This window comes from Pelodiscus sinensis, chromosome 14 (assembly GCF_049634645.1).
Source record: "Pelodiscus sinensis isolate JC-2024 chromosome 14, ASM4963464v1, whole genome shotgun sequence".
In the NCBI taxonomy this organism is placed as follows: domain Eukaryota; kingdom Metazoa; phylum Chordata; order Testudines; family Trionychidae; genus Pelodiscus; species Pelodiscus sinensis.
This window is the reverse complement of record NC_134724.1, coordinates 13,369,978-14,523,410: the sequence shown is the minus strand read 5'-3', so window position 1 is coordinate 14,523,410 and position 1,153,433 is coordinate 13,369,978. Positions and strand designations below refer to the sequence as shown.

The window sequence follows — 1,153,433 nt, the reverse complement described above, 5'->3', positions numbered from 1 at the left end:
ATTCTCCCCATTGCTGATTTATGGGAAAACCCACCATGCAAGGTGCTTGCCGTTTTATTAGTCAGTAACAATTTAGCAGAGCAAGAGGCTTTTTTTTTGTGGCTTCTAATTTTCTTCTACTGAAGAAAAAAGTGGAAAAATGTTAAATTGTCTTTCTAATAAATAATAATAATAATAAAATACTATTACTACTGCTACTACTACTAATGATGATGATGTAATTGGGACTAAGTCAAAATAGCCCAATATACATACCAAGGAGGGGAGGGGACTACAAGCCTCACTCAGGATCCTGTTTATGATGAGATGATTGTTACTTCATAGAAATCATTATCCTTTTCCAGGCACAGGAGAAGACGAGCACAAGTTCCTATAAGTGGAAACCGTCTGGTGCTATTTCAGTATGTTTAAAAATAGCTCAACACCTCATTTTTCCTAATGCAGTGGTGCCTGCCACTCGTCTTTTTCCAGTAAAAGTTACAGGTTTCAAGTCAGCTCTTGAGAAATTAGGACAAAGAATTTGTGAGATTTTGCTTCTTCTTTTTTTTTAAGAGTTTTACAAAGTCAGGCCCCAATTCTGCAAAGAGAAATGTGTGGACAGAATTCTTTAGAGCCCATTGAACCAACACTGCTCCATAAACGAGCAGAAATCCAGCAGTACAGTTTCTTTTGAGGGACTGGACCTTCGAGATGTTCAATTGTCCTCATATTTTTGAAAACATCCCAGGCACCATTAGGTGAGACGGACAAGCTGCAGTCAAAAGACTTTCTGATTTCTCAGAGAATCCAAGTCAGATTCCCGATGAGATGAACTCAGTGATGGATTAGCGAAAAAGGAGATTTCACAGCCTCCCCTCTACTGGAAGAAGTGACAACTGAACAGTAATCAGTTTCCAGCACTGTGTTACTTGATTAGCAACAAATTTGGTCAACCACTGTTTTTTGTCCGTGTTTGTGTAGCTCAGAGATGAGCAAACTAGGCTAGTGAGTGGGCCACATGAGTGGCCCTTCTACATCTCTGTGGGCTGCAAGATTATTAACCAAGACGATAGGGTCCTGGGATAGGGTCATTTTGCTAACTGCACTTGTGTACCTAGAATTTGTGGGGTGCGGCGACTGAACCACTGCAGCCATTTGATTAGATGCAGGGGGTGCACTTGGCTCTCAGAGCCAAAGTTGTGTGCAATCAGCACACACCTCACTTCACGTGTCCTTGCTTTATGTGCGTGTCCCTTTAGTAATAGTGGTAGGGAAAGTACCATGTGAACAGATACCAGTGGAATGTAGCAACGTTGTGCCTGGACAACAGTAAACAAAATATCTTATGGGCCACGCATACAACCCTGATGGGCCACATGCAGCCCATGGGCTGCAAATTGTCCACCACTGATATAGCTCCTAGTGCAGGGGTCAATAAGAAGACCATTGACTGGACTCGGTTCACAGGGTTAGCCCCTGGCAGACAACCAGATGCTTTGTTTACCTGCACATCCACAGCCCTGGCCACTCCTAGCTCCCGTTGGTTGTAGTTCACCATTCCCAGCCAATGGGAACTGCAGGAAGCTGTGGTCAGCATGCGCTACTTTCTACAGCTCCCTTTGGCCAGGAATGATGAATCACGGCCAATGGGAGCTAAGAGAGGCTGTATGGGCCAATGCACAAGTAAGCAAAGTGTCTTGCAGCCTGCCAGGGGTTAACCTGGCAAATTGCTTTCAGGACACTTACTGCCCACCCCTATCCTAGTGCAATGTTGTCCTGGTCCATAACTGGGGTCCTACAAACTATGGTAATGCAAATAATAATCTCTACTCACATCAACAGCACAGCAGAGGCAAGGTAAATTAGACTGTGCCTTATTTCATTTGACAATAGGAAGAATGTCTTGAAAATGCACAGTGATTTTTATTTTGAAACAATAATCAATGATTGGCACTCAACCATGGCATGGCTGGGACTCCTCAAACCCATAGGAGGACTGCAGACAAAATTGTGGTTTATGTAAAAGTCAATTTAGTGCTAGTGATAGCCCTGGAGAATGAAGTTCAGTATATCCAGAGTAGAAACAGCATGAAGGAAGCTGGGAAACTTGCTCCAACCAACCAAACTAATGTGCTTCACCTTGACCCTCTAGGAACATCTCTCAGGCTAGGAAGGGAGTTTGGTCTTTGTGCCTTTAGGGTATGTCTACACTACATGGCTCCGTCGATGGAGCCATGTAGATGAGCTTTCTAGACATAGGGAAATGAAGCGGCAATTTAAATAATCGCTGCTTCATTTACATCAAAATGTGCCGATTAGCTGTTTGGCGGCACAGCGCGATAGTCTAGACGCTCCGCGGTTGACAAGGGAAGCCCTTGTTGACCGCCCCATTATGCCTCGTGGAATAACTTCCCTTGTTGACCGCGGAGTGTCCAGACTACCGCGCTGTGATGCCAAACAGCTGATCAGCACAGCGCGATGGCCATTTTGATGTAAATGAAGCGGCGATTATTTAAATTGCCGCTTCATGTCCCTATGTCTAGAAAGCTCATCTACATGGCTTCATCAATGGAGCCATGTAGTCTAGACATACCCTTAATGTCTTTGTACTCTGAGCTGAAATTGCTAACATGGCTTTTCATTACAGCTCGTTAAAATATGGCAAGTTCTTTTTTTTTCATGAACCATTTTAGCAGGAAACATCCCAAAAGTATGTGAGGAAAAATTTCTGATTTTGAAATGAGCAAGTATTGAAACCAAAATGTTTCTGGTTTTCAGGGGTTTGGGTTTTTTTTCATTTTTTCTCCTTTTTTACTCCCCCTTTTTTATGGCAAAATGGAAAAAATAGTGAAAAGAGGCAAATAAGGAAAAAGGAAGAGAAAGAAAAACCAATTTTTTTGGTTTTTCATTTTCAAATTTGCTAAAAAAAATCTAAAACTCTCTCTATATAATAAAGATTTTCCTGACGCACTACAGACGGACATCATCAGGCTCTCTGGCCATGAAAGTGAAAACATCCAGAGAAAAGGGGCTTGGGAAGTGTAGCAAGCAGGGGATGCATCCCCTAGTTTTTATAAATCTGTAAAAATGATTATTTTAAAAGGACTTTTTAGTAAAAAAAAAATGTTGTAGCTCATGATAGTCTTGCTATCCATATAACTGTCTTCTAGATGTTCATGAAAGCTGCTTATAGAACTAGTTTGAGAAAAAGGGGGGAAAGATCACCAAATAGCCATTGGATGGAAGCAACTTCACTCATGTATCTCAGTCAGAGTGGACTCAAACAGCTAGAGATCCATATTTAATTTCTAAGCTTGTGAAACATCCATGCTCACCAAATATTCAATTTAAAAGAACAGCTCCTTACTCTGCAGAAACTATGGCTCTTTGAAATGTAGTCATTGAGAATCTCATTGTAAGGGTGCCCGTACCCCACAGACATGAGCTCAAAATCTTTTTTTAAAAAATAGCAATGTCTATCGGGGCTGCACACATACCCTGTTCCTCTTCGTGGTCCGATGTCAGGGGATACATAGTGGATTGGGGGTTGGATTAGATGACCTCCTGAGGTTTCTTCCAACCCTATGAGTCTATGACTACAATTTTCCCTAATTTCCCTCACAATTCAAAGCTTATGTCAATTACAGTCTCTGAAACAGCAAAGGAGGGAGGCTCATGGGCTCCATAGTGATTGCAAGATGTTGAATAACTGTTATGGTAGGGAAAATAGTCAATCTTCCCTCCAAGAATGCACCAGAACGGATTCCACTGTAGGTGACTGGTGAGGAATAGTCACACTCTCAGGATGGGTGGATGAGGAATATCAGGTGCATCAGTTGAATAGAAATTAAGAGTACTTGGTATCTGATCTGGTAACTAAGTCGAAAGCATACTGTTGGAATGATGAGAAATGATGTTCTATGTTCCATGTAGCTACTTTGTAGATTTCACTTACCGGCACAATTGAGAAGCAGGCCAAGACTTAGACTCTGTTAGTGTGAACCCTGATAATCAATAAGGCTGTGAATCTGTCATGGAGGACATGCATTCTATGGCTTTCCAGGATCTCTGGGACATCCACAGTGGCAGGCTTGACTGACCCCAGGCAACCCTAGTAATTCATGGGGCCTTCAGGCCAGCCACAGTGGCTTCTCATGCCACCACATGATCCACCCCCAGCAACCGTGGTGCTCTCAAGCCACATGCTACCACAGCTCCCCATCCACAAACACCAGCAGTGGTCCTGGGCCACTATCCTCTGTCCCAGAGCGCTCACTGTGCTACAAAGCCCCCTTCCACAGCATCCAAAACTTAGAGAGATATAGTACAAGTTATGGACAGGTCACGGGCTGTGAAAATTTTATTGCCTGTGACCTGTCTATGACTTTTACTAAAAATACCCATGACTAATTTTAAACCTTAAAAATTTGCGAGGAAGGAACACCAGCCAGTTGGTAAAGCAATGAAATACAATGTGTTATCTATTTAAATGGTCTTTGTGATGAAACAGTCTGACCTTTTGAATAGAGCTATCGTTATGAATAGAGGGGTGAGATATTTAGTCCTGTCATCGAAATACCAAAGTGTACTGGATACGTTGAGAGCACATAGCCTTTTGTTGGGTAGAATGTGATTTTGGGAAGAATGTGGGTTAAATTAATAGATGGGTTTATGTGGATCTCCAATACCACACTTGAGATAAACCTTAAATGAAGTGTCAATGCTGTGCTGTCCTCTGTGATGGGGTCTCAGTCATGAGTTCTTTAAGCTTACTCACTCTTCTGGTAGAGGTGGTAGCCATCAGGAAGGCCTTCTTATGGGTCAGATAGTGGATAGAGCAGTACAACTGGGGCTCGAATGGAGGCGCCATAAGCTTAAAGAAGATGATGCTAAAGTTGCATGCCAGATCAGATTCAGTGAAAAATGGGGAGGTTTGCATTATGCTAGATACTGTCAGATGAGAGAGGACTAAGTGTGATAGTATCAGTGGTTGTTACATCAATACTGCAGCTAGGTAGACTTTTAACTGATCACACAGAAAGGTTAAGAGTGTTTTAACTGTGGCAATCAGCCAATGATCTTTCATAGAAGATCTGCATTAGGTCTAAGCCATTTTGGGCTGCCCATATTGAGAAACATTTCCATTTGGTGGAGCAGGTTCTTCTGGCAAAAGTTTCCTACTCTGTACTGTATTGAGATTTAGACTTAGACTTTAAAGTCAGACTAGACCATCTTGATCATCTAGTCTGACCTCCTGCACATTGCAGCCCACAGAGCATAGGTGACTTGTGGTAACCCTCAGGAGGTGCGCTGACCCTCTGTGCCTCTGCCAAAACTTTACTTGCTAAGTGGAGTACCTCCACATGCCTCTCTCTATTCCTCTGAGTGCCCCTCTCTGCCCCTCTCTCTCATAAACCCCTGTGATAGATACCTAACCTCTGGCTCAGTTACAGAAGATTTCAAAGTACAGAGAATCCACAATTTACACTGATTTAAACCTGCATGTGACCCACACTCCTGTGATTCAAAGAAAGATTTCTTGAACTTATAGGAAGCAATTTCTTTCCATGATGTTTAACCATCCAGGATCAAAGCCATCTTGACCCTGATCTTATGACAAGAAGAGGGAGGTCTGGGAGCTGGACAGGTATTTGCGTGGCTATCGCTAGCTGGTTTGTAAGCCAGAAAAGCATTGGATAGTAGAAAGTCTGGTCATTGATGTTACTGGCTACTGAGACCTCTTTCTCCAGGCATGTGGGTGCGGGTGGGGGGGATATGCATACCTAACTATGTGTGAGGGTGGATCCCAATAAGGCCAAGTAGGCAAGTTATAAGGATAATGGCCAGATTGTGGTTGGTCAGCCCATTGTCAATTGCACACTGGTATTAGGCGCAAAACATCTAGAGAATGCTTGCCATGGTCCCCTGCTGACCTAATGGAGAGGGCTCCCTTCTCAGTACAGGACGGAGAGAATAGTCAAGAAATGATGATAAGTACATCTCCTGATGGATGCAGCCCACTATTAGGGTATGTCCACACTAGCCCCCAGTTCGAACTAGGTGTACCGATAGTACGAATTAGAGATCCTAATTCGGACTACCTACTCCGTGCCGCGTGTAGCCGCGGGCACAGAGTTCGGACTAAGGGACATTTAAAAATGGCAGCGCCTGGGAAGATGCAAATGAAGCCCGGGATATTTAAATCCCGGGCTTCATTTGCAACTTCGAATGCCTATATTAGCCTCCTTAGTTCGAACTAGGGGGCTAGTGTAGACATACCCTTAGAGACTCCAGTGCCAGTGCCAGTTTTGGTGCTGAAACGGGAGGAGATGGCAGTTCCATTCTCATGTGTCTTGGTATAGGGATGGCCTCACTTATTGCTGACTGTGCTGGTACCAGCATGCCTCTTATTTCAAGTGGGAATAAGGGATCCTCCGGAAAAGGGCTTATTTTCCGGAAAATCGCGTCCAGACTGGCGCTTTTCTCCAGCAAAAACCCCGAGCCGGAAAAAAGCGGCAGCCATGTAAATGCAAATGCCGCAGAGGATATTTAAATCCTCCGTGGATTTGTAATTCCGAAGTGTCTAATCTGCATCCCTTTTCCGGAAAAGGGGTGCAGTGTAGACACAGCCTGAGGGTTTGGGATCTGCCATGATAATGGCAGCACAAAAGCACTCACCCTACTATACAGGAGGTTGTCAGGTGTGTGTGTGTGTGTATGTACACACTAAATTAGGGTTGTTTTTTTAAAATATCCATTTAAATAGAAAGGTGGTGGAAAGAAGACAATTTTTCACAGAAGCTGGCAAACACTGAGCTAGCATCTCCGAATGAGCAGCATGTGAAGCGCTATCCAAGTTCCATCCCACACCATGGACAGTAAGAGGGAACTGAGGGAACTGCTGATCTGCTCTTGGTGCCCATCACAGAGGCAGGAGGAGGGATGGGGAGTGTGTCTAGCCACTCAACAATTCAGAAAAGTTTCCAAGCCAGCACCACCTGAGGCCTGTGTATTGCTACCCTGGTATCCACACTGACACCTACATGAAGAAGAGCAGATGTTTTGTAAGTATTCGGTGTCTGCAAAACACCCTGAAATCAATAAATATTTCTGTTGCATTTCTGTAACATAAAGAACACTACACTTCAAATTTTACAAACACACACAATTCTGCAAGGGGCACTACTGGTCTCTGCCAGACATGGTCATAAATTAACCAGTTCTTCCGGTCTTGGTGGTCCCACTTAAGGGCCTTCTTTCTTTTCATATTTCAGGCCTGTCAAGGAAGGACCATGTTTGCTTTTGTATTTGTGCAACAACCAGCACAATGGGGTCTTATTTCTTATTGGGGCTTTTGGTGCCATGGCAACATAAATAGTAAATGACAATAGTAATAGGCCAGATCTTCAGTTTGTGTAAATTGGCAAAACTTCATTTACTTCCATACAGCTACACTGATTTACACTGTCTGAGATCCTAGCCCAATGCTACATGATACAGCTGGAATTGCAGCTTTGGTAAGAGCTGTTAAAGGAAACCAGTGACAAAACCGAGGGCATAATCACTCTGATTTCCCACCTGAGACATAGTGAATGTTTCTATTTTAATTTTAAACAGGGACAGGACAAAGCTGGACTAGTCTTTCTCTCTAGTAAAAGCAGCCAAAAAGCATTAGATCATTTCTCCCCAGCTTCATTTTTCCTTCTTCTCCCTTTTCTTAATCCTTCCATGAAACAGATACCAAAATCAGAGTTCATCATTCTATAGAAATATGTTCCCGTCTGTTTTCTCTTCCCCAGACACATATTTTGATGCTGCAATTTCCCACATCATTATTTTGGAATGAAAAGCTTTTGATAAATCTCAAATTGCAGGTTGTCCATCCCCCTCATTCCTTCTGGTGTGTGCACTTGGAACATGCTATAGAGAAATGAAATCCAGAGAGGAAAGGGGAGACAGAGACGGTATGATTTGAACAACAAAAAAGGCAGGGCTAGATTTCTCTAGAGCTCAGAAATGTATGTTGACCAAAAGGTCAATGTGGCACACAAGGAAAATAAAATAAATTTGAATAAGAAGGAAACAAAGGACTCACTTTGACCAGGGATGCTAGCACTATTAGGGGTCATTCAACTAATCACTTATATTGAAATAAATGTGGCATAGTCAGTGGGTGCAACTAATTCAAGAAATGAATGCTTATATTTCTAGTGCTGTGATAATTCTGTATTGACATAGCATCCTTACCAGTGAGAGCCTGATCCTAACTAGGACCACTATGCAGAATAATAGTAATAAAAGTGGATGCTTGAGCATTTGCAAATAATGTATGTTGATATGTGCATATGGCTCAAATAGTAACTCTGCTGTTCTTCATCAGGAACCTTAGAACCATAGAGTTCTAGAACTGGAAGGGACCTCAAGAGATCATCGAGTCCAGTCCCTTGCCCTCATGGCAGGACCAAGCACTGTCTAGATCATCCCTGACAGGTGTCTGTCCAATTGGCTCTTAAATATCTCCAGGGATGGAGATTCCACAACCTCCCTAGGCAATTTATTCCAGTGTTTAACCACCCTGACAGGAAGTTTTTCCTAATGAACAAACTAAACCTCCCTTGCTGCAATTTAAGCCCATTGCTTCTTTTCTTGTAGAAGGAGCACTGCACATAGAACTGGGTGTTTGTGAAGTACTGGGTCATCTAATCCTGGCAGAGTACAGTTAAGGGACACGATAGTAAAAATACAAGGCATGTGCCTTGCCCACACTCTAGGCCCACTGGTGGAACTGTGTAAGTGTTTTCCTCACAACCAGGTTTGCCTCCTTTAAGGCTGGAATCAGGCTTGATCCTTCTAAGGAAGTTTGCCCGTGAAGTCCAACTTGCTGTACATAAGAAAATGTTATTTCCATACAGAGCCAGCTAATCTGAAATACAAAACTGAAAACTTGCAGAGGAAACATCATTGCAACGCAGAGGGTCCAGGCATTTGCTGTCTTCATCTGGCAGGGTGGAAAGCTGGTGTTTCAAAGTAGGAATAAGATCCTCCGGAAAAGGGCTTTTTTTCCGGAGGATCGGGGCCAGTGTAGACGCTCTTTTCCGGCTTTTCTAAAAGCCGGAAAAAAGCGGCGGACATTTTTATTTAAATGCCGCGGGGGATATTTAAATCCCCCGCGGATTTCCCTATTACGACCTGTGAAATTAACATGCCCCTTTCGGAAAAGGGGCCAGTGTAGACGAGCCCAGTGTGTTCTGTAGCTGAGTGTGTCAATGTTCCCATGTTTGCCTACACAGCCAACATCTCGCGGCACAGCATACCAGGGCCCAGACAGCTGAGAAGTGACAAATGAACACTAGTTTATACTTACAACTAGTGTCTTATTAGAACACATTTCAAATATATGTCTGTTTTGCTTCATCACTCCAGCATGCAGCACACAGACTGTCAACACTGGTTCAAACCAGATTGCTAAATTGTAAAAGTGAAAACCCGGAATGGTGGAGACTACAAACATTAATGGAGCTGAAATCAAGGCTCTATGTAAACCATGGACTAGATTTATAATCACAGTGACTGCATCATTAAATCTGAGCATTTAGGACACTACATATATCCCAGTTGGTTCAATAAGAAATATTGAGCTACAACTTTGCTATCACCTGTGATTCCGTCTCAGTAAGCAGAAGATCCATTCAAACATTCAGTACTGCCTAAGACTGGAGTCCTAGTGCAAATTGAAAAATGGTCTCAGAATATTTTGTACCACAAATTCCTTCCTCGGCCAATATTTCCATGAGGAACTGCAATGACACTGATTTTTTCATAACAAGTAATAAGTTGTTGTTACCTTACTCAAAGGTAACTATAGACCATGTATTTACATGAATCACCAGCAGGCTATTAATTAAAGGTAATTATTGCAATTGGTGTTTTTCAGAAAAACAAGACTGTTTGGGACATTGATGATCAGGTGGGAATGACATTGACAGGTATGTAGAGAGCCTACAACTGGGACAGTGGAGGTACTGCAAGTCAGCAATGAAGTGCAGACACACCTCCACAGCAAAAATCCTAACCTATCTCCTTATAGTCTGCCTTAGTCGAAGTAGAGCCACTAGCCTTTCTGTTCTAGGAAAGAGAGATTCTACAAACTCCAATGTTACATATCTATCTATCTATGTTATACAGTCTATGGATGTAACTGGAACTGATTTTTCTTCTCCCAAAGCTCAGAGTGGCCCATCTTTCCTACTTTATTCAAATCCAGAGCAGCTGGTCTTAGATTGTGTGGCTTTGAAACAGGAGCTGCTTAAAGTTTCAGATCAGCTTTGTACAGTGCCAAGCCAGCTTACAGGGATGAAGCTCAGCTCAGATTGACAGCACCCTCTGCTGCTCATTCACAGAAGGGAGAGGACAGGGCCTTCACTGACAATGTGCTCAACAGAGTATATTTTGGATTAGGTATGCAGGGGTTTGGCCATGCCACTTCCAGTAGTGTTAAATCCCCACAGAGCTCAGATACTGCACAAATGTGTGCCCTGAACCCACTGCTACCTAAAATTGCGTATGTGTGAGAAAAAGGCAAGTGGGAGTGGGGAGCCACTGAGGGAATGTCTACACAGCAACGTTATTCTGAAATAACATAGTCAGCATCTACACTGCAAGCAGTTATTTCAGCATAATGTCAATATAATCTCACGCTGGAGGACTTCTTATTCTGACTCCTGTAACCCTCATTTTATGAGGAGTAAGGGAAATTGGAGGAAGAGTGCTCTTTCTTGGACTCTCTGCTGTATAGACAACACCAAAAGCCAATATAAGCTATTTCGACTTAAGCTACGCAATTGACATAGCTCAAGTTGCATAGCTTATTTTGGCTTTAGCCCTGCTATGTAGACATACCCTGAAAGTCCTCATCTGTTTCAAGAAAGAGGAGGAAAATTAGTAGAGAATGAGGCATCCTTTGCTTTGGTAATTCAGGTGTAAACAGTGTGGTTGTGTCTACAAAATCTTGCCACCTGTCTACACTGGCCGTGAGTATTTGATGTTCTATTGTATGAAATCAGTGCTTCTTGCGCAAATACACTGACGCTCCCACTCAGGGATAAGTCCTTTTGCGCAAGTGTTCTTGCGCAAGAGGCCAGTGTATACAGGTAACATCAATTTCTTGCGCGAGAAAGCCTGATGGCTAAAATGGCCATCAGAGCTTTCTTGCACAAGAGAGCGTCTACACTGGCACGGATGCTTTTTGCGCAAAAGCACATCTTTTGCGCAAAGGCACATGCCAGTATAGACGCTTTCTTGCACAAATACTTTTAACCGAAAAACTTTTCCGTTAAAAGTATTTGCGCAAAATCATGCCAGTGTAGACGCAGCCTGTGTCTTTCCTCACATGGGTATCTGGAATCCTCTTTGCCACCAGGCATAAGCACAGCCCATGTCTTTCACTGCCTATGTTGTACAAATAAATATATGGAGGAAATAGAAATGGAGCCTTTCTGCTGTAGAACACTAGTTATAATCCAGCCCAAGCTGGTGGTAACTACAAATACTTAACAGTAGTTCACAGAGTTCTACAAAGCACTTTGCAGATATTACCTAATTAGTTCTCATAGCACCTGTGAGGTTGGTCAGCAATTATTTTTCCCATTTTGCACACGGGGAAACCAATACAAAGAGAGACGAAAGATCAGCTTTTTCAAATGGACACACCCAAACCCATAAGTACATGGAGATAAATAGCAGAATTGTAGCTCCTGCTCATTGGAACAGCAGGCAGCTCAGTCTAATAACCCCCTTTGTTTTTAATTTACTGCCATTTAGGGGTTTCTGAGCCATTCCTTGGGGGCAGGTATCCATACATTAAAAAACAGCATGATACTGATCAGTACTCCTGGTGGCCATCTCAGTGGAGAAGCCTAGAAGACAGTGGACAACAGAATTATCTTCTGACCTGTGGAGCTGGCCTTTCCAAGTGGCATTTGAACGGTTTGGGTAGTGGGGGAAGGGAGAGAGATGGGAACTATAGGAGGTGAGGCTGCTCTGTTATGCCCCCTACAGGGATTTGTGTTTTATTGCAGGGTCGCCTGTGCTGTAAGTGCGGTATCAGTCTCAAAACAATCAAATGGAAAAAACAGCAACTCAGGATTTGGCTACCTGAAGAAGAGACGAAGTAAAGAGGAATAAAACCCTTCACACACGAGGCCTGACCTGCAGGGCTGGCTCTAGGCACCAGCAAATCAAGCACATGCTTGGGGCGGCGCATTTCCAGGGGCGGCATTTCCAGGTAAGCAGCCGCCCATGGCAATGCCTGGTCCCGCCCCGCCCCGCCCCCCCAATTTTGAAGGGCCATAGGAGCTCAGCTCTGGCTGCAGGTCCCCGGGAGCTGGCTGCGGACCATGGCGCAGCCAGGCTCCACCCCGCTCCGCCGGCTCCAGTCCTGCCACAGCCTCCGCCCCTTCGCCAGTGAGAGACTGCTCCTTGCCGGCCGCCCAGCTCACTGTGCCCGCCTCACGCTCCTCTGGCTCCGCACCGCCCATTCCCCATGCCACACCTGTTCCCCGTACCCTGCTCCCCTGCACTCCTGTCCCCCTGCTCTCCCTGGGTATGTCTACACTACAAAGTTAGTTCGAACTAACAGACATTAGTTCGAACTAACTTTCATAGGCGCTACACTAGTGCTCCGTTAGTTCGAATTTAATTCGAACTAGCGGAGCGCTTAGTTCGAACTAGGTAATCCTCATTCCACGAGGATTAAGCCTAGTTCGAACTAGCTAGTTCGAATAAAGGGGTGTGTAGCCCCTTAATTCGAACTAGTGGGAGGCTAGCCCTCCCCAGCTTTCCCTGGTGGCCACTCTGGCCAACACCAGGGAAACTCTATTGCCCTCCTCCCAGCCCCGGACCCCTTAAAGGGCCAAGGGCTGGCTACGGTGCCCGTGCCAGGTGCAAGCCTGCCAGCACCCAGCCAGCAGACCTTGCACCTGGCACGCCATGAGCCACCCACCCGATGCCCCCCAGCCCTCCCCCTCTTCCCGGGACCAGGCTGGCGGCTCCCGGGAGCTTGCCCAGGACTGCAAGAGGCGGGCACCCGCCTGGGCTAGTGCGGACATCGTGGACCTCGTCCACGATCTCCGCACTAGGCACAGGAAAGTGGCCGGCTTGGGCAGGATAGCTGCCAGCCTGGCCACCCAGGAGCAGGTGTGCAAGAGAATCAAGGGGGTCCACTGAGACCCCCGACCCTGAGCCCTAAGCTTACAATGGCCGTCCTGGGTCAGACCAAAGGTCCATCTAGCCCAGTAGCCTGTCTGCCAACAGCGGCCAACCCTAGGGACCCTGGAGGGGATGGACCGAAGACAGTGACCAAGCCATTTGTCTCGTGCTATCTCTCTCCAGCCTTCCACAAACTTTGGGCAGGGACACCACTCCTACCCCCTGGCTAATACCACTCCATGGACCCAGCCTCCATGACTTTATCTCACTTCCCTTTCAACTCTGTTCTAGTTCCAGCCTTCACAGCCTCCTGCAGCAAGGAGTTCCACAGGTTGACTCTTTGCTTTGTGAAGAACAACTTTCTGTTACTAGTTTGAAGCCTGCTACCCATTCCTTTCCTTTGGTGTCCTCTAGTCCTTCTTTATGGGAACTAATGAAGAACTTTTTTGTATACACCGACTCCACCCAACTCCTGCTTTTAGAGACCTCTATCCTGTCCCCCCTCCGTCTCCTCTTTTCTAAGCTGAAAAGTCCCAGTCTCTTTAGCCTCTCTTCATATGGGACCTGTTCCCAACCCCTGATCATTTTAGTTGCCCTCCCCTCTCCCAGCCTCTCTCTTCCCCTCTCCCAGCTCCTTTTTCCAGTCTCCCCCAGTTTTGTTCAATAAAGACAGATTCCATTTTGGAAGACACATTATCTTTATTTTGTACATCAAGAAGAGGGGCTAGGGAAGGGTAAGTGGAAGGAGGTGAGGGAGAAATGGGGCACGAGTCCCCGATGGGGAGGACTGGGCTGGCTCTGCGGGCTTCTGGGGGTGGAAGCTCTCCTGCAGCCCCCCAATTGCCCCCTCTCCCCAGATGGCAGCCTGCGGCAAGTGCAGCCGGGCTGATGGCTGAGTGCTGTGATGTGCCCAATGTGGGTACTCCGGGCAATCCAAGCCAGGACTGCTTTGCAAGCGGGGCACCCCTGAGAACTGTCTGTCCGGGGTGGGGGTCGGGTCCCTTTAAGCACAGCCCTCGGCTAGCCTGAGGCAGCAGCTCTACGCTCTAAGTCCTCCTCTGATGCCCTGCCGGCACTACTTCCGGCCATCCTTAACCCCGCTTCAGGGTCCACTTAATGTGGACGCGCTAGTTCAAATTAGCAAAACGCTAATTCAAACTAGTTTTTAGTTCTAGATTCGTTAGTTCAAATTAGCTTAGTTCGAATTAGCGCTGTAGTGTAGACATACCCCCTGTTCCCTGCGACTCTCTGGCTCTGTGCTGCCCTTGCACCCTGCACCCTGCTCCCCCCGATCCCTTCGCCCCTCTCGCTCTGTGCCGCCCGTTCCCTGTGCTGCTCCTGCACCCCGGTCCTCATGCCCCTCTGGCTCTGTGACCCCTCTGCACCCTGCAGCTCCTTTTCCCTGCGCCCCTCTGGGTCTGTGCCCCCCATTCTCTGCACTGCCCCTGAACACCAATCCCTCTGCCCTTCCCATTCCCTGAGTCCCATTCCCTTTGCCTCCCCTGCACCCTGCACCCTGTTCCCCCCAATCCCTGCATCCCCCTGGCTCTGCGCCTGCCATTTTCTGCACCACCCCTGTATTCCCCACACTGTTCCCTGCACCCCTCTGGCTCTGCGCACCCCAGTACCCCAGTACCCCTGCTTCCCCCGGTTCCCATGCCCCTCTGGCTCTGCGCCTCCCATTCGCCACAGTGAATCCTGCTCTCTGTGTTCCCCATGCCCCTCTGGCTCTGTGCTGTCCCTGCACTCTGCTCCCCCTTTGGGTCAGGAGTGAGGGGTGCTTGTCCATAGGGAGGGGCTGGACAGGTCAGGGAAAACGCTGTTGTGACCCAGCAATGAATGAAAGGGGAGAGGGAGTTTACTTGAAGCGCCTTTGCCTTTATGGAAAAGAAATTATTAAAATTATATTTGCTATTTATAGGGCTAAAATGCTGGGACAAAAACAAAAACGAAAACAAAAAAAAATTGCAAAGTGCAAACATGTGTAAAAGACAACAAAAAGGGGGGTGGGGGGGCAAAAAACCTAGAGCCGGCCCTGCTGACCTGAGTGTGACGTTCTGGATTGGTCCTAAGGAGCTTCTCCTCTGTCCCAGTCTCATGCACCTCTGCCCCTGAGCAAAAGCAAGTGAGCCTTGAATTGGCCCTCTGGTTCTTAATTAGTCAGTATTCCATTCTGGCCCTTCTAGGTCTCTGAAGGACTATCTTCTTGGTTGGTGGTCTGAGTGGACTTTCCTTGGATGGGGATTGCCAGGCCACTGTTGACTCCGGCCCAGGGCAGAAAAGGCCTAATATACCCCCCTCACAGGAAGGTGGTACTGCCTTGTACTGCCCTATCTCCTCTGTGCATATAGAACTTCCTCCTCTTGTACCTTTAATCTGCCCTTTAAGCTACCAGCTATATATATGAACATTTTTTAACCTATAAAAAACATGCATATTCCAAAATTACTGGCTTTCCTATTTGGAAAGAAAATAACAAACTCATCTGCCCGTCAGAATGTGTTTAAAGGGTTCTACCTAACATAGAGCTAGCTCAGAGACCAACCTTATTCCCTTTGGATCACGTACCTGATGCCCCTTGTCTCCAGCTGAACTTGGCCTATAGCTCGAGCTACACCTACACTTTGTTTTAAAGATTGATGCTCTTGTGTGATAGATACTAATATTTCGCTGTTCAGAGTCCCTTGCTTTATCCATTCTGTGCTAATGATCCTCCTCTTCTCATTAACAAGGAAGGTTCCCCAGAAAGGAGATATGTCTACAAGCCCAAATAGAACATCATCCATCCATGTCTCTTCGTTCTCTGCACTGTCAGTGCCCAGAAAGAAAAAAAAAAGCCTACGCTGGACTGAAGCACAAAGTCATCTAACCCTGGAATTAATGGAAAGAGACAAGAACGTTTGTGGAATGGTATTGACAGTGGGGCCAACAGCTTCGTTGGGTCCCTGGGAAAGATGGGAGGGAGCCCAGCTCTGTGATCCTGGAAGGGGCAGGGCCTTGGGTGGAAGGCACAGGCTCGGGCAGCCCATAGCATGCCACATTACCCTCCAGGCAGCCCTTAAAGCCATAAAAGTGCACCGTGATGCTGCTCCAGCAGCAATTTAAAGGGCCCGGGGCTCTGGCCACTGCTGCTGCTGTGGTAACGGAGGCAGCGGTGGGTGGTGGCTAGATCTTTTGAATTGCTGGGCATTAGGACAATTGCCCGCTTTGGTTCCTTGTCAGTGGTTCTGGGTATTGAGGAGGAGGATACAATAGAATCGAGCTACCCAAGTAAGGATTGGAACCTCAGGGTACTCCCGTGAAGTATTAGAAGCTAAGAATAAAAAACACTAAGGCTGACTTGATATGTGCAAGGGAAGTCCAGCACTGATTAAGAGTGATGCAGTTACATGCTGTCACTGTCAGCTCTCTGCAGTGTGAACTCCTAAATTCTCCCACACTAAGCAAGTTTGGACTAGATGAGGAACCTCCAGCAAGTAACAAGATATTTCAAGGAAGTCATGTTGGTCATTCATAGAAGGTGCTTTTCCCTATGCATCTGATCTCACTCAACACCCCAATCTCACTCTATACCCCTATCACAGACCTGATGTAAAATCAAGGTCTCGATGTTCCTCTGTCCTTTTCCCAAGACTACGACTTGTTAAATCTGGTAGACTGGCTAAATTCCAGTTCAGATGATTAGATTTTGCCTACATACAATCTCACTGTAGTTCAAACTGGGGTTATTCTTCCCTTCCCTTATAAATAAAAACTTGATGTTGTTTTTGCTGATATAGAATGGGGGTTGGATTCCACCCCAGAAGTGTTGCATTTCAGCAGCGAGTGAGCAATCCCTTAGAATGCCATGAGTAAAGCCCTGTGGGATTCTCTGTAATAAAAGGAGCTATATAAATCTCGGTTATTGCTATTATTACTTTCTCCTGCATTATCCATAAACTAAATGGCTAGGTAAGTTGATTTTCAGGCTGCTTTTCATTATTCGCTGAACAAAGCTACCTGAAAGTTCCTGACTATTACTTATGTGAAATTTAATTTGGTGTCTAATAGACCCCAGCATTGAAAGCAGGCAGTAGTCTGTAATCATCATAAAGAGACCTATATTTACTAGGTAGTAACTGGGGACTCTCATGGACATTGTGGTGTTCTCACCCTCTGATTATTTATTCTAGTTTTGTAAAGTTCTTATAATTCACTTTAATGCACAAACCTTTTCTTCCTCTGTAATTAAAACTCACATGCCCAGATCATGTTTCCCTCTCCAGCTGCTTTTTATTATAGGGGGAAATCAATTAGCAGTATCAGGCCATTGTAGCATCTATCTGATCATCCTTTCTGGAGCCCCCCATATGAAGAGGGCACATTCAAGGGAAAGGGTGTCTGTGCCCAGGCTATTCATAGTCCCTTCTAATCCATGGTCACTGGTAGCTGACACAGAACTAGCCCACTCTACTTTACATAAGAAGCCAGCCTGATCCATTCCTCACTGCACATTTTCCACTGGACTTGCTTAGCCACCCCACCTCATTATTACTTTCTCAAAGCCTGGGGTGTGAACCTCCCATAAATACCAAGGGTATATCTAAACTATATCCCTCTTTCGACATTTCAAAATTGCAAATGAAGCCAGGATCTGAATTCCCCAAGCTTCATTTGCATAATCACCATTTCAAAAGTGAAATCGCGGCCTAGGTGTGGTTCTTTTGAAAAGAAAAGCCTTTTTTTGAAAGATCCTGTACTCCTCAAAAAATGAGTTTTACAGGATCTTTCAAAAAAGGCTTTTCTTTTCAAAAGAACTGCGTCTAGACTGTGGTTTCACTTTCAAAATAGCGTTTTTCAAAAAAACGCCGTGATGCAATTATGCAAATGAAACACGGGAAATTTAAATCCCGGCTTCATTTGCAATTTCGATATGTCTAATTTACATTCCTCTTTTTAAAGATGGATGTAGTCTAGACTTAGCCCAAGTCAAACTCTGGAACTCTAGTGTTTGAGTGGGTCCAAAATCAAGTAAAATGTGAGTTTTTTCATTGCTAGTGATGAGCAATGCTTTAGGAGAGAAACTAAGGGTATGTCTACACATCAAAATTAATTAGAAATAACAGCCATTATTTTGAATTAACTTTCCTAGCATCTATACAGGCAAACCGCTATTTCAAAATAAAATTGAAATAGCAGGGAGCTTATTTTGAATTTGGTAAACCTCATTCTACGAGGAACAACACCAAATTCAAAATAGCTAATTCGAAATAAGCCTGTGTAGACACTTATTCCAAAATAGGGGGCCTCCAGCCCTTCCCAGTTTCCCCGGTGGCCACTCTGGGCCAAAGCAGGAAAACTCTTCTCCTCTCCCCCGGGCTCGGAGCCCTTAAAGGGGTAGAATCTGGCCACACTGTATGCCAGAGCCAGGCCTGCCAGCAGTCGCTGCCCCTCACCCAGTGGCCAGAGAATGAGCTGGGCAGCCAGCTGTCCCCCTGCCAGTCCCCCAGCTCCCAGGAGCCAGTCAGGGGCCAGAGACAGCGGGCACCCTCCTGGACTAGTGTGGAGATCATGGACCTCATTGAGGTTTAGGGGGAGGCCTCCAATGTCCATGATCTCTGCACTAGATGGAGGAACGCTGCTGTCTACGGACGCATAGCTGGCATCATGGCCACCAAAGGCCACATGCGCACACAAGAATAGGTGCGCATGAAGATCAAGAAGCTGCGGCAGGCATACACCAGGGCCACTCAGGGCAGCTACTCAGCAGGGGCAGAGACCTGCCCCTAATTCGATGCCCTGGACCACATCATGGAGGGCAGGATGGTCCATGCCACCCCAGAAGGCAGTGATCCTGGACCGGAGGGCCCTGACCAGGGCGCAGAGGAGGAGCCTCCATGGAGGGTGCCATGCTGGCCAGACCCCCGAGCTGTCCCAGCAGCGGAGTCACCAGGGTCATCCAGGGAGGCCACACATGCAAGTGCCATCACTGTCCCCTGGGGTGGCATGGACCGTCCCGCCCTCCATGATGCAGTCCATATCCGGGGGATATGATGGGTGGGGAGGGAGACCAGGGATCGCGCGCATGGGCCTTGCTTACCACGGATCACGCAGCAACCTGTACATGTGCAAGCATGTGCCGTGCCATCCCTGGGCAGGTGGCTCCAGCTGCCTGCCACACAGGGGCCGTGGCCTGATAGCCAGACGAATGTGTGAAGAGATCTGACATGCTCCTGACTATGGGGTGAGACACAGCAGGATGCCCTTCCTTCACAAGCCCCCTCTACACAGAGGCAGGGGACATCTCCCCCCACCTCAGCCACACTATATACAGCACAGTGGCATGGGTGCGGTCCTGGGGCAGCTCCCACTCCCGGGGATAGCCGGACATTCTGACCATGGCCTCTGTGCAAGCACAGTGGCTCTGGCGGTGCAGGGCACGGTCATCCTCACCTTGCAGAGGGGGACTGGGATTCACCCACTGTGTCCCCAGAGAGAACTGACCACTTCTCTTCTATCTCCACAGCCGCACCAGCTGCACGTGCAGGGCGCACCACCCCGCTTGGGACATCCTCCCGCACCTGAGGGCTCTGCAGGTCCACCATTACACTGCAGGGGTACTGACAGCAGCACCTGGGGGCCTTGTGAGCCCTGCACCGTACTGTGGAGCAGTGGGTGCAGGACGAATGGGAGTTCTGGTGGGAGCTGCTTGCCCAGAGTTGGGCCATCTGTGCCCATCTTCAGACCCTGGTGCAGAGCATGTTGCCTCGTGCTGTTCCAGGGCCTGCTGCCTCCCCAAGCTGCCACTCCTCCTCCCACTCCCTCTTCCCCTCCCGCCTCTCCCTCCTCAACCTCCACACCCTCCACCCCATCCCACCGGGGACGCCGAGGCCCCTGCACCCGCTGTACTGAGAGACAGTTGGCCCGGCAAGACCTCCACCAATGAGTCCTGAGCTTCCCCTCCCCCTTCTTCCCCTTGCTTCCCCCTTCCAGCTCCCTCCTCCCAGTTTCCACCCTCCCCTCTCCCTCCTCCTCATCGAGGTAGACAAGCAAGCAGGGAAACATGAGAACTGGCTGGCCAGGGGGGTCCCTTTAAGCACAGAGCTCAGATAGGCTCAGGCAGCAGCCCCACACAGTGGGTATATGTCTAGACTACATGGCTTTGTCGACAGAGCCATGTAGATGAGTTTACTAGACATAGGAAAATGAAGTGGCAATTTAAATAATCGCCACCTCATTTACATCAAAAATGGCCACCGCGCTGTGCCGATCAGTTGTTTAGTGGCACAGCGGGGCAGTCTGGACGTGCCGCGGTCGACAAGAGAAACCTTTGTTGACCGCTCCATTATGCCTCGTGAAATGAGGTTTACCAGAGCAGTCGACAAAGGCTTCAGTTGTCAACTGCGGAGTGTCCAAACTGCCCCGCTGTGCCGCCAAACAGCTGATTGGCACAGCGCAGCGGCCATTTTGATGTAAACGAAGTGGCGATTATTTAAATCGCTGGTTCATTTTCCTATGTCTAGTAAACTCATCTACATGGTTTCGTCGATGGAGCCATATAGTCTAGACATAGCCAGTAAGTCCTGACCTGGTGCCCTGCCAGAACTGGTTCCGGCCAGCCTTAAATGAGATTCAGAGTCCACTCAGTGTGGATGCGCTATCTCAAAATAGCAAAATGCTATTTCGAAATGCATTTTGTATGTAGCCGCGTTATTTTGAAATAAGCTCTTTTGAAATAACACTGTAGTATAGACATACCCTAAGAGAACAACAGTTCAGTTTCCTGAGGGCTGTAATACTTTTGACTAATTCCAGTTTTTAAGCTTGCTATGAGGGTGGCTGGGTTCTGTTTAGTGCCCAGTAATATCCTTGCAGGTCAGATTAGATGATCTAGTGATCCTTTCCAGCCTAAAAACTCTATGGCCCTATAACACTAGGAAAGATCACATCTCCACCATGTTTCTAGCCCTGCCATGGCCAAATCTATAACAGAAACAAATGCCAGGGCCACTTCATACAGATAATTGAGCCAGATCATTGGGAGTGGGATCAGGTTACTAGGGAGTCAACTGGCTTCTGCCAGACCAGAGGTAGTCATCCTTTCCCAGCTGTGCCAAGTTCAGCCTCCATACTCTTTCTTTACAGTTTGACTTAAAGAAAACACGATCAGCATTTCCTGCCTGCATGGTTATATGTGGGTAGGGACACTTATCACAGGACAGCAGTAACAGATAGCTGGGAAAATGGCAATCCTTTTGTAGGAACTTCTTTAAATGACTTGGGTTATGTCTATTCATGGAGACATACTCCTGCTTGCTTTGCTCAAGCTAACATGCTAAGAATAGAGTGTAGCTGCAGCAACACGGGCAGTGGGAGGCATGAGCCACACCAACAACATACTCAAGTGCATATCTGAGATCCTACACATATACTCGTGATGGCTAGACCCTTCCATTGTTCAGGCCACCATGGCCACATTCTATTTTTAGCACAGTAACCCCACTGGAACTAACATAGATATGTCTTCTTGAGTGGAGAATCACCCCCCATCCTCCCCCAGTGGTGGAACAGGTTTGGTATACCCGGGCATTGCTTTTTGCCTTTCTGATTAACTCTGACCATAAAAGAAATATGCTAGCCATAGCTCACTCTATAAAGGGCCATTCTAAAGTCCAATAAAAGATTTAGGTCAAATAGTTATTGACTGATTATATAGTGATCCAGTCCATGCAAGCTCACTAATTAATTTTCATAATTAGCTGTTAGCGCTCGAATGTTTGTGTTACTTTTACAAAGACACATGTCTCCAAGCAGTAAAAGGAGCTGAGTATAGAAAGCTTTTGAGGTAAAAAGAGCTGTTTAAAAGCCTTATCTAGACGAACCAGCTGGAAACATAGACACTATCGGAAACCTGTAAACTATCCCCTTAATGGGACACTAAATTGTGTGTGCTTTCAATCCCTTTTGTCATGGAGGTGACCATAAAGCTTTGTACTACAAAACACTGGAAACATTCACTTTTTACCTCCATGGGCCTTGGATCACTGCACAGTTGAGCAATTAGAAGGCAATATCCCTCTACCTCAGCCACAGGCTAACTGATATCCAGTTGGTCAGAGGATTTCAGCTCTTTGTACCAGGGAACTCCCCAAATCTAAGTAGGAGCAGCTCGAGTCCTTCGGCAGCAAGAGATTCTGAGCCAAGAGAGGAAGATTGGCAGACTGCACTCATAGCCACTTGCCTATATCTTTCAGGGGCGCATAATAAATATCATGTAGGGTGTTACAGCTGCAGCACATGCCACAGAAACACAAATACGTAAGGGGTTTCTGGGGTTTAAACATAGCCAGATGGGTGGAGAACAGAACACACAATATTAACCACCTCGCTTGGAGTTTTCAAGTGTGAACCTGAAAAGTCTGAGCAAAGAGTGAAGAGACACCACAACTAGCACAATATTCAAAGTGATATGGAAGTTGAGGAAGCCATTATCAACAGGTCTATTCTTCCTACGTAACACAGAGGTGATATCTGTTGCAGTCTCTGAGCTGTTGCATTTATCATGCACCTCTGTCCCTCTTCACCTGTATTGTGCCCACTAATCTACCTCTGCCAGGATTAGTTTCAACATTCCAAACCCACGGAGCTTCAAACTGTTGTCACTTTTTGTTAAAATCATCAAGCTGCCACAATTATGTCTCCTTTTCTCTGATGTGTAAAATTTTCCTATTAAAATGACATTAGTCCATAATGGGCAAGCCTTGCTCCTGAGAGAAGTTTAAGGTCAAATATCTCAGAACTCCTTGAGATCAGCTACTCCTGCCCTGCAGAGTCTGTGTCGGCATTGCTAAGCTAGCACAGGCCCTTAGTGTAGAAGTGGGATACGCTGACCAAAGGAAGAGCTCTGCCAGTCCAGGAATACCTCCTCCCCAAATGACAGCTATTTCTAGACTAGGGGGTTATGTCACTAGAGTGTGTCGTTTTTCTACAGCTCAGACAGAGATAGAAGTGCTGGTTAAGTTTTAAGTGTAGGCCAAACTTTAGAAATAGGAACTTCATAGCACTGGAAAAGGGAGAGTCCCATATTTCCATTGTGACAGGCTGCTTTTGTTTCAGCCTTGGAAGGGCTCAAGAATGGAAGTTTCAAAGCAAGGATGCTCATATAGAAAAAGCTATTTGAGAGAATCCTTAAAGGGTTTATTAGCTATTATTGTCTCTAGCCCACCGTCCTGTACAATTTGGACCAAAATCACCTGTCTTTGCAATTTACATGATGACCAATATTAGGGCACTTGTGAGGGTTAACTTTAATAATTCACTTGTGTCTTTGCCACATACAACGAAGCAGCCATCTCAAAAGCAAAAAGTCACTGACACTTCAGCTAATTAAGCCATTAGCTTCAAGCAAGATAGGGTCAATGATACCAAGAGAAGAAAGTTCTGATTCTGCCCACACAGGGTATGGGTGCCATATACATAATGGCCACTCCATTTATCCCCAGTGCTGAAGCAATAAATCCCATCATCTTCTCCAAAATGAACCCAGTGGTTAGGCACAATTCCAGACCACAGAGGTCCTACACTGAACCTGGTCAATGCTGGAACCAGGTGGTGAGCTGCCTCTCTTCTCTTATGGCTCCAGTCATGCTTCATCAAAGTGATAGGAACATCACCCTCTGAGGTACCAAAATGCAGGATTCATCAAATGTCAATAACTTTCCTGAAAACTAAAGTTTCATGTCAGGCCTTGTAGTCTGGTGGGGCCAGGAACTGAAGCCAAAATCTTGGTATACCCATGGTGCGGTAAGATTTACCCCTTGTTCTTGGAAGTCAAGCATATCGAGTGGGCTTAAATGGCATCATTTCAGACCTATTATGTGCTTCTCACCCCAGCTCTATTTTGTTATGGGTTTTTCTCCCCATCCCTAATACTTGTGTGTTTGTCCTTTTTGCCTGTTGATCCACCTTAGAGGACTTTAGAAAGGCTGTTTTGCAAGGGAGTTTTAATCTAATTAGAAGCCAAGGTACAATAGCCTCATTTCACAGAAAGTTCAGCATCAATAGGATCAGTGTGTGAGCAAAATGCAAAGCTGGAGAAGTGCTCAGTTAGAACAGAAAAGTGCTGGGTAACATGAATACAGCTGGCCTCTCTGTCTTTGCTTCTGTTTTCATGGTTTTGTTATCCTTCCCAGAAAAGTGCTATCTCCCTTTGTGTCCTGTGGAGAAGAATGGCACAAAGGAGAGAAAACAGCCTCTTGCCTTATTTTTATTATTCTTTAATAAAAACAGTAAATGATAGGAACTATAAAGCGTGAGCAAAGCTGATTGCCAACAAGATGCATCAAGTCTTTGCTGCTTCCTAGTGAAAGACATTCTGTGGCTCTTTATCATTTTTTTTCCTCACGTTTCTCCTATGGAAAAAAGCTTTTTTGATGTCTTTTGCTCTTTTTATATCTTTGCTTGAAGGAGAGGACTGAGAGGCAAAATGGACAGTAGGACTGAGAGAATGAATCATTCAGGTGTGTCTGCTTTAGCTGGTGCACCAGCTCTTCATTTTTACAGAGTTGTGTAGAAACTGCCACATGCAGCCTTCAGGATCCCATCGAATCCATATTGCATTGAACTCTACAGGAACACTTGCCTTCACTGGGAGATGGGCTGAGCCCCATGGGTTAGTTTAAACACAAACTAGTATCCTTAACTAAATCAGTTTCCTAAAACCTTGTTAATGATTTCTATGCATGTTTGTGTGTGAACACACTTCTTTTGAACTAAAAGAGGCTAAAGCCAACTCATTAAGGGTGGGGGAGGAAGAGGGGGGACAAACAGAACTGTAGTTACACTGACTTTTGCCATTTTTATTCTGGATTGCAAATAGCCCTATGTGGACTTGTGCCAAAATGACCACAAGAGAGAGACAGTGTAGGTGAAGTCATATCTTGTATTGGGCCAACTCCCTCCCATACCTAGAGACAGGTTAGTGGAAAGGTCATGGATGTTGAAATGGGTTTTATCTCACTCCTTTTGTCTCTCCTTTTGGAAGCCTATGTGCAGAGATGACGTGTAAGTACAAGTTCTGCATTTGCTTCCCAAGAATATTGTGGAATCTATAATTCCAGTTCCCTGTTACTCTGAAATTCCCAGTGTGAAAATGAATGTCAGGGGCAACTTTTCTGTTTTTATTATTAAATTGTCCTCTAGCTAGAATGTTAGTGGAAATTCCACACAAAAAGGATACAATCAAGACCAGCTTGGCTTAACAAGGAGATCTTGCATGATCTCAAAATAAAAAAGGAGTCATATAAAAAATGGAAACTAGGACAAATATCAAAGGATGAATATAGGCAAGCAACACGGGAATGCAGGGGCAAGATTAGAAAGGCAAAGGCACAAAATGAGATCAAACTAGCTACAGGCATAAAGGGAAACAAGAAGACCTTTTATAAATACATTAGAAGCAAGAGGAAGACCAAGGACAGGGTAGGCCCACTGCTTAGTGAGGAGGGAGAAGCAGTAACAGGAAACTTGGAAATGGCAGAGCTGCTCAATGACTTCTTTGTTTCGGTCTTCACCGAGAAGTCTGGAGGTATGCCTAACGTAGTGAATACAAGCAGAGAGAGGGTAAGTTTAGAAGATAGGATACACAAAGAACAAGTTAAAAATCACTTAGGAAAGTTAGATGTCAGCAAGTCACCAGGTCCTGATGAAATGCATCCCAGGATACTCAAGGAGCTGATAGAGGAGGTATCTGAGCCTTTAGCTATGATTTTTGAAAAATCATGGCAGACAGGGGAGATTCCAGAAGACTGGAAAAGGGCAAATATTGTGCCCATCTATAAAAAGGGGAATAAGAACAACCCAGGAAACTACAGACCGGTCAGTTTAACATCTGTCCCAGGGAAGATAATGGAGCAGGTAATTAAGGAAATCATATGCAAACACTTGGAAGGTAATAAAGTGACAGGGAGTAGCCAGCATGGGTTTGTGAAGAACAAGTCATGCCAAACTAATCTGATAGCTTTCTTTGATAGGATAACGAGCCTTGTGGATAAGGGAGAAGCGGTGGATGTCATATACCTAGACTTTAGTAAGGCATTTGATACGGTCTTGCATGATATTCTTATTGATAAACTAGGCAAATATAACTTAGATAGGGCCACGATAAGGTGGGTGCATAATTGGCTGGATAACTGTAGTCAGAGAGTTGTTGTTAACGGTGCTAAATCCTGCTGGAAGAAGAGCGACAAGAATGATTAAAGGTTTAGAGAACATGACCTATGAAGCCAGGCTTCATGAACTGGGCTTGTTTAGTTTGGAAAAAAGAAGATTAAGGGGGGACATGATAGCGGTTTTCAAATATCTAAAAGGGTGTCACAAGGAGGAAGGAGAAAATTTGTTCCTCTTGGTTTCTGAGGACAGGACAAGGAGTAATGGGCTTAAAGTGCAGCAGGGGAGGTTTAGATTGGACATTAGGAAAAAATTCCTAACTGTCAGGGTGGTCAAATATTGGAATAAATTGCCATGGGAGGTGGTGGAATCTCCCTCTCTGGAGATATTTAAGAACAGGTTAGATAGACATCTGTCAGGGATGGTGTAGACGGAGCTTGGTCCTGCCTTGAGGGCGGGGGGCTGGACTCGATGACCTCTTGAGGTCCCATCCAGTCCTATGATTCTATGATTCTATGTTCAAAATAAATGTGTGAAAATTCTAACTCATATTTGCAGGAAATGTTTGTCACTGTTTGCCAAAGTCTGTCATGACAGTCACAGAAAGAGTATATCAAACATCAAGCAGGCAATGAAAATTATATGGATTCTGTAGTTTGTCTCCAGCATAACAAAGTTATGGAGCATATAACAATTAAGGTAGGAAGAACTAATTAAAACCACTGAATTTTGGTGCAACTACCACAAATAAAAAAAAACCAATAGTAATTCTGTTACACAAGCAAAAACATTGCTTCTCAAGAACTACAGTGAAATACTGTGCTCAGATGCTACTGTTTTTATTATTTATTGTGTACTGGTGATGATATGGGAGGCAGAAAATAGTTTGATAGCAAGACCTGAGGTGGAGCACACGGTGCTGGAGCTAGACGTGAAAAAAAATCATCCTTTGACTTTTAAAGTGAGCAAATTGAATCTGAGTGTTATTGACAAAGATTGAAAATGACACCAGACAAGATAATCTTTACTGCCACTTTTCTGAACTATAACTGTATTTTAATGGTAGGGGTAAAAGTCAAGCAGAATTCAGTGTAATAACCAAGACTCTCTAAAGATCAGCACTGTTCTGGCTTTGTCTCAGGCTTATCTGAGTGAGCCAGGTAATATTTTCTACTCTCTTTTCCAACCTAATCTCCTCTTTTATATGTATTACAGAACACGGTTTGGAAGAGCTTGGAGTCCCATGATATGGAGAGAGTACAGGGAAAAGAACAACCAAGTGTTACACAGCATTTCTTTTGGTTGAAAAAGACGGCTGGTGACATGGCATAATGAAGGGAACAGAACACTGAGACAAACACTCCGGAGCTTCAGAATCAAATTCTCAAGAAGCCTCCAAAAAATAAATCAGCTGCAGAGCTTGTGAACATCCCTGTTTGGGCCTTCAAAGAATAAATTTGCACACGCAACACTACAAGTCTGAAAGCAAAAGCAGGCTTGCCTGTGAATGCAGATTCTTGCACATGTGATTATTCATCTGAGCACAATGATGGGCTTATTGTTTCTTATTCCCATTGTCTCTTTTCTTTATTCTGACATTTAATGTTTTTTGGAATCCAGTCTTTGGGAATGTGTGGAAGTGCCAGCCAGAGTATAACAAACTGATGTGTAAGTTTTGCCCGTCCCTCAGAGTTCTGATGTGCAGAACCTCCCGTGCTTCCAGGCTTCGGCTCACACACAAACAGTGAACATACTTGAGTGTGAACTTGAAGCCTGACTCCAACTCTAATCTTGAGTCTGCAAATAACTCTGCCAATGCACTTCACATCTCACTGCAGTATTGCTTTGCTTTTCCAGTCTTACTCCAGTTCTGCTGATGCACCTCATTTCCAAAGTGCAGCCCCTATGCTATTTTAGTCCTGGGTTCCCAAGCAGCTCTGCCACTATGTATATATACAGTGATGGTACCCATAAAGCTACCGCTCTGAATTGGCTTTGAATACTAGAGATACAGCAGTCATGTGAAATAAAACAAGCTCTTCTCCCAGAGCATCTGAAGTACTTTGCAATTAAGGGCAGTAATTTCAAACTCCACATTACACTTGATATCCAGTTTGAACCCAAAGTAATGGGCATAGCTTAGACAAATTATTGTGAAGGCACAAGGAGCAATGGCAGAGAGAGCAACAGAAGCTCATAACAAAGTTCCTTCCTTTCTTCCTTCCTTCCTTCCAGTGCTCACAGTCTCTTTCCTGCTGATAGTCTTTGCTTTTGTAACACATTGACCTTACAAATGTGTCTACTGCTTTCCTGGAGAACGAGATCTCAAGAAAATTACTTCTTTCTTTCCAGTTATCTTTTCCTCCCTCTTAACATTCAGCTAACAGACTGCATCTCAGAATTAATTATTATTCTCCAGATTGCAGTCAAGACTTCAGAGCATGTTTCATGCCAAAAAAAAAGAGATAGAAAACATGATTAGAGACAAATATGGTGAAAAATAAAATATGAAAGGATTGAAATCTTCTTGTTCGGCACTGCAGTCTTTTATCCACCATGCTTCTGCGGGTCTGATCCAAACGTCACTGACGTCAATAGAGAGACTCCCATTGTATTCAATGGGCTTTGGATCAGGCTCCTGATTAAGTTTTCTTTCTGCTTCTTCACATGAGTGTAGATTTGATTGAATGAGTGATTTTTTTACCTCTTCTTTTAGATATTTAACAATTGGTGTTTCAGGGTGGTTGGAAATCCTATTATTTCTCATTTGTATATTATAGTAGCAGGTACCCTGTACATACACATAATAAGGGCTGATCCTTGCCCCCAAAGACCTTATAATTGAAGAAATAACACAAATGGCAGAGGATAGTATATAGTTTTATCCAAATTTGAATGGGGAACTCAGACACAGAGATTTAGGACTTGTGTCTTATTCAGAAATAAAGAAAAATGATACTCTGGGTGACAACGGAGAGATTTTTCAGCCAGTCCTTTGTGCACCAATGTTCCCTATGAGCTGTGAACTTGTGCAGCCACTCAGAAGAAATTCAAAAGTGCCCACAGCTAGGTTTTCTAAAAAATTCTACTAGTGGTGCACATTCAGACATGGCTCACTGGACATAAAATTATTCTACACACGGATGGAAAAATATGCATATGGATGGAAAAGATTAGAGAGAATATTGTTGTGCACCTCCTAAAACTTCCACTGTTTGGGCAAGTAAGGTCAAGAATGAGGAAAGGACAATGTGCAATTTTGATTGACAATACCACAGCACTCCCAGATTTCCCTTGACTGAAACACAAATTCATATTGTTAATGGATGAGATATAAATATAATTACTAGTGAACAGCAAATTATTCACAGCAAATAACTAATTAGACAATTTTTCTTGTTTTCTGTTTGCCAATTACCAGGAAACAGGTTTTGTAATTCTCAGATATGGGATAGCTCACAAATCATTTGTTACAAACGTTCAAGATTCAAATTTCAAAACTGAGGCTGTGTTGGTTAATTACATGTTCTGTGATAGTTTCCATGGCTCAACTCTTTGTCAAATATAGCTAAACACTGTCTCATTTCCATGCTAGCTTATTATTTCTTCTATTTGAGCCAAATACCCAAGGTGCTGAGGATCTGCAGCTTCCATTGTATTTAATGAGACTCACCAATGCTCAGCTGGTGCTTCACGCCTCTCAAGATTTGACCACCATGAAACTGCTATATGGAGAAGGGTGCTATATAAAACAGGGATGGCCAAAACTGTTACATATAGAAGACCTGATCCTATTGGATGCTGACCGCCTTAGTAGAAGGATGAACTTAGATGAGGGTTGAGACACTGAGCAACAGCTGCTCAGACCTGGGCTTAAAGTTTTACGGCTGCAAAAAGTAACATATACCTTTCTGTACAGAAATGTCCACAGGACTCAGCAAGTACTTCTACTTGTGCTGCAGAATATCACATGAACAGTTTTGGTCCAAGCCACAGGACTCAGATGTAAAATGCAGATAAATACTACTGTTACACACTCCAGTGCTTCCCTTTCCCTTCACTTCTCTTCTTTTGTTTCCCTCTTGCTGCTTATGCTTTCTGCCTATCACTGTCTGCCATTTCCCAAGCCCAAATGAGATTGGTTGGTGTCTGTATTTCCATATAAAACTGCACCTAGTGTTTTCTACCCTATAGGACCCTTCTTTTTCAGCAGGCTATAAATCAAAATGAGCAGGAAGTGACAGCGATTACAGAAAAGACAGATTCTAAAACAGCCAGCTACAGATTGCAATCTTCAGACAATAAACACTGCTGATAATAGTAATAACAAACCTATGTGCACTCACAGGCACACAGACAAACATGCACAAAAAAGCTCTCCTCCCCACCATAACATTTTGTTTAATAGATTATCATGGGTGTCTGAGGAGCCATTTTAGCAACTATTGTACAGCACTCATAAGACTGTCCTTCAGCTTCAGGCCCGACTGGCTAGCAGCACAGAGGCTTGGCAATGAGATAGCAGGGGTGTTACCGGTCAGGACTGACTTCATTTACAAGAGTTGAGTGTGGGCTGTGCATACTCCAGACCCAGGTTCCCTCTCATTTTTTCCATCCATGGGTATGTCTAGACTACATGGCTCCGTCGACAGAGCCATGTAAACTAGTTTACCCGACATAGTCAATGAAGCGGGAATTTAAATAATCCCCGCTTCATTAAAATAAAAATGGCCGCCATGCTGTGCCGACAATCAGCTGATCCGGCACAGCGCGGCAGTCTAGATGCGGATCGGTCGACAAGGGAAGCCTTTGTCAACTGTTCCTGTAAACCTCATTTCACAAGGCATAAGGACGCGGATGACAAAGGCTTCCCTTGTTGACTGATCCACGTCTAGACTGCCGCGCTGTGCCGGATCAGCTGATTGTCGGCACAGCGTGGCGGCCATTTTTATTTTAATGAAGCGGGGATTATTTAAATTCCCGCTTCATTGACTATGTCGGGTAAACTAGTTTACATGGCTCTGTCGACGGAACTATGTATCTCGACATACCCTACATTTGGAATAAAAATTATGTGCACTGAGGCATGTGGAGAAGTGCACCACCAGTGGAAGCACATGCTGCCAGCTGTGGGCACTCTGCTAATTAGCTGGCTGGCATTTAATCTCTCCTGGGTGGCTGCCCAAGTGCTCAACTTGCAGGAAATACTACTCCAGACCACAGTAGCAGGGGATACTGCAGATCAGAAGTGAGGCGAATTGGCAGAGCTAAATAAGGGGCCCAGGAGTGAAATGGCAGTGGTTGAAAGCCAGGACTGACAACTAATAGAACCATGTGGGATTACATGGAGTTGCTTGTCAGGGCTGGAGTACACTGCCTGATCTGGGGTTTTGTGGGGAGAGGAAAGCTTGCTCATGCTGCCTGCTGAACATAGCTAGTGCTATGGGTCCATGCTTTTCACACACCCCTCTCCCCTCACAAAATGCTCAAAAAGGTTGAAAGGAAAGGAATCAGGAGAAGCTTTTATTGAGGAGCTGTTAGTCAGAGATCGATTAATGACTGCCTGTGAACAATTGCCTCAGCAACAACTGGCACTGGCAGGGTTGCTACCAGTGAATATTCATTTATAACAGTAGAGATGCAAAAGGCCTCCATTAGCAGAGTGTTTTAGTAAATGGTGATGGGTTGGGGAAAAGTTTCCTTTTTTTTTCCACTCAAGATCATCTCATCTGAAGAAGTGGGTTTTGCCCATGAAAGCTCATCTCTCTATATATACAAAAACAATTTTTCCTGCGGGATGACAGAATGACATCATCACATCATCTGCATCCACAGGCCGGGGGGGAGGGGGGGGGGCAAGCATGGGCTATGAAAGCGCAGCTGGGGAAGGCAAGCCCCAGACATAGTCCCACCCATTTCACCTCTCTGGAGCCAAGCCTCACCCACTCCCAGCATAGTCCTTCCCAGAGGCTATGTGGAGAGCTGGGGGGTGGAAGGGGAAAGCTGCTTACTCCCAGAGAGAGAGGAGTTGGCAAGCAAAGCGGGCAGGAGGCACAGCTCCCAAGTGATTATTAGGGTTGCCAGATGGTTGAACCAAAAAAAAAAAAAATAAAAAAAACACTGAGGAAAAAATTCTGTTGAGGAAAAAAAACTCGGGGGGTTTATTTATTTTATTAAGCAAAATAAATCAATAAATCAATAATAAAACAGCATTAAAACAGCATGGCCCCTTTCAGAGTGAGCACAGAGATAGGAATAGGGGAGCGGTTGAGCACTAAGACTGACGTAGCAATTTGCTGGCAAAAAGCAGCAGTCTAGACGGGGATCGGTCGGCAATGAAAGCCTTTTCTGACCGATCCTGTAAACCTCGTTGCCTCTTGGCTGGGAAAAAAAAATCAGAAAATACCGGACATTTTAGGTGTCTAGTATTTTCTGAATTTTTTTTTTTACCAGACAGGAGGTGGAAATACAGGACACCTGGCAACCCTAGCAATTATCTACATATATATACAGAGAGAGAGAGAGAAAGAGAGAGAGAGAGTATTACTAGGGAGCTGCACCTGCTCCTTGCTAAAGACTTAAGACTATACATAGTTAGTCTCTTTAAGGCTGTGTCCAGACTCACGGTTTTTTTCGGGAAAAGTAGCCTTTTCCCGAAAAAACTTCCCCTGCGTCCAGACTCAAGCCGCGTTCTTTCGAAATTAATTCGAAAGAACGCGGCTTTTCTTTCGATGGCGGTAAACCTCAATTTACGAGGAAGAACGCCTTCTTTCAAAAGTTCTTCTTTCGAAAGAAGGCGTTCTTCAATATAAATAGGGCGTCTTCGAAAGAGAGCATCCAGACTCACTGGATGCTTTCTTTCGAGAAAGCAAGCCGCTTTTTCGAAATTTCTCCGTGCAGTCTAGACGCTCTCTTTCGAAAGAGGCTCTTTCGAAAGATGCTTTCGAAAGAGCCTCTTTCGAAAGAAGCCTGCAGTCTAGACATAGCCTTAGTGTATGTCTAGACTACATCCCTCTGTAGCCAGAGGGATGTAAATTAGACATACCGAAATTGCTAATGAAGCAGGGATTTAAATATCCCGCATTTCATTAGAATAAAAATGGCCACCGCTTTTTGCTGACACAGTTGGCAAGGAAAGCCTTTTCCGACCGATCCCTTATTCCTCGTGCAACAAGGTTTACAGGATCAGTCAGAAAAGGCTTTCCCTACTGACCGATCCCCGTCTAGACTGCCACTTTTTGCCAGCAAATTGCCATGTTGGCAAAAAGCGGTGGCCATTTTTATTTTAATGAAGCATGGGATATTTAAATCCCCGCTTCATTAGCAATTTCAGTATGTCTAATTTACATGCCTCTGGCGACAGAGAGATGCAGTCTAGACAGATCCTAAGGTGCCACCGTTTATTACTTGGTTTTTTTTTAAATCATAGAATCATAGAATACTAGAACCTGAAGGGACCTCAAAAGGTCATCAAGTCCAGTCCCCTACCCTTACAGCAGGATCAAGTACCAAGCTAGATCATTCCTGGCAGGTGTCTATCCAACCTGCTTTTAAATATCTCCAGTGATGGAAATTCCACAACCTAGGCAATTTATTCTGGTGTTTAACTACCCTGACAGGTAGGAAATTTTTCCTAATGTCCAACATAAACCTCCCTTGCTGCAATTTAAGCCCATTGCTTCTTGTCCTATCATCAGAGGCCAAGGAGAACAATTTTTTTCTCCCTCTTCCTTGTAACACCCTTTCAGAGACTTGAAAACCGCTATCATATTCCCTCTCAGTCTTCTCTTTTCTAAACTAAACAAGTCCAGTTCATTCAGTCTTTCCTCACGGGTCATGTTCTCTAGACCTTTAATCCTTTTTGTTGCTCTTCTCTAGTCCTTCTCCAATTTCTCCACATCTTTCTTGAAATATGGTGCCCAGAACTGGACACAATACTCCAATTGAGGCCTAATCAACACAGAGTAAAGAGGAAGAATGACTTCTTGTGTCTTGCTCACAACACTTCTGTTAATGCATCCCAGAATCATGTATGATTTTTTTGCAACAGTGTCCACTATGACCCCTAGATCCCTTTTAGCAGTACTGCTTCCTAGAAGAGTTGCTTCCCATTCTGTATGTGTGAAACTGGTTGTTCCTTCCTAAGTGGAGTACTTTGCATTTGTCCTTACTAAACTTCATCTTATTTACCTCAGACCATTTCTCCAGTTTGTCCAGATCATTTTGAATTATGCACTTATCCTCCAAAGCACTTGCAACCCTTCCCAGCTTGGTATATTGGCAAACTTAATAATCATACTCTCTATGCCATCATCTAAATTGTTGATAAAGATATTGAACAGAACTGGTCCCAAAACAGACTTTTGTGGAACCCCACTTGTTATGCCCTTCCAGCATGACTGTGAACCATTAGTAACTACTCTCTGAGAATGGTGCATAACTGGCTGGATAGTCAATCTTAAAGTAGCCCCATCTAGGTTGTGTTTAGTTGTTTTTAAAGTTACAGACTAACAGAGCTACCCCTTTGAGACTCGGAAAAAGTGAGTTTCCTGACAGCAGGCTGAGCTGGGTTCATAGCACTGAGAGCCCTTTCCCTCATGGCTCCCATTTAATCTCCCTCTCCGTCACTGTAAAACTCTCACCAGTCTTTATTTCCCTTCAATTATGTGTAAGGCTCCTTTGTTGTGAGTTGTGACTGAAGGTGCATCTACACAGCAGTGTTGTTTCAGAATAACTGACATTATTCTGAAATAACTTAGTCCGCGTCTACACAACAAACAGTTATTTCAACATAATGTCAAAATAATGTCGAGCTGGAGGACTGCTTCCTCCAACTCCTGTAACCCTCATTTTACAAGGAGTAAGGGAAATCGGAGAAATAATGGTCTTTCTTTGACTTCCTGCTGCGTAGACAGCGCCAAAAACCAAAATAATCAATTTTGACTTAAGATAGTTTATTTTGGTTTTATTTGCTACTAACACTCTTGGGCAGACTACATAGTTCACTGAATTACCCAGGCACAAACTCTGGAATGTACTTTAGAGCCCATGGAACCAGAGTTCCCACCTTTCCCTACCATTCCATATGTTGTTAAAAAGTGTCATTAAACTGTGACAGAAAAGGGTGACATTCAAAGAAGGAGGGAGAGAAGAGATTACAGCTGTAGACAGTGTCTTCACTGCCAGAAAAGATATGCTTTGACAGCAAGACAGCTATTTCAAGTTAGCTATCTCACTGTAAGATCACAATGGAGACAAGGGGCTATATCTTTTACCTCATTGTAGCTAGTTGAAGGAAATCTCAGATCAAGGACATGACTAACTACATTGAGATAAAAATTACTTGTACCTTGTTTTCACTAGGAATTTACACAGAAAGAGAGAGCTAACAAGTTAGCTATGTTGCTATTCTCATGCTGATTTGTTAAAACCATCAAAGGTCATGTCTATAGAATCTGACACGCAAGAGAAGAATCTGATTTCTTTGATTATTGCCTCTTGCAACATCAAAAAACACCCTCTTTGAATTAGCCTTCCCATTCACAGGCCAGAGTGTATCAGGGAGAGATGCAACCCAATATTTAAAAAGTCAGAGGCTGAGAGTCTCTCTAATCAGCCTGATGATTTTGTGGGGCAGTAAGTATTTATTGAAGGTGAAAGATGCCCATTGGAACACTTGACTTCACTCAAACAACTTCAAAATTTTGATATCCAGAAAGTCCTAAGTGGTGAGTATGGCGCTTGAAATGTTTCTGAGTGTAGTTTGATTGCATTCATGCTGGGATATATTGAAAAGCGAGGGCAGGAAAAGAGTACCACTGAGAGCAGGGGGCCTTTCTCTCAAGGATTTGCTCTTGTTTCTACTGGTACTTACCTTTGGTTTATTAGTCCATTAAGGGTGTATTATAAAATATGTTCTCCAGATTCATCACCAGCTCTTTTGTGTTTCAGTGTGTTGGTTTGCTATAGATCACACCCAAATAGACAGGACCATGTTACACTCAAAACATGGTGGAACAGGGCAGCAACCAAATCCATGAAGTACTGCTACAGCACACTAGATGCCAGGATCCTGCACAAATGAGATCTTTAATAGTTTTTTCTACGCTCCCATCACCATAACATCTAGCAAATTACAAAAATGGAGGGTGTGAGGGAGTGAAGAGAGGAGGGCCTGGCATTACAGGAGTTACATAAAGCCTTTTGGTTCAGCTAGCCCCGCCCCACTTTACCTGTAACCAATGCCAAGCCTGGAGAGAGGATAAAAGGAAGGAGCCTGGCTCAGACAGCTGCTGGCCAGCAAGGAGACAGGAGTTTGGTTGTCCACTTGGCCAGCCACAGGAGAACATAAGCCTCCAATCCCACCCCTCTTGCAACAAAGGGAGAAACCTGTTAGAACCCTAGCTAAGGGGAAAGCCTGGACTCTTCGGGACATACCCCGAATTCGAGGACTATACTCATATGGTTGGCTGAAGTTTCTAGGCTGGGACACCAGTGGCAGAGTTCTGCAACCCTTTTCTTCTAGTTGATTCTGGGACCTAACCACTAGGTCACCCCACTGCCAAGGAAACCCGGCCACAGAGGATGGTGTCTTCCACAAGTTCTGCATAACAGCACTGAAGCACACAGGAAAATATGATGGACCGGAACAGAGAATGCACAAGAACCTAATCCCGCTTTACTGTGTGTCTGCCAAACTAATCCTGCCTGCTAGTTGGCATAAGGCCAAAAGAGGAGCATGTAGCTAAGTGTCTCATTAGCATGATGAGGATTGCACTTAAACCCACATCTCCTCGGAAACACATTCTGACTTGCCTGCATCCTCACTCATTTTTATCTTACAGGAATGAGGGTGCATGTACAGAGACTGAGAAATACAGCATAGCAGACAATACACCTTGCCTTATCTGTATCTGGATTAGCTTCCACACCCCTTGCACAGGACACAACTTCTCACACACTGCTGCTTCCCACTCAAGAATATGCAACATTAAGGCTTAACACGATGTCAAGGCTGATTCCCCACTCTGGCATGATGAATGCAGAAGTGGGGGCCTGTAAAAGTACCCCAAAATCTTATCTTTCCAGGCTTTGGTATAAAACTTCCCCCCAAAATCCTAAAAACCTAGATTTTGGGGATAAAAATCCACTGACACCATCAAGTGCTTTTGAACCCATAAACAGGGGTGGACACTTGAAACCAACCCCAGGGCACCCCAAGCTCTTTTCTCCAAAGAGCTTGAAAAACGAAAGAGAAAATATAAACTGCAGTCTGTGGTAGCTGCCCTCTAGTCAAAGGCATGCACATCCCACAGACAGATTTTCCAGGATACAAAGCGAACCAATACCAGGTTAATAAAAAAAAAGAACTTTTATTATCATAACAATACTTCTGTTCCAAGCATAGTTGGATTGGCTAGAACAGTGGTTCTCAACTCGTTTCAGTCCACAGACCACCAGGCCAATCAAAAAATTTTCATGGGCCACCTCCAGCACATGTAGCACAGGATGAATGACACAGCAACTGCTCAGCATGACGGCAACAGCTACACTGATGCTCAGGGACTCAGACGGAAGTTACTGGCAACACAATGTGGTTGTGTCCTAGGTGACGCTATGGATGACGCTCCGCATGCTTGTGAACATGGCGTAAAACAACCTAATGGCGGCGCCTGCTCATGCCGTGTGACTTTGGACAATGTTCCTGTGGACCACCGAAAAAGTCACCATGAACCACCAGTGGTCCATGGACCACCAGTTGAGAATCACAGGGCTAGATGGTGAGAGCCACCAACTAATAAATTCATGGGGAATTTTCCCATGGGCTTCAAACTTAGTTAAAAAAGGGAGAAAACCCCATTTCTAACAGCACAGACATCAGATCCAAAGTCCCACAACAGAAAACAATAAAACCTAATGGATTTGTCTAAACTTTACCCTACTTACACATTTTGAAGAGTCTTTTTCTTGGAGAGAGACATGTCTTCTGTCTCCCTCAGTATCTAGAGTTCAAACTGGCCCAGAGACAAAGGAGGGAAAACCCCCAAATCCCTTTGTCCCAGTTTGAAATTCCTACCTGCATTTCTATTGGCTGACTGCTACCTGGCTAGGTACAGTTAACCCCTTAGTCCCCAGGCTGCTGGCCATCCCTCATGACCATGACACCTGCGTACAGTGGAAAGAGTTCCCATCCTTGGGTTAGCTCCCACCCCCCAATTTTGTCTTGATGATGCAACTAGGAAAGGAACCACTTTCAGCGTTAGGTATGAAGTGGTAGACACTGCAAGCTGTGGTGCCAGTTCTACCAGCCTTTTGGGCACATCACTAATTCCAGATAAATCCAGGACTGATGGGAAACCCACTGAAGTTAGGGAACGGAACTGCATGCCCCCTCCCCCCCCTCGTCCTCCCCCGGAGCAGCTCATACCAATCTTGACTTCAATAGTTATCTCAGTGGAAGCTCTCTTTGTGAACTTGGGTATGAGCCTAATTAATGAGTTAATTCCCTATTAATCTAGTCTCTTCTTTGTGTCTGTGTCATGATTAATTTAGTTCCAGTGAATTTCCTTTACTGGCTACAGAGGTGAAACATATTTCTTATCCTACTAAACTCCACTTTTGACCCACTTGCTGGGGGCTAAATGAAGGTGAATTCAACCATGCACTCAGTTCCAAAGCCGTTACAGCACACAGGGCATTTCTGGAGGACAGGAGTGAGCTTGGGATACTTGCACTCCCAGGATTCATTTGTAGCATCACAAACTTCTTCTACAGATACTGCAAATAGCATCGTAAACAAAAGAGATGATTGCAACAATAGGATCTTCTGCTGGAGTTTAGGTATCATATTTCCCTGTCCATTTCAGGACAGTATGTATCATAGTGAAGGAGCAAAGAATAATTGAATGCTGAATTATACATCCTAAAAGAGGCTTACAGGATGAGATAGACACTGGTGTTATATTGACCTCAGCTGGATTAAAAATGTGTCAGACCTTCCAGAGGGATATATCTCTACAAGCAGACTTATTTGTCAAATACTCAGTTGTGTATATGGGCCGCAATGATGACAGATCGCTCTCCTACACACAGGGCTTCCTTCATTCTGCATTCTGCTCCCCCAAAAAATCTTTTAGGTTAAAAAAAAAGACAGCATCTCCACACTCAGTTCTGCGGAGGTAGGAGAAGGAAAGAAGGGTAACTTATCACTCACATTCAAGGCTGCTTACTCTCTGGAACCAACCAAGCAATTTTTGATTGTGGGAGTATGGATGATGTCCCTTTGGATCCTTGCTTTCTACCCCTTTCTAAGTCATAGATGAACAAGCCTTCCTGAGAGAGGGTTTCTGAAGGCCAGATTGGCTTTGTAGAAGAGAACAGTCTTTCAAAAGAAGCACGTGGAAGTGTGCACTACATTCTTCCCTCCCCCATGAACCTGGAATTGACATGGAGTAATTCACTTCATTATGCCTTGCACTGTAGAGATGCAAGTGGTGGTTTTGCTAGATGTCCCTGAACACAAGCTGCATGAATATTCTCCTTTTACTGTTCCAATGGAATACAATAGTCCTCACTTGCTGTCCCAATTCTTGTGCAATGCTGCCTTGTGCTGTTGTGTCCCTCCCCAGAAATGACTGCACTTCAGCAATGTGTGAAATGATTCATATTCATCTCTGTGTGTATGTATATAGGTGTGTGGGTGTGTCTGTACGCACACATACAGAAATCCTGACAAGTGCTGAGCACCTGCTGTGAACCCCCAACTCCATTTAAGAATCTCTTTCAAGTCAGTGGCAAAACTTCCACTGGGTGAAATAGGACAAGCTTCATCCCACTGACCTTAGTGGGAACTCCAGATGCTGCTTCAGACTTGGCCAATCCTTTGTAGAGTTCGGATCTGAGATTCCGTGAAGTGCTGAATATCTCTTTGAGCACTTCCATCTCCTGTGGCTTTTGAGACACTTTGGAATCCTTTGGACTCTATATGAATGTTCTTAGGACTTCTCCTTCATTCTAGAATTAGTTTGCAGGAATTCAGCCTGTGTTTGGAAATATAGGGTTCTTAGGTGGTATAAACTGCTGTAATTCCCATGACATCAATGGATGTATGCCCATTTACATTAGCTGAAGGCCTGGCCCATAATTCTGAAGTGAGCAGGGCAGCACGGCATTGTTGCATACTGCCAAGGGATGCCTGTCAGAGACAAAGGAGTAAGATATCCTTTCCCTTTGGGTTTCACCACAGTGTTGGGTTTTTATGGCTCCCTTAAATGCTTCCAGAATTATTTTCCTTAACCACTTTTGGGAGAGAGGGGGAAAGGTGTACAGAAATGATCATGACACACATCAGAATGATTCCATTCTCCCACCTTCTATCACAAACAAAAAGAAACTTGGTCTCCCCCCCCCCCCCCCATATCTGGTGAAAGTTACTCTCCCTCTGCATTTAAAAATGCTGAAACAGAAACCTTGCTGCAGAAAAAGTCATCGTGTGCTTTTCAAAGGGAAAAAAAATCAAACAGCATTGTGAGTACTAGTATGCAAATGAGGAAGAAGGTGGCAGTAAGGCTGACATCTTCTTAAGAATGCTAAACTGTTAATAAGCACCTGGAATAAATGTTGGGAATGAGCACAAGGCTGCAGCCTTATAAATCTGGATCCTGATCCTGGCTAGGCTGTTCTTTTCTTCTGTGCTTGACATTTGCTAATGTTTTGATCTTCTAAAGGCAGCAATCTCTGTGAAGGTAAGCAATCTCCTGGGACACTTTACGGCTGGGAAGACTATTTTCCCTAGGATTCTCCCACCCCACTCCAGGCATCCCCAACATCTCCTACCCCAGGGAAATCATAAAAAACAATCCAGAAACAAAAACGATCAGGGCCTTCTATTTGACATCCAAGATACAACAGGGATGCCAGTGATTAGCATCACAAGCCCTGCAGCTGATGGCACCATGTGGCAAGGGCATTTTTAATGAGGGATCAAGGACACTGCTTGCTGTTTGTGAGGTAACTTGATAAAACAGTGTTAACACCAGTCTTCTTTGCACACAAATCCAGCATCTCACAAGGGAGAGAGGAAAGGGAGGCAGGCACAAGGGATTTCTATGCAAGCAGGTACCGTGCTTTTATGGCTAGTACGTTCATACCTTCAGGGGAAAACATCCCTGAAGTTTCAATATGCATCTTTGTCTATGGTACCTTCTCACTGGGATATGTTGCATGCATATGGAGGTGCCTGAAATGGGAAAGGTGATATTCCTCCTTGCAGGAGGAATAACAGGTAGTTCGATTTAGGGCTTTAATTCGAAATACTGGGTCCCTGCCGCATGTAGACGCGGGCAGTTAGTCAGGACTTGTACATTTCAAAAATGGCGACCGGCCGGGAAGATGCAAATCAAGTGCAGGATATTTAAATCCTGGGCTTGATTTGCAACTTTGAATGCCTACATTAGCCTCCCTAGTTCGAACTAGGGGGCTAGTGTAGACATACCCTAGGAGACAAATTTCATAGGCTTCCCTTGGAGTGTAGACTCACTATTTCGAAATAAGATATTTTGGAGTATTTCTTCTGGAATAGCTTATTCCAAAATAAGTGTGCAGTGTAGACATACCCTAAAAGTCAGTGGCACAGCACTGGGCTGAGCCAGGCTGCCTGCATGCTATGGCTTCACACCACTCCTGGAAGCAGCTGGCTGCTGGCACATCTTTCCTGCTGCTAACAGGAGTGGGAGAGGTGGCTCCGAGCAATGCTGTTCCCCATGCTCAGCTGCTCATGGTGATCAAAGGAGCCCCAAACACTGTCCTCACATGGAGGTGCCACTCCTGCAGCTCCCATTGGTTGAGAATCACAGCCAGTGGGAACTGGGGGAGGGCAATATCTGCAGTTAAGGTCAGTGTGCGGACCCTCTGCCCTCCTCCTCCCTCTCTCCCAGACATGTAGGCAGCTTCTGGGAGCAGCATAGTCCCAGGGCAGGCAGCAAATCTGACTCAGATTTGCGGTGCCACCAAATGGAAGTCCTGCACCCAACCCCCTGCCACAGCCCTGAGTCCCTTCGTGCACCTTAACTCCAACCCAAACCCCACAATCCCTTCTATCCTGAGCCCCCTTCTGCACTCCAAATGCCTTAGCCCCTTGGCCCATCCCAGAGGTCCCTTCTGCACCCCAAACACATCAGCTCCAGCCCCAGCCCAGAATCCGCATCCCCAGTCAGAGCCCTCACCCCCTCCTGCACTCCTACCCTCTGCTCCAGCCTGGAGCCCTCTCCCACACTCTTAGCCCCTCATTTTTGGCTTCGCCCCAGAGCCTAAACAAAGCCCAGAGCCTCTGCCCTGCCCCACATGTGATCACAGGAAAAAGACGTATATACTTGTATACAGGTGGCCCACAAAATCTAATAGGCCTGGTCCCACAGGAGAGTTAATCCAGCCCTGTTCACAGGACAGAGACACTGAAAAGAATATTTTCAACTATGTTGGCTGTCTGTAAAGACTGCAAGTTGGCATAGATCTGGAAAATCATATTTAGCCATTAGCACCTGGTAATTGCCTATCCTGAACTGGAAGCTGGAATATGAGAAGACCTTTCTCCCCAGCAGATGAAGCTGTTTCCCCTTGTTAGCAGCAGGAGTAGACTGGGGGTGTTCTCTCTCTAGCCATTTTAGAAGCAACATGAACAGCTAGTGAATTGGGGATGGAGTAAGAAACAAAAATTCTGCTCCTTTGGCTGCATGTTATAATGCTTCTTTGCACAGGTGGCAGGGGGGCACCAAACTGTCCTAGCACTCCAAGGAGGCATACCTGGGAGGACGACAAATGCATTTGATGTCGACTGCGGAATCTCTAGACTGCCGCGCTGAGCCGACAAACAGCTGATTGGCTCAGCGCGGCAGCCATGTAAATTTAAATGAAGTGGCGATTATTTAAATCGCCGCTTCATTTTCCTATGCTGGGTAGTCTAATCTACATGCCTCTGTCGCCAGATGCATGTAGTCTAGACGTACCCTTAGGGTGTATCTAAACTACAGGGTTTTGTCGACAAAAGCGGACTTTTGTTGACAAAACTATATCTGCGTCTACACTGCCACTGAGTTCTGTCAACAGTAAGTTGACAGGACACAGCAGTTTTGTCGACGGCAGTAAACCTCATTCTACGAGGAATAATGCCTTTTTTGGACAGAGTTATGTCGAAAAAAAGTGCTATTGCATCCACACTGCTTTTTCAAAAGAGAGCATCTAGACTCTGTCGAAAAAGCAGCTTGCTTTGTCGACAGAACTGGCTGTAGTCTAGATGCTCTTTTTCGACAGAGGCTTTGTCGACAGTATCTGTCAACAAAGTCTCTGTCAACAAAAGCCTGTAGTCTAGATATACCCATAAGATAGAGAAAGAAAGGGTCATTAGGTGAGTCAGAATTTGCCAGTGAAGAGAAGGCTGACTCCATTTCCACTGGCAGTACCATCAGTGCGTAGTCTGTCTATGGAAAGGGGTTAAACTCCTTCCAGTGGTTACTGATTCTCTCAGGGGTGATATTATCACCCTGGAAATGGAGGGCTCCAATGGAGGAGGGGATTTTGGATCCAGGACCATTAAAACTTCCTTTGGGGGCAGCAGTGTAATCAACTTTCTCCTGTGTGAGAGGAGTTTTGCTTCTTGGAGCTATAAGAGCCAGCAAGATGGGTGGTACCTGAAGTTGATGCTGACTGGAATTTGCTGGTGCCACTAGATCCTGCAGTTTGGAAGGAGTCAGGCATGACAATACCAACAGAACACAGTCCAGTACTCATGGATCCCAAAGCTTACAGTTTCTTGTCATGCCTCTTAGTCTTCGGATGTACTAAATCCTCGTAGGCTGAACTTCTGGCTTTATTCAGAGCTGAATCCAACTTCTCTGAAGGGGATCAGGAGGAAGATTTATTTTCCTGCTTGTAAGAGTGCTTCCTGGATTCCCAAAAAGACCCGCACCAGAGTTGGATTTCACAGCAGGGGGTGGACTCTTTGCTGAATCAGGCTGGCTTACTGGGATGGGGGAACGTGTCCCAATTTAGGCCTCATGGCATTTTCCATCAGGTATGTGCAAACTCAAGGTTCTCACCAGTGTTCCCTCTAAGCTGCAGAGCAGTACAGCTTCACAGGCCACCCAGTCAGAGGCTCAGGGCCCTGTGCACGGGGCTTAGAGGGAGCACTGGTTCCCACCATTCTCAGATATAGCTGGGGAACAATCTGTACATATTGCACCTTACCAATGTGGGCTTCCCTCAGGCACTACAGGGCAGTGCTGGTGGTTGTTGGTAACCATGAAGGATCACGGGCAGGAAGTCTTGAATCTGAAGCAGGAATCCTGGGCATAGTCCAGGATCTAAATAAAGTGGAAGGGCATGTTCCCTGAGAGACACAAAACACTAACCTGTAAAACTATTAACACGATGAAGACAGTTCAAACAGTTAAACAATTTACAAACTACATGATTCTTATTTTGTAAAATGAAGCTGAAGCTGGGGACACTGGAGGCTATCCTGGACCATGCAGTGGTGAGAAGGAACTGGAGAGATGGTCCATCCACCATTCTACATTTTACCACCTCGGATGGAGGCACAAGATGAACCAGGGTGCATGCATGGACCAACAGACACTACTTTTAAATTTGCCATCTCTAGATGGATGGCATGCGTGCACAACCCACAGCAAAGCAATAGGATCCATCACTCAGAAAACAGCATCTACAGTTTCATTATTAAGGTTATTTTGAAAGGTTATAAGCCCTCATGTTTCTGGGAATTAACCAACCGCTGAGTGACAGAGGATAAGAAAAAATTTCCCACAGGGACAGGTCATTCTAGAGCTGTCCACTATGGCAATTTCTTGCACTTTCCTGTGCAGCCTCTGGTACTGATCTCTGTCAGAGATAAAGACACTACCCCAGATGAACTACTGCACTGATTCTCTATGGCAATTCCTATTGTTATGATTCATTTATTCACAGCTAAAAAATAACAATCATGTGTGAAAATGAGAAATAAGATTAAATGCTAGGGAAGGCCTGACAAAAATACATCCAGATGCCAATGCTTTACCCAAATTATTGAGTGCCCCCTGCAGTTAAAAGGAGGATGCAGCAACTCAACTTCACACTTTGACCTAAAACAGTCTGCTGTCTTTTAAAGAGCTGTGGATACTTTACTGAGACGGTTATAGTACTGCCTCTTTAGAGAGAACCCCAAACTCGTGTAAGACATCACAGTGATGGGTGTCATATACAAATTTATTGGATAGGTTTGACAGATGAAACAGACAGATTAGACAGACAAATAGATATAGAAGCGATGCTCTGTATTCTTCCACCTCATTCCTTATGACTGAAGATATTAGCCTGAAAGCATAATCTGTCTTTTCCTGGCATTCAGCTGCTTCTAGTGCTTATTCTTCCTTTAAAGCCCAAATCCTCACATTGTGACTCACACTGAGATAGGGATTTAAGACAGTAACACCCTGTTAACACCTAAGGAAAAGCTGTTACGGTCTAATAGGTGTATAATATGTATTAAATAAAACCACTGATTATGCATTGTAAAAATGGCTAAAGCACATATTTGAAAGGCTGACCATAAAACAGACATCTGTTGCTTAAGACTGCAATTTAGCCTTCTAGGAATTAAGGTTCTTTTATCAGTTTGCATTCAAGAGTTATAACTGGAATAAATGGAATCAGGACTGGGGGATGGAGCCATGTAGTAGTGAATTCTCATTGCTATAGGGTGGATATTCAGGCTTGTGCATCTCCAGTAGCCATAATGGACAAGAACTGTCACTTTCCTTCCTGACAATGGCCTTGCACTTTGGCTTGTTCATTTTTCAGCACCCATGTTCTGGACAGCTCTGCATTCTCACCAATATGTGGGTTTGTCACCCCAGGGGCGTAGGAGTCCTATGTGAAGAGGATTGGGAGAAGGGGGCTGCTAGAACATGAAACAAATTGTTTTCTCCTCTAACAGGTAAGGTCACATATGATGCTATTCTCCAGAGTGTGATATAGCCAGGCTAGAGAGCAGTAGAAGAGTGGTAGATGGGGGAGATAAAGGAGCCTTGGGATGAGCAAGGCCTTGTTCCTTGTGGACTAGGGAAAGGTTACTACGGAGTAGTTGGAGCACTTGGAACTAATTAAGGACCCATCCAAGACCTAATAAGGCCCCATCCAAGACCTACTTCAATCAGACAGAGGGAAGAAGGAGAGCTGACTAGAGTTAGGAGGAATATTGCTGCTAGCCATCGTACCTGGAGAGGGGAAATCCTACCCAAGCAGAGCAAAGGATCTTCCCAGCACAGAGGACCAAGGGAAACCCTACCTAACGGGAAAGAGGCTAAGAAGCCTGCAACGGTAAGAAGGGGCTGGAACCCAGACTAGGTGGGTGGACCTGGGTCCTTTCTCTGCTTCCCTTCTCTTCTCTACTGGGGCTTTAGGGGAGCCCTCAGCACCCAGGAATGGGGACAAAGGGCAGCACCCTGACCAAGGAAAAGTGCAGGATCCACTACTGTAGCATCAGCTATATGCCACACAGGGAAATGTGAAGATATCACCGTTTTCTTTCTTTAAAATGCTTGGTTTTTATGGGTTTGTGGTGAACCTGATGCTCAGACAAAAGAGCAGGTTTAGCAAGAGGTACGGTGGAGGCAGTGACCTTCCATATGTCTGATGTGCAGCTCTGCCAATGCCCTGCAGTCCTGATGGGCAGTCCCCTTTGCTGTTCCAGTTCCAGGTCCTTTCACAGAGTTCTGCCAACGGACCTTAGCCTGCATCATCCTCTCCCATCTCACTCTTAGCTCCACCACACACAGCTGTGCCAATACACCTTAGTCATGTCCTGTGGTACTGCCATTCTGGTGCAGGGTGTCTCTCACATAGCTCTGCCAGTGCACTTTGATGCTAACCTGAAGCACCACTACTCTGCTCTCAGACCTCTCTTGGCTGGACACCCACATTCGTGATGAATTGGTCGGTGCTACAGATGAGCTTGGGCCACAAAGCGAAGAGCCTTGTCTGGATCTGGAGCTGAGGTTTCCTTGGGTCACAGAGTTTGGATCTGCAGACTGATTTGAGCCCATTTCGACTGGGAGGCAGACCAATACAAACTGGAACACAAGACTAACATACTCATTTCACTTGTGCCTTTTCATCTCTACCACACCCCAGCTCTATTTAAACCAATGTATCCTAATAAATCCCAAAGGCTTGGGACAGGATGATAAGTATTTTCAGTGAGTGTGTAAGCCAGCTTACATGTGTGCACGTGTGTGCATGTGTGTGTGCATGCATGTGTGCGTGCACTCATATACATGTGTATGCATGTGCGGGACACTGATCAATCTGCTCATATTTCTTCCCTGTCTCAGGCTATATCTCCAGCAAGTCTCTCCCTTAACAATACCTAGAATGGCAGCAAGAGTCAGGGTCTGTGTGTGAGTCAGAGTTACAATACACTGAGCAGCTGGAGCCTCTGACAGAATATACAATACAGCCAAGATGTCAGCAGAGGTGGCTTTGGAGTGCTTTAAAATGCTCTTTCAATGCCAGCTTTCAACTCCAAATATGACACTGTGTTCAGCCACCCCCTTTCCTTCCAGGCAATAACCTCCTTTAGATGCAACTCACCGGCTTACATTATGAATCTTCTTTCTTCCTCTCTCCTTTGATCACCTACTCTCCCATTTGCTTGGTTCAGTTCTCTTGAGTCTCTTTCCCCCCTCCCCTCCAACCTCCCTGCATAACTAATTACCCATGTAGCAGTATTCTTCTCTCACAAAGGCACCAGAGGCTTGGTCATCCTCACATTTGCATGCCAGGCACCAGCCCAAAAGGGGCTGTAGTAAACTGATCACCCCAAAAACACTTATGGCTGTCTTTTCTGCGGTTGTACACCCACCACATAGAGAGGCAGTGGAGGTGGGGATACTCTGTGATTGGGAGGATTGTAACAGAATGCTCTTTGGTGCACCCTTAAGGTTGCTGCCTGCAGAACTTGCACAGACTGCATCCTTTCAGTCCTGGGGCAGTCTGGGACCACAGCATTGTTTTCACAGGGCAGCAGACAGGATGCCTTGGGCCATGAGCCCAATGTCAGGTGAGACAGCCCTAAGTAGCAAACAGAAGAATCCAAAGAATCCATGAAGCCAGAGTGAGAGGCCATGTGGATTGTATTTCCATGGACAAAGAGTAGGGCTAAAAGGAGCCAACACTCCTTTGAGCCTTCGCTACTATCAGTATATGTACTGCTGCTGCTGTACAGGACAAGAGTGACAAGATCCGCTGCCACTGGCAGATCGGGGAGAGATTCTGATCCATATGGCCTCTCACTCTGGCTTCATGGATTCTTGGGAGTCTTCTGTTTGCTACTTACGGCTGTCTCACCTGACACTGGGCTCGTGGCCCAAGCATCCTGTCTGCGGCACTGTCTGACATCCAGATCAGAAGGTTGTGCCTTAGTCCCATCTCTAACGTTCCATGTTTACCTCTTGAGTCCACAGTCCAGGACTGAGGAGTGGTTGGACTTTTGGCTAATCTACTGTTCTTTACATGACTGTCTTTCTCAGGAAACCCCATTGAAACCTATGGATAAATTAAAGATCAGTCTGTATGACAATGACAATAAATAGAACCACCTACTGGGGGATATGGAAGGTAAGCCTTTTGATCTCATAAAAATGTCATTCCTTCTGAAGGGACGGGAATGTGTTTCCTCTCAGCACTTTCCTATCTAAACCTCCCCTCACTGCAGCATTTCTAGTGCCCACAGGGGAACTATTCCAAAGCACATCAGTGTGATGAGTCTGCCAATCCTCTACCTCATGCCTCTGGAATTCATCTTGGCATCCATTTTCAATTGTACCCTGTGCAAACAGATGTGCACCAAGACCTTGTGGTCTGTCACGGGTAGTTATTCAGGCTGGTGGTTAACCATGTCCAATCATCCAGAACATGGCAACTTTACAAAATCTGGGAGGATTTCCTTCTCCATTCCACCATCCACTTCTCCTCATGACACCTTCCTCTGAGCACGGTTATAGCAGCTGAAAAGAAAGGGCACAGACTGGGAGGTTTCAAACTTGAGTAGCAGACCCACCAGGGAAATCCCCCGGCAGGCCCACAATGCTTTGTTTACTTTAAAGATCCACAGCCACAGAGCCTTGCAGATCCCATTGGCTGTGGTTTGCCGTTTACAGCCAAGTGTTGCTGCGGGAAGCACTGTGGAACAGGACCCAAGTTTGAAAACCCCTGGCATAGACAATAACAGGTATATTGTTGATAAAGTGGTTTCCTGCCTCCTACAATACTGCAAGACTCTAATAGTCCATCTAGTCTGCTATGTCAATTCTTGCTGCACCAGAATACACCAACAGCCAACATAACCTGATCTCCTGCCTCTTGCTCCACCAGGAACGGTAGACAGAGAGACAACCTAGTCCTTTATCCTGCCTCCTTCCACAGCAGAAAAGAAAAATAGTATATTTGGTCTGAAACCCGACTGCCTGCTGCACTGAAACATATCAATAGCCCATCTATCCATTATCCCTCACCCGCCCTGATTGAAAAAGACCTCCCACTCCATTCCTTCTCGAGCATTAGCCTAGCCTAGGAAGGATGCTTCAGAAGACAGAGTATATCCCCCATTATGCACTTCATTGGGTAATGCTCCTTCACGAGGGTGACATCTTCCTGACCCCCGCTAGCAATCAGCTTTTATTATCTTTTATTATCAGTATGGTCCCTATAGCTGTGATATCATATCTGATGCCTTAAAGCATGAAGGTCCAGAACTCTAGTCATTGCTACACTAGTTAGTGCAGACACAGATACAAGTGGCTGATATGGAAATGTTTATTAATAGATAAGATCCTACCAAAGTGCCTCGCAGCAGGACCCCCATAAGAAAGGTGATGTGGAGTCCACATTTCTGTTGGAAATATCTTTATTTCATTATCTGTAGCCCAGTCAAGTCTGTACACATGGGTTGTTTGAACAATTGCCTCAAGACACCATCTGCAAGCAGTGATTCCATGTGAGTTTGAAATCCCTAGCTTTGATTGCTTCCATTTCCTTCCTTTTCTTTTTCCTTTTTGTTGTTGGAAGTTATTTGATAAATTAATTACCTCTCGGGCAGGTGTGCACAATCTGAACCCTCCCTGTCTCCTCTAGGGAGGTGTTTGATAACAACCAGCAAGGGCACACAGCTGGCAGGCATTTCCTAATCTAAAAAAACAACAGGATGACATGAAAATGAGCAAAGGGAGGGAGACAGGGATAGCCCCAGAACGTGTTAATGGAAAGCTGCTGTATTACAATGGCCCACCTGCGGAAGCCTCCGTGAAGCCTGTTGGAATACCGAATGGATTAATTACAGGCAGTGCTGCTTGGCTGACCTTCCAAAGAATTCAAGGAGCTGGGACACTTGTAATACAAAAAGAGGTATGTTGCAGTTTGAAGGGTGAGCAGGAGGAAGGGGTGGGAGAAAAGAGGTACAGCATTGCATTGCCATACAAGCATATAATCCAGCCGGCAGCCTTGCTTCCTTGGATGCTGGGGAGCAGCAGTGTGGCAGATACCAAATATCTTCAGATCCAGAAGGACAAGAGTGTATTATTCTCCTGTTCAGGAGGCAGGTCAATGGAGAGTGATGCAAGACCTTCACAAGCTTTCCAAGTGCTCCCAGCACATCTGGCCAGGTAGTGAGGGACCAACTCATATATTCAGATCAACTCACACAGCAAAGCACTGTGCCAGTGTTTTTAAATAAGACACTACTCTTCACAACAAATCCCGCGCTAGCTACATAGCACAACAATTCACACAGAGTTTAATTAAAGATGCTAGCAATTGTATTGCACTCATCGACCAAACATCTGAGCAATGAAGGGAAATGTCTCTATTTATAGAGATGTTCAGGGGATGGGAGGAGTCTGAATGTATTTAGCCACAGTGGAATTTGTCAAAAAAAAAAAAAACACCACCACCCAGAGTCAACTAGTCTCATGGAACATGTCAGAGGGTCTCTAATGCCCATGACTGGTCAGGGCCTAAGTTTTATGTCTCAGTAAAAAGATGGTGCCTCCCCCCAGCACCCATTCTCATCCTACTGATGCATTAATTCAGTACGAGTCAAAGGAAGGAGCTTTCCCTACTAAATCACAAATAGCTTCCCACAGCACTCTAGATTTTCTTTGGGTCAGGAGCAGTGTTCCTTCTAATTTTTTCATCCATGAGTGGAATAAATGTACTGTGCATCGAGGCATGTGTGGATGTGAACCACCATTAGAAACACACGCTGCCAGTTGCAGGCACTCTACCAATCAGCTGGGCAACATTTGAAACCCTCCTGGTGGGGAGTTGCAGGAAAAGTGTTTGTGCTGCCAGTATAACCAGGCCAATCCTTGCTTAGCATGTGGGAGCAGAGAAAATCACAGTTTGGAAGTGGACTGGGGACAAGTGCAGGTATTAAGCTTTCTATTTTCCATTAACAGCAGAGACTGGGGTATTTGCCATTCAGGGAGGTAGATACAAGAGTTGCTTCACGGTAGAAAGGTAAGAGACAATGGAGGCACATGACCTGAACCTCTGCTAACCCAGCAAAAATGCTCAGTAACTCTGCAAATACCAACCTCAACGTATTAGAGACGTCTTCCAAAAATAACTTTGCATGCCTGCGGTTCATACGCAGCACTTGCAAGTATGAACTGGAGAGAGGAGGAGAAGGGAAGGGAGAGAGGAATGGAGATAAGCACCATCCATCCAGAGTAGAACATAAGAACATAAACATAAGAACATAAGAACGGCCTTACTGGGTCAGAACAAAGGTCCATCTAGCCCAGTAGCCTGTCTGCTGACAGTGGCCAGCACCAGGTAGCCCAGAGAGAGTGGACCAAAGACAATGATCAAGCAATTTGTCTCCTGACATCCTTCTCCAGCCTCTGACAAACAGAGGCCAGGGACACCATTTTATCCCCTGGCTAATAGCCTTTTCTGGACCTAACCTCCATGAAATTATCTAGCTTCTCTTTAAACTCTGTTATAGTCCTAGCCTTCACAGCATCCTCTGGCAAGGAGTTCCACAGGTTGACTAAACGCTGTGTGAAGAAGAAATTTTTAATAAGTTTTAAACTTGCTACCCATTAACGCCATTTGGTGTCCTCTACTTCTTCTATTATGAAAACTAATAAATAACTTTTCTTTATTCACCCTCTCTACACCACTCATGATTTTATATACCTCTATCACATCCCCCTCAGTCTTCTCTTTTCTAAACTGAAAAGTCCCAGTCGCTTTAACCTCTCTTCATATGGGACCCATTCCAAACCCCTAATCATTTTAGTTGCCCTTTTCTGAACCCTTTCCAAGGCCAAAATATCTTTTTTGAGGTGAGGAGACCACATCTGTACACAGTGTTCGAGATGTGGGCGTACCATAGTTTTATACAGGGGCAGATATTCTGTGTCTTATTTTCTATCCCTTTCTTAATAATTCCTAACGTTTTATTTGCCTTTTTGACCGCCGTTGCACACCGTGTGGAAGTTTCCAGAGAACTATCCACGATAACTTCAAGATCTCTTTCCTGATTGGTCATAGCCAAATTAGCCCCCATCATACTGTACGTATAGTTGGGGTTATTTTCCTGATGTACATTATTTTACACTTATCCACATTAAATTTCATTTGCCATTTTGTTGCCCAATCACTCAGAGTATGTCTACACTACAGCACTAATTCGAACTAACTTAGTTCGAATTAGTTAATTCGAACTAAGTTAATTTGAATTAGCGCATCTAGACTTAAAAACTAGTTCAAATTAGCGTTTTGCTAATTCGAACTAGCATGTCCACACTGAGTGGACCCTGAACCGAGGTTAAGGATGGCTGGAAGCAGTGCCGGCAGGGCATCAGATTAGGACTTAGAGCGTGGAGCTGCTGCCTCAGGCTAGCCAAGGGCTGTGCTTAAAGGGACCCGACCCCCACCCCAGACAGACAGTTCTCAGGGGTGCCCCGCTTGCAAAGCAGTCCTGGCTTGGAGTGCCCTGAGTGCCCACACTCTGCACATCACAGCACTCGGCCATCTGCCCGGCTGCACTTGCCGCAGGCTGCCATCCGGAGGGGGGGGGGGGGTCAATCAAGGGGCTCCAGCAGAGTTTCCACCCCGAGGAGCCCACAGAGCCAGCCCAGTCCTCCCCATCAGGGGCTCGTGCCCCATTCCTCCCTCACCTCCTTCCACTTACCCCTTCCTAGCCCCCCTTCCTGATGTACAAAATAAAGGACACGTGTGTTCAAAAATAGAAACTCTCTTTATTGAACAAAACTGGGGGAGACTGGGAAAAGAAGGTGGGAGAGGGGAAGAGAGAGGGTGGGAGAGGGGAGGGCAACTAAAATGATCAGGGGTTTGGAACAGGTCCCATATGAAGAGAGGCTAAAGAGACTGGGACTTCTCAGCGTAGAAAATAGGAGACTGAGGGGGGATATGATAGAGGTCTATAAAAGCATGAGTGGTGTGGAGAGGGTGCATAAAGAAAAGTTCTTCATTAGTTACTATAATAGAAGGACTAGAGGACACCAAAGGAAAGGAATGGGTAGCAGGCTTCAAACTAACAACAGAAAGTTCTTCTTCACAAAGCAAATAGTCAACCTGTGGAACTCCTTGCTGCAGGAGGCTGTGAAGGCTACAACTAGAACAGAGTTTAAAGATAAGTGAGATAAAGTCATGGTGGTTGGGTCCAGGGAGTGCTATTAGCCAGGGGGTAGAAATGGTGTCCCTGGCCTCTGTTTGTAGAAGGCTGGAGATGGATGGCACAAGACAAATGGCTTGGTCATTGTCTTCAGTCCATCCCCTTCAGGGTACCTAGTGTTGGCCGCTGTCGGCAGACAGGCTACTGGGCTAGATGGACCTTTGGTCTGACCCAGTATGGCCATTGTAAGCTCAGGGCTCAGGGTTGGGGGTCTCAGTGGACCACCTTGATTTTCATGCCAACCTGCTCCTGGGTGGCCAGGCTGGCAGCTATCCTGCCTTAGACGGCCTCTTTCCTGTGCCTAGTGCGGAGGTTGTGGATGAGGTCCACGATGTCTGCACTAGACCAGGCGGGCCTGGTCCTGGGAAGAGGCGGAGGGCTGGGTAGCAACGGGTGGCCGGCTCGATCCGTGCCAGGTGCAGGGTCTGCTGGCTGGGTGCTGGCAGGCTTGCACCTGGCACGGGCACTGTAGCCAGCCTGTGTCCCTTTAAGGGCTCCGGGGCCGGGAGGGGGGCAGAAGAGTTTCCCTGGTGTTGCCCAGAGTGGCCATCAGGGAAAGCTGGGGAGGGCTAGCCTCCCACTAGTTCGAATTAAGTGGCTACACAGCCCTTAATTCGAACTAGTTGATTCGAACTAGGTTTAGTCCTCGTGGAATGAGGTTTACCTAGTTCGAATTAAGCGCACCGCTTGTTCGAATTAAGTTCGAACTAGCGGTTTGCATGGGTAGCACCTATCACAGTTAATTCGAACTAACGTCTGTTAGTTCGAATTAACTTTGTAGTGTAGACATACCCTCAGTTTGGTGAGATCTTTTTGGAGTCCCTCACAGTCTGCTTCTGTCTTGACTATCTTAAACAGTTTGGCATCATCCGCAAACTTTACCACCTCACTGCTTACCCCTTTCTCCAGATCATTTATGAATAAGTTGAACAGGACTGGTCCCAGGACTGACCCTTGGAGGACACCACTAGTTACCCCTCTCCATTCTGAAAATTTATCATTTATTCCTACCCTTTGTTTCCTGTCTTTTAACCAGTTCTCAATCCATTAAAGGACCTTCCCTCTTATCCCATGGCAATGTAATTTACACAAGAGCCTTTGGTGTGGGACCTTGTCAAACGCTTTCTGAAAATGTAAGTATACTATATCTACTGGATCCCCCATGTTTGTTAACCTCTTCAAAGAACTCTAATAGATTAGTAAGACATGATTTCCCTTTACAGAAACCATGTTGACTTTTGTTCAACAAATTATGTTCTTCTACATGCCTCACAATTTTATTCTTTACTATTGTTTCGACTAATTTGCCCGGTACTGAAGTTAGACTTACCGGTCTGTAAGTGCCAGGATCGCCTCTAGAACCCTTTTTAAATATTGGTGTCACGTTAGCTACCTTCCAGTCATTAGGTACGGAAGCCGATTTAAAGGATATGTTACAAATCACAGATAATAGTTCAGCAATTTCCCATTTGAGTTCTTTTAGAACCCTTGGATGAATGCCATCCAGTCCCAGAGATTTGTTAACATCAAGTTTTTCTATTTGTTCCAAAACCTCCTCTAATGACACTTCAGTCTGGGACAGTTCCTCAGATTCATCACCCACAAAGGACGGTGCAGATTTGGGAATCTCCCCAACGTCCTCAGCTGTGAAGACTGATGAAAAGAAATCATTTAGTTTCTCTGCAATGGCTTTATCATCCTTGATTGCTCCTTTTATATCTCGATAGTCTTGGGGACCCACAGGTTTTTTTAGCAGGCTTCCTGCTTCTAATGTACTTAAAAACATTTTGTTATTTCTTTTTGAGTTTTTGGCTAGCTGTTCCTCAAAATCTTTTTTTTGCTTTTCTTATTACATTTTTACACTTGATTTGACAGTGTTTATGTTCTTTTCTATTTATCTCACTAGGATTGGACTTCCACTTCTTAAAAAATGCCCTTTTTGTCCCTCACTGCTTCTTTTACATGGTAGTTAAGCCATGGTGACTCTTTTTTAGGTCTCTTGCTATGTTTTTTAATTTGGGGTATATATTTAAGTTGGGCCTCTATTATGGTGTCTTTAAAAAGTTTCCATGCAGCTTGCAGGGATTTGGCTCTAGTCACTGTGCCTTTTAATTTCTGTTTAACTAACCTCCTCATTTTTGTGTAATTCCCCTTTTTAAAATTAAATGCCAGAGTGCTGGACTGCTGAGGTGTTCTTCCCACCACAGGAATGTTAAATGTTATTATATTATGGTCACTATTCCCAAGTGGTCCTATAACGGTTATCTCCTGGACCTGATCCACTCAGGAATAAATCAAGAATTTCCTCTCCCCTTGTGGGTTCCTGTACCAGCTGCTCCAACAAGCAGTCATTTAAGCTATTGAGAAATTTTATCTCTGCTTCTCTTCCTAAGGTGACATGTATCCAGTCAATATGGGGATAATTAAAATCCCCCATTATTATACAGTTCTTTATTTTGGTAGCCTCTCTAATCTCCCTCAGCATTTCAATGTCAGTATTGCTGTCCTGGTCAGGTGGTTGATAATATATCCCTACTGCTAATTTCTTATTATTGGAGCATGGAATTACTATCCATAGCGATTCTATTGAACATGTTGATTCTTTTAATATTTTTATTTCATTTGATTCTACATTATCTTTCACATAAAGTGCCGCTCCGCCACCCACTTGGCCTGATCTATCCTTCCGATATATTTTAGTAGAGGAAAGGTGAAGCTGGAAAATAATTAAAAAGAGTATTTTTTACTCTCTTGAACTTGTGGCAAGTGAGCAAATAGTCACAATTTCCATCACCTTTCTGGCCATGACAAATGTGAAGCTACTCGAAGAGCGTTGACTAAAACCTAATCGCTTTTATGGCAAATGAGGTGTGAAACCTATTGTAAAAAAACCATGATGTCCAAAGTACGTGTTGGCACTTCATCTTCCCAGCTGAGAGCTCCTGAAGGTCTGAGCTAACTACAGGGCATGGGGACTCTGGAAAGGGGCAGCGTTGCTGTGTGGTTTTGCGCCAGGCAAGGTGGGAATTGCTGTGTTGGGATAATCACTGGCTACTGTAACAGGGTAACTGACCAGCTGATTTGTGCTGCTGATGGCAGAGGTGTGAGGTAGGGAGGAGGATGCTGTACCATGTATTTACAAGGCACCCGCTTCGTATTAATTTTGTCACAACACGGGACTTGCCTTTAGCTACTCTGCTACTGCATGTGAATTCTTTCACTGAATCTTACCAAAGCTCATGCTTTAGGCAGAGCATGATATCTGATCATATATACACAGAGCCAAATCTCAAGGCTGTTACTCAGTTTTCCCTTAGTCCTTAAACAAATATAACACAGAGAGATGTCAGTGGGAGGTTTCTCTGGGGAAGGGCTGAGTAAAGCCTGGGTAAGGAACCCTGAAGTTAGTCTGGAAAGCTGACAGGGTAAGCACTATACATACAGGTATCTACAAATGGCCTATGTACTACACCAAACTATTGACTAGGTCCAGAATCGATTTTTTCCATCTTTCCCTGTAGCCAGGGCTGCTGATGAGAGGGAGCAAAGGAGGCACTTGCTCTGAGGCCAAGCAATTTGAAAGAACCCAAGACTTTGGGCCACTGTTTCTAGTGTTCCCTGTAAGCTAAGCACTTGGGTGGTCATTCAAGTGCCACCTAGCTGATTAGCAGAGCACCCATAGCTGCATGGAGCTGGTAAAATGTGTTTCTATTGGTGGTGCACATCTGCACTTGCCCCAGTGCACATACAATTTATTCCACACATGTACGAAAAAATTAGAGAGAACACTGGCTGCTACCACAGAGGTGACCGGAGCCCTGGGCCCTTTAATCAGTGCTGGAGCTCCACATGACACATTCTGGGTGGCACTGAGGGCTAGGAGGGGAGGTGCAGTATGGTCCAGGCAGCACTGAAGACTGGCAGCCCATCTCCAGCCCCTCCCCTTCCACCCAAGGCCCCACTCCTTCTGGGGGTCTAGAGCTGAGTCTCCAGTACATTGCCCAGGGCCCAGTGAAGTCTGTCGCCAGCCCTGTTCAAGGCCCTGTTTCTTGGCTACCAAGCAGGCGCTACACTTGATGCAAAGGACCAACATTCTAATCTGGTGTGACAAATTCCATGTTCATACAGCAATCTTCCAACAGAAAACTTGCTTACTGGACTGCTATGGCTTGTGTCAATTTACTGACCACTGATTCTGACAGAGCTGGATCAAGTGCATAAAAACAGTCTATTTCCTCCCAGTCATCCCCTTCTGAGCAGTGGGGAAAGAAAGAGACAGCTCCGAGAAGGGGAGGATTAAAAGACATGTATAGATATAAGCCTTGACAGGTGGAAATGTTTGCTGTCAGAGGCTGATGTGCCAAGTCAATGCCAAGCACGCCAGACACCCAGGGCAAAGGCAAATGTGCAGGAGACAAACAAACTCCAGGAATTACAAAAAAAAAAATGGACAGAGATGTCTGTGAGGACTAAGAGACCTGAGTCCACTAACTGGTTCCTACAGGATTTTCAGATGACCCATTTAGTTAATAGGTCAAAATTTGCTTAGTGCTGGACTATTTTCTTGTTTCATGATTTGCCCTCTCATTGTAAGTACAGTGATGACATTTGCTTTAGGAATGTGTAGACAGGAGACAGACTAGATTAACTTAGACAGACAGATAGATTTCATTGATGTACCTCTTTGATGTGCCACTGCTGAGGGAACACAACCCAAACTCAATTTTAGCTAACTCCTTTTGTACCAACAAAATCTGATCTGATCTTCATTACCCCAGAGTAAATCAGGAGTGGCTACGCTAATGCCCAAGGAATCACACCGGTAACTGATCCAAGTTGGTGCACATGCAATTAGCCCATAATAAACAAGGGGATTTGTGCAGGAACATAAAATGTAACACTCTGCTGGTGCTACGATTAGTTTATTCACCAGTTGCTAACGAGTCTGTGCTGAATGCCGTTATAGAGGCTCTATGCTTCTTTCCAGCTCTTTGGAACAAATTAAGGAGACATAGGCCCTGAATAATCCATTCTTTGTTTTATGCAAGACACAAAGCTAAAACACAACATTCTGAGATTGCTTAGCTACTCCAGAGAAACCACCAGAAAAGCAAGAACTATTAAATGAAGGTTGCTAAGACTTTACTTTAAGTCTTACTGTAATTCAGTGTTTCCAGTGACACAGATGTAACCCCTTGGTCACTAAGGGGTACATCTAGACTACAGGCTTTTGTCAACAGAGGCTTTGTTGACAGATACTGTCAACAAAGCCTCTGTCGACAAAGAGCATCTAGATTACAGCCAGTTCTGTTGACAAAGCAAGCCGCTTTTTCTACAGTCTAGACGCTCGCTTTTGAAAAAGCACAGTGTGGATGCAATAGCGCCTTTTGTCGACAGAACTCTGTTGACAAAAGGCAATATTCCTCATAGAATAAGGTTTACCACCGTCGACAAAACTGCCGCATTCTGTCGACTTACTGTCGACAGAACACGGCAGTAGTGTAGAAGCAGGTATAGTTTTGTCGACAAAAGTCCACTTTTGTTGACAAAACCCTGTAGTCTAGACATACCCTGAATGGTCAGTCATATTTGTTACAGGTATATTCCTGTACACATGTAAGTATACATGTGTCTATATATACAAACTTAGAACTTGACTGTGGAACCCTCCCTCCGGTAGTAGTAGCAAGGATTTAAAAAATGGACCCATGCATGTGAATAAGTGACCACTGTTGCACAGTCAGTGTTTATTTTTCCTTTGGAGTGTATTTGGCTGTGTCTAGACTACAGGGTTTTTTCAAAAAAAGTGGGGGGGGGGGTTCGAAAAAACTGTACCTGCGTCTAGACTACCGCCGCGTTCTGTCGACAGTAAATCAAAAGTATGCGGCAGTTTTGTAGACAGTGGTAAACCTCATTCTACAAGGAATAACGCCTTTTTTTTCAAAAGTCATCTTTCGAAAAAAGGCGCTATTGCATGAAAACAGGGCTTTTTCGAAAGAGAGCATCTAGACTCTCGAAAAAATGAGCTGCTTTTTCGAAAAATCTTCTTTTCTAGATGCTCTTTTTCAAAAAAGCGTCTTTTGAAAGAGGCTTGCAGTCTAGTCGTAGCCTTTATGTCCTGAAAGAGGGTGTGATCATGTACAATGTTATCACAGAACTTACTTTGACGTCTCACAAAATTTGGTAGACTAATATTGAAGTTTTGGATTTTTCTAGTGAAAATAAAAGGTAAGGAATAAATCCCTCTGTCTTTATAAACAGGAAAAAAAAAGCCATAGAACAAATTGGGAACAGAAATTTTCATTCAGCTCAGGATGCAATGTCACCTTATTGGCAGCAAAAAGTTTTGTCAAAGAAAATGGGTTGTTTTCACCAAGGTTGAATCCATTAGTTCCCAAAAATGCTTGAAAATTCTCCAGTGTCACAGGCGGAAGCTCTTTCAGCAGGAATCACCAGAGGGTACTGTTACACGTACATTTACAAACACATTTCATAGCTGCAATTTTCTACCAGTGTAGTTCCGAAGCTACTAGAAACACCAGAAACTGTAGTTTAATCAAGTCTCCAGTGTTCTTAACACGGTCATCTAACCCTGCATTGAGTAAGACTTGATTACAGGAGCAGTAAAAAAAACCAAACAAGCACTCCCCAAAAAACAAAAAATAAACAAACAAAATACCCTGCACACTAACTACGCTGCAGCTTCCTGTATTGCTGCTACTGCTGAAGTTGCTCTGGTGGGAAATCATTCCTGCAGTCTTTGCTGATGTCTATCAGGTCCAAGAAGCACTATTTTCCTGCCCCTATCCTTATGGGACTATCCGTATTCTTTATGGAAATACGCTTATGAATATGCATAACTGGAAGATGCTTTATGCAAAATACTTCTTGTAAGGTATCATTTGAAAAGTTACAGTCTGCTGAATGTGTATATTCTATTTGTATCATGCCTATATTTGAAGTTAGAAGTATAAAGAATAAACCTGTTTTATTAATATACACATACTAAGTGAGAGCCATTAAGCATATTTCAGTAACTTGATGTTTCATTGATAAGAACAATGATCTGTAAATGGGTTTATTTTTCTTATGTATCAGTCCCTAGGAGGGGCTGAGAATCCCCAGAAGAACATGAGTTTAAGACATCTGATGCTGGGACCCATCCTGGACATTGTACTTTTCCATCAAAAGTGAGAAAAAGTTTAAACTGAACACAAAGGATTCCCACCTTTGGCAAAATCTATATAAAAGTGGGGAAGCCAAACAATAGAGGCTGCTGCCAGATGCCAGAACACCCCAGTTTATCACCCAAGATGACTGCTGGAAACACGTAAAATTGAACAGGGGGAGGATCAAGCCCAGTTTTGGTGGCTTTCCAGTTTGTGAAAAAACATAATTACAGGCAGTCCCCGACTTACGCGGATCCGACTTACGTCGGATCTGCACTTACGAATGGGGCTCTCTCGCCCCGGAGGTCGAGGTGGCGGATTGCTACCTGAGAGCTCCGGGGCGAGAGAGCCCGGTTCGTAAGCTGCTCTGGTGCCCCTGGTCTGCTGGAGACCGTCTCCAGCAGACCAGGGGCACCGGGCGGGTTCCCGCGCTTCTGAGGCTTTGCTAGAGCAAAGCCTCAGAAGCGCGGGGAACCGCCGCTGCTGCCGCTTCAGTCCCCGGTGCCTGTGGTCTGCTGGGGACCGTCCCCAGCAGACCACAGGCACCGGGACTGAAGCTGCAGCCGCGGCGGGGTCCCGCGCCTCTGAGGCTTTGCCAGAGCAAAGCCTCAGAGGCGCGGCACCCCGCTGCCGCTGCGGCTCTGCTCCCCGTGTCCCTGGTCTGCTGGGGGGGGGGCGCAGCTAGTGTGCCCCCCCCCCAGCAGACCAGGCTTTTGTTTTGGACCCTGGGGCAGAGCAGCTGGGGCGCTGCCGATTGGTCCTGCAGCGCCGCTCTGGGCACTACTGGACCAACCCGGCAGCACCCCAGCTGCTCTGCCCCAGGTCCTGATTCAGCCGCTGCTGGTCAGTTTCAGCAGCGGCTGAATCAGGACGCCTGGGGCAGAGCAGATGGGGTGCTGCTGGGTTGGTCCAGTAGCACCGAGGAGCGGCGCTACTGGAGCAACCCAGCAGAACCCCAGCTGCTCTGCCCCAGGCGTCCCCAAGTCAGCTTCTGCTGAAACTGACCAGCGCTGACTACAGGAAGCCCGAGGCAGAGTTGCTCTGCCCCGGGCTTCCTGGAATCAGCTGCTGATCAGTTTCAGCAGCAGCTGACTTGGGGACGCCTGGGGTTCTTAAGTTGATTCTGTATGTAAGTCAGAACTGGCGGTCAGTTTCAGCAGCGGCTGAATCTGGACGCCAGTTCCGACTTACATACAGATTCAACTTAAGAACAAACCTACAGTCCCTATCTTGTACGTAACCCGGGGACTGCCTGTAGAATTATTGTAAGGGTAAAGTATTGCATGCAACAAGTTTCTTAGTTTATTAGGCTTGGTTGATATGTTTTGTTTTATTGTACTTAGTAACTTACTTTGTTCTGTGTGCTATTACTTTCAACCACTTAAATTCTACTCTTTATATTTAAAAAGCATATTAGTTTATTAATAAACCCAATGTAAGTAATTGTTACTGGGGGAGGAGGGGGAAAGAGATGACAAGCAGCTATACATCTCTCTTTACATGAGAAAGTTGGCAGACAACACAAACTTCCTCTGTATAAAACTTTATATAAAATAAGAGGGATTTATCTGGAGATCAGGTGCCATTGGTGCCGAGAAACATTCCCTCTAATCTTTTCCATCCGCGTGCAGGTTTTTTCCATCCATGTACATAACAAATATTGTTATGTGCACCAAGGCGTGGGGAATGTGTACCTCTAAGAGAAACACAAATCTAGCTGTGGGCGCTCTGCTCATCAGCTGGGTGTCATCGTAATCTCTCCCAAGTGGCTGAACAAGAACACTGCTTACAGTGTGAACGATGGTGCTGAGGTGAGTCCCTTTGAGCTTTTCCAGAGCTGAGTTGATTTCACCATCTATATTGTCCTCCTGTGTGCCCATCTCTGTGCCAGTGCTAGAGGAGGCTGGAGGGTCTGACTCAGTAGGACAGAGGGTTGAGGAGCACCAATGAGGGCAGGAAGGTTGGCTCAGTGGTATTTCAGCACATCAAGTGACCATCACAAGGTGATCTCTCGACCAATCCATCCACACTGCATTATTACAGCACTTTTAGTAAAATTCCTATTCATATTTTGGAGTGCACTAGACAGTTCACTCAACTAGACAAGTCTGCAGTAGAGTACTGATGTGCTGAACTGAAATCACTACATTGCACAGCCATCTTCATTTGTTCATTCATTAAGAATGCTATGTGTTATTAAACTTCCTATTTCATGTATTCCTTCTCAACACTCCTACATCAATCTCTTGCAATGGCATATCCAGGGCCCGACAATTAAGGCAATCTACTCACCTGTGGCGAGTAGATTTTAGCCCAGAGTGGCCGCGCAGTGCGGTCTGAGCATGTGCAGCGTGTGGTTCTGCACAGCTGGCGAGCGGGGCTCACCACCGCTTGGCAAGCCCTGGGCATATCACTAGATTGAATTCAAAATTCAGTGACTTACCTGATCTGGAAACAGATGTTTAGTAAACAAATCCACTAAGCCAGTATCTCTGCCCACCCAAACCCAAAGATAATTCCTGTGAGTACTTGCAGGTGTAATTCTGCCTAATGCTCAGCCCTGGTCTATAGTAGGGAGTTATTTCGAAATAATCCCCCTTATTTCAAAATAATAAGCGTAGCGTCCACACCACCTAGCCTGTTATTTTGAAATAACTGATTGGTTATTTTGAAATCTGTACTCCTGCTTTCCTCGGGGAATAACGCTTATTTTGAAATAGTTGTTTTGAAATAGTGGTAGTGTGAACACTCTGCTGCTGCTATTTTGAAATAACTACTCCCCATAATAATTCAAAGTAATTACTCCCCAGTGCTTCCTGGGGATCTAAGTCAAGGTAGCATGTCCACAATAACAGAGCCTGCCTTGGACTAATTTCGAGGCTCCCCATAGTGTGGTCTTGCTATTTCAATGTTGTTACTTTGGGAGTTATTATTTTGAATTTAGTTATTTTGAAATATTTTCCTAGTGTAAACATGCCCTCAGACAGTGACATTGTGCCAGCAGATGATGGTGAGAAGCTAACTAAAGCCAGACAAATTGTCAAGAACTACTAGTTCTACTTGGGTTAACTCCTACCAGTTTATGTCCTAACTCCACATGGATCTAGATTCCTGTGTTATGGAGATCTTGCAAGATCAGCTGACATTTTCAGAACAAGTTAGTTTCAACTCATGGACTCATAGACATTAAAGCCAGAAGGGAGCATCATGATCATCGAGTATGATCCCCTACACGTCGCTAAACAAGAAATAACAGTGTATGAATGAGTTTCTTGGTATTATTTTCATATACCCAGTTCCATTTTCATCCAAGATTGTAAAAGACTAAAGTAAATGAACATTACAATAAAACCAAGCAAGTAAAATGATACCAGAATTTTAAATCGTTTCATCTAAAAAAAGATTCCTCTTAGGTAGCTGGCAAATGCAGGATTAGTTCTAGCTGGACCAATTCTACTTGACTGCTGGCTTTATTTCATTGCCCAGCTTCAGTAGGTGTTTGGATGTCTTTTTCTCACCATGTGAGAAGTTATTTTAACTCAAAGGCTTATGCAGCTCCAGTTCCCAAGTCAGAGTTTGATTTATACCCGGAATATGTCTGTCTGGCCAGGCTTGAGTGGTTCTCTCTAATGACACGCTGATTGCTTGTCAGAGGGCTGTTTGCGGCACAGTCAGTGTTTGGGATACACAGTAATTGCTTCATGTTCACATGTACAAGTGAGCATGACTAATCCAAAGGAGCATCTCTATTTTTTAGACTTTTTCATTCCTCCCTCCATAAACATTAAAAATGATGAACAAGGTTGTAAATACAGTCTCTGGCATGGAGAACAGGTGGTACTAATGGCTCTTAAGTATCCCTGAAGGGGAAGACTGGAAACCCACTATAAATTACTGGAATATTTCCGCTACACAACTTGCCTTTTTTGTTGGTGAGAGTGAGAATCTGCTGATGAAAGACCTGTAGAGGGAGCATCAACTCATATCAGTTCAATGGTTTTTTTACACCCCCATTACTTTTTGAAGAACTTGAGTTTGATGCATTCACATGTCACTGGCAAGTGAGAATAGTGATGTTGCATAGAGACCTCCCTATCTCCTCAGACACCTGAGTTTATCTTCTTTATAAGCCTGACGTACCACCAGCCCAAACTCTCATCTTATTCACACTGATGTAACCCCACTGACATCAAACTCTTTGAGTGCAGTGGAAATGCACCCTGGATACTCGGAGCAAAATTTAGCACTTTATAAAGAAAGACTCTCCAACATAATCAGTAAGGCCTTGTACATTTCAAAGGAGGAATGCGGAACTCCATGTAGAGCCTGGGGCCAGCGGAAAGTCCCGCTGACTCGGAGCTGCACACGGGCGTGCCTGCTTTGAAATGTACAAGAGTCCCCAGCACGGGATCTTGTGCATTTCAAAGCCATAGAGCCCGAAGTCAGCGGGGGACTCAGAATCGGCCGCTGACCCCGGGTTCCATGCTGCACTGCATGCCATGTGGAGTCCAGGGTCAGCTGGGGATTCACCAGCTGACCCCGGGGTTCTGCGCAGCATCTTCCCAGAACCCGAGGTCAGCTGGAGACTCCCCAGTTGATCCCAGGTTCTGGGGAAATGCTGCATGGAGCCTGGGATCAGCTGGGGAGTCCCCAGCTGACCCCAGGCTTCTCGGTGTTGCCCCTTTGGAACACCAAGTCAGCGTTTCAAAGGGGCAGCACCGCACAGCTGAGCCCAGGATCAGCTGCACAGCTGTCCCTTTGAAGCACTGAAGTGGTGTTCAAAAGGGCAGCGTTGCACAACTGATCCCTGGCTCACCTGTACGGCACTTCCTCTATAAAATGCTGCCTTGGCGTTTCAAAAGGGCAGTGCCGTGGAGCCCGGGATCAGCTGAGGACTTCCCCAGAAATGCTGCTCGGAACCCAGGGTTTGCTGGGGAGTCCCCAGCTGACCCTGGGCTCCATGGCGCTTCAGCATTTTAAAAGGGCAGCCCTGCACAGCTGAGCCACAAATCAGCTGTGTGGCAGCTGTCCCTTTGAAACGCCGCCTTGGGGTTTCAAAGCGGAAGCACCGCACAATTGATCCCCATCTCATCTGTGCAGCACTGCTGCTTTGAAGTACCCCTTCTTCCCCCCTTTGCTGCCTCTATTTGATAGAGACAGCAAGAGGGGAGGGAGTCGACTAGTCGACTGACTATCCGATAAGCATAAACATCTTTACCACAGACAGATAATCCTTCTGGGTAATGCCATTCCAACCCGGAGGACAGATGGGCAAGTGAGTGGAAAATCTGAGTGAACCCTTTCCTTCTCTCCCTGATTTATCCAGTTGTAGCTGTAAAAAGTCAGCGCAAGTACTCACATGAACTGCCGTCTCCATCATGGGCTTCTTTAGGAAGCAGTTGCCTCCTCATTTCTCGCTGTGCTCCTGTCCCTGACAACAGCTGAGGCTGGTGCTGTGACTATGGAACCAAGACCATTCCTGGCCAACCCACCTCCTGTGTAGGACCCTTTGAGTAGTGCTCTCAGGCTGACCTTTGTGACCAACGGTTTGCAATCTCCTCCTCTGGATCCAGCAGGGCTGCTGCCTGAGCCATCAGCTTCTTGCTGCAGGACAATGATTTGAGCTGCAGGATGAGGAGTCCCAGGCAGAATTTGGCTCCCATTTCCTCCAGCTCTTGTGTTCCAATCTGCAGGCCCTGTAGGTGACAAACAGACACCTGGAATGATAAGCCTAGAATCCGCCAGCTCAGAGGAGGAGGAAAAGGTACCACTCAATAGAAGCTACAGCTCTCTGGGGTATTCCTCCAGGTAGGAAAGTCTGGAATCAGGTCAGAGAAAAAAAACCAGACAACACCCCAAAAAGTTTAGCCAACATGCTCACTCCACTGGCCAAAGACTACAAACATCTATACAGATCTTTTCATCTGCCAAGAGAGATAAAATGGTCCCTGGCCTCTATTTTACAGATGGGGAAACTGAGGCAGAGAGTTCAAATGACTCAATGATGGCTGCAAAGCGAGTGACTGTAAGGGCAAGTATCAGGTGCTATGAGTTTCAGTCTGCACGCCCAGCCCTGTACTCAGAACATTTGACCACACTCCTCTCTGTTACGGCAAGAGTTGTCTCCTTGCGCCATGGGAATGCTAATGAGCTGTGCCACTGTACGCTGTCAGAAGTGTTAGAGATAAAAGGAAAGAGGTGGGAAAAGATCTTTAACCACTTAAGAATAGTTTACACAAATCAATAATGAGGAAATTGCAAAATAAAAAACACCTCAGAGAAACTTCCCCCTTTACTAAATGCTGGTGTCTCCCTGGCAGAAAAGGGCTGCTGTTGCAAGAGGGGGAACTGGATTATCAACACGTCGCAATTCAGCGGAGCTCTGCTGGTTATGAAATATGGAGATGTGGTTCCCAGTTTGGATTGCAAACCTCTCCAAGCTCTGGATCTGATTTGATCAGCTGTGTAGATCAGGGTTTGGGTCAAACCCATCTCTAGTCTGGTACAGCGTCAAGTCTCCCTGACATCGAATGAGACGGAACCGCTCCTCTTGGGCAAGCCTAGCTGATAGTCCAGTATTTAAGAAGTCCTGGTCAAGACTGCATATAAAGGCCAATTCGCAAGGTACATCTCTGATGCTTGGTAAGGCACATGCTGAAGTACCTTGCTGAATCAGGGCCTAAATAGGATTTTATAGATTCACAGACTTAAAAGCCAGAAAGGCTCATCATCATTATCTAGTTAGACCTCCTGAAATTGCAGGCCACAGAACTTGCTCACCCACTCCTGAAATAGATCACTAACCTCTGGCTGAATTACTGAGTCCTCAAATCTTGATGGCAGAAAATCCACCATTTCTTTTAGTTCAAACCAGCAAGAGGCCAACTCATGCTTCAGAGGAAGGTGAACCCTCCCCCAGAGTCTCTAACAATCTGATCTGGAGAAAAAATCCTTCTTCACCCCAAATACAGTGTTTAGTTAGACCAGTAGTTTTCAAACACTGGGTTATGGCTTGTAAGGGCAAACCACTAGCTGGTTGTGGGATGCTTTGTTTACCTGAGTGTTCATGGGCATGGCCGCTTCCAGCTCCCAGAAGGTATGGTTCACCATTCCTGGCCAATGGGAGCCTCAGGAAGTGGTGGCCCAGCTCACCTACAAATGGCCATATCTGCGGGGACTCAGGTAAACAAAGCATATCACAAGCCAGCAAGCAGCTTACCCGTACAAGCAGTGACCCATCATTTGAAAACCCCTGAGTTAGACCATAAGCATGTGGGCTAGATTTGCCAGCTAGACAGCTGGGAAAGAATTCTCTGTAGTAATTTAGGCTGTGTCAAGACTACAAAGATCAATCGGAAAAAGATACGCAAATTGTGAACTGCAATTTGCGTATCTTTTCCTGCTTTTCTTCCAAAAGAAGCTTTTCCAACAATTGGCCCATCTACACTGGGCCAATTGGCAGAAAAAAAAGCCTCTTTTGGAATATCCTTTCTTCCTCGTAAAACAAGGCTTAGAGGGATGCTGTAAAAACACGTCTGCTTTTCTGAATTTTCTTTGGAAAAGCAGACATGTTCCTTGGACACGGCAGAGCTTTTCTGTGATACTTCCAGATGTAGTCTAGACCTTAGAGCTCTCCCCATCTACTGTCCCATCACCAGTAATTGGAGAGATTTGCTAATATCAATTGCAGATGTGCCCTATGCCACTGTCGGCAACTTCATCATACCATCCCTCCATAAACTTATCAAGCTCAGTCTAAAAACAAGTTAGATTTTTTTGTTTCCACTACTCCCCTTGGAAAGCCAGTGATCAGACAGAACTAGAACTGACTTATATTAACCTTGAAATGAACCATTAAGATGACTCATCCCTTCCCCATGCCTTGTATTTTTCATTTTAAGCAGCATCATTGTGCTTATAGCTCTCAGGAAGGCTGTCATGAGCTCCCCAACCCAACCAGAAGCAGGAAAGGCCAAAAGCCTCAAAAGAAAGCCAGCTCCAGTGACATTCACATTGCAGATGTAGGGGTCTAAATGGAGTGTACTGGTGAAAAGAGCATGCATACTTTTAGGCACTGATTCCAGAAGAAACCAAACATTGAACTGTTTTGTTTTGTTTTGTTCCCTTCAAAAAATGTGCAACAAGTAAAATAACAGAAATTCGGGGAGGGGGGAGGGGGGTAAGTGATTCTTCTGCTGCATGTAATTCTTACTGAAATCAATGGGGTTTGTAAGGGCTGGACAGGATCAAGTCCAGATACATAAGAGTGAAAAAGTATCGGTAAACTCTCCCACAGCTTTGGAATGTATTGACACCATCCAAAATGTTCTCTAATGCCATCACAGAGGGGGCAGAATCAATCACTGAACATATGCAATATCAACGCTATGGACTACCTTAGCACAAAACCTCTCTGTAACCCCCATCTAATATGATCTCCCAACTCCATTACCAAAGATTGTTTCCTTAGTAACGGTCAAAAGCCCCCACTTAAATTCCTGGGAACAGCAATATGGATGGTGTGAGCTCCATTTCAATATGGCCTTTATTTCTGGGCTCAGATGTTTACTACGTATTATTACTGAATGTCTTAGGGGTAACAGAGCTGCAAAAGTTCCATTAATCCATTAGAGGAGGCAGAGTTCTGGGTTTTCTCCCTGTAGAGATTATGCGAGATTTGTAAAGCATTTCAGGACCCCTGGGGACTGAGCAGCCTTCTGTAAGTGTGAGCTGTGATTATTTCTGAACTGAGAGTGCCTGCTAGATGGAAGAAAGGAGAGATTACTCACATAAACTACAGCACTTCTCCTTGCAAACCATTTTGCCAGGTCTGTCAGGCCCACAAGGCCAGTCAGGACTATAAGAAAAGCACCACTTACGGTTTGGCAGATAACAATATGTGCAAATATCACCTGGGGTTAAAGCTGCTCTGGCAAACTCAGCTTTTCACAGTAAATATGTTGAAATTCTTGCTCTTTCCCCAGCTTCGGGGAGACAAAACTATGAATTTGCAATTATTATAGTCAATAATAAAATAAATAATACAGCACTCAAAAATATACCAGGCACGAGAGACAGAAAAAAAAGAACCTGCCCAATTGAAATAAAGCAGTGATGTGATCAATACAAAACAGCATGTTGGCTAGTGAATAGAGCACTAAACTGGGAGTCTGGCAAACTGGGTTTGACTTCCCATATTTCACTGGCCTGCTATAAAACCTTGGGCAAATCTCTTTGACTATCAGTTCTTCACGGCAGGGACTAAATATGTAATATAATGAGCTATGGCAGTACAAATCATTAATAATAGTAAGAAACCAGAGAGAGAAGGCACAGGAAACAAGGGCTATAAATACACAGCAGGGATAGTACTTGGCAGCTCTGAAGAAGTTTTTTAATTGATTATTTATTTTAGTAAAAATAACTGTATTTTGTCAGTTTTGGGTTATGTCCAACTACAGTGTGTAAAGGGGTGGGGTGGGGGAAAGAGGGTATGCATGCCTCAAGCAGAGAGAGCAGAGGCAAACATGTCCCATTTATACAGTGACAAGGGCTTCTCTTGGGTGCCAAATATAGAGAGGACGTCTTGAGGGCTTCCTCTGGTGTGTATTGCAGGGCCCTGCTTCCACGATCGAGACAACATACTAAACACTTATCAATCCAGGAGATGGCAAGCAGCAACTGTGCTAAAGCCGTGCCTGTGGCTTTATGATTCCCTTGGGCTTTATTCGGGATATGAAGAGGCCTTAAGAAACTCTGAGCGGAGAAATAATAATAATAAAACCATAATATACCTGAGAAACATAAGGCTGTAATTGCTCATGCACTGAAGTTAGCTGCTGTACCATAGTCCCATATTGCTTTGATATCAGACAGCTCAGGAGTAACAGCTGGAAATCTCAGCTAGAGGATTACTTGTTAACACACTTTATTCACTTCAAATGCAGACAGACTTTTATTTTTTAACTCAGCTAGATCAGATAATTCTCTCTCACACTTTCCCCTCCCTCCCTTCTCCCCCACTTTCAGCAGTGGGTGGGGTTGGAAGGTATGTGCCATGACTGAAGTGAGAAGCAGAGTCCTTGACAGAACTGAAATATAAAACTATGTCCTTGCTGGCTCCTGTCAGCAGTGCCAGGAGCTGCTGATGTTAGATCTCTGCATCCATTCACACACCCACAGAGGGAACCAACAGATTTTCTGGGCTCCTGAGCAAGGTTGGGGGGGGGGCAGAGGTGTAGTGAGGGTGTTATGCACCTTGGGGCAAAAGCAAAATTTGCATCCCCCCCACCACTGTGTGACAGGGCCTTGAACCTGGTGCACATCTGAGCCTGAACGTGGGAGGAAGGGGTAGCTTGTACTGCATCTTCCCCCACCCTCTCCAATCTCCAATTTGTGGTGGGCACTATCCTGCTGTTGAAGAGGGAGGAGGATGGGACTAGGGGTACAGAGGCAAGGAGGAGGCTTCAGCAGGCGGTGTGGGCAGAGGAGGAGCAGGCAAGCCAAGATATGATAGCGGGAGCAGAGGGGCAATTACCCCCGACCCACCTCCTTTTCTACAACAGTGAATGTAAGAGATTAACTTACCTATTAAAACAGCACTCAGAAAAAAAACCTCTTAAATAAAACTAACACACAATACAAAAATCACCCACACTTTCTTGAAGGCACTTGAAGTGATAACTAGCCTAAGGCTGAGGATAAACTGCAAGTGTGGATTTCTGTCTGCACGAGGACTTTTTCCTTCAGGCTGCCATGAGATTCTATCCTTAAGTAAAGGAGAGAGGTCTTCACACAAGCCATTCAACTGAAGCCATAGATATCAAGATTCAAGTCCAGCCTTGCCTTTGGCAGACTACCTCGCCACATATTCACAATCACAATGTCCGAACATGTAGAAGACGTTTAGTTAAGAAAGCCATATTTAATCCCACATCTCTGCTATGACTAGGAGATGTGGGTGACCTATAGAAAACACCAGCATTTTCTTTGGAAAATCCACAACAAAATGTGGGGGGACTGATCACTTCAGTAATGCCAACTTCTTTGGAATTGAGGCTCTGATTATCCAGCACCTGCTGAGGTACAGAGGGCACTGTGTGCACATGTCTGATATATTTTTACCAAAACTGCTTACCTGCCAATTTGTCAAAGGAGAAGGGAAACAGGGAGGCCAAAAGAATGGTTTAGAGCAGTGTTTATCAACCTTTTTTTTTTATAAAGTACCCCTTTTAAAAAAGAATATAAGCACTCCCAGTACCTACAGTTTTCAGACGCACAATTTTTTTCTACTATTGCAACATATTTGTTTAAACAACTTCATCATATCCCTATCACTCCTTACAAGATACACTGCCCATGGAGGTAAATGTACAGGTACTGAGAAATGTATATGTCAATACCATGATGGCAATGTGTATATTATGTAAATAATACTGAATAATAATTGCCAAATGAGACCACTTCCCAACCTGCTTACAAAGGGCCTGATACAATTTAAATTATAAGCTAGGATTGAGCCCAAAACAATCTGTTCATATGACCCAAAAAGATCCAGATAACATTTAGTCACCCTTCAAACATATAAGGGACCAATCAGTAAAAGCCCCATTGCCTGGTAGAGGTGATGTTTGAAGAAAATTGGAGAGACTTTGAATTTACTTTTTCTGACAGCAGCGCTTTCTCTCACTGAATGTGGGGTCTTCAGCACAGGTTTCACTTTAAGTGTCAGAATAACACAGAAATTTGTTGTCACAGCTAACTCCATTCAGGTCAAAGCAATGTGCACCCCAAAGACAGAAGAACAAATCCCTTGAACCTGGAAATCAAAACATCTCACTTCCTCAGAGAGCTCACAAAGGGTCTTGTCCACCCAGAGACATGAGTCATGACAACTCTCTCTGGAGAGAGACAAAACATCCTGTCTCTCAGTGGATGTACCAACTGTTCTCATGTGGCATCTTATCATGCTGTTTAAATGGACTGCTTGGATGAGGAAGACTCACAAAGAGTCTGTCCATCATCCACACTGGAGCAACATGGGGATTTACCACTGTGGTAACAGGCCTGATCTCTCTGTGGGCTCTTGTGGAGCAGCAGGGAGCCTCCAGCGGTCTCTTGCAGGGAGAGGGCAGGGGTGCCTCTATTGCTGTGGTTCTCAAGCTTTTTGGCCCGTGGACCACGTGTCTCAATGTAAACCTTTCCACAGACTGCCAGTTGCTAATGGAAACACATTTAATTACACAATTATGCCCAAGCCATTTTGCTAGTACTGCAGCTGGGGAGAATGGTTTAATTTCAATTATTAAACAGATTAAATGTTTCACTTTCTCATGTTAGTTTATCAAACTTCATTTTAAATAAAGTAAAATATTCATTTATGTCCACTACAAAAGGTTTCAATGTTTTCTTTACTTATGGCAGGGGTAGGCAACCTTTTCGGAATCAGGGGCCACTGACCCAAAGAAAAATCAGATGGGGACCACACAAGTGAGAAACAAAAACCTCCTCCCAAAACCTCAACCCTCACTTAGGTGGCCCCCAACTGAGACACCTCACTCCTCTGGCATTCCAGCCCCAAGGAGCGAGGGGAAAGGATGGGGAGAACTGAGGTTCAGGGCTTTCCAAAGACTAGGGGGTTCAGTGTGTGAGAGAGGGCTGCGATGGGGTGCAGGATCTGGGAAGGAGGTGGGGGGGTGGAAGAGGGCAAGGTTGAGAGGTCTGGGTGGGAGGTAAGGTGCAGAAGCAGACTGGGGTGTCTGGCCAGGGGGAGGGAGCAGGAGCAGATTGTGGGTAGGGTGTCTGGCTAGGAGGGAGGGTGCAAGGAGGGGACTTGGGTAGGAGTTGGACCTCCCTGGTCTGGCACCCTCTGGACCTGACTGGTCCCAGATGAGGGATTTTTTGGACCATGGGAGGTCATTTCAGGGCTCCTGGTGCCCTCCCCCAGTAGGCTTCTTTGCACCTCTATCCCCTGCAACCTAGCTGAGCTGCCCACCCCTGTTGATTCCCTGCGCCTCCCCCAAAACCATCCCTCACAATCCAAGGGAGCACAGCACCAGTTCCCTGCACCCCCTCGCAGCCCAGCTGAGCTGACCGTCTGTTCCCTATGCCTCCCCTCATCCACTGCAGCCTCGTTGAACCCCACACTGGTTCCCTGCATGCCTCCCACACAGCACAATTGAGCCCCATTTCCCTGCACCTCCCTCCAAGCCCCACAGACCTGCTGAGCCCAGCACTGGTTTCCTGCCCCTTCCTCCCTCTCTCCCTCCCCTTGAGTCCAGCCCCGGGTTCCCAGTATCTCCCTCCTCCTGCAGACAAGCTCAGCTCCATGCCCCACACCTCCCCACTCCCGCAGCCCAGATCAGCCCAGCACCCCTGCACCTCTTCACTCCCGCAGCCCAGCTGAACTCTGTTTCTCTGCACCTCCTCCCAAACCACACAGACCTGCTGAGTCCAGCGCTGATTCCCTGCCCCTCCCTCTCGCCCCTTGAGTCCAGCCCCGGGGGTTCCCAGCACCTCTCTCCTCCTGCAGCCCAGCTGAGCCCAGGGCCCCGCACCTTCCCTCCCCCCCGCAGCCCAGCCCGGCACCCCCCTTGCGTGGCACCCAGGAGCAACTGAACCCCCTTCTCTCCTCGCTACACCTCTCAGGGGGGGCAGCTTCATGCTCCCAATTGGAGCAGGGCCTTGGGTAGAAGAGACAGGGCCTCAAGCAGTCATCCCTCAGCGACACCCACAGCACACCATGCTGACCCCCCCATCCCTCCGCCAGCCCTGAGAGCTGCCCAAAGCATACTGTGTACTCCAGCAGCAATTTAAAGGGCCCAGGGCTCTGCCACCACTGAACGTGATAGCAGCAGCAGCATCCAAGAGTCCCAGGTCCTTTTGAAATGCCCCCTTTGCTCCCCCATGTGGGTAGGCCTGTGCGCATTCCAGCTGTATGAAATGTAGGAGGCAGAGGAAGAATGCAGTAACCGTGCCAATAAGCGTCTGTGTTTGGTAAGTGGCTGGCAAGAGACACTGGACAAACTGCATTGAAGTGTGTTGGTTCTGGACCCAGTGACAGACTGTGGTCTGGTTACCACAGCATTCCAGGTCAGCGGACTGTATTTTTGTTCCAGGTGTCCTTCAGTCTGTGTCTTCCAAGACTGTACCTTTCTGACTAGTACACAGCACTGAACCTCCTCAGACTTCCTAGGCTCACACGGACCCTTGCCAGCATTTTGCTTCCTGTAAATATCCTGCTATGGGATGGCTGGGGATCTGTCTCTTGGCCCCTGGGGGGCAAGCAGAGCTGCACATATTTTGCCAGCCCGTCTCATGTGATTCTTTGACTCTCTTTTCCAAATTCTCCTATCATTGTCATAGACTGCACTGAGTCTGCACCTGAGGTTCCACATCAAGTGTTGGGCCAATGTTCTTAGATAAGAACAAATAAGTTCTCAAAATCCATGCACTTGGCCAGAGATACAGCGGGTCTGCATCTACACTGCCGCTGAGTTCTTTCGACATAATGTTGACAGAACTCGGCAATTTTGTCGACGGCTGCAAACCTCATTCTATGAGGAATAATGCCTTTTGTCGACAGAGTTCTGTCGACAGAAGGTGTTATTGCATCTACACTGTCCTTTGCATCTGCACTCTCATGTCGACAAAGTGGCTTGCTTTGTCGACAGAACTGGATGTAGTCTAGACGCTCTTTGTCGACAGAAGCTTTGTCGACAGATACTGTTGGCAAAACTTCTGTTGACAAAAGCCTGTAGTCTAGATGTATCCCCTGGGTGTGTCTAAACTACATGCCTCCGTCGACGGAGGCATGTAGATTAGCCAGATCGGCAGAGGGAAATGAAGCCGCGATTAAAATAATCGCGGCTTCATTTAAATTTAAATGGCTGCCCCGCTCTGCCGATCAGCTGTTTGTCGGCAGATCGGGGCAGTCTGGACGCGACGCGCCGACAAAGAAGCCTTTCTTGATCGGCACAGGTATGCCTTGTGAAACCACAGATAAATGTTTCCATCATTAGACAAACTGCCCACAGATTGTTCCACAGGATTAAAGGTAGTTATGGCAGTGGAGGCAAAAAGATGAAATTAAACACTTGCGCAGCTGTAAGCAACGTTGCTTTGCAATATTCTCCTGATATCACAGAGGATCACGGGACCTTAAGAGTTAAACTGGAGATGACGCAGCATAGGAAAACTAAAGGTGCAGCAAATTAAAAGCTAAAAACATACATAAATATAGGTAGACTGGAGATTTTAGGGAAATGAGTTGGAGAAAAGGACCTTTTGGTGGGTGATAATGCCATCAAGATGCTCTTGCCTGCTATTGGCCTCTTCTTCAACCCTTGGAGCAGTAGCTTTCACCTATAAACTCACTTCCAATCAATACATACATACACACACATGGTATTCTCTGCATCTCAATGGCTTTACACATGCACAGTGGTTATGCCCTGAGGCTGGGTATAAATAAATTGACAGTCTGGTTTCCCACTAATTCCATCAGTGAGCTTTCAGTCAGAATACTAATAGAAATCATCCAAAGGCTGCAGTAGATAAAGCAGAGAGCTGAATGAAACATTCACTGTCTGATGTCTGTTGCCATAACGTTAGCCAGGACTGTACCGTCCTGAGCACCATCATCTACACACACAAACACACCCTGCCCAAAAGAAAACACACTTGTGCAGGAATTTGATGCTTATAGACTGAGGGGTAGTGAAGGCAAAGCTAAGGTTTTATATGTGCCATAGCCCCTTACACAGCTACAATACTGTATTTAGTGGCAGAGACATCATGCAAAATGGAAAGAAATTACAATAAAGCAACAAGTTTGGCCCAAAAGTCTTCAACAATAAATATACAGATTAAGTGAGCAGGATGGGCCCATGACACAGGAAGAAAGTGTGCAAGAGAGGATCAGAGGAATTTCTAGAATGAACCTTGTCTGTGTAGCCTACAGTTATATGAGTGTGTCCAGTTCTGAATGTCTGTCTAGTTCTGAATGCTTGTTGTTGTGGTCTAGGACATTGGCCTCAAAGTGAGGTAATATCATTGCTGGTCTCTCTGGCATTGAACTCTATGGTCCGTACTTAGGCAAACTCCCTACTGAAGTCAACGGGAGTACTGCCTGCATTAGAACTGAGCAAGGACATTGGGATTTGGCCAGTAGCTATGGATACATAACGAGACAGCGAAAAACGTGAAGAGCTTCAGGGGGAAGCTTTTATTCTGAGACATTTTTCTGTGATTAAATGAATGCTTCTGTAGTTAAACACATGTACTTTACAGTCAGGATTTTTCAGGAAGTGGAGAGAGGAAAGCCAACAAGGAGGGACAACCTAAGACTCACTAAGGGCAGCTGTCTTCAAAATCTGTTCAGCACAAGCCTGGGAACGCAGCAGGGACAATATTCTAGCCAGACATTCAAATAAGTTGAATTTTGTAGGGAAAAGGCTAACCTAAGATTTCCTGATGTCACTTCCTCCTCCACTCTTCTATGCCCACTTGCTATTTGGTCCAGATTCCCATCCCCACAACCACTCCATAGCAGCCTTGCTCCTGCAGACCTCTATGATAATCTCCAACTTTCCTTCCTTCCTCAAATTTTCCTTTCTTTATTCCCCATTCTCTCCTCCTCCGTCAATATCCTGCACCTCTTCTTCCTCCACCTTTTCCCAGGTGGCACCCCACCCTTGCAATCCTGATACATAAGAACAAACTGACAAATGACACAGAACCAATATTACCTTTGCCAACTGTAAAGGCTACGTCTATACTGCATAGTTATTTCGGAATAAGCTATTCCAGAATTGTCATTCCAAAATAGCTTATTTCAAAATAGCACGTCAACACTGCAGGGAAGCCTCAAAATTAGTATGAAGCAGGCTTCCCTCCCCAGGAGGAATAACTTAGAATGGCCATGGTGAGGGACAAATCGGAACAAGTCATCCATTATTTCAAAATTATTACAAAATAACAGAATTGCTGAGTAAACACTCGCATAGTTATTTCAGAATAACCGCCATTATTCTGAAATAACGTTGCTATGTAGACACACCCTAAATGACCACATTGCCTGGATGGTTCACTCTCTTCCTCTGTCTGTCCCTTGTCCTTGGGCTGTAAACTCTCCAGGGCAGGGATGTAGGATCCAATTTACCATTGCCCTTCCATCTTGTGCCATCATTTACACCAACTTGGGGTGGGTATAAAATGTTTCTATTTTGATCCAGTAGCATTTTCTGCCCATTTGCCACTACAGTGAATGACTGCACCTATACAGGGCATTAGGGAACTCAGATCCACAAGGCCCCTTCCTGATACGGGCCAGGAAGGAGTAGGTTTCTTTATGGGAGGGAGAATCCCATAGTGAGGATCTATTCAGATGCTTACTAACAAGACAAAAGAGAGATAAGACTAGAGCAGTAAGCACTGCATTAATTTGTTTTCCCATTCATTTAAATAGCATGTATCATGCCAATGAACTGGTTTTAGAATGTGTGATTTTGTCCATCTACTGCCTGGAATGGCACCTCAACTAACACTGATATAGATAGATAGATAGATAGATAGATAGATAGATAGATAGATAGATAGATAGATAGATAGATAGATATTAGCATGTCTGTCTGTCTGTCTGTGCGTCTGTGAGTCCATTTGTTCAAGAACTCCTCCCAAACTGTAAGAGCTAGGACCACCGAAATTGATATGCAGTTTCCTTTTGCCCTAACATAAACCAAGGTCAGGATTTGGTTGTGTCTGGAAAATTGGAAGTGCCAGGAATGGGACTGTTTTCCATAACACAGAAAGTGAGGGGACAGAGAGATGAGGAATGTGAAGGGGGGAGGCACAGAGAGGAGGGATGTGATACTGAGAGTGGTCACTATGGGCAGCTGCAGCACCAAGAGCATGACCAGCAGGGCTGGGGCTCCACCATCTTGCCTGCCTCCAGATTGGGTAAGTAGCCCCCCTGCCCCAAACCCAGAGCTTGCCCCCCCATGGAGAGCTTGCACCCCATGGGGGGGAGCTCTGGAAGGAGGACAGCTGGAGGAAAGGGCAGCCCCTGGAGTCTGGCTCCCCAGCCGCAGACAGCCCCAGACAGACTGCAGGCCATGGAGGAGAGGCTTGAAGCTGGGGGCAGCACCCAGTGCCTCCCCCCGACCTCAACAGACTGCAGGCCATGGCAGGGATGGAGTGTTGTAGCTGGGGGCAGCCCCAGGAACCTCACCCACTCTAGACAGCCTGCAGGCTGGGGGGGACAGGGGAGCTGGAGGGGGTGATAGCTCTCCGAGCCTGGCCCTCCTCAGATCCTGCAGACCACGAGGGGAGTGCTGGAAGCTAGAGCCAGTCCCAGGAGCCTTGGCCTCCCCCCCAAACAGCCCACACCTCGTGTAACCATGTAACTGTAAGGGTTTTTAGTGATTACGCGGTTAAGTTTTTACATGACTTTTTCCATCCCTACCATACCCTAACAGTTCTTCCCTCCTCCCTCTCCCACTTTGCTTCTCACTTAAGCAGCTGCTCTGTTTCCAATGCAGTGAAACAGGTTGAATGGGTGCTATGCCAGCCCAGAACTGAGTACTCTGTACGAGTTACACTGTTTCAACCTGACAGAGCCTGGAGCAGCATCAAGCTCCTATTTGATTCTGAATGCCATCGACATTTCCAGCAGAAGGAAGCTTCCGTGCAACCTCTGTACATGGTGGCTGGTTAACTCTCTGGTACTATTTGCACAGGAAGGCCGCCTATTACTGAAGAGTGTGTTTCTCTGTGTACTCAGAAAGAGGGGAGGTGAACACACCAGCTTTTCTACCCTTTGTAGAGAGACGGGAAGGGGAAGACTCCAAAAATGAAAGTGAACAAATAGCTGGATATTTCCAATGCATTCTTAAAGAAAAAACCCTGCCAACTACAGACACCTGTGCTTCTTGGGTTCAAATACGTCAACCTATTTATCTAGGTACTGCTGCAGACCCCATTGCCAGAGTAAGCAGAGCCTCACAAACTTTAATGAATGTATCCTCACACTGAGGCAGGGAAGTATTTTCATTTTACAGATGGGACCTGAGACACACTAAGGCAAGTCTATGATAGTCCCAAATGGAGTTCAGGCCTCCTACATTCTACCCGGTGCCTTATCCAAAAGTCCATCCTTCCTCCCTAAAAACCCCAAATAAGGACTAAGCAAACTAGTACAACTCCTGCATGAGGAGACTGGAAAACTCACAGGCATTCATATGGGCCGCATTAATATGTTATTTGAGTGCCCCATATAATCATATTTATCTTCATGCCACTCAGGGTATGTCTACACTACAATGTTAGTTCGAACTAACGGACGTTAGTTCGAACTAACATTCATAGCCGCTACACTAGCGCTCCGCTAGTTCGAATTTGAATCGAACTAGCGGAGCGCTTAGTTCGAACTAGGAAAACCTCATTATACGAGGATTAAGCCTAGTTCGAACTTACTAGTTCGAATTAAGGGGTGTGTAGCCCCTTAATTCGAACTAGTGGGAGGCTAGCCCTCCCCAGGTTTCCCTGGTGGCCACTCTGGCCAACACCAGGGAAACTCTATGCCCCCCTCCCGGCCCCAGAGCCCTTAAAGGGGCACGGGCTGGCTACGGTGCCCGTGCCAGGTGCAAGCCTGCCAGCACCCAGCCAGCAGACCCTGCACCTGGCACGGCACAGAGCCACCCACCCGATGCCCCCCAGCCCACCCCCTCTTCCCGGGACCAGGCTGGCGGCTCCCGGGAGCTTTCCCTGGACCGCAAGAGGCAGGCACCTTCCTGGGCTAGTGCGGACATCGTGGACCTCGTCCACGATCTCTGCACTAGGCACAGGAAAGTGGCCGTCTAGGGCAGGAGAGCTGCCAGCCTGGCCACCCAGGAGCAGGTGTGCATGAAAATCAAGGGGGTCCACTGAGACCCCCGACCCTGAGCCCTGAGCTTACAATGGCCGTCCTGGGTCAGACCAAAGGTCCATCTAGCCCAGTAGCCTGTCTGCCAACAGCGGCCAACCCTAGGGACCCTGGAGGGGATGGACCGAAGACAGTGACCAAGCCATTTGTCTCGTGCCATCCTTCTCCAGCCTTCCACAAATTTTGGGCAGGGACACCGCTCCTACCCCCTGGCTAAGACTACTCCATGGACCCAACCTCCATGACTTGATCTCACTTCCCTTTAAACTCTGTTCTAGTTGTAGCCTTCACAGCCTCCTGCAGCAAGGAGTTCCACAGTTTAACTATTTGCTTTATGAAGAACAACTTTCTCTTACTAGTTTGAAGCCTGCTACCCATTCCTTTCCTTTGGTGTCCTCTAGTCCTTCTTTATGGGAACTCATGAAGAACTTTTCTGAATGCACCCTCTCCACCCAACCCCTGCTTTTAGAGACCTCTATCCTGTCCCCGCTCCATCTCCTCTTTTCTAAGCTGAACAGTCCCAGTCCCTGTAGCCTCTCTTCATCTGGGACCTGTTCCCAACCCCTGATCATGTTAGTTGCCCTCCCCTCTCCCAGCCTTTCTCTTCCCCTCTCCCACCTCCTTTTCCCAGTCTCCCCCAGTTTTGTTCAATAAAGACAGAGTCAATGTTGGAAGAAACATTATCTTTATTTTGTACATCAATAAGAAGGGGGGCTAGGGAAGGGTAAGTGGAAGGAGGTGAGGGAGGAATGGGGTACGAGCCCCCGATGGGGAGGACTGCGCTGGCTCTGCGGGCTTCTGGGGGTGGAAGCTCTCCTGCAGCCCCCCAATTGCCCCCTCTCCCCAGATGGCAGCCTGCGGCAAGTGCAGCCGGGCTGATGGCCGAGTGGTGTGATGTGCCCAGTGTGGGTACTCCAGGCAATCCAAGCCAGGACTGCTTTGCAAGCAGGGCACCCCTTAGAACTGTCTGTCTGGGGTGGGGGTTGGGACCCTTTAAGCGCAGCCCTCGGCTAGCCTGAGACAGCATCTCCATGCTCTAAGTCCTCCTCTGATGCCCTGCCGGCACTGCTTCCGGCTATCCTTAAGCCCTGTTCAGGGTCCACTCAATGTGGACTTGCTAGTTCGAATTAGCAAAACGCTAATTCAAACTAGTTTTTAGTTCTAGACGCGTTAGTTCGAATTAGCTTAGTTCGAATTAACTAATTCGAACTAAGTTAGTTCGAATTAACGTTGTAGTGTAGACGTACCCTCTGTGAGGTAGGGCAGGGCTGTTATTCAAATGTGTTACATCAGAATAATCAGACCAATACATAGGCATAAGAACTAGGTGGGGGGGACTGCTCCAGCACCCCCCAGGCTCCTGGCCGAGTGCCCAGTGTCCTGGATGCCTCCCCACGTGTTGCGGGCTCTGCTGCTGACTCAACCCAGCTGCTGCCCCACACTCTGGGCCTCTTTAGCTGGATCTGTATGCAAGGTCCCACTGTTGGCCCACATGCCCAGGGCTTTGCTGCCAGCCCTGTGTAAAGGGAGCTCTGCTGCTGGCTCCAGCCCTGGGACCCTGGCTGGCCCTGGCACTGGGGGGGAGGAGTGTCTCTGCTTCAGTCCTGTGCGCTGGAGGCTCTGCTGCCAGCCCTGTGTCCTGGGTCCCGACTGTTGACTCCGCATGCCAGGACTTTGCTCCTAGCCTTAGCAGGGGAGGAAGGGGGGAAGAGGACAGTGGTAAGCAAGGGGGTGTCAGCACCCCCACTCTTTAAAATGTTCCCACACCACTGGACCAATAGTCCATATAGTCCAATGGAACTTCTGAGGAAGATGTAAAATGTACTAACTCAGCAATATTACACCATGGGAGTGAAACATTTTTCTGACCCCACATGGGTATCACCATATGCCTTGAAACTTACTGTCCTTGCAATTTTCTTCCAGCTAATGTAAATTTGTGTTAATCTTGAAGAGCGAGTTGTCTTTATAATGCCATCCACTACTGAATTCCACAGGGTAATTATTCCATGGAGTGCCCTCTTATCCTTGTATTGCAGTAAAGGGAAAGCACCTTCATCCCCTTCTACAAGACACTCAACCGCTTTGCAACAACAGGCCCCAGCACCTTTCATTGCAGGATCTCAAAGGATTTTACAAACACTAACTGGTGACAACTCACAATCCTCATCTTGAGTGTTTACTATTATCCCCACTTTCTAGGTCGGGTCAATGAGACATGAAGAAAGGAAGTTGCTCGCCCGAGGTTACAGAGCAAGTATGCTGCTTGTAGGAATAAAACCCAAGAGTCATGACTCCTGCTCTAAACCCTAGAACTGCACCACAGGGTTGGAAAAGTCATTGTTCCATCAGCCCAGAGTCTGAGGGGAGATCCCTCTTCATCATCTGCAGGAGCTAGTTCACCCTCTGGCTCAAGCCAGGGAAGCCCACGACGACCCTATACTGTGTTCATACTACCATAGCTCTTTGGCAGTGAGGAATCGGCATGGTACAGGTCCATCCCAGGACACACACTTCCTCTTATCTGCTCCAGCCTGGCAAATGTGCCCCAGCTTCCCACAACACAACTTTTGTCCCCAGTGAAGAGATGGGAAAAAACTGGTGGAATTCACTCAGCCCTGGGGAACCCCTCCTGTGCCAAGCTACGTTAGTGAAAAGCGTGCAGAGCATACCGATAAATCCCCTCGGGGAGGGATCAGTGTTACTTCCACACACTGTAAAACCCCTTTTCATATTGTCTTTTACTCTTTCCCTTTTCAAACTACACTGTCCCAATTTTCCTAATCTCTCCTCATACTGAAGCTCCTTCCAGGCCACTAAGCATTTTCTTTGGCTTTCTTTATCTTTGTCTTTTTTCCAGATGAACCGATCCAGTCCAAATCTAGTATTCTAGGATAGGCACTAATATTAATGTCCATAACAACATTATAATATTTGCTGTGTTATTCTCTACCCCAATCTTCATATAGTCTAGTATCTAATTCACTTTTTTAATCTTCTGCTGCTGCAGCACACTGAACAGATACCTTCATCTCGCTTCCTAGGTGATGGCTACTTATTTTTGCTAAGTGGTTAGAACTAATTCAAAATCCATCCACATGTCTGGGTGCTTTAAATTGGCCCATCCAATGTGCCTTTGTCTACATTTCATCAGCCATCGTATTACTGAAATTCATCATTTCTTTAGACCCTTATAATCTTCCCCATTACTGTATAATTCAGTAGTAGCAACAGCAGCAGCAAATTTTGCTACCTCATTCTCCTCCCTATCATTCGGATCATGAATAAATATAGTGACCAGCTCCAGTCTTAGCACTGACGTGAGGGGTCACTTCACTTTCAACTTGTTACCATGCCAAGAATTTCCCATTTATTCCTGTTTTTTATTCCTCTTTTAGCTAGAATTTGAATACATGAAAGATACTTTACCTCTCACCTCAGGGTTCCCAAATTTCCTTAATGGTCTTTAGTGAGGGGTTATATCAAAAGCCTTATGAAAGTCTAATTAAATTTCAATCACCACTTCTATTTCAGTCACTGAGTTCCTTGCCTTTTTCAAGGAATTCTAACATATTAATAGAGAAGCAAAATTCACCTCACAGACTATGTTGCCTTGTCGCTAAGTTATTATACTCACCTGAAACTCTGTTTTCAATGGTTTTCTCAGCCTCTGAAGTAAGTTCATCAATTTCAAGAATCATACTTAGCACCTTGTTAAACAAGGTTATGACACTGCTTGCCACCTTAGTTCTCTGGCTGTTTTAATGATACATTGCATATTTTTGTTAATAGTTCTTCTCCTTTGTTCATTAGTTCCCCAGAATTTCTAGAGGAATGTCATCTGGCCCTGGACGTTAATAAATAGTGATAGCTTGAGTGTAAAATAACAGATGCAGGCAGAGTACAGGCTTTTGCTCCTGCTATATAATTTTGCCAATGCGTCCTGATTCACAGCACTCCCTGCTATTCCAGTCCTGCTTCTCTACCAGCTCTGCCAACATATCCAAGTCCTGATTTTTTTCTTAAGATTCATGTAAATTTGAGCCCTCAACATCCCTTACCATTCTTGTCTTCTACCTGCTCTGCCAAAGCACCTCAATCCTGACCTATAACATCCTTTTCTATTGTAATCCTCTTCCAAGAGCTACACCAATAGAAAATCAATTTGGACCAGTATGTGCCTCCCATAGTCCGTTCCTAAAACCAGAGTTCTCCAACCTGCTGGCAACTACTGGCAACCATGTCACACACTGTGGTGATTTTGAAAAGTGCACAAGTGTTCAGAGAAGATTAGACCAAGATTTTTATCCACACAATTTCACAAATTAATTTAAAATATAACCTGAACACAGTTCTCCATCTGTGCTGAGCCACCTAGAGCTCTAACTTTCAGCCACTAATTACATCTCTCATTACTTTACACTTTCATGCATCACAAGTCTATCTCTTCACCCTGATGCAATACCCCAAGAGCTACTTGGTTCCTTCCTCCTGAATTACATATGACTGCTCAGCCTGCAGCAGAAACACTAATGTTGGTTAGTCCTCTTCAACTTACATCATGAAAGATCATTTCTCAATCTATTGCTCACAACCAACTAAGGTTCACAATCAAGAAGCTACTATGACTCTGTGACCTGTTGTACTAATGCATATGAAACAACAGACACATTCATTTTTCAAGCAAAAGGCAGGTGGGAAAACCAAGCACAGCTACTCCCCAGCTCAGATAAGAAGGAAAAGAGATCTAAAGAAGAATGGGCTTCTCCCTATCATTCTAGCTATTCCCTTTGAAGCTGGGTGGAATCATAAGCAAGGAATGTGTTGTCTTATTTCCTTACAAGTGTTGGAGTTGTTATTCTGTCTCCCGTTCATCCCTCTTGCTGCTTGTTATGTTTAACAGAAAAACAAGAGTAATAGTGGAGATCTTTTTCTCCCTTTCAATGTCTTCCTCGTGCCAACTACCATTGCACTCAGAGCATGGTTCAGAAAGGCTCTCACACTGGATGAAAATGCACTTCTGTAGAGGTAATTCATACCAAAGCATCCTACAGACCATCAGTGGTGTGCGATGCGTACATGTAAATACAAGTGACCCATGTGAGCTACAGTAATGCAATACACTTTAACAACCTTGTTCATAGATGATGTTAGGGTATATTTGATAGAGAGGGCAGTGGCCAGATTTTAGGGAGGATTAGTTCAGGAGGTGGGCTCAAGTAGAAGACATATTTTTAGATGGCTCATGGCAATGGGATTAGCGGAGTCAAGAAGCAAGAGTTACAGATGAGGAGAAGGGAGCTGAATAAAATCTGCCGTTCTCTAGGGTTTATGAAATGGAATTCTGTAGCTCGTGGGGACCAACTTAACACTGCCCTGCATCTCATGTAACACTGCCATTCTGATCTGGCAGTCTAACACACACTATGTAGGGTATGTCTACACTACAAAGTTAATTCGAACTAACGGTAGTTAGTTCGAATTAACTTTGATAGGCGCTACACTAGCGCTCCGCTAGTTCGAACTTAATTCGAACTAGCGGAGCGCTTAGTTCGAACTAGGTAAACCTCATTCTACGAGGACTAAGCCTAGTTCGAACTTACTAGTTCGAATTAAGGGGTGTGTAGCCCCTTAATTCGAACTAGTGGGAGGCTAGCCCTCCCCAGCTTTCCCTGGTGGCCATTCTGGCTAACACCAGGGAAATTCTATTGCCTCCCTCCCGGCCCCGGACCCCTTAAAGGGGCACGGGCTGGCTACGATGCCTGTGCCAGGTGCAAGCCTGCCAGCACCCAGCTAGCAGACCCTGCATCTGGCATGGCTCGAGCCAGCCACCCGATGCCCCCCAGCCCTCCCCCTCTTCCTGGGACCAGGCTGGCGGCTCCCGGGAGCTTGCCCGGGACCGCAAGAGGCGGGTACCCGCCTGGTCTAGTGCGGACATCGTGGACCTCATTCACGAGCTCCACACTAGGCACAGGAAAGTGGCCATCTAGGGCAGGAGAGCTGCCAGCCTGGCCACCCAGGAGCAGGTGTGCATGAAAATCAAGGTGGTCCACTGAGACCCCCGACTCTGAGCCCTGAGCTTACAATGGCCGTCCTGGGTCAGACCAAAGGTCCATCTAGCCCAGTAGCCTGTCTGCCGACAGCGGCCAACCCTATGGACCCTGAAGGGGATGGACCAAAGACAGTGACCAAGCCATTTGTCTCGTGCCATCCCTCTCCAGCCTTCCACAAACTTTGGGCAGGGACACCACTCCTACCCCCGGCTAATACCACTCCATGGATCCAACCTCCATTACTTTATCTCACTTCTCTTTAAACTCTGTTTTAGTTCTAGCCTTCACAGCCTCCTGCAGCAAGGAGTTCCACAGGTTGACTCTTTGCTTTGTGAAGAACAACTTTATGTTACTAGTTTGAAGCCAGCTACCCATTCCTTTCCTTTGGTGTCCTCTAGTCCTTTTATTATGGGAACTAATGAAGAACTTTTCTTGATGCACCCTCTCCACCCCACTCATGCTTTTATAGACCTCTATCCTATCCCCCCTTCAGTCTCCTCTTTTCTAAACTGAAAAGTCCCAGTCCCTTTAGCCTCTCTTCATATGAGACCTCTTCCAAACCTCTGATCATTCTAGTTGCCCTCCCCTCTCCCACCCTCTCTCTTCCCCTCTCCCACCTCCTTTTCCCAGTCTCCCCCAGTTTTGTTCAATAAAGAGAGATTCTATTTTTGACCACACGTTTTCCTTATTTTGTACATCTGGAAGGGGGGCTTGAATAGGGTAAGTGGAAGGAGGTGAGGGAGGAATGGGCTACGAGCCCCCGATGGGGAGGACTGGGCTGGCTCTGCGGGCTTCTGGGGGTGGAAGCTCTCCTGCAGCCCCCCAATTGCCCCCTCTCCTCAGATGGCAGCCTGTGGCAAGTGCAGTCGGTCTGATGGCCGAGTGCTGTGATGTGCCCAGTGTGGGCACTCAGGGCACTCCAAGCCAGGACTGCTTTGCAAGCGGGGCACCCCTGAGAATTGTCTGTCTGGGGTGGGGGTCGGGTCCCTTTAAGCAGAGCCCTTGGCTAGCCTGAGGCAGCAGCTCCACGCTCTAAGTCCTCATCTGATGCCCTGCCGGCACTGCTTCCGGCCATCCTTAACCCCGGTTCAGGGTCCACTTAATATGGACATGCTAGTTCGAATTAGCAAAACGCTAATTCGAACTAGTTTTTTAGTCTGGATGCGTTAGTTCGAATTAGCTTAGTTCGAATTAGCGCTGTAGTGTAGACATACCCACAGTTACCTCCTGTTGCTAGACAATGTGCAAGGCCACAGCAAGCCAGACAGCAGGTATCTGAATGTGCCTTATAAAGTAGTGTGTTACAGTTATACAGGTTGCATAGGGCCTGATTAACCCCCCAGTTGTTCAGACGCAGACTTAGAGAAGTGGACTTATTTAATGGAGAGGGGGAATCTGAGAAGGATGCTGGGGTTAGACCCAATCTTTTGCAAACTACCCAGGGTCCTCACATTCCATTTGTACAATCATACCAGAATGGACCTTATTCTCAGGTACTCACCTTATGAGCTTCTGAAAAGAGAGACACAGAAAGTGTCTGCACGTTGAAGAGGGACAGGGTCGGGGGAGTGGGAGACAGCTATCCACAACTAGAATAACTAAGGGGAAACACAAGCTAAAGCAGCCAACAACTCCCTTATTCTGCATTAGATATTTCCACTTTGGATTTTTCATAGAGAGAGGCCAGCAGGAGGCAGACACAAGCCAGTTGACCAGTTCAGTGCCTTCTGAAGCAAGAGGTGAGAAAGACACATGTCTTCCCACAGTACAAATTGCAAGCCTGTGTGTCTCTGACTGACTATTCCTAATAAACTAGGTGGAAATAGAGCATTGCTGACTCCAGATGACACACTTCCTGGATTTTGTATCTAGCACAATTACTAGCAAGGACATTTGCATGAAAACAAGCTACTTCTTCCTCAGAAGGCCATGTCAACCTACTGCTTATTCTTTCCCCCTAAATCTCTAATCCTCTGTTAGTGACATTGCAATCATTTCCACAGCAATCAAGTGTTATGTCCTGCAAAGAGGATTACTGTTTCAGGTTGGGAAGCTGAACGAACTCAGGAGGAACAAAGGACAAGCTTTTGTGTAAATGTCTTTGGAAAACAAGGAGAGAGAGAAATACAGAACTACATGACATATGATCAGATCTGTCACTTCCAGTAGTCATCAGATGCTCTTTAAGTTCATAAAAATGGATGTTTCCTGGAGAGATTTACAGCGTGATGTTGAGAAAACTAGCAATAGGTGGTATCCTTCCCCCCCCTTTTTCCCCTCTTTGACAAACTAGCAATATTTTCAAGATGAAATATCAAAGACAAATAAAAAACTCCTCATGCATAACTCCATCCTTTGGCACAGGATTCAATGAGGGGAAATACCACTGAAGAGAGCTGCTCATGTTTGTGAATGTCAAACAACTGGTTTAAACCTTCGCCTGTGGCGGATGCTCTGAAATCCATGGAACAAACGGTTAAAAAAGACCTTTGTTTTGCCTCCCCAACCCCTAGAACATAATTCAGCATGACTCTCCATAGAACAATTTGCATGGGATTACCCATAATACACTGCATTATGGTAATACACTTCAACTCCTCATGAATATTAGACTGACAGTGTTAAAAATCTGTCAAAGGAAAAATAAATGATACAGCAAAATGATGATGTAAGACAAGACTATAAACATTCAGCACTTTTGTAATCTGCCAAAATGCTCTTTGAAATTGGTCTGGGAAAAGAGAACAAGGGGACTGAGAGCTCAGAAGAGCTTAAGGGAATGTTCCCAACTCAAGCAGAAAACAATTCCTGACTGATATGCAGACACAATCACATGAAAACTGAAAACACAACAAAGCAGAACCGAAAGCCGGAAAGGAAACAAGGTATGATTTTCCCATGTGGTGAACTATAGGGAATCTGCTTGCTCACTTTTCCATGAATGGATCTTCAGGTTTCAACACACACAAATGTACTCACCTCCTACTCTCACAGGGTATGTCTACACTACCCCGCTAGTTCGAACTAGCGGGGGTAATGTAGTCATCCGCAATTGCAAATGAAGCCGGCCGGCACCATTTTTAAATGCCGGCTAGTTCGAACCCCGTGCCGCGCGGCTACACGCGGCACGGAGTAGCTAGTTCGGATTAGGCTTCTAATCCGAACTAGCTGTACTTCTCGTGGAATGAGTACAGCTAGTTCGGATTAGGAAACCTAATCCGAACTAGCTACTCCGTGCCGCGTGTAGCCGCACGGCACGGGGTTCGAACTAGCCGGCATTTAAAAATGGCGCCAGCCAGCTTTATGCAAATGAAGCCCAGGAAATTCAAATCCCTGGCTTCATTTGCAATTGCGGATGACTACATTACCCCCGCTAGTTCGAACTAGCGGGGTAGTGTAGACATACCCCCAGTGGTGAATTTGGACACAATCTCTGGAGCACTAGAATCCACTCCCTGCATCCAGTGTCTGGGAGCATCGAACACAGGGCTCCAAAGGTCCTTCTGCCTCAGAGTAGGAGAAGGAGTTCATATAACAGGTCTTTCCCTTTGCCTTAATCATAGATTGGTGCTCATCTCCCTCAGCCTAAGAGCAGGTATAGGGAGCTTGAAGACAGTCGCATTTTCAAGTCTTTTGGCCTGGTACCATTTCTATGTAGAAAGCCACAGGAAAGTGCTACCAAGATACACCTTACCAATGATCAAGGGCGTGCCCAGCAGTATCAGCATCCAGTATATTTAGAGAAACAAGTGAAAGGGGGATGGTGCCATTTGATTTAAACCATCCCTGCTGTCTCTCACATCCATGCACTCTCTAACATCCATTTGCTTTTCAATTTGCCAGACTAAAATAAAATGGATGAAGGGAGAAGGATATCAGCCTTTAAAAAGTTGGCGTATGGAATAGAGAGTTCTGATTTGTACCCAGCTCCTGTAGCATTGGAAGCACCATGGAACATAAAGGATCATTTTCTTAGGAGGGTGCACCTACCCTACAAACAAATGGAAAACTCCAAGCCCCAAAACCAATTCACATCACTTTTGGGCTGCAGAAGAGAGTAGTGCTTTTTCTCACAATTCTTCTCTCTTTGTGCCCAGTCACTGAACAATGAATGAAACAAGGAACAAGGGAGCTGTAAAGATTAGTGTAGTAATTAGTCAGGACAACCTTGGCAGCAAGCTCTTGACCTTTATTCTTAGCCTAATAACAGCACCTTCCCACATGTCTTTCATCCCAGAACATAAAGCCTTTTACAGTCTCCCTAGAGGATGCACACAACCAGCTCCTGGAAGGTAGGAGAGAATTACTACAAGTGATGTCACACAAAGGGGGAGAAACCTAGGTAAGGGCACGTAACTGGTCAACAGGACAGCTGGGACTAGGACCCTGTGGTCTCTCTTTCTCGCATACCTCAATGATACCGTTGGAGCTGTAGCATTGAGGGCCATTCCTTTGGAGTGCTGGGTTACTTTTCTTATACCATAGGGCTGTGTCTACACTGGCATGAATTTCCGGAAATGCTTAAAACGGAATACTATTCTGTTTTCAGTTTTTCCGGAAAAGGAGCGTCTACATTGGCAGGCTGCTTTTCCGGAAAAGCCCTTTTTCCAGAAAAGCGTCTGTGGCCAATGTAGACGCACTTTTCCGGAAAAGACTACTGGGCTGTCTACACTGGCCCTTTTCCGGAACAGTGTTCCGGAATAAGGACTTATGCCCGAGCGGGAGCAGAATAGTTTTTCCGGAATAGCGGCTGATTTTGTACAGTAGAGCATCGTTGCTTTTCCGGAAATTCAAGGGCCAGTGTAGACAGCTCGCAGCTTATTCCAGAAAAGCGGCTGATTTTCCAGAATAAGTGGCCCAGTGTAGACACAGCCTAGGAGTCACTGGAAATAATGGCAGAGTTTCAAGAAAAAAATCAAGTAGTACTCATAAAAATACTAGGTAATGCTATTCCATAATAACCCCAAGGCTCTCTCCGGTGGGACCTAAAATGGTCTCCCTTAAAAAATCCCCCCAGTAGCACCACCAGGAGACTCAGTCAGAGAAAACGATGGCTGCTTAGGAGACGAAGACAGCGTCTAACCCCAAAGTTGCCAACCTCTTTGTCCTTGTGTGCTAACCCTGGGGTATGTCTACATTGCTAAGTTTTATTGCCCCAAATGGCCTTTTGGTGACAAAAGAGTGAAAGCATTCACACCACAAAGTTATTTTGTCATGAAAAACACTTTCCAGGACAAAAAAACTTCCACCCCTGCCAGAGAAGGTTTTTCTTTCCCCTTCCCTTCATTATTGACAAAGAGCCAGTGTAGACTCTCCTGTTTGTTTTGTCCACTGAACTGACTTCCACCAGTATTCCACAATACCTGCTTTGACAGCTCTGCTCAGTGTTTTGATCTCTGCTGCCCTTGAGGCATGTGCCCCTCCCCTTTCAAAGATCTGGGAATTATCTGACAATTGATCACTCTGGCTACATCTACACTGCCTCTTTTCTGCAGAAGAGGCAATGAAAATGAAGTGGCTCATTAGCAACTTCTTGCACTTCAGTTGCATATTCTCTTCTGATGCTTTTTGCAGAAGAGATTTTTGCGCAAAAAAAAGTAGTGTAGACAGGTCCGTTTCATGCAAACACCCCCCCCCCTTTTGCGCAAGAACCTGTAAATGTCATTTTTGGTGGAATAAGGGCATGAGGAGGTCATGATAGCTGTATTCAAGTATCTAAAAGGGTGCTATAAGGAGGAAGGAGAAAATCTGTTCGTCTTGGCCTCTGAGGATAGGACAAGAAGCAATGTGCTTTAAATCACAGAAAGAGAGGTTTAGGTTGGACTTTAGGAAAAACTTCCTGTCTGGGGGTATGTCTACACTACCCCGCTAGTTCGAACTAGCGGGGGTAATGTAGTCATCCGCAGTTGCAAATGAAGCCCGGGATTTGAATTTCCCGGGCTTCATTTGCATGAAGCCGGCCGGCGCCATTTTTAAATGCTGGCTAGTTCGAACCCCGTGCTGCGCGGCTATACGAGGCACGGAGTAGCTAGTTCTGATTAGGCTTCCTAATCCGAACTAGCTGTACTCCTCGTTCCACGAGCTACTCCATGCCGCATGTAGGGAAATTCAAATCCCGGGCTTCATTTGCAACTGCGGATGACTACATTACCCCCGCTAGTTCGAACTAGCAGGGTAGTGTAGACATACCCTGGGTGATTAAACACTGGAATAAATTATCTAAGGGAGTTGTGGAATCTCCATTACTGGAGATATTTAAGAGCAGGTTAGACAGACAACTGTCAGGGATGAGCTAGACAGTGCTTGGTCCTGCCGTGAGGGCAGAGTACTGGACTTGATCGAGGTCCCTTCCAGTTCTATGATTCTGTTTCGAAGGTTCATGTTGCTATGTAGACATATACAATGTGAACATGATCTGTTGACAGAGGGAGCAAGTGTAAACATTCCCCTGGTGGTTTTTGTTGACTTTTGGATGTCAACATAAGTTTTGTCAACAAAACTTGGTAGTGTAGAGATACCCTGAGATAGAGTCTTTCCCCCTTCTCCCAGATAAATCTACATTGCACCCCCAGTCCCCACTGAGACAGAGCCCCTTGTTGTGTTCCCATATTATTCTGTACCATGGTCATTTCCAGCTGCTCGCGTGCCTGCCATGGGACTGCCAGCCTCAGAGCGCTTTGTGTACCACTTCCATGGCGAGTGAGAGAATCAAAGCCTTCTGAGGTATTGCTGGCAGGCAGAATGTAAATGAGCTATGGAGCTGTGTTGCTGGCCCTATGAGGCTGGTGGCAACTGATAGAATTTGAACAGGCTCAGAGCCCTAGGTAAAGCAGTAGGGTTGCAGCAGGGCAGAATACAAATAAACATAGGAGCTCAAGGGATAATAAATGGGGCAGAGAGCAGCGGCAATGTTGGAAGGTGGTAAACTCTGTCAGGACAGTTGTTATTACAGCAGCTGAGCACCTAGATATTTTTCCCCTCCAGAAAGAGGAAACTCAAGGCATTTTCTTGAGAAGGCCTGGAGGAGAATGTGAAGCAGTGGCTTAGATTAGTGCACTAGCTTCTAGCTGCAGGGATGCTGACTTAAAAGATGTTAACAAGTTACTGTATGCCAGAAGCTTGAAATTAATGCATTAAGATGCAATATTAAGGTAAATATCCAGCAACTTTATTGAGCATATCCAGCTGGAGTAGAGGTCTGCAGAGAATTAACTAATATCCCCAAATATCCCATCCCAAGCACAAAGAGAGTGCTATTTAAATTCTGGGATGGATTCTCCAGGGCAGACCCTTCTTCAGTTGTTCCAAAGGCCTGCTGTGCAATACTGTACAAAGAGTGCTTATCCCTGGACATGACATCGATCAAAACTGAAATGAGTCTGGTGAGTCTTAGCATACTGCCAATACAGATTCAGACCCTAGCGATGCAGCTTCTAACATTGACTAGTGTGTGACTTACAGTTTACCAGCCCTCATGATTGGCTCCCCAGCTGTTGTCAAAGGTTTTTGGAGTTTGCATGGTGGTGTCAAGATGCTATCCCATCACAGCTGGATGATCACATGTGGATAGTCACATGGGATACAAGGCAGACAGTATGAAGACTGGTGCTTTTCCATAAAAATCAAGGCAAATGTTGGTGCCCCTAGTTACCTACCCAGGTTTCACAAGGTCTCCAGAGCTAAGAGGCCAGCTCACCTCCATTCCCTCCCCCCTCTGACCTCCGTCCTCCACTGCCATCCTTTAGCCTAACATCAAAACAGAGATCTCAAAATTCTGCCATTGTCTCAGGTGTGCAGTGGTGCCATATGTTCCAGTATGCATCTCTCTGCAGCTGTTGATGGTACTCAAAGTAAAAGCTTGACTTAGCCTCAGATACAAGAGGTCAAATTCAGAGGTAAATCTAAGAGATCTTGAGAAATACTAGACTGGCATAAATCACACTTTCTTCTAACCCCACGTTTGTGTAGGTTACACTAACTCTGATTTCCCTCTCATCATCATCATCAAAAACCATGAGCTCAATGCCCATCGATGCCTGATGCCTCCCTCACTATTTCCTTCCATCTTTCCCTGTCCAGTGCAAAGTGGCTTAGTTTCTGTAGACTAGCTCTTCACCAATCTACTATATCATCTACCGATTCTCTGAAGGGTCTGCTTCTCCGATTCGGACCATCCATTATGCTGAATGCCAGGGTCTTAACTTTTCACTCATCATTCATTCTGCAGATATGCCCGAATAGCTGTAACTTCCGATTTCCCTCTAGGCTCCCTTAAAGCCACTGAAACTCACTTGGACACTCACCCATTTGCCAACAGATAATGCTAACAGTCTCCTCTCCTCACACGTCACTGCTGAATTTGGCCCTAACATATTCCCCATCCTAACATTTCACACTCCAGGGACAAAAACCATCCCATATATAATAATTCCTTTGAGGTCACTGGAGTTACTTCAAGTCAGAATCCAGACCCATAAGTGATTTCCCCTCCCCTTCCGCAGTCGACAAACTGTGACTCTAGTAACAGAAGCTATTTCTGGGCCTTTATGGGCAATTCCTATATTCAGAAAGCAGAGGAAGGAATGGCCACCAGGAGAAAATGCTAGGGATGTTGTTCAAGAAATGCTTTTCCAGTCCTGTGCTTCTGCACGTTCTGTAAATGAACCCTCTGAAAAGACAAAAAGTTCCTTAGTGGGAGTCACATCTGTGAAAATCAATGGGAGAATGAGGGAGAGGTGGAAAGTTCCCAATCTCAAAATAAGTCTCCTTCACTGTCCCAGCATCAGTGCTACCCCCACATGTTTGGCCAACATATGCCTCTTGTTTCCCAGCAGAAAAACTCCTGACCTTACCAGCAAAATAACTGTGTGGCTTAAATAGACAGAGTAAGGTGGATTTCACAGCAGCGTTCAGTTTCTCACCTTAGAGCTCTCTCTTTTGGAATCTCTGCCACATACTCTTACCTCATACACATACACACACCAACACACCAAGCACACTCAAATGGACACATAGCTAAATAAACACACCAATGCACAGATTCACACACACACTCTATGGGTACGTCTAAACTACATCCCTTTTTCGATAAAGGAATGTAAATTAGACCTTTTGAAATTGTAAATGAAGCTGAGATTTGAATTTCCCACACTTCATTTGCATAGTGGCGGCCATGGCTTTTTTTCGAAAAGCTGCTTTTCAGGAAAAAAAACATGGTAAGATGGGGATCTTTCAACAGAAATGCCGCATTTCAAAAGATTCTGTAACCCTCAAAAAATAAGGTTTACAGGATCTTTTGAAATGGGGCATTTCTGTCAAAAGAGCCCTGCCTTGACTGCGGGTTTTTTGTTTTTTTTTTCGAAAAGCAGCTTTTTGAAAAAAAGCTGTGGCTGCCATTATGCAAATAAAGCATGGGAAATCCAAATCCCAGCTTCATTTACAATTTCTATATGTCTAATTTACATCCCTTTATCGAAAAAGGGATGTAATTTAGACATACCCTATGTAGGTACATTTCTAAATACATAAACACATCAACACACACACACTCCTAACAAACACACATACATCTCCATACACATTTCCACATGGCCAAAATCTCAGCATTTGTATACATCATAGGCCATATCTACACTACGGAGTTTTTCTGGGAGGTATCCCGGAAAAACTCCGTTGCGTCCAGGGAACACGTCTGGTCTTCCAAATTTTTATTTTTTTTTCAGAAGAACAGATGTGCTCTTTCGGAAGTCCTCTAAACCTCTTTTCACAAAGAAGAAGGGCTCTTCCAAAAGAGAAGGTTTTTCTGAAATTTGGCCCAGAGTAGACGGGCCAAATTTTAGAAAAGCCTCTTCCAAAAAAAGAATTGTAAAAAGGTACGCAAATTGCAGCGGGGTGGGGGGCACATCTCTCTGTTCCACACACAGCGACATGCACAGACCCATCCAAAAGAGATACTGTGCACTTTCACCAGCAATTGCACTCAGGGGTGGCCCGCGGCAGCTGGCACCCCAGGCAGAATGCACAATTGGCACCCCCACCTGCACGGCCGTCAATGGCGCCATCAATTATGTGACATCATCATTGGGCGCCCTGGGCGCCCCACTGAAGGCAGTGCCCTAGGTGATGGCCGACTTGGCCTATACTCACGGGCCGCCCCGATTGCACTACTTCACACGCACAAATACCTCAGGGCCTGAGTGCATCCCAACAGCACATTCATGCTTACACATAAAATGTGATTCACTGAAGAATAGAAGGAGGGGTTCAGAAGGCCGCAGATTAACAGCAAATGGAGTCACAAACAGATCAGATATCTGTGTCTCTTAACCTGGCCACCTGGTGTTCTTACATTAACAAAATGATAATTAGTGTTAGTAATTAGAATAATAACAGGAAGGTAATATCCAGAAGCATAATGCAAATCTCTGCTTTTGGAAGTGAATTTATTGTGCCCTGTCACTAAGCCAATGCTGTATTTGTCAGCCCACAAATAAATACTGAGGAGATAGCAAAGGATTGTTTTCCTATTTCCTGAGCATTTGCTTCAGAATAGCATGGATTTATTCAGCAAGGAGATGGGAAACAGTACAATAAAAATGACGAAATGGAAACATAAAAATTAAACCCTTTTACACGGAGCCAGGCTGCAACAGCTATACCCGCTAGCCTCTTCCAGACTCCTAATGAAAACAAACAATGATTTGCAAATGATTTGGAAAATAGATACCTCATTCTTTTCCCTTTCCTTATGTGCATGAGAATGTGGAGCTCAAGACAGTGAGGGATTGATAGCGCCGGCTACAGTCATGCATTGCCACAAAACTGTGCAGCACCTCCTGTTACTCCATTACATCCACAGAGCTCAGCCAATAGTCCTCAATCCCTCTCTACAACACCGGTCTTGGCCCCTCCTTCCCCGCTCCCAGCTCTGCCAATGCATCTGAATGAAGCCTGATTTACAGCAGCCCCTGCTATCCAAATTATGGGCTCCACCACAAAGCTCTGTCAATGCACCTCAGTCTCTCTTGCAGCACCCTGTTAATTCAATATGTAATTTATCATGGAGTTCAAAGCTCCGACAATATGCCATGGTTCTGATCTGTATCACTCACTGTTTTGCCAGTCCTAGACTGCTACACCAACTGTGCCAATGGTCCTCAAGCTCAACCTGCAGTATTCTCTACAATTCCATTCTCCAGTTTCCCTTTCCCATGCATCCAGAGTTGTGCCAGAACAACCCAGTCCTGAAATAGTGCTACACCAAAGAAAAGAAATATTTAGCATCTGCAAACATTTGAATACAGTTATGCCTGCACTTCTTTCATCGCAGACACTTTAACCTAGTAAAAACAATGAGCAGTCCTATGGTTCCTGAGAGACTAACAAATACATTATATCATAGAATCATAGAATACTGGAACTGCAAGGAATGTCAACAGGTCATGGAGTCCAGTCCCCTGCCCTCACGGCAGGACCAAGCACGGTCTAGATCATCCCTGACAGGTGTCTGTCTAACCTGCTCTTACATATCTCCAGTGATAAAGATTCCACAACTCCCCTAGGCAATTTATTCCAGTGTTTAACCACCCTGACAGTTGGGAAGTTTTTCCTAATGTCCAACATAAACCTCCCTTGTTGCAGTTTAAGCCCAATGGTTCTTGTCCTATCCTCAGAGGCCAAGACGAACAATTTTTCTCCCTCCTCCTTATAACACCCTTTAAGATACTTGAAAACAGCTATCATGTTCCCTCTCAGTCTTCTCTTTTCTAAACTAAACTTGTGCTGGACAGGGCCTCTGGGGATGCAATTCTACAGCCCAGTTATTCTCCACAACTCCAGGAAAACCATCACCAAAACTCAGCACTATGGTCTCCTTTGATACTGAGCTCTTTAACCAACCCACATCTTGGCTCAAAAGTCATCCATGCCAGAAATGACCCTCAGGCTTGCACTAGGTAGCCTGAGCCCAGTGCAAAAAGAAGCGGGTATTTCCGAAAAAAATGTGCAGAACCCTGGGAGAAAGAAGAGCAGAAATGGCATTGTGCTGCGTAGTCCCTGCCACAAAATTAGGAATGAACAATAATGACACAAGGACCCAGGGGCTCAAACCCCTGACAGAAAAGTGATAAGCCTGCCTTTTTGTTTCACTTTGGCAACAGCTGTGTAGCTTGTTACACCAATAAAGTCTTTTGGAATCAAATTGGATGGATGAGGAAGCTGTCCTCCCCTGCCTCCCCTGAGCAGAGAGCGGGGAGAAGGCAAGAAGTGGTCACAACATGCAAAACCTGGTCACCCATCTCCTCCACAGTCGCTGCACACATGCACACGCCATGTCAGGTGCAAGGACTTACAGTTGTGCCTCCCCAGTTACCAGGTGGCCTATGAGCATAGTTGACACAGCAGGGTCATCTGATTAACCACTCGCCTATGGGCTGACCAAGTCAGAAAGGCTGTTCTTGACAAAACAGCAACAACTGAGCTCTGGCTGCTGCTCAACTCCTGTTCACAACAGTGATTGCTCTTGTGCCTATATTGTTTCAGCTTTGCTCCAGTTGTGCTCCTGCCTTGTTCCCAGCCATTCTCCTGCCTTGGTCCTGCCTTGTCGCTCTCTGCTTCAGCCTTGGTTCCTTACTGAATTCTTGGCTCCAGCTTTGGTTCCTCTCTCTGGCTCTGATCCCTTGGCTTTGGTTACTGGCTTCAGGACTCCAGCTCCTGATTTCTGCTCTAACCACTAGGCCTGACCACTCACATCCCAGTTTGTGACATGCCATGTGGTGCACTGCACTCCAGCAGACTATGAAGAGTACAGCACTGTACCTTCCACTCTAATTAGTTGCAAATGGAAAAAAAGCTGAAGGACATATTTCCCCCCAGCTCTGCATTTGCTAAAAGGTCACCAGGAAAGCGTGATTTTTTTCCCAGTGAACAGAGATATCAAGCAGCTAATCAAATCTGAACTTTATCATTACAAGTTGCCCTTCCTTTCCTGTTTCCATTTAGAAATTATCTTTCTTCCCCAGCACATATCTATGCAGACACCACACACTTGCACATGCAAACTGCATATGCACACATCCATATGTCCCGTTACACACATGCACCTTATGCATATATGTGTGTGTGAATATAAATACAAAACATATGTAATGCTGCACATACACAACAGCCTGACACACACCCTTGCATGCACACACACCTTCCTGCCAGCAAACCTTCATGCACTCACAGAAGTACACTCGTATACACTACTGAACACAGACACAGGAGAACACTCACAGGCATGCACATCCCCTTACACACCCACACAGACATTCACACCAGCTCCCTTATGCACTTACACACACATGTGGAGTCATATCCTCAAAAGTAATCGCACACTCGCAGCCACGCCCTTACTCACCCCAGCCTCCAGGAAAATAAGGAGCCTGGGATCGATAACCACTTACAGTCCTTCAATCCAACACTGCCCACTTCATTCTTCCCTCTTTATGGTGACAGACAAGCTGACTACAGATGGGGGCCATCAGTATGCAGGGGAGGAGAGGTGGACACTGTGTTAGCATAAAAAAGAGACAGATACTAGGGAGTCCAGCGGAGTCTGGCGCTGCAGTCCTGTGATCAAATGAACAGAGCTCCCTGTGTTCCAGAAGCCCTGCTTTATTCACAGAACACCAACACCACAGCACCAAACAAGGAAGGGCAATGACAGACTGTTTTCCTGAGGTAGCACACTTGGCCAAGGGATGGCGGGAACAAACATGCCATTCCCCTGAATCCGTGCATAGATCTTGCCCACATGGGTTGTAGACATGCAATTTGTTCAGTTCTGCACAAAAGTTACTTGATTTCATATCACCGGGTATGTCTACTCTACAATGTTAGTTCGAACTAATGGACGTTAATTCGAACTAACTTTCATAGGCGCTACACTAGCGCTCCGTTAGTTCGAATTTAAATCGAACTAACGGAGCGCTTAGTTCGAACTAGGTAAACCTCATTGCATGAGGACTAAGCCTAGTTCGAACTTACTAGTTCGAATTAAGGGCTGTGTAGACCCTTAATTCGAACTAGTGGGAGGCTAGCCCTCCCCAGCTTTCCCTGGTGGCCACTCTGGCCAACACCAGGGAAACTCTATTGCCCCCCTCCCGGACCCGGACCCCTTAAAGGGGCACGAGCTGGCTATGGTGCCCGTGCCAGGTGCAAGCCTGCCAGCACCCAGCCAGCAGACCCTGCACCTGGCACGGATCGAGCCACCCACCCGATGCCCCCAAGCCCTCCCCTTCTTCCCGGGACCAGGCTGGCGGCTCCCGGGAGCTTGCCCGGCACCGCAAGAGGCGGGCACCCGCCTGGTCTAGTGCGGACATCCTGGACCTCGTCCACGATCTCCGCACTAGGCACAGGAAGGTGGCCGGCTAGGGCAGGAGAGCTGCCAGCCTGGCCACCCAGGAGCAGGAGTGCATGAAAATCAAGGTAGTCCACTGAGACCCCTGACCCTGAGCCCAGAGCTTACAATGGCCGTCCTGGGTCAGACCAAAGGTCCATCTAGCCCAGTAGCCTGTCTGCCGACAGCAGCCAACCCTAGGGACCCTGGAGGGGATGGACCGAAGACAGTGACCAAGCCATTTGTCTCGTGCCATCCCTCTCCAGCCTTCCACAAACCTTGGGCAGGGACACCACTCCTACCCCCTGGCTAATACCACTCCATGGACCCAACCTCCATGACTTGATCTCACGTCCCTTTAAACTCTGTTCTAGTTCTAGCCTTCACATCCTCCTGCAGCAAGGAGTTCCACAGGCTGACTCTGTGCTTTGTGAAGAACAACTTTCTGTTACTAGTTTGAAGCCTGTTACCCATTCCTTTCCTTTGGTGTCCTCTAGTCCTTCTCTATGGGAACTAATGAAGAACTTTTCTGTATGCACCCTCTCCACCCAACTCCTGCTTTTAGAGACCTCTATCCTGTCCCCCCTCCGTCTCCTCTTTTCTAAGCTGAAAAGTCCCAGTCTCTTTAGCCTCTCTTCATATGGGACCTGTTCCCAACCCCTGATCATTTTAGTTGCCCTCCCCTCTCCCAGCCTCTATCTTCCCCTCTCACACCTCCTTTTCCCAGTCTCCCCCAGTTTTGTTCAATAAAGACAGATTCCATTTTGGAAGACACGTTATCTTTATTTTGTACATCAAGAAAAGGGGCTTGGGAAGGGTAAGTGGAAGGAGGTGAGGCAGGAATGGGGTACCCGCCCCCAATGGGGAGGACTGGGCTGGCTCTACGGGCTTTTGGGATGGAACCTCTCCTGGAGCACCCCGATTGCCCCCTCTCCCCAGATGGCAGCCTGCGGCAAGTGCAGCTGGGCTGATGGCCGAGTGGTGTGATGTGCCCAGTGTGGGTACTCCAGGCACTCCAAGCCAGGACTGCTTTTCAAGCGGGGCACCCCTGAGAACTGTCTGTCCGGGGTGGGGGTCGGGTCCCTTTAAGCACAGTCCTCGGCTAGCCTGAGACAGCATCTCCACACTCTAAGTCCTCCTCTGATGCCCTGCCGGCACTGCTTCCGGCCATCCTTAACCCCGCTTCAGGGTCCACTTAATGTGGACATGCTAGTTCGAATTAGCAAAACACTAATTCGAACTAGTTTTTTAGTCTAGATCCGTTAGTTCGAATTAGCTTAGTTCGAATTAACTAATTCGAACTAAGTTAGTTCGAATTAACGTTGTAGTGTAGACGTACCCACCAAGACTACATGGCAAGAAACTAACCAAATGGCAGACACCTCACCATTCGCATTGGGCTGGGTTTTAAAGTCATTGGTGTGCTTTATTGGCATTATAATTAGTCACAAAAATGTACATTTAGTGCTTGTTGTCCCTGCTGATGCACCTCAAATCTGCCTTGCACCCCCTGGTATTCCAGCACTGGGGTTAATCCAGGCTCAACCAATGCACCTGAGTTCTGACCTGCAGCACCCCCTTCTATTACAATCCCAGGCTGTCCTCTCCCTAGCTCTGAGGATGCATCTCAATCTCAGCCCACAGTGCCTCCTGCTAGTCCAGTCGTGTACCCTCCGCCATTCAATTTTGCCAGAGCCGTTCAGTCTAGGCCTGCAGCAATGCTCATTCTTGGCCCTCCACACAGAGCCTCTGCCCAGGAACCTCAATAAGGCATTGCCAACACTTTCAAGCATGAACCTACCCTGGGCAGAGACGAGGAATAATATAAATAGGCTTATTTAATATACGCATTGTTTGTCTTTCTCTCTATCTAGTTTATTTAGCAAACGTAGCAAATTTTGCATTAATCAAGGATGCATTTTTAAAAGCAGACTTTTAGTATCAGTTTCCTGCACAAACCCTCCCTTCACGTCTATAGTAGGGATGTGAAGGACTAGTCGCTTCCCCCCCTTGCTGCCTCTTATCAAAAAGAGGCAGTAAGGGGCGGGGGGGAGTGAAAGGGGTATTTCAAAGCAGCAGCACTGTATGGAGCCTGGGGACAGACCCTGGGCTCCATGCAACTCAACTGCTTTGAAACACTGTGTGCAGCCCAGGACCAGCTGGGGTGTTCTCCGGCTGCATGTGGTGTTTTAAAGCGGCAGCACCATGTGGAGCCTGGGATCAGCTGGGGACTCCCACATTGACCCCGGGCTCTGTACAGCATTGCCGCTTTGAAATACCGTGAGGAGCCTGACGCCAGGCTCCCTGCGGCATTTCAAAGTGGCAGCACTGCAGGGAGCCTGAGGTTAGCAGGGGAATCCTCAGCTGACCCCGAGCTCCACGTGGCACTTTCACCTTTGAAATGTAGTAACAGCCCTAAAAGGTCACTGTGAAATCAGTGTCCAGCAGTTGGCTCTGAAATCCATATGGCCATCAGATTGCAAGGAACATCAGTTCCATCAAATTGCCTCTTTGCATCACCTTCATCTCCAGGGTCATTTGAACAATCCAAGCAAGCAAGTTCACTCCTAGATGCTATTTACCTGGCCACAGTGCCATTTTACTAGGCTGGTTCAAAGGTCACATGTGATATACCATGTTGCTTGTAAGGCCCAAGAAGAAACAGCCAAGGAAGGAAACAGAAGATGGGCTCAAAAAGACAACAGATCAGAAAAATGGAATGAGAAAGTAAACATGCTAGGAAGTTCCAGATTATCGTGCCTAAGTTTGTCTTTGTGTTGAGCTAGCATTTCAAACCAAATGTTCTCCTCACTCAGCTTTCATTTACCTTATAAGATGAAATCATTTTATAAACCACTGGCTTCCTCTGCAAAAGAGAACAAACCTCGTCGGCTGCAGCCTGCTGAATGTCAGCCTTTAAAAAAAATCCTCCACTGAAATGTAAATTGGCTTTCTGATGAGATTGCTTTAACAAAAAAGCTAGCAGAAAAGGCTATTGCAAATCAGACAAAAGTTCTTTGGGCTCCCATCCCTCGCTGCACATGGCAGAATCTTGCTCAGAGTCACTGGCATCATCTTCATCCCAAGTAGCTTCACTTTTATTTTTTTCATGTTATTTTCTTAAATCTTTGGTGTGATTTTCCTTTCAAGGTCAGTCATTAATCCCAGCCCCCAAAGGCAAATTTCTGCCTCAGCTAACATGTAAAGAAAGGTCAGGGGCTTAGCAGCACTTTGAATTCCTCATATGGAAGGTGCTATATAAGTGCTAATTATTATTATTATTGCTCCAACAGGAAAACTGTAATGGGGATTGGGCCTTGGGGACATGCATGAGCCACAGTGTGTCCATTCTGGCTCATTAAAACTAGCAGCTATAGTCAGAGGGCAGGTGACTAGGAGTAAACCTGTGACCTCCAGGAACCCGGGCATAAGAGTCCCTGCCTGTCAGGTAGGGACAGAAAAAAGGAAAGAGCCAAGCTCAGGGAAATGCAAGTGTGTGGGGGTGTTTCTCCACAGCACTCAGGAAGAGCTATGAAAGGGGTAGGTGCTGGGAAAATCAGGCATTCAAAATTTAGGAAATGCCAGAATTAAGGTTGACTATGGACACAGGAGCAAGAAATAGGGATACAGGGGTGGGGGAGGATGCTGCAGCACCCTCAGTCTTTCTGCCCAGCATGGTCCTGCACCCGGGTCCCAGCCACAAGTCTGCACCTGGGTGCCCCCCTGCCACCTGTGGTTCAGGCCGCTGGCCCAGTGCCTGGGGGCTCTACCATGTCCCAGGCCACTGGGCACCTCTCCTGGCCACAGGCCAGGGATCCACAGCTGCACCCAGTGCTGCAGACAGAGGAAAGGGGGGACGCAACTCAGCACCCCACCCTAAACATTGTTCCAGCACCAATGCCTGTGGAATCTCCAGCTGGGCCTCTTGTGCATGTGTTGTGATAATCACACATTTTGTTCCACAGGACCCATGTTATTCAGCGCTCAGCAGAGATGATTAATCGGTAAGCATCACCCTTAATGGGTGAGACTTACCAGCTGGGGAGGGGCCTGCTCCAGCTTTGCGGGGGCCTGCCCCAGGAGTGGGATGCTCCATCCCAGCTGGAACAGTGGGGCTGGGCCACCCGCCCTGTTTAGTTAACCAGTGAAACTTAACATTTAATCAGTTAACTAATTAAATGAGATTTTACATCCCTACAGGGAACTTCAGGAGCAGAGAGGATGGTCTTATTACTAAGGGAGCTGAATACTGCCTTTGAGGATTAGAATCTATTGCCTCTGCCCCAGGGTTCTGCTATGCAAGCCACATAAACCAGACTTTTCACAGGTGGTCACCTTGTTTTCTGGGGCCTGACTTCAGACCCTGGGGTCTGATTTACAGAAGTGCTGAGCATGCATAGCTTCAGCTAAAATCAATGAGAGCAGTGCTTTGACACTGTACAAAGTGTGACAGAATGCTAAGGATTCTGAAAAACCAAGTCCTAAGTGTCTCAAATTCAGCATCCAAAATTAGTGGATACTTTAGCCTTTAATTGTTCTGTGTCTCAGTTCCTCATTTGTAAAATGGGAATAATGCACTTTTATCTCATGGAAATGCTGTTACAATTACATTCATTGTTTGTGAAATACTATAATGATGAGCACCACAGAAAAGCCCATATGAAAATTAAAATTCTGTCTTGAGAGTAGGGTGCAGTAAATAATGAGCTTACCTAATGAGCAATGAGGAGAAAATGAAATTAAATAGTTGCTCATTCCATGAGAACCATCCATTCTGTGCACTGAATGAGGCAGAGGAAAATAGGATGTGATCATGTAACTAAAGGCCTCATGATAATTCATAAGCACAAGGGGGCTTAATTAAGGTTACATGGACAATCTTAATTCTGCAATTTCTTAACTTTTAAGGTCTTGACTTTGCAACCTTACTAACGTTCTTTTAATGTATTTCATTATGTGTCGTTTAAAAAGAAACTGACAGGAAGAATGCATGTCAGAAGACCCAGTGCAGTAAAATAAGGTAATATGGAAGAAGTTTCTTCTGCAGAGTTGAGAATGCCAACCTGGAAAGAATGGCTGGGTATTTAACTCAAAGGAGAAATCATGCCCCACAAATGGATATGAATCAGGCACAAGATCCCCCCAGTTTTCTGATCAGAAGTCACATAAGATAGAATATCACTCACACTCTAATTTCCCTTCCCCTCCTCCCTTTTGCTCAAGTCGGAGAAAGCTGGAGCTGGAGAAAGCTGTGAAACTGTCATCAGTGAAAGTTATCACAAACTGAACTTTGCCTCAGCTATTCCATGGACCAACCTCTCTGAGGGGCAGAGAGGAATTCAGTATTCAGGCAGGAGAGAGTTGAGGAGGCACCTACATTGCCAGGGCCCTTGCTCCACCCTATGCAGCTAGAGAATTTTCATCTCCGCCACTGTCAGTGCAGCCTGTATCATCCCAGTGAATATTCAGGAGGAAGTAAAGTAATTTCTGAGTTCCACCAAGTTTATCTTTTAAGCAAAGGAACCAAGTCGATGGAAGGGAAGAAATGGTTATGTTGGTGCTGAAATGGTGACTGTTCACACAGCAGAATCACAGTAGAGAATTTTGATGTGTTTTAGAGAAACATCCATCAGCAGAAACAATGACATTTCACCTCAGATCTAATCCCAAAACATCCCTAAGAACTCCGTATTTACTCACACAGAGGAAATGCTGGAAATTTACTACTCAGTGTGTTCAGGCTAGGAGTAAAAATAAAAGTTAACTGCATGAAAATTAACAACCTGTGGAATTCACTGCTGCAGGAGGCTACAGAGTCAATCCTCTTAAAGAATTATAAAAAGTGTGATAATTGCACAGCCACTAACACTGAATGTAATTTATTAGTCCACATTTGTGATAGTGATGATCAAAACTCACACTGAAGGGCACAAAGTGGAGGGGAAGGACAGGAAGGATTATTCCCCTCTCATGACTTTGCATAATTAATCAGCTGTATTATGGACAGTTTTTACTTGATCTGAACTGTCAGGTATTGGCCTGTGGAAGAAGCAGGATACCTAGACAGAAGGACTAGTGGTATGATCCAGCATGGTACATTTTAAGATCTCTAAGAGGAAGGGAATCAATCCTTTCTGAAAATCATATGTAGGCAATGCTTTGAAATTTAGAACCCTATAAAATCCAAGCAGAGTGAAACACAAATGCTGTTCTTTTAGTCCCTGCTTTCGCCACCTCCCCATTCTTATTTCCCATGCCTGAGGAGTTCATGATTAGACTATGAGCTTCATCAAAGGGCAATTTTCAGCTGCCAAATGGATTTGTACAATAAATCCACACGGGGCCAGATTAACGAGCAAGAGAGACGTCAGAAATCAAAAAGCTAGCTGCTGTAATTCTACGGGAAAACTGAAAGGATGAGAGAAATGATATTTGGCCATTTAAAGGGACACTATCAAAATAAAGCAGTTAATTTTTCATTAGAATTTATTTGTCCCCTCTCTGTGCTTTACACTTTCCCAATAGACTCTTCTAGGTAGAATGTAAACACAAAGACAGTCAAGGTCATGCCATTCAGACCAATCTAGTGGGCTTGAAAACAATTTCTCTAACATGAATAATATATGTGCATGCGCACACAGACACAAATTACTTGTGTTACTGCTAACATATTGCATTAGTAAAACTGAAGTAATATTTAAACATCTAAATTGTTCCATTTATGCTGTTGGTTTTCCATTTGTTTGAACAGTTTGGACAGTGAATTAGATTGAATTATAGTCAGTTTTCCATTTGGAGCCAAATTCTGCCCTGGGTTACATCCAAGCAAGCCCAATGAGCCAATGACAGTCAGTTTCACTTTTTGTTTTTTACATACTAATTCTGATAAGTCTGGTCTCCCAGCACTGCAGGGAAATAATTTTTAACTCTAAGAGCAAAGGACGATGTTCTTCCTTCATATGCATGCTAAACTTTATCCCCTTAATCATGTCGGTGTGACAGTGCTTATTGATTGTGTATGACTGCACTTGCAATTGTTGGTTATAAGTAATTAATAAACGCCTAAGGTAGCAACACCTAGCTGGTAAATAGACAGTATGATAATAGACAGAAGTATGAACTCTTGTATTCTTCCCCAGCAAAATACAATCTCTATTCTCCTAATTCACATATTTAGTCATCTACATAACCATGAATTCATGTTCTCCTGGATCCTCTGCTTTAAGTCACCCCTTTTACCCAAGTAACCAAGATTTACTTCATATACTTCTTTTGGGAATGGAAGTATCCAAATGCTTGGAGGTTGGTGGTGCTGCAAATCTGGCTTTGCTCTCTGACTCCTGGTGTCTCATATTGGTTAGGTTGGGAGATAGGGTGCTAAGGAATCTTTTGTTTTGATCAACAAACTGGTCCTCTTGCTCCTTATCAGTAGAACATATTAAACATTGGCACTTTTGACTCACTTCAGCCTCTCTCCTTATGTCTTTTAGGTACTACCTTCTAGGGATCCAGTTCCATGCTCTGCCCTAAAACCATCCCTGCTGCACTCTTCTCAGAGATCAGCTTGTCTCGTCAAAAGGGAGAAGAGCCCTTGAAGTACATGACCAGCTAGGACAGGAAGGAGGAGCCTGAGAGAAGAGACCCTTACAGTGATGTAAAGATGTTATTGTATACCATATATTTCAAAATAAGGGAAACCCTAATATCGGATATTCCTAAACCAGGAAGGGAGGTCACACTATATTCCAATTACAAGCCAATTTATTGATTTCAAAAGACAGCAAAAATTCTAGTAATGAGATTGGTGAAGGCTTGGGATACTATCACACACCCAAATCAACTCCCATTCGTCAGAGGCTGTCATGGCTCTTTCATCCCCTCACAACTTTTTGATGTAATAGGAATGAAATATGGCAACCCCGCTCCACAAGCTCTATTAGCCTTACATGCCCCAAAGCCTTTTGATAGAGTGGGCTGGAAATATAAGTTTTAGTCTTCTATTTGGATTTGGACCAGCAGTGATAGTCTCACCAAACCTCTGTGAATCACTAATGTTACCTCAGATATGTTCAGCTTCTTCTAGGGCTTTAGGCGAGGGTGCCTGCTGTCTCCACCCCCCTTTTGATATGGGTCTTGAGCCCCTGGCAATATCTGAGGCACACAATTTGATTCCATGCAATATTAACTGATGTTATTATAAATCGACAATTCCCCTTTGTTTACCTCCAAAGCAGAAACCACTATACCAACCTTCCTATCACTAATTCAAAAACTCAGAGTAACATCTGATACAAAATTAATTGGGGAAAATCAGAACTATTGGAAATTTCCCGGTTGTCATGTAGTGGGGCTTAGAATTTTCACAGGCAAACATTTATATTGAGATATAAATGTACCAAGAAACATTAACAAACTAGTAAAAATATAGATACTCTACTTTCTCAAATAACTAGTAACATGAATAGATGGCATCCTCTCTCCTTGAGCTTGAGCAGAAGGGTTAATGCTGTACAATAAAAAATAATATTCTGCCTACGCTCCTCCATTTTGTAAGCAATCCACCTCTATAAATCTATCTGTTTTATTTTAGGAACTGTAATAACATTCTTAGAGCCTTTCTATGCTGCCTTAGTCAATGCTCATGGCTATCATTTAAAAACCTTCAGAAGCTAAAAGCTACCAATTTCATCCTTGCAGTCATGAAAACCATCAGTCTGGGGTAACCCAGTCTCACAAATTGAGAGTAAAAAAATTGGAAAAACTGGCCAAGGAAGGGCATCATTTTGATTTCCTAATTAGTTTAGGATGTAGGCTTTGTCTCTTTTCTAACACAACAGCAATACACCTTCAGTATTTACAACTGGCTTTTGCTAATGTGCCCATTTGATCCAGATGCCCTTTGACTACCAGAGACCACAGAGCTACTGGGAACCTTGGAAATGCATTCTACAATTCTCTGGCTCATGTCCCCTATGGATGGTTAGGTCCCCAAAAGGAACAATGTTGGTCTGGAGTTTTTTGTGAAAATGTGTGAAGGGAAGTTAGTGCTTGTCTTCAGCAACCAAATCTCAGGTGAAAATTATATCCTAAGTTATGCATCTACTAGGTTGGGTTTAACTTTGCCACAAAGACTTTGGTTGATGAGGGCCACAATGATTACCAAGTACATGATTTTATGAAAATGGAGGAGCAGACTTAAGCTCAGACTAGTCTGATTTAGCAGTGCCAGAAAGAATAGATGAACAACAACAAAAGAGCAATTACATGAATTTGAGGAAATTTGAGCCCTTTTTTTTATACATCTGGATAAAGACTGCTGAGTTAGCTCAGATAATGCCAAACTTCCATTCCTCCTGTCCTCTTCACTTTATCCTCTCTCTTTCTGTCTACACCCTCACTCAGCCCCCTCCGTCCCTTTTCTGCCTATTTGTATATGTCCATTTTGTTTTGTTATCCCCGTTCTAATAATCCCTATTCTATAATGTCTGCATAATAGTGTCAGGTTTCCTATTGTCTACTCTTGCAGCTTTGACAATGTGTAAGTGTGCATAATTGCATGACTTGCTATCCCTGTGAAACGGGCAGCATTTGGTCACATAGAGAAGCTGTGAGTCAGGGCTAATCAGCTTTGGAAGCCCCGGGGGCCACAATGATACTCACAGCACATGCCACCGGCTGCAACCTAAGTGTGGTTGCATATACATGCAAATATACATGCAAATATACATGCAAATAGTTTCTTTCACACTGACAGGCATGAATACAAAGATTAAGCCATAAACCGCGGCGCCAGACCCAAGCGTGGCCAGTGTGAGCCAGTCAGCACCTCTCAGACTCTGCCCACAAGGCTAAGCAGCCAGCGCTTCCCACAATGCCCTGGCGCTCCCAGCACCTCCTTCCAAGGGGCTAGAAATGCTGACACCCTGTACCCGTCTGTTCCTGCCAGCCTGTCTGCTTGTGTCTTTCAGTTCTCACCCTACCTGGGAGACACCCCGCTGTTGTGGAGTGTATTCCCCATGGAGACCATGTTCAAAGGATCCCAACCATAGCCCACATATTGAACCCCGCATAAATCCAAACCACACCACAAGCTGCAAACAACCAGGCAGTGGGCCGCATGCGGCCCGCGATTAGCCCCGCTGTAGGTCATTTAGCTTTTTGTATTAGTACTGTTTGTTTCAATATGAAAGTTAACCAAAACATACCATTCTTCCACCCCCCCCCCCCCCAGAAAAAAATCTTCCAGGATGCAGGGGTAGGAAGGAAAGGGGACAATGCCCTTCTCCCACCTCTCTGCCCATAAGATGCTCACTGTGTTCTGTAGTCTAAGGCCTATGGGTCTGGCCACTAGCGAATGGCGACTACAGCTTTAACTGGGCAAAGGGGAGCAGCTTGAAGGGATTTTCTGGAATGAAAGCTCAGAGGTTGATTCCAAAAGAGGAGGGGCTGCAGCATTGCTGAGAAAATGGATCCAAGCAGTGAAGGGGAAGAGTGCTGCTTCTGAATCCAGCCATGCATGCAGGGACCCCAGCAGCACTGGAGGCTTCCCGGTGCCACAGATTCAGATCTCTCATGATCCCATCCCTAAAGTCATTGCTTATTGTGCTGTAATTTAACCATATGGTGTGTGATTCACTTGACACCCAAGAACACATCAGCAGTGGAGATGAAGGAACTGATTTAAGACAAGCTGCTCCCCCCACAGGGGTCTCTGGTGGGTCAAGCCTTTTGCTTAGCAAGCAGGGGGAGGAGAATTCCTGAGATTACATTTAGTGAGAGCTTTCAAGTCGGTGCCAAAAGGCAAAGGAGGCAACTTTGTGGTTCAGAATCATTCATTTCCCTTTTCGTAACATATTTTTATCAAGGAAAGCGGGGCTGAGATACAGCATCCATTTCTCAGCCAAGCCCTGATTTGTATCCTATTTCCCAGCTTGACAGATTAAGTAGAAGAGGCATAGAAAGGTCAAGTGGCTGACTTAAGGCCCCACAATGAGCCCTGGCAAGAATCCAGCATGCTTCCAAGCTTTTGTCTGACTCTGTACTACTCTACCTCACTGCCACCTTCAGACACTTCCCTCCCCACTCCATCCACATTTATAATGAGCATCTTTGTTCAAAAATAGCAGGAAACCATAGGGCTGTAGTGTGTTGCAAGGAATGGCATGAGAACATCCCCTTCCCTTCCTTGGGCTTTACATGTAGGATACGGTCTATGATTGCTTTAAATTGTCCCTGACATGAGACTGCGCTTTGCTATTGCAGATGCAAATTCCCTCTCTGAACTTAGATCCATTCGGTAACCTGGTTTTATTTTGTATCACCCCAGGGTAATACAGTGATCAAAGAGTGGCTATTTCACTTCTCACCATCTTTGGTATTACTGGAGTATGAATATGCTTTGTCAAACCTCACCACCAAGCACCTTCATTCGTGTTGAATGCTGACCTTGCACACACTGCTTATGTAACCCATACATCTACGGTACGTCTAGACTACATGGCTCCGGCGACGTAAAATTGGCCACCGTGCTGTGCCAACGATCAGCTGATCATCGACACAGCGCGGCCGCCATTTTTATTTTAATGAAGCGGGGATTATTTAAATCCCCACTTTTTTGACTATGCTGAGTAAACTATTTTACATGGCTCTGTGTAGTCTAGACAGAGTGGTCACTTAGCAATGCAAGTGGTACCGAGACCACAGCAACAGTTAAAATCAAGCAACCTCTTCAGCAGAGGCTGGGAGACAGCTGGCTTTTAGCTCAGAAGGTAGCGGATCCTAATCTCTGCTTCGGAGGTCCCAGGTTCAAATCCACTCCATGGTGATTACACTTACAGTCCACATCAGCTCTGTCCAAAGACGCGTACTGTCCACATTGGCTCTTACAGGAACCACCCTTTAAAAACATTCCATTTGAAAGAGAGAGGAAGCCTTCTGCAAACCAAGTATAAGGTGTCGAGATCTCAGATGCTATCAACTCACAGCCTTGAACCTTCACCACCTTTACCCAGTGCTATGTCAGGATGTGAGCAGAGAGCCCTGCTCTCTTACTTGCCAGCTGCTCTTCGGATGAAATTCCAATGCAATGCACAAGGAGTAACAGTTAAATCGAGGGAAGGGTTTTGGATCAGACTACTGCATCTACATGCGGCAAGTTAAACCGGGCGACTGGGATTTTAAAATGGCGACTGGCTGTGAATATGTTAATCAAGCGCGGGATATTTAAATCCCGCACTTCATTAGCATCTTCGGTATGCTTCATTTGCCTCCCTAGTCCGAACTAGGGGGCAAGTGTAAACAAACCCTGTGCTACTTGTCAATAACAGAAACCACCATTTGATGATGACTTCACATCTCTGTTCAGGAAAGCATGGACACTCCACACAGGAATGCAGCAGCTAAAGACTCAGCTGCACTGGCAGAAATGAGTTTGGGCCTGGAATACCAGAGAGGATGAGAGACATGGGGTATGAAGTACACTGGTAAATCTTTGCAGGTAGCCCAGTATAGGAGCGTGTTTCAGGCTATATTTAGGCAGAGTGGTAGTACTGTGTATAGGAAGCCTGCCTGGAGACTATTCACACTGTATTTGGCTCTAACCAGAGCTCGCTCTCTCTGTTTGATAATCACTAAATCTACCCCTTCTCTTTCACAGTTTTCTCCATGCTATTTAACTGAGTATGGATTACTGGAACCTCTTCTGGTAGTATAGGACTAGGGATAAAATCTAGCATCTCTCCCAGCAATTTAGTCATCAGTCAGGCTCTAAGAACTGAAGTTCCTATTCCCTTCCATACCAGTTCTATACAAAGACACATCTAGTCCCTGTTCCTTGATTGCTTGAAGACCTTTTCCTGACCTTCCTCATGCACCATTCTAGGAAGATGGGAAGGTTTCTGGAGCATGTTCCTAAAGCTATAGGACCATATTCAGCCTGGCTGTAACCCCACTGAAGTCCACAAATGAAATCGGGAATGAATTTCACTCCACATCTCAGAGGAAATAAACAAAATATAACTGGACAAATTTTCAACTATTCAAATGAAGTTTAAAATAAATATCCTCAGCCATGATTCAATTTGCGTCAAGTTTCCTTTGGTTTACATAAATGTCTAGAACTTTTATGCCCTGTTTTTGGGACACTGCTACTGATAGAGATTCAAACACTTTTGCCCTATGTTTTCTCACAGTTACAGTGTTTAGTTCTAATTTGTTTCCGGGCTGTGTTGGGGAAAGGGAGAGAAAGGAAGACTAAGAGGCCACCCCTCTCTTTGCGGTATCATTCTACTCCCCATCCAATGACAGTGAGTTCAAACTCAAGGGTGCGTCCCTCTGGTCCCTCAGTGCTTGAATCATTCACAGTGGAAATAGGAAGCAGATGGATTAAGTGACAGCTGAATTTCACCACAGCAGGTGCCAAGGGAGGACTTTCTCCAAAATGCATTTCAGGGAGGCATCCCTGGGGCACTAGAACAGATGGGCCACTGCTTGGCAATTGACAGGCAACTACCCCGTGTACTAATTTCCTGAAAGAAATCAGGAATATTTGGCATCCCTGGGAAAATGACCATTTGTTTGCACAGTGGCAAATGTAGACTAAGAGAGAGCTGTTGTTTTCAGGTTCATTCACAGAACTATTAGGCTTGCAGGGGGCAGCTAAGGTGGATGGAGCATTTTCCAGGTCATGGGGATGGGGCAGAGTATTCTCAGCGGTAGGCCTGGGCAGGTGGCATACACAAATGTCGTACACTAATGTTCATGTAGGATGCAATGTAATGCAATACTCTTTATTTTTTTCTGTGAGCCTTCTCCTAAAATAGCAAAGTAGATCCAGGGGAGACCTTGAAGAAACAAAACATGCCATTCTGGTTTCTCCTAATTAACAGGTTATCTGCAGAGAGATGGGGCTTGGGGGAGTGTAGACAGTCTTGTTTCTTTGTCTTGAAATATACAGACTTTTAAATATACCTTAATGGTGCTCGAATTTAAGAGTGATGTGTATCTTAGAAATACATATAGTTTATATTACTGGAAAAACCATATAAGGCCTATGTAGTTTGATTCATGACGCCTACTGACACCTCTCCTTATTCACTAAAATAGGAGGTCAGATCATCTGCTGGCTAACTCCAGATTTTCTGGGGTTGTTAGGGTCAGGACAATCTCTGTGAAGTTCCATGACTCTTGGATTTTCTGGAGAACCTTTTGGTAAGAAAGAGCCCCAAAGTTATCAGACCTTCCAGGTCTAGTTTGCCCCTAAGGTTTTTTTCTGTAGAGGATTGCATTTTTTAGTTGACATTTTGTCAGTTTAAGTTTCAACTATGCCTTTCTGAGTCATCCATACTATAAATACAGGATTTTGGGGGACAAAAGTAAACTGTGAGTTGAACTGAGGTACAGTCACAGACAAAGCTGTGATATTGCCATCATTTTCCACCAATGTACACTTGAATTTTTAAAGATTTCAAGCCCATCCACTTTACGTCCATTCCCACTGGTGGTCAGAAATGGTGTTTATTTTGCAAGAATATTGCTGCTATAATTATTTTTAAGAAAACATTGTACTATACTGCCAAAAAAATTAATAAATCAAGTTTCTGCACCCAAAAACCTAGAGCAATGTTCGTCCTATCAGGGAACATAAAGAAGGCCATGTGATCTATGTGCACCGTTGAAACAACTTACATTTTGAATATCAAATACCCATAATAAACAGCTTGTGAATGACCTGCAGACTAAAAACGACGCCCATAAATTATTCAGTAAGTAATTTCAAACAATCAGTACACTTTGTGAGCTGCCCACAGATGACACCATACTTTCTTAAAAAAATGTGGTTGACACAAATAACAGAATAGGCTGGATGGGCCACTGATTGGGAAGTCCCCGCCCCATGGCAGTGGAAAGGAGAAGTAGCACTGGCTGCCCACTAACATTTGGCCCTGAAATCCCTCCCTCATGATGAGTCAGGGCCATGAAGGCAAAACTGAGTGAATGGCAGTTACTCAAGTTTCACCTGATGGCATCCCATCATGAAAAAAGGACTGTGGAGCTAAATTTGAGTGAAAAGGAAGTTGCCAGTACTGCCCCTCCTCAGTACAGCCAGAAGGCCGGCTCCTGAACCAGACCAACCAGAGCTCAGGTTGATCCTCCTCTTGAACAGGGCCTTTGGCATGTACCTAGGTTTCCTATGCCTTAATTCAGCCCTGGTAACACTACACACAGTACGCAATGTATATGTGACTCCTGGCATCACTGCAACGGTTGCCATTTGTAATGTCTAAAGGTTCTTGAGGGTTAACCAAGGTATGCTGGGCTTTCCATTTGCTTTTCCTGTTGGCATATTATTGTAACTAGATTCTATATTGGCCAGCACCTTGGGTGGTTATTTACAATAATGCAAAGCACGGGTAAACTTTTTCTGATTTAGCAGCCTTTTACACCCACTTTGCACCTGTGTAAATTATTTACTGGTTCAGAGAAGTGGAAAATCAGATATTAGTCTTTTAAGCCTCTTTTTACCCGTCAAACTTTCCTTGCAGTTCACCCATCATAGTTGGCTTCAAGACTTCACCCAGTGAGCTGAGCAATTGACATTATTATAGTGAAAGACTGTCTGATGGAAATGTTGGGTCTCTGAAGGATCTTAGTGTGACACAGAATTTTTGGAGGATGGTCAACAACATTTTGAGCCCCTGTTTGTAGCACTTTGCCCGACACTGTTATCCCTGAACCCAAAGTCAGACAAGAAGTAGTGGTTATTCCCTCTTCCACTAGAGTATGATGAGAAAAATCAATTTTTCTGAGTTAGAAGCATTGGGTTGGGCAACAAAACCCTTTCTCTCTGCACTCCCAATGGCTCTCTTCAAAGAGGGATCTATATCACTAGTAAAATCCACTTCAAAGGGCACTGTCAAGGTATCTGTAATCATTTTACAACTCATTTGTGTTACTCCCTGTTGTTTATAAGAAGCCCTTTGTAGCATGAGGCTAAAATCTATTTCCTTACTGATTTTATTTCCTCCATCGTGCACACATGCTGGGCAAAATTCTGTACCAATACAGTGTGGTACTGGACGTATGGTGCAGTAGTAAGTCAAGATATAGCATAGGTTCGAGCTGAAAAATATAGGGCAAAATACAGCTGAATAGTATGGTATGGTATAGTAAGGTACTGAATAATATAATGCAGGACAGGCACAGAGAAGGCTACTAGCATAACCAGAAAAATAGAGAACTTATCTGATGAAAAGAGACTAAAAGGTTTGTAGACACTATCACTTATGTCAGTATAATTTATGTCATTCAGGAGTGACAATAAGTCACCTGCCTCAAGTGACATAAGTTACACCGACCTCAGCATCATTGTGGACCACACTTTGTCAGTGGGAGAGCACCTCCTGCCGACGTAGCTATTGCCTCTCATGGGGGTGGTTTTATTATGCCAATGGGAGAGCTCTCTCATTGGCAAAGCTTCTTTACCAGACGTGCTGCAGCTGTGCGGCTGTAACACTTCCACCATACACTAGCCCTAAGGCTCCTGCTACGTTGTACACCACTTGTGGCAATATGTAGGCTATGTCTTGTGGCATCATGAGGATTCTGTGTCTTTGCTATGGAGCGTAGCTACACATGTCAGTGAAAGGCTCTGGTGGGGGGGAAGCAGAAGAGACAGGTTCAGCGGCTGTCAGTTGTTGGAGCATTTCCTCATGTAGACAGCCCTGTAGGGTACATACCCCATGGGTTCAGGAGTTCCTTTACTGATCTAAACAGTTCCTCACCACCTACACTGCTATTTCCACTCATGCTGGGAGAAGGAGGAGGATATGCAGTGCTTTCTACCTGCTGCCAAAAAGAGCGTGCAGTGAAGATTTACCTTAAAACAGCATAGCTTGTTTAGCCTTGCAAAATGAAGGGTTAGTGTGGATATGTCTGCTCTCTATAAATATATCACAGGGCTGAAATCTAGGGATGGAGTAGAGTTATTTAAGCTAAAGAACAATGCTGGAATGAGAACAAATAAGTATAAACTGACTATGAGTAAATTTAGGCTGGAAATTAGAAGAAAGCTTCCTAACATCAGAAAAATGAGGTTCTGTGACTACCTTCCAATAGAAATGGAACAAAGAACCATATTAGTTTTAACATGAAGCTTGATAGGTAAGAGCATTGCCTGCAATATCAGAGAACTGGATTCAGTGACCCAGAAGGTCTCTTCCAGTCCTATGATGGGAAATGAAAGCCATGAGTAACCAACCCATGTATATATCAAAAGATAACTCACCGGAGACTAATTTACCTGACTCCTCTTAGATTATGACTTATGGTCAGAATGGATAAAACAGAATTCATTTTCACACAGAATTCATTTTCACACAAACCAAAACTTGTCTCCACAAACTGAATATCTAAAAGGTTTTTGCAATAAAATCCAGGTGTTGAGCTGGAAGACTGATTGATGGGCTGGTGGACTAAACCAAACACAGCCTTCGCAGAGGCAATGAACTTATGAGCTGCTTCAACTTTCTGACTGTTTTTCTTCTTTTGACCGTAGTGTTTGTAAACAGGTAGGAGAGGGAGGTAGAATTCCCCACTGAAATCCATTGCTTCTTTTTTAGCAACACTTTCAAATAGAGACACTGTTCCTGTAAGACTCTATCAGGCAATCTAGACAAAATGAGAAAGAACTGAAAGTTTGGTTTTTTCCTCTTCTTCCTCAGGTAGAATGAAATCTCAGATAAAATCAATAGTTTCTTTGGTTTTATGTTTCTCTTCCTTAAGGGCGACTGGATTATTGCATTTCCATTGATCATAAAGGTAGGGTGATTCGACGGAGATAAACTATCTTTTATATTCCCAGCTTTTGAAGTCAAATGACTTTTAAATGAGGTTGGGGTGGGTCACTCTTGATTCTTATTAGACTATCACAAGTGCCAAACACCTTTCTTATTTTTGACACAATGAACCATTTCTAGAATGGGGGCGGGCTGTAAATTTCAATGCAAAATATTCCCTGAAAACTCTTTCTGGCAGCACTTACTACCAGGAAGCACTTGGTTTTATTTTAATTCAGCTCCTCCTCCTCTTTGATGTCACAGGGCACACCTACCACTGGCAGTCAGCTTAGGGTAGCTTTTTTTAAATGGCATTGGGAAGGGCTTTTTTATTCTTGCCAAACCCTTTATTAATTCCACAGTAGCTCTCTATGTAACTACACATCCTACACATCCCATGTTGGGCAACAAAATGGGAAATGAAATTTAATGTGGATAAGTGTAAAGTAATGCACATTGGAAAAAATAACCCCAACTATACATATAGTATGACGGGAGCAAATTTGGCTATGACAGATCAGGAAAGAGATCTTGGAGTTATGGTGGATAATTCTCTGAAAATGTCCACACAGTGTGCTGCGGCGGTCAAAAAGGCAAATAAAATGTTAGGAATTATTAAGAAAGGGATAGAAAATAAGACACAGAATATCTTATTGCCCCTATATAAAACTCTGGTATTCCCACATCTTGAGTACTGTGTACAGATGTGGTCTCCTCACCTCAAAAAAGATATTTTGGCCTTGGAAAGGGTTAAGAAAAGGGCAACTAAAATGATTAGGGGTTTGGAACAGGTCCCATATGAAGAGAAGCTAAAGCGACTGGGAGTTTTCAGTTTGGAAAAGAGGAGACTGAGGGAGGATATGATAGAGGTCTATAAAATCATGAGTGGTGTAGAGAGGGTGAATAAAGAAAAGTTTTTCATTAGTTCCCATAATATAAGGACTAGAGGACTCCAAATGAAATTAATGGGTAGCAGGTTTAAAACTAATAAGCAAAAGTTCTTCTTCACACAGTGCATAGTCAACCTGTGGAACTCCTTGCCAGAGGAGGCTGTGAAGGCTAGAACTATAACAGAGTTTAAAGAGAAGCTAGATAATTTCAAGGAGGTTAGGTCCATAAAAAGCTATTAGCCAGGGGGTAGGAATGGTGTCCCTGGCCTCTATTTGTCAGAGACTGGAGATGGATGGCATGAGACAAATCTCTTGATCATTGTCTTCGGTCTACCCCCTCCAGGGCACTTGGCACTGGCCACTATTGGAAGACAGGCTATTGGGCTAGATGGACCTTTGTTCTGACCCAGTATGGCCATTCTTATGTTTTTATGTTATGTTAGTGGTTGCAGTGACCAAAGAGATTAGTTGCATGAACAAGAAGAGCAGAATGTGCTTCCCTATTGTTTGCAACTGGGAAGGAGCATGGATTATTGATTAGATGGGGAGACTGATAGCCAAGATTTACTGATATAGCCAGAGGCAAGTATTTCGGTCATCCGAGCCTCAGTTTCCTTTTTCCCTCTTGGTAAAGTGCTGGAAGGATTAGGTGCTCTTTGTAAACTGCATTAAGAGGCTGTATAAGTCAAAGCATAAGTGAAAGCATTTTAAAAAAAATACAAGGGCCTGTTTGTCCAGGTAAGTTTATGACTAGAATTTTAAGAGATCATGTGGTTTTAAAAACAGAGTCTAATTATGACCAAATGTGGGTGCAAAACTGCAGATAAAGTTAATTAAGAGCTGAGGTCACAAGGGCTATGTCCACACAGCAACATTATTTCTAAATAACTAGCATTATTTCAAAATAGCATAGTCTGCGCCTACACAGCCAGCAGTTATTGTGACACAATGTCGAAATACTGTCAAGCTGGAGGATTTCTTACTCCAACCCCTCCTGTAACCCTCATTTTATGAGGAGTAAGGGAGTCGGAGGTAGAGTGCTCTATTTCGAAATTAGTGCTGTGTAGACAGCACCAACACCCAAAATAAGCTATTTCGAAATAAGCTAAGCAATTGCCGTAGCTCAATTTGAGTAGCTTATTTCAAGTTAAGCCCTGCCGTTTAGATGCATGCTGGATGAAGATATCTAACTGACAGATTACACCTGCAAATCAGGCCCCTCTCTAAATTGTGAAATTTTCACACATGGCAGGTGGAGGCTCCAAAATTGCAGCCTCATACCCAGAATCTAAATTGACAGCTCTTGACAATTGTGGCCCTATACATTATTTCTATTTAGTCTGTGCCAAGATCTTCAGGACTGTCCGATTCTAATGAGAGAGAATCTGTAGTGGAAAGGACTTGGGAAACTCTGCTATGAAATCTTAGGTTCACCACGTTGAAACTATTGTCCTAGGAACCCAAGTCAAAAAGAAGAAACAAACAAATAAAAATGTACCCTAGTTAAAGATCATAAATAGAAGGGGAAATAGCCTACTGATATTGATTATTTGAAGGTACTAGCTTATGATCTTTTATGCAACTCCAAAATAAATGTCAGTGTAAGGAATGATATATCATTTCAATTCTCACAAATCAGGTGCTTAGTTTACTGGGAGAGAAATGATTGACCTATCTATACTTTAAAGCTACCTTAACTGGAAAAACTGCAAAAATATTTATATTCATATGATGGAAGGAAGAAATGCCCCTATGGGCATATTTAAGTGTCCTCTGTCTTTCAAATAAATGGGAACGATAAACAAAAAATGGAAAGATGACCTTAGAATAATAACCTCATGATCCAACTGGGACTGAGCTTTCCAAGATACAGAAATCATCTACATGATGTTAAGAACAGAAATTTGTATCCTGCTTTCACAAAAAAAAGCAGATTTGAGTCTTTGTCCTGCAACAAACATCCATATGTAAAATTACTCCTATTCCCATGTTTGATACCTGCAGTTCTCAGTTTCTTGGGGATGAAGGGGAAAACAAAGGGAAAAAAACAAAAGGAAAAATAGAGATGCATTTCATATAGTTCAAAGGATGATTAAAGAAAACCCAGGTCCTGCAATGCCAGGTATTTCTGTGTACCCTTTAGAGGTAGGGAACCTCTGGCCTATAGGCCAGACACGGTTCCTCAGGGTTAGCTGCTGGCAGGCCACCAGATGGTTTGTTCACTTGAGCATCCACAGGCACACCCACTCTCAATAATTCAATGTTTTTGGCCAATGGGAGCTGAGGGAATGGCAAACTCTGACCACTGGGAGCTACAAGTGGCTGTGCCCACAGACACTAAGATAAACACAGCTGTCCTCCAGCAGCTAACCCTGACAAGCTGCATCCATCCAGCATGTAGGAGGTTCCTCAACAATGCCTTCAGACCTCCAAAATGAAGAAGAGGCATTAAAAGACAAACAGAACTGCACTGAAGCTATTCCGTGTATGAAACTTTCGTATAGAGCTTTTCACTTAGGGTATGTCTAGACTACATGCATCTGGTGACAGAAGCATGTAGAGTAGGCTACCCAGCATAGGAAAATGAAGCGGCGATTTAAATAATCGCCACTTCATTTAAGTTAAAATGGCTGCCGCGCTGTGCCGATCAGCTGTTTGTTGGTTCAGTGCGCTTGTCTGGACGCTCCGCGGTCAACATCAAAGGCATTTGTCGACCTCCCCGGTAAACCTCATCCCACGAGACAAAGTGGGGAGGTCGACAAGTGTCTTTGATGTCGACCGCGGCGCGTCCAGACTAGTGCACTGAGCCAACAAACAGCTGATCGGCACAGCGCAGCAGCCATTTTAATTTAAATGAAGCGGCGATTATTTAAATTGCCGCTTCATTTTAGTATGCCGGGTAGCCTAACCTACATGCCTCTGTCGCCAAAGGCATGTAGTCTAGACATACTCTTACTGTCCTATCACCTCAAGTTGAGATTACATCAGACCTCACAAACTAAACACTGTTGGGTCATGGACCACCTGGGTGATACAGCTAGTATGGATAGTGATTCAGCAGAAAATGATCTTGACTTTGGTGTCCCAGCCTGGTGTTAGGGTACACTGAGGGTATGTCTACACTATCCTCCTAGTTCGAACTAGGGAGGCTAATGTAGGCATTCGAAGTTGCAAATTAAGCCTGGGATTTAAATATCATGGAATGAGGTATAACAGTTAATTCGAACTAAGGACTTAGTTCGAATTACCATTTCACCGCCGCATGTAGCTGAGGGCAGTTACCTTGGACTAGTGGAATTTAAAAATGGTGACCGGATGGGACCATGCAAATAAAGCCCGGGATATTTAAATCGCAGGCTTCATTTGCAACTTCAAATGCCTACATTAGCCTCCCTAGTTTGAAGTAGGGGGTTAGTATAGACAAACTGAATTACTATAGATATTTGGGTGAAATCCTGGCCATACTGAATGGAAAGATCAAATCAGCAGAATATAATTACTGGAGTTAATAAAGTTACTCTTGTTAAAAATTCCTCAAGATTGTTAATAGCCATGAGCAATCAGAGCATTTGTGTTTCATTGAATACTCACAGTGCCTCTATCAGGAGTACCCCCTGAACGTTGATGGGGGCTACAGTCAGCACTGACTGAGAAGGAAAAGTGTCCCTAGTAAATCAATAACAATTCTTCCTTTGGCATAGCATTCCTTTAAGCTCCAGGTTATAATATTAGAGCAAAACGGATTTGGAGAGAAAAGCACCCCTGACAGATCCCATCCCACCACTTCCTGCCAGGCCTGCAGCAAGCTGTGTTTTTCTTGGAGGTAGCCTGCACAAAATATCTTTCTGAGTAGAGCCCTGCAAATCTGTGGGGATCTGCTATATAACCATGGGTATTTGCATCCACAGATGTGGATATCCACAGCTCATTTTTGCTGCTACAGATGTGGACACAAAATTCTGTATCTGCACAGGGTCCCTTTTATAAGACCAAGCCCTGGGTACTTGCATTGGGCCTGACAAGATCAGGACAGGTTTGCTACAGTATGTCAAACTGTAAAAAACAGTTTTAAAAACCTATTGATAAAAAACAATGGCTCCACGTGGTCATGAACAAGATCAGTGTTCTCATTTCCATAACATTACCCAGAATGCTCTTTCATCTTATCATTATTTGATAGTGGATGCTGATGTCTGTATGTTAGGAACAAACTCAAAGATTCTAGGTTTTACTTTGGATGCAGATAATTTCTTTAGCAAGTACAAGGAGAGACATTATAGACTGTGACAGGGGAAACAGTTGATGTTCCCTGTGTTAGGGAGGCTCAGAGTAAACTAAAACAATCAACCCATCATCTTTCCTTTAAAAAATAAGACCGAGCTTGACAGAGCCCAATGTCACAGGCTCTTTTATGTAGGCTACACCTGCAGGATGTAAGCACAGAGCAAGGAGAGAGCACACATTTTTCCCTGTCACTGTGGGCGTCATTAGTAATATAGTTAGGAATGTTATACAATTTATATGATGGCTTTATTTCCCACTGGTTCGGTGGGAATCCCTTGCCAACAATAAGATTATAATACACAGCACAGAGATGTCAAATCATTCCAGTCACATCATGCTAACCACTCGTGCCACAACACCTGATTCACAACTCCATTATACCAGTCTCATGCCATCAGTGAAGTTATGCAGGCTTCCAGCTGCTGTTACAGGAGTTTTGGATGAGGGCACAAAGTTTAATAAAGAGAGGCAACATATATCTCTCTGGAACACCTGATTGCCTTTAATATAGATTCTGAATTTGTGTAGCTGAATTCGATTGATGGTGCAGGTAAGTTCAGGTAAGGCCTAAGTAAGCTTCATAAAAGAAGCAAGAATAGGAATGGGTTCCCAGACAGGGGTACTGACCTTGTAGAGCCCATGGTTGCAGCCACAGTAGGTGTTCTCCATTGTGTAGCTCCTCAACACACCAATCTCCCGCCACACTACTACCCGTGCTGTCGATTCACGTGACTTCTCCACCAGGAAGCTGCAACTGCTCATGACAAATGCAGGTGCCACTTTATCCAGGATTTTTGGGAGGGCCTGCAAAGCAAGAATCACACAAGAATAAGAACATGAATTAGACAAAGAGTTATGTAATTATTATTTAGAGAGCACCAATAGAGTTGAACAAAATTTAGAATTTCCATCCCCTGGGAAATTAAAAAATTTCACTGTTTGTTTTTATCCTGTATAGGAAATGAAAGTTGAAACACTGAATTGAAAGATTTTCAATTCAAATGAAACAGTTCAACATCTGTGACTCAAAAGGGTGAGTTTCTGTTTGTTGAACTGACCTGAAACAATTCATCTGGTGACCTGATGTGCCACGCTCCCCTCTGAGCCTATATTCCACGGTTAGCTAAATCTCCCATGATGTATCTGTAATCATGTAACCCTCATGATGCTTGGTTGGAGAAGGATGTGTTGCATCCTGAGAAATATAATCCCTCAGGATTCCCAGCCCATATGAGAAAAAGGGGGATGAAAAACAACTCACATGTACACTACAATTAAGCCTTTAGATAGTCATTTAATTCTCCCCTTTCCCCCCCAAAAATAAAGAGTGTTTAAATGAGGACCATCAAGTCTGAAATTATGGTGCGAATTCTATGCTAATATAAATGAGTACTATGTATAGCAGGATTATATTTCACTCTTTCAGTGTTAAAATTAGGGGCACATTTTCTTTGCCTGTGTAACTATCACCACTTTAGACTATCAAACTGAACAGATTCCTACAGAATGGGCTCTCTCCTTTGATGCCATTTACTTTTCATTTTATTCCTTTGAGGTGGTGAAATCTGATCCATCCATTTCACTTTCTGTTTAGAAGTCAGTTGAGCTTGGATTCACAATACTGAAGGGGGATATTTGGCTTAACTGGGATTGAAAAAAGATTAATATTAGGTTTTCTAGAACATTTTTAGATAAACCATAAACTTTTTTGGCCTAAATATTTGGATCATATCCCCTTTAACAACATTAATTCTGTATATCATCAACATCATCACTTTCCTAGCATCTCTTAAATGAAGTGCTCAATGGGCTGTATAGCTATTAATGAAGTAACACTCACAAGTCCCCTGTGAATTTAAAAGTGGGGAAACTGAGGCATGGAGTGATGCAAGGTTTTATGGCCAATCAGTGGAAGAGCCAGGAATAGAGCTCAAAATTTAAGATAATCTACTTTAGCTACAAGACTGCTCTTCTGATAATCACACACAGTAAATGAACACATAAAATTCAGCATCCGAAAATTCAGATGAGCTTTCAGAATTAGGAATTAAAATATACCCCAACCAAATGTATAAACTTCAGCAAAACTATGTGAAAATTACTCAGCAACAGTATGAATGTTTGAGCTAGTTCTCACCTTGCCCTTATCTGAACCAACACACAGTTTTATAGGCTTGTATATATGAACCGTAATAAACTGATTTCCAATCCAATTTAATTTCTTAAAACAATGGACACTGTAGGTATAATCAATCTTTTTCGTTTAATTAAATAGTCTGGCAGGCGACAATAATGTCAGCATGTCTAGGACTCGTTTGTGAAAATTAGCAAAGCTGAATTTAATATTCTCATTACTTTAGCAGCAACTTTGGATGTCACAGTAAGGGGTCTTTTTTCTCTATTTAGGTTTCTTGTTAATTGACATTTAATTTACATTTTAAAACAAACCATAAGAGACCTCTTTATGACAAGGCAGAAATCTAACTGTGAGGTCTCCTTTTCATTCACGAGGCAGCACAAACTGCCCCCTCCATCCAGCCTGGCAGAAAGGAGAGTTAGGTTCAATGATCTATTCATTCACAGACCTCTCTGCCGAAGAGTACCATCAAGGGGGCTAATTAAGACACGAATTTTGGAACTGGACAGAGAGCATCAGCTAGTGTCCCACTGGCCACCAAAATGCCATCAGATGGCTATTTAGGGTCTGTCTGCATAGCAAGCAGGATCCCACAGCAAGTCTCAGAACCCAGGTCTTGGGATCAAGCTACAGTACTAAAAGTAGCTGTATCAGGTTCAGGCTAAATGCTCAAAGGCTGTTTCCTAGGGAAGAGGTGTGAGCTTCAGAGCCCGAGCCCAAACATCTACACACCTATTTAAATACATTAGCACAAGCCCCAGGCCCTGAGACTTGCCGCAGTGGGATCCTGCTTGACAAGTAGACGCACCCAAAGACTCTTGGTCATGAGTACTGTTTACAATGCAGCAGTGTCAAAAGACATCTATCCTCTGTCTTTTTACCACACTGTCTCTGCTACTTGTCTGGCCTTGGGGCTTTGTGCAGCTCCATCAACTCATGCTAATTATTCTATACAAAAGGAGGGTAAGATTTTTTCAGCCAACTACAAATTCATAGAAAAATTCCTTTTTCAGGGCACCCAAACTATCAGTGGATAGTTTCACGTGAAAACAAAACCCTACAAATAAAAATTTTGGAAATATTAAAACAATTAATGTTGATGTTTTCTAAATGAACCATTTCAACATGTCATTTTGAATTGCCACTCACCACAGTTCATCTGACCCAAATGAACTTTTTTGTTTGGTCCAGAAATAAAAAACTTCAGTTTCGGTTTGAAATGCACAGAATTTTTTGATGCAGTTACTGAACTGAAAAAATGATTTGTTCAGCTCCACACACCTGACCCTTGTGTGGATCTAAGCCTAGCTTTCTCAAATTCTGAGTGGGAAATCCAATGCTGATGAACATTTTGATTTAGTTTTCAGTGAAGTCTTAAGTGAATTATATCTCAGATGGGAAGACAGACATGAAATGGTGAAGTGGCTTTCCAAAAATCACACAAATCAGTGGCAGACCTGGGAAAAGAATCTATTAGATCTGTGTTCCATTCTCCTATTTTAACCACTAGACAACCCTCCTTCCCTAATACAAACAGAATTATTTTTAAGACAACTTTTTAAAAGTTTCATTGAAAACAGGAAGATTTTAAAATATTATGCATTCCTTTGAATTGTCAAACTACAAACCAACAGAGAGATGCTGGTGCCTGAAAAATAGACAGTGAGGCTAACTCAGGCCTCGGGCAAATACAGCACATGGGCTGTATTTGGTTCGCCAGGGTTAGCTCTTGACAGGCCACTGATGCTGAATTTATCTGCGCCTCCACAGGTATGGGTGCCTGAAGCTCCCATTGGCCACGGATCACTGTTCCTGGCCAATAGGAGCTTCGGGAGGTGCCATCATTTTATTGTCCACCCCAGGCTAACTAAACACAGAGAGCAAAAATACAATGTCTGGTTTCACTCTCTAATAGTGAATATAATGGAGTATGAATAGGAAATAAATGGTCCATTTAAAAGAGCAGAAGTTTTCAGTGGGTTCTATTTTAAGAATCCTGTCACAGGAAAGATGTAAGGGGAACTGTATTGTAATATTAACTTACAGAATCACAGATTTATTGGAACACTGTAAGTATCAACTCTAGCACATATACGTAGGACTGAACTTCCTGCTAAAACCCCAGGTCAGATCAATAACAAAGATATCAGATGCTAAGTTAATACTAAGATAGGGTATGTCTACACTACCCCGCTAGTTCGAACTAGCGGGGTAATGTATGCATACCGCACTTGCTAATGAAGCCCGGGATTTGAATTTCCCGGGCTTCATTAGCATAAGCGGGGAGCCGCCATTTTAAAATCCCCGCTGTTTCGAACCCCGTGCAGCGCGGCTACACGGGGCTCGAACTAGGTAGTTCGGACTAGGGTGCCTATTCCGAACTACCGGTACACCTCGTTTCACAAGGAGTAACGGTAGTTCGGAATAGGAACCTAGTCCGAACTACCTAGTTCGAGCCCCGTGTAGCCGCGCTGCACAGGGTTCGAAACAGCGGGGATTTAAAAATGGCGGCTCCCCGCTTATGCTAATGAAGCCCGGGAAATTCAAATCCCGGGCTTCATTAGCAAGTGCGGTATGCATACATTACCCCGCTAGTTCGAACTAGCGGGGTAGTGTAGACATACCCATAAAGACATAGTACATATACTTATGAAAGTGATTTCTACACTAGCCATTACAGGGTCTAATACAATGCTACTTTACTCCAGTTTGACACCAGTGTATCTACATGGCTTTCAATGAAGCCATGCTGGATAAAACTGAAGTAGCATAGTGATGAATCAAGCTCTTGATTTTTATTTTGACCTGACACTTTTAAAAACAAGGCAAGAGAATTATTGGACAACATCAGCAGTGTTATCTAGTACATAAAGGGTTAAATGAATGAAGTTATGAAAGTGTGTGGTTTACTCACAAGAAAAAAGGGCTGCCCATGTAGGCAAATATCTGTGGCCATTTATTAGGGGGCATGTTCACTAATATTTGACTAATATTTGGTGCACCTACATTTTAGAGATGGGTGCATCCTCCCAGGTCTGCTTTCCTCTGAAGTCTGGGGAAGTTAACACCCAGCTCCAAACATTGTTGATTGGACCCCTCCCTAATCATAAAAATGTAACACGAGAGGAACCTCATGGCCTTGCAGGACTTTGCAGCCCCCTCTACTGAAGCAGGACCAAGTTAATCTAGACAATGCCTGACAGGTGTTTGTCCAACCTGCTCTGAAAAACCTCCAACAATGGAGATTCCACAACCTGTCTTGGAATCCTCTTCCAGACCTTCATTCCCCATATAGTTACAAAGATTTTTTAATATCTAACCTGAATCTCTCTGGCTGTAGATTAAACACATTATTTCTTGCCATACTTTCACTAGACATGGGGAGCAATTTAACACCATCCTCTTTATAACAGCTGTTAACTTATTTAAAGACTGTTATTAGGTCTCCCCTCAGTCTTTATTCAAGACTAAATATGCCCATGTTTTTTATCTTTCCTCCGAAATCAGATGGATCATTTATGTGGCTTTCCTCTGTAACGTCCAATTTGTCTGTATCTTTCTTAAAGTCTCATGCACAGAACCAAACAGTGCTCCACCTGAAGCCTCAGCAGTGCTGAATAGAACGAGACAATTCCCTTTTGTGTCTTATGCACAACATTCCTGTTCATACACCCTAGAATGACGTTGGCCTCTTTTGCAACAGTTGACTCATATTCAATTTGTGATCTGCTATAACAACCAGCTCTTTTTCCCTAGTTATTCCCTGGTTTGTAGCTGTGCATTTGATTTGTTTTCTTTTTAAGTGTCATACTTTGCACCACCTGCCTTTATTGAATATCACCTTGTTGATTTCAGATCATTTTCCAAGGTCATTTTAAATTCAAAATCCTGTCCTGAAGAGTTCTAGCAACCACTCACTTTGATGCCACCTGAAATTTCATAAGCAGGTCTGGCAACAGACTTCTCCAGCAACAGACTTCGCTGAGCCTTGGGAAATGGGGGGCAGACCGAATGGGACTTGGACTGAAGGGGCAGATTTAGGAGCAGCCAGCCCTCAGAGCAGCGTGGGGCTCCAGCAGCACTTTTTAAAGGGGCTGGGTCTCGAGCTGTCACTGCTGCTGTGGTAGAGGCAATTGTGGTCCACAGCCCCAGACCGTTTTAAATTGCAGGGACCAAGGGCAACTGCCCCCTTAGATCCCTGTGAGCATACTTTCCACTGCATTATCCAAATCATTAATGCAAATATTAACCATACCAGACCTAGGACAGCCCCCGATGGAATCCCACTAGATACAGTCTGACAGCAAACCCTTGATAACAACTCTAAGAACAGCCTTTCAGAGTGATTGATTGTGTACATGTGGGCACAGTAGCTGTGTACTATAATGTGAAGTCTCACCCTGTAGCCAACGTCTTCTGTGACAGTGGCTGTGTTGATGGTGCAGCCTGCCTGCCACAAGGTTTCCTTGATGCTGCAGCCATAGAGGAACACATTCTTCTTCTGGGAATGGCCATGATAGTCGCAGAATACCTGGAGATCAGAAAAGAAGGGGGGGAAGGGGGAAACCTGAGCACAATACAGGAAGGATTCTAGTCTTTTAAATGGCAATATGCAACAGAGGTGGACTGGCCAATTGCTAAAGAAACATCCTTTTCACGACTTCTCAGAGTTTCTCGGGCTATAGGGCATGCCCATAATGAATGCCAAACCCTGTTGATCAGTTGTGATCCTTCTTAGGCTCTGTCATTCCAACTGATCCTGGAGGATTCAGAGAAGAGAGGGAGGTTACTGTGGCTTTGTTTGCAGAATGAAGAACTTCATGCCACCTCTGAATGATGCTATGGCAGCTCAGGATCCTACTTGCATCTTACAATGTAATCGATGACCTCCTGAGGTCTCTTTCAACCCTATGATTCTATGATTAATCATAGGGCACTTTGTCAGTTTTCTTTACTTCTACACTTCAGCATTATCCTCTGAGATCTAAAACCTGAACCTTACCAAGCAATTCATCTTTGTTTCTTTAATCTTGAAGTCTGTACTATGTAATTTTCAGAAAAACATAACCATGCTATGACACTAGTAGTTACTGCACATCGTTATGACATTGCATATATCCCCATAAAATGAAATATTGTAAATAACCTATTCACATAGTCTAATCCGCCAAGTTAATCCATCTCTTTAGCATCATGTAAGAGGTGCTAAGTATATCCCCATTTTCCATGGAACATTAGATTGCTTTTACAAGCACACATCAAGTCCTTTACAAATGAAAATCAGGGTTATTGACCGATGAGGTAAATATTGACCCAGGCCTCGAAAAATAATCAATCTTGATACTCAGTGAGATATGCATTACTGTTGTATTCTCCATGTCTTCATCAGAAATACTGGTAAATCCAATAAGGAAAGGAGTTTCAAAAGAAGAGTGATTGCTCCTTTTAAGTCAACATTCAAAAGGGTCAGAAGAAGATAGTGCTTCAGCAAAATTATATTCGCGTTTCATACGCCAATCAGAAAGCAAAGAGGAGCACCCAGACACCATTAGAAGAGGATCAAGGTGCAATTATTTGCACACTAGGCTGTTAGTGATGCCAGCCAGCCCAGGTTTGGCTGCCCATGTCCGCTTCTCTCATGATCACCTCCACACTTCCTCCCATGCATGAGAAACCTTCTCATCACACTTCATAAACTCACCACCTTATCCTCTTTCAAATCTCTCCTTAACACCAACTTCTGCCTCAAAGCTTAGAGGTTGCTACCGGTAGCACCGATTAAGTAAGCAGCCAGCTGCAACTTCGGCTTTTCAGCTAAACTCTTATTGTTACCTAACCCTCATCAACATCTTTGTTTCATACAATTGTTGCCTCCGCTTTAATACCTAGACTGTAAGCAATCTGGAGCACAGACTTTGTTAAATGTCCGTACAGCACCTAACTTAATAGGGACCCGATCCTTGATTAGGATCGTGTGGCTGTGCTGGAATAAATTATTATTGTTACTGTTATTGTTGATTGGTTCTATTTCAGACCACAGCATTGCCCATAACTAATGGCATGTTTATATTTAAACAGCTACAAGCAGCATAGCTGGAGCTGCACTGCTGAAGCACTTCCATGTAGATTTACAACTCTTCTGACAAAAGGAACCAAGTATCAGAGGGGTAGCCGTGTCAGTCTGAATCTGCAAAAGCGGCGAGGAGTCCTGTGGCACCTTATAGACTAACTGAAGTGTTGGAGCATAAGCTTTCATGGGCAAAGACCCACTTCGTCAGATGCATGGCTCTGACAAAAGGAGTTCTCCTATCAGCATGCATACCCAGAGCCTCAAGAGGAGATAGCTAAGTTGACAGGAGAAATCTTCCATTCACGTCACACTATCTATACTGGGGGTTATGCCAGCATGGACATGTGTGTCAGGGGGATGAGTTTGACCAGCGCAAGTTCCCAGTATAGACTAAATCTAAGAAAGTTGCTTGTGCAGGACATACCAATCTATAAGCATATTCTCAGATCTATAATGAAATAGAAATAGTGCTGACACCTGGTGCACACAAGTGCAATAGCAGGGAATTAATGGACAGGAGTATTTCCCCAGTTTAGAACACTCATCATACATGGCATATTTGCATGTACTGCTGTCTGGATGGAATTAGCCCACTGATATGTCTCATTCCAGGTATGTTTTCAGCCAGTGATGAGCCAGGATTTAACAATATGTTAAACAAAGACAAAATATTAATGTTTACCTGCCTCCTCCCCTAACAGAGTTTTATGCAGTTGCCCTTGCAATATCATCAGGCCACCAGACCCAGGTCCTCTAGCCGTGCAGCTGATCCCATCACTCTAAGCCAGGCTGCCAGCTGTGTTCCTCCTTCCAGCGTCCAGCATGAGTTACTATTATGATTTCTAATAAGGTGTTGTCCAGGCTACCAAACTCCATTATACTAAATTATACAGTGCCATGGAACTGCTCACATGGTTAAGGGCTTTGGTGGATCAGGGCTAGAATGTTCAGCACCTGTCAGGATTGAGCCCTACGACAACATGCAACCTACAAAGGGGCAGGCAGTGAGAATACAAACAAAGAATGACCAATTTTTATAATGCAGTGTGCAAACGAGCCTCCTTTTCAAAGGAGACTTGTTCAGTAGTACAGTATTTGGGAACCTCATTCTCATAGGACCCTGAATGGAGACTCTCCCCCTGGTGGCATGTGGCAGCACTGCCATTGCATATTTCTGTGAGTGAGGATTTTAGTGAGGCTTCTATGTTGAACAGCACCCCTATGGGTCTAGTTCATTCAACTTCAAAGGTAGAACATCACACAAACAGTTCACTCTCTCTCTCTTTCTCTCTCTCTAGCTGGAGGAAGATGGGGCTGAGTCAGCCTTAATCTGTCAGCCCAGTTATGTCCAAGATCCCTTTACACTGAGGGATACACTGGAGCCAGGACAATCATTTGGAGCCAGGAACTTCTTGTGACAAGCAGGGGAAGGGCCTATAGAGGCAAGGTATTTAAGGTCTTTGCAGACCCCCAGCTTCTGTACTTTGAGTGCCCTGACAAGCTCCCTGGAGAGATACAGATGCACTAGCTCTGAGAAAATAAAAACCCAAAAAGCTGCCACCATCAAGTGTTCTCACCCAAAAAACAGGCAGGAACACTTGAATTCCTTCCCCAGAGGTACCCCATGCTCTTTTGCCTCAAAAGAGCTTGAAAAAAGAAAAGAGAGAAACAAGCTGCAGTCTCTGGTAGCTGACTGCCCGGTTTTAGATAGGCAAATACACACCCTGCTGTGTCTACATTGGCATCCCTTTCCGGAAAAGGGATGCTAATGAGACACATCGCAATTGCAAATCCGCGGGGGATTTAAATATCCCCCGCGGCATTTGCATTTACATGGCTGCCACTTTTTTCCGGCTTGGGGATAAGCCAGAGAAAAGCGCCAGTCTAGACGTGATTCTCCGGAAAATAAGCCCTTTTCCGGAGGATCTCTTTCAAGTAGGAATAAGAGATCCTCCGGAAAAGGGCTTATTTTCCGGAGAATCACGTCTAGACTGGCGCTTTTCTCCGGCTTATCCCCAAGCCGGAAAAAAGTGGCAGCCATGTAAATGCAAATGCTGCGGGGGATATTTAAATCCCCCGCGGATTTACAATTGCTATGTGTCTCATTAGCATCCCTTTTCCGGAAAGGGATGCCAATGTAGACACAGCCACAGACTCCCTGTTACTTTCCAGGACACAAGAATCAAATCACCTTAAAAAGTAATTTTTATTAACAAACAAAAATATACTTGATAAAACATACGTGGTTGCTACGTATTACAGAGCAACTAAGTAAAATTAAAACACAGAGGCTGTGTCTAGACTGGCCAGCTTTTCTGGAAAATCAGCCGCTTTTCCAGAAAAACTTGCCAACTGTCTACACTGGCTGCTTGAATTTCCGCAAAAGCACTGACTTCCTAGTGTTAGATATCAGTGCTTTTTGCGGAAATACTATGCTGCTCCCATTCGGGCAAAAAGTCCCTGTCGGGGGACTTTTCCGCAAAAGGGCCAGTGTAGACAGCTGAGATTTGTTTTCCGCAAAAAAGCCCCGATCGCGAAAATGGTGATTGGGGCTTTTTTGCGGAAAAGCGCGTCTAGATTGGCCACTGACGCTTTTCCGCAAAAAGTGCTTTTGCAGAAAAGCATCCGTGCCAATCTAGATGCTCTGTTCCGAAAATGCTTTTAACAAAAAACGTTTCCGTTAAAAGCATTTCCGGAAAATCATGCCAGTCTAGATGTAGCCAGAGAACATCTCTGGGTATGCTCTTAGACAGTGAATGGCGGAGAGAAGACATAGATTCACATAGGGAAGTTTAACCAAACAATCAAAACAAAGAAAAATGCCCTGATCGCGACTAAATATATATTTTCCCTTTATTTACTCACAGTCCCTTCCTGGTTCAGTCCACTTCCATGTCCCAAATTCCTTGGATGCATGGTAGTCCTGACTGCATTTAAATCATTCTGTTCCTCTCAACTCCTGGCTTAACTTCCCACACACACAAAGAGCAGGCAAGGTATATTATACAATTCAAACTTCAGCACTGTATCCCCATTGGTTCCTCTGGCTCCCTCCCAACTCCCTTGACAGCCACCTGAACTTAACCTCCTCACTAGGTGCTGGCCATTACTCCTCCTATCTATCACAGAGCCATATCCCCTTCAGTTACCATTCACTTACAATTGTAGCAGGGTCATAAATAGCACTGTGGCTATTTATGGGCAGTTCCATTTTATAGAGCTCTATAAAATTATGAATGGTGTAGAAAAAGTTAATAAAGAAGAGCTATTTACTCCTTCCCATAACACAAGAACTAGGACTCACTAAATGAAATTAACAGGTAGCAGATTTAAAACAAACAAAAGGAAGTTTTTCTTCAAACAACACACAGTCAACCTGTGGAACTCCTTGTCAGAGGTTGTTATGAACTCCAAGACAACAAAGGGCTCAAAAAACAGCTAGATAAATTCATGGAGGATAGATCTATCAATGGCTATTCGCCCAGATGGGCAGGAATGGTGTCCCTAGCTTCTTTGTCAGACACTGGGAATGGAAGACAGGCAATGGATAACTTGATGATTACCTGTACTGTTCACTCTCTCTGGGGCATCTGGCATCGGCTGCTGTCAGAAGATAGGACACTGGGCTATATGGACCATTGGTCTGACCCAGTATTACTGTTCTCATGTTCTTATGCTCTGAAAGTTGTACAGCAGGCATTGAAAACTGACTTTATAATTATGCTTCCCTCTCATCTCCTGAGTCTCCCACTTTTTCTGTCACAGGGTTTTCCTTCACAGTTCAGCCAGCATTGATGCCAGGCATGCACTCTGTAGCCTGACAGCTGAGCTTTAACTGAAGCATCTGAGAGTGGATATAGAATGAACCTGGGAGGATGAGGCAGCCAGTCTTTGCTGTATCCGGAACAGTATAACTCATGCAGCATACAATGACTCCGAGACACACCACCCTTTTCACAGACGCACCCCCCAAAATTATCCGTGTCTAAGGCAAGAATTTGCAGTATGTCTCTTTTACCAACTCTCACACTTTAATCACAAGTCTCATTGTATTTTTATTACAACTCTGTCTGCCAAAGTTATTCCCTGAGACTCTCAGCCTTCATTAAAAAAAGAAAGAGGGAGATGAAAAAAAGTTTCTAGCCCTCATGGCCCTAGAGAAAATCTTGAAAATGGGAGGCCAGAAGGAAAATAAAAAGACAATCTCTAAATATTGTCATGGTTTGAGGGGGGGTTGACTCACAGCACTTAGTTTGGCAATACTGCATTTCAATCAACTTCAGACAGAGCCCAGTGGCTTCAAAGAATGATAAAGACTCAGACTGTGGCTTTAGGACTTTTGCTGCAATTGGTGGTAGGAGCCATGAAGCAGCAGGGCTAGAGGGTGAGGTAAGAGTGTCTCTTAGGCTATGTCTATACTGTAGCCTTCTTGCGGAAAAGCATATGCAAATGAAGTGTGGCGTGGAATATTGCCGCACTTCATTTGCATAAATAACGAGCAGCCATTTTTGCGCAAGAGGCTTTTGTGCAAAAACAAGCAGTGTAGACGGCTCCTTTTAGCGCAAAAAAACCCTCTTGCGCAAGAGACGTTCTTCCTGAAAAAATGTGCAAAAACGGTTGCTCGTTACTTATGCAAATGAAGTGCGGCGATATTCCACATCACGCTTCATTTGCATATGCTTTTCCGCAAGAATATAGACGTACTTAGTCATCCATAATTCCTTTGGGGGGTTCAGAAAGGAGGCACAGCAGTGCAGCATCTCTGTCTTCTGCAGTCTTTTCTCATGGCTCTACTTTTATCCCAGCTCTCCTATTCTTAGCCTCTCATTCAGGTGTCTGGCTGTTTGTTCAAAGGGAAAGCCAACTGACTGCTCAGTACATCTGCTCAGAATATGGAAATCAACTTTCACAACATTTTCAAGATGGCTTTTTTCAAAGGGGCTATTTCTTTGTTTTTCAGATGTTTTCTGCAGGATCTACTGTTATCCAATTTTTGGTAAACATTCTCAAAGATCAGAATTTTCAAAAAGATATTTTTTCTATCCCTGAAGTTTTGGTTTTGATTTTGACCCCTTGGTGATTAAAAGAACCAATGAAATTTCTCCCTGTATTTTTTTTAAATAAAGGAAAATGGAAACAAAAATGTTAAACTAGCAATTTTATCAAAACATTAAAAAATTAGAAAATCAAAGACACAAGATGAGTGAGGTAATAGCTTTTATTGGACCAACTTCTGTTAGTAGAAGGCACAAACTTTAGAGCTTCACAGAGTTTTTTTCCCGGTCTAGGATAGATAACCATAATGTCTGAGATAAGTACAAGTTGCAACAAACTGTTAAGCATGAAGGGCTCAAATATGCTGTAGGAAACCACTTAAAATGAAGAGAGTAATTGAAGGTTTGCAGGCAACAGAACATGTCACAAACTGTTATGAATCATAAAAGCAATATTTCTGTTTAGACCAGTTATTAAGCTCCCAAACTCATCATTTGAAGGTGTGCAGGTTTCCTTAGAGGAGGAGGACTGAGAGGTCAGATATGGAGTAACTTCTTTGTGAAAAGCATTCATCCAATCTGACCTAAAGAAGAGCTCTGTGAAGCTTAAAGCTTGTCCCTTCCACCTACAGAAGATGGTCCAATAAAAGATAATTCCTCACTTGCCTTCTCTCTTCTCCACCCTGGGACTAATATGGCTACAGTGACACTGCAAACAAGAAAAAAAATCAAAATCATTTTCACAAAAAGGCCATTTTTGTATATACATTTGAAAAATGATGCGTAGCTCTAGAGTAGAGCTCCTTCAGGGCACTCTGAGGCCTTGCACAGAGCACACTGAGGCAATGCCAGTGTGGTGTTTACTGCTCAGACTCCAGTGCCATATTGTTATTATTTCAAAGCCGCAGCTGAGACCACAATCACATTGAGCAAACTCATTGTAAGAGATGGTCCCTGTCCTGAGATACTTAACATCTAAAGAGCCAAGACAGGTACTGAGCAGGAGAGAGGAACATAAAAACATAAGAATGGCTGTACTGGGTCAGACCAAAGGTCCATCTAGCCCAGTAGCCTGTCTGCCGACAGTGGCCAATGCCAGGTGCCCCAGAGGGGGTGGACCGAAGACAATGATCAAGTGATTTGTCTCCTGCCATCCTTCTCCTGCCTCTGACAAACAGAGGCCAGGAACACCATTTCTATCCCCTGGCTAATAGCTTTTTATGGACCTAACCTCCATGAAATTATCTAGCTTCTCTTTAAACTCTGTTACAGTCCTAGCCTTCACAGACTCCTCTGGCAAGGAGTTCCATAGGTTGACTACGCGCTGTGTGAAGAACTTTCTTTTATTAGTTTTAAACCTGCTACCCATTAACTTCATTTGGTGTCCTCTAGTTCTTCTATTATGGGAACTAATAAATAAGTTTTCTTTATTCACCCTCTCCACACCACTCATGATTTTATATACCTCTATCATATCCCCCCTCAGTCTCCTCTTTTCTAAACTGAAAAGCCCCAGTCGCTTTAACCGCTCTTCATATGGGACCCATTCCAAACACCTAATCATTTTAGTTGCCCTTTTCTGAACCCTTTCTAAGGCCAAAATATCTTTTTTGAGGTGAGGAGACCACATCTGTACACAGTATTCAAGATGTGGGCGTAACATAGGGGCAGTAAGATATTCTGTATCTTATTTTCTATCCCTTTCTTAATAATTCCTAGCATCCTATTTGCCTTTTTGACCGCCGCTGCACACTGTGTGGAAGTTTTCAGAGAACTTTCCAGGATAACTCCAAGATCTCTTTCCTGATTTGTCGTAGCCAAAATAGCCCCCATCATACTGTACATATAGTTGGGGTTATTTTTTCCAACGTGCATTACTGTATACTTATCCACATTAAATTCCATTTGCCATTTTGTTGCTCAATCACTCAGTTTGGTGAGATCTTCTTGGAGTCCCTCACAGTCTGCTTCTGTCTTCTCTATCTTAAACTGTTTAGTATCATTCCCATCTAATGGATTGAAAATCAAGGTCCAGAGAGAGTAAGGGACTGATATCCTAAGGAGTTAGGTGACATATACATATACATTTACCACTAGGGCAGGTCTCTGATTCTTCATGAAGCAACCCATGATGAGCATATGAGCCTGAGGGCTTCTTGGAGGCTAACTTGAGGAGTCAGAGCCCTGCCTTAGTGGGAGCCCATCAAACCTTATGGTAAGTGTACAGCTGGAGGGGCTGATTTAGTAGTGTGAGCCCCCAAGCTTTCAATATCCAGATTCTTGGGTTGAACCCTCTGGAGTTGACTTGATTCTAAATCAAATTATTAGGGATCTTTCACATGAGATTTAAATGCATGGACATTAAAATCCAGGGGGACCTCTCCTTAGAGATGACATTGGCATTGACTTGCTTGTTACAGATTTGTCCTTCCGTTTTCCAATCTGCTCCTGCCCCTTGGCTTCAGCATATACAGCTGTAGCATCTAATCTGGGCATGAATTTACTACAGTATTTTTTATTGCAAGTGATTCGAACCATCAGTCCCAAAGGATCCCAAAGCACTTTTGAACCTATAAACACGCAAGTCCTATTGGAATCCAGCCCCCTTTCCTCTTGAACTTCACAGTGAAAGCATGGATATGATGCAGACTCTGTTACTCCAAAACCACAGAGCCATGCCACTGAGCTAAAGTAAAGTCTCCCACTGCTGTTAGCAGTAGTTGGCTTAAGACACACAGCTGAATTATTTAAATTCCATACAATAGAGGGCAGAGGACTCCACTAGGCTGTTCTTTGTGCTAGTGAGATTCTTCTAGCTGAAGAAGGAAGAGAAAGAAGCAGTTCACGTTCTGTTTTCTACCAGAAAAGCAGTTGCTAATTAAACTGGCCTGGTCTGAAATGTTGTTAGCTGTAAAGCTCGGCCCCTTTCTCCTTCAAGATGTCACACTACTCTTTGAAAAATCTGTTCGCACATCACCAGGAAAAATGAAACCAAATCACTCCACAGAAATCATTTGGTTTATCAGCTAACTTGGCTCCACAGTTTATTTTCAGAGCAGGAAAAGTTATTTTTGAATGTGTGTAAACTAAAATCAATGTACTCTTCAAAGACAGAAAAATCAGTTTACCAACAGCTTGCCACATACTTGAGGCTGAGAGCAAGAGAGAAGAGGGAATCAATAACCTCTCCTAACTCAAGAAAACTGATAACTCACAGTGCATTTGGGCCCAACCTCAGGATCCTAATGTATTGATGGGCACACAAAAACACAAAGAGGTGAAAGAAAGAAAGAAAGAAAGAAAGAAAGAAAGAAAGAAAGAAAGAAAGAAAGAAAGAAAGAAAGAAAGAAAGAAAGAAAGAAAGAAAGAAAGAAAGAAAGAAAGAAAGATATGATTGGGAATGAGAAAGAGAAAATATATTAGGTTAGATTAGATGTAGATAGCCCATTGCCACGCCACAATACAGAAAATGTTTGCGAGTTAACTAAAAATGAGCTTCTAGGAGTTGGGCATTTTTCAGCTCTCCCAGGTGTCTATGGGTGTGTCTAGACTACATGCCTCTGTCGTCAGAGGCATGTAGATTAGACACATAGGCAAAGGCAAATGAAGCCGCGATTTAAATGATCGCGGATTCATTTAAATTTACATGGCTGCCGCGCTGAGCCGACAAACAGTTGATCAGCTGTTTGTCCACTCAGCGCGCTAGTCTGGACGCTCCCCTGCCGACATCAAAGCCCTTTGTCGGCAGCCCCGTTATTCCTCGTGGGATGAGGTTTATCGGGGCTGCCGACAAAGGGCTTTGATGTCGGCAGGGGAGCGTCCAGACTAGCGCGCTCAGCAGACAAACAGCTGATCAGCTGTTTGTCGGCTCAGCGCGGCAGCCATGTAAATTTAAATGAAGCCGCGATCATTTAAATCGCGGCTTCATTTGCCTTTGCCTATGTGTCTAATTTACATGCCTCTGACGACAGAAGCATGTAGTCTAGACACACCCTAAATCTCCAGCAGCTGAACTCTGGCCTGTGCTGGAAACCACACACTTGCAGGAAGTTTCACTGGCAGAACAATTGTAGATTTTTTTCACATTTACTTGTTGATAAACTGTGAGCCTCCTCAGTTGGACTCTTCTCATAAAGCACAGGGAAAATCTTCCACCCTGTGACTCCCTGCTCATCAGGTTGTTTGTCCCTATCCATCAGGCTGCTGCAGACTGAGGATCAGTCTGGAATTTCCAGTCAATCTGCTCAGTAGTATTTGAACCATTTTGCATTTATCGCTCAAGTTCTTGGACCCATCTCCACATTCTCCTAGTGAATGACAAGGGCACAGTAACAACTCATCCCAGCCCTGCAGTGGACTTGAAATTCTTTTGGGCTGCAGCAGTCTCATGAGATTTTGCCACCCACCGGATTTTTTTTCTACCAAAAGTAAAAAATCAATTTTCACCAAAATAGTTTGACTGACAAATGTGCAGAAAAGGAATTCCACAGTGCAAAATAATTAGGCTTTTTCCCAGAGGCTCTGGAAGCCATCAATTAGATTTGAATCTCTCGCGACTGGAGTATTACGCTTTAAGAAAAGCAGTGCAAAACCCTTACATATGAATTAAATTGAGAGCCTGAACTGCAGGAGAAATCAGGAATTAGAACTAGTCAACCTTTCTTCCTCCTTCATCCCACCCCTCCCCCAATAGTGCAGATTCAGGTTGACCAAAACATTTAGTGAACTCGGATCAAAATCACCAAACTTTTTCAGTTAAAACTGAAAATATATGTAAAAAAATAGAAACGTGTTGGCATTTTCTAAGCAAAATATTTAGATTTTTCAGGTTGAAACACCTTTTTGTTCAAATTTTACTGCAATTTTATTTTTAAAGCTTAAAAACATTTTGTTTGTCCCACAATAAAATATTGTGGGTTATCCACTAAACTGAAAAATCAGTTATTAGCACATTTCTACCAGGGATTTTAAGAAAATCAGGCACTTAGACTAAGGCTTGCCATTCACTGTCATTTGAAAATTTACATGTAGTTACCATGACTACCTACGCAAATGCCCAATTAGATGATTAACTGGGGATACACATGTGCAGTGCTATTGTGAGGACTGCTGTATCTAGCTTGCAAAGTCAGCCACTATTCTCCTCCATAAAGTCATCACAGGGGAGTTTCTCCACTCATCTAGATAGCTCTTATTAGATATAAGGCTTGGGAAGAGCTGCTTAACTCTCTGATTAATAGATGAGGTTTCAGTTAACCGTACCTTTCCAGGAACCCAAAGCTACTGGCTAGTTGCTAACTATGAAACATCCTGCTCCCATTGAAATGAATGGCAAAAATTATCATTGACTTCATTTGGAGTGGGAAGATTCATTTGGCCCTGATTCAGCAAAGCGCTGAAACGAATGGGACTTAAGCTTGAGCATAAAATTATGCACATGATAAAATAATTTATTGAAATGGGGACTACATCAAATGAGGTATGTGAAAGATAACAGAGTATCTGGTGACACTGGCCAGATTGACTATCTAGTACCAAACTAGATACACAACAAGTAGGTGACATGCATGACTCTGTTAATCTGTGCGTAACATTGAATATTCAAGAATGCGGTGACACTTAAAAGACTAACACATTTATTAGGGTATTAGAGAATAAGCTTTCGTGACCTACAACTCAATTCCTCAGCTGCTGAAGAGAAAAAGAAAGATGGGGGAGTGGGGGAGACAGAATGTAGAGAAGGGCTAAGATATCAGTGATAATTAAATCAGAACATATGTGGCTCATCTCCAATACTGGTGAGAACCTGAGGGTATGGAGATGGGAAACTACCTATTGTAATGAGAGAACCACTCAATGTTTGTTTAGATCTTGGTTCAGGGTGTCAAATTTACATATGAATTCCAGTTTAGTAGTTTGTTCCACTTTCTCAGCAGCTCATCTGAAGAAGAGGGGTTTTCCCACAAAAGCTCCTGTTACTACATATTTTTTTTTAGTCTCTAAGGTGCCACAGGATGACTCTCACCACCATTGGAGATGAGCCACATCCATTCTGATTTAATTAGCACTGATGTCACAGTCCCATCTCGATATTCTCTTTTTTTCTGTCTTTCGTTTTCTTTTCAGCATCTGATGAAATGAGTTGTAGCTCACGAAAGCTTATGCTCTAATACCCTAACAAACGTGTTAGTCTTTGAAGTGCCATCAGACTCCTTGTTTTCATGAAACAGACTAACACAACTACCCCTCTGAAACCTATTGAATATTCAGCTATTCCTCAGCTGCCTTTCAGATGGTCCCAGCTGGAAACAGGAACACACTGTCATGCTTATGGCTAATTAATGTTTATTTAAATTTTAAACAATATATTGTTATATTTTCACATAAATCTTTCGCTTTTCCACCAGGGACTGTTGGTGCATGAGACAGAATCCTTGATTTGCTCACCACAAGCCTCGACTGAGCACCGTCTAGTGGAGATTTCTTCTCTACTCTTTGCTGCCTTTCATGCTGAGGCCTTTCAGCCAAAGGAGAGAAGAGGAGACTCCCTTCACTGACAGAGAAGCACAGAACTTCATCCCCTTTTGGGATGGTTACTGTGCTGCCATCCATATTCATGTTGTTCTGATATGGGCTGGAGATGTCTAAATAGGGACCAAACTGTGCTCAGCTCTCTTCCACTGGATTGAGATCTTTGCAAACTCTCTCCCCTCTCGACCAGAAATGATCTGAAGGGAACACTAATGATGGATAATACTTCACACTGATCTGCACTTTTCTCATCTGAAGAATCTGAAGCTTTATGAAATGTGGGCACAGCAATCCCCACAAAGAATAACACCTTGCACAGAGAGGAAAGGCTATTTGCCCAAGATCACTCAGGGCACGTCTACACAGCAGGGCTGCGTCTAGATTGGCATGATTTTCCGGAAATGCTTTTAACGGAAAAGTTTTCTGTTAAAAGCATTTTCAGAACAGAGCGTCTAGATTGGCATGGACGCTTTTCCGTAAAAGCACTTTTTGCGGAAAAGCGTCCATTCCAATCTAGTCATGCTTTTCCGCAAAAAAGCCTTGATCGCCATTTTCACAATTGGGGCTTTTTGGCGGAAAACAAATCTGAGCTGTCTACACTGAGCAAAAGGGACTTTTGCCTGAACGGGAGCAGAATAGTATTTCCGCAAGAAGCACTGATTCCTTACAGTAGGAAGTCAGTGCTTTTGCAGAAATTCAAGCGGCCAGTGTAGACAGCTGGCAAGTTTTTCCGGCAAAGCGGCTGATTTTCCAGAAAAACTGTCCAGTCTAGACACAGCCCAGGGGTAAAGCCAAAATAAGATATTCAACTTGAGCTTCATCAATTGCGTAGCTGAAGTCAAAATAGTTTATTTCAGCTTTTGGCGCTGTCTACACAGCAGGAAGTCTGAGAAAAAGCATTCTTCCTCCAACTTCCATTACTCCTCCTACAATGAGCATTACAGGAGTCAAAGTAAGAAGTCCTCCAGCTCGATATTATTTTGACATTATGTCGAAATAACTGCTTGTAGTATATAAGTGGACTATGTTATTTTGGAATAACATTGCTGTGCAGACACACTATTAGGGAGTCAGTGGCATGCTCAGAAAGCAAATCAACATTTCCTGACTCCCAGTCCACAGCTCTAACTACTGCCTGCCTGCACAGCAAACACTGCAAGAAACCTCTAAAATATTTAGGGGATCCCCATTCCAAGTAGTTACCACATGGTATCCTGTCTTCGGGCAATTTGTTACTTCTATGCTCTGCTTTCTCAGATAGCATGGATTTTAGGCACAGAACTTCCAGAATCTACATGTTAACTTCAGCTCTCCCAACCTTAAACTCTCCCCAGCAACAAATGTGCTCTCTAGACTGGCGAGGACATCAGAATGTAGGGTTGTTGCTTAGAAGGGACAATAGGCAGTACAATATCCAAACTCCTCCCCACTCCCAGATCTCCCAAGGCCTCTTCTCTCTTAGACCTGGACTGTACAACACCGGAGTATTTTGGGAAGGCTGTAACAACTGAATCATGGAGGGTTATTAATATAAGGGAAGATGGAAATGACTCACCAATGGAGCCCGGCCAATGCTGCACAGATAGTAGAGGAGGCCCTTGGTGTGGTAAATGGTTGGATGGAGCTGGCAGCTGGGAGCCAGCCACTGTCTATTCAGATCATCCCCACTCAAGGAGCACCGGTGGCTGGAATCACAAAACAAAACACACCGCAATTAAAGTAACAAAAACAATTCAGTGGTTTCAAAATAACAGCTGTTTCTGGAAAGGTCCTGTACTAGGACAGGCTCAGTTTGTGAGGCTAAGTCACAGATAAATATCTGAATTTCAGATATGGGCTTGAATGAACTGAAACTCCACTGGAGCTTATTTTAAATAATTCTGCAATTTATGAATGATCAATTTCCTTTTCCTACGAGTCCTGCATAGTTAGATTCTAGGTCACTAATGCAGTTTTGATTTACTCACGGACTCATGTTAAACAGGACTAATACTCTTTTTCTTAAACTCTAAAATATCGCTAAAGTCTGTGGCGGTAAAAAGGGTTGGTTTTTCAAAGCCAACATTGGACATAAGGATGCCCAATTATCGGTTGTTATAATTGGAAAATCAGTCAAGTCCCTTTGAAAATCTATAGGCACTTGTATGGGCTGAGCAGAATATCTCTTGCATGGTTTTTCACTCAGGAGAAATTCAACCATCGCAAGCACATACCAATAAGATCTTTATGATATACATCCCTGGTATAGAAAACAATTGGCTGTAGTGGGAGTTTAACTTCACTGTAAAAGCTGACTAAAACCTAAGTAAGGACCTCAGTTTTTGGACCAAAGACTTTTACCTTAACTCAATCAAACCTTCCTTTCTGGTTCTTTTTCACTGGCTAATACACTGTGCTAGATGTTTGACTGCATGGAGGAGAGGTTATATATTTTAGTGCAATTATGCAGATCTGAGTGATCTCTTTTATAATGACTTTGTTTTAGTTCCAAGCATCCTTACTCTATGCAAAGGGTTCATTCTAACTGGAACTGCAATTTGCAAATTGTGATGCACGGATGAAGCTTAGGCCGCCGTTGGATGGGAATTCATGATAAGTCCTACCATTTTAAAATCAACCATATCTACTGAAGAAGATTTGCTGTTAGTTTAATAAACTGGAGTTGGAATTTCCTTGAAGATGTATTCTAAACATCCACAGCTCCACAATTATTTTAATAGGGGAGATACCATGTTCTGTCACTTCTCCCACTGTAATGAATGTTCCAGCTCTCTAACAACTCAGCAGCAACAACCTGCTATCATGTGTGCATGAGTGAGATCTCAATTCACAAGCAAAACTTTTACACTGGTAAATTTCACAATTTAGGTTGCATTGCACACACCTTCAGCACCATCAATAGCTGATTTAAGATGCTTGGAGGGAAACAGCTGTAAGACTATTCAGAACCTTTAGAGAGGAATAGAAGCACAGGAAGTCTGACAGGAGGAAAGAAGGAGTAGAAAGAAATAGGATACACACTATAGAGAGTATTATATTTCACATACACACACACACAATGTAAAATCACAATGTTCTGATGCCATCTTGGGTTCCTAGTGACATCAAAACATCCATTCCAGTTTACTTATTGTCACCTGAATTTCCTTTTCTCTTTAATTCACAGTTCCCTTGCTATACATTCTGCAATTTACAAAGCATTTACAATAGCTAACACCCTGGAAGCCAGAATTTGCAGGTAAGATCATTGCTGTTTAAAAACTTGCCAATTTACTGTAGTGTTTATGAGTGGCCTTTCACACAAAGTTAACCCTAACCTCACCCTTTCTCATTTTCTTGCTAGTCATATTTGGGCCCCTAGGTGTTTTAATGCATTGCTACCCAACTACCTCTGAAGAATGATATCTCCATGCAAAAAACACCTGTTGCACTGAATGGCATTCACCTCACTTATAAGTGACTGTGGAGAAAATAAGATCCAGACTCTTCTCTGAGCAGCGTGTCCTCCCATGACCACTTAAGTCAATGAGAAGTACTGATAAAAATATAGAATGGGCATCCCATGGGAAAGAGCAATATTTTGGACATTTATTTTTATTCTGAAACAACTTTTGACCTTCACCCTTGGCTGATTTCCAAAGGAACTGAATTTAGAAATACAGAAATATGTTGTTTCAAAATTTTCAGTCTAAACAAAATGTTACAATGTTTTCAAAGTCAGGGCTTTCCTTAGAGCCAAGTTCGGGATTATTTGGGTTCTCCATATTTACAACCCTCGTGTTGAATGCTTATTATTAGCTCATTTTATTTACTCCATCTGCTTTTTTAAAAAAATCCAGAAGCCCTTGTTTAATATAATTCTTCTCAGTGGGTACAATGTCTCTCCATGGTAGTTAGTTACAGACTGATGGTTATGTCATGAGTTTATAAAACAACACATGGCCAAACAGTAGGGGCCTGTGCATGGGAGGGGAGCACGAGAGAGACAGCATAATTCATTCCCTCTTTTCAATCATTACCATCATTTAAATCATCTTTAAATATTAGCACTATTGCCTATTAGTCCATATTGATGGTCCTTGGGTTGTTGCAGAGCTTTAATTAAAGTATGATACATTGATTCTTTTTTTTCCATTAAAGCCCGTCTACTTCAACGACTGCTTCATGCCATCCCTGTTCCCTATTTTCTTCCTTTCTTCTCTCCCTTTCCTAATACCGATGACATTTGCAGATAAGGGTATTGTCTGCTATGCCTGGCAGCCAAGGATGAAGGTAAAATATTAAGCTGATCTCAAGCACTGATACCAAATAATAGGAGTGGGAAGCCAAGACTGGCTTTTGTGTGTTTGCCAGGATACAATGAAATTCACTTTCCAGATCAAGGCTGTTCATTACCTGGCATCTCCAACCTAGTAGATTTGCTGTAAATGTGTGGTGTCTGCCTTCTTTAGCAAGACTCCTTGCCACCTTTGCTAGGACTAGCTGGAACTCAACAAAAACAATGAAAGTGTTTGCTTCTGAAAGATTTCCAATGCTCCAAAAAATGAGTCTGCTTTATGTGTCTTTGTGCAGATTATTTGTAATTCATCTATTTGTTAGCATTTCAATCAGATGTGTTATCCATTCATTAAATCCTTGTTAAATGCGCTTTTATTGTTCACGTGCCTGATGCTGAGCATTGGCCTCAGATCCATGTTCTATTAACTCTTCGACCTTTACACACTGGGAATCATTATGGTCTAGAGAGAGCCTTTGGACAAGGAGCAGTGTAGAGCTGCTGGAAGCAACTCTAGGAAAGAAGAGGCAATTTTTTCCTTTGCTCCCCTTTTGGTAATTGTGTGCTCATGACACTGGTGAAGGAAAAAAATACTCCTCACCCTCTCCAATGTACAATGAGGCTGTCAGAGGAGTAGAGGTATCTTTGTGACTCATTAGAAAGCACAGGTGAAAACTTACACAACAGGGAGGCATTTGAAGATGAGCGAGCCTCTGTTCCTACTATGGAGGTGTCTGCAAATCTCTATAATGCAGATATGTTTGTGCAATGACACAGGACATGAGAAAGTTTCCAGTAACCATAACTTCCTACATTCACTTCTGCTCTCTTAGATATGCTGTGTCACAGTGTAGCACTAAAATAGCTCTTGTCTCCTTGATAAATAAGATGGGGCCATGCACTGTGGGAAAAGGTGGATCTGAACAAGATTATTCTCTGTCTTTGCAACACACTAATTACAGGGTTTGCTATTGGGTAGAGCCTTCAGATTTTGTTCCTTAGGCATCCTAAATATTCAAGCGGATAAGCAGCCTGAAAAATGAAAGCCGGGAGTAGGAAGTGATATGGTCACAGGTGCTAACTATACTCATGCTGAGCACAAGAGCAACTACTTCTGAGAAATGAGGCCCTACTTCTAGGGCATAAAGACCATATCATACTGGTTATACATTTAGAAGTCAACATGGTCCTTGCATGGCTGGACACACAGTATGCAGGATGGGCAAATCCAGAAATCAACATATTATCAAGCCTTCTTCTACACATCCAATATGCAAATGTACTTAATGTCTGTTGTACTGGTTTAAACCCTGTTTCTCTTTAAGAAAGCTATCAAATACCTGGGCTTCTAACTGCAGTATATTCTCTGCATGGAAAGGACTGATGGTGAGATAAGCAGAGGGATATACAGGTTCCAATCCTAAACTCACTGAAGTTAATGGCAGTCTTTCCACCCACTTTAATGGGCCTTTGGATCAGGCCTATAGATAGAAAGGGACAAACAAAGAGAGCACTGGAGAAGGACAGAGGTGAAGAGAGGAAAAGAACAAAAATACAGAAAGTATGATATAAACAGACACACAAAAGAAAGAGATGCACGAGGATAAACAAAAAGTGAAAGTTATTATTTGAGTGAGAGGGGAAGAAATGGAGAGGAAGAAAGAAACAAATTCACTTTTTAAATAAAAAATGTTTGCTGACTCAAAATCTCCTGTCCATTACAGATAAATGGAGAAATAGGATCCAGCATATTGAGTGAATGAAGTCAGGACTGATGGTAACAAGACCTGGGGCCCAGTGTGCATTGTGTTTGATATTTAAAAAAGCAGCATCACCATTCACTGCACATCCGAATAACAGAAGGCAATGCTGATGCAGGGTAAACTAATCTATAAAGCGAAGTAGATGCACATAAGCATCAGGAGAGAGATGCTTGGGAGAATCTCAGACAGGCACAGGATCTTGGACTTTGAAAATAACTACTGCCAAAAAGGAAGAAAAAAACAGAACTTGTGTTATGGTAGTTTGATAGCATAATAATCCATCATTTCACCTGACTGATTTTCACATTGTATTTTCAGTGTGAGGAAGATCCCAAGAGGTCAGATGAAAGGGGCATCTCCAATAAGACTGCTGCTCCTGATCTTAGAATCATAGAATCATAGAATAATAGGACTGGAAGGGACCTCAAGAGGTCATCGAGTCCAGCCCCCCGCCCTCAAGGCAGGACCAAGCTCCGTCTACACCATCCCTGACAGATGTCTATCTAACCTGTTCTTAAATATCTCCAGAGAGGGAGATTCCACCACCTCCCTTGGCAATTTATTCCAATATTTGACCACCCTGACAATATTTGACCACCCTGAGGAAGATATTAAAAGAACATAATTTTCTCTTGCTTTAATTCCCAGCCCTCTGGACCAGCTCAACTTTCTTCAATATTTGTGCATCCCCATGGTAATGATGTATCATGGTGTTGCAAGGAGATGTCCTCACCAGAACATTATCATGATGCAACATCCCCAGGTAATTGTAGGGCTCTTTCATTAACCTGAAAGATGGTACAGACTGAGGAAATGAGAACAAATCCTCACATTTTCAGGACGGCTGTCATTCAAAGGTCAGTCAGTGTTATTTGACTTGACTATGACTGGTGTTCAGGTGGTATGGCCTACCCAAATATGCAGAGGTATTCTGTTGGCACCCAGGAAGCCCAGACTATTTGATCCTATTAATGCCAACTTAAAGAATACAAAATGGTTTCTCTGAAACAAAAAGAACTAGGGACAAAGAAGAAAAACTCCAGACATACCCATGCTTAGGAAGATTATATGCAGTTTGTTTGCTATGAACAACAAAGAAAAATATTGACCAGGGACTGAGTTTGGACCAGACCCCAAGTGTTTATGGTGAGTTAGAAGCAGGGTGGGAATGACACTCCCTTCCATACTCTGGGACTATGTCTACACTGCAATTAAAAAACAGTGGCTGGCCCATACCAGCTGACTTGGTCTCACAAGGGTCAGGCTGCAGGGCTGTTTGACTGCAGCGTCCTTAGTGTTTTCTACTTCCTCTGATGGCATACATCAATAGTCTACAAGGAAACCTCAGTTTCTTTTAGTTACAATGGATTCACACAGAGTTCAGAGTGGCTGTTGCTTCTCAGCTGGTTCTGAGACCAACCTCCTGGTGCCATACTGGTTTACTGCTAGGCCTTTAGGATGGAGATTTCCAATGCTCCCTTCTCCTTGGTATTATGTGACACATGTACAAAGCTGTACTTATCTTCCTGAATGACACTTATGCCAACCATTTATTGATGCCATTGAAGGTCTCCTTCCCAGTTAGCATGGCGGCAACAGCAGCAGCAGCATGATTTTACCCTTTCGGCACACACTAATGAATTCACAATGCATAATGCTTCCTCTTGGGCAAATGCTGTTCTAAAGCATCACTCTGCCAGCTTCCACTTGCCTCCTTATAGCAGAGAACTGCCACTAATTAACTTAATGAGCCTTCAGTGTTTCATCTTCTACATCTGAGTGATTTTGTCACAATGGACAATCCTTTCTTCTTAAGATAAATGATAGAGAATTTGTGCTTTCTCAGCTTCGTGCATGTAAGGATGTCATGATCCTTGTTCAGCTCTCTATCATGAATCCTCCTTTTGACTTGATGGACACATTTTGTTAAATCAGATTTTGTTACAAACCAGTTAGAGACACAGAATGAAATCTGCTTTATCCCCAGCTAATGTTATCAAAGTCAAAATCAAATGAGACAACTGTATAAATGATTGGCTGAAAAGGCGAGTTGACAAAATTAATACAGAGTGGTACTGCTACATCATAGTCACATACAAATGTCACAAGATTTGTCCATGAAACTCACATTTATATTTCAGTGAATGTTGGACAACAGCCTTGAGCATTAAACACTGTAGGGCTGATTCACTCATTTAACCTAGTACATTGGGCAAAGAGTTTGCAAATCATTACCAGAAGCAGGTGGTAAGATGTAATAGCTACTGAACACTTACTTTACCTGGGTGAAAATGAGAATATAAAGTGTAGGATAATGGTGAATCAAGATGCCTACATGCATTTCTTGTACTTCCGATGCAGCAATAACAATTCACAACAATAATAAGAACTGTAACTTGCACTCCTTCACTGACTCTCCTCTCATGTTTGTAAAATGCTTATTGTGTCATGACAGGAAAAGACTTATAACAAAATGGTAGATGAAAACTGCTTTTTGACAGAAAACTTGATTTGCAATATATATATATATATATGTTTTTCATGAAAAGTGATTTCTGATTTCTGCAGAAAATTCTAACTTTTAATTGAAAACAGAACATCTGAAAGCCAAAATATTTGTTTTGGGCTTTGGTCCACCCCCTCACCTCCACATTTCAGCAGCTGAAAAACAAACAAAGAAAATTAATCTGGAAATGCTGCCATGGTGTATGATGGGAGTTGTAGTTAGGGTACTTCATGCTCCTGTTTTCTCTGAGCTGAGTCCCTGGCTGGGCTATATCTCCTATGATGCATCACACAGTGAGGGACCCCTATGATTATGGCTCAGTAGGTCAGGAGCCTGAATTGCATCATCACAGATGGAGTCTGGTTCAGGAGCCCGGCCCAGGAAAATGGAGTCATGAGGCACCGGAACTACAACTCCCATGAGGCATGCTAGAGGAATTTCTGAATATAAACTTTTTAATTTAAAGCAAATGTTTTTGGCTAAAAGTTTTCAGTTTTCAATTTTTCACTGAAAAGTTAAAATTTTCCATGAAAAAAACCAAAACAGGTTCTAACCAGCTCTACTTATAATGGAATATGCAGTATAACTGTAGTCATATTGTTCCCAGGATATTAGAGAGACAAGGAAGGTGAAGTGATATCTTTTATTGGACTAACTACTGTTGGTGAGAGAGACAAGCTTTCAAGCCACACAGAGCTCCTTCTCTTGAGCTTGAAGGTTTGTATCGCTCTCCAAGAGAATTTGGTCCAATACAAGATACTACTTCACCCCTCTTGTATCTGTAACCCTCATGGAAAACAGGCAAACAAATCCCAGTTTTGCAGCTTGAGGGAGTGAGAGATGAAATGACACACCTAAAGTTTCAGAAGTCAATCAGTGATAGAACTAGGAACAGCCTTTTAAAAACAGACTTTCTTAAACCTGTGCAAACTCCTGTGTGGATACTCTTAAACTGATTTATACCTGCTTTATATTCATTTATCCTGAAGTGATGCCTAACCAGCTTAAACTAAATTGTCCATAGATAGGTTTGTACCAATTTAACTGAGTTGATTTAAAAACCAGTTGGTTGAATCAGTTTAATTTAATCCTAGTCCACACTATATAACAAAGAAGAGCAAAGCAGCCCATCAAACGTATAAAGGAGATTAAAGGGATAGGGCTACAATCTAAAATCATGCACAAAAAAAGAGAATTTGATGACAGCTCTTCTGGGATTGCCTTGTTTCAGTCCGCCAAAATTTCAAACCAGCCAAGAAGCCCCAGGGCATGACTCCCTCTGGAGTACCTGATCACTGATCCTCCTTGCTGAGTTTCACAGATCACTGGAAGAGAAACAAAACTCTCCCAGCAGCTACTAGGAACCACAAAGCTTAATCTCAGATCTCTAAAGATGTGTTACCACTAAGCCACAGGGTCAAATCATACCAGCACAGCTGTGGGTCAACACCAGTCAAAACACATTTTTGGTTCAAATGAGATGGGTATGACACCACACAGAACGCAACAGTGAGGAAACCATCATGCTAAGGGTAAGTCCTTCATGGACTTCTGCTGAGAGGAACAAGGCACGCCTTTGCATGTTTTTGTCCAACCTCTAAGTTGGTTTTGTCCAACCTAAGTAGGTTTTGTCCAACCTTGTATAAGCCAGTAGAGGCTAAGCATATCACCATCCAGTAAGAGAGCAGACTGGAAACCTGCAGTTCTCATTAGGTGCCTCTAGGGTACGCACTGCAACCTGACAAAGTATCAGTGGGTTACAAGAGATGGCATCCCACAACAGAGCAGGGCAGTGAACTGGGACTGAAAACATTATACAGAACCTGATAAGAGGGGACCAGAGAGAGACAAGGAAGGAGGAGGAGACAGAAGTGGAAGAGGCCAGAGTCACCACTTGTCAATGGGGCATGCGTTGTGATAAACGTTCCCAGTATATCGCTCCAAGTCACCACGTTCACCCCCACACTCACCCCGCCCACCCACCCCCATTCTCAGAACTTCCGTTGGCAACTATTCTTGATTAGGTAACAGAGAGGAAATAATCTCACACACAGGGAGTGCCAACCTTTGTCCAGCCCAGTGTACACTGTCAACTTGCAGGCCAGATGCTGCTCTGGAACACTGCATGCTGGGACATTTACTTTCCTGGTGCGGGCAAGCTATTGTCTCTTTCCCCTTTCCCAAGTGCTCTTCCTCAGTAAAAAGGAGCGATGAGGAGGAGTTTCTTCCAGTCACATCTCTATAATAATCAAGACAGTGGAATTGCAGAATTACATCAGTGAGGTCACTTTTAGCTGCCCCAGCACTGTTTTAAAGCTTCAAAGCTCAGGGGAGGGGGAGATAATGATAGACAGAGAGAGAGAGAGAATTATTATCCCTTTACAATGCTGTCTACAATTCATTTTTATATCAATGCCCATGAGTCAAATCAGATTCCTTCTACTTTCCCAGAGCAGGAATAAGCACGCAGTGTTTTGGGTCTGTGGTTGTGGTAATTGTATTTTTGCTGGTCAGTTGTCCAGATTAGTAATGGAGTGAAAAAAGGGACTCTGTTCTTCCCAATGCAATGTATGTAGGGACATGATGTGATTTATAGCAGAATTAGCCACTGGCTGACAAATGAGAAGACACAGCACACTACCCCGTAAGTAAATTATAGCTTTGACAAGGTAGCATTAACTGAAATATGCTGAGAGGTAGCCTACAAAAGAACAAGAAACAATGAAATGCATCATATGCCAACTCTCTTCTTCTGCAAGGAAAGCAGGTAGGCTACATAAAGTATGGTTTTTCATCCCCCATTAGGTGAAATTAATATTATAATGATTGTTAATTTATTACTAATATCTACTCTATAGCATCACTAGACATTCTCACTCCCAGTTCGGCATCCAACTTTACTAAAGCAAATCCTGTTGTTAATCTCACATGACATCTAAAGGCTCTTTCAGTGGCAAATACTCTTGCTCCACAGATTAATGATACTTTTCCACAGTTTATTGGATGAAATCTGGCTAGTAATCCACCTAGTAATTCTGGTTTGCTATTATTGCACTGGTCCAGCAGGGCACTTCCACTTCAGCAGGGTGAATTCCAATAAATAACCGTGAGTTCCTGAAATAAAACTCCAATGGGTATTTCTTTTTTCCCCCCAACAGACTCCCTTCTGTGGGAGATGAGCAATATCATAGAACCAGACCTCTGTGTAACATAGCCTGTGTTCCAGAAAACAGGAAGGCCAATTCTGTTCTATGTGATATCAGCAGAAGTTACAAACGCATAATGGAGACCAAATATGGGATGTATGTCTTTTCCATTCAGTTACATGCTTTTCCCTCTGTGGGCTCCTTGCTAGTACAAGGTAATTCATATGTAGACATACCACCCATATATAATACTTCAGACATTGGCAGGGTTTACCCTACTAAAATATCATACTTGTGTTATTCAGAAAGATCTGTAAAAAGTGCGGATGACTCAGGCAAGGCTATCATTTATGAGAGTTAGGGGGGCACTAGTCCCCCTACCAAAGTTGGAACCCCTGGATTTCATGCTTAAGATGCATGCCCTAACTCCAGAGGTAGCTCTTAATTGCAACAGAGTTTGAGCTGCTTCAGCTTTGCCTTTGAGGCAGGGAGTTTGTTATAAAAAGAGTGAGACAGGTGATTAAGAATGAGAAAAGCCTGTGCATTCAAGTAATTGAATGATCATTAGATCACCATGAAAACATTGTTGGTTACTCCACTTAAAAGATAGGAGGAAAAAATAGGAATGAGTGTTGTGCTGCTGGGATTTGCTATTTGGACCACTGCTGTTAATGTTCTTGAAAATGGGGTGAACAGTGACTAATCCAAAGCTGACTGCAAAGAGTTACAAAGGATCTCACAAAACTGGGTGATTGGGCAACACAAGGGCAGATGGAATTCAGTGTTGATAAGTGCAAAATAATGCACATGCAAAAATATAATCCTAGCAATACATACAAATATGATGGGGTCTGACATGCCTGTTACCACTCAAGAAAGAGATCTTGGAACCATTGTAGATAGTTCCCTAAAAACATCTTCTCAATTTGCAGTGGCAGTCTAAAAACTAAAAAGCTAACAGAATATTGGGAATCATTAGGAAAGGAATAGATAAGACAAATACCATATTGCCTCTGTATAAAGTCATGGTATGCCCACATCTTGAATACTGTATACAGATATGGTCATCCCATCTAAAAAAAGATATATTGGATTTGGAAGAGTTACAGAAAGGACAACAGAAATGACTAGGGGTAAAAAACAGTTTCCATATGAGAAGAGATTAACAAGACTGGGACTTTTTAGCTTGGAAAAGAAATGACTAAAGGGTGGGAGAATATGTTAGAGGCCTAGAAAATCATGAATGGTATAGAAAAAATAGAATAAGGAAATGTTATTCATTCCTTCACCAACATAAGACAAGAAGCTGACCGAATTAAATTTATAAGCAGAAGATTTAAAACAAACAAAATAAATTATTTTGTCACAGTCAGCTTGTGGCACTCTGTCAGGAGATGGTGGAAAGGCTCAAACCATAACAGGGTTCCAATAAGAACAAAATAAGTTCAAGGAGGATAGGCCCATCCATGGCTACTAGCCAGAATGGGAAGAGATGGTGTCCCTAGCCTCTGTTTGCCAGAAGCTAGGAATGGGAGACAGGGGAAGGATCATGATGACATGATGATTACCTCTTCTGTTTATTCCTTCTGAAGCACCTGGCATTGGCCACTGTTGGGAGACAGTATACAAGGTTTGAAGGACCATTGGTCTGACCCAGTATGGTCATTCTGATGTTCCTATATAGAGCTGAAATGTATCTGCTGTCTGCCGTAACCCATTAGACCTCTCTCCCCTTCCAGAGCTGAGATAGAGCCCAGGAGTCCTGACAGGGTGGGTGTGTCTAGACTGCATGCCTCCGTCAATGGAGGCATGTAGATTAGACAGATCGGCAAAGGGAAATGAAGCCGCGATTTAAATAATCGCGGCTTCATTTAAATTTACATGGCTGCCGCGCTGAGCCAACAAACAGCTGATCAGCTGTTTGTCGGCTCAGCACGCTAGTCTGGATGCTCCGCACCAACCTGAAAGCCTTTTATCAACATCCCCGTTATGCCTCGTAGGATGAGGTTTGCCGAGGATGTCGATAAAAGGCTTTCATTTCGACAGGGGAGCATCCAGACTAGCGCGCTGAGCCGACAAACAGCTGATCAGCTGTTTGTCGGCTCAGTGCGGCAGCCATGTAAATTTAAATGAAGCTGCGATTATTTAAATCGCGGCTTCATTTCCCTTTGCCAAACAAACAAATCTACATGGCTCCGTCGACGGAGCCATGTAGTTTAGACGTACCCGGTCTGTCTCTCTCCACAGAGTTAGTCACAAAGTAAGAATATACATTAATTTTTTAAGGCTAACCAGTGTCCCTTAAGTGACTTGCCACAAGGTGTCAGAATGTGTTAGTGTTAGAGCTGAGTGGGTCTAATATTTATTTAATTTTCTTTCTTTTATACAGGAATTGGATAAAGTGTTCCTGTTCGCTAACTGCTAAGTTGTCTGCCAAAAAAAAGTGGAGTTTTCCAGTGCCGTGGTAGCCCCTGGATAGAAACGATGTGTGTGTGGGAAAGGGTGGAAGGGGTTGGTTCCCACTCCCCGTTTGGTGCTTGGCTTGTACTGAGCAGGCTCAGTAACACTACTGAAGCCTCTGTCCTCAGTCCGGCTCCCCATGCTCTCACTCTCTTCTCCCTCCCCCATCACAGCCTGCACAGGTCACCCCTCCCTTACCAAAATCCAAAATGGCACCCCTGAACTCAGGTGATGGGATAGAGGCTCTTTCACATCTAGTTTAGTGGCCAGGTAGTGACTAAAAGTCAACGTTACCGGATAGTCATTAAGTGGTCAATACCAAACAAGTTTACACTGTCAGTCCAGTTGCTAAGCAATAGAATACTAATACTACATACAAAAAGTATAAAAGCCTAGGACTGTGGAACTCTTGTGTCCCCTCACCTCTCTAACCTGGGCTGTCTCTCACCATGCTTTGTTAATAACAAGCAACAAATCCCTCCAGGTGCTGTGATCACTCAACACAACAGCTTGTGGAGCTCCACACCGAGCTAGATTGATGAGATGCTCAAGAATGAGTCGGAGAAAGGCACCAGCCAAATCCCTCCAACTCCCAGCCATTCTACTTAAGGAATATACTGGCTTGAACTGCTGAAGGTGAGCAGAGCAAATTTATTAATTGGTTCATCACTTACTCAATGGAAAGTAGACATACACACGCCTTTATAAAACCCAAGCAAATTACCCAAGTAAATGACACTTCAGGCAAACTCACTAGTAAAGATAAAGAGTTTTATTTTTAATTTATTTACTTTGAAAGTGACTGTGATAGGCAGAAAGTCAGAATTAGTTACCAAAAGAAATAAAATGAAAGTACACAGTCTAAACTCTGAACCCTATTAGAGAATTTAGTTGTTCCCCCAGTTGGGCAACAACTAAATCAAGCATTTTTTCTCACCCCCCTGGATACTCCAATCATTAATATAGAAGTTTGTTCCTTAAATCCGGGCCAGTCTCCTCGGGTGGAATCTGTCATTTTCTCAGGATATTTCTACACTACAGGGGAAAACGCCACCGCATCCAGGGAATGCATCTGCTCGTCCGCGGAAGAGCAGACGCGCTCTTTCGGAAGCCCTGTCTTCCTCCTTCCATGAGGAAGAAGGCCTCTTCCAAAACTGGAGGCTTTTCCAAAATTTGGCCAAGTGTAGATGGGCTAAATTTCAGAAAAGCCCAGGTTTCCAGGGCTGCCAACTGGGCACTGTTCACCAGTACATTCATTTAAAATGACAATTAATTAAAACCAATGTTAAACCCTCGCCATAGAAGTAAAGAGAGAGAAGTTCTGCATTCTGTAATTTCAAACACACTAAACTAGCAGGCCATCCACTTGCATGGCCCAAAGCTTTCAGTGTGTCGTCAGAGTTTAGACACCAGGAGTCAGCCAGGAGTTGCTGGAAGGGCATTCAGGAGACTGAGCAACAAGTGAGTAAAGCCAGCTGCTGGGAATAAGCCGAAATATCTAGGTAATGCTTGAGGATGTACTAAGCTTGCTTTCATTTGTTCGCTTCCCCCTCCCCCTCCACACACATGCACTGTGAGCCTCTGAACCTTGGCTGAATGCTAATTCTGATACTAAAAAATGACAACAAATTGCACTTACATAACTGCTCATCCAAGCACAGTATCTCTGGGCACTTCACCATAGTAAAGTTAAATGAAGCATTCAATACACATTTATTAAAACAAAGTATCTGCTAGAGAAACCTGATGGGTTCGTTGAGCTGTGCAAAACATTTGTCATAAATAAAATGTCATGAACAGGCAAAATCATTGCAATCCTGAAACTTGAATTCCCCCAAGGGGCTCACAACCTTAGCACAAACCTCAGCCAAGTTTTGAGAAAGCTTGTGGCAAAGTGTTGAGTGAAGCCATGACTGAGATTCACAGGCTAGGGAGAGATTTATGGTTTCTGATAGGAACCACTTGAAACTCAGTGGCACTGTATAACTTCTCCCAGAAATCAGGCCAAGCTCAGTGATTTTAGTGGTCTTGCTTTGAGTTTTGGGTTTGCATGATTCAAAACAGAATTATAGCAATGAAATCTTACGCTAATGGAAGCAAAAATAAGAAGGTGGTTCACAGATGCCTGTCTGAGTAAGACGTCGCTGGTTTTGCACAATTATTAGCACCAATGTTCAAACCAGGTATCTACATTATTTAAATACTTAAATCAGTGGCCTATTTTTTTTCAAACTATGGAGTTACCCAGTAGCTCCCACTAAAGTTCAATGACTGTGTCCAATGATCAGAACGTTTGACAATTAGACCACTCTTATCTTGCTGCCTCAAAATGAACTTCTAATCTATGCACCAATGTGTGAGTATTTTGGCTTTCATCTCTACGCTGTCTTAAAGGGAACCAGGGAATCTGAAGAGTGGAGAGAATTGTGGCAGAGTTCCAAATGGCAGGAGCACAGTCAGGGCCAAAGTTTCTCCAGATTTGAAAGGTATATTTATGTACAAGATAGGTAAGCTACAGTTTAGGGCCTCAGATTATGAGGGGTCTCTAAATACCAAAAATTCTGGGTATTTTTGTTGCATCCTCACCTATGTGCTAGTATGTATAAAATGTTGTTATTTCTATTGTCATTGTTTTTTCTGTTAGAATACTACACTTTTTCTGGTAACATTATGGGGCCTCAAACTAAACATGGTTTAGAGCCTCAACATATCTTATTCTGGCACTGATTCAGGAGACATATATCAGAGGAGAAAGGATGGTGTATGTGTGTTGTGATCAGTGGTGAAAGGTCAAGGAGATTTTGCAGAAAGTTCGATAACCTGCACAGAGTCATGAGAACAAGGAGTCTGAGGAGCTTGACGCTACGAGACAGTGCCCTGCTCTGCTCCCTTAAAAACATTAGGTGCAGGGCTGGTCATGAAGAGGTTCATGGGAGAATCCTATATAACAGAATCAGGCAAATGCCACCTGCTCTTGGACTGCTCTAGCTTGTGGGAAAGATGTATGGAAAAGAATGTTACTCAAAATTTGCATAAACTTTCCCCCTTGTTTTCTGGTGACTTCTATAAGAGCTCTAACTTACACCTCTGAGAAAGAAGTAAAAACAGAAGAACTATTTGCTACAACCAAGCAGTAAGTTCAGGGCCAATATCAGGGCATAATCCTTTCCTGCCCTCTAGCACCACAGAGGATACTCAGATGCCACCAGTAAGTACAGTATTTTAGTTCTCACCACCAACACCTCTAGAGTTTCATGCCGGATCCTATTTTCAGAGTCCCTTATATTATCAGCCTTTTTCCCAGGGCCCAAGAGAAGATGATGTCTCCCCTCCGTGAGATCACACTCTGACCCCTGCTCTTCCCTCTTGCACTTCTTGCCTGTACCTTTTTATCAATCCTCAGGCTAATTAATCCATTACCCAGCCTAATGGCCTGATGAGATCATTCCATTCCATTCCTCACCCAGACCTCTGGAGAAATTAATTAGTGCCAGAGTGATCAGGGTGCTGGTATTTGAAGAGAGCGAGGAACCCCAGGGAGACAGCCTGTATGTCCCACAAACCAGTGGGGATATCAGAGGGCTGCTCTTATATGGAGCCATCAACACAGGTGCCCACTCTTGTCCCTTCTGTGGTGGCAAAGAGACCCTGGCACACCTCTGTCTGGAATGATCCAGATTGCAACCCCTTTTCTGGCTTCTCCAGTACTCTCTCCTCAGGTTCTGGTTGTACTTCTGCCAACACCTCCTGATATACACTCACCCTACCTGTGGCCCCACAAAGTCACGTGACCTCTTCAACAACCTCTTCCTGATGTTGTCCAAGGTGGGCATCTATAAAACCAGGAGGAGGATGCTGGAAGGGGAGAGCCTCTGCAACTGTGGGGCCTATTTCCATTCCTTCCTTGGTTTATGTATCTGGGCAGAGTTCCTCTGTGCTGCACCTGCTGGCTCCCAGGATACCTTGGAAGAACAGTAAGTGCTGCATGGGGTTCTCTGCTTGGTGTCCCCTTCTAGATACCTGTGCCCTCACTCTTGTCCCTGTTTTTCCTATTAGTTGCTTGAGCCCTAGATTCAATAGCTCCTTCTCTTCAGCTGAGGGAGGAGCCTTCAGCTTCTCTTTCCTAATACTTCAATAGGTGCTAGCTCTCCGCACTCTGTCACAGCTCCAAATTGTCACTCTCCCTCACTTACTGGTTCGGAGGAGGGGGAGAAGTGCACACACACAGCCTCTCTACCACAACCTGCAAGACCCTGTAAGGACTAGCCACAGCTGTATTCTCATCCTGAGAGGGCCTGCTCTTCAGTGGGTAGAATTTAGTTGGCATAGTTCCATTGAACTTAATGTACACCAGGTGAGGACTTAGTGTTGAAACCCAGTGGAGTTGCATGTCCCTGCCTGTCTTTACACAAATCAGTGATTAATTACCACAATTGGCCCCTTTCTATACACTCTTTGGATAGGGGATGTACTTATTTGTCTCTCTTAGGGAACCAGACACATTATAACACTTAAACACAGGAATAAATAATAGTAATAAAATGCTGCAAGCAGAGTCATGGGCATTGGGAGTTATACCACATGGCTCAGAGGAGATGTTGTGTAAAGGTCTGCACTCGCCACAAGGATGCTTTCAGCAAGTCAACTGTCCAAAGAGAAAGCAGTCTTCAGACACTCTGCTAGCTAACTATGTTTCTTTCAATGGAGTTTTATCCTTTATGTCACCACAAGTGTAAAAATGACAAGCCAGAAAAATATGGAAGACTGAAACTCTCATGGCTCAGAGAAATACCCATTTTGACGCCCAAGAATAACTCCATTTCCTGAGTGGAATCACAAGAAAGCTTAAGGGAAGGTAGATCAGCCCCTGGACCATCTCCTACCATTGTGCAGAAGGCTCTCTCATTTTGCAGAGAAATCCTCATTTTGCAGAGAATCCTCATTCTTCAGGATTCTGCACCTTTGTAGGTAACCGGTCCCCTAAAGGCTTCAGAGCCATTAAGGGCTAGAGCTAAACAAATCAGATCAGGGACTGAATTTAAGCATTTTTTTAAATAGGGGGGGTGTAGAATTGGACCAAAACCATTTAAAACAAAAGGTATCAGATCAAAACTCAAAAATGTTTCATTTTTAATTGGCCAAAATGTTTCTTGTTGACTCAAATGATTTTTTGGGGAGATTTTTGTTTTGACTCAGCCATAGTCTACTCTTTTTAACCATTTGGTACGTGTATGTGTTTCAGTTAAGTACATCTGAATTCAAAACACTATTTCAAAACAAAAAGTTGACACAAACAAGTCAAAATAAAATATTTTCAAATGGGAAAAAATAATAAATCTTTCAGCTACTTCATTTTTTTTCCAGATTTTTTTTTTTTGGCTGCAGCTATGCATCAACCTCTGGTCTTACAATGATCAACATCCCCCTCAACACACCTTTCAAGACCTACACATGCCTATCACAACATGTGATGTACCTCATCCAGTGCACTAAACATCCCAATATTTCTCATGTGGTGAAACCAAACAATAACTAAATTTTCCAATCAACTTGCACAAGAAAAAGACAAAAGACAAAAACATCAGGCTACTTATAGGTGAACACTTTTTACAAATCCATCTATCTACATCTGATCTACCAGTTCACATCCTCAAGTAAGCCTGCACAACACTTTCAGAAGACAAACCTGGAAGCTTAATTCATAACTTTGCTAGACACTAAAAATCATCAACTGAACCGAGACCCTGGATTTATGACTTATTACAACATCTGATAGTAGGGGTGAGTAATAAGATAGTGGTAGTATGCCAGGGTTAGCCCCTGCAGGGCCACCATCACTTTATTTACCACAGGTACAAGGAATTGCAGCTACTGTTGGCTACAGATCACTGTTCCCAGCCAATGGGATTTGGGGAAAGCAACTCGGACCAGAACACCACTTCCTGCAGTTCCGATTGGTGGGGAATGGCGATCCCTGACTTACTGGTGCTGAAAGTGGCCATACCTGGGGAGGGGCAGGTAAATATGATAGCAGCAGCTCAGCAGGGGATAATCCTATTGAACCGCATCTGGCCCACAGGCCAATTATTGCCTGCTTCTGACCCACAGCCAGAGTTATAGGGGGGAAGAGAAGAGTGGGGGGAAGACAGCTGAGGGGGGTGGGAGTGTTGTCATCAGTTGCTGGCTTAATACAACAACTTATAACCCATCATCAAAACTCCACCAGCTACCATCCCCACATCGCCTTCCTCATCCCCCTCCAATAACTGGAGAGGTTTGAACGGGCTACTTCACCTTGAATAATCCCTTGAAATATGTGTTAATTACTTATGCTAAACAATCTGTTCCACCATGTATGTAGCTGTGATACTCTTAATACGTTTTCACAGACCTAAAGGAGAGTTGTGAGTAGCTCAAAGTTTGTCTCTCTCACCAACAAGTGTTGGTCTAATAAAATATATTAGCTTACCCATCTTTTTGATTTGGTGGCAGTTGCCAAAAATCAGAAAAAAAATCAGTTTGGTTTGAAGTGAATCTGATTTGTTTGGGAATTTTTGGTAAATCAAAAAGATATTTTGGATATGGTAGCATCAGTCTCTTCTTCCCCCTGGTATGGCTGTTTGGTGAATGTCCAAAATTATTCTTATTAGAAATCATTTTAGGTGGATGGAGACTGTTTTTTTCATAGAATAAAGTTTTCATTTGAATGATTTTGTCCAACTTTAATAAGAAATAAATTGTGTGAATTGTGAGTTAGTTCCTCACTTTTCTTCCTCCCCAATATGGCAGCGTGAATTAAAGGCCACATTCTCCATTTACTTCATTACTGCATCTACATGCTTAGCATAACAACGCCCCTTTTCTATTAAGAATAAATATAAAGAAGTTAGAAATCTCCTGTTGCCCAGCAGACACCTACATAGCCAACAACTTCAACTTAATAATTACATTTTGCCTGTTCTTCTAAAACCTGCCATTGTGGAGCTCTGAGAATTAATTTGAGCTGTTTGGATAACAGTCTGTTTCCTCTTCCCCCTGCAAAAAAATTGAACCTAAATTTTAAACAAGCGGATTTTCTCCTAGAAAACTAAACAATTCCAATTTTCTTTTGTTTTGGGCAACCAAAAACTGGAAAAAAAATTACCAATCTGCCAAACATTTTGGTTTAACTGATTTTTTCCCAAAAGGTTGAAATTTCAGGTAGTGGTTGTCAAAAATAGAATAAATATTTCTGGGAATCCATTTTTTTTTAACTAAAATCTTCAAAGATGGTTAAAAACGGTCATTTACAAGGAATTCTCAATTCTAAGAATATTTTATATGAAACATTTTGACAAGCTTTAGTATTAATGAATTAAGTCCTACAATGTCCCTGAAATGTAGACAAGGATTACTATCCTCATTTTACAGATGGGAAAAGTAAGACAGTTTGAGTATATGGCAGAAGCATGAACAGTCTCTCAGTTTCATGCTTTAAACATAGGTCCTTTCTATCTAAAATTAATAGGAATGTGGCTAAGGAAGCCAATTCCAATGATCTCACGATTTTCCAGAGAGTTTCAAACCAAGCTGCATCAAGGTCAGGCTTCTACAATTACCAATACAAGATGCTACAGAGGAAGGTGTGAAGCTCTCAGAGTAATTTAATTGGTCAACTTTCTGGTGCTGTAAATAGGAAGGAAAGGATTACTGCCTGAACATCAAAGGTTTATGCCATGAAACACGTGTATGTCTATTTCTTAGCATGCAGGCCACAAGCTAGTTACAACAAAAACCACCCATTTCTCATGATGGTTGTTGCCAGGGTTCCAATGGAAGGTGACATGGAGTCTGTAAGGGTTGCTTTGGTTTTATTCACATATTTATTTCTCCAGTTCAAGGAGCAGCTTTGTTGGTCTGAAAGGCTTCCTTGAACTGCAGCACTGAATATATTTCTTAGCCAAGCCAAATCCAAGCTGCAATTAGGAGCATAGGTCTGGACATTTTATCATTTTTTCTACATATAGGCAACTCTAGTGCTCAGTGTGGAAGACTGCAGTTAGCCACCCAGGAGCAGCGCTTAGCAGAAATGCAGCAACTACAGCTGTGCATAAATTTTAGTAAAACACAAACGTTGTGATTACTGAAAAGGTTTGAAATTGCTCAGCGAGCATTTGCACTATTATTGTTCAAGTCAGCCAGGTGAACAGGGCTTGCTCAGATGAAACCAACAAGCAGAATTTATATAAGCATATGATGTGCCATTATTACCCTGCTAAACACTAGGTTTGGAGACAGTCCTTGAGCCAACTGGATACAAAACAAGAACATGTGGAAAGGTTATAAAATCTCAAGGTTCAGGGTTTCAACTAATCTCTCACTATAAGGCTTTAGGAAAGGATACCTTTAGAGGTAGCGGGTCATCTCATATCTGCCAACTATGGGGTTTCTTGTATCACCCCTTGAAGCATCTGGTCACTGTTAGGGACTATATTTATACTGTGATCACAGATTGTGATTGCAGCTTGAACAAACATACCTGAGCCAGCTTTTTAATCAAGTTAGTACATATCTTGGGGCAGTCAAGCAGTAGCACTATGAACTGTACAAGCCCACTCAGAACTCTGGGTAATTATTCACAGGGCTAGCCTGCACAGAAGCACCTGCCACCACAACCTGACTGCTCCAAAGCCTGACACAGATTAATTAAAGCTAGCTCAAATATGTCTACCTGAGCTGCACATCCACTTGGTAACTGCTATATAGAAATATCTAGAGACAGAAAACTGCACTATGTGGCCCATTGATCTGATGTAGTATGGCAATTCTTACTGTTCTATGCTCCAACACAATTCATGCTCTCCTTACAGGAGAGTTTCATGCTGGTGGATATTTTCAAATATCAGTGTCATAGCAAGGGGTGGAGCAGGGCGTAGAGGGGCAGTTGCCCCAAAGTGCCACACTGGGGGGGGGGAGCACCAATTTAGCTACCAAAAGTTATGTGAGCGAGGGAGCAAAGAGCGGAGAGCCCGAAAGCAGGACGCGGGTGAAGGGGCGCCCAGTAGGAAGAAGGGGCCGTGGAGAAAGCAGCCCATGGAAATGTCCCAGGCTGCTGGCTGGGCTGGAGTGGGAGCGTACAGCCCCACATGGTGAGCCTGGCACTGGCAGGCCATTTGCTCCTTGCAGACATGCTGCCAAGGCCAGGCTGGGCGGTGGGAGTGGGCACTCCAAAGGCCTGCCTGGGAGCCCAGCACCTCTGGCCTGGGAGCCACTGCCGCCCCCATTGCACTGTTCAGTGCCTGGACTGGACAGGTTCCAGGGGCGGAGGGCAGGATGGGGGCTAGCTGGCTGCTGCTTTACTCAGTGCCCCCCAGTAGACTCCCCATGCCCCTCTGTGGTATGTGTGGTGCATGGTTTGGCGGGTGGTTTGGGACAGGAAGGCAAGTTCATGTACCAAGAAAAGTCAAGTGTCCCTGAAGAGCCTGGGCACCAGCCGCCAGCCCCTCCCCACTAAGCCCAGGCTCTGTCCTTGCCGCTCATTGGAACAGGCCCAGGCCAGGGACCCCATCTCCAGCCAGCACTGGGGGAACAGCCCGCAAAGCACTGCCCGCCCCTGGGACAAATGATTGGGGGGCACAATTGTTGCCTTTGCCCCCAAGCGCATAACACCCTCGCTATGACACTGTTAAATGTATCAAGCTTCCAAATGAAGAGAGACAAATTCTGATCTCACTCAAAGTAGAGTAAATCTTGGGACACTCTGTTAAAGTGGATTTGCTCCAGAGTAACTGAGTTATTGCAGCAACAGCAGGAGGGGGAGGAAGAAGGCTTTGCTGGATGAGGGGGAAAGGCCCCTGCTGGCCAGTGGGAGAGAAAAGGCCCCTGCCAGCGAGGACGCCTGAAGGAGAGAAAAGGTCCCTGCTGGCCGGGGGCAGGGAATGGGGGGGAAAGAGAAGGTCCCTGCCAGCTTGGAGATCTGAGAGGGGTGGGGAGAGTAAAGGCCTCATGGAGGCAAGGAAGCTAGATGGAGAGAAAAGACCCCTGCCAGCTGAGGGAGCTGAGGGGAGAGAAGGCCCCTGCTGGCCAGGGAGTTGTAGGAGACAGTAAGCCCCACCAGATGGGATCCCCCACCCCAACTCTCACTCTTGCATCTCCCATATCCTAAGTACCCTTCTTTGAAGAACCAAGGCAATGTAGGGTAAGTCTCTAGTCATTTTATATGCTTCTCACAGATGTTATCTCCAGGGAAGCCATCTGCCCATTGAAGCCAAAGGGCTCTCTACTAAGGGTACATCTAGACTGCGGGGGCCAGTTCTGGGATACCAGAGGTATCCTGGAAAAACTCTGCCACCACAGGGAACACATTGGCTCTTGCACTTCTTTGGCGGAAGAGCAAATGAGCTCTTTCGGGGAGCCCTGTATACCTCATTCTACAAGGAATAAGGGCTCCTCTGAAAGAGGAGGCTTTTCCACCATTTGGCCCCATCTAAATGGGGCCAAATGGCTGAAAAGCCTCTTCCAGAAAAGCAATCGGAAAAAATTATGCAAATTGCATAGCTTTTTCCGAAAAAAAAGGCTATAGTGTAGACCTAGCCTGAGATTCTTGTATTGATGGTTGAAGAGACTGTCCTTGGGCCCAGGAGTGATTTGGGAGAAGCTATTTGAATGCTGAAATAATAGGAGCTGATTCAACTAAATCATCTCCCTTGGTTGTCAGTAAATCTTCCCAAGCTGAGCAGCAACAGCACTAAAGCTCAGGACAGACAGAGGGACATATTTTTATTTTCTTTCCTATAAAGTAACTTAAGATTGACTTCCTTAATCGTATTCAGAAAAGAGGATGTTGATCTTATTTTGGTTTCATATTCTGTTTTATTTTTTTATTGTACCTGGAAGTGTCTCCTCAGAGATTTTTAGAACCACTCCTGTTGTGTTTGCTGTTTGGTTGTCCAGCTGTTCTCAGGTTCTAGCTATTTATCTATCTGCTTTGTATGTTTGTGTGTCTTTATCTGCCTCTTTCTCTTATAATTCCTGCAGTTCCTAGTGATTCCCGGCCATTACAGTCTGTCAATTACACAGGTTTGCTACTTGCTTGAGGGAATGCAAAGTGTGTTTCCTCTGTTGGCAGCTGTTTAATCCAGATGTTGTACTGGCGGGTTCTGATTGGCTGATAGATGATGCTGAACGCTTCCTCTTAGGAAGAGTAAAGTAAGAAAAACACAGCAATTTATAAATTAAAGATCAGATTCAGCTCTCATTACACCAGTGTAAATGCAGAGTAATTTCAATGGCATTTGCAGCAGTGGAACTGAAATCAGAATTTGGCTCTCAAGCAGGGTGGCTTCTTTAACCAAATTGACCTTTAAGCTGAAAGGTGTAGAGCTGTTTCACAGAGTATTACTCAGCTGGCCAGCTGGGATCCTATGTATTGATTCTCATAACACAGGAACAAGAAAATACACAATGAAATGAAAATGCATCCAATTTAGAAAAGACACAAGGAAATATTGTTTTCAATGGATAGAATCATTAATCTACAGAATTTGCAGCTTCAGTATATTTATAGTCAGAGATTTTAAGGCCAGAAGACACTGCTGTCATCATTGCACTATTTAATGGAAAATTCTGCAAATGTTTTAAAAAAAAAAGCTATTTGTATTAGTAAAGGTAAGCAATATAATTAAGTTATCTATGGCAGAAATTACAAGGATTCCCAATTTTCATATCTCAAAATGATTTCAATAGATGGGTCAAAAATGAATTTTCTTCCTTCCCACCAACCCCAGTCAAAATGGAATAGTATTGCCCAGTGGTATTATGGTACAATATCAACCTTCAAGGCTGGTATTGGCCAATGTCAGAGACAGGATACTTGGATATATGGATCTTTGGCTTGTTTGGGGAGGACAGTTATAATGCGATATTTATCTAGAGTTAGTTAACTATATTTTCTACCTTTATTTTGACATTTAACTATATTCTCTCCTCCCAGTTAAAACTTACGATTCTACCAACTGCAGAAAGTCCCAGGGAAAATACACAAACCATGACTCAAACACGTCACATCACCAAATGATGTTAGTTTCATCACATAGCTCTTATTTGTTCATCCATCAAAAACAATGCTGACAAATGGGAAAGGGTTGACAAAAAATGAGCTGTAAGATTTAGTTGAGATCTGGAAAACATGTCAGATTGTGAGAGACGAAATGTGATCAATCTATTTAGTTTATTCAAGAGAACATTAAAAGGTGGCTTGTTCACGGTCTTCAAGTACCTGTATGGGGAAGAAACTTCTGAAAGTGAATGGCTCTTTACATAAGCAGAAAAAGGCATTATGAGAGGCAATGGTTTGAAGCTGAAGCTAGACTAATTCAGGTTCAGTCAACAGTGCCACATACGATGATATAACATATATGATTCAGGGATAGAAATAAGCCACCCTCCTGAGAAATGTAAGTCACATAAACCTAAACAATAGTGTGGACAGCACTATGCCTGTGGGGTTTGCACCTACCAACATAGCTGCCACTTCTCATGGAGGTGGACTTATTATCCTGACAGGCAAGCTCTCTCCCAGACTATGTCTAATCAATGAGCGCTATTTCGGGATACCGGAAGTAACCCAAAATAGCTAGTCCGCATCTTTAAACACACCTGTTATTTCAAAATAGATTTTGGAATAATGGGAGCGCTGTTCCGGTCTCCCTGTAGCCCTCGTTTCATGGGGGTTAAGGGATGTTTTGGAATAGCACTTTATTTCTAAATAGCTCAAATTCCATATCTTATTTCGACTTATGAGTGCAGTGTAGAAGCACCCCCACTGACAGAGAGAGTTTTCACCAGACATGCTACAGTGGCATAGATGCATTGGTGAAGCTTCCGTATTGTAGCATTTCTAGTGTAGACAAAGCCTCAGACTAGAAATGTGATCCACATTTTTTAAAAGTGAGGGTACTTAATCATTGGAATAACTTATTTGTACATGCAGTGGATCCTCCATCACTACAAGTCTTTTAAAACAAGGCTGGATAGCTTTCTAAAATACATGCTATAGTTCATACAGATGTTATGGGCTTTATGAAGGAATTATTTGGTGAGATCCTCTGCTGCAGAAGCTTAGTCTAGCTGATCATAATGCTCCCTTCTGTCCTGACAATCTATGACCCCATTAATCAGACCGCACATTACCCACAGTTTACAGGGAAGAGAAACATAAATAGCCAGTAAAACTGAAAAATATAGAAACATGATATGTTAAAGACGGAGAAAACTATTGCTCCCCAAAATCTATACTACCCATGGTCGGTTAATTTATCTACCAGCTACGTACACTTGAACATAACACGAGATGTATTGTTATATATCACAGAAGCGAGAACTGAGAAATCCTATTAGATCATCAGGCAAACATCAGTCTTTTCTTTTCAAGTATATGTATTACCATGCCTTTGGCAGAATATCCCCAATGTCCAATAACCCTACAGGAAAGAAAGCTCTTCTGATATCCCAGCTGGCCCTTTCCTTCTGTAACCTCCAGACCTGACCACCCATAACAGTGTCCTCCTTCCTGGAGCCTGAATATAAACAATAGGAAGCATTACAAACAGCTGCACACAAGCACAACGTTTTATTCATATAACACCACTTTGGAGGGAAAAAAAGCCTCCTGCACGTGTTATTTTTATCTAAATAAAATGCACAGAGTAGCTTTTAAATGATTTCAAGTTATTTTTCCATCCTGCTGAGGCACCTTTTTCCTTGCTGGGATGATGGCAGCAAATGCAGATGCTGTGAGTGAAACTGCCGAGATGTTTACAGTGAGTCGTGGAATCCAGGATCTCCTCCTTGTATCCCGCAGACAAATGGAGCATTAGTAACATGATTTTTTAAATGAGTAAAATGAACCCAATCTGTCTTCCCCACTTCACTTAGCCAAATGAGTTTCAAGGAGGAGAAACAAAGAAATCTGCTCCCATTTTCAAGATTGATAATTCTTCTCTTCTAGTTCCTTTCCCCCCATCTGTTTTGCACAATATGCCGTTAATATCGTAATCACTGAATTATTAGCTAAAGAATTTACAAACCCTGCTCATTATTTCTTGTTGATGAAGGGAAACTGCCATGGAAATGAAAGCTATGGCTTGGAAGATATAAACTCAGAAAGATTATTAATGGGATTTTTGCTTCTTTCAGAGCTCAGCAGAGTCTAAGCTACACTAAAGATATTCTCAATGCTGGTAATGAGACCATTTAACATTCTTTATTATGCAGTATAAAGCAGCTGGTTCCACATAACCCACAGGAAAAATATAAGGTAAGAGCACAGAACAACCGGGGCTAATAGATGTTGTTTGGCTGATGCTATGGAACACTTTACCAAACAAGGGAAGAACTATCCAGGCAAGATACTAGAGTGGGGTTGGTGAAGTGACACAGTAGTGGAGCGCATCAGCTTTTAACTCCTTCAGACAGAGGAGGTATCTGTAGGACAATACTGAGGTGTATTGGCAGAGCAATGTGCAGTTAGGAAGATACTGCAGGTCAGGACTAAAATACATTGGCACAGATACAGCGAATCTTTGATAGTTTGAAACTGAGGCACACTGACAGAACTGGAGTCAGGGCACCTGGTCTGATTACACCTGTCTGTAACCGATGCTACAATTCATTAACATTCATGCATTCCAGAATTACTACTAAGTCTTGGGAAACAAAGACATACACTGGGCTTTCTAGGTCTGTTTGTAGACTATAATGCAGGAATTTAAAAAACTTGTTCTACCTCCTCAGTAGGAGCCAGGCTCTCTAAACTACAACATTTTGTTATAGTCTCCACAGACCTCATCTGCGGAAATCTACCATCTTTATACTGGCTCTTTTTTAATGGGGAACATCATTAGGTACAGGACCGAGTGATCTCCACAAGTTCTAACATAGGACTTTGAAGCCTCCACACTCCTTGATCCATGTTCCACTGCACAGGGACTTTGTGAAGAGAAAAAGAGAGAAAGTGAAAGAGAAAATAGTGAAATAAGAGTCACAGAGAAAGACAAAATGCACCAAAGCGGAAATGAAGAAAAAGGGGGGAGGATATGAAAATGAAAGACGTGTACAGAGATTCTGAACTGAACAAAAGCCAGGATCGAAATCTCAATTTGGCTGCAGGAGGGGAAATCTGTGTTTCTCAGTAGCAAAGGCTAAACACCCAAACTAATAGGGGAACTATTTACATTTTTTATTCATGTAACTGATAAGAAAAAAAAATAAAAAGTCAAAAAATTCCCCTGGAGGGTTTGCCAGGATTGTTTTTGCTGCAGTTAATTTAGCCATAAATATTGAGAATGTTGCCTAAAGCCTTTTCATTAGCTCCCCTGCTGAGACAGTAAACAGAAGAATTAGTTATTTTAGGGCCAGACACTGGAAAAGATGTTAGTAAAATAAATTGACCAGTTTCTCATGCATGAGAAAACTCAAACATGATGGCTTCAGCTGATAGTCCCTGCAGTAAATACAGGCAGTACTGGCTGAGTGTGTGTGTGTACTATTGGGGAAAATGTCACAATCACATTCACTTCAAAAAGAAAAAAGAGAAGAACATAAGAATGGCCATACTGGGTCAGACCAAAGGTCCAATCTAGCCCAATATCCTGTCTGCAGACACTGGCCAATGCCAGATGCCCCAGAGGGAGGGAACACAGCAGGTAATTCTCACGTGATCCCTCTCCTGTCACCCATTTCCAGAAAAACAGAAGCTAGGGACACTACTCCTACCCATCCAGGCTAATAGCGGAATTAACCTCTATGAATCTATCTAGCTCTTTTTTAACCCTGTTAAAGACCTAACAGGGCTTCACACATCCTCTGACAAGGAGTTCCACAGGTTGATTATTCACTAAGGGTACTTCTACACTACAGAGTTAATTCAAGTTAACTGGGGCTGGGGGAGAGGAGAGTAAGTTTTCCTGGTTCTGCCCAAAGTGGTCACTAGGGCTCCCTGGGAACGGCTGGAGGCCCCCTACTTCGAATTAAGTGTCTACACATACTTAATTCAAAATAGCTATTTCGAATTTAGTGTTACTCCTCATAGAATGAGGTTTACCAAATTTGAATTAAGCACTCCGCTATTTCGCATTCATTTCAAAATAGCGGTTTGCATGTATAGATGCTATTAAAGTTAATTCAAAACAACGGCTGTTATTTCAAATTAACTTTGCAGTGTAGACATACCCTGAGTGAAGAAAAACTTCCTTTTGTTTTAAACCTGCTGCCTATTAATTTCATTTGGTGACCCCTAGTTCTTTTATTGTGGGAATAAGTAAATAACTTTTCCTTATTCACTTTTTCCATACCAGTCATGACTTTATTGACCTCTACTGCATTCCCCCTTAGTCTCCTCTTTTCTAAGATGAAAAGTCCAAGTCTTTTTAATCTCTCTTCATATGGGACCTGTTCCAAATCCCAATCGGGTTTTTTTGCCCTTTTCAGAACCTTTTCCAATGCCAATTTATCTTTTTTAAGATGAGGCAACCACATCTGTACAGAGAATTCAAGATGTGGGCATGCCATGGGTTTATATAAAGGCAATAAGATATTCTCTGTCTTATTCTCTACCCTTTTTAAATTATTCCTAACATTTTATTTCCTTTTTTGGCTGCCATTGCACATTGAGTGGATGTTTTCAGAGACTCCAAGATCTCTCCCTTGAACAGCTGTAGCTAAATTAGTCCCCATCATATTTTATGTATAATTGGGATTATTCTTTCCTATGTGCACTACTTTACATTTATCAACATTAAATTTCTTTTACCATTTTGTTGCCCAATCAGTTCATTCGGTGAGATCTTTTTGAAGCTCTTCATAGTCTGCTTTGGTCTTAACTATCTTGAGCAGAGTGGTATCATTTGCAAATTTTGCCCCCTCTCTTTTTACCCCTTTCTCTAGATCATTTATAAATAAGTTGAATAGGATTGGTCCCAGGACAGATCCTTGGGAGACCCCACTAGTTACTTCTCTCCACTCTGAAAACTTACCATTTATTCCTGCCCTTTGTTTCTTATCTTTTAACAAGCTATCAATCCATGAAAGGACCTTCTTTCTTATCCCATGACAACTTACTTTACTTAAAAACCTTTGGTGAGGGACCTTTTCAAAGGCTTTCTGGAAGTCTAAGTATACTATATCCACTAGATCACCCTTATCCACATGTTTGTTGACCCATTCAAAGAACTCTAGTAGATTCGTAAGGCATGATTTCCCTTTACAGAAACCATGTTGACTTTCCCCCAACAAATTATGTTCATCTATGTGTCTGACAATGTTATTCTTTACTATAGTTTCAACTAATTTGCCCGGTGTCACATTACCAAATTGGAGGGAAGCAGCCAGATCGCTGCTGCACCCCTAGGTGGGGGTGTTGGCCCCAGAAATTGATATGGGGGGAGCCATGTGGGGTATTGAATGGGAGCTTATTGTTTGTTAATCTTATGTACACTATTTATGTGAGTGTATAATGTCTGTGTGTGTAGGTAGGAATCTGTAATCTGTGTGGAAGCTGAATATTTCTGTGAATGTGGTTGAGCATTGCTATGGACAGGCTGGGTAGCAAAGCCCTGTGGAACAATGGCCCTTGATGGCCCAAAGACACACCTAAAGCAGGAGGGCGGAGACCCAAGGGCTGCCAGCAGAGATTGGCCTCTGACCAGGTGACTTGCTGCAGACTAGAAGAGGCCAGGAAGGAGGTATAAAGAGGCCATGTGGTCGATGCCATTTTGTTCTCAGCTCAGCACTTCATCCCAGAGGCAGCACTGCAGGGATTGAAGAGCCCGGAAGACCTGTGAACCCATCCTGATCGTAGGATGTGCAATAAGGACTTTTAACCAGCAGCTGCAACATCTCTGCTAGAGCCTGCATCGAGGACTGGGAGATTCGGTGCATGTAACGTACTGTACTTTAATAACCTTACTCTCAGGCTTTTCTTTCTTGTAATAATAAACCTTTAGATATAGATTCTAAAGGATTGGCCCAGCGTGATTTGTGGGTAAGGTCCAGAGGGTAAATTGACCAGGGATCTGTGGCTGGTTTCTTGGAACCGGACAGAACTTGTTCGGGGTAGGTGGGATTGGGTGCTAGGACCCCCCACCCGTGTATAGGCCCGGGGCCATCTGGGGCACGGATATTGCTGGGGTGTCAGAGGGGTTTTGCTCGGGAGGCTTCAGGCAGGCAGCTGAAGCGCTCTGTGAGACTGGTTTGTGGCCTGTGTGGAGAGGTCGCCAGTCAGGGGGACTGTAAAGAGCCCCGGATTTGAGCAATTCGCCCTGAGCGGACGCCCTAAGCTGTGCCCAGACACGGCCCGGTCCACCACACCCGGTACTGACATTAGACTTACCCATCTGTAAATGTCAGGACTATGTCTAGAGCCCTTTTTAAATATTGGCGTCACATTAGCTATCTTCCAGTCATTAGGTATGGAAGCTGATGATAAAGGACAAGTTACAAACCACAGTTAATAGTTCCGCAATTTCACATTTGAGTTCTTTCAGAACTTTTAGGTGAATGCCATCTGGTCCCGGTGAGATGAGATGAAGACCAAGAGAGGCAGGGGAACAGTGCAAAGAGATACAAGGACTGATAAGAGTATCCTTTATGTGCAGAATACTCCTCACTCTCCCAAGGATCCAAAAGCATTTTATGAACCACATTCCAGAATACAGATATATAGATCCATTCAGGAAATAAAGGAGACACTGATCTGAAGTCCAGGACATGTTAAGTCTTTATACCAATCCAAAGAGCAATTTGAGTTAAAGGCACTTTAAGATCAGACAACTAAAGAACCAGTAAGACTATGAAGAAATGCTGGGTCCTAATGGCAAGCTGAGGTTGCCAGCCTTTTACAACAATCAATTCCAGCCTTGCAATTGGTAGCATACTAGATTCACCTTGGGATTCACCTTGACCACTAATGAATGCAGCTGTTTCTGGGTTAGAACATGATACATAGCAACATATCTCTATATCTAGAACAGGAAGTGATGATTGTTGTATCCAACTGAAACTGAAGTGCTAATTCAAGGAATGACACTGGAAATTTGACCATATCATCAAGATTAACCACCTGTTAAAAAAACCCTCTGAAAAATGAATAGTGAGAGATACTCATATTCTCGCCTCTAAGTCTCAGCCAAATGACTGCACTTCCAGAAGCACCAGACTTTCTATCGCACTAATCTTTGTACAAAACTGACCAAGAACAGATTGGTTCCGTTAAAAGTAAAAGAGATTTTGTGTGATGTGTGTTTGTTGGATGCTGTTTAATTTCCTTGTTTATATGCACCAAATCTAAGTAAATAATAATAATAATATAAACTTTCCTGTTGCTCCTTTAACTTCTCTTCATACCACCAACATAAAAGGATGTTAGTCATTTGCCTGTTTTATGGGGAATATATGATGTCAATAAGGTTTAATATCATGGGAACGCTCCCTACTGGATTTTTGAGCAACCAAAGCAGAAATTTCCTTGTGACGACCCATCCCAAGTTTTGCCCTCAGCCCAATTCACACTGGCTCATGGCTTTGGGCATTTAGTGAGTGCTGGGTAGGTATGCACATAGGGCAGAAATAGTTAACAGAGCTCATATTTGGACAAAACATTCACTTTTCTTCAGAGGCGTAGCGAAGGAGCGGTGGAGAGGGGGCATTTGTCCCGGGCGCCACGCCAGGGGGGCGCCAGGCTGGGCTGGGAGCAAAACGCATGCTGCTCTGGTCTACATGATGCTTTCGAACAGAGACCAGGAGTTGGATCAGTGCTCCCAGCTCTCTAAATGCTGCGAGCTGAGGCAGCAGGGCTGGGTGGCAGCAGCGGCCACTTTAAGGGTTAGAATCCCTAACCTGGCTCTTCCGTTCCTCTCGTGCCTGGCTCGGGGGGAGAGGATTTGATGGGGGGCACTCCCGCTGCTGGGGGGGTCTGCCCCGGGGGAAGGGGTGAATGCTTTGGGATGGGTCACTGCAGCCAGCTGTGAGCAGGCACTTGATGCCTATCCAGAGCAGCCCAGCCAGCTGTGATCTGCACTTGTCCACGTGCACCAAGCGGTCAGTGGTCCACACTTTATTCTTTTATAAAATGTTGTGGCAAGCCACAAAAAATTTCGATTGGGCCACATGCAGCCTGCCAGAAGCCTGTTTGACATGCCTGATGTAGATGGTATCATGAGCTTTTGTGGGCACAACCCACTTTCATCCACGAAAGCTCATGATACCATCTACATAAAGGGTGGGCAATAATTTTTGCCTGGGGGCCACTTCAAAAATTTTTGAAGTAGCCCTGGGTCACCACGGAAAGGGCGGGGACTAAACAGGAAGAGGTGAGGCTACCCAGACCATAATTGGTCTGGGGTGGGGGAGCCCCTTTGCCTCCTCCTTCCCACTAGGCACCCATGTCTCTGGTTGGGCAGGAGGGAGCTTTGTGCGCTCCCCCACCCCCAGGCCAATCAAGGCTTGAGGGCGGGGGAGCGTGGGAAGCCTCCTCCTGCCTTGCAAGGAGTACGTGGTGCTTGGAAGTGCCATGTGCTGCTCGCTGGGTGGGGGCAGAGCAGAGAAAGCTCACGTGCTCTCCCACCCCAAGCCCTAATTGGCCTGAGAGCAGGAAAGCAGCAGGGCCTCCGCAGACTGGATCCGACCCATGGAGGCCCTTTTGCCTACCTCTGATCTACATGTTTTGTTAGTCTTTAAAGTATTACTAGACTGTTTTGTTATTTTTAAGTGTTTCCTGTTACAGACTAACTCAGCTACCCCTCTGAAGCTTATAAAAAAGTTTCTATACTATTCCATTCCTTTTTGCCTCCCTGTTTCCTTTCTCTTTTGGTGAGTTGGGCAGGCAGGAGTTTTGGTAAAAACGTATCAGACATATACACAGTGCCCGCTCTAGCTCAGCTGGTGCTGGATAATCAGAGCCTCAATTCTAAAGGAGTTGGCATTACTGACGTGATAGATCACCCCATGTTTTGTTGACAATTTTCCATCTCCCAGTGATAGCAGAGACTTGGGATTAACGTGGCTTTCTCAACTAAAAGTCTTATACATGTTCGGATGTTGTGATTGTGATTACCTGGAGAGGCAGTCTGCTCAAGGAAAAGTTGGCCTTGAATCTTGATATCTATGGCTTCAGTTGAATGGCTTGTGTGAAATTTGGAAGAGCATCTCAGAGACCTCTCTCCTTTACTTAAGGATAGAATCTCATGGCAGCGTGAAGGAAAAAGTCCTCATGGCAGACAGAAAGCCACGCTTGCACGGTACTCTCAGCCTTAGGCTACTTATTGCTTCAAGTGTCTTCAAGAAAGCGAGAGCGTGTGTTGTGTGTTAGTTTTATTTAAAAGTTTTTTGGAGTGTTATTTTAACAGGTAAATTATTCTCTTACATTGATAACTCTCGTGTAGTTTTTTGCTGTGCAAAAATGTGAAAAACAATTAGGTTAACTAGGTAAGTAAATGGGCAGTTAGGAAACATTATAGATTGTTAGTTATGTTGCACTTTAAAGACTTTTTTCTTTTTGTTTTACCAAGATTCGACTAACACATCTACCTCTCTATTACAATAAATTTGATATGCTCAAAATCTTTTTTTAATTTTATTCATTAAAGCAATGCGTTATTCATTTGCTATAACAATGGTATTAAATGCTTGAATGAAATTAGTGATGAAATTCATATTTAGGTTTATAATATTAACTTTTCTGATGTTTTATAAAACTTACATATTTAAGAATTTGACATTTTTTATGTAAAAGACATGAACCTAATGAGAATGGGATATGAACAAATTAAAGAGAAAAAAATATGTAACAGAATGTAAACCACAAAACTATATAATGTATATGTCTGTAGTTAGTAAAATAAGTAATTCATTAAACAATAAATATCCTGAGAGGTGGATTGTTTACAGTGGTGTAGTGAGGAGGGCGCGGGAGAGAGGAGAGGGGAAGTGGCCCTTGGGTGCCACACTAGTGAGGTGTCAGTATAGTCCACCTACACTCCCCCTGTCATCCCTCTGCTCACCTGCTCCTCCTCTGCCTGCCACCAGCAGCTGGAGCTACCTCCTCCCCACCCTTTCTGTCCCCAGCCTGACTCTCTCCACCTCTGCCAAAGGGTTTGGGGCTGGGTCCCGCATGCACTAACTGGAGGGGGTCGGGTGAGATGCAGTACAAGCTCCCCCCACTCCTCCCAGGGTCTAGCTCAGCTATGCGCCAGGTTTGGGGCCCCACCATTTGGTGGGGGGGGGGGCAATTTTACCTTCACCCCTGGGTGCATAACACCCTCGCTACGCCTCTGCTTTTCTTTCATCAGGTCTGATAACATTTCTTGTGTTCAAAGTCTTTTGGGCATGTCTTGTCTGTCCAGGCCTTAATTCAGGTGCTGAGTGCAACGCAAGAGCTTTCCTGAGTACAAACTTAGCTGTGACCGAAGCACATTTAATAGAAGAGGGGATGGTAAAAGGAGAAAGGGGAGATATACACTGAGGTAGTGAAGGATTGAAACTAGATGTGAGTTCAATGGAAGCTAATGTTCTGACAGGTGAGGGGGATGTTGACTCAATTTTACTGCCCCTGTTATTGGTTGTGCATCTAGAATTTCATTTCCCATTGATTTACCTGCTCATTTTCCTCTCAGACTGACACGTTCACTGTTTTACCACCAGGTTTCCTCACCCTGTGGCTCTGCTATTCCTAGCACCTCTCTGAACTCTGAAGGGTCTCCTTCTCCATGACCTCAACTGAAGGTGTTCGTGGAATTGGCTGCTTTGATCAGAAATGCATGACTGGAAGGCAGATAATAGTCTGGTTCTCCACATCTGATCTCTCAATGAGGGGTCAGTGATGGGGGTCAACTGTTGAAGTAAGTGTCTCATCATATGAGGAGTTTGTGAAGAAAAAAAACTGTGCTGCCTAATAAAGTGGAACAGAGTGCAGAGGGTGGAAGGAAGGAGCTGAGTTTTCTATAAATATCTTTGTTGGTTTGTGTTTAGTGAATTTCATGCTGGTGGAGGCTGCCAGATTGACAGCCCCAGAGCCTGAAGACTTCCATTTAACTGCAGAACAGGTGACAGTGCAGACAGCTGCAATGCAAACTTCCGGCCACATCCATGTGCTTTAGTATTGATCTGTAGGGCCTCATTTTAGATCTCTCTCTCAGAACATGATGGCCCATTCATTTCTGAGCTCTGATTGAATTACCAACAAGGAAAGCAATTTGTGCCAATTGTGATGCTGTAAAATGGCCCTCCAGTCCATTTCATACCAAACAAACAGTCACCAACCAGCCTTGACTTTCAACATTACTGATAAGAATCAGTGACCAGAAGGCGACATTGATATTTGATATTGACTGGCTATTAGTGCACATACTTATGCACATTTCTTGAGAAAAATCAGAGCCAGTCTGGATGAGTCCTGAGAATATGGAAGTCAGATCTCTATTCTCTAACCAGGCTGATAAGCTCTGCCGCTATTGAGTATCCAATAATTCAGTGCAAGAAGGCAGCAAAAGTATTGTCATTGTGGTACTGAGAAGAAGGGCAGATTGAATCAGGTTCACAGGAAAATATCTCCATTCTGTGCTGCTCTGAGGTTTCCTCTTGCCTCCCCTCCAAATACCCATGGGTATGCAAATAATTTCGAATAAAATTAAAGAGCTAGAAGTATATGTCATTTGGCCAGAAGATAACATAGGAGAGAATGCATAATGGAGAGGGAAGAATGTCAGGGAAAACGTCAAGTCAGTGAGATGTGTTAAACTATGAAATACTCTCCCATCATTTTTTACTTTCATAAATAGGTTGGGCAAAATGCTACAAAATTACCTGTAGAGAGCACCCTGGGAGAATAGTCTAATAGTTAAAAGTACATGCTCTGCTCTGAAGAGCTGATCAACTTAAGAGTTATTTTTCTCACTAACATTTATAATTCTCCTCTTGACAAAGGCAGTTCCATCCCTGCATTGTGTTTGCCCATTCCCTGCATAACTTTATGTGCATCAAGGTTCCATAATAATGGGGGAAGGATGGCAACATTTAATAGCATAAATCCAAGTGCTTTCCTTCTTGAACTACACTGATGCACCCAGTTCAATGAAAGGCTGGAAATGATGAAAGAGAAGAGGATGGAGACAAGTAAGTGGGTAAAACTGTGCCTTTCATTCCAAACCTTCAAGCCAGGAAAAAATCACTTGGCATCATTTTGAATAAGCAACTTAGTATTGAGGAATTTAGCGTCGCTAAAAAGTATGCTGATGTTCAATACACTTTCAAATTATCTCAGAGCCAGCTTCTAGAGAACCTGGGGCTAGTTTACAGTGTTGATATAATCCAGGCACAACACAGAGGATGTGGCTAGGTTTAATTTAGGACTTTGGGTACAAAACTCAAGGGACATCAAATCTCAAGTGAATCTGAAATTTTCAGTTCTTGTGCTCTACTGTGGATAGTGATGACTTTATGCACTGTGCTGGATGTTTGTGTGGCTGCTCCCCTTCTTAGTTACTCTCTAGTCCCTGTGTTCAAAGCAAGCCAGCATGATGGATAACAGAAGTTCTTTGACATATTGTGTCATTTATCACACAACAGCCTCAATCCCACTAACAGGGCCTTCTCCATATGTCACTGTCGGCTCCTGTGCTGCCCCAATGCATCAAAAAGAAACGTCTGAATATGAAGCACTGTAATTCCTAAATCACAGCTCGTCACAGGTTTCCACACATCAAGTTCTCTTCTATCTGCCCACTTATTTAATTTTCACCTTGTCTTACACTCACATTAAATGAACTCATCAGTGAGGCCAGGACAGAAGGAAATAAGTGAAAAGTCACAGGTATCGGAGAAGAGAGATATAGATATTACTGAACTAATAATTCTGAGAATCAAATGTGGCATCTCAGAAGGGAGCTGGAGAACACAGCCCACAATCATCGTCAAATGCCATGGGTTGATTACAGGCAACCCTACCACATCACATTTCTGTGCCAGTCTGACATAGGCAGGGAGTTCTATTATGGGCTGATGATGGAGCAGTTTGGAGACAATGCCAATAAGCTTCCTAAAGAACTGAAATTTAACCCAACTCTACAAACCTATCAAGGGTGCAAAATGAAAATTCTGGTTGGAAAAGAATTACCAGGAAGCTGTCTTTATTGCAGTATTTTGGCAATTCTGCTTCCATGGGGAACTTGAAACTGAAGCCAAAAGAGGACTGCTCAGGCCTAGTTTTGTTTTCAGTTACACCAATGATATTTCACCTAAATCACTATGTGGTGTGTCCTACCAATTAGCACAGATGCAAATCAAACTGGGGTCTTAATACAACAGCCATAATAGGTGAACCAATACAGAGCCTGACTCTGGCAAGCTGGTGTTCACTAAGGGTCTCTATCCACAATATTGCACTTACTACACTCGGACGATCTGAGAGTAGGTCTATGCTTCCACATAGGATGGATAACAACTGATTTTTTAAAAACAAAATTGGATTTTTTACTTTGTCTTTTTATGCAAAAATAAACCTATTAAAATTAATGTTGAAATGGACAACCTATGTTAAGGCCTAAACTTATTATAATCCATGAAAATACTTTATACTAAATAGAAAATATTATATTACGCAGTATATGTTTGTTGCAAAGTTTTAAAGGCAGTCAAACCACAGAATTGATGGAAGTCACCAGCTAATCACCTGGAACCAGAATATGATGATGTGCTACACCAGCTTTTGGCAGCACTAGCCTTTCCTGCAAGTGCCAAGAGAATATTGGTCTCATTTTAGTTTATTTAGCTAGTTCAGGTCAATGACTAGTTTATTCACAATTTTTAAAAAATCAATAGGATGTTGAAAAAGCCAAAAAGGTTGTTTTCAGCTTCAAAACTATGACTAAAAAGTAGGTTATAAGGTGAGATCTACTTGGTTTAAAACCACGATGTACATGATAACCAGAAACAATCAATTTAACTCATTAAATACAAATAACTATTCTGTGGTGTATTAAATCAATTAGTTGTAAAAGTAAAGCATTTTAAAAAAGGTTTTATGCATTCAGAATTTTTAAGATAGTTTTAATACAAAAATTAAAATGCTGTTTTGTGCATTTTAATTAAATTTAAATTTCTACTCGAGACTTTGATGCAACTCATAAGTAATCATTTAATAAATCATCATACGCCATCTTCTAAAGTAATACAAAATGTAAAAATTAAGAATCTGAATAAATGGAAGTTAAGCTACATGAATGCTTAAATAAATGTGCATCGGGAGAGTGTGTCCAGGTTAGCAAAAAGAGGTACCAAATTTAGCATAAAGGCTATAATTTAGTAGCAAGTCAACATGTTTTAATGGTTACCAACTAATAAGATTCAATCTTTTCTAAGAAAAACAACTAAGGTGCAAATGCAAAACATAAATACAATTGATGATTAATACAAGGTCTCTTGCTTGCTGATTTATAGTAGGATTAAAATGAGTGATTTAAATTGCTTTGGTTTAAATCAGTCCATCCTCTGTGCAAAAAAAAAAAAAAAGTTCATTCTTAACTCAGGCTTACTGACTCTGGTTAAAATGACAGCAAAGACATGGGAGCTCAGCTACTAATTCCGATCAGAACCTCAACTTCACCCTAGGCTTCCTTATAGGCTTTAACTGAAGCTGAAACCCAGGGTAAGAGCCAAGTTACTGTATCTTCACAGTTATATCAATCCAAGTTTGTCACCTTGAGTCAAGAACACATCTTTTTTTTTTTTTTTTTGCAATGTACACATACCTAGAATGTTAAGATTTTGCCTTACTGCACTACACTGCTTAGCTTGTTTGCTACATTGTGACCCAAACTATATGTCAATTGAAAGAGGGCAGTAGGCATGTAGGGATATACAGAACCCCTGAATTCACCAAAAGAACTTTATGCAAATTCTCTAATGAAAGCCTTTATCACACTTATCTTAGTTATTGAGAGATGTATTTACAGAAAATTTATGAGAAGTTTTTTATATTTATGCACAGACACGCAGAAAATTATATTCTGTAGGTCAGGGGTGGGGAACCTCAGGCCCGAGGGCCAGTTGCAGCCCCCGCCTTGCCTGATGTAGCCGTGTTAGTCTGGTGTAGCTGAAACAAAAAAAACAGGATTATGTATTACTTAAAAGACTAACAAGATAGTTTATTAGGTGATGAGCTTTCGTGGGCCAGACCCACTTCCTCAGATCAAATAGTGGAAGAAAATTGGCACAACCATATTTTCATTTGACTCTCTATTCCTTCTTTAACAAATGTCCTTTTGTTTTATGAATGAACTAGAGTTCCAAGCATAATACAGGAGCTGTGGTCTAAGGTAAAAATGGAGAACACTGCCTTTAGGAAGAGAGGATCTTAGTGATTGTCCAGCATCTAGGGCTTGATGTCACAGTGGGATACTTTGAAGTGACTCAGAGGCTGAGGTAATTCCACTATGGAACTATAAGGCAAAGGGAGCCTTGGTATAGCTCAAAGAAGAGTGCTAGTTGTATTCTCTCATGCTGGAGGCAAGTGATAAGATGATTAGAGCCCTGCAAATCTGCAGATATCCATTTTATATCCATGGGTATCCGCATCCATGGATGTGGATATGGATGCAGATATCCACGGCTCATTTTTGCGTATATCAATACAGATGTGGATACAAAGCTTGTATTTAGAACCTTACACATTCGTGGCTATCTGCTTTATATCCACAGATATCCACATCTGCTGATGTCAGTGCAGATATTTGCTGTTCATTTTTACAGCTACAGAAGCAGATGTGGATACAAATTTTGTAAGTGCACACGGCTCTGAAGATGATTCTCAGCCCTGAGTAGCACCATATGCACCATGCATGCTCTTCCTTTTTCAAATGATGAAAGGGCAAGAGCCGTAACTCTCTCAGCCCTTGCTTTTGGATCTTTCCTCTGACAGTGCATTTAGAGTCCCACCTTGCATGGCTCACTCAGAGTCCCAAGCTCTGTTCAGTATGCATGGAATAGCCACTGCCCGTGCCCCTCTGCTGAACATTCTTCCTACTTCTGATAGCCCACACTTACATCCTGATGTTCCTGAACAATCACATAATAAACTGCAGGCTACAGCATCCACCACCAACCAGGGGAGGTGGCCACATTGCCCATTGCTCTGTACCCATGAAATATCTCTAGAGAAGCCAAGATTTAGCCTCTGTTGAGGCTATGTAAACAGCAGGTTATGCGTAGCTTCCCAACAGTATTACAGACCAACATTTACAGGAGCTATTTCATGGACTTATTTCTTATTTATTAGAATTTCCCAAGTTGGACAGATGTTACTTTAAATCATTCAAGGTAGAAATGTGTTAAGTTCCAAGCACTGAAATGCCTTTTGGCTCTCAAGAAATTATTTTAAAAATATGATTTGCTACTTTATTATGTCATTATTATGAAACTAAGTACACAGAGTTTCCATTTAATAAAAGTATAAAATAGCTGCTAAGGAATCACAGGAAAATTACAGCTGGAAAATTAGTCAATAAAACTTTATTATACTACTCTTTAACACTGTTATTAAGAGCATAAAACTGTCACATTGGGTCAGACCAATGGCCCATCTAGACCTGAATCCCCTCTCCAATAAAGTCTAGTACCAAAGCTTCAAGGAAAGTGTACAGAATAGGGTTCCACTCCAGCCTTCCCCATCCCAGTCTCTAGCAATCAAAGCTTATATGTCACAGGAGCATGCAGTTATATACTTGACCATCTTAACTAATAACTATTGATGGACCTTGCCTCCATAAATCTTTTTAACCCTATCATAGTTTTGGCTGTCACAATATCCCACGGCTATGAGTTCCACAGATTAATGAATATGGAGAAACTTAACATTAATTTCTTCCCAGACAAAGATTACTGAAAAAATTCCATGGCTTTGAGGTGCTGGCTCATATTAGTCCTCTTCCTAGTTGGAACCTCCTGCTCATAGGGATTCAAACAGGACACCTTTACTAGGTGTTGTATCTTCAGGGCTGGACTCTTGATGTAGCTTTTTAAAAATGTTTTTAATTTCTGCTGCAAGTTTTAGCATATTCTGAGCCTCAGAACAACAGATTAGCATCAGTAAGAATGGTTTGTCAACCAGGTTCTCTTTGTACCCTCTGCTGAGGATGTGTAATGAGTGCATTGTGCAGAGATGCTACAGAAAGATACAAGTGACATTAGCTGGCTAGTCTCCAGGGAATCTGCAGGCCAAGTCACAAACAAGCCCTTCATTGGCTATACCTCGCTCTCTGACATTGTCAAGCTGGAGCTCTGAGACAGCACTATCATTTCTGCTTTCCTTTGCAATTGCTGCAAGTTTGACATTGAATTAAAGCTTATCTGTATGGGTATGTCTACACTGCAGAGTTTTTCCAAAAAATTTTCTGGAAAAACTACACTTATGTCCACACTGCAGTTGCGTGCAGTTGACAGAAAGTCAAAAGAACACAGGGGTTTTTCCGACAGCGGTAAACCTCTTTCTATGATGAAGAAGCCTTTTTCTGAAAGAGCTCTTCTGGAAAAAGGCATGTGTGGATGAAGAAGAGGATTTTTTTTTCAAAAGAAGAAGCCTCCAGAAAAAATCACAGGTGCCTTGGTGACCACTCCATCTATAGTAATCCATAGTAATCACAGTAATCCATAGTAATCACAACTTAAATATGAGATAGCGTCCGATCACTGTGGATGCTATCTTTCGAAAAAGAAGATTGCTTTTTCGATGCTCTTTTGCTGTGTGGACGCTCTCTTTCGAAAGAAGTTTTTCTGGAAGATCTTTTTCCAAAAAGCTTCTTCCGAAAGAATCCTGCAGTCTAGACATAGCCTATGTATATAGGCAAAGAGGGCAGTTTAGAATGGCAACTCAGTTAAAGGCATATCACGGTCTTCATTCAGACTCCTAGGCCCCTGGGTTGACAGGTGACTGGCAAGGCCAATGACCCAAAAAATGATTAGCCAGAGACATTAGCTTACATTAAAGAAACAAGCATGAGAGTAACCCATATGAAAAAAGAATATACATGCAGTGAGATAGAATAGATCATATTTCTTGGATTGCTAGACCAGATACTTTGGATGTGCCTGTCAAATAGAAATTTCAGAACAAATCAATCCAATTTCATAAATACATGAAGGTAACACATTTTCACAAGAGGCCACAACAAAATGCAATCACATTTGTGTGTCTAATTTGAACAATCAATTCCCACCTTGATGAGCATAAGCAAATGAAATGAATACATCAATGACCACCTAGACATCTAACACTTAACTAGTGTAATTGTGCTTCCAAATGTACACACATTTTTCAAAACACATGCGTACAATTCTAAAAATAGGGACCAAATATCTGATAATAGCAGTTATATTATAAAGATTGGACCCCATGGTCCGGCATCCTCAGGACCTGACCTATTCCAATCCAGGGATTTTGTTGGACCAGGGGAGATCAATGCCAGCCCCTCTGCTACCAGCCTCCAGCCTCTGCTCCCGGGCACTAGGCTCTGCCTCACCAGCCCCAGCTGAGTTCTGGCCCCTGGTTCTGGCCCTCAGCCTTGGACACTATGCCCCGCTCCCAGCTGATAGACTCTGGTCCCCAACCCTCATCCTGGGCTGATGAGTTCCAGCTCCAGCAATCAGCCCCAGAGCTCCACTTCCAGCCTGGCTCTCTGGTCCAGCAGCATCCACGATCCTGCTGCACTGGATTTTCCGCATGAGTGCTCCAACCCCAGAGCACCAAAGGAGTCCCAGACTATGCTGCACCATGAATGTTACCAGACCAGAAAGTCCCAGACTAGAGAGGTTCAACCTGTCCATGTATATGGACAAGGAACACTGTTCCACATTTATGGCTCAACTGAACACAAGCACCTGATTTGTCTGATCATAGAAAAGCTCAAGAAGAGTTAGCGACTAGAGAATTGTACATGCATCTCAGTTAGTTCATGCAAATCAAGTGCCTACCAGATGTGCATACAATCTGGTGAGTGGTAACATATGCACAATTTTTGTGGGCCCAGAATCAGAAGATACCACTGAAAAGATATTTTCTATAATATTACTTTCTAATATGAAATCTAAATACATTTTCATGCTCATTGCATAAGTTTTTAAGAGATAGTCAAAATGATTAGAGAAACAAATGGGACAAAGGGACTTTGATTGCATTCAGGTAATATTTCTGAATTTCTGGTGCACATGATTCACTATCTACCTCACAAACTCTGCTTATCTATCTTGTTTAGGCTGTTACCTGAGGGCTCTATAACAAACTAGTTCAGCCCAGAGAGACAACTGTTAAGTGTTCGTGTGGACAGCAAACAGCTGCCATATACCACCTCAGGGTGGATGCATTTAAGCACTTTACTAATTGATACCTGTATACATACAATAAATAAAGCTAGTACAGCACTTTGTGATCCTTTGGGATGAGGTGCCATATACTAATTACTATTATTAAGTCTACAGAATCAGGCCTGACACATTCCTTTCTGTAAAGGGAAAGAGTATGCGTACAGACAAAGCTAGTTCATTGCAAATACTAGCTATGAGACAGACTTCTGTGTAACTAAGAGACCGTGTAATGGAGGGATGCACTTAATTCAGATAATTTCCGCTACTTACAGCAACATGGGCTTTTTCTCAATATTATTTTTATTTACATAAAGCATTGTGAGTGTTGAAAGCTCACAGACATTGATAAAGACTATTTGTTTTTGTCAAGAACATATGCTAGATGGGATTACATGCTGCTCAAATCTGTATAGAGTGAGATGGAGAAATCACACTGTTCAAGAGTGCCCTCACCTGCATTTTAGGGAAAAAGTCAGGTACTTTTAGGACTTAAAAGTATCAGGTGGAACACTTCACCAATACTCATCCCATGATGATCTAGAGTTAATATATGCAGGGGAGACAACAGGTTTGCCCATCTGCTGAGCAAGGTGGTAAGGGTGAGGGGGAACAGCACCAGGCTCTCAGAAGGGGTGAGGCCTCAGGTGGAAGGGGCAAGGTTGTGAGCAGCCAGCTCTTAGCATTGCATGGAGCCTGCTATGCTGGTCCCCTCCCCTTTCCCCCTCTGCCACGCAGTGCTCTGGTAGGGCCCAGGGCTCCAGCCACTGCCACTCCTGTGGTAGTGGTGGTGGCGGTCAGGAGTCATAAGAACATAACATAAGAACGGCCGTACTGGGTCAGACCAAAGGTCCATCTAGCCCAGTATCCTGTCTACCGACAGTGGCCAACACCAGGTGCCCCACAGAGGGTGGACTGAAGACAATGATCAAGCGATTTGTCTCCTGACATCCCTCTCCAGCCTCTGACAAACAGAGGCCAAGGACACCATTTTATCCCCTGGCTAATAGCCTTTTATGGACCTAACCTCCATGAAATTATCTAGCTTCTCTTTAAACTCTATTATAGTCCTAGCCTTCACAGCCTCCTCTGGCAAGGAGTTCCACAGGTTGACTACACGCTGTGTGAAGAAGAACTTTCTTTTATTAGTTTTAAACCTGCTCCCCATTAATTTCATTTGGTGTCCTCTAGTTCTTCTATTTAGGGAACTAATAAATAACTTTTCTTTATCAGCCCTCTCCACACCACTCATGATTTTATAGACCTCTATCATATCCCCCCTCAGTCTCCTCTTTTCTAAACTGAAAAGTCCCAGTCGCTTAAACCTCTCCTCATATGGGACCCGTTCCAAACCCCTAATCATTTTAGTTGCCCTTTTCTGAACCCTTTCCAAGGCCAAAATATCTTTTTTGAGGTGAGGAGACCACATCTGTGCACAGTATTCAAGATGTGGGCGTACCATAGTTTTATACAGGGGCAGTAAGATATTCTGTGTCTTATATTCTATCCCTTTCCTAATAATTCCTAGCATCCTATTTGCCTTTTTGACCGCCGCTGCACACTGTGTGGAAGTTTTCAGAGAACTGTCCACGATAACTCCAAGATCTCTTTCCTGATTTGTCGTAGCCAAATTAGCCCCTTTTGAATTACTGGGCCATGAGGCAACTATTCCTTTTCCCACCCTTCGTGATCGGGCCCCAAATATATGTAATAAAGTTTTGGTCATGATGTTCTCCAAACACAGCATTATTTCAAAGCAAAATCCCTTTAAATAAGAAGTGATTTTCTTTTTGAACAGGAGGTGAGCCCCTAAACTTCCCATGACGGGAAGTAAAGCCAAACAAAATACCTGTTGCAAATTCTGCAGCTGAATCGACAGAGGTGAATTTTGCACCCAGGTGGAGCCCCATGATAGCCTAACAATGGCAGGTGAGGAAGAAAAAGTTGAAAAGATTGTAAAATAAACAAAGAAGTAAATAAATCTACTATATATTTGAGAGTCTGCCTGTCCATCCACATGTCTGTCCATCTGTCATTCAAGAACTCCTCCTAGATGGTAAGAGCTAAGACCACCAAATTTAGTATAAAGCTTCCTCTTACCATAACTTCAAGAAAAGGTCAGGGTTTGGTTGTGCCAGGAAAATGGGATGTGCCTGGAATGCGACTGTTGGGGGTGAACAACATTGTTATTTGTTTGTAAGTTATAATTGATGTAAAGTTAGTGGCAGGCCATGAAAAGTCTGTTGGCAAAAGATGTGGACATGCTGAAGGAAAAACAACGCCAACTTGAGAAAGAGTGAAATATGTGGAAAGTCCAGGAACTGACAGCCAGCACCCAGGCCTCCTCTCTCTCGGTGGCAGCCGTTCAAGTGGCAGTAGCAGAGGAAGAGTGAGAGTGGGTGCAGGTAGACAGTGTCACCCTTAGTCAGGCAGTGATGTGTTTAAAGGACATAGTTTTACAGGGAACTATGCGGGAGGTAGAGGGTGAGAGCCGCCCAGCCCCCATCATGAGTGTCTGTAAGGGAAGGGTGCCCCAGGGTCTGGGGATTGAAGACAAATTGAATGGGGATGTTTGGTATGACCTTGACCACCCGGATCCAGGGGGCCTCTACCACCCTGAGGCCCCGGACTCTGGGGGCCCATGGCAGACATCCCACCACTCAGTAGCGGCCTTACAACGGGAGGTTCAAAATTTGGGGACAGTCCCTGCAGATGGAGAAGAAAGGCCCCATCTAGGACACGCTGTCTATGAGGCAGAAATAACCCCTGCCCAAGTGGTCAAACTAGCAAAAACATTGAGCAGGCCAACCACTCAGGCTTCAGTGGGTGGGCAAGGGATTTAGTTACCCTGTGTCTCGACCAGCGATTAAATGTTGTGGAAGTATGCCACCGGGTGCTTAGAGCAGCATCCGAATTGGGTGGTGACTTAGCGGGAGCAGCTCGGCACCACGCCGGGTTTGTCGCACATGCCAGTATTTTTTATATGCTACTAGGGATGGCCCCAGAGGTAGGGCCACGTGCCCTACTGGCTGAATTTGTATAGCTGACAGCTGCCCCCAGGGAAGACCTCGTGCATTTTGTAGAAAGATGGTTTTATTGGCCTGTCTGTGCAGCTGAATGGCAGCCCTCAAGGTGGGCAGACAACCTTCCCCCCCCCCCCGAACATTGACAGAGATTAATTTGCCCTCAGAGGAATTGCAGCTGATTGTCCAGGGACTTCCCACCCCAATCCAACAGGCGATAGGGTGGTGGAGACCAGGAGAACTCACAAATATAGACGCCCTGCTGGACGTAGTCCAACAGGTGGCCCTCATTAGCCCCCAAGAATCACTCTCTGCTGGGGGTCAGCCGAAGGTAGCAGCCGTAGGAATCAGCGGATTCCCCTTAGGGAAGGCAGGAGGGGCTGAAGCCACTGCTCTCCGATTCATATAGGAACACTACTGGTTGTTCCCTTTCATCAGGAAGTGAGGGGAAAGTACAGTTTGCTGCATTTCTTCACTCTGGCTGGGGAATCACAGAGGGCAGCGGAACTTAGACTTGCCCCTTCCAGAGGACTAACAATTCTTCACAGGCTGCAACCGTTGGAGCTTCAGTGACCACAGAGGGGCACTTTTCACCTGGCTCCAAGCTGTTTTGGAGAGAGAGAACCGGATAGTCCTCTCTCCCTGTGGCAGCCGGCATACCTCCCACCCCACAGGCATCCTTTAGGAAGGGCAAGGAACATCACTGTCTGTTCCCCTTCATGAGGAAGTGAGGGGAAAATGCAGAATTTGCTTTATTCCTCACTCTGGCTGGGGAATGTAAGGGGCAAACGAACCTGAACCTGTCCCAGTCAGAGGACATGCACCCCTCCCCCCAGCTGTGCCTGCTGGAGCTGCAGAGGCCATATGTGTGTGTGGGCGGGGGGAGCGCTTCTCACCTGGTACACCAAGCTGCTATGGTGAGAGAGGGCTGGGGTAATGCTCTCTCCCTGGGGCAGCTTGCATACTGAAGCCCTCCCCAGCCCCACTCCAGCGCAATAATTTAAAAGAAGCTTGCACGTTTTCATTTTATTTTCCAAAAACCAAAACGTATGTTCGGGACTTGAGTAACACCAGATAAATCTCCTAGTAATAGATATCTGGGTTTTTTGTCTCTATGTATGTCTACACTACAAAGTTAATTTGAACTAACATACGTTAGTTTGAATTAACTTTGATAGGCACTACACATGCAAACCGCTAGTTAGAACTTAATTCGAACTAGCGGTGCATTTAATTCGAACTAGGTAAACCTCATTCCACGAGGACTAATGCCTAGTTCGAATTAACTAGTTCGAATTAAGGGCCATGTAGCCACTTAATTCGAACTAGTGGGAGGCTAGCCCTCCCCAGCTTTCCCTGGTGGCCACTCAGGGAAATTCGTCTGCCCCCCTCCCGGCCCCGGTCCCCTTAAAGGGGCATGGGCTGGCTACGGTGCCCGTGCCAGGTGCAAGCCTGCCAGCACCCAGCCAGCAGACCCTGAACCTGGCACGGTTCGAGCCAGCCACCCGCTGCCACCCAGCCCTCCGCCTCTTCCCGGGACCAGGCTGGCGGCTCCCAGGAGCCTGCCCGGGGCCGCAAGAGGTGGGCGCCCACCTGGTCTAGTGCGGAGATCGTGGACCTCATCCACGACCTCCGCACTAGGCCCAGGAAAGTGGCCGTCTAGGGCAGGATAGCTGCCAGCCTGGCCACCCAGGAGCAGGTTGGCATGAAAATCAAGGTGGTCCACTGAGACCTCTGACCCTGAGCTTAGAATGGCCGTACTGGGTCAGACCAAAGGTCCATCTAGCCCAGTAGCCAGTCTGCCGACAGTGGCCAACACTAGGGACCCTGGAGGGGATGGACCGAAGACAATAACCAAGCCATTTGTCTCATTCCATCCATCTCCAGCCTTCCACAAACAGAGGCCAGGGACACCATTCCTACCCCCTGGCTAATAGCACTCCATGGACCCAACCTCCATGACTTGATCTCACTTCTCTTTAAACTCTGTTCTAGTTCTAGCCTTCACAGCCTCCTACAGTCAGGAGTTCCACAGGTTGACTCTTCGCTTTGTGAAGAAGAACTTTCTGTTGTTAGTTTGAAGCCTGCTACCCATTCCTTTCATCTGGTGTCCTCTAGTCCTTCTATTATGGGAACTAATGAAGAACTTTTCTTGATGCACCCTCTCCACACCACTCATGCTTTTATAGACCTCTGTCATATACCCCCTCAGTCTCCTCTTTTCTAAGCTGAGAAGTCCCAGTCTCTTTAGCCTCTCTTCATATGGGACCTGTTCCAAACCCCTCATCATTTTAGTTGCCCTCCCCTCTCCCACCCTCTCTCTTCCCCTCTCCCACCTTCTTTTCCCAGTCTCCCCCAGTTTTGTTCAATAAAGAGAGTTTCTATTTTTGAACACACGTGTCCTTTATTTTGTACATCAGGAAGGGGGCTAGGGAGGCGTAAGTGGAAGGACGTGAGGGAGGAATGGGGCACGAACCCCCGATGGGGAGGACTGGGCTGGCTCTGCGGGCTTCTAGGGGTGGAAACTCTCCTGAAGCCCCTTGATTGACCCCCCCTCCGGATGGCAGCCTACGGCAAGTGCAGCCGGGCTCATGGCCGAGTGCTGTGATGTGCCCAGTGTGGGCACTCAGGGCACTCCAAGCCAGGACTGCTTTGCAAGCGGGGAACCCCTGAGAACTGTCTGTCCGGGGTGGGAGTCGGGTCCCTTTAAGCACAGCCCTCGGCTAGCCTGAGGCAGCAGCTCCACACTAAGTCCTAATCTGATGCCCTGCCGGCACTGCTTCCGGCCATCCGTAACCTCGGTTCAGGGTCCACTCAGTGTGGACATGCTAGTTCGAATTAGCAAAACGCTAATTCGAACTAGTTTTTAAGTCTAGATGTGCTAATTCGAATTAGCTTAGTTCGAATTAACTAAATTAGTTTGAATTAGTGCTGTAGTGTAGACATACCTTTAGGGTGGTGCACATCTGCACATGCTTTGGTGCACATAACAAAATGTATTGCTCAGATAGATGAAAAAAGTAAAAGGGAACATGAGGTGCCACACCATCCAAATGTCAGGTGGACCACATCACATGGCGGCCCATTGCTAGTCTGCCCCTGAGCCCAGAATTGCTATCAGCAGGCCTGGCTATAAGGGTATATCCATGCAAGCTCCCTGTCTTTCCTTTTCCTAGTCCATTCTGATTCTCAGCTCAGACTCACACATCTTTACAGGAGTTCCTCCACTTTCTCAACTCAGCACTGCACCCCTGCCCAGCCTGGGCTCAGACCTGCCCTGTAGCATTACAACTGCACTTCCATATTTCTTTCTTTTCGGAGCACAGCCAGTTAAAAACTGCTGCTGTTTACTGATTCCACATCACCTCAATTATTCCCACACTGGTTCACTTTATTTCATGTTTTAATTCTTGCTGTTTGTTTGGAACACTCCACTATTCCTTTAAATTAGATTATTTGCTAAAATTGTGGTAGCAAAATTTGCCCATGTAATTATAACAATTGCATGGACAATCAAGCTCGCAGTGTATATACTTTGATCTCTAGTTGATCACTTGCATGATCATTTTTGCACAGCAATTTTGGACCAATGACTATAGTATGTTTTTCAGAGAAGCCTCCCTCACCCCAGACACTGTTTTAGTTTCTCAGCCTTTTTTTCCCTTTTTTGTTTATTTTTTACCATATTTAGCATTGCTTACTCTTCTCCATCATAGAATTTTTCCTTCCTCCAATTTCCTAGATCCACAAAGAGAAAGGAGGAAGGATGAGAAAGATGTACTATCTAAAATAAATAAATAAATATTTTTAAAAACCCCAAACAGCCAACCCTTCACAAAATTCACTACTGCTGCACTCAAATAAAGAGGTAATCCAAATCTGGGCTAGGAGAGCTAACAGCCAATAAGTCTTCTCTCTCTCTCTCTTTTTCTTTTACAGTGTACATGTAAATCCCTGTGCATATATTACAACAAGTGATGTGTTTTAATACTTAAAAGGGACTGAATGGTCTTATAAAACTGGAAATGTCACAATAAACTCTAGGGATGCCCAGCTCTCAAAGTGATAGAAATGTTGCCTAATTTATGACACAGTTTAATATAGTAAGATGTATTATGGAAGACAATAACCTTTAATTCCCTTCCAATTTCAGCTTTCTGGGTAGTGTGGATATTGCAGTAAAGTCATGGACATTCTTCATCACATCTATTAAAGTGCAGTTTTTGCCGTTTCATTTTGTGAACTTTCATTTTCCTATGCAATGAATAAAAGACTTCAGCTCCAGAATTATAGCTATGCCCTGGCATGGACTTTGACATGTGACTTGGAATGGCAATGAGAGAATAAAGCAGCCAGTTATCTCATGAGCCAGTATGTTATTGACTGTTATCCGAGAGACCTGACAGACTAGGCTCTGAAGGAAGCCAGCTACGTGCCTCAGTGTCTGAGAGAATCTGCCATACTGAGTCTCGTGGACTACAATACACAGGTTAGTGCTGATGACTATGATGAGTTGGGCATTAATTCTTCAACGAGCAGTCGGCTGAGGTCCATGTGTAGCCCCGGCAGTCACAAGAGACACGATATTATTTAAGACAATGCTTTGATTTACAGTGTCATTTGCCTCCCATGGGTCTTTCATTGCAGCTGTTTGATGACTTGAATGAAGATATAGGGATTGGAGAAGTTGATTTTTTTTCATCTTTAGATGAAGTGGATGGGCAATACTTAAAATTTCAGCCCAGGGCAACAAACTTGCTAATGGGATATAGTAATACACAAAGATGGCTGCATTAGCACTGTAGATTGGGTGGAGTAAAATTAGAACAACTAGCCAAGAAATTCTGGCCTCCCTGGTATGATATGGACTTGTGCCACTGCATGAAACCCTAGCAAATAAGAATCTACCATGCAATGAGTTGGATCACAACAACAACATACAAAAAATGGCTGAGATACAATGAATTGGACATACAAACTGCCATGATAGAGCTTTATGACCTACAGAGGCCCATATTAATATCCAAAAGGCATTATCCAGCCTGACCTATCAGCTGTGGTTAACAGATACACACACCTAGCTATGGTCTGACTTCCTATCCAAAACAGTTAACAGTCTAGCCCAGAGGATACAAAGGAGACAGTTCAAAGCACACTCAACAGAGATGCAGCAGACGGTCATAGCTGATTGTTGATGCAAGGCCAGAAGAAAGAAGCAGGATAGCAATGAGGTGCTTTGAGAGAGGATAGCATGGCTAAAGGCTCAGATTTGGAAGGAGAGAAGTGGATGCAAGGAGTGCTGAGGACAGATGAATGGGTAGGGTCTGAGTAAGGATCCACAAGACTGCCTTGACCAAGAGGCAGGACCAGAAGTGAAGATTTTAAAGGGAACAGTGAAAAATTTCAACTTGATGGATCTGGTCAACAATAAGATACAACGGCCAATGCCCCTCTCAATGTGATCAACTATTGTGCATTAAACTAACGTGTAGATTTACAAAAAGAGATCTGTTTCTTGCTAGTTTGACGAGCTTGCTGAATGCCAAATGACTAATAAATAAATACACATCATGAGATTTCAATAACTGTAACAAACATTGGGATGATCTAGTGAGACCTTTTGTAAAGCACAGACCACAGAACTTCTTAAAAATAATTCCTAGGGCAGATATTTTAGAAAACTATCCAATCTTGATTTAAAATGATCAGCAATGGAGAAACCACCATGACCCTTGCTAAATTAAGCCAATGGTTAAGTATCCCCACTGTCAAAAATTTACACCCTAATTCCTCTCTGAATTTTTCTCACTTCAACTTCCAGCCATTGGATCGGGTTACACCTTTCTCTGCTAGACTGCAGAGCCCATTATTAAATGTTCGTTCCCCAGGTAGATATTTACAGACTGTGATCACATCACCCCTTAATTGTCTCATTGTTAAGCTACACAGACGGAGCTCTTTGCATGTTTTCTAATCTTTAATCATTCTCATGGCTCTTCTCTGAACCTTCTCCAATTTGTTAACATCCTTCTTGAATTGTCAGCCTGAGAACCAGTCACCATATTCCAGCAGCAGTCATATCAGAACCAAATACAGAGGTCTTAAAAATGGTTATTTACCTTCTCGTAACTATTGCTCTTTGAGATGTGTTGCTCATGTCCTTCCATGTACGTATGTGTGCACCATGTGCATGGAAGATCAGAAAGTTTTTCCCTCAGATTTTTGCTCTAACAAAATCCGCATCATCTCTGGCCTGCTATGCTATGGCACAGTGTATAGTAAAAGTGTGAACCAAGGACCAGGTGGTCACCCTGAAAATGTCCAGGATGGTCACCTGAGCAACAAAGGCTGTAGATGAGGCCTGAGCTCTAGTACAGTGGGCCGTATGCAGGGGAGCTGGTAATTAGACCCATTCATAGCAAACTTTAATACAGGAAGTGATCCAAGAGGTGATATGGTGGGCAGAAACTGAGAGGCCCTTCATTCCATTGGCTACTGAGATAAAAATCCGTGGAGATTTACGGAAGTGCTTTGTTAAGTCTAAATAAAAAGCTAAGGCACGTTGTACATCTAAAGTATGTAGATCCTGTTATTTCCCTGAAGTATGCAGTTTAGAATCATAGAATAGTAGAACTGGACGGGACCTTGAGAGATCTACAAGTCCAGTCCCCTGCCCTCATGGCAGGACCAAGAACCATCTAGACCATCCCTGATAGATGTCTGTCTAACTTGCTCTTAAATATCTCCAATGATGAAGATTCCACAACCCCCCTAGGCAATTTATTCCAGTGTTTAGCCACCATGACAGTTAGGAAGTTTTTCCTAATGTCCAACATAAGCCGCCCTCACTGCAATTTAAACCCATTGCTTTTTGTCCTATCATGAGATGCCAAGGAGAACAATTTTTCTCCCTCCCCTTGTAACACCCTTTTAGATTCTTGAAAACTATTATCATGTCCCCTCTCGGTCTTCTCTCTTCTAGACTAAACAAGCCCATTTCTTTCAGTCTTCCCTCATAGGTCATGTTTTCTAGACCTTTAGTCATTTTTGTTGCCCTTCTCTGGGGCTTCTCCAGTTTCTCCACATCTTTCTTGAAATGTGGCACCCAGAACTGGACACAATACTCCAACTGAGGCCTAATCAGTGCACAGTAGAGTGGAAGAATTACTTCTTGTGTCTCTCACAACCTCCTGTTAATGCATCCCAGAACCATGTTATCGTGTTTGCTTTTTTTGCAACTTTGTTACACTGTTGGCTCATATCTAGCTTGCGGTCTACTATGACCCTCTAGATTCCTTCCTGCAGTACTCCTTCCTAGACCATCGCTTCCCATTCTGTATGTGTAAAACTGATTGTTCCCTTCTAAGTGGAGTACTTTGCATTTGTCCTTATTAAACTTCATCCAGTTTACCTCAGATGAATTTTTGAGTTTGTCCAGATCATTTTGAATTTTGAACATATCCTCCAAAGCACTTGCAAACCCCTCCCAGCTTGGTACCATCTGAAAATTTCATAAATGTATTCTCTATGCCATCATTTAAAACATTGATGAAGATATTGAACAGAGCCAGTCCCAAAACAGATCCCTGCGGAACTCCACTTGTTATGCCCTTCCAGTATGACTGTGAACCATTAATAACTACTGACTGAGAATGGTTATCCAGCCAGTTATGCACCCACCTTATAGTAGCCCCATCTAGGTTGTATTTCCATAGTTTATTGATAAAAAGGTTATATGAAATCATATCAAATACCTTACTACAGTCTAGGTATACCACATCCACTGCTTCTCCCTTATCTACAAGACTTGTTATCCTATCAAAGACAGCTATGAGATTGGTTTGACATGATTTGTTCTTTACAAATCCATGCTGGCTGTTAACTATCACCTTATCTTGCAGATGAATTCCTTAATTACTTGCTCCATTATCTTCCCGGCACTGAAGTTAAACTGACTGGTCTGTAGTTTTCTGGATAGTTCTTATTTCCCTTTTTATAAATGGGCACTATATTTGCTCTTTTCCAGTCTTCCGGAATCTCTCCTGACTTGCATGACTTTTCAAAGATGATTGTTAAAAGACCCAGATGCCTCCTCTATCAGCTATGTGAGTATTCTATTTTAGGACAGAACACGGGCAAAAATATATCTTTGTTAACATGGAATTAGGACACTGCCTTGGGCAGGAACGCGGGATGTGGGCAAAGCCTGACCTTATCTTTAAAGAAAATAGTAGTGGATGGATTGGAGGTGAGAGCTTAAAGCTCAGATATTCATCTGGTGGATGTGATCACCACCAAAAAGGAAACCTTGCATGAGAGGTGTAGCAGTGAGCACATCACCAATGGCTCGAAGGGAGCTTTTCAAGGACCAGATTAAGGTCCCATGGGGGAAGAGGTTGGCGGACATGTGGGTATAGCCTGTTCAGACCCTTGAGGAAACAGTGAACCATGGGGTTTGCGAAAACTGACTTGTACTAGGAACCCAAGTGGAAGATGGAGATGGCTGCAGGGCACACATTGACTGATGAAGATAACCCCTGAGTTCTAAGGGCCAAAACATAGTGGAGGACAGAGGGAATAGGAGCATCCATAGCGGGGATGCCCTGCTAGGCAGTCCAGATGGAAAACCGTTTCCATTTTGCCAGGTATGTAGCTCTAGTAAAGCGTTTTCTACTCCCCAAGAGAACCCTCTGAACCTGCTCCAAGCACTAATGCTCTCGGCCTTTCAGATGATCGAAAAGAGATGGTTCACAATGGCGACTGGTACTCTGTCCCTGGGCATCCCTTCAAAGTCCCAACCTCAGGCCCAGGGATTTGCTGGAAGGCCCAGCCCCTTGGGCAGATGACGACTGGGAATGGTGCCCGCCAGTCCTGCTACCAGAATTTCTGCCTCTCCATCTGTGGAAATTGGGCCTAGAAACCTGCTGGAAAGGGACGTGATGGAGGCCGGGGATTAAGGGAGCATCTCTGGGGGGCGGGACTATGGATCCCCAGGGATTTTAGCATGGTCCTAAAATCCTTCAATCTATGCAAAGAGTTATCTGTCTGCTCTGAGAAAAGGCCCACCCCCTTAAAGGGCAGGTCCTGAATCATGTCTACACCTCTGTTGGGATGCCGGAGACCTGGAGCCAGGAGGTCCATCTTCTTAGCCTCCTTATTTTGGGGGGTTGGGCCTGGTTGCCCCTGGCACTCTCTATGGTTAGTGACCTGCACCATGTGAGGGACAGGAGAACAGGTGCTTATGGCCTACTTGGGGACCACTCACTTGCCAGTCGGTGGAATCAAGGCAGGAGTCTACCATAAAGATTTGGTTATCTTGCTCACCATCTTATTCAGGGAGAGCATCACCCTGGTCAGGGTCTCAGCATTAAGAACATTCACTGTAGGGTCAGAGTCCTCAGATACCAGTTCCATCTGAACCCCCCAGACTCTGGGCCAAGTGTTTCAAGAGGTCCTGGTGGGCCCATGAGTCCATGGAGGGCATCGATGGTGCAGACCCTGCGAATGCCTCATTGGGGAATGAAGAGGAGGACATCTAAGGGTATGCTCCTCCAGTTCCTGGTGCTCCAAGTCCTGTGAGGCCAGTAACTGGTCCTGACCCACCTCAGGAGGTTGGTTCTGCTACCCCTTCCAGAGCTGGTCTGTGCAAAACCTTGCAGACAGCATGTGACCGATCAGACAGTGGGAATAGGGAAGTTGGGTTGCAGGTGGGGGAACCTGAGGACCCAAATAGGCAGAGCTTGGATGAGAGGGACCACATCCCTGGGCCTGGTGATATGCCCAAGGGATCCAGGAAGGCCACTGGACAGGGCCTGCCCTTGGGGAGGCCAGTATGGCTGGGAACGGTGTTGAGAGAAGGAGTGGTGCTGGGAGCAAGTTCTCAAGGCCATGCCCTGGAGATAAGTGACTTGACATCAAAGTCAGAGGAGTACTCTGAGGTGGACCAGAGTGGTGCAGAGCCAGGGAGCAATGCTGGGGAACATGCCTAACCGTAAACTCGTGTTTGCCCCAGTGCCAGACCAGAGGAGGAGGCATCATCTGCTTTGGAGCAACATCTAGTGATGGGACAATCGAAGTGGTCAGTATGGTGGATCCAGCCATAGCAGGCGGTGCCAGAGCCAGTCCAGAAGGGCCAGTGCTGAGGTCCTTCTATGGCTGTACCAAGTTCTGTCCGTTGGTGCCAGGGCTTTGGTTTGGGTCACACGAGAGTCCTGATGGCACCCTGGGCCCGGGAGAGAGGCTGGTGAGGAAATCCATTCAATGAACTTCCCAGCAGCCTTGAAAGTATCCGGGGTCACGGGCTGGTCTACTTCGGCCAAATCATCCTCTGGCCTTGGGTCTCGAGCTGTGCTCGACTGGTGTCAAGAGGACACAGGAACTGAGGGCCTTAGCACCATGGCTTCAGTGGCAGAGTGTCCCACCTGGGGACAGTCTGGGCACATGACATGACAGAGCTCTGCCCCTGCTGGATCTCCGTTTCTTCTGCAGCACCAGAGATTGAGAATGGTGCCAAGCAGCAGTGCGTCACAGTACTGTGGAGGCCCTGGACAGGCGGGGGATCTTCCGTACCGATGCCAGCATGCCCTGGATCACTGGTGCAGAGTCAGCACCTGGTGCTGAACAGAGAGATGACTCCATCAAGAGAATCTGAAGGCACGAGTCCCTCTCCCTCTTGATACAGGGTATGAAACCGCAGCAGATCGTACAGTTGACCAAAAGGTGCACTCCTCCCAGGCGCTTAAGGCACTCATCATGCTGGTCACCACAGGCCATGGCTTAAGGCAATAAAAGCAAGACTTAAAGCCCAATGCGAAGGACAAAGGGACATGAGAGTGAACCCTTAACTATTTACACTGCTAACACGTGACTGACTACTTAAGAGTAAGGCTAAAATGACAACGACATTTGAACTATGAAGACTGCTAAGGCTCACTTGCAGAGCAAGCAAGAAATGTTCCAACGCCTGTGGTGGGCAGTAAGAAGGAACTGAGGGGGCAGTGAGCCACCAGCGGGGGTATATATACATGCACATGCAGGTGCCACTCTAGGGGGCTCTCCTGCCGGCGCAAAAGGTACCGCTGAAAGAAAAGCCTTCCAACAGTCCATGCACGTGGTGCACACACACCTACATGGAATGCACATGAGCAATCACTCGAAGAAAAACCCCTTTATACTGTAATAATAAACAAATGTAATGATATTTTTCCATTTACTTTTTAGAATTACTAAGCTACAACTGCATGCACCAGACTCCTAGCTCCCAGAACTGTCTTCCAAGAAGCGTGGAAACTGGATTGTAAATTACTGCCAGTTGGGAGTATAGGCACTGAAGTATAGAAAAATACTCCTCTTCTGAGATCATGGAACAAAGTCCAATCTTCTTTCTTCACACCTCATCACACTGATGGTAACTTGAAGGTATTTCCCATTTACAAATTAATACTATATCTTAGACTAAACAAACTCCAAGCATTTAGTAGATCCAAATGTTATTACTGAGCTTATAGGAGTCAGCATCCACACTATTTACCAAACACTTTGCAGCTTCCCATAGCTTTACAAACACTGTGATCCCTAGTCTACACGAGGGAGTTATTTCGAAATAAGTCCCCTTATTTCAAAATAACAAGTGGAGCGTCCACATTACCAAGCCCATTATTTCAAAATAATAGGATGGTTATTTCAAAATAACAACACCTGCTTCCCTTGAGGAATAAAGCTTATTTCAAAATAATTATTTTGAAATAGTGGTAGTGTGGATACTCCAGTGACACTATTTCGAAATAACGACTCCCCAGAGTAATTCAAACTAATTACTCCCCAGTGCTTCCTGGGGCCCTAAGTCAAGGTAGTGCATCCACATTAACGGAGCCTGCCTCGGACCAATTTCGAGGCTTCCCTGGAGTGTGGATGCACTATTTCAAAATTATCATCTTGGGAATTTTTATTTTGAAATAAGTTATTTCAAAATAATTTCCTAATGTAGACATGCCTGACCGACTTGGTTGTAAGCCAGTGTAAGTCTTTTGAAACAATGAGGGAAGTGCTGGATCACATCAGGTCTTGATCTGGTCCATTAACTAATTAATCTTCCCAACCTTCTATGAGGTACGGTAGTATAGTCATCACCACAGTACAGATGGGAAAAATTGAGGCAGAGAGGTTTATTGATCTGACCAAGGACAGAAAAGGAGGGTCAGTTTCAGAAGAGGCATTAGAACACAATTGCTCCTGGCTCTCATTCCCATGAGCTCCTAGGGGGAAAAATCCCTCAGATCATGGAAATTCACAGCCCTAGAATAGAAAAGGCAGAATGGCCAACTCCCCAAAACCTCTGACTCAGGCACCCAGCTAAAAGGAAACAACAGCACCAGGCAGTAAAACAAACTGCTGACATGTAACTAGTGCAAATACATAGACACGCTACTGTTTAAAGACACAGCAGACAAATAAATAAGCGAGGGTCTGTTACAAAAGCAGCAACAACTGGCTGCTAATTAGTCACATTCCCCCTCAACAGGGCATCACTAGCATGGCAGAGAACATCTCATGGAAATTAAATTCTTAAAAAATCCTACTGCAATCCGTCCCTCAACAGCCCCTTCTTTCCTCTCCCCTCTTGGTTTTTTATTTATTGTAATTACTTTAGTAATAAGATTTGTTTCCTTGTTATTATATATATTACTGTTCACAGCAACCACAACAAAAAAATAATAGCTGGGAAGAGTTATGTTGTTTATTTATCTCCTTTGCTGTTACTGGGCTGCCAGGAAAGGGGAGAAGGGTGCTTGGGGGAGGGAGTATTCAGGAAAAGCAGTAAATAGAGGAAAGCATGTTCCTGAGAAGCAAAGATATATGGGAGCACACTGACAGAGGAGGAGACACTGGTAATAAGTGAATAAAGCAAATAATTCAAGGGGCAAGGCGGTGCCAGCAGATAGAGAACAGAATAAATAACACCTGGCTGGAAGTATAGGTAGAAGGCAGTATCATGGCTCTAGTATCTTTGGCCCAAAGCCATCGACTACACAGGGATTCTTACTTGGGGGATGCTGTGGGAGGACTGTGACCTCAGCACAGTGCAAAGGGATAGGTTTAAGCTGGGATGTTCCCCATGACTTGCTGGCTATTGCTCCACACAAACAGGCCTCTATTAGTGATCTAATGGGGAATCCTTCTTAGCTCTCAGTAGCAATACCAGGGTCCATTTCACTCCACAGGAAACAGGCACAGATGAGCAAGCTGCCCCAAATCCCTATTCCACCAGGTGAAGTGGTACTGACTGGTACAGTCCCCCAAAATGAGTGGAAACAGCATGGAAGTGGTCAAGGTCAGTCTGCCTAGGAAATATGTTGATTCAAGTGCCTCTGCTGGGTAGCTTCAACTGGAGGAGAGCCCATAGCCTCTAGATGGCCTTTAAAGCTGCCTTGCCATGGTAGAATCCCTGGGGAAAGGCAGCAGTCATATCATTACCCATGCCGAATCTCCCCTCCACAGGAGAATCTCTGTAGAGTTTACACCTGCTTTTCATGCCTCCTGCCAAAGCACTGTATCTCAGATATTTTCCATGCTGGACACATTCCCACTAGCAGAGGCGAATACACACATAACCTAACGTCACCCTTAGTCCTCCAGTAAGCGAGCACCTTAATCCATACTCTCAAACACCTAAAGTAGCCTTCTAAGTGACAACGTGCAAGGTGAGGGGGAATAATCCTGCTGTATGCTCCTTTCTTCATCCCCTACCTGCTGATCTCCTGTAAGAGAAACCTTCTCACTGTACCAATTAATGACACTACTCTTAAACAGCCCCTTGTGATCCAGAACTACAGAAACCTTGCAGCTCACCCACTCCATACTGCATCACATACCCATTTACACTCATGGGGTATGTCTACACTACAGCGCTAATTCGAACTAACTTAGTTCGAATTAGTTAATTCGAACTAAGCTAATTCGAACTAACGCATCCAGACTAAAAAACTAGTTCGAATTAGCATTTTGCTAATTCGAACTAGCTTGTCCACACAGAGTGGACCCTGAACCGGGGTTAAGGATGGCAGGAAGCAGTGCCGGCAGGGTATCAGATGAGGACTTAGAGCGTGGAGCTGCTGTCTCAGGCTAGCCGAGGGCTGTGCTTAAAGGGTCCCGACCCACACCCCAGACAGACAGTTCTCAGGGGTGCCCTGCTTGCAAAGCAGTCCTGGCTTGGATTGCCCGGAGTACCCACACTGGGCACATCACAGCACTCGGCCATCAACCCGGCTGCACTTGCCGCAGGCTGCCATCTCGGGAGAGGGGACAATCGGGGAGCTGCAGAAGAGCTTCCACCCCCAGAAGCCTGCAGAGCCAGCCCAGTCCTCCCCATCGGGGGCTCATACCCCATTCCTCCCTCACCTCCTTCCACTTACCACTCCCTAGCCCTCCCCCCCTTCCTGATGTACAAAATAAAGGACAATTGTGTTCAAAAATAGAATCTCTCTTTATTGAACAAAACTGGGGGAGACTGGGAAAAGGAGGTGGGAGAGGGGAAGAGAGAGGGTGGGAGAGGGGAGGGCAACTACAATGATCAGGGGTTTGGAACAGGTCCCATATGAAGAGAGGCTAAAGAGACTGGGACTTTTCAGCTTAGAAAAGAGGAGATGGAGGGGGGATATGATAGAGGTCTATAAAAGCATGAGTGGGGGTGGAAATGGTGCATACAAAAAGTTCTTCATTAGTTCCAATAATAGAAGGACTAGAGGACATCAAAGGAAAGGAATGGGTAGCAGGCTTCAAACTAGTAACAGAAAGTTGTTCTTCACAAAGCGAAGAGTCAACCTGTGGAACTCCTTGCTGCAGGAGGCTGTGAAGGCTAGAACTAGAACAGAGTTTAAAGAGAAGTGAGATAAAGTCATGGAGGTTGGGTCCATGGAGTGCTATTAGCCAGGGGGTAGGAGTGGTGTCCCCGCCCAAAGTTTGTGGCAGGCTGGAGAGGGATGGCACGAGACAAATGGGCTTGGTCACTGTCTTCGGTCCATCCCCTCCAGAGTCCCTAGGGTTGGCCGCTGTCGGCAGACAGGCTCCTGGGCTAGATGGATCTTTGGTCTGACCCAGTACGGCCATTGTAAGCTCAGGGCTGAGGGTCGGGGGTCTCAGTGGACCACCTTGATTTTCATGCACACCTGCTCCTGGGTGGCCAGGCTGGCAGCTCTCCTGCCCTAGACGGCCACTTTCCTGTGCCTAGTGCGGAGGTCGGGGACGAGGTCCACGATGTCCGCACTAGACCAGGCGTGTGCCCGCCTCTTGCCCCGGGAGCCTCCAGCCTTGTCCCGGGAAGAGGGGGAGGGTTAGGGTTAGGGTTAGGCTGGGTGCTGGCAGGCTTGCACCTGGCACGGGCACCATAGCCAGCCCGTGCCCCTTTAAGGGCTCCGGGGCTGGGAGGGGGGCATACGAGTTTCCCTGGTGTTGGCCAAAGTGGCCACCAGGGAAAGCTGGGGAGGGCTAGCCTCCCACTAGTTCGAATTAAGGGTCTACACACCCCTTAATTCGAACTAGTAAGTTCGAACTAGGCTTAGTCCTCGTAGAATGAGGTTTACCTAGTTCGAACTAAGCGCTCCGCTAGTTCGAATTAAGTTCGAATTAGCGGAGCGCTTGTGTAACGCCTATCAAAGTTAATTTGAACTAACGTCCGTTAGTTCGAATTAACTTTGTAGTATAGACATACCCATGTACATGTAACATAGCTGGACTGCTGAAAGCCTTCACTGTATATTTGCAGAGTGCTTGTCACATATTGGTGCACACAATATTTTATTAAGAGAAATAAATTCCCATTCAATTCCCCTGCCAGGAGAGGAGTCACTGGGGATGAGAAGAAAGACGTGCTTTTGTTATCCCTTTCTGAGCAGAAAGCGGTAAAGGGGTAAGCAGTGAGGTACTAAAGTTTGCAGATGATACCAAAGTGTTTAGGACAGTCAAGACAGAAGCAGACTGTGAGGGACTCCAAGAAGATCTCACCAAACTGAGTGATTGAGTAACAAAATGGCAAATGAAATTTAATGTGGATAAGTGTAAAGTAATGCACATCAGGAAAAATAACCCCAACTATACGTACAGTATGATGGGGTATGTCTACACTACAAAGTTAGTTCGAACTAACGGACGTTAGTTCGAACTAACTTTAATAGGTGCTACACTAGCGCTCCGCTAGTTCGAATTTGAATCGAACTAGCGGAGCGCTTAGTTCGAACTAGGTAAACCTCATTTTACGAGGACTAACGCCTAGTTCGAACTAGCTAGTTCGAACTAAGGGCTGTGTAGCCCTTTAGTTCGAACTAGTGGGAGGCTAGCCCTCCCCAGGTTTCCCTGGTGGCCACTCTGGCCAACACCAGGGAAACTCTATGCCCCCCTCCCGGCCCCGGACCCCTTAAAGGGGCACGGGCTGGCTACGGTGCCCGTGCCAGGTGCAAGCCTGCCAGCACCCAGCTAGCAGACCCTGCACCTGGCACGGCACAGAGCCACCCACCCGATGCCCCCCAGCCCACCCCCTCTTGCCGGGACCAGGCTGGCGGCTCCCGGGAGCTTGCCCTGGACCGCAAGAGGCGGGCACCTTCCTGGGCTAGTGCGGACATCGTGGACCTCGTCCACGATCTCCGCACTAGGCACAGGAAAGTGGCTGTCTAGGGCAGGAGAGCTGCCAGCCTGGCCACCCAGGACCAGGTGTGCATGAAAATCAAGGGGGTCCACTGAGACCCCCGACACTGAGCCCTGAGCTTACAATGGCCGTCCTGGGTCAGACCAAAGGTCCATCTAGCCCAGTAGCCTGTCTGCCAACAGCGGCCAACCCTAGGGACCCTGGAGGGGATGGACTGAAGACAATGACCAAGCCATTTGTCTCGTGCCATCCCTCTCCAGCCTTCCACAAACTTTGGGCAGGGACACCACTCCTACCCTCTGGCTAATAGGACTCCATGGACCCAACCTCCATCACTTTATCTCACTTCCCTTTAAACTCTGTTCTAGTTGTAGCCTTCACAGCCTCCTGCAGCAAGGAGTTCCACAGGTTAACTATTTGCTTTGTCAAGAACAACAACTTTCTCTTACTAGTTTCAAGCCTGCTACCCATTCCTTTCCTTTGGTGTCCTCTAGTCCTTCTTTATGGGAACTCAGGAAGAACTTTTCTGAATGCACCCTCTCCACCCAACCCCTGCTTTTAGAGACCTCTATCCTGTCCCCCCTCCGTCTCCTCTTTTCTAAGCTGAACAGTCCCAGTCTCTGTAGCCTTTCTTCATCTGGGACCTGTTCCCAACCCCTGATCATGTTAGTTGCCCTCCCCTCTCCCAGCCTTTCTCTTCCCCTCTCCCACCTCCTTTTCCCAGTCTCCCCCAGTTTTTTTCAATAAAGACAGAGTCAATGTTGGAAGAAACGTTATCTTTATTTTGTACATCAATAAGAAGAGGGGCTAGGGAAGGGTAAGTGGAAGGAGGTGAGGGAGGAATGGGGTACGAGCCCCCGATGGGGAGGACTGGGCTGGCTCTGCGGGCTTCTGGGGGTGGAAGCTCTCCTGCAGCCCCCCAATTACTCCCTCTCCCCAGATGGCAGCCTGCAGCAAGTGCAGCCGGGCTGATGGCCGAGTGGTGTGATGTGCCCAGTGTGGGCACTCCAAGCCAGAACTTCTTTGGAAGCGGGGCACCCCTTAGAACTGTGTGTCCGGGGTGGGGGTCGGGACCCTTTAAGCGCAGCCCTCGGCTAGCCTGAGACAGCATCTCCATGCTCTAAGTCCTCCTTTTATGCCCTGCCGGCACTGCTTCCAGCCATCCTTAAGCCCTGTTCAGAGTCCACTCAATGTGGACTTACTAGTTCGAACTAGCAAAACGCTAGTTCGAACTAGTTTTTAGTTCTAGACGCGTTAGTTCGAACTAGCTTAGTTCGAATTAACTAATTCGAACTAAGTTAGTTCGAACTAGCGCTGTAGTGTAGACGTACCCTCGGGGGCTAATTTGGCTATGACAAATCAGGAAAGAGATCTTGGAGTTATCGTGGACAGTTCTCTGAAAACCTCCACACAGTGTGCAGCGGCGGTCAAAAAGGTAAATAGGATGCTAGGAATTATTAGGAAAGGGATAGAAAATAAGACCCAGAATATCTTACTGCCCCTGTATAAAACTATGGTACACCCACGTCTTGAATACTGTGTACAGATGTGGTCTCCTCACCTCAAAAAAGATATTTTAGCTTTGGAAAGGGTTCAGAAAAGGGCAACTAAAATGATTAGGGGTTTGGAACGGGTCCCATATGAGGAGAGGTTAAAGCAACTGGGACTTTTCAGTTTAGAAAAGAGGAGACTGAGGGGGGATATAACAGAGGTCTATAAAATCATGAGTGGTGTGGAGAGGGCTGATAAAGAAAAGTTATTTATTAGTTCCCTAAATAGAAGAACTAGAGGACACCAAATGAAATTAATGGGGAGCAGGTTTAAAACTAATAAAAGAAAGTTCTTCTTCACACAGTGTGTAGTCAACCTGTGGAACTCCTTGCCAGAGGAGGCTGTGAAGAATAGGACTATAACAGAGTTTAAAGAGAAGCTAGATAATTTCATGGAGGTTAGGTCCATAAAAGGCTATTAGCCAGGGGATAAAATGGTGTCCTTGGCCTCTGTCTGTCAGAGGCTGGAGAGGGATGGCAGGAGACAAGTCGCTTGATGATTGTCTTTGGTCCACCCTCTCTGGGGCACCTGGTGCTGGCCACTGTCAGCAGACAGGATACTGGGCTAAATGGACCTTTGATCTGACCCAGTACGGCCGTTCTTATGTTCTTATATTCTAGCACCCTGCTATGAAATCAAGGCATAGGCTTCCAAAGGAAGTTAGAAACCCCATCATATGGGATATTTAGAGATCCAGTAAATGTGCGGTAGGATACAGTCCTGCACTAGCCATGGAAGTGACCTAACAAGGCTTTTCTCTTTCTACCTTTCTATGATTATCTAGGATCTCAAACCCTGACACTTTAGCTTCAGTGACACATGGGGTTGCCAATTCTCCCAGACCAGACACACCAAACACCGTTTGCAGCAAAGGCATCTGATCCATCCAGTCTAATCAAGTTGAGAACCATATTGATGCAATCAGTGAAGAGCCATAACTCAGCTGGGATGGAGAAAGCAGCCTGGATAAAATAGGACCCAATCAGTGATGGGGGGGGGGGAGAGGGAGGGGGAGGGGGAGGGGGAGGGGAAAGGACAGAGACAGAGACAGAGACAGAGACAGAGAGTGTGTGTGTGTGTAAAACAGAAGCAGGACAATCTGTGGCTAAAAACCAAAAGAGCAAATCAGAACTCCTGGGCCTCATTCCTATCTCAGTCACTGACTTATTCATGTAACTTCTCCATGTTTCACTTTTGCTACTGCTAAAACATGAGTTAATACTGAGTTAATACTGGCTCACACAGTTAGGAAGGCTTCCTTGTCTAAACAATGTTTCGAGTTCCTAAAATGGATAATGTCTCTGAAAAGCCAACTGTTCGTATGCTTCTTTAGTTCAAGACCCGGAGAGAGAACAATGGGAAAGAGAGAGGCAGGTGTTAGAGAAGAGAGAGGGGTAGTACAGACGGAGGAAAGGAAAAGAAAGAAGTTAGAAATGCTGGACATTGGCAGGGTCTGGTCACACACTGGTAATAGTGGCCACATTTGTGAGTATGTCTACGCAGCAGGGCTAAAGTCTAAATAAGCTACACAACTTGAGCTACGTCAGTTGTGTAGCTTGAGTTGAAATAGCTTATTTTGGCTTTTGGCGCTGTCTACACAGCAGGAAATCCAAATTCAAGAAAGAGCACTTTTCATCAAGCTTCCTTTATTCCTCATAAAATGAGGGTTATGGGAGTCAGAGTAAGCAGTTCGACATTATTTTGACAATATGTTGAAATAACTGCGTTTAGTGTAGACATGGACTATGTTATTTCAGAATAACATCAGTTATTCCAAAATAACACTGCTGTGTGTACGTACCCTGAGGGGCAGAGATGGGAAGGGGAAATGAGGGGATGAAACATGAACAAAGAATCCACAGGTTTTTTTGTGCTGGTTTCATGTGGAGTATTTTTAAAACTAGCGCATTTCCCTGGAAGTTCCCACCTATAGCTTGATCTATGATCCTGCAATGCTGAATCATTTTTAATTTAATGCTTCTGGGAAGTGGGGAGGAAAAAAACCCATCAAGCACAGGCACAGTTGGCAAGCACTGGGTATTAACATTTGGCAGCATTTATTATTGCTGTTTATGGTGATATAAATTAGGTTTATACTGATATAATTAATAACCCTAAATTTAAGTATAATAAATAGCAATATTTATCTACAACTGCAGTGTCTGGAGAAGCCCTGCAAGAACACAAAATGCTGACTACTTCTTTGTGAGTGTGAGCACATGAAGGCAGTGAGCGAGAATGTGAGCGTGTGTTAGGGAAGCAGATGTGTGCGACTGTACATGAGTTGTGGGTGTGGACTATTTATGAGAGTAACACAAGCTCATATGCAAGATAGTACAGGTTGAACCTGTCTGGTCCAGCACTCTCAGGATCTGACTGGTGCCGAATCAAAGAATTTGCTGGACCACGGGAGGTCAATATTCTCTAGCAGCATTATCAACACTTCCATGGCTTGCTGGGCCCTTAGAAGACACGTGGGGTAAATTAGAGCTAAATAACAGCACAGTACATTGACAGTCAGGATTGGTGGCTATAAACAAGCTTTATGGGACTGTGAGAAATTTAGCCACAATCATGGTAAGTGGACATCCAGCTAACAAAATTCATGCCAGACTACAGGTGTTGCCAGACCAGAATGTGCTGGATTAGAGAGATTCAACTTGTAGAGTGTCACACAAGATGTCAACATAGCATGCAACTGTATGTCAGCACGTGTCCCTGGGAAGGAGCTTATGAGTGGCTGTGTGTAAATGAAATTCCATGTACCAGTCCACAGTCTGAGTCTCTTAGGATATGTCTACACTAGCCCCCTAGTTCGAACTAGGGAGGCTAATGTAGGCATTCAAAGTGGCAAATGAAGCCTGGGATTTAAATATCCCGGGCTTCATTTGCATCTTCCCGGGTGCCACCATTTTTAAATGTCCCTTAGTCCGAACTCCGTGCCCGCGGCTACACACGGCATGGAGTAGGTAGTTCGAATTAGGACCTCGTTCCACTAATGTGGCCATAATTAAGTCTATTCCAATTTCCCTTGAAGGCCCTGATTCAGGACATATTGCGCAGCTCTGACAGTAGTAAGTCTAGTTTGAGACTACAGCACAGATTTCAGCCCAAGTGACAGATGAAAGGATTTTTTTTAGCAATTTTGAGACATTTCAGTTAGCCTATTTTAAGTTACACAACTGTAAATCTAGCATGTTTCTTAGCTGGTTTTGTGTGGGAGTGTGGCTTGTTGCCTTTGAACAAGTCAAACTACTGCAAACTATTTACAACATTGAGTTTAGGCAGTTTTGAAGAGACATTATACAAATCTCCAAGCAGTGTTACAGAATTTTCATCCACAGATTTCAAATGCTTTGTAGAGGTGGGAGCATTAGCATCCCCATTCTGGGGAGGGAGAGTGAAGCTAAAGTGCAGAGAGGTCACAGAGCAAATTAGTAGGGGTACGTCTGGACTACAGGCTTTTGTTGACAGAAGTTTTGTCGACAGATACCGTCAACAAAGCTTCTGTCGACAAAGAGCGTCTAGATTATATCCAGTTCTGTCGACAAAGCAAGCTGCTTTGTCAACATGACAGTGTAGATGCAATAACGCCTTCTGTCGACAGAACTGTCGACAAAAGGCGTTATTCCTCGTAGAATGAGGTTTATAGCCGTCGACAAAACTGCCGAGTTTTGTCGACGTTATGTCAACAGAACTCAGCGGCAGTGTAGACGCAGGTATAGCTTTGTCGACAAAAGTCCACTTTTGTCGACAAAACCCTATAGTCTAGACACACCCTAGGAGAGCCACAAGTAAAACCCAGGTATCTAGACCCAGATTTTACAATAAAGGGTGTACACTGCCTTCCTACAAGGTCACTCTCTGCCAGCCAATTCAAGATGGATGCTATTGCAGAATGAGTCTCACACGGTGCTCTCATTCTCTCTCCAATAGAGCCTTTATATTAGTTCTTTATTACTTTTGTTCATTTTTAGCTCAAATAATTTTTTAAAAAGCCATTCAAGACAGCTCCCCGGGCATGGAACGACCTACTGCCCACTTCTTGCCAAGAGCACTGATAAAGAATGTTTATTACTTTTCTTAAAAGATAACGCCAAATTAATCAGAGCTATCATTTGATTGGCTACATGCCTGGCTGCTGTTCTCTGGGAAAGGGTATAGAACAGTGCACTCAGACAAACACAACAAACAACACATAGTCATAGTCACATTTTCTTTCGGGTTTGAACAAAGCCAAGCTCAGCTGTGATGACTGTTGACACGCTATGTTTTTATACAAAGAGCATCCCCCTACACACAGACTTCATTTACAGTCAGTTCCAGAGCTGTGATTCCTTCTATTGCTCAAGGATGGGGCTAGATTGTAAAAACACTGAAAAGAATGAAGAACTGGGGAGGAGAGATGTTTCCCATCTCAGCCTCGTGCTGCCGGAGTGTAATCACATTACTGCATTCATGTCTGTGTTAGAGGAATATTTGCCACGTGTAACTTTCAGATCACATTAGCCAAAGCAAACAGCGAGGCCCTGCTTGTCTTGTTACTGCATGAGGCTTCTGGAGTGTGATTTTGCAGGGCCCTGCTGGGATGAGAGTGCTCTTCCATTGGGCTGGGTATGGCAGGGAGCCACGGGGGTGACAGTGCTGCTAGCAGGAGCCTTTTTTAAGTGCCACGCATTGGCATCCATCTCTATGACTGGCGATGAAGTATTATGCACGCTCTGATACCAAGGGAAGATGGGGGGAGGGGAGGAGGAGCTTCAAAGCACTGCAACAAAGAAAAAATAATCCTCTTTTAAATAAGGAAAGATGCTGAGATATGGGGACTAGAGCAGCATTAATCCATGGCACAGATTGTGGGGAGAAGGAGAGATGGATAGAAGTCTGTGCTTCCGAGGGGGGAAAATTTCCAATCACTCTGCTCATTAAAAAGCCACATCCAGGCAGGGATGCTCAAGGTAATCATCTCAATCAAATTGTCCTGGCTGGCACTTTCAAGAGCCTTCCAAAGAGCAGAGGAGAGCATTATTTCCTCCTGACCCTTTGGGTATAGGGCTGAGAGAGGAGGCAATGAAATGTGCGTGGGGGTGGAAGGGAGAATCCTGGCCCAGGAGAGGCAGGGAGTAGGGTATCAGACATGGAGGCATGTTTCAGAACCCTGTGATGGTGGAGAACAATGGAGGCTCAGGAGATGGGGTGGAGGTCCTGGAACAGACTGGTGATGCTTAGCTACCACAGACACTGTTGTACTGTCTGCAGAGCACCCATGATGGCATGAGAGCAGGGGAATGAAGGGAATAGTGGGGAAGCCATGGCAAAAGAAGCAGACAAGCTGAGAGAAATGCAAGATCCAAGAGCAGTTAGATTGGATTATCTTTGCGTTTTGTGTTTGTAACGCGCCTAGCACAATGAGGTCCAGCTCCATGATCAGGTTTCTAGGCACTGCCACACTATAAATAATACTAATTTGGCATTTGGGTCTAGAAGTCAATAGGCCTGGCTCCTAGTCCCACCTCTGCCACTAACCTGCTGTGTGACCCTGGTGTCACGTTACCGGATTTTGAGGGGAGCAGACAGATCACTGCTGCACCCATGGGGGGGGGGGATGTTGGCCCCAAAAGTGGCACAGAGGGGGGCCATGTGAGGTGTCAAATAGAAGCCTACTTTCTTCTGATTCCATATATGCTATTCATGTGATTGTGTAATGTCAGTATGTGAAGTTATAAGCATGTATTTTTGTGTGGATACCAAATGTTTCTCTATATGTGGTTGAACTATGGGCAAAGCAGCTCAGCCTATGGACATGCTAACAAGCAAAGGTCTGGAACAATAGCCCTCTATAGGCCAAGGACACACCTCAAGAGTGGTGACTCATCCCTAGGGGCTACCAGCAGGGAATACAGGGATAGGCCATGGGCCAGGTGACCTACTGTAGCCAAGAAGAGACCAAGAAGGAGGGATAAATAGGCCATGCGGCTGACTCCATCTTGGTACTCAGCTCAGCACTTCATCCCAGAGGCAGCAGTGCAGGGATCGAAGAGCTGGAAAGAACTGTGGACCCATCCTGATCCTAGGATGCGCAACAAGGACTTTTAAGCCAGCAGCTGTAACATCTCTGCTAGAGCCTGCATCAAGAACTGGGAGATTCGATGCATGTAATGTACTATCCTTTAACAACCTTACTCTCATGCTTTTCTTTATGGTAGTAATAAACCTTTAGATGTTAGATGCTAAAGGATTGGCTCAGTGTGATTTGTGGGTAAGATCCAGAGAGTAAATTGACCAGGGATCTGTGGCTGGTTTCTTGGAACCGGACAGAACTTGTTTGGGGTAGGTGGGAAGGGGTGTTAAGACCCCCAACATGTGCATGAGGCCCAGGGCCATCTGGGGCACAGATATTGCGGGGTTGTTGGAGGGGTTTTGCTCGTGAGGCTTCAGGCAGGCAGCTGAAGCGCTCTGTGGGACTGATTTGTGGCCTGTTTGGAGAGGTCACCAGTCTGGGGACTGTAAGGAGCCCTGAAGTTGAGCAATTCGCCCTAAGCGGACGCCCTCAGCTGTGCCCAGACACGGCCCGGTCCATCACACCTGGGCAAACTTTACTGCTGTGCCTTTGTTTCTCCTCTTACTCTTTGCCTGGCTTGTCTATTTAAATTGTGAGCCCTTCAGGGCAGATTCCACTTCTGATAATGTGCATGTGCAAGACTTCACACCATTGGGGCCTCTACACATGACTAATTCAAATTAAACACAACCCCAAGTACAATGCTTTCTTGGCTCATTTATGGCTCCCAAGAGGAGGCTGACACAGAAGTATCTCACTGATATGAAAACTTGGAACCACTCAAATCTCCAGTTATTATTTCTGATAGAATTGCAAGAGAGGAGTGAGCCTGGAGGGGAGATCTCACCCCAGAAGTAGGGGGCACAGTAGGGGGCACAGCCATTTAAGGATGGAAGTGACATCTTATTTTCCCCTAACACTTGCTTCTCCATTTTCTCCCTATGTAGTAATTTGGAAGCTACAAAAGTAGGTGACTGGATACAATTAGGCATTTACCTTATCCCTGTTCCTGAAGATGTCAAAGCATGTTGCACACTTTAACTAATTAAGCTTCACAACATAATTATAAAGGGTGTCACCAGGAATGCAGGGGGGAATGAAATTAAGAGATGAAAAAATATATACTCAGTATCAGAAACACTTCCTGTGCGTGCTATACTGTGTGCTGTGTGTTAGGTTGTGGAATAACCAGTGTAGCATTTGAAATGAACAGGTAAAATACTCGTAAATATACAACTGGCAGCAATTCTGTATTTGCAGGGAGACAAACTAGATATAGCCCTTTTCCATCTCTAACCTCTACAACTACCCCCATTTTTGCAGCTGGGAAAATAGAGGTACAAAAGGAAAAACTGTGCCCTACTACCACACACTAGAAGTTCCCTACTGTGCACTTAGGGTGCATCTACACAATACCCTTACCTCGAAATAAGCTACGCAATTTGTGCTCTGCAAATCACATAGCTTATTTTGATCTTATTTTGAAATAGCATATTTGGAAATTTGGCACTGTCTACATAGCGCCAAATTTTGAAATAAAGCACTATTCCAAAACGCCCCTTATCCCCCGTACACCTTATCCATCCTTACAAGGATGTCGGAATAGCAGGCCCGTTATATTTTGGTATAACAGGATCTCTCTTAAGACACGAAATAGCTATTTCAGGATACCTCCGGTATAACTCCACAGTGTAGACATAGCCTTACCGACCCTCATTCCAAGATAGAGGAGATCAAAGCACAGCAGGCAACATCTAGTATATGATAGTGTGTAGCAAGCTGGGGTGCAAATCTATGACACATTAGCCTAACTGGTCATCTAGACAAGCCTTGACTTGCCCAGGGCTATGCAGTCAGAGGAGGCACCAAGAACAGAGCCAGGATTTCCAGGTTCATCTCTCAAGCAAGAGGTGCTCCCATCACCAGAGTCAGGTTCGAGCTCCCTCTATGTCAGGCAAGGTAGAGTTCCTCCTGGGTGGTCTGAGCTCAGGAAGTGACACTTCATCAAAGTGCCATGCAGAGCTCTTTCCTCTCCACTGAGGTCTGACCCTTAATGAGTCACCTCCTGAAAGCAAGAAAGGTCAGGCATTCCCTCCAGTCCTCCATCTGCTACAGACTTTAAGTGCAGTGAAAGGGAAAAACAAAACAAAAGAAAAGAAATAAGAAACAAACAAACGAAAAACCATCCATTTTCCATTTGCTTGTGCTGCCTGAAAGGATTAGGGGAGTCAGTGCCTCCAGAGACCTAGGACACTCAGGGGTTACGTCTTACTCCATTGAATAGAGCTGCCAAGCTGCTGTTGTGCCATCTTCCTTGGAGATGATATATCATTAATGACATGTTGGTTCATCGCACCGTGACGGGCTGGAGAATATCAGCGCAATCCCCAGCACCTGCCCATTGGAGCTTTTGCACAAACTCAGAATGAATTGATTTGGGAAGTTTGATAAAGTTATTTTTATTTTCTTTTGTTGTTTTACATTTGTTGCTACTGTCTCTGCACCTGTGGGTCCACCCAGCTTGTACAAAAATCAGAAGGGTGCAAATGCTTCAAGGAAGGGTGTTCCCAGAAGATCCCAACACAGGTTTACAGACTCAAAAGGTCTGAAGGAGCAGCCATAGTTCAAGTACTTATCTGCACCTATCTCCCAGACCTTTGAGCTGTGGCCACAGACATGCATGAAACACAGTTACCAGTGATGATCAAAAACATAGTACCTTCAACACCAAAAAAGCAAGCCCTTACTACTGACCAAAAGGAGTAACTCCTCTAGCTGTAATCAGTGAGCAGTTATAATCCCTGAAGCCTGACACCAACAGAAGACATAAGAACAAAAGAACATAAGAACGGCAGTACTGGGTCAGACCAAAGGTCCATCTAGCCCAGTAGCCTGTCTGCCAACAGTGGCCAGCACCAGGTGCCCCGGAGAGGGTGGACAGAAGACAATGATCAAGCGATTTGTCTCCTGCCATCCCTCTCCAGCCTCTGACAAACAGAGACCCAAGACATCATTTTATCCCCTGGCTAATAGCCTTTTATAGACCTAACTTCCATGAAATTATCTAGCTTCTCTTTAAACTCTATTATAGTACTAGCCTTCACATGATCACCCTAAAAAGAACATGGTGAATATATTTTACTACCCCTACCAAGTGGTCAGACTCCATGTTCAGCAACATTTGGGGTCTCCCAAATGTCACATAAGCCCACCTCATCTACCCCAGTTCTAAAATAGTGTTTCTCTCCAATTCACTGGCTGTATTTCAAGTTCTCTGTCAGAAGTAGGATAGTTCTTTCTTCAATTCAGTGAAAAGAGTGAGTGACCATTGTGTTGTGGTAGAAAAGGAGGGAACATGCAAAGAAGACTCCAAGAGTATGTCTGCCCAGTGACAACTGTATAGAACTACCCTACCTGAGCTCCTTTGAATCCAGCTAACAAGCGTAATAGCAACAAAGACAACCCAGCACAGATTGCAGAAGCTGCAGCATGGGTAATACACACCCAGCAGAGATCTGGGGTCTATACTCAGCTTACTATCTACCACTCTAGTCCTCATGGCACTGTCTTCACTGCTACTGTTACCCACGCTAGCTCAAGTAAGCTAGCCATGCACAGCTTTTGCTGTGCAGACATTTCCCACAGGAATTCAGAGCAGATAAGCATTCCGTAGGCCCAGGAGAAATCAAAATCTATCAAGAAATCTTGAGTGGGGAGGAAATGAAGGGAGCGTCACTGGGTGGAAGTATTGAACTGAAAATATAAAATAAATCCCTTATTCCGCTTCCCTTATCCCCCTTGCAGGCTATCCAAAACATCAATTAAAGCATGTTATTCCCAAGCACTGCTACCTTGCAGGTGAAGTGTGCGCTGAATGATTTAGTAGAGACAGATGGACCTCTGTTTAGCCAGCTAGAGCCAAGTTAGGCCATGTGGTTGTGGTACAGCTCTGTCCTGGCAGCAGGGAGATATTATTGCTTCTCACAATTGTGAAATCAGACACCAAATGAGTGGCTTTCATGTGGAGACTGCTCACGACATGTGACTAACACAGGAATGCCAGGATCCACAGGAAGGATGGTCTCCTGCTGAAGGCTCATAAGGTTTGCTGCCCAGACTTAGGTAAAATTTGCCATGCAGGCCCAGGTAAGGGTTCTCAGACAGTCCCAAGATAAATAACAATTGACACAACTCACTTGCCATTAATGACTCCATCGGGATTGAGCATGGGGATGATTTTGAAAATGAAACATTTCCTCAGGAGCTCAGCAATAGGGTCGCTGCCCATGAGAAAGTCCATGGTCCCCTTCATTACCCAGCTTGCATTGCTTTCTCCAGGGTGAACACGTGCCATGAGCACCACATAAGGACGATGGCCTATAAAACAAAAAGTAAGACTTAGGTTGTTGTTTTGTATTTTCTCTTTGTGGGTGGCATTTTGCCTTTAATCCCTGGAGAGAATAATATGACAATTGCCTAACAGAGAAGCCCTCCCTGGTTTTGACATTTCCTAATTCTAAAGGCCATATTTTCCAATTGGCTTCCAAAAAGCACCCACGATTTTCCACAGGGAACCTGACCATCCCTGAAGTTGCCTGCACAGACAACTGTATGCACAGTTATAGGGTTTCTGAATGTGCAGATAACTGTACCCATGAAACTGGAGCTTCAGATTTCAAGTCCATTTATGAAAGTTTGATCCTGTACATTAATGTTGAATTGCAGTGGCGCTCAAAGGTGACCAGACAGGATTCCATTTGCAAACTCAGAGCTGGAATTAATGTCCCTCTTTCCTTCCACTTCCTTAAGCCCCTCTCTTCCTGCCAAAGAGTAAGTGGGTTTAAAATAATGTAAGTTGTACATGTGATCTGAGAATTCACAGAGTGCTATATCTTGAGTCCAGTAAAAGAACATGAACTAGAACTCAGTTTTCCAATAACCTTATTTCCATATTGTTTGCATAACTTCCTATGGATTATGCTGATTAAAATACAGTAAATGTCTTGTACATTTAAAAACTGCAAGAAAGGATCACACTGTCCTTTGCAAAGCCACTAGCAGTATTTTGCCAGTTTCAGAGAGTGAGGCTTCTACTCCATTACAGCCTATGCACCGTCTGTCAGTAGTGCTTTGAAGTAGCAACCAGCAAAAACTTCAGCCTTTGCAAAGACATCAGCTGTACTTTCCCATTTCTAGACATTTTCTTCTCTCCCCCATCACCATGATTTAGTGCTGTTTTTCAGTCTCACTGCTGAGTGAAACTTATGGGACTGTGCAGTTGTAGCGGAGAATGGGGCTCCTGAGAACTCGGAATGGACAACAGCTGTAAATAGCACAAAGCAAAATAAAACGTGTTCTCTTTGGCAATTGATGACTACAGCTTTAACAACTCTTATCTCTTCTCTGTGTGGGAGCAAGTGCAGCATGTTAATTGAGGGGCCTCACTCCAGTATATGTATTTCTGCCCTCAGCCGACAGAAAAACTGAAAGCAGGGTCAGTGTGCTAGCCACAAAAGCCAAGGACAGTTTACCATAATTTTGCCAGTGGTGTAAGAGGCGTGAATCCTGCTCATCTGAGGAGGGTGACCAGTGTGCACTTTTGTCTCAGCTGGACCAAATGCTACAAAAGTGGCTGGAATGTGTCCAGAATGTCTTTCCAGAGACCCAGTGGAAGATATTTGAGATACCTTCACCTGCCTGGGTTCTGCACCTTCTGAGGACTCCTGCAAGCTGCTGAGTGACCTCATCCCTCCACTGAAGACAATAGGTTGTTGAGGACACCCAACACCTTGCAAGACTGAGCCTTTTGGTTCTAGTAAAGTCACATGGGGTTCTTCCCCTGGCTTCACACATGGATGCTACTGAAATTTAATTGGCTAACATTACATATAGGCTGTGTCTAGACTGCATCCCTTTTCCGTAAAAGCGATGCAAATTAGACACATCGCAATTGCAAATGAAGCGGGGATTTAAATCCCCCCTGCTTCATTTGCATAAACATGGCTGCCGCTTTTTTCCAGCTCGGAGCTTTGCCGGAAAAAAGCGCCAGTCTAGACGAGAATCTTTTGGAAAATAAAGCCTTTTCCAAAAGAGCCTTTATTCCTTATTTTAAGAGGAATAAAGGGATCTTTCAGAAAAGGCTTTATTTTCCGAAAGATCCGCGTCTAGATGGCGCTTTTCTCCGGCAAAGCTCCGAGCCGGAAAAAAGTGGTAGCCATGTTTATGCAAATGAAGCGGGGGGGATTTTAATCCCCGCTTCATTTGCAATTACGATGTGTCTAATTTGCATCCCTTTTACAGAAAAGGGATGCAGTCTTGACACAGCCATATGGTCTGGTTGGAGTGGAATAGATTACCTTAAGCTCCACAGAAGGAGATTGCTGGTACATGAGCTGAAGCTTCTTTTTAAAACATGCAGACCCTATAGAGTGAGTTCCTTACAAACACACGGGCAATTCTGACCTTCCATCCACAAGAGGATTGCAATACAGGTGCATGCCAGCGGGTGCACTGCATGCTACCGTAGACCTCCTTAGGCCTCTCTATAAGGAGTCACTTATAAATCCATGCTGGATTGCTTTTCTTCCCTGGATTGCACCCTACACGAAGACTAATGAAGCAGTAAATAGAACAAAGCACTGATGACACAGCCATAAAACTACCTTTTACTGAAACATTCCAGAAACGTAAATTCAGTTCTGTGGTAAGTAGGGGCCTAGGAGTGAGCTGATTTTGCACTTTAAGCAACTTGGCCACTTATCTGCATTAATATTGCTTCAGTAAAGACAATGAATATTATTGCTCATGAAAGTACTGGAAAGAGGCTCTGGCCAGTTATGTCAAGCATAGACAGGCCCTGTGTGAGTTTCATGGACCCAAATCACTGGATGCAGCTCAGTTATGACATCAACTCCCCCCAGCTATTGCTAGCTCCATACAAAGTTCTGCTGAAGCATCACATAGAATCATAGAATCATAGAACTGGAAGGGACCTCAAGAGATCGAGTCCAGTCCCACCCTGCAGGACCAAGCACTGTCTAGATCATCCCTGACAAGTGTCTATCTAACTTGCTCTTTAATATCTCTTGTGATGGAGATCCCACAACCTCCCTAGGCAATTTATTCCAGTGTTTAACCACTCTGACAATTAGGAATTTTTTCCTAATGTCCAACCTAAACCTCTCTTGCTGCATTCAAGCCCATTGCTTCTTGACCTATCCTCAGAGGCCAAGGAAAACAATTTTTCGCCCTCTTCCACTCTTTTAGATACTTGAAAACTGCCATCATGTCCCCTCTCAGTCTTCTCTTTTCTAAACAAGCCCAGTTCTTTCAGTCTTCCTTCTTAGGTCATGTTTTCTGGATCCTTAATAATTTTTGTTCCTCTTCTCTGGACCTCTGCAACTGGACACAATACTCCAGTTGAGGCCTAATCAGTGCAGAGTAGAGTGGAAGAATGACTTCTCATGTCTTGCTCACAACGCTCCTGTTCATGCAACCCAGAATCACGTTTGCTTTTTTGCAACAATGTCACACTGTTGACTCATGTTTAACTTGCCCTCCACCATGACCATTAATAACTATTCTCTGAGAATGGATGCACTCACCTTGTAATAGCCCCATCTAGGTTGCATTTCCCTAGTTTGATAAGGTCATGTGAGACCATGTCAAATGTCTTACTAAAGTATAAGTATACCACGTCCACTGCTTCTCCCTTGGCCACATGACTTGATATCCTTATCCATGGGACCAACAGCTCATCTCAACAATTAGGCTGTGCACAGTTTTGGCCAGAATATCCATCTTCTTGCTTGTTTAGGTGTGGCTCACTTTCTGGAGTTGCAGATTTCACTTTTCCCGGTCATTTTCCCTCTGGCCCTTATCAGGACACTATTGCATAGCAAGATTGCTGCAGAGAGCTTTCTGATTGGTTTGACATGATTTGTTATTTACAATTCCATGCTGGCTGTTACCTATCACCTTATTATCTTCCAGATATTTGCAGATGGATTCTTTAATTACTTGCTCCATTATCTTCCCTGGCACAGAAGTTAAATTGTCTGGTCTCAAATTTTCTGGGTTGTTCTTATTTCCCTTTTTCTAGATGGGAACTACATTTGCCCTTTTTCCAGTCTTCTGGAATCTCTCCTGACATCCACGACTTTTCAAAGATGATAGCTAAAGGCTCAGATACTTCCGCTACCAGCTCCTTGAGTATTCTATGATGCATTTAATCATTGCTGACTCAATTCATTCCTTGCTATTCCAGTGCTGGGCTACACATAGCAAGGCCACTGCATTTGACATCTGTCCTGCTGTGATAGTCTGGAGTGCCACCTAATTGTCAGTGGTACCCACTTGCAAGTGGTTTCATGATCTGCACAGTCACTAGGGATCGCTCTCTCACATGGTTCCTTCAAGGCTAAAATTTGAGACCAGATGTCCAAAATATTAGGCCAGTTCTTAGACAGAATCCTTGCTGAGTTCTGAGGAAGCTGCCAGAAAGCTCAAGTTAGCCATTTATCTCTGCAAAGCCCACATGGCACATAACCTTCTCAGGGAATGTAAATAATAAGAAGAGAAAGCACAGAAACCTTTTCATGCTACATAAAGCCTCATCCAACTGATCATGTCTTGTTACACGGTGTTACATTTCGACATGCCCAGAATATAACACAGCACCAATAGACGCCAAGAATCCTGAGGTGAGGGATTAAAGAGACACCGACGCCTCCTGGGAAACTTTGAAAAATGTCCTTTGAAGTTAGAATTCTGCTAACATATCACACGTTTCCCATCTTTCTTTCTCCCTTCATTCATTATGACTCCAGCCCTGGTATTTGCATGAAAAGAGGAGCTTTGTGCCTTCAGTACAGCTTGCCTGCACCTGCTGCTTAATCTTGTACCCATTGTCAGGCTCCTCTGGCTATAACATCATCAAGGCTTGATGAAAGGCATTGCTGAAAATTATGACATCAAGGTGGGGAGCCAGTAACAGAGGCATAGAAAAAATGTGAGGGGCAAACAAAATCCCATTGTCCTTCAGCATACAGGCAAAATGGAGCACCATTCCAACTGGGCGTGTTCCAGATGGGGATTCTGAGCTTCTCAAATTTCAAGGCCCTTTGGATCTGGCTCCACCCACTGTAAAGATAAGTGTCATCTATATCATATAGGACTGGGATTTTCAAGGGAATCTATAGGGGTTACATATCTAACTCCCATTGAATTCAGACTAGGTCAGGATTCAGGTTTGAATTTTCCCCATCTGCTAACACACTATCTCTCTCTCTTTGTCTCTCTCTCTCTCGGCAACCCAAGTTTTTTTTTCATGCCATCCGTAAGCATGATAGGTCTTCATTTTTTGCAACACTTAATACTTGTGCATTCAGCATCCCAAAGCCTGATAGCTACAGAAAGCCAGAAAGCAGACAACATGTGGTGTGAAGCAGTCACAACAGGGCTCCAAGAATACTGTATGGGATTAATATATAAAAGCAGCTGGCCATGAAACCACTGATTACAGATATCACAGGAGACACTGATACAGAGTTTTCAGTCTCTTTTGGTTGCCTCAAGACCTGGTAATCTCCTTCATCCTCTGTCTATTGCGTCCCTACATTATTCAGGTTTTTTTTTTAAGTACATAATACATGTATTATTATTGTTCTGAATGGCAAAAAGAGAACATTACAAGTGTAAATTGCCTTGGCCATGAACCGCCTGTTCTCTGCTTTCATATCCTGGTGGGGGTATTTCAGGCTCCAAGTTGCTTGGCAACCTCCTTTTGTGAGTGTGTCATTTGAATTCATTCACCTTTGAATCAGAGATGTTCAGAGACGACTGGCCGGTCAGAACACAGGCACAGGCTGCTCAGAGTGGGTGCAGCTTCACATTGTGTCACTGCTGGTCTTTACACTTAAGGAGCTGTCAGGTAGGGTTTTAAATCTCTTTTGAGGCATTTGAAAACCATGGGAAGACACTGCCACCACGTTATTTCTCCATGGACATGGTGCCCTGCCTACAGAGCATGGAGGATGGCTTGCCACTTCCTCCTTCCCACAGTCTCTATGCTGCTGTTAGCCATAACACTGACCTCCCAGTTTGCCCTTCCAACAGATTATCTAGCTGTCTGATGTAGCTAGCACTGGATTAAGGTTAAAATAACATGCGTATCTATCATTCACACCTCATTTTAGATGAGCCTGTATTTGAGTTGCTCCCAAGTATTTTGTACTGCCTCATCACTGATTTTCATTCTGTGTGTTTTGAAGGTCAGGCCTTGGATTGAAAGCAACACAGACTGCCTTGTTGTATTGAGGCAATCTATCTGAAGCAAGGCAAGTAGAAGGGGGATAAAGAAGCTATTACAGGTTGAACCTCTCTAGTCCGGCACATTCAGGACCTGACTGGTGCCAAACCAGAGAATTTGCCAAACCATGGGAGGTCAATATTGTCTAGCAGCATTACCTATATTTCCACTGCTCACTGGCCTCTTGGAAGACATTTGAGGGTAAATTAGAGCTAAATAACAGCACAGAACACAAAGCCAGGACTGATGTCTGTAAACAAACTTTATGAGACCACAGGAAACTTGGCCACATAAGTGGACATCTGGCTAACTAGAATCATGCTGGACCATGGATGTTATTGGACCAGAGTGTGCCAGACAGGAGGCATTCAACCTGTACTTTGTAGGATTGCCACCTCTTAAGTATATTATATAAGAAAGACCTCAGGGATGATCCTGATACCATAAATTGGACAGCTGGCATTGTGTATGGAGTACCTTCACAGATTTCCTGGGACAGCTACCTCAACACAGGGGGATGATCCTGCAAAATCTTGTACAAGTGGCAACCCTAATTCATGGAGGGATACATTTGGGAATAAGTCCTGTTGTGATGGTACTGTACACCCAGGTGTAAGAGTAACTATCAATTGCAATTATTGGATGCCAGGAAGAGCAAGGGGCATGGAAGCAAGAGCACAGATGGAACCAGTCTGAATGTTGACTATGGACAATGGGACCACAAACCCCCAGAGCACTCTCACAGGTACCCCAGACGTGGGTAGCTAAAGTGTCGAGTCTGGTGCAGAGATCTGAAGAGAGAATTGCTGAATCTTTGGGCAGATTTCCCCAAGGAAGGGGATTTCACCAGAAATGAATCAAGCAGGAAAAATTGGCTGAAACAGCTTCTTTTGTCATAAAAATGTCTCCCCTGGCAATTTATAAAGCTGGGAAAAGGAAACTCTGATAATTTATGTGACAGTGTAATGGGCTTGGGGTGACATATGATACTTATAAAAAGTGAACCCGAGTGAGACAGAACTTTAATAGGTTTCCAACTCCAAAATGGTAAGGTTGCAATTTATTGCATCAACATTTCATGTTGCATATTCACTGTTCATATCCACAAATACCTATGTTTACCTATCTAATTTGAAGTGCAGACTTCAACCAAGAGTAAAGACTTGGAAACCATTCATTGGTTTCTCTGGTCAGTCACATATGCAAGAGAACAAATGCACCACTAGCCTATTACAGAGCACATCCATTGATAACCACAGAGTTGTGCTTGCATATGCCAGCAAATAATTTACCCAAGGACTTTCTCTGAACTCAAAGCTACATACACCCCCTCAGATTACAGCTGTCAACCCCACTGACACAGCTGTGGCTTCTTTTCATGTTTAAAAAGGGGGTATATGACCCAATGGGAAAGATAGCAAATGGGATCAATGCAGAAAAGATCCTCCAGGTTACTCACAGAGAATCGCTGCATTGAAAATTGCTGTTCCTACGCTGTGTAATGCTCCACTTGGTGCCGGGTACTTTTCTCCATCTGAAATCCACAGCTCATCCCCAGTGCAATTCCACTGTCTCTTGTGCTGACACTGCCTGCTCTCTGAACATAACAGCAAGGAGGAGGAAAAACTGCTTAGAGTGCTACACAGGGGTAAAATCAGGATTAATGGGATGAGACTTAGCAAAAGAACATTTAAGCTGAATATCAGTGAGATCTGTCAGACTGAATAGGAGTCTCCCTTGGGAATGGCAGAAGTTTGTGTATAACTAGAGTGTTTGAACACCAGAAGCTGTTCTGTACAGAACACGCCTATACAAGCCCAGACAATAGAGGAGGTGATTTAACAGGTATTTCCTTCATTCATTTCTATGGACCAGTTCCTGAAGTCTTTACTCTGACAGAACTCCCACTGAGAGTCTGGACAATGAAGGATTAAAAAAAATCCATGAATGCAGACTCAGTATTCTACCACAGCAAGTTGAAATAAAGTTGGGTCCCCCCAGTTTCGATCCTACTTTCCTGGGGTGACATATAAAATGGAGAATGGAATAGTGTTCCAGTCAGAGCTAGGAATAAGCATCATCAAATGAAGCAAGAAGACATAATATCCAGGAAAACATTCAACAATTTGTAGGGGACAAGCATTCAAGTTGCTGTCTGAAGGGCCAGCTCTGAAGCCAGGAGAGCATTCTGCTCACAAATATTGTTTCTATGGAACGGAGATACATTTCCTGCTGAATCCCACCTAAAGTAAGTAAATGTTCATTCTTAAAAATATCTTGTGTCTTTACAAGAGGCAATGGCCTATCTCTGCCTGTGATTTGAGATTCCCTTGAGGGGATGAATTTTAAACAAACACAAATTATGAGGCAGCAGTACAATTGATCTCCCATTATCAGAGGGTTAAAATGCCAATTTTTATCAAGAGATAAATCATCACAGATTGGCTCCAATAGGAAAAATGAAATTCCTGGTCTTCACTTGATTTGATTTTTATCACTCCTTTGCCCCAGAAATGTTCAGTCAGAGAATGTTTAAAATAAATTTTCATTCATCACACACTAAACCAAACTGGAAGGGTTTCTAAATGTGTGTGTACATGTGCATGCAAGATACAGAGAAAGAGAGAGGGGAGAAAGGACAGAGAGGAAACCAATTTTTGAACAGCAGCTTCTAACACTTCAGAGTAGCAAAGCCTTCACACAGCAAAGATCTTTTGTAGGTTTATCTCCTTGGTGACATCATTGTCCGTATTCCTACCATCTCGCTCTCCCATTCTGCTCCTAGTCATTAGAACAGTATCTCCCAGAGGCGGGCACAGACAAAACTTCCTCATTTCACCGAAGAATTTGGCAAGGTAGGACCATCTCCAACTTTCAGTAATAAAGCTTGCCTTGATGGCTCAGTAGAGAGCTCCATATAGCTATGGGCAAGGCCATCAGATAAGGAAGCAACCCATAGGGACTTCTGACTTTGAGCAGAAGGCTGGCTGCTTCATGGGAGTGAAGCTGCTGTTGGCCAAGGGAAGGAAGTGAACTGCGCGATAAAGAAGTACTTCATCCTCTAGAGGACTGTGCAATAAGGAGCAGGAAGAGGGGATTAGAAGAAGACTCTGAATAAAGGGGGAAATCCTAACATGCCTCCTGGGCATCTATAATATACTTCTGTCCCAGCAAGGGACTGTTCCACACATAAATAATATTGTTTAATACATGGTTTGGGTTGATGCAGATAACAATGAGGTAATCAGACTGGAAAGGGTGGTTTCATTTCTCTGTGATGCTTATTGAGTGATCCGTATGGCTAGTGATTGTTATCCATTTGGAACTCATTTTTTATGTAGCCATCTGAACACATCTCTTCAAAGAACAGCTGTCTCCGTATTTCATCTGAGCAGCAAACATGCAATGAAGTGCCCAAATTTTGCTTTCTGTGACACCAAACTAAGACACATCGATTTCCTGAAGTAGTTCAGAATGGCTCTGGCTCATAGCCACCATTACTACCAACATGCCTCAGTTTAAGGTGGTAGCTCAAGGCAGGAGAGAAAAGGATGTTGGAAATCTTCATAGATGGGAAAGTCTAGGTCTTGTTTTCTCAGCAGCTGAATATTGTGTGCCAATGCAGGCTGGTAGCATGCATACAAAACTTGTCATCATGCAATAGAAAACTTATGAGAATTGTCACCAGAGTTCTAACATCAAGAGCCAGAGTCTGGCTTTCCATCCTTATGCCTATCTTACCACCATCCCTTCAACAAGCAGCAGCAATAATATAAGAATATAACCCCACAATAGTCAATCTAGACTTGCCCATCAACAAAAATCTTCAAAACACCCCACCACTAGGATACTGACTTAATTCAAGGACCCACTTCCTGGTAGTGGCCAAAGCTCTTAAAACCTCAGGACTGTCACCAGAAGACAAGTGGTGGAGTCTGTGAAAATAGCTGAGTCAAGAATCGACACCTGATTCTCCTACAGACCAACCACCTCATTTCACCTTGCCATGTAAGATGTGAATCATAACAACATATCAGAATCTCACATGGAATTATAACTACCAACCACACACACAAAAAATGAAAGACTTCCGTGTACGCGTGTATGGCGAAGACTTCCAAACCATGAAACCCTAGTGAACTATCCTCTTTAAAATTTCTCCTCAGAAGGACAGCCTAGAGTCACTCCATGTCGCTGGAAGCCACAGAGTGAATGAGAAACTTGGACCTCAACTTTGGTGTTGTTTTTCAAATTGCCATACAAAAAAAGAAGTGCATGTCTATGCACTGCTGTCTTATGTTGTGTATGGAGCTGCAGGATTCTGGTTGGCTCATCATAACCCAGGGTATGTCTACACTACCACCCTAGTTCGAACTAGGGTGGTAATGTACGCAACTGGAGTTGCAAATGAAGCTCAAGATTTGAATTTCCCAGGCTTCATTTGCATCTTGTCAGGCGCCGCCATTTTTAAATGTCCGCTAGTGCGGACTCCGTGCCGCACAGCTACACGCGGCAAGGACTAGGTAGTTCAGACTAGGCAGTTCAGACTAGGCTTCCTATTCCGAACTACCGTTACTCCTCGTTACTTCCTAGTCCGAACTACCTAGTCTGTGCCGCGTGTAGCTGCGCGGCATGGAGTCTGCACTAGGGGACATTTAAAAATGGCGGCACCCAGCAAGAAGCAAATGAAGCCCAGGAAATTCAAATCCCGGGCTTCATTTGCAACTCCGGTTGCCTACATTACCACCCTAGTTCGAACTAGGGTGGTAGTGTAGACATACCCCCACTGGCTTATATGGGTTCTGGGTATTGGAAGGGAGGTAGTTTCTGGGGTGGCTGCAGAATTGATGAGTGAGTGTAGATGCTATTACTATTGATAAACATATTATTACTGATACCTCTAAGAGCCTGTCAGGGTGCAAGCCCCCACCGTGCCTCAGTGCCCCCTGACTGTCCTCATCTAGCCCCTCTCAGGGCAAGTCACAGTCTGTATGGGTTGCTTATCATTGGCAATTATCTCAACGGCTCGGCTTACCTAGTCAGCCTCATGATCTGCCCACAAGCCAAGGGCTTTGTTTCCAGCCCCTAGCCAGGGGAAGTCTTGGCTGGTCATCCCCAGCTTGTCTCCCTCCAAGGAGCTCCTGCTTCCTCTGCAGTCAGCCCTCCACTGGCTCTCCCCTCAAGCAAACTGTGCTTCTCCATTTATAGCTACCAGCTGGGCTCTCCCTAGCCCAAACAGCTTCAGCTGGCCTCTCTGTTCCTAGCCCTGGCTCGGGGCTTGAGTCCTGGTCTAAAAGGGCCAGTGCAGGGCAGGCGCCCTGTCACAGAGCCCTATCAGGATTCAGGCCCTGTTGTGCCTTTTAACACAGAGCTATAGAGAGGGTGTTGAATGAATTCACTCCTCTTTTTTTGCTCTTTTGAAGTTTTCTTTGGTGGGTTGTGAAATTTAGCTCAAAAGAAATGATGTTTTGGAGACGTAGGAATACATTCCCACTACTTGCATACTTTGTGATGCCTGGTGTAAAACAACTAGTCCTTTGAGCTACCAAAAGAGGCGGGTTCTTTAACTTTGCTTATTCAAGGATTTTCTTGGGTTTATAGCTTTTGACCACTCTAGCAACATTTTCTTAATGATCCCTGGGTTATACACACAACTGGGAACCATGCCCATCAAGTTCTTTCATTCATGCCACTATATAAATGTAAGGATGTGCATACATACTGAAATTCCAGTTTTATTATGACTTTGCCACGATAGTAACACACATCAGAGAGGCTGCATAGCACAAAAAAATTCAACTGTGTTTTTCCTGTAATGATTAAATATTCAGCAAGTGGTTCCTTGGTTCCTGGAACCAGCTAAATATGACATCTGAGGAGAGGCCAGCTGAAGTACAATAAACTGTTATATTTCCTCCTACAGCATCTGACGAAACAGTAAGAAAGATAAATACCAGCAAGGCTCTCAACCTTCATGATTCAAGACATTAACTGATCTCCAGCTGGGGTCAGGAAGAATTTTTCCCATATGTAATAAGGTTGCACAGCAAGTTATGCTTTGATGGTTTTATGCCATCTTCCAACAGTCACTCTTGAAGACAAGAAAGAGCATAAGAATAGCTTTGCTGCATCAGACCAAAGGTCTATCTAGCCCAATATCCTATCTTGTGACAGTGCCAATGCCAAGTATCCCAGAGGGAATGATCCCAGAACAGGTGATCCATGCTTGTCACTCATTCCCAACATTTGCTGGACATCCTGGCTAATAGCCACTGATGGACTTGTCCTTGGGGAATTTATCTAGTTTGGTTTGTCTTTGAACTCTGTTATAGACGGACAATTAGTTTGTTCATGAATCTATTCTTACAAATCAGATGCCAGGAAAGTGTAGGGGAGAATTGTTCTCTTTCTGAAAACTGTTGACCAAGCACTTCAACAAGACTGAGGAAACTCTGAGTGGAGCAAACAAGTTGTTCTGCAGTGATGTGGCAGTTCCACAGAGAAAAGGGAAACTGGGTTGCTTGCTATAAATTCACATATTACCTACTCTTCTCCCTTTTCTTCCATCTTCTTGGAGTAGAAGTGCACGTTCCAGTGTCTCAGAGCAACATTTCCAGGGTTCATTTACTATAGTTTCCTAAATGATTTTTAAGTTATTTATTTAACATAAAATCAGTTCTGGCTGGAAGATTCTATTTGTCAAATAATTTGACAATGCAAATGATGGTTGCTGTTCAGCTTCAATTTCTGGCATATTTAGTACATCCATCAATTTTGTGGAGCTGACTATTGTGCCACGCTTTGCTAATGGGATCCCAGCACCTTCCTGCATCTTTAACCCAACATTTCACTGGCACAACTTTGAATATTTCCAACAAATGCTGCCTGTCACTCTGCATGGCATAAGAAGAGCTAGCTCTGGTTTTTGCCTATTTGCATTTGGAGGGGCCCTGGCCCCCAGAGCATTCTTGTATCGCAAAGCATTTGCAGCCACTTCAGCCTCAGGTGGGTAAACTATGAAAGCGCTTTAAAAATATAGAACATTTACTTAAATAAAACGCAATCCTTGTAAATTATTGTCTTGACAAGCTGATGACTAATACTGCATTGTATGATTTATTTCCCCATTTTGCTACCAAAAAGCTTTTCATGACAGTACCTTGTTTAGAAGGGATAAAAGGACATCCATCTTTCTAACATTCTTTAACCACTTAAAGAGTAAGATTGACAAGGTGGATGAGCCAATATCTTTTATCAGACTAACTTCTCTTGGTGTCTGGGACAAAACATTCAAGCTTCTTAGAGCTAATCAGTGTCTGACTAAAATATAAGTTTGTTCAAATTGTTAAGAGGTTCAAACATTCTGTGGGAGGCCAATTAAAATGAAGTGAGCAATTAAGGGTGAGCAGGCAGTAGGGTGTGTTACAATTTGTTGTAATGAGCCATAAAACCAGCATCTCTGTTTAAAGTACATACTAAAACCATACACTGGTTAAAAAAACCAAACAAACCATCTTGCCAGCTATTCTAATAACACCTTCAGATATTAAAATGGAAATATGTTTGGAAGTTTAATGCACTTTTCATTTCTACTTGGGCTGTTTGTTTCCTCTGTGCATTTCACTGAGTTTGGATGTTGAAAGCAAGCTAGTCAGTTTCTCAGTTCATAGACCAGTTTCTCTTTCAGGTTCTCATATATTAATGTTGAAATAACTTTTGGGGCACAGTGGCAAAGCATGTCATAGGAAGTTTTTGTAAGTGCTCCCTTGTATATAGATGAGCTCAGTTTCCTTGAATGCTAAAAATGTTTGAGCTGTTTGGTGGTAAATACGCTCTGTTTCCTATGACTGAGCACAGTTTTTAATTTCAAGTTGTGCCTAGGCCTATGACATTACAAGCTAGTAAATAAGTTAGTGGGATCTGCATTGAAAGGGCTAGTTGAACTGGGGATAAAACTGGTTGAAGATGAGGAAGTGGATCTCATACTAGAAAAGAGACAAATCCACAAGTGTGGGTAATAGTAACAGAGCAACTGGTCAGTAATTTAGTCCATGTGAAGGACAGTTTTGCTTTATTAAGCACATCATTACACGTATGCTACATATACATGTGCACCTGCCAGCTCACAGCCACCGCATACTTTTCTGCATGTACACATAAATATGGACTGGGCATGTTTCATCTTTGATGGTCTGGGTCTAGCAAACCCCAGCCACGGGGAAATTAGGAAAGCAGTATTATGACCCTTACAGCCTAAATACTGGTGACAGCATGCACCCACAGAAGGCAACTCATGAAATTCCAGAATTGTGCAGACACCCTTCTGCTGCCTCTTGCTTATTCACCTGCTGCTCTCACTTCTCCCTCCGTTTGAAGCCCAGTTCCTGAAGTCAGATTGTGCTTCATTGTGACCCCATGGCTGTTGATTTTCTTGCCTTTTAAAATACTTGACAAAGTTGCCACATGAAGAATTTGGCATCTGGAAGCTGTGACAGACACAACATGATCTGATTTATGAAACATAGCTAAACAGCTAGGGCTGCCAAAGGCCAGGATTTACACTACTGTGTTCCTAGAGTGGCCTTCAATTCCAGTTCTACTAAATGCACTTTCCTACCCCATTGCAATACAAATTCCCTGAGTTATGGAATGACCTGCAATATCTTGAAATGCTGATTTATCAGGGCAGCCTTAGTGCCAGTCCTATGAAATAGCAGCCAGCGTCCTGAGGAAAGGAATGGCAAAGAGCCTGATTTTCTGCAGACCTGGATCTTGGAAGACTACCATTTTAAAGAGGGTAGCATTCCTCCTCACGTTGCATGGATATAGGTGACAACACAAAAAGAAAAGCAGTGAAGGGTCAGAGCACCTGTTAGGCAGGAAAACAGGTTGAGTGGACCACAGGAAGTCAGTGAAGACAGTTGAGAACTGAAGATAGACCTCCTGAGTTACAGGTCCAGTGTGTTATTGACAAGACATCTACAAGTCAAGCTGGAATCTGAGTATCTACGGGGACAATGGTTTCATGCTTGTTACCATAGCCCCTTAGTTCAAGCTCAAGGGGAGGACACCAAAGTGCTGTGCTGTACTTCCCTTGTTATAGGCTGTGGAATCCAACTAAAAGTTTCCTAGCATTAATGCAATCCACTATGAACTGGATTACATTACAGGTTGGACCTCCCTGGTCCGGCACCCTTGGGACCACTTTGCCAGACGTGGGGAGGTCATTTCTGCCCCCCCTGCCACCAGGCCCCCAGCCTGGCTCTGCTCCTGGCATGTGCGACTGCCCCGCTGCCCTGCCACGGCAGCCCATGGTCCCACTGCTAGGGCTCTTAGCTTCACTTCAGCAAACCACTACCCTGCCACTGGTGCTCCCTGTCCCACCAGCCCTGCCATGGCAGCACTGGCCCCATCAGCCCCCAGTCCTGCCACCAGGACTTCCAGTCCCCCCATAGCAGACCACTCTTCAGCTGCTAGGGTTCCCAATCCTGCCAGCACCAGCCCTGCTGCTGGTACTCCTGGTCCTGCCAGCCCTACTGCGGCAGCCCCGCCGTCCTGCTTTGGGGGGGGGGCTGGCCCCACCACAGCAGACTCCTGTCCCACCGGAGACCACAGGCATTCCAGTGCCTGTCATCAGCTCAGCCAGATTCCTGCAGCAGGGCTCCCAGCCACTGGCCTCCTTGCAGCAAGCCTATCTGGGTTCCCAGCCCCTACACCAGGTCTGCCCGACCACAGATATTGCTGGACCAGGGAGTCCCAGCTGAGAGAGGTTCAACCAGTGCTACCTTTTACAGTGAGCCCAGAATGTCCACATTAGGGAAGCTACAGTACAGTGCTTTGGCATAGCTAACCATACCCCTGTAGTCCAAACAGAGGGGCAGTGTACACATAGCTTTAGGGGCTCCATCCTTATTGTACAAGAATGATGCACTTCAGTCCCCATCAGCAACCACCAAACAGTAGTGCAATATCTCTGGAGTACACTTAAGTGTGTTAGATAATTGCTATAGACTAGAGCAGTGCCAGTTGTGTTTGTTGCAGGGGCAGACTTGGAAAACTTCTTACTCTCACATACATACAGTCACACCCTACTCCTCATTTTTACAATGAAACCCACACAGCCAGTTTATCACACATTCCTCCACCAGGTGCCACAATCCAGAGGCCTGCAACCACCCCTGCCTATCCCAGTTGTTTTGGGCATCAAAGCCTAGAGAGTAGAAGAGAGGCCTCTAGATCAGAGCTAGAGGAAAAGGTGGGAGGCTGGGGGGAAGAGAAGAAAGGTTGCAGGTGATCTTTTCAGTCTTCCTGTTAAAAAAAAATGACAAGATCATAGACAGTGGACAGGGGAAGGAAACTAAAGGTAGAAAAGATGCAATCCACACACCTTCTCATGCTTTCACCCCATGCATACCTCCTCCCTCATGTTCAGGTGCACAGACATTTGTCATGCAAAACATACCCTCCACCTCATACCCTTTCACACACTCACCTTTCTACACACCCACTGATCTTTAGCAAAAGGTTAGAACCTCTTTGCTCTGGCTAATTCACTGTCTGCTTCAAAGAGCTTGAACAGCATGAGAACTAACTTGGAAACCTCTCACAACAGCTTGTTAAATGAATTTAGTGGAGACAGAAAAGAAAGACTTATAAAAAAGAATTACAAAGAAGCAGAGAAATTACATTTTTCCCATAGCTAAGTAGCATGACAATTGCAACTGATAGAGCAAATTAAATTCTAAATGCACCAATGATTTGATAGATATCATTTTACTAAGTGTTACTGAGAAAATGCCTTCCTTGGGAAACAGAGTTAAGATCCGGAAAAAGGCCTGTTGGTTCTGGGACCTGATTTGATTATGTGGAGTTTATTAACATAAATTTAAAAAGTGAAAGGGATTGCACATAACTGTTCAGAGATTCAGTGTTCCTTTTAAAAATACAAAGATAACCCTAGCAAAGCAAATGCTAAAAGTGTTGTGGGGGAAGCAGGTAGCTGATGGCCTGAAAAAAAAAAACATATAAATCTGGGAAGGGGAGGAATGGACTGTTAATCTGCAGAGTCCTGCAAATCTGCAGATATTTGCTTTATATTAGTGGGTATCCCCAACCGCCCGGATGTGGATAAAGATATCCACAGCTCCTTTTTTTGTGTATATATATATGGATACGGATACGGATACAACATTTTGTTTCTGTGCAGGGCTCAAGTAAACTGAAATGACAACTACTCTTAACTCTGGAAGTCACTCTGGTTTGGAAGATGAGAAATGGGACACAGGGCTTTTCCTGAGGTACATGAGGCTTTGAATAAAGTCCCAGCCAACAGAAATGGATTCCTGTGAGGAACTAAGAGCTTTGTGGTAGATCTTGTAAATTCGGCAGTATGAATCCAGCTCCTAGTGGATCCGCATCCACAACACAACATCCAGTGCAGCACTTGGTCTCCATGCTGCTAATCTCAGTAGAGGGGCCACACACTGAACATGGAAATTATCTCCAAGTTCTCTCTCAACCACAGAGAACTCTTTTCCTGCATCTCAGCCAAGGGCGTGAGCGCAGAGAACTTCCAAGTGTCTCTTGATTGTCAAAGACAAACCTGCCTCTTTTGCAAAGCACAATTTCAACTAAGTTATCTAATGGTTTTAGTCCTTGTTTTTGTTTATAAGTTGTTATAACTGCTGTATAACTGCTACTGCATCTGACAAGCCTGCTCATGAAAACTTATGCATAAATAAATGTGTTAGTCTTTAAAGTGCCACAGGACTTCTTGTTTTTACTATTGCTTAGTTGATCACTAGTTCTGGTTTCTGAGAATGAGTCCATTACTCACAATAAACTGCAATATTTATGAGCAAATGTCAATCAGTAGGGTGTTTGCAAAATGTTCACCACAGCTACCTGCTGTACATTATTTCTGGTGCGGGATTGGTCAGCTAAGTCTTATGGAACATCTGCTAAGAGGGACTTGCTCCAGAACAGCCCATTGGTTAGAACACTCACTGGAGAGGGTGAAATGTGGGTTCAATCTCTTGTTCCACATAAGGCAGAGAGGAGACATTAACCCAGATCTCCCACTTCCTTGGGTGGTGCTCTAAAGTTATAAGGAGGAGGGACTCCCCAACCCAAAGAAGAGCTTAGGTTTCCAACTCCAGAACAGGGTTTAGGCCAGTGAATCCTGAGCGGAAGGAGATGCCTTCCTCCAACCTGGAGTTAGTCACCTACATCCATTTAGAGATCTGCAGTTTAAGCTATACCCCTCTTCTTGAAATTTCCTATGGGTTATCTTAGATAGTTTCTTAATCAGTTTGCTGTGTTTTGTAGATCCCATTCTTAGGCATCAAATCTCCCCCATCCATCGAACAGAGAACCTGGGCATCTAACTCGGGGCAGTGGATTCTATCACATGGAAGGGTGCCTAAACACTAGTTGTTGCAACACTGAGCCTCTGTCTCCTTTGTAGATCTAGCCCCAAGGGCTCTGCACTTCAGACCGAGCTCAGAAAACAGGAAAATAACAAATGCAAATACTGAATAGCCAATACATTTATTTGCCTGTTATCACTCTTAGTAATGTGCACACAGAGCATTCACAAAGGCCATCTCCATTTGAACAAAGATCCAAATAATGAGTCAGAGGTAGGAATATAGTTGAACCAAAAAGTTGTTTGTAATACCAACAAATGTGCAATAACACAGTTCTACACTGCTTAGCCAGTATCTCTCATTAATATGTATAGCTGGCTATCTTAGCCTGGATAAGACAGTACTGAAGTATAATAACAAATCTAGTAACTGAGGACTCCCCTTTTCAAGCCAGCCATTGGGTCTTTTGCTACCAAATTCTTTAAGGCTCCAGAAGGAAACCAGATTACATAACTGAGATTGAAGAGGTCAGTTTTTCATAACCCTGAAAGTTCATCCAAGAGGAGGGAACACCAGGAAATTCCCCAGTCCAGAAAAGGCAACATGTCTAGCTCTCAGAAAGGGCAGGGAACACTTTGCATTGCTCTATAACAGCTTCTTTTCTATCTCACAAACTCACTGAAATTTATTGATTTAAACTATGTATAGAGTGCCCATCTATCTACCTATGCAGGTGCTTATATGAGGCCCATCACTGTAAAATCTGACTACTTCACAGTCATGAAAGAATTGATCCTCCCAATACCAGAAACAAGCTTGGACCGATCAGCTGTTCTCTATACAGCTTGAAACTTTCTTCTTCGCCTTCTGTTCTAGGTAATCAGCAGACAAAGATCCTCTCCATCAGGTCATAGCTTTAAAAAAGGGGAGGGGGAGTAAAAGGGGGGGGTTGCATAACTGGAGTGGGGAAATTTGTGTTGATTTCTCACTAGGGATTCCACAGGAAATCCTCAGAACCTATTGCTCCAACAGTCCAGAATTGCCTGGCACATTCTCAATATAATCTTTGGAACACCGAAGTCTCAGGTCTTCCATATCTCCCCCTCCCCTAGAGAGGTTATATACAATCTCGGCTTACAATATTAGATAAACTTAATATGGTAAAGGCATTGCAGCACATTGCCATATCTGTTGCAATACTCACCCTAGCTCTCATTGAGCTACCATTCTAAGAACAGTAGAGTACCTGTGGTAGCATGGGCTACAGTGAGCAATAACTTGGGCTGTGTGTGCTGAGTACATACTTCTAGTGTAGGTGGGGGAAGGGCTTTTCACGGGGCAGCCAGCCTGTGCTGCAGCCCATGCTGCCATGATTACTATTTTTCTTGAGGAGATTCCTCAGGGGGCTAACGATTCACAGCTGGTTATACTGCCAACTCTTGATGAGGTACAAAAAGCTGTCAAGCAGATGAAATTGCAAAGCCACCTGGCAGCAATGCAATCCCACCAGAGATTTATAAAGCTGGTGATGGCCAGCTGATATGCTGTCTCACCTGTTTACCACCATTTGGGAGAAAGAGCAAGTCTCCCAGGTCTTCAAAGATGCCCTGACCGTACACATATACAAGAGAAAAAGGTGACCATGCATGTTATGATGACCACTGGGGTATCTGAATGCTGTCTGTAGCTGATAAGAGCCGGCATCCTCTACAACCAGCTGTTATTACATGTGTTCAAAAACTACATCAATTCCTGAAAGTCAGTGTGGATTTTGTGCCAGTCAAGGCACTACTGACATGCTATTCACAGCCAGGTATATCAAAGAAAAATGTAGCGAGTAACATCAGGATCTCTACATGATTTTTCATCGACCTCAACAAGGCATTCAATGCAGTGAACAGAAATGGGCTTTGGAATATACTTGGGTGAATTGGCTGTCCTGAAAAAATGATCATGATGGCGCACTTGTATAACTGCCACTAGGCAGATTTGAACTAGGGTCTTTGGAGCTTAGTGTAGGAGCAGCTACAGTTTGAACTATAAAGTTAGCTGGCTTGCAGCTCAGGATGTAAGCTCCCTTGTTCTTATCTATTGCTGTAAGTGGTCTAAGTGCCACTGCTTGGGGCTACATCTACACTGCATACCTCTTGTACAAAAGCCTATGCAAACGAAGCACAGATTAGTATATCACCATGCTTCATTTGCATAATTAGTTAGGGGCCTTTTGCTCAAAAAGGAGCTGTCTGCCCAACTCCTTTTTGTGCAAAAACACCCTCTTGCATAAGAGCCGTTCTTCCTCATTTTTTCAGGAAGAACGGCTTCTGCACAAGAAGGGGGTTTTGCACAAGAAGGGGGTTTTGCACAAAAAGGAGCTGTGTAGATGGCTCCTTTTTGCACAAAAGCCTCTTGTGCAAAAAAATGACCCCTAATTAATTATGCAACTGAAGTGTGGTGATATGCTAATCTGTGCTTCATTTGCATAAGCTTTTGTGCAAGAGGGACGCAGCATAGATGTAGCCTAGGTGTATGGGTTACTCATCCTTGATTGTACCATTTGATACTTCAAAAGGTGCTGCTGTCTCTCCATTGCTAAGGATGTGACAGTGTATTTGCACCTCTCCTGTTTAGCATCTACTTTTGGATGATGCTGTTAGTTGTTTTCAGTGATTGTGCATTAGCCATACCTATTCAGTTCTGAACTGATGATAGCATTTTCAGCCTTCAAAGACTCCAGGCTCTCACCAAAGTGTTTATTACAATTATCCATGACCTCTATCCACGGCCTCCTGTTTGCTGATTACCTTGCATTGTTGGCTCATTCAGTTGAAGATACACAGGAGCTTTCTGATCATTTTGCTACTTCTGCTCACTGTTTTGGACTCACTGTGAGCCTCAAGAAGAGAGAGGTTATGTCTCAGTCTGTTTGTAAAGAGCCTAGCACTCCAGTGATCATTGAAGATGATATTGTCTTTATGTGCTATTGATACCTTTCACTACCTTGGAAGTGTATTTTCTTCCAGCATAAATGCTGCTGATGATGAATTTATTCAACTAGCCACAGCCAGCTCTACCTTCAGAAGAATGAGCAAGCACTTATGGAATGTCCATGTTGTTAAACTTCATACAAGGTAACCGTTTATCAGGCAGTTGTCCTGAATATCCTGCTTTATGGCTTAGAGTCACGGATTGTCATGTTTTGAAACTCGATCAATTCCATATGAGCTGCCTTGGGAAGACTGCTCATGTGAATTGGTGGGACAAAATTCCTAGCCTGGAGGTCCTTAAGCTGTGTGGTGTCACAGAAGCAATGCTTATGAACAAACACTTTTGCTGGATTGGTCATGTTACGAGGATGGATGATACACAGATATGGAAGACAGTTTTCTACAGCAACTTTGTTCATGGAAAGCTCTCTATTGGTGTCAGTATAAGCATTATAAAGGTATCTTAAAGGCTAAGGTGAAGTCATGCAACATATCTCCCAGTAACCTGGAAATCATAGTTCAGGACAGATTGTTCTAGCAGCAAACTACTGTACAAATGCTTTTAGAGTAAACATATTCAGACATTACAAGAAAAGCACAGGATCCAAAATGAGTGTACAATACCTACTGATGGTGGATTTTTACATGACATCTGTAATTGGATTTGCTGATTGAATATTGCCTTAGTCACTCACCAATGATATCATAGATGAGATCCATCGATAACAGCTGTGTCCATAATATACATACTACTTTTGGCATGTTAGCCTGATGAGAGCTAGTGCAAGTATGCCTACTCAAGCGGGGAATCACACCCCGACACACAAACACCTCACTACAAAAGTACGGTAGACATAACCTAAGACACTTGCCCAGGGTCACACAGGGAGCCTGTGGCAGATAAGAAAGCTGAAGCAAGGCCTCATGTGTCCCTAATCATCTTAAGCACATGACCATGTCTTCGAAATCTTTAGGAGTTTTGTATGGTACTTGGTACAATTGGGTCTTGATCCCTGACTGTCTCTCCTAGTGCTTACTGTAATCTCTCATGCCGGACCATTCTCATCATCATGCATTCCTGTTCATGGCTTGATCTTCTCTAATGTCTTTGTATACAATGTCCTGCCATCTGGTTGGACTGACCTTGGTGGTACTTGGAGAATTATTTCCTTTCTTTGGCATCCTAGCATCTGTTCATCTTCTGCACTGTTATAATCTTTACTATTGCATCCAGTCTTGAACCCTGTTTTCACATCCTACTTTCCTTTAATTTCATTTGTCTTAAAATCATTCCACTTGACATCTGTCATCTTTCTACTGCCTCCATCCTTCTGATCTCTGTTTTACTTAAGGCTGTTGCTTCCAGACCATAGAATGATACTGTTAGTCCACTGGTTGGATTTTTTTTTTTACTTTGGTACCAAACAGTGTTTTTAATCAGTTCATAATTGTGTCAGTTGGCACATCTCCTTTTAACTTCATCCTTGATGGCATTGATAAAACTTCCTAGTTACATACAAGATTTGACTTGCTCTGCAACTTTGTCACTACTACATTTCAACATTGTCCATTTTCCAAGATGCAACCACTTTGTCTTCTTGGCATTTATCATAAGCCCAAATTGACTACACCAATTTACCAAAGGTAGTGAAGAGTATCATCTTTAATTCAAATATGTCTGCCAGATGTACAACGTCATCTGCATAAGATACAGAGTTTAACTCTAGATCATCCAATGACACACCCTCCAATTTTTTTTAAGAACATGATGAAAAGTGACAGTGACTCCATCCCCTTTGCCTCATATCAGACTTTGACTTGAGTCAGTTGCTTAATTTTCCACCGATGCCTATGGCACTGCAGGAATTTTTGCAAAGAGCATTTATAACTGCAATTTTGTTATTTTCCATAATGCTTCCCTACAAACTGAATCAAATGGCTTCATGAAGTCGATAAAGACAGCCAACCTCTTTAATTCCCATTCTCCAAACCACAGTACAAAACAATTATTATAGGTAAAGAGCTTTTTGGCAGTGGGGGAAACAAAAGGAAGAAAAAGATGATGAAGATTCTCTCCCTCCCACCACAAACTGGCAATTTATTAGAACATAAGCATGAGCCATCACCCTGCTTTTTACCTGCCTTGTCCTTCCATTCCCCTCAGGTGGTCAAGGATAATTTACTTCAGTGCGATAATAAGATATTAAGACCTGACAAATGTCCAGGTCACTTTTTGGTGACCACGATTTGCAGTGGGGAGGCAGTGCTATGATTAGAACACAGGGGGAGTAACTACTGGACCAGAGACAGAAACTGCTTTCATAGCAGTAAAGGCCTTCATTTGGTTTCTACAACAGCCAACATAGACAGATTCACTCCTCCCCCCTGAAACCTGCCAGCCACACTGTGCATCAGTTCATGAAGAAAACTTGCCAGCTGTGACGATTCTTCCCTGGCCACCTTTCTCCTGCTAGCAGGCACCAGAGAGGGTATAGAACCCACTAGGAACTGAAGAGGATTGGTTCCTGTGACAGCAAAAGATTAGATTCCATTTTAGCCATGGAGCAGGAAATCTTTCTTCACTGCCTTGGAGATGGTAAACAACAAAGAAGGAAGTAGACACAAAGACAGAGAGGAAGTCAGGAAAACTAGTTAGAAAATCAATTATTCCTTCTAGGTTAGAGGTATTAAATATTGGTTAATTGAATAGTCAATTAACTTCGTGCATGCTTATTGGTTACTCAACTATTCTATAGTGCAGGGGAGTGAGTGGGGCAGCCAGTGCACTCTGGCCCAACTCCCAAGAGTCCCCTGCCACTCCATGCTGCTGCCTCTGTATCAGAGGCAATCGTGTGGGGTGTCAGGCAGGAGCTGGTCCACAAAAACCAGCTCCCCTTGCAAACTGGTTGTCTGCCGCCCCGTGCCACTGCCTCTAATACAGAGGCAGCGACACGGGGTGGCAACAGCCCACTCCAAGCTCCCAGACTGAGTGCAAGTTGAAACTGAGCTGGGCTGCCTTTTCACCTGGCTCCGAATACACTTTAAATGAAGAGCCGCAGCAGGGATAGGTCCCAGGCCTGGAGTAAGCCAGGACTCAGCTGGGCTGCTGGCTCACCCGCCGAAAAATTTACTGACAAGGTGGGGGGAAGGGAGAGACATGTAGTCTATAGCAGGGGTGGGGAACCTTTTTTGGGTCAGGCCTGCCCACCCAGAGAAAAATCAGTTGGGGGCAGAACACACATGTGGGAAACAAAAAAACAAGAACAAGCCCTCATTGATGTGAAGAAGACTGAGAGAAGAAAGACACTCCCCACATTCCCCTCACACACCAGAGCCTAGGGGTCCCAGCCTAATAGATTTTGCGTGCTCCATCCTCATGGTGAGGTAGCGGGAGGGGGAGGGAGGCTGGAGCACCAGTAGGGGCTCCCCAATGCTATGGGTGGCCATGGGCCTCTGGAGCCAGATCCAGGCAAGACAGGGACCCTGGGCCTGAGGTTCCCCCCTACTGTTCTATAGCATTAACCTATACGCTTTTGCTTATCGGTTAGTTGGTAAATCGACTACACTCTTACATCCCTCCAGTCATTCATCCACTCTGCTCTGCACTCATTTGGAGTACTGTGTCCAGTTCTGGGTGCCACATTTGGAGAAATTGGAGAAGGTCCAGAGAAGAGCAACAAAAATGATAAAAGGTCTAAGAAACTAGACCTATGAGGGAAGACTGAAAGAATTGGGCTTTTTTTAGTTTAGAAAAGAGAAGTCTGAGGGGACATGATAGCAGTTTTCATGTATCTAAAGGGTGTTACAAGGAGGAGGGAGACAAATTGTTTTTCTTGATCTCTGAGGATAAGACAAGAAGCAATGGGCTTAAACTGCAGCAAGGGAGGTTTAGGTTGGACATTAGGAAAATCTTCCTAACTGTCAGAGTGGTTAAACACTGGAACAAATTGCCTAGGAGGGTTGTGGAATCTCCATCCCTGGAGATATTTAAGAGCAGGTTAGCCAGATAACTGTCAGGGATGATCTAGACAGTGGTTGGTCCTGCCTCTTCCTCTACTGCTGAGGACATTTGCATTCAAGTAAGGACTGGACTCAATGACCTCTTGAGGTCCCTTCCAGTTCTGGTAGGATTCTATCCCTACTTCTAGCAGCATCAGGGTTGCAGTCCCTTTTCCTAAAATTTTAGTTTTATTTCTCCAAAGCAGTACCAAACAAACCAGGTCCTTTGCCCTGCCTCAGGTGTTCTATAGTAGCCTGTCTGCTCCCTGCAGGTCTGGGTGGGTCTTGGTGGTTTTCTTCTCTCTCTCTCTCTCTCTCTCTCCCCTTCCCCTCAATTCAGCTGCTTATTAGTCTTTTATCTCAGGCCCAGGAGGCCTGCAGGTTATCACTTGATCCCCAGTCTCCAACCTATCACCTGGGAGGCAGATAATTAGTCACAACTGAGGGCTAAGTCTAATTCCTTTAAAGGGACAACTTAGCCTCTGACAGTGGCCAACAACTTGCATTTCAGAGGAAGCAAAAGTCTCCCTAATAATGCACCTGGCCAATTGAGTAATGATGTACCAGGTGGAAGGAATTCCTTCCTGACCTCCATTTTGTCAGTTTACACCCTAGGGTATGACCTTTGATTATCCCTATCTCAGCAATCAGGTTATTATTACTCATGAAATTATTCAACTTCTGCAATCGCGCTTGCCCTAAAGGGTGCCCTCCCTTGCTAAGCCTGCCTTTGTCACAGGGAGAGTAGATTTAGCTCAATCTGAATCTCTCTCTGGCTAATTTATACAGTACCACATTGACCTTTTAGAGTATGCCCCACAGCAGCATGAGGAACTGGAATTTACTGCCAGACATGGGAAATGTGTTACTCAGTGAAATAATGGCTTTTTCAGGCTGTGATTTGAGCTTGATAGCAGAAACCTAGTAGCAGTGCAATGCTCATTCACCAGTTGAGGAAGCAAAATCAGGTTGGAGGCTCTCCTGGGCTATCTTTCGTGGCTCTGCAAGCAGGTAGGTGATTGGAAATGCAGCAAGTTACTCTGAAGCTTCTCAAGTGCTTCCCATCCCTCCCTCCAAGAAAAGAAAAAGTTTAGGTAACCAATCGGTACCACACAAGGCCTAGAGTGCAATGCAGTGTGCCCAGAGTAATGCTTTTTAAGAGAGGTGTTTTACAAAGAGCAGGCTGTAAATTTCCGCAGTAGTGTGAGTAATGCACATTGCACTCCACTGAACAAATTTCAGTTTCATTCATAATTTTTAATGATTTATAAATACACTTATAAATAGTGCCCTGGAACCTCTGAGGCACTTACAATGAAAGCTTGCATGGTAAAAAGCAAGCACAAAATAAATAATAATAAAAGTAATAAGTTATATGATGTTTTACATCTTCAAGACCCTTAATTAATTAACCTGCCAGGAGAAGTGACAAGATTTTTGGAAACTTTTAGTATGCACAGCATTAAGAAGGTACCACCACTACTTTGTCAGAAGAAGGCACCACCAATGCACAGTGTTAGAGAGAAATATTATTATCCAAACCCTTTAAAATAAAGTACATAATCTCCAAAAAGGAAATGGAAAAGCTTTTCCAGAATATGCAAAAGACAGAAGTCTCTCGGACTGTGAGCTTTAACGGGTAAGTAGAGGCAGACTGCAGGAGGACAGCCACTATAGTACACAAACAGCTTACCTCCTGTTGGCAGCAGTATCTGCTAATGTGTCCTGTAAGACAACTTAGGCACCTTTACCATCAGCAAAGAATTCCACTCGTTCTACTTACTCCAAAGCCTATTTGTCAGGCAGCTCCAGATCCTAACTCAGTTTCCTCCCTCCATTGCTGGCTGCCTTAACTAATTGGATTTGGTGTTTTAGTATGTGTTTTGCCAGACTGCAGGCTGGCTGCATCCTCACTGCTCTGCAGGCTGAGTCAACTCCCCCCACAAAGCACTGGGATTCAAAGAGCAGCTGATGCATTATGGAAAGCTTCAGGGAGCACTGGGTTTGTAGGCAGCCCTGCTTTGTTGTCAGATTTCTGTCCTACTACACCAGCCTCCTCCTCAATTGCTGAGGACATTTGCACTCAAGCATGGAATGTACCTTTTTAGGAGTGTGTCTGCTTCTTCTGAAAGCAACAAACTACAGTTTGAAGCGGTGCAATGGGCTGCTGTGGGGAAGAGTGGGATGTTGCCAGCAGAGGACAAGGGCTGGAGATGTACATACCATGGAGTTTCCGGAGACATTTTGAATACACTCTGCCAACTTCCATTTAGGATCCTCTTTGTGCCCCTGAGCTTTAAGTATTTGATGACCTAACTATTTGTGCAAAGAAACACCAGGCTCTGGATTCTGTAACAACCTACCACCTTGGGATGAGCCCAAGTTTTATGCAGAAACAGGCTCTTTTTCACTAAGACCAGCTGCATGAAAACTGGATTGGGTTTTCACACCAGCTTGTCTTTTCCTGTCATCCAAGGCCAGGGGCCTGAGTTTTGTCCAAAATAAGGGCTACAGTTTCCTGCCACCTAGTGTGTCATTAGTGGCAGCTTCAGTGGGCAATGGAATTATAGTGGAGCAAAATCCAGTATAAGGCAAGGGAGGAGCAGGCCCAGAATGTTTATGGAAAAGTAGGAAGACACACAGTCTCTCTTTTTCCATGCAAATATCTTCAAAAATAAAGAACAATGGAAGAGGAAAGAGATGAAGGATAGAAGCAGAACAAGTTCGCTACAAAAACATTTCTAAGGAAATGTAGTGGAGGTGAAAGGTTCAGAAATACTATCATGATGAGGGTCCCATGTAAGTACCTCAACAGCTAGACAGACAATCAGTACCGGAAACCAAAATTCTTTGTTTTCTTACAGAATAGTCGCAACATGGACAATGGTTATGCTCTGCCAATGTGCCCCATTTCTGATGTAGGAGGGACCTCTTCTGGGGGTAAGGGAAGCATTCACTCATTCAGTCCTTGATCTCTCTCCCTAAGTGGGTTGTGCCCACAATGATACTATACAGGATCACTCACTCTCTTTTAAGTTATAGACTAATACGACTACCTCTCAGAGACTTTTGCCATATAGTGTGTTGGTACTTGCAGTGGTCTCAGTGGTATGGATTTATGTCTGCTAGGCATCAGATTATCAGACCATCAGCACATTAAACACTGGCCAGTGAATTTCCCAAAGGAATTTCTGGAAATTGGATTGTTTTCAATATAAACATTAGGCACATGGAATGTGTTGGATCCTACTAGATTAGCAGTATTGGCTATACTGCACATCTTTGTGGAAGATGAGATAATTTAGTGCATGGATATCATTAGCAGGATGATAGGCATGCTGAGAATTGTTACTGTTTCAGAACAGTACACCACTGTGCCCTCAAGTCAGAGCTCCAGCAGGACTGCTACAGCAAAATCCTCCAGCCACTGGAAGGATCTTCGGCAATACCTCTCTATTAATGCTGTCAGATTACAGCCCTATTTGGGGAGTACATTTTCCTTTGGGGTGGGCTAATCCGAGCAAAGCTGTGATCTAATTTGAGCCCTCGTTTATTAGGCGACACATCATCTCCAGCTTTGAACAAGTTATTCAAAAGCAATGTGCATCAGCCTTTCATAATTAACATGCAGTGCCGGTTGCCACACAGAGAACAGGCACAGTTATAATAACTTGGGAGTCAATAATTCATAAACTATAATGCATTATTAATCAATTATTGAGGCCTGAATTACATTTAATGAGATTAAACTGATTGGAGCACTAAGCTGTTTGAATCATATTGATTTAATCAATGTGCTTAATTAAACTGTGTACATTTTCCACACAATCATTATTTCCCACTATTCTGTACAAGTGGTCTCTTTGCTGTTCTTCACTCAGGACTTGTTCTTGAAAATTAGTTGAAAATTAGTGCTTAAAGATAAAGTGTCTTGTTTTCTTTTTATTAAAAAAAATTGAACTAGCTTATGTGCTATCTCGCTTGTGTCTGCACGTAAGGAAGTGCAGCAATGGTGATCCAAAAGTTTTGTAGATACCTGAACAAGCCTGTATTCTAAGAAGAAGAGGTCAAGTAAGCGGAGTCCATCAGTCTCCATTTATTCCATTTGAAGAGCATACAAAAACCCTGAAGGTAATAGGCATCTTTATATACCTACCCTGTAAGTCACCCTATACCTGTACAAGTTGGACCGCCCTGATGTGGCACCCTGAGGACCTGACCTGTCCCAAATGAGGGAATTTGTCAGACCAGGGGAGTCCCCTGCCACCGGTCCCCCAGTCCACCACTGGCTCCTCTTCTGGACCCTGCCAGCCCCCCTGTCTCCAGCTGGCTCCTACTGCTGGAACCCTTTCTGCTGCAGGGCGCCCCAGGCTACCAGAACCCTCCCTCCCCCCGCCACAGGATTCTCAGCCATAGTTCTGCTTTGCACACCTTGAGGGTCTCGGCCCCACTGCTGCCCCCTTCCCCCGGTCGCTCTGGGGCTCTCTGGTGCAGGAACATCTGTGGTCTGTTTGCCAGACCAGAGATTTGTGGTTTAGGGAGGTAAAACCTGTAGTAGTCCTTCCAGCCTTGTAAAACAAGAGTGCCTCTAACCCCATCAAATGGCTTACACACAAGCCGATGCTGCTGCCTTTTTTTTACTAACAATCTCAATGTCATTTCTAGTCTTCTTCTGGGGAGTGGGGGAGAATGTCTACTAAATATATCCGCTATTATAGACACGCATCCATTAGCTTCTCATGTACTTGCCCATTTCCCTTGCCACTACTACTATCATGGGACGTGTGTATAGGGATGTGAATGTTTAACTGGTTAACCGGTGGGGGCTGAAGTAGCTACCCACCTGCAGCAGAGGGGGCTGTTCCAGCCAAGTGGCAGACTGGGGGGCCATTCCAGTGGCAGGTGCGGGGACTGCTCCAGCTGGGCGGGGGTGCCCCCCATCCATGCCCCATCCATATTGTTTAACAAGTTCAATAAATTAAATGGGATTTTACATTCCTTTTTTGGATTTAATTTTAAACCACCCCAGCTGCAATTCAATATCTTGATTATAAGGCAGTCACCATTCACAAGTGGGGGGGAGGGCACTAGAAACTGACTGTGTAATGAGCATTAACAGCAGCCAGAAGTCCATGTCCAACCTCCTGGATATTTACCATGCAATACCACAAGCAACCGGTAGTGAAGGGGTGGGCAATAAGACAGCTGCTATATTTACCTGCACCTTCACAAGTACTGGTGCTTGCAGCTAACCATGGAAAACTGGATCCAGCCCACTAGTGGCTCATATCAATCTTTATTCTATTCATGTTGAAGACAAAAGCAAATCTCCCATTAAATTAAATGGGTAGAGGATTAAGCCCTGGGACATAGCAATGTGTAGTATTCCCAGCACTGAATAGAAGTGCAAGGCAAATGAGCTAAGGAGGAGGACAGAATTATGGTAGAAATAGAGCCAAGTCTGTGAAGATACTGTTGCAGTCAGAAAATTCCTGTGACTTTTTTTTTTTTTTTTTTTTTTTAACAGTTTTGTGTACTTCAATTTCTCCATTTGTAAAATGGGAATAAATAATTCTTACCTACCTCAGAGGGGGCTAGTGAGGCTAAATACATTAGCTCCTCAGATGGAAAGCATTATAAAAGGCTACAGTACAGGCAGTCCCCGGGTTACGTCAGTCCGACTTAAGTCGGACCCCTAGATACGAACGGGGGGAAGGGGGGCCCCCGCTAGTGTGGGGTACCTCCCCCTCTGTCGCCGGCCCCTGGCGGCGCGGGGGGCGCTTCCCCCCCAGCAGACCAGGGAGACGCGGAGCTAGCGCCCCGCACCCCCCCCCCCCAGCAGACCAGGGAGACGCGGAGCGGCTTTTCTCGCTGTGGAGGACGCGGGACCGCCGAGACACGCCGCGGTCCCGCCGCCCGTGTCCTCCGCAGTGAGAAAACCCGCTCCACGTCTCCCTGGTTGCTGGGGGAGGGGGCGCAGCTAGTGCGCCCCCCCGCCCCAGCAGACCAGGCTTTTCTTGCCGACGCCTGGGGTAGAGCAGCTGGGGGGCTGCCGGGTTGGTCCCACAGCGCCGAGGTGCAGCGCTGCAGGGACCAACCCAGCAGCACCCCAGCTGCTCTGCCCCAGGCGTCCCCAAGTCAGCCGCTGCTGAAACTGACCAGCGGCTGACTACAGGAAGCCCGAGGCAGAGCAGCTCTGCCCTGGGCTTCCTGTAGTCAGCCGCTGGTCAGTTTCAGCAGTGGCTGACTTGGGGACACCTGGGGTAGAGCAGCTGGGGTGCTGGCGGGTTGGTCCCCGCAGTGCTGAGGTGCGGCGCTGCGGGGACCTACCCGGCAGAGCCCCAGCAGCTCTGCCTCGGGCTTCCTGTAGTCAGCCGCTGGTCAGTTTCAGCAGCGGCTGACTTGGGAACACCTGGGGCAGAGCAGTTGGGGTGCTGCCGGGTTGGTCCAGTAGCGCCGAGGAGCAGTGCTACGGGACCAACCCAGCAGCACCCCAGCTGCTCTGCCCCAGGCGTGTCCGATTCAGCCGCTGCTGGTCAGTTTCAACAGCGGCTGAATCTGGACGCCAGTTCCGACTTACATACAAATTCAGCTTAAGAACAAACCTACAGTCCTTATCTTGTACGTAACCCGGGGACTGCCTGTATTATTATTACTCACACCTTCCGAGAATTAATGCATACATTCATTATAGCTCAGATTCAAAGGATCAGTAAAATAATAGGTTATCATAACTAGAAGAGATCTACTGTACCAATTCAAAACATAGCAAATAGGGATGTTTTTAATTTATCAGTGTTTTTATTTAAATGTAATTTTTGTCTAAACCAAAAGCTTTAAAAAATGTGATCAGATTTTGACACAGACCTCAAAAAAAAAAAAAACCATTTTAAAAATATCAAAACATCCATTTTCAGGGATTTTCAGAAAGAAATATTTTTTATCTTTCATTTTTAAAAAAAATCACCAAAATTCATTCTTTATCATATAAAAATCTCTCTCTCTCTCTCTCTCTCTATATGTATATATATAAAGAAGTTTTTCCTAAAAAAAACACCAGAATGTTCCTACTGGGCGACAGAATGACATCATCACATCAGCAGCAGCAAGAGGCACTGCCCCCTTCAACTAATCTTTGTCCCTGCTGTGGAGAGGAAAGTTTGAAGGAGTCTGGAGTGGTGGACACAGGAAGCTCCAGCCGGGAGGGGAGCTCACAAGCGGGAAAGGGAGCCATGGACTCCTGCTGCAGCCCACAGGAGTGGGGAAAGGAGCAAGGGAGGGTACTGTTGTCCCACGAGAGCGCGGCAGCTGCATGGCCAGAGAGTGTGCCAGAGTTGCTGTGTGCAGCATGGGGCTGGAGCCACTACTGAGCGCAGAGTCACAGCCCTGGAATGAGGGCCCAGAGATGTCAGGGACTGACATGGGATTTTTCATTTTGTTTTTATTTTGCACTAGAGGAGGAGAGAAGCCTGTTCTAGGGAGGAAGAGGCGGAACAGGCTCCTGCCAATGCCACCTGCTGCCTCAAGCTGCCACGGTTGGGGCAGCAGGAGCATGGGACGGGGTTTTCACAGATTTCTCCTCAGAGCCCCCACCTCCTGCAGTCCCACCACACCCCTTTGGCTGTGCGACCACCTCACAAGTTGTGTAGTCAGGCCTGGGGTTTGGGGGCAAGGAGCAAGGGGCGGCTGGGGGGCTGAACAGGCAGGGCAGGGCTGGGCCAATATGGCAGGCGACAGAGTGTTCATGTTGGATGACAGAATGACATCCTCAGCGTCAACTGGCTCTCTCAGCGAAGTGAAAGCGGCCAGAGGGGGGTTGGTGAGCAGAGGGTGCAGCCCCCTAACATTTGTAAAAGTTTTAAAAGGTCAAAATCAGAGATACATAAGAATGGTCACACTGAGTCAGACCAATGGTCCTCCTGGCCAAGTATTTGGTCTTCTGACAGAGGCCAGTGCCACACGCCTCACAAGCAATTAACAGAACAGGGAATTATCAACTGATCCATTACCCAACATCTAGCCCGAACAATTGGCAAAGAAAAACCACATTTTCCCCTGTCAGCAGATTCAGGCTCAGGCTTCAGGGCTGTTTCATTGTTGTGTACGCTTCTGGGTTGGAGCTTGAACTCCAGGACCTCTGCAGTGTCCTAAAGCCAGGGTGCCAGCCCAAACCCAGAAGTCTACAAAGCAATTAAACAATCCCAAATCCTGAGCCCTGTGAGCCTAAGGCAGCTGGCACAGGCTGTGGGCTTTACCATAACTTCTCTATTCACATACCATCAGAGGCTTAGGGCACGTCTAGATTTGCTTTCACTTTCGAAAGAAGATATGCAAATTCAGTGCGAATTTGCATGTCTTCTTCTGATTCCTTTTTGGAAGGAAAGTAGTCTAGACGTGGTTCTTTCAAGAAAAACCCCTTTTTCAAAAGAACCGTGTAAACCTCTTTTTTTTTAATGAAGAACGGTTCTTTCAAAAAAGGGTTTTTTTCCTTGAAAGAACCACATCTAGACTACTTTCTTTTTTGAAAGAACCTCTTTAGAAAAAGCGATCGGAAGACGATATGTAAATTTGTGCTGAATTTGCATATCTTCTTTTGAAAGTGAAAGCAAATCTAGACATGCCCTTAGGGACTCCCAGAGCATGGGTTTATGTCCCTGACCATCTTGGCCAATAGTCATTAGTGGACTTATCCTCCAGGAAAAAGGTTTAGATTTTATTAAATCAAAATATTGTGACTGACCCCAAACTAGTTTGGTTTCACAGGACACTATGTGTGTTCATTTCATTCTGGAAAGAAAAAACAATTTAAACTGCACAAAATATTGCTCCTGTCCAGCTCTAACGGTGAGCCAATTAAATCCACTGGAAGAAAGGCTCAGCTACCACAACACAACCTAAGGTGCCATTAATTCATCAGCCTCCTTAAGTTTCTAGATTTTAATTTAGTCATCTGTTATGGTGACAAGGCACTGACATGCTTGCTCTCGGTTAGAGGGAAAAGTTTCATCATTACCTTGGTGTAACTGAATGGATCGTTTAATTATAGATCTTTGGATGGCTGATCCATCCATTCAATCTGCTATTTACCATAACTTCCAGTGGGCCAATCAGCTGGTGTTCCACCTGAACGTTCCTTCATGATGTCACCGGGTGCTTCTTATAGTAACATGCCTGACAAAAAATTTTCAGCTTTGCCTGGAAAAACAATTAATTTGAACTAGAAGCACTCACTGGTAGATTATGACAAATACTGTGTGCATGTCTCTTTCCCAAAATTTCTTCAGATGAATGTTGCCTGAAGCGGGATTACTTGAGATTTTTCTTCCCTTTCTACCATTACTTATTACTAACTGAACAAGAGAGATAAAGAGATGGTGGGAAGAAATATTCATTCCAGCACCCCTGTGCATATCTCTTATATAAGAAATTCTGCATGTTACATGCTCCAAGCCAAGGAAGAACATAAGAACGGCCATACTGGGCCAGACCAAAGGTTCATCCAGCCCAGTACCCTATCTGCCGACAGTGGCCAATACCAGTTGCCACAGAGGGAGGGAACACAACAGGTAATCCTCATGTGATCCCTTCCCTATAACCCATTTCCAGACAAACAGAAGCTAGGGACACCACTCCTAACCATCCTGGGTAATAGCCATTGATGGAACTAACGTCCATGAATCTATCTAGCTCTTTTTTGAACCCTGTTAAAGTCCTAGCCTTCACCACATCCTCCGGCAAGGAGTTCAGGAGGTTGACTGTACATGGAGTGAAGAAAAACTTCCTTTTGTTTGTTTTAAACCTGCTGCCTATTAATTTCATTTGGTGACCCCTAGTTCTTATATTGTGGGAATAAGTAAATAATGTTTCCTTCTTCATTTTTTCTACACCAGTCATGATTTTATAGACTTCTATCATGTCCCCACTTAGTCTCCTCTTTTCTAAGATGAAAAGTCCCAGTCTTTTTAATCTCTCTTCATATGGGACCCTTTCCAAGCCCCTGATCATTTTTGTTGCCCTTTCCACTGCCAAGATGTCTTTTTTGAGACGAAGCGACCACGTCTGTACACATCCTGCAATGTCCATCCTGCAATTTTTAGCAGGTTACTTCAAGCCCCACTAGCACAAATCTGTCTATCCACAGGGCTAGGAATTTGGCCATCTGCTGTTGTGGATGCAGCTTCTGTTATTTGAGATTCTGTCCCCCACCACTCTGCCCAGAAGACACTCTTCCATCCTCCACTCAGTAAGGCAAAAGACTAGGGCTAGAACAGTTGGGATCAAAGCCTCCAAAGGGGAGACTCTTTCAGAAGCATTATATTTCTTCCCCTCCCTGCCGTTAATTTTAAAACCACTCAAAAGTGACAACTTCAAACCCACGGCAGGTGCAGCGTAGCAGCTCATCACACCCATGGGAGTTTACAGAAACTTGCTTTTTTATTTTATTCTAAGAACTCTTACTGTCTTCCAAGGAAAAGCTTTTAGCATAATTTGGCAGGCTGAGTCTGTACGGAACAATTCTTTGTGAGAGGCAAAAAAGGGGAGTACAAGGGGGAAATGAATAGAAGGAGAGAAGCAAGGCAGAGAATCCTCATGCTCTTCAAATCAACATCCCACATGCTGGCACTGGAGGGGGGGAGAGGGGAGAAATTGGTTTTCTTTTGGCAGAAGGCAAGAAGCGGGGGGCTTATAACGGGGGGTAAGGGGCAAAGATGTTCTACTTCCCGGTGTGCTTGGACTCTAGAAAGGGGAACAAATTATAAATGGCAAAGCAAAAGGTACCGAAAGCACAGCACTTTGCCCCTGCCACTCAGCAGCCTGTGGTTTTCTGATAATCAAACTTGCCCAACCTCTCCTGTACTTTCTATTCTAATATGGCAGTAATGATAATAATACAAGAGGAAAACTGCATGATAGCAAAAGCAGGCAAGAGGAAGGTGGAGGGGCATAGGTAACACTGCTGATATAAGCCTTGGGGTCCTTCTAAACTGAGCAGGAGGGGGAAGACTTGATCTAAAAACCCCACAATTTTCTTTAGCATGCTGTGAATGTGCAACTTCTGCAAACATGCACAGCTAGTGCTTCTCATTAACAAGCTGCACATTAATACATTTAACTCAGACAAATGTAACCATCCTTGGACCACATTAATCAAAAGCCTGACAAGACTGAGCTAAAGAGATGAGGAAGGAAAACAAAGCATAGTCAACACAGAGGGTGCCATGCACTCATTTTCCATATCTCTCCCCACACACCCTACCTACATTTTGTGAGTTCAGAGTAACTCCTCCCCATCAAATCTATTCTTCCATACAGATGTCTCTGTCCCTCCCAGCATGCTGCTATGGTTGCCCAGTTCACTCATGTGAAATGATCTATTTTGTCTCCACCCCATGTCGCTAATAAAGAAAACAGAGAGTACTTAATGGCTGTGTCTACACTGGCATGAATTTCCGGAAATGCTTAAAACAGAATACTATTCCGTTTTCAGTTTTTCCGGAAAAGGAGCATCTACACTGGCAGGCTGCTTTTCCGAAAAAGCCCTTTTTCCGGAAAAGCGCGTCTACATTGGCCACAGACGCTTTTCTGGAAAAGAGCCCCGATCGCCATTTTCGTGATCAGGGCTTTTTTCCGGAAAAGACTACTGGGCTGTCTACACTGGCCCTTTTCCGGAACAGTGTTCCGGAATAAGGACTTATGCCCGAGCGGAAACAGAATAGTTTTTCCGGAATAGTGGCTGATTTTGTACAGTAGAGCATCGTTGCTTTTCTGGAAATTCAAGGGCCAGTGTAGACAGCTCGCAGCTTATTCCGGAAAAGCGGCTGATTTTCTGGAATAAGTGGCCCAGTGTAGACACAGCCAATGGGTATAAAAGCAAGACCAAGCCCAACAATAACTCAGTTCTGGAAAACTGCGTATGTTATCAATGTTGTTGAAAAATCTCTCAAGAAAAATCATATATATAGGGAGAAACAAATTTGAAAAGCAATCTAAAGCACTAAGGTTTCTTGAAGACATGAATAGCTCAGAGATCTAGAAAGGAAAAGAAAAGAACAAAGTCTATGAACAATCTCTTGTCATTCTGCCCTGGGTTGAGTCATCCCAGGATACAGCTTCATGCCACCTCCTGAGCTGGAAAGTACCGTATTTTCCGGCATAGAAGGCGACAGGGCGTAGAAGACGACCCCCTAATTTTCTAGTTAAAAGATGGGTTTTCGTCTTATACTCGCCGTATAAGACTACCCCCCCTTAAGAGGCCAACCGGCAGCGCCCCAGCACCCCTCCGCCTCCCCGGCTTTGCTCCCGGTGTCCCTGGTCTGCTGGAGACGGTCCCCAGCAGACCAGAGGCACTGGGAGCAAAGCCAAAGCGGCGGCGGGGTCCGCGCCTCTGAGGCTTTGCTCTGGCAAAGCCTCAGAGGCGCGGGACCCCGCCACGGCTGCAGGTTCGAACGGGGCTTTTCGCGCCCCGGAGGACACAGACTGCGGGATCTCGCGGTCCCGCCGCCCGTGTACTCCGGGGCGAGAAAAGCTGCTCCGTGTCTCCCTGGTCTGCAGACCAGGAAGACGCGGAGCAAAGCCTCTGAGGACGCCGGCAGCGGGACAGCCGCGGCGCATCTGGGCTGCCCCGCTGCCGGCTTCCCCCGAGGCTTTGCAAAGCCGCGGAAGGGCTCGGGCAGCAGGGCAGCCCAGGTGCATCTGGGCTGCCCCGCTGCCGGAGCCCCTCCGCGGCTTTGCTCCGCGTCTTCCTGGTCTGCAGACCATGGAGACACGGAGCAGCTTTTCTCACCCCGGAGTACACGGGCGGCGGGATCGCAAGGTCCCGCAGTCTGTGTCCTCCGGGGCGAGAAAAGCCCCGTTCGAACCTGCAAGTCGGGGACTGCCTGTATACCCAGCGTATAAGATGACCCCCGATTTTTGGGAGATGTTTTTTAGCATAAAATGTCGTCTCATACGCCGGAAAATACGGTATGTTTGCAGGATCTACACCAAACAATGCGAGTAATTCTGATGAAGTCATCTCCCCTGGATCTTGCAGGATTCGGCTCTTTGTCATTTGCTTTTCTCCAGCTGGGTATTTAGAATGGCAAAATAGTGGGATTTTACCATCAGCCAAAATAGGGAGGGACTCACACACAAACCAAGTGGACTGAGGAACAACTGCCAATTAAAGCAACACAAAGCAACAAAAATTAAGTTCAACGCACCCTCAAAAGCCATTAGTAACCACGCTGTTTAAATGCAATAAGCACACACATGAGTAATTCAGTCTTGTCGGGAGTCCAGGGCACAAAACATAGTATGGTGGGTTTTTGCGCTTTCATTTGATAAAACAAATAAGTTCAGTCACATAACACTGTCATTATTCTCATTCATAGATTCTGCTATAGATGCCCATGACATAAGAAAAATTATTAAGGCAGTGTCTGTATTAAGCAAGAAGGCTGTGCCGACACAAAAAGTTGGCGCGTGCGAATGATTTTTGTGGACATTTTTGCCAACAAAATATGTCTACCCCCAACAAGCAGGTTTTGCTTTGTTGGCAAGAGAATGGTCCTGTTGACAAAACAGCATTCACATGTGCACATGCCATGGATGGTAAAACCTTGTAATTTACTGGGGGGGAAAAGGAAGCACCTGTCAAGCAAGTGTAAGTGTAGACATCATATATACTGTAGCCCAATGGCTGTGACTCTGTAACGCTGAAATAGCTGTTCCTTCTGGGCAGCACTGTTGCCTCCCTGGCTGTTCCAGGCGACACTATTGCCTGAGTTACGTCCTTCGCCTCCCTCTGAGGTTCTCAGCTGACTTCTGCACCACTCAGCCACGCTGCCACAGGGGAGTAAGTGGCACAAGCAGCCGTTTGGGGGCCGCAGACCCCATGCAGCACGGAGGTGCTGCATGGGGAGCGTGGGGCCCAAACGGCCGTTTGTGCTGCTTGCTCCCTCGCGGCAGCCCAGCTGAATAGCGCAGAAGTCAGTCGAGTGCCACGGAGGGAGGGGAAGGGGGGGGCGGAGTGGTGACATACATGGCCAGGGGGCAGGGCCTGGCCACGTACGTTACCGCCCCTCCCCCCTTTGCACTCCCCTTCGCCTCCCGCTATGGCGCTTGGCTGACTTCTGCGCTGCTCAGCCGAGCCATTGAGGGGGAGCCCAAACAGCCGCTTGTGCAGCTTGCTTCCCCACAGCAGCCCAGCTGAGCGGTGCAGAAGTCAGCCGAGCACCATGGCACGAGACGAAGGGAGGCAGGACGGTGACGTGCGGCGTGACAGCGGCTCCAGGCCCCGCCCCCTGGCCATGACCATCACCACCCCGCCTCCCTTTGCCTCCCGCAGTGGTGCTCAGCTGACTTCTGCGCCGCTCAGCTGGGCCGCCGCGTGGGAGCAAGTGGCGCAAGCGACCATTTGGGCTCCGCAGTCGCCCTAGTGAGAGGCAGGAGCGGGAGGAGAAGAGAAAGACAGAGACAGAGAGAGAGGCAGGAGGTAGAGAAGAGCTAAGAGAGAGTGAGGGGGAAGCAGGAGGAGGAGGAGAGACACGGAGCGAGAGACACGGAGCGAGAGACCGGAGGCTCAGGAGAGAAGACCGACGTGAAGGAGAGACCTGAAAATCCCATCTTATGATGGGCTAATTGGCTAGTAACCTTAGACTTTCCCTATCACCCTTGCCCAAAACAGCTTCCAAATGAGTTCAGAGAATTTGGATCATTCAAATAGTCCATTACTAGAGTTGGGGTGAGATTTTTCAGCCACATTTTTTTTTTCCAGTGAAACATTAATAAATTGGAATAAAATGGAATAAATTACCTAGAGAGTTTGTGGAATTTCCATTATTAGAGATATTTAAGAACAGGTTAGACAAATATCTATCAGGGATGATCTAGATAGTGCCTGGACCTGCTGTGAAGGCAGGGACTGGACTTGATGGCCTCTTGAGATCCCTTCTAGTTCTAGTATTCTATGATTAAACTGTTTTGGGCATACTGAAATGCTTTATGAATGTGTGCCAGTTTCATCAAATTGTTTGTTTTGATGAGAAACCAAAAATTCAGAATAAAAACAGAGCTTTTTGGTTTGATGTTTTTGTAGTGTTGTTACCCTGGAAGAAGTTAATGTCGTGCAGCTCTTTTAGATAATCACAGTTCTCATTAATGTTGATGGAAGTGCTAGATCACCCTTCATTTCAGGCTAAAGAGATGACACAATTAAATACCCCTTTATGAATGGATAATTGGACACAACAGGAAATCACCACTCATTGCACAAGACCACATGGCAAAGCTTACCCAGACATAAACTATGTTTGGGGGGATTTCCCTGGGACTGATTGCAAATGCAAGAACTACGAGATTGACAACTGAGCTGTATACATCTGCATGTGAAAGGGCCAGAGATCCCCGGGACACAGGACTGGCTGGAAAGGCAGGCTTGGAAACTGACTGCTGTGTGTTTCTATCCTGTTCATGGAAAGTTTCTTCCTTGTAAATAAACAGGATTGTACCAAATAAACACCTGACTCAAATGGTATAGTGACAAATTACTCAAACCAAAGTAGCAACAATAAAAACAACAACAGCCATGGCAACCAGCAAGTTCTAGCCCTTTTCAACAATGCCTCCAGTTTCTAATGGATAAAGTAGTTTAATTGCAAGGTTGAACTTGGCAACACACTGGTTTTGCTTGAAAATTTCACCTTGATATGAATGCTGCATTCCTGATGAGAAGTGGTGATAATTCTTTGCAACAGGAAAACATAACTGCAGTGTAATTACACTGTAATGTTAATGTAACTACCGTCACTATGTTATGAACTGGAACCAAAATGGAAACCAGTAACTTTCACCCTCACTAGAAGGGAAGCAAGCAGAAAGGCAAAATCCTCTTCTCCAATCCACATAGTAATACTCAACTCTAATATTTCTGTGTTCCTTTTATGTACCCATGTATTGCTGAAGTCAGATAGGGTGCAAATTCAGAAACCAAAACTTCTAGGCTGTGTCTACACTGGGCCACTTATTCCGGAAAAGCAGCCGCTACACTGGCCGCTTGCTTTTCCAGAAAAGCAATGACGATCTACTGTAAAATTGTCAGTGTTTTTCCGGAAAAACTATGCTGCTCCCATTCAGGCAAAAGTCCTTTTCCAGAAAAACTGTTCCGGAAAAGGGCCAGTGTAGACAGTACAGTAGTCTTTTCCGCAAAAAAGCCCCGATCGCGAAAATGACAATCGGGGCTTTTTCCGGAAAAGCACATCTACATTTGCCACGGACGTTTTTCCGGAAAATGTGCTTTTCCAGAAAAGCATCTTGCCAATGTAGACGTGCTTTTTCCGGAAATACTTATAACGGAAAACTGTTCCGTTTTAAGCATTTCCGGAAAAGGGTGCCAGTGTAGACGTAGCCCTATAGTATTGTATTGCTGGATCTCAATGATGCAGAGGCATACCTTTCTGTTACACATTGCATCTTTAGGGATTCCAAAGCAATTTATGAAGTTCACTAATCTTACACAGAAATACTTTCACTCTACATCCGCCACCTCTGGCGTTGAACATAGCAGCTTAAATATTTCATAGCATGAAGTATGCAAACATGACTCCATAAGTTATTACTGAAAGTGAGGAGGACAGAATGGAATTACAATAGTTGGAATCTGGTCCAAGGGAACATGGTCTACACCCCTCTTTCCTATGGAAAGCGTCATATGACGCCCACAAGTAGCCAATACCTTAGTTATCTCACTTTAATGATTTTAGGTAGGTACTTACTGAACTGCTCTAGGTCAATACTGCTGTTGGACTCTGGCATAGCAGTGATGGTGAGCAGTGGGCATGGGTTTCCTCCCAGAGTCTGGCACAGGGTCTGCTGCCTGTAGTAGACCTTCTTGGGGTCCCTGGTTTCTTCCACGATATCAAGGTAGGACTGAGAAAAAAGCAAGGAACCAGCTTTACAAATGATCTCATACTGTGAGCTTTCAAACTTTATTTTAGTCTCAGATATTTAAACTGTACCCTTCTCTTAGAACCTGGGTGGTCATTTCCTGTATTATTATCCTCTTCTTTCTTTCATCAGTCAGAAGTGTCTCACTCCAGATGTCTGATATGAATGCCCTAATAGGTTAGTTACAATATGGACACCTGTTGCACAGGGAACCATCGCTAAAACTCATCAACTCAGTTCGCACAGAAAACCACACAGTCACCAGAAGGTACAATTTCTGGTATCTACCAATCTGGGTGAATTTCAGCCACTGATCTAGAGACAAAAGACTCCAAATCTTACCACCAGGCCTTTAATCCATCTTTTCATTGAACCTCAATTATCTAGCGTATAGCTCAACACATGCACTGGATACCTATGATGATCTATTTCATAAACCATTTTGCTATATTGCGTAAATGCAATTATTACACCTATTTAATGATCTTGCACAGATACAGAGGACGTGTTACAATAAGTTACTTATATGCTATGGTAATCACTGAAATTTCATGGAACCTTTGCTAATATGGATACCACATGCCATACTGTTGCATTATAGCAGTGTTTCTCAAAGTGGGCCAAGAAACCTCTTTGAGACAAATGCTAATTGGTTCTGCCAGTTTCTTTACTTACTGGTGCCGCAGCCATGGAGCTTTGTGGCTTCCATTGGCTCTGGTTCACCATTTGCAGCCAAAGAGAAGCACATGAAATGGCGTGGGCTGGGCCACTGCTTCCTGCAGATTCTATTGGCTGCAAACGGTGAACCGGAGCCAATGGGATCTGCAAGGCTCCATGATCATGGCACCAGTAAGTAAAGAAACTGGCTCAGCTGGTTAGCATGTTTCTCAAAGAGGTTTCATGGACCACTTTGAGAAACACTGAATTATAGCTTCACATGCAAACATTGAGGTTTTTTAAAAAAAAAAATGAATTACTTCTCATCAAATACACTTGATAGTACTGGTCAAAAGCAGTGCACTAGTGAGTGCATCCACTGAAAATGAAATTCCTCTGTACATATGCTGTAAATATGTCTTAAATTATTAAAAATATATGGTGTTATTAAAAATGTGCTCAAATCACTAACTCCACATAGAAGTTTATCATCTTCCCAAATGCCCTTGGATTGCTAATCACATTTACTTTATTACTTGTCTGTAGTTAAAGACATATTTCACACACAGGCACATGCTCTAAAATAAAAGCTATCGGTGCACAGACCTGAGCTAGAATTTGTTCTTCATGCAAATTACAGTAGTATAATAATCTTCCAAAGGGAAATGTGCAAGTCCCATCACTCACATCATTTTAAATTAGCCTAGGCAAAGCTACTCTGGAGAATATATTGTAGGCAACAATCTTACTTTGGCCACCAACTGGACATAACTATCAGTTCTTTTCCATTGCTAATACCCACTGTCCAAACACTGCTGTCCTCGACTCAGTTTTAATTAATTCAATCCTTGCTGAGGCAAAATTCTCATCAACTTCAAGGAGCATTTTACCAGAGTAAGCCATGAGTAAGAAATGAGTAAGTACTGCAGGATTTGTCCCTATTAATTTAATAACAACCTTTCATCTCAATTCTATTCATTCAGGTGAGATACTCAGGGTGTCCCACAGGCTACAAATTCCATACCAACAGAAGGAATCAATACATACTGAAATCATGACAAGGTACTGTAGCTCATTAATAAAGAATTCGGTAGGCCCACTCTTCACATCCATCCATCTCCCAGTCCCCTATTCTCCTGCTTCTGTGGCATACGCCTGCCTTTTCATTAACTGCTTAAATATATGCCACATTCAACTTCTGGAGCTCTCTCTTGATTCCACATTAGCTTATGGAAATAATTGGTCCCCATGGGTCTGGTGCAGATGTTTTGGACAGCCAGGGCTTGACCTGATTGATCTCTGGTACTGAATCTAGCTTTTGGAACATCTGTAGTGGGATGTGAAGCAGTCAACTTTGTGTTGAGATTCAGAATGGGAATGAATCTCTCATGGACTACATTGCTGTGCTGGACTATTCACATGGCTACTGTTACCTAAGAAAAGAGATTCTGTTTCACTTGAAGATTTGCTCCTCCATTCTTGGGCAAGGGCAAAATGGTACATTTCATAAGGTTTAAGCTTTAAAAAAAGTCAGTAGGGGATCCAAAATAGCTCCATTTATCCATCTATTGCAATAGGGATTGGGTAGATGACATTAATGGCAAGAAAATTACAAACAATAAGGAGTCCTGTGGCACCTTAGAGACTAATAGATTTATTAGGGCATAAGCTTTTATGGGTAGAACCCACTTCATTAGATGAATTGGAGTGAAGGTTACAGAGTCAGGTATATATATTGTGTTAATGAGGTAGACCTCTGCCTCTGTAACTTCCACTCCAACTCATCTGATGAAGTGGGTTTTACGTGCAAAAGCTTATGCCCTAATGAATCTCTAAAGTGCCACAGGACTCCTCATTGTTTTTGCAAATACAGACTAACATTTTTACCCCTGCGAGATTTTTCACAATGCAAGACAATTAAAGGTGGCAGGGGCAGCTTGAAAGCCCAATATCTTAATTTTCAGAAAGGTTTCTCTCTCATGATTAAGGGAGAAGTGAAGTGGGACTCGGGAACTTCCATTTATTGTACCCCCCCCTTATTTAACAGGGTTCAGAAAAAAAAAAAAAGCTAGAAAAATTCATGGAAGTTAGGTCCATCAATGGCCATTAGCCAGGATGTGTGGGAATGGTGTCATTAGCTGATGTTTGTCTGGAAATGGATGATAGGAGAGGGATCATGTGAGGATTACATTTTGTGTTCACTGCCTCTGGGGCATCTGGCACTGGCCACTGTCAGCAGACAGGATACTGGGCTTTGGTCTAACCCAGTTATGTTCTTATACTTCCCTTCTTTATGCTTTGTCTACACTGCAGGCTTCTTGCGCAAGAAGCTTTTTGTGAAAAAGATCTTCCGGAAAAACTTCTTGCACAAGAGTACGTCCACACTCCAAAAGCGCATCGGAAAAGCAAAGCACTTTTGCGCAAGAGAGCATCCAGACTGCATGGATGCTCAATTGCAAGAAAGCTCTGATTGCCATTAAGAGAATGGCCACCAGGGCACCTGTGATTGTTTCAATAGGCTGTTTTTGCACACAAAAAACCCTGCTGCCTGTCCACACCCATCTTTTTGCACAATAACTCTTGCACAAAAAGGAGTTATTCCTCATAGAAAGAGGAATACCTATAATTGCAAACTCCCCCACCCCCTCTGTTCTGTCAATTCATTGTAAGTTTTCTTGTGCAAAAACACACTTGAGGTATGGACATTCTGTGAGTTTTTGCGCAAAAACTCTGCAGCGTAGACATAGCCTTAGAAGCCTTGCCCTGGATTTTCCCACTATTTATAGCTCAGAAGGTGAGCTGGACACACTGTTTCTCCCTTAACCCTCTCCCAGCACCATTCACCTATGGAAACAAAGGAGCACCCTGAGTGAAATCTCCTCTCCTTAGGAGGGCAATCATTAATTTCCATTTCAACACAGCTTTGAGACAGTAATAACTTACGCTTTGGGTTGTGATTTCCCCTCCACCCCACATGTGTACATTCAGAGCACAGCTGGGAGTCAAGGGGAGGAGGGTACCTAACTGGAAGTATGTCTAGACTGCATCCCTCTGTCGGCAGAGGGATACAGATTAGGCAGGTCAACATTGCAAATGAGGCAGGGATTTAAATATCCCGTGCCTAATTTGCATAAAAATGGCCGCCATGTTTTGCTGACTCAGCACTTTGTCAGCAAAAAGCGGCAGTCTAGAGGGGGATCTGTCGAGAAAGAAAGCCATTTTCGACAGATCCCTTATGCCTCCCTCAAGGAGGTTTAAAGGATCTGTCGAAAAAGGCTTTCTTTTTCTGTTGGCAGAGGGATGCAGTCTAGACGTACCCTGGGACAAAGTACACACCTAATGGTAAATCTGAAATAGGTCCTGGTCCTCCACATAACATGGAACAGCTAAGGATTAGCCACATAGGAGAAGCCATCGGCCTTTTCCATCTAGCTTTCCATTTGCCCAGAGCAGCCCACATCTCTCAGAATGAGATGCTGGGGCACAGAATGAATGGTGACATGTTTGGGTTGCTTGATAAATACTAAAAATCACAGCTTGTTCCATGCAATTAAGACTCATGGCTATCTTTTGACTTTAGCCTGATCTCCAGACTGGACAGGGGCTATGATGTGGACCAGGCAGTAAAAGCATTATGAAAAAATAGCTAGCATCCTGTGAGTAATGCCACAAAGGCCACATCAAATAATAGATGATTAAGTTAGTTCCCCTCCCTTGTTCCCATTAGTCTCCTCCTGGACAGGCCAACATTACCATCAGTGCAGAGTACGTGTAAGGGTAATGGTAGGCCAGATAACAGACATCCTCCCCATGAGGGAATTTGATCGTAAAGGTGAGTGTGTAGTAGGATTTCCCTCGTGCGCCTCCTGCTGCAGCTGCACTACGTTGGTAATGGTTTCTAGAGGATGAGAAAGAAGAGGAATAGATTTTAGTCAGTTTTGGGGTCCTCATCTTGTGTATTCATACAAGAGTTGAAAGATTAGAGAGGTCTCCGTTGTAAATGAGCTGTGGCAGAGCTTCAAGCTCAACCGTGCATGGTGCAAACTGTAAGTGATCCAAATTGAGATCAAGTTGACCAGTTCCATGACAGACAGAATGCAGCATGCAACACAGTGCCACAGAACAGTCTCCAGCATACATTAATAGGTCATGTTATAGAAGGTAGGTAGGTAGGAGGAAGCAGCAGACATGGAGACACAGATAGCATGGTGATGGTTAGTGACAACATCCACAGCTGGATTCTAGCAAGTTAGAATACAATGGTCAGAGAGGGCTGAGGGCAATGAGTTAGAGACAGAACAGCTGGTGGCAGCATGAGGCATAATTCGACTCTGTCAGTCCTGGGCCTGTGGGGCTCAGCTGGACTGCCTTGTGGGAAGATAACAGTTCATCTCGTGTGGGGAGGTGGAGCTATCAGAGAATGGGTGGGTGGGAAGAGGCTAAGACTCCTTGACAATTAAGGAGGAGTAGACATTGTAGGGGTTAGCGTCCAGTCAGTGCACTCTAAGGGTGTGTCTAGACTACTGAGTTTTGTCGACAAAAGTGGACTTTTGTCGACAACACTATACCTGCGTCTACACTACCGCTGACTTCTGTCGACATAACGTCGACAGAACTCAGCAGTTTTGTCGACGCTGGTAAACCTCATTTTACAAGGCATAACACCTTCTGTCGACAGAAGGTGTTATTGCCTGTAGGGTTGCGTCTAGACTACAGGGTTTTGTCGACAAAGCAGCTTGCTTTGTTGACAGAACTGAATGTGTCTAGACGCTCTATGTCGACAGAAGTTTTGTCGACAGTATCTGTCGACAAAACTTCCGTTGACAAAACCCTGTAGTCTAGACGTACCCTCAGAAAGATGGAACTGGAACAGCACATAAAAGGATAGGGAAAAAGCGAGGTGAAGGAACATGGGCAAAATACTCCATGTGTCATCAGGCACAACTCCTGACTGAGCACAGAGAGGAGCTGGGATTGAGCGAAGTCCACCACTGAGGAAGTGGAGATGATTTCATGAAGAAACTCTTGGCCAACCCAATCTCTCCCATCAGATCCTCCCCACTTTCAGTAACAGGAGCACCTGAGTCTTCAACACTTCATAAATCTCCCTTCACATTTTTGGCACAGGTTCTCTTGCAGGGGATTAATTCTAATATAGATGTGACTTCTTGATGAGAAGGGCCATTTTCCTTCAGCACAGATGAAGAACCTATTCATACACTTTAGAGAGAAATATCAAAACAAATTGCACCCAGACGTATATTTCAAACAATATTTTTCCTACATTGCACCAATTATGCCATTGCCAAACCACCTGATTCTGAAGGACTGTGAGGCTTTCTGACAAATGTTATCATCAGTGTTGCATTAAAATGCAAAATACTGCAGGAGACCAAAAGATGCAATTTCAGCTCCTGAAATTTACAATCCCAGTTTATTTCTCTGTTGTTTTTATTCAAGAGGGTGAAGAGAGGAGATAATTATTCTTCTCAAATCCTCCAGAATAATCAGCTCTTCATCATAAGAAACACACAGCACAATAGCATGTTTCTTTTGAAAGCATATGGATTTAGTGTACAAACACGTGAGCGGAATGGCACTGGCAACAATATGAAACCTTATAGGCAGCATTTTTGCATTAATGGCACAATGGAAACAAAAAAAACAATGGTGTAATGCTCAGCTGATGTCCACACCTAGATGTTGCCCCCTGCTATTTAAAAACACTAAGTAATAAATAAATTTAAATATTAGACTGAAAAACCTAACTCCATTCAAGTCAATGGATTTGATTTCGGTGGGACAGGATTTCATCCACTTTTCTTAAAGATCAAGACAACAATGTATCATTTTCTTCCAGTGCACCCGAATAATGGGGTATAGGGGTCAGGAGCCTTCATTTGTGTGATTTACGTGGATAGGGCATAGCCTCCCAATCTCTATTCTATTCATTTCACTTTTGTGGTTGTGATAACCTCAGACTCCAGATGCTATAATAAGCCCTGAGATTTTCTGAGACAGTCCTGAGACATCCCCAGCAGGTTGCTGGTGAGAGGATTGAGAGACGGGTATGGCAGGCAGGTGCTATCCACTGTTCATCCATATAGTTCAGCCAATGCATTTCCAGACTGGTCCTAATGCTCCAGTCCTGAGTTTCCCCCTCCACCAACTCCCATAGCTTGACCTCTACAGTTCAGTCTTAACCAAAACATCTTTTGTATCCTATTGGGGCCTCTCCAGCACATAGCTCTGACACTAGCACAATCCTGGTATTCAGCCCACTTGCTATCCCAGTTCTGGGATTCTCGTCGCCCTCCTCCCAGCTCTGCTGACAAACCTCAATGCTGATTTGCAATGCCCACTGCTATAGCAGCACAGGACACACATACATGCCCTTCCTCCCCCAAACAGGGCTTTCTAATCTGTCCTCTTTCAAATCACCTCAAGATTCATCTTGGCTGTGCTGTCTACTGCAAACAACCTAGTGATAATGACAGGTCTTCCTGTTTAGTGACATCTTGGGGTTTTGTTCATCATTACTGATTCATAAAAGAAGAAACCTAGACCGGTAGCTAACTGACACAGCTCTATGATCCTATTACTGATAGTTCTGGCAGCTTGCACACCCACATGTTGTTTCCAGGCCTTATTTAGTTTGTAAATATCTTTGGGTTATGACTGTCGAGTCTGTATATTTATACAGCTCCCAGCCCAATCCTGGTGAAGGTCCCTGAATGCTACATGAATCCAAACAATACATCATAATCCTTCTAAGTTATGCCCAAATGTGATGTGCAATGTGATATTAGGATGGGTCATGGAATAAGTCCATTAAATATATTTTCACATTTGATTTCTCAGATCTGGTTGGTCTGCAGAGGTGAGAAAGGTCACACAATTCACCCACAGTAACCTCTGGTTCCTACTACCTATTTTATCCTTCCTTCCCAAAATGCACCAGAGCTCTGCATTCTTTCCAGAAGCTAGTACACTGTTTCTTAGAAAAAATATTCAAGGCCCAAGGATGGCTTTATGAGCATGAAAGCTATATCTTCTGTGCTTTTGAGTAATTATATAACAGTCAAATCATAAAGCTCACTGCTGTCCCTCAAAGCATACTGTGTACAAGAAATTTACTTCTAACAGCAGCTACTGAAAAAAAATTAATTATAGTAATGCACATCACTTACTGTGTATAGCACTTGTCATGTTCAAAGCCCTTTACAAATATTAGTTAATTAACCCTCAAACTGCTTGCCTGTTAATAATTTTTGGGTGGTATTATAATTATCTCCATTTAACAGCTGGGGAAACAAACAGAGGTGAAGAGAATTGTCTAAAGCCACAGAGTAAGTCAGTAGCAGAGCTGAGATGAGAACTCAGGAGCTGAAAAACTCCAAGCCAGGCAGCAGCAGTCTGACTCACTCAAGAGGCCCTTTGACACCCTCAATCACCTGCAGCATGTGGCCAATAGAAAGCTTCACTGGCACTGGGTGAAGGGGTAAATGAAATATAGTTGGGTATCAGCTTAGACTAAAGTGGCAAAGTAAAATGCATATATTGTGATATCTGTATGTGACATACCCTTTCAGAAAGTGCAGAAAACAAGGTGCCCAATAGGGCAGGATATCATGGAAAAAACAGTAACAAAAACCAACTATCAGGAAATGGCTGGTATTAAAGGTCTGGTATATGGCCACTGGAGCCTGGAGTTCCCTTTCCAAGGGGCAGACCCTTTTTCAGTGTTCTAATTTTTGGATATCCAGTAAAAGTCTGTTGAAAGCAGTAGCACCCACCTAGGCTGTGTCTAGACTGCAGGCTTCTTTCGAAAGAGCCTCTTTCGAAAGATCGCGTCTAGACTGCAGGCGGATCTTTCGATAGAGGAAATCCGCTTTTTCAAAAGAGAGCACCCAGCGAGTCTGGATGCTCTCTTTCGAAGACGGCCTCTTTACATTGAAGAACGCCTTCCTTCGAAAGAGGAACTTTCGAAGGAAGGCGTTCTTCCTCGTGAAACGAGGTTTACCGCCATCGAAAGAAAAGCCACGTTCTTTCGAAATAATTTCGAAAGAACACGGCTTGAGTCTGGATGCAGGGGAAGTTCTTTCGAAAAAAGGGTACTTTTTTCGAAAGAACCCCTGAGTGTGGACACGGCCCTAGTGACCTGAAAAGGACAATTCTTGTGGCTAAATGGTAAATATGGGCCCAAGCCCACTGTCTAAACCCTGGGTAGCCAAGACCAGCTCTTGAGATTGAAAGGGAAGATACCATTCCATAGCATATTTCATAGCATATTTAAGCATTGACTTCTCCCCTAGAAACGAATAGAACCAGGTAGTACTGACTGTAATAGTGATTTTTAGAGTGTGAACATAAGACTTCTGGATAGAGTGGTGAAATCATTGTTCTGACATCACAAAGGCCAGCAAAATCACCTATTGGGGGGAATAAGTCAGTCATTAATGACCTGGGTAGGATTCCAGTTGGTGAACTAGATACCAATGCTTCACAAAATCAAAGGGCTGGAAGAGACCTCAGGAGGTTATCAAGTCCAACCTCTTATCCAAAAGCAGGACCAACCCCAGCTAAATCATCCTAGCCAGGGCTTTGTCAAGCCAGGACTTCAAAACCTCTAGGGATGGAGAGTCCACCACTTCCCTAGGTAACCCATTCCCAGTGCTTCACCATCCTCCTAGTAAAATAGTTTTCCCCCACCCCAATATCCAACCTAGACCTCCCCCACTGCAACCATTGCTCCTCATGCTGTCATCTGTCACTACTGAGAACAGCCTCTCTCCATCCTCTTCAGAACCCTCATTAGGTAGTTGGAGGAGGCTATCAAATACCCCCTCACTCTTCTGTAGACTAAATAAGCCCAAATCCCTCAGCATCTCCTCATAAATCATGTGCTCCAGCCCCCTAATATTTTTTGTTGCTTCAGAGCCCATTACCAACCCTTTGAGCCATCCAATGACCAGAACAGTTGGGGGTTAGACAATGAGTTGAAAACAAACCGTGAAACCAATGCCCAAGAGTATTTTCCCCAATTTGATATGCTGACATGTTCCTTAAATAATTTGATGAAAAGGAATATTATTTTCTGTGTTAGCATAAACAGCTGCCAAGACAAGTGAATTAGACAATTTCATAATAACTGGGACTATTTATCATGGGTGTATCCTGGCACTTCACACAGTGAAGCAATAAAACTCAGCAGCAGTATCATCAAGATGCCTTTTGACAGCTGAGTTGCTAATATTCTCCATAACATAAAATCTCTCACGAGATGTATGGGAAAGGTATATGATGGCAGAGCAGAGGTAATACATCCATCTTCATGAGTGAGCTCTCTCATCTCCCCTCACCAGTGAAGATGAATGTCAGTAAAGATCAGCCAGAGTGTATTACACAGACAACCCATATATATGCCTCATACCACTGTCCTTCAGCACAGGGGCTACTTCAAATCAGAGCTATGGGACATGAGAAATGATGGGAGTTTGTGGGAGAATGGGCATGTTAGCATCTCTGAATTTCCCCTTACTTATTCATTCAAGGTCTGGGTTCACAGATAACCTTCTTCTAGTCAAGGAGAGTGGGATGAGGCTTCCTCCAGAACCCAACACTCATTAGGGATGTTAAATACCAGCTAAATGAATAGTCGAATAACCTCATGAATTCTTATTGGTGACTTGACTATTTGATAGTCCCCGGAAGCAGAGCCAGTAGCCAGTGCACTCCAGCCCTACTCCTGGCAAGCCCCTGCCATTCCACGCTGCTGCTTCTGTATCAGAGGCAGCAGCACAGGGTGCCAGGCAGGAGCCTGGCCATGAGGGGAGCCAGTTTAAAAACCAGCTCTCTGCACAGACTGGCAGACAGCAGCATGGGGCTGTAGGCACCAATACAGAGGCAGCAGCCCCTGTCTGTGGATGGCGGGGGGGTCCAAGCTCCCCATGGACAGAGCCTGCTGCCGGGAGTGGGGGGTGGAGGCTGCTGCAAAACAGCCTCTGTTCAAGGTGGCCTGGGCTGGCTGCAGACAGAGGCTGGTCCAGCAGCAGTCCCTGTCCGCGGGGGAGTCCCAGCTCTTCGCCGACAGCAGTTCCTTCAGCCTCTGTTCACGGGGAGCTTGGACTTCGCAGACAGCGGCTGCTTCCACAAAGCAGCTTCTGCCCACAGTGGGCTCAGGCTTGCCACAGATAGAGGCTGTTCTTCAGCAGCCTCCCCCTCCACATATACCCCCGCCCTGCTGCCTCTGATAGGGAATATGAGTAGTCAACGAGATTAACCGATAAGCCTCGGTTTATCAGTTAATTGTATAGTCAGCTACTTGTTTCCATCCCTATCCCACATGAGCAGAGTGCTGTGGGAATACACAGGTCTCTTCTGCCACAACACACTGAGCATGCTGCCTTCAAGTGTTCCCATCGCCGACTGGTGTGAGGAGCCACAGACTCGGATTGCTATTAGATTTGCTGCCTACAGACTGGTAAACTATAAGCTTCCGTGATTGGGCTGTTGCTGTGTGATTGATGAAAGAAGAAGGGTTGTGTGTACACATGTTAACCTACAAATAACAGATTGATAAATGACAATATACAAATATATTAATGTGTAATTGAATGTACAATTGAAAGATACTACATATGCCAAAACAAAACAATCCTATGCTAATGCCTCAACTTTATCGTTGGCCATGATATGATTAAGAATGTAATTGCATATTCATAGCTTAAATTTACCAGTCAGCTGCTGTTTAATCACCACCCAATAACTGCCTTGTTAATGACATTAGGAGCCATCTCCATTGGAATCAGCATGTAAACAAGCATTGCATGTCCTACATCTGTTGGTGCTTCTTCTGCCTGCAGTCATGAGCCCATACACAGAAGCCAAAGGCTACAGGCTTGGTGCAACATCTAGAACAATGGGGGTCACTCTTGGCTGGCCCTTACTCACTACATACAAAATATGATTAATAAAGTTATGTAGGGACCAGCTGTCCAACAGCAGCACGTAACTGCCACTTTTGTGAAAAAACTTGCCAGCTGTCTACACTGTCAGCTTGATTTTGCACAAAAGCACTGACGTTCTACTGTCTGAAATCAGTGCTTCTTGCGGAAATGCTTTGACGTTCCCGTTCGGGCAAAAGCCCTTTTCCGGAAATGTTTTTGCGCAAGTGGGCCAGTATAGACAACTAAAAACTGTTTTGCGCAAAAAAGCCCCAATGGTGAAAATGGCGATCGGGGCTTTCTTGCTCAAAACCGCGTCTAGATTGGCATGGATGCTTTTCCGCAAAAAGTGCTTTTGCGGAAAAGTGTCCGTGCCAATCTAGATGCTCTTTTCCGCAAATGCTTTTAACGGAAAAAACTTTTCTATTAAAAGCATTTGCGGAAAATCATGTCAGTCTAGACGTAGCCAGATGAGTATGGGGGCATTATTTGAGCAAGATAATTGGTTATTTTAACTGTTACTGACAAAGCACCCATTGGAGGTAAAAGAATCATCATGCTTGACCCCCAAGAGAGCTTTATTTGGGGACTTTGGGCTTGTTTTCACAGGGAACTAGAAGGGTTTTTCCCCCCCTCTTGTCATGACATTAGTTTGGAGCTCTGTGCTTCTCCTGAAAGGCAATAATATTGCAGTAAATACACCCAGCAGTTTTTGGATTGCCCATAATGCCATGCATGCAAGTGAGAACAATGACATTTAAACCTCAAGGCCAAATGTATAAACACAAGTAAAAAGCAAGACAAAACCTTATTTTGCATGGAGAAAAGCATTCATTCCATCTGGGGTTATACAAGTCCCTAAGCCACACAAGACTATGTGTGGATGAGATTACCCTAAACATGACACATGTGGTCCAGTAACAGAGAGTGAAATAGAATACAGTTTAATTTGAACAAGTGGATCATTAAACCCTGTGCATACAATCTGGAAGGAATTCAGCCACATGGACAAACTCCCTGTACACCCCATCAGTAATAGTCCCTCCAGGGAACACAGACCTGCTCCATCATCCTTTTAAAAGAAAATCCTAACATTTTAATATCAGCATTAAAAACATTGTAATTAATGCCCAGACCTCCCATCATGACTTTTCTTTGTCCAGAGGTTGCCATAGGATTGCCAATTTCTGTTGGACACACTTCTGGAGGTTTTATCACACGACATAAAAATTAATATTTAATTAAAGATTAACCTAACTCCCGCAGATACTGGACAACCCTAGAGGGTTGGCAACCTTAGGTTGCTAGTCCATAGCAGAGTTGGAGTCTTATCTTTAGCACAGACTCAGCTGGTATCATAGTCTTTAAAATAGTTTGGTCTCCTCTGTGGATGAACACAATAGGAGTGATCTCTCATTCTCCAAGCCAGCTGACTCCAAATCTAGAAAAACAATCTTTGTGTGGAGCCGGCCTGCAAATGGTTCTCTGTCTATCTCTGTAGGTTCTATCTAGATTGTGTCTGTTTGCTTGTTAAGTGTCTCCTGGTCTTTCAGATCACTTTCTTCTTGCATAGTCTTCTTCTATAGTCCCCTTCTATGAGCTGAGTGCCAGTGCAGCCCTCATAGCTCCTTTAGTTTCCTCCTTCTGGTATCTTTCTAATGGCTGCAGTCTCACAGGAAGAAGCACCCGTCTTCAGGACCAGTAGTTTCACCAGTAGTGACCTGCTGCAATCTATGTGTGCTTTCTCTGATTGTTGGCCCTGTTTTTTCTACTTATAAAGCAGAGCATAAAGGACTGAGTTTCACCCATACAGTACATTAATTTCTGGAGAAAACACTCAGATGAATCTATCTTCAAAACACCCACTTTGAAACACCCAGATGAATCTAATCTGAAATCAGAGTTCATCCTTTGGCAAGGAGAATGGGTGGCAAAGTCTGTTGAGACTTTGTGTTTTGTATTGAATTTGTCACACTAATGACACAAGTTAGAGATGAAAAAGAAAAACAGATAGGCATCCCAGACCACCTTTCTGCCAATCACTGCAGCAGGACCTGGAAGCTACGTAGGTACCACTCTTTTATGCTTCTGTGTACACCTGAAGAAGGCTTCATGTTGCCACCATGTGGTTCTCCCCTCCCTTCTCCACTTCCACTTTACTCCAGAAGAGAAAATTCTGCATGTACCCTCCCTCTTCCATGCATGCCAAATAACAGCATCTTGCTCACATCTGACCCCTGCTGTCGGAAGTGCAGAATGTGAGAAGCTGACAAACAGTGTCTGAGAACTGGGGCACTGGTGTCTGAAAGTTAATGACATGAATATCGTTAGCAGCAGGAGAAGGGAAGCCAAAAGAAACACAACAATTAAACACTTACTTGTAATAACAGATATCATAGCCCACTCGAATCCAGTGAGGCTTGCCCTGGAGAGCTTCCTTTACTGAATACATGACCGGCTGCATGCCTACATAAAACAAAGGAAGTTTCAGATTATAAGACTTCTTCTGCATGTGTATATGCTCCTTGAAGCTCTTTTACCAAAAGCAAATACACCTTTCCCTCATCCCTGTCTTGATTTCAAAACAGCCAGCTCTCTATTGAAAATTATAGAGAGAAGAAGCCAGCTACAGGCAGAGTAGAAAATGGATCAGACCTACAGGGTTTTCTGAGGGGAGAGATTCCAAGCAACTCTGCTCGTGCAGGGACTGAAGAAGGGAAAGGGGGGGGGGGAGAATGAGTACACTGGACAGACTAGTGACCTGGTTAACAAGTCTTTGATTCTCCAACCCACTAGAATGCATCAATAATAAGTCTAGTAGGCTGGAAATCCACCTCCTGCCATAATGGAAGAGTCCCAAGGGACCAGGTATCTTTTCCAATACCTTTTGCTAACCTCAGCTAATACTGGATGCTTCAGAAGTATTAAACGTTCTGTCATAAACAGAAAGAGTGCTGACTAGCACCTGGTGGCTAAGGGGTTAACTCACGTACCTAACAAAGGTGTCGGCCAGGGGGTGTTTCAGACAGTCAGCCAATAAAAATGCAGATAGGAATTTCAAACTGGGACAGAGGGTTTTTCTCTCTCTTCTTTGTTTTGAGAGCACAGCAGTTTCCCTCAGGTATTGAGGGAGATGCACTCTCTCTCCAAGAACAGACTTATTGAAATGTGTAAGTAGGGAAAAGTTTAGATAGTAAGGGTTTATTGTTTTCCTTGTTTGGAAATCATGTCTGAGCTGGCTAATTGTTTTTCTCTTTTGTAACTAAGGATTACAGCCCAGGGACTTTCCCTGAGTCTAAGTTAATTCATGGTTATTCCCACCTAGTCGATTTACTATGTTTGCAAAATTAGTTTTGTTTTGATAATATAAGAGTTTTCCTTTTTTTAATTTTGATTAACCGGTATTGGTTAATTGTTGTGTCTTTAGGATTAAGTGCCTAGTTACCTGGGTAGAGTCCATTGCTCTCTACATATTCCCTCTGTTTGTTTCCCCAACTCCAAGAAAAATGGAGTTTGGATGCAGGGGGGAGAGCTTTCCCTTAGGGAGGAAATTCCAAATTGATCTCTTCCCTGGAAAAGGGTTTTTATTTTATATTTTCTTTTAATCACTTGGGTGGTAGCAGGACGGAACCAGTCTTGGGTTTTTTTGGATCTGAGGGACTGAGATTGAATAAGTTTGTCTCTGGGAATCAGAGAGACAGGTTTTGCAGTGTTTATCCAGCCTCCTTCCCCCCCCCCATTTCTGCACATAGAGTGTCAAGTTGGGGGATTGAGCCATGACACCTCCCATAAGAACATACAGAGCTGGGTGCCCTAGAAAGCACTCATGTCGTGGACTGTATGATACCATGGGGGCCACCTTCTTCCTGACGTGCACCACATTATCACAATATGCGCTGAAGAGGAACTATGCAAATATCATCCATACTTCTTGTCCTCCTCTTTGATGGTCTCCATAGCTTCTTCCCCATCTATTTCTTTTCTTTTATCTTCCTGCTGCTTTTGTCTTCTTCATGAAGTCCAGTTTATTGGCTTTCTTTAGGCTGCTCGTTAAATCTATTCCATTATACCTATGTACGCAGGCATACCAAGATGTACAAGATACAAGTTGGTGTCATTAATGCTGGGGGCTTTCTTGTGTTACAAAAAAAGGAGGGGGGGGTCATAAAATTCCTGCATTTTGCCTCCTCCCTTTGGATTTATTTTGTGTAACTCACCAACACTAACAGCTGTGAGATATCTCTTAGCATGCACACGATTGTCCCATACCTCAACAGGAAAGTAATGTGGAAAGAAACTTGAAATATAATTCAACCACATCTAGGACTGACCTTTCCATTTTTGCTTCATGTGTCCATGCAGTGCTTTTGCATGGACCAGCAACCAGAGGGACACCATGTTGCATCATGGGAGATATACCACTCGAGGAGACTAGCTTTTTTGGGGGGAAAATGAAAAGATAAGGTACCAGAACGACAACTCCCAGGAGTCATCATAGCAGGACAGAGTTTACTGTCAGATTACATCAAAACAAAACTTTATAACTGATTTAGACCAACGAAAATATTTTTGTTTTCATTTTCTCAATAGAAAAGTTTAGTTTCTAGTCAAGCAGTTCAGTTTTCATGTTTTTATCAAAAATTCAAAATTTTCTGTCACGTGAAAAAAAATCAATTTTCTGTCCCTCTCTGTTGCTGAGTTCCAGTGCTCCTTGAGATGTCTTTTCACTGATACGAAAATTACACAGCATCATCTATCTGACAGGCAGAACAGAAGGACAGCCACAGTACAAAGCCAACTCATGTTATAGTCCATTGCCACCCATACTACTTTTGTACAGGAGCTGGACTTTCATGAGCCCCACTCTGTAAATCCCATACCAATGCATTTTTGAAGAATGAGAAGCAATAGACAAGAATTTTCCCAACAGGCCATCACACACATACTGATCACAGACCACACAACTGCTAGCCCTGGGTCTAGCTCCTAACACAGGATATTTTCACATTTTTCTTCCAAATAGAATTTTAATTACACATTTTATAAAGCAACTCCTGTCCCTTCACAAAAAAGAGAGAGGCCAATAAGAGTTGGCTACAATCTGAGAAGCAGATGTTGGGGAACCTTCCACCAGAAGGGGCCTGAGTCTACCATACTGAAGCAACATCATAGGGCATACCTTTGAGAGCTATGCCATAGGTTTCAAGAGGTACTCTACCAGCCCCTTTTCCATCCTCCCTCAGTGCACTTCACTCTCAAACAATTGAGAGAACTACCCAGTCATGTCAAACTGTTTGGTGATTCAAAAAAGTGGAATAGCATGGTATGGCAAAGTTCTGGCTCTGCCCCATGGATCCTATACTCTTAGGGGGTTATTATGTGCTTTAGTGGCTTGCTGTGACCCTCCACGCTGCCTCTTATGTTTTTCTAGAGGTCAGGATTACATCTTACAGAGCCACTTCAATCACTGGCAAAGTCAATGATTGGGGAAGGGGAGATCCCTCTCACTCTGGGCCTTCTTTTCCCAGAATCTGGTCTTTCTATGGTGCTGGAAGGTTGCAGGGAACCCAAGCCCAGTCTGTACTCCAGGTTCCAGCCCAGGGACCCTAGGCAGCAGCAACTGCTCAGGTTTTTACTCTAGCCCCAAGACAGCAGCCTTTTCCCTGGGCCACTTCCGCAAATGCTCCTCTAGTGCCTTTTCTCTGGTACCTGAATGAATCTTTCCCTTCTCAGCTCTCTGCAAACACACTTCCTCCTCTCGGTCCGTCCCTTTTCTCCTTTCCCCTTTATTCCCTGGGGAAACCTTTTAAAGTAGCACCCCTAGCTTTAATAAACTGCAGGTGTCTGATTGGCATGCTCCTTCAGGCCAGCAATTAACTAGCCTCAGGTGTTTGCCTGCCTTAATTATGTGGCAGCAGACTGAGGCTATGTCTACACTTCTGCCCTCTTTAGAGTGCAACATGGGCTGTGTCTAGACTGGCCAGTTTTTCCACAAAATCAGCCGCTTTTCCAGAAAAACTTGCCAGCTGTCTACACTGGCCACTTGAATTTCCGCAAAAGCACTGACGATCTCATGGAGGATTGTCAGTGTTCTTGTGGAAATACTATGCTGCTCCAATTCGGGCAAAAGTCCTTTTGCACAAAACTTTTGCACAAAAGGGCCAGTGTAGACAGCTGAGATTTGTTTTGCGCAAAAAAGCCCCGATCACGAAAATGGTGATCGGGGCTTTTTTACGGAAAAGCGCGTCTAGATTGGCACGGACGCTTTTCCACAAAAAGTGCTTTTGCGGAAAAGCGTCCATGTCAACCTAGACGCTCTGTTCTGAAAATGCTTTTAACAGAAAACTTTTCCATTAAAAGCATTTCCGGAAAATCGTGCCAGTCTAGACGTAGCCTTGGTGTCCCCATTCGGTTTCCTCATTTTAGCCATTTGACCTCCACACCTGTCCTTGTTTTTTTCTTAATTTGCCCCCTGTAATCACTTGGTGCTTTGAGTTCTGTGGACCCTCCCCTTAGGCTGGGGGGAGATCCTTTAGATGTGGGCAGGCACACATCCCCCCAAAAACTTATAGCATGACAGCCAGTTGGTCTGGATCTGTCACACATGGCCATACAAATTCATTTGGGATCTATTTCAGTACTTGAATTCTGGTCCTTAGGCCTAAAGGGCAAGTGATTTATAATAAACTTCACCACTCAGCAAGCGATTCTAGGAGCAAGCTATTCTAGGGGTATTGACAAAGCTGCACCACTGTAGCACTTCAGTGAAGACACTCCATGCTGACAGGAGACAGTGTTCACAATTGTGTATCTAATCCACCTCTGTGAGAGATGGTAGCTATGTTGGCAGGAAAAACTCTGGTTCGTATAGATCATTATATATTCCTTGAGGGTGTGCATTTTCCACATCCCTGAGCAACATCATTATATTGAAGTAATTCTGTACTGTAGACCTTCCCTAAGACCTTTTGCTATTTGTTGTGAGTACATTGGTCCAGCGATAGAGCCCTTGTTGATTTGTGTGGATGCATCCAAAAGGCGATGGAGCGAAGTAATGTTTGAAACTGGGCACTTATTAAAACATTCTGGGCCAAACCCTCAGCTGGTATAAATTAACACGGCTTCATAGAAAGCAATGGTGCTAATGCCAAGCTATGCCAGCTGAGGATTTGAAACACAAGGTCTGCATGTTAAATAAATAATTTCTCTTCTAAAATGGGCACAGAAAGCTCTGATTTGCCTGCCTGTTTTATGGGATCACATCCTTCCTCCTGAACCACAGACTGCAAATAGAACTCAAAAACGGAGACAGAATCTTTTATTATTAATGTTGGCAGAAACCTCAGAAGGTCTGGATGTGTATTTTAATTTCTCAATAAGCTTCCTAAACTGTGATGTTTATTTGAAGTTTAGCCAAATGTATTCAAACCTTATGAGATTTCCCCACTTCTGATCACTCATTCAGTCCAAATAGATACTCCTCCTTTTCCCCACAGTCCCATTTTTAAATATCCTAGACTCTAAACTCCTGCCTTTCAGTTCCAAGATTATTACCCTGACGTCCAAAATTCTTCTCCCCAGCCCTAAGTGCCCTTGAGGAGAGAGAACTCTTTTTGAGGCCTTGTTATGACCCTTACTGGCTGATTTCAAAACAACTAGTGAGCAGCAAAAAAGGATCTCACCCAGCTCTACTAACTCAGAAGGTTGACATAGCAGCAGAGGATGGATGACCTTAGCTGCTATGAAATGGGTAGTAGTAGTGGAAGTTGGGAATTTAACCCATTTTAGTAACATACATGGGAAGGAAAAGGAGTAAGAAGGTAGCTTAACATCCTTGCTCCAAGGGTCAGATTGCACACCATGACTAAGCAAGTAAACATGACCTATGGAACTTTAAGGCTAGGTCTACACTGCACAGTTATTTCAGAATACGTTATTCTGGAATAGTTATTCCAAAATAGCTTATTTCAAAATAGCATATCTACACTGCAGGGAAGCCTCAAAATTAATCCGAGGCAGGTTTCCGTAATGTAGACCTGCTATCTCGATTTAGAACCCCAGAAGGAATAACTTAAAATGGCCCCGGTGAGGGACTATTTCAAAACAGCAGAAGAGGAGCATCTACACATGCCTTATTTCAAAATACCTATTTCAGAATAGGCATTATTCCTCATAGAATGAGATTTACAGAAGTCAGAATATCCTGTCTATTATTTCAAAATTATTTCAAAACAACAGAATTGCAATGTAGATGCTCGCATAGTCATTCCGAAATAACTTTGCTGTGTAGACACACCCTAACAGATACAAGAAGGTTGAAGGCCCTAAGGGAATCAGCAGTGTATCTCCGTGCATGGGAGGGAACCCCAGCCCACTCAAAGGGTCATACCATAATTAAACTGGCTGTTGACCTTCTCACAGTTGATGATGTTAAAGCGGTAGGGAACGACTGGCTTCATGGCACTGACCTCGAAGTAAAACCACTGGTGGTGCTGGATGGTGTTCACATCGGCATTCAGAATCAAATCATATTCAAATCTGGAGAGCAAGCCATATGAGATGGTGTCACTGTGGGCCAGACAAAACGATGGGGTGGGATTGTAATGAACCCACAGCAGCAGATGCCTCATACAAATACCACAGCTGTCAGGCACTGGCAACTATGGGGCAGAGTGTCACTGACATCGCCAGTGGTAGGGGGATGTCATCAAAGTCAATAGCATCCAAGTGTGCCATTGGCCTCAAGTCCTACCCTAGCACAGCATCATGTTTTTCTGCACCTTGGTTTCTCACTTCCTTTAACTTCATGCCACCTAACACCTCTGATTCATAAACTCTACTCCCCTTGCTAAGGGTTATAAAGTCCAGAGTACTTCATCTTTTCACATAAGAGATATTATAAGTGTGGCCAGATATGACACAGGCACTCTTGGGATCAAAGTTACTTACTTGCGCACTTGGATAGCTTTGCGGAGGTTTCCTGACTCAAATTTAGAGAAGAATCTAAGACAATCCGGAGCATCTGTGTCTGAGGGGCTGCAGCAAAACAGAGATGTGTGTACCACCAAACATTACTTTAAGGAGCAGTAACCATTAAAATATAGTTTATATAGTGATTTATACTTACAAACAGATGATGTATAAGAGCAACAATTGCCCTGCCATGCAGTTCAAAGCACTAGCCTTCATGGAATGATTCTACATCCTGCTCCCCCACTTCAATTTTTCCATCTTCAACAACAGATCCATATACTCCTTGATCTCATTTAGGTTCTTTGCACCAATCACCTTCCCCACTAACTTATTCCACAGGTTTATTATCCTTTGCTTGAAGTGACTCTGCCCAAGTTCTTTATGCCCTCCGCTCAATTCTAGAGCCTTTAAATTTATCTTGAGCAAATTTAAAATTCTCTCCTCTTCTTAAAAATCTCTGCCCAGTCACCTCAAACTTTTCTGTGCACTGTGTTGCTAAGAGAACAATCTCAGACCCACTGGTGTTTTCCTCAGAATTTACTTTCTTCACAAACCTCTCCATTGCGCTGTGCTGCTGCTGCTTCCCAAGGGCAATAATGATGGGGCCCAGCCTGGTTCAGAGAACCTAAGATGGGTCTCACAGCTGCCTTATTGCACAGAGCCATGGTTCCACCCCTTTTACTTTTAGGTTCCATTGCTTTGCTAAAACCACCCAGTATCTGTTTTGTTTTTCCTGCTGCTGTGCCCTGGGCTGGTGGTTTCAATGTCTCTTCCACAATAACCTACATATCTTTTCCTGGAGCCATGTGCTGAGAGACAGACTGTGAAGGGATGTTTACCTCACACTTGCCCAAAAAAGATTCATGTGGATTGAAAAGGGGCCTAATTAACAAGTGACAGCTGAGGGGAGTCAGGTGGCTAGCTAATCCCCTGACTCAGCGAGGGAGCTCAGCTGAGGGGGGGGGGCAATCAGGACTGGGGTTTATAAAGACAGGAATTTGGAAGCTGAGGGAGCTGTTAAAAATAGATTGTGGTCATTTCCCAGGAGATGGCAGGGATGTTTGGAAGTAGCAGACAGCAGAGATATGTAGCTTGTTGTTTCCCCCTGGGAAGAGGGAATGGTGACCCTGACAAGCCTTAAGGAGTGGAGGGAAGTAGAGTAGCAGATGGCAAGGAAAGGGCTTAGGGAAAGGCCGCAAGATCCAAGAGGCTGGGATGGCTGTTAGCTAGAGGACCTGTGCCAGAACCAGGAGTAGATGGCAGGCCCAGTTTCCCCTGCCAGCCACTAAGAGAATGACTAAGAAGACTCTGGTACCACAGAAGGGCAAATGCATAGTGTGACCTGGCTGAGTCATAAAGGGGCAGCAGCAGCTCATTGTATGAGATAGGGTGACCAGACAGCAGGTGTGAAAATTAGAATGGCGGTGCCCTCAATCCCAGTACACTACTAGGAATACCTACCTGCACCCATCTACATCAAAGACAACTTTGTCTATCACATCACCTGGCTGGATTAGACGACAAACATCCTCAAATATTTTGTCCCTGGAAAAGAAAAACAAACTGTGAGTCTGTCTGTGGCTACTGGAAGACACACACCTCTGGCTTGGAGGATCCTTGCTGAAGAAGTGAACTGAGGCGTATTATATTCTTTCCAAAGGATGGGGGAGAAAGGATATCCCTGTGTAGATTTACACACCTGTACTCACTTTAAACAAAAATATCCCTTAACACTTTTTGCAGTTTGGCTTTTGCATGGCTCTCACAATTGGAAAACACTTTTAAATGACTGTCATTCACAGTCTGCAGGATTTATTTCCATTTATTCTCATTCAGTCTCAGTGAATGAGTTATGTACACTTAGCAATGGGGAATTTGTCACAAGGGATCAGACTATTGACCTATCTAGGAGCCACCTGGCTCCAACAGTGGCTAATGAGCCCATCCAACCTCCCCCCATAACAATCAATTGTACAATGCCAAATGTGTTCTTGAGATTTCCTTCCTGACCTCAGCTTAAACACTGAAGAACGACACGATTATCCCTTTCTTAGTTGTAGAGTTACATATATTGTTATGATCATAAAATCAGGGTTTTCAGAACATTAGTGCAGGGAAAAGGAGCGAATGACTGCCTCTGGGAGCAAGATTCCTGGCATTTAGTGGCTGCAGGAAGAGTTCCCATCTCTACAGGGTGCTGAGGTTCAAGAAAGCTCAGAAACTGATGGCGTTGGTAAATGCCATGTTATTAGTATTGTTCAGTCCTAGAGCTTAGTTGAAGGGAAAGTACAATCATGCAGCCTGTTTAGGGTTTGGTCAGAGTCCCTTTGGCTACTCAGAACAACTGCCCCTCTTAAGTAACGGAAGAGGAATATGCTTGGGGAAGGGGAAGGAGAAGGATGGGTAGTCATGAGAAGAATCCTGTCTTCCAAGTTTCCCCCTCAGATCATTAATGTTACTTGTCAGGTGCACAGTTCCTTCCATGGAAGGATCCCAGCACACTTTAGAAATGTAATTACTTTAGCAGGTGAGGCAGAGAACTATTTATTCACTGATACTTTCCAAAAAAGGAAAGTGAGGCCAAGAGAGGTGACATGACTTGGCCACTGGCAGAGGCAAAAATTAGGCCTCCTAACTCCGCATGTGTGCCAAGAGCCCCATAGATGCCAGTCTCTTCAATCTAAGAGAAAAATCTAAATAATATAAGCCTGTAGCTTGGTTCCCCTTATTGTTATAAACCATTGTGTGGGTTCTGCAGAGACCTACGAAACTTCATACAAAAGTGATAATTAATACCTATCAGGAGCCAACCAGTAAGATGTGAAAGTCCCCAAGACTGTAAGAGGTGAGTCTTTATTTAGCCAGCTTCAGAGAGCTACCTGTAGGATGGCAATAAAGCAGAATCACCTTTGTACTCCATATTTCCGTTCCAGCAGGGATTGGTAATGAGGAGGGGGCTGGTGACCCCAGAAATCAGGGAACGCCAAAACTCTGTAATCCAAAATGGACTTGGTGCTTCCAGCCCTGGCCATGTAGAAGTGAGGGCTGTGCGATGGGATATCCCCTTGGTGTCTCTCCAGAAGCTTTTTCACAATGTCTGAGGCTCCCACTCCCCTCACGGGGCTGGGGCTGAAATAGCTTCCACAGTGAGTGCGAAATGTTCTTGGGTCCCAAGAGGCTTCTTTTAGGAGAGGATGCAGAGTGGATGCATGACTCCTGCATAGATCGTCTCTTTCACCAAGAGTGTCTGCATCTTGGACTGATTCTCCCATCGCTCGCTTTTCAAGGCCTGGAGACGTGCAGTTCCCCTTCTTTTCCCAGTTCTGCATTGGAGTCTTGAAAGCTGTTTCCCTTGTGTCTGGCCCCATGGCACTTTGGTCTATGTGTCTGCAATGCTGCTCCTTCCTAAAAGCAGCATTTGGAATGACTTGGGGGTAAGGGCCCAGCAGGTTCCCAGGCACATCTTCAGAGCCGTTCTTATCTTCAGACTCTGTTTCCAGTTCCTTTAGATTTAAAGGATAAAAGAAAGAAAATAAATAAAGACAGATGGTGTCTCTTTCCACAGAAAATGCCACAAGGAAGAAAAGGGAAAATATTTCATTTACAGGGCTCTCAAAATTCTGCTCACCTCAGTGACCCAGAGAGACAGAAATCCACAGCCTACCTGCCACCATTCCTAGTCATACAAGCTGATCTTTCATCAGTTCCTAGAAGCTAAACAAGGTCAGTTTAGATCAGCTGTTGGATGGGTAACCCCTAAGCAAACCTGGAGCATTACAGGAAATTGCATGAGGCACCCTGCTGTACTTCTCTTTGAACTGATGGTCCCATGTAATACAATGGGGCCACTTTGCCAGGCAAAGTTCCACCTGACTAAAATACAGAACTGCAACATTAATCCAAGTTCCTGGCCAGGTGCAGTCATTACAAATACCACAGCACTTTGTATGATAGGAGAGGCATGATGTCTTGTTTAAATTGAACAATTATACTCTGCCTCCCTCGATTTCTCTCTGTTCAGTACTGAGTACAATATTCTTCTTCACTTCCTGTCCCAAACTATTAAACAGATGGTTTGATAAACTGTGGAACTCTCTGAATTTTAAGCAGTGGTAATGTCAGCTTCCTCATCACTGTTCTTCTACCCTAACCTTGACTGACCACCTCTAGAGTAGACAAACAAGTTAATTTCCATTATCCATTTAGTTCTTGGATCTCTGTTAAAATTACCAACAAGGATACAACTTAATGCCCATAAGTGGATATTTAATAGGTAATGTCCACCTGGATATTTATTTATCCATTTACTCCCTAGTGATCTGATACCCAGGCTTTCAGTTAAATGCCCTCAGATGTTAATATCTTTCACATGCTATCAACTGGGGCTGCAGTCAACCCAACAAGTTCCAGATGAATTTACATCTTGGATCCTCTGATATCTTGAGTCATCCAGAGCTCCCCTTTGCAGTATATCTGTCAGCCCACCTCCTCTAAGTCAACATCTCCAGTACTGCACATTCCTACATGCATTCACAGATAAAGGAAGCCACAATGTTATCCCACCTGGAGGGTAAGGGAAAGTTCAGGACACATTGTCTCATACTGCTCAAGCTCCTCTTCTGGCCTGTCAAGACCTGGCTTTGAGTTCAGTTTGCTCACATCTGTCTCCAAATCATCGTCCTTCAAAAGTCAGAATAGGAAAGGAAATAAATGAAATGTGCTATCAAACCACATGGGATTGTCCCTGACTGGCTAGTTATAAGATGGTACCAGGAATCATTAAGCACAAGCTGCCCCTGACTACTAGATGAGAGCAATTAAATTCATTTTATGGAAGGGCAAATAGACACACAAGAAGTCAGATCACTTGCCCAAGGCCATAGAATGATCCAGCGGCATTTATATATCAGAAGTCCTGAACAAGATTTTTAAAAATGACTAGTGGTTTGGACACTATTTGAGTGTCCCAGCTGCGACATCTTATAGGAGCCTGATTTTCAGAAGGTGCTGAGATCCACCCTCTGAAAAATTGACCATTTAAATGTGTCAACTTGGACAACCAAAAATTGGAGCTCCCAAAGCCACTGGCCAGTATCCTGACATAACCAGCTGATGTGCCACCTCAGGTGTTGAATGAAGGGCAGTGAGAAAACAGCTTTGATTCAGAGACCCAACAATCAGACAATTTAGATTGAACAAGAAAATCCCACCGTATGTCACAGGCAAAATGTGTTTTGTTGGTTACCAGCAAAACTAGCAACTTCTAGTATTCTTACCTCTCCAAACTAAGATTACCTTGTTCTCCACTACTGCTCATCAAGATCCTCTCCCCTCTCCCCCAGTATCGCACACATCATTGAACCCTGAAGCACCGATTTCTCATCTGTTACTTTATTTATAGCTTTCTACACTGGTGATAAATAGCTTTTAGTCTCTTGCCCAATCCGTCTTCTGTTCATTTGAAAAAAACCCACACATTCTTTTGGGTTTGCAGTTATCTATAAAGCAAGGACAAGGATTATGTCTGAAACTTTCACATCCAAAGCAACCATGCATTGACATGCATACCTTCTGTATCAGATACAAGAGTCAAAGACATGCAGTGTCAAGTGTTCAGTCATCGAATAAGAGAATGGAAGGGGGGGTAGGGTGGCTAACTGGCATTGATGAATGGCTGCGACATGACAGCATTATTCAAATAATTCAGCATACAGTTAGCAAGCATTCACCACCAAACCGCAGCAAAGAAGCAATTTGCTCTTGATAATAACTTCAGAAATGATTCAATTTATCACCAAATTCCCATGAACACCATGGTGTCAACAGCAGTTCCAACCCTGAGCCATAGCTGGACTGAAAGGCTGGGCTGTTTCTACCAAGCGTTACTTGTGTTGATTTGAGGGGGTGATTGGGATTGGTTGACAGGGGAGTCAGTAGTTGGTGTTGGAGTTTTTCTGAGCCCTTGAAGATTGCTTTGGAGGAAGTGACAGTTTGGAGAATTATGTGGGATGTGTACGTATAGGTTTTAATGATTTTCAGGGGAGGGATGGATGGGCTTCATGATAAAACTGGATGTGAGATTGATGCATGGGGACTCCAATTTTGGTAGAGCTGATCAAATAAATAAAAGTGTTGTGCTCTGTTCACTGTGATTAGTATTAGACATTATTCATGAATATTTAGACACCACCAAATAGCTGTGGGAAAAGTTTTTGAATCACAAAAGTATTAAGAACTTGAGTGTAAATGTTTCTTTGCCCAAAAATTTGGATCAAAAGTTCACTATTCATCCCCCATTATCATTCTGTGTAAAAGTTTAGTCACAAGGTGGGGTAATATGAAGGTTACAGTAGCAATCATACAAGGCAAATGAATAAAATTCAAGTCATAGGGTGTGTCTAGACTACATGCCTCCTTCGACGGAGGCATGTAGATTAGCCAGATCGGAAGAGGGAAATGAAGCCGCGATTAAAATAATCGCGGCTTCATTTAAATTTAAATGGCTGCCCCGATCTGCCGATCAGCTGTTTGTCGGCAGATCGGGGGAGTCTGGACGCGATGCGCCGACAAAGAAGCCTTTCTTCATCGGCACAGGTAAGCCTCGTGAAACCAGGTTTACCTGTGCCGATGAAGAAAGGCTTCTTTGTCGGCGCATCGCGTCCAGACTCCCCCGATCTGCCGACAAACAGCTGATCGGCAGATCGGGGCAGCCATTTAAATTTAAATGAAGCCGCGATTATTTTAATCGCGGCTTCATTTCCCTCTTCCGATCTGGCTAATCTACATGCCTCCGTCGAAGGAGGCATGTAGTCTAGACACACCCATAGTGTTGTCAAACAGCCAATAAACTTAAAACTGTTCACAAGTACTTATGGTCATTATTCATAAGTATTCACTAATTACAAACATTAGGATGTGATTGGGAACAAATGACAAAACAAAAACATTATTCCTAATGAACAGTTTGACCAGTTTTCTGATGAAAATAGTCACTAATGGGCAGGTCAGGACACTGTGTCCATTTTAATGTTCAGATAGGCAGAGCAGGCAAATAGTGAAAAGAACACTCAACAGAAATCTAAACTGGATCAGATCACACACTGTTTGTGCCCTTTTTCATTCGATTACCATAAATATTTGTGCAAACAAGGTTTTGTTTGTACAGATGTTTGAGAGAGCAAAAGCTCATTCATGCATGAATGTATGTGTAGAAAGATGCATTTTCACCAGAGAAACATTGGCATGCATCCTAGATTTGTACCTTTCACAGCAGGGTGTGGCAGGGAAAAAGAGTGAGGACAGAAAGCAAACAATGTTCCAAATAATTAGTTAAATTATTTGTTCATGAACAGGAATAGGTAAAAGAAAGAGGCTAAAAATTAGTGCTCTAACTGTGGCTTAAAGACCCAAGCTGTTTTAAAGACTGGAGTCCAGGTACATAGCAAAAATATAATGTTATTGTGATGGGGGAAAAAAAGAAAAAAGATATCACTCCCTAAAATCTACAAGGCCTCCTATCACTTTCTCCTTAATCTACCTCCCATGGCCTCTGCCTGGAAGAATCAAATCTCCATTGAGACTTATTCTTGGCTCTAATTGTAAAAGGTAAAATCAAATAGGGAATGGAAAAAAAATACTATGTGACGTATATACCCAATCACACAGATCAAACTGGGATTATGAAATACATGAAGTGACAGTTTGTGAAAAAACAATGAGCTGAGATTATTATACTTTTATTCCTGAAGTCATGTGAACAAGGAAGAATTTTGGGGCGATTCAACTGAGAATCTATTCAGAAACAGAAACAAGGGACTTGTTCCCAGGAAGAGATTGGCCAGCTTTCTCTATAATAGTGGGCAAATCACATAGGTTACCTACACAAAGCTGAAGTCTTCCAGCTTCTCAGGCAAGATCCCAGACACAACTGCATACCAACCTGTCTAAATATTTATATGCACCATTTAACTGCATGTTCAAAAGATCCCGACCCCACTCCATGGAAGATGACTGCTCTTCCATTTTCTGTGGCCAAGCAGCCCTATATTATTATATATCTGCTCTGAAGCCACAAACAAATCAACTTTCATTCTGTGACTGAAGTCCAGGTACATAGCAAAAATATAATGTTATTGTGATGAGGGAAAAAAAGAAAAAAGATATCACTCCCTAAAATCTACTAGGCCTCTTATCACTTTCTCCTTAATGTGCCTCTCATGGCCTCTGCCTGGAAGAATCAAATCTCCATTGAGACTTATTCTTGGCTCTAATTGTAAAAGGTAAAATCAAATAGGGAATGGAAATAAGGTCCAAATAAGGGGGAAAACCCCCCATTTTCCCCTCATAGAGCATGCAGGGTTTTAAAGGAAGCTGTGACTAATAGACATACTTCCTCTTTGTGCTCCAGATCATCACTATGCAGGTCTTTTTCCACTTCCTCTACATCATCGTCATAGTCATCTGCAAAAGTAGAAAACATATGGAGCAGGTGTCTTCCATCATCATATCCTTCTCCCTGACCCCCTTCAGAAAGTCAAGCCACCTTTGTGCTCAACACATGTGTCTTCTCCCTATAAACGACCACAGCAGAGCCTAAGACTTAGATCCCATGTGTTGTTCCATCAGATATAGCTGCATATGGGATAGAGGGCATCTACACTGATTTTTCTGTAGGCCCAGCCAAAGAGTATGTGGGCCCAAGGCAGCACGCTGACCTGCATGACCGCATGGCTCCTGGCAGGGTGGGTGGGGCTGGAAGCTGGGTAGCACAGGGCCCTGAATGTGTGGGGCCCAAGTCAACCGCCTCTTGCCCAAAGGCTGGGCCTGTTCTCCTGGATGAAATCACAGTATTTCCACACCTTGACAATCACCACCCTGATGTGGCACCATGTTCTGTAACAAAGTAATGTGATGATTTTTTGTTTTATTGCAAAGATATTATAGGATGCTGTTAATCTATATACAGTACCTACCTAAGGATTTTATCCTGACCATACTATTGTGGAATCTATCTTCCACATAAAAGTTAATAGGTATAATGTATTTGCATGGTAGCCCTAGTGGACATCACTATATCTCTAGCTCTTCTCATTTTGGGGGGTAAAAATTCTCTTGGACATAGATTTTATTGCTTTAGTTTTGCAGGAGGTGGGGCAGAAAAGTAGGGTGGCAAGTTTCATCCTTGCTATGGTATGTCCCACATGCCTAGACTACAGGAAACAGGATCATCCAGAGGAAATCAGAAACATCCCATGAAAACAAAAGAAAATCTTAAAGATCAATAAAGAGGTGAGCCAGAAATTTGGAGATACAGAGTAGAAGCTTCACAGTCTTTGCTGAAAATGTTTTCACAGGTAAAACAGTAGTCAGAATATTGTTTGGGCTGTACCGTACAGGTGCTGGTTTGGAGTGTGAAGACTGGCAGCAGGAAGGTTTCACTCTAGCTGAGACAGCTATGCAGAAGGTAATATTTGTTTCATTCCTGGGCATGCCTTTTACATGCATGATGCTCACCTGCCTTTGCACACATCTCGCTGGCCTGCAAGTGCTCACAACCTCCATTCACGTAGCATAACCACAACTGGATTATTTGAGAAGGAAAAAAAGGCGTCTGGCTGGCAGCATCCGTTTACTGATAAATTTGCAAGGCAGACTGTACACATATGCATACTCCCTTCCTAGTTTCCACGAAGCAACAGTAGTTCCAGATTCTGTCAAGGCCATTCCTTCAGGTCACTTTAAAGCAATACGGATTGAATTTCATTTCCCCTTCTCTTCACTATCTCACATCTCCATTCTCCACACAGTACCTGCTGGCCTGGACAGAAACACCCAAAATGAGGGATTCATACCCAGTTTGATAGCATGACCGTTTGGGACACCATCCAAGTTTTAAATGCAAAGCTCAGGATCAGATTCCTCTCTCTCCTGACCCCCATCTTCCATTTTCCCATCAGTCACAGTCACACATACTTCAGTCAATAATTTACCTTCAGGCAGTATTTGTGAAGGTTCAGAGCTGACACTTCCGGGAAGAGAGAAGGAATAGGAACTGCGTAATGTAGCCAGAGGCAGAGGCCTCTTGGGGTAGCACTTCCTCAGGATCTGGGCCACTGTAGTTACTATTGGATCCAGGGGCTTGCTATCCAGGCAATCCTAAGCACCAATGAAGAATATTCAATTATGTTTGCCATTCAGAAGCATCTTTCCTTTTTGCACAGATCCACTAGACATTAAAATAGCTGCTTCCCTGAAAACCTCAAAGAGCAGCATTTGAATAATACTCAAACAGTTCTGCTTCAACCTCATATATTTCCTGTGTTTCTCTTTCATCCTTTTCCTACCTTATCACAGCAGGGAAGTCTGCATGGGAGCATAGAATCTTGGTTTTTAAATAGTTTATCTGCTTCTAAAGCTCATTCCCCATCTGCTGGCATATCCATCTAAAGGGCACAGGGTCCCCTAGCACCATCGAAGGTGCTGGGGTCAGTACTGTCTCCAGAAAAAAAGAATGCCTGTTTCTGAATTATCCACTGACTTCCCTACAGCTACAGAGGGGCAAAATTCTTCATCTGGAGCTATTGGGAGGTATGAAATGCTGGTTCAGTGACTGAAACAGTTTGTGAATTTATGTCAGCTTCACCAAACTATTTTAAAAAAATGCCAAAAGCCAAAATGTTTTGATTTTTCAGTTTGAAATGACCTTTTACTCACCAATTTCCTTCACATTTAAAAATACGTTATTAAAAATGTATTTCTAAATCCAAATAAAATGGTTCTGAAAATGCATTTTTCTTCTCTTTTTGACTTCTGAAAGTTGAAATACTGAAGGACTTTTATTTTAAATTAAGGGAAACAAGATAATCAAAAATAAAAATGAAATCTCCTTGGGAGAGTGTAGTGGATGCATGTCTCTTCCATAACAAAGGACAGCAGCTCTGAAAACAAAATGGTTGCTGCCTCTGCACAAAGACAGAATTCCTAGAAATTTAAATGTGCAAAACTAAGGAATCGCAGTTTTGTAGCTACAGAGCACATACACCACAGCCTTCTTAGGGGAGAAGAGAATTTCAAAGCTGATATGGCTATCATCTGTCTATGTAGGTTCTTGTGCTGTACCAAGCAGAGGCAGATATAGGGCAGGGCGAGCGGAGCAGTGGGCCCCATGCTTAAATAGGCCCTGCACCAGCGCCAGGGGTTGACTGGCCCGACGGGATACCGGGAATTTCCTGGTGGGCCATCCGCTGAAGGGCCGGCTGGCAGCTACTGGAGGAGGAGGGGGATTGTGACGGGGTGCCGCAGCCCCGCACTTTAAATTCCCCGGCGCCCGCCAGTACAGGTTATGTGGGGCCGAGGGAGTGTATGCGCAGCATGCTGAAATGCCACACAACAGCTGAGAGGGGAGACGCCTGGGCGTGGTGTGACGTCACGGCCCGGGACTTTAAAACCACATGGCCCAGTGTTGCACTGCTCGGTTTGGCACGTGGTCTGGAGCCTGGGCCAGGGTCGCGGCTGCCCTGAAAACTGGAAGGCAGAAGGTGGATGGCAGAGGAAGGGGCTTGTGCTGAGGGGAGGGGGTCAAGTCAGGAGAAGAAAGGGGAAGGCACCAAGGGACAGTGTGGAGGAGAAACAAATACCAGAGGGCCAAGTGCAGACAATGAGGAAAAGGGCAGGAGGAGAGGTGTCAATGGGAGGGGGGACAGGGTGATGCTGGGAGAGGAGAGGGTAAGGGCATTGGGGACTAAAGGGAGGATGGGGAGGTGCTGGGAGAAGGCTTGAAAGGAGGGGTGGGTAGGAGGAAGGTAGGGATGGAGCAAGGCATGTGTGAGGGCACAGGGGCATGAGGGGAATGGGGGCAGAAGGTGGTGAGGGGATGGACATTAGGGTAAAAGAGGGCAAAGGACGCAGGGGCAGTGAGGGAAGGGGGAGGCACCAGGAGGGTGTAGGGGTAAGGGAAGGTGCAGGTGCCAGGGGATTCTGGGGGAGAAGCAGAAGGGCAGACACCTGCAGGGGAGGGACTAGCACCAGAGGAGAGAGGCAGAGCAGGTGTGTAGAGGGAAGTGTTAGGAGAGGGGATGAGGATGGGTAGCTCACATGATCAGCGTGGGGCTACTGGAGGAGTGGGCACAGGAGGGATGCCTTTTTTCTATTTTTTCTCCAAAGGGGGGCCCCGCAAAACTCTCATCTGCCCCTGGTACCAAGTCTGCTGCCAGCATAGTTGGTGTCTGCATCCTTGGTGACTTGGAATGGATCCTTCAAACACCAGAATATCAGCTGAGGCCCCAAAAAACACCACAAAGACACCAATACATGTAAGAACAACATCAAGATGATTTTTTATTACTATTTTCAGAATAATTATACTCTTTCAGTGGAAAGAAGACAGAGTAAGTGGTTAGCACCACTGACTTAGCATCCCACAATGAGAGAGGTGCAGGGCTTAGGCTACTCAGCCAGTCCAGCAGGGTGATTGGTGAACAAACTGAAGTGCTTTGTAATACATAATAAAAGAAAAACTGCTGCTTTTTATACAGACACCTGTTCCGCTTCCATCCATATGAATGAAGGGCATTGCAAAATTCTGTGGAATTAGGCAGGATTCCTAAAAATCTAAAAATATCATGTAAGCTGACTTGCTTACAAGACTCAGCTACCAGAACCTTAATATGTATTTTAGATCTCTGGATGGTAAGAACAAGAGCGGGGGACAATTCTGAATTTACCTCTGAGGAATCAAACAGCAAAAGGCCAGAAGAAATGGTTTCTATTCACAGCTTTGCCACTAAGTCAATGTACAATATTGGGCAAGTCACTTGGCTTCTCTATGCTACAGATGGAACAAACTCAATTCATAGTTCAGAAACCCAAAGTAAAGTTGACCTGAACTCAACTCATCTATGCTTCAGTCACTATACTCAGTGCAATTGTGGGTTATTTGATGCCAGTGCAAGAAAGGTTGATACTATGACAATATTAACTGAGAGGCGAGACTAAGGCATAGGTATTGCAGAGATACCAGCTGAGCCTAAATAAAGAAATGAATTGTGAAAATAATAAAGAAGAGAAAGTGCCTCATTAAATTCTCTCCAGCACACTCTCACAGGGCAGAGAACAACAGCCTCTATTCCTCCCAGGCCTGTGAGCTCTGTCTGTGACCTCAGCTAGATTAGGCCAATAGATCATATTTAAAGATGTGTTCTTTAAACATGTTTTGACTGGCACATTTTAAACATGGTCATAGACAGGATGTATGGGTGGAGGAAAGTATTTTCTGTTTCAGAAATTTACAATATTTCAACTTTTGTTTATATGCGGAGTCAAAATGAAATGCACAATTTTTTTAATTTGTGGGGCAGGGCATCTGATGAGCTGCTACAGAGCAGGGGGACCCAAGAAACCCAAGCTGCTGAAGATACCTGAGCCTCAGAGCCAGAACTCCCAAGGCTTCCAGGCTCTCAGCTACCTGTCTGCATGCCTGGCAGGCTGCTGAGGATGCAAGGTGATCGAGCTAACAGGAAAGCTGGCAGGGTTCTGACCAAAAGCTATCCAACACACAGGATTCACTGGGGCCTTTCCTCAGTTCTGCCAGAATTAGTCCCCTAAAAACATTTCAATTTCAACAAATAAACAAATGCAGCAAATTCCAATGAAAGAATATCTTGTCACAATTTTTCAAACCAGCTCAATTTAACATGGCTAAAACCATGTTAGCTGGTCATAGCATGAATTGCCACAAGCGAATACATTTGTAGCCAAAACTCCACCTAGACAGGGACTCTCGGTCACTTTTGTCTCCAAGAGGCACAAGCTTTCTCCCTGCAGCCAGCACACTCTCCCAAGCTCTCTCTCTCACACAAGGATGCTGAAGAGTCCCTGCAGCAGCAGCAGTGTGATATGCATTCACTAATCTGCAGTTTCTAATTGTGAGTAAGGAATTATGTAGGCTCTTTACAGGATTGTACCCAGGGGCAGATGACCGTTTTGCGGGGCCCCGGGCAGCATAATTCCGCGGGGCCCCCCCTTTGCCACGGCGCATGCGCAGGGCTTTTTGAAGCACGGGGCCCGGGGCGGCCGCCCCGTTCACCCTGCTCTATATCTGCCCCAAGTTGTACCTTTCCCCCAGGAGCTTGGGAGAACATCATTTGATTTCTCAGGGAGACAATGTAAGATGAAAAATGTACTTTTTAGTGTTCTGGGAATGTGATAGGTTGGACTTATTAACCTCAATGATTCCGCTACTAACAGATCTCCCATGGCATATGGTAGGGAAAGCAAACTGGAACCCCCCGAAGCTGTCATTTCTGCTCCACTTCTGACCTTTGAAAGGATTAGCATTCTCTTCACAGGATTCTTGGTGTGTCGTATCTTGTTTATTCACCCAAGGTGACCCAGTGTTTGCACTTTTCAGGGTGCTGCTCCCAGGCTGAGCTATCAGGAGATGTTAGCTCAGAAGGAACCATAGATAGTTTCAGGTTCATAGAGGCAACAATCCATAGTCGGCTGTCACAGACTTTGCTCTCACTCAGCTGTTGCCATCCTCCATGTGAATTGGGGACTTACTGTTATAAGAGCCATATCTGATAGAAATCTTGCCACATCTGTTCCCTAGCCCCATCTGAAGTAGTGGCCAATTCCTCATGCCCCAGACAAGGGAACAATCACCCCATCCATATAGTACCTACAATAGGGGGACGGGTAGCTTTCTGTGGCAGCAGTAGTTGTTGGTCTTGGGGTTTGGAAAGTAGAAGATCTGGGCCACTGCATATATTGTATGCCATGAAGAATTTGGGGGTCTGGATTGTTCACCACTAGAAGGTTGGTTTAGGACAGAAGGCAGGGCACATGCCAGTTATAATCCTAAGAGAAAACATTGCTTGTTGAATCCCACTGGCCAGGTATTAAATAGGCCACAGTGGTCCCTTCATTTCATGACTAAAGAAGCACATTGATGGATGGTCATGAGAAGAAATTGCTGCCTGTCCTGTACTTGCCCTCCCTCCAGCCACAAGGACCCCATCTTCAGGGCAGCTGTTGTCTCACTAGCACTACACTTACTTTTCAAAAACTAAAACTGAGCCCAGCTGAAAAATTTTGAGCAAAACATATTCCTGCCAGGACAGAAAGGTTTTGCCAAAATTAAAATTTTCTGTCAGGAAAAGAAAAGTATTGGTAGAATTTTCCATTTAAAAATTAAAATGAAACATCCCATGAGATGCTGTTCAGCCACAGAGAGGGATGGTGGAGTATCCTGGGAAATGCCAGCTGACCAGGGAGTGGGATCCATAGAAAAGAATAAGGGCATGAGGGAGGTGGACCTACAATTCCCATGAGGCAGTGCAGAGACACAGATAGACAGAGAGTAACATTAAAGATGAAATATTCCAACATTTCTGAACTGATTGTTCTGAGAAATTGCCACATTTTGAATTTTTGTCTGATTTGCAACAAACACAATAGTCAAAGTAACGCATAGAAAAAGCAAGATGGGAATTTCATTTTTCAATTCGTTCTGCTTAAAACATAAGAAGAATGCTACACTCTGAGGGTAGAACAAGCTAGGAGCAGCTGCTCAGTCAAATCCCCTGATTGTGTTTACCTGTGCAGTGGTGAAGAGGATCTCCATGCCATGGGCACTTAGGAAAATCTCCCTGGCAGACTGAATGTTGGTGATGTGTTTGAGGCAGAGCAGAAGACCCCTGCGGACATGGATGCACCTATTGGAGGTGTCGCAGCGATGCCAGTCCTGGTACAGTCTGAGCAATTCACACAGATAGCCTCTGTTGACTGCTCGTCGGCTGTTAGACTCTGAAACCAAAGGGGAACAGCTGAGTTACAGAGTCCCCCTATTAGCATTGTTTAATGATTGTGCATACATATACACAATGCTCACACACTCACAGACATGTTTATTAACTTAATTTTAATAATTTGCATTTGTGACCTTTATTTGTTAAGCGAAGGTGTGTGTTTGGCATGGCCCCAAGTAAAGCAAAAACTGAGGTGCTTGGCACCAGTGGGAGATGCTGGATTGACAGTTCTGAAGATGTATGTATTTTATCTAACCCCGCTATGGTGGCAGCAGCAGTAGTTGTGACGATCTCCATCTGCCAATGCACCTTAATCCTGACCCACTGCACCCCCAGGCTACGTCTAGACTGGCATGATTTTCCGGAAATGCTTTTAACGGAAAAGTTTTCCGTTAAAAGCATTTGCAGAAAAGAGCATCTAGATTGGCACTGACGCTTTTCCACAAAAGCACTTTTTGTGGAAAAGCGTCCGTGCCAATCTAGACACGCTTTTCCGCAAAAAAGCCCCGATTGCCATTTTCGCGATCAGGGCTTTTTTGCACAAAACAAATCTGAGCTGTCTACACTGGCCCTTTTGCACAAAAGCTTTGCGCAAAAGGACTTTTGCCCGAATGGGAGCAGCATAGTATTTCCACAAGAAGCACTGATTTCAGACAGTAGGAAGTCAGTGTTCTTGCAGAAATTCAAGCGGCCAGTGTAGACAGCTGGCAAGTTTTTCCGCAAAAGCAGCTGCTTTTGCGGAAAAACTTCCCAGTCTAGACACAGCCCATATGTTTTTCAAAATCAATATGAAAGTGGGAGGAGCAACTGAGAGGGGAAAAGACACAATATGATTGGTTGAAAGAGGATCATATGCCCCTCATACAGTAATACAGATACCATAGGAGATTGACATAGGGTGGGCATCAAAGCCAACCATCTTGTCACATGACCCTGCCTCAGCCACTCAGGTCTTGTTTGACTACTGAAAGGTGTGATGCCAACTCATAGTGCACACTCCTTTGTAATTAAAGTCATTGCACAACAGATACTATAAAATTACAGTCCATTTTGCCTTCTCAGGGCTGCCAACCTAAGATACTCAAAAACCACAAATCAGGCTTAAAAGATCAAGATTAACTTTAAAATCACGAGGGTTATTTTTAAATAAAATACCACCTTTGATTTCTTTTACTTTTCTCTCTAGTTTCTTAGCCTTTGCATGTGCTCAGGTCACATGTACAAGTTTTACTCCAAAGCCATAAGGGTCTTCGTAAAGTTCCTTACAAAAAATGAATACTGATACTCTCATAATCATATACCACCAGATGATCAGTTTTTAAGACAAATACCAAATATCACAAGACTTGCAGTAATATTGCAAGGCTATTCAATATTTCTGAAGCACCTTTCCCCTGCATTTCTTACCCTTCTCAAAAGCATGCACATATAGTCCTATCAAGCTCCAAAATATTCTTCCCCCCTTTAAACCAGCTCTTGATTGAATGTATTTTTCCTGACTGGTCCACAACATGCCTCTTTCCAACACACTTTCGGAGCTCTGAAGAACATGTTCGTCTATCCATGAGGCTTGGAAGCATGTGGTGAGTCCCCTAAATCCTGATTACCATATGCACTTTGCTACAGCAAGCTCTTGATACAGATTTTCCAGAGCAAGTAGGCACCAATCTATTGCTGTTCCATTAAACAAAGAATCAGAACTACTCACATCTACAGCATTAAAATAATTAAAATCAGCAGAGATTTACAGGGAGGAGAAGAAGAAGAGAGACAGAGGTTAAGACAGAGAGAGAATGGCAGTGAGGTTGGGGTCAAGGGAAGTCAGCAAACAGGAGTGAATGGAGAGTCAATGAGGAAGGTGCAGAGGTTGCAGGTGAAGGGCAGACAGCAATCCTCAGAGGCCTCAGTGATGAAAAAGAGAGGCTCTTGGGAAGGGTGGAGCAAGGACCCTGTGGCAAGTCTTCTCTATTCTTTGAGAGCACCATGGAAATACTACATAAAGAGGGAGGATGGATGGAAACAGAGAGCTCCACTCAAAGCTTTGCCAATGTGTTTTAGTGCTGACCTGCAACATCCCTGTCATTCCATTCCTGGGAAGCCAATGCTAATCAATCCTTTCCTGCAACCTGATTGCTATACAGACCTGGGCCCCCACATTAATCTTCTGAAGCACCTCAACCTTGATCTGCAGTGTGTTATTGCCATCCTAAACCCTTCAGGGTATGTCTACACTACAAAGTTAGTTCGAACTAACGGACGTTAGTTCGAACTAACTTTAATAGGTGCTACACTAGCGCTCCGCTAGTTCGAATTTGAATCGAACTAGCGGAGCGCTTAGTTCGAACTAGGTAAACCTCATTTTACGAGGACTAACGCCTAGTTCGAACTAGCTAGTTCGAACTAAGGGCTGTGTAGCCCTTTAGTTCGAACTAGTGGGAGGCTAGCCCTCCCCAGGTTTCCCTGGTGGCCACTCTGGCCAACACCAGGGAAACTCTATGTCCCCCTCCCAGCCCCGGACCCCTTAAAGGGGCACGGGCTGGCTACGGTGCCCGTGCCAGGTGCAAGCCTGCCAGCACCCAGCTAGCAGACCCTGCACCTGGCACGGCACAGAGCCACCCACCCGATGCCCCCCAGCCCACCCCCTCTTGCCGGGACCAGGCTGGCGGCTCCCGGGAGCTTGCCCTGGACCGCAAGAGGCGGGCACCTTCCTGGGCTAGTGCGGACATCGTGGACCTCGTCCACGATCTCCGCACTAGGCACAGGAAAGTGGCCGTCTAGGGCAGGAGAGCTGCCAGCCTGGCCACCCAGGACCAGGTGTGCATGAAAATCAAGGGGGTCCACTGAGACCCCCGACACTGAGCCCTGAGCTTACAATGGCCGTACTGGGTCAGACCAAAGGTCCATCTAGCCCAGTAGCCTGTCTGCCGACAGCGGCCAACCCTAGGGACCCTGGAGGGGATGGACCGAAGACAATGACCAAGCCATTTGTCTCGTGCCATCCCTCTCCAGCCTTCCACAAACTTTGGGCAGGGACACCACTCCTACCCTCTGGCTAATAGGACTCCATTGACCCAACCTCCATCACTTTATCTCACTTCCCTTTAAACTCTGTTCTAGTTCTAGCCTTCACAGCCTCCTGCAGCAAGGAGTTCCACAGGTTAACTATTTGCTTTGTCAAGAACAACAACTTTCTCTTACTAGTTTCAAGCCTGCTACCCATTCCTTTCCTTTGGTGTCCTCTAGTCCTTCTTTATGGGAACTCAGGAAGAACTTTTCTGAATGCACACTCTCCACCCAACCCCTGCTTTTAGAGACCTCTATCCTGTCCCCCCTCCGTCTCCTCTTTTCTAAGCTGAACAGTCCCAGTCTCTGTAGCCTTTCTTCATCTGGGACCTGTTCCCAACCCCTGATCATGTTAGTTGCCCTCCCCTCTCCCAGCCTTTCTCTTCCCCTCTCCCACCTCCTTTTCCCAGTCTCCCCCAGTTTTTTTCAATAAAGACAGAGTCAATGTTGGAAGAAACGTTATCTTTATTTTGTACATCAATAAGAAGGGGGGCTAGGGAAGGGTAAGTGGAAGGAGGTGAGGGAGGAATGGGGTACGAGCCCCCAATGGGGAGGACTGGGCTGGCTCTGTGGGCTTCTGAGGGTGGAAGCTCTCCTGCAGCCCCCCAATTACTCCCTCTCCCCAGATGGCAGCCTGCGGCAAGTGCAGCCGGGCTGATGGCCGAGTGGTGTGATGTGCCCAGTGTGGGCACTCAGGGCACTCCAAGCCAGAACTTCTTTGCAAGCGGGGCACCCCTGAGAACTGTGTGTCCAGGGTGGGGGTCGGGACCCTTTAAGCGCAGCCCTCGGCTAGCCTGAGACAGCATCTCCATGCTCTAAGTCCTCCTTTTATGCCCTGCCAGCACTGCTTCCGGCCATCCTTAAGCCCTGTTCAGAGTCCACTCAATGTGGACTTACTAGTTCGAACTAGCAAAACGCTAGTTCGAACTAGTTTTTAGTTCTAGATGCGTTAGTTCGAACTAGCTTAGTTCGAATTAACTAATTCGAACTAAGTTAGTTCGAACTAACTTTGTAGTGTAGACATACCCTCAGACAGCTCTGCCAATACACTTCAGTCCAGGCCTGCAGCAGCTTCAGCTTTCCTGCTTCTTGGCCCTCATACAACTCTGACAACATCTCTCATGTTTTCAGTTCCAGCAATTGTGAGTGTGCATAAGACCCCAGGGATGTTACTCCTCTGACCTTCATTCAGCATTGGTGTGCACACATGTACTAAAAACCTGAATGGCTTGAAGATCCCTTATCAATCCCAATGGTTTGACTCACAATTTCCTGTTGATCCTCAACCACATGTCATATGTGCTAACCTCAAGGTGATTAACCACTCGCTCAAATCAGTCAGGGTTCCTTGGAGAATTACTCAAGGGGCTACGTCTACACTGGCGTGATCTTGCACAAAAACTCTTTAGCGCAAGAATTCTTGCATTAAAGTAGTTACGCAAGAGAGTGTCTACACTGGCATGTGCTTTTGCACAAGAGCATCCTTGCCAGTGTAGATGCTCTCTTGCGCAAGAAAGTTCTGATGGCCATTTTAACCATAGGGCTTTCTTGCGCAAGAAATTATATTGCCTGTCTACACATCAGTTTACTTGCGCAAGAACACGCAGCCAATGTAGACAGGCAGCAAGTTTTTGCGCAAGATAGGCCACTTTTGCACAAGATCACGCCAGTGTAGACACAGCCAAGGAGTTCTGCAAATTCATGTAAACCTGACAAGAGGCAGAACTGAGTTGGGGGGTCTGGGGTGTAGGCTGCCTGAATGAGACTCAGGAGTGTCTGCCTTGTACAGAGGTTACTGAAATCAGTATGGATGCAGAGCCACAACATTTAGCTCTCCAACCCACTGATCAGAACCCATGTGGCACAGTGGCTGTGGAAAGGACGTGGAGTGGAGCTGGTTAGGAAAGCTAGAAATTTCAACCAAAGTAAAATTCCCATAAAATATTTTTTGAAAAATGGGAGAAAAAAATCTTCAACCAGCTCAGGACATCAGAACCCCTGGCTTCTGTTCCTGACTCTGGCAGTTTCTCACACACATGGCCTTGTGCAATATACTTGATTGCTCTATGCCTCAGTTTTCTAATGTTTCCATTGTGTGTTGTGGATTAAAAAAGCACTATATAGTCTAAGGACTACGTCAATTTATTATTTATTTCTTGTTGGTTTCCTGTAGCACTTACCAATGTAGCATCCAAATATCTGTGCTATGACCTACAGTAGGAAAGTTTGTTCTAGGAGAAAGGAAGGTTACTAGGGTGGGACAGGAAGGAATTTTTCTGAGTCAATATCCCCAATTCTTTGATTACCAGAGATTATAATTAGGTTCTGCTGGACCATCCCATCAGCTCTCTCCTGCTCTTCTCCAATTAGCAGATCTCTCTCATTTCATTCTTTAATTCCTTTTCAGTTTTATAGTCATCAAAGCAAGGGAAGAACAAAGGAGTAGGAATGCCCAGAAGGCAGGAAGGAAAACAGAAACCTCCCCACCTGTCTATCTGTTGGTCTTTCCATCTGCAATGCAGCTGAGTACATCTGGATTTTGGCTAAAATACAGGTGGTGGGTATGAGTCAGACATACAAGCAGCAATATGCACATTTGCAGGCAGCAAGAAGTCAGCTCCTCCTGCAGTGGATTTGCATAACCCATGTGGTAAGTGGCAGAAAGCTGTTTGCTTCTCAACCTTTTTGCTGTTGCTCCCCCTGAACTAATATTCCACTGCAGCCATGTTTCTCTGCCTGGACATACCAAGTGAGTTTGATGGTACAACAGACATGCTTTGCCTTGATGTACCCAGCACAGCTGGTACATTCATTCCAGATGTTCCACAGCCATTGAAGATGCATCTAAAGCCAGAGAGGGGCTCACACAAAAGAGAAGTCTCCAATTTCAAGGGAACCCTGATTTGTTCACTGAGTGGCAGATGGGGGTTTAAGGATAGCAGATAATCACCAATCTGCAGGCATTATGGCCTGAGCACTGTTGCTGTATCTGAAGAAACTCCCAATCCCCTCCTTTTCACTTCTGCCTCCTCTAGAGTCGCACACATGGGACTGCTAGAGATCACCTGGTTTATACAATCACGTAAATGGATTATAGTCAATCTGAAATATGATGAGCAAGCCACTGCTTACCAGAGAGAACAAAGATATTTATCTTTATGTCTAGCTATTTAAATCTCTTTGGTGCTCTCTTTGTTGATCTGAGTCAGCCAATTCATTATGCCAAGGACATGGTTTGAAGCTAAGATGCTCTGCTAAATTAACCCTGCAGCTTCCAAGAGACTGGAAGGGGTAAAACAACCTCCATTATAAACTACAAAAGCGACGAGGAGTCCTGTGGCACCTTATAGACTAACTGAAGTGTAGGAGCATAAGCTTTGTGGGCAAAGACCCACTTCGTCAGATGCATGTAGTGGAAATTTCCAGAGGCAGGAATAAATATGCAGGCCAGGATCAGGCTGGAGATGACGAGGTGGATCCAATCAAGGAGGATGAGGCCCACTTCTAGCAGCTGATCCAGATCTGGATCAGCTGCTAGAAGTGGGCCTCATCCTCCTTGATTGGATCCACCTCGTCATCTCCAGCCTGATCCTGGCCTGCATATTTATTCCTGCCTCTGGAAATTTCCACTACATGCATCTGACGAAGTGGGTCTTTGCCCACGAAAGCTTATGCTCCTACACTTCAGTTAGTCTATAAGGTGCCACAGGACTCCTCATCGCTTTTGCAGATTCTGACTAACACGGCTACCCCTCTGATACTTGACATTATAAACTAGTGTTTGCTCCTGAGAAAAAGGCACCTTCTAAAGGGAAGACCAGACAACCACTGGGAGCCGATTCCTGCTCCAGAGATTCACCCAGATTCCCTATGGAAATTGGATCAATCTCCAGTGAACAATGGGATGAGCCCAGGTCTAGTGGTTTCAATGGTTTCAGCAAGAAGCAGGGAATCCCAATGGATATTTTACCTCACTGGACACACAATCCTCATGCTTTCATGCAAGGAAAAGCGTTGGTGGCTGAATAAAGGAGGAGGAAGGAAGCTGAGGGAAGGACCAGGGAAGGAGAAGTATGGCTGGGAGGAAATAGGGAAATAGGTTAGGCAAGAGGGTGAGGGGAGAGAAAAGGGAGGCAGCAAAGAGGTCATTTGCAATAACTGTTGCCAGCACCAGAGAATCCTCTTGATAAAAGAGACATACTCAGAAGGTCACCACAGCCTGTCTCTTTAAATTGATTATTACAATTTCAGTAAGCAAGCAATGCAACAAGGTCTCTCTGTTTCCCTAACCCTCTCCCTTCAATAACCACTGAGCAAATGCCTCCAAGATTGGCTCCAGCTAATTTCCTTAAAGACACGCAAGCTGCTAACACTGGGAAGTACAGATAGTCGAGTATAACAAATATGACCAAAATTAGATTAAAATAACCTGCTGATAAACAAATTACTCACCAAAAATAAATATTGGATTAAGCATTGGAATAGCTATAATAACAGTGCCATCATGTGGTGCTGGGGTGAAGCAGTTGGCTTCTGCCATGGGGGTGGAGGAGAAAAGGAATGTTCAGAATTACCCAATTTAACCCTACAAGCCCTGTTTTTCTAGACTGACTATTTTCCTTACCCTTGGAAAACTGAATTGTGCTACTTTATTTTTGGAAGGAATTTGGTGCTAACAAAAGCAAAAGAGCACACAGGATACATTCATATACAGCGCCGACAAATTGTACAAGCTTCCCTTACTCCTCCCTCTTTTACAGCTCTGCCAATGCACATCAGCACTGGGCCAGAAAGTCAGAGTTCTGTCTCTACCATTTCCACTGGCTTGCTGCATGATTATGGGTGCAATATTTTTCCTCATTGTCCCTCAGTTCCTCCTCCTGTATAAAAGGGATGATACTCATCTCACCAGGGCTTGTGAGTTTAATTCATAAATGTTGTGAAGCATGCTGACGTACTCAGACACAAGGCCTGAAAGAAGGATTATGAATGCTCTATGTCACTCGGTCTCCCAACTGTTGTTATTTGCTAAGATGTGACAATATGCACTGTCCATAACAGACCCAAATAAAAGAGGGGCACTTCCCTGCAGAGCTTATAGTCTATAAGGCAGACAGTCATAGAAGATGCACTGGAAATAAATAAAAAAAAACAGAGGAAGAAAATACTACAGGCTTTTTTTTCTTTTTCTGTTTGTGGACACTGAAGACATGGTGAATCGTTAGGAGGCATCAGAATGAGAAGAAAATGGGAGCCTGGCATGAAGGGAGTGGGAGCTGATTCTGGGTAAAGGGTCTGCATAAAAGAAAACATGAATACAAGTGTGGATGCCAGTGCTACCATCTATCATGTTTTATCTTGCAGTATTTCAAACTCCTCTAAAAACACCAGCTCTTGCAGTTAGGTGTTCATAGAAGAATCTCAGCTTTCATATTAAAAAGTAAACGTGTAGCCCTTATAATTGTGGAGTCGCATATAAAAAATTGCATTGAGTGGTGCCAAAAAGCTTAGAAACCAGAAAACAAATTAAAATTGCCCACTTTTAGAATGTTTAAAATTATGATTTTTAAACTGATCTCATGATTTTCTGGAGCCAGACTCATGATTTTTGAATGTTTGACATTGGCAACATTGAGATTTCAAAGGCAGAGTGAGGCGGTCTAATTGTCAGGCAAGGGGAGTCTATTTGATATAAGTAAGCTATAATCAATGTTCCCTCTAATTTTTTCCATCCATGTCCAGTATATCGATTGTTATGTGCGCTAAGGCATGTGCACGACCAATAGAAATACATGCTGCCAGCTGTGGGCTGCTAATCAGCTGTACAGCACATGAATCTTTCCTGGATGGCTGCTCAAGTGCTCATCTATGAGGGGAACATTGCCTACAGTCCTAATAATTAAAGGATGTAGTTCTCATTGCATTAGAAGTAGTACATGCTTTCCATTCATATTTTCAAGGAGAAAAGCATCAGACTCCCTCTGGCCATGTTCTGGGGCTGCAGGCCTTGTCTTCCCAGTTGTGCATGAAGCACCCATTACAAGAAACATTTCCTGCCTGAGCTGTGCTCTTTACGGGAGGCCTAAGCAGACTGGAGAAGGGAGACAGTTATGAAAATAACAAGCAGAATGTTCTCACCTCCAGAATCCCTCAGGCTGAGCATGTCCCTTTGCAAATACGTTGGAGAAACATGGTCATGTTCAAGAGGCATGTGAAAAGAACCATGAGTTGCAGGATTGGTGGCAATAATCAGACCTGCAAGCAGATGTTCCCCAGGAGATATACCAACAGCCATTTCTCTAGCAAATCTGGTATTTTCACTGATAAGATAGCTACCAGTCAAAACAGTTTCCCACCTACAAACAGACTGGTAATTTTCCAATACGGTGTTGCCTTCTGTGGCTCCCAGATAGATCCTGCTCTCTCAATCCCTCAAGACCTTCAGTGTTAAGCAGCTTCAGGTGAGCAGTTCCCATTTGAGTCTGGGCAGAGGGAGGCAAGATTGCAGCCACAGATTGAAGCTTAGAGGTAGTCCTTTGCTTAGTAGGTGGCCAAAGTATCAGCGAAGAATAGAGGAAGCCCATGGGGCAGAGAGATTATTGCCATGAGAACATTAGGGAGAGGCACCGCCATCTGCATGTTCCTATTTAACTTGTATGGTACTCTTCTCATTCTGACTTCCTGCCAAAAGCAGGAGAGGGGCTGCCTCCCTCAGAGATCCTTACAAAGATGCCTGTGAGGCCTACAGGTCTCAAACTTCAGGCCCACAGGCCATCCCCAGCCAGAGCAATTGCGCAACCTAGCCCAGGACTCCCAGAGAGCATCTGTTAAAATTCCCCAAGTCCTGCCCCTTCCTGCCATCGGCCCACCTCCTCCCTCCTCCCATGATACCCTGCCCCTCAGGGATTCAGCTCCAGGGATCATTGGGGTGGGGGGAGCTATCACATGGCAGCAGCAGTGATCACCCCTCCCCCGCACTCCGGTGGCAGCAGTAACTGTGGGGAAGCGGAGTACACTCAGCGGGCTCAGTTGCTCTGCTGCGCTCCACTTCTCTGCAGCAGCGTGGGGTGTGACCAGTGCTGCCACCCCACACCTCCTTCCGGTGATCCGCAAAGCCACATCCTCGGGGGATGGGGTGCCATTGGGGAAGAGGGCAGAGCAATGGTGGGAAAGGGCGGGACTCGGGGAATGGTAAAAGACACCCACCCCAACCCCCACGAATCCGGGGCTAGATTGCACAATTGAGGCTGGGGATGGCCGCTGGGCCAAGAGGTTGAGACTCCTGGTGCAATCCGTGGTGTAGCATCATTCCATCTGGAGACACTGAGTGCAATCCTGAGGGTGGACCATGGTGAATTCTTCCAGAGAGAATTCTGTGTCCTGGTACAATGAAGAATTTTACAGAAATGAACATTATACATGCAGCATTTCCTGCTTTCCCCACAGAAATGGGATGCAGAGATGCTGGTTGCCACTAGGAGATGCTGAACCCAGAAGAGTCCAGTTCACAAATAGAAGACAAGGTCAGAGTGAGGGGGAGGGAACTGGCAGGTTCCCAACAGCTGCAGTTTTCTTGCATGCCCTAACAGAAGGAGGCGGTTGCATGCAGGAAATTCAGTGCAAGTCAAGGACCCAACATCAGGCTGTTTTTCCAGCAGGATGCTTGGGCTTCTAGGAGGGTAGGGTTGGAGAGTGTCTAAGCCCGGAGGAGGGGACAGCTGAGCTCTCAGGGATAGAGGATGTAAGTATCTGGGCTAGGGTGGGACCCACACCTGGTCTCTGGCAGGTAGCAGGAGGGGGTGTGAGTGTCTGAGCTGGGAGAGATGTTAGTGTTTGGAGAGGGCATTGCTAGGCTCTGGGCGAGAAGAGAGCAGAAAACCAGGAAATAGTTTTCACGGAGGTTTCTTTCCTTCTCTGCTGCTAGGGAAATTTTCGTTACATACATTCCTGTTGACAGCTGTTTTGAAATAAATTACCAAAACAATTGAAACTGGCATGATGATATAGTTTTATTTTGACAAATAAAATTCACAGAATTTGGCAGATTTGTGCAAGCAAAATAAATTTTTGGTGCAGAATTTCCCCTGATGTATAGAATGGATGTGTTCTTGATTTCATGTGTAGCAAGACTGAATCCCACTTTGTTGGCACAACCAGGTCACTTTTCCAGGTCCCCATGAGATTCAGAATAACCAGACTGATATACTGATACACACAATGATTTTATTGTTGCAGCTATCATCAGGGTTTCCCTCTCCTATTCAGCTCAAAGCCCACAGCTTTCACATCTGGGAATCATACCAGATTTGCTTTCAGACTGTGTCTTTACAAGCAATTCTCATACACCACAATACCTAATGCTTGCAGATATTTACTTTCTTCTAATAGCCTCCAAAGACACTAAGGGTACATGTACACTGCAGAGCTTAACTCGAAATAAGCTATGCAAATTGAGCTACATCAATTGCATTATCTTATTTCAAAATAGATTATTTCAAAATAGGGAGTGTCTACGCAGCACATATTCCGAAATAGAACACTCTTCTTCTGACTGCCTTTATTCCTCATACAGGGTATGTCTACATTACAGAGTTTTTCCAGAAAAACGGCCGATTTTCCGGAAAAACTATACTTACGTCCACACTGCTATTGCGTTCTTTCAATAGAAAGTCGAAAGAATGGAAGGGGTTTTGCAACAGCAGTATATCTCTTTCTATGAGGAAAAAGCCTTTGTCCAAAAAATCTTTTTTGGAAAAACGTATTTGTGGATGCAGAAGAGTGGGTTTTTTTCAAAAGAAGAGGCCTCCAGGAAAAATCACAGGTGCCCTGGTGGCCACTCCGTCCACAGTAATCACTGCTGAAATGCGAGATAGCGTCCAATCAATGTGGACACTATCTTTCAAAAAAGCACATCGCTTTTTCATTGCACTTTTGCTGTGGATGCTCTCTTTTGAAAAAAGTTTTTCATCTCTTCTGGAAAAGCTTCTTCCAAAAGAAGCTTGCAGTCTAGATGTAGCCACATTGAGGTTTACAGGAGTTGGAGTAAGAACTCCTCCAACTTGACACTATTTCAAAATAACTGCCTCTTGTGTAGATATTGACAAAGTTATTTTGGAATAGTGCTAGTTATTTTGAAATAGTGTTGCAGTGTAGATATACCTTAAGAGTGAGAAGAAACCCAAATCATAGTCTAGACCTGTAACCCTCTTATGTATGGACTACTGGGGAACCACAGAGCCACTGATGGTGATGTGGGCAGAGCTGATCACATGGTGTTGGCTCAGTCTCCATGGTTCCAGTTATGTCACATTTTTTTTAAAACAGTTAAAATACCACGCTTACTTTCCTAATGTCACTTTTCTACTAAGCGATTGCTGTAGCTGTCAATCAACCATTGTGCAATTGCAAATAGGCTGTGGGGTTGTCCACATGATAATAAAACAGTAGCTTTCTGCAGACAAACAAAACACTAATTTTCCGATATGAGCCACGTTGTGGAAGCATTTGAGAATCCTAATAAAGAACTTGTGTGGATCATCCAAATAGAAGGGATTGTAGGAAACTACAGGTTGAACCTCCCTAGTCCTACACTCTCTGGTCTGGCAACATCAATTGTCCAGCATGATTTTAGTTAGCAGGATGTTCTCTCATCATGGGTGTGGCCACGTTTCCCACAAACCCCATAAAGTTGGTTTACAGCCACCAGCATGGGTGGCAGGTGAACCCCTGCCCTGCCCCTGCCATCTAGCACCCTGTGGAAGACAAGCACCCCCCTCACTGTAGGAGGAGGCCACCCTTCCTCCTGTAGGCAGTGGGCGACCCCAGCCTTCCCCCTCACCCAAGGGTATGGATGGGAGGGGTGGCGTACAGCTCCAGCATTCCCCAGCCGTGGACAGAGCACAGGGGAGGGAGAGCAGGGATCATACTCCTGCTGCCCCTGGCCTGAGCATGGGGGGAGAGAGAGTAGGGGACATGGCATAGCCCCAGCCCTCCCCAGCCAGGGAACAGGGGAGGGAGAGTGGGTGGAGCTGAGCTCCAGAATTCCCCCAGCCCAGCTTGGACATAGGGGAGGGAGAGTAGGCAGCACATGGCCCCAGCCTTCTGCAGCTGGAACACAGGAGGAGGAGAGCACATGGTCCCACCCTTCTTCGGCCCCAGCCAGAGTGCAGAGGAGGGGAAAAGAGGAGATAGATGGCACATGGCCACAGGCTTCCTTGGCCCCAGCTGGAGCACTGGGTAGAAGGGGGGGGGCGCACCCAGCCCTTGAAGAACTGGTGGCACAGCCACAGCCTCAGTGGGGCTGTAGTCCAGACAGCGTGGTGAAAACACACTGAAGAGGGGTGGACGCTGGGGGCAGAGTGTGGGTGGGGCCAGGCTGGCAGTTTGGGAAGGCATTGCCTTCCCTTGCGCATTACACCTGCTACTTATGGCAACCAATTCTAGCTCTCAGTGTTCTGGGCTGTTATTTAGCTCTAGTTTACCCCTAAATATCTCCCAAGAGCCCAAAAAAGCAGTGGAACTGTTGGTAATGCAGCTAGACAGTATTGACTTCCTAGGGTTCAGCAAATTCTCTGCTTCAGCACTTATCGGGTCCCGAGGATGCCGGACTAGAGAGGTTCAATCCGTATAACTGCCATTGATCATTTTGCCCAATAGATCGCAAGCATTATGTTTCATTTGGGGGTTATATTTTCTTTGGAAGCATCTCATATTGGTAACTGGAATGGGCGGCTCCAGCATTGCAACCCCTATATGCCCATATTTCTCATGACAAAGGATGTTGGTGGGAGCAGCAACAACAAAGAGGCCACCACCATATCAGGGTGGGCCAAAAAGAACTGAACATGAAATGAAACAACACTGAATTTCTTCTACTGAGAAGCTAGCGTAGAATGACTGAAAAGCTGAAGTAGAGCAACTGTATCCTCTGGGGCTAGAAATCAGAACAGGAAAGGTCTTGCCCATCCCCAGCCAGCATAAGGGTTGTTCCTTCCTGAATATTTGATAGTAATCTGTCCCAGCTGGTTTCAAAACTCCCCAAGCAATTCAGGTCCATCATCTCCTATGGGAAACAATTCTCCACACTCCTAGTAGCTCCCAGATGCAGGGAGAGTCGGAACAGGAAGACTGATCCCAGCAACACCACTGACACAGGAGACTCTCACTTCACAGCACCAGACCATAAAGCAGGATTACCGTAGAAGGATTGTGCTTCCTACTGAGCTTTCCACTCCCCGTCTCTGCCGCACCCCTCCTCTCTGCAAATTCTTCCTTCTCTAAATGCTAATTTTGCTTTTAAATTGAAGGCAGCTCTGGAGTGGCCCCATCACCCCCTTATTAAGATTTACTATCTGAACCAGAAGGTGTTTCCTTGTTGCAATAATGTGACCTTTAAAACTAAGCAGCAAGGTTAATACCGGAGCATTATTTGAAAATTCATCACTTGAGCTGGTGCACCTCAGACATGATCCCATTGCCGCATGCTCATTTAAGCACTGCTTCCAGGCCTACAATTTTTCACAAATGCATTTATTCCTAATGCTCATGAAAAGGACAGAGAAGGGAAAGAGTAAAGGGGGCGGGGAGGAGTGAAGAGGGAAAGGACAATACGCCATTGTGATTTATTGGAGAGGAGATTGTCTGCAATAGTAGAGCACTCTTTCTTAATCAAAGCTTTATTAAATCCTGGTAATAAAAAACTAAGTGTTTTTGGATGAGATAAAGGCAAGAAAGGGTAACACGTTCACTTCAGGAACATTCAAGCCCAGAGTACATGCAGAGAGACCCAAGCTAAAAGCCCCTAACACCTACAAACATACACTACCAGTGTTGGGGTATGTCTACACTGTAACACTATTTTGAAATAACTAGCACAATTCTGAAATAATTTAGTCTGCTTCTACACAGCAGGCAGTTATTTTGAAATAGTGTCAGAGGACAAGCTGGAGGACTTCTTACTCCGACTCCTGTAACCCTCATTGTACGAGGAATAAGGGAAGTCAGAAGAAGAGTGCTCTATTTTGAAATAAGTACTGTGTAGATGCTCCCTATTTTGAAATAAGCTGTTTTGAAATAAGATACGCAATTGACATAGCTCATTTTGCATAGCTTATTTTGAGTTAAGCCCAGCAGTGTACCCTTAGATACTCACTGCCAGAGCCTGGCTACGCAAAGGCAATCATTAAGGCTGCGTCCACACTACATGCTTTGTGTGCAAGAAGCCTTTTGCGTAAGTGTTTTTGCACAAAAACTTATTGAGCAAGAGCATGTCCACATCTCAAAGCACATCGCAAAAGCCATGTGCTTTTGTGCAAGAGAGTGTCCACACCGCATGGATGTTCTTGCGCAAGAAAGCTCCGATTGCCATTCACAGAATGGCCATCAGAGCACCTGTGCTTTTTCCCATAGGGGTTTCTTGCTCTGGAGCATCCACACTTGCCTTCTTGTGCAATAGCTGTAGCACTAAAAGCAGTTATGCCTCAGAAAAGGAGGTTTATCTATGGCAGAAAAAGCCCTCTGTTCTGCTGTTTAACTGCCCATTTAATTGCACAATAGCTCATTTGAGGTGTGGATGCTCTGCAGGTTTTTGCGCAAAAACAGCTCTGTTTGCGCAAAAACCTTGTAGTGTAGACATAGCCTAAGTGCCAGGGCTAGCTTGCAAATCTGCAGGACTCCAAGGACAGGTGGAGACCTAAGAGGCTAGCAGGGAAGAATAAAGTGAAAGTGTTGTCATCACAACAGTCTGCAGACCTCTTCTAAGCCCTTCCAAAAAAATTAAGACCAAGTAACCACCTTGGTCATTTCATTTAAGGAGCTCATACCATAGGGTATGTCTAGACTACATCTATGGAGCCATGTAGATGAGTTTACTAGACATAGGAAAATGAAGCGGCAATTTAAATAATCGCCACTTCATTTACATCAAAATGGCCACTGCGCTGTGCTGATCAGCTGTTTGGCGGCACAGCGGGGCAGTCTGGACACGCCACAGTCGACAAGGGAAGTCTTTGTCAACCGCTCCGGTATGCCTTGTGAAATTAGGTTTACCGGAGTGGTCTACAAAGGCTTCCCTTGTCGACCGCGGTACATCCAAACTGCCCCGCTGTGCCACCAAACAGCTGATCGGCACAGCGCGGCGGCAATTTTCATGTAAATGAAGCAGCGATTATTTAAATCACCGCTTCATTTTCCTATGTCTAGTAAACTCATCTACATGGCTCTGTCAATGGAGCCATGTAGTTTAGACATACCCATAACGTCTAGGTACGATCTTAGGATCTCCCACCTTCATCATCACAGAAACACAGGGGGAAACATGGCAAGACATGCAATAAATAATGCATATTATTCCCTCTCATTTCTCAACACAGATTACTTTGGTCTACCGCATTTCAGAGGTGGAAGGTGAAGTTGATTTGGAGAAGAATGCAATCCATCGCTGTAGGACATGTTTATCCAAGTGCACAGACAGAAAGTTGTCAGCAAGAATATAAACAGAAGGTGCTTACTTGATTTCAGCAAAGCTGCTAGAACCTCAATGGCAGCCCTGGGGGAAGAAAAACAATGGAGAAATAATGTCAATTTCTTCAATAATTTTTTTAGCCTTAGTCTTGCTAGTCTAGGAGTGGGCAATAAGCAGCCCATGGGCTGGACTTGGTTCACCAAGGTTAGTTCCTGGCAGGCCACTTGATCCTTTATTTACCTGTGTGCTTTCTGCAGCTCCCAGTGGCTGGAAAGGGCGAACCACAACTAATGGGAATTGAGAGCAGCCATACCTGCAGACGCACAGGTAAATAAAGTGTCTGGTGGCCCACAAGGGGCTAGCCCTGGAGATTGCCCACCCCGTCCTAGTTTCTGGATCAGGTCCCCAGTTGGTATAAATTGGCCTGGCGTTGTTCACTTGGATGGAGCTACACTTAGGGTGTGTCTAGACTACATGCCTCCTTCGACGGAGGCATGTAGATTAGCCAGATCGGAAGAGGGAAATGAAGCCGCGATTAAAATAATCGCGGCTTCATTTAAATTTAAATGGCTGCCCCGATCTCCCGATCAGCTGTTTGTCAGCAGATCGGGGCAGTCTGGACGCGACGCGCCGACAAAGAAGCCTTTCTTCATCGGCACAGGTAAACCTGGTTTCACGAGGCTTACCTGTGCCGATGAAGAAAGGCTTCTTTGTCGGCGCGTCGCGTCCAGACTGCCCCGATCTGCCAACAAACAGCTGATCGGCAGATCGGGGCAGCCATTTAAATTTAAATGAAGCCGCGATTATTTTAACCGCGGCTTCATTTCCCTCTTCCGATCTGGCTAATCTACATGCCTCCGTCGAAGGAGGCATGTAGTCTAGACACACCCTTAGTAACACCAACTGAGGATTGGGCCCACTGTGTTGGATTCTGTGATCCAACAAGACCAGTGTTAGCCCTCTAGCCTCCATATTACACTGATCTGTACTGACCATTATAAATAAACAAACACCCACATCTCAAAAGAAATGAGACAAGTCTTCAGTCTTTGAACGGTTTCCCTTGAGCTCTCTGTCTGCATCACAGACTCGGAACAAATCCAGACCAGACATGGGAATATATTTCTGCCACCTGGGTCATCAGACACATATACATCATGAGATGTGTCAGCTCCAGGGTGCTGGCCAAAATCCAACTCAAGACATTTCATTTTGCCAAACTAAACATTCCCTCCTGTAGCAGCAATTTAAAAAGAATAACAGTCTCTCCCTTTATCATCATCAATCACTAGTATTGCAGTAGTGCTTAGAGGCCACAGCTGAGATCAGTGCCCCATTGCGGTAGGCATGGTAAAAACATACATTAAGAGACAACACCTGCCCCAAAGTGTTTACAATCCAGATAGGCAAAGTAGTTGAATGTGAAATGACTTCTGCAAGGTCATACAGCTCTATCAGTTGCAGAGCTGGCATCCCAGGCCTGCTGTGGCCTAGATGCATGCTTTATCCACTAGACAATACTACCTCTCAAACTTTCCCTTGCTAGAAATTGTGTAACTTTGATGTTGCTGGTGCACCTCCTTCAGAGACAGCTGTATTTCAGTGGGTGAGCAATCCCACTCTGCTCAGGATTCAATAGGCAGCAGATATCAAACAGTAACAAAATATAGTTGTAAAATCAAATCTTTGACATGCTGACATTGGCTGAGGGCTCTTGACACTGACTTTCATGCCTCACAAGGGGCCAGCAGTGAAACTGCACACTCAGATGTGTTTTCTTGCTCAGCTAAATAAATACAGGTGGAAGGAGGAGATGAAGTCAGAGGTTCCTGATCTTTCCCTCTAACCATTTCCTTCTCGTTAGGAAAATGACAAAATGCACATAGACAGAGTGCACTGCTCAAAGGGCTAAATATGCCAATGTAGTCAAGCCAGCTTTCCTGCAACTGTCCATATGGGGAGCACATGCGAACATCTCTCAGTCCTCTCATGTCCTCACATTTCTGACTGGTCTCTGATCTCCCCCCACTACTGTAGCTTCCAGCAGCTAGTCTTTGACAGCTCTATCATTCAAAAGAAAGAATGGGACATTTCACCTGAAGAGTGTCACTGATAGGAGAGCCCCACATACTACATTCACAATGCAAAAATGGCACAATGGACTTAACTTCTATCAGAGTTTACTCTCCACTGGGAGGCCCAAATGCCACCTCCACCCTTTCTAATGCCACCTCCACCCTTTCTCTCCCCTGTTCTGATTGCTGTGTCTCTTCCTAGCAATGGATCTGACTTGCCTTCACTAAAACACACTCTTTATTAGTAAGCACTGGCACCTCTCTACAGGGCAAAATCATCTAGTGGTTTCCACAAGCTTGCAGGACGGACAGTTCTTTAGGTGAAGGGAGGAAGCAATTAGGTAGGGAGTCTCACAAGGTTTCAGAACTAGATGTTCTTCAGTGCCCAGGTGAACTATGTAAAGAGTCTGAGCAATTCTCTGACCCAGCATGGCTGCCAGGTCAAAACAGGACAATGGATCTGGATTTAAATGGGAGCTGAATCAATTTGTACCCACGCTGAAAGCCCTCCTATGGACAATCAAATGCTTCATTGTGCCACTCATTTCATATTGTGGTGCCATGGTTGGAAGATATGTGCTCTGAACTGGACGGAATTAAAGCTGCTTCTCTATGTGGCATAGGCCCCATACAGCTAGCAGCAGAAGAGAGTCTCGTATATGGGCCTGTCTTTTTAGAACAAAAGGATTAGAGTTCCAACCCCACTGTTGCTGTGAATTTCTAAGTGCCCACAGCATGTGAGTTAACTACATCTACAGGGCCCTTCATGCCCATGGATTCATTACATCCTAATCTCTTTATTAACTAATCCCCAAATAAATCATATTAACTTCCACACTGAGCCAATTATCATCCTGAAGCAGGAAATAAAGCATTTTCTTGTCACCAAACTACTATTTATCTGTGTCCATTCAGCAGCTGAGAAGGTGAAAGCTCCCAGACCCGACTCCTGCCAGCACCTGATGTTCTAAGCCAGCTTCTCACACAAACATACCTCTCCCAGAATTGTGAGATACACAAATAGCAAACTGTGCAAAAAAGCCAATGCAGCAGCATTTCAGCAACTAATGTTTCACCAATTAAAAAACAGGAATGTCATCATCACCATGTGGACAGGATTTAGACAACAGCAAACATGTTCCATCCCTGTCAGCAGATGAAAGGTGCTCAGTGTGACATGCAACCACAGTTAGAGGCATAAAACCATTCAGTGTGTTAGACTGCCACCTGCTGGAATGGGTTATACTGCACTCACAAATTAGTCTTTCCACCAGGTTTTTAACTGGGGACTAGGGAAATAACTTCCAAGCAAATCTCAGCAGAGCTCAAACCATTGTCCAGAACTCAGATCCAAATATGAGTCACTAGCTGAACTTACCAGGCGTTGCTCGGGAAACCGAAGGAACAAAATTTAGAAAATTTAGAAAAGGAGGGGACCCTGAGCCAGGGGACCCCAGAGTCACAGACCCTGGGGGCTGATGGCTCCTGGCCCACACCTGACACTGTGAGAGCAGCAGGACCCTCCTCCCCACAGAACTGAGGGGCGCTGTCTATGTGGGCACAGGGTGGCAGCTAGGGAGGTGGGGGGTGGGTTGGGAGGAGTGGGGCACTGTCTGTGGGGAGCACAGGCCAGCAGTTAGGGAGGTGGCGGGGAAGCAGGGGTGGTAACGTGCAAAAGACCCCGTTCCTCCTTCCTCCTTCTCTTTCTCCCCCCTCTCCCCTTGTGTCTGGCCCGGCGTTGGTTTTAACCATCAGCGCCCTTTTCCACGCCGGCGTCCCTGCTCTCCCCGGGTCCACCTGCCTGCCAGTTTGCACACCAGCTGAGGTGTGCCTGCACTGTGAGGGTGGTCCTCCGTGTGCCGCCTCTGCACAAGCGCCACAGGTTCAGAACAGCGGTGGCCTGGGATCGCATTGCGCCAGCGGAGCTAGTGCGGGGGGGGGGGAGGTGTCACACCTTCCCACAGTACTTTAAAACTTTTACCTGGAGAAAAGGTTATCCTATGCACAGTTTGGTTGCAGTAGATCTTATAGTGTCCAAGTTATTAGAGCACAAACATACAAACATTCTCCTTTATATATTAGATTAATGGGGTGTGATAGTACATCTATACATATATCGAACATTGGTTTTTGCATTTCTTGGGTGATTCCTGAACCAGATGCTGAAGCCCTGAATATCATGAGAAAGGTTGTGACCACAGTGTTTCTGGCTCCATTCGGTGGACCAAAGAGGTCAGCATAGTTTGGCATTGGATGTGCATACTTTTGGGGGCTTATTCAAAATGAAGCATCCAGTATTCACAACGTGTCTTCACAGACCTACACCACTGCAATGTCAGACACAGAAAGAGCCAAACTCCCCTCTGCCATAGAAGCAGCAATGACATGATTTGCATGCTTTTGAGAGCAGCAAATCACCAGTTAAACCCACACCTCACTTGGGCCCAGAATCCAGTTCCTCCCAATAATAGGAATAATCACATTGCGCAGATGATCATCTGTTTCTGAGAGGGCCTCGTAGGCCAATGAGTGCTACCAGCTGAGAACAGGGCTACCAACACAGTATACTCCCTCTCCCCTTTTCCCCAGAGAAGCCAGCCTTTCCCTCTAGAAGAAACTAGGGAAATACTGACAGCCATCTGACCATGCCCCTCCTTTTTGGTAAAAGAGAGAAGAAAATACTCAGGGCTTTGACTAATACAGATGGTCAGCACTTACGACGGGCAAAACAACATGGAAATCGATTGCTCAGTTCTGGAGACTTTGCAAACTGCCACACAGAGTCTGATCTCTTTTCCAAGTAAAGCCAATCAAGAATCTAGTGAGGGTCCAGCACTGTCTGAAAGTTGGGCAAATTCACTACATGTCAAGGTGGGCTTTCCAAATCACTATCAGTTTTGATAACTAAGGCCCATATTTCTTTGCCTAGAGCTATTTTGGAACAGGCATTATTCCTCGTTGAATGAGGTTTACAGATTTCAGAATAAGCCGTCTGTTATTTCGAAATTATTTCCAAGTAACAGAATGGCTATGTAGATCTCTCACTGTTATTTCGAAATAATGCTAGTTCTCTCAAAATAATGGTGCAGTGCAGATGCATCCCAAGGCAGTTAATACCTCAGTGTTGGCCATAGACGTCAAATCTGAGACATTTCTCCAAATCTAGGCAAAAATTACTTCTGCAGTGATAAAAAGGACATCTTCGTATTCAATATCCAGGAGGAGTTTCCATTTCACAATCACCAGAATAAACATTATGATGTTAGCTCCCTTCCCCTCCCTAACTGTCTTTTTAAAATATTAGCTCCCTCTTCAGGGCAGGAAATGTCTCTTAATACATGTCTGTACAGTGCCTTTTAGCTAAGGTGCTAATACAACTGCCATTGCAGTAGTATCCAGTTATTTGCAATACTTTAAACATTTACTCTCCCAATACCCTTTTGAATCAGGGCAGTTTTATTTTCCCCTTAGGCAAATGAAGTACAATGAGACTGAGGGACTTACTCAAGGTCACAGAGGAAATTGGTGACAGAGCACAGATTTGAACGTGGGTCTCTGGAGTGCCAAACTGGCACCCTAATCAGACTTAAACTCAGTTGGTGCCTGTGTGTGCATGACTGTAATTATACTTAAATAGAATTAAACATGCCAATTTCCCTTCTGAAAATACCATAATCAAAAGGATTTTAGAAAATGAGGTATAGTATTCTCTGTTATGTGTTGTATCGTGTGTACTGCATAGGTACTCCATATAGGAGGCACACACTTTAAATCTAGTAGAGCACCAGCAAAGTGAAGAAAAGACCTTTGGAAAATAAATATATTGGTCCAGATCCTCAGCTTGTGTTATTCAGCTCAGATAAATTGAAGTAAATGGAGCAACACTGATTTATGCCAATGGAGGATCAAGTCCAGTATTTCCCATGAGGCTGTAACCCAGTAAAAGAGACAAGAGGATCTCAAAGCTTATGGCTGGTGAAGCTTTCCCAGAATATAATCAATATCCGGAATAAATTCAAACATCCAGACATTATAATGGGAAAGAACAAACATACCAAAAGTTGTTTAGGGAAGGGAGAGAATGACATTCAGGGCATGTCTACACTAGGACATTGTTTCAAAATAACTTATTTTGAAATAATAACTCCTGAAATAACTATTTCAAAATAGTGTGTCCACACTACAGGGATGCCTTGAAATTAGTCCAAGGCAGGCTCCCTGAAGGTATGTCTACACAGCAGCGTTATTTTGGTATAACTGACATTCCAAAATAACGAAGAGCACATCTACACAGCAAGCCATTATTTTGAAAGCTGATGGACTTCTTACTCTGACTTCTCATTTCATGAGGAGTAAGGGAAGTCGAAGGAAGAGTGGTCTTCCTACAACTTCCTGCTGGGTAGACAGCGCCAAAAGCCGAATTAAGCTATTTTGACTTCAACTATACAATTGACGTAGCAGAAGTTGCGTAGCTTAATTCGACTTTTGCCCTGCTGTGTAGATGTGCCCTTAATATGAATGCACAACCTCAAATTAGAGCCCCAGGAATACTGGGGAGTAATTACTTTGAATGACTCTGGGGAATAGCGTCCACACTACTGCTATTTTGAAATAATTATTTTGAAATAAGCATTATTCCTTGTGGAAAGCAGGAGTTTTAATTTCAAAATAACCAGCCCATTATTTTGAAATAACGGGCTTGGTAGTATGAATGCTCCGCCTGTTATTTTGAAATAACGGAATTTATTTTGAAATAACTTCCTAGTAGAGACCAGGGCTCAGTGAGGGAGACAGCAAGTTGACTGATGCACTGATAGAACATTAGCAAGCAAGACAACCTGTGTTGGTACCACATGGTCACCTAGTAACACCATATGGTAAAACAACAGCCCTTTTTCTGGCATCTGAAGAAATAATGAGATTAAAAACATGGGACAAGGGATAATGAAAAATAAACCGTGCATGAGCAGGAGAAGAAAAAAAAAGAAGGAACAGGAGGGAAAGGCTGCAAAGCTTAAGAAAGATGAAAACGTGAGCATATGCTACACCAGAGAACTTGATAGTGTGCCCAGTGCAAAACTTTACATTTATCTCAGGAAAGAACAGATTTAAAAAAAAAAAAGCCCTACAGACCTGTCCAGATGCTGTCGACTGATTCTCTGTGCTTTGCAGCAATAAATCACTAAGATCATACGCTGGAATCTAAACAACAAACCTCCCAAAGGGGTCTCATTTATACCTTTCAGTAAAAACATATAAATAAAGTTACCCTATCTTAAAAGGCATAATAATAAATGCTGCGCTGTAATCAGAAAACATTAAAAAAAGCTCTGCAATAGCTTCAGAGACAGACACTCTGAAGAATAAAGGGCTTTGAAGTGCTTCCAAATCATTAGGTTGGAAAACAGGGCAGGAGCACAACTAAAACATAGACAAACGCTTCTTGCAAATTCAGTGTGTAGGAACCTTAAACAACAACAAAGAAAAATGTCACTGTTCTCTGCCAAATAAAAATTGGATTATCCAACAAAACTGGACCCTTCAAAAGATGAGTAATAAGAAAAGGAGTCTTATTTCAATATCACCGATGCAGTTCCAGGCCACCAGGTTGGCATTGTCAGGAAGCTGCTGAAAAGATGAAACCGAGTTTAGGGGAAGGAGCACAGTAGTGGGAACCTGAACTGCCTGGGTCCATCACTAACTGTGACTTTTGGCAAGTTGTTAATTGTGCACCTCAGTCCCTCTATCTTTAAAATAAAGGTAATTTATCTGCAGTTCATATCAGTGTCTTTAGGAATGATAAGTAAAGTGGAAAATGGGAATTTACTTCCTTTTAGTGCCTCCAGAACACAAACCTGGCTACCTGTGCTTGACTCTGGGTGGAACCACATGGTCAACCCTCTCTTAAACTCATTTTCAGGACCACAGCCCCCTTATTTACCTATGGTGTTAATGCCACAAGCCCAGCTTGGTTTGGCATTCATAAGGCTTTTCCCTTTGGCAACCTGTGATCAATCATGGCAAGTGACTCAGCAGCAGCTTCTTCAAAACAAGAGTTATGTATTCATTCACCCAAAAGTGAGAAGCACATAGAATGAAAAAAAAAGTCCACATGAATATTTCCTTCTGTGCAATTCTTAACCTTTCCTTGCGAGCTTTGGTGCAGGTAAGCCAAAACAATGAAGAATCCAGTGGCACCTTAATGACTAACAAATGTATTTGGTTATAAACTTTCAGAGGCTGGAGCCCATTTTGTTACATGCATGAACTGGAATCCTCAGTTTGCAAAGGATATATACATGTGCAAAGATGGTTGTGCTACATTACTGTGCAGAGGGCCCATGCTATTGAGGCCAATTCAGTGAGGGTGGATGTGGCTAACTCTCATCAGCTGATGAGAAGGTGAGAATGCCCAAAGTGGGAAAATTACTTTTTGGAGTGAGCTAGCCACTTTATTCAGACCCAGTCTGATAGGGTGCGTCAACACTGCACCCATAACTCAAAGTAAGTTATGCAATTTGAGCTACACAAATTGCATCACTTCTTTTGAGTTAATTTCAAAATTTGGTGCTGTCTACAGAGCACTTATTTCGAAATAAATTGCTATTCTGAAATGTCCCTTACTACTTGTAGAATGAGGTTTACAGGGAAGTTGGAATAGCGAGCCCATTATATTTCGAAATAATGGGCGCGCTCAAAAGACATGGAATAGCTATTTCAGGATTATTCTGGTGTTCCGAAATAGGACTACAGTGGAGATGTAGCCATAGTGTCAAGTGTGCGTATGAATTCCAGCTCTGCAGTTTTACACTGTTGGTTTTTTACCTTTTTCCTCTCAGGTATGGCAACTTTCATGTCTGTCACTAATTGTCCATGTAGGTTGAAGTGCTCTCCTACTGGTTTTTTAATATTACCATTTTTTATGTCTGATTTGTGTCCATTTATTCTTTTGCATAGATGCAGTCCAGTTTGGCCAATGTACATGGCAGAGAGGTGTTGCTGGCACATGATGGCAAATGTCACATTAGTCGATATGAAGATGAACAAGCCCTTGATGTTATCACTGACGTAGTTAGGTCCTAAGAAGGTGTCACTTTAAGTCTCTGGGTTGTGAGAAGAAACCTCTGCTGCTGTTTCTGCCTCTCTCTCTCTCTCTTTCACTTTTTTTTCTTTATCACCTTGCTAGCCTGTTAGTTTTTGCTGATTCTCTGACAACACTCTCAACTTTCCATCTTTTAGGTCAAGGATCCTCTAATGCAGGGCTACTCAATATGTGGCCCACGGCCCATTTGAGGCCCAAGGTGCAGTTTGGGTTTACATGGGGCTCAATATGTGGCCTGCAGGTGGGATCCTTTGAACATGGCCTCCACTGGGAACACACTTCACAATGGTGAGGTGTCTCCCAGGAGGGGTGAGCACTGAAAGACGCAAGCGGATAGGTTGGCTGGAACAGACGGGTACAGGGTATCGGCATTTCTAGCCCCCAGGAAGGAGGTGCCAGGCCATTCTGGGAAGTGCTGGTTGCTTAGTCTTGGGGGTAGAGCTTGAGAGGTACTGATTGGCTCACACTGGCCACATATGGGTCCAGCACCACAGCTTAAGGCTTAATCTTTATATTCATACCCATCAATGTGAAAGAAGCTATTTGCATATATATTTGCATGTACATTCAACCACACTTAAATTGCAGCCCTCAGCATGTGCTGTGAGTATCATTTGGCCCCCCCCCCCGGGCTTCCAAAGTTGAGTAGCCCTCCTCTAATGCTTTGGATCCTAAGCTTTAGCCTGGATAAGAAATCTGAGTGGAGCTAGGTAGGGTATTCCCTGATAAACAGCTTCCCTATTGATTTCTCAAGGATTCTTATCTGTGTCATTGTTTTATCATTCCTGTCTGGCTCCTTTAAGATCCCCTTTCAATCTAGCTCAATATCAAGTAACCCCTCATAATCAAACATAGAGATTTGCACAATATTCCCAAACAAACTATGTGAATAGCTTGGGTGAAATGAGTTGAAAGTTCATAGTCCAGTTCTAGTGTGTACGTACCCACATCTCCCAGCTACCTTCCAATTGGCCTGAGACAGCAGGGAGGATAAAGTTTAGATAAGCAGGGAACTATCTCTGCAACTCCAACTCCTTCACTTTAATAACCTACTTGTCCATCTCTCCCTTTTTCCATGTTTACAAATGGGACACCCTCCTCAAATTATTGTATAAAACGTCTACCTTTTGGTAGATCAAATGCCTCATTGAGGCTCCCTTCTGCCATAATGCCTAGAGAAAAGTCCACACTGATAATGGCTAAGTAGCACATTAATGCAGATTTCTAGGATTTATTAAAGGAAAAAAAGTAATATTCAGAAAGTCTTTGACAAGGTCCCTCACCAAAGGCTCTTAAGTAAAGTAAGCTGTCGTGGAATAAGAGGGAAGATCCTCTGGGTTCATGACTGGTTAAAATATAGGAAACAAAGGGTAGGAATAAATGGTCAGTTTTCAGAATGAAAAGAGGTAACTAGTGGTGTGCATCAGAGATCTTTACTGGGATCAATTCTATTCAACATATTCATAAGTGATCTGGAGAAAGGGGCAAAATTTGCAGATGATATAAAATTCCTCGAAATAGTTAAGTCCACAGCAGACTGCTAATGGCTTCAAAAGTATCTCAGAAAATTGGGTAATTGGGCAACAAAATAGCAGATGAAATTTAATAATTTGTGATAAATGCAAAGCAATGCATATTGGAAAACATAATCACACGTACATAAATAAAATGATATAGTCTAAATTAGCTGTTACTGCTCAAGAAAGAGGTCTTGGGGTCATTGTCAATCGTTCTCTGAAAACTTCTTTATAAATCCATGATATGCCCACATCTTGAATACAGTATGCAGACTTTAACAGGGCTCAAAAAGGAGCTAGATACATGCTTGGAGGATAGATCCATCAATGGCTATTAGCCAGGACAAGCAGGAATGGAGACCCTAGCTTCCGTTTGTCAGACGCTGGGAATGGAAGACATGGGGATGGATCACTTGATGATTTCCTGTTGGGTTCTTTCACTCTGGGGAACCTGGCATTGGCCACTGTCAAAAACAGTGATGGACCTTTGGTCTCACCCAGTATGTCCATTCTTATGTTTTTAGGATTGTGAACCATGAGGTTCTGCCCATAGCTAGCATGCAGAATATTCTTATCACAGTCCCCCTCCTTCTCTGTCCCCCTCCAGTGCTATTGCTCAATACACTCACTTGTTGCTTCTTGTTTTTGTAGATTGCAAACTCTTCAGGAAGGGATAACCCATTCTGTGTGTTTATACAGCACCTAGCACAATGTTTTGTCTCAAGACAGAGTGAAGTGGAGGAGACTTGTAGATGACCTACTCTCCACTTGGAGTGCAAGGGTTTAGTAGCAGTAGTAGCACAGTAAGTTCCTGAACCTCATTGAGCTCTATGGGTGCTGCCACAAACAATAATCTGGTTCATAGTCTATTTCTCAGAGCTGCAAAGGGAATAAACTACACTCATTCTATATCTATTGTCAGGGTGTATTTTATCTTCAACCCTCGGGACTCATGCTTCACTCTCAGGGTTCATATAGTCAGCAGAACATCCTGCTAAAAATACAGTTTCACAGTTGACAACTAAGGGTCATTTAGATACATGGCACTTAGCTACAAGGGTTGCTCAGACACCATGGTGACAGGTGCTTTGTAAATCCTAACAGGAGGTAGATTTCATCTGAAATACATACCTTGAATAATCGTCTCCTTGGTGGCCCAACAGTACTGAACATAAACGTGCAGTCACTTGCATAGACACTTGGCTTAAAGATTTAAAAACAGTGATTCACAGATCCTGAAATGTGGTTGAGGACTGCTGCAGCTGCTGTTGGCATTTTCATACCAGTGCTAGTCCAAGACTGGCACATAAACATTCATCACCTCTTTAATTCCCACTGGTTAAAATAGGCATTAGCACAGGGGTGGGTAATAAAACAGTTGGTTCACCAGAGTTAGACCCCAAGATCTCTTTTTTGAGTAGTAACAGCTAATTTAGACTCCATCATTTCATCTGTATTCTTGTGATTAAATACGCTTTGCTTTCCAATATGCTTTGCTTTGCAATTATCAGCATTAAATTTCATCTGCTATTTTGTTGCCCAATCATCCAGAAGTTCATCAGGGTTACCCCCATCAGGCCGCTGCTGCTATATTTACCTATGCCTCCACAGGTACAGGTAATTGCAGCTCCTGTTGGACATGGATCGCTGTTCCCGGCTAATGGGAGGAGCGGGAAGTGGCATCCAGGTCTGCACCACTTCCTACAGCTTCCATTAATTGGGAACTGTGATCCACGACCAACAGGAGCTGCAATTGCCTGTACCTGCAGAGATGCAGCAGCCCACCAGAGGCTAACCCTGGAGAACCAGATCTGACCCACCGCCCGGTATCTGCGCACCTCTGTATTAGCAGTTACATTAAGCCAGAGGCTGCTTACAGTTTGCAATAAGCCCCTCAACATCAACAGGTGGCGCTCCAGCTGTTCCACATGGATCTGGGTTTGGTGGAATGCTGAAGGATAGCAAAGAGGCCCTGAACATTACATTTTCTCCCCATTCCAGCCCCAAGCTCTTTCCTAATATTTGCTTCAGTTCAAGATACCAGGATTTTTTTTTATAAAGGGAGCCCTATATTTCATTTTAAAAAGTCACCTCTTTGATAGAACCCATTTTCTGTGACTCTAGCCATTGTGCTGAATGTAATTAGTGAGCAAGAGAGCCCACATACAAATAAGTAATATAGAAATTAAGCCCATTTAAAGAATAATATTTCTTTGCAGTTTTATGGGTGTCCACGGATTTTAACAATCAGGGATAAAAGGATGAAGACAGAAGATAGATGGAGGCCAAGTCACTGCTAACAGCAGAGAGCATCCATTACTGCCGAAAATATACTGCTCTTTAAATACCTTCAGCAGACAGCAGGCCTGAGTTTCCTCTCATTTGCACTCGGTGAATTAAAGTCAGTAAGTATTTTCTAAAAGATACGCTCTGGCTCACACAGACACAATAGTCGTGATGCAGATGTCACTAAGAGTATGTCTACACTACAGTGTTAATTCGAGTTAACTTAATTCAAAATAGTTAATTCGAATTAAGCTCATTCGAAATAACGCATCTATACACAAAACATATTTCGAAATAGCATTTTGCTATTTTGAAATAGTGTGTACACACTGAGTGGACCCTGAACCGAAGTTAAGACTGGCCAGAACCAGTGTCGGCAGGGTATCAGGTTAGGACTTTGTGTGTGGGGCTGCTGCCTGAGGCTAACTGAGCTCCGTGCTTAAAGGGACCCAACCCCCACTCCAGTCAGACAGTTCTCAGGGTTCCCCGCTTGCTTGTCTACCTCAATGAGGGACAGCAAAGCAGTCCTGTCTTGGAGTGCCCTGAGTGCCCGCACTCGGGACACCAGAGCACTCAGCCACATGGAGCCAGAGCTGCCCCTGGGTACGTCGGTGCGTCTTGTGGGGTCGTTTCCATCAGCCCGGCTGCACTTGCTGCAGGCTGCTATCCGGGGGGGTCCATCGGGGGGCTGTCAGGATCCAAGAGGCCCTGTGGAAGAGCGTCCACCCCGAGAAGCCCTCAGAGCCACCCCGGTCTTCCCCACTGGGGGCTCGTGCCCCATTCCTCCCTCATGTCCTTCCACTTACCCCTCCCTAGCCCCCCTTCCTGATGTCAAACAAAAGAGATGTATGTTCAAAAATAGAAACTGGGTTGAACAAAACTGGGGGGGGGGGGAAATGAACCTCTGAGGAGACTGGGAAAAGGAAGTGGAAGAGGGGAAGAGAGAGGGTGGGAGAGGGGAGGGGGAAACCTGGGAGGAAGGAGCTGGAAGGGGGAAGTAAGGGGAAGAAGGGGAGGGAAAGCTCAGGGCTCAGGGTTGGGAGTCTCGCCTGACCAACTTGATTTTCATGCAAACCTGCTCCTGGGTTTGCATGTGGCCTTTGGTGGCCAGGCTGGCAGCTATCCTGCCATAGATGACCGCATTCCTCTGGCTAGTGCGGTGATCATGGACGTTGGGGGCCATTCCCCCCAAACCTGAATAAGGTCCATGATCTCCACCCTGGACCAGGAAGGCGCCCACATTCTCTGACCCATCAGGCTCCTGGGAGCTGGCAGACTGCTCTTGGGGAGCAGTGGAGGGCTGGCTGCCAGTGGCTTGCTGGCTCATGTTTTGGGGCCCCTGGGTCAGGAGCCCCGGTGGCCACTGCTGGCTCTGGGCTGGCAGGCTTGGAGCTGGCACAGGCACTGTGGCCAGGGTCTACCCCTTTAATGGCTCCTGGGCTGGAGGAGAGGAGAGTAAGTTTTCCTGATTGTGTCCAGAGTGGCCACCAGGGAAGGGATGGAGGTCCCCTATTTCAAATTAAGTGTCTACACAGCACTTAATTCAAAATAGCTATTTCGAATTTGGCATTACTCCTCATAGAGTAATGAGGTTCACCAAATTCGAATTAAGAGAGTTCCGAATTAATTTCGAAATAGCGGTTTTGTATAGACGCTATTAAAGTTAATTTGAAATAACGGCTGTTATTTCGAATTAACTTTGCAGTGTAGACATACCCTAAGGGTACATCTACATAGCAGCATTATTTCATAATAATTGACGATATTCCAAAATAACATTGTTCACATCTACACTACAAGCCTTTATTTCGAAATAATATCGAGCTGGAGGACTTTTTACTCTGACTCATGGTGATCCTCATTTCACGAGGAGTAAGGGAAGTTGAGGGAAGAGTCCTCTTCCTCCAACTTCCTGCTGTGTAGACAGGGCCTAAAGCTGAATTCAGCTATTTCGACTTAAGCTACGCAATTGACGTAGCTGAAGTTGGGTAGCTTAATTTCACTTTAGCCCTGCTGTGAAGATGTACCCTAAGTGAGGATCTCTGTCCTGTGCTATGCAGGAGGTTAGACTGTTATATTTATAACTAATAATAATAATTATAACTGTTCCTTCTGGTCTTATGAACTATGCCAGTGTAAAACCAGTACCAGAGAAGAGACCCAAAAAGCAGGGATGCTCATTCTCCCTCTTTCCATGCCTTTCTGTAGTAGGAGAATAAAGGGAAATGGGAAACTGTCAGGGATAAATCCTGCATCTTGCCCCACCCTCATTGGGACATATTATAGTGTCACCATGACTTTGTATTTTGCAAAAGACAAGAATCTCTTGAGCGTAGGCTGCTTCAAAGGGTTACAGTGAAAGCATCTCTCTCTGTCTCTTTCATATCCACATAATCCCACTACACCTGCATGGGTGATACAAAGCACAAGGACATCAAGTGGTCTCTGAGCCACGCAGCCCCTGAGTTCCCGGACTACATCTCTCAAAAGAGCAGAGGCTGATTTTACTCATAGCTGAGGAAATACACTTTAATTCATGTTCAAACAAAGCACTGGTGGCTTTTTTTTTTCATGGCAGCACAGAAGTAGCACCAGTTCCAAAGGCTGAAATCAGATCCCAGAAAGATATTTTCCCTTCTTATCAGCTCCCTCTCTGGGGTCAAGTGTCGCCAGTATAGCTGAGGCAGGCTACGACAGCTTGTCACTCACATGAAGATGAAAGGACTGGAAAGATCACAATCAAATAGAATTCTTAACCGATTAATTCAGTGGCTTCAATATGATGGTGTGAGAACTCAAATTTCCCCACCCAAACAGCATTGACTTTATCCCTTATAAACCTATAAAGGAGGGGAATAGGAATGCTCTTCTTAGGCTGGTTGGTTAACATATGATTGTAGAACCATATGCAAACAAAGCCAATACAGAAAACTAGCATAACGTGAACCCAACTCATCCAATATGTAATTAAAACGTGATAATCATAGGGGTTCAACCTGTCCTTTTCCCACTGGAGAGCTCCCTTTAAGTCTCATTTAAGTCATCAGGGGACATGAGGCTAGTGGTTTCTAAGCCAAATCCTTAGCTGATACCTATTCACATCACATGAGTTTACTAGGACCAGCAGCCTACGCTCAAGAGATCTCCCCAGATAGGCAGATACGTCAGTAATGTGCTGCACAGCAAGACTGAGGTGAATCAGCAAAGCAGTGAGGGTGAAAAGATCCAGCCCCACTCATGTCTGAATTATGCTTATTTCTAGTCAGTTCTCTGACTCACACTTTTATAAGGACTAAACTCCCTAAAGTACACACAGGAAAGGGGGACAATTTTTATTTGCCAAGTAAAACTTGTATATTATGTTACCAACGTAGCTGAAGGGCACGGCTTAGAGACCTATGCCAAATTGCCTGTGCTATGGAGGATAGAAATATCATTCAAAATGATCTAGACAAACTGGAAAGGTGGTGTGAGGTAAATAGGATGAAATTGAAGAAGGACAAATGCAAAGTATTCCACATAGGAAGGAACAATCCGTTTCACACATACAAAATGGGAAATGACTGCCCTGAAAGAGTACGGCAAAAAAGGATCCAGGGGTCATAATGGATCTCAAGCTAAATATGAGTCAACAGTGCGGCTACATCTAGACTGCTGCTTTTTTTCGGAAAAAGGTATGGAAATTGCTCTCTGCAATTTGTGTACCTTTTTCCAACTGTTTTTTCGGAAGAGGCTTTTCTGAAATTTGGCCCATCTACACGAGACCAAATTTTGGAAAAGCCTCCTCATTCGGAAAAGCCCTTATTCCTCATAAAAGGAGCAATACAGGACTTCCGAAAGAGTGCAATTGCTCTTCTGCAAGAAATGTCGAAAAAGCAGATGCGTTCCCTGGACGCAGTGGAGTTTTTCTGGGATACCTCCAGTATCCCGGAAAAACTCTGTAGTCTAGACATATGTGACTGTTGGAGAGGGGGAAGAAGGCAGCAAGGGAATTAATGGGTTACAGACTGTTGTAATAAGCCATAAATCCAGTGTCTCTATTCAGTCCATGATTTTTAGTGTCCAGCAAAGTTATGTTTTAAGCTTCTAGGGATTAATGTTCCAATAACAATTAAATGGGTGAAACTAGACAATAACTGCACTCTCAAATGAACTCACACAGAAAAATGATAAAAGACAAAAACACCACGTTACCCATGGGAGAACCCCTTTCACATGATCACTCTATATCTGATATATCAGTCCTCATCCACAAAGGCAACCTGAACAGCACTTTCAAAAGATAGTTCTGGGAGCTTACATTCATAACTTTTCTAGACGCTAAAAGTCATGGATGGAGTAGAGACACTGGATTTATGGCTTAATAAAACAATCTACAATCCATGAAAAAAACCTCTTTAACTGCCCCCATAACAGAAGGGTTGTTAACAGCTTCACTTTGAATGATCCCTTGAAATATATGTTACCTATTTATGCTAAACAATCTACTCCATCTTGTATTTAGCTGTGGAAAATCTGAATACATTTCCCTGACCCAAAGAAGAGCTCTATGAAAGCTTGAAAGCTTCTCTCTCTCCCCAACAGAAGTTGGTTCAATGAAAGAGATACCTCACTCACATCGATTATACCCACAGTTATTTGTGAGTACGAAAAGGGAGTTCACTGTCATTGAGTTCCATAGCTAAAGCTCTCCTAGGGTATGTCTACATACAAAGTTAGTTTGAACTAACAGACGTTAGTTCGAACTAACTTTCATAGGCGCTACACTAGCGCTCCGTTAGTTCGAATTTAATTCAAACTAACGGAGCGCTTAGTTCGAACTAGGTAATCCTCATTCCACGAGGATTAAGCCTAGTTCGAACTAGCTAGTTCGAATTAAGGGGCGTGTAGCCCCTTAATTCGAACTAGTGGGAGGCTAGCCCTCCCCAGCTTTCCCTGGTGGCCACTCTGGCCAACACCAGGGAAACTCTACTGCCCCCCTCCCGGCCCCGGACCCCTTAAAGGGGCACGGGCTGGCTACGGTGCCCGTGCCAGGTGCAAGTCTTCCAGCACCCAGCCAGCAGACCCTGCACCTGGCACGGATCGAGCCACCCACCCGATGCCCCCCAGCCCTCCCCCTCTTCCCGGGACCAGGCTGGCGGCTCCCGGGAGCTTGCCCGGGACCGCAAGAGGCGGGCACCCGCCTGTGCTAGTGCGGACATCGTGGACCTCGTCCATGATCTCCGCACTAGGCACAGGAAAGTGGCCGGCTTGGGCAGGATAGCTGCCAGCCTGGCCACCCAGGAGCAGGTGTGCAAGAGAATCAAGGGGGTCCACTGAGACCCCCGACCCTGAGCTTACAATGGCCATACTGGGTCAGACCAAAGGTCCGTCTAGCCCAGTAGCCTGTCTGCTGACAGCGGCCAACCCTAGGGACCCTGGAGGGGATGGACCGAAGACAGTGACCAAGCCATTTGTCTTGTGCCATCCCTCTCCAGCCTTCCACAAACCTTGGGCAGGGACACCACTCCTACCCCCTGGCTAATACCACTCCATGGACCCAACCTCCATGACTTGATCTCACTTCCCTTTAAACTCTGTTCCAGTTCTAGCCTTCACAGCCTCCTGCAGCAAGAAGTTCCACAGGTTGACTCTTTGCTTTGTGAAGAACAACTTTCTGTTACTAGTTTGAAGCCTGCTACCCATTCCTTTCCTTTGGTGTCCTCTAGTCCTTCTTTATGGGAACTAATGAAGAACTTTTCTGTATGCACCCTCTCCACCCAACTCCTGCTTTTAGAGACCTCTATCATATCCCCCCTCCGTCTCCTGTTCTCTAAGCTGAAAAGTCCCAGTCTCTTTAGCCTCTCTTCATATGGGACCTGTTCCCAACCCCTGATCATTTTAGTTGCCCTCCCCTCTCCCAGCCTCTCTCTTCCCCTCTCCCACCTCCTTTTCCCAGTCTCCCCCAGTTTTGTTCAATAAAGACAGATTCCATTTTGGAAGACATGTTATCTTTATTTTGTACATCAAGAAGAGGGGCTAGGGAACGGTAAGTGGAAGGAGGTGAGGGAGGAATGGGGCACGAGCCCCCGATGGGGAGGACTGGGCTGGCTCTGCGGGCTTCTGGGGGTGGAAGCTCTCCTGCAGCCCCCCAATTGTCCCCTTTCCCCAGATGGCAGCCTGCGGCAAGTGCAGCCGGGCTGATGGCCGAGTGGTGTGATGTGCCCAGTGTGGGCACTCAGGGCACTCCAAGCCAGGACTGCTTTGCAAGCGGGGCACCCTTGAGAACTGTCTGTCCGGGGTGGGGGTCGGGACCCTTTAAGCACAGCCCTCGGCTAGCCTGAGACAGCATCTCCATGCTCTAAGTCCTCCTCTGATGCCCTGCTGGCACTGCTTCCGGCCATCCTTAACCCCGCTTCAGGGTCCACTTAATGTGGACGCGCTAGTTCGAATTAGCAAAACGCTAATTCGAACTAGTTTTTAGTTCTAGATGCGCTAGTTCGAATTAGCTTAGTTCGAATTAACTAATTCGAACTAAGTTAGTTCGAATTAGCACTGTAGTGTAGACATACCCCTACAGCATAATGCATTGACTAGCATCCTCCACACTTGAGACAGCAGCATTTCCAAAGCACTGTATGTTGGTAAAGTACTTTTGGATGCTCTAAAAAAGGGGTTCTCAAACTTTCCGGCCCACAGCCCACACCGCCCTATGCAGACCTTTCTGCAGAACACTAGCCAAACACCCATGATAACAAAATGGTGCAGGGGGGCAGAGATGCGGAGTGTGGGTGGGAGATTGGGTGCAGGAGCAGGCTGAGGGTGAGGGAGAGTGCAGGAGTAGACTGAGCCAATGGGAGCATTGGGAGAAACTTCCAGGTGAGCAGTTTCCTGCACTGCCATCCCCTTTCCCACCCCCACCCCCACCCCCACCCCCCAGCCACTTTCTTCCCCCAGGAGCCAAATTCAGCCTGCAAGGCTCATCCCCTACTACCACCAGTGGGAAACCAGTGCTGACACACCAACCTCACATTGGGGTGGAGGACAGCAGGCTGAAGTCCCTTCAGGGGAGCAAGTCCCAAGCCAGCAAGATAGTCGGGGACCCCTAGTGCGCCAGGGACCACACTTTAAAAACCACTGCTCTAAAGATGTAAAGTATTATTCACTGAAAACTACCCTATATTGGGCCTAACCAGGCTGCAATAATGAATGTGAGAAATGTCTTTCATTTCAATCAGACCTGCAAAGTATTTTTAAACAGAAAAATTGTAAAAAGTATTTTAAATCTGCAGAAATTAAGAGGTATATAAAGAATTAGAAGTGTGAAGGTGCAAAATGGATGGGGGGGGGGTGTATTATATAGCACTGAGCCCTGCGCTCCTGGAAAAAGAGTTACTTGTGTAAACCTTTTTTTGAAGACAGTCTAGCTATCTCCAAAGAAAAAAAAAAGAAGATACTGGCACTAAAAAGAAAAAAGTTTGTTCTTTTTAATCTAATAGAATCATGAAAAAAAAAAGTTGCCATTATACTAGTCTCAGATACATCAGTTTAATAGCTTTATATAGCACTTCACTTTCCCCTCTGGTTCTGTTCAGATGAAGCCCATCTATAAAGTCCAGCTAAAGGAAACTGTTCAAGATAATGATTTAAAGAGAACTAGCTTGCAGGCTTTTCTAGAATACACCACTGCTGTTAGAAGTGACATGCAAACATGGCTAATAGAGGATATATCTCAGGAATGGAGGGTTGTTCATAACTCTGAAATATATGTAACACTGAGATTGTTTTTTCCAAAGTTTACATCTGAACACAGACTTAGTGCAGCTTTGAAACTTTACTACGCAGAAGAAAAATGCTGCTTTCCCTTTAATAGTTTACATTTAACACAGTACTGTACTGTACCATATTTTCTCTTTTTTTTCTTTTTCTTTTTCTTTTTCCCTCTTTTTTTGTTTTTTTGTTTTTTTTTTGTGTCTCTGCTGCTGCCTGATTGCATACTTCTGGTTCCACATGAGCTGTGTGATTGACTGATCAATTCATAAATCTGGTGTTAAGAATTCTGAGGTTCTACTGTGCTGCAGTTAAAAGCCCACAGCTTGCCGGTGATAGCTGACCTGGGCTAAGAGGCAGTTTAATTGCACTGGGAAAAATTAAGGTTCAGACTGCAGCCAGAACTCTGGGACCCTTCCACCTTGCAGGGTCCTAGATCCCAGACTACACCAGAAAAACTACTCCACAACCTGAGCCCCACTCAGCTGGCAACAGCCAGCCACAGGTTTTTAATTGCAGTCTAGACATACTCAGGATCACGCCTCCTGTACTATATGAAGAAATGTATGTGTGTAAACAAGAAGTAATTCCATGTGATGTGAAGTTCAAAGCAAATTGAATAGCTTATTCAAATTACTGCAGAAGTAATTCTGGTATCACGGAAAAGCTCTGCAGTCTAGACATAGCCCGAGTGATCCATTCCCTGTCCCCCATTCCCAGCTTCTGGCAAACAGAGGTTACAGACACCATTCCTGCCCATCCTGACTAATTCCCATTGATGGACCTATCCTTCATGAATTTATCTAGCTCTTTTTTTTAATCCTGTTATAGTCTAGGACTTCACAACATCCTCTGGCAAGGAGTTCCACAGATCGATGTGTGTTTAGGGTTGCCAGGTGTCCGGTATTGACCCGAACAATCCTGTATTTTAGCTTCCTGTCTGGTAAAAAAAATTCAGAAAATACCGGACACCTAAAATGTCCAGTATTTTCTGATTTCTTTCCTGGACAGGAGGCAAAAATACCAGATACCTAGCAACCCTACGACACACTTAGCAACTGGGCCCAGCCCCTGGCTTCACCCCCTTCCAGGCCCATGACACCTCCAGCCCTCCACCCCCGGATCCCCTGCCTACTGGGTTCCACAGGGAAGCTGTGTTCTGGCTTGATCAAGAAAACAAAATGGATGCTGGCAAAAAGCCTAAAGACCAAGGGGAAGCAATGCCTTCCCTGGTCTTAGTGCTCAACTACTCCCCTGTTCCTATCTCTATTCTGACTCTGCATGCACTCTGAAAGGGGCCATGCTGTTTTAATGCTGTTTTATTATTTACATATTTTTTTTGCTTAATAAGTTTTCCCCTGGTGGGTTTTTGGGGAGGGGTGTTAGGTATTTTTGATTAAACCATCTGGAACCCTATGTGTGTTGTATGAAGAAATACTTCCTTTTCTTTGTTTTAAACCTGGTACCCATTAATTTGGTCACCCCTAGTTCTTCCATTATGGGAAGGAGTAATAACTCTTCCTCGTTCACTTTTCCACACTAGTCATGATTTTATAGACCTCTGTCATATCCTCTCTTATTCATCTCTTTTCCAAGTTGAAAAGTCCTAATTGTATTAATCTCTCCTCGTATGGTAGTCATTCCATACCCCTAATCATTTTTGTTGCCCTTTTCTCAACTTTTTCCAGTGCCAATATATTTTCTGAGATAAGGCAACTACTTCTGCACACACTACTTATTCAAGATGTGGGCATTCCATTGATTTATAGAGAGAAAATAAGATATACTCTATGGCTATGTCTACACTGGCATGAATTTCCGAAAATGATTTTAATGGAAAAGTTTTCCGTTAAAAGCATTTTCGGAAAACCGCGTCTAGATTGGCCACGGACGCGTTTCCGCAAAAAAGCCCCGATCGTCTTTTTCACAATCTGGGCTATTTTGCAGAAAACAGTACTATGCTGCCTACACTGGCCCTTTTGCGCAAAAGTCTTTTGGAAAAAGACTTTTGCCCAAACGGGAGCAGCATAGTTTTTCCGGAAAAGCACTGATGATTTTACATGAGATCATCAGTGCTTTTCCAGAAATTCAAGCGGCCAGTGTAGACAGCTGGCAAGTTTTTCCGGAAAAGCAGATGATTTTCCGGAAAAACTTGCCAGTCTAGACACAGCCTATGGGTACATCTAAACAGCAGTGTTATTTTGGAATAAGGGCCATTATTCTGAAATAACACTGTGAATGTCTACACAGCACTTCCATTATTTCAAAATAATTTCAAAATAACGAATGGCTTATTCTAACTTCTGTAAACCTTATTCCAGGAAGAATAATGCCTATTCCAAAATAGCTATTTCAGAATAGCAGTAGTGTGGATGCTCCACTTCTGCTATTTCGAAATAGTTCCTCCCCAGGGCCATTCATACTAATTACTCCCCAGTGCCACCTGGAGTTCTAAATCAAGGTAGCACGTCCATATTAGGGAAACCTGCCTTGCATTAATTTTGAGGTGTCCCTGTAGTGTAGACGTTCTATTTCAAAATAAGCTATTCTGGAGTATTTCTTCCAGAATAGCTTATTCCAAAATAATCTTGTAGTGTGGCTGTAACCTGTCTTATTCTCTCTCCTTTTCTTAATAATTCCTAACTGCTGCACATTGAGTAGATGTTTTCAGAGAACTAATCTACAATGTCTCCAAGATCACTCTCTCAAATTGTAACATCTAATTTAGCCATTTCCTTGCCCAGTCACCTAGGCTGTGTCTAGACTACATGCCTCTGTCGGCAGAGGCATGTAGATTAGACAGATCAGAAAAGGCAAATGAAGCCGCGATTTGAATGATCGCGGCTTCATTTACATTTACATGGCTGCCGCGCTGACCCGACAAACAGCTGATGAGCTGTTTGTCGGCTCGCCGCTAGTCTGGACATTCCCCCTGTCGACATCAAAGCCCTTCGTCGGCAGCCCCGTTATTCCTCGTGGAATGAGGTTTACCGGGGCTGCCGACAAAGGGCTTTGATGTCGACAGGGGGAACATCCAGACTAGCGGCGAGCCCACAAACAGCTGATCAGCTGTTTGTCGGCTCAGCGCGGCAGCCATGTAAATGTAAATGAAGCCGCGATCATTTAAATCACGGCTTCATTTACCTTTGCTGAACAAACAAATCTACATGCCTCTGCCGACAGAGGCAGGTAGTGTAGACGTACCCCTAGTTTTGTGAGATTCTTTTGAAGCTCTTCACAGTCTGCTTTGAACTTAACTATCTTGAGCGATATTTAATTATCTGCAAATGTTGCAACCTCACTGTTTTCCACTGTCTCCAGATTTATTTATTAATATGTTCAATAGAATTGGTCTCAGTCAGGAGCCCTAGAGAACACCACCTCTCTCCATTCTGAAAACTGACCATTTATTCCTAACCTTTGTTATCTTTTGACCAGTTATCAATCCATCAGGAGACCTTCCCTCTTATCCCATGACAGGTTTCCTTGCTTAAAAACCTTTGGTGAGGGACCTTTTCAAGGCTTTCTAGAAAGCTAATAACACTATACTGACTGGATCCCCCTTATCCACATGCTTATTGACCCCTGAAGTATAATTTCCCTTTACAAAAACTATATTGACTTTTCCCAAAATATTATGTTCATCTGTGTGTCTGACAATTCTGTTATTTACTCTAGTTTCAACCAATTTGTCTGGTACTGAAGTTAGACTTATCAGCCTATAATTACCAGGATTACTTCTAGATTCTTTTTTAAAAAATTGGTGTCATATTAACTATCCTCTGCTCATTTTGGTACAGAAAATGATTTAAAGGATAAGTTGCAAAGCACAGTTAGTAGTTCCACAATTTCACATTTAAGTTCTTTTAGAATTCTTGGATGAATGCCTTCTGGTCTTGAATGGCTCAGGTTTGAGAATCTCTCTCACTTCCTTTGCCATGAAGACCAATGCAAAGAATCCATTTAGTGTCTCTGCCACGACCTTATTATCCTTGAGTTCTGCTTTAGCATCTCAATCATCCAGTGACCCCACTATTTGTTTAGCAGGCTTCCTGCTTTTTAAGTATCTAAAACAATTTTGCTATTTCTTTTTGAGTTTTTGGCTAGATGTTCTCCAAATTGCTTTTTGGCTTTCCTAATTATATTTTTACACTTCATTTGACAGAGTTTATTTCCTCACTAGGATTTAACTTCCACTTTTTAAACAAGGCCTTTTATCTCTCATCATTTCTTTTGGCGTGGTTGTTAAGCTATGGTGGCACTATTTTTGGTTCTCTTACTATGTTTTTTAATTCAGTGTATACATTTAAGTTAAGCCTCTTTTATGGTATCTTTGAAAAGTTTCCATGCAGCTTGCAGGGTTTCACTTTTGGCACTGTACCTTTTAATTTCTATAAAATTAAGCTAATTTTTGTGTGATTGCCCTTTCTAAAATTAAATACCATAATGTTTGAGATGTTGTGGGGTTTTTTCCCCGCCACGGGAATATTAAATTGAATTATATTATGGTCACACATGATTACACTTAGCGAACTTCAGCTGGAAACTTCAGAACGTCAAAGCTAAAAGAAGGTAGTAATAGAACTACACTTGACAGAGAGAGGAGTGCCTAGAAAAATTGGCACATACCCAGCTAAGTGAAGGTCAACAAGGCACATAAGGCTAAATTTTTAAAGGCATGTCAACACCTAAAGATGTAGAAAGGTGTCTAGTATGATTTTCGACAGACTGGGGTACCTAATTACCCTTAAACATCTGGTCTATAGTGTCTCAACAAGGGAGGCTCCCTTTTGGCTCACATGGTAAAATGATGCCTTTGTTCTATAGGAGGATCTCAGGCAGCATTATGCAGGATGCACTAACAGGTGTTCTGACCACCACTAATCACTTTTATCTGCACAGAAGGGAAGTAGGGAGACTGTCACATCATAAGCATGGTAGGAAACATTTCCACGGGGAAGTCAACAGTCTCATCAGGCCCCTGGACAAGGAGGGGGTCAGCTATGTGCTCCCAGAAGGAGCAGGGCCTCAGATGGAAGGGGTAGGCCTGGGGCACATCACGCTCCTGACCCCCAGACCTCAGTGCTGCCTGAAACATACCACATGGTGCACCAGCAGTGATTTAAAGGGCCCAGGAGTCCTGGGCCCTTTTCAATTGCTGGACTCCAGGACAGTTGTCCCCTTCCCACCACTGGCGGCCCTGCATCTCCAGTGTAAAGCAGAGTGTAATTTTTATTTTTGTTGATGATTGAATCTACCTGCTCGTTTCTCCTTGCACCTTGGCTCTTCCAAAAGTGTCAATGCACAGCATGAATAGGCAAGAAATATTATCATTTTAGATCAAGGGGAGGCTTCATACTTCTTCAGAGTGAGGGCCATATCTTAACACCTCCCCTTTCATACTGGCTCCTATCGTCCCATTTAAAACCCAGAACCCCCTTTGGCTTCAACAGGAATTGCTTACTTGGGGAATGATATGTTAGGAAAGTGTTTAAGCTCCTTTAAATACAATTTAGTGGGTGTAAAAATGAGAAGCCACCTCCCTTTTCTCTGCAGAGCATTGTCAAATGAATACACAGAATACAACTGGGAATCTATTGGACTTCAAGTTCTAAATAATAGATATAGGGACAGTGGAACAGCTACCCCAAGAAATGCACCAACTCTTTAGAGAATGAAGAATGGGTCATTTAAGATGTCAGTGGGGATTACACAGACAGGAGTCCTGCAGAATCAAATTTGTCATTTCTCTAGCACCACAATGAGACAGTTAGTTCTACAGTCAGAAAAAAGGAGTGTTCCCTATTAACTCACCAAAGCCTCTTCCTGAATTAATCAGAAAAGCCAAATTCTTCTCAGTTATGCCAATATAACTATGTGGGAATCAACTGACTGGTTACATCTCAACAGCTAGGTAGCACTAGGCCTGATCAGTATAGTACTTGAATGGGAGAGTTAGAAGCAAAATTATTAATCCAGAACTCACGTCAAATTCTCGTCTTGGTTACACTGCACAGTTGCCACTTGAGATTAGTGGGGATACAATAGCAGAATTAAGGGGATATTTTTTGACCAGTATTTGTAGAAACCTAAGTTATAACTTCTTAGTTGTATATTATTGTTTTTCTTGAAGAATTCCTCCTTATCCAGCCAAACTCTGCAGAGTACGTCAGAACAAACTAGATCACAGCTCTGGGTGGCAGGGTCTACTGCAGATATAAAAATAAACTGATAGAGCTCAATCAAAATGTAAGTGTTATCAGCCTGGTTCAATCATGTGCTCTTGTTTTTGTGCATAGAAAGATTTGGAAAGCAGTGAAAGTTGGCTTGACTGCAGGCATGCAAGCAAGATTTTAAACAAACACGCACACACAAAATCCACAAACCACCACTCCTAACAAGATAGTGGGAGCTGAACTGAACTGATGTTGCCTTGTTATTGTACTATATAACATATGGCTTGCACAAAATCCAAACAACATTGTTCCATTTAACAGAAGGGGAAAGAACCGTGTTCACTGCATACGCCAAAGTCATCTGATGATTTTTTTTAAAGCTTCCTTAATGGTCCAGCTATTGCTGCAGCCTGCTGTAAAGCCCAATCTCTGAGCCATGACAGATGCAAGGTTTATACTTCAGGAATAGAGGAAGCCTCCATTGCCAAAGCTGCTGTCTCTTTCATATTTGGAGTCAGTGAAGAACTGGTCTTCCTCACAAGCCATTTCCTCAAGTTTTCAGGTTGTCCTCCGTGCGTTCCAGCCCACTTCTCTAAACACAGCCTAGGGATGCACAGTTACAAGGTTATTTACAGGTTTTGCTCTCATAGCTGCCATCCCAGCAGTGTTGTCCTGCAGACAATGTTGCTAAGAAGAGCACTGACAGCATTATCAAGCCACAGACCCATACGGTGTCTACAGCAGCATCCATCAGAAAACCCTCTTCCTCACCTACCTCACTATATATCATGTATGCTTGGGACTGAACATTATTGTGTTTAAGCTGCTCCTTTATTCATCACTTCCATCCGACTCCCACGCTCATCAGGTTAACTGTGCAAACAATATTGGGAACCTGGCCTTAGGTCATTCGGTGACTCCTGAACACTCTGCGTCAATCACACCCACAGCCCATCAGGAGTGAGCCAGGAAACCTTATTAATCCTTTGTATACATGAAACCAAACAGCATATCTACAGCAGGGAAATGGTCTCATAAGCAGCCCCCATGACACTTGTTCAGCTCTAACAGCACCAACAGCATGAGGATTCCTAGGGCTGCTACTGAGGACTTTGACACAGTGTCACATAAATCTGCACACAGCAAATGTAATCAAGACCATGGTTGAAACTGGTGATAGTTCCTAATGTCCTGGTGACACGTTCTCAGCCAGGCAGAACTAACTGGACATAGCAGCAAAAGGAAGATCTTTAGATACATTTCCTAGTGTAAAACGGATTTGCTTTAAATGAGTAATGGTGGGATCTTATTGCTATAACCACAGTGTTGCCTCTGGCCCTCCTCTCTCTATCACTTGTTGATATGTTCATCTGTATTTGGACTGTAAGCTCTTTGTGGCAGGGACTATGCTTCCCTTAATTCTGTGAAGTACCTGGCACACTTTGGTGCCATACAAGTGAAAATCGAAAACACATTTTTTACCCTGGTTGCAGATTATTGGCCCAATGTCGATGTGCTGACACCAAAGTGTGTGGTCTGAGTTTTATCTGCTGACTCTTCCCCCTCCCGCCCTCCCTTATCAGGAAATACTTATCACCATACAGCTTAGCACTTTCCAAGGGGGAGTCTTCCTTTGTCTCATTGACACATGGGAATGGAGCCAAGCAAACAGGCAGGGGAAGTACGTGCTTATCTACTTGGCGAGGAGAAGTCAGATAGGGTTCACATAGAAACTTCCTCCATCCAGTCACAACAAGGGGAAGGGGGAGCATTCAGTTAGATCATAAACAAAACAAAGGGCTGCTGGCCTATGGTTTCTTTTGGTGTAAGTATCACAGCCACTATAGCTAGCCAGTAGGTTTCCCAAACAACTGCTGCTAAACAATATTTCTGCTTTTCTAAAGCTTTGCTTGATGCACAGAGACTAAGGGTTCAATTTTCAAAAGAGCTCAACATAGCAGATGCAAGGGGCTCTTTTGAAAATCATGGCCTTTTTTGATACCAAAATGGGCTCTAAGATAATTTGGAAACCAGGCCCCTTTTGTATATATGAACCTCCGGCTCCACATGACTTGTCCAAAGTCACCCAGCAAGTTTATTGTTCACTGTGAACTGAACCTATGCCTTCTAATTCCTTTTCTCGTCTGGCTTCAGACTCTTGACTTCCACCTCTTACAGCCTCTCTACTATGGTGGGAGAGCCATCTCCTCCACAGATCCACCTCATCCATAATCCGTCTGTTTTCATAATTACCCCCAGGCTTCTTTCTCCTTTACTATGGAGTACCTCCTAATCCTGCTCCCTCTGATCTTTGTTATTTCACCTTATTGCTTATGTATTGTTTTACTCTGGGAACTCTCTGGTACTCAGCTAAAATGAAAGATCCTATCTGAAATCAAGTTGTACAGCTAATTAAACTGGGAAAATAATGTTTGTGGTTGGATTGAAGATATGCTTCAAAGACATTATACAAGGTCAACTGTGAATTACAACAGCTACAGCCATTGGTTGTGAATGTAAAAACACAGACAACAGCAAGATTTTGCTCTGATGCCATCTTTCTATTGCCATAACCCAATAGCCCAGTAAAGGAGATGATATGGGAAAGCAAAGAAAACCTTTGACTAGGACACATCAGTTCTTTCTAACTCCAACCATTCCATTTCTGGAATGGAAATGAAATGGCCATTGATCTATATGAGCTAAATCAACAATGAACTTATCTCCTCTGGAATAACACTATTGATGAAGTGAGTCAATCAACACTTGTTTTTTCCCATATTTTTTATAGAAATTAAGCTAAATGGGGAAGTGGATTTCTATCTGTTTGTCAAATATTGTATACAATAGTTTTTGAGAGCTGTTTATCTGTTCTAATTGCATAATACTAGCAGCTACCAATAGATGGCATTTATTTGCTTCTGCCATCTGGAACAACTTTCCTGTGCAGTATTTCTCTCAGCCTCATTGACTCTCCATGCATTTCAAATCTCATCAGAAAGAATCTCTTTTCTCCCTTGACTCTGCCTCTTAATTTTTCAATTTCTCTCTCCTTCTGTTATTAACAGTACACCGCCAATAATAGATAATTCTTCAGTGTAACTATATTTGCAAAGAATTTATATTTCTGAGTTACCACTGATATGAAATAAGATTTTACTACTTATTATCAAAGCAAGTTATTCAGGGATGTGATATAGACCGTACAATGAGAGCCTAGGATGAGGAACTGCATAAACGAAGACTCCTCTGGCTCAGACTTCATTTGTCCTATTACAATGGCTCATTACATTATATTCAAATGCTGAATTTTATTTACTTATCCCCATGATGTATTCATCTCTGTTCCATGTCATCTAAGATATTAACCAAAATGAATAGCCACTTGATATAAAAGAGAATCTTGAATGGACCATTTCCCCCTCTCCTGCTGACACCCTCCATTCCTTCTCCATCAAAACAAAATGTACCAGTTTATTCAGTGGGAAGTTCATTCAGTAGATCAGATCTGGAAAGAAAGCATGTAATTCTACCAGTGACATAGTCCAGGAGATATATTTCAGCCCCTCCTCTGAGTTTTCAACAGGGATCAAGTAGCCAAATAGCAACTTCCAAATAAGCAGTAATTAACCAATGATTAATTCTGACCACATTCCAGTGGAATTATGTGTTATCCTCCAGTTAAATAGCCAAACAGCTCAACATGATTAACAAGAAATCAGAGACTAACAAGGGGAATTAAGGATGATTTGCCACCGATCTCCTATCAAAAACTGTTGCCAGATAAACACATGCATAAAGCTGTCTGCTGGCTATTCCTCACCACACACAAATCATGGCAGCCGCTGTATCAGATTGCCGAGGAACTAATCAACATGTTGGTTTTCTGAGTTAATTTCTCACGCTCAAAATATTGGCTGGCAGTGGCCAAAGAGAGGGGGCAGGCATGAGCTTCTCACTTCTGTTCAACCAGGGCATGCAGTTTCAGAACAAGTGGGAAGTGGAGTGTGCTGCTAATATACACAGCAGTCAGCCAGTCATAAAGCAGAGTTCCTATTATTAGCAGATTTAAAGGAGCTCAAACTAGGTCAACTGCCCAGAGCAGGCGGGGGCACTTGAATGGCTTCCACTCCTGTTGAAGTGGCCAAAGCACCTCCTCCTTTGGTTAGGTGGCTTTCATGTATCTTTCTGCTGGTCATAACAAAAACTTTGCCCAAAGTTCCCTGGCACCATTCCAATACTATAATCAACCCTCTCTGCTCTACCCGAATGATCCCACAACTCTTCTCCTTATATCCAAAGTGGACATTGATCTTATACCGCTATGACCTCTCCTTTCCTTATTAAAGTAGGGACCCAATCACTTTTTAACCAGATCATCCTTTGGAGAACTCAGTACCTCAGTGATATCTTGCCTAAAGAAGTGTGCTTTGATATAGGATATAGGATCCAGAAGGGTCCTTTGTTTTCCCCACACACCTGTTCCAAAGTCACTGTGGGTGCGTCTACACAGTACCCTAAATTCAAAATAAGACATGCAATTTGTGTGACACAAATTGTGTATATTATTTCGATTATATTTTGAAATAGCTTATTTTGAAATTTGGTGCATCTTCACGTATCAAATTTCAAATAAATGTGCTACAGTAAAACTCCAATAGTCCAGCATCCAATAGTCCGGCACTCCTGATAGTCCGGCATCAAAATGGCAAGAGCCTAGTGAGTGAGCTTCGGCAAAAAATGAGTCACAAGGTAACAGCGGCAGCAGCTGAACTGAGCAAAAAGGGTAAAAAAGGCTTAAAAAAACTAAAACATTACAGTATACTGTATACAGTATGTACAATAAAAAGGGTTAAGAACACTTTATATACAGTATATAATGTATACAGTATATATATAACCATCTTATAGTACCTCCTGATAGTTTGGCATATCTGATAATCCGGCACCACCTAGGTCCCATAGGTTCCGGATTATCGGAAGTCTACTGTATTTTGAGACATCCCTTAACCCTCATGGAATGAGGGTTACAGGGATGCCAGAATAGCACGCACATTCTTTCAAAAAGTATTTTGAAATAATGAGTGTGTTTCAAAGATGTGGGCTAGCTATTTCGGGATACCAGAGTTATCCCGAAATAGCTCCACTTTTTAGACGTACCCAGAGATGTGTGCAAGCAAAATATCTCTGCTAGAAAAATACTGTTCTCTGGCTATTTCAAGACTATTGTAAAGCTACCATCAGTGTTTGCATTTACATGTGTCAGCAGCACTTCATGTATTTCGCTCCCACTGTGTCATTCATGAATGGTCAGTCACACATAGGGATCACAGAACACAGACTCAATAGAGGAAATTGCAGCATTTGATTTGTAGTTTTAATTTCTGTTTAGCTTGACAATTCACAGATTCCAAGACCAGCAAACACCTTAGTGATAGTCCAGTCTGACTAGTATAAGAATAAGTATAAACCACAACTTGTAGAAAAACATTTGATCTTCACTTAGAAATTGTCAGTGATCAAGAAATCACCACACTCTTTGTAAGTTGTTCCAATGATTAACCCTCCCTGTTAAAAATGTGCACCTTATTTCCAGTCTGAATTTGTGTAGTTTCAACTTCCAGCCATTGGCTTGTCACATGCCTTTCTCTGAAGAGCCCATTATTAGTTATTATTAATTATTTGTTCCCCCAGATGCATACTTACAGACTGTAATCAAATTGCACCTTTAACCTAGACTTTATTAAGGGAACTAGGTGGAGCTGCTTCAGTCCATCACTATAAGATATGGTTTTTAATCCTTCAGTCATTATTGTGGCTCTTTTCTGAAGCCTCTGCAATTTATGAACATTCCTTTTGAATTATGAGCAACAAAACTGGACACAGTATTATTGCAGGAGCACTCCCACTAGTGCCAAATATAGAGGTACAATAGGAGTAGGAGTAGGAATGGAGTATTTATGCATCCAGGATAGCCTTTGCTCTTTTGGCCACAGCCTGACAATGGGAGCTCATGTTCAGCTGCTTCATCAAGACTCCCAATCTTTTTCATGACCTCCAAATCATTTTGAGTGTCACTGATTGCCAGCATAGAAAGCCCATATATGTTCTTTGTTCCTAGAGGCCTACATTTACATTTAGCCTATTAAAAAGCATACAAGAGACCCTCTCAATCTCCTCCTTAACTTAAGCAGCTCTGGCTATAGACCTCCAGTAAAGATTTTCCACTACTCTCACGTTTGGACATGAATCACTTTCCAGCACTCAATATTGCCAAAACCAAGCTTTAAAAAACATGAGTCGATCTCCAAAGATTCATGAGCTTTTTAAAAAATGTTTCTTCTGGTTTTAAGCTCTGGGAGAAGGGATCGTGACATTTTCAAGTCTCCATCAGCAACCATGTGGGTCGAAAACTTTAATTAAAAAAACCCCCATAATCTAAGGTTCTTCGAAACATGTTTCCAGGATAGGGTTGCCAGATGGTTGAAAAAAAAATACCGAACACCCGCCCCCCCTCCAAAAAAAAAAAAAAAAAACACCAGGAAAAAATTATGTCAAAGAAAAAAATGTGGGGGGGAGACCAAGACCAAAGTTGTTGAGCAAAAAAAAAGGGGGGGGGACTCCAAGACTTATTAAGCAAAAAAATATTAAAATAAAACAGCATTAAAACCTTGTGGAACCAGGTAAGCAGGGTTTTTGGGGTCGAGGGCCTGGGGGTGTTGGGAGTTTGGGGGCGGGAGGCCGGGCACTGAGTGTTTGTAGGGTTGCCAGGTGCCTGTCATTTTCACCTCCTGGCCGGGAAAAAAATCAGAAAATACCAGACATCTTAGGGGTCTGGTATTTTCTGAATATTTTTACCAGAAAGGAGCCGAAAATACCGGACTGTCCAGGTGAATACCGGTCACCTGGTAACCCTATTCCAGGAGCTGGGGCTTTAAGATAAACAGTAAACATCAAACAACTTATGATAAAAATCACAAGAGTTGGCAACAGCAACAGGCAAATGCTACTCAAAAAATTTTTATAAATAAAAATTTGTAACTGAATTAGCTGTGGCAAGGCTGACTACCAAGTAAATGCCTCCTTGTGGCCCTGCTGTGCTGTTTTCCCTTCAACAGCTCTACCCCATCTCTTTCAGTCTTAGTTCTTCTGACGTGCCTAGACTACTTAGGTCTATGTGGCATCATTTTTTATCATTTGGTAGGCAGCTAGTCCTTCCATCATGGAAGAAGCCTATAGAATTTTAAAGAAAATGAGAACCACTCTATAGGGTTTTTAAAAAATCCCATAAAAACGTACAGAGAAGATTTTTTACCATAGAACTCGACAGGATGGGTAAGACAGCCTATTGAGAAGGGTTCAGTTTCACCTAAATTGTATGGAGCCTAAGTAAAGTTCTATTGAACCCTCTGGATTTCAACTTGATTGAATGCTATGACACTTTTTTTTTTATAAAACTTTGCCATTTCTTTCAAATATGGCTACTTTGGGGCAAACCAACACAATCATGGCATAATAATGTGAGTACTTTACACCCCTAATTGAAACCAATAACATCTAAAGGGGAATTAAAGCCACTTGGCATATACCCCAGTCAAGGTCAGCTAGGGCATGAAAGAGTCCATGATTAAATAACCCAGGGCTTTGCCACTGTGAAAAATAAATAGCACTATGTATCTTGTTTCCACATCTTTGCTGGCTTAATAAATAGCTCTGATCCTAGTGCTCTACAGGCCAGACTCTTAAAATGACCTTGGTGTCTCTTCTGCCTGGGCCAGTAGAATCAGCATATATCTAAGAGAGAGGACATAGTAACTGGAGTGGGTGTATTTTCCATAATGCATTCCTGGCAGTTGAACAAAGAGCAAAGGTATCATCAGCCCCCAGGGATAACAGCTGTCCCTTCCACCCAGCAGCACGGCAAATCCTGGTTGCATGTAGCTATAAAATGGAAAGAAAATGTCAAAGTCAGGGGAAAAGGGAGAATCTGGGGCTTTGGGGAAATAACACATTGAGCAAGACCTCCCCTTACTAGCCCAGGCCAGCTCCTTTGTCTGTCCTCAGGTACCAAACATGAGCTGGACAAACCCAAATCCAAACCTACGCTCTCTTGCTCAGCTAGTTCTACAACAACCGTGATCTACACGAGGGAGGGTATGTCTACACTACCCCGCTAGTTCGAACTAGCAGGGTAATGTAGGCATACCGCAATTGCAAATGAAGCCCGGGATTTGAATTTCCCGGGCTTCATTTGCATAAGCGGGGCGCCGCATTTTTAAATCCCCGCTCGTTCGAACCCCGTGCAGCGCGGCTACACGGGGCACGAACTAGGTAGTTCGAACTAGGCTTCCTAGTTCGAACTACCGTTACTCCTCGTGGAATGAGGAGTAACGGTAGTTTGAACTAGGAAGCCTAGTTCGAACTACCTAGTTCGTGCCCCGTGTAGCCGCGCTGCACGGGGTTCGAACCAGCGGGGATTTAAAAATGGCGGCGCCCCGCTTATGCAAATGAAGCCCGGGAAATTCAAATCCCGGGCTTCATTTGCAAGTGCGGTATGCCTACATTACTCTCCTAGTTCGAACTAGGAGGGTAGTGTAGACATACCCGGAGTTATTTTGAAATAACTCCCCTTATTTCGAAATAACAAGCGGAGTATCCACACTACCAAGCCCATTATTTTGAAAGAATAACTCCTGCTTTCCATGAGGAGTAACACTTATTTAGAAATAGCTATTTCAAAATAGCAGTAGTGTGGACGCTCCACAACCACTATTTCAAAATAAGTACTCCCCAGAGTCATTCAAAGTAATTACTCCCCAGTGCTTCCTAGGGCTCTAAATTGAGGTCGTGCATCCACATTAATGGAGCCTGCCTCAGACTAATTTCAAGGGTTCCCAGTAGTGTGGACACACTGTTTTGAAATTATTATTTCAGGAGTTATTATTTCAAAATAAGTTATTCTGAAATAATTTCATGGTGTAGGCATGCCCACAGAAATATACTCTTTGTTTGCCTCACTAGAGATTTCTAGCTAAAGCAGTTCAGAACACAGAAGAATATTTTCACACTCTTCTCCCCACCCCCAATCTCTGATGAAATGTAAAGATGCCTGAGATTTTCAGACCATCACTATCCCAGGAGTCCCTTAGAGCCAAGGGAAGAGGGAATCTTCAATCTGCCTTATGCCCTGGAGTTCCAATTTTTGACACCGGTAGACTGAGCGCTGCTCACTAAACCAAATCTAACACTCTAAACAGAGTGAGTGCAATGCCTTAATTTGGACTGAAAACAAGTGCAGCTTCTCTCTTTTTCTTCTAAGCAAAGAGAAAAGAAAGCCTTTGAACAGGCTGTGAACAAACATACTATTTAAACCAAAAGAGACCTATGCCAAGGTTAGCAGCATTTCCTCTGGTGAAGAGCAAGCTGTCTCCAATCCAGCCATGAAGATGCTTAACCATTCCTAATCCCTTGCCTTAAAATGTAATAAAAAGGATGTGTTCCAGGCTGGCTCCCTGCAAGGCTAAAAGGCTTCTGCTGATTCAGGTCCTGCTGATTAACCCTTGTCTTTCCACAAGGACCCTGGGCTGGAGCATCAGGCTTTCCCCTTGCAGGACCTAACTGTGTGGGACACTATGCCATATTCACTTGTCATCACAGGATGACTACAACTTCCTTGAGGTACTATGGCAGCTCAGGCAGACACAGATTAATGTTCAAATGACTCAGAATGAAACATTTTGATTAGGCTCAATTCAAACCAAACCTAATTTTTTTTTCTAACAGAAAAAAAAATTACAACATTTCAGCACAAAGCAAAACTGCATTTTCTGTCAATAAACACTGATGGAAAAGTTCCCAGCCAACATTAGTGAGCAGAAAAAAGGGAAACAAAATGAAAATATTGCCGGTGACAAACTAAAATAAGCAATGTCAGAAAGAAATGCCATGTTTATTAGCAGATCTTCAGCTTGCCCTTCTTCTGCTAAAATGAAGTCTTAGACCACTTTATAGTGCACTTCACAAAAACCACCAATGTGTATAAATCATTGTAAGCAGCTTTTAGCAGAGAGCCGATAACTAAACAGGGCCATGGAGACTGAACTCCCCCTGCAGTTCAAGGAAGGTAGAGGACAGAGGGTTGCCTCTCTCTGTGCTGTGTCTGTGCAGTGAGTAAATAGAGGAGATAGTTTTCAGGAGAGCTTTTATAGGTACAAAAATTCAGCCAGCCACACTTCATCATACTGAACTGATACTGATATTACACTTGCATTCTGAGCAGAGTTAGACAATTGTGCTACTACAGCTAACATTATTCTAATCACAAACAGCAATTCTATGGGAAAGAATGGGTGAGGTTAGGGGAGATTTCCTTATTTGCTTGAACACATCAATCACTTTCAATTGCTCTAGATTGAATATATTCTAGGTGCCACAGCTGCATGTAAATAAATTCCCCGGTGATGTTGAGTCTTAAAGATAATGAATGCAAGGCCTGAGAGAAATCTTGGAGTGGGCTTGGAATCTAGGAGACAGTATTCTAAGAGTGGGTGATATCAGAACCATGCCAAGGGAATGCCCTGCATAAACAGAGGATTCATGGAGATTACAGATGCTCTAGCAAGAGATGAGCAGAAGCTTCAAGGCAACTACAGGTATGTAGCACACTGTTGGAAGCCACAGCAGAAGTTAATTGAGTCTTACTAACAAGGCAGCTGCAGAAAGTTGTACAACTGCGGGGCCTGCTTGGTCTTAAGAACCAAGCTGCTAGCAAGGCATGGGTCCCGAGCAGCCTGACAAATCCGGGACAAGGAGCAATGTGTGCAGTTACCGTTATTCTTTAAATAGAAAGTATCAGGAGTCAAGGTGTAAGCTGATCACCTACGGGTGACTGGACATGATTCAAATCCCTTCCTCGTGAGAAGTGTTGTATAATTGGCCAGGTGCATTACTAGGGACTTGGTGTGGTGGTTAAGTCACCTTTTCCTGGAACATCAGGAACTAGCTCTTCAGAGAGACAGTACGCTGGATATGGCTGATCAATGGTCTCACTCGGCATGGTAAACTTATGACCCAGTAGGCTGAGCAAGTATCGGAGCTGCTAGCCCATGCATATCCATCTGCTCTTCCTCCCTTCAAGATCTTTTGGTCTATAACTAGGGCCCAGCCTGTACCCACCCTACATGCCAACAACGGGGCAACTAACAGCACCCACACAAGGGCCATCCCCTCCCTCTTACTCTCTTGTCTGCCTTTCTCTCTTTCATGACCTCTGCTGAGACATGTCAGAGTATGCTTAGGCAGCCAACTCTGTGGGAACTCCAGCTCTGAAACACCCTCAGGAGAAAAATAGTGGCTGCTCAGCACATACCAGCAGCCCCACCATCCAGCTTTCCCCTCTTCTCCCAGCGTCTCCTGCCTGTTGTGATCAGCTGTTCAGTGGTGTGTAAAAAATGCTGGGGGAAGGGGCAGAGCATGTTTGGTGAGGAGAGAGCCATGAGGGAAGGGTTGGAATAGGCACAGGGCCAGGGGCAGAATGGAACCTGAACACATACACACACTGGGAAAATGAAGATGGTGGCACCGGTGAGAGCGAGTGCACACTGTATGTTCAACGAGCATTTGAACATGCTGTGCACAGTGGGTACTTCATGAGCAAGCACATGGCTGTGTGAGCTGTGCACACCAGGCCCTGCACAGGAACGTATCGTGAATATTGCAAGAGCAGGCTCATGACGGTTTGCCTGACTGTGAGCCGTGAGTGTAGGGCCCTGTGCAAAATGCACAGTAGCCAGCGTTCTCTCTCTATTGTTTGTAGCAGGCTGGGCTGGTGTAAAGCCACTGGTGTTTGTTACCCTCACTCACCCTGTGCTCCTTCCCTGTTACAGGCATGCAGGCCTCATAAATCTTGCCCTGAGAACTGGCTGGGGACAGGGTTGGAGCAGACAGCTGCATGGCTAATTTTAGTTCAATCTGCAGAAGCCAGGCTAGTTTACTCTTGATAGAAAAAGTCACTTTGAAATAACATTTGCCATGTGCTTTAAAACAGACTCAGACATTAGAATTTTATTGGGGGTGACGGGGTTCCAGCCCATTAAAAGCCCCACATTGGGCCAATCACAACTCTCCATCTGAGAAGGGCTGGGCAAAGCTCTGCTTTAAATCAATCACTTCGTCTTTCAGGTCAAATGGGGCGGAAACCTGCTGCAGAATGACACAAAGGGCTTGTTACCATCAGTTGTTGAGAGGGGCTGTCTCCAGCATGTTCCTAATTCCTCATCATGCTGGGGAGGGAGGGACTGATGTTGGGACCTGAATTCCATTCCCCAGCATGGCCGTGTGATGCACCAGGAATGCCCAGGGCTCAGTAACAATACAGTCGTACAATTCACTGAATGTTTTTATACTTCTAAAAATGTTGATTTCACTTTTTCAAGAAAGTCTTGGGTCAGTTCTCATTTGATTTTCTTTACAGGTAGCACCAAACTCTTGGAGCCGGGCACCACTAGAATTTTAGAAACACTTTGGCTCCTGGACTGGTTCTGACCAGTGTACAGGTTAATCTCCCTGATCTGACAACCATGGGACCTGATCGGTCCTGAAGGAGGGAGTTTGTTGAACCAGAGGAGGTCAACACCAGCTCTCTGCCTCCAGTCAACATGGGCTCCTGCCCCAGCAGCCCCATTGCCATCAACCCCACTGTTGCTTCCCTGGCAAGACTCCTGGCCCTGCTGTCACTGGCCCTGCTGTCACCACCACGGCAGAGCTCCTGGCCAGTGAGGCATTCTGGTTCAGGAACATCAATGGTCTGGCATTTCCAGACCAGAGACTCCCGGTTTACAGAGATTCAACCTGTAGCTCAGTTGTAGCTCTGATCTAAACTTGTTCATTCATCCCTATATTTGGCATATTAACTACACTCGGACAGTTCCAAATGAACTCGCTTGTAGCCACTCCCTACCTGACTGTTCTGGTGTGTTTCTTGGTGTACGGAGTGATGACTTTGAAAAGCAACTCCATGGCTCCATTAATGCCCAGCTTGGTTCCCGCAGAAACTGTGACAACAAAAGACAGGCAGTTAGATCCTGAGCAGCAAGCTTGGGTTGCTGGAATTACAGGTAGATCAGTGAAGAGAGGAGAAGCTTCTGGGATTATTAGGAGATTCTCTGGGCTTCCAAAGGGGACTTTTTAACCATTTTACAGATGTAGGTACAGAGGTACATAGAGATCAAAAGTCACTGACTCAAGGGCAGAGCCAAGACTAGAACCCTGGTATTCTAACGCTTAGGCCTCTGGTCATTTGAATACTTCAGAGCTAACCCCTCATTTATAGAAGATATTTCACTTTCTAGAGACAGATTAGGGTTAAATGGAGTCAACCAATCCGCACGTTCGCAGTCAAATGCAGTGACCTATCTGGGAAAGGCTGGCTTTAAAGTTCATCTACAACAATCCCTCGTCAAACCTCCAGTCTCACACAGAATGGGGAGAGCAGGGGAGGTCAGAGCTAAGGGGAGTGAGGGGTTGGAGCAACCCCTCCGTTGCACACCTCACCCTGCTCCCCACTCCACCCCTTCCCAAAGCCCTGACCCTGTTCCATCCTGCATCTTGACCCCTTTTCCCTTCCCCTGAGCAATGCAGTCTGGATTTCAGGGGGCCTGGTGTGGTGGCAACAGGGATTCTCCTGGCCACGTGTGTGATGGGAGCCATAGTGGCCTGGCAACCTGTTCTGCTCCAACTCGCTGTGCCAACCTTCCAGCCCACTGTGCTGCACTTCTCCGTGGCACAGGGAAATAGAGCGCTCTGGGGCTGGAGTGCTCTGCTTCCCACTGCCACTGAGATGCTGCACACAGCCGGCCAGAAAGGTGGCATGGGGGAGGGGAATGGAGCGGAGCAGGCTGCTGGGCTGCTCCAGCTCCCGCTGCTCTCACAGTGAATATGGGGGGGGGGGGGCAACCCCTGCTGTCATTGCACCAGGCCCTGTAATCCCCCGGATCCCTCCCATACATAGAAAGGTTAAAGCAGCTGCCACAGGGCCCCCAAAAGTGCAGGACCAGGGGCAGCCACCCCGATTCATCCTATGGACAGGATGGCTCTGGGGAAAGTTCAGGGGCTGGAGTGAGTGAAGTGGATAGCAGGGGCTCTCTAGGTGAATAGGGATGGCACACAGCCCAAAACAGTTAGGTGCCTCGATAAAGGACAGTTTATTGTCCTAAGCAGGAGGGTGTGGGGCAGGGGAATGAGAAATCTACATCCCATCAGCAGCCAGAGGGAGTCCTGGATGCCTGCCCAAGGCTAGGTTTTTTGGCTGCTTTGTCACTAACTATCCCCCCTCCTTGCCAGAAAGCTGCCAAAGGACCCATCAGTTTATACGGGTCTCAACCAAGTCATCCGGCAGATAGAGAGTATTGGAAGGCTCACTGGCTACTTTCACAATAGCAATCTATTCATCAGGGATAGTGCAGTGTCCACGGCTACTCCCTGCAGACTGGGGGAGGGAGGATACTGCACACAGGGCTAGCAGCACACTCTGGGAAAGGTGCAACCCAGGACAATACGCAGCTACAGTGAGATCTTAACAAGGCTGGGCTGGCTACTTAGACTCCTACCCCCAGGGAGCGTTCAGGGTGTTATATGTTCTTGGGTTCTTTATGGTGCTCCAGTCAAGTAGATGACTTGGGGTATGTCTACACTACCCCGCTAGTTCGAACTAGCGGGGTAATGTATGCATACCGCACTTGCTAATGAAGCCCGGGATTTGAATTTCCCGGGCTTCATTAGCATAAGCGGGGAGTCGCCATTTTTAAATCCCCGCTGCTTCGAACCCCGTGCAGTGCGGCTACACGGGGCTCCATCTAGGTAGTTCGGACTAGGTTCCTATTCCGAACTACCGTTACTCCTCGTGAAACGAGGTGTACCGGTAGTTCAGAATAGGCACCCTAGTCCGAACTACCTAGTTCGAGCCCCGTGTAGCCGCGCTGCACGGGGTTCGAAGCAGCGGGGATTTAAAAATGGCGGCTCCCCGCTTATGCTAATGAAGCCCGGGAAATTCAAATCCCGGGCTTCATTTGCAAGTGCGGTATGCATACATTACCCTCCTAGTTCGAACTAGGAGGGTAGTGTAGACATACCCTTGGAGGGAGGGAAATTCTCCAGTTCTCCACCACGTATGTAAAAGTCTCGGCCTATCTGGGAACAATGCTTGTGTTCTGGCTTCTGCAGATGTGGCACTGAACTAGCAGAGCCAGTGCTGATGTGGGTGGAGCAGGTAGGACACTTTAAGGCACTTGGGTGGGGTTCACCAGGGGAAGTTGTGCAGATCCTAATGATTAGGCCTATGTGGAACAGCACAGTGATGAATTCCCCCTCAGGCTCATTTTTTGAGGTTTACAGGATCTTTCGAAAAAGCCTGCCATTTTCGAAAGAACTGCGTCTAGACCTTTTTTCCAAAAAGCGCCATGATGCGATTATACAAATGAAGTGCAGGATATTTAAATCCCTGCTTCATTTTCACTTTCGAAGTGCCTCGTTTACATCCCTCTGTCGACAGAGGGATGTAGTCAAACATGCCCTAAGGGAAAGGGTTAAAGGCTATAGTGCAGTGGGCTAAAGCCTTTTAATAGGAAAACAGGTGCACTTAATGAGGGCAGAAGGGGCATGGAAAGGGGCTGAGTGTGAAAAACTGCTCTGTAACCTGAAGACACATTTTAACTGCTTGTCTGTGCTTCTGTCTCCATTACACTCACCCCTTCAACACCAGTTTTCACAGGCAGAGGGACTGAATGCTGGGAGCTGGATGCCTTCCTGAGAAATCCCAATTCATGAGGCCAGCTCCTGTGTAAATCTAAGACCTAGAGGGATGTCAGCCAGTAATGTTAAATCTTAGGAGGAAAGATTTGGAAACCTGGATATAAACAGTTTGGCCAGAAGGTGATGTGAGTATATGGTAGGGGTTCAGGGAATATGAAAACCATCTAGAATTATCTGCAGGGGGTAAGTAGCCAGGAGGGAGAGGATACGGTTACGTGAAGCAAAAGGATATAATAGGATTAAAGGAAAATGTGTGCTGCCTCTAAGGAAACATTTCCCCATGAGAAAAAATATCTGAATGCACGGTGGTCTCGTCAGGGAAGAATTAGGAATCCCAGTGCTTGAGTCCCTGAACACTGAAGACTACAAGGGGGAGGATGATCTGGTGGGTACGGCTTCAGGGTTCACTCTGTCACAGGTTCCCCGCATGATCATTTGTCTCTGTGTGCCTGAGTTGCCAGTCTTCATAATGAGGATAGCAACACTGCCCTAACTCACATGGGTGTTGTGAGCATAAATACAGTAAGCTCATATTCTGTAGGAATAGGGGCCATGTGAGTACTCAAGACATCTGGAATAGACTGAAAGGAATGATCTTGCATCATCTGTACTAAATAGTTTTTCCATGGCTATTTTCTATTATAGTATTTATATCTTCTATAGCAGGGCTGGGCAAAACGTGATCTGCGGGAGAGATCCGGCCCGCCAAGCCATCGCATCCAGCCCGCGAGGGCCTCAGCCAGCTCCCGGCCTGCCCTGTCCCCACTCGGCACTCGGTGAAGCCGGCTGCTGCAGGGCCATGTGCTTCTGTGAATGCTGAGAGCCCAGAGGGAAGGGGCAGAGGCTTCTTACACTACTCCTGCCCCCAGTAGCTCCTATTGGACAGTTTCTGACCAGTAGCAGCTGCCTGTTTTCTGGAGAGGCAGCATGTGAAGTGCCTCTCCTTTCTCTTCCCCAGGGCTCACATGGCCCCTGTAGCTGCTATGAGCAGTATAGGGGCATGGAAGGCAGGGACCCTGGTTAAGGAACCTGATAGACTGATGGCTGGGAGCCACCCTGGCAAGGTCTCCCAGCTAGAGCCAGCCTCTGGCACCCCAGGTCCTCCCTCCCCCAACCCTTTTCCCCTCCTACCTCATGTAACCCAAACCTTCTGCACCCCTGCTCCAGCTCCCATACACCTTCCCAGACACTGTATCCCCTCCTACACCCCTCCTCAGGACACAAACCCCTCCCAGACCCTGCACCCCAACCATGGGTGGGCAGGATAGCCTCCATAGGTTGGATCCGGCCTGCCTACCCCTTTGATCTAGAAGGTGGCCACTCTACCATTCCCCTGACCCAAGGCCAATTGAGACTTGGGGACAGGGGAGTGCATGGAGCCTCCTCCCCCCTACCGGGCGTGCGGCACCAGAGGGAACTTCCAGCTGTTTTGAACCCTGGCAGGGTGGGGACGAGGTGCAAAGACTCCACATGCTCCCCTGCCCTCAGGCCAATCAGGGTCTGTGGGTAAGGAATCACGTAAAGTCTCCTGCCCTGCCCCATCTGCCCGAGTCCCCGCCCCTTCTGGGGCAGCCTGTGACCACTCTCTTCTACAGGCTTTGGATGAGAAGGTTCATTGAACCTTATAGGGAAAGATCCCTCTGAGCATTACCCTTCTGTGACGGTGTACCTTGAGCAGAGATCCTATCTAAATGTAGATGCCAATAGACCTGCTTATACATCAGTGGTGGGCAATAACCACCTCACGGGCTATCTTGATTCACCAGGGTTAGCCCCTGATGGGCCACTGCCATTGTATTTACCTGCATCTCCGCATGTATGGGTACTTGCAGCTTCTGTTGGCTACAGATCACTGTTCCTGGCCCAGTCTGTGCCACTTCACACACCACCCAGGAATAGCGATTTACAGCCATTGGGAGCTGGAAGCACCTGTACCTGTGGAGGCACAGGTAAATGAAGCAGTGGTGGCCCACCATTAACCCTGGTGAACCGCTGCTGTCTTATTGCCTACCCCTGTTATCCATGCATGTCCCTATAGCCAATTGGCCATTAACTTGCATTGTAGCAACTGCAAAAAGTGCTCCCACACTTACCAGGATGAGAAATGAAAGGGGGCACTTACTAGTAGAAGCGTAAACCCGCAGGACCCAGAGACAGTGAATGAGATTCAGATGGTGAGTCAGATTTTTCCTCGCCAAGCTCAGTGTCACATCAATGGCCTCCAGATTCTGCACTTTCTGCCCAAACTTCCTGTCTGTGAAAGTAAACAGGAACAAAATGGTGATGGTAAATAAAGTATGGCTTTCAGCAGTGCCTCAGAAATGCTGCATATTGTGGTGTAATCATGCCACATCCTTCAGCAAGATATTTTATATGAAGATAGCAAAGCATTTACAAACAACATTTATTACTAAGGCTTTATAATACACCTGTCAGGGAAATAAATTATTTTTCCTTGTCCGTTTACAGATAGGTAAGATGAGGCACAGAGGCTGGTGATTAGTTCAGCGTCACAGTCTCCATATGCAAAAAACAGCCATGTAATTTTAAATTGAGAGAAACAAGACAGAACTACAGTAAAGTCTCTATAAAAAGAGCTCTCTGTGCATATGTCCTTTATAACATGTGGCATAAAAACTGACTCACAAAATGGCATCTCTTTTTGCAAAAATTGCCAGAAATGGAGAGGTGCAGAACACAGAAAACAAAACCATGAAAATTATATAGCCGCACACATCAGGCCCAAAGTTCAATGAAAGATTCAACAGCAAAGCCTTGACATCCTAGCTGTGTTCCAAATACTGAGACACTGATGACAGATATAACAACGAGTGAAATATGTTTTTGAATGTGAGTTTGGGACACAGAATCCAAGTCACAAGGGAAAGAGCCTTTGTATGTTTCCATATTTTGTATGGGAATCACTGTCCAACTGTATTTTATGAGTAACACAAAATGCTATTCAGGAGCTCAGAATGAACTTCACATACAATCTTTCCAACCTGTCCCTTCTGTCAGAGACACAGGATCCAAAAAGCAGTATACCTATTGCTTGAGCTAAACAATGATCTCCATCATTCTGTCATCAGAAGAATTGCTTTAAAACTGCAGAAATTTGACTTGTTTCAGGAATAATCAGCCTGGGTTTGTTGGGTCTTTTTTTCCCCTATTGGCTCCCTGCAAGCAAGGGCAAAGATGGGCAAGCAGGAGGAAAGAGTTCGGGGGTGCACTGCAGGCCCACCACAGTCCCAGACTGCGCACTGCGGGGGGATCTAGTCGCAGAGTGTTAGCGTTCGTTTAGGGATTGACTTGTTTTTTACTTATTTTAAAGTGGGATTATCTTGATTTGGGGTTTATTGTGACTAAATTGGGGTGATTATTTAGAGGATGAAAGTTAGCAATAATCAACTTGTTAAAATATTTTCACGTTATGTCTACACTGAGAAGGTTTGGCGACCAAGTGCTGATGACATGCAAAAGCAGTCAAAAGTGATAACCGGTCAAACCCAGTGTTCTGCTTCCCATTGTCGACATTACATGGCCACATTGCTAGCTCCCCTCTTGACAGACAGAGCAAAGCAATGTGGGTAAGCATTCCATAGTGCAATGTTGTGGGAAGGCAGTGGCTGATCACTGTGCTTCTTGGGATTCCCTTGTAGTTCGCAGAGCTCTCCGTGCTAAGGAATGTCAAAGAAGCACAGCAATCTCTCCAGCCCTCCCACGGCAGCAGCAGAACAGAAGCATTCTAATGATTTGTTCTTTGTTTTTTTCCCCAAACAGAGCAGCTCACTCAGCTGTCAGATATTTCCTTGAGCTTTGAAAGCGGAGGGACAAATGCCTGGAGGGCAGCAGAGACCACAAAACACTGAGCACAGCCATCAGGGCAGGCATTGTGGGATACTGGAGGTAGCCAATTCTCTCAACAAAACAAACATCAGAGTCCACACTGGCATTTTGTGAAAATAAAAGAACAGGAAAAGACAAAATCTCTTGCAGAGGTAGACATTTTTTATCGCCAAAACTGATTGTTTTTCCCAACAAAAGTCGCATAGTAGTGTCGCACTCTTTCATTGTTTTCTTGACAAAAGGTAGGTTTTGGCTACAAAACATGTCAGTGTAAACAAAGCCTCAGATTACAGACCTGATCTTTACTGTGATCTCTGGCTTTCTATACCCTCCTCCCAATCCCTTTAAGCAGCAATGGCACATCAATACCTCTTTGGCCTACTTTAGCCAATAGGCGAAGCAGAGGTAAAAGAATGCTGTAGTCTGGCTGAGCTGTCTCTGCAGCATTCATCAGAGCCTGCAACAAAGCTTCACTCCCCCCTTTGCTGATCATGTAGTGAATTCGTCGGTCTGTTCCTAAGCACAGAAAATTAAAAAGGAGGGATAGTCAAGAACTTTCCTGTCACAGTGCTTTAAACATAGCAATAAGTGAACATTATATGATTCAGAGGATGCTTATCAAGCCAAAAGAAGCGCAATAAATGACCATTCTCTGTGTTTTTCTTTTCCAAACAATTATAAATATAAAGGCATTTGCAATATTTACATCTGGACTTGGATTTTAACTGTCCCGAGGGTTTGGAGCTGTGGCTCAGGCCAATCTCTGTTCCATATCAAAACCATGTGTGGTGTTGTCTCTTGCTCCAGCTGCTATTATCTATATAAGCCACCACCTGCTGGACCTTTCAGTTTGCATTGAAATAGGCTAGAGAAGAATCAGAAGAGACACTGACAGATTTCAAAGGAGTGTAATGGTGGATGATCTTTCCCTGAATATTGAAATTAAAATAAGTGAAGAAAAGAGTTTCAACAGTGCCTAGGGTAGAGGGATGAATCCTAGGAAAGCCTCCAAACAAAGTAGGTCTCCAGTGAAACCAAATGCTAACTCTCTAGGTCCTATTGTGTCAACAGCTCATAATCCACAGACTTCTTAGGCCAGCTGTGAAGTTTTCGACTGGAAATCAAGGCTGGGAATATTATGGACATCTGTCCATGGAGGGAGAAAGAACTCAAATAATCTATAGTGAATCCATCTGTTTTAGGGTTTCTCAAAGTGACCCACAGACCTGCTTTGAGAGAGCTGCTAGTGGGCCCATGCCACCTTGTTTACCTAAAGGTTCTGTAGCCACAGAGCCTTGTGGTTCCCATTGGCTCTGCATTGCCGTTTCCAGCCAAGGGTAGCTAAGGGAAGTGCCGGCCCAGGCCAGGCTTAAAGGCTTTTTTCACAAACTAGGCAGAATTGATTTAGCAAACACCAGAGAGAGATCTGTGGTCTGTACCCTATTTTAAGGCCACCTACCTTCATTCTACAAGACAGGAAGGATGGTTCAATGGCAGGCGTGTTGTCTGGGGCTCAGGAGACCTTGACTCAATTTCCAGCTCCACTCCAGATTTCCTGCATGCTCTTGGGCAAGTCACTTAGGGTACATCTAGACTGGACAGTTTTTCCGGGATTCCAGAGGTATCCCAGAAAAACTCTGCCACATCCAGGGAACACGTTTGCTCTTCTGCTTTTCTTGCAGAAGAGCAAACATGCTCTTTCGGGGAGCCCTGTATACCTCATTCTACAAGGAATAAGAGCTCAGCTGAAAGAGGAGGCTTTTCCCCCATTTGGCTCCATCTAGATGGGACCAAATGGTAGTAAAGCCTCTTCGGGAAAAGAAATCGGAAAAAATTACACAAATTGTGAAGTGTATTTTGCATAGCTTTTTCTGAAAAAAAAAAACCCCTATAGTGTAGACCTAGCATCAGTCTCTGCGTTTCAGTCCCCCATCTGTAAAATGGGGATAATAGCTCTGCCCTATGTCATAGGGTGTGGGGATTGTAAAGACATTTCAAAGGTTGTGAGGTACTTAGATTCCAAGAAGACCCTACAAGTATCTAAGACAGAGACATTAAGACTTCAGTACTTACCAATGGAGAGAAGGCCTGTGAGAATGCTGAGAACATTAAGGATCATCTCCTTGTCCTGGGAGCTCTGCAAGAGGAACACATTTTCCCATCTTGGTAAATGAACTCAAAATAAAGAGTCAAGGGCTTTACTTTCCAAGACACTCAATGCTATCCAGGGCTGGATATGAATGCAGATGTCTTTGAGGACCAGAGGCATTGCTGTGACGCTTTGATAAAAGGGTACACTTACACTCATATGGGCACTGGGGGTAGCAGGCCTCATGCTAATAATGGGTTTTAATTGCCACTTGGTGTCATAGTAATCATACCAAATACAAAGTGGTGTTTAAAATATGAGGGGTAGGAGTGGGAATGCAGAAACCATTGAGAAACCTCTCCATTTGAGCCAGTCTGCCCAACACTAATTTGCATATTTCCTTACTGCTTTAATTTCGTTCTGTCTATATACTCTTCGACTACATTCTCAAAGCTGATATCATCCCTAACACACAACTTAGTTTAGCATAAACATCGAACCAGCATCTGCAGTATATGAATGACAGCTTTCACAAAGGGAAAAATCCAGGAAGAGGTGAAATTTAGAACTTCAGTCCCTGTGTAACACTTTGGGAATGCTCAGAGATACCACCATTTGCTGCGGATGGAGATGAGGTTGTGTGTTGTTTTTCTAAATTACATTTCTGCATGACCTGGCCACTTTTTCTTTTTCAATTCATGCTTAAAATTCTCAAAGTTGCACAGGATATCATTTTGCTACTGTCAATAGACATTTGAGTATTCTGTATCCAGGGCATCCCTTACCATCATTTGAAGTCCCAGTCCCATCTTTAAATGTTGCTTTGCACCTGTAATGGAATCCCAGAGCCTGGTAACCGGAATTTTGACAATATGAGAGGTTCTTTTGTCATACTTGTAGTGAAAACTAAATTAACATTATCTGGAGTAGATAATACAGATTGCTAATGTAACATGATCCCAAAACAAATCTTGTATTTAAGAGAATGGGATAAATTAACCTGTATATGGGGAGTGGGAAACCAGTGTTTAGGCTAACTCTTACAGTTAGTGGGTGGTGGTATAGCAGACACCCATCTGAATCCTCCTTATGCCAATATATTTCACTACTGAAGAGTGGAGGAGGAATGATTTAGAGGTTATAGTCTGCATTACCATGTATTTATGTTCACTATTATTTTTAACAGGAATTCCTAATGCAATATAAACCTTACTTCATATATCTATCTATATCTGTCTATATCTATCTATAGATATATATATCGCCTATCATTGCTAAGAAACTTCAAGTTCTTTGTGCAAGCCACATATATGTAAAGGAGTCACTCTGTCTCCCACCAAAATCATAATGATATTTTAAAAATATACCTTTCCTCCTGGTAGTTATAGAAACATATCCTACTGTTACACAGGCTTGCTATGGCCATGTGGTTCCATAGCTCAGGGGATTAGGGCATTGGTCTTGTAAACTAGTGGTTGTGAGCACAAATCTCATTGGGGCTTAAGTGGCATTGTTTGACTGGGTCTCTGCCTGGGAGACTCTTGCTTCCATGTCACTTTCTTCTATTTACTCCTTCTGGGGCATCTGGCATTGGCCACTGTCGTAAGACAGGATACTGGGCTAGATGGACCTTTGATCTGACTCACTATGGCCTCTCTTATGTTCTTATCTCTTCAACAACCACTGAAGAGCCTGACATGCTTAATATTTTAGAGCTGCACCGCCCAATAGTTGAAGACAGGAAGAGAATTCCTTATCTAACTAAAACTGCAGTGGAAAAGCTAGCAATCCCAAAGGCAACCTTATATTTGGCCTCTTTGGGAGTTTTATACAGTCTTTAATTACATGATCATCCACTACTTTTTCCACAGGTCCCCTGCTTCATTCAGTGCAGTGGATGATGTCCAGGGAATATATGAGGGTTGTGTGATTAATTATTATAAAACCACTTCATTGGTTGTAGAAGTGGAAGAGTAGTGAATGAGTTGGGGAAAACTGAATTCTATCCTTGCTTCCTCCATACAGATCTTATGTAATGTGGGACAAGTCACTTATTCACAGGGGGCTACTAATAATGTGTACTTCATATTTAGGAGCATTAGCAAGCTTACTTTCCTGGCATTTCCTAACTTTTGAGTGTTTAACTTTGCTGCAACATTAAGAATGATGTTTTAACATAGGGTTTTTTGCATTTAAAAACTGAAAACACATAAAATCCAGCCTATGGAAGGACATTGCCATTGACATTACGGTTGGTCAATAGGATTGGAACATTAAGTAGATTCACCTGACAGTCCTCTGCTATATCCCTTCAACTTTCACTGATCTGAAAGGCCAAAGAAAGGTATCAAACTCAAAGGACTTTATGTCCTGTCCTTCAGGGTGATGAACATCCACAAACTCATGGGTTCCAACTAGAGATGTCAATTCTCATCACCTTTGAAAAAAATCAAACTATACTCTCTGGTTTTGACTTGCTGTCTCTCAGTATCCCTTTACCCTGTAGGTGAATGGACTTCACATTTAGGTTTCAGCAGTGAATTCTTCATTGATTTATGTTCCTATTACACTGGGTTGTTTATTTTAGCTGATTGCATTGTGAGTTTCCTAAGCCATTAACACAAATAGTGATGACACAAGATAGTTTCAACAGGTGTGTGCTTTATCGAGGGACTCAAATGGACAAGAACATGAGGGGCTGGCGGGATAGACATTAAAAATATTGAAATAAGAGCCAGCAGAAACTGCCACACATTATCTGAACATTTATTCTGAATATTTAAACTTGGTTACTGTGTCTATGCTCCTTCTATTTGCTTGCCATCGCTGTTCTAGTAATGGAGTTTTCTGGTTTCTTTTACCACTGGATGACAAATGGAGTCTAACAAAAGTCACCTATTGACCTGAGCTGCTAGTCATAAATTCAGGGTCTTAAGGGTTGTTCCAATTAGGAGGAGAAAGTGGTGAGAGTCAGGTGTCTCTTTGATGCAATTTTGTTTATTTACAAAGAATGCCTTGCTTCTTGGAACATAGGAGGAATCAAATAGTAGAAGACAGTGGCCTTGTTCATAGGTCCAAGACTCCTTCCGCTGGCACCCCAAACCAAAACCACCTGCCTCGAGGCTTCTCTCAGGATCCTTTCCAGACTATGTCTCCTTGACTATGTCTCTCTCTACTCTTTCAGATGCACACATCAAAGCAGTTCCACTGAGCCAAGCCCTAGACCCTGCATTTGAAATCACCTGGGCAACATGACTCAGCGTCTAGTCAAGCTTTTTCACATGCCTGTGTTTTAGGTGCTACTGTTATCCTTTCAGACACTTTAAAATAACTTCTTTACATTCATCTTGAAGGTAATGTGGCAGCCACATCAGCCCCATGACAAGAACATTTAGCCAAATCCATAGCAATAGCAAAACACTCCTTGACTTCACTGGTATCCACACGGCAAACAGTAAGGGTACATCTAGACTGTGGTGCTATTTTGCGATACCAGAAGTATCCCGAAATAGCAATGCCACGTCTTTAAAAGCGCTATTCCAGCATCCCTGTAACCCTCGTTCCACGAGGGTTAAGGGATTAGTAGGAATAGTGCCTTATTTTGAAATTTGGCACTGTCTACACAGCGCCACATTTCAAGATAAGCTCTTTGGATCTATATTCGGAAATTTACGTAGCGCAAATTGCGTAGCTTATTCCAACAGAAGGGTGCTGTCTAGACACACCCTAAAAGTATTGAAGAATATTTGCAAAAAGTAAATATTAAATTCATAATAGTGAGTATTTATGCAAGAAATTGATGTAAAAAGGTTATGTTTATACAATAAGAAAACAAACTATCGCGATTTGTGTCTGATGGAGACAGAAAAAAAATGGTATATTTAGGCTTAGGTTTTCAAAGCTGTCAAAGGCTTTTAATTCCCATTAAAATAAATTCAATTTAATTAATTAGTACTTGCCACAAGCTGTTTGTGAGTAAAGTGCCACCAAACAATTCATTCAAAGAATAGTACTTAGCAAATAATTTTAAATAACAAATACACTTGTGAAAAACACAATCTGTGCCAGGACCATAAAAGATATATAACATAAATTATTCAATACTAATTACTTGCCCAACTCTGGGCAAAATAACGATTATTTTAAAGCAATATGTGATGGCAAGAAAAGGATTCAGATACAGAAAGCAGATAGGACAATTCCTCTCGTTAAATTTGCTGTTCCTCCTGCAACATTTATAGGTGTTTGGTATAACAGATTCACAAAAAATAACCCTTCCCATATGGGATTTTACTGACAGGATTTTGGGTTTAAGCCAAATTCACCCACTGACAACAATCTCTTGCTGTGCTTCATGCCATGCAGATATATGAGGTCTAAATTTAACAAATAAAAAAGTATAATCCTAAACTACTCAGCAACACCCTTACATTTTCAAAGAGTTTTTCATCCTGGTTTCTGCTCAGCACAGCCCCATCTGTCCCTATGAACTATGAGTAGAATACAGTTAAATTCAGGTCCTCCATGAGCATCATCTAACATCAGTTTGGGAATCAACCTCTGAAACCCTATGGCTTTTGTCAGACCCACCAATGGGAAGAAGAGGGCAGCCAAGGGAGCAATCAATCCAGGATTGGGTGATTAAAGGGGTTTGGGGCTCCCAGCTGCTGCTGTTGCTACTACAACCGCAGCAGCAGCCAGAGCCCTGGGCACTTTCAATCTCTGTCAAAGTGCCACTGACACACTCCACACAGGTCTGAGGGCTGGGGTGCACTGCACTCCAGGTAACGTGCAGAACTGGCTGCCTCTGGCCCCACCCTTTCTACCCAAGGCCCTGCCCCTACCACAAGCACAGAGCCACCTCCCACATGTTGGCCAGGGGCCCATGGAAGCCGTTGGCACCCCTGGCTTTTGGTAGCTTTGCAGACGTATGCCACTTGGCCAGGAATAAGCAGGCATAAAAAATACCCCATCATACAGCTGCTGATTTAGGAACAATGAAAAACCATCAGCTACTGACATCAGCTACATAGGACAAATCCAAGAGCTTGTTGCAAATGTTCTGATGGACAGTTCCATTTCTTTGCTCATTTGGTAGTAGCTTAGAACAGGGGTGGGCAATAACCTGCCTGTGGGCTGGAGGCAACTCACCAGGCCTAGCTCATGGCACGCCACCACTGCTTGCAGCACCCATTGACCATGGATCGCCATTCTCAGCCAATGGGACCTGCAGGAATTGGTATTCCAGTTCACACCTCATCCCACAACTCCCATTGGCCAGGAACAGTGATTTGTGGCCAAAGAGAGGTGCAAGCACCAATCCCTGCAGAGGTACAGGTAAATAAAGCAGCAGCAGCCTGCCAGGGGTTAACCCTATTGAACCACTTCCATCTTATTGCCCACCCCATCAACACCCCATAATGGTTGCCTGTTTTGCAACAGTGTCACACTGCTGACTCACATTTAGCTTGTGATTCACTATGAGAACCAGATACTTTTCTGCAGTATTCCTTCCTTGGCAGACATTCCCCATTTTGTATGTGGCCAGTTGATTGTCAGTTCCTAAGTGGAATATTTTGCATTTATCCTTATTGAATTTCATCCTATTTTTGTTAGACCATTTCTCCTGTTCATCCAGATCATTTTGAGTTTTAATCCTATCCCATGAAGCACTTACTACTCCTCCCAGCTTGATATCATCCACAAACTTTATAAGTGTGTTCTCTATTGGCACGTCTACACAGCAGAGCTAAAGCCAAAATAAGCTACATAACTTTAGTTTAATCAATTGCATAGCTTATTTTGGCTTTTGGCGCTGTGTACACAGCAGGAAGTCCAAGTTAAAGCATTCTTCTTCTGACTTCCCTTAGTCCTTGTTAAATTAGGGTTACAGGAGTCAGAGTAAGAAGGCCTCCAGCTCACCATTATTTTGACCTTATGTCAAAATAACCAATTGCTGTGTAGATGTGGACTGTTATTCTGAAATAACATTTCTGTGTAGATATAGCCTATATGATTATCTCAAACACTAAGGGAGATACTGAATAGAACCAACATTGAACTCTATGTAATTTCAATATGCCCTTTCAGATTGACTATGAACCACTGATAACTACTCTTTGGGAACCATTTTCCAACTAGTTATGCACTCACCTTACAATATCTCCATATGGGTTGCATTTTCCTAGTTTGTTTATGTTCTGTTCATGCAAAACAGAATCAAAAGTCTTGCTAAAATCATGATCTACCACATCTACCACTTTTCCTCATGCTTAATTATTTGCTCCATTATTTTTCCAGGTACTGAAGTTAAGGTCATTTTCCTCGGGTTGCTCTTTTCCCCCTTCTATAGAGGGGCACTATATTTTCCTTTTTACCAGTTCTCTGTAATCTCTCCAGTTTTCCATGTCATTTCAAAGATAATCAATAATGAATCAGATATTGCCTCACTCAGATTCTTAAGTATTCTAGGGTAGATTTTACCCAAGCAATTTTTAACTTGTTCATTCCCTATTTTGGCCTCTGATCCTCATTTTCACTAGCATTCACTATGTTAATGTCCAATCATTACTAATGTTTCCTGTCCCCATATTCAGTTCCAGGGATTGTGCAAGAACATAGTGTGTGTTATTCAGGAAGACTGTATGATTATGGTCTAACTTTTGGAGAAGGAATATTGGCCACAGCATCAGGTTATCTCCCATGCCTTCCAAAAAGTGTCATGAGACTTTCAACATCACCTTTGAGAAGCCACCAGAGATGGGATGGTAATCCATCCCACCTGATGGACAGCAGTGAACCAGGCATCCCTCATTTTAGAGCTGAAACAGATTTTGCATGAACTCATCCCTCATGCTGCTCTAGAACCCTCACCACATTTATCCCAAGGGAAGCATTTCACCAAATGAGCCACACTAACACTTGAGAGCATTCATTGTGAGCATGTAAGCATAATAGCTGGAAGAGATGCCCAAAAATAAATCAAGCAGCAGTAATTTATTCTGTATTATATTTACCAATACATATTTTATTTGGAAGAAGAAATACAAAACTGTTTTGTCATTCACAGTAATAATAAACGAATAATGAAAGAAGTCACAATTGCAGGATTGTGAGTGTCTGAATTTCTTTTATTCTCTGATTAAATTAATCAGTAAGCCTAAAGTTGTAAAGCACTAGCACATGCCACAGTTGTACCATCCAAACCCAGATGTGAACATGTCTGAACTCATATCTAGGCAAAATTACTTTTACAAAAATTAACACTATGGAACTGGTGGAAATCATGTGTGTCTGGGAATATGATAAATGTACAAGGAACTGTACCATATAAAATACAATAGATTGCACAAATAGATCACCTTTTACATGAAAGTCACAAAGCCCTTCACAAACATTAAGCCTCATAACCCACACCCTACATCATGAAGTAGGTCACCATCATTACCCTAATTTTACAGATAGGGAAAGGAAGATGAAACAAAAGTCACACAGGCTATGTCTATACAGCAGCAATACTTCAGAATAACTGATGTTATTCTGAAATAACAAAGACCTCATCTGCACAGCAGCCATTATTTTGAAATAATGTTGACCTGGAGGACTTCTTACTCCAACTCCAGTAAAACTCATTTTATGGGGAATAAGGGAAGTCAAAGGAAGAGTATTCTTCCTTTGAATTCATGGTGTGTAGATAACTCCAAAAGACAAATTAAGCTATTTCAACTTCAGCTACACAATTGACATAGCTGAAATTGTGTAGCTTAATTCGACTTTTGCCCTGTAGTGAAGACGTGCTCACGGTGAACTAGTGGACAACCCAGGAAGAGGCTGAGATATATGTTGCAATAAGATGTTGTAAAAGACATTTTATGGTGAAGGAATCCCTAATCTTAATCAAAAACATCTGTTTCACTAGCAGGATTATGGATCATTGCATGTCCCCTTCACTCTTTACTTATTTTTTAAGTACTAATAAAATGCAAAAAGCTAATTGTGTTTTAACAGGGACTTCCTCTCCTGGGATCCATCATTCCTAATCATGAAGTCATGTAGCAGAATGTCACATCTGAAGAGAATCCACATCATGATGCACCATGGTGTGAGCAATGAAGCATTCATTTATTAGTATGATTCAGTATGGCGCTGATTCTGCCATCCTCACTTATATTGAGTAAAACCTTACCCTCCAAGAGGCTCCGTGGCGTCAGTGGGACCCCTCACAGAGTAAGAGCACTACTCAGCATGAGGAAGGATAGTAGAATCCAGCCCTTGTTTCTGGAAAATGACATTCATTCCCACATACAAGGACTATTCACCACTGAATCCACCAACATAGGATATAAATGGTGCACAGACCTTGCTCTGGCCCACTGCATAGCTGTGAATTTCATCTACACCGCTTGAAAGGGTATAGGGGTATTTTACATGTGCAACCCAGAAGCACTATGCCTTGGAGTTGCACTTAACTGCAGTGTTAGGCTGTGTACTAGAATAATTCTGCAGGCTGTCAGTGAAGAGAGGCATTTATTTAAATCCAGATATCTGGAGCAATTAGAACCTGATGCCCTGCAAGTTCCTTGTTTCTTTTTTCCCCTCCTTTTTATAAACAGATGTGTCCTTGTGTAAAAGTTCCTCCTGACACAAGGTTCTTTTGTGTCACTTCCTCCTTCTATTGCTAATGCATCTCTAATAGAGCAATTATTGTATTATGCAGAAGTAGGGGCAAAACACATTATTATATAACCTTAAAATGCTTCTATCAAAGTGGAAGTGGTTTTAAAAAAATCAAAAAACTTTAACATAAATCAAAACACCTGATATTTTGCAAGGGACTTTTAGACTTCTCGTTTATGTTTTTAATGATCTTTCAGTAATTAGTACAGATAATTTCCTCTCAGGGTTAATTTCTAATTCACAATGAGTTGCTTGTGATATTTAAAGACTATGGACGGATTTAATGTTATCATCATTCAGCTCTTCCTTTTCTAATCTATTTTTTACATTTATGCAGAATTATCTTTGTTTAGTGTCATTATTCTGTCTTCACTATTTCATAATAATGTTTTATATGGCTTTGGAGATTCTTGCATAATGATTTATAAGTATATGTGAACTCCTACTGTTTATTTATATTTATTTGATTTATACATGTACGATTACTGTATTTTTAATTATAAAAACTACAGAAATTTTTTTAAAAACTCTTTGGTTCAAATATTAAGTCTTCCCATGACACACTAAGAACTAAGCTCAATAATGGCAGAAAACACAGATATATGGCTGTTGATTTTAATGGTACTGATGAGAAAATAGAAAGAGAAATGCTACTATCTGTGTTCAGAACACTTTATTGAGATTACTCCAGAGAATACACAGTCTTCAAAAAATGGATTTGTGAATTAAAGAAATCTTTGCAAGACATAGTATTTGTCAGAATCCAAGTGGTCCTTGGGATCCATGTAATATTTCCAGGTGTACTTGTTAATAAAACCATAAGACTCAGAGATAACAGCAGTCTATAGCATGGGGCATTTTTAGCCCTCTGGAGACAACCACACAGCAAGTGCCAGTATGTGCTAGTGGAAATAAGCTAGCCATAATGAATAGAAATGAAGCAGTCACTGCAAGGCCTACTGCTGTTTGACTAGATGAGTCAAGGTAAAAGAACAACTATATGCCTTTTCTTGGTTGGTGTTATAATGGTGCTGGCCCTGGATGTGTTCCAAGGGGCAGCCGAAAACTATACCCCTATGGAAATATTCCTTTGCTACATGTTAATCCATTTATCCTTTGCATGCTAGAATAATGATGTGGAGTAAGGAACTTCCTAATAAAGTTCAGCACCCATTCTTTTCTATTGCTTGGTGCCCCGCCATCTGCTCTTATCTAGCCCAGGGTCATTAATGCTTTGTGGAACAACAATGGCAATGTTTGAGGCAGTCAACATTAGCTGCCCCAAACGCCTACCACTTCCAGGGTTAGGACTAGGGGAGACAAATGGTTGCCAACTATCAACAGCATGTCAATTTCCTAGTGCAGATAGACCCTGAAAATGACTAGTCTAATTTTCCTATCCACCCTGAGTAGGGGAAAAAACAAAACCAAATACCATCAATAGATAAAAAGCATTATCATTATATGACCTGAAAGCTAGGTTTCATTGACTTGGAAATCAGATGGGACCACCATTGGTCAAGCACAAATCATGTCAAACCAACCTGATAGCTTTCTTTGATAGGGTAACAAGCTTTATGGATGCAGGTGGGGGAGGAAGTAGTAGATGTGGTATATCTTGAGCTCAGTAAAGAATTTGAAAATGTCTCACATGACCTTCTCATAAACAAACTAAAGAAATGCAACCTAGATGGAGCTGCTATAAGATGAGTGAAAACTGGTTGGAACAGGTCCATTGATGGGGGAGAGGGCAAAGGTGGCAATTGCCCCAGGGACTGGTGATTTTAAAGGGCCTGGGACATAGTTCCCGGTAAGATGCACACCTGCGCGTCCGCACTCAAAAAATTCTTCTCCTGCCCACCTCCTCAGGAGAGCCACACAGCAGCACTCGTGTGGCAGGTGGCTGCTCCAGCAGGCAGGGCTGGCTGAGATGGCGAGGTGAGGGAGCTGCTGAGGTGGGGGTCCGGGATCTGCCACAGCTGCGTGGCAGGGAGGCCTGCTCCACTGGCTGGGACTGCCACATGGCAGGGGTGCGGCTGGGGCCCGCTCTGGTGTGTGGGGCAGGGAATGGGGTGGCCCGGAACAGAACATGCCGCATGGCTGGGGGTGGGGAGGTGGGGTCTGCTCCAGCGGCTGGGAATGGGACATGGTTGCATGGCAGAGAAGGTAGGGGGGTTTCTGCTCCAGAGGCTGGGGAAGTGTGTTGATAAATTGGGTGCCACGATGGCACACATCCAAACCAGCACACATGACCTCAATATTGATGCACAAGCCAAAACTCACTCTGCTCATGGTTGATAAATCTTAGAGGGAACACTGGCCCAGAACTCCGAGCCACCTCTGCTGAGAACAGCCAGAGCTAAAGGGGTTTATTTAGTCTGGAAAAGAGAAGACTAAGATGGGACATGAGAACAATTTTCAAATACATAAAACATTGTTACAGGAGGGAAGGGAGAAAAATTCATCTCCTTAGTCTCTGAGAATAGCATAAGAAGCAATGGGCTTAAATTGAAGTAAGGTAGGTTTAGGCTGGACATTAGGAAAAACTTCCTAAGGGCATGTCTATACTTATTGGAAAATCGACACTCTAGAGGTTGATCTTCTGGCGTTCGATTTAGCGGGTCTCATATAAACCCACTAAATCAAATGCTGCGAGCAGCCCCCAGCGGTGTCTAGTACTCCTCTGTTTGCTCCTATTGGCCTCCTGCAGTGTGGACACCACCAAGGCTCAGTTTAATGTAAGCCAGTTCCAGCTACACATTATTGTAGCTGCAATTGCGTATCTTAAGCTGACCTTCCTGATCTAGTGTAGACCAAGTCTAGCTGTCAAGATAGGTAAACACTAGAATAAATTGACTAGTGAGATTGTGGAATCCCCATCTAGTATTTTTTAAGAGCAGGTAAAACAAGCATGATTCTATGATTATGATCATCTCTAGTCTGACTGTCCTCTACATTACAAACCACAGAACCTCACTTACTGCTGAACTCAGTCCTTATCCTTTCCAAATCATAATGAAGAATACATTCTATTTTGAGGCTGTTTGTGATCTAACAGGTATGACTAGTGATACAAGAAGGGACAATATATATCTGCATTGTTTAAAAACCATTTTTATACAGATTTTGGCAGTGTCTCTTTAAGATCAAACCCTAGTCTCCCTAAGTAGTAAGCCAAGTTGTGGAAGGGTATGAGCTGGATACGTATCTTTGGGACCACTCTATAACAACATCTTTAAAAAATATCTGTGACTCATGCATGAGACATATAGCAACAGAATGCAGACTCCTCCATATAAAAGGGAGAAGGAATTTTTCTGAGCCATTGACACACCAGGTTGGCTATTCACAATAAGCACATTTGCCCTCAGCCCGCACATGTCTGTTCAGCTGGTATTTTATTAGCCTTGTATAAGTGAATGAGATCACCACCAAACTTACACTGGGAAAATGTGAGAGGAGTTAAACTTAGAAATGCCAGCTTGCCTCGCTAGACTAGTTAATACACCCCAAAGATGAGATCTCTGGGTAGTGTGGCTCAGCGGGAACAGCAAAGAAAGAAATGAAAGACAGAATTAAGCTAAGAAGCCACTCTCCTTGGCCTATTGCTGCCTCTCCCTTTGCATGCTTCTGCAAGTAAGGCCTGTACCCAGAGAAAATTGAGGGACAGCATTGGCCTAATATGAACAGACCTAACAAGGCAATGAGCACGAAGTCACTTAACACACCACTCCTCCATCACACTCTCATTCTGTTCATAACCGTACACTTGGGGTGGCTCTGATTGAATTCAGTTCTCTGGACTGAGGATTTACATATGCTCCTAAAACGTGTGAGAATGTGACAGGGTAACAGAAACTGAACTGTGCATCCATCAGCTTCTAAGGAAACACTGCAAAGAGATGTCGCCTATGTGCTGCTCTTACCCCAGTTTATGTCATTTATTGATAGAGTTTCTTCCTACCCACAGTGTGACAGGCTACAGTGGTCCACAATGTAATGCTGTGAGAAGGTAAAAGGGATCCTTGTGCAGAGAATGGATTATCTGCAGAATCCAGAATCCATCTATTGCTCAGCCAATCAGGTCTAATAGAGGATCAGAGATCAACCAATGTCTCTCTGCCCTAGCGCTGAGCAAACACAGTCTTGGTAGGATGACCTGGTCTCTGAGAGGTCTATATTCCAGAGAAAAATTGACAGTGGTTTTTGGCTAATGCTAGAAGCTGGTCCCTGCTGGAGCAGAACTTACTATCTGAATGGAGATACCAGTATAAGGGCAAAGTATTATTCCCTCTCATTTTATCCAGGTCTGTTCTCACTTAAAATTATAAATGGGCATGCCCAGTGTAACAGTGTCCTGAACACTATCGTGACAAGACCAGGACCAATCTTGCCAGTCTCCGCTAGAGATGTGGCCACCCATTTTGCTCAGCCAAGCACTGACAGCCTTCTTTTCAGATGCCCATACTGTATTACCAAATTTACACATAAAGTTGTTCCCCATAGTGGGTGTTTTCAGAACAACTTGCTAGGCAACATTTTCCTTTTTTTAAAGCATACATCTTGTTAATGCACCTGTTCCAGCAGTTGCTCTTGAAAAACCTTTCCATTGGGAGGGAGACAAGCTTCCTAAACCCATTTCAGGGGAGACTATCCCAGATGAACATAGATCAGGTCACATGACCAGTGTCCCCTCTAAGATTTTTCAACCAGGAGCGGAGTGAGTTTTGGCTTGTGCACCAATATTGAGGTCATGTGCGCTGGTTTGGATGTGTGCCACCATAGAACTCAATTTATTAACACACACATGCTCCCAGACACTGGAGCAGTCCCCACCCCACCCCTTCCACTGCCATTCCAGACCACCAGAGCAGACCCCCCCACGGCAGATCCCAGCCCCAGTCACCAGAACAGGCCCCAGCCCCTCCTGCCACAAGGCAGCCCCAGCCACTGAAGTAAGCCTGCCCCCTTGCCATGCAGCTGCAGCAGGTCCTGGACCCCCACCCCAGCGGTTCCCTCACCATGCCATCTCATCCGGCCTCACCCACCAGAGCAGCTGTCTGCCGCGCAGCTCTCCAAAGGAGTTGGGCAGGGGAAGATTTTTGTGTATGGCTGCTCAGGCGAGCATCTTACCAGGAACTACGGTTACATGCATTCCTTATTTTCCATCTCAAACACTGATGCACACTTTTGGAACTTAGCTCCAGGCAAGGACACCCTCAAAATACACAAAAAAAACCCAAAAGGGAATGCTAACCAATACAGAAAAATCTCAGGAGAGTATCTCTCCACAATTCCCTCCAGAAACTGTTCCCATTTGGGTTTATGCTGCTGGTTTATTCCTGGAGGAGCAGAGTCAGTTGGTTCCTGTGACTTCATGAGCTCAGCATTTTAATCACAGGGAAAGGTCAGGTGAACCATTGCCCCTCCTCCCCTTGATCTGCAGCATAGATGAGGGTAGCACTCAGTATGCCAAACAAGCTGCTTAATGGAAGGAAATCTCTCTCATGCTTCCCAGGTTAATCATGAAGGAAAAGAATGGATATAGCTCTATCTTCATTATACTATTAGTGCTGGCTTGCCCTTCTACAGAGAATCTTATGCAGAGATTTTAAAGCATTTTATAGATGTTGAGCCAATATAAATTGTGCTCTGAGTAGAGCTGATAAAAGGTGACTTATCAATATGATTTAGGGTGACAGTCCATATCATTCTCATGAACTAACCTTCCAATCTCTCAGCAAGGCAGATGAGTCCCAGCTTCCTTTGTTGTCCTGATGGGGAAGTGGAAGCATGCAGGTTCAAAAGTTACAGTAGGACTAATAGAAAGGCAAGGCAGGTGGGGTTATATCTTTTATTGGACAAATGTCTGTCTCTGGGGGTACGTCTAGACTACTGGGTTTTGTCGACAGAAGTTTTGTCGACAGTATCTGTCGACAAAACTTCTGTCGACAAAGAGCGTCCAGACACATTGAGTTCTGTCGACAAAGCAAGCTGCTTTGTCGACAGAACCCTGTAGTCTAGACGCAACCCTACAGGCAATAACACCTTCTGTCGACAGAACTCTGTCGACAGAAGGTGTTATGCCTCGTAAAATGAGGTATACCAGCGTCGACAAAACTGCTGAGTTCTGTCGACGTTATGTCGACAGAACTCAGCGGTAGTGTAGACGCTGGTATAGTTTTGTCGACAAAAGTCCACTTTTGTCGACAAAACTCAGTAGTCTAGACACACCCTGGAAGACCTGAGAATGAATCTCAGGACATCTGATTCTCAGTCTCAGGCCTTAGCCAAAAATACATCCTTGTCTTCATTATTCCAAGAATGAGAAAAAAGAGCAAGCCTGGATACAGGAAATAGGGTGAGATTTACCTCCACTTATCCCAGAGATCAAATTTGCACCAAGTTCATTTGAGAACCAGCACCAGTTCTGAAAACTGACAATTAATGGATATGAAAGACCCCTTACAGTAACGACTTGTAGTAAAACACAGCTGTACAGCATCCTCCTTAAGGTTGGTGTTTCAGCAAAAACACACGTTTTGCTGTCAAAGTATCCCTCTGTTGGAAGGGGAGAAACATAGCAAGAGCAGTTATTTCCCTGCAGGACCACATCCGGATTGCCCAGTTTTTCAATTATATTAATCATAAAGGCTTTCCTACCATCATTAATTCCATTTCAACCTACAACACCTCTTTAAAAACCAAGCAGTGCTCTTCCTAAAGAATAGTCTGTGAAGAGAAAACACAGCCAAACCCACTCCCACCCCCACCCCGAAAAGATTAAGGGTTAGCTTTGCCCTCTGAATTTCTTCTCGTGCAGATGCTATTCCATGAATCACTAGCAGGTCTAGAAATGAATGAGTCCATTCTCTTCTCTGCGATATGGCAGTGCCCTTCAGAAGGAGATTCTCCATTATGTCATTCATTCTCTGTCCTCTTTGGGAAACATGGAAGGAGGAGTTAAATGCACTTTATTATAAAACCCAAGAACAAATCTTTGGCTTCCAAGGACACCTTAATTGCCATAAAAGATGGTTACTCTCCTCCAAACAAAGTAGTTCAGAGTAAAGGAATATGGAGCTGCAGAGAACTGTAGGGTGACTAGTTTTCCCTTAATTTAAGTAACATCCTTCATTGTACTAGATCTTTATCACAAAAGCTACAGCTTGACTAACAAGGAATGCCTTCTGCCTTGCTCTTGTACAGATGGGAAATAAGGCCACTCTGCAAGAGGAAAACCTGGCTCCAGACTTCCCCAAAGTTCTGGGTTGTTCAATATTCTGGTTCAGCCCCTTGTAAAGATGGGTTCAGCCTCGAAAATTGGGAAAAAAGATGATGCCAAATTTCCCAAACGGTTCCTGGTACAACAGAGAGGGGAACCCCAACGTTGAAGCCTGCTGCTGGAGAGCTGAAAATGGCAAGGAGGACTCTGAGGCAGAGGGTGATAAGGGCTGGACTTCCCTTAAGCAAGGATCCCCCATCCAGTGCTGGGAGAGGAGAGAAATGGCAGTGGAAGGGGGAGGTGTAGGACACTGTGGGGACACCAGTACTTGGCAATGAGTGAAAGATGCAGATAGATACTGGGTGGCACTCACCTGTGCCAGAAGGGGGCCCCTGTGCAGCAGGGTTGTTCTGGTAGAGGATTCCACCCCCAGAAAAGGGAAGGTCCTGTCTGTCCCTGTGAGGCAGAAGCCTGAGAGGGAAGGGTCAGGGTCAGCCTGCTAGAGTGGCACTAATAGATGGGCTAATGGGGAATACTAGGTCTCAGAAGCCAGTAGGGCTGACAGCCACCACGGGCCTTGGGGCATGGTGTGGGGGAGCCTGGCTCTGTGCCCCCAGAAGAGGCAGGGGCAAGGGCAGAAGGGGTGAGGCTGAAGGCTGTCAGCCCTTAGTGCTGCCCAGACTGCAGTGTGGGCCTCTCCACCCCAACCCTCAGAGCCACACGGAGCATCGCTCCCACAGCAATCCAAAAGGCCTGGGGCTTCGAATACTGCTGCCACCACTGTAGTGGCTGCACCAAGGCCCTTTGAATCTCCAGGCCCCAGAGCAATTGCTCCATTTGCCCCTCCCACCCTCCTAGCAGGCCTGTCTACAGCAGCCAGCAGGCAAGTCTGGGGTATGTGTACACTGCAAAAAATTTTCGGAATAAGCTTTTCCACACACACCAATAAGGGTGTCCACACACACCTTTTTCTGAAAAAGCTTTTTCAGAAAAAGGCTGATTCTTCGTGGAATGAGGTTCACCGCCGTCAGAAAAAGCCCTCCGTTATTTTGACTTTCTGTTGAAATAACTCAATTGCGGTGTGGACGCTAGTATTGTTTTTCTGGAATAACAGCTGTCATTCCGGAAAATCGATGCAGTGTAGATGCACCCTGGGAGCTGGTAAAGTGGAGCAGTGCAGCTGGGTCACCTGCTGCAGGGACTGAGCAGCCCAAGCCCAGAAGGGCTGCAGGAAAGAAAAAGAAGTAAACACACATCCCAAAGGGGCCGGGAGGGGGTGGGTCCAACCTCTCCTGCCAGTTCCAGGCCTCCTGTGTGCCCTTGAAGTACTGGACTCCCCAAACCATGGGGCCTACAGTGGCTGATCCAGTCCGTCCTATGGACAGAATAGCTCAGTCTCCAGTAACTATACTCTCCCACAGAATAAGAACACAGTTGTGCACCTAGTTTACATACACAGTTACCATAAAGTTCTGCGCAAATGCAGCTATCTGCGGATAGCAATTTGTATCCACACACGGCTCTAGTTTACCCAGAGCTGTAGGCAGAGTTAATGCATTTGTATGCACAATTGCATTGACCGTGTCAGGAAATCAGCGTGTCCCATACCTCCCTCAGCCATCCATACCCTCTGGGATAGATTCTGCTTTCATGGCAAGAAGGGGATATAACTCAATCTTGTCTGCTTGAAATTCACATTCCCCCTCATCCCTCTCCACTGGAGGGAATGATGTGTCTGTCATACAAGATGGCTTTGGGCCATGGCTGGAAGCTTTGCTCTACAGCTCATCAAGCTTTTTGTGTAAACAGGTGCACATAGATTATCCATGAGACACACACTTATTAAGAGAAAAGAGATAGGCAGCAGGGAATTGTTGTCTCTCCTGCCGTGGTGAGAAGAATGCAGTCAGGGGATAGAGTCTGGCAAAATGCCCAGGTCCCAAGGCAGCTCCTAGACAAGTAAATACAGCAGAGGATTTTAGACTGGAATTTTGAAAAGGATCCTGAAGGCTGTAAAGACCCTAAACCCCACATACCAACACTTACACCTAGAGGAAGGGGTGTCCCTCTTCTGTGATACATCAGTGAAACTCTGTTCCAGGCAGCAGGTTCTCCTCAGAGTTAGCCATGACCTGCTAACTGTTTAAAAATGGCTGCCTTTGTTTGCATTATGTACTAAGTGGTATTTAACAATTAAAACTCGTCAACACATTTTCTAACATTGCCCAAATCCTCAGTGTAGACAAAGCCAATGAGGTTGGACCAATGTAAGTAACAGAGTTTGGCTAAAGAAACTTAAAAAATGGCAACAAAATATTGGAATACGAATAAGATCACATTATATATAAATGCAGGCAAGATGGTCTACCCAGTCACATATAGTTTTGCATGCTGTTTTATCCATCCTACGATGCTCCACAGAGTTAAATGATAAGCAACGCCTGTGGGGGAAAGAAAATACGAAGCAGAGGGAAAAATTAGAGGTTTTCAGAAGACATGTGACAGTGGAACTGATGTGATTGATGAATATATGTGCTTCTACATATAAGTATACATTACTGTTCCATGCTTCCAGGTGGCTTTAATGTGCCTTTTTATACTATAGACTGATGGAAACTTCAAGCATTGAAATGTTAGCCAATGCTAGAATTAAGGTTGTCCATGCAACTTTAACCAGCCCCCTTGTGTATCTGCATTATGATACATTCTTTTTCCACGGGAATTCTGCCTCATTCCATGCACAGAGTGGATGGTGCTCAGTGAATGAGTAAGCTCTTCAATATTTCATTTTAGTCTCATTGTTCACTGTGGGCCCCATGCAGTATTCATTGTATACATCCAAACCTGGCACTCAATACAGGATTATTAATTTACTCCTGGGCTTTTTAACGGTGCTTTCACTGTAATATTTTAGATCTTTACAGACAATAATGAACTGATCTTACAACTATCTTGGGAGTTAAGATGCTATTGTCTTCCTTATTTTACATATGGGGAACAAAACCACAGAGATTAAAACTAAAAGTGTCAGATAACTCGGGTGATTCAATTCAAGAAGTGTAGGATATAATTTTTCAGAGAATTTAACATGTTAAGAGCACAGCTCTCACTGACCTCAGCTGCAGTCATGAAATCTCAGGAAATCTGCAAATCAAACTGCAGGCTTCTTGGGTTACACAACCAGAAAATGTGGGGAGCACACAATTGGTGAACACGTATGAAATGTCCAATATTAAGGACTTACCCAGAATCCCATTGGAAGTCTATGGCAGAGGCAAGGACAAACAGATTCTACAGGGTAGCATTCAGCTATCTTAACAAAAAGACTGTCCTCTCTCTTCTTTCCATCTTCTGCAACAAGTGAGACAGTGTCGGACAGACAACAGCCTGTTAACTATACAGTCATAATGCATTCCCAAAGCAGAGCCTGTCCTGTGCACTGAATGAGGAACATGTCTCCATGGAAAAAATGGGTCACATAAATGAAGACTGTATCATAACACTTATGCATAAGGGAGGACTGAATTACTTTGCAATTACTTTAATTCTAGCACTCCCTCACTTTTAAGTGTTTGACTTTTCAAGTTTAACATTCTTTTAAGGTAGTAGGGTTTTAAAATATAATCCTTAAATAAGTGTTTTAGGTTCAACAAGTTTGGAAATACTCAGGGCCCAAACTTTCAACTTTACACAAGAAATGGCACCTGCTTCTGATGATGCATCTACACTGCACCGTTATTTTGAGATAATTAGCATTATTTCGAAATAACAATGCGAGTTAATTTTGAAATAATGGTCGGCTTATTCCAACATTTGTAAACCTCATTCTACGACGAATAATGCCTATTGCTACTTCGGAATAACTATTCCAGAATAGTTTATTTTGAAATAAGCATGCAGTGTAGATGTGCCCTGAGCTATGCTTTTCCTTTCCTATGAGGAAGCTTAAATATATCCTTCCTGCAAAGCCTGGTTCTCTTCCATAACACATAGATCTAAACCCTAAGATCTGCAGCTTGCACTGAAGACAGTGGGAGTTGCAGTTGCTCAGGTCTTCTCAGGACTTAGCCCATAGTCAGTACAAAGCCCAGGAACCCCTATTCTTTTCCAACTTGATAAGTCCCGGGAAGATGGAACGGAGAAAAAGCATTCTGCAAAATCCACTGACATTCCTTTTCACTCAAGCAGCAAAGACCTTCCCACTTGATTTAAGGATAACAACACAATTGGCTTGTCAGCCTAACAGCAAAATCGTTCTAAAAAGTCTGCCGTAGGAGTAGGGAGTTTCGAGTATGCAATCAGTGGATCCTATATCTGTTTTCTGCTGGGCAGCACAGTGTCATTTAGACAGGAATCCATCCGCCTGGACACATGCCCAGTGAAATGCTAAATTTTCAACCCCTTTCTTTTTTTAAGTGTAGGAGTTGTGAACCCTGCAATACAGCACAGTGGGGGAGAGTTCAAGCCCAGAGATCTGCCAGCAGCCCCAGCAAGTGCCAGCTGAGCAGGAAATGTGCACTGTGACTGTAACCTTGGGAGGCACGTGAGCACTGTTCTCAGCTGACCTGAGAGAGGGCAGACAGACAATCTGGAATACCTCATGTGACATCCTGCACTGTAACCTAAGCAGGGTGTCACTGCTGAGCCTGACAAGGAGGGAAGAGATGTGAAAGGAGCATCATTTCCTTTCTTGGATAACTAGGTGATAAGAAGGGAAGAGGAGGACGGGCAAGACATGGGGCTGTCGCAGCCTTGAAGATGGAACACAGAACCATTTGCTGCCAATCAGTTCTCCATAGCAGTTTCCCAGTCCTATGGTCTATAAACCCTGGGGGTTCAATGGTTAGAGACCAGGATAACTCCTCAATTTTGTATTGCTCTGGTGAGCTATTTTAATGACCTGTGTGGTTTTTTAGTAAGTCCCCAGACAACCCACCCTGATAATAAGTAAGAGATGGGACTGACTCATTCTCCTAGGAGATTTGGCACTGGTAAATAGCTATAGTATCAAACTTCCCAGCCTGTTTTAGGCAGTACATATATAAGGAAATGTTTATTTAAAGTGTCAGACCACATATAAATAATATGGCAAGGAGCACTAAATAAATCCACTCTTGCTCTCAATACTTCACTGTTTGCAAGAGACAGGATCAGGATGCAGGAAAGGACAAGAAGCCAATGATCAGAGCAGGAAGTGAGAGTCAGCTCTAACAACATCATTTTGAAAGAGCAGAGGCCAGAGAAGGCAGCAGAAGCAGATAGGGATGCAGGCAAGAGATGGTGGAGGAGTAAGAGTCACCGGCAAGGCTAAGCTGAATTCTTAAGAGCTTTGCTTTGCCGTGCAAATGAGGCCTGTAGAGCAGGGTCAGAGGTTTTTTTTTTTTTTTTTTAATCTAATCCTGAAGATGAAGCCTACAAGCAAGCAAAGTTCACATATGACATGGATGCAGGCTGAAACGCATGTCTATTCTGCCATGAGGTTTTCATGACAAAACATAGCTTTACTCCAAAGCTGCTTTAGCTTTAAGCATTGGTACTTTTTATTGCATTTATAACATGCCACATTTCAATGGGCTTTGGCTGTCCTTAGGGGATCATGTTCCCTAATTGCACTGAGAAGGCTTTTTGAAGAGCCCAGCACACATCCTCACCTCTAGTATATCCCATTGTGCCCAGATGCAACATTGCAGTGACTTTGTTTCTCAGATCTCAGAAATGGCCATTTCCTTGGCTCCACCATGGCCAGTCCCAATCAGCATTTTCTCCTGATAACTTCTCGGAGGGTATGTCTACACTACCCTCCTAGTTCGAACTAGGAGGGTAATGTAGGCATACCGCACTTGCTAATGAAGCCCGGGATTTGAATTTCACGAGGAGTAACGGTAGTTCGGAATAGGCACCCTAGTCCGAACTACCTAGTTCGAGCCCCGTGTAGCCGCGCTACACGGGGTTCGAAGCAGCGGGGATTTAAAAATGGCGGCTCCCCGCTTATGCTAATGAAGCCCGGGAAATTCAAATCCCGGGCTTCATTAGCAAGTGCGGTATGCCTACATTACCCCGCTAGTTTGAACTAGCGGGGTAGTGTAGACATACCCTGAGTCATTTCAACCACCACTCTCCTACCAAGCCACATAACAGTTTTTTCCCTTCATGAGGTAACTAAAGATCCAACATAAAGTTCACACATCAGCCCCCTTAGGATTGACTGAAATCCTCTGCTTCCTGGGCCCTGCAGGCATTCTCTTGTTCTGCTTCTTCGCCAGCAGGATCCCTCCACTGCTTCCCTTCACAAAGGACTCACAGGTTACGTCTACACTGCGGTGCTATTTCGGGATACCGGAAGTATCCTGAAATAGCTATTTTGCGCCTTTTGAGCACGCCCATTATTTTGAAATATAACAGGCTTGCTATTCTGACGTCCCTGTAAATCTCATTCCATGAGGGTTAAGGGATATTTCAGATATTGCATAGCACAAATTGCATAGTTTATTTCAAGGTAAGGGTATAGTGTAGAAGCACACATGGGCTATGTCTACATTGGCGGGTTCTTGTGCAAGAACATCTTGTACAAGGGTTCTTGTGCAAGAACTCTTGCGCAAGAACACATCCACACTGCCATATGCTTTTGCACAAAACATCCATGGCTGTGTGGACACTCTCTTATACAAGAAAGCTCTGATGGACATTTTAGCCAGAGGGCTTTCTTGCACAAGAAACCCCTGCCGCGCGTCCACGCTGCCCTCTTGGACAAGAGCTCTTGTACAAGAAAGCTTACACTTGTTAGAAAAGACCATACCTCTTGTGCAAGAATCACTCTCTTACCACGCTTTACTGTAAACCTTCTTGCACAAGAACGGGTGGGCAGTGTGGATGCTCTGCGAAAGAACGGCCATTCTTGCTCAAGAACCCACCAGTGTAGACATAGCATGGAGTATGTCTACACTACCACCCTAGTTCGAACTAGGGTGGTTAATGTAGGCAACCGAAGTTGCAAATGAAGCCCGGGATTTGAATTTCCCGGGCTTCATTTGCATCTTGCCGGGCGCCGCCATTTTTAAATGTCCGCTAGTTCGGACTCCGTGCCCGTGGCTACGCGCGCACAGACTAGGTAGTTCGGATTAGGCTTCCTATTCCGAACTACCGTTACTCCTCGTGGAACAAGGTGTACCAGTAGTTCGGAATAGGAAGCCTAATCCAAACTAACTACTCCATGCCGCGTGTAGACATTTAAAAATGGCGGCGCCCGGAAAGATGCAAATGAAGCCCGGGAAATTCAAATCCTGGGCTTCATTTGCAACTTCGGTTGCCTACATTAACCACCCTAGTTCGACCTAGGGTGGTAGTGTAGACATACCCATGGAGTTTATCTCTGGGGAATCTCCCTGCTCCTTATAGGTACTAAGTGAAGCCACTCCCAATAAACTACTCTTCTCCTTCTAGGTACCTGACTTTCCCAGACTCTTTCTAAAGAGAAATCCCCCTTCTTTACTCCACTTCTGTTCAAATTATGCTTTCCCTGCTTCACCACCGCAGCTGGAATCAGTCTAATTAAGCCCCATTAAACCCAGCTGGAGTGACTAATTAACCTTTGGATTGCCTGCTCAGTGAGGTTGAAGGGTTGTTGCCAAGTTTGAAAGGGTATGTCTACACAGCAAAGTTATTTCAAAATAACAGCAGTTATTACGAAATAACTTTATTAGCATCTACACAGCCAAACCGCTATTTCGAAATTAATTCAAAATAGCGGAGCACTTATTTTGAATTTGGTAAATCTAATTCCATGAGGAATAATGCCAAATTCAAAATAGCTATTTCGAAATAAGTGCTGTGTAGACACTTATATCAAAATAGGGGGCCTTCAGAGTTCCCAGGGTGCCCTGGTGGCCACTCCAGCCTCAACCAAGAACAGTCCTCTCCCTCTCTGGAGCCCTTAAAGGAGTTGACTCGGCCACAGTGCCTGTGCCAGTTCCAAGCCTGCCAGCCCAGAGCCAGCAGTCACTGCCCCTGACCCAGTGGCCCCAAAACATGAGCCAGCAAGCCACTGGCAGCCAGCCCTCCACTGTACCCCAGGATCATGGTCCAGGGTGGAGATCATGGACCTTATTCAGATTTGGGGGGGATGCCCCTAACGTCCATGATCTCCGCACTAGATGGAGGAACGCGGCCGTCTATGGCTTGATAGCTGCCAGCCTGGCCACCAAAGGTCACATGCAAACCAAGGAGCAGTTTTTCATGAAAATCAAGTTCATCCAGCGGGACTCCCCAACCCTGAGCCCTGAGCTTCCCCTCCCCCTTCTTCCCCTTACTTCCCTCTTCCAACTCCCTCCTCCCAGGTTTCCCCCTCCCCCTCCCACCTTCTCTTCTCCCCCTCCCACCTCCTTTCCCCAGTCTCACCAGCATTTCATTCCCCCACCCCCAGTTTTGTTAAATAAAGAGAGTTTGTGGTCATGAAAATACGTGTATTTTATTTGACATCAGGAAGGGGGGTTGGGAGGGTAAATGGAAGGACACGAAGGAGGAATGAGGCACAAGCCCCCAGTGGGGCAGACCAGGGAGGCTCTTAGTTCTCCCCAGAGTGGAAGCTCTCCCTCAGGGCCTCCTGGATACTGACAGCCCCTCAATGGACCTCCCGGATGTCAGCCTGCAGAAAGTGCAGCCAGGCTTGTAGCAACGCATCCATGAGAAGCACCAGAGTGCCCAGGGGCAGCTCTGGCTCCATGTTGCAGAGTGCTGTGGTGTCCCGAGTGAGGGCAACCAGAGCACACAGAGATAAAATGCTCTGCTGTCCCTCATTGAGGTAGGCAAGCAAGCAGGAAAAGCTGAGAACCAGCTGTCCGGGGGGAGGGGGGGTCCCTTTAAGCACAAGCCTCAGATAGCCTCAGGCAGCAGCCACACAAAGTAACTCCAGACCTGATGCTCTGCCAGACCTGGTTCCAGCCGGCCTTAAATGCCATTCATCATCCACTCGGTGTAGACGCGCTATTTTGAAATAGCAAAATGCTATTTCAAAAGGCATTTTGTGTGTAGACGCGTTATTTCAAAATTAACTAATTTCAAATTAACTATTTCGAAATAAGATATTTCGAAATAACGCTGTAGTGTAGACATACCCAAACTGAAGTTAAGTCCAGCTTGCCGCAAAGGACCAGCTAGCCTTTGCCACACAGAAATTAAATTGGTCCCTGGTGAATTTTCTTACAAAGAGTATCTTGCTTCTGTTTTGGTCTGTGATATGATTACATTTTCATGCTCTATGCCATATTATGCTCTGGGGAAAGGGCTCCCTCAGGCTAGGGGTAATGGAGTCTGGGTCAATGTCAGATGAAGAGAGGATTACCTCAGGTTTGGGGGCAAGGATACCTGTGGCCAGTTCCAGATGCAGAAAGAGTATTCTTCACTGGAGCTGGAAATATGCAATCTGTGTCACTGTGAGAGACAGAATGAGAGGACTCCCTCCTTCAAGCTGAAGCTAATAGAACCTGTGTCCATATGGAAAGGTGAGAGGTTTCTCTCCATCTGGGAGTAATGAGGTCAAGAGCTTGTGTTGAATGGGGAAAAGGCTCCCTGGATCTGCCATTAATAAAGTCTGGCCTAGTGCTAGATAATGGAAAGCTCTCTAATTCCTGGGATAAAGATGTCTGTGGAAAAAGACAGTTTTATGGTTTAAAAACAACCAGAACAATACACAATGACTAAAACCTCCTGTGAAACAGCTTTCTGTACATAACAAGCAATTTTTAGTGCCCACTAAAAGAAAAGGAACAGCTATTGACAATTAAGCAGGACACAAAAACAAAGAGACTAGTCTGTGGGAGCTATTCTAGAGAATAACTAAGTGCACAGAGATACCATCAAGAAATGCAAACATCAACACAAGCCATCATTTCTCAGCCCAGTGCTGCCAAAGTAGAGAAATATTTATAGCTATTTTAAGTTCCAGCAATGGTCTTTTTATCACTGGATTCTTGGAGCAGTGCTAGGTGATAGTGTCATTGAGCTACACTGGGGATCATTCCTGGGAGAAAATAAGAACATGCTAGTATTGTAATTCTCATCATGAACTCGTTAGGCTTGTCTTACAGCACCAAATCACAAAATCGTGGAAATGCTGGGCTGCAAGGGACTTTGAGAGGTCATCTAGTCTTGCTCTCTGCACTAAGGCAAGAACAAGTATAGCTAGACCATCCCCGACGTGTTTGTCAAATCCAAGGGTTTTCAAAGTTGGGCCATGGGCCTACCCAGGAGCAGCCTGAGGCCGGCTGCGGCAGCTGGCGCCCCAGGCAGAGCGCGCAATCGGCACCCCCGCCTCCAGGGCCGTCAATGGCCTGACATCATCGGCGGGCACCCCATGAGCCCCCGTGACGTCATCATCGGGTGACCCGGGCAGCGGTGCCCTAGGCGGCAGCCGAGTCCTCCTATAGCCACGGGCCACCCCTGGGCCTACTCAGGTAAGCTGCTGGCAGGCCATGAGATGCTTTATTTAAGCATCCATAGGCATGGAGCCTCACAGCAGCCTGGCCCACACCACTTCCTCCAAGACCTCACCAGTGCCAAACAGAGAGGGACAATTACCTCTTGTGTCTTACATAGGATACTCCTGTTAAAATACCTTAATGATAGAAGCGTTTTTATCAAATGCATCACATTGTTGACTCATATTCAAATTATGATCCCACTATCAGCCACAGACCCTTTTCAGCAGTATTACTGCCTAGCTAATTATTCCCCATTTTGTAAATGTGCCTTTCATTTTTTCTTTCTAAATGAAGTACTTTTGCACTGGTCTGTATGGACTTTCATCTTATTGTTTTCAGACCAATTCTCCAATTTATTCAGATCTCTTTGAATTCTAATCCTGTCTTCCAGAGTGCTTGCAACTCCTTCCCAGGTTGGGATCATCCACAAGTTTAATAAACATACTTTCCATTCAATTATCAACATCATTAATACAAATTTTGAATAGTGCCAGATCAGGACAGACCCTTGTGGGATTTCATTGAATATGCCCTCCCAGACTGGCAGGAAACCATGGATGGCTACACTTTGGGCATGTTTACACAGCAGAGCTAAAGCTGAAATAAGCTACGCAACTTAAGCTACATCAATTGTGTAACTTAAGTCAGAATAGCTTATTTCAGCTTTTGGTGCTGTCTACACCTCAGGAAATCCGACAAAGAGCACATATTAATGTCAGTTATTCCAAAATAACACTGCTGTGCAGATGTACCCTTTGAGTACAGTCCGTCAATCAACTGCGCATCCACCATATAGTAATTTGATCTAGACCGGTGGAGCCCAACTTTTTTTATACCATGGACCGGCAAATATATTCACAGACTTTTGGCGGACCGGTAACATTTTATTTGCACATTTGCATATCTTTATGCAAAAGCATTTGCATAAAATCATTAAGATCAGAGTCTGCAGATACCTATAACACTAAAAATATCTGTTAAAAGAATCCTTTCCTTTCTTTTCTTAAGCTATTAACACCATTTGCATGACTGAAAATATACAATGTAGTATTATTGATAATTGATATGATGATTAATAATAGCATAAATTAAACATTATACTCACACACTTTATTTAATGGGACTTCTGCTGCTGCATCATTTCACACACTTCTTTGAAGTTTACATCATAACTGGTCAAATCCCGCTTCATACGCGTGCACACACGACTGGCTAGGGTGATCTCTCTCTCTCTCTCTCTCTCTCTCTCTCTCTCTCTCTCTCTCACATGCACACAAACACACACACACACACTCACACACACACACACAGATTCGCTGGGAGCTGAGCTCTGCCTTCCGGGGCCACCCCACATGCTGAGGTCTGGCAGGCAGCGGGGGGGTCCAGCTGGTAGAATGCAGGCATCCCTCCCTGCTCTAACCACTAGCCTGCACTTCCCTCCTCTTTGCATAGAGAATGTAGGCAGCTACTGTGCGGCAGCTCAGGGGGCTGGGATCTACCCCAGTCCCAGCCCCCAGAATTGCCGTGAACAAACAGATTCAGCTGGAGAAAGGGGCCTTGAAGAGACATATGACCATATCACCTGATGCTGGCATCCATCTTGGATGCTGCATTTTTCCACAAGAGTAGAGGGGAAGATTATTATTCCCATTATTATTATTCCCATTTTTCCTTCACACTGGGATAGTTTGCTCTTATATGTTTAATAATGTCTCTTTGAAAAACTAACAGCTCTTCTGAACTCTTTTTTTCTGTAGATTTTTTTGCATGGGACCTACAAGTTCTTTGAGTTTGTTAAAGTCTGTTTGTTGTTGAAGTCCGTTGTCCTATTCTGCTGCACTATTTACAGTCATGATGTTTATCATTTAATAATTGTTTACACCCCAGACTAGGGTTGCCAGGTGCCCGATTTTGAACCGGACAGTCCAGTATTTGAGCTTTCTGTTCAGGAAACAAATTGAGAAAATATAAAAGACAAAATATAAATGTCCGATATTTTCTAAATAAGATGTAATGGAGATCGTGATATTATGCCAAGTGTGTTTGGTATTTTTGTTGAAACCATCTGGCAACCCTACCCCAGACCTCGTCCACATTCACAGCTGCAACCAGCTCCTCACTGTCAGTCAAAATCTAGTCCAAAATGGCTGAGCCCAGCCATTGCTTCCTCCACTCACCCATAATGCCAAAATGATGGGCGACCGCAACAAGACTGCTCTTTGCTTTGGTAAGTGAGTTTACAGAACTGAGAACCAATAGCACTGTTTGAGTTTGGGGTATTATGGACAGTCACTGTACTAGTTTTCCATTCACACAGCTCTGTCTTTCTCTGTAGTCCTGACCCACAGCTTTCCATACTATACCCAACCCAGGCCTACACACAACTTTGCCAGAGAACTTCAATTCTGATTTCAGGTAATATCTTTTGTTTTTAATCCAGGACCCATGCTTATTTCCCTTACACCCCTCGATCCTGAGAAGTCACAGAGAATATTAGGACAGTGTCCTTTAGCGAGAATAACAAGAAGAAGGGACATAGTAGAGGTCCAGAAAAAAATGAATGCCACGGGGAAAATAAATTGGGTGTTTCTATTTGTACTTCTTCATAATAAAAGAATGAGGGACATCTATTGGAATTAAAATGAAGACAAGAATTTTTAAATACAGTACATGATTAACCTGTGGAACTCTTTGCCACAAGATACCAAGATGAGACATCGGTGTGATTCATCAAAATATTCATAGTTATATCAGCTTGGATAACACATGTCAACCCTCAAGCTGAAGTATAAATACTAACCATTATAAAGTGTAATTTCAAAAAAACCTGTCTGAAAAGCCTCTGCTGTCCTGTCCTTAGGAGTTTGTACAGCCACTTCTCTAAGGATCGAAGAGCACAGATGATACTGGAATAGATAAACCATTGATCTTATCCCATAAGGAAATTCTTGTGTTTTTAATACAGCACTCTTGCTATTCTAGTTCTGGGACTTGTCTTTGTGCAGGGTTCTGACTCACATAACTAACAAAGGTAGTCTACTTCACAGGTTGCTATTGCCTTCAAAGGTGTTGGGATGTGAGTGAAACAGGCTGCTTACTTGCATCTCATGCATGTTTAAGTATCTTGTTAGTCTGTGACTTGCTTCTATTCAGCTAGTCAGCGAATCACAAAAAAAAGGAATTTTTAAAACTTTGAAAAGTAATTTTTTTGTAGAATTTTTTCTGAATGAAGCACAAAATCTCACCTTACAAAACAGCAAATAGTCCAGCAGCACCTTAGAGACTAATAAACATTATAGATGGCATCATTAGCTTTTGTGAGCACAACCCACTTCTTCAGATTAAATTACAGACTAACCACAGGCTATCCCTCTGAAACTCTCACCTGACCCTCATGATAATGGATGTTTTAGGTTCAACCACTGCACCTAAACTATGTTTGTGAAAAACAAGAGCACAGATTCCCCTGACCAGACCATGCATCGTATCACAGGAATGCCCATGGGTGGAACATTCTGTCCACCTGGGCTGGTGACTCACTCATGCAAATGGTGCAACATCACACAAATATGATAGCAAGTGCTATAAGGTCAAAGAGGTGTGTGTGCCTCTTCCTCCACATTAATCTCTGGTGGAGCCTGACCACAAATGCCAGAAAAAGAAGCACCAAAATCTGCCATTGGCTGAGGCTCCCTACAGTTGTAGGGAGCTGTTTGTATGAGACATCCCCAACCTACTCATGATTCTGCCTGAGGATCTCACACCAACCCCTCTCTCAGTTCTTTTGGGCTCTCTTCTATTATGTACATGCAGCGGACACCAAAACCTGTCTGAAAAGCCTCTGCTGTCCTGTCCTTAGGAGTTTGTACAGCCACTTCTCTAAGGATCGAAGAGCACAGCGTGGACTTGCCCATCTCAGAAAGATCTGCTGTTGCCTTCCCAGCCTGACTCATAGGCGGACAGCTCAGATAGGTCCCATTCTCTTTCTCTTTCTCACACCTTCCTATCCCTGTCGCACACTGGCAGATCCAGGGTCTGAGATGCTGCACTCAAACTAAACTCAGTAATTGATGCAACGCAGCAATCACCAGCATTAATCTCTGGACAGAGTACGTTCATTTTGTGAAAGCTTGCCAGGGCGGGGGAAAGATCAGGGCAGGACTCCTGTGTTCAGATGCCTTTGAAAGAAGGCAGCAGGGAGCTGATCAGCAGCCTCACCCCAGCCAGTCATTGCTTGTCGATTGCAAAGGAAACAAGCTTGACTGTCTGTACCATTAGCTCAAGCTCATCTTACCTGGAGGGTGGAGAGAAGGAGTTGCAAGCCACTGGCTTCTTGTTCTGCCATGCTGATTTCCACTCACAATCTCTGCCTCTCAGCAGCAGACACAATGCAGCTGGAACACAGAGCTGCCAAGCTGCTTTTCTGTGGCCCCAGTCCTGTTTAAGAAACGAAGACGCTAAACACAGATCCCAGATACATGCATGCTGCTACCACTAATAATGACAGCAATGCAACTCTAGACCTCAGCGGGAGAGATAAATGTACCCCCACCCCGCCCCCACCCACCTCCAGACTCTCACATACACTGTGACAGGGAGATTAATTCCTATATAAAGAGTCCTAGGGATTACGCAAAGTGTTCAGAAAAGGTCGGGGTGTTTGGTGTGTGGCAGGGGGAGTCGGGAGGGTGGCAATGACAACAAGAGAAAGGAGAGCCACAAACCTCACAGAAGTGCAGGGAGACGGGAGGGAGTGCTATAGCCCTGGCTTCCTGACAGACATTCCCAGCTGATCTGCTGATCAGTTCCAGAAGGCCCTAAGTGGACACTTGTCTGCCTCTGTCCTAATGAAATTGGAGACACACATACACAGAGATACATTCAGCATTAGCTAGTGCTGACAATGAACTGAAGTGTGGAGATAGTCAAAGGGACAGGGAGAGTGGAATCAGAGGAGCCTCTCTGACATTCTAGGCTTACTCACCAGATCCCTTATCCAGTACATCAAGCAGTCTAGGACACAGAATGTGGTAAGTCTCAAGAATTAAACAGGATTAGTGGACCTTGAGCATCCAGCTCAAACTCGCTATGAGGACTGGTTTGTCCTTTAAATGATCAAACACTCCCTCATATATTGCATACACAACAACAATGCAAACATTAGGGTTGCAACTCCAGCTCTCAAAAGTTAGGAAATTCCAGAAGTAAGGACGGGTTTGCATCTTTATTTTGTCCCCCTTGTGCATATGCCTAATGACAGTCTTTAATTACATGATCACCTTTGCCCCACACAGGATCCCACCCTCATTTGGTGCACAAAAAAGATGGACCTCATTACTACATATGCATATACTGTGATTTTTTTCAAAGGCTTATAAATTGGCCAAATTTGGGCACTTTTTCAAGTGGATGGCTTTGGCAAATTCCCTTGAGTAATTGTTACTCCCTGTGACATTTTCTTTATATGCCCAAGTTTTGCTTCAAAACATGCAATCATTCTTGTTCTCCTAACTTTAATTGCAAAAATTAATCTTTGTCAGCACAAAATGTAAAATTTTGCTTCCTTGAATGTCTGGAGGTTCTCATTCAAAAACTGGGCCAATTCCTGGGGGTTAAACCTGCAAACTTTCTCTGAGTTCATTCTAAAATGGGAACTTTTTTTTGCAATTGTGCAATGTAATGACAAACTTCAAAGTTTGCAATTTTCAGTTCAAATACTGGACGTGCCTTCTGGTATTTATTAAGTCAGACTTGCTTAATCTAAAATACTGTAACATTGATGCACTATTTATATTTTCACTGCATTGAGTCATAGAGTTCTTTATGTATGTAACTTTCATAACATTGGGTTTAATTCTTTTTCTGGTTTGTAAACTTTGCTGAAGTGCAATATGACAATGCTAAGATACAATGTGAATTGTATCTTAAATGGAATTATATCTGTGAATTTATTCCCATACTTGTTAGCGAAGAAACAAGTCAGGACCTTTTTCACTGAATGCCAGCTCTGTGCCATTGACACCCGAGGGAAATATCTATTAGTTATATCATATTAGGGTTCTGATCTTCTGTGTGCTTTCTTTGCTTTCTTCACTTTGGCTATGTCTAGACTGCAAGCCTCTTTCGAAAGAAGCTCTTTCGAAAGATACTTTCGAAAGAGCCTCTTTCGAAAGAAAGCGTCTAGACTGCACGCAGAATTTCGAAAAAGCAAGCCGCTTTTTCGAAAGAAAGCACCCAGGCTGTGTCCAGACTCAGGGGTTTTTTCGAAAAAAGTAGCCTTTTTTCTAAAAAAACCTCACCTGCGTCTAGACTGCAGCCGCGTTCTTTCGAAATTAAATCGAAAGAACGCGGCTTTTCTTTCGATGGCGGTAAACCTCATTTCACGAGGAAGAACGCCTTCTTTCGAAAGTTCCTCTTTCGAAAGAAGGCGTTCTTCAATGTAAATAGGGCTTCTTCGAAAGAGAGCATCCAGACTCACTGGATGCTTTCTTTCGAAAAAGCAAGCCGCTTTTTCGAAAGTTCAACGTGCAGTCTAGACGCTCTCTTTCGAAAGAGGCTTGCAGTCTAGACATAGCCCCAGTGAGTCTGGATGCTCTCTTTCTAAAAAGCCTGTTTGCTTTCAAGAATGCCTTCTTTCGAAAGAGCACTTTCGAAAAAAGGCGTTCTTCCTCGTGGAATTAGGTTTACCACCGTCGAAAGAAAAGCCACATTCTTTTGATTTAATTTCGAAAGAACGCGGCTGCAGTCTAGACGCAGGTGAAGTTTTTTCGAAAAAAGGCTACTTTTTTCGAAAAAACCCCTGAGTCTGGGCACAGCCTTAGAGGTCTTGATGTGCCATCCAGAAGAGGGCAGAAATGATACATACTTTGTGAACCAGTATGATAAATAGGGAGGAACGGTAAAATGGGAAGAGATCCTAGGGAACAGCAATCCCTTCCCCCAATTTAAATTTTTAAGAAACTTTTCTTTATGCCTCTAATCATCTGTATATTGGAACTGGATCAGAAATTTTTAGTCAAAACATTTTTGTCATTTTTGTCAAAACATCTGCGTAGACATGCCAAATTTCAAAATATTCAATTTTGAAATTCAATCAAAATAAGATACGCAATTTGTGTATCGCAAATTGTGTATCTTATTTCGAGTTTAGGGTGCCGTGTAAGTTCACCCTCAGGGTACAGGACATGTAACCACTGAATGACAGTCTGAGGTCATCTCCTTTGCTAAGGCAAAACTCGTGTCTGGCTGAGCTGCACTGACCAGGAACTGCCTACACCTATCCTACAGGCAAACACTTAGCCTAATCCACAAAAACAATACTGCATTTGCTAAATTTTACTGCCCCCTTTTGCAGCCCCTTTGTGCTCATGCACAGGAAGCCATCTAATATGATGCATTCACTTATGTATCATTACACCCACATACTACTTTCACATACCTCTTTATTGTTAATAATTCCCAGGAGAAAAGGTCCCTCAAACCAATAATGACATAACCTACAGAACTCAGCACTGAAAAAAACATACTCGAAGTACACAAGTATCTTTTTCCTTGGGTCATGTTTATATGGGCAGTGGGAAACAGGACTGGAGACATGGATTGAAATCCTACTGTAGCCTTCAGATAAGCAGAACGGTGTCGTGACAGAGTCGCGTGGGTACTCATGGCAGGAACAGCAAGGGTCCTGTAAGCCCATTGACAGCATGAAGACTGAAGGCTACAATGTTGGAGGTGCTGCCATTTGTATTGGAAAGGTGAAATGACAGAGCTCCACCTGTGTGGTAACTGTGCTCTGCCAGTCGGCACTGTACTCCACTCCTTTCATTTCTCTTGATCCCTCACTTTCCCAAGCACAAAGATTTGCACATATCATCCTAAAAAAATGCACTTAGATGCTGCACATCCCAAAGGAATTTGTCTCTGAGAATTAACACTTCTGTCAATTGACTCTCAGAGCCAGATCATGGAGCTTTGTCTCACATCAACAGGGTCCAATAAAATCTAATAACATAATTTTATGCAAGAAACGAGGGGAAAGCAGTGTTCTCAGATGAGTGGAAAGAAATTCAAAAATATTTTTATGAGCACTGCTAGCAGTTCGTGCCATAGAATGATTAATCCATCATCGGGAAATGACTTACGTTCTAATTAAAAACAGCTTAAGGAAGCTGTTTTGCATTGTCTCCTGTTCTGTTCCTAGTGACAATGGGTACCTGTCAGTTGAGCTATGTGAAACTGCTGCGTGAATTTTTAAAAGAAGATGAGAGTGAAGTAGAAAAGTACATCAATGGTCCAGATTCCCTGGGAGCTCCTATTTCCTATTGCACCATATAGACCAAAGGCCCAGGTAGCCTGCGTCCCAGCTCCTCTAGCATCATGTAAATCAGTGTCACAGTAGCCTGGTTTTCTACCTCTTGATGTATTAGAAAAGCCAAGTAGCATTTATTGGCCAATATCCCATCTTACACCAGAGGCCCAGTTCAGCAAAATACTTAAGCACATGTTTATCTTTGATGTCAATAGGACTTAATTAAGTGCTTATAGTTAAGCAGATACATAAGTGTTTGCTGAACCAGGGATATAAAAAGAAGTTGATTAATGGTTTACATAGTCCAATATCAGTCTGGTTTCTGTAATATGCAGGAACAGAAAAAGGCTCTATCTAGGTCACTATCCCATCTCCAAATGCATGAAAGAAAGCAATGCTCCTTCTAATCTGGTATCACACCAAAGGTCATGCAGAACAGACATGTCATGACTCATCTAACTCAGTATGCTATCTTTGGGGTCTACTACCTCTGCCTGACAGTTGTCTTGTCCTCCCTTACAGTATAAAGGAGCTTTAGAAACATTTTCCAAATATGCATTCAAAATCTGTTGTGCTATTGGGGAAGATAGCACCAATGGCAAACTGGAAAATCTTCTCTTCTTTTTAAAATATAATCATGAACTGTTGTTGTTGTTGTTGTTGTTGTTTTCTTATTTCATTTGTATATCATTTGCATCCAGAAGTTCCAAACATAAAAGGCTGCCCTTACTCCAAAGAGCTCTCAGTCAAACTTTAAGACACATGAATATTATGAATAGCAAAAATGTGGAAGGAAAGTTGAAAGTGACAAATCAAACAAACCAAAGGAGTGAATAGGCTAACATTTCTCAGCAGCCCCTACATAGTAGCTTCCTGCCTAACCAGGTCCAGGACATGCATATTTCTGTTTGTACTTCCCACTTCCAGACATTGTACAGACCCTAACTCACCACAAGAGGCCTGAATTAACAGGAAAACCTAGAGACAGGCAAAAGCTGGAGGAGATGTAAACTAGTGGGCAGCTTCTCACACTCATGCTGTGCTTACAAATCACTGTGTATGGGAACCAGATTGCTAAAATTTGCATTGGCATCACTGATGGGTGTTTTGTTTTGAGCCATTTTGGGTTTCAGTGTTAATTTGAGTAAATGAAAATCAAACTCACTACTAGTTTCTTTTCTTAGTTATTAAAATTATTTTAGGAGGATGTATGGAGCAACTTTGAAGCAAAGGGCTAGAAGCTGGGACAGCTGGATTCTCTCTTTGGATTGCCTTTGGTCTCTGTGTGATTCTGGATAAGTCATTTCCTTTTCTGTGTTTCAGTTTCTCCACCTGTCAAATGGGGATAATGAAGCATCCTTCACAGGAGCTTTCTGAAGCTTTAACTAATGCATGTAAAGTGCTTTGAGACGCTCATGCAGAGGGACTATCCAGAAGCCAAGTATTATTGGCAGTAGTACTGCAGTACAATGATACACATTTAAAAATCTCTCTTCGAATTAGAACCTGTGGGAAGTGTTGTGAAGAAAACGACTAGATTTGAGAAAGAATTCCCATGCTGCCTAGAAAGGAACTTAGCGTCTGCTGATTTTTTTTTTTATTAAAGCTGGGAAAATAATACAAAAATATTATATATTTTGTGTGACTTTAAATATAAAAATTTACTTCTGTTATAATCACACCCTCTTGGTGTTTGCTCTCTCAGGGTACATCTACACAGCAAAATTATTTCAAAATAATTTAGTCTGCGCCTACACAGCAGGCAGTTATTTCGAAATAATGTCGAAATACTGTCAAGCTGGAGGACTTCTTACTCCGACTCCTATAACCTTCATTGTACGAGGAGTAAAGGAAGTCAGAGGAAGAGTACTCTATTTCAAAATAAGTGCCGTGTAGACACTCCCAAATTCAAAATAAGCTATTTCAAAATAAGCTACGCAATTGATGTACCTCAATTTGCATAGTTTATTTCAAGTTGAGCCCTGCTGTGTAGACGTACCTATAGTCTTCTATTCAGTATAGTTTTATTATCTTCACAAGAATGGTTTGATAAGATAATTCATACAATTGCATCTAAGAGTATAGCTACACTATAATTAGACACTTCTGGCTGCAGTGTAGACTTCCAGGCTTAAGTTGAAACTCAAGCTTTGGAACCATTTAATGCTCCAGGATCCTAGAGAAGTGTTTCCTGTAAGATGAGTGCTTAGTCAACCACCCAGGAGAGATTCAAATGCTACCCAGCTGATTGGCAGAGTTCATACAGACTTCCACAGCCAGCAGCTTTTGTTTATATTGGTGGTGCACATCTGCACGTGCCTTGGTGCACAAAACACAATTTATTCCACACACGGATGGAAAAAAATATGGAAGGAACATTGTCCTAGAGCCAAGGCTCTAGTATGAGCCCAGACATCTATACTACAATTAAACAGCACCACAGCCCAAACCCTGCAAGCCCAAGTCAACTGACATGGGTCAGCATGTGTTTTTTTATTTCAGTGTAGAAATACCCTAGGAGGTAATTAGCACCTTAAGAGTTAAACACAACCAGTCAGAAAAGACACAATGTCATGCGATTCATATAACCAATGACAACTAAACTTCACATTTCAATTGTATTATATAAAATGCTCACTTCCAGAATTATGAAATATTTAATCAAACAAAGTAAAAATAATGCAAACATCTGAGAAAACCATGATCACCCTCAGGATTCTTTGGGGTGGATCGCCTACTACTTACATCAGTTTTCCTCAAGTGTATCACTTTTGGCTTCAGTGGAGTTACTCCTGATTTACCCTAGCATAAGTGAGAAAAGAATCAGGTTACAAAAAAAATTAAAAGAAAAGTACATTGAATGTAATAAATTATTCCCTCCAAAGTTCTGCCTGAGCTGGTATAAATGTATTTGAAAAAGCTCCATGCTTAAAACACCTTATTATCTGTTCAAGTTTCATGTCAATTAGGCACCCACTTTCCTGTCAGAATTATGTGAATCCAAGATAACAATAGGGATATTATTTCGTTTTCCTCTAAAGTTTCTTCATTACTTACAATTTGTTTTCATTCTTCCTAGCAAGTGTTGTGCAGTAACATATAAAGTAAAATGAAAAGAAAATCTGCTCACCCATGGAGACATAGTTAGAGTCTTATCCCTTTGCATCAATCTCCTGCCGGAAAATGCTGCCACATTGCTGTAGTGAAAGGATGAAAATGAAAATAAAATCACTCCCAGGGACAAGTCATGATGTTGACTCTGATTTTCAAATGTTGATTGAAGTGGGATCTGTAGCAACTGTAAGGGAAAAGTAACATCTGGCTTTGAGACAGACACATTCTGGGTTCCTTGTGCTACCACTACTTAATAATAAGCTGTTGTTATATCAACCATCAGCCCAGGATGGAGAAACCTGCCTTAGCCTAGAGTTGTTTCCCTTCAGAGGTCACTATAATATCTGCCTTGCTGTGTGTTGTTGTTGTATTATGTTCTGTGGAGGAGTAACTGGGGGGGGCATACTTAGATGGCTCATCTTTATGAGATTGACTGGCAAAGCTCTGTGTCTGTGTCTAAACTGCAGGGGTTTTTCGAAAAAAAGTAGCCTTTTTTCGAAAAAACTTCACCTGCATCTAGAGTACAGCTGCGTTCTTTCGAAATTAAATCAAAAGAATGAGGCTTTTCTTTCGATGGTGGTAATCCTCATTTCACAAAGAATAACACCTTTTTTCAAAAGTGTTCTTTCAAAAAAAGGCATTCTTGAATGCAAACAGGGCTTTTTTGAAACAGAGCATCCAGACTGCCTGGGTGCTCTCTTTCGAAAAAGTGGCTCGCTTTGTCAAAAGAAGAGGTTGCAGTCTAGACGCTGTCTTTCGAAAGAGGCTTGTAGTCTAGACATACCCTGTGACAGTACAGGACTGGCACAACAAGGGGTATTGCAGATCAAGACTGCCTTGTATTGGCAAAGCAGGGTATGGACTCAGGACAGGGAGACCAGGGGTATTTTTGTACAGAACCTCTATATCATATGCCTAGCTGTTTTCAGTTTTCCCCTGTGATGCTGCCTGTCCCTTGTTTTCCTGATCATCAAATTCACACTTTTTAAAAACAAATGTTAATAGACTTTAAAAGAGCCCTCATTTTTCCTCCCATCAAGAGACTTGCTAACCCAGAGATTCCTGGACAGCAACAGGAATGATAATAATTGATTTTGCATATGGTACCTGACTACACTCACAAATTTTCATGTGGTCCCTCCAGTCTCTGGAGCCCTTTTGAAATACATATTTGGCAATGTCTTGGAAAATTACAGTTGAGCTGCTGTATCAAATTTGTTTTCCCATTGAAAGAGGCATGTAGGTTCATCCCAACCAGAAACTGGAGAGAAAAGCACTGGGTAGATTTCACACTATTGTGTTTATTCAAAATCAACCTTTTTGTTTCAATAAGCATGTGCTTCCCCAACCTTGACATTTTGTCAAATGATTCTGCAATATATTTTGTTATGATCATGTTCACCTCTGGTTTATGATAAGCCCATTTTAAAAAAAAAAAGCATGTACTGAAATAAGATTTATTTAACCACTTGACTGCTGTCAGATGTTTCCAGAATCCCTCAGATACATACAGATAAATAATACCTGCTCTGTTTAATTCTGCATATGCATGAAAGTCAAATACACTTATCATGTTACTGATTTGTCCAGGTACAGTCAGATAGGAGTCAACTGCTCTACTAATTAATGCTCCATATCCATTCATGTGGGGTACACCTATAGAATCACACTGCTGAATATTCAAGGTGTAGCCAGGTAGGAGGCACCTGCAGAATTCTTGGAATATAGAACCCACATGCTTTGAGGCTCAACATTCCACCTATATCCTAATAGTCCATGATTCAGTGAAATATCCTAACATTCCGTGAAATATTAATGGACAAAAGTAGGTGCAATGTGAAGCGGGCAATTGAATAGTTAAGATTGCAATTCCAAATCATTTATTTTGTCATTTCTACAGACAAAACAAAGGGACTCCTTGTTCCTCCTTTTATGGCTCACCAAATGTTTCTAACACAAATATCACCCATCCCCCCTTATTTCCATAAATTATAGCACTATTTTTCATGTGTTTAAACAACACTCGGAATTCTTCTGCCCTTAATCTCTAGTCCCTTGAACTTTGTGTCATCAGTTGCACTTGTGCAAGGTGCAAAATGCTACCATTCCAATTTAGTTGTATTTTGCATGGGTATAAATGTCAATATAAAATGCAAGACAGTGAAGAATCAGGTTAATTGCGTGTTTTAGGAAATAGACCACACTCTGTCCAGACAAATGCCATGCATGTAACTCTGACTTGCCCATTAACAGGAAGAGACTGCATTGCGTCTGTTTTTCAGTAGTATCCTTTTTTTTACCACACAGACAGATGCACATATATTATGCACAGAAGGCAACGTAAAAACAATTTCTGAAAAGTGAGAAATGTGGGGAAAGGAGAGTGAGAACTCAACCTAAACAGGCAAAGCATTAAGATGCATTATGGGGGTTCACTGATCTCTGTGGGGCTATGTCTAGACTACAAAGTCTTATCAGAAAAACAGCTGTTTTTCAGATAAAACTTGAGTTACATCCACAATGGAAGTGCATTCTTTCAACAGTAAATTGAAAGAACAGAGGAAGTTTTCCAGCATTGGTAATCCTCATTCTGTGAGGAAGAAGCTTTTTTACGAAAAAGCTCTTTCGCAAAAAGGTGTGTGTGGACGCAGAAGAGGGAATTTTTTCAGAAGAAGAGGGAAGAAGAAAAAGCACAGGTACCCTGGTAGCCATTCTGTCCATAGCAATCACTGCTTACATGTGAGATAGCGTCCAGGCAGTCTGGACACTACCTTTCTTGCACAAGAAGCCTGTAGTCTAGACATAGCCTGAGGGAAAAGGTATTGACCACCATCAGAAACCAGATAATGAACTAACTCGTAGAATGCCTGCCAGTTCTGATATGGCATCTTTCAGGTCATAATGCTATTTTTCATTAACATCCCTTTCTCCAAGCACAGTCAGGTTAGCAATCTCTCCTTCTTCCTATGGTTCTTCTGTGATTGCTGTACTCAAGAAAATGAATGAATGGTGTTGGTTTTGTTCTAGTTCACTGCAGAAGGTGAAACTGTGGATACGTCTAGACTACATGCCTCTGTCGCCAGAGGCATGTAGATTAGGCTACCAGACATAGGAAAATGAAGCGGCGATTTAAATAATCACCGCTTCATTTAAATTTACATGGCTGCTGCGCTGAGCCGACAAACAGCTGATTAGCTGTTTGTCAGCTCAGCGCGATAGTCTGGATGCACAGGTGGCGACATCAAAGGTATTTGTCAACCACTCAGGTAAACCTCATCCCAGGATCAGCTGTTTGTCGGCTCAGTGCGGCAGCCATGTAAATTTAAATGAAGCGGCGATTATTTAAATCACCGCTTCATTTTCCTATGTCTGGTAGCCTAATCTACATGCCTCTGGCGACAGAGGCATGGGCTGTGTCTAGACTACATGCCTCTGTCGGCAGAGGCATGTAGATTAGACAGATAGGCAAAGGCAAATGAAGCCGCGATTTAAATGATCGCGGCTTCATTTACATTTACATGGCTGCCGTGCTGAGCCGACAAACAGCTGATCAGCTGTTTGTCGGCTCGCGCACTAGTCTGGACGTTCCCCCTGACGACATCAAAGCCCTTTGTCGGCAGCCCCGGTAAACCTCATTCCATGAGTCTAGACGTACCCTACGTCTCTAGGATCTTCTTGAATTACAATAGAACCATCACACACATTGTCTCCACAGCTCCCTGTCAATGAGCTATGATATGGTTAGTGCAGAGGGGACTGATTTGGATTAATCACTGAGGCTGCAAGTGTCAGTCCTTTTCATATATTCTTTTTTAGTGTTATGCAGAGTAACTCATTAGGGAAAGTGCTCAAGGGATTCTTCAAGGAAATTAGAGGTAAAGAACTTCTAGGCAAACAGGAAACCACTTTAGATCACCAGATGTGTAATCTTGGCCATCACTCTGGTAACACAGCCTGTCCATTGCACTCTGTCCTCAAGCACTTTACCCAATCCAGTTGATGACTCCACCAATGTAAGTCTATTGAATTTTAACAATTGTGTCTCTTTTTAGAGAGTTTGCCTTGGCTGGCTTAGTGCACATCACCCAGATTAATCCTGAGTGCCCTTGACTATCTTCTTGATATATCACAAGCCATGAAAATACCTCCTTCCTGTTTTGATGTAACTGAATTTTTCCAATGAAATCCAAGAGGATTAGAGTAACTTCCTCCTTCACAACGTGGTGTGAGACCGGAAGTGGAGAGTTGATCCTGTCACACTCTCCTTGAACTCTTGCTCTCCCCATATCTCTGTCTCTGTCAGGGCATGTCTACACAATAGAGCTAAACCCGAAATAAGCTACTCAATTTGAGCTATGTCAACTGCATAGCTTAAGTTGAAATAGCTTATTTTGATTTTGGTCATGTCCACATAGCACTTACTTTGAAAGAGAGCACTTTTCCTGAACTTCCGTTACTCCTCATACAATGAGGTTTACAGAAGTCAGGGTAAGAGCCCATTATTTCAAATTTATTTTGAAATAACAGTCTTGCTGTATAGACATGCATTACCTTATTTCAGAATAGCGCAACACTGCTGCATAGACGTGCCCTCAAGGACAACAAAGCTTTCCTGGGTACAAGATCATTTTTTTCCTGTCTTCTGCTGGGCCCACTAGCTTGGATTTCTATGAAGACATCCTGAAGTCTATGATATATTTTTCAGGTCTGGTGGAAGCTCGGAATGCAAGCTCAGAACTGGCTGAGGCTGAGGCTGAGGCTGAATGTTAGTTTATGACCTACTAAATTCAGCAGTTCTACCGATAATGAGGAAGAAGAGAGCATCTCTGAGGATGAAGTAGGAAATGCAATGGGTGGCCAGGTATTTATAATATTAAGCCTTTAAAATTCCACCCATCCTCAGTGGAAGAATGGGGGGTTTCTTTTTGTTTTCTGCATAAAGGAACTCACTGTCATCTAGTGGAATTAACACTTCAGAGAATGAGCTCCTCTCCAGAACAAGACGGAAATTTTAAGGCTGAAGGATTGTACTTGTCCACATTGTGGCTCAACTGAGTGGGAGCAGACAGTGTTCCTAGAGCTTTGGCTTTGGAAACAAAGCAAAAGGACCTCTTATAATGAGGTGTCCTGACTTTCATCTACTCTTTATTTCTCTGAATTACACTCCATATCTTGGTCCAACTATTGTGCAAATAAGTAATTTCTTGAAAACACTCTGGAAGCTGTCCAAAAGAGCTAGTATGTTCTTCCATTTATGCTAACACATAAATACAATAATTAGAGTCATAATAAGTAATAGGACTTGCAGCTCCTACCTCCATCTCAAGAATCCACTTCTCTTACCTTCTCTTAATCTCATCCCTGGACCCCCTTATTTTGAGCGGATTGAAGCATCTCTCAATGCTTGGGGAAGATGACTGACCAAATGCAATCTCATAGGAATTCTTGTGTCAAAGTGCAACCCTGTGAAAAACGGTGTAAGAAAACTGCTCTTAAAAATTAGTGATTCAGTTCCATTTTCATAAGAAAATCCATCAAAGAATATGAATAATGCTTGACATTTGCATAGAACTTGATATTTGCAAAACACTGTGTAAACCGTAATCAACTGAGCCACAAAGCTTGATCTACATGGCTTAGGTAAGTATTATTTTCCCTATCTTATGCTTGGGGAGATTGAGGCAGAGATATTAAGTGACTTGCTAAAGAAACCACAGAAAGTCAATGGAAGACCCTTGAACAGAATTCAGGAGTTCTCCATTCTCAGTACTCTATTTTATGCTGCATGATAGGGGGCGGGCTCCCCCTCAGGCTTACAGCCCTATCATCATCGGGGTTGCTGGCCCCTAGTTAACCCTTAACCACCCGTGCTCTTAGGTCTCTGTGTCCCCAATACAGCCAGTCAATACTCCGGAGCGGCCCGCTGCCGCCCGGGGAGGTCGGACCGCTTGCCCAGTGGTCCGGCCAGAGGGGAAGACAGCCACACCCCATTCCCGGAGTCCCGACTCCGGACCCTGATGCCGCCGGGCGGGTGTCTTCCCCCGACGCTCACCAGCTCTGGCCGCTCACTCGCCGCTCCCCAGCTCCCAAATAGGCCTCCTCCCAGGTCGGCTGTTCCAGCCCTTTTGATTCCCCCGCCGGTCCTGTCTCCGCCTCCTCCAGTCGTGGGGCGATGACGTCACTCCGCGTCTTGCCCTGGTTGGCTCTCTCTTGGGGCTGGCTCCCTCATAATCTCTCCGGCCCCTGGAGATGCGGATCTAGCCAGGGTTGATCGGGCGCCTCTGCCCCCACCTGTCTGGTCGCCTTGGCGGCAGGGTTGGGACTCCCGGCACCTATAAGAGCATGCGGAGTGCGGGGGGTCGGGGCCTCTGTGCCTGCGGAGCCCCGCGCCCCATCACACATCCCCCCTTTAAGTTACTTACAGTCCCGCTGCTCAGCCCTTCCCCTTCTTTCATAACCCTGGAAAAGAAGTCTGTGTTTCCGTGCTTTAGTCTCGGACGATGTTGTATTTCGAATTTCTATGCCTGTAAGGCAAGGTACCAACTCATAACCAGGGGGATGCTTTCTTTCATCGCCTGGCTCCACCGTAAAGGGGCATGGTCGGTCACCAATTTGAAGTAAATAATATCTCAGGGTATGTCTAGTTCGAAGTAGAGTGGTTAATGTAGGCAACCGAAGTTGCAAATGAAGCCTGGGATTTGAATTTCCCGGGTTTCATTTGCATCTTGCCAGGCACCGCCATTTTTAAATGTCCGCTAGTTCGGACTCCGTGCCCGCGGCTACATGCGGCACGGACTAGGTAGTTCGTATTAGGCTTCCTATTCCGAACTACCGTTACTCCTCGTGGAACATACCCCCAGAGTCTCCACTGCCCATTTTGCCGCCAGGGCTTCTTTCTCAATCGTGGCATACCGTTGTTCGCAAGGGAATAGCTTGCGACTTACTGGGTGTTCTTTTCCCTCTAACTGTTGAGTCAGCACCGCTCCAAGGCCCACGGTGGATGCATCAGTCTGTAAGGTAAATTCTTTTGTGAAATCTGGTTGTACTAGGACGGGGGCCTTCATTAAAATTGTCTTCAATCGCTGGAACTCGCGCGCGCACCATCCTGTCCATACTATTTGCTTCGGGTTGCTCTTCTTTGTGAGATCTGTCAATGGAGCGGCCTCTGACGTGAACCTCGGAATAAACTGCCTGTAGTACCCAGCTAGGCCCAAGAATAGCCGGACCTGTTTTTTCATCCGGGGGGGGGGGGGAGATAGTTGGCTAGGGCCTATACCTTACTGGCTAGGGGTCTCAATTGTCCCCTCCCTACCATGAACCCCAGGTAGATCACCTCCCGTTGCCCTATGTGGCATTTTTCCGGGTTCGCTGTCAACCTGGCATGCTGCAGTGCCTCCAGGAATGCTCACAGGTGTTGGAGGTGGTCTTCCCATGATCTACTATACACTATTATATCATCTATGTATGCAGCCGCGTACTGCTGGTGTCCCCTTAGCACGCGGTCAATGAGTCTCTGGAAAGTAGCAGCTGCTCCGTGGAGCCCAAAGGGCATGGTTTTAAAGTGGTAGAGGTCGAAAGGGGTGGAGAAGGCGGTCCTCTCTTGGGAGGCGGGTGTCAGCGGGATTTGCCAATACCCCTTTGTGAGATCTAGCGTGGAAATGTATTGGGCCTGGCCTAGCCGTTCTAAGAGCTCATCCACACGGGGCATGGGATAAGCATCGAACCAGGAATTCGCATTAACTTTTCAGAAGTCGACGCAAAATCGTATGGTCCTGTCTGGTTTTGGGACCAGCACAATGGCACTGCGCCATTCGCTATGCGATTCTTCTATCACCCCTAACCGCAGCATCTTCTGGACCTCCTCCCACATTTTCCTAGGAAGAGGGCGTACTGGTTCCCTCACCCTACATCCGGGTTTGATGGCCACATGGTGGTTAATCAGGTACACCCTGGCACGGCGTTAACCACTGACCTCAACTCCTGGAGTAGGTCTCGTATCTCCTCCCTTTGAGTCGCTGTCAATTCTGGGCCTATATCTACGTCGCAAGTTGATTTCACGTCTCCGGCCCATGGCTCCAGCTCGGTGAGCTGGGACTGAGGATCCAAGAAGAGGCCCTCCCTCGGGTTCCATTTCTTCAGCAGGTTGACATGATAAACCTGAGTGCCCTTTCGCTTCCCCACCAAGCGCACCTCATAGTCCACCGCCCCTACTTTACAAACAACTTCAAAAGGCCCCTGCCACTTAGCCAGTAATTTAGATTTGCAGAACGGGAGAAGGAGGAGGACCCTATCTCCTGGCTTAAACTCCCGGGCCCGCGCATCCCGGTTATAGTAAAAAGTATGCTTGTCCTGTGCCTGCATTAAGTTAACCTTTGCAAACTCCACCAGCTGATGCAGTCTTTCCCTCAAGAGAAGAACATAGGAAACCGTTCCCTGGACTCGGGTTCCCTGGTCCTCCCAGGTTTCCCTTAACAGGTCCAAGATCCCCCGGGGCTGACGTCCATAGAGGAGCTCAAACAGGGAATACCCGGTTGAGGCCTGGGGTACCTCGCGGACAGCAAACAGCAGTGCTGGCAACAACTTATCCCACTCGTGCGGGTCACTCGCCGTGAACCGAAGCATGGCTTTTAGCGTGCGGTTAAAACGCTCCACTAACCCGTCAGTCTGAGGTGATAAACAGGTGCGCAGAGTTTTAATCTGTAATAGGCGGCATAGTTCTGCCATTGGCTTAGAAGAGACATTCGTCCCTTGGTCCGTGAGTATTTCTCGGGGTATCCCTAACTGAGAAAAAATTTTCACTAACTCTCCTGTGAGGGTCTGCGACGTGGTGTTTTTCAAGGGCACCGCCTCGGGATATCAGGTGGCATAGTCTATTAGAACCAATATATGCTGGTGCCCGGCCTTTGACCTCTCGACCGGTCCAACGAGGTAAAATGCGACCCAGTCAAAGGGCACCCCTATCACCGGGAGGGGGACCAGAGGAGCCTTGTTTATCTCCCGCGGTTGGGTGAGCTGGCACTCGGGGCAGGAGTTGCAAAAATCCCTCACTTGCTTATGTATCCTGGGCCAAAAAAATTTGTGGGTTATGCTCTGCAGCGTTTTCTCCCTCCCGAGATGACCCACCCACGGGTTCGAGTGAGCCAGCTCCAATACCTTCCGGCGTCCCACCGCCAGTACTAACAACTGCCTGAGGATACCCCTGCCCTCCGCTGCCTTGGTTACCTGGTAGAGACAGTCCACATGTACCTCGAAAAAGGGCCTTTGTTTTAGCCTTGCGTCTTCATCCCCCCTCGTTGGTCGTCCTGCCGGCTTGCTCCCAGGCCCGTTGTAAGGACGGGTCATTATGCTGTTCCTGGACGAAGTCCCCTTCGGCATCACCCTCTAAGGTCTGGCTCCAGTCCTGTGAGGCATCCGGGCCCATCCCTACATCTCCCGTTTGTTCAGGACTCCTATCTCGGGCCTGCCCAACCTGATGGGCCGCTAGCGCACTCTCCAACCGGTCGGCCTCCTGCTCGTCGGCTGGCCTAGGAGTCCACCCTTCCATTAGTCGCTTGAAGCCCGGCCAATCTCGCCCCAGGAGTACTGGGTATTCTAAATTTTCAGACACGGCCACCTGGCACATCACCTCATCCTGTCCATCAGACAATTTTACCCACGCCGTGGGATAGGGTTTCACGTCCCCATGGATGCACTTCAACCATATAGGTGTTCCTGTTGGCCCTGGGTGAGGGACCAGGGAGGCCAGGATCATGGTTTTCCCACAGCTGGTATCAGCTAGGGCCCAAACCTCCTGCCCTTATACCTTCAGCTGGGCCAGCACTTTCTCATTTTTCCTAGGATGAGCCCTAGGGCCTAGGGCCACCACCCATCCGAATGAACAGTCCATGAATGGGCAGTCCCGGCGGAAATTGCCTTCTTGGCCACACTCATAACATGCACCTCAGCTACCGGTTCCTGACCCCGAAAGGCGTATAGGTTGCTCCTCTCTCGAGGCCTTAACCCCCTTCGCTCCTTCTCCAGGGGGACTATCTAGGGTGGTGGGTCTATAGTCGGGGACCCCCCTTTCGTGCCCTCCATAGGTCTGCCCCCAGCCGCCTCGGGGAACCCGGGCCCGGCCTACTGGTGAGCGTTGTCCTCGCCCTTCCCCTGTCATCTCCCCTGCACCCTCCACGGCCATATAGGCTTCCATTAGGGTGACCACATCCGCTACAGTTGTGGCCTGCTGCCACCTTACCCATTTTCGGGCGTCTGTCGGCAGAATCTGCAGGAATTGTTCTAGCACAATGACATCGACCAACTGACCACTAGTCCGTTTTTCGGGTTTCAGCCATCTCCTACATGCTTCCCGCAACCTCAGGGTGACCGCCCTAGGGCACACCCAGGTGGGGTACCGTTCTTGGCAAAATCTTTGCCTAAATGTCTCGGGGTTCAACCCGATTTGATCTAGGATCGCCTCTTTTACCTTTTAATAATTGAGAACTTCTCACGGATCCAGACTCCTATAGGCTAATTGGGCTGGCCCCGACAAATAGGAGGCCAACAAAGTGGCCCAATGGTCTCCTGGCCAACGGGCTGCCATGGCGATCCTCTCGAATGTCTTGAGGAAGGCCTCCAGGTCATCTTGAGGTCCCATTTTGGTTAGGTGGATAGGTAACTGGGGTACCCCTCCTGTGTTCCCGTCAGCCCCTGGAGCTGCCCTGGCTAATGCAGCCCCTTGTTGGAGCCACATCTCTCTCTGTGCCTGTTGTTGATTGGTCAGTTCTCTAACGAGCTTCCTGCTCCAGCTTCCTGGAGCTTCCAGCCTGCTGCTGAGCAGCCAACTGCTGTAACAGTTGGGTCTGCTGTTGTTGTTGCTGGCGTTGCTGCTCTGCCAGCCACTGCCAGACTTCCTTCATCTACTTTTTTTTTAAACCACCCTTAACCCCAGTGTTTAGGATTACATGCCCACATTCTCCACCATCTGTCAGGGTGCGGGCTCCCCCTCAGGATTACAGCCCTATCAACATTGGGGTTGCCGGCCCCTAGTTAACCCTTTACAACCCATGCTCTTAGGTCTCTGTGCCCCCAATACAGCCAGTCAATACTCCAGAGCGGCCCGCTGCCGCCCGGAGAAGGGGGCGGTCAGACCGCTTGCCCAGTGGTCCGGCTGGAGGGGAGGACAGCCACACCCTGTTCCTGGAGTCCTGACTCCGGACCCTGATGCCGCTGGGCGGGTATCTTCCCCCGACACTCACCGGCTCTGGCCTCTCACTCACCGCTCCCCAGCTCCCAAACAGGCCTCCTCCCACGTCGGCCATTCCAGCCCTTTTGATTCCCCCACCGGTCCTGTCTCCGCCTCCTCCGGTCGCGGGGCGATGAAGTCACTCTGCGTCTCGCCCCAGTTGGCTCTCTCTTGGGGCCGGCTCCCTCGTAATCTCTCCGGCCCCCGGAGACATGGATCTAGCCGGGGTTGATCGGGCGCCTCTGCCCCCACCTGTGTGGCCGCCTTGGCTGCGGGGTTGGGACTCCCAGCACCTATAAGAGTGCATGGAGTGTGGGGGGTCGGGGCCTCCGTGCCTGCGGACCCCCCTCCCCCGATCACACTGCCTCACAAGCAAAGTAAAACCTCAGGAAACCTCTCAATGGTAGTTTGAGTTGGAAGACATGGGAAATCAGTTCCTTCATTTCACTTCTGGGTTTTTCTCACTAGACCTAAAGAGACAGATACAGATTGTGCATTTATCCAATTTTTAGACAACCTGTTTTAATTTATGATGCCTTGACTTTTTATTTAGATATTCCCATCCCTTTATCTTTTGTGGCCAGATATGGAGACAGCCATCATTTTTGAAGACACATTTTTATACCTACACCTGACTGGGTATGAAGTTGGAAGGGGAGGGTAGCTAGATCCAGGGCTTTAGACCCATTTCTTATGGAAATATGACCCACTAGAAATATTTTCTTAAGATTTATCATAAAATGAAGTGTCTAAGTAGTCCAAGGGAAACAATATCTATTTTCCCCTAAGCAGCTGAGGTCAGGAATATCTCCTAAGGCATGCTGTCTACTTCTATTAGGAAAGGGGATGGCCATTTCATATCTGAATTCATCTAGCAAGAAAATTAGGAAGTGTGCACTGCTGTTCTATCAGAAACTCCTGGCCCTTTGCTATGTTAAAGTCAAGCTGTGTAATGCTGCTTCCTTGGAGTGAAAGAGATGGAAGCTGTGTTCATACTGAGTAATAAAGGAAATTGAGAGATTAGTGGAGAGGTCCATGATTCTATTCCCAGAGCTTTATGGAGCAGAGTTGATGTCTTTATATAGGTACCTGTGGCTTAGATATAGCCTCCCTGAGGCCCAGGTGCGAGTCAAGGAACATGAAAGACCAATGGCTCTGCAGTGAAGGAATAAGGAATAGGAATTTACCAATAAGCTGTCTTCCACTTCCACCCCCACCCTGGAAATGGCTGTTTCTCTGCTCTAGTCATTAACCTGAGGACATGAGGGTCCACTCAACTATTTTACTTTTGCTTGGGGTGATTGGGGAAAGTGGTGACATGATCCAAAACATATTCTTCCTCCTACCTTGATTAGAAAAAAAATGCATGTGCTGGCTCTTTATAAAGGAAGCCTTCATTTCATTAAAATTTAATTATTGGTTTAATTAAAATGGGAGCACAGCAGTCTGAGATGTGTACATTTTTTTATGGCTGAAGGAGATTGTAAAGTCCTCATTCATTTCACATTGTAGTTTCTGAGACAAATTGGGCTGCCTTTTTTATAGACCAATTCTCAGGGCTGCTTTGAAATGGATCCCAGAGCCATTCATACAGATTAATTCAAGCAATGAATCAGATCCTGTTCATTGGCTGCCTTTCAGGACATAGAGCGGATGCACTGGATGCCCTGTGGAATGGGTTTGAGCACTGGCAGGACTCTCTGAATGAGTAATTAATCCTTATCCAGGCTTTTTTTTTTTAATTTTGCTTTATTCTATTTACATTGCAAAGTGAAGTTAGTCTTAGTGAAAAGCGTCACGCTGACAGCCCCAGAGAGACTGATGATTGGTCTGCTATGCCCAGGGAAATGTAGAGACCAGGAAAACTGCCCCCGCACTGACCTTCCAATAGGATTGAGAAATCAGTCCAGTCTCCAAGGCCTGTTCCATGTTTGACTTCTTACCAGTATGGGGAAAATTTGTGCTACAGGTGGAAATGGTTTTGGTGATGTGAACACACCCACCTGCAGGAACCAGGCTGAGACACAGACCACCAGTCATTTCACATGGGAGCCACAGCTATTAGATAGCTATGATATGCAGGCCTTGACCCAGGCTGGATTTCACCTGACTCTGAGGTATGAAGTTCAGTACTCTGTCACAATCCCTGAACCATCCATTCCTAGATCTTTCTGTGTCATCCACTTTCCTCTTTGTGCCAGTGAAGAGAGAGCCAATGCCCTATATTTTGAAGTTTCTGGTTCCTTTGATCAATATGGTTCACACAATCCTCTGGATGATCAACACCTTGGGGATCCCCATATTGACCCATAAAAGCCCCTTCTCTTTGGGGAAGTAAATGCACCCTGAGGTGCTTTTGGGATGCCGACTTCTAGATAGTACAATGGTAGGCACCTCAGAATAAAGTCTCAGGGTATGTCTACACTGCCTCCTCGTGAGGTGTAACGGTAGTTCGAATTAGAGAGCCTAATTAGAACTACCTACTCCGTGCTGCGTGTAGCCGCGGGCAGAGTCCGCACTAACGGGGATTTAAAAATGGCGGCGCCCAGCAAGATGCAAATGAAGCCCGGGATATTTAAATCCCAGGCTTCATTTGCAACGTTTGAACTACGGTGGCAGTGTAGACATACCCTTAAATAGCTAAACTGATGGCTCCTGCCAGCCAGGTGTTCAGAATTTATGAGCTGCACAACACAAAGCAAGGCTGGCACAGAAAGCAAAGGAGAACTTTTGAGAACTAAAAAAGAGCAAATATTTTAAAACTAGTAGTTCCAGGTGAATTTATTCTGTCTCCTTCATTTGCAATCAGATCCTAGACAACCACTTACATCCCTATAGAGTTCTGAGATCAGAGTCCAGAGAAAGTGAAGTGAAACAGACTCTCAGATGAGAGAGTGACCTTCCAAACCTTGATGTGAACACCTACACTGACCTTCTGTCATCCTTCCAGTCCCAGCCGCTGACACTAAAAAGTGGATGGAGGCAAAGGGCAGGGCTGGAGAAAGAGCATAACATGTTCAAAGTCGATTTCCACTGGGAATCTTTAATTTTCAGGCATGCTGTATGCACTACTTTTTACAGCACATCTCTCCCTCACTCTCTCTGAAGTAGAACCTGCATGTTGGCCATTTAATGAGTGACTTTCACCTTTTAATGTGGAAATTTTACATTGGGAGTGGCTTCATTTTCAGAGCTCCCATCGACTTCCATGGGAGTTCTGGTGCTCAGGTCCTTTGTAATATCAGATGCTCTGTTCTGTTCTTATGCTATCACATGTACTCCTTGGAGTGAGCATTACCAGCAGGTGAGAGAAGAGAAAGAAAGACTCCTGCATTCTGTCTTTGTCTCTTCCACTTACTCACTATGGGTGCATCTACACTTCACCCTTACCTCGAAATAAGTGCTATTCTGAAATGTTCCTTTGCCCTCGTGGGATGCCAGAATAGTGTACTGGTTATTTCAAAATCTATTTCAAAATAACAGGGTGCTTTAAAGATGTGGAATAGCTATTTCGGAATACTTCTGGTATGATGTTGCCTCTGTGTAGATGTTGCCTCTGTGGCCTTGGATTAGGAGTATCAATTGCCTGTGCCTTTGTTTCCCCATCTGGAACACTAAGAGGAAATTATGAAACTTGGCCACTTTGAACTCCTCAGATAAAAGGTGTCCTGTAAGTAGAAACATACTTATATATTACTGGGAAATGCAGCTATAATAAAAAGTGCCCATTACTTACTGTTTAGCTGCAGTATTTGTGTTTATGTCAGCAGTTTAAAATCAATGATCAACTCTAATCAGAGAACAAGAGAAAGACTCTGATCTGAGCAAGAAAACCAAATATACCCATCATAGCCTGACTGAGTGAGAGTGTAAAGCTGCTGCAAACATCCCCAGCTGTTCATTCAGGGTGTATCTACACTGCACTCAGAGCTTGAAATAAGCTATGCAATTTGAGCTATGCAAATTGTGTGGCTTATTTTGAGTTAATTTTGAAATGGAATATTTTGAAATTTGGCACTGTCTACATACCACTTATTTCAAAATAAATTGCTATTCTCAAACATTCCTTACTCCTTGTGGAAGAGGTTTACAGAGATGTCAGAATAGCGAACCCGTTATATTTTGAAATAACTGGAATGCTCAAAAGACGTAGAATAGCTCTTTCGGAATACCGGAGGTATCCCGATATAGTGCTGCAGTGTAGACGTTGCCTCATGGAGGAAAATCCAGGCTGCAAAAAACATTTTTGCCTCTCCTTCCCTTGTGTCCAACAGACTAGCAACTAGCACCCTGGGAAGTGACCAGAGAGCAGAAAAGCTTGCAGTGATACTCCTGCTGCAAGACTAATCTGCAGAGAGCTGTCAGACTTCCCAGCTGCAGGTAGCCACCCATTACGGTGAGCTGCTGTGCCAAGCCTCCCCAACTGCTTTTCAAAGTCAGATAAAGCCTCCGTGTATTGTGTGTGACAGCAGCACAGCCCGGAGAATTTCTCTGAACACATGGAGTTTTTGAAGTGAGACCTGTCTTGTTTCATTTGATCTGGAAGCATAGAAGTTAGTGAACAACGGGCATGTGGAGAAGTAATTATCTATCTATCTATCTATCTATCTATCTATCTATCTATCTATCTATCTATCTATCTATCTATCCACCTTGAGATACCTCTCAATTTGGTATCTGATCTCTTGACTAGAGTACACCTTCTCACTCTCTCTCCAAAACAGACCAACCCAATATTTTGTAATATGTATAGGAGGTGGGAATGAAGGTGCAAGTTATACGCATTGGAGGAAAGGATGCAGTGGGAAGATGAACTATCTCTCCAGGGATGATCTTACATTTCTTTTCAGAGCCTTTGATTCTCAAGCATGCCAAAGTGCTTTTCAGTACAGGAATTGTACACTACTTGCTGAAATGCCTCTGGAATGGAACACAGAAGTACTTAACAGTGCTGAAAAATTACACAACTAGTTGTAAGGCAAGAAGTGAAGGAGAAGAGAATTGAAACCACAGAAGGAATTTTAGGTAGACAGAATGTAATTATCCACATTCAGATTTAGTGTCCTGTTTAACTCATGAGGACTGACAATATCACAGACAGTGGTGGTTTAGGCTCTGTGTCTACTCTAATACCTATACACTTGTCCATACATGTAGTTGTGCCATAACTCCTAGGGTATGTCTAGACTACATGCCTCTGCCGACAGAGGCAAGTAAAATGGGATACCGGACATAGTCAATGAAGCGGGGATTTAAATATCCCCAGCTTCATTAAAATAAAAATGGCTGCCACGCTATGCCAGCTCAGCTGATCGTTGGCTCCTGTAAACTTCATTTCACGAGGCATAAGGGAGCAGTCGACAAAGGCTTCCCTTGTCGACCGATCCACATCTTGACTCTCGCGCTGTGCCAACCGTCAGCTGAGCCAGCACAGCGCGGTGGCCGTTTTTATTTTAATGAAGCCAGGGATATTTAAATCCCCGCTTCATTGACTATGTCGGGTAGCCTATTTTACATACCTCTGTCAGCAGAAGCATGTAGTCTAGAAATACCCCTAGATACAGGAAAGAGGCAGTAAAAAGTCATCAGAGCCATATTTTTTGTTGTTTCCCAGTTATACTGAGCATAATAGAATCAAGGATCTGTAAACAGCTCCCTGTTTTTTGTTCAGTGCTGTATATCTGAGTCATCTGAGAATCCTAAAGAAAGAAGAGCAGAACAAGAATATGCCCCACAATCTCAATAGGGAGAGCTGTGGCTTAGTTCTGAATACCAGAGCTTGAGTCTAGTCAGTTGACAGGCTTAGTAGATTGAGCCAATATCCCTCTCAATCAGGCTGGAGAAGCAAACAAGCCTCTTAACGTTAACATTATCATTTGCATGCACTAGAGTGGATGCTTCATTTTGCTGTGCTGCTGCCTGCCACTATACTTGGCAGAACTTGTCGAAGAATTTCTGCCAAAACTGTTATGCTGGAAAATGGTTTGGGATTTTTTTTTCCAAAAAAGGTTTTCACAGAAAGTGCTTTGGGTGGAAATGTTAAATTTTTGTGAAAAAAATAAATGCTCCAAACCAAAAATATTTGGATTCAGCCATTCTGCCATGGTGCCTCATGGGAATTATAGTTTAGTTTCTTCACCTCAATATTCTCTTTGGATGGGGTTTCTTGACTACAGCTCTGAAGACACAACACAGACAATGATTCCCAAGATGCAACCATCTCTCCTCACTGAGATAGTGGTGCATTATGGGAGCTGAAGTCCAGCAAGTGATTCCAGCCTATAAAGAAGAGCATGAAGCACCCAAATGGCAACTCCAATGATTCATCCTACCAGCACTGAAATATTTGAAGGGGGGGGTTAATTTTATTTTTTTCCCAACAAATGTCAAAATTTTCCCATCTGGTTTAGTGGTCACCAAAATTCAATTTCAGACTGTTTCTCGATAGCAGTTTACAGCCACACTGAGATTAGATTGTCACCCCTGAGGTACAAAAAATGGGACATCTAGGATGATCCTGAGACCATCAAACTGGATAGCTTGCGGTATGTACTCAGCACTTTTACAGATTTCTCAGGACAACTCCCTCAAAAGAAGGGCTATCCTGGGAAAAGCTGGGTACTTGGCAATTCTAGCTGGGTTGACTATGTGTCAAAACTGTCCTTAAGCATATCAAGTTAGAGAAGGAAAGAGACATCCTGAGAATGAGAAATTCAACTGCAGGCCACAGACCTATACATTGTGCAAAAGGGGTGGAACTTCTATAAGATCTGGTAGCCATGTGCTAGAGCTAAGAAACAGGGCTGGGCCAAAATCCCTTCTCAATTACATTGGTGTAGCCTCATAAATCAGGGGTGGGGCACCTCTGGCCCATGAGCCAGATCTGGATCCCTGCTTAATTTCATCTGGCCCATGGCAAGTCTCTGCACAGTAGTGCAGAAACTCTAATCCTTGGCTCCCCCCACTTGGCTGATGCTGCAAGCTCTGGCTTGCGGGATCAGAGAAGTTCTGCATGCTACAACTTGCTGTCCTCACTTGCAAGCACTGCTCTACAGGCCAGGCACTGCAACCTGTGGGAGCTTCAGGGGTGGTGCCTGCAGGCGAGGACAGCACACGGAGCCACCTGCCCACGGTCACAGGGACATACTAGCTGCTTCTGGTAGTGACGCAGGTGTTACCTAAAGTATAATGTGCAGAAATAATCAGAGAGATGGGGAAAAGAAGAAAGCTAAAAAATATGAAACCCCTTTCCCAGAAATGCAGACATTTATCAGGTATCTATTCACTCTGTGGACTAGACCCCATTTTAATGTGGCACAACATGAAATAAAGAGGAAACAGGTAAGAATGGTGAAAACAAGGACATCTGTATTGAGGGATAAGATTCAATAAAAGGAATGGAGTGAAACCACATAAAAAAATCAATAGCTCCTACAATAACCAGTTAACTAACAACAATAAAACGACACCATGTGGGGCTTGAAGCCAGGCCCACATCTATATTTCCCTTGGCCAGGACCCAATAAAGAATTGCTTTTCCTATCTCAGTACTAGATCTGTGTGTGCCGACAATGCTCAGGACCTTGACTATTAGGCTACTGACAGCCATCAAGGAGGATCTCGGAGGTGTCCGACAGAGATGACATAACTGTGGAGCAAAGCCCGTCAAAGACAGACATGCAGGCTGAGGAGAGTACTGGAGGTCGTCTGTAGTCATCACAGCACAGATGATGCTCTGTTCAATCTGGATGGAACCACGAGGAGGATCCAAGACGCATGCGGGCTGCCGCTCAGGTGGACAGCACTGCCCATGGATTGAAAGTGGCCTTTTATAGACAGTTAGGCGGGAAAGCCAGAACATTCCATTCTGGCAGTTTGAGGTAAATGGAATTCTCAGGGCTGTTGGAGGGAAACCAGTGGCATGTCCCAGGTCTAGGAAGTGGGAAAATCTCATCTAGACCAGTCGAAAGTCAGTGTTTTATGTAAACAACAAGATGGATTCCACGGTTACATGTTATCAAAGACCCTGCCCAGCTGCACTGCCAACCAGGAGCCGCTAAGGTAAGTGCTCCATGCCTGCTCCTACACGCTAACTCCCTGCCCTAGCCTCTGAGCCCCCTCCCAAGCCGCTATCCCAGCCCGAAGCCACACTCTAACTCCCTCCCAAAACTTGCATCCTCCATCTCTGTCCCAGAACCTCCTCCTGCACCTACCCCCTCATCCCCTGCCCCACCCCAGAGCCCAACCCCCTGCCTTGAGCCCACTCCTGCACTCAAAACCTCTTAGCCCTGGACTGGAGCCCCCTCCTACCCCCAAAGTCTTAATCCCCAGGCCCATCCCACAGCCCCAGCCAGAGCCCCACCCTGTCCAGAACCCCAACCCTTTACCCTAGTCTGGCACCCCCTCCCACCTCCTAAACCCCACATTTTTGTCCCCATGCTGGAGCCTATAGACTCTGCATCCTCCCATCCTCTGTCAAGCTGTGTGTGGCCAGTAACTGTTTTTTCTGGGGATCAGTGGCCTGTTATAGAAAAAGGGTTCTGCACCCCTGTCATAAACTAAGGCCTAGTGAAGTTAGTGATTAGAGGTGTCCAGATGCTCTGGTGAAGGAGACCACTAAGATATCTAGATGTGTAGAGAGAGGAGAGTGGGAGTTGTGATCAGTGTTCCCTCTAATTTTTCGCACCCTGAGCAAAATGAATTTTCTTATGTGCACCAGTGTGGAGGTGATGTGTGATACGGAGGTGATGTGCCATACATCACATTCATCTTGGTGCACATAATACATTTCATGTGGCAGGAGTGGGGCCAAGAGGTTCTGAGTGTATGGGGGGGCTCAGACTTGCAGCAGAGGGTTTGGGGTGCAGGAGAGCGAGGGCTCCACCTGGAAATGTGGGCTCTAGGGTGAGGCTGGGATTGAGGGGCTCGGGGCTGGAAAAGAGGGTTGGGGAGCATGGGCTCTGGATGGGGATGCAAGCTCTGGGGTGGGACTGGGGATGAGGGGTTTCAGGTGCAGAGCCTGTGCTCTGAACTGTGGGTTGGGGACTGTGTGGGACTGGTTCTGAAGACTTAAAAGTGGAGTATTTACTAAAATGAATAAAGCAGATAGATAACATCCCCTCTCTGGGAATCAGAGTTTGAGGCAAAGCAGGGACAGATGTGAAAGGCAGAAGGGTGATGCAGGTCAGAAATGGCGGTAATAAGATGTTACGGTATAGTTTCTTATGATAGGTTACTATTAATATTGTATTATGATACAATATTTCCATGATTCTCCCTTTTACATGTCTATATCTCCTCAAATGGGGACCACCTGTCCCTTCTAGTTACTTTCCAGCATGCATCTCCCTTCCCTAGAACCAAATAGTGTGATCAGATTAAAGTCAATTTCATGTTCTCTTCATTTTGGTCTTTCTCCCACTTCCTGCCAGTCCCTGACGTTCACACACAATCGACTGACTCATTTCCACATAAAGAGCTGACATTTTCTTCTCAAATTCATGGACGGGTCACCAGTTGTCACATTAAAGGGAAAAACTACAATGAAGTGATTTTCTAATCATTGCATCAGGTTACAAAGGAATGTAAATCACTGAGCAGTGTTTCTGTTAAAAGAGAGAGTGAAGCTGTGTCATGTAGTTCTAAAAGGCATTTTGAAATTTCACATTATACACTCCTCACACACACACAAATGCAAAGACAACCACCTTGTGTACGGCAGTGTCTAAGCATATCACACACACAAATGTATATACACACACCCAAAGTGTGGTTGTCTTTGAAAATGCCTTGGCAAATACTCACTTTAATGAGTAGGTTTCACTATGTCAAGTATTAAGAGGAAGGTAGTTCTGTGGTTATGTGGAAGCTGGGGACCTAGGTTCAGTCCCTTGATTTTCCGCAGACTTCCAGTGCAGCCTTGAGCTAGCCACTTAGTCTATGTTTACACTGCAAAGAAAAACTCACAGCCTTGAGTCTCAGAGCTTGAGTCAATTGACTCAGGCTCATGGGGCTCTGGCTGCAGGGCTAAAATTAGTGATATAGACGTTCTAGCTCAGCCTGGAGCCTAGGCGCTGAAAACCCAGTGAAGGAGGAAAGTCTCAGAGCCCGGGCTCCAGCCTGATCAAGAATGTCTACGCTGCTATTTTTAGCCCCACAACTTGAGTTCCACCAGTCTATGTCAATTGACCTGAGCTCTGAGACTTGTCACTCATCCTTGGTTTCCCTGTGTTTCGGTTCCCATTCTGTAAAAGGGCAAACTGGGGCAGATTTTAATTGCAACAATTGGCTGGGGGAGAGGGGGAATGGAATATTGGATATGCTTATACACACATATATATCTCCACACACACACATTTCTAAGAGTCTATATTGTTAATACATACTTGTTCTGCCAGACGGTGACCAGCCTAACACAATTGTGCAGAGTATACATTCCCCCCTACTACAAGAATGGTTGCATTAGTTCACGCTGCATAGTGGCTGTCAAACGGGGAGAGAGCAGGTGATGCAGACTCAGTACTCCCTCCTGCACAGGTCGTTGGAGAATGAGCACAGTATTGGCTCTGTTCCCTTTACCCCCACCACAGCATGGAGCTGAGCCTACACAAGAAGGGACAGTACACCCAGATTTGCTGAGAAGTTCCTTCTGGTCTGGAGCCTGGGAGAGCAAAGAATCGTGTCCCTGTGAGGCACTGAATCTCTCTATTTTGTGTTTGTGATACTTGAAACTCATCTCTGAAAAGCAAATGTAGACTCCTGCTTCTGAAGCAGGACTATAAAAATAAGAAGAGGTTATGTGTGAAGCCCACTCAAGTCATTGGGAGTCTTTCCACTGACTCCAGCGGGCACTAGATCAGACTTGTTGTGCTTCCCACTAAGCTATTCCAAAGCCAAAGAAAGTGAGTGCAGATGTGAACAGCTCCCCTCTGGCCACGAGCTGTCATCCATATCAGAAAGTCAAGTAAGGGGAAAAAACTGGAGCCCATAATCATTTTATTATTCTAATTTAACTTTTACGAACATGTTTTGAGCTCCTCTAGTCACACTCTGGTATTGATCTTTCCAGTACTGTTAACTCATAACTAGACCATATTTGAAGACATAAACTTTAAGAGGGACAATAAAAAAGAGACAGACAGCACCGGCTGTGTTCCTCTCAGTATGAGGAGCAGAATGCATAAATCCTGCATGGTTCAGGTAAAGTTATGCAAGTGGATATTAACTCCTAGCTGTTTGAGATTCAGAGGCACCAAGCACCCGTTATTTCATTCTTCATTTCTTAACAAAAAATGGAGCAAATCTGGGGGGTTAATCCAGGGCTGTGTAGGTTGACAGTGTGGACTAGTGCACAGACTGGGGGGGAAAAACATGTAAAGCTGCTAGTCTCTCCCTCCCACCTGTCTTTATTCTGGAGAGGGGCTTGAAGTGCATCATTCTTCCTAGAAGTGGATTCAGGCCCCAAATCTCTCAGAGCTCCATGAATCTCAGATTTGAGGTGCTCAGTCAGGTCTGTTACAGAGACTGACCTAAGCAGAGACTTGGGTCTTATGCATTGTGTTGTTCTTAATAGAGAACACTGACCCTGAGTTAGTGCCCAGGGCAGGATGTTTTCTAGCTGTGCTACAATGACAGTGTGCCTGACAAGAGCGTGATGATACCCCAGGTCAGGGAAGTTCATACAGCTTGGTCTTTATTTCTGGCTGATGAATAACTTGAGAAGCCTGAAAAGGAAAGGTTTGAGGGATTTATTCTTTCCACAGTAAAAATACAAAAAGGGCTGTTCTTCATCCTCCAGCTTTTTAAGGAAAAAAGGCAGATAAAAAATATGCAGCAGATTGTATTTATTAAATTGACCCAAATCCAATGGACTGAGGTTGGGGAGGAGGGTGGAGCAGAGTCTGCTCTAGAATTGGATGACTGACGTGTATGGTATTTTTGTTTTGAAGGGGTCCTGTTGAGATTCACTTAGATTCACTTTTGGTGTTAGAAATCTCAAAGCAAAATTTGTACAGGATTGCTGAGTTTTACCTGAAGTTTGAGTGAAAACTAAAGACAGACCTAGGTAAGCTATAACGTTCAGGCTTGGATCTGAACTTCCCCCAAAGCTAATTGCCACTGGGTTTGCTATGATTGTTCAGATGTAGTTGCTATGCTTGTTCATATGCAGTTGTGAATTTCACACACATCAGTTTCACATTATTTTAGAGCAAATCCATAAACTAGCCAAAGTTCATTTGAAAGTTTCATGAACATTGGCAAGCCTTTTTGCTGAATGGAGTCTGTTGATCTCATGTTAGAATTTTTAACAATGCCCAAAATTGGGTGATTTTTGTGTGGCTTTGGGTTATGTTTAAAACATTAAGAGCAGTGCCATTATCTTGCTACACAGTGGGAAGCTGCTTTCTTTGATCCCTTTGATGCTAACAGGGTTATATGTCTAAATTGCCCTGAGCATTGGGAGGATGGATTACACCCCCGGGTTCTGCATTCATACATCTGAATGATTCACTAGCCCTGTCTATCCATCACTACCATGATCTCTCTTGCCACTTGCAATTAAAACATAAAAGTGTGTTCTTAAAAATATAAAAAGACATTCTGAGGACAATTTATGGGGAGCTCTGAGAAAATCAACAAATGATAAGGGAGCTAGAAGGAGTGTGATTTATGAGGAAAGATTACAACTGCTAAAAATACCCAGCATGGCTAATCAATGCTAATGGGGGGAACATAAAAATAGTCTTCAAATATCAGAAGAGGTGTTATAATACCAGTGATGAAGATAAATTATTTAGAGTGGCCAAAAGATAACTAGGAGGAATAGGATTACATTAATAAAAAAGCAAATATGGGATGTGTATCAGGAAGTAAGCTATAGACTGATCCAAAACCTGTTGAATTCAATGGAATGAGTCCCAATGATTTCTGTGGGCTTTAGAACAGGCCTCTTAGGATATGTCTTCCCAGCATTTGAACACTTGCAGCTAGCCCAGGTCACTTGACTTGGGCTTGCAGGGCTTAAGCTATGGGGCTGTAAAATGCAAGGTACACTTCTGTGTTCATACTGGAACCTGGGTCTTGGAGCCAGTGAGGGGAGAGGCTCCCCATGCCCAGGCTCCAGACCAAGTCCAAAATGTCTACAGAGCCCTATACCCAACCCCCCAAAGCCCAACTAAGCTGCTCCAGTCTAGACACGGACTGAGTCTTTTATCCAGTATAGATGTATCCTATAAAATAGTGGTTCCACCCTTTCCTGTGGCAAGCTATTGTTTGGGGCATATAAAATTATAGCCAGGAGAAGCAACCATTAAATAAATTTCCTGAACTAGAAGAGTGGGTAGTGGGAGGATGAAATAGATCAGGGCTACTCAACTTTGGAAGCCCCAGGGGACCACAATGATACTCATAGCACATGCCAAGGGCCACAACTTAAGTGTGGTTGCATATATGTGCAAATATATGCAAATAGCTTCTTTCACACTGACGGACATGAATACAAAGATTAAACCTAAGGGCTGCGTCTAGATTGGCATGATTTTCCGGAAATACTTTTAACGGAAAAGTTTTCTGTTAAAAGCATTTTTGGAACAGAGCATCTAGACTGGCACGGACACTTTTCCGCAAAAGCACTTTGAAGTAGGAATAAGAGCCTCCGGAAAAGGGCACTTTTTCCGGAGGATCGGGGCCAGTGTAGACGCTCTTTTCCGGCTTTTTTAAAAGCCGGAAAAAAGCGGCGGACATTTTTATTTAAATGCCGCGGGGGATATTTAAATCCCCCGCGGATTTCCCTACTACGACTCATGAAATTTACATGCCCCTTCCGGAAAAGGGGCCAGTGTAGACGAGCCCATTAAGTTTGCAGATGATACCAAGCTGGGAGGGGCTGCAACTGCTTTGGAGGATAAGGTCATAATTCAAAATGATCTGAACAAACTGGAGAAATGGTCTGAGGTAAATAGGATGAAGTTTAGTAAGGACAAATGCAAAGTTCTCCACTTAGGAAGGAACAATCAATTTTTCACATATAGAAGGGGAAGTGACTGTCTAAGAAGAAGTACTGCAGAAAGGGATCTAGGGGTCATAGTGGACCACAAGCTAAATATGAATCAACAGTGTGACACTGTTCCAAAAAAAGCAAACATTATTCTGGGATGCATTAACAGGAGTGTTGTGAGCAAGACACAAGAAGTCATTCTTCCACTCTACTCTATGATGATTAGGCCTCAGATGAAATATTGTGTCCAGTTCTGGGCACCACATTTCAAGAAAGATGGAGAAGGTCCAGAAAAGAGCAACAAGAATGATTAGAGGTCTAGAAAACATGAGCTATGAGGGAAAGCTGAAGGAATTGGGCTTGTTCAGTTTGGAAATGAGAAGAATGAGAAGGGATGAGTTAGCAGTTTTCAAGTATCTAAGGTTATGTCTACACTAGTCCCCTAGTTCGAACTAGGGAGGCTAATGTAGGCATTCTAAGTTGCTTTATTTGCATGTTCCCATCCAGTCGCCATTTTGAAATTCCACTAGTCTGAAGTAACTGCCCGCAGCTACATGTGGCAGTGAAACGGTAATTCAAACTAAGTCCTACACCTGAGGTGTAACAGTTATTTCGAACTAAGGACTTAGTTCGAATTACCTTTTCACTGCCGTGTGTAGCCGCGGGCAGTTACTTTGGACTAGTGGAATTTCAAAATGGCGACCGGATGGGAACATGCAAATAAAGCCCGGGATATTTAGATCCCGGGTTTCATTTGCAACTTCAAATGCCTACATTAGCCTCCCTAGTTCAAACTAGGGGGCTAGTGTAGACATACCCTAAAAGATTGTCACAAGGAGGAAGGGGGAAATTGTTCTCCTTGGCCTCTGAGGATAGAACAAGAAGCAATGGGCTTAAACTACAGCAAGAGAGGTTTAGGTTGGACATTAGGAAAAACTTCTTAACTGTCAGGGTTGTTAAACACTGGAATAAATTGTCTAGGGAGATTGTGGAATCTCCATCACTGGAGATATTTAAGAGAAGGTTAGACAGACATATATCAGGGATGGTCTAAACAATGTTTGGTCCTGCTGTGAGGGCAGGGGACTGGACTTGATGATCACTTGAGGTCCCTTCCAATTCTAGTATTCTATGATTCTATGATTCCACAATGTTAGTTGACCATCAGTTAGAAAGAGATTTTATATATGTATCTTCTTTGTGCATACACATACATCCCCTTTTTTTCTGGAAACCTGGCTCTAGATTTTATCCTCTATATATTCAGAGTAATTAAATGTAAATCAGCAGAGATATAGTGGCAGTGAGACTAGAATTTGTCCTAGAGTCATCAATGCAAACTCCTGAAGCCAAGAAGGATAAAACTAAAAGGATATGAAGTGACCACCATCATGTGGCTATAAATTACCAACCTACTTGTCCAAGGACACTGTAGGAGGTGGAGTCACAGGTGCTTAAATAAAGTCCTTCAGATAGGATGATCTGTTATGTTGTCTTTGCTGTTGCTGCTGCTTGCAGCTTTTGACACTTTAATATTCTAAATAGCAGTTACCTGGAAGCAACTTTAATCACCACTTGAGTGCCACACATGGGTTCTTCAAACTCAGTTTATCCAGAAGTCTTCTTAGTGCTCAGAGTCCAGAATCATAAGGATTCTGTTGTTTATTTCCTATGACAGCTGTTTTAGACCATTTCACTCTCTATTGGAAGTCTGATAAGGACTGAAATGAAGGTTGTAAATAGCTGTACAAGTTGCACAGTAAAGTCTAATTTAAGGGTAGCATGTTTTATTAATGTTGCAACATTTATTGTGTATTTTAAGTCACCATTGATTTTTATTAAAAAAGGCGTTTTTATTACAAGTACACAATGCCAACAAAATAAAATACTCTGTTATGCTTCCCTCCCCCCTCCTCCTGCCAATGTGAATTCTAATTAATTTTCTGTAGGTGGCTAAGAAAGTCAGAGACAGATCCTGAAGCTAGAACTAGGCTTGGTGCCTGAAATTGTTGTCTGAGCCTTTTCTGTTGCAGATCAATCCTGAGGGATTGACAAAGGTTGTTTCATTGTATGGAGTAGTGTGCATTAGACAGGGGCTAAGAAAATCAAACTTTCTTTTGCAGGCTATTAAATCTCTGGCTGATTAACTGAAGCTCTTATTTAATGAATATTCAGAGGAAGGGGAAGAAAACCCAGCACTGACAAACTAAAGTCTGGTGATTTGTGTGCATGTAGCTCAAAGGCATGTGTGAGGGCAGAGATTGGAAGTAAAGTGGAATCCTGCAAGTGTTCCATACTCAGGAAACATCTACACTGCATGCTTATTTCAGAATAAGCTATTTCAGGAGAAATACACCAAAATAGCTTATTTCGAAATCGAGCATCTACACAGCAAATGCCCATCGAAATAGCATTGAGCTTTTTTGAAACAGAGCATCCACACTCACTGGATGCTGAATCACATTTAAGGCCACCCAGAAGCACTTCAGGCAGGGCATCCGGACAGCTGGCTTTGCTGCCATCGACTTCCCCAACTCTGGCACACCTGTAGGTCCTCCTCCAGTCTCCAGTCCTGCTGGTCCAGGGAGCACTGCAGGCCTACTGATGGCACTCATATCCCCATCTGGGCCCCCAACCACTAGGCATCCAAATACATCAACTGCAAAGGTTACTTTTTGATGGTCATGCAGGCTTTCATGGCCCACTGTGGCCAATTCACGGACATCTATGTTGGGTAGTCAGGGAAGGTGCACAATGGACATGTCCTCCAAAACTCTGACCTCTTCCAAAAGCTGCATGCTGGCACTTTTTTCCCACATCTTCAGGGTTGGGGATGTGGACATGCTGATGTGCACTGTAGGGAATGCAGCCTACCCTCTGCTCCCCTGGCTGATGAAGCCCTACACCAGACACCTTGACCCCACCAAGGAACACTTTAATACCAGGCTTAGCAGGGCCTGCATTTTTGTGGAGGACGCCTTTGGTTGTCTGAAAGGGACGTTCCATTGCCTTCTCACCCAGCTGGAGCTCAGTGAGTGGAACATCCCCCAACCGGTGGCTATGTGCTGTGTCTTCCACAATCTTTGTAAACATTAATGGGAGATATTCCTGCCAAGGAAGGGGCTGAGGTCAAGTGGCTCAGCAGGACCTCTGAGCAGCCGCGCATGGCTTCCATCCAGTAGGCCCTGTGTTGCATCCAGGAGGCCCAGACGGAGAGTTTCAGCAAGGGCCAGCTGTGAGATTCTCGCCTGGGCCTCCCCACAAGGGGCCTCTGCAGTAGCCCAATGTACTCCTCCCTTCCCTTGCCCTCCCTTCCCATCTTCCCCTCCCCTCCCCCATCCCTGCAGACACAATAAACCACACTTTTTGTTTTGAAAGAATAAATTGGTTTTGTTTAACTGGGGTTAATGTAACTGGGAAGGGACTGGGAAAAGAACCTGGGAGGGAGAGGGAGAGGGAGATGGAAGGATAAAGAGGAGGGGCAGGAGAGGCTCAGGGATGGGGATGGGACTGGTGCATGCCTCAGGTGGTCCCACCTCCTCTTGTGCAAGGCCATGGGGGGGACTAGGGAGAGAAGGTAGGGGGGGCAGGCAGAAGCAGGAATGGGAGCAGGATTAGGAGTGGCAGCAAGAGTGGCCACCAGTCTGTCGAGGATGGCACTGAAAGCTGCACACATAGTCCAGCCCTGCTGCAGCAGCTCCTGCCAGGTGTCGTGGCACACCTGTAGGTCCTCCTCCAGTCTCCAGTCCTGCTGGTCCAGGGAGCACTCCAGGGCTCACAGGGCAGGTAAGTGCTCTCTTTGAGGGTATGTCTACACTACCCCCCTAGTTCGAACTAGGGGGGGTAATGTAGTCATACGGAGTTGCAAATGAAGCCCGGGATTTGAATTTCCCGGGCTTCATTTGCATGAAGCCGGCCGGCGCCATTTTTAAATGCCGGCTAGTTCGGACTCCGTGCCGCGCGGCTACACATGGCACGGACTAGCTAGTTCGGATTAGGATTCCTATCCTGTGGGGAGGTCTGGAGGCCTCTTATTTCGAAATAACTCCAGCTGCCCTGTCTACACATGCTCTATTCCAAAGGAGCTATTTCAGAATAGGCATTATTCCTCATAAATGAGGCTTACAGAATCCAGAAGAAAATGTTTATTATTTTGAATATATTGCAAAATAACGAGCTTGCTGTGTAGACACCCACATAGTTATTTCAGAATAACATCCATTATTCCAAAATAACACTTCTGTGTAGACATGCTCTGAGTGACTAGATACTTGGTTAGAGCTAAGTTTTATCACGTCAGCCTGTAACCGCTTTGTGTGCCCCCTTGATCACATGGGAAATTCTAGCAAATGTATTGGAAGTGAGGTGATAATAAATAAGGAAAAACACAGAGATGGGAAAAGATGAAAATTGCAAGAAGCCTCTCTGTCAGTGGGAATATGCTCTCTGTGCAGAATCCTAGGTATCAGAGAACACTGCCATGAACTCCACATATCCCCCTGCCTCCTGAACTCCCCACCATGGCAGTGAGATTAGAAATGACATCATCTCTGTCATTTTCACAGGAGAATGACTTTGAATGGGATCCAGTGAGAAAACTCTCCCAAAACCATTCCCAGGGAAGTTGGTATTTTCTGAAATGAAGTTTCCCTCCGCAGATAGGGAGAGTGCATTCTGAGTGTGAGCCATTTATCCCAATGCCGACAAACTCTCCATGGGAGCCAGGCTCATTTTTCCCATGGGTCTAAGGCTCTAAGCATCTTTAGTCTTTCACTAGACTTTGCAATTAGCCTCCTGTAATCAACCCTGGTAATCAAACTCCTACCTCTGGCCAAGATAATTAATGGGGAGGCAACACAGACTCAAGAGACAGCAATGTAATTTTTTTAGAAAAGGAAAAAAGCAATTATCTTCCCTTACTTCCTATGGTAGCTCATGAAGCTAGAGAAATTATCTGATTTCTGGCTTCCGAGCTGGTCTAAATTTAAGGTGCTCACTGGATTCAAGGAGCATGTGGGTTGCAACTAGCAAGGGATATCATAGAATCATAGAATCATAGAATAATAGGACTGGAAGGGACCTCGAGAGGTCATCGAGTCCAGCCCCCCGCCCTCAAGGCAGGATCAAGCTCCGTCTACACCATCCCTGACAGATGTCTATCTAACCTGTTCTTAAATATCTCCAGAGAGGGAGATTCCACCACCTCCCTTGGCAATTTATTCCAATATTTGACCACCCTGACAGTTAGGAATTTTTTCCTAATGTCCAATCTAAACCTCCCCTGCTGCACTTTAAGCCCATTACTCCTTGTCCTGTCCTCAGAAACCAAGAGGAACAAATTTTCGCCTTCCTCCTTGTGACACCCTTTTAGATATTTGAAAACCGCTATCATGTCCCCCCTTAATCTTCTTTTTTCCAAACTAAACAAGCCCAGTTCATGAAGCCTGGCTTCATAGGTCATGTTCTCTAAACCTTTAATCATTCTTGTCGCTCTTCTCTGTACCCTTTCCAATTTCTCCACATCTTTCTTGAAATGTGGCGCCCAGAACTGGACACAGTACTCCAGCTGAGGCCTAACTAGTGCAGAATAGAGCGGCAGAATGACTTCACGAGTTTTGCTTACAACACACCTGTTGATACAACCTAGAATCATATTTGCTTTTTTTGCAACAGCATCACACTGTTGACTCATATTCAACTTGTGGTCCACTATGACCCCTAGATCCCTTTCCGCCATGCTCCTTCCTAGACAGTCGCTTCCCATCTTGTATGTATGGAACTGATTGTTCCTTCCTAAGTGGAGCACTCTGCATTTCTCCTTCTTAAACCTCATCCTGTTTACCTCTGACCATTTCTCTAGCTTGCTAAGGTCATTTTGAATTATGTCCCTATCCTCCAAAGAAGTTGCAACCCCACCCAGTTTGGTATCATCTGCAAACTTAATAAGAGTACTCTCTATCCCAATATCTACATCATTGATGAAGATATTGAATAGTACGGGTCCCAAAACAGACCCTTGAGGAACTCCACTTGTTATCCCTTTCCAGCAGGATTTAGAACCGTTAACAACAACTCTCTGACTACGGTTATCCAGCCAATTATGCACCCACCTTATCGTGGCCCTATCTAAGTTATATTTGCCTAGTTTATCAATAAGAATATCATGCGAGACCGTATCAAATGCCTTACTAAAGTCTAGGTATATGACATCCACCGCTTCTCCCTTATCCACAAGGCTCGTTATCTTTTCAAAGAAAGCTATCAGATTAGTTTGGCATGACTTGTTCTTCACAAACCCATGCTGGCTATTCCCTATCACTTTATTACTTTCCAAGTGTTTGCATACGATTTCCTTAATTACCTGCTCCATTATCTTCCCTGGGACAGACGTTAAACTGACCGGTCTATAATTTCCTGGGTTGTTCTTATTCCCCTTTTTATAGATGGGCACAATATTTGCCCTTTTCCAGTCTTCTGGAATCTCCCCTGTCTGCCATGATTTTTCAAAGATCATAGCTAAAGGCTCAGATACCTCCTCTATCAGCTCCTTGAGTATCCTGGGATGCATTTCATCAGGACCTGGTGACTTGCTGACATCTAACTTTCCTAAGTGATTTTTAACTTGTTCTTTGTGTATCCTATCTTCTAAACTTACCCTCTCTCTGCTTGTATTCACTACGTTAGGCACACCTCCAGACTTCTCGGTGAAGACCGAAACAAAGAAGTCATTGAGCATCTCCGCCATTTCCAAGTTCCCTGTTACTGCTTCTCCCTCCTCGCTAAGCAGTGGGCCTACCCTGTCCTTGGTCTTCCTCTTGCTTTTAATGTATTTATAAAAGGTCTTCTTGTTTCCCTTTATGCCTGTAGCTAGTTTGATCTCATTTTGTGCCTTTGCCTTTCTAATCTTGCCCCTGCATTCCCGTGTTGCTTGCCTATATTCATCCTTTGTTAGTTGTCCTAGTTTCCATTTTTTATATGACTCCTTTTTTATTTTGAGATCATGCAAGATCTCCTTGTTAAGCCAAGCTGGTCTTTTGCCATATTTTCTATCTTTCCTACACAGCGGAATTGTTTGCTTTTGGGCCCTTAACAACGTCCCTTTGAAATACTTCCAACTCTCCTCAGTTGTTTTTCCCTTCAGTCTTGCTTCCCATGGGACCTTACCTACAAGTTCTCTGAGCTTATCAAAATCTGCCTTCCTGAAATCCATAACCTCAATTGTGGTGGTCTCCCTTCTACCTTTCCTTAAGATCATGAACTCTATTATTTCGTGATCACTGTCCCCTATACTGTCTTCCACTTTCAAGTTCTCAACTAGTTCCTCCCTATTTGTTAAAACCAAATCCAGAACAGCTTCTCCTCTGGTAGCTTTTTCAACCTTCTGAAACAGAAAGTTGTCTCCAATGCAGTCCAGAAACTTATTGGATAGCCTGTGCCTCGCTGTGTTAGTTTCCCAACATATGTCTGGATAGTTGAAGTCCCCCATCACCACCAAATCTTGGGCTTTGGATAGTTTTGTTAATTGTTTAAAAAAGGCCTCATCCACCTCTTCCACCTGGCTAGGTGGCCTGTAGTAGACTCCTAGCATGATATCACCCTCGTTTTTTACCCCTTTTAGCTTAACCCAGAGACTCTCTACACAGCTATCTCCTACGTTCATCTCCACTTCAGTCCAAGTGTGTACATTTTTAATATACAAGGCAACCCCTCCTCCCTTTTTTCCCTGTCTGTCCTTCCTGAGCATATGAAGTGCCAGGACTCAACATGTCTGACCTTTGGAGTCTGTTATGTTCTGTGTGCCTGGAGTTTCTGCGAAACAGGTCACACTTGACATTTAGTAAAGATCACTAACAGAAGCTCTTCCCCTCGTGGGCTGACAATGACTGACACATGCTCACTTTGGCTATGTCTACACTACACTTCTTTTTTGGAAAAAAAAATCTAAAAAATCTACACTGGGCCAAATTACAGAAAACCTCCTCTTTCGAAAGAGCCCTTCTTCCTTGTGAAACAAGGTTTACAGGGCTTCTGAAAGAGCGTGTTTGCTCTTCTTCAAAAATTTTTGGAAGAGCAGATGCGTTCCCTGGACGTGGCAGAGTTTTTCCAGGATACCGCCAGTATCCCGGAAAAAAACTCTGTAGTGTAGACATAGCCTTTGATGGCATTCACCACAGTGGAATCAGGACCATAGCTGGTGAAGAAGAATCTACCAGGCAGGAATTTATCCCTACTCAGGGAAGGGGCATGAATCAGCACTTTGATCGATACAGAGCTGTTCAGATGAAACAGAGCCTCACATCTGCTACCCCAAAGGCTCCAGTTAAAGAGCAGAACTGCATCCAAAGCAATGAGGTTTTCAGTGGGATCTCAGTTACTCTGTGATACTTGGGGTGTAAAGAGAACAAGAAAGATTTCTCACTATCTGTCCCGTGCATAGAGTGAAATTTCTTTTTCAGAGAGCCACTGGCTTGTAGAATAAAGAAAGGACAGAAAAGTGCCAGTTTTGGAAAATAGGGGTTACATAAGGAAAGGTGATATTGAAATAGCTGTCACAGCATTACAAACCCTTGTGCAGAATTGAGCACCTTGATTGCAAAGATTTACATTCAGATTCAAAAGCTTCATGGGCATGACAGGCTACGTAAGTGTTGCCAAATATGTACCAGACAGTAGCACGGAATATCCACAAAAGGAATCAGTGCATAGTTTGCAGGTGTCCTGGAGTTTGATCCTTGTGTCTGCTTTGCATTGTAGCTCATTTCTAATTGGTAGCAGGTTATTTCACAGCTTGATGCTATTTCCTGACATTCCTTTCCTTCCCTCTAAAGTGATGCAGAGATTTTCTTCCTCCCTTAGGATGGCAACTCCTTAATCACTTGAGGGAGCATTTTACTCATACTTGTTGTTTCTGATAATGGAGTAGTAACTATCTCTCCATTTCTATTACAATGGCTGTACAGTTCTAGCTGTCCACTACTCTTTTGTGTCAGCCCACTTTTTAAGTTTAACTGCAGAGCTAATAAAGCTATGTGAGTAGATGGAAAAAGCAGGTGGATCATTCTTTCTCAGTGCTCCATGAAACGCATGGATAAATTGCTGGGGTCATGCAGCATTCCCTTCCTGTTGTTCTCACTATTTCTGCCCTCCAAGCCTGTGAAAGGGAAAAGGTCTCACAACTTAGGGGCTGTGTCTACACTGGGCCACTTATTCCGGAAAATCAGCCGCTTTTCCAGAATAAGCTGCGAGCTGTCTACACTGGCCCTTGAATTTCCGGAAAAGCAACGATGCTCTACTGTACAAAATCAGCCGCTATTCCGGAAAAACTATTCTGCTCCCGCTCGGGCATAAGTCCTTATTCTGAAACACTGTTCCGGAAAAGGACCAGTGTAGACAGCCCAGTAGTCTTTTCTGGAAAAGCGCGTCTACATTGGCCACAGACGTTTTTCCGGAAAAAGGGCTTTTCCGGAAATCAGCCTGCCAATGTAGACGCTCCTTTTCCGGAAAAACTGAAAACGGAATAGTATTCCGTTTTAAGCAGTTCCGGAAATTCATGCCAGTGTAGACACAGCCAGGGAGTGTGAATACAAGGCCAGAAATCTTAAAATTTTAATCAGATGCTCCTTGTCAGGAGAGGAGCAGCCTTCAGTAGCTTAATGAGACCCAACTGAGCTGAGGAAAAGATACTCTGGAGTTCAGTATTGCAACATATGTCATGATGCTTCAACATTATTTCTGGAAGTCTAATTGTGTTGGCTCTCAAGAAGGAGCAAAAGAAGGGATTGATGAGATCAGACTTGTGTGTATTAAGTGAATGACTAATAAACTGAAAGATATTTCTGCTAGCAGTTACTTGAACACCATGTGCGCATATTTCCAAAGAAATGTATACATTGGCTATCACTAGTCAGAAAGACTCCACTCCACGTGGCTTATGCACATTCATCTCATCACACTGTGCTCCAGCAGCAGTTACCTGCACTGCAAGAATGAGCCTGAGGAACTGAGGGTATGTCTACATTACAGCACTAATTCGAACAAACTTAATTACTTAGAGCTAGGAGAACCTGGGAGGGGAAAGAACTTATGTGTTAATTGTCTGCTTTAAATGTTGTTTTGATTTTAGTCCTAGTTCACTTCCTCAGTCTGTGGGATTCTTCAGCTCCTCTGTAAGGGTATGTCTACACTACAGCACACATTCGAAATAACTTAGTTCGAATTAGTTAATTTGAACTAAGCTAATTCGAACTAGTGCATCCAGACTTAAAAACTAGTTCGAATTAGCGTTTTGCTAATCTGAACTAGCATGTCCACACTGAGTGGACCCTGAACCGAGGTTAAGGATGGCCGGAAGCAGTGCCAGCAGGGCATCAGATGAGGACTTAGAGCATGGAGCTGCTGTCTCAAGCTAGCCGAGGGCTGTGCTTAAAGGGACCCGACTCCCACCCCGGACAGACAGTTCTCAGGGGTTCCCCGCTCGCTTGTCTACCTCGATGAGGGACAACAAAGCAGTCCTGGCTTGGAGTTCCCTGAATGCCCACACTCGGCACATCACAGGACTTGGCCATCAGCCTGGCTGCATTTGCTGCAGGCTGCCATCCAGGGGAGGGTCAATCGGGGGGCTGCAGGAGAGCTTCCACCCCGAGGAGCCCGCAGAGCCACCCCAGTCCTCCCCTCTGGGGGCTCGCACCCCATTCCTCCCTCACCTCCTTCCACTTACCCCTCCCTAGCCCCCCTTCCTGATGTACAAAATAAAGGACACATGTTCAAAAATAGAAACTCTCTTTATTTAACAATACTCAAGGTGGGGGTAGGGTTAACCTCTGGGGAGACTGGGAAAAGGAGGTGAAAGAGGGGAAGAGAAAGGGTGGGAGAGGGGAGGGCAACTAAAATGATCAGGGGTTTGGAACAGGTCCCATATGAAGAAAGGCTAAAGAGACTGGGACTTCTCAGCTTAGAAAGGAGGAGACTGAAGGGAGATATGATAGAGGTCTATAAAAGCATGAGTGGTGTGGAGAGGGTGCATAAAGAAAAGTTCTTCATTAGTTCCCATAATAGAAGGACTAGAGGACACCAAAGGAAAGGAATGGGTAGCAGGCTTCAAACTAATAACAGAAAGTTCTTCTTCACAAAGCAAATAGTCAACCTGTGGAACTCCTTGCTGCAGGAGGCTGTGAAGGCTACAACTAGAACAGAGTTTAAAGAGAAGTGAGATAAAGTCATGGAGGTTGGGTCCATGGAGTGCTATTAGCCAGGGGGTAGAAATGGTGTCCCTGGCCTCTGTTTGTGGAAGGCTGGAGATGGATGGCACAAGATAAATGGCTTGGTCATTGTCTTCGGTCCATCCACTCCAGGGTCCCTAGTGTTGGCCGCTGTTGGCAGACAGGCTATTGGGCTAGATGGACCTTTGGTCTGACCCAGTACTGCCATTCTAAGCTCAGGGCTCAGGGTCGGGGGTCTCACTGGACCACCTTGATTTTCATGCAGACCTGCTCCTGGGTGGCCAGGCTGGCAGCTCTCCTGCGCTAGAGGGCCACTTTCCTGTGCCTAGTGCGGAGGTCTTGGATGAGGTCCATGATGTCTGCACTAGACCAGGCAGGCGCCAGCCTCTTGCGGATCTGGGCAGGCTCCTGGGAGCCGCCAGCCTGGTCCCGGGAAGAGGCGGAGGGCTGGGTGGCAGCGGGTGGCTGGCTCGAGCCGTGCCAGGTGCAGGGTCTGCTGGCTGGGTGCTGGCAGGCTTGCACCTGGCACGGGCACCGTAGCCAGACTGTGCCCCTTTAAGAGCTCTGGGGCCGGGAGGGGGGCAGAAGAGTTTCCCTGGTGGTGCCCAGAGGGGCCACCAGGGCAAGCTGGGAAGGGCTAGCCTCCCACTATTTCGATTTAAGTGGCTACACAGCCCTTAATTCGAACTACTTAATTCGAACTAGGCTTTAGTCCTCGTGGAATGAGGTTTACCTAGTTCAAATTAAGCGCTCCGCTAGTTGGAATTAAGTTCGAACTAGCGGTTTGCTAGTGTAGCGCCTATCAAAGTTAATTCGAACTAACGTCTGTTAGTTCGAATTAACTTTGTAGTGTAGACATACCCTGAGGGAATACAATGAGGTTCTTCCTTTCCCTCTGGAGTCCAGGGTTGATATAAGAACATAAGAACGGCCATTCTGGGTCAGACCAAAGGTCCATCTAGCCCAATATCCTGTCTTCTGACAGTGGCCAATGCCAGATGCCCCAGAGAGAGGCAGAACAGAACAGGGAATCATCAAATTATCTCTCTCCTGTCATCCATTTCCAGCCTCTGACAAACAGAGACTAGGGACACCATTCCTAACTATCCTGGCTAATAAGTATTGATGGACCTAACCTCCATGATTTTATCTAGTTCTTTATTGAACCCTGTTAAAGTCCTGGTATTCACAACATCATCTAGCAAGGAGTTCCACAGGTTGACAATATGCTACATAAAGAAAAACTTCCTTTTGTATGTTTTAAACCCTGCTACCTATTAATTTCATTTGGTGATCCCTAGTCCTTATGTTTTGGGAACAAGTAAATAACTTTTCCTTATTCACTTTTTCCACACCAGTCATTATTTAATAAACCTCTATAATATCTCCCCCCCCCCTTAATGTCCTCTTGTCTAAGATGAAAAGTCCCTGTCTTTTTAATCTCTCTTCATATGGGACCTGTTCCAAACCCCCAAAAAATTTTGTTGCCCTTTCCTGAACATTTTCCAACATCTTTTTTGACATGAGATGACCACATCTGTACACAGTATTCAAGATATGAGCATACCATAGTTTTATATTGAGACAAGAAGATATTCTCTGTCTTTTCTGGAATAAATTGCCTAGGGAGGTTGTGGAATCCCCATCTCTGGAGATATTTAAGAGTAGGTTAGATAAATGTCTATCAGGGATGGTTTAGACAGTATTTGGTCCTGCCATGGGGGCAGGGGACTGGACTCGACGACCTCTTGAGGTCCCTTCCAGTCCTAGTATTCTATGATTCTATGATTTTCTATCCCTTTTTTAATGATTCCTAAATTCTATTTGCTTTTTTGACTGCTGCTTCACATTGATGCTATGTCTTCACTGCAACGCTATTTCGGGATACCAGAGTATCCCGAAATAGCTATCCCATGTCTTTTAACAGCAAGCCCGTTATTTTGGGTTTGCTATTCCAACATCCCTGTAAACCTCATTCTACAAGGAGTAAGAGACGTTTCAGAATAGTGCTTTATTTCAAAATTTGGCAATGTGTAGACAGCACCAAATGACAAAATAAGGTATTTCAAAATAGCATTGAAATAAGATACGCAATTTGCGTAGCTCAAATTGCATATCTTATTTTAAGTTACCGTGCAGTGTAGATGAACCCTGAATGGATGTTTTTAGAGAACTATACACAATGACTCCAAGATCTCTCTCTCGAGTAGTTCCCATCATTTTGTATGTATAGCTGGGATTATTTTTTCCAATGTGCATTACTTTACATTTACAACATTAAATTTCTTTTGCCATTTTGTTGCTCAACCACTTAGTTTTGTGAGATCTTTTTGAAGCTCTTCCCAGTCTGCTTTGGTCTTAACTATCTTGAGCAGTTTAGTATCGTCTGCAAATTTTGCCACCTCTCTGTTTACCCCTTTCTACAGATCAGTTATAAATAGAGGTATCTAGTGGTGTCCCCTAAGAGTCCATAGGATTGGTCCCAGTATGGACTCTTGGAGGACACCACTAGATACCTCTCTCCATTCTGAAAACTTATAATGTATTCCTTCCTTTTGTTTCCTGTCTTTTAACCAGTTATCAATTATGAGACCTTCTCTCTTATCCTATGACAACTTAATTTACTTAAGAGCCTTTGGTGGGGGACCTTGTCAAAGGCTTTCTGGAAATCTAAGTACACTATATCTACTGGATCCCCCTTGTCCACATGTTTCTTGACCCCCTCAAAGAAATGTAGTATATTAGTAAGGCATAATTCCCCTGTACAGAAACCATGTTGACTTTTCCCAAACAAATTATGTTCATCTATGTGTCTGACAATTTTATTCTTTAGTGTAGTTTCAACTAATTTGCCTTCTACTGACATTAGACTTACTGATCTGTATTTATCAGGATCACCTCTAGAGCCCTTTTTAAATATGAGAATATGAGAAGCTTACAAGTATTTGAGTTTCCCAGACTACTATTATTATGTATATACATATATATAGAAATTATTATGAGTTTCCCAAACTATTATAATTAGTTCATAGCTTGATGCTTTTTCCTGACATCCTGAGTTCAGTATTGCAACATATTCCGTGTCACTTTGATGTTATACCATAATTTGCGAGTGTGTGTGTATTCATATATGTAAACTCATAATAATCTATGTATAAACATACATAATATACATATAAAATATGTACATGTAAACTCATGATAATTTGTATATATTCATGATAATATACATATATAATATGTATATGTATATACATAATAATAATGGGCTGACAAACTCAAACTACTTGTAAGCTTTTCATGTGAAGCCAGGCCTCCAGAGGGAAAGGAAGAATTGGGCAGCCCTCATTGTATTCCCGAGGCTCCTCAGAATCATTCTTGCAGTGCTGGTAGCAGCTGCTGGAGTTACAGAATGTGCATAAGCCACTTACAGCAGAGTTTTTCAACTAGTGATATGTAGTAGACACATTTCTTTGGAAAGATGCTCACATGGTGTTGAAATAACTTCTAGCAGAGATATCTTTCAATTAATTAATCATTCACTTAATACACACAATCCTGGTCTCATTTGTCTCTTCTTCAGAGGCAACAAAATTAGACTTCCAGAAATAACTTTAAAGTTGCATGGAATATATACATATTGGTACTGCTGTAGTGCCTAGGAATCACAGACATGGACCAGAATTCCATTGTGTTAGGCATCGTAAAAACACAGAACAAAATCAATTCTCATCCTGAAGAGCACACAGTCTAAGTAGTTTCCATTGTAACCCTGTAGCAATATGGATGCAATTCAGCCCCATTGGCAGTTTCTCTGCCTGACATCCCTCAGCTGTAATAGGTGAGAAGCAGCTGAAAGTACCTGGCAAACTTTCTGCTAATCCTGTCCAGGGCATGCATCAAACTTAGCAAGATTCCTGCATGTGAAATCATCTCAACACAGGGAGTCATCATTGAAAAACACTTACTTGTTCCTTGTGTCTCAATCTATATGCCTAGTTCTGGTTATTGATCCATTAATTATCAGTCTGTGTCTTTTAACGGTTACGGTACAGTAGAATGCTGTAGGTGATATGTCCAACGTGACATTCTTGGAAGGTGGAAATAGAAAAACTGTCCAGCCCTAGTGTGAGGCAAGCAGTGTAACAGGGTTATAATGTAAAGCACTGAGCAATTAGCTGGGAGATTTACCTCCCTGTCTTAAAAGCATTTTTATTACTTAATCAATCACAAGCAATTTATAAACAAGGCTTGGGTTTTACGGGGAGTTATAAATCTGTCTTATTTGCTTCCCAGATAGAGCAAGAAAAACAGAACCGAAGTTCCAGAAGACATTTGGTCAATTAAAAGGAAAAAAGGTAACTCAAAAGAAGAGAAATAATTTCTCAAAGAGAGGAAGCAGCCTTGGGAGAGGGAATGGTCTGGGGTTGGGGGTTGGCTATCCATTTGTCTATATTATCAGTTACTCCAAGAGATTTAATGTGGAAATGTTAAACTTAACTTGCATTATAAACTCTTTTGGGCAGGGCCTCTGTGTATATCACAATGAGTCTGGATTGCAGCATTTGGGCACTAGTACAATCTGGGTATGTCTACACTACAAAGTTAGTTCGAAATAACGAACGTTAGTTCGAACTAACTTTCATAGGCGCTACACTAGCGCTCCGTTAGTTCGAATTTAATTCGAACTAACGGAGCGCTTAGTTCGAACTAGGTAAACCTCATTTTACGAGGATTAAGCCTAGTTCGAACTAGCTAGTTCGAATTAAGGGCTGTGTAGACCCTTAATTCGAACTAGTGGGAGGCTAGCCCTTCCCAGCTTGCCCTGGTGGCCACTCTGGCCAACACCAGGCAAACTCTATTGCCCCCCTCCCGGCCCCAGAGCCCTTAAAGGGCCATGGGCTGGCTACACAGTTTGTGCCAGTTGCAAGGCTGCCAGCACCCAGCCAGCAGACCCTGCACCTGCCACAACATGAGCCAGCCACCCGAGGACACCCAGCCCTCCACTACTCCCCAGGACCAGCCTGGCGGCTCCCAGGAGCCTGCCTGGGGACGCAAGAGGCGGGCACCCGCTTGGTCAAGTGCGGAGATCGTGGACCTCATTGAGGTTTGGGGGGAAGCCTCCAATGTCCACGATCTCCGCACTAGCCACAGGAACGCGGCTGTCTACGGCCGCATGGCTGCCAGCCTGGCCGCCAGGGGCCACCAGCGCAGCCGGGAGCAGGTGCACTGCAAGATCAAAGACCTGCGGCAGTCCTACTCCCGGGCCTGCCTGCCAGGGGCCGACCCGGAGGAGTGCCCCCACTTCCACGCCCTGGACCACCTCCTGGGGGCTCATGCCGTCCCTGCCCCCCGGGACGTGATAGACCCCGGGGCAGAGGGACCGCTCCAGGAGACGGAGGAAGGCTCCGAGGGCCAGGAGCCTGCCAGCAGCCTGCCCAGGACCTGGGACCCTCGAGGCACCCCACAGAGCCGCTCGCCTGTGTCGTCCGAGGCCGGGGAGGCGTCCACCTTTGAGTACCATCGTGCTCCCCTTATGTGTACGGGGGGCTGGGGTGAGAGGGAGAACGGGACCGTGCGCCTGGGCCTTGCCCACCACGGAGCAGCAGCTGGGGATCCTGCAGGGGCCCTGGCCTTGCAGAGGGGAGCTGGGTTTCACACACCTGGGCCCATGGGGTAACTGACTGCTGGTCTTGTTGCACCACGGCCACAGCACCTGGGCCTGCAGGGCGCACCACCCCGCCTGCAGCAGCTGCCTGTGCCCAGGCCAGCAGGAGAGCCAGGAACCAGGAGGACTACCAGAGGCGGCACCTCCAATTCCTGGAGCAACAGCTCCGTCTCTAGGACCACTGGGTCCAGGAGGACCTGAGGCTGCGCTAGAGGAGTTTGGAGGCCCTGGAGGAGCAGGGCTGTGCCCTGCGAGGCCACCTCCAGAGCCTGCTGGACCGCTTCCCAATTCCTCCTGCTCCTGCTCCTGCTCCTGCTCTCCCTGCTCCCCCTGCTGCTCCCCCTGCTGCTCCCCCTGCTCCCCCTGCTCCCCCAGCTACCCCTCCTGCTCCTGCTTCCTCCACACCCCCCGTCCCTCCTGCCCCACCCTCCACAACCATTCCCCACCGACACCCCCGGACCCGCAGTGTGGCGAGACGGGAGAGGCAGCCAGACTCCCACCCCTGAGCTTTCCTTTCCCTTCCTCCCTTCCCTCCCCTTCCAGCTCCCTCGTCCCAGGTTTCCCCCTCCCTTCTCTCACCCTCCTTCCTCCCTCCCCCCACCCCAGTTATGTGAAATAAACAGACGTTTTTGGTTGAAAAACAGGTGTCTTTATTTTACAGTAGGTAGGGAGGGGAAAGGGGAAGGGGGGTAGGGTGGAAGAAGGCCCCAGTGGGGCATGCAAGGGAGAGGTCAGTCCTCCTCCTCCACCTGGAAGCTCTCTTGCAGGGCTTCCCGGATCCGGACGGCCCTCCGCTGGGCTTCCCGGATGGCGGCGGTGCGGGGCTGACCGTAGTGTCCAGCCATGCGGTCAGCCTCAGCCATCCAGGCTGGCAGGAAAGCCTCCCCGTTTCTCTCACACAAATTGTGGAGCACACAACATGCTGCCACCACGGGAGGGATGTTGTGCTCGGCCAGGTCCAGACAGGTGAGGAGGCATCGAAAGCGGGCTTTCAATCGCCCGAAGGCCCCCTCCACCACGATGCGGGCCCTGGTCAGCCTGGCATTGAAGGCCTGGCGGGAGGGATTGAGGTGCCCCGTGTAGGGCTTCATCAGCCACGGCTGCAGTGGGTAGGTGGCATCCCCCACCAGGCACACGGGCATGTCCATGTCCCCGACCCTGATGTGGCGGTCGGGGAAGAAGGTCCCGTCCTGCAGCCACTGGCACACGGAGGAGTTGCGGTACACCCGGGCATCGTGTGCTTTGCCGGACCAGCCCACATTAATGTCCGTGAACTGGCCCCGGTGGTCACACACGGCCTGCAGGATCACAGAGAAGTACCCCTTGCGGTTGACGTACCGGGACGCCTGGTGTTCCGGGGCACGGATGGGGATGTGCGTCCCGTCGATGGCCCCCCCACAGTTGGGGAAGCCGAGGGTGCCGAAACCCCGGATGACGGCGTCCAGGTCGGCGAGGTGGACCACCCTGCGGAGCAGCACCTGGTTGATGGCCTTGACCACCTGCGGAGAGATACACAGCAAAGCGCCAATCAGTGGGGCGCCCGGGTGGCTGGGAGCGTTCGTGCCCTGGCAGTGCGCCGCGCCCCACTCCCGGAAGCAACCCCCTGGCGGCGTGTAGTATGGCTGGGACAGACCGACCCCTCCGGTGCGGGGTGCGTTCGCCTCTTCCCGCCCCCCCTTTGTCCCTGGGGTGGCCCATCCCCTCCTCGCAGCCCCCCTCCTCCCCTGGCGCAGTGGCCGACGAGTTCCATACCTGCATGAGCACCGCTCCGACGGTGGATCTCCCCACGCCGAACTGGTTCCCGATGGATCGGTAGCTGTCCGGCGTGGAGAGCTTCCAGAGGGCGATGACCACCCGCTTCTGGAGGGGGATGGCGGGCCTCATGCGAGTGTCCCTTCTGCGCAGGGCAGGGGCGAGCCACTCGCAGAGCTCCAGGAAGGTGTCCCTCCTCATCCTGAAGTTCTGGGTCCACTGTCGGTCCTCCCAGCGCTCCAGGATGATGCGGTCCCACCAGTCGGTGCTGGTGTCCAGACGCCAGATGTGGCGGGGCACGCCGGTGCCGGGGCACTGCCGCGGCTCCTCCACGGCCCCCAGGGTGGCCAGGCGGAGATGCAGGGGGCTGACATGCACCAGGAGGTGCCAGGCAGCCTCGAGCCATTGGTGGCAGGCTTGCAGCAGCAAGTCCAGAAAGTTCACCAGAAGGTGCAGGGCGAGCTCTGGCTTCATGTTGCCACCTGCGGCGGCCCCCCCGAAGGGAAGCACCGACACAGACGGGCACAAAGACCAATGCTTTGCTGTCCCTCGGCGAGGTTGGCAAGGAAGCAGGAAAAGCTGAGAACCGGCTGTCCGGGGGGGGGTCCCTTTAAGCACGAGCCTCAGATAGCCACAGACAGCAGCCACACAAAGCAACTACTGACCTGATGCCCTGCCAGAACCGGTTTCAGCCGCCCTTAAATGCCCCCCTGCATCCAATCAGTGTGGACGCGCTAGTTCGAATTAGCAAAACGCTAATTCGAACTAGTTTTTAGTTCTAGACGCGTTACTTCGAATTAGCTTAGTTCGAATTTACTAATTCGAACTAACTTAGTTCGAATTAGCGCTGTAGTGTAGACATACCCTCTCCCAGTTAAATAAAACATAATAGTAACAAAACCATCCATAGATAAGCACTGTAGATTCCTGTCCCTTTTTCAGATTACAGTGCTGTTGATACACTGCTGAAACAGTTAAAGATGGGGATATTAGTGTGATACCAGCAGCATCCAACCGGGTCTTTGGAAATTACAGCAATGCATATAACAATGCCTACCTGACCATGTACCATCTGGACAGACACCCTAGGAATGGGTACAAGAATGCATGCCATTGTGCACATGAATTCACTCTGCCCAGGGAGTTGCAGACTGCTTCCATAAATGTCATCATACCTAAGAACAGCACTTTGTATTCACAGAACAGCCATCCCAGGCATTTGATAAGCATTGATTGTCCTGGTTGGTTTCAGCATCTGAGGTTTTTAGCTTAGCACACACTAAAATAGTGCTTGCCACCTAGTTTTGTCAAGAAGGCATAGAGGTCTGGCAGATGGCCTAATATAGCTGGCCTTCTCCATCTGACTGTGTCTCTTGGAAAACCACTCCAATGTATTTACTTCAAGGAAAACTGCTGTCCACTCTGGGGCTGGTGTGTCAGTCTCTATGGGCTACTAAATGCATAAAATACTACTGGCTCAGATCGGTGTTATTTGTACATCCACTTTGCCCAACAACTACACAAAAGGCAGGTCAGTTAACACAATTACACATGACTCATTACACATCATCCTGCTGTTTTCAATCATCCAGTGTTCTGAGGCCAACCAGGATAATAGATTTTGCACACATATTGTCCATGTGCACACAGAAAAAACAGTGAAAGTACATGCACTCCAACCTGAAGCCATTTCACAGTGTCAGTCAAGTTAATTTATTCTAGCTAAAGATTGATTGTGATGCAAAATGTTCTTCTGCGCTTCCGCTTGTTTTGCTTCCAGTACGATAGAATCAGTACTGAGGTGGGTCATGCCTGAAGGAATTCAGTTCAGAAAGACTGCTCATTGAGAACTGTTTCAATTTGTTATTTGTGATAACACTGGCAGAGCTCACAAATGTTGAAAAGGGCAATGAGATTAAAGAGCCCTACCTGAAACATCCATAGAAGGGTCTGCTCCATGCAGCTGTCATGGAAAATATAACTTCATTTGCATGAGTCATTTTCCCCTATGAGGGAGCTTGCATATGCCATGGCTGCTATGTTCTGTCACTGGAACTCCCTTCCAATTAATCACACGTCTGCCTGACAACTGTTGATCAGCATCAAAGCATCAAACGTTGCACACACATATAAATGTGCTAGAAAACAGCCTGCCATGATGGGGAGTATCAGCCTGTGGCCTTGCTGGCTTCACGTCCAAAAAGGTTTGGCCTGTGACTAAGCATTTATTGTAATATCCTGGAATGATCCTTTCTGTGTGCCTCATCTGGACTTTGGAACAATGAAAGTAGAGTAGATCCCTTAAGAATCCATCTCCAGCCCAATGGTGCTAAGACCTGTGCAAACACACAGGAAGGCACAGTTTCTGCCCCTAAACTGGTTTAGCACTTTTTAAGTTTTTCTAAAGGTTAAAAATAAGTGGTCAAAAAGTTTAAGCAGTTGGGGGGAAGGTTGAAAGAAGGGGAACCATTGGGGGAATGCAGGAATAACTTTGAAAAATATAAAATGGTTGAAAAAGTTGGGAGCAAAAAGAAAAAAGTAAACTGCAGGTGAAATGGAGAGAAAGTAAATGAAAAAAAAATGAAACTAAAAGAGGTAGAAAGGGGAAATTTTCAGGCCCAGAATTGGAGTGGGGGAGTCTTCAAACCATTCATGTCCCTTGTGTATGTGTGTGTTGTGGGCAAATCAGGGCACAGACCCACACCATTGCAAATGGCAACGATATCTCTACAATTTGGATGGACACAGAAGAATGATGTGGCTACTGACCTTAAATCAAATTTCTCCTATGAAGGATGGCCCTGTGGATGAGACACTGGACTGTGACTCAAAAGACTGGGATTCACTGTCCAGCACAGCCATAGACTTTCTTGGGTTTAGTTACATACTTACCCTGTCTCTGTTCCCATCTGTACAATGGGGATAACAGCACTTCTTCTTCAAGGATGTCCCCATGGGTGCTCTACTATTGGTGCTGGGCTTGCCCCGGTGCCAAGCCCAGCACCAACAGTGGAGCACCCACGGGGACACCATCTTGAAGAACAACAGTTATCTCACCAAGGTGAGTAACTTCGCTTTCTTTACCATACCAAGGTATTGGGATGATAATTCCAGGAATGATTGAGAGGTGTTCAGATATGACAGTGGTGGGGCCATATGATATATATATATATTGAAAGTGTTACCCTCAAAATGACAGTGCTATATAATATGTACTGGTGCTGCTAAGAGTTCAGGATGACTATGAGAATGAACTATGTACTACACAGTTACTACACATACGATTCTCACATTTCAAGACCTAATGGGAACAAATGTGTAATTGCATAGTTCACTGATTTAACAACTCTTACCTTTTTTGATGAACAGCCCCTTTATATTTTCAATTCATAGACTTTTACAGCAAATAATGAAAGTCAGAAATTCATTGGGTTGTATCTGTGAACTTGCTGAATGAGATGCAGCCTGTTTGCTTGGGATCATGGGCAGAATCAAAACTAGGGACCTACCCCTGCATTCACTGGGGCATCATGTGCATGAGAGGAAAAAACGATCTCATCCCCAAGAGTAAAAACAGTTATAGGGTTTCGAATTCAAAACAGACCTTGACTATCATAAAACACAACTAAAATATAATAATAACTGGTTTAAAAGGAGAAAAGGCTGACCCATGTCAGCCTTTTCATGTCAATATCTGCGATACAGAGACACAGATAACAGATACACATTATCTGTTCAGGTAAATATAATATGGATACAAATGAGGGGTCCTGTGGCTCTTTAAAGATTAGCACATTTAACTGGGCATAAGCTTTCATGGGCTGGAATCTACTTTGTCAGATGCATTACATCATACATCTGATGAATTGAGCTCTAGATCTTGAAAGCTTATGTCCAAATACATTTGATAGTCTTTAACATCCCACAGGAGTCCCCACTGTTTTTATTGAAAAAGACTAACACAGCTACCTCTCTGAAATTTGATAATACAGATACATAAATGCCATCCTATCACACTACACTTTCACCAGGGGAATGCCTGTGCCTTACTGCTCAGCAACAGAATTGCAGGGACAGTTCCATCATATTCTGACACTTATTATTAAGACTGACACCAGAATAAATGGATATAAGCTGCCCATCAGCAAATTTAGGCCTGAAATTAGACTAAAGTTTCTAACCATCAGAGGAGTGACGTTCTGGAACAACCTTCCAAAGGAAGCAGTGGGGCAAAAACCCAACTGGCTCCAAGGCTGATAAATGTATAAAAGGGATGTGATCTTGAGGCTGTCTGTAATGGCATGTCAACCAACTATGATGGCTAGTAGCAAATATTCCAATGGCCAGTGATGAGACAATAGATGCGGAGGGCTCAGAGGGTGTGTCCAGACTCCATGCCTCCGTCGACGGAGGCATGTAGATTAGCCAGATCGGAAGAGGGAAATGAAGCCGCGATTAAAATAATCGCGGCTTCATTTAAATTTAAATGGCTGCCCCGATCTGCCGATCAGCTGTTTGTCGGCAGATCGGGAGAGTCTGGACGCGATGCCCCGACAAAGAATCCTTTCTTCATCGACACAGGTAAGCCTCGTGAAACCAGGTTTACCTGTGTCGATGAAGAAAGGCTTCTTTGTCGGGGCATCGCGTCCAGACTCTCCCGATCTGCCGACAAACAGCTGATCGGCAGATCGGGGCAGCCATTTAAATTTAAATGAAGCCGCGATTATTTTAATCGCGGCTTCATTTCCCTCTTCCGATCTGGCTAATCTACATGCCTCCGTCGACAGAGGCATGGAGTCTGGACACAGCCAGAGTTACTTCAGAGAATTCTCTATAAGGTGCCCAGCTGCTGGGTCTTGCTGAAATGCTCAGGATCCAACTGACCAACTATATTAATGGATGGGAAGGAATTCTCCTCTTTGTCAAATTGCCATATACCTTGGGAGGAGGGGGCTGTTTTCTGCCCCAGGGAGCACATATTATATAAAAGTTTAGTCTAGAATAAATGGTGGATTCTCTGTAACTTGAAATCTTTAAATCATGCTTTGAGGACTTCAGTAACTCAGCCAGGCCATGTCTAGACTGCAGCTCTTTTCTGGGATACCAGAGGTATCCCAGAAAAGCTATGCCACGTCTAAGGAAAGCCTCCGCTTTTTCAGAAAAATTTCCAAAAAAGTAGACGCGTTCTTTCGCCATCCCTGTAAACCCAGTTCATAAGGAAGAAGGGATGGCTTGAAAGAGAAGGATCTACTCTTGTGCACCCTGTGTCCCCTGGGCACAATAAAGGTGAAGGGATACAAAATGGGATGGAGGTTGTTCCTCAAACGTTTACACCAGTTAAACCCAGCAGCTGCTGCAAACTACCCTCAATTGCATAGATCCCCAAAAGTCTGCTAGCCAGGGACAGCTCTGGCCATGCTTCCAACCATTCCTGACACACTCACACTCTCTCTTGCTGTTTGGGAGCAAGTTGGCATAGAGCCTATGCCAGGGAATGCCAGTTGACTGTTTAAGTTTACTATATGAGAAGTGTTCCCTCTAAACTGAGTGTTTGAGTGGCCATTCATGAGAGAGTTAAATGCCACCCAGCTGATAAGCAGAGTGTATATGTTTCCACTGGTGGTGCACATCTGCATATGCCTCAGTGCACATAGCAAAATTTATTCTGCACAAAGATGGAAAAAATACAGGGAACATTGTATATGACCCCTTTGTGCCAAAGGATATAATCAGGGCTTGAAAAATAATACAATCTACTCGCCACAGGCGAGTAGATTGTAACCCAGAAAAGCCGGGTTCAGGCGATCTGAGCATGTGCAGAACGATCTGTGCATGCGCAGATTGCCGGACAGCGCGGCTGGCGAGTGGGGCTCACCACGGTTCAGCAAGCCCTGGATATAATTATACATAGTCCCACCTCTTCATCCAAGGGTGGAAGCAAGGCATAAACTCGAATATTGGGTGATTAAATCCACAAATGTTCCATCACTCGCTGCCTCTATCTGGGAGGACATTTTGTTCCATATGCTTGCTATATCAGAGAGAAATGACACAGGAGGGCAGGGATAGGGTCCAGAGTGACCTACACAGATTAGAGGATTGGGCTAAAAGAAATCTGATGATATAAAGTTCTGCACTTGGGATGAAAGAATCCCAAGCATTGTTACAGGCTAGGGACCAAATGGCTAAGTAGCAGTTCGGCAGAAAAGGACCTGGGGGTTACAGTGGATGAGAAGCTGGATATGGGTCAACAGTGTGCCCTTGTAGCCAAGAAGGCTAATGGAATATTAGGTTACATTAGGAGGAACATTGCCAGCAAAGCTAGAGAAGTGATTATTCCCCTTTATTCGGCTCTGGTGAGGCCACATCTGGAGTATTGCATCCAGTTCTGGGCCCCCCACTATAGAAAGGATGTGGACGCAATAGAGAGGGTCTAGCGGAGGGCAACCAAAATGATTAGGGGGCTGGAGCACATGACCTATGAGGAGAGACTGAGGGATTTGAGTTTATTTAGTCTGCAGAACAGAAGAGCAAGGGGGGATTTGATAGCAGCCTTGAACTTCCTGAAGGGAGGTTCCAAAGAGAATGGAGACAGGCTGTTCTTGGTAGTGACAGATGGCAGAACAAGAAGCAATGGTCTCAAGTTACAGTGGGAAAGGTCTATGTTGGATGTTAGAAAAACTATTTCACTAGGAGGGTGGTGAAGCACTAGAATGGGTTACTTAGGGAGGTGGTGAAATCTCCATCCCTTGAGGATTTAAAGTCTCAGCTTGACAAAGTCCTGGCTGGATTGATTTAGTTGGGATTGGTCCTGCTTTGGGCAGGGGGCTGGACTTGATGACCTCCTGAGGTCTCTTCCAGCCCTGTGATTCTATAATTCTATGATTCTAGGTAGAGGCAGATTACCTAGATTGCACACACATATTTCTACACACTACTAATACATGTTGTCAGATGCCTGCTGTACTTGTGGAAATTTGCATATACTGCTGGCTAGTTTGGCATCCAGATGCCCAAGGGCTAGCACAAATGCTTAGGGTACAGGCACACACTGAATATTATCACCCAGAGAATAGGTATATGCATCTTTGAGACTCTGGCATTTGGTATCTTATGTGATGTTTACTTTCCACTCCATTATTGTCAACCACAAATTGCTAGGGTGGTTGCTGATGTGGGCAGCATTTCAAAGGGCTTTGTTGACTAGATTAAAATGAGCGCCACTATGAGGGTATGTCTACACTAGAAAGTTAGTTCGAACTAACGGACGTTAGTTCGAACTAACTTTCCTATGCGCTACACTAGCGCTTCGCTAGTTCGAATTTGAATCGAACTAGCGGAGCGCTTAGTTCGAACTAGGTAAACCTCATTTTACGAGGACTAACGCCTAGTTCGAACTAGCTAGTTCGAACTAAGGGCTGTGTAGCCCTTTAGTTCGAACTAGTGGGAGGCTAGCCCTCCCCAGGTTTCCCTGGTGGCCACTCTGGCCAACACCAGGGAAACTCTATGCCCCCCTCCCGGGCCCGGACCCCTTAAAGGGGCACGGGCTGGCTACGGTGCCCGTGCCAGGTGCAAGCCTGCCAGCACCCAGCTAGCAGACCCTGCACCTGGCACGGCACAGAGCCACCCACCCGATGCCCCCCAGCCCACCCCCTCTTCCCGGGAACAGGCTGGCGCCTCCCGGGAGCTTGCCCTGGACTGCAAGAGGCGGGCACCTTCCTGGGCTAGTGCGGACAACGTGGACCTCGTCCACGATCTCCGCACTAGGCACAGGAAAGTGGCCGTCTAGGGCAGGAGAGCTGCCAGCCTGGCCACCCAGGACCAGGTGTGCATGAAAATCAAGGGGGTCCACTGAGACCCCCGACACTGAGCCCTGAGCTTACAATGGCCGTCCTGGGTCAGACCAAAGGTCCATCTAGCCCAGTAGCCTGTCTGCCCACAGCGGCCAACCCTAGGGACCCTGGAGGGGATGGACCGAAGACAATGACCAAGCCATTTGTCTCGTGCCATCCCTCTCCAGCCTTCCACAAACTTTGGGCAGGGACACCACTCCTACCCTCTGGCTAATAGGACTCCATGGACCCAACCTCCATGACTTGATCTCACTTCCCTTTAAACTCTGTTCTAGTTGTAGCCTTCACAGCCTCCTGCAGCAAGGAGTTCCACAGATTAACTATTTGCTTTGTCAAGAACAACTTTCTCTTACTAGTTTCAAGCCTGCTACCCATTCCTTTCCTTTGGTGTCCTCTAGTCCTTCTTTATGGGAACTCAGGAAGAACTTTTCTGAATGCACCCTCTCCACCCAACCCCTGCTTTTAGAGACCTCTATCCTGTCCCCCCTCCGTCTCCTCTTTTCTAAGCTGAACAGTCCCAGTCTCTGTAGCCTCTCTTCATCTGGGACCTGTTCCCAACCCCTGATCATGTTAGTTGCCCTCCCCTCTCCCAGCCTTTCTCTTCCCCTCTCCCACCTCCTTTTCCCAGTCTCCCCCAGTTTTTTTCAATAAAGACAGAGTCAATGTTGGAAGAAACGTTATCTTTATTTTGTACATCAATAAGAAGGGGGGCTAGGGAAGGGCAAGTGGAAGGAGGTGAGGGAGGAATGGGGTACGAGCCCCCGATGGGGAGGACTGGGCTGGCTCTGCGGGCTTCTGGGGGTGGAAGCTCTCCTGCAGCCCCCCAATTACTCCCTCTCCCCAGATGGCAGCCTGCGGCAAGTGCAGCCGGGCTGATGGCCGAGTGGTGTGATGTGCCCAGTGTGGGCACTCAGGGCACTCCAAGCCAGAACTTCTTTGCAAGCGGGGCACCCCTTAGAACTGTGTGTCCGGGGTGGGGGTCGGGACCCTTTAAGCGCAGCCCTCGGCTAGCCTGAGACAGTATCTCCATGCTCTAAGTCCTCCTTTTATGCCCTGCCGGCACTGCTTCCGGCCATCATTAAGCCCTGTTCAGAGTCCACTCAATGTGGACTTACTAGTTCGAACTAGCAAAACGCTAGTTCGAACTAGTTTTTAGTTCTAGATGCGTTAGTTCGAACTAGCTTAGTTCGAATTAACTAATTCGAACTAAATTAGTTCGAACTAGCGCTGTAGTGTAGACGTACCCTGACTGTCTTAAATATCTGGGAACTTCATCAGTAGGAACATACTACACCCAATCTCATGGGTCTTGTCTCTTACTATTCCCTTCACCCGTCTAGAGTTTCTTCCTCTCTTGTCTTCTTCACACATCCTCCCTCCCCCTTCCCCCACCCCGTGTCAGAGCAAGAGCCCTACTTATTTGTAGCTTCTGCCATCTATAATGAACAGTTTCTTGTATCTCTCCGCCTCATCAACTTTCCATTTCTTTTCAATTCTCATTTTAAAATGTATATTTCCTGTTCTCCCTTGACTTTACCTCTTAATTTGACTCATCCTCTGCGATCAATCTTCTAACTACTTAAATTTATTCACCATACAATGTCTTTATGACCACTGTTTTTTTGTAATTTATGCCACCTATTGTGTGGCATTAATTTAATTCTAGAGAATGTTTTGTGATCCAGCTTACATAAAAGGTGCTTTACAATAAAAGTTTTATCGTACGCAACAGACAAAATCTGCAGTGTCTATCACTGCATCTTGCTGCATCCTGAATGTCAATTCTAGTGTATCAATATCCCCCTTTTTATTGGAATTGGCTTAATAAAGTTAATAAAGCAGTTTTTTTAGAAAGAAAGAAAGAAAGAAAGAAAGAAAGAAAGAAAGAAAGAAAGAAAGAAAGAAAGAAAGAAAGAAAGAAAGAAAGAAAGAAAGAAAGAAAGAAAGAAAGAAAGAAAGAAAGAAAGAAAGAAAGAAAGAATTAAACTCTTCTACACTTCTATCTGGCTTCTTCACCCATATCATGGCAGTTCTCTTAACGTTGCCATGTGAGATAAGCCAGAGAGGCCTCACATTGACAATAAGGGGGTTAAGATATGCCTGTGGATCCATCTGCTACACCTACATCCAATGTCAGAGATGGAGAAAAGATCTAAAAAGGAGAGAACAAGACTTGACAGAGCTGAACTTGTCTTGTTGGGAGAGAAGCCAGATTACAGCCCTGAGAAGGAGCTTTCTAGCCAGCTGGATCAACTGCCCTAGAGGGGGAAATCAGACCCTGGAAGGAAACCTGTGGAAGCCTGGATTGTTTGGGAGACAAGCCCTGAATAGAAGGGTGGGACCTCATTGAAAGTTTGAGGGATGACTCTGTTTCTGAGTTGTGTTTTGTTTCCTTCCATGTTACCTCTCAAAGGGTATGTCTACACTACAATGTTAGTTCGAACTAACGGACGTTAGTTCGAACTAACATTCATAGGCGCTACACTAGCGCTCCGTTAGTTCGAATTTAAATCAAACTAGCGGAGCGCTTAGTTCGAACTAGGAAAACCTCATTTTACGAGGATTAACCCTAGTTCGAACTTACTAGTTCGAATTAAGGGCTGTGTAGACCCTTAATTCGAACTAGTGGGAGGCTAGCCCTCCCCAGGTTTCCCTGGTGGCCACTCTGGCCAACACCAGGGAAACTCGTCTGCCCCCCTCCCGGCCCCGGACCCCTTAAAGGGGCACGGGCTGGCTACGGTGCCTGTGCCAGGTGCAAGCCTGCCAGCACCCAGCCAGCAGACCCTGCACCTGACACGGCACAGAGCCACCCACCCGATGTCCCCCAGCCCAACCCCTCTTCCCGGGACCAGGCTGGCGGCTCCCGGGAGCTTCCCTGGGACCACAAGAGGCGGGCACCTTCCTGGGCTAGTGCAGACATCGTGGACCTTGTCCACGATCTCCGCACTAGGCACAGGAAAGTGGCCGTCTAGGGCAGGAGAGCTGCCAGCCTGGTCACCCAGGAGCAGGTGTGCATGAAAATCAAGGGGGTCCACTGAGACCCCCGACCCTGAGCCCTGAGCTTACAATGGCCGTACTGGGTCAGACCAAAGGCCCATCTAGTCCAGTAGCCTGTCTGCCGACAGTGGCCAACACTAGGGACCCTGGAGGGGATGGACCAAAGACAGTGACCAAGCCATTTGTCTCGTGCCATCCCTCTCCAGCCTTCCACAAACTTTGGGCAGGGACACCACTCCTACCCCCTGGCTAAGACTACTCCATGCACGCAACCTCCATGACTTGATCTCACTTCCCTTTAAACTCTGTTCTAATTGTAGCCTTCACAGCCTCCTGCAGTAAGGAGTTCCACAGGTTAACTATTTGCTTTGTCAAGAACAACTTTCTCTTACTAGTTTGAAGCCTGCTACCCATTCCTTTCCTTTGGTGTCCTCTAGTCCTTCTTTATGGGAACTCATGAAGAACTTTTCTGAATGCACCCTCTCCACCCAACCCCTGCTTTTAGAGACCTCTATCCTGTCCCCGCTCCATCTCCTCTTTTCTAAGCTGAACAGTCCCAGTCTCTGTAGCCTCTCTTCATCTGGGACCTGTTCCCAACCCCTGATCATTGTAGTTGCCCTCCCCTCTCCCAGCCTTTCTCTTCCCCTCTCCCACCTCCTTTTCCCAGTCTCCCCCAGTTTTGTTCAATAAAGACAGAGTCAATGTTGGAAGAAACGTTATCTTTATTTTGTACATCAGGAAGGGGGGCTAGGGAAGGGTAAGTGGAAGGAGGTGAGGGAGGAATGGGTCACGAGCCCCCTATGGGGAGCACTGGGCTGGCTCTGTGGGCTTCTGGGGGTGGAAGCTCTCCTGCAGCCCCCCAATTGACCCCTCTCCCCAGATGGCAGCCTGCGGCAAGTGCAGCCGGGCTGATGGCCGAGTGCTGTGATGTGCCCAGTGTGGGCACTCTGGGCACTCCAAGCAAGGACTGGTTTTCAAGCGGGGCACCCCTGAGAACTGTCTGTCCGGGGTGGGGGTCGGGTCCCTTTAAGCGCAGCCCTCGGCTAGCCTGAGGCAGCATCTCCACGCTCTAAGTCCTCCTCTGATGCCCTGCCGGCACTGCTTCCGGCCATCCTTAACCCCGGTTCAGGGTCCACTCAATGTGGACATGCTAGTTCGAATTAGCAAAACGCTAATTCGAACTAGTTTTTAGTTCTAGACGTGTTAGTTCGAATTAGCTTAGTTCGAATTAACTAATTCGAACTAAGTTAGTTCGAACTAACTCTGTAGTGTAGACATACCCAAACTTAGTGGCCTGGAAAGGGAGAACTGAAGGGTGCTATGACCAGAAAGACCTCTGGACCTCACAGAGGCCCATAGCTGAGTAAGTTGTGACCTGAATGGTAACACAAAACAGCTGTCCCAGCAACATGATTATACCATTATTATTTTATTTTCTTGTCTTGGTCTGATTTGTTTGCACTTACATTTGAATCTTCTGGGTACACAGCAGGGAATCTATTGAATGATATACATGGAATTATCATTTTTCTGTACTTGTTTGTATCTCTGCTCTGAAATAGTCCAACACTGAGAAACTTGATGGGTCTGAGGATTGAGAATGAGATAAAGGAGTCTGTTACTTCTGGATCATTGTGTGACCTGAGTCAATGCAGATAGAATAGCATTGCTATCTGATGGCTATCATGACTCAGGCTATTCTGATAGTTCTTTTTCCCCAGTTTGGTAACCAGTTGTATGCATCTTGAATTTCACCAACACAAAGTCAGCAAAGAAGTCAAGGGTTAAATGGAGCATTGAATTTCCCTTGATCCTTGGAGTTAGTCTTGCCAAAGGAATGTTGAAAAACATTGCCTGAGGTCTGTGTGTGGAAGAAGTTTATGCTGCTGGCATTGGTGCAGACCTCTATTGCAATACAGAAGTTGACTTTAGAAAAAAAACTCAGGTCATAAAGTTTGGATCCAGATCTGGATTCAAAGTTCCCCACAGTCTAGGGCTACATCTATACCGCAGGCTTTTTGCGTAAGAACTGTTTTGCGCAAGAGTTCTTGTGAAAAAGTTCTTGTTCAAGAGTGCATCCACACTGCCATGTGCTTTTGTGCAAGAGATGTGCTTTGGGCAAGAGCATCCATGGCAGTGTGGATGCGCTCTTGCGCAAGAAACTCTGTGGCCATTTTAGCCATAGGGCTTTCTTGTGCAAGAAATCCCTCTTGCCTGTCCACACTGCCTTCTTATGGAAGAGCACAAGAGGGCTTATTCCTCGTGGGAAGATGAATAACTCTTGCACAAGAAGCCCTGTTTTCCAACACTTTACTGTAAATTTACTTGTGCAAGAACATGCGTGCAGTGTAGACGCTCCGCAAGTTTTTGCACAAGAACAGCTGATCTTGCGCAAAAAGCCTAGAGTGTAGACGTAGCCTAAGTGTAGAGTTCTGATCTATAGAAGGATAAGCCTAACACCAACACCAGCAGAGCTGAGCTAACTACATAGATGTTACACAAAAAAATATGGGACGGAGGCATGTATTTATAGACAGCTCTGCACCTGGCAAGTTGCAGATTTTAACTATGATCAATGGCCCTTTATTCTGCAGTGTATTTGGGCACCTGCATAAATTGTTGTGTTGATTGAGGTTAAGCAATCAAACTTTCTGGGGGTAGCAGGCTTGTTGTCCAGGGCTCTCAGGGCCCATCTAAAGAAGCTTTGAATTCTCTTTTACATTTCAAGACCAAGAGGTGAAGAACTGCAAATGTGATTCTGAATGCTAAACATAGACTAATAATTTATCACATGCTGACAGGTTTGAATATCATGAATGAGCCTCCCAGACGGTCCTTCGAAATCTCCTCACTCTAGCTTATGTGAACTAGGTGGAAAAGGTCTCTCTGAATAGCAAGTTGAAGTCAGTAGTTTTTCTCACTATACGGGCTAATCCATCTCTCCATTCCCTTTAGGATTAACCAGATGAGCACAACAGTCCCTCTTCCTGTCAGATAGGAGTAATTTCCATTGGCATATCTTGTTCAGAGAGACTCAGAGCCTCCTGCCAGGGAGTTGAATCTTGTATCTTTCTTTTGTCTCTACAGCAATAATAAGTCTGGTGCCTGCCTTACGTAAACTCTACCTTGTGGAACAACCAGCAATGTTGCAATAATAGCTCGTTTATTAGTCTCTGTGCCCCAAGCATGTCAGCCTACAGATTTTCTGTTTATTCTTAACAATTCACTATTCCTTAGCAGCGTCTCCACCACAAAGTTTGCTCTCTCACTTCTCCTCCTTCCCAATGCTTTGCTCTTTAGATTCCTGGCTCCACAAATAACTTGAGTCTGCACATGAATGTGTGATCTTAGGTATTTTGCAAATGGTTTTTCACTCCAGGGACTGGGATTGCTACCTAGCCAGGATGGAAAAACATATACCCATGAACAGACAATTTAGCAAAATAACTGTAAGCGTCAGTTATGCCTGAACAAAAACAGCAAATGGTCCTGTAATGTGCTTTATACTCTCTTATTTACTAAGATTGCATTGCAGGTTATTTACATTTCAGAATTCATGTATCCCTGCGTCCGTAAATGTCTTTCTTTCTCACTTTCTTCTTGATTAAGTGGCAGAGCCTAATCTCAGCCCAGTACCAACATTCACAGCAAACACAAATCTTCCCAGAGATAATAAAAATAGTGCTTTTATTTATTTTTATTCTTTTGCAAATGCAGTAATTTACATATTAAAGTGGTTATTAAGGGAAAAAAGTCACTGATGCAAATTTGACATTCAGATGTCAGCTCCTCCATAAATAAGGTCAACTATGATAAGAACATGTTAGTCTCCAATTATAGGTCTCTTAATGCTTAAATAAAGCTGATGTGTGGCATTTGCCATCAGTGCACAGGCTCACAAAAAGATGTTCACCAGAGTCACTCTGGTTGAAATTTTCTCCTCTTGTTGTTTAATTGCTTTTTGGCTAGTATGAGACTCAGATGCTGACCTGAAAGCCTTCCTGATCAGCAGGGGCAGACGGCTGGGTTCTACAGGACAGACTCCTTGATCAGACTATATACAGTCTCACCTTTGCATTCCAACTTCTAAGAAACAAGTAGCCTAATTCTCTGCAGTAAAAGGAACTCGGCTTTGGCCTGGATTACAGAATAGTCGCTGCCACCTATCACTCAATCCTAATGGAAAAAGCAGTTTGGAAAGGCAACTACTAATGTGGGGAGGCATGCTCCTGGTCCATCATCAGGAGCTGGAGTGATACTTGATATTGTATGAGAGGCTTAGCATGGCCAAGGAGACTGAAATAGTCAGTACTGGAGTCCTGCTACGATCCCAGTGGTTGACCTCATGCTATATTTTCTCAGTCAAATAGTGCCTTGCATAGCAGTATGTTTCCTATTACATAACACTGGTAGCCAGAGCTAATTGATGACTCCTTTTTAACATCTCTCAAGTATCAGATGGATAAACTGCTTCTATCGTTATACAGTAATACTAATGCAAGGTGTAGGGTGACAGAGGCTTATGATAAGAGCCCAGGACCTACTGCCAAATGCCAGTGGGATTTTTATGTGTGCCTTTTGCTTGCTTGCTAATAAATTCACCCCCATAAATCTTTGCTTGCAGAAACTTCATATGTCTTGCTTTCTTATGCAAGCTCAATGTCAACTCCCCTTTCAGTGGCAACTCCCCAAGTCTGGATGCAGTAGCTGTAGCTACAAACAGAAAGCGAAAGAAGGCTTTTAGGATTTGAGGAGGCAGGGTGGCCACTTGCTAGGACATGGACTAGACAGATTCAGAAGACCTGTGGTCTATTGCCACTGACCTGAAAGGTAACCCATTCAAACTTTGTGTCTTAGAAATGGAAATGTTCGCAGCCATCTTTACAAAGTGCTTGTAGAGATCTATAGATGAAAAGTGTTACAGGCCAGCCTCACTATAAGCCCAAGATACATTCAAAAAAACTTGGACTTATAGCGAAACAACTTAAAGTGGGGAATATTTTTCCCACAGCTGACTTCCATTTGCGCAAAGTGAGGGTTTGGGATTTTTTTTTTTTTTTTTTTTTTTTTTGCATGACTTAAGAGCAAGGAATGGGAAGACTTATAATGCATAAGTTCCTACAAGCATCAATGACTTTAGTGTGGAACAGATGCATACCGGTGTGACTTATAGCAGGGATGCCCTGTACACAAAATCAAATTATTAATATTAGGCTTGAGTGAAGAAACACTTCCTTTTGTTTGTTTTAAACCTGCTGCCTGTTAATTTCATTTGATAATCCCTAGTTCTTGTGTTATTAGAAGGAGTAAATAACACTTCCTTATTTACTTTCTCCTCACCAGTCATGATTTCATAGACCTTTATCATAGTCTTCCACAGTCATCTCTTTTCCAAGCTGAAAAGCCCCAGTCCTATTAATCACTCCTCATATGGAAGCCATTCCATACCCCTAATCATTTTGTTGCTCTTTTCTGAACCTTTTCCAACTCCAATATATCTTTTTGAGATGACGTGACCACATCTGCATGCAGTATTCAAAATGTGGGCTTACTATCTTATTGTCTACCTCTTTCTTAATGACCAACCAATTAGCTCGTCAGGTCTCTCCTCCACGTCGGTCTTCTCTCCTGAGCCTCCAGTCTCTCACTCCATCTCTCTCTCTCTCTCTCTGTCCTCCTCCTACTGCCTCCTCCTCCCCTCAGCTCTCCTCCACCTTCTGACTCTCTCTGTCTCTCTATTTCTCTTCTCCTCCCCCTCCTGCCTCTCACTCGGGGAACCGCGGAGCCCAAATGGCTGTTTGGGCTCCACACTCCCCGTGCAGCATGGGGGGGACGTGGAGCCCAAACGGTCGCTTGCGCCACTTGCTTCCACGTGGCGGCCCAACTGAGCGGAGCAGAAGTCAGCCGAACGCCATGGCGGGAGGCGAAGGGGGAAAAACAGGAAAAAAACAAGGTTGTTCACAGAGCCTTGTATTGATCACCAGGCCATAAAGTTCATTAGGTATCACTAATGACTTTCACTAGAAGACCTATATTAATAAATAAGTTTACTCTTTATATTTTTAACTTTGCATTTTTTTCTCCTTCTCATTTAGGGGGCAAGTCAGTGGGTGGGGAGTTGTTGGTTTTTGTTTGTTTGTTTGTTTGTTTGTTTGTTTGTTTGTTTGTTTGTGGGGGGTTCTCACTTGTGTGTGGCTCCCAGATGATTTTTTCTGTGAGTCAGTGGCCCTTGACCCCAAAAAGCTTTCCCCACCCCTGCTGTAAAGGGCAAACAGTTGTATCTCAGGAGATCTTACACAGCTGCCTATACCTCGAGGCCAGGGAAGACTCTGACTTCCATGACTAGGCCACGAAGTATCTCAGCTGCCAATATTACTTGAGATGCCATATGTCCTGTGTTTCTGTAAAGATGATGAGGTTGGGCACCTCCAAGTGAGTTTATTTGCAGTCTTCTTGAGGTCTGGAGAAGTCTTTCTCAAACCTCACTGATACACAGCTATATGAGTTTTAGGTTCCTTCCTGGTTTACAACTGTCCTCCTCACAAGCATCAGAGCAATTAATGAAATCTTTGTGGATATTGTAGATTACCATAATGCCTAGCAGCCGTAGTCATGGAACAGGAATCCATTGTACTAGTTGCTGCCCAAACAGAGAATACAAAGATGATCCATCCTTTAGGAACGTATAATCTAAGTATAAAACAAGAGACAACAAGTGGCTACAGACAGGGGAGCACAAGGAAACAATGAGACAACACTGAGTTGCATGATAAGTAGTGGTCTCAGCACACCAGGGTGTGTCTAAACTACATGGCTCCGTCGATGGAACCATGTAGATGAGGTTGATAGGCAGAGAGAAATGAAGCCGCGATTTAAATAATCACGGCTTCATTTAAATTTAAATGGCTGCTGCGCTCTGCTGACCAGCTGATGATCAGCTGTTTGTCGGCAGATGGGGCAGTCTGGACGCGCCGCGGTCGACAAGGAAGCCTTTGTTGACCGGCACAGGTAAACCTGGTTTCACGAGGCATACCTGCGCGGTCGACAAAGGCTTCCTTGTCAACCGCGGCACATCCAGACTGCCCAGATCTGCCGACAAACAGCTGATCATCAGCTGGTCGGCAGAGCGCGGCAGCCATTTGAATTTAAATGAAGCCGCGATTATTTAAATCGCGGCTTCATTTCCCTCTGCCTATCATCCTCATCTATATGGCTCCATCAACAGAGCCATGTAGTTTAGACACACCCCAGTGCCTAGTTGTTATGTTTTTTGTAGGAATCACAGAAAAGGAGATTTTTGAGCCTGGATCTGAACAAAGCTTGGTGGATATTTATGAGGAGCACCAGCCAAGCATGAGGCAGCATGGGAAAAAGCATAATGAGTTTTTTTTTAATATTAGATATTGAATAACTCATGAAAACATTTCGTTTGATCCTCCAGAAAAACCATGGTGCCCTCAATTCATAGTGGGATGGGGTGGAGCAACTTACACTGTTTCTATCTATGATGTATTCTCCCCATATTCCAGCAGCCCCCAAACTTTTGAGGGTTGTGGCATCCCTACCCTGTCCATCCCTTCTTCCTTCTTTCCCCCTGCAACCAGAGCCAGGAGTGGGGCTGTGGCTTCAGTATGGGGGGAGACATTTTGAGGGTCATGGCTTACTCATTCTGTCTGTACCCTGTTTTCCCCTGCCCCCCAAAGCCATGGCTGGGAGTGGGGCCATGACTCCAGTAGCAGGGAGACATGGACAGGGGAAAGGGGTCACAGCTAAGGTTGCAGTTAGGGCTGGGGCTGGGGCCTGGAGCCATGGGCGGAGATGCAAGCAGAGAGGCAGCTGGGCCCTCAACCAGGTGCAGCTCTACTATTGCAGAGCTGAGCCAAGATTGGGGACGGGGCCAGGTGTGGAACTGGGACCTGGGATGTAGGTGGGGCAAAACCAGAGCAGAGCCGATGGCAGGGAAGGGCTGGGTGGCACTCCCTCCCCACCTTTACGTAGTCTAGCCTAGGCTCCACCAGGGTATGTCTACACTACCCTCCTAATTCGAAATAGGAGGGTAATGTAGGCATACCGCAATTGCAAATGAAGCCCGGGATTTGAATGAGGCATTGAATGAGGAGTACAGCTAGTTCGGATTAGAAGCCTAATCCGAACTAGCTACTCCGTGCCGCGTGTAGCCGCGCGGCACGGGGTTCGAACTGCCGGCATTTAAAAACGGCGCCGGCCGGCTTTATGCAAATGAAGCCCAAGAAATTCAAATCCCGGGCTTCATTTGCAATTGCGGTATGCCTACATTACCCTCCTATTTCGAATCAGGAGGGTAGTGTAGACATACCCCCACACACCTCCAGACATTCCTCTATGCCCTCCTATGGGGTCATGCCCCACGCTTTGAGGATCTATGCTATCAACAGACAGACAGACAAATTGATAGAGGACTTCAGTCTCCAAGACCTTCCTCCAGCATGACTAAGATCACATTAAATTATTTTTAAATGTAACCCCTGTGTATAAAAAAATACCCTTCAACAGCAGATAAAGCAATAAATCAACATGACTCATTCTCAGACAGTGAAGGGAGATGCTGGAGGTTGTGTATGAATTGAAAATCTCTTGTTTTATTCTAGCAACTTTCATTTTACCAAGAACTCACCAGTATAAAAGAAGCCATTAGCAACTTTTTTATCACAAGTTCTGTATTAAATTTATCCCAGACAATGGGGAAAGTCAGTCATACAATACAAAATGTGCTAATTCTCTACAACCCACCCGTACATAATAAGGCTTGCCTATTGCTCTGATAACTGAGCTATTTTAGTATGCAAGGTGCTGAGTGCTGTGCGTGCCTTAAAATTGACCGAGTGCAATTATTGTATTGATTTGATGTGGCATTAGCTCTGTGTTTAAGCTGGTTTATGTTTTTTAATTTGCAATTAAATAAAATGATGCCTATTCCCTAAGATGGCTGATGGTTGTTTATACTCTGCAATGGTTGATGAAGCAACTTTTATTTGGGCTTCATAAAACGCAATTGTTCAGCAGCTCTGAAGTATAGTAGATAGATTTCTCAGAGAGGTTTCTAACCCAGAAAAAGATAAAACTAAACTCCAATCTATTTTAAAATGGACCAAGTAGCAATGGCTGTGTTGCAATGGGACTATAATGAAGTAAGTGAGAGAGCATTATTGTACTACTGATAAAAGTAACGATGGAAATATCTTACATTTCTATAGACCCTTTCATACTGCAAGATTAAAAGTGCTCTAAGAGAATATGTACACATACACACACACACAGAAGTAATGTCACTTAGCCACCTCCATCAACACCACTTATATCCAGCCAGTTTTGGAAGGGAATGTGGCAGCTGTTTAACAGCACACACCACACAACAGGCTTGCTACAGCTCTATGACTCAGATTACTCCATTGTCTGACTCTAATCAAACAAACCTTTTAAAAAAGCTTGCTGTGCAGCACAGAAACAGGCATCTGTTCATGCTCCTAGGCTCCCTGAATCGCGGTGTTAGATGGGTGAGAAAAATGGAAAAATAAGATCAGAACCCACACAGATTTCTCCTCTGAGGATCTACATTGTTGCTTTTACATTTTGGTATGAAAGAAGCGATAGTGAAAAGTGGTTGGAGACTGAGCTCTAGGTGTGTATCTAGACTACAGGGTTTTTTAAAAAAAAGTGGCCTTTTTTCAAAAAAACCTCACCTGGGTCTAGGCTGCTGCCACATTCTTTCGAAATTAAATCAAAAGAACACGGCAGTTTTTTTGATCGCAGAAAACCTCATTTTACGAGGAATAACACCTTTTTCGAAAGTGCTCTTTCGAAAAAAGGTGTTATTGAATGCAAACAGTGCTTTTTCAAAAAAGAGCATCCAGACTGCCTGGGTGCTCTCTTTCGAAAAAGCAGCTCTCTTTTTAGAAAATACTGGTTGCTGTCTAGATGCTCCCTTTTGAAAGAGGCTTTTTCAAAAGATTCGAAAAAGCCTCTTTTGAAAGAGGCTTGTAGTCTAGATGTACCCTACGTGTTGAAATCCAGTCCCTGCAGAACAAATCTAAAACAGGAACAGGAAAAACAGTCTTCACACACAGCATTAGAATCAGCTTGCTACTAAGCCTGGCTCCTTATCTCAAATAAGGACCATCTCTAAAAGTTGAAAGTTTCAGGGCTGACAACAAGGGACAAGCTTAATGCCAAAATGGTACCACAAAACTTAGTCTGTAATGTTCCCTCTAAATTTTCCATCCATGTGCAGAATACATTTTGTTATGTGAACTGAGGCATGTGCGGATGTGTACCACCAGTAGAAACACATGCTGCTGGCTGAGGGCACTCTGCTAATCAGATGGGCGGCATTTGAATCTCTCCAGGGTATCCGCCCAAGCGCTCATCCTACAAGGAACACTGGAGTCTGGTTCAACTCATATTAAAGTCCGTGGGAGAGTTTTCACCAGCTTCAGTGGGCTTTGGATTAGGTCCTCCGTTACATACAAAGGAAGTGGATGTTTGCCAGGACACCAATGCTACACAGACTTGGTGGGTTTCAATCCTTGTTCAACTGTTGTTCTGGATTGGAGGGTTAAACTCATAAAGGACTGACTTAATGCATTAAATGTTCCAAGTACAGATAAAGCCAGGTCTTGCTGATCAGTTTCCACTCGGCATGGCCCCAAGGCTCAAAGTTCCAAGTTAAATGATTGATGTCTCTCAGTTACTGTCTCTATTCCATAGATTCCTTCTCTCATGAGTGTGGAATGCAAGAACAGAGAACGCTAGGAGGGTTATGTGTCTTAAAATTATGTGTAACATGTCTCTCTAGCCCATGATTGACCTTCAGAAATTCCATAGATTCTGTGCTATCCATTCATCAACCTAAATTGAATTCTTGTGTCTATTGTCCTATTTGAAACAAGTTTATCACTGGATAACATACCACAGTGTGCATATCAATGGACAGCATTTCTGTATCACATTGGGCTCATTCTGATGGCAGCTAAGTAGAAAATTTTCTATGGATAGGTTTTCTACTGGGTTTGTTTTAATTGTGCTGATGTCTTCTTTGCTATTGCTTTCCACAATATCTTGGCAAACAAATGTACCAGCAGGAATAAAGTGAGTATTGTAGAATATTCCCACAAGTGGGGGTTGAATTTCTTGTGATGAGTATTCACTTCAAAAATCTAACTTTGTTAGGATCATCCAGTAAAGAACTGATATGTACAATGTGAATGCTGAGCACTATAACTAATCCAAACAACCCAAACAGTAAATTATAATTATCAAAACAATATCCACTGTAAACAGTTCACAAGCAACCCAGAGGCTGAAATATATTTGTGCTGAACATTTACAGAATAATCACAATCACAATCACAATCAATGATTTATGAAATACAGTTGGTTTGTAGATCATTCAAGAGAAAGAACTGAATTAAATATATTTTTTCTATTGTGAACTATTCACTCAGTTTCAGTGGGGTAGGTGAGTTAGTCTGTAACAAAAAAACTTAAAAAACAACGAATACTCTATAGCACCTTGAAGACTTAACAAAATATGTAGATGGTATCATGAGCTTTCATGGGCACAACCCACTTCTTCAGATGGTAATACTGTCATCTGAAGAAGTGGGTTGTGCCCACGAAAGCTCATCATACCATTTACATGTTTTGTTAGTCTTTAAGGTGCTACTGGACTATTTGTTGTTTTTTAAGTTATTCACTCACACTATGTCTAAACAACATCCCTCTTTTGAAAGCAGGGTGTAAATTAGGCAGATCAAAAGTGCAAATGAAGCGGGGATTTAAATATCCTGTACTTCATTTGCATAATTGCATGACAGCATTCTTCCAAAAAACGGTATTTTGAAAGTGAAACCACTGTCTAGATGCAGTTCTTTCGGGGGAAAAAACCCTTTTTTGAAAGATCCTGTACTTCCTTTCAAAATAGGGATTTTTTTTCAAAAGAACAGTGGTTTCACTTTCAAAATACCCTTTTTCAACACGATTATGCAAATGAAGCACTGAATATTTAAATTCCTGCTTCATTTGCACTTTCAATTTGCCTAATTTACATCCTTCTTTCAAAAGAGGGATGTAGTTTAGACATGCTCTCAGTGTTAGCTGTGCTGGGTTTTGGTTTTTTTTTTTTTTTCATATATACATAGATTTTAAGGTCAACAGGAACTACTGGATTATCTAGTCAGACTTTCTATAAAACATAGGCCAGAGAATTTCACCTATGAATTTTAAATAAACACCCAATTAGTCTACCACCTAGAGATTCGTGAATAGACGTCTTTAATGTTATTCAGGCTGCAGCCTTTTGCAATCATTGCTTCATGTATCATCGCCATGAAACATCTTCATGTTTTCTCACACAGCAAAAAAAATCATATTGTGATGCCAGCATTTCTTGATGTCATAATGCACAATGTTACCGCATCACAATACAGTGTCATGATGTCACAATTTTGCACAACTCCCAAAGCAATTTGGAGGCAGCTGAATCAAGATGCAAGTCCTACTTACAATAATTGGGATAATCTTTCTAATAACTAACGCCACCTTGGGAGAAAGATGAAAACATATCAACTGGATTCAGTAACAGAGATAGAGCTAATGACTTCCAGGAGCCAAGAGAGATACAAAAGTCTTAAGAATGGTAGGCAAGTATTCCATGCTTAAAACATTCTGCAGACTAACTGCCCAATCCTGAATTGCTTGTTTGTTGCAAGTTCTCACTGATTTCATCAGGAATTTGACATGCACATGGAAATCAACTTTGAGGATTAATGATGGGATATACAATAATACATAGAAAGAGATTTAGCAAGCTAAGCTTCTCTTGGCTCATAGACTTTATATAGAGCCCTTCTTCCATAACTAAATTGACTCCACTTGTAAAAAGAACACTTCCACTAGTTATTCATTTGCAATATAATAACTGTATCACAGATTTTAGAGATACCCATTTTCCAAATCTTTCATACAGCACAGTTTTAAAGACATTTACATTTAAATTGTCAAGTGGTTTAAACCCACAATTTAAGTTTTGTATATATTAAAAAGCAGTTTCACAAAACCTAACTTGAAGAGAAATTATATGCATCATCCATAAATATTGCAATAAGGGCTAGTGTCCTTTGACCATGTTCCCACTCCATAGTCAAGAAGGCTTGATTATTTGAATATTTTTGAATGAATTTGGTGCTAGATTGTCAGTCCTGGAAGTTGAACTCTTTCGCTGTTTATTCACAGAAAATATGTTGTATTAGTGCAGGCTTCCCATAAACCCTTCTTTCTGCTAATGTGCTTCTGACTTGAAAAGGACCTCTTGGAGGACTGAGAGGGCAGTTGAGCTCATGCGCACCTTAGTCCCTCGGCTGAGATTGCCTGAAGGGGGGCACTTAATATCAGTGGTGATGATGCTTTTTATGATATGAGCAGGAACCCACAACTAACTCAACAGAAAACCCTTAATTCTCTCAGCAGAGGGCCATCCGAATGTAATAACTTTTGCTCATTACCAACCTGAAATTACTTTTGAACTGATCATCTAGAGATGGAAGTTTCATAGGTACTTTAGATGTAAGTAGGATCTGAAGGAATACTAGTTGGAATGAGAGAGAAATCCTGTGTAGGTCTACATAAATAAGGTTTATTCCTGCTTTGCTTAGATGTGTTAGATATTCAGCAAATGGAGTGGTATTTTGCTCATTGTAATCAATTTAATTTGTGACCCAACACCGACTACGTTTGCATTAAATCCAGCGGTAGTGTGACGGGGCGGCCCCGCCCCGCACTCAAGCCCAGGGAAACCACCTGGTGCCGGGGGCAGAGAGAGCCCCACCCACACAGCCCTACTGGGCATGCTCCGAGGGGAGCAGAGGTATAAAAGGCTGCTGGCCTGTTCAGACGGGGCGGCCCGAGCTGGAGCTAGCGCTCAACTACCAGAGAGGGAGTCGCCAGGACTGCTGAACATGCTGCTGCCAGGCCCAAGCCGGGCTTGCCCCCAAGGTCAGAGCCGCCTACCGACCCCCCGTGACCCAGGCACCGGACCGGACACTGCCAACCCCGACGTTGACTGGGGAAGTGCCAGGACAGCCACCCGACCAACATCAATAGGTGGGACCGCGACGGGCCAGGGGCAGGGGGTAGGAAGCGACCCAGGGCAGGGAGCTGGAAAGGCCCCTGAGGGCTCGGTGCGTTGCGGGGAGGAACCCCCGCCAACCCAGTGGTGGGAGCCACCCGCCACTAATAGGGCCCTGGGTCGGGGCCCAGTGGAGAGGGAGGGCCTGGGACCCCCTACCCCTGCTGCCCGAGGCCCCAGCGAGTGGGGGGCTGGGATAAAGAACTTTGGAACTTTGGAACGAGGAAGCCTAATCCGAACTACCTAGTTCATGCCGCGTGTAGCCGCGGGCATGGAGTCCGAACTAGCGGACATTTAAAAATGGCGGCGCCTGGCAATATGCAAATGAAGCCCAGGAAATTCAAATCCCGGGCTTCATTTGCAACTCCAGTTGCCTACATTAACCACCCTAGTTTGAACTAGGGTGGTAATGTAGACATACCCTTTGGGACTCTGGGCCTGCGTATTGAGGACTAGGCTGTGAGGCCGTATTTCCCCTACTGCAGGGGCAGTGAACTTTGGGACTAGGCCTCCAGGCCTGCGTGTTGAGGACTAGGCCGTGAGGCCGTATTTCCCCTACTGCAGGGGCAGTGGACATTGAGAATAGGCCAGTGGGCCATATTTCCCCTAAAAAGGGGCATCATGCTTCAGGCCGAGGCCCAAGAGGGCTGGATGATGCCCCAGATGAGGGCAGCAACACTGAGCATGAGGGGTGACCCCCGACAGGTAGCTAAAATATGGTTACCGATTTTTGTAATTTTGTGGGAATACAGAGAAGTAGAACTGTGCTTGTTCCAAAGGAGAACGCTCACAGTCAGCAGAAAGAAGCTTGCTAAGTAGAGGCTCAACTTTCAGAGCTCTAGGAGTGCGTCTAGACTGTGGTTTCTTTCAGAAAAACTGACCTTTTTTTTGAAAAAACTGGACAGGGAAGAAAGAGTTCCAGGTGTCCTGGTGGCCACTCCATCCATAGTAGTCACAAGGGGACAGTCCATTGGGATATAGCAGTCACAAGGAATCCATGAAACAGTGGGAGCATATAGAATGGGACCAACATCTAAGCTAATGGAAATCCAACTTTTCTCATGATTTTGTTTGCACTCAGCAAGCAGAGCTTGTAGGTATATTGTTGTCACTGTCTTTAAGGGTATGTCTAGACTACATGGCTCCATCAACGGAGTCATGTAAATGAGTTTACTAGACATAGGAAAATGAAGCGGTGATTTAAATAATCGCCGCTTCATTTACATCAAAATGGCCACCACACTGTGCCAATCAGCTGTCTAGCTGCACAGCAGGGCAGTCTGGACGCACCACGGTCAACAAGGGAAGCCCTTGTCAACCGCTCTGGTAAACCTCATTTCACAAGGCATACTGGAGCGGTCGACAAAGGCTTCCCTTGTCGACCGTGGCGCGTCCCGACTGCCACGCTGTGCCGCCAAACAGCTGATCGGCACAGCGCGGTGGCCATTTTCATGTAAATGAAGCAGCGATTATTTAAATCGCTGCTTCATTTTCCTATGTCTAGTAAACTCATCTACACGGTAGTCTAGACATACCCTAACAGTTGTGTCAAAATGTGAGCAAGATCAGATCCCACAGCTTTAGAAACAAGGCATGATGAAGGCATCTTGGGCACAAACTCCTCCTCCTCCATGAGCGCGTTAGAGTCGGGTCCTTCTACGGTCTTGCAGATTTAGACCCTTCCAGCAAGAGATGATATAACTATAAATATATTAGTGCTGCATGCCCCAGGATGCCAGCTAATATTCTATTACCCGTCTGCTCTTTGCACATTATTCAGTTTCAGAACTAAAGTAACTCATTACCCACTGACATCGAGAGGCTGCTCGGAGCAAAGCCAAGCTGATGTTATTCTGATGGTTTTCTTCTCAAAACGGAGGACTTCCATGTTGTGTCTGCTATGCCCCAGTCTTCCAGAACATTTGTTGAGCCATTAATACACAGAATGCCAGGTTTCTCTCCCTATTGAACAGCAGGACATACTTTAGTAGAGCAATAAATTAGATTCAAAGAGAAAGGGAAAGGGTAAGCCGGGAAAGAGCAGCCGAGTTGGGGGGGGAGTAATGAAGAATTCGCGCTGTTCCACTCGACAGTGCTCACAGCTTCAGCACACCTCTCTATCCCCTTGCCCTGATGTGCTGTGCTCCATGCTGCAAAAAATGAGAAAGGAACATTTTTATTTGCTTTGCTCGTTCCCCGTCAGCATCAGTTGGCTTTGCAGAATTAGTTCTTAACCCTTTGGTCAACCTAGAAAGATGAGGAAAACCAAACCAAAACCACTTATCTCAGTCCCAGTCTGAAGTGTCTCTATGGAAAGGATAGGATTAAAGGCCCAAATCCATTCCTGTTGCAGTCACAGGGTGTTTTCCCTTTGACTATAATGACACCAGGTGTGGACTCTAAGGATATGTCTACACTGCATTAAGAAGTGTGATTGCTGTGTGGTGTGGCATATCCTTGCTATCTTTAATTCAACTAGTGTAACCCACACGCCTACTGGGTGTGGTTCCATGTCCCATGTAGTGGCACTCAGACCACTTACAGTGAGAGATAAGAATGAGTGAGCTCTACAGCATAAGCAAAGAGCCAGCTGGCTTTATAGCTCAAGCTGGAGAGGTTCCTGCACTAAGCTCTAGATAGTCCAGGTTTGAATCCACCTGTTAGCACTTACATTAGCATGTCTAAAAATAACAAGGAAGAAATGGCAGGATAGGTTGCAGTGCAGGCTAATAATATGAGTATGTACCCAGAGTCCCTGATGGGTTCATATAGTTAATGCTGACACACTTGCTGCTGCATCTTCACTGCTATTTTTAAATGTGCTAGCTAGATTAAAGCTAGCACAGGTCCATCTACTCAAGTTGCAAATAGACCTTTAACTGGAGTGTAGCAAAAGAGAGGACTTGACAATTACAGAACAAAGGAACTGTACACAGAATATGGTCCTAGAGATCCTCTTCTGTTCCGATAATGAAGAGAGCATTTGATGAAAGTGAAAGATACATCATTTAGAACAAACAAGAATGTTATTTTCTAACAATGCAGTCATCTATGGAGCCACAGCAGATTAACAAATCAAATAGTTTGTAAATAATCAAAAAGAGTTAGCTAGCTAGATTTATGCACTTGAATAATATTTTCAGTGACTTGACCCAAAGCAAAAGGATAATTGGGAAAATCGAGCCTTGTGCTTTAAGCCCAGAGGACCAGTTGATTTAGCCTGCAACAGTTAATAAGGAATGTCTCCAATTCTTTATGTAGTACAATGCCATTACTTGAGTCCTCATAAAGGAATGCTATGTGTGCATAAAGTACTACTGAATTTCATTTACTGTGAGTTAATTCTCTTCTCCCCCAACCGGTGCCAGTATATGACCTTCCAGAAATATTTTGCTCTAGATCAGTGTTTCTTAAACTGTGTTCCGCAGCACACTGGTGTGCCAAGAGGCAGTCAGAGGTGTGCTGCGGAGAACAAAAGAGTTCAAAATGGCTGCCCTTAAAGGAGCAGATGACTTTTTTTCCCCTCAATAATTCCCCTCCCCCGCTCCCTTTTTTTTTTTCTCTCAACAAAAAATCCTTGGTGTTCCTCATAAAAAAAATGTTGTTTGGTGTTCCTCGGTCTTAAAAAGTTTAAGAAACACTGTTCTAGATAAAGCCAGTCAAGAATCATAGAATCATAGAATACTAGAACTTGAAAGGACCTTGAAAGGTCATTGATTCCAGTCCCCTGCCCTCTTGGCAGGACCAAGCACTGTCTAGACCATCCCTGATAGATGTCTATCTAATCTGCTCTTAAATATCTCCAGAGATGGAGATTCCATAACCTACCCAGGCAATTTATTCCAGTGTTTAACCACCCTGACAGTTAGGAAGTTTTTCCTAGGCTATGTCTAGACTACAGGATTTTTCTGGGATACGGTATCCTGGAAAATCTCCGCTGCGTCTAGGGAACACATATGCTCTTCCACTTTTTTTGCAGAAGAGCAGATGTGCTATTTCGGAAGCCCTGTCTTCCTCCTCCCATGAGGATGAAGGGCATTTCTGAAAGAGGGTTTTCTTTTCCAAAATTTGGCCCAGGGTATACGGGCCAAATTTCGGAAAAGACTCTTCTGAAAAAAAATCAGAAAAAAGTACACAAATTGAGGAGCGTAATTAACGTACCTTTTTCTGAAAAAGCTTTATACTGTAGACATAGCCATAATGTCCAACCTAAACCTCCCTTGCTTCTTGTCCTAACATCAGAGGCAAAGGAGAACAATTTTTCTCCCTCCTCTTTGTGACACCCTTTTAGATACCTGAAAACCACTCTCTGTCTTCTCCTTTCCAAACTAAACAAGTCCAATTCTTTCAGTCTTCCCTCACAGCTCATGTTCTCTAGACCTTTAATCATTCTTGTTGCTCTTCTCTGGACCCTCTGTAATTTTTCCACATATTTCTTGAAATGTGGAGCCCAGAACAGCACACAATACTCCAACTGAGAACTAATCAATGAAGAGTAGCATGGAAGAATGACTTCTTGTGTCTTGCTCACAACACTGTTATGCATCCCAGAATCACGTTTGCTTTTTTTTGCAGCAGTGTCACATAGTTGACTCATATTTAGCTAGTGGTCCACTATGACCCCTAGATCACTTTCTGCAGAAGTAGAATTTTAAACTACTGATGAATTTCAATAATTTAACATAGTTACATACCAAACCAGAATGAAGACTTGAACTATCAACATTATTTTAATGAACTGAAAAGTTCAGAAAATTTCCGATTTCCTACCACACAGGAATTTAACTCTAACAATCCCTTTTGAAGTCAGTGGTACCTACAGCTATATGAACTTTATGCATGTGAGTACCATTGGCAGGGACAAAGCTGCAGGGGGCTAAATGGAAACGATTGCCCATGTGGACAAGGGCCCAAAGCTCCCAGCGTGGGGCTGTCTGGCTCTCACTGACTTATGGCCTGACTGATAATGCCACCCACTCAAGCCCTCTAAGGAACAAGAAAAACCAGTCTGTTTTGTTATTATTGAAACTCTCAGGCCTAAGCCCTGGCCTTCAGCCACACAGAAGAGTCAATGCCAAGACTTCCTTGGGTCAGACATCTTCCATCTCCCTTTCCAAGGAAGAGGGCTGAGTTTCTTCAGGACCATGAAAGGATTTCCCTTTTGTTTGCTTTATAATGCCGTCAGAGGGAAGTGGACTTACTAAGGGTACGCCTAGACTGCACACTTATTTCAAAATAAGCTATTCCAGAAGAAATATTCCGAAATAGTTTATTTCAAAATAGCACTTCTACACTACAGGAAAGCCTCAAAATTAGTCTGAGGCAGGATTCCCTAATGTAGATGTGCTACCTCGATTTAGAGCCCCAGAAGGCACTAAAGAGTAATTACTTTGAATGGCCCTGGGGAGGAGCTATTTCAAAATAGCAGCAGTGGAGCATCCACACTACTGCTATTCTGAAACAGCTATATCGGAATAGGCATTATTCCTCATGGAATGAGGTTTACAGAAGTCAGAATAAGCCATCTGTTATTTCAAATTTATTTTGAAATAACAGAATTGCTGTGTAGATGCTTGTATTTTTATTTCTGTATAGTGGCCGTTATTCTGAAATAACGCTGCTGTACAGAAGCACCCTAAGTGTCCCAGGCAGAGGGCTGTTCCCCACACCTAGAACCAGACCATAGGTCTGCTGTAACCCAGATGAGCATATAAGATGTAAGCAAGGTGCCCAAACTCATACCAAAGGGTAAGCGAGGTGTGACCTGGACACATAATGTTTTACTGCCTTTTAAAAAGAGCAGACTGAGTTAATGCTCAAGAGACATTTGCAGATTAACTGAGATATTTCTTATGTCAGATGGATGTATCTAAGCTTTCACTCCTGAGTCCCTATGTTTACATTACAGTTTTCAAAGAAAAGATAAAAGGCAGAAGTTTAAAAAAATCCAGCTGATAACTAAATTTTAGTGTTAAATTACATTTCTGCCTCAGTCAGGTCCTTCTGACTTCTTTAACCCTATTTATCCTCCAGTTCCTTGAAGAGTCACTTGGGCCCAGAGCCTCAAAGGTATTTATGTTCCTAACTCTATAGATTTCAGTGGAAGTTAGGAGCCCAAAGATCTTCAAAGATCTGGGCCTGAGCTCCTAAACCTTTCTTTTTCATAGAATTTAAACATTTCCATCAATATGAATTAGTGATATAATTAATAAGAGTAAGAACATAATGGGGAACGAGTACTTAATAATGGGCACTTCAATCTGCAGAGAAAAGTATAACATGATCTAATGGCTGGAAATTGAAGCTAGCCCAATTCAGACTGGAACTAAGGCATAAATGTTTAACAGTGACAGTAATGAACCACTAGAACAAATTGCCAATGATTGTGGTGGATTCTCCATCACTGGTAATTTTAAAATCATGGGTGGAAGTTTTTCTAAAAGATCTGTTCTAGGAATTATTTTGGGGAAGTTCTATGGCCCGTGTTACATAGGAGGTCAGACTAGATTATTACAGTGGTCCCTTTTGGTCCTGTAATCTATGAAGAGGAGGGTGGAGAGGGGAGTTAAAGAGAGAGAAACTTGAACTGGAAAATATGTCCCTTATCAGTTCAGATCTTACAAGGAACCAAAACTATGGAGAAGGATTCACATCCGTAATTCACGGTGGTTCAGATTTGTAGATCCAAATTGTCTCGTTGAAATGCTTGGGCTGACCTCCATCTCAGATTATCACTGGGACGTGATACATCAGAAATAAAACTTCCAGACACAGTGCTGCTGAAAGTTTGTAATTCTGGGGGTAGAAAAAAGCCAGAAAAATGGATATGAATTAGTATTTAGGTTTGGAAAAAGTCCCGTGTTGTCATTTGAGTGAACTTCAAATATTAAGACCCTATGAAGAGGTGTAGATATGTCCTGCTTATTCATCTTAGCAACCAGAGCAGGCTGGTCTAATTAGCATCAACTCAAAACTCTAAACACCTTAGAACTCTAAACATCTGTCCAAAATGAAACATACTGATGATCCAGTGGGGAGAGCGGGGGGATTGCCCTGTCACTGCCCACCTTATACTCAGTACAGGTTAACATGAGGCAACGATTTCCAGTGCTGTCAATAGGGCACCTTTCTTCTCTTTTCCCTTTTAATTCTACTCCCAACTGGTCTCTATAAGCTAGTACCTTTCCCCAGCATTAATTTCACTCAATTTTTTCCTTGAAGTGTGCAGTATCTTAAAGTGCATTCTAACAGCAGCTAAATCAGTTTTACATAGCATGGAAGTGGGTCACTTCTAGAGAGCTTTATGCCCCTTCTTAATCATTAGTCACTGGGAGTGCGTGGTGCAGTGTATTGTGTCTGTAACAAATCTCCTCTGTTATTTTCTCCATTCTCTGGGGGAATAAGAAGAGGGGTATTTTTCCTCCTCAAGTTTTATGCCAACACTGAACCTGAATTGACTGGGCTTTAATGCACTTCCTACAAGGCATGGCCACTGAACATCTACTATGCTTCCTAGGAGTAGCCAACTACACAGGGATATAAAGTGCTTTAATTCTAGGTGATGCAATTACCCATTTAGACTGGAAGTCTTGTCTATAGAACTCATTATAACCTCATCTAGCATTGCTGTCCCTGACAGTGAAGGACCCAGGAACAACTATCCATCTTCTTGGTTCCTGTTAATAAAAACTGGAGAATGCTACCCAGCTACCAGTCAAGCTATTGCCTCACTTGGTACAAGTTTCAAGCAAGGGATAATTCATACTAGCAGACTGCACAGCAAGTATATCCGTTGTAGAGCAGAGCACAAGTCAATAGAAAGGGCTCCATCCATGTGGGATCTTTACAGTCTTCTGTCCCCAGACTCCAGAAATAAACAATTTAAGCAAAAGATACTTCATGGACCATGGAAGGAGGGCAGAAACTTTCATTACCTTCTCCCCTCAGAAGTCCTGGACTCAAATCAGGCAACTCAGATGTTATTTTGTCATATTACATGATTGAGCACAGCTCAGTTTATATCTATTTCTGCACGAGACAGAGGATTCAACTAGCAGAGGGTGATGACAGCCTGGTGCATTGGGAGTATGAAGCTAGAAAAAAAGGGGGGTTCTGAAGGTGAAAGTTACACTGGCATTGGCACAACAGTGTGTAGGGACTGGTGTGGAATAGCAAGGAGTGCTTGAAGGCCATGTTTGAAGTCAAATGGCAGAGCCATTTGGTTCAGCACTGGAATAACAGGAGGTGTGTAGAGGGTTTGCACATTATCAGAGTTGTATAGAGCAGCGGGTGGTTCCAAACGCCATCGATATCTCCCTTTCATGTGCAAAAAGTCACCAAATGCACCCCAAAATTAATGTTTGTCAGTTATATATATGTGCATGTGCATAATATGAGAGAGAAAGAGAGAAGCTGTTTTGATTTTTTACACTTAAAAAATAATTGAAGCAGCCACTTCGAACATTTCTGATTATTTCAGGTGATCAGGAGCAATGGAGGAGCTGTAATTTCTTCCATGGTGTTTGCCTGATACCTCCTCAGCAGAAACAAGCTTCACAGAGCACTGAACCCTTACACTATATCTGCCAAGACTTATTTTCCGCCAGCTGCCTAGTAATTGCACTAGGGGCTGAGTTCAATATCCTTAAAATCCCGTCACTTCACACTGAAAACCCATGGTACAAATGATTCTGTAGGTTATTTAGTCTCAGATTACTGACTTGGAGTGAGAAACTCCAAGCACCAGCTTTCCCTGACCTCCAATGCGGTGCAAATCACCCTTCCACTCCCATGGGGAGCCAGCTTTCCCATTACTTGGAATAACAGGCTAGATCCTGTTCCCTCTTCCTTCTTTACTCACAGTATTTAGTTCCAGACATGGTGCACCCTTCCGTGTCCTTTATGCTGTGGAGTTTTCCACTCTTCTTCAATAGCCTGGATCACTGTTTGTCTCACTCTCACTTTAGGGTACTCAGTAGGGCCACACACACCCTTAAATGCTGGGAATATTTGAACCATTCTTGAACTTCAGAGCTAGTTCCATTCCCATAAAAAGTCAAACCAAAGCCTCCACATCTCAGTATCCCCACACACTGGGAAAACTTGCACCCAGTTCTGAACTTTTCTGCATGAGTTGGACTTATGTCTGTGTGTGTGCGTAGTTAAAACCCCTATTTTTGTTCCAAAGTTCACGCACACACGCACACACTCACACACAAAGTCCATGAGCCAGAAAAGGACTGTGAGGTCTGCAAGAAGTGCTGGCTTAACTAACTAGTGGTGGTGTTTGTATTGTGGACAATTTGCCCTATAACCACTCCAATGTTTCTCAAAGTGGTCCACGAACCCACTTTGAGAAACCTGTTAACTGGCCCACGCCAATTTGTTTACTCACCAGCACCGCGGCCATGGAGCCTCGCAGCTCCTATTTGCTCTGGTTCACTATTTGCAGCTACGAGGAAATGAGGAAAGCAGCATAGGCTGGGGCATTGCCTTTGAACCAAATCAAAATCCCAACCTCCTGAACGTCCCATTCCCTGCAACTCTGGGTTGTTTTGATCACAGCCCATTTTGATTTTGCGTCACTAGTACCACTTGTAAGATCTGGGTGGATTCATTTTATCAGCTAAGACTTGTTTAGCCTGATGGTCACATGGTGGCATTTTCCCAACTCCCGCAGGCTTGTTTGCAGTGATGGGCAATGCCATGGATCAAAGACAGATTAATGTAGAATGTTTGCGATCCACACCTTGTGGTCCAAGAGGAACAAAGGTCAAGGCAGGACAGTAATCAGTACATTGCTGGACTGAACTGGCTACCTTATGGAAGGAAACTCACAAAGGCAGGAGATGAAGGAAGACTACACTGCATGTTGGTTAACTGGGCAGCAGAGTCCATCTTTGGGGGCATATACTGGTGTGAGAGGAGCTTGGGGGAGGAGGCACTGCAAAAAAAGAGTGGTGGGCTGAATCCCAAACATTGCTTCTCTGCCTGCCTGTGATGTGCATTCCATGTGCCTATCGTTCCAAACACAGACCCTTTTGGAGGGGTTCAGAAAAGTCCCAATAACTTATCATCATTATACTAAAAGCTCAGGTCTGCCTCAAGGTGGGCCCAGAAGCGGGAGGCCTGAAGCGCTGGTCTATTCCCATGAGATTTCCAGGATTGCTGATGAAATAGGAGAGAAGGCCACGTGAAACAGTACAAATAAGTAGCCAGATTTTCAGATCTTTATCCTCTTGGCTGCTCTCCTCTCTATTTGTTGATGATACTGATCTGCCTCTTTGTCCCACCCACCCATAAGGTGTAGATGGGGTGAATCCAAATCCCAGACAAATCTTTTCTGAGAGAGACCTATGGGGAAATCTTCAATGTTGAAGCAATCATGATACAAGCTTTTCTGATGAATAAGTCAGCAGACAGATTCAGATCTATTAATTCACTGCAATTCAACAGCTTGTTATGCTTTTGCAGTGCCGGCCCCTTGGGTTTTCCCCATGCCAAAGCACACCACCCTGCACAGAACTACATTACTCACCAGCTGCTGCTCTGCATACATTAAGGTCTCTTTTTCATTAAGCAAAGATCAAGAGGACAAACATGTATTAATACTGGAGAGAGCTGCCTGGAACATTGTTGGCTGTCATATTGCCATGCCAAATGCTGGTGCAAGCTATAACCTTGCTATGCTAAGAGTGGATTCTCCAAGGACTACTGCTTGGGAGCTTATCTTTAGAACTACTCTAGGCTGCCTGAACATGTTTTCATTCACAACCCTAAGAGCCTGATCCTGCCTCTACTGAAATCAAAGGAAGCTTTGCCACTAAATGCAAGAAGAGCAGGCCTTTCACATTTTCCAGCTTCCTTCCAATCTACCACAAATAATGGATCAAATTCAGCATTGGACACCACTTTGTTGAAGCCAATGGACCTGTACTTCCTTACAGTGGGGTTGAAATAGCTCAGCAGCTATTGGATACTCCACTTTTCTGCCCACTCCAATGCACAGATTAATGGTGTTCATGCCATGATGCCATTTGCCTAGCTGGGAAAATAGCTATTAAATCACAACACTGCCAAACCTGAAATTCTGCTGTCAAGAGCTAGTGTGGTACCCACAGGGCTTGTCTGCACTTGCTGGGAGATTGATGCTCTGAAGATCAATCACCTGGGAGCTGATTTAGCGGGTCTAGTAAGGACGCGCTAAATCAATCACTGATCATGCTCCCATTAACTCCAGTACTCCACTAGGTCACAAGAAGTAAAGGAAGTCAATGGGAGAGTTCCTCCTGTTGACCTGCCCCTTCTCCTCCCCTCCCCCCCACACACCATACTTACTTAAGTTAATTCCACCTATGCTATTCAAATCACTGGAGTTGCATATCTTAGTTTGACTTTGCCCCCTAGTGTAGACCTGGTCATGGTAACAAAACCCCCAGGTTGGAAAAATCCTCATCCTCAATTGCTGGGCTGGCAAAGGCAGTCTGCTCTAACCACTATGCACTTCTAGCTATAGCTGTTTCACATTTAAGGGAGATTTTTCACCTGAGGACCTCTGTTCTGTATGCTTGACATAGCCAGATGGTTTGCTCTCTGAACAACTCCATTTGTTTCCCCCTGTTAAGATTAGCTGATGAATTTCTGACAGTGAAGTTTCCATGGGATGTTTGTTTGCAGAAAGCTTTTGTGTAACTCACAGCTTGTGATGACTCCACAAGATTCCTTCTCCAACCATGCAAATTCATCTATTGCCCAGCATGCTAGCACATGCTTCTAGCCCATAGTTCAGACAAACAATTTGCTACTCGTACTATGCTCTGTTATTTGTGGGCAAAATGATTCAAGTGGGGCTGTACTTCTGTATCCCTTGCAAGCACCCCAAGCCTAAAGATGAAGAGGGCACTGTATTTGGGGATAAATAACCAGTTACAAGAAATTATTATGCAAAATGGTGACTGGGCTCAAAGGGAAATAACATCTCTTTCACGGAGAACTATTTACAAATAGAATCCAGTCCAGAAAAATCCAGTCACTGTGTGGGAGCAAGAGCCTTCTCCTCTGCAACTCCTACCATCTAGAACGATCTCCTTGTGTCTCCCCATCACATTGACTTTGTACTCTTTTCAAATACCAGTGGAGGACACATCAGGCTTTTCTACAGTCAGGAGTTATTCTGAAATAACTCCTATTATTTCAAAATAACAAGGTGAGTGTCCACTCTACTAAGTCCATTAATTCAAAATAAAGGGCTTATTATTTTGAAATAATAACTCCAGCTTGTGAAAAGGAATAGCACTATTTTGAATTTGTTATTTTGGGAGCTATTAGTTTGAAATAACTTATTTTGAAATAACTCTCTAGTGTAGACATGCCCATCCTTCCTTCCTTGTCTCTGCTTCTTAATTTTTCTCTCCCCCTGTTAATTACTCAGCCCTACAAAGCATTGAGAGATGCTAAAGTACAATTTGTACAGAGGAGGGTATATAAAACACCTGTAGTAATAGGCTGTATTCTATCAATTAGCATTGTAAGATTTACGGTTTGAGAGGGTCTTGGTGAATATGATGAAGGAGCAGAAACGATATAATCCATATTAAAAAAAATAGCACCTACAACTCCCCACCAGAACGTCAGGTCAGCTTTCTGAGGGAAGACCGTTGATGGTCTAGTCATGTGCATTAAAGCTTCCACTGAGGCTTTGAGAGTGGTAGGATCACGTTCTGGTGTGTCTCCCTGTGTAACGTCAGGTAAAGTTACTTAGCCTCTCTGTTCAATCGGGTAATAACACTACCTAGTCCATAGGTGGAAAAATCATTAAAGAGCAAGAAGTACTCAGGTAAGTGGAGCTAGATAAGTGCCTATATAACTAGGTAAGTTCTGGATGTGCTTATATACTTTTAAGAGGCACAACCATAGATTCTCATTAGATCTGGAGAATAAACTGTGCAAAAAATATTGCTAAGATCCTTTATAAGTCAGTTAAATATATCCCAGCAAAAATATTCTTCTTTTTCTGTATGTAACCTTTCTTCCAGGTGGAGCCAGCAGCAGCCAGGGCCAGGTTCAATATCTAGGGGTTCCTCTCCATCCATCCAACACAGAACTGGCTCAAGACCCAACCCAATAACCTGAAAAATTCACACACCACCCTTGGGTGCCTCTGAGAGGCAATGCTTCCCCACCCGCAAGCACAGAGTCTGAGCATAGAAAAGAAACATTCAATAAAAGAGAGAGAAGTAAGTTGGCATTAATTTGAGAAAATATATAAACAAAAACCATGAGTAAACATTTCACCCCAAGTAGATTGGGAAGTGTCCTTTTCCTCTCAGGTTCTTTTGTCAACAACCTAAATGTCCCTTTTCGTGCCCAACCCTTCTCTGCACCCCATTCACAGTTGCTGAGCTTGGTCAGATCAGACCCAGAGTATAGTTAGACTGTGTGTGGGGGACGGGGGTTCGGGATAAAACTATGCTGCGTCCAGGGAACATGTTTGCTCTTCCGCTTTTTTCTGTGGAAGAGCAAACGCGCTCTTTCAAAAGCCCCTGCATTCCTCGTTGCACAAGAGAGAAGGGGGCTTTCAAAGGAGGGGTTTTTTTTTCCAAAATTTGGCCCAGTCCAAATGGGCCAAATTTCAGAAAAGCCTCTTTCGACAAAAGTATAGGAAAAAGATACACAAAATGCGCTCTGCATTTTGCGTATCTTTTTCCGATAGATCCTCGCAGTCTAGACGTATCCCCAGAGTTAAGAGGTGCAGCCACAGAGTTCACCTCCTATCCTGCATGGGGGGGGGAGTAAAGAGGCATCTTTCTCACTCCGCTGGTCACTCACCATCTGCCTTCTCAGTGCTCTCTGCACAGCCCAGCTGGCTAGTCAATATGTCTCACTGCCATTGCCCTACTGGCCACTCATTGTGCCTCCACCGCTCTGCTGGCCGCTCATCACATCTTTCTGCCACGACCCTGCTGTCTTACAATTCATCTGCTGTCATCCACTTCTTGGCTGTGATTTTTGCCTGTCAGTCTCAAATGATTTCAGTTCCCATTGATTTCAACTCTTAGCAAGCAGGGTAGAAGTAAAACAACTTCAATACAATTAACATTATTAAAAGAGGCACCTAATGATGCTTATTTAGCTCCATTCTTTGAACAATGGGGGGTAAAACCAGTCAAACCAATCCAGGCAGGGACTTCATATAGAGACTCCTAACCAGAATAATCTTCCCTTACACTTCATGGGGCTCTGAAAGTCAAGGCCCTGCATTAGCAAGATTATTTCTGCTAACGGTGAGCCCTTCCATTAGGAACGAGTTAGCACGGTCCTATTTTTCTTTATTCCCACAAAATTACAAACATTGGTAATCATGTAGTAGCTATCCCTGCCTTTAATATAAATATAGCTGGTGTTGGGTCACAAATTAATTTGATTACAATGAGCAAAATACCACTCCATCTGCTGAGTATCTAACAAATCTAAACAAAGCCGGAGCAAATTGTATTTACATAGACACACCCAGGATCTCTCTCCACTTCCAGCTAACTCTAAGAGACACATTCCTTCAGATCCTGCTTACATCTACAGCAAATCATCCAAGCATAGTTTGAATGCTCATTATAACACAAACTTGAACCTGGGACCACAGGCACAAAAACAAAAGCCTGTACCAATTAAAATAAAGGAAGAACTCTAGTAGCCAGCAGCATTAGTAAGCTGTTATCCTTCATGGAGGATTAGCAGTTAAAGGGGACAATAACACATCTTTGACAAATATGTATGTGTGCTACGCACAATTCCTGTAGCTGCTCCATGCACAGAGAAAATCTAGTATTCAAAAAAGAGAATTGCTGTTTGGAAACTGAAAGAGGAGAATTTTGGTCTTAAAGTACAAAATGAAAGAAAGCAGCTCTGCTCCTCATACTGGCGACCAAACACAAGCTTGTTCAAAAAAATTTCTTTGGCTTGGTTTAGTTTTTGTTCTAAAGCACTAGTATGTTTCTAAATTATGGTGAATTCAGCTTCTCTCCAGATATGAAACCTTACAACAGATGGGAACAAAGGAACCTAGACTGTATAGTGCAGTTCCTTTTTATGACTTCTTTTTTATTAGGTTTTGAAATATATGCAGTACAACAAAAGCATTTAGTTAAAGTAAAACAGTAGTTAGTGTTAAAATAGGCCATAAAACATGCTATAAGGCTCACATTTCATTTAAGATTTAATAAACATACAGGCAATGCAAAGCTTTGGAGGGTTTTCTATTAATATGAACTATTATTTATTGTTTGTCAAGGGAGAATTCTTCACTGAGTGTTTCAGAACATATCCTCCATCAAAAAAGCAAGAAAAATTCCAAGTTTTTGTTTTCAAAAGACACAGTCTAGTAGTTTAATATGATACATTTTTTAAAAAATAATTAAAATTTAAAGTTGCACAAAGCCTATAATAACTTGAATAGAAATGCTATGAAATATACTTTAAAAATAAGTACATATACGCAATTTCCTCATTCTCCACAGCATTTAAATATTCACCTGCAGTGATCGAAGCTCAAATACAAAATTTTTGTCATGGGGCATGAAGAGCAGAAAATAAATTTGACTAGAAACAGAAACTGGCACAGACTAGTCTATTTCACGGTCCAAGCTAAGTGAAATGAATAGCATAAAGGAACATGGTGATAAATAAATCAGAGTTTTAAAATTATTTTAGTTCTATTACTCTAAGAAAGGATTTTGTTTAATTTATTATTTTATTCTTGATGCCGTCACTTTAATGTTTCATTGCAAGGTCTAATTCTCAGGGTGCCTTCTTAATCTTGGTGCAGTAAAATGTGCTCTCACACCCATGCAAACACACACTGACCCCATCTATGAAATCACTGATTAGCATTTGGGTACTAACCACCAGATTTACAGACCCCCCCAGGTGAATCAGTTACTTCAGGTGTGCATATATAAATTCTGGGTATGCACATGCACAAAGAGACACGTTAGGACTATGCCCAGCAAATCTAATCCATGAACTATTGTAGCTGGGGAGACAGAGAAACAAAATAACATGGGATTCCTCTTTTGTTAAGCCACATGCAGACTTCACAACATGTATGTTTTAACATCAGGACCAATATTCTTATTAATCAACCTATTGTCACCAGCAACTTCTCATGAGGACTTAACAAGGTTTGAAAGCTACTACTAAGCATCTCAGAGGGGTAGCCCTGTTAGTCTGTAACTTTAAAAACGGTGAGTAGTCCTGTGGTACCTTAGGGCATGTCTACACTACCTACAGAGGGTACATCTAGACTGCAGAGTTTTTCCAGGATACTGGAGGTATTCCGGAAAATCTCTGCCACGTCCAAGGAACACATCTGCTCTTCCAAAAAAAATTTTGGAAGAGCAGCCGTGGATTTTTTAGCATCTCTGTAAACCTTGTTTTACAAGGGAGAAGGGATGTTCCGAAAAAGGGGTTTTTTCCGACATTTGGCCCAGTGTAGATGGGCCAAATGTCGGAAAAACCTCTTCTGAATAAAGAAGCAGTTTGCAATTTGCGTATCTTTTTCTGGAAGAACTGTTAGTCTAGACACAAAATAACTCCTGTTATTTTGAAATAACAAGGTGAATGTCCACACAGCAAGCCTGTTATTTTGAAATTATTTTGTAGTAATGGGCTTGTTATTTCAAAATAATAACCCATCATTCTATAAGGAATAATACCTATTTTGAAATTGTTCTTGCAAAATAGGGTTAGTGTGGATGTTCAGCTGCTGTTAATTCAAAATAACTACTCCCCAGAGTAATTCAAAGTAATTACTCCCCAGTGCTTCCTGGAGCTCTAAATTGAGATAGCACATCCACATTAGGGGAGTCTGCCTCAGACTAATTTCGAGGCTTCCCTGTAGCGTAGATGCGCTATTTTGAAATAGTTACTTCAGGAGTTATTATTTCAAAATAACTTATTTTGAAAAAACCTGTCAGTGTAGACATAGCCTTAAGTGACTAACAAGTATACATATATAGTATCATGAGCTTTCATGGGCAAAATCTGCTTCTTCAGATGAGACGATTTTGAGTGGAGAAAAAAAAGGGGGACTCTCAGAATAAGAAGGGAAAGAAAGAAAGAAAAAAACCCTGTCATTATAATCCCGGTGCTAATGAGGCTAATTGAGTGGGCTGTAAGTGTCCCATACTTACCTTTTGATGTCAATAGGATGTTGAATATAAGGAAAGATGGTTTTATATGTTAACCAGTTCAAGTCTTTGTTCAGCCAAGGAAGACAGTGTCAAATTTGCATATGAAGGTAAATTCTGCACTCTCTCTCTCTGTAGTTGGCTTGTGAAATTCCTTTGTAGAAGAACGGCTACTTTTAAGTCCATAAATGAGTGCCCAGGCAGGTTAAAATGTTCCCCTACAGGACTCTGTGTATTACCATTTCTAATATCTGTTTTGTGTCCATTAATCCTTTGTCACAAAGACTGTCCAGTTTGGCCAAAATACATGGAAGAGGGGCATTGCTGGCACTTGATGGCAATATCACAGTGTGCAGTTGTGTGAGCTTATGTGGTTAGGTCCTGTGATGGTGTCGCTAATATACATGGGTACGTCTACACTAGCCCCCTAGTTCGGACTAGGGAGGCTAATAAGGGCAACCGAAATTGCTAATGAAGCACGGGATTTAAATATCCCACGCTTGATTAGCATATTCCTGGCCAGTCGCCATTTTGGAAACTGACTAGCCCAAAGTAACTGACCGCGTCTACACACGGCAGAGAAGCGGGATTCCAAGATAAACCCCTTAGTTAGAATTAACTGTTACTCCTCGTGGAATGAGGTTTAACAGTTAATTCAAAGTAAGGGGTTTATCTTGGAATCCCGCTTCTCTGCCGCATGTAGACGCGGGCAGTTACTTCGGGCTAGTCAGTTTCCAAAATGGCGACCGGCCGGGAATATGCTAATCAAGCGCGGGATATTTAAATCCCGTGCTTCATTAGCAATTTCAGTTGCCCTCATTAGCCTCCCTAGTTCGAACTAGGGGGCTAGTGTAGACATACCCCATGAGTGGATAGAGTTGGTAACGGTGTTTATTGCAGAGGTAAATTGCTCGGTGAGTATATTTGAGGTGTTATGTGTGGCTGCTAGAAAGAATTTGCTTCAGGTTTGCAGCTTGTAGAGGCATGTTTACACTACAGAGTTATTTCAAAATAACTCCTATTACTTTGAAATAACAAGGTGAGCATCCACACAGCAAGCCTGTTATTTTGAAATTGTTTTGTTATATAGCACTTTTTATTTCAAAATAATAGCCCCTCATTCTACAAGGAATAACGCCTATTTTGAAGTATCAGAGGGGTAGCCGTGTTAGTCTGGATCTGCAAAAGCGACAAGGAGTCCTGTGGCACCTTATAGACCAATAGATGTAGTCTGTAGTCTACATCTGTTAGTCTATAAGGTGCCACAGGACTCTTTGTCGCCTATTTTGAAACTGCTATTTCGAAATAGGGTTAGTGTGGTTGCTCAGCTGCTGTTATTTTGAAACAACTACTCCTCAGAGTCATTCAAAGTAATGACTCCCCAGTGCTTCCTGGGGCTCTGCATTGAGGTAGTATATCCACATTTAGGGTATGCCTACACTGCGGGCTAAAGTAGATTTAATATATGCAACTTCAGCTATGTTAATTGAGTAGCTGAAGTCAAAGTACCTTAACTCAGCTTTTGGCACTATCTACGCAGCAGGAAGTTGAAGGGTGAACACTCTTCCTTCAACTTCCCTTCTTCTTTGTGAAATGAGGATGGTTACAGAAGTTGGAGTAAGAAGCCCATTATTTTGAAATTATTTTGAAATAATGGGCTTGCTGTGTAGACGCTCACTGTTATTTTAAAATAACATGAGTTATTTCAAAATAAGCGTTCAGTGTAGACATAGCCTGCGTCAGACTAATTTTGAGGCTTCACTGTAGTGTGGACGTGCTATTTTGAAATAGTTATTTCTGGAGTTATTATTTTAAAATAACTTATTTCAAAATAACCTAGTAGTGTAGACATCGCCTAGGGGAGGATTGGCCTGTCTCCCAAGGCCTGTGAGATTGAGGGATTGTTTTCCAGGACAGGTTGTAGATGGTCAATGATGCGCTGGAGGGGTTTAAGATGGGAGCTGTAGGTGATGGCTAGTGGTGTTCTGTTATTTTCCTTGCTGGGCCTGTCTTGAAGAAGGAAATTCCTGGGCATTCAGAGCTTCAGCATTGGCAAATTTTAATGTTCACACACTTAAAGGAAATAAAGACATAAACTAATTACATCTTGCAGGTGCCAATGGACACTGCCTGAAGAATATCAAACCCAGGTAACAAGAGATGCTCTTGCTTAGAGTTAACAGTATACTCAAATGTATATATCTAATAGAATCTGCAGAAAAACACAAGTCTCTGCCCTATGAAATAAAGGACAAACTCCAATAGCCAGTAGTATTAGTTGGTTGTTACCCTCTGATGGCCATTTCTCCTCCCTTTTCCACAAACCGTTCTGGTGAGAAGGATGTGGGCTCCTGAGGGAAGGACAAGAGAGCTCTGCTTGTTTCCTGTAGCAGTTCTAACTGGTTGTTTACACCCCAGGAGGTTAGAGGTGGAAGAGCGGACAGCAAACACTCAAAGCTTTTTTTGTCAGGATTGCTTCTGCTTTCGACCAGATGTGCTGTAGGCCCTGGTCATCTCTTCTAGCACTTTGTAGAGCTGGGCTAAATCCTTACACAAGGAAGAGTTGTTTTTCATCCTGAACAGCATATTTGTGTTCTAATGTCAAACATACTTTGTCATTTCTTTATTGGGACAGTATTCCCCAACACCATTTGGCTTAAACTGAATGTAAGAGCAGGACAGAGAAACTCACAGAATTGAAGCCAGGAGGGACATTAGATCATGTAACCCGAGTGCCAGTTCATTACATTTCATACAGTTATGGAGCCCTACAGCTTGGATTTGACTAAAGCATACCATACAGAAAAGCAAGATGGAGAATCCACCACTTCCCTTGGTGGTTTATTCCAATGGTTAATCAGCTTCACTGCTAACTAATTGTGTCTAATTTTATAATTAAAATTTGTCTGGATTCAGCTTCCAATCCTTGGTTTTATTCTCCCAGACCTTTCTCTGCTAAATTGAATAGCCCATTCATGCATGGCCATTTTCTGTCCATGCTTACACACTGTGATCAACTCACCTTTTAGTTTCCTTTTAAATAAGATAAAGTTCTTTGAGGCCTTCACTGTAAGGCATTTACTCCAGCCCTGGAATCATTTTGGTGAGTCTTTTCTGCCCTCTCTCCAATTTTTCAACATCCCTTTATAAATGTGGACACCAGAACTGGATGCTGTATTTTGGTTTCAGTCTTTCAATGGCATACAAAGGTAAAATCGCCTGGCTCCTATTTGCCATTTCCTGCTTATACACATCTGGATTGCATTTGCCATTTTGTATTATATATGCATAAGCATTGCATTGGAAGCAATGGTCAGGGGCTTATCCATTGTAACTTAGAGACTTTAAGGTCCCAGAGGACCACCATTACCATTGAATCTTTTTCTTGGTCACCACTTCCCAGGATAGAGCCTCTCATTCTGTGTCTAGGACTATGCCTACACTGGCGGGTTCTTGCACAAGAACACGTTCACACTGCCATGTCCAAGATGTGCTTTTGTGCAAGAGCGCCCATGGCAGTGTGGACGTTCTCTTGCGCAAGAAAGCTATGATGGCCATTTTAGCCATAGGGCTTTCTTGCACAAGAAACCCCTGCTGAGGGTCCACACTGACCTCTTGTGCAACAGCTCTTGTGCAAGAGGGCTTACACCTGTTAGAAAAGAGAATAGCTCTTTCACAAGAAGCCCTCTCTTACCGCACTGAACTGTAAATCTTCTTGCGCAAGAGCAGGTAGGCAGTGTGGATGTTTTCAAGAAGAACCGCCATTATTCCTCAATAACCCACCAGTGTAGACGTAGCCCTGATGTTTAACTATACCTTTAGCTCTGCTCAAAGGAGAGTGATACATATCCAGACTAGAGAGGAGTGATAGAGATGGAAAAGAGAATAGTAGAGACACACATCACAGCTGATTGCAGGAAAGTCAAAGTACAGATGAGGGGCAATTGTCTGGATGCTTCAGCAGCTGAGTTTTCAGGCAGGGTGCATTCCTGGCACACTCAGGGCTCTATCTCATGGGGAATCTGGCATGTTCAAAGGCATAGGACAGGCCTGACAATCTTCCTTCTCCCATTATCTACAATCTACCAATGAGACCCAGACCAGCTGTTCTCTGGTTGTCAAGACCAAATGTAGAAATCGAAGAGAAACATACTCTTCTCCCTATCCTTGATTCCAGAGGGTTTAGAAAATGCAAACACTCTGAATGCATACCTGCTTAAACCAACACTCTGAATCACTTTTCTACTGAATATATATTGTTAATTAGAATGCTGGCATATTCCTGACTACAGGTCAAATGAATGCATAAGAGGATCTATGCACTCTTAGTGCTTGGGAATTTCTGCTTGCCTAAATGCAGCCTGTAAAGAGTTAACTAGCTCTATGAGTCCTTCACACCCCCTGAACAGAATTCATTTGTCAAAAAGAAAACAGACTAAGAAACTATTTTAGATTTCCTCTGATACCCATTTAATTCTTGGGGTTTTTTTCTCTGACACTTGCAGCCCGCTGGTGCCAATTATGTAGGTTATATTTCTGCCAGCTTTGCTGTGATATTGTCTTTAATAATTCATATGAACATGTTTAATATGCTTATGTGATGCTGTGTGTGCATGTGTGTGTTGTGTCTTTCCCATTTTAGAGGCCATCTAGGCATGGAGATCCTTTATAAGATGCTTCAGCTGGGAGATGAAGTTGTCATTGCAAGTTTAATGAAGAAGGGGAAATTTAACCCAGAGAGAGTCCGCAGTAATATGATTTGCTTAAATATCCGTATCGAGAAAGGTGTCATTTCTTGGCAGGGTGAACAGAAGTTTCAGTGAAGCAAATTTGGGTCCATTGAACCAAACTCCTGCTTTGTGAGTTACAGCAGAGCAGAAAAGAAGAGTACCTACAGAGGGGAAAACACATATGCATGACTTGCATTTGTCTCAGAAGATTGTGAAGGGGATGTGTCTCAGGTCAGTCTAATAGTCAGCTGGCCTACTGGTCAGGCAGAGACTTCACTGTTCTTTTCAGTCTGCCCATCTTAAAGGGGCCCTGCCAGGCCAAATGAGACAGGCCTCCATCGCTGCTGTGGGTACTATGCCATGAAGAAAACAAAATCCTCTTCCCTACCTCTTGGGATTTTGTCACAACAAAGAGTAGGGGAAACAAAGGAGAGGATTGCAAGCTCTCCCTCTCTATCAGGTCCCAAAAGTGGTGTTGGAACATTTTTAAGAGTGGGGGTGCTGACATAGCCCCCTTTCCTCTGTCCTACCCTCCCCCAGCCTGGCAACAGAGCCCCTAGTGCATGGGGCTGAAGCAGAGACCACATCCCATGTGCACATTTGGCAGCCAGGACTCTAGGCCCAGAGCCAGCAGCAGAGCCCCCAGCACACATGGCCAGCAGCAGAGCCCCAGGAGTGCAGGGCGACCTCTGGATCCCTGGGAGCAGGGCCGGCAGCAGAGCCTGCAGCTGCAGGGAGGCCACTGGGACCCTGGGTGCTAGGTTGGGATCCCAGACATGCTGTAGCACCCATCTCACCCCTAATTCCTGCACTTGTGGGTCCCAAGCCCAGGCTATAAAGTGATGTTACAGTGTCTGGATTAATCATTGGTCAACCCCAATTTACAATCCCCACCAGCTGTTTCCTACCAGGCTGTGGCTCCTGCATTTCAAATGGAGTCTAAGGAGGCAACACAGTGAAAATAAGAATGACCATTCCTCAGTAGTGATGCTGTATGTGTTGTGTCTTTCCCATTTAAGAGGCCATCTTAAACACAATACAACACAATACAACAGTTCAAGGGAGAAAGTGAAGAAGATTGCATCCAGTAGAAATTGAAGAGGCGGGAGAGAATAGATAAGTAGAAATTAATTATCTGAATTGGAAGATAGCCAGGAGAGTTAACACCCCTGCTTTTACGTAAAGAGCACTGGGATCTTTAATCACCAAGTCATCAGGATCCTGCTTTTACATATTATCCTAAAGACAGCACCTCCAGCAACACAGCATCCCCAACAAAATGCCAGGTCACAGGTTTAGCAATGATTTCCACAGAAGAATGACCCTCACTAAGTCACCAGCAACACTTCTGGAAGTCTATTGACTTTTCCTTAGGTCTCTCATACTGAGGCCCCACTGAGCTGTTGAGATCTAACACAGTTAGACTATGTCTACACTGCAGGCTTTTTGCGCAAGAACACTTGCACAAAAACTTGCAGAGTGTCTACACTGCACACACGTTCTTGAGCAAATAAATTTACAGTAAAGCATCGGAAAATAGAGCTTCTTGCGCAAGTTATTCCTCTCCCCATGAGGAATAAGCCCTCTTGTGCAAGAGCCCTTCCACAAGAAGGCAGTGTAGACGGGCAACAGGTGTTTCTTGTGCAAGAAAGCCCTATGGCCAAAATGGCTATCAGAGCTTTCTTGCGCAAGAGAGCGTCCACACTGCCATGGATGCTCTTGCGCAAAAGCACATCTCTTCCACAAAAGCACATGGCAGTGTGGACGCACTCTTGTGGAAGACCTTTTGCACAAGAACTCTTGTGTAAAACAGTTCTTGCGCAAGAAGCCTGCTGTGGAGATGTAGCCTTAAGGTATGTCTATGCTGCAATGCTATTTTGGGTTTCCAGAGGTATCCTGAAATAACTACCCCGCGTCTTTAGAATGCGTCTGCTATTTCGCAATATAGGGGACACACTGTTCCGCCATCCCTGAAACCTCATTCTACGAGGAGTAAAGGATGGCTCAAAATAGCGTTTTATTTTGAAATTTGGTGCTGTGTAGACAATGCAAAATTTTGAAATATCCTATTTTGAAATAGACTCGAAATAAGCAAATTGCATATATTATTTCGAATTTTGGGTGCTGTGTAAACACACCCTTACAGTCCAAGATGGTAGAAGCAGACTCAGCAGCTTTCACACTATCCCCTCAATGTGCCACAGCATTTTAGTAAATCAAAATGAAATGTGCGTTTAGGAACCTAAAGAATCAAGTTGCCAAAAATGGGACTCAACTCTGCAATACCCCTTCCTTGCTCAAGTAATTCTCATTCATCCATCTGAATTAGGCCTTTGATCTTGCTGGCCTCAACAGCTGATAAAACTAGGACTCAGAATTCATCATCTCTGTCATGTGTCTCTCTTCATCCATCGTAAGGATTATTTTTAGACTTTTTCTCTGAGCCAAAAGGTAAGGAGACAATAATTTCCTTTGAGGCTGTAGCCAGCTGGCCTAATACAAAACCATTTAGTGGTCATTTCAAAAGAGGTAAAGAAAAGAGACTATCCTAAAAAGCTTCCTTGACAAGAGATATTTGGGAGTAAGAGCGGGCATGGATGTGCCACTATCAGATAAAAATTAAGAGCCATATATTATATAGCTGGCGATAAAATCCATGATATGCTCCTACTTCACCTCCAGTGTATTTGATTCTTCTCTAAGGCACAAAGTTACTCTCACAAAGAATCACTTTCATGGCAGGAGAAGGGCGAGAAAGAGATTTTTTTTGTCTTCAGAAAGAAGCTGTCTCTGCTTTTGAACTACTTCTCTCAACACTGATAAAATAGACCTTTCATCCACCTTTAAGTGTATCCATTTTAAGATAGAGTCAGTCAACTTTTCAAACTTAACACAACTCCATCAAAACTGTGTTGGCCTTGAAAATTGCATACAACCAGGATTTGAGCTAAGATTTGAAAGAATAAAAAATATGAAAAAAGTTCTCCAGCTCTTTATATATCCCTCGTAGCAAGTGTTCAGGCACCACCCTAACCCTAAGTCTAATCCTTTCTGGGAAAGACAATACAGCATGCCTAATCATTCAGGGCTTCTCTGTTTGGGGACATGAAGGAAAGTTAATCCAAATTAACTAATGGTGTGATATGGAGTGGGTTAAAACACATTACACCTCTGTGTGAACAACCTCATTCAGAATTAAAGTAACTTTAATTCGGTTATCTTTATTTGCTTCCAAAGTGAATTCATTTTAACTGAATTAAGGCCATTTTAGATCTAAATAATAGCATTCACACGGGGATTTGGCGAGTTTGAACTAATGCACTTTAAAAAGTAATTTGGTTAATTTTCTTGACTGCCCCTGTGTAGGCAAACTATCAGACTAGTGGTACTAGGGAAAGACTACATAAACCCTCATTCATACAAGTAGCCCTGATACAAAGAGTCTTATTGACTTAAATGGGACTCCTTGCATGAGTAAAGACCAATGGTGAAAGGTGTTGGATAGCAAATGGGGTCAAAGACTTCTGTTTTCCCCAGATCCGGACATTGAGAGTGTAAATTGTCCTGAAGGGACCCCAGTATAAAGAAATCAGTTTTAGCAGGAGAGAAGCAGAGTTTGGTCTCTATCTAATCAGTCTTTGGCCTATTAGTTGAGAAATGTCAATGGTGCAAATTTAAATGATATATTTTGGGCATGGAAACTGTCACTTAGAAGCTGGACTGGAGCCCCATCCCTGTCACATAGGTTACCAAAACACAACTCAGTGAATCCTGGATACGTTCAACTTGATTCTTCTCTCTAATTCTAGTTTTATACCAGTTTAACTAAATGGCATCTATGGCATTTCTCCTATTTTACATTAATGCAAGAAAAGACTCAGGATCATTAAGTCTTTGCACTGCTACTTCATCCCATTTTCCAACACTGATCTCCTGAGACATCCACTCCCAACATGCTGGGCCACAAATCAAATTCGTCCTAATCTTTTTTCTCTTTTGTAATGAGCATTTTATAGGAAAGAAAAGAAAAATATTATAGGCATGCATAGTGACTGAGCTGCACAACCACATGTAACTTTGAGATGTAATGTTGCAATATCAGATTATGAATATAATAGCCCAGGATATCTCATCTCATAAAGTCATTTCTTGATGGTACTCTGGAGAGACAGTAGAGACATATGTTCTCTTGGAGGGTTTGGAGATATTGCTGCTGAAAGTGGATACAGCTTTCAGCCCTTCATAACTCTTCTGAGCCCAGTATTTTCTGATGTGTAGGCTACAGCATGCTTTCATGTGAGGAGAACTGTCACCAGAAAAACAAATAAATAAACAAAAAAACATGTTAAGGTACAGAAAGTGGGGAGAGATAAAAGATCTATCCAATTTTGGGGTGTTGTCATCTCTCCTGTCCCAGTTAGAACAGGGGTGGGCAAAAGAGCCTCTTCGGGCTGGATCCAGCCCGCCAAGTGAGTGAATTTGGTCCGCAGAGGCCCTGCAGCTCCCCTGCCCCCAGTCCAATTAGGGCACCTAACGGTAACACAGTGGATGTGGGGAGGCAAAGGCACTGCCTCACCCCCAGACCAATCATTATCTGGGGTTGGGAAACATGAAAGTATCTTGACCCCACCCCTTCTGCTTTATGCCCCACCCCTTCCTGTGTGGCCTGGGGACACTTAAAAAAATTCCAAATTGGCCCCTGGCGCAAAATTATTGCCCATCACTGAGTTAGAAAGATCTAATTTGAGGGGACACTTAAGGAATGAAGTTTGAAATCTAAGTCAAAGACAGCCTTTGGAGTTGCTTGGTGTCTGTTAGTCAAATGAACCTAAATTCCAGCTAGTCATTTTGTGCACAACTGTGACTGAACTAAATGGTTGTAAACAGCCAGATGCCAACAGGACTGCTACATTAGCATCTACTGCCATCTAGCAGTAGATCAAAATAGATATCTACATAAATGTAATTAAAACTATTCAAAAGCATAAGAAAGGAAAACAATATACCAGTGGGCCATTTCCTCAGCTCTGTTAAGCTATGTGCTGCTCTGATAATGCAAAGCAGGTGAGATTTCTTTTAGTGCAGATTAATCCTTTAGTGGTGGAAAGCTGGCTTGGCCAACTCATTCCACACCCCTTCATAGCATCCCCCACCCAGCAGAGGTGTTGTGGCTGAGGAAAAGTGGGCATATGCCCTTGCACTTTAGTGATCTCCAACTTTCAGAACTGTGCATAAATGCTGTATATCACAAAGCATCCCTAAAGCTGTCCTATTCTCTCTCACTTTTGGGGGCCCAGGTACCCAAACATCAGGGAGCAAGAAGTCACCTTTGCAACATTCCCATAGAGGCTGCACAGGTTGTCAAATGTCCAGTTCTGGGGATCTGACTCGTATCTCGCTCCATACTATTGCTTGCTTGGCTGAGAGAACAGAACATGTGAGTTTAATTTGTTCACTTCGAATTCTAATATCAATAACAATTAAACAAAGATGATTACTGATCACCATTGCACCCTGGAGGCCTCAATCAGTATCAGGCCCTCACTGTGTCAGAGTCCCTACCCCTTGCAATAGATGCAAAATCTTACACAGTGTATTGTGTGCAATCCTGTTGAAGTCAATGAGACATCTCACAGTGCATAACATTAAACATATGAATAAGTCTTCGCAGGACTGAGGCTAAAGAAGACTATCATGCCAATTTTTTAATTTTGCTTTCTATAACATTACAGAATTTCCCCTATGTTTCAAAATGATTTCACTGAGTGGAGCTGAGTTAAGTAATTTAGTGATATTTTATGATTTACACATTGACTTTGTAAATTTTCATTTGTTCCTAATGATTATTATGAATGCTTTGCATATATACCATGCCCAAGTAGCTTTGCAAGCATTAATTAATTCTCATAATACTCATGTGAGCTAGTAAGCTTGATTAAGCACAGATGAGCAAACTGAAACGCAGGAGAAATTAAAGAGCATGACCAAAGTCATGCAGTGAGTCAGTAGCAGAGTGAATATCCACAAGTCTTGACTCACAGTCCCTTGCCATCATCATTTCCTTTTATTCTCCTTACTACTCCAGATCAAATTCTGCCATCAATTATATTTATGCAACTTCATTAAAGCCAATGGGATTTTAGGGATGTAAATGAAAACAGTTTTTGGCCAGTTAAATCTCTGCAGTATTTGTATGCCTCTTTTTATAGACTGTTAAGTTGCAATTACCTTCGTGTTTCAAGCCAAATGTACATCTGATAAAAGCCACTCTGGGTAACATCCATAAGTATGACAAAAATGTTCAACATTAAAAGGTTTTTCAAAATGTGTTTTTAAATCTTCAACCAAAAAGAGCTGCACCATGATGTTATCTTCATAGATTTTCTGTGAGGTTTCTCTCCACATTGGTCTCAAAGAGCTGAAATATTGCTTGTTTTTCGAAAGGCTCTTCAGGCCTCAGTAAGTTGATTCACTCTTTATATCTATATATTACAGTTGCCATCTAGCTGTGTCTGACTTCTCAGTCACACAATCATCTTGAGCATGTCTCCTGTCATCTTTCTGTAGCTCCAGGCCCTTGATTTCCTCTCCCATTTTCCTTCATTTGTGGACAAATTCAACCCTACCTAAAGGTAGGCAAATATCCATCACCTTCAATAGAGCACAGTCTACTTCTATCAGCGCTGAATCTGATCTGTATTCTTCAACATAATTCTGACCAACAAGCCTTTCCTGTCTTCCCTACACATTGGGCGAACTCCTTGCCCCACTGATGTCAATGGCAAAGCTCCCATTGACTTCAAAGGGCAGGATCCAACTCATTGAATTTGATATGTCCTTGGGTTCTGGATGTAGATTGCCAGGGTTGCTGTGATCTATTTACATATCTTTATCTGTCAATCTCATCCACTATCTGTCTTGGCTTCTGTCCTGCTGTGCAGAGAGATAATGGGGACAGATTATGTTTCTTCATTCCAATTTCTTCTTAGGAAGGCTTCCTGCCCACAGACTCAGCTTCTTCAGCTTTTTCAAACGCAACTTTGTGGAAATGCTTGCTGCTCTTAGTGCTTTCCCTATGCAGAACGGAGTAGGCTTTCTGTAGGTGCACTAGTGATTTCCATAGGTACAGGGGGTCATTTCAATAATTCCTCTATGCTTACACTCTGCACAGCTGTTTGTGAACCTTAGGGAGCTAAGGCACTAAATAAAGGTGAGATCACATAAAAAAGGAGTTTTGAAAATTCCCTCTGCCCTTCCACAATAAGGAAAGTTAGCTTGAAAGGGCACAAAATGTAATGGAGGAATAGAATGTTTCCCAGTGCATGACAGGAATAAAGAGGGATGACACACAGTTATCTTTGTGTTGCATTCTGATCAGTCAGACAGCAGAGATAGCATGCTTTCCTTAGCCCTTTTGCACTCAGCATGCGACAAATATGAAGAGGTGCATAAAGGGGGAAGAGAGAATGCTGCTTTTCTGGTCAAAAGACCCCTTTGTATAAACTAGCAGAGGGAGCCTGCATGGAAACCCAAATGAGCCTGAGGAATATTCATACGCTGGTAATGTACCATGACTACTGCCTCCCAGCTCTAGATAAGTTGAATTAATAAACTGCCTTTCGTTGGTGACACCTCAGCATGAATTTTGCATTAGACTCAATTCAGTAAAGTTCACAACTGACATGGTTCCCTTTATGACGATCCTTTTCAATTGTTTTTTGTGCTGGGATGTCATAAAGATGTTTGAGTTGCTTCTGGCAGGGAGCTGTCTTTTATCTTGAGAAAGAGCTTTGGTAACCCACTCATGCCTACAGCACTCTTGAATTAAGTCTGCAGGCAAAGCTTCTAGTCCGTTTACAATATTAACAAGGCAGGCATTTTTTCATGTCAATGAAAATCTCAACGCTGGGCTTGTCACAGTGGAAAATTTCAGTTGTGGCGGGCAAAGGGAGATTAATGAAGGGAGCAGACATGATGTGATAACATCAGTGGACACCTTGTGCTGTTATTAAAACAATGTGAGTGGCTCGCCTCTGCCACTTAGAACTCTGGAGGCACTTGCCAAGTTTATCAGACCATGAATCTTCTCTTCCTTAATTGATAGGCAGGTGGCATGGCAGAGCAGTGTCCAGATTGTACAGGGAAAGATAAAAGCATCTTCAGATAGATAGACAACCTGATTATGAGATTTGTTTATCTCCTGATAATCACCATGTTAGCTGTATCAGTCAGTGAGCTATTTCCTTCTGTTGATATGTAATCAGGAGATGGCTTGGCTGAAGGATATATTTGGATTAAGTTTAGGTGAGGATCTGAGCTTTGAGTTAGGAGCTAGCCTGGGTCACCTCTGGCATTTAGAATTCACTTCAATCCAGCTGTTCTGGTGCGAGCTTGGCCAAAATGGTGGAAAATTTAGGCAGTAGCTGTTCTTCTGAGCTTTACTTAATTTAAGATTCTGGCTCCCAAGCCATCAGATAAATAGAGCCTGTCCCCAAAAATCCTTGTGCATCCCCATTAAAGTCAGACATACACCACACTATCTACAAATAGGAATAAAAATATACCTTTCTCCCACCCTCAGGCTATGTCTAGACCACAGGCTTTTTGTGCAAGAAGCTTTTGTAGGAAGAGATCTTCCATAAAAACTTCTTGTGCAAGAGCACGTCCACACTGCAAAAGTGCATCGAAAAAGCGATGTGCTTTTGCAAAAGAGAGCGTCCAGACTGCATAGATGCTCTCTTGAAAGTAAGTACTGATTGGTATGCACAGAATGGCCACCAGGTCACCTATCCTTTTTCCTCTTTCCTCTTTTTGTGCAAAAACCTCCTCTTCCCCATCCACACACAGCTTTTTGCGAAAAACTCTGTCTCAAAAAGGCTACTTCCTCAAAGACAGAGGAATACCAATTGCACAAAAACCCTTCTGATCTTTCGATTCTCTTGCACAAAAATGCGCTTGAGTTATGGATGCTCTGTGAGTTTTTATGGAAAAACGCCTGTTTTTCCACAAAAATTCTGTAGTGCAGACAGCCTCAGTATGTTATATCTACTTAGTTGGTAAACTGTCCAGAGCAGGACTGTGTTTATGGATATATACAATGCCTAGCATAATGGGGCCCTGATCTCAGTTAGTCACATCCCCATGTGTTGAGATATTCAAAACTGCCTACAAGATTTAGATACATACTGTTTGTTAAAAGTAATGGTCTAAACCCCTAATCTGCTGTGAAAAGCTCAATACATGAATACATATGATATGATATATGATTTGTTATATAATACGATCAGCAGATTTCATCAGCATGAACTTTGGATGACTTTGTCATTGCTCAGAATGATAAAGATACTACAGGTTGAACCTCTCTGGTCCGACACATTCAGGACCTGATCGTTGCCATATCAAAGAATTTGCCAAACCATGGGAGGTCACTATTGGGCATCACCGACACTTCCACTTCTTAGTGGGCTGTTAGAAAACATTTAGCACAGAACACTGATAGCAAGGACTGGTGTCTGTAAACAAACTTTATGGGACCACAGGAAACTTAGCCACAACCATGATATGTGGACATTTGGCTAACTGAAATCATGCCAGATTACGGATGGTACTGGACTAGACAGAGAGTACTGGATTAAACTGTAGTTGGTTATGCAGCTCATCCCATAGGGGTCATCAAAACCTGTATATCAACTTATCCCATCACAGAGTCTGTAGATGCCTGACCAGAAAAGTTACTTCAGAGAGCTTTTAAAAAAGTGTATTTCGATTATTTTTCATTCTCTTCTTGCAAAGCCAGGTGCCTTACTTACCCTGAGTCCCACTCAGAGAGGGGAAAAATACAGCACATTTTAAAAATATCTAAAAATGACCAAAAGCAGCTTTTCTATCCATAATACCGTAGGAAGAGTGGAGCATAAGAGAGGGGTAGGTGCTCCAATTTCTAGCAAGAATGGGAGACAGCAGAGTTTAAAGTCCTATTTATGTTCAGTCTAGTACTTGTGCAGGACTGAAACATACCCCTCATGGGTCTCACGCAAGGTTACCTGAGTGGATTTCCCCCCATTTGGAGAGCAGACAGAGGAAACATCTTTCTGGTGGATTGATTGATAAAAGGACAAGCTGCTTAGATGTCTGGAATGATGCAATAAATCTGGAGGTGGTAGATTAGTGGGCATAGTACAGCTGAGATTTGTCAAAGGTAAATGACTAATGAAATGATATGACACATCTCTGAAGGATATCACATGGCTCCACAAGATAGCATGTGAATATCAGCTCCCATATATATGACGTGTCCACGTATAATTTATTAATATTACAGAATCCTTGTGACAGCAAATGCCTTTGTTAAGGTTGGAAAAGAAGATGCCTATAGCTTTCTGTCTATGGGCCTGATCCTGCAAACTCTTAATTGTGAGACCAGTCTTTTAATCTGTACTCCTAGGAGATCTTCCCTCTCCCTCGGCACTCTTACCTTAAGACTGAGCATGCTGCCTCCACAGGAGCTTCTAATTAATTTAACCCCAAGTGCAATACTGGCAAAATTTCCTACTAGCAATTAACAAGAAATAAAAGTCAGCACTGAGACAGGAATAGGGTTCCTCCAATCTCTGATGATCTTGGAACGTGGGAGTTATGTGCATGCATTGTGAGAGGAACAGACACCTCTGCTTTTAATTAAGCATAAAGTATGATACAGATAATAAAGGAACAGAGGACGGAGGAATCTGAGATATTAACTGTCTGATCAACAATGCAGCAAATACATCTGAGATTGGGAAGGAGAGGTGTTTGCATAATTCAGCATCCCTTAAATGTCCCTAATGATTTCCCAATATTTCCCTTTTTATAGCAATTATAAGATCAGAATCTAGACCCTGTCTCTGTTTGCTTTAAGAGCCTGTCTGCCCTTCGGACAGATTCAGACTTGATCTCCAGTCCATCCTTGTCCCTAGGAGAATCAGGCTCAGAATATCTTTGATTATCACACCAGATACCAAAATAACTACGACAGCCTCCTCCTCCTTTTCACTCATGGGCTCCCAGTGATTCTTCAGGGGTGCAACTGATATCCGTGCAGGACACCAAAGGGATTTGCATCCCTTTGCCTCCTGGAAATACACTAGTTAGGTTCAGGCCCTCTCAGAGAATAACAGAGACCTAGGCCACTTTGAGTTTAGAGGCCCCAGCCCAGTCCAAGCCCCAGCTCCCCAGCGTATCTAACTTCTCATCCACAGGGTCATACTAAAACCAAAAGAATATATGAAAATGAACACTTGAGTCATTATACCAATAGCATGTATATTAAAAATGTAACTTTAATTGTGAGTTTCCACTGCAAGCAAAACTCTTCATTTTAGTATCAGAGGGGTAGCTGTGTTAGTCTGAATCTGCAGAAGCGGCGAGGAGTCCTGTGCCACCTTATAGACTAACTGAAGTGTCTTTGCCCACGAAAGCTTATGTTCCAACAGTTCAGTTAGTCTATAAGGTGCCACAGGACTCCTCGCCGCTTCTTCATTTTAGAAATGCTTTTCTGAAATGCTTTTCTGGCTCTAAATCAAGCAGAGATTCTCCCTCTTTTGCTGCTGTTGGCATTTCTGTGTCTTGACTAATGACCTCCTCATTTTGAGGCAGTGGCATTAAAATGTCATTTATGGGTACAAAGTTTTCATCATCAAAACTGAAAGTGTCACTGTCAGTATGATGACCATCTAATGGCTGTGGTGTCTTTTTTACAAGAAATGATGTTATAGGCTTTAAACTCTTAACTGCTGCTTCACTCTGCTGCTTTCGCCATCTCTTACTTGCACCACTTTCAAATTTTTTGCTTCATTTTTATAAAGGGGTTCTTTTAAAACACTGTAACACACAATAAATTAATTTGCTAAAGGCTATTGGTTATACAAAATTTTAATTGTATATACTTTTCAATGAATATTATATAAGGATAGTTTGGGGTTGTTATTTATTATGGCCCTTATAACCAGAGCTCAACTAATTAGGCAATCTACTCACCAGTGGCGAGTAGATTTTAGCCCAGTGGGGCCGCACAGCGTGGTCAGCGCATGCACAGCATGTGCTTCCATACGGCTGGCAAGCAGGGCTCGCCGCTGCTTGGCGAGCCCTGCTTATAACCATATTTCAAAGTCTTGAAATTTTGTCTGCTAAATGTTCCCGTTATTAAATTCCTTTAAAAACTGGTACGTTATTATGAATATGAACATGGGGCGATTGCCAGATTAGATATAAAGTTTATTAAACGACTAGAATTAAAAGTTTATTATCACAAAAAAAAAAAGCCTTTAAAGGTGAATCTAAAACCGGACAAAGAGGTAACTTACAGCTGAGCCTGATACAGTTATTGTATATGAAGATACATAAGAAAAAACAGGAATACAAAAATCTCCTATGCAAAGATAAACATCTGATTTAAAAGCTAAACTCATCCTCAGACCAAGCAAAATCACTTTATAGTAACAGAATTAATTACGACTTTCAAAACATCTAAACTATGCAAAGACTGTAAACAGTGTTTCATAATGCAGAATCACTAATCACAAAGAAGCTACTCCAGTCTCCAGTCACGCAGATGAAAACTCTGATGTGACCAAAAAATTGGTGAAAGCCCAAGGTCCCACAATGATTTGAATCAATTTTTTGCAGGTATATATAGCTTCGTTTGTTGTCTCAGCTATAACTCCAAGGGCTACGTCTAGACTGGCATGATTTTCCGCAAATGCTTTTAACGGAAAAGTTTTTCCGTTAAAAGCATTTGCGGAAAAGAGCTTCTAGATTGGCAGGACGCTTTTCCGCAAAAGCACTTTTTGCGGAAATGCGTCCGTGCCAAACTAGACGCGGTTTTGCACAAGAAAGCCCCAATCTCCATTTTCGCCATCGGGGCTTTTTTGCGCGAAACAGTTTTTAGTTGTCTACACTGGCCCTCTTGCGCAAAAACATTTTCGGAAAAGGGCTTTTGCCCAAACGGGAACGTCAAAGCATTTGCACAAGAAGCACTGATTACGGACAGTAGAATGTCAGTGCTTTAGCACAAAATCAAACGGTCAGTGTAGATAGCTAGTTTTTGCACAAAAGCGGCCGCTTTACAGAAAAACTTGTCAGTCTAGATGCAGCCAAGGTGTATAATAAAGGGAAATGACTTGGTAGAAAAATGTCAAAATTTGAGGCCCCTTTGTCTCCTGCGGCCCAGCCCAAATGGCCCTCCTGGCCTCCCCTCTGATAGGGCCTGGTTGGACTACTCTGAATACTCAGCAGTCAGACTATCACTTGACATTTAATGGTGGTGCTTGTCACGGTGTGAAAAGCTGCGATTTCTGATGTTTGAAGTTTCTTATTTCCTAGCACACGGTGTGATTATGTCTGGGTGATTCGCTCAATCTCTCTTTGACAGTTGTATATCAACGGATCCAGTTTCAAGGAGCAGACATTCCTTGACTCATGAAAGAAGGGACAAAATAAAAATAAAGCCTCTGCCTGCCTCAATAAACTTGTTGCCATAGGAACAGTTACATACTAGCTCTCCCAAATGTGGGTCAGCAGTGACACCTAGAGGCCACAGACAGAATATCTTGTGTTCCTAAGGGAATACTCACACTCAACCTGATTTTTTTCTGGCAATAAACGTTGCCAAACCCAGAATGTAAGAAGCTTACATTTTCAACACACATACACAACCCGATTCTTCTCTCAATAGAGTGTATGGCTCCCACCAACTGAAATGGAATCACATGCATGCATCAAAGGACAGAATTTGGCCCAGAATATATACAGGCAGTCCCCAGGTTACGTACAAGATAGGGACTGTAGATTTGTTCTTAAGTTGAATTTGTATGTAAGTCGGAACTGGTACATATTGTAGGGGAAACTCTAGCCAAACATTTCTCCAGAGCTCAGTTTTATTCTCCCACACCTCACTTCCCTCAGTCCTTTATTCTCAAGCTGAGGTGTCTGCTGAGAAAAGCCGCTCCACGTCTCCCTGGTCGGCTGGGGGGGGGGGGGGGGGGGGGAGGCGTGTGGCACTAGCTTCGCGTCTCCCTAGTCTGCTGGGGGGAAGCAGCTAGTGTGGGGTTGCCTCACCCCGTTTGTAAGTAGGGATCCGATGCAAGTCGGATCCATGTAACCCGGGGACTGCCTGTACACGAACTGCATGATGTGCCGTATATGATAAAGCTGAATTTGATTTTGTTTACATCACTGTAAATCAGGAGTAATGCCATGAAAGTCAGCTAAGTTCCAGCCTAACCTGGATGTGAGTGAGGTTAGGCTCATGCCCAATACTTCATTATGTGATTCAATTATCTCCTACCTTAATGATTGCAAACTCTTACTTTAGGATATTTTGCTCACTTAACTTCAATTCATCTAAAAAAAATTATCCCTAGAATTAGAGGCAAGATGAGTGAGGTAATATTTGTTATTGGACGAACTTCTGTTGCTGAGAGAGAAAGAAGCTCTTTCAAAATTGTATTTCTCACTCATGGATTTGACTACATTACTACCCACATCCAGTGCCATTTCAATTACAGTTCAGTGCTTAGATTTGAGATGGGACCACCGTTACAGTCCAGGTTCTAACTCAGTAGTGCCAAAACCTTTTGAACTGTTTTCACAAGATTTCAGCCTGTAAAATAGAGATAACTCACATAACAATGCAGAACTACTTAATATTTGTAAAGCATGTAGGGATCCACAGATGTATGGTGCTAGATATATGCCAAGTATTCATACCGTTTAGTATTAAAAATATAGTACTAATTTATTCAAGTTCCACAATTTTTATAAATCTCACATGCACCAAGATTATTGCTTCTGATATGAAGCAGGCTCTATTGCAAATGTATTGAACACCTGATATTATTGATGAATGAAACTTTTTTTTTTTTTTTGAAAAATAAATACAGGAAGTGTTCCAACAATGCTATCATAAATATTATCCCCTTTTTTTCTCATCAGTTCAAGAGCTGATCAAAATGTACTAAATTTCAAAAAGTTGAATTTGGAGATTTTAAAAAAGGAGTCATGTTTCCAAATAAACTATAAACCTGTGCAATTTCTCTCTTTTTTTTTTTTTTTTTTTTTGCACCAGCTGCATGACATGAAATTAAATGAAAAAATGAAAACAACAAAAACCCAGAGCCTAAATAAATAATTGAAAAGTAGGATTAAAAAATTAAAAGATGGCATCAGGCTAGTTCTTACGAGTCAACAATCTATCTATGAGGCATTTAGCCCACTGGAGCTGATTTTCAGAAGTGCTGATTACTCACAACTCAGTTGAACTCAGCAGGAGCTTTGGAGTCCCATGCACATTGGGTATAACCTGTGCAGCATATATACCGCCAGGGAGAATGCCTCTCAGCAATAAGGGCTGCTTTATCATGAGGTTGCAGGAAATTTCTGCTTCTCCCATCACAAAACTACAAACAATAAAACTGGAGATATTTTGGAAAACAAACTCCCTAAATCCTGCTAATGTAACTCTGGGATTCTTTCCCCCAAACTCTTTCTGCTTTGTACCCAAAAACACTGACTGTGATCAGAACATTTCTTTGCTCAGAGATAAGGCATCCTTGCCAGTATCAGCATTCCTAAATGCCGTGTTACTTTAACACTTCCTTTGTGTTTAATAACTGTGGCATAATAAAGGACCCACTGTGCCTGCAAAGAGCTAATGTGTAAACATGTAAATCAAGAATACTGAGGGCTCATTATCTTCCTGCCCTCTACTGCTGTGCTGTGTGGACAACAAGATAGGGAGGAGGATGTGCTTCCTAATTAATCATAAGCCATGGTGATAAATTAGAGATTTGGAAAAAAAAAGTGTATTATGATAACTGTTCATGAAAATCCATAGAGAAGTGCTAAGAATGGAAATGAGGATGATAACAGCACCTAGGTACAACAGAGATAGATAGATAGATAGATAGATAGATAGATAGATAGATAGATAGATAGATAGATAGATAGATAGATAGATAGATAGATAGATAGATTCTGCATAGAATGGATACACACACTTCTGATTATTATTGAAACAATTAATAATGAACATCCTGGGCCCAGAGCATCATAACACTGAGGCCCCAATATGGAAAGGGGATGTAGACCTGCCATAAATCCCACCTGGGATGCTGGAATGAGTTGGGGGCAGACTGTGGGCCAGGTAAAAAGAAAAAGGGGTGTTGGTAGCAAAAGGAAGTGTGGTCTATTCAGATTTGTGCCACAGCTATTCTACACCCTTGCACAGTATCATAGGGGCCAGCGAAGCAGGAGTGTGATCTACAGCAGCCATCAGGATGCCTTGGCAGGGGCCCTGAAGCCCCTGAACATGGGAGATACAAGTAACCACTCCTCTGTCCCTGCACTGGTGCCTGGAAAGCAGACCATTCCAAGCCAAACTCCTTTTGGAGTCAATGAAACATCCCCCACCACCATCACCCCTGCAGTAGGAGTTCAAGGGATCTCAGAGAAGCCACATCTGAGTCTATATGGCCTGTCTGGGGAAATTACCTATCAGGTGATGTACGGTGTAACCATCCATTCCTAGGAGCCTTGTAGTTATTCCAGTCAGATATGCAGGAAAGACGTTTACAGCATGAGGATGCAAAAGGGGTGTGGCCAGTAACAGCTTTGCAAAGTGGGAAGAGCATGCTTTGCCAACCGGGTCTTCAATAAGACATGCTATGAGTACTGGCTCTGAGCAGCCCTGTGTGTGCTAGGTTTGTTCACCTATCGTGAGATATCACCAGGCTATACTAAATTCAGTAATCAAGACCGTGACTTAAAATCTTATCCCCAACAGTCAATGTGTAGTGAGGGGGGGGAAGGATGGGGAGTTCTGCTCTATTTTTCCTTTCTGTCTCATCAGGGGGCTGGGCCAGGAAGATGAGAGTCAAAAACTGTTATAACCCAGGGCAAAATGTTTAAGAGGAGAAGTGTGCTACTTCTAGAAGGAAGGAAGTGAAGGCAGCAGCTCTACCATGCTCCCCTGAGGAAAGGCCTTGCTGAGACATGCTCAAAAGGTCATGGATTTAACAACTACCTTAGCTAATGCCTTCAAAAAGAAAATATAAGAAAGTTAGGGAACTGCATTGTCTTTCTCGTCCTTGTAAAGGGAAATCTCTTTGGTCCACATCCCCTAGGAAACAGACTTTCCAGTTTCTTTCTTGGGTCGTGTAAGAACCAGATGTAAGAAGCCAGGAACTGGAAGTGATACCAACCACTGTTTTGCCTCCATTATGTAGTGTTTTCAGAACTATGATTTTCTCTTTGGTTTGGGATTTGTTGGGAATGATGCAGCTTACTATGGAGGAAGTGAGGTCTCAATAGTAGTCAGAATCTGAGTTTTACGCCAGGTCTATACTGATATTTATGGAGGCACCACTTTTGCCACTCAGGGATGTGAAAAGAACATTTCCCTGAAGCTACATCTACACTATGGCAGTTTTGCAGAAGAGGAAATGCAAATGAAGCGCTCATTTGCAAATCTTGTGGTCTCATTTCCATACTCTCTTCCAATCCTTTTTGCAGAAGAGGTTTTGCAAAAAAAACTGCAGTGTAGACGGGGCCATTTTTCAGAAAAAAAACCTTTTGCGCAAGATACTGTAAACTTCATTTTTTGAGGAATAAGGGATTTTGTGCAAAAGTGGTTTTTTTTCCGAAAAATGGCTCTGTCTACACTGCAGTTTTTTTTGCAAAAACCTCTTCCGCAAAAAGGATCGGAAGAGAAAATGCAAATGAGAGTGTGAGATTTTCAAATGAGTGCTTCATTTGCATTTCCTCTTCTGCAAAACTGCCATAGTGTAGACATAGCCTGAGTGTCATAACTTTTGCCTGCATAGGCACTTACATACACAGCGCTGTATCAGAAAGAGACACTTTCCAGTCAACATAGCTACCACTGCTCATTCAGCTGATTTTATTATGTAAAGGGGAAATCTCTCTCAAGTCAGCATAATGCAGCTATATAATCTGTATTGGTACAGTTGTGCTACTGTGAACTTGTAAATGTAGACATGGCTTTAGTCTAGACCAGGAGTTGGCAACGTATGGCACACGTGCCATAAATGGTACGCAAGATAATGGCACTTGAGCCCCCCCTCCTGATCTGCCATGCAAGGAACACTAGCCCCCCCAGCTCCATGCATTGCTTTTTCCCTTCCCTAGCTGGAACAGGGTCATGCTAGTGTGGTGAAGCAGCAACGGCCTCCCTACCTCCCCTGCCTAAAAAAAGAGAATGTAGGCGCTCTGGGCACTTTGCTTGTGAGCAGCCAAGGCAGCTTCCAGCGGCATGTGGTTTCCAGAGTCTGGAGCATTTTTCAAGTCCCAGCAAGTCCCTGCCACTCACTGCAACTGCCCCACCACCACATGCCACGTGGGCCCCTCTCTGCCCCTGCGGGACTGCCTCTGCCATGCAGGGCCCCAGTCCAGTCCTACTACCTCGTCCTCCATTACCAGGTGGCTGCTTATGTAACCCACATACGTAGTGTGGTTACTGAGCAATGCAAGTGGTACCTAGACCACAGCAACAGTTAAGATCAAGAGACCTCTACAGCATGGGGTGGGGGCCAGCCAGCATTTAGCTCAGTGGCTCCTATACTCAGCTCCAGAGGTCCCAGGTTCAAATCTGCCTGGTGGTGGTTATACTTGTTACAGCAGCCACCATTATCACAGCCAGAGGAAGGAGGGTGGCTGGGTCTGAGAAAAAACCCATCGGAACTGCTCCCAGACCTCAGCACCTTGCAGCTGCCATTTCAGTCCTGGGAGGGGCCGCTCAGAGCCTGGCTGGGGCGCTGCAAGGTGGGGCATGCTCAGGCTTGGCAGATGCACTCCATGTGCTGCCGCTCTCTCCCACCCCTCCCCACTCCACCAGGGGAGCAGCAGTGTATGGAGCCATTTGCTCTGCCACTCTCCGCCATAAGCCGGGTCTGGAGGGGAAGATCGGGGCTTTCTTCACACACACACCCCACACATACCCTCCAGTGGGAAGTCAGAGCTGGTGCTGCAGCCTTGCGGCTGTGTGGGCTCCCCACTGCATGGGGGTGGAGGCTGAGCTCCCTCCACCTCCTCACCCTACTGGGGGAATGGCAGTGCAGTGATGCATGAGGCTTTCCCCACTGCAAGGAGGCATGAAGCCAGGTAAGCAGTCCCATTCATGACAAGACCCCCACACCTCAAACCCTCCTCCCGCCAAGACCCTGCACCCACAGCTTGCTCCAACACCCTCCCTTGGTCTTGCACCCTCCCTCCTGGCCAGACACCCTACTCCCAGATTGCTTCTGCACCCTACCTCCCACACAGACCTCACAACCTTTCCCCCTTCTGCATCCTACCTCCCTCCCAGATCCTGCACCCCATTCCTATCCCACTCGCTGGCTGCTCTGTCTCACACACTGAACCCCTCATTTTTGTCCCTACCCCAGAGCCTAAGGGGGTCCATAAAATCCACAAACTCTGGAACCTCAGAAAAGTAAATCTGGCCTATGGGAAACCCCGAATTTCAGTCCTCTCTGTCCTTTCCCATAACCCCATGACGCTGGAGTGCCAGAGAAGTGAGGTGTCTCCGTTGGGGGCCAAATGAGTGAGGGTTGGAGGTTTGGGGAGATTTTTTTGCTTCTCACCTGTGTGGCCCCCAACTGATTGTTCTGTGGGTCAATGGCCGCTCACATAAAAAAGGTTCCCCACCCGTGCCATAAATAAACAAAAAAATGAAACTTTTTGTGTTCAACATAAATTAATATTTTACTTTATTTCAAATGAAGTTTGATAAACTAACATAAGAAAGTTAAAACCCTTAATATATTTAATAATTTAAATCAAACCATTATCCCTAGCTGCAGCTCGTTCAGAAAATATGGTCACCTTACTCAGCCAGCTCCTACCCCCACTTCCTCCCCTTTTCTCCTTGAGATGCAGATCCATAAATAGAAGTGAATAAGTTAAATCTTGGCACACCACTTCTGAAAGGTTGCCGATCCCTGGTCTAGACTCTATCAGGAAATTCCCATGTGACCACAGGCATTCTATTCTATTCTATTCTATTCTTACTAGCCAATAGCCCTCCACATCCATCTCTCTCTCTCTCCTTCTCCGTCTGCCTCCCCCCTCTCTCTCAGCTCTCCTACGCTTCCTGCCTCTCTCCATCTCTCTCTTTCTCTTCTCCTCCCCGTCCTGCCTCTCATTCAGGGGACCACAGAGCCCAAATGGCCATTTGGGCTCCACGCTCCCTGTGCAGGACCAAGCGGCACAAGCAGCCATTTGGGCACCCCGCTCCCCGTGCTGCATGGGGAGTGTGGCACCCAAACAGCCGCTTGCGCCTTTTGCTCCCACGTGGCAGCCCGGCGGCCCGGTTGAGCGGCGCAGAAGTCACCCGAGCACCACAGCGGGAGGCGAAGGGGGGCGAGGCGGTGACATTCACAGCAAGGTGCAAGTAGTGCCATGTGCATGCAGTGCTCCAGGGCACTGCAGCCTGCTGAAGTGGGGGAAGCAGCAGTGCAGGAGGCGCTGTCCCAACCTCTCCCCCTGTGCAGTCACTCCTGCATTGCTCACTGCCCCAGCTCTGCCCGCAGCTGCCCCAGCTCTGGCAGCTGTGGTAAGTCAAGCACCATGTTCTGGCTCCCCAAGAACTTGACAGTGGGGAGCCCCCAAGAGCCTACTGCTGGCACATGAGCCCAGCTGGGACCCCTACTCCTAACGCCTGTCCCCAGGCTGCTGTCCCAAGCACCGCAACCTCCCTCCCACCCCAGGTTGTCATGCCTGCAATGTGGGGTCTGCCAGCTACTGTGCCACATTTCTTCACATTGAAAGCCCTGTGGGGTGGGAGTGGAGGAAGGGGAGTAAGAAGTTGGTTTAGAAGCAGTAAGATCAGGCTCGAGCTGGGAGAAGGAGGACGGGGGACAGAGAGGAGGTAGGTGGGATGTAGAATGACATGATGATGTCACTCTGTTGTCCCACAGAATTTTTTTTTTAATGTATAGAGTGATGGTCTGATTCCTGTGTCCTAGAAAGCAGGAGGTTCTGTGTGCATGTGCCAAAGACTAAATGGTTCGCTATTAAGAAATTACCATTTGTTTTCAAGCTCTCTCCAGAAGGAGAGTTAAAGAGCTTGAGGATACCTCACAGGAAGAAACTCCCAAGTATATCATCCTGGAGTCTCCAAGGGGTTTTTGCATTTGGGTGGTATCAGCAATCCAAATCCAAAGTCAGGGAATCTGTGACCTTGGGGAGTTTTTAAACAAAAGCTTCTAGTGGCAGGGTATTTTAAAGTCTCTTGCGGGCCCCCACCTTCTGCACTTGAAGTGCCAGAGTGAGGAACAGCCATGACACAGTTCTTGTCAAACATCTTCAGGGTTTTTTGTGCGTAAACACTGAAAACCCCACAACCAAAAGTATGCTGGTATTCAAGAGAGAATCAAAGAAATAATTTTGTTTAAAATTGCTACTTAAAAACTTGAAAATTTGAAAAACTTGCTAGTCAAAAACTTGAAAATTTTCAGTTCTCAACAAAGCTCCAACTAAATCATTAAAAAAAGATTTCAATGAAAAGTAAAATGAATTCAGTGGTGTCAAACTTTTCCAAGAGGGAAAATCTATTTCCTTATCAACTGTAATAATCTCTGCTTTTCAGGGCCCTTCTGGAGGTAAATTTTTCAATTCTCTAATAGAAAGGCATTTTGAAAGTATTTTGAAATCCTTCTCTGAGACGCAACAACCACAGATATTAGCCAAAGGAGCAAACTCCTGGGGCTCAGTTCCATGGCAGAAATAACAATCTCTCTAACATCAGTTTTCTGAAGCTGTTATTACTATTACTGATCATCATTCATTTGGACATGGCCAAGAAATATATATTGATCCTGCCAGTCAGGATTGATACAGGGCTCGCAGGCTGGTTTATATTTGCAATAAACACTTCCCAAGTTTAATTAACAATGATATTCCGAATGTATCCACATCTTGGACAGCGTTTAGCAGGGATGGGGCTAAAGCCCACGCTCTCAGCAAAAGTATTTACTGCTAAGTTACCAGGCCTGAAGAGAACGGGGTTAAGTTCAGCTGGACCTGACTTTCTTATTAGGGAGGGGGAAATGACCTATACCACTGGGGACATGGAAGGTATCACTTCCTCTAGAAGTTAGAACCAATCTAGGCACTAGGTTTTCCCTGACATATGTGTTCAAATTTCTATGAGTTTCCTTTCCCTCTATACTTTGCATGGTCTCCGAATTGTGTGAGGCCTTATCCTTGCACTAGTTGAAAAACTGGACAGAAATAAAGTTGGATGGACAAAAAAAGAGGGGGGGGGGAATGAAAATGTTACATAAGAACATGAGAACAGCCATACTGGGTCAGACCAAAGGTCCATCTAAACCAATATCCTGTCGGCCGACAGTGGCCAATACCAGATGCCCCAGAGGGAGGGATCACAACAGATAATTGTCACATAATCCCTCCCCTATCACCCACCTCCAGAGAAATAGAAGCTAGGGATACCATTCCCTACCCATCCTGGCTAATAGCCATTGATGGAACTAACCTCCATGAATCTATCTAGCTATTCTTTGAACCCTGTTAAAGTTCTAGCCTTTACTGTATCCTCTGTCACGGAGTTCCACAGGTTGACTGTGCGCTGAATGAAGAAAAACTTCCTTTTGTTTGTTTTAAACTTGCTGTCAATTAATTTCATTTGGTGACCCCTAATTCTTTTATTGCGGGAATAAGTAAATAACTTTTTCTTATTCACTTTTTTCATACCAGTCATGATTTTATAGACCTCTATCATATCCCCCCCCTTAATCTCTGCTTTTCTAAGATGAAAAGTCCATGTCTTTTTAATCTCTCTTCGACTACATCTACACTGTAGCCTTCTTGTGAAAAAGCTTATGCAAATGAAACTCGGCATGGAATATAGCCATGCTTCATTTGCATAATTAATAAACAGCTGTTTTTGTGAAAGAGTCTTTTGCGCAAAAAAGAGCAGTGTAGACGGCTCCTTTTTGCGCAAAAACCCCGTCTTGCACAAGAGCCGTTCTTCCTCATTTTTTCAAAATAAGCGTGAAGTGTAGACGTACCCTAAAAGAGTAACTGCTCTGTTTTTCCATTCACAAATCTAATGTATGTTTCACTTTTTATATAGATTATATAGTTTGTTCCTTTACTTCTTCCTTAGCTGGGACAACAAAAACAGACTAGTCAATTTCATTTTGAGTTCCAGATTGGTTTCTTGCTCAGATTCTCATGCACTAGATAGAAAGAAGCAAGGGATGTTTCTTGGATGCGTGGTTGAATTTTCAGTGCTATTCTTTGCTATTAAATTTTTTATGATAAAATGAATTATATTAGCCCCGAGGTTTGTAAAAGTTTATATTTTTTAATAAAACCTAAATTTGTGGGTAAGTTTGACCTGAGAGCAGTACCCTGAAACTAAGTCTGCTTGGCTTTAAATCATAAGTGAATCAAATTTGCCACTGGAGGGCTCTGTGGCCATGGTTAATAGAGAGAAGGAGCAGGAGTATGGCAGCACTTATTCTGATGCAGATGTCCCTAGGGTTAAGATGACAGTATAATAGATTGAGATGTTTGTTTGTTTGTTTGTTTGTTTGTTTGTTTGTTTGTTTGTTTGTTATCTTCCCCCTCTGCACAGTTTGTGAGGGCTTCCAAAGACTCTGGCTCAGGACACACTAGAGTCATTGTCCTCCATTTTCAGGCACCTTGCTGGCTTCCTCTCCCCTCTGTTCCTGTTAGTGGAGGGAAAGGAAAAAGTCTATAACAGAGAAAAAACTCTTTGGGGGATCCAAACAGCAGCTGCACATGGTCTAGAAGTCTGGGTAGTGCGCTGGACAGAATAAGCCAGGATCTTTAAATTCTTCCCTCCTTTAAGGCCGCATTCTGTAAGGTGAACAGGTAAGATAGAACCACAACATGTAGGTGACCTTGAGACATGAGCACCTTTGCCTTTCTCTAGCTCTAGGGCAGAAGGCTGCCTGCTTTGATCTGGAACTGGACTACGAAAAGCTCAGTGGTTGGGAACAATTTAGGGTCGTGGCTAGATCTTATCTCTTGTCATAAATATGAAAAGCTCTGTCTTATTATGCCTCCCCAGGTCATCTAGTCCCACTCCTAGCCTGTGTGCCCTGTGTCACCATGGCTATGTCTGCACAGCATAACTGACATTATTCCAAAGTAACACAGTCCACGTCTACACTACAAGCAGTTATTTCGACGCAATGTCAAAATAATGTTGAGCTAGAGGACTTCTTATGCCAACTCCTGTGACTCTCATTATACAAGGAGTAAAGGAAGTGAAAGGAAGAGTGCTCCTTCTTGGACTTCCAGCTGTGTACACAGTGCCAAAAGCTGAAATAAGCTATTTCAACTTAAGCTGTGCAGTTGACATAGCTCAAGTTGCATAGCTCATTTTGGCTTTAGCCCTGCTGTGTGGACACGCCCCATTAGTGGTAGTGATACAGACAGTAAGATCCAAATTACTGCAGTGTTGGACCCCTTGTCACTTTTTTATGTCTAATAATTCACTAGATGGCAGGAAACGTGGCCCCTCTGTGCACAGAAAGCCAAGCCACAATACGGTTACTGTGAGTGAAGGAGACAGTTACTTCATTCAAAGTTCTGTTCACATGAATCCCCAGCCTTGCTAGAATCATTCGATAGAAACCCGCTAAGCTTCATCGAGTCTCTTGGAGATAAGCAAATGCCCCTGCTATGTATCTGCAGATCACTTTGCCTGGCTTCCATTCTCACTTGTGCAGAGCATGAAGACCTGCATGTGCTTCCCTTGCCATGGAAATACAGAGCATGGGAAAAGGCCAGAGCTGATGATACCAATCAGACTGCATGCTCAAGGATTCCACTGACATGATCCACAATGGAGGAAAGTCTTCCTCCAGGCAGGGGGGGCAATAAGTCAGCTGCCAATGGATCACAAGGAAGTCAGAGAAGGTGCCATAGGGACACAGTGTAAGTAATGTTATTTGGTGGTGCATTGAATCTGCTTTTCTAAAGCACCTTCCACACTCACAGCACATTACAAGCCACCCTCTAAGCACATTACAGAGCAATATATAACAGCTTCACAGTGACCAGCCAACTCAATGAGCCCAGATCCCACACTGACTGAAATAGATGGCAGATCTTTGTAGTTTTTCTACCAAGACACCAACATTTTCCTCTTTTGTGTTCTCAAAATACCATGTTCTATAATTTGTTGCAGACCTTGGTTTAACATCCCAATGAGAGTAGCCTGTACTGCACATGAGAATGCTATAAATTACAGGCCTTCACCCTGTCACCTTCTGAAGTTGCAGGCGGTTGCCTGCATGATTTCAAAGGAGGCCTTACTTTAATGTCACTCTGAGTCAGTTGCCCTGACCTTTCTTACCTCTCAAGACTTTTCTTGTCCTCTCATAAAGTGTCAAAGTGGACAAGAGGCCTCACTTTTGGATGCCCTTCAAGCACCCAGGGCCTTGTTTCTAAATAGTATATGCAGCTGTGCTCTCAGTGTGTTACCAGATCTATTAGAAAATGCCTCCATAATCAGCACCTAGCAGATGCTTCTATGACTCATGGCAGCAAATCCAGCTAGAAGAGGAGGAAACAGTTAATTTTGGGGATGATCCTAACCCCAGATCTCAAATGGGAAGCTTCTGAGGTTTGTAGCTATTCTGATGTGGAACTGAATTTCACAGTTCAGACCCCACTCTTCATCAAACATTGGGCATGTTTCATAGATGCTTTTGTTATTGTAGACCATGGCTGCTGTTCCTTGGGTACCACTGAAATATTCAGGAAGGGCACCATTGTCTATCCGATCACCCATGTCTCCAAGGTATATTATCAAAGCAAAGCTTTCCTAAGAGAGGGAATAAGAGCTTTCTATAGTCTGCTTCATTCTTTGCCCTTCTTGGAGAACCATTTTGTGGCTAACTGCTGTCTGCTGAGGGAAGCTACTCCCGAATCCTCTTTCTTCTTCACCTTGCTCCCTAATGTCATCTTCACTCTTGCTGAAGGCTCTTTTTCACATTACTCTGTTTTCTGTTCAATCACCTCATCTCCAGAAATCCCTAGAAAGGTCTCAACTGTCCTGCCAGTCTCCAGCACACATCACAGAGACAAAGAGGAGGTGGATGGTGATCTGCTTTAGAGTTAACACTAGAATCTTTTCCTTTGAATGGAGCAACTCAGATGCTGGCCCCTTGAAAACAAAATAAAGGAAGCCTCAGCGAATTTAATTTGTATTGCAGGGAGACTGGGAGGCTTTCAAAGGGAGGACATTCTGAATGTGGTGCTTTCCCTTTATCCACTTCATTTGGACTGATCCCAACTAGGATCTTTGATGACTTTCTACATCCTTCCTGGTGTTTGTCAGGATCATGTACACATGGCCATTGTCCCAAGGACTGGGGAACGGTTCCTTCTGAATGCCTAATTAACTTCCCATTAGCATTTCTTATAGAGAGCAGATGCAGCCTTTCCATCCCAGCAAACAATGCCATCTGTTGTTCCCCTGCTGCAATTTCCATCTGAAAGTCTGCTCTGGGTTCTATATTTAATAGCAGATGTTTGGAACTGCCAGAAAAAGTAACATTTAAATTTGGCATGGGGAAGGGTTTCTCCTCCCTTTGAAGGAAACAGGAGGATGTTTTGTTTCTCTTTTATCAAAGGCCAATTTAATGTGAGTGAAGGATGCAAGACTGACAGCTCCAGAATCTGCAACTTCTCTCCACAGCATAGGTACAGCATACGCTATGACGATATAAGCTTCCACCCCAGCTCCCTTTGCCAATCAGCCTCCACTCTGCACTAAGAATTGTGGCTGTGCAACAATTTTTCTGCACAATTTTCCTACCATTGCTAATAGCAGTGCAGCTCTCCAGGGATAGCAATGCCGGGAATGCTAACACAGAGAGAACTCCCACAGCTACTGCTGTTTGCATTACTGTGCTGTTACCTTCTCTCAGTACTGGAACTCCCTGGTGTTAGCAGCAGTAGAAAATATTCACCAAATACTCAAGTGCAGACGTGGCTCCTAAGAATTTATTTTCCATGGCCTCTTCAGTCCCTAAGTTATGCGCTGTGGTTGCCAACAAGGAGGCTTTTTTGTGGTAGGAGCTGGACTAGGACCTACTAATGAATTTCACACAAACCACTAAAAGAGCCATTAGCTGGCTCATTACTGGCCTGAATGAAGTCGCCTGAGATCAGTGACCTAGAGGAAAAAGGCATTGAATCCCATTACTTAGTCCCTGTAGCAGTTGAGTTTCCCAGGATATAAATGCTGAGTGAAAAACAGAAGCAGGAAAACCAAAAACATATAAAGAAGCCAACAAAGGTTCTGGGCCATTTTTAAACTCTCCTGTTACTTCTGAAAACATTAGCAATGTAGCCTACTTCCTCGGTAATGAGATCCAGTTAAATGGGTGACAAGAATTGGTGAATATGGGGAATGGACTAGAAGAAAATTCTAGCTCTGAACATCACCAGAACTTGGGGAAGTTAGGATCTAGACTGGAAGCCAGTAACTGTGGCCAATTTCCATAACAGGCCAGATCAAAACCCTCAAAGTTTGGGGACCTTTTCAACTGACTCCAAAATCTGTGACTTGGGCCCATCTCAAGTAAACATCAAACTGAACAATAGTGGTGACAACTAGAGTTGCTTAAGGAACAGGCAACAACATTTCACAAATGTTTATATTTTTAATCTGGTGTCTTGTCATTTGAATTCTGAAAAACAACAACACTTCAATTCATTAACTAGCTGTTCAAAAACAGTGGTGTGGGGGAGAGGGTCAACTTTACACGTTTTCAAGTGTCTACATTTTAATCATATTTTTATATGCCAGTTTGGTTTTTGAATGCTGACCATACGATAGGCAATTCAAAGGAAGGCCATGGCAGGTATGATGTTGTAGTAGTGCAGAAGAATATTCCCCACCTGTTTGGATTCTCTACTCTAGATCAGTGTTTCTCAACCAGTGGTACAAGTACCCTTATGGGTACTCGAGAGAAGTCTGGGGGATACATCAACACAACTGAAATTTGGAGAAAACTGAGTTTTTGTTTTAAGTTTAATCAGCTTTATGTTTAATTAGCTATGATTAAGTTGTTTATAAACAAATGTGTTGCAATGGTAGAAAAAAATGTATGTCTCTAAAAACTGTAGGTATTGAGGGTACTTATAATTTTTTAAAGGGGTACTTTATAAAAAAAAAGGTTGAGAAACACTGCTCTAGATCACTGGAAGGTGCTTGTTTTAAACTATGGAATGGTTATAGCCATCTCAAGCAGCGTCCCATTCTTCCCTTAGTGATGAACTGCTCTTGTTTTCCTCTTCAATTGAGTCCTTAGAAAATCCTCCGTAGGGCAAGAGATGGATTGTTTTTCCATTTGGTTCCTCCCATTGCTGCCCTCCTCACTGTCTCCTGTACTGTCAGGTGCCCCCAGGTGCAGCTCTCTCTGTCAGATTCACTCCAGCAGTTTGCTTCACTGTCAGGCTTTCTGCTTCTCTGTGTGCTTGTGTTGTGCCCATCACCACACTGCCTAGGCCTGCTGCCTGCTGTCCTCATGCTCCCTTCATTACCACTAAAGATATAAACAGGTTCCTCCCCATCACGATAAGGAGTCTATCGGTTTTCAGGGCTATTACTCCTGTTCTGTAGCCCCATCCTCTCAGGACTCCACATTGACAGCTGCTATGAATCACTCCTCCCCATTCTCTCAGTTACAAAAGGATGGATGTCAGTCTGGGTTCACACACAGCTTGAGGAGATAAGGACTTTGCCAGCTAGAGTAGGCAGCAGTTGGAAATTGCGCTGAGAATTAACAATTACTACATTACATTCCTTGATGGTTCTTTTATAGTCTGGAGCAGCTGGACAAGACTCAATTGCAAAGGGAAATATCAGTTTCATTTTGTCTTTAAATGTTGCATTGTGCCATTGTTAAACAGATGTTTTCTGGGTGCAACAGCAGTCACCCTGCTCGAGATTCTGCTTGAGATCCACAGCAGCTCATTAACCTAATTAACAGGGTATTTCACCCATTGGAACACACAGACCTCTGAAGCAGCAGCTTTTCTGGGAAATGACAGAGTTTTAGTTAATTTCACCAATCTTGTATAGCCTGGGCAAACGCAGGGAGCAAGGATTTAAAACAGTTTGGCTACGTCTATAGTGCAAGCCTCTTTCGAAATAGAGCATCTAGACTACAATGCAGCAAGCCGCTTTTTTGAAAGAGATCACCCAGGCAGTTTGGATGCTCTCTTTCGAAAAAGCAGTTTGCATTACATAGCGCCTTTTTTCAAAAGAGCACTTTCCAAAAAAGGCATTATTCCTCGTAAAACGAGGTTTTCCGTGGTTAAAAAAACTGCCGCGTTCTTTCAATTTACTTTCACGCACACCCTTTGATGGGCTATAGCTGTTATTTATTGCACATAGTCCCTTCTAACTGTAGCTACATGTTATCCCATTTCTACCCAGGAGGAAATATGGGACTGTATTTTATCATATAGCTTTTTATTGGGGTGTTGCTTCAATTAATCCTCTTATCAGTCATCTCTTCCTCTTCCCACTCTCTTCAGAATGGGCCCTGCAGGCAGTATCTTTTTGCGACACACCAGGGGTACGTCTAAACTACATGCCTCCGTCGACGGAGGCATGTAGATTAGCCAGATCGGAAGAGGGAAATGAAGCCGCGATTAAAATAATCGCGGCTTCATTTAAATTTAAATGGCTGCCCCGCTCTGCCGATCAGCTGTTTGTCGGCAGATTGGGGCAGTCTGGACGCGACGCGCCGACAAAGAAGCCTTTCTTGATCGGCACAGGTAAACCTGGTTTCACGAGGCATACCTGTGCCGATCAAGAAAGGCTTCTTTGTCGGCGCGTCGCGTCCAGACTGCCCCGATCTGCCGACAAACAGCTGATTGGCAGAGCGGGGCAGCCATTTAAATTTAAATGAAGCCGCAATTATTTTAATCGCGGCTTCATTTCCCTCTGCCGATCTGGCTAATCTACATGCCTCCGTCGACGGAGGCATGTAGTTTAGACACACCCCAGCAAAAAACAGGGACAAGCAGAGGCATAAGTAACTATGACAGGAAACTCTCAGGGCATGTCTACACTGCCACCCTAGTTCAAACTAGGGTGGCTAATGTAGGCATTCGAACTTGCAAATGAAGCCCGGGATTTAAATATCCCAGGCTTTATTTGCATGTTCCTGGGCGCCGCCATTTTGAAATGCCCCATAGTTCGAACTCCTTGCCAGCAGCTACATGCAGCACGGACTAGGTAGTTCAAATTAAAGCTCCTAACTAGAACTACCGTTGCTCCTCATTGCAGGAGCGATCACATTGCGGAGCAATCACACCTCACGTGCATTTTTGCACAAAAATATCGAAAGAGCAGAGGGATTTTTCCAGTGTAGGTATTCCTCTTACTATGAAGAATACTCCTTTTTGTGCAAGAACTCTTGAGCAAAAAAGTGTGTGTGGATGGGAAACGGGGTTTTTTGCACAAAAAGAGGCAATCGAAAAAAGCACAGGTGCCCTGGTGGCCATTCTGTAAATAGCAATCTGAGTTTCCTTTAGAGAGAGCATCCTTGGAGTCTGGATGCTCTCTTGCCAAAAGCGCATCACTTTTTCAATGCACTTTTGCAGTGTGGATGCGCTCTTCTGCAAGAAGCCTGTAGTGTGGATATAGCCTGAGACAGGAATAGAGCCCAGCATCCCAGGCCTATTTTTGAAGCAGATGTGGCCCTCTAAATTTCGAAAGTGAAACCACCTCGGGGTACAGGATCTTTAGAAAAAGGGAGTTTTTTTGAAAGACCAGTGTCAGATGGCAGTTTCACTTTCGAAATAGACTTTTCGAAAGAACGCTGTGATGCAATTATGCAAATGAAGCGTGTGATATTTAAATCTCCACTTCATTTGCACTTTGGATCTGACTAATTTACATCCCACTTTTGAAAGAGGGATGTAGTTTAGACATAGCTTTTATGTCCATGCACCAGCCTCTTCTTATCTCTCTTCTGCGCCTCTGCATCCTCCAGAGACGCTCTAGTTCAGGAATGGGGCCCCTTGAGGTTTGGGGTTCCATTCAACTGCAGCAGGGTGAGCTGGCACTCCACCCACCCAGCAAGTCTATGAGCCTCAGTGCCCCCCTGCACGGCTGGAATGCCAAAACTAGCTCCCCAATGTAGTCAGGGGGAGTCTCAAGCCTTCTGGGTTGGAACAAGGCACAGCTGCATCTGGCCCACAGGCTCTGCCTGATGAGTGGGAGGAAGCAGCTCAGCATCGCAGTGCAGGGAAGCTCTGTCCCTGCGCTTGCTTGCAGGCTCCACCCCCATCAAGCCCACTGACCGGGAATATTCCTGCAAGTGTAGGTGGTACACAGCCACATGTGCCCCTGCCCCCTCCTGCACAGACCTCTGCACCTTCACTCCCAGACCCCTTCTGCACACTAAATCCTTCATTTTAGGCCCCACCCCAAAGCTTGGGGGGAGGTCTCACAGAATCTACTATCCTCTGGACCTAGGGGAAAATCCTGAGCTTTGGCTCTCCCTTTCCTCCCTCTCCCCCCAGTGGAGTTGGAATGAAGTATCTTTTCTGCATGGTCAGTGAGGGTATTTTTCTCCTTCTCACTGGGGGACCAGGTCTGTGAGGATTTCCTCCCTCCTCCTCCCCCCCCCCCCCCACTTTTCACTTTCATGTGGCTCCAAACTGGTTTTTCTGTAGGTCAGTGGCCTTCCACACAAAAAAGGGTCCTCGCCCCTGCTCTAGCTAAGTTCAAAGTGACAAAGCCTGCCAGCCTGACCTATTAGCACAACATGGAACCTGTGAAAGAGCCATTCAAGTGGCAAGGAAGCCATTTAACAAGCATTGGCCAAGGCCAGGGATATCCGGCCAGTTTCTGAATTTACTGTGTTAATGGACAGGCCCTTCGTTTAACATTTTTTAAAAAAAATATTTCTTTCTTGTGTGGCTGAAGGTTATAAAATCACAGCTCTTAAACTGTTGTCCCGTCCCCAACGGGCTGTCGGGCATAGGGAGACCAGTTGAATAGCCCTGCCTAGGGCCCCAGAATTCCTAAGGCTGTGATGGAGGCAGCACAGGGGGCTGATGGAGAGTGTTACAACAGGTGCAATCGCAGAAGGGGCTGCAGAGCCTGATGAAAGCGCTGCCCAGCACTGAGAAAGCCGGAGGAAGGAGGCGGGGGGGGGGTTAACAGGTCAGACTCAGGCGCGCTGGCAGAGCTGCGCTGGAGGACAAGCTGGAATTAGGAAGCGCTGAAGTCCAGCTGCTCTTGCACCATATGCTAAAGCTCCCTCGGCTGCCCGTGCTGTGTCCGCTGGCCTCGCACCTTCAAGGCTGTTTCAAAGGCTCCTCTACCTTTAAGAATCACGGGGGAGGGAGGGGTTAGGGTCCAGCTGCTTCAGCCCCACCCTATTCCTTAACTCCGCCCGTCACCAGTTTCCTCTAATCCAATTGGTGGATTCCGCTGTCACTCACCCTCTCTCTTCTACGAGTCGCACCTATGGCCGACGCTCCTATCTGTCACAATACAGGGCGGCGCTGATTGGTCGCCCTCTCTCTCTCTGCTGGATGATGTCTCCTCCTCCAGCTGGGAAAGTAGTTCTTGTCAAGCCTCTGGTTACATTGTATCCAGTGAGTGAAAGTTACCTGGGGAGGCGGAATGGGCCCGAGCCCGGCGGAGGAGCGAGCGTGACCTGGGGACACGCTCGGAGCCCTGGAGCAGATTCCTGACCTGTGAGTATCTGTGCAGACCCGGCTCCCCCGAGTGGCAGCGAAGCAGCATGATGCGTGCGGAGAGAGGTGAACACAGGCTCCTGGCTCTTGGAGCGAGTTCCCAGCGCCTGGGATAGCGCAGGACAGGGAGCAACAAACTGTGCAGTTGCTAACCATGTCATTTGCAGAGTGCTTCGGAAAGGGGGAGTGGGAAATCAGCGAGGCAGATCTCAGCTAGGAAGGAGGGGAGAGAATGGGGCAGTCCTCCATATATTGGATGCCGCGTGTGGTTGATGGCAAAGTGACACTTGAGGGAAGGGGAGGATGGTTTGCTAGCTTTTTCTCGTAATCAGTAAGTCATTTAAAGAGGCTTTGAGAAAGAAGTAGCTGCAGTTAATGCAGAAAGCCAGAGAGAGATTAGTTGATATCTTTTCCCTCTTTCAGGAGTGTTTGGAAAAGCTTGGAAGAACACTTCCAAGGGGAGGAAGGGTGAGTAGGCTGGTGTTTTTTATTGAGCATCGATGGAGATTTATTTTACAAATTGGAGTTTAAGGTTGGGGGGAGGTTTAGGAAGAAAAATCCGTTTGCTCTGACTTAACCCTCGTGCTCAAGATGCGCTATAATAACTGCTCAGTGTACTACAAATATTTGTGTCTGAGCACCTGAATAGTCAGACGTTGTCTGTCAAGTCCAGATCGTCACTGTTTAATCATTCTCTCTTACAAGTTTATTAAAATGTGCAGCGAGAAGTTGGAAAGACTCAACAATATGGTGTCAGACAATTAGGTGATAGTGTGAACCCAGCATGTTGTCGGGATAACTGGGTGCATTGTTCTCATAATCCTGGAGCTCTGTACAGTTTGTATACACTTAGAATGTTAGCAGTGAAATATTTAACAAATGCTTGGGGCACTGGGCTTTTTTTAAACAAAGTGACTGTTCACACCTAGAATACAGTGTTTATTCATTTTTTGTTTGCCTCTAAATATTTCTCTGGATCCTTCTCCAGTGATCTTCCTGATAAAATAATGAACTGCAGAAATAGCAGCAGCAACACAATTCTGAAAGTTTGCAATTTTGTGTAAATGGTTGATTCAAATGGACTGATTGTTATGTCCTGTTCTGTTATGACAGCGTCTGCCATGTCACATTGCCCTTCCTTGGGTCTCTCTAGGAATTAAACAGTTACAGCTCTATTTTTCATAAGCCCATTAATACTGTTTGAGTTCAGACTTCTTTACACCAAAGAAAACAGCTTCATACAATCACTCCTTTCAGGAGGAGCCATCTGATCGTCAGGGATACCTCTCCATATGGAGACAGCCCGCTTGTTTAATCTCTCTTCTTCCTTTGCTGTGGTCTCCTTTCGAAATAACAAGCAGAGCATCCACACTACCAAGCCCGTTACTTCGAAATAATGGGCTGGTTATTTTGATATAATAACTCCTGCTTTCCACAAGGAATAACGCTAATATCAAAATAGTTACAGTAGAGTCTCGATTATCCAACCTAAACGGGACCAAAGGATGGTCGGATAATCGAAATGTCGGATAATACGGAAAATACCTTGCGGGGGTCCAAGGTATTTTCCCCGTCAGCTGCCACTTTGCAGACGCTTGGCTGCTTTATGGGGAGTCGCGCTGCCCCCGACCTCCCCTGTCTCCCCCAGCCAGTTGCGCTGCCCCCGACCTCCCTTATCTCTCCCAGCTTGTCATGCTGCCCCTAGTCCGTCTGTAAAGCACCAAGCACAGTGTTATGCAAATAATAATATGGAACCCCTGCAAATGCTAGTGATTTCCATTCTATTGGTGGTATCTTCAGGGCAGGCACAAAGTATGATGAGGGGACATGTGGGAGAATCTTGTACTGACTATTTGTAGAGCTTTGTGTGGATACAAAATTTCCATCCATATCCGCATCTGCAAAAGTGATCAACGGATATCCACATATGTGGATGTCTATACCTGCAGATATAAAGTGGATAGCCATAAATTTGTCCTATATACAAAATTTGTATCCACGTTCATATTGGTAAAAATAAGCTATGGATATCTGCGAATTTGCAGGTCTCTACCTATTCTCCTTGCCCCTCTAATTTTCCCTTTCCAACTCATGTTAACCCATCCTGGTCTCTTTTCTCCAGAATCTGGCTCCTGTTGATATAGGAACATTTTGTTCTTCTTCAGGTGATATCCCCATGGATGCTCCTCTGTTGGTGTTGAGTGGTCCCCGGAGCCGCAGATCAGAATTTTTCTTAGCAGTTGACGGTTGGGCAGCTCACACACAAAAGGTGCCTCACACCACTTGACCATTAGGTGCCTCCTGTGACAGCCCTGATTCTCTTCCCCTCCGCTCCCCTCAGTTCCTCTTCAACTGCCCTCGGCCACAGACGGACTTCTAACCTCTCTCGCCTCCTTCATTTTCTCTCTTCACAGATCTTTGCTACTTAATTACCTTCTACCCCGGGCTATTTCCCTTAATTGATCAGTTTTTACAACTTCAAAGTAAAAACAGCAAGTGAAAGAACAGGCTGTCCCAGCCTCAGTTCTCATGGACCACCGCAGAGGCGGCAGCTTTAATCTCTCAGTTTCTCCGTCACACTCTTGGACGTAGTTCCAAAAAAAAAAAAAAAAAAAGAAACCAACAACAACAAACAAGGGATCGGGATCGGAGGGGAAAGGACAATAGGGCAGCCTGAGACCAAAAATCACTCTGCATGCCCCCCCTCCCCCAGTGAGCCCTTGCCAGCATCTGATGGGCATGCGGAGTGTATGAGATGCTTGGGGGGGGGGAAGCCAGAAAGGACCATGAAATGTGGCTACAAATGCTGCTGTTTGAAAAAGCTCTGCAGCCCTCCAGCGAGCCTGAGACATCGGCAAGCCATGGACAGTTGACGCGCAGGTCTGTGTCTCCGGTGCCCCTCAAACAGAACAGAGCAAGGCTTTCCCTGCCGGCAAAGCCTTCCCCCAGTCTATCCACCAAGGAAGCCCTACACCCAGCACTGTCGCCTGCAGCCACAGCCCGAAATAGCTCAGAGCTGGAGCATGAGTGCCGCTTGTCAATTTCAACAATACCATGAAAGACCTCATTATCCTTACTAGTACCCAGACTGGCAATACCCTCCTCCCAATTCCCTTCAAGGTAGACACCGTGGGACTATTGGGAGCCATGCAGACACGGCCCACAGGGTCAATGGTCTCAGCTAGGGGTCTCCCACCAGCCTCTCCACCTCCCACCCTCCCACTTTCGATGGATTCGGAGGAGGAGGAGGAGTGCCAAATCATCAACAGGGAGAGTGTCATACAAGACCAGCCACCATTGGAGGATAATTCGTCACCATTCTCTGATGACACTGTCGTACCCGAAACATCAAGCTCTGAAGATGACCTCAGCCAATTCCAGGACCTTGTTAAAAGAGTAGCCATGAGTCAGAAGGTGCATCTCCAAGAAGTGAAGGAGAAACAACATCGCCTCTTGAAGAACATTCGGCCATCATCTCAGGGAAAGATAGCTCTTCCCATTGATGAGGCAATAATGGAGGTATCAGATGACATTTGGAGGACACCTGCCTCCATCCAACCAACCTGCAAGAAATCGGACAGAAAGTACTTTGTCCCCCCCTAAGGACACGGAGTTTCTTTATCACACCCCCAGCCTAACTCATTGGTGTTGGATTCAGAGAACCAATGCTCCAAGGCTCCATGGACTAAATCTGCGACTAATGACAAAGTATACAAAAAATTAGACACCTACGGCAGGAAGACCTACTCATCAGCCACACTACAGCTTAGACTAGCTAACTACTCAGCACTGCTAGCCAACCATGACTTTGACAACTGCTCGAAGTTGGCTGAACTCATGGAACACACCTGATTCCAAGAGGCACATTCTCTATTCTTCATCCATGAAGTTCATACTATCTCCTGTACTGCTGTACTAGTAGCCATTGATGTTGCTGATACAGCGAGTAGAACAACAGCCACAGCGGTAGTGATGAGAAGAACCTCATGGTTACTTGTAGCAGGGTACCGAAAGAACTGCAGTTGAAAGTGGAGGACCTTTCCTTTCGATAAACATAAGCTGTTTGCAGCAAACACAGATGCGATGTTACACAGTAGCAAAGACTCTCGCACTATGCTGCACACCCTAGGCATGTACACACCACTGTACCGGCAAAAGAAATATACTCCTTACAACAGAAATAGAGACAATTATAATTGCCCTCTGCAAAGACCATACAATTACAACTGATCCAGACAACAACCCCAAAGGAAGTGCCCATCTCAAGCACACTCCTCGGGATCCCAGAACACGAAACAGCAGATTTGAGGAATTGGTTGAGGGTCTGCCCGACCTCCCCAACCATCCAGTGACAAGAAGCCAAGAACGTACCTTTACCCATAGTTTACGTCCCTTCTTCTGACACGGGCTCAATAACATCGGATCGGTGGGTTCTAGAGATTATCAACAAGGGATTCTCCATACCCTTCATGTCTCTCCCCCCACATCCCTCTCTTCCACCTCCCTCTTCAGGGACCCCTCTCACGAGACTCTTCTCAGGCAGGAAATTGACCGCCTCCTTCAAACAGGCGCAGTTGAGCAGGTACCCGAATCCTACAAAGAAAGAGGTTTCTATTCGGCCCACTTTCTTATCCAGAAGCATCTGGGGGGATGGAGGCGGATTTTGTACCTTCACAAGCTGAACAGGTTCCTACGCAAACAGCATTTCAAGATGGTCACACTGGCTTCAATAATCCCAGCACTGGACAAAGGGTTCGCAGCCCTCGACAAGATGCCTATTTCCACGTCACGATACATCCCTCTCTGGTTCAAGATTGGGGACAACCACTTTCAGTACACAGTCCTCCTCTTTGTACTGTCTTCAGCCCCCCATGTTTTTTCGAAGATCCTCGCAGCTGTGGCAGCCTGTCTTCGACAACAGGGGGGTCATCATCTCCCTATACTTCAACGATTGCCTCATCAGGGGTCGATCATGATCAAAGACATACGAAATGGTCTCCAAGACCAGACACCTTTTCAGTTACCTTGGCCTCATTATAAATGAGCAGAAGTCGAAATGCAAACTGACTCAAGACACAGAGCTCATTGGAACTCGCCTCAATTCCATATCAACACAGGCATTTTTACCAAACCAATAATTTAATATACTCCGGGACTTAGCAACTGCTCTAACTACGAACCCATCATCCACCATGCATACCTACCTCCAACTGCTGGGCCATATGGCAGCCACTATGTATGTTGTCCAGTATGCACATTTCCATTTCCGAGCTATGCAACACTGGCTAGCTTCGGTCTACAAGCCATCTCGACACCCTCTTGGAAAGAACATCACTGTCCCAGGCAGGTATTGGACTCTCTCAAGTGGTGGACTTCACACCACAACCTCCTTGCGGGCGTTCCTTTCCTGCAGCCCGAGTCATCAGTACAAATCACCACAGATGCCTCACTAATAGGGTGGGGAGTACACATGCAACAACATACAGTACAGGGAACATGGTCACTGCACAAAGCCATGTTGCACATCAACCTTCTTGAACTTCGAGCAGTCAGGAATGTATGTAGGCACTTTGCTCCTGCCATTACAAACCGTATGGTATGGATCCTAACAGACAACACAACAACCATGTTCTATATAAAACAGACAAGGCAGTGCACGCTCTTGATCCCTGTGCACAGAAGCCATTCGACTCTGGAACTGGTGCATCCAACATGGCATTGTCTTCAAAGCATCGTACCTACCTGTAGTCAACAATGTCATGGTTGATACTTTGAGTTGCATATTTACCACTGACCAGGAGTGGGAACTACACTCTGTGGTTACAGAGTCTGTCTTCCGTAGATGGGGCTACCCAACAATAGATCTTTTCGTAACCGAGAACAATTCCAGGTGTCACCATTTTTGTTCTCGGGTAGGACAGGGTGAGGAATCCATGGGTGATATAGCAAATCTCTCCACTATTAGTTTCCCCCAGTCCTGCAGATACCCAGGATCCTGTGCAAAATTCGATGAGACAGGGCTCGGGTCATCCTGATAGCTCCATCATGATCCAGACAGAATTGGTTCCTATACCTGAAGAGCCTGGCAGTCAAGCCACCTATCTCACTGCCATCCCAACGCAATCTTCTGTCTCAAAACGGGGGCAAGGTACTGCACCCCCAACCACACACGTTGCATCTCCACGCCTGGCTTCTCTGTGGTTTCAGGGGGTAGAATCCCAATGCTCAGAACAGGTGAGAAACATCCTCCCCCATAGTAGGAGGCTATCCACTTGGAAGACTTACCTGCACAAATGGAAACAATTTACAGCCTGGTGCCACCAGACACAAGCCAATTCTGGTGCAGCCCCTTTCCATGTAATCCTGGACTATCTCAAGAATGAAGGCCTATCCATTGCATCCATCAAGGCGCACTTGGCAGCGATCGCAGCATTCCATGAGTGTATTGACAGGGCATCCGTGTTTGCCCACCCAATTACAAGGCGATTCTCAAAGGCCTCCACAACCTATATCCCCCCTTGCAGAGCCCCAGCACCTTCCTGGGAGCTCAACATAGCTCTAGACTGCCTCATGAGGCCCCCATTCAAGCTTATGGCCACTTGCCCACTTCTATTCCTGACCATGAAGATGCTGTTCCTAGTGGCCATCACCTCTGTGAGGAGGGCTAGTGAGATAGGGGCCCTCATAGTGGGTCCACCATATACTATATTCACGAAGGACAGGGTCACTTTAAGGCCACACCCATCATTTGTGCCCAAGGTCAGCACCTTGTTCCATATCAATGAACCCATAGTCCTACCTATTTTTTTTATCCAAAGCCTCATGCATCCCAGAGAGACTCTATCCTTCACAATTTAGATGTTCGGCAGGCACTAGCCTTCTACATCAGCAGAACACAACAATTCCATAAATCTCTACGTCTTTTCTTGTCCCTTGCAAACCACTCCAAGGGCACCCCGATTTCAGCGCAGCGTATCTCTAAGCTGATAGTAGCCTGTATAATACAGCGTTACTCCCTTCAGAACAAGCATCTACCAGCCCCACCCAGAGCACATTCCACTTGGATTGCTGAGACATCAACCGCCTTTCTGAACAATGTTCCGCTGAAGGATATATAACCGTGTGGCCACCAGCAGTGCTTTTTTTGTTTAAAAAAAAAAAAAGATGCCGGTGCTCCAGGGGAAAAGTTGTTGAGCTCTGACTGGAGGTGCTGGTACTGTATCTGGAAGTGCCAGTATTGCATACCAGGCAATACCATCACAAAAAAAGCACTGGTCATCAGACCACTCCTTCACCAGACATTACGCTATCATGCCTCAAATAAAAGCAGTGGCTATGGCAGTACTATCTTCCGCCGCTAAGCAGTCACTCCAAGTCCCACCATCCTCATGGGGTACTGCTCGGTAGTCACCAACAGTGGAGACCCCACAGAGACATCACCCAAAGAAGAAAAGGAAGTTACTCTGTTCTTCAAGGTGTGTGCTCCCATGGGTGCTCCACCACCCTCCCTTCCTCCCCTCTACTCGGAGTTGGTTTATCAGCTTGGGCATAGATGAGGAACTGAAGGGGGTGGAGGGTCGGGCTGTCGCACGAGACGCCCAACTGTCAACTCCTAAGAAAAATTCGAATCTGCAGCTCCGGGGACCACTCGTCACCAACAGTGGTACACCCACGGAGACACACACCTCGAAGAACAGTCATTACTGCACAAGGTGAGTAACTTCCTTTTTTGGGGGCAGCTCTGGAAGAGCCTCCCAGTATCTGTTCTCCTCTATTTTCTGGCTCAAATCTAATCTTATCTGAAAACAAATCTTGTCTGCTTCGCCTGTTTGATTCCTCTTGCCTTTTGCTATGGCTGTAATAGGATTGAAGTTGATGAGGTGTGTTGGGATAAAGTTTGTATACAGGTTTGCTGTGTGCAATAAAGGTGGGTGGGGTAGTGACAGCTTGCAGCATTCCTCTCTAGTGTTATCTCTTTGCCTCATTATTTATATTATTGAAGTGCCAGGGAGCCCCAATCATGGATTGGGATCCAATTGCACAAACACAGAATAAAAAGTTAGTCCTTGCCCCCGAAGAAACAAGATGCTTGTGTCTAAAGCCATCACTAAATTCACTCAAAAAGGCTAACAGCCGAACTATAGTATAAATGTACAAGACTTGAACCAGTGCCACTGAAGAACTAGCTCTTTCTATCCTTCTATTGCTTAGATATAGGGTAGAGAAGAAAAGAGCTATTAGAGCTAATAGCCAAACCACATCTCACCCATGATGTATGCAATTTAATACCATACAAGTGAAGGAGCAGGGTAGTTAAGTGTATGAAGAAGATAGCTATAGGACAAATTAACTCTGTGTCCTGTGTGTACCATGTATATGCTATATGATTTCATGATGCTGGAGGGACCACTGTAGATTTGCTATCTAGAGTCAAGGCCAAGAAATAGTATCACTTATCACTGTGTTACTATCTCTGCAAGGAAAATTGCCTCCCACACAAACTGAGGATTTGTCTACACTTACAGGAGGGTCAGTGTGGTGGTGCTCAATCCCCCAAGGCTTGATTTAGGGGGTCTAGTGAAGAACCACTAAATCGACCACCAATCACTTTCTCAGGGTATGTCTACAGTAGCCCCCTAGTTCAAACTAGGGAGGCTAATGTAGGCATTCGAAATTGAAAATGAAGCCCAGGATTTAAATATCCCAGGATTTATTTGCATGTTCTCGTCTGGCTGCCATTTTGAAATTCCACTAGCCCGAAGTAACTGCCCGCGGCTACATGCGGCAGTGAAACAGTAATTCGAACTAAGTCCTTAGTTCGAATTAACTGTTACACCTCATTCCAGGAGGAGTAACAGTTAATTTGAATTAAGGACTTAGTTCAAATTACCGTTTCACTGCCGCATGTAGCTGCGGGCAGTTACTTTGGGCTAGTGGAATTTCAAAATGGCGACCAGACAGGAACATGCAAATAAAGCCCGGGATATTTAAATCCCAGGCTTCATTTGCAATTTCGAATGCCTACATTAACCTTGATTCTGGTACTCCACTGAAAAGAGCGACAGGGAGAGTTTCTCATGTAGACCTCCTGCAGTGGAGATCGTGACATAACTTAAGATATATTGATAGAGTGATGCTAACAGCCATAGGGATGTGAATATTGATGAAGAAAGACACAGTAGTCACATGGCTGGAGTTGCATAAATTAGGTAGACCTGCCCTCAGTGGGACTCAAAGTAGCCTTGCTGGAGGGCCAGTAATGTTTTCAGGAACATTTACTGGTTGATGTGATGAAACAAGAGAGGCAGGATATGATGGCAACTTGTCTGTGGGGTATGGAACAGAACAGGGGTAAAGGGAGGTGGGAACAGGACATAAGGATATAGGTGAGTAGAGCCCTGCAAATCAGTGGATATCCTCTTTATATCCACAGGTATATGTATCCATGTGTATCTGCAGCTCATTTTTGTGGAGATGGATTCAGATATGGATACAAATGTTGTGTTTAGAACCCTGCAAATTTCTGGATATCCGCTTTATATCCATGGATATCTGCATCTGCAGATGTCAGCGTGGATATCCGTGCTTCATCTATGTAGATACAGTTGCAGATGCAGATACTAATTTTGTATCCACACAGGGCTCTACAGGTCAGGAAGGTCCTGGACACTGGCGTGCGTACGGGGTGTGCCAGGTGTGCTCAGGCACATCCTAATGTCTTAGGGTTGCCAGGTGTCCGGTTTTCTACCAGACAGTCCAGTTTTGGGGGGCTCTGTCCGATTAAAAAAAATCCAGAAAATACCAGACATGTGCAATGTCCAGTATTTTCTGGTTTTCCGACTGGGCGCCTGGGAGCCTGGCGGGGGGGAGTGGCTGGGTGCTGGGAGCCCTGGTTGCCTGTGAGGAGGAGGGGCAGCCCAGTCTGTGCTCCTGCGCGTTGGTCAAGTGCGTGGTGGAGCCGCAGCCAGACTGACTCGCAATTCTCCTGGACTGTGCAGGGGGCAGGAGCGCCCTGGGATCTACACTGCCCAGGTCAGTCCCACTCCCCACCGGCTAATACGCTCCTCCTCCCCTGCCCCCTCCTGGCTGGCTGGTTGGTTCTCCCCCACTTCTCCTCCCGATCTTCCCCGGCCAGCCCTGCTTCTGGCGGCCAGTTCTCCCCTCTCTCTCGATCTCCCCCAGCCAGCCCCACTGTACCCAACCCTTGACCCTGCCACCAGCTCGACCTCCCACTGGCTGGTTCCTCCTCCCGATCTTCCCTGTCCAGCCCTGCTGCACCCCCTGCCAGCACTGCTTCCGGCGGCCAATTCTCCCCTCCTCCTCCTGAGCTCCCCTGGCCAGCCCCGCTTTGCCTGACCCCCTCCCCCCACTGACCAGCTCTGCTTCCCGTCGGCTGCCTCCCCCTCCTCCGCCGCCTCCCCCTCCTCCGCCTCGCTTCCTCCCAGCCAGCCCTGCTCCCCTCCTGGCCAGTCCCTCCCCGCCGCCATGAAGTGTGTCCGGTATTTTTTTTAAAGACTACCTGGTAACCCTATAATGTCTCAAAAAAAAAAGTAGCTTTGTGTTTTAGTTTAATCGCATGATACGCTCTTTTAGTTTTAAAGTATGGATTGCTGTATTATGCAATAAGCGCCGAACTGCACATGTAAAAAACAAACTAAGAAGTACAATGTCCCATACTTGAGTGTATTTTTTAAGTAAAGTTTAGTTGTTAATTTTAAAAAAATTAAGTTTAGTTAAGTTTTAGTTTCTTTAAGTTTGTTTGATGAATAAAAATAATGTCCTTTATGATTGAGTATTCAATAAATGTTCACCTTAAAAAATAAATAAATAAATAAAATTCCCTGGGTGCACACCCTTATGAAATGTGCTACGCAAGCCTATGGTCCTGGAGTAAATGGAACAGGATGGGGCAGACCCGGCCGCGGGGTCTGTGCTGTTGACATTGCTCACTGAGCAGATGGATTGCTGAAAGGGTCAGGTTAGAAATACAAATGTCACAGATTGTTACCAAGAGCCAGATTTATTCTCATTCTTTATAGATTGTAATTGAATTGGGGCAAATATAGTCAGCAAACTCTGGCTGCTAGAGAGCCTGCTAGCATGTGTTCATCGGTAACAAGCTGCATCAGACCCTATGTGTGACCTTCAACCGCCATCAATGTGTCTTTGTTCATCAACATTCACATCCTCATGGCTGTTCGCACCACTCTAGCAAACAAGGGTTGCTGAATCATCACTTGCATCAGAGCATGGGTACGTTGCTTCCCTGGTCCTAGGACACTGTGACTGAGCCATCCCAACTTGCAGGCTTGCAAAAAAGCGCTGTGTAGACAGCTCCATTTTGCGCAAAACCCCCCTTTTGCGCAAGAGCCGTTCTTCCTCATTTTTTGAAGAATGGCTCTTCTGTTCTTCCTCATTTTTTGAGGAAGAACGGCTCTTGCGCAAAAGGGGTTTTTGCGCAAAAAGGAGCCGTCTACACAGCGCTTTTTTTTCGCAAAAACCTCTTGCAGAAAAGGGATCCGAGGAGGAAATGCAAATGAGAGTGTGACGTATGCAAATGAGCACTCCATTTGCATTTCCTCTTGTGAAAGAAGCTTGTAGTGTAGACGTAGCGTTGGACTCAGTAGGCATCACCAGTTTTAACTGATGGCCTGTTAGCCTGAAGACAGGCAAGCTTCAGATTGAAGCCCGTTGGAAATCCCTTTGATTTACTGTTTGTTGGTGCAGAGGCGAGGGTAAAACACCATGTAAGGTAACAAGAATGGCTGCGCTTCTGCTGACCCAGTAACTCCTGGGTTAAGTCATGTGGTTCAAGGCTACATGTAGCCCTGAATAGTAAGGGATAAGAACTGTGTATCTCTCAGGCTGTGTCTAGACTGCATCCCTTTTACGGAAAAGGGATGCAAATTAGACATATCACAATTGCAAATGAAGCGGGGATTTAAATCCCCCCGCTTAATTAGCATAAAAATGGCTGCCGCTTTTTTCCGGCTCGGAGCTTTGCCAGAAAAAAGAGCCAGTCTAGATGCGGATCTTTTGGAAAATAAAGCATTTTCTGAAAGATCCCTTATCCCTCATTTTGGGATAAGGGATCTTTCGGAAAAGTCTTTATTTTCCAAAAGATCCGCATCTAGACTGGCGTTTTTTTCCGGCAAAGCTCCGAGCTGGAAAAAAGCGGCAGCCATTTTTATGCTAATTAAGCGGGAGGGAATTTAAATCCCCGCTTCATTTGCAATTGCGATATGTCTAATTTGCATCCCTTTTATGGAAAAGGGATGCAGTCTAGACACAGCCTTAGAGTAACACTCCAATCTTTTTCTTGCTAAGAATGTTTCTTAATTTCTGAATCTTTTCTTTTGGCTCGAAGTTGATTCTTGTTCTTCTCAGGGCCTTTAATCACCTTCAGGGATTGACATTCCTGCTGGCCAAGGCTAAACTCCCTCCAGTGCCCATCAACACCAGTGCATAATAATCTGTGAAGACACAAGGTCCGCCCATCTTAGCATGAAGTGCTGAACAATGTTGCCTCTAATCTTTTCCATCCAGTGCAAAATAAATGTTTATGTGCACAAAGGCATGTGCAAATGTGCACCACTAGTAGAAACAAAAAATGGTGCTGTGGGAGCTCTACTAATCAGCCGGGTGGCATCTGAAACCTTCCTGAATGGCCACTAAAGTGCACGGGTTACAGGGAACACTGGTGCTGAACTCCTGCCAGTATCTGGAAATTGCACCAGAATCTCCTGGCAGGGCAATACAGAGCATCAGGTTATCTGGCTGGAAGCTGAATTTAAATTCTGGATTGAAAGCTATAAGGAGAAGTGGGTCATGCTGATAAAGTATGGGGTAGAGCCTCTGATTGACCCTGCCAGCCAAGCGCCTACTTTGTCAACTAGTTTGCTTGTGTTCGTAGTCAGGAATGGCATTTGAGCAGAGGGCAGGAAAATCTGTCTGCCCCCTAAAGGCATGTCTACACAGCAGCGTTATTTTGATGCTATTCCAAATAACATGGTGTGTGTCTACACAGCAAGCCATTATTCTGAAATAATGTCGAGCTGGAGGACTTCTTACTCCAAATCCTGTAACCCTTGTTTCACAAGGAGTAAGGGCAGTCGAAGGGAGAGTGTTCTGTTTTTAACATCCTGCTATGTAGACAGCATCAAAAGTCAGGTTAAGCTTCGATTTCAGCAATGCAGTTAATGTAGCTGAAGTTGCATAACTTAATTTGACTTTGTCCAGTAGTGTAGATGTACCCTCTGATTGTAGCATCTTCAGCAGTTACTCTGCCATGATGTAATGGACTGCTTCTTGCCTAGTGCATATCCACGGCTGCATAGCTCAGTACGATGTGTGGGCATTTGAAGTAGAGATGTTAAATATCAGTTAATTGAATAGTTGAGTAACCTCATGAATTCTTATCGGTTAGTCAACTATTCTATAGCCCCTAAGGGTGGGGCCGGCAGCAGTGCGAGGTGCCAGGTGGGAGCTAGTCCGCAAGGGGAACCAGTTTAAAAACCAGTTCCCCTTGTGGATCCGCTGCTTGTCGCTCTGTGCTGCTGCCTCTGATAAAGAGGCAGCAGTGCTGGATAGCATCAGCCCCTGTCTGGACCCAGAACTGAGCCAGGTTGCTTGCCTGCCTGGCTCGTAATGCACTTTAAATGCAGAGCCACAGTGGAGGGAGGTCCCGGACCCGGAATGAGCCAGAACTGAGCCGGGCTGCAGACCAGCCTGCAAAAAAATTTACTGGGGGGAGGGCAGAAATGCGTGTAGTCTACAGCATTAACCTATAAGCTTTTGCTAATCGGTTAATCAACTACACTATTACATCCCTAATTTGAAGTAGACAACTCTCCTTTCAAGTGTAGTAGCAGCTTGGGTCTTTCTTAGGCGACTCTCTCCTGGAGATACACCATGGTTCAGTCTTTTCCATCCCTGTGAGCTTCATTAGGGAAGTGGCAGGGAGGTGGGGGGCGAAGACATTCTCTAGCTTCCTCTGAAACTCTGCATCCGTTTCACAAACCAATTGTGATGGATCTAGTTGAATGGAATTCATTCACTCATTGAGCTGGAGGGCAGGTTGAGGGGAGAAAAGCCCACAGCAGCTCCTAAAACAAATTCCAGGCTTTGAAAAGATCCCCTGGGCTGAGACATTACAAAGCTTTTGTCCACAGCCCTAACATGATTTCTCTTAGTTGGATAATGGTAAAAGTGTGGGGGAGGGGTATTCCCAGGACTGCAAGCCAGAGTTTAATAATGAGCATGGAATAACCCGCCTTTATTGCCTCTGGAGGTAGTTTAATAATAAGACTTACAAAGCATTCAGTGTGTGGCGTGGGGGTGGGGATAGTATTTGTCTATACACCAGCTTGCACCAGTTTAACTGAAGACATATTCCTAAACCAAGATTGTCTACAAACACTATTGTGGTCTGAGGGGGGCTTTTCTTGGTTTAGCATAATCCATTTTATAGGCAACACCAGAATCCCCCTTTTCCTCTTCCCTTATCAAATGCAGTAAAATTTCTCCTTTTTACGTAGCACAACATAAAACAGGAGTAGAAAATAAACAGCCGGCAGCCCAGATGCAGTTCATCAGGGTTAGCCCCTGGTGGGCTGCCAGATGCTTCATTTACCTGAATATCCACAGGGACAGTAGTTCACAGCTCCTGTGAACCGCGGTTTGCTGTTCCCAGACATAGAGAACTGCAGAAAGTGGTTTGGGCTCACCCCTGGCATAAAACATAGCTCGTAATTTTTAATACCCAAGCATTTAACAAGCCATTACAATAACCTTGGAACTGAAGTCACCGTAGAACATAAGGGAAGGATGGCAGAAGATGGTGCATGTGTCTGGACAGCCTGGAATATAAAGAAGTGATGCACATGCCAGTTTCTGAGTTTAGATGTATATGAATAAGCACACAGAAGTTCAGATGCTTTCCCAGTTCACCTCTAGATGATCCAGTCTCCTGGATCCTGCACATTTATGTTTGGAAAACAGTGTGATTGCTGTTTGAGTCGAATCAGTAGAAGTAAAACTACATTTTGCATGGTATTTCTGCCCCCCACACAGGAAGTGCCAGGCTCCCTGTGAAAGAAGGAAGAAAAAAATGTCCGTGTGGGATCTTTCAGATGGCAAAAATTTGGGTTGAGTTAGTGCTTCCATGTTTTCAGTCCGATCCTTCATCCCTGCTTCAGGTGCCTATTTTTGAGTGCGGTGTGTTAATAAAAGAAAGGTACTGTAGCATGCCAGCAAGACAGATTCTGCTGTTACACAGATGTGAATCCTAAGGGCTTGTCTTCACTACTGGCTAAATATGCACAGCTGCAATTGATGTGGCAGCATTGATTTAGTGGATCTAGTGAAGACATGATCAATCAATCAATAGACGAACACTCTCCCATGGACTTCAGTACGTCACCTCCCCAAGAAGCAGTTGCATCTCCCATTGACAGTGCAGCATAGACACTGATGTAAGTGCTGTGTCAATTTAAGTAATATAACTTAAGTAGCTTAACTTATATTGTCTTATCACGTTAGTGTAGACCAGGCCCAAGTAACTTCATTGACTGCAAGGAAGTGACATTGCCTGAATTAGAAGGTGCAAAATGACAATTGCATGTTTGCTGCATTAGTCACTTTCTTAGGCCAGAGAAGAGGGTGGGAACGAAATTTACAGATATGACCAGATTCCTGACATTAGTGGAGTTACTCCAGATTTACCCAGCTGCAGCTGGGTACAGAGTGTGACCTCCTAGCGTGTAGCATCCAATAAATCAGTGGTTGTGAATTGGAAGTCCATGGCTGAAAGTAGGTATAAAGCAGGTACAGTGTCTATTAGACTGGGCAGAAGTGTTCTGCCAGGTTAATCTGGCATCTGACCAGGTTTCACTCTCAACATTTTCTGTATTGCACTAAGTGTGGGTTGCTATTTTTACTCCTCCCATCTCAGTACTGTTTACTGGAAAATGTAATTCGTAACAAGTGTATTTGTTTGGAGCCAGTCTAGGAGACAGGAACAGAGGGAGCTGTGAAAGTTTGGCACTGAAGGCAGATCACCTAGTATGTGCCAGTACACAGACCAGTGTCTCCTAAATAGTACAAGTGGGGTTGCAGGTCTGGATCCTGCCAAGAGGAGTATATATTCCAGAGATTTCAGGCTGTTTATGTGAAGTGACTTGAAAGTAGCATATATGCACCAAATCTTTAAGACAACAATTAGAGCTGCTTCTGGCATCTCCAAAAGGGAGGATTTATTCCCCTATCTTGTCTATTTGCTATCTCCTGTTTGTCTTTCCTGGCAAGATTTCCTCATTGTGTCTGTCATTTTTATTCCTATTCAAATGTTTGATCCAGGTCTCTGAGCAATGTGGATTATGTGAATAATTGTAGCTCACATTTATAGGGTGCACATCATTCTAAAACATTTTACAGGCTGTGTGTTTTCAAGTTTCCATAATGTGGAAATGCAGCCATATCTGATGAGAAGCTCTTTTAATAGAGCAACCGTTCAGGACAGGAAGCAAAGAACACACTATCCAAACGAAACTATGGGTAAATATTAAATTCCTACACTGTTATTCTCTGAGTAAGGTTGCCAGATGGTTTCAACAAAAATACTGGACACACTTGACATTACATCTTATTTAGAAAATACCGGACATTTCTATTTTCTCATTTCTATTTTCTCAATTTGTTTCCCAAACAGAAAGCTTAAATACTGAACTATCCGGTTCAAAACTGGACACCTGGCAACCCTATCTCTGAGTCCAGTACATTAATGCTGTGGATGGGAGTGCAAAAAAGCAGGGTGCAACTTAGATAACATTTTTTAAAGTACTTTGTGATAAAGGATTCTTAATTGCCAGAAAATTTCTCCTCTTGCTTCAGGGGAGAGAATGATCTTTGGCCGAGGTCAGGAAGAAATATTCCCCCGAGGGTTTATATTGCAAAATTTGGGTGACTATCAGGTGAGTTCTGCCTTTCTCTGACATATCCAGCACTGGCCCATCAGGCAGGCTTGTTCAGATGTGGAAAGAAACGCTCATTGGCGTATCCTGGTCCTGTACAAAGTAGTAGGAGTGTGGTTGAGTTCTGCGGGAGCAGGTTTTGGTACTGCGTGGGTGAGCTTTGTGTCACTCTAGCCTGGATGTTGAAATTCTGCTCTCCTGCTTTCGTTCTTAAGTGACAATGCTGCTCCAAGAGAGCCCACTGGATATAGAGGGGAAGGTCCAATCTCTTTGCAGTTCTACTGCTGTGACTCTCTTGATTAAACTACAGACCTACAGGCAGAGCCAAGAAGAGCACTGAATGCAGTAATTGATCTGAAACTGTGGTGCCTGAAGCCAGACACTTGCAGCATTTTTTTAGGACTATATAATTCTGCCCCGGCCCATATGGCTATGGTCATTTACCACTGCTCTGCCCATTTGTAGTTTTACACTGGTGACTGAATTTCCCTATTCTTCCTTATGGCTTTCCCCAGGTTTGTGAGATGTGGGATGATTGTTGCTATTGGTTCAGAGATGAGAGTGAAACACCATGTAGGATACTATTGTGGCCTGACTTTGGGTTTCCCAGAAAATTTCCCAGGAGTACTAGTGATGTTCTGCTACTGGTGCCAGTGCCTTGCCTTTACGGATCATGTTTCCTTCCAGTCTGCATTTCTGCTTACATTGCTCCCCTACCCAGAAATATGCATGCTAGAGACCCTGTCCTTGTTTCTCTGAATGTTTTAAAGTTAGAACATTTGTCATAGGCCATGTGAAAAGAGACAAAATAGGTGACACGAATAGCAGAGGCAGCAAAAACCAAATAGAATAAATTAAAAGGGAAATTGAGCTGTTCTAAGCCAATGCCTTTAATCCCAAAACTTCATGGTTAGCATTTAAATGTTAATGAAAGTTCTGCCTGAAGCTAGGAAGAGCCGGATTCCTGCAATGAGAACATTGGTTTTCTAGCTTCCAATGCTGCATGGGCATTTTCTCCCAGGCATTGTGAACTGGGGGCATGTCAGACCTCAGTGAAAATGTTTTAGGTAGTTTTTTAGCAGCAATGGTCTAAGAAAGAGCCACCCTTAAACAGCGCCTCCAAGTGCTGTATTGAGATTATACGCAGTGTTTGGTTCACAGTGGTTCATAGGACCAAGGTTGCTCATGCATGTTCAGGTAACTGTCGAAATTTGGCGAAAACAATTCTGAATGACAGTTTAAAACTTTTTAGCAATTGTTGGACCAGAAATTCGTAGCAAGAAACTTGTTACTTTGTGTTATATTTAACAGGAGAATACTGAATAAACAAACTTGGTTACCCAATCAGGGGGCAGAAACTATATCATGTGATTTAGTAATCCAACCATGTACTGTGAATTGTGAAATCAAACCGTGAACAGCTCTCAGGCTGTAAAGTTATTTGTCCAAACTGCTTGGTGAATTCTTATGGATATTAGTAGGGTCGCCAGGTGTCCAGTTTTGAACCTGACAGCCCAGTATTTGAGCTTTCTCTCTAGGAAACAAATTGAGAAAATACCGGACATATAAATGTCCTGTATTTTCTAATTAAGTTTTTATTATGATCGTGCGTATCAGTACGTAGTTGCACTGCGAGAGCGTGTCTGCCAGCTAGGCAGTATGCAACTATGCAGTAGAGAGCAGGGGGGCAGGGGCAGGCTGGCAGGATGGAATCCCCGGGGCCAGACTCGCCCGTGTGCCCCGCCAGAACTGTGCGCAGGACGGGCAGCACCTGGGATCTGCATGTGCCTGGGCCAGCCCCGCTCCCCGACGGCCAGTTTCCCCCCGGGCAGCCCATTTCCCCCCTACCGCCTCCTGGCCAGCCCTACTTCCCAGCAGCCCCCCCTCCCCCCATGCTTCTGAGCTGGCCATTCAGAATACAGAGCTTGAAGAGGTGTGGAAGGCAAAGATAACTCTGAGGAAATGTTGTGCCTACTGGTTTCTTGGTTCTACCCAGAAACTTCCAGCCCAACTTAGTGCAAACTCAGGAGTAGGGATGTTAAATATTGGTTAATTGAATAGTCGAATAACCTCGTGAATAGTTATCGAGTAGTCAACTATTCTGTAGTCCCCGGACTGCCTCTTTTTGTTTATCGGTTAATCAACTATACTATTACATCCCTACTCACGAGACGTTCTAAATTATAGAGGCTTCCCTCAATGCCTTTAGGTTGTATGGTCAGCCCAAAATACCTGATACTCTGCAAGTTTCAGTCATTGTATCAGGGGTTGCAAGGTGAGATGTGGGGGTGCGCCTTTATCCCTATACCACCAAGGAAGTTTCTTTACACGATAGTTGTTCTTCTTTCTTGATTGCAGCATAGTGTGGCCACAGTAGGTGAGAGGAGAGTTCAGCAATCTCTGTCTCACCTTTCTCCCTGGTTCTCTGCACTGGCTTTATCCCCTCTAGAGGCTATTGTGATATTTTTAGTTGTTCTGTGGAATCAGAGGAGCTTGCCCTTCCCATGAGTCAGGGAACTTACATCTTTGTCTTGGGCTACTTATTGTCATGGTTGCTTTCCTGCCTAAATGAGTATATGGAAGATGTCCAACCACCACCCATGCTGCTGTGTTGTAAGAACTCTGTCTCCCCTAGTGTGCTGGGACTGACTAGACCCCGGGGAAATATTCTAGCCTGCAGACATCCTTGGCTATCTGGCAAAAAAGGCTGATGGTCCCAGACCCTCATCAATATGGAAGAGGGGCTGTTGTTTGCCTCCACCTGCCCTGAGATCCTGTGAAGACAATGGAACAAAATGACTGCACCAAAAGAATCCATCTCAGACCCACTTTGCTCAGTCAGGCCCTCTGTTATTTGAGCTGGAGCTTCTATATTAAGACTGTCTCTGTCCTACCTTGAGGACTTTTGTGTGCTCTTAAATAAACCTTTTGTGTTCTGCATAGTGGGTAGTAACTAGAAAAGGTATATAGGGATAGTTCTGTGTGCAAAATATTCCTAATCTGGATTGCCCCACATTATTTTAGTAACTCTATAGGATCATCAGGAAAGCCATTTAAATGTTCTGTCATAATTTAGGACCAAATGCTGCTCTAAGTTTCTACATTAGCAAAGCTCTTAAGGATGTAAGCATATGCTTACATTTAACTCAATTCAGTAATGCATTTAAACATGTACTCGAAGATAAGCACATGCGTAAGTGCTTTGCTGAATCCGTCCTGGGGACTAGCTCTGGGCATGTTTTGAGTAAGCAGCAGAGGGGGTCACCTCACTTAGGCTACAGCTACACTACAGAGTTTTTCAAAAAAACTTAATTATATCCACACTGCAACTGTGTTCTTTCGAAAGAAAATTGAAAGAACAGAGGGGTTTTTCCAGCATTGATAAACCTTTTTCTACAAGAAAGAAGCCTTTTTCCAAAAGAGTTCTTTCAGAAAAAGGTGTATAGTGGACGGGGAAAGAGGGATTTCTTTTGAAATAAGAGGAAAGAGGAAAACGCACAGGTGGCCCTGGTGGCTGCTCTGTCCATAGTAATTACAGCTGAAATGCGAGATAGAGTTCACACTGAATGGACGCTATATTTTGAAAAAAGCAGATTGCTTTTCTGATGTGCTTTGGTAGTGTAGACGTGCTATTTCAGAAAAAGTTTTTTTGGAAGATCTCTTGCGGAAAAGCTTCTTCCAAAAGAAACCTGCTGTCTAGACATAGCCTTACAGATTTTGAAAGTTTTGTAGGACTTCAGAATTTGGGAAGCAACTAATCGAGAAAATTGCCTTTGTCTGTGATTTCTGTTCCTGTGATGTGCCCGTGCAGCTATCCCACGCTACTGGGGTGCTAGGGAATGTCCTGGGAAAGCAGGAGTTGTCCATTGTGCCACAATTGTCCATTGTGCCACAATTTGTGGTAGTCTGAGTTACACCCAGCCCAAGAGCAAGGAGAATCTACCACATTTCTACTCTTATCCAGCCATAGTAGGAGTCAATCTTAGGTGCTTTCCCATTTAAAAGGAGGACATGTAAGTAGCCCCCACAGTAACACTTGCCTCCTAAAAACTTCTACATACAATATAAAAGCTGCACCAGGCCACAGGCTTTTTTAAAATCCCAGTGTATGGCAGTTTGATGCTTCTGAGGGATGTAGGATGCCCATCACTAGTTCTGCACTAATTCTGTGGGTGTTACTAATTTATAAACGAGCTACCTCTTCTGAGTGGTGCTTTTTCCTCCTCCAAGCTCACAAAAAGCTAATCCTGTTTTTCTCCCTTCCTGGACTCTTCTGTTTATTTCTATGGCTATTTGTGTGTACTGTTTAACATTAGGTTTGATTATCCCCAGAAAATTAATCCATTCACTTACTGTTCAGGTCTTGTCTTCAAAGGAAGCCGTAGACTGGGAGGGTATTTTCTGAGATCAGAGGAATGGGAGCTGGAATCAATAGCTTTTAACAGACTCATAAATGTTTCATTTGTATTACTCAGTTTGGTCAGGGTGCTGGAACAATTTGTATTTTGTGGGTGCTGAGAGAATTTGAACCAAACTATAAATCCTATACTAATGAAATCTCTTCAAACACACTAGTTCCAGCCCCTGAAAGTGGTGCTATAAAATTGTGACACCAGAATCCACATCAGTCCTTAGAAATTTGTACTAGCCCTGAGCTTTGGTGTAGAATTAGCATCCCGATGATGCTAGAAACATTTCCCCTCGCAGTTCAGCTTCAACCACTGAATCGTGGAATTTGTTGCCCAATTCTGGAGCCCTGCATTGAAAATTGCCTCGGATCACAACTGAAATGAGTGTTGCAGTCGCAGCCTGGCACCCAGGGGATGTTTGCTAGGAATCTTAAAATGTCAAGTAGTTGAATAAATATAATCACTAGCAGCATGAGATGGGTCAAAGATCACTCAGCCACAGTGACTCTCCATTATTTATGCTATACTATTGGGCCTGGGAAGGCTAGAGAGACTTCCCCAAAGCCTAAGTTTCTATTAATGGAGGCTAGCTCCCTGCCCTGCCTCTTCCACCCACAGCCCTGCCCACACACTGCCTCTGCTCTGCCCCAAGCCCTGCCCCCCCCTTCCTGTTCCCTCACACCCTTCCTCCTCTGAGACCCTCCTGCTCGCTGTATCCCTCCTCACCTCTCCACCCTGTGAAACCTTACTGCGTTCCTCCGCTGTGAGACCCCGCTGCTTGCTGTGTCCCTCCTCTGCCTCCTCCCTGTGAGACTCCCCTGCCTTCAGCCTGCTGCACCCCCGCAAAATCCCACCAGCCAGCTGCTCCCCACATCTTTCCTCACTCTCCAGGGGGGTGGAGGAGAGGAGGGACCCAGCGAGCAGTGGGGCCCTCTGGAGGGGGACGGGGTTAGGTGGACGAGAGGCAGAAAGCAGGGTGAGCTGTGCGTGAGGGGCGGACAAAGGGTGGGGAAAGACAGAGTGCAGGCAGGGCTACCGCAGCTCTGGTGTCCAGCAGCAGGTCACAGCAGCTACACCAGGGGAGGCTCAGCCATCCCTGACCTGTTACACCCACCACCTATGACATGGCCCATATACGTCTGCCCCACAGAAAGGCTGTAAAGGAAGCAGAGAGAGTCAGAAAACATGCAACTCATTATTATTCCTGTTGATTAGAATCTACTTACGTTTGCTATGATCAGCTTGTGGTTCAGCCCATCTGTGGCTTCTCTGCAGCAGGGCTCTGTGAAACATAGCAGGGTTGGACTCCTTCAGATTTCTGGGACGTCACCGTCTCAGCTCTGTGTCCTGTGGGGCTTCTAACCTGTCATTGGCCTCTGAGTCTCTAAGAGGTTGATTATTCAGAATTCCTTGCTTGACTCCTGCCCTGTAAATCACTCTGTGTGCTATGCCTCTCCCTCTTGTGAAGCTTGCAAAGCATGAGTGCACTACCCAGTTGTCGTCCAGGGCCTGTTGATTTAACCATCTGCCTGAGTTGGGTGCCTCCGAACATAGCAGCTATCTAGGAACTGTGAGTTCCATTAGTAGTGTTGAGACGATTCCCTGACCTAGCTGATTTGTGAGCATAGGGTCCTGCTGGCTTCATGATGATCAGGGGATTTTTGTTAATTCAGTGTTTTTCCAACTATTGCAATACTTAGTTAGGTGTCCGGTTTTTAACCGAACGGTCCAGTATTTGAGCTATCTGTTCGGGAAAAAAATTGAGAACATATAAATGTCCGGTATTTTCTGAATAAGATGTAATGTAGATTATGATGTAATGTCAAGTGTGTCCAAGTATTTTTGTTGAAACCATCTGGCAACCCTATTTTTAGTGCCTTTTTTTAAAATGTCCCACCTGCTGGGATTGAGAGGGTGGCATGAGAATTACTTTTTTCTCCCTTGCCCCCCATGAAAGCTAAGGTTTTAATCCTTGTGATGATAGGGAAAAGCTTGGACATGTGAGCAGAGTGCATGCACGAGGCTTATAAAACAGAAGGCAAATAAGAAGCCTCCCTCCCTCAATCATTATTTTAAAACAATTTTTTAAGTTTCAGGAATTGTTAAAGAATCTCATGATTTTGGAGCCTGACTTAGGATGGTTTTTGTTGATGCCGTGTCCCCTGCTAAAAAAAAAACCCAGAATAATAATTAATTATAGGGAGAGGTTTTTCAGGAGGAAGAGATAGAAGAGGGAAGAGCAGGTCTGGTATTAGAGTGGGGGAGATCATAGTTAAACACTACTTCCCAAAATCCTAACACTTGCCCGGCTTATTTCTGTTTTCACTCCTAGCAAAGTCTAACTGAAGAAGAGCAATCCATTTGCACCATGTGCAGTCTTTACAGCCCTAACCTACTGTCAGAAAGCCATTCTCAGCTGCAGCCTGCATTTAAAGAGCAAATATCCATGAACTTTGGAGCAGTTTGAATCCAGATCTGAATCTGACCTTTGCAGCTTGGCCCCATCTCTCTATCTAGCATGTTTTGACTGTTTCCCAAACCCAGACTCTAGTTCTGTGTGTATGTGTTTTCCTTTTTGCAAAATGAAATGTGGAAGTTTGGTTTGGTTTGGGTTGTTTTTTGTTTTGTTTTGGGTTTTCTGCAAAATGAAATGAAACAATGCTTCGCTTTCTGGTAAGACAGCTTCATCTCTTTCTGTGTGTTACAAGCCCTTTGTAACAGACAGTGTGTGGGTGCTGAAACAGGATGTTTGTAACAGAATGACATCAGGACAGCATTGGGGTGTTGACCTTAAGAGCTGGTTGCCCAATGAGATACAGGGATGTGTGGTTTGTCAGAATGAAGCTGCATCTCTGTGGTTGCAGTCTTGTCTGTGTGTCTCTTTCTAAATCTCTTTTCCAAAGTGCCTTTAGTTCTCCTTGTATTTGCAACTGACAATTGGCTTGCAGTTTCTCTCTTAAACATGTTATTTTCTAGCAGCACTGATGGACGTGCTGTTTGCATAAACTTTGTAAATTATGGACTCAATTTTCTAGTCTTAGCCACTGTCTTTTGTATGTTTACAAAATACAAATCAATCAATCAGGCCAACAATTACTGGATTTGCACATGAAAACTGAGATCACTTGCATATTTGTGGCTGTGCATAGGATGCAGGTGGAAAAATGTAAACTGACTGAAAATGCAGCCTTGGATAGTTTAGGCCTAGCAACTTATTAACTTCCATCATCTAAGTTTAATTTCTCTCCCTCAACAACCACTGACAGCGGCAGCAAGTCTTCAAATATAGATCAACTGACTTGGGTATGCATGGGGCTAAAAAGAGTAGTGTAGATATTTTCATAGACTGGAGTCTAGGCTTTGAGACCCATTCCCCTGACCAGGTCTCAGAGCCCAGTTCTCAGCCCAAGCAGGAATATCTACACTGAGCTTTGTTATATTGCCTGATGCCTACCTTTTAATGTGAAAGGGATTCATCAGCCAGAAAACTAGAATTAGAAGGTTTTTTGCAAAGTCTGTTGAAATCTTTAGTTCCCTCTAATAGCTAGATACCCCATAAATAAATACAGTTGCAATTGCCTTTCCTAAACCTGTAATAATCTCCCCACCAGAAGCCAAAATGACATGAACTGAGCCAAGATCACGCAAGAGCCCTTTACCCTAAATAGACTGTTCTCTTTAGCTAGGAAAAATAAACATTGGATAGTTTCTGTGTTTACCCTTCAGGGGCTGTTGAGAAAATTTGCCATTTAGTTTGGGGCTTTGGTTGCTTCATTTTGCTTGTTTGTTGAAGAAGCTAAATGCAGAAATTTGTGTCTACATTGACTATTAGAAGAACAAGCAGTAAGTTACAAGGTGCTCTGTGCCTGGCTACGTCTAGACTGCAAGCGTCTTTTGAAAGAGGCTTTTTCTAAAGATACTTTTGAAAAAGCCTCTTTCGAAAAAGAGCGTCTTGACTACAACCAGTACTTTCGAAAAAGCGAGCCACATTTTTGAAAGAGAGCACCCAGGCAGTCTGGATGTTCTCTTCCGAAAAAGCACAGTTTGAATTACATAGCGCCTTTTTTCGAAAGAGCACTTTCCAAAAAAAGGCGTTCTTCCTCGTAAAACAAGGTTTTCCATGGCCGAAAAAACTGCCACATTCTTTCGATTTACTTTTGAAAGGAAACGGCAGCAGTCTAGACGCAGAGGAAGTTTTTTCGAAAAAAGGCCACTTTTTTGGAAAAAACCTTGTAGTCTAGACACACCCAGGGGATGCTATAGGTAAGGACTAAGGAGCACTGGCAGAACCGGGAAGAACCTAGTGTGGTGTAAGGTTGGGTGTGGTGGGCTTCTTTGCCCTTCTCTAGTGTCTTTAAAAAAAAAACCCACTCCCACAGCAGTACTGAAGACACAGAAGTTCAGTCTGTAAGGAATTTCAGCATGCATTGCCCAGTGTCAGACTGCCTAGCTTCAAGTTCCAAAAGAAATAAATCAATGATTGTAATTAAATTGTATAAAATCTTATGAAGAAACAAATAATCTAATTCTTACAACAGAACACAGCTATTTTATAACCCACAAATAGTATCTATAGTACAGTAAACATAAGTAAAGAGAAAACTAAAAGTGAAATTTGAACAGTTCAGTCCACACAAACACAGTAAGAAAAGACTGAGAGGTCCCAAAAGCGTAGATTTAGTTCACCAAAAGTAGTCTCTGTTTGTGCCTCTGATATCAAATCTGCACCATATGTTGAGTCTGAATTCTCTCTCCACTTGCTTGTAGGGATCCTCTTCCTCTGCTATGGTCACTGCTAAGCAGCCAGCTCATTGATTAACTAGTCAGTTAGCTCACAAGTGAACAGACTTAAAGAAACCCTGTTACAAGAAAATACAAAAACTGAAAATAACAAACTAGAAATGACTCTTTCCCCATTGCTACATTTAGGGTATGTCTACACTACAAAGTTAATTCGAACTAACAGACGTTAGTTCGAATTAACTTTGATAGGCGCTACACAGGAAAACCGCTAGTTCGAACTTAATTAGAACTAGAGGAGCGCTTCATTCGAACTAGGTAAACCTCATTCCACGAGGACTAACGCCTAGTTCGAATTAAGTAGTTCGAATTAAGGGCTGTGTAGCCACTTAATTCGAACTAGTGGGAGGCTAGCCCTCCCCAGCTTTCCCTGGTGGCCACTCTGGGCACCACCAGGGAAACTCTTCTGCCCCCCCACCCGGCCCTGGAGCCATTAAAGGGGCACAGTCTGGCTATGGTGCCCGTGCCAGGTGCAAGCCTGCCAGCACCCAGCCAACAGACCCTGCACCTGGCACGGCTCGAGCCAGCCACCCGCTGCCACCCAGCCCTCCGCCTCTTCCCGGGACCAGGCTGGCGGCTCCCGGGAGCCTGCACAGGTCCACAAGAGGCGGGCGCCCACCTGGTCTAGTGCGGACATCATGGACCTCATCCACGACCTCCGCACTAGGCACAGGAAAGTGGCCATCTAGGACAGGATAGCTGCCAGCCTGGCCACCTAGGAGCAGGTGTGCATGAAAATCAAGGTGGTCCAGTGAGACCCCCGACCCTGAGCCCTGAGCTTAGAATGGCCGTACTGGGTCAGACCAAAGGTCCATCTAGCCCAATAGCCTGTCTGCCGACAGTAGCCAACACTAGGGACCCTGGAGGGGATGGACCGAAACAATGACCAAGCCATTTCTCTCGTGCCATCCATCTCCAGCCTTCCACAAACAGAGGCCAGGGACACCATTTCTACCCCCTGGCTAATACCACTCCATGGACCCAACCTCCATGACTTTATCTCACTTCTCTTTAAACTCTGTTCTAGTTCTAGCCTTCATAGCCTCCTGCAGCAAGGAGTTCCACAGGTTGACTATTTGCTTTGTGAAGAAGAACTTTATGTTATTAGTTTGAAGCCTGCTACCCATTCATTTCATTTGGGGCTCGTCTACACTGGCCCCTTTTCCGGAAGGGGCATGTTAATTTCAGCCATCGTAGTAGGGAAATGCGCGGGGGATTTAAATATCCCCCGCGGCATTTAAATAAAAATGTCCGCCGCTTTTTTCCGGCTTTTAGAAAAGCCGGAAAAGAGCGTCTACACTGGCCCCGATCCTCCGGAAAAAGCGCCCTTTTCCGGAGGCTCTTATTCCTACTTTGAAGTAGGAAGGGCGCTTTTTCCGGAGGATCGGGGCCAGTGTAGACGCTCTTTTCCGGCTTTTCTAAAAGCCGGAAAAAAGCGGCGGACATTTTTATTTAAATGCCGCGGGGGATATTTAAATCCCCCGCGCATTTCCCTACTACGATGGCTGAAATTAACATGCCCCTTCCGGAAAAGGGGCCAGTGTAGACGTAGCCTATGTGTCCTCTAGTCCTTCTATTATGGGAACGAATGAAGAACTTTTCTTTATGCACCCTCTCCACATCACTAGTGCTTTTATAGACCTCTATCATATCCCCCTCGGTCTCCTCTTTTCTAAGCTGAAAAGTCCCAGTCTCTTTAGCCTCTCTTCATATGGGACCTGTTCCAAACCCCTGATCATTTTAGTTGCCCTCCCCTCTCCCACCCTCTCCCACCTCCTTTTCCCAGTCTCCCTGAGTTTTGTTCAATAAAGAGAGTTTCTATTTTTGAACACATATGTCCTTTATTTTGTACATCAGGAAGGGGGGCTAGGGAGGGGTAAGTGGAAGGGGGTGAGGGAGGAATGGGGTACGAGCCCCCGATGGGGAGGACTGGGCTGGCTCTGCGGGCTCCTCGGGGTGGAAGCTCTCCTGAAGCCCCTTGATTGACCCCCCCCCCCCCCCCCCCCCTCCGGATGGCAGCCTGCGGCAAGTGCAGCCGGGCTGATGGCTGAGTGCTGTGATGTGCCGAGTGTGGGCACTCAGAGCACTCCAAGCCAGGACTGCTTTGCAAGCGGGGAACCCCTGAGAACTGTCTGTCCGGGGTGGGAGTCGGGTCCCTTTAAGCACAGTCCTCGGCTAGCCTGAGACAGCAGCTCCACGCTCTAAGTCCTACTCTTATGCCCTGCCGGCACTGCTTCCGGCCATCTTTAACCTCGGTTCAGGGTCCACTCAGTGTGGACATGCTAGTTCGAATTAGCAAAACGCTAATTCAAACTAGTTTTTAAGTCTGGATGCACTAGTTTGAATTAGCTTAGTTCGAATTAACTAGTTCGAATTAGCGCTGTAGTGTAGACATACCCTTACAGAGGAGCTGAAGAATCCCACAGACAGAGGAAGTGAAATAGGACTAAAATCAAAACAACATTTAAAGCAGACAATTCACACACAAGTTCTTTCCCCTCCCAGGATCTCCTAGCTCTAAGTAGCATTGCCAGTGATCCCTCATAGAGGGTTAACAACATCCCTACCTGCGGCAAAGTACTGCAGAGTGAGGAACAGCAGCCAGTTCTCTGCTCCTGGCTTAGCTTCTTCCAGCTCACATAGGCCTTAAAAAAAAAAGCATCTGCTCTGCCTGCTTGCTCATGCAGTCTGACCCCAAACTACCACCCCCAACTCCAGAAGCTTCTGAGTGGAGGGCTGAATCAGCCCAGTAACACTCAACTCACTCCTACCTCCCCCACAGGGGTCTCTTAAAGAGATCGCTCCCTATTAAGTGCATGGGTTACACTGGGACACCAGTAGGTGTTTAATCTGCCAACACACCTCAAACCTGGTATCAGTAGGGAGAGGGAATTTAACACAGCAGATACCCAAGGTCTACTGCTGGTTTTTAGCTAGTGCTGTCCATTTATCTCATCTATTAGCACCACTAATTAGTTTATTTTCTGTTCACTCCTCAGCAAACCATACCTCTGTCATCATGTCGGTCAGCGTCCACGAGAACCGTAAATCCCGAACGAGCACCGGCTCGATGAATATCTTGCTTTTCCACAAAACCTCCCACCCAGATTGTGTCCTGTCCCATCTCAACACCTTCCGGAAGTGCTGTATGTTCACCGACGTCACCCTCTGGGCTGGGAACAGATCCTTCTCATGCCATCGGGCTGTGCTGGCCGCCTCCAGCAGATATTTCGAGGCCATGTTCAGCAACGGCCTGCGGGAGAGCCTTGATGATGAGGTGAATTTCCATGACAGCCTCCACCCAGAGGTCCTGGAGCTGCTGCTGGACTTTGCGTACTCCTCCCAGATCATCATCAATGAGGAGAATGCAGAATCCCTGCTGGAGGCTGGGGACATGCTGCAGTTCCATGATGTCCGAGATGCAGCAGCTGAGTTCCTCGAAAAGAACCTCTACCCTTCCAATTGCCTGGGCATGATGCTTCTCTCGGACGTTCATCAGTGCCGGAGACTCTACGAGCTGTCCTGGAGGATGTGCCTGGTCAACTTTGAAACAGTGCACAAGAGCGAGGACTTCAACAATCTCTCCAAGGACACTCTGCTGGACCTGATCTCCAGTGATGAGCTGGAGATAGAGGATGAAGAGAAAGTCTTCAGAGCTATCGTTCAGTGGGTGAAGTATGACTTGGATAAGCGGAAGTCACATCTCCCTGAGTTGCTGCGAAATGTGCGTTTGGCCTTATTACCTTCTGAGTGCCTCAAAGAAGCCATGGCATGTGAGGACCTGATCATGGCAGATGAGAGGAACAAGCTCATCATGGATGAGGCCATGCACTGCAAGAAGAAGATCCTCCAGAATGATGGGGTGGTCACCAGCCCTTGTGCCAGGCCCCGCAAAGCTGGGCACACCTTGCTGATCCTGGGCGGGCAGACCTTCATGTGTGATAAGATCTACCAGGTCGATCAAAAGGCAAAAGAGATCATCCCCAAAGCAGATCTGCCAAGCCCCAGGAAAGAATTTAGTGCCTGTGCCATTGGCTGCAAAGTGTATGTCACTGGGGGGAGGGGCTCGGAGAATGGGGTCTCCAAAGACGTCTGGGTGTATGACACTGTTCACGAGGAATGGTCCAAAGCTGCCCCCATGCTGATAGCTCGTTTTGGGCATGGCTCTGCTGAACTGGAGAACTGCCTCTATGTAGTCGGTGGGCACACTGCGGTGGCTGGTGTCTTTCCAGCATCTCCCTCTGTTTCCTTGAAGCAAGTAGAAAAGTACGACCCTGCTTCCAACAAATGGACCATGGTGGCCCCTCTAAGAGATGGAGTCAGCAACGCTGCAGTAGTAAGCGCTAGGCTGAAGCTTTTTGTCTTTGGCGGGACCAGCATCCACCGGGACATGGTGTCCAAGGTCCAGTGTTACGATCCTGTCGTAAACCGGTGGGCAATCAAAGCGGAATGCCCCCAACCTTGGCGCTACACAGCTGCCGCTGTTCTCGGTAGCCAGATTTTCATTATGGGCGGGGACACTGAATTCACAGCTGCGTCCGCCTACCGCTTCGACTGTGAAACGGACCAGTGGACACGTATTGGAGACATGACTGCCAAGCGCATGTCATGTCACGCGTTGGCCTCGGGGAATAAGCTTTATGTGGTGGGGGGGTACTTTGGGACGCAGAGGTGTAAAACACTGGATTGTTATGACCCTACATCAGACACGTGGAACTGTATTACCACAGTGCCGTACTCACTCATTCCCACAGCTTTCGTCAGCACATGGAAGCACTTGCCAGCGTGAGCAGCACTGGCTTGGGCCCAGATTTCAGGCATTTAACCAGGTAAGATTTTATGTATTTTTAACCTAATCCATCACCTCAACCACCTAAAATCTGCATCCATGCTCCATGTGAAGACCGGTGGATCTAGATTTGCCCCTGGGAACATCATTTCCCTGCCTTTACATTCGAAACAGAAGTGTAACCAGATAGAAGGCTAAGCAGGCCCCGGCTGTTGTATATTGATACTCTCAGCTTTTATACCATAATTATTTCAAGGTGGCCCCTTCAGTCTGTTGGAGGCTGGGTGTGCAATCCACCCGCTTGTGTCCCAGAGCGAGACAGAGAATACGTTCCAATTATGACTCTAATAGTGCTTGAATTCAACACCTTCTGGTGGACTAGATGTCACCAATGGGTGGATTACAATCAACTGATCGACCCTGAGGACCCCAATTGACTGTGAGGGGCTTGCCCCAGCCCCATGCCACTGGCCATTCCCAGGAGCAGCCAGCACAGCAGGGGGGGGCAGAGAGTGTGTGTGCAGAGAGGGGGGGGCAGGAATCTCTGGTCGCAGCTCCTGCCAGCAAGCACTACCTCCCTCGCAGCTCTGATTGGCCAGGAAAAGGAAACTCTGGCCAATGGGCACTGAGGGGGCGGTGCCAGCAGAGAGGGGCAGCGCGAAGCCATGTCATGTGTTCCCCTTGTCCTCCGCCGCCCCGAGGGGTGCATTGACCTCTTCTGTGAGTGATGTGGGGCTGGGACAGGCAGGAAGCTTTCCTCAGCCTTCCTGCACTACTGACTGGAAGCTGCCAACGGTAAGTACTGCCTGGCTAGAGGCTGCACATTAACATCTAGCCCCCTCCCATAGCCAGCATCCCATGCCCCCTCCTGAACAGCATTCCTTACCCCAGCAATCCATATCTCTTCCTGAACACCAACCTCTTGCCCCAGCCCTGAGTCCCTCCGAGAGCCAGTACCCATACCCCCTCATGCACCACAGTCTCCTACCCCAGCCCTGACTCTCCCCCAAGCCAGCACCCATATCCCCTCCCATATTCCACTCCCTCTCCTGAATACCAGCCTCCCATCCTAGCCTGGTGACAGTGAGTGAGGGTGGGCGGAGAGAGCACAATGGAGATGAGGGGATGTAGTGAGCAGGGTGGGGCTTTGGGGAAGGGGCAAAGCCTTGGGGAAAGGGCAGGACAGATCTTGGACTGCCCCTAAATTCAGAGACTGACCTTGGACATAGAAAGGTTGGGAACCACCATGGTAGACACTGAAAGGCATAGATCACACTGAAGAAAAGCATAGTCTATGCCCCGTGCTGGACATCTGGGTAATTATTTGATGCTGATAGGTATTAAAGTAACTTATCCTTTGGCATGCTGGGAAGGAGGGCATGAAATGTCAGTGAAGGTAAAAGAATTCTGTTGTGTGTATCGCTCAATGGGTGGAGAGGAGAAGCACAGATGCCATGACACATTTCCAGAGGCCAGATGTAACTTTGACACCCAAATTGTTCCCTGTCAAATCAAAAGCCACCTGATGCCTGTGTGAAACCTGAGTGGGAGGGAAAGGGATGTAATAACCCAAGGAAAAATCCATTTGCTGGGCTTCTGTGTGGGTGCAGGGATGAATGGGCAGGGGACAGGAGATGGATACTCAACATAAATGAAAATGCGGGTTTTTTGGTAAACGTGTCACTGCTGAAATTTTCAATGGTTGCACATTTACACATGGGGGGAGAGTTGGTCGCGGGCATCCTGCTTAAACACCCGCTCCCTGCGAGCACCGGCTCCTCCCTGTTCCCCGCCTCTCCCCCCACTCTGCTGTCTCTAATACAGATTCAGAGGCAGCACTGTGGCAGGGTGGGATCTTGCGTGTAACCATGAAGGTTAACTGGCTCATTGGTTAATCGTTTAAATGTGTCCACTACTGCATCCCTAATTCAGCTCCCAGTACCTAAATTCTGAGGCTGTTTTTCCCCAGATGGTCAGAGTAACAGGGAAAGCACTGTTTGAAATGAGGAGCAGTGGAAACTTGGCCAGGAAACCTGGCATCTGGCTCCCACCCACTCATCTGCAGTGGGCCATTTGGCTAATGTGTCAGCTGCAAAATTTGGCCAATTATTTAACCTTAAAATCACCTACCCTGTGGATATCAACATTTGCTCAATCTGTGCGAGGAGGCGGCTGACTGGTGGAAGGTCAAATCCCTCCCAGTGCATGTGATGAACCACGTATTGGTCTAGACACCTCTCCCTGGGGAATAACATTGACTTTGCACGAAATCTAGCACTACCTCTGCAACTGAACACACAGATTCCTCTACCACTGGGATGCATGCGACCTTGCACATGAGGCTGGAAGCTTGCTAAGAGCCACACGAAAGAACTGGGCAGCATCCCCTGGGGCGGGTGGGAGATTGGCAAGCTTCCACTATAGGATTTTCAGCCCAAGGAGGTGGATGCACTGAAAGCCACCTTTTATTTTAAAGTCCATTTTACATCTGGAGGAAAGAATGATGCCCAAGTCTGTAATGCCTTCTTGCCTCCCTGCTCCCAAGTGTCACAGATGTGTCAGGAAGAAAATGCAACAGGATAGTATTACAGCAGCCTTCCAATGTTTTTCCTTCAACTTTCTCTGCCTGTGCAGGTGGCATCAAAGGAGGAGCTGCTGGCACTTTCCTGTACATTTTTCCGAACTTGCCTGCTTCCTGCTTTTCACAGACATTTGGTGCATGATAGAAAAAGCATCCAGAACACTGGGCTGCTGTAGGATTTTGAGATGGGTCTGGCTTTGACATGGCTGCACTGTTTGTAAGGCACAGCAAGGATGTGAGGGGTTAACATGGGATTGTACTGTGTATTCCCTGCACTGAATGATAATGGCTTTCCAAATACCCTCGCCTCCCCTCCCCACTCCTCTTCATGGGTTGCCTAGCATCTGTTGTGGTGGCTCAGTAATCTAATTAACTTCCACTCGGCTATTAAATATTGCAGCAAAGAGTAGGAAGACTCCATCATTTTGAGCTCGGGGCAATGGGGCCTCCCCTCTCGACCCATCCTAGAGCTGAAAATTAATTTTCTCGGTGAGCTGGTGAACAATAAATCTGCACGCCAGCTATTCAAGGGAGAACGGGGCTGGAGATTCTCAGGGGTGGAGTCTGATGCTTTGACTACTGAATTCTATTTTGCTCACATTTAAAGTTCCCTGGATCTCTGCAAGGGATGCGAATTTATACCCTGCATATCCCAGAACCGCTAAAGAGGACGGTGTTCTTTGTGATTTTTTTTAAAAGTTAAATTTAAAACTTTCTAGACAAAACATTTTATGGTTTAAACATTCCCCAATTGTCCGCAATCTCAAACTAATCCATGAAAACTAGGAAATTGAAATTGACTAGCTTGGCCATACTAGTCAAGATGAATGATTTGTAAAGTTAATGTAGAGAATTAAATGTTTTTGGCTTTGTGACGTCTGATGGATTATTAGTCACCAAAAGAAATAAGACATTCAAATGTGCAGGCGTGCTCACCAGATAGTGTCTTTTCCCTGATGTATTTTATCTTTTTCTATCCCATTTTTTTAAACTAATTTGTCCTGGGTTTCTGGCAGCTCCTTAACGAAAAGCACTGAGATTTGAGAGTAAAGCCCATCCTGGAGCAGGTTTGCCCTGCATGTGTCCCTCGCCATGCATCAGTTGCACAGCTTGCCCTGATCTGTATTGGGCCCTCAATAAAAGTTGGGAAAGATGCTCTGGGAGTGGATCTCAACGTAATTGGATCTAGAATGCTGATTAAAAATCTGGAGAGGCTCTCTCCAGGAGATTACATGCATTGCTCCATATTCCCGCTGAGAGTGTAGAGGGAGGCTGTCAGAGGAGTCAGTTGCAGCTTCCAGAATTGGGGATTCTTTGTTGCCCCCTGCCCCAATGTAGTTTAGGACAGTTGGGGTGGAGAGTGGGGGTTGCTGTAAAATAAGCCAGCTGCCTGTGGCCCCTAAGAACCATCCACCAAGCGGGGTAGCCAGAATTCAGCCTCCTTCTTTTGCACCGCCTCTGAATTCTGAGTCTCCCTAATGCTTTCTACACTGCAGGGAGCAGGGTGTGGCTGTAGGGGGTGAGGGGCTGGCTTTGCTGGCTCACTGGGAAGTACAAGGGACCTCCAGCTGCGTCTCATTCCCTTTGCTCTGCATGGGCAGGGCAGGCTGGATCATCTGACCCATTCTCTCCTGAGAGCTGTGTTCAGAGTCACTTTCTGATTTTCCATAGTGGGGAGAACCAGACACCCACTAGGGTGGCCAGGTGTCCGGTTTTGAACCGGACAGTCCGAAATTTGAGCTTTCTGTCCAGGAAACAAATTGAGAAAATACCAGACATATAAATGTCTGGTATTTTCTAATTAAGTAAGTTTTATTATTATTATGAGTATCAGTATGTAGTTCCATGCTGCCTGGCTCTTAGACACGCTCACACTGCGTGAGTGTGTCTATCAATCAGCCATGTAGTATGCAACTACATAGTAGAGAGGAGGGGGGCGGGGATGGAATCCCCAGGGCCAGATGCGCCCATGCATCCCGCTGGGACCATGCGTGGGACAGGAAGCACCTCAGGATCTGCATGCTCCCAGGCCAGCCTCGCTCCCCACCAGCTGGTTCCTCCCTGGCTAGCCCCACTCTCCCTACCCCCCTCCCGGCCAGCCCCACTCCCCTCCCGGACAATCTCCCCTCCCCCATCTGAGATCAGGTGTGTCCAGTATTTTTTTGAAACCAGCTGGTAACCCTAACACTCACAGACATAATCCTTTTGAATTTCTGGGGCGTTTTGGCTCTGTCACCTCTCTGTAGCAAGAAGTGCATGAGTACCTTGCCTTGTTCATCTAGATGGGTAGTTGTTAGTGATCCTCTGGGCGCGCAATGTGCTTCCTCCACTGTCAAACACAGTTGATCTAGGGGAGTAAAACCAAGCCCAGACATCAAACCATTGCCAGCGTGGGGGCATGAGCAGTTAGTTCACCCGCACATGGGCACCACTCCAGATCTAGTCTCATGTACTAGAGATTTAGACAATTTATTTTATTGCATATTGAAATAATAATGATTAAAAGTTCAAATTATATTAAAAATGCCTATGTACATATTTTTTTTGTAGAAGTAATAATGAAATCTGTAATGAGTGCACTTCAGTGTAAAATATAGAGCTATACATATATAGGCTCCACTCCTGCTCCATTTATTTGAAGTAGGTGCTGCAAATAATCACGCCAGCCCTGCATCAAACCCATAGCTCTTGCATGGGTTTTTAAAGCATGAGCACCAGGCTTTTTAAGCACATGTCAAAACAGGAGCTGGAATGTGCTGACACACGAATGGGAGCTTTTCAAAGGCAAAAATGGAAGTTCGGGGCCTAACTATGATTTTCAGTGGGACTTGAGTACTTAATGGCTGTTTATACCTTTGAAAAGCTACTCAAAAAAGCCTGATCCAAAGAAGCTCCAACCCCACATTAATTTAAAACCCAGCAACAACAAATGAAACCATTTGTTTCCTGCAGAAGGGCTGGCCTCCGATATGGCCATGTTTAAGCCCGGGGTGGTTTGCATTAGCTCGCCTTTCAACGAGCATCTCCCTGCCCCCTCCAAGAATACAGTGTGACATTAATTCAGTGCTGAGCACATGAAGTAATTCCAGGGATCAACCATGATTAGCAGCTTTAAAAGCAAAAGCCTAATCTCTCCCACTGCACAGCCCTACAGCTGATTTGTGTGCCTCCTGTGTCAGTGACCCATGAAATAATAGGCTTTTGTCAGTGCCATGGGGAGAAGGGCTATGTAGACATGGGAGCTGCCCCCATCCTGTTTGGTCTTTCTTCAATAAGATTTAATCAAGTACTTTACTTCTTCTCAGACAAAACTCTCACCTTTCCTCTTCCCCTCTCCGCCTCTTCCTACGCTTATGGAAACTTTCATATTAAACACATCAAATAAGGCAACATAAAAATGGCTTAGCCAATTTTTGGCACTTCTACAGGAATCCTATCATGACTAGCAGAATCAATGCAAAGAGACAAATGCAAACTCCAAAAACTTCCACTAATAAGGCAGTATAAATGCAAATCAGTAGCTGGGTTAACTGCTTAGGACAGTGGGCTAGACTGGAAACAGAGATCAAGCTGAGCCGCCAACATTAAACAAAAGCAACCACAAACCAGGATAGCTCTGCACCGCTATCGACAGGTAACGCCGAAAGGAGAGAATGTGTAAGAACAGGAGTCTCTCCAATCTTCTCTGTCTTTTTGGAGGCACCCTCCTGGTGGTATCTAAGTACCAGTTCAAAATCTATGCTAAAATGTAATGAATCTCACTCATAATGAGATTCATCTCTTTAATAATTCCTTCCCTAGACAATTGAATTCTAACTTAAATTATAGGATTTATTAAAATATAAGGTACTGTTCATCCCTTCTGCTCTCTCTCTGCTGGGGGCAGTGAACCAGCATATACTATTTCACTTTATAATGAGGTGGGTTGTAGTTCTTTATCCATGGACAGTGTTTGCATGCTGGATATTCTAGACTGACCTATTTGAACTCTTTGAGCCTCTAAAATCAATAGCTAAGGGTATGTCTACACTACCCTCCTATTTCGAAATAGGAGGGTAATGTAGGCATACCGCAATTGCAAATGAAGTTCGAACTAGCGGGGTAGTGTAGACATACCCTAAATGAACTTACTAAAAGTAGTTTAGCTACATATGGTCAATTTGGAAAAACTGGACCATACCTAAAATATTTATCCAACGCTCTCTCTGGACAAGGCCTTAATGTATCTTTAGACCAGTTCAGCAGCTTGAACTAAAGTTAACGAAGGCACAGAAAGATTTGCCAGTGACTCGTGGGGAAGCTCATTTGCATTCACTGAATTGCAAAGGCAGGATAAGCAGTAGCTGCAGCTGGCTGCTGCTTTACAAGCAGATGTTTGTCTCTGAAGCCTGTTTATCTGGCAGAGTCAGAAGGGAGTGGTTGGCCTGCAGAGCCAGGTATACGAAAATCAAGCTTTTCCTAAGCCTGGGTAGTCAAAAACCTGGTCTGTTCATTCTGTGCAGAACCTGAGAGCTGGCCTCAGGCTCTATGTATGAGCCCCTTGGAAATTGTGTGGTTGGTATTTCAAGAGCTGGCTAGGGAATTATTTCCCCTCTCCCCAGAAAGTGCCCAGGCTTCTGCGCAATCACAGGCTCCCAGCGGCGTTCGTGGCCCCGAGCCTCAGAGTACGTCAGAATCACAGGCTCCCAGCGCCTTTTTTTTTTTTTTTTTGCTTGACCAAAAAATCCCGGGTGTCTGATATTTTTTGGGAGACCATCTGGCAACCCTAGCTGTGAGCTGAACTTGAAGTCTTTTGGGAACACAGAGCCGCTACTTCCAAGGCAGAATCCAGCCGAATGAGTAGCTGTGCCACCTCCACTGTCGAATTGGCTTTGCTACTGTAGCCTCCAGCCAGAACGACTCACAACCAAAGTCAAATGCACAGGTGTGACGCATGTGACCCCCCCCCCCAAATGCCGTGGGCCGGAGGGGCAAGGAGCAGGCCTCTGGGCAGCCTAGGACGCTGGCAGGGAGGTCTGGTGCCTGCACAGGGGTCATGGTACCCCTCAGTCACCAGCAGCAGTGGGGTGAAGCAGAGCAACATGGCTCCGCTCCCCAGGCTCCCAGCATCACTTGGGGGAGCAGTAGGACTGCCCCCCACACACACACAATCTCCAGTGGGATGTGGAGTGGCGTGGCCAGCAGCTGGGGGCATGTCATGGGCTGTAGCCACATCACTGCGCTTCACTCACTGCCAGTGAGTGTGAGAGGGTCCCATCGTCCCACCTCTGCTGCTGGCACCAATTAGTTCCTCAAGGGGCAACACTGGGAAGGAGATGGGGGGAAGCAGCGGGGTGGGGATAGAGCAAGGGTGGGAAGAGGCCGGGGAGAGAGTGAAGTAAGGGTGGAAAAGAGGTGGGGAGCAGGTGGAGCAGGGGTGGGGCCTGGGCTGGAGAGGGGGTTGTCCAAGGCCTCCCCCAGGCTAGGAGTGGTGTGGGGAGGAGTCACGTGGGGGGCAATCATGTGACCGGTGCTCCCGGTGCCCTTCCTCACCAGTCACCCCTGAGAATGCAAGTCACTCCCCCGCAGGGCTGGCCTTCCCATGAGTAGGGTTGCCAGATGGTTTCAACAAAAATACCGACCTCTCTCTCCCTCCCCCCCCCCCCCCAAAAAAAAACCACCAGGGAAAAAATTCTGTTGAGTGGGGGGGGAAAAGTGGGGGGGGGGGAGAGACCAAAGTTGTTGCGGGGAAAAAAAGGTTATTAAGTAAAAAATAAATAAATACAGTAGAGTCTGGATTAACCGACACCCAGAAATCCGATGCTCCATTTTATCCAACCCTGCAGCTCCCGGGGACTTTGTCCCCGGGAGCTTCAGGGTCGGATACAGCATGGGCCACGGGCTGAGAACACAGCCCGCTTGCTGCCCCATCAGCTGTTCCCTTGCTTCTTAGGAGAAGCTGCTTCCAGGCAAGAGCGGCAGCAGCAGCAGCTTCTCCTAGCAAGCAAGTGAACAGCTGCTGCCGCCTAGAAGCATGCAGGCAGGAGCAGCAGCAGCTGCTCCTAGAGAGCAATGGAACAACTGATGCTGCTCTGCGGGGACTTCGTCCCCGGCAGGAGCGGCATCATCTGTTCCGTTGCTCTCTACAGTAGAGTCTGTATCATCTGACATTCGGTACTCTGACCCGTTTAGATCGGATGATAGGGACTCTAGTGTAAATAAATAACATAAAACAGCATTAAAACAGTATGGCCCCTTTAATTGCGTGCAGAGTCAGAATAGGGATAGGAAGAGAAGCGGTTGAGCACTAAGACCCAGGGAAGGCATTGCTTCCCCTTGCTCGGGTCTTTAGGTTTTTTGCTGGCGACTATCTTGTTTTCTTAGTCGAGCCAGAAGGGAGCTCCCCTGCAGAACCAGGTAAGCAGGGAGTCCGGGGCCGTGGGGGGAGGGGCTGGGGGCTGGGCCCGGTTGCTGAGTGTGTCATAGGGTTGCCAGGTGTCCAGTATTTTCACCTCCTGGCAGGGAAAAACCCAGAAAATACTGGACATTTTAGGTGTCCAGTATTTTCTGAATTTTTTTACCAGCCAGGAGGCGAAAATACCGGACTGTCCGGGTCAATACCGGACACCTGGCAACCCTAACCATGAGGCGAACTGAAGTGGCCGCCTCACGTGCCAGACTGTGGAGGGAGGGGGGGCACTAGGCTGCAGAGTGTAGAAAATTGTGTCTGCTGCTGGTGCAGCTGTATTCTCGCTGCTCTAAATGCACAGAGATGGCGGAGTGCTGTGCTGGAGGAAGGTGGGCAAAAGAGCCATAACAGGCAGGCAGGAGAAAAGGGGGCATGGGGACATCATTTGAGTTCCGCAGCTTGGGTGCAAAAATGTTGTGGGCCGTCCTCCCCGCAGAGTCTGTTCTGCAGCCCGCCAGCCACAACTTCACATTCACCAGCCCTGCTTAGACCACAGTGTGACCCCGGCACACTCCCAGCTTTAGAGTCCCCCAGCAATGTATGTCCTGCATGCCAGCCCCTTCCCATCCCTGCTCCACTCTTGCTCCTCCACTCCACCCCTTCCTCCAGCCTCCACCCCTGCGCCAACCCTTTCCTCAAGCACCCTCGCCTGACCAACGCAGCTCGGGAGATTAGCCTGGGGAAGGGGGACAGGATGGTGCTAGCAACAGGGGTCAGTCTTGCCCGTGCACTCATTGCTGACAGCGGGAAGCAGAGCAACCCAGACCCAGCCTGCTCCGCCGGCTCCCAGCCATGTTGCTCCACTTCCTACCACCAGTGAGTGCCAAGGGCAGTTCCACCTCTTCCCCCAAGCAGGGCTGGAGGAGCAGAGTAGGCTGGAGGGGACAGGTTGCTCTGTTTCATGCTGTCACCAGTGCATGAGGGGACAGGCCCAATCCCTGCTGCCAGTGCCAGGTCCCCCGGGTTGCTGTGGGCCCTGCAGAACTTCCCAAAGGGCAGGACTTGGGGGGGGGGGGGGGGGGGCGAGAGGGACTGCCCAGGACTGCCCAGTGGATGGGACAGCTCTGCCTGCATTACCCAGCCCTTTCTTGGCCAATACACATGTATATACGTTACGTGTGGATAGTATTTCTATTAAAACAACGATAACTTGCCATCCCGAATGGAGGGTCCCAAACACTTCAATTTAGTCATGCTGGATTTGATAAAACAATAAAATGAGATTGTTACTTGTCTAAAATCTCTGTGTCGTTAATAATTAATGAGGCATGGAAAAATGGTTATAAGAAAATCAAGTTAAAACACAACTGGTACCTAACTTAAGTATCTCAGATTTGGGCAATTTCTCACCATATGATTTCGTCAGGTTTGCTGACCAAACTTCTTAGGTTGGCATCCCTTTCTCTTACAGTGCGTTGCATGTTTCTTTAGTGACACTTCTGGCACTATGACTGTGATGGACAGGAGAGAGGGAGGGGTTTCTCAGGGTGATTTTTATAGTATCAACACCCCCTTGAAAAATATTTCCAGCTGAGACTCAGAAGACAGTGTCTCTATGGAAGGATGTTCCCTGCTGTTTTTTTCCTAACCTAGTTGCGCCTTCTTTGTTTCCCTTGCTGCACGATTACTCTCTTTATTGCTTACATGCTATTTTAGCTGAGCACACGTTTGTCTGAGACAGGCCCATCTGCCGTCCTCAGTGTGGCATGGGTGACCCGCACCGTGCAGTGGAGTCTTGTAACTGCACAGACACTGTTACCCTACACATTTTATCAGGACAAGCAAATGATGAGTTTCAGATGACGCTGCACAAGGCATACACTGTACAGAGATTATTGCAGTGGTCAGGGTGTGGACACGGGTACATTTCCCTTCCCCATTTTCTTCAACAGCAGGCTTGTCATTACATCAGTTGCCCCATTGGTGTGTGCAGTGAAGCAGGTGTTATAAGGGCTGACAATACAAAGCCTTCTGAGAGTCTCCAGACAAGTGAGCGAGCGGAGCCAGTTGTGTCCCGTGAGGGTTCATTAGCCCCCGACGTGCTCCCTATGAATGGGAGGGACGTGTTCTCAGCTGCTGGACCGGAGCCATGGTAGATGAGTGACCTAGGTATTAATGAGCTTTCTCTTTCTTTTTGCCTCCCTAGGTGCCACTGTGGAATTCATCTCTCTTTTTCCCTGCTGGAGCCTGGCCGAATGTTACCAGCCTCGCGCCTTACTGCCCCCACTCAAAGCTCGCAAAGGGTATTGTGCAGCCCTTCCCTGGCATGGGGAAGCTGACCCGAGAATGAAGCTGCACCGTTTGGGCTGGGAGGGGTGCTGCAAGGTGCTGTAGTCGAGCAGCTGGGCAGTCGAGCAACTGAAGGAGAAAAGAGACAAGTGTGTGTGGAGGAAGCCTTTTGTGTCAGGTTCTCATTTGTGCAAGTGGGGAGGGAAGGGGACTGGTTTGAATATGAGACGTATCCATAGACTCCGCATTAAACCTATTGAGAAGCTGGAGCTGGAAGCTGCTGCCTCTGCGTACATGGGCACCTGCTTGAATTACAAAGCACACTGGGAGTGGTAGGCCTGTAGTGCCACGGGAGTCCTCTGTGGTTTTCTCAAGAATCCCAGCCTGGTTTTTCAGCGGTCCTAGGAGCACACAGCACAGTAACCCTACTAGGTGCTTTTCGTACTGGGGAAAGAGGGAGGTTTTACATGTTTTTAAAGCGGTTAATTTTGCAGCATGTTTTAGGTTGGGGACGCCTTCTGTGTGGATCATTTTGAAGGGTTTGCTGGGCCTGGTGGGTGGAAGATGGATGGCTTTTGCTATAGGGGCAGGGACTGGAGAAACCAACTCAGGGGCCTGCATGGGTTGGAAACCTAGCAGATCAGACCCGCAGCGATCCAGCACAGTGCATAGATATTCCTAGCTGAGCGATCCAAGCACCTGCTACTGTTGCTGGACAGAGACGGTGGCTGCTGAATCATAAACTGGCAGCCCTTCAATGTTGCTAAAAAAAATCCAAGGAAGCAGACACCCCAGACAGCCAGGTTACTTGCTGGAAGGAGGCAGGGACCCGTTTTGCACATCAGAAATTTTTCCTTAGCCATTCTACTGTTATCTGCCGGAGGCCCGGCTGCAGCCCTGTGGCAGCTGGGGAGAGGCGTCGCACACCTGCCAATATGTCAGGATCTCACTTAATTATGCTGCGGAAGACTGGCGCAAAGCTGAGTTGACTGCATGTTCAGAGTATGTTTCTGAGTCTCCTCTCTGCACTATTGTATCCCCCAAATACTGGGTGTGCAGAAGGGAAGGCAAATGAACAGGAACGTAAGATTTACCCTACCATGTCGGATCTTCAGTCCATTGAGCGGGGTGTCGTGCCTCTAGCAGGGCCGAGACTATGATGTGTCAGAGGAAAGCAAAGAGAAAGTATCACACAATAGGGCAAGTGAGTTATATTTACAGGAGGGGTGCAGGGAAGAATCCTTTCCACACACCGATGCTGATACCCTTTGCTGCTTGAGGTTGCTGTTCCCTGATCCCAGCCCATGGAGCTGCAACTACTGGCCATAAATTACCCATAAGCAGTTGCTAAATTTCAGTGGCTGATCTCTACAGGATGGGAGTGTCATAGCCGGGCTAGGTGCTCTGACTACTGCCTGGATTGTAAGTACTCTTAATTCTGAGTGACCCCTTGTTCTTATCATGGATTAGGGCTCTTGGATAACAACTGTTTACAGCCTGGAATACAACTTCTTCCACATCTCACCAGACCACTGCTCTACACAGGCATGGCTGCTTTGACATGCCTTTGCACACTCTTGAGTTTTCAGTGGATTAGCTTACGCTGTAGCCTAGCCAGCCGAATAATGCAATGTGCTGAAAACCCTTCACATGGCCTCAAACACAGAAGCCTTTCAGGAGGAAAGAGTTCCCTTCTCTGGCAAGATGAGCACAAACACTTTTTACACAGCTGCCTCGGGAACAGATTGAGTTGTTGATTTATTTAAAGTGTATAGTATCTCCCCCGATGTCTGAGAACTTTAATAAAACTGTCTGAGGGGAATGTGTGAGTTTTCTTTCCCAGCCATACCAGGACTCTAATATAGTTGGCACCGAGTGGTGCCTCAGCGTTGCCTTCTTCCACAGTTCAACTAGCCTCACAACTAGCAATTGTGATGAGCTGTAATTATTGCTGATGGGGAAACTGAGGCACCATGTTACGTGACTTGTCCCAGGTCAAGGCAGAAATGGCAATAAAGGCCCATGATCTGGGGCTGCTTTGACCTCCCAAGAGTCTAAAATGAGCACGTCCTGAAGGCTTCTCAAACAGCTCACCTGCTGCCATCTGTGTCTGCATTTCAGAGCTCTGTGAGAGCAATATGCAACAACCTTCGAGGCCTACTCTGCTCTTAAAGAACTAACGCATCCAGTGAGCTTTGATGGCCCAACCCCTCCCTGTAAGCGCAAGTCTGGGGGAATCGGCTGGTAATGAGAAAAATGTTGTCATGGGCAAAGGTTAATGATGCTACTCTGGAATAGCTTTCCTGGTTTTCTCTGTAGGTTCTTAGCCAGGCTGCATCTCTAGATGGTGTCAGGTTCTGTTCACGTCCCGCACTCTCCAGGTTTGGGATTGCACTGAGCAGCTTGCTATAGTTCAGGGTTTCCCACCCTATGGGTCGGGACCCAAAGATGGGTTGCCATTACATTTCAAAAGGGTCGCCAAGTGTCTACTGAGGTGGCTCTGCCCATGCGCCTCCCCCCATGTTTGAATTGCCTTGGGTCACCAAGTCTTCCTGCGTTGTCAAAATGGCTCCCCATCTGGAAAAGATTGGGAAACGCTGCAGTTGAAGCATTTGTGGGGCTAGTTTCTATTACTGGAGCAGCCGACTGTGTGTACAGTTGCTGTGATACCATGGCTAGCGAGCGAGTTAGGTGAGGGGGAAAGTGGTTAAAACACTAAACTGAGACTCAAGAGACCTGAGCTCAGTTCCTGACTCAACTACAGAGTCTGTGTGTGATGCTGAACAAGTCTGTGGGCAATATCTTTGAGAAGCTGGGCCTGAGTGTCTCTGTGTCTTAGTGTCCCATTGGTGGGATGGGACTGCCCTACTTTACAGAGTTGTGAGGATAAACACTTTCATACTTGTGAGATGCTCACATACTGGGGCCACAGCAGGGTCCAGAGAACTAGCTAATAAAAGATCCCCTTGGAACTCTGCTCACTGTGGGGCTATACCATTCCCATTAAACGATAGTGTAGAAATACCCATTCATATTTGTGAACTCAAATGTTACACTTGGCTCCCGCAGTTTAAAAACAGGAGTGGGGGTGAATTTGAGAGCTGAGCGTTTTGATCAAAGCAAGACAAAAGACGCTCCCTTTTGTCTTTATTCTTGCTCTCTGCTCTCCCATGAAAGGCCATTCAGAAGTGATCGCCAGTGGCTGTGACAGCTGCAACCTGTTGCTAGGGGACTATGTGTGATGCTAGACACAAAAGCTCCTTAGTTAAAAGGAGGACCAGTAAGTAAAAGAGGGGGGTGGTTAACCCCTTAGAAAAACTATAGCGAATGCTACAATGACACTGAAATGGGGTGGGAGGAAGAGAATAAAAGTGATGTTTTTTGTAACAAGTCTTTCCTCTCCAGGTCACCAAATGACCGGGCTTTTCAGACGTCAAAACCAAACCCGCCATCCCCGACTGGTATTCCCATGGCATTTCTGTGCTCACGGGCATTTTCGTAGCTAAGTACAACTACCGCCAGCCTAGGCAACAGTGATGGCACCTGAAGCGAGTGGATTCTGGTGCCATTGCTTAGACAAAACTGTACTCTCCTTTGTCACACAGGATTGGAAGGGATTGGTGCTACCATCACACAACTGCCTGGGGAATGTTTGAACAGGGCCTCAAATCCCTCTTTGCCCTGGTATATTCACATACATCCTCGTCACCCTCCTCCCCCAAAAGGCTGGTTTGGACTAAATGCTGAGTCAGGAGGGAACGCTATTGACAGTAGGCTCCTGGGGTAGTGAATTGTATCAAGGAGTCAGCTTGACTTCTCTCCTGACTGTCTCGCTTTTCTGTCTACAGGTTGCACTTCCATGGTCCAGCACCTGACCTGTTCCGATCCAGGGAATTTGCTGAACCAAGGAAGTCAATGCCTGCCCCATGCTGCTGCTGGTTGAGGGGCTCCTCAGAGGAGCCAGCATTGAGTAGTGCAGGGACTGGGGGCAGGCACTTGGGGGACAAGGCAGAGTGGCTGCCCCTAAGGGAGCATACTGTCATGGCAGCCATGCTGCACTCCTGAACCCCGCCACCAGCTGCAGGGCTCTACAGGCACCCTGCCTCTTCCCCAGAGTGTCCCCTGTCCCCACTTCTCCCCTTCACCTCCCGCCTCCTTCCCTGAGCTTGCAGCGCACCGGAAGTTCTGGGAGGGCGAGGGAGGAGGTGCTGAGCAGAGGGACAGCTTTTCCCTGTGAGAGCTCCGGCCCAAGAGCACCCACAGGAATGCTGGTCCAAGATGGTCCCGAACCCTAAAGATTAAACCTCTTAATGTAACATCATTGTCTGTTGTGCAAACCCAGCATCCCTAGCCCAGTAAAGGGCAACCTCCTTCATAATTTCTTGCTGCCTCCCTATTTCAGATCAGAGACCAGCAAATCCATTTGGAGTTTCTCAACTGAATAACAAATCTGATTAGATGGAAGAATACTTGGCTTTCTCTCAACACATGTGAATGCCTCACTTCCTTCCCCCAGTGCATGCAACAGCCCCAGCTACCTGCTTTTGTACAACATCATGCCTAAAGAGCGTGTCTTGAGATTTCCCCAGGAATTGTTGCCAGGGAAGGAGATGTTTCTCTGGAAGGTACGGCTATTTTTGTATTGGCTTCCTGCCATTACACCACCTCCTGGCAGGTCTGACTTCCTGTTGAATCGCTGAGTTTAATTGTGGTAGCTTAAAATTCTGCCTCAGACCCATCCTGGGGCTGAAGGAACAACCCCCTAGGGAGTGTGTGCATTGGGCCAGGTCTGCATCTCCCCCTCCCAAATTCAGCTTTCGATCTAGTCACATTCTAAGTCTCTGACCTGGGTCACTAGGGCTACGTCTACACTCACAGCTTCTTGTGCAAGTACAGCCGTTCTTGTGCAAGAATCTGCAGAGCATCCACACTGCCCGCCCGCTCTTGCGCAAGGAAATTTACAGTACGGCGTGGTAAGAGAGGGCTTCTTGTGCAAGAGCGACGCTCTTTTGTTATCAGGTGTAAGCTCTCTTGAGCTAGAGCTCTTGCGCAGGAGGGCAGTGTGGATGCGCTGCAGGGGTTTCTTGCGCAAGAAAGCCCTATGGCTAAAGTGGCCATCAGAGCTTTCTTGTGCAAAAGCGTGTCCACACTGCCATGGATGCTCTTGCGCAAAAGCACAGCTCGCACATGGCAGTGTGGCCGTGTTCTTGCGGAAGACTTCTTGCACAAGAACCCTTGCGCACGATGTTCTTGCGCAAGAAGCCGCCAGTGTAGACATAGCCTAAGAGGCTGAGAGATGCCAAACAGAAGGGTTAGTCATTTGCAGGCCGTACTGAATGAATGCCACAGTGCACTACCGGGGCCACCGCGCTGCTGGCAGTGGTGGCCTTCAGATGAACTGCCCTGTGTCATGACCATTGGTGTTCTTTAAAAGTCCTGTGATACTTTAGCCAGGCCACTGGTGCTAACACAGCAGCAGAGATGCCAATGATTAGGTGACTACATTCTACCACCTCACAATTTGCCAGCATTCGTAGCTTGATTTTTGCCTCTCCTAAAATGACTGTGCAGCATTACTGCCGCCTTCCACCTCAGACAGGGCTCCACTGCGCTGGTGAATGAACACGCCCCGGGTGTCCATACTCCGCGCCATTGGGCTGGACAGCGCTCTAGTAAACAGCTGGTTTTCTCTAGTATTCTTTTGGTCTCGCTGGTTAACACACAGATCTGACACACAAAATGGCAGCAGGCCCTGCAGCAAGCCAAGAGAGTCCTTTTGATTTACAGATGCTGGACACAGACAGCAATGCCGTCCTGTCACAGAGCTATCGAGGATGAAATGCGGCACATGAATGGGGGCTTTGAGGGTGTTTGCAGGAGTAGCTGGGATGCCAAGTGAGCCGTTAGTTTCCCTTTGAAGAGCAGCTCCATTTGTAAAGGGACCATTGCAGGTTGGGGATGCAGCAGCTTTAGAAGCAGAGTGGGGGATTGGCCCTTCAGCAAAGACACTGAGCTGGACCTAGCCCCAAAATATGACTCACATACGTGTTTGCAAAAATTAGGAGAAAGAAACATGGTGGGTGAGAGGCCAGTGTATGACTTGGGTGCCATGGCTAAGCTTGCGCATCTCAACCCTTGCTGTCACATCAAACTAGGCCCTTCAGGCAGCCTGACGCGCTTCCTCCAGTTCCACGCACACTGTACTGACAGGGGTGAAGGGAGACAAAAATTACCAGGACAAGCTCTCTAGCTTCTGAAGAGCTGAAGCCTGACTTGCTCAGAAACGCTTGGGCAGCATGTTTCTCAGATGTCATTTGCTAGGCATTCGATTTGCACATGGCTGTGCCCTCTGTGCAGATCTATCATATGGTAATCCTGTGTGATCGGCACCCATATGCCAGTGTTACATGGAAAACTGACATCCTGACAGGAAGCTGCAGGTATGAATTAGTCTCGTTCAATTTCTAGGGTTTGCACTAAGTTCACCTCTGTGCCTCCTGGGCACCCAGTGCCTACTCCAGTGAGGCTAAATTCACCTGGTGCATCCTAGTCACTCTATGGGTGACAGGCTGTCAGCAGAGAGCCAGAACACCCCAAAAGCTCAGGCAGGCCCCAGGCTGTGCGGGTGCTCTCTGACAGATTTCTGCTCAGGTTGGCTTGCATCCTGGGCCAGGAGCGATGCAATGAGTCATTTCACAGGCCCTTCTTAATCCATAGCGCACTGGTTGGCCACGCAGGCCAATGTAGCACTGTGTTCAGAACACCACAGGCCCTCTGCATGCCCACATAATCCTTGGTTTGGTGTCACCTTGACATCAGCCCTTCTCAGCATTTGCCATTGCTCTCCTTCCCCTCAAATAGTTGTGCAGCTGTCAGAGCAGTACCCTGCCGCATACAAAAGCTGCCTTACTTCAACAACAACAAAACAAAACCAAACCTTCCAAAACAGACTCTGGGGTGAAAGTGCTGAGCTGGGATTCATATGCAAAATTGCCGCTATCAGAGTGGGGCTGCAGGGAGACTGGGAGCTGCTCTCTCACTCATGGAAAATAATTTTCCTTCTTCTGGTTTTCACATCTTGTTATTTATGGTTTGAAATGGGCCATATCCATGCTGACTGAATTCACCGTGTTAGCACTGGGCCTCTGTAACACTCCCCTTTGTGCAGATGTATATAGCCCTGCCAAACTGCAATTTCCACTTCATGCATCTGAAGACGTGGGCTGCAGTCCACAAAAGCTTATGCCCAGAGACATGTGTTAGGCTTTAAGGTGCCACGAGGCTCAGTCTTTTTCAATAAAAACAATGAGCACATGGCTCCCTCTCTGATAATGGGCTAAGTTCTCCACTGCAGTGCCCTGGCCTCCCTTGAGGACCTGCTCATGCCTCAGCTCTCACGCTGCAATTAGGGACTTGCAGCTAATTGGACTCAGCAGCCGGGCTGCAAAGATGTGACCAGTATGACCCAGCTCCTGGAGAAACAGCAGGGGGAGGCATGTCTGGAGTCGAGATGCCAGGATACAGCCAGGAGGTCAGGGAATAGCAGGCGCTCCAATTTCAGAAGCAAGCAAGCTCCAGCCTGTAAACATATTACAAACCTCCACAGGCAGCCTCAGTGCCATTGGGATTGCAGGAAACAAGCCCTGGATTGGTCCTCTTTAGGGAGCGCCTGTGTGAGGCACCAGAATGACACCACAGCTATGAGCGAAGACGGGTTTCTCTGTGTAGTCACACTGAACAAGCCATTGCTTTAGGAAAGCAGGCAGGAGCATCCCCCCCCTTCACCCCCCATATAAAAAGGGCAAGGGCTGTGGCTATGCAAGGAGCCCAGGGTGGCACAGCATAGAAGCAGCCACAGGCAAAGCAGCAGGTACGTGAAATGAAGGGCAGAAAATAGTGTGTAGCTGTTCTTTTAAGTGACATCTGGGTACCATGGTGATGGGAGCCAGAAAAACACTTAGTTCGGAGGGGAATGTTCGGTGAGAGCATGGGCAGCCAGTGAAGATAGGGCTGGGGAAGGCAAGCTCCAACCCCCAGTCCTTCGGCTGAGGCCCTGCTGCCACCCCTCTCCGCCCACCGCAGGGAGTGGAGGAGGGCGGGTGGGCGCACAACCTCTCAGCCTCCCCGGCCAGGAGCACAGGAAGGGAGGAGGACGTGCAGCTCCAGCCTCTCTGGCCCCAGGGCACGGAGGAGGAGCAGGGCAGGTTATAATAATAATCATATCTATAGTAGCCCAATGTCTGTGACTCTGTAATGCTGAAATGCTGGCTGTTCCCTCTGGGCGGCGCTGTTGCCTGAGTCACATCCTTTGCTTCCCGCCGTGGCGCTCGGCTGACTTCTGCGCCGCTCAGCTGGGCCGCCACGTGGGAGCAAGTGGCGCAAGCGACCGTTTGGGCTCCACGGTCCCCCCCAGTGAGAGGCAGGAGGGAGAGGAGAAGAGAAAGAGAGAGACAAAGAGAGAGGCAGGAGGTGGAGGAGAGCTGAGAGAGAGAGGAGGAGGAGGAGGCAGGAGGGGGGGAGAGAGAGAGATGGAGCAAAGACCGGAGGCTCAGGAGAGAAGACCGACGTGGAGGAGAGACCTGAAAATCCCGTCTTATGACGGGCTAATTGGCCAGTAATATAATAAAATATATGGAGATATATCTATCTCATAGAACTGGAAGGGACCTTGAGAGGTCATCGAGTCCAGTCCCCTGCCCTCACAGCAGGACCAAGTACCATCCCTGACAGATTTGCCCCAGATTCCTAAATGAGCAGCTCCAGCACCCTGGGCCGGAGCACTGGGGAGAGAGGAGGGCTCATGGCTCCGGCTTCCCCGGGCAAGGAGCACTGGGAGGGCGGGCACTGTGGACAGCAACACTCCGCCCGCAGCAGGCATTCTAGGGGCAGAGTGTGGGTGGGACCAGGCCGGCCGTTTGGAAAGCCAGAGCCTTCCTGCGCCTATGATACCTGGCGCCCCTGGGTCTGAGCCTTTGCAGGCCGGGCGTGGCACAATCCTAATTATTTCCCCTGCTTTCCCCCTAGCCCTCTCTCATTTAACTCTCAATTCCTCCCTTTGTAGGAACACAGCATAGGATGACCAACCGAATGTTACCACGTGGTTCTCCTATAGGAGCCACCTCAGTACACTCCATCGCTCTTTTAGGGACCTTGCCAATCACTGTAAATCCCTCCTGGGAGGCCGGGTAACCTGTACGTGAAGGGACAAATCCAAAACCAGTCAGTTCCAAATGCGTTCAGACAACTGGAGAACATCCCTCTGCTGGGCCGTGCTAGGATCACACGATATTTTCACTGCCACAAGCTCCCCCAAAATTAATGCACCAAACACCTCACCTCTGTTTGGAAGGATTCCTGATGCAAAGGGGACTTACTGGCCTGTAGAAGCAACTGATCCGTGTGCCGTTGACTGGGCCTCCAGCCTACTCATTTCATGTGTTTCCTCCCGAGCGACCAGGTAGTATAAATGAACGGATTCATCGTGGTGGGCGATCCCTCTCACATCACATCCACCCTCCACAGTATAGTCGTGGCTGCAGCAAATACCACTTTTCCTGGGTGCTTTCTGTTCTGCAGGGGTAACCCTTGTGTCACACTAAGTCCCTTGTGTCGCGCTATATCTAGACTACAGCGTTTTTCCAGATACCAGAGGTATCCCAGAAAAACTCCACCGCATCCAGGTCACGCTCTGCTCTTCCGACATTTATTGCGAAAGAGCAACCGTGCTGTTTTGGAAGCCCCATTTTCCTTGTTTTACGAGGAAGAAGGGCTCTTCCGAAAGAGAAGGAGTTTCCAAAATTTGGCCCAGTGTAGATGGGCCAAATTTCAGAAAAACTTCTTCCGAAAAAACAATCCGAAAAAGGTATGCAAATTGTGGAGCGCAAATTTATGTACCTTTCCCCCCCACCAAAAAAAGTGGCAGTCTAGACATAGCCTGGGAAAACAAGCATCACCTCCCTTCCAGCAGAGGCAGGTGGGATGGCGTTGGATGCTGCATCATAGCAAAGTGTGAGCAGAGCTGCTCCTAGGCTCCCCTCCTGGCCTCCTCACCAGCCCACACCATATTCGCCGAGGATTTTGTTTACTACCATAAGAAAAAATAGCCAGACAACTGTCTCTCACCCCCCGAATTGCTGATGCTTCTTGTTTTGCAGCAGCAGCCGCCTCAGTAAATACCTCCCTCAGGCCTGTGTTTCTGCCCTTGTCAGCAACTGCTCCTGTTCCCAGAGGCAGCAGATTGCATTGTTTTTGGACCACAAGACCAGGACTTGGAAAATTCCCCAGCCCTGCTACAGTTGCTGTTGTGAAAGGGGATCCCATAGCCACAGCTGAGTGAAGAGAGGCTTCTAGTATCCAGGCGAGCTGCTGAGCTGGTGCCTTTGTTCAGCGGTTTGCATTCCATACCCACAGTCATAGACTGGCAGCTGCGGTGATTTTTCCTAGAGGGATAAGATGAGCTTCTTCCTTTTGGCCGGTTCATAGACTCCAAGACCAGAGCACAGGAGGTGCTAGAACTAGGGATGTGCGGCATCCCCCGACTTGAAGGGGTCCCCATTACATACAAGATTTAGAGTTTGATTCCATGGATCAGAGCCAGGTCTGCTGATGGTGGTGTGGGGACAAACAGGGCAATTGCCTCAGGGTCTGGTGATTCAAAATGGCTCAGTCTACCACTTTGTAACAGCGGCAGCAACCAGCGCTCCAGGCCCTTTAAATCACAGCCAGAGTGCTAACGGCTGGGGGGGAGGGGTACTGAGCTCCATACGGCTCTGAGGGCTGGCTGCCCTCGGCCCCTCCCCTTCCGGGAACACAGAGTCGGCTTCCCTACCTTGCCCAGGGGCCCACAGGTTGTCCGCTCCGCTGATCATAGCTCCCTCAGTATTCAAATTGTTCCAGTGTCCCTGGACCAAAGGGACCATCTAATCTGACCTCCTATGTAGCAATGGCCGTATAACTTACTCAAATCATTCCTCCAGCAGATCTTTTAGAAAAAACATCCAGTGCGGATTTAAAATTTGTCAATTGTGGAAAAGCCATCATGCCCTCTGGCCAATTATTCTGTTGCTTAATTGTGCACTCGGTTGAAAATGTAGACTTTATTTCCTCCGAATTTGTGTAGCATTGGTTTCTAGCCCTTGGCTCATGTTACACATTATCTGCTAGATTTTTGAGCCCATTATTAACTATTTGGTTGCTCGTGTAGATACTTGTAAACTGGAATCAAGTCATTGCTTTAGCTTTGCTTTGTTAAGCTAAAGCAATTGAGCTTTTTGAGTCATTCTCTATAAGGCAGGTTCTCTAACCCTTTTATTATTCCTGTAGCTCTTCTCTGAACCTTCTCCAATTTATCAAGTCCTCTTGAATTGTGGGCACCAGACCCGGATGCAGTATTCCAGCTGCAGTCGCCCCAGAGCCAAATGCAGAAAGGTAAAAAAACTTCTCTAGCCCTCCTCGTGAGTCCCCTATTTGTACATCCCAGCATTGCCTTAACTCTTTTGGACACACTGAGAGCTCATGTTTAGCTGATCACCACCACACACCCAAATCTTCTCTCTGGGCTTATGTTCCCCATCTTGTAAGTATGGCCTATACATTCTTTGTTCCTAGCCATTTAGTCATATTCATACAGATTGTTGCTTATAAAGCTCAGTTTACCACCAATCCAAATCATACTGTAAGTTACCTGTCCTCTTCAGTACATACCACACCCCCAATCTGTGTGTCACCTACAGACTTTATCACTGATGATTTTATATTTTCTACCTAGTCACTGATAAAAAGTTAACCAACGTAGAGCCAAGGACAGATCCCAAACCTCACTAGCAACGGACCTGCTCCGTGGAGCTTTCTTGTTTACAAATACATGTTAAGAATGATCAGTCATCTTTTAATTCATTTAATATTTGCTCTGTTTGTTTTGCATCATTATAATATTTACTGTGTTCATTATATATCATTGTATCTTTTAAATCAACATTTTGTGTGATATCAAGGCAAATGCCTTATAGAAATCTAAGAATATTGCATCAATACTATTATCTTTATCAACCAAATTAATCACATTAGGAAAAGATATCAAGTTAGTTTGACAGAATCTCTTAATTATATTACTTTCCTTTGTTTCTTTATTGAGTCCCATAGCTATTGCTCCATTATCTCGCCTGAAGTGTTACTGACAGGCCTATAATTACCCATGTCGTCTTGTTGACACTCGCAAAATATTTGCACAATGTTGTCTTTCTTCTGGAACTTCCTCATTGTGCCAAGACTTATTGGAAATTAACATCAATGGCTCAATGAGCTCTTCAGCCAGCTCTTTTAAAACTCTTGGCTAGAAGTTATCAGGGCATACAGATTTAAAAATATCTAACTTTAGTTGATACTGTTTAATAGCCTCCTGAGATACTAATGCAATAGAAAGAGAGTTGTGAGGCTACGCCATCTGTTTCCCCTCCCCCCAAATACACAGCAGAAATGTTTGTTGAATATTTTTGTCTTTTAGAATCACAGAAGAGTAGTTTTGGAAGGCTACCTCAGGTCGTCACCTGGTCCAACCTGCTGCTCAAAGCAGGACCAACCCCAACTAAACCATTCCAGCCAGGGCTTTCCCAAACCTGGCCTTAAAAACCTCTAAAGATGGACATTCCACCTTTTCTGAATTATTATTGATAATTCTACCATTTCCAGCTAGTAATGGACCAACTACCATTTTAGGAATCTTTCTGTTCTCTGTATACTTGAAAGATTCCTTCTGATTGTCCTTCATTCTGCAGGCCATAGATTTCTCTCTCTATCAATTTTCTACAATTCTTAGCTCCTGATCTATATTCATTATGATCAACTTCCCCTTTCTTCTATTTGTTTTATATAATCACTTCCTCTTTAAACAAGTATTTTTTTAACCAATAGGCATTCTACCTCAGTTTTGGCATTTGGGAAATATAGTAAATAGCTCTTAAACATTCCCCATTATTATTTTTCTCATTAAATAGCTCCACCCAGCTGATTGGATTCATAATTGTTTTTGGCTTTGTGAAACTGTTTTTTTTAAAGCACCAAATCATTTGTATGTATTTTACGGGTCTGGACTTTACTTTGTTTGCACACTGTAAACTTGATCAACTAGGTCTAATAGCTCTGGTCTATAGTAGGGAGTTATTTCAAAATTAGGGGAGTTAGTCTGAAATAACAAGTGGAGCATCCCCACTACTAAGCTCGTTATTTCAAAATAATGGGCTGGTTATTTCAAAATAACTACTCCTGCTTTCCATGGGGAATAACACTTATTTCAAAATAGTTATTTTAAAATAGCAGTAGAGTGGACACTCTACTGCACTTATTTCAAAGTAACTACTCCCCAGAGTCATGCAAAGTAATTACTCTCCAGTGCTTACTGTGGCTCTAAGGTGAGATAGCACATCTACATTAAGGGAGCCTGCTTCGGACTAATTTTGAGGCTTCTTTGTAGTGTGGACATGCTATTCAAAATAGTTATTTCGGGAGTTATTTCAAAATAGATTATTTTGAAATAATTTCCCAGTGGAGACATGCCCATACAGAACTCTCCATGTTGGTTGCAATCCTTTTTGAGTTAAGAAATTGTCATCTATAGTATGTAGAAAAATCCAAGGATTTTTAGTACCAGTCTTCCAGCATATTTCAATCAAATGGAAGCCCCCTCTGGATGATGCAATTTTTCTTTACACATTCTAGATAGCTGATTATTTTCTTCCTCAGTGTGGCTTAGTGATCTGTAGAAGACCCCATCAAAGGCCCCATGCTAGCTATATCCATCAGAACATCAGGCCATAAACATTCAAGATAATTTTTGTCCCAGTTATCAGTGACTCAGAATTTGGAAATGCTATTTGTGACCTCGCATGCCCACTCCATCTTTCTTAACTATGGTTATAACCATTGATGGTGACATCGTAGGTATGTGAATCACCCTGCCAGATTTCTGTAACATCAACAAGCAAATCCAATTCCTCGTTGGTTACCTGGGCTCCTACTTGGTTGGTGTGGACAGGCCTGGACAAAGGGTTTGTGAGGCCCAAGGCAGGAGGCTGGGAGCGGGCCCCAGGGCCCGGCTGGTGGATGGTGAGTACTCAGCAATGTGGGGCCCCAAAAACGTGGGGCCCAAGGCATTTGCCTTTATTGCCTTGCCCAAAGGCCAAGCCTGGATGTCGTGTAAACATAAAGAATCTCTTAATGGTCTTAAACTGCATCAAGGGAGGTTTAGGTTGGACATTAGGAAAAAGTTCCTAACTGTCAGGGTGGTTAAACACTGGAACAAATTGCCCAGGGAGGTTGTGGAATCCTCATCTCTGGAGCTATTTAAGAATAGGTTAGATAAATGTCTATCAGGGATGGTCTAGACAGTATTTGGTCCTGCCATGAGGGCAGGGGACTGGACTCGATGACCTCTAGAGGTCCCTTCCAGTCCTTGTATTCTATGATTCTCTTCATGTCCTTTAGCGCCTTGATTTTGTTCTCAGCATTGTGTGTGCTAAATGAGTGCGCTTATCTTCCCTCTTCTTATACTTCCCTTGTGTTTTACACCCTCTCAACTACTCCAGCCAGCCTGTCCCCATGGAGATGGTCTCCGCTTCTACTAAGGTGAAGACCATCCAAACTATTCAGCCCTCTCTCCCCAGAGACAGAGGACCAATGCTTCACCCCCTGCACAAGTGCTCTGTAAATGCTAAATATTGGAGTGATGCCATTGGACAAAAAGCTTTTATTTGGGTTGGTAAATAGGGTGGGAGGGAGGCCAGGACACTGAAGATGAAACAAAGGGGGTGTGGAGATCAACAAGCTCTTTCTAATCTAATGCACCACATTCGCATTCCCTCGCTCTTCCACACACACACACACACACACACACACACAACCAGCCATTTCATTTGGTGTAAGCCCTCCACTCCACAACAATGGGATCAGTTCAGAAAAAGCTAATGCCCTGATATAACATGGCCTTTGGGGAAAACACTGTACTTCTGATATAGAAGGGGGGGGAAATCCTCAAGTAGTCCCTGTTGTGCGCAGTTGGTGTAGGGGGCACTGAGAGACCCAATGGGATTCCCTGTGATTCTCAGAAACCACTAACAAGCAGAGTATATTGATCAAAGCCTCCATAGCTCCCTGGTGAAGGCAGGTAAAATAACATATTGAATAAAAGCAATTAATCTGCATCCACAATCAGAAAATAAATGGACAGTCCGTGCGGGCTCTGTTGTCCTTATACTTGGGGGAAAAGGAGGTTAAAGTCCAGTTTGTGGAGTAAACAAAAGGCTGGGGGCAGCACTAATGTTCTCAGACTGCTAAAAACAACGTGGCCATAGAGGCAATGCCAGCTCTGTCTCTGCTATAGGCTACAGATGTTACAAGCCATAGTTCAGCTACCTCAGCTAACAGCATGTATCTTCAGCGTAAAAGCACAAGGCCGTGCTTCTGGAGTTTAAGGTGCTGAGGTTATGGTAATGGTCCTCATCTTCATTGTAAAGAGTGGAGCTCTATGGGTGAAAAGCTGTATCAAACAGTCAAATATCATTATACCCATTTTCTAGATGGGGAAGCTGAGGCATTCAGAAGGAAGATTACCTGCTCTCGGTCACACAGCTAGTCATTGCCTGAGGTAGGAAAAGAATCCAACTCCCCTGCCTTCCTTTCCACTACATCAAACCACCTCCCGATTCAGTTTCTCAAGACCAGCATGGCCGTGGAATCATTACAAACACACATACAGCTTCATGGCCCCACTTGCGGCTAGGAGATTGACACCCATCACCAACACCACGCTATGTCTACATTGCCCCCGTTCGGCACAAAAAATATGCAAACAAGGCAAAGCGTGGAATAGTGCCACACCTCATTTGCATAATTAATAAGGCTCTGTTTTTGCACAAACCCCCCATCTTGTGCAAAAGCTGTTCTTCCTGGAAAAAATGCGGAAGAATGGCTCTTGCACAAGGGGGGTTTTTGCACAAAAAGGAGCCATGTAGACGGCTCTTTTTTGCACAAAAGCCTCTTTCACAAAAATGGAGCCTTGTTAATTATGCAAATGAGGCATGGTGATATTCCACTTTGCCTCATTTGCATATTTTTTGTGCAAAACGGGGACAGTGTAGACATAGCACCAGTGATTTCAGTCCCACTGTTCCTGGTACTTTCTAAATCGAGCCCATAAGTAAGGGAACCAGCCAACAGTACTGGGTAAGAAATAGAGCAAAAGTGTTCAGTCCTGGCTCTTCCACTGACCTACGCTATCATCTTGCAAGTCTAACTTCCTCTGTTTCCCATCTGTAACATGATCAATCAACCCCTCCTCTCTTTGACTTTTTGGGTAGTCTGTAATCTCTTACTGTGTGTGTACAGGGTCTGGGACGGTCTTGGCTGGGGCCTGGACGCATTACCCTCATAAATAGCAGTGGTAGCACAAGGATACTCTAGTGGTAATTACTACATCAGTGCCTAGCCGATGCATACTTCAAGGATACAACTGTGCCTATTTTCAGTGCTGATGACCCCCGCAGGATAGGGTAGTCATAGGAGTACAGGCAGACCCTGGGTTACGTACAAGATAGGGGCTGTAGGTTTGTTCTTAAGTTGAATCTGTATGTAAGTCGGAACTGGCGTCCAGATTCAGCCGCTGCTGAAACTGATCAGTTTCAACCGCGGCTGAATCTGGACGCCAGTTCTGACTTACATACAGATTCAACTTAAGAACCCCAGGCCAGAACTTCCTGTAGTCAGCCGCTGGTCAGTTTCAGCAGCGGCAGACTTGGGGATGCCTGGGGCAGAGCAGCTGGGGTGCTGCTGGGTTGCTCCAGAAGCACAGCTCCTCGGCGCTACTGGAGCAACCCAGCAGCACCCCAGCTGCACTGCCCCAGGCGTCCTGATTCAGCCGCTGCTGAAACTGACCAGCAGTGGCTGAATCAGGACACCTGGGGCAGAGCAGCTGGGGTGCTGCCGGGTTGGTCCGGAGCGGCGCTGTGGGACCAACCCGGCAGCCCCCAGCTGCTCTACCCCAGGGGTAGGCAAGAAAAGCCTGGTCTGCTGGGGGGGCACTAGCTGCACCCCCCGCCCCCAGCAGACCAGGGAGACGGGGGTGGCGGGACCGCCCAAGTCCTCCACAGCTTTGCTCTGTCTCCCTGGTCTGACCTGGGAGACGCGGAGCAAAGCCGCAGAGTACGCGGGCAGCGGGACAGTCCAGGCACGCTTGGGCTGTCCCGCTGTGGGCGTGCTCCGCGGCTTTGCTCCCCGTCTCCCTGGTCTGCTGGTCAGGAGACGGGGAGCAAAGCCGCGGAGCACGCCCGCAGCGGGACAGCCCAAGTGCGCCCGGGCTGTCCCGCTGCGGGCGTGCTCCAAGGCTTTGCTCCCCGTCTCCCTGCAGACCAGGGAGACGGGGAGCAGCTTTTCTCGCCCCGGAGGACGGGGGTGGTGGACTGTGGCGCATCTGGGCGTCCCGCCGCGCCTGTCCTCCGGGGCGAGATAAGCCCCGTTCGTAACTGCGGAAAGTCGGATCCGCGTAACTTGGGGACTGCCTGTATAGCCAATTGCCTGACTGAATCAGGCCAACGGTCCATCTCATCCTGTCTCTGGGCTGGGCTACCTCACTGTGGGCGATCGATCTACAGCATGCAACTTGCAGCTACATGGATAACGTGAATGGTGCCTTCACTGCAGTGTATTGACTGGTGATGCTTTCCCATTGACTCCCCTTGTGCTTCTTGTTGAGGTGGGAGTACCGGAGTCAATCCTATTGGTGCGGCCTATAGTGAAGACATGCTGTCACGGAGGCCAGCACCAGATGCTATAGCGGAAAGAGCAAGAAGCCTGAAGCAGGCAAAAATGGGGTAATCTGCCTCATACATTAGGTGTCAGCCCAATCAAGACAAATCCTTTTTCTCTAGAAAATTTAAACTTTACAGAGGGGAAAATAAATGTTACCGGTAAGGTCACTTCTATTTCTTCCCCATTCATTCACCTTCATTGCCATAAATCCTGTCAATAAAAGGAAAACTACAGGGATAGCCGTACATCAGACACAGAGTTCAGACTTAAAATCAAATTTATTTAGAGGAAAAATGACTTTACAAGAGGGTGCTGCTGCTAACTAGAAAGGAAGATAAATAAAAGCTTGTTACAAAACCTGATGTTTTCAGGAAACTTACAGAAAAATTGAAGAATTTTACAGTCAATAACCTGCTCACTTTTTACATAATTACAAATTAACAGACAGCAAATGTTTTACCCTCGTTTTAAATTTTATTTTTTAACATTTAACTTTTTTTTATCTTACAGATTCAACATGAAACAATGCAAAGCATTTAAAAAAACCCGAGAACTGGCGGCAGAGGTATTGAGTGTTAACACACACCCTCAACATTCTCTGGATTGCGCTAGTGCATTCCATATTAGTACAAAATAAACGCGAGGCTAAACTTTAACCATAGGCAACTTGAACTGGACATCGATGTTCTGAGTCAGTGTTCATCATCAATAAAGTTAAAAATACATAAGCGTGTGGATGTGTTCGATAGCTGTAGATGCTTAAAAATACATCCAAAGCTTACTGCTGAATGCAAAGCAGCGAACAACATCCTCTTTTCCTTCCAGGCAATGGAAGCAGAATATTTTAGGGTATAGCTTCAATATCGGTGAAGTGCAAGTGCAGGGGAAAGGCAATGAGACCCTAAAAGGTATAGCGATAGTGGTCTTCCGATTACTCAAGAGCATGAGAAGTAAAAGACTAAACCAGTTCAGCTTGCCTATCTTTAAAACTTAGCGTGATCACTGGATAAAAGGACTAATCAAGGATTGCTGCCACTTCTGACAAATGAATGATGAGCACTTCAGGATGATGTATTTCATAGGTTAATTTAAATTATTGTAAGTTACAAACCTGGCCAGCAGGTAGAGTAGTTTCCAGAGTTCTGGTTAACAAGGAATGTTATGCTAAGTTTAAACAGGTCATCAAATCCTTTGTTGCCGCCTTTGACCAGTCTTTCCTTGTCCTGCTCTCCTTAGATATCTAGCTAATCCAGACAACTGCCATAGATTAGGCACCCACCACACTCTCCCTAACCTGATGCCTTCACAGATCTCTAGCATAGTGGACCAGATCAGTAAAAGCTTTGGGGTGTTTTGGGAACACTAAGAAGTTGTGGAGATTACAAGACTCTACAAATACCCGTGAAAGAAAATATAAATCAGTCCCATCTAAATTTAGACCTGTGGTCAGACTTCAAGCGCTATCTGTAGTGAAGAGCTCCGGCCATCGCAACTGAAAGCAAGTGGTCCCCTCCCAGAGACATAGCCAGAAAGGACCATGGTTGTATTGTATAGTAAGTAGCCTAGCATATGCAAATAGCCTCACTGCCCGGCACTCATTGGCTACAGCCATCACTCCTTTTTCCAACTTTCAACCTCCTTTTGCTCTATGAGGACATCAATGGACTGTCACTCTTTACTCAGCATTCTCTCTTTTTGCCAGGGAGGGGATATCAATGCTGATGCTAAGTCTCCGGTTACCCAGGAGCAAGCGAATCCCTCAGGCCCTTACCCCAGCCCGCACTGCTACTCTTGATTTTCCTCTAGCATCACAGGTAAGATGAGTCTTCCAGGCTGGGGAGATGGGCTAGATTTCAGAAGGGACTGACCGAAAGGCTGAGTAACAGATGAATCTCATAAGGAGAGGAAGGTGGAGGACTCTGCGCTTGCTACATTTACAGTGGTAAAATTCATACTTTCTGAACTTTGGGCTAAAAAAATAATAATATGGAAACTTCCTGCCACATCATGACCCCTAAATCTCTTCAAAGACCTCGTACTGAAATATTTTGTAACTTCTAAGCCCCTCCCCAGATTGTATCGGAGATGGGGAGGGGAAACAATTATCAGTCTGATTGTCTCAATATAACCAAAAAGCAGCAAGGAAATGATGAGACGGATTCCATTTAAAGCACTTTTAGGCACTGAACACAGGAAATGATATCCTGAGATAATCACTTAATTTAAAACATGGTGACATCAAATCCCACTCAATCCCTTTGATTCTAGAGAACACTGACTAGATCTGCAGTCTGATCACCTATTGCGTGTGTGACCAGAAGTGAAAGTCATCCTTCACTATGCTGTTCACTAGCGCTCCTTCTACTGTGCAGTAAGTGACCATGCCAAGGCCTGCCAGAGGCGTAAGATGGGACACTCCCACCAATGATGACTAGCAAAGGCAGCACATCCACAGCAGCTCCTTGCTAATTCCTCTTCTCCCTGCCTCACAGAATAGAATCAACGCAGTTCCCCCCAAACCTGGCTGTCCTGCACAGCAGAAGCACAATGCTTAGCAGGTGACTTCTGATAGGACCCATACCCCAGAAATCCAGTGGGATGTCAGGTTCTCTCTAAGAAATAAAGTGCACTCTACAAACAGCGTTAGATGCCACACATGGAAGTGAAACCAACATCATTCATTCATGAAGACCAGGAAAGGAAAAAAAAATGGTGTCACAAAACTTAAGACAAGTAACAGACCCACTTAACACTATCCCTGGGATTATGCACCCTCTGGGTAATACTAGATAATCTGCATATCTGAGAGTGGGAGTCCATCTCTAGGGTTCAATTCCAACCTTTCAAGGAAAACTGAGCAAAATGGCTACAAAAATAAACCTTCCATTTCCTAAAATGAAAGAAAATGGAGGAAAGAAGAGGATGGGACTATAGGGTTCAATCTAAAATAATCAAATCAGGCAGCAGTTTACATCCACCAATGAGAAAGGGTTTCTGTTCACCACAAAACCAACACAAACCATTTTGGTAAGTGATGCCCTTGGCAAGGGACAACTGGGAACATGGGCAGCTAGTTGCTTGGTGCAATACAGTCTAGCTTAGCCAGTGTATTGAATGCAGTTCTATTTACAGTAGAGTTAGAGAAGACCAGTTCAGCCAATGTTTCATCCCCACTGCCCTCAGCAGATGTGCCTTGATTCACATGAGCTATTTTGTAAGTTCATGAAGTGCTGATTCTGGGGACAGGAGATGTATCACTTGAGCAGAAGAAAGGACTCATGTGGGAAAACGCTCCTACAAGCTAAATGGGATCCTTCAAAAATACTAGTGGGGAAAGACTGTCGCCATGCCATATACTGGATTGGTTTCACACGCAGGCAACGATCAGGGCTAACTGTGGCTCTTTTTTCCTATTTCTTAGTAGGAACGAATGCTGACTGAAGTCAATGGAAAGATGTACATTGATTTTAGAGGGCAGGGAATCTGGTCCTTGCATCAAGGGCAAAATTTACTTTGCCCCAAAAAGGGGTGGGAATACACAACACAAATCTATTTAAACAAGGAAACAAAAGGCCAGCAAGGCTCCTGAGTGAAACCACTGCTTCTCTTCCTGATTTTTTTTTATCTGGCCTGGAGATAACTTTGCCTCAAAGATAGATGGAATTCCTTGTATTTTTCCGATTTTCAAGCAGGACACAGGCTGCCATGCAGCACTGAACACACCCTGGTTTTGTACGAAGCCACGACAAAATAAAACTGTTGGGCTATCAAGCTCATCTTTAAAAAAAAAAGATACAAATAAAAAAATAAAACAAAATAATTTTTTAAACCAGACCTCTTTCAAATAAACAGAAAGATAAATATTCTGCAAGCCCAGCTTGCAACAAACAAGCACCAGATACTATTTTAAAAACAAAACAAAAATATAACCTCAGAATGCAGCTTACTTGTTTTTGTTTTGTTTTTGAGTATGAATTGTTTAGAGAGCTTCAAAAGCAAGCAGGCTATTCAGGAATCCCCCGCTGATTGAGACAGAGCGATCTAAGCACCCATATTGCCGTCATTGCTACTGCTGCTCATTATTAAAAATGTTAGCACTAATTCTGAAATCTACTGCATGGAACTAGCTCGTGGAGGGATACAAAGCAAATAAGAATCAAAACATAGTGCAAAAAAATTCTAAAAAAGGAGTATCTGAGGGAAAAGAAATGAATATGACAGCTTGAAACAGCTCAAGGGACTGAAGTGGAGAGTCTCATGACATTTACACATCAGCTTACAGGCAAATCTCCTGAGGTGTGTGGAAAGACCAATGAATTCAGAAACACTGCAGCTCTGCACAACTATCACCCTTGCTCTTCACACTTTACCACCATACTTAGCAGGTGTATAACATGCCGCACTGGGGCACAACCGCTAATTCTCACAGGGAACTAAGACGACTGCGACTTTCCAGATGGAGAAACGGAGACGGAGAGGCACGCAGTGAACCCATGAGGGTACGGAGACCAGGACTCTGGAACTCCTGACCTGCAATACAACGATCAGCCCACTAGGACACACAGCAATGTACAGGCATAAATACTGGACTCTATGTTCCTTCCAGTTCATCTGCTCACACAAGTTATTCCCCTCCTCAGGTTACAAACCCTCTGCCATCTTGTCTGAGAGCTCTGGGATTTTCTATGACATTGCTTCGGGTTAGGAATGAGCTACAGGAGCTGATGGAATCTGGAGAAACAGAAGCCCAGTGATCATGCAAATGACATGGCTAAAAAACACCAGGGAAAGAAAATGACAGGAAGTGGATTAAAAAACTTGACCCCCAAATGGAAGGTTCTCAAATGTTCTTAGGATGGGTCAGTGAATTTGTAACAAAACAGTGTTCATCCCAAATGACGTTGTGCTGGAGAAATGTAACGTGACAAAGAAAGGCTTGCTCAGAAAGAGGAGGGAATAAGCAGTAACCCATAGACACACTGAAAATGAGATGTCACTTTAACACAGTCTGTCCTGGCTCCCTGGGATTACTTCTCAAGTACTTTTCTCCTTGTGGAACATGTTTTTAACACAAAGACTTTATGGTTAGTGCTGGAAACCGATTAAGTTTTAATTTCTTTGCCCTACAGAAATCCTTGATAAATTCAGATTGATTTTTTTTTTTAACACTGCCTAGTGTTTGGTACCTTTCTGAAACAAAGCATGTACCATACAATGTGACTGAAAGGGGCATATAGGCCAATAAAGATACACTCTGAGCATTAAGGCCAAGATATTTAATATCTACAGGCTCCCTGAAAGTTATCAGGTATCCTTGGGCAGAGCTAAACTAACCCAGACTATATAGACTGTAAGCATATCCCAGTGGATACATAAACCGTAGAGTTGTCTATTTATATATGCCAGTGTGTATGCACCATTTGCAGAGTCCTGGCTTTTTTCTAAATGCTTGGTTTTGGTTGTATCCCCCCGAAAAGGAGAATCTAGAGGCACAGACCCCATGGGCCATATTTGCTCATCCTTTGGCAGTATGAAGAGATCGGGAACATCTATTCCTACTTTAAACCAAGATTTGCACCCGGAGTGGGTTCTTTTTGCAATGTGGTCAGCCTCTGCAGCCAGAACGGATGCAAAACGAAAGGACAGAGCCCCTTTCCTACCCCATGCAGCCTTTACTAATGTTTTATTGAATAGATTGCCGGTCGGGTGCAGAAGCCAGGAGTGCGCCACAAAGTGTGGGAGGGAAGGGTTCCACTGTACAAAGGCTGGAAGAATCACTGTGCAGAGGGAGAGTTGCTTGTGTGCTGGCCCCATCAGATGCCTGTACAGTTTCTAACACAGTACAGCGAGGGCGGAGGCTTTCTCCCCGCCGAATTAAGAGCAGCCTTTCAGCAGAAGATCTCTTCGCCCTCTGGTGGTGCTTCTGATGAATGAGCATCTGGGAAAGGAAAGACAGCCATAAATCACCACCAGAAGGAACAGGCAAGGAAAGGGCCTATTAAAACAACCACTGCCCTACCACTCGCTCTCTCATTCCCAAAGCACCCTACAACCTGTCTGGGTGGCTGACATTTAAAATACACCTTTTAGTTGCTAGACCCATCAATCCCAGGCACTTGCACCTGGCAAGCAGCAAAAGTCCTGTGAGTAGCCCCCAACAGCCTTTCATCCAGTAGTGCTGGGTTCCAATTGGCCCTGGGTCACAAGTACCGATAGCTTTGAGGCTCAAAAGCAACTCTCCACTTGAGATAAATCTCTGGTGGAATCTACTGTATCCCTTCATGCTGGCAGGTCAGGAGGGAGGTGCAGCAGCTCCAAAGGGGAGGAGAGGCCACCAGACTAGCCATGGTGAACAGGTCAGGAATGAGGTGCCCTGACAGAATATGGGGGGAAGGCTGAGGAGAAAAGACTTTAATAGCCGAGGACGCTGCAGGTGAAGAGCTCAATGGCACACGTCTGGAAAGTTGTCCTAAGACCTAGCCCTGGCTCTAGGTAGTTTTTATCAGCATCTCCCTCGCATAAATATGGACACTGCATGGATGAAGTGGGGAAAAAAAAGGGAGAGCTATGAAGCCATCCAGGGTAAGCTGGGAGAAAGGAAGGAAAAAGAGCACTGGGTACCCCCTTGACATCTGCTGACAGGATGCAACCCATGAGGCTGGGGATCAGTGTAGTCACCATGGCTGCAGACATGGTGTTCCCATGAGAGCAGCAGCAATGTCTCACGGGGAGGAAGGAATCAGAGAACATCATCACGTCTGGTCTCTGCATGCATGGGCAATGAATGGGACCCCCTCCCACACATGCAAACTCACTTTCTGCTGGAAATTCCACTCACCACCTCTTTCTCTCCACTGCGTGCTCAGATATAATCTGCTCCTTGGCTCCCCAAGGTTAAACAGCCCTAGAGAGCTGCTAACCCCTAAACATCTTCTTTGGCCTCATCAGATACTCACCAGCAGGTTGGGAGCGCTGTCCTTTGCCCTTTTTCTTCTTTTCCTTCTTCTCCTTTGGTTTGGCTAAACTGAAGAGGCGGGCGGGCTGTTGTCCCTCGGCCGCCTTGTTAGTCTGGTTCGTTGTGCTAAGCAAGTGGAAAGTGCCCTTTTCTTTGTGTGTCCTTGAGAGACTGTTCCTTTTGGGTGACACAGACAATCCTGCATCTAAGTGCCCCTGTTTGGAAAGGGAAAAACTGTGCTGCTTGGAGTCCTCAGCCGTGGGCAGGGAGGGAATCCGCACCGTTTTATCTGGGAGATTTGAAGCCTGCAAAGAGGTGAACACAAGTGTTTTACTGGCAGAAGCAGGCAAGGATCGCAATCAGAGACAGGGTGATCTTAACGCAACCACTGCGAGAGATGGCCTGCAGGACAACAGGCTACCTATAACCACCACCCAACTGTCATCTCCCAGTTACATGAGCATTTTCTCCTAACAGAAGCTGATCACAGACAGCCCTCTCTGTCCAACAGGAAAGAGACAAAGATTTTAAACATGAATCCTCCCTAATGATGTTAAATATCAACTAACTAACTAATCGAATAATTGATGCATTTTGCATCAACTATTCGATTAGTCGATAGGGCGATTCCGCCTTTCAAGTGTACAACAGCTTTAGGGCTGTTGGTACACTTCAAAGGAAAAAGTGCCGTGTGCAGCCTGGGATCAGCTGGGAACCCCAGCTGATCCCGAGCTCCACGTAGTTCTGCTGCTTTGAAATGCCGCATGCAGCTTGGGGATACCCTAGCTGGTCCTGAGCTGCACGTGGTGTTTCAAAGCGGCAGTGCTGAGTGGAGCTCGGGGTCTGGTCCCAGGTTCCGTGCAGTGCTGCCACTTTGAAGTACTTCCTCCACTTCTCCCCCAAGGGGAGGGGGAGCGACTAGTCCTTCACATCCCTAATCCTCCCACTTCTGCCTAGATACAGATGGGGGCACAACCTCCATTGTGGAAGTCCTTTTTAAAAAGCTAGGAAACCCAGGGACCCAGCTGCAGAAGGTGCCAGAAGCTATGAGAGCCTCCTAGGGAAGAAAATGTTGTTGGGTGTACACAGTGATGCATGGCCACAAGTGGAAACTTCCTAAGTAGAAAGGACAAGGTAAAATATTGTTCTGCTTTTCTAATGCAACATAACACAATGTATGTAAAGGGGAGAAGGGTTAAGACATGAATTCCAGTCCTTACAAATGCCATCAAATGTCTCTAATAATAGCTCTGACATCTTTGGTATGATTCCTGCCTCCTTGCTACCTTTTGATGACCCTGGCATCTTGTTGGTCTTCAGCACTATTGTCTCATAGGTGTTCCTACAGCACCCCCTGCCAGATTCTCTTAGCTTCATGAAAGTAACCTGGATCGGCACGATAATGTACACAACTTCCTGGCAGAACGTGGCATGCTGATCTGCTCTCAAATAAATCCCAATCAGAGGGCCTGGCTCATGATACAGAGATGTATGAAGAAACATCATTCCCTGGGCTGCTCAGGAAATAGGGTGCAGCAAATATTCTTCTGATGATCTGCAATTCAGCATTTAGTGCTTGAGAGACATGACTGGTCTATTAAGTCACGTGGCACAGTTTCCATTCCCTGAATGCATGACACTGCTTCTGCTTCATCCCAAAACAAATTACCTTTTTGTTACGGAATTAATTCTGCGTCTTAATTAAATACCTGCTCCAGGCATGAAATCAGATTTCTGCACGTCTGTATGAACTAGGCCATTCTTCCCTTACCCAATCTCCTGCTAATGACTTAGTTCCCTTCTTGTATGCTTGGCAGCAGAACAACTTCAAAGGGAAACCAAACCCCAGGTCACTATAAAGTGTTGGCAGTCCCTGCACGGTCTGCTCTTCGCCCATCGGCACAGATCTATGGCGAGCGCCTCTGCTCTGTTCCCACCCTCGCTTGCTGTGTTGTACCTACACACTAGACTGGGAGATCCTGACAGCAGGGACCGTGTAAAGCTAGTTGTTTGTTAGGCGCCTTATTTTTTCCAGGAATTGAAATTAGACAGGCTGTTCCATTCTCTAGGGGTGGCGGGGTAGGAAACAATTCAACTGGCATCATTTATGGGGGGGAGGTATAGAGAAATCACGCTTTTAGGGGCTAGGTCATACATATACATACTAAATAGCAAGGCCTAGCTGTCTAGTTGCAAGGTTTGTACTGGGAGATCTGTTCAGCACCAAACCTGTCACCCCCAAGCTGCTTCTGTGACTGCTGAGAGGTGGGGTCTGCCCAGCAGTGTGTCCCAAATGAATGGGCTGACTGCCTGAGGAACACATCTGTGCTTGCCTGTATGTTTTGAACAAGTGAACAAAAAAGGCGTGAAAAGGCCAAAGGGAAATGCACCAGTGATTTTCCCACCACGTCTCTGTAGCTGCTCTTCCCTGCCATTTGCTGTCAAGCCACTGAGGAACGTCTCAAAACAAGTTGGCAAAACACATATGCATTCACAGGTGAGCCCCACTGGAAAGACAAAAGACTCACTATGACTTCACAGAACCCTCAGCACCTGCTAGGAATCTTGATTCCTCAACACTCTGAAGAGCACCTTTGGCCAGACATCTCGCCTGCCGCCTTCCAAGACACAACAGGCAAAACACAGCCCCAAACATCAGGTACAAGAAGAGGTGCCACTGTTAGGTGTCAGGCTCCACGTATGAGTCACAGCTTCTTGATTTCACATCTAGTCTGACCTCCTGCATCCCAAATGGGCCACAGAACCTCCCCTGCTAATTCCAATATGCAGCCAATGGATTGTGACCGAAGTAGATCATCTCAGCCTGGCCTGAGAACTCAACAGGGAGCAGAGTGATTACCTGACGGAGGTCAGGCTCCATCTGCACTGGGGGTAATCGCTCCACTTCTCTCTTGAATTGCTCCTTCTCCTTCTCTAGTTGTTTCTGTGCTGTGCGGAGTCGCTCCAGATCCAGCTGGTAGGCTTCCTTCTTCAGCTTCAACTCCTCTCTCCCCTTCTCCAGCTCCTGGTGCCCCTTCTGTGCCTGCTCCTCTCGCTGGCCCAGCCCTGTCTCTCGCTCAGTCAGCTCCTTCTCTCGTGCCTCCCACTCCTTCTCTCTCCTCCGCTTCTCCTCCTGGTGCTGGGCCTGCTGCTTCTGCAGGTTGGCCAGCTCCTGGCGCTGCTTCTCCAGGCTCCGCTGCTTCTCCTGTTCGATCAAAGAGTTTGGCCTGGAGGAGCTCCGCATCAGTGCTCTCTCGCTTAGCATCACCTTCTGATCCTCAATATAGGTGTCCTGCTGCAACACGACAGCCTGAGAGGAGAGGCAAGGACAAAGTCAGCGCAGAACTCCCCTTCACTGAATGCATACACATGCAGTAACTCTAACGTCACAAGGCAGCTTGCTATTGTAGTAAGGGGGGAGCGAGGGCTTCACTAATCGCTGTTAACCCTTCTCTGAGACCAGAACCTTAAAACATTGATTGATTTGCCCTGAGGAATTAGAGGATCCAGTAAGACTGCTTGATGTGAGGTACTTACTGGTAAGACACACAGCAGGCCTGCCTTGCAGAGCACTCTCAGCCCCCTGCTGGCCTGGGCAGCAAGAGACCAGGAGACAGTGCTCCCACATTTGAGCCTAAGGAATGGCAATACAAAAGGGAAGGGATGGGGCAGAAATGCTGACCTCCATACAGGTCGACATGCTGAGGGGACTGGCTGCTCAGGGAAGCAGCACGTCAAAGCGGGGCACCACGCTTCAGACTGACCTACCTGCAAAGTGCTGAGTAGGCTGTGGAGATAGGTAATGCTTTCGAGAACCTGCTGAAAGGAAACAAAAGCACAAGAGCATTCCCGTTATACCTCATCTTACAGTCTGACCACAGGCAACGCCCTTTCCTTCTCCATTCTAAGTCCTGCAATGAGGCTTACAAAGCCATACTGTTTTATTGAAAGCCACACAAACATCCTTCTCCTTGCCCCCCAGCCTTGCCATGCTCTCTTCTCTGTAATTACTTACCCCAAACAGACGTACTACTCACAGGTATCTACTTATCCATTTATCTCAGAGACATCTCAGATAATCTCACCCAGCCTCCCTCAGCAATCATGCCACTGCCAATCTTTGAAAGAAGCTGACCGTGGCTTTTTCTTGGCGCGTATTCTCATGACACCGTGCGTGCAGAGAATCATTGGGGTTGTTTATACCTCACAGGAATTTGCAGGTTGTTCTGTTAAATTAGTTCTTGCTGTCCCAGCTGGTGGAAGAACTAACGACATTAAGAGAATGGCTACTGGGAGGGAAAGGAACTGGCATAAGCCAGTTTTCAAATGTTTTCAAATTTGCAAGGATATAACTATTAGGGTAAAAATCACAAAAAGGTCCAGAGTATGTGTCTGTAGTGCGTGCAGGCACCACTGTTCACAACTACAAATTCCTGCATTCATGGCTCAAGGAGACTGCAAAATGACCACTCACATGCTGCATGAGTGTTATTGGGGGGCCCATTGAAAATACAGTCCTTAAAGACAAGCGCGCCAGTATAATTTACTAGTATATTGCCAACAGAATGCCTGATGCTTTGGGTGACTTCCCATATCTCAAAACATTGGCTAAGTCCTTCTTTGAATCCTGCTGAACACACTGTAATTACTCGTTTAATACAAAAATTCAATTGACAATAACTGCTGTATTTCCAATACTTGTGTAATAAATGTCATTAAGGGGAACCTTTGCTCACTGTGATACTTAGCTGCCATTAAATTTAATTGGGAGTTATGGATGCGTATCAAAGGGAGAATAGAAACCTAATTGCCCCAACTCACTGCACCTGCATATTACAATTATGCTCATTCTATCGCAGATGCATGTTAAATACAGTCATGTGCTCTCTAACTGTAATTAAACCTTGATGACTATAATCAATGTGTATCCTACGGCTGGCAATTAGATGCCAGTCAGCAAATCCTTAGTCTGAGCAGCCAAGCCCAAGTGCACACATAACACAGTGGGTTTAGTTCTCAGTGTACTGTATTTAAGAGACTTGTTACACTTTAACCTCACCCACTGAAAACAAATTGGGTACCTAAACTGAAGGCAAAAAACCCCCAAACCCAAAGCAAACAAACAAAAACCCCCCACACACATGAAGCTGTTGAGATTGTACTTACCTCACTGTTTCTTTTCAACACGTACATTAAATTAGCATTCCCCCCCTGTAAAAAGATCACACGGATTTAATAAAAAAACAAATGAGAAATCACAATAAATGTTTTTCTTGGTAGGCCTAATCATAAACATGCACTCCCATTTCTTTCTTGGAAGGGCAGAACTCTCATAGCTTAGAGTGAGTGAAAAATCATACAATAAAATATTAATTAGTGATCATTCTGTAGTGATTAAATAAATTCATCCACAGTGAGAACGGGTATGAGGTTATGTTTGGCCTTGGTATTTCAATAATGATGCATAATTAGACACATTTTACTGGATTTGCAGACAGATGGCAGATAACCATTGCCACAGAAAAGTTTATTACCCAGCAAAATTGTTTTGAAGAAGGAATCTGCGTTACAGCAAAATGGGTTTGGAGCCTGTGCCCTCATTTTTTCAAGTGGGGTGAATTTTGGCTCGTTATAATATGTCCAGAAGAATATGTCTTTTCATATTTAAAAAAAAGTTACAATTAAAGTGTTAAAAGAGTCACAAGCTAAGAGATGACATTTGACACCACATACAACAATGGTACCTTTTTCAAAATGCTGTCTGATTCCGTTCTCCGAAGATCCTGAGCATCATCGCCTTCATCCTTCTCTCCACCTAAAAGAAACACACCAGTTGGCACAGGACACTTAGCTTTCCAAATTCCTCAGTCATTAGAAACAGTACAATGGGAAGAAAAGACTTTAAAAGTAGATGCACAAAGCTGAGCCATGCTAGTCACATATAAGAGGGGTAGCCGTATTAGTCTGAATCTGCAAAAGCAGCGAGGAGTCCTGTGGCATCTTATAGACTAACCAAAGTGTTGGAGCATACGCTTTCATGGGCAAAGACAAAGTGGGTCTTTGCCCACGAAAGCTTATGCTGCAACACGTCGGTTAGTCTATGAGGTGCCACAGGACTCCTGGCCGCTAGTCACATATGTATGTTTGCTTCCTATTATACCAATAAATATCAGCCATTGCTAAGAGGCAATGGAGAAGAATACAGGTTAGGGACCGGCTTTAGTTTCAAATAGTGTGTTGAACATTTAGCCAGTTGACTTCTGACCCACCTGTTAAAAATCTCTCCGTTCCCATAAACTGTTTCCATGTCAGTAGCATACTTGATCTGGTCTCCAAGACAAGTTGTTTTAGAACACATAATGTGAACGACAACTTTATCAGGTCAGATCTTATTACATCGAGCTACGTTTCAATGCTACCCGTCAACTGGACTCGGAAGACTTAGACCTTCGCAGCGCAGTGTATGTGTGCAAAGAGGTAAGCTGTTTTTTGTGAGCAGTTCATCCACAGCCTCAGGCATTAGAGCCCTGGAATTTTGATCAGGAAACTCGATTTATCTACTAGTATTTTTAATCTCTAGCTGGACAGCTCACACAATGCTTCCAATTGAGTCATACCACATAAAAGAGCCACCTGTGGCTGTGCTTCCCTCGAGCACTTTTCTTTCATTGCTTTCAAGGTGCTTTACCAACACGGTGTAAGCATTCTACCCTGCTTTAAACAGCCTACAGCATTCCATATGCAGTGCAATTGTATCCCCATCCTGGGGTCTGGCTTCCCTGGTAACTCAAACAATACCAAACTCTAAAACACAGCCTACGTCATCTATCCAAGCAGCCTTGCATTCCTTTGCAGGGTCCTAGAACCTGCCACTCTCTTCCATGTAGATAAGTAAAGGATCCTTAACTACTATTTTAGAGATAGGAAAATGAAGTTATGAGACTTACCCAAGGTCATGCAAGGTGTAAGTGGCGGAGTTGAGAACAGAACCTTGGTTTCCAAACATACATGTGATTAGCATGGCACAGCTGTGTGCGTTCACTTCTACAGTCTTCCCTGCCACATGTTATTGTTTCATTAAGGAAAAACTTTCTAACTGTCAGGGTGGTTAAACACTGGAATAAACTGCATAGGGAGGCTGTGGAAACTCCATCATTGGAGATGTTTAAGAGCAGGTTAGACAAACACCAGGCAGGAATGGTCTAGCTGGTGTTTGCTCTTGCCATGAGGGCATGAGACTGGGCTCAATGACCTCTTGAGGTTCCTTCCGCTTCTACAATTCCTGACACCCATTCCTGCACCTTCACAAAGTAGGCCCAACAGCCTCCTCCCAAAACCTCTTCAAGAGCTCTCATTATCTATCTAATTCATGTGAACATCTCTATACAAAAGCCCAGCTGACTAAATGCTGGACTACACATGAATAATCTCACCAGTCCAGCCTGATGCTGTTCAAATTACTGTGGCACTGAAAAGAAAGAAAGTACAACCTAAATAAAACCCCTAGGTTCCCTGAGCCTTTTCCATTGCTAGGACAAGACAGGCTGGGAACTTTGTGACCTTCCAATGACTAAGAAAATCTTACGTTCTTCACACAGCAGGTTGCTTGGAGTGCAGAAGCAGCAAGGCAGGAAAGGAGGCCTGGGAGCCTGGTGCTGAGACATAGACGGCACAGCTTACCCCAGGAGCGGTGAGAGGATAGGAGAGAGTGCATAGGGATGAGTTCTGGGCGGGGACTGGAAATCTCTGGAGCCTGACAGGGAGTTGGGAAGCAGCGAACTGTGCTGCCAACCTAAAGGCTCATTAATTTGGCTTTGGGAGGCTAAATTCACTGTGGGGTTGACATGATCGATTGTATTTGGAGCATGCGTGCGTGGAGAGCATAGGAAGGGAAGGTGGTGTCAGACCCCAGCGAGGACCTCAGTTTGATCTCAGGCTGGGAGATGGTAGTGAAGAGGAGATGAGGAAAGAGGGCTGCATATACTGAAGTGGAAGTGAAAGAAACAAATAAGTGAGGCAAAAGGGTACAAGTCCTTTGTGTGTAAAGAAGGAAGGATGGTTTGATGGGAAAGCACATGACTACAATTCAAAAGAGCTTGCTTCAGGATCCACAGACATTCACTAAACCGAGACAAGTTATTCCACCATTATATTCTGCACCTTCCACAGCTATCAAATGAGTTCAGTGATACTTACTAATGTCACAGGGGACGTGGAAGCTAACCAGGCACAAGGTGTTATTACTACATACACACCTGCAATGCACAATGCACCAAAATACTTACACTTGGATGCATTCATCTGATGACTGTCAAATCCTCCAAAAGTTTCTGCTCTTCTAGGAAGGGAGATGGGGCCAACTCCCCCTTCTTGCTCAGAGTTTGGCAGCAGGTCAGCAGCCACAAGTGCACTCCCTAGATTCCTACTGATCAAGCTTTGCAAATATTCAACTGCGAGGATAGAAAGTCACAGGAAAAAAGATCAATTACAGAACATCCTCAGTATTTACTGATTAGCATGTTTTTGTTTTTTCTAGGTTAGAGATGTTAGGTCACTAACTTTATACACTTTTTGGTACAAAGATTTCATGGGTATATAGGAGGAGGATGATGCAACGAGAGAGGTGCAAAAATATAATGGTAAGTCAGGCCATTAACACACTGAGTTTTACTTGTGCTCTCCATTGTCTCATCCCCTTTCCACCCTTAGTAAATATCCTTGGTGTAATCTTGCACAAAGGCAGGTGTTCTAAATTCAGCCTGTTGTGCAATGTACCAAGGGAAAATGGGCCACATTAATTTGTGGTTTTTCCAAAAGACTACAGACCCATCAACGCTTGCTGTGTGCGCAAACCTGGCTGTCATTTCCATTATGTAGCAGGAGGGAAGTCTAACCAAAGAGAGCATGACCCGTGTTCCCAACAAAGGACCAGAACTAGGCATGCGACTGAGCTGCACAGAATACAGACCAGTGAATGATGGGTAAAGGGATGAAAGTTCATTTGTGCACTCCCTTGACACAGCCCAAAATCTATGCATGGCTGGCTCTCCTCTGTGCTGGGTTAGCAGCTTGAAGACTCCCAGTTACCTCTACTGCCTTCTTCTCAGCAATAATTATCATCCCCTTAATATGCTTTACTCTTTGAGGATGGAACTGCATCTTTATTTATGATCCATATTACTACTACTGTTTGTTCATCATCAAAGACAGAAGAACCATTCTCTTGGACACTGTAATAAATGGGACAGATTGGTTTGTTTACCCTCATTTATTGCATGCTTCATAACGGTCATCCCTTTCTGCACCCCCTCTGTATTGGACCTGAACAGTACTCTGGAGACTGAGCTATCCTCTTGCATGCTACAGTCAGTCATATCCCGGAAAATCTTCTCCTTTTCCTCCAGCAGCGCTAGGATTTGCTGATCTTTCTGCTGAAGCTGTTCTGTGGGTGAACAGAAAAACACACATTTAAAAGAGAAAACAATGCTACCCTAAGGAAACTGAATAATTCCTGTGACACATGCCCCATCGTGTGGTAAATCAAAGAACAGCAGGAATTGTGTGCGGCTTACAATCGGAATAGCTACATTTAGGCCTTGCAAAGTTGTTGTGATCATGTTGGTCCCAAGGTATTAGACTGCATACAGAGTCTATAAGCAGGCTGGGAAGACTTTGATTTTTATTTTTTATCATTTTGATGGATAACAGCAATATTTATTTTTAAGCATTTTTTCTATGTTCCTCAATTTAAATTTGTACAGTTGCAGGAAATTAGGAGTTTTATGCATTTCCCCCCATTTTTATTGATTTTCACTGTTATAGAAAATTACTGAAGGGCTGCGCGTCAGATAGTAGAGAGTGTCACAGAATTTGACACTAAGGGTGTGTCTAGACTACAGGGTTTTGTCAACAAAACTATATCAGCATCTACACTACCGCTGCGTTCTGACGCCTGCAATGCGACAGAACACGGCAGTTTTGTCGACAGCGGTAAAGCTTGTTTTATGAAGAACAACACCTTTTTTTGACAGAGTTCTGTCGAAAAAAGGCGCTATTGCATCCACACTGTGCTTTTTCAAAAGAGAGCGTCTGCACTCTCTTTCAAAAAAGCGGCTTACTTTTTTGACAGAAGTGGTTGTAGTCCAGACGCTCTTTTTCGACAGAGGCTTTGTCTACAGTATCTGTCGACAAAGCCTCTGTTGAAAAAAGCCTGTAGTCTAGACGTACCCTAAATGATGAGATTCTAAACACTGACGCTTTATACCTATTGAAGCACAAATTTTCAGCATCACATGTCAAAAATATGCAAAGTAAGTATCTTCATATCCAATTCTAAGTTCACAAGCAGCACTTTTCTTACTTCACCTACCTGCAGACTTAGATTATTATTGATTGAGACTTTTTTGGTGCGCATACAGTGAAATTGACATTCATCAACATGTACTGACAAAAAGAAATAGCCCTTGCAAGCCTAGACATATGCTGTCATAAAGAACTGGCTCCTGGAGTCAAACTTTGTTTCTCCAAATGAAGTTGGGGGCATAAAAGTAATGCAGATTGATGAGGTGTCACTCACAGAGATGCATTTGAAACACATTAGGGGATAGTGGGATCATAACCTCATTTCAGACCTTTCAGATTTAGACAAAGTGTAACTTATTGGTATCTCTAAGCAGTAAATACTAGAGTCAATCACCAGTTAAATATAACATTGAAAACTGTTTAGAGCTAATGCTCTTAATGAAATATTTCAGAGTCTCCCAAGAGCTAGGGTTCTCCATAGTATTGCATTCCTAGTACACAGGCTTCTCAAGGCTCCTTAGTTTTCAATACAAATCATAGACACGAGGGTGCACAGACTGTAGGATAAAAGTCTTAGAAGATCACAGCACTTCCCAGGTAATCGTAAGTCACTTGGCCTGTGAGCTTTTTAACATCTCAGACCTGAGGGGAGGCTACATGAAGGTGAAAACTTAGGGAGGCAGTAGGCACAGTCCTCCTCTTTGTGGTAGCAAGGCACTCACTTCCACTCACAGGCAGGAGGAGTACTCGCATTAATCCAGGGTGGGGCTCCCAGATTCTCTCTGCCCTGCTTGTTGCCTTTACTTTGCATTTAAATACACACCACAGCGCCTGGGCTGCTATTCCAACCAGCAAGCAGAGTTTCCATAGCTACATTGGGGCACTGGGTATCTCAGAAGTAAGGTCAGCCCAACAGAGCTCTGTCCCAGACTCAAGGCTCCTGCTTCAAAACCACCTCCCTCATCCTGGGGCAATATGTGTCGAGTAGCAGGAAACAGCTATCCCGTAACAGTGCTCTCACTTCAATGGCACCTTCCCTTTTACAGTGCAGGAGAGTAACTGTGCTAGGGATACTTGCAAAGCCACATATCTTCTTGATCCCGGACGCAGCAGAGAAAACAGTCCTTGATGGCAAGGGCACTGTCTCGGGAGAGCAGGGGTGAGGAGGCAGGAGCCGTGCTTGCTTTTCTACCCATTCCTCTGACGATAAGGGAGTGAGGGGAAAGTACTTGGATTCCATGAATTACTCCTCTGCTCCCCACCCCACCCCAGCCAGGAGAGGCATGCATGGAATTCAAGTACTTTCCCCTTATCGTCAGAGGGACAGGAAGAAATGCAAGCCGCATCCCGGTATGCACAGCTGCTATCCCCCATGCTCTCCTGAAACAGTGCCCTTGCTTAATGACTGTATTTACTCCCCCTACCACAATCAGAACATCCTGCATGTGGGGGCCAGTCTTCTAGTGAGGAGGACTCTTTGAAGAAACAATGAACCTAGCCCCAAGTCCTGGCTGGTGGGGATTTCAACAGCAGCAATCTCAGCTGGGTTGTAAATGTAGGGGTTAAGAGATTGGGACCTGAACCCTAATCCTCTCCCAAATATCTTGTCACTTCTAGACCATGCGGGCCCAGACCCAAATTTAATTTTCTTCACAGCTGAATGTCACTAGTAAAAAAACTCCCAAGAACTATTAAAGGCAAAAGAGAAATAGGGTGCCTGACCTATCAATTATCGGCCCGTGCCTCACATGTACTCTACCAGTGTTACAAGACAACCTTTTTTGGAGGCACTATTGGAGGCCATTGCCCCATGAGAAGTCATCTCCCTGTACAAAAGGAAGGGGTGTTGTTTCACTTCATGTGCAGTTCTGTTTTAGTTCCAGTGAGGAGAGGTGAACTCATTGTGACAAATTTCAAGCCTAGCTGAAAATTGAGGGTTCTAGATTTGGACTTTGGAGGTTCCAAGCTCTCATCGTTACTGGTACCTGCTAGCTTTACAACCCACAACACACTGACTTGCAAACAAAGATTATGTTTGCTAAGTACAGGCCTCTATCTTCATTGAAAAATCATAGTGCAAGTCAGGCATGAAAAAGTTTGACAAGACAGTATTACATTTTCAAAACTTCACCCAACTATTCTGAGTCTGAGCAACCTTACCTTTTAATTCTCTGGCTTTGGTGTCCAACACTCTCTTTTCTAGTTCTGATTCACTAGGGATTCCTTCATCTTCATCTTTGTCCCTGCATGAGACACACGCCTCAATTACTACCACAAATGAGTATGAAAAAAACACCTAACCCACACAAATAGTACCTTAACTTACATGGTGTTAATTGTGTCTTGAATTATTTGTATCCAGCTATTACGCTCTTCCTTGGAGCTGGCATGGATTTCTACCATCTCTGGATCTTTCACTACTGTGGTGATGAGGAATAAACCCTTCTCCTCATGGGCCACTTCTCGTACTATCAGTTTCTTCAGAGAGATTACAGTGGATCTCTGGTCCTTCAGATGAGAAGAGATTGGAGAAAGAACAGACAAAATGATCCAGTGCTTAAAGATGGCAATAAGAAGTTCAAAAGCTTCTAATACCTGCAGTCACAACTCTTTCCAAACTTGGGAGCGCCGTCAGCAACTACAGGCTAAAAAGTAGTGCTAGCCTCACCCAACATGTATTTTCTAAGAATAATTTATTTCACTGTGCCCAGAATGCTGGTGTCACCTTCCACTATAAATTCAGGAAGAACTGTCTTTAGCTGTCCCTAAATACAATTCAAAATTGCCTTTGTGGTTTTCTTGACTGTCCACTGATCTCACATCCTGATGTTTATGCTGCCTGTTCCTGGACTCCTTATCTTCTCAGTATGGCTTGCTGGTCCCTGTTTCACTGGCATTGCCTTTGCTTTCCCTCCCTGGGAATCCTTGAATCACATCCTCTCCTCAGTTCCCACCAAAATCCTTCCTGTTCACTGTAGCTTAAAGCTGACTCCTGCTACAAAGGTTTGCTGAGACTGTACATCAAGGATTCCACAGAGGATTACATGTAGTGTGCTGTTAGAGCCCTTATAATATCTCTCTGTAATCTTTCCTGTAGCTTTAAAAGCTTTTCTTCCCACCTGTGGCATGCATAGTTCAATAGGCTCATGTGTAGCTGTCACAGAATCACAGGGTTTGGTTTCTGTACTTTTTTTGGGGGGAGGGGGGGAGCGGGAGTGCTTCAGCAGAGGTTTGCCAACATGACCAGTATGTGTGCCACCGCCAGCTGAAGGAGGAGGGAATGTCCTTCATTGGCAGCAGGGGGGCTGGAAACAAGACTAACAGAGAAAGTCTCCTTCCCAAAGCATGCATGAAAGATGCATCCCTGCCAGGCTTGTGGCTATTAACTGGTTTGGGGGCACTGGCTTTATTTTTTTTCCAACAGGTCAGCAAGTCTTAGTGACTATCGCTTTCATCTAGAACATGCTCCGAAAGCTCCTATTTGTGTTTACACTAACTGGCTCATGACAAACATGCTTCTGTAGCAGGGATGTAAAATCCCAATTTACCAGTTAACTGGTTAAACATTATGTTTAACCGGTCAACTGCTTAAACGAGGGGGGGGCCTGCTCCCTCCTGCCTGCTGTGGCTGGGCTGGAGTGGCCCCCCTGCCCACAGGTAGGGTCTGTTCCGTCCAAGGTGGAGTGCCCTCCTGCCCACAGCAAGCCTCACTGGACTGGAGCAGTCCCCTGCCCACAGTGGGCAAGGGACTGCTCCAGCCCCTGCTGGTTCACCGTAACCAGTAAACATCACCTAACGAGAGTGATGCTCACCGGTTAACCATTTGCATCCCTATTCTATAGCATACTGCATTATGAGCTCTTCGAACTTTATTGCAGCAGGAGGCTTTTGTTCCTCTGCTTTTTAGATTGATATATTAGGTCTGTTATTTCTGCTGGAATTCATTTGTACACAGTTCACGTTTTTCCCTCCTAAGCGAGCAGGATTTGCAGAGGCTGATGAAAAATAAATGTATCCAATGACAGGCTTATTTTCAGAGCCAATTACCAAATGTTCCAAATCACTGTAGAAATAGCAAGTCGGGAGGAGGATATAAGACATGTTTCCAATAGAAAATAATGGAGTCTGCTGCAGAAACAAAACTGTTACATGCAAAGTGATCTGTCCAATAAAAACGAAGGAATGTGGCAGGCAGTGACATGCTTTCATTGCTAAATTCACACCAAGGATTGCATATGTAAAAGAAAGGAAGAGAAAACACCAAAGCCTTACCAGTGATGCAAAGACATACTTCTGGTCCTTCTCCTGAAGGAATACCAGCGTGTCTGAGAGGAGGACAGCCAGGACCTCTATAACAGAGAAAAAACACCTAGGTTTTACATCAAATATATGTCTATGTCAATCACTGCTTTCAGTACTTATCAATACCTTTTATTTACAAATGAGCTCCAGGTGAGCATCAGAGGGATATTCAGGCTACTGAGGAACCTGCTGGGCTGCTGGCTGGGAGCTGCCCAGGTGAGCACTTCCAGGTTCTTCCCCATCCTGCACCCTTACCCCATGTAACCCAAACCCTCTGCACTCTCGCTCCTGCACCCATACTCTCTCCCAGGTCACAACCCCCTCCCAGACCTTGCAACCAAATCCCCTAGGCCCAGTCACAAGCCACATCTCTGCATCCCCTCCTACCCCCCCCCCCCCCGGACACAACCCATCCCAGATCCTGCACTTATCCTACAGATCAGAATCCTCTCCTGCACCCATACCCCCACCCAAACCCTGCACCCCCTTCTGCACTCCTATCTCTTTCCCCCAGTCACAATCCCTTCTTTCACCTAAACTACCTCCCAGATTCCTCCTCCCAGATTCCCCCACCTGTACCTCAATCCCTTAACCCAAGGTCCTTTCTGCACTCAACTTCCATCATAGACCCTGCACCTCCTCCATTAATATAATGGAAGAGGGTGGCCCTTGCTCACCAGTCTTGGAATGCCCCCCTATCAAAATTATTGCCCACCAGGTTAACCAGTGACATCCCTAATATACATATAGGCATCTCTGCCAAACTAAAGTTTCCACTTCATGCACCTGATGAAGTGCGCTCCAGCCCTCAAAAGCTTATGCTGAAATAAAATGGTTCATTTTTAAGGTGCCATAGTATTCTTCATACCTCAATAGCGACTCCTCCAGGCAAAGTAAAATCAGCTCTTAAAGGAGTCAGATGGGCTCATATCTAGACCCTCTGCTGGAATGTTCTTATCCAAACTACAAGCCCTCTAAAAGTCATGGAAGACTGGGGAAGTGGAAGCAATGAATGTTGGCTGAACATACACCCTATTCATTCTCACAATATTTCTATCCTCAGGCAAAATATCAGATTGGTTTTATTGCTCTCCTCTCATGAGTGGTGCAATTTATCTTGTAACAACATTTGTCAGCTGCAATTTCTTCCCCAGGCATTTTAACTGCAACAGCTGATGTTGATTCTGCCCACAGATGTATATGGCTCTCTCCGAATTCCCTTGGAAACCAAATGGGTGTGCTTCAGAGGGGAGACGGACTCAAGTAGAAGAAAAGAAAGAAATGCAAAGAAGATGAATATAGAGAATTCTGAATCAGAGCAGGGATATTCCCCCAAAATACACATGCCACCTTCTAAGTTGCCGCATGATATATCACAAGGTTCTTCGTAAGTAATCAGCGAGATGCCCCACCCAAGCCCCACTGCACAATGAGTTTCTGTGTATATACTACGAGGCCTCATGACTTGCAGATGAGGTAAACTCAAAAGTTAACTGATCCCCTGTGTAATTCCTTCCATTCGTTTTGGAGGAACAAAATCCCTTTCAGATCAAATACGAACCAAGCTTTTGCCATAGCCTCAAACCAAATTCAAACCGCGTTTGAGGTTTGTAAAATGTCCTGGTGAGATTTATTTTACTTTGGCTTGTTTTTGTTTCCAACAGCAACTTCTGCTTTTGGAGCAAAGGAGGAAAGACCAAAATACTTCAAGGAAAGCTATTCCTGTGTTACTCCTGGCTCCAGTTCCAAATCTCAGAAGTTAGGAAAAGCAGGTTCTAAATTTTTGGATGGTTTCCCATCTGGAAATTCTGACTCATCTTTACTGTAGCGTTCTAGCTATGGGCTCCAGTCGTGGGACCCATTATTTCTCTAGGAAATGCAGAATATAACCTATACTAACAGAGAGATTCCCATGATAGTGCAACCCACCTGCCTAACAGGGAGCTAAATCTTTAAGGACAGGTCTACACTAGAGCTGTCAGCTCTGCTTAAGGTACTCAACCCCAGCTATGCAAAATATGTAGATGGAGTCAGCTTACCTTAAGCTGAGCCTTAGTGATGTCCACACTGCAGGAAGCTGATAGAAGCAAATGCCCCCATCGGCTTCCCTGACTCTTTGAAAAGGAGGCGTACCAGAAGTTGGTGGGAGCTGCCTCAGTGTTTGATTTACAGGTCTATACTAGACCTGCTAAATCAAATGCCAGAAGGTAGACCTCTAGAGCGTCAATCTTCCAGTAAGTTTAGATGTGCCCTAAGACATCTATTGGGGGTTGGTAGGAACGAGTTGCCTCTGGGTCACCGCTGCTAAGCAGATGCACAATTAGCTGCTCTCCAGATTCGGAAGTTTCTGGAATTGGATGTGGTGGTTTTGAGTTTGCTCAATAGGTTTCCTGATGCTGGATTTGGCTTTTTGCAAAGCAGCTACCCTGACTACATGCCCTCATAAAGCCCACGTGTACTGTGTAGGTTGAGAAGCTGAGCCCCATGAGCAGAAAGCAGGCTGTTTTTTCTCACTCTGAAACATCTTGCAAAAGATTGGTGGCATTGTTCGCCCATCAGGGAAGCTCTGGCAGCATTAAATATAGAGGGAGGAAAATGGGAGGGAAACTGTATACTCGGAATGCTGTTTAAACTAAAACAGTTTGGCTAAAATTAAACTGTATCAAAACAGTATGATTCACCAACTTTTATTTAAATGTGATGAGGAAAGAGTTATTTATATTTACTAAACTCTGGACACGTATATACTACGCAGAAGATCAATTCTGCTGCAGTCAGTCTTCTGGGGTTCGATTTAGCAGGTCTAATATAGACCTGCTAAATCGAACTCAGAGGGTGCCCCCACTGGCACTGGTATTCCTGCTCCTCTCAAGGAGTAAGGGCAGCCAATGGGAGCATTTGCTGCTATCAGCCTCCTGCTGTGTGAATGGTGCAGAAACACGATGTAAGAAATGACGACTCCAGCTACGTCATTTACATAGCTGGAGTTAAATATCTTACTTGGATCTTCCGATGTAGTATAGACCAGGCCTCGGTTTTGTGTTATCTTGTAACAGGATTTTTTTTTAAATCTATAAACAGAACTGATTGGTGAATTGGTTAGCTGACTAGGAGAGGGATTTCGGCAGAGGAGGAGGAACAGCAGACAAGTCTGCCTAGCTAGCTTCTGAAGATAATAGTATGCAGCTTGGAGAGTCAGTAAGTTTGGCCCACCCATTGACCATAATGTGCGTGTTACAGAGAATATAGCACTTGCAGGGACTTCAGGGAAACAGACAAGGCAATAATGGTTTGGAGTAGTGGCCTCAGAAATCTCAGAGCAAAAGACTGCGGACAACCAATGTGAAGACTTACTTCAGTGTAATAGACAATGCAATGCTGGGTCTGCTTAGCAACTCCAGGGAACTTTCAAGTCATAGAAACATAGTGCTGCTACTAGGCAGCAAAACCGGGAAGTGCAATGGCTGCAATTCAGAGTGTGTATTTCACAGAGTCTATGGATGTGTATAAAACCACAGTGTACAAACATGAATCCCAGATCTCTGTGTTCATTCACATGGCCAAGCGATTCAGATGGCTAATCAGATTTCTGAGTTAGCTATGGTGCCACCCCTCTGCAAACCCTCAGTGCACGCCCACCGACAGGTGTGTGAGGGCAAAAGGGGCAGTTGCCCTGGGGCCTGGTGATTCAAAAGGGCCCGGGGCTTCTGGTAATTCCTACCACTACTGCAGGAGCAATGGCACCTGGAGCCCCGGTCCTTTAAATCACCACCAGAGTGCAGCAGATCCCTCTCAAGGCTGGCTGGGGACAGTGCAGCACGCTCCAGGTAGCGTTGAGGACCGGTTGCACCACATCTGCCCCTTCTGTCCTAGGCCCCACCCCTTCCAGGAGTAGGGAGCTCCCCCAAAGGGCCTGGCAAGTCTGTAGGCCCCCCCTACCTCAGTGTACAACTGTGGATCACTGTTCACACCAGCAATAGCACTATCGTGTTCTGCTGCTTTCTTCATTTTACTCTTCATGGCCAATTATTTTCGTCTGGATCCCAAGTCTCCTGAGAAGGTGCCCATTGGAAAAATGGGGTTGGCTCTATCATGAGTTGAGGAGTCAGTGGAGCCCAGAAGACAGTGAGCAAGGTTTCCCTTCCCTGGGGGGTGGGGGGAATTCACCATCAAACCCTGACTCAGCTCGCTGGGCAAAGTCTGGAAGGTAAGTAAGCAAGCAGAGTCATGGTGAGCAGTAAGGGAATATGAGAAATATTTGTGGCAATAACCTATGGTGTTATTAGGTGCACAGGTTTTCATGATTTTTACTTTGACTGCTCCTTTCCCAAAACAGAAAAATCAATGACATAATATGAATAATACATGGGCCAGCCTTTTCAGAAGAAACTCCATGTGAGGGGCAGAGCAACACCAAGCCACAGTAAAGAGAATGAGGTTGCAGGTCCATGATGGATGAGCCTGGCATCATCCAGAGACAGAGGGTACATCTTTTAGGTGCATGGTCTGTTGGATTTGCTCACCTTTCAGTCTCCCAGCTGTGTTTTTCAGTGACACAGGCCCATCTCGGATGAGTTTCCTTCGTCTCAAGTCCTCTCTGGCAAACATCTGTCCACTCTTCATCCTCATGATGGACTTGCTGTCCGTCCGCGTATAAATCTCAGAAAGGCGTGTTTTCTTTTCATAGTTGCTGACCTTGCTATTGACCGCAGCAATCACGTCTTTCACCAGGTTTAGTGACTGGGTCAAGTCTTGATGTTCCACTTCATTTTCTTAAGGAGTGAGAAAGAGATTTCAGTTGCAGCGCAAGCGCACCCTTTATTTGTGAATATGCAGAGCCTAAAGTTTTACGTCTCCCCTTTCCAGTCCTGCAAGTGGGGCCGGGATGCCATCCCGGAAAGACATTTATAGCCAGGACGGTGAACTGCCTGACGGCCATCCCCACTGACTACCGCGTTTTTGTGAACAGGCCTGGGAGCCCTACGGTAGCTACAGGAGCTGTTGGGAAAGGAGAACTGCCAGCCCTGCTGCCCCAGCCCAGTACACGCAGGCATGGTAGCTCCGTGGAGGGGCAGGGGCCATGGCCGGAAGCTCTGCTCCTTTCCCTGCAGAGAAGGGCAGTGAGAAAAGGAGCAGAATTCCCAGCCCCGCCCCCAGCATGTGTGTGTGGCAGGTTGGGGCTCCTGGCGGTTCTGCTCCTTTCCCTAATGGGGGGAGGGCGGAAATGGAGAAACGTGCAGAACTTCGCCCTCCCTCCCCAGCCCTGTACACAGATGGGACAGCTCGCTGGAGGGCTAGGGAATGGGGCTGGCAGTTCTGCTTTCCCTGCTAGGAGCCGCAGTGGGGTACCGGTAAGATATTTTGTGTACTTGCACCACTGCCTCTTTGCCTTACCACTGAGTCATCAAACACGACCGCATGCTGATGCACTAACGCTAAATACCTTCCTACGACAAGTTTCATTTAGAAGAAATGAAGTTTGTCACAAGCTTTAAATACACACCTATAGATTAAAGGGGAACCAAAGGAAATCCACTCTGCACAAGCTATAGTAGGGTAAATAAAGACCACATTTTCAGCTTCTGCAAGTGCATGTCTACCTGACTGCATGTAAAAAAAAAATTGGAATGCATCCATCTGGCATGTGTCCACAGCTGTTTATATGGGCAAATCAGGTACAGCCATTTTTGAATACCAGACTCAATAAGGAACAATCAGTGAAGTTGCAATGAACATTTTAAGAGTCTGGATTAATGGTCCACCCTGGTAGTGGCAAAATTCCCATCTGCTTGGCTCCTGATGAAGTGACACATTTGTGAAATTGTCAGATCCAGAAGCCTTCAGTCACACGTCTCTAAACCACGCTAATGGGACAGACAACTATGTATGAGGACCATAATGGCCAACAAGATAGTCCCCTGTGAACTTTTTACTTTGTAAAAAAATTTTAAAAAAGGGAAAACTTAAAAAAAAAAGGTATGAATTACAGGACTTGATGATGATAAAGACACAGTGGATGGTCTCTGTCATTCCTTGGCTAATCTGGAATGTCAGCTGTTGTATCTTTAGGATTCACATCTGCTGATAAACTGAAACAGAAACCTCTACATCACTCTCCAGAGGTTTTCGTGGGTGAAATAATAAAGAAACTACTGGTCGAGCTTACGATATCTTAAATGGGATGACACAGATAAACCATTCCTCATCCTCACCTAATAAAGGGCTTCCACAGAGATTAAACATAGTGCACTATAGCAGAAAGCAGGCTAGATTAAACTGTAAACTGAGCCTTTTTGCTCTCTAAGTGAGAGACTGAGAGAAACCAGGAGCACAGCTGACATATCCTATGCAAGCCCTTCTCACGTGTTTCTGCAATTCCTAACTTCTGATCCCTTCTGGCGCTAAGATTCTGTGGCCACTCCTGATGGGTTAATCGTGCAGGCTCAGAAAGGTGTTTATGTGACACAGAGAAATAAGCCAGAGAGTTGATTGAAGACCTATCACCTCCAACCACTTAATCATAAATCACCTATGAAGAGCATATTCAAAGCCAAGTTCTCTGAATACCGTATGTAAAGTATGGTAATGTAGGATTCCTGGGATGGAAGAAAGGTTCAAAGGAAGAACGTGAATCTTCTTGGAGCTCTGAGAATCTTATTTTTCCTTATTTTGCAATACCCTTTCCCCTAGGCTTGGTATTGCAGTCATGAGCCAAAGTGGACAAAGTAGAGACTTTGGAGTCTGTGCATGTTGCTCCATAACTAGCTAGAGATTGCTGAAGTGATGAGACGTCACTTGGTGTGTCACTTCTACAGGGGCTACGTGCTGTATCTTTGCAGCACCCTCAAGCCTATGCAGCTTGAGGATGGAAACCCTGAAAGAAGGTATGAAACCCAGGTCCCTACTTATGGCAGTGGTGGCTTTAAGAACTGGGTTGGCTGGCTGGTTCTGAGTTGGGCTGTTTAAAGTCCCGGAGAAAGATACAGAGGAAACAAACATGCTTAGGAAAAGGAACAGGCACTACCTTTGGTATACTGTAAGATTCTTTGCAATAGCACGGGATATTTGGTGATCCTTTGAGTTACTAGTAAGATGCACTCAGGAATCCCCAGGCGCCTCACCACTGCACTGCTCATTTTTTTCTTAAAAAAAAAAGACAAGACATAAGTTAAAATGCTGCCAATGAAGCGCTCTCTGAGACATGCCAATGTATAGCAACAAGTCCTCCACCAATTCCAACCTTGATGAATGCCTGAAACCGCTTCTCTTTTGACTGCAGGTCTTTGAAATAATTTACAGCCTCGTTGTGGTGCCCACAGAATTTGCCGTAAGTTTTCTTCATTCGCTCCCCGTTCTCACCGGAAAACTGCAAGACATGAACAAGCTCATAAGCCCCCGCTGAGTGTTTAGAATCAATCACTTTTGGGATCACCCACCATCAGACACTGAAAAGGACGCAACACAGTCAGTTCAAACGTTGCCCAAAAGGTAGCTTTCAAAAAATGTGAAGCTATGGAATTTTAAGGATGGAGACTAGGCATTGTACAGGGTGAGACACCCTTCCACAAAGAGCTTGGAGCCACAGAGGTGTAAAGTGGCTTCCCCAGGTCACAGAGCAGCAAAGCCAGGATACAGAATCCAGATTCCCTGTTTTCCTGCTCAGTGTTCTACCTTACAGGTCATACTGTAACCAGTGCTGATACTTTTCTGCCCATGCAGCATAAAAAACCAAAACTGACATCAAACCTTCTTCCTGAAAATCTTAAAGTACTGTACAAAGATGGACAGCCATCTCTAAGGCACAAAGAATATATCTATGCAGGGAAGAAATACCTGTGGATGGTCCCATGCCATCCAACTGGCTTGTGGTACTGTCTCATTGCCGTGTTGATTTCTGGGCTTGGGCAGGAGTACAAATTCTGCCCCCCCCCCACACTTTCCCCACAGTATCCTAGAACCTGGATTTGGGCTGGAGCCCAGAAGTCTACACGGCAATGAAACAACCCCGCAGCCTGAGCCTCATGAGTTGGAGTCAGCTGGCACAGGCCAGACATGGGTGATGCATCTCACTTTAGGTCACCAATAGGATAGTGTAAGAGCAGGTCTGCACTACAGAATGACTTCAGTAGAAATAACTATGTCTCTCAGGGGTGTGAAAAATCCATACCCCAGAATAGTGTAGTTAGATTGACGTAAGCACTGATGCAGAAAGCATTATGTCAGTGGGAGAGCATCTCCTACTAGTGCAGCTATCGCCTCTTTGCTCTGGTGAATTAACATAGAGCATCTTCGTTAAAGCAGCACACCTGCACCAACGCAGCATTTTAAGTGTAGACTGGCCCTAGGAGAGGTCATTGCAATTCAGGAGTCCCTGGCTTGCAGTCTTGTGCTCAGAACATACCACTCACCTGATTCACCAAGATGTCTCCTATCCGTCTGATAACAAAGTTCTTCTCACTCTTGTTCACCAGGGACTCTTTCTTCCTCTCCAGAATCCGCTGGTAGAACTGGCTGTGGATGTTCAGCAAGTCATCCAGGCAAGGAAAGACCTTTTCCACCATTTGCTGTTCGAACTGCAGTTCCTGCATCATCCCCCTGCTGTATACATCACTCATGATCTTCAGAGTGCGGACGTGATGCATCTCTGTCTGCATCAACTCTGTATGAGACAAGGACAGATCCAACTCAGGAAGCATATGGTTCATTATTACTATCCTCCAGGACAGAGCGCTGTATCAACCCAGAGTACTCGGCATTGCTAAGCCAAGGACAGGCACTCAACAAATCTAGTTAGCAGGGCTCATAGGAGCTAACTTAGACCACGTCTCCTCTTGCTGCTCCAGAGACTGATCTTCAGGCAATCGATTTAGCGGGTCTAGTGAAGACCCACCAAAATGAATGCTGAAGGCACCACCATTCGGTGTCACTACGCCTCCCAGTTGTGAGGAGTTAGGGAAGCAGATGGAAGCATTTGCTCCTGTCGACCTCCCACTGTGAAGATGGCGCCAAGCTCAGCTTAAGATATGTTGACTTCAGTTACGTTATTTACATAGATGGAGCTATGTACCTTAATCTGACCTATATTAGACCTGGCCTTAACGTAATGAATTACTGTGGGCTTGTAATTCCCCATTCTGACGTACGTGTGTGTGTGTGTGTGTGTGTGTTATGTGCACTAATGTCACTGGGATATATCCACCATTTTGAGCTCCCTAATACCATGTGCACTGGTTTCATTCTTTTCTTACCTCTTCATAGTTAGTAGTTTGATTATCAATGGGAAAACAATTTATTTCTTTTCAAAGTGCGTGTTAGGGCACGGCCTGGGGGTGGCTCATCCTCCCCATACTGTTGTTTCGGCCTGCTGTTACTGCGAGAATACTGGTCTCTAAATTGTGGCGCTTGCTCACTAACAAGGTGTGGAATGTTAGGGAGGAGGCGAAGTGGTTCCTGGGTCAGCCCCATGGGGGGGTGGGAATGGGTGAATGCTATCCCATCCTGCTCCGGCCCCAGTTCCAGCTGCAGCCCTACTCTTAGCTCCAGCCCTGGCGTTGGCCCAGCCACAACTCCACTCAACTTGGCTGTGGCTCTGCTCACAACCACACACCTGACCCCAGCCTCAGCTCCTCCCAATGGCAGGTGTGTAGGGTGAAGGGGGGCAGAAGTATGTGTGAGGTAAAACATTTGCAGACCAACATGCTGGAGTCTGAGGCTATGTCTACACTCGCGGCTTCTTGCGCAAGAACATCTTGTGCAAGTGTTCTTGTGCAAGAACTCTTGCGTAAGAAAACGTCCACACTGCCATGTGTACGCTGTGCTTTTGCGCAAGAGCACCCATGGCAGTGTGGACGCTTTCTTGCGCAAGAAAGCTCTGATGGCCATTTTAGCCATAGGGATTTCTTGTGCAAGAAATCCCTGCTGAGCATCCACACTGCCCTCTTGCGCAAGAGCTCCTGCGCAAGAGGGCTTACACCTGTCAAAAAAGAGCATAGCTCTTACGCAAGGAGCCCCCTCTTACCACACCGCACTGTAAATTTACTTGCGCAAGAGCAGGCGGGCAGTGTGGATGCTCTGCAGATTCTTGCGCAAGAACAGCTGTACTTGTGCAAGAAGCCGCGAATGTAGACATAGCCTTAGTGTAGGAGGACAGATACCAATACCAAAACACTATGGGTGTGTCTAGACTACATGCCTCCTTCGACGGAGGCATGTAGATTAGCCAGATCGGAAGAGGGAAATGAAGCCGCGATTAAAATAATCGCGGCTTCATTTAAATTTAAATGGCTGCCCCGATCTGCCGATCAGCTGTTTGTCGGCAGATCGGGGCAGTCTGGACGCGACGCGCCGACAAAGAAGCCTTTCTTCATCGGCACAGGTAAGCCTCGTGAAACCAGGTTTACCTGTGCTGATGAAGAAAGGCTTCTTTGTCGGCGCATCGCGTCCAGGCTGCCCCGATCTGCCGACAAACAGCTGATCGGCAGATCGGGGCAGCCATTTAAATTTAAATGAAGCCGCGATTATTTTAATCGCGGCTTCATTTCCCTCTTCCGATCTGGCTAATCTACATGCCTCCGTCGAAGGAGGCATGTAGTCTAGACACACCCTATGCTGCTCCTTCTCAATGTGGTGATTTTGTGTAGCACAAGAGACCTCTTGTATCAAGGGGCAGAAGATGCGAATACAAGTAATTTACACTGTACTCATGGATAGCTGCATATAAACGTCATCACGAGACAAAATAGGAGAGACAGTTTTTTTTTAATGGTGTACGGTTAAGTGAAATCCAGGATTCCAAAGATTACTATGATGGCAGCGGGGGTCTTCAATTCCAGCAAACACTAAGAGTGAAATTCTGGCCTCAGTGAAGTCAGTGACAAGCTATTTTTGAACAAGTTTCCAAATTAGTCACCAACAAAATAGATGAACAGACAGACCATCCAAAGCTAGAGGTTTCTAGAAATGAAACTGGATCACTTTAACCAAAAAACATCTCACCATATAGGACATCCTGCCGTTTGACAACATTTTCCTTTTGCTGCCGCAAAAACTTGCTGTCTACTACTTGACTCCAGGATTCTGCCTCCAGCTGCTTGGAGTCCATCTCAAAGTCCCCCATGAGCTGTCCTTCATTCATATCTGCACCTGCATAAAAGCAGCGTAAACAAATATCTGTTCCCATTTGAAATTCCCATTGCTATTCTACACATTTGGGCTTTGTTCTGAATGTCCCAAACATCATATCTGCTTTCTTTTATTGACATGGACGTGATTGTATGGAATTTTTATGGGTTAAGTACCAAACGATGCAAGCTTTTATAGGTTATTTACTAGTTGCACTAAAGTCCAAAATTACCATGTAATCTGAACTCTGGCTTACAAAACAAGCAAGAACATGGTAACAGTATGGTAATTAATATGCAATTTGTTCTTCTTTGTTTACTTCAATAAATTAACAGAAATGTTACATAGAGCTTTGCAAAAGCTATTTTCAAGTTTAGAAAACAATAGCTTGACATGCCTGGAACTGAAGATTATGTATAGCAGCAGCACTTTTTAGGCAGAAATTGTTCATTTGTTGCCTCTACCCAACATGTGAAAATTCATGGCTGTTGGGAAATTTCTCTCTCGCCATGTTCCCTATTCAGTTCCTAATGCATTAAAATCATTTTCTACTTTTCAGGTCAGTGTCGGCTAAGATACAAAATGTTTAAGGAATATATTTATCTCAGAGCACCCCTTGATTAAAAAATAACATTGCTGTACCTGCAATTGTGAATTTAACCAAAACATTAAAAAATATTTTGAACCTGCCAATATCGAAAAAGTAAAATGTATAGGGATGTGCAGATGAACAAATAGATTACAAAATAGACAAAGGATCAAAGACGGGGAGGAAGAGTGTACCTCTGAGCTTTAAACACAGCCCACATAACTCAAATGTAAATGAAACCCTTCATGCATTTTCTCTTACTCAAAATATGCTAAAATGCTCTAGCCTATAAAGAAATAGGGCCCTTGCTTTCTTGTCTTTCTTTATACTTTCTCTTATCTAAATAAGCTGAAATTCTCCAGTAAAGAAAACAAATCTGATGTCAAAACACTTTTAAAGGATTTAGTGTTTCTAAAAATCAATGTTGAGACCATCCATTTGCTGGGGATGTTTCTGTGTTTGTACAAATACATTGGGATCTCTTACCCTCATCAGTTAGCGACTCCGTGGATTCATTCACCCGGCTGATTTTATGTAAAGAGTCAGTTGACTGTGAGAGGAATTTCCAAGTATGTATTATATTTTCATCGACAACTCTGCAGAAAAAAGGAAATGCTGAACCCTACTCAAGATTCCAACACTCAAACCAATCACTTTCTCAAATACACATAACAAATACAGGTTGGACCTCCTTGGTCTGGCTCCCTCGGGATCTGAGTGGCCCCAAAAGAGGGAGATTGCCAGACCAGGCGAGGTCAAGACTTCAGCTCTTCCTGGGCTCCTCTCCTGACCACCGGCCCGGCCAGTGCACTGCCCCTAGCTGTTGGCAGGGATCCACTCCAGGCTGCTGCCCCGCTCCAGTCTGTGGAGTTCCTTTCCCTCGGCTGGTGGGGTTTCCTGCCCTCAGATGGCAGCAGCTTCACTCTTTGGGCCATAGGGTCTCTCTGCCTGCACGGGCTACCTAACCCCAGCCACAGGGGCCTCCCTGCCCATGCCCAACAGTAGATCCATGCCCCCAGCTGGCAAGGGCTATGTGTCCCCAGCCAATGGCAGCTCCGTGTCCCTGGCCAATGGCAGCTCCGTGTCCCTGGCCAGCAGGGGCTCTGTTCTCGGCTGGCAGGACTCCCTGCCCAGCCCTGTAATGGATGCCGACTGCTCGCTGCATTTCCTGCCACTAGGACACTGACCCTCCAGGCTGCCTGCCTGACTTAGCTCCTAACCGCTGGCAACCTCTTCGGCTGGGGCTCTCTGGTCTGGCGACATCCATGGTCCTGCCGGACCAGAGAATCCCGGATAACAGAGGTTCGACCTGTATAATTTTAAATAAAACTGAAAGTTGCACTAAATGTTGCTGATTATACACAGGAACTGTGTGACTGTATTTATGTATTTTTATAGCGTGCCAACAGCTACAAATTAGAGTCGAACAAATTGGATCTTCTAAATTTCTAGCTAAAATAGACATTTTGCTAAAACCCACACATAGGCTTACCCTGCAATGTTCTGTATTGAGACACTTTTTGAAAGTGTTGTGCTCTGCTGTGATCTCCTGTGATTGAGCACTGAGGTTATGGTGCTTTCATCAGGGGCAAGTATTGCAGACCGGGGGCGCTCCTTAGGTTGTGAGGCTGGAAAAAAAATGCCAGAGGTCTGTTAAGAAACAGCATCCAAACTCGTTGCTACAAATATTATGATAATTCAACCAAACATGGTTCTAACAACTAATTTTCTCTTTCTTTGGAAATAATCAGGGACAGATGTTCAGCAGGTATGAACAGTCATAGCTCCATTGAAATCTAATCTCATTCTGCCTTTCCTGGCTTGTTAACACAAGGCACATTCCTGAAATCCCTGCTCAGGACAACGCTCCCATGCACTCTAGCAGTTCTGCCTGAGTAAGACTTCAGAAGTAGTCCCCAGATACATCTGGAGCCTACACTGAACATGAACACAATTTATATTTGTTTGACCTGTCTGGTCAGTTTCAAACTCTTAAGACACAATATGTACAAATAACTTCTGCAGCAATCCATGAAAAAATGAACAAGATAAATGATCAGTCGTTACCTTCCGTGAGACTGTTCCGTTGTTCACTTGTGTTCCCGTGCAGGGGAAGGGTGACCCCAGCACCAAATGGAACAATGGGCTTTCCTAATGAAGGAAAGACCTTTGACCCCTCATTGTACTACCTGCTGGAATTGAGGTTTTGGGGGGATACACAAGCCCCAAAACACTCATGTAAATTTTATTACAGAATGACCAAAACAGTCGCTTACAGCAACTGGTCTAGGTGCTTTTAACACCTCCTTCAAGCTCTTGTCAACCTCAATTTTCCCTGGCCCCTTTAGGACTAAGTTTCTGACTATCCATCAGATCAGACAATGCAGAGAGAAAGACCCTCCAGTTACGTAGAAGGGCTTGGTCATCTCCACATCATCGCTAGCCCCTGCATCTCTCCCTCTTTTTTCCTTCCCTTGGTCAGCCTTCTTGAAAACATGGCCTCTTTCTTCCACAGCTTCTATCTATATCAGTGTTTCCCAAATGGTGTTCCGGGGAACCCTGGGGTTCCGCAAAATAAAAATAGGGGTTCCGCAAGAAAATTCCATTACAATAACATTTTATAATTTAAAAAATAATAATATTTAAGCATTTATGAATTTTATTGCAAACAATTTTCATTTGTAAAAGCGACGAGGAGTCCTGTGGCACCTTATAGACTAACTGAAGTGTAGGAGCATAAGCTTTCGTGGGCAAAGACCCACTTCGTCAGACCTGCATCTGACGAAGTGGGTCTTTGCCCACGAAAGCTTATGCTCCTACACTTCAGTTAGTCTATAAGGTGCCACAGGACTCCTCGTCGCTTTTGCAGACTCAGACTAACACGGCTACCCTTCTGATAATTTTCATTTGTGTTGATCTCATGACCTTGTTTAGCATTCGTTTATTATTATCCTTATTTGTGGTCTACTTTTTCAGTTCCATATATAAGACTCTTATTAGAGGCGCCACAAAATTCTTTCAAGTTTAAAAGGGTTCCATGGCTAACTAAAATTGGGAAACACTGATCTATATAAAGTTTTACTGATAGTATAGCACTGTACCAACCATTTGCACAACATGAGCAAAGCCTCTAAAATCCCAAACATTGCTCATCACATGCAATAGAATCACTTTATTCCTGTTTTCTAGAATGTTTATCTTTCACCATATTGAAATGTCAAACAGTTGAACACAATGATTAAAGATTATACTGAATACAATGAAAAATAGTAACTATTTGGGAACTACAACAGAAAAGAGGGAAGGGAAAGCTTCTTACTCTTGCTTCTCATAATTACTGTGGGTAATGAAGAGGTATCGTGTGCCTGAAGCATTCCTTTTTGTTGCTGAAAGAAAAAAAATAGGTTTAATTTTTTTTCTACTCTGACATAAAGGGCCGTGTTCATCCACTTATATTGTCTGACTGCAATTACTCAGTACCAACATTTTGAGTTCTTTCAGAACAGCTTATATCCCAGATACAGTGCTGAGGGGAATTTATAAGCAGCATTATCTTCAGCATGATGATAGAGAGAGAGCCATGTGGAGAAATATTTGCACCAAGTAGTAAAATAGGGAGTGAACCATCATCCTGATATTGCTAGATAGCTAATGTACTAAAACCAGAAGGATCACTGAGGGAACAGTATCCATAATTGTAGTGATTCTTTGTTAAATGTAACAATGTGCTCGGCATGGTGAACACAGTCCTGGCCTCAAATAGCTTCTGATTTAAAGACCAATGTGAAAGACTCGAATAACAAGAGCATGATGGCTTAGTAAACCAGGATGGGAAGGGGGCTCCCCAGGTATGGAGCAACCATGAATTCCAAGCAGAGGTGCTTTTCTATATTAACATACAACACCTGCATTAAAAGAATATTATGGTTGCAAAGTCTAGACCTTAAAAGAAATGCCAAAATTAAGGTTACCCTTGTGCCCCTGATTTGCCTCCATGGCACAAACGCATTATGCTGTAGTCTAATTACATGATCAGGTGAGGTTTTTTCTATAGGATCCATGCCTCATTCAGTGCACAGGACGGACAGTGCTCTAAGATGGGAAAACTATTTAGTATTTCATGGCAACCTCAGCCCTAACTCCCTGCTCCCACCACATCCAGGCCCAGCTCCTCTCCCTGCTGTACTCTGATGGGCCTCTTTTCCCTGCTGCCAGGGGAGTACAGGGAGCACAGGAGAGAGCATCTTCATGCTCTTGCTTCCTGTGCCCATTGCTGCAGCAGCCCCTGGCACCAGGAGGAGCAATAGCAGGGGAAGTCCAGTGCAGTTTTGGGCTGCAGAATGCTCAGCTGCTTAGTGAGGATGTTACATACTCTGGTCTCACAGAGGTACACAGGTCAAGGGGTGCTCCATTAATGAACCACTATTGAATATTTGGTTTATCCTCATGGTTCAGAGCATGGCTCCATGTTGCATTTGCTCCACACTGTTCAAACCCTTCTCTGTATACAGAATTAATCTCCTGACAGCCTCTTCAATGGTGCTCATTGCTGTAGCACCAGAGTGTTTCACAAATGTTAATTAGTTGACCTTTGCACACCCATGTGCTAATGTATTATTACTCTCAGCAGTGTGGTCGAGGGTAAATATGGGTAAACACCTCTGATTCGGGGAATATAGAGTGTTGGTTAGATTAGTTCACTCAATTCTATAATACTTTAAAGTGGGGATGAGGAATCTAAGGTCCAGAGTCCAGATATGGCCCCCGGCTTGTCTGGATCCAGCCCCCGAGACTCAAGGCTGGCTTTCCAGCCATCCCCATACAGCGATGGAGCACACAAAAGCTACTAGCCTTGGCCTCCCCTTGGCGCTGGTGTGCAAAGAGAATGTGGGGAGTGCCTTTTTCCTGCTCAGTCGGAAGCCACGTCAGAGAGGTTTTGTTTTTTGGGCGTTACAAGGAGAAGGGAGACAAAAATTATTCACTTGAACCTCTGATGATAAGACAAGAGGCAAGGAGCTTAAATTGCAGGAAGGGAAGTATAGGTTGGATCCAGAGCACAGACCTATCATTGGACTCACATGGTAATGCATAGCAGTAGCATGTTGGCATTCTTTATATAGGCCAGTTACTAACTGAAGAGGAGCAACCTCCTTCCCCTCTCCGTGTTCAGCTACAAGCCCTAGTCTTTGCTTCCCCCTTCCTCCACCACTTGTCCCTATCCCTGTCTTCGCTTGGCTATAAACAGACAGAACTGCATTTTACAAAACTTAGAATAGGATTTTTCCTATTCACATCAGCCTAGAGAAGCAGAATTAAGCTTCAATTTAGAGAAGTATCACAAATCTTAGGAAAGCTTAGGAAAATGATCCACCATAACATGGGATTCTGAAGTTCTGCACACCAGACTGGAAATTCCATTCCTGCACATATTGCAAAAGGTGTCTGCATGCTAAAATGCTTTAAAATAAACATCATGTCCAGCAGGCAACATGAAATCTCTCACCTTCATTTTGACTTTTGCACAGGATGCCAGACTCTCCTTACAGCCTTTGTGAACAATTGCATTGCAGTCTGTAAAGGGAAAAAACACATGAAAAGCCAGGTCAGAACTGCTCTTTGATTTCCTTTTACATTTCTTTGAGAGACCTTGGGGTAATTAGGGATTTTCACTTCCACTAATATACTAGAAGAGCAGGTCAAGATACTGCCAAATGTGATGCTTTCCATGATAACTCGACAGTGCAGGCAGTCCCCGGGTTACGTACAAGATAGGAACTGTAGGTTTGTTCTTAAGTTGAATTTGTATGCAAGTCGGAACTGGCATCCAGATTCAGCAGCTGCTGAAACTGACCAGCGGCTGACTACAGAAAGCCCAAGACAGAGTTGCTCTGCCCTGGGCTTCCTGGAATCAGCCGCTGATCAGTTTCAACAGCAGCTGAATTTGGACACCTGGGACAGAACAGCTGGGGCGCTGCTGGGTAGGTCCCCACAGCGCCGCACCTCAGCGCTGCGGGGACCAACTCGGCAGCACCCCAGCTGCTCTACCCCAGGTGTCCCCAAGTCAGCCGCTGCTGAAACTAATCAGCGGCTGATTCCAGGAAGCCTGGGGCAGAGCAACTCTGCCTCGGGCTTCCTGTAGTCAGCCGTTGGTCAGTTTCAGCAGTGGCTGACTTGGGGACGCCTGGGGCAGAGCAGCTGGGGTGCTGCCGGGTTGGTCCAATAGTGCCGAGGAGTGGTGCTGTGGGACCAACCCGGCAGCGCCCCAGCTGCTCTACCCCAGGCGTCATCAGCGAGAAAAGCCTGGTCTGCTGGGGGAGAGGGGGTGCACTAGCTGTGCCCCCCCCAGCAGACCAGGGAGACGGGGAGCAAAGCCTCGGAGAACTCTGGCAGTGGGACAGCCACGGTGCGTCTGGGCTGTCCTGCTGCCTGCGTGCTCCGCGGCTTTGCTCTGCGTCTCCCTGGTCTGCTGGGGGGAGCCCCCCCACAGCAGACCAGGGAGACGCGGAGCAGCTTTTCTCGCCCTGGAGGACGCGGGCGACGGGACCGCAGCGCATCTGGGCATCCCGCCGCTCGCATCCTCCGGGGCGAGAAAAGCCCCGTTCGTAATTGCGGATCCGACATAAGTCGGATCCGCGTAACTCGGGGACTGCCTGTATAATGAATATTAATAAGATTTCCCCGCAGCTTCAACTGATTAGGACTTCTGCTTAAACATCAATGGCCCCAAATTCCACAAAGATGTTTGTTATTCTTTAGATGAGACATAACGGGGTGAGAACAGGACCCACTTAACAACCAGGGACATGATTTAAGGTGTATGGCTTTACAGGCAGGCAGAAATAGGGGGATTGGTTATAACAGCAAAAGGTTCTCCTTCAACACAAATATCTTCTTAATTAGACCAAGAATAATGGGAAACCAGACGCATGAAATAACAGGGAAATAAATTTTGCCCAAGTGTGAAAAAGGATCATTCCTATATTTAATATCTTCCATCACTGTCACAGAGTCACCGAAGAAGGTACAGTAATAGGAATGTGAGTTAGGATACTGTATATGTGATTTAGATTCTTGTCCACTGAGACTGAACTCATCAGATCATTTCTTATTGGCTATTCCTGCATTCCAAGAGTAATAACCCTCAACTCACTGCTTAATACCAACTCGGCTTGCAGATGACCCAGCGACCTGGAGGTGAAAAAGCTCCACATCCCAGTCCGAATGCCTTGAGTCAGCCAATAACTCAGTGCATCAGATTTTGTCCTAATCATCCTAGAGATAAGCTGTCCATTATGACCAAGCTGTACTAAGGGGGCGCAAAAGGAGTTACGTGCCCATCACACACTGATTTATAATGGGATTTGGGATACTGATTCCCTGAAAATCCCCAGCCTAAAATTATTCAGGTGAAATTCAATTTAACTAGATCCAGCAAATATATTAGGTCACTTTTGCCTATTCAGAAAAATCCATTTTAAATAATTTAGTTTGCAAATATTTTAAAAGGCTTCTAATAAAGCCAGAAATAGAAAAACCCCTGAGTGAACAAATAAAAAACCCCAAATCATCATTAAATTCAGATATGTGGCTGTTAGATGAAAGGATGTGCATGAACGTTAAATGTGTCTTAGAGCGGTAATGGGCGTAACATTTTTGTTGACTTCCCACAATTTCCTGTGCATATGAAAGAGAAAGACAAAAGCCTGCCATGCTGTATGAAAAGCATTAACACTATCATGTTTTGGAACAAGGGACCTATAGAAATTGTCTCCTTCCTACTTCTGAAACCCTCTCCCTCCTATTTGATACATCCCTTTTTCATTGCTTGTGATTGTAGTAACTTCTTTTGTGATCCTCACAGGCACAAGAGGACTGGCCAAGGATCCCTAATCTTGCTGCTCAATTACGCTCTTGAATGGAGTGAGGGGGTACCACTGGGGAGCGTCGAGACTTTCTCTGCCCGGACCCAGTTGGAAAGCATTGCCACCACAGCAATACTGCTAAGCTGCCAGTACATGCAAAGTCAGAACTTGTCTGAGATTGAACACACACATGTTTTCCTATACATCGGGGTGGCCAGCCCATTCTGGGCAAAGAGCCAAGACAGCAGTGGATCCAGCGTGAAGGGATGGGGGAAAGTTGTCGAGCAAAAACAAACAAACAAACAAACAAACAAACAAACAAACAAACAAACAAACAAACAAAAAGCCCTGCCCCTTTAAGAAACCGCAGTTAAACGTGTTCGCTTTTTGGCCACAGCAGACTCCCACCACTTGCCACCATCTTTATTTCTGCAGCTTTCATGGCTGCACTGGATGGCTCCCAGCCCAGGTCCAGAGGGAGGGAGGAGGGGGGCTTTCGAGCCACAGGAGGGGCTTCGCGAGCTGCACCCGGGAGTGAGTCAAACCTGCCCCGTCAATTCTGGTTTGGGGCCTAGCGCTGATGGAGCTAAAATCTCTCATCAACAAATAATACTGTGATTCTCCCACCACACACGGTGGCAGAAAAGTCTCAAGAATGATCAGACAAATCCACATGATTTCTGCTGTGCTACAATGGAAATCCTGTTAGAACAGCTTATGAGATTTCAATGTTGTCAAACTCAAAAACAGGCCCGGATTTGGGCCTGAAACTGTATTTCAAACCGTAGCTCGGGGTGGACAATAATTTTAGAAGAGGGGCCATTTCTCGTGCTCCCCTACCCACAGGCCCTGATTGGCCTGGGTGCGGGGGGAGCGTGTGAAGTCTTAGCTCCCTGCCCCTCCCCACATACCTAGAGAGAACCACCAGCTGCTCTGAACTGCTGGTGGTTCCCTCTAGGCGTGGTACACCCCTGGCGGCAGGAGGAGACTCCGTGTGCTCCATCCCACCTCTAGGCCTATCAGAGTCTGGGGGGCAAGGGAGCATGCAAAGTCTCTCACCCCTGCCCCTGTGCTGCCAGGGGCACGAGGCGTCTAGAATGAACTGCCAGCTCTTCTGAAGAGCTAGCGGTTCAAAGTGCTGCGCGCCCCTGGCAGGGGGAAGAGACTTCGCATTCTCCCCTATCCCCACATCTTGATTGGCCTGGGGGCAGGGAGTGGCAGGGTGTCAGCAGGCTGGATCAACCAGGGTGGGCCGGATCTGGCCCGTGGAGGCTCTCTTGCACAACCCTGCCTCAGCCTAAATCAAATCCACACCAAAATTCTACTTCCTTTGTAATCTCTACTATAAAAAGCCAAGCACTTAGGACAAGATATAAGCTGAGAGCTGGCTAGGCAGCAGTTATTCACTATAACCGGTGCAACGGTTACTGGTCACTTTTATATGGAAATTCTGGACCAGCAATATTGCTTCCAAAATCAGTTCAAATTTCAAGCCATGTAGAAAGATTCTTTAGCTTGCCTCAACCTCCAATTACAAAACCATTAACCATTACAGAAGGGAAAATCTGCTTTGCCCCAGCTGGCATTTAATATTTAAAAAAAAGAAACAAAAGAAAAAATACCACAATTATTCAAAAATTGACCTTTAGAAACACCTATAATTTTTTAAGTCAATACTTTCCATATTTAATAGTTTGGAGCCATCAGCTGGAGAAACAATTTGAATAGTTCACAGGAACATTGATTGACGATAGGCCAAAGCTCTGCACATTTCTTTTAAGTCTACTCTCTTAAGAATTACCGCAATAAATATTGGCCCCCAGTGTCGAAAATTAGAAGAGTCTGAAGAAATAAGTGCCACGTAAACAACTGAACTTCAGACCATTGTTGCTGAATGTTAGTCATTTTGAAAGGCAGTCAGTCAGCAAAATATCATCTTTGTGATCAGGAATTACTTTAATTTTGTGAGAGATGAGATTTGGTTGATGTCCTCAGTTATAACACAGTTTGTAATACATGCGTGGCAATCATCCCCAACTGAAATATGAATCTAATATTCCTTCTATGCACAATCCAAAGGTCTCCATTAACAAAGAGGAACAAAATGAGAGAAAAGCCACAAAAAACAGCCAACTCATTCTACTAAAAATTCAAACAGCAACAGTTTGACAGAGAATGTACGGAAGTGAAAATATGCAACAGAAGAGGTTGAATCTCTGCTTTATGTGCAAAAATCAACACAACCTGAACTATGAACTTGCCACTGGCACCTCTACAATGATGAGTTCTTTATTTGTTTAACAAAAGCACCCTTTGCTTGAAAGTTTCTCACACTGACTGGTGAGCTGTATCCTCTTTCCATAAAACAAATGAAGCCAATACTGCAAACCAACAAGGCTGTTAAAACCAATGTAGCTTTAACCTGACGCACGCACACAAAAAATGTGACAGAACATTTGATTTCAGAAGCTTCATCTGGCCCATGTAATATTCCATGTGTTCTACAGTGAGCTAATGAACACTGTATACTACTATAATTTTGGCAGATGCTGTTGGCTACACCTGCACTGCACATCACCAGGGGTGGCAGGTAGCGTGTGTGCAGCTACACACTGCAATGAAAAGCAGGCTGTCTTCACTTGGTGTTGTGTAGCCATACTTGGCAGTGAAAGGTTATGGTGAGGAGAGGGCAGCAGGGGTGCAGGGAAAGGCTGAACCACTGCCAGTGTCTTTCCCTGCAGCTCCCCGCTCCTCTCCCCTCCATGTTGAGTCTTTCCCGTTCTGCAGCAGGAAGCTACCCAAGCTTTCTTCCACTACTTCCTGTCACCAGAGCCTTCCTTTGCTGGGGGAATCACTTCAAGGCACAGACGAGGAGGCATGACCTGGGTTAGTGGAGAGCATGTAGGGTACATATTCACATACATACATACATACTACTTGCCATAGCCATGCTTTGCCAGTTTTAATGCAATTTGTTTACACCTGTGCTAGGGAAGTTCTGTGTGCACTGTAAATGTGTCTATGTGCTGTAGTACAGACTATGGTGGGTGACCATAGCAGTGCACACCCAAATACTACACTGTAATGCCCCTGTGCAGACACTGTGGGTATAAAGTAAAACTCCCATTTGAAGAGAACTATGTTAACATGCACTTGGAACATTTTAGTTCATTCCTGCAGTGTCACACGACCCGGTAACAACGCAGCACGTTGCATGAACGGCTATTCACACTCCCGTAGTCCAACTTTTCAGGCAATATAGACTAAGGACGTTAACTAATATGTATTTAAGTAAATGTGTAACTGCTGAATTTTCAGTGGTCACACATTCACAAATGGGGGGAGGAGCGCGGAGTGGTGGGAACTTGTGCTTGCAGGGAGCTGGTCCTTAAACCAGCTCCCTGCAAGCACCAGCTCCTGCTTGCCCTTCCTTACTAGGGACGTTAAATGCCGAGTAATTGACTATTTGATTAGTCGACAGAGTGCCTCTGCCTTTGAAGAATAACAGCCGCCCTAAGGATGTTGCTACACTTCAAAAGTGAAAGTGCTGTGGGGAGCCCAGGATCAGCTGGGGACTCCCCAGCACTGACCCCGGGCTCCATGGAGCACTGCCACTTTGAAATGCCACGGGGAGCCCAGCACCAGGCAACCGGCAGCATTTCAAAGCGGCAGCACCGCAGAGAGCCCAGGGTCATCGGGGGAGTCCCCAGCTGTGATCCCAGGCTCCATGTGGCGCTGCCACTTTGAAACGCCACAAGGAGCCTGACGCTGGGCTCCCCATGGCATTTCAAAGTGGCAGCGCTGTGTGGAGCCCGGGGGTCTGGCCCCAGGCTCCACGCGGCGCTGCTGCTTTGAAGTACTCTCTCCTCTCCCCCCCCCTTTACTGCCTTGCATTTGCTTATCTGACAGTTGACCAGTTGTTCATATCCCTACTCCTCACCCCTGCTACCTCTGATAAAGAGGCATTAACGCAGGGGGCAGGTGGTTCCACAGGAGCCAATAAGTACAGGGAGCCAGCTTGAAAGCCACTTCTCATGTGTACCATCCCCTGTCTGGCCTCTCCACCTCCTGTGATGCTGCCTCTGTGAGAGGCAGTGTTTGTGTGTGGGGAGGGGGGCGGTGAGGGGGAGAAGGAAGCGGCTCTACGGACCCAGAATACAAGGAGAGCCGGATTAAAAGATGGCTCCCCACGGGCACCGGTTCCTGCCCTCTGATACAAAGGTAGCAAGTATATGGGGTGCGTGCAGTTGTTAGGATTAACGGTTAATTGTGTTAACGACTGTATGCCAACATCCCTACTATAAACAAGCCCTAAATCAACTAGGGATTACTTACACCCACTGAAGCCAAAAATAAATCACAATCACAAAACGTATGCCCAAACTATAAGGATATGTCTACATTAGCCCCCTAGTTCGAACTAGGGAGGCTAATGTAGGCATTCAAAGTTGCAAATCAAGCCCGGAATTTAAATATTCCCACGCTTCATTTGCATCTTCCCAGCCGGTCGCCATTTTTGAAATTTACAAGTCCGGACTAACCGCCCACGTCTACATGCAGCAGGGACCCGGTAGTTCAAATTAAAGCCCCTAGTTCGAACTACCCGTTAAACCTCATTCCAGGAGGAATAACAGGTAGTTCGAACTAGGGGCTTTAATTTGAACTACTGGGTCCCTGCCGCGTATAGACGCGCGCGGGCAGTTAGTCCGGACTTGTAATTTTATAATTCTATGAGTTTATGTCTACGACTCCTGGCTATAACCCATTATGCCTATTTTTCCTGAAATGTATATTTAGTCACAAAGTTTAGGTGAGAGAGATTTCACACGTGCATATGCAGGAGGAGATTTTGGCAGGCACAAAGAACAGACACACAACTCAACTTCCACAGAAAATAAATGCAAGTTGGGCACCTGAGACCCATTTGTATCTTTGTAAATCTTGCCCTTAGGTCTCTGGATGCCATGACTGACTGACTGACTGCAGAGATGCAGCTACTGTCATTGTGTAGCAGAGATGTTTTATACATTTGTTTGATAGAGATAATCATCTTACTCTTCTGTGTCTCTGTTTGTTTGGTGAGGGCAGGACCCTAGTCAATTTTCATTGTGCTCCAGAGCCTAAACTGTGTGCATGCATTTTAACTTATGAGACACGTATCCCTATCTGCACAGGTCCACAGTAGGGATTCAAAATATCGTTTTATCACTAGTATACATCACCATCAGTTAACTGGTTAAATGTTATTTTTAACTGGTTAACTGCTTAAACAGGGTGGGAAGTGGGTCACTCCAGCTTGACGGGGCTGGAGGGGCCCCCACCTGTGGCATGGTAGACCAGCTGGGATGAAGCAGCCTTCTGATGCGGGCAGGGGCTGCTCTGGGGCTGGGCTGGAGTGCCAGCGGTTAACTGTAACCAGTAAGCATCACCCAAGTAAAGGTGATGCTTACCGGTTAACCATTCACCTCCCTGGAATCTATCAACAGCAACCTTTTAAAGCAACTTAAGCTCACCAGTTAAATCAGGTGATGTTTTGTATCCTAAACACATTGGGAAGATTTAAAAAATAAGCACAGGAGGGGGAAAGGATGGATTTCAGCAGACATAATTGCTAACATTTTCCACTTCCCGGGTAGGTTAACAGGGACCAGGCTTCATACAATCCTGCTGCTGTCCCTTTTCCTCCAGGAAACTCCAAAGCTGCCTCTGACTAGAGATACAACTTGTTATTGTTCCCTTCCCTGCCCCCAAGATTTTGAGACACTGGTCATCTACTGCAGTCGAGTGTCCTTGTGCTGCCTGCCAAATGGATGAATGCTGCAGTCTGCATCCTCAAGGAGAACAGGCCATTCACAGCTTCCTATTTTGGGGCCACAACCTTTCTCCTACTGGAAAGGCAGCACATGCTGAACAGTTCTCAGATCAGCAGCCAAGCACTAGACTGAGAGCCAGTGGCCTTTGCTTCCAAGCTGGAGAGGTAAATACATGTAAATACTTTGTATTGTCTCTAAACATGAGGACAGAAATTTGCACTGATTAAATAGCAAGGGATCAACAGCATAGGGCAGCTCTCTAAATACCCTGTAGCTTTCAACTGTAAACTGAAGGAACGACTGGTTCTGGTCTTGGTTAAACTAAGTCTGACCACCTTACTGAATTACACGTGGAGCTAGAACAAAACTATCAAGCCAATTTAAAACAGAAGCCCGTATCTCCCACGTGCTGCCTATGCTCCAGTTATGTTTGGCACAATTCAATTTTTTCCCCTAAATTTGATTATTTTTTAAATCAATTTTTAGTTTTAAGAGTCCCCGCCCCAATTGTTAATAGTTTTTCTATTTGTAACTACTTTTTTTTAAAAAAACAGATGTAGGGTTGGAGTTAGGAGGATGCTAACAGCCTGAAGCAATGTCCCTGTGAAACTGGAGGACTGAAACCATTTTACGGTAAGGTACAGGGAATGATTGGGTCCTGGTGCAGAGGAAAGAGATCCCAGCTGGGACTGGAGGACAAGATGTCAGCTGCAGGGGAAGCCACCTTAGTCTATAAAGTGCTACCAAACCATTTGTTGTTTTTTTCTGTAACAGACTAACTCAGCTACCCCCTGAAGCTGTTGCTGAACAGTTACTGACCTGAGACAGCTTCCACAGTCATAGCTAGAGAGTGAGCAAGTGGGGACCATTACAGTGGAGCTGTAGTGGGCTCGCCTGGCCACTGAGAGTGGATCCCTGAGCAACATGGTGGAGGGTAGGCTGGGGTTTCAGTGGGGGAACAATGGACACCCCGCCACCCCATCAGGACCACAAGAAGGCTGCAGGGACAACAGGGCAGCTGCCTCTGCAACCAGCCTCCTCCTTGCAGTCCTGGCCAGGGGTATCTGCTTTGCCCTGTGAGGACTGTGGCTTCCCCACTACACCTGCAGGGATCATGTGCAGGACAGCTTTACTATCATGGATGCGCGCACACGTGCACCCACACACCCCTCCCCCGCCGCAGATTGTTTCCTATGTGGTAGCTTAACCCGATGTTTACCTACAGTTACCGATTAAACTCAGTGTGGTCAAGCCTCTGTACGTCACACCTACAGAGTGCTGATCACACATTCCACAACACAAATGCTTTTATACACATATGCCTCCCATCACTAATCCTCGCCATATGCAGGCATCAACTAATAGCTGTTCATACAGTGTTTCTAACATTATAGTACAATCCTGGGTGGAGACTAGATAAACCACCTGGTATTTAAAGACAGGTTTTGCAACTTGGTATTGGCCATCAATGTTTATAACCTACTCATCAAAAAAGTAAGCACATCTCAGGGACCTGGAAATTCCCCTTACCAAAAGCACCTGAATGCGTGGTATGGCATAACAATGAGTAGAGCAACTTCCCTTGCCCTTTACAGCACAGGATTTACTCAGGTCTGAAAGCTGTTTAAACATAATTGCTACACCTGGCTAAGCCTGCAAAGAAAAGCAGAAGTCCTTTCATCTGAGACAAAACCTCATGCACACATGAGAGGGAGAAAGTGTCAGTGCATTCTAATTTCATAATGTGTTGCTGTCATCGAGAATTCACTGGAATACCGAATCAGTACTTTCTGCAGCTGAAGCAGAAGGTAGGCTAGAACAGTGTTTCTCAACCAGTGGTACGAGTACCCTTATGGGTACTCGAGAGAAGTCTGGGGGGTACATCGACATAACTGAAATTTGGAGAAAACTGATTTTTTAAGTTTTCCAGCACTTTATTATTTTTGTACGTTTACACCAAAAATTGTATTGCCTGCTCAGCTACTATTAAGTTGTTTAAACAAATGTGTCCAATGGTAAAAAAATGGTGTGTCTGAAAACTGTAGGTATTGGGGGTACTTTTTTTTAAGGGGGTACTTTATAAAAAAAAAAAGGTTGAAAAACACTGGGCTAGAGAGATTTTCCCCTCCCCCGAAGTTAAAATTGAGGATGAAACAGAAATGATCCAGGCCTGCTTTCCCTACTACCCCCACAACTTATCGCAGTCCCAAGCAGTTGCGTAAAGCACCACAGTTCTGATCTGCTACATCTAAACTGACCCAGGTGACAATGCTGAACAGCATCATACATCAGCTATGAACTAGATTGAAATGGAGCCTGATTTTCACTCTTGCTATAGGAGGTGAAAGGCTGATGCATTAATCATGCCCGGTTCCCCTTCCCCCTGATCAAAATTCTCAAACTTGTGACAATAAAACAAAACAGTCACAACCACCATCCTGATTCTGGTTGACAGGCTTTCCATCCACAATGGAACACACTGAAAAAACTACTTACTTGCACAGAGGTGTGAATCCTTGTTGAAAGGTTTCATACAATGGTAACAGCTGATTGGACCTACAGTAGGGGTTGGGCTGAAGAGATGTCCATTTAACATCTTCTTGTCTTTTTCCTTCTCCTTGGAATCTTTGTCTTTCTCTTTAGTCTTCTCCTTATCTTTCTCTTTTTCCTACAAAGGGAAATAGAACAAGTAGTCTTGTGACAAATCCCTTCATGACGGTTTGCCTTTGGAGCTACGACTACATTGAGCCATACGCATGTTACCAACAGCCCATGTATCTTCACAGATTTTAGTTAGGGTAGCAAACTTCTAGCCTTCGCAGAAAGGGATTAACACTATAGATTTCCTGTGTAGTCTCTCTCTACACAGGCATTTTACTAGTACAGTAGCTCAAAAATTAGATCAATTCTCATCAAAGCATCTGTGTCTCTTCTCGTCTTTCTCTTTAGACATATGCCTTGGTTCCACCCTAAATGGCACCATGAGAAATCGCAATGTTTTCAGCACTTAGAATGGATTGTAGCAGTACTAAAATAGCATGTTTTGAGTAGGCCAAACTTTCAATGTGAAGCTAATTTTTATGGCCAATGTAAAAGGGCATTTTTAAAGGAGAAAGATGGGGTGCACTGATAGAATTCTGTTCCTAATTTTTCTCCACTAGTTTGGCCTGCCTTCTCCAATTTCATGCAATCGAACTGTAAATTATCTCCTTTTGGAAAAAAATTTTCACATACTTTATATTCATAGCACAACAGGTAGGTTGATTTACTGCACTATGGTTAAACAGGACTCCAGGTTAACCAGTACTGTCTTGTTCCCTGCATGCTGTCTTTCTTAACAGCAGAGACCAGTGAAGGCAGCTGATGGTTGCTTTGCTAACCCTAGGTGCTAAGTTCTCCATGTCTCAACAGCAGAGGAGATAAGATTGGTCAGATAGACAGATTAGCATTGAAGATTATATATAGTGTTAAAGAGGCCACTATGGTTATTCTCTGCATCAAAAATTCAGCACACACAGGCATTTGGCAAGCTGACTAGAGCAAAGCCCATCCATTCTTGTTTGTGGCCTGCGTCACTGCCACCTTCGTGGGAACTGCATATGCAGAATATAAGTAAACTATATGTGCATATATACCGGGAAAAAAATTCAACTGCTCATTGTACAATGCAACCTCATCATCTTCTCAATGATAATAATTTCTACCTCAGTGGAATATCGAGACCATCTGTTGGATTCTGTAAAGTTTTTTTGTGGATTTATAAGTTGTTAAAAAATATGTAACATGCCTTGAGTTAAACATTTTTTCTAATAGAGGTCTAAATAATCAAATAAAAGAGTCCTCCACAGGACTGAGGAACAGCAACAAAGCAGTTAATACCAGAAGAGCAAATACAAGCTCTGCAGTCACCATGAGAAGAGTGTCGAGTCTCTGATGTCACTTGCAAATAATTAGTAACGAGTATAACATCTGTGTGTCTATGAATTCAAAACTGAGTTCCTCCCTACAGGGGCTTTAAACTAACGTTCTGACTAATCTCAGTTCTGGGCCAACTGTCCCTTTCAGTATTACATCCAGGCAAAGTAAAGGCAATCCTAACTGGGGAAAACAAACCCGAAACTACCAACAGTTCCCTAAACCATCTAATGCCTAGATCTAGATTTCATTCGAACCCTGTACCCACAGATGAAAGACTTAATGTCCCATTCATAATCTGCTGAATTGTGCAAATCCAGCAGAATTCACTTCAGAAGAGTCTCAGGATTTATACTCTGCAGGGCTGCTAGCATATCAAGACCAAAAGTTTTGCTTGAATGTCAGAAACAAAGAACTCAGTCCCCCAAGGGAAGTACCTTATTCTCAGCTAGACCCTATGCCCCTGTGAACACAAACACTCCTACTAATGCTGAAAAAAGGAGATTAACTTTAAAAACTGCGAACGGAGTGCAGCTGGTATTTAAAGACAGGTTTTGCAACTTGGTAATTTTGGGGTCTGGGACGTGAATCATATTTTATGATTTTATAAATAAAGAAAAACATTTCAAAAAGAGAAGATTTCAGTTAGCCACAAGAAATACTGCCCCACATATAGTGAACAAAAAGCCAACTTTCATATGCTGGGTGTCACTGTAGTGAACACCATATAACAAAACATTGCCTTAAAATCAAATGTTCTTTTTACACTACACATTACTGAAACATCTTCCAAATAATAGCATGAAAATAGAAACCCTTTTCTTCCATACCCAAAACACATCAGCATAGTTGAAGGGAACCAGTTCATTGGGCAACCTACATAAGCATCAGATTTCAGTGTGAAACAACAAGCTTAAGTTCTTACCTCCCAATGCTTAAGTCCTACAAGTCTCACTGTTATTTCAGGTAATTCACTAAATCTATACCGTTTTATCGACATGCTTTCCCAGGGGCAGGAGGGCTGTTCTCCATGCGTATTACTCCATAGTGACAGCAAACTGATCTGTTCTGTCTGCCATGACAGACTACTGGGAGAGGAAGTCAGAATGCTTGGGCAAGGGAGAGAGGGAGGTCTCTTTGCTGCTGACTTCCTTGCAGATCACCTTAACTATTTTGCTGCTGTTTGTATCGTGTTTTCTCCTAGCTAGCTTACAAAAATCAGAGGGGCAGGGAAGACAGGAAATGAATTTTAAAAGGAAAGTGTTACTTAAATTTAACTCCAGAGCTTTAAAAGAGATTTAATTAAAAAACTCAAAACCCTATGTGATGTGTAGGGCAATTGTGAAAAGAAAATTGTATTTGGATAGAAATAGCTGCACATTAAGTATACTTCAACATTATTTAGTACTTTTGCAATACTCCGTTTATCAAAACACTTCTCATATAGATGGCTAGAGAGGCTGCTTTTGTTGTTTCTATAGCTACTGATTCTTTTTTAATTCACAGATGTTTATAACCTCCCAGTTCTTTGAAATGCCATATTGAGAAGCTGGTGGTATTTAAAATTCTCTGGATGCAAACACCTACTCTAACAGCACAGGTGAATGACAGGAGAAATTACTCACCCTGCATCTCTTAAATTTGATTTAATATTTGCTGTCATTCCCCAGAAATTCATTTTGAAAATGGGAGAATCTCTGAATGTTTTTCTTGCTGCGAGCAATATCACCCGGTAGAGATTGTGTGTATATGAGCCATTATTTGTAATTTGACTTGAATGGAGTTACTTCTATATAAAACTGAAGTAATATGATGTTGTATATTAGAGACAGTGGTAAAATTACCCATTTATTTATTTCCCCTTCCATGTTTATTTTTTCTCGTGCCTGTATGTCTTCTTTGCATTGTTATTAAGATATATAGAGATCGTGGTCTTCTTCAGAAATTTTATATTTACAACTAATCTTAGAAAACTGTATTATCAAAAACCACATTCTGAGCAGAGCAAAATCTGTTAGGAACGTCTGCATATGTTTATGCCTCTTGCTCTACTAGAAACAGTTAGAAAAAAAAAACCCCACCAAATCTTCCTGTTCCACTTCCTCTTTCAAGAGTTGTTTTTTTCTTGCATGTTTTAATCTAAAACACTGTTCTTCTCTGCGACGATCCTGTGCTCCTAGGAACTTTCTCAGGCATACCATTTAAAAGTGCAATAACTAGCACAAAAAATAACTAAGAAAGAAGAAACAAAGGAGGGAACTTGACTTGCATGTCACTCTGCATTGCCACTTAGTAAAAGTATCAAAACTGCTAGCTGTTGTTAATTTACAAAAAACAAACTAAGTTTACCTTCTTCTTGGAGGGCACTCTTGATTTATCAGAAATTTTTAAAATAATAAAAAGTCAGATGTGGCAGTCTCTATGACTTTTGTTTTAACAGACAAAGGTACAAGAAGTATTGCAGTGTGCATTCTCTACATACTGTCTTATCCCTCATCCTAACAAATTCTTAAAATCTTTCTCTCTATACACCTCTGATCTGCCATGAACTATCAGTTCTTGCCTTATGGCCAGGACTATTAGAAAATTCCCTAACTGCACATGTTATTTCACAAATTCTCACAAGTGGCTTGCAAGAAGAGTTCTACAGAAATGCATTCTCTCACATTGCACTCTGCACTGGGGGGCAGGGATTGTTGCCATATTATTTTGAACTTCCCATGATTAGATGTGGCTCTGAGGTTGTCAATGACCACAGCGGGTATCCTGTAGACAGAGATCAACAAAAGGGAACTGGTTTCCCTTGCGTAAGGCTTAAAAGGTGTCACAATCTCCAGATGATGCACCAGAGATGACTCCACTTTTGTACATTTATTGTATTACCACATAAAGACTTATGTTAAATTTGTAAAATCAAGCACTCAGAAACTAGGGAATGAGAGAATTAAAGCAGTCTATGCTGCTTTATTTGGGCTCCATTGTGCATATACATTATGATATAGTCTTCTTATATATCATATACTATACTGTTTCCCAGAGAACTCTTTGCTGCACAGGATGGATGATGCACATTGAACAAGCTGTTATTCAATATTTTGCTTTATCCCCCATTGGTCAGTGTGTGGTCCCACACCTCATTTACGGTACTTTATTAAAAAGCTGCACTGAATGAAGAATTATGAATTTCCTTTTTAGTTTTTGAACGGCACTCATGACAGTACCTGAGTGCTTCACAAACATTAATCATTTTATTTTCACAGCACTTTACAAGGTGATGTGGTATTATGCTTCTTATTTTACACACAGGAACAGAAGCACAGACAGGTTGAAGTAGATTTCACTACTTTTGGGTGTCCACTCTGACATAGCTACAGCCTGATTTTTCAGAGTAGTTAGTATTCTATAGCAAGTGATATGTTTGATGCACAGTTCCCAGTCATTTCAGCTGCACTTGAAGAGCTCAGCACTTTTGCAAATTACAGCCTAGGCCCTAGGGTTTCAAGATAGGCATCCAGTTAATGAGGAACACATTGAGTAGCTGCCTGTGTAAAGTTTGGTTTAAGTGACAAGTCCAGCCTCCTGTAGGAACTCTGGTAGAGGCAAGGAGAGAGGCCAAATTCTCCAAGACAGCATTCAATTGCCTTAACCATGAGCCTCTTTTTTTCTCCTCCTGCGTCATTTTACCACACACTTTCCAGTTCTTGCAACATGAGACAAGGATCCTACAGTCAACGTTCTCACTCACTATAAAACCATAATTCATCCCTAGAGCACACTCTATACGTAGAATAGTGCTAGAATCCTATGGTAAAAATAGTACTTGATCCTGTTATTAAAGAACATAAGAATGGCCATACTGGGTCAGACCAAAGGTCCATCTAGCCCAGTATCCTGTCTGCTGACAGTAGCCAATGCCATTTATCCCAGAGGGAATGAACAGAACAGGTAATAATCAAGTGATCCCTCCCCTGTCACCCATTTCCAGCCTCTGACGAACAGAGTTAGGGACACCATTTAATCCCAATGCATGCACACAAGGGAACTGAATTAAGGTGCACATGCAATCTTAATTCTGGCATCCTTAACTGTTGAATACTTGACGCAGCAACCTTAACGTTTTTCAATGTCATTTTTCATGTGCCATTCGCTATGTATTTAATAAAAGCAAATAGGAAAAATAAAAATCCCATCAAATGGAACCAAACTGACACTTAGCACAGATCTAATTGAACTAATTAATGGGGTAACTGATAAAAGTAGAACGTCGTCATCATCTATGAGAACCAGATGGTAGAGACGGGATATGGCGGTTACTCATCTCCTCGTAACGGTTGTTCTTTGAGACGCGCTACTCAGATCCATTCCAGTCAGGTGCACGTGCGACACAGGCACAGTCACTAGAAAGGTTTTCCGCTAGTAGCACCCCTTGGGTTGGCTGTGGAGGATCCTGGAGTGCTCTGTGGCGCTCAATAGCTGACCCTGCTGACCTGGTGCCTTTTCAGTTCCTTCTTGCCAGCTATTCTGACAGAGGGGAAGATGGTGGGTCAGGAATGGATGTGAGCAGCACAACTCGAAGAACAGTTATGAGAAAGTGAGCAACCGTTTTTTCTTCTTTGGAGCGATTGCTATATCAATTCCAGATAGGGGACTTCCAAGCCCTAACACGGAGTTGGAGTTGAACCTGTGGAACAACAGACTGGGGCACTGCTCTGTCAAGGCCACATCATCTCTAGCATATGGGGTAATGGTGTAGCGAGCAGCCAAGGTGTGCACCAAGGACCACATCCCCACCCTGCAGATCTGTTGAACTGGCACCTGGGACAGGAGCACCATTGATGAGGGCTGCGCTTTTGTGGAACGAGTCGTTAGAGCAGGACTAGAACTCTGGCTAATTCCTAGCAGCGGCAGGTGCAAGAGGTAATCCATGACGAGATCCTCTGTGACGAGACCAGGAGAACTTTCATATGGTTTGCCACTGCCACAAATAGCTGGTTCATGCATCCGTTACCAGGGTGAGGGAGGCTGGGGCCTGTAGACAGATACCCCTTTGCACACCTCCTGCTGATTGAACCACTAGTCAAAAGTCTGGCTGACTGGCATGGTGACCATTGAATCCAGGCTGTCATATCCTGGGTGAGAAGCTGAAGCAAGCCAGGCCTGTAGCAATCTGAGTCACATCCTGGTTGTTGCACCATGTACTTGAAAGACACCATATGGCCAAGTAGCCTCATACAGCCCCTTGCGATGGTGGTGGGTACTATCTACAGCTGTGCATAATGCCCATGATTCTCTGAAACTGGGCCTCTAGCAGGACTGCCATAACCCAAGTCAAGTCCAACACTGTCCCAATAAACACTGTTCTTTGAGTTGGTATCAGGGTTGACTTACTCTCATTGAGGAGGAAGGCGATTTGTCAAAGGTGGATTTCACAAGTGAAATATGCAGTTCCACCTCGTAGTGGTCAATTGCGGAACACCCCCCGAAGCAGCCAGTCGTTGAGGTACAACCGACGTTCACTTGATGAACACTCGGGGGGGCTGCTGACAGGGAAAAGGGGACGACAGTGAACTGACTCCACAAACCTGAGGAAGCCTCTGTGTGCTGGACATATGGATATGTGAAAGTACGTGCCCTTGATGATGACATACCAGTCTCCTGGACCCAGAGATGGAACGATGGCATTCAGGGAAACCATGCAAAACTTCAGCTTCTTCATGAAGTGACTAAAGCCTCGCAGGTTGAGAATGGGTCTTAGACTCCCTTTGGCTTTAGGGATTAGGAAACAGGGGGAATGGAACCTTTTGCCTCTTAGCTCCTGAGGAATTTCCTCCATTGCTCCTGTGGCGAGGAACATATGCACCTACTGGATAAGGAGTTGCTTGTCAGGAAGGTCCCTAAAGTGAGAGGGGGAGAATGGGGTGGGAGGCAGGGAAGGAGCAGAACTGGAGAGAATAGCCAACCGTTACTCTACGAAGGACCCGGCGGTCCAATGTTATTTGGGACTGCACTGTAGAAGTGGGACAGGTGACTGACAACAGGCATGAGAATCCAGTCCATGTTCTGGTACAACATCCCCAAGTGCACCAAGTACATCAAAAGGCCTTCTTGGAACCCAAGGAGATGTGCACCTGGCCCTGAGAGGACAAGGGCTGAGACAGCTTGTGCCTGCCATTACTAATGTGCTTCATAGAATAGTTCTGTCTCGGACATGGCCAGTAGGAGCACTGGAAAAGCAGGGGTTTAACATGTTTCCGCTGAGTAGCTGGGGTGGGTACCACAAGCGACTACAATGTAGCCCTTGAATCTTTTAGGCTATGCAACCTGAAGTCAGTTTGCTCTGAAATAGCCCTGTCCTGTCAAAGGGCAGGTCCTGGAGAGCCTGCTGACTAGAGGTCTGCACCTTTTAACCTCTCCTCATGGCTATGCCAGAGAACAACTGAGTCTTCCTTGCCCTCCTCACCAGTCGCCCGAAGCTCCTCCCTGTACTCCCAGGGTAACTACTCACTCAATTTTAACACTGCATTCCAGGAGGTGAAACTGTCTGCTCAGGACTGTGTGCTAGTTAGCAATCCTGAGTTGCAAGCCCAGCATGGAATAGACCTTCCTGCCAAAAAGACTGAGTTTTTTTAGAGCCCTTGGACTTAGGAGTGGGTCCTTGTTTTCCCGTCTCTCACGTTTCACGGGGAGTAGCAGCACTGAGACTGCTCTCGGAGTCATGGTGTTGCTTCTGTTGCAGATGCCGAAGCACTGTGCACTAATTAACTCAGTGCTGGGTTTTGCTGCACTGAGGCATGTTGTGGTTCCACAGCTGCCTCTATAATGAGCTGCTTTAAACTGAAATCCTGCTCCTTATTTGTTCTGGGATCAAACCTTTTACAATCCTGTACCTTTTGGCTTGGTGTGCCTTGCCCAGACACTTTAAACAAGAGTTGTGGAGGTTGCCTGTTGGTATGGGCTTGTTCCAGGACTTGCATGGTTTGAACCTTTGGGACTTAGGCATGGCCTGAGTCCCAAAGGGGACTAAGATATTGGAATGAAGGGGAAACCCCTGACTCTCAACAGCTAACGCTAATAACTACTAAAACTAATTTTAAAATTTTATTAAAGCTAATATTAAAAATTTGCATAATACACAGGTTAAGAGAAGAGCGTGTCTGTACATCTGTCATGTATCAGAGGGGTAGCCATGTTAGTCTGAATCTGCAAAAGCGGCAAGTCCTGTGGCACCTCATAGACTAACTGAAGTGTAGAAGCATAAGCTTTCGTGGGCAAAGACCCACTTCGTCAGATGCATGAGTTAGCAATTTGTACATCTGAGTATAGCGTTTAGATTAAAACAAACTTTGTATGTTTGGGTAAAGTCAAAGAAATAAATCAACAATAACCCAAATTTAGAGGTCTAAATTTAACAATACAGTTTAGATATTAGCATTCAAGTATTCGGGTACACAACTTATGAAAAGTTAGATAGAGCATTGGTTGGTGAAAGCAAATACATCAATGAGCTGAGACTGTTCCTCAGGGATTGAGAATTTAGGGCAAGTTGCCTATTAGAAAATATAGTCCATAAGGAATGTATTTGAGTTACTTTCCCAACTATGCATCTCATCGGCACTCCAGCTCATCCCTCCTGCCTTTTTACAACTTAACTGAACGACTAAGGAAGTGAGGGGAACTCGTTAAGCAAGCCACAACAGTTCCAACGACTGTCACTGGTGGTAAGAAGGACCTGAGGAGGCACCAGATCAGCAGAATCATACACTGAGCACCATAGATGCGCCACTCCAGGGTGTTCCACAGCCAACCCCACGGGAAATGCTACGGAAAAAACTTCTGAACTGTGCATGTGATGCCCACACTCCTAACTGGAATCAATATGAGCAATCACCCTAAGAAGAAGGAACATTGACTTTGCCAGTGGGTTTCACAGCTATTTGACAGCAGTGGAATGGACACTCATGAATGCGAGGGTTACGTTTCAGGTGAGATTGAGTGTGCTCTAGTTGTCATAGACCTTTCTGCCCCTGTAGCTCTCCACCCCCACAAACTTGGCACTTTTTGCACCATCCCTTTCCCAATCCTGTGTTTTCTCCTCTGTACTCCCATACTCATTCTCATCTGATCTCATCTCCTGAGCTCATCCTTGCACAGCCAGTCCATATCTGTGTACCATTTCTTCATCCAGATGGCTCCCAGTGTCAGTCTTTGTCCAGCTAGTGCCAATCTTCCCCATCCAGTTTTCCCCCCAAGTTTTCCAGTTTCTTTGCCCAGACAGTCCCAGTTCTGCTCCTCATCCGATCTCTCTCTCCAAACCCACTAACTGCCAATCTCTTTGACCAGTTAGTACCAGCTTCTCCCAAGCTCCTAGTCTGATGCAAGTTCCCTGCCCTTCCACTTACCTCTCCCCACAAGGCTTCTTGTCCTAATCTGCTCCTTTTGCCCTCGAGATATTGCTCTTGCTCCCTCAGCAATTGAATCGGGGTGCTTCCTTCTTTAAGCCGTGTGGTCCCAGCAGTGAAAACACAAGCAAGAAAGTCTCCCTGCTCTTATTTCCAGGGTCTGTCCTCAATCTAGGACCAACTGCAGCAAAAGTCTGGCTTGCCCTTCTGCAGTCTTTGTACTGTAGCATTCTCAGTGCAGATGGAATCTTCGCTGAAATTAGCTGTCAAATACTATCACGCCCCTTTTGAGCACATGCAAATTGATCATCTTCAAAAGCTTTGCTTGCCATAATATGGGCATTTATTCCCCCACAAGAAAATCAAGAGATAATATTCCTGACACAAAGGCAATCTTTGCTCCAAAGCATGGAGATGCTGAAGCTTGTCAATGAACCAGCTTTAAGAATGTTTTCAACATGGGCAAAGCAAAGTATTTCCCCTAATCTTGTTCTTGTAAAAGACTGCACTGTATTTCTGAAATGTAAAAAATTCCAAATGAGGGGAGAGACCCCTCAACAAACAAACAAACAACCCCCTCCCTGCATACACACAGGGCAGGCACTCAACACAGGATTTCAATGCAATCAGTTCTAGTTTGGCAAAGTTATTAGCAAGTGACAACAGGATCTTAATAATGGGAAGTGCCAGTCAAGCTTACGTATATGTGGTGCTACCAGCACCATCTCTAATAGTTTTACTTTTTTGCCAACTATAGCACATTCTTTGTCACTGTTTATTAATCACATGCAAGTTGTGACAAGGTCTCTAGTATTATTAAAGATCCATGTCCTCCTCAAGATCAGAGGAGACCTAAAGAACGTGAAGTTCTGTTTTGCCTGAACTGAAAATACATCAGCACACTTGTATAGCAAGAGTCATTGCTGGCTACAGAGATTCAAATTTAAAGGCGCCCATGAAAGTTACATACTTTCAACTAAACCTTCACCCAACCCCCCAGAAAATGCAAAAAATATAATTGTAAAAACTTCCTTCAGTCAATAATAAGGGAGAAATTATTCTTATTCATGAAGCAGTATGTTTTTAAAACAAAAAGACTTTGGGGAATATTTCAGACAGTTGAGCTATGACATTGGCTGAATGTCAATGACACTGGCTCAACATAATGTCTGAGGTAGAATCTGATGGTACCAGCACCCCCACTGAAAGCAAAGGCATATGCATTAATGTAATTTTACACATACCCTTCTTCTCTTGCTATTTTGTATTGATTGTTTCAGTTTGCTTTTACAGTGATTTCACCCATGCGACTGAATGTTTTAATAGGGCAACAGCCCTGCATTGGCAGGAGCACAGAATAAACAGGAAAAAAAAGGCCTTTCCCGCCTCTAATGTGTGTGATTCTGTTCAAGAGGAAGCTATTTTGTTATATTTCTAGCACAAGAATACATCAAACAATCTAAGGAAATCAATTCCCAAGTTCCTCAGAGGCTGTTATAGACATGACAAAGATTTTGAAGTATTTGCAATATCTTGAAAGAGTGTCTTTCAGAATGAGTCCATTGCCTTTTACCAGAAGTACCTTGTTTTATCAGAATAAGCATCATTTCCAGATATCAGATTTACATTTGCTTTCATTACATTTATGTCTCTGTGTTACTCATTTTCTAGGCCACATCTTAATAATTTGGTAGTAATCCCGGGTGCTCACTATATTAGGCTGACCACATTACTTTGAGACCTGACAGGATCCATTCAGGAGCTCACAACAGTATACTAAAGAAGTCTTATTCACAGAGAGGTGAACATCAGACACAGGCACTAGCATAAAAAAAAACTATGCTTAATTATATCTGCTGGGTACCAGCTGCCACTTACTTTGCTCTTCTTGCTGCTGGACATTTTATTCCTGAGGTAGCTGAAGGTGCGACTGACTTTTGTTCCACTTTTCCCTTCTAAATCTTTCCTGGAGGGGCTGGGAGGCAGAACATTGCCACTCTCTTCAGACACACTAAAAGCAAAAGACAGAGACTCTGGGTTTTCTTCTTTTAATTCCCCCTGCCGGAGATCATATAGAACAGGGGAAAAGACTCTGAAAGAAACACTTTTTTTGTTTGTTAAGAGCAAATGTATTTTTTCATCCAGCTATTGCAACTAACCCACAGATTCATTGGCCAGTTTAATTTGTATATGAAATACAAGCAGCTGAAAAGAAAGCACTCATTAGCCACTTAGTCACATGTTACAGGAATCTGTTCCTTTGGCAATATTTCTGTATTTCAATGTCTCAAGTGATGACATTGTGCCCTCTGCTGCTTTACTGGAGAAACAGATTTTCATTAACACAATAGTCAGCAATTTCCTATGGTGTATGGCTAAACATATTCACTCAATCTTAATTTACTGGCCTAAACCACCAACGTCCCTCACAACCCACACAAGCAGTGAAATCTACAGTGAAGTCTCCACAGGGAAACACAATATCTATAATGTACCCCCATTATTTCCAATACAATTTAATTAGAGATTTGGTTAAAAAAATATTTTTCAAGACTCCTAACTTTTCCTGATCTCTTAAAACCGAGCAAATAGGACTCCATTAATGTTTATTTGTTAATCTATAGGTTCATTTTAGAGATGTTAAATATTGGTTAACTCAATAGTCAATTAACCACATGAATTTTTATCAGTCAACTATTCTATAGTCCCCGAAGGAGGAACTGGCAGCCAGTGCACTCTGGCCCCACTCCTGGGGAGCTCCCTGCCACCTTGTGCTGCTGCCTCTGCATCAGAGGCAGCAGCGTGGGGTGCCCGTCGGGAGCTGTTCCGCGAGGGGAGCCAATTTAAAAACCAGCTCCTCTCGCAGACTGGCTGCCTACCACCCCTGCACTGTTGCCTTTGATACAGACGCAGCACCAGGGGATGGCAGCAGCCCCAGTCCAGGGGGAAGAGGAATCTGAGCTCCCAGACCCAGCGTGAGCCAAAATTGAGCCGGGCTGCATGCGTGCTTGGCTCCTAATAACTTTAAATACAGAGCAACAGCACGGATAGGTCCCAGACCTGGTGCAAGCTGGGACTGAGCCAGGCTGCTGGCCAGCCTGCTAAAAAATTTACTGGCAGGGGTAGGGAGGAAATGCATGTAGTCTATAATATTAACCTATAAACTTTTGCTTATTGGTTAATCAACTATACTATTACATCCCTAGTTCATTCCATACCAAACTTTGAGCTATCAATTTCAGAAGGGGCTGGTGAAATGGGGAGAAAAAGCCAAAAGAAAAGCCATATTTTGTCAGTGATAGTGGACAAACCAATTGTCTGCCACTCAGCAAATAGATATGAGAGAGATTTCAGAAGATAACAGACTGCTGTGCACTAAAGAACATTTTACAAGGCTGCTATACTGTAAGCTTAGTGGTGTAAGAGCTATTTCTTTGTTATATCTATATAGTGCCTAGTACAATGCAGTCTGGGTCCTTCACTGTGGCTCCTAAGTGCTACCACAGTACAAATAAAGAAGAGCATTTTTATTATGCTATGGAAATAGGAAGCACTAGATCCTATAAAAACATGTACCATTTCCTGTCCAAATCCCCAGCATGCACTGTAAGAATTAAGTTCCTCAGGGGACAACTAAAATACCTCTTCCCCTTAATTTGTTCACTTCCTGACTTCCAAAAGGGAAGGAAATGCTGTAGGGACGTACATAAAAGAGGCATATTCCATATAAAATGCACAATCTTTCCCAGACATGCAAAATACAAAAGTGAAACAATCAGCTGAAGAAATCAAAGGGAGAGGAAAACAGCAAGTAAGATGCTGAAGAGCCTCCTCGCAAATCAGACATTCCTGAAATGTCAGGGGAAGTAGCACAAAGTATGAAACAGTGATCAAAGACCCAGCCACAAATGATACCTTGCCCCATGCAGAAAGGGGCTATTAAAGCAAGCATCCAGTCAGAACAAATGACCTCTCCTTACAGCCATGCAAGGATGAATAAAGTATATATAAAAACCATGGGAATCTCTGGCACCATAAAAAGACATACAAAAGGAAAGGAAAATAGTGAGAATAGCATTTGGATCTTGCATAACTATGTTGATTAATAATAAAATAATATTCTAAACTTTTATTATTTATAAATAAACATTAAATATCCACAATTACCACTGTTCAGGAAAAGGCTGTTGGGAGGATGGACATCTCCAAAGTGATCATTTTAAAAAGTGTTTTTGATTCTAAACTATTTTTCAATGCACAGAAATATTAGCCTGGTTCTCAGAGGTCTGCACACTAGCAGATCCCATTCAAGTCAATAGGGGCTACGACCAGTCAATACCTCTAAAAAACCAAATCTATATTTTGGACATTTCAATAGAGAAAAGATCAGATCATCCCAGTACTGTACCTCTGAGACAATGAGCTACTGGTGCTGTTGAACAATCGTGTGCCTGGAAAAGATGAAAAGAAAATATTAGACTGTGAAGTCAGCCACAGTAGTGCTGAAAATACAACTCCTAGATTCAGGTAGTTTACAAAAAAGAGGGGACTGCTTAGAAATTAAGGATTCAGATACGATTTTTCATGTGCACAAGGGAAAGAATGTTCGTCACAGCCCGTGGGATTCCAAGTTAGTGATAGAAGCGGATAAAGAGTTAGGTTGCTTAGCAGTTTTATCATACACCAGCTGTAAGACAAAGGATGTAAAGCCATGATTTTCACTGGTACATTAAGGGTGCACAATTCCAAACTGCTAATTAAGTTACAATAGGTGAAAATGAGATACTTTGCCTCAGTGCTTTTATTTATGCTTCATCAGAATGAACCTATTGTAAGATATGCCCTTGTTTCAGGTACAAAGCAGAATTCTCTGTGATAAAATTATAGTTAATTTGTTCATCACACCCCTTAAGCATGTCATAAAAGAATAAAGGAAACAAGAGAAACCTTATTAATTTTTCCATTGAAATGTCTAGAGAGGCAGAACTTGGTCGCACAAAATTGTGGTTTAGGAAAAAATGATGTATACCATGCCACTGAAGTCCTCCAGTGACACAAATTCCCCTTGTTCACCAAGAAACCCACCTACAGCAGCTCCTTGGAGAAAATTATATAGGTGATGCTAGATGTTATTAAATAGTTGCTTAGTATTTGGGAGTGTTGAAATAAATCAATTCATATGAAAAAAATGCTTGATTCTTCCCTCAGAAACTATGTATGGCAGGATTCTAAAGGACCCCTTTAAAGTATTTTCAAACATGCTAGAAAGAAGCAATCTACGTAGCTGGCCTTATTATGAGAATTTTGTAATTTTAACAGCAACAATGGTACTTTGGCTTCAAACACTGTTAACAGAAGTTAGAACTAAGAGCTAATGCAAAGAAACTTCACACTCGGCATCTGAAGCAAAGGGCAGGTCAGTACCAAGAGGCTATAGGCTAATTAAAGCATCACATTTATTCAGGATTGTCCCATCCCCACTTATTAAATAAAATAAAGTAATATAGCCTTTACTACTGACTACAGTTTCTAAAATAGCATGAGAGCAGACTATTTTTTTATCTTTAATTCTTGGATATTTATTAATTAAATAGTGGCCTAAGTTTGTCCCCAATCCTGGTTTAGTTTTGTGTGTCCCTGTTGACCCTTTAGTTGACTCCAAGTCTGGAAGTCAGACAGTGTAATTATATTTGTTTGGTCACACTTCAAATCATTTGCCATCTCTCTCAGGTTTTTGAAGAGTGTCCATTACCTGAGTATCTAAGTGCTGAATGAGTAACTTAAAGGCTCAAACTCTTATCCATTGAACTTCAATGCAGGCTCTCCACATCAACTTCCATTTGCTCTTCAACATAGGTTAAGCCTCTTTGTTGGCTCACTCTATATTTAACAATCATCTTCCTTGACTGAATTTAAACATTCCATATAAAACTTATGCAGTATTTTAACATCCAACACCATCACCAGACTAAGTGGGATGAAGAAGCATTTAATCAAGAGTTACAATAATTTATTTTTCATGATCCAGTTTTCAACATCTCTGAGAAATCCTGACATGCATAGCATTTCAACTATGCAGTTGTATTGTAAGACAATAACTTTACTTTGAACAGAATCATCGATAGTGATGTGCAACCAATCCAGATGAAATAAGCACCCATCCAAATTCTGAATTCAACTGCTTTTTACCAAACCTAAAACTAAACTATTTTTCAAAAAGGACTGCATGACCAGCATGCAGATACCTGTTACTTAAGGAGGACAAACAATTCCAAAAGCCTGCTTACAACCAACTAACCTTTCTGTAAAACTTACAGATCAGCTCAGGTAATAATTTACCTGTCCGAAATCTGCAACTCATAAAAAAAAAAACCAATCTAAGTACACGATTGTGTCAAATTAATTGTAGCTCGTTCCGAAGGAAAGAAGGGTATGGAGAGGTTAGAAGAAGAAAATTAAAATGCACATTAGATATGTAAGCAAATACATCCATCTCTTCTGTCAGCAATGAGCTCTGGAAAGGTGGAAAAAATACATCCATTCCAGAGTTATTGTATCTAAAAATACCTTTGGCTAAAGAAACGTTTATATAAAGCCATCACAGAACTGTTTGAATGAGAGGGATTACAGCAAACACCAAGGACATAGGAGACTGAACTCAGTGACCTGTTATTATGTGCAATTCCATCATATAATCAGATTAAAAATGTGTTAAGTTCCATCTTCAAAGCAGCGGCACTTTGCCCCATGCTCCTGCTGTTCCAAAGCCTAACACCTCTGATGGTTCGAAGCCTTCTCATATCCAGCTAAACTTATTTCATGGCCAATTTATGCCCTTTTACTCTTGTTTAAGATATTGTCCTTTATCTTAAATTGCTTTTCACCACTCTTCAGTATTTCCCCCCATTGTATTCAGAGAAAGCAATCATATCTCTTTCAGCCTTTGTTTTGCTAGGCTAAACAAGCCAATATCTTGTTAGTCTTGTCTTGTAAGATTGACACTCCATTCCCCCGATCACCTTAGTAGCCCTTTTCTCTGCTCCTGTTCCAGTCTGAATTCATGATTCATAAACATGATAACCAGAACTGTACACAGTATTGCAGGTGAGCACTTCCATATCTCTACTGGAAATATCACTTGCTACATCCTGGGATCGAGTTCATTTTTTCTATGGCTGAATGACATTAGCGGCTCACAGTTATTGTACAGTTAATAAATACAACCAGCTCTTTCTCCTCTCTTATTTCCAACTGATGAGGCCCCAGTTTATGGAACTGGAGGTATTTAAGAACAGGGTGGACAGACATCTATCCGGGATGATCTAGACCAGGGGTGGGCAAAAGGGCCTCCATGGACCAATCCGACCTGCCAAGCGGGTGGATCCGGCCCGCAGAGGCCCTGCTGCACCCCTTCCCCCAGACCAATTAGGATCTGGGGGCGGGAGAGCACCCAAAGCCTTTTCTTCTTTGCCTCTGGCCTGCTTGCAAAGCCTCCTCCCACCCTGCCAGGAACACGTGGTGCTTTGAAGCACCATGTGCTACTTGCAGCATGGGGGGGAAGGGGAAGAGCGAAGGAGGCTTCACGTGCTCCCCCACCCCCAGGCCAATCCGGGCCTAACAGCGGGGGAACTGCATGAAACTGCTTTCACCCTGCCCCAGCCCTGTGAGGAGCCCGCGGCACTTCGAAGTGCCACATGCTCCTCACAGGACGGGAGGAGGCTTCCCGCGCCCCCCCGGCCCCAGGCCCTGATTGGCCTGGGCTAGGAGAGCGTGCCAAGCCTCTTTCCTGGGTGCCTAGTGAGAAGGAGGGACAAAGGGGCCCAGACCAATCATGATCTGGGGTGGGGAAGCCCTGCTCCTTCCCGTGTAGGCCCTGCCCCTTCCTGTTTAGGCCACGCCCCTTCCGGGGTGGCCCAGAGCTATTTTAAAAATTTTTGAAGTGGCCCCCGGGCAAAAATTATTGCCCACCCCTAACCTACACAGTGTTTGGTCCTGCAGTGAGGGCAGGGAACTGGACTTGATAACCTCTCAAGGCTCCTTCCAGTTCTAGGATTTTAGGATTCTATGTTCTAGGGCAGTAATAAACTCAATGTTTAAAGCTCACTGGTCACAACGGGATGGTTGAGGAAAAGATCATAACACAAGCTGGACTATTCTGATTTAAAATGGTCCTTCTGCGCTCTGGCAAGATGATTTATTTTATTTTAAAGTCTGACTGGGGGGAAGTCCCTTTTACTGTAAAGAGTGGGTACGGCATAACAAAACCCCCAGATCAATCAAAAATCAAAATCATCACATGAACATCTTTGTTCTGCAGGAGGAAAAACCCTGAAAGTGTGCTCTCAACCAGACAATCTGAACTCAGATTTTAAAAACCCCAAGCTAGAGCGTGTTTGGCTCAGAGGGTATACTTTTAATTTACTGGACAACTGGGGAAGCGGTGACATTCTAATCTGAGTCAATGCTCAGACTGCAAATGACCCTAATGGGTACACTCTCACTCATGCGGATTATGAGCATTCAGATCCACACACATGATTTGGGGTCCCATCTCTACTGATAATCCCAGGTTGCTGGAATAGCCACAATGGTATCTTCCATGCCCATAGCAGTAGATACAACACATTCACTGACCTGATAAAAATCAATCTTTATAACACCTTTTTGATGTGTCAGAAAGGAAGAATACTATGAACACATCAAAAACTGATCCGCTGAGAAAGTCAAGTTAGAATATTAAAATTTCTGGATAAGAATCCTATCCTTCTGCCGCTAGTGAAGCATTCAGACACAATGATCAAGGTTATATGGTTAGGCATCATGCAATGGAAAGACTAGTTTAATGCTCACGAGTTAAACAGCAAGATCTAAAAAGCAGAAATACCTTCCCTTTATCTCCACCCCAAATGGCTGCAGTTCACGTAAAATGATTACTTACTATTCAACTCCTCCTCCTCATCACTGGAAGAAGAGCCAATAGAAAAGAGAGTTTTAGACTTAGGAATGAGCGGAGAGATGTTGAAGGAGAAGGAGATTCGTCTGGATGGTCGAGTCCGTCTCTGGGCTGAGAAGTGGGTTAACAGCAGACATTAGAGCATGCATGAAAATGGATTTAATAATAAAAGGGAGACGAATGCAGCCAAAAGCAAACTAAGTATAAAGCAAAATAAATGTCGGCAGAGCAGCTGGCTTCAGAAAGAGCATACAGAGCAAAGAATTCAGTGTGTTTTCATTTTTATTGTAAAAGGTGCAAGTGTACTTCAAGTCATAATGTTGAGATCCAGGTTTCTTTTATTTTCAATGGCAGCTTTTTTTTAACAGCGCTCAATAGAATATTATGTCTGAACAATTATGTTTCCAAACACAGAAGAATTCATCAGACAGATCCCTGAATAACCAGCACCTACTGAATTGATCAATTGTGAAGGAACCAATTCAGTGCACTCCATTTCTATGTTTCAAAATGTGGATTAAGAGGCACAAATTCTTCATTTAAATGGCATACCAGGTGCTACTGCAGTCACACAATTTTGCTGAACCGTTAGCTCTATTTATTTAGTGTTCTTGCAACCATCACCACTCAAAAAATCCAGTTACTTTTAAGCTGGATTGATAGCACAGCACCGGAGAGCTAAATTCTCTTGTTTATCTTTCAAACAAATATAGCATTCACAGCAGCAGCTTTCCTCTTACGATTCTCTTTCAATGTGCATCATTCTTGTTCTAAGGGAACTACTTGTAGGGAGGATGAATCCCCATGGCTTATTCGGTTCAACTTTAATGAGGTCTGCCAACTAGGATGACAAATTATTTTGTGGTGTGGACCCTGTAACAGGATTAAAGCTACCAAAAACTTGTAAGGATAATTATGTTAAATACTTCAGCCCTTTGCATTTCCTTATTTTAATGCAATTTGTGAAATGACAAGATTTATCATAGGGCTGCGTGTTCTAGCAACCAGGGCCAATACCTCCTGGCATTTTTCAGTACTAACTCTCTTAAATCTACACAAATGAAGAGGATTCTATTCTGCTGGCTTTTTAAAATGAATTTATTTTAAAATAAGCGAATCAATAGCAGTAGACACTCTAACTTTAACCATAGTGTTCTAACAACAACTCTTATAGAAAAGTACTATGGACTTTAATACAGATAAAATCAATATATATTTAGAAGCATCCTACAAAGTTACTCTTAACGAACATACAGAATGGCGAGGAATTTCTATTAGACGTTTAGCCATAGCACAGAATTCTACAGCACAGATATGATGATTCCCTATTAAGTTCTATAGGGTGGGCATTATTTTCTATTAAACACTACAAGGATTTTCCGTATGATAAAATACAAGAAAAAAAGGAGAAAGAGGGAAAACTGATATTCTTAACTTGAAATGAGCATAGTTTCAAGAATTTATGAGGACTAGATGCAATTTCCTTTCAGTGCAATTTAGAGACATGCAAAAGTGGCCCTTCCTTCAAAGAGCAACCAAGCAGAAATAAGATAGCACATATATTTGGAATACTGCTGTTAGCTGCACTATAGAAAAGGGAATGATAACTTTGGTAGCTACCTATAGGGACAATTAGTGGGTCAAAAATGTAACCTATCTTTTAAAAACCTGTCTTCAAGATCAATGTAATGCTTTAGTGCTCATGCCTTTTACCCCATAATACTTACAAAATGCTGTAATGCTTTATTTTCTTAAGCATTCTAGTAATGCCTACAAAACACAACTCAGCCCTTGTGAGCAAGGCCATGATAACAAATCAGTGCATATATCCTAGAGCTCGTGAGCAGTCCTCTCTCAGATGCATGCACAATAGAGGAAAAATACCAACAAACCAAATTTCAGTTTTCAAGAAACAAATGAAAAGGAGTTTTAAAAAACAAACATCTTTTTGACCACTTATAAAGAGTTTTCAGTACTTTAAGACAAAAATGAAATTCAGAACGCAAAAATAAGCAACATGATGAAAAATTGCCTCTGCTCATGCATTGGAAGGACTGGCCAAGGTCATGTGACACATTCAAGAACCAAATGCACTACTTAACATAAAACATTCTGAGAAGCGTTTCCCAGTGGAACGCATTTAACTGGGACATTTGCAGGCAAAGCTAAGTTTTAGTTTTATTCATATACCCTATTAAACTTGCTGATAGACAAACAAATCACTCAAGTTCCCTGAATCCTGGCTCTGAATACCATAACCGCAAAGAATTATTTGTTCTTCTTTTTAAATTACTATTTTGTCAGACTGTTCTCAAAGAGCAAAAAAAGAGTAGCAGCAATATTTTAAACAGAGAGAAAATGTTCCACAGGCATAGCTTAGTTCTTACTTCAGTTTAGTTATTTTTATTTTTAGCAGTTCCTGACTTTAAAACAGTTCTCATTAGAAATGTGATATTCCGAAGTTGAGAGCAGCTTTCTGCATATTCCAGCCAACCACTCTTGTGAACTCTCAGATTACAGGCAGTCCCCGACTTACGCGGATCCGACTTATGTCGGATCCGCAGTTACAAACGGGGCTGCCCCAGAGTACACGGACTGCGGGACCTCGTGGTCCTGCCGCCCATGTACTCTGGGGCTTTGCTCTGCGTCTCCCTGGTCTGCAGACCAGGAAGACGCAGAGCAAAGCCGTGGAGGGGCTCGGGCAGCGGGGCAGCCCAAGCCGCCTGGACTGCTCCGCTGCCGGCTTTCCCGAGGCTTTGCAAAGCCGCGGGGGAAGCCGGCAGCAGGACAGCCCAGACGCCCCGCGGCTGTCCCGCTGCCGGCGTCCTCAGAGGCTTTGCTCCCCGTCTCCCTGGTCTGCTGGTCTCCAGCAGACCAGGGAGACGGGGAGCAAAGCTGCAGAGGACCCAGGCGGCAGGACCGCGGTGCATCTCGGTCCGCCGCCCTTGTCTTCCTGGTCTGCTGGGGTGGTGGGGGCGCAGCTAGTATGCCCCCCCCCCCCCCAGCAGACTAGACTTTTCTCCGGACACCTTTGGCAGAGCAGCTGGGGCGCTGCTGGTTGGTCCCGCAGCGCCGCTCTGGGCACTACTGGTCCAACCCAGCAGCACCCCAGCTGCTCTGGTCCTGATTCAGCCGCTGCTGGTCAGTTTCAGCAGCGGCTGAATCAGGACGCCTGGGGCAGAGCAGATGGGGTGCTGCTGGGTTGGTCCTGATTTAGCCGCTGCTGAAACTGACCAGCGCTGACTACAGGAAGCCCGAGGCAGAGTTGGTCTGCCTCAGGCTTCCTGGAATCAGCTGCTGATCAGTTTCAGCAGCAGCTGACTTGGGGAGGCTTGGGGTTCTTAAGTTGATTCTGTATGTAAGTCAGAACTGGCGGTCAGTTTCAGCAGCGGCTGAATCTGGACGCCAGTTCCGACTTACATACAGATTCAACTTAAGAACAAACCTACAGTCCCTATCTTGTACGTAACCTGGGGACTGCCTGTATATAAAATGCTGTAGCATTAACATTTCTGAATATTAAGAGCATCACCACCAGCCAACTCCTTCTGGATAGCCTGGATGCGGTGGGACAACAGATCTGAAGGGTTTAGATGAAGTGCAATTCTACAAATGGCTCCCAAACCAACACATGACAATGCACGTACAGAGACCAAGATAAGGCCAAAAATCCTCTAAGCATTTATCTAGCTGGATTTTATTTTTAAATCTTTTGTGCAGAACAAAGTGTTTTCTTCCCTTGCAGTATTTGGGATAAACTTTATTTCATAGCATGTGGCATAACACAAGAACTAAGGGTCACCAAATAAAATGAATCGGTAACAGGTTTAAAACAAAGCAAAGGAAATATTTCTTCACACAATGCATAAAAAGCATGTGGAACTCTTTGCCAAAGGATGTTTTGAAGGCTGAGACTATAAGAAGAATCAAAAAAGAACTATATAATTTCATGGAAGATAGGTCCCTCAATAGCTGCTAGTCAGGATGGGCAGGGATGGTGTGTCTAATCCGTTTGCCAGAAGCTGAGAATGGACAACAGGTGTTGAGTCACTTGACAATTATCTGCTCTGTTCATTCCCTCTGGGTCACCTGGCATTGGACACTGTTGGACGACAAGACTGTGGGCTAGATGGACCTTTGGTCTGACCTAGCAGGGCTGTTTTTATGCTCTTCTAAAATTATTCAAGTAGACAGAATATCACGGACAATTAACAGTTGTTCTAGATTTTATTTACTTTTGGAAGTCACTGAAATTTATTCTTGTATATCTAAGTATGCTGTAATGAAGATATTAATGTTCAGTTTTGGAAATACAATAAAAGTAATATATTATACCATGAGACCCTACAACAAAGAGGAGAAAAGCACTTCACCAACATTAAGTTTCAACACCATTTGGCTGGTAAGAATGATCATCATTCTCGTTTAAAGATGACTGTGATGGAGACTGATCTGAGTGACTTGTTCCACAAGGAGCCTACATCCCTTTGGGATTTGTGGTGATGATGATGATGATGAAGATGAAATGGAGACAGTGAAGGGTGAAGTGTTTTACCCAAGTTTCCACACTCAGTAAGTGGCAGAGCTGGGAACAGATCTTATCATGAAAATTGTCAAAATGACTTAAGTTTGGATGCCTTACTGTTTAACTGTCTTGCTTCAAACATTTTAAAGGGACCTGATTTTCAGAATGCTCCAAGCACTTGCTCTGTAATAATTAGGCTTCTAATCAGCCAATCAGAAAGTTCTGAATTTTGAAAATTGTCAGTTTTTAAAATGTAGGCCCTAAATTTGGCCCAGCTCTAGCCACCAGACTGACCTTACTATTCTACCCCTGAACAGGAACAATTTTCCATTTCCCCAGCTTTCTGTTTGAGTTCCCACTTTCATTCGGTGGCTGCATCTAGACTGGCATGATTTTGTGGAAATACTTTTAACAGAAAAGTTTTTCAGTTAAAAGTATTTCCGCAAAGAACATCTCGATTGGCACGGATGCTTTTGCACAAAGCACTTTTTGTGCAAAAGCATCCGTGCCCAGTATAGACGCGCTTTTGCACAAGAAAGCTCTGATGGCCATTTTAGCCATCGGGCTTTCTTGAGCAAAAAATTAAGGTGCCCATCTACACTGGTCCTCTTGTGCAAGTATTCTTGCGCAAGAGGGCTTATCCCTGAGAGGGAGCGTCAAAGTATCTGTGCATGAAGCACTGAATTCTTACATTAGAACGTCAGTGCTCTTGCGCAAATTCAAGCGGCCAGTGTAGAGAGCTGGCAAGTTTTTGCACAAAAGCAATTGCTTTTGCGCAAAATCTTGCCAATCTAGACGCACCCCTTGTGTATAGAGAATGGGCTGACATTATTTAGCCAAAACAAATATATAAAAGGAAGGTATCTGTAAACAAGTTTATCTGCTCCCAATTCAGGTCTTGCTGGTACCTATAATGTGCATTATGAGGAAAATCTCTTTGTAAAATGGGTTACAGTTTACTTGAAAATGCAGTGGTGCATGTCTACTACTGATGCAATCTCCTCAGGGAGCCTGACAGAAAGTTTCCAAGTAATGAGGAAAAAAGTATTAGGTTGCCAAGCTTTCTGGTCCCCTAAACAGCTTGGCTTTTCTGAGACTCTGTAATTTATAGAGCTTGGTTAGCAACTGGAAATGGTGCCAACAAAATGTTTGCTTAAAAAAAATAAAGGGCTTGAGCAAAAGGCGGAAAGAGGGTGTGACATAATATAGAGTAAGATGTATTTTTTTATTGGATGGATTTAGTGGTATTTTGGTTACTGTTGCTATGGGACATATACTTTAGACCACATGCTTATTAATCATGGAAGAATGAGGGCAATGAACTAAAAAGTGTCACAAGGCACCCTCTCTGTATGGTTTTTCCAACAAGCTTCCAAACGAAATAAAACTCTCTTCTTTAAGCATGTCTTCTCACTAGGAACAGGTCCCTTTGGGTCTGATGCCTTACTGAGCAACTGTTTTTTCACTGAGTTCAGGAGAGGAGTACCAGGTTGAATTTATGTGAAACAGAATTGTTTTTTATAAGGTCAAATACATTTCTTGCGTAATTCTATTAATTTTATTTGGATGATTTTGACCAATGGGCCAAAACCGGATTGGTTATTTTTAGTACAATGTAATCCACAATACGTAAAGATCAACTACAGACCGTATGCATTTCAGTAATAAGAAATAGCTCAGAGCTGGTTTCAGAAAGCCAATAGGAAATTGTACAGAAGCAGACCAAATACACCCTCTGGCCAAGAATGAGTGAGCAGACGTGCGTAATCTTCTCAAGCACTCCTGGAATAAAGACGATTTTGCAAACTACTTATTCTTTCACAGACACTAATTTAAGAAAAGCACCCCGGACTTTTGAAATTTCACCTCTGCATCTGTTCCTTCTCCTCAAAGCTTGCAGCTTAAAGTTATGCCAGTCAGCCTACAGAAAGGTTGATCAGGATAATACGTAAATTCCTTTAGAGAACAAATATCAGGAAGGCCATTCTCTCTCCGATCTAAACACTAGCCTTATGGCTTTTCTCATGAGGATGCAGAAGATTCAGATTTCATGTCTATACATTTCTAAACTTTCGAAGATACAGAAGGTACAGAAGTAATACCTCAAATGAGGAAATATATTAGCAGCAGAGGAAGAAATTAAAAAAGGATAGAAAAGTTATTATGAACATAACAGGCTTTTACAATACACTCAAGAAACATTGGTTCTGATACCAATAATTTATGTTAACAGAGAAAAATAACTGTACGTATGCCAGGGGTTACATTTGGGTCTAAAAATGAGAGATGCCCATCCTCTGTAATTAAATACAGTAAAAAAAAGTACTTCAACCTCAAGTAACATTGGAAAGAAAGAAAAGGTATTTGAGGGACTCTATTTTGGGGTGTTAGCAAGGGTACATAAATACTGTGCATGGGATGATAAAGAAGATGGTAAGTTATGTTTACTCACTGTCCAGTCCTGGCTGAATGATTGTCATTAGCGAAATGGATTTGGTCAGCGGTGAGGAAGTGGGAGAAGCACAGAAACTAAATCCATGTGGCTGCGATCTTTGGCGTATCTGTGGAATGGAAAACAATTATACTAAGCAGATATGCCAAGCAATACCCTCACCCCAACTGCAGATTACTGTCTAATGTTTAAATGTTTCAGTTGCCCATCCCTTTAAATACTGGGGCATTAAAACACCCAAGCTTATCTTCCCCAAATGAGTGGGCCCAAGTACGGTAGTAAAGCACAAATGTGGGGAAATGTAACATGACAAGCACATGGAGGAATTGTAAAAGTGAAATGCAACATCTTTAAAAATGTGAAACAATGTTAAGTATGTAACAAAAATAAAGGCAAGCACAGGTTATTTCCCTCGCTGGCCAGCCATTAAAATGTATGTTGTTTATTGTCTGATAATCAATGAAAATACTGCAGTGATTTCAACCCCTCCAGCTGTAATCTATGGAGACAATATTTGCTTTTGTTAAACAGAACTGTGCTGAAATGTAAGTAGAAAATATGATTTGAGGCCTTAAATTTGGGCTTGATAAGGCCTAATAAAATATGAGTAAAGTGAGAGAATATAGAGGCAAGTTAAAGATAAATTCGAACACAATCCTAGGTCATATGGTAAACAGGTTTTGGTTTTAATTAGTTATAAAAAGTATTTTAGACAAAATATGAACGTTTTGAAAGAATGCTATCTGTATTGATAGCTACTGGAATGATATTTATGTAGACATTACATAAGATTATGTGTAATATTAAACAGCCAATGAGAAAATAAAAAATATTTAATTATGGTAAATGGTAGGCCTAGTACTAATTAATTAAGGCATGTTATTATAACTGATTATATAAAAGGTAGTAAGCTAGTTTTAGCTTAGCAAGCTCATCCTCCATTTGGGTACCATCAAAGTAAGGATTTTCCTCATCCAGGGACTGACCACTTTGGATGCACCATTTTATCCTGTAATATGGATCTAAAAGCAGTGGATGGTTATACTGCAATGTCTGTTTTCTTCAATTATTTTATTTTAAATAAAGTCTTGAATGAATGCTGTCCTTCACTATGTCACTGGCACTCTTCCATTACATTATCTGTTATTGCCCCAAAAGCTCAAACTTTAAACAATGCAGTTTGATTCTATTCCTTATCCTTAAATTATTAATTGGGAACTCATGAATCAAGGTTACAGACTGGCGAATGGTACAAAATGGCAAAAGTACAACACTAAGGATTTGTAACTGTAACAATGGGCCTTCAAGGAACAGCATTTATCAAAGCAATCGTTAATACCTACAATCCCACATTGTAATGTCAGCGCTCTCAGATCATTTCTTGTGAGCCCTTGTTACTCCCTTCTCCTTGGAAAGCAACGGTTTACTTAGACTATAACTCAAACACCACTTTCAACACCACTTTGAAGCTCAAGTGTCAGTTGTACCATTTCCTCTGTGTGCGACTCATGAAGGTACCAGAGAAAATCAATATGCCAGGATCAATCAATCAAAGGCGATCTCTGGCAGCTAAGTGGGCATCTATATAATCACCAGTTCTTTTGTGTCTGCTCAGAGGAGTGTTATGGTGGAAGTGTGGCTTTCAAATATTCAGCCCATTTAATATATTTCCCTTGTTGATAAAGTTTGAAGATACATGTCTTCAGAACACAGGCCCATCTTTCCTGATTAAATCATCATCATTTATCTCCTCTCTACGCAGGTGAACCAAAATTTGCATAATTCCACATGTATGACATTGCATGTTGTTGCTGCTTTTAACAGTAGGATGAGACCACTAAAATCAGAATATAGGTTATTAGGAAAGAGGAAGGTTCTCAATTTCTTGTACATTATGGCTGTGTTTAGACTGGCAAGTTTTTCCGCAAAAGCAGTCGCTTTTGCGGAAAAACTTCCCAGCTGTCTACACTGGCCAATTGAATTTCCGCAAGAACACTGACTTCCTACTGTCTGAAATCAGTGCTTCTTGCGGAAATATTATGCTGCTCCCATTCGCGCAAAAGGGCCAGTGTACACAGCTCAGATTTGTTTTGCGCAAAAAAGCCCCAGTGGCGAAAATGGCGATCGGGGCTTTTTTGCACAAAAGCGTGCCTAGATTGGCACAGACGCTGTTCCTCAAAAAGTGCTTTTGCGGAAAAGCGTCCGTGCCAATCTAGACGCTCTTTTCCGCAAATGCTTTTAACGGAAAACTTTTCCGTTAAAAGCATTTCCGGAAAATCATGCCAGTCTAGACATAGCCCATGAGTATAAACCTTAAAAACTTACCAGATAAAACAGTACTTAAATATGCTTCATATCCTCAAACTGCCTCACAAATATTATTTTTTAAACCTCATAACACTTCGATGGGAGAAGTGTTATTAACTCCATTATATAGAAGCAAAGTGACTTTTCGAAGACCACCCAATCAGTGGCATGAACTCAGGGTTTAACCATGCAGCCTCCATGGCTGAGAAGCAAAGCTGCTTCAATCAAGTGGGAGTGATGCATGCAAGGTCTCTTAGCCTCTGTCAGGCACATCTCTATATTAAAGATGAGAACATTAGGGATGTAAAAGAGAAGTCGAATAGCCAACTATCCAATAAGCCTAGGTTTATTGGGTAGTCGAGTCAACTACTTGCATTTCCACTCCCGTTGCTGCCTCTATATGAGAGGCAGCAAGGTTGGGGGGGGGGGGGCAGGGGAGGGAGAACAGGAGCTGGTGCTGAGAGGAGCTGGCTTAAAAGCCAGTTCCCCCGAGCACCGTCTCCGCAGTGCAGGAGGGGGGACAGGGGACGCAGAGCTGCAGTGCTTGCGCGGGGTCCCGATTGCTGAGCCTCTGCCTTTTAAATGTAGCAAGAACAATGCATCACTTACTACATTTAAATGGCAGAGGGTCAGCAGTCAGGACCCAGCACTCCGCTTCACCTTCCCCACTTACTGACTAATTGAGTAGTCAATGGAAATTCCATTGACTACTTGATTAGCTGATGAATCAATATTTAACATCCCTATTGAACATCACTGCATTATGCATGCAAAAAGGACATTCACTCAGGCAAAGTTTGGGAGTCTTTGTTCAAGCATTTTATGAAAACCCAACAATAATAAAAGAACAGCTTTACCTGACGGTCAAACCCTCTGCTTTCCCCCTGCTCAGATTCGACTTCTTCTTCAGTGAGCGAGACCAAGGAGCCACGGTCATCGCTAGCAAGTGGACTTGGCCTAAGGTCTTTGCAACTCAAAGAGGAAGTCTCTAAATTTGAGGAGGGCTTCTTGTTATCATTGGAGTCTCCTGCTAGGCCTTCTAGGCTGTAACTGAAATAAAATCAGAGAGGTTAGACCCTGAAAATTCTTAAGGCTTTAAAACACACTGTGGTACGTGAATTGTGTGCACGAGCCATGTTCTAATTCAAAGAAGATGCCACCTCTCCATTAACAGTGGAGTGAGACATATTATTCCCTCAGTCTCTGTTGCTTCCTGTGACCTACTTCAGGTAGCAACTTAGGGTGTGTTTTAATAATTATATTTAATTCAATGTCGCTGGCAGGATCTTGGTACACTCAGAGAAATGGTTGCCTGAGAATAATGGACCAGTGCATTTCTGTGTTACTGGACTCTGTCTCACACTCTAGTTTTCATTTGCATCCATTCTATTTTCTCATTTTTACATGATATATTGTATGTGGCTCAATTTAAGCTAGACATAGCTGGTATATCTCGTGCTATTTGAACCTGAATAGATGTTCTATACCAAAACGTTCTACACCCACCAACAGCTATGATGCTATTGGTTTATAGACATCAAGATACTGAATGTGGAAAACTCTTCTTTGCAGAGCTGTTCTTTGACACTGCTTAGAATTCGATGCTGTGCACAGCATTGGCAGAAAGCAGGGCATTAGTGCCAAAATCTAAGTATTAAATAAGTGCTGTCTCCATCAGCCACTGAATCACATTTCAGTTTTTGTCTCTGCAGCTAGGTGATCCAACTCAGCCAAACACGATCACTTAAAACTAAACAAAATAAAAAGCATTTGTCTGCAACACTGGTGCTTCTGAAAGAGTTGGCCACACACAGCCACAGTGACAGCTGCTGATATGCAAGTTTCCCCTATGAAGAGCTATGCTAATGCTATGAGCTAACAATTCTCACCTGCAATCTTCCCTCCTCTATCCTCCACATATTACATTACTGTCCCACCCGCACAATTCTATCAAAAGCTCTGTATCCAACACCTCAATCCTGACCTGCAGCATCCCTTGCAATTCCGGACTTGGGTCACCTGACGGGTCAGAGAGTCACCTCATTCCTGACCTGCAGTGCCTTCAACTATGCCAGTCTTAGATCCCCCACATAGCTTGATCACTGTAGCTCGTCTCACGTGCAGCAAACTCTACCATTCTTATCCAGAGCCTTCTTTGAGAAAGCGGAGTTATGTTATGGGCCAATATACTGTAGAAACTAAAGACAACACTAATACACGAATGAAGATTTCTGCCTCGGTTCCTTAAGATGAAAGAACACATTAGTTCCAGTGCATCTCTTGATATCTTTTGGATAGGACCCTGCCATCCAACCATAGCATTTAAAATCCTACTTTTTTCAAATGTTGAAGCAGGATCAATTGCTTGTTAGTGACCCATGAGTGCATGAAGACAAAATGACAATTACAGTGACATTTTGGGTTCTTTTGATTGCCCACTCTGCGTATCATGTATTATATGAACATTTGCTGTGGCGGGATGAAGGGCAAGTGTTGTATAGAAAACATGGAATATGTACAACCCACATGGACTCGTGGTTAATCACAAAATTTAACTTGCTATTGAGTTAATATTCAAAATGTGTCAACATTTTTTAAAAATTGCAATGTACAGATTATTTGCACATTTAGTGGAGCTTTATACCCTTGTAGTCACTACATGAATACTAGTATTCTACATACCACTAGAGGTATTGCTGAGTGACAAACGTATCACTGTGAAAGCAAAAGCTGAACTAAATCTTAAATCAGAAGACTCAAGACATCTGGCTTCTAAAGATTTTTTCAGGTTAGTAAATCAAAGGGGCAGACAAACCACGGAATTTGCAACATTATCAATTTACAAAAGCCTTTAATTACATTGGTTTAGCTATAGCATGCATTGTACATTTTGCTCCCAAACATCTGCAAGAAAAAAATCTGTCCCACTGCTAATATCCAAAGAGGCAAGGCTTTTATTCTTCCAGTGCAAAAATCTTGCTGGTAGTTTGCTGTGATCTTGACATCTGTTTTTTCCATAACTGGACTCAGAACAACAACTTACTTCAGACATACCATCAAATAGTCATGAGCTGATAATGATCTTTGTTTTCTATCTACTGTATTTGGGGGCAGCACTCAAAGAACAAAATAGTTAGGAATTCTATCCTTTAAGCAGTGAAGAAAAAAATAAATCTGGGTCTAGATCTTCAACTCTGTCAGTTTACCTCCCCTGAGAATCTGACCTGTGATAATTAATTCTGCCCCTGCACTTTCTGTATGACATGCACATTTTAAGTGCCTGGGAAAACCAAAATCTGTGTTTATCAGATTGTTTTGTTCTAGGCTGGTTGAAATGATTAACTTCTTTACTCAAGAGAGAGCAATTTAAATGCGTATAAAATATCAGTCTGTATGGAAAATATAACTAAAGACCATTAACTCTGACTGATTCTTTACCTGTCACTTTACCTTAAATGTCATCACAGAAAAAAAAAGTAACTTCAGTTGAATCATGCAGCTCCTCTCCACACACAAAACTAGCAGAGACTAACCAGCACTTTCACCAGCACCCCACTCTCTAAAGGACCCAACACCAAATGTGTCTGAGCAGAAACAGACAAAGCAAACAGACACAAGCACATTCCAGCCACAGCCACAGAGAAACAAACTACCACACAAAAAGCTGACAGCACTGCATTGGCAGTGCCTCTTTGCTGCTGCACATTTATTTATACCATACCTTCTACAATTAAAGTCAGCGCCCATGGTAATGTACTGTACGCCAGAGGGACACCAGCTCAAACTGGAGATATCAAAGGCAGAGAAAGTAAAAGGGTGGCAGTTATTGGATTGTCACAAAAAGAAAATGTTTAAGGACTTGGTTCAACTTATTTAATGTTAGAAAGATTTTTACATTAATGGTAACAAAATGGGGAGGTTGCAGGTAGTGGAACAGCACAAGCATCTCTTGAACTGCTCCCACCAATGTGTACCAACACTGAACTGGTGCAAACACCTCTAGAGGTGAAAGGGGAGCTAACTATTCAAGTCCGACAGGTGAAAATCTGTGTCAGATGTGAGGGCACTTTTCATATGTTTGTTTGTTTTATTTGGCATATGCAATTCAGTCAAGCCATAGCATTTTATATAGAGAGAAGATAAATGAGACCCATGCAGGCCAATTCACTTAAACCAAATGATCATGAGCTAACAAGTCTATTAACAGCAATAATAATTAGCATACCGAGGCCCCTTCCATCCAAGAATCTGAAAAATGAATCACAACTATCTAATGAATTAAGTTCCTTCCACATCAATTAAACATTATTAACATCATTTTATAGATGGGGAAGAATGAGGCAAGTGAATAAGTGATCTGATTAAGGTTATACAGCAAGTCATTATCAGATTCTGAACAGAAACTAGGCTGTCTCCAAGTTCTGTGCTTTAACAACTAGGCAATGGTTCTTCCTTTTTATTTCACAAGGAAACTAGGATTAATCCAAATCAAAGACCCCAAAATGAAAGTTTCTCTTGCCAAAATGCCAGCGCCGAGAACCAGTCTTCCATCTTACATTACAAAACAGTCAGAAATTCTAAACCAAGTGACAATTGCACAGTTCTCATTTTAAACAATGGTTTCAATTAGTATTTCTTTGTGAGTTAGCGTTTGCACTGTTAAATTTGGCACTAAAATATGCTCAACAGAGCCCAATTGCAGACTCTTCAAGCATAGAGGAACCGATTTTCTGTTCGGCTATGGTGTTCAAAGGGGGCACACACCTCCCCAAGAAATACCCTTATGCAACACAGGGCCACAAAGGTAACCTTACATTGGTCATGCTCCTAACTTCAGGGGTAGAAAACATGGCCAGAAAGCACTGTGCTCTGGCCTAGGGGGCTATCAGAAACAGCACAAAAATTTGAGCAGACCCAAAGCTGCTCTGACATCAAGGGCTGGGCAGGATAAAAATTGCCCCAGAATGCAGGGAATGAAGGAGGCATAAAGCCATCTTTTCTTCAGCCTTCTTTGGTTCCAGCACTCATTGTAAAACTGGAAATACTCAGAAATTGGGCCAAGGAACCTAAATGAATTAAAAAGTAAAGACCATTAACTGAAGGACCCATGGTATTCAGTCTGAGGCAATCCAGTAGCAGTTTGTCTTGGAATTAAAGGTGGTTTTATATAGAGCCTGCTGATTGGGCCACGGTGTATATTTGAAGTTCCTGTGCTCTGTAGGTAGTCAGATATATTCCAAATCTTTTCTGACAGCTTCCAGAATGTGCCCTAAATATTCATTTTGAACAATCACTTTGCTGTAACATGCATAACCTTTAAAGAGCATTACAATCATCAGCTAACTGAACCAAAACAGGATAAGGATGCATCTCCACTTTAGAGATGGAGAATCTGAAACAAAGGATAACACACTTGCTCAAAGTCACAAGGGAAGTGAGTGTACTGCTAACTATGAATAACTCACATCATTTACACTTCCACAGCAACCCCCTAACCTTCAGTCTGCTGACACCCTTAAATGACCTATGTATACCCTAAGACAAAAGTTTAACATACTCATGTAGTTGTGTGTGTATTGACAGAGGGAGGTGGGGGAGGAGAGTGTATCCAATTACTTTAACAATGAAAATTGATCGACAGCAGACAATTCTGTATATCTGCATATATACACAAAATCTCTCTCTCTCTCAATATAATTTCTTAACTATATTAATTTTATAGTGTGACTAGCAAACTGCAGGATAGAAACTATAATTGAGAGATGAAAGAGTAGTAGGATTGGAGGAAATGGCAGAAGGTCCCAGAGAGGAATAAAAATTCTTGGCAAGAGCTGTGGAAAACACAGACATATAGAATTATAATAATGCTGGTGAGCCACCCACAGTCTATTGGCAACACCATGCAGAATATGAAAGCTCATCATACAATATATGTACAAACCCTTGGCAGAAGATGTAGGGAAGGTGGCGGAGTGAGAAGAGGGAAAATCCATTTGTCTGAGAGACTACAATTAGAATTAGTTTGTCTTCTCTCCAGTACTAGCTTGTAGGGTATCAAAATGACTGGGAGGCTGGGGCTGCAGTAAAAAGAGAGAATGAGGCTGTGTCTACATTGGCACCCTTTTCTGGAAACGGGATGCTAATGAGACAAGTCGGAATTGCAAATGCTGCGGGGGATTTAAATATCCCCCGCGGCATTTGCATGAACATGGCTGCCGCTTTTTTCTGGCTCGGGGCTTTGCCGGAGAAAAGCGCCAGTCTAGACGGGATCTTTTGGAAAATAATGCCTTTTAAAATCAGGAATAAGGGATCTTCCAGAAAAGGCATTATTTTCCAAAAGATCCCGTCTAGACTGGCGCTTTTCTCCGGCAAAGCCCCGAGCCAGAAAAAAGCGGCAGCCATGTTCATGCAAATGCCGCGGGGGATATTTAAATCCCCCGCGGCATTTGCAATTCCGACTTGTCTCATTAGCATCCCTTTTCCAGAAAAGGGTGCCAATGTAGACACAGCCTGAAAGTATATTTACTAAAGTATGTGACGATCTGTATGTAAAGTATGTAATGATTTGCTGAATGTGTATATTCTATTTTTGTACATGTATCAGTCTTGTATGTGAAATTAGAAATATGAAGTGTTGATCAGTTTATAGTGCTAAATGTGCTCATGAAGGCTAGAGACATAATGGCCCGGTGCTCAAGACAATGATCTATAAATGGGTTTCTTTGTGTTATAAGCCCACACTGTAATCGGTCCTGTAAAGACAAGTGGCCGGACCACCTATTGCTGAAGCCCATTTTTGTTCTTGTATTTTTCTACACAAAGTGAGGAAAGTTTGAACAGAAAACAAAGAATGCATGCACTGGGCAAAAGGGATATAAAAGGGGGAAAACAAACAATGGGTGTAGTGGCCAGACACCAGGAGACCCCCCAATTACCACCCAAGAAGGCTGCTAAGACTGAACAGGAGGAAGGACTGGGTCAAGCTAGGAGGCTGTCTAGCTTGTGAGAGAGATGATTAGAACAACTATTAGGGTAAGAATTTGAATGTAACAAGCTCCTTAGATGGCGTGTTTTGATTTATTTTGGCTTAATAACTTACTGTGATCTGCCTGTTTTCACTTGTAGTCACTTATAGCCTACTTTTAATACTTAATACAACATTTAGGTTTATTATCAAGCCCAGTATAAACAATTGTTAGCTGGGGTGGAGCAACTACTGTGCATCTCTCTCTCTCATTTATAAAGGGGGCTGAACTTATTAGCTTTCTCTATGTAAAACTTTTATATAGTGTAAAATGGATTTATTTGATGTTTTGGAGCTATGTTCCTTGGTGCTGTCAATGGTCTTAAAGCTGAGCCCTCACATTGTCAAAATTGCTCTACCGGGGAACTGTTACCCCAACTCTCTGCCGTGGCTGGGGAAGACCAGAGTTTCTGACCCAGCAGTGCAGGGTTGTAGGGAGCCCCAGAGGACAGACAGGCAGGGTCAGTGGCATGATCAACACACTGGGTAACAGCACCAAGGGGATGACAGAACAAGACACTCATTGCATGCCACCTTACAAAGTACAGAGCAGTGTGGAATCTAACTTGAATAGAGTCCACAGAGTTTCATTAATGGTGGGTTTAACAATAACCTGAAGTATAATATCTTAATGATGATAATAAGGATAACAGTAGGTGTGAGCAAGCATGACTAACTACTAGACTGACAGCCTCAAGGGGAAGCACAGAAAAATTTCACCTTCACATACTCTTCTTGAGTAATTCACTGAGGTCTGTGCAGTCTGTGCTGCACTGTAACAGGAAGCTACTATAGAAGGCACATATAGCACTCGTTCCTTGAGACAAAACTGGCATATTAGGCTTTTGCATGTTACAGCAAGGTGTGAGAGCAAGTGCTTCTGTGGAGTTGAGAGTCAAGGTCAAAGATCATGTCAAATGCTTGGCTCTACAGAACTAAGAAGATTCTGTAGAACCAGCACTATTAAAAAAAAAGTTTGCCTGATTGCCTGAGCTGTAAACATTGCTGCTCACATAGGTCAATCATGCTGATGCTTCCCACAATAAAAAGGGGTAAGATTGCCTTATATGATATACATAGACATATATACATACATATACACACACAGAGGAAGGATAAGAATTCATAAAATGTTGTCCAGACAGAAAGGGACAAAAACTGGTTTGGAAACCTAGTTTATTTTCTAGCTTTTAAGAGGCAGAGTTAAACCCAAAAAGTTAAAATTAAAGCAAATCAGCAGTTGCAGGTGTATCATGTATCCTACTATTCTCAAATATGTTTCTACCAGCCTATCCTTTAAAAAAAAAACACACCCCCTAGGGATTTTGATATAGTTTAAACAATAATAAAGGCTAACAAACAAATAAACAATTACTTGTCCATTTGCAGTTAAAGCCCAGTTCCAAATATGTTATTTTGTTGGATGTTTCCAATCTGCAATATCCAATATCCTTCAAACTACCCTATCAACTATAAGACTTAGGAAGAATGGCTTTGAAATGTGCACAGAAGGTTGACTGAAGATTGTAAACACTGGGCTGTGTCAGGCTAGGGATGAGAGCAATTAAACTGGCTCTGTGTGTGCATGGAAGACACAAATGTTCTGAGAAGTACTGAATCAAAACTGGACTAACATACATAAGAGTATGAAGTTAGTAGACATTCAAATGCAAAATGGTTAGTCAAGTTAGTTGGCTCTGTACCTTCTCCTATGAATGGGAGGCTTCCTTATACCATCCCCCAGAACTCGCATTGAACTGAAAATGAATCATGGAAAGTGATCAGAGATGAGAATGGAACAAAATGAACAAATGACAACTAAAGAGAAAACACCCATTTCCTCCTTTTCCACCCTCCCCGAAAACCCAAACAGCAGAAGGAATGAATGAAAAGGGGAGTATAGAAATTACAGTATTCAAGGGAGCAATGCATCTCCCATGACATTATCTTTCTTCCTCTATTTCACAGTAAAGCTTTATTTACAAAACAAAGTATAATGGTCACTGACAATGGTTGCATCTAAGCTGATGCCAATCAAGGGTCAGCTGTATATGTAGACAAGGACAAACTAGTTCAACAGCAGGCATTGTTAGCAATCCTCACCAGCAACAGCTCTATTTGGAATTGTAGACAAAATCTCTAGGACCATTAGTGAAAAATCTAATTTTTCTTTCCTTCAAAAGGGCATTAAACCACAGCAATTAGTGGCAATTGGAAGATACGTCAATACTGCAAACATGGTGTGTGATTGCAGCTCATAGAGACATAGCTAAGGCAGCTATTAGCCAGCTAGCTTGGCTACTAAAACAGCAATGCTGCAGTAGCATGATTTCAGAGTGGGCTAGACATTGAGGCCAGCAGTTGGGGTGTTGGGTGGGGCAAAGTGGGTAACTGTCCCAAGGTCTGGCAATTCTAAAGGGCGCAGGGCTCTGACCACTGCTACTGTGGCAGCAGTGGCACACACAGCTCTGGGACCTTTAAATTGCTGGCTGAGTGCTGTGTGGCGTGCTCCGGGCAATTCTAAGGGCTGGGCATGGCCTTTCCGGGAGTTCAGGAATGCCCCTACCTTGCTCAGGGGCCCAGTATGGCTGTTCGCTCCCCTGAAGACACCTGAGTAATTGCCCTGGGTTCCAAGTGGGCTTGTACAGTCTGCTGTGAATCTTGGAGTGCTCCAATACCCGTACATGAGCAAAGCAGGTAAGTTAGCTGGCTCTGTCTGTGTGAGCTGCAATCTGCCTCATATGAGATATATGAAGCTCAGTAAAAACTAAGAATTACCAAAGATGAAAATGCTTCATTGGAGTCTTGTAAATACTCATGAGATTTATTAATTAAAAAATGTTTTAAAACCCATATTTAGAAAGATATTTTGTTTTTTCTTCTTCTTTTAATAAAGATTATCCTCAATTTTTTTTCTTTTTACCACAGAAATATAGAGGCAATTCCCTGCTTTTGCTAGAGGATGCATGGAGGATTGGGGGAGTCTCATGTGGACAGCTCTCTCAGATCTGATCCTGCTTCCATTTTAGTCAATGGAAAAGCGACCTTTGATATGAATGGAATTGGATCAGGCCCTCAGCCATTAACTGAAGGCTGGAGGAGTTAAATCCCAGCAAAAGTATTCTAATTAAACAGTTATTAGCAAAAACCAACCCAACCAACCAGAGATTTAGATTGTATAATGCACAAATTTCCAGGCTTTCATACATTATAACTAAGCAAAAGGGTGCAAAATCCCAACTGGCTTTTCCTTTGCAAGTCACATCTCAGCCAGACATCCATCCACCTTGTCTACTGGTGGCTGTGTACATGAACATGTGAAAATAATTCCTCTGTTTCTTTACTTAAAAAAGAATTATCAATGATTTACAGTAAGAATATTTTCCTATATCAAACATATTCATTCAACCTCTGATTCAGAAGTTTTTAATTCCATCTGCCTAGCATTAGCTGTAACTGTCAACTATGCAGTTTATTACCCTTATAAATCCTTACTTAATAAGTTCAGTACATAAAAATATATATATTTTCTAAATGAATTTGAGCTTTATACTCAGTCTGTCATAAACCATCTTTTATCTCCGAAGTTCCCTCTCTTTCTGTTTTAAAGTATTTGTGTTATTTTATTTATTTGTGTCATCCTGGGATTGTGAAAAGTCCAGAAAGGGTTGATGAAGTCATGTAACAAAAGAAACAATGCTTGTGACTTTCAGAGTACTGAATTGTTTCTCAAGTTTAGATCAAATCTGTAAATTAAGGGTCTATAATTTCTCTTCAAATAACCTCTAGCAATATCAAGAAGATGTATGCCTAAACATTAAATGGTAACTAATCTCTCTAAACCAAACTTTGCCCCTTGGCAACTTAGCAGGAACCAAAGGAGAAGGATTGATTTTAATACAATGCACACTTGACTGTGGCAATGTTACTTGTTAATATAGGGCTGTGACCCATGAAAACAACTCCCAGCAATCAACTAGATGATTTCCACTTTGAACTCCTGGTGGACTTGCAGTCTACAACAAGCCACACATTCATATTACAAATGAGACTGCTGTTATGCAATATATGTAACTTACAGAATAAACTTTGACCACCTTGCTTCTAAAGCAATGTTGGTCCTATTTAAGTCAATGACCAAACTCACTTGGCTTCAACAGGACCAAGATCTTGAATGACTACAACAAATTAGAGTAACTTTTGTGCAGTACAAATGAAGAAAGACTAATGCAAGTTAAGAACATGGTAGGTACAGGAAGTCAGAGAACTTGATAGTTACTCAGAATGTGGAGGGCTTACACGTAATCAATTACTTTATGGGTGGAATTTTTCTATAACCAGAGATCAAGGGAAGAGTGGTTCTGGAAAAGAACATTATTTCTTTTTCACAGTAGTAGATACAAAGACACACACAGCAAGCATTGTCTTTATGGCTTTCAATAGTCTTTTCTGAAGGAGGGAGAGCAGAAGGGTAAACTGGAGAACACCCGAGGCATAGCATGTTTAGGGGTAGTCCACTTAATTCAACTCTGCAGTTCTATCAGGAGTCAAATTGGAGCCCATCCACCTCAGTCCCAAAACTGAAGGCCTCTACTTTTCTACTATAGTCTTACAGCCCATACAATACCTTAATGCGAGTACCCTACTGATTAATATTGGCCGTGTTTATTCTGTGGTCACCTAGATTTAACAACGCAGATAACTTTTCCTTTAACAAAATCCTGTACATACAAACAGGTGGGGATAATACACATGAAGGACAGGTCCAAGGTATTTCCAGTCACTTCAATGGGCTTTAGATCAGGACCTAAATCCTCTGGAAAGCTAAAATATATTGTAGACAAAAAGTACTTTTAATTCAACCTAATTTAATTTAATTTAATTAAAACCAAGGATATTAGTATGCTTGGGTTTTTTAGGCTGGGAAGTTGTGGTAGATGGTTCTCTCTCTCCCCAGAGCTCATGAAATAAATTAAGCAGGACCTCACTTTTCTTTATTTTTGCACATTTATAGACTCATAGAATATCAGAACTAGAATGGATCATGAAAGGTCATCAAGTGCAGTCCCAAGCCCTTGTAGCAGGACCAACCACCATCTAAAGCATCCCTGATAGATGTCTGTCTAACCTGCTCTTACATATCCCCAAGGATGGAGATTCCACAACCTCCCTAGGCAATTTATTCCAATGCTTAACCACCCCAACAGTTAGATTCTTCAGATGCAAACTGCAAAGCCCACATTCATATGCCTGTGTGTATGTTTGCAAACAGCCTTAGGCAGCCCTTCACTCACCTTCTGTGATTCATTTCTGCCTCGTTGGCAGCATTCTTTCCTGGCCCCCAGCTGTGCCGTCGGAAGGGTGACAGTGGTCGCATGGAGTTTCTTAAGACAGAGGAGTGGGGAGGCACTTCTGTAATACTGTCCATCTCTTCTTCCATCTCACATGAACCACCAAGTTCACTCTCCTGTCCCCCTCCAGCTGCCATGTTAATGCAACTTCCATCCAGAGTATGCCTCTCCTTAGGCCTGTTGAAGTTTAGAGCCTGTGGAAGGGATATGTCACTTCCAAGGGAAGAATTCCTCTCCAAGGACATGGTATCATCTGCCGATGAGCTGGAACTGGTGATATCACAAGTAGACTGTTCCTCTTCAGGCTGTAACAGCAAAAGTAAAAACATCAACCATAGCTAAGACAATTCTCAACTGATAGCTCTGGCCAGAGCCAGTCATCATAAAAGCTAGGTCTGTTCCTTCTTTGTTGTGTCAGCTGCACTCTAAAACTTTGCTCCCATGTATCATCCTACCCTATAATTCATCCTTCTGCCATAAAAGTTAGACTTCCCATTCACTTCTGCCAATGCAATGCAACCCTGACACTCCAGCACTTCCTGCTATTCTATTAATGTCCTTCTCGCAAATCTGTCAATGTACCTTAATCTATGCAGTTTCTCCTTCAATTCTAGCCCTTAAGCCTTTTACCAGGCAAAGGTTTGTAAGACTACCAAATATTTCTGTAGTTTTAACGATTGGCACAGATGATTGCTACGTCATACGACTTCAGACAGCAAACTCAGTCTTCTTTGTGGGATCTGAACCAGATTTGTAGCTTCTAGTCATTACGGCTGAACGGCTAACATACTGTTCCACTCCATCTTATGGCACAACTAGAACATTATTCAGTAGTATAACACACACACAAGGATGACACCCCTCCCCCAAACACCTTCCATTTATCAAAAATGGAATGCCAGGATTTTCAGCACGTGCTAACTCCAACTATAACGGAAAAGTACTGTTCCACAGAATTGGCTTCCTTGCGGAATGGGTCTTTATTCATACTGTAATCTTAGGGTTAGTTTGTTCCAAAAGCAGTAAGTGGGAGAACCCAAGCTAGTTCTATTCTGTCATTGCCTACATACTGACAATATATACTAAAGCAAGTCTATGATTATCCTGTTCTCGGTGGCTAATATAGAAAACACAAGCATGTTGATATCACTTTCAGACTGAAATGATGTCTGCCCTTGAAGGCCAATGTGGGAAGTTACAATGTATTATACTCCTGAAGAACCCTGCATTGCATCATTTACAATAATAATATTCAGAAGGACCCACCCAGAGTAATATATTTAAAAATCAGCAAATTAGACCATTCAAGCATCTGCATGTGTCTGTTCTGTGTTTATACTAGAACAAAAATATTAGCTAAAAGCTGATATTTCAATTAGAAAGGTAACATGAGGCATCTGAAAACAGTCACAGGTTTAAAAAAAACTTCATAATTTTAAAGAGAAATATGGATTGTGTAACAATGACAATTGGGTGAATATTTGGATGACTACCAGACAACAGCCCATCAGCCTTGATGGGCCATTAGAAAAAGAAACAGCAAGACTGTGAAGTTTGGAAAACAAAAGATACCTGCTTTATGTAAATCGTATTTAAGTATACGACATTATATTGTAACTTGTTTCTTGAGTGCATTAAGCTTAGTCTGCATATTTTGTTTTGGTGGCTCAGTAATCTGCTTTGTTCTTTTTGATATCTCCTATCTCTTAAAATCTACTCCATTTAATAAACGCATTCTTTGTTTATTTTGAAACCCAATTTGTGCAATTCATAACTGAGGGAGTATATCAGATGAGACCATCAAGGCAGGAGACCCGTCACAATAGCTTGGCACTTGCATGTCATGATGATAGTTTACTGAACTGCCTAAATCCAGACAAATTACTTAGTAGTCATAATGAGAACAATACTTTAGCAGAGAAGGAAATAGTCTCTTTCCTGGGTCCCAGGAAGCTATTGTCATAATTAGGGCAGTGTCCCTGATGGGAAGGAAGACTGCATTCTGGCTGACCCCAAAAGATGCAGTTAGATGACATTAATCCTGGATGCAAAGTGCCCAAATTAATGTGTTTTATACCTACCTCCACAATAAGCAAAAGGATTTTTATTTTCCAAATGGAAACAATGTATTAAAACAAAACATCCCTACTTTAAACAAAAAATCAGACTTACTTCTCTCATCTGTGCGCTTGCTTGTTTCTTAAATTACAGCTGGATAGAATCAAAGTGTAATTAAAAATGTGAAATACATTTGGCTAATTTATGGTTTTGCCTTAATCTCTTGGATTGGTTTAGTAAAAAAAAACAGGTGCAAGCTGTTTGAGTCTGCAGTGTACAATTATAACTCTGACACAGGCCTGGGCAAAATAGGGCTGGCGGGTCGGGTCGGGCCCACCAAGCCACCAGATCTGGCCTGCAAATGCAGCAGAAAGGCTCAGACAGCCTCCCTGCTTGCCCTGCCCCAGGCCACCACTGAGAAAAGCGGCTGCTAGGCTCTGGGGGAGAAAGAGGCTTCATGCACTGTCCTCTGTTTGGAGAACAGGCAACACACAAAGCACCACTCCTCATTCTGCTCAGGCTCTTATTCACTGATGCACATGATTCCACAGCCTAGGGTTGCCAGGTGTCCAGTATTCTACCAGACAGTCCAGTTTTTGCGCCCTCTGTCTGGTAAAAAAAAATTCAGAAAATACCGGACACGTGCAACGTCTGGTATTTTCTGTTTTTCCGGCTGGGCGTCGGACAGAAGCCTGGCAGGGACAGGGAGCGTGGCCACAATTGGCGCTGGGAGCCTCTGGTTGTGTGCAGAAGCTGAGCGGGGATGGGGGAAGAGGCTGAGAGGTGGGGTGCAATCGGCACTGGGAGCCCTCAGCTGATTGCGTCTGAGGAGGAGTGATGCCCTGGGGAGGAAGAGAAGCCCTGTCCCTGCTCCTGAGTGCTTTTCAAGCGCGTGATGGCGCTGTAGTCCAGGAGAGAAGCCCGCAGGTGCTTTGTAGTTGCATTTAGGTGCCTTCCGATGGGCTCTCAGCCAAAACTGACTGGGGTGGAATTTCTGCTTCTTTCCACTGGGACACCCGAAGACCTGGCTATGGTGGAGTTACCTTCCTACCCATGGTCCCCCCCCCCGCCATTTTGTTGCCTCGGGGTCTTACTCCCTCTGCTTTGGGTAGCAGGCGGCTGCTTTGCAGAGCAGGCTCTGCTGCCTCCCCCTTTGTTCTCTTGGTAGTAGCCACACAGGATGTGCGTTCGGTGTGTGTATGGGGGGGGTGGGTTTGGCTTGACAAATGTTTAGCCCGTGTGTTCAGTATTTTTTGGGAGACAATCTGGCAACCTTATCACAACCTCCTGAACTCATAACTCCTCCCAGATTCATAATTCCCTTCCAGACCCCACAAGCCCTCCTGCACTACAATCCCTTACCCCAAGCTTCCTTCTGCACTCAACCTCCATCCCAGACCCTGCACCTCCTCCATTAATATCTGAAAGAGTGCAGTCCTTGACCACATTCCAAAATCTTGGAGTGGCCCCCCATCAGAAATTATTGACTACCCCTCCTCTAATATTCCTCTTGTTCTTCAGGAAAAGTTCCCCTAAACAACACTGATCTCTTATTTTTTAAAAAGACACTCCCTTCCTGGGAGACAAACCATTTTAAGGGTCAAGACTAAGGATGTAGGCGAGTAGTTAGTCGACTACTTAATGGGACCCTCCTGTGGACAGGGGCTGCTGCTGGCTGGGCAGTCCGGCTCAGTCCTGGCTCACGTCGGGTTGGGACCAAACGCCGCTATGGCTCTGCAATTTAAAACGCAGTAGGAGCCAGGTGGGTAGGCTGCCCAGCTCCTATCACCTTTTAAATTGCAACGCTGCAGCGGGGTTTGGTCCCAGTGCGAGCCTGGACTGAACTGTCTGCCTTCCCCTATTGAGTAGTCCATAAAAATTCTATCGACTACTCGATTAGTAAAATAACTTCATTTTAACATTCTTAGGCAAAGCCAATAGGGACATAGTGGGGCCTAGAGTATACCACCACCAAACTGGAACTCAGAAATCTAGATTCTACTCCCAGCTCTGCCAATGGGTAGTTTTGAACAAGACATTGCTCTGAGCCTCAGTTTCTCCATCTGTAAAATGGTGATAATGATACTGACCCTCTTTTGTAAAATATTTTGAAATTTATAAATGAAAATTATTGTACAACTAAGCATTATTATTAATAATAATAATTAAATGTGAAATAAACGGTAAGCTATCTAAGCCATTAGTAGGTCAGATGTGAGTCCAATTCCTTTCTAGATGGGTTCAGTGCAAATAACACTATTCCCAGGGGTCTCTTGTCCTGGCCTGGATGGAGGGCGGGCAGTGGGAGCTGGGAGGAACTCATCATAACTTACAGCACCCATACGGAGTTCCCCATGGCTGCCGAGAGCAGTGGGAAACTCATTGCAGTTGCCAGGAGCAGTGATGCGTGCCCTGCACCTCCTGGCAGCCACGCTGAGGTCCGGAGTCACGGAGAGCTCAATGCAAGAGCCAGGAGCGGCAGCTCCGTGTATTTGTGAATTGTGCCTTTCATGGTAGTGCCAGAAATGCATCAACTGCAAATGGCGAGGGTTTCCTGTACATCCCACGATTCTTTACAATGTATACACATGCAGTGCCACTGAAATGGCGGCAAATGACATTCAAAGCATAACACAGCACTTTGAGGAAGGGAGCTTTTGAGTGACGGTGCTGTGAAAAAACCCCTATTCTGATAAAAAAAATTATGTCTTTAATATCCATACACAGCACACAAAAGTAAGCTTTAAAGGAAAAAACAAAGCAACTTTTCAGCTTCAATGAAAATTAGCAGAGGAACTAAACAACAATAGCTGGGTCACCTTTTTATTCAGTAATTTGGTTTTACAGCTTTCGACTACCTAAAAATTAACCTCTTTATTTAAATTTGTAACAGCAACAATTTTGCTGTTGGAATGGGCTGTTGCTTCAGTAATGAAGAAATAATCTGCCAGCCAGAAAGGTTTACTGCTCAAACTTATTCTTGAAATTTTGAGTTTTACATAACACACAGACACACACGCAGTTTTACATAAACTAAGAACAATACAGACAATAAACTGTTGGTTCCTGGCTTCTCAAGCACCTTCCTTTCCTTTAACTAGCTGTTCTTAAAGTGTGAAAGCTTGATTGGACCTTCCTTCCTAAACCCAGTCTGTAATTCCATGTGCGATCTACAGAAGTTAACTCCTTGCTTGTTCAAAAGTGACCAGGGTCCCTGGACCCTACCACAGACACTATGAAGGTATTTTTCATAATTTCTAGGGTGTGTCATTATGTGAAAGATGGAAGAATAAAATCTGCATTCTTAGCCAGTATTCCCTTTCTACCATGGAAGTTCCGGTTTGTTAGCATGAGGTTGCTCAAGAGCTCTAGTCTGCACATACTGATCTGCAATTACAGAATTATTCAAGCACTGAATTATACACACTAGTTTTTATTTCAGGATTCCTAATCAATGTAAAAAGGCATCTCCGATTCACAGAGACAGTATAGGTTGGCACCTGTGTTTTTCAATCAAATATTATAATAGAGATGTAAAAAGTTAAGTAAATAAGATATTAAATCTCTCAGAAAGCATTGCATATTTCAAGCTACAGTTAGACCCATCATGTGTGCTCTCTCTAATTTGCACAGCTAATTAGAAAACCATTAAAAATGGCATTAAGAATAAAAATGATAACTGAGTGCTTAAAAACTAAAATGGTACAGCCTAGGAGAGTGTATCTGTAGATGTTGAAAAACCAATATACGATTTCAAACTTAAAATACAGAAAATGTCCCTCCACCCCATTAACAAAATATTGTCTTTTAGCCTCACTTATTGGTTGCATGTAAATTCCCCAGATAATGATGCAATTCAGAACTCAAAACCCATAACACCAGACTGGAATCTCTCAATGTCACAAGGCCTGATAGTCATAAGCTGTTCATCACCACCGCTATTCAGAATTATTTTTAAGTATAGCAATTTACCATTATAATAGATTTTAAAAATCTGTGTTAATGGAACTTATAAACTTCGTTATGTAGCAGGTCCACAGACCACAGCTGCTTACTATTTCTTCCAGCTAATGAATTTAGGTTTTCAATTTTAACCCTGCAGATGATCCAGAGTTGGTGGTGATTACTAAAATAGGTATAACCTTGTCTCCCCCAGGCGTTAGCTAATTCAGTTAAAAACAAACACACACCCACACAACCTTCAAAATAACCCTAACTTCTGGGAACTTTAAGGAAGGCAGATTAATCAAGGTGATGGGTATTTTAAAACTACACAATCTCACAAAGTCTTACTATGTGCCAAAAAGTGGGAGGATTTTAACATTAAAATTAGAAACAGTTTCCTTTGTTTCTTTTATGCTGGTGTTCAGGACAGCATAGAAGCTTCTGGGGAAAAGAGCAAGCTCATAGATGAAAGTAAAAAATACAAGTGTGAGGGGGCCATCACCCATGAAGAAGTCTTTGGGAGAATCCTAAATTGTATTAGCATATTGGGAAGTGAAGGCCAAACTGTCTACCCATGAAAACAACTGTACATTTCTACATATCACCAACTCTCTATCCGCTGCTCAACTGAACACAATCTCAGGTATGACCTCTGGTTCACAGGGTAATTTACCTAATAATATCTGGAAGAGCAGATTCACAAGCTGCATGACAACTCTGAGTGTCAATAGCAGCTTAAAAGTGAAGATGAGCAAGCAATACTAGTTCTGCCCCAGGAAGACAGAGTTACACAGATGACAGGAAATGACCTTAGACTGCATTAATCATTCACAGAAGAGAATGTTGCAATATCGGCCTGCTGCACAGACAGCTCTTTAGAGAAGAAGGATGACAAGGCTCTGGGAATAAATACTGGAATCAAGCCTGACATTTTGCTGGAGTCTTAGGACTCATTGTGTAAATGACTCTTGGTTGCCAGCAACTGCTAATAATCTGAAGGAAAGCGTCACGCTTTGAAGATAGGGCCTCTAACGGAGGAGCTCTTGTTTCTCTGGCACGTGGTCCTCAACGCTGCGTGGGCCAGTCAGGACAATATGGGAGACAGGCAAAGCACATAGTAATGAGAACATATGTATATACACCTATAGTCAGGTACAGGCTGAGGCATCTTGCACAGATTTACAGCTCAGAAGACTACAGCTCTAGAGCCCCCGCAGAGAAGCAAGGCTTAAAATAGGGGAAATGTTAACAACCTTGTGGAGGCTACAAGAATTTCTGATGTTCAGAGTTGTGGGCATGCTCTGCCTACAGTTTCTTAACTATATTAAACAACGAATATTGGATTTACAGACAGACAGTGCCATCGTTCACTTCACTGAGTATTAGTACAGTAACTCTTGCTACAAGGAGTGGATGTTTCATGCAGCAAACAGCTGCTGCAGCGAACAGTTCCAGTGTATCTCCATCCAAAGGAGAAACTGGAACTTTGGAGCAATAATCATCAGGAATCGGCAAAATCAAAATGCTCAAGGTTTTGAGAACCCCCATGTGTTTTTTTGTTGTTGCTGTTGTGCACAGAAGTAGACCAAACTTTTTTTCTTCTGAAGTATCAATGTATTTGTCTCCCCACTGCCCCAAGCCACCATAATTCAATTAAAGCAACGTTTACCTGGATAAAGGGAAGCCTGCACCAACTCCTACGCACAGAACTACCTTACCATCTCCCCCCAAAAGACAGGCTAGTATAAGTGCTTGTTCATTAGGATTTCTCTCTCCTTTTTGCTACTTTTGAAGTTAACTTGGTATTTATTTTTGTCTGTCCACTTTCCACTATTTTTCACTCCCAATACATTCATGCTTAAATTTGACACTGTACGTATGGGTCTTAACAAAGATGCTAATTATCTCACCCATTACAAAGATAGCTTCCCCAATTATCACCCCTAATATCATTACTTCACAGACATTAACCTTCCCCCCTCACCTCTTCTCTGCTCTTAAATCTGATTAGTCAATTTTATATACGTTCCCTTTTTTTTTTTTTTTGATTGTATCACTTTGGTATATATGGTCGTGCCAATTTTCTTCCACATATTGATGTGAGGAAGTGGGTCTGGCCCACGAAAGCTCATCACCTAATAAACCATCTTGTTAGTCTTTACAGTGCTGCATAGTCCTGTCTTTTATTTAGCAACATCGACACTGACACAAAAGGACAGGTATGCACATCTAACAGAATTTCTACTCCAATTTGTCTGTATTTTGATAGTGTCTCTCTCCTGCACAAATTAGTCTTCAATTTCCTAAACTGGAACTCATCGACATATGCGACTAGGATTGAGAGAGTTGCTTATTATATATTAATACATTTAAAGCATTGCAATTCATGAACAAATCTGGTAAGCAGCAGCACAATGGGCAGATTCTAATTTTTATAAACATGTCTGTAATTCAGAATCATTTGATGAATGGATTGCATGAACATTACGGGTCATTCATAAGCTATTTGCTGTGACTACCACTCTGCATATACTATGAATAGTTCTCCATTTATGCTGTGTCTTTGGTCGCTTAAAGTTTCATGATCCTGGCTGTGCTCCAGAGCTGGACTACTCCCAAACCCATGAACAGAACCCATTCTGTCCATAGGACAATTCAGGGCGGTTGCCCTGGGCCTTGTGTTTCAGGGGGATCTGGGCGGAGCAGGGGCTGGCAGTAGTGCCACTGGCCCCACTCTTCTCCGCCCCTGCTTCAGGGGGACGTGGGGCCTGGGAGTCATGGGGCCCATCAGCAATGGTACCAGCCCCACTCCCACTCCCCTCTGCTTTGCTGGCTCTCAGCATTGGAGGAGGGGGTTAAGGATGGTGGCAGGTTGTCCCAGACATCTCACACTCCTGGGGATGACCCTACCAATAAACACTTTCAAGACGGCCATTCAAACAGCAATAGTGTGTAAGATATACATTTTCACCATCATTTTCACACATTTTCACCATCATTTCTCTGAAATGTGTGTCTGTTCACAGCACTTTGCATTTTGAAAACTTACTGATAGACAGAACATGGTTATGCTAATCTTTCTGAAAAGTGAGCAAACAGGACCACAGATACTATCTGATTGCATTCAGTACTCGTTCAACTGAATGTTCAAAAACACTTTCCTCTGAAAACCAAATTCACCCCTCTCTAATTGGGACCCCAGAAAAAAAAAAAGGAAAACGAAAACAAGAAAAAGCTACTGAAAGCTGAATGGTATTGATGAAAGCGTCGGGACTTTATAAACATACAGTGGATGGAGTCACAACTGTAGTAAAGAGGTGCCAGACATACAGGTAGAAGAGAGAGAGGGAAAAGGGAACCCTTCTGATTAGATTTGTAGAGCCCTGTACAGATACAAAATTTATATTCGCATCTATATCAACAAAAATGAGCTGTGGGTATCCGGACTGACATCCATGGAGCCGGACACTCATGGATATAAAGCAGATATCTGCAAATTTGCAGGGTTCTAGATGTGAAGTTGTATCCGCAGACGCATCCACAGCTGCAAAAATGAGCTGCAGATATTGCCATCCACATATATGGATGCAGATACCTGCAGATATAAAGCAGATATTCTCAGATTTGCAGGATTCTATAGATTTGGAAGGTTAGTAACGGGGAGACAAAAGTCCTTGTAAGGCAGAGGCCAGCTAATCATTTCAGATTTAAATAAGTTGCTAAAAGTTTTCAGTTTTACCCATCTGTAGATGCAATCCACTGCATAATGGGAAACACTCAAGAACACTGATTTGGCTTAACATTCTGCAATTGAAATTTCCTCAGTACTTGCCCTGTCACTGTAAGGGAGCCATCAAAGAACCATGCACCCCATATGCACACTTCCCTCACTCCTGCAGCTTGATGTTTCTTTTCCTTGTGACACTGCTGGCATTTTAGACTACTATGTTCTGTAAGCATACATTTTTATGCACTATATTTTGGGAAGCACACCCTATGTGGCAAAAATGTAAAATATGTTGCCATTAAATAATATAACTCCCCTCCACCACCTCCACAAACACCTTTACTAGGAGCAGACTCAAATAATGAGCAAAGCTGAGCTCTTCAGCTCATACAACTCCCCGAATAAGATAATGGAAGACAATTCACTGCTCTGCCAGGAGGAAAGCTGTGTATTCTCAAAGGTAAGCTCCCTCCATCTTTTAGCGAGCAAGATGGGAAAGGGCGAGGCTGGTGAGCTTCGTGCCCTGCCAGATTCATTAAGGGTGACTTTCCAGGATATTTATAGCACATGAGATCACTTAGGCTGAGGTCTTTCCCATCCTGCTGGAAAATGTCCGCTGTCATCTGATCTGATTTAACCAGATAAATTTAGTTTGTTAAATGCATTTCTCTGAAAGTTTGCATGAAAATCACCCCAACTTCCAGTTGCTCAAAACACAAAATGCATGCCTGCACAGCAGGTACGCCTGGATGGCTACAAATGATAAATAACTTGTGCAGGATTCTAAGCTCCAGCAGATACAAATAGCTAGTGCCAAGGTTTCAGTGCGGGCTCTCCAAAGCACTCTAGTGAGCCTTCTCATTCTGCAGCACCAGTTTTTCTCAAGGTGCCCTTTCTGCCACCTGCTATACTTGTTCTTTCACCAATCAGAGTAGGTGATGACAAGCAGCTTAACATTATAAAGTGGTCAGCTAGAAGTATAGGAGGGTGGTTGGTTTCTGCCTCTCAAGACATACCAAGATGCCCTGGTCTAGGAAATAGTAGACCCAAGGCAAATTCTGAAACAAGTTAACTCATATTTAAGAGTCTGTTCTTGTATCTTGGTTTTCACCCTTCCCCTCATCATCAGGCTAATGATGACTCAAGACTTTTGGTCCCCATAACAAGCCAGAAGCAGAGTCACTCAAAAACATCCAAGAACTAGAGCTACTACTGTCATTTACATGTAACCATTACACTCTGCACTGTAAAACTGGTCCTAAGTATCCAGAGTGTGTTTTCTGCCTTTTAACACAACAACATTGAAGTGATGGAATCACACTGGCTCTCCAACAAACCACAGTCTGCAGTGCAGAGTTGGTCAATGGAAAGTTCAGTGCTTTGGAGGAGGACTCTTTGCAGGAGAAAATGCAATGTTTGTAACACTGGATTTCACGGCCTCTATGAAACCCTTATTAGAGGCCTGGAAAGAAAGTGTATTTTCCAGCTCTTCCCTTTGCATTTGATCTATCTGCAGACAGTTATAAATTAAATTATCCCCTTTAATGCACAGGGGATTGTAGGATCTCTTGAACCCTGCTGGAAATCAACATTTTGCAAAACCATACCAAACATGTCCCTCTTGATCACCATAGCTACACAAGGGGCCTGATCCTTCTTATCTCTGCATCTATTTCCAATTACCTATCACTGGTCACTACACAGGCAGAACTCCTCCCAAAATTGATGGGAATTTTGCCAGGGTAGGTCATTAGAATCAAGTCATCTTACTGCTATGGGGGTCTTGAGATAGCTCTACCTTTCCAAAGATGATGTCATCCATCCCATCACCAGGCAAGGAGAAGAATTCAGACTCGCTTCCGGTTTCTCCTTTCAGGACACTCTGTGATGAGGCACAGTCTCCACTCAGTCCATCCTCCAGGAAATTTTCACATTCTAGAAAAACCAAATAGAAAACCCAAATGAGTTTCATCCTGGCCTTTTCTTTTGCAGTTACATGCATCCAATTTTCATTTGTGCTGCACAACAATGTACAAAAACAAATTCAACACCCGCATTAAAGAGAGTATGGCACCTGCAATTGATTGTGCACATCAGCACTGGACATGTCAGCCAATTGCTTTTGACTTATTTACACATGTGTAACCCGTTTTACACACAAGTGTTTGTGTCACATCTGGATGCCCCTCCCAGAAAATCAGAGTAGATTTTTAACATTTTATTCAACAATTCAAAATTTCTTCTTAAGACCTCTTTGGATATGTCAACATAGTAGATGGGAAAGTGAATTCTAGTGCAGGCAGACACTCACACCAGGTCTGTCTGAGCTAATGCACTAAAATTAGCTGTGTGGCTGCAACATCACAGGCAGCAGCTTGGGCTAGTACAATCCCATCCGAACTCCTGGGTACATACTCAAGTGCCTAGCCCAAGCCACTGCTCATGACTGTGTGGCCACATTGTTATTTTTAGCACACTAGCTCAAGCAGACCTACTGCATGTGTGCGTATGTATATATCTCCAAACTGGGAATTACCCTACCAGCTTCTCTACAGATATTATTTAAAAGGCATCAAGTGTACAATCTGTGTAAAACAGACATGCCATGTAAAATATACATCTGTATCTGTAGTCTGAGCTGCCAGTACATATATAGTGCACAGAGACCAATTCTGACCCCACTGAACTCAATAAGGGGCTTGCCACTGACTTAAATAAGAGCAAAATTTGGCCCATATTCAGTAGGCTAAAGCACATGTAATTGAAATGTGTGCTCCTCTCTCTCAGTATCAGAGAAAGTCAATTCAATTTAATCCTTTAAAGCCAAGGTTAGGATGTCTTTAGTTCTTAGCAGGACAATCTGAGGATGAGTTTCCCACGCCCTCTTCCAGGATGAGAGAATTCTGCTTGGTTTTGGAGAAAGGTCGATTCTCTTAGGAAATTAAGTTATTTAGAATTCATGTATTTTTAAAATTTTGTGCACCTGGAACTTTGACAGAGACATTTTATAAATTAAAAATAAATTCATTTTAATCTAATGCATGTTTCCTGTGCTCATAAATTGCCCCTACCTTTCATTATCCTGGGATTGAGCAGAGACAGCACGAACAGCTAGGCTACGTCTACACTGGCCCCAAATTCCGGAAAAGGCATGCAAAGCAGGTAAGTCAGAATAGGGAAATCCGCAGGGGATTTAAATATCCCCTGCGGATTTAAATAAACATGTCCGCCACTTTTTTCCTACTTTCAGGTAGGAATAAGAGATCCTCCGGAAAAGGGCTTTATTCCGGAGGATCGCGCCAGTCTAGACGCTTTTTTCCGGCTTTTCCCCAAGCCGGAAAAAAAGCGGCGGACATGTTTATTTAAATCCGCGGGGGATATTTAAATCCCCCGCGGATTTCCCTATTCTGACTTACCTGCTTTGCATGCCTTTTCCGGAATTTGGGGCCAGTGTAGACGTAGCCCTAGAATACATACAGCTAGTTGGAAAGGGACCGCCTCCCCACATACATTTTTTCAAAACTGACAAAAATTAGTTTTTGTTGAAAAATGTCAACATTTTCACAGAAATACTGCAAATCTGAAAAAATCAAATATCTTCAGCCTTTGGCAATCCAAAAATGTTTAGTCAAAAACCCTGTTATTTTATTTGATTTTTTTAATGGAAAAAAACTGAAAATAATTGAGGAAAGCAGGCACTTTATGAACATTTTCATTTTTACAAAAAACCAACTTGCCATCAAAATAATTTTTTAATAAATTATCTTCATCCTGGCCTAACTTGGGCAGATAAGCACTTTGACGGTATCTGCTTGAATTAAATGTTTATTCACTTTTAAATTACATCTAGTCTGCTCAACCCTCAGCTGCGTCATACTTACACTCTGTGTAGCTGAGGTAGCTTTGGGGTGTGGAGAGTCACCATAAGCCACCTTTTTCTCTCTTAGGCCTGCCTGATGCTCTACTTCAACTGTAAGGCTCTTGGGCCATAGACCAGCACCTAGCACAATGGGGTCTTGAACCGTAAGCAGGTGGCCTACGTGCTACAGTAATGTAAACAATATTATACTAGTTATAGCTGGGTCAAAACTCAGCTCAAGGAATAAGGAATGAGCCCACTCTCAGGGGAAACTACTTCCAAGTAGGCTGCCCTACAAAGGCCTCCTATGAGCCCATCCTCACACTGTCTTAAGTCAAAATTCAACTCTATTCTTAGCTGAGTTAGGGTACGTCTAGTCTGCGGGGTTTACCGGAGGTATCCCGGAAAAACTCTGCCGTGTCCAGAGAACGCGTTTGCTCTTCTGCTTTTTTTTTTTTTTTTTGCAGAAGAGCAAACATGCTCTTTCGGGGAGCCCTGTATACCTCGTTCTACAAGGAATAATGGCTCCTCCGAAATAGGAGGCTTTTCAGCTATTTGGCCCCATCCTAGAAAAGCAATCGGAAAAAGCTATGCACATTGTGGAGCGCAATTTACGTAGCTTTTTCCGAAAAAAGGCTCTAGTGTAGTCCTAGCCTTAGGGGAGTACATTCAGTGAGTATGTGACAGGAGACATGACATCAAAATGAAGGCTGGCTGCACTGTAGAATCTACTGAGTCACTGAGGGATGACTACATTGTGGTACTGGCATGTTTGGCCTTGGGTGGTGGTTGGAAGAGTGCATCAAAAATCCAACAATCCACTCCTGGCACCAGCATGGAGCCATTGCATACAGGAACAGCATGGTTCCACCTATTTCCATCTGTGTCTCTTGGCTACTGCGGATGAAGAGATCTTGATAGTTTCCGGGCAAAAGAAGAATAGTGGAAAGTTCAAAGAGAATGGGGAAAAAAACCCACCTCTTCTGAAAGCACTCAGATGCAATGAATGCTTCCCTAGAAAACAGCTTTCCACTAGTGGTACTTAATTACACTTGAGAAAGAAAGTAGGACTGGAAACACCAATATTCCAGAGAAGAGTTTCCAAACCACAGAGAAGAGGAAAAGTACTTATTATACTAGGTGTGGCTGTTCCCCACTCCTTCTCCCCTTTCAGTAACCTGGAAAATGTGAAACTCTTTTCTACAACTTTGTAAGGGAAAGGAGGGAAGAAAAGGAAAAGGAAAAAAAAAAAAGAGAGAAGCTATAACTGATTGTGAGCCAGCAGCCCAGACAATCCAGCTGGCAGTTTAACAGAGCATGTCCACATTCCAGACGGAAAAACAAACAGACTCAGCGACATTCTGATGGAAATTTCACAGGGAAGATCCAGATTCGCCAATGGACGGATACCTCGCCCAGAAAATAAATCAGAACAGGCACTAAAAGGGATTGCAGGGCCAACAGAGGGGCATGAGAGGGTGGAAAAGGAAGGAGTTCCTTTCTTTCAAGAAACAATGAGGGGAGGGGCAGGAGGAACTTGACACATACCTCATCCCAGCTGTGCTGAGAACTTTGCGAATCCAAAGGCAGTGTGGAATAATTTTATCTCCTTTTCAGGGGCAATTTATTGATTAAAATAAACTGCACACATGTTGCACAATTTGGGACTCCACATTCCTACACCAATGATCTGATAAGCCCTGGTGATGACGATATGGCAATGTCTTAACAGAACTAGACTGATGACTCTCATCACGTATGTATGCACAGAAGGTACATGACGTATGATTTAGAGTTTAAACTCTGCTCATACGTGTGTGTATCTCTATGGAGATAAAAATAAAATGATACTAGGTTCATTTTTATGTGAAATACAAATCAAACCAAAAACCCACAGGAAGGGAAAACTCCAAGCAGTTCAACTGCACGGAATTACCACAACATCATCACCCTCAAAGAGGGGGAAAAGTTAAAGGAGGGCGAAGGTATAGCTCTTTAACTGAATGCTTGCACTGACATCCATGGGAAAAACCATAAATTTCAATGCATTCAAGCAGCCTCTATGGCTTTATAAGAATTAGTATTAAATGAGAACCTTCCTACAGGTGTTGTTTTTAATCTACTATATATTTGCGAGAGAGTTTGTGAGCAAGCAAGCAAGTCTGTCTGTCTGTTCAAGAACTCCTCCTAAACAGTAAGCTCTAGAATGACCAAATCTGTTGTATAGCTTTCTCTTATCATAACTTCAAGCAAGGTGAGGATTTGACTGTTCAATTCCCCCACCCCATGAGTAAGGGGACACATAAAACCATACAGAAAAGAGGCAGAATCACCAGGCAGGTGAAAGGGGATGGCTGGGGTACTCCCCTCCAAGACTATCTGAGCCCTGAGACTCCTAGCCCCCAGGGGTCCTTTAGAGAAGGAAACACTGTTGGCTGCTCCCCTTCATCAGAGTGCAAGGGGACAGTGCACAATTTGCTCCATTCCTCAATCTGGCTGGGAAATGCAGGGGGTAGATGAACCTGAACCTGTCCTAGCTGGGGACATGCACCCCTCTTCCAGCTGTGCCCGCTGGAGCTGCGCCAACCATGGAAAGGTGCTTCTCACCTGGCCCCAAAATGCTGTGGTGAGAGGCTGGGGTAGTCCTCTCTCCCCAGGGCAACCTCCATACAGAATCCCTCATCCCCAGTCCCACCCTGGAACAATGATTCATGTGAGGAAAAACAAAAATTAATTGAGTTAATGATGTGAGCAAGACCAGGTAAATCTTCCAGTGATCCTATACATTTTAAGCAAGCTCTGTCTCTATCATAAATTTGATAGGACTCAATTCCATAATGAATTCTAAAAGTTGCTAAATTAATGTCTGCAGAACTCTACTGGTTTCATCTCCATCCCATTGTGTCAAGACCTTTGCCTAAAGGGGAGTGAAACACTTGGATTCTTTCCTATTCCTCCTTCCACCCCACTGCATTGCTGCTGAATCAGAGGCTACGTTGCTACTGTGATCCTGGAAGTTTTTGCACAGGAATCACAGTGATTCAGAAAGGGGTGGAAGTGGAAGAGCTGGAGTACATACGCTGGCTTCAAGGTGGTAGCACTAACACTCCCAGAGTCCCATCAACAGCAGATTTGGTGTGCCCTGTTTTCATTATTTATGGAGTGTGATATGTGTCAAGGCATTTAACGAACACCTGGAACATGCAGGCTGTGCCCTGAGGAGCTGAAAATCATTTTCATGGAGGCAAACACAATACACAGGGAAACCACATATGCAGAAGATGGCAAACCACGTTGGAAGGTCTCATGAAAGGACTGCAATTGAAAGAGAAGGCTGAGTGTGTCTTTGGAGTGTTAGGATGTTCTAAGAATAGGGGGACACATGAAAGAAAATGAAGCTGAGGGTGATTAAAAGGAGACAAGAGAAGCAACTAGGAGACAGGATTATCAGAAGAGATGTGAGGGTGAAATTGAGATGGATTTTGAAAATGCACGTAAGGAGCTTAAACTGATGTAATAAGAGTCAGAAGGCAGTGAAAGGACTGGTGTAGAGCCCTATATAGATACAAAATTTTGTATCCACATCTGTAGCCACAAAAATGAGCCACAGATATTCACATCCACAGATTCGGATATCCATGGACGTAAAGGAGACATCCGCAGATTTGCAGGGCTCTAGATTGGTGCTTGCTACTGCCCAGCTATCTGGGGCCACTCAGAAATGGAATGATTGACTGTTTAAATTATGATTATCTCACTGATAAAGTGGATTACTCTCAAGTGTTACCTTAGAGAAAGTCCAGTTTAAGAAGGGCTTTATTTTATCTACTAGGGACCGGGACCAGAACCAGAACAGAGACAGACTCTTGTCACATAATTGTGAGAAGTCCTTTTGTGTGCGTCTTGCAGAGAGAGTGAGACTCAAGGTTATATCCTCAGTGAATAACACAACAACTAGTTTTACGTAAGCCTCTCCAATTTTTAAGGCAGATGATGAAATGCTGCATGAATGAATGCATGAGTTTGGGCAGACACTAGCCTGTTGTCACAATTCATCTGGACAGTTAGGCTACATCTACACTGCACCCGCAGCTTGAAATAAGCTGCACAATTTGAGCTATGCAAATTGTGCAGCTTATTTCGAGTCAATTTTGAAATAGCTTCTTTCATAATCTGGTGCTGTCCACACAGCACTTAATGTGAAATAATCGCTATTCCAAAATGTCCCTTACTCCTTGTGGAAGGACGTTTACAGGGACGTCAGAATAGCGAGCCTATTATATTTCAAAATAATGGGAGTGCTCAAAAGACATGGAAGTGCTATTTTGGGACACCTCCAGAATCCTGAAACAGTGCAGCAGTATAAACATAGCCTTACACTGTCATCTCATGAAACTGCAGACCTAGAGTTAAGGGCTGCAGGTTTGTCATGTGACTGAAAAAGTCACAGATACTTCAACTTCTGTGTTTGACTTCCATCTGGGAAGGTTCTAGGTGGGTCATGAGAGAAGAGTGGCAGGGCCAAACTGAGCGGCTCTATATGCCAAACTGTAACACCCACAGCGAGGAGCTGGGCTCAGACCCATAGGACACAGGGGCCACTGCTGCTCGGGGAGAGTTTAGGGTGAGCTTGCTCTCCCATGCTTCCCCCACCTCCACGATCTTCCTCCCCTCACCTGGTCCAAAATGGGGTTGCAGTACAGGGGCAATTCATTTGAAAGATTTGGGTTTTTTTAATATATAAAACATAATGGAGCAGTGACTAAATTTTACTAGCTTTGTCATGACTGTTCTATGTTTGCTGGTAAGAAGAAATGCTGTGACAAATCTTCAGACATGCATATAATACTCATCTGCAATGGACATTTTGCTCAATGTAGTCAGCATACCCATAGAACAACCAGACAACTCGCTGCTTCACTCCAGGATCTGATGCGAGACTTGTCATGACTCAACAGTGCATGGCTTTCTGCATTATTCAGCAGGAAGTACAGGCAGCATTCTGATGCACTAACTAGTAACGCTGTTAGACAATAATGTAACTCAGGAGAGTTAAACTTTAACTTCCAACTCATCACTGAAAATAAGGTAATACCTGTCCTTCTCTACATCTTAACCCCATCCCTCAAGTGTAATTTCTTTAATGAAAACAAAGGAAGAAATGGCCACTGCAAGAAAAGCCCAGTTCAAAGCTGCTGTTCAGGGACCAGACACACTCCTCCAAGTTATGCTGTTTTAAATGCACATTAAAAGACAGGTAATGTTCCCTCTTATCTGGAATATAAACGTGCCCTGAAACAGGCAAGGCTAGTTTTTCCATCCATATGGAAGGAAGGGCAAATATTAAACAGCATAAATAGACATAAATGTAGCAGAGATAAGGGGTGAGGGCAAGGGAAGGATGGCTTTTAACCATCTTTCTTATCCCTGATTCCTGGGAATCCATGGAGGCTGCTGGGAGCTCAGTACATTTGAAAGTTCAAGCCTCTTAGGGTATGTCTACACTACAAAGTTAATTCGAACTAACGGACGTTAGTTCGAATTAACTTTGATAGGTGCTACACTAGCGGAGCGCTTAGTTCGAACTAGGTAAACCTCATTCTACGAGGACTCAGCCTAGTTCGAACTTACTAGTTCGAATTAAGGGGTGTGTAGCCCCTTAATTCGAACTAGTGGGAGGCTAGCCCTCCCCAGCTTTCCCTGGTGGCCACTCTGGCCAACACCAGGGAAACTCTATTGCACCCCTCCCGGCCCCAGACCCCTTAAAGGGGTACGGGCTGGCTATGGTGCCCGTGCCAGGTGCAAGCCTGCCAGCACCCAGCTAGCAGACCCTGCACCTGGCACGGCTCGAGCCAGCCACCCGATGCCCTCCAGCCCTCCCCCTCTTCCCGGGACCAGGCTGGCGGCTCCCGGGAGCTTGCCTGGGACTGCAAGAGGCGGGCACCCGCCAGGTCTAGTGCGGACATCGTGAACCTCGTCTATGACCTCCGCACTAGGTACAGGAAAGCGGCCGTCTAGGGCAGAAGAGCTGCCAGCCTGACCACCCAGGAGCAGGTGTGCATGAAAATCAAGGTGGTCCACTGAGACCCCCGACCCTGAGCCCTGAGCTTACAATGGCCGTACTGGGTCAGACCAAAGGTCCATCTAGCCCAGTAGCCTGTCTGCCGACAGCAGCCAACCCTAGGGACCCTGGAGGGGATGGACCGAAGACAGTGACCAAGCCATTTGTCTCGTGCCATCCCTCTCCAGGCTTCCACAAACTTTGGGCAGGGACACCACTCCTACTCCCGGCTAATACCACTCCATGGACCCAACCTCCATGACTTGATCTCATTTCTCTTTAAACTCTGTTCTAGTTCTAGCCTTCACAGCCTCCTGCAGCAAGGAGTTCCACAGGTTGACTCTTTGCTTTGTGAAGAACAACTTTCTGTTACTAGTTTGAAGCCTGCTACCCATTCCTTTCCTTTGGTGTCCTCTAGTCCTTCTATTATGGGAACTAATGAAGAACTTTTCTTGATGCACCCTCTCCACCCCACTCATGCTTTTATAGACCTCTATCCTGTCCCCCCTCCGTCTCCTCTTTTCTAAGCTGAAAAGTCCCAGTCTCTTTAGCCTCTCTTCATATGGGACCTCTTCCAGACCCCTGGTCATTGTAGTTGCCCTCCCCTCTCCCACCCTCTCTCTTTCCCTCTCCCACCTCCTTTTCCCAGTCTCCCCGCGTTTTCTTCAATAAAGAGAGATTCTATTTTTGAACACAATTGTCCTTTATTTTGTACATCAGGAAGGGGGGCTAGGGAAGGGTAAATGGAAGGAGGTGAGGGAGGAATGGGGTACGAGCCCCTGATGGAGAGAACTGGGCTGGCTCTATGGGCTTCTGGGGGTGGAAGCTCTCCTGCAGCCCCCCAATTGCCCCCTCTCCCCAGATGGCAGCCTGCGGCAAGTGCAGCCGGTCTGATGGCCGAGTGCTGTGATGTGCCCAGTGTGGGCACTCAGGGCACTCCAAGCCAGGACTGCTTTGCAAGCGGGGCACCCCTGAGAACTGTCTGTCCGGGGTGGGGGTCGGGTCCCTTTAAGCGCAGCCCTCGGCTAGCCTGAGGCAGCAGCTCCATGCTCTAAGTCCTCATCTGATGCCCTGCCGGCACTGCTTCCGGCCATCCTTAACCCCGGTTCTGGGTCCACTTAATGTGGACATGCTAGTTCGAATTAGCAAAACGCTAATTCAAACCAGTTTTTTAGTCTGGATCCGTTAGTTCGAATTAGCGCTGTAGTGTAGACATATCCTCATTTACAGATTTAGGAGCCTAATTTGAGGCATTTATTTTAAAGTCTCAGCTATAATCTGTATACCCATGCACCTCTCTATTTTATTTATGAATCAAATTAGCAACATTTATACAACATTTAAACAACATTTTAACCTGGAATTGCATCATGAGAAGATGGGCTATGTGGCTGAATGTGTTCAGTACCAGTCATATAACACTGGACCAAAGCCTAATACTTTCATGTGCTCTTTTCTCCCATTTATGCATGTCATTTTTATGGGGATGGGAAAAGACAAGAGGGAAAAGGATAATCCCATGGTAGAAGGTGGAAAGAGACTGGGGTGTCAGTTCCTTGAATGAAGGGTTTGGGTGCACAGCATTCTACTTACCTCTAGATTCATGAGCTTGCGTCGGCTCCAGCAGTGAAGGATCTGAACATGGCTCTATAGAGCACCAGCTTTCTCGGTTTATCTGAAAAAGTATAAAGTACAAAGTAAATGTCAACAGTGAGGCCATTTTTGGGAGTACACTGCTCCTGTTTTAAGGGCATCGTGCTCTTGCTGCCTAGAGACATGTCTGGACTTTCCCATCATTGGCACTGTGCTGACTTAAAGACTGAGCATCCCGGCTGGGCCCACTGTGCTGCACTACGGATAGGCAGCCTCCTGTCTGCAGCGTGACACAGCGGGCTGGTTAACCACTTAAACATACACGTTAGCCAGTTAACATTTTTAATGGGATTTTACAACCTTAGTCCACAGCTCCATTATCACGGGTATTTTGGCCTGCTTGAGGTTTGGGGGCAGAATAAGACTTGTCAGACCCTAGCTACAGGGGAATTCTCTCCCTCCCTGCCCACCCCCGAAGTTTCCACCATTGAGGGAGCTCCCTCAACCTGACTAATTTAATTCTACTTCCCTGAGTTAGAGATGTAAAAGAGTAGTCGATTAGTCAACTACCTGATAAGCCTGTGCTGGCTCTTACTACATTTAAACTGCAGAGCGGCAGCAGGGGTAGCTCCTTTGGAGCGCCTTCCCTTACTGACCAATCGTAGTAGTCAAACTGTATCGACTACACAATTACCCAGTTACCCGCCTCTTAACATCCTTACCCTGAATAACAGATTATGTTAACTAGACTGTGAGGAAAAAGCACCATGATTTCTCCAGCTGCAGGAGAGGAGACCTTCTCTTTAGCGGGACAACCCCTCTTCTTTGGATGCCAATGTCCACCTCTGTTTGCTTTCGCCTTTGGCTTTTCCTGGTTTAGCTCTGGGGAGCCATCTCAGAAGTTGGCAGGGCCTCAGCTGCAGCAAACACTTCACAAGTGAAGCTGAGGGGAACAAATCTCCCTAAAAGTCAAATGCAGTCCTGGGATCTGGCTGGCAAGGAGACATGGCTGAGCCAAACTCTGTCACTGAAATAAAAGATTGACTTTCTCTTTGGAAAGTTCTGCAGCACAAATGGCTGGGGGAGCCGCCAGGGAGGCAGTCACAACTGCAGGGAGCTCCTGGGGGCAGGGCATTACATCGCTGCCAGTGACTGACACCAGAGGTCTGGTTCTGCCCCCACGCTGCAAGCAGACCAAAATATCCATTGTAATGGACCCGCGGACCTCAGCAGACAAAAGAAAGAAAAGGTGCAAAGTTTTATCACACTTCAGTGTTCTTGGTCACTGTACGTGGAACTAGGCTATGACATCTGCCACCTCTCAGCCAGCCAGTGCTACAGCAGAGCCGGCTGGGTAAGTGACAGAAGTAAAAACAATCAGCTGCCTGGAAAAGCATTAGTCACCCTGCTCTGATGTCCTGCCTACATCTTACTACAATACAGTTCCATCCAACAAACAGCTCTCATATTATACAGCTTTCCCATTGCCTCCTGTGTGCCAAGCATATCTCAAAATGAACTTTCAAAGGAATAGGATGTGTATCTGTTTTAAGTAGCAAAGAAATGACCAAATGTACTACATCATCATTTTCCAAGCTCAGTGGGATATCCTGCTGGTGTGACCAGGAAGCATGACACAGTGTTTACAGGGCTAGTCTTGGATTCGGGAGAACCAGGTTCAAGTTAGAGCTTCATTTCCTGTGATACCTTGGGCAAGTTATTTGTCAGTCAGTGCCTCAGGTCCCCATCTACTGAATGAGCACATCACTGCTGCCCTGCCTCAGGGGGGCACTGTGAGGAGATACAATGAAGATGCTCAGGTACTATGATATTGAGGGGCCCAGAAGAACTCAAGGTCAGGTCTACACTTACTCAGGAGATTGATCTCCCACGGTTTGATTTACCAGGTCTAGTAAGGTCCTGTGGGTCATGAGGAATAAGGAAAGTTGATCGGGATGCCACAGAAATTCAACTTAAGGTATATCAGCTCCAGCTACGCTATTCTCATAGCTGGAGTTGTGTATCTGACGTCCACCTTTTCCCCCAGTGTAGACCTGGTCCAAGACAGAGTGGGAACCAGAAAGCCTTATAATTATTTCAAATTTTACATGCCTACAACCAGTTTAAGTGACAGCTATGATGAAAAAGATGAGTGGTTTAATATTAAATATACTAGCTAAGAAGAAGTATAAAAATGCATGAAGAGTGAGGAATGGCAGATGCAGGGAAAGAACTGGTACTGTCCCATTCATATATATTGAATAATACCTGGGAAACACTCATGCACAGCATATAACTAAATAGTTTGGTAAAGTCTGTTGACATTATATAAACCTAGTTTAAATATGTAGGGCTCGTCTACATTGGCCCCTTTTCCGGAAGGGGCATGTTAATTTCAGAGATCGCAATAGGGAAATCCACGGGGGATTTAAATATCCCCCGCGGCATTTAAATAAAAATGTCCGCCGCTTTTTTCCGGCTTTTAGAAAAGCCGGAAAAGAGCGTCTACACTGGCCCCGATCCTCCGGAAAAAGCGCCCTTTTCCAGAGGATCTTATTCCTACTTTGAATCCCCCGCGGATTTCTCTATTGCGATCTCTGAAATTAACATGCCCCTTCCGGAAAAGGGGCCAGTGTAGACGTAGCCGTACTGTTTAGAAACTGGGTTTTTTGAGTTTCAGATTCAACTCTTCAGGAAATGGGGCAGCAAGACTGATAGGATATGTCTAATACAGAGAAGTTGCAGCTCTCCGTCCCTTGGTTTACATGCAAGTCGTTCATACTTGAGAGCATGACAGTAGGGACAAGCAAATACCATAGAAAAATTCTTCCACCACTCCAAGTCAAACCAGAAACTCTTTGGAACAGATACTCTGGCTTTCACTGACAAATCTAGAGGAATGATCTGCAAACACATAGCAACATAAATCCAAGTTTGCCCAAGATCATGCCCCTGAAGAGAATCTAGGATGGCCATTTATTTGTGGCATGGGGCCAACATTCTCCCCATTCAATACCTGCTTGCACCAAACCTCCTCTTGCAAATGTCAGACCTGATTCTCCTCTCACAACTATTTTACACCGGAATAGCCCCATAGTATCAAGGGAATTACACCCATTTTACATCACAGGAAGGGAGAAGAGAATAATACCTAATGCTGTCCTGTCCTACGAATATTGCTTGGAAAAAAGATAGGCCATATGCAACTGACTAAGAAACTTTATATAACAAATTGCATTCTTTTTTTTCTATCATAAATACTTGAATTCACTGAAAATTCAGTACAGATTTTGACAGTCTTTTCAACGGATAATTATTTGTGATTTTCCCCCCATAAGCCAGCCAGCTCCACTCTTTCTAACCTGTGACTTAACCAAATATATAAACTGCTGTACAGGCAGTCCCCGACTTACGCAGTTACGAACGGGGCTGCCCCGGAGTACACGGACTGCGGGACCTTGTGGTCCCGCCGGCCGTGTACTCCGGGCGAGAAAAGCTGCTCCGCGTCTCCCTGGTCTGCAGACCAGGAAGACGCGGAGCAAAGCCGCTGACCGCCCCGCCCTCCCCCCCCCCCCCCCGCGGCTTTGCAAAGCCTCGGGGGGGCTCGGGCAGCGATGCAGCCCAGGCGCGCCTGGGCTGCTCCGCTGCCGACTTCCCCGAGGCTTTGCAAAGCCGCGGTGAAAGCCGGCAGCGGGACAGCCCAGACGCCCTGCGGCTGTCCCGCTGCCGGCGTCCTCAGAGGCTTTGCTCCCCGTCCAGGGAGACTGGGAGCAAAGGCGCGGAGGACCCAGGCGGCGGGACCGCGGTGCGTCTCGGTCCACCGCCCACGTCTTCCTGGTTTGCTGGGGTGGGGGGGGGCGCAGCTAGTATCCCCCCCCCCAGCAGACTAGGCTTTTCTCCGGACGCCTGTGACAGAGCAGCTGGGGCGCTGCCGGTTGGTCCCGCAGCGCCGCTCTGGGCGGTACTGGACCAACCCAGCAGCACCCCAGCTGCTCTGGTCCTGATTCAGCTGCTGCTGGTCAGTTTCAGCAGCGGCTGAATCAGGACGCCTGGGGCAGAGCAGATGGGGTGCTGCTGGGTTGGTCCAGTAGCGCCGAGGAGCTGCTTTGCCCCAGGTGTCCTGATTTAGCCGCTGCTGAAACTGACCAGCGCTGACTATAGGAAGCCCGAGGCAGAGTTGGTCTGCCTCGGGCTTCCTGGAATCAGCTGCTGATCAGTTTCAGCAGCAGCTGACTTGGGGACGCTTGGGGTTCTTAAGTTGATTCTGTATGTAAGTCAGAACTGGCGGTCAGTTTCAGCAGCGGCTGTATCTGGACGCCAGTTCCGACTTACATACAGATTCAACTTAAGAACAAACCTACAGTCCCTATCTTGTACGTAACCCGGGGACTGCCTGTATTCTAAACTAATTAACAGAGGTAATGAAAGGCTACTACTGAAGAGAGCTCTTAACAAGCCTACTTTTAGACATAAATTATTTTGGATTCCCTATTTTGAATCAATACAAAGTCTGCTTTTAATAATACACTCCAGGATTCATTTAACACCACTAATGCAGGAAGAATATATATTATACACCAATATAAAAACCAATAAAAGTACTTGTGTAAATGAATGATGTCTGCATGACAGAAAGCCAAAACAGCTGCATTTCAGAGACGATTACTCAATAACAGAAAAATTGGGCGACCTAAACATACCTAAACTAAAGGCCATCCACTTAAACTTCCTTACCAAAACCCTGCTTCATCCTCCTCATCCCATCCCAAATCAACAAGTAGTCCTGCAGCACCTCAGGCCTGGTCTATACTAAAGGGGAAAGTTGACTTAAGACAATGCAACTCAGCTACGTTAATTACGTAGCTGGAGTCCAAGTATCTTAAATCGTGTTTTGGTGCTGTCCACACAGCGGGAGGTCAATGGGAGCACATGCTCTCGACTTCCCTTGCTCCTCATGAGTAGCAGGACTACCGGTGCCAATGGGGGGTGCCCTCTCAGTTCAAATTAGTGGGTCTTCACTAGACCCACTAATTTGATCCCTGGAAGACTGACTGCGGGAGCACTGATCTTCTCCGTATTGCAGACAAGTCCTTAGAGACTAACAAAAAATATTGTATCATGTGCTTCTGTGGGCAAAACCCACTTCTTCAGATAGTTTACACTCGACAGCGACAGAATATTGAAGCAGGGGGCAGACAAGTGAGACTGATCACAAAAAATCAGCCTCAGTTCCATCTTCTACTGGCCTCTGTCACAACCTAGAGATTTTATCATGGACACAGAACCATTATCAATCACTAAAACTAGTTCCCACAGTCTTTCTGCTTCTTTAAAAGGGATGTTAGTAAGAGAAAGACAGACTGATTGCTTACAAAACATTCAAAGCCCTTCTTTCCCTCTGCACCCACACTGATTGTGAGCTGCCAAAGGCTTGGATCTTGATTTGCTAGTGTTGCAGCAGAGATAATATGGCACCATATAAATGGCAGCAGGAAATCTGCAGCATTCTCGATGGACAGAGCTTCTGTATGCAGACTTTTGGAAAAAGGTCAGCAGGAAGCCATGTAGTTTCACATGCACAGGACTGAAACTGCTGAAGACAACAAACAGATCAAAGACGCATCTCCACAACACTCAAAAACAGTATTCCTGAGGTCTGTGTTTGTTTAAGAGCTGTATTTAATGGACCAGAGTATAAGCAGGGCAGACAAGCCGCCAGCTCAGTACCAACGTGGATTCAACTGGGCCAGCACTGCTATAGCTGTGCAAACTTGTGGCTTCCAGAAACTCAAGAGCCAGCCTACTGAAGACATTTACTTTAAAATGCAAAGCAACTTACTAGAGAAACCTCTGTGCAGAGTAAAAGAAAGAGGAGACATAAGACAGTCTGCTAGACAAAAGGGGCAGTTAAGTTACATTCTGCATCATGTGGGAACAATTAGTGACCACCAGCTCTTATTTCCTTCAGTTAAACACAGAGATCTTTCATTTTAAAGATCCACAATGGCATCCCCCCCCGGCCTTTTCCTGTGCTCAACAATGTATCTCAGTGGAGTTCTCCAACATACTTCTAGAAAATACTGTACTCATTAATATTCCATTTCACTGGCTCAGTTGCCTCTTCTCAGATAACTTCTTAAACTTTCACTTTCCTCTTCTTTCCATGCTATGTCTAGACTGTCGCTTTCCCCAACCCCCCCCACCCCCCCCCCCCACCCAAAAAGGGTACGCAAATTGTGCTCTGCAATTTGTGTACCTTTTTCTGATTATTTTTGCAGAAGAGGCTTTTCTGAAATTTGGCATGTCTACAGTGGGCCAAATTTGGGAAAAGCCTCCTCTTTCGGAAGAGCCCTTCTTCCCCATAAAATGAGGAATACAGGGTTTCCGAAAGAGAGCGTCTGCTCTTCTGCAAAAAATGTTGGAAGAGCAGATGAGTTCCCTGGATGCGGCAGAGTATTTCCAGGATACACTCTGTATCCCGGAAACACTCCGTAGTCTAGACATAGCCCCAGAGGGCTCACATTTAACATTTGGTTCAAAGTCAGTGCCTCAGCAATAGATGATCTGGCGCATCTTCATCTCTCATTCACAACTATAGTCTCACCAGAGATTTTACTAGTATGAGACCTGAACGTGGGCCCTAGTGTTTCCTTTCCAAGAGAAGTGTTATATTAAGTCTCATTAACATCAGCGGCTGTCATAACAAATGCCATCAAAAGCAGGATTCTTTTACAAGACTCATGCTAGTTTGAACTGTGTAACACGGCTCTGCTGGTACTGCATTATAGTACTGGCCGCATAATAAGAGAGCTTACTCATAACTTGAAATTTCCAAAAGGAGTGACAGATAAGACAGGGTACTTGTGGACACTAAGATGTTTTAACAGAAGGCAGCCTCATTTCCATTCTATTCTCAAAGTGTTCTCCTCCACTTCACATATTATCTCAACATGAAGAAGTCTTCCACTATTTAAACGGTTTGCAATTTTCAACCTTTTGATGGCAGTATGATAAATTAAATTGAAGTATCTCAAAAAGAGGAACCAGATAGTTTTAGATTTACTTGCCTTAAAAATCTCTACTGATTTGTTTCCTTCTTTGTTATTTTAAATAAGTCTGAAATGAATATGTGAAGTTAAGCTTGTGCATAAATCCTTGCCAGATTAGGGATATTAAAGACTAGTTGATTATCCGAGAAGCATTTGCTTATCGGATAGTCTGTTGACCAATCGACTAGTCGATTTCTCCGCCCCGCCCCCCCTTGCTGCCTCTATAATATAGAGGCAGCAAAGGGGGAGGAAAGGGGTACTTCAAAATGGCAGTGCCACACAGCTGTGCGGCGGTGCCACTTTGAAACCCCAAGGTGGCGTTTCAAAGGGGCAGTCCCCAGCTGACCTCGGGCTCCATGGTTTTCAAATGCACAAGAGCCGCCGCTGGGGACTCTTGTACATTTCAAAGGACGCACCCGTGTGTAGCCCGGAATAAGCAGGACTTCCTGCTGGCCCCAGGCTGTATGCAGAGTTCCGCATCCCTCCTTTGAAATGTACAAGAACCCCAGTAAGTGCCTATTGCCTAGTCAAGCAGTCGATTGAAATTCTATCGACTAGTCAATTAACCACATTTTAACATCCCTAGTGAATACTGACATATCTCCAAGTCTCCAGGGGCACAAGTATTCAGAAAAGGTCCCTTGGGTCATATTAATAAGTAAGTGGAACAAATGGGATAGGGCTAACAACAGCTATGGGTTATAGAGGGAGTAGAGAAGAGGATCCTATAACCACAAGACCTGTTGAATTGCTAGATAAATTGTTGCTGTGTAGTCTAAGAACACCAGGAGCTACTCAGACTGCAGCATTTCTTTTGGCAATCTTCCAAACAAGAAAGTGGATGAATGTCCCAAGAACATGATTTAACATTTGACAGCAGTGAGGTCCCTTCCCCATCAGCTGGGACTAAATTGCTGCTGAAAATCATGCTAGTGCACATGCATATTAGCTGCAAAGAATGTACTTGAAATGTTTATATTTCCTGCACACACATCCCTTTCCAAATTCCAGGTAGCTGAAATTTACAGACAATCTTAAAATGTCCTGTTATCTCAAATGAATCTGAGTGATCCCTTCCACTTCTCCCTTGAGAAACAAGCCATGTCAAAACAAGTTAAACCTACAGCGTATTAAATGTATCTCCTTTCCCCTCAAAACTGAAACAGAACACACATCCCTCCCCCAAAAAATGCTGGCATGAGTTCAACATTACAGCTGCGAAATCAAAGTAACACCCAAAAGTTTAAGGCTTGCTTCCCACAAGAGGCATTGTATAGCTTATATATTTGATTGGAATGCACAAAAACCAAACAAACGTGAATGTTTTTATTTAGTGAACAAACAGGACAGTAAACTAAATGCACAGAGGTAAGATAAAAATTATATAAGTTAACACTTGGAGAAACCGAGGGTTTAATTATAAGGTTAAACCTGAGTTTAATAGTCTGCAGCATATTGAGTTTAGAAAAAATGTTGCTCCAAGTTTTGCTGGCTACAAGAGTCCTATAACGACGACTGCACTGACAGTTTATCACACATAATATCATCTGCCAAAACCCATTACAGTCTTATACATAGAACAGAGCAATCTATCTGAACCACAGGTTGAAATTCTGGTCAATTCACTTTCAAAATTTCTTTAAGTGCTTATTTCCACCCTTTCAGATTGTGTGAATGCATTTATGGTCGGATGCGTAGCACCTAGATACCACAGTGATTGTCACCTTACATGTCGGTCTGTCTAGGTATTTCTATATAAGTAGCCCTTGACTGCCAGTATTGCTTTGCTGAGTTTTAAAACATGAGAATTGTAAATATTTAAAAATTCAGGGCTGAGCATCTGCAGTGAAAACTGCAGTAAATAGCTCACTGTACATTTCACAGCATCTTTGCTGTTTCATGCTTATGAAATTATTAGCTATAGGTCAGAGAACTCAAATCTTCCTTGCAGAATTTATAAACTGAATGAATCCAATCGTTTGGGAATTTTTTCCTCTGCTCATTTCTTCTCGGTTAGGGAAACTGAGGGTTAGATCTCCTATTGAGAAACCATTGATTTTAGTAGAGAACTAGGTTGTATTATATCAGGCCTGCACAACTCGGAAAGCAACGAGGGCCACATTACTACAGTAAACTACTGATAATCCGGCACCTTTAGGACCCAGGGGGTGCCGGATTATCAGATATGCCGGACTATCAGAAGGGGGGGCTATGAGGGGTCTGGAGTGGGGTGGGAGGGGATGCCACCCCAGACCCCTCATAGCCCCCCCTTACGATAGTCCGGCTCTGCCCCAGGCGTCCCTGATTCAGCTGTTGCTGGTCAGTTTCAGCAGCAGCTGAATCGGAGATGCCTGCAATAGAGCAGCTGGGGTGCTGCCGGGTTGGTCCCGCAGCGTCAAAGGACGGCGCTGCGGGACCAACCCGGCAGCACCCCAGCTGCTCTGCCCCAGGGGTCCCCGATTCAGCCGCTGCTGAAACAGATCAGTGGCTGATTCCAGGAAGCCCGGGGCAGAACTGCTCTGCCCCGGGCTTCCTGGAATCAGCCGCTGATCTGTTTCAGCAGCGGCTGACTTGGGGACCCTGGGGCAGAGCAGCTGGGGTCCTGCCGGGTTGGTCCCGCAGCGCTGAGGGGCGGCGCTACGAGACCAACCCAGCAGCACCCCAGCTGCTCTGCCCCAGGCTTCCGGATTCAGCCTGCTGGTGAAACTGACGCTGCTGGTCAGTTTCAGCAGCGGCTGAATCCCCACGCCTGGGGCAAAGCAGCTGAGTGCTGCCAGGTTGGTCCCGTAGTGCCGCCCCTCGGCACTGCGGGACCAACCCAGCAGCACCCCAGCAACTCTGCCCCAGGGGTCCCCAAGTCAGCCGCTGCTGTGTGTCTCCACTTGTGTGTCTCCACTTGGCCTCCTGGCATTTGTCTCTCCTTCACCCTGCCCCTTGGTGTCTTCCCCTTTCTCCTGACCTGCCCCCCTCTCCTCAGCACAAGCCCCTTCCCCTACCCTACCAAGATTCTGCCTTTTTGAATCCAGCAGTCGCTGGCATCTGCCGGCGTCCTGCCCTCTGGCTCACGCCCCGCCTTCTCGTGCCAGAGCTGCATGCAGGCAGCCTGGTGGCGAGAATCGCCACACTTACCCCTCCCTGGCAGCGCTCTGCTCCTCCGCCCGGCCAGCAGATCAGATGGGGCCGCGCTGCCCATAGTTATCATGGGCCGCACAGTGAGCTCTTGTGGGCCACATGTTGTGCAGGCCTGATTTATATCAATACATTTGTAAGACACCCCTACACAATGATGATGAGTACAGCATAGGAACCCAAACAGCACAGTTACCAATACCGTAAGGTTCTCTAGTTTCATGGCGCTACACAAATTCAGTATCTTATTTTGAATCTATTTTGAAATGGCTTATTTTGAAATTTGGCACATCTACACAGCACCAAATTTTGAAATAATGCGCTATTTTGAGCCATCCCTTATCCCTCATGCAATGAGGTATACTGGGATGGCAAAACAGCACACCCATTATTTCGAAAAATATTTTAAAACAACAGGAAGCTTCTGTAGATGCGGAGTAGCTACTTCGGGATACCAGAGATATCCTGAAATACCTGTGAAGTGTAGACGTACCCTTAGAGGTGGATCAGAGCATCCTGAATTTATACTTGGCTGCCTAGAACTATAGTAAGCCATGCAGCAGGTGGAGATTGGGTACTGTAGAGATACTGCTTCCCTTCCCCCACATCTCCTAGACTGGTGTGCAGGAAAGAAGAGTGGCACAAAATCACTTTATCAGCTTCATGACATCCAGTGTCAGAATTCCCTAGTAGACCGTTAAACCAACTTTATGATCTTTGTGCTATACAGTGACACAGCAAGGCCAGATAGCAGGGGGGCAGTTCTGCTCCCAAAATGTCAGGAATTTGAGTTGTCCCCACGAACAGGAGAGCAGATTATTTTTTAAATCAGCGGAGGGAAATTATTTTTATCCTCTCAACCCCAAAATGACTGAGTATTGTTTCAAACTGTACAAAAAATAAGCTTCAGGCAGTCTAAAAATAGAAAAATTCAGCCCCAAAGTCTAATACTTAAGAAAGTTATGAGCACCTAAAAATAATTAGTTAGAACTGAATTTTTTTTGCAACTTTACCTACAAGTAGCTGTAACCAAAGCAAGTGCAACCTCACTTACATACCGTAGCTGAAACAGAACTAGTTCTTCTGTGTTCAATGCTTATCCCAAAGATCTTCTCAATCAGCCTATTTTTTAACTTCAGATGTCACTGAGATCATCTGTTTAAAAAAGCAGGGTAGTGCGCACCAATGCATTACTGGCAACACTTGATTCAAGAGTCCTTTGAGAATCAGGTCAATGAGCCTATGTGAAAGCTACTTGCTGTGCTGTCTTATTTTCACCATAATTTCAAAGGCAGACTTACTAGTAAAGGGCATTTTTGTTTGTTTGAACTGATGTACTGATAACTGACATTTGGACACTTGAGGCTAAGGAAACAGTATCCCACTCAAACCAAAACAACGACCTGGGACAATCCTCCTACCTTCTATAAATAGTTTAATTAAAAAAAAAAATCTTTCCTTGCCTAAGGGTCTGATCCAGATGTCATTGACATCAACAAATGATTGGTCATAGAGTTTGCCTGGTGTTGCTCCGATATCTCTAAAATTAGCCCATGCTGTGTTGTAGATGGCAGATTAAAACATGAAGCAGTAAAAAAACACGATAAATGTTACTGTAATTCCTGACTGTTTGGGTCTCTATGTTCCATGAGTTAGCATGGTATGCATGCAAACACTGAATAACTTTCAGGAACAGTATCACCCACTGTGTTGGAAGCTGACTGGAAAAATATTCAGGTGATTTCGTAAGACCCATATTTTGTTATAAATTCTAAGTTTTACTTAACAAAACTCAAGTTAGGAAACTGAGGACTTCAGAAATGCAAGTAACAGTTGAGTCTAGATCATAGCAAGTAACAGTTTAGTCTAGGCAGTCAAACTCAGCTTCCCAAAAGTGTGCTTTTTATGTAAACAGTTGGATGTCAGGGGATAACAATGCTTCCTATCTATTGTAGAAGACCATTCAACACCACCGCTAACACTGTTTGTACAATGTGTCTGCACATTTATTTTGTCTATGACTCAGAGTGATGTCTAGAGATTGCTTCCAGTTTCTTGTAATCAGCATAATTAGAAAACTTAATTAGAGATAATATTAGAAAACAAGTCATCAAATCCAATATGGCCAGAAAACCAGAAAAGGTTTCTAGGAGCAGGAGAGGAATGCATAAAATGGGAGCCAAACATAATCATCCAATCTCTAGGTGAATGTGAGTTGGCAAGTGCCAGGCTTACGTTAGTGAAGGTAGAATAGGTCAGGGAATCAATTAAGAAAACGTATCATGGAAAAAATAACTACACTGCTTATAATTCTGTATTTAAAAAAAAAATGATAGCTTTTCCACCTTCACCTCTGACAGAAAGAATGGAAAAAGACTTTAGGAGCCATAACGTTCGACTAACAAAAATGATCCATGCAGCCAGAGCCACCTATCCATACAGCCCCCCAAGCCCTCCAGTTTCAAAAGGGTGACTGTCCTCATGAGTTAAGATATCAAAGTCAGGCTGTGTTATGAAGTTACTTGGGCTGCCTTCCCATTTCCAACCGCTGTGCCAGGAAACTGTTCAAGCTCCAAGCAGAGCTGTTACAGTGACAGAACATTCCCAGACTGCCACCATACTGTTTGGTGGAGTACTAATTTTAGATTGGAGGAGAGTGCCCTGGACAGTTAGCCAAGAGGCATTTCTGGTTCTAGCTTCCACCCTTTTAAGACAAAACATTTGAACAAACAAAAACAACCCCTCTGCCCCAAAATAGAAAAGCTTTATACAGAACAAACAGACAGAGAACACTGACAAAAAAACTATCATGCCTTTTTGGGTTGAACACACAGTCCTCAGGGGAAAGTGCAGAAGACCAGTGGGTAAAATGTCTTTAGTTCGAAAACAACTTAATACGGGAAGGCTCAATACATCTTTTAGGGAAGTTTACAAAATATCTGCAGTGCCACTGATGATTTTGATGGAAAAGAAAAGAGCTAAGTCAAGCACTTGAAAAAGATACATTGAACAGTATGTTTCTATCACCTCTCAAAGCATGTCATAGCAATAGTAAAATCACTTGATGTTTTATCATTTTAATAAATACTCAGGATCTAAAAACTGCACAGTAACCTCCTGCTCCCCTTTCAAAGGAAGCACACGAAATCTGGCTGTCTGTGGTGCATTTAAAGCAGAGAGTAGATTCATGTATCCAAGATGAGTAAGTAGCACTAAAGAATAGGAAGTGTAAACAAACAATACTGTACCTTTAACAACACAACATCTACAGTCCTGTCCACCTTGGAAATGTCACACAGGCTGTACCGCCTCTTGTGTCGTTCATACATTTTGTCCAAAAAAAGAAAAAGAGAGGCAAAACGCAAGGAGCAGAGCCCACCATTAACTCCAGGATAAACTCGGCAAGGCAAATCGTCCAAATCTCTCACATATGCGCTGAGAGAAGTCTCTGCATCTCAGTGTTCCTTGAATCACATCAGCTGCTCCAATTCTCTTAACAGGAGAAAAGAAAATCCCAGAGCTGACACTGTTTGATTAAAGTCTTCTTAGAACACCAGGTCACTTATGCAAGTAACGTAGGAATTTATAGCAAACAAGACAGATATGTTCAGAGAGATTACTGTAAATATGAAATTTAAAATAATATTAGGTGATGAGGATGGCACCAGCATTCCTGTTACAGTTGATAAAAAAAAAAAGCCATGAGTTTTCTAGCCAATGTTAATGGCAGAAAAGCACCAAAATTAAATACTGGAAAGCGAGAGTGAGAACAAAAGCCAGATGTATGCAACTGGAACTGTGTAACCTATAAAAAAAAACAGAAAAAAAACACCCTAGGCTAGACTCAAACACAACGTGTCTAATTCAAAGAAGAAAAGACTATCCAATCCAAAGAAAATATTGTTGCTGATAGACTTTCATTCACTGTTCAAAGATGTAAAAGAAAAAAACAACATTCACTGTTCAAAGATGTAAAAGAAAAAAACAACAAAATATACACTTTCTTTCTTTCAAGTAAGTCCACCGTTAACAACGCCAAAGGGATTGGTCTTGAATAAGTTTAAATTTCTAATGGTAGCTCAGGGTAAACGGGGAAAAATAAATAAAATAAAGCCACTCCCTCTTGATTTCAGCTGGAACGTCACTGCTTGCCTTTTTAGTGCTGCACCAGCGTTCTTTGAGTCTTGAAAACTTAATTGCAGTTGTGGGGAAATGATTCATCTTTTTTGGAGAGCAATAAAGAAGGGAGACAACAGGGTTTTCGTTTTTACCCCATTTCTCTCATCTCAAGACGAAGACTCTCGGTGGCTGCGGTTAATGGATAGAGCTGAAGCAGAGTAAAAATGTGTATCTTAAAGAAAAGGACCAGGAGAAAAGACAGCCCTTCTCCCCACCTTTGCCTAAGGTAAATTAAGAGAGACAGTCACAGGCTTATAGCTTCTCCAGAATAGGAATAGAAACTTGTGATTAAATATGTGGCGGTGGGGGGGAGAGAAGGAGGAAGGAAACCAGCCATTTCAGTGTCTGCTCTGTCTTCCCTGCACAGCAGAAGCAAAAGGCTTCAAGGCTTGTTATAATATTTATTAGATTAAAAAAAACCGATCATTCCCTCTTGTCTGTTTTAATCTGAAAAGCAGTGTGTTTAAGCAAAGATTTTAGTTCTCTTTAATGCTGGTCTAGCCTGCAAGTCTCCTTCTCTCTCAATGGCTCATTCACATCAGCTGGGCCCTCAATTCACACTGCCACATGGTTTCCTGTTTTCAAACTGATTCAGCCTTCTCTAAGCCCCCTTCAGCTTCCACCCCACCCTGATCTCTCATGGGAGCAAATGTTTCCATACTTCCCTGGCTTTAGACATTCTCTCACTCACTGCTGAAAAGGGAACAAGAACAGAGAGAAAGAGAAAAGCTTTTTTCACGTTAAGTTGCAAAATGCCGAGATTTTTACAGAATAGAAGAACCCACTGCTGTTGATAGAGAGGAAGAGGGGAATCAGGGGAGCTTTTAAGTCTGTGTCACAAAGGGAAAAATAAAAATGTTATATAGTAACAATATCAACCTTTCCTTACAGATATGGAAAGATGTTCTACATGAGGCCCAGGGAACTGGCCAATCCCTAGGATAGAGATTCAATCTATTAACGAGTATGGTTGAGGACTTTTGGGGCCCCAGACGAAATGACTCAGTGGTCTACGTCCCATTAGTTGTCCTATTTGTATCTCTGTATCCTCAAGGACTTCTCAATCCTGCATCCTTCCAAACAGATAAAAGGTGAGCTTCACACATGACAACGCATGAGGATTTGTTAGAAACAATGCTTTTTTTTTTTTTTTTTTTTTTTTTTAAACACAAAGAAAAAGTGCCGGTACTCCAGGAAAAAAGTTGCTAAGCTCTGACTGGAGGTGCTGGAACTGAGTCTGGAGGTACCGGTACCACGTACTGGGCAGTACCATCACAAAAAAAGTGCTGGTTGAAAACATCTTCAAAATCAGAAGTCCCGTATGCTCTGAGCTGACATGGGACAGCTCTCTGCACTCTTCTGCAAGTGCAGGAGTCCGTGGCAACTCAAGTTTCTTTCTTCTGACTGTCGTCAAGTCTGCTGGGACATGTCCTGGCTTCTGCCCCAGAGAAGCTGCTTTTCACTGGTGGGCAAATTGGTTCACAGATATAAATGATTTGGAAACATTGAGATGAAAGATGGTCCCAAAAGGTAAATTATTATTTTGAACTGCCTTGCAAATACCACCCAAATGTGGCTTCCCAGAACCATCACAATCAGCATACACTCACAGTGCAAACTCAGAAGACCAGCAGTTGCATTCAACATGGAAGAGTGGCTCAGTAACCAGCTACTACTAGAAAAGGAAAGTATCTGAGCTCTTTTGAAATCTCCAACACCCACCTCTTGTTTCAGCTTTCCATAGCCAGGAGCAGTTCCAATCTCTCCCTCACAAATGGTAATATCGCCTCCACAACTCAGCGTACTGAATTAAGGTAGTTCCCATACCTGAATCTTTCACGTAGCACCATCCACTGGCTCATGAGATCAGTCCTGGTGTGTTTTCTCAGCTAGCAAATGCAGGTTCTGCTTTCAGTATTAGGACATACCCCAAATGTGACTATAGAGTAACTGGGGACTTTCAGGAGTCATTGGTTTCATCCAATGACAAATTCCCAGCAATCATGCAGTCAGAGATAAGAAATCACAAATATCTATGACAGCTCTCCAGACTCTGCCTTATAAGGCAGGGATTTCCTCAAACTCAGATGTCCCCAGACAGTTACTTGTAAACAAATTCTGAAGTTAAGTCAGGTAAGGAAAGCTATAGTAAGCAGTGTAAAGCAGATGTTCTAATGCAATGGAGTGTTGCAACCGATACTGTCAACTAATACATTTGGCATTTTTTGTCAATTGTTCTCAAGTGAATTTAGTGATTTCTTTAAACAAATTTCCCTGTGACAGCTTCTTGAGACACAAAAGTCTTCTCTTCCTTTACAGAGCATGACTGACCCATGAATCAGCTGTCCAAGCTCCTACAGACTGCCTCTGATAATGCATCTCACTTTTGAGTTGATGAACATAACAACATAAGACGACCATGCAGGGTCAGACCAAAGGTCCATCCAACCCAGTGCCCTGCTGTCTGACAGAGCCCAACACCAGGTGTTCCAGAAGAAATGATGAACCTATCCACCATAAATCTATCTAGGTTTTTTTACAGTGTTGGCACCTTCTTTTAATGATGAGAAAGAATTTTAGTGATCGTGGCTAACTTGGCCCTTGGCATCTAACTGAGACAGCTGAACAGGTCAATCTGTGTAAATTATGGTGGTGGATTGTGGGAAGAAATATGTAATAAGACAACCTTTCAACGATGGCAACTCCATCCATAGCATAGGCTAAAAACAACGACTTCACTCTTTCTAAAGGCTACCAAGTAATTGGGAACAAAAAGGTTTTCTGGGCAGGAACTTTCTGCACTAGAAGACAAGCAAGGAAAGGATCAATATGTATTTATCTCCTCGGATCTGTGAAGTGAGATGACTACTGGAACTCCATTCAGGGTTAACATTCTTTGATGCAACAGAGCCTGGAATTCATGTCATGGTCACCAGCTTCACGCACAGTGAAGTGACCAACTCTTTTACTGACTTTTTTTTTTTAATTGAAACTCCTTAATTTGCTCCAGATGTTTTCTTGTGTTTTGCTCCTAGTACCCAGGCCTGGGCTCCAGTCCTAAGACTGGTGATGGCTACAAGCACCCATGTCTCGCTCCAGGTTTTTCCCTCCCAGGTTTTGTCGTCAACAAATTTTACTCTGTTAACAACACAAAAAAAGGTATCTCCTATGTGCACTCCCAGCTGGGAGACTGTCAGTCTTCTTCCTTTGGGGAGGGGGAAATTTTCCTGCATAGCCACAGGCTGGAAACCTCATCTCCCAGGCATCTCAACCCTCTTACATACACACTCAGAAAGAAGATGCAGAAAACAAGACTCCTGCTGAGTTTAAAAAAAAAAAAAAAAAAAGCAATGGTATCCTGGTATTTTGTTTGTTTGTTTGAACCCATATAGAGAGTCCCTGGACACACACAGTCACATATGGATACCCATACATACAGTTCACTGCATACATGCTCAGGAATATAACGTCAGATGTATTGCATTCAGTGGAAAAGACAAAGAGAAAACAAACGACCTAATGTCTCTATTGTGCTCTCCTTTCATGAGAGTTACTCAAAATGGAGAACAGAAACAATCAGCAACTCTACTCCATCCATTGGCTACAGATTCAACAATTCATTAAAAACATCTGGAAATGCTGAAGAGTTTGAAACTAACCAATCATTTCATATGCAAACCAAAAACCAGTGCTGCAGATTTCAAGTGAAGAAAAAAAGATCTTGTTCAACTGCATCATATGATCTCTAACTACCTCCAGATAAAACCCCTCCCCCCCCACAAGCTAACAGACCGCTTAATGACAAGGAAATCATGGTCAGCCTGAAACAGACAGCATTATTGTTATCTGTATCAAATTACCGTTATGAAACACTGAAAATAATCCAATATATAAAAATATGGCAGAATACTAATATTTTAAACTCTGGTTCTGATGTGAATTAACTGAATAGAACATAAGAAAGATCCTGTTCCTTTTAATCAAATAAAAAACCACTTCTGGTCACTACAAGCAGGAGTTATTAAATATATCAGAAAGAGAAAGGAAAACAAGGAAAAGGCTAAGTTTTAAACTATCCTTTTAAAAACATACAACTTTTTTAAAAAACAGTGTTAGGATTTCTGCCCAAATGAGATGCAAAACACTATTTCCTAAAACCAAAGAAGGAGAAGGAAATCTGCCCCAGAACATTACAAAGCCAATAAAGAATTTACATCCAAGTTCGGAAGAAGTGCACATGTGTTTATTTAGAAAATGGCAAGTCAGCAATGGAAAGAGACAAAAACATGAGAAGACAGGGAACCTAAGGCATATTTTTAAGAGAATTAGCCAATTTCTCTGCATCAGCATCACAACCCAGCTCAGTCCTAAAGAGACAGGCATTTTACAGTCCATCTGTCATAACACATTTTGCATTCTCACACTATCTTTATAAAAAACAAAGCCGGGTTTTAAAACTGAACCCCTCTGTGGGGGCAAGTGAAGTCTGGAAAACGTTTTGTTTGTAGTTGTGCTCCTTCCTCTTCCACCTAATGAATGTTACAGCTGAACCAGCCTGTGCGCCACCTGGTGGCTACAATTTATTTAACTATATTAAACTGAAACAACTGCCCCCTCCCCCCAGTAAATGAAAGCTCTTGCACTTCAGCAAAAATTGAGGCAAGTTTGCAACAAATAGAAAGTTAACAGCTTGAAGAGTTATTACCTTGACATCCCCCATAACATACTGTATAGAAAATAAATAGGACAATTTGGAAGAATGGGGGCCTAAAGGAAAACAATTGAGAGGCAAATGATTAGCTGATTCTAAGGCAGGGGCGGGGAATCCCTGACCCATGGGCTGCAGTTTGTCAGGATTTGCTGTTGGTGGGTTGTCAGATGGTTATTTACCTGAGTGTCTGCAGGCACGGAGCTCCGCAGCTCCTCACAGCTGTATGCTGTTCCCGGCCAACGGGAGCTGCAAGAAGTGGTAGCCCAGTTTGTGTCACTTCCCGCAGCTCCCATTGGCTGTAAATGGTGAACTCTGGCCACTGGGAGTGATGAACACCGAGGCCTGCTTTTGCCTAGATAAACAAACCATCTCGTAGTCGGCAGAAACTAACCCTGGCAAAAGGCATGTGGCCAGCATGCTAGAGGTTCCACACTCCTTTTGTAAGGAATAAACTTTGCTCAACAATAGAGAAGACACAAGAGCACCAAGATCCTGCTTACGTGCCCCAGAACAAATTCCTTCCTGGCCCTCACATTTGCCCAAATCAGTTACACTGAACTCACTGTTGGGCAGATTCAAATGAAAAGCCTGAACCTATAACTGTTACTCATGTAAATAAGCCTCACTTAAATGAGTAGGATATTTAGGCTTGCCAGATACCTTCACAAAAAATCCTGAACACGGCAATGGAAAAAACTAGTTGAGGGGAAAAAAAAGGGGGGGAGGGGAGAAGAGGGAGAGGACCAACCATTGGCATTTTACATATCTGCTATTTTCTGTTTGTTTGGGGTTTTTTTGTACTAGACAGAAGACACAATTTCTGGACTGTCCGGGCAAAAACCGGACACCTGGCAACCCTAAGGATTTTCATTCAATGGCATTAGAATCAGGCCCACCTCCTCACAGTTAGACTGTAACAGAAATACATTGGGATAACATTTCAGTACTTGTAAATCCAAACAGACAACACTTTACACCATTGTACAGCTTACACAAACTGTAAAATAAAACAATTCTGAAACAGTGGAAAATGAGAGAGAATGGGGAAGTTCCTCTAAATATAGTAACATGGAGTGCATATTTAAAAAATAAAAATAAAGTCAACTTTACAGACCCTTTAACTACTTACAAGCTTTCTTTCCTTAATGCCTCTTCAGTATAAACCTTTTGTGAATTTCAGTACCAAATTTGAAAACTGTGGCTTTATTTTAAAAAAGAATAAATGCTGATACTTAAGAGTTCATTGCATGTCTCAATATCTTTTTTAGAGGAAGTAAACTGCACATTCTACAACTCCCATAGAGATTAGCAACCTCTCATCTGATTTTACATCAGTTTGCAACATACATGTCTGACCATACCAAAAAATAGCTGCAAATGGAGATGCCTGGCTGCCTCACGTACAGGGGAACTTTGTCAACAACAGGGGTGAATCTTCCAAACACTGTGGGACTGTTAGAAGAAATTGTCTCCTCACTGCCATGAATTCTGACCATTTTGAACCAAGAAGTGGAGTCAGTGCTTTGAAAACGACAAGAGAAAATTTCATAGTTTATATCTCAGTTGATGATCTTCTAAGCTTATTGCAAGCTCCACAGGATACTGAAAGTAACTCTTGATAGCAGTGTATTTTGCTTGCGTGCTGTTTAAATTGTGTTTATTTAGAGCTCACAAACGTAAGAAAAGAAACAGCTAAAACCAGAAACATTGCCAACAATCAGTCACCTGTAGCACTACAGTAATATTCCAGAATTGGGATTCAGAACACAGCTCTCCCCATGCACCTACCTCCTCAGGTACCCCCGTTATTTGAGTCCCCAAACACTTTTATGCAGGGCAGGATGTTTGGTGATATGGACACTAGGGAATATAATGAAAAATCCAGAGTTGTGGAAAACAGAACCTTAAGCCCATTTTGAAACACCTTGATATGAAATTCAGATGCATTAAACTTTTATAAAGCATCTGGTCTCCAGTTTTCCTTCTATCTATTATGGTAATAACGGTGTATCATAGGGCTTGTCTTCATTATACCAGAGATAGACGTGGCAGTGACTGATCCATCGGCTGTCAATTTATCTCTGCTGCTTAGATGCAATAAATAGATCTCTGAACGTTCTCCCCTTGATGCCATTACTCCACTGGCATAAGAAGAGTAGTTGGTATTGACAGGAGAGCAGCCCCTGCATACAACTGACCTTACTGCACACAAGACACCATGGTAAGTATGTCCATTTCAGCTATGTTATTTGCGTAGCTGAAATGATCTACATTAGATCGATGGTGGGGGTTAGCATACACAAGGCTTTACTTGATTATTACTAATAATTCCTCTACTGAAAAGTCATTTTTTGCTGGAACATGGAAAATCTGCAACCAGAAGTGTTTGCTTTTTACATTTGTTTGAACAACGAGGTGCCCACATGAGGCTGGAGGAAGTTTTACTTTGTTTATGATTTTAAGATGCTGGGAAGTTGTGCACTATGTTTTATGATTACACGCATGTTTAAGGGCCAAGTGAAAAATTCCTCGTAGAGATGTTTCTTACATTCCCCCTATTTGGGGAGAAAGTGGTTTGCAATCCTTCCTGTGCAGGTTATGAGCAAGGGTGGCAAATGATCGTGGTTTTGGTTCTGCCCCAGAAATGTGCACAGATGAGCTGGTGTAGAGGGAGAAGTAGTTAGCTGCTGAAGAAGATCTGCAGGTGTATTGCTTCCCCCCTTGGAGCAAGAGGGAAGCCAGGGAAAGCAGATACTTACCGGTAGTCCTGATCTACTCTTATAAGTTAGGTTGACAGCCCTTGCACTGACAGGTATGAACAATTCACACCTGAGAGCGACCGCTATGCTGACCTAATCCCCAACCAAGTCGATGGAAGCTGTCTTCCAATGACCTAGCTACTGCCATATGGGAGGCAGAATTCCTCCAATGAGAGAAAATCTTTCCATCAATTTAGGAAGCACAGGTAAAATCGACATGGCCTTAGACTCCCAGTTTTCTCTCTGGTCTACTCCTTATTAACAAGTGGAGGATGTGCAATGGTTAACTCCTCCATCTGAAATAGTCTGTATACTAGAGTCCCTGCCACATATGATGTAATGCTCAAGGCTTGCTGATCAGCAGAGTAAAAGGGAAACTTTTCTAACGCCTGCGGCCATCAAATGAACATTTACAGAGACATTGTAAAATAATGAAAACTGGCTACTTATGGACTCAGTCCTGCCCCTCCACTCCTACTGATGTCAATACCTCTCCTCATCCCCGTCAACTGCAGCATCTCATTGGACATCCTTCTGCAGAAGCATTTACACACTGGTCACTGAGGGCATATCTACGTTGCCCCACACACCGTTCAGACTAGGCGACTGTGAAGAGCCATGCATGCTAAAAAGGGCTGTGCTGCAAGTCGCCTATGTGGATGCTGTGGGCGCAAAGGCACAGGTCTGTCGTGCTATCATATATTCCCAGGCCAAACTGTGGAGCAGTGTAGACTTGCCCTTAGAAATGTTTAAAGAGGCAGAAATGAGGTGAGGTTATGTATAGACAGGCAAATTAAAAGGGCCCAAAGCTCTGGGCCACCACCACTGCTACCGTAGCAGCAGCACTTGGAGCCCTGGGTCTTTTAAATTGATGCTGGAGCTCCACACAGCGCTGACTGGGGTAGGCTAGCCCATAGCCTTGCTCCTTCCACTTGAGGTCTCACCTCTTCCAGGGAACCCAGAACGAACCCCCCTCTCCCATTTCTCAGGGCCTGGTGAAGTCTGTCACCATCCCTGTATATAGAGGGGAAACACTGGACTTATTTAGCTTACAAGGAGAAGAGTGAGTCAGAATTTAAGTGAGGCATAGACAGCAAAGTGTGTTTCACTCAAGTGATCCAAGGGGAAGGAGGGAGCTTTTTCCAATCTTTTCATAGGGTAAGTAATACAAAGACTAGTTGAGACTACAAATCCTAAAGGCCGCAAATGGAAAACAAAGATGAAAAGGATTATTTATGGAACACAAAATTGACCTACGGAATAAACTCCCACAAGAAGTCACATGTATTCACAATAGAGCATTTTATAGGATTTTAAAGAGGACTATATATTATTATAAGCATTGAACATACTGCTGTCTATGTAAACTCAAAAAAAATCAACCCTAATTTTCCAGAAAAGAAAATGGTGATGTGTGGGGTAGGAAGGAATACTCCCATGTCATGTAAAAATATACTGAAAAGATTAAATTGTTTACCTCAGAAAGGGGATTAATAAAAGGGGACATTATTGAAGTACATAAAGTAATGAATAGTATAGAGGAGTATCAGAGGGGTAGCCGTGTTAGTCTGAATCTGCAAAAGCAGCGAGGAGTCCTGTGGTACCTTATACACTAACCGAAGTGTTAGAGCATAAGCTTTCGTGGGCAAAGACCCACTTCGTCAGATGCATTAGTCTATAAGGAGCCACAGGACTCTTCGCCGCTAGTATAGAGGAGGTAGATTGCAAACGTCTGCTTTCCTCGAAGCATAACTCAAGATCAAAGGGACAGTCAGTGAAATCAAAAGGTGGCAAATACAATACTGGTAAGTACTTTTTACACAATGTGCAGCTAGACTATGGAACTCGTTGCCACTGGATGACATTAAGGCCATAAAATTAGAGACACAGAAAAAGACTGGACGTTTATCAGAAAAAATAGAACTCCCAGAGTTGTACCAGTTAATGCTAATAAGTTCTGAAAGAGATTATTCCACACAATGCTTCAGAGTTTAAATTTAGAATTTCAGCTCTGATGTAGCGGAGAGATTATCTCACATCTGTCTACTCTGAAGCATCTTCCACTTGCCAGTCTTGGAGTCAGACTACAGGATCAGACAGACCACTGGTTCAATCCATATGCCAATTCCTATGTTCCTATTGTAGCACACATCTATCTGAAAGGACTTAGGAAAGGTGTATGCTTTCCCCAGGAAACATTATGCGTTTAGCTAATAAGGGAGACAGGATAGCAGATGAGACAGACCAACTGGCTGAAAAGATCCAATAAAAACCTACATATAAAAACAATGAGGTAAATTACTAGACAACGTAAAATGGCACACATTAGATGGGGAAGTATTCCTATTAGGGATGTAACAGTGTAGTCGATTAACCGATAAGCAAAAGCTTATCGGTTAATGCTATAAAATACACACATTTCCTCCCCCCCCCCCCGGCCAGTACATTTTTTAGCAGGCTGGCCAGTAGCCAGGCTCAGTCCTGGCTTACGATGGGTCTGGGAACTACCCCTGTTGCGGCTCTTCATTTAAAGAGTATTAGGAGCTGGGCATGCAGGCAGCCTGGCTCAGTCCTGGCTCATGCTGGGTCCAGGAGCTCAGACTCCCCCCAAACAGGGGCTACTGCCACTCCACAGCACTCTGCATCGGGCAACAGGTAGCCCGTCTACAAAGGGAGCGCTTTTTTTTTTTTTTTTTTTTTGTTTAGAAGTGGCTCCCCTCACGGACCAGCTCCCACCTGGCACCCCTCAATGCTGCTTCTGATACAGAGGCAGCAGCACCCGAGTGGCAGAGCAGGGCCAGAGCGCACTGGCTGTGGGCCGCACCCCTGGAAACTATAGAATAGTCGAGTAACCAATAAGAGTTCATGAGTTTACTCGACTATTCAATTAAACGATATTTAACATCTCTAATTCAAATTCTACCCTTCTTCTAAGCTTTTAGTTTAAAGTGCTTTAGTCAAACTGATCAACACAGAAAGATAATTCAAATACAGAGCTCAGACCAGAAAATGATCCCCTGTGCTATGGGACTTTTCTTCTCTTTAACTGTCTAGGATTCACACACTTTGGATTAGACTGGGAATTACATAGAATCTAGGCTATGGTCCCTGCTAGGCATTTTGTTAAAAAGAAAAAAAAAATCTGCTCTTTCATCAAGCAGTTTAGAAAATTAAAAGGAGAAAGGCTGGGAAAGTAGAAGACTGGTATACAAAAGCATACACCATTAGACTGCATTTCCAGGTCAATTTTTTGCTTGGCTGCTACTGAAGAAGGAAGGGAAGAGAAGACACTGTATTATTTGTTTTGGGAGGGGGAGGAGGGGTACATCTCAGACTCCAATGATAATTGCAGTAGAGTTGGTGACTGCAGCAATCTAAGACAGGCTCCCCTCTTCTAAACAGATGCCAGTGAACAGTAGGTATGATTCCAATTAAACCTTGTACCTCAGTTTTGGGATTGGTTCTGTTCAGTACCTTCATTAAGGAGTTAGATAATGGCATAGAGAATACACTAGTGTGTGGATGATACCAAGATGGGAGGGGCTGCAAGTGCTTGGGAGAACAGAATTATAATTCAAAATAATCTAGACAATACTGTAGAAATGGTCTGGGGTAAATAGGATGAAATTCAATAAGGACAAATCCAAAGTATTCCATTAGGATGAAACAGTCAGTTGTACACGTACAAAATAGGAAATTACTACCTAAGAACGAGTACTGCAGAAAGGGATCTAAGAGTCTTAGCAGACCATTAGGTAAATACAAGTAAACAGTGTGATACTGTTGCAAAAAAGCAACCATTATGGGATGTATTAACAGGAGTCTTGTAAGCAAGACTGAGAAGTAATTCTTCCCCTCTACTCTGCACTGATTAGGCTTCAAATGGATTATTGTGTCCAGTTATGGGCACAGGATTTCAGTAAACATGTGGACAAACTGGAGAAGGTCCAGAGAAGAGCAATAAAAAAAATGATTTAAAGGCCTAGAAAACACAAAAATATGAGGGAAGACTGAAATAACTGGGATTGTTTTTAGTCTGAAAAAGAGAAGACAGGGAGGGGACATGACAACAGCTTTCAAGTACCTAAAACAGGGGTGGGCAATAATTTTTGATGGGGGGACCACTACAAGAATTTGGAAAGTGGTCAAGGGCCACACTCTTCCATATTCATGGAGGTAGTGCAGGATCTGGGATGGAGGCTGGGTGCAGAACGGAACTTGGGGTAAGAGACGGGGGTACAGAAGGTGGTGTGGGGTTTGGGAGTTTGGGTGAAGGAGGTGGTTGTGACTTGGAGCAAAGCTCTGGGTTGCAGGGGTTTGGGTGGTGACCAAGGTTTGGAAGGAGTTGTGACCTGGGACAGGGGACTACGGTGCAGAGTCTCGGAGTGGGTGCAGGGGGTTTGTTTGTAACCTAGGGCAGGAGAGGGCTATGACCTGGGGCAGGGGATTGGAGTGCAGGGTCTGAGAAGGGGTATGGGTACAGGGGTGGGGTGGGGAGGCAGAGAGTTTAGGTTATATGGGATAAGGGGGCAGAGAGCTGGTGGGAGGGAGGGTCTGGGGTGCCAGAGGCAGGCTCTGGCCAGAAGACTTACCTGGCTGACTCCCGGCAAGCAGCCCAGCACATTTCTCAGGCAGTTTTTCTGCCTGCACAGACACAGCAGGGGCCATATAGGTCTGTGAATAGCTACGAGTCTGAGGGGAGTGAGAAGGATACTTCACGTGCTGCTTGTTCCTCGAACAAGTAGCTTTCATTGGCTGGAAACTGGCCAATGGGATTGTTCTGGGGGCAGGGGAAGGCTCTCCCTTCTCCCCCTGGGCTTACAGTTGTTCACAGACAAAGAGTTCCTGGCAGCTCCTTTTCTAAGCATTCTGCGGGGAAGGCAGGTAGCCTGCCTGAGGCTCCCCGCTGTGTCTTTGGGCCGGATATGGCCTACAGGCCATATTTTGCCCAGCCCTGACCTAAAGCGTTGTTGCAAGGAGGAGGGAGAAAAAAATATTGTCCCTGACCTCTGATGACAGGACAAGAAGCAATGGGCTTAAATTGCAGCAAGGGGGGTTTCAGTTGAACATTAGGAAAAACTTTATAACTGTCATGGTGATTAAACACTGGAATAAATTGCCCAGGGAGGCTGTGGAATCTCCATCAATTGAGATTTTAAAGAGCAGGTTGGTCTAACTGGTGCTTGGGCCTGCCATGAGAGAGGGGACTGGACTTGATGATCTCTTGAGTTTCCTTCTGGTTCTATGATTCTATACCCAGGATATCTCATCTTCACAGCTTTATATAATACTATAAGCAGCAGTTCAGGAGATAAAAAACACCTATTTAACAGCCAGACATCATGGCATAAGCCTTATTGTTGACATTTTTATAGAAAAGAAAAATAATATTTATTTTTATTATTATAGAATAACACATGCTGCAGCTATTCAGCAAGAATTTTTGGCTCTTAATATGGAACATGAAGGATGTCATTCCTTACAGTTTATCACAGAAACCCACTGGAATTAATTTGTTCCTGCTGGCAGAACATCTCAGTGGAATAGTGCCCTCTTTGCTTCTAACAATGTCAGTCCTAGCTTGGAAGCTGTGTGAAGCACAAGCCACTGAGTGTGGTGAGGAGGTTTGTGGGCATGAAAATGGAATAGACAAAGACTGTCCAAAACACTGTTACCTTATTCTTGCTGAAACCTCAGCCCCTCAAGGCTACAGAAGTGTAAACTTGGTGGTACTGCAGTAAACCCCACCCAATGGGCACATAACGTACTAGGGGGAAAATGCCCCACAGAAGCATTAAAAATGGTTGAAACTTTTTGAAGTTCCCTGAGGTACTGGAGAGACTCTGGGGGGCTGACAGAATTGCTGGGCCTCCGAGCAAGATGGGAGGCATGGCATCGGGCAGAACAGGGGGCTAACTTCACTTAGCCAGCCCTTCAGCTTGGTGGCAGCAGCCAGAGACCTGGGGTCTTCTGTACTGCCTGGTTCTGGGGCAGTTGCCCCATTGTTTGCCCTGTCAGAGGGCATGGCGAGTCTAAAATAGGGTCTTCCTTCCTCAGTCAAAACTATTGATGTCACAGGTGACACTGCAGTCTGTTCTTGAGTACAAAGAAAGATCTCAAGCCTCCTGCGAACAGCTCCAAGGAAGGAGATTTAAAAACTAATAAATAAATATAGATTAAATTAATTAAATTAAATGAGGGGCGAAGGGAAGGTTTCCTGAAGTTGTCATAGGCCTAACAGCACAAACATTTATAAGACTCAGAAGCATGAAAACCTTCACATAATCAGCGTCCGAAGTCCCAATGAAATCAATTAAAAGTAAAACAAAAGGATTTGGAGGATACAAGAATTACAAGAGATTATTTTGTAAAGCAATAAATGAATTCCTTGCCATTATGGAGCGGTTAATTAATCTGTCTTCAAAGCTGGAACAGCCGTTGACTCAGTTAGCCCTTAGGCTGTTATGCCACATTATTGTCTAAAATTTTTGATGCTAGCAAAAAGACTACCGTATATACTTGTTCATAAGATGAATTATTTTTGCAGGGTGTGCGTGTGTGTAACGAAGTGATGCATTAAAGAGTGGGGATCGGCTTATCGATGGGCCTACATTGTCATTGTAGATCAGGGGTTGGCAAACTTCAGTACTCAGCCCATAAGGGAGCCATGGATGTGTCGTATACCTGGAGAATCCAAAGGTATAGAGTCCTCAGCTTCCAGTGACTGTGATTCACCATTCTACCAGCCAATCAGAGTTGTGGGAAGCAGCATGGGCCAAGGGACGAGCTGGCAGCCTCTTGCAACAATTCCTGTTGGCCAAGAATGGCAAATCGCAAACACTGGGAGTTGCAGGGCTCCATGAGTGCGAATGCTCCAAGTAAACAAAATGTCCTGACATGCCAGCAGCTTATCCTGACAAGCTGGGAACTGAAGTTTGCCAACCACTGAAATACAGGATTAGCTTCTGAAAGGGTCATAGCAGTTTGCCATTTTTATCTATTCGTCTTGCACGGGGGTTGAGGGGATGTTGGCTTATAAACAAACGGGCTAATGAACAAGTATATACGGTACTTCACAACATGCAAAAAGCTAATGAATCCCATATGTGGGATACTGTCATTATTCCATGTTTATAAGAAGATCGGGTTTTGTTAAATGGGCTTATTTAACAGACGCTAAAGGGGGTGGTGGGGAAGAGAGTCAGCAAAAGATCCAAAAGTTGTTGAAAGAAAAACATTTTCTCTCTTAACCAAAGCAGTCAGTAATAGGGGAGTAGACAGAATTTAAGCTAAAATTAGAAATGTTTCAAGAAATACAATATACTTTAGTATATTTCTGTTTGCAGCTTTTCTGACAGATAGTGATGTCTTTTGGCCAACACCAAACCTTTTTTAAAGTGATTAATAGGGCTGTCAAGCGATTAAAAAATTTAATCGTGATTAATCACGTGCACCCTCCTCCCTTTGAAACGCTGCCGGGCTCTTCGCAATGCTGCCCCTTTGAAGCGCCAGGGCAGCGTTTAGCACAAGGCAGAGCTCGGGATCAGCTCAAGTCCCCAGCTGACCCCGGGCTCCATGCAGTACAGCCCCTTTGAGTGCCCAGCTGATCCTGGGCTCCTTGTTGCGCTGCCCATTGGAAACGCCTTATATAGATGATCTTCCTTCATTCCCTGCCTCTTCCCTCACTGTGTTGGGGATGGGAGAATGTATATGTTTTATGGGAACTCCTGCTGATATAGTCAAACAATTATGGCTTTTTCAACAGCTGTTGCTATTTTGTGCTCTCTCGGCTAGGTCAACTTCAGAGAAATATGGAAAAAAAATATTAGTTGCGTGCTTTTCCCCATGCTCATCCCTACCCCATCACTAAAGACAGTCTCCTCAAAGAGCATGGTAAAGAGGCAGATAGAACCACGCTCCTCGCACTAAAGCTCAAAGGGTGACGGCCAGACAACGTGTGCTTAAATTGAGAAGCTCCTTTTCCCTTTTCAATTATGCACCACTGGCATTAGATAAGAAACAAAGAAAATGCAATGCTCAAGCGGGTGTCTACACTGCACTGTTCAGGTACCTTAACCCTGACTTGTTGCACTCCCTGTGACTCTAGTTCTGGTTCCAATATACAGTATTGTTAATGCACCAAAATTCTGATCTGCAGCATTCTCTGATATTTCACACATGGCCCCCCTCATCCCACATCCTTCTCACAGCTTTCATTATAACCACAGTCTCAGCCAGCTGCCCCCCTGCTGTTTCAGTCCTGCAATTCCAGACATTTACCAATGTATTCTCCAGAAAAGGCGATGCACAATAGATGTAAAAAGCAGACCTGTCAAAGATAGCCAGCCCACCAGACAGCATTACTTGCCAGTTGAGGAACAGTAGTTACTCATCATGATATACACATTTCATTTTTGTCCTTTTCAGAGAAACCTGAAATTCAATTAGAAAGTATTCTAGATGAAACCAAATACCTGAGTTTTCAAAGAGAAACTTAGCTCAGCTACTGGGTGGAAGTTTGTCTGTGAGCTTTAGACTCTTAACAAAAAAAGGAATCAGAATGGGATGTGTAAGCTCCTGCATTGTAATCTCAGTGGGTACTTTATGAAGACCTTTTCGTTACACTCTTATTTAGACAGGGCGAAAAGACAATTCTCACAGCATACATTGCTCCGAGAGATTTCCTAGCACCTCTTTTGCCTGAACGCAACAGACTGATTTTTCCTTTAAAACTCCTTTGTGAGCATGTGTTACTAAAATTTGACTGAATATTTGTTTATTTGCAGCAGCACTGTCCCAAAAGAATGGTAACCACAAAAAAAGCTAATGAAAGTAGAGGTCACTTATCTGAAACAAGCAGAGCCCTGCTCTTGAATTAAGACAGGTTTCTGTGTCCAAGGAGCCACACAGCAAAGAGGCAACACTGGCACCTGAAGCACAATTAAGACTAATACCATGAAGGAAGGATCAGACTAGAAAATCCCAAAAGCAAAGTCTAAATTAGAAGAAAGTCGGATGTACTGAGAAGGACTGGGCAGACCATTCTCTCAGTATTGGGATCCCTCCTAGCAGAACAGTTATTCAATCAATCTATTTATTTAAAGATATAGCAAAAAGCAAGAGGAAAAGTGCCTCCTCTGGAACCCAGATGCCTCTGACATACATTTAAAAATACAAGACACAACACAGCAGCTTCCCCAAAGGGTAAGCATTTACCAGAACTGACAATCAAGCCAACCAACACTTCAGTGATATTGCTCCACGATTGCAAAGCCCTGTCCTCACTATTTCCTTCTCCCTCTTCTTCCCCAAAACCTTGGGCAGAGAAATGGAACATGCAGATGGCCCTACAGGTTATTTCAGACTGAGGGAACACTAGGGAGTAAAGAAGTGAAACCCAGAGTTAAGTTCTACCTTGAGCATCTCTGTTGGTGCAGCAGTCTGGCATAGAGAGAGAGGAAAGCAGATCCCAGGTCATTTCATTGTTCGTTCAGTTGCCCCCCCCCCTCCTTAAACCACTCCAACAAACCAGCAGGTGCAGATGCAGAGCACAGGTGGTGACGTGCTAGCTCCAAGATATGCCACTTAATAAACAGGCTGCAGCATTCTGCTCCTAGTTTATATTTCAAGGCTCTGGTTTCGGCACTACCTTATTTTTCCCATGTCGGTCTCCTATTTACTACTGCAGGGATTTAGGGACCCAAACCTTGCAACCATATCTCCAGCTCAGCATCTACATTTCTAGTGTACCGTAGTAGCTTTATTCAACCGTCTCAACCACCCTAAGGTAACAGTGAAACGCTGCAGATGAGAGTCCAAATAAAGACTCTAGTAGAGGTGGTAAGCATAGGTGTCTCTCTTACCAAAAAGATATACTGCCTCCCCCAAAATATAATCCATTCCATAAAACCCAACTCTGCTCAACCTCTGGGGTTTACCACTCCACAAGGTACTCACCCCTTTCTGGTCATCCCCAGACAGACAACACTCTCACCTCCCAACACAGGGATCTCAACTTTTTACAAAAGGAGAGGCAGCAACCCAACTCACAACAGTTCCCTATTACTTACTAAGGGTTGGCAGTTGGTGTGATCCCTGAATCCTGCCATTTAAAGAAGAGTACAATATTTCTTCCACCCTAATCACATGGCACTTAACACTTTCCACTATAAGGTATCTTTCTATTAAAATTGGCTCCTGCTGGCGGGAAGTTATTCCAATCCCCCTGCAGCACCTATGGCCTTGTCTACACTAAATGGAAGATCACTTCTGCCACAGTCGATCTTCCGGAATTTGATTTAGCAAGTTTAGTTAAGAGTCCCTAAATTAAACTCAGAAGGCGTCCCTGCCTGTGTTTGGTCCCATCAGCTTCCCACTCTGGGGTCGCCGCCGAGCTCAGCTTAAGGTAAGTAGACTCCAGCTATGTATTCTATGTAACTGCAATTGCGTACCTTAAGCTGAGCTGCCAGGACTGGTGTAGACCTGGTCGATTAACCTGTCCCTTTGGCTGCACCTCAGAGCAAAGTAAGGAAGTTAAAATATCAACTAATAGACTAATCGAATAATCGATGCATTTTGCATCGACTATTCGATTAATCAATAGGGCGCCTCTGACTTTGAAGTGTAGCAACAGCCCTAGGGCTCCATGTGGTGCTGCCACTTTGAAATGCCTCAAGGAGCCTGATGCCAGGCTCCCCATGTTGTTTCAAAAGTGGCAGTGCTGCATGAAGCCCAGGATCAGTGGGGGGTTCCCCTACTGATCCTGGACTCCACAGGCCTCCTGCAGTGTAGGGACACTCCAGCTGGCCCCGTGCAGCATGCAGTGTTTCAAAGCTGCAGCACCACTTGGAGCTCGGGATCTGGCCCTAGGCTTCTATCAGCACTGCTGCCTTGAAGCACCTCCTCCACCCCACTCCCCTTTTGCTGCCTCTCCGACAGAGGCAGCAAGGGAGAGGGCGCAACTAGGCGATTAAGCAGATCTGCATTTGCTTATCAGATAGTTGACTAGTCCTTCACATCCCTAGAGTGAAGTGATGGGTGCCAAGTATCACAGAATGCTCAAGCACAAGTGTGATGACTGCGGGAGATGTAATACCCTTTTCTGGACATTCCAACCATTCAGTTAAGGAAAGTCTTTCACAGTAGTTCGCTCTTGGGACCTAGCCCTAATTGTCTTGCCTGTTGGGATTTAAATCATAGATAATGGTTCCTAGAGAGTCCTCAGGAATGCCAGGAAAGCAGGAAGTCAGTTGACAGTAGGCCAGGAGAGCCAATTGAAACAGAATGTGGGTTTCTGAATTGACATCAGTGGCATATCTGTTCCTGATGTTGTGTAACCAGAGCAGAGCTGGAAGGACATGAAGTGAGCCAGGCACGGAGACATCCATGCTTAGGAAAGAACTAAATCTTGAAACAACAGATATAGGAGTAGAACAGGGAATGTTTAGTCAGATGCAATCAGGTTATTTTCATTTATATTTGTGTTTATTGGACTTCTCTGTGCTAAGCACCCTCTTACACTGTAACTTTCCAAACTGAACCACAGGGAAGCAATTTTCTGTGTTTTAATTCTTTAATTTTTAGTTGCAATGCTTAGCAACCAAATAATGTTTCCTTTGTTTTGTTAATGAAAATCACCCTTTTAAGACAATAATTTGATTCCTATGTCCTAGAACGTGGGAGGTTCTGTGTGCATGTGCCTAAGGCTGCAAAGACAAACACTAAGAAAAATTAAAGTTTTCAAGAAACACTAAGTCAAAAGAGGAAAAAAGAAAAAAAGGAGAATAGGGGGGAAAATGACTGAGAAATACTTGGATGGGAACAGACTCCAATTATCCACATCCATCAATGTGTTGGTGCTTAATAAGCCTCACTAAGAACTGTGCTGCAGCATTTAGAAGAGATTGAAGAAACTGCTAAACTCCTGGGTGCTAGATCTCAGACCGAAAATTGAAACAGGAGCTTATCACCTACCTTTCCACAATTGCATCATATACCAATCTGAAATAGCGATATCCTTCCTCGGTGCTTTTAGGTATTCTCTTTAATGTGTCCAATTGCATGGGGAGGCTGAGCTAAACTTGAACGTCAAATAAATTAGGATTTAGGCTCTCATTCTAATTTAAGGAGGCAAGTACATTCTCAGACACAGGAAAACAAGTCACCCTGCTTGATGTTGAGCAGACTCAACAGCAGGTCTTAGAACTAATGAGTTAGAAAGGGCAGGGCTTACATTTCTTGCGTATCTCACCAGCAAGGACAGGGGTGGGCAATAATTTTTGATTGGGGGAGGGGTGTCAAGATTTTGGAAAGTGGTCAAAGACCGCACTCTTCCATTATATTAATGGAGGGGGTGCAGGGTCTGGGATGGAAGTTGGGTGCAGAAGGGAACTTGGGGTAAGGTATTGGGGTGCAGGACATCCTGTGAAGTCTGGGAGGGAGTTTGGGTGAAGGAGGCAGTTATGACTTGGGGCACGAGATTGGTGTGCAGGGGTTTGGGCTGTGACCTAAGGCAGGAGGGGGTTGTGACCTACAGCAGGGAACTAGGATGCAGGAGAGGGTGCAGGAATTTGGGTTCTGACCTAAGGCAGGAAGGCATTGTGACCTAGGGTAGGGGATATGGTTGCAAGGGTTTGGGTTGTGACCTAGGGCAAGGTGTCACGTTATTGGATTTTAAAGTAAGCAGACAGATCACTTTTGCACCCACTGGTGGCATCTGCCCCAAATTCTGTACAAAGTGGGCCATGTGAGGTGTCAAATGAAAGCTTATACTCTGCTAATTCTATGTATGATACTCATATACTTGTATGATTTCTGTATGTGGAGTTACGAATATGGGCTCTGTTCTTGTATTGAAAATATTCTCTGTCTGCTAGGGAGCAATGGGCGTGGACTGCCTATTGTGAGGAAGGATTATTCAGTGAATAGCTGGGCTAACTAGCACAGCTCCGTGGACAATGGCTCTCGAGAGTGGCCCATTGCATGTGAAACACAGATAGGTCACTTAATCATGTGACCAGCTCCGGTTTGGGAGACACCAGGAATATAAAAATCTCATGAGGCCGTCTCCATCTTCTCTTCAATCTTGCTCCTGATTCCAGATGCATCTTTGCTAGGGAAAGAGAGCCGGGAAGGATTTGCTGACCCGTCATGATACAGGATGTACACCAGAGACTTCTAAGCTAGCAGTTTGTAATATCTCTGCTAAGAGCCTGTATCAAGAACTTGGTGATTGATGTATGTAATGTATTCTCCTTAATCTTACTCTCCACCTTTTCTATTATTAATAAACCTTTAGATTTTAGATTCTAAAGGATTGGCCCAGCGTGCTCTTGTGGGTTTGCTCTAAAGTGTAAATTGACCTGGGACTGTGGCTGTTTTCTTTGGGACCAGGAGGATCTGTTCGGAGTAGGTGAGATCGGGTTTTATAACCTCTCAGTTGTGTGCAAGGTCCAGGGCTGATTGTGGCACAGGGAGAGCTGGGCTGTCTGAGGGGTTTTGCATGTGAGGCTTCCTGCTGGCCAGATTGGCAGCTGAAGTGCTCTGTGCGACTAGTTTGTGGCCTATTTGAGAAAGGTCTCCAGGCGAGGGCTATAGGTAGCCCTGGTTTTGAGCAACTCGCTCGGAGCGGACACCCTCAGCGGTGCTCAGACCTGGCCTAGTCCATCACACAGGGGATTGGGAGAAGGTATGGGCTTAGGAGGGAGGCAGAGGGTTTGTCTTATGTGGCGCAGGGGAGCAGGAGTTGGGAGGCAGAGGGCTGCGGGAAGGGAGGGGCTGGGGTGCCAGAGGCAGGCTCTCGCCGGGAGATGTACCTGAGACACTTCTAGCCAGCAGCCCAACTTCTCAGGCAGTAACCTGCCCTGCCCCCGCACAGGCTGCAGAGTCAGAGGGGAGAGGGGAAGTTTACACACTGACTGTTCTTGTGCTGGGGGAGGGAGCAGCCATGAAGCACCACTCTCTCCTCCCTTCTGCTCACAGTTTGTGAAACACAAGAGGTCCAGGAGCTGATTTTCTGAGTGGCGTGTGGGGGTGGGGCAAGCAGGGGAGTCTGCCTGAGGCTCCTTGCTGCGTCCATGGATTGGATCCAGTGGCTTGGCGGGCCGGATCCAGCCCAAGGAAGGTGTCTGCCCAGGCCTGAGCAAGGATAACCAGTACACAAAAGGGGAATATACAGCTTTGTGTATATAGTGAAATGCTAGTAAGGACACAAATAGATCATTGTCACAACTCTGGTCAAAGCAACTCTGTTGCTGTACAATCAGAAAAGCACACAAAAGGGCATCCCCTGCAGGAGAGGGAAGCACACAGAACTGAAAGAAAGTTACACACATGTATAAAATGCACAAAGGTAATAGGGATATTAAAATTAGGTTATTTTAGTAATTGAATAGTTGATAGAATTGTTATCGACTACTTGATTACCTACAGGTGAAGGCAGCCAGCTCATTCCCAGCTTGCTCCAGAACGAAACCCCACTGTAGCTCTGCAATTTAAAAGGCAGTCTGCCCCCCAGCTCCTACTCCATTTTAAATTGCAGAGCCGCAGTGGCGTTTGGTCCCAGCCCAAGCCAGGACTGAGCTGGAATGCCTGCCCAGCTGGAAGCAGCCCCTGTCCACAGAGGACGTGTGTGGGTATGGGGTGTGTCCATTCCAGCTACTCACTGGGACTCCTGCGGCCAGGGGCTGTTGCTCTCAAAGCAGCCCATCTGTGACACCTGGCAAGGGACTGCTGCCTGAGCATTCTCCCCTGCCCTCTCCCTCACCCGCTGCTGCCTCTGAAAGAAGGGGGCAGTGCTGAGGGAACAGGTTTTTAAGAGGACTCTCCTCAGCACGAGCTCCTACACGCCTCCCCTCCTCCATGCTGCCTCTGATATAGAGGCAGCAAGCAGTGGGAGGAAGTCCATATTACTACTTGATAAACTTAGGCTTATTGGATAGTTGATTTATCAACTACTCTCTTACATCCCTGATAGTTACCTTCCTGCATTACTGTATTAAAGGAACAGAGAAGATATCCAAGATAAAACCTTTTCTTAGGATGATTTTAGCTGCACCATGACTATTTACTTCAGGCTCAATTTTGCAATTATTGCAAGAATTTGCCCCCAAAGTTGTTTCTTTTTTTTAAAAAAAAAAAACCACACACACACAGCAAGCAAAACAAAATGCCTTCCCAAGAAGCTTCTTTCCCCCTCCCCCTGAGAAGCAAAACTGATTCTCCATGCATTCTTTATACAGTAAATATTTTGACATAAAAACTGCTATCACTTTTGTACAGCATTGAGCACACTGTGGGCATTTACAAGATAAACAAGAAGAGGAGAGAACCGTTCCTATACTCTAATCTCATTGTAGCACTAATTTTGTTTTTCATTATAAACACCTACATACAAAAAAGACTAAAAAACCCAAGCAAGCAGAGAGGTGAGGGGAAATAAAACAACAACTACAAGAAGACTAAATATATTCAATGAAAAAAAGAGACGTCTTAAAATACCTGGTTCTTCTATCTGCTGGTTCCAATGCAACATCTCTTGCTATCTCACTGCTGCTATGATGTACTTCACTAAACCACTGCAAAAACTGAGTTACATATCTGGTTACAGGCTCCAGGGTATGTTTTTTCTAAAACAGCAGGCCAAACACAAACCACAGGAACAACAACAAACTGGTGAAGGAAATGACCTAAATGATGGTAAAAAGAAAAAATGTTCTGGTGTCCCACTCATACTTTTGCATTCTCCTTCAACAGAAAAGTCAGCATCATCCATGCACTGCAGGAGTATCTGCAACTGAAGATATGATGTGGCTTCTTGTACAAATGAAGGTGAATTCAGAAATTCTACATAACCCCCAATGGTGAGTTACTTTATGGCAAGCCAGGGTGTACACCAGCCTGCCATGTAATAATTTCTCATGTAGACTCCGCTACAATGAGGTGAGAGTCCTGGAGTGTAGCTTGGCATATTTCAACTTCCATTACTAGTAAACCCTATCACTGTACTGTAGCATTGTCCACATGGCAAGCTGGTGGGCTGTAGATACACACCTGGCCTTGACATGCAGTAATTCACCACAAAGGCTAGGTCTACTCTACAGAGTTTTTGTGCAAAAACAGCCATTTTTCCGCAAAAACTCAGAGCGTCCACACCTCAAGCGCATTTATATGCAAGTAAAACCAAAGAACAGAGGGTTTTTTCTGGTGTAGGTATTCTTTCTTCCACAAGGAACAATTCCTTTTTGCACAAGAGCTCTAGCGCAAAAGGTATGTGTGGATGGGAAACGGGGTTTTTGCACAAAAAGAGGCAATTAAAAAAGCACAGGCCTAGTGGCCATTCTGTAAATAGCATTCTGTAAATGGCCTGGTGGCCATTCTGTAAATAGCAATCAGAGTTTCCTTTCAAGAGTGCGTCCATGCAGCCTGGACGCTCTCTCGAAAGTGAGACAGACTAAACTCTTGCAGTGTGCACATGCTCTTGTACAAGAAGTTTTTGAGGAAGATCTCTTCCACAAAAAGCTTCTTGCGCAAGAAGCCTGTAGTGCAGACATAGCCAAAGATATGACCTTAATTTGAGAGTGTTTTGGAGCACTGAATGGCTATGAAAGTGCAGGGCTGCTAGCGCTGGCTATAGTCAGGCATAACAAGGGTTTCTCATCACAGTAACGTAAGTGCATTTCAAATTGTGATAAGCAGCAACTTCTGTTTTACCAGACTGGGGTCCTCCCACAACTTGGATGATGTTCTTTAAATACCAAACACTTAGGGTATGTCTATACTACCTCCCTAGCTCGAACTAGGGTGGTAATGTAGGCAACCGGAGTTGCAAATGAAGCCCTGAATTTGAATTTCCCAGGCTTCATTTGCATATTGCCGGGCGCCGCCATTTTTAAATGTCCGCTAGTGCGGACATTTAAAAATGGCGGCACCCGGCAATATGCAAATGAAGCCCGGGAAATTCAAATCCCGGGCTTCATTTGCAACTCCGGTTGCCTACATTACCACCCTAGTTCAAACTAGGGTGGTAGTGTAGACATACCCTTAGATACCAATGTAACAGGTGTGACCAAAATTGCAGCCCTGGGATTATTTTGGGGGCCATTCTATTTAATTGATGAATGGTTTATGTATATATTTTACTCAATGGGAGGAGGTTACCACAGCTCCTCTGAGATGTAAAATCAGTGAGAGAGAGTGGAAGTGAGACAGACTAAACTCTAGCACCTGGAGAACTTTACATATACTGTTTTTTCCTCCTCCAGAGACTTAAACATAGAAAGAGTTTTTGAATTTGAACTAAGAACGTAAGAACGGAAGTACTGGGTCAGAGCAAAGATCCATCTAGCTCAGTATCCTGTCCTCTAACAGTGGCTAATGTCAGGTGCCCCAGAGGGAATGTACAGAACAGGAAATCAGCAAGTGATCCATCCCCTGTTGCCCATTCTCAGCTTCTGACAAACAGAAGCTAGGGACATCATTCCTGCTCATCCTGGCTAACAGCCATTGATGGATGTATCCTCCAGCTCTTTTTTGAACCCTGTTAAAAGACTTGACCTGCACAAAAGCCTCTAGCAAGGAGTTCCACAGGTTGACTGTGCATTATGTGAAGAAAAACTCCTTTTATTTGTTCATGAGAGACCTAATTTCTTGATACAGGAAGTGAATAGGCCCTTATATCGAAAGTGATGGGGGCAGGAGGCAACACGTGCAGAAGGGCTGGAAAAACTTGTCACCTAACAATAAATGTATTTTGCTTTTTTTGAAGGATGGTGTATATTGCTGTAGCCACTGGAGAAACGTTAACCATAGCTGCTGGACCCTGGCTGGACCTATTGGGGAACTCACCATGAAAGAGAGAGAAAGAGACAGAGAGAGACAGAGATTCATGACAGCCTACAACCTCAAGTGATTGCTCTCAAGGGTTTGAGAGTGTGCATGTGTTTGTGTGTGTGTGTGGGGGGGGGGGTGTTTGAGTGTCAAAGGTACTGTTAAACCTGATAATCTGACAACAGCACCTTAAATAGTCCTAAAATAAATAGATTTTTAATTCTGGACTGCAACTCCATCCCCTCACCCCTATCTGTGCAGCTCCAGGCTGGAGACTTCTCAGTCACTGCCAACTATACCAAATGTTGTGATTGTAGAGACATGACAGAAGCCACCAAGAATCAAGTCACCTATATTTTCAGCTATATCTGAATCTGGGTTCATGCAAGTGAGAACAGAACAGTGCACTGAATTAATCCTCTGCGAATAGGAAAAGAGAGGAATGACAACATCTGAGCTGTTATTTAACCGGGTATTTTGAAATTCCTTTAATTCTAGGAACATTTTGAAAAACCAAAAATAGGTTCTCTGAGGTTTCTGACCTGTGTTCACAACCGATTGTCAGGTTTGGTCACGCAAATGGATAAAAGCCATCAGGCAGCAACAGAGAAGCTTCCCTTTCTCCTCATGAGTACAAGTAGAGGAGGCACCGGCAGGAGCTGTCCTCAGCATTCGATTTATGGGTCTTAACAAGACCTGATAAATCAAATACCAAAACAATGATCTCCAGCCAAGTAAGTGAGGCTGTGCCCATAGACTTTAAGATCAGAAGAGACCTCTGATCATCTAGTCTGACCTTCTGACCTCCTGCACTTTGCAGGCCACAGAAGAACAGGACTTAGTATTTTCAGCTTGGCATGAAAAGATATTGCAGAAATTAGTGTTACAGTCTACAAAAGAAAGTGGAGGGGGAGAGGGAGGGAGAGAGAGAGAGAAAACAAAAACTACACAGATTCTATGAAGGAACTATGACGCTAAGTTCAGCTTTCAATTCCATAATTTCAGGTAAAGTGTTTCAATAATGGCACTGGATAAAATGCCAAGTAGATTTTCATAACAATTCACACTGCGTGAATTGAAATACTTAACAGAAGAACTGTTTTCTAATCTACACTCTAGCTTTAAATAAAATGATTTCTCTCTCTTGCCCTCCCTCTTCCTTTCTCATTTTTTTTGTATTTTCTTCTGATGCACAACCCTTTTCAACCTCTTTGCCTTCAAGTGCCATTCCTAGATATTACTACCAGTCTCTAACTCTGCATTAACTGCCACAACACTAATTCCAGCTCATTTCTTGGATAATCACTCACATCCATATCTGGGTTCCCTAAAATTCCATCACTGTGTCTGACCTTCTAACACAGAAAGTGTACTCATCTATATTAAATACTTTATTTCCAACAGCAGCAGCACCAATCATAGCGCAGGCCTGGGAATGTATTGCTGCTGTAAAATATTTGCTTCTACACAACAAAATAACAACATTCTTCTTTTGGTGGAGCCCTGGGAACCACTTGTGATGAATGACTGTGAGAGAGAACTAGCATGCTGGATAAGTGTCAAGAAGTCTGCAAACATCTTCCCAGGATGGTGAGAGAGCTAGAGACCAGTTTAATGTTGTCATATTTTAAGACGAAGTGGGGAAAAACCCAAAATCAAAAGGTAAATGTATAGCAATACAATTAAAAATCTACCACTAGTGTAAAATTCTTGGCTATAAGATTCCTTTCTAAACCTTTCTAATAACCAATTAGTCTTAGCCTATATAGCAACAAGCCATTACTTATTCAGGTTACGGTGTTCCAATTTCAAATTCCAAAGTACCAGAATGTAAATACATTTAAAAAGTAAACATTCTACTATGACTTCCAAAAATACCTACTTCTCATAATATATGTTTCCACTGAAAATCAGCATTTGGTCTCTGAGTTCAGTAACAGCTTTTCTCCATATTTAGAACCAGAGTTAACTATGTGGCAATTGTTTGCTGTTTTTCCACCTATAACAAGAAAAGACTGAAAGTGTTAAAGTAGAACTGAAAGTCAAATTGGGTAGGTTCTCCTAAGCATTTAAGTACAACTCAGTATTTCTTCAAAAGACGTCAAACTGACTCAAAGACCAGGTCTACACTAGACCTGGAAGATTGGGTTATGGCACACAATTCCAGCCACATAAAATTCGTAGCTGGAGTCAGCTTACTGTAACCCAAGGTTGGTACCATTTTCACAGTGGGAAACGGTCAGGAGCAAATGCTCCCGTCAGCTTCCCTTTCTCCTCATGAGTACAAGTAGTACAGGCACCGACAGGAGCTGTCCTCAGCATTCGATTTATGGGTCTTAACAAGACCTGATAAATCAAATACCAAAACAATGATCTCCAGCCAGGTAAGTGAGGATGTGCCCATAGACTTTAAGATCAGAAGAGACCTCTGACCATCTAGTCTGACCTTCTGACCTCCTGCACTTTGCAGGCCACAGAACTTGACCCACTTCTTGAAATAGACCCCTACTCTCCAAACAAATTACATGCCATGGTAATGGACACCTTCGATTATAAAGCTATAAAATGTTAATATAGGAATCAATTATAAAAAACCCCACCACCCGGTAATATATTAACCACAGAAAAAGAAAGTAATACATTATTTACAAGAGGTGAGATGTTCAACAAAGATTGCTAGACTAGAAGCCCTTTGCAGTTGAGAATCTGTCTCCATATATGTTTGTAAAAGCTTCTATCAAAACGGGGCCCTGATACTGATTGGCGTATCAGGGCACTTTTGTATGACACATATTAACAAGAGCTAATCTCTTCTATTTAATATCCAACAGTATTACAGAACGATTCAAATATTATGCCCATATTCCATCTCAACTTGGGCAGACAGCCTAAGAGGTTTTGTTCAGCAGAACAGCATCTGCAGAATGCAATGGGAACTCCATGTACATACAATATGAAGCTTCAGCACTCAGGGTGAAAAAAAGCTAACATATTAATATCCTTTGTGACTGGTACTGGCAGGACACTTGGACCAAAGGGGTAATAGCTCCCATAGACGAGCTAACACTGCCTTGTGTCTGATGAGAATCTTGTGGCAGTGGAACCAAAACAGTTCTGGCACCTTTCACCCAGAACACCCAGTGTACCAAGAGGGGCTTGGGGAAGGCATGAACTCAGCTTTGAAAAGGAGCCTTCGCAGTCAATCTGCAGGAGTTGAAGGTGTAAAGATGACAGAAATTCTGAACCCCATGCAACAGGCTTTGGAATCTGTAGAGCCCAGCTCTGAGGTGACAAGTATCAGAGGGGGTAGACGTCTTAGTCTGAGTCTGTATAAACATGCATCTGACAGGCTTCTCCTGTCGACCGATCCGCATCTTGACTCACATGCTGTGCCAACGATCAGCTGAGCTGGCACAGCGTGGTGCCATTTTTAATTTAATGAAACCAGGGATATTTAAATCCGCGCTTCATTGACTATGTCGGGTAGCCTATTTTACATGCCTCTGTCGGCAAAGGCATATAGTCTAGACATACCCTTACTGATTTCCAGGAATTCTGTGATCTGAATTTGGACATTATTTTATTAAAGTGAAAATTACTGGGTGTAGGCATGAAGGAAATCTGAATTATGACATCATAGAAGAATAGTGGGCAGGAGGGAAAAAAAGAGTATCGTGAATCCTTTCCTGTCATAGATTTATAGAAAAGAGTTCTGGTGATACTTGTTCAGGATCATCTCAGGCTAGGTACTATTTTAGTTTCCTTATATTTGATAGTTAGTCTGACTAGAAAGTACACACTGTGGAATATGCTGCTTTGGCAAATATCTGAGCTTGATAAATTTATGGACAGGATCGTATGATCAGAGTGCTTACAATGGCACATGGCCCATTGGTGACTGCCACTAGCAAAACTCTCCAACAGATGGAGATAGGACAGCTGATGGGGAAAGCTCTGAATTGCTACAGAGTATTCGCTCTCAGGGGAGCGTTAACTGTGAAAATGGCCTTTGTATAGTTCAGCAGAGAGGGGGAAACTGAAATGAGAACAAATTTACCTTGTAAAGCTAACAAACATTAAAGGGAATGTTATGCGGTAAAATTCTGAGATTACAAGTAAGAAGAAAAAAAAAGTTTGACTATCTGACGTAATTTCCCCCCAGACCATAGGAGCCTCTACTCCGTCCATGACCCAGCTAGAGACAGGATGTTAGTGGGTGTGAGAAAGGTCTGTGCCGATGACTAGACTGAAGTTCTGCCCCAATGTGTCACTCTTACTAGAAAAAGTAGAACCACGGAACCGGAAAGACAGACAAACCACCCTATATCTTTGGCTCATTTCTTCCACTCCATTCCTCTCCTTTTCAGCTCTGGAAGGGTGGAGGGGATTGATCCTCATTGCATAACTCCCAGAAAAGCAATGTGGTCTTCATGAACTGCAAGTTATTTCCACAGGGTCAGCTCTCCTGCGTGACTTCCTTTCACAGTTACAATTGTTACAAATGCAATAAAACATTTTATGAAGGCAAATGGTACAAAGGATCCAATAGACAGAGATTATAGCACCACCTATAGTTAAGACTGTCCAATACTTCCCATTATCAGATGCTGCCCTCAGTTGCTTGTTAGTGCAAAAGCTTCAGACATTCAATTGAAGTTTTCAACACTGCAAAAAAGTGAAAACTATGTGTTCATACCATTATAGATTAATAAGAGGGCCAAATTAGGATTGTATGGACAACCCTTAATTTTGGCATCTCCTAACTTTTATGTAGTTGACATTAAGTTGCAATATCTGTTTTTGTTTGCTTGTTCAAAGTAATTTCCTAATTACAAAATATATAAAGCAGAAATTCTATCATATGGAAGTGTACTGGAGATATTTAAGAGCAGGTCTGACAGACATCTTATCAGGGATGGTCTGACACTGCTTGGTCCTGCCTTGAGGGCAGGGCATTGGACTTGATCTCTCGAGGTTCCTTCCAGTTCTAGTATATTGACATCTTGCCTTGAAACAACAAACATTTTAATCTTTAGATCTACAGGTCCAGACCTCTATCACTTGAGTTGACAGAAGAACTGGTATCCAACATTCCCCACAAACCAGCTCTTGCACCTCCCTTCTGCTCCTATTCATACTCTTCATAGCCCTCTACTCCTGCCCCCAATGGTTCCCACCTTCAGCTCCTATTATCGTGCCCATCTTGTGTCCTCCCTCTGCTCCCTTCATCCTCCAACTCCTGTTCCCCATCCACCAGGGCTTTTGCAAGTAAGTAAGGACCCTTCTACCTCCCCAATTCCTCACCCCTCTGTATTCTGAAAGAAAAAGACAGTGTTCTAGTGCTCACTTCTAGTACTGGATACCACACCAGTCCCTGGCTGCCAGAAGATGCAGGTATAATGAAAATGTTTACCCAGTCCTTGACATCTGGTCTGAAGCAGGCTCAGGACAGTCTTAATCTTTGGAGAATTTAGCTGCAAAACTAACCTTCTACTGAACATGTTCATATCTTGGCCAAATTTGGGCAAATTTTCACAGGAACGTAAAAAGGCACATCCTTGTCATCAGGGTAACTAACCTCCATGCCAAATCTCTTTCCCTGCTACAAGGCAGAGGGGCATTAGAGTTTCTCAGTTAAATGGTTGTAAACATTTTTGTAACTTGGTCAAAAGGTGTTTCTCTTTAATTTTAGAAGCACGCAGACCATTGTAACTGAAACCTCCCCCCAACATTTCTGATTGATGCTGATATCTGGCCTGGAAAATTCCAGCCTCAATGGTTTCAGTTTGTCAAAGTTATAAGCAACTTTGAATAGGGTTTTAAGATGGGAAGTATTGGGCTACCTTAACTTAAGACAGTGCTACCAGGAACACCTGCAATTAGCTAAATCTTTAACATAATCTTTGTCTTTACTGCCCCACTATAAATTCTGAGTTTTGGTCATTTACATAATTCCAAATGTCCAGGTCAATATTTTAAGTAGAGACTATAACACACTTCTGCTATCCAGCATCTTCATCAACAATTTAGGTAATGGTATAGAGAGTATACTTATAAAGTCTGTGGATGATACCAAGTTGGGAGGGACTGCAAAGTGCTTTGGAGGATTAAAATTCAAAATGATCTGGACAAAAGGGAGAAATGGTCTGAAGTAAAAATGATGAAATTCAATAAGGACAAATGTGAAGTACTCCATATAGGAAGGAACAATCAGTTGCACATATACAAAATAGGAAATGACTGTCTAAGAAGAAGTACTGCAAGAAAGCATGTGGGGATCATAACGGACCACAAACTAAATAAGAGTCAACAGTGTAACACTTCTGCAAAAAAAAGCTAACATATTAGCAGGAATGTTGCAAATGAGACATAAGTAGTATTTCCTCAACACTGATTAGGCCTTTCTGTGTTCAGTTCTGGGTAGAGATGTTAGCATATAGTTGTTTAAACTATTAACCGATAAACCTGGGCTTATCTATTAATCCAAACTAGGGATCTTAGATGTTGATGAATTGAATAATCATGTAGTCGCATCAAATTTTAGCAGTTACACAACTATTTGATAGCCCCTGGGTAGCCCCCTGCAACCCACGCTGCTCTATATCAAAGGCAGCAATGTAGGATAACAGGTGGAGCCAGTCTGTGTGGGGAGCCAATTTTTAAACCATCTCCCCTCACAGACTGGTCCCTGCTTGCCACCCTGCACTGCTGCCTCTGATACAGAGGCAGCAGCATAGGCTGGCAAAGGTCTCTGTACGTGGGAAGCCTTTGCTCTCTGGGGACAGGAGCTGCTCCAGCATCCCACGGGGAAGCTTCTGTCCATGGCAAGCCTGGACTCACCACAGATAGAGACTGCTCTGTGGCAGCCTCCCTTACCTCCCCCCATGCTGCTGCCTCTGACAGCTTAAAAGCAGCCTCTCCTGGCCCCCCCTTGCTGCCTCTAATACAAGGGAGGATGCATGTAGTCAATAGGATTGATAAGACCATGGTTATCAGTTAATCATTTAGTCGACATCCCTAATCCAAACAACTACATGCGCACACACACACCTTGGCAGCAAAGCAGAGGAGAGGAGGAGGTAGTGTCCGTGGAGAGACGGCTATTAAGCCAGCTCCCTGCACATGCCAGTTCCCATGGAGCCTCCTGCACCCCCGCTGCCTCCTCAAGATCCCACAGAATTTTGCATTTCAATAGAACCCAGGAGACACGTGATGGACCAGAACTCTTATGACATGCATTGTACAAAAAGGGCATATAAGCAGCATTATCTAGTATATTCTATTCAAGCCATCTACTGCATTCATCCCCAAGGTACCTGAACACCAACCAATTAAGTAAATGATGTGGCTAGTACCTGTCATTTTTGTTTCCTTCCTGCAGAAGCTGGACTGGCAGACAAGTGGAAAAATGCAAATGGCTTACTTAGTTTAGTTTCCCTCCACATAAAGATCATTACCAATTCTTCTTTTACCAACAATGTATCTTTTGTTGAAATTACACACAGTCCTTTACAAGCTTCCAGCCTTTCAGGGAGGACACACTTGCACTCAACCATTTAGGGTGAATACACAAAATAATAAGCAAAGAGGAGAAGAAATCATGTGTTCTCACTGGCCAACTGTTACTCTCAGCATTGGACCCAAGAAATGCAATTTCTTCCATTGTGTCACAGCTACACAAAGTGATTCAATGAATAAACAGCTGCAATTCATTTCTGGGGCCAACAAAAGGGAAAATGTGCATCAGAAAACAGTAAGTGTTATTTGACTCCTGTAGCTACCAGACTCCGTTTCTAAATTACAATCACAAAACCATGCTCATGGAACTCTTAAAAAAGTAGAGATTTACTGAAATTAAGTCATGTCTCCTAAACTTGGACATAATCATCAAAACAAGGACTGATTTTCCACCAGTATGTCTTGACCCCTTGACAAAGAGCCTAAAGTCATTCAGTTTTAGAAGTGAAAGTTTAACCTGAATTGATCATATCCTGTTATCATCCCCAACTTCACTTCTGTTCAGCAAATAAAATACAAAATGTGACACAGAAAAGTGCTAATTAAATCTTAGCCATAATCACAGTTTATAGTACATACTGCTAAATTCACGAAAGAACAAATTGAGAAGTTCTTGCTACAAAACTGGATCTAAAACAAAACACACAATCGCAAAGGAAGCAGTTTGAAGATGTCTGAGAAATGCCCACTGTAAAGCCCACTTATATTGAAGAAAGCTTACAGGGAGGAGGATGGAAGAGCAAACAATTTCATCCTCAAATAATTGCTGGAAGATGAAGGTGGATAGGTACTTTTGAACACCCAGCATTGGATCTTCCCAGGTTGCATTTAACAGTATTTATAACAACTGTAGCTTCTTATGTCAATGAACTGAAAGACAGTGCATGGTTCTGTGTACAGAGAAACCAAATCCAAATGTTGATTGCTACATTCCAATGTTTCCACTCAGAACTACCTTCTCAAATACTCTTTTTCTGTTATATTCTTAATATTTGCAACTCTCAAAGCCACCCTTTTCCTAAATCCTTTTCAGTTGCAGCTTTTCCATCACAGGTAGAAATGTCATATTCAAGCAACATTTTCTGGGACAAGATAAGTACTTGTACAGAGAACGCTCAGATGAGTATAATCGCTGGACACCAGCTATCCAGTTGCTCTTCTGGCTAGGAAATTAAACCTTAAGAAAAGGTACAGTAGACTTCCAATAATCCGGAACCTCTGGGACCTATGTGGTGACGGATTATTGGATATGCCAGACTAACAGGAGGTATTATAAGATGGGGATACTATGTACAGTAGTGTGCAGCACTGGCTAATCACTTAAACTGTTAATCATTTAAACTATTAATACAATAACTTAAAACACTTAATATAGCACTTTATTCACAAACACAAAAATTATACACTTCAACACTAATACAGTCTGTAAATGATTTACTTAAACACTCACTAGGCTCTTGCCATTTTGATGCCGGACTATCTGGAGTGCCGTACAATTGGATGACGGACTATTGAAGTTTTACTGTATATAGAATTCTACCAACCCACATCATCAAATATATAATGCAACAGGTTCAGGAGGACAATGAAGCATCTCTCTTTTAGGAACTGAAAATTCAATGCTTGTTCCTCTCTGCACTTAAATTCATTTCAGAATTATGAATATGCAAATATTACTATGCAAATTTCAGATGTGAAAAATGTGGTTACTACTAGGGAAGCCTATCGGGTAGTCAAGTCAACTACTTGCATTTCCCCCTCCCCTTGTTGCCTCTATATCAGAGGCAGCAATAGACGGTGTTGCCTCTATCAGGGGCAGCAAGGAGAGGCAGGACACAGAGGCCACTCCAGCAGCAGCTCCTGTCTGCAGGGGTGGGCGGGTCCTAGCGGCAAGTCGAGACTCCCCCCATAGACAAGAGCTGATACAAATTCTATCGACTACTTAATTATTATAATAAACTAATTTTAACCTCCCTAGTTACTTCCACTTTGCTTCCTAGTAACATTAGTAAAGAAGCTTTGATAAACAAAACTCATGAGTAGGTGCAAGTAATCAACTATTCCCTGTTTGAAGCAAGCTAAGAAACCACTTTTATTAATCACAAAATATCCCACTAATGAGAAGGCAGCGAGCACCTGAAAAAACTCCTGGCTATGTGAAATTACCAATAAATAAAGTAGTAGCAGAAAGCACAGAGAAAAGTGCATTTATATTTTATTATTCTTCTGTCCCCTCCCACACCCAACTGTAAATCTAGACACTAACAGAATCTACTTGTGTGAATTGTTCTATTTATAAACCTTCAGCTGTTTTTTTTTTTTAAATGGCCTTAATATAGTACTGTTGTTATGTTGTTTTTGTTGAACTTAGCAACAGGAAACTCTGTCACTCCTTCTGCAGCAAACTTTCCATTCTCTTGCCGCTCCCAGTCCTACACCAGAAAAGCCAGATTTAAAAGGTGCTGGGGAGGTTGGCTAATCTGACCATGCGCCTTCCCTCTACAAGGAGCAAAGGATAGGACCAGGCTGCAGCCAGATTTATGTTAAAGAATCATATCCCCTACATAATAACTCACATAAAACAAAAATTAAATTCACCTCCTTTCTTTTTGTTCCTCTTTTGAGATGCATGTTGCTTGAAATAAATGAAATATGGGGTGTGTTCTTTCGTGTATTTGTCTGAATATATCCTGCTACACAAGCAGACATCCAGGGCTTAGTCATGAAAATTATCTGTCATTAAGGGCGGGTTAAGAACAATCAGCATCTTTATACTAGTATTATGATAATGAAAGACGTTTATCAAAATGCACACACTTTAGATTTCAAGGTTACTAGCAGTATTCCTTAGATGGCTTACTGAATTAACAATGACAAACAGCCTTTATTTGTTAAAAACATACAAAATAAGCCTGGTTTTATTGTCTGCTTTGGTAAGATTATTTTCCTGCCCAAAGAGCTTTCACTAATGTGCAGTACAGAGAAGAATTCTCTGGGCTCCACCCTGTAATGTTACTTCATCTCCATACTGTTTACTATTATACCATTAGCTTCTTAATTATAAACTAAACACACAAACACAGCTGCTTTAGAGAGTGTGCAGGCACACTACTGAAAATGCCTTGGACAGTTGGGACAGATAACATCAAGAAGGACAGCTCTTAACAGAGCTAAATGCATAAATATTATTTTAAGCCATTGCTCACCTCTACCACAAACTAATGTGGAAACCTTTATTATTGAAATTTATCCTGAAAAATGGTGACAGCTGAAGGTGACATTTCAAATTTCCTGCGTGGTCTTTTTCCTGAAGTTTCCTATTGTATGCGCCCCCTGGTATTTGTGCTTATAAATATTCTTTATTTTATTACTATAATACTTATAATTTTCAACCAAGATTGAGGTGTCACTGTGCTATGCACTGGGCAAACACACAAATTATGATATCCACACAAGATATTACACAACAGCAGCACAGCACTTATATCACTGCAGCATAAACACTACAGGGATGGAAGTGTAGTAAATCCACCTCTCCAAGAGATGGTAGAAGAATTTGTTGTCCGACCTAGCACTGTCCACACTGGGGCTTAGGCTGGCTTTACTATGTCTTTCAGAAATGCAAACAAATAATACCCTAGAGTGATGTAGCTGGGTCAACTTCACTTTCTAGCATAGACCAGCCTGTACATAACAGTCCCTTGCCCTGAAGAATTCACAAATTAAACAGATACTTGGAGCACAGAGATGAAGTGATAGAGCAGAATCACATACACTACCAGGTCTCCTGGCCTCAAGCGCAGCAACTGATCCACAGGACCATGCTCTGTCTCTCTGTACACATTAGGGATGTAAGCGAGTAGTCAACTACTTGGTAAGTCTAGGCTTATCAGGTAGTCAAGTCAACTACTTGCTTTCCCCCATCCCTTGCTGCCTCTTTATTAGAGGCAGCAAGGGGGGAAGGGAGCAGGAGCAGGTTTTTAATCGACTCCCTCCAGCACCATCTCCACAGTGCCCCTGCCCCCACTCAGCACTGCCGCCTCTAGCAGTCATGCAACAGGGGCTGCTGGATCTGGCGTGAGCAAGGATTGAGAAATTCTGGCTCAGTCCAGGTCGTGCTGAGTCCAGAAGCTACCCCTGCTGCAGCTCTTCAGTTTAAATGTAGTACGAGCCAGGCTGCCTGTGCGCCCAGCTCTTACTACATTTAAACTGCATAGCCACAGTGGTGGGTAGCTCCCAGACTCAGCGCAATTTGGGACTGAGGAAGCCTTTCCTTATTGACTAATCATGTAGTTGATAAAAATGTTATTGACTACATGATTAGTGGATTACCTGCCTCTTAACATCTTTAGTACACATTTATGAACAATCATTTTGTGTTAACTACACCATGAGCTACGACAATACTGTAGGGGAGAGGTAGGAATCCTTCACCTCTCCAACTTTGGACTACTTCATACTGTGCGGAATCAACAGACCTGAGTTATCTATTATATAGAGACTGAAAACTCCCATTTCAAAAACAAAAAAGGACTAAAAGACAATGTCATTTTCAGAAGGTTAAAAAGAAAAACCACAATTTACAACCTAGGTTTACCCTCACAGCAAGGAAATGAGCAACTCATCTGATCATCAACAACTGTACAGATCTTTCTTTTTAAAGCCTTGTAACATGTAAGTTAAAAATGCATCAACGATACTCACAGTTTCTTCGGAAACTGCATGCGCGCTGGGGTCTTTCAAAAAATCCACCTCATCTTCAGTTTTCATCTCCAACTTTTCTGCAAAGACAGAAGGTTTGCAAAGTAGATTTAAGAAACTTCCTCCATGGCTGCTGCTGTTCTGTTTATTCAAATAACTGTAAAAAACTCAACAAGCCTTATTTTTCTTGCAATAGGTGCTGTTTCATTCCTCACTTTCCTGCTTGTTAGTTAGTAATTTTATCACTACAGTGTCTGTGAAGTTAACTATAAAACAGCAGCACATGATTAGACTTTTACAGATGCCTCTATACAACGCTTGAGATCTAGGTTATATTTGCATATGTGCTTACACCAGGGATGAGCAACCATGAATAGTGGGTGGGCTGCATGAGAAACCCTCCTTCACCTCAGTGGGCCACAGCAGCCCATAGCCCACTGACCCCCTGCCTATCCCCCTATCACATGAGCCTCTTGCCCACTGGGGTACCAGAGCCCTGCACTTACTTGCTCTCCTCCCCTAACTCCCAGCACTTTCAGCACACACAAATCACCTGATTCGCATACTGTTCCAGCTTCTCTCCCTCCCTCGGTCCCAGAGCTGGAATGCCACAAACCTTAATGCAATTCAGCTTCACAACACATGAACCTGAAGTGGAGGATCTGGTCCCAGAAGGCAGTAAGGCAAGTCAGTCTCCATGCAAATTTTAGAACTCTCTGGACAATATTATTTTTCTGGTGATGATGTGGGTGAAGCATAAGAGAAACGTGGTGTCTTCACTGTCCTCACTTCCCAACAAATTAGCATGCAAACTTAATCAATGGCCATTTACACCTGGGTTTTTCATTCTCTGCACCCCTCCTACTTCAAAATAAACATTTATGTCGGTGATACCTGGTGAATAAAGCATCACTATTCACCTCCTTGACAGACCTGTGAATATTCTACAGAATACTCTGTAGCATATAATATTGTTATTCAAAGTAGGAATAAGATCCTCCGGAGAAGGACAAGGTGTGAGGGTCAAAGGAGGGAACCAGATGGGGACACCGAGCAGAGAACCACGGACAGTGCCCACAGCCCCTCGAAGGTCAAGAGAGAGCCAGCAGACGCCGCCCAGTGGAACTCCGCCCAGATGCAGGAACAGAAATAGGCCGCACAGTTGCAGGCCCCTTCCTCAGCCAACCTCCTCTCCCTGGTTTTATAAACTGCCATCTTGGCGATAGCCAGGAGGAGGTTAACGAGGAGGTCCTGCAACTCTGTGGGGCCACGGCTGGGGTGTGCATAAATTATTAGGTGAGGGGAGAAGTGCAGCTAGAGCATCAATAAGAGGTTCTGGAGGAGCCGAAAGAGGAGCTGTAACCTGGCTCACTTGAGGTAAAACTGTGCTAGGTCTCCCTCTCGCCACGGAAGGGGCAAGTGTTAGGGACAGGGGTAAACCACGCCAAGCACACACCCATGCTCACAGTGCCATGAAGGATTCTCCAGCTGATGTCCCTAGCGGGCCGTGGAACCAAGGTGGAGTTGGGGCAGGCTCACCAGGGCTCTCCACCCTCTATTGGTGGTAGAGGACCCGTCATTTGGTATCTGGGCAGGACACAAGGGTGGGGAATTGAAGAGTGTGAAGCATGAGCGTGTACAGATGACTCTTTGGAGCGGTTTGAAAAGGGACTGGATGCAATGCGTGCAGCTGGCTCGGGTGATGAGGGGGAGGCAGTCAGGAAGGTACACAGAGCCGGGAGAGAGATCAGGAAGTACACCCCGAGGAGTACATAGGGTGGAGAGCCGCATGTACTGGGTGAACACCAAAGGATCCACCTATTCTTCCCGGGCGTAGTCCAGGAGGTCTCTGATCCTGGTGACTGCTGCCAGGACCAACCTCTGGGGCACGTAGGGGGACTCCACCACCTGCACATGAAGATAGGGACTGTGTAGCAGGGGTTCTGCAAGGAAGTCTGCCCCCCACCCCCAGTGACTCCCAAGGGCCTGGTTGCTGCAAGCCGCTTCCAGGTCCAGAGGAGGTCCTGGTAGAAGGCTGGCAGCTTGGAGAGGTCTCGTGGAAGAGAAGACCTCTCAAATAAAGGAGCTGTCAGTCATATCAGAGCCCTCAAAAGTGCGGAAGGAAGGATGCGCCAGTGTGCTCCATGCCGGGACTATTCACCTCTGCAGGGCCTGGAGGCAAAGGACATGGACCCGCATGTGCAAACACATCAGGCCCTGCCCTCCCTCCTCCAGAGGAAGATGGAGAATCCCCTCAGAGACCCAATGCAGTCCTGCCCAGAAGAACTGCAGCATTAGCTGCTGGATGTGGGCCAGGAAATCTGGGGTTGGGACCAACATGTTGAGACGGTGCCAGAGCATGGACAGGACCAATAGCAACCTATTAATGCTAGGAATGTAAGCAACTAGTCAAATAGATGAGTACCCAATAAGCCTCTGCGTATCAGGTAGTCGAGTTACTACTCAACTAGATGTTTCTCCCTCCTCCCCTTGCTGCCTCTATCGGAGGCAGCAAGGCAGGGAGCAGGAGCCAGTGCTAGGGGAAGCTGCCTTAAAAGCCAGTTCCCCCCAGCACTGTCTCCGTTGGGGGCAGGGGAAGCAGAGGTGCAGAGGGGGACCGGGTGTGAACTGGGACTCAGCTGTTCTGCCTCATGCCTGGTCCCCCGCTGTGCCTCTGCCTTTTAAATGTAGTAAGAGCCAAGTGGCAGAGCCTCAGCAGGATTAGCTCCCGGAGCTGGGAGCTAACTCTGATGTGGTGCTGCAGTCTCCCTCTTCATCAACGAATTGAGAAATTAATGGAAATTCCAGCAACTGCTTGATTAGCTGATTAAACGCAATTTAACATCCTTAATTAATGCCTGCATGTGCATTCTAACCTCCCTAGTGCACAGAGGGGAAAGAAGAGCCACCACAGGGTGCCTGGCTGCATGTACCCACAAGGAACTATGTTTGTGTAGGGGGAGCAGACAGGCTTGCTCTCGTGAAGGTTCCCCTTAAGTATACGGGTGGACAGAATATTTTGTTGCTAAACTATAGCACCGGGCACGAGGACTCTCTTCCTGACTCTGCCACAAATGTCCTCCTTGGACTTGGACAAGTCACCTAAATGGACCGTGCCTCAGCTTCCCCATCTGAGAAACAGGGATGATGAGGATTCTTCCCTCCTTCACAGTGTGCTGTCAAGATAAATTCATTCATGTCTGTAGAGTGTTTTCAGATTCTGAAGTGAGGGCAAAGGGCACACCTAATTCTACGTCCATTAAAGTCAACAATTGAATGCCCATTGATTTCGATGTGAGCAAGAACAGGGTCTTATTTGTGTTGTTAACTTACACAACGATTGGCTAGACATACAATTTCAAGAGTCTGTCTTTTCAAATCATTGGCTGAGCTCTGTTTACATGTAAGGATTTAACTCAGCCAAATCTGACTTCAGTGTTTTGTTCTTTGTGAGCTTTCACATCATCACGTGGACTGGTCCAGCATGTGATTCAAAAGAGCCATGTTGTGTGCACATTACCTCTGGAACACAAACACTGCTACTAAAAATGAGTATCCCAAACCCACAAACGGGTGTTGAAATACATCACAAGGAGTAACTTATGTAATATTATTAAAGCTTGTCTCCAGTGGAACCTGCCACAATAGCTGCTTCAATAAATGCTAGGTGAAACCTTTGTGGACAGCTACAGTGGGATGTCCCTTTGGTGAGGATGAGGTTAGGAACTGGAGGTTAGAAAAGGTAAAATTTTACTCATGGAAATTAAGCATATACCAACCAATTAACATTTACCTAAATGTCAAGGCCTGCATGGAGATCCATTATGGCATTTGTTCAGGGAGAATCTCTAGAGAACAAGGCATACTTTTTGTGATTTAGTTACCATAGAAATCCAGTGTCTTACTATGTGTTGGGTGCTTACTAACCCAAATGTGAGCCAGGCCCAATATGCACAATTGATTTGCATGGAAAATCCCATCTCACAGGTGTAATTCAGCGCTGAATAAAAAAGGCCATACTCTAAGTATTGCATGAGGTCTGTAAGGCTTTCTACAAAAGAGTCATGAGAGTCTCCCCTTGACTTCACTGCATTTTGGGACAAGGCCATGGATATTTATTTGGATAAAGACTTTCCTTTGATTGCATATCACAAACGGTGACAATTTAGCAACAGCAATATAAAAATTCCCAGTGTTGTGTATTTCTATAAAGCACCCACCTGACCTCTCTTCTAAGAAGGGCTGCCGCCCCAAGTCTGTCAAAAAAGGATTTGGGTTCTTCTGAGCAGCAGTTACATCTTCAACCACAAAATAAATATATACATGTTCTTACCTGCCAAGACAAGTTCTGACTCAGAACACAGTGAACTTGTAATAGGGTTTGAAAAACCTCAAAATACTTATTAGTTTGCTTCTCTGAAAAGACTAGTTATCCAGGTAGGGCAGTCACCATACAAAGTTTAAATGCTGTATCTTCTCTTTTGCTGCACACACAGAGCACAATAAAACTAATAGAAAAACAACAGATCTCCCTGTCTTTGCTTTAAATTCACATTTTGTCTGTGCCCACATGGCAATATTCGGTAGGTTTTTCCAGTAATCCCCAGGAGAAGCCATTTTCCCTAATTTGTGCTTTGTGCAGCTTCAGTTTGTGATCACGGTCTCTGTTATGGGTAGAAGAGATCAACAGATGCTGGGTTCTTCTTGTATGTTATGAACGTGCTTTGTACATTTTTTAAACCTGTAACAATCACCTCCCAGTTTTCTTTCCCCTATTCTAGGTTAGTATGAGGTTTTAATGTTTTTTATAAAACACAAGTTGCATTTTCCATTATTGGCTCTAATTTACTGCACTGTAATTCCTTGTCTCTTCAATTTTCATATATCATCTTGCATGAAAAGCCTGTGTTTCCAGCAGCAGGTGTAGAATTAAACCTTGGCTACTGAGATTTAGACAGCAGCAGACAAAAAAAAACCAAGGAGCTCCCAGAAGAAATTAGCACTCCCAGGTATCGACTTACAGCCACTCCCATTCTATTGAAATATCAACTTGCCATTATACAAAAATAGATGTTTCTTTTTAAAGGGGGCTTTCTGATTCATGTAAACAACCTATTACATAGCGGCTGATAACTTTCCATGACTAATAAACCTCTTTAAAATCTCCAGATCACCAAAACTTACAAAATAGCCACCATTTCCCAAAGAATAGGCACTCACCACTGTGCTGCCAGTTAATGCTTAAGTAAATCACCTTCCACAACTCTGACAAAAATCTCTTCTCTTTGAGCAGTAAAAAGCAGTCACCTATTTCTGTGAGTTCACAGCTCTAGCCTCTAAACTGCTGTGGCTGGTGGACATCTATTTTGAGTATTTTCTAAAGAATTCCAAACTATCTTTTCATTTTGAGTCAGAGGAAAGATATAAAGAATCTATAGCAAGACATAACTAAATGTGACACAGAGATAGGTCAGCTGTGTACAGTTAACAACTCCCTGAACAGGTAGAGTATAAAAGCCTGAATCAAACTAGTTTGCGCGTCAGTGGACATTTCACCTGTGATTTCACTCCAGACTGGCAGACTCCGAAAGTCAGTTATTTTTTCTTGTATTTATCAGAGGAAGGGTTGTTTGTTTGTTGTTGTTGTTACCTTCTTACGATTCCCCTTAGTTCTTGCTGCATACAGACTGACTCTGCCAAAGCTCTCCTGATGTAGTCACTTATCTCCTATGACATCACTTATCCTCATCGATACTTCGTTCTTGCTTGTTGTACTGAACAAGTAATGAGCATATAAATTCCAGCATGGCTCAAATACACTAGAAAAGACTGCAGCTTGGCTCCAGGACAGATTCACACTCAGGAAAAGTGGGTGGAGGGATGTATTTTGTCTCCCTCCTTTTAAAATGACTCAATACCACCAATTAGGAAGCGTCTTTGCCCAGTTCAGAAGGACACTCACAGCTGTTCCAGCTCACCAGAAAGGAAACTTTAGTGCATCACTGTTATATTCACTAACTTTAGATTCACTGAGAATCAGAGGCAGAATTGAAGGAAAGAGTCAAGTGAACACTAAACAAATGAACCCTAAAGTACCTGGCCCAGAAGGAAACGTGCCATTCAAACATACAGCAAATTTCAGCGTCCCATTGAACTCTTTTCTTTCCTACTAGGGAACATAATTTACATGGTAAAGATTCCTCTAAAATATTTTGGCATCAATATGAGACTGTTTCCTAACCATGATGCAACCCTAGAAAAATGGACTTGTAGTGTAAACCTTTAATATCTATTTCAGATTTCTGGTCTGCAGGAAAAGAATGTGCACTTGACAAGGGCAGGATTCCCCTCCCAGGACTGGCCTTTGACACCATTTCTCTACCCACTATGGACTGATTTTCATTCTTCAATAGAAGGAAATATTATCTCATTTAAGTTGGAAGCTCTTTCTGGCAGAGAGCTTCTTCCTTTAGTTGCCTGTGAATGCCATATACATGTATAGTGCTGTATAAAATAAATGCACAATTTGGCTTACCTGTAATGGGCTCAGATCCTAGTGCTTCTGGGCTTGCATCCCCGTTCCTCGTTAGTTCAAACTGCAAACTTAAATCCATTTCTCCATTAAGGATGGCTCCCGTAACCACTCCAGCTTCTGGAGAGGATGTGGGCAGAACCCCAACAGGTACACTCTCTAGTTTCTCAACTGCAGATTCAGGGACAGAAGGCGTTTCTAACATAGAAACAAATGCAACAGGACTGTTGGCAACATTATCCAGCTGCAAGCAATCAGCTTCTGGAATCAAGCTCTTTGCCTCCACATCCTCTGAAGGCTCAGTAGCAGCATTTATATTGCATAGAACTGACTGTGAGAAACATGCTTCCAGCACGGGATTGCTTTGCTCCTCTGGGTCTTTGCTGGACAAATCCAAGACCTCTTGCTGGGTTTCTTTCACTTCAGACCCAGCTTCTCTCTCACTGGTCAAACAGATGGTGTCAGTGCTGGAGTCACTGTCACAGGGGGGTTCTTCTGCTATAGGCTGAAGCGATGCTCTGGAGAGTACATTGTTCACTTCCTCCTCCTTTTCTCGATCATCTGTTACAGTGGATGTCACAGCTACACCTAGAGGCTCAAAGGGAACAGAAGGTGCTTCCATAGCAAAGACCTCCTTTAAGTCCAGTGCTCTGCTTTGCAGGGTGTCTCCCTCTATGCCCTCACTGAGATCATGCTCTTGGTTCAACATTGCGTTGGGAGAAGGCTCATTCTTTGTGTGCAGCAATTTGTACTCTGATTCAGACCCTGGTACAATACCTTCTTCTGCATCCACTGCTGCATTGTCATCTGCTTCCTGGCAGGAGATTTCCCCTTTCTGCCCAATAGCTGCATTACTGTCATTCACTGCAGTCTCCTCGCCCTGAGAGCAAACAGAGGATTTCACAACAGCAGCAAGCTCCTCAGACAACCCCTTCTCCTTGCCAAGTGTCCCACTTTCACGCAGCTCCTGACTGGATTCCGCTTTGTTCTCTTCATCCGTCTGTGACGGATTTTGCCCGTCTTTTTCCTCACTGTCTAGAGGCAAACTAGTTTCTGCTGTTACCTTTCCATGCACAGAATTGTCCTGTTCAGCAAGCACTGCTCTTTCTGCGGCTGTGGCAGCTGCTACTTCCTGGTTTTGTTTAGGTTCTTTATTATGATTTGCAGAGGGTGTGTCCATTAAATTATCCTGTACACACTCTGTGCCCATGGCACATGAAGGGAAGACAGGATCATTGCTATGCACAGACACCACTTGTCCTGGAGGTGCCACTGCTGCATCTCTCTCCTGACCGATTGCCTCTTCTTGTTGTACATTTCCTTTAAACAAGGAAGACGAGAATGATTTTATTTGCTTGTCAACCCCCTCCTGCTCTGAAATGCTTTCTGATATCACTAATTGGTTTTGTAGAGGCACTTTTTCTGCTGAGGACAAGTCTTTATCAAGTGGAAGGTGTGGCCCAGACTCACATTTGCTAGCTGAAGCAGTGTCTGGCTTTAAGCTGTCACACATTTCCTCACCTTTTAAAACAGCTTTGTTCTCAGCGTGGCAATTGCCAGCAGACCCCAGGCCTCCCTCTGCAGAATCAATGCTTCCTCCATCCATAGTTTCAGTTTCCTGTGGCATTCTTTTAAGGGCTTGGCTGTCACCTTCACTTTCAACGCTAAGTGCAACAGTCTTACTGCTTTCAGGGCAACTCATAGATTCCACATCACTCGGACCAGGCCTGTCCAGGGGCTTGTTTTTCATTTCAGCATTAGAGTCATTGGGCATATTGTCGCTCAAACCCAGTTCATTCAGTCCAATGTCTCCATTTACATTTTCCACTCCCAGCTTGCCACTCTTACTATTGTTATTCACCTCCAAACCAACAGGATCCTGTTTCAGTGCATTCTCTGAAACTTTTATTTGAGTCACCAGCAGCTCCTCTTCAGTGTTGGCAATCACATTCTGCCTCTCCTTTACAATGGGTTCTTCTTGGACCAAATCTTTTGACAAACTCATCTTCGAAATTTCACTGTTTGAGTCTGGTCCATTCCGTTTGCTGTCACTTGTCGCCCCACAGCCAACAGGAACAGCATCACTGTTGACATGTGTACTTACACTATCCTGCGCCTGTATCCCTTGTGCACCCTCACATTCTTCACCATCACAAACAGTGTCACCAAAATCTCCAAGCAAGGGCACAACTGCATGGATCAGCTTCCCACTTACTGGGGGAGGTTCTTTCAGACATGTGGTTTTGGAGCCCCTTGTCTCATCCCCTCCATTCTCCTCATGCTGCTGGACTGAAGAAGCATCCACCATCCCTGTACAGTTCTTGCATTCTGTCTGGCCCATAGCCACATCCACCCCCTCCCAGGGTGTTGGGGCTTTGCCTGCAGTTTCAGCCGCTGCAATAGTACTTTGAGTTGTGTGCTCTTCAATTATTCGCACTTCCTGTTGAGTATTATCTCTGCAGCACAGGCTTGCTTGATTCAAAATAACTCCAGTGGATGTCATTCCAGTTTCCTCACTTGTATTTCCACAGCATGAGAGGCTAGCAGCACCATTTACTACAGCATTGGAGCTCAGTCTGCCGTCCTTTTTATCTGATACAGTCCCAGAGTCTACAATAGCCGCTGGCCCCTCCTCTTCCTTCTTTCTCAACATAGCACTATTTTGACGTTCACAGGAAAACCCTGGGTTCTTTGTACTCGTTAGGCTCAACAAATCATCAGATGTATCATTACCACTGTCGCACTGGCTTTCCTTGTGGCATGTTGGGGCTGAGAGTTGCTTAGCATCAAAGTTAACTAATGCAGACGTGCTTTCTTCTGTTGGCATTTCTTCTGAGGGGGGAGCTGCAGCAGCCGGATAACCCTTCAACTCTGTTCCTGTATTGCAGTTGTCCTCTGAAGTGCTCAGCTCAGGCTCCGGCTGTTCTGTTGCATTCTGAAAAGAAGGAAATAACGACTATGAGTGTTTAACTTGCGGCATGGCACACCCTTTAGGTGCACACACTGATTTCTGTCACTTGTGCATGTATTCAATCTGTAACGTTAACTTGAGTGCATGCAAAATGAGACAAGTCTATCCCTCCATTTCTGCGTGTATAGCTGCTTGAAGCACGTTTACAAAATGTACTGGAACAGTAAATTGATTTTTTAAGTCATGCCAGAGGACTACTTTTGAAGACTACTGCTTGAATGGATTTACATTTAAACTCAGTGAAGAGCAAGATCCAATTGTAATTTGCAGTATTAAGTAAACATGCATTCAAATGTACAATCCAGCTCCAAAATGGTACATACAGTTCTCTTCAAGATTGGCTCTGAGCTGAACTGCTCCCCTGTAGGAGGATTACAGATACTCTATCTTTGGAAACACTATAGTAATCCACCCCAAAAGCTGAAAGCAGACATTTGCCACCCTCCCACAGGGGCTAATAAAACAAATCCTCCTCCCCCCCCGCCTTCCCCCTTGACCTATCCAGGCAAATAAAGCAGCTCCACAGAAAACTTCTCACTTTTCTCCCTTTACTGGTGCCTGGAGAACTGCAAACAGATGTGCCTATTCTTAAATACCATTCACAACTGGGCAACTGGGATCCCCTCAGGATTTAACAGGTGCCGTGCACTACCTGGGGTAACATGTGATAGACAGAGACCATTTTGTTCCTCTTCAGAACAATTGTTTGACTTCTAATACAGAGCCAAAAAAAAAAACCCAAAAAACAAAAACACCCACACAAAAACTTTTTGAAAATGGCTAATTATTAGGGCTGTGGGGGAAGCTGTCTCTCTAGAACTCCTGACTGAAAGGACCTCAGATAGGGATCACGCACTTCACTCTGCACTCCCAAAAGCTGGGAGAGGTTGTAAGTGCTTTGGAGAATAGGATCATAATTCAAAATGGTCTAGACAAACTAGAGAAACGGCCTGAGCTAAACAGTATCAAATTTAATAAGGACAAATACAAAGTACTCCACTTAGTTTTAGGTTGGACATTAGGAAAAACTTCTAACTTTCACAGTGGTTAAACACTAGATAAATAACACTAAATACTAGGATAAACTTAAAAAACAACAAATAGTCTTGTAGCAAAAAACTAGGTTTTTTTTATGTTTATCCTGTACAGACTAACTTGGCTACCCCTGAAACTAAATACTAGAACTGGAAAGGCCCTCAAGAGTTAGAATCATAGAATACTAGGACTGGAAGGGACCTCGAGAGGTCATCGAGTCCAGTCTCCTACCCCCATGGCAGGACCAAATACTGTCTAGACCATCCCCGATAGACATTTATCTAACCTACTCTTAAATATCTCCAGAGATGGAGATTCCACAACCTCCCTGGGCAATTTATTCCAGTGTTTGACCACCCTGACAGTTAGGAACTTTTTCCTAATGTCCAACTTAAAGCTCCCTTGCTGCAGTTTAATCACATTGCTTCTTGTTCTATCCTCAGAGGCCAAGATAAACAAGTTTTCTCCCTCCTCCTTATGACACCCTTTTAGATACCTGAAAACTGCTATCATGTCCCTGCTCAACCTTCTCTTTTCTAAAGAAACCCAATTCTTTCAGCCTTCCTTCATAGGTCATGTTCTCTAGACCTTTAATCATTCTTGTTGCTCTTCTCTGGATCCTCTCCAATTTCTCCACACCCTTCTTGAAATGCAGTGCCCAGAATTTCAAATGCAGTGAAAGGTGGTGCAAGACACAATACTCCACCTGAGGCCTAACCAGCACAGAGTAAAGCGGAAGAATGACCTCTCGCGTCTTACTCACAACACACCTGTTAATGCATCCCAGAATCATGTTTGCTTTTTTTGCATCACCACCACACTGCTGACTCATATTCAGCTTGTGGTCCACTATAACCCGTAGATTCCTTTCTGCCGTACTCCTTCCTAGACAGTCACTTCCCATTCTGTATGTGTGAAACTGATTGTTCCTTAAGTTCATCAAGTCCAGTCCCCTGCCCTCACGGTAGGACCAAGAACTATCTAGATCATCTCTGATAGATGTCTATCCAACCTGCTCTTAACTATCTTCAGTGATGGAGATTCCACAACCTCCCTAGGCAATTTATTCCAGTGTTTAACCACCCTGACAGTATAGCTACCTTGACAGAGGCCAAGGAGAACAATTTTTCTTCCTCTTCCTTGTAACGCCCTTTTAGATACTTGAAAGCAGCTGTCATGTCCCCTCTCCGTCATCTCTTTTCTAAACTAAACAAACCCAGTTCTTTCAGTCTTCCCTCACAGCTCATGTTTTCTAGACCTTTACTCATTTTTGTTGCTCTTCTTTGGACGTTCTCTAATTTCTCCACATCTTTCTTAAAATGTGGTGCCCAGAACTGGACACAATACTCCAACTGAGGCCTAATCAGCACAGAGTAGAGCGGAAGAATGACTTCTCTTGTCTTGCTCATAATACTCCTGTTAATGCATCCCAAAATCATGTTTGCTTTTTTTGCAACCGTGTCACACTGTTGACTCTTTATTTAGCTTGCGACCTACTATGATCCCTAGATCCCTTTCTACAGTATTCCTTCCTAGGCAGTCGCTTCCCATTCTGTTTCCTAAGTGGAGTACTTTCCTAGGTGGAGTCCTAATTAAACTTTATCCTATTTACTTCATACCATTTCTTTAGTTTGTCCAGACCATTTTGAATTATGACCCTATCTTTCAAAGCACTTGCAACCCCTCCCAGCTTGGTATCATCTGCAAACTTAGCAAGTGTCCTCTCCATGCCAATATCTAAATAGTTGATGAAGATATTGAACAGAACCAGTCCCAAAAGAGACCCCACTTGTTATGCCCTTCCAGCATGACTGTGAACCATTAATAGCTACTCCCTGAGAATGGTTATCCAGCCAGTTATGCATTCACTTTATAGTTGCCCCATCTAGACTGTATTTCCCTAGTTTATTTCCATATCCTTGAGTGCAGATACCCATGGATATAAAGTGGATAACCACAGATTTGCAGAGCTCTACCTTTCCCCAGTTCAGTCTTAAGATGTTTCTAGCTGTCATCTTCGGTGGAGAAGCCAGGGAGAACAGATTGCCAAAATTATCTCACTCTCTACCCCACGGTGGGAGACCTTTGTTTCAGTTTGATTCCCTCCCAGCTTCTCATGGAGTTTAAGTTTAAGATGGATTCCAGTATCAAATGATAGGGTCACATGTCTCTGTAAAGCCTCTGTCTCCCTACTTCATGAGCTGAGCCACAGGCCTTTAGCTCAGTTTCTGGCTTCTTCACTGTTGCACCCAATGGGTCGTTAATGCTCCCAACATGAACATATAAATAATAAATCCACAGTCAATATTCTTAACTTCAGATACAGAAGTGATACAGGCATACCAACAGGATAATCATATTTGGTAAATTACAACCTTTTGAATGACATCTCACATGAAGTGTCTTGCATAAAGCATACTCCAGTGTATGGCTAATTCATAGGCATATTCCCGTAAAGAATACGGAATGCCCCATCACACCCACAAACTCAAATTGCCAATCACGGCCCACCAATTATAACAACTGGTTTGCAATTAACATCTCATTTGGTTACGTTAATGACAGGATGAGTTCACAGCCATCAAGACGTCTCTGACTGATCAGCCATTAGCAAGACTAAGATTTTACCATAGTAAAAGTCATGAGAAGGTCATGGGCAATAAGCAAAAAAATCATGAAACAAAAAACAGGACTGTGTAGCACTTTAAAGACTAACAATGGGTCTGGCCCACGAAAGCTCATCACCTATTAAACCATCTTGTTAGTCTTTAAAGCAGTGGTCTCCAACCATTGGAGGTTGCTGGGCGCCAGGGGGCGGGGCCGTTCGCCCGGGGGTGGGGACACTTGCATGCCCGGGGGCGCTCCCCCAAGTGCTGCGCGCCCGGGGCCAGCGTCCCCCTCACCCCCAAGCGCCGAGTGCCCAGAGCGCGGGCGGCCAATCCAAAGCGCTCCCGGGGCCGGCGCTCACCGTGCGCCATGTGCCCGGGGCCGGCTCCGACATCATACATGCGCCACGTGCCTGGGGCCAGGCCAGCCCCGAGCACTTGGCAGGCGCACACAAATGCCCCCGCAGGCGCCGTGTTGGGGACCACTGCTTTAAAGTGCTACACAGTCCTGTTTTTTGTTTCAGCTGCACCAGACTAACACGGCTACATTTCTACCAAAAAAATCATGGAAGCCTGTGTCCTGCGCAAGACTTATTAAAAACAGCCCTGATTAAATGGGGGAGAAGAGAAGGGCCCAGTACTCTCTTCTGGTTCCGCTCACTGCCTGGGGAACCTCAAAGTTCCAGGAAGGGCAGCAGGGAATTTACGGGGGTAATAACCTCAGCACAGAACTCAGCCCTCACCCCACCCCAGCCACCCTGGTGGCAGCAGGGGCCACCCACCACCTACTGAACTCCAGCAGACCCTGCTGCTGGGAGTTCCAAAGCTGCCTGCTCCTGCTACATCTGTGAGCTCTAATGCCCTCACTGGCTGACAACTCCAGCCCTGTGTCTCCAAGGCTGAAGCAGAAAATGTCCCAGAAACCTCTGGAAGCCCTGGATTCCATAACATAGTCAGCCTTAGTCATTAGTACCTCTCAGCTTAATCGTACAAGGCAGCAAAAGGAAGCTGATTTTTTGACAAAAGGGGCTGTAACTCAGGGGCTATAACGCAGTAACTCCCGAGGTCAAAGTCTGGACAACTAATGCTACCCTGTGACTCCAAGAGGCACACCAAATTTCAAAGCTATCCAATTAAATAGTTGAGTTTTAGAGCATGCACAAGAGTTAAGCTTTAAAGCATGGGTGGGGAAATTAAGGTCAAGTACTCGGATATGGCCCCCAGCTTGACTGGATCTGGCCCCCGAGGCTCAGCCCCCTCCTGCCAGCACTGGGAAGCCAGCACTGGTGCTCTGGTGCCCCCACTATCCCATTGTGGGGCTGGAGCACACAAAATCTACTAGGCTGAGCCCACATAAGCTGTGGTGTACAAAGGGAATGTGGGGAGTGTCTTTCTTCTTCTCAATGGGGGGCCACATGAGTGAAGGATTGTATGTTTTGGGTTTTTTTCTCCCTTGCATGTGGCCCCCGATTGATTTTTCTGTGGGCCAGTGGCCCTCAACCCAAAACAGGTTCCTCAGCCCTGCTTTAAAGCATATAAAATGACTGGAAGCCATCTAGCCATTTTTCTCTATCTGTGAAGGAACAGTATAAATATGTAAATTTCCTTAAATACCATTCTCAATTTGGATCACCCAAAAATTTAGTAGATGCCATACACTACTCTAGATAAAACTCAACAAATGGAGGCCATTTTGACTTGCATCATATCAACAGACTGATTTTTAGTTCTGGGGGGGGGGGAACCCCACACCCACCTAGAAACTTTGTAATTTTTTTTGGGGGGGGGGGGCTTGCATCTCCAGAACCCCATGCTCATGACTCTACATTTGAGTCTCTAATCCCTCAATGCACCCTCCTGAGGCACATCAAACTGGAGGACTTAGAAATAACCTGAAAATAGACATCATGATACAACCTTAACCAGGCTCGCCGACACCGGGGACAGGGGGGAGCAGAAGAGGAGGGGCAAAACTGCCCCAGACCCCAGAAGCTCAAAGAGACCCAGGGTTCCCAGCTGCTGCCACTGCAATTGCACTCTGAATGGTGCTGAGGGCTAGTTGGGGTGGGGCGGGGTGGTGCGAGCAGCACTGAGGTTTGCTGTTCCCGGTCCTGCCTGGTCTGCCTCAAGCCCCACCCCTTCCTGGAGCACAGAGTTGGGACCACCTGACCTTGCCCAGGGGTCCAGCAAAACTGACGGCCCCCCTGTCCTTAATTAAAGAGGTGCTCCCTTGCCACTACCGATAGACTGCAGTTCTAATGCTGTCCAGACTCCATGGCAGGTTAGGAGGCGCAAAAATGACTGGAAGACAGTGAGCATTGTTTGGAAGAGCTGGCATCTTAGTCTGATACAGTAGCCTAGAGTGACTGGAACTACTATTCTACATAAAGCAAGAACGTATGATAGATCGATTTGTGTGGGTGCATGTCGGAACAATTTAAAATGGAGTATTAGCTGTCTGGTGGCACAGGGAATGCTCTCCTGGTTTCTAGCCAGTACAGATACACACAAACAAAAGTGACACTTGTTGTGAAACAAGCAAGGTTTTCAAAGTCAGGGGATAGTGGGAGCCCTCTCAATCTCGCAATGAAGTCACTGTGCTGATCAACTGAAAAATAGAGCTTTCTCCAGAGAAAGCCAACTAGCTTTCAGCTGACCCTAAATGAGCCTAAATGAAGTAATTGCAGGGCTGCTTTCCAAATTCAAATCAGATTAGATCTGAAGTGAAACAGGGCTGGAAAAAAAATCTAAACATAGCTTTTCTGATTTCATTGTCAGACAAAATGTACCCGTCAGGCATCTGCACTATCAAAAAGAAATGTGCTTGGTACATTAAACATATTTTACTGTCATCTGGTGGTAAGTGGAGGCAAAATGAGGCGATTTCAATGCTCACTTTAGTTGGCCACTTATATCAACTGTAACTGTTGAAACCCAGAGTTATTACCATTCAGCATGCAGACTACGGTGAGGACTTTTGTTCAGAATGGTCTGTGCGCTAAAACTTCAACTAGTAAAAATTTTAAAAAAATTTCTCCTCCTGCCTCCTTTTTATCTCTAAAAGAAAAGGAGTAGTAGTCTTCTTACTATATATTTTAGAAATCTGCATCTGTCTGCATGTCTGTTTGTTCAAGAACTCCTAAATTGTAAGAGTTAGGACCACCAAATTTGGTATACAGCTTCCTCTTATCATAACTTAAAGCAAGGTCAGGGCTTGCTTGCGCCAGGATAATAGGATGTGGGTGGATTGTGACTGTTTTGTATCCAACAGGAAGTGATAGCAGAGGCATTTATACTCGTGCATGATAACAGGCGGCAGGAAGCATGGGGGGGGGGGACAGTTATACACATGAATGACCACAGGGGGTAGCAAGCACTGCAATGAGCAGCTGCTAGCCAGCAGCATGGCCCCCACCATCCCAACCTACCTCAAGCAGCAGCTGCCAGCTGCCTTGAGGCCTCTGCTGCCCCCAGGCCAGCCCCAGAGAGAAGCCGGTGGGTGTGTGTGCAGCTCCTCTCTGTCCTGGGCCAGCCCCAGCGAGAAGGTGGAGGGTGGGGTGCGCAGCCTCCCTCTCTACTCCAGGGAGAAGCTGATTGGCAGGGTGCATGACCTCCATTGCCCTGAGGAGAAGCTGGCAGCCACCTACTCCACATGAGCCCCTCTCCTCCCAACCCCCTACTCTGATTCCTGCACCCCATCCCCTGCTTTGACTCCTGCACCTCCCACTGCCTACCCTTAGGCCATCCTTACCCCCCAAACCCTGAGTCCTGCACCCCCACACGCCTAGCCTCCTGCCCTGAGTCCCCCACATCCCAAGCCCCTGCCCTGACTCTTGCGTCCATCAAACCACTAGTCCACCGTCCTGAAGGGCCGAGCAATGCCAGGTAACTCTTCTAGCATTGAAATATCACAACTCTAAGAGGTGCAACTCTTCAGTGTAGACTCTACCTATGCCAAGATGAGGGCTTCTCTCATTGGTGTAGTGTAGGTAAACCACTACCCAGACAAGTAGCTAGGTCGATGGACGAATTCTTCCATCAACCTAGTGCTGATCCATATCAGGGGATAGGCTAGTAGAGCTACCTCTCTCAGGAGATTGATATCTCATACTCCTAAGAGATGTAACTATATCAAAGTACATTCCTCATGTAGACCAGGCCTGAGATGGTGGAATTAAACCCAAATGTACAGACATCTGAAAGGAATGGTGGGCACACAAGGGAAACTGCAAAGTTCTTCAGGAACTATCAATTTCTGACCACAGTTTTGCTTATTATCCTCTCTGGTAGCCTCTTTCAAGCACCGAGATTGGAATTTTCCACACCCTTCAGTCTTGAGCTAATGTAGCTCCCCTGGTCATGATCCCAATAGCTCCAACAAGAGCTAAATCAGGCCAATGCCAAGTGCTTCTGAAATCTCCACTGTGAACTCCTACAGCATTTAACTGGAGTGGATTCATAGTCAGAATCCTGCACTGAGGTATTACAGAAGAGTGTACAGTGATCTAACTATGTACAATGATCTCACTACCTCTCCACTGGCTCTTCCTCTCAACCAGAGTGCTAATTCCTGACAGATCTATACTTGTCGTCTTCCATACAAAAACATTCCCACCTCCATAGTTCTCAGATAAACGCAGCCAGCACCAGAACCCTTCTCACACTGCCTGCTCACGGACCCAACCACCCTGCAGGAAGCTACTCTGTGCTCCAAGTAATTTCTTCTGTCCTCAAGATGTAACTCGCCTCCTTACAGGGTTGGGTCAGGATCTGGAAGCAAAGAGAGGCAGGGCACATGAGGAAGGAGGTGCAGGACAAGATTTGCTTCTCCTTAGGGAAACCTGACCAGCTCCACCTGCCAGAGATTTTTAGTAGACATCCCACTCCCAAATCAGAGCAAAGTAGACATCCCATTGGGAATGAATTAGTTATATCTAAGTTAAACAGTTTCTTACTCTGTGATTCTTTGAGATGTGATGGTCTGGTGTCATTTGTAAATCCCTATGCGAGCATTGCTCTAGGTGCAAAGTTCCTTATAAGACACCTGGATGCTCGCAACAACAGCAGTGGGCATCCCAGGTGCATTTACACATTTACAATCACTGTATTGCCCTGTCCCTTTCTCACCCCGTGCTGGTGGCTTGCTATGTATTTCTGGAGCTGCTCTATGTCATGCTCCATGCTGGCCTTTGCTTCCTCCTTGGCTTCAGTCGTTAGCGTATAAACATTCAGGCCACGGTGGTGTTTCACACAGTAGTCCCCCGAATGCACGGTATGGGACAAAGTGCTCCAAGAGTCAGGTTCACCAGCTTCCTCTCTGAAATAAAACAAACCCAGGTTAAAACATTAACTAGGCTGAAATACTGTGATGCAGTGACACACATACCATTCCTTGCTCTGGAGACTCATCTAGTTAATGGCCCAAACAGAAGAGATTACAGGGCAGTTTATTCTGCAGGCTAGACGGTCAGGCCTAGAAACACATACTTCCCTGTCTTGGCAGAGGGACATGAACTGGAGTTTAGTTAGAGTCAATGAAAAGCTCCATCCCCCAAAGTCCTGCCAAGTCTTATCGACCTGCGGTTTCCAAGTTGTCAGAAGGGCAAAGTGATTGCTTTCTAAAGTGAATTTAATGCAGATCAAGGCAGCCAGATTGACAACCCTGGAGTGGGAAACAGTCTCCTGATCTTTCGAATATAGAAGGCAATGGGCAAGCAGTATGACAACTTCTATGACAGAAACTTGGACTGAGACAATAAACTCACTTCACAGAGTGCAAGCAGCTATCACGTGGTAACTATTTCCATTCACTGTTAAACTGGACTTAATTTGAACAGCTGGCCGAGTAGGGGACGATTCTGTCAGACCATTCTTACATTACAGTGAGGTCACCAATATCCTAAGACAAAGTCCCTCTGCAATGGGATTATTAAATTAGAGTTTCCCATTTTGCCTATTAAAAGTAACAAAAATCTTTTTAAAACACTAGTACTAGGGGAAAGAAAAAAAACCTGCCATTGTCTTCGCTAGCACAAAACTTTAAAGTTATAACTAAATTACATTCTTATATAAAATGAACAGAGTAATGGTCAAAATACGGCCACCTCACTAGAAACTAACAGAAGAATAGAGGCACACCCATATGGAACTTTTCCTGTCCTTGTTATGAAAACTGTTATGACACTAACTGCTAACATGAGCTCAGATACATAGTAAATGGCACAGTTTAAGAACTGGAACAAACTAGAGTCAAGTAGAATTTCCATTACAGTTACAAGCCAAATTCAGGCCTAGCTGAAGGTTCCATCTGAGTGATGCCTGTAATAAGGACTGAATTTGAATCTAAAAGCATAAGTCAAAGCCAGGTGCAGTGTTAAAGGGAGATGGACCCAGCCTCAGGTGTGATGGATCAGCTACCTTCCAGCTGAGGCTGATCAACTGAATTAGAACCCAGATTTTTAAAGGCATTTAGACATTACTGTGCTCAGTGTTCCAATGTATAACAGATTTAGGAGCCTAAATCCCATGAACTATCGATGAGATTTTGATTCTAATGTGCTGAAAAATCTTTTTCTAAAATGAGATTTCGGCTATGTCTACAGTGCATTTTTGTCACTCGGAGATGAGGAAAAAACCACAGCTCTAAATGACAAAAACTTTTGCGACAAAAAGCACCAGTGTGGACAGTGATCCCAGTGACAAAGCTACTGCCCCTCACTGGAAGTGATTTTATTTTGTTGATGGGAGAACTCTCTCCTAGTGACAGAGAGCAGCTACACTGTGCACCATGCAGCGTTGTGGCCACAGGAGCAAAGCTGCGTCATTAAAAGATGTATCGCATAGATATAGCGTTAGGCTCATAAATCAGCGAAGCAAATGTTCAATCCGCATTTGCTCTGTGGGAAAGTGCTGGAGAACGATGGGAGAATGGTTCATGCCTTTGTGGATTTTGCTAAGGCATTTATAGCATACAACAGCAGTTCCCAGTCGCCAGGCTGTCATGACCCGCTGGCTGCCGGGCTGCGGCAACTGCCGAAGCTCAAGAAGGCTGTTCGTGGCGGCTCAGCTCCAGTGGCCATGGTGCCTATGGCATGGCAGGAGGAGGCGGAGCAGGAAGCGCCTTCCTCCCACCTTCATTCTTCGCACTTGGGGAGAGAGAGGGATTGAAGGAGAAGGAAGCACACACGCCGCCCCCCATACCCACACGGCCGCTTTTGCCGTAGGTGGTGCTAGGGCTAAGGTGGCAGCAGGAGGCAGCGTCTCCCTCCCTTCTCGGTAATGGCAGCCAGCCAGGGCTTTATGCTTTGCCCATGTGGCCACTTTTGCCAGCGGCAGCACTGAGGTAGCAGCGGAGGAAGAGACGCCTCCCACCCTCCTCGTCAATGGCAGCCCGGCTGAGGCTCTGCACTTCCCCCCACCCCAACATGGGGGTAGAAGATGCGCTTGGGAAGGGAGCGGGCGCACTGCTAGCAGCTGCTCCCCCTTTCCACATGGCAGTAACAGCCATGCTCCCTGAGGAGCATAAGTACGGGACTGAGGTGGGGGCAAAGGGGTGTTGGGTGAGGCCATGGTGAGGTCACAGACAAAAGGGTGTTGGGTGAGCTATAGGGGTCAGAAGTTAAAGGGTCAAAGGTCATAAGGTGCAGGGGTAGGGATCAAAGGGTGTAAGGCACTGGAAAGGAAAGGGCTGGGTTAGGGCGAGGCAGCCAAGCAACACTGTATTTACATATTCATTATTTGCATAATGAATACGCAAATATTCAAATAAAATGTTACTGGTCCACCAAAGGTTTGTGAATGGGTCTGCCGGTCTTCAGCATAAAAAAGGTTGGGACCCACTGGCATACAACACAAATGTCTTTGGGCAAACCTGTGGTTGGACAGAGTTGGGATAAATGTAATAACAAATGTCTATGGAAACAAAATGGCTTCAGAGTTTGTGGGGCAGAAGCAATATAGTTGGCTTGATTTGCGGATAGATATCAGACAAGGCTGCATGCTCTCACCGACCCTCTTTAACTATTACTTAAAAGTAATTTTTAAAAGATCCAATAATGAAAGCTTACAAATTATCGTGTCAGTGGCTAAAATATTAGTTATTGGGTTAATCAGATGTTAATCAGATCGGACCATTGCAAGAAGAGGGAGACAAATTGTTGGAAAGGGTAGCAGTGGAAGTAGAAATGTTAAGTCTAAATATCTCTCACAAAAAGACAAAATGGTAACATCTAAATCTGCTGGAAAAGTGTGATATTTCTATCCAAATCTGAAGCGGCATTAGAGTGTGGCAAGCCTAGAAAGTCTGACTGCAAGAGACTTCAACCATCATTTAAAGATTCAACACAGAACTGAACTCATGACTACTGCCCTAGCAACACAAGGTCACATTTGAAGAAGTAAACATTACCATGAAACATTAAAAAAAAAACCCAAACCCTGCAGTTTCTTGCTTTGCTCTGTGCATACAAGAGACAATCTCTAAGGCAGGGGTGGGGAACCTCTTTTGGGTCGGTGGCCACTAACCCACAGAAAAGTCCACCAGGGACCACACACAAGTGAGAAGCAAAGTGAGAAGCCCTTTACTGAGAAGGAGAAAGACACTCCGCACACTCCCCTTGCACACCAGAGCCTAGTAGACGGTGTGTGCTCCAGCCCTGAGGGTGGGTGGCAGGAGGGCTGAAGCTCCAGCACAGGCTCCCCAATGCTGAGCCTCGGGGGCCAGATCCCAGCAAGTCAGGGGCCGCATCCTGCCCCTGGGCCTGAGATTCCCAACCCCTGTTCTAAAGGCTTGTCTCCACAACGCTGGGGACTGACGCTGCAGCAATCGATCCACTGGCCATTGATTTATCATATCTGCTGAAATGTGATAAATCTACCTCTGAGCGCTCTCCTGTCGGAGCTGGTATTCAAATGGGATGAAAAGAGTAGCTGGCGATGTTGGGAGAGCAGCCTCCGCCAACATTACCACACATAAGACGCCACGGAAAGTATGCGAACTTCATGTGTGCTATTGGCATAGCTGACGTCACGTAGATTAGATCAACAGTGGGGGTTAGTGTAGAGTAGGCCTAAAAAAACAGAAGCGTGTGAAGCTTTCTGCTTTTCAATGGAAATGCTGCAGGCTATTGCTGTGCAGGTCTAAAGAAGACATAATCACTCAATTTTACAACATAACTGGAGTAATTCCATATAGTAAGACAATCAAACAAAGAACACTTGAATCTGCACAGATGAATGGACGACGAAGGCCAAAGAAAGTTTTGCAGGTACTGATGCAAGGTGTCCAAGGGGCACCCCTGGAGAATGTGGATTGTTGTCATGGTTGATTGTATGCGAGTACAGTGTGCTTCTCAGAGCTAAAGTAACAATTGTGAAATGTAGAGGAAGACTGCATGCCAGTGACCCCCATATACTATGGTTACTATTTATTGCTGTTTGACTCCATGCACTTTGCACTGTAGGAGAATGTGTGTCTGCTGTATATCAGTTAGATGTGCAATGCCATTCAGCTGCCCCTGAAACTGCTCCCAGGAGTTTTCTGTTCGCTTGGAAAGGGAGAGGAGGGAGGAACTGATGTCCGGGTGTCCCCTGCTCCCTCCCCCACCCCATGAACCACTCTGCAGAATAGTGTGTGTGTGTGGGGACAGAACACACCAAGGGAGAGACTGAGCTGCTGGCGGCTGCTGCTGTGCCCGAAGGAGAATTCCTTTGGGCCGGTGCCAATCTCTTATAGGGGCAGCACACAGTCTCTTACATTCCTCAGTTGGGTTTTTATAAAGAGAAGATTCTGCAACAGTTCAAGTGGAGCTCTCTCTTCTTGGGAGATACATTTCAATAAAATATTTTTAAAGCAAGGGGACCAGACTTTGATCTGATTTTCCTCCATTAACTTCAGGGGAGTTGCTCCCAGTTTTGCACCAATGCAAGGAAGCTCAGGGTCTCAGGATGATTTAGGAGATGCAGAAGTGCCAAACATCATGGACCCTATTCTCCAGTACCTCACACTTGACACCAGTTTAAGTGAGAGCAAACCATTTACTAACTATGCTGGAGCCAGATTACATATCTGTTGTGCCACGGTTAATCCAGAGTTAACCATGCAATTTAAGAGAAACATCCACATTCTTGAAGTGGAGCAGTAATGAAGAAATGGATCTCTATCAAAACTGGCAGCATATAGTGGGCGCCATCATGTGGGGCTACCCTGAGACAGTTTTATACTCTATATATATTGCAAGGAACAATTCTGTAGTAATAGTGGCTGATGGAGTAGGTGCCCTAATAGATTTTCTCTAATTTCTATGACTCACTTCAAATGTATCTATGATTTATCCAAATCAAGTGCAATCTAAATGGACCTGATTCTCCTCCCTATTTCCATAAAGTAACTCAATTGACTTCAATGGAATTACTCTGGATTTATTCAGCATCAAAATCAATATTTCAGTAAAGAAACAGAAGGTAATAAACAGTTTACTATAATAAATGGCTATTTAAACTTCTGTAAAACTCACCAAACCCCTGCAATTCAAGTTAACTGAGATATTAAAAGCATAAAGTAACTGAATAAATGGCCTTTCTTTATCAATGAAACACAGACATTTCTGTCTGGAGCTATTTTTCTTTTCGGCTGTCATATATGAGAAATCACTATACTTAGAGCCGCTTTCTCAACACAATAAAGCACTCATTGTGAAAAGCCCATTCACCAATTCATGAGAGCAACATCAGGAGATTAAAGAACACTAAGCATAGCAGCCTTTGTCAATTTTCCATCAGCTTCAAGTATATTTGTGAGATTCTTCAAACAGGCATCCATAAAGCAATCTGCAGAATTCAGGATTATAAATGATCCTGAAGGACTTCACGAGCATCCAAATTCAGAGATGAATTACCTACTAACTACGCTTACCTGTTTGCCGCTAATGGAGTTTGCCATCTTCACAGAAGCATGCCAGACTGAACAATGACTTCTACATACAAAGAAAATAATATCTTTCATATACAAATTCCAGGCTGCATGCTAAACGGAACTAGGGATGTAAAGGGAAGCATTCCTTTCCAGCAGGCTTACTGGGATAACTGGTTTATCCCTGGCTAGAGCAGCCCCCTGCCTGCAGCGTGATGTGGCGGGTCCTGCCCAGTTTGGCTGGAGCAGCCTCCTACTTATGGCATTGTTCAGTGGGCCATCCCCAACTGAAGCAGCTCCCTGCCTGCAGCGCAGCAGGCTCATCGTGCCGCAGGCTGGGGGCTGCTCTAATGGCCCTTTACCTACGGCACAATGCAGCAGGTCAGTTAACCATATAGTTTAACTGGTTAACTTTTAAACGAACCTTTCCATAATAGTGCATATATCTTAAGTAACAAATTACATCTCAGATACAGACAGTTGCAAGGGACTCTAGACTTGGTATGCAACAACAGTCATCTGTGCCATGTACAAATGAAACAGAGATATCTTGAGGGCTCGCATCTACCACCCTTACTCCAAGAGTTGTCCTACTGACAATCATGATGAGTCTTCAGATAGTGGAATTACTCCCAGAGGGTATGTCTACACAACAGAGGTTTTTTTGGAAAAATGGCTCTTTTTCTGAGAAAACTTCAATTACGTCCACTCTGCAATCACGTTCTTTCGAAAGACAATCAAAAGAACAGAGGGATTTTTCCAACATTGGTAAACCTCTTTCTATGAGGAAGAAGCTGTTTTCCGAAAGAGCTTTCGGAAAAAGGCGTGTGTGGACAGAGAAGAGGGAGTTCTTTCAAAAGAATAGTGAAGAGGAAGAAGCACAGGTGCCCTGGTGGCCACTCCATCCATAGCAATCACAGCTTAAATGTGAGATAGTGTCCATTCATTGTGGACGCTATCTTTTGAAAAAGCAGATCACTTTTTCGATGTGCTTTTGATGTGTAGACGCTCTCTTTCAGAAGTAGTTTTTTTGGAAGATCTTTTCCGGACATGCTTCCTCTGAAAGAAGCCTGCAGCCTAGACATAGCCAGAAGAAGGTACTGCAAACAGTTTAGGGGAACTTGTTGCTCCTCGCATGCCAGGAAGAAGTAAAACTGATTATATATTTGCTCTGCAAATCTTCATGGAGAAGTAAACAAAAAAATTGCAATTGAACATATTCTTTGTGGACTTTGGAGCAGGCATATGATTGTATAGCAAGATAATTAGCGTTTATGAAAACAGGTGTGCTCCAAGACTATGTCCATTGTATCTGGGCTAGGTATGATGGTATGACTACTGTAGTCAAAACCAAATGAGCCTACACAAAGAACTTCCAGTAAATGTTGACCTGCACCAGGAGTCAGTATTTTTTGTTTATAGTGGTCTCAGATGTGATAAACGAGACTATACAAAAGGAGACACATTGGAATATCATGTTTGTTGATGGCTTGGTGGCATGCATGGAAGATTGAGTCCCTGCAGACCAGTTTTGAACACTGTCAGTTCTCCCTGATAAAAAGATGGTGATAAAGTTAAAAGCAAAATAAAATCACCATCATGAGGGCCTGAGTCTCTGGTACCTCATATCTAAAGAAGAGCTCTCTGTGGCTTAAAATATTCTCTCTGTCATCAACAGAATTTGTTCTAATACAAAGATAATTTTTCACCCATTTTGTCATAGAATCATAGAAGATTAGGGTTGGAAGAGACTTCATGAGATCATCTGGTCCAACTCCCTACACCAAGCAGGGCCAACCCCAACTAAATCAATTATTTTATAGCCTGTATTTATTTACACCTGTAAAAAGCGAGTGCAGAGTGGTCAGATAACATACTGAATCAGGAGAGGAGCATTTTATGGCATTTTGCACTCAGCTTGCACAGGAATGTGATGACACAAGATGGAAAACAGTGGAGAATAGATCAAAAGACTTTTACAAACTCATTTTTGGGGTTTGGTTAACCCGGAAATGTCCTTTCAATGGTATTTGTGAGCACTTAGATGCTTATTTCTATGGAAGCAATATTGCTGGTGTCCTCCATCTGAATATTTGTTAACAGCTTAAAATGATAAGGAAGTTTTGCATAAGTCAAAGTGGAAAACGCTACACCTAGCCTGTGAAATTTCTAGAACAGTATGAAAACTTAAAGAAGAGTGACAATCAAAGCCATTAAACAGTGGAGTGACAGCAGGTATTCAAGAGGTGGCCTACAGACAAAATGCAGCTTTCAACAGAATTCTAACATATCCTGCAGTGACATTCATATTCACTAGGTAGGTATGTCCTGCAGCGAGGTTTCCAAGTATGCAGTGTTCATCATGATCAGAAAACTTTGTTTGGGTACAGGTAGAACATAGCAAATCAAGGTAGTTTAGTTTCCATTGGCCACACCTGTGTATTAAAGATGAAGGTTGGTGAATCTACCCTGTTCTGTTCCAAGTACTGTACATGGAACTCCCAGACTTATCCTAAATTTCTAATGATACCATTAGCTGTTCAGATTCTGACCATCTTTTTTCTTCACTAGTTATCTATAATAGGCTATTTTGGCTCCTTCAGTAACACTGAGTGCAATAGTACTGGATCTGTAGAGGTGAATGCCACGAGGCACCAATCTTTTTGAATTCCTAATAGTTGGTGTAAATAAAAAACAAAAGGAAGAATTAATTTAATAATAGGAAGTTATTTCGTATGGAATTTACAGCATGTGAACTGTTTTGCCAGCAATTTATATAATATCAGTGTTGCTGTTTCGATTTCTTATTTTACAGCACTCATTTAAGTCTAAAAATGCTTGGCTTAAAAGAGTATATTCCCTTTCTGGAAAAAAGATAGCTTGAATTGCACTGAGAATAATTTTGTATGCTATGCGAGGACATGAAAGTCTCTGAACATTTATTAAAGAAAGGATGCAAAACAAATCTTTCTGTCAGGAATTTTATATTGTCTGGTGTTTGATCAGTAGGCTGGACATTTCCCAAATTAGAAGGCATTTTGAAACCATTTTTTGAACATTTCACCTTTCACTAAGGGTTACTGGTTGCACAACCCAGAATTATTAATGGCCTAATCTTCTACCCAGCTTCTGTTCACTTCCATATGCAGTATGGTAAGGAAGTAGTCACTATTACACAAGTAACTCTCAGAAGGCATTTAAAACAGCGAGCAATCCATAAAATAATCTCAGGGTGCTAACAAAGGTATTTGTTGCTGCTTTCCTGCATATTTTTTGAGATAGCTAAAATGTGAATTTCTCTCACACACCCCACACCAAGTCAGGAGTGGTAGCTGGGGAAAAGTTAATCAACTGAGCATGTTATAGTAAGTCCCTTAACCTATACAACTTCTTTGAAAATGTCACTCGTGCATATTAAACTTATGTTTATTTTAGTTGTGAGAGGCTATATTTTTAGATTACTTCACATTGCCTCTGTGCAGTAGTAGTGGATACTAGGGAGATAAAATCCTGTTTAATTGTTTAATCGGTTAAATGTGATGTTTGACTGGTTAACCGATGAAAGAATGCACATGTGGTTGGGGGGCTGTTCCAGCCCTCATGGGCTGGACTGACCCCCACACTCCAAGGCTGGGCTGGAGCACAACTATAAAGACTAGCAATTTACTGAAAAAACCCTATTAGATTATCTCAATCACATGAATCTAGGATCTGGGGATTTCAGAATAATAGATATCATAACACTTGCAGTTAAATTATAAGATTGGCAAAACTATGTAATCTTTGCCTTGTTGTAGCCAAAGTCCAGACCCAAAATAAGAAGGTCTGAAGTGGCTATCCCCAGGAAATTACATATTGAATTCCAGCACAATTTTTTCTTGGCTTGTTTTTAAAAGATGCTTGATCATTTCTTTCCTAACACAAGTTTCTATTTAACTTACCAATATATTCATTTTCTCCCCCCCCCCATTGTGTAAAATCTTTATACTTCAGCATTACTCAGATGATGCATACACTCCATCTGATTTTCAAAGCTGTGCAAATCAATATCTAAAACTTGCTCTTACGATCCCAGAGCCCAATTGTAAATTCTCTGTATAGACAGAGTTGTTGGTGCACATTTTGTTTTCTCCTTCTTGCTCTTCTTTCCTCTTTTTAAAAATATCTCATCAATAGTTGCAGGAAGTATAAGACTTACTATATAACTGAGACTTCTATCTCTTTCCGGTGCAAGATACTGGCACAGAGCCATTCTATTTGCTCTGGTGGGTTAAATCTGTTATTTTGTTACTGAAGTGCAACAAAAGTCACCAGGGAAAAACAAATGATCTACCTAGGCAGCTTTTCAAGATAAAAATATATTGTGCTGTTTTACATTTCAAAAGTACTAATGCCATTAGGATAGGACCAGTCTAATTAGCTGCCTGGATTCAGTAGGGCATAGTCTGATTTACTGTAGTGATAACAATGATTTGGACTGATTGCTTTGCTTCCCATTCCTTTTTGGGTTTGCATTCTAATCTGAGATGTGTTTCCAGAGGTGCAGGATGGACTAATAAGCATTTTTCCTTCTTGGGTGAAACACTGTTCATCCCTAAAGGGAGAAATTTCTTCCATCTAGGAATATATTTTATCTGACTAGGATTTTGGAACAATCAAAACAGGGACAGAGCAGAGAATTCATCCCAGGTTTTATGCTGGAACTTTATTCAGTGCTGTGTGGATATTCTCACAGCACAGACCTGATCAACAGATAAACAAAAATAAAATTCTTCAATAAAAACCTTAAAATTCTGTGTTTTTCTGTAATTAAAATGAAACTCTGAAATTCACTTTTCCTATTCACAGTATGTAGGTATCAGTTAAACACAATGCATTACTGACTATTGATCTGCTTACAATTTTTAAACAAGTTGAAAGCTTACCCGTGCCATCAATCATTATAATAAAATAAAATAAATGAATTGTCATTTGTATTTGTCTGCCTTTGAATGTAATCTGCAATCTTGCTACCTAGAGTACTGAATAGCACATTACTGTCAATATGAAATGTGTCCTCAAACTCAGTGATACAGTCTTAGGAGTGATTTTTAAAGTTTTTGGCATCATTTCATAACATTAATTACTCCTATCTGGATTAATTTCTGGTGCATTAAAACACAAACCCCTATATGCTGTTGAATAACCTTTATACACCAGAAGCAGTGTACTGGAGTATTTTTGGCAATGCAAATTTAAACATTCAGATATTCACCACAGGAGAGGAAGGTTGTGCACACTGAATAAGTGACACTGGTACTTTCAGTAAAACGTATTTAATAGTTAATATATATATTTTTCACAAAATGTAAAAACTATAGATTCTATCTGAACATGCATATTCCAAGTTTTTTCTGTGGAAATGGATTTCTAGGATTCCTTGTGATCAATAAAGCTTGTAGTTTGTCCTGTGGTATCAACTTTTAGTGTTCCAAATTAATCACCTCAAATAAATGTTTTCTAATTTCTATACAAAAGTTTGATACAACAATGACAATCTCTTTAAACACTTCCCTATAAACCTAAAAATATGAGGAAGGGACTAGAACAATACATTTTAACTATTTTCCCCATTGCTAGTATTGTCTACTGGGTAGCTAGACACTGAGTGGAAAGAGTGGATTATGTTTTTATTTGAAGCAATGTGCTGGACAAAAGATGAGCTTTCAAAGGTAAATTAGCTTCCCAGAAAATCTGTGGAGGAGAGGTGGGGAAGGTGTGCAACTGTGGATTAGGCATGAAATCAGCCTTTTGAAGCTTTGCCCTTCAAAGGGGAAGGGGAACATTTATAATCTTACTACCTGTTACATGAGGACAAGATAAGAGGCCCAAACTATATAAAAGCATGATCCTCAGATTCATACGTGTTCTGCTTCTGAGCAAAAGTCTTATGCACTTGCAAACACAGAAAAACCCTTTGTGGGGGGTAACAGGACTGACTCCTCCCAGAGCTCTTATCAGAATAGGGGTGATCTCTGGTAAACCTCTTAGCAAGTAAATAGTTAGTTTGTTTTTGTTGGAGCAGGGGGTTGTTTTCTCTGTAATGCTTTCACCTTGAGAATAAATTAGTTTGCTTAGGAAAAGATATGGCTACCTTTATATCTATAGGCAGTTACCCTATTTATAGCCTCTAAGGAGAAAGAAAAGCAGGCCTGTTTAAGCAGTCTGACTTACTGTAGAACTTTCAGAGCATGTGTCATCAGCTGAATCGAGTAATAATTAGAATATAGTGTAATATCTCCTTTATGTTTGAAAATGTGCACCATGAAGCTTTTACACCTTTTATTAAATATTTTCTTCTTTCTTATGAATATAATTGAATAGACCTGTAAACTACATGTCTCCTTGCTTTCAATTACTTCAGCCCATCCTCCAGTACTACTTTTGGCCCATCTTTCTTTCTTCATTTTCCTATACGCCTCTCAAGCCTCTTCCCCCTGCAGGTCATCTTTCATGCCATAGTTTGACTTACGAGATTTTAGTGCCTTTTTTAGGTTCTCTTCATTCACTCCAGAATTTATTGATTAATTCACTATTTGTTTGCAGTATATCATGTTCATTTCTAATATACACAAGCTGGTTCACATCCCTCCTCATTTTCTCTCTTGCCTTAACGAGTTTTCAGATGGTATTTTCTCCACCATATTCTTCTAGCCAGTAATATAGTTTGTGTCAGGTCAAAATTTTAGCTGTCACAACTCTGCCTTTAGTGATCTTTTTTGCCTCCATATACACCATCTTATCACTCTTCAAGCCACTGGTCTTCTATTTTTACATTTATATATTACCTCTCTCTCAGATTTTTGCATTCCTAAATTTCCACAATTTAGGCCTGACCAGGACTGTGTTGGTTCACAATGCATTAGCTGGGCATCACTACACAATTAATTGTTCATGATCTATTGCTGCTTCTTGTCAAAAATCAATTTGGGACTTGTGCCTAGTCCTGGCATTCTTTAGGACATGGTTTTCTCTCTTCTGAAAAGTGTTTTAGCAATAACCATGTCTAGTCCCAGACAAGTAAGTCTGTATGGCCATTTTCTCCTGGGATTTCTCATTCAAATGCTCTGGCCCCCGTGAACTATTTCATATTTATAACGTGTGCAGTTAGATCTGCTTGACAATTATCTTCTCATTGGGTGGTATGTTTCTACAAAGGCATAATAATTGATCCCAAACCAACTCTTTATCTTTTTATCCTCTCCTAACTGTTGTGCATGCCTACTTACTATATGGACAGCTATGTCTTCCCCGCTCAGTTTAATACTCATCAGTTAGTCTGACATTATGGGTGTGTCTAGACTACATGGCTCCGTCAATTGAGCCATGTAGATTAGGCAGGACTGCAAAGGAAAATTAAGCCACGATTTAAATAATCGCCACTTCATTTAAATAAAAATGGCCACCGCGCTGTGCCGATCAGCTGATTGTCAGCACAGCGCGGCAGTCTAGACGGGGATCTGCGGCCCCCAGAACCCTTCATCGGCAGATCCTTTATGCCTCATGAAACAAGGAGTAACGGTAGTTCGGACTAGGAAGCCTAGTCCGAACTACCTAGTCCATGCCGCGTGTAGCCGCGCGGCACGGAGTCCGCACTAGCGGACATTTAAAAATGGCGGTGCCCGGCGAGATGCAAATGAAACCCGGGAAATTCAAATCCCGGGCTTCATTTGCAACTCCGGTTGCCTACATTACCACCCTAGTTCGAACTAGGGTGGTAGTGTAGACATACCCTAAGTTATCAGTTCACATCTGACTGAGGCAGACAAGCACGTAGGTAAAATTATTTCAACCATTCAGAGAAGCAGTACTGGCTTATATGCAACAGCCACAAATCTGGAGCTGTTATGAGGTCAGATACTTACATGGGTACATGCATATAAGTGGTGATTCTTGGATTGCATTCTGGGAATCCTGTTCCTTGCAGGAAAATTGCTTACGTTTAATAAAACAACCTGCCCATTAAAATAAATGAAAATGTCAAGTGACTTATCCTTATTTTTTGTTGTTAAAATATTTGGAGATGAGAGAGGGCAAGAGAGTCTTCAGCTTTCACACTGGCCCTTATTCAGCAATGCATTTAAACGCATGCCTATCTTTAAGCCCACATTTAAATCCTTTGCTAAATAGGACTGGGATTACTCACATTTAAAATAAAGCATGCACTCAAGTGACTACAGTGACAGTTACCTAGAAGAGTACCAATCTCAGAGGTGCTACAGAAAGCGTCTCAATGGGACAACCACACAGACCTCATTAAGAATGCATTTTAGATCAAGGATTGCAAAATGCTCACAAAACGTCCTGTTATCTTGTGTGATTTTTCTCTTTTTTTGTTAGTTGGGTCTGGGTCAGTTTGAACTTGGCTCTTGATTCTCTGATAAGAACCACACTTTGTCCTGTTTCTCCATGCACTGATTTACATTTTCACATGCTGAGCCACCTGTTTATTGTTATACTCTCCCTAGAATCCCTTAGCTGCACTGACAACTTTGTTCATAATAGAGAAGGGAAGAAACCCACCAGCAGAACTAACAAATACAAATCCTGTGAAGTTTTCTAGGAGAAATTAGTGACTGCTTAAGCTTTGACTCTCCTCTTCCTCTCATAAGCATCCAAAAATAAGACCTAGATAGAAAAATAAGTTTATTCCTTGTGGGTCTTGATATAATTTTCACCTACTTCTTTCTTTATGGTCCCACACTCATGATTTCAGCTACTAAATTTGAAACAACTTTATATATTTTCTTTCCCAATACCCTGCCCCCACAAAAAGGAGTTTTTAGTCAACCAGGAAAATGAATAGCGGATAGCCCTTGGAATCTCCTCCTATATCTGCTTCACAAAGCAAGGAAGAACTTCCACCTCATAGCCTATACTACACTGCGTTTTATTTGGAAACAACAGAAAGAGTATCAATGAAGTAGCACAAAATGAAGGGGTCCTCTTACTTATCCAAGTTAGTCCTAGGAAGAAGGTTACCCCTAGGTTCCAATGAGCTGTCTCTTAGAGTACATCTGCACAGCAACTAGGATCGTGCTGTTGTCAGGTCACTGATTTACTGCCGTGGGGTCTGGACAGTTCTCTGGCTCCATCGATGATGATAACCAGAAGGCTGCTTAAGTGTATGCTCAATGATGTGGGCCCAATTATCACAGCAGACCCCAGGAGAGCCCCCAAAGGCCACAAATAAGATAAGGGTTGAAGGTGCCCAGCCAGGTTTATTGTTTAACCAAGTACAATAATAGTGGTCAGTAGACTCTACCGAATCACTATATTATGCACCCATGACAATGGACTCAGCTCAACTAGTGGGAAACTCCTACTGGCTGGCCCCCAGCTGGCCAAAGACTGTCCCCTCACCAAAACACCACTTTTTATACAGGCACAAACAAGTTACACGTCACTCCTGACATGTCAGGTTGCCACCCTCTGACGCTGTTGCTACTTCGATACCACCTATCACCCCACACTTCATGATCTGATTAGATCAGCTCTATCCATCATACTCTCATTTTAGACCCTTTCCTGAACCTGAGTCTGTACCTGTGGGGAGTGTGTGGGTACCAAGGTCTTTTTTAATGAGTTGGTTTTACCGTGTGCTTTCAAGTTATGCCCAGTACCAATTACTGTTTTACAGTGGGTACCTAGCACCAATTACTATTCTACACTTGGGCCTATTACCAATTAGTGTTTTGCTTTCAGCCCTGTTCCTACCAAGTCCTGTGAGCAGGGGCCTGTCTCTTGCTCACAGCTGAGCTTTGCTTTAAGTTAGCCATGTTTTGTCCACTGTTAGCTAGGCTTCAGGGCTGAGACCAGGCCTGTGCTACATGGGCTTTTGTTTTAGGCCCTCATATTACTATACATGCCTCCTAGCAGGGTTAGACAAACACATGCTAGCTGTTCTCAAGTTAACATGCTAAAAACAGCAGTATGGATGTGATGGCTATCCACCTACCTACATACGCAGAAGTTTGGGCAGATTCATACTCTGCCAGCTGGCCCAAGGAACTGCCTGTGCCACTGCAGCCATATGGCTATTTTCAGTACACTAGCTTGAGCAAAGCTAGCATGTGTGTTTACCCATACTGGGAAGCACATACCTTAGAGGTCATCTCTCTCTTTGCCTGATAACATAGCCATTAAATTTAGTTGGGGCCCTCAAGCTAAACAGTGGCCAGAATTAAATACAAAGGAGCTACTGGCAAACCACTCTCAATGAAAAGAGCTCAAATCGGGAATTCACTCAAACCACAGCTCTATGAGACAGTGGACTTTCAAGGCCTGCCTGTTTTCAGAAGAGGATGGAACATTATTTGGTCAGGGTATGTCTACACTACCCCGCTAATTCGAACTAGCTGGGTAATGTAGGCATACCGCAATTGCAAATGAAGCCCGGGATTTGAATTTCCCGGGCTTCATTTGCATAAGCCGGGCGCCGCCATTTTTAAATCCCGGCTGGTTCGAACCCCGTGCCGCGCGGCTACACGCGGCACGAACCCGGCTTCCTAGTTCGAACTACCTAGTTTGTGCCGCGTGTAGCCGCGCGGCACGGGGTTCGAACCAGCCGGGATTTAAAAATGGCAGCGCCCGGCTTATGCAAATGAAGCCCGGGAAATTCAAATCCCGGGCTTCATTTGCAATTGCGGTATGCCTACATTACCCTGCTAGTTCGAATTAGCGGGGTAGTGTAGACATACCCTCAGTGATTTGTAGCCTGCAAGTTGGAAAGATACATTTTAAATGCCTAATAAATAAATAAATAAATAGATGCTTAGCAAATGAGGATATGTTCCAGTAATGAAGGATCTTGATGAGATGTTTTGGAAAATATTACTGATTCAGGCAACATATTTTTCCATTTTCACTAGGAGAGAGGCAAGGTTTATTTTGCAAATTTCATTTATAGATAAAACAAAGGTTCACAGGGGTGATTTATGACTTATTCATCACACTTCCAGTCAGATCCAACTTCATTTTAGTGTGCTGTGTGTTCAAATCCAGTTTTGTCTTTCACTTTTCAAGAAACTGTGCACACCCTTCTCATATCAAGAGATGATGATATAGGGACCAGTTAACATAAGGGCTTGCAACAGAAAGCAACAAATCTCCAGGAGTCCAGGGGTTATAAGAAAGAAAATATAAAGGCTGATTTAATGAAGAACTGCAACAGTTTAAAATAGGAAAATACTTTTTCGTAAACTGAGGTTTAAACATCTAATTAGTTCTCTTGAAAAATTAAATTTAATTTCAGCTGAAACAACATTTGCTTTGCAGCTGAACAGTCAAACTTGCAAAAACTGTGACCTCTGCACGGTTGCCTTTTTAATAATTGTAACCGTTCTAATTACAATAGAACCTCACTAATTCACAGCCATGACAGGGAGAATCATTGCAAGTTACAGAGTTCTGCAAATTAGCAAATGAACAATAAAAGCCCATGGTTAATGCATCATAAAATGTCCTATGCTATAGTTTATAACGTAGGTAATTATTTATAAAAATAAAGTAGTCTTTGTCTAACCACTCGTTTTAGTGCATTGCTATTCTGCATTTTGCTGAGAGGTACAAAATGTGTGCTAATTAGCATGTGCAGATTAAATTGTGAAGATGAGCACAGTACAGATGAGCGGTTCCACAGTATTTGATTGCCTTTTGACAATATACCGTGATACATATTCTTTACACAAAACCTGGCGGCAGTCTATATTTTGAAACTCAATAGGGATTTTTAGGGAGAAATCCTGCCCCCAAGTCCATTGGCAAGTGAGGTCCTAACTATAACAGATTCACAACAGTGAGAACAAGCTGCACACCCACTTCACCATCATACTCCTTCAGATCACGAGGGCTCCCTCCCCACCATAGGAGGAACTGAGTAACAGTGAACGGCATGTGAATTCACAACTACACAATCGAAACACCATTGTGGAGTACCAGTGTTGCTCCAGCTCTTAACTGATCCAGGACCCCTAACAGCAACCTACACCACTTCCCCATCCATTCTGAAAGAATTGTATCCTCCCAATCCTCCACAGACACCTCTTTCAAGGCTTGTTTAGAGTTTTCTCAAGAATATGAGCTTTAGTGCCTAGAGCTGGGTGTTCAGAGCTTATCTGTGCAGGGGGCTTAGTCTGGACTAACTGGAGTTATTCTGGTCTGAAAACACCTGTTTATGTTAGGGATGTAATAGTGTAGTTGGTCAACCGATAAGCAAAAGCTTTTAGGTTAATGCTATAAATTACACACATTTCTGCCCCCCCCCCAGTAAATTTTTTAGCAGCCCAGCTCAGTCCTGGTTGAACCAGGTCCGGGACCTACCCCCACTGCAGCTCTGCATTTAAAGTGTATTAGGAGCCAAGCAGGCAGGGTGACAGACAGCCAGTCCAGGAGGGGAGCCGGTTTTTAAACTGGCTCCCCTCTCGGACTGGCTCTCACCTGGCAACAGAGTGGCAGGGGGCCCCCCAGGAGTGGGGTCAGAGCGCACTGGCTGCCAGCCCGGCCCCAGGGACTATAGAATAGTTGACTAACCGATAAGAATTCATGAGGTTAATTGATTATTCAGTTAACCAATATTTAACATCCCTAATGTACGCCTGACACTATTCTTCGGCATGTATTAACTCTATGTTTATAGCGAACTCAGAATTCTCTTTCAAAATGTACCAATTCTAACGCCAATTGAGTTACTGAAGTCTACTGTTCAGTGCATATATATATGGCGGTATACTTGAATCCAGGTTAAACAGGTCAACTCTGTTGGTGTGCCAGTTTTTCAACAGCATGCATGGAGGGTGTGGCTGTCTGATTAACCTGACTCAAGAACAGTAGAGGACACACAAATGAACAAACAGGTCAATAACGAATGCCTGCAAAGTAGTGCGGGACTGCTAAATTAATTAGACCCGCTAAATCAGTGGTCCCCAACCTATAGAGGCTCCCGGGTGCCTGGGGGCAGGGCCACTCATGCGCCGGGCACCCGGGGGGTGGGGCCACGCGTCCTGGGGCACGCCAGGGGCGGGGATGCCCTTGCACCCAGCGCCAGCATGTGCCCCAGGGCCGGGGCCTGGGCCGCCCGAGCGCCATGTGCCCTGGGGCTGGGGCTGGGGCCGCCAGAGCACCGCGGTGCACCCGTGGGCACCGCATTGGGGACCACTGCGCTAAATTGAACATCAGAAGAGCTATCTCTGGCACGGCAAATGAAAATGTGGCCTAAGTGTTGCATGACAAGTATCAGAGGGTAGCCTTGTTAGTCTGTATCTGCAAAAACAATGAACAGTCCTGTGGCACCTTAAAGACTAACAGATTTATTTGGGCATCAGCTTTCATGGGCAAAAGTCTGCTGGCATCTGATGAAGTGGGATTTTTGCCCATGAAATCTTATGCCCAAATAAATCTGTTAGTCTTTAAGGTGCCCCAGGACTGTTCATTGTTTTTGCAGATACAGACTAACATGGCTACCCCTCCGATACTTCTCACAGCAACAGTAAGGGGATACTGACAGAAATCCAAGGACTCACAACTTTTAGTTTTCACTCCATTGCTTGAACCAATTGTAAAATATTCCTCACGTACATTGAGCAGCAGATGTAATAGCCTTATTTCCCCAATTTTACTAAATTACCAATTGTGTTCCTACTTGGGTAATAACAGTATTTACAGTGTTTGCTGCAAGCTGTATAATCAAGTTTTGACTCATGGTATTTTCTTGACTGCATACCTATCCTGTTATGTTGCTAACAATCTACACACTTAGGAGAATTTAACTTTATTTCAGGGTTACCTAACCACATTATATGATCAATCCATTTATTTCAACTTTAATACAGTACACATACAGGAGGTATGTGGCTATCAAAATATCATGGGGAATGAACATTGTTCCAGAATGGTTTGTGTATTAAAAGATTACTTGAGAAAGTAGCATAAAACTCACCATCATGACCCTATATTATTCCCAACTGATGGGTGAGAAATGAAAGCTTAATGCAGAGCTTCTTACCCCCTCTCTACTTTAACATGATGTTGACAGAAAATTTTGAAACTTGTGAAATGGAAGATTAAGTTCAACTACTTCAGCAGTATATAGCACAAGACTGAATTTCGGCTTTAAGAATTCTTTACTCGCATCTCCTAAAATAATACCAAGGAGCAAAGAAATAACAACCCAGTAACATGCACTGGTGTTTAATTTTATTAACAGAATGCATGACATTGGGCAACAGAATGCAGATTTAAAAGGAATCTAAAAATTCAGAGAAGAAAAAGGAAAGATAATGAAAAAAAGCTTAAGATGACATGATATCAAGGTAATAAAAATACACAACAGTACTGACTAGTGCAACTGATTAAAACGTCTTCTACTGTTTTGACACACATTCTGCGCAAAGTAAACAGATGAAATACACTGTTATCCACCTTGACTTTCAAAAACTAGATCTCAAATAAAAGTAATTTCTAGTCCTCCAAACCACTTCAGTAAAGAATGTGAAAATGATCATGTGGGACTAGTCAGTATCTCTTCATAAACCTCTAATTTTGTTTTAAACACACAAGTTAATTTAAACCTAACCCATCATGGTTACACAGGTTGAACCTCTAAAATCCAGGACTCTCTGGTCCGGCAACATCTGTGGGCCAGCAGGGCAACAGGTATTGCTGAACCAACAAGACCCGGCTGGCCAGGTTCAGAAGCGCAGCCCGGGCCAAGCTATCAGTAGCAAGCGCAGACCCAGTGGGACTGTGTGACGGGGTGGACAGGCCCCGCACTGATGGACAGGGGGTAGCCCAGGCCCAACTGGCGGAGGAAGCCCCGCCCCTCCAGCCCTGCTGGGCATGCTCCCAGCAGCGGCCGGGTATAAAAGCAGAGGGAGCCGTGCAGCCAGGGGGACGGCAGGAGGAGGGAGTAGACCAGGCCGGGCCAGTGTTTCTGCAGCAGCTGAGACCAGAGTCGCTGCCCGTGCCTGACCCGGAGGCAGAGCCAGCAGCCGCTGACCCAGGGCGGGAGGAGCGCGCCCGCAGCCCCGGCAGGTACCGACTCGGAGGCGACTGGGCCCCAGGGGAACCAGGGCGCGGTAGGGAGCAGCCCAGGGCAAAGGACCAATAGCGCGGCTCGGTGTGTATCGGCCGGATCCCCCGCCGAGCGGGCAGGAGCCATAGGCCCTGCCTAAAGGGCCCTGGGCTGGGACCCGGTGGAGAGGGAGGGCCCAGGTCCCTCTACCACCCGTTTTCCCTTCCCTGGATAAACAAACCCCGGGCCAGGAGAGGCTTCTCGGAGCAGCTAGGCCTCTAATGCCGTATGTACCCTGGTAGGGGGGCATGGACTTTACAGTGAGACTGGTAAGGTCGTATTTACCCTGATAGAGGGACCTGGACTTTTGTGTTGGGACTACTAGGGTTGTATTCACCCTGAGAGAGCGGGCAACGGGCCCGTAAGGGAGGGGGCACACCCCACGCCAGGGGCGTACCCCGTGACAGGCTGGCGCAGTGGAGAGCCCAGTTCTGGCCAGACTGGCACAGCAGAGCGCACAGCCTTGGCCAGGCCTGGAAGCAGAGGGGCCGACCCCGAACCAGGGCTGTCATGGTTGGGGGCTGTAGGCAGCGGGGCTGCTCCCTGCCGGGCCAGGAGCAGAGCCCAGTAGTCAGGGCTGGCACCTGGGAGCAGGGCTAACAGCTGGTTGGGGAGCCTTTATCTCCCCTGGTCCAGACAACTCCATAGTTCAGGACCACTCAGGTCCTGAAGGTGCTGGACTAGGGAGGTCCCACCTGTATATCTTTTCCATAAATGATGTTTTTTTACTCTATAGAATCAGCATGGTTTATCTGAAGCAAAAACTGGTAGAGAATATTATTTACTATAAAGAAAAACAAAACAACATAAAAAACACCAAACCACCCAACACGTTTCCATTGGGGATCTGGCATTTGTGCAAGGAAAAACTTCTTTGCTTATGTTTGCATAAGGTTAAATTCTAATGCTACAGAAATGCCTTTAAAGAGACAGAAAACAGAAACATATAAAGGAAATGAGAACATAACATCACTATTGTATTTCCCATAAACCTTGAGGTCCTACCCAATCCTTACCAGCAACCAAGCCAAAAATAAAGAGTGAACAACAAAACCTTTAGCACCTCATTGCAAAACACAATACTTGAATTGGGGTCATTCAAATAACTATGCACAATACAGGCAAGCATGCTGTAGGGTACTGAAAGATAACACAGGAACTCAGAAAAATCATTCTTACTCTGTCAACAGCTGATACAGCTTCTGATAACCCCGCTCCAAGGCCAAACTCACAGGCGTAGCCCCTTCCTTGTTGTGGATGCAAAGAGCTCCTCTTCCACCTGGCTGCTGTAGCAGAAACCATGTCAATCTCAGCAGGCCCAGCCTCACTGCAAAATGCATCAATGTCTCCCGGGGGCTACTCTCTGTGAAGAAAGAAAAAGAAAAAGAAACATGTAGACTATAAAAACCACTTCCCCACATCCCGGCTACTGGAGTTGAGCCATCCTCACACAAAATACAGTACAATGGTTGGCACATATCTAGTGGTTGCTCAGAGCCAGAAAGCTAGGCAACATAAACACTGAAGCACCTGGAAAAACATATGCAAAGGATGGCTTGTTCGAATCCCGACGCAGCTGGCACTTCAGAAGAAGGGGATCACCACACTGACTTTAAGAGTGCTCAGACCTATCAGGATCAGGCCTACTGCAGAAACCCAATGAAAAAAGGAGTAGTCCTAAAAAGGCTTGATATTTAAAGTATTAACTACCTATAAACAGAGGTCAGTAAATTCTAGTTGGCTATGTCTGTCTGCACGTGCTGGTACTTTTCTCATACATAATACTGAATCGAGATTTTGGCAAAGTCAAATTTGGTGTTTAAAGACATATTCCTCACTGGACACAGGAAAAATGCTACACTGCAGGCATAAATCTGGAGCAGCTATAAAAAAAGAGCAGCCTACACTTTCTCAAAGAAAGTAAAAAGTGAGGACTTTCTTAAAGCAGCTTTACCATGCACATCTCAGCGGATACAGAATTAGTCAGAAGTTGTATAATTCTAAGTAGGAGCATTTGTTAGCTGAGCATTCTCCTCCCCTTTTACATTTAAACATCTATGGTCTTATTAAGTTGATTAAAATATCACTGGGCCTAAGCTTTCATCTACGAAAAATAAACTTATTTTTTCCTCATTCAAATAGCTGAAGTCCTAAAAGAACCTTGCTCTGAACAGCAATAGTTAGAAATGAGCTCCAGATGCACTGCTGAAATATAGTATATGGAGATCAAAGCTTTGGGGTTTCTGTACCCAGAACATGGACATTTGCATTTTTAAATCTGCAAGAAGATATACAAAAACCTAAAGATTCAGTTTTACAAATTAATAAAGAGTTTCAGCATTGACTGGTGTAGCTTTAAAAGGCAACCTTTCCACTATTGTAAACCAAATGAGTAAATAGATTCAGTTAAATATTCTGAATATTATAACAATTTATAGGCTTATTAATTTGGTCAACAGCCAAACCAATAAAATCACATTATAATTTTCAGAGGGACAGCAATGTTAGTCTACCTGAAAAAACTTAAAATAACGAATAGTCTTGCAGCACCTTAGAGACTAACAAAATTTGTAAATGGTATCATGAGCTTTCATGGCCACAGCCCACTTCTTCAGATGAAGCGCACTATAATGTGAGTGCAAAATACTTCTACGATTTAATCAGGTAATTTCTCAAGCACATTCTCAAACAGTACAAACTGCTAGCTCCTTTGCTCAGCTGGGATTTAAGGGATATCATTAAGGCCTTTAGTCAAAAAACAAGAACGAAACAGTGATGTCTCTCCTTTTTGCCATGTAGCTTTTGCTGAGCTTCTTAGCTGGCTCAGCTCCTGCAGAGCCTAATTTGTATTCAAGAATCAAAAGCTTCCTGACAGTCTCTACCATACAACTCCAAATTAGGGCTTAGACAACTTGCTTCCCCCACCCCACCAACACACAAACACACACCACTCCAATCCCAGCCTCCTCCTGATGGAAGAAAACATGATATATGTGAGCACGTGATGCTGCTATACAAGGTTCTGACTGGTTACAGAGAAAGGATATTCTTCAGACATTTGAAGCCTGTGAAAGTGCAAAGAGAGGAACGTTCTATAGCATGGTACTTTACAGATGAATGAGGAGACAATGTACCTAATCAGAGGACATTAAATAAGAAATAAAAAAGATGGTCAACTATGAGAGAAGCAAAATGGGGGCTGAGAAGACACTAAAAAAGTTGCTGTGGGAGGAACTCTTCCAGATTGGAAAACAGCAGATTCCAAAAAGATTTTCCTAGGAACTTGTCTACACATAAACATTGTACCATTTTATCTGTATTAGTACAGTTAAAGTAATATGACTCTCCTACCATGGATATAGTTGCACAAATCCAAGATCTTTTGTTTCCTGTTTTTGCATACTACCTTTACATGCAAGGATTCATATATGTTACACTAATGCCTCTGAATACCCGTCTACTGATTGGTGACCACTGTTTTACACTAATGCCTCTGAGTACCAATGTGAGAGAGTGCAGTCTTCTACGAGAAGAGACGGCACTTGCTGTGTAGAGCACATTAAATGTAAAAACTCGCCACCCAGCCAGGATCTGACTACCGTGTGAACTGGCATCAAGCCATCCTAAAAGAGACAAGCACGAATGATGGCAGCCAAGAGACAAAGTCCAGTACATGCAACAACTGGTAGTGCTCAGGGCAAGAGTCTTAGATGAACAAATTTCCAGCAACAGACGGTGCAGAACTCATGGCTAGTGTTAAAAGGGATGCGCCATCTGTGAACTGGATTAACTTTCCAAAATAAAAATGCATCTGTCACTCTGATGGCTGCTCAAAGCAAGTTTACACACTGCTTGCATCAGGCCTTGTGAGGAATGTGGGAAAAATGAGGAAGGCAAAGGAATTAAGTTATTTCAATTTTATTTATTTATTTATTGCCTATCAACAGGGGAATCGGGGCATTGGACTTAAGAAATTCAGGCAGAGGTTTGCTTGAAAAGATTGGCACAGAGAAGAATGCCCATCCCAAGCATGGAAAGCATAGAAATTACGTAACCATTAGCGGGGATTAGCTGTAGCTGTTCATCATAAATGGCTGAAAGTGGAAATTTAGCAGGGGTCTGCAGAATCACCAGGCAGCCCTTAAAGTGGTAACACAAAGCCCTTTCCAATTAGAGAATTAGAGAAAAAAAGTACATGTAATACTGGGGAAGTTAAGGCTATTTTGTTCTTTCTATGTCTCCTTATAATAGGCAAGGCTTAAAACATATGATTAGTGCCCCATAATGAAAGAGTACTCTAATCCAGCTGGCTAGGAATGCACGATTTTTAGAGCATGGTTTTTTGGATAGGTTTTGTTTTGTTTTTTTGGTTTGAGTTTTTTCCCCCCTTTTGTTTTGTTTTTTGTGGCAGTCAAAGCAGATAAATAAGCAGGCAGTTTAGCTGGGTAACTTAAGGATCAACTTTCAATTGAAAAATGTCAAACTCACTTTGTTAACTGACAGGAATAAGGTTTAAGGTGCTTTTAAGCCAAAAGAAACAGCCTCCTAGGAAAAAAACTTCAGTATGACTGAATTGAGAACATACAGTGTTCCCTGAACCAGGGGCTTCATTTTAATGAACTTGAATGACAAAAAAAACATGCTTCCCATGAAGAGATACAGAGTTAGTGACTGTAGAAGTCCCACATGGAATCTGGCACCTGTCCCTTGCAGCCCTCCCTCTGTGAGAAACTGTCCTCTGTCTCACTTAACTCAATCCTCGCAAGTAAGTGGGGCAGGGAAGTAGAAACATGCCATATCACAGATCATGTGGCCATCTGGGACTTAACTAAACAGGCAACATTAGAAAAGGAGACTAAAGACAGAGGGACATTGTGCTTCAAAGCACTGAGATGAAACACCAACTCAACTGAAAATAATTGATTTGTGGACAATTCTTTAAAAAAATCTTATAAGCTGTGATTTTCAAAGCAGTGTCAGGGACTGAAATGCTGCAATTCCGGCTAATTTTAAAGGGAATCATTACTGGTTTTGATATCTCAGTCACAAAATCTCTTAGGGCATGTCTACACATCGAAGTTAATTCGAAATAACAGCCGTTATTTCGAATGAACTTTAATAGCATCTACACAGGCAAAGAGCTATTTTGAAATAAATTCGAAATAGTAGGACGCTTAATTTGAGTTTGGTAAACCTCATTCTATAAGGAGTAATACCAAACTTGAATTAGCTAATTCGAAATAAATGCTGAGTAGACACTTATTTCAAAATAGGGTGCCTCCAGCCTTCCCAGTGTGCCCTGGTGGCCACTCCAGCCTCAACCAAGAACACTCCACTCCCTCCCCCCTCCCCCGAGCCCTTAGAGGGGTAGACTCTGACCAGTGTCTGTGCCAGCTCCAAGCCTGCCAGCCCAGCGCCAGCAGTCACTGCCCTGACCCAGTGGCCCCAAATCATGAGCCAGCAAGCCACTGGCAGCCAGCCCTCCACCGCTCCCCAGGAGCAGTCTGCCAGCTCCCAGGAGCCTGCCAGGGCCTGGAGAAGGCAGGAGCCTTCCTGGTCCAGGGTGGAGATCAGGGTGGACCTTACTCAGGTTTGGGGGGGGGATGCCCCCAAAATCTATGATCTCCGTACGAGACGGAGGAACGCGGCCATCTATGGCAGGATAGCTGCCAGCCTGGCCACCAAAGGCCATACGCGATCCAAGGGGCAGGTTCGCATGAAAATCAAGGTGGTCTGGCGAGACCCCCAACCCTGAGCCCTGAGCTTCCCTTCCCTTCCCTTCCCTCTTCTTCCCCTTGCTTCCCCCTTCCAGCTCCCTCATACCAAGTTTCCCCCTCCCCAATCCCACCCTCTCTCCTCCCCTCTCCCGCCCCCATTCCCCAGTCTCACCATAGTTATATCCCCCCCCCCCCCCCCCCGCAGTTTTGTTAAAGAGAGTTTGTGTTCATGAAAATACATGTATTTTATTTGACATCAGGAAGCGGGGTTGCGGGAGGGGTAAGTGGAAGGACGTGAGAGAGGAATGAGGCACAAGCCTCCAGTGGGGCAGACCAGGGAGGCTCTGAGTGCTCCTCAGGGTGGAAGTTCTCCTTCATGGCCTCCTGGATACTGACAGCCCCCCGATAGACCAGACTCGCAGCAACACGTTCATGAGAAGCAGAGTGCCTGGGGCAGCTCTGGCTGCATGTTGCAGAGTGCTGTGGTGTCCCGAGTGAGGGCAACCAGAGCACTCTGAGACACAAATGCTTTGATGTCCCTCAGCGAGGCAGGCAGGCAAGCAAGGACACCTGGGAACCAGCCCCCCCCCGTGTGTGTGTGTGTGAGTGTGAGTGTGAGTGTGAGAGAGAGAGAGAGAGAGAGCGCGCGCGCCTCAGGCAACAGCCACACAAAAGACACTCCTGACCTGATGCCCTACCCCTGACCTGGTCCCAGCTGGCCTTAAATCTGAATCAATGTCCACTCAGTGTGGACGCAGTATTTCAAATTACCAAAATGCTAATCCGAACTGCATTTTGTGTGTAAACGCGTTCATTCGAATTAGCTTAATTCGGATTAACTATTTTGCATTAAGATAACTCGAATTAATGCTGTAGTGTAGACATACCCTTATTGAGCAGTAGATTTGGGGTAGATGGACTAGAGGGCAGAGACCACTTGTAAAACAAGTTTATTTTCCATCCCCTTTTCTCCTCCCATTGTTGAATATATCTTGCATTTTGTTCTGAAAAAAAAGTTTACGTCATTGTTAGGTTTTCACTGGTTTTTAGTTGCAGTGAAATGATTTTAAGACTAGCTAAATTATTTTAAAACTTCTAGCTACATTGGTCACAGACTGAGTGGGCCAGTGGATTGGATGTAGGTCTGGAAACTCAGGAAAAAACCACCCTCACCCTATCATCCCCAGTTCTACTACTAATGTGCTGTGTGGCCTTTGGTGAGTTTTTTCACTTTTTTGCAGCCTGATTCCCCCTGGGTTGTATAATGATGGTGACGATACCATCTTTTGTAAGATGCTTTTAGATCTTAAGATAAACGGATGTTTTATGGAGGATTTTTCAGCAGGAACATAGGGATTTTTTATAAGTCAATATTCACCATTTTATTTTCACCTATTAGTGTCTAGAGTTGTTTTTTTTCGTGAACTGGACATGACACATTAGATACTACAAACTAATTGTTTGAGTCACTATGTAGGCGTCAAATGCAACAAAAAAAGTTACATTTAGTTTTTCCCACAGTGGTTCTTCCCCAATTTAGTGTTATTTGTCAAGGCACCTAAACTACTCAAAAAAAGCATATACCACCAATGTCTTTAGGTCAGATTTTTCTCAAGACTTTTGCAATGAGACACTGGTAAGCATGGTATTGCCCAGAGAGGGCATATGATCCAACAGGCAGCGTTTTTGCACGTCAATGGGATGCATTCTTCACTTTTGGTATAAACTACAGTAATCTGTAAGAAAAGCCAGCAGAAAGAGGAGAATTTACTTATCAGAAACTTTGCAAATGTGAAAACCCCAAATGAATGTAATGACATATCTGAAAGTGAGCGAATTTAAAATTTCATTTATCTGATAGAAACAAGAATCAAACACACTAGGTTGCACCTGCAATACTTGTAATCCTCGTAGATTAAGATGAGTGCAGAGGGAAAGGGAGAAAATCAATTCATTTATTGACCTATTCAATACGAGAAGGTCTGATTGTGACTCTGTTCCTTCTCTCTTCCTTCATTATCAGAGAGCAAGCTGTCTAGTGCTTACACAGCTATTGCCAATTCCTAACTAGCAATGTGAATGTCAAGATAACAGTTTGCATTCCGAGACGGAAGCCTAGTTGGTAGGGACAGAAATATAACTGTGAATGTAAAAGTATACCAGGTTTGCATGAACAAAACCATTTCATGCTCAAAACTTCAACAGGATTGTACATTAACAATCCCTCTCCTCTGCATTCTAGTTGGTTCTGCAGGCTCCAGCCTAGTGGCATGTTATTTGTGCTTCCTCTTCACAAGAATTCAGTACTGACTTGAAGAGCATTGAAATATAATTACACCTTTTAAAAGCATTTGTCATGAGCAAAGGCTAGAGACTAAGGATTTTTTATAAATGCGAGAGAGAAAAATATTTTGCAGGTGCTCGAACCATAGCTGAAAGGATTATTACTAAATGTCTCATTCTGGTGAATCAAATTAGAAATCAGAGGCAGCAAGAGGGTGGGAGGTGAGAAGAACAGGTGCTTCAAAGAAGCAGCACTGCCTGGAGCCCAGGGCCTGCTGCTCTGAAATGCCACATGCAACCTGGGTCCCCACCTGGCCCCAGGCTGCATGCAGCATTTCAAAGTAGAATTGCCAGTTGGTTTCAACAAAAATACCCCTCCCCCCAAAAAAAAAACCACCAGGGGGAAAAAAGGGACCCCAATCAAGAGTTATTATGCAATAAATAAATACATACATAAATAAATACAATAAAATAAAACATTAAAACAGTATGGCCCCTTTAATTGTGTGCAGAGTCAGAATAGGGATAGGAAGAGAAGAGGTTGAGCACTAAGACCCAGGGAAGGCATTGCTTCCCCTTGCTCAGGTCTTTTTGCCGGGGGCCATCTTGTTTTCTTGGTCGAGCCAGAAGGGGGCTTCCCTGTGGAACCAAGTAAGCGGGAGGTCGGAGGGGGAGGGGGGCTGAGCCCAGTTGCTGAGTGTATCGTAGGGTTGCCAAGTGTCTGGTATTTTCTGAATTTTTTTTTTTACCAGACAGAAGGTGAAAATACCGGACTTGTCCGGGTCAATACCGGACACCTGGCAACCTTATTTCAAAGTGGTAGCACCAGGTGGCGCCCGGGGTCAGCTGGGGACTTCCCCACTAACCCTCTGCTCCATGCGGCACTGCCACTTTGTAACGAGCTGCCTGCCTGTTTCAAAGAGGCAGTGCCGCATGGCACCCAGGGACTCAGAGTCCCCAGCTGACAGCAGGTGCCATGAGGCACTGCCACTTTGAAACAGCATGGGGAAGCACAGGGCCAGCAGGGGACTGCTTGAGTCTCCCGCTGGCCTCGTGCTCCCACAGCACTTTCACCTTTGAAATGTAGCAGCAGCCCCAGGCGCCCTCTTCAACTAATCAAACAGTCAATGCAAATTGCATCAACTATTTGATTAGCCCATTAATCCCCATCTCCTGCAATTGCTTTGAGATAACGGACTATACGGAGGCCTAGTCTACACTAAGGATGTTACATGTAGATTAATCAACTAATCAAATAGTCAATTTAATTGGCATCGACTATTTGATTAGTCAATAAAGGCACCTCCGCCTTTGAAATGTAGCAAGAGCTGCAGGGCTGTTGCTACACTTCAAAAGTGAAAGCACAGCGGGAGCACATGTCAAAGGTGAAAGTGCCGTGAGGAGCACAGCCAGAGGGGTACTCAGGCAGTCCCCCCAGGAAGGCTCTTGTACATTTCAAAAGCAGGGAGCGCAGGGCCAGTGGGGGACTGCTTGGTCCCCAGCTTGCCTCAGGCTCCCCGCAGCACTTCTGCTTTTGAAATGAAGTCCTGCTTTTGTTACATTTCAAAGGCGGAAGTGCCACCAGTTCCCCACTGCACCCCTGTCCCTTCTCCCCACGGAGACGGTGCTGGAGGGAACCAGCTTTTAAGCAGGCTCCCCCCAGCATTGGATCCTGCTCCTCTCCCCTTGCTGCCTCTCTCATATAGAGGCAGCAAGAGGGGGAGGAGTGACTAGTTGAGTCACTAGTCAACTATCCAATAGTTATCAGATAGTCGACTAGTCGCTTCCATCCCTAGTCTACACTACACTCCTCATTAATCAACACTACACAACTTCGCATAGCTGAAGTCAACATAGTTACTGCAGCGTTAAGGCTGAAACAGGGACGGCAGGGCAGGGGGGAAGCAAGTAGTTGACTTGACTACTTGCTTACATCCCTAGTATCTTCCATGTGGTAAGGTCAGCAGGGACTGCTCTCCCATAGACTCCGGCTACTCTTCTAGTCTTGGTGGAGTACCTGCGTCAACGGGAGAGCACTCGGAGGTTGACTTATCACATCTAAGCAAATGAGATAAACTAGCCACCGGAGGGTTGATCGCTGCAGCACTGAGTCACCATATAGTGAAGATAACCGTTCAGTTATACTGAAGTATCTACAGTTCACAATCAGGTTCCATGGTCCACTGTGCTAGATGCTGAACAAACATACGGAAATATAATCCCTGTCCCCTAAATTTTACAACTGAAAGCCTTAATCTTGCAAAATCTTAGCACTCACAGTCTGTAAAGCTTAATATGTGCAGGATCAGGAACTAATGGGCTGATGCATAGCCTACTGAAGACAAAGGCAATCTTCTAAATCACTTCAGTGAGCATGGTATCAAGGCCTAAGAGAGTTGTAATTGCAGGTAAAGTTTTCGGGTATCAGCAGGGCTCGACAAATACAATCTACTCACCCATGGCGAGTAGACTGTAACCCGGAAGAGCTGGGTTCAGGCGATCTGCACATACGCAAATCGCCGGATGGCGCAGCTGGCAAGCGGGGCTCACCGTGGTTCGGCGAGCCCTGGGTATCAGTAATATACTAATGCCATGTAACATTAAAATGCAATAGACTTTCTTTTACCTAAAGTCTGCATAATTCACACTTTAAATAATCCTCTCAGAGGTGTGTGTTACCTGCAGCAGAGAAAAAAAGAACTAAGATCTGGTTTTATGAGAAAGCACACCTTTGACTTTGAATAACAAGAAGCTCCCAGGGAAAGAACAACCTAATTTTGCAAAAACAGAAGACGAGTGGGAAAACCATTAACCCTAACCCTGAAAAAGCCCCAGGGTGTGCAGTCTTTCTTTCTCATATGTAAGTAGTCAAACACAAAGGCTGTGTCTACACTGCACCCCTTTTCCAGAAAAGGGATGCAGACGAGACAAGTCGGAATTGCAAATGAAGCGGGGATTTACATCTCCCCCGCTCCATTTGCATGAACATGGCTGCCACTTTTTTCCGGCCCGGGGCTTTGCCGGAAAAAAGCGCCAGTCTAGACGGGGATCTTTCGGAAAATAAAGCCTTTTCTGAAAGGTCCCTTATTCCTGATTTTAAGAGGAATAAGGGACCTTTTGGAAAAGGCTTTATTTTCCGAAAGATCCCCGTCTAAACTGGCGCTTTTTTCCGGCAAAGCCCCGGGCCGGAAAAAAACGGCAGCCATGTTCATGCAAATGAAGCGGGGGAGATGTAAATCCCCGCTTCATTTGCAATTCCGACTTGTCTCGTCTGCATCCTTTTTCCGGAAAAGGGGTGCAGTGTAGACACAGCCAGACAGATCAGGGGAAGAAAAGAAACCATCAGAATACAAGAAGGAAAAACAAAATAAGATTATGAAGCATTTTAGAATGTTTACATAATTATTGATCAGTTTCTTGAATGTGCATATGCTTCTTCAGGATCACCTACAACATAAATGCTAGGCTTCAGAGAGTAGCCGTGTTTTAGCAAAATAGCAAGGAGTCCGGTGGCACTTTAAAGACTAACAAATTTATTCGGATATTAGAGCATAAGCTTTTGTGAGCTACAGCTCACTTCCTCAGATGCTGAAGAGAAAAGAAAGACAGAAAAAAAGAGGACATAGAGATGGGACTGTGACATCCATGCCACAATTCCATGTTTGTTTATGTCTAAACAAATACATGGAGTGGTTCTCGCATTACAAGTAATTTCCCATCCAAGTACTCTCAATTTCTCACCACTGATGCAGATGAGCCACATCCATTCTGATTTAAGTAACATGGATGTTACAGCCCTAGCTTTAGATTTTCTTTTCTTTTCTTTTTTTTCCCCTGTCTCACTGACTTGGCCCCTGACTGAGGAGAAAGACACTCCCCACATTCCACTCCCATACCAGAGCATAGGGAGGCCCTGGCTAGTAGATTCTATGTGCTCCAGCTCCTATGGGGGAGGGGGCAGAGCAACAACACAGGCTCCCCAATGCTGGGAGGGGAGTTCTGAGCCTTGGGGGCTAGCTAGGAGCTGCATCTGGCTCCTGGGCCTTAGGTTCCCCACCCCTAAAATAGGGGATTCTCCCTAGACAACCCTATCATTTAAAAACAAGCAAAGAACTTTACTGGATTGTGAGGACAATAGCAAAATCCTACTTCTACAAAATGCAGAGTTACTGCAACACTTCCTTAGCTGCTCTTATTAGGAAGCATGATTCATTTCATTTTCCTGTCTATCTTTAAACACAGTCAGGAATAGTCAGACTATAGAATCATTTCTGAATTGTAGTCATATATATATCTCAAATAGCTACAGTTAAGAGCTGGCTGATGCTGTTTTTCACAGGCTTAAACTAAAAACAAAAACCCAACAATTCAGATAGCAATGACAACAACTAGTCAATATTCACATAAAAATCCTTTTTCCTTTGTACTGTATTTATATTAAAGGCACAGCTTCTTAGAAAAAGGCTAAATTATGGAAGGATCAAGACAGGCAAGACAGGAATTAACTGCCTGTCAACAGTTAATTGCAGGTAGGTAAGGGAATGCTTGTGTGAATCAATATAGGTGCAGTCATCTATTTTTGACTGCTAAACACATTTAATCCCATTACACACAACATCAATCTATATTATCTCAGGTTAACAAACATCATTCCTACCCACATCCCAGCAGACACTTCTCAAAATGATCCCATTACACTGAGGGCCACAAAGAGCTCCTCTCCTTTTAGTCGAGATTGTAATAGATACTCCACAGGTGCCATTTGTCCTCGAATATACGTGACTTTCAGACACAACTGGTTTTTGTCCTCAACAGAACAATTTAAATGCCCAGGCCTGATTTTCAGAAGTGCTGCAGTTCAGGAACACAAGTGAAGTCAAAGGGAGAGGAGAACAGGCCATGTCTACAGTGGCAGATATAAAGCATTGGTAGTTACAGGGCTGTTCACAAAGTGCTTCAGGGAAACTGCTGTTGTGTTATTCCCTCCTTAGGGGGGAGCATGCCCACATTAGCAGCTCTTGCAGTGCCAGAGATAGCAGTGCATTGTCATAGCTAGCCCACTGTGCAACTGGCTGCAAGATGCTTTAGGAAGGTTTTGCAATGCCACATGAGGTGATCAGTATCACGATAGAGGTTTCCAAATCCCATTGCTCCATTGTCATCTTGTTACAATGACAGCTGCTTTTCAACAGAAGTCTGAGAAAGGGGGGAAAGTGTGACAGGGAACATGTGTGTGTGTGTGTATGCAGGGCAGAGAGCAGACTGTGTTTTGGGGGATGTCAGCATGATGTCTTGTAAGTTTAGACAGTGGCAGGAAACAACCTCTCCTAAGGCAAGAGGAGGGGCTGGGAGAAATACCGATATCTCAGCCCCTAGCCTGCCTCTCTCTCGCCACGCCTACCCGTATTCAACTGCACAAACATTTCATCTGAATGGTTTGCTCCGCAGCATGCACACTGTCAGAAATGGAGCACTGAAAGGAGGTATGTGTATACCTGTAGGGCAGACAGATGAGTTCCGAGCAAAGGAAACTTGAAGGATTATGGGCCATTTCCGAATGCCAGTCACAATACAGCAAACAATATTAGGGATGTAATAATGTAGTCAATTAAACAATAAGCAAAAGCATATAGGTTAATGCTATAGACTACATGCATTTTCCCCTCCTCCGCCAGTAAATTTTTTAGTAGGCTGGCCAGCAGCCCAGCTCAGCCCTGGCTCACACTGGGTCCGAGACCTACCCCCACTGTGGCTCTGCATTTAAAGTGTATTAGGACCCAAGTGGGCAGGCAGCTCGGCTCAGTTCCAGCTCACACCAGGTCCAGGAGCTCAGATCCCACCCTAGACAGGAGCTAATGCCACTCCGCACTACCACCTCTATTAGAGGTAGCAGTGTGGGGCAACAGGCAGCCAGTCTGCGAGGAGAGCTCTTTTTTAAACTGGTTCCCTTCACAGACCAGCTCCCACCTGGCACCCTGATACAGAGGCAGCAGCGCAGAGTGGAAGGGGGCTCCTCGGGAGTAAGGCCAGAGTGCACTGGCTGCTGCGCCTGCTCCCGGGGACTATAGAATAATTGATTAACCAATAAGAATTCATGAGGTTACTCAACTATTCAATTAATCAATATTTAACATCCCTAAACAATACAAGTGTCTACAATGGCCCCCCAGCTCTGTATCCAGGGTGCAGCAAACTCTACACTAGGGATGTAAGCGACTAATCAACTATCCGATAAGCAATAGCATATCAGATAGTTGACACACTAGTCAACTAGTTGCTTCTCCCGCCCCCCCTACCCCCGTTTGTTGCCTCTATCAGAAAGAGGCAGCAAAGGGGGGGGGGTGGGAGAGGAGAGAGGTCTGGGGGGTAGCCGGTTCACCCCAGCTCCAGCTCCGTAGGAGAGGGCAGAGGCGCAACTACGGAGTTCCATCTTTGAAATATACAAAAGTCCCCATCGGACTGCATGAAGTGCTGCATGAAGCTTCGGGTCAGCGGGGAAGTCAGGGTTCCCCGCTGGCCCCAGGCTCCATGCCGCGTTTCAATCTTTGAAATGCACAAGAGCCTCTGCTGAGTTTCTTGTACATTTCAAAGCGGAAGCGCCCTTATCGACTACTCAAATAGTCAATGGAAATTCCATCGACTATTCGATTAGTTAATTAATCTAATTTTAACGTCCCTACTCTACATGACTCATTGAGGTGGTTTACCTAGAGTGGAACAACTGCAGAGTTAGCGTGTGCTAAGGCCTGGTCTACACTATATTGGAAGGTCAAAGTAAGAAACACAACTCCAGCTACGTAAATTATGTAGCTGAGGACGTCACTGATCTATCTCAGTGGTGGACAACCAGCAGCCTGCAGGCCTCATGCAGCCCACTGGGGCTCCATCTGCAGCCCGCGGACTCTCTGGCTGCCCTCTTCCCCCACTCGCACACACTGGAGTACCGGGACCTCACATTCCCAGCTGAACACAGCATTCCAATTCTGAAAGGGCGGAGGAAGGGGTGGGAACAGAGCACAAATCAGGCAATTTGCATGCTCCAAAAGTGCTGGAAGACAGTGGGAGGAGCAGGTAAGCGTGGGGCTCCGGTGCACCAGTGTGCGAGAAGCACGTGGGGGAGAGGAGGGCTGAAAGAAGGACTGTGGAGCTACAGGTGGAGCCCCAGTGGGCCACAGGCTGCTATTTGTGGTAGCCCTAATCTAACTGCTGGTCAACAGGAGAATCCCCTCATACACCAGAGGAACTCTCCACAACAGAGCAATTGCTAGAGAGGAAGTGAGCATCTCTCTCTCTCATATGCATAACATGTTACTCAGCTGCTACTAGTTCTCACCATTCAGTGTCTGGTCTGTTCCCAATACATTCCATTCTGCTGGCAGTTTCAGATGCCGAAATGCCAAAGCCACTTTCTCATCCAGAAAATCCACATCCCCAGAGGGGAGTCTTGACCGGTCTAGGAATCTTGTGAAGTTCAGTGCTTGCTGGTTTCCAGCACAGGTTGCTAGGAACTGAGCTGCATCATAGGCCTCATCCTGAATGAACTGAAAACTTTCCTCTCCCAGCACTAGAGCAGGGAGCCCTTCCTTGGAAGCGCAAAGTGCCACCTTCACTGTCTCACAGCAGTCATGGCCTGTAAAATAAAACCAAGGAAAATGAATGAACATAACTGTAATGGAGAAGAGAGACAACTAGGTTAAAGTAACATGGGTCTAAACATTGGTCACTTCTGTTAGCAGATGCATACTTGGACATATCCTCACTGGACATATTGGTCTTTGCATATAAAAGAAAAAAAACATACTAAAATGTTCTCAGTGGTGCCTCCTGCTCGAGATCCCTGCTCACTCTTCTAGTGATCACATCACAGCTTTCTTGTTAATGGGTGAACTTCAGACAGTGATAGACACATTCAGGGCTGCTAACAGATTCAGGGGAAGGTTTTCAAAGCTACACAGGGGAGTTAGGCTTGACTCCCACAAAGTCACTTACCTCCCAAGTGACTTTTGAAACACCCCTTTCCCCCAGTTTTACAGAGCCGTATTTTAAAGAATTTTGTGAGTCCACTGCAGCCCATCAGAAATAAAGCATAGGTGCCAGCATTCGGAGCATCTAGCAAGTGAAGATGATGAACTAATTGCACTTAACTGTAAAGCGTCAATTAATACTAGAACATAACATGCTTCAAACATGTTCTATGTGGGTGTGGCCATATCTCTTTTGTTCCACGCTTCACCTGCCATTTGGATTTGCTTTCACTTGACAGAACAAAGCTTGCTGCATTCCAGAGAACAGGGAAATTGCTGCTTTTTATATTTATCTCCCCCCCCACACACACACAAAAGAGAGAACTCGAAACTTATTTTCACAGCTCTACTGACATTTAATTTACTTATCTTAATGAAAGACCAATGTATCAGGACAGCAGTTCCATAGACCCAGAAAATGCATGATAAACTCCACTGCAATTTAAAAGGTGGGAAAAAAAATCTTATCTTCTTAGCATGACCAATACTTAAAATTGTCTGACAAACCCCTTTAATAATAAGTTTTATGTTTCAAGTTCACTATTCTCTGCAGTCTCTGTGTCTCATGCCAATGGTAGAAGGATGTCATTGCTGTTTTTGCCAGAACAAGCACAGATCCTTCATTAATTACTGGAAATGTTGCTCTCTCTACCCATGACCTCAGCATTTGACTACGTTGGTCAAGCCCTGTTTATTTATTTATTTATTTAAATAAAAGAGAAAGGATTTTTCAGAATTGGGCTTGAAAAATCCATTCACCCACATGCGGACAAGGAGTGAAAAGCCATCCCTTATGTTTAGAAGTTATTTACATTTACTTTAAAAAAGTTTGCAAGTTGTTATGGTCAGGAAGAAAACCTTCCAGATACAACCAAATGCAGGTATGCCTTCCCAGTCTGAAGACACACTGCTTCAATGCTCCTGCTGTTGTTCCCAGCTTTGTCTAGCATGAGCAGAAAGGTCAGTTTTACCCTTGTGATTCAGGACTATGAAGACAACTGTCTAGTACCAGGTTAATGTCATGCTGCTTCTGGACGAAAACATGTCATGCTAGGAGTCTACTACAGGCCACCTACCCAGGTGGAGGAATTGGATGAGGCTTTTTTTGAACAACTAACAATATCATCCAAAGCCCAAGATTTGGTGGTGATGGGGGACTTCAACTATCCAGATATATGTTGGGAAGATAACATAGCAGGGCACAGACTATCCAATAAGTCTTGGACTGCATTGGAGACAACTTTTTATTTCAGAAGGTTGAAAAAGCTTCCGGGGGGGGGGGGGGGGGGGAAGCTGTTCTAGACTTGATCCTAACAAATAAGGAGGAACTGGTTGAGAATTTGAAAGTAGAAGGCAGCTTGGGTGAAAGTGATCATGAAATCATAGAATTCATAATTCTAAGGAAGGGTAGAAGGGAGAACAGCAAAATAGAGACAATGGATTCCTGGAAGGCAGATTTTGGTAAGCTCAGAGAGCTGATAGGTAAGGTCCCATGGGAATCAAGACTTCGGGGAAAAACAACTGAGGAGAGTTGGCAGTTTTTCAAAGGGACATTATTAAGGGCCCAAAAGCAAGCTATTCCGCTGCGTCGGAAAGATAGAAAATATGGCAAAAGACCGCTTTGGCTTAACCACGAGATCTTGCATGATCTAAAAATAAAATAGGAGTCATATAAGAAATGGAAAGTAGGACAAATTACAAAGAATGAATATAGGCAAACAACACAGGAATGCAGGGGCAAGATTAGAAAGGCAAATGCACAAAATGAGCTCAAACTAGCTACAGGAATAAAGGGAAACAAGAAGACTTTTTATAAATACATTAGAAGCAAGAAGAAGAACAAGGAGAAGGTAGGCCCACTGATCAGTGAGGAGGGAGAAACAGTAACAAGAAACTTAGAAATGGCAGAGATTCTCAATGACTTCTTTGTTTCAGTCTTCACCGAGAAGTCTGAAGGAATGCCTAACATAGCGAATGCTAGTGGGAAGGGGGGAGGTTTAGAAGATAAAATAAAAAAAGAACAAGTTAAAAATCACCTAAAAAAGTTAGATGCCCGCAAGTCACCAGGGTCTGATGAAATACATCCTAGAATACTCAAGGAGCTGATAGAGGAGGTATCTGAGCCTCTAGCTATCATCTTTGGAAAATCGTGGGAGACAGAAGAGATTCCAGAAGACTGGAAAAGGGCAAATATAGTGCCCATTTATAAAAAGGGAAATAAGAACGACCCAGGAAACTACAGACCAGTTAGTTTAACTTCTGTGCCAGGGAAGATAATGGAGCAAGTAATTAAGGAAATCATCTGTAAACACTGGGAAGGTGGGGGAAGGTGGCAAGGTGATAGGGAACAGCCAGCATGGATTTGTAAAGAAAAAATCATGTCAAACCAATTTGATAGCTTTCTTTGATAGAATAACAAGTCTTGTGGATAAGGGGGAAGCGGTGGATGTGGTATACCTAGACTTTAGTAAGGCATTTGATATGGTCTCGCATTATATTCTTATCAATAAACTAGGCAAATACAACTTAGATGGGGCTACTATAAGGTGGGTGCATAACTGGCTGGATAACCGTACTCTGAGAGTAGTTATTAATGGCTCACAATCCTGCTGGAAAGGTATAACAAGTAGGGTTCCGCAGGGTCTGTTTTCGGACCGGCTCTGTTCAATATCTTCATCAATGATTTAGATATTGGCATAGAGAGTACGCTTATTAAGTTTGCAGATGATACCAAGTTGGGAGGGGTTGTGGCTGTTCTGGAGGTTAGGGTCATATTTCAAAATGATCTGGACAAATTGGAGAAATGGTCTGAGGTAAACAGGATGAAGTTTAATAAAGACAAATGCAAAGTGCTCCACTTAGGAAGGAACAATCAGTTTCGCACATACAGAATGAGAAGCGACTGTCTGGGAAGGAGTATGGCAGAAAGGGATCTAGGGGTTACAGTGTACCAAAAGCTGAATATGAGTCAGAAGTGTGATGCTGCTGCAAAAAAAGCAAACATGATTCTGAAATGCATTAACAGGTGTGTTGTGAGCAAGACACGAGAAGTCATTCTTCTGCTCTACTCTGCACTGGTTAGGCCTCAGTTGGAGTATTGTGTCCAGTTCTGGGCACCGCATTTCAAGAAAGATGTGGAGAAATAGGAGAGGGTCCAGAGAAGAGCAACGCTAATGATTAAAGGTCTAGAGAATATGACCTATGAAGGAAGACTGAAAGAATTGGGTTTGTTTAGTTTAGAAAAGAGGGGGAACATGAGAGCCATTTTCAGGTATCTAAAAGAGTGTCATAAGGAGGAGGAAGAAAACTTGTACATCTTGGCCTCTGAGGATAGAACAAGAAGCAATGGGCTTAAACTGAAGCAAGGGAGGTTTAGGTTGGACATTAGGAAAAAGTTCCTAACTGTCAGGGTAGTTAAACACTGGAATACATTGCCCAGGGAGGTTGTGGAATCCTCATCTCTGGAGACATTTAAGAGTAGGTTAGATAAATGTCTATCAGGGACGGTCTAGACAGTATTTGGTCCTGCCATGGGGGTAGGGGATTTTAATCAATGACCTCTCGAGGTCCCTTCCAGTCCTAGTATTCTATGATTCTATGTGCAACAGGGCCAGGCAACAGAGGCTTCCACAGGAGAGGACTTAAAAACACAGAGAGGCTCGGGAAGAAAGAGTATCTGAGACTCTCACTGAAACGGAGGCTCTGTCTGGGAGATGACACACAAAACTCCTTCTTCCTTCCAGCAGCTAGAAAAGAGGGGAGATTCAAATTTATCCAGCCAGCTAAAGGCTGGTGTAAAAGACAAGGCAGTGTGTGTGGCAGAAGCCAGTACTAAAACTGCTTAATTGCAAGAGAAGACAAAAACAATTTCAACACCATTTCACGAACTTGTGGCTGAGCCCTGCTCAGATGAAGGTATGGATTATGGTTTTGTGAAATGATGCAAATCCTGGATTTACAATGTAACCATTCTTGCTACCAGATTGTCAGCAATAAATACATTACTACGACAGAAAAGCCTTAATTAAGATCCAAGAAAACCCAATAGATATCCCAGCAACTCAGGGCTACAGAGGTAGATGTGTTTCTCAGTAGGACCTGGTCTACACTTGGGAGTTATTTTGAAATAACTCCAAATATTTTGAAACAACAAGCAGAGTGTCCACACTACCAACCATGTTATTTCAAAATAACAGGCTGGTTATTTTGAAATCTGTACTCCTGCTTTGCACGAGGAATAATGCTTATTTCAAAATAGTTATTTTGGGAGTTCTTTTGAAATACATTATTTTGAAATACATTATTTTGAAATTATTTCCTAGTGCAGGCATGTGCCAAGTTACCACTTGTGGACTTTGCCAGTGGGGTGTCTCACCCTGACTTTCATTTATTCCTCAGGCTACAGAATTAGTCCTTTTTACAGCAGGCGTCTTGTAATCCTTTTCAATCCCCATTTCACAAAAATACCAATAAAATGTACATAATGCAGTAATGGTATGGCGTTATCCCATGCAAACCAGCTACGGCGCCATACATTTTGTTTTCACCAACACAGACAATGTTAGCAACCTGCAATGGCTGTTTACTAGGCTGTAAAGTTAAAAATAAGTCATAATGAAAGGCTCTCCATGACATACAGGACAAGTCTAGCTTTTGCTGATGCTATTTTATAAACTTTAATTGTCTCTCTATTTCCAGAAGTGTTCCATTTGCAAAATATGACTATAATACGCAGTGATGCTGACAGGTCAGAGCAATAGGTCAATTCACTTGTATGTGAATATCAAAGAAATGTTAAGTGGACTAATTCACACATGTAACTGAATAATCCTAGCATAGTGTGTGTGTGTGAATGCTAGGATGAGAATATATTTGAGCGTAAACTGCATAAAAACTAATGAAACATTACTGATATTGTTTTCACTTATCTATCCCCATTATAATTGAATTATGTATATTACTAATACTGTGAATGCAATGGAATTAATACGCTAACTTCAAAACAAGGGTTGTATTCAACAATGGAAATTCACAATCGATAACTGCTACTCATCAAAATCCACACGGGTGCAATTGTCTTCTGTGAGAAGGATCTCTCAGAATGTCTAAAGGAATGATCCTGAATCTCTGAACTTTTTGGACACTTACAGGAAAGTGTTTCAGATGCAAGAAAGTGATCCCCAAAGTAACTATGAGCAATCAAGAGAGACTTATGCTAAGTAGCAGACTACTACATTTCTGTTATAATTTTGGACTTACAAATGTTGACACACCTATGAATGTAGTTTGCCTACTTCAACCTCTCAATAACTCATTTATTTTTCTTACCCAATAAAACTTAAATAATTTACTAGAGAAATCAGCTGCTTGCTTTTGAGATCAAGAGTATCCATTGACCTGGGATAGGCAACTGACCCTTCAGTGCTGAAAGTAACCAGAAGTGGTTGATTTTTTTTTAATGTAATAACCTTTAACCACTAATTCAGTTTGTCTGCATGACAACACAGGCTGGAGAGTGTAAGGAAATCACTTATGACGTAATATTGATATAGTAATCTACCTTCCACTATTTATAGTAGGCTTGGTGGTCTGACCTCTTTTCTGAGAGTATGATTTGAGTTCAGCACTTGTGAGCCTTTCCAAACAGTGTGACAATCCCTATTTATTTGGACCCTTTACTCCATTCATCTGAAGACGTGGTTTGTGCCCATGAAAGCTCATGATACCATCTACATGTTTTGTTAGTCTCTAAGGTGCTGCAGAACTATTTGTTGTTTTTTAAATCCCTACTCTGACAGCCTGCTGTGATGCAGAATTCAGATTGAACTTCTCCGAGCAATAGTTAAAGGAGCATGGTAGTGCACAGACAAATAGTTCCCTTCTAATACCTCTTCAACAAAACACTGGTACAGGCCTTTCAGTGAGGAGAGTAGCATGAGAAATCCCAGGTGTGATTAGCTGACAAACTGGCACTGCACTCATGTTCTCATAGCAGACATCCATTAGCCATGCTGAACAAGGTTCCCATGACCAGCGGAGAGAGACATAAACCCCAAACATCAATGTTACTGCACTCAATTTAAAACAAAACCAGATGGCTGTTCAGTGCAGCTTAATGGGAGGAGATACTGTATGCACTGGTCTGCAGCCAGTAAAAGTCTCTCATATAAAATAGCCAGTACAGCTTTTAGAGAACCAGGGGGACCGAAAATGAATTTATATCTAATGGGATCAAATGTGTTCTGCTAACCAAAGGGCACGTTCTCCTAAAGGATAACGTATTCTACCCCCTCAAATGCTTTGATGTTCTTCTTCCCTTCATCTGAAAAAATGACAGATTCATGAGTGAGTGTCTGAGGCAGGTTCTGACTTTGGCAATCAGTTCAAAAGAAAGAGGAGCAATTATGCAACAAGTATGACGAATGCTAAGATTGCTCAAGAGGACCCTGCCCCCTGCTCTGAAATGTCTTCAGGAACGATGCATGTGAGTACACTTCAAAACATGAATGCACACGTACAGCCTTCTGAAGGGAACCATCTCCCATAGGATAGCATTTCTCTCAGCTTAAAAGACCCCCCTATTCCCATAACAACAACTAACTGGGCTGCAACAATTCTTTTCAAAGAGCATGTCAAACACCATTAGAAATGCTATCTGAGATTCCCCACACTTCTACCAAATAAGTGTTAGATAACACTATTATGCTCATTTTACTTTAAAGCAAAAAGTTATGGGATTTGACCAAGATTAGACCATCAGTGACACTGACAGAATGAATTCCTGTTCTCTGCTCTAATGACTACACTACAGAGATTTCCTTTAGATATAATAAATATCAACTCATTTACTCTAAAAACAAAAACAAAAAACAACAATCATGGACATGCTTGGTGTATGAAATGGTTCCCTTAATCTTACTACAGAGAATATCTGCAACACCACAGCAGTGTTTTTCAATCTTTCTAGGTTTCTTATCTCCATCGGCCAGCATGTGTAGTCTATTGACTCCCTAAACAAGCCAGTATCCGCACTTCAATTCTTCACAATGGCTTATGAACAGCATAAGTGACAGAAGATAGCGGATCAGCCAAAGTTGCCCAAAAGTACTCCTGGCCACCGAGGAAATCAGGTTCTCAAATGTTAAGAAAAGGTCCAGGACTCCCCACAAGCTGCATACATGTTCTTTCAGGGAAAGTATAACCCCATCTGTTATGGGAGACCAGATCCCCGTACTAGAAGTCGCCTGGCCATGGCTGCCGGAGGCGTGCTGAGCGGTGAACAGCGAGCCGGCCGCACAAGTGCAGAGGAGCCCCAGCCCAAATCTGCGGGCGTTAGGACCCCGCGGCTACCGGCCATCCCCTACGCAGGGATGCTGCATAGCGTAACACAGGGAATACAAAAGGGAGGGCGGACAGCAGGAGAGGGGGGAGAGCAGGAGCTGGTTGTGCTCTCAACCCCAGCAGGCGGAGTAAACTCAACCCCAGCAAGCAGGGCAAAGGTATCCCCGGGGATGGAGCGGACGACAGGAAACAGGGATCTTCCCAGCTGGATGAGCAACCAACAGGCGAGGCAGTGGACATGGAAGAAGCTAGAAAAGGGGACCTCCCCCATGACTGTGAGGGGAGTGGCTCGATAGGGGCCACAAGGGGATAGAGGCGGAGAGAGGGTAGGGGGCTCAGAGACGCTCTGACCCGATCACTGCTACACCATCCAGAACTGGTAACACACCACATCCCCGAACAGATGGCTTCCTTATTCACAGGACCCCAGTCTTATCTGGATTCAGCTTCAGCTTATTAAACTTCATCCAGTCCATCACCCCCTCCAGGCACTGGTTCAGACGGGTCGCTGCCATACCTGGATCCAATGTCACAGAGAAAAAGAGTTGGGTGTCATCTGCATATTGATGGCACTGTCCTCTAAATCTCTTTATGACCTCTGCCAGAAGTTGCATGAATATGTTAGTAGAGCGGACAAGATGGAACCTTGCCACGGGGTTGAGCAGCAGCCAACTAGCTCCACCCTCTGAAAGCATCCCAACAGGTAAGACCATAACCACTGGAAAACACTTCCTCTGATACCCAACTCTACCAGGCAGTCCAGAAGGATACCGTGGTCAATGGTATGGAAAGCCATCAAGAGGTCCAAGAGAATTAACAGGGATGAACTCCCCCTGTCTATCTCCCAGCATAGGTTATCTATCAGGGCAACCAAGGTGGTTTCTGTTGCAAAATCAGGTCTGAACCCAGACTGACATGTATCTAGATAACACATAGACCATTGTAAGCATGTGCATTCTAATAACTTACCAGAGGTTATCTATCAGTTTTACAGTAGGCCAAAGTCCTTCCAACCATTTCCCAAGGACTAGGGTCCCCTCGGACCAGGGATGTAAGTGAGTAGTCAAGTAGTTGACAGCTCATGCCCCCCCTTTCTGCCTCAGGCAGCAAGGGTGGGGTAGGAAGGGGAGAACAGGAGCCAGTGCTGGGGGAGCCAGTGCTGGGGGAGCCAGCTTAAAAGCTGGTTCCTCTTAGCACTGTATCTGCTGTGCCCCCACTCCTATGCTGGTGACTATCGGAAACCCCCAGAAAAGTAAATCTGACTTATAGGAAGCCCTGAACCTTAGTCCTCCCTGTCCCTTGCCCTTGCCCCGTGGGTCTGGAGTGTCAAAGGAGTGAGGTTTTCAGGAGGTTTTTTGCTTCTCACTTGTTTGGTTCTCAACTATTTTTCTGTAGGTCCCCACCCCTGCCAAAAATAAAGAAAACATTGAAACCTTTTGTGTTTAACATAAATTAATATTTACTTTATTTAAAATGAAGTTTGATAAACAGTAGAAAGTTAAAATGCTTAATCTGTTTAATAATTTAAATTAAACCAAGCTGCAGCTGGTTCAGAAAATACGATCACCATACTCAGCTAGCTCCCCCTCCTCTGGCACACAGATCCATAAATAAAAGTGAATAAGTTAGATCTTGGCATGCCACTTCTGAAAGGTTGCTGACCCCAGGACTACACGATTAGTCAGTTACCCGCCTCTTAACATCCTTAACTTGGACATAAGCATCTAACTATCTGCAGGATGAGAAAGGCACCCTTGAGCCCGTTTAAAAGAGGAATTATTTACCCAGAAAGCCTTTCTTTGTCTGTTAGTCTCTGGAGAATTCAGTTTGAACTAATGTGTGCCCCTCCAGGTGGTGATACTTCTCTGGAGGTATCACAACCTCAGTCAATTTGCCTAATTTTAGTTCCTGGAAGAGCTGTGGTCACCCTACCCCATGGAATGACACACAGTTCCTAGCTCCTAATCTATTATACATTTTAGAGAGTTTGTCTGTTTGATCAAGAACACCTCCTAAATGGTAAACCTAGGATAACCAAAATCCATATACAGCTTTTTCTTATTAGGGATATTAAAGAATAGTCGACTAGTCGATTCCCCTCTATGAGACAGAGGCAGCAAGGGGGTGAGGAGGAAGGGGTACTTTAAAGTGGTGGCGTTTCAAAGGGGCAGCTGTCGCACTGCTGATCCTCAACTCAGCTGTGCAGTGGCTGCCCCTTTAAAACACCACCTCTGGCATTTCAAAGGGGCAGCTGCCAAGGAACCAGGGGTCAGCTGGGCACTCCCCAGTTGATCTGGGTTCTGAGAGGCATTTCCACAGAACCCGGGGTCTCTCCCCAGATGACCCCAGATTCTGAGGAAATGCTGCGTAGAACTCGGGGTCAGTTAGGGAAACCCGAGCTGACTCCGGGTTCTGCTGCTGCGTGGAGCCCAGAATTAGCTGGGAGTCCCCAGCGGACCCCGGGTTCCAAGCAGCATTTCCCCAGAACCCGGGGACAGCTGGGGAGTGCTCAGCTGATCCCGGGCTCCATGGCAGCTGCCCCTTTGAAATGCCAGAAGCTGACCCCGGGTTCCATGGCTTTGAAATGCACAAGCACCCCTGTTGGGGACTCTTGTACATTTCAAAGCAGACACGCCACATGCAGCCAGGAGTCAGCGGGACTTCCCGCTGGCCCCGGGCTGCAGGCAGAGTTCCGCATTCCTCCTTTAAACGTAGAAGAGCCCCAGTGTACATTTCTGCAATTAACCACAATTTAACATCCCTACTTCTTATTGCTTTAAAACTTAAGTAATGTAGGGGTTGGGTTGCACCAGAAAAATAGGATGTGCCTAGAATGAGATTGGTTTTATGAGAGGCAAACAGAAAAGAAAATCACCCAATAAAGTACAATCCTCCCACAAGTCACTCTCCTGTATCTTGTTAGCTTTGATTTAGTTTATATGCTGGCCAGTGAGCATGTCTGCCTTCTCTTTTGAGAGGTACCAAGCATATCAGTAGGCATATTATAAATACATGAAAAGCAGGTATTGGTGCAGATAGGCTCAGACTGAATTTGAGCTATGGCAAGCTTCTACACAATGCCCTCTCTTTGTAAACAAATAGCAAAATCTACAGCATTAAAAAAAGAGCATGTAAGGTGAAGCAAGGAAACAACTTTCTCCTCTGAAGAATCTTTTACTGAGCCATAAACCACCCTAACAACTTGAACTCCGCCCACCTGCCATTCAATGTTGGCTGGTACATTTCTTCCCCAGCGTCCGGACACACTCTGTGTTGAGAGGTTCAGTGCTGATAAGAAACCAATGTTTGCTCACAAACAGGCCAGTGTTAAGAACATTTTTAGAAAGTGAAATGCCATCCATTTTCCCAAGTTTCATAACAAATTTGGCTTGTCTCATTAACCTCCAGCTTAACACACACACACACACACACACACACACACACACACACACACAAACTTCTGCTTCTCCAGGTAGGGGATCAAAATGAAAAAAATTACACAGAAACCAGGTTTTTTTGTTTTTTTGTTTTTTAAGAAACAGACATTGGAAGTGAAGCCAAAAGTCATCTTACAATGAAAGAGTCCTACAACTTGAACTATGGAGTCACTTAATCCCCCACATTTGTAAAAAGACAAGTCTAGTTATGGTTACCAGTCTGACCTGTACTAGCTGTAATGCTGCATTACATACACTCTCCTATCTAGAAGCTGAATTTGCTTCAGGAAACAGCATGACATATAAACACAACAAATTAAAATAGGCTTCTCACCCACCTGTACTTACTTATGCATGGACACACCACAAAAATACACAGGAAAAAAAAGTCGAAGTTACAAAAAGTTAATTGCCAATGGTTAACTTACAGGATACAACAGGCCTGGGCAAAACACCCTCTGTGGGCCAGATCCGGCCTACCAAGCCACCAGATCTGACCCACGGACGTAGCAGGGAGTCACAGGCAGATACCCCTGCTTCTCCACCCCCACACGCCACTCAGAAAAGCGGCTACTGGAGAGTTTGTGGTCCACCACAAACCGTGAGCAGGGGGGAGAGGGGAGTAGTGTTTCACATGCTTCTCCCACCTCTAGCACCAGCCAATGGGAGCTGCCTGTTTGAACACTAACAGGCAGCGAGTAGGGTTGCCAGATGGTTTAACTAAAAATACTGAACACCTCCCTCTGCTTCTCCCCCCCCCAAAAAAAGACCACTGGGGAAAAAAGGAGGGAGACCAAGGTTGTTGAGGGGGGGAAAAAAGAGGGACTTTGAGAGTTAAGCCAATAAAATAAAATAAAATAAAATAAAATAGCATGGCCCCTTCAGAGTACATGCAGAGTCAGATTAGGGATAGGAACAGGGGAGGGGTTGAGCACTAAGACCCAGGAAAGGCATTGCTTCCCCATGGTCTTTAGGCTTTTTGCCAGCAGCCATTTTGTTTTCTTGATCAAGCCAGAACACAGCTTCCCCACAAAACCAGATAAGCAGTGGGTCCGGGGGTAGGGAGTGTTGGGGGCTTGGAGGGAGGCTGGGGGCTGGGCCCAGTTGCTAAGTGTGTCGTCATATTGCCAGGTGTCTGGTATTTTCACCTCCTGGCCAGGAAAAAAAAATCAGAAAATACCAGACATTTTCGGTATACCGGACACCTGGCAACCCCAACAGTGAGTGAAGCACCACTCCTCCATCCCCTCAGGCTCTTATTCAAGAGCAATTGGCCCCTGGCATCTGGCAGGGGTGGGGCAGGCAGGGAGGCTGCCTGAGAAATGTGCTGGGCTGCTGGTTGGGAGTCTTATAGGTAAGTCTCCAGGCCAGAGCCTGCCTCTTCCCCCCCCCCCTCCCCAGCCCTCTGGTTCCTCCACTCCTACTCCCTTACCCCACATCTGCCCCCCTCCTGAGCCCATACCCCCATCCAGACCCTGCAACCCCAATCCCCTGCTCCAGATCACAAACTCCTCCTGTCCTAGGTCACAACCCAAACCCCGGCATCCCAGTCCTCTGCCCTAGGTCACAAACAAACCCTGCACCCCAATCCTGTGCCCCAAGCCGCATCTGCCTCCTTCACCAACACTCTCTCCCAGACCTCACAGGCCCTCCTTGCACCTGAATCCCTACCATGCTGGTTGATCTGGCCTGCAACCACCCTGCTACTATCCTGCCCCCAGGCCAATCGAGACCTGGGGATGGGGAAACATGTGAAGTGTCCTCTCCCCTGCCATGGGCACGTGGCACCAGAGGGAACACCAGCTCTTCAAAACACCTGGAAGTTCTCTCTAGGCACTGGGAGGCCGGGCTCAAAGACTTTACATGCTCCCTCCACCCCAGGCCAATCAGGGTCTGTGGGCAGGGGAGCACAGGAAGCCTCCTGGTTCCACCCCTTCCACTCGGGGCAGCTCATGACCACTTCAGAAATTTGTGAAGTGGCCCCTCTTCAAAAACGATTGCCCACTCCAGATATACAGCCAGGCTGGGTCTAATTTATAAAAGTATCGTACATTTTCTTGCTTAAAACTAAGGGTGCATTAAGAAGGATGGTATTTCTCTGGAGGCTTCTTATCATTAAACAAAGCACACACGGAGACAAAACACTGTTCTAGCTAAACAAAGACAATGAATGCCTTAAAACATGATTTCACTTCCTACCCAGCTGACAGTGGAAATCCTGTCCAAACCTCTATTTTCAGAATTCATATTTAATACAACAAACAATAGGTTCTTGGCCTCAGCAGCTATTTAAAGTTATGTTGGAAGAACATGGTGGGTTTGCTTTACTAGGTGACTCATGATTCCTGTGCTAATTGTATCCTCTACCATGTCTCTGTCATGGTGATTTGAACTTTTTCTACAAAAGGATTTAAACTGGAAAAGATGCCTAGTATAAACAATTACCTATTTTGTACGCAATGTATTGGCTTTGTGTCAGTGGCATTGCCCCTTAGTGGCTAGTAACACAAAGGTTAAGAGATCTAACTGCTGCTGCCAGTTTATTCTTTTGCTTAGGGTATCTAGCACTGAGCATTTGTAATTTAAGAGTGTGTATGTGTGATTTATATATTATTAATGTGCCCACCGTTTGCAGCACATGGATTTAATACATGGTGACTGACGCAAATAGATATTGCAACAACAATGGAGAAATGGCCACATTCAGCATTTTAAACCTTCAACACTAAAATCTATTCCCTACCGTAAATCTTTCCACCTCTTCCACACATACTTAATGGTTTGTAGGATTGTCATAAAAACTTTGGCATTATATAGCTTGCAAACACTCAGTCATAGATACTCTCCATATAGTATTCACCAGCTTTTTCCTATGACATATGTCATTTAGTTGGTTTCATGTCTTTAAGTCTGCATAACGCACCACAGTATACCAGAGAGACTGCAATGTGGAAATGTTTTGGTTACATCATCTCTCTCTATTTTAGCTTTGTAGAGGTTTCATTATTAAGAATATTCTAATACAAGTCCACATGATATTATTGCCAAGACATTACTTGTTACACAACTTGTTTATTCTTTTGGTCTTCCAGTACAAAATTATTAAATAAAGTAGTGAGGGCAGGCTTTTATTTTAACAGTAGTTTCCTAGATGGGAAACATTCAGAGTTGGAGGAGAATAAGCTTGGACATATGCTTTTAAAAAATGCAAACACAAGTATATATTTTAAATTAAGATATTCGTCGTGTGGTTGCAATTTATTTCACTTTAAACAGCAGCAGTAAAATAGAAAAAAGTCCAAAGATTAAAGGAATTACAAAAAATGTAAGCAAGACCTACTCTTAACGAATAATTAAGGACAAATATAGTGAACACTATTAAAAATTCAACATTTTTTGAAAGTTATGGAACTATGCAGTAGTAAGGGAAATATAGTATTTCCACATATTCAAAAGAGAAAATAATCAGGGTACTCTAAATGCATGGTAACTGTTGGCAAACAGCAACCAACATAGAGAGACACAAATGATATTTAAGAGCCTAATTATGCTACTATTGAAACCACTACAAAACTCCCCCATTAGACAGGACAACTTCTGAAAGTGATATGTTCTAAAATACTACAGTGAACATGGAGTCAATGGTATGGCATTTTTCTTTATTAAAATGGCATGGTTCACAGATATGACATTTCTTAACCCACCAGTATGATAATAGTCAAGTTTTGTTTGCTTGCAGACAAATACTGTTAATGCGACTAAACAATAAAGGGCTTGGTTCCTGCTCTCATTTCAGTACTAACTTCCTATACTACTGTTAAATGGAAAGCCTTAAAATAGATTAATAAAAATGTTAAATAAGGTAACTCACTTAAAATGAGCTCGCACATAGCAGTCCAGGGCCCTGTCCGCAGATCCCCCACCTCATAACCTTAAACAATGGGCACTAAATGGGACTTAGGAGACTCAGGTTCAATTTCATAGTCTATCAAATTTCCTATGTGACTTTGTGCAAATCAATTAGCCTCTCTGGGATGCAGTTCACAATCTGTAAAATGGGGATACGAGTGTAACTCACATACCATCTGGATATGATGTATTGTTCCTGAGCTCGCATATGAAGACAAGAAATATAATCTACAGCCTCAACTAGTAGCTTTTAGCTCATGAAGTAGAAGCTCCAGGGATCCCAGGTTTCATACCGCCTGCAGACAGTCTCTTGGCCTTACCCAACCACCGTCTTGTTTCACAGGAGCAGTGTTAAGATCAATTCAGTAAACCTACGAGGCTCTCAAATACTGTGAAAATAAAGACTAAATAAAAACCTAAGATAGATAAATATCACCACAAAGTACCAAACAAGATGTAAAGCTCAAACTATTCTGCAGCATCAGCATTTCCTTCTAGCATAAATGAACACACTACAAATTATGGTTTATAAATATGAGCTCAAACAGGAAAACAAATAGCCAGCAATTTGGTGAAATGATTCATTTCAGAAAGAGAAAGGAAAATGGTAACGCAAAATCAATGTCCCATGCCACTATAGTGGAGCTAACAGAATGGTTTAACTGCATTATACCACTTGATGTGCACTTAGGTTGGTAAAAAGAGCTACTGAAAGTAACTAACTAGATAGTCTTCATGATCATCTAGTTCATATTTAATATTGTATTAGCAAATATTAGCTTTGCCATGGATTTGATTTGAGTAGCTGAAAGTTGGACAGTGTAACCACGATTTTCAACCCCAAACAACAGTATATTTTTAAAAATAAGTCTCTAGTCATACATTCTACATTCTTCAGTTTTACAATGGTTCTTTGTCCTAAATTTAGCTACAACTTTTTAACTCCAGTGAAGCTTCTGCTTTAATTTTTAGGTCCATTATATCCCCTTAAAAAGCGACAAGGAGTCCTGTGGCACCTTAGGGTATGTCTACACTACCCCCCTAGTTCGAACTAGCGGGGTAATGTATGCATACCGAACTTGCTAATGAAGCCCGGGATTTGAACTTCCCGGGCTTCATTAGCATAAAGCCGGCGCCGCCATTTTTAAAAGCCGGCTAGTGCGAACCCCGTGCCGCGCGGCTACACGTGGCACGGGCTAGATAGTTCGAACTACGTAGCCATTCCGAACTATCTGTACTCCTCGTGGAACGAGATGCATGCGTCTGACGAAGTGGGTCTTTGCCCACGAAAGCTTATGCTCCTACACTTCAGTTAGTCTATAAGGTGCCACAGGACTCCTCGTCGCTTTTGCAGATTCAGACTAACACGGCTACCCCTCTGATACTATATATATCCCCTTACAATTCCATAACATCTTTAGAGAGGCATTAGCAGTAATAATTTAATTTTCCAATAAGGGACCAATAGTCTGTGTTATACTCTTCTGAAACTTCTTTTACTGAGACCTGCTTATTTCTAGGCTGCATAAGTCCCTTTTAACATACTTGTTGGATCCCCACCTGCTGTTGGATTATAATCATACTTCCTTTTAAATTGCATTTAAACAGCTAACTGAGTACAGGCAGTCCCCGATTTACACGGATCCAACTTATGTCGGATCTGCACTTACGAACGGGGCTTTTCTCGCCCCGGAGCTCGCAGGCGGTGGGACCGCCCAGAGCGCAGCGGTCCCGCCACCGCGTCCTCCGGGACGAGAAAAGCTGCTCCGGGTCTCCCTGGTGTGCTGGGGGGAACTCCCCAGCACAGCAGGGAGACCCGAGAAAAGCCGCAGAGGCGGAGCGACCCCGCTGCCCGTGCGGCTTTGCTCCTTTGCCCCGGAGCAAAGCCACAGAGGCGGGGAACCCCGCCGCCTGTGCAGCTTTGCTCGGGTCTCCCTGCTGTGCTGGGGGGAACTCCCCCAGCACAGCAGGGAGACCGGAGCAAAGCCGCAGAGGCGCTAGTGGCTCCCCCCCCCCCAGCAGACCAGGCTTTTGTTGCGGGACGCCTGGGGTAGAGCAGCTGGGGTGCTGCCCGGTTGGTCCTGCGGGGACCTACCCGGCAGCGCCCCAGCTGTTCTGTCCCAGGAGTCCAGATTCAGCCACTGTTGAAACTGATCAGCGGCTGATTCCAGGAAGCCGGGAGCAGAGCCACTCTGCCTAGGGCTTCCTGTAGTCAGCCGCTGATCAGTTTCAGCAGCGGCTGAAACTGGAGCCAGTTCCGACTTAAGTTGAATTTGTATGTAAGAACAAACCTATAGTCCCTATCTTGTACGTAACCCAGGGACTGCCTGTAATCGATGGAAATTCCAGACTACTTGATTAGTCGATAAGGGGAGGAACTGCAGAGCCACAGCGGGGTTAGCTCCCGGCCCGGGAGCTAACCCCACTGCAGCTCTGCCTTTTAAATGTAATAAGAGCCTTGCGGCAATTTAATAAATTTAAAAAGCTGAGGTGCAGCGTTTGGGACCAGGACCTGGAAAGCTGATTCCCAGCTCGCGCCTTGTCCCCCTGCCGAGATAAAAGCTGGTGCCCCCTTGCACTAAGCCCCTACCGCTGCCCCGGCCAAGCAGCCACTGGCTAGGCAGCGCAGACTCCGCCGCCCTGGGGAGCCCTGGAGTTCAGCCTGTCTCCTGCACTCCCCATCCCACACCATGAGCCTCCACACACTTCCCAATCCCTGCATTGACTCTTGCACCCCCAACCCTGAGCCTCTCGCCACTACATCCCTGAGTTCTGCACCCCCCACATTCTCAGCCCCCTGTAAAGAGTCCCTCCTCACCCTCAATTCTGAGTTCTCCACCCTCCACAGCCCCAGTCGCCTGCTCTGAGACCCCACATCTAAGCCCCTGTTCTGATTTCCATCCTGAACCCCTTCTTAATGACCAGAGCAATACCAGGTATGTGTTAGCAGCAAATAATTGGTATATTGTAGAATAGCCAGGGCAACAAGTATGTAGCTAAGAAAGAAAAGTCAGTAAAAGGCTGCCAGAGAAGAGATGAAATGGAGCATGGTCAACAAAATGGCAAAACAGAGTCCTACCGCGATAACTTTATAAAAATATCTGGTTATTTCACAGCAGTGTAAACATTATTAGTCATTATCATTATTATTTTAACAGTTCTAAGTAACTGGCAGGTTTCTGAGCTGCACGTTTGAGAAACATCCTCTAGGAACTGCAAGGACGAGGGATGTAAAATTCCTTGTTAAAAAGTTAACAAAGCATATAACTGGTTTAAAAAGTTAGATCTAGAACAGCTCCCACCACACTTGCAGCTGGAGCCGCCCCCTGCCCATGGCACAACCGGAGGCTGCTCCAGCCAGGACAGACAGGGCCTGCCCTGACCAAACCGAGCCGCCAACTAACCAATTAGTGGGTAAGCATGCTGATAAGGCTAATGCTTACTGGGTAACCGATTAATCCTTTACCTCCCTAGCAAGGACCAACAAGAGCATTACCACCCAAAAGACCTTCAGATTGTAAACTAAGTGATAATTATAATTGCCCGGATGTGCTATTAAGTCCAAGACAGTGTTTAACCTTGAAGCATGGGAACTATCCTGCACTGGTAGGAGAAGGAAGAGGACAGACCCTGTTACATTCATTCTAACTTATAAAAGGTGTTTGTGTTGAAAATGTGCTGTCTCTTAAGTTATCCTTTGCTGTAGCTTTTGCGTTTTAGGCACAGGCACATCCTGTCTCGGACAACTATATGTGGTTTGTAATCCAAAGGGGTAACAAACAGTTTCTATATGTGCATGGAGATCAAAAGGTAAAAGATGTGCTGATTCTCCTTTGCATCTCAAAACTAAAAAGTTCGCCAAAGTACAAATTCTTACTAATCTTCTCAGCAATAAGTAAAGGAAAGAAAGCCTTGTATGAAAACAACCCTGACTGCCATCCCCCAACCTTGAGACAAGTGTATTCTATTTACATTTGTTGCAGAAGTGCAGCGTAATTGACAGTGATTTCTCCCACCTTTGTTCCTCTTCTTAGCTGATGCGATCATTACTTCAGAATGAAATTTGCAATGGGAATGCAAGATTTAACAATTTTATAATCTTACTTTTAACAAATTGCCGCTTCCACCATGCAACACATTGTGGGAACTTTTCAGATCTAATCAACCAACAAATCCTTTATAAAAACCTCAGATGTTTCACTGTAATACATTCCACAACTGTACTATAGATCTGATCATACATATGGGTTTAAAGGAGCCTGTGGTCTAAAGGAGCCTAAGCTACTCCTTCTGTGAACCCATAACAAGTGAAATGACCCACAAGAAAAAAGAAGCCGGATCCGTTTTGGCTTACACATTTGTATGATAATTTTATCGAGTTATTGAATATTTCCACTGTTTCATCCTGGGAGGACTGTCAAGTCCTGAACATTTGCAAGACATCACATTTGGTAACCTAATTTAATATACAATACAACCAAGTAATGTAGAATCTAATATTTTGATTTAAAATGATCTCTCTGTAAGATACAGCCTTGCCCTATCTCTAACCTCTGGTTATGCATTTAAATCAGGGGTGGGGAACTATTTTTGGGTCGGAGGCCACTGATCCACAGAAAAATCTGTCGGGCTGCATACAAGTGAGGGAAAAAAACCACTCCTCGCCATCATGGGCTCTCAAATGCTGGGGGGAGCCCTGAGCCTTCGTAGCCAGACCAGGCAGGCCAGAGGCTGCATCTGGCCCCCGGGCCTTCGGTTCCCCACCCCGATTTAAATCCTCTCTTCAGTTTTGTCATGTACAGAAGTAAAGGCTTCTATTTGAATAGTCAAAAGATTTCTTTTAAAGATTAGTTATCATATGACCAACAATGAAAACACACTGTAAAAGAACAGATTACTCAGAGCAAGATGAAATGTAGCAGGCCTTGGACTCTGCCCTTAACAACTTTTAGTTAAAGAAAGACTTTTCAGACCATGAAATATTTTGCTGTATAATGAGATATGAAAGGGACACTAGCAGTTAAAGTCACATGTTTCAAAAAATAGTTGCCTAACGCTATTCAGTCTAATCAAATGCTCTTCCTTTATGGGAGTTTGTTTACTTTTAAATACTTCCAGCCTATCAGTTCCCCTTTCATGGCTTGCATGTGCAGCAGATAGACAGGTGGAACCAAACTTGAAACCTCTGGAGCTTAGTTCATGAGCCTCTACAGCTCGAGTTAAAAGCCAGCTGCTCTACAGCCTTAACTGAGAGCCATTCAGAACTCATTCTCTCTCTCTAAAAGTGGTCTAAGTGCCAATTAATTGATTGGGGGGGGAAGGGCAACACCACTGTGCTGGAACGCTCCTCTCCTCTCCCGCAGCAGGCAGGAACTGCACTGGCTGGGACACTGGAACAGCCCCTGCCTGCAGTGGGCCAAGGCACCCTGCAAGGAGGGGATGCTCTGATATCCCAACTGGAGCAGCCTCTGCCTGTGGAGCGCCCAGGCCTGCCGCAGAGAGGGGCTGCACTGGAGCAGTCCCCCTATGGGGCTGGAGCAGTCCCTTGCCTGTGGCAAGCAGGGAAGCTGCTCCAGTCCCATCGGTTAACCAGTTAAACCTTCACATCCATACTTTAAACCCTTTTCTCTTTAAACTTACTTCTTCTCTCCCTCCTCCCGCCCCCCCGCAAAAGCAAAAAACAACTACTCATCCTGTGCCTACATTATCTGATCTGGCAACATGAAATCTGGCAAAGATGAGGGAATTATGAGAGAGGAGCTGGTTGGTCTGGGTGCACAAGCACAATCCTCTGGGCAGGGTGGACAATGAGTTAGCAAAGGAATATACCTCTAAATATGACTGTATGCTGCATGCTATAACGTGTTAGCTGGCTGTGGCACTAACCACACTCTAGCTTACAAATCAGGCCCTTATGGGCTTGGAAAACACTAGCCACTGTGAAAGCTGGTCCACTCCAAAGGCTCTTTTTTATGTATGGTGATCAGATACCAAGTATGAAAAATGGTGATACTTTTTTTTTGCGGGAGGAGGGGCTTTGGGGCAAGCATAGTTGCATATATAAGCTCCTAATATTGAGAAGGTGCCAATAATATCAGGAGCTCTCACCCTACCTTTTATGCTTAGCAGATAATATGCCCTCCTACTTCTGTCATGTGGGGATTAGGCAAAAGCCATTCAATTTTGTTCATAATTTTTGTAATAAAAAAGGACTTATTAATTACCTATTACCTCAGCTATGATGTTTCAACAAGGGCTGGTCTCCCACACTCTGAGTCTTCCTCATAATTAATCCTGCAGTGAAGTCAAATAATACTTGGCTACGAGTCATCATAATTATTTCCAACGTAACTGGCTGTATACACAAGGTAAGCACATGATTACAGATTCAGTGTAGAGTTCAGCTGGAGGAGAAGCTGAGTTAAGAGAGATCATTCTCTTAGAATCAGTATCTTCAAGCAGAGAGACTGAACCATGGAACAATACCGGCTAAATAGATTTCTTTCTAGATTCAAGTATGATAAAAAGACAGACTCTTCAACGCATCTCCTCTCCCGTCACACACACACTACTGCCCCTCACCAAAATCGTCCCTTCTGTGACAGAATCATTGAAAATGAAATGTACACATTAAAAACAAGTTTCCAGCAGCATTGCAAATACAATCATTAATGTCAAACAGAAGCCCAAATGGTGTCCTTTGTTGCAATACAGGGATGTTAGGATCATAAGAACAGAAATGGATTGCTTTTGTAATGAAATACTGTATTCTGGCTACTTTTCAGGCTGAAAATGAACATAGAATTGTTTCAGTTCCTTTCTGGGCAATTCAGCTATTTGGATCCCAAGGGAGATGAGATCATGGCACCCAAAGCTGTCTCAGAGATATTGTATGACTTGTTACACACAACACAAAAACAGTCAAAGAGTTACCAGTTCTATATTACTTCAGTGAGAAAATTAAATCAGTCTCATTGATTGCACTGGGTGCTAGTAATCAATATTTGTACTAGATTGCGCTTATCAAAGTAACTTTAATTACCCTGACAGTGCAAGCAGTTACTGTAAGGAATGAATGATAGGCCAACTTTGCTTTAATCTTACAGTTACCTGGATGAAACAAATAACAGTAACCTTCAGAACCATGTTGTCATTAGGAAATTCCAGTCAAAAATGCATGTCTCCTATAACATTACTTACCAGACAGATAAAAAGCAGGAAATACACTAAATTATATAAAGCTATATTTTTTATGTAGTTCAAAATATTAGATTAATTTTTCCTCACACTAGTGTCAATATGCTGTACAGAAACAGCCAGAATAAAAGGTCAATAGTAAGGAATGCCATTTGGAAATTTTTCATTCCTATGGTATTGAAGCCACTGAAAAAGTGCGGAACTTCTTTACTTACTTGACGTCTGGATCAAAGAGGATCCAACAATGACTCTTCCTGGGCAGTACATACCACAGGAGTGGGAAAAAAATTAGTGGATGCTTAGTGCCCCCCAGCAGTCAACACCTTCCCCTCTTTTACCTAGTGGCTCCAACTCACCCGCAGCCCTGCCAATCAATTCCACTCCCTCCCTCCCACCCTGTGGCTCCCACACACTGCAACCATCTGTTCTGTGGTATCAAGTCAAGCCACGATTTAAAAAATGATTATTCCAAAATAACCTTTTTTTCCTTTTACACTAGAAGTTTGTGCAAGTAGGGGAAAATAATAAAGATTCTCAATATTATACAAGGTTTGAATAAAACATTGATGCATCAGTTTTCACAATGTTTTTAGGCTGCGTTTTGCCAAGAACATAGATCACATACCAGGAGCAATGGTTTCCAATGTCCCAGGATTAATTTTTCTAGTGCTTGTGCAGTGTTGGACAGTGGAGCCAGTAAACACCAAGTAAAAAGTTACATCATCTTCAAGTACATCTTCAGGCAGCTGTACTGTAATAATACTGTCACCCTACGTAAAAGACAAAAAAAAGCCAGAGGTCAATTTCTCATTCTCATTAATTTTACTATAAAAAGATCCACTCGGTCCTCCAAGTCTCCTGTTTTTTCTGTCTGTCCTTTTTAACATAACTGTTTTGGTTTCAACCATGCACTATTTCCTGATGAAAAATTGCTTATATTAAAAAATTCCCAATCAGCTCTAATGGTGATAGGAGGTGAAGACATTTGGAAATATCGGTGCAAGATCAAAATCCTGCCCCTCATAGCACCGTCATATCGTTATAGTAACATAACACGTCACTAGTGTTTGACACACACAAGGAAGCATGGAGAGCAACCAATGTAACAGCTCAAGTACCCTGAAACGCCTCTGTTCCTAGGTAATTACCTACCAGCAAGACAACTAACCCAGTGGTCCCCAATGCGGTGCCCACGGGCGCCATGGTGCCCACCGGGCCATTTCTGTGCGCCCGCCAAGTGATCGGGGCCGACCCCGCCCCCGGGCGCACAGCGTATGGGCGGCCCCCCCCGGGTGCATGGCGCAAGGGCTATGCTGGCTCCGGGCGCGTGGCACAGGGGTGGCGCCGGCCCTGGACTTGTGGCTTATGGGCTGTGCCAGCTCCTGGGCACACGGCACAGGAGCGGCGCTAGCCCTAGGTGCGCGGCACATGGGTACTGCCAGCTCCTGGGCGTGCGGTGTATGGGCGTCCCCGCCCCGGGCTCGCAGCACAGGAGCAGCACTGGCCCCAGGCATGCAGCGCATGGGCTGTTCCGGCCCCAGGTGCGGAGCACAGAAGCAGCACAGAAGCAGCACCAGCCCTGGCAGTATGGCATGTGGGTGGTGCCAGCACCAGGCACGCAGCATATGGGTGGCCCTGTCCCTGGGCACATGCGCGGCCCCGCCCCTGGGCGTGTGCACAGCCCCGCCCCTGGGTGTCCGGCGTATGAGTGGCCCCGCCTCCAGCAGCCCCAAAAGGTTGGGGACCACTGAACTAACCCAAGCACATACATAGAAACCTAAGGAAGCGTCAAATTCAATAGGGTTTTCTCCTGCTACAAAGAGAGGGGGACAGAAACAACCAATAAGGACAGTGAAACTGCAATATTATACTCATGAGACCAACCCTTCCTGGAACAGCAGCTAAAGACAAGAGAATAGGCTTTATATTATCAGGAATCAAATGTGAATCCCTTTGCAATCCAATAACTGTGTGCTGGTATATAGCAATATTGCCTAGAAGTAAGATTTACGGTCATACCTTCATTGTCATGTGCCATCACACTTTTACTGAACTGTAGCAATTTGAAAATATCCACTGCCTTGTTGCAAGATATGAATTATTACTTCCTCATTTGCCACATTTTCAAGCAGATTATGGTTTGATAAGACTGAAAAACCTTACTTATATCAAATACAGTAGTCCAAAAAACCAGGAGACAATCTGAATAAGTGACAGATTTCCTCCTCATCTCCTGTCACCTCAGGTCATACTCCTACACTCAGTCTACACAACCTAGATTTTTAGAACTAGTGCTTGCAAAAATGAATTCATAAATTAGATATGTATAGTGTAGTTATAGCTGTGTTGATCCCAAGATATTAGGGAGATGAGGTGGGGGATGTAATAAAAGATTTTATTGAACCAACTTCTTTTGGTAAAACAGGCTTTTAAGACCTTTCTATATCTGCATAAATGATAATGCAGTTATCACAAGTTCATATGTAACAAGTAAATATACATGCAAATTGTACACATTCTTTTGCACATACAACTCTAAAAATCTGGCTTTAAGGTATATAAATACCTGTGATACATTTAAAATCCAATCTCATGCAGCTTCTGACATACATTCATTGCAAGGATACATATATTCATTGAAAGCACATACAAAAATAACAAGGGTGAAGTTGTTTTGTATGACTTTGCTATCCTTCATAATTTGCCTACAATTAACTGCTTAAGATACAGATCATTGGGAACAATAGGCTAAAATATCTGGTCTGTTTCTTGACCACTAATCTACACAGACCAAAACCAGCTTTAAAACTAAAGCCTTATTAATTAGCTTGTGTCACTATTCCACTTAACATACATTCATGTTGCAAGTGTGGAGAAGGCTCCATGCAGATTAAGCAAAATCTAATTTGCATATTCAATTGATAAGCGTGTTCTCATTATATAACCATAACGGTAAAATCCTTCACTTCATTGCTCCTCCTCCCCCCTTTCAAGCCAATACTTCCTCCCAAACAAATCCATCAGTTTCCTGTTGATCCATTCTCTTTTGTACTCACCCACTCTGAGTTCTCTGCCCCCACTCCATCTTCTCTCTCTGGACCCCCCACAGCTCCTCCACCTACTGCTTCAGGTTCTGGCTCCCTCACTTGAATTTGTCTCATTCCTCCTGCCAAAACAGTACTCCTCCAACGTACCCTTCAACTCAGTACAACCCGCTACTTCACTCCACCCACTATTACTCTAGCTATCTCTGTCTCTTCAGCTGTGTGGATTTTCCATAGTTATAGACTCCCTATGGCCTCCTTGGAGGACTTTAACCACAGAGATGTTGCTGTAGAGGAGATTAACTGAACAGAGACTGGCCCGAATAACTCACTCTCCAGTCTTCCACTCCAACCCCTTTTACTTTTCATAAGCCTCCACAGTAATGCTACACCATTGAAAACCAGGCCTATGTTTCAGCCCAGCTTTGCTGCTGACCTCAGGCAAAATTTTGCTTTGATTTGTTTCTATATCCTTGCTCATATTGTTCCACCCACAACATTTATGAGCAAATACTTAAATGGACCTGTAGTCCAGCTGTAGTTTAAGATAACTTATTAACAGACCTGACTATTTAAACAAACATCTGCAGAGATGGATATTTTTAAATCCAGATCCTGAAATATGGCTGATCACTTTCCTTTGGAACAAAAGTGAGCAGCACAGACTATATGTGAGAAGTATTGATATGTTTACACACACATGAACAATATAAAGGCCTTCACTGTAATGCTTTATTTTAACAAGCTGAGGAGAGAGAATTTAACTCACAAATGCTAGAGCAAAAACTATATATGCACACACCTAATTGTTGTAAAAGAAAACTGGATAGGTGGCTAACATGGAACAGGTTGCAGATGTGGACAAATACTAGAATCCCTTAGGCCAGTGGTTTTCAAACTACAGCTCACAACCCAGTATTGGGTGATGGAACGTCAGGCACTGGGGCTCATTGCTGCAGGTGATCAGTGGGGGTGCGGGCAGACAGAGACTCACTGCTCTGTCCTCAGCAGGGATCCGCTGCTATCACTGAGGAAGTGCCCCTTCCCCAGCCAGGAAACTCCATGCAAAAGTCCTGAGCCCCTGGCTGGGCAGGGCTCATTAAGCAACTGTGGGGCTGTGCTGCCATGCAGCATAGAGGAAACACTGTCCTACAGCCCAAAGTTCTCATCCTCTGCCCTATCCAGCAACCCACACTCTAGTCAAAATATGTTGGGCCACAGGCATCAATTAATCTCTTCAAATGCATCATGAGAAAAAAAAAGTTTTAAAATAATTGCCTTAGCTCTTCTCTATGAATTTGTCTATATTAGGATTAAAGGTGTAACGAAAGATCAAGTTACTTAATTCTACTTTACATCTTCTAAAATTTTAGTTAACACAAAGCAACTCCACAGGGTACTTCAGAATGTGCTAAGCTGTTTGAGTTAATGTCTAGAAGGAAGTCCAGGTTATGACAAAATGAGTTACTAGCCTTGTATAGCCTAGAAAAAAGTGTTTTTAATCAAATTAGCTCAATCAAGTTTGGCTGAAACCCCCACTTAACTACAGGTCTACCCTGTAGACCTAACCAGACCTACCCTGTAGGTCTAACCACTCTATTTCAAATTAAGGGTGCTAAACCACGTCTACTCTGTTGTTTAGAAGGATTTGCAATTGAGTTAAGACCGCTTAACTGAGCTAATTCTGTTAAAAAAAAAAAAGTACCTTTTTACCTAAACAAGGCCTAGGAATAAGCATCTCCTGCCACTTCAATTAGCAATCTAGAAGCTGCAGTTTAGGTGTCAACTTCATGTGACATTCCCATCCAGATCCCACCAAACCCTGCCAAAGTCTTTCAGTAAAGAATGGTATCCAATATTCTAAATGCAAAAAACAAGCATGGCTTTTTAAAAAAAATCTTAAATAAAAACACTGACATTCTCCTTGTGCATCATTAGCAAGATGGAATGGGTACCACTTGTTTATTTATGATGCATTGCAATTCACCTTTGTGCATGCCTTCTGAACTGCTCTCTGCTGTTGTATACAGCATAATCAGTGGTTTATCATCTACTTTGAGACCTCTAGATGAAAAAGATATACAAATTCTATTTATCATCATAAAGAAAGTGGATGAACTTTAATATCTCTCATTAAAATTGGTAACACCAAAACTCTGTCATAAAAAAAATCCATATCCAAAAGTGACTTTATTTTTTTTAAAACATGAATTAACAGCATACAGTACAAAGTTCTCTCTTCCCAACAACTTCATTGTTAATGTTAATAAGTTACAAATGTGGCCAAATTCCTCAAATCCTCATAGAAGAGTTTCCAAAAGCACTATTGCACTCAGCCTGCAAAAATATGTTATTGAAGCATGTTTAGTTTTATTCATTTGATATTACCTAAATAATATCATCTGTTCAATAGCACAGCCACACAAGGTGGCTGTTATAAACCCCTTTCATCCTGAATGTCTACAAATGGAAAGTCAGACTGCCCTTTGGTGAAAGTACAGATAGATCAAAGCAGTTCTCCAGCACATGCCAACAAATAAAAATAATTTATTTCAAACCTAGTTTGGATTGACTAATATTGACTTAGCTTAAAGCCCATTGGAAAGGAAAACATTCCATTTTATGTCCATTCACATAAAAGGTCACCATTTCTTTCAACTCCCAAATTTTGATCCAAGATGTATGAAATAAACATTTAAGAGATGTGATCTGTATGAATTAAGCCTATTATTGAAAAGTACATTCACTATCTCCAGCTGGGGAGGGAACTGGTCATACACAGGACTACAGATACAGACACAGATTCATTGAGGGCTGATTTATGCACATTTTTTGTACCACTCTAAAAGTTTAGAAAATAATTTTAACTGACACGCAGTACAATCTCTAATGTTGACACAGTTACATTAGTATAAAGGTGGCTATATCAATATAAGAACCATTACATCAATATAACTGTGTCAACACCAGGGCATGGTACCCCTTTGTATCAATTTACAAATCATTACTGTTCTAGGAGTACAAAAACTGCATGTAGATGAGACCTGAATGATCATGGCTAAATTACTTCCTCTGAGTGAAAGTTGCACTTTCGCCACCTGTAAACGGGGAATTACCTGCCTTGGAAGAGTTTGTAAATGTCTATGATGTCATTACACAAGTCACTTGTCATTACACAAGTCACTTGAATATTACTATTTCATGCTATTTATTACTAAATGTATCGGCATTCTAAGAGACTCCCTGGATCTCTTCAATGTTTGCACAATTTAATTGTATAGCAAAAACTTCAATTTCCAATTCAGTTATTGACAATCCTTGTCGCCTTCTGTAAGTGCTGGGGAACCATCAATCGTGTCTGACCTTATACTGCAAATCACACAGGATCATAAGGATTTTCCTGTAACATCCATCATTTGGTATCACATGAAGACTCAGTGAGAAATGGCAGAAGCAGGATGCACAATAATCTATCCATTTCCAAAGCAAAACTATATAATTTTATAAGATTCCTATACACTTGTAAGAGTATGTCCAGACTGGGGGAAGGGGAAAAGATGTATTTTTAAATATGCTAAATGATATATTTTAATACTTCTCCATAAACAGGGCAAATTGTATTTTAATGTGAACTGTATTCACCTCAACCAGTGAGTATATTTTAAAATACCACTTGTCCTGTTCACACTGTGTCACTTTAAAGTATGTTGGCTAATATATTAAAAGCCCATCTTTTTTCCCCAACCCAAACAAAGCCTAAGATTATTTAAATAAATGTAAACTCCAATAGGATGTGTTAAAAGATAAAAGTGAAGGACTCGTGAATTTTATTAAAAGCAGAATGGTAAATAGACATAAAATATCAGCATATGGCAATCCTGCATTTGTTTCTCATACAAGTATGAGATTGCTGATGTTAACCAGTACAATCTCTGGTTACATTTTTCATCAAGGTAGCACCTACTCCAGTACACGAGTGCTGCGCACAAAATTATGCATTAAATGACTAGGAAAAATTTACCAAGTGGGTGCAAAAAATAGATCTGACACCTTTCAGCACTTTTCTTTCCATACAGCTGATTGCCAAGAAGAGTTCTGCTGTTTTATTAGAGTCTGGCTTGGTGTGTTAGATTAGACAAGTGAGAATAATGTGCCCTTTTAACAGGTTTAATTCTGTTTCCACTCATAACAGAACTGACTTGTAGCTGGGTCAACTTCTTGTTGCATTATGCCTTTTGGTGTCCTAGAAATATATACTTTCAAAGTGATAAATCCTTTATTAATGGAAAGTTGTTCACATAGTTTCACTTTGGATCTACTTTTTATGGTAAAGAAGTCCTTTGATTGTTTTCCTCCTTGAACTGATTCAGGCTTAAATCCATTTTATTTTAATGCAATAGGCATGCTGTCGTTAACCTCCAAGACAGGAGTGTTACCTGGTGCTATGGAGGACACAAGCAGGAGACAGATTTCACTCCAGAGTCACTGTGGGTATGTCTACCCGGTGAGTCATTGTAGTGCAGCTTCAGTATAGACATATCCTATAAGACTGTGGCTAAGTCTAATGGGTTCATAAACTCCACATGAGCACAGGCAGAATGGAGAAGAGAATCTTTCTGGCTTACAGGCAACCAGGGCAATCATAACCCAGCACAGTTGCCAGAACTGCCAATCATGGAGGCATCCACCCATAGCTGGGACCAACAAGGAAAACAAGCCCAGCTATAAAGAAAGGAGAGCAATGAGGAGAGGGAAAGACCTAGGATAGCAAAGTACCAATAGCCCCATGTGACACGGCCTCTTGAAAACTAAAGGAGACAAAGGAAGACTGCAAATTCTGGAGTTTAAGGCTTGATTGACTTATGTTACATTAAGTTGATGGAGTGAGCTAATTCGAGATGAATACAGGGAAACCAGTTTGGAGCGAGCTGGAACTGCCCTCAGAACAGTTCTCAGCAAGTCACATCCCTTCTCTGTGCCTCAAGTTTTCTCATCTGTAATATGGAAATAGTATTTAGGAATGGATCAAAATTTTCTATCAAAACTATTTTGGGGGGGTTGCAATCAATGGAATTTTCCCAGAAAAGCATCTGACAGAGAGAACAAATGTTCAAAACCAGTACAAAACCCAACAATCCTATTCAAAATACCATGATGTTCATTAGTGACTCACCCTCTAATTCATCGTTTAGGGAATCTGTTTTAAAAGAATGAGGCTAGAAGGGGACAGGTCAGAGGACCATAGATACAACTCATAACTGAAGCAACCCCAGACTCTGCCATTTTATGATTAAGTACCACCCCAGGAACAAGATCATCTCAACTCATGTCACACTGCAGATAATCAGACCTGGAAGCATTGAGGTGGTGGTAATAAATATGAGGTTTTGACTTGAGTAGCACTAAAATCCCTGCTCATGTGGCGATACCCATGATAACAGTGTTGACCTAGGCCAGTCATGCAAAGAATGATGGATATCATACTGCTTCTGTGTTGAAGCTTGTTGTGGAGAAAGCCATCAAGAGTTGACTCCTCCAATGAGTGGAATGGAAATTTGTCAGAGCTGCAGTGAGGTTGGATCCAGTCTCATGGTGAATGACTACTCTTGATCTTTGAGGAATCTGAAGCTACTATATTTGTTTTTTAAATGACACACAGCAAGTCAACATAAGGATACCGCATCAGACTCTCTCAGAATCCCTGGATTGACTTACTTGTTTTGTCTCTTTCTTTTTATTATTTTAAATGTTAATTTAAGTGCCGATAAAGGATGTCAGATTAGACATCAGGGCTGAGCCCCAATCTCAGGCAAGCAAGAGTGTTAGGTAAAACAGAGCCTAATTTTGCAATACAAACTACTCACTAGAATAAAATTGGAGATCCCAACTCATTTCACAACAGGCCGAATAGATGATGGTATACGTTTTTTAATTCACTCTACAATCATGACTGAACCAGGCACCTAGAGAAGGCACACATCCCCATATCTCAGTGCACTGAGCCCGCCAGTCTACTGTTTCAGTGTTAGAAGAGGACTACAAAGCCAAAACTGAAACAGATGCATATAACTCCCATTGCCAAGTCTGTGAGGAAGTATTTGTTTTTATAAATATATGTTTTTAACTGACCGTTTTGAGGGAGGAAGGATAGCGGTGTGGTGAAAGCATGGGACACAGAGTCAGATGATCTTAGAGTCAAGAGTCCTATGGCAATAAAGACACGTGAGAAACTTAAGGGAACTATAGTAATTACAGTGAAGTTATATATATTCAAACTAGTGTGATCAATATTGAAACACCCATACCAATATTATCGATACGCTCAGGAAGATACTTGGTAATGGATTATGCATCTTGCAGGACTAGTGAAGCCTACACTGTTTAGAATGTACAAAATAGCTATGGTGTGAAATGCACTTCTCCGAGCTACTATAGACAATATGAATGGAAGATACTCACAGGGGAAATCAGCAAAAGTACCCGTGTCTCAGCAATGAGAAAAGAAAGACACAAATTATGACTTGATATGATAATGGCCAAGAGCTGTTCTATTTAACTCCCAATACCTAAGAGTACGTCAGAATTAACACTGAAATAGCAAATTTAAACCCAAGTAATAAAAATAAAAATAAAAAAGAAGAGACCTTCAAACGTAGATTTTATACACAATATCTATAGAGAACTGCTGAGATTATAATCAGAAAAGTAGCTCAGACTATTACCTAACAATATAATAGTCAATTTACTATTAGATTAGACTAGATTATTTAACTGTGTAATAATCTAATAGTCAAATAATCAAATAGTATATATTGTGTCTGCATGCTACTGTAGTTGTACGCAAGACACAATATAATAGCCCCAAGTAAGCAACTTCAGCCCCCCCGTTAGCGGGGATGTGTAGACATGTGGGTGGGGGGCAAATCTCTATACATGGCCTCAAATGTCAGACCCCAAAGCCTATATCTTTGCCACTTATGCTATCCAGTAGCTCATGGTAATTATACCATGCTGGGGACCACAGAACTCCTGAAAGCTATTGTGATGGAATTATCTTCCAAGCCAACTTTAACTTACCCAGGGTTCCTTGTCTCCACCCCTTTCGCCAAGGTTTTGGCCAAGATCCTCAAAGGTATTTAGGTTCTTAACTTCCACTGAGTTCAACGGAAGCTAGGAACCCAAATGCCTTTGAAGTTCTGAGCCTTTTTGGCTACACTGATAAAGTAGTCAACCATATAATTTTATTAGTAGCTGCCTGAGTGAGCAACATCACTTCCAACTGATTACAAGCAAAAAAAATGCACCCTTTTCTTAAAATACAGGAATGAGAAAATAGCCGACTGTGTTTCTGCATCTGTTGCCTGAGAAATGGAAAGCCAGCCCTAGCTCCATGGAGTTAAAGGAAGAGATTTAGAATTCCTGGCAACTAAGTATGCATGACCATACTTTTTATTAGACTGGTTTCTATCAATGGCATAATTTCTAAATTAGAGCAGCTGTATCTAAAATCATAAGTCTTAAGTCTTTCCCATTTAAAGGCACATGGCAGCAGAAGAGCCCTCTTCTTCTCTCCCCAGTAACACCCTCCAAAACATGCATCTCTGTACTTTGATGTGTCAATTTCCCTACCAGCTGCTAAACAGCCTCTCCCACTTACAAATATTTCACCACTACTGTACTTAAAGCCACAGTAATAATCATGCCAATTTTCAAAGTAACATTGTGCTTTTTTGCAAGTAGGAATACAATATATTCTATCTATATTTTACTAAGGCCATGTTTTTTTCCTCTAGCCCTACATAACTAGTTCTTTTGCTCCTTAAAAAACAATCATTTGAAACAAGTAACACTGACAGGGAAAGCAGAACCTCATTACTGAAGTCTTTGTTCTATAACACTGCTGCCACTTGGTGGCAGTGCACAGCGCTGATCTCAAAAAAGCCTAATTAATAATTGCTTCTCTATTTTCCTTTTATAAATAAAAACATATTAGTTGGTTTATTTAGACAGCTATATGTCACATAGCATCTTTCCTACAACCTATGTCCCAATACACTTTACAGAGCCAGTAAGATAACACAACAGAATGAGGGGCGAGCTAGAAAAAGATGACAAGCAAAAGAGAGAGCGAGTATGTTTTTCTGATGAGACCTAAAGGCTTACAGTGATTTGAGAATGTACACTGGCATGATTTCTCTCCCAGCTTCAGGCCTGTCAGCATCATCAAACTGCACCAAATAGCTCTGCTCTAGCCAAGTTCCAGCAAGGTTTTAACTAGGTTGTAAAAACCAGCTCCCAGCAAAGGAAGCCAAAGGGCTGAGGGATGGGGGGAGGGGAAAGGACTTAATCAGCTCATTTTTAAAGGTGAACTAAAAAAAAATTCCCAAGTTATTTAAGAGCCCCAAGGAGCTGCGGATTTAATTGTACATAAATAATAATGTCTCAATAAATAATAATATCTCAATCTTATATAGTGATTTTCATGATTACATCACAAAGCACTTCACAACCTTTTTAAAATACATTTATCCTCAACACTTCTGAGAGTTGGGGAAGTGATATATTATCCCCATTTACAGATGGGAAACTAAGGTGCAAAGAATTTGTGTCTTTGCCCAAGATCACACAAGAAGTCATGGATTCACTATCTTGGGTTGGTTTGTGTGCAAAGTAAGGGAGGAAGGCTGAGAAGTAAAATACCAACTGTAACTGACCAGTCTGGAAGGCGTATGGTCTTTAAGCAGGAAAGCTCTCCATTCACGGTCATTTTATTTCATGAGGCTGCTCTAGATAAGGCAGCTTTAAATACGCGAATAAACACTATATTGAATACATGATTGATGTGTGAAGGTGATTACACTGGACTTCAGCAGGGCTCATAGATTGAAGCAATTCTTAGTGGCTCTTAAGGTGACTTGTGAGATCTGACCTAAGAGGCAGTAATACATTACAAGCCCAGGATTCATCAGTACAGCTAAGCAGCAGCATATTGATTGATTTGCAGGAACTTCCTCAGGAGTGGTGGATTTTACAGTTGAGGAGAGGAGAGGAGAGGAGAGGAGAGGAGAGGAGAGGAGAGGAGAGGAGAGGAGACTATCCTTGCATGACAAGGACAAGTACTTGTGGAGTTGGTGCATAGTTTACTAAAGAACAATGATGCAGGAAAGTCTATATAAGGATACCCTGCATTTCCATCTGTGAGGCAAAAAATAAAGATACAGAGGGAAAGCTGAACATTGTTCTTTAGAGCTGCCAAATGCAACATGTTACTCTGAAAGGTTGGAATGTACCCAAGTATGATGCTTTCTGTAAGACCTCCTAAAAGTCTCCTTAGATTGTCAGGTCCCCCTTTAAATAACTCTGACTAATATGTTCTTTGTTCCTCATATAAAAGACCTTCTTCTATTGTGGAATTCAAAGGCTTCAGGGGTGGAGAAACAGAAAATCACTTTGTCATTAAGGAAAAACTCAAGTGCCCAATACATGACAGGAAAGATTATCTGATTCTCCTGCCTTAACTACAAAATCAAGATCAAAGCTTCTTTTCTTCTTGCCTGAGGATCTCAAGAGAAAGTCACACAAAGCTACTATGTTGCTCACAATAATACCCATGGAATATTCCCATGTTACAGGAAGATCAAGATGCATTCTGCTTTCTGCCTGTCATTATCAGATACCCACAAATCTGCAGTAGCCTGTATCACCCAAGTTTAGTCCGAGGAAGCAGATCACTGCTTAGAGGTAAGTGATTAAAACTTAGCTGTCCATTGAATGGCTTCTGGGACAAACTTCACTCACAGGTAGCATCACACGCAGCAAAGGCATTTAACTTGGAGCTCATCCCTCTTGTATATATTTTAAAAGATAATTATAGTACACAATTCTGCACTAGTTGCACACTTTGAGACGCAGTTTCAAGCATGGTAATCATTATGCTGTCAAATACGGACCACTTTCGCTCCTCTGTGTTTTCTCTCATCACAAGATCTTTAAGTTTGGACTTTAAGCAACCATTGTTCACATCCCCAGCAGCAAGTAATTACTTTCTAAACTATTTCATCCACCCTGACAACTTTGGTACCTCACCAGCTCTCATAACTGCTGTTATTGTTTAAATGCAGACAATGTGCTCCAGACTGTACCAAACACCAAGAAGAAGACAGTTTCTGCTCTGAGCAGATTATAATTTAAACGGGAGACATGAAAAAGGCAGGACATTCTGAGCATCCTGAGAGAGTTTGCTTGGTTTTATTAATGCCTCTCTTTTCCCTTTATACACAATGTTGTGATGTTGAAGGCAGTAGGGGAGTTGTGAGCCTTATACACAGTCTCAGAATAAATAATTTTATAAATTCTATGGTGATATGTTTCCGAAGGGGTAGAGCATATAAACATGGGTCGAGCACCATAAATTAAGCTTAATCTGTCTGCTAGGAAATCAAATGTTGCTCTCAACATGCGAAGGAAAGATACGAAGAAGCAGATATGGTTCCACGATGAGCTCTTTAATGACATGAATAGCAAAAAGAAATCCTACAAAAAAAGGAAACAGGCAAATTGCTAAGGAGAAGTACAAAAGAATATCATAACCACACGGGGACAAAATCAGAAAAGCGAAGGCAGTAAATGAGTTATGCCTAGAAAGGGACATAAAAGACAGTAAGAGGTTCTTTAAACAGATTAGGAGCCAGGAGAATAAAGATACCCTACTTCATGGAAAAGGAAAACATACCTGACAACATCAAGAAGGATGAGGTGTTTAATGCCGATTTTGCTTCAGTCTTCATTTAAAAGGTGAATGGTAAGCAAACACTCAATACAATATTAGCAACAAAGGAGAAGGAACCCAAGCCAGAATAGGGAAAGACCAGGTTAAAGAACATACAGATAAATGGGATGCATTCAAGTTGGGAGAGCCTGGTCAAGGGCTCTTAAGGCACTAGCTGAAACAATCTTGGAACATTAGCAAATGTTTTTGAGAGCTCACAGGGGATGAGTAAGGTACCAGAGAACTAGAAAAGGCCAAACATAGTACAGTAAAAGTTTTGTTAACCAGCACTCTGTTAACTGGCATTGTCCCCAGCCACTATACTAGTGGGTCTTTAGGCACGCACTCCTGATTCCTGCCTGTCCAGCTAGCCGTTGCAGGGCTTCTGGCAGCCGGCACTGCTGGTTGACATCATTGGCTGGCACCTCCTTCCCCCTCAGCCTTCTTCAAACTGCCAGGGGCCAGATCTGCCAGTAGGGGATGGGGGGCAAAGCAATAAGCTTTGTTATCCAGCCCATTCAATTGACTGGCAATCCCTATTCCCCATGAGTGCCGGATAACAAAGCTTCCACTGAACTGATCTTCAAAAAGTTTCTCAGATACTACAGACCAGGCAGCTTAAGTTTGACACCAGGAAAGACTCTGGAACAAAGCCAGCAAGGATTTGCCAAAAACAAATAATTCCTAAAAAATCTAATTCCTCCTTTGACAGTATCACTGGCCTGAGAATAAGGGGTGAGCGTAGCAACAAATAGAACATACCTTGTTTTTACTAATGCTCTGATATAGTCCCACATAACATTCTCATAAACAAACTAGGACAACTCAATATAAATGAAATTACTACAAAGTAGGTGTACGACTGGATGAAATACTGTACTCGCAGAGTAGTTATCAATGGTTCCCTATCAAACTGAGAGGTTGTCAGGCCCAGCCCTGGATCAAGGCAAGCAAGGCAGTTGCCTTAGGCCCTGTGCTGCCTGGCATCTCACTGCCCTGGACAAGACCGGCTGCTAGCATGCCACCCCATCTGCCTGCTTGCTGCCTGGCCAGGCCCCACACTCAGCATGCCACCTTGAGCCCTGCAAGCTCTTTGGCCACATCTGGAGGGTGTATCAAGTGGGATCCCACAGGAGTACGTTCTGACTCTTGTACTGTACAATATTTTCATTAGTAACTTGGATAATGGAGTGGAGATATGCTTATAAAATATGCAGAAGATATCAATCTGGCAGGAGTTACAAGCTCTTTAGAGGACAGGATCAGAATTCAACATGACCCTGACAAACTGAATAACTGTTCTGAATTCATCAAGAATAATTTCAATTAAGATAAGTTCAAAGTACTTCACTTAGGAAGGAAAAATGAAATGCACAATTGGAAAACTTAAAGTAATAAGTTTTATTACTGTAGAAAAGGATGGGGGGGTTAATAGATCACAAATAGATAGCACTGCCTGATGGTTTAACCAAAAATACTGAACCCCCCCCCAAAAACACACACTGTTGAGAAAAAAAAAAGAAAAAGAAAAAGGGGAGACCAAAATTGCTGAGAAAAAAAAAAAAAAAAGGACCCTGACAACTAAGCAAAAAAAAAAAAAAAACATACAAAAAAACCAGCATAGCCCCTTTAAGACCTTTAGGGCTTTTTTTTGCTGTTGGCCATCTTGTTTTCTTCCTTAATGCCAGAAGATAGCTTCCCTGCAAAACCAGGTAAGCAGAAGGGAGGAGGGAACCTGGGGAGGTCTGGGAGGAGTCCTGGGGGGCGGAGGGTGCCAGGGGCTGGGCCCAGTTGCTGAGTGTCGTAGGGTTGATAAGTGTCTGGTATTTTCGCCTCCTGAAGGGAAAAATAATCTGAACATACAGGACATTTTAGATGTCGGATATTTTCTGATTTTTTTATGGGACAGGAGGTGAAAATACCGGACTGCCCGGGTCAATACCAGACACCTGGCAACCCTACAAATAGAATAGGAGTCGACAATATGAAGCAGATGCAGAAAAGGTTGATATTCTGGGATATATTAACAGGAGTGTCATATGCAAAGCATGAGAATTAATTATCCTGCTATACTCAGTACTGGTAAGGCCTCAGCTGGAGTATTGCGTATAGCTGGAGTATTGTGTATAGTGTCTCTCTTTAGGAAAGATGTGGACGAAGTCCTGGAGAGAGCAACAAAATTAGAGAAGGTTTAGAAAACCTGATATCTAAGAAAAGATTACAGAAATGGGCCTTTTTTAGTATTGAAAAGACGACTGAAGGGGGACCTGAAAACAGTCTTCAAAGATATTGAGAGGTTTTATAAAGAAAATGGTGAACAATTATGTTCCCTATCCACTGAAGGTAGATATGAACTTAATAGTCAGCAAGGGAAAATTTGGTTAAATATTAAGAGAAACTTCCTAATTATAAGAGTAGTTAAGCACTGGAATGGACTTGGTAGGAAGAAGGTAAAATATCCATCACTGGATGTTTTTAAGAACAGGTTGGACAAAGACCTGTCCAGGAATAGCTCTAGGGTTACTTGGTCCTGGGCAGCACAGGGAGCTAGACATTATGAATTCTTGAGGTTCCTAAATTTTTATGAGTCTAAGAAACAGCCCAACCCTCTCCCCATTCAATTAACTTTGACCCCAATGGACATGATTATTCATTGGAAAACTTCCCTTTTTCATCTATGCAATATGCATATGTTCAATTATACAAATAAAGACTTTCACCTACTTTCTATTAGCTAGCATGATCTAAGACCAAACTTAGAACTGGAATATTCCACAATCAAAGTCCTCAAATGCAATGCTGGCAATAAGTACAGCACCTCCTGATAGTCAAGGTCTATTTGCAAATTTTGTGAGTGAAAAAATGTCTGAAGTAGTTCAGATGAGAGATTTCTTTGTAAGATTTCAAAAACCTAAGTCTGATGTTGCTCATATCTCTTCCTTCATTTTTTTCATTAATAAAATGTGTTTGTCACCTCCCAACTCCACTCCCATCTTTGCACACATCAATGGAAGGGACAAAATCACTTGTAAAGTTTGATTCGAACATACAAAATCAAACACAGTCAGAGCTGAGACTGAAATTCCATTCTCAATCAACTTCACTGTGCTTGGAAGGTCCCTGAAATAAGAGAAATGGTGATGCATATTAAACAACAATGGAAGGGAGTTAAAGGTCATTTCCAGGTTTATTTTTGTGACTTTGCTTTAGCACTGGGCTTACCAGTTGGACTGAAACTGATGATCAATCCACTTGGCATCAATTTAGCAGCTCTGGTGAAGACCGACAAAATCAACTGCCGAGCACTCTCCTTTCAACTATGGTACTCCATCAGAAAAAGAAGAGTAAGGAGAGGAATCAAAGAAACTCTCCTAATGCAATGTGGACCCTACTATAAGTAGAGCTGAGCTACATCAACCTGAGTTACACTACTACATAACTCACATTTCCCCACAGAGTGACAGAAGTTTCCATATGGCGAGGTGTGGTAGATAACTGGATAACGATGGTGATCTACTGAGAATTGTTTGGTCACACTGTACTGGTTCCTCTTTCATATATTCAGCTTCTAAAATCCACTTGAAGGCCAATAGATCACATGGAATATTTTCCTAATGCCATTTTCCATGTAAGTAATTGCTGTAGAGGTTTCAGACAGATTATGCAATTGTGAACGAGAGGAGAGATGGCCCTTACAACTGCAAATCATAGGAGAAGAGATCCATTATAGCAGTACACACAGAAGACCCTGGATACCGGTCCCAGCTATGTGACCCTGACATGTCCTATGATTGTGGCCAGTACACACAAAGTACATTCTCTAACTAGCACTATTGCATCCCACAAAGCTTGACTGCAATGCACAAGATAATTTCTGTATTCAAGTGTGGTCCATAACATTAAAAAAAACTCAACCCCTAGTTAGTAGTAGTAATTCATATCTGTTATGGGCATTTAGGTAATCCTTGTCAATGACTTCTCAACTCTACCAGCCCTGTTCTGAGAGTTTCTTGTTGTAAATAAGATTGCAGTGAATATTACAGAACCCTAGTGTGGCATGTTAGGGCGCAGGGAAAGAGGGTTTAAACATCATCATCTCAAATTCACACTATACCAACACATTAGACTTTAAAATAGAATACCATCTTTTATAAAGTAATTAAGTATTGACGGTTACACCAAGCTGATAGCTGCTTGAACTGCAGCATGATTAAATATTGCCATTAATTATATCACGCTCTGGTGATGTTTCGCTGTGCTGTGTGGAAGAACACTTGACTGCCCTGTCTCTTCTGACATAAGCTGCAAGGCCTTGAGACTAAATCAGCACATATACCGGGAGCCAAGCCAAACCAAGGAGTGAAGAGAGAACATGGTATAAAGCATTGCTACAAAGAGTAGGTAACTTACCTAGAGATTAAAGGAGAGATACAATTGTGATAAACAAGGACTAGTTTGTTTTCAGCATGAAGTGCGAGTTCACATTAACACAGATGCTGAAAGAATAGACTGACTTCATTGCTACCTGGTGATTTCGCACGCGCACATGCGTGTACACTCCCCCCCCCCCCCACACACACACCCTCCAGAGCAGTAGCATTATACTGGCAGTTTACAGTTCCTGGCTTTAATTTTCACTCACCAGAAAATGCTGAAATAGAACACTGATATTTAATTTTAAAAAAGGATTCTAACTTCTCTCTTCTGGACTTCAAATGAGCTCCCTCAAAGGCCTGTAACCATACCATCTCAGGCTATGACCTCACCAGCTCTCACAAACTAAGCAGACATAGCTCTTCTAGAACTGGAGAATGAAAATCCAGGTGATTTAGGCAGTAGTAGTAGTAGTAGTAGTAGTAGTGCTGATTCAGTAGGTGGCTCTCTTTTCCTTAAAGTCAGAGTAATGCATCAAAGGCCCAGTATATAGCTAAAGCATATTGTTTTATTGGAAATACTTTCTTTTCTATCCTATACAAATTCTAGGTCCTGAATACATGTAACCTCTCAGTTTCCCACAATACTTTTCATGAGTTTAATAGCGGTAACCTAGTTGTCCCAGCCAAGTGTCAACTAGGGTAAATTGTACTCTGCCTCTCTAACTAGCCCATAACATTCAACTGAATATGTAATTTTTCACTTTCTCCTTCTAAGAAGTGGCAGGATAGTGCTATTGGTGCAGAGTTGCTGTCAAAAAAAAGAGGCGGCTTGGTATATGGCATATATCCCTAAATATATTTTCACTTACACACACCCCCGCCCACCCTCCTTCAGGATGGAAGTTGCTAGAGAAATAGCAATGGCTACTCACATTTAAAACTTAATTTTTTTAGTTACAAAATAGCCACACTCTAAAGACTTCCTAAAAACCACACTTAACACAAAACAAAAAAGCTCTTCCTGGAAGAATCACTAGTGTATGTGGCTCCCTATAGATAATCACTACTTTTATGTCCAATAATTTACTTTGTAGATGGCATATTCCTTATTAACAAAATGAATGACTTGTTTTGAACACAATTCTTAGCTTTTTGAAATGCAGCCCAAAACCAAGTTTGACATTCATTAGATAGTCCATACAATCTGAAAAGGAACTCAAATTCCAAGAACTTCTAGTGCTATACGATAGTAATGTCGACTGCTGACTGGTCCTGAAAATTGTTCTCTAGCTCCGTTTTGAGGGGGAAAAAACCAGAAAGTGGCAGATATGTTTTTGATATTAATCTTTTTTCTCTTCCTCTCACATGTAACAATTCACTCAAGTGATAGAGAGATACCAGTTATAGTAAAACTCCATTAGTCCGGCATCCAATGCTCCGGGACTCCTGATGGTCCGGCACCATCAGGAACCCGGAAGTGCTGGGGCAGCCGGACAGGCTTCCCCCATTCAGCTGCTGCTGAAACTGACCAGCAGCTGAATCGGGGAAGCCGGGAGCAGAGCAGCTGGGGTGCTGCCGGGTTGGTCTGGTAGCACTGCCCCTCGGGGCTGCGGGACCAACCCAGCAGCACCCCAGCTGCTCTTGGGGACGCCTGGGGCAGAGCAGCTGGAGTGCTGCCGGGTTGGTCCCGCAGCGCCAAAGGACGGCGCTGCGGGACCAACCCAGCAGGACCCCAGCTGCTCTGCCCCAGGGGTCCCCGATTCAGCCGCTGCTGAAACTGACCAGCAGCGGCTGAATCAGGGACTCCTGGGGCAGAGCCTGACTATCGTAAGGGGGAGCTATGAGGGGTCTGGGGTGGCATCCCCTCCCACTCCACTCCAGACCCCTCATAGCCCTCCCTTCTGATAGTCCGGCATATCTGATAATCCGGCACCCCCTGGGTCCTAAAGGTGCCGGATTATCAGAAGTTTACTGTATTAATTAGCAGTACATGGAACTGAGAAACTGATCCAAAAAATTATAGTAAATAAATTGGAAGCAAAAATACTTATTTTTCTGGACTGTCTGCATCTACTAAAAGTGGCTCTTTATTTCAGTAGAAATAGATTCACTTTTATAACTACTGGAGGGGGGAGGAGAGGAATTCACCAGAGCAGTAACAGTCAAGTCATGGTCAAATCAGCAGCACACACAGAGAAAACCTATACAGAGTGCTATTATCATTATTTTTTTCACCACTGTGCTAAACTAAACTTTCATTTAATCCTTCCTGACGCCACACATGGAAATAGAGACCTTATAAATATGTCCAATGCATAATTTATTATCTATACAACATAAAATGATCAAAATGATGGGAAAAATATACTTAGCTTGAGAACAACAAACAGTAAGACTGAGAAATCAAGTGCTCAAGGAACAGGAAATTCATAAAGTGAAACATTCAAATTTAATTTTGTCTGCCCATATACCTTATAATACATGTTTACATCAAATATATACACAATCTGCAATTTCTTGTAATCACTCTCTAGGGATTCCTACTTTTAAAACTAAATTTATTTTAAATTGACATGGCTATAATCCACCTGTGATTTACCAACTTTTATGTTAAAACGTGGTGCAAGATTATACACAATGCAGCGGAGGATTTCAATAAGCCATTTTACAGTCACTTTTCAGACGACAATCACGTTCTAGTGGTAATTTTTTGTGTCAGCCTGGACATAAAAAATTAAGCCATTGATAAAACAAAGGCAACAGAATTGAATTGCAAGAGACTAAAGGCCAATATAGTCCACTATGTCAAACACCCAGTGCTTCACAAAAAACTGTAGGACATCTCCCAATCACCCCTGCCCACCTAGCTCTTACTTCTACCTGCTGTGGCTGCCGGCACAATCATTTTTCTTCTACTAGACCAAGTAGAGCTCTCTCAGTAGTAGCAACAGTGAGACTATAAAGTGACCACTAGAGTTTTACCCATCCAGTTGGCTAACTCTGTTCAGAGCAAGCCTAGACAACATGGAGGCTAAAATACTCCTGACTGCTAGAAGTCTCCCTACACTAGAATGCCTACTATGGCTACGAATGGAAGGTGTCAGTGGAGCTGTATTCAGAAGTACCAAGTGACAGATTTTCCAAAACAGCTGAGCATAAATAAGACCTCTGAAGACAATCCTACAGTGGCTGAAGTCCCATCCACTTCAACAGAACAGGATCAGATGTTGTGTTATTAGAAGACTCTTTCCCATACCATTATTTTACCATGAGAAAAGGATGAGGTGATTGAAATCAGACAATCTCCAGAGTAACAGCTAAGGAATCTCTGTTTTGAAACAGATTGAAGTCTATTTATGGGGTTTCAGAATGGAAAAGCAGATGAGAGGAATCTTCTAAAATACACATTGTTAATTGTTCAGTGCACGTGCCAAAGGTCCCTAAGACATCATTGCTTTAAAAAAAAGTAGTTTACCTAGAGTAGGACAGTGGTTACTTCTTTTTAAAACTGGCATGGTACATGTACGTTCCCTTCCAAACAGGGAATACATTTAGAACACCACAAGGATTCCACGAGCAAACCGCTAACATGATGCACTTGTGCAGTGCTAGCTACAGTAAAACAGTTATGCTGCCTGTCACTGATTCCAAAACATATCTGAACAATTTATATACACGTGTGTCCAGCTCTTTTTTGGCAGTTCCTATCATGCTGCAACAGGGCATCTATTGAGACGAAAAAGCTAGCTTGTTCTTTATTATCTTGGTCATCCATATCTCCAGCTTCTAGAGAGAGCTAAAACATACCATACTATAGAAATCTTAGCAAGCTCTCCTGCCGTTTCCTGATGACCCAGCTCCATTTCTATCCTGTGTGAGGTCTGACAAAAAATAAGGAAGAGGTGGGCAAAAAGCGGTCAATGGCCCAGATGTTGTTTTCCAGGTTAACGCCTGGCAGGCTGCCGGAGCTTTATTTACCTGCGCAGCCACAAGTAGGGACGCTTGCAATTCCCATTGGCCACAGATTGACCAGGACACAGCTATCTGCAGGGGAACAGCAATCCATGGCCACTAGGAGCTGCAAGTGACTGTACCTGAAGATGTGCAGGTAAATAAAGTGGCAGTAGCCTGCCATGGCCTACGCCTGGTGAACCACATCCAGCCCACAGGCCACTTATTATACACCCCTAAACATTAAGGTTTCTTGTTTTGCACACAAACTACAACTTGTGAAACCTCTCAACCCTCCTTGAATTCCAATAGCACTGACATTCAATCAGAAATGTTCTCCAAAAAGGAAGGGGGTATTTTCATGCTCTTAAGCTTATGCACAGTACAGAGCAATATTACACATTACAGCATTCCCCAAGTTAGATCCTTAAGCTTTCTACCCTAAAGGTATTATCCAGATGAGCTAAAAAGTTCTCTTTTATTGAAATATTATACTTCAAATTTATTTGGGGAGCTAAAAATAAAATAAGGTAAACAAGATCCTTGGAAAAGAGTAAAACAGGATCAAATAGGTAGAATTTGACAGACAAAAAAGAAAAAAAACAAGGAATTTAAATATTGATCTACTCACATATAACGGTGCTTGCTGTGGAATAAGTTTCATGACCCAAACACTGGAATGGAAGAAGAAAGAGATATTAATATAATTTATCATAGAAAAAAAATTGTTTAGTAAACTGCAAACTCTTAAATAAGTGTGCCTTAGCATGAGTAAAGGTAGCAGCATCTGGCCTAAATGGAACAGCTAGTGGACATCCATGATGTCACATGTCACTGCCTATTTCAGGCTAGACTTTACAACCTTTCCTGAATGAGGAGTGGCCTGAAACTGCACCAGCCTAAAAGCAGTACAGGGACCGAATTGTGACTCAATCACAATCAAATCCCTGGTTCCATTTTGCTCTGAGGGAAGGGGTGGTTATTTTACCCATTTCAGACAGAAGTTTACTCCTTTCCTCTGCACCCAACCAGCTGCTTTGGCCAGGGAGTAGACAAGGCAGTGCTAGTGTAACCCACATACACTTCCAGGTATAGCACATTGTGCCATCTAGTGGCTCCGAGACCACTTACAGAAAGAATGAGGAGTCTGCTCTACAGCCTTAGCTAAGAGCCAACTGGCTTTTAGCTCATGAGGTACAAACTCGTACACTAAGCTCCAGAGGCAGTGTTGCCTGTAAGCGAAGCGCTTGGGCAGCTACCCAGGAGAGATTGAAAAGCTCCCCTGCTTACAAGCAGAGGGCTTACAGCCAGCAGCATGTGTTTCTGCTGGTGGTGCACATCCACACATGCCTCAGTGCACATAACAAAATTTATTCTAGACACAGATTGAAAAATTTAGAGGGAACCTTGTACAGAGGTCCTAGGTTTGATTCCACCACAGATGACAGGGTTTCTATCAGCCTTATACCAGGATTGCTCATACTTCTGGGAAAATGTCACAGCTAACTCCCTGACAGTTGTTCGTGGAGATGAAACTTTCTTCCTTTTGCCTTCATGTCAGTTCACCTCTCTTCACTGAAAACTCATCTTAAAATCTGTCTCCAAATGTGTTCTCTAGTGTAACAACTGTTGTAACCATCCCACATATCTAACACCCCACCCATATTTGCCCTCTTCTCTTGTTCTTGTTTGAAGCTCTTTAGGGTGGTCTTTTTAATCTCCATGAGCTCTTTGCAATGGTGCAGAATGCCTTGAAGCTTTCTGTAGGTTGCATGGTACTAATAATTATTATTCCACTATACTTTGCCAATAATTTCCCCCCTTTTAACACAGTACTGTTTTATTTATTGTAGATCTCCCTCAAGTCACAATTACAGTACGGATAGCTTGTTCCAGAATGAAGTGGTGAAACCCATTAGTCTGGCAAATGCATTTTCCAAAGGAATCTGGTCACTGTGTTTGCGGGAGTGTTGTCTTTCAGGAAATATTCCAAGAAACTACAGTACACTAAAAAAAAAAAAAATCACTCTTAAGACATTCAGGAATGTTCTTCAGTGAAAGCAGCATACAGTGCCTAAGCATTTCTTCAGTGATAGCCTAGCCAGGAAACTTCAGTCTTTGCCCCAGTGATTTCCATTTCTATTCTAGCAACCCTTACAGGGCAAACCACATATAAGTGAAAAAGTTTTTGAAACATTTAGCTACTGTTAGAGGTCGGTGCAGTTGTAATTCTTTGCTGTGACAATGCATCCTGCATTCTACGGCCTTTAAACTAAGGTTCTGTTCATTCTAATACTTAACAAAAGGAAAAAATTAAATATTAAAATACTTTTGGGTCAATGTAGCACTGATGAAATATATGCCCGATTGCCCATCCTGGAGATTAAAATCCCTGGCGCACCCACAGGGCTGGTGCAACATGGGCACAGGCAATGCAAGCCCTCCTTTCACAGCTCCTCTGAAGACATGCCTCAAGCTTGACATGGAAACATCAACTATTTGAGAGGCAAGAAGGAAATTCAAGCTCTCTGCCAAAAGTTCTCAACATGTGGCCCACAGGCAGCTCAGTTAGCGCACAGCTGCAGCCCAGCTGTGTGCTAAAAAAAAAAATTGCAGGTCTGGTCTGAATGTGGGCTGGGCTGGGGGGGGGGGGCACAATGGGCAGGAGAGTGGGTCTCTGGGCAGGTTCGTAGGGAGGTGGGACACCCGGAGAAGGGAAGGGAAGGGGAGCACGGGGAACTAAGGGTTTGTGAGGGTGCTGCAGCAGCCTCCAGCTGTTAGGCTATCTGATCCTGAGCTGAGAGCATCACTCCAGGCCCCATTGTATAGAGGGGTCTCTGGATGGGAGCACTGAGGATAGGAAAGAGTGAACGATCTGGGGGGGGGGGGCGCAATGGTGTGGTTCTCAACCTGTGACACAATAATAAACAGATTGAGAACCACTGTTCTATATCCACACAATCCTTGGGTTCTCTGCTTACCTCGCCAGCAAAGGGATCATCTAGTTCCTCTGTCAAACTTTTTAAGACAGAGGAACACCAAACAATATTTTTTTTATGCGGGCCAAAGATTTTTTTGAGCACAAAAAAGTCACCTGCTCCTCTATGGGCGGCCATTTTGAACTCTGTTACTCTCCGTGGTACACCTCCAACTGCCTCGCAGCACACCGGTATGCCATGGAACACAGTTTAAGAAACACTGAGCTAGTGAAAATGACACTGATAGCTCCCTCTATCCACTAACACAGGGGTTCTCAACATTATTCTCTCTCACTATTCCCACCCCTCCACTCCTCAATGTGCTACAAGAACTCCACAGCCCTCTTGTGCCACAACAGTTATTTTCTCCACGTAAAAACCAAGGCTGGCATTAGGGGATAGCAAGGAGAGCAATTATCAGGCGGTCGCATGTACCTAAGTCTCTCAGGCTTTGATTTCAGACACAGGTAGCAGGGCTAACCCTAACCCATTCCTGTAGTGGTTGTGTCCCATACATTTCCCCACAGAGAACTGCTTTTCTTTCAACATAACTTCCATTTCCTTTTTGTCTAGCATTGAGAAAATAGAAAGCACATCTGTAAAAGACAAGCTAACAGTAGGAGAATTGTACTGTGGGTATGTCACGTGTATGTGCTCATCCTACTTGGAGGTTGTGAGCTGAACTGTATTAATAACCAGAACATGGTTTAAGATCCACAGATGGAGGTGAGCACAGTTTTAGTCTTATAACGGGCCCTTTCAATTATTCTCATTTCCTGAAATAGTAGTGATATGAGCATCTCTCTAAATACTAAGTAGTTAAGGCCCCTAGTAAGCAGGATGAAAACGTCACCTGCACCTAACACCCAGAGGCTACGTCTACACTGGCCCCTCTTCCGGAAGGGGCATGTAAATTTCACGAGTCGTCGTAGGGAAATCCGCGGGGGATTTAAATATCCCCCGCGGCATTTAAATAAAAATGTCCGCCGCTTTTTTCCGGCTTTTAAAAAAGCCGGAAAAGAGCGTCTAGACTGGCCCCGATCCTCCGGAAAAAGTGCCCTTTTCCGGAGGCTCTTATTCCTACTTTGAAGTAGGAATAAGACCCTCCGGAAAAGGGCACTTTTTCCGGAGGATCGGGGCCAGTCTAGACGCTCTTTTCCGGCTTTTTTAAAAGCCGGAAAAAAGCGGCGGACATTTTTATTTAAATGCCGCGGGGGATATTTAAATCCCCCGCGGATTTCCCTACGACGACTCGTGAAATTTACATGCCCCTTCCGGAAGAGGGGCCAGTGTAGACGTAGCCAGAGTGTGTCTAGACTACCGGGTTTTGTCGACAAAAGTGGACTTTTGTCGACAAAACTATACCTGCGTCTACACTGCCGCTGAGGTCTGTTGAAGTAACATCGACAGAACTCAACAGTTTTGTCGATGGCTGTAAACCTCATTCTACGAGGAATAATACCTTTTGTCGACAGAGTTCTGTCGACAGGTGTTATGGCATCTACACTGTCCTTTGCGTCTACAATAAAGCTGCTTTGTCAACAGAACTGGATGTAGTCTAGATGCTCTTTGTCAACAGAAGCTTTGACGACTGTGTCTTGTCGACAGAAGTTTTGTCGACAAAGCCTGTAGTCAAGCTGTACCCCCATACCTCCAAACCTACCACTCCCTGGGCTTTGCCTTCTTTGTTAACTTAAACAGCAAACCAAAATAAACCTCAGCCTAAACTTTCTGTTGAGGTTAACAATTCTTGCGCTTTAACCCTCTACTTCCCTTGTGCCTTACAGTAAAACCTTTTTCTACAATAGTAGAACTAATTACTTAGGACATGCCTGGTCTGGCTACAAGGAGGAATCAGCAAAATAGTTTTGTATATCTGTGCAGGTTCCTAGAACCTGACATATACACCTTTATTCTGGTCATATACACCTTTATTCTGGTCATAACACCATGCCCAGATTCAATCGCAGCACTCTCTTCCAAGGGTCAGAATAAAAGTTTTACAAAATAGCTGTGTTCGAAAGACTTGTTTAGCTTTTTCCCCTGCTTTTCAGCTTGTCAATATATTACTTTTGAAATTGAGGGATCAATAATATTGGCTAGAGCATGTCATGCTTTTGTGGGGAGTAGAGCAAGCTTCTTCATTCACACAGCTCTGCCAATGAACCTCACTCCTGATACACACCTGCCCCTGCTCCTCTTGTCCTGCTGCCCACTCAAATCATACACCTCTGCCAATTCTCCTGAGCATAAGCTATAAGAGACAGATATTCTGGAGATGGGTCCCTTGAATATACACAAAGAGTGCTGCCCAACAAGGTGCCTTTTCATGTGAGTCATGAAAAGTAGGTTGAGACCTTTTTCATTTTGATACAGACCACTGTTTCAACCTACCTTCTACAAGAAGCGCTAACTAACCATTCAGAGTTTCACTAGAGAGGCCTATTTCTGCTGGACTTCTCCCATATTCTGGAATTAAATCCTGAAATTTGCATAGTATAACATCATAATGCAAACATTATGACATCAAGCTACCACACTTCTGTCTCAAATCAGGGAATTTAAAGGAAGCAAGAACTCTGTCTCAGACTAGACTCTTCCTTAATATTCAGTTATTTCATGGCCATAGAAATGTTCTGCACCAGAAAGGAAAACATCTTTTTCTTGATTATAAACTAAAATGGCTAACCTGTATTTTGATAGCATTTAAATCAGCTGAACACAAAATCACATATTATGCTCATGAACTAAAGATAAAACTTGCATAATAATCTCATTTGTATAGTGTATCTTTTATGCTAAGGAAGCTAAAAATGTTTTATATACTAACAGAGATCACTTCACCTTGGCTCTGAAATTCCACCACACAGATGCCATTCCGTCTATACCAACAACATTATACAATTATTGCAAACAAAAGTACAATTACTTAATTCAAGGGATGTTACATGAGGAATTTAAAAAATGACCATATTTTCAATCTGAGTAAGACAACACAATTAACCCCCTTACTCCTGCTCTTCAGGTTTTTTTCTGAAGATTTTTTCTTTATTACATTTTGAAGAGCTTTTTCGTTTCTTTTTAGTTTTCACAGGGTGTTTAGTTTAGTTTCAAGAGCTCTGCTGAGAAGGAACCTTAATCAGTGCATTCCCACTCCTCCCCCCCATTTCAAAAAAAGGATTTCTCTTTCTTGCAGGAAACTCCCAGTAAGTGCGTGTTTGAAATCACCCTACTTACATCATTGTTTGACTTCTATGTTTTGAAGGTGGATTCCATTCACATGCATTCAGAATCCAAAAGGTACATAAACACAAACACGCTTAATGAGGTTACGCCTAGATTTCCGAGTTCCAGTTGGCTTGTTTGTGCACACAAAGCTAGAGAGAATTTGTAGCTCGTTAGCTTTGCCTCTTTCCTGAAGAGGCTGAGTAGGCTCCCTTCTTAAAACTCCATGTCCCACCTAGCCCAAGGTCATTTTAGTTTCCCCTCCCATGGCAGCCACCTGTCATCTCTTGGCAGGAAAAGGTCTGATCCAAAGCCCACAGAAGTCAATGACCATTCCCATTGACTTCAATGAGTTTCAGATTAGCTCTAAGAGTGCAAACATTCTAGGGCAGGGACTGCTTTATTATATGTAAGTAAAGCACCTAGCACAGTTGGGCTCTATCCTTAACTGGGCCCCTAGGCATTATGTAACACAGGTATTGCAACAATAGATGGTTCTAGTTTATTTGCAGCAGCTGTGGATGCTGGGGAAGGAGAAAGAGGGAGAGCACCAGAGAGGTATTGGCAGTAATATCAAGCATGGAAGCAAAACAGCTCCTTTCCCTCGTGCATGTTTCATAGACTCCTTTACCTTCTCCAAAAGATGGATTTCAAGAGGAAGGCTTTGTCAAATGGGAACAATGGCGGTCTTTAAACAGCCCCAGAGCAAGCATTCTCCAGTCTTAACTCCCTCTTTCTAAGCCAGCACCTGCCTGTGATCTGCAGCACCCTGTGACACACTGCGGTTCAATTCCTGGGTCCCCACTTGGGTTAGGTGGGAGAGGGAATTTTAAGAAGGGAGACCACTCAGTCTCTGCAGGAAAGAGGCAAAGCCAATGAGTGCCAGACTACACTGAGCAACAATCTCTCTCAACAATTAAATAACATCGGCTGACTTCTAGGAGCAATCCTGGCTGCAAGACAAGGAAAACCTGGGGTGTGGGAGCCCCTGCAAACAGCAACACAGAGATGTCGTAAATCTCTCCAGCAATGAAATATTGCTCTCCGATTTTCACAAAATAGTCTACATATGCTTAGTGTTTGTGCTAACCTGAAGGCTGCCTTATCATTATTGCGTGTCGCCAATAAAAACTAAAAGCAACATATTTCTTGAATTCCTGGGATTTCACACTGCCTGCAAGCATTCTGCAGAAACTCAGTCAGCTCCCACAAGGAATGAAGATGATTTGAGAAGACAAGCCTTCTTTATGGAGCTGTGGGAGAACAGGGTGGGCTGCCCAACTCTGATCAGCTAGGAACAGGTTACTCTTCAAAACTAAAATTAGTGCTTTGTGAGACTCATGGATGGATATGCTAGGGCCATGACAGCCTTGCCAAACTAGAGTTTTTTGCCACTAGTCCTGCTCATCCAGAAGTCGATCCTGAAAGCTTAGCTTAAGTGATGGCAGCTTAATTTAGGGCTTGTCTATACTTACCAGCGCACAGCAAGCTCTATGCTTCTTACCAAGGTGGTTTACCTAGAGCGCACTAACGGCCTTGCTAGTGTGGACATCTCAAAAGTAACAGCTCTAGGGGCTAATTCACTGCACAGTAACTTGCCAGTGGACACCTGACCTAACACATAAGTACACTCTCAAGGAAGATATTAAAACAGGTTTTCTATAAAGAGCAAAACCTATTTTATGTAGCAGACTACATACATGTAACAAAAATCTTCCTCTTGGCATGACTACAAGAGAGTGGACTGAAATTTCCTGTGTTGCCTGGTATTACACAGAGAGCAGAGTTGTAGATGGCAAAGATTTAGGCAATATAGTACAGACTGAACCTCCCTGGTTTGGCAAGCGTAAGATCTGACTGGTCCCAAATGGGGGATTTTGCCAGACCAGGGGAGGTCCTTTGGACACTTGCTATTGGCCCCCACTGGCCCGGCTGCTGGCTTCCTCCCTATCTCCTGCTGGCCTCTCTGCCCTGCCCACCTTGCTGGTCAACCATCGCTGCCCTAGCTCCAGGCCCCATGGGACAGCCACAAGCCACAGCTCCCTACCCCACCAAGCTACCGTGGTGCCCAGCCCCACTCGGCAGCAATGCACCAGGTCAGCCAACGCCACTGAGCAGCCCTGCTACCATGTGCTGGATGGCCCCACCATCAACTTGCTGCGGGCAACCCACAGCGCTCCTGCCTCCACAGGGATCCTTGCCACTGGCCTTCCACCAGGACTCTCTGGTCCGGCAACATCCGTGCCAGACCATGGATGTTGCCGGATCAGAAAATTACGGTTAAGAGAATTTCAATCTGTACATCAGAATGATACCCAATTGGTAGAGTGTTTGGGTCTTTGTGATCTAAATAACAAGGTCGAGCGGAATCTTCTCTCTCCTTTATCCCAGCTGTGATCCATGTCACAAGAAGGCTGACACAATGCTCTCCTTGCCCTTCTCCTACCTCCACCGGTTACAATGGACCACACTGATAACAGGGGCGGCCTGAGGTGAGCTGCCAGCAGCTGGCACCCCCGGGCGGCATGGGCGATCGGCGCCCCCACCTCCACAGCCCTCAATGGCATAACATCATCATAGGGAGCCCCGTTTAACATGGCGCCCTAGGCAACGGCCTAGTCGGCCCAAATGCACAGCCCACTCCTGACTGATAATAATGGGAAGCAAGGGTAACACCTAGCTCCTCTAGTAGTTTCACTGACTACAGAGTGAATAAGCATTAGAAACTGAACCCACATCAACATCCTATCTTCCTTCCCCGTGATGCACCACTCCTGATGCTCACCCAGAAGCAACGTGAATGCATCGTATTGCACCATAGAGTATTTCCTTGCTCCACCTTCAACCCATTACTCTAACAGAGCCCTGCACAAACTGAGTAGAGGTCTCTGTTGCAACCAGTACACACATGCCCATCACTTGAGAACATGGCACCTGGCACCCCACCCAGCTCCATGCAATGGAATCAAAATTGTCTTCTGTGCCTTTATCACAACACAAGTGTAATAAACTGTGCTAGTATCTGTGATTAGGCCTCACAAAGAGCTAGCTTACTCAAAGCCAGACACTCACTGACACTTCACAAGTGCACTCCTTTAGCTCAGAGATGGGCTATATTTGTATCTATTTTTATCTCGAAGGATCTGTTGTCTGCATTGTAAAATTAGATATAGTGATTTTATATAAGCTAAAAGAATTGCAGCCTATTAAGAGAAGTCAGCCTTTGAAAAGGAAAGTCTGGGTTCAGTCCCTATTTAAAATGCCTAAATCTCAAATTCATATATGACTTGGGTGCTTTGAATAAGCATGTTACCTACACCCTCAATACCACTGTTCAGAGTGTGACCACTCAAACTCATCACCTCTTCTGTGGACCTCTACGAGACTTCATATTTGGGGCCAGGTCATTTATGTTAACAGAAATAAACAACGTGCTCAGATTAAATAAAAAGAAGTTGAGAACCTGAAGAACATTTCAAGCATCAGTAACAGAATACCTACCTGCTTTTTGCATAACCCTCTGACAAAGGGCATAGTTCAGATAACTGCAGCCAGAACATTCAATTCACATCACATTGTTTACTTCTCCATTGTATCAGAGGCAGCAAGGGGGAAGAGGAAGGCAGGAGGCAGTGCACGTGGGGAGCTGGCTTTTAAGCCAGCTCTCCACACGTCAGAGGCAGCGGGAGGGTGGGAAAGCCAGCTTAAAAGCTGGCTCCCTACAAGCACCAACTCCAGAGGCGCTGCCTGCTCCCTCGCCCATGCTGCTGCCTCTAATAGAGGTGCAGCTGCATGGAGGTTGTGCTTAAAAGCCAGCTCCCTATGAGCACCAGCTCCCGCAGAGCCACCTGCATCCCGCAGGTAAATGTGTAACCACTAAAAAATCCAGCAGTTACACATTTAAACAAATACACATTAGTTAACATCCCTATTCTCCATCAGCATTCAACACTTACTAAGCTACTTTTTCACCTTTTCAGATGAAAATTCCAGAGGGCAAACATTTGAGTATGAATATTTTCATTACGTTGTCCTACCAAGTTGTGTGTGTTAACCTTTGTAGTTATTTGTCATCCATTGAGATCTGTCTCCATACATTTCCTCAGGTTGCTCTTTGCAAATCTGTTGTCTACGTTGTAAAATTAGCTTTTAGAATTGCTGCCTATTCCGAGAAGCCAGCCAGTTACTCTTCTATTGGAATTCAGGATGTGTGCACAGAGAATAGAGTGTTTTAAAAAGACTGTGTTTTGTTGAATGTGCCCCCTGCCACTCCAAACACACTCTTCACATTTTGAATGACTAAATGGAACAGAAACACGACAAAGCTGATGATGCCTGCAACATGCACTAATTAAAAGGGGGCCCACTGCAAAGCAGGTGGTCTTAAAATCAGAATCTCAGTATTGTATGTTTGGTTCACAAGTATATTTGCACCCTTTGCTCGATTCAGGTAAGCAGAATATTGAGTCTTACACACCCTCTTGGCACTGTGTTCTGGCCACATCTATGGGGAGTCTGATATGTGCTATGTGGGATCACAGCTGTGTCCTATTTTCTGGGCACATGCTCAAATACTAACTTTGATTAAAATCGCCATTTCCTTTAGCACTATGTAGGTACTTCTCTGTGCCCCCGTCGCAGCAAACAAGTAGTAACAGTCCCTATTGTAAACGTATACACTAGAATATTCATAGAAAATGAACATAAGACATGCATGCAGCTGAAGCAAATTTAATTTATTTTTTATTTGAGCAAATATTCATGCACACATTTTGCATGTCTTTAGCTTTATGGTATACTCATTTCCTTCTTCCACTGCAGCACTCTGTGTCAAATTGTTTCTTTTAAATAGATGAACTGCCTGATATTCATGTTTGGTTTGTCACACATTTTGTAACAATTCAGAAGACTCAGCTTGTGATTTTTTTGGAGTTCTATTTTATCGCTCCCCTTAAAATAAAACAGTAAAATCCCCTGCCTTTACAAATTTGAAAATAGGACATGAAGTAATAATTCCAGGTTCAAGCTCTTTAAAATGCAGCAGTTGCTTCAAATCATGCAAAGAACAGGAAGGGGTAGAAAAAGCAAAAATCTATCTCAAACCACAGTTTCCTCATATAAAAAAAAATCCTTTCTGCCCCCTTAAACATTAATATGGTGTATCTGTTATTGAAATCTGCTCAGGATTCTTTTATGTGCTATTTTACATTTAGTATCATACACCCCATGGATGTGTACTAACCAAGAAGCTGGGAGGATCAACTGAGAAACCAGAGGCCTGAGAACCACAGGGAAGCCCTCTTGTGCCACAACAACTATTTTCTCCATATAAAAGCCAAGGTTGGCATTAGGGGATAGCAAGCAGGGTAATTATCAGGGGGCCCCCATGTACCTAAGTTGCTCAGGCTTTGATTTCAGCCACAGACAACAGGGTTTAGGGTCCCAGGCTTCAGCCCAAAGCAGTGGGGAGAGAAGCGACTAGTCAAGCAGTCCCTCAACTACTTGACTAGTCGCTTACATCCCTAGTTCATGAATAAAGGGCAGTGCGGATAAACAGCTGTCTATCCTGTTCCGATGGGGCCTGCTGATTTGGATAAATGGCTCTTAGGAACTCACAACACCATTCTAACTATATCAAATCTTCTCTTTTAGAAGCGCAAGTGTTAATTAAATGCCGCTGAATCTGTACCAATTATCTGGATCCTTCTTGGTGGCCATGAATGTTCTGGAGACATAAAGCAGCGTAAGGATGAAGAACCATCCTTCTCTGAGGCACCTGTACTGGACAGTAGCCCTTTAGTTTAGAGCAGGGGTCTCCAAACTTTTCAGTCCGAGGGCCGCATTAACTATCAAACAGCAGTTCGGGGGCCGCTTTCACGACGGGGAATTTCAGTTGCCTATTGCGCCCTCTGTCGCAGCGCGGCCGGTACTCTGACCATGCACTCCCTCCAGTGCTGAAGGGGAGGGAAAGGGGGGCCCGGGCCCACCCTCACTCACGGGCCCCAGCCCAGGGCCCTAAGGACACGGAACCAGCTGGCTCCGGTCCGGCTGACGGGGCTCCTGCCGTAACTTGTCAGCCCGCCAACTCTAACGAGTTCTGCCCTGGGCTGCTTCCTTTCCCTCCTCGTGTGACCCTCTACCTCCCCCCACCGTGGGGTGGTCACCTTTGATTCGTCCGTCAGGCTGACGGTCGTATATCCAGACGCCCACCCCTCCCGCCGGGGCTGGTCCTGCCGTCTGGGTGGCCGTCGGGTCTGGACTCCTGAGAAGGGGGGGGGGGCTTTTCCCCCTGCTCTCCCCTTCCTCTGCCCCCTGTCCTCCCCTCCTGCTTGCCACCGCTCGCTCCTTCCCCCCCCCCGGGCGGAAGGGGTCACCTTTTTAAAGTTCCCGCCGGGGTTCACGTTCCCCCGCACGTCGCCGGGCGGGCGTTACCACCACCGCCCATCCTGCCCCCTGATTGGCCGGCTGCCCTGTCAGTCTGGGCGGGGGAACGCCGCCCGTGCTAACCCCCGCCCCCTGCGCCGTTTGCCGCCGCACGGCCGCTTGTCAGCGGAGCAGCCCGCTTCTCTTGCCCCGGCGCGGCGTGAGTACACGCCGCACACCCCTGACAGGGCCCCCCCCCCCCCCGCGGCAAGAAGGGCCCGTTCGGCGGCGCCCCAGGGACGGGCGGGGGTCGCCTCGTCACACCGGCACGCGGAAGGCGGGGCCAGACAAAAAGGTCTCCACGGGCCGGATGAGAGGGCCTCGCGGGCCGCAGTTTGGAGACCCCTGGTTTAGAGAAATGTCTTAGGGTGCTTCTGAGGTGAAAACAATGGCTACAGGATTTTTTAGAAACAGGAAAATGCCAATGGTTAGCTCCAGCTGCTTATAGCATCTATGTGAATTAGGAGGAATACTGGTATTTGAACATATACCATCCCCACTAAAACTCTGCAAACACTATACATTGCATGAGGGGATGCTTTAGGTGTACCCTGCTTCAAACTTAGCTACTCATAAAAAGACAGAGGTGGATCTAAACACTTGGAATTTCAGCATAGATTTTCCTGTTTATGTTTTTGGCTACGTCTACACTGCAGGCTTTTTGCTCAAGAACGGCCATAGCATCTACACTGCACTTGAGTGTTCTTGCACAAGTAACTTTACAGTAAAGCACAGAGGGCTTCTTGCACAAGAGTTATTCGTCTCCTCATGAGGAATAAGCCCTCTTAAAAGACAGTGTGGGCGGCCAACGGGTTTCTTGCACAACAAACCCCTATAGCTAAAATGGCCATGAGAGCTCTCTTGCGCAAGAGAGTGACATTCTGCCCACACTGCCATGGACGCTCTTGCACAAAAGCACTTCTCTAGCGCAAAAGCACATGGCAGTGTGAACGCACTCTTGCACAAGACGTTTTGAGCAAGAACTCTTGCACAAGAAGCCTGCAGTGTAGACGGAGCATTGGAATTTCAGCATAGATTTCCCTGTTTATGTTTTTGGGAGTAATGGTTGTCAGGATTTATTCAGCGCTAAGCAAGGTGCTTAGTGCTGTACAAGACATTTCGCTATCATGAGCAGATCATGGTCTAAAAAGGACAAAAATCAGAACACAAGGGAATCCAGCAAGAGGTTTTGTAGGACTCCTGGAAGGTGCTTTAAACCATGGGTATGAATGAAGAGAGAACAGGAGAGAGTTCTAACTGTAAGGGGCAACCCATGCACGCATCACAAAGGTACAAAGCAGCCAGTGGAAGAAGGAATTGAATGGTTATTTGAATACAAGGTAATGTGGGGTGATTTACATAAAGCTGATCTGGAAAATGGGAGACTGATGTGGGCAACCACAGGAATTGGCTGGCATGCCTTTCAAGGGTTAAGCCTTTTGTTGCTTCACAAGATTTTATCAACAATATTTCAAAGCTCTCTATTCTTCCTTCTCAATTAGAATTGTTCCACCTGTACTAACTACCTGACAGATGTGAAATTAAAGACTGACCTCCTTCATATTGTAAGAGAGAGTTTGGATAATGTGCTTAGAACACCCAAGTAAAGTCTTCCACAGCAAATTGTCTCTAGTAATTCTTCAGCCTTAGGCAAATGAACTATAATCCCCCCTCCTCCCCTCCAGAAAAGTTTAAACAAATTCAGGGACTAACAGAACACAAAGTTGGGACTCCTTGGGTATGTGAGACAGCCACTGAAGTGGAGTCCTTCTATTGACTGGAATGAGCACTGAATTTGATCCCCTCAAAATTCTTAAAAGGTAGTCAAAGGATGTATAGGATGGGAGCTAAATCTACCTGCCTTAACTAGCTGGCATGATCTGACTTTGCATTACCCACATTCTAAAAGGGAATCAAGCTTCCAAAAAACACAATCTCCTCATTCATCAAAATATAGAAGGTGGCCCTGTGGGCACACCCACATTAACATATCATAATACAACTCCGACAATCTATGCATAATTACAAAAAATTGGTAAGACAGGTTCCCTGCCCCTACGTACTTGTGCTCTAAACTACCCAAGATAAACATAGGACAGTAGTGGAGGGCAGGGAGGGTGTGAGCTCGTGAGAGGGACAACAGACTGGACATTTGGAACTTAAGTCCCTTTTTGGAAAATTGCAACATCAAAATTTATTTCTTTTAAATAAACCACAGTGGCATGAGAAATAACAAGTTGAAGCTTTGTCTACTTTCCTTTTGAGCTGTGAATGATGTTTTTCAAAAAACTAAGGTAGGAAAATTCAGCTTATCAATCAATACTGTTATGAAAAACAGAATAAAATCTTTGTAGTAACTCATCTTGAAAGCAAAATAGTAATTAAACAGAATTTAACTTGATGATTCCAGCAGACTGAAACTCTAAGCTCCCGAAGAAGAAAGGCTGCAACGCAAAAGGCAATATCCATCTCAGTTTTAATTCTGAAAGTCAATTTATTTTCACCGTGTGTGACTGGGTTTAGGAGGGATTTGGCTGATCTTTAGGCTTTGGGTTGACCCCTCCATGCTTTGAATGTCACCCATACTGAATAAATAGCAGAAATAATAATGTAATGAACCAGCACAAGGTGTTCATCAATGCCCTCTACTGGATTGCCACGAGAGGAGATTTAAAAGACCAGTACCATTTACTTCAGAAAAGAGACAGAACTACAGAAATGATGAGTATGTGCACTTAGAAACTCAATCCAATACTATTTACTCTCTCATGTCAGAAAGGGAATAAAATTTAATTAAATTAGAAGAGAGCAAAGTAAACAACAAGAAATTATCCAGTCCAGTCCCCTGCACTCATGGCAGGACTTATGTAGGCCTCACTGACAAAATACACTATACAGCAAAAAGTTTAGCAGCATTCTGAAAAAGGATTAGATGTTTCTATGAATAAGAGAGCTGCATTTATATCATTTCAGGATAAATATCTATCTAGAAGATCAACCCACCTACTTTAAGAGTACAGAATACAACCCCAACTGCAAAAAGTTAGAAAGAGTCTTCTTTCCCACTCTCTCCCAGTCATGTAAATACATAACTGCCCAGGGGTTAAACCCTCTTCTCCCCATTGGGTGGGAACAGGATGTTGGAGGACAGATGATGTGGCAAAAAGAGCCACCACCAGACAAGATTTTTGCAAACAAAAAAAGGACATGTCACCATCATTAAAAATCATTGACCACAGTGGGAAAGAACTAAAGGAGAGGAAACTAAGACCGGCACTTTAAAAATAACATGGCAGAACCACTTTAAGCTATAATAATGCAGATAACAACAAGGCTGAGTTGCCAAGTACAGAAGTTTAAGGCACTGTGTTTCTGAATTTCAATGTTTAAGCAACTTACTGAGGTTTGCAGTTTCCTGCTAAAATAACCACTTTTAAAAAAAAGGTTTGATGTGCAGCATTTCCTCAGGTGATGTTTGCTTCCCAGCTGTATCCGGTCTCAGGCAAAACAGAACCACATGCTGCCACTTGAATGCAAACACTGGGTCATTCATTCAGCAGCACCAGCCATGAGACCTTTTTTACACTAAGAGCAGATTCAGAATATGAATGTTTTTGGGGGATTTTCAAAAACATTCAGTCTGGGTCTACTCCTATTTCCACTGACATGAGCAACCTCTGAGGCCTAGTCTCCACTAGATGGTGTATCGATACTGCAGTGATCATTCCACCTACAGTGAATTTATCGCATCTACTTAGACATGATAAATCAATCTTTCAGTACACTCCCATTGACTCAGGTATTCCACCAGGATGAGAAGAGTAGCTAGAGTCCATGGGTAGCCAGAAGACCCTGATGACAATGCAGCAAGAATTTCGATTTTTGCATAGGACAGATCAATGACAGGAAAGGGAGGGTAGTGTAGACAAGGCCTGAGTGTAAAAGAGAGAATTTAAAATTATAATAAGCATAAACACAATGGAGATGACAAAAACCGATGGAGTTTTACCTTTTTTTCCCCACCCTATGGGGAAAAATGTCAAAATAGTTAACTTGAAAATGACCTTAAAAAGCAAACTGCTTCTTGATTTTAAAAAAACCACACAACTTCAGATCTCTCAGCCCTTAGGCACAACAGTCCCACAAATGGGATCCAAGCAGTTGCTACAGCAACAATCTTAAAAAGATCAGGTTATCCTGCTCATTGCCCTGCACCAATGGGGGGAGAGGAAACACTGGGTGATGAAAGCCAACAAAGTGTTATTGATTTCACTGGCTAATAACTGAATAACATGATCTAGATACAGATTAACTTGCTTTGTTTCATATTAATTATTTTACTTCCCTGGAACGGGGAAAGTACTTTGTTAAATAGACTGAAATTTGGTTTAGGTATGTGAAGCCCTAGCTGGTTAGCCCAGCAGTTCCTGATCGGTGCTGGGCTGCAAATAGCTGGCTGGCAGGCCATGGCAGCTCTGGGGGCCGGGGTTCGGCTATACAGCCCAGCACCTCCCCTTCCACTGCGGCTGTTGGGAGAGGCATGTCCTGCCCCGCCTCTCAGACAACCAGCACCATGCAGGGGTGGAGTGTGCTCCCAACCACAGAAGAGCGGTCACGCAGAGCCCAGCATGGCAGCCTTAGAGCTGTCGAAACCCAGGCAGTAGCGCTCAGCTGGTGGCTGGGAAGCAGTGCAGGGTTATGTGAGGGGGAAGGGGCAGGCACTGGGGGTTCTGGGGGCGGGGCTAGTGCTGGGGAGCTCTAGGGGTGGAGGGCTGACACTGGGGGGCACTGGGCATCCAGAGTGGGGAGCTGGCACTGTGGAGGCTCTAGGGGCGGGGCTAGCAGTGACAGGTTATGGGGGCAAAGCTGGCACTCGGGAGGTACTGGGGGACAGGGCTAATATTGAGGACCGAAGATGGCACAGGGGGGTTGGCTGCAGTGGGGCTGTGGAAACAGGAGGCTGGCACTGGGGGGGAGGTCTGGGGTGGGGGCTCTAAGGGGTGGGGGGCTAGCACTGCGGCATTTGGAAGAAAAGCTGGCACTGGGAGACTGAGAGTGGGAGGCTGGCACTGGGGGGGTGGGTACAGGGGACTCTGGGATCAGTGGAGGGGTGAGGGGCTCTAGGGGTTAGGGTTGGCACTGGGGAGGCTCTGGGGGGCCAGGGCTTTCTATACCACTGACCGGCAAACCCATTCACAAGCTTTTGGTAGACCAGTAACATTTTATTTGCATATCTGAATATGTGCATAATGAATATGCAAATGTGCAAATAAAGTGTTGACGGTCCACCCAAAGTTTGTGAATGGTTTGCTGGTCCGTGGTATAAAAAAAGGTTGGGGACCGTGGGTTAGCCTCACCATTAACACGTGAGGCTTAAGAGTTGCGGTTAACCAGTGGGGGCTGAAGCAGCTCCCCACCTTCTGTGGTCTGCTCCCCACCTGGAGGAGTGGGAGAGGGGGAGAAGGCGGGGAGAGAGACGCTCTGCTCTGGGCAGCGCCTGCTCTGGTTGTCCAGAGCAGCCCATGCCTACAACACACCCAGGCCCACACCTATGACATGTCCGGGCCCACCACAGACATAATGTTTAACCAGTTAACCAATTAAACAGGATTCTACATCCCTACATTTTGGTATAGGTTCACAGGATTTTTCCATAAGTGCCCCTACTGAAGTGCAGAGCTCTGAAGAATCAACCAGTTTCAGTTCATTTAACTTTCAACCAACTATGTCAGCTGGCTCTGTTTCCATGGGTTATGCATCTCCAAGTTTCCACTTCACCTCACAGAACACTGGGGGAAAGGGGGAAGAGAAAGATGAAATTCACTCTATTCCCTTCCTGCTGCTACAGAGCCATATTCCATGTAGAGTCCTGTAAACCCGCAGATTTCTGCTTTATATCCTGGGGACCCGCATCCGCGGATTATTTTTGCAGATGCAGATACCAGTTTTTGTAACGGCACAGGGCTCTAACTTTGGTGTTTTAAGGGGGTCTTCTGGTTCTTCAGAAAGGGTGAAAACCAGTTCCAGTCTTCCAATCCTGAGTCTTTGAAGGGTAATCACTGACAAGGCTAATGCACTAGTATCTTCTGCGTGATACTATACATTCCCTATTAACGCTGTCCTCACAACACCCCTGCGAGTTACGCCATTGCTATTACACCACTTTACGGACAGGGAACTGAGGCACAGATAAACTAAATGACTGTCCCCAAAAGAGGAGGAGCAGAGAACTGAGCTTAGATCTCCTGAGTTCTGGGCTACCACCATAATCAGTGGACCATCCTTCCTTTCTGGGCTTTCTGTAGGTCCAGGAATTGCATAGCCCAAGTTACACAGTCTCCATTGGCATGTGGCATATTCATCAGCTCCTTCTTTTAACCTGCAGTACATTAGTGAGAGTGCCAGGCTGCCCACATTGCCGGGAGGCTGAGGTGAATTTAGTCCACTACACTGATGCAGGAAACAAGCTACATGATAAGGCAGCCAAACTTCAGCTTGAGAGCCACATGCTGCTCTTTGGCAACCAATGCACAGAGCCCCGCCCCCATGCCTTATCTCAACCCATTCCCCACCACCATACCAGACTAGGGGAGAGGAAAATGAGGATTCTGCCTTGCTGTGAGGTGATTTGGTGGTAGGGCTAAGAGCTTCAGCCCAACCGGGGTGGGGAGGGGGGCCGGGGGGGGGGGGGAGGGAGGTTCTCAGCACTTCTGCCTGGCAGGAAGTGACTGCCAGGACTCGAGGCAGAACTCCCTAGCCCCACCACCGGGCCAGGAACCCAGGCACATGTACCCCCCAAGTCTGAAGCCTTGAGTACTGGCAGGCACTCCTAAGTCTTGAAATTCTGAAAATTACTGTATGCAGCTCAGAGGATCAGTAAGTTTGGCAGCTCCTGCTGTATGACCAAAGCAGGAAAACCCTCAACCACTGGATCTGCCTGGCTACTGAAAACCAAGCTAATCACTTTGCTCTAGAAGGTAGATACCCCCTACTCTCTTCCCAAGTACCTTTGCCTTCCTGTTGGACCAATAAGGTTTGTCTGGGGACACGCACCAGTGTTCCTGTTTCAACAGTGTCCTAGATCAGCAGGGGACTGAGGGCTCGTGGACACTTTGCAGCTGGGCGGACTATGGGAGTGTGAACAGTCACATGTGCCCCACATGGACCCTGCCAACAGCAACTAGCTTTGATGAATTCTGCAATTCATCTCTCTTTCATCCACGTTGTGGCACAGAATAGTACAGGAATCACACAATGAGGCATTTCCCAGTACCTAAGACAGGTCTGAAGAAAAGTTCATGAGATTTTAGGATATTCTTCAGGATGTTCTTAGGAGAGAACTGTTTACGCAACAACAATTCCCTGAAAAAACAACAGCAGCACTGTTATGACAAGCAACATCCTAAAAAGCATCTTTCCCTATCCCATTTTTAAATTCTTCTTTCTGTAACATTCCCAGTCAAAAGTGCTAAAATTGTCAACTGATTCTGCATTACCCAATCAAAATGCTGGAGTGAGACTAATGACTGATTAATAAAGCCAACAATACTCCCTACACCTCTCTCTTTAAAATGGCTGGTTGGGGGCTCCTCTGCCACCTCTATCCATCCATCTCCAATACATTGGATTCTGGCCCTTTTCTCCCTGTAAAGAAACAAACAGGCGCTGCTCTGCAGCCCACGTGCCCAGTTTTAAATAAATAAAAGTACTGTAAATGTTGAAATGAGAGAGAGTAAAAGGATTATCAGCTGGCTCTAATTATACCAACTGATCTCATCCTCTTGCCATAAGCCTCTTTCACATGTCCGGAATCTATTTGTGTAACACAAAGACGAGCTTCTTTTAATGTACGCTGCATATAACGAGAAGGGGTGTGCAGAATCACTGGCTCAGTCTTAGCATACTTAATGTTTTATATCATCATCTACTACTGATGGACTCACTTGCATCAAGCTATTATCTCAACCCTCATCTGCCTATATTTATTTTTAAATATCCACCCCCACTGATGGCAAATGTTTTTAAAATATTTTACTAACTTTAATTACTAACTAGCTCTCTGAATGGTATCCTTCCTGTCTTAGGAATCTATCTATTGACTTTGATTTTTATCTGCTTAGGTGTAAGTACCCATTCTCCAGATACTTAATGATGCTCTGTCTCCCACACCCCTCCATTTTTCTTTCTCTCCTCTTCCCCTCTCCTCCTATTTATTTCGAGTTTTCATATCCCCAACTCATAACTCTGAAGAAGTGGGCTGTGCCCACGAAAGCTCATGATACCATCTACAGGTTTTGTTAGTCTATAAAGTGCTACCAGACCATTTGTTGTTTTTTTCTGTAACAGACTAACTCAGCTACTCCCTGAAGCTCCTTTATTTTATCTAATACAGACACAAGTATCAAATCACCAAAAATTGGCATCTGGAGAAACTATGAAAAATCTATTTGCAGAATGCACCAATTAACAACAGAAGAGCTATGATGCCATTAAAGAACAAACAGAAATAATTTCGGAGTTTTTAGGTTTAGGTTAGGGATTCAGCCATAAAGTTAATATCTTGCACTTGGCTGAACGAAAGGAAGGGTCCCCCAGCAAGTACAGCAAATGACACTATGTGCTTATGAAAGTATGTTTGTGCATGCATTCAAATTAAGCCTTCCAACAGGTTCTGGGACAGCTGTTGTTTCTTCCCCAAATGTGCAAGGCAGCTATCCACAGGCTGAAATGCCATTTTTGGAAGGCGTCGGCAGCCAGCCAGTCTAGTCCTCTGAAGATTTTGGATAAAGATTTAAAATTAAATTTTTGTTTAAACAAAATTTGTCTTTTGGCATCAAATTCTTGAAAACTGTGTAAGAACTGTTGTCCTGAAATTGCAAGACAGACTAGTAATTTTGGGTGCCCAACCTGAGATTTCTTAAAGGGCCCAGAAAGTAAAACTGGAACTTTCTGAATAACCAGTCTCTTTACTAGGGATGTTAGATATCGTGTTATTGAATAATCATGTAACCGCATCAAAATTTAGCAGGTACATGACTATTCAGAGTCCCTGGGGGCCAGGCCAGCAGCCAATGCATTCCTGGCCCCACACCCAGGGAGCCCCTCTGCTACCCCATGCAGCAGTGCGGGGTGACTGACAGAAGCCGGTGCATGAGAGGAGCCACACAGAGGTCGCAGTGGCCTCTGTCCACGACTGGCCCAAGCACTCCAGCTCTCTGTCCCAACCCTGATCCCTCTCCTGCACTTTAAACCTCTTGTCCCTGGCCCTACACCAGAGTCTGTACCCCCACTGGAGCCCACACAGCCTGCTGCACCCCAATCCCCACCCCAACCCAGTGAAAATGAGCATGTACACAAGGGTGAGGGTGAGTGAGAGGGGAGGGAGGGTGCAGGGCCCCAAAGAAGGAGCAAAGGTGCTCAGTTTTCTGCAATTAGAAACAACTCAAATTGGCAACGCTAGCCCCACCCACTACCTACTTTCCCCCGCCCTCATTCACTTCAAGGTGCAAATGAACAGTAAATTTGGAGTGGAGTTCAAGCTTGTTTTGCTTTTCAGATTCCCATGAAGTAACATATGCCTCAGAAACAGCATCATAATTTGACAAGGTAATCATTTGTTGGGGTTTGCTGGTATGCACATATGCAAATCAGGTGATTAACAAAGCAACACATGCATACAAATACATATTCCAACAAATAAATACACCAAATTTGCATATGCAGCTAGAGGAAGTCCTCCAGTCCCCACTGTTTAACCAGCGACTGTTAAAGTTAACCATTCACATCCTTACCATCCACATGCTCACTTCTTTCCAGCTCAAGCTAACTCCATTAAGGCGGAGTCCTTAACTTCTGTGAGCACCTCCCTTCTCTCAGCATAAACATGTCCAAAAGGTCATGTCCACTCCTTGCAGAAACTGAAAACCTTCCACTCTCCAAAACCCTATTTTTTCAGTATTTGTGAACAGAGGGAGCATTCAGGGAAAATGTGGCCTTACTCAGGAACTCTCTCAGGTTCCCTCTAGGGATGTTAAAGTGTCCATTAATTGGCTAATAGAATAGATGATGCAATTTTGCATCGACTATTTCATTAGTTGATAGGGCGCCTCCACCTTTGAAGTACAGCAACAGCACCAAGGTGAAAGTGCTGCGAGGAGCACAGGGCCAGCGTGGGACTCAAGCCATCCCTGACTAGTCCAGTGCTCCCTGAGGCGCTGCCACTTTGAAACACCACGTGGAGCCTGGTGTCAAGCTCCATGCAGCGTTTCCAAGTGGCAGTGCCTCATGGAGCCCAGAGTCAGTGGGGGAGTCCCCAACTGACCCCAGGCTGCACGCAGAAGTTCAAAGGATGGTATTAATTCAATTTTCCATCTTTCCTTCAATTGATAGTTTACAAATTAACATCTTATCTCAGTATGTGCCAATGGCATGTGTGTGAAAGAGTTTGGTACCGGGAGCCAACTTTTTCCTTTCTGGAAATTGTTTTATTTTTATTACAGCAGCATTTAGGCTACATCTGCACTGGAAAAACAGATCTGCAGAATGGCCAGAGCTGCCAGTGTCACTTGACTGGAGCTTGGGCTATGAGGCTAACAAAAAAGCTGGGCATCAGTTTTCCCTGTAAGCTGTGCGCTTGGGCGGCCACCCAGGAGAAAATCAAATGCAGCCCAGCTGATTAGCAGAGCGTACTCCGTACCTGCTGCCAGCAGCATGTATTTCTATTGGTGGTGCCTTTCTATACATGCCTTGGTGCACATAAAATGTATTCCACACATGGATAGAAAAAATTAGAGGTAACATTGGTTGGCATGATGAATGGGAAAAAACTGGTCAGGAAATGCAAATGGCAGCAGGCAACTGATTGGGATGTAGTGGTTTTATATTCCTGTAACAAAACCGGGGTTTAATAATTACCACCTGGTACTCTGTGTGGTCATTTACAAAGAGAAAGTAAACAGTGTGTAAAGTGCTCAGACAGCAGCACGTCGGGAGGCGGTGGAAGAATCGAGCCGTTTTGTCATTTTGAAGGTTCACCATGGCCTTCTTGAGTCACTCTCCCAGTTTGTGTGTCTCGGTCAAGACAGAGGAGATAAAGCAGTCTAGGGATAAGTGAAAAAGAGTTTCTGTCTCATTCCTGGAAGCAAGAGGGATGATTTTCAGAAGGTGGGAAGTGGAATCCATTCACCATATATCGAACACCCCAAGGTGCTTTCTACCACACTTCTGAAGGAGAAATTAACATGAACTAAAAGCAATGGGATAAATGTAATACTTGAGGCCAGATGAAGAAAACTCCTCCACATCCCAGCCTCCTTGTTTTCCAGATTTGCTGAGTTCCCTCAAAAACATACATTGTGTCTGCTGTTTGCAAGAGGTCCTCTTGGACAAATTACAGTTGGGGTGGTGTGGAGGAGTGATAATAATACATCATTTTTAACTGTAAGAGGTCTGGATGATCTTTGAATCGTGGCCCTGGACTGAAAGACAGGACATCTGGGATCAGTGTCCAGTTCTCCCAAACTCGCTTTGGTCAAATCATTTAATCTCTCTGATTTCAATTCAAGGACCAATGCAAACATTCCCATGGCTTCTGTGTCATAGAATCATAGAACACTAGAACTGGAAGGGACCTTGAGAGATCAAGTCCAGTCCCCTGCCCTCACAGCAGGACCAAGTACCATCTAGAACAGGGTTTCCCCAACCTATGGGTCGCGACCCAAATATGAGTCACCATTACATTTCAAAAGGGTCACCAAGTGTCTCCCCAGGTAGCTCTGCACAGGAGACCGGGGGCTGTTTGTAGGAGCGCATGGGGCAGCTTCTAGAGCCGCACTTTCAGGGGTGAAAAGCCACATGCCCTAGGCAATTCCAGTGCTTAACCACCTTGACAGTTAGCAAGTTTTTCCTAATGTCCAACCTAAGCCTTCCTTGCTACAATTTAAGCCCATTGCTCCTTGTCCTATCCTCAGAGGCCGAGAACAACAATTTCTCCCTCCTCCTTGTAGCGCCCTTTTACATACTTGAAAATCACTGTCATGTCCCCTCTTTTCTAAACTAAGCTTTTGCTTATCAGTTAATCAACTACACTATTACATACCCCTTTTTGGAACAATGCCAACCACCCGTTTTCTCATTATTTTGTCTCAAAACAGATCTCTTTCTCATTTGGTAGTGACTGGCTAATTTTGCTAACACTGGTAGGGCAAAAACCACATGGATGGAATCTGGCAACCATGCATGTGGGCAACAGGAAACAAAACGTCTTATGTGCCAACACAGAACCCCAATGGGCTGCATACAGCCTGCGGGCCATAGTTTACCCACCACTGCTCTACCCTGAGTATAACTATCTATACAGATTTTGCTAATGCTGATAGAGGCAGCAAGGGGGGCGGTGGGGAAGTGACTAGTCGACTAGAGAGATGATGTTCCGATAAGCATTGGCTTATTGGATTGTTGACTAGTCATTCACATCCCTAGTCCCCTCTCTGGAACAGTCCTGTTAGGTCCATTCCCTGGTACCTGACAGCACGAACAATCCCAAGCCTCAAAAGAAGTAAATGGTCCATCTGTAAAGCTCCCCTATTGCAAAATTGTTCTCAGACCACAGACCACCAGAAAGCCACGGAAATATGCTCACAGATAAATGGTAGAGATTCTTCAGCAAAAAGCTTTTGTTACAGGGTACCTGGAAGGTTAGAACTTGAGCAGGAATGTAGCAATAGTGATCTTTCCCCAGGGCAAGTTCCAAACCCTCCATATCTCTCACATCAACTCATCTTAAAGCAAGTTTGGCCAAATTTCTTGCAGCCCCTAACACGCATCTTCTGGGATTTGTATGTTGAACAAGTAAGTAGATTTAAAGACACATGCCTCTACATTATCAAAAGCTTCAGGGGGTTGCCGAGTTAGTCTGTACAGGATAAACTTAAAAAACAACAAATAGTCTGGTAGCACTTTAAAGACTAACCAAACATTTAGATGGTGTCATGAGCTTTTGTGGGCACAGCCCATTTCTTCAGATGACTGGTCATCTGAAGAAGTAGGCTGTGCACATCAAAGTTCATGATACCTTCTCTACATTATCAGTAAGACATCTTCTTTTCAGAGGCAGAAGAGTAAGTAAAGCAACTTTGCATCAACCTTCAATTGTCTATAAAGAGCTCCACTCAAGTTGAACAGCTAGTGTCTCCATGCGAAAAGATCAAGAAACAAAGAATCAAAGAAATCTGAAAAAATACAAGACATTCCATTCATCATCCATATAAATAGAAACACCCTTTAGATCACCGCATGAAGATCAGTATTAGGATATCCAGGAAGGAACGTGTCTCACTATTCTCTGATTTACTTACAATATGAGCAGAAAGGAGAACAACAATGTAGGACATCCAGCCAAATAAAAAGGGAAACAGGGGAAGGCAAGTTACCTGGAAACCGGATATAATCCTGATCCTTTGGGATGCAGAGGGGGAGGGGGGCATGGTTATATTAGAACTGGAATTTCCTGAAGAAGTGACATTTATTATTGAAAGACCACATAGACACAGAAAACGGGAAGAACATTCTGAAGAGACTACAGGGCCCACATCTCATTTAACCAAGCTATAGCAAGCACTTTTTTTTGCAGGGACATCCCTATTGTGGCCAGGCTTGCTGACAGGGTGTGAAAAAGGGACAACTGTCCTGGGTCCTCTGGTTTTAAAGGGCCTGGAGCCCCGGTCCCTTTAAACTGCCACTCTAATGCTGGACAGGCATGTTCTGGGTGGCTCTAAGAGTTCAGGAACAGAAGGGGGGGGTGTGCTGATGTCAGGGTGTCCCTCCTTCCCCCAATCCTGTACCCCATCTCCACACAGAGAGAAGGGGATGGAGGGAGCTCGGCAATGCAAATCTCTGTCATTCTCACAAACACACACTGTCCTTCCCTCTCATCTCCTGACCCAACACGTACATAGGGAGTTGTGACTACTTTTCCTGCGTGCAAAGTGGTTTTTTTTTTTTAGTTTTTGACTGGTCTGTGCATTTCATAACTTTCATTTCTCTCTTATGCCTAACTTTAATTCTTCGAGTACAGGCAGTCCCCGAGTTACGCGGATCTGACTTATGTCAGATCCGCAGTTACGAACGGGGCCCTCTCCCTGGTCTCCAGCAGACCAGGGAGAGGAAGCAAAGCGGCGGAGCACGCGGGCAGCAGACAGCCCAGATGCGCGTCTGGGCTGTCCGCTGCCCGCGTGTTCAGCCGCTTTGCTCCCCATCCTTCTGGTCTGCAGACCAGGGGGACGGGGAGCAAAGCAGAGCAAAGCGGCTGAACACGCGGGCAGCAGGACAGCCACGGCGCATCTGGGCTGTCCCGCTGCCCCCGTGCTCCGCGGCTTTGCTCCAGACGCCTGTGATACAGCAGCTGGGGCGCTGCCGGTTGGTCCTGTAGCGCCGCTCTGGGCGCTACTGGACCAACCCGGCAGCACCCCAGCTGCTCTGCCCCAGGCGTCCTGATTCAGCCACTGCTGGTCAGTTTCAGCAGCAGCTGAATCAGGACGCCTGGGGCAGAGCAGTTTGGGTGCTGCTGGGTGGGTCCAGTAGCGCCGAGGAGCGGTGGCGCTACTGGACCAACCCAGCAGCACCCCAGCTGCTCTGCCCCAGGCATCCCCAAGTCAGCCGCTGCTGAAACTGACCAGTGGCTGACTACAGGAAGCCCCTGCCCCAGGCTTCCTGGAATCAGCCGCTGATCAGTTTCAGCAGCAGTTGACTTGGGGATGCCTGGGGTTCTTAAGTTGAATCTGTATGTAAGTCAGAACTGGCGTCCAGATTCAGCCGCTGTTGAAACTGATCAGTTTCAGCAGCGGCTGAATCTGGACGCCAGTTCCGACTTACATACAGATTCAACTTAAGAACAAAACTACAGTCCCTATCTTGTACGTAACCCGGGGACTGCCTGTATTTAAATGCCTAACCTGTCATGTCTGGAGTAATTAACCCTATGGCTAGTTGTGCTCCTGGAGGTGGTAGACATGTCCCTGCAGCCCCCTGAAAAGGTCAGTGCAGGGGTTCTCCACAGGCTATCCTTGCCAGTGGAGACCACTCCTGCAGCTCCCATTGATCAATGACGGAGAACTGTGGCCAGTAGAAGCTGTGGGGTCTGTGCCTGTGGATGAGGGGCAGCACATGTGACCACTGCTGTACATGCCAGCTGCTTTTGGGGGTGGGGCGCAGGCAGGGAGGGGGCTGCTCCATTCCTGGGGCAGCTGTCCAGCTGCTCCCAGAGTGAGCAGGTCTTGAGTCCTTGACTCTGTGCTCCCCAGGCAGCTCCCCTATCCCCTGGTCCACTTCAGAGCTCATCCTGCCTCCCTACCTTCAGTGGGACTCTTATTCTGTGCCTGGTCACTCCCAGGGTGGGTGGAGGAGGTGGCTTGAAGGTAGGGAAGTGGAGTGGGATCTCCAGTGAACTTGGGGCACAGTTCACTCTGGAGCACAGGGTGGTGGGCTCAAAACCGCCTCCCTCCACCCACTCAGGCAATGGCTGGGCTGCCAACGGGATGAACCTGGCTCCTGTATTAGGAAGTATTAGCAGGATAAGGGACCTGCTGAAGGTAAGGTAGGTGGGTGCACTGGGTTCTGGAATGGCTTAAGAGATAGGGCATTTGCCTGGAGAACGCATGGTGGCAGTTTCATGCTTCCCCCACCCACCCCAGGAGCAACAGGAAAAGGGACCCCCCTCCCGCCAGAAGGCAGGGAGGTGGGGTGGGTCCTTGAGTGGACCAGGAGATACAGCACCTGCCCAAGGAGGACAGGGTTGTGGGCTGGAATCTCCACCCAGCAGCCCAAGCCCCACCCACCCTGGGAGCAACCAGGCAGCCAACACAGGATACTGATCCCACCAAAAGTGGGGCAAGGGGATAGCATGTTCACCTGGAGAGAACAGGGTGGTGTGGGTTCAAGTCCTGGGAGCAGCTAGACAGGCTACCCCAGGGACAGACCAGGCTCCTGCATTAGGAAGGCAGGATAAGGGACTCCCCAAATGTAGGGGTGGTAGACCAGGGAGCAGCCTAGAGCAGTGCCCCATAACCCTTAGGGGCACCCAAGAGAAGTCTATAGGGGTACATCAACTAAAACCTGAATTTCTTTGGAGAAACCCAAATTCTTGTTTTAAGTTTTACAGCATTTGTATTATTTTTATACTGTTTACAACCAAATATTTCATCACCCGCCCAGCTACAATTAAGTTGTTTAAAGAAATGTGTTGCAATGGTTAAAAAAAAGAAAAAGAAAAAAAAAGTGTCTGTGCGTGTGAAAGACTGTAGGTACTTATACTTTACTTTTTTTTTTTTTTGTTTGTTTTGAAAAGGGGGCATTTTATAAAAAAAGATTGAGAAACACTGGCCTAGGGGATAGGGCATTTGCCACACACCCAAGACTAGAGCTTGCACCCCTACCCCAGCCTGGTGAAAAAGTGAATGAGATTCGGGGAGAAAGGTCAACAGAGCGAGCAGGATGAGGCCTTGGAGGAGGAGTGGAGCAGGGGCAGGGCCCCAGAGAAGGGGGGAAGGAAGCTGGGCTAGAGTATTTGGAGGTAGATTTTACATTGCACTTAAATTGAAAAAGTGATCATGTGGTTAAAAAGGCTGGAGACCCCTGGTCTAGGAGGAGGGTGCAAGAGCAAGGAAGGGTGCAGTGTGTGGCAAAGAAGGAGGGTGCAGGCGGAACGGTGGATGCAGGAGCGGATTTGGGTTAGGTCTACCTTGTCAGATTTTTTTTCTGAAAAAGCTATCCAAATTGCACTCCACAATTTTTGTAGCTTTTTCTGATTGCTTTTCCGGAAGAGGCTTTTTCCGCCCTTTGGCCCCACCAAGAAACTAGGAATACAGGGCTCCCCGAAATACAGGGCTCCACTTTTTTTCATGTTAGAGCAAATGCATTCTCTGGATGCAGCAGGGTTTTTACGGGATACCTCCAGTATCCAGAAAACCCCCTGCAGTGTAGACATAGCCTGGGGGCATGGTGTCTGGCCAAGGGGGAGTGTGCAGGAGGGACTCAGGGGGTAGATGCTTCCACCCTGATTTCTGGCCTCCGCAGGGTTGCCCTCCAGCTGCTCTCTAGAACCCCTCCAACTTCTCTCCGGACCACCCCTGCCTGCCAGGCCACGGGGGGAACGCACTTCACCCCCCCACAGCCCAGCCAGGCCACAGGGGGCAACTCATCTCCCCCGTCCAGCCAACCGCAGGGGGCTGCTCTTTGCTCCCTCCGCCCTGCCATCCGAGGGGGGGGGGGGCGCTGCTCTTAACCGTGCCACTCACTCCTCCACCAACCCAGCCTTTTAATTGGCTTCCCTGTGCTCCTCAGAGGCACCACCTCCTGACTCTTCTATTGGCCAGATCCCCAGCCGCAGGGAAGTCCCAGATGCATCCCTGACTCCTCCCCGTAGGAAGGGGAGAGAGAGGAGGACGAGAAGCATCGAGGGACCTTTTTCCGGGACAAATCTGGGGGGTTTCAGGACACCCCAACAAAACATTAAAAATCGGGACAGTCCCGGATTTTTGGGGACATATGGTCACCATAAGCATGCAACCCAAGGAACTTATACACCAATAGTATATCTAAAATTAATCTGGGGAGCAGGGCTGCTGTCAATCTTACAATTATGTGGTTATTTTAAATGTGCCACATATATTCATAAAGGTAAATTTCATTAACAAATTACTGAACTATGAATGAAGTTGCTTGGAGTGATATTAAATCACCAGTTTTAATGATGATTTAAATGAGTAGGCAAGAAACCTAGATTTAAATTCTCAACTTTAACTCTGTTTTTCATTTTTATTTTCCTGAAGACGCAGTGACTCTCATCTGTTACTAACTATTAAAACATGTTAATATGCAACTAAGTATGGCTTTTTCATTAAATTTAATGTTTCCTTTGCTAGCATGTAGGTACACCATATCTATATACTGTAAAACTCCATTGGTCTGGCATCTGACGGTCCAGCACTCCTGATGGTCCGGCACCATCAGGAACCCGGAAGTGCTCCGCAGCCGGACCATTGGAGCTGCTCTGCCTCCAGCTTCCCCTATTCAACTGCTGCTAAAACTGACCAGCGGCTGAATCGGGGAAGCTGGAGGCAGAGCAGCTGGGGCGCTGCAGGGTAGGTCCCCTAGCGCTGCCCCTGGGGGCTGCGGGACCAACCCGGCAGCACCCCAGGCGTCCCCGATTCAGCCGCTGCTGAAATTGACCAGCGGCTGATTCCGGGAAGCCCGGGGCAGAGCTGCTCTGCCTCAGGCTTCCTGGAGTCAGCTCTTGGTCAATTTCAGCAGCGGCTGACTTGGGAACGCTTGGGGCAGAGCAGCTGGGGTGCTGCTGGGTTGGTCCCTCACCACCGCTCCTCGGCGCTACTGGATCAACCCGGCAGCACCCCAGCTGCTCTGCCCCAGGCGTCCCCAAGTCAGCCGCTGCTGAAATTGACCAAGAGCTGACTCCAGGAAGCCCGGGGCAGAGCAGCTCTGCTTCGGGCTTCCTGGAGTCAGCTGCTGATCAGTATCAGCAACGTCTGACTTGGGGACGCCTGAGGCAGAGCAGCTGGGGTGCTGCCGGGTTGATCCAGTAGCGCCAAGGAGCGGCGCTGCGGGACCAACCCAGCAGCACCCCAGCTGCTCTGCCCCAGGCGTCCCCAAGAGCAGCTGGGGTGCTGGCTGGTTGGTCTCACCGCGTCAAGGGTCGGCGTTACCCCAACCAACCCGGCAGCACTCCAGCTGCTCTGCCCCAGGCATCTCCGATTCAGCCGCGGCTGGTCAGTTTCAGCAACGGCTGAATCAGGGACGCTTGGGGCAGAGCTGGACTATTGGAAGGGGGGGCTATGAGGGGTCTGGGGTGGCACCCCTCCACCCAGACCCCTCATAGCTCCCCCTTCCGATAGTCTGGCATATCTGATAATCCGGCACCCCCTGGGTCCCAAAGGTGCCGGATTATCGGAAGTTTACTGTACATTTTTAAACAGTTACAAAGAGTAATTTACATGTATTCAAATTCTTTATTTTGTACATTTTTATTATGTTACCAAAAGGGAAAGATGCATTTCTTATTTATTAAATGACTGCTCATTTTGTATTTGTGATTTGTTTCAAGCTCTAGTTGGATGAAAATTGTCACCAATTAAAATACACAAAGATTTTAACTGTATTGGATACATTAAAATGTATCAATGTTTTGGATTGAAAACTAACCAATTTATTTAATAAAATATCAGGAGTTAATTGAATTGGATTTTTTTTGGTCTTCATGTTCTTCAAGGGTTTTAGAACTAGTAAATCTCATCATCTCCCAAACTAATTTTTGTTCAGGCTGTAAGAGAAAAACTAGTCTTGCTGCTTTTTTTTATTCCTAATTCCTTTCTTAACTTTTGAAAAAATAGCAATGGAACTGAACCATTTTATTCAACTAAAATGAAGAAAACATTTTCTTTGAACATGCAGAAAAAGTGCCTGCTGTCGGAAGGTAGTTCAGCACTTGAACACACTCTAGTTTCAGGACTTAATAAATGAATTCCACTAATTCAGAGCTCTGGCTTGCAAAATTTGGTAGCAGACATGTACTGCTTCATATTATTTTTGTATTTAAATTATTTTAATAGGTTCTAAGTTTATCCCTTAACATAGTTTGTCAATTTCAAACAAGCTTATTTTTGATAAAATTTTCATTTAAAAAGCCAATTTAAATAAACAGAATTTAATTTATTAATCAAATCTTTATCTCTTCTCCCCTCCCTCCCCTCAACGAAGTTACACAGTATACAAATCTTTTCATGGTATGTAAATTTTTGCATTGATCCATATCCCAAAAAGGAAGAGGAATGAATGATCTAAAGGAGGTGGTTACTGGGTAAAAAGTTTAGCTGTCTATGGATTCTGCATGGGAGATACACCTGAGTCAGGTTTCCCAGGAAGGCAATTATCAGGAGAGCAGTTTTCCATTGCTTATCCATTGGTTCTCCAGTGACCTGTCTGCTGCCATCTTCCCATATAAGGAAGTCATATTATTCCCTTGCTGAGTCACTTGGGAAGAAAGTCACGGATGCTTCATAATAACGACTGCTGCACAAATTCTGGACATGTTATGCCCCAGAAAAAAATACTCTCTACATCACCTCAAGGATACAGAAATAGCTCCAATACTTTTTCCTCAAATACAAAAATACTGGGTATTTACAGGTGTTCTAACCTTAGTTTCAATATTGTTTCTCTGATTGGTTTATGTGATTAAAATACCCATTCTCCTTCATATCTGCAAGGACACATAAGGTTAGTTGGGGTTCAGGGTGTACGTAGCAGGAAGCAAGGTTTTTAGCTATAAAGATCCTCATTTTTTTCCCTATTCAATTAGGTGTCATTTGTAGTACAGTCAAATAAGGATTCATTTCCTATTCGATATGCTATCAAGGGTTAAAATGTATATAGTTCCCCAGTTCCTCAATTGTGCAAAAGAAAAGTTAAATCAAAATAATTACAATAGTAAATGCTTGTCTTTGCAGACTAACAGCAACTTATGATTAATCCATCCAGCTGCTGCTAAGGCTCAGTTGTGCCAAATAATTTGGGCCAAAAATTATTACATATGCTGTGTCCAAAGCACTATTTTCTTGGGTAGATCCATGGAAAATCTGAGACACTGTACAGAGTAAACAGGCTAGACAAAGTAGGAGTAGAAAATGATAAAGTTTGAGGGGGAAGATTTTTTCTCTTCTGGCAGAGCTTAAGAAGTGCCTGAGAGGTCCCCTTTCCAAGCAAGGCACATTCAGCCTCTGCACAGGGCTAGCAGGTTTTGCAAATTTAAGTTCTGTCTGAGAAAATGGGTGTGTATTCCATCTGTCAGCAATCCCAGCAGAACATAGTGCACTACCTCCAACCACTCCGCATTACAATATGTTAACAGCTGGCTGAAGGAACTCAGTTACCTCCCTCAACTGTACAGGGCTCCCCCAAGGAAGAAAGAAGGAAAAAGTCCAGACCAAAATAATCAGTGTAACTGAAAGCACAGTATTCTGGAAAACAGTCAGTTTCTCATGCTTGCCAGTACTGGTTAATCTTATGGTTCTTCCCTTATGCAAAACAACTACTTTAGCTTTAATAGCTGTCTTGATTTTGGGTAATGTAAACAGGGTGGCAAGATGTGTGAGCACATTAGAGGCAAGGAGGCAATGCATTCTCTGGGTCTTAGCGCTCAACCCCTCCCCCTCCCTATTCTGACCATGTCTGAAGGCGCCAGCAACAGGCTGTCCTGGCTTGAAGACTGGTGATACTTTCCTGGAAATGGATCTGTTAACTTAAAGGTGAAAAGTTTTCAAGTGTAACATTGAACCTGTGAAAGAGCCATTAAATGATAATGAAACCATTTAACAGGCATGTGCCAACCCTGAATTTACTGACCAAAACAGTTGTTCATTATTATGCCTACAGGACTTTAGTTTAAAATTTGCTTTAAATTATTTCATTAGTTTGTTGCTGAAGATTAGAAAAATCACATCACTAAAAAAATCCTTGCATAAATATTTAGATGGATAATCTTAATATTCAGGTTTAGCCTTAAATGCTTGGATCTTCAGACACATAGTTTTTTTAAACCAATTCTTCAAAAAGACCTCCCTCATCTAAAATACTCTATATTAATTTTAATTAATATAGTACAAAAACTTTCTAAGTCTTGCAGTCTTTTCTATCCATCCCTATTCTCCTCTTCCCCCCCCCCCCCCGCCAAAAAAAAAAAAAAAAAAAAAAAAAAAAGCGAGAGCTCTGGGACAACATTATTTTTCTTCCAGACAGCAGGACAAATGACTTTTTCCTTTTACTTCTATTTGATGAACTAGTTTTAAGAGAACCCCCACCAAATTCAGTACCTTATTAAGATATAAAATCCTTTGTTATACCTAAAATATTTGGCAACATATTTTTAACATCAACATACAGTGAAATTTCATAAACATGTCTTGTTATGAAAACCATACAAAATAAATTAGTGTTCCCTTTGTCTAAAAGCAATGGACTTTGTTATGGACACACTAACCCACTCTGTTTTAGTGAGTTTAAATATGTAGTGATCTGGAATGATTACTTTATGAAAGCTACCGATGAAGAAAATGTAAAAACAGAAAGGGCTGCATCATGCATTCTACGATATTTAATGTTGTAGTCAACAGGATAACTCACTTGCCCTTACTTTACTATAGTGTTTCCAGATAAATCTCTTGACAAACATCAGGGCATAGCAAAAACTGTGACAGACATTTTTTATTCACAAATTTAGTGATTTTAATTAGGCGTCTTCTGCATGTCCAGTCTTCACAAGTTAACATGCAGTGAAAAACATACTCTACTTTCTTTAGAACAGTATTTTTTCCAAATGTCATTTGATACATTTGAGTTCAGGGATTTGGCTTGAATGGGTGAACAGAAAGAAAAGGGAGACAGTGGGGAGTGGGAGAAGCCTGGGCGGGGGAAGGGCGGAGTATGGGCAAGGCTACAGACTGGGAAGCTTGCCTACAGAAGCAGCAGCTGCACCCACCCACCATGCATATGACCATGACATGTGGATGCAGGACTCTGCTGACCAGAACCATTAGCAAGAGTTAGCCTGCATAAAGCTACACAGCCAGTTCTGCTGATGACCCCTTATTCCTACCAAGACAGGTAGATTTAGCATCCAGATTGGAAGGTGCTGTAGCTATTTAGCACACAGAGGGGAATGTCAGAGTTAATTTACCTCTGCCTTGTCCCGTTTTGGTTTGGAGCACTGTTGACAAGACATAAGGAAACATAATGGGAAAGCAAGAAGGGGGTTGTCATGCTCCAGTGAAACTAAGCTGGTGTGAGGCTTATGCAAGCTGTCTTTGTTTCCCTTTTTATATTAAGTTTCATAAAACCTCAATTTTAAACCCATCCCTGGCCTGGGAGTGCAACATTTGGCAAGCACAAGCAGGAGAGGCTGAACTGCAGTGATCTAACCTCTTTGAGAGATGGAACCTACCTAGAAGCTGCTGCGGGCTGTTCCAGGGCAAGCTGCCAGATCATAATGGAAGCAGAAAAGCAAGTGTGCACAAAGTTTTCCTGGGAAGCAGAAGGGGAAACTGTTTGCAAGCACTACCACTGGGAGAGAGAACATTGTTATGGAGGTAGAGGGACTCCTATACAAGCAAAAAGATGAGCATTTAAGAGAAGCCTGTGACTGGACATGTCTGGGATAGGCAGCAGTAAAACCATCAAAAAGCCATTTGACTGTAGTTAAACTAACAAGCAGTCACTTACAGGGTTGGGCAATCAGGGACTGTCTACTTAACTGGTGTTAAGAGAAGATTTTACAACTTATTGCTACAGCAAAGGAAGCTCTTCAGTGCCCTATAACGCCAAGCCTCAGCGGGAGTAGTTGCCAGGACCCAGCCTGAGACAGGACTGAGTGCTTGCAATGCTAATCCTTATCAATTAACTGTGCAGATGACTATTTTTTTTGTCGATTACATGATTCATGAATTACACCCTTCTTAACATCCCTAGCTGCAGTTGACTTTTTTTTTTGTCGATTACATGATTCATGAATTACACCCTTCTTAACATCCCTAGCTGCAGTTTACCTGATGAGGTACCAGCACTTCACCTTATTAACATCATGAAACCGTTTCCTCACGAGCATAGCCAATGTGGCAATTCTTATGAACTTCATCAGACAACCAATTTTGACAACTTCCACATGCTTACAGCTGGAGAGAGGGTATGCTCTCTATGAAGGAACAGTCAGTACTGCAGCATGTTGGGTTCTTACAGGCGTGGATGCTGAAAGTTTAATAGCAATATCTGAGACAGATGCTGCTGCTCACTGGCCCGAGGACCTGCACATGAGACATGTTCGCCAAAATACCTAAAGGATCATCTTGCCAAATAAACATCCCTGTGAGTAACCCTTCAACACATCACTCAATGCTGAGGGGATGAATTGTACTGGGAAGTTGACTGAAAATTAAATCTGAAATTCAAGCAGATACTCAACAAATAAAGCCTTTTCAGGTGGTATGAGTGTTTAAGAAAAGATGGTCATACCAAGTATCAAAGACTAAAGCCAGTAAAGAGAGTAGCCTCCAAGCAGAAGGGATGACACATCTGTTTGAACCAGCAGTGAATCTGAGCCATTTGGCAGAGACGTGAAGGAAAATGTCCTAGCAGATACTGAAAAAGGAGCCCAAAAGGAGCCCAAAACTTTTCCCAAAGATGACACACGGAATATATCTCTAGCTTACAGGTGACATGATCCATACAGAAGACTTACATCTCAGTGCCACATCCACTATATAGAGAAGTAAAGGAATGTCTGCAAGAGCTCCTAAACAGGACCTGAATGACAATACCCATCCAAGTCATCCTATCCATCACCAATGGTTACATATCTGGAAAAAGGATGGTGCGCGAAGATAAAATTCTGCATTGATTACTGGGAATTGAATGAAAAATACTACCAAACTGAACTCATCCCTCAAATCCATGAACAGACTAGACTGGGAGGTAAATCCGGTTCTTTATTTTGGATCAAGGGAAGGCCCACAAGTTACATGGCTGTACAAAGCCAACACATCATGTCCTTCATTACTCCCTGAGCCTGTAGGAATAGGTTAGAATCCCTTTTGATTTAACAAATGCGCCTGCTGCCAGCTAGGAGATACGGACAAGTGCCGCATGGACCTTTGGGATGAGGTATGTATTGCACACTTACAGCAGTACCTTTGCAGAACACATGGAGAATATAAAAGAGATATTGCAACAATTACAGAAACATTGAATTAAGCTGAAAAATTCTTAATGTAACCTCTTTAAAAGAGAGATATGTGGTGAGAGAGTGTCTGCTGAAGTTTATAAGATGGAGCCAGCTAACACCACTAAGCACAATAGGGGAAACTTCATAAGATGTCAGGATTCCTCATCTACGACCAAAGGTACAGTATATTCAAGGCTTCTCTCTAAGGTCTCTACACAGTGGCCATTATTCCAAAGTAAAACGTGAGTGCCTACACATCAATTAAGTTATTTCAAAATAAATTTGAAATAACGGATGGCTTATTCCAACTACTGAAACCCTCATTCCATGAGGAATAACACCTATTCTGAAATAGCTATTTCAGAATAGCAGTAATGTGGATGCTCCACTGCTATTTCGCCAGGTCCATTGAAAGTAATTACTCCCCAGTGCCTCCTGGGGCTCTAAATCGAGGTAGCACATCCACACTAGGGAAGCCTGCATCGGACTAATTTTGAGGCTTCCCTGTAGTATAAATGTGCTTTTTCGAAAGAAGCTAATTTGGAGTATTTCTTCCGGCATAGCTTATTCTGAAATAAGCATGCAGTGTAGGACACGCCCTAATAGAAAAGTCGTCATATGTCTCATCCAGTCTTTGCTTCACAAATTCTAAGGCCAGAGTGGACCACGACAACCATGTAATCTGACCTCCTGTCTAACACAGGCCATAGGACTTCCCTAAAACATCTCAGAGGTGATCTTTTAGAAAAACCTCCGATCTTGATTTAAAATTTGTCAGTAATGGAAAATTCATCCAGCTCTCCCTGTTGAAAATTTACACCTTTTTTCCAGTCTGAAGTTATGTAACATCAATTTCCACCCATCGGATCATGTTATGCTACATGCAAAAGCCCATTATTAAATATTTGTTCCCAATATTTGATAAGACTGTAAATAGGTCACCCTTAATCTCCTCTGTGTTACACTAAATATATTGAGCTTCTTGTGTCTACCACTATAAGGCATGTTTTCTAATCCTTTATTCTTGTGGCTCTTCTCTGAACCCTCTCCAATTTATTAACACTCTTTTTAAATTGTGGGCACAAATGGACACAAGATTCCAGCAGTAGCTGTACCAATACTAAATCTGAGGTAAAGTAACACCTTTACTTCTGCTTCAAATTCCCCTGTTTATGCATCCAAGTTGAATTAGATCTTTGGGCCACCGTGTCACATAGGGAACGCCTGTGCAGCGAAGTATCCAAAATTATTTTGGTGTTGTGAGGCCTTGCAAATAAAACAGCAGGAGAAATGGCAAATGCTAAATCACATCCCACCAGCAAGAAAGCAAGATAAAAAAACAAATGCATTTCACACCATCTCAAATGGAGAACTCTGTGAGCTTAACAGAAGGAGATGAAATCCCTCTATTTATTTTTGTCATTTTTCAATGTGATAGCTATGTTGTTTGACTTCTACAGCATGTCAGTTATAAAAAAAATTAATTGTTGCAAAACTTATAAAATGTACTTTGATATCAGCATCTTCCTGTGGTATCAGTAGACAAGTCTGGGAGATTACATGTTTTTGTGATGTTATTTCAACTCCTTCTATTCATCTCTGATCAATAAAGCAAGTGTTTAATCTTACTGTAACTGCATACAGCAGCTTGGCAAGCTCCAGCAGCTTCTTTCAGGATCTCCAGGTCAAGTGAAGAGAATCACAGCAGAAAGTGATGTATCGATCCTGAAAAGGTGAAAAGTGGAATCATTTGAGGAACTACTGGTAAAGAGGGGCCTTTAGAATTACATATACAAAAAAAGTAAGAGCCAGAAAACAGTTGACATGGGGCAAACTAATTTGAATACCAGCCAGTGATTGGTCCGGGAGGCAGGATGGACGTCTCCACTGACCATTAGAGCTTCACAGTTCAAAAAGTAACAACATTCTGAAGGTGGGAGTGAACAAACAGCTCTCTTACCTTTTACTCCTCTGAATGGCATGCAGATGAGTAAAGCAAAGATCCCTTTTCCATAGATGGTTCAATTATACAGAAGTGACGGATACATCTTGTCCTAAATGAAACTCCTACAAAGATTGAAGAAACTGTTTTTAGAAGGAAATCCATCTGGAGCAGAAACACACCCTGCCAGCAAGACCCACTCTCCAGGCGATGTAGTAAAAATGGGCCAGCACAGAAGGGCCAGGCTAGAAGGGAGAAGCCCTGAGAAGCCTCTACTATCAGAGTCCTGTGGAACCCTAGCTAGGATTTTAAGCATGCTACTGCATGCCCTTTGCTTTCTTAAGCAAATCTTCTGCTACAGGGTATGATTTGCTTCCCATATTGCATCCAAAGGAGTTAATCTGTCCCACTAAGTGCAAAATAGGGACGTTGGGCTCTTAAGATAGAATTCAAAGTGGTGAGAGGAGAGAAAATACACTTAGTGGTTCAGTTTATTAATGCTCTGTGGGAGATTTTATTAATTAAAACCAAGTCAGTCAAGCTCCTCAGACCATAACTTGGTCACCAAAGAATGAAAAGTTCCTGTGTACACACAAGTCAGCTGAAACTAGCAAACACGACAGGTCGTCTTCTGATACCCAAGGAAGGAAGAATCTGTCTTTGTTCTCTCCTGACGAGAGATGTGAACAGGCAACAGTTAACTGGTACCCAGGGAAGCCTCCTGCCCATGGCCTATCACAGGCAGAGGGGCTGCTCCAGCGCTGCAGGGCTGTCAGCTCCCAGCCCGCATAAACTGAGAGTCCACAGCCTTGCATGTGGGGCTGGAAGCAGCAGCTGAAGGGGGGAGGGGAACTGATTTCTGGCCCACCAGCAGCCCAGCATGGGACCAGAAGTGAGGGGGCCACTCTAGCCCAGCTGAGGCAGGCAGGAGCAGCCACTCCAGCCCCCTACCCCCTTTAATCAGTTAATGGGTTACACTTAATGTTTCACCAGTTAACTAATTAAACAGAACATTACATCCCTACTCCTGACCAGGAAGGCACTTGTAAGCAGAGACAGGTATGTCTCCCTTGCACTGAAACAATATTTATAGGGGACTCAGGATTAAAAGTGCACTTATGATCTGTAAAATGACAGTGGCAGAATTAATGATTGGGAGACCCTTTAACTTGTGTGAATTAGCAAGTAAAAAACAAAGAGAAGGCATCACAAAATATAGTCTATTAACTTGGTCTAACTATAGTATGGCTTTAATTATAATGCTGCACAGTACAACATTTCATTAAATGAATGAAAACTTAATAGAAAAAGCTATAATGTAGTCTCTTATTGAATCTCTGCTGAGAGGCCGGGAAACTTTTTGTGCACTTTAGCAAGGTTCTATTGTATAGAAAACAGTATCATTTTACCACTTTTGGGAAATAATAACTGATACTCAGAGAACAATAGTAGAGAATAGAGCTGGCTTTAAAAAGTGTCTTCTTTCAAAATGTAATTAAAATTCCACAATTCAAAAGTGTTCAACCAGCTCTTGTATAGAGTATATGCTTCTTTCCATGGTTCTTGGTTGGCAAACCAAGATGGTTCATAAAGACAGCTTAAGAAATCTGAAATCTACTCTTTAAATAATTTCCCTCCTGGTTGACAATAGGTATGTAAGAGTTTAACCGATAAGCATCACCTTATTGGTTGCAGTTAAACTCTTCTATCCTGCTGGCCCCAACCCTGGAGCTGGGTGCTGCCCTGCCCTGTTTAGAGTATAAGCTATAAGGCTGAAACTACAGAGCCCGCAGCACAGGCAGCTCCCTGGGAGCAGGGCCTGCAGCCAGAGCTGGTGCACGCTGGAAGCCAGCTTATAAGCCAGCTGCCAGCCCCACTACCAGGGTACCGGCTGCCGCCTTGCACTGTGGGCTTTGATGTGCACCAGAGGGTGGCAGCCAGCTCCCCAAGCACGAGACCAACAGCCACAGCCAGTGCGCACTAGGAGTCAGCTTATTCTGTAAGTTAGGTCTTGGCGTGCACAGGCTTCTGGCCCCACTCCCAGGGAGCTGAGCTGCAGATGCTGCAGCATAACCCTTATACTGCAAAGCCCGTGGCACATATAACCGTGTAACCACTAGGATTTTTAACGGTTACATGGTTACTTTTTAAAAACCTTTTTAAATCCCTCATTGACCAGAGGATAAGAATTAAAGTGGAAATTAGCTATTGAGGCGTGTTACTTCTAGTCCCCTTCTATTCTATCTAATGCTCACTTGCAGAGAGCTTACTAGATATAAAGAAACACACATATTAATACTCATTTGGCCTGATGTCTAGAAGATAGTGGTTTTGTTATTTGATCTTCCACAGTCCAGCTAATAGGTATGACATAAAGAGGTTAGCATTGTAAGAGAGGATTTCAGAGTGGCTAAAAATTCACTCAAATTGTAATGTACTTGCCCCGGATATAAAAGGCCATTCCTCTGTCAAAATAAAGAAAATCCTCAATCCATTTTGTAGATTTTCAGCTGCATCTTCTTAAAGCCCCAAAATAAAGCCATTCAGAGTCACCCACATAGCTCTATCAATGCCCCCTTGATTTTGACCTCCACCATCCTCTGCTATACCTACTCCATGCGTCTCTTAAGAAGAGAAGCTGCCAAATAGGTCACATTGTTTAGCAGCTGTGTGATGTGGAAAGAACATCTATTAGGCACTGTAGTAAGAATCTGAAACTCACTTTCACTCGTAACAGAGAAAGAAAATCTTGAGCATCCAGAAGCTATAAAACAAGAAGCTAAGTTACAAAAAACACTGGGTCAAGTTCGTTCCTTATGTGACGCCCAAATGAGATCCATTCAGTGACACAACAGGTGAACTTTGTGTATACCTTCAAGAAGCATAAATTACATGCAGAAGGATTTCAGAGAGAAAGACAGAAGACAAGCCAAGAAAGATAAATTATGTATCACTAAAGACAGCTGCAATACTGAACAAAACACCCAGTTTAATGCCTTTGAACACAATTAGGTAATAAATGACCACTGGTTACTATCTAAAATATTTCTTTGATACTGTTCACCTTGGCATCTCAGCAATGTCGTATTTCACAGGATTTAGTGATGTATAACACAGAAGAATGAGGAAATCTGGGATAGTCAAAGCGTCTATAAAGCTAACTGTGATGACTATATTGGCAAACAGCCTAAGTCAGCATAAAAAGGATTTATCCTTAAGCTTTTGGATTGGTACACTATTGAGAGATGCCTCCAAGAGTAGCACCTAAACCTTCCTCTCATATAGCCCTCTGAATTATTATTAGGGTTACATAGGAACCCCAATCAGGGTCCTATATTGAGCAAGATATTGGATAAATATCAGAGAAGACAGTCATGGCCCGAGAGCGCTTACTATTAGAGCCCTGCACAGATATACAAATGTAGATCCATATCCAATCTGCATCCACCAGGCTCAAGACCCCATCTTATCCATAATCCACGATCCAAATTTTACTTGTATCCACACAAGAAATCTGGAGGCGGGAGGGAGAAGAGATGAGCAAGGAGGGGGACAGGGTCTTGCAGGGAAGAGGCAGGCAGCAGCCAGGAAAGTATGTGTTTGTAAATAGGAGGGGTTGTTAGGGTTGCCAGATGGTTTAACTAAAAATACCGACCCCCCCCCCCCGCAAAAAAAAACAAACCAAACCAAAACCAAACCACACCAGGGAAAAAATTCTGTTGAGGGGGAAAAAAAGGGGGGGGGGAGTTGTTGGGGGGGAGAAGGACCCCAAGAGTAAAGCAAAAAACAAAAAAAACAAAACAGCGTGGCCCCTTTAAGAAAAGCCTTTGAAGCTTTTTGCTGGGGGAGGGAGGGTGGAAGCAGGCTGGGCCTGGTTTCTGAGTGTGTCGTAAGGTTGCCAGGTGTCCAGTATTTTTGCCTCCTGGCGGGGGGGAAAATCAGAAAATACCAGACATTTTAGGTGTCCGGTATTTTCTGAATTTTTTTTTTTTTTACCTGACAGGAGGCGAAAATACCGGACTGTCCGGGTCGATACGGGACACCTGGCAACCCTAGGGATTGTCACGTTGCTTTTTTATTATTAGTCTCTTTTGAGCACAGCCATTTGTGTTCCAAGATACAGAAAGAGGACAGGAGGGAGAGAGGGGGGTTCTGGAGCTATCTATTGGATTTCCACTCTTGTTTAGCCTGCTGATCTTTTTAACCGTGTGCCGGGGGCTCTGCACCTCAGTGTTCACCAGGCCAAGGTGGGGGAGGAGGGAAGAGGGAGGAGAGGGCCCAGGCAGGGCTGGCATTCAGCCCCTCCTGCAGGGATTTTTAGGACATTTTCTTGCATCCTTTCCTTGCTGGCAGTACAGGGGGCTGCCCAGTCACACTCCCTCCCCCTTCACCTTCCATGTGGCGAGAGTGGAAGGGAGAGCCCTACACAGGTATTCACTCCATCATCTGTAGATATGAAGCAGATATCTGCAGATAAGCAGGGCTCTACTTACCATCTATGTGAGACACAGAACACACAGCCGGACCAACCAAGGTGATGATAAAAATGAAATAAACAGAGTTAAGCAGAAGTCACAGTTTGTCACCAGCTAATCACCTAAACAATCTACTTCTGACCTGAGAAATACCTCTGTCCCATTTGGCAAAGTACGTATGATCGCTGGATGGCAGATCGTTGTGTCAGTCAAGTCTAAATGCAACCCTGCATATTGAGAAAGCTGGAGAACACTCTGCTTATATTACAGGTGAATTACTGAAGAGATTGAGCTGTTGTGGAAGGAGAGGTGATGGGAGTTTGCACAATCTTAAAGATGGAATTCCAATACCAGGATTAGATTTGTACTTTGACCGGGCAGCGGGTGACAAACATAACTGCCACCACCTGCTGAGTTTGGAGGTGTGCACCTCAAAGCCTGCCTGCTTAGGGGGAGCCAGCTTCATGCATTGCCTTTTGAAAGTGAAAGGCTCCACAAAGGATCAACCGCTGCACTGCTAGATGCAAAATGAACGATGTCGTTTAACACATTCTTAAGTAAAGATGCCAAAACAATTTCAAGGCAAAGAGAAATAACCAACTATCAGCAAGGAAGCACCTATTCTGATTTCCCCTGAAGAGGCAAGTAAATAATCACAGGCTTGCCTATCTTTCGGTTAAAGCAAAAGCCAAACCATGCAAATCAAACCAACACGAACAAAGACAGCAGCAACATTTTTGAAGTTGTCTTTTTTTTTAAATAAAGATTATTGCCTTTTCTTATGAAAAAAGTGCTATGTAGTTCCCACTTTGCAAACTTCAGTGGTTTTGACAGGTACAATGAGATGTCACAGAATCTGTTTGTAATTGTAATAATTAAGCTTTCAACAAATCCAAAAGGAGCTCAAAAACTTGGCAACAATGAACTACCAGATAAACAGTTGATTATTTTGAATTGCTTGTTTCAGCTGGGACTTCATAATGGCCAAAACACTCATATTAGACCAACGCCGCCACAACGGCTCCCTTCAAAAACCTCAACCTCCACTTCAGAATTCAGGATCAAACTAAACCAAGGAAAATGTTGCCTGCCCTCACTATGCTGTCACATCTACAAGGTTTTGAACCATTTTTTGCACCCTTCTCTGATAGCTGTATTTGAATGGACATATTTAAATCATTGCCATAACATATATGCATAGCCTTTGTGGTTACAGAATATTATCTTCAGTTTTTGCTGGTCCTTCAGGAGACAAACAGCTCATGGAAGACTTTTGGAAGTTTGTCTCAATGTGCAGATAGAACTAAAAAGTGTGGCCCAATTTCTCTGCATAAGCAGAATACAGGTAGTCCCCGAGTTACGCGGATCCGACTTATGTCGGATCTGCAGTTACGAACGGGGTTTCTCTCTCCCCGGAGGATGGGAGCGGCGGGACGCCCAGATGCGCCGCGGTCCCGCCGCCTGCGTCCTCCGGGGCGAGAAAAGCTGCTCCGCGTCTCCCTGGTCTGCTGGGGGGGGAAGTCCCCCCCCAGCAGACCAGGGAGACGCTGAGCAAAGCCGCGGAGCACGCAGGCAGTGGGACAGCCCAGGCTTTGCTCCCCGTCTCCCTGGTCTGCTGGATACGCGGCGCGTCTGGGCTGTCCCGCTGCCCCCGTGCTCCGCGGCTTTGTCCGCGTCTCCCTGGTCTGCTGGAGCAAAGCCGCGGAGGACCCGGGCGGCGGGACCGCGGTGCGTCTCGGTCCGCCGCCCACGTCTCCCTGGTCTGCTGGGGGCGGGGGGGCGCGCAGCTAGTGCGCCCCCCCCCCCCCCCCCCAGCAGACCAGGCTTTTCTCCGAACGCCTGTGGTAGAGCAGCTGGGGCGCTGCCAGTTGGTCCCGTAGCGCTGCTCTGGGCGCTACTGGACCAACCCGGCAGCACCCCGGCTGCTCTGCCCCAGGCATCCCCAAGTCAGCCGCTGCTGAAACTGACCAGCGCTGACTACAGGAAGCCCTAGGCAGAGTTGCTCTGCCTCGGGCTTCCTGTAATCAGCCGCTGGTCAGTTTCAGCAGCGGCTGAATCTGGACGCCAGTTCCGACTTACATACAGATTCAACTTAAGAACAAACCTACAGTTCCTATCTTGTACGTAACCCGGGGACTGCCTGTATTCAGAAATAGATATTCCTAAGAGCGGGATTTGGCCCAGAGACTGTGTTGCTTTTCCTGGAATGTGTCACAACCTTCACACTAGAAGTATTAATAATATTTTAGGGCAGTTTACTCAAGTAATTAACTGAAAAATTAATTTTGATTAAACATTTTAAACAGAATATTGACATTTATTAAATACTTTGGATGTTTTTCAAAGATATTGATTTCAATTACAACAAAATACAAATTGCATATTGCTCTCCATATTATTTTTGTTACAAATACCTGCACTCTAAAAAATAAAAGAAACGGCATTTTCAATTCACCTCATACAACTATTGTAGAGCAATCTGTTTATCATGAAAGTGTGCCTTACAAATGTAGAATTTTTTGTTATATAACTGCACTCAAACAAAATAACGTAAATCTTTCGAGCCTACATGTCCATTCAGCCCTACTTCTTGTTCAACTAATCGCGAAGACAAGTTTGTTTACATTTATAGAAGATAATGTTGCCTGCTTCTTATTTACAACGTCATCGGAAAGTAAGAATAGGTGTTTGCATGGCAGTTTTGTAGCTAGTGTTGCAAGGTACTTACATGCCAGATACGCTAAACAGCCATACACCCCTTCATGCTTTGTACACCACTCCAAAAGACAAAATTCCATGCTGATTAAGCTTGTTAAAAAAAATGTCTTAATTAAATTTGTGACTGGACTCCTTGGGGGAGAATTGTTTGTCTCCTGTTCTATTTCACCTTCATTCTGACATAGCAATTCTGGATGATGACACAGCACTTTTGTTTTGAGAATGCATTCACAGCAGATTTGTCAAATGCAAAGAAGGTACCAATTACAGATGTAATAGTGTAGTCAATTAACCAATAAGCATAAGAACATAACATAAGAACATAAGAACGGCCGTACTGGGTCAGACCAAAGGTCCATCTAGCCCAGTATCCTGTCTACCGACAGTGGCCAGCACCAGGTGCCCCAGAGAGGGTGGACCGAAGACAATGATCAAGCGATTTGTCTCCTGCCATCCCTCTCCAGCCTCTGACAAGCAGAGGCCAAGGACACCATTTTATCCCCTGGCTAATAGCCTTTTATGGACCTAACCTCCATGAATTTATCCAGCTTCTCTTTAAACTCTATTATAGTCCTAGCCTTCACAGCCTCCTCTGGCAAGGAGTTTCACAGGTTGACAACACGCTGTGTGAAGAAGAACTTCCTTTTATTAGTTTTAAACCTGCTACCCATTAATTTAATTTGGTGTCCTCTAGTTCTTCTATTATGGGAACTAATAAATAACTTTTCTTTATCAGCCCTCTCCACACCACTCATGATTTTATAGACCTCTATCATATCCCCCCTCAGTCTCCTCTTTTCTAAACTGAAAAGTCCCAATCTCTTTAGCCTCTCCTCGTATGGGACCCGTTCCAAACCCCTAATCATTTTAGTTGCCCTTTTCTGGACCCTTTCCAAGGCCAAAATATCTTTTTTGAGGTGAGGAGACCACATCTGTACACAGTATTCAAGATGTGGGCGTACGATAGTTTTATACAGGGGCAGTAAGATATTCTGGGTCTTATTTTCTATCCCTTTCCTAATAATTCCTAGCATCCTATTTGCCTTTGTGACCGCCGCTGCACTCTGTGTGGAAGTTTTCAGAGAACTGTCCACGATAACTCCAAGATCTCTTTCCTGATTTGTCGTAGCCAAATTAGCCCCCCATCATACTGTACGTATAGTTGGGGTTATTTTTCCCGATGTGCTTTACTTTACACTTATCCACATTAAATTTCATTTGCCATTTTGTTGCCAAAATGCTGTATACTACACGCTCCCCCACCCCACCAGTACTCTCACTGCGGCTCTGTATTTGAAGTGTATTAGGAGCCAGACAAGTCCCCCTGGAAAAGGGGCTGCTGCCACCCCGCACTGCTGGCTCTATATCAGAGGTAGCAGCAAGGGGCAATAGGTAGCCAGTCCATGAGGGGAGTTGGTTTTAAAACTGGCTCCTCTTGCAGACCAGCTCCCTAGCACCCCACGCTGCTGCTTCTGATACAGAGGCAGCAGCGCGAGGTTGCAGGGGGGCTCCTGGGCAGTGGGGCCAGAGCGCACTGGCTGCTGACCCCACACCTGGGACTATAAAATAGTTGAGTAACCAATAAGAATTCACGAGGTTAATCGACTATTCAATCAATCGATATTTAACATTCCTAGTACCAATGTGCAATTTCTAAAGATCGCTATAGCATTCGATCCAAGGTTTAAAAATCTGAAGTGCTGACCAAAATCCGTGAGGGACAAGGTGTGGAGCACACTTTGAAAAGTCTTAAAAGAGCCACCCTCTGAAGTGGAAACTGCAGGAAGAACCACGAAAAAGAAAAATCAACCTTCTGCTAGCGGTATCGGACATGGTGAAAATGCACATGCATTGGTCTCTGCTTTGAATTGTTATCAAGCAGAACTCATCTGCAGCAGCTTGGACACATCTCCTCTGGAAGGGACACATTAATCTTTAGCACACCTGGCATATAAATAACTTGAGATGCCAGCTACAACAGGTCACACTGGCAACAAGAAGCAGTCAGCATTATTTCCTGCAAATTGTAACCAAACTTGTTTCTCCAAGTGATTGGCTTAAAGAAATAGTACAGAATGGACCTGTAGGATCTAAAGCAGAGCTGGGGAACCGCAGGCCCAGGGGCCGAATGTAGCCCCCGACATGCCTGGATCTGGCCCTCAAGGCTCAGCCCCTCCCCCCATGCTCCTCCATGGACCTGAAGCACACAAAATATTCTAGGCTGCTCCCTCACCTCCCCCCCCCCCATGCTTTGGTGTGTGAGGGGAATGTGGGGTGTTATGGGGCCTTTTTATTATTTTTTTAACTTCTCACTTGTGTGCAGCCCCCAACTGATTTTTCTGTGGACCAGTAGCCCCTGACACAAAAAAGGTTCCCCACCCCGATCTACATTTGTGAGTTCAACTTTCATGATAAGGAGATTGTACTGCAGCACTGGTATTAGGTACATTGAAAAAGACTGTCTTTTGATTACAAATACTTGCACTGTAAAAACAAATATAAAAGTGAGCAGCATACACTTTGTATTCTGTGTTGTAAGTGAAATAGATATATTTGAAAATGTAGGAAACATCCACATGTATTTAAATAAATGGTATTGTATTACTGCGTAACAGTACAATTAATCTTTTTAAATTACTTGACATCCCTAATATTTTTGTTTGCTAAAAAAATTAAGCTCTTGTAGAACCATGTCAGGATTAACTCCATCAGTGTCACCATGCTCTAGAGTATTTGGGGGAAAGTAAGTGTATTTCATAAACTTTTTATGATTAAAAAAAATACTGATTGATGATGTGCATTAATGTAATAAGCTTCATACTAAGACCTAGTTTCCTTTTCCAGCTGAAGAACTGTATTGGGGGTGAAAGAGCAGAAATAACTCCAAGCAACAAGTTGCTATAATGACTCAAGCCTACAATCCGCTCTTCAAAAGGAATGATAATGCATCCTCCTCCTGTTTGTTAGTGTTTCCTTTCCAGGGGGCACAGTCTGTCTGACAGCACAAGACACAAAGGATGATGTCTCTTCTATGATGACATTCAGACTAGAATTTAAACAAGTTGTTCCCTCTGTTAACATGGGCCAGAGCCCAAATAAACCCTCACCCGCAAACCAGGAAATGTGCAGGAAGTGAAAACAAAAGCAAGCTGAACACTGCAGGAACACCCTCCTTGCTAATCCACAGGCTGAGGCGATGCGGATGGAGCATCTAAATGCTCATTTTATACATGTAAATACTGTACTCCGTCCTAAAAGGATGCGTTTCTCTCCCTAGCTTGTGAACACATATTTTCAAGTGGTCTTGCAAAGAGGCAAAGTTTCAAGCAAATACAGTAATTCCTCATTTAACACTCTACGTATGTTTCAGAAAATGATCGTGTTAAGTGAAAACGTGTTATGCGGGGTCAATTTTCCCATTGAAAATAATGGAAAAGGTGGGGGTTGCGTTTCAAGCGGTGGTGTCTGTTGGGACCAGGACATAAGGTTGGGGGAGAAAGGGGACTGGGTTACAGCAGGGAGGGGAGGTGTTTGGCTCTGGGGAAGGGAAGGGGAGGAGAGGGGAGGGAAATTGGGTTGGGAGTATGCCCCTGTGATGGGTCTGCTGGGACCTGCACTGTGTCCGGCGAGGGGGGGGTCGCTGGGGAACAGCGCGGCGAGCAACAAACCCTCCGCCACTTTGCAGGGAGGCGGAGGAAAACCCGCACAGCTGCCAGCAACAGGCTAACTGGGGAAACTCAGCTGCCGGCCTACAAGTGGGGGCAGAGGAGAGGGAGCAAGGCGTCTGGCGAGGGGGCGTCAGCAGGGAACGGTGCGGCAAGCAGCAAACCCTCCACCACTTTGTAGGGAGGCGGGGGAAGCCCAGCGCAGCCACTGGCAATGGGCCGGCTGGGGAAATCGTGTTATTCCGAGGATGGTCATGTAATTCAAAAAACTTCCCCTAAAAAAAAAATAATCATGTTATCGCGAAAACGTGCTAAGCGGGAACGTGTTAAATGAGGAATTACTGTACTGCATATTCTTTAGATGTTCTCACTCCTATAAGCAGGTGGCCTTGGACAAGAGGATTTCATTTGTATTGGATGTGGTATTTTTCAGTGCAGAGTAGGGTTGTAAAAGCATAACCATGTACACAGTTACATGCAAGCTCCCGGTATGCTCCTGGAACTGGCTTAAAAGCTCGAAGCTATCTCCCGCCACAAGCAGTAGCACGGGGTGGGGGGAACAGAGGGAGAAGGTGCATGCCAATGCATGCGGGGAGTTAACTGCCGTCCCGTGTGTAACCGCTAAAATTTTAGCATCCCTAGTGCAGAGAAACAAATATAAACACAACCTAAGCCTACTGCAACTTATTCACAGGAAAGAAGCAGATGACCCGGAGAAAACTCCAAAATGGATGATAATAGACGGATCTATCTGCCCAGTAATTCAGGGTATTTAGAGAGCCCATCACCTCCATGCCCTTTTCTCTGTGTTTGTTCCTAGTGGGAACACTTCAGCCTCAAGGTTTTGTCCTCGGTATTATTTATATGGGTTGCCCTAGATACATAAGAATCTACATCCATCTTCACAGCCATCATGCACTACCCCTATTCTAGTGGAACAGCTCGATAGAACTCTGAGGATAGAATGCACAGGGGTTCCCGTTTCTCAGCAGATAGCCTAGGACTGTAGGACCCTCTCAGAGACACCAGAATGTCCAAGAATCTCATCTCTTTCAGAACTAAAATGCAAAACTCAGAGAAAAAGATGGCCCAGACCAGGGCTGTCCTTAGGCATATGGGGCTGCGAAGGACACCTGAAAATTTGGGTCCCCAACTTTTCAGGTGCCCATATACAGCCACGGCTGCTATTATGCTTAAAAGATGGCCTTGACCTCCATTCACTGGTTCTTCTTCAACCCAGCCCCCCCCCCCCCCCTAGCTGCCAACAGCAGAGCTACCTTCTTCCTGTGCCCTTCTCTCCTTCCCCCACTCACATGCTCCTTTCTTTTGGCCAGATGGCCACTGTGCTAACCAACGTTTCCTCTAATCTTTTCCATCCACTTGCGGAATAATTTTTTTTTTTTTTAGTGCTCCCAGGCATATACAAATGTGCACTACCAACAGAAACACAATCCCTAGCTGTGGACACGCTGCTGATCAGCTCAGTGGAATTTTAACTTTTTCTGAGCAGCCACACAAGTACAAAGCTTACAGGGAACTGAGGGCTCCCTCGTGCCCAACTGGGGAAGAGAGAGGCTCTGCTCTGACCACAGGGAAACTCTGAGCTCCAGCAGAAGCTGTGTTGCGGGGAAGGGGGAGAAGGATGAATGGGCTCAGTAACTCATGTAGGGCCCCATAATTTGTAAGGTTGGTCACTTTCAATGGGTCACACACAATCCTAGGACCTGGGACACAGGTTTAAGTCTCTGCTCCATCACAAACTTTGTATTTAACTGTGGGCGAGTGACTCTGGCCTTGCAGCTGCACCAATGTAGCATTTCAGTGTAGAACAGAAGCTGGAGAGGTTCTCCCATTAGCTGAAGTTAACCATTAGGTTGCAGCTAGGACTATGCCAAGGTTAGGTCGGCTTACCTAGGTCTCAGAGGGGTGCGAATTTTTCATGCATCTGAGGCCATGTCTTCACTAAATGGAAGAGCCACACTGCCACAATCGATTTTCTGGAGTTCAATTTAGCAAGTCTTAACTATACTCGCTAAATCCAACTCAGAGGGCACCCCCTACAGCAACTGGTACTCCGGCTTCTGTGAGGAGTAAGGAAAGCCAAAAGGAGCACTTGATCCCATCAGCCTCTCACTATGGGGACGGCAGGAAAAAAAAGGTATGTCAGCTCCAGCTATGTAATTAACCCAGCTGGAGTTGCAGATCTTGATTCAATCTTCCCTTTTAGTATAGACCTGGCCTCAAAGATGTAGCTATGTTGATGTAACTTTTCAGTGTAGAAAAGGACAGAGCGGCTTTGTGTCTCATTTCCAGTTCATAAAAGGGAAGTGGTAGCACCTCCCTCACTCATAGGGGTGTTGTAAAATAAATACATTACAGGTTGCAAGGTGCTAAAATACTGCAGATTAATGGGGGATTACAGAAGTACTTAAAACTCCTTCAATTTGACGTTTGTACAAATCAAATTAAATTGGTTTCTCTTACACAGAGAAAATGTGTGAGAAGGGAGAGAGAAAAAAATCACTTTAAAAACATAAAATTGAAAACATCAGATACCACAGTGATGAGTATGGAACAGAAGTTTAGCCAAATTAGCTATTTGTTGAAATGGAATCAATTGCACATGATGAAACAAGGAAACAAGCACCCCCTCAGTGAAAGTGTTTATATTTTACATGGATATGAGAGTCTTAACCACAAAGAAGAAGTTCCCCATCAAATTATCATTTTACGTCTAGAGGCTCCAAACAAACATGAGGCCTCATTGTGCTGGGCAATCTGCCTATACATAGCAAGCATCCCTACATCTGAGTTTACAGATTCAACAAACTGTAAGAAGGGAAACTGAAGCACAGAAAAATGAAATCATTTGTCCAAGGTCTCACACCAGCTCACTGGCAGAGGGGTGGGAACAGAACCCTGACCCCAAGTTCAGTGCTCTACCCACTAGACTGGGGTGGGCAAATACCAGCCTGTGAGCCTCTCTCCTGCACTAGACCATGCTGCTTAGCACAGAAAAATGAGCTGGTAGCCAGAGAGACTTCAAAAGTGGGCTGCTGACTGCTTTTTTCCAGTGATCTAAAGCCTCGCAGATATCTGCTTTTAATCTGATGCTGATCTGTTCAGATTTGCCAAACTGAACATCAAGTAGGGAACCTTAGAATTAAATTGTTTCACTGCTCAAAACAACATGTCACTGGGGCAATGCAGTATTTAATGTAATTACATGTATTAGGAGATCTATATAATGTTCCCAAACCGATAATGAAAGAGGAGGTCTAATGATGCACCAAAAATCTGCCACAGAATCTCACATTACATACTGGGCTGCACAGCAGTTCAAATTAAACACCGAGACAGCTAGTTGAAATCTTACATAATACAGACCATTTCCCCCACCACCACCACACAGAGCTACTTTCCCCAACAACCACCTGATGTAAAACAAGCTAGATGCTAGTTAAACCCTCACTTCCTTTTCATTAGGAGCTAAGAGGTAAACATCACAGAATTAAGTGTGACAGCAGCGCTGTCATTCACAGCTAAGAAAGGGGAAAAAAGCATCAAAATGAAAAAAGCATCACTATAAGGTTGATCTCTGCCAAAACCTTCCCCAAATGCAATAATGCATGTGGCAAGCATGTCCTAGCTATGCTGCTCTTTTCTTCCAACCGTGGAGAACTCCCTTTTTCAGCAATAAGCAAGAGGAATCATGCACATAGAAAAAGGCCCCATTCCTATCACTGTATTGGTTTCACTGGGGTTAAGTTTACAAACATCACTGCAGTTATATTGTGCTGGATGATTTAACTCCCAGCTGAACCCTGATCCAGAGGCAATGTCAACACAGGGTCAGTGTGCACTGGAGTCATCCATAAACCATTCAGAAGGCTTGGGGTTCTCTAGACATTTGTCAGACATTAATAGGTAGGTTGGGATTGTGGAGAGGGGAGGTGGTCATGCGCACAAGACTTGGACAAGGAGAGATTTTTATTTTGTTTTTAAACATCTTTCATTAACTCACTGCCAAATAGTAATTTTTTAAAACATAATGACAGTACATAGAAAGTGAAAAGGCATTTCATTCCAAATTCCTCTTTTTACAGTTCAACATTTTTAGTTACATTTTATACACTAATAACTAGAAGCATCAGATTAGCAGTATATTTTATCTTCCCTTTATCTTATGCTCAGAGAGCTACAAATGAAAAGTGTTCCACACTGATGTAAGATCTAAGACATATTACTTAGATTTATAAAAGGCTCACCCAATGCTATGGATAATCAAAGCGTTCATAAACAACTAGAAAACTCAACTGTTGATTAGCTGGGGGGGAAACAGTGTCTATTTGTAAATTATTTATTTACTAGTATTTGCCAGTGATTGTTCATGTTTGGTTTAATAGACATGGCAAAAGCCTCAATTTGATATTCTATAGTATCTGGAAATATATTTAGAAAAACCATGCGCTACACCTTTTCCTCTATAAAAACAAAACAACCTATTGTGGAACAACGTGTCAATATTCCCCATTCACCTAAACAAACTGTTCAAAATTCTCATACTAAACTCCAAACTAGGAACCACTCTCTCCTGCAGCGCATCATACTCTGCATTCCCTTGCCCTCTTCCCTCCCCTCAAAACTCATCCAGCTATTACTTTTCCAAGGTAGCATTCAGTAAGACCTCCACATTCCATGAAGCACATGAGAACTTGATACGACAAGGTTAATGTTGAAAAATGGGGCATAGCAAGACAATTAGAAGGAGAGAAAAATACAGCAAGACAACTAGGAAGGGAGAAAAAAAATCTAGTTGGCTTTCAGAAGTAAGAGAGTTTGGGTTGTGTTTTGTTTCCTTGTTTTAAATAAAGTTTCCAGGTCTGCTTTGTTCAGAAAAGTCAGCTTGTTCCTGGTTACATTAACACATGCGATGCAAGTTTAACAAGTAGGTCTAGTGCACTCTCAATTCTTATCTTTCCAAGACCTTGGAAAACATTCTGTCCCAAGAAGCAGGCACTTTAATAATAAAAGTCACAGTTGTTCACTGTGCAAATATCACTGAAAGCACACAGCAAAAGCCAGAAAGTTAGAGTTCATTAGTACTTTGTTTCATTTATGTACAGAATCATTTCTGTAGAAGTGGAACTTATCTCTGTCTATTGTTACAAATCTGGTGTGGGCTTAATTGCAGTAGGTTAAATAATTTATAATATTGTTGCAGAAGGCTGGAAGTTAACACTTTGTAATGGAAGAGCATCTTTTACCTGAAGCTCTCAAACCCATCAGTGGTGCTTCTTAATGGGCATGCTACTTTGATTTTGTTTTGATTGTGATATCTGAGACACACACTAGGTCAATGCAGTAGGCACACAGTTTTCACCTAGTTAATTTACTGATTCTCTGAAGTGAGATGGGAAAGATGCAACATCATCTTTAAGGAGATGGTTCCTAATGATGTAGTGCAGTGGTTTTCAATCTGTGGTTCACAAATACCTGAAGTCCACAAACTATGCCTAAAGATTTCCAAAGGGGTCCACACCAGCCTTCCCTGCAAGGGCAATTGGGCGGCCACCCAGGAGAGATTCAGATGCTGCTCAACTGATTAGCAGAGCATTTACAGTTCCCACCATCGGCAGCATATGCTGTTACTGGTGGTGTACATCTGCATGTGCCTTGGTGCATGTAACAAAATTTATTCTGCACATGGATGGAGAAATTGGAGGGAACATTGGTCTACACCTTTTGAAATTCTGTAGAGGTCTGCAAATGAAGAAAGGTCGAAAAGCCTGGCTTTCGTGTATCATATGTAAACAACTACAAGGATTTGTTAAATAGGATTAATAAGTCACAGTAAGAGCCAGAGTCCAGCCAACAACACAGAGCTACAAATACCATGTGCTTTAATGGCTCTGAGGTAAAAACAGGCTCAGGTTGCAAGTAAACTAAATGATTCCTAAGGAGAATCAACATATGGACATAATTCACTTATGCTTGAAGGGAAAACATCAGCATCCCTCTAGGTATCAGAATCTGCTACTGCTTTGCGTTCTGAGGTAATAACAATTCTGCCAGAATCATTCAATCCTAGGGCTTGACTTCACTGCACGATGGATTGATGCTGCAGCGATAGATCCACCAGCGGTCAATTTATCACGTCTGCTTAGACACTATAACAGTGGTCCCCAACGTTGCGTGGCTGTGGGGCGCCCGGGGGCAGAGCCACTCACGTGCCAGGCACACGGGGGCAGGGCCACGCATGCACCGCGCACCCGGGGGCGGGGCCACTCACGAGCCATGCACCCTGGGTCGGCACTGCGCATGTGCCACGTGCCCGGGGCAGGAGCCGGCAACGCACCCCGGGCCAGCACCGCGCATGGGCCGCATGCCCTGGGCCGCCCACGAGCCACGCGCCCCAGGCCGACACCGCACATGTTCCCTGGTGCCGGGGCTGGGGCCGCCCACGCGCCCCGGGCTGGCCCTGCGCATGTGCCGCGCACCCAGGGGAGGGGCCGCCCATGCATCCCGCGCCTGGAGCCGGCACCATGCATGTGCCGCACGCCGGGCGGGGGGGCCAGCCCAGATGTTTCAGCAGGCGCACAGAAATCCCCCGGCGGGTGCCATGGCGCCCACGGGCACCACGTTGGGGACCACTGCACTATAAAATCAACCTCAGAGCATATCCACTTCCAAGCAATCTCCCATTGACTCCAGTACTCCACCAGGATGAGAAGAATAGTTGGGAGTTGACAGGAGAGCAACCTCCACTGACCTTACTGCATGAAAGACACTGCAGTAAGTACATCGACTTCAGTGATACTATTTGTGTAGCTAAAGTAGCGTAGATTAGATAGGGCAGTAGGTGGGTGTGATGTAGACTAGGCTCCAGTTCCATCAGCAGACTCTTACAGTAACATTTACAGGACAGCAAAGTGTGGCATGAGTGGGACTTTGAAAAGAGTGTTCCCCACTGTACCAAAGCCAAAACTTACAGTGTGATGCAAAACAAAGAATGACTTCACCAGTACTACAAGATACAGCGAACACCCTAAAAGTAAATCAGATTACTTTGCTAGCCCATCAAAACCTACACAAGAATTCTGTGGAACTATATGACACAGTGATGTATACCTTTGCACCTCATGACTTTGAATCTGTGGTCATCCTTTAGAAATAACTTTCACATTGCTTTAACCAAAGATTTCTGACTCCAAAGAACAGTTAGGAGAGTCAACTACAAAGAGGGACTTAAGCCATTTGGTCAGCTGTTGCTAAGATATATAGGGCTCAAATATTATAACATGGAACAGATGTACCTTCACTCATCACATCTGTCAACTGTATTTTCATATAATATGGCCCTTTGTCAGTGGGGCCTCTGAACAATACTGTAAAACAAAGTATAATGAACTACATGCATTTCCATACTGGGCAACCGAAGGCACCATTACCCATCTAGAGTAATACCTGCAGGTGCTCACCTGTTACAACTAGGCGCATGAATGTGACCGAAAATCTTTTGGACCGTCCCTCTACCAGTTCCTATAAGTTCTCCTTCTTCTCCTTCTCCCTCTCACACACACACACCCTTCAGCATTACCATAAACAACGTAACATTAAGATAACAGCAGAAAGGTGAAGGGGGGGGGAAATAGCTCTTTAAAACACAAAGCCTTTAGGATATTTGTATTTGCATGGTCTCTCAAGCTACAGGGAGTAGTCACATGGTTAGATAATCACATGCAGCTAAAGCGTAAAGCAGGGATTTTTTTCCCCGTTTCTGACTTCCATTTGTGCAAATTGGTTGGTTTTTTTTTTTTGGTTGGTTGGGGTTTTTTTATGCAACTTAAGAGCAGGGAATGGGAGGACTTAAAACACATCAGTTCCTACGTCAACGACTTTAGTACAGAACGGATGTATACTGGGGTGACTTATAGCAAGGATGCCCTGGATATCTGTAAAGGTCTTTGAGTATCTGCGGTCCTATACATACACACCATTTTATACCAACGGACACAGTGGATTAAAGGAGCATTTTGAGGAGTTAAAATGTTTTCCAGATTTGCCTCACCCCTTCCCAAGTGCATACAACACGTGTCTGTTCTCAAGAGACACATTGTTCTGCTGCAAGTAGAAGGAGTAAGCAGACAACAGGAGTTAGCAAGAGCAAGGAAAACCTAAAATATGCATGGTGAGCAAGTTTTAGGAGAATATAATTAAGGAAGTGGGTTTTCTAAGTTTATGAGCAACTTTTATTAAAAGCTACATTGTTGCAGGGATCATTTTTATAAGTAATAGTCTGCTTTGAGAGAACAATAAGTCCCAGGGCCAGATTCACCATTAAAATGCCCAAATTCTCAGATTAAATGTGTGATATTAATTAGGTCTAAAATTTTTAAAATACTCTTCTGAAATTGTTTGCTAAAAGCCTCTTAATGAACGTTCCTGTTTACATTATTGAAGACTAATGGACAAGCTATGCTCCTCTTCCACTAACCTGGGAACAGGCTGCCACGGAAAAAGGAGGAGAAAAAAGAAAGCAAGAAAAGTAACACTGCTTTCACCTGTAACTTAAAACAAACTACTCCCCTCTTCCACCGGCCATTTTATCTGTAAGCTGCCAGTAATGGATCTCTTGAGGATTTCTGGTGGGGGAATAAGCAACAGAAGCAGATTAACTCCTAAGCAACAAAGATCCTCTTTTCATGTACATGTCCTAAGTGATTAAAAGAAAGTGAGAGGGAAAGAAAGAGGAACAGAAAATAAATCAGATAAATGGTTTCTACACAACAAGTTTTTTCATCCTATTTCTAGGAAAAGCCTGTCTCTCCTTATGGAATTTTTGTTTTTAACGGTGAAGGGGTGGGAGGGTTAAAAAGGAGATTCTGAATAACAGCCTTTAAGTACAGAAGAGACAATTATGATCTTCTAAATTATAATCACCTAATTTGGCCTCCTGTACAGCATAAGCCAGAGAATTTAATAATAATTCCTCCCCACCATTCCAGCCTCAAGATAACTACCGGCTGAGGTCTGTCTGTGAATGTCCATAGCTGCACAGAAAGATTGGGCTTTGCCTCCAGTAGTCCTGATGTTTATCTTGCCTTCAGCAGTTTTACAATAGCTTGAGGTGTGTACTTCTTCCTTTATAATTTCTATCTTTCAAGTGCCAGAAAACCAAGAGAGTCAAGGTGCTTTGGCTGGAAAAGATAGCTTGGGATCAAGAAAGATCAGATCCCGTTTTAGTTGCTAGCACTCTCTCCTTTTCACTGAGTCCAGTTCTTTTTAAGATACATAGATAAGTAAGGGTGTGTTTACATGGCAACATTATTTCGGAGTAACAGCCGTTATTCCGAAATAACTCTGCGAGTGTCTACACTGCAATTCCGTTATTTCTAAATAATTTTGAAACAACAGATGGCTTATTCCAACTTCTCTGAATCTCATTCTACGAATAATTATGCCTATTCCAAAATAGCTACTTCGAAATAAGGCAAGTGTAGATGCTCCACTTCTGCTATTTCAAAATAGCCCCTCACTAGGGCCATTCTAAGTTAGTCCTCCTGGGGCTCTATATCAAGATAGCATGTCTACATTAGGGAAGCCTGCCTCAGACTAATTTTGAAGCTTCCCTGCAGTGTAGACTTGCTATTTCGAAATAAGCTATTTCGGAATAACTATTCCGGAATAGCTTCTTCCAAAATAACCGTGCAGTGTAGACATAGCCTAAGGGTCAGTGCCTCTTGCTCAGAAGGAGGGGGGGGGGGGAAATGTGCATGTGTGTACACATATTCCTGTGCATTCCTGAAGCAAAAGTTTTGAACAAGCTAAAAGAGTTTAGCAGTGCACCCAGACCACCCCCCTTCCCTACTTTACTCTCTCTTGCCCCACTAAAAAAGAAAGTATGTACGTATGTACTGAGCGCACGTAACTAATTTAATTTAAGCTTTGCATGCCTCACCTCTGACCCTTATGCACAGCTCCCACCCCTTCCATTCCTTACAAAACTGAGGAAATGAAATATAAAATACTAAAACAATGTGAAGGGTCAGACTTAAACCAACCAAAACAAGGAAATTGCAAGTTAAGCCTCTCACTCTGCCCGATTCACCTTACTGCATTTAGCTCCTACTCTGCTTCAAGACCCTTCCATCCTCACATGCCTAAGAGCAATAAGGCAAAGCACTGAGAATGGTAATGTCTGACCTGGATCATGCTTGTTTTTAACCACTGAAGTACTGTATTTTAGCGAATATACCCAGCATCTGAATATACCCCACGGTTTTTGCTATTTCAGTAAAAAAAAAAATCTTGTATACCCCGCACTCGAGTATAACCCACGGGGTATACAAGATTCTGCTGGGGGTATATTATGGGTGCGGGAGGTTAGGCTCCCAGCCCTCGACGGACCAATGCGGGGAAACTTACAAGGGGCACAGAAGCCGGAACACGCTGGAGCCAGGGCAAAGGCATTCCCAGCAGAAGTGCAAGGCAGGAGTCTCCCAGCCCAAGCTGACTAAGGGAAGGAGCCCGGAGCAAGTTGCTCTGTGGCCAACAGCAGCGGCAGAAGTCTGCAGGAGGCCAGGGCTCACAGGAGCAGGGCCGGGGCATGGTACTTGTTGCTCGCTGCTCCTGCATGATCCAGCCGGGCGCCCTTCCCTGCCCGCAGCCACCGCCAACGCACCCACAGCGCGCTCGCTTGTTGCTCCTGGGCCGGCGCCTGCCCTGCCGCCCCGAACCATGAACCGCTTGTTGCTCCTGGGCTGGGGCATGAATCATGCGGTGGCTGCTGGCAGGGAAGGGCGCCCGGCTGGATCGCGCAGGAACAACAAACACCATGCCCCGGCCCCGCTCCTGAGAGCCGTGGCCGCCTGCAGACTCCCGCCGCTGCTGCTGGCCGCCTAGCAACTTGCTCCGGGCTCCTTCCCTTTGTCAGCCCGGGTTGGGAGCCTCCCGCCTTGCACCTCTGCTAGGGATGCCTCTGCCCCAGCTCCGGAGCGTTCCCGGCTCCTGCGCCCCTTTTAAGTTTCCCCGTGTTGTTCGGTCGCTGGCTGGGAGCCTAACCCCAGCCCAGCAAATGTAGTGAAAGGGTAGGGGGGGAGGGGATCCTCTTCCATCGAGTAAAAAAACCCCTATATACCCCGCACACGAGTATAGCCCACGGGGGGAGGGGTGCAGGGTTTGTAAAAACGAATATAACCCACGGGTTATATTCGCTAAAAGAGGGTATATATTATAACATAGGCACATTTTACTGACTGGAGCTTCACAAATACAGTCAATGTATTTAATTCTCCTCTGCCTCTTATTGTGAGACTAGCACAGTTATTTTAGGAAGTACTTCACTTACACTGTAAAGGGCATCCATTGTTTCCCACCTTGACAGCTATTACTTCATGGTAGAATGCAGCTTTATTCATAGAACGGTTCAATCATTCTCTTGTATTCCTCTCTGTCCTTGAGAAGGATGGAAACCCTAAGCCAACAGAAACCTACCAGAAGTGTCAATTTTCCTAGCTGCCTGAATTGGTAATAGTAGTACTTGCTTCACTAGCAACATAAGGCTTTTCTTGACCGGGTCCCTTATTTTCCCCCTCCTCTGCCCATTACTGATCCTAACGGGAATGCAACAGGCCTAAGGCCTAATCCTGTTCTCACTGAATGCAACAAGAGCTTTCCTGTATAATGAGAGGAAGATGCCCCCAGATCAGTCCCTTAACGAATAGCCAGGGAAGTAAGTGCTTAGTGTCCAAGTAAAGAGCTAGGCTCAATATTTGTAGAGCCCTGCAAATCAGCAGATACCTACTTTATACTCGGGGCTATCCACATCTGCTGCCATCCATGGCTCATATTTGCAGATATAGAAGCAGCAATGGATACAAATGCTGCATCTAGAATCCTGTAAATTTGCAGGTATCAGCTTTATATCCAGTTTCCCAGCCAATGAGAGCTGCAATGATTGTGTTGGGAGTGGGGGCACCCCACAAAGACTCTCCCACTTCTCCCTCTGAGATGCAGTAAATTGCAGCACATGGAGCAGCCAGACACTTTGAGTAGCCTGAGGCTGCAGCAGGCAGGGAGCATGTTTGAGGTTCCTGGAGGGGCAGGCTGCAGGCCGGATCCAAAGATTTGGGAGGCCGGATAGGGCCCGTGGGCCGTATTTTGCACACCCCTATTCTATAGCATCTTTTAGTTTGCACAGATTTATGGGAAACCTATCTTCAGTTTTGTCCTGCATGGGATTCACCTCATTCACATAGGTTGTGCCTTAGAAAAGTCTTAGACTGGGTGCACTGGGTTATATGTCACATCAGCCACAGATTGCTAGAAGCTGAGGACCAAGTCACTCAAAGATCGATGAAAGTTCTAACAATTCAGCCAAGCTCAGAGTTTGCAGTGAAGCAGAGATCCGGGAAACTTTCACAGAATGCAAATTGTTTTTTGTTTTTTCTTTATTATTTTAATGTAACAACATTACAGAGTAAATTGAAATGTCAAAAAAATAGGGAATTCTTAATAATATTTACATTTAAGAACAGGAATACATTTCAGGAATCTTGATGTGGCATATTTTACAGCATTAGAAGGGGAAGACCACACCAAATTATTTTGGTGGGCAAGTCCAGAGCAACCCTGCTCTGCACCAGGAAGCGGAGGGGCGGGGCTGGAAGTCTAAAGGCTTGAGCTAAAAGCTCAGTTGGGCCCCAGATGCTGAAGGGACCAAACGCCTTTCCCCAAGCTCCCACGGCTGGAACGCACCTCCAGGAAGCAAAGTACTTGCCTGGACCACTGCAGATCCCAGACGCTGAGGAATGGGAAGACCTGTCAGAGGCTCCATTGCCTGAGGACCCAGAGGAACTGCCACCTAGCCACCCACAGGGGGAGGTGCTCAGGGATAGCGGACCCTGATATGGCTGGAGATGAATGTGAACTGAGTCAGCATGTTGCAGACAGGATCTCTGCTGACCCAGTGGCAGACAAGTCTGCCACTGTGAGGGCCCTAGGCTTGAATGCAGTGGAGCAGATGGGCCTGAGTCTCTCTTCTTCCCCCCCCTCCAACCCCATCCATGGGTGGCAGTCTCCCCTTGTTCTTTGGGTAAACTGCCTGCGCTTGTCGGATCTCCAACAGAGCTGGGAAACCCGACTATTGCTGAGCCTAAACCTAGGCTGAAATATTTGCTGCCCCCTCTGAAAAAGACCTGGGCACATTTGACTGTTGCTTAGGGTTGACAGATGGTTTCAGAAAAAATAGAGGGAAAAGGAAAAAAAAAAAAACCCCACACTGTATGGAGCTGGACTGCCTGGGATTTTCGCCTCTTGGCCAAGAAAAAAAAAATCGGAAAGTACTGGACATTTTAGGTGTCCAGTATTTTCTGAATTTTTTTTAACCAGACAGGAGGCGAAAATACCGAACTGTCCGGTTCAATACCGGACACCTGAGAACCCTACTGTTGCTCGGCCTGAGCAGAGACCTGAGCCCCATGAACTGTTTGCTGCCTGCCCTAAACAGGAGCCTGGGCATAGGCTTGAGCACCTGGACTGTTCGTTGCCGTGCCCTGAGCTAGCGCCAGGGCGCACAGACTGCAACTCAGCCTGAACCTAGGCCTGAGCACCTGGATCAGCTGTTGCCCCGTGCCGAACTGCTTGCCCAGGCCTAAGGACCCAGAGCTGTTTACTGTCCCATAGAGAAGCAGGGCCTGCCCTAGGCCATTTATCTGGGCTTCCTGTTGCCAATTAAAACCAATGAGGCAGTTTGGCCTCTCTCTGACCTCAGATGGGCTTGGGACGCCAACCCAATCCAATCTCTGTCAAACATTGTAAAAGGCACTAACATGCCCACATTAAAACCACAGGGCATTAATGCCACTGGCTTAGCAATTAACAGAAGAGAAGTTAATATACAGGAATTCATTTTATAAACTTTCAAAGTCCAAATGTCCCTGCCCCTTTTTCAGATTCAAATACCCTCTTCTGCCCTTCCCCGCCTCCAAAGCTCTACTCTGAAGCAGTAAGAAGAACTTTCGTTGAAGTGGAAATCCTTGCAGCAAAAATGCTAATAAGAGAAAAGGTATAAGGGTTGTTTTGTTGTGTTGGTCACTTAAATCTCAATACAGACACATCTACTGGCTTCTTGTTTCCAAGAGGGCTTCTATGGCAACAGTACAAGCAACTGATTGGAACAAGCAATGCTATTTGTTTGGTGGCTCAAATGTCTCCTTTCCTAGTCCTGACCTTAAAACCAACTTTCTTCAGCTTAACATTTCAAAAGGGAGGGCAGGGGGCAGAGATAGAAATAAAGATGAACTTCACATTCCAACATCTTGCGTAAATAGAAATGCTAAATGGCATACATCTGTCTTCCACTGCCAAGAAGGACTGGAATGTAACTTGAAAAAGAACAGAAGTGGCATCAAAAATAAGAATAATCCTACAAATATCACCCTCTGGCTTTCGAGCTTTTTGTTGCTGTTCATATTGCATGTATTAAATACAAAGGGTAACATTCCTAATTTCTCTCACATGTATAGTTTTCCAAATATCTGTACAATAGTGAACTTAAAAAAAAAACACCTCTCAAATTGTGCATCCGAAATATTTTGTACATTGCAAATAAAAAGAAAACAAACATAAATATGGCCTAAGTATAAGACTTTACAAGTTGCTTTTGACCTTGCTTTGTTTGTGGAATGTTACCAATTAAAAACCAATGGACTGGTCTTCTGGTTACGTATAAAACAGTTTACTATATAGAGCCTTTTCCACCAAGTTTTAGGGTCCGATGGAGTGAAAAGACCATCAACTGATCCAAGAGTTCAGTTCAAATAAAATCTTTAAGTATGTTAAATGGTTTATTTTTGTACCATCATAAAGAGTGAGGAGTAAAGAAAAGAGAACATGAAGGAAGTAGAAAAATGAAAGAGGATCATCTTTCAATTTCATGCCTCAAGAGCGGGGAAGAGAATTTGATCAACAATTATTTGGTAACACCTTTTGGATTTAGGGGTTGCATTCACCTCCTTCTGGAAGGATTTGGTGGGGGGGCGGGGGTTGTGAGTTTCTTTTCCCCATATACTTGCTGTCCTCTAGGACTACCTATTTCCAAATATTAAGTTGCTCTTGAAATCTTCTCTCTGGTAACTGTAACCTTGTTTTCCTAGGCACATCTCCTACCTGAATTATTCAACAAGTTTTCCATCATGAACTGCTGGAAACATCCTTTATTATTGCTACTAATCACCCAAGAGCTGAGGAGTGGACATTTTATTCATGGCAGGGTATGTACAGAAGGAAAGTGATGAATGGGAGGGTAGAAGGGTAGGAGTGTGTGGGGCTAGGTTTTAATTTGCTGTGCAACTTATCTTCCATTTCCAGTACAGGCTCGTGGGAAGACGTCATATTATTCTCCTTTCTTTTGTCCAACCATCCCCATTTACTGGACCTGGATGGGCAGCATGTGGCATGGAAAAATGCACATACATTTTTGGCTTGAGTGCCTATGTTACAGCCTGAAGTCATGGGCCCACATAAAAGTACTTGAGAAGAATGCAAATTCATTCTTCTTTTGATTGTAAGCATGTGTTTCTTTATTGCATAGTCCTGATGTGCCTCCAAACAAAGTTACTGACAAAGGAGAAAGGACGCTCCCCAAAACAGAAGCCTTTCTGAAATGGTTAGCTGAACAACAGAGGGTTTTTTTTTTTGTCTAACAGCAGTGTCCAGATATAGTCCATCTAAGAAGCACATAGGCCAGGGGCATGAAAACTACACTTAGAATGCATATAATGGAACAGACCATCGCAGCCCATAATTGCCTCTATATCTGAGTGGAGATTAATATTGCATGCTGAGACAGATATTCTGCAGCTACAGTTGTTAGGAAGATGTGGGGATGGTTATTTGTATGTCACACTGCAGAATTCTACAGGGGACACTCTGGACAATCTCAATTGGGGTGAGAGGAGAGAAGGAGAAGGGACACGTATGCAAACTACGCTGGCTTTCCTATGTACAGAACCAGGGATTCCAAGTCTTCCCAGTGATATGGCCTTGTGGGGAAATGGTGGAAGTTTGAATGTGTTTGTGGGTAAATGCATTTTCTTTATTTCATGGCTCAGCTGTCAGAAATTATCCTGACAAAAACATAACCTGTGCTACGGAGAGAAAGTCTGAAAATTCTCCTCAATCTTAATCCATTCTGACTGATAAAGGACCTCCACATCCTCTGTAAACCAAATCAATCCAAACCCCTCCTTGTTATGCTGCTTAGAGCCAATGTGGTAAACAGAAGATGGGGGGAGCGTGAGAGCAATTCTGACTGTTGTCTAAATAAGAATGTCTCAGGACTCATCTTTATCGCAAGCTGGGGGATATTGTCAATGAGAAGCTGTTCCCACACTACATCATGTCATCTGCCTACAAAGGCAGCCTGCAGGCAAAAAAGCCCAGTGCCAAGCAAGCTGAGAATAAGTAATGGAGGCTGCAAGCATGACCCTTACAGCAACGGCAGTGGGCAGCAGGCAGCCACAGCTCCTGGCTCATGAGACACTTTGAAGAAAGTACATGGAGCATGGGTGAGAAAAAAATTGAGGGGTGTAGAGCCAGAATAACCTCATGCTTTGGGCACCTGCAAAAAACACTTTGGACAGGATCCAGCTGTTGCGTTAACTTCTAACCCACCTTGAGAAATACCTTTTATGCCCTTCCCCCTGAAGTGAGGACGCTTGAAAAACTGACTGCTTTGTTTTCATGTTTCTCAAAGGTTTCCGCAACATGTAACTTTCTCGCTTGTCTCCTTTTTTTTTTTTTTTTTTTTTTTTAAACTAGCATAATGCTTTGGTCACCTTGTTGGTAAAGGAAAAAGAAATCATTCCACTTCTCCATCGGGGTGATTATCTGCTGCAACAAGCCTTTGTCTTTGTTCTCAGGTACATCACGTTCCTGTAGAAGTCTAAAAGGCAATTGGGAATGGAGGAAAGACTCTCTCCTAAAGGAGACAGAAAATTCCCACGTAACTGATAAGAGTTCCCTATCACTTTCGAAACATAAGTGTATAAGTAGAGCCCTGCAAATCCATGGATTTATATCCATGCGTATCCACACCTGCAGATATCTGTGGCTCATTGTTGCTCATGTGGATGCGGATGTAAATTCTGTATCTAGAACACCCTGCAAATCTGTGGATATTCACTTTTTGATCTATGGGTCATTTTTGTGGATATGAACACAGATACAAATAAAAATTTTGTAGCCGCACAGGACTGTGTGTAGGAATAATTCCAAGGGACTTGGGTAGAAAATGTGAACCATTCGCTTTGGGAAGGGCCTTTAAGGACATGTGTGATGTTGCATACAACTAGATGAAATTATTCTAATTTTTAAAAAACAAACAAGAACAGACAAAGGTTTCATGCAGCAAATAAATGCATCAGAGAATCTGAGTCATCCCAAAAAGTGCCCAGGTAGGCTATTATGGGACGCCCTACAGTGCACAAGCAGGAAACCTAGGAAAGAATATGCCACAACAGCAAACTGGAAGCTAGATGGAAGAGCATAAACTCGTCTGGTCCTGTATGCTGAGTATGGTTCAGTATGAACAAGTAGCCAAGTTTCAAATTGGGAGTGACATTTTCTAAAGCACCTATGGAACTTGGGAGCTTAAATCCCATTGACTTTCAGTGAGTTTTACCCTTGAGCTTCATTTGATTCAACTCTTTTTCCCCCAACCCCCACTGTCGATAATTGCAACTCAGGCAGGTGGAGTTATGGCTGATGGTCGGATCTTACAGATGGCAGCTTGATGGGCGGGTGAACTTGAACCATTTCCTTTTTTTCAGTTTGGATTTTTTGGTGAAAGGCAAGATGAATCATATCACATGTAGTCCCAGTGCAGACATTACAAGTATATTCCACCTCCTCACAATTATCACTTACTACTTGTTTTATAGTAGCACCCAGAGGTGCCTTGCTGTTCCTCTGCATTTTAAGGACACATTGTAAATCAGAATATCCAGGATACAACTTCCTAAGCATTATTCGGGATGGATGGAAATCATCATCTATTTGTATTCTGGTATCACCTAAAAGCACTCTGAGGACCTAATGGCATTATAGCACCCTATGAATGTGGAATGACAATAATCTCTTCTGAGCTTTTCCAGGCTACTTCTAGACTACAGAGTTTTTCCAGGATACCAGAAAAAACTCTGCTGCGTCAGGGAACCCGTCTGCTCTTCCAACATTTTTTGTGGAAGAGCAAACGCACTCTTTTGGAAGCACATGTATTCCTCGTTCCACGAGGAATAAGCGTTCTTTCGCAAGAGGAGGTTTTTCCAAAATTTGGCCCAGTGTAGACGGGCCAAATTTTGGAAAAGCCTCTTCCGAAAAAGTAATTGGAAAAAGGTACACGAATTGCGGAGCGCAATCTGCCTACCTTTATCTGATAAAACTCCGTAGTCTAGACGTAGCCCCAGTGATTAATGTTTTGTCATTGTTATTTGTAGTTTTTCAACATGTGACAAGTTCATTTTCCAGAATAGGAGGATACACTGGTGTTTACCAAACGTCCAGATTTCCATCCAGTACAGTAACAAGCACTATAATTCCACATTATCTGCATTACTGGCCTGGTTTTACACAAATAAATACTTCTAAATTAGATCTCAATCTGGCAAGTCCTCACTCATGTGAACAGTAGTTCTAACTGTAATGGGGTTACTCCAGCGAGCCAGAGTTACTAGGGACCTTTATCTTTTATATTATTGTAAGCCATTGCCAAATTAAATTCTTCTCCAACAGAGTCCCCTGATAATCGCTGCCACAGCCTTTCCTGGCTCATATGTTGAATAGTCATCTCCACATAATGCTGAACATTTGTACATGTTGAATCTATCACTAAAGACCTATATTTTAAAGTTATGGGGAAGCTCTGGCTAGTTGCAATATGCGCCTTAACTGCTTCTATTTTATTTTGCACTCTCTTGTTCTAAAGTTACACAAAAGTTATTCCCCTCACCACTAAAATCACAATGTCACCCACACTGAACTCTCTTAGCAACCAACTGCTGCAAAAAAAAACCCATATTACATTATCATTTCTTAGCACTAATGTATGTATGTATGTATGTATGTAGCCTGAACGTATTTCTTCCAAGCCCTGGGCTAAACGCAGATGGGCCTTGTGCAATAAAACCAGCTTCTTGTCTGGGCAAGTTCCTTCACTGTAAGTTTTTATTCAAGATCACATAGACCATACCATAATTGCCACATTCACTTAAAACATTAATCATAAAGGCTAAAAGCTTCCATGCAAGAACACTCATCTCTGTAGTGCTATTCTTAAGGAGGGGCTTCTGCAAACCTGCTGAACCACAGGTAATGCTAAAGAACATGCATCTTGTATGCGCAAGTGATCCCTGATGGCAACAGGACTCATTTCCATGAGTGTGAGAAAACAAGGAGACTCTTCACCAGGCAACAAGCCTCACTTAAAGTGCCAGACAGATGCAAAACTACAGCGTCACTCCGCACTTCTCAAAACTCCTCCAGTAATCCAAGTACTGTATTGCATGTGGGAGAGGAGCAGACAGACACTGGCAGTCTCCCAAGATAATGTCCAGCTTAGAAAGGCAGCTGTTCTCCTATTAACCCTTTCATTGGCAGAGTTCTTTGGGGTGGGAGGGAGAGAGGTGAGCAAGATGAAATAATTGTTATTTATGTAAAAACACTTCCATAGCGGGACTCTGGAACCACCAGCTTGCCAAGGGTTTAAGTCAGGTCTATCCCTCTGGCAATGGAATAAAAGGCCAAATTCATCCTTGAAGTAACTTCTATGGGATGATATCATGGATGAACTTGGCCCCCCTAAGAGGTTAAATTAACAGCTGCTGTTCTTGAATCCCCAAGCTGCAGCAGATGAGCGAGCCCTGGAAAAGTTCACAATGTATTAAAGCCTTTATGTAACAGAAGACTCAATGCCAAAGAACATGTCAGAGTGGGTCTTATAATTACAATATGCCAATGCCTCCTCTTTACCTTTGCACACTTAATTATGAGGTCATCATACCTTGCACCCCTTCCAACTTGGCCAGGACAACGAATGAAATTCGGTCTTAGACACTCAGGTCTTAGACACTTTTCAAGAATTCATTAGGAGAGTAACATTTCACTTATTCCCATCTTCCCTTTACACATTTTGTGTGTTTTGCTTTTCCGTAGGATGACTTTTAATTAATTGATTTGTTAATTACATCAAGGACAGGCTGTGGGTAAAGACTGGAACAATGATTTTACTGAGTCACTCTTTGAACTGACTCAAGCAATTTGTGTTAGTATAAATGATACTGGAATGTCATCACTGAGCTAGAGAAATAAGGTAGGTAAGGTAATCCGCTTTATTGGAATAACTTCTATTGGTGGCCGGGACAAGTTTTTGAGCTTCCCAGAGCTCGCCTGTAGGTTTCTGAGCGACTGATTAAACAAAATTTTTACCAGCTCACAAAATGTATCCCAGGATCCTGCAGACTAGCATGTAAACTAACAGCAGCACACATTTTTCTTTAACACTCCACATTTAGTCTTTGGAAGGCTGTTTTGCACACTCGTAGCCAAGGCTCCAACACTGTGCCAAGGCGCTCAATGGCTTTTAGAAAGATTAACTTCTTTAACAGGCATAAACAGCAAAGGTTCAGCTACAACTAGTAAGGGTGAACGGAAGCAGGCAACATCACTGAAGGGGGGAGGTGGCGGCGGCATAGGGAGATATCATGTAACATCCTACTGAAGCTGATACAGCTATCTGTAAGATATCACTCAAAGCAGGAAAGCTCCAAATTTAATGGACTACCCACGTTTGGTTTCGTTCAGTTTGTGGAGTGTTATTCTTCACATACCAAAAAGGGGGTGGGGGGAGGGGAAGAGAAGAAATAAAGAAGAAAACTGGCATTCCACAGTTAAGAAAACTGGCAAAAGACAATACTTGTAAGCAGGCTCCAAGAGTAAGCACAGAAAGCATCTAAACACAGAATCCTGGCTGCAGTGCTGACGGAGAAGTTCATGAAAGCTAGTGCCCCTCAGATTCTGGAAAGGATGTAAGGTCACTGGGATCTCTCTCAGCACTCAGCTCAATTCTTTCTGGGCACTGACCCATCAATTCTCATCCCAACACCAGAGCCTCTTGTAAAACTATTTATTTTAGGAGTGGACCCCAACACATCTTGGAGACACTGAGCTGGACTTAACAAGAAACCCTGTATAATCACAGCAGAAGGACATTTCACAACATCTGAACTAATGCTACAATAATTATGCTGCCAATTCTGCTCCCATTCCCCTCACGGGGGGGGAACAAAACCAGCAACCACCACCACTATGCATGAAGTCTGGATTACTGCTTTTCAAGGCAAATGCTCGAGAGCCAGCCCAACTGACACGTGAACATCTGACTCGCTGTTTTCCTCCCTCATTTTATTTTCAACTGAAATTCATGCAAGTGTTCCGGCATTATCATTTCTTTAGTGGATGAACAAGCATCTATCCTAAGATAAAGTGCAGCTATGACTGTACGTTTCAGAATAAATATCCAGGAATGAGGTACACCCTGATAAATAGCTGGCACTACACCACAACTCACAAGTACCCTTCCACCATGCACTGACTGCTAGCTGGGCCAAAAGAATTACTCTGTCGCTAGACTCCTTTCTGTCACGCTGTGATACAAAGAAAGCTGAATTGGAGTATATAGGAACCTGCTGGAAACTATTCATGCATGTTTCCATTGATACACAAAACACTGATAGCTTCACAAGAAAAACCCTGAGCTCTGTAACCTCGGTCTATTCCATTTCATTTAGTTCAAAGAGAGCGACACTAGCAGGTCTGATCAAATTTCTCACTTTATTCAGGCCAGAATGAAGGACTCGGCTGAGCAAGGAAAAGAGAGAGATCAAGTTATATGATCTTTCTTTTCTTCAAAGGATGATTTAGACAAACATCTTTGTACCACTGCCTCACAAACCAGAGAATCACTGGCACCAAAAGGTTTCAATTTGGTTATAGCAGAGGGTTTTGAGCTAGACAGCTTTAACCCGAGTAAATGATTTAATATCACCAACTTTCTCATGAGAATGCCCAGTGTTGTTACTTTTAAGACTAGATGATAATAAAACTACAGCCTTTTAAAAATCCTACTTGCTGGCTTGCTCAGAGCCACTAGAAAATTTTTCAGGTGAGTGCAACCACTGTGATCAACTCACTGCCTGTCCCACTCCAGGGAGAGCTCAAAACTTCCAGCAGACTCACCTGTATCTAAGGAAGTAGGTAGAGCAGAATTTCCAGCCTTTCTGTGGGGCCTGGAAGTAGAGGAGGGAGGTGCCTGCCACCATGAGATGACTTGAGGCCTGACTTGGATATAGAGACGACTGCAATTCTACGTGGGTGGAAGCAGGGCTGAAATGGTCAGTGATTCTAAGAAAGTCCAACTGGGTTAGAGGGATTAAGGAGACTACTGCATGCCTTAAAGACCTGCTGTTGAGAACCACCATTGCATGGTGGAGAAGAACATAAGAATGGCCATACTAGGTTAGGTGAAAGGCCAGCATCCTGTCTTCTGACAGTGGCTAGTGCAAGCTGCCCCCGAGGGAATGAACAGGACAGGTAATCATCAAGTGATCCATACCCTGTCACTCATCCCAGCCAGCTTCTGGCAAATAGAGGTTAGAAACACCAAGGCTGTGTCTTGTGACACAGCATGTGACCCGTGCGCCCAATCAACACTAACCAACAGCTCGAATTTCGAATATCAAATAATCCACAATGAACTGCTGGCGAGAGATCTACCAACCCAGAGTCATTATACATCTGTGAATGGTTTTAAATAACTAATACTTTCAAGTACTATTCAAGTAGTAATAAGAGATCCTCTAGAAAAGGGCTTATTTTCCGGAGAATCACGTCTAGACTGGCGCTTTTCTTCGGCTTATCCCCAAAACAGAAAAAAGCGGCAGCCATGTAAATGCAAATGCCGCGGGGGATATTTAAATCCCCCGCGGATTTTGCTATTCCGATGTGTCTAATCTGCATCCCTTTTCCGGAAAAGGGGTGCAGTGTAGACACAGCCCAATCGTGTCCATCCTGGTTAATAGTAATTGATGGACCTATGCTCCACGAATCTGTATAGTTCTTGTAAAGTCTTTTAACATCCTGGCAAAGAGTTCCACAGATTCACTGTGAGTTGTGTGAAGAAATGTTTCCTTTTATTTGTTTTAACCCTGCTGCCTATTAATTTCATTTGGAGAGCCCCTAGTTCTTGTGTTATGAGAAGGAGTAAACAGTACTTCACTTATCTACTTTCTTCTCACCAGCCATGATTTTATAGACCTCAGTCATATCCCCTTTTAATCATCTCTTTTTCCAAGCTGAAAAGTCCCATCTTTTCTCATCTTATTCATTTCTCATCATACAGAAGCCGTTCCATACCTCTAATAGTTTTTGTTGACCTTTTCCAAACCTTTTCCAATAAGTCTTTTTTGAGATGGGGCAACATCATCTGCACACAGTATTCAAGATGAGGGCAGACCATGGATTCTGAGAGGCAATATTGATATTCTCTGTCATATTCTCTATTCCATTCTTAATAATTCCCAACACTGAGTGCTTTTTAGACTGCCATTGCACACTGAGTGGATGTTTTCAGAGAACCATCCAGAAAGACTCCAAGATCTCTTTCTTGAGTGATAACAGCTAATTTAAATCCCATCATTTTATATGTATAGTTGGAATTGTGTTTTTCAATGAGCATTACTTTGCATTTATCAGTACTGAATTTCATCTGCTATTTTGCTGTCCAGTTTTGAAAGATCTTTTTGTAGTTGTTCACAGTCTGCCTGGGACTTAACTATCTTAAGTTGTTTTGTATCAACTGCAAGTTTTGCCACCTCACTGTTTATCCCTTTCTCCAGATCATTTATGAATATGTTGAACAGGACTGGTCCCAGAACAGACCCTGGGGATAACACTAGTAACTTCTCTCCACTGCAAACAGACCATTTATACTTACTCTTTGTATCCAATCCAGGAGAGGATGTTCCTCTTATCTTAGGACAGCTTATTGAAATTGGAAGGGAAGAGAAAAGAGGATTGATTGACTTGGAAAGAAAAATAACTGACAACTGTTATATACTTAGAAAGGAGAACAAATGGAATGGCAAGTGAGTAAGGTGGAGTGTGCATTACAAAGCCAAGGGGCTCAACAGTGAATTTCAAGTGGTGAGAGTTTGCAAGTGAGGGAGAAGGGTGTATGTGCAAGTAACATACTGCACATTTCTCTGTCATTTTTCAATTAAATTGCTTAAGATATATTAGGGATGTGTGTATTTTTGGTGCAGTTTGATTACATGATCACATATTTCCTCTTTCTTAATCGCAAAAAAAAAGCCCCTTCCTCATCCAGTAGCCAGGCTGCATTGTTCTCAGTCAATTAGACTGCTGTTCAGTTTTCAGTTGTATACTAATTGACTGAAGTGTGGCCTTAGGTCTTACAAAATGCTCACAAACCAACCTGTGTAAATGAAGCCATTTCCATGAGCCCTGTTTTATTCATCCGCCAACTGTATGCTGAACAAGGCAGCGATCCTATATAAAAGGTAGTATGCAGTTATGTTAATAAATAATGCATTCATTACTGTTTACACACATGTCAATTATAAGTTTGTAGGAGTGACTAGAAATTCCTGACTGAAGGCTACAATTTGTAACACTATCACCCTTTAAAGTAGGTTTTATATTTCCTAGCATTTTAATAAAACAAAAAATCCGTATCATGTACAGTTCTTTGCTAGGCACCAGCAGAATGATCCTGTTATCCCCCTACCCCCAGCTCAACTTCTCACTTCCAGATTCACTTTTATACAGTGTATGAAATAAGGCAACCATCTCTCTAGCTTACCCCATATGTTAAACTTATAAACATGCCTGTACAGCATCAAAGGATGAATCAATGATCTCTTGATGGTCCCATGATACATAAACAGCATGTACATGCAGAGTACTTTTCAAAAATCCTTGTAAATCAGACAAATTTTTATAGGAACAAATGAGGTGTACCAGCAGTCAGGGGACTACATCCTTATTAGATCTCGAGTTTTTACCACCATTAGCAGAAAGTCAAGTACATTTTTTTCTTAAAATGTATTCTTTCACTACTCATCACTCTCAAAAAAGCCCAACTAATAATTCTTCAAACTTTCAAAAAATAGTCACATCTAGGCTATGAGCAAACATGCTAAATTCAGCCCCAAAGATATAAGTGCCTAAATTCATCCATGACATACTTGCAAGCAACTGAGAACAAATTATTAAAATGAAATTCCTTGTGCAACTTTAACTGGAGACTGCATCACTCTGATCTATATAAAGTATCTTTTTGTCAATTGGTTAACTGAGACAGAACAATTAAGGAGAACAAAAATCCATGGATATCTACTTTATATCTAGGGGTATCTGCATCCTCATCTCACTTTTGCGGATATGAATGCAGATATAAATTTTGTATTTAAAACCTTGCTAATCTGCAGAGATCTACTTTATATCCACAGATGCGGATGCAGATATCCACAGATCATTTTTGCAAATGCAGATTGTGATACCAATTTTTATCCATGCAGGGCTCTACAATTAAGTCACTTTCCCAAGGTGAACTCATTTAAAGCAGGTACCCCTTTTGTCTCCTTCACATGCTCTTACCACTTTAACAGGCTCATCAGCACATTCGTGGAGCCATTCTCAATACAGTAAACTTCAGATAATCCGGCACCTTTGGGACCCACGGAGTGCCGGATTATCAGAGATACTACCCCAGACTCCTCATAGCCCCCCCTTCCGTTAGTCTGCCTCTGCCCCAGGCGTCCCTCATTCAGCTGCTGCTGAAACTGACCAGCAGCGGCTGAATAGGGGACACCTGCTGCAGAGCAGCTGGAGTGCTGCTGGGTTGGTCAGATAGCGCCGATCCTTGGCACGGTGAGACCAACCCAGCAGCACCCCAGCTGCTTTGCCCCAGGTGTCCCCAAGTCAGACGCTGCTGAAACTGACCAGCGGCTGACTCCAGGAAGCCTGGGGCAGAGCAGCAGCTCTGCCCCGGGCTTCCTGGAGTCAGCTGCTGGTCAGTTTCAGCAGCGGCTGAATCGGGGACACCTGGGGTGCTGCCCAGTTGGTCCCGCAGCCCCGAGGGGCAGCGCTAGGGGACCTACCCGGCAGCACCCCAGCTGCTCTGCCCCTGGCTTCCCCGATTCAGCCTCTGGTCAGTTTTAGCAGCGGCTGAATAGGGGAAGCTGGGGGCAGAGCAGCTCCAATGGTCCGGCTGCCCGGAGCACTTCCGGGTTCCTGATGGTGCTGGACCATCGGAGTTTTACTGTAGTTTCTCTTGAACAGTCTCACATTGAGAGATAATGAAGATAATTCACATGCAAATATGATGCTGATGTGCATGCAGCCACTCAATATTTTTTAAGACATCCAACCAGTGTGGCAATAATAGCTAACCCACAAATCAAAAGGAAAATTATATACACATGTGAGAGAACATCTTGTTTTGGTACATGGCAGAGAGATTTCTTGATAATATGAGGGTATCAAAGTAAGCTAAAGAAGAGATCTATTATTAAGAGATCTATTATTAAGCTCTCTTTGCCAAAGCAATGCTCCCTATGTTATGTTTTCCAGGGCTTTATGCAATCTAGTTTTAAGGTTTCAAAATAGAACACTTTCTTTCAAGAGCAGCTATGATAGCAAAGAGAATTCAGGGATGGAACCTATTAAAGTCCTGAGAACCCTCAACTTGCACCAATGTAAAGGTCCTCTGGCAATCTATTTGTTGACCCTATAATTTTTAACTTTAACCTGTGCCCGACATAATGCACACATGCTCACAATCTTGTGGCACATAACACATTAAATATACCTGATCGATTTGATTTGTGTGTCATATCTATGATTTGTGTGTGTCATTTATAGTTCTATTTTAAAACCAGAGCTTCATAGAAAGTGGATGAGTGCACAGTTAGCTTAAAGGGCTTTGACATGGATTTAAGTCAGAAGGAACAGTTGCACCTGACCACTGCAGGGGCAGCTGAAATAAAGCCAACCTGACTAGCTTAGTTTAGTATTAATATATCTAATGGGATACACCTAGAACTCCATGTATACTTGGAAACATGCACAGAATTCTTTAAAGCCTTTGTTTTGCAATAAAATGTTACCCCTTGTTCCTTGAGGGCCAGAGGGACTGCACAGGTCACGGGCCTGCAGATGAAGTATTGTACACAGAACGTAGCATACAGACGCTCTGAAATCACTGAATAAGTCATGTGTGGACTGGGCTGAGCATTCAAGATTCTCTCTCACTCAAAATATTGGCAATGGGAAATAGCTACATTAAGGACAAACACTGAGAATGAATGAACTGCCGAGGCAAAGGGGAAATCTAGTCATAGCTTATAAATACATATGTTCCTTTTTAATATAACTACACTAAAAGCCTTCCGATATGAAGTCATTTTGTTTTGTACAGGGAAAGAGTGAGATGACTGAACAGCTACTACGCTATGCAGTGTGAGATGCTGAAATAAAAGTGAGAGGGTATTTGGGGGATGGGATCTGAATCCTCTCTCTCGTGTTATTTGTGCACACCAGCCCACCAGTCAAGGCTTTCCTGGTTAACAGGGTTTTCTATTTGAACAAAGCAAACATTCACTTACAGTCCTTATGGGTCTGCATTCTCTTATAACTCATTTATACCCACAAACATGAACAGGTGAAGGGTTCAGTAACTGCAAAGGCACAACTTTCAAAACAAAACAAAAAACCTGTAGGATTTGCAAGGGAGGACAAAGAGAAGGAAAAGCTGAGGTTCTGTTTGTTTTCAGAGATGGAAACGAAGTTCAAGTTAATAAATACCACATGTAGCCATCTTAAGCAGTTATAGAAACAGATTTCATTAAACACCAAGTTATTCCACTATAGGCAGCTGTTCAGAGAAGCTTTATGATAGCGTGATACACACACACACACACACACACACACACACACACACGTTGCTGAAGAGTCAAAAAAGTTGATACCCCTTTTGCATTAAGGCATCTTCAAAGACAGGCACAACCCAACCATTTGCCATCGGAATGCATCAACACACTCTAGTTGAGCAAGGTGTGATTTATTTAAAAATAATGTTGTGGTTTTAACCACATTTAAAAAAAAAAAGTTACCATTACCAGTCATTGACATGAAAGTCAAGAGGGAAATAAAGTCAATATCACACTTTGAAATGAGTTAATATTTAGTTTCGGTCCTACTGCTGTGCATTCCCCCACACATCCCTCTCTTCGGAATACATGTGGGTATGAAATCTAGATAGGGGAAGTCACACTCTAAAGCAATTTTCCTTGTGGCCCTCCATCTGCCTGTAGTCATCTGTTTTCACCTGTCGTCTCATGTCTTGTATTTAGATTGTCAGTTCTTGGGGGACAGGGATTGTCTTTGTTCTGTGTTTTTCTGAGCCAGCCTTGCACAATGGGGTCCCGATCCATGGCCAGGGCTCCAAGGAGCTGCCTCACTACAACTAATAGTAGTGATAACTGCATGAGGCTGTGTAAGCACAATAATAAAAAGCAAACAATTTGGACACTGTGACAGGTTACGGGTCTGCCATTTTTAGTACCCTTATTGACATCCGTGCTGCTGCCTCCCCTCTCCATACACAAGCAGTACAAGAGTACTTGCCTTGGGTTTTTATGGGCAGTACAATGCACCAGTTATTAAGGAGAGAAAAAGGATACAAAAAACAGCAGACTATGAGTGATCAGCTGCAAAACTAAGTATTTACTAATAAGCTCAAGACCTATAAACTTTGATTCTGAAGAAAGATGATCTTCTCCAACTCTGATGCCAAGTGGGTCAGACAGAGGAAGCATCTCAGCAATCTTCCAAGCCAAAGCAGATGGGGAAATGAATAAAATACTACACGAGCAACTAAAAGAAAACATGTTTCTGTGCTTTTCAGCTTGTTATGACCTAACACAAGTGGGTTAGACAGTGTCTCTAACTTTTACATGAACACAAAGGTTTGCATCTAAAGTAGGGATGTAAAATCCCATTCAAGTAGTTAATTGATTATCCTTAAGTTTAACTGGTTAACAGCTGCATGCAGGGGCCAGCAGCAGCCCATCATGTAGGAGGAGTGGGGTCCCACTTAATCGATTAACCAGTTAAACCTAAGGTTTAACCAGTTAATTAACTGGGATTTAACATCCCTACTACACAGAAGCTCTACAGTCAAGACAAGGGAGCAGGTAGCTTGAGGCGTAAATTTTGTTAAGAAAAAAAATACTATGTTCAGTGTTAGAATAAAGCAATTTTTGCTAGATTCTTTACAATCATGTGAGCAATATTACACTACTATAGATATTTTAATCCATTATAATGATATCTAGAATATTTATACACAATCACAGCATGCATTTGCTATAAAGTACTCTCCTCCAGCACATAATGAGAAAACAAGCTACAACAACAAAAAGAACACAGTAGTCCATACATTCCACATAAGTCTCCTGCTCTGAATGCACATACAGAACCTTCCCCCCAGGACTTTATAAGTGTCTTTTTTCAGGCTTCACATGACTTTCCATGCTTTGGGCCAAGACCATCTCCACATTCAGGGATGCATCTCTAGCACAGGATAACCTCACATGCCCAAGTGGTCAAACCTAAAACCAAATAAGCTTTCCCAGGGTGATACTTATGGGTTTGGGAATCACTCCATCTACCTCAGCAAAATAAAAAGATCACCAGCTGCAGTGACACAACATGTTAACCATAAAACAATAGAACTTTTGGCCAACATGCACCCTACCCTGCATTAAGGGCAAACATATAATTTTCTACTGTATGTTTCCTAAGACACCTACAGCCTCTGTTGGATCCACGGTAAGGAGGGACTCCCTTCAATATTAGGGTTTTTTTGAGTAACCAGTAGAGATTTTGTAATACCAGTGGAAGTAGGAGGAAAGGGTAGTAAGAAAGAGGTCTAGAAATTATTTACCCTGTCCATACCATGGATACATGCCCAGGAAGATTTCAACTGAATGCCTTTAAAACAGTGGTAAATAGCTTATTAGTGTAGTTAATTGCATGATTTAGCTGAGGAGTTGCACAGACAACCAAAGACAATGCACAGCAATGAGCAAAGAAAATATACATGAAGGGGAATGAAGGGAATTTTTCCACTGCCTCCTTTGGGAAGCAGCTACTGAGGCAGAGCAGACATTACATTGGTAGCCCCTTTAATGCTTTTGTCTAAAATTCCCTGTGGAGAATGCAGAGTTGTAGCGCGTGCGCACGCGCACACACACACACACACACACACACACACACACACACACACACACACACACACACACACACACACGTTTATATTGTTAGTGCACCGCATGGATACAAAATTTGTAGTATCTGCATTCATATCTGCAAAAATCAGACACGGATATCCACAAATTTGCAGAATCAACTAGGGATATAAGTGACTAGTTGACTACTCAACTAGTCACCTGCCCCTCTCTTCTGCTGCCTCTGTATCACAGAGAGCGGGGGGGGGGGGGGGCAGGGGAAGAGCAGAAGCCAGTGCTGGAGAGAGCCGGCTAAAGCCGGTTACCCCCACCACCGTCTTTGTGGTGTGAGGAGGGGGGTGAGGAGGGGAAGCAGAGCCGCAGCGGTCCTGGGGGTGGCACGAGCTGGGATTATGATCAGTCCCAGCTTGCGCCACCCCTAGGAGCTAACCCCACTGCAACTCTGCACTTTAAATGTAATAAGACCCAGACGGGCTCTTACTACATTTAAAGTTCAGAGCCGCAGCAGGAGTGTGTCCCCCATATTGACTAGTCTATGGTAAATCCATCGACTACTCGATTAGTTAATTAACTAATACTTAACATCCCTAGTCTCAACTGAGGACATTTTGGGACCAAACCTCAACAATGGCAAAAACAGAACTAATACACAGCCAGTTGCAATGTTGCAGCTCCTAGGATGGTATGTATGGATCCTATTCTGTCAGCGTACAAGAGACTCATGAGTGTTACCCTATGAACTCCATATATTATTTAACAGGGTGCTGCACAGAAAACTGCAAGCTAAACAACCATCATTTGGAGCCTTGAGACACCTGAAAAAACCTCCAGAGTCCAATATAGGGACATTAACGGGTTACCCAGTAATCCGGAGCAATCCCCTGCCTGCAGCTCAGGTGCCCCCATGGGCTGGGAACTGGCAGCCCCTGTATAGGGGCTGGGAGTCGTGGTGGCACCAGCAGCGCCCCCACATGGGACTGGAATCAGCTGGGCTAGAGCTGCCCCTGCCTGCAGCAGGGGCCACTCTAGCCTGACCCCGGCAGGTGGGGGGGTGGGCATTCTCTCTACCCACACCCTGTTAAACTGTTAAATGCAGTGTTAGCTCTACGTTTAACTGTTTAACCAATTAAACAGGTTTTTACATCTCTAGTCCAAAGCAGCTTAAATTATGTGTGTAACCAGAACTATCGATTTGGGAGAGAAGTATTAAGTATTACGCAGATTTTAATTTACGGGAGTAAATAAATACAAAAAAGAAGAGGAAGTCCACAGTGAGAAAATCCACTTCCATTGCACAGGGTTGTCTGTTTGACATGGGAGAACACAGTAAAGGAGAATTTTTAACATGGGTGATCTGACAAGCTAAAGCATACACACCCTGGGAGCAGGAGCAAATTTAAAACAAGGACCTTCCAAAATGGTGTACTGTCGGCATCAGCAAAGCACCATGACAAATGTGAATTAAAATAAAGAAGTCATGACCCTTCATAAATGTAGGGCTTTATCAAGGTTCCACTGTAAAAAACTGAGATCATCTACATCTAATAGCCCATTAAACCTGTTACAAATAATTATTAAATCAAAGGAGGAAAAAACAATGTCAGCCTTGTGTGTGTTTCATTGTTGAATAATGACACTGTTTACCTTTCTTGTGTAAAGTATTACTGCTCTGGATCCAACTTAAAAGCACAGCAGATGACAGATTTAATTATATCTTTCCCTCTTAGCTACTAGTCTCTGGGTTATTTATTAACTAGGCCTGCATATATTCATAGTTTTGACTTGCCGTCTAATATAAAAGTCTGCCTGGGCACTTTTATGCTATGTTCCTTTATTAATCTGTGGTGGTTTTTTCCCCTCTGGACCCACTAAAATGTCAATACAACCTCTGGGCTGTGATTTAGTCAGAGCTCATGAACTAAGCACAGTAAGGATAGATCAATAATTCAAATGAGAAACCACAAAGAGAAAATGCCACAGATGTGTTGCAATAGCTCTGTAGGTGTTACCACTCTCTCTAGCTGTGTCTCCACTAGCATTTTGTTGTCTGACACCCCACTTTGGAACTACCAAAGTAACAACATGGTACTAGCACATAGTGTATGAAATCACTATCTTCCCTCCTTAGAAGAAATAGTCAAAACTGGTCATATCCTCTCTTATTCCAGCTAGCGATAAAAGTTGGCTTGGAGTTTGTCAGCTATAAGAGCCAAGGCTGGCACTTGGTTCCTTCTCTGTTCCTGCTATTTAGGGCTCTACTTGACTAGATGGAGAAGCTAGACCTGCTCCTATGGGAGGAAGATGAGAGCAAAGAAGCAGACCGGCTTTTGCCCAGGCGAGCCACTGGAAAGGGGAGGGAAGGTCTTTTCTCCTAGATATCCTGGAAAATGATATTTCCAAAGCTGCCTAGGATCTCTACACTACTAGGGGTCAGTCAGTGTTCTAATGACATTCCCTACACCTGCCCCCTCAATTAACTCAGAGGACTCAACAAGCTAGAAAAGAGGATCCAGAATTCCCATGCATAGCCAAATTGAGTCCTGAGCTCTATCATTCAGGCTGTATCTCCAGGAGGTCTCTAACTCCTGTAGACTGGCTTTGGAAACTTCCATTTATAGGACTCTTTCAAGACAGCTGTTCTAGATACTGCTATCTTCTGCATCTGTCTCCAACAACCACCACCACCACATCTAAGGGTGGCTTTTTTCAATAAATCCTCTGCCTTGCAGCCTACCAGGTCCTCCAGAGAGGAATCAGAACAGAGAAGGAGGCTGCTACTGAGTCCACTGTGAGATGACAGAACCACAACACTGAGGTAGTTTTCTAGCCTGTACGCAGGTTTCTGGATAAGGTGAGAACCACACTGTACATGGATCAATTTGAGCCAGCACCTTGGAAAGAGAGGTGGACAAGAGGAAAGAGCTAAGAGGGACCTCTTTGCAGAAAGTCAGGAAATCCCATCACCTTGCCATAAGCCTTATCTGGTTTGAGATAAGACCAAATATGTGAGGAGTCACTAGGCCCACTCCAGAGGGAAAAAAATATGGGAAAAGAGCAGACTGGAGCACAGTAGTGATTTGTTCTACACTTGGATCCACCTTACTTTCCTCAAGTCCATGGCCTTAAGTGTCAGTGGGGCCTGAGAGAAACAGGCTCTGCCAAGCCCTGGGGAACACTAAAGTCCTTAGTGAGGACCAAAGATGGCAGCAGCAGAAGCAAGGGTAATGAAGGAAAAACCTCAGACACTTTAAAGGAAAAAAAAGAAAAGAAAAGTCTACCTCAGGGTTTAAGTAGCCCCCAGCACTGCAGTATCTGAGCACCTGAAGACATGAATATGCAGAACTTACTCAATTCAGAACATATGCAAATTTTTCCAATACCTGCAAGAACTTATCTAAGATTTGAAACAAGCCCCTCTCTCATCCTCAAGTGACACCTGTATACCTGGGGCAACAATGCACCCTGCATGTTTGACAGCCTGACACTCTCCAGGATAAAAAGACCAGAAAAGTACATTGGTACAGGTCAGTCTTGAGGTATATTAGCAAATCTATGTTCTAGAAGCCCTCCTGCCTATACAGTGGGCATTGCAGCAGTAAACCCCCATGTCTGGCTCACGACAACAAACCTTTATCACTCAATAGAAGGAAAACAGAATTTGTTCAGAATACTTTAAAAAACTAGATAACTATAACCCTGAATTCTGACTGAAATCAACCAGGAGCACCCATAAAAACAAGAACAGGGACAGTGTCTTCATAGTTCAACAGGGATATGATGTAGAATACACTGGTTTGCATTGTTACAGGGTATACTGGTTTGCATTGTTGCAGGGTATACTGGAATTTTATTGTTTTCTGCTTGAATGAATCCAGAGATTCAAAGTTAAATTGCTGAGCTTTGCCAAGTTCTGTATTAAAAAAAAAAAAAAAAAAATCAAGCTTGTCAAGTTCCATAGGATTTGTCCTCAACACTAAACAGCCTTTTTTGGAGAAGAAAAGTGGTTCACCTGGAAAATGTGGCCCCATTTTGCAAATCAGGACTGAGTTTTCACAATGAAAATTAGGTCCCGTGCCATCTCATTACTTCCTTCTTCTCTCAGAAATCTGGCATATCTCTGATCAATTATCCCTTTGTAAACAGTTATTGTGCTAACTGTTCTGCAACTCAATCCTTTTTAGTTGATTACATAAAGAACATTTTCCAGATAAGAAAAAAAATTAAAATATCACTCCCCTAAATTGTACCACAGGCATTATCCTACTTATGTTTCATGCATATCTCTAGACTTATTTAGCTACAGCTCACATGGACAGCCAGCTGGCAGCTTACAATTACAATAAAACAAGCCATAAAAGAAAAACATGAAACGTGAATCTGTAAATACAAAAAATAATCTTGTTTCACTTACCTAAGTAAAGTTCTCTTCAGAGAGAGTTTCTGATATTAAAATCCAAGAGAAAGACCTGAAAGAGACAGAAAAGGGCCACAAATGATTAATTTTTAATTTCACATGCCCAAAAGTGACAACACAAAAAGCTTAAAAGAAATCACTCCATTATGATACCTTTCAAGCAGACTAAGCAGTGGAAAAGGCACTGTTCAGAAAGCCAGCATGTCAGTAATAAAGGCCCTGCTCTGACAATGCATTAAATGAGTTTCATACCAGTGCAAGTCCACAGACATCAATGGAAGTTTGCTGACATAACGCTAGTGTAACAGTAGAAAACCATTACCAAAGCATGCAGCTAAGCTATGTCACTGCCCTGTTCAGACTCTAGTTACTGGCTTTTTTTTTTTTTTTTTTTTTTTTAAAAACAAGCCAGCAGTGCTCATCAATAAGTGGGGAGAAAACAATAAACAGGCAGCCACATAGCCTGGCAAGGGGGGAGGGAGGTGAGAATCAAATCTGTTGGTCATTACAAATATTCAGACACTCTCAGGCTGAAATTCCAACAGAAACATAGAAAGGCCCAATGTTCTGTTCAGTATGTGGAACCTTGCAGTCTGAGAGACATAAAATGCAGTCGAATTGAAGCAGGCATCAGGAAGGCAGCATTGGTGGCTATAGTAGCTCTTCCAAAAGAGATATGGTATGTATGTGGGGGGGGGGGGGGGGAGGTGCGTGCACACACGCACACACAATCAGAGGCTTGCTTGTACTCACTATGAACAATAAAGAGAAAGTAAATAACCTAGATGAGTTGGATGGTATTTGGCCACTACAGTGACAAGGCTGTTTTAACCATTAGTTGAAGAGGGAGAATTATTTGTTTCCAGTATTAAAATTTGCACGTCTGATCCTATCTGAAGGCACATCATTCACTACTTTGGTACAGCTTAGTTAGGCCGATCTTCCTCTCAAACAGACAGTACATTATCAGAAGTTCCTGCTATTCATTCTGCTTCCTGTTCGTTAGTGAAAGCCCCTTTTATAGCTGCTCTTAGGCTGTTAAACCAGGGAAGACTTAAGGACACAGCAGATAAGGTTCTTAGAATTATACAGGAGAAGGCAAAAGGAAGTTGCACTGGCTGCTTACAGCTACACCAAAAATTCAAATAGAGATAAATAGATTCTTTTTTTCTTATTAGCAGATAAGGGTACCAACAATACTGCAATCAGAACTAGAGCAGCAGTGGAAAATGTGTTATTTTAGTAGATATCTGCATCTGGGATTTATATTTGATTTAGTTTCAGTCTGCAATAGCAACAGAATGTGTATGGCTGGTAATCTATGTTTACATGCTCAGACCAGGTGCACTAGGCTGGGAGCATTTAAAAAAAATCAGATAAATCAAATGGAAAATTGAATTGGGGGAGGGCATTCACAAAGCAGCAGAAAGGGCCTACCTTTGTGAAAGCATCTGTGGACAAAGTCAGTTCATGAATAAGTTTCAAAGTCAGATACTTTTTGCCACTGACTTTAATGGCAGCAGGACGCTACTCTCAGCGTTACTTAACCTGTGTCAGTTATCAGCCATTTCAGGCTACATCTAGACTACAGTCTTCTTTCAGAAGAAGCTTTTCTGGAAGAGATTTTCTGGAAAAACTTTTTTCAAAAGACAGCGTCTACACAGCAAAAGCGCAACAAAAAAGCAATGTGCTTTTCCAAAAGATAGCAAACACATTGATTGGATGCTCTCTTGCCTTTACGTTGTGGTTACTGTGGATGGAGTGGCCACCAGAGCAACTGTGCTTTTTCCTGAAGGCCGCCTCTTTCAAAAAAATACCCTCTTCCCCGTCCATACACACCTTTTTTCCGAAAGAGCTCTTTCAGAAAAAGGCTTCGCTCTCATAGAAAGAGGTTTATCACGGTCAGAAAAACCCCTGCATTCTTTCGACACAATCGCAGTGTGGACGTAAGTGTAGACATACCCCCAAACAGTTCTTTTGCAGATCTCCATATACTATAAAATGACTGTTGTCTATGAAAAAACTACCTCCCGCAAGCCTGGTATAGTACTACACCTTTCAGAAAACCATGAAACGCATAACAGCATCTGGAAATACTATAAGGACTCTGAAAAACTTCTTCCCTCCCCCAATCAATTTCAGATCTGTGGCTTTTAAACAGGCTGTTTAAAAATAAGTAATAAAACAAACAAACACTGAAGTTTGCCATCATAATATAGCTATCCATTTAAAAAAGACACAAATGCAAAGACTTTACAGGTTCCCAAAATAGGGATTTGGGGAAAAGTAAATTGTTCATCAAAAGTTAGACTAATGATGAAAGATACAAAGATCATGTCTACCTCCATGAAGTCCGATAAAAAAAAAAAAAAAAAAAAAGTATTCAGGCACCACACTCAAACCAGATCCACCACACTCCATCACAGCTTCATCCATTTAGAACAACTAGGCAAATCCTGGTTGAAGATATTTCCTCAACTCACATTGAATGGAACAACCTCTGTGAGCAAAGCAAGCAGGACTCAGCCTAATGTTTTGCATTATATAGACAGAATCATTTTTCCTGAAGGCATAAGGTGATGTGTTATTCCTCAGTCAACTGTGCTGCCACCATGTCAGAGAAGACAGGCAAATGATGTCACCCGTGAAAAAAGATGGAAGGGGATACACCAATGCTCAGGTTTCAACAGGCCCTAATGAGGATAAGCCCCAGGTCCTCACCTGGAAGATAAGGCTAAGTTCCAGAGAGCTTATCTCTCTGGCTGCGGAGGCGGCAGGAGGAAGAAGGGTTAAAATTGCCTAAGTATGGCAGCTGAGCTCCCCTGTCGAATATGCCCAATTTATTACCAAGAGTTATTTAGTTCAAAATGACTCTCAGGGGATGTCCATACTGATCTCAGCTCTGAGAGACCTAAGCTTGTGGACTCAGTATGTCCAAGTCCATGTGAGCAGCCATGCCGCATTTAACCCTGGATTTGGAATGGCTGGGCATAGACCTCACAGCAATGTAAACGCATCTATACTGTACTTGACAGGTCTGTGGCTTGACCCGTGTCCAGATGACAAAATGACTCTGCTTGGACAAGTCACTAGTGCTAACTGACCCGAGTCAGACAGCATGGACAGCAAGAGGGCTCAGGCTCCAATGTAGGTCAGAGCCCAGGCTTAGCATGTAGTGCAGACATACCCTTAGAGGTCTTCGAGAGAGACCCCTCTTCCTCAAGATACAACTGGGTCCCAGAGTCAACAGCCCCCCATCTGTTCATACCACACAGCTCTGAGGGGGGGAAGACACACCATGGTCTGGGTGGTGCTACGGGCTGACTGCCCTCGGGCCCGCCCTATCCACCTGTTTCTAGCATCAAAAGCATCATTTCTTCCCACGTGACCTGTGGCAGGGAGCTCACAAATGAAAAATGAAGTAGCACAAGTGCAACAGCAGAGCTTGTCATCAGCATCTGCTTCTTCCAAGCCTGCGGATGGAGAGTGGAGGGGTGGGGGAAGTTGCTCTGAGGCCCAGAGATTCAAAGGGCCCCAGAGCTACTAGGTTCTACTACTGCTACTGCGGCAGTGGTAGCAGCCAGAACCCTGGGCCCCTTTCAATTATCACAGGAGCACCAGAGCACTGCTCTGCGGGCTGACTGCTCTTGATCCTGTCCCTTCCACCCTCAAGTCCCGCCCCTTCCAAGGGCACGGAGCCAGGCCCTCCACACACTTTGCACCTGGGCCCACAGTGGCTGTCAGCCCCACTGGCTCCTTCATACTGCCATGATGAATTCTATTTCAGAATGGTGACACCCATTAAACCATGTAGGCACAAAACTATCAAAATTGTCAATTTTCATATCAAATGAAAATTAAAAAACAGACACAGAGTAAAGTTGCTATTAACAAAAGGCTAAGATTTCAATATGAACTGCAATGCAAACATACAGCAACTTTCAAATTAATATAATTCCTGTAATTATATAAACATTTATAAATGGAAGTCAGGAGACTAAGATCCTCTGCCAAGCTCTGCTACCAAAGCACATGTCCTTGGGCAAATCACCTTGGCCCATTTGATTTTAGCATGTCCACTAACTTTGGATGCCCAGCTTGATGTATCTATTCTGAGTCTCACCACATGCACCTGCAGCACCAACTGACTCTAGCTGGAGTTTCAGATGCTCAGTTTGTAGGCATTTGGTTTTAGTGGACATTTTTGGAAATGGTGGCTTTCATTTCTCTATGCCTTAGGCTATGTCTCCACTAGGAGGTAAGGATATAAGCAACTAGTAAACTAGTCACTTGCCATCCCCACCCTCCCGCTTGCTGCCTCTGTATCAGAATGAGGCAGGAAGGGAGGGAGGAGCAGGGGTCGGTGCTGGGAAGAACCGTCTCCGCAGACGCAGTGGAAGCAGAGGCACGGGGGGAAAACAGTGCGACCAGGGATTGCTTTAGTCCCTGCTTGCACCAGTTCCCACTGCTGGTGCTTCAGCTTTTGAAATGTACAAGAGTCCTGGAGAAGTGCAGCAGGGAGCACAGGGTAGGCATGAGACACAGCAAGGCAGGACGGGAGGAGGGGGGAGGGAGAACAGGAGCTGATGCTGGGGGGGGGGGGGGGGGAACAGCTTAAAAGCCGGTATCTCCCAGCACCGTCTCTGGAGTGCCGCCTCCCCACCTCCTGCTGTCTCTATCCAGCCACCAACAGGGGCTGCTGAACTCAGCTTGAGCTGGGACCAAGCAGTCCTGGCTCATGCTGGTCCGGGATACTGTGCCTCTGCATTTTAAAGGTAGTAAGAGCCTGGCACCTCTTGTTACATTTAAAATGCAGAGCCATAAAGCAGATGGCTCCAGGAGCTGGCACGAGCCAGGACTGGCTGGTCCCAGCTTAAACCAGCTCCTGGAGCAACCCCCGCTGTAGCTTTGCAGAGCTGACCTTATCAACTAATCGTATAGCTATATGATTAACTAGGTAACCTCAATTTAACATCCTTCTAATAGGGTGAATTGACAATCAATCCAGTGGGGATCGAGTTAGCAGACCTAGTGAAGACCCACTAAATTGACTGCCAATCACTTGCTGGTAGACTCCAGTACTCCACCAGAATGAGATAAGTAAGGGGAGCCAATGGGACACTTTCTTTTGTCGATCCAGCATGGTGTGATGCACACAGTAAGCAGATCTAAACAACACTGATTTATGAGTTACGCTACTAACCTAACTCAATTTGCATCGCTTAGGTCACCTTGTTCCTGTAGTGTAGACCTGTCCTGAGTTTCCCCAATTATTAGAGGAGGAGGATCATCCTTAGCTACCTGCATGACATCTTTGCAAGGTCACATATGAAAAGCCCAAAGTACTGTTATAACACACATAGAAGGACTTAAACATATTCTTTATTTTGCAGCTTGGCATTGGCAGATAGTGCTGAATTTATCAAAACACATCAACGGGTGTCTCCTAGAATAGAAATGTTGTAATGGGATGACACGATGGAGCTTGTTTGTTCTGTACATTTTGTAAACTAGATGGTTCTGCCCTGTCAAAGCACAACCTTTGTTGCACCAATGTTTAATTAAAAACAATTAAGCAAGAACATCCAAACCTCCCAGCTTGTTCTGAGAGCTCAGAAAGCAACACTGAGGTTAACCACGACAGCTGTGCAACCACAGACATGCATTTTAGCTTGTTAAGAAGGACACCCCATTAGTTGCTCTCGCTCAACCAGCAGCTTTCAGCTTGACACAGAACGAATTCTATGCCCTGTGTTATGCAGGAGGTCAGACAAGTTTATCATAATTGTCCCTTCTGGCCTTAATCTCACATTTTTTGAGTTTGAATATGACAAAATTTATGCCCACTATTTCACAACTGGAGAGCACAAATCCTGCTCCATTCAAAAGTTACTTTGGCTATGTCTAGACTGGAAGAGATCTTCTGAATAAACTTCTTCCGAAAGAGAGTGTTCACACCGCCAAAGCACATCGAAAAAGCGATCTGCTTTTTTGAAAGATAGCGTCCAGACTGAATAGATGCTATCTCACATATAAGCTGTGATTACTATGGGCGGAATGGCAACCAGGGCACCTGTGCTTTTTCCTCTTTCCTCTTCTTGCGAAAGAACTCCCTCCTCCCCATCCACACACACCTTTTTCCAAAAGAGCTCTTTCGGAAAAAGGCTTCTTCCTCGTAGAAAAAGATTTATCAATGTTGGAAAAACCCCTCTGTTCTTTCGATTTTCTTTCAAAATAACACAATTTTGAAGATAATTCGAAGAAAATAAGTAAAGATTTTTTTCCAGAAAAATGGCCGTTTTTTCAGAAAAAAAAACTCTGTAGTGCAGACATACCCTTTGTGTCCCAGTGATGGACACAGGAAGTCTCAACTAAGGATGTAAGTGACTAGTTGAATAGTTGACTGCCTGATAATAAGCCTAAGCTCATCAAATAGTCAAGTCACTACTCAACTACTCACTTCCCCCCTACCACTCCTTGCTGTCTCAGATGCAGCAAGTGGGAGAGGAGCAGGAGTCAGTGCTGGGGGGAGCCATCTTAAAAGTCATTTCCCCCCAGCACCATGACTGCATGGGGGAGAGAGGGGAGGCAGAGTTGCAGCAGGGGGTGGGAGGGAGGTTAGGGGATCCCAGACAGCTGCAGTTCTACTTTTTAAAAACATACTACATTTAAGAATCAGGTTGCTCTTACTACAGATGTTAAATATCAGTTAATTCAGTAGTCAATTAACCTCATTAATTTTTATCGGTTACTTGACTATTCTATAGTCCCCGGGGATGGGGCCAGCAGCCCGTGTGCTCTGGCCCCACTCCCAAGAAGGCCCCTGCAACTCCGCACTGCTGCCTCTTTATCAGAGGCAGCAGCACAGGGTCCCAGGCCGGATCCGGCACAAGCCGTAACTGAGTCGGGCTGCCTGCCTGGCTCCAAATACACTTTAAATGCAGAGCTGCAGCAGGGGTAGGTCCCAGACCCGGCACAAGCCTGGACTGAGCCAGGCTGCTGGCCAGCATGCTAAAAAATTTACTGGGGGCATGCATCCATTCTGTAGCATTAACCCATAAGCGTTTGCTTATCAGTTAATTGACTACACTATTACATCCCTAGCTCTTACTACATTTAAAAAGCAGAGCTGCAGCTGTCCCAGAGCCAGCTCGAGATGGAACTGCTCAATCCCAGCTCGCATCGCCCCCCCCAGAGCCAACCCCCTTATTGAGGAAAGAAATTTCACTGATTACTTGATTAACGTATTAACCGCTATTTAACATCCCTAGTCCCAACCAGAGATTTGCATGAAACCTGTAGGAAACTTCAAGTATAGTCTTTTGCATATCATTGCCAGCATATTCTTCTGGTTCCCAGTTATTTCAGAGAAGTTGTTATTCAGAGGATAGAAATAACAATGCTTTGGGGGAGCACTTAGTTCTTATTCATTTTGGTTTACATTCCTAAATTGTGGAAAGCTCTAGAACTCTCCCACACATCCTTTTCTTATCTTCCATAATCTGATATTTGGAATAACTTGAACTGAAGGAAGTGGAAAATAACTCAACAATGGTTTCTTTGTCACTAGATGAATTTGCTGCAGCACACTCATTTGTGTTGACATATGCAACCAAATTTTCTGCATGCTTTGCAAACACCACCAATGCATTATTCACTTATGTAAGTCTCTCGATAATATTTGTCCTACAGTGTTTAATGGTAACTAGTTCCATTTGTGCAAAAAGTTTCCCATATGCCTGGACTCACTGGGAGATTCCTTTTTTTTTTTCCAAACTGTAACTAAAATTTAGACTAAAAGGTGATCATTTAAACACACTGTGCTCTGAAATAGTTACAACAATCCCAAATAAGGATTTTATACCAGGCCAAAATGTAAGGTAGGGTTACTAGTGCAAAGTAAGGTGAAAAGAAAACAAAACAGTGTTCACAAAAACAGTGTTCACAAGAGAAAAGTAGCGTAAGACCCAAAGTAATAACATCTGTTCAATGCATTTCATCTCTCCTCTATCTTCCAGGGAACTCCCCTGGTCTGGCAAATTCCCTCATTCGGGATCAGTGAGGTCCCAATGGTGCAGGACCAAGGAAATCCAACCTGTAGTTTTCCTTCTTCCTTTATTAAATCAACTAGAGTTTTCTGGCATAAGAGACTGCATATGAAATTTTAAATGCATTATTTCCATATGAAATCAACTCTGAAATTTGCTTTCCATAACAAACAGTTGTGCTATTCTAATGCTCATGGGATATGAATAAAAAGGGCACACAAAGACTACTAGAGTTCATGTAAGAATTCAAACAAATACCGTTGAGAAATGGTTTGCAGTATTCGTCTAGCTGTAATATTATAGCATACATCAAAAAACATCTTTGAATGGCAGCCAAGAAGATACTGTAACATGTTTCTAGTTGCAGAAAGTGTCTCTCAAAGTAACTTATAATTACCCCAAAAATGTTATTTATTCACACACACATTGCATAGCTAAATGTTAGACTGCCAAGATACTGCCACTGTTAATAGGATGGCACTTCCCCACAATCATTGCTACATAGAGAATCACATTTTTCATAAAATATTTGAGGAGTCCTTTATTACTCATTATTTACACAGGAACGACTTTAAAAGAACATCAAGTATTAAAAGAAAGAAAAACTTAAGAGAAGAAATTAGTACAGTTAGGAAACATCCTCATACACATGCACGTTGGGGAAGGGAGAGCAACCCAATTTCCCAGTGCCGTTTCACCCTTTACTTTGAATACTTTTATACTATACATCTCAGTCTTGCATACTGCATAGGAAGGTCTCCTAGAACTGTGTGTATGTTTCCTTGTATACACTAACATCTCCCAAACCCAGACTAAGAAATGACTTCTTCTGAAAAGGGGAGAGGAATGTGAAGGATTTCTTAAAGATAAAAGCTTTAAATTGAAATAGTGATCAAAATGTTCCTCTGCTTAATCTCCTGCTCTGACTCTGTGGCTATGTCTACATAGGAGTGTTTTTTCAGAATGACTGACATTATTCCAAGATAACGTAGTGTGTGTCCACACTACAACTAGTTATTTTGACATGTCAAAATAATGTCCAACCAGAGGACTTCTTACTCTTACTCCTGTAACCCTCATTTTACGAGGAGTAAGGAAAGTTGGGGGAAAAAGTGCTCTCTCTTGAAATAACTGTGGTATAAAGAGCACCAAATGTTGAAATAAGCTATTTCGACTTAAGCTACACAATTAGTCTACCTCAAGTTGCGTAGCGTATTTCAAGCTTAGCCCTGCTGTGTAGATGAGCCCTGCCTGAGCTGCTCTCTCAACCACTTCCTTTCGGATGCATTATTTTCGGCTTCTTAGGCCAGGTTCATCTTCAGAGTTAATATATGCCAAGACCCCACTTTTAAAACACAGCCATTCTAGATGCTTTCCAGTTAGGACTACCTGCGCTCCCCTATCTCCCATGCTGTATCAGTTTGTCCCCAATGTAGGCTCTTAAACATTTGAGGCAAAGACTTGTTATTTGTTTGGCAACACTCCTCACTATAGAATTCCACACTTATAGTGCTTTATAAATAAAGGTAAGGGATGCCAATTTTCGTTATCCAGTTTTGATAATAATCATGAAATTTGAACAATACTTTGTATTTCATTTGCTCATTTCATCCAAGGAGTTCAAAGTATTTTACAAATATTAATAATGCATTAACACTCGCAGCATATGAACGGCAGAAACACACTAGCTGCTCTAACAGTACACTGCCAATACTTAAAGCAGTATTTTTAGCACCACAAGAGTTAGTGTATTTTGGGTGAGGAGGAAGAGGAAGCAGTCAGAAATATTAGTATTACTAATACTGAAAATCTAACCTTCTTACAACAGTGGGAGATCAATGCAAGTAAAAATAACATGATTTGGCCTTAAATCAAATACAAAGAGAGCTGGAAAATGGTAGCTAAGGAAAACTTTCGAACTATTAAAGAGTGAAAAATTTAATTGTTCATTGCTGTTACAGATGTCAGGGTGGTGGAGAGTAGCTTCATCGCTAGCACAGCTGCTGAAACCAGGTTTTTATTTTACATTCAGCCTACTGCTGTGGTTTCCTCCAATGCCTTTACTCAACCCTCCTCCACTTTCAGTAAATAAACTTGTCACGGAAAAGTAAGTTTTGCTCTTACCTATTTTCCTGATTGTTCTGCTATTAGAAAACCTGCCCTACTATACACACAGTCATGTCAAGAGATTGTGGCTGTTGGCAGACTTCTTGTGCACTCCAAAGTAGACTATTGTTACATTTCTGCCTAAGCAAGCTAGTACTCACCTGCTAAGAGCAAATGCCAGAAAAAAAATGAGAGAGCCACCTTTTGTGCCGTGCAAAATCATGTGTATTTCCTTCAGAATGATGCAAGAGAAGGAGGAAAAACCAGCTAAAGCATGTGCCTTTGTCTGATGCACAATGTGTTTCTATACCATTAAATATTTCCTTCCCTGCTAATGCACAAAATCATATTACTGTGAAGGAAATCAGCTGAAATCAGAAAATAAAACAAGAAACAGTCTCACAAATGCAAATGAATCATTGCAGTCATTTTAACTCTGAATAAATATTCAAATGTAGGAAATCTCCCCGGCTTGTTAAAGATCTTTACAACTTCTATGTGGTCCTTCTTATACTTGCCAGAAAGTTAGATGAAAATGGGTGGGATGCAAAAGCAGTTTCGGTATTATTTATTTCCCTTGTTCCAGAAAAGAACAATATTTAGTTTAGTTTATTTTTTCCTCTCACAAAATAGAGTTATAATCAGAATTTTTGCTTTTGAAATCTTCCCATTTTTCTAGTTGTCCTTGCCCCTGGCCTCCTTCCAACTTGCCACTAAAAGGGAAGGCAGAGGGGGAGGGAAAGGAGACAAAGGGACAAAAAAGTAAAAAAGATACACTGAGAAAAAACTAAGACAAAATGTCCCATTTCAACTAAAACATGTCAAAAAAGACAAACTGTAATAACCTCCAATTTAAATAAAATGTCATTTGCAAAATTTCAACCAGCTCTAACATAGTAACAGGATGAAATCTGTTGTTTTGAACAGCCAACTGACTTCAGAGTGAACAGTATTAGACACTGTGATGTAGGGATGTAAGTGAGTAGTCAACCAGTCGACTACTTGCATTTCCCTCCCTCCCTCCCTCTGCAGCCTCCGTATCAGAGGAAGCAAGGTGGGATAGCAGGAGCCAGTGCTGGGAGAGCCGGCTTAAAAACAGTTTCCCTCCCAGCACTGTCTCTGAGGTGCAGCCTGCCTTCCTCTCCTCCTTCCCTCCCCCCCCCCCCCCCCCCAGCCCCAGGCGCACTGCTGCCTCTATTAGCAGGCAGCAGCACGGGATGGGGGGGGGGGGGGGCTAGGAGAAGGTACCACAAAGCAGCCTCTAACCATGGTGGGCCCAGACCTGCTGTGAGCAGAGGCTGTTCCAGCAGCAGCCTCTGTCCATGGGGGGTCCCAATGGGAAGCTGGGACCTTCCCCCTCCCCTGCCCCCCCCCCCCCCCCCGACAGGGGCTGCTGCCTGAGGAGGTTGTGAAGGCTAGGACTATAACAGGGTTTAAAAGAGAACTAGATAAATTCATGAAGGTTAAGTCCATTAATGGCTATTAGCCAGTATGGGTCAGGAATGGTGTCCCTAGCTTCTGTTTGTCAGAGGGTGGAGATGGATGTCAGGAGAGAGATCACTTGATCAGTACCGGTTCTGTTCAGTTCATTCCCTCTGGGACACCTGGCATTGGCCACTGTCAGCAGACAGGATAATGAGCTGGATGGACCTTTGGTCTGACCCAGTCTGGCCGTTCTTATTTCCCACCCAACTTCACTAAAGAAAAAACAGAAAGAAAAAAAAATCATGGTGATTTCCTACTCTTCTTTGCTTTAATTCCTAGACTTTTAGTTTTGACTCATCCACACCCTTCCAAAACAGATTTCATGTCATAGAAATTCATGTCATAGAAAGTTTTTACCATACCTCTAGAGTCCTTTAAACAGGCTGATCTCCCTACAATTGTTAAATTTACCCTGTCAACACCTATTTACATAATACAAATATGAGAGACAAGTTGTAATTATACCTTTGTCATACCGAGACCAACTGGGGATATCTGGTATGAAAATACAGTGAAAGAGAGATGGAGAAGAGCAAAAGATTAAAGACCTAATAAAAAGAGTGTTAAGTCAGATACTGCATTTTACACCTTTTATTCCTGTAAAGCAATAGATCTAGACTTCCCAGAGAATGACAGAAGAACACAGTGTGCTTCAAAGAGTTATATGAACTTTCTCCTAACAATAACTTCTCCTAACAATAACTACATTATTATTACTGTCCTAAGATTTCTCAATTGTGGTTTGTTTAAATGCACAGTACCGGTACTTAAAAGAAGAATGGGTCACTAACACCTACAACATATATAAGGAGATGCTTTCTGAAATCCTGTTTGTGTAGATCAGTAGGTACTTAAACCCAAAGGCTGTAGAAGTGGAGGAAGCTGGAGAGAAATCACAGACAGACGTTTCAATTCAAGCACGCTGCCAAGGACTCTGGAATGCTACAGTTCACTATTTTGGTGTTATTTACATTCCTCGACATCTACCACAATCAGTTTAAAAAAGGAAAATGAAAAGAGACAGACGAGTACTTTTATACAGTGTTTTATTGTTAAAAAGGGGGGGGGGGAAGGAGGAGGGAATAGTCTTCCTAATTCTGACTCCTAACCTTGAACTTTGTTTAATTTTGCCTCTTTGTGGTCTGTGGATTGGAGCCAGGAAGACAATGAGTTAATAAGAGAATCAAGATTAGAATTTAACTGTCCCTGCCCCTAGTCAACTAAACAGACCACAAAGCTACTTACCTGACACAACTGGAGATCATACTTCACTTTACTCTGCTGTGAGTCAAAAACCCAAGACCCAAGCATGCCTCGTTCTTGGATCTGGCTGTGTCGTGCTTTGTACATGGCCCAAAGGGACAAGAGTAGAGGGCTGGGAGCTGCCTGTGTGCTCCCTGATCCTGGGTCATGCCAAGTGCTGGCATGGAACAACTGGCATTCACATTTGGAACAGTTGCCCAGTACACAGCTGCATCCACTAAAGAGCACCGTGCGTTCCGACCACGCTCCTTTCTACCTTCAGCCTGCCCTGATATGCTCCCTGTGCCAGGCAGATGGGGAGAAAAGTGGCAAGAGGTGATGCAGGTCTTGCCATACTAGCTTTGTGCCACTCAGGCAGAATTTGCAGGAAGCACAAAGTAGCCAATTGGAGGGGAGGAGGAGAAGGGGATTTGAGTCAAGCACCCGGTTCATAATCTACTAAGCTCATATTCTTAAAGTAGCAGCCATGGCTTTAATGTATATAACTACAGGTGTCCCTCCTTAGTTCATTTTGTAAGAGTGGCACACTTCCTTTGCTACAGGAAACCTGCTAGACAATAATGTTATTTATGGACAGACTGCTATGAAACTAGGCAAAGCTTCACACTTTTATTTATCATTCTTCAAATAGCTTTCATTTTTGTTCCACATGCCCTGGAAGAAGTAGCCAGTGAAGAAAACCAATTTCCCCAAGAGATTGGTTTAAAAAAATAGCAAGCCATGGAAAGAGCACAGGTTAGCAAGTACAGATTGAACCTCTCTAAGTCCGGCAAAGTTTGTGGTCCAACATGATTTTAGTTAGTAAGATGTCCACTTATCATAGGTGTGGGCAAGTCTCCTGCAGTCCCATAAAGTTTGTTTACAGCCACCAGTCCTGGCTCTCGGTGTTCTGTGCTGTTACTGAGCTTTAATTTACCCCTAAATGTCTTCTAAGAGCCAAGTAAGCGGTGCAAGGGCTGGTAATGCTGCTACACAATATTGACATTCTGTGGTTCAGCAAATTCTCTGGTTCAGCACCAGTCAGGTCCCGAGGGGCTGGACTAGAGAGGTTCAACCTGTATGTGAACATTATTACTGCCTCTGAAGGGATGTACAAGAGAAACAAGTAAAATGGGTTGATCATTTCAGTCTACTGAGCAGTTGTTCATACACAAAGTCACCAATCACAGCTACTATTACTAACAGATCCAGCAGAAACCAAGCAATGGATGGGCATGGAGAGGACTCTGAGAAATGTTCTCTCTCCCCCCAAGTCAGAATTCTGTAAAGAAAGCAAGAAACTGCATTAACTTTTCTACGCTTCACCTGATTCAGAGAAGATTTAAGTTTCCAGTTTCTGGGCAACATTCACCAGCTCAATTGTTTTTAAAAGAAACTTGATACAAAGCACATTAACTTACATTGCTAATTAACTTGGGAACTACTGAGTATAATGTACTGCATCCAAGTAGTCTAGGTCACATGAGATGTATTTTTAATAGCGGCATCTTCATATTTAAATGCCAACTATCTGACAACCCCCTTTCTATACTCAGAGGGAGCATCTCAGACAAAGTGAATCTGAAATGCAAGAAGTTCTACAAAGTTCTCATAGAGCTCAAGGACTTTTGGAAGGAAAGTAGCAAGTTTATAATGAACCTTAGTGCATTTTATTTTATTCTATTTTATTTCCCCTTTGGTGTTTCCCCATAATCTTCTTTTTCTCTTCTGTTCCCTTGGGAAAATACTTCCACAGTTATCAGAAATGGGCAGAACCTGTACCTCTAAACAGATGGATGAAATAATAAAATCTCTCCAAAAAAGAAAGGCCCACACAAAACTAGTTAAACATTAGGGCTGTAACACAAACAAAAACCCCACAGCAAACACTACCAGCTAAAAACACATGAGCAAACTTTACTTTGATTAATTTCCTGACTTTTGAACCATTATATACTTGTGCGGGGGGAGGGAGGTAAGACAACTTATTTTCCTGCTGACAGTCTTATCGCACAGTTTATGCAGATAGGTGAAAAAGAGCCAACACTTCAACAGCAAGGTTTGCGCTGATATTACACACATTCCTTAGCAGGAATAGGCACAAACCACTGAGTCAGAAAACTGCATTCAGGCTGTCGCCCATTGTGATAACTATGAGTAAGTTCCCTGCATGAATTAGTAAATGAGCACCTTGAATCAAGCATAGAGCAACACACAGCTCTCTGCACTCTTCACCACCATTCCACTCCTACCAAACTGACAAAAATCAACTCATGGATGAAGAACAGCTGGTTGAAGCTGAACCAGAGCAAGCAGTGAGTAATGCTAATGGGCAGCAGAAAAACTCTGCAGCATTTGCATCCCCAATACAGTCTACTTTGGTTAAAATAATGCATCCAATGAGTCAATTCAGTCTGCAGTTTAGGAGCAGGGTGCAGAGTGGTTGCAAATGCTAAGCTGTCACATAGCAACTGTTTGTAAAGCTTCCTATCATCTCCAGTTGCCTAGGGACTGCATCCTGTGCTAGACAGATGATGACCTAGCCTTGCACACTCATGCCTTTGTCATCTCTCAAGTAGACTAGAGCAATGCAATATGCCTAAAGTTAAACTATCAGCGCTTAAGTCCAACTGGTAAAGAAGGCATCAACACATCTCGTCACGAACATGCGCTACTGGAACCACATCAAGTCAATCTCCATTCCCTACATTGGCTTCCCACAGAAGTTCAAGGTCTTGGGCCTTATCTTCAAAGTTACACTCCATGTCCTAGGCTCCAAGGTGTCAAAAACTTTGACTAAAGCTCCAGGATGGAAACCACGATCAACATGTACACTCCTCAAGCACAAATTAACTTTCTACAACAGAGCAGTCTCAGAGGCCAGTCCAAGATTGTGGAATGAATTGCCCAGTGATACCATGACAAAATTCATCACCTTCCATGCCCCGGTACACTTCTTCATCATGTCTTCCCTAAAATACACACACAGGCACACACCCCACCATTTCCAAAACAAGACAAACTTCTGCCCATGAAGACAGAATAAACTCCACTTGACAGATGTTAAGCACATCACTAAATGCACTACTAGAAAGCTCCATGATACTACAGCGATAGGCACAGTAGAAGAACAGTAGCTGGAACAACAGAGTTGAGAGCTGAATTGACAGCATCCCCATATAATCCAAACATATGATTAATGACATGTTTAATGACAAGTCTCAGGCATACCTGGATTCCTCTGACCCAGAGGAACAACATAAGAACGGCCGTACTGAGTCAGACCAAAGGTCCATCTAGCCCAGTATCCTGTCTACCGACAGTGGTCAGCACCAGGTACCCCAGAGAGGGTTGACCGAAGACAATGATCAAGCGATTTGTCTCCTGCCATCCCTCTCCAGCCTCTGACAAACAGAGGCCAAGGACACCATTTTATCCCCTGGCTAATAGCCTTTTATGGACCTAACCTCCATGAATTTATCCAGCTTCTCTTTAAACTCTATTATAGTCCTAGCCTTCACAGCCTCCTCTGGCAAGGAGTTCCACAGGTTGACTACATGCTGTGTGAAGAAGAACTTCCTTGTATTAGTTTTAAACCTGCTACCCATTAATTTCATTTGGTGTCTTCTAGTTCTTCTATTATGGGAACTAATAAATAACTTTTCTTTATCAGCCCTCTCCACACCACTCATGATTTTATAGACCTCTATCATATCCCCCCTCAGTCTCCTCTTTTCTAAACTGAAAAGTCCCAGTCTCTTTAGCCTCTCCTCATATGGGACCCGTTCCAAACCCCTAATCATTTTAGTTGCCCTTTTCTGAACCCTTTCCAAGGCCAAAATATCTTTTTTGAGGTGAGGAGACCACATCTGTACACAGTATTCAAGATGTGGGCGTACCATAGTTTTATACAGGGGCAGTAAGATGTTCTGGGTCTTATTTTCTATCCCTTTCCTAATAATTCCTAGCATCCTATTTGCCTTTTTGACCGCCGCTGCACACTGTGTGGAAGTTTTCAGAGAACTGTCCACGATAACTCCAAGATCTCTTTCCTGATTTGTCGTAGCCAAATTAGCCCCCATCATACTGTACGTATAGTTGGGGTTATTTTTCCCGATGTGCATTACTTTACACTTATCCACATTAAATTTCATTTGCCATTTTGTTGCCCAATCACTCAGTTTGGTGAGATCTTCTTGGAGTCCCTCACAGTCTGCTTCTGTCTTGACTATCCTAAACAGTTTGGTATCATCTGCAAACTTTACTACCTCACTGCTTACCCCTTTCTCCAGATCATTTATGAATAAGTTGTGATAACAAATCACAACAGGGCCCGTTCACATCATTTCCAGGTAGGTAAGTGGAGTATCATAGAATTGTAGTACTGGAAAGGACCTCAAAAGGTCATCCAATCCAGTTCAGTCCCCTGCACCCATGACAAGACTAAGTATTACCTAGACCATCCTTGTCAGGTGTTTTTCTAACCTGCTCTTAAAAATCTTCAACAATGGAGTTTCCACAACCTCCCTAGGCAATTTATTTCCATTCTTAATGTCCAACCTAAGCCTCTCATGCTGCAATTTAAGCCCATTGTAAGTGAGTGTTTTTAAATGACACCAAAAAAGGGAAGGGGGATCCAAGAACATTAAAGATCTACAAATATTTTTTTTTATTAGCACCAGAAATTGTCAATAGTTATGGCCAAGCTTTCTGTTCCCATCATTGTGCAGTATGTGGAGTGGCAGTTATTATTTCTGTTACCATAACACCCAGGAGCCCCAGCACAATGGTTGCTTCCTGTACTGCAAGCAAGAGATAAACAAAGAGTTTGTAAAGCACTTTGGGATCCCCTTCGAGATGAAGAGTACCATGTTATCTCTATGAGTATGAACTATCTCCTTGTTATCCTCCAAGCTAAGCCGGAATGTTTACAACTGCAGGATACAAATTTTTTTAAAAAATCTACATATAGGCTACACAATGAATGCTTATGGTAATTTCTGATCCCTTTTGTTCTAAGTACTAGAAGTCCTTCAATTCAGCCTTTCATGGAATTTTATGGGGATCTCCAGACTTACTATAAGGTAAGTCTCTAATGAGGTACAGCTGAAAGCCACTTTAGATTGTCTGAATTACTGGATAGTGGGTTTTTTACAGTGTTTCAGCTTAGTCAAAAAAACAAAATAAAACAAAACCAAGACTTCCACAATGCAGAATCATGACAGATGAATTAATAGTTTTAGGGTAAGAATAATTCTCCAAAAACTCTCAATTCCCCTCTTGCCCACAAAAGCACTTCCCCCTTTGCCCATCCCCATCCAAATATTAGTTATCCCAAACACAAATATGTATTTCATGCGGTCTCAGTATCCCAGAGGCAATTCAAAAGCAAAGGCCATAGTGAGCAGTCCTTCCACTTCATTAAGCCTATATTTTCTGCACACATGCACACAGCCAAACACAAACACACACATGCACACAACCAATTCTGTTTTCCTTAATAGTAAACCACAAAGTTTACTCTGATGTTGAGAAAACAGGCAAATGCTCGGAAATACAGGGTAAAGCTGAATACTATGGTACATATGACACTTTCATCAACAGAACTGGATTCACTTTCAGAGCAGCACTTCAGATACCAAGATGCATCCCAAACATGGTCCATTTCCCTTATTCATGGTTTAGAATTAGCATGCAAACCAATTAGACCATCATCAGACAAAATGACCCCTCTGATAAGGCTCACAGCAACATTCTACCGCCCTCTCAAAAAAGACTGCCCATGCTCCCGGTTCTATTGGACATCCCTAAATTCACAAGAGTAATGGCAATAATAAGATGAACCCAGCCAGCACACATGCCATCACGTGTATGATAGTCCATAAAGGAGTAAAGGTGGAGTCAGTATTTTTATTTAAAAGACAGATCATCATTTAGAACAGCTCTGGTATAGTATAATACTTATTAGTAAGGGATTTACTAATTATAACACTGAATTTCATAAAGCAGCTAAAGTACAGAATGCAGAGCCACACTGAATAAAAGAGACGTTTACCCTCCTGATTAATTTTGCCAAAAGCATTGGATTTAAGAACTTAGATGAGGTTGTAAAGCGTGCAACAGGTTTTACAAATGCTTACTGTTTTGAACAGCAATAGGCCAGGTTGATAAAAGCATGGCATTTGAATGGTTAACCAGTAAGCATCACCACCATGTGCAGAGGGTTGCTCCTGCCCTGTGAAGCCCACCGCACTCCCCACCACACCAGTTTAATTGGTTAATGGGTTAAACATAGCTACTTAACCAATTAAACGTTAACAGAGATTTTACATCCCTAATCACTACATGCAGAATTCTGATGTGAGCACACTAAGAACTCTATGGTAGCCCTGGTATAAGACTAAATACCACAATCTGTACTCTAAAAGGGCCACAATATATCAACCCTATAAAGAATGGGTCATATCAACAATCCCCTCCTTCTCTAGATATAAAGGGTCATCTTTTTTCTCTCTCCCTCAAAGACAAAGTAATAACATGATTAAGTACTTTAAGAGAAAAGTCTCTAATTCCCACCAATATTGGATAAACGTTGAGTGGAATTTGGCACTGCAACAAGCTCCTCTCTATATAAAAGTACTCATGTTGCAAACTTTACATATCCTCTGTAAGAGGGGTGTAGAAAGCAAACATACATTTGGGAAAACTTCAAGCCAAAAATTGCTGCTCTGAGGCTGATGCAGTTTAACATTCTCCACAAACCTGACTGGCCACCAAGTCAAGGCCCAGGAGCCAGGCTAATGAAGATCAGAAGCTGTCAGGAGCTACAGGCATATGTTTTGGCAAGCCGCACCAAACATTTAGAATTTTTCTTATTCTATTATTATGTTATAGAAATAAATTTGCAAATGCTTGAAAGTTTAAACGTGAATTGATGCCAGCTAAACATTTCTCAGCAGATGTGTTTAATTTAAACGAACCCATAAGAACATCTGAAGTGGATCTCTCTGGCTGCCTTGGTCCTGCAATTCCTACTTATGTGAGTAATCCCCCATCATTCATGCAGTTCCATGCAAACCAACGGGATAAGTCATGCAAGGCATAAACAGGTGAGAAAGAGTTGCAAGATAACTCACTATGTCTGCTATTGCCAAGAGTTATTCTCCCACATTAGAAGGGCAGGAACATTTATTTGGGAAGGAATTTATTATTAACGTGATAACGACAGCAGCACAGAAAAGTTATTTTTGGAATGGAAGGCGAGCTAGCTAATTTTGGAAAAAGTGAGATGGTGTGGAAAAGAGGAATTACTGATGTTTATAGAAGGCAGAAAACCAAAGAAAATATAAATGCAGAAATAGGGATCTCAGACTGCCTTAAAGGAGAAAAATTAACATACACCATTTCTAAAGGACGGGATTATTCTATGAATTAAAATTATACAAGACAAAGTACCAACCTAATCTTAAACTCTGACATCTGCCAATGCATCTGCGTACAAGCTGTCAAGTTATGCAGGGCCCATGGTTCTGGCAGACCTCTCCAACCACAAGAGTGATTCCACAGTAGCACAGTCCCCTTAATAGCACCCAGGCATAGAAGATGTGGCTCCAGATATTCTGTGCTATTGGACAGGGAACTGTTGCAACACACAATTAACTAGAACTGTTTCTGGGACTACTCTGGAATGGTGCCCAGCAAAAAGTAATCACCTGCCGTGCCTCCAGAATCAACATGCTAAGATCACAAGGCCCCCCCATCTCAAAGATCTCTGGAACTGTCCCCAGGTCAGCTTCATTGCAGCTTAGAATTGGAACTGTTAAGTTGCCCTTTAGAAATTTGTATTACTTCAGTTTAACTCCCTTTAATCTTGCCAATATTTTGCTGGAAGTTACTCACTCTCCAGCATCCAGTCTCTCTTTTTTTTTTTAGATAGAGAGATAGAGAGAGAGAGAGAGAGAGAGAGAGAGAGAGAGATCAACCTTTGAAGACCACAGCAATGGTACTCTGGGACTCATGATTTTGTTAAATTCTTTTAGATAGCTATTTAAATCTTTTGAACTATCTTGCTAGAGAAGTTAGGAAAAAAGCAATACCTTTTGAAAATTGAATTTGCTCACTAGTATATAATACCCGTTATTGCACTTACTACCCTTTGTCCTGTATCATCAAGTTGTGCAATTAATTAGACTAAGCTTTTTGGGTTTATTCATTCTAGGGGGAAAAGGATGTAATTTGTGGTTTTTTATACCAGGTGTTTGCTAAGAAATGGTAACATTAATATGGACAAAACTGTAGTTTTAACATGTGATGATAAATCAAAGAAACAAGCTAGTGTTAAATTCAACCTAATACATAGAAAATAAATGCCTGACTATGCTACACATTTTGTCATGTACAAATGTTAACATGGTAAAGGATGTATTTTTCCAGTTAAGACAACACTTTTGAGTCTGAGATTCATTTGCTGAGAACAATTCAACTATTATACACTTCTGAACAAATATATGGAAACACTAAGAGGCTGCAACTTAACTGGATTTATAGTTGCAACACTATGAATTAGAAAATGTAGTTGCAATTTTATTGTGTAGTCAAAGCAAAAGTCACACTCTTAAAAAGAAGTAAATAGATATAACGTGCTGCAGCAGGGGGGGAGGAGGGGAAGATGTGTTCTATGAATTAAATGTAGCAACAGGTTGATTATGTAAATATTTGTTCTGGAATGTTGTCAGAATACTTCCTTATCACTAGCCAAAGGAACACTTTAAAGTGAGGGTTACTGCCTTCCAAAGCCACATAAAGGTCAACTCACGGGAAAAAAAGACAGCTTATAAAGAGTCCTTTTCTTACCTATCTCAAGGTTTTTGCTATCATCTGCAATGATCAGGAAGACTGGCTCTGAGTGATGACATGAGAAACATTAAGTGGCAGACTATTCAGGAAGTATAGGGCATAGCTATAATTTTTCTGCCCACATCATTTTTCCAACAAAAAGTTAGGCATTTGGTTATGCTAGATTCTTTGCAAAGAGTTTCAGCTTTTCATAAAAGACCAACATCCAATATATAATTCTAGATTATAACCATAGATATAGATTATTAAAGGCTGCCCTGGTGCTTCCTCAGAGTTGTGATTTAGGGTCCTCTTCCTATCATTATCTTCTACAGGCTGGGTTCCCCAGCTGGAAGCCAACTCCTTTGAACCATGGCCAGAGAGTCCCATGAGGTATCACAGCATCCTACAAAGAATGGAGACCATGGTGCATCCTGGGAGATGTAGTCCAGCCAAGACATCCTTCCCCCATAGAAAGGAGATTAAGACTGCCAAACTACAACTCCCATGAGGCACTATGACAGGATTTGCAAAACAAAATGTTTTTTTTTTTTTGACAAAAGAGTTGAAATGTTCCATGAAGTTAAAAAAAAAATTCTGATGAGCAAGCACCCAGTCAAATATAGAGAATATGTCTGTTGATGAATAATGACACTTATGGGAGTCCAGCCCAAACTATGTGAAATTCACTACCAAACACTTAGCAGGAGGTACCTCTTAAAAAGCTGTATTCTGGTCAGTAGTAGAAACTGCACTAAAAAGAAGTAAATAAAATACACTGGAAGATGGAAAGGAAGAAGAGTTAGTACTTTGTCCAAAGGCCCATTTAATTTGAAAAGAGTGAAGAAATCAATGAATAGCACAGAAGCACAAGTTTATTGGCCAGGCACTCATGTATTGGGAAGGTTTCCATTTTCTTTGGACAGTTGCATATTTTCTTTTTCCAGAACACAGGTTCTTAATAGATGGTCACTTACTGGAAAAGGATAACAAGCAGGAGGCATAATGGTCTTCTCCTCTTTAATAAGGTGTTCTGAAAACATATTGTCTTTGGTCAACATTTGGTTTTGTTTCACCTGAATGCAAACAGACATTCTGAAGCAGATGACAGGGTCTAGTTTTACTGTAGTTTGTACTTCTCAATCATCTGCTAAAGTACTAGCTTTATAGAGTTGCCCCAACCACCACCATTAATCTGAAGTAACCATACTCACACACCTGAGTAACAAGAAACATTCCCTCTAAACTTTTTTCCATCTATTTGTGGAATAAATTTCGTTATGGTCACCAAGGCATGTGCGAATGCGCACCACCAATAGAAACACATGCTGACAGCTGTGGTCACTGCTAATCAGTTGGGCTACACCTCAATCTCTCCCAAGTAGCTGCCCAAGCGCTCAGCTTATACGGAACACAGATAACAACTTTTCCCTCTACTGTAACGGTAGGGAGTGTCACAGAAGTGGATTGAGACTGCAAAGCTCAGGGGACAAAACATGGTGTACACAGCCTTCCCATGACATGTCACAGCTCCAAGTTCACCCTGCAAATCAGTGATAGATTTAGAGGTCTAAATCCAGGTCCCAGCCACCATAGCTATGTCTACACTCGCGGCTTCTTGCGCGAGAAATATGCGAATGAGACTAAGCGTGGAATATCAGAGACTCATTTGCATACCTAATGAGCCATCATTGTTCAAAAGAGGCTCTTGCGCCAGAAGGAGCTGTCTACACTGCCCTTTGTGGCGCAACAAAAATCCTCTTGCACAATGCCACTATGCTGATTATTTTCAGGAATAACGGCATTGCACAAAAGAGTTTTTGTTGCGCAAGAAGGGGCAGTGTAGACAGCTCCTTCTGGCGCAAGAGCCTCTTCTGAAAAAATGGCGGCTCATTAGGTATGCAAATGAGGCTCAGCAATATTCCACACAGACTCATTTGCATATCTCTCACACAAGAAGCCGCGAGTGTAGATATAGCCCAGGTGTCCATAATACAAGTATCAACTTTAGCAGAGATACCAAGAATTTAATGGGCATGTGAACTAAGAGGGTTAGCATCCCCAAACTCTGGAGTTCTGAGTGCTTGACACCGCTCAGGATCAACTGTTAGCATGCTCTCAATCATAAACATAAAGCAAGGCAGTAAATGACTGGGATTTTTTGAAGTCACTAATGATTTGTGGTGTCCAACTGAAGGCCCCTTAAGAGAGGCCCAACTCTTAGCAAGTGCCTGAAAAAGCAGGCCCCACTCACAGTGTTCCTTGTAAGCTGAGTGTGTGTGCAGTGGTTCAGGAGAGATTCAAATGCCTCCCAGCTGATTGATTAACAGAGTACCTACAGCTAGGTTTTCTATTTCTACTGGTAGTGCACATTGCACATAAAAATTTACTGAGCCATGTGTGAGTCTGCACATGGAAGGAAAAAATCCATGCATGCATGGAAAAGATTAGAGGGAACATGTCTAAATGTACCCTTCAGAATCTTTGTTTACCCTCCCAATGAGGGTGTGAAATGTGGATGTGCTATAATCCCCATGTTATGGGTGGAGAACTGAAGCACAAGGAGTCTATCGGACCTGAGCAAGGTCACAGAGGAAATCGGTGGTAGAACAGAGATTTGATTTCAGGTCTCATGTAGCAGACTAGCACTTGAACCACTGTATCCTCCCCTTCTTCTAACTGTATGTGGTATCCCAACAGACACACAAAACCATTAGTCACATTTGCCTGTATTGGCCAATACCCATCTACATAAAAATGACATGCAGAATATTATAGTGTTGGCAAGCTGAGCATGCACATGCAAAATAATAACCACATCATAAAGCATGAGCTGATAAGATGCTAAAAGATGCATTTGATACATAGGAAGATACTCTAGTTAAGGTTCTTTAAGGGAACACAGCCAGGCTAGCTGATTGGTGAGCCCACAATCTGCCTGACTAGTTTCCTTGGGAAAGTTCATTGTGTAACAGGATATAAGAGGAAGAAGAAAAAGAAAAACTAGAACAGGGGGGGCTAGTCTTGTAGTAAGAGCACTGGCAAAATGCATTCAATTCTGCTCTCTGCCACAGACTTCCTGTGGGACTGTGATCAACTCATTCTCTGTCAGTGCCTCACCTCTATACCTGGGGAAGCAATAGTATCTCCTGCCTCGGAGATGTTGCCAAGCCAACTTCAGTAAAGTTAGTGAGGCTCTCAGATGCTCTTGTGACAGAAGAAATACAAAAACACCCACTCCATTAAATGATTCATTAATCTATTACTTCAAAAAGGATATCTAGAGCCTAACTCACCTTAGCAACCCTAACAAATTGGCTGTGTGTACGAAACAGAAGAAAAAAAAAATCCAGAGAAGGAATGATTTCAAGCTCCATGGGGTTACTAGGTAAACAGAAACCATGCCATTTTTTCTCCCTTAAAAAACTATTACATTACATTACCCATAACTCTCAGCACATAAGACATTCACCGCAACTCAGGACAACTGTCTAAACTTGGTTTATAGTCTACGTGTTTAACATATTTCTACTGCATCACATATCTCCTATTTATTTTAAGTTTCACGGTTGACTGAAGAACTAGGTAGTCTACAGATGCTACTGTTTTACTATCATATTTATAATGTTTTTTATTGAGACAACATCTGGGCATCTCTAAGGTGACATAACTAGAATTAGTACAGTATGCTCCTATAAAATCACTATGAAAATAGCCTGAATACAAGAATGAAAAGATACACAGCGAAGCACTGTAAAGACGCTGCAGTAGAAGCAATTAAAAAGGTCAGAAAAATGGTCTCTACTAATCCCAATTCCTTTGTATGACCTGTGGGGATAACATGGACACAGAAGGTGGATTAATAAACCCTGACAGTTAAAAGGTTAAGAAATAGCAGCATTTCTGTGACCCTTGCTCAGGAATTCCATAGACTATTTAATTATACAAACAAGCATAGATGTGCAGTGTCTTTTAAAAACCTCTGAATAAAAACATGAAGCATGTCTCTAGCAATAACCCGGCCCCCCCTCACCCCCCACACACAGAATAATTTCGGAGGTTCATGTAAACACAAATATTACAATAGCAAGAAATCAATGACAATCTTGCATACATCATCATAGATTGTATTTAGCATCTAGATTACTTTCCCTGAAATAAAGTGGAGCTATTAAATGTAATCTGACAGTATTACTTAAACTGAAATTAAGCATTTCAGGTCACACCACCAGTGATTTCCATTCACAGGACGTTTATTTTACAACCCTAACACTCCTCCCAGGTGCACACAAACCAGGGATAAAAAAGTTTAGGAAGCTGCAATTTGTTAATGTATCAGTACAAATGGCTTTCAAGGCTCACATTCCTCTCCCCCACGCCTAACCGTTCCTCAAAATAAGAGGGATTTAACTACTGAGCTCAAACTACTCTAGAGAACTTGGTAGGTCGCGAAGCACAAACTAGAGCGGAGGGGAAAGTGTTTCGGGCTAGGGCACAATAAAGTATGTTTGCAATTAGCAAAAGCAGAAACAAAGGAAAGAAAAACGAGGAAGAGGGGGAAGAAAATCCGCAGCCCAGCCGAGGTCTGTCCGATCCAGTAGTGACCTGTGAGGGGGACCATGGCTCTGAGCCTCTCAGCAATCGCCCTTATGCAGCTCGTGGAAGACACAAAGTTGCCAAGAGAACAGCCCGGGGCTGGAGGGTTCAGTGCTTGGGGAAAGCCCCCCCCCCCGGGGGGGGGAGCGCGAGGTAAACTTCCATGTGCATTTTCTACAGGCTCCCTCCCCAAATGCCAGAGGCCTGGGGGGGGGGGGGGGCAGGATAGCGGAACAATGAGGGGAGCGGGGGCAGGAGGCCTCTCCCCACCCAGGGGATAGGAAGCAACAGGAGCAGAACTGCAGGAACGACCCTTCACTCCCCCCCACTCCAGCCCCCGAGAGCAGGCAGGCGCTGCCCGTAGCCCGGCCGGAGGGGGGCGCCTCGCCCCCACAGGGGCCCCTGCACCCCCCGCCGCTTCTCCGCAGCGAGCCGGGGGCCCCGACCCCTCAGCGCGGCAGCTGGAAGGGCTCCCCCGTGCACTGCAGCAGGAGGGGCACCCCGACTTCCAGCTCGGCAGTAACTGGAGGGCTCTGCCGAGGGGGGAGCCCTGCAAACCCACCCCCCCGCCCGCACTTCCCTCAAGTTCCTCCAACTCCTGCAAACTCGCTCGCTCACTCACCCCGCGAGCGGGGCTGCTTCGTCTGCAGCGGCAGCAGGGGACGGGGACAATGGCTGGCGGCACGGGACGCTGGTGCAACAGGCGGCGGCTCCCGGCGGCTCCCTCCCTCGGCTGGTCCTAGGAGCAAGTCCTGCACCACGGCGCATGCGCCCCCTCGGAGGGAGGGAGGGAGGGGGTCTGACCTCCCCCCCCCCCCAGGTTCCTCCTCCTCCTGGTGCGGGGGTGAAGCGGGAGGCCGCTCTGATTGCACGGGCTGGGTGCCCAGGAGCTCGCGGCTGCCAATGGGTGCGCGGCCCTGGCCAGGGGAGGAGGGAGCCTGGGCGGCAGCAGTTCACGCGTGGAGGAGGGGGCGTCGCGGGGAGCCTGGATGGGGGCGCGGAAGGGGCTCCAAGTTGGTGCATTTCGCAGGCATGGAGCATTCAAGAGCTGAACAGGGGAGTTCAGCAAAAGGCGTCCAGCCCCTTCATCAGTTTGCATAGCTCAGTGCTGCCTCCCACCTCGGGAGGTGCCCGTTACCCTCCTCGCTTTGCCGGTGGGGAAACTGAGGCACGGTCACTTAACGTGACTTGCCGAAGCTCTCCAGCCCCTCAGTTCTGAGCTTGAGCGAGTAGGTCAGGACGGCACAGACTGTATATCACTGTATTTCTCATAGAGAGCTGGCACAGAAGAATAGGTGGGCTGTGGATGTTACACATTACGATTTACCTACATAGAAGAGTCCTAAATTACCATCCCGCACAGTTGGAGAACTCCTCTGGACTTTAGCTTTTTGGAACATTTCAGAAGCTGTCCCCCATTTTATGTTTTAGATTTCCTCCAGCTTCGCTGAGTCTCATAAAACAAACATTCTCCTCCCTCTTGAACAAATGATTTAAATTCCCAAGGGAGGGGATAATTTTTAAAAGCCCATGCATTTCTAGCTGAAGGGAAGCCTTTTCCTCTGTCAAAAAACATACAGTAGTTGTTTGCTGTTACTCAGTGACACTCAAATCTCAGAATTCTCTTATAAATCTGGGTCCTCTTTGGAATGCAAGTGCTCCAGAAACCTGCTGGACCATCAGAGGTGAGGGGGTGGCATGACTGCACCTTTCCATTCTCCCAAATTGTGGGGAGTACAGATTAGAGTACCCACAGGCTACTCCAGTTATGCTTTCTGAAACAATCCTGTGTAGTGTAAAGGCTTGTCCCTCTGGTCCAGGCTCAACAAGCATGAAGCATACTCTGACTCTCAGTATGCCCCCCTGCTAGCTGGACAGGCAGAGGATGATGTACAGCTGGCTATATTTATGTTATACCTCTTGAGGATTTTCCCTATGTCTGGGATTTCCCAGCAGTGTTAAGCCTTTACACCACTGGAGCTACACAAAGGGCATTCACATCAGGCAGATGACATATCTCATGTTTCACACACTCATATGGCACACACATCTTTCTCAAAAGACAGGTCTGCTTAAAAGCAGGGGGAAGTACAGGTTTACTGCACACAGAAGACCATGCTACCCTTACAATGGGCAATATTCTGAAAATTTTCACTTGTTTTTTACTCCCTTTTGTTTCATAGATGTCAATGGAACTTTTGCCACAGGAAAAATTGGAATGGGGATGGGGGAGGATGGAAATGGATGCACACATTTTGTCCCAATAAGTTTAATTTCTGAAATGGTCATTCTAATTTAGAAGTTCTCAGACTAGGATATGGGATCCACAGGGGCTTTCAGGGGCAGGAGAAAATAGTGTGGAAGTTCTTCAAAGGGTCTGGGGTGAAATCCTGGTCAGAATCTTGACAATGGCTGCAGTAGGACTCAGATTTCACCTCTGTTTCCCTGTACAATTTATGCATTGACTATCAAATTGTGATATTTTTGTGGGGAAATTGCATCTTTTTTCCAGATTGGGAAGGGAGATCGCTGGTCTGCTTTGTTTTGATTCCAGGGAGGTACTTCTAGTGAGTTTTATCACCTATGTTTCACCTTGATGTTTCTCCCTCATGTGTGACCTTTTCCAGTTTATTCAGCTGCTCTCTGAATTCTAATTAGTTATAATACCATGCTTCTTTATTGAAGTTAAAGGAACGTAGGCAGCTTCTTAAAGCCCTGGATTTATTTTTATTTGAAGGAAATAACTTTCACCTAGTAAACTTCAGCATTAGTTGTGAGTTTCAGTTTGTGTTACATTTCTAACATTTCCTCCTCCAGCTATCATAAAGCATCTCCTTCTAGTGTTTCTGTCATGATATACTCTTTTGCAGTGAAATGTGATCCTGTGCAAATAAGTGCGACACACACAAACCCACCACCACACCATTCTATTGCATGAACTATAGAAGTTATCCTTGCAGAGAGAAGGACTCATTTTGTTTGTTGAGTTGCTCACAGATTGGATGCTATGAGTTGAGTGCATATTATAAACCCCTGTTATACAATGGGAAACTATGGCACAGAGGGCCAAATTCAGCCCTGATTTAAACTTTTTGAGCCATGTTTTCCTTGCAGTGTGTGACTTATCAAACTGACAATTTAGCAGCAGAGCTGAGGTTAGCAACACCTATTTCCTGCCTTCTAATCCCTTTAACCACTAAAAATCATTGCCTTACTAGAGCCGGTTTTATCTTAAAGGACTCTGGAGCACTGAACTAAATATAGGCCTGATCGTGTGTCCATTTAAGTAAATGGCAAGAGTCATTTTAACTGACAAGAAAGACTGATTAGTAGAGCCCTGTGTGAATACCAAATTTGTACCCACATCTGCAAAAATGATCTACAGATATCTATGTACACATCCGTGGACACAGATACCCATGGATATATAGCGGATATCGGCAGTTTTGAAGGGTTCTAGATTCAAAATGTATATCTACATCCGTATTCAAGAAAATGAGCTGCGGATATCCACATTCACAAATGCGGTTGCCTGTGAGTATAAAGTGGATATCCATGGATTTGCAGAGCTCTAGTGATCAGATACTTACATAGTCCACAGAAATCATTTCACCACTGGAGTAACACACTCATCTTTGGGTTTGGAACACTTTGGCTGTTTTACAACACAACAACAACATTATGCGACTGTTGAGAACATGATGAGAACTGAAGCTACAAGACATGGTGGACAGGGTATTGGTAGAAATCCTAAAAGTACCCAACCTTTAATTAGATTAAACTATCTAGGTTAATGCCTTTTCTCATGTAAAATTAGTCACATCTTCATTTTATTCCTCACCTAGCTGACAGGAAGTGCAGCAATAAACTGTTGACTTATAGGATAGAGTGCCACCTAGTGAAACCCCATTTTTTGCAGCACCTCTGTGTCTCATGGAAGTGTTCCATTAAAGCACTGACCCAGCCCAGCCCATACGGACAAACACAGTAACAAGATAGCGTGGTAACAGCTGAATAAACCTTTCCATATAACATATGGGAAAATATTCCTTTGACAGAAGTCTAAGTGGGGAAAAATATGTTTCTGCATAGGCAGTTAGGTATACAGCTGACAGACCCATACATCACTAGTCTCTCTCACATAGCCCCACCTGCATTGACGCACACAGTGATCAGCTGTAAACACTTTCAGGGAGTTCTTTAAATGAGAGATGGGAAAGCTAAGCACTGACTGGAGAGATTGTACTCAAATTACAATAATCTCTATAACAAAGTCCCCACCCCTGTAATGGAGAGGGTTTGTCAATTCCTTTCCAGCCTGATCCACAACAGCCTCAGCCCTACAGCTCTCTATCAAGTAGACCCTGCCATCTGGATAAAACTGTGCAATGACTTGGTGATATAGGTAAAGTAGGCACGGGGGTATAGTACACTGGCTCTGAGGTCCTCAGAGTGCTTCTTGAACGGGTTCATCTGCATTTCCTACCTGTGAGGTAAGTATAGGTTATGCCTATTTTACTGATGAACAGAGAGGTTTAATGAGATGCTTAAGATCACGTAATAAAACAACAGAAAGGGGAATCAAATTGAAGGGCCCAATTCACTGCTGGACTCCAGCTCTTTTCACTGGGCAGGCTAGCTCAAAGTGGCTGTATAGCAAGCATAACCCAGCCCATACCACTGGCACAGGGGGCTCTTGATGCCTGGGGAAGAGTCAATATCCAGGTTCATTACCGAAATAATTCTTGCATTAGGTACGCTGCTTGGTGATCACCCACAGGAGCACATTAACCATGTATATAAAAGAGCATATTCAATAATTTTCATGAGTGTGAGTGCATGCCTGCATCATTTTCTTTGACTCATCTTCAAACACTTTTACATCATGTTTCTCAAATTGCCATAAGCAGAGCCAACACAGATGCATATTTGAAATTTTAGAGCAAACATGAGTAATAGAGGATCACGCTTTATTTGATTTCTGGTCTTAGTTTTTTTTTTCCTCCTGGACTCTGCTGTAAGGTTCTCAGTCACTGCCCATGTTTTAGATTTATATGTAAATTGCACCAGTGGGAGAGTAAAATTTAGGCCGGTGCACAGATTCTGAATAACTGGGTATAGTGGCATGGATTAGCCAATGACTCCATTACACTGTTCGGTAGAAAGCAGCCAACACAGCTGACTCTATCAAAGGAAGCAATAGTGATTGGAAACAAATGTTCATTAAGTTTATGCAGCTACAAAAACACAGCTCTGGACCTTAATGATACAAATGATGCAGGCTGTACACAATCTTAGTGTTTTAATGGTATGTATGTTAGTGTCTGTGAAAGAGAGGAACTGGTGCTAGCTCTAGCAACCGCCCTAGGAAATGTGCTAATGCCACATCAACTGTTATTATAATCATAATCTCCCTGAGATATTCTAACAACACCTGTGTACAGTCCTATCAGCCCCTCTGGCAGCCTGTGCTCCTACTGAGCCAAGATTTAACAATGTGGCCAGATGTCCAGTAAGGAATAAAATGAGGTCACCAATCTAGTTTTCATTTGTGACCCAAACTCAGGCAGGGTTGTTTTAGGTCCTTGGGTTGCCATACCAAAGAGAAGAAATGCAAAATTAAATTGATATAAAGCAGGTTAGGTTCTTGTGTAAAGAGCTTGCTGCAGAGGGAAGTTTCAATTGTCTTTTGTCTCAAGATCTGGAGGAAGCTAGCTACAGAGAGAACAATCCTGGTCAGATTTTGCAATAAGCTCAGAGAAGAGATTAATATAAAAGGAAATGAATCAATCGCAGTCAATTTCCTTTTGTGCATTACTGAACAGTGTGTACTGTTTTGAGATACTCAGTACTCTTGAACAGAATTCCCTTCCAGAAAATAGGGAACATGGCTGGAAAATGACACAGTCGGTGGGAGTTCAGTTCTATACTTCAGGGTCTTTTTATTGGTCCTCTAGTTTCTGAGCCTTTAGGGTGCACTTGGATCACATTTTCAAGCTTTTCCTGGTATCCACAAGGACTAGAAACTTTATTTTTTTAAGAGAAAAGATAAGGTTTGCTTGCAGGTTTTGGTTTATTATTATTATTATTTTATTACAGAGGTGGGGCTTTAAGAAAAAACAAGTATTACAAGACTAGCAATAAAAACGTGAGCATTGGCAATATTGTAGCACCTCCTGTACAGGAAAATCTACAGGTGAAAGAGTGAAGACGGCCAGACAGATGCTAGAGGGATACTACCAAGGGGCTAAGTGCTGTGCCTTCAAACAAGCAGCTCATCTTGTTATACATGTGGCCAGTAGTGGGTGTAACACAGTGTATATACAGCACATAGCAATATCCTGAGGTCCTTACTTGGAAAGAAAAGCTCACCTAAAGATTTGGCCCTTGCCTATAAAATGTCATCGTAACTGTTACCTTCCTAGCTCCCCGGCCTGCCCCCATGAATGAGCATGGCACTGCAGCCCACTGCCTGTTTCCTCTTTTGTGCAGGGGCCCTTTGGAACTCATCATAGTCCAAAAGTATAAAACAAAAGTCTGCTGCTAGGATTTTACTTTGAGTCCAAATAAACTCAAAGTGTCTTCTACCCAGACTCCAACTGGGCCCAGCCCCCTCCCTGAGGGACTTTCTCTTCCCACTCTCTGAACAGCTGGAAAGAAGGCACAAGGCCTGGTCTGCCATCTTTGCCTTCTGCCTGCTCTAGTCTCTGGCTGTCATTCATGATCCTCACTCCCCTTGATCCACAACCCTCCTTCGCAAAGTTGGGTTATAATAAAAAAGTCTCACTTTCACTCCCTCAGGAGGAACCCGTCTTGCTCCTTGGACTGATCACCAGCTGTAGCTGTTTCCTGAGCCCAGTTACCCAGGGTTCTAGTCTACCTGGCCATGCCAGCTAAAGCATTCAACTCAAGCACCCTCTACTGAGGAGTCTGTCTCATCCTCCTTTATGTCCCCCCTGAGCCTACCTAGAGTCTCCCACATAATCTCATCACCTCATGCATTATACCCACCTCGAGAGGTGAGAGGCTCTTGTAATGGGTGGGACTGAAGCCTATGACAGAATAATGCAGGTTTTATCTGTTATCATAGAATCATAGGATTAGAAGAGACACAGGTCAGCTAATCTACCCCTCGGTTACTCATAGTTCTTGCTCTTTTATGCATTCATTCAGAATTTTTGACCTTCGCTGTTACTTTAAATATTAGTAAGTTTATGTAACCAGTGGCCAAATGGTCCAGTAATACTTGCTTACTGCAGTCAAAATAACTCACAGTAATTAGTGGAAGTTATAGAAGTTTTCATAACCAATCATTTGGTTCTTCAGGCTTGGACCTTATGAAAGAAATAATGTTGCTAAACAGTGATTATAAAAGTACTCTCATTCACACCCTAAAGTGCTCTTTAATCACTCAATAACTCAGTCATTTAATCCTCCCTTAACACTTCATCAACATATTGCACCTTCACTAACAGCATTCTCCCTTCCTTCTCTCTTTCATCTCTCTCCTGCTTTACAACATAACTTCTCACTGTAGTCCATGATTAGAAGCAATATAATTGTCCACTGTGCTCAGTGTGATCCTAACTCAGCTTTCCTCAACAGCTATATCTTTACATAGTATTAGGCAACCGAAGCTAGTGAGTGAGCTGCGTGAGTGGACCTCCATCTCAGTAGGCCAACACTCATCTGGGATAGGGTAGTGTTGCTAACTGCGCTTACATAGTTAGAATTTTCAGGGTGTGCTGATTAACTGTGGCAGCACTTTGGATGCAGAGGGAGCACATGGCTCTAGAGTCGATATTGTGTACAATCAGCATGTACCTCACTTCACATGCCCTTGCTTTACACATGTGTCACTTCAGTAATACTGGTAGAAAAAAACTGCGTAAATGGATACCAATGGACTCTGAAAACCCAGTGGAGGGCAATAGTAAACAAAATGTTCTGCAGGCCATACATAGAACCTTAATGGGCTTCATGTGGTTCATGGGCTGCAGGTTGCTCACCACAGTCTTTAGGCATACGCACTTGACAATACATCCCCTATAGCAGTGGTTCCCAAACTTTTCGGCATCACGCCCCCTTTTTGATTTTTGAGAAACCCTCACACCTGCCTTCCCCCCCCCCCCAAAATAGCAGCAAAACTTGTTGAGCAAAAAAAATAAAATAAAATTGCCCTTTAAGAGCAGAGCAGGCATTGCCCTTTTAAGGCGGCCATTTTGAAGTCTGCCCCAGCCAATCTGGTCGAGAAGACGGATGAACCAAGCTCTTTCTTGTTGTGGGGCAGGGGCATGCTGTGACTATAGGGCGACTCGGCCGTCGCCTAGCGCACTGCCTTCAATGGGGTGCCCGGGGTGCCTGATGATGATGTCACTCCATTGACAGCCGTGCAGGCAGGGGTGCCAATTGCACGTTTAGCCTGCGGTGCCAGCTGCCACAGCCCACCTCAGGCCGCTCCTGGGAGGAGGCAGGGGGATTTACAGGGGGAGCTGGGTTGCCTCAGGCTCCCCCTGGATTTCTTCATGCCCCCCAGTTTGGGAACCCATGCCCTATAGTATAACAGCAACTACAAAGCCCAATAGATTCTTTTGCACCCTCTCAATCCAATATTATTAATAATAAACTCCAGCTCTTATTGCAGCACTTTTCATGGGTAGATCTCACAGTACTTTTCAAAACAGGTTAGTATCATTATTTTATAGTATATCTGGCTACAGTATGAGAGGGCAGGGGATGAAGTTTCAATTAGTTTGCTGTTTGTAGTAGTTATTATATGGAACATGAATGAGATATAAAGGATTGGTGTCCTTCTCTCCTGTCAGTGCTTCTCTCCAGTCCAATACTACTTTGCAGGGTTCTCTGCTAATCCAGTTTGGGTTTTTTTTTTTTTTTGCAATCTTTTGGAGACCAGTGACCAGCTTGTTGCTTTCCTAAACAGTCAGGGAGGTCTCAGGGACCAGTGTCCATCCACAGACTGGTTATGAAGAAACACTATGCTAGACCCTTTCTTTGGTCTTGTCTACACTGGCACATTTTGTCACCAAAAACTGCCTTTTGTTCACAAAGCAGTCAGAGTGTGCACACTACAGTGCAACTTTTGTTGGGGAAAACACCCAGTTTTGGCAACAAAAAACTTCCACCCCGAGAGAGACTTTTGTCTCTTCCCCCCCCTTTATTGTCGACAAAGAGCCAGTGTGGACTCTGTTGTTTCGTTGAGAGAACTGGCTTCTGCCAGTATCCCACAATGCCTGCCCTGATGACTGTGCTCAGTGTTTTATGATTTCTACTGCCCTGAAAGCACGCGTGCACCTCCCGTTTCAAAGCTCTAGAAAGTATCTGACAGTTGAGTGAGCTGCTCCATTTGGGGAACCAAGAACAAATTATTGGAATGCTTCTGTTCTGTCTTGCACTAGAAAGACAGCAGGAGGCAGATTGCTGCAGCAGGGAGAGGGCTAGAAAGATTGTGCTGCTTTGACATTCTGCAGCGCAGAGAGCTTACAGAGCTACAAGGGAATCCCAAGAAGTGCAGGGATCAGCTCTGCTTCCCCACACCGCTTTGCTCTTGAGGGTGCTAGCAATGAGGCCATGAAATCCTGACAATGGGAGGCAGAAAAACTGGTGTGACCAGTTTCCACTTTTGGCGATATTTGCATGTCAACAGCACTTTTGTCGCCAAACCCTCCCAATGTAGACATAGCCTTAGTCATTCCTCGGCAGCCTGGGCTGCAGATTCCCTTTTACACAGGCTATACTGAGGGAGGGGTATGGCGTGATCAGATTCCTACGATATAGCAAACTCTGACCATTCCTGATAGGCAAAGTGAGGTCAATTTTCTATAGTTACAATCTCTGGAATTCCACGCTGGGCAAACTGTGCTTTCCAGCATTCACTGATGGCAGCTGCCTTTGTGTGCAAGTGATCGGGTTCTCAGCGATCAGAGTTGCAATTGCTATCATCATGTATTCTAGACCATGTACAGCAAATCAATCCAAGGGTGGCTTATTGCAAGGTCATTTGATTATTTACTGTGTCGTGAGTGCTCCCCAATCTGTTAAACTATGGAAAAGTCTCTTGAAGAAAGCAGCGAATGATACATTGTGTAGGCCATTTAAGTCTAGAATGGACAAAGTAATGAAAAATAGCTGCACTAGGAAGGAATAAGCTAGATGACCAAATAGGAGTCTTCTATCTAGTCTCTATGATCCCCTCTTGTTAACTGGCTAAGAACTCACATGCACCAACTCCAATGATTTATGAGGCCTTTGACTTCACTGTACTTTTTAGTGTTTGTGACAGGGCACATTTGCCCCAGGTTAATCCCACTCTAGGACCTCCTCAGCCCAAAGGGCCTGTTGGACATTCTCCAACTGGGGAGCAAATATAAAAGGCAGTAATGCATCTCAGTCAGGGAGGTGGCTGAGGAGGAAAGACTTATGATGGAAGTGCCTGTTGAAGAACTATTGGTACCTTAGCTGGAAAGCCTGGTTGGTCCATGGCGCCGGGTGCCCAGAGAGGCCTGGAGGACCTGCTTTGTGCAGAAGTACAGCAACTGCAACAGCCCATGTAGGCAGGGAAAGGGCTGCTATGATAACTGACTGCCCATTGGGCCTTGCTGCCCTGAGAGAAAATGCCACTGTAACTGACTCTGGCCACTAGGCTGCACTGACTTAGAAACAGGCGGTAGAAAGTCATTGATCGGAGCCTTGCTGTGTGAAAAGTTGTACAAATCTCCTGTAAGAGACAGTCCCTGCCTCAAAGAATGTACATGGTGTTGTAGGCTCAGTTTCATTGTACACAAAGGTGTGGGAATTCCACCATGCAATATGTTCAATGCTGTTCTTAAATTAATCCCTCTATGCCTTAATCTAGTCCTGCCAAATCAATGGTTTGGAGTAGGGATGTAAATTCACATTTAATTAGCTAACTGACCCCTTGCTTGCTCCTGCCCTGGTGACAGGCAGGGGCTGCTCCAACCTGGCCACAGCAGCCTCTGCCTGCAGTGGGCCAGGGTGTGCAGGCAGGGGCTTTGCTGGAGCAACCCCTGACCATGGCAGGCACCCAGTAGGGCTGGAACAGCCCCCTGCCCATGGTAGTTGGGGAGCTGCTCCAGCCCCGCTGACTAACCTTAACCAGTAAGCTTCACCCATTAAGGTTGATGCTAACCAGTTAACTGGTTAAATCTTCACATCCCTAATTTGGAGAGTATGAAGTACACTGGGTATGTCTCTGTGCTAGGACCTACCACTTTTCCCTCACACAAAGGCAGATTGAGGGCCTCGGTAGTCAATAGCTTATGGTATTCTTTCTCTGGACAGAAATTCAGCAATGAATCCAGGAAGTCGTCTTGGTACTATCAAAGCAAGTCACAAGTTTTAGTTCTTCAAAACAATATTTAGAGGTGATTGGGGTACAAAACAATTTAGGAAATAGCTCTCAAATATTTGTGGCAGAGATGAATTCAAATCCAAACTCTGGATCTGAAGACTCCCCTTTGCACCCACCCACATTCACCAGCCCCCTACCAAATTTGAAAATGAGATTTGGAACCTGAGCCCAATTCTGGGTCAGAATTTTACAACTGGATCAAATGGTTGATAACAGGACAAAGCAGAAGCTTGAAGTGGGTCTAAACGAAGTGTTGTCTCCAGTCCTTAGTTTGTGATCTGTCTCCACGTGAATGTGATTCTGTCCCAGAAGATACTGGTCAGATTTATTCCATGCAAAAAACAACATTTTTAGGCATTCTCACTATACATGAGTTTAGTTCTGCCCTCTTGGGAATATAAACACCCAGGAAGCAAAAATGACAAGCACAAGATTATCAGCCAAGGAGTAATTAAAGTGTTCAACTTATCTACAGGACAAGTACAAAAAAGGCAAGCTTCCTGTTGTCCCCACCCAGTCAATGTGACTCAACCCCAAGCTGAAGGGATGACTTGTAGAGCAGAGAGGGAAGTTCAGTCTTTATGATCTGTTCAGACCTTGGCACAAAAAGACACAATCCTGCCAAGCACCAACCAACTTTGTCTGGCAACTTTGTATGGTACTGAATTCCCCCACCACCTACTGAAGCCAGTGAATTTACACCAGACATGAATTTGGCTTTCTATCCATTTGATGACTCTATTGATTTATGGGCAGCAGTTGCAGACCTGTGGGAGAATGAAGGAACAGATCTCTTCCTCCATGCGTTGGGTAGTTTGAATCAGTGGCTAAGTGTCAATAAAATTCTTTATGGCTCCAATCTGCCTGCCTGAAGAATTATCCTGCATGACTACTGAAACCACAGGCATTTCCAGGAACACTGTATCTGATTTTGGAAGTTAAACCATGCAGAACATTTCTTTGTTAGCCATAATGTCACCTTGCAAGACTCCTCCTCGGCTCACCTTAAGCTTCTTACACAAATGCCTTTCTACAGAAAAGGCACGTGAGTTCCAAGACACACTTTCAATTGTGTTGGAACCCGACTAGTTCAGGGTGAGCTTCAGCTTTCATGGGAAGACTTGGGAACAGGATAGAATTTGGGCCCAGACCTGTGGATATTGAAATGAACAAGCCAAAGACCAGTCAGATGGTTGGGTGCATTTTTTAAAATGAAGTTGTTTCCAAAAATGAGATCCAAATGCTGCATGTAGCATTTACCACAACAGCACTCGCATTCTGATAACGGCTCTGTTGCCCAACCAGGAGGTGGGGACTCCGCACACCAGCGCTCAGGGAGAAATTCCTCCCCCTCCGGGTCAGTGGGTGGCTACTCCGCCTCACTACACACACCTGCTCAATTGTGGATAGGAAACCAGCCGCAGCGATAATTCAGGGGCTTAGGCCTATGGTCAGGCCAAGTCTTTAAGCCAATAGGCCCATGCCCTCCCTCAGGCTGGGGCAACAGTTGGATCTCCTCCCTCAGGCGGAGCGACAACCAGCGAAGGTGTTTTGCCTAGAGAAGCAGGGGGAGACTGCTACCCATAGATTGAGGTGGCAAGAGGGACACAGGCCCACCTGCTCCACTGCATCCACTGGGTTAGTGGGGATCCTGATTCACTCCCAGGCTCTGAGTAAAGGTGGGCTGTCCCTGGGTTACTTTCTAGCTCCCCGTTCAGGCATACATGCAAGGGTGCCATTTTGAGAGAGCATGACGGGGCAGCAGCCGTGTGCATTGGGATGCAGCTTGCTTTTCTTCCCATTCCCCTGACGATAAGGGAGTAAGGGAAAAGTACTTGGATTCTATGCCTGCCTCTCACTCCTGGCTGATGAAGGGAAGGGGCAGAAGAATAATTCACGGAATCCAAGTACTTTCCCCTCGCTCCCTTATCGTCAGGGGAATGGGAAGAAAAGCAAGGCATGTCCTTGCATACCTGGCTCCATAGCATGTCCTCTGGAGGCGGGACTCGCGGTCAGGGTTAGCAGCTCTTCTGGGTCATGATCAAGTGGTACTGGCCAGTCCTCAGCTTCTTTTAGGTCCACAGCAACTTCCAAGCTCAGGGCAGATGTCTGGCTCCTCACTGAGTTCCTGGGCTGCCTTTTATACTTTTGATCCCTCCTTCTGACTTCCAGCAAGATGGTGGGGTGGGGTGGGGTGGGGCTCCCTTCTTTCCACCCCCCAGGTCAGTGGGTGGTCACTCTGCCTCACTTTAAGGGCACATAACGTATTTATGAAATGATAATATTCACATAGGATTAATGTGGGTTGCTTGTGCAATGTGACAAATGTAGATGCAGATTATTGTTGCACCCAACCAATTCTAAAAATCCGGTCCTTGTCTTACATCTAAGATCTCTGCATAAGAAGCAATTTTGAGGTTTTGTTGCAGCCTTTAACAGATCAGGGTAATAGTGATCCTCCTCCCAGCCAAGGCATAGATCTGAGCAGCAACTCAAAGGAATGCCTGGAGAGTGAGATAGGATGCTTCCTATTTCCAGAGCTGAGCAGGTTACTTCCATTGTGCTAGTCCCGGCTAGCACAGGGAGGTGTAAGCTGAACTCTATTACCCTGCCCGCCAGGCCAATACCCCCAAAATGCTGTAGAGTGAGCAGGAGCCATCTAATGAAGTATTCTGAAAAGCCTAGAGGGATAGAGTTTTCTGAGAGTGTTAAAGGGAAGTTAAGACACCACTGCAGAAGCTCAGAAGGACACTGCTTAGATGTCTGTTTAGTGCATTGGTGACCACCATAAATAAATGTACCATAGGGCACTGGTTGATTGACGAGTGCTATTGTGGTGCCTAATGGACCTTTTCAGCTTGCAAGAAGCGTGCATGTTTCTTTGTTTTTAAACATAAGAGAAAGCAATTACTCCAACATTTATTATTGTGTATGGTTTGCATGCCATGACAGACACAGGTGCAGTTTGAAAGAATAAACCACTAGGAAGCTCAGTGTAACTAGCAGTGAAGATACAAATTATGTACCTTGCTACTGTGATTTCCAAATAAAGAAAGAATAGATTCAAAGAAATTAATTAAGATCTATTACTTGATGCATCAGTAATCTCTCTCCAGCCTCAACTCTGCAAGCGTAGTTCCCTGCAGTAAGTTTTCTGTATTTTGTTCAGTCCAGTTTTTAGGGATTCGCACAATGAGGCATCTTTCACTTTTTCAGGGAGATAAGTTTGCATTCTAATAGAGCCCAGTGTTTAAGCTTCCTGAGAGCCAATCTACATTTCCTTTCCTTTTTTTATTTGAAAGATGGCTCATCATTTGCATGTGATCGACTCTTTCTAGACAAAGAAAAGCATTTTATTGTGTCTGAATATCTTATTATGAATTCTTTTGGCACTGGGCCCCATAAGGATGGTCACAGTGAAGTCATTAGCATGCCACATGTCCTCCACTACGGCTGTGTCTACATTGGCACCCTTTTCCGTAAAAGGGATGCTAATAAGACACTTCGGAATTGCAAATGCCGCGGGGGATTTAAATATCCCCCACGGCATTTGCATGAACATGGCTGCCGCTTTTTTCCGGCTTGGGGTTTTGCCGGAGAAACGCACCAGTCTAGACGGGATCTTGCGGAAAATAAACCCTTTTCCGGAAGATCCCTTATTCCTACTTTCAAGATCCTACTTATTCCTACTTACTGGGTCAGACTGGTATAATATCCTGTCTTTGTTCTTCTGTATAGTAAACTTTCAATGCTGCTTTCCCTTTATATTTTTAGTTTACATTTAATACAATACTGTACTGCAGGGCTACTCAACTTTGGAAGCCCCTGGGGCCACAATTGTACTCACAGCACGTGCTGAGGGCTGCAACTTAAGTATGGTTGTACATGCATGCAAATATATATGCAAATAAATTCTTTCACACTGACGGGCATGAATACAAAGATTAAAAAAAGACCAGGACCGGACCACAACATTTTTGCGCCTGAGGGGGGAGTTCAAATGACACCCTCATGTCCCCTCGCTTGGGCCAAAACTTTGAAAGGTCTCAGTTCTGCCCTCCTTCCTCCAGCACAGCACTCCACCATCTCTGTGCATCTAGAGCAGAGAGACTACAAATGCACCAGCAGCAGACACAATTTTTTACACTCTGGGGATATGTCTACACTACCCCGCTAGTTTGAACTAGCGGGGTAATGTAGGCATACGGCACTTGCAAATGAAGCCCGGGATTTGAATTTCCCGGGCTTCATTTGCATAAGCCGGGCGCCGCCATTTTTAAATCCCGGCTGGTTCGAACCCCGTGCCGCGCAGCTACACGCGGCACGAACTAGGTAGTTCGGACTAGGCTTCCTAGTTCTAACTAACATTACTCCTCATTCCCCGAGGAGTAACGGTAGTTCGAACTAGGAAGCCTAGTCCAAACTACCTAGTTCGTGCCGCGTGTAGCCGCGCGGCACAGGGTTCGAACCAGCCGGGATTTAAAAATGGCGGCGCCCGGCTTATGCAAATGAAGCCCGGGAAATTCAAATCCCGGGCTTCATTTGCAAGTGCGGTATGCCTACATTACCCCGCTAGTTCGAACTAGCGGGGTAGTGTAGACATACCCTGGGTCCTAGTGGCGTCCCCCCACAGTCTGGCACCTGAGGCAGCCACCTCAGTTCGCCTCATGGTCAGGCCAGCCCTGGAAAAGACTACACAAAACACAGGCCCCATTTAAGTCAGTTCTGCTGATATTAATAAAACCCAATATTTACCCAATTTCCACCCAGATGACAGCACTTTTAATGAGCAATGACAGTCTAGGAATTTAACTACTAAAATATATATCAACAGAAGAACATCATAGTGATTACTTTTTTGTTTTAGCTCCCACCCACGAGCCCTGTGTAAACCCAAACTGCACTGTGGACCACAAACAAATGGACCATGGGCCACATGTTGAGTAGCCCTGCTGTACTGTATTGCTTTTTGGGTCTCTGTGGCTGCCTGATTGCATAGTTCTGGCTCCAAATGAAGTATGTGGTTGACTGGCCAGTTCATAATTCTGGCGCTCATAACTCTGAGGTTCTACTGTACAAGTAGCCCCTCTATATTTAGGGATTTAAATGAAGCAATACTTGAACCAGAAGATAATCTGCTAGGCATTATCTTGCCAAACTGTTGCACAGTCTCTTAAAAATGTGCCAACCTTTGTATATAGAACATAATGTAAGGTACAGAGAAACAGAACAGGGATCCATCTAGTCTAGTATCGTGACTCTCACAGTGGCTAATGTTGGGTGTTTAAGCAGTTTCCTCATTTAAGTTTCTTCCTGACTGTGGATCTCCTACCTGATGAGCTAATGGGAGTGCAACATTCGTTAGGCCAATAGAGACACTGTAGACACATGGTGGTCTCTAATGTTTTCCAAACAGCAGAGGGCATTGCTGCATGTACATGAGCATGCCTGCTCACACAAATTTCATTATGATTCAGGCAGCTCCCTTAAGCTCATCACCTCAGTCAAAGCTCTATGGCAGAACACGCCAACCCTCACTTTCCATTGCTAAGGATCACCAAAGAGCAAAATCAAGTTCATCACCGTAAAGCCAAAAGATATGGCTCTCCAAAGATGCCAGATGTAATTATTTTTTTTAATGAGCAGCCACATTTTAACCTATAGTTTAATCTACAAAAATCGCAGGCATCAGGCCCTTAGAACTTGTTAAAAACTTTTTTTTGTAGAAAATCATTTCTGGTTTGCTTTGAGGATCGTAATACTGTACTTCATTCATCTGAAAAAGTGGGTTGTACCCACAAAAGCTCATGATATACGTGTTTTGTTACTCTTTAAGGTACTGTTAGACTATCCATTGTTTCTTAAGTTTTTCCAGTTACAGGCTAACTCGGCTACCCTTCAGAAGCTCTTTCCCCATTGTTAGTCATTTATTTAACCATTTGAAAGAGGAAAAGTAGCAATTGAAATATTTTTAATTCCCCTTGTGACTCTTCCTTTGATTTTTTTTAATTAATAAAAGCACAGCTTAATTCTCACAGAGCCAAGTAACCAAAACACTAAAGGCACTGCACATATTGCTACATTATGAAATAGGCACACAAGGACCTGTGCTCTGAAACTGCAGCACAAAAATATTTTTATGGACTTTAATGCACATTCCTTTCCCCCACAGCCTTTTGGTGCATGTGCAGACAGTTCACAATCTCCATAGGGCCCCTGCACAAACTAAAAACAATGGTGTATTTGACATCCCAATAGAATTCAGGTAAGAATTATGGCGGGCCTGTGCCAAAAGGTAGGAGAATATCATTATGTGCTAGTTAAGGAGAATGACAGTCTCAGGAAAGCTAAAGTGCTAAGCCCAGATTCTTAGCCCATTCCTTTAGTCCTCTTTGCACTGCTTCGGCAGGAACTTAATGCTACCTTTCAGGGCAAGGATGGAGTACAAAGTGTTCCAGCAATCTCTTGGCAGCCATTATAATCCAGCACAAGTTAGAGACAGCCCAGCCTTTAGATTAGAGAAGAAAACAGGTGACATGTAGCCACCCATTTCCCTTCTATCCCCATGTGCATCAAGCACTGCCCTGCCACACCTCTATTTGTAATGGTCCATATGCCAAGCAATGACAACACTGAAAAGAAAGCAAACAAACCACAGTGATGACAGTGCCTGGGAGACAAACCAATCCAGTGATGGAGACGTGATTGCAGAGTACAATGACGGCCTCTGGTGGATCTTGTTGGAATGTTTTTTCTTTATTGATTTTGTATCTCTGATCTGAAGTAGTGACACTTGCCAGGGTGGCCAAATACCAAGTGTTACAAATTGGGAGACTTTTTTGGTGGGGGAGGAGGTTGGTATAGCTAGCTGTATATGTAAGGCAAAGCTCCTAATATTGGAATATCTTGTCACTTACTACTTGCACTAATAATAAGATCTGGTAGAACCAAAACTGCCCTTTTCCAAAAATGAAAGGCTTGGACATTTGGGCCAAATGACTGACCTGACCTCCTAAAACCAGCCACTAAAAGTTGAAAGCGCAGCTGCAACAGGGCTTTAAACTGTACATCTAGACTACGTTGCTATTTCGGGATACTGGAAGTATCCCGAAATAGCAACATCACGTCTTTAAAAGTGTCCGCGATTTCCTGAAATAGCAGGTGTGTTATTCCAGCATTCCTGTAACCTTTGTTCCACGAGGGTTAAGGGATTTGTCGGAATAGTGCCTTATTTTGAAATTTGGCACTGTGTAGACAGTGCCACATTTCAAAATAAGCTCTTTCGACTGAGACTCGGAATAAGCTATGCAATTTGTGTAGCTCAATTTGCATAGCTTATTGCGACAGAAGGTTATTGTCTAGGTGCACCCAAAAGTGTGGCCATGGCACGAGTGCTGTAGCCTGGTTCACACTGGTGCTTTACAGGGCTGTAATTGCTGTGCTTGGATGGGGATGTTTTTTTCAGAAAGTTACATTTCTGTAAAGTGTCAGTGTCGAGTTAGCTTTGGTGAAGGTCTCAAGTTCAAATCCTTGAGCATTTATATTGCATCTGGGTGTGCTGTAAATGATTCATAGCCATAACACCAGGAAGGTTTACCACATCAATGCTGGGGGCATGAAGTTATGTAGGATATAACACAAGAAAACATATTTGCTTCAACTACCCCAGACTAACACGGCTACATTTCTATCACTATTCTGCCTGGAACAGGCAGCATCTGACAAAGAGTGCCCATCACTTTCTGCTGTACGTGCAAGGGTCACATCTTTCACATCAATATTTGTAAGAGATGCAGCCGTGTTAGTCTGGTCTAGCTGAAACAAAAGACAGGACAATGTAGCACTTTAAAGACTAACAAGATGGTTTATTAGGTGATGAGCTTTCGTAGGCCAGACCCACTTCCTCTGATCAAATTGTGGAAGAAAATTGGCACAACCATATATACCAAAGGGGTACAATAAAAAAAAAGTGAATACACGTAAAAAGGACAAATATGATTTTACTTTTACTGATTGGTCCCTTATATGTTTGAAGGGTGACTAAATGTTATCTGGATCTTTTTGGGTCATATCAACAGATTGTTTTGGTCTCAATCCTAGCTTATAATTTAAATTGTATCAGGCCCTTTGTAAGCAGGTTGGGAAGTGGTCTCATTTGGCAATTATTATTCAGTATTATTTACATAATATACACATTGCCATCATGGTATTGACATATACATTTCTCAGTACCTGTACATTGACCTCCATGGGCAGTGTATCTTGTAAGGAGTGATGGGGATATGATGAAGTTGTTTAAACAAATATGTTGCAATGGTAGAAAAAATTGTATGTGTCTGAAAACTGTAGGTACTGGGGGTGCTTATAATTTTTTTTAAAGGGGTACTTTATAAAAAAAAAGGTTGAGAAACACTGCTCTAAACCATTCTTTTGTCCTCCCTGTTTCCTTTCTCCTTTGACAAGTTGGGCATGTAGCAGTTCTGGTAAAAATATATCAGACGTGCACACAGTGCTCGCTGTACCTCAGCTGGTGCTGCATAATCAGGGCCTAAATTCTAAAGGAGTTGGCATTACTGAGATGATCGATCTCCCCACGTTTTGTTGTGGATTTTCCAAAGAAAATGCTGGTGTTTCCTATAGGTCACCCACATCTCCCAGTCATAGCAGAGACTTGGGATTAAACATGGCTTTCTTAACTAAAAGTATTCTACATGTTCAGATGTTGTGATTATGAATATCTGGTGAGGTAATCTGCCAAAGGTGAGGCTGGACTTGAATCTTGATATCTATGGCTTCAGTTGAATGGCTTGTGTGAAATTTGGAAGAGCAGCTGAGAGAGACCTCTCTCCTTTACTCAAGGATAGAATCTCATGGCAGCCTGAAGGAAAAAGTCCTCATGGCAGACAGAAAGCCACGCTTGCAGGGTATCCTCAGCCTTAGGCTACTTCTTGCTTCAAGTGTCTTCAAGAAAGTGAGGGTGAGTCTCGTGTATTAGTTTTGTTTAAAAGTTTTTTCTGAGTGCTTTTTATTTAAAAGTTTTTTCTGAGTGCTATTTCTGAGTGCTACATTCACTGATGTAGCAAAGGAGGTGGGGGGGTAATTGCCCCTCTACTCCCCCATCATACCTCAGCTTGCTGGCTCCTCCTCTGCCCACCACCACCTGCTGAAGCCTCCTCCTTGCCTCTATACTCCTAGCCCCACCCTCCTCCCTCTTCAACAGCAGAATAGTGCCCGCTGCAAACTGAACAGGCTGGGGGAAGATGTGGTACAAGCTCCCCCCCTCCTCCTAGGGTGGGGCTCAGCTGTGCACCAGGTTCAGGGCCCTGTCACGTGGTGGCAGGGGGTGTGTGCAAATTTTGCTTTTGCCCCCGGGTGCATAACACCCTTACTACGCCTCTGCCCTATTGTAACCATAAGAGCATACTTCCATCATTAATACCGCATGTTAATAATTGTTATTATAATTAGCCTTTCAAGACTTTAAACTTAAATCTTCAAACAGCAAATCTTCCTTTTAGATTCTGTCCTTGTTACTGTTGCCTTCATTTATGTTCAACAGCCCAAAGCAGCTGAGAAATCCTGAGAGAGGCCAGTACTAAACGCATGCATCAGGTCATGTGACTGAGACTGCCTGCATCTGCTTCACAGCTGTTAACATTGCAATCCCCTTGTACTTTCAGGCAACCCAATGGAAAAATGGGTAATGTGGATAGAGGATTGTGGGACAGTTGTGGCTCAGCTCTCCCCATCCTAAACATGCATTTGGCCCTGGAAGAGAGGAAGTGGCAAGGGTAGCACAAAGATTTAAATATCACAAGTTTGTGCACAGTGCTGTGAATAGTTTATAGGCATGTCAAGCTGTGCAGTAAACAGTGAATGTTTGCTGTAATTTAACACAATGAGGTCACTGTAATATGAAGGGCAAAAGACTTGTACTTTTTCTGCATATGGATATCTACAAAAAGCTTCACTGAGTTAAAACATGTTTGTCACTTGTGGGAACAATTTATTATCGCACCCTCTTAAAGTATTGTGCTTTGTATTTTACAAGTGGACATGGCACAGAAACCATCCTAGTTTTCAGTTTCAAATTGGACCTAAAATGATTAAAACTTGTGGCTAACACAGGGGAGGTGCCCATTTGGGGGCATTTGTACCATTATTGTTTGTTACTTGCTCAGCACCAACATGTGCTCAGTGTTACACATGGCAAACGAAAAGCCAGTCCCTGTCCCAAAGAAGTGACAAGAAACACGGACAAAGTGGCTTACATTGGGTTGAGTCTGTTGAAGAGATTGTTTTAGGAGTCTCCAACATGAACAGTCTGAGATACTGACCATGGGAATCTAGGCATCAGAAGGAATATTTTCCTACATAGGTTTCCATCCTATGCCTCCTTCAAATGCAAGTTGGAGAGAGCATATAGGAGAGCTAGTGGCGGAATTTTGTGCTGCAGGCTCATCCCTACTTTTGTGACCAACGTTGTTGCAAAGAACTAATTAAAAGACAACCAAAGCTAAACTTATTTGGGGGTGTCTAAAGTTTCCCACCTTGATGTCCCCCCACTACTCGCTGCAGCCGTCTCTGTAAAAGGGCCGTAACAAGACTGGCAAATTCTCTGGGGCACAAGGGAATCCTTCAAATGACTTGTAGGCACAGACTCTGGACTACTTGTATCAATGGCCAAGACTGGGAGCTGGATTCATATCCCTTTTTAGCTGCTACTATATTGCCATTGCCAAGTGCTAAATCAGGAGGCAGCCCCCATACCCCCCCCCCCCATTAAGAAATTGGCTTAAAATTAGGGATGTTGAACAGCAAGTAATTGAATGGTTGTGTAACCATATGACATTTTAGTGGTTACATGACTATTGCATAGTCCCCGGGAGTGGGGCAGGCAGCCAGTGTGCTCCCAGCCCCTCTCCCAGGGAGCACCCTGCTACCCCGCACTGCTGCTGCCACTCTTGGATACAGAGGAAGCAGACAGGGTGGCAGCAACCCCTGTCTGGGGAGATTCTGAGCACCCCACGGACAGACAATGCTCCATGGGATGCCAGAGCAGTCTTAGTCTGCAGAGAGCTCGGATCTCTCCTGCAGACAAGTGCTGCTGCCATGGAGCAGCTTCTGTCTGTGGTAAGCCCGGGCTGCCATGGACAGAGGCTTCTAGGCAGAAGCCTCCCCTGCCCCCATTGCAGCTGACTTTGATAGAGGCAGCAGCGCTGGGGGAGGAGGGTAAGGCTGCACCATAGAGCCAATGTTGGGGGGAACTGGCTTTTAAACTGGCTTCCTCCATCACCAGCTCCTGCCTCCCCACTCAGTTGCCTCTGTAGGAGGCAGCAGAGGGGCAGGCAGATCCACACAGACGGCATGCGCAGGGAGCCTGCTTGAAAACCAACTTTCCATTGGTATTGGCTCCTGCTTGCTCCCCCCGCCCGCTCCATGATGCTGCTTTTCTATAAGAGGCAACAATGCAGGCATGGGAGGGCAGGTCTGGTGCTTGTGGGGAACCAGCTTTTAAGCCAGCTCCTCATGAACACCAGCTCCCATTTCCCCTACTTGATACAGAGGCAGCAGGAAGGGCGGGGGAAGCGTGTGTAGTTGACGAGATTAACAAATAAGCCCACGTTTATTGGTTAATCATGTAGTTGTCTACATGTTGACATCCCTATTTAAAAATCACAATATTTTTAAAAATAATATATGCTGCATACTTGTATTTACTTTCTAATGTTTGTGCTGTTAGGGATCACCACATTTACAAGCTTTTCTCCTCCTCCTACAAATGAAAGTTGAGATTCTCTCAGACTCCAAGACCAGAAGGAACCATTGTGATCCTCAAGTCTGATCTGTGTGTCACAGGCCAGAGAACGTCCCAAAAATAACTCGTAGAGCAGATCTTTTTTAGAAAAAAAAATCCAATCCTGATTTAAAAATGGTCAGCAATGGAGAGTTCACCACAACCCTTGCTAAAATGTTCCAATGGTCAATTACTCACTGTTAAACATGGACAGCCTTATTTTCCCATCTGATTTTGTTGGTCTTCAACTCCCAGCCATTGGATTGTTATGTACCTCTCTCAGCTAGATGGAAGGACCCATTAACTATTTATTCCTCCTAACATAATCACATGACTCCAAGGATTGGTGTTTTAAGTAAAGTACCAGATACGACAAGGTTCAGGATAAAATTGCATGTGTTGGGAGCAGGGCTGGCCTGACCGTATAGGTCAGGGGTGGGAAACCTTTTTTGGGTTGGGGGGCTGCTGACCCTCAGAAAAATCAGTCGGAGGCTGTGGGGAGGTGAGTGTGGGGGGGCTGGAGTGTCAGCATGGACTCCCCAATACTGGAGGAGGCCCTAAGCTTTGAGGGCTGGATCCAGGCAACCCAGGGACTGCATCTGGCCCCCTGGTTTAGGTTCCCTACCTCTGATACAGGTGAACTAGGCGATTGCCTGTGGCACCAAATTAGATGAAAGTGATTTTTTTTCTCTACTTAAAAGTATATTTTATCTTTCATAAACAAAAGTATCAGATATTGTTCTTGTAAAACAGGGCATCATTGCCATGTCAGAAGCTGCTGTATTTCACATTGTGGAGGATGGCTGAGTATGTAAATTCAGTTAAAATGTGTTACCGCAGAGTTTCAGAAGAGCACGGCCTGGATTTGCTGCCTGAGGGGCAGGGTCTGGCAATTCAGTCATTCTCATTAGCCCAATGTTGGCCAGTCATATAGTAGAGTCAGTGTTGCTCACCGCTTACTGAAGGCTGGTCAGCAACTTGCAATGTATTCTGCCATGTTACAAGTTGTGATCCCTAAGACAGCATCGCCCACAAAGAATTTGTTTTGTGCTGAACTTAAACAACTTATTAAGAGCTTCAGAGGGGTGGCCGGGTTAGTCTGTAACAGGAAAAACTTAAAAAACAACAAACAGTCTGGTAGCACTTCAAAGACTAACAAAATATGTAGATGGTATCATGAGCTTTTGTGGACACATCCCACTTCTTCAGATAACGGGAGTGTTGGATATCCAGAACCAACACTCCCCTTATCTGAAGAAGTGGGTTGTGCCCATGAAAGCTCATGATACCATCTACATGTTTTGTTAGTCTATAAACTGCTACCAGACTATTTGTTGTCTTTTAAGTTTAACTTATTAAGAGGTTTTAAGAAGATAGTAAAAGGAGAATCAAAAGTACTTGTAAGATTAATATTGTATATTTATATTTATTGTAGAATATTATTGATTAAGTAATAGTAAAACCCTATTTTTCAAACACCTGACTGCTAATGTTAACAGATACCACTTAACACATACATTCCTTTCCATTCTAATTGAAATAATGGTCAATAATAATAAAAATTCTGGCCTTATGTTTAATTTTTAAAATAGTGGTAAGTGAGCATTGAAATGGTAATATAAGCAAAGTTCTAAATGTTTACACAAATTGATTGCAAAAGGGTTACAACTCAGACTTCATTCCAAATCGAGGAATAACATTTTTCATAGCTTCCCAAAAATCAGTTACATTAGAAGGAAGAAAGTTGCACCTTGAAATGCAACTGTCTATAACATTGCCCAGAAACACTATATACAATTCAAAATGGTTAAATCTTTAAAATGTCAGCTATTGGGCAGTTTATCCTACACAGTATAATTATCAGGATTAATGAAAAGTGGAAAAATGATAAAATATTTTTATTTTCACATTGTTATTTCAAAACTAAGTAAATGGTAAAATTTCATTCTTGGCCTCTCATTTTTTACTGTGTTGAATGGGGGGAGGAGTGCCAAAGTCATAGTTCATCTAGGATGCCAAAAACCATTGGGCTTGGCCCTGGTTGCAATCGCTGCTGTGACTGTTTTGAGCATTGCTGCATACATTGGCTGCCATGAGGCATTAGCATTAATTTCTCAGCGGGAGGATGGAAAATCCGACACAAGCCCTTGTTTGCTTTTATTTATTGTTGTAGTAACAAGAGTTTAACTCTCAAGCACTTTGCATCGGGTGGGATTTTGTGCTCAGACTGGCCCCGGTGCTAAATTACATTCCCTGGGCTCTGTCATTCTCCTCCTCATAAGCCAGCTGGAAACATGAAGCTGTGAGAAGGGTGTTCACATATGTATCTGTGCAAGGACAGCTACCTATCTTTGGTCCACACCCGCTGTAGTCAGGTCCAACTCATGTTAGAACAGCATTTAAAAACAGGGCTGTAGCTTACATTGTTGATCTTGCCGTGTGATTGGATCGATGTATTATAGTGGGATCTGGTTACAGTACAGTCATCCCCCCAAAATTAAAACACACTTCCATGGCACTCTGTGAATGGGAGGTAAACTTGTCTTAGCTGTGTTCTGACAGCTGTCTGGGACTTTGAACTCTGTTTTACTCATATTGTAACCAGATCCTGCAACAAAGTAACTTTCAATAGTGTAGACAAAATTTGTCTCTACCAGACCATGACTGTTCTAATGAGACTGGGGTCCTTGCACGCTTGCTTGTCCTAATGTTGTTTGATGGCCATTGGACCACAGTCACCATTCAATCTTGAAGTATTAGAGCAGATGGGGCCTGAGTATCTGTGTAACAGTCTCAGAGCTAATCACGTCGGCCAGGTCTACACGAGGAGGCAGTGTCAGACTAAGGTACACAACTCCAGCTCTTCAAATTCTTTTTTGGCTTAATTATATGTTTTCACTTAGTTTTCCAGGGTTTCTTCCTTACTTGTAAAGGGAAAGAGGGGTGAAAGGAACTAAGCTTCTGTAAATTTCACATAAGAAAGAGGGATGACATCAATCCCTGGTGTAACTCTTCTGACTTTGATGGAATTACACTGGGGATCAGTGTGTCACATAGGGAGTCATTTAAAACTCATTAGCAGAAATTCTAGTTGAAAAAATATCAGCTGATTCTATTCGGCCCATTAGGCTTTGGAACAGAGCTAGTCAGCTATGTTCCTGTGGGCAGGAGTTGGCCCTTTAGTTCCATTTTGGTGAGAGGTAAGTTAAAGGCACCTGGCACAGCTTGATTGTACACCCCCTTACATGGATTACAAATGTGTACATGGAGAAGCAAAGTGTAGTCCTCTTTTTCTTATCTTGACCTCTTTTTACCCCCTTTATGCCAACTTTGAGTGTGCTGTTCACAGCTGAAATGCACCACTGGCCTCTGGGTTTTCCTGGGTGTGCTGTGGAAGCAGAGTCATCGTGTCCATGGTCCTAATCAGGACTGCCACCCCAAGCTTCTGGGCCCCCCGCAGAAGCTACCTAACTGTCCTATGGACGAGAAGGCCTGGCAGATTACAGGGGGCCTGGTGTGGGATGACAGCAAGGGTCGCCCCCGCACTCACCATGTGGGTGGTGGGAGCTGGAACAGTCTGGCAGCCTGCTCCAACCTGACACACCACCCTCTCCTAGCCCGCTGCCCTCAGCTTCTCTGTGGCGGCAGGAAGCAGAGAGCCCTGGTCCCAGGGCACAAAGCTTCTCGTTGCCATGGAGAAACAGGGCACAATGGGCTGGGAGAGGGCAGCATAGCAGGGCAGAGCAGACTGCTGAGCTGCTCCTGCTCCCACCACCCACATGGTGTGGGAGGGGTGACCTCTGCTGTGTCACTCCAGGCCCCCGTAATCTCTTATGGTGCATTGCTCAGGGCAGGGGGCAGAGCAGAGGTGGGGCTTGTGGTGTGGGGAGTTTCCCTGGGCCCTCTGCCTGGGCTACTAAGGGGTTGTCCCCTCCCCTATGCCCCTCTTGGGACAGCCCTGTGTGCAAGTTACACCTTTTTGGCCACTCATGCAATATACAGCTCTCATAGGTCAATCAGCACCAGAGGTCATAGGCAAAGCAAACAGTGGCCTGTGAGTGGTAGGGATGTCAATGTGTAGCCGAATACATGATTAGCCAATAAGCCTAGGCTTATCAGTTAATCCTATCAACTACAGGTACTTCTCCCCGCCCTCCCGCCCCCCGCCACTTTGCTGCCTCTGTATCCCGCATAGCAGGCTCTGTCCATGGGAAGCTCGGACCTCCCACGAACAGAGGCTGCTACCACTCCACGCTGCTGCCTCTATATGGGGTATGTCTACACTACCCTCCTAGTTCGAACTAGGAGGGTAGTGTAGACATACCCTATCAGAGGCAGCAGTGCAGGGAGGCAGGCAGCCAGTGTGAGGGGAGCTGTTTTTTAAACTGGCTCCCCTTGCGGACCGGCTCCCGCCTGCCACCCCATGCTGCTGCCTCTAATAGAGAGTCAGCAGTGCGGAGTTGCAGGGGGCTCTCTGGGGGTGAGGCCGGAGTGCACTGGCTGCTGGATTTGCCCCCGGGGCCTATCGAATAGTCGTGTAATTGATACTATTTTATGCAGTTACACAAATATTCAATTACATGATCTCTAAGGGTATGTCTACACTACCCCGCTAGTTCGAACTAGCGGGGTAATGTAGGCATACCGCACTTGCAAATGAAGCCTGGGATTTGAATTTCCCGGGCTTCATTTGCATAAGCGGGGAGCCGCCATTTTTAAAACCCCGCTAGTTCAAACCCCGTGCAGCGCGGCTACATGGGGCACGAACTAGGTAGTTCGAACTAGGCTTCCTAGTTCGAACTACCATTACTCCTCATTTCACGAGGAGTAACGGTAGTTCGAACTAGGAAGCCTAGTTTGAACTAGCGGGGTTTTAAAAATGGCGGCTCCCCGCTTATGCAAATGAAGTCCGGGAAATTCAAATCCCGGGCTTCATTTGTAAGTGCGGTATGCCTACATTACCCTCCTAGTTCGAACTAGGAGGGTAGTGTAGACATACCCCAACAACCCTAGTGAGTGGCTGAGTCAGCAGAGGATTTCTGACCATGTTACCATCCCACCTGGCAGCTGCCTTGCTCTTTCCCTCATTAATTAGGAGATGAATGAAGAAAGGCATCAGAGAACTGTTAATGATCTGCTGTATTTGTCTAGGCAGAGCACACATTCTCACAAGAGCCTTTTTGGGGTCAGTGCATTAAAAGGAAAAACAAACAAAAAAATCAGATGAAAGCAGGTTTCAGATTTGCTCAAGCTAACGTTTTCCAGTCGTTTCTAAGCATCTGCAGACAGTGGAGGTGCAGGGATTAAAAAGAAGAGCACAGAAAAGAGCCCAGGAGGACATTCTGCATTAGGTCTGCAGTGTAGGGGGAGGCCAGCCAAGAGCATGATGTCAGCGATTTCAAGCACTGTAAGCAGAACCTCTCCCTCCCTCTTTTTCTATTCTACATAATGAAGCTCAACGCCAAGGGAGAAGCACAGAAGCTAATTGTTTTCAGTTCTGGGAAAGCCTACGAATGGGGAATGAAACATCCAGGCAGCCTGTATACAGCTGGGCAGATACATACATGATGGAGGGAGATGGGGCGGGGGAACATGGTTTGTGCTTAAGTTCCAGGAATGGTGGGGATAATGGTGCAAAGTTTCCTTGGAATAATAAGAGGGTGCACACAAATGTACTGAAAACAAGACAAGGAGGTGAGGTGTGAATTCCCCATCAGCTGTTGGAGTGAATTCATGGTGCTCTAGACCATGTACCTAGTTCTAAGGTGAGTGCCCTTATGGAAAAGAAAAAAAAAACACTTGCAGGATCAGGGCCAAGCCTGTTGCTGACTTCTGAAATCTTCTGACCAGACAGGAAAACCATGAAGTGCAGAAACTGAACATTTTTTGTACAGGTGCTAATCATATATCCCAAGGCTGAACCAGAGCCATTGTGATTATCTGCATGACCTCCTGCATAATACAATCCAGTGAATGTCTTCAAAAATAATTCCTATAGCAGATCTTTTAGCAAAACACCCACTATTACCTTTATCAGTAAAACTTATCTAATCAAAAAAAGATATGAAATTAATGTGACAACATCTGTTTTCTATAACCCCATGTTAATTGGTCTTAATTACATTACACTTGAATTCTTTATTAATGAAGTTCTGTGTCATTCGCTCCATTATCTTGGCTGGCATCTGTGTCAGATTGACAGGCCTATAATTACCTGGGTCATCCTGTTTCCCTTTTAAAAAATTGGCATGTTAGCTTTTTTTCCAGTTTCTGGACCTTTCCCAGTGCTCCAAGATTTATTGAAAATCAACATTAATGGTCCCTCAATTACCTTAGCCATCTCTTTTAAGACTCTTGGATGCACATTATTGGGGGCCTGCTGATTTAAAAATGTCTGACATTAGTAACTTCTGTTTAATATTCTCCAGAGATATGAGTGGAATGGAAAAAGACTTGACATTACCACATGATGAGACAATATCATCTGTTTTTCCCAAAATGCATAACAGAAATATTTATTAAACACTTCTATCTTTTCTGCTTTATTAGGCTACATCTACACTGCAACACTATTTTGGAATACCAGAGTATCCCAAAATAACCATCCCACATCTTAAGAGCAAGCCCATTATTTCAGGATCACTATTCCAACGTCTCTGTAAACCTCATTCCTCGAGGAGTAAGGGACGTTTTGGAATAACAGGTTATTTCAAAATAAGATACGCAGTGTAGATGCACCCTTATTGACCAATCTGCCATTTTCCTTTAGTAATGGACCAATACCATTGTCAGGATTCTTTTTTTTCCTAATATATTTTAAAAATCTTTTATTATACTTTATTAGCCATAGATTTCTCTTTATCCCTTGGCTTCCCTTATCAATTTTCTATAATTCAGAACTTCTGATTTAAATGTTTTACTATTAAACTTCCCTGTCCTTTCATTTGTTATAGATCATTTTATGGTTGTCTTCACTTCCCCTTTATACCAGCTCATTTTTAACTAATAAGTCCTTCTTCCTTGATTGTGTCATTTGATGGTCATGAATCTATCCTTCTCCCTCTCTATCACACATGCTACCTGGGTTGATTTGACTATAGATGCAACTCATATTCCCAAATGAGGGACCTTCATGACATTTAATGTTAGATTAGAGCAGTGTGCTTGAAAGTGTTCCATGGAATCACTTTGAGAAACACGTTAACTCACTGCCTCCGTTTGTTTATTTACTGGCGCTGCGGCCACAGAGCCTCGTGGCTCCCATTGGCTCCATTTAGCTCTTTGCAGCCAAGTGGAGCAGCAGGAAGTGGTGGCCTGGCCCACACCACTTCCCGTGGCTCCCCTTGGCTACAAAGGATGAAACGGAGCCAATGGGAGCCACGAGGCTTTGTGGCCACAGCACGGGTAAATAAACACACTGGGGCAACCAGTTAATCTGTTTCTCAAAGTGATTCCATGGAGAACTTTCAGAAATGTTGGGTTAGAGAATTTTATCCTCATGGAGGGATTGGGAAGTCCTATTTCATTAACCTCTGACAAAATGCATACTGTGGGTAGCCTTATAGAACAGGGACACCCAAATAAAATACACCTATTATTCTGCTAGGTATTCAGTTACATGGGAAAATACACCTCTTCACTGCCAAATGCTACAGGAAACTCCAGGAAGAGCTCTCCTGTTGTGCTGGGAACAGCTGACACTCTCTTGATCCAAGCTGAACCAAGCAAAATGCACCTGCCTTGCTACTGAATAGTCTAACTTCATCTATGTGTAGTGCACACACTGTGTTACATCCAGAAAGAACATGCCTGCTGTGATGCGGGCTCATACTAACATTTCCTTGAATCCAATGGATTGTCAGTAGTCTCTCTTTGCAGCAGTAGAGGACCAGATAATAGCTAGGAATGAAAGACTAAAGCCCCAAGATTACAGGCAGTCCCCGGGTTATGTACAAGATAGGGACTGTAGGTTTGTTCTTAAGTTGAATTTGTATGTAAGTCGGAACTGGTACATATTGTAGGGGAAACTCTAGCCAAACATTTCTCCAGAGCTCAGTTTTATTCTCCCACACCTCACTTCCCTCAGTCTTTTATTCTCAAGCTGAGGTGTCTGCTGAGAAAGCCGCTCTGCGTTTCCCTGGTCTGCTGGGGGGGGTGCTAGCTTCGCGTCTCCCTGGTCTGCTGGGGAGAAGCAGCTAGCGCGGGGTTGCCTTACCCCGTTTGTAAGTAGGGATCCGATGTAAGTCGGATCCATGTAACCCAGGGACTGCCTGTACTTGAGAGCACATCAGAGCTCCTAGCTGTGGAATCTTATATGCTAAATAGAGAAACTAGACTGATACCACACAGTCCTCCTTATTTGTTATTATTACTCAGCGTGAGACCATAAAACTCATAAGCCTGCTGCATGCTGCACAGTAAAACACATGGTAACGGTGGGTACAAAAACTGAGTAACTCAGTCACAATTCCACAGTTACTCAATTTGTGCCTTTATACTATTCCATGAAGAATTACTGTCACTTATTTCTGATCATACATTTACGCCAGACAAATAATAACAGATGACTGAATTGGTAACCACATTCTGAGGTATCAGGAAATCCTTCAACCTTTAATGCTAGTCATTGCCTTTTCTGGTTCCTTGATCTGGTACTGCAGTCCCGCCTCTTTGGACCAGTGTTTCTCCAATTTGGACCCACATTCACCCAAAACGCTTAGACACTTGTCCATTACAGATTATTTAATTTTTATCCAACAGGCTTTACCACATCAACCCTTTGGGTTTTAGTAAACCTGCACGTTATGAATGCACAAACTTCAGTTGCCCAACTTTGCATTTCTCCTACTAGGTTTGCAGTTTTCTGGGCTGAGTTATCTTAAGTAACCCTGTGTCTGAGCCTTCCCAGAAAAGGATATTTTTATTTATCATGATATATTAGTGTATTTCTTACTTCAGTCTTCTGACAGGACATGTTACTTATCTTGCTAGCAATACTTTTTAAAAAGCTGACAAATACATGCCTGCCAGTAAGGCCTTGACTTAAGTGTAACCTCCTCTGTATGCATTCACTATCCATAAACATGATGATTAAAATACAATTAACAAAGCTGTTAATCATACCATTTAATATTCCTTCATTTTATATTGCAATATTATGTCAGTATATGTGTAGTAACCCTTTCTTCTATTGGAAGTATGTCTCTGTGGCTGTGTCTACGCTGCACCCCTTTTCCGGAAAAGGGATGCAGATTAGACCAGTCGGAATTGCAAATCCGCGGGGGATTTAAATATCCCCCGCGGCATTTGCATTTACATGGCTGCCGCTTTTTTCCGGCTTTGGGATAAGCCGGAGAAAAGTGCCAGTCTAGACGCGATTCTCTGGAAAATAAGCCCTTTCACGTAGAAATAAGAAATCCTCCGGAAAAGGGCTTATTGCTCTGCCCCGGGCTTCCTGGAATCAGCTGCTGATCAGTTTCAGCAGCAGCTGACTTGGGGACACCTGGGGTAGAGCAGCTGGGGTGCTGCCGGGTTGGTCCCTGCAGTGCCGAGATGCGATGCTGCAGGGACCTACCTGGCAGCACCCCAGCTGCTCTGTCCCAGGCGTCCAGATTCAGCTGCTGTTGAAACTGATCAGCGGCTGATTCCAGGAAGCCCGGGGCGGAGAAACTCTGCCTCGGGCTTCCTGTAGTCAGCCACTGGTCAGTTTCAGCAGCGGCTGAATCTGGACGCCAGTTCCGACTTACGTACAAATTCAACTTAAGAACAAACCTACAGTCCCTATCTTGTACGTAACCCGGGGACTGCCTGTAGCACGTCCACACTGAGTGAACTCTGAATCTCATTTAAGGCTGGCCGGAACCAGTTCCAGCAGGGCACCAGGTCAGGACTTACTGTGTGTGGCTGCTGCCTGAGGCTATCTGAGGTCTGTGCTTAAAGGGACTGCACCCCCGCCCCAGACAGCCAGTTCTCAGGTTTCCCTGCTTGCTTGTCTACCTCAATGAGGGACAGCAAAGCATTTTGTCTCTGCGTGCTCTGGTTGCCCTCACTCAGGACACCACAGCACTCTGCAACATGGAGCCAGAGCTGCCCCTGGGCACTCTGGTGCTTCTCTTGGATGCGTTGCTGCGAGCCTGGCTGCACTTTCTGCAGGCTGACATCTGGGAGATCCATCGGGGGGCTGTCAGTATCCAGGAGGCCCTGTGGGAGAGCTTCCACCCTAAGGAGCACTAACAGCCTCCCTGGTCTGCCCCACTGGGGGCTTGTGCCTCATTCCTCCCTCACGTCCTTCCACTTACCTCTCCCTAACCCCCCTTCCTGATGTCAAATAAAATACACGTATTTTCATGAACACAAACTCTCTTTATTTAACAAAACTGGGGGGGGAGGGAATGAAACTCTGGTGAGACTGGGGAAAGGAGGCAGGAGAGGGGAGAAAAGAGGGTGGAAGAGGGGAAGGGGAAACCTGGGAGGAGGGACCTGGAAGGGGGAAACAAGGGGAAGAAGTGGGAGGGGAAGCTCAAGGGTGGGGGTCTTGCTGGACCAACTTGATTTGCATGCGAACTTGCTCCTGGGTTTGCATGTGGCTTTTGGTGGCCAGGCTGGCAACTATCCTGCCATAGACAGCCGCATTCCTCCGTCTAGTGCGGAGATCATGGACGTTGGGGGCATCCCCCCCCCCAAACCTGAATAAGGTCCATGATCTCCACCCTGGACCAGGAAGGCGCCCACCTTCTCTGGGCCCTGGCAGGCTCCTGGGAGCTGGCAGATTGCTCCTGGGGTACAGTGGAGGGCTGGATGCCAGTGGCTTGCTGGCTCATGTTTTGGGGCCACTGGGTCAGGGGCAGTGACTGCTGGCTCTGGGCTGGCAGGCTTGGAGCTGGCACAGGCACTGTGGCCAGAGTCTTCCCCTTTAAGGGCTCTGGGGAGAGTGGGAGGGAGTGGAGTGTTCTTGGTTGAGGCTGGAGTGTCCACCAGGGCACCCTGGGAAGGGCTGAAGGCCCCCTATTTTGAAATAAGTGTCTACACAGCACTTATTTCGAAAGAGCTATTTTGAATTTGGTGTTATTCCTCGTGGAATGAGGTTTACCAAATTCAAAATAAGCGCTCTGCTATTTCGAATGTATTTCAAAATAGCAGTTTGGCTGTGTAGACGCTAGGAAAGTTATTTTGAAATAAGGGCTGTTATTTCGAAATAACTTTGCTGTGTAAACATACCCTAGAAGACAGACCCATGCCCTATTAAAAGCTTACAGTCCAACTGGTACACTTGATAGACAAGGGAGGCTATCGCATATCCCACAAAATGGAGGATCCACATGAGAGGAGGCACACGTACCATGATGGCAATGTTGCAAAAATAGATTCTTAGGAGTAATCTTAATCAGGCAAGACATTTACCGGCTACTTTGTCTCAGAACATAGGGACATTAACACAGTCCTTGATAATGACCTTTCTTTAGGGGCTGGGCACTTGGGGGAATATAGGCTGTTTCCCACTGGTTTTGTATCCCATGCTTTGTCTCTTAGGGTATGTCTACACTACAGCACTAATTCGAACTAACTTAATTCGAATTAGTTAATTTGAACTAAGCTAATTCGAACTAGTGCATCTAGACCTAAAAACTAGTTCGAATTAGCGTTTTGCTAATTCGAACTAGCATGTCCACATTGAGTGGACCCTGAACCGAGGTTAAGGATGGCCAGAAGCAGTGCCGACAGGGCATCAGATTAGGACTTAGAGCGTGGAGCTGCTGTCTCAGGCTAGCCGAGGGCTGTGCTTAAAGGGACCCGACCCCCACCCCGGACAGACAGTTCTCAGGGTTCCCCGCTTGCTTGTCTACCTCGATGAGGGACAGCAAAGCAGTCCTGGCGTGGAGTGCCCTGAATGCTCACAATCAGCCATCACAGCACTCGGCCATCAGCCCGGCTGCACTTGCCGCAGGCTGCCATCCGGGGAGGGGATCAATCGGGGGGCTGCAGGAAAGCTTTCATCCCGAGGAGCCCGCAGAGCCATCCCAGTCCTCCCGATTGGGGGCTCGTGCCCCATTCCTCCCTCACCTCCTTCCACTTATCCCTCCCTAGCCCCCCTTCCTGATGTACAAAATAAAGGACATGTGTGTTCAAAAATAGAAACTCTCTTTATTGAACAAAACTGGGGGAGACTGGGAAAAGAAGGTGGGAGAGGGGAGGGCAACTACAATGATGAGGGGTTTGGAACAGGTCCCATATGAAGAGAGGCTAAAGAGACTGGGACTTTTCAGCTTAGAAAAGAGGAGATGGAGGGGGGATATGATAGAGGTCTATAAGAGCATGAGTGGGGTGGAGAGGGTGCATACAGAAAAGTTCTGGGCTAGATGGACCTTTGGTCTGACCCAGTACGGCCATTCTAAGCTCAGGGTTCATCATTGTAGTTGCCCTCCCCTCTCCCACTCTCTCTCTTCCTCTCTCCCACCTCCTTTTCCCAGTCTCCCCAGTTTTGTTCAATAAAGAGAGATTCTATTTTTGAACACAATTGTCCTTTATTTTGTACATCAGGAAGGGGGGCTAGGGAGGGGTAAGTGGAAGGAGGTGAGGGAGGAATGGGGTACGAGCCCCCGATGGGGAGGACTGGGCTGGCTCTACGGGCTTCTGGGGGTGGAACCGCTCCTGCAGCCTCCCAATTGCCCTCTCTCCCCAGATGGCAGCCTGCGGCAAGTGCAGCCGGGCAGATGGCCGAGTGCTGTGATGTGCCGAGTGTGGGCACTCAGGGCAATCCAAGCCAGGACTGCTTTGTAAGCGTGGCACCCCTGAGAACTGTCTGTCCAGGGAGGGGGTCGGGTCCCTTTAAGTACAGCCCTCGGCTATCCTGAGACAGCAGCTCCACGCTCTAAGTCCTCTTCTGATGCCCTGCCGGCACTGCTTCCGGCCATCTTTAACCTCGGTTCAGGGTCCACTCAGTGTGGACATGCTAGTTCGAATTAGCAAAACGCTAAGTTAGTTCGAATTAGCACTGTAATGTAGACATACCCTCAGGGACATTAGCTGAAGTTAAGTAGCATACAACATGCCTTGAGGAATCCCTTAGCACTCCTCCCTCTCACCTCCCCCCACCCTTCACATTAGATTTACTGGCTCACTGGGGAATCCCTGGGCAATCAAAGTATACCCAGAAGGGTACTTGCAGGTGGTTTCCATTCCCACTGCACTGCTTTAAGCTGCATAAGGGGACCAGATCAGGACAAAGATTCTGCCTCTTTGGATTGTATTAAAATGGTTGGGATGTAATGAGAAATGGTCCATTCATGGACAGCAGCGGACTCTTCTTTAATTGCTGGATTTACCACCTGGATACCACGATAAAGGGGACTTTACAAATGTCTGGACAACAAGATTCAGTTTGTAAGCCCTGAGGTCTGAAGCCTACTAAAGGAGGGAAAGTGAGGCAGTACCTCATTTAAATATCAACAGTCTTCTCTGCCATACTGTTAACAGTATTCTTTGCTCTCATCTCCTGGAGGGCAAGGGGAATGGACTGCATGAGTCAGTATCCCATTTATATTTTAATTGTGTTTACTGTGGGGACTTTGGGCTATACATTGGCTAAGCTTTAATGGGAATGATATTTTGGAGATGACCTTGTTTGGAGCCCTCTGGGCAACACCTTGAGGAACTGTGGGTAATAGGATCCCCCTAATGAGACTGATATTTGCTGGGGCTGGGTGAAAGGGAATCTGAAGTTTAAAGAATGCGCTACTGACTTGCTGTTGAGCTACCTTGCTGTAACGTGTCCTCTGGGTCTTTGACTCTTCTAATGAGCTTCGTGGCTTCATATGAGCAGAGCTCGGTAGCTGTTCCCATGATCTAACCAAACCAGTGGCAAGGAGAGATCAGATCCCAGAAGCAGCTCTAGCTATCTGGGGAGTGTGGACAGAGAAGAGCAACAGTTGTGTTGGGGTCACTGGACATGGTCTTAGATAACTCGGGGGAGTGGAAGATCACAAGGATCGATGAAGCGCCCCCACTCTAGGCCCATGCACCCCCTTCTCCCCCTTCCGCCCCTTCGTCCCCCCAGGCATAACTTTCCTCTGGCTCGCTAATAGCTGGGAACGGCAAGACAGACCTTGAAGTTGCCTAGTTACTATCAGTGGTATAGAAGAAGAATTCAGATGTCTCTGTAGAGGGGAGGAGGGAGAAGGAAGATAAGGCTGGCAGCATGTCCCAGCGTGGGAACCTTGCTACAGTTCACTATATTCCTGCAAGTAAACAACCTGGCTACGTCTATACTGGCCCCTTCTTCGGAATAGCCATGCTAATTTAGAACTTTGGAATAGGGAAATGCGCGGGGATTTAAATATCCCCTGCGGGATTTAAATAAACATGGCCGCCGCTTTTTTTCCGGCTTGGGGAAAAGCCGGAAAAGAGAGTCCAGACTGGCGCGATCCTCCGGAATAAAGCCCTATTCCGGAGGATCTCTTATTCCTACTTTCAAGTAGGAATCCCCCGCGCATTTCCCTATTCCAAAGTTCTAAATTAGCATGGCTATTCCGAAGAAGGGGCCAGTGTAGATGTAGCCCCTGGGTATATAAGGAGGGAAAACTGCTTATGTTGGTGTGGTTGATCTGAGATGTCTAGTCTCCTGGCACCTATTTGAGCATTCAGATAAACTTTTTTTTGCTTCTCCACACCGGTGTGTTTATTGGAGCGCGCACACCGGGCACCGTACCCAGCTATTGCCCCCCTCGGGCACTGTGTGCCGGCAACAGTTGGGCTTGTGCTCCCCAAAGCTACCAGCTGGCTGAGAGCCGTTGTGAATACGACGGTGGGAGTAGAGGAGTTTGCCACATCAAACCTACATTGTATCAGTCGGAAGGCTCTGAGGAGGCCTCCCTATCCTTGAAATCATTATAGCAGGCCAGATGGAAGAGCCCCAGATCTGCCTAAGAAGCAGGAGCTTTGATTTTTCCTATGTAACCCCTCCTGTTAGCTAGCCCAGTGTGAGGTTATTCAGCGTAAGGGAAGCTTGTGACTTCTTACACCACTGGGGGAGGCTAGGCCTGAGGCTGCTTGGTGTGCTCTGTGCTGTGTATTGTGTGTGTGCGTGAGTGCACCTCAGACCAGACCCACTCAGACAAATCACCAGGAACAGGCTTTATTCTGTAAAAAAACATAGAACGGGAAAACAGTTCAGCAGCCCCTCCTCTCAGCATGCAGCCTGGGTGCTGCTACTAGCACAGTCCTTGCTGAGACCCTGCTGGGGGCGGAGGGCACATCCTGGCAGGAATCAGGAAGTTCTCCCAACATGCCGCAGTTTGTGGTCCACAACTTGTAGTTCCCAGGGCTGGTGCTGAAACACACTGGACATTGGGCTACACCAGATTCCTGGACCCACAAAATGTGAGTGAGGAAGTTGGGAGCCCATGAACTGTGAGTGGGGAGGTGGGAGGCAGAATACAATGCTTTAGTGACTCAAGATCTCTACCAAGCATTTATAAATCTCAACTACCCACCCAGAGAAACAAAAAAGCAAATTGAAAGAGCCAGACGAATACCTAGAAACCATCTACTTCAAGACAGACCCAAGAAAACCAACAATAGAACACCACTTGTCATCACCTACAACCCCCAACTTAAACCTGTCCAACACATTATCAATAAACTACAGCCTATATTGGAACAGGATACCATACTCAAAGAGGCTCTGGGAGACAGACCCATAGTCTCCTATAGACAACCACCTAACCTCAAGATGATTCTTACCAACCACCACAGGACATACCACACTAATACCAACCCTGGTACCTTCCCTTGCAACAAACCCCGTTGCCAGCTTTGTCCACATATTCATTCTGTTGATACCATTATTGGACCTAACCAAGTGAGCTATAAGATCAAGAACACATATTCCTGCGCATCCAGAAATATAATCTATGCTATCATGTGCCGAAAGTGTCCGTCTGCTATGTACATTGGACAAACATCTCAGACACTTCGCCAAAGGATTAATGCCCACAAAACAGATATCAGACAAGATCACAAAGAGAAAACAGTTTCTTGCCACTTTAACCAGAAAGGACACTCTCTAAATGACTTAGCCACCTGCATTCTGCTACAAAGACCTTTTACATCTGCACTTGAAAGGGAATCCTCTGAACTGTCATTCATGTTAAAATTCGACACTTACCAACAGGGACTTAACAAGTCTTTGAACTTTCTCACCCATTACCAAGACAGTTTCCCCAATTATCACCTGTAATACCATTAACTCACAAACATCCCACTCTCCCTACCTTTAATATCAGCAATTCACAGACACTTACCTTCCTTCCTCCCCCTTCCCACCCCCCCGCATCCCCCTTCTGTTCTGCAATGTGATTTGTCCTTTTCATATTTGTTCATTTTTTTAAATTCTATCCTTTGGTATATATGGTTGTGACTACTTTCTTCCACTATTTGATCTGAGGAAGTGGGTCTGGCCCACGAAAGCTCATCATCTAATAAACCATCTTGTTAGTCTTTAAAGTGCTATATTGTCCTGCATTTTGCTTCAAGGTCCAAGTTACTTACAGCTAGCATGATTAAAAATTAATGACTGAAGAGGCAGGTCACAAACACTGTTGCATGGCTGTATCAGCTAGCCCCTTTATTATGGTGTGTCCCATTATGGAGCAGATGCATTGCTGACCTAGACAACTCCACTTTTTTTTAAGTGAATTGAAGTGGTTATAATCTTCTCTGTGGCCTGTTTCATGTCTAACATTAAGCAGTGACAGCCTTGGCAAAGGAAGACAGAGCATTCAGCTGTAGAAAGTGGCTGTATCTCTTTCAAACCCAGTTCATTTGCTGCCATCTGCTGCAGAATGGGCAGCATAGCACTCCGGGGCCAGCTGACACCTTGCAAGTATTTCAATGGACCTACAAATCAGTGGGCTCTTTACTCTCCTTTCACCTTTCTATCAGCAACAGCAGAACTGGCAGAGTTGGTTGTTGTTATTTTTGTGGATGGCGGGGGGATTGTGAATCTGTCAGAGAATTGTTTTTAAGTCCAAGTGGGAATCCTCATTTTATTCATTTAAGCCCACATTGTTTTAAGGTAGAGCAGGGGTGGGCCATATTTTTTATGGAAGGCCACTCCAAGAATTTGATAAGTGGTCAAGGACCACGCTTTCCCATGCTATTAATGGAGGAGGTGTGGGGCCTGGGATGGAGGTTGGGCTCAGAAGGGAGCTCAGGGTAGGGGATTGGGGTGCAGAAGAGGTTGTGAGTTTGGGTGAAGGATGGTGTTGTGACCTTGGGCAAGGGATTGGGGTGCAGGATGGGTGCAAGGGAGGATTCTGACCTGGCGGAAGAGAATAGGAGGAGTGCAGAGTCTGGGAGGGGATTGTGACCTGGGGTGGGGATGCAGTGAGCTTGGTTTGTGAGTTGGGGCAGGGACTTGGGGTGTAGGATGCCAGGCATGACTGGGACCTCTATATCCTACAGCAGTGCAAATGTACAGGGCATGTATTAAAGGGTGATTAATTTATTTAGGTTGTAAGTTGCACACATACCAAATAAGAGTAAGAATCCCTTGATAGTATGGGAAACGATTGATAAAAAGCTCCATGCTGGCAGAACTGGCAGTTCAATAACTCCCTGAAATACATATTCCCTATACGACTGGCTCTTGGAAATATCTACTGACCTATACAAACTGTAATTTGTGCTTTGTACTTTCCTTTCAGAGAAATCCCCCAAACACTGCTGAGTTTTTAGCAACCTCTGTTCTCCTGGCTCAACTTTAATGAATAATAATCAGGTATGAGCATAACAAAAGGAGTGAAGTAATAATGTTTGGGATTGTGTCCTGGCATGTACTAGCAACATTTAGAGAATCATTTATCCTTTTCAAATCAATACACTTTGAATAATACATAATGGCCCTGCAAAACCATGTTTATTTTTATGATGGTTCCCTCTGAATTCCAGTGTTGGGAGAAGAAAGGAGGCAAGCCATCTAACTTATTCCCTAAGCCTCTTGCTGCCCTTTGCCTCATGATTTTAAACCAGAACTAAAAGAACCATCAGCAAGAGAATAAAAGGGGCAATGTTTGAAGAGGCAACACTTGCTATTTGCATGTGTTACCTCCAAAGAGTGCACTAGAAAAAGGCTCTTAAATAGTAACCCTACAGGTGTGATTTGCCCGTTAAAGTTTGTTATGATACAAGGCTTCTTACCCGGCATTTCATTGGCTGAGTGTCTGAGCATATGATACCGTGATGGAGAGTTTTGAGTGTGGGGGCTCTTGAAAGGATAAAACAAATATTTTCAGTATCACAAACATTCAGCTAAGCATTTATTAAATACAGATCTTTTTTCTAAATTGCCCCTAGGAATGGCAACCAGTGTTCTTGAAGGTGCATGCTTGCGTGGGCGCATCCAAGAATTTAAGGCTGGTTCATCTTCTCAGCAAGGCTGCTGCTCTGGGGAGGGACTGCATGGTGAGTGGTTACCCTGCTCCAGGACCAGCAGAGCAGCCACCACTCAGCCCTGGCAATAACTTCAGCCCTTCCCCAGGGCTGGAGCTGCAGGCCACGTGTTGGGCAGCAGCTGCTGTGGTGGTTCTGGCTGGGGCTAGAACCTGAGCCGCATGGCAGGTGGCAGCTTCAGTGGTCAGGGCTCTCTGAGGCCACGTGGCAGGCAGCAGGTAGATGCTCTGGCAGCCAGGGCCACGTGATGGAGGCCACGGCCATGCTGGTGGCTGGGACCACATGATGGGGGGGGCTGTTTCATTGGCCAGGGTTGCTTCTAGGGCCAACTCCAGCCCTTCCCCAGGTATGGAGCTGTGGGAAGGGCCACATAGTGCAGCTGCTCCTGGGATTGGACCCCCTGCATCTGGGACTGGTCCCCCCTGCATCTTTTTCCCCCCTCCTGCACCTCTCTTTTGCCCCTTAGGGCCCCCTGCCTCCAGCACTCTGCCCTCCCTCCCCACATATCACTACCCCACCCCAGCACTTCACTCCCTGCAAACCCAAGGTGCTGGCAGCAGCTTCTCTCTGTCCTGCATGGGGATTCACAACCGGCCCCACAATGAGCAGCCTGGGGCAGTCCCTGGCCAGCACACAGGCTGCCCAGGGAGCAGCATTCACTGCGGGGGGGGGGGGGGGGGGGGCGGCATGTCTCATCTTCTTCCCACAAGGTTGGGGGTGATACCAGAGAGCATCTTTGGGGAGCAGCACCACTGGTGGGTGCCACAGTGGCCCATATCCAAACAAGCACACACGATCTCATGGTTGGCACACAAGACAAAACTGACTCCACTTATGGATGGAAAATCGTAGAGGGAATACGGAGATCAATCTGCAGTTGATTACATGTGTAATCAACTGTAGCCTGGGCTTATTGGTTAACCCTATTGCCCACATGCACTCTTCCCCCCTTGCTGCCTCTGTATCAGAGGCAGCAAAGGGGGGGGGGGGAGACGGGAGCTGATACGCATGGGGAGCTGGCTTTTATGCTGGTTCCTTGTGTGTGCTGGCTCCCGCAGCGCCACATGCCCTCTCCCTTGCTGCCCCCCAACAGAGACAGCACGGTGGGAGCAGTGGGAGCTGGCTTTTAAGCCAGGCTTCTACACATGCCAGCTTCTGTGCAGCTGCCTCCCCCTCCCCCCACAGAAACAGCATAGGGGGAGCAGGTGGGAGCCAGTGCTCAGGGGGAAGCCGGTTTAAAAGTTGGCTCCCCATGAGCACTGGCTCCTGTCAAGCCTCCTGCCCCTTCCCCCACTGATGCTTCTCATAGAGAGGCAGCAGTGCAATGAGGGGGTAGGTAGGAGTTGGTATGCACAGGAAGCGGCTTTCAAGCTGGCTCCCTGCACTGCTGTCTCTTTATCAGAGGCGGAGGGAGGGTACAGAAGGCGGGAGCCAGTGCTTGTGGTGAGGCAGCTTTTAAGCTGGCTCCCTGTGAGCCTGGCTTCCACCTACGCCCCTCTCACCCCCCGCATGTAAATGTGTAACTGCTAAAATTTCAAGCAGTTACACGTTTACCCACATACCCGATAGTCAATATCCCTGCTAGATTTGTAGGAACCAATTCTTAGCTAGAAAATTGATGTAGTTCCAATCATACCTTCAGGACTTAGCTTCGAAGGATCTATGCCTAATTAGCTGTACAGCTCACCCTTAATTACTCTTGCTCTGTGCTCAGTGCCCACAGTCTCCCCCACATCCTTTGGAAGGCTGGATCCTGAAGGCCTGCCTCAGATGAGTTGTCTCCTTGACGTCGATGGAGCGACTTATATGAATAAGAACTACTCATGTGCACAAGGGTTGTATGGGGGTATGTCTACACTACCCTCCTAGTTCGAACTAGGAGGGTAATGTATGCATACCGCACTTGCTAATGAAGCCCGGGATTTGAATTTCCCGGGCTTCATTAGCATAAGCGGGGAGCCGCCATTTTTAAATCCCCGCTGCTTCGAACCCCGTGTAGCGCGGCTACACGGGGCTCGAACTAGGTAGTTCGGACTAGGGTGCCTATTCCGAACTACCGGTACACCTCGTTTCACGAGGAGTACCGGTAGTTCGGAATAGGACCCTAGTCCGAACTACCTAGTTCGAGCCCCGTGTAGCCGCGCTACACGGGGTTCGAAGCAGCGGGGATTTAAAAATGGCGGCTCCCCGCTTATGCTAATGAAGCCCGGGAAATTCAAATCCCGGGCTTCATTAGCAAGTGCGGTATGCATACATTACCCCGCTAGTTCGAACTAGCGGGGTAGTGTAGACATACCCTGGGTGAGATTTCTGTTGTGTGGCAGACAACATGTAGAGCATTACTTCGGCTGCTGTGACAATCAGGGTGTCATATCACAGGGGAACGGATGGACTGGTTTAAGGAACTCATGTTAAGTCTTGGAAGAACAGGTTAGAACATCTCCACATTTCAATGGGAAATGCAAAGTTGGTTCAGATGACTTTCTCCTCCAATGCTATCCTCATTGTTTGTCCCTCTCTGGAGATGTCCCCTGCCCTTCTAACATTTTTAATTCAGCAGCTGAACTTAACAAAAAGAGAATAACGTCTTATGCCTCATAGAATCATAGGACTGGAAGGGACCTCAAGAGGTCATCGAGTCCAGCCCCCCGCCCTCAAGGCAGGACCAAGCTCCATCTACACCATCCCTGACAGATGTCTATCTAACCTGTTCTTAAATATCTCCAGAGAGGGAGATTCCACCACTTCCCTTGGCAATTTATTCCAATAATTGACCACCCTGACAGTTAGGAATTTTTTCCTAATGTCCAATCTAAACCTCCCCTGCTGCACTTTAAGCCCATTACTCCTTGTCCTGTCCTCAGAAACCAAGAGGAACAAATTTTCTCCTTCCTCCTTGTGACACCCTTTTAGATATTTGAAAACCGCTATCATGTCCCCCCTTAATCTTCTTTTTTTCCAAACTAAACAAGCCCAGTTCACGAAGCCTGGCTTCATAGGTCATGTTCTCTAGACCTTTAATCATTCTTGTCACTCTTCTCTGTACCCTTTCCAATTTCTCCACATCTTTCTTGAAATGTGGCGCCCAGAACTGGACACAGTACTCCAGCTGAGGCCTAACTAGTGCAGAGTAGAGCGGCAGAATGACTTCACGAGTTTTGCTTACAACACACCTGTTGATACAACCTAGAATCATATTTGCTTTTTTTGCAACAGCATCACACTGTTGACTCATATTCAACTTGTGGTCCACTATGACCCCTAGATCCCTTTCTGCCATGCTCCTTCCTAGACAGTCGCTTCCCATCTTGTATGTATGGAACTGATTGTTCCTTCCTAAGTGGAGCACTTTGCATAAAGTTGTACCCTGATCACCACTAGGGTCAGGAAGGAATTCTTCCACCCATGTTCAGCACTGAGCAACTAGCCATATACATTCAGGCCGCCTCAGGGGGGCAAAAAGGGACAGTTGCCCTACGGCCTGGTGATTCTAATGGGCTCGGGTCTCCCAGCCGCTGCCACCGCTTCTAATGGGCCCTGGGCTCTTTAAATCATTGCTGAAACACCATGTGGCACACCCTGAGCAGCTGGGGGCTAGCTGCCCCTGGCCCCACCTCTTCAGCACAAGGCCCTGCCCCTTCTGGGAGGGCGGAGCTGCCCCCCCCCCACGCCTTGCCTAGGGGCCCGGCGTGGCTATCAGCTGCCCTGTGTACATTGTAGTTATTTTCAACTGAGGTATCATGTTGGCTATTGAGAGGGAGGTGGAGCAGTTAACGGAGCCACTGTCAGATTCACTGAGACAAAACCCATGTTCCAATGTACAATGAGCAATCACCTCTATGTTGCTGGGTCTCATTATGTGCTAGTGACATTAGGGAACATTTCACGGCATTAACGCCATCACAGGGCTAGCTTTTTTCAGGCGCTTATTTCTTCAGCCCTGAGTTGTGAATTACACGCTAAACGCCCCAAGTAATCTTGTAAAGCATTTGAACCAAGAGCCTCTGATAATTTCCCTCTGAAACCTCCTGCATTGATGTTCTTCCCTCTGGATGGCGATGGTGCATAGGACACTGTTTTGTTTCAGTCCCACACATTTAATTTATTGCTGTTTGACTTGTAATTTGGTTGCTGCCTTTGGGAATTATGATCAAGACTCCCCGCACATGCGAACAGCAGCAACGTTGCTGACATCAGAGTTTTTATCTTGGGCATTTTACCGGCACCTGACTGCAAAGAGGCAGCAATAACATAATTAGATGTAACACTTACCTAGCATTTTACATTGTATTTATCGTTGTCTTTACGGCCGCTACTCCTACGCAAGTATAACAGTGAATCCAATCCAGCATTGCCCTGCACTGTTCCCTACAGGGAAGGCTGGACGCTGGCTTTCTGAAGTAGAGTTTCATTAGTTTTTCGAAGGGGGTCTGTGAGGGTTAGCATCTGAGGCCCCAAGCAGAGCCTGATTAAGAAAGGGGTATTAGCGGCCGCAGCGCAGGGCCAATGGAGGGGCCACAGAAAGATCTCCAGGCTGCCAAAAGTGCAGATTTAGCCTGGGGTCCCTGGGCTGCAGCCACTAAAGCCCCTACACAAGTGCCTATTATCCAGTCCTGCCAGGCGGGAAGGGGAAGGCAGCCCCATGGACTGCTGCTCACCCTGCAGCTGGGCTGCAACTGGGTCACTGTGAGTGCCAGAGAATCTCCGTCCCCATGCTGTCCTTGCTTGCAGGCTCCACCCCAAGCTCTGCCCTGTGCTTGGCCAATGCGAACGGGCTGCACTGAGCCGTGTGCTTTCCCCGCCACATCCCAGTACCCTCCTCCAGCCCTCAGTCCCCTTTTACATCCTAACTCCCTTCTAGACCCTACACCCCAGCTATAAGCCCCAGCCCTGAGCCTGTTCCAGCACCCTAACTCCCACCCAGACCTTGCACCCTCACCCCAGCCTCCTGGCCTGAGCCCCCTCCCTCACTCCAAGACCCTTGTCCCCAGCCTACTGTCCCCTTCTGCACCCCAAATGCCTCATCTCTAGCCCCCCAGAGTCCACACCCCTACTTGGAGCCTTCACACCTGCCATCCTCCTGCCTCAACCTGCAGCCCCTTGCAGCACGCGGAACCCCTCATTTTTGGCACTGAGCAGAATCAATGTTGGGTGGCTTGTGAAGCAGTTTTTCTTCTCTGTGTCTTCCTGCTAAGCTTGGAGTTGGAAGATTGTGGGGAGGAGTTTTTCTGGGACACAGTCCAAACAGAACTGACTCTTGGTGCAGAAGTGGTGCCTGGCTGCTTGCCACTATCTATTGGTTTATAGGCTCTCCTCCCCTCCCCTCAGTCTATTGCAACCTTTCCCTCTCTGGTCTTCCTGGCCCCCTCTCTGCTCCATTCAACCGATAGCTGCTGAAATTATTATCCTAGCTTTCTAGTCTGACCATGTCACCCTACTCCACCCCCTTTCAGTCTTCCACTGGGTCCCTCCATCCAGTGCATCGAATACAATATTCTTGTCCTTCTGTGTCTTTACAGCCCTTCACAGCTTAGCTCCCATACATCTCTCCCCTGCCTTGCATGTGATTGCCTTGCTCCACCAACAGTGGCAGGTTTGCCTATCCATTTGCCCACTTCTCCCATAAGCACCATCACACTTTCTTCCATCCTGTCCCTGATGGATAAAAACGTCCTCCCTGAGCTCATTGGGGAAACCTCAACCCTCCTTCAAATCCCTTCTCAGACCATCTCCTGAGATGCTTCCAGGAAATGTTAATTGAGAGAGTAGCATGCTGGCAGACAGTAAGGACTTCTGAGATCTAGCTTACACCTCTTACGATTTATCATTAGTGAAACGGGAAGAGGGGCCCCTGGAACGACTTGCTATTATTACTGTTTCCGTCATGCGCCCGCCTCCCTTGGCTCTGATGGCTGCACCCACTTGTTGTGTTTTGTTTTAAATGGGGTCCTGATCCTGTTATCATTTATACACATAAGTAAAATTATTCAGCTGTACAAGTGGTGGCTGAATTGGGCCCTCAGAACAGAAGCTTCTTGGAGCAGGGACTGAGTTTTCTAGCACCACAGGGATATGTCTACACTGGTGGGTTCTTGTGCAAGAACATCTTGTGCAAGAACATGTCCTCACTGCCACATGCTTTTGCGCAAGAACGTCCATGGCAGTGTGGCTGCTGTCTTGTGCAAGAAAGCTCTGATGGCCATTTTATCCATAGGGCTTTCTTGTGCAAGAAACCCCTGCCGCGCATCCACGCTGCCCTCTTGCGCAAGAATCCCTCTCTTGTTTGAAAAAAGCGTAGCTCTTGCACAAGAATCCCTCTCTTCCCAGGCTTTACTGTGAATCTTCTTGCACAAGAGCGAGCGGGCAGCGTGGACACTCTGCAGAAGAACGGCCACGCTTGCGCAAGAACCCGCCAGTGTAGACATAGCCCAGCACTACGTCTACCCTGGCGCGTTCTCACGCAAAAACTCTTTTGCGGAAGAGTTCTTGTGCAAAAACTCTTTCAGAAGAGAGCGCCTACACTGGCATGTGCTTTTGCGCAAGAGCATCCATACCAGTGTAGACGCTCTCTTACGTAAGAAAGCTCTGATGGCCATTTTAACCATAGGGCTTTTTTGCACAAGAAATTCATGTTGCCTGTCTACGCTGGCCTCTTGCGCAAGAACAGTTGCACAAAAGGGCTTATTCCTGAGCAGGAGTGTCAGAGTTCTGGTGCAAGAAGCCCTGATTTCATACATTAGAACGTCAGTTTACTTGTGCGAGAACACACGGCCAGTGTAGACAGGCAGCAAGTTTTTGCACAAGAGCGGCCGGTTTTGCGCAAGATCACGCCAGGGTAGACACAGCCCAGGAGTCCTGGTTGTGACTGGCATTGCTACCACATCCACACTGTAACTAGTAATAATAAATCAGTGTAATGGGACATAATTCACATCACGCAAATGGCCCCCTTTTGGCCAACTGCTAGAGTCTGCATTTCTTGCTGTAGCAGCCCTCCTGCAACCCAGCTCTGTCTAAGCCTTTGGAGCTCCAAGGAGGAACTACCTCACTCTGGTCCCACAGCTTCCTTTTAACTGCCTTGCTGGGCCCTGATTGGTCTCCCCCGTTGCACCACTCTCTTTCCTGGAGAACTTCTCTGTGGTTTGCTGGGTGGGGTGTGGCAAGGCCACAAACCTCCAATAGAAAGCTTTGGGGCCTGGTCCACCCCATCACAAACGGGCTAATTTAAAAAAAAAAAGAAAGCTAGTGCCCTTTTCATAAAAAGAAACAAGTGGTAAATCCTGAAATACATTGGAATTCACCCAACTCCTGTGCTTTGCACAATTTTGTTTTCCTGCCTTTGAAATGCAAACTAGCATTCCTCTGTCCCTTAACCTTTATATTTAGTTACTGAAAAAGCATAAGATTATACATAGATACAATTGGCTAAATGCAGAACAGATAGCCCCTGCAGCTGCCCCTCACTTAGGGTGCTCAACACCGCTGAGAATCAGGACAAGTACACCTGCCCCTAGCAGCTTATGAGCACCATGTACTGCTTAATTACTGGATACTGGAGTGTACGTGATGGCTCCAGTGGATTCATTAAATATGCATTGCCCTTGTGTTTTCTGGTTCATACTTTTGCTCTAATTCTCTCTCTTTTGGTTGATATACTATGAGCAGGAGGTCACAGTGGTGCCCACACATGTCTGCCCGACATGTGGTAGAACATTCCGTGCCCGTATCGGCCTTATCAGCCATTTGCGGACACACCATGAACAGTCCATAACCCGTTAGATGTCAAGGTCCTCTTCGAATACGATGGACGAACAACAACAATTACTGGATACTGGAGTGTACGTGATTGATAGAATGCCCCAGGCGGATATCAACCACAGCCTGGATGTCTCACCATCAGAGACTGAAACCTTACAGGCCATCAGCCAGCTGTCCAGTGGCAAGGCCCCAGGATCTGATGCAATTCCAGCGGAAGTCTATAAGGGTGGTGGTGCAGTGCTTGTCAACAAACTCACTCAGCTGTTCCAGTCCTTCTGGAATCAAGGATCTATTCCTCAGGAACTGAAAGACGCGTCTATCGTACACCTCTACAAGAGGAAAGGAAATCGACAAGTTTGCGATAATCATAGAGGAATATCACTGCTTTCCATCGCAGGTAAGATCCTTGCACGAGTGTTGCTGAATCGTCTGATTAACCAGCTGGAACAGGGTTTATTACCCGAGACACAGTGCGGCTTCCGCAAAGAGCGTGGCACGGTGGATATGATCTTCGCAGCCCGACAGCTTCAAGAGAAGTGTCAAGAGCAGAATCGTGAACTGTACACCACCTTCGTGGATCTCACCAAGGCTTTTGACACTGTCAGTCGCGAAGATCTGAGGCACATCATGTCGAAGTTTGGGTGCCCTGACAGATTCATCTTGATGGTACGTCAGTTCCACGACGGCATGACGGCTCGTGTTTTGGATGATGGAGAAGCTTCAGAGGCCTTTCCCGTCACAAACGGCGTCAAGCAAGGGTGTGTGCTGGCACCGACCCTGTTCAGCATAATGTTTTCAGCCATGCTGTCAGACGCCTTTCAGAACAGTTCCTTGGGAATCAGACTGAGATACAGGACCGATGGGAAACTGTTTAACCTGCGAAGACTCCAGGCTGTCACCAAGATAAAGGAGACTGTGTTACGAGATCTCCTTTTTGCTGATGACTGCGCCCTGAATGCTGGATCAGAGCAGGAAATGCAAGCCAGCATGGACAAATTTGCAGCAGCATGCGACAACTTCGGCCTTCTCATCAACACAAAGAAAACCGAAGTGATGCACCAGCCAGCTCCAAAAGCTCAGCATCAAGTGCCCACCATCACAGTGAAGGGACAAAAGCTGCAAGCAGTGGACCAATTTACATATCTTGGTAGCACCCTCTCCCGCTCAGTGACAATTGACATCGAGGTCAACTGCAGAGTCGCCAAGGCAAGCTCTGCATTCGGCAGACTGTTGACCAAAGTGTGGGACCGCCGTGGAATAAGCCTTGCTACAAAGCTTAAAGTCTATCGAGCAGTAGTGTTAACTACCCTGATGTACGCCAGTGAGACTTGGACTGTATACAGGAGGCACGCTAGGCAACTGAACCACTTCCACACGATTTGCCTCCGCAGACTTCTGAGGATCCGGTGGCAGGATAAGGTGCCAGACACAGAAGTCCTTTCTAGAGCAGGTCTGCCGTCAGTTTACACCCTGCTGATGAAAGCTCAGATACGCTGGGCAGGCCATGTTGCAAGGATGCCAGATCATCGCATCCCTAGACAGCTCTTCTATGGTGAGCTGTTTCAAGGGAAGCGATCGCACGGGGGACAAAAGAAGCGATACAAAGATACGCTTAAAGCCTCTCTCAAGTCCCTGGATATTGACACGACCTCCTGGGAGACCCTGGCACAAGACCGATCAACATGGCGCACGCTGATCTACCAAGGCTGTCAAACATCTGAAGCCAGAAGGACAACCATAGCACAAGAGAAGCGAGCACTCCGTAAAGCCAGAGTTGCAAAAGCTGCAACAGTGGTGCCCACACATGTCTGCCCGACATGTGGTAGAACATTCCGTGCCCGTATCGGCCTTATCAGCCATTTGCGGACACACCATGAACAGTCCATAACCCGTTAGATGTCAAGGTCCTCTTCGAATACGATGGACGAACAACAACAATTACTGGATACTGGAGTGTACGTGATGGCTCCAGTGGATTCATTAAATATGCATTGCCCTTGTGTTTTCTGGTTCATACTTTTGCTCTAATTCTCTCTCTTTTGGTTGATATACTATGAGCAGGAGGTCACTTAGCTGCCACTTATTGCTGCCTTTGTTTCTTCAGTGTATTCTCATAGAGGATTTGAGCCATTGTGTTTCAGGGCAGGCACCAAACTTGCTTTGTTGTGCAGCAAAGACACGAGAAGGGCTATTTCTCTTGTGACCATCATCCTGGGAGATGTATCAGAGTAGGAACTTGGATCTCAAAGGTATGAGGGCTTAGCAAGGGTGCTAACACACTCTGTCATTAACATTTTCTCCACTTTTACTTAACAGCCTGAACAGCATTAATGCTTGTGCTATGGATCTGTACTTTAATAGCTCCAGCCTATGTCCCTCTAGGCCTAGCTGTGCTCCTGAGACCCTGCTGTGCAGCTGGCAGTGATATTTTTAGGATACCTTAGTCCTCCTTCAATTCAGGAGTAAATGGACAGATCATCTGCCCAGCGCAGTTTTACTGATTGATTTTTTTTTAGTGGCTTTATAATAGTTTTTCTGGTCTACACAGCTAAATAGAAAGATCCTGGGCCCCAAACTTGCCATCTTCAGGTGCCTCAAATGCCCTTTGCTGTCACTGAGCCTATAGCAGCCAGGCAGACTGCAGAATCAGATTCCCTGCAAGTGCCATACGGCGTGAGAGAGAATGGTGCTGTCCTTGTCCCTTGCCTTTGCTTTGCTCTTTGAGGTACTTGCATCCTGCAGGCAGCCATTAACAAAGACAGCAGCTTCCCATTCCCACCCAGAGCACATGCATAAGTAGCAAACAATGGTTCTCACAGTGCAATGGTGAACAGCTCCTGGATTTTTATTTTTTCTCTTCTAAGGCAGCCTCCTTTGGAGGAGCATTAAAATGGAGTTATGAGGGCATCATGGAGATGGCCCAAGAGCTGACTTTAGGAAAATATCAATTACCCTGCACTTTCTATGCGTGACTCATGCAGGGTGCGGTGGATCTGACTCACAAACAAAATGAACCTGCTTCAAAGAATGAATGCACTAGGGAAGTCAGAGGCACAGTGACATGTGAACCCATGGGGCTGTGCTAGATTGGCTTGCATAACATGGCTCACTACTCTAAAGACCTTGCGACCTAACCTTGCACTTATAATAGTAATAATCATCAGTCGACTTCTAAAGTGCCCCCGCTTAGTGCCCCCACTCCAAAGTGATCAGTGACTGCACAATGTAAAAAATGCAATTAAGCTAATGCATTGCACACGGGAGAATAAAATAGAACTTCACATTCAAATGTAATGCTTGGTTTCTAAATGAGTGGGTGGAAAAAAAAATCTACCTGGCCCTGATGTGTCTAGGGGCTCAACGCACCTGGTATGCCCACTCACAGACATGGCACCTGCAGATGATCAGAGCTGGATAGATCAGTCAAACTATCATAGGCATTGAAAAAAAAATCAGAACCTGAGATTCAAAGGAGGTGAAACAAATAGAATGAGCCAGCTGCAAAAAAGAGAAAGAAACAATAAAACAGAGTGGAGGGACGAGGATTGAAGGGAAGCAGCTGAGATTCGTCCAATTAATAATACCTGCTTTTATCTTCAGCAGATCTCAGAGCACTTCACAAAGGAGGGTAGGACGGGGTGTCCCCACAATAAGTCGCCCTGGTATACATCTGTTCTGCACTAAAGTCGTTGATGCTTGTAGGAACTGATGTGTTATAAGTCCTCCCATTGCCCGCTCTTAGGTCATGCAACAACAAAAAATTGCACAAATGGAAGTCAGCCATGGGGAAAAAAATTCCCTGCTTTAAGTTGTTTCACTATAAGTCCAAGTTTTTTGGAATGTATCTTGGACTTACAGCGAGGACAGCCTGTATCATTAAGCCAGTGTTCCAGATAGGAAACAGAGGTGAAGTGACTAGCTCAAGGTTATGCAGCCAGCCAGGAGCCAACCCAACTCTCCCGTGTTCCAGCCCACTAGGACGCACTGCCTGATGCAATAGAGAGGGGTGGTTTGAAAGGCATTTCTTTAAAACCCAGTCTGTGTGCCCTGCTTGAGAAGTCTGTCTCCTCCCAAGCCTGTGTTCTGTGATCTGCCTATGGCTTCCTTCTGGCTCTGTGAAAGCACAATTCAGTTCTTCTGCGCTACTGGGAGCTAGCAGGGAGCCTATGTGTGTTATTCCTCCCTAAAAACCTTTCCTTCTCCTACCTGACACTGGATCTGCCATGGATCTCTTGCCACAAGAGGATGGCTTGGGGCAGAGATCAAAGGGCGAGCGAGTTGCTCGCACTAGCACCCCCTTGGCACATGCCTGATCTCTTGCTGAGCTAAGATGGGATTCTAGGCCGCAGGTGGTAACTGAGCAAAGCCTTCTGATGATGAGGTTCCAGGGGAAGCCAGTGCTGGTCATGAGTTCAAGTGCCGCACAAAGGCCTCTGAAGTTTTAGTTCTGGATGGAAAGTCTGGAGTTTCAATGTAAACAAGTGGGAGGCTTTCTCCTAAGCCTACATGGACCTTTTTGAGTGTGGCGAGCTAGCTGAAAAGCTGGTGAAGGCAGACTTTCCCCTTGATGGAACACAGCTGTTCCAGGCTCCATCTGGTTTGGTAGCACCCTAGCCCTTCTTTTAGCGACCATTTGGAGAGTTGTTGCTGAATTGCTCTCCCCAACCCTAGAGCAATACAGCAGACGTGAGGAACCATTTTTGGGTCAGGGGCTGCTGACCCACAGAAAAATCAGTCGGGTCACACACAAATGAGAAGGAGACTGAGAAGGAGAAAGATACTACCCACATTCCCCTCACACACCAGAGCCTATGGAGGGCCCAGGCTAATAGCTTTTGTATGCTCCAGGGAATCTTCAAGCAATCCTTCTCCTGTCACCCATTCCCAGCCTCTGACAGCGGCTAGGGACACCATTCCTAATCCTGGCTAATAGCCGTTGATGGACCTAACCTCCATGAATTTATCCAGTTCTTTCTTGGACGTTGTTAAAGTCCTGGTCTTCACAACATCATCTGGCAAGGAGTTCCACAGGCTGACCGTGTGCCGTATAAAAAAACCTTCCTTTTGTTTGTTTTAATTAATTTCTTCTGGTGACCCCTAGTTCTTATTTTATGGGAACAAGTAAATAACTTTCCTTTATTCACTTTTTCCACACCAGTCATGATTTTATAAACCTCTATCATATCCCCGCTTAGTCTCCACTCTTCTAAGTTGAAAAGTCCCTGTCTTTTTAATCTCTTTTCATATGGGACCCATTCCAAACCCCTAATCATTTTTGTTGCTCTTTATGCCAATATATCTTTTTTGAGATGAGGTGACCACATCTGCATGCAGTATTCAAGATGTGGGTGTACCATGGTTTTATACAGAGGCAATAAGATAGTCTCTGTCTTATTCACGATACCGTTTAAAATGATTCTTAACATTATTTGCTTTTTTGATTGCTGCTGCACATCGAGTGGATGTTTTCAGAAAACTATCTACAATGACTCCAAGATCTTTCTCGAGTAGTTATAGCTAAATTAGTCCCCATCATATTGTATTTATTAAATTTCACTTGTCCTTTTGTTGCCCAATCACTTAATTTTGTGAAATCTTTTTGAATCTCTTCACAGTCTGAGCTAAGTCTTTACTATTCTGAGCAGTTTAGTATCATCTGCAAATTTTGCCACTTCACTGTTTACCCCTTCTCCAGATAATTTATAAGTAGGTTGAATAGGACTGGTCCCAGTACGGACCCTTGGGAAACCCTACTAGTTACCTCTCTCCGTTCTGAAAACTTACCATTTATACCCTTTGTTTCCTGTCTTTTAACCAGTTATCAGTCCATGAGAGGACCTTCCTCCTTATCCCATGACAGCTTACTTTATTTAAGAGCCTTTGGTGAGGCGCCTTGTCAAAGGCTTTCTGAAAATCCAGTCTATCTAATGGATCCCCCTTGTCCACATGTTTGTTGACCCCCTCAAAGAACTCTAGTAGATTAGATTGGTTCCCTTTACAGAAACCATGTTGACTTTTCCCCCAACAAATTTTTGAGAACTCGGGTGAATACCATCTGGTCCTGGTGACTTGCTACTGTTAAGTTTATCAATTTGTTCCAAAACCTCCTCTAATGACACCTCAATCTGGGACATTTCCTCAGATTTGTCACCTAAAAAGAATGGCTCAGGTTTGGGAATCTCTCTAACGTCCTCAGTCGTGAAGACCGAAGCAAAGAATTCATTTAGCTTCTTCGCAATGACCTTGTAGTCTTTAAATGCTCCTTTAGCATATCAATTGTCCAAGGGCCCAACTGGTCTTTGAGCTGGCTTCCTGCTTGTGATGTACTTAAAAAACATTTTACTATTACTTTTTGAGTTTTTGGCTAGCTGCTCTTCAAATTCCTTTTTAGCTTTTCTTATTATGTTTTTACACTTCATTTGACAGCGTTTATGCTCCTTTCTATTTTCCTCACTAGGATTTAACTTCCACTTTTTAAATAATGCCTTCAAATGATGGCTCACAAAACATCAGCCTCTCTGACTTGGGCCAAGAGCCACCCCTGGACAGATGGCTACAGATGTGGTGGTGGCCAGCAGTACCAGCTGTATGAAGGTAGAGGAAATAATAACGTGATTGCCCCAATAAAGCAGCAAGGAAAACTCCTGGATCCTATTTAAGTCTAGAGCCAAAATATGTGTCTGCATTATAACAGTAAACATATTCCCCTGTGTAACCAAGAGCTCTCCTAGAAAAGCTTTAATGTTCAGGCAGTGGACTGTTACTTTATTACCCTGATTAAATTACACAAGCTTTTCCTTTCTCTCTGTCTCTGCATGCCCTGCAATCTCCCTCTGCCTTTGCACACTCCCTCCCTTCTCCCTCTGCCTTTCTTGCTGTGGGGGCAGTGATGCAGGTATGACATACAGCCCTGTTCTCCCTCCGCTGGGATCCCCTCTGGTGCATCATTAGCATTCACTGGCTGGCTGGACTGCATCATTGTTATAGGAGATTCCAGTGCAGTGAATCCCTCTTTCTTGGAACTCCGGAGCTGAACTGAGCACAGAGAAGCAGCAGAAGCAAATAACTTCACATTACAGGTAAGAGCAAGTCATTTCTCCTGCTATCGTGGAAGAAGACAAACAGACATTTTACAGGGAACGCTAACGGCTGGCAGGATCTCAATCCCCAACATTAGTTTGCTGAGTGCCCAGCTAATGTCTGAGTGCTGCAAAGAAATAGGGAAACAAAATAAAACAGAAGAAAAATACCACTGAAAATAAGGATGCTCAAGGGCAAGGGCGCAGCAGCTGAAGGGCTGAGATGAAGGAACAGGAATTGTAGGGCGCTTTGCTATTTTAACTAGATCAGCAGTGTCAGAACAGTCAAAACCAAAGCAACAATTCAGATTAACACCGTTTCCCTCCCTGGCTCTCCTTATCCTCTTCTGAGAGCAGTCATGAGCTGCAGCGTGTAGTGTTTTAGCTAGGTGGAAGGTGCTCAGGCTGAAGCAAGACAGGGTTTTTTATGAGGACAATTAAAATAGATTCTGATGTATGTCTGGGGATAGGTGTAGCGGTGGGCTGTAGGGGTGTGAAAGGGTGAGGGGTGTGTATATAAGTGGGGCATGTTGCATATGTTTGGGTGAGGGGGGTACAGAGGTGTGTTTGCGGCTGGATGAGTCGTGTGTGGGTGGGTATGCCTCCCCCACACAGGCATAACACAGCAAACATGAGTATTAATCGTCCTTTTCAAATAATCCTTCCTACCTCAGGGTATTATAAATGCAGCTCAAACTAAAATCAGCAGCTGGTCACCTCTGTTGGCAGAGGATAAAGCCAGCCACTAAAAGCAAGGTAAGGGTTTTCAGTTTGAACAGGGGCTGTAATGTATTTTGGTTTCTCTGATATGATTGATCTGGTTACACAAATGTGTGTGTGCGTGCAGTCCCCTATGCAGGGACTTCTGTGGAGGGTGCTTTTTTGTAAATGAGGATAGCAAAGGTGTGAATGCCCCCCTTCTCCCCATGCTTCCCCAAGTAAGCGGGGAAATCAGCCCTAGCCTTCCCCTGGCTAGCCAGAGCATGGGGGAGGGATGCTCGAACAGCGCACTGCCCCTGCCTTCCCTTGGCTAGCCAGAGCATGCTTATTTGGGGGGCCATAGGGAGGGAGCTTTCACACACCCCTGTGTATGGCCTGGTGTGTGTCTGGGGACAGGCGCTATTCAGCAGAGATTCTCTTTACATATGTAGGCTGCAATAATACAATCCATGATACTGAGAACCCCTAAAAACCATAGGCATGAACTGGATCCACGATAGGCTCCGTGCTGTGTTTGCCCATCGCTCTGACCAAATGAACGAAGTGATTGGAGTGGAGCGGGGAGGAAAAGAACTGGGCTATAGTGTTTTCTCCTGTGTGGGAAGGGGAACCCCAGGTGATTTTAGATCAGATGCTTATCACATAACACCTGAATATGTGGTCCGTGAGGGCTCCCTTCCTCTGGACAGCCTAGGCAGAAATGAAAGACCGGTAGGAGTGATGTTCCTGGCAGGGCTTTAAAAACGCTGCAAGTCATGACTATCCAGGCTCCTATTTCTGATCATCTGCAAGAGGGGAGAGAGTTAATCCTATTGTTGCCTAGTCAGATTTAAATATACAATAGCGCTGCATTGTTTCACCTCTGGGTAAAAAGACACAGCCACATGCTTGTTCCTCACCTGGCAATTATCTCTACCCCCTCTTCAGGAATTGCACAGCAGGTTGCTACCTTATCCTGTTGGTCACCTATAATCATAGCCAGGTTGCTTGCTCCCACAGGATAATACATAGGTGGGGGCTTTGACAAGAGAAGAACATCTACAGTTTCCTCCATAGTCTTCTCTTGAAAGGAGCAAGGTCACCCTTTACCCTCCAGTAGAAGAAGGAAAGCATTTGCCCCCAAGCCTGCAGATCTGAGGATCCTCTACAGCAGTGTTTTCTGAAAGTGCTCCACAAAAGCACTTTGAGAAACACATTCACTGGCTGCCCCAGTTTGTTTATTTACTGGTGCCACGGAGCCTCCTGGCTCCCATTGGCCCCGTTTCGCTCTTTGCAGCCAAGCGGAGCAGCGGGAAAGCGATGGCCTGGCACCCACTGCTTCCTGTGGCTCCCCTTGGCTGCAAAGGATGAAACGGAGCCAATGGGAGCTGTGAGGCTCCGTAGCACCAGTAAATAAACAAACTGGGGCAGCCACTTAATGTGTTTCCCAAAGTGGTTTTGCGGAGCACTTTCAGAAACACTGCTCTACAATCTTGGGCCATCTGTAGGGGGGCCCCCATGCTTCCCTGCTCACCTTCTCTTACTCCCTGACAGCTCAGTTCCTAAAGTCCCAGCTGTTCAATGAGGCAAACATCCCCTCTCCCCAGGCTCCAAAATTCCTGGGCTCCTGGTGGGGTGGGAAACGCAGATGGTCTTTGGGTTCTGGTGAGCAAAGAGCCATTCCTCTGCCCCAGGCATGTTGTGTGGGGGTCACCTGGGCCAACAGGAGTGACTGAAAGGCTCCAAGGGCGAGTCTACACTTAGGAGAAGACTGACATTCCAGATGTCGATCTTCTAGCACTCGATTTAGTGGGTCTAGTATAAACCCCTAAATGGAATGCTTAGGATAGCCCTCACTGGTGCATGGTACTCCTCCTTCTGTGAGGAGTAAGGGAAGCCGACAGGAGTATTTGCTCCCATCCGCCTCTCATTATGTGGATGCCATCAAGGCTCGGTTTAAGGTAAGCTGACTCCAGCTATACCTTACAGATGCGGTCCCCAACCTTTTGGGGCTGCTGGGAGGCCAGGGGCGGGGCCGCTCATGCGCCGCGTGCCTGGGGGCCGGACCGTGCATGCGCTGCGCATCCGGGGGCGGGGCCATGCCTGCACCACGTGCCCGGGTCTGGCATCATGCATGCGCCACACGCCCAAGGCCTGGTGCACAAGAATGGCTTGAGCTGGCCCTGGTCACCTGGCAGGCACCACGTTGGAGACCACTGCCTTACAGCCTTAGCTTCCTGGGGCAGGGGTGTGTATGAGTCAGCCTCTCTAGCATCTCTTGCCTGCACCTTGTGATGTACTGAGCATCTTCAACTCCTGTTGAAGTTAACGGGCGAAGAGGAGACAGCAACTTGCAGGAATTGCCCAGCACCTCACAAGGTTCTGTGTCAAGCGTCTTGGTCCTGCAGATGCATTGTGTAAGGTATCAGGTTTCTTTTCTACGGAGAATTTGAAGTGTCTTTTAGCCAGCAGACTGAAAGCAGATGCCAGTTGTATCTCTGCAGTGCTCTGACCACAGAACCACCTCTCAGAAACATTACTCAGACCTCCCGTTCTCCTTTAAGAACAGCAGGCCATGCTAGATGCTGGTCTCCTTCTTGTAGCCACTGCACATGCCTGTTACAGCTCAATGTTTAAAGACCTGGGCCGAGAGATGAGACATGGGATAAAGCCTCTTGTTTTTCTGAAAGGACTGTGCAAACCCTTATTGTGGGTGCACTGCACATGTAGCAGGGTCACTGCTGTACAAACAGCCACCAGGCAGTGAGGTGCTCTGGTTTGCCCTTTAGCTCCCTTCATTGGCATGGCCTTGACTCAGGAAGGTGACGTGTTATTTGCCCCCGTCTGTGACATGCTGCAATGCAGAGCCAACATCAGACAGATCTTTATTCAGGAAAGAAGTCTGGAGAGGTGGGAGGTGCTTTCATCAGTTCTTCCAGCAGGCTGAGATTTTTGCATCGCCACACCTGCTTGTATGTGCACCCCCAAAAGCAGCCACCCACCCATCTTGTGCATTCAAATGGGTGCAGAGGTTGTGTGCACGACTGGCTGTTTGTTGAATACAATGTGAGCATACACACTTCAGGGAGAGCAATAAACATGTTGGACAAAATTAAGTGTACAATAAGTGATGGTGAGAGTGAGCATCTGTGTCAGAGCCTTTAGCACCCTGTGGTTGTAAGCATGTGTGAGCTCAGAGGCAGGCCTGGCTTGAACGGGGGGTTTCCAGAAAGAGCCAGGAAGCCAGAGGAAGGATTCATACTGGTTTGGGTGGACCAGGGGTTAGAGTACTTGTTAGAGGGGCGGTGGGTTCCAGTCCCACCTCTCTCTGCCTACCCTGGGAGCTGTCAGATAGCCAACACAGGCTGGTTTGGAGGTGTATATTCATCTCCTGTACATGGCAGCACAAGAATGGAATATAGAGCCTGAGTCCGGTGGGAGAGGAAAAGAAGTTTTAAACTCCCATATGCTCCTTGGTAATCCTGCCCCTCCATGCAGCAAATCATAGGGCAAAGTGGCACCTCGGAGCAGCTGGTATTTGGAGTTAAGGCAAAAGCATGGGCTGAAAGGGCTATTTGATGTACAATACCTTGTGCTTCTATTTAGGCCACCCTCATTCTCCAGAGTAAGTGCGGAGAGACACAGACTCTTCCCTCGTTGCTCAAATGCTGGCACGGAATAGTTTGCTGGCCGCTAGACAACATCCAGGAACTGCTAGCAATCCTGCTAGGGGAAGCCCAGGCCTCTGCCTGGAGGATCCTCCTTCTTGTATTGTCAATTCCCCATATTAATTTTCCAGATCGGGAGCTGAACCTTTGAAAAAGGGCTCATCTGAAAAGATTATAGAATTACTCCCTTGCTAATGAGCAGTTTAATGTCACGACAGCTTAACGTCCTGCAAGAAAAAAAAGGAGCCTTAGCAATGAAACAAAGGGACCATGAGAACAGGGAGCCTGGGGGGTCTGGGAAAAGCTTTTTGAAGGGGGATGGAGGGTGTGCACTAAGTCACAGAAACACGCTGTTTGCAGGGCCAGCCTTGGCTTAAGCCCTTCACTCTAAGGAGAAGAAACTTGATGGAAAACGAAGCTAAAGAGCCCTTCAGTAATATCTTCAGCAGCCCCTACTTTTATCCCTGTTTCTGGTGCGGGGACCAAAGGGACGGCAACCCACAGCTTGATCCTTCTCCTCTGAAACAAGCATACGCCAGCCAGCAGCAAAGACAGCTCTCTGACATAGCACATAGAAATCTGCACCATTGGGCTGATGCACGATGGCAGTTCCTGTCTTTGGCAATGACTGGCACAGGATGCTTAGGAGAAGGCTGTAAAGCTGCCTAATGGGTAGTGGAAGAATTCCTTCCTACCTCAGGCAGTTAGTGGCTGGCTGGTCCCCTGAGGTTGATCTCTCTGAGAGGTTTCTATCCTAAGTCGTGGAACTACGAATTATAATCTTCTTAGTCCCATAAATATGTAAGGGACCAAGAGGGGAGGCAACTATCTGACAGCTCCTTCCCCTTTTGATTTGCGACTGCAGGGAAAAGAAGCTCTTCATTACCGACCTGCCATGCTCAGGTCCTGACCCTCAGTACAGGCCCTGAGCTCGGTGGACAGCAGGGAGGCAAATAACGTTTGTACTCGCCTATTATCGTAGGCAGGAGCATGCTCCTTTGTCCGTCAGTGCAATTTAGGACAGCCTGGAGGCTGCTCCAGCCTACATCGGCTCCAGCATATGGCAGCTGGAGATATCTGGAGCTCAGCAGCATTTGGGCCTATCCTACCCCTGCCATTCCCCCAACACACTTCTAATGCTGGAGTCTGTGGAGATCGGGGGGATGGTAGAAATCTGGCTTAGCTCATTTGTCCTATCCCACTGGCATGAAAGGGGGCAAACATGGGGATAAGGGAGTGGTTCCCTCTTTCCATAATGTGCACAGGTCTGTATGTTGTGCTTGTACATTTGCCAGCATGCTCCAGGAGTTAGTATTCATCTCCTAGACCATAACTATGGACCCAAATATGCCCCAATGGCAACCATGCAGCTTAGTCCGTCGCTCTTGCAGTGGGAATGTGCATGTGAGGTGGGGGATTACACTGCATCTGTCTTTCTGGCTTTGATCTTATGAGTAGGGACCTGGTTCTGCTCCTGCTGATGCTGGTTTAATTCCAGCATCGCTCCCCTGGCTAGAATGGGATTCTCCCAATTTACTTTGGGGCAAGTGAGAACAGAATCAGCCCTCTGGGACTAGGCAGGGGAGTGGAGTGGGGGAAACCTTGCTGTGCGAGATGAGAGGAAATGAAAAGGAAGGGCCAGTCTATATTTAGGTGAGGGCTCTGTTGAGAGTGGATAATCCTCTTTCCCTGAATTATCCAGCCCAGGGATTAGACTGCTTTAAACTCCTCACCAGGCCTCCCCCGCTCCAGGAGGCCACCATGGAACAGACTGGCTTTCTGAATCCCTAGGGGGCAAGGAATGGATTGAGGATGGCAGAGGGAAGGCTGCTGCTGGCCTGCTTGTGCATTTCTCCCAGGGGTTGCTCATGGCCCAGATGCACAGTGACACAGGAGTGACGTGCGATGCTACACGGAACATCCAGGGACGACCATTAAGAAAGAACAGAACGCTTTCTAAACAATTGGGGCAGCAGATAAAGATAGATGGTGGACGCAAAACAGCCCTTTCCCAATGCACAGTATTCCTGCTTCCCTCTCACATGCCTTTTCTTCTGGTGAGGAGAAGGGAAGGTCTCTCAGTTGCTTATCAGGTGCATCGCTTTCTGTTTGGAATCTGTCCCTGATCTGCCTTACGCTGCCAGCATCTGACCTGCTTTGGCTGGCTTGAAAGTAACCCTGGGTCTGCAGTTCTGTGCCATCTGCCTTGCATAGGAATGAATCTCTATCCATATTAAATGATGGATCTGGCAGCATGGGGGCTGGAAGGTGACACAGTCACGGAAAAGATGATGGGTTCCTGTGCAATGAGCTGGTGGGCCTCAGCCCAGTGCCTAGTGAACAAATGTCAGCATAAAAAAGAGTGTTGCTTGTTGGCTCTCTCACCATGGAGGCTTACTGCACCATAGAGAATAAACTCCCTTTAGCTTTAAGCATGGACCTTCTGGGTCAGAATTTTTTTGAGGGTGATGACATGGAAGCACTGCCATTGTGTTTTACATGCCCTAGGGACAAATGTGTCTGTTCTCCAGGGCTATCAGGTCAGCTCCCTTTGACAGCACTAAATTCACTTAAAACTGAGTGAAAATTGTATTTCTGAAGTAGTGACAGGGCCACTCTTTAGAAGACTCAGAGGCTCTTGTTAGTTCCTCTGGGATTTTATCAGTTCTCCTACTGTCCCGCCCCATCCACCAGCTATTAGAGTTTACTTTACACCCCTTCCTCCACAATATTTTACTTATCTATTCATTCTGCCTCTTTCACTCAGAAATAGCTAGATGCTTTTTATTACCCTCATTTTCCTCTGGACTTTGAATGCTAGCCTCTGATGTTGCTACTGTGTCCAGGTTCAGGCAAGAGTGAATTCTGATGAACCCATCTGAAAGTGGACTCTTGTCAGATCCTGGAGTGACAGACTATGAATGCACCTGCTATCCCACAAACCCGTCCTTGGAAATCCAGGGCCTGAGATGGCTTCAGCTGCATCAGCAATAAATTGTGGTGAATGACATTGATCTTTTCACGGGGACGTGAATTCTGTCAAGGGCATTTAAATTGTGTTTAACATTCTCTCAGCTCTTTGCGGTGCTTCCTCAGAAACCTGGCATTTTGACCCTCTTGTATTTTTCTTTTCCCAAAATTAAGGCAAACTTTGTGCCCTATTCTGGCACTCAATATTTTGGCCCAACTCTTACTGGTGTCATCGGTGAGAAGATGTCGTTTAAATAACTTCTGTGAGAGTTTGATTAAAATGAGGAATCCCATGCTTGGTCCTGTAAGCAGCTGTTGGAAGGGAAGTGGCTCTCTGAGAGCTGACTGGCAGCATCAGTGCTTGCTTTGCTTTGACTGACAGGTAGAGTCATGACTGCCAGTTATTGCTTTTTTGTGCTAGAACGGAATTAAAACAGAGAGCCCCAAAGGAGCACAGAGAAGAAAAGGGCACTGAGTGCAAACAGCCACTGCTTTTAATATCAACTATTGTCTTTTTTCTCTCTGTGTTGAGCATTATCAATTTCTTGTTTAAGTTAAAGTCAACACATCTGTTACTTTAGCATCTCTGGCTGCCTGGCTCCCTCCCTCCCCCACCTGCTCTCCCACTCCGTCTGCAGCCTCCCCATCCTCCTCCTGCTTTGCTGCTGGCGTGTGTGTTTTGTGGTGGCTGATGGGCTTGTTCACTGCTGGTTCCATTTGCTGTGGGATGATCAGCTTGGCTTGCAGAGCATTTACTCCTAATCCCCAGCTTGCGACAGCCTAGTGACAAAGGCAACTCTTTCAGGAGCTGCTGTGGGTGAGAACGCTGGGGGAAATGATTGGCAAGTGGCTGGTGATGCTGGAATGAAACATTTCCTAGTTCTGGTAAGAGATGCTTTTCCACTTGGTCCCCTTTCTGGGCAGTTGGTTACGGTGAGAGAGGATGAGCTGAAAGGGATAAAAAGCAGGGAGGGGAGGAAGTTATGAAAGATGGACAAATAGCAGAGTCAACGCAATTTGCATGGAAGCTTTTCCAGTAGCAAATGTTTATCAGAGCAATTTATTTACCATTAGTGTCTGGCTTCTGGCTAGTCAGATCATGCAGTGATGAAGGCAGCTGAAGTACCTAGCCAGATATTAAGGCAGTCGCTAGCGTTATGTTTTCCCCTCTATGTTTCTTTCTATGTGTCTTTTCCAATTAGATCTAGATAAGCCAGATCCCACCGCCAGACCTAAAAGGGTACTTTGTCATGCACTTCTTTGGGAGTAGCTTGTGGAAAGCTCTTGTTTCAATCCGATGCCTTTTGCCTCACTAGCTTTGGAAGGTCATTCATGAATGTTTGTGTCTCAGTTGAGAAATAAAACCCTTCAGCTTTCCTGTGCGCTAAACTTACTCCTGGCCAGCAAAGTTTAACTGCATTTTTCTCTGGAGCTGGTCTCCCCTGTATGGTATGTATTTAAAATATAAAGAGAAGCCGTGAGACAAAACTGAGAGTCTAGTCAAACTATGAGTAGATCTGTGAGATACTGTGTGTCCCAGGCACACTGCTTATTTTGAATTTGAAGGCACTGATCTGGTTTAATTTACAGGACTTTTGAGCTGATAGCGCTGGCTTCATCAGAGTCTGGCCCAAGTTGTCTGTTACACCAGCAGTGAATTTGGCCTCATTTGCTTAAAGCAGGGGCGGGGAATCCTTTTTGGAAGGGGAGCCACCCACCCACAGAGAAATCAGTCAGGGGCGGCATGCAAGTGAGAAGCAAAAAAATAAAACCAATCCCTCACTGACGCGGCCTCGGAGTAGCAGGGGGGCTGGAGCACCAGTGTGGGGTCCCCAATGCTGTGGGAGGGGAGAAGGGGGCTTGAGCCTTGGGAGCTGGATCCAGGCAAACTGGGAGCTGCATCCAGCGCCTCGGCCTGTGGTTCCCCTGGCTTAAAGAGAAACAGTGAATAGTAACCCTATCAGCAGTCTGCTGTGCTGTGTCAGCAAAGGGCTGTCCATAATGTAGCGCTAGTGACAGAAAGGAAATGAAAAGTATGATCATGCATCTTCAGTGGTTCTGTTAACCAATGAAAAGCACTGACCCTTTTAGCATCCCTAGATCCCTTCCTAAAGCTGATGCCTGGGTCCAGGAGTTCTTGACACCCTTTTGTGAGAGAGGCTTGTAAAATCATTTGGTTTGGTGTATCCAAGCTGAGTTCCTTCTGTGTTTCTGAGCTTAGCCATCAGGGTTAAAAGAGACCTGCCGTGAGAAAACAACCAAGCTGATTTGTTTGCAAAAATTAAACCTCGATATATACAACAATCTCCCTCCATCACAGACATTCTTCTGATTGTTTATACATACAGTGAAACTTTCACTGAGGACCCATTGAATATGCAGAAACCCCTGTTGTAAGTGCTAACTTTAGAGCATCCCTATGGTTCTAACACAGTTACATTAAACTTTTAGTTAAAGACTCAGCTCTGGTAGGCAACTGACTTTTGCTGATCCCTTGGGTGGTTGCTTCTAATATATTTCAATTTAACAGTCTCTGTATCACAACTACCAATAAAAATAGCACCAGCTGAAGTGCTAAAAGTGAAAGGGTCTGCATGCCTTTTGCCATTCAGATACTGTACAAAGTGGCGATAGCACAGTAATTCTAGATTATAGTGATGGTGTGCCTTCACTATTGCCTCAATGATGCCACTGTGCAAATGGAGAGACTGCACAGCAAGGATTGTAAGTGCTTTGAGACTCATGTGTCTGTCCCAGAGGGAGCAGCCCTTGTTGCCTTTAATAAAACCACAGGCTTCGTTCTGAAAGGAGCATAAATCTTTCATCGGTATGTGTTTTTGGAAAGACACTGTCAAGATAAAAATTAGAAATGGCTATACAGTATATTACTTACCGTGCCTCATTAGATTATAAAAACAGAAGGAATGTATACATCCAATTCTTTTAAAATTATCTGTTGTGTGGTGTTTGTTTATTTATTACATTTCTCGCAGCCTGATCTTCGTAAAGGGAATGGTCAATTTCATTTGTTTTTTTCCTCCTACTTAGTTTAACCTACAGGTTTATCCAGACCCTCTGTTTGGGATTCTAGGTGCTGCACAGGAAGGGTTAACTGTATTTAAAAAATAAATACCACCTTCCCATTGTAAAAATCAAAGCAGAAAAAAAAATCCTGGAAACATTCTCATGTGTGTTAGGTTGATACATGCTCAAACTGTAATTTTGGGGGCAAACTGGACTGACAAAGTCTTTAACTCTTTTAGGTCTACTCTTTTCCAGGGGCCAGTCAAATAAATTCTACTACAGTAGGGTGTGAGTGTGTGTAATTTGTAGCATCCTAAAGATATTTTCTTCATGACAATGATATTATATTCAAGAGACATGCTCCTGTATACAGATGGGACCAGAACCTGAGGTCTTCCAGATGCTACAAGGTCTAGGCAGCACTCCTGTTTGGAGACTGACCTTTTAAAACAGCTGTATGGGATAAAATGGAAGGATTTGTCCCCTTTTAAATGTCTATCCCTGTGATCAGCAGTTCCACTCAAACTACCAACATCAAAGCAGCAGAACCATCCTTATCCCTATGCAGAATGCGCAGTTGCCTAGGGCACCCAACATTTTGAGGCATCACTGGCTGTTAATGGCCATCCTTCTGCCTTTTTCTATCCCTGCTCTGTGGTTCTGCTTCCTCTGGAGAGGATCTAGTTAACTTAAAAGTGAAAAAGACTGCCAGATCTATTAGCAGAACATCAAACCTAGGAAAGAGCCATGCAAGTGGTAATGAAGTCATTTAACAGGCATTTTCCAACCCCAAGTATATACGATCAGTTTCTGAATTTACTGTGTCCGTCTACAGAATCTTAGTTTAAAATTTGTTTTAAAAATATTTCATTCATGAGTTGCTGAAGATTATAAAATCACATCTCTAAAAAATCGTCATCCCCCTGCTGCCACCAGGCATAGGGGCACCAATTTAATAGTATTTCATAGGGTCCCATAAACCCTAAGGACAGCGCTCCGTGGCAGTCTTGAATCTTTGAGTCTTTATGGCTATGTCTACAATGCAGGCTTCTTGCGCAAGAAGAGCATATCCACCCTGCATAGAGGCTATCTCGAAAGAAAACTCTGATTGCTATTCACAGAATAGCCACCAGAGCACGTGTGCTTTTGTTGATTGGCTCTTTTTGTGCAAAACCCCCCTGTTGCCCATCCACACACACTTCTTTGTGCAAGAACTCTTGTGCAAATAGGAGTTATTCCTCGTAGAAAGAGGAATACCTACACTGCAAAAACTCCTCCGTTCTTTTGATTTACTGTAAATTTACTTACACTAAAATGCACTAGAGGTGTGGACGCTCCATGGGTTTTTGCGCAAAAACCCAGTAGAGTAGACGTAGCCCATGAGATCAAAGTATTCTGAACAAAGAACACAGTCGAGTAATGGTAGTTCCAATGGATGTGTCTTATACTATGCATTGATGCCATGGAATATTTAGCTCATCATGAGAATTTAACTGAGGAACTGGAAACTTTCAGAGAGGGAAAACTTGTATATTTATTCAACAAAAATATACATCCAATCACCTTATGCCTATCCCCTTTTTTTAACCACATCTGCTAAATTATCATAAGCTATTTGTGTTTTAAACGAGGGCTTCCTCCCTCACAGCCCATCTGCTCAGTCTGCTTGTTCCTCCAGCAAAGTCACGATTCTGTTATCATGTGTTATGACTCTGGAAGGCTATGCTGCAATGATGGGACTGTAGCTTCACTTGGGGATGGGATAAAATATAAGGAACTCGTCTGAAAGGGGGAGACCACCTAGTGAAAAGGGGAAGAAAGAGAGAAATACACCAGAGCAGACGAGTCAAGAAGTGCTGGCCCAGAAAGATACTTTTTTGTTTTTTTTTTGTATAAATGTTTCTTTTTGTCAATTCTGTCCTAGAATGAAAACCATCTTTTTATCGCAAGGTTCCATAAAGCCCCCACCAGGTCACTAGAACTGACTTCAATATGAGTTTTGCCTCCCTATGGAATACTGGTTCAAGGCCATTTTGTGTAGTGGATAGGCCCAATTCTACTCTCATTGGCTACATCTACACTGGCCCCTTTTCCGAAAGGGGCATGCTAATTTTACAGGTCGTAATAGGGAAATCCGCGGGGGATTTAAATATCCCCCGCGGCATTCAAATAAAAATGTCCGCCGCTTTTTTACGGCTTTCAGAAAAGCCGGAAAAGAGCGTCTACACTGGCCCCGATCCTCCGGAAAAAAGCCCTTTTCCGGAGGATCTCTTATTCCTACTTTGAAGTAGGGTTGGAAGTAGGAATAAGAGATCCTCTGGAAAAGGGCTTTTTTCCGGAGGATCGGGGCCAGTGTAGACGCTCTTTTCCGGCTTTTCTAAAAGCCGGAAAAAAGCGGCGGACATTTTTATTTAAATGCCGCGGGGGATATTTAAATCCCCCGCGGATTTCCCTATTACGACCTGTAAAATTAGCATGCCCCTTTCGGAAAAGGGGCCAGTGTAGACGTAGCCATTCAGATTATTGCTGCTACTATTAGCTACTTGCATTATGGTAGCACCTAGGAATCCAGACCTGGACCCCACTGTACCAGGCACTGTAGAAGCACAGAACAAAATGACAGTCCCTATCCTAAAGACCTTATGATCTAAATATAAGGTGAGACAACAGAGATGGATATGCACTGGCAGACAGTTGGGGTGGGGAGAGTAGTATAAGAAAATAAGGAGACATTATGAGCATGACACAATGAGGTATCTTTTCAATCTCACTGGAATCAAGGCAACTGAGAGCAGAATTTGCTGTTGCTATGTTTTTCCATACCAAAATGGCAACCACTTGCTCTCACTTTAAACTGACCTCGTTTTTTAGATTGAGGATTAACTACAAAAAAAGAACAAAAGCAGTTGCTACGAGAGAGCAGCATGTACCTGTCACCTGTGCAACATGCTGCAGCAACTAGGGGAACAAAATGGTAGAAGTCTCAGCACATAGACTGAATTCTTTGATATAGAAAGGCATAGGGCACAGAAAATGAAGGTGTTTCATAGAAATCTACATCATAGGCTCTTAGTGTGTTTGTTGCAAAACATACTAATAAATCCAATTAACTAGTGCTACTGTGCAGCATGGTGAAAACTGGCATCACATATGTTCCTAGTGTATGGACGGGGTGATACAAGTGATAAGTATTAATATTTGTCTAGCTTCCTCATTAACTGTTGAGCAGGCTGCTGGTCTGCAAACGTATCAACTACCCCCTTTTCTGTGACATTGCTAGAGGTCAAGTCTCATAGGGTATGTCTACACTACCACCCTAGTTTGAACTAGGGTGGTTAATGTAGGCAACTGAAGTTGCAAATGAAGCCCGGGATTTAAATTTCCCGGGCTTCATTTGCATCTTGCTGGGCACCGCCATTTTTAAATCCCCGCTAGTTCGGACTCCATGCCCGCGGCTTCACGCAGCACGGAGTAGGTAGTTCGGATTAGGCTTCCTATTCCGAACTACCGGTACACCTCGTTCCACGTGGAGTAACGGTAGTTCGGAATAGGAAGCCTAATCCGAACTACCTACTCCGTGCCGCGTGAAGCCGTGGGCACGGAGTCCGGACTAGCGGGGATTTAAAAATGGCGGCGCCCGGCAAGATGCAAATGAAGCCCGGGAAATTTAAATCCCGGGCTTCATTTGCAACTTCAGTTGCCTATATTAACCACCCTAGTTTGAACTAGGGTGGTAGTGTAGACATACCCATAGTGTGTGATGCTCTGTACTGTGCATCAGCACCAGAATCCTCACTATCCCATCCCAAACCCTTCCCTTCCCTTCTGTGTTCCCTGCCTCTTCTTAAACCCTCTCACCCGTTATGCACTGACCATGCATGTGGAGAGGCACATGGTCATGTCTTCTTCTCTCCTTTCTCGTGGGGAGCAGGTTATAATCGGCTGCCTGTATGGTCACCCTGATTAACACTGTTTCTTTGTATTCCAGGTAGCAATAGTGAGGGTGGGGGAGAGAGAAAATAAAATGAAGAGGGGACAAGATGACATGCAAATAGCCAGGAGAGGGCCAAATGCAGCTGTTATTGATTTCACTATCATCTGTGTGCATCAAAGTACAGGACTAAGGCTTAATGAGATTCTATTGAAACCACCCCCCTTTTTGAGGGGAAGCATTGTAGGCCAATCCAAAATTTGTAGCTTCATAACGTAGACTGGCTTTTACTATTTTCTAAATCAGCAAGTGAATCACTATGATGGACATTTTCTTTTAGGACCAATCCCATCCTTTCCCAGGGAAAGTGATCAAGAGATTTTTTGTTGCTGAGGATGGTTTTTCCTTGCTGAAAAATGCTGGAAGAGGCACTTATTCTGGGCTCAGTTTCTGGGTAGGGAGACTCAAGAGTCGAACAAAGCCTCAATCTCAAACTTAAACTTACACTGAGCAGAGTTTGTTTGTAAGGATGCCAGATTCTTGACCTGGTCAGGACCTCACTCTGATCTTTCTTTCCAGCTACATATTGATGATTCAGCCACTACTCAAAGTGTTAGAACACAGCTGCCATTCAACACCTGTAATATTGTAACAACACTCCCTAGCAGGGGAAGTGGAGAATGCTATATATAACTGAAAGTATAGGGGAGATTTTAGGTAGGAAAGTAAAGGAACCTAGGAGATGTGGACCCAAAAACAATATCACTGACACAAGAAATCGCTCAGGATGATCCGTCAAATGTAGTTTAGAAAACCAAGTGAGAAATGCCCAGTCTCACTGCTCTTATTTCGTAGTCACTAACCCCTGCTGGTGAGGAAGAAACAACGTGTAGTGTGAGTGTAACCCACACAACTAGGCTATGTCTACATTGGTGGGTTATTGCTCAAGAACAGCCGTTCTTCTGCAGAGCATCCACACTGCCCACCCGCTCTTGTGCAAGATTTCCAGTAAAGCGTGGTAAGAGAGGACTTCTTGTGCAAGGGCGACGCTCTTTTCTGAAAGGTGTAAGTTCTCTTGTGCAAGAGGGCAGTGTGGACGCATGGCAGTGGTTTCTTGTGCAAGAAAGCCCTATAGCTAAAATGGCCATCAGAGCTTTCTTGAGCAAGAGAGCGTCCACACTGCCATGGATGCTCTTGTGCAAAAGCACATCTTGCACATGGCAGTGTGGACATGTTCTTACGCAAGAGTTCTTGCACAAGAACCCTTGCGCAAGGTGTTTTTGTGCAATAAGCTGCCAGAGTAGACATAGCCTTAGTGTGGTTCACTGTCCCAAGTAGTGGCACTTAGACCACTTACAGCAAGAGATAAGAACAAGTGAGCTCTACAGCCTAAACTATGAGACAGCTGGCTTTGTAGCTTAAGCTGTAGTGGCTCCTCCATTAAGCTCCAGAGGTCCCAGGTTTAAATCTATCTGGTGGTGGTTACATGAGGACTGTGGCAGGCTGGGTTAGTGTCATACGTAGATCTGGATATTTTCCCCTTAGGTGTTATAGGACCAGGCTGCAGATAATTCATGCTTCTGACCTGAAGAAGAACTCTTCGTATAAATAGCTATGTTGCTATACCCATCTTGACTGTCCTAGTACCAGCAAGGCTACAACAACACTGCAAATCCATGATTTGTCATATTCAGTTCAGCTCCTAAGACTGATAATCTGTTGACCCACAGTGGCTCTTGTGAGAGGTGGGTTGGGAAGGAGCAGTTAATTCATCTGTTTTTCACCAGGTGATGGAGATTTTAGACTTTGGCTCCTGCTGTGCTGCAGACCCAGCCAGCACTGCTCTTCGCTTCACCCATTGTTAGCCAATGAAACATAAGACCCGCCTGTGTGAGGGAATGCAGATGAGATTGGGGAAAGGTGGATGCGGTGGCTGGGCCTAGCAGAACCCTCTTTAGCAAAGGACAATAAACAGTTTCCATGGCAACATTCCATTTTCTAGCCTTGGGCTCTGCCTGAAGGTGATCTCTGATTTTTTTTTTTGTAAGATGTGGGAGTTTGAGCAAAATTGAATGAGGAGAGTATGGAAGGATCCAGCCCCTTGGCAACGGCTTTTCTTTCTAACTCTTTATGTGGGCTGTATGTAGTTTTTGTTTGGCAGCATATTCCTACTGCCAATGGGAATTGAGCCCATCTGCTGCAGCCAGACTCAAAGAACAGCTGAACCTAGTTCCTGCTTGGGGTTTTCATAGCTAAATGAGATCTGATGGATCACCCTTCCCGCCCTCCAGCTCTACAGCCACACAGGCTCTCTGGTTAGGTGTGTGACAGGAGGGTTTACATGTAAGAAGGTAACAGAGACAGCATGCCTCAGGTCAGGCCCGGCCAAAGAGCTTGTGGGGCCCAAGGCAGCATGCTGTGTTTGGCTGAGCCGCATGGCTCCCAGTCAGGGTAGCAAGTGAGTGGTCGGGTGGGCGGGGCCAGGAGCTGGGCAGTGCAGCCCCTACCCAAGCCAGCCACCTTGCTCGCTTTGCCCAAAGGCCGGGGCTGCCTCAGGTGAGGGGGATTTCTCCTGTCCTTTGTGACAGGTGGTCAGGATGTAGCAGATTTCCCAGTTTTCATTAAGGTTATAAGCCTCTGTTCTCCTGAACTCACGTGTACCCTCCATGCACTGGCCCACCCCAGCAACATCTTAACAAAATCACGGAACAGGGAGCCTGGCCCAGGATTTGGGCAGAGGCCCTGAGAACTTCAAGGGGTTCTTTAATGTGCCGCTTTAGGACTGAATTCCTACAAAGTAAGATGGGGTTTAAAAATGGAACAGTGTTATTCTTCTAGAGCACCATTGTCTGTGAATGCTGAGTTACTAGGGTGATGTGCACAATAGCCCAGTTTAAATGCCTAGGTAGACAGACAGGAAGATCAGTTCTGAGCATAGTCACGTGAGTGTAAATCCAATGAAGTAAGCAGAAGTCCTCTGGATGTATACGAGTATACAGGCCAGTGTCTGGCCTGTGATATATGTAGCAATTACCAGAGGGTTAGCCGTGTTAGTCTATAAGGTGCCACAGGACTCCTCGTCGCTTTTGCAGATTCAGACTAACGTTTATTGGAGCATAAGCTTTCATGGGCAATGACCCACTTCGTCAGATGCACGTAGTGGAATTCGGAAATTCTGGAATTTCCACTACATGCCTCTGACAAAGTGGGTGTTTGCCCACGAAAGCTTATGCTCCAATAAATCTGTTAGTCTATAAGGTGCCACAGGACTCCTCATCACGTATGTAGCAATGTAACTGGAAAGAGAGGCTGCTATTCTGGCCTCAGAGTGATGCACCTTTAGCTATAGTGGGGTCTCCCAGCCCTCACTGAGGGTATGTCTACACAGCTACCCCACGTCTTTTGAACATGTCCGCTATTTCGAAATACAGCGGACGCACTATTTTGCCATCCCTGTAAACCTCATTCTATGAGGAGTAAGGGATGGCTCAAAATAGCACTTTATTTAGAAATTTGCAGATAGCGCCAAATGACAAAATAAGCCATTTCAAAATAGACTCAAAATAAGCTACGCAATTTGCATATTGCAAATCGCGTATCTTATTTCAAGTTCCAGGTGCTGTGTAGATGCACCTTGAGGGTGCATTGGCTTTAGTTCAGTCTTGTTCCTCAGGGTTGGATTTCAAGAGTTCAGCATCCATTAAGTAGGAACAGGTTTTCCAAATATCGTGCACCTGGACATCTAGTTCAATGGACACCAGAGAAAATCAGGCCTCACTGGGGATGAAGGATTTGTCTCTAATAACCCCAGAAGCAGGTACCATTGCAGCCCAACAGTGATGGTTCTACATTTATTTTTAATTAGGATGGTTCATCTCAGGAAACTGACATCTTTTAATTAAGATCCTGTTTAGACAGAATGTTAAAATATAGATATGCTGGCATGGATTGAGATATTCCAGTGACTTCCCTGCCTGATGTAAGATGCCCCTGCCAATAAAGTTTCCAGGGACTCAAAGGACATTGGCATGGGCCTTTGCCTCCAAGGGTGTGTCTAGACTACAGGGTTTTGTCAACAAAAGTGGATGTTTGTCGACAAAACTATACCTGCATCTACACTACCACCGAGTTCTGTCGACAGAATTCGGCAGTTTTGTCAACAGTGGTAAGCCTCATTCTACGAGGAATAATGCCTTTGTCAACAGAGTTCTGTCGACAAAAGGTAAGTGTGGACGCAGGGGAGAATTTATGTCAACAATAAAGGCCTCCAGGAAGAAGCCCTGGTGTACACTCCTGCCACAGCTTTCAACTCTATTGTTCCTGCCTGCAGCCATCTTTAAAAGGCGCAGGCACCAAGGATTACCATTCTGGCAGCAAGCCAGCTACAGCCAGGACCCTGAAACTGTGCAGCTTTGTCTGGTCAGGAAACTCGGAGCCATGTTCCAGGGACAAGCCCCCCAAGACTCCCCTGGCCCTTCCAGGGACACATCTCCCCAGGAAGCCAGGGGCACCAAACGCCGGGCACCCTTCCTGGTCTGGGCCCGAGATAAAAGCCCTCTTGGATCTGTGGGATGAGGAGGAGGCTCTTCAGGTCCCACAGTCCAGGCGCAGGAATGCGGAGATCTACCCCAGAATGGCTGATGGGCTGGCCAGGAAAGGTCACCACCTCCGCACCGTACCGCAGGTCAGTGCCAAGGTGAAGGAGCTGCGGCAGGGGTACATCAGGGCCCGTGAGCACTGCTCCCGCTCCAAGGAAATGGCACACTCCTGTGCCTACTATGAGGACCTGGACCGGATCCTGGGGGCAGGGGAACCCCTGCCCCCTGAGAGGATTGCGGAGTCTGGCTTACAGACCCCTGTGCAGCAGTGGCTGCAACTCCAGGCAGACAACCAGGAGCTCCAAGAGGAGGAGGAGGACGAGGAGGAAGACAGCACCAGGAGTGCCCAGGAGCCAGACGCCCACGCTCAGGAGGCCTCCCAGACAACTTCGGACACCGGGGAGGAAACTTCAGGTGCGTGCTGTGAGGGTCCAACACAGGGCAGGGCAGGCGGGAGCAATATGGATGGTGCAATGCTGTGACATGTCATGCTGATCACAGCCTGGGGGGGAGCACACCCATGGCCACCCTCAGGGAGGGCCGTCCTACCCCAGCACCATCGGGCAGTGATGCCAGGTGAAGGCTTGGGTTGGGGACGCTGGGATTGCCACACAGCTTCAGGCCTCTCAGCACTCTACGGGAACCCCAACTGTGGCCTGACACTTGTCTGTGCTGCTTGGACATGGGGTGTGTGTGGGGGGGGGGGGAGGGAAGGGACAGGATGGTGGCCTGCACACCTTCTGGGCTCCAGGGAGGCTGTGCTGCTGGCCAGGCCACACCATGCCTTACTGAGATGCACATGAGCATCTTCTGACCCTAGGACAGGCACTGGCTGCTGAGAAGAAGGAGGGCATGCCCTCTCAGGGAGAGTGTGAGCATACATGACTGACGACTTTTCCCTCTTGTCTGTTACAGCCGGACCCACTGACCAGGAGGGGGGCACCACACCTACCCCACCACCCAGACGGCTGCAGGGAACCTGTCGGCACTGGTACACCTATTTAGACCTGGTGCACCAGCACATCTCGGTCCTGCAAGGGATGCAGGACTCAATGAACAGGAGGATAGAGGCAGAGTGGTGCAGGTGCTTGCTTGAGAAATTTGCCCAGCAGTGCACTGATATGTGCCCATGCCCCCCCTCAACTCCTGCCAGACCCAGATACAGCCTCACCTCCTGCCCAACCCCCTACTACCCCAGCCCGCATGCGCGGCCGTATGCGAGAAGGCCTCTGCAGCCAAAGTGCCAGGGGCTCCTCATCAAGGCAGCACCCTCCTTCTTCCCACCTGTGAGAGTCACTGAAGGAAGCACTTTACTTTGTTTACAAACACTTTATTTTTCTGAACAAAAGAGTATTTTAGTGTTTCAAAAAACCAACAGTGAAATAAACTGTAAATGTTTTTTCACCAACACCTGTCTCTGTTCTCAGTGTGTGATGAATGAGTACAATGTGTGAATGTGGGGCCGGGAGGTGTTTTGGGGAGGAAGGCACTGGGGGCATCGGGCAATCCCACATTTGGAAGGCCCTGGGGAAAATCATTGGCCTCCTCAGGAGAATTGTTCCCTCAGGGCTTCTCGAATGTGCAAGCCCAGCTGGGGGGGCTTGCCGGATGGCAGCTGTCCAGGGCTGCTCAAAGTGCCTCCTCTCCACATCAGCCCATGTCCCCCATGCAGGGAGGAAGGCCTCCCCATTCCTCTCTACTAGGTTGTGCAGCACACAGCATGCTGCAACCACATCAGGGATGTTGTGTTCCCCCATGTCCAGCTGAGTGAGCAGGCATCTAAATCTGCCCTTCAGATGGCCAAAGGCACACTCCACTGGAAGTGAGCCCGATTCAGGCGGGAGTTAAAGAGTTCCCTGCTCGCATCCAGGTGGCCGGTGAGGGCTTCATGAGCCAGGGCATAAGAGGGTACGCCGCGTCAGCCACGATGCACGTAGGCATCTACACATCTCCGACTGCATAGTTCCTCTCCAAGAGAAATGCCCCAGCCTGCAGCCTGTGGTACAGGTGTGAGTTCCGGAATATGCGGGCATCGTGTGCCCGGCCTGACCACCCGACACAAATGTCTGTGAATTGTCCCTGGTGTTCGACCAGGGCCTGCAGCACTATGGAAAAGTAGCCCTTTCTATTAATATACTGTGCTGCTCAATGGGGTGGTGCGTGGATCGGGATGTGAGTCCTGTCAAGTGCTCCACTGCAGTTCGGAAAACCCAGCCCCACAAATCCAGCCAAGATGGTACGCAGGTCTCTGAGGCAGACAGTCCTGTGAAGCAGCTCCAAATTGATGGCCATCACCACCTGCAGAAAGGGACAAATACAAACACACATAACAGGACATTAGAGGAGTTGCGTGAGCTGATGAGAGGTGCTCCCCCAGACTTTCCCTCTCCTCCCCTCCCAGACTCCAAGAGCTCCCCCTCAGGCAACCCCCCCCGTGCCCCATGCACCACCACAGGGTGAGGCTAGGCAGGCTTCGACCACTCCCACCCCATCTCCCGTTCCCCGTTCCCAGTCCTGATCCCTTATTCACCTGCCCCCACCCGCATGGACTGTCCCCCGAGAGTGACTTACCTCCATCAAGACAGCCCTGACAATAGACCTCCCCACGCCAAACTGATGTCCCATGGAGAGGTAGCTGTCGGGGGTGGCCAGCTTCCACAGAGCAATAGCGACACGCTTCTCCAGGGGGATGGTGGGCCACAAGCGTGTGTCCTGGCATTGCAGGGCAGGGGCAAGCCAGTCACAGAGCTCCTGGAAGGTGGACTTCCTCATCCGGAAGTTTCGGAGCCACTGGTCGTCGTCCCACTGCTGCATAACAATCCACTCCCACCAATCAGAACTGGTGTCCAGCCTCCAAACTCGCCTCTCCAGGAATAAGTTCGGGAGCAAGGGCAGTAGGGCTGCAGCCTGAGTGAGGGGCTCAAAGCTGAGTTCTGAATCCAGCTCTGCCACAAACATTATGATGCTCCAATGAAGATGCAGCAGAACTTCCATCATCACGGTGTGGGGCCATCGCCTGCCCAGAGGCAGCTCAGGCTTCATGGCCAAAAACACAGTGCAAAGCAAAAAACCCAACCGGAAAATAAACTGCTGTGGTGTCCGAGGAAGCAGGGCAACCAGAGCACAAACTGCAGCAGCTTTGCTTTCCCTCTAGGAGGTAGGCAAGCCAGAAGCAGGAGCAGAGCAACGGCTGCCCAGGAGGATCCCTTTAATTCTTTGGCGAAGTGTCTAAGAAGTCTGTCCAAAATACATAGCAGAAGGACCTATAGCCCCCAACTTAAACCCCTCCAAAACATTATGAATAAACTAAAACCTATACTGGAACAGGATACTACACTCTGAGAGGCTCTAGGGGACAGACCAATAGTCTCCTACAGACAACCACCAACCCTCAGGAAGATTCTTACCAACAACCACAGGACGTACCACATTAATACCAACCCTGGAACTTTCCTTTGCAACAAACCCCGTTGCCAACTTTGTCCACATATTTACTCTGGTGACACCATCACTGGACCTAACCATGTCAGTTATATGATCAAGGACACATATTCCTGTTCATCCAGAAATATAATTTATGCCATCATGTGCCAACAGTGTCCTCCTGCTATGTATATTGGACAGACTTCTCAGGCACTTCGCCAAAGAATTAATGCCCACAAATCAGACATCTTCACAAGGAAAAACCAGTTGGTTTTCATTTCAACCTACCTGGACATAGTCTTAACGACCTTATTACATGCATCTTACCTCAAAGAGACTTTAACACCAGATTACAGAGGGAAACTTCAGAACTTTCATTCATGCTTAAATTTGACACTTTACGAATAGGCCTTAACAAAGATTAAATTTACCTTACCCGTTCCAAAGATAACTTCCCCACTTATCACCCCTGATTAGCCATTCATTGACTCATAAATAGCTATTCTCTTCCTCCCTCTTCCTCACCCCACCTTCTATACTAAATCTGATTTGTCAGTTTAATAACGTGTTCACTTTGTTCATTGTATTCCTTTGGTATCTATGGTCATGCCAATTCTCTTCCAGAATATGATCTGAGGAAGTAGGTCTGGCCCATGAAAGCTCATCACCTATTAAACCATCTTGTTAGTCTTTAAAGTGCTACATAGTTTTTCCTTCTGATGCGAGTAATGAGATCATGCATTTATTATTTATTATGAATTATCAGTATGTGCACTTACGTCACTGTGCCATCTGGGTGCCCTGTAATTGCATGTAAGAATGTTTCCTATTTAGTGCTCATTCTTATTAGTTATTTAATAAGGCTATGGAACCAGAGGTTTTCATCCCTACAGATCCCACATGTTATAGATGTAGCTGTAACTTCAGACATCTCTGGTGTGGAAGGCAGCAGCTGTTTTAACAGCATACAGCTACACTAAGAGACTACGGCAGGAAATGATGGAGATACCTACAGCCAGTCGAAACTGCAGAGGGAATGTATGGAGGCATAATTTAATGACCTAGATTGGAATTTGGCCAGGATACTGGGGCCAGGGGAACATTACTAACCAGAAGTCATTAGAGCTTTGGTTTTTCATCTCAACCGAAAGCCAGTCCTATGGGGACTTTAGCTAAAGCAGTTGTGTTAAGTGATATCTTATGAATTATGTTATTTCAAAATGAGTTTTCTTTGGAGGGCTAGGACTGAGAGCATAACCCGTGGTATGTTTCCCCCGTGATGATCCACAGAAAATGTGAGTCTGTTATAACCCAAGCCCCTGCCTCTTCAGTTCAGTCTGTAGCAGCTCATGCTTTTAGCCCTGGAGGTCCCTTGCATTTCAGGAGCATTTGGGATCAAGCCCTGATCTTTTGTACCATGTGGTCTGCCAGCATGGGGTGCTGAGCACAGCAATTTTCCAAGAGTCTGAAGGGCAGAAAGTTAGATTCACACTTGAGGGTGGCTGTGTGGCTGGAACCGGCTAGGAATCTGAAATGAGGTTGCTTCAAAGAGATGCTATTTGAAACCTGCCTGGCTGAAGCAGGGAACAGACTTCTATTTTACTTTCTGCCATGGTGAGTGCACACATGAAAGGAGTGCTTGTGGTATAAGGAAAGGGTTCATTAGGGAGTTATAAGGAAAGGGCAGCTCTCTGTCTCTCCTCACCCACCTGCACAGCACCAGGCAGCTGGTGCACTCTGTTGACGGCTGTGCTACTGATTAAATATTAAAAGGGCTTTGTTGCTTTTGTGTGGGAGCCCAAGTCCAGATGAAAATGGGGCTGTCTGAGGACAAATCTGTCCCTGCCGAGGGGGCTTCTCCTCTCTCTGAATTGATATTACAGTGCAGCTTCCACTCGGGCAGGTGCAAATGGCCATTGGGGTACTCGTGGGAAGGCTCTAAAGGCTCCTTTGATTACAACGGGACTGATGGGCTAGTGGGACAATGAGTGTTGTACGGTGGCGAGGAAGATGAGAGGACTGAGTATTTCAGAGGGACTCACTGGTCCTCAAAAGCTGACCAGAGGTAAGTCATGACCAAGGCTAAGCGAGAAGGTGTGGGTTCAAGCAGCAGCCCCTCATTGGCTACTCTACTGTCTATGTCCAGAGAATAAGGACCACCTCCTTGATAGCTCCAATACTCACAGCAAAGACAGAAACACAGGGTGAAGAATGGAGACAGATGCAGAAGAGGATTTGCTGTTGGTTAGCTGGTTAGAATGGGAGCAGAGGAGAGTCTCAGAAAACCTCCCTTGATCTCACTGAGGTGCAGGACACAGAAAGGAGAAAATTAGTTCCTGCAACTATCTGGGTTAAGCTGCAGAGATGTTGACCAAGAGGAGCCATGGTCTTTCTTTGTCCTTGTCACGGTCATCACTGCATTCAAGACTTTTCAAAGGACTGGAAAGAGGGATGCTACTGTAAGCCTACATACCTGTGTGTGCCTACAGGGCCTCCTAAATTCTATGATCCTCAGGGCTTCCTAGGGGCTGCCTTCTGGATCACAAGACAGACAGGAATCCTTTGCCATGCCTACTGGGTATTGGATAACGCACACCTGTCCCTCTTAGAGCACCAGGGGGATACCGTTCAGCCTGCGGAGACAGAAAACATACCTGTTCTATGGATGTGATGACTGCCCAGGGCACCAAGAAGGTGTTCAAGGCTGTGGTGGCAAGATACCCAGGGTCATTTCAGGACTTATACCTTGACACTGCCCTTCCACCAAAGTAGTGACCCAATTTTTAACCTGAGCCCTTGGGATCTCCTCTGTGCAGAAATGAGGCTTTGGGAGTGCTTGGCCAACAGCTTATCCCACCCCACCCCGGGGGTGTGTGTGTTATTTCTGTAACTTTAGTGCCCATTTCCAGGTTTCTATAGCTAGACTTCCTCTTATCCCCTCATTCTCTATTCCATTTCTCTCATTTTCATGTATGCCTTTGCCTACCCCAAATCTTTTGGGATTGGCCATTATTCTGTGGGATCTGAAATGCAGCCTGGTCACTTCTTCCAGGTGCTAATTTACATACGCTAGTATCCTCATAGTGAGCATTTCTGAGAACCCTCCATATTTGCATAGGTCCTTTTGAAAATCTCAGTAAACACTGAAGGTCAGACAACCTGGGAGCAGCAAACTCCAGAGCTGAAAATCCCTGGGTGTCCGGCTTCCCCTTGGAATCCTAGATAGGGTCCCAAAGAGCTATTTGCGCCAGCTCCTGCTTTTGATGTGCTGTCCATGCATCCCGTTCCACTTTTAGCACAGAATTAAAAAAGCTGGTTTTATAGCACTTTTTAAAGCTAGTGACCAATTTTCCCTTTGTCCTCCATCTTTTTCTGAGGCTTTTCAGCCATAAGCGACCCATGGTATGATTACTGATTTGTCATGAATGTCACGTTGGATAGAAGGGTGCCATGACTGTTAGAACCAAAAAAGGACATTATTGCTTAGGGAACTTCGTGTCCTATTGCAGTGTGGTCCCAAGAGCTGGGCCCACCTGAACCAGGCAGCAGCCAGTCACCTTGGGCACCTATTACTGATAGCAGATTTTTTCAGAGCACTAGCATGACCCTCATTTTGTTTGGAAAATTCCCTTTGGTAGTTTGAGTAACAAAAATGGGGGACTAAATCCTCTGCAGAATGTCCAGGGCAAGTTTTTTGAAAAGTCCCTCTGAACTTGGTTAAATGTAAATATGACAACTATATGAGTTCCATGAGCAAATCAGATTCTTTCCAAAATCAAAAGGAGAGCACCAGTAGCATGCAAACACATATGTCTATTTGAGAGAGCCAGGGTGTATATGTGTGTGTGTGTGTGTGTATGTGTGTGTATGTGTGCGTGTGTGTGTGTGCGCGCGCATGCGCGCGCACTCACTGTCAAAGTAGAAGTTTCCTTATTCTGTGCTTCTGGGGGAGTATAGGGTGAGCATGTACGTCTGGTAGCATGGACAGTGGATGTTTATTGAGGGAGGAGTTACATACTTGATTCTAATGCTTCTGTATTCTGTAATTACTCTGGGTAGATTGGAGTCCAGACACTTAGTATCAGCTGGCTATTACAAAACAAACAATGGTGTGTGGCCAAGCAGCTTGGCCACTAGAGATGGGAACAATACACAATGTCTACACAATGTTGGATAAATAAACCAAGATTCATATAGTGTAACCAAACCTGGGAGGATGTTGGGAAAATTGTTCAAAAAATGATCCAAAAAAGGGATAGATTTGGGAGGCTGGTTCTGATGGAAGGAAGAGATTCTTAAAGGGAGAGTGTTTATGTATTTCATAAAATGGACAATTAGTTTGGGCAGCAACAATTTCCCTGAATTGCTTCCTATATGTATTTTTTCAGAATGTAAATACCATTGAAAGTAATTTATCATTTTTCCATCTAATTTCAGTCAAGTCCGTTAAACCCAAGCTGTTATTCCTGATGATAAAATGCAATGGTGATGAGTTCTATAGAAATGCCTACAAATAAATAAATGAGCCATGTCAGCGTATCTCAAACTGTGGGTAGCAAGCAACTTAGAGGGGGGTCGCAGCTGGATTCGGTTTTGCACTTGCAACCTCTCTCCCCCAGGCTGTGAAGAGTGGCAGGGCGGCGGAAGGCAGCCGCTGGCAAGCCATGCAACTTGGCTGGGGCCATGGGACTCCAGGAGTGTGGCTCAGCTGCAGCAGGAGGCAAGGCAGTGGGCGAGTGAGTCCGATGCCGGTGCAGGAGTGGATGCGTGAGGGGCCGGCCGGGGCACGGTTGCTGGGCGACCAAATGCTTCCCCAGCTGGGAGAGGGTGGGGTCCCAGGTCGGGGCATAGGACCCGGAGGTAAATAAGGGCACATGGGGGTCAGAGGAGGAGGCAGAGGAGACACGGGAGAGGAGAGGAAGAGAAGGAGAGGGAGGGACGTGGAGCAGAAAAAAGGCACAGAGGAGACAGAGACGGGGGAGGGGCAAGGCGTTGAGGACTGCAAACTCCTTGAAGGAACCCCAGGAGGGCAAGGAGTCTGGTGAGAAGGGGGGAGGAAGCAACCCAGGGCAGTGGGGGGGGGGGGGAGTCACACAAATTAATTTAGCATTTTAGGGGGTTGTGGTATCACAAAGTTTGAGAATCGCTGAGCTATGTTATGTTTAAACACCTGCAAAAGTCATCTAAATGGGGTCCGCCTAGATTTCTAAGCAATGATGTTTACTATAAAGCACATAAAGCCCAGCATGGCACTTAGAAGCCTTTCTGATGTTAAATGTTTACTAGACAGAGGAAGAAGGGATCACTTTAGTCTTGCTTATTTAGAATGGAAGAAGGCATCACCTACGGGGAATTCACTGCTCACTCACATTTTCTTTATTCTATAGAACAAATTACAAAACCCTGAAAGGACTCTTAGCTTGATTTCAGAGATTATATTAATCAATTAGCCATGGACTAGCCTCTCAGTATTTGTAAGATGATAACTGCTAGTTATATATTAATAAAGGAACAATGCCATGATACAAATGATGAAACTTCCTCATCTGGATTAATGAAATTAGTTTACTTCATTTGAGCTTCTGGCCTATAATCTATTTAAAATCAAATTACACATCTATATCAGTATTGTTAAACCTGCAAGAGGATTCAGAGTATCAATCACTTCTCACTATTTATGCTTTGCACTTTCATCATTTTAGGATAGCTGGTAAGTTTCACTTCCTGTTTCTCATCTGTTTCCATTTCCTTTTCTTTTTGCCCTAATTATCAAAAAGCCTTGGCTATCCTGTGCTGCAGCAGAAAGTTTATTTCCAATACAAAATGCTTCCTGTGATATTTAAAAATAAAATTATTGAGGCAGATTTCTTTTTCTATAATACTTTATTAAATCCTTTGTTTTTCAAAAAACAAACCAAAATAAACCCAGCAATCCCCAGACCTCCCATTGGTTGAATATTATTTATAAAATATGTGAGTTGACTGATTTTGCCATTTTTGTGGACTAATATTTTAGAGAACAAATTGAATGTTCTCATATATGGCTATAAAATGCTCTCACCACTGAGGGGGGTACTTTACAATGTCTGAGAACTTGGAAGAAGTGAGAAACACTGTCACTTGACTGATCTGAAAGGTCCTATTCTGTGCTAGAACACTTCTACTCATTATTAGGTGAGCAAGATGAGAAACTCCACTTTGCCCTCTCTCTACAGCTGAATGCATGGCAAGCTACTAATGTTCATGACAGTTTTGCCTAAGGATAGAGCCCCAGTGTACTATTCAGGAAATCTGGGTGCTAATTCCAGCTCTGTTGCTAGTCAGTTGGGTGATGTTGAGTAAGTCATTTTACCTTTACTGGCCTCAGTTTCTCCAGCTGCACAGTAGGAATAATAATATCTTCATTGTAAAGTGCTTTGAAATCTTCTTGAAAAAGCACATACATACTGTCATTTCTACAGGGCAATTTGCCCAGCATTTGTTATCTGAAGAACAGGTTGACATTTTTCACATTTTTTTTCCATTTGGAAAATGTACCTTTGTCAACATAAAAATTCTCTGTGCAGCTGGGTTGCAGCACGCATCACTTTTCCAGTGAGAAGAATGCAAGATATGCCCAGACTTTGAGGTGACATTTTAAAATGAGATGATATATTTTCATTTGGAATGTAAATTTGAAACAAAAAAAAAGGCATTCAGAACGGTTGGAGTTTCATTTTGATTGAAGGCATTGACATTTTTTTCTTTGCCACATTTTGGATTAAAAACTTTTTAGAATTTTCATTGTGTGGAATTTTTTGATACGTTGACCTTTCCATTCTGATTCAAAATGGAAACGACTTTTGGAATGCCAAGGCAGAGAAGTGGAGGGCTGGGATCCCTTTTCCTGACTAATTCTAGTGATTTGCCTCCACTGGGGGAAACTGAAGCATCAGAATCCCTTCCCTGATGAGAATGAACAGGGACAGGTTTTTTTCTCAATAAAATCAGTAATAGAATTTTAAGTCGTATCTGAATCTGAGGTAAAGGAAAGTCTCCTGAGAGGTCATTTCTGTGTTAATGGGGGTCAGGATGAGTTCTATTTGTAGGGCTGCCCAGAAACATTAGCAGAGTCTGACAAAAAACACAGTTTATCGACTTCTTAATCTGACAACATAGATCATGAAAACCCAAAGCAGCTGCCTGAGGAAAGAAAGGCTTTCAGATCAAATGCCAATTGTCTGCAGTGAAGGCCTGGGTGAGGGATTGGCTTTGTGTTTTCTCCTCACCTTCACTCCTCTAGAGCTCTCTGACAACCGGATTTGAAGCCCCATCCTTCCCTCAGTGTCACACTGGATTTTGGCTTTCAAAAGGGGCAGTAATTTGAGGGGTTATCAAAAGAGCTCAGCCCCATCGTGCAGGCAGCATACTCTATATGGGACGGATCACAGCTGCTGAGTCCTGAAAATTCTGACTCTGATGGGATTGGCTGCAAATGACTCAGCAAATGAGTCAGAGAGGTGATCTCTGTTGGTTACAGAGTCAAATGCAGGTGCTTGTGCAGTGTTGCTTGTAAGCTGAGTGCTTGGGCAGCCACCCAGGAGAGATTCAAAGGCCATCCAGCTGATTATAGTAGAGCACCTATAGCATGTGTTTCTGCTTAGTGGTGCACAACCACACATGTGTTAGTGCATGTAATAAAACTCTTTCTGCAAATGGATGGCAAACATTGGCGGGAACATGCTTGCCACTCTTTGTAGATGCTCACATAATCTACCAACCGGGCATGTGCATGGCATCTCTTTCTAGTGTCTGAACCTCAGAGACAATCAAAGCCTTCTGCTTACCGATTAGAAAGAACCTCTTTTAGCTCAAATAGTTTTTATGCTTCTGGTGCTGACATTTCTGGGTTCATCTCTCTTGTGAAACATGGTACCTGTAAGCAGAGCTCTGCCTGAATACAAAATTTGTAGCCACGTCTGTATCTGCAAATAAGAGCTGCGGATGCGGACACCTGCAGCTATAAAGCGGATATCCACAGATTTGCAGGGCTCTACTTGTAAGAGAATAGCACCACAGTTTGTTACAACATGGGACTAGAAGTCCTGTGGACCTCACATGCGTGGGTCTATCTTAACAGCTGGATAGCTTGATTTTCCAAATTGCTGTTCACCAGGTGGTAAATAGTGAAATTGTGGGGGAAGGGGGCTGCTTATTTTGGAAGTCAAGCCAGGAGTGCATAATGCAATCTCTGATCCTGTCTCCCAACAGATGACCCCAGTTATTGTAAAAGTCTGCTACTTACATTTAAAGGACCTCTTTAATTAAATTAGGGGAGATCTATGTTCTTGAACATTAAGCATGATAGTGTCTGTAATATATGGGGCCATTTGTTTTTATATGAATGCACACTTAGCTTTGCATATGGCCTTGATTTTGACCTGGTCTCTCTCTTGCCATGTATAAAATATCTGTGGTTTAATTTAATTCTTGTCTTGAAAGCAGGTGGTGGACAAGGGAGAGACAGAGGGGAATGCATTGTCAGAGAATTGCTATCAGGTTGACAAGGTAACAGTGTTGTGAATGCAGGAGAAGCTTTTGAAGCAATAGATCACAGCATGACTATATGTGTAGAAGTGGGACTCTGTGCTAAGCAGGAAAGGGAATGACAGTTCAGTCTGCCATTTACTGGCAACAGGGTGACTTTCCAGATTGGAGTAATAAATGCATTTCATACCTTTGAACAGGAGCAGGATGAGTAGTTTCCCACCCTTGCCATCACATTGCCAAGTACAGAGCCTGTATTCCCAGCTGGAGTATTTCTTTTTTCTATGCAGAAGGGCATGGTAGATAAAGGAGCTGTTTCCATAATTAGTTGTTTGCTGTGTTAATTAGTGGTGGAATCTAGCATGTTGGCAGAAAGGTGTTACTCATTTAGCCATAGATGCATCCCACAGCTGGAGAGGTTATGAGTGAATTTCATTAGCAAAAATCAGCTAATGGATGAATCCCAGCATGATGTATCTGAATAGGAAATACTGGACAGATTTTTTCTGCTTGTCTGCATGATTTGCACAACAGTGGTTTCTTCCACAAAGCTTTGCTTTGTGTCCATCTGGCTGTTTGGTGTCTCATGAACATACCCTATCTGGTCATTCTGATTCCACAATTTCCATCAAGAACAAAAGTCTTTCCCCACCCAGGAGGATCAGGAAAAGCATGCAGACCTGAGTGACAATGCAAGCCTTTGAGCAAGTTATACAAATAGTGCTGCAGCAGGAACTCTGGTCCTATACCTCCAACAAACCCTCTGTGCTTGAAACGCTCTCTAGAGAGGAAGAGCTTACGGGATCTGGCCCCTAGTTGTAGCAAACAGAAGGAAATCTGTGTATTTCTTAATGATTTTAGTGTTTGCCTGGTAACAAGCACTTTGTCCTATAACTCCAGAAGCTCAAGCACGAGAGAGTGCGGAGTTTGTTTTCTCGTGTGTTCCTTTCCATTTAGGTAGTAGACTGCTAGACGCCTTAGCTGTAAAGCCACCGATATGTCTCCATGATAATGGGATCTGTACGTGTTTCTCTGTTCATTTTCTAAATGTTCCAGCTAGTCAGATGCTTTCCTGCAAGGTGAGGGGGAGTTGTAGAGAGTGTTAATGATTTGGACCAGGCTAATGACAGCAAGATCACTCATTCTGCAGAAGACAAATAAAACAATAAATAAAGAACAAAGTGAGCCGACTCCAAAGGAAGCACAACACTTCTGTGGCTGGGCCAACATGGCTCAATATGGGCAGATTTACAATTGTCTGTCTGAAAGCAAAGAATCAAAGCGGGAAAAGTGAACCTAATGCATCAGTTTTCTGCCCAGATTCCTTCTCTCTCTAGGTTCCTTTTTATTTTTTCCCTCACTCCCATGTGCAACTCCTCCCTAGTGAATACCATCTGGCTGTGTCTAGACTGGCCAGTTTTTCCAGAAAATCAGACGCTTTTCCGGAAAAACTTGCCAGCTGTCTACACTGGCCGCTTGAATTTCCGCAAAAGCACTGACTTCCCACTGTCTGAAATCAGTGCTTTTTGCGGAAATACTATGCTGCTCCCGTTCGGGTAAAAGTCCCTTTTGTGCAAAACTTTTGCGCAAAAGGGCCAGTGTAGACAGCTGAGATTTGTTTTGCGCAAAAAAGCCCCGATCGTGAAAATGGCGATCAGGGCTTTTTTGTGCAAAAGCGCGTCTAGATTGGCCACGGATGCTTTTCTGCAAAAAGTGCTTTTTCGGAAAAGCGTCCGTGCCAATCTAGACGCTCTGTTCCGAAAATGCTTTTAACGGAAAACTTTTCCGTTAAAAGCATTTCCGGAAAATCATGCCAGTCTAGACGTAGCCTCTGTGAATTTATCATTGTCCTTCCAGATAATTCACAAAGGTGTTAAATGAGACTCTGAGTTACCCCAGTTGGCAGCTCACCCCACTCAGCCCCCTGCTTTTTTCCATTATCCTTTGTTGATACCCTCTTAGGCAGTTTTCGGTCACAACGTACTGTTCTTACTGAAGCTGAGTAAGCTTTGGTGAGATGCTTCAACTGCCTTAAAAAAATCCAATTATACTATGCTGGCTATCATGTGACAGTGGTAGAGAATCCTAGAAAAAGTTGCTTGTTTTTGCCATTAGTCAAAGAACATGATTAGAATAAAGAAAAGATCATTAAGGATAATGCCTTCCTCTGCTTCTGTGGACAGTGCTGCTCGGTAGCTTCCTCAGCTCCCTGCCTGCTACAGGGCGAAAGGAAAACACTCCAGAGTACAAACCAAGACCTCTTCTTTAAAGTGCTGCTAATATGGGAAGGGCTCAATTTGGGTTTCACCACCTGAATTCAATACCTTTGCTTTCCTAGGGCCTATTCCACAGCCTGTTAAAGTGAATGCAAGTTTCTCACAGACTGCCATGAGCTTAGAGTCAGGCCTCTAATGACTGCTATGCCACACTATGGCCTTGTCCACACTACCTCCCCCCGCCCCAGCCTTTGATCTAAGATAACTAGATTTTACTACAGAGTCTTGCAGCTGATGTTCCCCTGTTGACCCTGGCTACTCTTCTCATCCTGGTGGAGTACCAGAGTCAATGGGAGAGCACGCAGAGGTCAATTTATCATGTTTAAGCAGATACAATAAATTGACCGACAGTGGATCAATCACTGCAGTGTCGATCCACCGCGTAGTGAAGACCAGGCCTGGGAATAAATGTAACACTTCATCATCCAGTCACACACACATTCAAACGGCACGACTAAGGGTTTGTCTTCACTATATGGTGCATCAGTGGTGCAGCTATTGATCCACTGGATGTCGATTATGATGTCTGCTTAGACACAATAAATTGGCCTCTGAACACTCTCCTGTTGAGTCTGGTACTCCACCATGATGAGAAGAGTAAGTGGAGTCTACTGGAGAGCATCAGCCACCGACCTTACCCCATGAAAGACACATTGGTGAGTATGTCAACTTCAGCTATGCTACTCATGTCGCTGAAGTTGTGTATCTTACATTGATTGTAAGGGGAGGTCTAAGGGTAAAACGAGGATTCTGCTGTCTGGAGTGGAGGCTTGTCTAGTCAAAGTAAAAATAATCTGACCAAAGGTCTGCAGGATTAGAAGCTTTTTGAAGGAAGCTGTTCCCCAGGTCACCAAATTTGTGGCAGGATTCCACACGTGTTATACAATTCCACACAAGAGCAGTGAGATTTCTTCAGGGCAAATGAGCAATAAAAGCTTTTCCTTTAGAAAGAGGCAGGACCTTAAATAAGCATCCCCTCTGAGGACACCTCTCTGCCTGCATCCTTCTTGAGAACCCATGCTTTGAAGAGATGCAAGTATTTTCTGAAGCAATGTTTCCAGCTGTCAGAGATAGAGTGGATTAGAACCCGTTTTATGTCATTGCTTCAGCCTGGTGGTCACATGGCAGATTAGTAAGAAACTGCTCTAATAATTAGCAACATACGTGACTGATTTTATTCTGCATGCAGTAAGCTTCCTATGAGGGGCTGAGTGCTTGTAGTGATTGTTTTGGGGGCTCACAGCCTCACTTAGTGTTTGTCCCCCTGTGATTTGGCTTTGGTGTTTGAGCATACATCAAACAGCTGATCTGCTGCATTAAATATCTCTGCGGTATTCAGTGTAAGCAAAGCTGCTCTTTCAGTAGGTCATCTGTCCTCCAGTGTTTAAAGAAGGTGAGATGAAAAAAGGGATGGGGATGGATATCACATCTAACCCTTTCTGTACCCTAGAGGCATGAAATAGACATTGCCCTATGGACTTGTGCAGTATGATATGTGGTGTTTCATTCCAGTCAGCAGGTACGCAAGCACCTGACTGGCCCTGATCCTGTTCCACGAATGCCTATGAGAGGGCAATGGCTGTCTGTCCCTGGAGCATTGAGAACATTGCTGTCTTTCAGAGTTGCCCTGCAGAACAAGCTCCTCCCCCTCACAGCACCTTAATGCTGTGATAGCACATCATGTTGCAAGGTTGCTCAGCGGCCCAAAGAGATAATCTGTGGAGTTTCTCTGTCCCATAAGCCCAGTTTGCAGCACAGACCTGTGAAACTTGAGACAGTCTTGCAAAATGTGGCAAACAAACCTGCCTCTCAGATGCTAACATCATAATTGAATGTGATTTCACTTCTGATCCACTAACATTCCACACCTATGATCCTTAATTGTATGTTGCCATTAGGTAATGGGCATCATAAAACCTGGATTCTCTTCCTGCTCTCCCACTGATTTACTCTGTGACTCTGAGCAAAACATACACTAATCTGTGCCTACTTCAGTTTCCTCCATAAAATGGGTCTATACTGGAGACCCCCGACTTGTGACCTCCCGAGTTCCGACCCCCCGCATTACAACCATTTCTGTAAGGGCAGAAGGGGCTGAACCCACCCCACCCGACTAACATCCTTGGCCCTCATTTACAATGATGCATGGCACCTATTGTAAATGAGGGATCGAGTAACAGCACCCTCGACTTGCTACACTTCCCCCGGCACCAATCACATTGCAAGTCAGGGGCTTGTAAAGTGCTTTGAGATCCCTTGATGAATGGTGCTATATAAGTGCAAAGCTATATCACCAGTGATTATTACTATTAACCCCAGGAGCAATGCACTGCGTACAGGAATTTAACAGGCACCATTTGTGATTACCACCATTAGGCCAGTGTACAGGAGACCCATGACTATTGTCATGAAGACATTTGCATGGTGCCCAGGCATTGCATGGACAGGTATTTTAGCTGTCTCATGCTGCACTGATTGGTCTCTGCTAAATAAGCAAATTTGTCAGAGTTGTGCTGATAAAGAATGAGCAAGCATTGAATCTAGGCGAGTCTGTTCTGCATCCTTATGCAAAACAGTTCTTGCTTGAAGTGCAGATGGAGCCAATTATAGTGTTTGTATTTATCCAATTCTAGGGAGCTTGCCTTGCTCCTATCTATATTTCATGAATCCCTGGGCTTCCTGAGGCTTGTTGAGCTGTGCTCTAGTGTCTTTGAATTTCTTCTGAACTGGAAGAGAAATGATGGCTTGAGATTTCTGTAGGAAAGCCCCTGGACACACAAAATATGTGGGCCTCTCTCCCTTTCTTGCATTGAGGTTTGCCTCCAGCTGCTCAGGGTTGGAGGTTGTTTGGCTCTGGACTGCTATCTTAAAATTGGTCTGTATTCAGACATGCATGGGTGGCTGGTTGGCTCGCCTACCCACCCACCTATCATTAGGAAGAATCAGGGTATATCTAGATGGCAAAGTTTTTCTGGGGCTGTGCCGCATCCAAGGAACATGTCTGCTTTTCTGAAATTTTTTTTGGAAAAGCAGATGTGTTTTTCAGCATCCCTGTAAACGTTCTATGAGGAAGAAGGGATGGTTCGAAAGAGACTTTCCCCCCGACATTTGGCCCAGTGTAGATGGACCAATTATTGGAAAAGCCTCTTTCAGAAGAAAAGCGAAAAAAGATATGCAAATTGTGGTTTGCAATGTGTGTATCTTTTTCCGACTTTTCTTTGTAGTCTAGATACATCCTCAGAAAACAAGCAGCGATGCATCACTCAATAGCAAATAAAAAATCAGCTATTCAATGTCTTTTCCATCTTTTATTCATATAGAGGTTAAATATGCAAAAGGCCTATTATTAGCTCATCTAGCCTAGCTGTTTAAGCAGAGTGAGCATCATCCCAATAGGTCACCAAATAGCATTTTGTCTGTCTGATTTTAAAGCTCCCCAATGATAGAGCTTCTATCATTCCCCATGGGATTTTCTGTTATTCCCCATTTCTCTTCACTTCTTCTTATCCCCCACTCACACCACCAGTTCTGGATTAGGCCCCTAGAACACACTAAGGCCTGGTCGATGCTAACAATGTAGATTGACATAGCTACCACACCCTTTAAGAGTCATAGCTCTGCTGACTGAACCACCAATTTAGATGCAGCTAGGTTGATGTCAGAACACTTCCACAGACCTCGCGACCGCTGCTTGGGAAAGTGGTGTTCCTACAGAGATGGGAAAACCCCCTTATGTATCTGTAGACCTAGCCTGAGTAACTCTCCTCCCTTCACACTTCCTCTATCTTGCTGTACATGCATCTTCTGCTAGAGCTGGTCACGTATTGTTCATCGAAATTGTCCTTTTTGACAGAAATTGGCCTTTTCCAAGGATGACGCCATTCAGTCCTTGCCTCTCTTGCAGGATTCCTGTTCAGAAAATTCTGTGGGATGGCTTTTTCAGAGCTTCCAGAATTTGCTGCACCACCTCTATTGCTGAGGCTGACTGGGACCGCTCCCAGTTTTTCACTACAGCATTTGTTGGCCTTGTGTCCTTGTCATTTATGTTAGAGAGTTAGCGATACTTCCGATGCCAGTTCTGTTTACTTTCAGGCACCCATGTGAATGTTCAGCTACTTCAGTAGTGGTGGGTCAGACCACATCCGGTGCACACTCAAAAATAAATGGAATGTATCTTTCCACCTGTCCTGCTCCTTGGATCTCTGTGACTGGTCCATGGAAGTTACCTGACTGACTTGTTGCTTCCCATGTTTCATTCACTTATGTCTTTCTGGGGGTGGGAGGGTCTCCTGAGCCACTGAAAAGCAATGAGGTCAGAGAGGATCAGACCACAAGATATTTTAGCTGCTGGCATTCTCAGGTCATTAAGCAGCGACACTATCAAATCCTAATATGTTACTGTTGTGTTTCATGTCACTAGAAAATAACTTCCAGCAGTCTTTTGGAGATTAACTTCCAAACTTGCAGTGTCTAGGAAAGCATTGGCCTCTGAGGGTGCATCTACACAGCACCCTTTGCTCAAAATCAGCTACGCAGTTTGCACTACGCAAATTGCATAGCTTATTTCGAGTGTATTTTGAAATAGCTGATTGCGTAATTTGGGGCTGTCTACACAGCGCCAAATTTCAAAATAAACCACTATTCTGAAATGCCCTATAGCCCTCATGGAACGAGGGTTCCCAGGATGTCAGAATAAGCCGCCTGTTATTTCTAAATCTATTTCGAAATAATGGACTATTTCAATAGACGCAGAATAGCTATTTCGGGAGACTTCCAGTAATAGCTCGTCAGTGTAGATGTACCCTGAGGGTCCAAGCTCTGCTCTTAAATGTCAGTGTAAATGCCTGTAAAGTGGTGAGAATCTAGGTGCAGATAATGTCAGACTCAGATAACTCTGCTGAAGTCAGTGGAGGGTCATGAGTGAAAAACTGGTGCCCACTTGAGAAATACTGTGTGTGAGGGAATTATCAAACCCAAATTTAGCCCTGATGCAATCCTACCTGCCTACCTGAAGTCTGAATATGGCCCAGTGAAGTTACTTCAGATTTACACCAACGTAACTGTGGAGAATTTGATCCAGAGTCTAGAAAATCTGAACCAACAACATGATTTCCTGGACGCTGCAAATGCTACCTTTGTGCCCCCTGGTCTGGCTGTCCATCTCCTTTTCAGGAACCTCTCCTGCTAGGGGGTAGCTCTCTGTTAAATACAGTCTGTCTGCCCCACATTTCCTTACATACACTCTTCTGTTTACTTTGCATTGCAGCACGGAAATCCTCTCTGTAAAACTCTGCAGTATGGGGTTCCCTGCAGTATGACATCATGGAAATTGCTTGCTGGGTTTGTGAACAGAGCTGGCATTTTCCAGTAGAGTAACCCTACCTGCCTAGCTGCTTACAAGCTGCTAGCTCCTGAGTACACTGCATTCCCCGAACCTGCCCTTCAGTTACAGAAAACCTTCGCAGACTTGTCTGACTCTAGTGTACTGTCACAGATGGGGCTAGTGACCGTTAACTTCCTCCGCTAGTATATGACAAAGTCTCTCTTTCTCTCTCTGTGTCTTTTCTCTTGTATTGCTTGCTCAGACTTTCCCTGCACAGGTTTTAGCACATTAAATATTGTTTGCAGGAACATAATATTGGCCATAATGGATCACCCCATCCAGTCCTGAATCATGGCTCCAACAGTGGCCAGTTGTAGAAACTTCAAAATGAACCTAACCCATTGTGTAATAGGGTTTAAGGGGGGAGGGTAGCCGGGCAGCTGCCCGGAGCGCCAACCTATGGGGGGCACCTGATGGCTGCTGTAAGGGGTGCTGTGCGCCCGGCCGCGCGGCACCCCTTACAGCTGTAATCAGGCGCCGTGCACCTGATGGCAGCTGTAAGGTGTGCAGCGCGCCAGGGGGTGGGGCTGCGCATGCACCAGGCACCTGGGGGTGGAGCAGCACATGTATCACGCGCCTGCTGCGTCGCACGCCGGGGCACAGGAATGGCTCGAGCCAGCCCTGCATGGGATGGGACTAAAGGATTTCACTTCTGATCCTTGTGGTGACCAGCTGCTCCTTCAAGTGTAGGAGCCAAGGATTCCTAACTGAGGGTATGTCTACACTACCACCCTAGTTCGAACTAGGGGAGTAATGCAGGCAACCAGAGTTGCAAATGAAGCCCAGGATTTGCACACTGAGGGTATGTCTATACTACACGGCACGACTACACGCGGCACGGACTAGGTAGTTCAGACTAGGCTTTTCTGTTAAAAGCATTTCCGGAAAATCATGCCAGTCTAGATGTAGCCTCAGTGAATTTCATCATTGTCCTTCCAGATAATTCACAAAGGTGTTAAATGGGACTCTGAGTTGCCCCAGTTGGCAGCTCACCCCACTCAGCCCCCTGCTTTTTAGAGGAGTAACGGTAGTTTGGACTAGGAAACCTAGTCCGAACTACCTAGTCCGTGCCGCGTGTAGCCGCGCGGCACGGAGTCCGCACTAGCGGACATTTAAAAATGGTGGCGCCCGGCTTTATGCAAATGAATCCCGGGAAATTCAAATCCCGGGCTTCATTTGCAACTCCGGTTGCCTACATTACCACCCTAGTTCGAACTAGGGTGGTAGTGTAGACGTACCCTGAGTGTCTTATGTTTTTGCAATAAAAAAAATTTGGATCCCAGAGCTACTGCAGCTGCAAATTCCTGGGTACATAAGAACATAAGAACGGCCATACTGGGTCAGACGAAAGGTCCATCTAGCCAGTAGCCTGTCTGCCGACAGGGGCCAGCACGAGGTGCCCCAGAGAGGGTGGACCGAAGACAATGATCAGCGATTTGTCTCCTGATATCCTTCTCCAGCCTCTGACAAACAGAGGCCAGGGACACCACTTCTATCCCCTGGCTAATAGCCTTTTATGGACCTAACCTCCATGAAATTATCTAGCTTCTCTTAAACTCTGTTATAGTCCTAGCCTTCACAGCCTCCTCTGGCAAGGAGTTCCACAGGTTGACTACACGCTGTGTGAAGGATCATTGTGCTCCCTTTGGTTGATCCACACTGGTGAGGTTAGGAGGAGAGCTCCAGCAGCCATATTGTGCTGTGGCAGGGAGCCACTATAAAGTGTTTGGTGCATTGTGAAGGGGTTAATATATTCTCCGGGAAACTCACCCCTGCTGTGTTTTACTCTGCTTATATTTGAATATAAACATACAATATGAAAAACTCCACATGGTCCCAGATAACTGTGTTTACTAGCTTGTCTGGAAAGAAATTGCTGAGCAGTGGGTTCTCTAGGATAGTTTCTCAACTTTTTTATACTTGGTACCTTCCTATGCTGTGACAGGAAGATCTCAGGGACCAGCGACCGTCTGTGGACTGGTCATAAAGAAAAACCAGTCTAGCGAACTGGCAATGTATTCACATGCACTTCAAAGAACAGGGTCCGTTTTTTAACCCCAGGATCATTGATTACAGGGTGACTTGTGAAATGGTGATGATCAAGTTGACCCAATGCCTGGCCTTGGGGAGGGTGTGGAGTACAATCTTATCTGCACTGAGCTTCTTTTCAATGAGTGTGGTAGCTTGGGCTGGGTGTTCTTTGCCCTTTACTTTTACATGCTGTGGGAGCCTAGCGGTGCTGTTCTTCCAGACAGCAAGAGGCTGGTCCCAAAGGCTGAGGAGCTGAGTACCTTGACTACCAGTCACTGCTCCTGCTCTCTGCACTCCTGGCCGCTTAGAATTCAAATTGAGATCCCCTCTGTAGCAGCTTAGTGTGCTACCACTGAGCACAAAGGCCAGTTGAACATAGTTTACTTAGGTGAGAGCCTTCAGAGATTTGCATTTATAACATGGGAGCTTCTGTCGTTCTGTTTGGCAGCTTTGTCCTTCACCATAGCTTCAGTAGGGTACATTTGGCAGAGGCTGCTGGTTATGGGACACAGGGATCTCAACTTGACTGACTGTGTCAAGTTTGGGGTCCTCCAGGAAGGACTAGCTCTGGGTACATTCCCACCTGCCAACAAAGCAGCCTGTCTTTTGGACTGATTGGATGCATTTATTGAGGTCTTCACCACCACAACCAGTACCACCAAGCTGCCACATCATCTTACCCTCCTCAGCAAGCTCAAGGAGCAGCTTGGGAGCTGCTGGTCAGTGAGACCGGGTGTTCTCCTGCGGATGAGAGGCAAGTGGTAAAGGATCAGAGAGGGAGGGTGTTTTGAAGCTTGTGGGCAGGACTGCAGTTGAGGGTATCTGGATGGGAGTCTGAAGAGGGAGAAGAGGTGCATCTGTTATGACCTATACCGGCCTCATAGAATCCTGGCCTGGAATACTCTGGAGCTATCTACAGGGACACAACCAGACCTCTCCTCTGAGTCCAGCATTGTGACATGACATATCATAATACTAGGGTGGGAAAGAAAGATGGCAACCCTGCGAAACGTGGGCTATTTGGGTCTGTCAGGATCAAATACATCTCCTTCAGATTGGCTCTGATTCAGATACAGCTCTACTTCTATGGGCTCCTTTGCCCGTTAGTGCCCCCAGTGTTTTCAGGTGTACAGTGAAACAAGTAACATCAGAGGCCAAGACAACTGGGATATAAATTATACAACAGAATCATAGAACTGGAAGGAACCTCGAGAGGGCATCAAGACGTGTCTCCTCCCTCATAGCAGGACTAAATACCATCTAGACTATTCCACACAGGTGTTTGTCTAATCTGCTCTTAAAAATCTCCAATGATGGAGATTCCACAGTCTCTATAAGCTATATATTCCAGTGCTTAAGCACCCGGTTCTCAGTAACAGTGGAGACTGTGTCATGTACTGTGCTGGCTGATAGCATGAAAGGACCCCCTGGCAATAAAACTAAACTAGCCCCTTATTAAGAGAAATACATAGCTCTGCCTGCTGCAACAGTTGCCAGCAATCTAGTCATGTGGGCACAGACTGAGTTCCTGCTGCCTCCTCCAACCTGGTCCCTCTTTCAAACTGGGCTCCATCCTCCGAGTTCCATGCCAATTGCTGCAGTGACAATGAAGGTGACAGTAGAAAGAAGAACCCATATTTGATGCTCTGTAAAGGTACGTCTACAGTGCACACTTGTTTCATAATAAGCTATTCTGGAAGAAATACTCTGAAATAGTTTATTTTGAAATAGCATGTCTACACTCTAGGGAAGCCTCAAAATTAGTCCGAGGCAGCATCCCTAATGTGGACTTGTTACCTTGATTTAGAGTCCTAGGAGATACTGGGGAGTAATTAGTTTGAAGGGCTCTAGGTAGGAGCAATTTCGAAATAGCAGCAGAGGAGCATCCACACTACAGCTATTCTGAAATAGCTATTCTGGAAGAGACATTATTCCTTGTGGAATGAGGTTTACAGAAGTTGGAATAAGCCGTCCATTATTTCAAATTTTTTTGAAATAATGGAATTGCTGTGTAGACGCTCACATTGTTATTTTGGAATAATGGCCTTTATTCCGAAATAGTGCTGCTGTGTAGACACACCTTAAGGGAAAATGATGCACAGAGTAGCAGTCAGAACCTGTGTTCCCAATGCAGAAATTTAACTGGGGGGATTGCAAGTCTCATTCCTAATGCTTCAGTCGCAAGTCAAGAGTCCTGGTGTACATGCCCCCTCCAGGACAGTGTAAGCCTGGTGCTAGTGAGACAGCTGTGTGCGTGGTAAATCCTGTACTGGTGTTCCCGTGCAGACTGATTTAGTCAGGGTTGTATATATGAAGCAGATCATTTAGCAATAAGTGTTGCAATTGTGTGCAGAAAGCTGTCCTCTCTCTCGCAGATACTGCAGGGCATAAAGCAACATGCACACTCTCTTCTTAGTCATGGCATTTCACTGTGGATGCCTCCATGCTCCGGCATTCACCTGCCCATTACATTCTTCTGGGGAGGCAGGGAATGAAAAACTCGACTGTTTCCCAGAGCAAATAAAAGGTCCTTCTAAAATCCTACTTAAAATCAAATCACCACCCACCAAATACAGCGTGTTCCGTTTCCAGGCGCAGAACTGAATGGCTTCAGGCTGTACTCAGACCACTTCCAGTGCCAGGCTGGCAAGGACAGAAAACAAAACTGCTGCCATGGAAGTGCCTTTAGGACACCACTATTTGTGCATTCTGCAAAGCCATCTGTGGTGGCTCCTTTGCATAAGGAAGTCACGGCCAGGCCCCCACAGCCATGTCTCCTAACTCCACACCCAAGAGCAAATTTGATGCTGGCGCAAAGCACCAGATTCACAGCCAAGGAGAATGATTTTTTCCTGATGTAGCACAGGCAGTGGTTCTTCCAACTTCCTCCAGGTGCCAGCTCTGCCAAAGCCCCTTACCTATCTATATTAGGTGCTTAACTGATATATCAGGCTATGTCTAGACTATATGGCTCTGTCGACGGAGCCATGTTAAATAGTTTATTTGGCATAGTCAAAGAAACGAGGATTTAAATAATCCTCACGTCGTTAAAATAAAAATGCCTACTGCGCTGTGCTGATGATCAGCTGATCTGGCACAGCGTGGCAGTCTAGATGCGGCGCAGTCGACAAGGGAAGCCTTTGTCGACCGTTCCGGTATGACTTGTGAAATGAGGTTTACTGGAGCGGTCAACAAAGGCTTCCCTTGTTGACCGCACCGCATCTAGACTGCCGCGCTGTGCCGGATCAGCTGATTGTCAGCACAGTGCAGTGGCCATTTTTATTTTAATGAAGTGGGGATTATTTAAATCCCCGCTTCTTTGACTATGCCGAATAAACTATTTTACATGGCTCCGTCGACGGAGCCATGTAGTCTAGATGTAGCCTCAGAGACCCTCACAACTTTGTATTTATCCTCATAACACCCCTGTGAGGTGGGAATGTACCGTTAGCCATTATACAGGGAGGAAAGAAGGCACAGAAAGAGTAAGTGATGTGCTCTGTGTCACACAGGAAATCTATCGCAATGCTGGGAGTTAAACCCAAGTCTCCAAAGTCCTACCCTCATGCCTTAACTGCAGGACCATCCTGCCTCTCCTGATGCCTCCTCACACCTGGTGGGATCTGTGGCAAGGGAAGATGGGATGTTGCTGCCAGTTGCAGCAAGGGTGGCTTATTACTCCTGGCTGCCTCTCCCCCAGAAATTGGAGTGAGAATCACCAGCTCATTTCACATAGGTCATCAAACGGCCATCCAAGAGTAATGACTTCTACTGCCTATCGATCTGGGTTAGATTAAAGGTGTTACTTGTTATCCAGCCTGAAAGCCATTCTCCAGTGCCTTACATTACACCTTGACTCGTAAGTGGCCAGCAGGGAAGAGATGATTTGCAGCAGTTATCTGTGAAAGTAAGCCTTCCTTCCTTGTGAAATGTTATTGGTCTGGTATGGCTTGAAGTATTCATTGTCCCCCTGAAATTCCCCAGTGAATCTCCCTGCTTTGTCACTTCTGTGTCACTTGTCAACACACCCTGCTGCTTGGCTGCTTTCTCACTGTAAATCACTCAGGAGTCCTCCCGCCAGCACTGTCCGATGTTTGTTTTTAATCTCAGAGCTATTGGGAATGTGATAAGTCATGTTTCTCTCTTCCTTTGCAGGAGTAAATGCCACTTATTCCGATATCGCTGTCTTGTTGTATCCTTTCTACCCAAATAGCCTGAGTTCAGTTGTAGGGCATGCTAGAAAACACCGTGACAGCTGTTATGATGCTCCCTTCTGCCTTCCTGCCAGAGCCACACAGGAATTACCACACAGAATCAGACCAGTCATCTGAATAGTCCAACATTCTGCCTTCAACAGGGGCCAGAGCCAGATGCTTCAGCTGCAGTTGCAAGAAACCCTGCAGCAGACAATTATGGAATAACCTTTCCCAAAGGAAAGTTTCTTCCTGACCCCCATCAGTTAGTTGCTTACTTATGTATTGGAGCATGAGGGTTTATTTTCTCTCTAGAAAAATAAATTACCCCATCCAATATAACTCTGGAAGTTCCCATTCGCTAGTTCCCATTATGAATGTCCAATCCCTATTCTGAATCCTGCTAGTCTCTCTGCCTCAATGCTATCAGGTGGCAATGAGTTCCACAGGTTAGTTATGCACTGTGTAAACAGGTATCTCCTTGTATTCATTTTATAATCTTTGCCTTTTCATTTCTTGATTGTTCCCTTGTATTTTGAGGCAGTAAATAAGAGTGCCTGATTTACCTTCTCAAGCCCATTCATATGCAATCTTATTATTTTTTCTGTGTGACCATTATGTTTCATGTCATAGTGCCAACTAGAGATCACACCAGAAACAAAGGGAATGCTGCTGACATTTCAGACATGCATTTGTTGCTGTGACTTGCCTTCTCTTACCACCTGTTATAGGTTCCTCAGGTGTTCTGCTGTAACGGCTGCCTGGCCTCAGGGGCAATCTGCAGACGTGCTTCTGGGGCATTCTGCTGTGCTTTTTTTCTGCCAAAAGGCTGCAAATCAACTTGGGGGCTGAGTGACAAGTGAAGATTAGGGCTGTACAAAAGGAAAGGTTCCGGATCTCTGCCTAGTGCGCAACGCCATCAGTGGGAGTGGGGAGCAATCAACATCTTCCAGGAGGCACTTGCTTCTTCAGGATCAGTCCTCAAGTGCCAGACTCTGGCTGTTCTTACCAGGGAACACAGGGAAAGATGGGAGACACTGGACTCTGCTCTTCCTTCCTGTTGCATACCTGTAGCAGGGGCCTCTCAAAACAAGGCATAGGTGCTCAGGAGGCAAAACAGTTCCCGCGGAGCCAGGCACCCCTAAGAGGAGTGTCTGGGAGAAGACATGCATGATGCCCAATGGCCAGGGCAGGTTTGATCAGAGAGCATCACAAGATTACTTTCAAGAGGAATATTAACTCACTGGGGGGCTGAGAGTAAAATAACGATCACATGCTCACCTTGCCAGGAGTGCAAAGGAAAGAGAGAAGCCTGCTTCAGTTATAGGAAGCGTGGCAGGGAGAGAAGGTGGCTGGATGCCAGTTTCCTCCTCAGCAGTCATTTTCACTGAGCTGTTCTCTCAATCAAGCTAATTAAGATTGGAGCCCAGCTGCCTGCATATGAGCAAACAGAGCCTTCAGACTGGCACAAAGGGCCTCGTCCAAAGAGCCCTGCCACTTGTAACACAACAGCAAGCTCTGAAGTGACAGTGGCAGCCAAGTACCCAGCTGGACTAAGCAGGTGTCGCTTCACTGCTTTCGATCCAGTCAAAATGTAGGAGACGAGAGTGTTTGGCCTCTCGCAGGAGCAGACTCTGATTACAACTACCTGAGGCTCTGTGGGTTCCAGTAAGGGTTTTATCCCTCTTCCATCCACCTTTAGTAAGGCTATTATCCTGTACAGGAATTTCAGTTTTAGGACTCCACTGCAGGATGGTGCATGACATGAGGAGATTAGGTCCAAATGAGGGAAAATCGTTTATTTTAGCATGTTTGTCCTGGGATAAGAGGGACTGATAACTAATTAAAAGGTAGAAGACAAAGGGTAGGTATAAATGGTCTATTTTCAGAATGGAGAGAGGTAACTAATGGTGTCCCCCAGGGGTCCGTATTGGGACCAATCCTGTTCAACATATTGATAAATGATCTGAAGAAAGGGGTAAACTGAGGTGGCAAAATTTGCAGAGGCTACAAAACTGCTCACAACAGTTAAGTCCAAAGCAGACTGTGAAGGGCTTCAAAAGGATTTCACAAAACTGGGCAACAAAATGGCAGACAAATTTTAATGCCGATAAATGCAAAGTAATGCATATTGGAAACATAATCCCAACTCTGCGTATAAAATAATGTGGACTAAATTAGCTGTTACCACTCAAGAGAGAGAGAGATCTTGGGGTAAATTTGGACAGTGCTCTGAAAACATCCACTCAATGTGTAGTAGCAATCAAAAAAGCAAACAATGTTAAGAATCCTTAAGAAAAGGATAGAAAATAAGTCAGAGAATATCTTATTGCCTCTATATAAATCCATGGTATTCCCATTTCTTGAATACCGTGGGCAGAATTAGTCACCTCGTGTCAAAAATGGTATCTTGGCATTGAAAATGTTCAGAAAAGGGTCACAAAAATTATTCAGAGTATGGAATGGCTGCCACATGAGGAGAGATTAATAAAACTGGATTTTTCGTCTTGGAAAAGAGATGATTATGGAGGGATATGGTAGAGGTCTATACAATCATGATTAGTGTGGAAAAAATGAATAAAGAAATGTTATTTGCTCCTTTCCATAACACAAGAACTACTAGAGGTCACCAAATGCAATCAATAGGTAGGTGGTTTAAAATAGGGATGATAAATAGTGGTTAATTGAATAGCCGATTAACCTCATGAATTCATATCAGATACTCGACTATTCTATAGTCTCCTGGGGTGAGGCCACCAGCCAGTGCGCTCCGGCCCCACTCCTGAGGAGCCCCTGCCACCCCACGCTGCTGCCTCTGTATCAGAAGCAGCAGTGTGGGGTGCCAGGTAGGTGCTGGTCTGCAAGGGTAGCCAGTTTAAAAACCAACTCCCCTCAAGGACCAGCTGCCTGTCGCCCCGTGCTGCTGCCTCTGATACAGGGGGTAAGGGGCTGAGCTCCCAGACCTGGCATGAGCCAGAACTGAGCTGGGCTACCTGCCCGCCTGGCTCCTAATATACTTTAAATGCATAGCCACAGCAGGAGTGGGTCCCAGACTGCTGGCCAGCCTGCTAAAAGATTTACTGGCGGGGGGAGGAGAGGGAAGGGAGTGATGCGTGTAGTCTATAGCATTAGCCTAGAAGCTTTTGCTTATTGGTTAATCAGTTGATTACTACACTATTACATCCCTTGCTCCAAACAAACAAAAGGAAGTACTTTTTCACACAATGCACAGTCAACCCATGGAACTCTTTGCCAGAGGATATTGTCAAGTCCAAGATTCTAACAAGGTTCAAAAAGATTAGATAAATTAATGGAGGATAGGTCTGTCAGTTAGCCAAGATGGGTAGGAATGGTGTCCCTAGCCTGTGTGTGTCAGCAGCTGGAAATGAATGACAGGAAAGAGATCACTTGATGATTCATAGAATCATAGAACCATAGAGCTGGAAGAGACCTCAGAAGGTTATCAAGTCCAGCGCTCTGCTCTAGGCAGGACCAATTCCAACTAAATCAACCCAGCCAGGGCTTTGTCAAGCCGAGACTTAAACACCTCTAGGGATGGAGACTCCACTACTTCCCTAGGTAACCCATTCCAGTGCTTCACCACTCTCCTAGTGAAATAGTTTTTCCTAATATCCAACCTAGACCTCTTCCACCACAACTTGAGACCATTGCCCCTTGTTCTGCCATCCGTTACTACTGAGAACAACCTCTCTCCATCCTCTTTGGAACCTCCCTTCAGGAAGTTGAAGGCTGCTATCAAATCCCCCCTCACTCTTCGCTTCTCCAGACTAAACAGACCCAACTCCCTCAGCCTCTCCTCATAGGTCATATGCTCCAGCCCCCTAATCATTTTGGTTGCCCTCTGCTGGACCCTCTCTAATGCGTCCACATCCTTTTTGTAGTGGGGGGCCCAGAACTGGACACAGTACTCCAGATGTGGCCTCACCAAAGCTGAATAAAGGGGAATAATGACATCTCTGGATCTGCTGGCAATGCTCCTCTTAATGCAACCTAATATGCCATTAGCCTTCTTGGCTACGAGGGCACAGTGTTGACTCATATCCAGCTTCTCATCCACTGTAACCCCCAGGTCCTTTTCTGCAGAACTACTACTTAACTAGTTGGTCCCCAGCTTGTATCTATGCTTGGGATTCTTCCGTCCCAAGTGCAGGACTCTGTACTTGTCCTTGTTGAACCTCATGAGATTTCTTGTGGCCCAATCCTCCAATTTGTCTAAGTCACTCTGGACCCTATCTCTGTCCTCAAGCGTATCTACCTCTCCCCCTTGCTTAGTGTCATCCACAAACTTGCTGAGGGTGCAATCCATCCCCTCATCCAGGTCATTAATAAAGATATTGAACAAAACCGGTCCTAGAACCGAACTTTGGGGCACTCTGCTAGAAACCGACCACTATCCTGACATTGAGCCATTGATCACTACCCGCTGGGCCCAGCCTTCTAGCCATCTTTCTATCCATCTTACCGTCCATTTATCCAATCCACATTCCCTTAACTTGCTGGCAAGAATATTGTGGGAGACTGTATCAAAAGCCTTGCTAAAGTCAAGGTATATCACATCCACTGACTTTCTCACATCCACAGAGCCAGTTATATCATCATAGAAGCTAATCAGATTGGTCAGGCACGACTTCCTCTTTGTGAATCCATGCTGACTATTCCTAATCACTTTCCTCTCTCCCAAGTGCCTCAAAATGGATTCCTTAAGGATCCCTTCCATGATTTTTCCAGGAACTGAGGTAAGACTGACCGGCCTATAGTTCCCTGGATTGTCCTTCTTTCTTTTTTTGAAGATGGGCACTACATTTGCCTTTTTCCAATCATCCGGGATTTCTCCCGATCTCCACGACTTTTCAAAGATAATGGCCAAAGGCTCTTCAATGACATTTGCCAACTCCCTCAGTACCCTCGGATGCATTAAGTCCAGACCCATGGATTTGTGTATGTTATCTTTTCTAAATAGTTCCTAACCTGTTCTTTACCCACCAAAGGCTGTCCATCTTCATCCCATCTTGCGTCATTTAGCGCATTAGTCCGGGAGTCCACCTTGTCCGTGAATATAGAGGCAAAGAAAGCATTGAGTACTTCAGCTTTCCCCACATCATCTGTCACTAGGTTACCTCCTTCATCCAGGTGGGGCCGCACATCCTCTCTTGTTTCTGTTTCATTCCCTCTGGGGCACCTGATATTGGTAACTGTCAGCAGACAGGATACTGGGATAGATGGATCTTTGGTCTGATCCAGTGTGGCCGTTCCTATGTTGTACTGAAAGAAACAATCAGAAATTAATGCCGTAGCTGTGCCCACCTCTGCTGCAGCTTCCCTGCACTCTGAAGCTGTCTACACTGCAGGCTTTTGCCAGCAGAGAGTATGCTAATAAAACACTCATTAGCATTTGTTACACTGTCATTTGCATATTCTCTGCCGATGCTTTTTGCGCAAGAGGTTTTTGCGCAAAAACAAACAGTGTAAACGGGTCCATTTTGCACAAACCCTCCCCCCCTTTTGCGCAAGATCCTGTACACCTTATTTTCTGAGGCTTAAGGATCTTGCGCAAAAGGATTTTTTTGCACAAAACAGACCCATCTACACTGCTTGTTTTTGCACAAAAAGCATTGGCAGAGAATATGCAAATGACAGCGTGACAAATGCTAGTGAGTGCTTCATTAGCATACTCTCTGCCAGCAAAAAAGCCTGAAGTGTAGACATAGCCTGACTAGCTATTTCAGACTTCTTTCATATCTCTGTGGCTGCCACCAACATGGCTGTTTCAGCTTCTTTGCTTTACTCCCAATTAAAAAAACCAAACGTTAGAATAAACTGTCAAAGGACTGAATTTACTGGGAAGGGACATGAAGAGAGTGAAACTAAGATGGTGAATAGTCTCAGAGGAGTGGCCATATTAGTTTGTGTCTGCAAAAACAACAGTCCTGTGTCAGGACTCTAAGAGTCCTGTGTCATCTTAGAGCAGGGGTGGGGAACATTTTTTGGGTCAGGGGCTGCTGACCCACAGAAAAATCAATCCGGGGCCGCACACAAGTGAGAAGCAAAGACAAAACAAAAGAAATCCTCATGGCAGTGGCTGCCAGCTGAGAAAGAGAAAGACACTCCTCACATTCCCCTTGTACATCAGAGCCTGTAGATTTTGTGTGCTCCAGACCCGTGGGAAGGGTAGTGGGGGGCTGGAGTGCCAGTGTGGGCTCCCCAGTGCTGGAGGGAGCCCTGAGCCTTGGGGGCCAGGATCCAGTCAAGCCAGGAGCCACATCTAGCCCTTGAACCTTAGGTTCCCCATCCCTGACTTAGAGGCTAACAGATTTATTAGGGCATAAGATTTCCTGGGTAAAACTCACTTCATCATACGAGCTGAATGAAGTGAGTTTTACCCATGAAAGCGTATGCCTTAATAAATCTGCTAGTTTTCTAAGGGTACATCTACACAGCAGCATTATTTCAGAATAATTGATGTTATTCCTAAATAACACAGAATGCATCTATACAGCAAGCCTTTATTTTGAAATAACGTCGAGCTGGAGGACTTCTTCTTCAAACTCATAACCCTCATTTCAAAAGGAGTAAGGGAAATCGAAGGAAGTGTGTTCTTCCTTTGATTTCCTGCTGTGTAGATCATGCCAAAAGCCGAGTTAAGTTATTTTGACTTAAGCTACACAATTGATGTAGCTGAAGTTGCATAGCTTAATTCGACTTTTGCCCTGCTACAAAGAGATGCCCCAGGATGCTACAGGACTCATCATTGTTTTTATCCTAAGAATCTCATAAAGATTGGCAGGTGCTTGCTTTAGCTTGTTAGTAATCATACCCCATGCTAATAAACTCCCCTTATTATCATCAAAACAGGAAACACCCTCCACTCACCATCTCAATATCCTTATAATTGGCTATTAAAGAGAATCACCTCATGTAACCAAACTGACTGTTGGGCAGAAGATGAATGGATCTACCATAGACTGGCTCTCTCCTGCCCTGGAACACTGTACCTGGTTAGTTCATTACTAACTCTCACTCAGTTCCTTTTCAAAATCAATAGCTTGGGCCTGTAGAATCACTATACCCAATCTCCCAGTCCATGGAGCTTGTTTACGGATGTTTTGCCCTTCCTTAGTTTATCTACTGGGGGTATGAGTACAGGTCAGGTAGGGCTAGGTCTGTCCCTCAATCAGAGGGGAGGAGCTACTGAGCTTAGGTGACAAAAGAGTTTAGCAGACAGCAAATATAATAAACAGGGATGGGAGTCAAGATCCTAAGGCCAAAATGAAGGATTCAGAGGGGCATTCTGGGCAAAGGACCCCCCGTAGCATCCTCTCCTCAAAGGGGTGCCAGGAGACCACCCAGAGGAACTTTGCCCAGATGCATGAAGTGACAAGGAACTGGAATTTACTGCACATCTTTTGAATCAAAGCTTCATTCCTTCAAACTCAGTGATCAAACTCCCACTGGGATAAGGTTTGGCCTTTATTTCAGTATTTATCAACCAGTATTTGCAAAGTGTTTAGGAGGCTGCAGACCTGTAGAAAATATAGCTCCACAGAGAGCAGATTACTATGAAGCAACAGGACAATTTGTAAAAGGACAGAGAATATATTTTTGCCGAATATTTTTAAAATCTTCATTTCTTTTACTATCAGATTTTAGTATTATGTTGAGTACATCTTACATTTGTATGGCACCTTTTATCCCAGCATTTTACAAAGCATATGATCAGATTCATATTAAAAAATATCACTTCATTCACCACTGAAATTTAGAAGCAGCACATAGCAAGACTATACAATCAGAATCATTGGGCTGGAAGGAACCTCAGGAAGTCATTGAGTCCAGCCTCCTGCCCAGGGCAGGAGCAAGCCTAACTAAATCATCCCAGCCAGGACTTTGTCAAGATGGGACTTAAAAACCTCTAAGGATGCAGATTCTACCACCTCCCTAGGTAACCCATTCCAGTGCTTCACTAACCTCCTAGTGAAATATCCAACTTAGACCTCTTCCACTGCAACTTGAGACCATTGCTCCTTGTTATGCCAGCTGTCACTACTGAGAACAGTCTCTCTCCATTCTCTTTGGAACCTCCCTTCAGGTAGTTAAAGGCTGCTATCAAATCCCCCCCTCACTCTGCTCTTCTTCTATATAGCAGTTTAAGACAGAAAGTGAAGAATTCTGTGTACAATTGAAACAGCTGGGGCCATTTAAGGAATAAAATGGAAGGATCCAAAATAGATTCTGGTCAGGAGTTTGGGGCTAATGCCCTCACTCTTAGAAAGTATCACATGGTCTTTGTTGAACACCGGAGGCATTGTTTTACTTCTCATTGCAAGGACATCACCACTATCAGCTCCACTCCCCGACACAATGCAGAAAGTTGGCTCTTTGGGAAAAAGCTCCTAACTTTTTTTTGACTCCACAACCCCTCTTCCTGCTGTTCCCTAGGAGGTCTCCCAGGCAGGTACCAACATATCCTGGCTTTATGTACCAGAGGAGAGCTGATAGGATCGCAGCCTGAGGTAGCAGTGTTGTGGTCTGTGAAGAGCTCAGAGCAGGTCCCTACAGGCAGAAATGAGCATGCAGCAAAAATTCCAAAGTTCACTTGGAGTTCAGACTTGGGGGAAATGAATTAAATCAGGTAAGATAAGAGATGACTTTTACCTGACTCTCAACTCAGACCAAACCTTTGGGGATCTGGATAGAGTTAGCTGGTTTTTGCATTTGTTTTTTTTTGGTATCCATTCTGTGGGTACAGGTTAGAGGAGAAGGGGAAATGATGGAATCCCAGAACAAATGCTCATGATATTTCTGGCTAACAGGCCAATGCTCCCATTCATGTGCCCTGCCTCAATTTCCCTCTCTTCAGGGCTCCTCAAGAAATTCCACTCAGGCTTTTCTCTGGTGGGCCAGTAATACCCCTGGTTTATTATTTTTGATTATTCAAACTCAAGTCTTCAAAGTCTTGGTCAAGTTTCATACGTTCTTCCTTCCCCATTTTTCATCAAGCTCTCCTGCCAAGTACCTTTCAAGCTATTCCCAGCTCTTAATACCAGGTCTTTTCCTGCTCTGGCAGGACACTCGCAGCCCTAACTAGAAGGTGTCTTCTCTCCCCTATGTCTTAAGATTTTCCACAGGAGTCTACCTGCTCTCTGAAGGCCTCAAAGGCCTCTATCTCACTCCCAGGCCTCTCCCTTATCTGTCCTGAAAACCTGATCGACTCACATGACATTCTTTATTTTCTCAGTACAGGTGAGGCTTAGACCTCTCTAGACCTCTCTCCCTGCAAAGGGCCAATCACCCTGCACTATTGGGTGGCTTGCAGAAACTCTGCTTCATGGGAGTGACTTCAAGCTCACAGTAGTCTTGAAAGCTGAATCTCTGAACTTGTCCATCGATTCTTAAGGCTTTTATATTTCAGCTATCGGTAGTATCTCCTAGTCCCCATCTGAGCCCTCATATTGTTTAATGGAAATACCCCAGGGGAGTAGGGAAGTGCTATTGTCCCCATTTTACATATGGGAAACTGAAGCATAGAGTGACTAAGGGACTTGCCTAAGGTCCCACAAGCTGTCCGTGACATAAGGAGGAATGGAAGCCAGGTCCCCATAGTCCCAGACGGACACCTATCCATCTCTGGCTGTACCCTGTCTGGCTCCTAAGTGGTTTTTGCATATGCAGTAGTTTGTCCTGTAGAACACCTTGTTAACCTTTTTATACTGCACAGATGATTCACAGGCAAAGGACTAGCAAAAATAAGCTGATTGTAACTCTCCTTATACCCAATTCACTAATGGCAATTTAGCTATAACTTCTATCCTTCACACAAGGCCGTTCCCACAAACACCCTTGTAGGTAATAAATAATGGCTAGGGTCAGTTGAAAAGTATCAATACATCAGACTGCCTTGGTAGGGAATTTTGAGGATGTTCTCTCTGCATACACATCAAGTCATTGCTGTAGAGGCTGGTGATATATTGCAGCTATTAATTTCCAAGAGCTAAAGCTTTCTCATCATTTATTTTAATGTCCAACCTGGGCAGGAATTTACTAGATTGTATGGGAGGCAAATGCATAGCCTTCTCATTGGCAGTGTAGAAAGTCTATTGAGTACTTACTCTGCTCTTCTAATGGCTCAAGACAATAGTATTTTCAAACTTCTCTAAAGATTGCATGGCAGACACAGCACTTTATGTTGTGATCTCATCAGATCAGATGCCCTGTCAGTAGATCAAATAGGTTAGTGGTGCTAAACCTTTCTTATTGGAGACTCTCTGGGATGGTTGACAGCTGGACATAACCCTGCCTCTCACTTCTCACTTCCTCCCACACAGACAAGCTCTTTGTGGACTAACTGCTGCCTTTCTTTTTCCTCCCATGTCCACTTTCTTTCCTCTTTTCTCCACCCTTTCTTGTTGTGGCCTTCCTTCCTGCCTTCCTCCCTCCCTTCCTTAATAGAAGGGCTAGATGCTACCCTGGAGGAAGGCTGTGGGGTAAAAGAGATGGTGATTTAAGATAGCCTATGGTTTAGCTGAGGGTGACAACCAGGGTATGTCTACACTGCAGAGTTTTTCCGGAAAAACAGCCATTTTTCTGGAAAAGCTACATTTACGTCCACACTGCAATTGCGTTCTTTTGACAGAAAGTCAAAAGACTGGAGAGGTTTTTCCGACATTGGTAAACCTCTTTCTATGAGGAAGAATGCCTTTTCTGAAAGTGCTCTTTCAGAAAAAGGCGTGTATGGACAAGGAAGAGGGGTTTTTTTTCGAAAGAAGAGGCCCCCAGAAAAAAGCACAGGCATCTTAGTGGCCATTCCATCCATACTAATCACAACTTAAATGTGAGATAGCATCCACATTGATTGGATGCTATCTTTCGAAAAAGTAGATCACTTTTTCGATGTGCTTTGGCTGTGTGGATGCTCTCTTTTGAAAAGTTTTTCGGGAAGATCTCTTCCAGAAAAGCTTCTTCCAAAAGAAGCCTGCAGTCTAGATGTAGCCCCAGAGAGGAGTTTGGGCTGGCACAATGCTACCTATGCCAGCCAAACAAGCTACTTTTATAGCCAGCTGCCCCGAGAGCCACTATGGCTGCGTCTAGACCGGTATTCCAAAAAAGCAATGCTGCATCCAAGGAACTTGTCCGCTTTTTCAAAAAAAAAATTCGAAAGAACGGACGCGTTCTTTCATCATCTCTGTAAACCTCGTTCTACGGGGTATTAGGGATGACTCAAAAGAGCAGTTTTTCTGAAATTTGACATCATGTAGATGTGCCAAATTTCGAAAAAGCTTCTTTCAAAAGTAAATCGGAAAAAGATTTAACAGTTCTGTATAGATGTAGCCTCAGGGAGTAGCAAGAGAATGCAAGAAGCTACTAAAGAGCCTGTGTCATACATGCTGTAGGCATGATCTGTCACCTCCTCATATTGCTGTGCAGTGGGCTGGGTGCTACCTGCCTAGCCAGCTACCCCAGAAGTAGCTGCATTTCTGTGGCTCTGTATGTGTGTCATTTGCAAAGCATGGTGGGCTCATTTGAGTTGAATGCTGATGTATGGGTGTAAAATGTGACTATAAATAATACATCATTGTGAAAAAAAGTGCTGCATAATGTTGCCTCGTGTGAAGCATTGGGTTGTCTGTGAAGTCAGTGGTGGAGTTTGGAAATGCTACAGTATTGGTGGGGTGACATAAAAAAGAAAGATATAACATTGTCATTCTAAAATCTAATTTCTTATCTGCTCTCATTCTTAGTATTGCAATAACTTTGCTTCCTGAAATTTTATTGTAAAACAGCACTGAAAAGAAATTTAAAACAAGAAGCTTGCTAGATAGTATCATAGAAACAAAAGGTTGGCTAGGATTGTTATGGGTCCAGGCACCACTTGAAGTGAATTAGAATCCTGGGGCAGCTGATTGGCTCCATACATGTCACTGAAATTGGCAGTCTTTTCTTGAGATAATGTTTGAAAATGATGTCTGAACAATGACTTCTGGCTATGAAATATGTGTTCTCAATAGCAGGGAATACTTCCTAATAGTGAGTTATCTTAGCCTGTAGAATCCTCACTCAATGACGGAGTCATTTACGGCTGATCTTTGCAATTCACTGGAGTACAAGCTAAAAAATGCACTAGAAAGAACAATTCTTCATTGGCCTCTGCAGAGGCACAGGGCAGTCACATAGATTTTTGCTCTTCTATAGTGCCTATCAGGGGAAATCATGTGTGGGTGAGTGATAGGGGAAGACACAACAATCTTGTATAGTAAATGAGGCCTCAGAGTTATTTCCCATTGTAAGTACAGGAAGCATCTCAGACACCACACTACGGTAACTCTTAGCAAATGATGACTTCAGTGCTGCCCATGATACACAGCTACACTCACATCAGTCATAGAAAGTGAATGTTGAAAAGGCCTAGGGGGAAAAGTGTGTTTGAAGGAGGGATCTGAATAAAGCGATGAAGGTTGCTAGGGATAAAGGTCAGGGAGGCAGTTTCAGGTATCACTGCTGACCCTAAATGAGGAAACGGGAGAGGAATATGAGCAGCGAGTTCAGGAGAGTGGCATGGACGGAGAGCAGGCAGTGTATGGGGGTGCAAACACTGGTGTGCTGTAAAGAAATACAAAGGCTAACGCTGATTTCTGACTAGCCCAGAGATAGCATAAATGGAATATTTAATAAAAGTACTAGAACAAATGTAAAGTCCCTTCTGAGACGGTAACTGGAAGCCTACCCAGGGTTGCAAGACCCTCCATGGTGGACTGTCACTGCAATGGACCTGTTCAATATTGCCATGTACAAAGGGATTTGTTAATGAAATGGCTCGTTGTGTAAGAGTGCAGATGGGAACTGGGATGGGATCAGCCTTTGCCAATAAAGGAAGCAGTTCATTTTTATTAAGAAACGTTTGACAGAGGCAGAACTTGCTGAATTGCAGAGAGTTTGTTTCAAAGGGTATCATCTTACAGTCATATCACCCTGGGCAGTGAACGGGTCAGAGCTCATGAGCCAAAAATTTGGCTAAAGTTCCCAAGAGGAAACCTCCAAGGAATGCCCAGAGATTGGCCAGAAAAGGAACAGGTGGTCCAGTGGGTGGTGTGATTTATTTTGAGTCTGTGCAAGTCGAGACATCAGGATGATACTGGCTAGGTGTGCTGTTCTGTTAGAAATGCTGTCTTTTCATGAGCTGGAGAAGCTCAACAGCCCTAACTCCTTGCCCTTAAAGACATGAAAGATGTTAAAGTGATATCCTAGGACTTGGGAGACCACAGGCGCAGGTTCCTGCTCTGCCACAGACTACCTGAGTGACCTTGGGCAAGTCACTTATTTTCTCTGTATGTCAGTGGTACCTCTGTTCAATGGAGGTAATAAGCACTGCCCTCATACAAAGGGGTGGTGTTAGGATAAATCCATTAAAAGATTATGAGGACTCAAATATGATAAGCGTAGAGGCTTAATAAGTAGCTGTGATGGATAGGAGAGGTGCTGGCCAGCACTTGATGTTTAAGGGGTTAAACTCAGGTAGCTAGCAAGGGGGTTGGCAGGAAGCCAGAAGAACCCATAGGAATAAAGTGCTGGCATTTGAATCATATAAAGGACCTTGCCTGCTTTCTTTGTGAGGGAGAGTTAAACCAGTTGAGAGAGACAGAATGATTTAAACCCAGGCAAGACTACCATGCCTCCAAGGAATTTTGGGCATGGAGATGGACTGAACCAAGAAGGGATCATGAGTAAATAAAGGGAAAAAGTGAATCTAGTTGCGATCAGGGTATTTTTTCTTTATTTTGTGGTTTGGTTTGAACTGCTCTGTGTGAATCTATGCCTCCTCTCCCCATTTACCATCTAGGAATTGTTCCCAGAGATTTTCTCTGTGTTTTAATTTGTTTTCCTTAGTTGCTCTGTAACATCTAGCAACCAAATATGATTTATCAAATATATCTTTTGTTTTGTAATAATTTTAAGGTGATAATTTGATTCCTGTGTCATGGAAAGTACAGGAGATCTGTGTGTGTATGTCTGCATGTCTCAGACTAAGAGGTCAGCTACCAGCTTGTTTTCTCTTTTCTTTTTCCAAGCTCTCTTGTGGCAAAAGAGCTTGGGGTAGCCAAGCTATATTTAAAGATACCACACCACTTTTCTCAGTGGCCTGGACAAAATCTAGTTCAGATAATTACATTCTGGTTATTTCTAAAATACTGCTGTATAAATTACTCTTCACTTACCCTTAAAAATGCTGGAAGGCCTCACACTGTGATTATTTCTTCAACCTCCCCAGTTCTGTTCTTTTTGCTTTCCCTTCCTTTTTTTCCACTGAGCTCCTTTGGTTCTTGAAGTGCCTCTGCTTGGATTTATCAGCTGCTTTTATGCCATCTGTTTCTATTCATTATCCATATCCAGCTTGTCAATTCGACTTTTTATGTTCTTTCGCTGGCCTCCAAAAATATAGTCTGTTCTTCCTTATATAGCTTTGCATGACTCTAGAGCCACTGTCTTACTGCTACTATTGTTTAGTATTATTCTAGCTTTGTATCACAGACACTCCCTTTATTATTCTATGTCCTTACATTCAGAAAAACTGTTTATTCTGCAAACAATACTGATGATTGTTTCTTGTTTCATATATTCTATGAGCACAGCATCAGCTTCTCGTGGGCACATGCTGTCTTCAGTTTGACCTTTTAAAATATAAACACCCATTGAATATCAGATTAAAAATATGTCTCCTGAGAGATCCATGGGGCTTTCTTTGTCATTCTGTTGCAAACAGACATGGAGAAGCAAAACTTGAGAGCAGCCTGCAGTCGCATCACTGGGAAAGTCACTGTCACATGTAGCGGATGGCATTTTAGTCATCATTTTGGCATGTGTTTTAATGGAAAACTCACACAATATTCTGTGGGTGTAGGAGGCAAAGAAAAAATACCAAGCTATTGGGTTCCTGATGTACCCTACTTGCTTGGATAGAAGGACATCAGATAGATTAACCATAACATTAAATGAAATTCCAGATTTCTTACTTTTCTTTTGTATGTGGTTTCCACAGCAAGGTATGTCATGTGTCAAGGAGAAATGGCGTTGTTCCATTTTGTGTCCTTTGGAAGCTTTACTCCTAAAGGAACCATTCTGAGCGAGAACATGCATCAAAGCATCAAGCAGAGTCTGATGACATTACCAGCAGTAGACAATGGGTATATTACAAAAAATGTAACTATTTGTACAGATTGGAACTCTTTAGTCCGGCACTCTCTGATCCAGCAACATCCATGGTCTAGCCTGATTTTAGTTAACTGGATGGCCACTTATCATGGGTGTGGCCAAGTTTCCCACAGTCTCATAAAGTTTTACAGCCACCAGTCCTGGCTCTCAGTGTTCTGTGCTGCTATTTAGCTCTAATTTAAATGTCTTCTAAGAGCCCAGTAAGCATTGGAAGCGTTGGTAATGCTGTTAGCCAATATTGACCTCCCATGGTCCGGCAAATTCTCTGGTTCGGCACCAGTCAGGTCCCGAGGGTGCCAGACTAGAGAGGTCCAACTTGTAGAACCATTTATTCTGAGCAAACATCCTACCATGAATCACTAAATCCCTTTAAATGACCATCTATTTTGATTCTTTACCAGCAACATATTGGTTACTTTCAGTGAGATTTTCAAAAGCACCTAAGTATCATTATGATCATTAAAAGGAATTTTTACCCGAGTCAGGTAGGTGCTTTGGAAAATATCATCTTTTTATGATTGTGGCAGGCATGGGCTTTGACTCTAAGGGTGCGTCTACACAGCAGGGCGTAACTCGAAATAAGCTACGCAAATTAAGCTATGTCAATTGCGTAGCTTATTTCAAAATAGCTTATTTCGAAATTGGGAGTATCTACACAGAAGTTATTTCAAAATAGAGCACTCTTCCTCCAACTTTCCTTACTCCTTGTAAATTAGGGTTACAGGAGTCACAGTAAGAAGTCCTCTAGTATGACAGTATTTCGATATTATTTTGAAATAACTGTCTGCTTTGTAGACGCGGACTTAGCTATTTCAAAATAATACTAGTTATTTCAAAATAATGTTGCTGTGTAGACATACCCTAAGCGTGGTGTCAATCTATATCCAGACCAATAGTCAAACTTTGGCATCTGCACCTTTAAATACACAAATAAAATTCCAAGTCCAGGGCTTCTCTACAGTACCTGGCCAGGCCTGGGGTCACTGAGGAGCTCCTTCTCTGTCCCAGTCTCACCTTCCCCTGAGAAGAAGCAAGCAAACCTTCTTAACTGACCTGCTGACTTGTGGATGATCAATATTTCCACTTGGTCTTTCTGGACAACTGTCTTGTTGGTAATCTGGTCTAAGTCTCTTTTCCTTGGGTGGGGAATATCAGGGTGCTGCTGCCTCTAGCAGAGGGCAGAAAAGGCTGGACAGACCCCAAGCACAATGATGTTTAGACTCAAAACACATTACATTACATGCACTCACATTAAAGTCAGAGCTCTCTCCAATTTGAGGATATGCCCTTTAAGCAAAAAAGTGATGACTTTCTGTTTTTTTGAAATAATAGCAAACAACTTGGATCAAATTGAAACGTTTTTGTTTCTTTTCTGGTTTTTCCATATATTGTTGCTTGTTTATATCAAATTAAGTTCCTTTGTATTTACTCCTTAATAATCCTCTTCTGCCACTCTCATGCATACTGAGTGGTACTTGGATGGTATTGTGCAATATGAGTAAAGGCAGCAAAATGAAGCAGTAGGGGCCAGAACCTTAGTGGGTATCAATTGGCATAGTTCCATTGAAATCCCTGGAGTTATCCCTATTTATTCCCCTTGGAGATCTGATAGGTCAGCCTTTTCAGGACAGCCTCATAATTTATCCTCATGGAAACTAGATTACTGTAATGAAGTAATTCCAAGGCTGCTTCATTGAACACAGGATGGACACATACAAGAAAAAGTGTAAAAAAATTACCAATTAATCAATACAGATGATCCAACAGCATGACAGTTCAAGATCAATAAACTCTGCAGCAATATATTTTGATCTAAAATGTTTTCTCTAAATAATTAATTTGATCTGTTGATAATACACTAAATTACCGGAGCTCTTGGTTTCTCTACACTTCTCAATACACCATGGACGCATCATTGATCATCTCCCGCCAATCTGTAGCATATACAGAAGGAATAAACAAGCACCATTCTGAAGCGGTAAGAAACACAGCAGCATCTCAAAGCAAGTCTTTCAAAGTGTTACCATACCTGGCTTATCTTATCACAGGATAGTAGCCATTAGGTGCTGTCTATGGTGCTGAAACTATTCCTTGGTACAAGAGGATATGAACTCGAGACGTTCAAATGTCTTTCTTTTCTTGTGAGTCATAACTCACGACTACTATTACAGAATATGTGTTGCAGATCATTTAGGGTATGTCTACACTAGCCCCCTAATTCAAACTAGGGAAGCTGATATAGGCATTCAAAGTTGCAAATGAAGCCCGGGATTTAAATATCCTGGGCTTTATTTGCCTCTTTCCATCTGGGTACCATTTTTAAATCCCCTTAGTCTAAACTAACTGCCCGCAGCTACATGGGAATGAGGTGTAACAGTTAACTCAAACTAAGGACTTAGTTCGAGTTAATGTTTGACTGCCGCGTGTAGCCGCGGGCAGTTAGTTCAGACTAAGGGGATTTAAAAATGGCTCCCGGACGGGAAGATGCAAATAAAGCCCGCGATATTTAAATCCTGGGCTTCATTTGCAAGTTCAAATGCCTACATTACCCTCCCTAGTTTGAACTAGGGGGCTAGTGTAGACATACCCTTACTTAATAAGTTTCACTGGGGTCTTTTCTGGCTTATACTATATATAGTGTCTCTCAAATAACAAAAAAGTTAATACAAACCAGTCTCCTGGGTAACAGGTTTGTGTTTATTATTTTAATGTTGTACCATGTTTTTATTTAAACAGCAGCAAAAGAACTTCCCTTGCACAGTTTTCAAAGGATTTATTTGTAAATGTGAAATCTATTAGTGGTCCTGTATGTTATGGTCTTGATTTTTTTAATCTAGCCTCCTATGGTGCAGCTTTGCTCCTGCAAATAATTGCACCTGCAATTAATTGGAAGTACAATTTATAGCATTACTAAGTATCAGCAAACTATGTCTTATTGTGCCCACAAATTCAGTAGATGTCTATGCCCTAAGCACAATTATTATAGCCATAATTATCTGAGAGTGTAATTTTATGACCAACACAACTAAAAGAAGATTCTTAATATAGGTCCCAGCTGGTAACACTCTTAGAGACAACTGCAAGAAAAGTATGTATCTGGTTTGTGTGTCAGTAATGTGTTGCTTCAAACCACAAGCTTACAATTATAGTACGTGAGTCACATTTTACTGCAGTGGTACCCAGCTTGCACTCCGGCATGTGGTCTTTGAAGAGTCTGTGCATGTGATGATGGCTATTCCTGACTTCAAGGAGAGTGATCAGAGCTCTCCTTGATGAGGTGGCTTAGGAAATGTTGAGCCAATAGATGTAGTGGGTGACTTTGCTTCATGTTTGTTCATTGCTTCATGTAGAGTTGGCAGAATGAGCTGATGGCTGTATTTCTCCCATAAGTTTGGGAGGTCCTGGAGAGAAACACCCCTTTACCTCCCGTCAGCCAAGAAAAATGAGACACAGAACTGGATGGGTAACATAGTCATGTCCAAAGATCTTGACCTTATGTGACAAGATACATGTTGTGTAAATATTTGATGAAGTTGTGTCATGACCTCAAGTCATGTGACATGCAAAATAAATACCAGATCATCACAACATGGTTATTTTGTGGTTTTTCAGAAATGCTTTTCACCAGTGACAAAGTAGATTTCCCCTTCATCTCAAACACAAATTGCACGGACAATGCTAAGAAAGTTCATATACATGAGCTTGATTTCTTGAAGGAAAAGCATGGAAGATGCTAGAAGATGGGCCAAATGTGGGGAAGTTCTGATCTAGATCCAAAGTTTGGGGGAGTTCAGACCTGGCATTTTGATGTAGACCCATCTCTAAAAGCTCATGATGTCTAGACTTACATTCTGGCTAAAGCCTATGCAAGAAACTGAAGCACAAATTCCTCACTGGACCCAGTGGGTTTGAGAGGGGACTAAGAGAAATAAAAGGGGACATCTTTTTTAAAAGTATATGCTGTCTATTAACTTCTGTCATGATGCCTGATCAGGGAACGCCAGTGATTCCAAATCAGGGAATCAGCATGACTCCATTGTCCTGAACAAAGCTATGTTGATTTACATCAGCTAAGGATCTGGCCCAATGTCATCATATTAGAAAATCTCAAAGTGCTCTGCTTCATTGTTGCCATGCAATCTGTTTGTTTGATGATGTGGGTGAAATACGGACCGCATGACTGAAAACCCACCACCAAAGAGATGGGATCTATTTAGAAAAAGCCAGGAAGAAACCCCTCACAGTTCAAGCGATTTACATGGATTGATTTTTTTTCCTCACTAGCTCCCTATGAATGTGTTTTAATAACATATGGTCTAGTAAAATATTCTTGTCCTCCGTATGTATATTATCCCAACTGGTTCTGGCAGTGAAAAACAGAAGACAGGCAGGAGTTTGATTTTGAAGAGGTAGTGCAGATTAAGGGCTCAGTTCTAATGAGGATGGGTTGAGGATATAATGCTCAGATACAAAGTTTGGAGCTCATGTTATTGCTAAGCAACAGGGATTGCTCTTTCCACTGTTTATGTATCAATGATTTCCCAAGAGCTTTCATTTTCATTGGTCCTGCCTAGAGCAGGGGGCTGGACTTGATGACCTTCTGAGGTCTCTTCCAGTTCTATGATTTTCCCCTTTACAGTTCCCCACATGTCCAGTCCCTTCCCTCCATGTACCAAACGTCTTGGTCTCCTCCCTCCCAGTCTCTCTCTCTCTGTCCCTCTAACCATTTCAGATGTTCCCTTAGCCTTCTCCTCCTTTCTTGATTTCTGATTCCCGTTCCCGCCATTCTCCACTTATCAGCAGGCTAGTACTTCCTCTTTCCTGTCTGTCATCACATTCTCCAGATCTTGCCACTTTTCCCCTCTATATTTTGGCCAGGAATTCATCCTTGCCCTCTGCCTATCTGGCTGAAATCCTTGTCATTGCCTTGATCATGTCCTGCTTTGTCCCATCTTTTCCTAACCTTTTCCTTTCCAATCTATCCAGACCACCAGTGCTAAAATCCTCTTCTTCGCTTGGTGCTCTGAACCATATCACCTCCATCTTCAAAGCCTCTTCACTAGTTTCCTGCTGCCTTCTGCATCAAATTCATTCTCTCCTCCAAACCTCCACACAAACTTTTCTCTCTTTATATCTCTGCTCTTTTATCTTGCTGCCCAACTCACTGTATACCCTTTCCCCCTATGCTCCATATGCCTTGGAATCCTGTCTTCTTCTGCTGCACCAAGCACCTCTTCATTCCTATCCCACCAGGAATCATGCTTTGTCTATGAAGCCAATCAAGGATGAAAAGTCACTGTTTCATTAACAATCCACTTCCTCCCCACCCCACATCTTAGTACTGATTGGTAATAAACCCACATGAGTTTGAGAAGGGTAAAAATCTGTGAATTTTCAATGTTCATCTTGTTTTTCTCCTCCTAAGGCCCTTTTATCTAAAGGAGCTGAGCAGTTTTCCTCCTGGATATTGCTCAGTTCTTCTGCAGATTTTACAGATATTGAGTTTTGTGCATGGGTCTTCAAAAGGTGGTCAGGGCATTAGAAGGCCTGGCCTCATTTACATAGTGGGTGTGGTGTTATTTACACATCAGGAGGCATGTCAATCACTTGCAACTCTGTGGAATGTAGGACTGATTTTGACTTTTCTTATGCTCTCCTAGAATACTTTTCTGTTGCCAGCAGACCTAACTGCTGCTTACAGAATAGCACTGGCTACATTGGATTAAATCCTGAGGACATTACTCAATCAGATTCCTGATCCTCCCAGGGAATATGAACACTGCAGGGGTAATGCAGTCCCTGGGAGTGAGAATGTGCCCCATATTTCTTTCACCATGGGCAAGAAAGGGAATGCATGTAACTTTCTATGGTTGGTACTAAAGAATGGATGAGGAAGCCATGTTAGGAGCTGGATATGGATTAGGATTAGGTGAAGATTCAGGGTTTCTGAGGCCAAATTTGGTGGTGCTGCTACCACTCACGCTGTGCTTTCAAGAAATTGGTCTGCAATAAGATATGAATCCAACTTCTTTTCTACCAGACATGCTCAAATTTGAAGGGCTTTCACTTTTAGGGTTCAGTTATGGGTCATCTGTAGCTAGAAAGAGGAGTCAGTCTGGTTTGTAGGCTTTGATGGTGGTGAGTCTAAAGGCATTAATTGGGGGTTATCTTCCCAAAGGCAGAACCAGCCTTTCCTACAAACCACTAGGTTTTTTTTCAAGTGCTGTGTTTGCACAAATCCTAAGTCTTTCTTTCAAAGCAAACCTGCTTGTTCAAAAGTCACCCTCAGAGTTTCCAGACTGAAAAGACGAAAGGCTATAAATAGCTCCTTAAAGGCCAGTAAAAAGACTCCTCTCTACCCTACTGCCTTTAGTAAAGCCCCTTTTGACATAATCCTTACACTGGACCATATATTGCCCCTGAATCCAGGAGAGGTTACATAGATAGAGATGAGGGCAGAGTCCTGGCTACTTGCAAAACAGGGGCCTGAGTGAACTGAAAAGAAAAATCATACAGTGCACACAAGAGGGTAAAAAGTGGGTTTCTTTTTATTCTAGCAAAATAAAATAAATTTCCTGAGGCATTATGAAAGTCCTTTGAAAATTACTGGGTTTCAAGTGAGATAAAAAAAGTAACATTCAGAATAATAACCAAGATACATTAATTCTGCCGTGTTTTCCTGTTCCCTGGGCAAAATAGTTCATGAGAATTATGCAACAGAGGATTTCCCCCCAGCTATGAATTGCTTGGTATTTCCCAAGGCCCCTTCTGAAACTAAGATGGTGCAGGTCATTCATCAAAGTTGGTCAGGAACATTTTTACATGAGTGAATAAAGCGAGCAGACAAAAATCCATATGAAATAATTAAGTTCTGTAGAGAGAAAATGGAGAAGAGGAAAGTGTGTTTCAGGTACACATGCCTGTTGCGGTCTTCCAGGGTGAGCTAGAACGTTTACACACAGCATGTGGAAGAGAACCCCTGAAACATAGAGAGAGTATTTGAGTGTAAGAGAGAGAAAGAGAAAATGGTGGAATGGGGTCTGAAGAATTTAGCATCATGAGCTTGGGCTAGCAGCATTACTCCCGAGGGATGGAATGTGACCGTTCTGTGAGTTGTTCCAATTAAGCCTTTTTACTACACTGTCACGCATTCTTCATGTGCTACATTTTACAGAGAAAATGACTTCATTTCAATGGGTCTGCTGAGTGTGTCCCTCCAAAGACAGAGGAAGGGTGGTCTTGTGGTTAAACCCTGGGATTGAGGCTCGGGAGGTCTGGCTTCAATTCGCAGCTCTGACATGGACTTTCTGTGCAGCTGTGAGCACATTGTTCCACCCTTCTGGGGATCTGTTCTCCTGATGGGAAATGGGGACAATAGCGTGATGGGGTGAGGTCATAGAAGATCCTTTGGGGGTGCTTCCTGGAGTGCCGACAAAGGTACTGACATTTGCCCTCTTCCTCTTTGGGGCTTCTCACTACCTTGTCTTGCTGGGCCAGCCCACCTGGTCTCCTCCAGCCAAGGCACAGAGCTGAGATCACAGCCCCTCTCCCATCCCACGAGGAGCAATACAGACAATGAAATTCTTCAGGTCCAAGGAAAATGCAGTTTTGGACCCAGCTTCTTGGGATACCACTTCCCACATGGATGGCATCAGAATCCCAAATGAACTATTTAGGTAAGTCCCCTTTAACAATGAAAGGGGGAATGTACACACTGATTGCTCCCCAAGGTAACAATTATTTTCACTGGGCTTGATAGTGAATAAAAGTGATTTTATTAAGTACAAGCAGTAGGATTAAGTAGTTGTGAGAACAGGCAGAACAATGTTGATTACAAATTTAAAATAACAGAAAATGCTTAGCTAATTCGAGCACTAAAACCTCAGTACACACTTATTACAAACTCACCCTAAAATGGTTCTTATTCCAGCTAAGCTTCAAACCAGGGAAGTTCCTCTCCCTGGGGTCTCTGGTTCACATTCTTGGGAGTGCCATGCCAGCCAAAGACCAAGAAATTGCTAGCTTTCCATTGTTTTAGATTCCACCTTTGGGTGAGAATTCTGTTTCTACATTCCACCCTTACATGGAAAAATCACAGCTGGTCAGAGCCTACCAGTTGGGAGAGGGATGTCACATGACTTCCTAGAGCCAATCACTGCTAAGACTTATGGGTCAAAAGAGGCTGTTCAAAATTGACCAGACCTTGAGGAAAACACCCTTGATGGCTTGCCTTTGCCCTTTTAAAAACATAAACCATTCCATACTCCATATATCTAATGTTACACCCAAGAATGATACATTCACAAAATAAGATATACAGACCCAGCAGATTATGACATTAAGGTTGATAGGTTATAGGAGACAATTTGTGCCACATGTCTTTGAGTTATGCATATTTGTGCCCATAAGTCCATTTTGTAAAGCATGGGGTGGGGATCCATCACAAATAGTGCTTCCTTTCCTGCCTCGGTCTGTTTAGGCTGCTAGCTCTTTTGCTGTGGACTGCCTCTCACTGTGTCTATGGACTGGGCATCCATGTCTCCTCACCCCCATTACTAATGGCATTTGAGCATCTCACAAGCTTTGTAACACGTTTCTTCTCACAACATCCCCGCTGTGAGGTAGCAAAGTACTAATATCTCCATTTTACAAATGGAGAGCGAAAGCTCAGAGACACTAAGGACCAGATCAAAGGTATTTTGGAGCCTAATGCCCCTTGATGTCAATACTTTTGAGGAGTTGGGTCTAAAAGACTTGCTCAAGGTCATGGCAGGCATTTATGTCAGAGTAGAGAACTGAACGTGGTCTTCTCAGTTCTCAAGCTAATGCCCCCAACCAGTAGACCATCTTCCTGCCACACTCATACATCTTTACTGCACCCTTCTTCCGCAAAAGCTCATATAAAGGAAGCACGGAGTAGACTATCGCCATGCTTCATTTGCATAATTAGGGTCCAATAGGGGCCATTTTTGCGCAAGAGGCTTTTGTGCAAAACAGAGCTGTGTAGATGGCTCCATTTTGCTCAAAACCCCCTCTTGTACAAGACCCATTCTTCCTGAAAAAATGAGGAAGAACGGCTCTTGTGCAGGAGGGGGTTTGTGCAAAAAGGAGCCGTCTATACAGCTCCTTTTCTCGCAAAAGCCTCTTGTGCAAAAATGGCCCCTAATTAATTATGCAAATGAAGTGCAGCAAGATGCTAATCTGCACTTCATTTGTATAGGGCTTTGCTCAAGAAGGAAGCAGTATAGATGTAGCCTCAGGTACTAGTCCACTGCTCACTCTCCCTTAGCTCCTCTGGACAATAAGGGTCCTCTAAATACAGGATCCCTGAAATCCAAGATATTGTCCAATGGGAGGTGCTCAGCATCTCTCAGAATCTGGTCCCAAGTTAATATAAATGGCTTCATTAACTGCATTCACATGAATAGTCGCATTGAGGCTGGAATATCAGAAAAACATAGTGACACAGCTCCCCCTCTCCTAGTCAAGGAGAAGAATTTCTTCCCCTGCTTGCTGTACAACCTGCTCTGTGAATGCAGTCTCCTTATGGCCGCTGTAGGATTTGGGCTTCTTCCCAATGCTGTCAGCAGAAAGCAGCTCTGGAGGCGGGGAAGGGGTGGACGCTTTGCTGAAAGAGCTGTCCTTCAGGCAGAATTCTAAACTGAGCTGCCATCTGTTTCTGGGGATTATGCTGGTGCTTGCTAAAGATCCTGTGACAATATTTCTGCATCTCTCTCCCTGCCCCACAGCATCTCTCTCCCTATGTCCTGTTTGGGCAGAAAAGGAAAAGCATCTGAATTTCTACTTTCAGGTTTAGTCTCCCTCTCTAGAGGTGTGCATGCGCTTGTGTTTGTGCACATGTGCATGCATGCGCATACACACATTTGCTTTTCAGCTCTGCTCTCAGGACAGGGAAATATAGATCTCCTCTTCCTGTCCATTCATTCTGTCATCCAGGCTGTCTTGGATCTTTCTTTCCTAGGAATCTGCCAATCTGCCAAGAGGGATTTCCCCAAAACCTACTTTTTTTTTAACCTATGGCTACCAGGGTTGCCAGGTAGCCGGTATTGGCCCGGACAGTCTGGTATTTGTGGCCTCTGTCTGGTAAAAAAACCCAGAAAATACTGGATATGTAAAATGTCCAGTATTTTCTGTTTTTCTTGGATGGAAGGCCACTTGGGACAATCTTCACCTGCCAGGTCTGGCGAGTGGCGAGCGAGGGGATTTAAAGGCATGGTGCCTCTTTTTTTTTTTCCTCAACCAATTTTTTTCCCCTGCCATGTTCGGTATTTTTTATGAAAGTATCTGGCAACCCTAATTGGCTACAGGATGAAGTGGGGAAGGAAGCATTAGATATTTGGTGAGTCAGGGTGCATCTACACAGCACTGTTATTTCGAGATAACTAGTATTATTTTTAAATAACAATGCAAGTATCTACACGCCATTCTGTTATTTCAAAATAATTTCAAAATAATGGGCGGCTTATTCTGAAATCTGTAAACCTCATTCTATAAGGAATAATGCCTATTCCAAAATAGCTATTTTGAAATAAGGCATGTGTAGATGCTCCACTGCTGCTATTTCAAAATAATGTCTCACTAGGGCCATTCTAAGTAATTCCTCCCCAGTGCTTCCTGGGGCTCTAAACTGAGCTAGCACATCTACATTCGGGAAGTCTGCCTCAGAATAATTTTGAGGCTTCCCTGCAGTGTAGACGTGCTATTTCAAAATAAGATATTTCTGAATAACTATTCTGGAATAGCTTATTTTGAAATAAGCATGGAGTGTAGATGTACCCCAAGGGTACGTCTAAACTACATGGCTCCGTCAACAGAGCCATGTAGATTAGTGTACTCAAAAAAGGGAAATGACTTGGCATTTAAATAATTGCCTCTTCATTTACATCAAAATGGCTGCCGCGCTGTGCTGATCAGCTGTTTGGCGGTACAGCGCAGAAGTCTGGACTCTCCGCGGTCAACAAGGGAAGCCCTTGTTAACTGCCCCGGTAAACCTCATTCCACGAGGCATAACGGGGCGGTCGTCAAGAGAAGCCCTTGTCGACCGCAGAGCGTCCAGACTACTGCGCTGTGCCACCAAACAGCTCATTGGCACAGTGCGGCAGCCATTTTGATGTAAATGAAGTGGTGATTATTTAAATTGCCACTTCATTTTCCTATGTCTAGAAACCTCATCTACATGGCTCTGTCAATGGAGCCATGTAGTCTAGACTTACCCTATGAGACTAGAAAAAACAAGACAGCAGGACAGCCCACAGAAAAGGTCCTATTGGTAACACCATTTACTCTTAACATGTGAGCACAGATTCTTATATGTGTCACATTGATATAAATTGCAGAGTACAAATCAGAAAGCATCTTGCTAAGAGGATAAGTAGGCAACATTTGATCACTGATGAAGTAGCTCCTGGATGTGCTGTAATGTAGTATAGGGTTGGGGGAGTAGTATGCAAAGGAGGGGTAATTTCATAGTCAGTCATAGCAAGCAGAGGCAGGATATAATGAAGGATTCACTTTGTGTAGACCCAAGACAAGGGGATGGTACGTAGTGTTGGGTGGGGAGGTAACTGGAGGGTAAATACTAAACAGACTATAGAGAGAAGGTTATTGTGGAGTATAGCTTAGAGGGCGAATAGTGTGCAGAAGAGAGGTGTACACAGATGAGCAGAAAATAACATCTCAGGTACAAGGTTCCCTAGAGTACCTGTCCCTAAGGCTGAATTTATTGTAAAAAAAACCCAGTTCCCAAACAAGAGCAAATAAACTAAACTCAAGATACTGGTACTAACTCCCAGCCTTTCCGAGCACCCACTGACTGAAAGGAGAAAGGACACACCTTCCCCTTTCACATCCCTTCCTGGCTATTGAGAAATACACCTTCCCTGCACTGGGGCTTCTCTGAGCCTGGATTTTCCTTTCTGCTGACTCTACCCAAAAGGCAGAAACCCTTCTCTCTGGTTTCCTGTAGGTTATATGCTTACACCCGGTCATGTATCCTGTGATTACAGCTCTCAGTTTGAAAGCCCCAGTGCTGTTAACAGACACACGAGAATGTGTATATATACTTCAAACCCCCAGTGTCCTGTTACAAGGGGTCCTTGTAGAGGGTCCCATGCTGAGACCCTTTCAGTGAGTCAGACTTAGTCATATAGCTACTCAATGGGACAACTTGTGTGAGTAAATGCACCTGAGCTTGGATAAGGTCGCACAACTTTCTAGTGCTCACACTATGTCTACACTGCCTCTTTTTTGAAGAAGAGGCAATGCAAATGAAGTGCTCATTAGCAACTTCTCATGCTTCATTTGCATATTCTCATCTGATGCTTTTTGTGGAAGAGGTTTTTGCGCAAGAACCTGTAAATCTCATTTTTTGAGGAATAATTGTTCTTGCACAAAAGGGTATTTTTGCGCAAAACAGATCCATCTACACTGCTTTTATTTGTGCAAAACCCTCTCCCACAAAAAGCATTGGAAGAGAATATGTAAATGAAGTGTGAGAAGTTGCTAATGAGTGCTTCATTTGCATTGCCTTTTCCGCAAAGAAGAGGCAGTGTAGACGGAGCCTCAGTCTCAGAAAGTGCTTGGTAAGTGGGGTAGCTAAAAGTGGTAATTGTAGCACTACCATTTACAATTGTGGTATTGCTAAGAGACTTGGGTGACGAGTGCTATAGAAAAACTTGAGAGCAATAGATATGTTAGCTAGTAGCAAGGGGGTAACTGAAGGATAAATAATGTAGAGGCTGTGTCTACACTGCACCCCTTTTCTGGAAAAGGGATGCAGATTAGACAAGTCAGAATTGCAAATGCAGCGGGGGATTTAAATATCCCCTGCTGCATTTGCATGAACATGGCTGCCGCTTTTTTCCAGCTTGGGGCTTTGCTGGAGAAAAGCGCCAGTCTAAACGGGATCTTTCGGAAAATAAAGCCTTTTCTGAAAGAACCCTTATTCCTCTTAAAATCAGCAATAAGGGATCTTTCGGAAAAGGCTTTATTTTCCGAAAGATCCCGTCTAGACTGGTGCTTTTCTCCGGCAAAGCCCCGAGCCAAAAAAAAGTGGCAGCCATGTTCATGCAAATGCAGCGGGGGATATTTAAATCCCCCGCTGCATTTGCAATTCCGACTTGTCTAATCTGCATCCCTTTTCCGGAAAAGGGGTGCAGTGTAGACACAGCCAGAGAGTATATAGAGACAGAGGGTAATGTCAGGGTATGTATCATAGAAGTACTGGGAAATTCCAAAGTAAGTTAGAATTGCGTTTAGCTTTGCCCTGATGATGTATTTGCTGCTGGACATGAAAGACTCTCAATGGCATAACCTCTGAAGGGCTGTTCTACGGGTGTTTATTCTGGTTGAGCTGAGAGCAGTCACTGAAATCACTGAAATGACAACGACTCCTTCCCTCATGGGATAGTCTCATGGCTCAGCATCTCCTCAAGGGACAGAGTGAAACAAGAAGCTGCTAATGTGACTCTTGACAGCCAGATGCTTAGAATACCTGGGTCGAGAGAATAACTATTTCAGAATAGGTGTTATTCCTTGTAAAACGAGGGTTACAAAATCCGGAATAAGGTGCCCGCTGTGTATTATTATTATTTTGAAATAATGCTGCTGTGTAGACATGCCCTTAGTGAGCAGAGGAAATATATGATGCCCCAATATTGTCTCTGTCCTCACATTCATGGAAACCAATAACTGGTCTTGAAAGTGCATGGCCAGTACCGTGTGACAGAGAAGGATTCATAAGGGGAATACAATATTGGCAGCAGATGCTGGCTCGCCATACGTTAGAGCAGTGGTTTTCAAACTTTTTTTTCTCGTGACCCTGTTGAAGAAAATTGTTGGTGCCCATGACCCAACATAATTTGACTAGGGTGTGGGCTCCAGGGTGGGGCTGAGGATGAGAACTTTAGGCTATGGGAGGGAGGCTGGAGCTGGGGTAGCAGATGCTTACCTTGAATGGCTCATAGACTTTAAGGTCAGAAGGGACCATTATGATCATCATGGCTCCCAGTCAGAGGTGCAGCTGGGGTGCTAAGGCAGCGTCCTACCTCTTCTGGAACCGCAGACCACGCTGCACCCCAGAAACAGCCAACAGCAGGTTCCCAGCCAATGGGAATGCGGAGCTAGTGCTCAGGGCAGGAGCAGTGCATGGAACTCTGTGTGCTCTCCCTCCCCACCTAAGAGCCGGGCCTGTTTCTGGATGCTTCTGGGACACAGAGCAGTCTGTGGTGCTGGGACAGGCAGGGAGCTGCCTTAGCACCCCCACTGGTCACTTGATCACCCTGCAGCCGTGAGACCCAGTGCATCACTGGGGGGAGGGATAGCTCAGTGGTTTGAGTGTTGGCCCCCCTAAACCTAGGGTTGTGAGTTCAATTCTTGCAGAGGCCATTTAGGGATTTGGGACAAAAATTTGTCAGGGATGGTACTTGGTCCTGCTGTGAAGGCAGGGAACTGGACTTGATGACCATTCAAGGTCCCTTCCAGTTCTAGGAGATAGGCAGTCTCCATTAATTTGACATTCCACAACCCAGTACTGGATCAGGACCCATAGTTTGAAAACCACAGAGTATTGTGCAGGCTGCAGTATGAGAGACAGAGCAAATGTCTGTGTGACAGAGCATTCTCGGCTGGGCAAGACCCCTCCCAGGAGGGTGCGCTCTGAAAGAGTACATGCTGCCTTACTCCATGCCCTAGCAGAGGAGAGTGCATGCTACTAGAGTCAGTGGGAATGTCTCAGCTGGGTGTGACTACAATCTGTAGAACAGCTGCAAAATGAAGGAAAAGACAAGGGCTATGGTATAGCTATGAAGTAAGATGGGCCCATGGGCCACTACTGTTAACCATCCAGATCAGACTCAGTACAGCCAACAGCCCTGCAAAATATGAATCCCAAAGCTTTTTACCTGCCCAGCTCAGGGTTATATAGTTCACATTCACACTTCACCATCTGATGTTATCATTAGCCTGTAGGGCTGGTCAGAGAGCGGTATTAACTCCCTGCATTCTGTACAGCACCCTGGATGCAAGTGGTGTCAGATAGTAGGAACAATGTTCACCTGGCAGGCAGATGGTCCGGATGCACAAATAGGCCTTCTTCATCTCTGTCGCCTGTGATTCTGGGTGATGCACCGAATCCTCAGTTCATGTCTAGGTATAAAGGCCCAGCTTTTTAATAGAAATCAGGCACCTTGGGCCCAAATTCTGCTGCTGATTTGGGATCTTAAAGTCTGTTGCTCATCTGCACTCTTGAAAAGCTTGTAGAAAGCTGAACAATTCCCCTTCACAGCAATCAGCAGGGAGCAATGTCTTGTTTCCGGAAAAGAAAGTGGCAACTGTCCAGGTCACTTTCTTTGATTTGACAGGCTGAGACTGGCGCGGTCACTTTGAACCCTAACCTGTCCACAAATGCCATTTAAACAATTCAACAGCAGGGTCTAATGTTCTTCAGGATTCTTTGTACCAGCACAGCTTATTCCCGTTTAAAACTCCCTCCTTTCTCCTTTTTAGATTTAGAAGAAAATATTCTCCGTGGAAGTACAGTTTTACTTCCTGAAACAGAATGATGTCCACCCGTAGAACTTTCATATAATGGAAAAAGTTAGTTCGTAAGTGAGATGGATTTTAGGACTCTAAAAGAGTCTGGGAATTTAACCCACACTGGCAGCCCTTCAGCGATGAAACACTAGATGCAAAAATATGAAATGCCTCCTTTAGCTGTCAGTGTATTAATTTCTTTGCATAGGAGCACATCCAGAGTGGATGAAAATGCTTCTCTTTATTGCCACATGCTCTAAAGTCACTGGATCTTTTTGACTTGAAAGGCTTGCCTCTATCTGGGAGGGTGGGGGGGGGGGGGGAGGTTGCTTATTGATTGATTTTTCACAGTCCTAGAAAATAGCCCTATTGCCTTTTTAACCTAATGGAAAATATATGGGGTGACTCAGCAAAAAGAATGGACATGGGAAATGTGCTTAATGCAGCGACAAATGTCCTGGGAGCTAAAGCAAAGATAGATGCTCTTACTGCACCCATGGAGGAAGCCTGATCCTGCACCCCATGAAGAATAAGCAGCCAGTGTACATGCTGTACTTTTAACAAAACATATACTGTGGACTGCACATGTTGGTGAGAAGGAGCAGAAAGACTGAGCTCAGCATTCTGACCTCTCTCATGCCGAAAGATTCTTATTTTCTATATTCCTTATACTGTAAGTGGCCCCTATTCATGTTTGGATTCTGCCTGAGTGGGGGTAGTGCAGAATTGATTGCACTTAAAACCACTCTCAAGTTTTGTACTTGAGGATAGTGAGACACGTTCATTCCCAGCATGGTGAAGGCCCTGCTCACACCTTCTTCCTTCGTCTCCTTTGGAGCACTTCTTCCCCACTTTACTAGGGGAAGGCAGCTCCCCATCTCTCTCTCCCTCCCTTCTATTCCCATGCTAATGCAGTCCCTTAAACAGCACTGAATCCTAGAAATGAAGGATGCTTGCAAGCTAGTAGGTCATGTCACGTATACCCCTGCTGGATTATCCACCACAGAATACTCTCCAGCACTAAATGTGGGGACAAGCTTTATTCAGTACTTAGTATAGAGCAGCTGCTTTGTTTCAAGACACAAGAGTTAAACCACTAGTGCATCAATGACTGGCTGATTCTTGGGTTAGCAGGGGCCAGGGGGTATAAACGCACCTGTGCAGTCGTAGAGACTCAGTTATTGGAGCCTTATTGGCACACCTCCCAGGACATGATGTTATTACCTGCTGCCGGGAAAGCTTGTGATGCCACTTAGAGAGAAATCATAGATCAAAGTTAATGTAGCTTTGAAGGGAGATCTTACTTGGCATACCACAAATATGGCAATTCTGTTGGAAACAGTAGTAATGGCAGTATATTGGGACCTGCCTCTTCCAAATTATATGTGCATGAGCAGCAAGATGGTGCCTCCCAGTTATAAGGCTATGTCTACTCTACCAGGTTATTTTGAAATAATAACTCCAGAAATAATAGCAGGAGTTGTTATTTCAAAATAACAATCTTGGTACTGTGGATGCTCCACTTCTTATTTCGAAATAAGGGTAGACATGCCCTTAGTAGGCTCCATAAGCAGGTTAGAAGAGTGGTGCTCTAGATGAGCTAGACAGGAGATCTGTTAGGGCACATCCACACAGCAGTGCTAAAGCTGAAATAAGCTACATAACTTGAGCTACGTCAATTGTGTAGCTTAAGTTGAAAAAGCTTATTTTGGCTTTTGGCGCTGTCTACACAGCAGGAAGTCGAAGGAAGAGCACTCTTCCTCTGACTTCCCTTACTCCTGTAAAATGAGGTTTACAGGAGTTAGAGTAAGAAGTCCTCCAGCTCAACATTATTTTCACATTATGTGCACACAATTCTGATATGACATGCAGTAAAATCAACATTGTCTAATGCTCTAAAGAGAGCTACTCATGTCACATTCTAGGATAAAGCATTGCAGTCAAAGCAGCATTGACAATATCATTTTGATTACAACAGATTCTGCTGGTACAGATTCCCAATCCTGATTCCCAATCCTGAACCTAGTCATAAGATATGAGTAGTCATAGATAAATAGTCATAGTTATTCCGAAATAACACTGGTGTGTAGATGTACCCATAGAGGACACCGGAGCAAAAGCTGTTTTACTCTGAATTAAACTCCTGATTCCATTGTAAACATTATGCAACAGGACTCACGGGGCTTTGCATAAACACATGGAACTGTTCAGAGGATTCCCATTCATACTCAAGGACAGTCTTTTCAATGTAGTATAGGAAGACCTTGCTGTACCAGCAGAATCTGTTGTAATCAAAATGATATTTTAAATACTGCTTTGACTGCAATGCTTTTTCCCAGAATGTAACATGAGTGGCTCTCTTCAGAGCATTTCACAATGTTGATTTTACTGAATTTCCTATCAGAATTGTGTGCACATAATTTCATTTTTATGGCATTTGCACAGTGCCCACATGATGGAAATAATACTGTGAAGTGGAGTGGTGGCATTGTTATGTTGAATATCGCCTTTATGTGTCATACAACTGTACACACACACACACACAAATACAGAGGCTACGTCTAGACTGGCCCCAAATTCCGGAAAAGGGATGCAAATCAGGTAAGTCAGCATAGGGAAATCCGCGGGGGATTTAAATATCCCCCCCGGATTTAAATAAACATGTCCGCCGCTTTTTTTCCGGCTTTTCCCCAAGCCGGAAAAAAAGCGGCGGACATGTTTATTTAAATCCGCGGGGGATATTTAAATCCCCCGCGGATTTCCCTATGCTGACTTACCTGATTTGCATCCCTTTTCTGGAATTTGGGGCCAGTCTAGACGTAGCCAGAGTGTACATAAGTGTATGTATACATATACACACACAATAATAGAATTCACAGGTTACAGATGTAGATAGATATGGCAGTTAATGGTTCATTTTTAATTTTATTTTTATTAGTACCTGAAAGACAATCAAATACCAAATCTGTATAGCATCTCTTATAGTATGAATGTACTGTGTATAGCAACTGATGCCTTTTATCAAAAGCTTTGTTTTCAGCTCTGTGTAATAACAGGAAATGACACAAGAGAGCTAACTAGTTGAAATCCACTTGAAAAATAATTGAATACAGGGGTCCAAAATTTGAGGATGTTTATAAATGATTTGGCTTCACTCAGTTTTTTCCCCCCAAAAAGGGTCATGATTCCATTTTAACTTAATTTGTTGCTGACTGAGAAAACTTTTCTTCCAGTGGCTGTTAGAAATTGAATAAATGGGGTATGGGTGGGTGGGAAAATAATTTCTCTCTGCACACGCTGCATCTGTCAAGTCTTTTTGTCCAGATGGGGATACATTTAAAAAAATCCATAAAATAAAATTACCTCTGTGATCTGAATTAAAAACCAAAAAGCAAAGCTGAGTTTTTCTTTCATTAAGATAACGAGTGCCTAAGTATCATGAAGGCTGGGCTCCAAGTAGGCAGACATATTTCTCTAGTGCCTTAAAGGCACTGATCAATCAGCACCACTCAAGACCATTATGTCCTCTATGGAAACCAATGCTGTGGACTTCTAGGAATACGTGTCAGGCACAATTTGGGACATCAGTACTGTATTGTAATTATGATCTCTCTGCCATATGATAGCTTTTAAATGCCCCCCATTTATAAGGTGTAATAACAGTCTCTGAATATTCTATCTCCTTCCAGATACAAATGAGTGTATTAGGAAAGTTGTCTATTTCATTCTCTGCCTTTCTCCTCTCAATTCAATATCGTCTCATTGCTGTTTCTCTTTCTTTCTCAGGGAATGACTGTCATCCTCACAATGGATCAGAGTAAAGAAGAACCTGCCAAGTCTTCCTAGCTCCTGATTGTACAAAGTTACGGATCTCTCACGTATCATTGGTCAACACTCCAAACTACACCTTCCTTCCTACTGAAAGAAGCAAGTCAACAACATCTAGCTCAAACCTGAAACATTATCAAAAGCTTTGTAAGAAACTCTATCCTGAAAGTTTACAGCCATTCTCTTTGTGAGCTCATTGCACTGAAAATCAGGTCAATTTCTAATCAGAGGGAAGTTATGTTTGTGTAGCTGGTGTTAGAGACTGCACAAATCAGTAAGCACACTCATATATTAGAAAATATACACACACAACACTATACTGTGTATAGAACTATATGCTCAGAATGGATAATCGACATAGAAACAGTGCAAATCTGTATCAAGGAGCAAAGGAAATAGCCAGAGAGATGAACCAGGTGTCCGATGACTACAGGTATCAGGATGGCAACTATGACCCTTATGCCCCCACCGATGGCTATTACCATGATGGGAATGAGCCTGCCCAAGAAGAGGATGCCCAGAGTGATGCCACAGAAGGCCACGATGAAGACGACGAGGTCTACGATGGAGAGTACCAGGGCATCCCTCACCCAGATGACATGAAGTCCAAACAGAAGAAGAAAGCCCCTGCCATGGTTGATGAGTTTAGAGACAAGGCTGAGCTCATAGCAGAGCGGATGGAGGATGAGGAGCAGCTGGCTCACCAGTATGAGAACATCATTGAGGAGTGTGGCCATGGGCGCTTCCAGTGGACACTCTTCTTTGTTTTAGGCTTGGCACTGATGGCGGACGGGGTGGAGGTGTTTGTGGTTGGCTTCGTTCTTCCCAGCGCAGAGAAGGATATGTGCTTGTCCAGCTCCAACAAAGGGATGCTAGGTAAGTGCCCCTGAACAGCCTTCCTTCAGACATTATGCAACTGAGATGGATCTAAGCATAGCTTATTCCATAGGGAATAAGATCCTCCCCATTGTCCCCATCCTAATTCACTCTTGTGGGGCTGAGGATGGCTGGCGGGAGCTGCTTCCAGAGCCTGTCCATGCCATTTCATGTGCTTATGAGCAATATATGACAGCGTCACATCCATACCCAGCCTCTGAATGTACTGTGCCTCTCACAGCTCAGGACAAATCTGACACCTGAATTCCCCCCACCAGGAAGGCTTGTCTGCAGTTGCCAGAGAACAGTTTCATTTACACAAACAAATTGGGCTTATGTAAAGGACAAACATGCATGCAAGTTAGAGGAGGCCTGAGCAACCTGGGCAAACTTACTTCTCCCATGAAGTCTAGTGAGCATTAATCAGTCATCAAAGAGAATGGTTTGGTATCAAGTCCAACGTGTGTCCAGTGAGTGCAATGTAAACCCGCCTTGCATTGTGTCTCTCTTTGCACCGAAAGCTCCTTGACTGAAAGGATTCTGCTTCTTCATTGTTGTGGTGCAAGTGAACTAGGAGGCTCATCTGAAATAACTACATGCTGATCTATAAGGGCTTTGTTCTGCACGCCTTACTCAGCTACAATGCCCACCAAAATCAATGGGAATTTCAGCTGCGTAAGAAATGCAGGACTTAGTTCTATTCGACTTAACACCCACAGAACTAGGAAACTCTGTGTGTGAACTAGCTTTTCCTTTTTCCCATTCAGAGCCAAAGGTGACTGCAGCTCAAATCTATTCCTGGTACATGGGAAGATTTCATTTTCTCATCCTTTACTTCCCCCTACACCTCAGTATTCCTCAGCTTCTGAACTTAGGCTTCGGCATTGATTTGCAAGCCATCCATTGTCTCCCCTGATGCTGCCCTTCTTGTTAATGCTCTTCTCTTTGTCCAGACTCCATGTCTTTTTTACCCAAAGTCCTAATTAGCAGAGAAGCTGTGCAGTCATTTCCCTTCAGACAACAGATTAGTTTGCTAATGGGTATTGGGTCAAAAGTATCCTATGGAGGGTTCCTCCTAAATCTGTGGAATGCATTTAATGTCCCACATGAGATTAAAGAGTCATCCTATAACAATACCCACTTCGTTTCACTCCTGTGCTGTTCCCTTGGGCATTAAACAAAGATTTATTTCTTTTAACAGAGGTTGAAGTTGCACAGATCACTTTGGATAAAATAACTTTTTCCTGAAAATCTTAATCCAAATAAGGTATACTTTCCCAAGCCCCTGGGAGTCCAGGCTTGTCTGATAATGATATCCAGTCGAGCAAAAGTAAAGGAGGCTTACAAGACAAATGAAGCAGCCGCTGGCATATCTGAACTAGAAGGGGAATGGTTGGGTATTCTGTGCATCCATAATGGCAGTGGGGAAAGCTCCAGGGCTTGAAGTTCATGTCTGGGTCTGTGATCCCAGCCAGTTTACCTCAACTGAAACCAACCTTAAAGTTTGGACCAGATTCTGACCACTGGCTCCATACCCCTTATGTCTTTTCAGCAGTACACAAGGAACAGATAGCTGACCTTATAAGGACTTCTCTGATATGTATAATTTAGCTCAAGGCCATCTTTCTCTCCCCTACCTAGGTCCTGTACTAAAAGCACATCAGCTGGCCATGGGAGTGGGCGTCTTTCCTTCCCTCCTTCCTTCCTTCTAGTTTTCTAGGGCCAAAAGAAATCAGGATCAGATTTTCAAAGGAGATCAGGATTCAGCAGCTCTATTGAGATACTTCCAGCCAGACTTTCAACATATTGGATGGTGAGAACCTTTGAACAGATGGCCATTCATTTTGTTGCCTTTTGAAAATCTGACCCTATAAATGTGTATCTTGGTGGAGCTCAGTGTAACATGAACCAGAGTCAAAAACACTGATATGTTCCTCCCAAGTATTTCTGACCCAATGAGAGGTAGAGAGTACCAAAAGTCTCATGTGGAAGCTTGTTCTTCTGGGTTTTTTTCCAATCCAATACTTAATTGACTCAGTATTCACAGAGGGGGTATGTCTACACTACCACCCTAGTTCGAACTAGGGTGGTAATGTAGTCAACCGGAGTTGCAAATGAAGCCCAGGATTTGAATTTCCCGGGCTTCATTTGCATCTTTCCGGGCGCCGCCATTTTTAAATGTCCGCTAGTTCGGACTCAGTGCCGCGCGGCTACATGCAGCACGGACTAGGTAGTTCTCCTTGTGAAACGAGGAGTAACGGTAGTTCGGAATAGGAAGCCTAGTCCGAACTACCTAGTCCATGCCGCGTGTAGCCGCGCGGTACGGAGTCCGAACTAGCGGACATTTAAAAATGGCGGCGCCCGGCAAGATGCAAATGAAGCCTGGGAAATTCAAATCCCAGGCTTCATTTGCAACTCCTGTTGACTATATTACCACCCTAGTTCGAACTAGGGTGGTAGTGTAGACATACCCAGGGTGTGCTAGACTACATGGCTCCGTCGACAGAGCCATGTAAACTAGTTTACCCAACATAGTCAATGAAGCGAGGATTTAAATAAGCCCCGCTTCATTTAAAAATATGGCCCCTGCGCTGGGCCGACAATCAGCTGATCCAGCACAGTGCGGCAGTCTAGATGTGGATCGATCTACAAGGGAAGCCTTTGTTGACCGCTGCCTTATGCCTCGTGAAATGAGATTTACAGGAGCGGTCGAAAAGGCTTCCCTTATCGACCGATCCGCGTCTAGACTGCCGCACTGTGCTGGATTAGGTGATTGTCGGCACAGCGCAGCGGCAATTTTTATTTTAATGAAACAGGGATTATTTAAATCCCCCCTTCATTGACTATGTCGGGTAAACTAGTTTACATGGCTCTGTCGACGGAGCCATGTAGTCTAGACACACCCAGAGTATAGATGAGCTTTGGATATGCATGCCCACCTTTTGAATGTTTATCTAATCACAGCTTACAGACCACATCAAATTCATCTTTCTGAAAATGTTAACGAAGGGGAATGGCATTCCTACTAATTGCTTCTCAGTAGGAGCTCTCCTCAACATTAGAATCAAAGAACACTAGAACTGGAAGTGTCCAGTCCCCTGCCCTCATGGCTGGATCTAGTACCATTTAAACCATCCCTGATAGATGATCTATCTAACCTGCTCTTAAATATCTCCAGATATGGAGATTCCACAACCTCCCTAGGCAACTTATACCAGTGGTTAACCACCCTGACAGTTAGGAAGTTTTTCCTAATGTCCAACCTAAACCTCCCTTGCTGCAGTTTAAGCCCATTGCTTCTTGTCCTAACATTAGAAGGAGCCTTTTTAGAACTTGGTTTTGCAGACCTCTCTCCACCCCTCTTTCCTGGTGGTTTTGGAAGTCACATATTGGAGTTTGTGGTACCTTAATGACTAACAGATGATGAGGGCATAAACTTTTGTGGGTAAAACCCACTTCATCAGCTGTATTGGAGTGGAATACAGGGTTAATGATGTTAATCAAGTCAGGGTGGAAGTGGCTCATTCATAACTTTTGGTGTGAAAATATGAATACAAAAGAAGGGAAATTGCCTTTGTAGTGTGTTAACCAGTTAAGATCCTTATTCAGTCCTAAATTGGTTGTAATGAATTTGCAAATGGACTTCAGTTCAGTTGTTTCCCTTTGTAATTGGGGTTTGAAATTATTTTGTAGAAGGATGGCTACTTTCAAATCCATAAGTTTATGCTCTAATAAATCTCTAAAGTGCCACAGGACTCCTTGTTATGTTTGTAGATGCAGACTAATGTGGATACCCCTCAGATTTTGGAGTTTGTATTTAGAACTTGAAGCATATTAGGAAGAGCCAGGGCAGCTGAGCTGAGAACTCAGACAGGGAGGAGCAGGGGAAAGCAGGCTACACTCATGGGGTATTTTCCTAAGTGCTAGTAGTTGCTGTGGGATAGGAATAGGTTCTCAAATCCAGGACATTTTTTAAATAAAAAAGTTTAGGCTAATATATTCTCAGCCGTCAGTGGTTTCCCTTTTGTAGCAAGCTTAATGCATATAGGAGGAGTCGGCTTGGATCCTAGGGCTCTGAGGTAAAGCTGTGTGAAAAGGAATTGTGCTAAGTATGGCTTAAAAAGCTCTTAGCCTGCTGAGACGTGCAGGAGTATGAATACTCACTGACTCAAATACCATTCTGTTCAAAAGGGTTCTGAACCCTGGGTGTTGGATTTCTCCTTTTTTGAGTAGCCAGGAAGGCATGGCATATTAAAGTGGGCACCAATGGGGCTTATCTCCTTAAGAGGAGAATTACAATGGTGCTAATGGTGGGTACAAAAAAAATCAGCTTCCTCAGACCCTTTCCTGGCTCAATTTCCTTGCCCACACACCAACTATTCAAAAAAAAGAGACCGAAGTCAAACCTATTGCAGAAGCCCAGAGCTTCTGACGGTGCTCATTTCCTTGTGGGTATTCCAGTTCTTTGATGTTCTAGGGGTTGTACTCTTGCAAATTAGTCTTGTTAACACTCAGGGTTCAATGATACTTACAGACTGATTTGTCAGAATAATGGTAGCAATCAAAGAGCTCTTTTGGCTCAATCTGTGCCTAATGTGCAGTGATAATCTGCAAGAGTGGGTCTGTGTAATATGAGCAGAGGTTTTATTAGAGTGGGCATGGCTTTCACTCAAATTACCATGGCCCCAGGGTCATTATATACACATGAATTACTATCCCTTACCTGTTTTCCATACAAATAAAATCAGCACACGGATTCATATGTGTTCTCTGTTGACTGTTCTTCTAGTTATATTTTTGATATGGAAACAGGATGAGGTCATTCCAGACAGACCTAGGGTTGCTTCCAGGCAGCTGCTAATGTTTGCACATATGAACACATCGCTCCTTCTCTTGGGCATAGGTAGAAGAGAAAGGGCAAGTGAAAAATAAAGAGGGGAAATAGTCAAACCATTTAAGAAGAGAAGAGAGACAAATTGCAAGAGCTAAAAGTGGTGCTGCCTCACGACCAAATTAGTGAACTTTGGCTTTTACTGGAAGGAAGTTTTGCAATTCAAAAGATCTCACAAAACTAAGTGAGTGGGCAACAAGATAGCAAATGAAATTTAATGTTGATAAAAGTAAAGTAATGCACATTGGAAAAACAATCCCAGCTATACATACAAAATGATGGGAACTAATTTAGCTATAACTACTCAAGGGAGAGATCTTGGAGTCACTGTGGATAGTTTTCTGAAAACACCCACACACTGTGCAATGGCAGTCAAAAAAGCAAATGGAATGTGAGGAATCATTTAAAAAGGCATAGCGAATAAGACAGAGAATTTCTTATTGCCTCTGCATAAAACCATGGTATGCCCACATCTTGAATACTGTGTATGGATGTGGTTGCCTCATCTTAAAAAAGATATATTGGCAGTGCAAAAGGTTCAGAAAAGGGCAACAAAAATGACTAGGGATTTGGAACTGGTGCCATATGAAGAGAAATTAAAAAGACTAGGAATTTTCATCTTAGAAAAGAGGAGACTAAGGAAGGATATGATTAAGGTCTATAAAATCATGACTGGTATGGAAAAGTGAATAAGGAAAAGTTATTTACTTGTTCCCAAAACATAAGAACTTGGGATCATCAAATGAAATTAATAGGTAGCAGGTTTAAAACAAACAAAAGTAAATTTTTCTTTATGCAGTGCACAACCTGTGAAACTCCTTGCCAGAGGATGTTGTGAAGCCCAGGACTTTAACATGGTTAAAAATAGAACTAGATACATTAATGGAGGTTAGGTCCATCAATGGCCATTAGCTAGGATGGGTAAGAATGGTGTCCTAGCCTCTTGTTTGTCAGAGGCTGGAAATGGTTGACAGGAGAAGGATCATTTGAAATTTCCCTGATCTGTTTATTCCCCCAGGACATCTGGCATTGGTCACTGTCAGAAGACAGGATATTGGGCTAGATGGACGTTTGGTCTGACCTAGTATGTTCTTATTAAGTCCTGATGTCTTGCATGTTTCCCCCTCTGCCCCTATCATAATAAATAGAAAATGTAACAAAATCAGTCAGTTTGAGTAAAAGCTACCAACAAACAAATGTCCATAGAGTTTCTTGAAATGTAAGAAATCAATGGGACACCTTTTACATTTCATAAAACATTTTAATTTTGTGCAGAAAATAAACAGTTCTACTTTAGATGCAAATTTACAGCTGTTTTAATCCAGTTATTTCTATGGTAAAGAACAAGTATTTGGGGTTTTCCCTTGATGTGAAATGTTATTTCAAAGATGAATTCTAGGGAAATTAAAAACCCATACCCATATCAGTGAATATTTTAGTTTATTGATGGCATTTATTTTTAAAATTGTGTGGGCTGTGAAATTTATTAATTTCTGTCCAGATTATTTCTGGTTATTCATCAGACATTTTTATTGTAGCTGAGTCTGATGCTGTAATAATGAATAAATAAATAAATTAAATAAATGTAGTACAGGTTGGACCTCTTTGGTTTGGCATCCTGGAGACCTGACTGAGCCTGAATGAGGGATTTTGCTAGACCAAGAGAGGTTATTTTTGGCCCCCCTGCCACTGGCACCCTCATTCAGCTCCTTCTGTCCTGGCCACCGGCCTCCTCACTGGTTCCCACGCTACCCTGCGAGCAGCCACTGCGATGCTGGGCTCCCGGTCCCACCAGCTCTGATGCAGCAGACTGTGGTCCCACCACTGAGGCTCCAAGCTCTGCCATGGCACACCACTGCTCCACTGGAGCTTGCTGGTGCTTTGGCCTGCCAGCCGCTGGCTCAGTCAGACTCCTGCTACAGGGCTCCTGCACCCCTCCCCCCTGCAGCCAACCTGGCTGGACATCTGACTCCCATAGGGCTCCTGCCTTTGGCTCTCCATCGGGACTGTCTGGTCCAGCAACATCCGTGGTTCTGCCAGACCATGGATGTTGCTGGACAAGTGTCTTCTGGTTCAGAAAGGTTCAACCTGTACTACAATTATCAATGTATGAAATGCACTATGTCTGCAACAGACCAGAAAATTCCTGCCTTATGACTGGCTGAGGAGTTATGAGGTGAGTCAGCAAGTATCTAGTCATCTGAGTGATGAACAATACTGGTAATCAATCAGATCACGCCTGCTATGCACATCTGCAATGCATGCATATTGATATCTGCATTCATTATTGCTATTAGTAGCATCTCAGACTATCAGTTATTCATAAATACTATAAAAGATGCACAGTAATATCTTTCACTTACATTATTTGCACCCTCCCTATGAGAACTCAAATGCTGAGTGTTGCAAATCCACAGTAAAGTAGGATTATTCTCATCACTTTACAGAAAGGGAAACTGAGACAAAGGAGAAACTGAATGATTTGTATAAGGCTGTAGAAGAGTTGACATCAGTGCTGAGAATAGATTTCAGATCTTTCCAGTAAAAAGTGGCCCTCTCTTTCAATGAAATAATAATTAAATACAGGTTGAACCTCTATAATCTGGCGCTCTTTACCTCTGGCGACATCCATGGTGCGGCATGATTTTAGTTAGTTTGATGTCCACTTTTCATGGGTGTGGCCAAGTTTCCCACAGTCCCATAAAGTTTGTTTACAGCCACCAGTCGTAGCTCTCAATGTTCTGTGCTGGTTTTTAGCTCTAATTTATTCCTAAATGTTTTTTAAGAGCCCAGTAAGCAGTGGAAGGTGTTGGTAATACTGTTAGACAATATTGACCGCCCCATGTTATGGCAAATTCTCTGGTTCAGCACCAGCCAGATTCCAAGAGTACTGGACTAGAGAGAGTCAACCTGTAGTAATAATATACATATAATTCTGTCTTCTGGGCTTTTACCTCAACCTCCTATTTAGAACGTTAGAGCTAAAATTAAAAATTCTGTGGGTAGTTCATACAGGTAGATAGAATGCAAGCCTAGCTGTGTGAATTGGTTTAAAATGGATTATGTAACAATACATCGCTCTGTGCCTTGGTAAATAGCAGGGTTTGTTATTTCTTTGAAATAGATACTGTCCAGAGCTTTGCCTCTGTCATTATTCACCAGTTGTTTCAATGAATCCCAGTGATCACCTCAAGAGAATTCAGTATCTTCTCACCACTCACATTTTTTCTGGATGAACATATATAAACCCATGGCAGCATATAGTTAAGGCTGTCACATGATTTAAGGACATATCTTCATAAGTATGTTGTTCTGATAATGCTACAAGCAATTATGTTAGATCGCAGATGCTCTTAACCAAGCCAGAAAAGCGGGTGCTGCTGAGGCTATGCTTATTGTGTATCTGGACCCTTAAAATCAGGTTTTTTGTGCTACAGTTCATGATTTTGACAGCCAGATCTTCCTTCCATGAACATTCTGTATTATTTTTCTTACTATTTGCTGCAACATTCTTGATTATGAGTTGTTCATTAGGATATTCATGGCCAGCAGGCATGAAAGAGGCACAAACACAGCCAATATTCCAGGCAGCCTTGCTCCGTATTTTCTTTGCAGTATTTGTACCACTGGTGCTCTACTTAGCAGCAAAAGATAGAGCTTTGTGCAGTGTGATGATTGTCTCCTCATTTGTAAACATGGCAGTAATTTTATCTGACATGAGACAAAATGAACAGCTTTTCGTTTAATAGCAAAGGAGTAATTTAGCTTCCTCTATTGAAGAGTTCAGTTTAGCAGCAAGACTAGGTGTGCATGTGTGTGGGTGGGGGGGAGAGAACCAGATGGTGCTATACATTTTAAATTGATAGACAAGACCTATGAGGGTGCTTTGAAAGACAATGAGCACAAACATCCAACCATTTTTTGTGCTGGCAGCACCTGGTGAAATACTCTCAATGCCATGTTGGAAGATTCTGTGGATTCATAAATCGACCTTTGCTTTGACTTTGCAGAAATCCTTAGGATTACAGAAGCCATGGATCACTCTTAGCCAGTTTAAATATTTTTCCCTGTCCTTTTGAACAGGAAAATCCCCATTTTTATTATTTTAGACGTGGTGACTCATTTTATCTGGCAGGGTGAGTCATTTTAAATGGTAGGCAAGTTATCTCCACTTCTATTTATTCAGCAAAGCAAATGCCACATGAACCAATAAGAATTTCCTTTCTGTATCATTTGAGTGCCATTTTCAAGGGCTTTGGGGTCCATAGATAAAGCAGGAACTGTCAGCAAAAACACATAGGAAATATTAGGAACTAGAAAAGCCCTCCTTTTACTGGTCTATTTTATTCACATCTTCTAGATGTTCAATGTACCCTGCCCCCCTCTACCAAAACTTCTGCAAAACCAAATCTACTCCGGGGGATGTTAGTCCTTTGCATGAAATAATTCTGCGTGAGTTCCCCATTTATACCTGTAAAGGGGTCCGCCCACTTGTGAATGCCCCTCTATGGCTGAGGAATGTTTGGTTAGATCCCTGCCTGGCTGTTTGTGGCAAAGGAAATGTCGGTATATGGCTTGGGACCAGGCTTTTTCTTGCCCCCTTTTTGTGGCTGCTGGTGGGAGGGGGCCCAGGCCCACCGACTCCTCTGGGTCCTGGCCCAGGGACCTTATAAGTAGCAGGTGCCTGCTACGAGTTTCCACTGTCTGCGACTTCCTTGGTTCCTGGGCTCCTTCCCCAGGATACTGCTCCACCTGGTCATCTCAGGAGGTGCGTCTACATATCAAAGTTATTTCGGAATAACAGCCATTATGTGAACATCTACACAGCAATTCTGTTATTTCAAAATAATTTCAAAATAGCGGATGGCTTACTCCGACTTCTGTAAACCTAATTCTATGAAGAATAACGCCTATTCTGAAATAGCTATTTCAAAATAAGGCATGTGTAGGAGCTCAACTACTGCTATTTTGAAATAGCCTCTCACCAGGGCCATTCTAAGTTATTCCTCCGGGGGTTCTAAATCAAGATAGCACATCTACATTAGGGAAGCCTGCCTCAGACTAATTTTGAGGCTTCTCTGCAAGTGTAGACACGCTATTTTGAAATAAGCTATTTGGGAATAACTATTCCAGAATAGTGATAGAAATGTAGCCGTGTTAGTCTGGTGTAGCTGAAACAAAATACAGGACTATGTAGCACTTTAAAGACTAACAAGATGGTTTATTAAGTGATGAGCTTTCGTGGGCCAGACCCACTGAGGAAGTGGATCTGGCCCACGAAAGCTCATCACCTAATAAACCATCTTGTTAGTCTTTAAAGTGCTACATAGTCCTGTACTTTATTCCAGAATAGCTAATTTTGAAATAACTGTGCAGTGTAGGCATAGCCAGGGTTCTGAAGCTGAGTTCTCAATAGACCCTGTCCAGGGGGCTATTAACTCTTCGGCTATGTCTACACTGGCCACAATTTCCGGAAAAGGGATGCAAATCAGGTAAGTCAGGATAGGGAAATCTGCGGGGGATTTAAATATCCCCCGCGGATTTAAATAAACATGTCCGCCGCTTTTTTTCCGGCTTGGGGAAAAGCCGGAAAAAAGCGTCTAGACTGGCCCGATCCTCCGGAATAAAGCCCTTTTCCGGAGGATCTCTTATTCCTACTTTGAAGTAGGAATATGAGATCCCCCGGAAAAGGGCTTTATTCCAGAGGATCGGGCCAGTCTAGACGCTTTTCCCCAAGCCGGAAAAAAAGCGGCGGACATGTTTATTTAAATCCGCGGGGGATATTTAAATCCCCCGCAGATTTCCCTATCCTACTTCAAAGTATCCCCCGCAGATTTCCCTATCCTACTTCAAAGTAGGAATAAGAGATCCTCCGGAAAAGGGCTTTATTCCGGAGGATCGCGCCAGTCTAGACGCTTTTTTCCGGCTTTTCCCCAAGCCAGAAAAAAAGCGGCAGACATGTTTATTTAAATCCGCGGGAGATATTTAAATCCCCCGCGGATTTCCCTATCCTGACTTACCTGATTTGCATCCCTTTTCCGGAAATTGTGGCCAGTGTAGACGTAGCCTTTTAGTCAGCTTGTGGCTAGTCTTCAGCCACTGGACCTGGGCCTCACCCAGGCCTAAAGTTCAGCTTGCACTCGGAGCTGTCCACGGTGCTGCTGTTCGCCTAGTCAGTACATACATCTGTCTGGATCCAACTCCTGTGAGGAACTGCAAGGCCCTAGCTCAGCAGTTCCTTTTATACTGGTCTGCTGGACCCTGATTGGCCACTGGTGAGGCAGCCATTCTATCCTGCTTGCAGGACCTCTCTTCTGCTCCTCTCGCTGGGTGATGTCTGGCAAAGCCTCCAGCCTCCTCTAGGGGGGCATTGGGGCTTAGTCCACACCATCACAATACCCCAGTTCTTAAGTTTTTAGATCACAGTTAACATTTTCATAAACTTCTAATTGACTGAAGAGCCTACAATATCCATTGGATTTCAATGAGACTTAGAAGCCAAAAATTTTACCTTATGTTTTTAATTTCTGAAACCACGGCAGTTTGCCTCTAACAGCTGTGTTTGACTATTCTGATAGCTAGTGAATTAGCCTGTCATAAGACGGGATTTTCAGGTCTCTCCTCCACGTCGGTCTTCTCTCCTGAGCCTCCAGTCTCTCGCTCCGTCTCTCTCTCTCTCTCTCTTCCTCCTATTGCCTCCCCCCTCTCTCTCTCAGTTCTCCTCCACCTCCTGCCGCTCTGTCTCTCTCTTTCTCTTCTCCTCTCCCTCCTGCCTCTCACTCGGGGGACTGTGGAGCCCAAACGGCTGTTTGGGCTCCATACTCCCCGTGCTGCATGGGGAGCGCGGAGCCCTAACGGCCGCTTGCGCCACTTGTTCCCACACAATGGCCCGGCTGAGCAGCGCAGAAGTAAGCCAAGTGCCACAGCAGGAGGCGAAGGGGGGTGGAGCGGTGACGTTCACGGCCAGGGGGCAGGGCCTCGAGCCACTGTCATACCACACGTCACCGCCCTGCCCCCCTTCACCTCCTGCCGTGGTGCTCAGCAGACTTCTGCGCCGTTCAGCTGGGCTGCCGCGTGGGAGCAAGCATCGCAAACTGCCATTTGGGCCCCGCACTCCGCATGCAGCATGGGCCACCCAGAGGGAACAGCCAGCATTTCAGCGTTACAGACTCACAGACACTGGGCTACTATATATATGATAGTAATAATAATGAATTAATAAGCACTTAGCATAGCATAATATTGTATCTGTCCTTTCTTATCCTTAGATTCATAGAGTTTAAGACCAGAAGGGACCATTGTGATAATCTAATCTGACCTTCTGAACAACACACATGCTGGAATTTCAAAGAAGGCCAAAAACATTTCTTAGTTTGGAAACTTTGACTATGGTACCTCAATTTTCCCCTCTTTTTCAAGGGGAACAAACCCCACACCTTTATATTTTTCTGTATCGCTATAGCTAGTTGAATTATTTATAATAAAGAGTTTATTCTTTGAATGTCACTTTTTTTACAATTATTTTCTGAGCAGATTGCATTTTTCTCACATGTATTCATTATTTTATATTAGTCACAGAATAATGGCTGCAAATAATGACTGTTCTCTAAATTGCTAGAGAGCTGTTACATTTAATATCCAACATCTGTGCTTCTTTGGTTAGTTTCGCTTGAACACTTAGGTTACACAGTATACTTCTGTTCCTGCCTGGATTAACATAACTTTTGGAATCAGGTTTCTGGTGTGAATTCATGTTTCCAAATTCAGAATTTTGTTTCTTGGGACTATACTTTATTTCTTAACACTTGCTATTTCACTGGACATTCCGGCCTGTAAATTTTTCCCTGGAATATTCTATGAAGACAAAAAGCAGGAAGAACACAGCAGTAGTAACTTAGTGTCAGAATCTAATCAAACTAATTTGTCAGGTTCTGCTAAGAATTTAGATTTCCAAGACCTAAGATCTATTTCCTTTTGAACATAATAGAACTGTTGCTGTGGGACTGTGCTCACAATATTTCAGAAAGGATTTAACATACAAACCATGTTATAAAGTAACAATATTTCCCTTTTTCATATGCTCTGAATTAGTATCTAATTTGCCTGTTTTGCTGTAGCGGTCCAGGATTTCAGTGATCAGCAGTCCCCAAATTCTTTTTGTGCGCAGGATGCTGAAGGATAGTCACATTATGCTATCATTCCCCAGGTTGGTTTCTTTGGCACACCTTCAGGACCTTTATTGAGATGGATCCTCATTCGCTCAGTCACCTAAGTTGCTGTGATTCCTTTGGATTCCGGATGCTCTGAACCTTTTTTGCATTTCCTTTAGTTTTGTATCTTTTACAAAACCTGGTCTATCCTCATCTAAATCAGGTGCTCTTTCTGTATCTGGGCTCCTGTGTTTTTCCCAGAAGGGAAATATGAAGCATATTTGGGGGGAAAATAGTAAATGATAAAAATGATTCATCACTGTCTGTCCAAGAAAATTGCTGTTTGTAAATTTTTTTCCTTTACTTGTTCTGGCACTTACCAGTGGAATGTCCTAGTGCAGCTGCCCAAATGAAGGTGTTCTGATGCTGACTGGGATGTGTCGTCTTCTCAAAAGGACCTGTCTGTCCACCCACCACAATAAATCAATCCCTTGATTTCATTTTAACCGTGGAGTGGGTTCTACTGTAGCTGATCACCATTGTCTCAGAAACAGGTGAAGTGCTTAGCCTCCAATAGTCATTGAAGTAATGGAGTCAGATCTTGATTGTGTGAAGGTTTTAGGAGGTAGCTTACCCATTGCCACATATTGACAAGACGTACGTCTGAAACTAAACAGAAGCAACTTCCGCTGAGTTATATTCAGCAACACTAATCAATAGCTCGAATGCACCTTACATAGAGCTCATCCAATACGTGAAACATCACAGAGAAATAGTCTTCAGGGCCACCTTTAGCTTGGGTTCCTGATCTCCGAATCAAAACAGTTCTTCATCTACAAAGCAATTCCAGGTGTTTTCCCAGGCTGTTTCTTCATGTTCAGCTGTGGCCTGTTTAAAATCACTGCAGCTTGGCAGCTTTGGGAGGGGGAAGACACAGTTAAACTCAGAACGCTACACCCTTTGCTTCAGTTCTTCCTGACACCAGCGAAGCAATCAACTAAAATCTCATCATTTATTTAAAATAATGCCATAGACCAAATTCTGCTCCAGCCCCGAATCAGGCAAAGAAATACCTGTATCAGATGTGTGCCCTTCTCTCCTCCCTGGAGCTGAAGTAGAAGCAATGGACAGCTGTGCAGTGGTGTTTGGAAACCAGGATTTGGCACATGGAGGCCTGACTACAAGCCTCCCCCGGTTTTGCCTCCACTGTAGCCTTCCTACTCCCTTAGATGGTTTCCTGAGGCACTAGAGTGAGGAACCTCAGTTCAGCCCTTGGGGAGCATGGGCTGCCAATAAGGAGTGCATACAAGATGCAGAAATTGTTGCAGACTACAAGTTTGCACCTGTAGCATCTTGGGGGTCACCAGCTGTGATGCACAAAGCACCTCAATATCTGCTTCTGCATCACACAGGCTAATACAAGATAAGCTCCTTTGTTCAATAAAATAAGGACATGAGTGCAGTGGGGCAAGACACTAGTGTCTTGACACCTTTGCAGAACCACGAATCTCCCTCAATATTATCCCTCCTCTAACAAAGCTCTGACATCCACCTGGTTTGCAGTAGCATTTGCTTCAGTTCGAATGACCAAGTCAGACATTTTATAACCCCTAGGAATTCCATAAAGTGTTGGGAGATTGAGGAAAAGAGCAGTTGCTCATTCATTCTGAGCCAGACAGCTGCTGCTAAAAACAAATGCCTCAGGGGGCCAGGCACCTGACTCAGTCAGAATATTCAGTTATTATAATAATGATAGATCATTGGCTACAAGAAAGGAGTCTCAGAGGTTAGGATGCTGCGACTGCCTCTTGAGCAGATTCCTATTTTTGTTTTGTTTTTAAGAAGCTTTGGATGAACAGATGCCAACCTGGATTTTCTCTGCAGAAAACAATTAACCCGGCCTGATCATTCATTTTTAATCTGGGTGCAGGCACCATGGGCTTAGTAGTGCTGCATGAACATCATTTATTCTGCTGGCAGGGCTTATCAGCATGATAGGTAACTGTGAGACGGCAGCCAACATGTCTTAGACTTGTTGCCACTTCCCTCTCCTGGGCAGAATCAGAACAGCCCCAATTTGTGGGATTAAAGCAGGACTACTCAACTTTGGAAGCCCCAGGGGCTACAATGATACTCACAGCACATCCTGAGGGGCGCATCTTAAGTGTGGTTGCATATACATGCAAATATATGCAAGTAGCTTCTTTCACACTAACGGGCATGGAGACAAAGATTAAGGCAAGACAACACAACACGCAGGCCCCATTTAAGTCAGTTCTGCTGATATTAATAAAATGCAATATTTACTCGATTTCCACCCATATGATAGCACTTTTAATGAGCAATGACAGTCCAGGAATTAACTAATTTAACTCCTAAAATGCATATCAACAGAAGACCATTATATTGACTCGCCATTCTGGAGCGTGTTCCTGGCGGAGGCCATGTTCAAAGATCCCACCCGTGGGCTGCATGTTGAGCCCTGCCTAAACCCAAATCGAATCATGAGCCACAAAGAAATGGGCCGCGGGCTGCATGTGGCTCATGGGCCACATGTTGAGTTGCCCTTGATTAGTGTGTCTCCCAGTGGCTAGTGTCAAAGTCTTAACTTGCATGGCAGCCCCTAGAGATTCTCCTTCATTATGATTTGGGGTATTGTATGTATTTCTAAGGTGTCTTCCACATCTCTGTTTTAATGAATGTGGTAGAGATCTGTGTTTATGGAAAGACAGAGGCCATGAGTTTCTATGCCACGTGTGTGTTACCTCCACATCTGTAGCCAAGATGGTTGAGGTAATATGTGTATCTTTATTGGACCAACTTCTGTGGTGAGAGAGTCAAGCTTTTGAGTTTACAGCTTTGGCATGGGCGGCTGGTAATGTAGGCAAGGGAAGGCATTGCCTTCCCAAAATTGCCTACATTTCCCAGACACCTGGGAGGGCTCCCCGGTAGTCCAGGAAGCCTGGGGCCATGCCATGTGGCAGCCTGGTGGCTCAGGAAGGCTGGGGCTATGCCATGTGGTAGCCTATCACCTGGGGAAAACTGGGGCTATGCGGCATGCCAGCCTGGTGGCTGAAGAAGGCTGGAGCCATGCTGCATAGCAGCCCATCTTCCCCACGCTTCGGGAAGGTTGGGGCCGCACCGTGTGGATCCACAGAGGCTGGGGAAGGCCTGGGCCAGGCTGTGTGGCAGCCCTCAGCTGGGGTTGGGCAGGGCTTGGCTGAGGAGTGGGGGGAAAGCTTATGAAGGAGCATGGTCTTGGAGAAGGGTGTAGCTTTGGGCAGAAGGGGCAGGTGTTTGGCTGCCTTTCCCAGCAGGGCCTTCAGCCACTCCCCATGTACTTTGGATCTGGGAAAGGTGCTAAGAGCGTCACAGCTACATATAAGATCCAACAGATTAGCATAAGTAGTTAGCACAGACACTAAGGAACCAGTCAAGGTGAAGTGGCCTGTTAGAATATGTGCTAACCTCGTAAGCTAAATTATCTTCTGGATCTTGTATTTAGCAATACCTCTCTTATACCTGAAGAAGAGTGCTATGTACCTTGAAAACTTGTCTCTCTCAGAAGTTGGTCTACTAAAAGATATTATCTCACAGCCCTTGTCTTCCTAATATCCTGGGACCGACATGAATATCGCAACTCTGCTTATATAAATACCTGTAGCCAAAACATTATTACCTGAGCTCTTGTTCACAGTATCCTGAGTTGGGCGTGGGTAGAAAATAAATGGTGAACTTGTATGTTTGTGTGCTGTCATGGAAATAGCATATTTAACAAACTGCTGCCAAAATACCATGCTCTGGCATATAGGCAATTAAACAAACTAGACAAGGATCCAACTCCCTTTTTTGCAACTTGGACCATGCACAAACATATACATTGCTTGTGTGGGGGTTATGAATGAAAAGTCAATTTGAATTCTGCATCCATTGAATAAACCTTTGAGAAAACTTTTTTTTTTTAAGAAATCATGCCCAAAAGCAAAGTCTGTCTAGTCTAGAAAGGGAGATTATAAAAATCCCTAATTCTACCTGTTTGCTTCCTCTCCCTGAGAGATTCAAAGTAGTAACAGTTTCTTTATAGCCTCTTCCTGATTATAACAGTTACACTCATCCAACCAGGGAACAGAAATAATATCTCATTCTTTGTCTAGCCAATCAATATGGATAGAATTTTGAATAGAAAATAGCAAATATGCTCTGGGAACTGGGTGTTATCAAGCCACAGAAACAAAAAGAACAGAAAAAATGTTGAGCAAATGCATACAGTGAACACCTGAAATGAAATTGTGATTATCTCATGGAAAGTCTGTGAACAGAGAAAGAAAACTAAATAATTCACTACCAGTTAATCCTGCAGCTCTAGTTAGGGGATGGCAGTGTTTTTAGTAGTATGTACTTTCCCAAGCTCTGATTACCATATGCCCAAAACAAAATAGGCTCATTTACAATCCACAAGAATATCTGAGTCGACTGTGCCATATGCTCCCCTTCCATCAAACCTCTGCCAAAGGGCTGAATGGCACCTGCAGTAATCAGTTTGTTAAGTCATTTATGTATTGCAAGAATGTTCATTATTGTTTGGTGGTCTCCCACTGACAAGTTTTTTTGCAGGAGGTTTTTGACATAATAAGGCCAGCTCCTGAGAAGCAGTGAAGACAGGATTTGGCTTGGGGGGAAGGCTGAACCTCTTAAGGGTTAGGATTTTTCTTTAGCTAAGCACCTGAAAGGACTCTTTTACTTGAACATCTTTGGTTTAAGACAGGACTGTAAATCATAGAAATGTTGGGCTGGAAGAGACCTCAAGAGGTCATCTAGTCCAGCTCCCTGCATTGAGGCAGGCTTAGGTAACCTAGACCTTCCTTGGGACAGGTGTTTGTCTAATCTGTTCTTAAAAACTCCAGTGATAGGGATTCCTTCCTCGGTGACCTATGCACATGCTCACCCATCCTTAGAGTTACAAACTGCTCCCTAATATCCAGCCTAACTCTCCCTTGCTGCAAACAATGCTGATTGCTTCTTATCCTACCCTTGTTGGACATCCTCTGTATGAGAACTTTTATACATTTGAAAATGGTTATGTCCTGCCTTAGCCTTCTTTTCTCTAGACTAAACATGCCTGATTCTTTCCGCCTTACTTCATGTTTCCCAAAACATCTTCTCATTTTTGTTGTACCCTCTAGACTCTCTCCAATGTGTTGACGTCCTTCTTAAAGTGAGGTGCTCAAAATGGGACACAGTAATACTGTGGCCTCACCAGTGGCCTCACTAGTGCCAAGTAGCATGGGACAGTTACTTCCGGTCTTTTCACATGCCACTCCTGTTAACACATCCCAGACAACAGAATCTCAGAGTATCAGCCCCCTGAATCATATATAGACACCTAAGCAGCAGTGAATGAGTTGTTGTTGGTGCTGAATATCTTCCTTTTTTTTGTTTGCAGCAGGCATTTGTGGGTGCTTGCTGCCCCTTGTTTGGTGTCTGACTTTGGGCCCCGGAATCACAGGGAATCAAGTCTTATGGTGGTCACATGTTTATCTTATGAGCATCTCAGTGCCAATCTGATTGCCCCTTATTCTTGGGGGGAGGGATAGCTCAGTGGTTTGAGCATTGCTCTGATAAACCCAGAGTTGTGAGCTCAATCCTTGAGAAGGCCACTTAAGAATCTAGAGCAAATCTGTCAGCAATGGTACTTGGTTCTGCCATGAGGGTAGGGGACTGGACTTGATGACCTCTCAAGGTCCCTTCCAGTTGTATGAGATAGGTATTATATTAAGGGTTAAGCTGGGTGGTTTCCCCTCTAGCTGTGTTGACAGTGACTGAGTGATAGTCATGCTGCATTACAATCAAAGGAGCTTGGTTTGCTTTGTCCTTTTAATACATTACTGGCTGGCGTAATATGGACAATTGTATAGCTAGAGAGCTTGAAAACTGCAAAATCAGGGTCTGTGTAAGCAGTACAGTTTGGACTGTTACTGCAGTGGCTCATCAAAGCACATCAGAGAGCTCTGGCAGCCAGGGGCAGCCCGTCCATATAGGCGAACTAGGCAGTCGCCTAGGGTGCTAAGTTAAATGCGGCAAAATGGGGCGCCAAATGGTGGCGTAATACACCGGTTGCATGATTCGCTTAGGGCGCCAGTTGCCGGCATCTAGTCCAGGGCCGCTCCTGATGGCAGCCCAGAAGAATACATGCTGGATATGAGGATGCTCATTGCTTGCTGAGTTACTGACAGTGGCCAGTTGGTATCCTCTGTTTTGGGGCTGTTATTTCTGTACTGGTTTGTTGGATTTTCTATCACCAGTTTGTCAGCAGCGGTGAGAGGCTGTTGTGTCAGTTCACCTCCATTCACGCGGCACTGGATTTCTCTGCCTCTCACTCCTTAGAGAAAATTAAAAGGAGGAAGATAAATTGTTCAGTAACTTTGCAGATCTATTTTTCCTATTTCACCGGAAATTGCCAATAAAACATACTATTTCTGATACTCCTAAAGTATTCTGTGACCTAGTAACTTGAAGATGACAACCCAGTGTATGTGTATGCTTTGTGTCCCATTCACTATCTATGAGCCACATAGCTGCCGATGCTTTCATGTTCATCATGGAGGTGCTGCCTGAAATCATACATTCACCATGCTTAGAGGTCCATCAGAACATATTTGATCACCAGATATTTCATTCTAGGGCCATTGGAGAAGCAGCACAGTTACACAGCAGCAAATGGACTACTTGAAGGGCCATACCCTTCACGGGTGTAAGTCAGTGGGATGACATTGATTGGAACGATACTGATTGATAGCAGATGCCCACTTGGTCCAACTACCAAGGCATGTCCACACCACCTCTGGGATGACTGAAGGAGACATCTGGCCTCTTCCATTGATTATGGGAATTAATATAAGGAATTTTCTAATAGAGAAAGTTAAAACAGGATCAGAAAGCTGGAAAACAGACCAAGCCATGACTTGTTGCATTCGCAGACTCTGTCCATTGGCTGCCTGCTGCTGGATTGCCTGATCACCAAATGTTCTCTCCTTTCAGCTAAACAAATCATTTCACTCTAGCTGATCAAATTTTCTAACCTCTCAGGCACCAATGGGTATTGTACATAATCAGATTTAAATGCTTAACATCTGATCCTGCTGTCCTTACATGGGCAAAATGCCTGCTGGCCTCAGTAGGCATTTTGCCAGCAAAAGGACTTCAGTGTGGTGCCCTTAATGTGGGTATTTTATTTCCTTGCTGAAACGACTGGATTTTAGAAAAAAAGAGGTAAGGGTGGGACGTGGATGTGTTAGTGGGACTCAGTCTGGAGTCCATATAAAAGGCCTAGCTCTGCTACTGGACCCTTTGTTGGTAGTCTCGGCAGATTGGCCAAGAGCTGAATGGATCATGGAGGACGAACTGTCCTTCTTTTCAGGTCAGGGTTGAGAGGCACCTGGTGCTTAAACTACAAGGAGCCTGCATGCTATTGCACAGGGTACTCGATTCAGGGGTGAATCAATTCTTTCTCCTCAACCCAACACCATCAGCCAGCACTAAAACATTCTTTCCAAAGAACCAGTGTTTGGAAGCTGACGTCAGACCAGTTCCAACGAGCAATAAGGCAAGCAGTTTTAACAGCCAGGATGATAAACCCTGGGAGGGAGCAGACAAGCTGCCGAGGGAGCTGCATCTCTTGAAGTCTTCAAACCACGCCTTTCTGGAAGCTATGCCTTAGTCAAGAACACCCCTGGGATCATGACAGTAGTAACTAGCTGAAATTCTCTAGTCGGTGTTAGGCAGGGGGTCAGACTAAAGCAGGGGTTCTCAAATTTCATTGCACTGTGATCCCCTTCTGACAACAAAATCTACGACGTGGCCCCAGGATGGGGACTGAAGCCTGAGCCCATACAAGCCCCAGTACCCCGGGTGCATGGGAGTGGGCAATTCCAAGCCTGGTGGGGGAAAACTAAAGCCTAAGAGTGTCTACCACAGGTGAAAGGGTGGGATCTGTACCCTGAGCCCTGCCACCCTGCGCTGAAGCCCTTGGGCTTTTTGCTTTGGCCCCAGGCAGTGACACTTGGGCTTTGAGCCCTGGCAGTGCTGCTGGGGCTTGAGCTTTGGCTTTGCCACTGGGCCTACGCAAGCCTGATGATAACCCTGGCAACCCCATTAAAACCTGGTCCCAAGGCATGTTGGGGTCTTGCCCCACAGTTTGAGAACTGCTGGACTAAATGGTCTAATGGGACCTGCTAGTCTTCAAAATCAATGTCTCAATGGATATAGCGCAGCAAGGAGGTGATAGACTCAAAGGGTCACTCAGAAGGAATATGTTACCTGTGAAGAGATTTTCCATTCTTTCAGCTGTCCCTCTGTCCCCTCATGGTGGCATCAAGTATCACCAACAGCCTCCCAGCACCCCTCCCTGTGCTTCCCCCATCCTGCACTGAGAGAGGTTAGCAGAGAGAAGACATCAGACTCCCGTTCTGCAGTTAGTGGCACACCGCGGAGACACGTGCCTCCTAAGCTGCTTATGCCTGGCTCTGACTGACGTGCGCTAGGGAAGAGATGGCTGCGGCCTGGCCCAGTGTGACCACCTGTGAGCTAAAAATCTGTCCTGAAGCTGAGCGCATCAGGTGCTTATTGTTATTGAGGAAAAGAATAATGCTCAGTCCTAACAGCAGCCCAGGGAGGCAGGCTTCATGACTGCTATTGTGCTGAGGCAGGGAGCGATGAACCCAAGGGCACTCAGCGCACTGGTGACAGAAGCTGGAGGAGAATTCAGGCATTCCTGGATTCCAGCTGCAGGCTTAGTCCACTGAGCCATACTGACTCATACAGTCAGGGAGGGTATGTCTACACTACCCTCCTAGTTCGAACTAGGAGGGTAATGTAGGCATACCGCACTTGCAAATGAAGCCCGGGATTTGAATTTCCCGGGCTTCATTTGCATAAGCCGGGCGCCGCCATTTTTAAATCTCGTAGAACGAGGTGTACCGGTAGTTTGGAATAGGAATCCTAGTCCGAACTACCTAGTTGGAGCCCCGTGTAGCCGCGCTGCACGGGGTTCGAACCAGCGGGGTTTTAAAAATGGCGGCTCCCCGCTTATGCAAATGAAGCCCGGGAAATTCAAATCCCGGGCTTCATTTGCAAGTGCGGTATGCATACATTACCCCCCTAGTTCGAACTAGCGGGGTAGTGTAGACATACCCTGGGTTCCAACCTTTTGTATACTGCGGACCAGAAAATCCATTCACAAACTTTTGGCGGACTGGTAACATTTTATTTGCATATTTGATATTCACTCTGGTAATTAATGTTAAGAGGTCACGTGTTATTTTACATCGCATCTGTACACACACAGTACATGTCTTAACGGATCAGAGTTTGCAGATACCTACAACACTAAAAAAAATTCACCGAAAGAATTCCCCTCTGGCTGCTGGGCGAGGCAGCCTCTCCCCCAGGGGCGACTGGTGCCTGCAGAGGGAGGGGCGCAGGGAGGGGCACCCTCAGGGGCAGGGTGTATGTGGGGCACCCTATTTAGCAACTGAAACTTTGTCAGGGGCATAGGAGCTGGTGCCCCAAGTGCTACCACCGGTCACCTCCACCCTCTCCCCCTTCAACCCGATGGGGTGGAAGAGCTGCCATTGTGTCTCCTTTTGTACAGCCCTTGCCCTGTGTCTCTCCCTTCCCTGGCCAGTCTCCCCCACTGTCCCCTCCCTGCGTCCCCCTCTTTCCCTCCCTGTGACCCCCCTCAGAGTTTCCCTCCATTACACCCCTGCTCCTATCCATCCCATAAGTCTCCCCTGAATCCCCCTCAACTTCCCTTCAGCACCTCCTGCATCCTTCACCTGCCCCTGCCTCACACATTCCTGTTTCCCCTTAACCCCGTTATCTGCCCCCACCCCTCTTCAGATACCCTCCCAACCCCCTGTCTCCCACATGTTGGAAGCTGGCAGCAGCTTCCCTGGGGCCCGGGCAGGGATCACAGTCAGCTCTGCTGGGAGCAGCCTGGGGCCAAACCCTCCCCCTGCAGCCCTGGGGTACCAGGGGCACCACTCTGGTAGGGAGGGGGGTCTCTCTTATCTGCCCCCCAAGCGCTGCCCACTCTGGGGCAAGGGCTGGGCTAGGCAGGGGCTGGGCAGGCTGGGGGTGCTGCCCTGGGAGAGGCTCCTGGGGAGCAGTGGGTCTGGCCCTGCTGGAGATTCCCTCTCCCAGTTGCATGGGACTCGGGGATCTGGCCCGGAGCCTGGCCCCAGAGCCACTGCAAGCAGCAGCTGTAAGTCGCTTCCTTCTGCCAGGCCTGAGCCAGCGCAAGGTCCTAGGGATATGCTGGGTCCTAGCAAGCAAACCCACTGCACTGCAGCCCCTGCCCCTGGGGGCCCTCCCTCCCCCGGGCATTGGCACAGTCCCCTGCATCAAGGCAGCCTCATGCAGAGAAGCCAACGCAATGCTGGGTGCTGGGAGAAGAGACAATCCCAGGGAGAGGAGAAGGGGGGTTTCTGGGCAGACTGGGCCTTGCTCCAGAGTCCTGCCAAGCCAATCATCAAGGCCTGGCAGCGTTCTGTGGCCCGGCAGCCAGTGGTTCATGGACTGGTGGTTGGGAATCACTGCCCCAGAGAGCTCGGCTCCTGGAAATATTAAACAGCCACTAGCCTGAGGTGGTTACATTTGAGAGCTGGGCTTGCCCTGTTTGTAAAGTATTATTATTCAGAAGGATCATTTGTATCCTAAGAGACCACACTAGGTGCCAGAAACTTTCCAAACCCATATGATTGCCAGTGCCTCCAGATTCATAGGGGTTTGAAAGTCCAAGGGTTGCAAAAGCAACATAATTTGATTCCTTCTGAAGTTGTCTGAGGTGCCATTTTGGATGTCAGCATAAGGTGCTCTCCACCTGCAAGCTAATGACTGACTTTACAGTGGTTCTCAGATGAAAGAGCCCCACATTAGAACTTGGTGGAGCAACTTTCTCCAGTCTGGTATCTGGCAAAGGGTGATGTTACACTCAAGTAGAAAGTGAATGTGTCAGATGCTGACAGGCATTCAGGCTGGTGAAGGGTTTCAATATTCTCTAATAGGGACCCTTCATGGGTGGCTGGTTGGGATGTGTGAGGAAGTGTTTTAATATTGGAGATGTGTGAAATACTGACCTAATTTGCCTTGTACTTCACATGTGAGAGGATGTCACTCAATTTCCTCTTTTTCTTTCCTCTAGGGCTCATAGTCTACCTGGGAATGATGGTGGGAGCTGTTTTTTGGGGTGGCCTGGCAGATAAACTGGGAAGGAAGAAATGCCTCATCATATCACTCACAATCAATGCTGCCTTTGCATTCCTCTCCTCTTTCGTCCAGGGATATGGATTCTTCCTCTTCTGCCGCCTTATCTCCGGCCTCGGGTGGGTAACTGTCTCTTTAATCCCTTAGACTCAGATTTAAGATGGGCAAACTCTTTGTGCTAGAGGCTGCACCGCGATTTGTGATTGCCAGCTGAAGAAATGGAAGGACCAACTGGACAGGTTCTATACAGCATATGTGTGTTATAAATGACATGTTCATGTCTCCCTAGAAGGATCTGGAGTCAGCCAGGGAGAAGACACTGGACAGGGGAATTATATAATTTACAGTTTTCCTTAAACAAAACAATTTAATGTTCAGAAAATTGGTAGATAGCCATGAAGTCTGAGGTCTTTAGCCTCAAAACAGGTGCATGAAAGGAAGCAACAGGATCTGTTCACACTTCAGGATAAGCTTGAGTGGGATGGATTACTACTAAGAGAACTCAGTCACAGAAATCTCAGTCTCCCTGCTGAAACTGAACAAGGGCGCTGACTGAGGACAACTGCAATGTAGACTCTTGTCTATTAGGTAACAGTTCTAAGACCTCCACCCATTTCACATGGGTATGGAACTGCATTATGTTGGTAGCTGCTCTGCATTTAGCCAATTGTATCTATGTATAATCTTATGCTTTTTCAGTAACTAAATATAAAGGTTAAGAGACAGAGAGATGCTAGTTTGCGTTTCAAAGCCACTGACCTGCTCTGAATTTGAATAGGTGATTTAGCAATGAAAGTAGCTGTAGCTCTCCCAAGCCATATAGTCTCCCACATTGCAGCTACAATAATATGGTTTGGCTTGTACAAAGCATCAGGAAGACGCTTCAGGCAAAGGCTGAATGCTAGAGCTCCTCCTTCTTTATAAGTTTTCATGTTATTAATAAGAAAAGAAAAGAGGGTCCATACCCACTCACTTATAGTCATTTGGAACTTGGTCTTTTGTTCAGGAGAGAGAACTTTATCAAACCTTTGACAAGATGCTGCAAATGTCAGTTCCCTTACACCAAAGGCACATCTTCACTCACCGCACCAGAGTTTGACACATTGAGGGCAATTTTCAGAAAGAACTGAACACTGAATTTGTGAAACTCGGTGGCTGTGTCTAGACTGGCAAGTTTTTCCAGAAAATCATCTGCTTTTCCGGAAAAACTTGCCAGCTGTCTACACTGGCCGCTTGAATTTCCGGAAAAGCACTGATGATCTCATGTAAAATCATCAGTGCTTTTCCAGAAAAACTATGCTGCTCCCATTCGGGCAAAAGTCTTTTTCCGAAAGACTTTTGCGCAAAAGGACCAGTGTAGACAGCATAGTACTGTTTTCCGCAAAAAAGCCCCGATCGTGAAAAAGGCGATCAGGGCTTTTTTGCAGAAAACCGCGTCTAAATTGGCCATGGACGCTTTTCCACAAAAAGTGCTTTTGCGGAAAAGCATCCTGCCAATCTAGACGCGCTTTTCCGAAAATGCTTTTAACGGAAAACTTTTCCATTAAAAGCATTTTCGGAAATTCATGCCAGTGTAGACGTAGCCAGCCTGATTGGACATCTCCAAATGGAGGTGCCCCTAATTATTTTGAAAACATTGGCCCATTTTAAAATGGTTAATTCCACAATGTTTTGTGGAACTTCAGAACCCTTTCAAAAAGTTCTCAACATACCAGTGCTAACTAGCACTTTCTATCCCTGAGTTGTGAGGCTGCTGAGCTACTATGTTGAGGTGGCACAGGAAATGGGGAAGAAGAATAGCAGCATGGATAGACTGTATCAAACCTGGCTTGAGTCACTAGCAACCAAAGGCTATTATTGCATGGTGGCTTGCTGCCCCGGTGAAATGGGTTTGCACTCTCGTGTGCAGTTCTCCAGTTTCTTCGGGCACTAATGTTCACAACACAAAAGCTCTGCTGAGCACATATATGTCCCCCCCCCCCCCCCAGGCCAGGTTAATTCCCTTTGTTAAAAATTGAAAGTAAAACCAGCTTTCTGCTTGTGACAAGCTTCCTGTCTGTTCAAGAACAACCTTGTATGGGGAGTTTGATATTCTTCTCTTATGGCTCCTTGAGGTAGAGAGTCCATGAGAATCACTTAAGAATTCCAATGAGTTCCTGAAAGAAAAGCTATCCTCCTGCTGCATGGCTATAAGGGTGCGTCTACACTGCACCGTAGCTTGAAATAAGATCTGCAATTTGAGCTACACATATTGCATAGCTTATTTTGACTGTATTTCGAAATAGCTTATTTCAAAATTTGAAAGCGCTATTCTGAAACGTCTCTTAATCCTGGTGGAATGAGGTTTACAGGGACGCCGGAATAGTGAGCCTGTTATATTACAAAATAACGGGCTTGCTGTGAAGATGCAGAATAGCTATTTCGGGATACTCCAGTATTCCGAAATAGCATTGCAGTGTAGATTAGCCTGAGTCGAGGGACCTTTACTGTATATGAATGTAAACCTACGAGGCTCCTGATGTACTTCTGACACCTGTTTGGCAAAGTCTTTTTTATTCTTCCCATGTGGTGTTTTCTCTCCTCAGCATTGGGGGATCCCTCCCCATCGTCTTTGCTTATTTCTCTGAATTCCTATCTCGTGAGAAGAGAGGGGAGCACCTAAGCTGGCTGTGCATGTTCTGGATGATTGGTGGCATTTATGCCTCAGCAATGGCTTGGAGCATCATTCCACACTATGGTAATTGCTTTGTGCTTTTATCCAGTTATAGCATTGTAGACACTATTGAGAGTAGGGCCCTGTACATACTGATGACAGAAACTGATTGATACTTGGGCAGGATGATGGATGATGTCTCCTTAGTGATAAAAGCCTCAAATATTTACACCGGAGCTTGTAAGTGTTGGCCTTTCTTCATGAACAACCAAACCCAGCACCCCAAATCTGCACATCTCCACATTTCAGGATAGTTTGGCTCAGCTAACTTCATGGCTTATATCTTTTGTATTTGCATCTGCATCTGTAAAAGTGATCTGTGGATATCCACGGATACAAAGTAGATAGTCATAGATTTGCAGAGTTCCAGATCCAAAATTGGTGTCTGCATCTGCATCCATAATTGCAAAAATGAGCCACGGATATCCACATCTGTGGATGCAGATACCCTGTGACTATAAAGCAGATATCTGCAGATTTGCAGGACTCTCCTTGTGGCCATGTGGTCTGCAAAACTGAGCTAAGCAGTTATCAATAAAATGTAATTCTGCTGAATGCTAATATCAGAAGTGGGGGCTAAGCATCACAGTTTTGAGGTCAGCTCATACCACCTTATCTTAGCGGGACACCAGTATATCTGGGGTAATTTTTTTGTGAATTTGTCTCCCTAAAACATAAATTTGCTGGGATCACATCTGATTTCTACTGATTTGTTAGTTAATTTGGTTCCACTCTGTTAGTGTCGAATATGGCAGAGAGAAAGGACTTTGAAATGTATGTTATTGCTATGAGGAACAAAGCCCTGCATGCCACGTGGTTTTCTGGGTAATTCATTTGCATCACCTAGGAAAGCATCAGACTGTCAGTATCTATTGAGAAAGATTAATTCCCCTAGTATACAGTATCGCCAGCTGTTGGCAAAATCCTGTTTCAGAAAAGTAGGGCAGTCCAAAAAGATCATCAACAGACACTCCTATCTATCTATCTATCTATCTATCTATCTATCTATCTATCTATCTATCTATCTATCTATCTATCTATCTATCTATCTATCTATCTATCTATCTATCTTCCTTCTAAAATTGTCCTCAGTATTTAGAAAGCTTCAGGTTTTGGCCAGAAACAGACAATCCTGACTGTTGGAACAGATATATAATCTAGAGCTCAGTAGTGTCAGCCTAAAGCACATGCAATATTTGTTATATATATATATATATATATATATATATATATATATATATATATATATATATATATATATATATATATATATATATATATATAAATCCAAGCCCTTAAAGGGTAATATTTAAATTTTGCAATGGACTCTCAGTATTGTGTATATCACTTTTTGGAGCATCTGAGCCCCTGCTGTATTTTTTTTCCATTTCAGTATCCCTTTGTTCCATATTGTTTGGAATTCAATTGTATGTGTTTAGCACTGAGATTGATACAGTTATCATTGCTGCAAAAGCTGTAACTTGTTTATTTCAATATTGTGAGAGTCTAAGAGTGTATGTTATAAAGAAACATTTGAAATAAACATCCTCCCTGAGATCTGACTGGGAAGGCAAACAGAGAAAAAGAATTTTGATTCAAGATTTTTTTTGGTCTTTGTTTAAAGTGTGCTTGATCACACCCCCCACAACCTGAAACTGTCATTTGAGTCTTTAAGCATCTGCTCTCAAGACATCCTCATGCCTCTTAATCAGTGATGCATGGGCTGGGCAGAGCATGAGGGAGAGCCCAGAGTGAGCTGTCACCTAAATGCAGTATGAAAAGCTAGGCTCTCCAGTTTGAACCCCAGCTCGACACTGATTTTGTATGTTTTGCAGAAACCATTGTGTTTCTCTGCCTCCAACCTTCCTCCTTGGTAAAGTGGGGACAAACTCTTCCTTTCCGTATATATTGTCAGGCTCTCTCACTAGTACTCTGAAAAGAAGTATGTATTAGAAATTCTCTGTAATGTTATGTAAGGAGGCCAGGGAAACATGATAAAGTATATCAGTGGATCCCATGTGACCCTTGCTAGGTTCTCTCTCTCTAGATGCACAGTGCCCTTGGTTTTATTGCATAGCTCACTTCAAGCTGTATTTCTAAACTTAAAGGAAGATTTTTTAAAAAAAGAGAGAAACTTAATCATCACCCATTCCATTGTCTGTGCTGAGCAGCAAACCCATAGGCAGTTATCCATCTGGTTGTCAGATGGAATCCACAAAGGAATTCATTAGCAGGCCTAATAAATCTTTCATCAGATGGGAATCTGTCAGCCTATCACCATCTTGCACAGAGCACATACAGTCCAGTTGGTATCTGAGTGAGAAAGCTGACTCGGTGGACGGAATTTTCATTCTGGCTTTTGTTGTTCATAGGCTGGGGTTTCAGCATGGGAACCAAGTACCACTTCCACAGCTGGAGGGTATTTGTAGTCGTCTGTGCCCTGCCCTGTATCGCTTCACTGGTGGCACTTAAATTCATGCCGGAAAGTCCACGTTTTTTGCTGGAGGTAAGATGACGCTTCTGACAACCGTACTCCAATATCAGTTCATGAAGGAGACCTGGTCTTCGTGTGCTTCTGGCTGTCCCTTCACTGCCCTCTCCCCAGGCCCTCTTATTGCACACCCAGATGTCGGCTTGCCAGTCTCTTTTACAACTTAGAGACTCTCTATATGCAGGTACTAATCTCACACATCTATCATATCACTTTTTAATGCTGACATCCACATCGAGCAACAAGCAAAATGTAGATGCTTGGGATACATCAATCCATGAAAGGCTTTCTGTATGTGATTCAAACACAGGCATGTACTCTTTGGGAATGTAAGTAGTAGATCTACACTGGAAGGAGAGTGAAAGGCAAGAAAAGGAGCTGGATAAAATATGTGGGGAGTTGGCTCTTAGACCCAGCAGGGGGAAGTCCCCCACTTACATAGCTAAAAGGACAGTATATAATTATTTATTGTTATTTCCTTGCACGTATTCCACATAGCACATTTCACTTGAAGTTGACATACATGGATTAAACCTCACACCTCCTGCCCCTCTCAGGGTATGTCTACACTACAAAGTTAATTCGAACTAACAGATGTTAGTTCGAATTAACTTTCATAGGCGCTACACACGTGAACCGCTAGTTCGAACTTAATTTGAACTAGCGGAGTGCTTAATTCGAACTAGGTAAACCTCATTCTACGAGGACTAACACCTAGTTCGAATTAACTAGTTCGAATTAAGGGCTGTGTAGCCACTTAATTCGAATTAGTGGGAGGCTAGCCCTCCCCAGCTTTCCCTGGTGGCCACTCTGGGCACCACCAGGGAAACTCTTCTGCCCCCCTCCCGGCCCCGGAGCCCTTAAAGGGGCACGGGCTGGCTACGGTGCCTGTGCCAGGTGCAAGCCTGCCAGCACCCAGCCAGCAGACCCTGTACCTGGCACGGCTCGAGCCAGCCACCCACTGCCACCCAGCCCTCTGCCTCTTCCCGGGACAAGGCTGGCGGCTCCCGAGAGCATGCCCAGGTCCGCAAGAGGCGGGCGCCTGCCTGGTCTAGTGCAGACATCGTGGACCTCGTCCCCGACCTCCGCACTAGGCACAGGAAAGTGGCCGTCTAGGGCAGGAGAGCTGCCAGCCTGGCCACCCAGGAGCAGGTTTGCATGAAAATCAAGGAGGTCCACTGAGACCCCCGACCCTGAGCCCTGAGCTTAGAACGTACTGGGTCAGACCAAAGGTCCATCTAGCCCAGTAGCCTGTCTGTCAACAGCGGCCAACAGTGGTACCCTGGAGGGGATGGACCGAAGACAATGACCAAGCCATTTGTCTCGTGCCATCCATCTCCAGCCTTCCACAAACAGAGGCCAGGGACACCATTTCTACCCCCTGGCTAATAGCACTCCATGGACCCAACCTCCATGACTTTATCTCACTTCTCTTTAAACTCTGTTATAGTTCTAGCTTCACAGCCTCCTGCAGCAAGAAGAACTTTCTGTTGTTAGTTTGAAACCTGCTACCCATTCATTTCATTTGGTGTCCTTTAGTCCTTATATTATGGGAACTAATGAAGAACTTTTCTTTATGCACCCTCTCCACACCACTCCTGCTTTTATAGACCTCTATCATATCCCCCCTCAGTCTCCTCTTTTCTAAGCTGAAAAGCCCCAGTCTCTTTAGCCTCTCTTCATATGGGACCTGTTCCAAACCCCTGATCATTTTAGTTGCCCTCCCCTCTCCCACCCTCTCTCTTCCCCTCTCCCACCTCCTTTTCCCAGTCTCCCCGAGTTTTGTTCAATAAAGAGAGTTTCTATTTTTGAACACAAGTGTCCTTTATTTTGTACATCAGGAAGGGGGGCTAGGGAGGGGTAAGTGGAAGGAGGTGAGGGAGGAATGGGGTACGAGCCCCCGATGGGGAGGACTGGGCTGGCTCTGCGGGCTCCTCGGGGTGGAAGCTCTCCTGAAGCCCCTTGATTGACCCCCCCTCCAGATGGCAGCCTGCGGCAAGTGCAACCGGGCAGATGGCCGAGTGCTGTGATGTGCCGAGTGTGGGCACTCAGGGCACTCCAAGCCAGGACTGCTTTGCAAGCGGGGAACCCTGAGAACTGTCTGTCCGGGGTGGGGGTTGGGTCCCTTTAAGCACAGCCCTCGGCTAGCCTGAGGCAGCAGCTCCATGCTCTAAGTCCTAATCTGATGCCCTGCCGGCACTGCTTCCGGCCATCTTTAACCTCGGTTCAGGGTCCACTCAGTGTGGACATGCTAATTCGCTATTGCAAAACGCTAATTCGAACTATTTTTTAAGTCTAGATGCGCTAATTCGAATTAGCTTAACAGGGCACATTCCTAAGTTAGTTCGAATTAGTGCTGTAGTGTAGACATACCCTCAGAGAGGTATTACTTATCCCCATTGTATAGATGGAAAAATCGAGGCACATCAACTTGCTGAAGGTTACACAGTAAGCATTAGCAGAGGCGGGAGGAGAACCCTGTCTCCTGATACGTCCTATGCTCAGCCTGGAGACAACACTTTGCCTCACTCCCTTCTTCTAAATAATCATTACAGAGCGCTTCCTTTTCTTCTGCCACAAAACTGTGGCATTGTCCACAAAGATAAACCTTGATGGATTGGCCTTCTGCCCTCTGCTTTTCCCTCCTCAATACACAATGCAGAACGGCCCTGCTCCATTGCACCTGGGCCCCCAGAGCTGGATTTCCTGTGTCATTTTTAAAACCACATGACTGGAGACCATGGTATTTAATGGCTGACTTGAGATGGTCTTCCCTTGGTGTATCCAGATAGGTAAACATGATGAAGCCTGGATGATTCTCAAGCAAGTTCATGATACCAACATGAGGGCCAAAGGGGAGCCGGAGAGGGTGTTTACGGTGAGTATGGTTTCCTTCTGGAAAGCAGTTAGTTACACTGAGGTAAAGGGGTCACTGGTAGGTGGGAATCTTTATAGGCCAGCTCCTGGTTTGGAATCTCCTTTGAAGGGCACCAGACCTCCCTTATTTTTCCCCTGAAGCTTCCAGCTGCTCACACACTCAGAACCTTCCTTACCCATATACAGAATATGCAGCTACATAGGGCACTCAAAAATTTGGGGCAACACTGGGTCTTAATGTCCACCCACCAGCCTCTTCATATCCCTGTTCTGTGGCTCTGCTTCCTCCAGAGAGGATCTAGTTAATTAAAAGTGAAAAAAACCTTCCAGACCCCCATGAAAGAGATAATCAAGTGGTAGTGAAGCCATTTAACAGGCATTTTCCAATCCCTGTCAGTTTCTGAATTTACTGCATTAGTCTACAGGATCTTCTTTAGTTTAAAAATTGTTTTAAAACTATTTCATTAGTGTGTTGCTAAAGATTATAAAATCATATCTCTAAAAAATCATCATCTCCTCCAGCTGCTACAAGGCACGGGGGCACCAGTTTAATAGTACTGCATGTGTACAGTCCCTTAAATCCTAAGGACAGCCTTGTATGTGACCTCCAGGAGCCAGGAGAGAGAATGAGAAAAGATAAGGATTGCACACTGAGGCCTTGTCTACACTAAATGGAATATCTGCTGCCACAATCAAACTTCCAGAGATTGATTTAGTGAGTCTAGTTAGGACTCGCTAAATCAAACTCAGAGAGAGCCCCCTCTCCTGCTTTTGCAAGGAGTAAGGGAAGCTGACAGGAGCATTTGCTCCTGTCAGACTCCTGCTGTGGGGATGCCGCCAAGCTCGGCTTCAGGTAAACCGACTCCAGCTACGTATGAACAGTACAGCCAAGCTGCTGGGTTTAGTGTAGACCTGGCCTAAGGTCATACACCAGCCTTGTTTTTCAGTGATCAATCCCATGAAAGTTGGCTGGAGTTATATATGAATGGGGATAAAGCACAGTGGATAGCTCCAATTACACTCAGACCTCTAATTGCTCTGCTCTAGGAGCAAAGTAAACAAGCAGGACATTACTCATGTGGGAAATCCGGATGACTCCTTTCTCCATTGCAGTTTCTAATCAAACTCTGATTAAGCTCCATGTACCTCCTAATGAGCTTCCCAAACCCCATCTGCCTAGTAGCCAGGCTTTAATCTCTTTGATGGAAAGTGAGGTGAATGATTATTAGTCACTGGGCCAATGCTTAGGGTGAAAACATTTGAAATAGGCATAGTCTAACTTAGTGGGTTTAGAGAAGGTGTGTGGTGGAGTTAATCACAAAACTCAGTAAATGTGCAGTAAACAGTCAGTGCATCAGCTGCGGAATGCTCTTTGAATGAGATTGTTATGTATGAGAAGGTTCATATCCTTAAAAGAAAAAGGGAGGGAAGAAAAATCTGGCTGCAAAATTCAGCTTTTTGGTGCAAAAAGCATGATTAACTTGGAAGAGGAGTTATGCAGGAACAGTGTCCATAATGAATGAGACCATCAATAATACAAGAGATTAATTTACTGCACCTCCAAGTGTGATAAGACTCCAGGGTCAGAAAATGGGCTTAATGAGCCTGAGCTATTTCCTGGGCATAATAAATTCAACTAGAAAGAAAGAAAGAAAGAAAGAAAGAAAGAAAGAAAGAAAGAAAGAAAGAAAGAAAGAAAGAAAGAAAGAGTTAGTTAGTTAGTTAGTTAGTTAGTTAGTTAGTTAGTTAGTTAGTTAGTTAGTTAGTTAGTTAGTTAGTCTTCTGTAAAACTGGGATGGCCAGATTGGTTATACTGCAGAACTATAAGATGTGGCAAACAGGATGCTGAATGTTTCAAGTGCTCTCCCCTCTACTTCATGCCCCTTCTTCAGCAGCTATCCCCATCTCTTGCCTTTAGTCTACAATGGCAGCCTCAATCCACACCAGCATCTCTCCTATTTGCACTGAGAGAAGCAGGGCACATTCCTATTGTAATTGAAGCAAAATGCAGGACAATGTAGCACTTTAAAGACTAACAAGATGGTTTATTAGATGATGAGCTTTCGTGGGCCAGACCCACTTCCTCAGATCAAATAGTGGAATTTGGTATATATGGTTGTGACTATTTTCTTCCACTATTTGATCTGAGGAAGTGGGTCTGGCCCACGAAAGCTCATCATCTAATAAACCATCTTGTTAGTCTTTAAAGTGCTACATTGTCCTGCATTTTGCTTCAGCTACCCCAGACTAACACGGCTACATTTCTATCACTATCCTATTGTAATGTGAGACTGACCATCTTGGAGGATTTAGAGCACACGGAACCAATGCTGCTTCTGGATTAAAACTGTGTGTTGTCTGCGTCACTCTTGTGTCAAACCTATATGTATTTGCTCCTGTACCTGATGATCCTAAAGGCATCTGCTCCTTTTAGGACTCAGTCTGTCAATCTGCACAACACTTTTGAACATTTACTCCAGCTAATGATGTCCTATTTTCTATGTAGCAAAGTGATTTGAAATATTGTACTTCTGATCTGGAGTTTGGCTGTTGACTCAAGACTTACTGAAACCTCCTGGCACAGGCAGACAATGAGTTCTCCTTGCCTTGTAACATTCCCATGAAGTTGTATTTTGCTAATTGGCCAGTGGGAGCCAGTCAGTCATGCACCAGCTGTTCCTGGGACAATTCCCAGATCTGACATTTAAACAGTTCCAGTCAGGAGAACATAGGCACTCGCTTATCGAGCTGAGTGACTCATTCATACTGAATAAATTATTCAGTGAATTTCACCTTCTTTTTCTTTTTTCACCACAGATTGCAATTTTCTTGAATATGTTCTTTACTCAGAATTATTCACCAAATACTGTCTGTGACTGATTCCTAGGTTATAGCACATTCAAGAGCAGTTATTTACAAGTATACTTACAAGCAAGTTTGTTTAAAACCGTATTAACTTATATGTTGGGGTTTGGTTTTTTTTGCAATAATTGTGAGCTCTAATCACCAGGCGAATTCTTAAAGATAAGATCACATAGTGTATGTGTATTAGCTTAATGCATTGAATGTCAGAATTGCATTTTATTATCAACCTATTAAATGAAGGTTTGAAGTTGATTTGAAATATATCAGGGAGAGAGAGAGAGAGAGAGCGAGAGAGAGCGATTCTTTGCCCATGAGAAAAACTCAGTATCCAATGGTAACACATCACAAAAAATAGCAGGTGAAAGTTCTGTGGCAAACATCAGGGAAGTTTGCTGTACTGGAAGCAAAGGAATTGTGCAGAAGAGAGAGAAATAGTTGAATCCATCCAGGCTTAATTGCTGAAACTTTGGTTTGTGTTTTTCAGGTTGCCAACATCAAAACTCCAAAGCAAGTAGACGAATTTATTGAAATCCAGAGCTCAACAGGAACATGGTACCAGCGCTGGTTGGTCAGATTCACAACCACATTCAGACAGGTATGGGGCATGAGGCACAATCAATCTCACAAGAGCTTTTGCCCATTAGGCTTCAAGGCTTCAGTGCCTTAGCTGTGCTGAGATTGATTCATAGTCACAACATCCCTTGGGTTCACTGTGTTGGATGAATGGGCCTGGGCTCTGGTAGCATTTTCTATATCTACCCCCACATCCTCACTTTACATCCTTAGCCCAAGCCACCAACCAGTTCCCGAACTGATTAGCCATATATGGCATATCAGTTAAGTTAAAGAAATCCTCAGGGTGAATCCGCAGCACACGTGTATTTGATTTCCCTTCCACTTCTGCTGCACAAACCTAACACACACACACACACACACACACACACACACACACACACACACACACACACACACACACACACACACTCTCTCTCTCTCTCTCTCTCTCTCTCTCTCTCTCTTTCTCTCTCTGAATTCTGTCTGGTTAATGTTGGTGCTTGCTAAAACTGAGTCTCCAGCAAGCACTTTGGCCACTTTGGCACTTTACACCCTCCTGTTATTCTGCCCATCACAACTGCCAAGAGAAGCTGTAGAGTTAACCTAGATTCTTAGGCTTCAGAAGCAGATGCTCCTGCCACTTGAAGTAAAGAGAAATCTCCTTTATCTGTTTAGCAGGCTAAGTTCTATAGGATACAGGTAAGCAGCTCCAGATCCGTTTAATGGAGAGCAGTGTTACACGTACCTGCTCATTACAGAAACGTTTATCCTGAAGGTTACTGGACCAAGCCTTCATGAACATTGTCCCTTCAGGTCCTCATACGTATCTCTGTAATCTATCCTTGTAAACCCAGTTTGGAACAAATTCTGGATCTGAACAGCCCATCTATCTTTTCCCACATGAGCCCTCTTCACTTTTATTATTAAATTCATGACCTGGTCTTAAATGAATGTTTCAAGGTCTCTGCTAGGATTTCTATGTGATTGATGCCCTTCCTGTGGATTTGTAGGTCTGGGACAACCTCTTGTATTGCTTGACAGCCCAGTACAGGATGAATACACTGATTCTGGCTCTGGTTTGGTTTGCAATGGCCTTTAGGTAAGTCACTTCTCTAACTTTCTCAAGAAACTGTAGCTGTCCGAGAGCTTAATTGTTGCAATCAATGTCCATCTACAGTGAAATGTGCTATCAGCCTTTGTGAGATTAACTGTGTTACAAAAACCAAATTTTGCCCACTTAAACCTATTTTAAAGAGACAGCACCCATGAAAATCTAGGCTGTGATCTGCTAAGCAGCTATGTTTTATTCAATAGTCTGACAGCCCATAACAGAGAGTTTAATATACCTTGAAAAAATCAGGCCTTAGGGAAGAAAGGTTGGTAACTTGGTATTGCATGGCTCAGTAGTCTTATATGGAGCCTTAAATTTCTAGGTCTCTTGTTTGAACCCTGTTTATATTAGTAGTGTTGAAAATAAACTGCTAACCAACTGGCTGTTTCTAGGTTGAATGCTCCTGTGAAGTGAATTTATAATTCTCTTTTAGGAAGAACTGGGAAATGTGTGTCTAACTTTTGCCTTCCACAAGGAGCTATGCTAATGCAACTTGATTGCACTTGTTCCTGAACACAAAAGAACCGTAGGCATGAAAAAATGAATTTGTTAACAACATTGGAACTCAATATATACAGAATATTTGCACTCTATTTACCCGTCTCTTGTTGGCACCAATGATGGCTTCTTTATTGGCAACATCAACTGATAATTCAAGGGCTGAAATTTCCCTAGAGATTGAACTACTTGCTCGTCACTTAGGGCACTTGGTTCCTCTAAAGCAGGTTTCACCATTGGCCATGATGACATTCCTGTGCTGTGGATAAATGGAAGACTCTGTTCTCTAGTCAATCTGATACTTTCCCCCAGCATTACATTTACCTGGAAGCATTGACTGAGAACCAAGAAATAGAGCTACTTCTAAGACAGATATTGTGCAGGTCCAGCCCAACACCAAAATATTTGTAAACTTTATCATAAACATGCCCCTTTCCTCTCTTTGTGGCAGTTACTATGGCCTTACTGTCTGGTTCCCTGACATGATCCGATATCTCCAGAATGAGGAATATGAAACCCGTGTCAAAATCTTCAATCGGGAACGTATAGAGCACTTCACCTTCAACTTCACACTGGAAAACCAGATCCATAGGAATGGAGAATATGTCAATGATAAGTAAGTGAATGCAACCTGTATTCTTTTATATCTGAGGCATGAGGGCATAGGGTCAATAAAACATGGCACATAACATTTTGGAGACTTGCCATGGGGCTGCAGCAAAAGTGCCAGCTTGTCGCGCTCTGGCCTCACTGCAGGCCGGATCCAAGTAAGCTGGGGGCTGGCTTTGGTCCATGGGCCATAGGTTCCCCAAGCCCGCTCTAGATCATTATGAGTCTGGGAATGTTGGTGCTCACCAGTTCATGTCTTTCTGAAGTCTTAGAATACAGCCAGTTTTTCAAATTAATTAGAGAGGCAAATGCTGCAATTGAATGCTGCAACTGAATGTGCAAACTGGGTAATTTCCTGGGTAAGTTGCCAAATAAGAATAATAGAATCATAGAATACTAGGACTGGAAGGGACCTCAAGAGGCCATCGAATCCAGTCCCCTGCCTTCATTGCAGGACCCAGTACTGTCTAGACCATCCCTGACAGAAATTTATCTAACCTACTCTTAAATATCTCCAGAGATGGAGATTCTACAACCTCCCTAGGCAATTTATTCCAGTGTTTAACCACGCTGACAGTTAGGAACTTTTTCCTAATGTCCAACCTAAACCTCCCTTGCTGCAATTTAAGCCCATTGCTTCTTGTTCTATCCTCAGAGGCAAGGAAGAACAATTTTTCTCCCTCCTCCTTATGACACCCCTTTAGAAACCTGAAAAATGCTATCATATCCCCTCTCAATCTTCTCTTTTCCAAATTAACAAGACCAATTCTTTCAGTCTTCCTTCATAGGTCATGTTTTCTAGACCTTTAATCATTCGTGTTGCTCTTCTCTGGACCCACTCCAATTTCTCCACATCTTTCTTGAAATGTGGTGCCCAGAACTGGACACAATACTCCAACTGAGGCCTAATCAGTGCAGAGTAGAGTGGAAGAATGACTTCTCGTGTCTTGCTCACAACACATCTGTTAATGTATCCTAGAATCATGTTTGCTTTTTTTTCAACAGCGTCACACTGTTGACTCATATCTAGCTTGTGGTCCACTATAACCTCTAGATTCCTTTTTGCCGTATTCCTTCCTAGATAGTCACTTCCCATTCTGTATGTGTGAAACTGCTTGTTCCTTCCTAAGTGGATCACTTTGCATTTGTCCTTATTAAACTTCATCCTGTTTACCTCAGACCATTTCTCCAATTTGTCCAGATCATTTTGAATTATGACCCTATCCTCTAAAGCCGTTGCAACCCCTCCCAGCTTGGTATCATCTGCAAACTAAATAAGCGTACTATCTATGCCAATATCTAAATCGTTGATGAAGATATTGAACAGAACCAGTCTCAAAACAGACCCCTGCAGAACCCCAGTTGTTATACCTTTCCAGCAGGATTGTGAACCATTAATAACTACTCTCTGAGAATGGTTATCCAGCCAGTAATGCACCCACCTAAGTTGTATTTGCCTAGTTTATTGATAAGAATATCCTGCGAGACCATATAAAATGCCTTATTAAAGTCTAGGTATACCACGTCTACCACTTCTCCCTTATCCACAAGACTTGTTATCCTATCAGAGAAAGCTATCAGATTGGTTTGACATTATTTGTTCTTTACAGTTCCATGCTGGCTGTTCCCTATTATCTTCCAAGTGTTTGTAGATGATTTCCTTAATTACTTGTTCCATTATCTTTCCTGACACAGAAGTTAAACTGACTGATCTGTAGTTTCCTGGGTTGTTCTTGTTTCCCTTTTTATAAATGGGCACTATATTTGCCCTTTTCCAGTCTTCTGGAATGTCTCCTGTCTTCCATGATTTTGCAAAGATGATAGCTAAAGGCTCAGATACCTCCTCTATCAGCTCCTTGAGTATTCTAGGATGCATTTCATCAGGCCCTGGTGACTTGCATGTTTACTGTTTGCATACACAGTTACCTGATTTAATCCTACAGTTACAATAATTGCATTCAGAAATTAGACATGAATTTGTATTCAAAACTACATATCTAACTTGTTTGAAATCTTGGTTGTTAGGTTGCCATTCCATAGCAGATCAGTCTAGCATTTAGTGGTACTGTGTAATCAGGGCTATTAGTATCACATGTGTTATATGATCCCTTTCCTGTCATGCTGGCAACTTCCTAGGAAATCTAATTGCTCCTGAGGCTGGGGTGGGTCTGAATGAAATTTTAGGGCCAGGTGGAAAGGAATTCTATTCCAATGGTTAACGTTTTATCCTCTAATTTGTGAGACCCAAGTTAAATTCCCTGGTCTGTCATAGACTTCCTGTGTAATCTTGGGTGAGTCACTCAGGGTGTGTCTAGACTACATGCCTCCGTCGACGGAGGCATGTAGATTAGCCAGATCGGCAGAGGGAAATGAAGCCGCGATTAAAATAATCACGGCTTCATTTAAATTTAAATGGCTGCCCCGCTCTGCCGATCAGCTGTTTGTCGGCAGATCGGGGCAGTCTGGACGCGATGCGCTGACAAAGAAGCCTTTCTTGATCGGCACAGGTATGCATTGTGAAACCAGGTTTACCTGTGCCGATCAAGAAAGGCTTCTTTGTCGGCGCGTCGCGTCCAGACTGCCCCGATCTGCCGACAAACAGCTGATCGGCAGAGCGGGGCAGCCATTTAAATTTAAATGAAGCCGCGATTATTTTAATCGCGGCTTCATTTCCCTCTGCCGATCTGGCTAATCTACATGCCTCCGTCGACGGAGGCATGTAGTTTAGACGTACCCTCAATCTCTCTGTGCCTCAGATCCCTATCAGTATAATGGAAGCCATAGTGCTACCCTATCGCTTAGGACAGTGGTTCTCAACTTGTTTCAGTCCACAGACCACCAGGCCAATCAAAATATTTTCGTGGACCACCGAAAAAGTCACTATGGACCATCAGTGGTCCATGGACCATCAGTGGTTCATGGACCATCAGTGGTCCATGGACCACCAGTTGAGAATCACAGTCTTAGGATGATGTGAAGATAAATCCATTAAAAGACTGTGAAGTGCCCTGGAGGGCCATAGAAGTCCCTCAGATAGATTAGTAATAGAAATGTAGCCGTGTTAGTCTAGTCTCGCTGAAACAAAAAACAGGACTATGTAGCACTTGAAAGACTAACAAGATGGTTTATTAGGTGATGAGCTTTTGTGGGCCAGACCCACTTCCTCAGATCAAATTGTGGAAGAAAATTGGCATGACCATATATACCAAAGGGATACAATCAAAAAAAGTGAACACACACACACACACACACACACACACACACACACACACACACACACACACACAAAGTGTGTTCACTTTTTCTGATTGTATCCCTTTGGTATATATGGTCATGCCAATTTTCTTCCACAATTTGATCTGAGGAAGTAAGTCTGGCCCACGAAAGCTCATCACCTAATAAACCATCTTGTTAGTCTTTCAAGTGCTACATAGTCCTGTCTCGGATAGATTGTGACAGATCTTACTGATGCAGCCTTTAACTGCCATGCGTATAGTATTTGCTCATGCGTATCAGCTGAGCCTGTAGTCTGATTTTATGGATATTCCTGGGAAGACATGGCCACAAAGGAAAAGGGATAAGGAAAAAATGAGTCCATGGTCTTCTCTCAATTTGCTAACATCAGGCAGGTAGCAACAAAGGAGTGCATAAGTATTTCTGGCCTGGCAACACACATGTGTGGGTTTGAAACTCATTTTCTATTAATCCTTATGCCAGTGACTGTGACATCTGTTTTCAGCATAGTTGAACATAGTCATTTGGAGGTTTGAGAATGGCAAACCCCAAGTTCCCGGTAAAGCCATGTGCAGCTAAATGCAAAATTAAAAGTAAATTATTAATGCAAAGGATATTTGAGGGAGCCATATTTTTGCATTGTTCACCCAGATGGGCATAACCCTCATTCTGTGGGAAACCCAGAGCTGGCACAAGCTATGGGCTGACCAGGCTACTGCCCGGGGCACCCCATTGTAGGGGGTGCCTCTCAGGGCTGCTGGACCGAGTGGGGGCGGTACCTTGGTGCCCCGGAGGTGGGGCTGCGCATGTGCCGGGCACTCAGGACCCAGAGGCACCACGTACCCAGGGGTGGGGCCGCGCATGATCCGCACTCCTGGGGGCAGTGCCATGCTCCCGGGGCCTGGGGAGCACGAATGGCTCGGGCCAGCCCTGGGGAAACCCCACATGCACACACAACTCTGGAGCATGAAGGGCAGCTTTCTACAGATCATGTATTCTTTCTGCTCTGCTGTCTTTCCACCCAACTCCATTTATCTGCATTTCCAGTCTTAAAGTGGATTTGAGGAATTCCTTTTCCAGAATTCTTCTCCTAATAGTCTGCCATGTCCTCATAATGGGACTTTCTTAATCTGGGACCAGTGCATTTCGAATCAGAGGAGGCCTCTCTTGGGCCTCTTTGGATCTAGATTTTTCTCTTTCCTTAAGACGTACTGACATCTAGTGGTCCTGGGCAAGAAAGAGTTGTTTTATTTTTTAATATACTTTCCACTCTCATTTTTGCAAAGCAAACACCTCTGTGCTCTCTTAAAGCCATTATTTACCATGGTGACCATTCTGTACCAGCACAGTCAATATGAGCTTTGCCATTGACTTCTGAGCTACCTCACAAACTTCTCCCACATCCACCCTTGCCAACTAAAACAAAATATATTGGCCAGATCCTTGTTGATGCTTTGAAGTCAATGTAGCTACGCTGATTTACACCAGTTGAGGACCAGACCCTGTATAACTGACAAGACATGTATTTGTCATTATGGTGATTAGTTTGTATGTGGTCTCTTACTTCTCTATCTTTGGTCTAGTTTTTCTTTTGGGTCTTTCTGGTTTGAAAGCCCTTTGGTGCAGGAACTGTGTCTTGCTCTGCATCTCTACAGCATGGAGAATGTATTGGTCACCACCACAAAATAAACAATAAAATGATGTGTGGGGTGTGTGTGTGTGATGTGAAAGGGCAGTGTGCTGCACCCATGTCTCGTCCATGAACACAGACTGCTCTGAGACCTTGCTTCTAAATGCTACTGTGTAGTTTATTTTCAGTGTTTTAATCCCTCCACCATCCATAGCCACACCTTTACATGCTGGATCTTAACTTTCTAACTCCTTCTCCAAGGGGTGAGGTGAGAGGGTGTCTGCTTAAAGGACTCCCTTTGTCAAGCTCTCCTAGCATACTAGTTGGTTGGTTGGTTGGTATCTCTCCTTTCACCTCCCCCTCCCCCATTCCCCGTTCCTTTTCTAGAGGAACCTAGTATGAACAGTGACCAGGGTGCTGGCTCACTTGCTAGCTCAGAGTGCCCCATCACAAGGACCCTGTCCACATGTCTAACTGGAAGTTCACCCCCTTGCCTTCTAGCTGTTACAACATAAATTACTCACATAGTTCCAAATAGATTTAGACTCTCTAAAATCTCAGCTCTACATATGCCCCCTGCAACACAGGTACCATCTTACAATCACTTTTTATTTTATGCCTAGCAGTTGAAAACTACCTGACATTCCCTATCACTATTGTCCATTGGCAAACATGATTTTAGGTTCCCTCCATCTGTTTCTAATGGAGGTTGACATCCGGGTGGCGTTTTATGGCTGCTCCTTTGTTTATATCCAGTCATCCTGGGTCAGATCACTACTGCAATGGGATCCCAACTTCTGGCTGAGTTACTGCAGTACTCAAATGGTGATTTAAAGACTTCAAGTTACAGAGAATCCACCATTTACACTGGCTTAAACTGGCAAGGTACCATGCCCCATATTGCAAAGGAGGGCGAAATCTTCCCTGCTCTGAGTCTCTGCCAGTCTGACCCAAGGAATAATTCCTTCCTGACCTCAGATATGACAATCAGTTAGACCTTGAGCATGTGGGTAAGAGCCAAAAGCTAGACATTTGGGAAAGAATTCTCTTTAATAATTCAGAAATCTCCCTATCCAGTGTCCCCCATCACTAGCTCTTAGAGATATTTGCTATTAGGAGTATTAGGGTGTGTCTAGACTACAGGGTTTTGTCGACAAAAGTGGACTTTTGTCGACAAAACTATACCTGCGTCCACACTACTGCTGAGTTCTGTCGACATAACGTCGACAGAACTCAGCAGTTTTGTCGACGCTGGTAAACCTCATTTTACGAGGCATAACGCCTTCTGTCGACAGAGTTTCTGTTGACAGAAGGTGTTATTGCATGTAAACTGTCCTTTGCGTCCACACTACCATGTCGACAAAGCAGCTTGCTTTGTCGACAGAACTCAATGTAGTCTAGACGCTCTTTGTCGACAGAAGTTTTGTCAACAGTATCTGTCGACAAAACTTCTGTCGACAGAAGCCTGTAGTCTAGACGTACCCTTAGATGGGTTACATGCCATTGTAGGCAGTCCCATCATCCATGCCCTCCATACATTTATCAAGCTCAGCCAATTAGGTATTTTGGTCCCATTGTTCCTCTAGGAAGGCTCCAGAACTCACTCCGCTGATGGAGGAATCAAGATAGTGATTGCTCTGCCCTGTTGGAATATATGACCAAACCCTGGGCAGACCCAAGGCTGTATGGTAGCACAAAGAATTCTTTAGCCTGTAATACAGGGGTGGGCAATAAGTGGCTCATGGGCCGGAGGCGGTTCTCCAGAGTTAGCCTGTGGAGGGCTACCAGATGCTTCATTCACCTACGCTTCTACAGTTACCATTTCTCGCCACTCCCATTGGATGGGAATGATGACCCATGACCAACAGGAGCTGCAAGCAACCATACCTGCAGATGAGCAGGTAAATAAAGTGTCCTGTAGCTCGCCAGGGGCTAACCCTGGTGAACCGTGTCCAACTGGCAGTCTGCTCATTGCCCACTCCTACTGTATGCAATACAACAGAGAGTCATTTGGATCTGTCCTTAGAAAGTAAATAGTCTACTAGACCCCAAATACCCCGGCCCACAGTCTTGTTTAATATCAGGGCACAGTCATTGTATCTGAACTCTCATTGCAAAATGATTATATTGGATATGGTTGGTGACTGAATGAGAGAGAGAGTGTATGTGTGTGTGTGCATATGCATGTGTGTGCTCACTAAGGGTGTGTCTAGACTACATCTTTCTATCGGCAGAGAGATGTAGGTTAGGCACATCAAAATTGCTAATGAAGCGGGGATTTAAATATCCCACGCTTCATTAGCATAAAAATGGCCACTGCTTTTTTTCGGCACGGAGCTTTGTCGGAGAAAAGGGGCAGTTTAGAGGGTGATCTTTCGAAAAATAAAGCCTTTTTAGAAAGATCCCTTATCCCTCATCAAATGAGGTTTACAGGATCTTTTGAAAAAGGCTTTATTTTTTGAAAGATCAGCCTTTAGACTGCCGCTTTTCTCTGATAAAGCTCCGTGCTGAAAAAAAGCAGTGGCCATTTTTATACTAAGGAAGCGCAGGATATTTAAATCCCCGCTTCATTAGCAATTTCGATGTGCCTAATCTACATCTCTCTGCCGATAGAGAGATGTAGTCCAGACACACACTAAATGTTCTTCCTCTTCCACACTCCCTGCATGTTGTTTTGTCTTCCCAGTGCTGCCTGGCATCTGTACAGACCATCGCTCTTCAGTGTTTGCGAAAGAAAACAAGCTTCATGTTCCCTCTGCTGTAACCTTGCACATTTCAGCCACAGTTACTGTGTTAGATATTCCTCAATAGCACGGGGGAGTTACTTCTGAACTCTTTTATCTCCCCATTGGGGAGCAGCCAGACACGGGATGGATTGCACCAGTGTCTTGGTGAAGGGAGTAGGAGCTTAATAGTGCAAAGGGCAGATGATTCAATAGAGGTGCTGAATGTCCTCAGTACCTCCTGACTTCAGCATCAAGGGCACTTGGCCCCTTGCAGGACTGAGCTGTGGGTAGGGATGTGCCCTAGACATACATCTCTTTGGGGTAAAAGGAGCCATCAGGCATGTTCTTAATGCTTAGCCCACTTGCTGGTTCTTTTTGATTGCAGTAACTCACTCTAAGAGTGCTCAGCCTGTGTTCTAGCACTGCCTGCATCACATCCTCGTATGACTTATGGCTCCATTTTCTCACCAGCTCGTGGCAGTGAGTTAAAATCCGACTGGAGGCCAGGCAGCTGCTTTATAGCTCCTTTAAAGATGGATTTTCAGCCAGCAAACTGCAGGGAGGGGGTCTTGAAAGGCCTTGAAGAGTCAATGCATTGCAGACTATTACTGAGCAAATGTAAATCAGCCTCACTTTTGTTGTAACCTCTAGACCTTCTTTATGGAACACAGGGCTTGATTAGTCTTCATGTAATTTTTGAACATTCATAATAGTTTGAGGCCTCTGTTGGGAAGCCTGTAGCATTAATTTATCAGAGTAAAACATCAAACTAGGCGCTGTTGCAAATGGTCAATTAAATTAAGTTGCTGGATTTTTGTTCAAAGCCTTTTATTTGGTGCCTGCCCTGCTCTCATTAACTTGGACAAGAATATTCTGACTTATATAGCTCTGTACATCTTCAGAATGCTCCCTGCCTATTCATGAATCAATTTTCACCATACTTCTGTGAGATACTGTGTGTAAGAATATCGTCACCTGTCTAAGAAGTGGGTAGCCCATGTTGGAGCCCTGCAGGCTGGCTTCAAATGGGAACAGAAATCTGTGATAAGCCTGGGCATGTTCTTAGTGTTGTTTTATTTACACTACACACAGTAGTCTTTGAACAGAGGAAGTCAACATGCAGGTGAATCCCTCTTTCAAAAATCTTAGCCCGGCACCAATGCCTCATTCCCAAGAAGCCTTTTTCTATCTGAAGAATTGACATTAGTTAGAAAAATTAAGAGAAGGAGAACACATGATTGCTGTTTGCAACAGCTTGCCTGGAAAGAAACTCCATCGCAGCACTGACAACAATGCTGCATTTCTTCAAAAAATGTAGAGCACTGACAGACTAAGGCAATGGTGGGCAATCTGCAGTGCCCATGGACCCCCCTGGTTGCTTCCCTCCCCCATGCACCTCGTATACTGGGGCACCAGAGCCCTGCATGTCCTATACCTCCTGCCTCCATACTGCACTTTTGGAGCAGCGGTGAAAAGCTTGATTCATGCTCCATCCCTGGTCCTTCCCCTCCTCCCCCCAGAGCTGGAATGGTCAGCTGTTTGTGTCATTCCATCTCTGGGAGGAGCAGATATGTGCAGGGATCTGGTGCTCCCAGTTCACAAGAGGCATATGGTGGGGGCAGACAGGGATGCCACAGGTGGAACCCCAGTTGGCTGCTACGGCCCATAGAGGTGAAGAAGGGCCACCTGTGTGACTCACCCACTATTTGTGGTTGCTCATCCCTGGGTTAAGGAAAAGAGCTGGGAAAACAATGTCTAACAGCGCCATCTGGTGCTTCCTTCCATAATATTGCAGAAATGGGGCATAGATGTTACCCAAAATCACATAGGCAGTGGCAGGGATGGGACTGGAAATTAGGTATTTGTGCCTCCAAGGCCTCATACGTAGCCCAATAGATCTGATGGCCTCTGATAAAGGATATTTTGATTTACCATTGGCAAGGAGATGGGAGGAAAATGGGGGCAAGAAGCTCATCCCAGGGACAGAGAGAGGGGTTTGCATTGCTGTTGACTGATGCCTTCTCTAGGCGAGGCCACAGCAGTATTGATAGGAGTGGTGTCCACTCTTTCTTGGTTAAAAGGGTGGATTGGTCTGATGTGAGGACTCTGCAAAGCGAAGTAGGTGCAGAGAATCCTAGATGACCGATGTCTACCACCAGAAAAACCCTCTTTCTTGCAGTCACACAATACCTGTCCTTAGGAACCACCACTGTCCCTTTGTGTGACCATATCATTTGTACGTTCAGAGGTTATTGGAATGGTCATTGTGTGCTTTGTGCTTACTCACTTCTGCTTGGGGTGGGGATTCTTTTGCTGCCTTTCAGGTTTGAGAAGATGAAATTCAAATATGTGACCTTTGAGGACATGCTGTTTGAGGAGTGCTATTTTGAAGACGTGACATCCAGTGAGACCTTCTTCAAAAACTGCACCATTATCTCTTCTGTCTTCTATAACACTGGTAAGGGGATTCCTGACTTGGTCAGGTCTGATTTGTAAAGAGCAGTTTGTAGTGATGCTATAGAAGCAGGTATGTGGGGCTGTTAGTGATCAGGTACTAAGAAAGGGATCAATTCTGGTGTTAAATGTGACTATGGTGAACTTCTGTAGAGGAGGGCTACATACTGTATTTGCTTTAAAATTTAAGGTGAACTAGGATGTTCCCATCTTTCAAGATCTGAGTTTACTATTCCAGGCATATATATGGCTCAGTTGCAAAAATTGCACTGCGATCAGAATTTTGCCCAAGGTTAAAACAGCTCCCATTTGCAGTGCTAGTTCCATCTCAGTGTTGGCTTCAGGTAGCGCTCACTGAGGGACTTAGAGCCGATCAGACAGCTGCATTCCTTCTTTCTTAATTGCGCTGGTTATGGTGTCATTGACCATTGCAGGAGAAACCCAGAAAAAATGAATTCAGACCATGGCAAGTTAAAGTAACAGAGGAACTGGATTTTAAACAGTTTTGGGTTAGTCATTTTTTTCAATCCCTATCCAGCTTCTGATTTGGGATCTCACACAGCTGAGCTAATTTAATTATCTCAATTCATTTAAAAAGAACTTTTCACTTTCCCTTTAACCGAAAATAAGTCACTGGACGATGAAAATCACAGCCTATGGCACCAGCACATGGGCTATTGCTCATTATTGGTTGGAATGCTAAGCAGCTAGTGCTAAAGTATGACTGCTCCAGCATGGGTGCATTAAAAGGATGCTCCTCTTCCCTGTAGTGTGAAAGGTAGGCATCATTCTGGAGCCAGCATTCCCCAGGCACTGGAGGGTAGGTAAATGATAGATCCGCTGCCAGCACCGAAGAAACTAGAGGAGGCTTTATGAGGCAATATAGGTGTATATGCATGCTCTTGTTCCTTACATATCAGCTAATGCAAGGAGATGCACAGGTTTATCCCTGTTCTACAGGTGTCACATACAGTGCCCTTTGGCAGAGTATGTCTGCTTCTGGCTACTCAGGCATGAGGCCTCCAGCTAGTGCCACTTAGGCAGGTTGCACCTTTCCACTCCAGTGAGCCTTAACCTGAACTAAGCCCCGAGAATGTCTCCTTCTTCCCAGCTGCAGTGGCTGCTCCCCTGAGAGTCCAATCTTTGCCTTTTGCCTTCCCAGACCTTTATGAACACAAATTCATCGAGTGCAGGGTTATAAACACCACCTTCCTGGTCCAGAAGGAGGGATGTCACCTGGATTTTGAGCAGGAAAACGACTTTCTGATTTATCTCGTCAGTTTCCTGGGTAGTTTGTCTGTGTTGCCTGGCAACATCATCTCAGCACTGCTCATGGACAAAATAGGAAGAATAAAGATGATTGGTGAGTGAGGATGATGGGCAGGTGACATGTTAATGCTGGGAGCATGGTGACCCCGGGCATAATGAAAGGATATTGTGAATACAAAGGTATCTCTGTTTCTATGCACATGAATGAAAAATGGTCAGGCTGAGAGGGTGATGTGTTATTCCAATGCCAAATAAAGCAAAGAAGTTAATGGTTCAATGGGTAGGGCACTAGATGAAGACTCAGGCCACCTGGGTCCAATTTCATAGATTCCTAAATTCTACGGCCAGACGGGACTATTGTGTTCATCTAGTCAGACCTCCTGTGCAAAACTGACCATAGAAATATATGCCTCAGCAACTGACCCACTGTAATAGCTTGCACCAGTGTATCTCTGCTCCCCCTTTTTACATATTTTTTTTTGTAGACTGTCAGCTTTTCATGGCAAGGGTTGTCTCTCATTATGGATGTTTCCAGTGCCTAGTGCAATGGGGCCCTGGTCTTAGTTGGGACCACTAGGAACAGTTGTGTTGATAATGATAATGATGACGGGGATGATGCTGACGACTGTATTATCCTTTGCAATAGAGGAGAGACACCTCTAATTTGTCATTCATAGAAAAAGAGATTCATTACTGTGGCTGTTGGACACAGGGAGGACCCTATAATTCTCTCTCAGGTGCCCAAACTGAGTAAACTCAGGCTAGGTCTACACTATAGGGGTTTTTTTGGAATAAGCTACTTCGGAATAAGATCCTCCGGAAAAGGGCGCTTTTTCCGGAGGATCGGGGCCAGTGTAGACGCTCTTTTCCGGCTTTTCTAAAAGCCGGAAAAAAGCGGCGGACATTTTTATTTAAATGCCGCGGGGGATATTTAGATCCCCCGCGCATTTCCCTATTGCGATTTCAAAAATTACCATGCCCCTTCCGGAAAAGGGGCCAATATAGACGTCGCCATTGCGCTTTGCAATTTGCTTAGCTTTTTCCGATCGCTTTTCTGGAAGAGGCTTTTCCGCTATTTGGCCCAGTCTAGATGGGGCTAAATGATGGAAAAGCCTCTTCTTTCTGCAAAGGATAGAACAGGGCTCATAGAACAGGGCTCCCTGAAAGAGCGCATTTGCTCTTCTGCTTTTTTTTGTGGAAGAGCAAATGCGTTCCTTGGACACGGCGGTGTTTTTCCAGGATACCGGAAAACCCCTGCAGTGTAGACGTACCCTCAGACTGTGCTAAGTCCTGCCCTAGATCAAGCATCCAGGGGCTGGATTACTGATTATGCAATATGCTGATAAAGGCGTCACCTTGTGGTACTGAATCCTCATTTTATGCGACCTTGACACATACACTGGGATTTTCTGATGTTGTTTCATAAAGTGGCCAGGCAATGTCATCTAGTCCTAATATAGTTTCACTCCAAGGTAGGATGGTTTTACCATCAGAGTAAGCTGCATCAACCTTCAAGTGAATTCAGAGCTCTTGGAATGGACATTGGTTACATGCAACCAAGCTAAAAGTGTCCTATGAAAAAATTAGGATAGTTGGCAAATATTAGAGCTAAATAAAAATCAGAATTTCCATTCTGCGGAAAATCCTTATAGTTCAACCAAATTGGGACATAAGGTTGAACTATTGGAACTTTTCCAAAACTGAAAAATGTTCATTTTGAATTTTTTTTAAATCAAAATAAAACATGTTAATATTCTCAAACTGAAATAATTCATGTTGGTTTGCTGAACTGATCCAGAATGGTTTATTTCCAATCAGTTCAACATGAAACTGCATTTCTTTGTAGTGGAACATTGCCTCCTTGGACAGGGGGGCATTAGTTCAGATGGAATATCTCTCATGATATACCCCAAGTTACACAACTCTCATGATGCACCATGTCGCTTAGAGGAATTACTGTGTTGCATCTTGGGAAATGTAGTCTGGTTGGCTCAGTCCATAGGAAAGGGAATACAAACGATGATTCCTGTGAGGCAATGGGCCACAATCAAGAAATTTATTTTATGTTGAACTGACCTAAAATGAAACATTTAGCATCAGATCAACTATCCCAAATATGTTGATCCATTCAAACTGACCCAAAGGAAAATATTTGTTTTTGTTTTCCTGACAGGAAATAGAAACATTGATTTTGTGGAAATTGCATTTTCCATTGGAAAATCATCCTAAGGGGAAATTCTCAAGGGGAAGTGAGCCTGAATTGAGGGTAATGAAGCATGAATGTTCTCACGTTGTCCCTTGGGCTTGTGCATAAAATTAAAGCCCTTGTGTAACTGTGCCATTCTACCTAATAACATCTTTATAATTAAGGGAGACCCAGAGTGCTTTAGACAACTGACTGAATATTGTGAGCTTAGAGATGAGCCAGGTGATTTGAATGCAATAGAAACTGTCCTAATTTCTCACCCAAAACTCAAACCACTTTTCAGCTTTAGCAGCCTTCACATAACTCTTCCCATCTATCGATGTTCATATTTACTTGCCTCTGCTCTTCCACGGTCCAGCTAGAACTTTGCCATACCACACAAGAGAACCCACGTGTGATCTCTGCAGCGTGAGACTATTGGTCACACCAGAAGATTTCCAGTTGGTTTCCTGGCCCCAAAAAGCAACAGATAGCATCATTTGGCTGATGAGCTGAATATTGTGAAGATGGCTTGTCTCTAGGGGAAAAAAATCTATCATCTGAAGACTCTTGTTCTTGAGAACAACGAGAAGTCCTGTGGCACCTTATAGACTAACAGATATATTGGAACATAAGCTTTCATGGGCAAAGACCCACTTAGTCAAATGCTCCAATATATCTGTTAGTCTATAAGGTGCCACAGGACTTCTCGTTGTTCTTGCAGATTCAGACTAACACGACTACCCCTCTGATACTTGTCACCATGCAAGTTCCTGTTCGTGGTGGATTTGGTTGCCCAGAGAATGATGCTTTTCTCCTTCCTTCCCTGGCAGGTGGCTCCATGCTGATTTCTGCAGTTTGCTGCTTCTTTCTGTTCTTTGGCGATAGCGAGTCTGCCATGATTGGCTTGCAGTGTCTGTTTTGCGGGGCCAGCATTGCTGCCTGGAATGCCCTGGATGTGATCACTGTGGAGCTCTATCCCACCAGTAAAAGGTAACGATGCTCAAAATATTTCTTCTCTTTGATTCTCTGAGTTCAGGCACTGCCTCTCTCACATCCAAGGAACAAATTATTGAGTTAAAATAGTATGTGGATGGATTTCCAATTAAAAAATAATAATCTCAGGGATCCGATGACTCCTGTGGCTACAATTCATCAGCACAGGTATTAAGAAGTAGTATTGGGTAAATAACTGATTTTTGGTGGCAGTTAAGAAAGAAAGAAAGAAAGAAAGAAAGAAAGAAAGAAAGAAAGAAAGAAAGAAAGAAAGAAAGAAAGAAAGAAAGAAAGAAAGAAAGAAAGAAAGAAAGAAAGAAAGAAAGAAAGAAAGAACCCCAAACAATTTGAGTCTAAATTAATCTAAATATTTTCAGAACTGTCAGTGAATCAAAGAAAACCCATTTGGGGTCTGTTCCAGGGGTGAGGGGGAAAGGTGCATTTGAAAGTGGGCCTCCTATATCTCTAGTGAGTTCCCTACCCACTGGATTAAAGGTGATTTTAACATGCAGAGCAGGGGGTAGAAGTACCAAGACCACCTTCTCTTCCTTTGGCTGTTTTATGAATGGTCAAAACTATCTGTGTCAAATTCACCAATATTTTCCAGTTGACCCAAACTGCATTTTTCATCGAATTAATGGTTTTCTGAACAACTTTGCCCAGCCATATCAAGGTTTCAGGAGTGAGCTTTTGAGAGACAAACCTGTCTACATCAAAATAGTTATGCCTCTCCTGCCCTTCATATTGATGACAGCTGTGAGGGAAGTACTGGGATTGTACTGCTCAGCTGCTGGGTGAATCAGGGTGCGTGGGAACTCTCTGTGTGACTCTCCACTGGCCACTCACTCTAACCAGTGCTTGGAGTGGCTTTGACAAGCTCTAGAGCAAGCCAGGTTCATAGCTTTATAGCCACAAGAAAACATTGATCCATGATGTGAACTCAGTGCTTAATTGGTACTGAAAATGGTGCCAGGGCTCAAGCAATTAGGTGCTTGGTCTCAAGCAACTTTTTTGCTTTCATAAATGATGCAGCAAGCTCAGAGGTGCTGGAGCTATGAACTGCCAAGCCCAGAGGCGGTGGGGCTATACAGTGCCAAGCCCAGAGCTTCCAGGGCTAGAATTTCCAAGCTTATTGGTGCCAGGGCTATGAACTGCCAAGTCCAGAGCTTCCAGGACTATGAACTGCCAAGCCCAGAGGTACGGTGGCTCAGCCAGGGCACAAATTAAGCACTGTGTGAACTCCAAAAGGTGGTGGTATGGAAATAATTAAAGGCTTATAAATACACTCTGCCTTCTCCCCCACAAAAAACTCAGTGGCATTCATTCAATCTAGCTCCAGTTATTCGCTAGAAGCATAGATGCTCCATATCAGATCAGACTGCTGGTCTACTCAACCTGCTGTCCTGATGCCAACAGTGGCCAGTATGTGATTTTTCAAAGGAAGTCAGACCAGCCACGACATGCACCTGAACAAAGGTTCAAGCCTGCACTTGCGGGGATGGGGATATTTTTGTTGACCCCAGCAGGTGAACGGCATGTGCTCTGAAGCATGAGGTTTCATTTAATGTCCATAGCTCAAATCAGGCTTCATTAAAAGCATAGACATGACCACACTGGATGCCTGCAGTACCCACTGGGTCCTCTTCTACCTAGAATAGGAGCGAATAGATATTGGAGAAGTCATGCAATGACTCAACCCTCCTTGAATGACGGTGAAACCATCCAAATAACCCACAGCCCTGTCTGACCCCTAACCATCACTTTCTGCTCTTCCTCTCCTGCAGATCCACAGCCTTTGGTATCCTCAATGGTCTCTGCAAATTTGGTGCCATCCTGGGGAACTCTATCTTTGCCTCCTTTGTTGGGATAACCAAAGTGGTTCCCATCCTTCTGGCCTCCTCTGCACTGGTTGCAGGAGGCCTGTTAGCTCTGAGGCTACCAGAAACTCGAGAACAGGTCCTGATGTGAACAACCAGGCAGCGGGGAAATAAAGAAGAGCTACAAAAAAGAGCCATGGCTAGAAAAATCAAAATGTCCACTTATATTTTGCTGCTGATACCTCAGATATGGGGAGGGGGAAAGAAGCAACCCCTAATTTAAGATCACTTCCCATCCATGTTTGGCTCTTTGCAACCAGGGTATGTGCATCCAGCAGAACTTGGCTCATACAACCCACACTGGGGAGGGAATGAGGATCTGTCCTTCCCATGTATGCATGAGCACAACGGTCACAAAATGTGCGTGTGCAGGAATCAAGGGGGAAGAACAGATTCAAACCTCTATATCCCCTGGAGGAGTTGCAAGAAAGCACCTGCATTTCCATGCTGGTGCAGGCAATTAACACAAGCTGTCCTTGCTTGCAAAAGAACTGGAAGATAGTTAACAAACCAGCTTTGCTGAGGTTAGTTTTTCCTTTGGAGTCAAGATTTCCAAAAGTAACTAGTGATATGGAGTATCTTGATTTTTAGGGGCCCTATCTGAGACACTTTCAAAGGGGCCTGATTTTCATAGAAGTGTGCGGTGCTTTCTGAAAATCAGGTCCCTTGTATTATCTCTAAAGGGCACCCAGAATCACAAGTCACGTTTTGATCTGGGATTTTTTAAAATAAAAAATATAACCTATTTTAATCAATTTTTAAATCTTTATGTTGTTCTAATCAGGAGGAAACTAAAACAAAAACTATAACCCAGTCCCACTAATCTGAGAAACTGAGAGCAATCCCTAGGAAGAGACATGTAATTCTTGTCCAGCCAACAGTTCTTTAAATGGTGTTGATTTTAGGATATTTCTATAAAAGGATTTTTTTTTTCTGCCTAGTTCTGTTTAAGAGAAATTGGCATGATGTTGGGGATTCTGCAAACCAAATGTGTATATATTATGCAGTGTAAATAGGGGACAATTTTTGTTCAAAATTTAGAGTATGGTAACTGTTAGCATTTACCAGCATTTTAGCCATATTAGTTAAGAAAAATATGTGAGTTTCCTATAGAATTGGGTCTTATTGGAGCACTGTAAGCACAATTATTTCTATCCTTTTAACCTGTTATTTAGAGAATGCACTTAGCAAACTTTCATTGTTGGTACATTTAATTGTCTGTTAAGTGGGGTAATTAAGTTTTATATACTGTAAAGAGCATTCTTGGAATTCCTATACTCCTCATGATATGACTTTGCCACACAACTTAACACAAAGTGATACAGTAGAACCCCAGAGTTACAAACTGACTGGTTATGATACGTGTAATTTGGAATCAGAAATACGCAATCAGTCAGCACAGACCAAAAAAGCAACCACTGTACAGCACAATACTATTAAACATAAATTACTAAAAATTAAAGGAAAAGTTAAAAAAAAGACAAGGTAAGAAAACTGATTCTTTGCATGTTACATTGAAATTAAGATGGTTCAAAAAAGCATTTTGGTTCTGCATAGTAACGTTTCAACACTGTATTAAGTCACTGTTCAGTTGCAAATGTTTGACGGTACAACACTAATGTTTTGTTTAAAGTTACGAACATTTCAGAGTTATGAACAACTTCTATTCACAAGCTGTTTGTAAATCCGAGGCTATTCTGTACACGTTCAGTCGCAATTTCAGAGATATATTTTTGGAAGCAAAAATGAAAGGCAAGAAAAAAAAGTAAGCCTCCACAGCTCATGACAAATAGATAATGCTAATCAGATTATTAGCAGGCACAGAGGCTGGCTGGCATCTAATGGGAACCAATGACTCATGCAGGAAATGTGTGTTGCTAAGACATTTTGTGACATGAAAAGGTGTTTGGTATTTTTGCCACTGTCAGGTTTGATGGAGAAGTGGCACAGTGCAAATGTAAATCAAGGTTTCCATTTGGGCTGTTAAAAATCACTGGTTCACATTTGAATCCAAGCTGAAATTTGTCAAAATCCACAAGGATTTCCCCTTTACACAACAGGCGGCAGTGAACTGATGGTTCATATAATGGTACAGTTGCCAGCAAAAATGCATCTTACGGAATAATGCATTCTACTATATAGAAACTACTAGAGATGTTCACTTATTT

At 44.4% G+C, this 1,153,433-nt stretch overlaps 4 protein-coding genes and 2 long non-coding RNA genes across 27 annotated transcripts in view; 3 read left to right on the top strand and 3 right to left on the bottom strand.

Annotated features, from left to right (window-relative positions):
• Positions 1-396,208, bottom strand: part of AGBL1 (AGBL carboxypeptidase 1) — a 485,420-nt gene extending 89,212 nt beyond the window's left edge. Inside the window, exons 1-22 of the mRNA XM_075897043.1 lie at positions 395,964-396,208; positions 365,278-365,341; positions 363,574-363,720; positions 361,481-361,612; positions 356,510-356,603; positions 316,693-316,730; positions 299,911-300,119; positions 294,305-294,470; positions 292,705-292,775; positions 288,879-288,995; positions 287,223-287,818; positions 285,777-285,860; positions 284,292-284,378; positions 283,732-283,880; positions 277,721-277,808; positions 268,150-268,294; positions 263,568-263,721; positions 221,350-221,530; positions 145,907-146,036; positions 131,156-131,287; positions 125,247-125,423; positions 66,790-66,953 (exon numbers count right to left, since the gene is read on the bottom strand). Of these exons, the coding sequence (XP_075753158.1) occupies positions 66,790-66,953; positions 125,247-125,423; positions 131,156-131,287; positions 145,907-146,036; positions 221,350-221,530; positions 263,568-263,721; positions 268,150-268,294; positions 277,721-277,808; positions 283,732-283,880; positions 284,292-284,378; positions 285,777-285,860; positions 287,223-287,818; positions 288,879-288,995; positions 292,705-292,775; positions 294,305-294,470; positions 299,911-300,119; positions 316,693-316,730; positions 356,510-356,603; positions 361,481-361,612; positions 363,574-363,720; positions 365,278-365,341; positions 395,964-396,014 (3,176 nt within the window). The 5' untranslated portion in view covers positions 396,015-396,208. The remainder of the gene's footprint in view (positions 1-66,789; positions 66,954-125,246; positions 125,424-131,155; positions 131,288-145,906; positions 146,037-221,349; positions 221,531-263,567; positions 263,722-268,149; positions 268,295-277,720; positions 277,809-283,731; positions 283,881-284,291; positions 284,379-285,776; positions 285,861-287,222; positions 287,819-288,878; positions 288,996-292,704; positions 292,776-294,304; positions 294,471-299,910; positions 300,120-316,692; positions 316,731-356,509; positions 356,604-361,480; positions 361,613-363,573; positions 363,721-365,277; positions 365,342-395,963) is intronic.
• A 6,441-nt stretch (positions 396,209-402,649) lies between these two features.
• LOC142818268 (uncharacterized) lies at positions 402,650-408,555 on the bottom strand. The gene is made up of 3 exons (XR_012895653.1): positions 408,435-408,555; positions 403,108-403,275; positions 402,650-402,779 (listed from the first exon to the last, which is right to left on the bottom strand). It is a non-coding gene; the product is annotated as an uncharacterized LOC142818268 (long non-coding RNA).
• A 13,673-nt stretch (positions 408,556-422,228) lies between these two features.
• Positions 422,229-569,703, top strand: KLHL25 (kelch like family member 25). Of its 10 annotated transcripts, XM_075897038.1 has the most exons (7): positions 422,229-422,373; positions 443,824-443,885; positions 491,255-491,291; positions 493,944-494,102; positions 499,169-499,308; positions 555,843-557,672; positions 568,808-569,703. In XM_075897038.1, exon 6 carries the CDS (start codon positions 555,863-555,865, stop codon positions 557,630-557,632), a length of 1,770 nt encoding a protein of 589 aa, XP_075753153.1. In that variant the 5' UTR covers positions 422,229-422,373; positions 443,824-443,885; positions 491,255-491,291; positions 493,944-494,102; positions 499,169-499,308; positions 555,843-555,862; the 3' UTR covers positions 557,633-557,672; positions 568,808-569,703. The 10 variants fall into 10 exon arrangements, with proteins under 10 accessions (XP_075753153.1, XP_075753154.1, XP_075753155.1 ...); XM_075897039.1 differs by lacking the exon at positions 491,255-491,291; XM_075897040.1 differs by lacking the exons at positions 422,229-422,373; positions 443,824-443,885 and adding an exon at positions 470,303-470,470.
• Positions 569,704-586,945: 17,242 nt separating this feature from the next.
• AKAP13 (A-kinase anchoring protein 13) lies at positions 586,946-960,970 on the bottom strand. 12 transcript variants are annotated; one of them, XM_075897023.1, is made up of 42 exons: positions 960,825-960,970; positions 933,888-933,942; positions 888,245-888,351; positions 887,914-888,009; positions 849,512-849,554; positions 827,367-827,511; positions 804,167-804,463; positions 790,013-790,196; positions 767,943-768,132; positions 756,207-759,138; positions 749,675-749,751; positions 697,800-697,881; positions 688,085-688,221; positions 676,500-676,861; positions 672,909-672,962; positions 667,903-667,965; positions 665,039-665,231; positions 661,875-661,983; positions 654,883-655,008; positions 650,353-650,395; positions 647,823-647,955; positions 636,127-636,298; positions 625,459-625,526; positions 623,275-623,341; positions 621,448-621,583; positions 620,442-620,551; positions 619,241-619,387; positions 616,654-616,904; positions 615,486-615,611; positions 615,270-615,387; positions 612,769-613,017; positions 608,216-608,292; positions 606,270-606,451; positions 606,104-606,186; positions 602,904-603,083; positions 601,927-602,091; positions 599,386-599,456; positions 598,808-598,852; positions 597,410-597,460; positions 596,502-596,951; positions 593,643-593,946; positions 586,946-592,624 (listed from the first exon to the last, which is right to left on the bottom strand). In XM_075897023.1, the coding sequence occupies exons 4-42, from the start codon at positions 887,922-887,924 to the stop codon at positions 592,575-592,577; spliced, it is 8,283 nt and encodes a 2,760-aa protein (XP_075753138.1). In that variant the 5' UTR covers positions 887,925-888,009; positions 888,245-888,351; positions 933,888-933,942; positions 960,825-960,970; the 3' UTR covers positions 586,946-592,574. The 12 variants fall into 12 exon arrangements, with proteins under 12 accessions (XP_075753138.1, XP_075753139.1, XP_075753140.1 ...); XM_075897024.1 differs by having other exon boundaries at positions 597,410-597,457; XM_075897025.1 differs by having other exon boundaries at positions 887,927-888,009.
• Positions 712,167-714,607, top strand: LOC142818299 (uncharacterized). Its single transcript, XR_012895724.1, has 3 exons — positions 712,167-712,382; positions 713,048-713,970; positions 714,476-714,607. It is a non-coding gene; the product is annotated as an uncharacterized LOC142818299 (long non-coding RNA).
• Positions 960,971-1,016,401: 55,431 nt separating the features above from the next.
• On the top strand, positions 1,016,402-1,151,549 carry SV2B (synaptic vesicle glycoprotein 2B). 2 transcript variants are annotated; one of them, XM_006110835.4, is made up of 13 exons: positions 1,016,402-1,016,672; positions 1,095,955-1,096,872; positions 1,121,114-1,121,294; positions 1,123,761-1,123,912; positions 1,126,261-1,126,394; positions 1,129,168-1,129,257; positions 1,132,606-1,132,716; positions 1,133,687-1,133,775; positions 1,134,737-1,134,901; positions 1,144,809-1,144,942; positions 1,146,101-1,146,301; positions 1,149,226-1,149,385; positions 1,151,173-1,151,549. In XM_006110835.4, exons 2-13 carry the CDS (start codon positions 1,096,332-1,096,334, stop codon positions 1,151,354-1,151,356), a joined length of 2,142 nt encoding a protein of 713 aa, XP_006110897.2. In that variant the 5' UTR covers positions 1,016,402-1,016,672; positions 1,095,955-1,096,331; the 3' UTR covers positions 1,151,357-1,151,549. The 2 variants fall into 2 exon arrangements, with proteins under 2 accessions (XP_006110897.2, XP_006110898.2); XM_006110836.4 differs by lacking the exon at positions 1,016,402-1,016,672 and adding an exon at positions 1,024,711-1,024,894.
• The last annotated feature ends 1,884 nt before the right edge of the window (positions 1,151,550-1,153,433 follow it).

Coding starts and splice junctions, on each gene's coding strand:
- AKAP13 (XM_075897023.1), bottom strand. Junction 623,342..625,458: donor GTGCAAAAGTCAAAATGAAG/GTGAGAGATTTC, acceptor TTTTTCTTTCAG/CAACAAAAAGGAATGCTTCA. Junction 608,293..612,768: donor CACAGCTGGGAGACTGAAAG/GTGAGCAAATCC, acceptor TCTCTGTTATAG/AGGTCCTGGCTGTCCTCCTC.
- SV2B (XM_006110835.4), top strand. CDS start 1,096,332: ATGCTCAGAATGGATAATCGACATAGAAACAGTGCAAATCTGTATCAA. Junction 1,123,913..1,126,260: donor GAGCATCATTCCACACTATG/GTAATTGCTTTG, acceptor TGTTGTTCATAG/GCTGGGGTTTCAGCATGGGA. Junction 1,133,776..1,134,736: donor TGGTTTGCAATGGCCTTTAG/GTAAGTCACTTC, acceptor TCTTTGTGGCAG/TTACTATGGCCTTACTGTCT.